Source organism: Achroia grisella, unplaced genomic scaffold, assembly GCF_030625045.1.
Source record: "Achroia grisella isolate CSIRO2021 unplaced genomic scaffold, CSIRO_AGI_Agris_v1 utg215, whole genome shotgun sequence".
Taxonomy (NCBI): domain Eukaryota; kingdom Metazoa; phylum Arthropoda; class Insecta; order Lepidoptera; family Pyralidae; genus Achroia; species Achroia grisella.
In genome coordinates this window covers 30237-904870 of record NW_026712713.1, presented here as the reverse complement: position 1 = coordinate 904870, position 874634 = coordinate 30237, and the positions used below count along the sequence as shown (strand labels likewise).

Below are 874634 nucleotides of genomic sequence, written 5' to 3'. Positions count from 1 at the left end.
GAGGTTCGAACCCTTAGCGGTGCCCTCAGACTAAAGTCGTATCCGTCAAGCGGGAGTTGGCCTTCAGCCGCTCCGTAAGTCCTTCCGCGGGTTTGGAGTGCCATCTGCACTCGCCCCCTATCGTCAGGTGAAGATGTAAAGGCTAGCTGCCAACAGCATTAGAGTCCGAAAAAAAAGGTAATAAATCGATTAAACTTATTCATCTTTTTTATTACATCAGTTAATTTATTGCATATTTTTATTGGCATCTGATAAGGGCATAAATATAAGTTTGATATTTTTATTATATACATCAGTGTGTTTTTTAATATTAATATAATAGTAAGCAGCCTGAGGGACCACCTGATGGAAAGTGGTAACCGTCGCCTGTATGCCTAATAAACACTACAGACGTTATGATGATATGCGATGTCCGCGTTATAATATGCCTCTATACCTTGTAATTTCTCTACAATATGTACTTTTGAAACCGGAACTAATCGTCTATTATTTAAAGTTGATATTTGTGAGAAATTCAGTGATAAAAAAACACAGTTCAGTTCATAATATTGATCAGTTAGTACTGAACAATCTAGTAATGGTAGTTGAACAAGTACTGCTGGCACCTATCGGTATAGACACTACTGTACTTTTGTGCAGTCAGTTTATATAACGTCGAAAGGTAAATATTATAAAATATTAATATTAAAAATGTATACAAAGTCCTAAAGTTTAAAAGTAACAACAAATGGTTTGTCATCACAGATCATAGGGTCGAATTTCTGATATCTATATGATTTGTAAACACTTAAAGGGCCTTGTCTCAATAACATTACTTATATGAAACTATAAATAAGTATAACTGATAGATAAAAATGACAATGACACAATGTACTGGTGTTTTCATACAAATTAAAAATCTAGTACTACCGAGCGCTCCGTATTGAATAATTGCACCGAATTTGGTAACAAACATTGTAATACTAGTTACAAATAAACGTTGGCAATACTCCAGTGGCATTATGATGTTGCGGCTTTGTATATCATAGTGTGCATCACTAACTGTACCATTAATCATAGTAGGTACTAACCTAAGTTTACCAAATGAATACTTTACACAACATCGTTTGCATGGTTACCATAAGCTTAAAGTTTATTTCCAATCTTACAACTATTCTGAGATAGACATGTTTTTAATTACGTTAAAGGCACTGTAATATAAACAATAAAAATAGATATATATAGAAGAGAAAAAGTAGATACACAAATACATTGGTCAGTCAACAAAATACAATACAGGAAAAAAGACGGTGTGAGTAACATACTGTGTAGACTACACAGTATGTTACTGTCTTATCTTAACCATACAAGCGTAACTTAAATGTTACGTTATATGTAGCGGTCAAAAATACAATAGCGTAACTTTAGCGTTGAAAACGACAGATTGAGTAATAAATTTACTGGGTACAGTGCCCACAACATTACATTTTTTAATGGATTATAATAAAATTACGCATGTGCATGCGTTGTGAGTATACGCTGGCGGGGCACCAATGATAGCGTGAGTATAAAGTCAGGTCACTTAGCATGAATTCACCAAGATTTATTCATGACTGAATCTACGCCCGACCGCTTGGAGTTTAACCTGTTAGGTATACACTTGTACCCATTAATAATAATCCTTTCTTTCTCGCCACAAAAGTAGTTGCCAGGAACAGAAACGACGCAACTAATAATAAATATAGCGAAGACTAGCAATAATATATAACATATTTATCATTAAAAAACGAAGAATAAAAATTTATCTATGAGATTTTATACGTTACAAAAAAGCGATATTTTATGGCGTTTAATTATAATAAGTAAGGCGGGGTAACAAAGAGTAATTTCAGCGTTTTCAGTGCACTAACTACGCTTAATGATGTCTTGCTCCTACTGATTTTAGCATTATATTAGCCTTGGTAAAAGGACTATCCAACACTAAAATAGTTTTTAATTCAAAGTAGTAGTTACGGGTATTAGAGCATTCAACAAAACAAACAAGCAAAAAAACATTATATTTATGGAGGCCTTAATTCGGGTAGTATATAACTAAGCATAAATTTTATTTACAAAAAACGATACTTAATATCGATATGTAACCATACGATATAAACGTATCTAATGGAAACTCGGAAATACCGCTGACTCATTACTTACCGAGTTAACAGGGATGATTTCACCCTGTCATCGGAAAAAACTATGTGTAAGCGAGTGACGTAAATTGGACGAGGAAATTAGGTGCTTTAGTAGATATACTGTTATAAATAGAGTGATTTAGAAAATGAAAATTACCTACATGCTACTAGAAATACTGAAGATTATCTCCTATAGATTGGAGTGGCAAACAAGCTCACGGTCAACCTTATAATAAATCGTAATCATACAAGAAAGCACTATGGATACCACATAAAAGCGTGATGGGCCGGGTCATTGGGCTACCTAAAATATGGTCAAGAGCAGTGACGGCTAACTCATCCGTCATACTCGAGTGCTTCTTGTAGGGACTGGTTTGTTCTAGTCACTACGACTGATTTAATCTTATTGTGTATTTAATATTTTGACCCTAATAAATTTGTGGTAGATTGTATTTCTCATATTTCGACTTAAAATGTTAAACTTAAAAGTTACAACGATTATTTAAAAGAGTTTTTTAAATAATCGTTGTAACAATTTTATTGCTCGGTCTTTTTGTGATGAGTGATAGATTACAAGAATAACTATGACAATTCAAAAATGCTTAAATTAAGTATTAAATATACCTTACTTAATTTAAGCACTTTTGAATAGTTTTTTGAATAGTAATATAGGATTTTCTTTCTATTCTATTCTATCTTATCTGTATGCATTATCTGATCCTGACTAAACGGCTGAACTGATATTAATGAAATTAGTCGCAAAGATAGACTGTATCACAAGGGCGCATCTTTAATCTAAAAAAACAGATGAAGTCAAAATTATTAACAGCTATTTAATCATAAGGCTTTGATCACGTTCCATTACTATTGATATCCTAAAATGTAATAAACAACTTTCCTTGTCCGTACCTAGGTATTTGAATATACAAAGTAAAGCTAATTAATTAGAAACGTCCACTGTCATCCGGAAACGTTTCTATGAGCGCCATTGAGACCGCTGGCCGACTAATGAGTTTTCCCCGTTTACCCACAGTGAAGACTGATTTAAATTTATAAAATTCACATTTATTCCTTTTATATTTTATATCTTAAATGAAAAAAACATAGCCTAATATTTAGATATCAATGTAGTAGTATCCTATAATAAAATATATACCTAAATAGGTACCTACTTACCTATTTAAGCAACAGCTATGGATAATGTAAATGAAAATTAAGTAACCACAGCATGCCCTTATTCTTGCATGGCCATTCCCGAGTACCCAGATATTATGTTAATATTAGTTAATCGGGTCTTGACACATTAGAATTTTATTGTAAATAAAAGTATTTTTTTATTTACCTTTCTCGATGTAAGTTTTGTGTGCCGCGAATATCCAGTGATGATAGTTGAAGAAACTGCCGACTGAACTCTACGATAACACGTGGTCTTGGAGTGTAACCTAGTCGAAACATCGAGAGAGGTATATAACTTTATTTACCACAAAATTATTCGTGTTAAAACTATATAAGTAATACCCGATTGGCTATATATATAATGTGTACAAAACGCGAAAATATAAAAAATTGTTATGTATTCCTACGTTATAGTCTCATTGCTATATTTCGCCATTTATATAAAAATACAACTTGCTTGGCGGTAGAAATAGGTACCAGGCAGACTTCTCTGTACAAAGGCTATCCAGAAAGTTTTAAATAATTCCAGTCAAGACTACAGTAATATGAAATATACTACGTACGCATTCAGTCAACCGCAAATTAGAATTTGTGCCATTACTGTCCTACTAATGAGGTAACCCCATTTGTGGACTGCGCTCATTAACATGATTTATATAAGGTAAAAAAGGTACAACCTATTGTACCTTTTCTTTTAGCTTCATTCGAAACTTATCTCGTATTATAACAAATAAGCAAGAGCAAGTTACTACCATATATTTTGGCATGGTAGTAATCACAATTCTAAACATAGATTTGTAAACTTTATTTCAGTTGAGAAGGGTGAGATATGGTAGTTGAAATGTAGTTACTGGGTACCACAGGCGACTCCTACTGATGTAATATATAAAATAATCTGTACAACTACAGAAGTATCATGAACCTCATCATCATATATGTACCTGCATCATTGATGGTTTTTTATCTGGAAAACAGGCTGACTGATCTGATGGTAAGCGAAACCGTGACCTATATACATGACCTTCATTACACACATTGTCTTTCCAGAAGACTAAGATGTCATCCCTATTATTTCACTGCCTACTTGTGCCTACAACAGGAACTCAACTTACAAATCAAGATATTTGGCAGCTGAAATAGGCTGAAGTACCCATGCAGACGTCCTTTTGAAACCTACCCCTTTTTTAATTTTTATATTACGATGGTGGCAAACAAGTATACGGCCCATCTGATGGTAAATGGTTATCGTAGCCTCTGGACGCCTGAGAGACCAGGGGTGTGACGTACGCATTACCGACCCTTAAGAAACCTTAATATATCCTTCTTTATCCGTACCACTGATTGATTACTTAGCATTTTGCAATATAAAAAAGTAATTATTAATATTTATAGAAACAATTCAATTACGTGTCCCTTTCGTTTCAGTTAATCAAACCGAATACACTTTCATTAGCATTCCGTACCAAAATACCGTATCTTGGTATTAATTAAACATTGGACCGAACAAAAGCGCCTCTTAGCCGAAACTTTCCGAATTAAAAGCGTAATATAAATTAGGGAAAACGAATTATCGTTGGAAACAAGAAAACAATTTTGATGTTGCGCGACGTGATACGAATTTTTGGTATCAGTCGATACCAGGCTTCTAATTTTTAGTAATGTCTAGTGCTGTGGATATATATATTAAGTTTAACATGAAAATCCCCATAATTTTCTGGTTTTAAAAGTGGATATTCTATTAAATGTATTGTTAATCTAATATTTTTTGCTAATAAAAATATTATTTAAAAAGTGCACCAAAGTAGATCGAATATCAATTGTCCTTTTCGAAATTATAAGGATTAAACCTATATTCTCATATCGGTAAATACAATAGATAGTTTATTTACTTTATTATTATTTATTGGACCTGAAAAAATATAGCAATAAAATTTATAGAGGTACAAAAGGCGGTTTTATCGTTTAAGCGATCTCTTCAAGACAACCTTTGACCAAAGAAAATAAAACCCAAAGGAAAGAGGAAAAAAAATAGAAAGTAGTAGGTGGCGCAAAAATGGAATGAAACATACAAAAATAATAGTAATATATCAAATAGATACGCATATTATAAACATGTACACAAAATATGCAAATAAAATATTAGTTTATTATTTTAGAGTTCATTTTTAATTATTTTGACGTGTTAGAATTAATTATATACTATACATAAATATTATATTAATAAACTGATTTTAAAGTAGCAAGTCATATATCGCATCGGTTTACTTTTTAAATTTAATATTATTGTAATAAATTGTTTAATCGAACAATTGTAAGAAGTATGCATGAATACATTTGCGTATCGTATATCAAATTAAGGCAAGATGACATGTTGTAAAAGCCACTCTTTACAAATAAAAAAAATATTAAAAGTAGAATATTTTTAGTTTAATTATTTCTAAGAAACTGTATCCGCGGTTTACACGCATGAAATTTATAGCCTATGTTTTATTCTGAATGTTACTGTAAAGTTAAAAAAAAATCGTTTAGTTGTTTTTGCGTGAGAGAGTAACAAACATCCATCCATTCATACTCACAAACTTTCGCGTTATAATATTAGGAAGACGTGTCACATGCTTTTTTGTATAATAAGTGGATTTTACACTGAATGAATTTTGTGACCATCCGGATAAGCAGATTGGCATGTTACATAGATATAATTAAACTCCAAACACAAACCCAAAACAAATACCGAATATTAATTTCTTCTTCCTCTTCCAGCCCTATGATGGAATTTTCATCGAGACATCATTTTGGTAACAGTGTCACATAAATGGAATTATAATGACGTTACGGGATTTACATTTTGATTGAGTGTGAATTTGTTAGAAGTTAATTTATGTGATTACCACTGAGCTATTGGGCTCTTTTTTGAGATAATTTTTGTTTAAAAGATATTAGAATATCGGTACATCGCATTTGGTTTATTAGTTTAAAATGTTTAATTATTAGCTGAGATTTCATCCGCTTAGAATTTACTTTTAATAAATTATAAAATAAAAGTAGCTCTCTACTCTAATATATCGGATTTTTTTGGTAATTGTGGTTATATTTAGTATAGTATTGTTTATTTGTAATGTATTTGTTACATCTTGAGTTCATAGACCGTGTCTTATGTTAGTCTATTGTCATTTCGAATATTATGAGTATGAAATCATGAGCTAAGCTAATAAGTATAAAATCGATAGGCCAAAATAATGCGGACATTTCAAATTCAATTCAGTAACCTGAAACTACCGGAAACATATATATACGAGGTAATAGGCATCATATCCGGATGAAACTGATCCTGCGGTCGGCCATATCCGGTGGCTTTGTATTTTCCACTTGAATCGGAAGCCTATTTATTTATTCAACTTCCATGTTGGACGCCAAGAATCCATAGCTACGCTTGACCTTTATTCTATTACCTAATATTTGTGATGGTATGGTATAATAAAGTATTTTGGTATAAAAATATGTTTTTAATGAAACGTTAAAGTAACAACAGACTCTTATATACGAATACAAAAATAGCACCTCGAAAAACAAATTACTCTGTGACCCTGCAGTTTCACTGACATACCTCACCCTTCAACCGAAATACAGCTTACAAAGCAAGTTGCCTGATGGCCGATTTAGATGAGAATACGTGTCCACGCTAACAACTTTATTTACCACAGTAACAGAAATAAAATTATATTAATTAAAACTGCAGTAATTTTAATTTATTATAACATTGTTTTCAATATTGAATACAATGTAACATCTGTTTAAAATATGCAAGAAACTAGTCGAGATTCTTCTTATGTCTGATTTTATAATACCAAGTAACATTAAATTATCAAAAATAAAGAAATTAATAATTGTACTATTAATTTCTCTATTTTTTATAATTAGAATTCAGTAATAAACTAAATCAATGATTATAGTTCCTTTGAGTAGTCTTTCATGAGTATATCAATATAGCTATTAATCAGCTATATGTTTTGAGGGAGTTCAGTAATATCCTGTGCCTCTACGTCGCTAACTGCGTGAACATGTTATGAACATGACGAGCGAAAATCCTTAGATATACACAAAATATTGAAGATAGCAATTTTTAGTCAAGATATTCGATTTCCGGTTCAGGTAAGCTTTTTTAAAAATCAAAAAGCACTGCTATTCTGGTCTAGAAATAAAATATTGGAGTTTACAATATTTAATGTATAAGAAAGATACAGCTTTGTACAAAGTCATGTGTTGTTCCTCTGACATAGCATAACTGGTATCACGGCGTCATATGATAACGTGATGTCAGAAGTGCTGCTCATATATATTGACAACGGTTACCACTTACTACCAGTTAAAAAGCTAGTTACCCTTCCAATTACATAAAAAAAATCTGAAAATCCGTTCTTCGTACGCGCCTTCTATATATCTATCTATATAAAAGTTCAACTAGCGTCAGTTCAACTGAACAAGGAGTGCCCTTGATAATATGATCTGAATCCTCTAATTGGAACTTGAAGGCTATTTCAATAGGGTTTATAAATTTTACAGAACATATCATAATGGACATATTACATTATACTAAAAATATACCAAATATGATAAGTCTCATCGGCGTGTTACATCCCTATTGTTACCATTTATATCGTCTATTTAGAGTTAGACAATTTAAATCAATCCCACAATAATCTTGCTTAATGTCGATATTTTGAACTCTTGACCTTTGGCGTTTGTATAGTGGTGGTTAATAATTAACTTACGAGTTACGATGCTCTTTAAATATATAATACTAGCTGACCCGACAAACGTTGTCTTGTTTTAACTATGTATACTGAATTCGCCATAATTACCCTGAACTAACCATGATGTACGAACACGTCTCAAAAAACTCAATGTACAAATAAATTATTTTATCATAATCGATAATCACTGACAGTTATGTCAAACATCTGACTATTTTTTTTTATGTTCGTCCATCTCCTTGTCAACGATGAAAGAGGCAAAGATCATTAAAGCATACAGCCTAGTCTACTTTTAAATTTCTTCATATTTGTACAGGTAATGACGTCAAAGATTAGAGAAGTTTACAATTTTTTTTATTAGATGTTCTACGGCCCTGGAAATTCGCTTTCAGCAAAATAATTACATTATACACATACAAATTAAGTATCAATTGATAAATAAAAAAAAATATTTTGTAAATATATCTATATTCATGGGAACGAATTATCGTATTTACGTATACATAGTTGTATTAGCTCTAAGCAAACGGAGATAATTATGTTTAATAGTGCCTCTGCGCATTGGACATAGTAGGCAAACCCTATTAACTTTTCTAATGTTCCACACAACGTTCTTATTTGTTTCGTTCTTATGAACCATCCCCTGATAATAAAAACATTATAACACACCAAAAAAAATCAACAAAATCTGTCCAGCCGTTCAGGCTTGATGGTGTGACAAGAGAAATGGGCATTCATATACATGTATATAGATATACAAAGTTAAACTCAAATTTATATAATTTTATACAACATTGTTTTCCATAATTGCTCATCAGAAGTACAGGTAAGAAACTCAATTGGTACTTTTTTAAATATCTACAAATATCCCGTAATACCTCGCAATATGAAAATGCATCCATACAAAACCTGTCTACTGCAGTTCCAAGAAATAAATATAAAATCTATCAGAAATACGCTCACCTTAACTTAGGTTATTTCGCTATGAAAATTGACATAGATACGGGTACAAATTTTCAAGCATAGCTCTGCGAAGCATAAATATTTGTGCCATCATCTTCTCCAATCTTTTGAGCGAGCTCGTTCATACGGAAACATGCTACGTTGCATTTTCTATAACATGTACGTTGCTGGACTAAGTGGTTATTACCATATTACACGATATTTTGTAGAATACGATGTACATCAGAAACAAAAATAACTAAAATTGATTCATTACATCGCCATCTAGTAGCCATCAATGGGTATAGTTCGGACTGTATAAATTTTTGATAACTTTACACACACTACTACAACTATACACTCCTACATACATAGATGTATAATCCAACAAACCTCCTAGCTTACCTATTACTATTTAGTTTGAACTGCCAAAAGCGAATAAGGAAGAAATGCGCAAATATAATAGCCGTTAAGTTTGGTAAAATATCTTAATTTCAATACCATAAGAATCTTCTACCAAGTAAGTATTAGGCAAAAGAAGTAACTAGTAGGTAGGCTAGTAGTACAAAAAGTTTGTTAAATCCCTCTCAAGTTTTTGTGTGGCCTTGTAATTATTTATTTATTTTATTATATATTAATATATTGTAATTAAATAATAAATACGGATTAATTTTATAATTATAGGTGAAAAATTTCCAACTAAGTGTACAATATTAACGAACAACATTAACGAATTTATTAAATATGTCGAACGTTATTACGAGTATGTAACTAAACAAATTTTTGAGGTGCTAATAATGAGGATCTGGTAACGCATGGAAAAATCTTATAAGTTACAAAAAATTGCTTAAAATTAATAAACGGTGCTCTTTACTTATACGCCTCATAAACAGAAAACAATATTACTTAATAGTAGTGTCTCAGCATCTTGAGTGCTTCTAAGTTTTAACTTACTGCTTCAAGCGGCACCTCAAAATAAAACACAATCACACAAGCACATCTTTTATTAACGATGTCTAATTTTAGTTTTAATTTATTAACGCATAATTAAATACCCTGTCTACTTCCTAAAACAACAATTTAAAAATAAATGCGTACCAATATTGTAAAGATAAAAATGTGTCGGTTTGTCTGCTCTGCTCGGTATTAATCTTTGCTTGATTTTGAATACGGTATTACACATATGGACTTTGAATTAATTGGTTTTGTTCCCTGATCATGGAATTAGACCGTATATTCCGTGTATATATATAATGACCTAACATAACAGAACAATTTTTATATTCTCTTCTCATTTCTTCCTTAAAATAAAATTATAATTATCACTGTTATTCTTGATGGTATAGTCAGAGGTATTACTAACTGTCGACGTCAGATATATAAGTCTACATTCGGATTTGAACTCACAAGACCATTCGGTTGCAGTCAGGTTAGTAATTCACTAGGCCATGAATCTGTCAATTGCTTCCTTTGATTACTTTTTGTACTTTCCTTTTATTGCATAATTATCTGATATACATATATTTGATATTATAATTCGACTTCTATACTGATAGCAATTTATATTGTTATTGTGGAAAAATTATAAAAATGTATTAAAACTAGTTATCGAATGATTTGTAAATAGCCTCTTCTCTCGACGTTATCATTTTTACTACCTTTATGTGGGTGCGCTGAGTCGATCAAATCTTTGAAGAATGTAGGTGCGAAGCTTTTTTCACAAAGCCATAAATGTAGCATCTTATCACATTGGGTTTATTGGATAATGAGTGATTTATATAAATGTTATTTTATTACTTGTAATAATAGGCAGAGAGTGAAAACTCAGTTTCCCAGACCTCAGTGACTTATCGAATGGAGGTGTAAATTTTAAAGTGACCGGTACTAATAATATGTTTAACAATGCTTTATTATTCGATCAGATTCGTTCGACCTCTGGAATTGCAATATTAGTGGGTTTCAATGACGTCACATGACGACATGAGTCCATAATGCTGATTGTGTATATAGACAACGGTTGCAAATTAAAATCAGGTTATAGCCGTCAGTTTGTTGGCAGTTAGCTACATAAAAAAGGAATTAATTTAATGACAATACGTTTACTCCAATCAAACATTCTTAACCCTAAAGGAAATTAAAACGCCACTTCTCACAATTCGACCATAAACAAACAAGCCCCCATTGGTTTGTATGTATTATACGTATGAAATCGAAATACAAACTTCTTTTGCACAATTTTTTATCATAAACTAGTATATTGTTTAGTCATGCAAATGTAAAGAAAAGACAGACAAATATTGGAATCCAGAGACTATTACATACAAAGGAATGCTTGATTTAATATTCAGTTCAAAAGAGCAAGGAAAAACAGAAGGAATTCTCGAGAACTTCCCGAAATTGAAATGTATTAGGATTATTAACTCTTCATATTATTATATACACATGAGTCTGAAATGATTCGACTTTTTACTGTAGCTTAGAATGTAATAAAACATTTTCTTCTTTATTACATATTGTACGATAAATTCATAACTTTTCTAAATAATATGCTTCTGCAAAATGCTGCAACATTTTTTAAAGAAACCCCCTATTAAGATTATATACGTGACAACGTAAGTTACTCTTGCACAGTTTTTTTAAATATATATACATATGTATGAGTATTAATACTTATTAGAAGGACATAGACAGCATCCGTAATCTACAAAAACCGTTTAAATACCAATAAAAATTGTGCGGTGTAATTTTTACCTGAATTCACAGCGTCAGCGCCGGGATTCAATATTCGAATACAGTTATTCAATTCCGATACTATAATTTGTATGCAGAGGCCGTCAATTCTTTTATAAACAATCAGATATGGAAATTTCCAAAAACAATACTCAAGCTAACCGAATAAAAAAATGAGGCTAAAATAAAATTCATAAAACGTTATAAAATTTAATCATAAGAAGACAGCCGTGCGACGTCAACTTAAGGCAACCCATGTCAAAAGAAGTTACTATTTGAGAATTCGGAATTTATTCCATTGGAAAATATGGGATTATCGTTATAGTCCCCTCGTCGAGAATATTGCATAATCATATTCCTGGTGGCTCATTGGTTGGAATAACAATAATTCCGCCATATTGTTGGTAAAGTATTTTTAGTCTGCTTCCGTTTTTCCTTCCTCTTTATTTCTTAGTATTATTGTGATGAGGTCTTTTCGCTTTTTGCTGCTTATACTTATTTGTATGTATTTTATTTATATATCATTTCATTTTTATGTAGGTATTATATTATTTTCATCATTGTAGTCTATCTATTATGTTTCTTTTGGATTTCTCCTACATTTTAATATAATGAAACACTAACGGATGGACGAACGGTAACTAATACGGTACGGTACACATAATTATAAAGATAAAAACAATGATCAGATTTAATCTGTATCTTTGCTAATATATCTGGTCGTAACATTAATAATTTTATCTAAAATATTTACCTTTATTCTTATTTGTTTTCTCTCGGTGTTCTAACTAGATTGCACTAGCCATGGTTAGAAGCTGACTGATGTACAGCAAATATCTTATACAAACAGTACAGAGAAGCGTTTATTTACCGTAAAATTATACGTGTTAATACCACATAACATAATAGTTTAGTACACTTAAAAGATATTATCTCTAAGACTATTAATTTATAAAGAAATATATAAATGTAAGCAATATTTGAAATATTTTGTAGTTCTAAAATTTATTGTTTTTTATGGCTGTATAAAATTTGTGATTATTAATTTTCTAGGAAGGCTTCTATTCAACATTGTTTTGTTGTATCTTACCGGAACTAAAAATCTCATTATAGATTTTAATACCTTCACGTCCCAAGCGCATATAAGCTGCTTTGAGCTGAAGTTTCTATCGAAAGAGTTCACCTTCAAAGTACCTAAAAAATAGTAACAAAAAAAAACTATCTGAAAGCCCATCCACAACTCACTACACGAACGTAAAGACTTCCCTTCTAGGCGTCGCGCGTCGCTTTTATAGCAATTTTGCGAATAAATTAAAACTTTTAAATGGCTATTTCAAGTACTTTACATGACAATGAGTGAGACTATTATTCTGTGTAAAATTTCAGGTTGTTGTATTGAATGTGGAAATTTTATTAACGTTGCAACAACAAGACAATAATGTTAACCTTGTTACATGCTGGAATTGTAATTATTAATCATTAAATTTGTGAAAACAAGGATAAATTATATATTCTATAATTGCTGTATCTACTGTTTACTTTCTTCATTATCTACAGATGACCTTTAATATAATTTTCCGAATTAGGATAGAATAAAATATTTTTCAAAAACAGTCTTTTTTCATACTTGGATACAATTGTAGCCCCTATTCCTGCAACTTACTTGAGAAGTGAAATATAGCAGTGAAATTATAGGGTCTTACCCTAATATTTAGGACTAATTCTAAGGAATGGAATCCGATCAAAAATGGAAATAATTAAACTATAACATTCCACCATAGCATTTATAAAATCCATGTTTATAGAGATGTTAGTAATATCGATTACGTCTGCTGTAACATACATATAATTGTTCCGTATATATTAAATTCAACTTTTGAACGCAATGGGTTTATTGCATTTCAACTTAAAGTTTTAATAGAAAATGTGAGAGTTGCAAATTGTGCGATGCACGCAGATGCATATTTTAAAGCGAGTTTGTCGACATTTATACTCTTTTGTTCTAATACCAGGGGAGTACTTCAAACTAAATTATTAACGCTGTCCACTGCACATTATACACTGCCAAATATTATATATAAAGTCACGGAAAAACACATATTAATTTTTATATATTTACTTGTGTTTATATTTATATATTTTATGTGTGTTATTTTCTAATATTTATTGGTATTATTATCCTATCTCTATATAAAATACATTGAGCGAATACTACAATCGGTTATTGTATAATTTCAACTTATTTAATAGAAAATAGCAATTTTCTATTAAATAAGTTGAAATTATTTGGTTGGTTGTCAGGAAGAGATTGCTTCTTCCCATAAGACCGCGTTTTGTACATATATATCTCTCTTTTCTGTATAATTCTTATGTATTAATTCTATTGGTGCAAAAAGTTTATAAATAAATAAATATTATTTAAGGCTAAAATTCGAAAATAAGCATTTAACTGGAATGGTAAATAAGTATAATGCCTACCTCATGAAATGGTAGTAGGTGCAGGATTTTTTTAAATATGATATATTTATTATTAATTATTATATATTTTAACTCTTTAAAAAATTTGAATATGTCGATCATTAAAAAGAAATGAAAATTAAAGAACACATGTATTTTATTACAATTAAATTTCTGTAAATGCTTATTACATTATGTTATGGTAGTATCTATAAATAAGAAGTTCTTTTGTTAAACCATGATATAACAATACTTCAATTACTTTCTATTGAATAAAACCGACAGTATTTCAATCACATTAGAAGTGAATAGAGTAATAGATTCACTCTATTTGTCCAATAGAGTCAGCACTTTTATTCTATATATTCAGCACATAACACTGAGTGCTTGCATGTGACACGACAGCTAGCAATTTAAAAATCAATTGTGACTGGTAAATGCTGCTTTTCGTATTATATAAAATATTTTATCTAGTATTTGTGGTATAATACTATGCGTTATATAACTAACGCCCTCAGTGGTCTAGCGGTTTATTAAACTCTAAAGAGCTAAAACTAAAGCCGAAAATGTAATTACGATATTTACCACTTATACTTTAAATCTCTAAAGACAACATGAAAGTAAAATTTTCGTAGTAAGAATTTTTAATATTATTTAGCTACTGTTTTCCGACTGAGTGTATACTCACAGAACTAAATTTTTCATACGAGTACACTGTCGACAGAGTTAGTAACAAATTCATAGCGACAACAGAAGCTTTATTGTGGAACTCGTTAACTGTCTGTTGAATACCTTATTATGTTATAAACGTGTACGGTAGTGTACAAATACACTCCGTTATGTCTTTTACGTTTATACAAAATTTTATTCATTGACATTATAATATAAAAGAGAGACGAACTTCCTGGCATTCGATGGATTAACCATACGAATGCCGCGTCCATTGTGTGGCATTGAAACTACGAGCAGTACCCAGCATTTGTAACTCGGCTGTAGGTTTAAGAAGTCTCTTTGCCGACGTAGGTCAACCCTGACATTCACCGCTCGTGTTTCTCTATCTGCCCAGCCAAATATGGTAGTAGCCGGCTAGTGTTGCTTTAGATACACATTCTAGAACATAGCTTACCGCAGTTATCGACAGGCTCTTTCAGAAGATTTTAAAGAGATTTCGCGGGTACAACTCTCGCTCTCACTACGATCGCATATAAAAAAAACACAAGTTCTTTGTTCTTATTCACATTTAATCTCTGTAAAAAGCGTATGCTTGGTTACTTCAGCCTTACGTAGTCAGTCGACCCGCAGCTTGCTTTGTAAGCTGTTTCCGTTATAGTGTGATATAATACAGTGGAATTAGACAACGAAAATCATCGTATCGTAGTTCTCAGGAATAGCAAAACATGGTTGGATTACGAAGGCTACACGATAACGTGATGCTGTACTTTTTTTTTCATGTATGAATATGTATATTGAGTAAACATTAAGTTCGTTTGACTTTCAAATTACGTATAAAATATAATTAAGTACTAGAAATATTTTTCTTATTTAAATCTCCCTAAGCAAAAATATTTCAGCTAAATATAATAGGTACTGTTTAAATGCATATATTAGAAAATTTATTACAATTCGTTTTATTTCTGTATCTAATTCAAAAATTATAAACAATATTGAATTCATCCAGTTCAATCGATATATACAATAAACATAACTTTCCTAGACTGAGTTCTATCCGACACATTTTTCCGGATGCAGGCAAATCCACGAGTTTCCGGTTCACTAGGCTGTGTCAGGGCAAGAATTATATCCGATACAAATGTTCAGGCTCGACTTTCCATCTGCTTCATATATACAGGATGAAGGAAAAACAACCAAGTCTTAAATAACGTGTCATCAAATATTGAAAATAGTAAAGGAAATATCCTTTGGTTTTTAGAAATAAGAATAATTCCCTAAACACGGAGTTTCTATAACACTTAACTGAAGCAAAGATACTAACTGAAAATACAAAATATAAAAATTTTATGAACATAAAAATAAAATGTGTAATATAAAAAAAAACGATTTTCCATCAGCGTCTTTCATATACACAGGCTGAAAAAAATCGAACAGGTCTTAAATAACATGTTATACAATATTGAAATAAGAGTAAAAGGAAAAATATTCTTTATTTTTAGAAATAAGTATAATTCCCTAAACACGGAGTTTCTGCAACGTTTACTTGAAGGAAACGAACTAACTGAAAATGCAAAATATAAAAGCTTTATGAATATAAAAATAAAATGTGTGCAATAATAAATTGAAGAAAGAAGGTAAAGGTAAAAGGCGTTATTATTTTTATTCTTTTATAATAACACATTCTATTGATGTGCTTCTGACCACTGTAGTGCTTTTCGTAAAAACTTAAGATTAATTTAATAATTCATAAATATAGTTACATTTTTCTTCTACAAAATCATAGATAACATTTTAAATATCATAGAACAAATTTATGTTCAATTCCTCGTAGACGCCTGTGAGGGAAAGATTTAATCTATTATAATATTATTACATAGCTTCATGGGTTTTATTTTCAAGGTAACTTTCTCTTATGGTAAATGTATTACCACAGATAATATAATATTACATAGTATTACCAATTTGTGTTTTATCCACAAATATTTAAAATTAAAAAGTGTGCCTGTCTCTCAGTATATTTGGTACAGTTTCATCATCTGTCGTAGTTTTTATTATGTATGTACCCTATCTTTTCTCCTATATACATTTTTTATTCTTTACTAATACTTTAAACAGAGGGAGTTCTAAGCAAAGTGAAACTGGATCAATTTTGCCGTATAGAGATTTTTTTACTGTTTGAAATGTGATTTATTCCAAAGTTACATAAGTGATATTTTATATTAATATATATTAATGTAAAATATTACTTACATATGTAACTTTGGAATAATTCACTTTTCAAACTGCCTCTCTTTAAAGTATCAGTATAAAAAATGTCAATAGGAGAGATACATACATAATAAAAACTACGACAGATCCGCATTAGTGTTAACAAATCGTAATGTAACGTCTTACATGGGAGCGTATTATAATATAGTCATATAAAATGTATTCATGTATGCTAAAAGCACATCCCAGAGTGTCTAGCCTCGGGCGGGACACAACTTGAGAGGACTTTTTACATTCAATAAATTGGAAACTCACAGAGAGGAGTTAGATGTCTACGAATTGAAAGATACGTATTTTAGAGTTCTTATAATATGCATAAATATTTTTAGAATCTCTCTCGTCTCGTCTGTTCGTTTTCTAAACTTTACAACGCTAGTTATATAAATTTATTACGTTAGTGTTTAGTTTAGATAAAATAAGTAATTAATATAATTTTTCATAAGTTTATATTTTACATTGTTTGTGTACCAGGTACCTAAACTAAGCTATTTGATTAAAATATTCTGATCTTTCTCGAGAGAAACCAGCGCTGTTCTAAACTGGTCTAATTTAGCATACAATCAGATGGGACTGACAAATTATAGGTTACAATACCTATAATTTCACCATCAGGATGATGATGATGATTTACCATCATACGCACGGTTTAACCGAAACCTGCATTGCGACTGAAATCGCACTCCGATTTCCTATTTTATTTATTTATCTTTCAGTGATAGGTACATTGTGATTATAACAAATGACTCGCCAAACTTCAGAGCAGTTTGTTGGCAAGATATAGCTTATGTTTGTTAATACTTTACCTACGTCTTTACATATAAATACACATTTATATATATAGATAATTAACATAATTATTACTTATTTAGTTTTTTTTTTTATTTTTTGACTTTGTACGTAGTCTACCTATGGTTTTATATATATACAGCCTTTATTGATTTTTTTAAATTATTTGTCTACAGCCGTAGGTTTGACCTTCTTCTAATAGTAACACCAAATATAAACACCTGCTCACAATAGTATGAATGAAAATACCTCACTATTTATGGCTACAGAAAGTAAAAGTGCACAAAAATAGACTGAACGCTCAGTGTTATAGCGTTGAATTTATTATAAGGTTACCATTAGACAATGGACGTAAATAGATGTGTAAATAAGAAAGTATTGTAGTACATAAAATCTAACAGGTCGATTAATAGTATAGTTTTAATTACTTAAGGTATAGATATATATAGAAATGGAAATTAAATCATGTCAACATTACAGGAGTATTATTGTTTGTATCGGTCTTGTATATTATGTATGTAATCTTTATTGTATATATATATGTATCTTTTAATATAATCAGTATAAGAACATGCAATAATTATCTCTATCCTTAAAGTCCTTAAACAAAAAAAGAAGCTGGATTTTATCAAATAAACCGGGAAATGCTTTGTGCAGTCAACTGCGTGAATACCTATTTCGCCTATAAAGGATACGGAGGTATAACATTTTAGTACTTAGGAATTGTGGCATGGCATGAGTTGTATTTGTAGTTGGCAATTCATGATAATATGATGACCGTTGTTGTGAACTTCATAGTTTATTGCTAGCCACATAAAAGCCACTTTTTTACCTTTAAAAAGAATGTATATAATTCGATTTTTAATTTTGTGACATAAGAAAAATATACGATTTTGTTTAACTCTTTTTTGCATTGATTTCTTTTATATAGTTACTAGCTTCTGCCCGCGGATTTGCTCGCGTTAATTTATCCCCTTATGGGTGATTTTTATCAAAATCCTTTCTTAGCGGATGCCTACGTCATATCATCTACCTACATGCCAAATTTCAGCCTGATCCGAATAGTGGTTTGGGCTGTGCGTTGATAAATCACTATGTCAGTCACCTTGGACTTATATATATATAGATAGAGTAGATGCTTTCTGTATATAAAGAACCGACATATAAACATATAATACATACAATATTAACCACCACAGCTAGTACTGTTCATAGACATGGACAATGGTTACTCAGATTATTTCCCAATTCAAGTACATAAATAATTGTTATTTTGGACCGGAAATTAAACATAGTATGATTATTATCCCATAAATTCGATATATGTGTGGTGCCAACACCCACTGCTTATTTAAACCAACGCTGCCTATGAAAGTTGACGCGCAAACATGTCCTGCGGCAAAATCCATTGTCAACTGCCAATACAATAGTTTTGCATTTAGGCAGAAAATAGCACCTATATTCTGAATTAGTATGATATATATCAAGTTACTATTGTTTTAACGCTTGAATAATAGTTCCATAAATAATAGTTTAAACGATATCATTACGTAGTCCCTGATAATATCACACATTATTATGTAGGTAGTATTTATATTGTTATGTAGACTATTATTTTTAAATCACAACGTGCTGTTGTGATTTTGTGACAAATTTTAAGAAGCAGATGAAGTAGAGCATCCCACAACTGAGTTCTCTGGCGCAGATCTATAGGGAGACCCGACTCCAGGGAAACTGGGAACATGAGTTCGACAGCGAGAAAGTTGTGTGTGTGTTTGTAATGAATAAACATATTCCCAAAGGTAGACTTTGTACATTGGTACTTCTCACCTCAAGCTTACTTATTTCAGCCGCGAAGAAGATTGCTTTGTAAGCTGTTTCGCGTTAGGGTGAGATTAGACAATGAAATTACTGAATAAGTAGCCTAATATGTACATGCGTGATAATGTAATGACCATTATTCATGGTTTCACTTACCATTAGGTGGGCAAGATACAAGTTTCTTTATTTGTAAAACAGTTATGATTACATTAATAGTTGTTACGTACATCATGAGTTTGACCGACATGTTTAGCCTAGATGACGTACAAAATACTTAAAATGTTACAAAAATCGTTAAATTTAATGTCAAAATATTATGTATAATTGTTAGTACAATCAGCCTGTGTATCATTCTAATTACGTTAAAAAACACAACGAATAAGTAAACAGTTTCAAATTTTCTTTTAGCCATAGAAATCTACATTTGCAAGCGAATGGATTTTTATTACCATTTTTTCTATACAATATAAGTAATAATTTATAGGGATAATTTAACTTCAATTTAAATAAAAAATCATATATTTTATTATATATATGAGTTTATCACCTAAGATGACGCAAAACCTCCAAAAGAGGTCTAACCCCAAATAGCTAGTAAAATAAATAAATGAATTAATATTCAAACTATCCTTATAATAATTAGGGGCCCATAAATACGAGCTGGTCGCTCGTATATCATCGTTTTGTAGGGTATATATATATTCCAGTTCTGTCATAAAATAAAGATCTAAGTCCTCGATACAAGGCACTAAATTATAAAGTCATCATATATTTGACAGTCGTGTTACTTTCCATACATTGTGAGTCATTCGTCTCACATCAAATAACTTTAGGGTTTTCCCTTTTGATATCTTCAGAGGCTGTATTATCATGTGCTACTAAAATTTTTATTCCCCATAAAACGTTAGTGAGCCGTTTCTTTCAGTCGCCATATTGAACATAAATGGAATGGGTTTCTGGAACTAGGCTTTGAGATTTGTTTATCGAGCTATGAATTGTAAATATACGGGGGATGTTTACTTAAGAGGAAGAAATGATAACCGTGTTTTTATCCGATTGTTAAAAAAAAGGTGGTAACGTTTTATAGGTTAAATAAAGGTTGTCATTAGATTTAAATAAATGTTCATTCAATAAATTTTTCAAATATGTTTTTTGAAAATATCCATATGTTTATATTTAATACTAATTGTTTTGACTTTATAGAAAAAATCTCAATTCGACTATTTAACATTACAGGAATAGGAACATAAGTGATAGATATCATAGGTGTCATAAGATGAAATTATGCCCATAGCTTTAGGTTATGTAATATTATATTATCTGTGGCTGGATGCTACTTAATAATGACTGTTCCTTCAATACTCCAGTTGCATAAAAAAAAATGTTTTATACAATAATTTTAAGTCATCACAAATAAATTTCCCAGGTTGAAGTTTTATAAAATTTTATAATATTAAAAATAAAATTAATCAAAGTTACAATTTTTATTAATATATTAAAAATACTACTCTAACAAATAAAAAATAGCAGATAGCTATTTCAATATTAATATATAGAGAATTGGAAGAATTCCTTAATTTATCAGCAGGTATTAACTTAATTCGTGAAAATTTAATTTAACATTATACATAAATGATTGAGGTCGACGTTCCGAATATTTCAATTTCGGTGGTGACTGGCTGTAAACATTTATCTCTGAAATTCAAATTCGTGAAAATTTTAATGACTGCGTAAAGTGTTAAAAGTTTAAACTTCTATAGTACTAAGCTTTTGCTTATTTATATCGGACTTTTCGGTTAGTTTAAATTTAATTACATTTTTATTTATTTACTCTTTATTGCACCAGAAGTATATTACAAAGAACATAAGTACATAACAACTAATAAGTCACAAGGCATAACAATACTAAAAACTGAATAATAATAATTTACATAAACTACTTACATATACCACATTTTATATATAATAATACATACATGTACATATTATATATATACATTACATTAGTATAAATAGTTTTGCACAAAGCTACGGTTTTTCAAACTAGAAAGCAAACTGTCGATAAGTGAAAAATCAAGCTAATATACCTACATGAATCGGTACATCGCTTTATCATGCCTGTGATACGCTATACTTTCGCTGTCGATGAAAATTAAGGCCACCGTACCCTGTTATTTTACTTGTAGCACCTTACCACTGAATTGGGATATATCTTACAAAGCAAGATACTTAGTAGATGAGATTGTTAGTAATCTGCATCAATTTACATTGCTAGCTATTGATCTCCACGCGTTTCACCCTGGAAACTATCATAATAAATTCCTGGGTAATTTGTAAGAACGGGCTAACTGACCTAACCTCATGTTCATCTTATATATCCTCTATCCTCCTCTGGTGCCCCGCCAGCGTAAACCGTTAGCGCAAAGCATAAATGAGATATACATACTTACGCAGACAACTTTGTCATAATTATTAATTCACCTTAAATTTAACGTCAATAAATACGATATTGAAATAAATTGTAAAATTATTACGTGTTTAATTTACACGGATTTAAAATCCGATAACGCATTACAGAACTAACTACACATTAATTTAAATACTATAAAATCATTTACATAAAACAAACTTGTAGTGTAAATTAAAACATAATGGTTTTCTGTAACACATGTTTTAATAACAATAAATATATGTACATAGTTCTAGCCGTTTAATTTATTTCAGAAGTTTATGTTGTATGTAACAGGATGTGTGGCACATATTCATTTTTTTTTATTCTCATGTTGCTTGTAAGTACCTTACACATATTTTTAGTAGAGTTTTAGGTGTTCATAGGCTATGGTGACCGTTTACCATCAAATAGACCTTATGATTGTTTGCCACCATCGTAGTATAAAAAAATTTAGACATTACATTGTTTTTGAGCTCAATTATGTTTGTGTGTTTGTAACCTTTATACAAGTGTAATATGGATATTTATATATTTGGATTTTTGTTAATATTAGAGGATATTTCATTATTCTTATATTCATACTAATATTTTAAAGCAAAAATCTTTTTGTCTGTTCTGAAAGGTAACCTTTCACGAATAAATGGATCGTAATGAATTTTAACATGAAAATAGTTTGTATCACGAAGACGGACATTGACTATCCTCTATGACAAATAATCAGACGAAGTCGCCGGTAACGGCTAGTGTATTTAATATATACTATATTTTTCCGTTTGTATTTCACCTTTGTCTTCCTCTCTTCCTCCAGACAGATTACTTCCCATATAGAAATTATTCTTCTATCTTATTTTTGTTTAAAAATTTAATAATTCTTTTTCTGTTTGTATTTCCCCATTGAATCTTCCTTTCTTCCTCCAGACAGATTTCTTCACAAATAGTAATTATTTATCTTTATGTCACCCGATCTCTTAATATCATCATCACCTGCTTCTTCTTTATCCCATTTATTTGGGGTCAGCGTAATATGTTTATTTACATTATATCTTAATGTGATTATAATTATTCTAGTTTATTAATTTAATAATTATTAGCCAGTGTTTATGATTAAATAATCTCTGTAAACTGTAATTACATATGCTTGTTCTGATTAACTGACTTAACTATCAACATAGCAAACCTGATATTTCGGATTAATTAATTCCTATTATTAGATCATCATTTCCTGAAATACCGAGAACATGAGATGATAGTATATGTGATATATTAATAAAGGCTATATCTACTTCTATATTTTCAGATATCTGCTGTAAGAATGGAGAACAGTACAAGCAGTGCCAATATTAAGAAAACATCCCTACACACAAGTACACCAGCAACATTATTCTTCAAAACGCCTGACGCTCTTCTCTTATCAACGCAAAGACAAAAGCACGAAACTGACAGTCCTATAAGAAGATTCTTCCAATTTCCTTTTAGACTAGGATCTTTATTGTAATAAAAAGATTTTGTATAATTTAGTTTTTAATATAAATCATATTAATATTATTAAAGTATATCAAATAATAATAATGTACAATCCAATTAATAAAATGACAGAAAGATTTTCACGTTTATAATATTAAGTAATGTATAAATGTCTCAAAAAAATATCTCAGGACAACTCACACAACACCATTAAATCCCTGGCTAAGCAGAGCTTGTATTATTGGTACTAGAGAAGTACTTCAATACATTTATTTGTATTTTACACATAGAAGACATCCAGACCAATACGAACATATAGACAGTAGAATATAGACAGTTTCAAAAGAGTTAGTGATTGCACACGTAACAAACTGATTTTACCTAAAAGTCGTTTGGCTAAAGTTAGTAATTCGTTTTATGGCAATTGCGTAAGGTTTTACAATAAAATACCAGAGTCTGTTATAAATCTGCCAGAAAAAAGATTTAAATGTCAAATAAAACACTTCCTTTGCAAAAAAGCTTACTATAAAATTGAAGAATTCGTTAACGATAATAATGTTTTTGTAGAAAAATTTTAAATACATAGCACTGACAATATTATCTGATTACACTAATAATGAGTGTGTAGCGATTTCTATGTTGATTGTCGCATGCCTCTTACTTGTTACACTGTAATTATTTATATAAAAAAAACATCTATCAAAAAGAGCAACACACAAGTTTCTTGCTCATTCTTCTTGTGATGAATCTGCATTCCGAATGAGTGGTAGAATCAATATATGATTATTTAAAAGTGCTTGTAATGAGTTTATTTGAATAAAGATTATTTCTATTTCTATTTCTATTTCTAATTATACTCATGCCTATAAATATTTGCTCCGTGCGAGGAACAGGACGGGACTATCGGCAACATAGCGGTCTATATATATGCAAATAAGTATATTACAATATTTTATAGAAAATTACAGGATTATGCATCTGTGCCCTGTAATTAACACAGCACAGCTATATTGAACACCGTTTATTGTTATAACTGGCTAATAAAGATGTTATAAACACTCATTTAATGATTATAATTTTAGTTTTGTATAATTTGGCTTTTGTATACACTCTTGACAAATTCCTTTGCTTAACAATATTTTTATTTGTTACCTACCTAAACGTACTAAAATATACAAAACACAACCTTTACGACTGTGTAATATGTATTTAATGAGATAAGCTTGTACAATTTGCAGTCTTAACTAATTTAATAAGCATAGACAATTAGACACGTGTCAATGTGGTGCCGCTACAACTGTGAGCAAATACGTTCTAGAAGTTCTAGAAGGGAATTCAAGTGAATTAGCTTCCAATTATTTGTACGCAACTTCACTGCCAGGAAACCGGTCTTCCGGGAGTTCGTCTGTTAACTAAGTTCTCACTTGGAGCAAGTTGCGACTTGAATTACAGTCATTGGAGAATATTTGCGCTTGTTAGTTGCTAATTTCATAGAAACATGTGCTATATATAGTTTCATGGGTTATATAGTCTTCGAAAATGGCAACCCATGAGTGGTAACAGCGTCACATGATTACATAATATCCGAGTTACTGCTGATGTCTATAAGCAATGGTTGCCGCTTTCCATCGGCTAAGCCTTCATATTTTTACCAATTTTAGTTATATATAAAAGTAACTATAGTTTAAACAACCTTATTTAGTTATTATCTCTTGATAGTAAGTGGTCATTGTAGTATAGTATGTACGATGGAAGGACATATGATTACTCGAATGTAGAATGTTTATTTATTGTAATAGCTTAGTTTTACTATATATATAATTGGTATTCTAGATAGGTGTACATATGTAATGATATCGAATTTGCCACAATTAAAAAAAAAAAATAATATACATTACAGTAGATTGAAAAAAAAATACTCCTATTTATTAATAATATCAGTAAAAATATTTATCAATAAGACTTAAGACTTAATCGGCAAGTGTAATTTTGCTTGCCAAAATATATATGTATTCATGTAGCAACAATGGGTAAAATACCCGTCTGTATAGTGATTAACCTCACTCGTAAGACTTCGAAGTTCGAGACTTCAAATTTTGGAGTAACCAATAACTTTGAGCGACAATTTAAATTTCCAACTAACAGTCTTGGTTCGCTAAAATTGCTTTTGTTGTTGACTATCAAAATTTAATACCGCCTTCCGTTCAAACAGACTTCAATAGGCGATGTATTAAGCGTTTTGTCTGTGTATATGTATATATACGTTGTTGCTAATGGTGTACGTAATTTTTATAATGTCATATGAAATTCTTTACCAGCTAACCTTAGAATGAAAATAAATTAAGCAACTAAATAAAAAATATATTATTATTATCTTATAGAAAGTGGTGTGTGGTTTGGTGGTCTTGAATATAGGCGACTAAACTACAAACTAAAACTCCGAGTTACCTCTCTATCTACTATATTTATTACCTTTTAACAACTAAACAGCTGAACAGACCTTAAAGAAACTTTACATGAAGATAAATTGTATCAATTCAGGAACGTAAACTATCTTTCTATATTGTGTGAAATAGATGATAAAGATTTATCTAAATCTAATGTTATAAAAAGGTAAATACTGTTGAATTATGTGTCCTTTGCAAAAATTATAATTTTGAATGCGATCGAATCGAAATTAAACTCGCATTGAATAGCCAAACTGTCGTACATCGAAAAATATAACTAAAGTTCGCACAAAAGCATATAATTTTCTAACAGGAGTGTAGAAATTGTATTTGAGTTTATTACTAACCTGCAGAATCACATTCGTCATGGCACCTGTGCATAGCGTTTTATTAAACTTGTAAAATTGCCTACAGGCGCTGGGAAAATTTGTCACGGTAGAACGACTACGTACCAACGTAGGATTCTAGAATGATGCTCGAGTTATTTTTATTAAAGTAGTGTCTAAGTGAGCAGTTTCGTATATTTTAACTATTATTAGTCAACTGATTAAAAAAAACATTAAACAACAAATATAACGTTAATGTTGTAGTTTAATGGTTATTTTTTAGCGTGCACAAGTGCTAGTTAAATAGATAAAATTCTAACAATCATTGTTTTGAGTTCCATTTTATTCAAAAAGTTCCTCAATAAACTACCTATATTATAAATCTTATATGTACAGACAACGATCAGTAATATTATCATTATCCACGTATTGATTTTTTGTATGTAAGGTTTCAGAAGTCGTAGTCCTCAGACAGGTGTTACCTTCAGTTGCTTCATAAGTTTTTTTGTGAGTTAGTATAGTGTGGTGGTAATAGTGAGTATGTAGTATACTAGTGGTTGGCTCCCATTTCAGAAGCATCAGTTGAGTTTCTTGCCAATTCTTCTCAATTGAATCTGATGTATGCTTTATCAAAATCAAATCTTAAATGTATGCGGAACTACTGGATGATAGGGAAAAAATATTAGTACAATAAATTTGACGTTCCTAAGGGGCTAAATTTAATATATGATTTTTCATTTAATTTCGAAAAATACTTAGAAAAAAGCGATATTGTAATAGTAGCTCAAATTCTTCCTTGCTCAGCATTACGCTAATTAAAAAAAAGTAGTGGTTGTACTTACTTAATGAATTTCTTTTGTCGCTAGTCAAGTCTTAGCCTGCGCGATTTTCCATGCCACCTGCCCGCTCTACGTGTCGGAGCATTTTACTTCATAAATTCATAATTATATAGTATTCAGTAAATGGCTTATGCTACTAGATAGGCGTGTGCATATTATTTACTATATTAGCCAAAAATATATATTTACATTTACGCTAAGATAAGAAAGATAAGCTTTAGAGGTATACAAAATAACAGTAATTTATTTATTATTATCACAAAAATTTGCATCACATAATATTCGTATATTTGTAAAATAAAAAATACTCTTATATTTAAAACTATATACATAGTTGGTAATGAACAAGTGCATCTTAATACTTCTCATGATTCAGAACGCAATAGTTTAGTAAGTACCTACTTATTTACAATATTAACACAAATTAACGATATATAAGATTTTTATGTGGCCATCTGCAGCGAATGTTAATGTTAATGTTAGTAATCGTTTATTTATTTCATATTTGAAATTATAATTTCTGTTTTAGTTAAAATTAAAACTTACAGAACTAATATTAGTGTAAACATAATTGCATATAATAAATACTCTTAATCGGTTATTTATACTGATACATTAAAATACTTGTTATTTTTTATATTTAAAATCTATATTTTGGCTGGAGTAAAATTAATACATAAAGAATTAATATCAGTAAATATTACACATTATCATTAGTTCAATACATTTATATATTTATATAATAGAAAATTAGTCAACAAAAAAATTAAAAAATATATCCATTTAATTATTTGCGGAACTCCTGCAAGTCATCATTCTGACGTTCTGACGTCTGATTTATGGCGATCCAAATCATTTTGTTATATCAATCCTACATCCCACAGCCTGACAAATATTATTTAGAAGTTGGTTAATAAATAGCAGAATAGAAAATTGCGCAAAAAACATCATATGTCACTGTAATACTGCATTCGATAATAGCAGGCTGTACACAGCACTGCGGATATACCACGCTAAAACATAAATAAAACCGCCCAAGTGCAATTCGGAATCATGCGCCTAGGATTCCGTGCTATGAAACAAGTGGACTCGACAATGTGTTAAAGAGAGAGCATTTTTGATATATAATTGAGATTGAGAAAAGCCATTTTCTACCGGTTTTTTACTACTGCGATTTATATCAAAAGGTAGTGATTTCGAATCTGGGTAAATATAAAAAAATGTTTGTACATTTATATTTTCCACTGACGCTCCGGTGATAGAAACATTGATAACAAACCGATTATCCGATATACAGCGGTAATGTTCAATCAAATGTTGAATTCAAACACATACAAAAAAGCAGCGAAATTTCTTGTAGCATGCGTCCTCGAAATGTCCCTGGACAATACCTGAAAATCAGTGGTTTGATGCTTCAGTAAACAATATACTGAGGTTTTACCTTTTTTGATTATGGACGATGCACACTCTCTGTTACTCAAACAGTTTCTACCTATATTGTATATTGTTAACTGACCAATGTAGTAGAGTACTTTGAATCTTTTCCTTCATTTCTTTATCTTGTGTGTGTGTCTTTTGACGCAAATAAAAGTTTTATCTATCTATATATTTAAATGTCGCCGTCTTATCAACAGTTGATATGTGGCTACCTCTGACTACCCCACCTGAAATAGAGACAAAAATTCTGTTATTATACTATGACTAACAGTTCTATATATAGGTACTGTTTTAAATATGACGCGGTTATTTATACGTACAATTATGGAACTCAATAAAACCAAACAAAAACTTGGTAATATCCCAATTTTACATAATTTGACAACACTCTTACAAAATCCATAAAAAATCTCTACTATATCTAAAATCTGCTAAAGCAACAATAAATACAAATTAATATAACTTTCTACTTTAAACGCGATCATCACTGCACCGTTTCATTTAGTTTTTGTTAAAATTCAGCACTATAAATTACAATTTACGAAGGTATTGCGGAAAAGTAGCAAACACCCTGCGCTCGGGCGCGCTAAGCATATTTTACATTTTATTGCTCCGGGACTATCTAAATAAAAAGATAAAATGGCGCACAATTTGTACTTTGTTGATATAAAAAATGTATGAGGGTACACTGTACACGAGTGGCACTCTTGTCTTGAAGGTTCCGTAGGTTTATGTCACTTATATATGTATAGTTTCTTATCTTATATCTCTTAATAGTTACAAAGCACGGAAGAAAGACTAAAAAATTCAAAGAATTGTAAATTCTTTTAAATTTATTCGTCTTACTTTGTTATTTCCATATATTATACTTATAAACCTTCCTCTTGAATCACTCTGTTTATTGATGAAAACTGCGTTGAAATCCTTTACGTTATTTAAAAGATCTAAGCGTGCAGACAGCAGCGGTGACTTGTTTTATGTACTACTAGCTACTCGCCCCAACTTCACACGAATGTCCATGTATTATTAGTCAACTATATATAAACCTTCCTCTTGAATCACTCTATGTATTAAAAAACAAGCAACAAAATCCGTTGCGTAGTTTTAAAGGTTTAAGCATACATAGGGACAGACACACAGCACCGCGACTTTGTTTTACACTATGCAATGATGATATAATGTAATGTAATGTAAAAACTCTAATGGGAAGAGGCCGATGCCAGACAGTAAGTTGGTGGTTTTTCTTGGATGGTTTATTATTAAATAGTAATGTAATAATAATTTCTTAAATAATGTAAAAATATTAGAAAAAACCATAAAATTACAATATAAAAAAAGAGCAATACTTAACAGTTGAAGTTAGTAGGTCTAGGTAATCAAATGGCAGAAAGTTGTGTAATACAATATAAGGACTTTGATAACTATAACTAGATGTTACACCTGTGCTCTCTTGTAACATGTACTGTAAATTACATTTGTTAGTTGACGTAGATAACTGTAAATGTTTCAATCTGTTTCCCATTATAATTGTTAACAATTTGTTGACAATTGCCACTCTTCTATTAAATCGCGAGAACGTAGAAGCTTTGTTCGTTATTGGCGCGGAGACAGCTACTATTTAAATGTTTCCATTACTCTGCACTTCCTTTATTCCTCTACTTAGCACAACAGTTGACTGGTATGAATGGCGACGAACACCGTCTTGTATACAATAGTGAAGCTAAATATATATACAAATATCAATTGTTATTTGCCTGAGAACAGAAACGTTCCTCTTTTATCTTATTAGCAAAATGATACGGCAGAAGAAATTACCTACAAAGGAAATATGGGTAACAATATAGGAAAAAAGCGTCAAGGCACGGACAGTTAATTCCGTACTTTCATCACAGAGAGGATTTATAGCTGTGCGTTTCCACTAACCGTTGAAAGATTGTGTTGTGAGATATATGGTAGTCGGCTCTCGACCTCCGTGTATATATCTTGTGCCTTTATTTTAGCGTCCCTCTTTTATGTTTATATATTTTATTTTATTTACTAGTCACAATAAAATCGCGTTAATTTAATTTCTAAGTGACATTCCGGTGATGGTGACATGGTTAACAAATCAAATTAATCTGAGAGATCGGGATAGACTCACATCTTGCCAGGTTAAGTATTACTTACACTACAATGTCGACTGACTGTCGTATCTGGGATTATAGTCATAAGGCTAAAAATCTTATCTTGATCTCTGAATGTTGTTTAATGTCCTGTGCTGTGTCACTGCGAAGATAAGGACGGTAGAGATATAGTAGATATGATAGTGAAAGATAGGGATCAAGTTATTGAAGACGAAAATTACTATAATTCCTTCTTAAATGGCCGGCAACACACTTGCAATTCCTTTGGTATTGTTGGTGGTTATGCGCGGTGGTAATCATTAAACATCAGGAGAACCGCAATTTGTCCCCTAAGCTATGAAATAATTACTAACAAAAGTGTTTCTAGTTAGTAGTAATATTCGCTCCAGTATAAGTCTTGATTTATCTACCTATATATCTGATGATTTCGATCACAATTGCATATTAAATCAGTCTCATATAAATTGAGTAGATATTAAATATATGAACAAGAACTAAAAATCTAATGCAAATATTTGCACTGCGTTAGCATTACAGTCTGTGCATACCACAACCGTATTGTGGTTTAAACACGAATGTGCAGAAATTCATTGTTAGCCATATGCTACTGCGTACACTCACATGTTCTTAAATAATATAGAGGAATATATATATATTTAAATAACTGGAATAGTAAATGCACAGGCATTTACTATGCTACTAGACAACCGACAGAATACTTTAATACATTTATTTTGAAAATACATACGTAATAGTAATATATGTAATATAATAATAAAACACCCAGACCAATACAAACAATGATACTCATAAGTTCAAATGCTTGCTCCGAACCCGCCACCTCAGAAATAAGGCGGTTTGCTAGGCCATCGAGGTCGTCAGGTGATATTTATGATTTTGCACCAAGCAAAGCTATCGTAATAAAACGTTGTTGTCTATTAAATAATTCATAGTTCATCCACGGGCATCACTATAAAAAGAATATTGTGGCTTAGGCATAAAAATGATGCTAAAACTTGATACCTACAATGTCGAACATTTATTGCACCTCTCATACATTGTCGTTTTAAATGTGAAAATGCCTCTGTCTGTATATCTCTTACCTTTTTAAAACTAAACGGCTAATCGAATTTTAATGAAATCTGATATGAAGATAGATGGTGGAAGATGAATGAAAAGGTAAAGGAATGAAAGCTGGATGGTTAATTACAACGCCGGATATAGACTATCTTTAATCTTCGAAGAAAAGCAAATTTTAAATGCACAAGTATTTGTAACCTTGTCACAAAAAAACGGCTGATCGAAAGGCAATAAAATTTCACATTACGACATATTGTATCACGAGGAAGGACTTAGGCTTTCTTTTACCTCAACAAAAAGTAAACGAAACCCGTGTTACACAGTAAGATTATATAGAAGTTATAATTTCTTATAAAACTTTTTTCTATTCATGACGTAAAAAAATATTTGAATTAAACATCACACTGTAACCAGTCTCCAAGGTAAGATAAAAAATATATACAACAGAGAGAGACATGAGATAAGTTTTAATATGGAAATGCTGCATTGCATTCGAGTAGGAATTAAACATTCAACTTATTTCGTTTCAAGGGAGCCCACCGAAGTTGCAGCCAACATTTGCTGGCCTGGCGTGTTTTATTTATTTATGTTACATACATGTTTACCGATATTTGGATACGAGGAGTAAATTTCACAGTGGATACAGACACCCGGTGCTGGAATTGTTTTGAATTCTGTATGTGTGTCAATGGAAATAACAAGATAAATATTTGAAGCACATTTGTTACCCAAACAAAAGAATTGTAGTTAAATAATACAATTTCGAAACCATAAAGAACAAATATGATCACACTGCATTTATTGCTATTCGTAAAATGAAAATTAATCTCCTTGTTAATAGAATCAGGAATATAACATTATTTTTATTCTTTTACAGGTATAAACTATTTTGTCTTTGTTTCACGACCTATTTTCGTCATTTTCGTTTGTAAGAAAATGACAAAACACTCTTATAGTTAATATATGTATGTGTATATATATATAAATATTACAATTGTTTGTGTTTATTTTCTTTTTCCAGAACAATTACAATTTTGGGCCATTAGGGAAGACAAGGGGTCCTTAAATCTACACTTGGGTCACAAGTCATGTTATATCCATGAAATGCTAAGAAGTTCGTTCGTAAGAAGGTAGTTCTCCTCTAGTCTCTTATCCCTGAAATGTGAACAAAGAGTGAAAAAAAATCTCAAATTGGTGGAGTATAATAATACTATATATTATTATACCATACTATAGCTCAGTGGAATTATTGTAGTGATCTTGAAGATGCACGGAATGTCGCTACTCTGTACTAATATATATTATAAAGTTAATCATTTATTTTGGTTTGTTTGTAATGTTACCTCAAAATATAGTTACCCAATTATAATTCTTCCAGCTGTGGAAAGTTGCATTATCAGCGAGTAACAAAGGCACGCAGTTAGGTTACACGCAGGTAGCGCCACGGTATACAGCTAGTAAAGAAAGATTTAGTCAAAGAATCGCTACTTATTCCAGCGCCATGTCTGTTTTACAGAATGAAGTCCCGTTTATACACACAGCATTCGCAAAAGCGAGCCTTCGCTCAGTATAAAGTGGCTGAACGCCTTTTATTAAATTATAGCCCAGTTTTAAAAATTCCCTGTGCAGGAAGAGTGCATTTTTTATTGGCCACTGAAACACGCTGGTGCTCAGTTCGCCGTAAGTGCTCTATGACCTTTATTTTTCAAGCTGTTAAGGTTACGCGGAGAGTTTGTAGAACGATCATGGTTGCATCGATTTTAAAAAGAAAATATTAGTTCTATTACTGAAATTCATTATAAAAGGAATGTGAACCACCATCACCTATATACATACATTACATATGTGACCTGTCTATGTATATATTAATACTATTATAGACATATGTCATCATACGATATCCATGGTGCCGTTCACGGGTCGCATTCCGGAAGACTAAAGTATATGTAATTTCACATTCACATTCATACTTCAAAACGAAACATGTCTTACAATTTATACTATAAATTCGAAAGTATGTATAATCCTTACCCTTTCACGGCTAAATGGCTAATCGGATCTTTTCTCGAAGAAATTTTATGTAAAGATTGATTGTATTATATTATCAGGAGGGAATTAAAAGGCTTTATTTTAACTAAAAAATAACAAACGAAATCACTGATAGCAACTACTTATTATCCATAAATATATAATGTATTTTTATAAATATATAATGTAATAGTAATTTTAAATATATCTATACGTGTTCGTATAGCAGAAAAAATAATAATATAAGGAACCATGTTCTATAAAGTTCATTTATGAATATAAAAACCTACCTCATATTTTGCATATTGTTTGAACTGTTAGATTCCACTTACCACTCACTCTCCTTCCATATCCGTCGGAAGTGAAATATGAATAGATAATATCTTACTTCACTGTTATATACCTGAGAATTCATTGGCATTAATTTTAACCGACTTTACAAACAAGCGGGTTCCCAAGTTGGCTGTATATTAGTTTTTAACTGCCTCTAGCAGTTTACTTCCGATATTTGCAGCCTCGATTCCTCTAAACACATTTGTATTCATGAGTTTGAGTATTTGTATCAGTCTGGAAGTTTTCTAGGTATATTATGTATGTATTTACAAAAATAATGTATGTCAGGTGTCTAGTACCGTTAAAACAAGCTTTGCTAAGCTTGGGACTGGATCACGCAGTGTGAATTGTCTGGAGATATTATTATTTTATCTAATTTGATTGGTATGTAATCTGCCGACTTATCTCGTGGTAAATGGTAAATGTCGTCTATATACATGATCAGCACCTGGACCATCACTTTATACACTTATTACGAGTCATTCGTTGCAATTCCGTAGGATTAAAATGTCATGCCTCCATATTTTGTAATTTGCTCTCACCCTTCAACCAAAACAGCTTACAAAGCAAGCTGATTAACATCTCAAATAAGTGAAATAGACGTGCCAACGCAGACGATTTTGTACAAAAGATACTTCGGTATAGCTTTATTTAGAAATCAATGTGTAACTAAAGCTATATTCCATATTAAAAAGACGTTTGCTTTACAAATGTACGACCCGACACGACCGCGTGCACTGCAAATATTTGTATGTCAGTACAGCTAGATAGAGTTTCACCAATAATTTTTCAGGTCTGTATTTTTATAAAAATAACAAGCCTTTAAAAAAATACCGTAGCGTCACTTAATAAATCGGAAGTCACTTTTGTCACGTCAAACTAAAAATCATACAGCACATTTTTGTCACTTGTATACACGTTATATTTTATTATTGGTTTATAACATATATTCACTCGCTTTCCCAAAACATGTGATTTCTTGAAATGGATTTGAAATGCGTGAACAGGAAGGCAGGAAGGTAGGTTCTATTTTATTTTATACAGTTGAATTTTTCTGTTAAACAGAATAGGTAGGGCACTCAACTGTTGTTCTCTTTAAGTGAATATATTATTATAATATTATTTATATATGTCTAATATCATATTGATAATATACCTATGAATGTAATCGCAAATAGAGACTATGTTTGCAGAATATAATTTCGCAAGTTTTCGTAAGTTTTCATCATATTTTTTTCATATCAGCAACCTTCTACATAGTAATCAACTATACAGTGAGTGTCATAAAGCTAAACAGTTAATATTCTTCAACATAGAAATATTTTAATAACATATAAAAAGTATATCATATAGTCTTATTATGAATGCAGTTTTTATGAACTATTCTTGAATGGCGACAGTATAAATACTGTGCTTAACGTCTCTGAGGAATATAAATTGTACTATTTTTTATAAATAGCTACCTACAACATTAAGCATATTGCTAAATCTATGTGCGATCCGCTTTGCTACAGCTTAGTTCATTTGCGTAATCCCGCTGGATGATAGTGCACTCTGACACGCTAGACTAAAGGTTGTAGATCCCTAATAGGCATTAAGGACTTCTGCTCACTGTATGACAAATATTAGTGATCTATTATAACATGTTTGTTTTATACTCTTTTGTAATTTACAGTTGAAATACATAAAATTTATAAAAGAAATAGTGAAGATGCAATGTAATACCGGTAGATATGTAATAGATAATGATTTATCCCATTAGAGAATTAATTTTTCTTTTTTTTATTTGAATTGGAAAACCAGCTGAGGGTCTGACTGTAAGTGGAAATCGTCATCGATATACAGCATAATGTGTTGCCGTTGCCATTATTTACCTTTACTTATCAAAAGTACCCAAAGACACAAAAAAATCGTCGTTAACACAAAACTATTTCCTTTTAGAAAATTTACAGTCACCTTCCGTGTCGGTCCTGTTAGTTTGTTTTTCTTTTATGCAGTGAATATTCCTTAATTTCATGTAGAACAACCATAATCTAAGCTTATTCAAAGCAGGTGTACAGACGTCGCTTCTATCCCATGGGAGGCTGCAGCAGTTCCGCATTAATAAAGATTAAGCCGTATTAATATTCCTTAGAGACCTCCATCTCCTCAAAGAGCGGATTTGTGAAGTTTTTTCGTTCGTTTCGTCTTTTACTTACATTGCTTTCTTTTACATTTAAAATTCGCTTGATTATGTACATCCTTACATTAGTAGTAGTTAATAATGTGAATATAAGTTTGTTTATTTATTAAGTACATCTTGAGGAGTTAACGACTTTAATAATTGTTACTTATCAATTATTAAAGCCTTAGACGATAAAGAAGAAGTACGTTTTTATTAGAATTTATCACTTCCTAGTCGTTTTTTAACATATTACATTTAAAAGAGCATCGAAATGTTGGTCTAGTATCTAACATCGTTATTAAAATCTAAATAAATTGTTGATATATACTTCAATACTGTAGTTTTTATTTAGTCTATACTAAAATAAAGGAGTGCGGATTTTGTTATGAGCATATTTATAAGCACCTATTTGGGAAATTCTTTTACTGTTTAATAGGTACATTATTCTAGGATAACATAAGTTATATATATTAAGATACAAAGTTATTATACAGCACCTGAGCGAATCAGCGGTGAGCCACTAGTTACAAATAAATTTAATCAGGCCATAATAGCTAGCCCTGTTCTAATGAAAATGTCTAATGAAAATTAGCTACAAAAGCTCAAACACTACATTTGGTGACTTAATAATGGGTTCTGGCCATCCCAATTGCTAGCTTTCAACCTATTCACGCCAATTTAAAGTGATTTAGTTCAGGAGATATGTCGACCTCTGCCAAATCCACTTAAACGGGGAGCACTTAGAGACTTTTTTGCTATTTTTAGCTCAGTATAGTACAGACTAATACGGTTACTCAAGCTTGAATACAGAGCAATGTAGTTCTAATTTTTATTTTAGTATTTAAAATCTTGTTAGACTTTATTTATAATATAATACTGTTATGATAGTAATATAATATTTATTATGTATTATACAATTCCAGTCATATTGGTACCAGGTACCTAGGTATATATTGTCCCTTGTTCTATTCAAAATGGACATCGTAACTACGACTAACTTAAGCCGATGATCGAACCTCTATAAACTAACGTTGTACCCCGTCAGTGGTCTTATTTAGCAACTCCTTCTGCAAGTATAGGTAGTTTTAAAAATTCACCCACATTTCCCTCTAAGAAGCTGTAAAATATTTATGGACAATATTCGAAAAGAAACGATTAGACAGCATGTTATTATACGAATTATGTTGTTATACGAAGTGGTTACTTACATAAATAAAGACAGGAATAATAGAGATTCTTGAGAATCACGTTGCAAATCTTAATATTTAATATCGTAAATAATTCAGCTCCTAAAATAGACTTTATACAAAGTCGTCTGCATGAGTAACTCTGTCTCACCTATATATTTTTTATAGCATAGGAGACAAAGGAGCTTTCGGCTCACCTGATTGTAAGCGATTACCGCCGCCCATGAGCTCAACACCAGAGGAATTGCTATATCAAAGCTTGTTTTGTAACAGGCACATTTCATCAGATAGCGAAATTATAGGATACAGAGGCGTGATGACATAGTACTCTAGAAGAATGGTAATACATGAGTAGTACCACGGGTATGTATCTCATAATGGAATGTTTAAAAGTACTACCTGTTTGCCACCATAGTAGTATAAAAAAGTACAAGTAGTTACATAATAAAGAGTTTCTTTCGAGTTCCTTGGCTAAATAGTTTGTTTGTTTGTAATACTTTATTGTACAATAATATTATAAATAAACACAATTGACTTAGAAAAAAAAACATGCGTAAAATCCACTTACTTATCCCAGAAGAGGGATTTCTTCCAGTCAACCTTTGAGTTACTGAGAGAAATTGCGGAGTGGTCTTTCACTTCTCTGGTTTTTATCTAATTTTACTCTTATTATTACTTAATTAGATACTTACAACTATCTCCGTCAGTTTCTCTCTATATTGAGGTATATAAATAAAAAAATAGGTATATACAATTTACAGTAGTTGTTTCAATTTTATTGATAGTACGAACTTTTCAAGTCCTCAGGCAATACTGAATTGCAACTAAAATAAAATGAAAAATCATTATTCACACCGTCACCGAACCTGCCACAAGCGCACTATAATTAAGACTTAATTTTTATTATTTTTTAAACCTATTATCGGTTCATTTTATAATTTTTATTTCGTATAATTTGTATATTATGCAATAATATGTATATAGGTATGTAACAACAACTGTATAGCATTTTGTAATAATTATGTTACCTAAATAAAAAAAAAAAAATTTGAAAAATCATGGAAAATTTACACAGCAACCTTAATTCATCATGTACGAATTACCCGATCGTGATGGATATAAATAAAAAATAATAAATATTGAATATAATAAAGAATAAAAAAAGGAAGGTACACATTCACATAATGCGCATACCTATATGGTAAATATATACCGTACCAATACTTCGCAAACAAATTATTTCATTACATTTCAAGGAAACAGAAAGGGATTTGCTATTTTTTAAGTTTACAAATAAATAGTTCTTACCCGTTTGTAAATTCTATTCAGCATTGTATAGAGTAACAAATCAGATTCGTAACTATGTGACAGACAGTCGTGTTAATTGTTTGAATTAATACCCATCGAGTGCAATAGCAATCAATTTGTGGTTGAGTCGGCGCCCAAAGCGACTCGTTACTGATGTTACAAATTAATTGACGTAAAACTATCAACTCGAGTTTATCAACGTTCATTTATAGACGAAAATAAAATTACGAGTATACCTATAGAAAAAACTTATTAAACAAAAAATACATAATTAATATATAAGTGATTATAACTGGCAAACTTTCTATTTTAAGAGATTAGGCTCTCATTACCAGGTTCAGGCCGGACGAACCGAGCTAACTTGATGAAGCTGACCTGCTGAAACGACCAATGCTTCAATCGAATGGTCCTGGGATTCTCCGAATGTTACCGTAATTATGTAGTCAAGGTAAGTACCGCAAATACTGTATTATCCGTAAATTTTAAAATAATATAATAACTTAATAAGTATAATCATAAATAAGTCAGAGACATACGAAGTCATTGTCGAGTATGTATATTGAAATCCAACGTGATATGGAGCAGAATCAATTGTCGTCTTTTAGATTTGTTTTTTATTGTTTGTATTTTGTTGTTCGTTCGGGGGTCTGTCTATCACCGAATAGCCAGTCAGAAAAAAAAGCAACAAGAAAATATCTGCTTTTAAATTTTGCTTTTGAAAAAAAGATACTTCTTTAACACCGAAAACCAAGTTTTCTGTGATACTTCAATGTAATTATAAATCAACGTTTTCATAATTTACGGTATAAAAGCACTTTTTAAATAATCTGTAAATAGGTATACTTAGACACGTATGTAAATGTATTATGATGATTCATCGTGAATTGCGCCTAATATCGTCACAGAGTATGATATACTAAACACTTTTATCATACTCGTTTACGTGTGCTGACGCTACTCAATTTAATTGGAGTCATCGTTACGTAGTATTTTTTTAAATCCTGTTATTAAAAAATATAAAATTCCGTGACGTATGCAAAATAACATACTTAAATATTTCTTAAAATTTTCTAAGTAGTGTGCAGTTTTGAATGTAGGCATACGTGGTATATAGCAGTGAAATTGTCAGCGAGCTAAGAACTCCATTCTCAGAACTGATGTTAAAATTATATTTATATGAGCTACACTTACTTAAGGGGTACTTTATTGTAACTTGTAGAATTTTCATTAGGGAATCACAAAGGACCCCCTTTCATCTTGTAAATTTGTCTTCTACAAATTATAAATTTTCTTACAGTGTAACTACTTTATAGCGTTGACGTTGTATGGGGGAAGGATATTGTTAATAATGTAGGCTAATTACCCCATCGTTCCTTGTCAGGTTGACTACTACGATAGGTACACTGATATGACCTCATGCTCATATTATTATCCATTGGAGCTCTGCCAGTATATGCATATAATTATTACCAATCAACACTCAATAAAAAGAACTGCGGTTACCTAAACAATCCTACAATTGTTCCAATTATGATAATCAGTAATTAATTAGGTATGAATTTGTCCTACAAATAAATACAAATTTAGTCAGAATAATTATTTACAGATTAGTAGCTTTAATCTAGACGATAATAATATTATACAGGACACGTCAGTTTAGTTTTATCGTATATAAGACGATAGTACAATAATAAAACAGATAAAGGTGTCTCTAACTCAAAATAATATTATTAGTCTTTACTCATTATCAAAAAATTTCACTCATTAATAATATTAATCAGAATCGTACGAGTATTGATAGATATCTATCTATGAGTACAAAACTTATCTGATATGTGCCTATGTACTCAATCAGGACTTAGACTAAAATAAACAACAGCAGAAAACAATAATAGAATAACAGAAGAATCGGAGAATCCGGTGTGTAAAGATTAAACTAATGATGCAATAACAACAAATAGAATGGTATAAAACATCTTTAAGCATATTTGTTGTAGAGGAAAGAGGTTTAAGAAAAGTCTCTCGTGTGGTCTAAATCTTTTTTAAACATATAGTAGTTTATTTATTGGAATTTGCGCAATTGCTCAGGTGTTTGTATCTTTACCACTGCGACTTACATAGATCTATTGTGCACGCTCTTTTTCAGAATTAGCTTCCTAGACCCATCAGGGACAAGAATTGAAGGATATTCTTTGGAGCGATGGTTTTTTATCTCCCAAGGATAAAGTGTAAACTTTCCAAAGATGATCATGCAAGAGTGGGATACAACCACATAGGATGTGTAGTCGAGTTTACTCTTCAGTTTGGCAAAATAGGAAGTTATTCCATGTGTTAAAATTTTAAACCTAGTACCAAATACTCAATGATTATGATTACAAAAACAAACCTGATTGAAATCCTTTCAGCAATTATTACTTTTAACAATTCAATGGCTTAACGAACGCAGTATTTATCTTGCAAGACGGTTTGTCTGTCAACATAGCTATTATTACCTAATTGCGTAGTGGTTTACACACCGACTTCAACCACAAAGTTCATGTGTCGATGTCAGGCTACAAAATATCGTTGTGTGTCAATTTATATTTCTGACGAAGTCTCCAATGACTGAAACACAAATCCATTCCTAGACACGGAGGTAGACTCTTTTCCTAGCTCCTTTCCACGTTAAATTCAAATATATTTAGCCAAATACGGGCATACTAAGTATTTCGTTCACCACAGCGTCGACATATTATTATGACAATCCTGAAACTGCCCCTTATGAAGTAATAGTCATGATATTATATTCATTTTTAAATTAATTGTTATTAGCTTGGAATGTTCCAGACAATACAGCGGATATATGCTTTCATAGATGTCTTTTCTTTTGCTTCCTGATATTAGCCCATTATAGCTCTTCCTACGTGCGTTGGTTCGCTTCTGAACATTTTTCTAGTTTAATGAATGCGCCAATTAATAAGGAAAGTACATTCACGTAACAATGTTAGAGCGCGGAGAGTTCGCCGTTACCGATGTCGATTCCAAAGTAATCGGGTATCATTAAATAAATCGATTCATTCATCTTGATCTGGTAACAAATGGATTCTCCGGTCTTAAGTGCCACGCGTGATTAAACTTCTTAATGCATGATTAAACGTGCATTAAGGTTTTATATTCTTACTAACACATCCAGAGAGACTATCGACGACCTCGGTGATCTAGCTGTTTAGCACGTCACTTTACTGCCGACGGTTGCGGGTTCGATCCCTCGTACGGTGCAAATATTTGTATTCATAAGTATGATTGTTTGTATCGGTCTGGGTGTTTTCCATGTATATTATGTATATATTTAAAAAACATCTAAGTACTTATATCAGTTGTCTAGTACTCGTAACACAAGCTCTGCTTACCGTGGGACTAGATGACGCTGTGTAATTGTTCCGTTTAATTGTTACTTATTTGTCTGTGTGTCTATCGATAATAGAGAAGAAGCTAGTAATTAATAAGAGTACTTACAAATATTAAATAGAGAATTCAATGAATCAGTGAGCTAGGGACTTCAGGACCTTAATAATTTATTATGTGATTACCACGGAGTTTAAGATCTTATAAATAAATTTTAAAAAATACTTCACTGTATATTACAGTATATTTGTTGTATGTTTAAGATGCCAGTATGTCAGTTTTATTAGTTTCGTGAATAAGAGAAATTTTAAAGTTCACGAATATATTGTAAATTTAGTTATTAGTAGGTCTTTATGTAGATATGATATGATTCTTAATATGTCTTTAATTAATTCCGCTTAAATTTTATATTAAAATTATGGCAAAATGTTCACGACAGAAGCAGACTAAAGTAACATAATAAAACATAAATTTGTTTCAGCGCCTACTTAAATATTTTAGCAAAATTGACATTTTGCTTAAACACTTATGTAGGCGGTGATTATTTTTATAATTTTGAATTTTAGAAAATTTGTTTACTTTCCAGGTGACCTTCCTCCGTGTTATTTTATAGTGAATTTTGTTAAATAATAAATTAATTCATAAGTCGTTGTTATAGATGACTGATATTACCTTGTACTTATCACGATAATAAAAACTCGTTTACATATCTACAAAATGAATAGATTAGAAATAAATGCGATTATTTTTTTCATCTGTCGAGTCAGTATTCCATCATTCATGTAGGATTAATCGAAATCTTGATTATCAATAATCATAGATATGTTGTCTAAAACTATAGTCAATAATAACATTCTCTCTATATTCAATGGTATGATTTTTGATTGAAGAATTGTAAATTTAACCGCTAATTTTGATCCTATAATCCTATCTGTTGCAAAGTAAACTTTTCAATACATATAATATAAATATAATGTACTTGGAATATATATAAAAAACCTATTATTTACGGACTTCATCCTCATAGAACCCAAAATAATTGGCTTGAAAATTTTTGTCTGTTTATATGTTTGTTTGCGCTTATTTCAGAAACGGCTTAATATATTTGAGTGCGATGTTCACTGATGTAAACTTGTATTAAAAGTGTTTCTTATATTCCAATATTTCCAATCAATAAAATTAAATTAATAACTATTGTAATTTTGAATACAATACAATATAAGTACAAAGTAAGAGGCTCAGCTAATCAATATATTGGAATTGACAATAATGTCACTGGAACTACTAATGTTTAACTATCCACAGTGACCAGGTTTTAATTTATAGTTAAACTGCAGAACCAAGATCCTCCTGTTACCAATTCTATTATCTATTCCATCATGCGACCTGGCGATAAAATGTATAAAAACTCGTTTATCCTTGACCAGGGGTACTGCGGCTAGCATAACGTATTATATATTCATGTGCAATCAGAAGTTAACTGAGAGTTTAACAAGTTATGATGCAGCCGGCCCGTCGTGGAAGCGACGATAAATTAATTTTGTGGCATCTAAGTGCTTAGAACGTTCCTCAGCACTGTTAACCTTAAGTTATTATGAATCTGTCTGTCGTACTTGTGGTACTGTTCACCGCTAAACCTAGGAAGCTAATAGCTAGAGGTGGGGGAAAGGGGATTGTTGGTAATGTGGATTGATGATCTTATTGCTAGCAATGTACCATGTCAGGTTGACCTCCACGTGGTTCCCCCTAGAAATCATCATGTTAAATTTCTAGTGAATTGAACACGAAAGGCAAACTGACCTGACCTCATCTTATCATCCTCCACTGGTATCTCATCCACATCAGCCAGCGTAAACCGTTAGCGTAGGTAGGTGGATCATTAACGTCAACCTCCACGCGGTTCACTCTGGAAACCATCGTGATAAATTCTTGTTGAATTTGTCAGGTTGACCTTCACGCGACTTCTCCTGGACATCATTATGTTATATTCCCGGTGAATTTGCCGCATGCGATGTGCTAACTGACCTGACTCATCTTAGCGTCCTCCACTGGTGGTCCGCCAGTGTAAACTGTTAGTGCGGGTGTACCACTCCATTATCACCCCAGATATGTTCACAGCTGTTTGACGTAATTTTATAAAGACTACTATTGACATTAAATATTACATTATATTTAATGTCAATAGGAACATTAGATTTATGTTTATTACATTTATATTTCGTCAAATTATGCCGAAATATAAATCTAATGACAGACAGATAGAATACATATGCCTTCGTTGCCAACATTAACAAATTAGTAGCCATACACAAGAATAAGAAAAAACACGTAGTACATACAGAAAAGGTACTTCAGCTGTTGCTGATATAAGGCCTAGTAAGTACCTACTGCAATAGTAAATATAAAGCTGAAATAGTAAAAAGCAAATATAAAGACCATATAATGCAAATGAACTCGCAAACGAATACTAGTGTAGTCAAAATTAACACTGTTATTAATATCTGTTTACCTACATCTATTTTTAAAACAAAATAATACATTTATAACTGCGTGATCAAGTTGTTATTGAATTTCTCAGCGTCGCGGCAATGGCCACAAGAGTGAACGGAACAGAGTGATAGGTGTAACAGAGATGCATTATCAAGGTCATGCGTACTACGGCGCATGTGGATAGTGGTAACTTGTTTCGACCGTTCTCACATCGGTCCCATGGTGTAATGGTTAGCACTTTGGACTCTGAATCCAACGATCCGAGTTCAAATCTCGGTGGGACCTGAAACTTTTGCAGTATTCTGTTTTATTAACATAGTTTTTAAGTTATAAACCGTATATGATAGGATGTTTTAATACTTTCAAAGATAATATAAAAAAAATGGTAATGTTAATTACGTACATAAATAAAAAAGAAATTAAATGCCTGGACACTGGTTTTTGAATACTTGTAAAATATATGTTAAAAATATTTGAAAAAAATTAATACTATGTCATATTACTATGTTATCTGTGCTAATGCCTTGAAACGCGTTTTATCGAAAAAGGGAGTAATTTTTACGTGAAAATATTTTGGTGAAGTTAAGAATTAAAGATAAAACAGTCATTATTTCTAAATTCGTCTCTCTAATGTGTACTTCCAGCGGCTGCTTACTTTGTTCGATCACGTGGCCCGTCTGGAACCAGATAATTTGGAAAAATGTATAATGGAACGCCACGAGGACGGAAGAACGGGCAGAGGTAGGGAACCAGCACCATGGACAGATTCCGTTAGCGCCTTAGCCTAAAATCTTAACCTTCGCGTCTTTTCACGGGTAAACAGTTAACAGTTCGGGTTATATTATTAAACTTTTTGTAGGGATCCGTAATTTTTTTTCTAGTTATAAATATAGCATATATTACTGATGGACAATATTGTACCATTTTAGTAGTAAAAGAATTTTGAAATAATTATTTTATTATTGAAATAATTTTTAATTCGATCCTGCAATTTCTGAGTTCATTCGTTACAATAATACAAAATTACAAATACGTCCTCCTTATTATATTAGTGTATTAGTAATATCTAGTATGTTCTAGACTGCAATACACAGTACAATAATATATTATAATATTTATATGTACAATCTTATCAAAATAATACATGTACATGAACACAATAAACTTACTAACTCCTACTGTTTATCACCATACAGGTATATCACACCTTTTTGTAATAGTAGATAATCCGAGCCACTGTAATTTGAGGTATATTTTATATAGATCGTGCATAGTAGTAGAGATCTATTTATATTGGTTAAATTTCTACAGCAAAATAACATTAATCTACTGAGGATAATATATGAATTTTATTATCTTACTCAGTTGTTAGGTAAATAGCTACTTTAACTTTCGTACAAGAATTCCTTTACGTTTCGTCTATTGTCTTTATTATCATAATGGAGTGGAGAAGAGATTGTTAGTAATGTGAACTAATTCTTCCATTGCTAGCAAAATACCAAGTTAGGTTGACCTCCACGTGGTTACCCTTAGAAATCATCATTTCGTCATCGTTAAAATTCTAGTGAATTTAACACGAAAGGCAAACTGAAATGGCCTCATCTTATCATCCTCCACTGGTATCTCATCTCCATCCGCCAGCGTAAACCGTTAGCGTAGACAGGTGGATCATTTCATAATCATCTACAAAAAAAATCCGTATCATTCCCAAGAGACGAGAGTTTATTCAGTTTTAACTTTAATTAAAGCATTTAATAGTATCGAAATTGAGTTTTTTGAGAGTCTTGGATACCTTAATTTATGGACCCTTCAGCATTATTGAAAAAGCTCCTTACCAAGTTACCATTCGTTGATAGGCACTGTGGTGAAGGCGAGGGAAAATTGACAATCGCAACTGATTGAAATTCAAATGTCATTGAAGAATCCCTGATAAAAGCCTGAACGAACATAATTACTTACGAGGAGTATTGGGCAATCATCAAAAATTAGGAGCCTACTGTCGACGCTTCGTAAGCAATAAATGAAGAAACATACACACGTAATATATAGAAACTGAAATAAGATATTAGTCCAAATATATACTGTTCGGTAAAGTTATCTGCAACACCCACTGATACCATTGAGAATCATCTTTTATTGTCATAAATGGTAACCATTTTGAGCTGCTATACAGCTGTATCTATTAATTTCACATTATTGCTGTAAAATTTTATTAAAATGAATCAATTTTCTTCTCTGTTAAGGACCCAAAAAAATATACAAAATAAAGCCTTCTGAGTAAGAACTCATGGTGTCTCAAAAATAAATACCTACGCACGATTCTTATTTATTACGATTATATGTATGCAAGAGGTGCATACATATAATCGTAAATGAACGTAGTAGGTCCATCGCCTGATAGGTACATAAAAATAAATCAAAGTAAGACGGTGAAAATATACGTCAAACAAATTACTCCTGTTGTAAATTTTATTAAATCCATGTTAGATACAAAGGAAGAAAATTGCTGCTGGAGAGGGCCACTTGGGGAACAAACCTGACTAATGAAAACAAACAGTGCCAATTCAATTATCCCTTAAAAATACAGGCTCATTGAGCCGTGGAGGGTCCCGCGACGAAAATACCGTAATCATAATGTACCCAATGATTTTATGTAGTGAAGCGCTGAATCTAGCTGATTCCAGTTCTGAATCGAGTCACCTATTGCTATACGTTTTGGGAATCTACCCGTGTTACTGCAATCGAGGTTTCAAAGCAAATTCTAAGACTATTAGCAATTTCCGCCTTTCCTTTACAGCTGGATGATCAACATGCCATTTAAAAAAAAATGGAGTACCCACGTACTTGAAGAGGATTCCAAAATGATTCCAGATGTAATCAATACATAGATGGATAGGTACTGTTTAATTTCCCTATAGATAATACACAGAGGCATAAATAGATAAAACAGAAGTACTAACAGTGAGTAACACAAGTGATTAAGTAGCAACTCTCCTGTGATGGAAATTCAATACTAAATCAAATTAATTCGAAAGATAACAGTGAGCTCTGCCACGTTGGTTTTAAGTGTGGATACTCATAGAAATATCAACAAATCAAGTGTTACACAGCAAAAACTGAAAGTAATTAACAGATTCAATTGAAAAGAATGGACAAGAGACTGTACTCTTGTCCGTTATTTTCAATTGAATCTGTTGACTAAACTAAACAGTAGAAAAAACAAAAATCTTCACATTTACAAGCTAATAAAATGGTATAAACGCATAAATGACCTTTGAATTTGAATCGACAGTTAATATATAACTACTATAGTAACTACCTCTATAACTACTTAACTTTTATTTTTGTACTTTTTTATTCTATTCTATTTTTTTATTTTTGTGAATTTGACGGGATCTTTATTTACATTTTATATTAAGGAGCAATTTCACTAGTACCAACAAATGAAGACGTGTAAAGGTAGACTAATATGTCTGCAAAAAAAAATTCCCATTAGCCGCTCCTTATACGTCGAAATATAGAGAACTAAGTAAAAAGGATTAAACCGTGGTAAGAATATATTACACTTTAATTTTATTTTAAAATGCATAAGTGTAAGAGGTAAGATCGAATGGGCACGTCACTAGTTTTATATGTCGGCTATCAAGAAGAGAATAAATGAAACGGTCATAAACGTCCGGACCCGGGTTCTTATTTTGATGCGATGGAAATGGATGCGTTTTTAATGTTTCTTTTTCTTTGCATTATTTACTACCACAGTGTAGTAGTAGTAATGGAAATTAGGTATATGTATAAAATATACGACAAAATATATCATTTTCATTAAGTTCTAGGCTAACTGTGTAAATAAAATAAATAAATATAGAAGCATTTTTACAAGGCTATTAAATACACAGTATATAAATACGTAGGCACTCGTACTCATATAACAAGCGTCATGAGTAGTCTGAGAATAAATGAGAACTGAGAACATCATGAAGAAAGTAAAAAAAACTTGAACAGTATTGTTGGCGACAGCTCCTCAGGGAGAGCAGTGGACTGTATCGATGGTGGGGTTTGAAAGAAACGGTTGTCTCTCGAAGCCTGTTTATTCTCTCCACAGAAGTTTCACAATTGAGTTATAGCCGAATTCGATGTTACATTCAAGTTTCAGCCGCTGTAGCTCAGACTGTATGGCGTCTATAGGAAACTACCGCGACTGACCTTACAATAATAACGGACTATAACTGCCGTCCGTACTGTGTTCGATTACGACAGCCGTCGGCATATAACAATCCGACTATGACTGTCTGAGTCCCTCTATTATAACAGTATTATGACTGCCTTATGACTATATTATGACTAACTCGATACAAAAATTCCTCGCCTTATATATGGGAGGTATAGACTGTAGTGGGGACTACAGTCCTTACAAAATTCTTACTGGCAATAAACCAAACCTTATTTCTATCAGACAATGCACAACGTTATACAACTTCATAACAATATCTTTGCACATTGCCGAAATTCCCTTACTTCTTTATTCTCACAAACTAACAGTTACTCATAAAGAATGCATTGCATTTTACAACTCTACCCAAGAATATTTAACATTGGTGCAATAACCAATTTCCTTGTCTAATTACAATGCACTGTAAACACGGATTGGACAATATTCATAAAGACATGAATTACCGTGTTCCGTCCGTTAGTCTACAATAAGAATATGTTTACAATAAGAAACCCTACGGTCATCATAAACCCGATGGCTAGTAACGGTGTTATCTTATCACAAAAGGCCAACAAATATTCATTGTGTTTATAAACAATGAATGCCAAATGAACGCTGGTACCCAAACAGATGTTCAACCGTTATCGTAGTTTTAAAGAGTGAATCGATGTCTTATTCTAAAACAGCACTTTTAAAAACTAATATTATTTCTAAGTTATTGTCCAATTTCAACACACAACTTATTGTCTACCTAATCTACACAAATATTATAGGTGCGTCGCGACGCCGCTTATATGTGTCGCCTGTCGTCAATATCCTCCCCTCGGCGTAGACTCGTCGCAGCCTCCTTTCACTGGTAGACGGCGACTTCTTGTATCCTCGGTGTCAGCACAGCCAGTTTACTCGTAGACCGACGAAATACACCTCCTCGCGTTCGCACGTTGGCACTGCGTACTACACCATCGGCTCCCGGATGTACTGCTTCGACGACGCCTCTTGGCCACACGTTGCGTGTCAGTGTGTGATCTACTACGATCACCATGTCACCTATTTCAATGTATTCTTTCTGCTTATTCGCATCTCGGATGTGCCGCTTCGTTGTTAAGTAGGTAAAGAGTTCTATCCATCGCTTTTCATGCCGTCTCCCTATTGTAATTATAATAGGGTTGTAGTAATCAATGCCACAATTTGAAAACGGCCTATGAAATTGCTGTATTCTTTCCCTTGGCAGGTCTCTCATACTCGGTGGTGTGGGCATCTTCTTTCGTACTCTACACCAAAGATAGCTTCTTGCTATTACTCGTACGGTTGGTCGGAGATTTATTATATAATATATCTGTCGTATATCATTTACGACTCTCTCGTTGTTAGCGTGTCCAGCGGATCGGTGCTGTTTTTCTATGAGAATATCAATCAATATCTCTATTTCAGAGCCGAATGAGTTGCGTAGTGTTTCTTTAATCCACACGCGTTCAGCCTTTTTCAGGTGTTCAATGTCGAGAAGTGCGTTCTTATTTCGACATTTATCTCTAAACAGAAACAGCATCGCTGTAGCGCGTAGCACTCGGTTATAATTTGAAAAACGCCTTACATCTGGTAGGCTACGTTCACTACAGTTTGTTGAATATACTGTTACCGTTTCCTCGCTGCGGGCGAGATAGTCAGCTGTTTTCGTTCGTTTCAGTGCCATGTTATTACTTGATGGCAGTGTGACGTCATCTTTACGCCTCGGCAAGCTGACTTTGTATGCACCGTCATCCTTACGGTGCGCGGTTGTCTCGAAACAATCAATTGCTCGTTGATCCGTCGACTTTATCTTCATTATTTTCTCTATAGCCAACTTGTCGGTGTCGAAGTGTTGCTCGACGTGCTCGTGCAACCGTTTATTTTCTGCTACTGTTGTAACATGCAGCACCTGTGCCGAGTCCCTTTTGTTCGTTACGCGGGGAGTGGTACCGTGCAGTACCCAGCCTAACTGCGTTAATGACGCGGCTGGCTCGTTTCTCCTTCCCATTTTTAATTTTCTCGTAACGATAAGCTGCCAGTTGTCCGATCCGATTAACAACTGTGGGCGCTCATTATCGTAGCATAGGTTATTCGAATTTAAATCCTTTAAATGATTTAAATCTAACAGTCGTTTAGGTATAGACTGACTAGTGAGCTTCATTTCTGTGACGGTTCTTGCATTTATTTTATATTTGCGTCGGCTCTGTCCTTGTATCTTAATCTGTACCGATCGACTATTTATTTCGCATCGGTCAGCATTTATTCCATGCATGTTTAGTGGGTGAATCGGTCCGTCCGCCCCCACTGCTTTTGCTATTTTTTCATCCAATAGCGTAACTGTAGATCCCTCATCGAATAGTGCATATATTCTTTGTTTTCCTTTCGGGCCAATTACAGTGACTGGACATACTTTTAATTTGATGTCGGTACTCTTGTCAACTGTCGTTGTCGTAACCGCTTCGTTGGCGATTTCTTCAGCGTTGTCACCGGTGTTTGCGCTGAGCCCTGTGTGTTGGTGCAGCAGCGGGTGGTAGCGAAGCTTACACGTGCTGACGCCGCACGATATTGCTTCGCAATTGTGACGTTTATTTTTACTTACGAGACATTTAAAACACAGACTGCCTTTTTTAACAACGTTCCATCGTTGATCGATTGTTTTCGTTGTGAATTCAGGACAAACTGTTAACTTGTGTTGTCGTCTGCAGTCTGGGCACACAATCGTGTGTCCCTTATTCTCGTTTTCTACAGTTTCAACTGTAAAAACATGTCTCTTATTCCTAGGCGGTATCGCTGTCTGCCTATGCATCGTGGGTGGTCGCGGTATTTCTTTTTTTACGTATGTAGGCGCCGAATATCCATATTTCATAGCCCTTCTCGCCTCTTGCGTAAGATGGTTTGAAAGTTGAATTATTTCTGGTATATCCTGCTTCTCATTTTTCTCTGCAAATATATACCAGTTCGATCGTTGATGGGTACTCATTTTCTCCAGTACTTCCCTGGTCAGCATTGGGTTGAACAGATAACCTTTTTTTACTTGACTCAGAACTGTTACGATGTTTTGTACTTTAACTGCGAATGCATTAAATTCGCTAGTGGACTGCCCTGGTCGTGGCAGTCGCTTCAAGTCTTCAATAGCACGATCGGCTATTATTTCGGGATGACCGAAGCATTGTTCCAGCGTTTCCATAATACGATCTGGATGGGTCGAGGCATTCAGCAACGGTGTTACCATTTCTCTAGCTTCACCCCGCAGACTGTTTCGCAATCTCGCTATGTTTTCGACTGCTGTAAAGCGATACAGTGCTGTCGTCTCCGTCATAGCTGCGCGGAATTGAAGCCATTCCCACGGCGACCCAGTAAATATGGGTAAATCAGTAGCTTGTCGTGGTGGTGGCCTGGACTTCATAAGAAATTCTACCGCGCTCGTTAGCTTGTCTATGGCTCGTTCCATTATGTCCGTCGGTGTTGATGATCGTCGATGCTGGTCTTCATTGTTCTGTGTCTTGATCGGGGTTTTTAATTGTTCCCCGTTCTCGTGGCGAGTCGGTTTGGTACTTATAAATACCGACTCCCCTCGTATGTTGTCCGTGGGTGGTCCATTTTGTTTCAACCACTCCTGGACACGATGTTCGTTCTGTTCTGGTTCCCCTGGGTCTGCTGAATATCTGTTCGAGGCGGCAGTATTCATTGCTAGCTTCTGACGTGTACGATTGTCCATTTTAGGATCCATGTCAGCTAGCTGCATCGCCTCGTCCTGCACGCTTCTTATAGATTGTACGGACGGTGTCGGTGTTCCTCTTCTATATTGTGTGACTTCTTGCCTCATTGCGGTGGCGGTTGACGGCCCGGCGAATTGTTCGGCGCCGGCCGTCCAATTTTCAACCTGATATCCGCGGCGTGTGGAGGGTACGGTGTCACCGGGGCTCCGATGTTCCTGGGGGCCCACCCTATTCATTGACGGTGACTGTGGTGATTTTTCATCTAGCGCTGCCGCTTGTTCATCACGTTCCGCTTGGCCTCTTGTGACTACCATTTTATCTCCGTAGGTCGCTGTCAGCAGATCCGGCTCTCGAAGGTCCAACACTGTTGGCGACAGCTCCTCAGGGAGAGCAGTGGACTGTATCGATGGTGGGGTTTGAAAGAAACGGTTGTCTCTCGAAGCCTGTTTATTCTCTCCACAGAAGTTTCACAATTGAGTTATAGCCGAATTCGATGTTACATTCAAGTTTCAGCCGCTGTAGCTCAGACTGTATGGCGTCTATAGGAAACTACCGCGACTGACCTTACAATAATAACGGACTATAACTGCCGTCCGTACTGTGTTCGATTACGACAGCCGTCGGCATATAACAATCCGACTATGACTGTCTGAGTCCCTCTATTATAACAGTATTATGACTGCCTTATGACTATATTATGACTAACTCGATACAAAAAATCCTCGCCTTATATATGGGAGGTATAGACTGTAGTGGGGACTACAGTCCTTACAAAATTCTTACTGGCAATAAACCAAACCTTATTTCTATCAGACAATGCACAACGTTATACAACTTCATAACAATATCTTTGCACATTGCCGAAATTCCCTTACTTCTTTATTCTCACAAACTAACAGTTACTCATAAAGAATGCATTGCATTTTACAACTCTACCCAAGAATATTTAACATTGGTGCAATAACCAATTTCCTTGTCTAATTACAATGCACTGTAAACACGGATTGGACAATATTCATAAAGACATGAATTACCGTGTTCCGTCCGTTAGTCTACAATAAGAATATGTTTACAATAAGAAACCCTACGGTCATCATAAACCCGATGGCTAGTAACGGTGTTATCTTATCACAAAAGGCCAACAAATATTCATTGTGTTTATAAACAATGAATGCCAAATGAACGCTGGTACCCAAACAGATGTTCAACCGTTATCGTAGTTTTAAAGAGTGAATCGATGTCTTATTCTAAAACAGCACTTTTAAAAACTAATATTATTTCTAAGTTATTGTCCAATTTCAACACACAACTTATTGTCTACCTAATCTACACAAATATTATAGGTGCGTCGCGACGCCGCTTATATGTGTCGCCTGTCGTCAATAAGTATATTTATTAAATGGCAACGGAAGTTATAAATATTATTTTAAATTTTCCACTTCGGTTCTTTGAGAAATTTATTAAGTTTCACGAGCTATACTTTCGGCTTATTGTGTGTATTAGTATTGTATAATGGTAGCGGAATTAAACAAAACAATATAACTACTTAATGGATTTGTATTATTTTGTTTTATGCCACTACCTTTAGCATTATGTCAGACCACACACACAAGACAAATATTGAGTGCGGAAACCTGACCACCGCTACCGGAAACGTTACGACCTTCCCTATTAGTGATCAAATTCCGTTCGTTATTAAATCCACATCCATATTTCAACTACAAATTGATATACATAGTTTGGAAACCTAGTGTTCAGCGACCGGTATTATAAAATAATATAAATTCGTTAAATATAACAACTAACCTGCTATGAAAGAAACAAAAAGCTAATGAATGAATGATTGGAAGAGATTATCTTACAACTGTCTGAAGCAATTCCGTGTCCCACTTGATCGTTTTTTTCTACCCTTTACAAATCAACGTTCCGTCGTATTATTACACCGAGGCAATATTTTTCAACCAATCATCTGGGGTAGTGGTTCTCAAATTTTACTACATCGGGACCCACACAACAAAATTCAGATCGCACTTGCTGTTTACAATGATAGTCAGTGGTTGTTGAATGTGTTATCATTTCAGTGATTTTGTTAGTAAAACTATTGAATTTGATCCCCACTTTATCTAAAATTCACTAACTATGACTAACGACGATACTTTTATAAATTTATCATAGCTATTGAATTTTAGGTAAACAAACAATAATACGGGTAATTATAATACACTAATATTTCGAAGTCATTAATTGGAAAAGTTTAATTATTCCTAAACATTTCAAATAAAAAATTGTTTTTATACATGTATTTTCCTATACAAATATTGAACAAAATGACCACGTTATATCCTGGAACATTGTATTTAGATACGAGTGTTTTGTGGTTTCGGAAGGTCCGGGTTACTTTAGCTTTTTGTCAACACTATAATCCATGTCAACACGATCTTAGCTTGCGACCCACCATTGGGGACGTCGCAACCCATAGTTTGAGAAGCACTGATCTGGAGTATAAACGAAGCGAGAGACGCGGAGTTCTTTGTAAACAACCAGCTGGTTCGTGGAAATTTTATTATTTTTCAGGGTTTCGCAACGGAATACGGAAAACGAGATGCTTAGGCATAATGTTTTCTGTTTGTTTTCATTTCGTTTCAACTTACTGGATCGTACTCGCGTGTTTTCTTTGTTGACACTATAGTTGATATATCTTTTAACCGACTTCAAAATAAATAAGTTCCTAACTCAATTCTAATTTTTAAAGTTACTTTAACAGATATAAAGAAAGATTTAGAAGATTCATTTCTTTTTAAAAACTTGGTAATAGTAAGCCAAATCAATACTATTCATTAAATAATTTGGTTAATAATGTAATAGTTTATGGCTTTTTTTTATCTTTAGTTTAATATTATTTTACCGTAATTAATTTACTTCCCTTTAATATATTAATATGAAAAATGTATAAACAAGTATAAAATAACAAGTAATCAGATATGTTCCTTGCGATAAAATACTTAATAAGTAAATTTTTTTAGAATATAATTTCTTTAGAATATATCTAAAAAATTAACGTTTTCGCGACACACGTACTAATAACTAACGACTTAATTCGAGATAAAAATATTTGCAAAATAACAATTAACGAGGACGAACGACCACCAACCCCCGTCTGTTCTTATGGAATAGTCCATAATAGTGGTTTCACACCCAATTTATACCCGACCGCACAAACCTGGGAAGGGACCGTTTTTAAAACGTGGGAATTTCTGTTGAAACGGCACCGATATTTGAGTGAACTTGGCACTTTTTATACGGGTCATTTTTTATACCTATAGGGTTGCCAGCCTTACATCTTGCCCTATACAAAGGAACATAAAACTATCGCATATTGGTTCTCCAGCCTTGTAAAAACCATATTTAGACTAGGGCGAAAGGAAGTTTCCAACATATCTACTTATTTTGCTGTATAGACTAGCCATACTATTTAAAAGGATTTGTATACTAAATGCGTTTTAGTTTTTATTTCACAGACGTACACAAAAACATCTGTAATAAGTATTGTTATTTTTTATATTAATATAAAATAAACTCCATACATTTGATTGTCTAAATACTAATATAATTTAAAAAATATATCACAACTTCCGCAAGTTCGTATGAGGTCCTGGATATATGAGATATGTCCTGGTACCTCTTATTAAGAAGATTAAAATCTTGTCAATGCTCACTTAAATGTCCAGACATGTGTAGGCCCTTGGTCTCTAATACAAAGTAGAAAGCAGCGATGGCTGGGTTCAGTTACTCAACCAATTGGTTTTGTATTTATTATTTAAATTCTAATGAAATGTAATTTGACATTTTGTATTCACAAAAATGTAAAGATACAACAGCTAGTTTAAAAAATAACATACAAGTTTCTCTCTTGTTCTTCTTGCGATAAGACAAATTTTGGTATAAGATGTAGATTGAAAAATTAAGTATGACTGTTCAAAAGTGCTTATACTCGTCGGTCGGCAACCCTGATAGCTGGCAGGTAAACACATCACTTTGGCACTCAACCGTGGGATACTTCGCCTGAGAAATATGTACCTGTACTTGGGGTGACTTAATTAAAAGAAAAATCATTTCCTGTACTAGACGTTGCACGCGTTTCATAAGAAGAATACATTACATAAATATATAAATTGGACGAGTTTGTTTGTTTTGCTGTTTAAGTACCTAATTACCTACCAGACGGATTTGAAACAATCTTTTGTTATCCTCTCCCCCCCTCCCCCTTTATGTTTCATTTAATAGCCAAATTCTTCAGTATAGAGACAATTCTTCATATTGATAAACAAACTGCCAACCTTTGGTATGCCCGTCGTGGCACGATGTTCTAGCGGTTTCGCATGCGATTTGCTTCTGATTGTCGCGAGTTGAATTCTAGCACGATATAAATGTTTCTATTCATGAGTATTATTGTTTGGATCCAAAAAATTGGATCAAAAAAATAATATGAGTATTATTTTTTTTGGAAATTATATCAGTTCTCTAGTACTTATAACACAAGTTCTGCTCTGTTTAACTTGAGAGGGGATGGCTTTGTGTGTATTGTAAGTACAGTAATATTATTATTATGTTTGAGTGTTTTCTATGAATTTACAGAAAATATATAATGAAGTTCTATCAGTTATTTTGTACTCATAGTACAAGCTGTGCTTACTTTAATACAAGATGACACTGTCTTGGTTTGCCTTGTTATTACTGTTACATTATCTGTCTATGTTAATGTGAATGACTGTACCTACCAGACAAATACAGACATAGAATCCACGATTCTAAGCCGCGAGCCAAGTTCAAGGTTGTTCACACGCATCAAACCGCACTGCATGGGAACCACCGGCCCTCCGTGAGAAATATACGGTAACATTCAAAAGGTTAGTTGGAAAGGACTAGGCGAATAAAGGAAATATTGCGATTATTTCTTCTTTATACATAGTCCAAAAGAATAACAATTTTAGAACGAAGAATAATTTTTACAAAGAGATAAAATATAAAATATATATGATAGTGATAAGCCGCCATTTGGTATATATTTTCAATAAAGAGTTTTTTATTCATTTTATACATTCATTCAGTTTCCAATATTATAAGAGAAATTATTCTTATTTTTACGACTAACCATCCATTCTATCCCCATCTCATTCTAACAACTCCTTCTGTATCCATCTGTAAAATAGAATTCTTTTTAAACAACTTCATCGTTTTAGCAACATAAAGTTAACATAAAAAATATATTTCTGTCAACTCAATAATATGTATCAATTGCATTAATTTAATAGTAAGTAAATTAAACTCTACATAAGCACAATAAAGTATAAAATAACTCTTGTATTGATCTTCGCGTAACTACATACATAGAGTCCCACAAATGGAATATTTCGTATGGGAAGCGAATTTCGTGGGAATTTTGATATAAATAAAGGGTGCTGACGCGTGCCATGGTTATATTAACGGGCTTATAATAATATTAATATAGCGCGATACTAACATATTAAATAAATACACTTTGATACCATACTTTTGTGAATTTTTCTTGTGTTTTGTTCAGTTGTTTATGCGTATATCTTAGAGTATTATATATATACTACATTTTGAGTCAATAAAAATCGATTTGTGTCTATGAATTTTACAATAATAATAGCTGTGAACCACGTCGTTGGCTGGTTGGAATGCATCCGGAATTAGTCACAGATATATTTTTATAAAGAAATCTTATGTATTAGTGTACAAATGTAATTTTATCATTTTTATTGGTAAAAATAATGATGTAATATATTGAATATATTTTTTCATGACTTCGATAATACCTTTAATTTTGCGCTTGAAATAATTACTTACTATTTATGTTAGTATTTATAAATTTTATGATAGTGTATTGTGTTGTAATTGTATTTTTATTATAGTGAATTTTAAATGAAATTACTTAACTGAAAACGAATCCATATCCATAAGTATTTAAATTTATTACACCAAGAAATTTATTTAATATATAATAATCCTTTAATAGTATGTTCTCAAATACATATTCACATAAAACACTAAACAATAAAAAAAATATTCATACTAAAATAATATTTATAACTCAAAATACAAAACAAGTAAGTCCAATAAGTGTACCTACTCCAATCATGTGTAAAAAGCTTCTAAAAGTAACAGTTAGAAATTCTCACGGTGGTAAGCGATTTTTTGTCCATCAGATCGCGGAAGGTCACTGCACAAGGCCGTTTCTCATGTAACAGTAAACTTTCCCACGTGAACCACACAGCGCATGGGAAGAGAGCGTTTCGATTTGCCAAAAAAGAAACAAAAAAAGTATGGATTAAAATGTCATCATATGTGTACTTAGTTGACTGTTATTCATATATATATATATATATATATATATATATATAAATATCCCCTTGGGCACTTTGTGGCTCAGACGTGCCGTATAGGTAGTTTTTTGTTGATCCTTTTTCACTTGTTGATCCGGAGGCCTTTTGTTGATCTAATGCCAGATGACCATATATAAATGTTGATCCGTTTTGAGCCACAACTGTCACGACGAGTAATAATAATAATTAAGCGATTTATACACGATTTTATACAAATCCACCTTTTTGGCATACGACCACTTCTTGATCCAATTCAAACGGGCCAATCAGGGTGCAGCATTTGCCAAGGGCTTCCTCATTGGCACGTTTGGGCTACTACATTATGGCTACAGTAACTTAATAATGTCTAGCTAGTATTTCAAGAATAATAATCTATCTAATCTAAATATTTATAGAAATCAGTCTGGAATAGAATAGAATAGAATAGAATAGAAAATCATTTATTCAAATAAACTTACATTGAAGCACTTTTGAATAGTCATTACATTTTTTAATCTACCACTCGTTCGGAAAGCTGTCTCATCACAAGAAGAACGAGCAAGAAACTTGCGTGTTGCTCTTTTAAATAATTTATTATTACTTTACATTTTTAAGTTTAAGTGTGTGAATACAAACCACCAATTAGCACTAATTCTATTAAATACTCAAATAGAAATAATATTGAATATATAACCAACTGGTTAAACAATTAATAAGAGGAAATCAGTCATAGTGATTAGAGCAGACCAGTCCCTACAAGCAGCACCCGTTCACGAGTATGACGGATGAGCCAGCCATCACTGCGCTCGACCATATTTTAGGGAGCCCAATGACCCGGCCCACCACGCCGCCACAAGTCTGGACATTTTAGTGAGCATGACTACTCAAAACACTAGACTACGTCAAAGCTACTTACAATTGCTATCTGATAGTTATAGTATTCACATTTTACATAAGAATGCATGCGGCAATCAATACAAAAACCGCTACGCTTTCATATTTCTAAAATCAATCAATTAAATCAAGAAAGCAATGAGAAAATTAAATTATAACGTTGTATGCTAATAAACTAGTTATTTACTTGATATGTTGTCGTCTATGAATTCGTCTATCCTGTAATAGGCTTTCTTACACAAAAATTGTTTAATATAGGATTTGAATTGCCTCTCTGTCAGATTTAGTGCAGATTCTGGCAGTTTATTATAAAATCTTACGCAATTACCATAGAATGAATTACTGACTTTGTGCAGGCGGCATTTAGGTAAAATTAGCTTATTTTTATTGCGTAAGTTTCTATTTGTACAGTCTTTAAGTTTTCTAAAATTCTCTAAATTCTTCCGTGTATACATGATATTCTCATAAATGTATTGTGAAGTAACGGTGAGGATATTTGAATCTTTAAAACACTGACGTAATGACTCTCTTGAACCCATACCATAAATAGAACGTATGGCTCTCTTTTGTAAAATAAATATAGTATTTATATCGGCTGCTTTACCCCACAGTAGTATACCATATGACATAATGCTATGGAAATAACTAAAGTATACAAGTTTAGCCGTCGCCACGTCTGTTAATTGCCTAATTCTTCTAATTGCATATGCAGCTGAACTGAGTCTATTGGCCAATTTTGAAATATGGGGCCCCCATTGTAATTTCGAGTCCACTGTTATACCTAAAAAAACTGTATCATTAACAAAATTTACTATTTCATCATTAAGCAATAACTGTGTATTTATTGGTCTTACATTAGGAAGTGTAAATTTTATACACTTTGTTTTGCTGGAATTTAATAATAGGTTATTACATGTAAACCAATTTAATATAGCAGACATAGCACAATTTACAGTAACCTGACTCCAGATCAAACCTCAATACTTGTTATTTTTTGGACGGGAATTTTTCCTTTTGTAACAACGTTACTGAGCGAATGAAGAGAAGACGTAACGGCGGATCCAGGGGGGAGCGTCATGGAGGTCTTGGGAGTCATGGGGGGTCATGACTCTCCCCCCGCTTAGCCCAGGACTTAGGTAGACCACTAATTGAACTAAAAAATAATGAAACAGCTAAATTTTTTGCACGATCGGAGTGTTGGTGCAGTAGTATTAATTATAATTAAACATTGTTACTTAAAACATAACAGTTAAAGTACTATAACACTAAAAGCAAAATAGGTATTTTCAAAATACTTTTTCAAAATAAATTACCCTTTGAGTTTTTGTTCAAACCTCAGATATTATATTTATTTTAGGTATATCAATCAATACATAGTATAGCATAGTACAGTCTGTCTGTCTGTCTGTTTGTTGCGGCTAATCTCTGAAATAGCTGGACCGATTTTGACGGGACTTTTTTTGGCAAGTAGCTGATGTAATAAGGAGTAACTTACGCTACTGTTATTTTAGAAAAATAAAATAAAATTTCACGCGGACGAAGTCGCTGGGGCCAGCTAGTCTATAGATATACCGAGATTTAATGTTTAAGTTGCTATTATGTTATTGACAAAATTTTACTGTAATGTTTACTACATGCATATGAATATATATAAGGTACATATACCAAAATAACTATTTTTATAATTTTAGTCTGTCTGTCTGTCGGTCTGTTTGTTCCGGCTAATCTCTGAAATGGCTGGACCGATTTTGACGGTACTTTTTTTGGCAGGTAGCTGATTTATAAGGAGTAACTTAGGTTACTTTTATTTTAGAAAAATAAAGTTAAATTCCACGCGGACGAAGTCGCGGGAACACCTTGTTTTTAATAAAAACATCTTTTTTGTGGTACTTGAGAATGTTGAAGCCTGTTGTTTGTAATATTGAAATAACCGTTTTTTACTACTTGCGTATGAATATAAATACGGTACATACACCAAAATAACATATTTTACAATTTTTGTCTGTCTGTCTGTTTGTTCCGGCTAATCTCTGAAATGGCTGGACTGATTTTGACGGGACTTTTTTTGGCAGGTAGCTGATGTAATAAGGAGTAACTTAGGCTACTTTTATTTTAGAAAAATAAAGTTAAAAACCACGTGGACGAAGTCGCGGGAACAGCTAGTGTATAATATATTAGAGATACCTACGTGTTTTTTTATTGATGACTAGCTGTACACGGGATTTCGTCCGTGTTGAATTTAACTTTATTTTTCTAAAATATAAGAAGTTAAATTCCACGCGGACGAAGTCGCGTGTACAGCTAGTTGTCGGTAGTCTAGCGATTTAGCTAGCACACTGCTTTGATTCCTGCTTGGTGGTCGAGGGTTCGATTCCTCGCACGCTGCAAACATTTGTATTCATGAGTATGATTGTTTGTAACGGTCTGGGTGTTTTCTATGTATAGATAATATATATGTATTTACGAAAAAAAATCTTTGTATTTATATCAGTACCCATAACATAATCTTCAGCTAGCTTAACTTGGGTCTAGATGAAGCTGTGTGAATTGTCCTGAGATTACTATTATTACTATAATAAATCTTTTCAAATCAGCCGATGTTTATTTTTGCCATAATACGTGCTGTTACCATGTGATAATATTACGTACGTACTTATTAAACTATTAACTTATTATTAAATTATTAACTATTTATACTGTTTTAAATGTGATGCGTTCATTATTTATATTTCCTTTGAATTAAAGACAAATGTATATATATATATATATTTATATACACTTGCACACTTAGTTGATCCAGCCACGATCCGTAGATATTGCTGATCCACTGTCTCTCTCTTTCTATCACTATCTTTGTATTCTAATATGCGATGTTGCCGTTCCGACCGAGACCATGCGTTGTTGCCAAATGTATTCGTCGATAGTAGTAGATACTTATACTCGATATATATTTTTTCAACAATTTCCTGCAATAGTGAATCCGTATCGGCATTTTTTTTAAATGCACAAAGATTTTTTGGCTCTGAATATATTTAAAAATCATTTACTTGTGTGTTGATGAATTTATATACTAGTACATGAAGTACCTAATACTTGTTTTGATTTGAATAGGTAGCGATATTATGAATTTATTATACGTAATCTAAAGATTTTGACGAAATAAAAGTAATTAGTTATCTGTTAACCTTGACTTCATGCTGGCACCAGTATTATCAGATGATGAACATACTCTTCGAAAACTTACAGCAGAAATATCGTGTTTGGACTCATTAGATAGGTCTCGATGAATAGAGTTTAAAAAACTTAAAATAAATGGTAAATTAGAAATAATGTATAAAAACCCCTTACGTAAAATTCAACCACTTTAAACTTAATAATAATAATAATTAGGAAAAGAGAAAAGCTATACATGCACTGAAAGTAATTGATGCCTTCCACACAATATTTTCAGTATTAAACAACTCTGTTTGTTCAGTAAAAGTATAAATACACTGGTAACCTTTAATCATATTTTATATGCAAACATTACATATACAAACACTAAAGTTTTATTTCAGAATAGCCAGTAGTTTTCAAGAAATAAGTCTTTGAAATTGTACGTGTAACTTATATATATACCTACTAGTTTTTTCACCATAACAAACAACACCAATATGACCTAGTTAGTAGTTTACCTGTGTACCAATTAATAATAATAGTAATCTCAGGACAATTCATACAGCTTCATCTAGACCCAAGTTAAGCTAGCTGAAGATTATGTTATGGGTACTGATATAAATACAAAGATTTTTTTCGTAAATACATATATATTATCTATACATAGAAAACACCCAGACCGTTACAAACAATTTAATAATAAGTTAATAGTCTAATAAGTACGTACGTAATATTATCACATGGTAACAGCACGTATTATGGCAAAAATAAACATCGGCTGATTTGAAAAGATTTATTATAGTAATAATAGTAATCTCAGGACAATTCACACAGCTTCATCTAGACCCAAGTTAAGCTAGCTGAAGATTATGTTATGGGTACTGATATAAATACAAAGATTTTTTTTCGTAAATACATATATATTATCTATACATAGAAAACACCCAGACCGTTACAAACAATCATACTCATGAATACAAATGTTTGCAGCGTGCGAGGAATCGAACCCTCGACCACCAAGCAGGAATCAAAGCAGTGTGCTAGCTAAATCGCTAGACTACCGACAACTAGCTGTACACCCGACTTCGTCCGCGTGGAATTTAACTTCTTATATTTTAGAAAAATAAAGTTAAATTCAACACGGACGAAATCCCGTGTACAGCTAGTCATCAATAAAAAAACACGTAGGTATCTCTAATATATTATACACTAGCTGTTCCCGCGACTTCGTCCACGTGGTTTTTAACTTTATTTTTCTAAAATGAACATAAGCCTAAGTTACTCCTTATTATATCAGTTACCAGCCAAAAAAAAGTCCCGTCAAAATCGGTCCAGCCATTTCAGAGATTAGCCGGAACAAACAGACCGACGGACAAAAATTGTAAAATATGTTATTTTGGTGTATGTACCGTATTTATATTCATATGCAAGTAGTAAAAAACGGTTATTTCAATATTACAAACAACAGGCTTCAACATTCTCAAGTACCACAAAAAAGATGTTTTTTTATCAAATAAACAGTTTTTATTAAAAACAAGCTGTTCCCGCGACTTCGTCCACGTGGAATTAACTTTATTTTTCTAAAATAAAAGTAGCCTAAGTTACTCCTTATAAATCAGCTACCTGCCAAAAAAAGTACCGTCAAAATCGGTCCAGCCATTTCAGAGATTAGCCGGAACAAACAGACCGACAGACAGACAGACAAAAATTATAAAAATTGTTATTTTGGTATATGTACCTTATATATATTCATATGCATGTAGTAAAAAACGGTTTTTTCTATATTACAAACAGACACTCCAATTTTTATTAAATGTATAGATGTATAGATTATTATTTATTTATTTATTTATTTATTCATCCAAAATAATACAAATTGTGTAGGATAACGTAATAGTAACATTACAGTAAAATTTTGTCAACAACATAATAGCAACTTAAACATTAAATCTCGGTATATCTATAGACTAGCTGGCCCCAGCGACTTCGTCCGCGTGAAATTTTATTTTATTTTTCTAAAATGACAGTAGCGTAAGTTACTCCTTATTACATCAGCTACTTGCCAAAAAAAGTCCCGTCAAAATCGGTCCAGCTATTTCAGAGATTAGCCGGAACAAACAGACAGACAGACAGACAAAACTTGTAAAATATGTTATTTTGGTGTATGTACCGTATTTATATTCATATGCAAGTAGTAAAAAACGGTTATTTCAATATTACAAACAGAAACTCCAATTTTATTTACATGTATAGATGTATAGATTAAAAAAAAGTAACAGTCATAAGGCTAGTCGTATGCCTAATATATATAATAATGTAATAAATTCATTTAAACAGAAATTGCGGGAACATTATTTAAATTTGTAACTTTTTTACTGTCCTTCTCCTTTTTTCACATCTTTCTGTTATATCCATATACCTAGTTCTCTCTATATTTTCTGTTTTTCTTACTTTCAATTTGAGACTGTACTTATAATTTGATTATCGGATCATTATGTATTTACTTATATATAATATTTATACATTTATGGGTTATATTTACATATATATTTATGTATGTATATTGTTATTTTTTTATAGAAATGTATATTTTGCTTATCTTTATTATCTTTATAAATCTTTTTTTGACATTTCTTATTTATATTAGTGCACCGCCAATAATCTTTGTCTGCACCACTCATGGTTGCCTGGTAAATAACGCGGCAAAATATTAAGTCCGCCACATGTACAAATTTTTTTGTGCATTAAAGTTAAAGAAATAAAAAAATACAATACTGTTTAATGAAAATGCGTGTTGTCTAGTGCTTTGAGATGTATCAAAATAAGGTCAACAAAAAAGTCCGTGATGGTATATCTCTTAAGGATAACCAACAATAACCATTTTTTATTTTTTACATTTTACGGGATTTTTTTTTATCGTATGTTTCCCTTAAAATCATGTAAACTATGTTATTATGTCATAATCTAAAGAAATAATAATATTTTATAGTGACATATCCACTATAAAATACCAAAAAGTAGCAATGTAATTCGTTACGCGCGAATCAGGTGTTATAAGGTCAAAGGTCGGTGCACCCCGCGTATTTGATAAATAGTGCTTCTCTGGATGTCTTTAAGAGAAACTGGCAGTATGTACGTGTATATGTACAAGTCCTTAAGTGTTAAGTTTTTCAAATGTACAATAAAGAATAAATATTTTTAAGTACAGTACTTACGTACATTAATATAATACCTACTTTTTACTTGTATCTATTGTTATCAAAATTAAATTATAAGTTCTTAACTTGACCACGACTATGTGACCCTCTCTTGGCGCCAAAACGAGTGAAAAAATGAACAGCATACGACGACGACGCAGTACCTATAGAGTGGAGCAACTGCTTATTCAGTTTTATTCAACTATTTAGTCCCTCCACCGTTACAATGAATGGAGGCGGATATTACAATGTACGTAGCATTGCGAATATAAAATATCTAGATTAGGTATAATAAATTCATAATTCATAGGCCGTTACGGTATCAGAGCCAAAGTCTTCTTTCTTTGTTTATGTACTGTTAGATGCGACAGCGACTTTGTTTTTATATTACTATGTAATGATTGATATACCTAAAATAAATAAAATATCTGAGGTTTGGACAAAAATTCAAAAGGTACTTAATTTTTAAAAAGTATTTTGAAAATACCTATTTTGCATTTAGTATTTGAAATACAAAACACAAAACTATTTTTGTTTTTAGAGTGACATTTCTATGAATTCACTGTTGATAGCGAGCGGTGCGATGGAAAAAGATAACCGTTTATAAAAATATAATAAATAGCCCTGGACAATTAACACAGACTGATACTGAACTGATATAAATAGATATTTTTATTTTGTAAATACATATAAAACACCCAGACCGATGAAAACAATCGATGACCGATGAGTACAATTGTTTGCACCGTGCGAGAAATCGAACCCGCGACCATCGGATGTAAAGCGGTGTGACCACCGAGGCAGTCGAAATATATAAATAATCTTATGAATTTAATTTATTCTAATTTGTTTATGTGCGCGGGGTGCGGTGTACGGTGCTCCTCCCTGCCTCCACCGTTGCTGGAGCTTGCATGTATGGAGCATTGCGAATATAAAATATCTAGATTAGTAAATTAATAAATTCATAATTGATAGACCGTTACGGTATCTATATATATTCGGATTAAAATAAGTATCGCAGTAAGGACCAGTATATAAAGTGATCAACACAATTAACTGATTTTTGAAATATATATACAGAGCCAAAAAGTCTTTGTGTATTCAAAAAATATCTAATTTGTTTGTGTGCGCGGGGTGCGGTGTACGGTGCAGGGGGGACCCTGCCTCCACCGTTGCTGGAGCTTGCATGTATGGAGCATTGCGAATATAAAATATTTACATTAGTAAATTAATAAAGTCATAATTGATAGACCGTTACGGTATCTATATATATTCGGATGAAAGTAAGTATCGCAGTAAGGACGAGTATATAAAGTGATCAACATAATTAATTGATTTTTGGAATATATTCAGAGCCAAAAAGTCTTTGTGTATACCAAAAATTTAGCCGTTCGGAGCCATTCAGTCACGAATTATTAGTAAAAAAAGTGTCGAGTATATCGTACTATCGACGAATATATATGGCCGCATCGCAAAATAGAATGCGACGTTGCCATACCGCCTGAGATATACGCGATAGAGGTCAAGTTATTCAGTGCAAAAGGTGGAATCAGCAAGTGTGTAGGTTGTGGCGTGATCAACAAAGTGCCCAAAGAGGTGTTTATATATATATATATATATATATATATATATAAACACCTCTTTGGGCACTTTGTTGATCACGCCACAAGCGAAACACTTGCTGATTCCACCTTTTGCACTGAATAACTTCACACCTATCGCGTATATCTCAGGCGGTATGGCAACGTCGCATTCTATTTTGCGATGCGGCCATATATATTCGTCGATAGTACGATATACTCGACACTTTTTTTACTAATAATTCGTGACTGAATGGCTCCGAACGGCTAAATTTTTGGTATACACAAAGACTTTTTGGCTCTGAATATATTCCAAAAATCAATAAATTATGTTGATCACTTTATATACTCGTCCTTACTGCGATACTTATTTTCATCCGAATATATATAGATACCGTAACGGTCTATCAATTATGAATTTATTAATTTACTAATGTAGATATTTTATATTCGCAATGCTCCATACATGCAAGCTCCAGCAACGGTGGAGGCAGGGTCCCCCTGCACCGTACACCGCACCTCGCGCACACAAACAAATTAGATATTTTTTGAATACACAAAGACTTTTTGGCTCTGTATATATATTTCAAAAATCAATTAATTGTGTTGATCACTTTATATACTGGTCCTTACTGCGATACTTATTTTAATCCGAATATATATAGATACCGTAACGGTCTATCAATTATGAATTTATTAATTTACTAATCTAGATATTTTATATTCGCAATGCTCCATACATGCAAGCTCCAGCAACGGTGGAGGCAGGGGGAGCACCGTACACCGCACCCCGCGCACACAAACAAATTAGAATAAATTAAATTCATAAGATTATTTATATATTTCGACTGCCTCGGTGGTCACACCGCTTTACATCCGATGGTCACGGGTTCGATTTCTCGCACGGTGCAAACATTTGTACTCATCGGTCATCGATTGTTTTCATCGGTCTGGGTGTTTTATATGTATATTATATATGTAATTACAAAATAAAAATATCTATTTATATCAGTTCAGTATCAGTCTGTGTTAATTGTCCAGGGCTATTTATTGTATTTTTATAAACGGTTATCTTTTTCCATCGCACCGCTCGCTATCGACAGTGAATTCATAGAAATGTCACTCTAAAAACAAAAATAGTTTTGTGTTTTGTATTTCAAATACTAAATGCAAAATAGGTATTTTCAAAATACTTTTTCAAAATAAAGTACCTTTTGAATTTTTGTCCAAACCTCAGATATTTTATTTATTTTAGGTATATCAATCATTACATAGTGTAGTATAAAACAAAGTCGCTGTCGCATCTAACAGTACATAAACAAAGAAAGAAGACTTTTTGGCTCTGATACCGTAACGGTCTATCAATTATGAATTTATTATACCTAATCTAGATATTTTATATTCGCAATGCTACATACATTATAATATCCGCCTCCATTCATTGTAACGGTGGAGGGACTAAATAGTTGAATAAAACTGAATAAGCAGTTGCTTCACTCTATAGGTATGCGTCGTCGTCGTATGCTGTTCATTTTTTCACTCGTTTTGGCGCCAAGAGAGGGTCACATAGTCGTGGTCAAGTTAAGAACTTATAATTTAATTTTGATGACAATAGATACAAGTAAAAAGTAGGTATTATATTAATGTACGTAAGTACTGTACTTAAAAATATTTATTCTTTATTGTACATTTGAAAAACTTAACACTTAAGGACTTGTACATATACACGTACATACTGCCATTTTCTCTTAAAGACATCCAGAGAAGCACTAACGAATTACATTGCTACTTACATTACTATTCTACAGTGGATATTTCACTATAAAATATTATTATTTCTTTAGATTATGACATAATAACATAGTTTACATGATTTTAAGGGAAACATACGATAAAAAAAATTCCCGTAAAATGTAAAAGATAAAAAATGGTTATTGTTGGTTATCCTTGAGAGATAGACATATACCATCACGGACTTTTTTGTTGACCTTATTTTGATACATCTCAAAGCACTAGACAATACGCATTTTCATTAAACAGTATTGTATTTTTTTTATTTATTTAACTTTAATGCACAAAAAAATTTGTACATGTGGCGGACTTAATATCTTGCCGCGTTATTTACCAGGCAACCATGAGTGGTGCAGCGAAAGATTATTGGCGGTGCACTAATATAAATAAGAAATGTCAAAAAAAGATATATAAATACAAAGCAAAATATACATTTTTACTTTTTTTTTAATCTATACATGTAAATAAAATTGGAGTGTCTGTTTGTAATATTGAAATAACCATTTTTTACTACTTGCATATGAATATAAATACGGTACATACACCAAAATAACATATTTTACAAGTTTTGTCTGTCTGTCTGTCTGTTTGTTCCGGCTAATCTCTGAAATAGCTGGACCGATTTTGACGGGACTTTTTTTGGCAAGTAGCTGATGTAATAAGGAGTAACTTACGCTACTGTTATTTTAGAAAAATAAAATAAAATTTCACGCGGACGAAGTCGCTGGGGCCAGCTAGTCTATAGATATACCGAGATTTAATATTTAAGTTGCTATTATGTTGTTGACAAAATTTTACTGTAATGTTACTATTACGTTATCCTACACAATTTGTATTATTTTGGATGAATAAATAAATAAATAATAATCTATACATATAAATAAAATTGGAGTGTCTGTTTGTAATATTGAAAAAACCGTTTTTTACTACATGCATATGAATACATATAAGGTACATATACCAAAATAACATATTTTACAATTTTTGTCCGTCTGTCTGTTTGTTCCGGCTAATCTCTGAAATGGCTGGACCGATTTTGACGGTACTTTTTTTTGGCAGGTAGCTGATTTATAAGGAGTAACTTAGGTTACTTTTATTTTAGAAAAATAAAGTTAAATTCCACGCGGACGAAGTTGCGGGAACAGCTTGTTTTTAATAAAAACGATTTATTTGATAGAAAAAACATCTTTTTTGTGGTACTTGAGAATGTTGAAGCCTGTTGTTTGTAATATTGGAATAACCGTTTTTTACTACTTGCATATGAATATAAATACGGTACATACACCAAAATAACATATTTTACAATTTTTGTCCGTCTGTCTGTTTGTTCCGGCTAATCTCTGAAATGGCTGGACCGATTTTGACGGGACTTTTTTTGGCAGGTAGCTGATGTAATAAGGCTACTACCTAGTAACTTAGGCTACTTTTATTTTAGAAAAATAAAGTTAAAAACCACGTGGACGAAGTCGCGGGAACAGCTAGTGTATAATATATTAGAGATACCTACGTGTTTTTTATTGATGACTAGCTGTACACGGGATTTCGTCCGTGTGGAATTTAACTTTATTTTTCTAAAATATAAGAAGTTAAATTCCACGCGGACGAAGTCGCGTGTACAGCTAGTTGTCGGTAGTCTAGCGATTTAGCTAGCACACTGCTTTGATTCCTGCTTGGTGGTCGAGGGTTCGATTCCTCGCACGCTGCAAACATTTGTATTCGTGAGTAGGATTGTTTGTAACGGTCTGGGTGTTTTCTATGTATAGATAATATATATGTATTTACGAAAAAAATCTTTGTATTTATATCAGTTGTCTAGTACCCATAACATAATCTTCAGCTAGCTTAACTTGGGTCTAGATGAAGCTGTGTGAATTGTCCTGAGATTACTATTATTATTAATTGGTACACAGGTAAACTACTAACTAGGCCATATTGGTGTTGTTTGTTATGGTGAAAAAACTAGTATATATATAAGTTACACGTACAATTTCAAAGACTTATTTCTTCAAAACTACTGGCTATTCTGAAATAAAACTTTAGGGTTTGTATATGTAATGTTTGCATATAAAATATGATTAAAGGTTACCAGTGTATTTACACTTTTACTGAACAAACAGAGTTGTTTAATAGTGAAAATATTGTGTGGAAGACATCAATTACTTTCAGTACATGTATAGCTTTTCTCTTTTCCTAATTATTATTATTATTAAGTTTAAAGTGGTTGAATTTTACGTAAGGGGTATTTATACATTATTTCTAATTTACCATTTATTTTAAGTTTTTTAAACTCTATTCATCGAGACCTATCTAATGAGTCCAAACACGATATTTCTGCTGTAAGTTTTCGAAGAGTATGTTCATCATCTGATAATACTGGTGCCAGCTTGAAGTCAAGGTTAACAGATAACTAATTACTTTTATTTCGTCAAAATCTTTAGATTACGTATAATAAATTCATAATATCGCTACCTATTCAAATCAAAACAAGTATTAGGTACTTCATGTACTAGTATATAAATTCATCAACACACAAGTAAATGATTTTTAAATATATTCAGAGCCAAAAAATCTTTGTGCATTTAAAAAAAATTGCCGATACGGATTCACTATTGCAGGAAATTGTTGAAAAAATATATATCGCGTATAGGTATCTACTACTATCGACGAATACATTTGGCAACAACGCGCAACATATGCGATGTTGCCGTTCCGGCCGAGACCATGCCGGAACGGCAACATCGCATATTAGAATACAAAGATAGTGATAGAAAGAGAGAGACAGTGGAATCAGCAATATCTACGGATCGTGGCTGGATCAACTAAGTGTGCAAGTTTATATAAATGTATATATATATATACATTTGTCTTTAATTCAAAGGAAATATAAATAATGAACGCATCACATTTAAAACAGTATAAATAGTTAATAATTTAATAATAAGTTAATAGTTTAATAAGTACGTACGTAATATTATCACATGGTAACAGCACGTATTATGGCAAAAATAAACATCGGCTGATTTGAAAAGCTTTATTATAGTAATAATAGTAATCTCAGGACAATTCACACAGCTTCATCTAGACCCAAGTTAAGCTAGCTGAAGATTATGTTATGGGTACTAGACAACTGATATAAATACAAAGATTTTTTTTTCGTAAATACATATATATTATCTATACATAGAAAACACCCAGACCGTTACAAACAATCATACTCATGAATACAAATGTTTGCAGCGTGCGAGGAATCGAACCCTCGACCACCAAGCAGGAATCAAAGCAGTGTGCTAGCTAAATCGCTAGACTACCGACAACTAGCTGTACACGCGACTTCGTCCGCGTGGAATTTAACTTCTTATATTTTAGAAAAATAAAGTTAAATTCCACACGGACGAAATCCCGTGTACAGCTAGTCATCAATAAAAAAACACGTAGGTATCTCTAATATATTATACACTAGCTGTTCCCGCGACTTCGTCCACGTGGTTTTTAACTTTATTTTTCTAAAATAAAAGTAGCCTAAGTTACTAGGTAGTAGCCTTATTACATCAGCTACCTGCCAAAAAAAGTCCCGTCAAAATCGGTCCAGCCATTTCAGAGATTAGCCGGAACAAACAGACAGACGGACAAAAATTGTAAAATATGTTATTTTGGTGTATTATGTACCGTATTTATATTCATATGCAAGTAGTAAAAAACGGTTATTTCAATATTACAAACAACAGGCTTCAACATTCTCAAGTACCACAAAAAAGATGTTTTTTCTATCAAATAAACCGTTTTTATTAAAAACAAGCTGTTCCCGCGACTTCGTCCGCGTGGAATTAAACTTTATTTTTCTAAAATAAAAGTAACCTAAGTTACTCCTTATAAATCAGTTACCTGCCAAAAAAAAGTACCGTCAAAATCGGTCCAGCCATTTCAGAGATTAGCCGGAACAAACAGACCGACAGACAGACAGACTAAAATTATAAAAATTGTTATTTTGGTATATGTACCTTATATATATTCATATGCATGTAGTAAAAAACGGTTATTTCAATATTACAAACAGACACTCCAATTTTATTTGTATGTATAGATGTATAGATTATTATTTATTTATTTATTTATTCATCCAAAATAATACAAATTGTGTAGGATAACGTAATAGTAACATTACAGTAAAATTTTGTCAACAACATAATAGCAACTTAAATATTAAATCTCGGTATATCTATAGACTAGCTGGCCCCAGCGACTTCGTCCGCGTGAAATTTTATTTTATTTTTCTAAAATAACAGTAGCGTAAGTTACTCCTTATTACATCAGCTACTTGCCAAAAAAAGTCCCGTCAAAATCGGTCCAGCTATTTCAGAGATTAGCCGGAACAAACAGACAGACAGACAGACAAAACTTGTAAAATATGTTATTTTGGTGTATGTACCGGATTTATATTCATATGCAAGTAGTAAAAACGGTTATTTCAATATTACAAACAGACACTCCAATTTTATTTACATGTATAGATGTATAGATTAAAAAAAAAGTAACAGTCATAAGGCTAGTCGTATGCCTAATATATATAATAATGTAATAAATTCATTTAAACAGAAATTGCGGCAACGTTATTTAAATTTGTAACTTTTTTACTGTCCTTCTCCATTTTTCACATCTTTCTGTTATATCCCTATAGTTCTCTCTATATTTTCTGTTTTTCTTACTTTCAATTTGAGACTGTACTTATAATTTGATTATCAGATCATTATGTATTTATTAGGTATTAACTATTATATTATGCATAAAAAATATTTGTAATAATAAAGAAAATACATTTAAAATGTTTTACTTGTTGTGTTAGTTATTTATAAGATCTTACTATAATTGTTAGCTGCTTTACAATTTAGAAAGTACAATAGGTAATGTAAATTAAAATTAATTTAATACTTAACAACGTTTTGTTCGATTAAATTCATTTAATTATTAAAATAGTTAATTTAAAATTAGAATAAAGACAAAAAAAAAATAACAAAAAAAAATCGGTGGCGGGAATCGAACCTTGAGCGTCCGTTTGGTAAGTTGATTTGAAATTCAAAGGCTTATTTCTTCGAAATTACTAGTCATTTTGAAATAATACTTAGGGTTCGCATACCCTTATCGGATACTACTACTACACGGAGTTTCGTCAAAATAAAATATCTAGGTTAGGTATAATAAATTCATAATTAATAGACCGTTACGGTATCTGTATATATTCGGATCAAAACAAGTACTATGAAATAAGAACGAGTATATAAATTGATTAACACAAGTAATTGATTTTTGAAATATATTCAGAGCCAAAAAGTCTTGTTTCTTTATTTATGTACTTGTTAGATGCGACAGCGACTTTGTTTTATACTATACTATGTAATGATTGATATACCTAAAATAAATAAAATATCTGAGGTTTGGACAAAAACTCAAAGGGTAATTTATTTTGAAAAAGTATTTTGAAAATACCTATTTTGCTTTTAGTGTTATAGTACTTTAACTGTTATGTTTTAAGTAACAATGTTTAATTATAATTAATACTACTGCACCAACACTCCGATCGTGCAAAAAAATTTGCTGTTTCATTATTTTTTAGTTCAATTAGTGGTCTACCTAAGTCCTGGGGTAAGGGGGGGGAGAGTCATGACGCCCCCATGACTCCCAAGACCTCCATGACGCTCCCCCTGGATCCGCCGTTACGTCTTCTCTTCATTCGCTCAGTAACGTTGTTACTAAAGGAAAAATTCCCGTCCAAAAAATAACAAGTATTGAGGTTTGATCTGGAGTCACGTTCCTCTAGACTGATTTCTATAAATATTTAGATTAGATAGACTATTATTCTTGAAATACTAGCTAGACATTATTAAGTTACTGTAGCCATAATGTAGTAGTCCAAACGTGCCAATGAGGAAGCCCTTGGCAAATGCTGCACCCTGATTGGCCCGTTTGAATTGGATCAAGAAGTGGTCGAATGCCAAAAAGGTGGATTTGTATAAAATCGTGTATAAATCGCTTAATTATTATTATTACTCGTCGTGACAGTTGTGGCTCAAAAAGGATCAACATTTATATATCGTCAGCTGGCATTAGATCAACAAAAGGCCTCCGGATCAACAAGTGAAAAAGGATCAACAAAAAACTACCTATACGGCACGTCTGAGCCACAAAGTGCCCAAGGGGATATTTATATATATATATATATATATATATATATATATATATATATATATATATCTATACAGTGTATACTATACAGTTATTGCATATTTATTCAATAAATGTTATTTCATTATTATTTCAATAATATATATATATTACATATAAACGCGAAAGTTTGTAAGTATGAATGTTTGTTGAACGGATTTTGATGAAACTTTACAGTAATATAGCTTATGTATCAGAATAACACATAGGCTATATTTATTATTGAAATTTAACGCGTGTGAAATCGTGGACACTTTTCCGAAATAGCACATGAGAAGTGCCACGAGTAACACATGACGATGCTGGTGGTACTGTTCGTGAATAAATAAATAATAAATAACTCTGGACAATTAACACGCGCACACAGCGCCATCTAGTCCCAAGGTAAATTGAGCTTGTATTATGGGTACTTGACAACTGATTTAAATACTAAGATATTTTTAGTAATATACATAGCAAACACGCAGGTGGATACAAACAATCATACTCTTTAATACAAATGTTTGCACCGTGCGAAGAATCGAACCCACGACCATCGGAAATAAAGCGGTGTGCTAAACAGCTAGATCACCAAGGCCGTCTATAAAATATAGTCGACGTCCATTGTCACTTACCATGAGGTGGGCCGTTAGCATGCTAATTACGTCCGTATTCTAAGTACTCGTAGCTTCGTAGAATACTCGTCAGGAATTAAGCATGATCGTTAGCAGTAGCGTCCGCGTGGACATTGGCATACTGGGGTTTTAGGTTAAACTAGTAGATCTTAAAGTTATTTATAAACGATCCATTTTCGCTTTCTCCACATCGGAACAATTACTATACTCTCTATTATCAAATAGCGTCCACAATGTTTTCTAATAATATATAGCTGTAACAAATCTTTGGAAAAAGTAAATTAAGACTATAGACAAGACTATAGACTATTGTCTATGATGAAAATTTTACAGTATTATTATACTGTAAAATTTTTATCATAATAGTTCTTGTTTTTAAATGAAAGCTAACACACAGCTAGAATACTCAGAAAACCATTGTTTTCCGTTCAGTGTGCTATATATCTGGTAAATACCTAACAAAAAGCATTTTTAAAATTATTAATGTACAATACAAAAAATAATGATTAGCATGTGTATCACAAAAAACATTTCGATAATGGAAGCAAGTGAGATAATTTGTTTGTATAAAACGTCAACATTATAATAATGACTATGTACATTTAATATAATCTTGGTTGTGATTTATTATCTGGATATAGACAAATTAACGTATATATAACGGTAGCGGTTTATAATACAGCCAGTACTAAGACAGTGCAAATACAGTTTCAATATATTAAAAATGTCAGGAATTCGTTTTGAAGGTGAAACTGATAGTCTGTCTAAACGACAACAAGAATTTCTCTGTAGTGTTCTTCAAAAACGTGGTCATACTGATAGCAAAGTGCATATAGAAACTGTAGGTAAAGCCGGTGACAACTATGTAGCTAATGTGAAGAGAATGACTGTTAAGGGAAAGGATGGCAGTGCATTCAAGATTATAGCTAAGATAGCTCCAATTCACGAAATAGTACGTGCGCAAATGCAACCGCAGTTATTATTCCGTAATGAAGGCGCAATGTATAGTGAAATTCTTCCAAGATTATTAGAACTGCAGGTAGCTGAAGGTGTTCCAGTAGAAGATCGATTACGATACGCTGAGTGCTACGGTGTCTTATTAGAGGAACCACATGAAATTATACTTCTAGAAGATCTTCTGGAATCCGATTTCAAAATACTTGATAGGTTTACATCTCTTACAAATGAATGCATAAGACTAAATCTTAAAAATTTAGCAATTCTTCATTCCTTATCAATGGTCTTGAATAAACGTAACGCCGATGAATTCCAAGCCTTTATTCCAAAACTTATTGATAGTTTCAAAATTATGGCTACAATACCTGAATTCAAAATGTACCTATCGGCTATAGAAAATGAAGCAATTGAAGCTATTGATAAAATAAACTATAAAAATGCCATTCGCGGGACTTTGTCTAAATTAACGGACTTCCATGTTAAAACTACTAAAAACGATGACAAACTAAAATATTCAGTTGTAATACAAGGTGACGGCTGGACAAATAACATAATGTTCAAATTAAAGGTATGTATTTTATCAGCATCTTAAATAGTTTTTAATTTAAATCATTTATTCAATAAAATTTAATTATCAACAATTCTTCTTGATTGTGTCGTCCGAATTGCCGAAATACAATTTTCTTGCTCTTCTAAGAAGAGCTCGAAAATTTTGTTTTTAACTTTAAAATATAAGTTATAAAAATTTATATACTTATTATTTCGTATTCATCTATAAAGTTAATTATATAATTTAATGAAATATTATTCACTAACAGTTTTTTTTCCACAGAATGAAATACCTGTTGAAGCCATTATGATTGATTACCAGATGTCAAGAGTATCTAATCCAGTATGCGATCTCCTGTACATGATCTTCAACTGTACTGACTACGCCACCAGGCGCGCTCATTACCTTGACTGGATCGACTATTATCATCTAGAGTTAGAGAAATCATTGTCTTACTTTGGTATAAAAGCTGACTATGTATTTTCGAGAGAACAACTCGATGCTGATTTGAAGAGATACTCAAAATTATTTTTTGCTAGTGCAGTAATGTTGAGCGGTCTATTAATTAGAAAATCAGAAGATGCTGCTAAAGTGAAAGACGCCATGCAAAGCGCAGAGGACATCGAAACAGTTATGGAAAGTTTTCAAATGAAAGATTTAGATAATGATACTATTTTACTATTCAGGAATAGAATAAAAGGTTTAGTTGATTCCTATCGTGAGTTAGGTTACCTGTCAAAGTAGTGTGACAATTTACATTTAAAATATAAAAGTAACAGTGCATAGTTAACAGTATTATTCAAAGTCTTATCGTTCTAAACAACAAAAGTTTTGAGATACGTATTCCATTATTTATATGTAGTCTAAGTATTGGTATTATTGATTTGACTGCAATACTCAGGTAACATCAATATTGTTTTAGATATTTTTCAAATGAAAGCTTTGGATAATGATTCTATTTTGCGAATCAGGACTAGAGTAGAACGTTTAGTTGATTCTTATCATTAATTACGTTACCTTGCATTACATTTCATTTCATTTGAAATATATTAACAATTAACAATGCTATTCAAAGTATAATGTTCAGATTGTAAGTAATTATTATAATACTATTGAGACGCGTTACATACATGTAGTATTGATATCATTCTTTTAAGCGTAACAGTTATTTCCGACACTGCCTAAAATTAGATGAACAAAATTAAAAAAATTAAAAGGTTGCCTAACATCATCTTAATTTTTTAAATGCAATTATGTTAGCGAATGACAGTGTCATTTGTAGTTTAGTCTTGTGAGTTTTTTTATAAGTAGCTCTCTAATTATTTTCTTACCCTGTCATACCGAGTAAGTTTTATATTTCTATATGTAAGCGATTGATGATAGCGATAAGATCGCCTTTTGATATTTATTTTTGCAACTTATGCGTTTTTTTGTATTTATATATATTCTCTGTTCGCAATAAAGAATTGTTATTTTTACGACTAACCCATATATTATTTTCAAACACTTAAACAACCTCAATGTTTCATCAAACCCCATAATATAATAATGAAATTTCTGTTAATAATATGCATCAATTGCATCAAACAAAATTATTAACGAAATTGTACTCTATAATAAACTATAAGGTATAAATTAATTCAGATTCGCATCGAACTTCGCGAAATTCTATATTTGGGGCCCCCACAAATTGAATATTTCGTATGGGAATTTTCATGGGAATTATTGAGATAACTAAAGGGTGCTGACGCGTGCCGTGGTTATATTAATGGGCTTAAAAATTATAATGTTACGATACCAACATATTTAATAAATACTAATATAGATATAGTAAACTTATGAATATTTATTTATTTATACAATTTATTGCACCAAAAATAGAAATAAAAATAGTAAAAATACAATAACTTATAATAAAGGCGGTCATATCGATAAACAATAAATTAATTATCATATTAATTCATTTATTTATATGTTAAAATTGATTGTGGTGAGAGTTAATTGAAATTAGGAATGTAATGGTGCATAATCAAAATTAGAACACAATAAAACAATTTTTAAAATACAAAATAAAATCCCTGTTAAATGTAGTTCATTTTACACCAATCATGCGTAAAAACTTATAAAAGTAACAGTTACAAATTCTTACGGCGGTAAGTGATTTTTTGTCCATCAGATCGCGGAAGGTCACTGCACAAGGCCGTTTCTCATGTAACAGTAAACTTTCCCACGTGAACCACACAGCGCATGGGAAGAGTTCGTTTCAATTTGCCAAAAAGGAAGCAACAAAAAAGTGATGACTAATAATGTTTGTAATCGGGTGCATATCTATCATGCATACTTAGTTGACTGTTATGTATATATATGTATTGTAATATATACTTATATAATTACTGTGTGTTTAATTAATTTTTAATTTATACTCTTTTCTGCTCCAGGTTCAAAAGATAATAACAATAACAAATACAATAATGAACATAAATACATTAATAATGTAAGATCTATTTTTTACTAGTGTTATAAAAACTACTGAAAGGATTTTCATGAAAATTTACAGTAATATAGCTTATACATCAAAATAACACATAGCCAGCACATTTCACACTAGTGAATAAACGAGCACAGTTAGTATTTAATAAAACAAGTATATAGACATACATATACACGTAATAGTGCATATATCTTTCTTGATATAATTAATATTTTAAAGTGGGTGGATAAAAATATAATGTAATTAAATTTTATAGCATAAGATTGTAGAAGAAGTTATACTATGTTTATCTCATATCAGATTTACAAATAATTAATACCTAAATGTATAATGAATGGTTTTTGTACAATGTCAATAACTAATGTTTAGATAAATTTCAATATGTATTTATACATATTAAAATTTATACACATACAGCTAGTACGTTTATAATATTTGTTTTTATACTAATGGTCGCCCAATCGAAAATAAACCATAATTAATTTAAACTATTAGTTATATTTTTTATATTATTAAGGTTCTACTATCAAAAACTTCTACGCATGTGTGTGTCAAATACATGGTTAGTATGTGTAATGTTCTTTTTATTGATTTAATATATTTTTATGCATAATTTAAAACAAAATATTAGCACTCTGCAATCCTTCTCTGTATAAACTATAAGCCCACGAAATATGCTTCTCCGTTCGTGCAATTTTCATAAAAAGGTGTCAACGTTTTGTTTCGCGTATTAATATTATTATTTTTAGGTTAAGTTGGAATTACCAAAGTATCTAACACTAAGGAGGTAGTTGTATTATGGGCTAATATATGATTTAATTTCATAGCTATCACATACTAGATATGCGGACGACTTTACGCGCGACTATTTAGAATCCTGTGAGTATATCACAGAAAGTATACGATTCATTAAACAAACAATTGGGATTGAAAAATTCCACGCAGTATTTCTTAAGAAATCCTAAATTGTATCTTAATATTTACTGAAATATTTATTTTAACCGATTTCCAATAGATTGGTTTCGAAATAAATCCGATTTTTATTATACCTTTCGAAAACAATAATATTCGAAGGACCGAACATATTCTGTATTTCTTTATATTGCCTATACAAATATTTTTAAACTAATAGCTGCATTAATCATACGTATAAATAACACATTTATGATAACAATGGTAATGCCTAGATAATCTGTTTTTAATTATTTATAAATGAGACTTAATTACCATACCGACTTATCTATTTGACCAGGTGGATAATCTATTCAGTCGCCAACCAACTTGATTCAAAAGACTGTTTCCATTTATGGTTGAGGTATGGCAGTGAAATCATAGGATGCGGACGAGGCATGACACTTGATGCATGAGGGCTACTAGTGAAAACATGATTATATCTGTCTTGTGTATACATTTATACATATAAATAAATTTGGAGTGTCTATTTGTAATATTGAAATAATCGCGGATTCGATTCCTCGCACGGTGTAAACATTTCTATTCATGAGTATGATTGTTAGTATTGGTATGGGACTCTACTATGTATGTTATGTATGTATTTACAAATTATATATATATATCTAAGTTTTTATATTAGTTATTTTGTATCTAGTATCCATAACACAACCTCTGCTTACCGTGGGACTAGATAGCGCTTTGTTAGTTGTCCTGGGTAATTCATTTATTATTTACTTATTTATACCTGTCTGCGCTAATGTTCTACGCTGGCGGGGCACCTGTGGAGGATGATAGGATGAACATGAGGGCAGGTGAGTTAGCCTGTGTTGGCAAATGGCAATTTACCACGATGGTTTCCAGGGGGAACAACGTGGAGGTCAACCTGACTTTACTTAATTGTTACCAATGGGGATATTAGTCGACATTACTACCAATACCATTCCCTACCAATTGGCACAAATTGGTCTTACATAAAAAATATATAGGCGGGACATATATGTAGCTATGTAGGTGACTATTGCTAGTTTACCACATATAATGAGATTAGGGTACATAAAGCATCAGATTTTTCTTTTCTATTTTTATAATTATACAATCATTAGTTCTCAATTACTAGATTAATAATAATAGTAGGTATATAATTGTACTATTATCTACTGATTATGTAGATAAGATACTATCGAATCCGTTAATTCATACGTAAATTGTACTACACAATAATTCCTCAATTACAATTTATGAATAGTGCCAAATCAAATATGTGTAACATAATTATACCAGATAATCTGTGCGCGTCATATTGTATGTATATATACTTAAAAATTACTCCCCATTGTGTTATTATTAACTCTAATGGTATACGTTGACCGAGCACCATTGGTAAATGATAGGTTGTGGACGAACTTAACAATGTAGACCCATCTCACCAATACAAGCTGGCACGTATTTTGGATTTTGGATTTTGTTTCAGTTGATGGGATGAAAGTGGTAAAGTTACAGAGCATGGTGCATTAGTTTAGTTAATTACATATTAGTTCTCCGGATGTTCTCTCTTGCAACGTATGAATAGTGCCCCAGATAACTCATGATGACCCCTCTTATAGGAACAAACAAGCTTACGGCTTACCTGATGGTAATACCATCGCCCATGGGCACTCGTAACACCAGGGGAATTGCAAGTACCTACGTTGCCTTTAAAGAAGGAATAAACTGTTTTCTTAAAGGTTTAAATATGGTATCGATGAGCCGTCAGCATGTTCGCCATCTAATCACATCCGTATTCTAAGGACCATCGTAGGAAACTCGTCAGATATTAACCAAAATCGTTACCCCTTTAATCTTCCCCACAATGTATCAATGATTACGCTCCCCTGTAGTAACAAATATTGTGCGTATATGAAAAAGTAAACTTTTGTTAAGATGAATACGTAGATATACTGTAATTTTTTTATTATAATCCATCTAGTTTTTAAATGAAAAGCTAACACAGAGATAGAATAATTGTAAACCCATAGTTTTCAATTCAGTATGCTATATAATTCATATACCTAAGAAACAGTATTTTAAAAATAGTTCAATGTAGAATACAAAATAATAATGATTAGCTTGTGTACCACAAATAACATTTCGATAATATAAGCAAATAAGACAACTAATTTGTCCAAAACATCAACATAATATAATTGTTTCATACTTTTAATATTATCTTTATTGATGAATTATTATCTGGTTACGGATACTTTAATGTATATATAACGGCTACAGCTGATAAATCCGCCAGTACCAAGTCAGTGCAAATACAGTTTTAATATATTAAAAATGGCAGGAATTACTTTTGAAGGCGAAATTGATAGTGTGTCTAAACGACAACAAGAATTTCTCTGTAGTGTTCTTCAAAGACGTGGTCATACTGATAGCAAAGTGCATATAGAAACTGTAGGTAAAGCCGGTGACAACTATGTAGCTAATGTGAAGAGAATGACTGTTAAAGGAAAAGATGGTAATGCATTCAAGATTATAGCTAAGATAGCTCCAACTCATGAAATTGCTCGTGCGCAAATGCAACCGCAGTTATTATTCCGTAATGAAGCCGCAATGTATAATGAAATTCTTCCAAGATTAGTAGAACTGCAGGTAGCTGAAGGAGTTCCAGTAGAAGATCGATTACGATACGCTGAGTGCTATGGTGTCTTATTAGAGGAACCGTATGAAATTATACTTCTAGAAGATCTTCTGGAATCCGATTTCAACATACTTGATAGATTTACATCTCTTACAAATGAATGCATAATACTGAATCTTAAAAATTTAGCAATTCTTCATTCCTTATCAATAGTCTTGAACCAACGTAATCCCGACGAATTCCAAGGGTTCATTCCAAAACTAATTGATAATTTCAAAATGATAGCAACCGTACCTGAATTTAAATTATATCTATCGGCTATAGAAAATGATGCAATTGAAGCTGTTGATAAAATCAATTATAAAAATGCTATTCGCGGGACTTTATCTAAATTAGTGGATTTGCATTTAAAAACTACTAAGAACGATGACAAACTAAAATATTCAGTTGTAATACAAGGTGACGGCTGGACAAATAACATAATGTTTAAATTAAAGGTATGTATTATATTTTATTAGCAATCAAGTAATAAATAATTTAAAATAAATAAAATTATTTTTTTTTCCATTTAAATAATTTATTCAAATAAACTTAATCAAACACTTATGGAATAGAACTTTCTCATTAAGAAAAAAAATTGCTTTGAAGTCTCTTTGTAGATTATATTTTGTCATAAAACTTAATTAATTTATGATTTCATATTTATCTATACAGTTATTTATATAATTAAAAAAAATATTATTTTTCCACAGAATGAAATACCTGTTGAAGCCATTATGATTGATTACCAGATGTCAAGAGTATCAAATCCAGTATGCGATCTCCTGTACATGATCTTCAACTGTACTGATTACGCCACCAGGCGCGATCATTACCTCGACTGGATCGACTATTATCATCTAGAGTTAGAGAAATCATTTTCTTACTTCGGCATAAAAGCCGACTTCGTATTTTCGAGAGAACAACTCGATGCTGATTTGAAGAGATACTCAAAATTGTTCTTTGCAAGCTCAATAATGTTGAGCAGTCTGCTAATTAGAAAATCAGAAGATGCTGCTAAAGTAAAGGATGCAATGCAAAGCGCAGGTGATATCGAAACAGTACTAGAAAGTTTTCAAATGAAAGATTTGGATAATGATTCTATATTACGATTCAGGAGTAGAATAGAAGGTTTAGTTGATTCTTACCGTGAGTTGGGTTACTTGGCATAAAAAGTAGTGTGACAATTTGCATTTGAAATATAATAGTAACAGTGTATAATAGTTATCAGTATTATTCAAAATGTAATGTCTTGTCATTCTAAACAGTGGAATAGTAATAATTATAATATTGATAATAATTAGAACATTTGAGACGCATATTCCATTATTTACATGTAGTCTAAATATTGTTTTTAATTTGATTTATACAAAGCGTAACACCTATTTCCATGAGTGGCTTCCGAAATTAAATGGCAAATATAAAAAGAAAATAGATAAAGTAGTAAATAGCTGTGTATTTCTGTTTCACATAGCTTTGTGGATCCTCTGCATTTTTTCTTACTCTGAGGTATAACTGTGGTGTCATGCCGGATAAGCAAAGTTTGAAACCCACTATCACAGGCTTGTAGTCCATGACATATAAAGAAGGAGGTTATCACTATATTGTTTTTGTTTATAAAGACCTTATCTCATAACTTCCTTATAAACTAGTAGTTAAGTAATATTATTCAATATCATTGAAATTCATAGTAGTCTATATACCTAAAGTGACTCTTTCAAATGTAGCTAGAATTGTAATCAAATTTATATGTATATATTTAAAGGGAATTTTACTAAGTGTTACGAACTGATATTATACATAATTTATTGAAATGTCATTTTTTTTTAAAGTCCATATTATTGATACATACTTCCTCAGTATTTAAAAAGAGAATACCTTTCTGTTCGTCTTAGCACGAATAATTTTTGCCAAATAAAGATTGTCTCTCGACTCTTCTTTAGTAATATAAATAACGTATATTAAACACGAAAGTAATTAAAGAAAATAATTATTACAATACCAATATTATTTACGCATTTTTTTTCAAATGTCAATGAGAGTACATCACCTGCTTTAGTTTCTCAAATTCTGATCTGATACGAGGATGCGTAAAGCAGATAGAGAATAACTATAATAGTAAATGATATCATAAATTGTTTTATTATTTCAACCTCTGCTATATATATCTAATTCGTTAATGTATTATGCTGTTGTTTACTTTATATCAATTAATATAAGTATAAAAATAAAAAAATAAAATATATTAATTAAAATTTATTGTCCACATGGTTAGATAGTGATATGTTTTTAACAGACATTTTTATATCTATTTATGATAACTATATTTTGTATATGATGTTGCTTGTAGTTTTCTGATATATAGATTTAATCTGTATGTAAAACCATCCCAGACAAACATATATATGTATAGAAAATTAGGTAAAAAAACCAACAATATTAGCATTCACAATGATTACTGGATGCCGTAATCTTCTATAGTAATTTACCAACATAATATATTCGGTGTCTCAAAGCACCACCACGAAATAAAACAAAACACAAAAACGAATACGTGACAATTGTTTCCGTATGAATATTTATCATATTTATCAGTACATACGAGAGTAGAAATTTGCAATTTTTTTGCTACACGTAGTCTGTAGTCTCCCATGAGTGCAATCCTTTGATTTATACATGTTTCTCTCTTTCTTTGGCTTTTATTTCGTTTCTCCATTACCGGTTTCGTAAATTCAAACGTTTGTAAAAAAATATGATGTATCGTTCTACCCGTTTTTATTTTTTGTTACAAATGTTCACACAAAAGGTTTATTTTTAACATTCACATATCTAACTCACTGCTTAAATCCCTTGGGTCTCTTTACATTATCTGTAGAACGACGATGAAAAAGGTTTCAATGAATTTCAACTTAATTTTCTGGTTATAAATTTAAAAATAGAATCACTCAATTTCATTCAATACTCGTTACTATAGGCTAATTTTAATAGGTACTGTTGCTGCCAACTTGTCTACCATTCTTTTTATAAACTTTGTATTTTTGATATCTGATTCTCTGATCTGACTTTTCTCTCTGACTCTGATTTTTATACTACTTCGCTATGAGCCCTTTAGAGATATTCATTTATTACAATTATTCTGGTTTTTAATAAAATAGTCGTTGTGTTCCCGCCTCAGTCACAGGTACACATATTTCTGTAGGTATCAGATCGACTTAGAATTTCAATGCTTATCCTGAAAACATACTACGTTTATTTACAGACAGACCATAAAAATCGTTATGTTAAAACTGCTAATTATAAAAGACTTACTTTAGAAAGCCGTATATAAATACAATGGAATACATTTTATGTATTCGATGCATTTCGATTTGATCCCGATTCAATTTCGTTGAAAGTCGTAAAAAGTCTTGGTATAGATATACTTTACTTTGTGTATTTACATACGTATATATATATATATATAAGAAGCTATGTAAATGTTGTTCCGATTGGTAAATCAGTTTTTCTTAGAAAACAAAATAAAAGCAAAAAATCACACACGGGAAGAAACTAATCTAGATATAAAACTACTCTAATGCCTTTCTCCATGTATAGACATGGAGAAAGGCAAAAGCATAGACTTTTGCTTTTATTTTGTTTTCCAATATATATCAATTTCATTGAATTTTATCACTATCAATATCAGTCATTATATCCCGGTTACGCACATGATGCTATTGGTAAAAATTTGTATATAATACGGACACATACCACGTTTTATCAACTACATATCATTAAAGATAATAGATATTAAGCTCAGTTAAGATATCAGAAACGGATTAAACAACAAGTAGTCCCTAAGCACACGATTAGAGTCGAACATATTGCATTAAACTGTCCCAACGACTCGGAGTAACCGGACGCGTTATTTATTGGGATGAATATAAAAAGTCTTCATGCCAAATTCTATGTGACTGTCAAGTTTCAGTAAAAAACAGCAATCATTAAAAAGGATCTCATGACATATTATTTAGAATGAACTTTAATCCAGAAAGTTTATTATTCACTCTGTAAATTTGTTACGTTATTAACAGATTTAAAAAAAGATATTTTTAGACAGAATCTTTTTTTTTATGTATGAAGCTATATCTTCCATAACTCCACACTGATTTTATAATAAAAAAAATCCTAAGCTAGATATTGGCTTCACAATAAATTAGTTGCGAATTATCTCAATTTCTTTTGTGGTTCAGAAACCTAAATTGTTTACCTGAATGATACCAATAATCGTTGCTTCAATCATTTCCCATTATCGTAACAGACAGGTTGTTATTATCTAGGTACGTATAAATCTTTATATATAGAAGCAATAACTGATAAAGTATCAATTCCAAAGCGCTCGTTTACGTGCAACACAATGGCTCGATTTAGTTTTGAAGGTGAAATTAACAGTTTGACAATACGACAGCAAGAATTTCTATGTGATGTGCTTGAAGGTCGTGGCTATACTGATACTAAAGTGATTATAGAAACGGTAGGTAAAGCTGGTGACAATTATGTAGCTAATGTGAAAAGGATCACTGTAAAAGAAAATGATAATGATGTATTCAAGATTATAGCGAAAATAGCTCCGACCAAGGAAGAGTTACGTGCACAGATACAAGCACAGGTATTATTCCGTAATGAAGGTCTCATGTACTGTGAAGTTCTACCAGCATTATTGCAACTGCAGAAAGAAGAAGGTGTTCCAGAAGAAGACCAACTACGATACGCACAATGCTATGGTGTATTATTAGATGAACCAGATGAAATTATTCTTCTAGAAGATCTATTAGAATCCAATTTCACTATGCTTGATAGATTCACATCTCTTTCAAACGAATGCATTAAACTAAATCTTAAAAACTTAGCACTTCTTCATTCTCTGTCACTAGTGTTCAAAAAACAGGAACCAAATAAATTTGATGAATTTAAACAGAAACTCGTTGACTGTTTTGTTACTATGACTGAAATTCCAGAATTCAAATTTTATATACAGAGCATGGAAAATGATGCTATTCAAGTTTTAGATGACAACAAATATAAAGATGCTATCCGTGGCACTTTAACTAAAGCAGGAGAATTATACAAAAAAATTGCAAAAGATGAAATAAGACTAAAATATTCAGTTATAATACAGGGTGACGGCTGGACCAATAATATAATGTTTAAATTAGAGGTTAGTATCATAATAACTTTTTTATATCTAAATCTAGAGGAGAAATAAAAAATGTATAATTATTCCAATTTTGCATTGCTATTAGCTGAAAACTAATATATTATTGATCTCGGGTTCGGTACGGCATTGTTATCTGACTGGTTACATTGCTGCTCTACAGTAGATATAGATAAGATAATGTCAAGTAACCAGACGAGTTACACAATACCACTAGTGAACGACGATTTATTATCCATTTTATTAGGCTCTACCTTTTAACCACAACTATTATTGATTGCTATAGGTTTAGAAATAGAAGGTCTTCTATTGTAGATGTAGGTACATTATTTTTAATTACATTATCATTGATAGACATACCGCGCTTAATTGATATTTTAAAAATACTTTCATATCCAATTATCAACAGGTAGTTTATCGATAGTTATTTATTCTTGCCAACTAATCAATAAATTATCAAATGATTACTGTTGATTTGATCTAAATTCTTTTGTCGGTACCATTTACTAATAATTTAACGTAAAATCGAACCGGAACTACATTAATATATAAAAAATAAGTAATTGCAAATTTAATACAATAGACTCGTCTCGATTATCTTGAGGGAAAGTGATTATTAAATTATGTAAAAGAACTAGGATAATTCATATACATATGCATGTCTGTAAAGACTAGAAGTTAGAAAAAGCTAAGTTCCAATGGATTACCATCTTCTACTTTCGTTATAAATAAATAACTTTTATTACACATAATTGAAAAATTCGTTACCCACGAAATTATTTTTGACTCCCATAATATACAGTGTTAATCAAATAATTTACATAATCATTAGTGACGCTTTTAAGTTAACAAACCATTATGCAACTACTATAATAGACTAGAGAGCTAAAAACATTCACTTTTAGAAGTCACTTGTAAGTCAAAAGATAGCAATAACATGTAATAATATTTTTCACAGAATGAAGTACCTGTTGAAGCCATTATGATCGATTATCAATTGTCAAGAGTATCTAATCCAGTATGTGATGTTCTATACATGCTCTTCAATTGCACTGACTACGCTACCAGACGCGAACATTACCATGACTGGATCGCATACTATCATTTGCAGTTAGAGAAATCCTTATCCAACTTTGGTATCAAAGTAGACTTTGTATTCTCGAGAGAACAACTGGACGCTGATTTGAAGAGATATTCAAAACTGTTCTTCGCAAATGCAATAATGCTGAGTTCGGTACTGATTAGAAAATCAGAAGATGCCGCTAAGGCAAAGGAGTTAATGGAAAGCTCCGATAAAGTTGACATGGAGAAGATCATGGAAAGTTTTCAAATAAAGAATTTGGACGAGGAGTCAGTTTCGAAATTCAAGAGCAGAATAGAAGGAGTAATAAACAGCTATCGTGATCTAGGATACTCGTATTGTGTTTAAATGGAGATTACGCAAAGGACATAATGTACACATGATATATTCTAAACATATTTTTTCACAAATACGCAAATTACTTGTACTGAATATATCTAACTACACAAAGAAGTATATTTTTACCGTTTAACCGTTGCACTGCCATATTCGTTTAAATAATAATAAAATAGCGGTTAAAAATATTATATTTATTTCTTTTATTAAAATAATATTTTATTATTTAAAATAATTTAGTATATCTTTGAAAATCATTATATATTTGGTTAGTAGCGTCACCCACACTGGGCTTCGCGAGTATGTACAAAAGCTCGTTCTTAGATTTAAAATAAAATTTGCACAATTGTATTGTAGTCACGGTAACCTGGTATAAATTTAGACTTAATGATGAATAAAGGCTATGACTTGAACAGCATTAATGCGTCATATATTAATGATAACCTCTGAATATGTTACATAATATTAACCTAAATGATACAGTATTATTTTGTACACACGCATTTGCACGTACTATAAACACATTATTATCAAAATATAAATCTTCTTTTTAAGATAAAAGATTATGTGACATACATTATCTTTTATCTTTAAAAGCAGATTCATTCTCCTTTTATAAAAGCTAGCTTCGCAAAATTTTATTTATATCTGATCAATCGTTTCATTGTGAAATATACTCGTAACGAGCAGACAAATACTTCGCATTTATAGCATTGCATGATATTGCGATTTCTTTATTTAAACATTTTTTTGTTTTTATTTTATAAGTTGCGTTTTGTACAGCTAATTAGTCAGGTTAATCTGAATCCCTGATCTGTAAAAATTGTGTCATAAGAAGATTTAGTCCGACTAATAATAATAATAATCTTTATTTGTCTCAAACAAAAACTAATACAATTGTTGCACATACAATAATATAATTTAAAACTAATGAAGGAGACAAAACGGTCTATAACTTAGTGAGGGCAGTGAATCCATCCTCTCTGCTAAATCTTATCTCTTCTCTAATTTCAACTTACAAGAGCGTAATTCAATAGTTCTCCTCCTCTTCAAGTCTTCTGAGGATCGTGACGTGCATAATTACTTCCTCCTGTGTATTATTAAACCCATTGATATCAATGTTACATGTCAGGTTGACTCCACATAGTTCACTTAGGAACCATCGTGAAAAGTTCGTGGTGAATTTATTACGATGTGTTAATTAACCTGACTTCATGATCATATTATCTCCTATTCTGTTGCCCCGCCAGCGTAATCGCAGTGAATAGCGCACAATAAAATTAAATACAGTCCTCTCTCTGAGTTGGTCTTTTGCATAATGGAGGGCACCATGTAACGTGATGCCCAGCTATGGGCGAATTTGGTCAGACATTCTTGTCTCTTCTTCTCACATCGCGATTGCAAGAAAAGAAAGTCAAAACACGGAGCCCCGCCCTCTAGGACGTTTCCTATTCACACTATTCTCCATCCTATTCACCATCACTGCTCCGTGTTTTGACTTTCTTTCCTTGCGATCGCAATATGACCAAAGAACTCTAATGTTCTACGGAGATGTGGTGGAGAGTCTGGTTTGGAAGTTGAGTTCCCATAGAATATAATAAATTCCGTTTGTGCGGAAAGCAGTCAATAGGATTTAAAATATTTTCCACCAGAATCTCAAATGCAAGCCAATTGATGAATTAAGATGCATAAGCGGTTGAATGTTAAGGTTCAACATAGGTAAATAGTACTACCAAATAGTCGCCCTAACCGATCCAATACCGATATGTATCATGACCAAAGGCAAATACCTTTTAATTGAGTAAATTACATTGTAGTGTAACAATAACGCCAACTCATTTATTTGTGTTTTCTATCAGTAAAGCACTATCAGATATTATCTAAAGAATAGGATAAGGATAAAATTTATGTAAACAAATATAAAATAAATATGTAGACAAAACAAAACATATTTTAACAACAATAATAATATATAAAATTATTGAATAATATACTTTACAGAATTTTTTTGTTTCTTTACTATATTTAGTTACTTCATAGAAACTGCTATATCATGTGAAGTATTACCGAAGTATCAGATTAAAATATCTGTCAATATTTAGTGTCATATTTAGTGTTTAGATAACATCAAATACAGCTATGACGCACTCATCAGACTTTAAAAGGACTTCTTCTACAGACATACTTTTTGTTACATTCTTAATTGTTAAATTGTTTTACTTTATTTCTTATACATTTTTAAGTCTATAAAAAATTTCCAATAGGTATTATAATAATAATATTCTTAGGACAATTCATACGGCGCCGTGTAGTCCCAATCTAGCTTAGATTAAGCTTTTTTTTTATACCACTTAGGTGGCAAACAAGCATACGGCCCATCTGATGGTAAACGGTTACCGTAGCCTATGGACGCCTGAAACACCAGGGGTGTCACATACGCGTTGCCGACCCTTAAGAAACCTTAATATACCCTTCTTGAAAACCCCATGCTGTAGTCTCTCGAGAAAACCTCGGCAGGTAGTTCATTCCACAATCTAAGTATACGCGGGTCTAAGCTTGTGTTATAAATTTTTGTCAGATTTTCTCACTTCGAAAACATTCCGAACTGACGGTAGATTTGATATATCATATGAGTCTGTATAGACCTAAATGAATAAAGATATTTTGAATTAAGAATTTTGAAAGAATGATACATTTTCGGCATATACATGCAATATACCTACTATAAGGAAATCTGTAAAAGATGTTGATAATAAATAATAAGAAAACAAAAACTATTTCATCAGGTGTGTGAGACTTCAAATACTAATTTTAATACAATATACAATTTTATTGTTAACCAGACATCGCAACATAAGCAAAACATTTCTTTAGTACAATTGTTATAAGTAATTTCTTAGGCGCACAAGTAGTTCATAAAAATAATATTCAATTTATATACAATATTTATAGACGATATTAAGCATCGTTTCTATAAATCTATATGCTACTTATACATCTTTCTAGACCTTTCCATTAAAAAGACAATTTTATTCTATTTCTGAAATCCACTTGTTCCGATAACACGTGGAACATAATCCCTGGGGTTATTCTTCTGTTTTAAACACTACTTGCCTTTATTCTTCATACTCGAATTTGCTATCAGAAATTTTTTTACAACGACTGACTTTTATAAGTTTTATATTTTATAGCAATTTTATAAATTATAAATTTTATAGGAGCTATGAAATAATCTTTTGAAAAACTAGACAAATAGTATATAATTATCGTAAATGTTTATGTAGTATGTAAATAAAATGGATTTGAATATGTATTTACCGTACTGTTAATAACAAATAAATAAATTACACATAATTACTTCATCCTATTAACTCATATTAAGGAGTCATTTATAATTTACGTTATTCATTGAAAAGGCAGGGGTTCAACAAAATGTGACATTATATAACAAGGTATCCATCCATCCCTTCCTAAATTTCTTAAATGTACTCATTTCCAAATCTAATATATCTAAATAATATAACACGAAATCGAACTATTATCGCAAACTTCCAACTATAGCTAATGATTTAATAATGTATTGCAAAGTATGTACCTAATGACACGGGAGCCCACAGAACAAATGTCACCAGCTATGACAAATATGCAAATAAAGGAGTCAAACATTTTCGATATTCAAAAATGCGTACTATAAGCTTATTTGAATACAAATTATTTCTATTTCTATGGTGAAGCTAGAGGGTTATAAGCGAAATACGGAGATAAAATAAAATGCTACTAATATGACAGCGGTATATAATAGGATGTAACAAAAGGAATATTCCATATTCCTTTAGAAAATATGATTATAAAATTAAAAAATATTATAAAAACCTGTCAAGGAGTTCACTACATATGGTAAGTAGTTATCTTCTTGCCCCAAAAAAGCAATATTTTCAGTAACAATTTGGAAATAAATTTAATCAAACGGATATACATATATAAACATACATGTATAAAAGCAATAGGTAGGTATATATATTGGTTTTTCAAGGAATTAAATATTAATGACAGGTATTTTTCCAACATTACTATTTATCATACATATAATATGAAGATAAGATCTTATATAAACTGAATAAAACTTTATCTTAAGTCCCTGATACTCATAATATGGCTTGTCATGCAACGTAGGTCAGAATTGAAAACCAAAAGTTCATAAACATGATATCAAATTGTTCTCACAGCAGTACAGGAATTACTATTAGGTGTCATGCATCAACTTTACGTAGATCAGAATTGAAAACCAAAAGTTCATAAACATGATATCAAATTGTTCTCATAGCAGTACAGGAATTACTATTAGGTGTCATGCATAAACTTTACGTAAATCAAAAATGAAAACCAAAAGTTCATAAACATGATATCAAAATGTTCTTATAGCAGTATAGGAATTACTATTACTAATTTAATTCAGAATTTTTTCTACAGTCAGATGATAAATTGATAAATAAAATATAATTATAAAATATAATATAAAAATAAAATAGTTTATTTGTATAATTGCTACGTGGAGAATAATAACTACATGTTTGACGGCCTCAGTAGTGGTTTAGCACTTCGCCTTACAACCGATTGTTGCGGATTCGATTCTTCGCACGGCACATACATTTGTATTCATGAATATGATTGTTTGTATCGGTCTGGCTATTTTGTATATATACGTATTTATTTACGAAGAAAAATATGCATCTATGTATTTGTATCAGTTATGTAGTACCTATAACACAAGCTTAATTTGTTAATTTAGTTCTAGATGGCGCTGTGTGAATTGGCCTGAGAAAATAAATACGTGTAAGAAAATTGTTAGTGAGAATAATCTTTTAAAAATATTTTAACGAATTAACAGACATTTAATTTATAGTAATAGTAATCTGTAGTAATTCTAAGTGGTATACTCAATAACTCAACTAACTTTCAAAATAACGATTACGCATATAACATCAAAGATCGCTCTCTTCAGATTTGTAAAATTATACAATCTGTATGTTTAACCATAAATCAATGTTTTCAAATTCGTCACCTAGGTAAACTACCTTTTAGCTATTTTGTATTCTGTGGTGCTATTATCAATAACATAAAGAAAAGTTATCAACTGTATACTTTTCCGTCTACAAATAAATTTAAACTAATTACAGTAGCTGAAACAAACTTTAGAAAACCATAACTCAATGAGGAAAAAAATAATAAATGTCATGCTGTACACTGATTTATTTTGAAGAGACCTCATGTGTTACTAATCCCTTGCAACGTCCTTTGTATTTAGTGTGATGATCTTCATTCATTATCCTACAGAGAGTATGTTTCAACATTAGTACTTACTAGTTCTAATCAATCTTGTGCCAATGCAATGTCAATATTAAAAATGTTATGAACATAAGACAAAGCAATACGCATCTTAGTTTGAGACATATGCACTTGCCAAGTTTATAATCAGATAACTCTGACGTGACTGATTATGCACTATCAGAACTAACTAGATATATAAAGATTCGTGGAAGTTTAACCTGCCATTATAGTATTGAAATCCTAAAGTGCTACATAGACATGGCCTCACTTCGACTTGAAGGAGACGTAAACAGTCTCAGTGTACGACAACAACAGTTTCTCCGCGATGTTCTAGACAAACGTGGTTTTAAAAACAACAAAGTGGTAATAAAACCTCTTGGCAAGGCCGGTGATAATTACGTAGCAAATGTGAAACAAATAATAGTCGAAAAAGAAAATGGAGAATCACTGAAGATAGTAGCAAAAGTGGCACCTACAATTGAATTTATTCGCTTAACCATGAGTACTGCTAATGTGTTTGAAAACGAACGATTAATTTATGAAGTCTTACTCCCCAAGTTTAGTAAGCTACAAAAGGATGCCGGTGTTCCCAAGGAATACCAATACCAATATGCTGAGTGTTACGGCGCCCTATCAGATACATTACACGAGATGATTCTTCTAGAAGATCTAAATGTTAAAGGCTATGCCATGCTCGATAGACTAAATTTTTTGACTGATGATATTGTAAAAACTGTTCTCAAAAACTTAGCCATTTATCATTCTATTTCCTTTGTTATAAAACAAGCAGAACCAGCTTATTATGAAGATTTGAAATTAAAATTCTTTAATAATTGGAGTCATGCTATAAAACAGCCACCGTTCCAAAATCATTATACAACTATGATAAAAGATACAATAACAATATTAAATAACGATAAATATGCAAGTGTTATCAAAAACATACTCAGTAAAATGCAAGAACACGATGCAGATTTAAAAAATAAGGACGTAAACACCGTTATCCACCATGGTGATGCATGGACCAATAACCTACTTTTTAAATCGTTGGTAAGTATAGATATATCATAATTTATTGTTTTAATATAAAACACATTTTCTTTTTATAAGGATTTGTGTGTACAGTGTGTAGATATTGCAACGTAGTTTACTAATTATTATTATTTTAGTTAAAGGTTGGTTTAATAGTGGTTAAATTAAATGAAACTATCGCATTATTTATCTCGCACAAAGTAAAGTTATATAAACTGTTATCTAAGTAAGATAACGTATCACAAGAATAATCCTTCATCACTATTATTGATAAAAAGTTTGTTTATTGTATATGTTTGCACACAGGGGGTCTCTGTCAATGTTTATATTACTATTATTTAAAACACTAATTCGTATTTCTCATAATTATTTTATTCTTTGTTAAAATAGGTTTTACAGAATTGTATTATTTTCCAAAAGATTTAGATTGACTCGTATATGTATATTCAGTAGGCCATTTACTGCTTATGTTATCTATAATTTGTAGGTGTGTACCTACGTTCAGAGATAAGCATAATATAGTAGAGTACCGAGTTCACTGGATTTTTTAGTAGTTTTACCCTTAGCACAGGCGGGAACTAGTGGAGGATGACAGAATGGCCATGAGGTCAGGTTAATTTGCCCATCGTGCCAAATTCATGACAGTTTTCAGTGGGAACCGCGTGAAGGGCATCCTGTCATGGTATATGGAATGGGGTTTCCTTCCTCTACAATAAATCAATCCTCGACAATCTCCTTCCTCCCTTTTTGACTGGAATTGTAAACACGTTTCTTATAACATAATAGTACTAGTAATTAAAACAATATTGTATGCTTACTGCCATCACACGGAAACTGCCGGTCCAACAGTCAATGACGTCGATTAATATAAGATGTATAGCTGACATAATATCCTTAGAAATATATATTCTAAACCTTGTATTTTATTAATTGTACCATAATTGTTACAGAATGGAAAACCAACTGAATGTATTCTTATCGACTACCAAATAGCTACCGCTGTCAGTCCCGTTTACGATCTTCTCTTCATGATCTTCAACTGCACAGATTACGCTACCAGACGTGAACATTACCAAGATTGGATAAACTACTATCACTCGGAACTTGATAAATCTCTGAGTTTCTTCGGGTTAAGAGCCGAGTCTTTGTATCCTATAGATCAACTTAATTCCGATTTGAAAACTCATTCTGGATTCCAACTTGGTTTGATAATTTTATTTGCATCTTTCAGCGTCCGATCGTCAGATGAGGCGGCTGAAATGAAGGATAAAATGCAGACTAGCGATGGTGATACAGAAACAGATTTAATGCAAATTTCTCGTATGGAAACCAAGTCCCGCTCCCTGTATGTAAATAAGATAACATCTACAATTGATAGCTACTATGAATTAGGTTATTTATAAATTAATTTGTTTCGTTAATGGTTTTAGCAATATTTAAATTGTTGTTTGTTTAGAAAAAATACTATATAAATATTAGACAGGGTAGACAATATAGCGGTTTAACACACCTCCTTACTTCCGATGACTGCGGGTATGGTATAATTGTCTGGGTGTTTAAGTACATTATGTTTGTACATATTTATAAAAAATATATCTATGTATTTATGTCAGTTATCTCGTACCCATAGCACAACCTCTGTTTAGTTCGGGACTACAAGGCGCTGAATTGCCCTGAGGTATATTATCATTTAAAAAAAAATATCTTGGGATCAAATAGACTTGTGATTAAATTTATGTAATAAAATAAATTTGTTTTGTAATAGAATAATTTTAATATATTTTAGTGTAATAAATGAAATAAAGTTAAGCATTTAATTTTGCATATCCAAAGAGCAAATTTCTTTAGTTTTTCCATTCTTTATGAGTTCTTCAAGCCACGAAATTTACTCAAAAAAAGGACCAGTTTGATTCTTTTAATAGCTACAATCGGTTTATTAAATGTTTTTATAAATAACGGCTGTGATTACTGTATGTAGATGTGTTACTGTATTACTTGAACACAGATTTTAAACAAATTCTTGATAGAAACTGACAAATATTAAACAATATATCACTTTACTATAGTGCTTACCAACAAAACAAAAAGCACAAACCACTGGTCTATATGAAGCTAGTACACCCTAGAGGCCAATGTGTTGTCCACCCTACACAACATTTTTCTATCACCTGATTCATATTTACAGAATATGGAACTTTATATTCTACGCCGTAAGGTCTTTAAAAAGAAGTTGAGCGTGTTTATTCATTTTGTTTAAGTATACAAAGCCTTTGTAAGACCATCTGAGTTATCGGTTTATTGGCATACCATACGATAGTTAAGGGGACGATAGACTTCCCGATAAAGAATGCACAAGCCCATAATAACACCTATGGAACCTGATCCCGCATTTGTGGAAGTTATTTCGTGAATACACCTATTAAAGACTCAATAACGTAAAATCGGTTTTTCGCCGCTCTACTAAAATGTCCTATTAGACGAAGGGACGTTGTCTGTCGTTGTTCCCGGTTTTATCGTATTATAGGTTTTTCAATTTCTTACCCACCCGATCAGGTAGAGACTTCTGCAGACATGATTTAGTTATTTTAGTTAGGGTATTGAAACTAGCATCATTGGTGGTATTAGTCTTATTCGCAACAATATCCATGCCATATTGACTTGCATTATCACTGTTAATTTCTGGTGAATTTATTACGATAATCCTTTCTTCTTCCTTTGTTCCGTTCTCAATTGGTACCTCCTTAAGTTATAAGAACATTCGTATTAGCATGAAAATACTTTTACTCTTTTATATCATATTACGACGATTACACATAGATTTTTTTTATTGAAATTTCCTACAGGAAACTTTATTTAAAATTTATCATCGGAACATAATGGCACAAATCATAAAACTATATGCATTACAAATGTTATGTTATGCTATGTTTAAAAAGACATATTTCATAAACATAAGGGCCTATATTAGATGAAACTGGCGCAAATCTCTCTATATAGATCTAGATATCTACACGATTCACTCCAATTCTAAGACCTAGTCTAGTTTCACGCACCACCTTACATACCTATATAACTTCACTATATTTGGAACAATTTGCCCTCCGAATACATTTCACGCGTGAAAGTTTCTAAGAATATTCTTATTTCTTTTAGACTGAGCAAAAATGAACTCTAGTGCCTAAAACATGACATTGGTTTTAGTATGGTAATGGAACAAAATTTTTCGAGTATGCCTCAGAGTGAGAAATTTCATTTGAGACGATTTTGCGATTTCCTTCACTCGTTCCCCAGGGGACAGTCCGTTGATTTATCGCGAAAATTTTCCCTTTTTCTTCTGCTTGTATTAAAAATTACGTTTTGTTTAGTACACAAAACAAAAGGCTCCAAATTATATTAACACCCGCGTAGCTTTGACATCTTTGCAATTTAACTGTTTCCTCTTATCGAGGTACATGACTTTACATTCAATTTGTAACAGTTTATGTTACTGTCACCTTATCTTATCACCTCATACGTAAAATAAAAATATTAAATACTAGATAACTTTAATCGTAAATTAGGACATTTGCACTTGCCAACTTTGTAATCTAATAAATAAGGCGTGTCTCATTATACTATCACAAATGAAGTAATATAAAACACTCGAGCGGTTATTGATTTAAATTCCAAATGCCAATGTATTTGTCGCTCTTCGATTTGAAGGAGAACTGTCTTAGTCAACGCCAGCAACAATTTCTCTCTGCTGTGCTTGAAAAACGTGGTTTTAAAAATAACAAAGTTGTAGTCGAAACTCTTGGTGATGCTGGTGATACTTACAATGTAAGCGTGAAAAGAAAATGGAGCATCTATAAAAATTGTGGCAAAAGTATCCTACAAACCTACAATTGAATTTATTTGTTTAACCTTGAGTAATGAGCTAAAATGTTTGAAAATGATCGGTTGATTTATGAAGAATTACTGCCCAAGTTCCGTAAACTACAAAATTATTCCGACGTGCCCAAAGAATACCAATTCTAATTTGCTGAATGTTATGGAGCCCTATCAGTTACATAACATGAGATGATTCTCCTAGAAGATCTAAATGTTCACGGATATGCTATGATCGATAGGTTAAATTTCTTCGATGATAATATTGTGAAACTCGCCCTCAAAAATTTAGCTACATATTCATCATTCTATGTCTTTTGTTATGAAACAAAAAGAACCATTATATTACGAAGAGTTAAAATTAAAATTCTTTAACGATTGGAGTCATGATATAAAAGAACAAATGTTTCAAAAGCAATTTTAAATAATGATAAATATATAAATGCTATCAAAGACATACATAGTAAATAGCTTCTAATGTCAGTTCCGTTAACGACCTATCTTTAACTGCACATATTACGCTACCAGACGCGAACACTAAACTACTATCACTCGGAACTTGATAGATCTCTAAGTTTCTACGAATTAAAAGCCGAGTCTTTGTACCCTACAGATTAACTTAATTTTGAATTGAAAAGTCAATCTGGGTATCAACTTGGTCTATTAATTTTGTTCGCATCTTTGACCGTGACATTGTCAGATGACGCGGCTAAAATGAAGGATCAAATAGTGTCTAGTGATTTCAATACAGCAACAGATTCAATGCCAATTTCTCGTATGAATGTCAAGTCCCGCTCTTTACATATAAATAAGATATAAGATACCTCTTTAATTGATTGTTACTATTATTAGTTCAGTATTAGTAGTTTTATGGCTTTTGTAGTGATTTTTTACTGCATTTAAATTGTCTTGACCTTATCTCATGATGCTTTGTGCAATTACAAAACAGTAAAGTGAATAGACCGCTACTGCTATCCATAACCATCGACTATGTGTCTACTACTATTACCACATTTCTGTAGTCAATTCATATATTTTCAAAAGGAAGTTACCATAATCAACTTCGCTCACGTTCTCACGGAAAACACGCTCTCAATGAGTTCACTGGAGAGCGGACCACCCTTTAATCCCGTCGTTACCCTGTGGGTGAATTAAGTGTTAAATAGGGTCAAATTATACAATAAGATTATTTCCGTGCTGTCAGTATTGTTTACGAATACAATGTAGTAAATGCAGTTTATAAAATAATTTCAACACAGAGAAATTCTGCATATTTTAAGATTTTATTGCACATAAAACCATCCCCTATCGCTACAATATTAGTATCAAATAACATCAAATCAATGAAGGATACACAAAAATCAGTCGATTTACCTAGTAGGTGTTTATGCTCATTGAATTACCAGTCTTTTTTTCTTTATAACATATGTACTATTGTGTATTTATAATACATATATATACAAGTACATTTTTTTTATATTTAATAATCAATACGTAGAACTGAAACCTGCCAATTGTTCGCAATTTTATCTAGCCTTACAATAATAAGACCATTAGCCAATCATAAGTAGTTCAATGTTAACGTTAGATATAATGACAGACAACATATAACATACACAAACATATTCGATGTGAATATGACATTTTTTATCTGGGTTGACACAATATGTTACAACTCATTTAGAACCCATGACCGATGCGCCCGACCGGGCGCGTGTCACCCTATTCCTCTTACCTGCTATGGAAATTAAAACGGTCTACTGTGAAATGTACACCAGATAAAAAATATTCTCACGAGAAACGTAACGTCTTTTTCCCATCTTACAATTTTATATTTGAAATTATTATACTTATAATATGGTATTCTAGTTATATTATATAAATTAAATAATAAATATGTTGTTTTTTAATCTAGCAATAACATGTATGACATAAACAAATGTGCCCGGTCCCCCGCCAGCGTAAACCAGGCGGTTGCACTATTCCATTATAATCTATAAAAAATGGTAGTGTTTTATCACAATGCAGTTTCTAATTATAGTAAGACAATAAATAAATGTATTAAAAAATCATGACGTATGTAAAAGAGATAAAATTCTAATAAATAAAAATAAATTCTAAAAATATAAATTTAAAAATAATATTGGTATCATAAATGTTCGCAATTGTCGGTAACCAACAATTATACTCGTAATACTATAATCCTGCCACAATTCATTAGGGGTTAACCGCCATGCCACGTGTCACCCCACATTTCCCATGCTACCTGTTATGGGAATCGTTCGAGTCCCGTGTGAAAGATATAATTTCTGGGGATATTTCATTTGGTAAACTATTTTTTATTTATTTATATAATATTAAGGAAAATTATATTCTTATTAATATAAATATTATTCACATGATTAGACGAAGATATCTGAGGTAATGTATTAATATATAGTAGAAACAAAAACAATAATTGTTATAATTTTACTTCTCTGTACATTTGTGTGTATTTTCCTAATGGTAAGAACAAAACAAGGTAACAATAAATAAAATTAGTGTACGAAGTAGCGGATGTCCTAGACATATAAGATCAAGTTTAAATAATAACGTAATAATATCTCAGAACAATTCATACAGCGCTATTTAGCCCCAAACAAAGCAGAGCATCTATTATGGGTACTACACAACTGATATAAACGATACCTAAGCATTTATATTTTTTTTTTGTAAATACATAAATAACATACATAGAAAACACCCAGACCAATACAAACAAACATACTCATGAATACAAATGTTTATACTGTGCGAGGAATCGAACCCGCGAACATCGGAAGGAAAGCGCTGTGCTACACGGCTAAACCACGGAGGCCGTTAATCAGATTTAAATTGTTCATGAATCAATCGATGAATAAAAGACGTGTATATGTAGCCGAGATGCGGATGTTGAGATGAATGTGCGGGATAACAGGGAATGATAGAATAAGGAATGAGTTTAGTACAGAGGAATGAGGAAATCTAATACTTGCGCCAGTAACTGTGAAGTTGTGAAGTAACAGATTGTACGGACATGTATTACTACTATTGGGGCATAGCTTATGTTATGGCTACTAGTACTAACTATATATATTCATAACATATACACATAGTAATACTCAGACCAATACAAACATACTCACAAATACAATGTTTGCATTGCGCAAGGAATCGAACCCAAGACCAACCAACTTTTTGTGAATAATAATGTGTACTGACGATCTTATTGCTAGCAATGTAGATGCTGATTAGCGTGACCTCATATTCATCTTAACATTCTTCACTGGTGCTCCGCCAGCGTAACCCGTTAGCGCAGACTCATTTTTTTTAACGCAGTTTTTTTTTATTGATGATAATGGAATGGTGCAAAAATAAATTTGTTTTAAGACGAATAATTTTATGGTAAATAAATTATACAGACAATGTAATGACGGAAGTTGAACAAACTGCCGGCACCTATCAACATTAACATTCGTTATTACTCCAGTCAGCTCGTGATCACGTTACGCTACCCTTTTTTTTTTTTTTTTTTTTTATCGTGTGGAAAAATCTTCAAAAGACCGTCACCCCGCCGGAGGGATGGCGAGGTGGTGTGTGGGACTTGTACCCACTAAAAAACCACACGGTGTACCTACGAGCGCCTATGCCGGAGCCAGGGGATTCGCAAGTGCATTCTACCCCAGCTCCGACGGCGACGGCCCGCCCTGTAGATGTTGTAGGGCAGGCCCCATCTCGTTTTGTGGTTAGGGCGACCTATTTCGCCCTACTCCATTGTGGAGGCGTGTGGGTACACGCGCACACCTCCGGGGCCTTTGGATTGGGGGACTGCCTCCCTCAAGGCAGTCACCCCGGCCCCAGTGGGGGATAGAGGGGGACGGAGTTGGATACGCTCCCACCTCTAGGCCTGGCTCTTCTGCGGCGGAGGGAAGCGGGACGAGCTGACTCTCGCTCCCTTTCCGCCGCCTCCTTCCGCGAGATAACTTCCTCGCAGAAGGAGCTCACCGCCAGCCACGATCTCTCGCTACTGATCATCCTCCGAACTAAATTCGGCAGCGAGAGATCGTCCCCCACTATTCGTGTGAGGACACGGCGCTCACTCTCAAACGCTGGACATATTTCCAGCGTGTGTTGCGCCGTGTCCTCCACACCTCCGCACTCGTGGCAGCCGGTCGTCGGCTCCTTCCTCGCCACATGACACAGATACCGCCCAAAGCAGCCGTGCCCGGACAGTATCTGCGTCATGCGGTACGTCAGTGGCCATCTCCTATTCATCCACCTTTTGAGGGTGGGACGGACCGCCTCGATGGTCCTCAGGCCGGCTGACGGGCTCATCAACCTCGCCCGCCATTCGATCCTGAAGATCCGCCGAGAGTCGGACCTCCGCGCTTCAATCTCGTGACCAGCGGGTATGGAACGTCGCTCCGCGCGCCAGTGATACACTGACGCGTGGAGCTCCGCTACCAAGTCCCACGGAGGAGACCCCGCCAGCAGACCCGCCGCTTCCCCGGATATGGTGCGGTAGCCTCTTATGGCCCGTATGGCCATCTTATGGCCCGTATGCGCCACGCTTGCAGTGGCAAAGCGGGTAGCCTCCCGTAGGTCCCGCCCCCGGGCAGTGACCAAGGTGTCATCCGCGTAACACACGAGGTCAGTGCCCGTTAAAAGGGCGCCCCGCAGGTTCCAATCATACCCGATGTTCCACAGGATCGGGCCCAGAACCGATCCCTGTGGAACACCGCGTTGCATTTCCCTCGACACTACAACGCTGTTCCGCACCGTGCAGAGCACAGACCTGTCTTCGAGGTAGACCCCAATCACGTCCCGAATGTAGGGAGGCGCGCGATGGTACTGCAGCGCCTCCCTAATAGTCGCAAAGGGCAGGGTGTTGAAGGCGTTCTTAATGTCTAGAGAGACCGCCAACAACACCCCACCCTGGGACGTCGCCTCTTCCGAGAGGGAGCGCACACGCGAGATCGCGTCTATCGTCGAGCGCCCCTCTCGGAACCCGAACTGCTTCGGGCTGAGATCGGGACCTACCTGAGACAGGTGTTGGACGAGTCGGCCCGCCAAGATTCTCTCAAAGAGCTTGCCGATCTCGTCCAACAGCACTATGGGGCGGAACGTCGAGGGAACCACCGAACCTGCGGGGTGCTCCGCTTTGCGGAGCAGGACCACTCTAACGTTACGCTACCCTACTGCAACCTAATCGAAACGTTGAGAAAAGTAAATACCATTATTTACCATAAAATTATTCTTGTTAAAACCCGTTTGACTGTATTAATAATAGTAATGAAGATTAAACTGAAATTGATATCCCATAGAAAACACATAATTCCCAGCTTCGAACGTACATTCCCACGTTTCCGAGTTCCGTAGCGATAACAGACATACAAGAGGGTTTCGCGCACGTGACACTTATAAGTGACCGTTGAAGGCCATGAAGTAAGCGGTTTAAAAAAGTCAGTACTATCTATATAATGTACCTACATGTTACAAGTTTGTAACATGTAGGTACATTTTTTTTATTTTTATTGCTTCTTAATTTAAAATTTTGATAAGAAACAAAAAGGAACTCTGTCGATTAATAAATATTTTTAATATTGCTAATTATTCGTCGGTAATTATTATTAAGCATTAGAGATTAGTAAATTCTTCCATCAATATGTAATGATGGAATTAACTTTGTTCTTATATTTAGTCATACTTTTTAATATGGTCCAGCATGGACCATATTAAAAAGTATTGCCTTATTTCAGATGAATAAACCAAAATTGTCTAAAAACCAGTAGGATGACTACAATATTTTGTTAGTTGTATTTTGTATATAGGTACTACTAAAATATTGGATACTATATTACAAATATAGACTTACAGACCCCCTAATTCTTGTATAAATCTACATATTCATTTATTTTCTCGACGGACCGTTAAAAATATAATATACTGTAAGTAGCTATCAATTACAATGTGCTCTCTCATTTTGTAGCTCAACATTGAGACCACGACAAATCCTATAGAAACAACTTCGTTTACAGGGGGAAACGCAATCGTTTACAGGGGGACTGACGCACGAACTGGCCTGTTAGTGGTTTTCTGTCTTTGTCACATTTACTTTTTTATTTTTTCATGACGTAAACTTATTGTGCATTTCATAGTTTCACTTTTTTTATGTAACTGGAAGCGTAAACAAACGGCCCACTTGAAGATAAATGACAACCATATACAGGAAGACAATAAGGCTTACAATATTAGATCGTCATGGTGACTCTCGTGATATTCGTCATGGGTTTTGTGGAACTAAAGTGGCATGTCTCCGGAACCTGTAATATGCTGCCATATGTTACCGTTCAAAAACCTCAACAAGCTAGTTGGTGGTTGAAATAGGCGGAACAGAAGCATAATAGGTACTCAAGCAGATGGTTTTGCAGGTACAATGTTTAATTAACTATAAATAATAAATATAACTAAACGTTGGTTCGACGTTAAATACTTAAAAATGGCAAATAGATAACGAGATAAACTTTAAAAATAAACCTATGCATTTTTGTGCATTAAATAAAATAGTTTTTGGACATATAAATTATAAAATTAAACATACTTTTATCTTAATAAATAATTAATTATAATAATGTTCAATTTACATTCTTTACATAAAAAATACAGCAAAAAAATCGGTGTACAAACATAGAATTAATAATGATTAGGTAATTCATATAATCGATACATAAATTGGGTTACTTCCATAATACTATATAATGTGTATGTACATATAATTCTAGAATTACAGATAAACATCTACACAATAATAAAGGATATGCAGACCTAAGTATATGAGTTGGCCAGTATGTACATACACACACAATACATATATGTTAATATACAAATATATATGACATCAGTTATCCTATTTCCCCTAAACACTCGACATGGACGGATTATCTTTAAGCACTATCATTATAATGCGGACACGCGTCACCCTAAATTCTACGAGAACAACCCATGAGAACCCATGGGAATATGCACAAACCGAAACATTTTTGTACCGGTCACATGGGAAACGAATGCGCTCATGGGATGGGAACGAACAGCCTGTGAATTTTTCTCATGTTGCTGTCAAGGAATAGTCAATGAATTGTGAATTGAGTTTAAAATTTAATTTACAAAAGTCACAATTACATACACCTAGTTAGTTTATAATTATAAAAATAGCACATTGAAAAAAATATACTAATATACAGACACATCAAAAAAATATAAACCCCGTGATATACTCAAAATATTGGCAGTACTGACCAAGACTCTTAAAAAAAAATACTTCCGGCAAGGCGGTTGTATATTAAAAATGATTTTATGTTCTTATAAATAATTACCTATACCAGTATCATATTTGAAATACATAATTTGCATAATAATTCAACGACAATCAATTTAACATTGTGACATCTATATAATACTGCAGTATAATTTCGTAAAGGTGAATAATAATTTACATGTTCTCCATCAGACTCAGTCTTCATCTTCATTATCTTCGTCACTGTTTTTCAATCTCCGTTTTATTTCTGAAATAGATAATTCAAATCAATATAGATTAGGGTCTTTCAAAATATTTAAAAAGTTTGCAATAAAATTAGAAAATTTTCTTTTTGTCTGTTTGTGTTTGTTAGATGACTCTAACAAGTTTTATCTAAAAATGACAGGACACTGTTGTTAAAATATGGGCCTATATAAATATATATATATATAGTAACAAAGGTTATAAAAAAATATTTTATTATTTCTATTAACATTGTTTTAATACGCCACATTTTCAGTACTACGTTAATAAGAAAATTACAATTATAAAATGCTTAAAATATCCTATATAAATTTGTAAACACTTACTTTCACTTGTACATTTCCTTTCGTTAGAGACTTAAATTTATAGAATAAAATAAATCAAAGATTATTTCCTAATTTTATTACTTATCACGTGTTATTTCCCGCGCGTTAAATTCCCATGACAGGTAGCCATGGGAACCCAACTCGTCCCGTGTGAAATGTAACGTACAACGATTTTTTGCGGACTGTTATTTTTTGTGAACTTTTTTCGGGGACCGTTTTTAACTCGAAGACCGTAATTTTCGTTTACTTGTTCAGTAATAGCTATTGTTATTAACATTATTTATACATTATAATGAAACTATTGTAGAATGTTGGTTGTACTGATGTTGTCTCTCTGACTCGTGTTGTCATTTATGAGATGTTGTATGTTTTCTCGATACTATTTCGATGACTTCTAACTGGAACAGTCTTTTCAAAACAGAAACATTCGATTTCGATGTTATTTTTACGAAATTATCGAATTGCAATATTAATACTATTTCCTTATCGGAGTTACTCATAGAAAGTACAAGGTTTATTTAGATATATATTTATCTAAAACTAAGGGAATAGGGGTCTATAATGATTCCAGAATCATGCTACATTGATTTGGATAAAAAATTTAACAACTGTTTCCTACATACTTTCTGTATGTATAGGCACATCTATCATTATCGGATTCGATGGAAGAACAGGATCCCTAGACACGCGTGCAGGCACAAGATTTGTTACGAATGAGAATGAAACAAAAGATGTAAGGACAAAGACATATGGCATTGCCACCCCTCAAGGAAATATATCAATCTTACGTCCCATTCCACCAGAGATCGAAATCACAACGGCCTGGACCGATATTTGAACCTAGTGGCGCGCTCAGATTGAAGTCATATCCGTCAGGCAGGAGTTGAGATTTCTTCGTTCCATAAGTCCTTCCGCGGCTTTGGAGTGCCTTCTGCAGATATATCCTTCCATGAAGTTAATTAGCTGCGGTCAACCACATTAGAATAGTTCGAAAAAATTAAGTTAGATGTGATACATTACGTTTGGTCGAGCAAGCCATCCTTGTACAGTAAGTGACGCCGTCAGCTCCACAAACACACATATTACAACCTTCTCGGTGGGTCGTAAATGGTTCACAAGCGGCCTCGTTCGCTGCAAATAAAATTATTACAGCTGTATTATCTACATACACTTCGCACTTCATGTTTATAACTACCATTTTTATTGCCGGGTTCTAACTATCGTATATAAATATATGTACTGACATCCTTATATAAATATCTCGCCCCAACGGAACAAAAAACGAAATCCCTTATTATTTCGAAAGACTCACGTAGTCTTATCGAATTCATTATAAATAAAAGGCAAAACTTTTGTTGCTACAAAGAAAAATTCTTTTATTTTTCAGTTATTTATTAAAATATCTTTATAGCGCCATCTGTTAATTTATTGACGAACTTGTATTGTTGCTATTGATATTAGCATAGCAGACTGTTACTTTAACTCAAGATAAAAAGTAAGATGTCGTTGCAACTTCATATTACTATATATGGTAATATAAAGTTGCATTATTCTGTGTGTGTTTATCAGCTAATTTCCAAACTAACTGAACAATGAAATTTTGTGTGCCTAATTTTATGATGATTGTTCAAAATCAATAGGACCCGGTAGGTAATGCCACTTTATCGGGCAGAACGACGTCTGTCTAATTACTCCAAGCCCTTTTTTTGCACTGCATACTTAGTCAATGAGATATACATACATACCTTGTTTCCAATATAATAGTTGATCCTCGTGTAAGGCCCTTAAATGCACGTATGACACCTGAAAACGACGTGAAACAAATTTCTAAATGATGTCACAAATTAATAATAATATTATTATATGTAATAATGTTATATATTTACAATATTTATTACTTACGATACAGTAGTATAGTAAGTAATAACCGAAATATATGTACAAAATGGTCTGCTTGGGCACCCTTGTTTTATCTATATCAATCACTTAGGTACTATTTAAGATTATCATCCTAAACTGCAGCTATATCATGTAATATTATAACGTACAACCTGATTTAAAAAGAATCTGTTTGAATTTTTGTCAGTTCTTGGTTCAACTACACACAATTTTATTATTGTAAGTGTTTGTGATAGACCTATACGAAAAAAGATATTTTGATTTTATTCGAATAATTGATATTAGTCCACGATAGATACTAAAACAGGACACTTTTGTCTGTTTTACCCTAGCAAAGACTCGATATTTACATTCATAAGATTAACATAGAACAGCTAGAAACGTGCATGTGACAGATAACTAATTAATATTCTCTTATCTCAAAATATTATGCAATTTGACAACAATAATATCATTGAGAAAGTGTACAAATTTATCAAAAAATCCGTCATCTAACTTTTTCATCACAAGATAATATAACTTCTGAACTGTGATAATGGGTATCACAGATATATTATACTATGTGCATTCAAATCTCACTCTAATAGGATTACGGTGCAGACATTCGAAACATGGATTACCAGACAGAACATCGAGAAGTACGATCTAAATTATACGAAAGTAATAAAAGATATTACGATACGATAATGCCAGAAGACATCGTGTAGTCACGTGACAACAAATATAGGAATTAAATTTAAAAAATACTCACTAAGAACGAAAGCAACACAATTCTGAGTAACATTTCGATAAGAACTGAATTAAAATTTTACGGTTGGGTACAATCAATTTGCACAGAACAACCTCAATCTGGTTGACTGTTCAATTTAATCTTTGCAATTACACGATTATTTAGACGGTTATAGTCAAATGTACGTTTCTTTTTAGATGACTGTGGTTTAAAAATACGTTGTAGAATTCTCTCTTAGATAATTTGTCATTTATTTATTTAGCGATGGTTAGATTTCCGCACCGAATATTTATGGTCTTGCATATGCTAATGGTATCAGAATTAAACAGTATAGTATATATCCACGAATTAATGAAATGAACTTAATAAAGGTAAAAATCCTAATTATGTACAATTTATTACTTTTATTATAACACCATACCCATAAATCTCCATACAAAAGCATTTCTCATTGAAAATCAATCTTAGCATCTCAAACGTTATCGTCGCATAATCCGGCTCGTGGAATGTTTGAACAACTGAAAGGTTGTCGAGTAAACATTGGGGCTACATGAAACTTTCATGCGACGCCTTCCCGCTCACACTTGACGATTTCGGATGTCTCAATCTAGGATCTTAGTCTCTATTGCCGAAATGTATACCGAGTGGTTTCAGAAGAGTAGCTATTTGTGTTTTTAGGCTATCGTTTATTTAGTTTTTTTAAATAGAAATTATAAAAATATCCACAATTCCTCTGTGTACTGTTGATATATTTATTATTATTTATATAGTTGGCCTCACAATCATCTCTAAAAATAATTAATTTGTATTAAACATAAAGCATTCATTCAATTTACTTTTTTTATGGACGATAATGAAATGGTCCATCCACCTGCGCTAACGGTTTACGCTGGCGGGGCACCAATGGAGAATGATAAAATCAGGACAGATCAGTTAGCCCATCCTGAGAAACTTATTAGGAAAGAAGATAAATTTATCACGCAGCTTTCCGGGGGGACTCGCGTAGAAGTGAACCTGATATGGTAAGCTAGCAATGGGATCATTCATGCACATCACTAATAACTATTCTACTAACTCAACATCTGTGTTACTACTATCTACTATACTAGGTACTATGTATACATTAAGTAGATGTTAAAAGTTATATGTAATATGCACATTATAACAAAAAAAATAAAAATTATTATAAATTCTTCACACAAAATTACAAGAATTCTTATCAGTTTACATAATCACAAATAAACTCTAAAACACAGTGTTTTATATTAAATATTTTTATTTTATAGTGTATACGGTCGTTATAATTTAATCAAATACATAGTTTAGTAAAACAATACAAATAAATAACATTCAATCAATATTATAATATTTATTTACATCGATAAACCTTATTTTAGTTCTTAAGTATAACAAATCATGATATGATGATAAATGGTAACTGTAGCATTATATATATTAACAGCACCACGTCATTCATATATTTCTATTATAGAGTAGTAAAATTTCATGATTATGAAATACTATTTGGCGGCTGAAATATCTAGGTAAGACTGAGTTACCCATCTAGAAATCTATTTATAGTCTACTGGTGATAAGTTTATACGAAACGATATACAATATAAATAATTAGTTGTGACGTGTTGGAGTGTCATGAGTTAGTAATGCTCACTAAAATATCCGAACAGCTTGTGACATGGTAGGCAGGATCATTGAGCTCTTTTTTTTAGAATGGTACTATTGTTCACATTTAATTTCATAAATTACTGAAATGGTGCAGTAATTTCACCATCTGTCTTATAAAATAGTAAACAGTTTACAAAGCAAGCTGCTCATAAACAAATAGGACTATAATAACCTATGCAAAATAAAGTTATGAAACCCGTCCTTCAAAACTTGGAGTACTCTTACAAGTAACTTAAGACTTTTAAAAGGTTACCTCGAAACAATAAATTAATTTATGAATCACGTTTTTCAGGTTTCTGAGAAACAATACAATAAATTTAAAAAATAGGTTCATGTTATGCAATAGTATTTTATTTGCGATTTAAACCTTAAAATAATGTTAAAACAGGTAAATTATTGCATTTATTACAACTTAGAAATATTTAAAAAAAACTATTCGACAGTTAATTTTTTTTGAATAAGTTTCGGAATATACTACATAAATTACAGGATAAGAATAATGCCATGAGAACACAGTTATACTGCTTTCCATCAGGTGTTGTTGTTGTTGACTAACTTTATATGCTATGTCAATTACATAGAAAAAAATAAAGGTAAATGTGTCTTAGAGACATATTCCTACTGCAACGATATACCTTCTGCACTGGTGTATTCTACAATAGGCATGGTATGTAAAAATTGTTATTTATTCATTTTTGCTTATCCACATATTTTAGTACGTTCATCGTTTTATCAGCAGCAATTATAATACAATTTTTTTTATTTGAAAAGGACTAAATATCCGTTAAATTATGATTATTGCGAACAGCTCAGTGGCCCTGTGACACACACACATTAATAACGTCAAAGACCTTTCAAATAAGAAACTATTGTCAAACCCCTGAAGTCCGATCTCATATTGCTTTAAGTAATCTGAAGGTCAACTTGTTTATCATTGAAATGTAATGAAAAACATATGTAGATTAAATATCTAATCTGTGCGGGTCACAGTATCTGCAGCACATAATTTCAAGTAGTCACGGAACACACTATTAGAAGATAAAAATGTTAGACCTATGAAGATTAGATAAGAGTTGATTCATTCCTTTTCTTATTCACTAGCTAGTACTTTAGTATATAAATTATGTATACATCTAACCCAAGTAAATAGAAAAAAAACTAAAACTACTAACAAATAAATCTTGACTATCAGAATGCGGGTGTGCAACTTTACACAAGAAGCCATGTGGATCTTTGGGCAAAGGACTAAATCACAAGTTCAATATTTTTTATTATGCTCATACTTATGGGAGTCATAAAAAATAAGAGGTATATTTTTAAAATTAATTACCATTTAAACCGAAACTGATATTGGAAATAATAATTAATATTATAATTTCCAATAGCGTACATTTCATAACTACGTCGTTTTCTCTAGGTATATATTTTCTATCGATTACATTAAAAACATACAATATTTATAAACACAACTGCTATTTATTAATATAAACCTACTTATATAATGTAAATTAAAATTTAAAAAAAAAATTAAACTTTTAAATTTTTTTTTTAAACTTTAAATTACATTATATACCTAGGTTTATATTAATAAAAAGCAGTTGTGTTTATAAACAATTTTCTTTCTTTCTTTTCTTTTTACAAGAAACTGTGATTCATTATATGTTATTGGTTGCAAGATATATGTTGAATTTAAAAAGTATAGCATTACAATACAGCGAATTGTATTGTGATACGTTATGATATTATATCGACTATTATTTAATAAACAAATTAGAAATAATTCAGTGTATCTTGAATACTTAAATGTATTGTACACCTAGAAAAGAGAAGTTTAATTACCTCAGCGAAGTACAGAATAAACTCATCTAGTACAAACTCCATCGGCATTGCTAGCTCTTAGTTTTAACTAAGAATAATTGCAGAAAAGCAGAGAATAGCCGAAGACCTCCAACTTTCAATTAGTTTGAAATTGTGGAATAAATACTCTGCACAATATAAGAGAAATGCAAAATAAGAAACGGCACGATATAATTTTTATGTTCACGGAAATTATTATTTACAATTACTTAGTAAAGTTTTCAGCGTCTTTTTTCTATTTTGGGGATTGTTAGAGGAATCAGAAGGTTCCAGAGCCCACAAGCATTCATAAGATAGGTTACAATTTGTTTTTGTCATTGGAATGACAATTAAGTTAGCGACCCACCTGATGAAAGAGCATTACGACTATGCCCATCAAGCTATCACGTGACACCCGTGACTCAGTGATGAGTAGTATACTCATACGTTGCTATTCCAGAAGACTAAGATGTCATGCCTCTTATCTTGTAGCGTCATTCATTGTAAAACACGTATGTAATTGTTTTTAAGGATAGAAATCAATGACTATTGGGTCTCATTCGCAGCGGAATTAACGTGAAAAAAAATGAACCTAATAGGGGACACTTTAATTTAATAGATCACTATGAAATACTAATATAATAATAATAATGCTTGTAGGCACTGGACTCTCTGATAAATGTTACTGATTTATTTTCTTACTTAAGTAGCTATTATATTAAGTTTATTTCTATTTCTATACCCGCCTGCGCTAACGGTATACGCTGATGGAGCACCCGTGGAAGATGATAGAATGAATATAAAGTTAAGCAGTTAACAGGGTGCTAGGAATTAAAAAAAAAGAAAGGAACTGGTTCTCATTATTACGGTCCCAGTGCGTCTCCCAACAAATTATGAACATAAAGAAAAACTACAAATTTGTTACTTCAATAAGTGATTTTTATTGAAAACTACATACTTTACTTAGGCTGGAAGAGTATGCTTGGTAAATCAAGAAAATTAAAAAATCTCCTGTTAGAATCACTTTTTAAGTTGTTTAATTTCATCATTTCCATTACTGGAGCCATTAATGGTTTCATATCTGGTAACACCGATGGAAGTAAATCCTCTTTACTATCTTTCATTTTAACGACAGTTACCTAGAATTTAAAAAAAAGTATAATCAACACAATTGTAAACAACCATGGATTTGGATGGATTTCTCGAAACAACATTTATCCCTAAACTACTGAAAGCTTATATTGTACTATATTATATAGTTATAAAATAGTCTTAAGTTAATAAAAGCAGACATACTAATAAATATTTTTTATTGTGCAAAAATGTAACCACTATCCTTTACGATGATCTGTTTTGTACATAATAATGAAGTAGTTATTACCTAATGATACAGCATGCTGGCGATGTACCCATGAAGACTAAGGAACGAATTCAAGTCACATAGTCCACCGTGCCAAAATTAATAGAAATTAATTTATTATAATAATATACAATAAATTATATTATTATATAATTCCTGGTTACCATCCCGAGGAGTTCAACCTAACAGGGTAAGTATCTCAGAACATAGAAGAGTGTAGTTACGAGAACTTCTTGATTAAATTTCTCTCTTGTTACTATGTATTTTTATTGCTAAACACACACTATCACGGCTGTCATGTCAGATTGGGTAGTCAGGGACATTATGGATATAAATTGTTTTATAATAAAATTAATAACTTTCTTGCTTACTAATTTTTAATCAAGAGTCCATTACTACCGAAACCGAAACCATAATTTTGTTCCGTAATTGTAAACCAATTTTCAGATCGGACTCGATAGTATAGGTCCAAACAAAGTAATTATGACTAAATATATATACTAACAGCGTCACATTAGATACGTTTCGATAGCATCGTATAAACTCCACGACGACGGAACTAATGGAAAATGTAGGAATTTTGAAACGAAACTTCATCATTTTCATTTAGTTGTAAACCCCAGCAATAGAGAATGAGCACGTAGTTTGTTTGATTTTTTTTAACTTTGAGCCATCGCATCGCGTCCTGGCGCTTAACTAAGCGGTTAGTAACTTTTTATACAACGTTCATTTCTTCTTCCTTATATTGCTGTCATTTCAATTATTGTACAACTCATTACTGTGTTCTATTATGTAATATTATATTATCTGTGGTTCTATATAAAAAATTTGAAGATAAATTACTCTTATTTAATGATGCAACAAAATATTTAGAACACTTGGGAAAAATTGGGAGTCCTAAAAATTAAATTTCTAAAAAACTTAACATAAAAAATAACAAGCTTCGTACTTGAGCCATTCTAAAAACTCTAAGAGAGCTTTACTAAGAATTATTCTGTACTAATTATTAACATACACCGTTACTAGAGACTGTTGTTCTCCATGCAAAGATATAATACGAATACATTTGTTTTGTTCCTGCGAAGAATGACTTAAAAGACATCTGAGAAATTTAATTTTCCACACTTTTATTAAAAATGTTGATTAAGCCGGGAATAGAACTCTTAACGATTCTATAATATTCATATACAAAGTTAAGGCTAAAATGATACTCACAAATAAGATTAAAAACAAGAAGTAAGTGGACTTATACATGTTACGACAGCATCAATGATATTGAACACTACAATTTATTTTATACCTCTATAGATGTATTGAACCGAAACAAATCTACCTTGTATTTATTATTACAACATAAAACTATTATTGTTTCATTTCAATGGTAATGTAATAATTATATTTAATGTTCTTCAAAACTGATCGTGAAGAGAATGGGATACGACCGGAATTGGCTGTTACGGTTAGAATGGATACACACATTGTTTTTCATTTAATAATATTTTACTAGACCTTTTCGGACCGCGAACGCACCGTGTTTGATCTTATAGTGTGCATCCAGCCTTATTAATTTACAGCAATTATTTCGTATTAATTGACGTAGTAATTTGACACTTGCATTCCGTGGAATCATTTCAGAGAACTCACTATTATTCACGACTGGTATGGAAATGATAGAAATTAATAGGTATTCCAAGAGATCCAGTGATAAATAAGTAATAATTAAAAGGTCAAAGTTCGATAATACCAGTTAATAGTAAGGATACCGTGAGTGCTGTGTGTCCAAAATCTTTCGTTGGAGCAAAGAAATTATTGGTACTTACCGACATCTTGCTGCTCCAATTCTTAATTGTACTTGCCAGAATATTCTTTCATTAACTCTACTTAATCCTTCATTCCATTCTCATCCATAATTCTTTATTTTAATTGCTAGTAACAACAAATACATAAATACTAACCTAATTATAAACAAACAATAAAAACTTGAATAAGTTATGATTTACATAACTTAAACCATATGAAATAATAAAACACATATATTGTATATAAAACAAATCTGTTAGCAGTATGCAGAAATATTAAATCCTCGTACAACTGACGCGAAGCAGTTAATAAATAATTTATAGACCGACGACCCGGTGTCTCCGGAGTGGAATATCTTGCTTGTTGAATATGCAATTTTATTTGTTACAGGAATTTAGAACAACATTTTAAATACTCTACAATTTAAATTACAATTTCCATTTAATCGCTTTAATAAAAATATCGCACTTTTGATAAATTTTCGACATACATATTGTTAAAGAAGAAGATCTGTATTCTGCGTTTTTGTTAGTTACTAGATTTCTCCGTCAAATTGAACAGATTTTGATCATTATATTATTAATCTAAATAATGTATCGATAGCAAAAAGTACTATGCATACATATTTTCATTTTGATCCTACATAAATATATTCGAATTCAGAATGTAATTACTTTTGTTGTTTCATAGTGAAATACTTTTTTGTTAGAAAAAAGCAGTTAATATCTCAAAGGTTTGTACAAAATTTATTTAGTACCAGCTGATATACTGTCGTTGAATCTTAATTTATTCTATAAAATTAATAATCGTATATATTTTTATGATATTCAGGAATGTCTTTTTTAATTACTTACGCACACTTTTTTATTATCTTGCCTAAGCTATTAAGACTAATTCTATACCGTGGCTTTACTCATTAACAACTTGTTTATAAATCAGGGAATACTACACTCACTCGTTAGAATACCTTTGTAATCGGATGACAATGGAGATTGGGAACTCGAGCCGAGATCATCCCAATGAAGTTAGGGAGACTGAAAAAGAATTACAAGTATTGTGATCAAAGCGAAATGGAAGTGTTTTACCTTTTAGTTTCTTTGTTTGCAAGTCCCCGTTTGCAATCACAATGTAGATCCCGTAGGAGAAAGGATTATCTTCAGCTTTAGCCGTAGCTCTGACTTCTTAAGCGTTTGGTTCCTTTGTGAGCGGAGGGAGTTTACGAAATATAATTCAATACAGTTAGTATAGAAATTATTTCAATATATTTTCATATATTACTACTGATATACAGTCAAATTGTATATGTGCTCAGGAGACACTAGATATAGTTTGATCAAGATGAGATGAAAAGATTCTACTTCGTATATCTCTTTACCTTAGAATATTTTAAAATGTACTACAATGTTATTTCTATAATATCTAATATTAACTGCGTAGTATGAAAGAGAAGATATGGCAGTAAAATTACAGGATACAGATGTATAACACGTTAGTCTTAAGGAATGACACGTATGAATGAACAAAATAGAGCTAAAACTTATGTCACACCATATTTTGACATCAATTCTGCTGTTCCAATATGGTAAGACGATTTACCCAACCAAAAGAAGTAAACCGTCGTTTACCTTTCAGTCAGGTAAACGGTAGCTTGTTTACCCATTTAATTAAAAAGATACAATAAATACATTATTAGCACTGAGACCCCAACTTTAGCGATAGAATTTGACTTTGTAAGACTTCAATAATACTTTCCTGAGTACATTGTACACCTTTGTTTCATAAATCTCCAACAGATCTAAAATCTCTGTGAAATTGTTTTCTTATGAAACTAGCGAGAAAATTGTCTCATGTACATAACATTGTATTAAGGTCACACAAAACTCTGGTTTGATTGTATCTGTTCAAATAAAACATGTGTAAATATGCTGATGATCGCAAATATACATAATTATATTGTCTATAGTATCGGTAATAACAATACGCCGTCCTGTCATAAATATATCGCTGTTCTTCTAACACCTACAATTTTACGTAGGAGTAAAAAACACAACTATATTGTTTTCTTCTATTACTACAAAATGTAGTCCTATTATTTAGTTATTCTTCTTATTCAGTCCATTTTCAAAAATAAATTTGAATTTTGTGTTCGATAATTTAGTATCCAAAGTGTTCATAGGTAAAGAATTATTTAGCATTTATCTATAGTAAAAATCTGTCCCTACAGATTTTAGGGTGTAGCGAAAATTACACTTTAAGCTTAGGGTTCTATGCAATAAATTGACCGAAAACGAAACTATAATTATTGATCAAATACACAAAATTATGTAATTATATAAATTGTGTCAATTAACTTATTTAAATTACAAAATATAATTATTTTTCTTTATTTTCTGTTTGAATTACATGCAAAATAATATATATATTTTCTTTTCAACGTTCTATATTAGTATGAAGAGGTGATAAAATTCAATATTTCCAGAACTGAAATTGGAACGGTTTAAATTTTGCAACTTTAAGTCTATTTGCTAAAGTTGACTAGTCTGTGCTACATGTAGACAAAAAATAGATAATTAACGGAATTTATACAATTTCATATCAAAACTACAAAATCTGTTACTGTTTAAAGTTCGCAAGAAATCATTTTAAAATGTCTAATTAATAAGCCTATTAAATAGAGAAGTAAAAAAGAAAATGAACATCAAAACTGAACCACTCTGCAAATAGTTATGTAATGATATCCTATGACGGCGTCTCTCAGAATACAGCATATATTCCAGGCTTAAATTCAAACGTACAGAGTAAAGTTTTACTGACAGAAACTTTTAGTGGTCAATTTCAGGTTAACTGCAAATGTGGAGAGCCCCTAGGTGAATGTTACGTGCATACCTTCAGTGGCACTTACTGAACTACCATTTTACTATAATACCTAATACATTGTTGTATTTGTCACTACATAGAGAATAGAATAGAATAGAATAATTTTAACATATGTTACTATAAATTTTATCGATCCGATTACTCTCTGGTAATTTACTACCGAACTTCAAGGCCTAAAGTTATGAATTCAACTCTAATTCACAAAGAAGCTTTATCTGTTTATGTATATTCTTAACTAACTCATTAGTGAATAAAACATTGATAAGATTTAAAAATTAAACCGAGAGATACTGATACTCTCCTGTCACATTGCAATCAAATGCATCCAGAGAAATAAGGGCTTGTTGGACCAAGTGTTGCATTCACGTCATCATTTAATATTGCTCTGACTACCCTATTTAGGATATCAGTCGTGAAGGTCTATTATTTCTGTAGACAGATATATAACAGATTAATTATTCAGAATCAATATGTGAGGAAATGAGATCGAAATGGAGATGGACTTTCCGCTTCAAGGGATTGTTTGGAGAGGACCGGACCCTTTATTAAATTGAGGTCAAGTAATTGCTTAACGCAAACTAATCAACGCGAATATGGTTTCATTATTTGATTACGTCTGTTCAAATACTTCATTTTCTTTTAAGAGTTTCCATGATGACATACAGATTTATATTTTAGTAATCAATTGAAGTATCCTTCTGAACGCTAAATAATCTAAGGTAATGTTCTTTAACTTATAAGCAGTTAAATTAAGTATCCTTTAATTAATAATCGATTGTTTGATGTACAAACAGTATAGTTGAGGTGAAAAGGGATTATTAGCAAGGTGAACTAATTACTCCATCGCCAGCAATGTACTAAGTCAGGTTGACCTTCACCCGGTTCCCCCTGGACACTATCTTTATAAATTCCTTGTGTATTTGTCACGATGGATCAACTAACCTGACCTTACGCTCATCGAATCACCCTTCACTAGTGCCCGGTCAGCATAAACCGTTAGCGCAGGCGGGAGCATCGTTCCATTGTCATACGTAATAAAAAAAACAGTACAGTTGACGGGACAACAATGGATTATTGTAAGACGAGGATGAAGTCAGGTTAGTTAGCCTTCGCCATTAGAATTCGCCATTATCTCCAGGAGGGACAAGGTGAAGGGTAATCAGACAGGGTATATGGCTAACAACCGTCTAGCCTATTAATAACAATTTTGACAACCCCTCACAGTAAGGAAAAATATTAAATAGAAGATTTGTCTAAATTCGAATATTTCAATTATTTATCTAAGTTTCGGGCACTCTTGGCTTTTTCCACAGAGAACCCAGGATCCATTTCATTATTCAGTCTATGTATTGAAAATATCTACTTTGAATTATTATATTGTGAAACAAAATAATAAGAAATTGTTTTTCTCTGGCCTTACAGTTCAAAGTAAGTGGTTTCTTCAATTCAGAAAGTAGTAAACATACCGTAATTTGTTAAACTACCATTTTATGAAAATGGCAGCAACTTTCATTGAACTATCACGGAACTAATCTCCCAAAAATATAAACTGTGGAGCAGTAACGGGAGCCCGTGACTCCACAAGCTTTATGATTCCCTGTTATGACTATTTTATGGCAGTGATGTCAGATTGAATTTTATTCCCAAATTTGCAGGAATTTTGCAGCGTTATACCGTGGTATAGCCTGGCAGTTGTACCATTGTAAGATGATAAGATGAGAATAAAGTTAGGTCAGTGATTTTCAGGGTTAGCCGAGTGGAGATAAACCTGATAAGGAATATTTCTAGTAATTGGAATATTTCTATTAGTAACTATTCCTTCTCACAATTTTGAAGTATTTATGTCAGGGGATTAAAGGAAGTTGTGGGAGTTATGGTATGGTGGTGGTATCTCATTGTTTGTTTTATAGCCTTGAAGCTATATTAAAACAAATAAAAGAAATTTATGGCATACAAATGTTCATTATGGTTGAAAACCCATTACAATAAAAATAAGCTTTCTTCCTTAAAGGTATTTGTTCAAAAGTTCAAAAGGTAAGAAATTTAGGATAAAATATGAGAGGATAGCAAGACTCACCTGGCTACACTATTTTTATGGACACTTAGTAGATACATGTCGTGCTACATTGTAGTAACATGTCGAAACATGTAACTACCGAATGAGTACTTTACGAACTTTTCAAATTGCCTAAAGTACGAGTAATATTTGAATAGTGGTTTTGGCTCGAGTTAATCAAAAACATTATTGGAGATGGTAACACAAAATTTTACCGCAGTACAGTTAGTACAAAGTCGCCTGCATATTGCTTTGTAAGATGTTTACAATTCTAGATAGATAAAAGAAACTCAAAGATTTAAATAATATATTCACTAAACGTAACGTTTATCAAAAATTACGTTTGTGTTGAACGTAACACTCGTTAACCGTCTACGTCGAGTTAAAAATACATAGTATATATAAGTGCTCCATTTTATATTATTTTTTATGTAATTGGTATGGCGACTAAGCTGTTTGCCCACCTGAGGCTAAATGGTAACCCATGCCTGTTATGCGACATCCGTGACAACACTCAACCAGTGATATCTAAATCTTCTACAAAGAGGTCATGCTAACTATAATTCCCGATGAAATTACCTGATAAGAGTAATTTTATCGGAAATTATAGTTAGGGAAATATGTGAATAATAATAATGCAAATATTATTTTACAAAATGGAATATTTTTTATATGTGCTAAAGCTAGAAGATATGTTAAATATATCGATTACATATAATCTACAACATTGTTATAATAAATGAAACAAAAAAGTACTGTATCACTATTGTTTGATCTTCAATAATAAATGGTAGGTTACCTATTATTTGAGGATTAAACAACATGTTTTAGTTATACAGACGTCTTATCAGGAGGATTATTATATACCAGCTTACTCATTTTAATGAATACAAACATTATTTATAAACAAAATATGTGTTATTAAGGAAAACGTTATTATGAATTATACATTCAATCAATTTAAACTTTGTAATTACTTATATGTTCAAATTAATTGCGAATATATATTTGAATGTAATTAAATTAGAGCCGAAATTGTTAGACAATAGTCAATGAATTCTAGAAATGTATTATAAGTTTTAATATAGCTGAATATTTTCTAAAGGACAGAAATATTGTAATGGACTTGTATACTGAAATAGGTGACAAAGATTTAGTAACGCCTCGATGAGACAAACAAACAAAGCAATTACATTTACAACGATGCTCTCGACAACTTTCCCATTCAATTCGCTATAAACATATATCTGACATATATTCCAAAAATATAGGCTAGTGTGAAACAAAGTCAGAATTGTCTCCATATTGTTACGTACTTTATTGTAGGGATACTAGTTTACTTCAGAAATAAACATTTTAAAGCAAATAATGAAAATGCACCGAGATTTAAGAGGTTTGTTTTCCCTGAGATGTTTTTTCGTTGAAAACAAGAATTGTATCACCCTTTTATAGTTAGGGCTGTCACTGCAATAGTTAGTTTAGTTTTGTATGTATGTACTTTAACCTAGTTAATACACAGTTTAAACAATTCTTTTTTAATTATCATTTACACACTAAGAAGAAATTTCTTCTTTCCGTATTATTAGTAATCAACAAAGAGAGAAGACATAAAAAAATAAAGCTGTGTGTAAACAATGAAAACTTGATTGAACTACTTGCTAAAATAACTATTAGAGGCCATTAGAATTTAAATATAAAATTTTTAATTTCTATATATATTTAATAATGACGTTCTTTACTTTTAGAACACATTAACTTTCAAGAGCCATTAACTTTACATTAATTGGAAAACCAAAAATATTATTCAATTACAACCCTATTCCAAGACATCTTCGAACTAAATAGCGAATCCACTTCAAATTCAAACATAAAACAGAAAGCATTTTCCGATAGAAATAATACAAAACTTTCTTTGTTGCACTCGTATAATAAAACTTCAGAAATAGAACTACAAAATTGAATTTTTAAAACAACATCGAATAATTATTATTTGTTTGAAAACAATGTAAAACAAGAATAAGTATATATAACATATAATTTCAGATAAAGTTTAATAATAACGGATGTTGTATTATAATAATCTATCTATGTTTAATATGTATGTATTTACAAAAAAAATCTATGTATATGTATCAGTTATCTAGTGCCCATAACACAAGCTTTAGCTAGCATAACTTGGGTCTAGATGGCGCTGTGTGAATTGTCCTGAGATTATTATTATTAATTAATATTTTCACATTTACTTTAGTTTCTTTGTCACCCAATTACCGAAATTCGACCATAATTAATTTAAGTTTCAATATTATTAAGATTCTTTCAAAGACTATATACTTTTATGCGTGTATGGGTCAAACACATTGTAGTGTGCAATATATTTTTATGAATAATTAAAAAAAAATCAAAATGCTCTCCTACTCCTATAAACTATACGTTTGCGAAATTTCATACTCATCCGTCCGCGCAATTTTCCTAAGAAGTATTAATATAATGATTATAACTACATATATAACTTTCAGAATAAATTCTCAGTGAAAGCTGTAACTAAATCTGTTTTGTTGGGTGGTTTGGAAAATATAAGCAAACAAACGAAAACTTCAACATTGCTTTATACTATCTTTATCTATATAGATAACTAGAGATGACAAAGACAAAGCACCAACTACAGCTTGAATTCACTGCATGGCAAAATTCGTAATAAGGCTGCCCACAGAATAACGGAAAATTAAATGTATATAATATACAAATATAGTTATAAGGATGTGCTACTTAAAACATACTGGCTATTAAACTCGGATAACTGATACCAACGGGGAAAAAGTTCTCAAAATTGCGACTGATAAACAGCGGGAGAAGAATCGAAAAAGAAGAACCTCCTGAAATGCCTTGCTTTGCAATTATCAATTGATAATGGAAGCACAAGATAGAAAAAAAGGCAGGAGTACTATGTAATGGAGGGAGGAGATTAACTGAACCCCAAATACTAATATTTGGGATTCAGTTGGCAATGAGGCTAATTTAATACCTCCGCCCAATTCAAATAGAAATCATAGTCAATTCCAGATGAATATGTCAATAGACAGAGCGTGTAACTTTGTTACATGATGTTGGAGAGACCTATTCAGTTGCGGACGATAGACAAACAGCTTAGAGAGTAGTTTTGTGTCAATCTCAGATTGATTGACATTATATGAATTGGATGGATACCAATCCGAGTTGAACAGTCGAGTATCGCAAAATCAATCAATGCGTCCTATCAATTTCGAACATACCTATACGTGTGTTGTATTCACTTTGAAGTTGAATCCAGTGCAATCATTTCCATAAGAGGCATACCAGAATATCGATTTCAGTGGTACTAAACTCGGTTGGGTCAAATACAATTTATCAGTTCAGTTAATCTATACATTCCTGTGCATAGATATCAAATATCTAATTCGCTACTTCGACATTTGTTATTTTAGTACAAAAGGGAACAAATAAATGGAATTGAAACCAAAATAGGTTCTCTCTAAATTCCAATTTTTAGGAGTCGATCAATATCAGAAATTAAAAACATGTATATATTAACAATACTAGTGCTATGTTAACTGATGTGTGTGGCACCATCAATTAAAAATACTAATATCGAAGCACACATTTGATTAATGTTTCCTTTATCTATGGCATTCAGAGTAACCTGAAACGAAACCTCAGATGCCAAAGCCTGAACAATCTTCGTGGGCAATTAAGAAAAAAGATATTTGTCTACCATTCTAAGTTTTGGTAACTAAACAGAGGAAAGGTTCGAACAGTGAGTTATGTTTTCGAATTACTTGCATTTTAATTCAATATTCGCCTTATTATTCAATCCGAGTTAAAAGATATTATTTTAACATGTTACGCCTTTGCTACCTGTCAGGTATTCTTATGTCTAAAGTTTTTAAACCGCCATATGCTGCAATTTCACTGCCTTATCTCACCATTTAAACCGAAACACAGGTTAGAAAGCAAGGTGCTTGACAGCAGAAATAGGTATATCAAAGATACTCACGCCGACGACTTTGTAGAAATCTACCTAGATAATAAATACAAATTAATTAAAATTATTTGCATATAAAATGGAACGTACAACGAAATTTGTATAGAATTTTTATTCTATAAGAGACGTAGAAATTTTGTCTAAATTAATTCCATTTAAAATGGTTGTCTAAGCTTTCTAATTAATTGGCTATACTTGATGGTTATGAAACAACCGATTTGTGCGAGTTTGTAATCGCTTGCACTCTGCAAAAATAGGCTACTCACACAATTGACAACTAAGTACGGTTTATTCTCCAAGGGTATACGGTATTCTGCAATTTAACAAATACACCCCGAATTTTAACAGGCAGTATTCTATGTGAACTGAAATCTTTAAAAGTCATATGACTACGGTGTCATAAACTACGTAGTCAATTACAAAGTAAAAAGACAAAATAGAAGTTAGAAAATATAACAGCGTTATATCCACCTTTTGTATCATATGAATAAAATAAAATAAATAAAATTTTATAAAACATTGTTTGTCAATGATAGAAAATGTTAGGTATATAATTCTAATGAGTGGCTATCACTTTTTAGTAATTATCAGAATTAAATTAAATAATAGCCACATGCGTAGATATATTCGTTTCTTACATACTTATGAATTAATTTATGAATCTACTAGAAAAATTTCTTAATTCATAACTTAAAAAAAAAGGAAAATTTCTACTATTTATGGTCTCAAAAAGTAACTGAACAAAAAATCCGATTTAAAAAGAATAATTTGAATAATTGCAATACAAATAAATATTAATTTACAGAACAGCAACATCTCTTGGTACACGAATCCCTACTTTCACCTTCAAAATGTGATTTACATAGTAAATGACGCGCAAACAGAAAATGGAATACAACTAAATTTCATATTGTACGACGAAAAGACAATTCGCGTTAATATTCACAACACAACAAACATTCAAACAAGAGATTTAATCAATCGCTTTGTTCGGAATTGCAAAAATTACAAAAACATTTTACTTTTATAAAGATATTTTTCATTCAATAATGTGCTTTAAAACTTACGACATAACGTTGATGTAACTCGTTCTATTATTTTTTTGTCAATAATTAATACTGTTTACAAAATATTGTTTGAACAAATGGACTATATTTACGTTTATTGTTATGTGTGTATATATAGTAGATAAAAGCAGACGGCTTCGTGTATAGTATATACCGTATTGGTCGAAAAAGACCAACAAAATGTTGCCCTTCGTTTTGGTATTGCTCTTCGCAACGGTAAGTTAACTTTTCATATATATTATGTAATAATATAAAATATATTATTTATTATTTTGTATTGATTACTTTTATTAATTAGTTTATTCGTCTTATTAAAAAATTATTTTTAAATGTCGTCCTTTACTTTTGGTAAGTAATATGTGCATTTAAAATTGTTTTTTATTAATTTGACGATACTTTCGGTATTTCAATATTTATTTAAGATTTGTTTTTATGATGATTAATATTACTCTTCCCCATTTGGTGGTGCTTTCCTTGTTTTTCTCCGCCACTTTATCCTGTCCCGGACATCGTCCCTAGAGACTCGCAATCTATCATGTTCATAGCTACTATATGATTAATATTACTAAATTAAAAAATTATACCAGAGCATATAGTTCATAATATCCTTTAGTAAAATATTTCGACCGCTCAAAAATGATACAAATACAATTTAAAATAATCTACCATAAAATAATTTTATTACGGTAGTTTATCGTCAAAAATATTACCGTGCATTAAAATATAGACAAGACTAAATGGCTTTTGATAATATTTTATTGTTCGTAGTTACATTTTGCAATAAATTGCTACGTTCGTGTACGTCTGATGTGCACTCAGATTTAGCAAACGTTTAAAATTTTACTATGAATGGCGTCTAACTTTAAAAATTATATTGTGTCGTAAACCAGTTTACAATATTGCCGTCTTGTCAAAGATATAATGCTGTTCATATCAATTAATGTTAAATAATAATAAATCACTCTGGACATTTAACACAGCGACATCTAGTCCCACGTCTTATCACTACGACTGATTTAATCTTATTGCATGATTATATTTGACCCAAAAAATTAGTGCTTGTTGGTAGTTTGTATTCACACGTTTCGACTTGTAAATGTAAACTTACAAGGATTATTTAAAACAGCAACACACAAGTTTCTTGCTCGTTCTTCTTGTGATGAGACAGCTTTCCGAACGAGTGGTAGATAAAAAACAAATTGTTATGACTATTCAAAAGTGCTTAAATTAAGTTTATTTGAATAAATGATTTTCTATTCTATTCTATTCTATTCACGGTAAGCAGAGCTTGTGTTATGGGTACTGCTCGACTTATATAAAGACTTAATTTTTTTGTAAATTCATATTATAGATATATAATATACATAGGAAACATCCAGACCGGCACAAACAATCATTCTCATGAATATAAATGTTTGCACAGTGCGAGGAATCGAACCCACGACCATAGAAAGTAAAGCGGTGTGCTGAACTGGTAGACTACCGAAGCCGTCAATTTGTTAATTGGAATTTCAATCCGATTACAATTCTATTTATTGTAGGCTTAGTTAGCAGACTTACAGTTAATAGTAAGTCTGCTAACTAAGCCTAGAATAAATAGACTATTGTAAATTAACTGACAATCATTCTATATTAACCCTATTATACAATACATTCTGATACCTTACAATAGAATAAAAACTGTTAATTTTTGTTCTAAACAAAAATTAACTACCAATAATTACAAAATTAATATAGGACCAACTCTATCAAATTTGTCAGTAAAACAGTTAATTGTTAAAACTCACTTTTAAAACAGTACAAAAAAAATGCACCTAATGTGTAACATTTGGTGTTATTTAAATACGGGTTTGGTTAAAATCATACAAAATTAGAAGTCTTAATTAAAAAAATATTCCATATTGTATATTTTATCGCATATTCGGCGTTATTTAAAAAAAAATCTAATTATATATTTCATCGAATTAAGTGTCATTTTTCAGAAGTCCTTTTCATTATTTAGCGATTTTATATTATTTATTTAAACAAAATAATATAAATCCTCTAATTAATATTATCTAATTTTAGCAAGTTAAAAAAAATTACAATTTACATTCGGCGCAGACGTCTTGTAACAAATAAAAGAAAGTCGAATTACGAGTTCCTTCTTATCTCAAGTCGCTTGTAATATTCTTATGTCTCTAATCAAACAAGGTTGTATATCTAAATTCATCGTACACTAAACATTTCAATTTATACGATAATACCAGACCCTACACCTGTACCTGTTCGATACTTCTCCTGGTAAATTGTATGCTGAGAATGTCATCTCCATTCGAAGCTAAATTTAATGAGGCGAGGTAGGTGGAGAAGCTCGGGGATTGAGCCCGGAATATCGGAATGGTATTCTGTACATGACAGCACTAAAGCAATCAAACGAGATATTTGAATATCCGAATACAGATCGGAACTCAGAGTAGAGGTTTATTCTCACACATTTATGGAATAACTAGCGGCCGACCTCGGTTTCACTCGGGTAATCAAGAACTATGATCTATTTTAGATTGAATAAGTAGGTACTACTATTTCTAAATTCGTAAAAATTGAATAAAATTAAGAACTATTTTGAAAATTATAAGGTATAAGGAAAATATAATCAACATTAAACAATAAAAATTAAACAAAATGAAGTTAAAAAATTTTTGGTGAATATTACATGGCATACACAATTTATACAAAAAAAATATTAATTCTAGTAAAGTAGTTTTGTTTAAGTTGTTTAAAATTATTTTGTTTAATTGGAATGGCAGACATGTTAACGGCCTGCTTGACTTTATATGTCGACCATTCGAAATAACGTTAAAAAACTCTTTCGAATAGTAGCTACCATAGACAGTCTCAATCAACAATCTAATAAATAACGTAATAACCGGGGAATTCAAATAGGATTTGCTATGACAGATACCATACATAATGCAAATAACAACGGACCAGACTTAAGATCACAAACGTCGAACATCACAAATTCCCAACTAACGGAAGCATGACAAATCCCCCATTTTGAGTAATGAAAATAGTTCCCCAGTTGACATAGAGTAAACCCACGGTGTATCCCGGCCGTGTGCAATTATTGAATACCTGTCATTCCCTGTTCTCAAACAGAGACATTACCAATTTTATTGTTCAGCTTTGCCATGTCGGGTTTCCGAATCCAAATAGTCAAGTTTGTCTTCTGTAATAAGTTCAATAATCCGTTACTTGCGATGAGTAAGATAAAATTATCACCTCTGGATGAAAGTACAGTTTAAAATCATTAAATAACAAATAACAACATTTCTGATATCACTCTGGTTTGTATGACTCTCGTAATTTATAAGTATCAGGATCAGGTTATGAATATGTCTTTCGACGTACATTCTCAATAAAATGCATGCTATTTAAATTGATTTTTTTCGTATATCTGCTTTATAACCAACATTTTCTACATCATTATTAGGTATTATTTGGGCCCTGCTATAGTAAAATTAAAGCCTTTCATATGTAAAAGTGATAAACATCAATGTGAAAAACTATAATATCTAATATAGCCTAATATATTTGTTGTAATAAAATATGTCCGTTTTTATGGTCGTTTACAAAAAAATCTGCATTACCATTACATATGTTATATTTTTTTATTTGCGTATAAATGTACAATAGAATTTGAATAACTTTCCCAACCTTTTTAGTGTCATGCCCCAACTTAGTCTGTTGAAACTTCTTATGAACCCCCACCCCCTCCTCCATATACCAAACATACAAATTGCCATTAAAAAATTGAATGATTTACTTAAGAAACTTAACTGATAGATATAGGAAGAAATTACTAGGAATGTGGAAAAATAATTAACCAGTAAGTAAATTCTAAGTATGTAATGTACTGAAATTAACATTCCATATAATTTTAATAAAGACTCGATTTTCAAATTGACCTCCTTGACAATCAAATTGGCATTGGTAAACTCTGGTCTAGTATTATTGTGCCTATTTCAATCCTTATCCTAATGAAAATAGTTAATATATTCGTTTCATTTACAGAGCGCGTTAGCCGCCCCCTCAGTTGTTATTAGCCAAGACAACATTAACAACATCCCTCCAGCTGTCGGCAATGGACGCCCTATCTCTAGGTATGTATAAATTTACACAATATAATTTATTACATTTTTTATGTATTTGAAGTGTAAAAAGCTGACGACCCACCTGTTGATAAGCAGTAGTCATCGCCTATATGTATATACTAGCTGTTCCCGTGACTTCGTTCGCATGGTATATAACTTTATTTTTCTAAAATAAAAGTAGCCTAAGTTGCCCCTTATTACATCAGCTACCTACTAAAAAAAGTCCCCTCAAAATCGGTCCAGCCATTTCAGAGATTAGCCGGAACAAACAGATAGACAGACAGACAGACAAAAATTGTAAGAAATAGTATTTTGCTGTATGTACTGTATTTAACAGAAATCGTGGACTAAAAACATTAAAAAGTTGTATTTTTATGGTATTTTTGATGGTTAAGTGTTTTAAATTTAAATGTACTACTATTAATATAATATATTAAATTTACTGAACAATACTTGCTTTGAAAAATATTTCCGAATGTATTCTGTACAATTATCGGATAACAATAACAAACTTCATTAAACACCCGTTCCTGTAAATCAATTAAATAAACAATTCTCACTGATTGCTACATCTTCAACCAGATTATCCTTATCCATTTATACAATGGTTTCCTGGTAAATACCCAGTTTTAATTACTATTAATAGATACAATATCATCTTCCATTTTATCTATTTTATGCAAAACAGCATTTAGTTCATAACTAATTGACCTGGCGGCATTATGTATATTGTCACAGATACTCTTTTATACAATACTAGTGGTCGCCCGGTGGTCGAAATTCCATTATAATTAATTTAACATTCAGTAATACTTTAGACAAATATTAAAGACAAACCAATTGTCTACAGACTAACAATAAACAAAAGAGTATATATGCCTGTGTATGTCAGATATATGGTAATATGTATAATGTATGTTTTATTGATTTAATAAATTTTAAAAATATTAGTATTCTGCACCCCATCTCTATTAGACTATATATAATATCTCTATAAACTCTATAGTGTGCGTAAATTTCATACTCAACTCCATTTACGCAATTTTCATAAAAAGTAGTACAAAGTTTTGATTCACGTATTAATATATAGATAAATAATATACCTGCCCTCACGAATATCTGAAACGTTGTCAACTGCCAATGTTATTTAATTTGTTATCGGTGTTTCTATCACCCGAGAGTTTGGAATGTGAACTAGTGCACAAAGTGTTAATGACTATGCCACGACTGTATCACATACATTTATTATCTTCATGGTTTAAGTATTGATATTGTGCTTTACACCTGTATTTTTTTTAAATAAAATTAAAATATGTTTTTTATTGTTTTTCTATAGTGCTTTAACCGACCGTGCCTTTGAAATCGTTGATGGTGGTGACACCAACATCTACATTCTAACCATTCAACAAATCTTGAATGACTTGGCCAACCAACCAGACAGTCTCAGCCAGGGTCTGGCTGTGACCCAAACCGTTGCAGCTCTGGGTGAGCTCGCCACCGGTATCCCAGGAAACTCCTGTGACGCCGCTGCTGTAAGTCTGTCACATATACTATTTATTATTATAAGATACCACTGGATGTACTGGAATTGCCTTCAAATAAATTTAAAACACCGGTTAAATGATATTCATTGAGCAGAGCCTATTAATGACTAATCGATTGCTTAAATGACAAACATGCCTGGCAATAGTTGTTCAAGCACGGTATTTTAATTTAATGTTAGACATAGACACCTTTGTAGGTGTCTTAAGTGTTTATACCTACCTATTAATCAATACAAATATATCTGTGCAGCTTATCAACGCGTACGCCACCTCAGTCCGTACCGGAAACAAAGCTGTGATCATCCCAGCTCTCGCCAACTACATCAGACGCCTGGCATCCAACATTGGCCTTATCGCCCAGTTGGCCACCAACCCTGACTCTCTTCGTTATTCGGTAAGATATTTTTAATGCAAATGGCAAACTAACTGTCCACATGTTAGTAAACATTTCGCCTCTTTAACGTCACCATGAATATTGTAGAGCTGAAGTGTAATAAGAAACTAAGGAACATGGTAATAATAATGTTTCCTATGTAATAAATTTAATTTGACTTGAAATAACTTCATGATATGTCGTCTGTGGATTCTCTTCTGTGCGTTCCCATTTACATTTATAGACTATGATGTCATGCCGAACACAAATTGCAAAGCAATTACAAAGCAAACTACTTGACGGGTGAAATAGGTCAGCCAGAGGTAATTTTTACTTTGTAATAATAATAGTACCTATACGTATACATATAAATCGTAATAAAGTTCATTGTTTTTTCCATTAATTTGTACAAAAAATAATATAATTATTTTTGTACATAATAAGAAAACCATTCAATATTAAGAGCCAAAAATTTCCATAGCAAAACTATATTTCATTTGGGTATAGACAAATGGAAATAAAAGATACATTTTGCTATATCCAGAGCTAAATATTTAGCTATTTAATATATAGCGTATGCGTTCCCTTCATGAAATATTAATACTAAAGCCTTTTCGAAGGTACTCTTAATACTGAACCAAGCACTGCCCGCATAAATCACTCCGGTGCAAAGCCATTTATCATCGGACGTTGCCAAATTGCCCTAAACATTGTCTTAAATCGTTGTGAGTGTTCTTCGACTGATATTGATATTAATGATTTACAGTGTAATCATGAATAATTAGGCATAATGATTTAACTGCATCACGCGGATTTTATTTTTACATTTCTGATAAAAAGTACCATGCATTCTTTTTAATGGATCAATATAGAACAGTGTACCCGCTAACAGTACAATTTTATATTTTTATACCTATTATAAATGTAGCATATATATATTCTGTCTGCCCTGCGTGCACATCAAACTATCCTGCGTTTTAGCGCACAGTGATTTGTTCTAATTGCAAATCTTTCTTGTTTTTAAATAAGTTTTAAAAACGTGTTATTATATTTTATAACATTAAACTATAAAATACAATCTCTTCACTTATACAATCTTATATATCCACACAATACTTATCTGTACAACATAAGATTTATGTGTATACAGCATTTATTTCGTTATTATTATAATCGTTAAAGTAGAAATATCCTAACACATTTATAAAGTTTTTATAATAACAAAATATTAATAAGTGTAGCCACACGATCTCTACCGTTTTTAAGAAAACAATTGATGTAATAAAACAATTATATTTTTTAGATTTACTCACAAACTCCAACTGCAGAACAGTTATTTTATTCTAAGATTTTTAAAGAATTGTTTCATTGATTACAACAATTAATGTTGTCGCGATGGGTTTATTTTACAATAGAATAGAATCATAAATACTTTATTTAAATAAACTTAATACTTTTGTATAATCTTACTATTGTTTTAATCTACCGCTTATTTAGAAAGCTATCATATCACAAAAAAAACGAGCGAAAAACACGCGTGGTGCTGTTTAAAATAATTGTTGTAACTTTACATTTTAATAGTCCGGGCCAAGCGGTGCCTGTTCAGGAGGAGGTAGAAGCTACCAATTCGAGGCAGCTTGGGATGCAGTTCTTGCCAGTGCCAACCCATACCAAGTTGGGTGAGTAATAAAAAAACTATTGATTTTGTAGTCAATTCCTCTCAACTGAATCTATATCCTGAACTGGACGATAGGAAAAACAATAATACAATACCTTGACTTACATAAGTGACTAACATAAAGGTTTTTTAAATTTTAATTTAAATAATATGATGTCGCTTAGAAATTAATTTCACAACAACGCATATACAACAATTAATGTATTGTTTACTAGGCCTACCAGTTTGTAGGCATAACATTGTGAGTTTTGTATATGAGTCTGCACATGATGAGGTTTTTGTACTGAGACATTTATTATCCTTTAAATTTATTTTTAATTTGAAAGTCCCTTATTTTTATTATTATTCATGCTGCATAAGTATGCCAGGTACTTCAGTTGAGATGAGATGAACAGACAAGAGACTTTTTTAAATCATATAACTATGAGAAAGATAATAATAAAAATCCTGGATAATTCACACAGCAGGGCTAGTTCCAAACTGTGTAAAATTTATATTATGGGTACTAAATAACTGATACCATCTACATAGAAAGCTTTTATACACAGACAATCGTACACATCAATACAAATTTTTGTATCGTGCGAGGACTAGAACCCGCCGCCAGATATAAGGCGATGTTCTAAATCGCTAGACCAATGAGAACTAACTACAAATAAATATTGTATTTAATGCGTTGCAGCCTAATCAACGAAGAATACTGTGCCGCCAAACGTCTGTACAGTGCCTTCAACAGCCGCAGTAACAATGTTGGAGCAGCCATCACAGCCGCCACCATCGCTGCCCAAACTCAAGCAGGACAAAGCATCCTGCCAGTCCTTACTAGCGTAAGTATATAATCACTCACTCGTCCATTAAAATTTCAGTTATACTGGAGAACGATATTCAGTTTAGCCAACGCCGTCTCTCGCATTGATTTGGTGTGTTATTGATGTTTCCATAACAGGAGAGTCAGTTGTAAATATATATCAAAGATATTTTTCCCGGGTCGTTTTTACTGACCACTTTTGAAATATATATATCAGGGTAGTCAACCACTCTCTGCCTCTCACAACTCTCTACCTCTTCTCAGTGCCAGATTAAGCCGTGGGGCCTGTAGAAATTTCTTTCAAGAGGCCCATAGCTTAGTTTCAATTCTTATAACTGACCGTTTAGACTTTGACAATAATATATATTTGTCGGGGCGCAAGGGCCGTAGTATTTGCTACTAGACTAAATCGGCACTGCCTCTACCACGATAACGATTGGTTTAATATTTGTTCACAGGTCCTATCGGCCGTCGCGTCTGGTGGTAACGTAGCCGGAGCATCCGCTCAAGCCAGCGAAGCACTAGCCAGCGCTGCCGCCAATGTGCAAGTGTAGATAAATTGAACAAATCACTAGCTATATACTATATAATATATACTTATGTTTATTTATATAATAACCAAAATATAATATCAAACGAAGATCGTCGCTTACAGAATTTAGACGTATTCCTTATCAATATCGTATTATATAGTCACATAGATGTACAAGGTAATGTTAAATTTGCTATTAAATATTATAATGATATTATACGATTTATATTGCCTTGTAGTGCCACAATAACAGAAATAAACGGTTTTAATTATGTAAATATACGTTTTTATACTCAAACAAACGACTTGGCTTTTCATTTCATGGTATACGATACTTATTTAATTTAATAAAGATGTATCCAGATGTACAAATACAATTTTATGTTTTATTTCAACGTTGTGTTTACCCACTGCAGTATAATATGATATCGAAAGTCAGTGATATTGAAAATCAACAACTTTTTGAATGAAGAAAGGAAAATTAAAATTAATTTTCTCAATAGTTTTTTATATTTATTTTTCTGACCACTTAACACGTGCTGTGTGCATTTAGTCCCAACTAAAGCAAAGCTTGTTATATGGGTACTAGCGGTACTAGATATAAGATAACGGATATAAATACTTAAATATATTTTTCTGTAAATACATACATAACATACTCTATGTATGTTATGTATGTATTTACAGAAAAATCCAGATCGACACAATTATACGCATGAAAATAAATGTTTAAACTTTGTTTAAACATTTATATTTTGTTTAATAGACGATATAATAGAATGGTTTATCTGCCAGCGTAAGCGGTTTAGGCTAGCGGGGCACCAGTGGAGCGAGATAAGATGAACATGAAGTCTTGGTGAACTTGTCACAACGTGACGTCGTGACAAGTTCACCAAGAATTTATTTATTTCATTTTATAAACTCTTTGTTTCACCAATTATTTTACATAAAGATTAAACAGAAAAGAGATATGAATATACAAAAGGCGGTCTTATCGCAAGAAATAATCTGTTCCAGAGAGACAAAACAACGAAAGTGGTGACACATGAATAGCATGGAACAATATATATATAAATGTAACAATAGACAGAATAATAATACAAATAAATATTAGAAAATATTACACATTATTCATCAAGATGGCTTCCAGGAGGAACCGCGTGGAGGTCAACCTGAGATGATTCATTGCTGGCATTGGGGGTCTTCTTAAAAGTGTAACTGTAGTTTTTACTTCAATAGAGTTAATTCCCATTTGAACTGATTGGAATGAAACAAGCACAATGTTACGGGCAACTTAACATAATGCATACACATGCACGCTTTACGGTCGAAAAAGCAGTTTCTGAGATTAGATTCAAACGAAAAATAATACTAAAACTTTATTTTTTAGCCTCAGTAACAAAATTCTGATTAAATTACAAGATATTACGCCTTTACACTATACCTATATACATGGATTCTACATTTGTACACTTTGCTCTATACTTATAACAGAGAGTAGGTTAGTATTGGTTTCATAAAAAAAAATACAAATAAAACTGCGCAACAAACAATTGATTATAGGTACACTCGTTACAGGAAAATTAACAATTTATTGGTTAAATAATGACACATTAGTAACTAACAGTTGTATATCACGCCTGTTAACTTTAGTATTCATAAATTCACTAGTAGTACCCGCCTATTAATTTACAGAAATAAATATAGATTATAGTCATAATTAACACAAAGAGATATTTATTTGTTTATTAAAGCTTTAATGCACAGATACAATAATAAACAGCATATGGCGAACTTTACACCTTGAAGTATTTTCTCTCAGTGGACTGATAGAAAATGCTTTAAGGTGGTTTCACAGCCCACTAATCTCTCACTAATCTCAGTTTGGCCTATGGTGGTAATACCCAATAAACAAACTCAGTTTCATAGTGTAAAATAATACAATAAATATTTATGACAGATCTACTATTGCAAATGATACATATCGGGGTTAGGGGATTATTAGCAATGAGTAGGGACCGCATTGATACCAATGACGGTAAATTAGAGATAAGAGGCTGTCATAGCCCTACATTAATAAAGATATTTTACCCTAATATTTTAATAAAGACAGTATACCCTATCAAAGTCGCCATGACGGGATGCCTGACTTCATCATCATATCATATTATCCTCCACTGGTCTCCCGCCAGCGTAAATATTAGCCCTTTAATGGAGGAGCCTGCACTACTCCATTATAATCCAAAAGAAAATGGATCCATAAAATGTACAGAGAACACAGTAAACAGTACCTGTACCAGAGTATCTAGTCGGTACTTTGGAATTCTGATATTAACTTAATAACTATAGTTATCTAGGAACTATAGTTACTCAGGTACAGTAGTTTCATAGTTACTCTTATTTACTGCCGTTACAGTAATCACCTAGTTACTAGAGTTAGCTGATAACTACTTTTTCAACAAAAAACTAGGTAAATACTGTATTTACCTAGTTTTTTTGTTGAAAAAGTAGGTTTTGGCCAAAAAATATATAATATTGGCCCTAAGAATTAAAAACATATAATGAGTGGGATTTAAAAAAGAGAACACAAAAGTGGTGCGTTATAAATTATATCAAAAGTAATGTACAGTAACGATTACCAATTAATGGGGATAGCCACTGTGATGGATATTTTTTTTTTTAAATCTAAGTTTATATATTCAAAAATATGTGTACAAAATTGCAAGTCAAAATTTCAAAAATTGACTAAGTTACAATGATTGTAGTGAGAGCAGGTAGGTCGACTGTTTCGCTTGACCTTCCCGATCACAATATTACGCCTTTTAGTCCCTTGCTCTAATGTATTTAACATTATGTAATGTATTGGGCTCTTTTGTTCTTAGGCAGATATTCAGATAGTCTCGAAGTTTCATGGTAAACGTACGACGTATCTCTGGTTTTTGCTTTTATCCATTTTTAATAATATCTTGAGTTTTATTACGATTACCTCTGTATATCTTAATTACTATATTGTTAAAACTATTTAATATTTTTTAATAACAATTTGCGGAAATATTATTAGATATGTACTTAATAAAATAAAAAAAACCCGATCCATAAATTCCTTTTCGAACTCCGTCAATTATTTTTTCAAAATCTTTAAATTTTTCGACCGTCGCAATGGCTATCCCTCTTAATTAAATAAGCACGTAATAACACGTATAGGTAGGTATTCCATTTGTACAGCTCTATTTATAACACAAAACAAATACAAATACGGTAGTTCAACTAAGTACTACCATATCGATATAAAATGATGATATCATGATTAGTATTTGCACTAAGCAAGCGAAGCCCTTAGTAAATAAACATTTTTTTTATGCTTTACTGAAATCGCTTGAACGCAGCGAACGTATATTTCCTGTACATGAACTAAGTTAAGTACTAGATGAGACGTATGATGCAATACTATTTTAGGCGGGAACGGACCGGTGCGAGAATATATTCACTTGTAAGTTTAATGAGAGTACCTTGGAATCAGATATAGCAATAAACTCTAAAAACTAATTATACCTACCTTAAAATTATAAACGGCAGATGTCAAATAAAATAACACAGTGTATATAAATCACAGGGCTAATCATCACGACAGCTGCTTGACGCGTTCGTACAGCATACATTCGGTGGTTTCGTTCAGTTACTATCATGTCGGAGCATAATAGGTTTAGTTACGTAATAATCTTTCTTCTGCATAATCACAAAAATTACAAAGTCTCGGCAAGAAAACCCATCCATTATGTACACGACGGAATCGATTAGAAAATAAGTTTTAGCTGTAATTAGTATAATAAGTCATCCTCAATAAAATATATAACATAGTGTTTTTTATTGCTCTAAATATAAGTAATTAGCATAAGTAGAATTTGTATATAAGTATAGATAAGATCATTTTTGTTAATAATAATTATGTGTAAATAAATCACACGCAACGTACAGTTACAGTAGGGAAGGCCACCCGTCGATTGTGTGTACAGTGAGTGTTGGTGAAAACCACTAAGATGGATGCATCGGAAGAAGGTAAGCTCCTAGACAAACTGCGACTCCTGTCTAGTGTTGAGCAGCGGCTTCAAGCTGCAGGGACGGAAACACAGGTTAGTGGGACATATAAGTCGTTACTAGACCATGTAATAAGTGAGGTGAAGTTGTGTGAGGACAAAGTGATGAGTGTCTGGCGTAGGATGGACTCTGAAACCAGTACCATCGAGAGGAATGCATCGGCGCCAGAAACCGTTACTCATGTTTCGGAAAGTATGGCTGAACTGATGACAGGGATTTTAGATCTCTTTGCGAGCGTAAAGAAAGTCTCGATAGGGATGAAAATAGCGAGGAAGAAACGCGCTATAAAAGTGCGTTTATGTGAGGTGGAGTCGCGTGGTAGCATGGCGGCCCCGGAGCGAGCGTCGGATGACGTCACGCACCGGGTTGCGGCCTGCTTATCGCCCGACCCCCCGTACTATGAGGACGATGTGTTATCGAGAAGAATCGAGGTCGCTCTTGATGCCCGCCTCGCGGTGCTCGAGCGACTCGCTTCAGAGAGGAAAGCCTGCTCGGCGGGCCTCGGGCCCGCCGCGACGGCGCCGTGCCAGGCTCCGTGCCAGGCACCGGGCAAGGTCAACGCAGCGGCCGGGGCGACGGCATCGGAGCCCGCCCCGCGGGCGCCGCGTAAGAAGAGGCAGACTTCTAGGCGGCGTGCCCGCTGGGGGGGACTCGTCGGCCGGGGCGACGAGTCCCCCCCCGCCTCGGCGGCCGCGGCGGCCTCGAAGGACTCGGGTGCTCGGGTGCCCGCTGAGAGTGAATGGACGGTAGTGACCCGGCGTCGCGCTCGACGCCCGGGCCCATGTGAAGGAACGCCTACCGTTATACGGGATAGTGCTGTTACCGGGATTTTTTAATTTATGGAGGTAAGCCGCCCATTTGGGACAGTGTTGTTAAGTGCTACCGCTGCCTGCGGCCTGGCCACGTGGCGCGGGTGTGCACGATGAAGGTGGACTATGGTGGCCGGTGCTTCCGCTGCGGCCGGAGAAGGCATAAAGCCTCTTCCTGTGTTGCGGCGGCGCGCTGCCTCCATTGTGTGGAGTATGGCTACAACCATACGAACCACATCGTGTGGGACGCGAAGTGTCGCGCCAAGAGAGACCGCGCTACTGTGCGGAACAATGTGACGCTCGCAGAGAAGGGCACTACGTGTCCGCCTGCCAGCGAAGGGGCTGTCTAGTCGTCGCACAACTGGAGCTCCCTGTGCTCCGCTCTTGCCTGGCGTCCGCAAGGATGATCGGCAGAGCGGTGTAGTGGCTCCTTATGAGCACCGGGCTGAGGCCTGATGAGTGTGTGTTGCCCCCCCTTAAAAAGGGGAGCCCCCGGGCGCGGTGGTGGCGACGCCGCTGTGTCCGGAGTGAGAGAAGGTGCGATCCCGGGGAACGCATGGCGACCCGGGGTATGTATGTTTGTTGGGGTGTGTTTAAACAACCCCTAGTGAGTAAGCCACGAGCCGTTCCCTAAGGCGGCCTGGTGGCCAGACCACCAACGGCTGAATCTGGTCGCTATTGGTGTGTCTGTGAGAGAGTCCCCGACCCGTGTCGGGGCACCGGGCGGCAGGCGGTGTTGCTGTTCCACCGCCTTGCGCCCGGCGTGGAGGGGGGGGAGGGTGCTTGCAAGGTCCCAACCTAGACACTCGGGGCGGCGGATGTAGGGGCATCCTAAGCTCCAAGGAGGAGAGTGATCAGAGGAGGGTGGGCGCGGAGTGGTCCCCGCGCCCGCATCCGAGCGGCTCCTTCAGTGGAGACCCGCGGCCGGCATGCGGACGAATATTACCCGCATGACGGCGCTTTTTACGCGGTTGTAAAATAGGAACACCGGGGGGTTTTGGTGGGTCGGATTCGTCCAGTCCCACAGTATTCGTCCGCTCCCCTTCATAAAGGCGGACGTTTCGGTACTGAAACCTTTCCCCTCGAAAAAAAAAAAAAAGGGAAGGCCACCCGTCGGGCGTCTATATAAAGAGCGCGGCCGCGCAGCCAAATTCAAACGGGGATCGAAATTACGACGGCCTGAGCCGAGGTTCGAACCCCTAGCGGTGCCCTCAGACTAAAGTCGTATCCGTCAGGCAGGAGTTGGCCTTCAGCCGCTCCATAAGTCCTTCCGCGGGTTTAGAGTGCCATCTGCACTCGCCCCATAACGTCCGGTGAAGCTGTAAAGGCCAGCTACGGCCAACAGCATTAGAGTAGTCAAGCAGCGGTCCGCATTCACTGGCGATACAGCGACCCGATAGGTGCCTTCCTACTAAGTGCAAACAACCGAGCATTTTTACTTCGCTGTCCGACCGTACGACCAGGGATCCCATAATACATAGTCCTGTCACCATCACATTATTTACTGGTTTAAAATATATAAAATGCAATAATATTTTAACTTGTAATTGTAACGTCTTCTCTGATATTTTCCAGTAATAACTCAATGGACAGATCGTATTAACCATTTTATTTATCCTGTACTGATAAGTAGACATAAGCACGAAATAAATGAAATATATGTTAGTACGAAATGGTTAATATTATACAGTAGTTTGAAATGACAGTGTATGTAAAAATAAATTCAAGTTAAGTGTTTGCAAAATGAAGTTATTCGTCCGGTATATTGAGTTAACATTGATATGTTCTATTGTAAGTAATTATGGTACTAGCGGCTACTCAGGTGAGTAAAAACATATATATTTATATAAATATAAATAAATGCATACTTATAATATATATATATATATTTAAATTATATGAATGACATAGTTAGTGTTCAATACAGTGTGTGGTCAGACGACGAGATCTGTGAACACACTCTATGATATTTTTTTTTAAGTTGAGATAGTCTAATATAACTACTCTCCCGTCTCAGTAATTAAAAGATCTATACGACTTTCTAAATCCAAACAATCCCCTAAAGTTTAAGGTTTCAAAAACATATCAATATATATCAATAGTAGTAGCACAGATAATATAATATTACATAGTAGTAGTACATAGTACGTAGGTACCAATGTCACTGGTCTACGTAACATAACGTAACAATTCACAGATATATTAATCCCCTCCGATCGATCCCCCGTCCAATTTAAACGGGGATCGAAATTACGACGGCCTGAGCCGAGGTTCGAACCCCTAGTGGTGCCCTCAGACTAAAGTCGTATCCGTCAGGCAGGAGTTGGCCTTCAGCCGCTCCATAAGTCCTTCCGCGGGTTTGGAGTGCCATCTGCACTCGCCCCCTAACGTCCGGTGAAGCTATAAAGGCCAGCTGCGGCCAACAGCATTAGAGTAGTACGAAAAAAAAATCACAGATATATTAATATTGTTCTTGTTCATATCAGATACTTTGAATATCTATACGTATATTAGTTCTCATTCTCTAACTCGTTTACTTTCCTTATAACGAAATCCGCTTATCTTATTTTGTAATATTAGTATAAATTTCTTTCTACATTTCTACTATTGAAATGTATAAATATAACGTTACATATAAGTTTACAATATATAAAATCTAACTTGTTAACAAAGACCTACCTTTTATTTGAAAGCAATTAAGTGCAATCTTAGAATATCATAAGGAGTTTTAGTTCTTTCTATGAAATCGTAATACTTCGAAGTCACTTTCAGATATCAATTCAAGGCCAGTTTTATATCTCTTGGAAACTAAAAATCCTGAACACATAAGCATGAACTATGATTTCATGGAAAACATAAATAGAAGTGACGCTTCTATCACTATTAAAACATTACCGGTAAATAATGGCTCACTGTCAGAAACTATATCAGCAGTTAATAATTTCACGTAAGTTGTATTATAAGTCACATAATAAGAACTTAGTGATTTCATTATGTATATCTAGAGATAAATATATTTAATACAATTTAATATAAATAATATATTATTAATATTATATTAGATGATTGTATTTAAAATTATACATTCACACACATTGCCAATTTAAAACAACAGTTAGATTCGAGAAGCTTTGAAAGGATATTGAATAAATAAAATTTACGAATGGTTAATAAACGTTGACAACAGACAAATTATGCCTATTACTATTAATCTGGGATGACAAACATTTGCATTTTTTGGCTTAGGATATTTTAGACTTTACATATAAGCTCCACATTTAATAACATTGTATACTTTTAAATTACAGCGATGTTATTAATTTGAAGGTTAACCTTTACAATAATAAAGAAAGTACAGTTCAACCAAACTTAACATTCCAAGAAAATAGAAGAGTTACGACAAATAAAACAAATTGTGTTATAGATTTTACAAACACTAGTCAAGATACGCCATGTAAAATAAAAGAGATACAATTACACGAACTGGCTGCATTTAGCAAATCTATAGATAACAATATCATTGATATTGTTTTAAACTATTTAAATATTACAGACGATACGCCAAAAAAGGTACCGAAGAGACATACTCCTTCAATTTGTGTAAGAAGTGAGGCTTTCGATAAATCTAATCTGGGACCAATAATTTCTAAATGCAAAGCAAACGAGATTCCAGATAATGTTGCTGTTGTTTTAGCTCCATCGCCCTTAGATTTTTATTCGCCAGTTCCACATATTTTCTATGATATTAATTACCTGCTTCCTGAATTCGAAGAAAATTATCCAAATTCCGTTACCTTTTTACCATGGCAACCAGTCGTACATGCTCTTGTCCGATTTCTGCAAGAAATGGCATGGAAACGCATTGCAGTTATATCTGATGATTCTTATTTTAGTGAAATATTTGAAAATGAATTAATTTCTCGTTTTAATGAACTTGAATTTGTTTATGCTGTAAAACAGTGCCTTTATAACATGAATGATGAATATGACCAGGCTAAAAATAACTGCTTTGATAAAGTAAGTCAACCTTTTATTTTATTAACTGAACACATTATAAAAACTTACTAGTTCCCTCAAATTTACTAGTAGGAAAAAATGGCAAGATGTCATAATGGCAGAGACTTCTCTACATGGTGACCAGATCGTGCCATCAAGAACGTGTTGACTAAGAAGAAAAAATCTTTCAACTAAAAATATTATAAGAAGAAAATGCTACAAAATATTAATACAATTCAATTATACAGACTATATTTAAAACTATTTGGTACCTTAGTTTCAGCAATTTCTCTCTCAAATTTGGACCTGCGTTTGATGTTCTCTCACGCACCCAAAACTTGTATTCATATCTTCTTCAATTCCGCTGGTAGTAAAACTATATTGTCGACCCGGTCGACACGACATCCAAATTTAACCTCGCGTATCAATTCATCAGAATCTTACAGGACGGACCAGCTACATAACATTTTTACAATAAAAAAATATTTTTATTTTTACTTTACTTCCTACTCTTATGAAGACAATTGCCTATTTATAATATTTTACTAGTACAGTAAACATACAAATGAATTTCATTAATTAAAATTCCAACATAATATATGTATATATAAATAGCATGATTATTTTATTTGAATTATATTAATAATAAATAATTTAGACATGGACCTACATACTAAAAACATTGTTTTGCCTCTTATTATTATTAATTCGTTGTATGCAACATTTTTTGTTTACACATAATTCGAAAACATTTCAGGGTCTGTCGGAACTAAAATATACTAATCAAGAATATAAAGTAAGAATAATAATTGCGAATGTAGAAGACTATAATATAGCAAAACTAATGGAGGCTGCAAGGAGCAATGGTATCACAGCACATTGGATATTCAGATGCCCTGTTCAAAATAAGCACAGGAAGGTATATAAACTTCCGTATTTAAAAACGAACTGAATTTCATATGCGACTTTGTTTCTTTCTGGCTCAATATAGACATTCCTTTAGATATTATTAAAATCAAACTTTCTGCCTTCTTTATATTCAAACACGTACCTCTGACAATGCCACGCAAGGTGAGGTTAAGAAGAGCAAATTACAAATGTTTATATAATCTTTTTATGAAATGTTTTTTGCTTTCGTTCATTGGACGGCAAAAAAATATTTTTTTTCTTATAAATGTAGTCCAATATGATGGATTTAGGTCGGAAGTATCGATGAAGTGATTAAAATTATAATAAGATACAAACGATATTGAACTATATTTTGTTATCCAAGAAAACCGACTTTATACTGTGATAAATAATATAGAATAAATATAAATATATTCGTATATATATCCACCAATGATTATAAATTGAAATGAATAAAATAATTGAAATTTATTCATGTTTGATAATAACAGTAACTACAAATAAAATACAAGTGAAAAAATGAATAAATGAAGTGATTAAAAAAAGTACATATAAATTTTATTTGAAGTATGTATATTCGAATAAAGTCTATTTCTATTCTACCTTCAAATTCAAGATCTATACATTCAATTGAAAAAAAACTATACGTTCAATTTAAATAAAGTCAATTTGTTAATTTTATTTTGTATAACACTAAATAACATGTAACTACTACGGTTTTGTCTGTGTAGCGGCAATCCTGCAACTATAATAAAGTCTCCGCTTATAATATGTTACACTTTTTTTCTTTCAGGGCTTTCCATTCATAGATATATTCTCCATAAAATTATCTGCATTTGATATGAACTACGATGAGGAGGACTATAACTTACGTGCCCGTATATCTCATGTGAATAACACACTCAGAACAGTTGATTGGAGTAACAAAACCATACTATACGAGTAAGCATATTTTCTCTCATTCCCAATACTTGTTTAACTCATACTCGATTTCATAATAATGAGACCACTATGTCTCATTATTATAAATTATTATCAATGTTCCCCTATCATCCAGTTGATTTCCATTGGAGTCCTCCTAGAAAATGTCGTTGTTAATTTCTGGTTGAATTGCCATAATTGGCTGACTGACTTCATCCTCATCCCATCATCTTTATCAGTGCCCCGCCAGCGTATACCTTTAGCGCAGTCATGTCACTATGTCATTAGCATCACCTAAATTTAAAGTAAATAGTGAATTGAAAATAGTTTTTAACAATTTTCAAGTGTCTCGTATCTACTGGTATTGAAAAAAAATATTCTTACGACTACATTCCGAAATGGGAATTTTTTGGGAATGGTGAAACCGTCTGCGCTATGGGTTTACGCCGGCGGGGCACCAATACAAGATTTTAAAATGAACATGAGGTCAGGCCAGTTAGCCTATAAAGACTCAAATTCAACAAGAATTTATCATGATAGTCACCAGGTGGCACCATCCTGGAGGTCAACCTGACATGGTACATTGCTAGCAATGAGGTCAACAGACATTACTAACAAACCTCTTCCCCCATACCAAATGAGAATGTCTGAGATATTGTTAACAGTCAAGCTTGTAGCGAACACAACAGAATAGGTAGATGTCAAATATCGCACTATTTCACTGAGGATAGTATATTTCTTGCTCTATGATCGCACAGATCATTCGTTATGAAGTACAGATTAATAGTTTTTTTTAATGTGATGATTATTCATTTAATTCTTTCAGACACATCAAAAAGTCATTTCCAATGCAGATAGACGTCCGTGCTACGATCATGAGAGGAGACTATAGATTCGGTACAATCGATATTTCCGGTAACAAAGTACAAAATGTGCGATTAAATAAACCATCTTTCTCAGACCTACCAAACTGCTATGTTAGAAGTAACAATTTCGACAGACCATGTGATAATTTCTTGATTTTTCTTCTGTTTTTAGTGTTAATTATGTTTCTATTAATATTACTAATTATTAGTATTTATTTTAATAATATACGTACCGTTAATGGACAATACTTGAATATATTGTAATGATAAGCTTAGTCACTATATCACGGAAAATATAATATCCTCTGGAGTGGAAACGCAACTATACATACTTCGATCTGTTTATATTTTGTTGCACTTTGTTTATCATTTATTATATTTACACTGCCAATGATTATTTTCTGCACTACCAATGGTTGACTGGTAGAAAATACCGCATGGTGTTAAGCCCGCCAAATGTACTATATATTATAATGTGTGCGTTGAAGTTAAATAAATAAATATACTATCATGGATGGCATCGAATCTTTTACGATGTGCATGCCGTTTGTATTTATGATGTCATCCTAAACAGAAGCTTTAATATGTACCTAATTAATTAATGTATGTATAGTAATTCAATGAGTTAATAGGTACTATATATATAGTACCTATTAACTCATTGAATTTTGAAAAGAGTAAGAACGGTATTTCCTTTCAGTTCTTCTCGAACTACATTTCGAACCGCCGGTAGACATGCTGGTATAAGTGTCTGTATTAGACCTACATGAATTAAACTAGTTTGATTTGATTTGAGTGTAGATGATGAATATCTCTTTTTACCTATCAACTTGGATAGCTAATTTGCGCATGTGCATTATATAGTAGATTAAGAGTGTAATCGTATAAGTGTGTTTACAATTTAAATTACATATATAATAAATTAAACTAAGGTACCTAACTAAAACTAATGTAATATGAATCAGCTTGAAAATATCTATTATAATTAATGGTGAGCTACTGGAATATGTAGAAAAATATATACACCTAGGAGAAAGAAAAAGTTTTGACAGAAATAATAACACATTAGAAATATAAAGACGAATAAAACAAACATTGAACAAATAGTGGAGCCTTAAAGAAAATTTCAAGAGTAATATGCCAATAGCTACTAAAACGAAAGCCATGAATGTATACCAGTCTCTTACCATAATTGATGTACGGAGGCCAAACATGGAAATTCACCGCCATAACTACAAACAGAATATACGAATACACCTGTTAAATATAATAAATAAACACAGCAGAAGAATATAAGTAATAAACTAACAAATATATATAAAAAAATAATTGTAATTTACTAACACTGTAACTTGGTATAAAAGCAAGAAATTAAGAGGCTTTTTTATTGTATGAATATAATAAATTATTATTTTGTGACTATACAATATATACCTAGAATATTATTATTATACTAGCTGTACACGCGCCTTAGTCCGCATGGAATTTAACTTTATTTTCTAAAATAAAAGTAAGCCGAGAGTTACTTCTTATTACATTAGCTACCTGCCAATGAAAGTCACGTCAAAATCGGTCCAGTCATTTCAGAGATTAGCCGGAACAAACAGACAGACACAAATATTGAAAAAAAATGTTATTTTGGTGTATGTACCGTATTTATATTCACATGCATGTATTAAAAAACGATTATTTCAATATTACAAACAGACACTCCAATTTTATTTATATGTATCTATAGATATGCCTATCATCATGCCTGTTGATTTACCTTACTTATACACGGCAGAGGCAATATACTAAAATCCTCTCTATTATTTTATTCACAATTGCCGTTCCGATATAGTTGAAACATATTCGCTAGTAAAGTAGAAATATTATACATAATCAAACTATAATCCATAGTAAGTGATTTGTATATTCTCTGAAAATATGGTAAAATGTTGTTCCATCTACAAAAGAAATTCTTTTTGTTATTACGAATAGGATGACTAAGGTTAAAAGACATATGCAGAAATATCATAGTTTTTGGCAAAACGGGTAAAAAATATTACAGTCAATATTTCTTCTATTGAAAGCTAAGAAATAACTAAATAATGAAGAACCTTAATTAGAGTAGCCTGTACAATCAGATTTTAATATATATCAAGTCGCTTCATGTATGCAAATATTTATACGCACAGTAACAAATAACTCATCTACTGAATGTAACATGTTGCATCTACAATGGGATCCACTTTGTATGAATATACAAAATTGTCAGTGAACAACAAACTACGTACAAATTTAAAAAGACGTATTCCTTAACTTCCCATAGACATAATAATTTGTGTTTACGCGCTCTCTTAATTAAAAAATCTCAGTATTAGTATTATTATATTATCTGTGGTATTAGGTTGAAAAATATTATAGAAAATAAAACATTATGAACTCAACCAAGGTTTTTAATTAATTCCTTCAGGTATCGAATATCTTTCTTATCGCGGAATTCCTCATCTTCAATATCGGCTAATGTAGTACGTGTGACTGCAGTAGGACCTGGTAGGTCGGAGATAAACGTTCTTATCTGGAATTAGAAATGACTATATGAGGTATGAACAGGTATGACATTATTCGTACCTATCTGCTTCGAGACAGTTGCTGGCTGAAGAAATAAAATGTAATTAATAATCCTCTAGTTATTCTCCAGGTTTAAATAATAATAATAATAATAATCTCAGGACAATTCACACAGCGCCATCTAGACCGAAGTTAAGCTAGCAAAAGCTTGTGTTATGGGTACTAGATTACTGATACAAATACATAGATAATTTTTTTTTCGTAAATATATACATATTATACATAGAAAATACCCAGACCGATACAAACAATTATACTCATGAATACAAATGTTTGTGCCGTGCGAGGAATCGAACCCGCGACCATCGGACGTAAAGCGGTGTGCTAGATCGCTAGACCACCGAGGTCGTCAAAATGCTTATCTATAACGTATAATGCATACTAATTTTATGCTTTCGAATATGTGTCTTTCTGTTTCTTACCTTTTCACGACTAAACAGCGAAGTCGAGCTTAATGTAATTTGACTTGAGAACTGATTTTAATAAGAGTTCAAACATAGCCTATGTTTTATTTATGTCACAACCAAAGTCGGGAGAAACAAATTAATAAATAATTTACTTTAAGATTAACAGGTCTGAGATTTTGCAGCAATTTCAAAGCTGACCTCTTCTCGGTTGGGTGAGAAATCTGATACAGACGTATGGCTCGATGAAACTGCAAAGAAAAATAGTGAAAACCTTTTTAAAAGGAATAGTTTTCAATACTTAGTTTACAATAATTCACAAGACGGTAAATTACATATATTTTGCACAAAGTAGCTTAAGTTATTATCTGAGATACCTATACTGTTAATTGTTTCATACCTATGCTGTTAATGTATCCAACCATAAATTAAGTCACATCAATTTCGTGTTTATTGTCCTCTCCCTTAGTCCTCGTCACAGTTTGTCACGTCACATATTTGGAAATTTGAACTATTTTAGTAATAAATAATACAGGTTTTGTTACATTTTGTTATTACAGCACCTAAATCACAGGGTACGGATACAATATGGGTGCATGAGTGTAACATGACGACGTCAAGTCCATGGATTATTTGTTTTAATAAATATACTTTTTTTTTATTAAGGATTTAAGGATTACAATTATCTATTCTGTTCTATTCTAAAGGGGTTTTCAACAGGGTTTTTTTTTATGGATGATAATGGAATGGAGCCCCTGCCTGCAGGGGGCCCCTTTACGGGGCGGGGCACCAGTGGAGGATGATAAGATGAGCATGAGGTCAGGTTAGTTAGCCCATCGTAATAAATTCACCAGCAATTTATCACGATGGTTTTCAGAGGGAACCGCGTGGAGGTCAACCTGACGTAGTACATTGCTAGCAATGGGGCCATCAGTCCACATTACTAACTATCCCCTTCCCCCCTTTCAGGAGGGGTGTATTATGGTTTCTTAAGGGCCAGCGGCGCACGTATATAAACGCGGCATACCCTTGGTGTTTCAGGTGTCCATAAACTACAGTAACCGTTAACCATCAGACGTAAATCTGATTACTTTCGTAAAATAACCAATTACATTCATTTTATTAAATGAATAATATAATCAATCAATTATTAATATATTAGCTATTGCTAGATGCCATCAGCTATTAGAATTTTATAAAAGTTATTCGTTTGTATGGAATCATACCCTCTCTAGCAAACACCAGTTGTCTCTGTACTGTTGTAGGAACACCAGCGGAGTTAGTACCGCCGCATAAAATGCTGCCTCCCGGTCCAGAGCTTCATCTCCCTCCGACATTCCATATACTGTCCCTCGGAACTTATGCAAGAAAGCGCTGTTTGAGTGTTCTTTATCGAAACTAAAAGTACATCAACTAATGAACAAAAATATTCTTTATACAGTGTCTTTTTTAATGGGTGATAATGAAATGGTGACCCGCCAGCGCTTACGGTATACGCTGGCGGGGCACCAGTGGAGGATAAGAAGATAAGCATAAGGTGAAATCAGTTATACTATTATCTTATCTGTGGTTTTACTAACCCACTACTTTGTCTGCTTTATGATATAACAGATAGTCCACGTGGAAGTTACCATCACGACTGTTGTATCAGATGGGGTAGTCAAAGGCATTGTCAACTGTTGACGTCTGGTTGAACACAACATATTTATAGCCCATACTTCGTAGATTATATTTTAATTTAACATGGCATGAAGCGAATCTCTCTCGGATTAATCTTTTAGTTCGATATTGGTGTTTACACCGGATAGTCAATCAGAAATATAAAAACAATTTTTTTCGTTTGCCCAGATTTAAGCTCATGGATACTTTCTTGGGAGTACGTCGTGGTTGTAAACCACTAGATCACTACAACCCAATTATAGGTCTTATTATAATAATAATAACCCACTCAACGCCATCTAGTCTCAAACTAAGCTGAGCCTGTGTTATGGGTTCTAGCCAACTGATGTAAATACATAAATACATGTTTTTGTAAATACATACATACATAGAAAACACCCAGATGGATACAAACTAACATACTTTTAAATACAAATGTTTGTACTGTTCAAGGAATTGAACCCGCGCTCTTCGGAGGATAAGCGGTGTGCTAAACGGTTAGACCACCAACGACGTGAAAATTAGTCTGTTAGTGGCAAATGATCTGAAGGCTCTACTGACAGTAAGTGACAACTATCGCCTATGCACATCAACAGAATTATGAATATCACGTTATCCTTTAATGCCCTTAATATTAATACATGCCTTGTAATTTCACTACCATATCTCATCCTTTAACCAAAATACAGATTCCAAATGAGCTGCTTGGCGGCTGAAGTAGGTCAGAGGGAGGCATCTATTTTGTATCAAATCTACTTATGGTATTAATATTACTGTATAATTTAGACCATTTAGAATTTCGACCAGTAGTGGTCGCCTACTGGTCGAAATTCTACCATAATAAAAATACATAAAGATTTTGACCATGACCAATAACAAATAACAAACAAAAGAGTATATGTATATGCGTGTATGTGTCAAATATATGGTAATGTGTGTAACATTTTTTTTAATGCATTTTTTACTGATAATTAAAAAAAAATATTAGTAGTAGTAGTGCTTGCTGCTCTTCTTCCCTATATAAGCTATATGTTTACGCATGTTTATACTGCTCCGTCAGCGCAATTTCCTTAAAAAGGGGTACAAAGTTTTTGTTCATGTTCATGTTCATATTCTTCATGTATTCATATATAGATTATACTTACTAAGGTAATATGGCGTAAAATCTCCGGACAATGTCCCTTGTTGTAGGACGGACTTTAGTACAAGGAGCATCTGAATATTCCTGATGTTTCATATCTCTAAAAATCCATCGGTCCTCGAAGAGATCAGAATCAAAACCCATATCCACCGACAAAGAGGGATACTAAAATTATAGGAATAATAATACAAGTACGACATATAGATATGAAAATGTTTTTTCTGCATATAGATTCATTCAATCATATAAGCAATTATTCTCTATGCAAAATTTTGCAGTAATTTAGAAGTAAATGGGCAGAATTTAATATTTTGAACTTTAATTACCTAAGCAATAAAATCAATTTAGACCGTAACATTATTACAAACATACCACTATAAGTAACCAAAACAACACACGATTCAGCTTTGATCCCATATCTGTATTGACAGACGCATGTTAATTTGCTTTCAGGTACAAAACAATATATTTAATTTATATCCACCCTCACCATTGTGATTATCTCCACTGAGCAAACAATTCTCAGATAATAACTGTCAGATGTGACAGACTAAGAAAATAACTGTTCAAAAGACACCAAACCTCTTTCTTAAGGTACAGAACCTAATAAAATATCAGTTATTTTTCTAGATTACAAAGTCTAAGTACAAATCGAGTACAGTTTTGGTAGAGGTTAATTTTATTCTGTCTTACGTAGACGTAAACAGACGCCGCTAATCAAATTGTCTTGTAAGATGTGTTTCGGTTCGTGTGAGATATTTAACGGCCTCGATAGTCTAGCGGTTTTGCACACCGCTTGATTCGATTCCTCACACGTTATAAACATTTGTATTCATGAGTATGATTATTTGTATCGATTTGAGTGTATTGACGTGTATTTATATCAGTTATCTAGTACCCTTAAAACAAGCCCTACGCAAGCAATAACTAGATGGCGCTATATGAGTAGTGAGATATTTGGTGTATGGTAGAGTAATTACAAGGTACTGAAACATAATATGCAAGTCCTCCGGAATGACAGATAACACGAACGCCACATGATGTCATAATGACCTTGTAATAACTTTATACTTTTATATTACTTTATAGAGCGTCTACCATAGTAATTTTAAAGTGTAAATTGAAACTAAAGAGGAATAGATGTATCGACAATTTATTAATTACAAAATGACAATAATAATCATAAAAAGAAATTTTGATATTTGCTGGAAACTAGCACCGTCAACCATAGTAATATCACCGCTATCAATAAAAGGTTGCTCTGTCTCCGGTGACGTTAGTGATAACGCTTTAGCCAAATTGTACGCTTCATCCTGAAATATAAAGTAAATTCAACTATATGTAAATATAGCAAACTGGCTGTTTTTACTAGTTTATATAAACAGCACTACGAACATAGCAAAATTAATCTGTAACACCCATGGTATCACTCATACACTGCCATTCCTAAGCAGTCATATAACAACCCTGTAATTTTACTGTCATAAACCTCAAAAAACAAGTGTTATAAAATGCCAGATGATTCACGAACTAATAATTCCTTAATAAAAACAGCGCAAAATATATGATATACTAGCTGACCCCGCAAACGTTGTTTTGCCATATAAATATATATACAGGATTGTCTGTATTTTTAATGCCACATTATAAAAAAAAAAATGTACAAAAATTTTAAACAAATGTGGGGACAACCCTTTAGGTGTATGAAAAATAATTAATAGCGGTTTCTCAGCCATACTGAATATGCATATAAAATTTCATAAAAATCGGACAAGCCGTTTCGGAAGAGTAACTGACATTGTGACACGAGTATTTACATGGTACTACACTATGTAAATGATTTATAAATTTTATATTTAACTTGTAAAACAGTACAACCATTTAAAGTTTACACTAGGATTAAAAGAGACGCAAATGTATTTATTATTATGAAAAAAGTAGTAAAAGTGGATCTGAATACCGTAGCATTATCATAGTAAGATTTATAATTCAACTGTACGTACGTTTGTCACCTAACTCCTCCTAAACTGCTGGAGCGATTTGGATAACATTTTGTGTGTATAAAATTTTATCCTGGGATGTATTGAAAATACAATTGGTCGCGCTGCTTTTCTGAGCAAAATGTTGTCTGCCAGTATATCTATAGAATAATACGAATACCACTAATACTAACACTACTATATATACTAACGTTCACATGTGTACGTAAAGATCTTGTTTTGTTCCTTTTTCTCTTCGGAACGTTGGCCTCGATCTTTTTCAACTATAATAAAGAAAAATCATTTTTAGATGTTTATAGGAAGTATATCCATACATTACGTTGCACTTTAAAAGTACACAGAAGACTCGACAGTATGATATTGTATAACAAAGGTTTGGAAGAATTATACTTCGTGTATAAAAATCACGAATCACAAATGTTGGACCTATATACCTATAGATTTTGTGACGTAACATTTCAATTTTAGTATTCAAACACGAAATGTGAGCAGTTGTGACAGAGTTTGAGTCGTAATTAATTGAAATATAAGAAATATCATAAACAGCTATAGAAACCCAGATCATTGTATAGCTATGTAAAATATTGTGCCACAATTTAAACATTGAGTCCTTTTGGCTAGAAATCTGTTAAGAATATACATCAAAATGTTCTACAACATTACTACAATTTGTATGCAGTAGTTCAATATATAATACTATTTATATTCTCTGTATGTATTCAGAGAACACCATTCTTGGTTTACCTTTATGTGTTTGCTTGCGGTAGTTTTTTTTTGGTACATGTTCAGAGGTGTCACACTTTGTATAAACTCCTCCATGATGAACCGGGCTCTCGCCAAAATTGGCTCCAACGCTCGCATGTTCTTCGCTATATGTATTGGTGTTGTCATTGACAAATACTTGTTCACCTGCAAAAGTAATTTAGAATTTACTTAAAATGGAATCATATACAACATTCACTTATAAACATAGATCTCCCACTTTACATGTCGTAACGTAAGGTCTTATACCACCATACCTTTTGACATTTACGCCTTATCACAAGGTAAGATTTATAAATATGTTACCCGATTTGCTTATCTATGTAAACTGCAATATGAATTAAACAACAGGGATTCAGGCAGCTAGAGATAATTACGTAATTTTTTTATAAAAAATGGCCAAAATCTATCAATTTAATTTATCTCAAAACTCTATCTCACGAATCAGTACAGACAGGCCCTCTACTTTGGTTTATGCTCTCCAATATATAGTCACCATATAGTAAATACTGTTTACATTCTTCCTGCTGATTAGTCGTCTTGATTTCTATCACCTGAAACCCCACATACAAAAAATCGCTTGGCCCTGTGCTCTAAAAATATGGCAGACTCACACCTTGTTTATGGGACACCATCCATACTTCCCAGTAGACGCTGGGTCAGTGACTGTCAACCAAGTCATAGCAAGTATTCTCGGGAATGTTACGTGAGGTTCACCCATCATCACACCGGGGGTCCTCACCAGCGCCTCGAAATCTGGTTCAGCATCCAACAAGGAAGTTTCAACTAAGATTTTAGTGCGAATCAGTGATTGAATTAGATTAGGAACTAACGTACCATCATCGCCTTCCAGATTTCTGAAATTTTCACAAAATTCTTACCTTTTTTAAGAAAAAAAATCAAAAATCTTAAGTAAACCGTAATAAATAACTACAATTAAGGACTTTTGACCAAAGTTCAGATTTGAGTAGATTAAAAAGTAACGTGAACCTTAGTCTTAACTATTATATTTCAAACGCCATCCAGATTCATTTATAAACTTTTTTCCATTCCAGCTACATAATACGAAATCTTTACAAATATTTTTGGCCAAGGTTCGCTCTATCTCTATATAAAATTAATTAAGAATAACAATAACATTTATTATATTTAGGTACCATTTTATCTATGACTTCACACTACGCTATGCCTGTATCGTGGAAATCAAAGCAAGTTTAACAGTTAATGTTACATTGGAACGGCGATCAAAGTGATGATAATAATTTTAATTAAAGCTGATTTAGTACTTTAAACTGGAAAAGATAACAGACAGATAATTTGTATTAATCTTTACATTAAAAATATTGTATAGTCTGGATGAACTTCAATATTTTACAAGCAAAGTCATCTAGACTTCTTGTAAAATATTGAATCCCGCATGGTGTTAAGTCCGCCAAATGTAATGTACTTACTACTTTATGTATAATTAATGTTAAATCACTACATAGTATAAAACAAAGTCGCTTTCGCTGTCTGTAAACAGCAAAATATCTGAGACATCTAAAAATACTTTACCGATTAAAATAAAATTGAATAGTGACATCACTTATTGATGATAATAGGCTAATCATGATTTATATATCTATAGGTAGTAGGTTAGGCTAACAAGGTTACAATTACGCCTTTAAATAGAATTACATAGCTATGTGACGTGATATTTTAACGAATTACATTTTTAGAATAGTTTTATTATTAATTCCACGCCTATCGTATTTGATCAAACTTCGTTATCATTCCCATATGAATTTATTTGCGCAGCGTATGTATATTAATGATGCAGCATCACAAATTTGATGTGACATAATCGTGTGACACAAATTACTCATAAGAAATTCCAGAGCATTAAGGTGCCATACTACTTCAGTATCCTATCAATCAATTGCTGTACAACTAAACCAAGTTTTATGACATTAAAGCACAATTACTTTAATAGCTCCAACATGAGCTTCGCGATCTTGCCTGCTGACGGTCTTGGGTACGCTATGCAATCCGTCGTGAGGACCTTCACAGGAGGAGCTGGTTCCGTCTCAAATGCTGCAGCCAATTCCCTCTGTCTGGAGTCTTCTGCCGCCAACCAATCTAATGTCAAGGCAGAACGGTACGCTGCTATTCCGGATAAGGTTGTACGAGATATGTTCATAGGATTATAGTAGTAATCTTCAGCTGTAGACTGAAAGGAATTATTCTATTATAATAATACTTATTTCAAATGCATAAAATTATACCAATTACATAAAACTCTCTTTTTTTTGATCGCGTAAAGTAACTTTTAACTTGGTTTAACGTCGATAGCAGTATCACTCTGATAATACAAGGAGTACTAGTAAATATATTTTTGTATCAAGTTTCGGATACAAATATTATGACGCAATGGTAATGTATGTAATATATGTAATGTAACATCCGCCTAGTGGAAGAAAGAAGTGTCTGACTTGGATAGTTTAGATTACAGTAATATATACAGTGATATATTCGCTAAAATATTAGGAGCTAGCTTCCTTAGTAGACTAATGATACAAGTGTAAAAGAATAATATTATGTAATATTTATGTGCAAGCCGTAAAGATAGAGGAGCGAGCGGAATATCACAGCGGGAATAGCATTCAATCCAACAACAACGACTCAAATGAAAAAACAGTGCATAGGAATTTGGATCAATTGTTAATCCTGTGACCGTGTACGCGTATAACATTTCAATATCTGTAAACCAATTTAAATAAACGTTTTGAAACAATTAACATTTTGGAATCCGACACACAAACATTTTGCTGACCCCACCGTGATAAAACATTTGTGTAAACATTTGTGTGGTCTCACATAAGCTGCATGGATTTAAATACATCATGATCATCAATACGGGTATCTACTACATATTTGCTGTAACCAAAAAATAAAAAATCTAATTGATGTCAGCATAATGGACGTTACGTTTTGAACTAAAATAAATTTTGCAATACAAACATTTAAAAGAACATTCATAAATAATACATGATCATATTTTTATGACACTAGCCGTTTCTTGTTTGTCATTCTCATTTAATGTATTGATTTGTGGACTAAATGAATATAAAAATAGACTTCTAAACTGTACAAAATAAACGCTAAATTCTAAGAATAAAAATATAAGCACACTAACTAATTACATAGATGAAGAAAATAAAAAAAATATAAAGTAAATACAACACATCGGAAGCCAAAACGCTTTGTTCAAAACTGGAATTAAATTTCTAGAAACTTTTTCAATTCGCCCGTCTTTGTGGAACTCGAATGACGGCATAAATGAGTTTATAAAAATTCACTTTAGCGCTAAACTGAAACATTGGCAGGTGATATTTGGACAGAGTCGTAGAACGAAATTAAACGTAAAAAGTTGTGTCCCATTTGTACTCTTGAATATTACCTACACTAGCGACATATGTTTTTAGTGAAGACTAAATCATTGAGAAAATTTCGTTCCCCCACAATGCCCAATATATTTTGTTGTAACTTGATTAGCGAATAACAACCCTAATAAAACTTCAAACTCCAATTGAACAATATTAGGTATATTTCGATTAATAACATACTGTCTTTCGTCCGATAGATTGAGCCCAAACATCATCTATGAAATTGAATCCAAAATTACGATTCCCATACAAAATTAGCATTTCTTATGAGTTGCTATACAACTTCAGAGTCGTCACTTTAAGTTATGCTACTTTTTAATAAACGAGGGGTAAAGTAAAAAATAATAAAGGAATGAAGGAATAAAGTAAAAAATAGATAATTCAAATAAGTTTAGCATAATATAATCAAGCAACTCAAAAATAAGTTTTAGCGAGATTAACAAACGTTAATTCATTTTTATATTTTTTATATGGTTAGTAGTATAGGAACAATGAATAGCCTATAGTATGCCTATAGTACAAGTAAAAGATGATAAGTATGAGGATAAAAGTATTATTAGATTTATAAGGTTCATATTACTTAGTCATTGAATCAAATAAACGAATAAACTATTAAGTTTGCCGAGAAATAACCGCCAGGCCATTGTAATAAGCTGTTATTATCACAGCTCTGAACAGTTTCTAAAGAAACGTAATAAATTAAATTGAATTGAAGTTTTCAAGCATTTAAAATTTTGACAATTACTTTACAACCTTAATTGTAATATAAAACATTCTTAATCCGATATAATCATACATCATACACACGTGATAATCATGCAAAAAGTAAGTTCGCCACTGAAGGGTCGAGTTAATGTTAGAACAAAAGTAGGTACTCATAATTACAAATTTTCTCAGTTATTATTGCTCTTAAATTTATTATGACAGACTTCATTAAAACTACTGTAGCGATGTGATGGACATTAAGGGAATATACATATATGATGAACATACGTTCGACAAGGAACTATTAAGTTATAATATTATTATTAGTACTCATATTTTGTTTTAATTACCGCGGAATATTAATATATAATTCTCACGACTATGAGATATATAAGATCACAATATTTTTTCGACATTAGAATAGAATAGAATAGAAAATTATTTATTCAAGTAAAGTTACATTTAAGCACTTTTGAATACCGCTCATTTGGAAAGTTGTCTCATCACAAGAGAGCAACTTGCGTGTTGCTCCTTTAATTAATTATTGTAAACTTGCATTAAGTTGAAATATACATAGGTATATATAAATGATACAAACTAATAACTAGCACTAAATCATTAAAGTCATAATATTAAATTGCTGCATTATTGAGATGAAAATAAAAATAATTACTTTTCATTATATACATTTCATATCCATATTTCATCTCTACACGGAAAACCACGCACGAAGTATATATTTTAATTACTTAATAGTATATCTATAATTGTTACTATTTGGAATAAGTACTTCAAATGAAGTTACCTAACTAAGGCAGACTAAACATAATCCAAGATTAAGGGCTAAGTTGAGGTCTAAACAAATTTACATCGTAAAAATGGTTAATGGCCCATCAACCCAGAATAGGGTGTTAGCGGGCACAGCGACTTTATTACTCGTATAAATTTTGCCTGTTACATCTTATTTTTTAATGTGCAAACCGGTTCCCTTGAAATTTAATTAAGTCGGCCTAAATTGTACACGTTGCTTGAAGTTTTTGCCCGCTTCCGGAATTTACCACCGCGATTAAATTGCATAATTATTCATTGTAAGGTACGTTTTTTACCTTTTGGTGTGTAAGCCAACAATTACTATTTATGTCTAAATGACGTGAATTTCATATCACCTGGCATAAGTATATTTTAAAATTTATAACCAATTGAATGGATTGGTTATAAATTTCAATGTTAGTCATTTATCAACATTAAACTCCAAGGACTAGCTAAGTAGTATTCTCTGCCTCATTATCCGGAACGGGAAATGTTTTCTTGGACTCGACTTTATCCCACAAAACATATGAAGTTATATTACAAAATATAATACATAATAATTTATATATATAGTTATATATTTTCGCAGCTGTTACCCCCTATGAAGTAGTCGGTCAACTGTCGAGATTGTAGTAAATGCAACAATTTACATACACACATTAGCTGAAACCAGTGTGGCATAGGGGCGTATTAATTTGGTTTGATATAGTATATAAATTAACAAAGTTACCAGTTAGTATAAGTTAACCCGGGACTTCCGGGTCCCAATCGATGTAGTAAACTAAAAGGCCATGACGCCCTCTAAAAATATATATAATATAAACGTTTTAAATTTCCATTAACACGAAGTCGGGGGCAGGTGCACGGTATCCATAAAGGGGTTATGGGCCAAGCTTACGCCAGGGAAAATGATTTTAATGGGCAATCTATTGCCTCGTGCGTTTATGAAGCCAATAAAGTGTCAATATACGCCATTTTTCAAATAACTCACGTACCCTCGGTGTATCTGCTGACCTACTTGGAAAATATGTTTTGTACCTATATTATAGAAAATACATTGTTTACTTATATTTTTAATGGATGATAATGGAATGTTGTACCTATCTCCGCTACTGATATATTATAGTCTCCAGTGAAAGATGAGGTGAGCATGAGGTCAGCTAGTCCATACTTCCAAATTCACCACTATGTTTGGTTGTATGCTATGTAGTGGGTACGCAGAAAGAAATAAATTACAACCATCTGTACAGGTAAGTATAGATACAATATATAGCTTACATCCTTTATATGTAGGCCGAGTCGAGTGCCAAAGGACTGTAAATATATATTACTAAGTATTCATTTTCTCATACACTTCTACGCACCAGTTTCAACTACTCTCTCTTTTTGGGGGACATAGATAATATTTATAGAAAAACAAGAATAATTTATTTACGACGAAATTAAAGGTTTCATTTTTAGAACTTACCAACACCAATTGCAACAGGATTGGAAATAATTTGGTCATTTCAACGTTAATTTATTTATTATTTACAGAAAGACGAGTCATGTCTGTACTATACTATTGACAAGTGGACGTCAGACTTGTTTTTATTTTTCTATGAGAAATATGATGTATAAGATACTATCCCAGGACATCCGCATCCGTAGAAAGAGGAATAAACCTACCATACGGTACAACGTAGGTACTATTGCACTTTATATTTTTTTATATTCCAGTATCAGGACGACCTCTGTGGTTTAGCAGATTAACACAGCGTCTTACTTCCGATGGTCGCGGGTTCGGTTCCTCGCACCGTGCGAAGAATATAACCCGCAACAAATATTTGCATTCATGAGTATGATTGTTTTCTTCAATATTTGGGTGTTTTCTATGTACCTATATTATTTATGTATTTACCAAAAAATAGATATCTATGTGTGTAGGTATATAAGTTGTTTAGCACGCATAACACAAGCTCTGCTTAGCTTGGACCTAGATGGCGCTGTGTGAACTGTCCTGATAAATTATATTTAGTTGTTTGTAATTTGTTCCGGCCCAGACATATTACAATCAGGTATGGTAAGTATAAAATAGAACATAGAATATATTGAAAAATATTTATTTCTGTCTAAAATTTTATTAAAAAATAACACTTATCTAATGAACTTTGAATCTCTGGGTACACTCTCACAGCTGCACGATAAATATATAACACAATGCATGCGACAAACATCTACATTTTTTATTGTTTTTGGCGTCTCCGTTGATTAATGTACAATAATAGTGTAAACTCGTTTGTCTGGACCTCAATTTCGAGTTCGTGATTATTCAAACTCAAATATATGAATATTCTAATTGTAATATGTGTAACAATTACATGTATATTGTAAATATATGTATATACAAAAATGTGCGTCGAATCTCTTAATAAATATTGATTTTTATTATTAATTTATTCTCTTCAATTATACAGATTTTCGATTATTCGAATGCTTAACAACAATTACTCAGATTAATTGAGGTTCGATATTATATAGTCATTTTATAAAAATATTACAAAATGAGATATAAATACAATATTTATGCAATTATAAAAATCTAGAATATTCGACAATGTATTATAAATAGTAGTGATATTCATTTTACATATGTGCGTCTTAAAAAAATAACAACTAGAAAAACATTGACTATGACAAAACCCAAATAAGTGTCTAGTTTCGCTAACACTAATGCTTCGCTAGCACTCTTACTTCATTATCTAATAGGACCATATTTCTGTTTATTTCTCATATTATTATGTCATACAACAATATATTGAGTAACTAGAATTCAGTTATTTATTTAAGTAAGTACTGTAACGTTACTTCGATTTCATGTAGTTATTTCTTATAGTTACTATAATTCGTAACGTCACTCACAGTATTTATTATGTCTACCATTGTACTGTCGTTTTTTTAATATTTAATTGTTGTATAATATTAAAATATAAATAAATATATTTTCTAATCTTGTATTTTCAATGGACCCAACTAAACACATTACGTGATAATAAAATAACCAATAATGATGTAAATGTCAGATATAGTACTAGTAGGCAAATTTTCACCATTACCGTGATACCGTGAGCGGTACTCGTTATACTAAAACTGGTAATGTAACGACACTATAGTAATTTGTTTAGTAACTAGTCCTACGACTACATCGTTTGTTGTTACTTACAGATAATGACATGATCCTTGTTATAAAATATTAGTATCAAAATGATTTTATACGTCATATCAAAATATTAAATATGAATATATATACATATCAATACCTACTCGTTTGAGCGTTTTTATGTGTTTAAACATTTTTTTTCAACCTACCCAGTCACTTTTACTTAATTATATTAAAATGATTTAAAATGTCGCACTGTCCACGTTACAACCTATGCTTTCGTGATGAATCTGTTTTTAACTTCTATATTTATGTTATTCATATGATACACAATATAAAACAAATTTACATATATAATTATTTTGTTCCCAATATTTTTTTGACATCAATATTTTGTATTAGTATTTTTATGTTCTTATCGTTAATAATAAGTCGTTAGCAGTCATTTACAAATGTGGATGATCGGAAATAAAGACCAAAACGATGAAGGTAATGTATACTAACCACTTATATGACAATAGTACTAAAGTATTTTTAACAATGCTAGTATCACAACCAGCTTTTTCTGCATTAATTGGTCTTAGGCATATTCGTAGGATACTATACTTCGCTCCCGTAGAGTATAGAGTTCGCCCGGTCTCGCCCGGTAAGACATACGCGTACATTTTTTATTAGTTACCATGATAAAAATTTATATAAGCTAAAGGTCTTATCGTTTGGAAGCATCCGTGTGATTTAATATCATAATCTTGGTATCTATAAGGTTTATAATAATGCAATGCTAGTGTGCATTTACATTCCATTGTAGGCGGGGCCGCCGCCACCTTCAGGTACTACCCAGTTGATATTCTGAGACGGATCCTTGATATCACAAGTCTTACCTGAAAATAAAAATAATAAAATTACGATTCGAAATTTATTTGATAAACAAACAAAATTATTCTTAAAAATGGTTTCCAATGTGACTCTAATTAACTTATTTGATGATTCTTTTAAGGTCAATTACGATTAGATTTGATTTTTTTTTCGGTAGTTTCGCGTTAGGGTCAAAATTGCAAGTAAAAAACGAGTGTTTACTTCAACAGATAAACGTTCGGTTCCAGCTCGAAAGACAAAAATGCTTATTGTAGTAATATACTGTACATTCCTCGGATAGATACAATATGATAAAATGAAGTATTTTTTCAGAACTTATATACATATTCTTATGTATAATAATAGCAAGACAATGTCATAAGTAAAATATTTAAGTAATTTAATTGTGCATAAGAAAATTTCAGAAAACCGAAACTGTGGACACACTTCATCCAATGATCAATGGTATTATAGTTATGTTGCATTGGTACGGTTGAAATGTCAGCAGTTTTGTGCTATTAATCCGAACAATCTCTGAACACTCCCCGTGATATATGCGGTGGAAAATGCACGAGATGCATATCACACCGTAATAATAGTGTAATTTAATAAATTTGATTACCAATGATTCTGGCTGCTCTTTCTGAATGCGGTCAAATGGAAGTCTGTCGTATTTCTCTGTCTCCCTCTCTCTCTCTCATGATAAATGTTTTTATCCACAAAGAAAGGTCCAAACATGCTAATTGTCATATACTCGCATATTACATTCCTCGGATATATATTCTTATGTATAATAGCAATACAATGTCATAAGTAAAATATTTAAGTAATTTACTTTCATAAGAAAATTTACATGCAGTTAGAGAAACGTCTACCCACTTAGTAAAATGTAAATTAAATATAGTTATGTTGCATTTTACTTACAATGTATACAGTTTTGTGCGTTGATCTGTAATCTCTGGCCTTCGCCGCTCTCCAATGGTACGAATTCGTATACACCTGTAATAATAGTGTAATTTAATACTAATCTTTTCTATTCATAACTTTATATGCAGTACATACAAAATCTGACGCTCTTTCTCTGTCTCACTCTCTTTTTATAGTACAAAGAAAGGTAGAGACAGCCTCATCGTTCTTGCCACAGACCGCTGAGTGAACAAAGAACCAACCTGCTGGACAGAAACGAGCTTCGGGTCCATCGAACACACCATATATTCTTAACGGGACGGGTCATCGCGCAGAGAGTTAAGTCCACAGCTCGCATAAGTGATTTGATGATGCAAATCAATGGTATTTAATCATTTACGATTATTTATGTATATACTTTACCCCAAAGATACTCTGCAAATTTATCTTACTTGTTTACTTTTTTTGTGATATTACCATGGCAAACAATGTTACGATTTTATTTTATTGCCTAATTTGAGCGCGTTTGACCACTATCTCACCTGATGTTAAGTGATGAAGCCGTCTAAGTTGTTACACGCAAGCTCAAATAGTGCTTACTCAATCCTGATTTGAAAAACCCAATTACTATTTATATTATTAAACTAAATTCATTATGTTAATATATAAACATCTTATCGTTTGGCGGTTTATATCTAAAGCTCTCGGGCAAACCGAATTAATATAAATTACATTTCATTACCTGTTAAGGCAACCGAGGACAATAGATCGAAAGTGATAACACCGTCAGGCTTGGGGTACTCTATCGGCGTGCATTCCTTAGCTGGCTTTAGTTGGGCATGATCCGCACCTGACATAACAATACAACATTTTCAACCTTCTATCACTATCACCTATATTTTAATATATATGGCAAAACAACGTTTGCGGGGTCAATAGTTATATCTTTTTTAAATTTTGCATAAACATTATATTACATCAATAAAAAAACATTACATACACTACCATTTATTTGACATACACAAGTGCCATGTACTCTTTTCTGTATTGTTAAAGTCTATAGTCAAATTGAGAATAGATAATATTGTTTGTGTTTAATATTTTGTTTATAATCTTACATTTGCCTATAGTCTTACTGAATGTTAAATTAATTATGGTCTAATGTCCTGAGCGACCACTAGTATGTACATTAATATTACTATAACATCTTAGACGAAATACGCATAGATATACAAAAGTGAGTCTTACCGGCATGACTGAAGGTCCATGGTTCTTTGCCACGGACAAATGTTGAGAATGCGGAGTACGCGATTCCACCATATAAACCCAGCTTCGTATGGAAAGACGGGCGACAATTGCGTACTTGCTGTAATTAAATATATTTATGTTACAATATGAGACAAGTGTAGAACTATTTTAATAACAGGGCCCATAGCACAACTTTGTGTCGATAAATATTTTCATATATATAAATATACTGAATCATTTACACTGTTACTAAAAAATCAAGTTTCAATCTATTATACAATAATTATAATAATAATAACTACAATTAAAAAAAAATATACATATATTTGTCATTGTTTGGTGATTATCAACCGCAAAAACAAGTCGCACCCAATCAAAGAGAGCATTCTAAAAAGTATATAGCACATAATAATAATAAACTCTTTACTGTGCACAGAGAAGAAATAATAATAAAAACAGTAAGTAGAAAGTTACAAAAGGCGGTCTTATCGCTATAAGCAATTTCTTACAGACAATCTGGATGAGAGAACTGTACACAGAAAAGGTAAATGGCACACACACACGACACTACAATATACCCTTTTATATACAAAAATCTTGCGTCACGATGTTTGTCTATCTAGCATAATCTACGAAACTAAAACAATTTTCAATTTAAAATTTGGTTCAACTTATAAGATAGAATAATTTTGTCATACATCGATCCCATATATTTCTTAAAATAAAATAACATCTATGTTCCTCTCTTTAAATGTACTTTCTATAGAAAGATTTGTTTAAAATGTGCCTATGTCCTTTTCGAGTTTATCGACTTATCGAGTTCCCGATTTAAAAATAAATAAATCAAACGTGGTAAGATTCCGTGTTTTTTTACTAATTATACAAATTTAAAACAGTACATAAAAAATCAAGTCTAAACTATTTATGTGTTGAAACATAAATAGTTTAGAATCTTACCTTCAATTCCTTATAAACATATGAGTCTTTTAATTTGTCCTCATACAACGTTGGCACAATTCCTTTATCGTGCGTCGCTTCCCCTGACAATATCAGATCCACAGCCGCTTCGGCCGCCAGCATACCTATATATAATATATATATATTTTATACAGTTGTTATTTTGCGGAAGTCAAATTTAATTAATTAATGGATTAATATTACTATGTTTAATTTTGCTATCATTAATACATGTCAGAGCAGTAAGCTCGTAGATTCAATAATAATAGGAAATTCGTCACTAATGAGGAAGATTGTAAATGTGGGGAAAGTACATTTAGTCGCCATTGAAAAGAAAGAAATGGTGGTGGTCAGGCCATTGAATATCTGTAGTCTCACACCTTCTACTAATAAAGTAATATTAATCCAATAAAAAACAAAATTAGACATCTATAAAATATCGGTATAATAATGTTGTTTAATAATTCATTAATTAGATGTCCAAATTAAGAACGCAAAGGTATTGTCATACTATTAATTTCATAATAATAATAATTGGACAATTCACACAGCACCATCTAGTCCCAGGTTACGCAGACCTTCTGTTATGGTTACTAGAATTGTAATACCCGCCCAAAGGCGCTCAAATCCTGTTTACCGGCCGTTGTTGGTCCCGTAGTCAATATAAAAAGCATAAAAAGAAAACACCCCACCACCCCAGATCTATACAAACAATCATACTCACGAATACAACTGTTTGTACCGCGCGAGGTATCGAAGCATTGTGCTAAACCGTAACACACCGAATCCATACTACAATTTAAGCCTAAACATAGGCATAGTCTACAACTGGAAAATACGTTGATTTTGATGTTCCATGTTCTGTAAAAAATCTGTATCTCTTAAAAAAATTGATCAATTCTAATTATATTTTCCCTGCGGAGTTAAATTCTACTAACCACTCTTCATAGCATTGTGGGTGCCCTTAATCCTGGGCATGTTGAGGTAGCCAGCTGTATCGCCGACCAGTAACCCGCCCGGGAATACGGGCTTCGGCAGACACTGCCATCCGCCCTCCACCAGCGCTCGAGCGCCATACGCCACGCGGGTGCCACCTAGTGAACAAGCAATAACAACTTGTAACTTGTCTATTGTATAACTCATATGCAATAATTACAAACTTTTCCTTATTTTCTCCTTTCAAAATGTAAATAAAAAAAAACTGGCGAATTTCTTGTTTCTTTTGAAACCAATTCCTGATTGCCATTTAAGTGATTAATTTCTATAAAAAAAATCTAGATTTTTCTGACAATTTGACATCCGTAAACTGAATGTAAACTAAAAACACTATTTTATCGACAATAAATGTTTTTTTATAGTTACACAAATGTATGTACTAATTCATATACATTTTTTAATATATAAATAGGTTTCCCGGTGAACTCATAACGTGTTAACTCATATAAAAAGATAGACAATTATTATGTACTATATACGCAAAAAATTTGATATTTTTAAGTCATCGTCAGTTATAGACTACAATAATAAAAAAAATGCATTTCATACCAACCAAATAATATTTAAATTATTATTAAAACTAATATCATGAAGTATAAATATATAATATTATATTTTTTTTATTGTATAAACTATACCTTCAAACATGGTCTTCACATATGGGTGCAGCTTGAATCTCTGGAACTCCCTGAAGGGACTGAGGTATGGGTTGCTATAATCAAGCCCCACGACAAACCCCACGGCCACTAGTGGCGATTCACCTTCGGAGACATTGAGATGGTATATGAAAGAACCACCATACGTGTTCTTGTTGAGTGGCCATCCAATGGTGTGCTCGACCAAACCTGGCTGGTGTTTCTGAAATTATTACCAAGTAATTAAATATTATTATAAGATTATCCATTCTTTATTTTTAACTTCATTACCACCTATCATTATCACTATTTGACGACTGAACTAAGATTCACATTTTGCCAGTTTTGGCAATATTTTACATTACAGCTCCGCTCTTATTAGTCGTAGTATGATATTATACATATAGCCTTCATCGTTAAATGGGCTATCCAATACTGAAAGAATTTTGAAAATCCGATAAGTAATCAGATAGTACCGGGAGATTGCTTCGAACATCCAAACTCACATACTTTAAACTTTTTTATAATACTTGTATTTCGGTTAGACCTTATATACTTAACTATTAATTTGACGTGATATAAAAACAACTGAAATTAATAACTTTATATACATTGTTATGATGTATCTTTCTTTCGACTTAAATTAACTTTGACAAATAATTAAAAAAAAGGCAAAAATTTAAGTAAACAAATAGGTGATAATGATGTCAAATATTAAAATATTACAGGATATTATTATTTCTGTTTGCCTGGTTATATACTATGATATATGATTATGTTTTACATATAATAATACCATTAATAAAATTCTATGAACCTTGATCGATTGGTGCTGTTCATTTAAATATATTAGCCACAATTGCCACTTATGTATGTCAGAGGAGTCGTCAACTTATTATTATTACTAATTTCATTTCAGTTACGTAAAAATATATTAAATTGAAATAGACATTAAATTGTACTCAGAGCATGAAAAAAAATAATCAATCAATTTATAAAATAAATGTATAAAAAAAAATATTATACATTTAATTTTAATAAAAATGGTCTTTTATTATCTAGTCATCACCGCCCTAAATTATTTTGACCATTAATTTAAATCGACCCTACATACTTATATATATTTTATTTCATAAACTTAAAATATGTAGTCACTGATCATAGTTTAAATAAGAATTTATGTAAAGAAATGTAATATTTATTATCACTAAAATAAATATTATTAAAATAATAACAATTATCAGATCGAAGTCATAAGTCCACTTAATATTATTAATAGATGGTTTCAATGTGAACATGATTGTGTAATTGAGGATTAAAATAAAAATGATAACAATCAAAATCATTAAATTATATCAATATAGAAACATTACGTCCTCGAAAGACCAATTGACATAACTAAAAAAAACTTATTACGAGAAAACATGTTTTACACCCATATCTATAAAAACGATGACTTTTAATAAACCTATTTTTTTATGTGGCTAGAATGGGAGACAAATAGTCGGCTATATGATGGTAAGTGTCAACCGTTGCCTATATACATGATACTGTTCATTCCATGGACATCACATCTTCATGTTACGCCTGTGGTACACCTCAGATGTCATTACTCGGTTCTCTGTTCTGTAATTTCACTCCCATATCTCACCTACCAAGCAACTTATGAAGCAAACTGCTTACCGGCTAAATTAAATGAAAAAGAAATACACACGCAGAAAGATTAAAATTTGGAAAATCAATTCATGTATGTACATGTTGAACTGTATTGCACATATATTTCGAACTCTTAATTTCAAACAGTATAAATACATAAAACACATTTCTAGGTAAAATAAATTAAGTAATACAAACCTCAGCTGGCACTTCCCATAGCTCTTTTAGACCGATACCGTAAGTTTGAGGCTCGCTGTTCTCTCTGAGATTATATTTCTTTGATAGCGTCTTCGTTAGATGGCCGTGGCAACCTGTAAAATATTTTTTCTTATTAAATTTTTGGTTATTAAATAGTTGGGTAGCATTAGACCGTGTGATTTTTAGAGCGAATTACACATGCGACAGAGAGATGGACAATCGTAAGAAAAATTCTACACATAAAAAAATAGAGTAAAGTATTTTTTAATAGTAAACAGTTAATAATATATCATTTATGATTTCGATGAACATTGATACTTAGATATTGTTTTGACATTCCAATTTATCTATATATACAAAGTGTATGCAAAGATTAAAGGCGTTTTTACAAAAAAAAATATATAAATATAAAAAATATAATAAATATAAATAAATGTAATATTGATGTTTTAAAGGAATAAAGAGCTGGCGGGAGCGCAAATAATTACGCACCACTACCAGTGGACGCTATAATCCTAACAATTCCCCCGCACCTTCAGCAAATATGGTAATCTTGGAATGGAACTCCATGCCTCGCTCGAACATATCCTTCGGACTGCCATCTTTGGCAATACCCACGTCTCCAGTTGCTACGCCCTTCAAGGAGCCGTCATCGCGGTATATTAGATCAGCAGCTGCACAGCCTGGCCACACCTGAAAAATAATATTATTGACTACCCACGCCTGCAATTTGGTAGGTCGTGATTTTCTATGTGTAAACCGATTGGAATAAAAAACATAAAATGTTAAGTAAAACTTATCATAATACATTAGCGACAACCGCAACTATATCTGTTGAACTGTTTCTAAGACTCGCGTGTACAAAGGTACAGACAAACATAATAAAATTTTGCTTTGTTTTGGGTTCTGTTACGTTGATGAAAGCACCTATCTTTCGTGTACAGACAAGGTTCCTTTACTATTATATTATCTATATAATAATAATATGATAATACATATATGAAGGAGGTATTTTAATATTGGGCACTAGTAGGGGAGAGACTTATAATAATAATAATTTCAATAATACATATAGAATATATAATAATATATTATAATAAATATCGTCTATAGTATTAGAGCATTTTTTTTATCTTTATACTTTATACTGTGTACTTATAGATGATTAAGATATACGATAAGAGTGCATTATCGTAATACATTTATGATTAACACATTTAAACCAATGGAGTTTGAACCAGCAACTTTATAAATGTGAGGCTAGTATATTTAGCATAGAAACTACTCATCATGATAGACTGATGATTGATCAAGCGTAGAAGTACTAAACCCATACCTATATATACTAACATTGTAGATAAATGGTATGTGTTTGCATCAATATGAGAATTCCTTTCACTATTTAGAAGGCTCATTATTCCGGAGTGGCATACGCTATGTAACTACTACAAAATATATGCACATATATTATGTTAATATACATAAAATTCACAATTTATGATCAAATGAGCCAGATCTATAGTTACTACATAAAAATAGAGTTTTTTCCAGTTTTCAATCTACAAAAGTCGTTAAAATTTATATATTTCACACACTACTCCTTGTACATCAACATACATATATGTAGTTTAACTTTTATTTTACTTCGTGCTGATCCGAAATATAATTAAATAACAGTGTAGTAGTATAGAACACGAATTCACTACTTTCTGGCATGGCATTGTTGACAGATTTATAATATATAAATTAATATAAATTTATAATTGATTTTTAGTATACCTCTGCACCGGCTGCTTCTGCCTGCTCCGACATCCACCGCACCAAATGCCCAAGTCTTACTACATAGTTGCCATGGTTGTACATTGGTAAACCTACAAGTCATATAAATAATGTATAAATGAGGTAGAAAGGAAGATTGTTGTTTGACTTGATTATATATTATTATATGTTATTCAAAATTGAATGTGTTTTTCTTTCTACAATAAATAATTTCTAAATGGGTTCATTCACATTTTATCATGTTTGATAGTAGTTTTGGTTCATTATTATGTAATAAGCCTCTAAACATAAATTCTATATGGTAATATGACCACATATATATATTTATACGTAACATATATATATATAGGAACACTTTAGATTAGAACAGTCCTAAATTATTCTTAAATGTAAATAGAAGAAAGATTTGTTTACCAGGAAAAACTGGAATTGGTATTCGTCCACTCTTGGTTAAGAAACCAAACTTGTCAGATGTAACGGGTGTATTGATTGGAGCACCCTTCTCCTGCCAATCAGGAATCAGCTCATTAAGTGCTATTGGATCCACACATGCGCCAGAAAGTATGTGGCCCCCAGCTTCAGCAGCCTTTTCTAGTAAAGTAACTCTAACTTCCTATAAATAATAAATAAGAATAATAAAATCTCGAACAATTCAAACATGTCACTGCATCATCTAGTATCGAGCTAAGCAATGCTTGTATTTAAGTACTTCCATTAGTTATATAGTCACACAACTGATGAAGTACTTAAATACTTTTTTAATATCTTTATATATAAAAATTACATGTCAGGTTGTATGTCCGCGATGGACTCCTAAACTACTGAACCAATTGCAAATTTGATTTGTACATTATGTGCATTTTGATTCAACTTGAAAGATAGGATAACACATCACACATCTCAATTTTTAGTCGCAATATTATTTTATTCAAGAACCTTAGCCTCAGCAATGCCTGTAGAGTCTTAGTACATACATAAATAATGCCCAGACTAATAGAAATAATTATAATCATGAAATGTTAACATTGTGCAAAGATACAAACCCAGGATTTTTGGAAATATTGCAGTGTGTTAAACTGGAAGACCATCAAGGTAATGAAACATCATGTCATAAAGAAAAATTTTGCAATAAAAACATATAAGATATACCAATCCGAAAGACAGAGAGGATCAGCATTGCTAGCAATGTATATTATTAATCAGATTAAGTTCTGGTTATTCAGGAACAACAGACTAACTGACCTAACTTCATCATCACAAAATGGATTTCAGTTCAATTCAATTGAAGTTAAGAAATACTCACAGCTCCCTTCTCCTCAGCGATCTGTCGAGCTCTGATGGCAGCTGCCATGCCAGCAGGGCCTCCACCAATGATCAGGATGTCTGTTTCCTCTGCGACACGCTCCATACTTATTTCTAAATAAATAATTCAATTATGTACTAGTATTATAAAAAAAAGTATAGAGTATTAAAATTAATTATCCTATATTATTTCAATCTATTTTTTACATTTAGCCTTAAATTAAAAATAATAACTTGACACTTTAAATCAACTTCTATGGCCACAATTTTTATGTGAAACAGAGATATATACTACTTCTCCTGACTAATTTGTTTCACTTTCCATCAGATGGGCCTTTGTTTGCCACTACAATTACATAAATAAAGACAAACAATTACACAAACACAAAGATGGAAGAAATGTTAAAAACTACCTACAATACATAACATACAGTTTTTACTCTGATATATTTTAATATATATACAGATATGGTACTTATATTGTTTGCTGTGCTAATTGAATACAATAATAAATAAAAAAATAAGATCAAAATTAGCATTAATTAAAATAATAAAAAGTTTCCATAAATGCACCCTAAAGTTGATGATTGCATCATTAAGGAACTATTATATCACCATGACCTTAAAATTCTCTGATAGATAATTTTAAACTTTAATAAGAACTTGTTTTTTTACGTGAATATAATATTTTATACACAGCACAATGTTTATTCCATATGTTACCTATAACATATGGAATAAACATTGTGCTGTGTAAAATACATAATGTGTTTAATAATTGACATTAAGTAAAATATAAGCAGTAAATGTCTGAAAAAGTATTTGATATATATGATACTTATGATAGTTGTACTTATATTTATTATTAATTTATAATTTATAAATGTTAACAAAGTATATATCTATGCATGACAATTTTCTTTATCACACTGCAAACCCAATATAGCATTTTAGCAAAGTATGATAAGTAAATATTTTGGTTATGTATATAAAACACATTAATAATAAAACTCGAGGTTATCACATACCTTTCCATCTTGGATCCTTATCTCTAGGGTGGATGGTGTAATGAGTGGTTATTTTAGGATAAACATCGGAATACAACCTCCTGGCAGCATTCGTTAGCCTCCCGACTAAAAACAGTTATCGAAATTACACACAAACAAAAACAAAACCGACCGGAGTTTGAACTTTGTACCGTCACTTATTTTTCATTAATTGCATAACAGTGGGCTTTTAAACCTTTTTCGTTTATCATTAGCACACAATATTGACCCTAACAACTAGATGAATTCAAGTATTTAATTTTAAAATAGAATGAATTCACAAAACATACAACAGCTGATAAAAATCAAAGTTTAAAGTATGCAAGAACTTTCTTGACAAGATAATACATGAAACAGCCAATTATTAAAAAATACTAATTTATATTATAAATTAAGTTCAAAAAGTTTTTACCCTGACGAGCCGAACTAACAAGCGCTACCGCCATTTTTTACATTGACATACGTACAATTTGTACAATACGATTGATATTAAAAATTGTTTTTGACTTAAAATCGTGCAAAAGGTTGAAAATGAAATTTCGAAACTGAAAGCAAACCACAGCAGCACGATTTTTAGTTGTCACAGAATACTAAAAATGACAGTACATGACAGTGACACTTCAGCACATCATAAATTGTCTCAATACCGTAGATGGAGTATTCCACACATTCACATTCTGCTACTTAAAAATTTTAACTAATTTGAAGTCTTTAATGCATTATGAATCTCAATTGTCTAGCATATCGATTTATTTCCAATTACCGAGTTATCGGAGGTATCGATTTCTCGCAGAATATATACAATTGTATTGATTTGTCGTTAGTTGAGTGAGTATTATATCTGTCTAAGTGTTGTGTGTGTGTGTTATGTGTGTATTTATAAAAATATACATTTGAGTATTTCTATCAACTGATAAACTATTTGTTTATCATCATATGTATATTTTTTCGGGCTAAGCTTGTGTTATGGGTGCTAAACAGTTGCTTACACAAGCTTAGCTTACTTAGGGAGTGAATGACTCTGTATGAATTGTCCAAGGTTTTTTTAATGGTTGATGATGGAATGATATTGATAATAAATGGAATGAAATTGGGGCAACTTGCGTAACCGGTTTACGCTGCCATGGAAAAATGATAAGATGAGCATAAGGTCAGGCCAGTTAGCCCAAATGTGAATTGCGGCAAATTCACCAGAAATTTATCCCGAGGGATTCTGCGTAAACCGCGTGCAGTTTATACTGATATGGGATATTGCTAGTGAAGGGATCATTAGTCTACATTACTAACAAACCCCTTTCCTCAATTTCTACGCTTATTATTATTATTAACACTTCTATGTTGGCCAAGTGACTTAGCATGTATAAAGGCCTTTCCCATAGTTGAAACTTACGACACCTGTAAATGCAAAATGTGTGTGTATGTGTAAGATAAAAGCATAATTACACCATTACCCATTGTTTCTATATGACACACATATACAGAAAAAAGTGGTTTCTTCATTAGTACATGCCATTTATTAATACTATTATTATCTAACAGTATTTGTTCGTAATTTTAAAAGCGTCGCTCTCGTAGGTGGAGCTCTTGCCATTTTGACGCCACTTGCCAAGCCATATAGGTTGATGTTGCTGTGCCTTGGTCTTCGTCCCCTCCTCTTTCCTTTTAATTCTCCCCAATAATCTAACACCAATACAAATAATTTTTATAATTCAAAAGAAAATAAAACAAATTATTGTATCTATCGTTTATTAAAAAATACCTTAGAGTTAAATAAATTTATGAAAGAATATTTATAAATATTGAGTTATTTAAAGATTCCTTTACTTCACTGGCTTCATTTGCCACAGGCCATCATTGAGATAATGACAGTTCTCAATTCCCACGCCTTTGTTCACTTTGGCTCTGAAAAATAATATAATTAATTATTACAATTATTCCGGTTATGTGTTTCTTCAAATTTTAATACACCATACGTTTATGAGTAAGTAAGTTTGAAAAAGAGTGTCGCAATAAAACAAGAAAGAACATGTAGCTATGTTGGTTTAGGAATGCGAAAAGGATGTCGAATGAAAGTTTCACGATACAGATATCTATTATACAATCGAAAGTGTATGTATACAGGAACCACGGTCCTAGTCTGGGCTATTCTATCATGATCTGATTGGCTGCGATCAATCAGATTATAGTCCCCAGGGCCGGTGTGCATGTTGAGACGAGTAATTAATGTGATTGAAGCAAGAAGTGTGTGTAAGGACAGAACCCAATGGTATACGGTTCTCACTGCCTGCCCTGTAAGAGATCTGGCGTGAAAATAGACAGCAACGTTCTCAGCAAGTATTAGAAATCCCTACAATAATTAAAACCATGCCAACCATATTTTATCGACTGCCCGATACATAGACGTTTGAATATTTTCCATTTCACACATCTTAATTTTTCGTTGCGTAATAATCTTCTGCACGAAATCAGTTCAGATGTGTACCAGATTTTTGCTAAGCGGGGAGAGAAACACGAGTGTTGACGTACGTCGGAAAAAGGTCCTACAATTGGATCTCAAGTCCCGGGAACTGCTCGGTGTTTCCCTCTCCACACATTGGACTCGGCACCCGCACAGTCAATCCATGGAATACTATGAACTCTATATACACTTACATGTCATCAGTGGAAAGTGAAGTCATTCCGACAGCTAGAGCATGCTCCTTGCCCTCTGCCATTACTGCGACCACCTGCCCCTTTTCTACGGTAGACATCCTGGCGCCTGGTGACGTCAGCCCTGGGCACATGATATTGGCACCACTGAGCACGAAGCGGATCGCACCTTTGTCTACCTGCTGCATCGGTAGGAAGAATGGATCTGCAAAGTAAAAAAGAAATATGCTTATTACAGAACGGGAATCGTTCTTGTAAATTTCGTCCGAGTCTGATATAATGATCATTAGTCACTAAAGTTAATATATTAATTACTAGCTGTTTCCCGACATCGTCCGCATGGAATAGTGACTTTGGATAACATAAATTATTTAATAATCTAATCAAAAAAAGCTAATGAAAACAGTTTCATGGGTCTAACTTTAAAAATGACTAATTTACATACAAACTTTCATCCCCGTACAATCCTTTTCACATTAAAAAGAAACTAGCCGCAGGTCTAAACATAAAGTTACTTCTAAATCAACAACAGTAAGTACCAAGTAAAGTTGAAGTTGAAAATCAACATTTTATGGGTTCAACGTCGGTAAAACCTATTTTCGTGTTTTTACGATTTCCGCGACACACATTGCGTGGTGACGTCTCTAGTCGTTGTCCCCATTTCGTTTTCCTGTGGGCTGTGGACATTGATTAGGGTTGTCAACCTTTAGTATCTTACGATAAAATAAAAAATATCTCATAATACCATAAATTAGCTCTATTTGGCTCTCTAACGTCGTATCTCATCGTATTTTGAATTTCGAAAGGAATAATATCTCATACTTCGTAAGAGACCAAAAGTATTCTCGTACCGTAGGTCCAAAATCTTGTACTGGTAATAGGAACCTCATATCGTTGGCATCCCTGATGTCGTTTGCCTACTTTTACCCAGGGCCGTATTAATCATGCCGATGTCCTAGGCGATTCAAATCTCCCCTCAATGTTTTAAAAAATGCTATTTCATGTATACATTATATCTGACGATTGAAGATTATTAGCTCTTATCAAATTGATGAAGGGAAGTGAATAAAACTCAAAAGTTTTGTTTATCCTGAAATACGCTGTGTAGTAGTAGTAGTACATGTTATATTCTATCAACACATGCGTCGAAAAAAGAAATATGTAATACAATATCTATTGTCATTGAATATTAGATTTTTCCTGCCCACGTCAGGGCCCCCTTACCAGAATGCGGGCCCCTGGGCTTACCCTACCTAATAGTAAATCCGGCCCTGCTTGTACCCTCTAGCGAATACCCGATACCGATCTAAACGCATTGATTAATGAAATTACGTCTACAAAAACGAGTCAACGACCGTCTACCGATTTTGTTTATTTCTTTATGTGAATCGTGTTAATTTTGCCTCGAATCTCAGGTAGAGTATTGCGTATTGTTGCTTTTTGACTTTAACCTCTTTACAAGTAGGTATATTTTATTGTAATGTGACAGACATTAATGTGGTATTAACGTAAAAATAAATTTACTCTATTAGCACAGATAACAAACATAACATAATCAATTACTAAATAAATATTCGAAATTTGTTCAGTTTTTTTGAGGACATAGATAAATACGCGAGACAAGTATGCTATTTAAAAATATATTGCTTACCATTATGACATAATTTTCATGATGTATTTACGGAAAGAGTTAATAAAAACCATTAAATTATTACAACTAGTGGTCGCCCAGTGCCCAAAAATACAAAAAGATCTTCAAACAAAGAACAACAATAAAACAAAATATATATGTGTGTATAATGTTTTTTATTGATTTAATGTATTTGTTAAAATATTAGTATTCTGGATTCCTTCTCTCTTTCATACTGCACCGTCCTGGCAATTTTCGTAAAAATCAATACAAAGTTTTTGCTATACTATATTAATATAATAAATTCAATTTTTATATTGATCGCATCGCATAACAAAAAACAACTTACCGTTAAATTATACTGTACGTTAATTATACTGCTCTCTGACCGCTATCAGATTTGGGGCCAATTATACATACCTCTATAACTAAAATAAGATATTTAGACAAAGAAAAAATGCACTCAAATATTTTGATTTTCGGACTAATCTCTAATGCTCTTGGCCGCAGCTGGCCTTTACAGCTTCACCGGAAGATAGAGGGCGAGTGCAGATGGCACTCCAAACCCGCGGAAGGACTTATGGAACGGCTGAAGGCCAACTCCCGCCTGACGGATACAACTTTAGTCTGAGGGCACCGCTAGAGGTTCGAACCTCGGCTCAGGCCGTCGTAATTTCGATCCCCGTTTGAATTGAATGGGGGATCAATCGGAGGGGACTCAAGTTATGCGACCACACATTTAACTTCACAACTGAAGTTAATATGTCATACAATGATTCATAAAAGCAATAAATATGAAACATATAATTGTTTTGGTTTGACAAAGGAAAAACGTAATAATAATTGTGTATTGTATTTAGTATCTACTGCTACGTAATTCAATATTTCTTTATTAGCTCTGCGAACGAACTAATGGGTAAATTCCAATGCTTTTTAGTTGATGTTAACTATTAGAGTAACTATTGCAATAGTATTTAACCTTTGGCAATAGTTACTTTTGGGTGACTAGCCTATTACCACCTCAACATTTTCTTTGGAAATACATTTCGTATATTATATATTTGCAGTGCAATTTTTTTTTAATTAATTGGAATGATAGCCAAGCTTCATCTAGCGGTACATGAACAGCACTATAGATATCATATAATCTTATGATACCTGTGACATAACTCATGCGTTGTTATTCCAGATGTTATCCCTCATATTCTGTAATTTCACTGCCTAATCGCGACATACAACCAAAACACAGATTACAAGCCAAGCCAAGGTGACTGAAATAGGTGACACTGAAGTACCCACGCAGGTCAATTTTTACTGCTCCGGTAAATGGTTAAATGAGCTTACTGCCCATCTCATGGAAAGTCATGACCACATTTTATTAATATGAACACCAACTTGGATACCGTTAATTTATAGCACATTCGTTTTAAAAACCATGTTTTTTCGGACTACACAAATGCGAGTGAATAGGGGCCGAGTGCAGACGGCACTCCAAACCCGCGGAAGGCTTATGCAGCGGCTGAAGGCCAACTCCCACCTGACGGATACAACTTTAGTCTGAGGGCACCGTTTTCGATCCCCGTTTGAATTGAACGGGGGATCGATCGGAGGAGTGACCGGTGCATTTAATATAGAACTTGATGCAAATGTTCAATGTACTGAATATATAACATTGTAACTCACTTAACAATGTAGTAAACAATGCTTTATACATAGGAAAATATTGTGCCAAAAGCTTTGCTTACATTTATGCAATAGCCGAAGAGTAGGCATCCAGGGTCCCTCTCGGTGACGGAAGAACAGCAGTTCGCCAGCGCTGTTCACCATTATCTCGATGTGATCGTGACTGAAATCGTAAACAACCTCATTTTACCTATCAAATCAAAATATTCATATAGACACTTATGATAAGTCCATAAAATTTATGAACTGAAATCCATATTTTCTGATTTCTCTTTAATATGTGAAAGATAATATGTATAAAAGGAGATTTGTCAGATATTACGGGCGATAGCGATCTTTGGAAAAAAAATATACATATATATACATACTGCGTCAACCATATTTTTTAAGGTGCAATGATAGTGATAATCTTTACATATGATATAATCGTGACGAGGTCAAAACTGTCTGTCTATTCGTGTTAAGTTTTCAATTAAAACGGGTATTGGAATTAGGATAAAATTGTCACAGAATTTGTTATTAAATATAACTCAACTATAGGCCAAAGAAAGCTGAGATAAAGAAAGCCAAAGGAGTAAATTTGTATTTCTTTGTATTAAAAACATCATTTATATTCTATACAGATCAATAAAAATGGATTGTCTGTTTGTAATATTAAAATAACAGTTTTTACTAGATGCATATGAATATACATACAGTACATACACCAAAATAACATTTTATACAATTTTTGTCTGTCTGTCTCTCTGAATTGGCTGGACCGACCTTGACGGGACTTTTATTGGCATATAAGGAGGATATATCCATAAGGAGTGGAGTAACTTAGGCTAATTACCTAACGTAACTACTTTTATTTTAGAAAAATAAAGTTGCACGCGGACGAAGTCGCAGGTGCAGCTAGTTGTTAATAAAGTTGAGGTTGAGGCTCCACACGGTTCCCCCTGGAAACCATGATAAATACCTAATGAATTTAACATGATGGGCTAACTGACTTGACTTCCTGCTCATAGCTCATCCTACATTGGTGTCCCGCCAGCGTATACCGTTAGCGCAAGCGGGTGCACTACACCATTGTTAGTAAAAAAAAAACAGATTTACAAATTTTGAGGTCGCTTTTAAGAAAACAACTATAACAATAAAGAAACATTTCTTTCTTTTCAGTGGCATTTGGGGTTCAGGGAGAAAGTAGCTCAAACCGAAAAACAACTGCGAACAATTTATCAACGAACTGCAGGGCGGCGGCACGGGCGGTAAGGGTTGCCATTTTATGTATTAAAAGTAATAAAGACTGAAAACGTGAGGGTGATAAAAATTTGCAATGTGCATTTTATAATACCAAGTTTTTATGTGACATAAAAGAGTGTCAAATGTAATAAGTTTATTATTTACGGTGAAATTTAATAACCTTAATTCAAAAGTCAATTACATAATAACGACTATAATAATAGTAATAAAACAAAATATCACAATAATAATAATAATACAGCCTTTTTTCCTAAGGTTGGGATACATTATGGTTTACAAAATTTCCAGCAACTTAGTGTACCTAATGGAAAAGGCCTGTCTTCTGCAACTCTATTCCAGAGCAACTCCAGAATCAAGTTGATACCGTCTTTCCAACGTGTTTTTTGGCGTCCCTGTTTTTTAGTCCCGTTTCTAGGATATTAAAGAGCCACTTGCCTGCTCCATTTGTTTATTTTGCAACTTAACATACACCCTGTCCAATTCGATTATAAATCAAATCAAATAAAATAATTTATTCGCAGAATACAGTACTTATAGTTGTATACAATATTAAATATAATGTCCAGTGCATTTAGCCTGCATACAGGTGTGCAAATTTTAATAAATTAATATATTTATGTCATTCTGATTAGTCAATAATTAAATTAAAATAATCATGTCATTGGAATTATTGGCATATATAATTACTATAGATTATGCGTTAAATTACTAAATGCAATAAAAAAAGTGTCTATTCTTGATGGTACATATGATACATTAGTCGTTCTGGTATTCCAGTTTGTGAGTGTGAATAATAACTACTAAAAGCCTACATATATAGGGTCGCCATTCTTTAAAATAATAATTATCTTTTGTTAATATTAAAATCATAGTATTTAGGAAACACTAACATGTTATTGAATGTTATAGCTCCAATAAGTAGATTATAATTTAATTATATATCTAATCTACTCCAGACATTCTATTATTAACGCACATAAAACTCGTAGGCGTAAGAGAAAATACGTAGGAGTCTAAGCGTAGGAGCACAGATACTAATTTAATTAAAATAAACGCATCGCTACAATGAAATTCTGTTTACTATGTATGTATCTTACTACCTTAGGAATAAGAATATTATCATTAATCTTCAACCGTTTTTCATCAAATGACACGTTGATACGATTGGAAATTCTTTAAAAACTCTATAGAACTATATATAATATAAAACATAACATCCCAGGATAATTCACACCAACGCGCACAATTCGCGCCATCTAGTCCCAAGCTAAGCAGAGCTTGTATTATGGGTACTAAGACAACTGTTATAAATATGGAAACTGATGACTGACAACACTAAACAGAGTCCATGTGGGTATTGTTAATTTATTATACAAATATTATATTGTATTATATAAATAGTAAATTAATTGTATATGCATGTGCAATTAAAAATAAATAAAAAACACATATAAAACACTCAGACAGTAATTCTGTATTCAGTATACAATAAACAGTATTCTATCAGTTGTCTGGTACCCATAACACAAGCTCTACTTAGCTTGGGACTAGACGGCGTTGTGTGGGAATATCCAGAGGGATATTATTATTTTTTTTAATTATTATTAGGAACTACCATTTGACAATCCTAAATGTATCCTTCTTGGGTAACACCTGATCGATGTAGTTATCCAGTTGTGGGTACAGCTCGAGCAGCCGAGACCGTATCCCCTTCTGAACGGATGACTTCAGCTGCTGAACACCCGATATGCTTTCTTTCTCGTCAAATCTGTAAGAATTAACAAATAAGTTATACACATTAATATAACACTTAATTTTCCTGTTCAGAATGACAATTGACTGTGTAATGCCATCAGGTATTAAGTCCGATTTTTATAAATATTTAACATTTTATGTAAATATTTAACAATATTTATATAAAGTACGAAAGGACTCGCAGGTCATTGTGTAACTAAACATTGACAACCCCTGAATTATGAATCTAAACCGTCCAGCTATCCACACATTCCATCTCGAATAAAAATATTGTTGACTCTTGCGATTTAAAGGGATCGTTTTAATCACATAAACACATGGACAGAAGAAATACGCTGTCTGTATATAGAGGATATATAAAAAGAAAATATTGGGCGACTTTATCAACATAATTGAAGTCTATTAGAATTTTTGTATCTTTGTGAGTTTGTACACGCTAATCTTAAAAATGCCTTAACGGATTTCTGTACAGTTTTTAATAATATATTGTGACGCTATCACAAATTCACTTAAATCCTAAATCTAATTTCGGAGGCCCAGCTAGAATATAGTAAATATTTATCATTTATGAGCAATAGACTGTATAGTATATTAAATAGATACCTGTGGATATATTATCTGTGTAGGTATGGCTATGTAAGAAAAACGCTATTGACACAAATAGATAAGACTCGTTGTTTGTAATTTAAGCATGAAACAGTGAAGACATTTGTAATCTCAACGTTAACACAAGATACTAATATAAATTTGCATTTCCCAAAATTATTTTAGATTTAGTTAGTTAGGTCTTTTATGGGAATAGGCATTAAATTATAAAATTTGTGCCCGTGGTTCCACTATCGTAATATTTATAAACTGTGTTATTCTGATATTTATTATATGTTATATGTCAGCTATATTACTGTTTTCATCAAAATCCATTCAGTAGTTTTTGCGTCATAGAGTAACAAACATGCATCCATCTCAGTAACATGATACTAAAAGAAATTCTTGTGACCTAATTTTTAATGAGATAGAAATAAATATTAAATAATATTTATTGAATAAAGCCTATTCTATTAGTCTGTTAACGATTATTTGGTATACTCTGTAAACTTGTATAGCGTTAGTTTCTCAGACAATTATATTTAATACAATTACCTATATAAAATAAGTTAGACAAATACACTACTAAAATGCTATATAATATTTAATGATTGACAATTAAATTTAAATGTGCAGATGGCACTCTTAACCCGCGGAAGTACTTATGGAGCGGCTGAAGGCCAACTCCCGCCTGATGGATACGCCTTTAGTCTGAGGGCACCACTAGGGGGTTCGAACCTCGGCTCAGACCCGTTTGTATTGGATAGGGGATCGATTGTAGGGCGTGCACAAAAGGCCGAAAGGCCCTAATGTCAATAAACGATTTTCAGTTTGAATCAGCGCCAGTAAAAATGTAGACTCATAAAGAAAACTGCCAGTCATTTCCACCACTTCAAATTTCGCGTGCATGTCGGTCACCTACTGTAGTTTTTCTTACATTTACAAGTAGCTACAATAGTACAATACTTATGGTAATGCATGACATTATAAACCTTGTATAATAAGTATGAAGATCTCAATTACAATACCATTGCCGTTATATTTTTAGTACGAATAGGAAATAATTATATTCGTTAGCACATTTTCTATGATGTTTTTGGTGACATCACATACCCTTCTTTCACCCTTGAATAATATAACTTCAAGCTACGTGTCCGCCAAATTTCACGTATTTCGCTGAAGGACGTTGTTATTAAAACGGCAAATAAAAGGAGACTTACTTTAAGTCTTTAACACAACAACATATAGTATTATGAGTAAGATTAAAATAAAGTTAAACATGTAAGACTTTTAATATATAGTCGGTCAGTTGCGGAGTCTCCCGGTACATTTCCGATAAGAGTCCGACGGCCCGTGGCGACGACGCAGTTCAATTAGCGAATTTGTTGCTACGTCCTCTTTGGAAATGCGTGACGGTACGGGCCGTCGGGACTGAACCTGATAATGTGAGCCCAATTTTAGTTCTGATAGCCGCGTTTCGGTAGAGGGCGGGGCATAGCAACCAATGCGCTAATTGAACTGCAGTATATTTGCAACCTAATACGAACACGATACGAACTGTTACTGTTACTTAAAAAAAGTAATGATGAGGATTAAGGTCAATACAAACACATTGTTGTAATCTTACATATGACATACGTAACAATACTAATTAATTGAATGAACTAAATTAATTAATAATATTATTATTAAGAACGAACTTCTCTCCATTAGCATCATGGCGAAATAATTAACTTGGAAATCAATAATAAATAGTTTCTAATTGACGATTAACATTTATTAATCAAAATGTGTGGCTGACTTCATACTCATCTTTTAGCAATAAGGCCGTCTTATTGTAATTATGCACCTGGACTTTAATATATTGTTTGTCTTTTCTTCACTGTATATTATGTATAAAGTGTATTCTATCTATGTTTACATTTTTCTCGGGGGTCCAGTCAAAATACACCATTAGGGTACGATATACTTAGATAGACACGTCTTAATTTTGAAAATGCTATGACATATAATTAACAAATTTTAATGCACAATTATGTAATGACATTTCCAATAGGCCCATTGTTTCTTAATAGTCTGTGGTCTTAGTCTATTGTAACGACCGAGTCACTAGGTATAATTAGGCTTGGTATATAAATGCAGTACAAGGGGCCATTTAACTGCCGTTCATTGATGAACCATTAAATGCCAACACGATTAAACCTAGTGTATACTAGCATATTTATACAGCTATTAGCTTTCAGTTAAAGGTAAAGGGTTCATTTTTTGTAGTGTACGAACAAACGGAAATGTTAGTTTTATAAAAAAGCATGCTTTTATATAATTATTGAGGAATGTTATAGGTTTATCAATACCTTTAAAACCCTTTTATAAGGGCACAAAGAAAGAAATGAGCGCATTTCTTTAATATTAATCTTATATATAAAATTCTCGTGTCACAGTTTTCGTTCCCATACTCCTCCGAAACAGCTTGACCAATTCTCATGAAATTTTGTGAGCGTATTGAGTAGGTCTGAGAATCGGCCAACATCTATTTTTTATCCCCCTAAATGTTAGGGGTAGTCCACCCCTAATTTTTATTTTATTTTACGGCAATACAACGTTTGCCGGGACAGCTAGTATACTATAAGTATATGTAAAACCGCAGGGCACTGCTCATATATTAACGTTAGATTCATAAAATATTTTTAGTTTTATTTTAACTTTCAGTTGGAACTAAGTTGGCAATGAAACTTAGCACTTATTTTTACTGAGAGTCATTATTATATGTATATAGTTTCCAGTACATTACATAAGAATATACATATTTTATTATTCATCTATTTTGCGTGACGTTACAAGCCTAAAATAGGGTTTGAAATTGTAAATCGAAGTTAAATAATACAATACTAAATAGATGTATGTACTATATTAAAAATAACAACTCTGTAGATTATGAACATAAAATAAAACGCTGATAATATATAAATCTGATCGATTTAAACAGTCATAGTTATAAATCAAGATGTTTGTAAATAGTACGGGAATCGAACCCTTGATAATCGATTGTATGTTAAGCTACGCTATCAAGGTCGACACACAAAATAAAAGTCAAATCATTAATAATTGTTATTATTGTTACAACAAGAATAAACATGAATATAAAAAGGATAAATAATACTAACACTGGGCAATGAACAATTATCGTAGAATAAGGTCGGTTGAAATTAGCATTTATTATATCAATAATGTTAATTACGATGGCTAAATATAGGTAGGTAAATATATTAGATAGATTGGACTATTGCAGGTATAATTTTTATTTCAACACAGTTTAGATAAAAAATAAGTAGATATATAATAGTCCATAATAAATTAACAGAAACGTGAAAAAAAAATAAGTAAATTTATTTGTGAAGATGGCAGGAAATTTCCATGAGAGCATGGAATATTGCATCACATGATAAATAGTGGATTATGATGACAGTGACTGTACCTAACGGCAGTCTTATCCTATCTGCTGACGCTGTCCTATCGGGCGGCATAAATTTATAAATTACTAGCTGACCCAGCAAACGCTGTTTTACCATATAAGTTAAAATCGCTAGTAAAAAATATAGGGTGAAAAATTAATTATTTATGTTTAGAAACAATTACATTTTCACCAATTGAACCAATTGAAAATTTAATTATCCGTGCGTCGAGTTATACTTTAATTACATTGTATTAATCCTAATTATTATATTTCCGCCTTAATAATAATGTCTACTACTTTGCTTTAAACTTGAATAAAATTGTGTCGGATATCGAAGAAGACTATATAACATGAGGCTAAGACCAATAAGAGAGGAGCAGCAATGAAAACAACATTTGCAAAAATGGGGGACAGCTGACGCGGGTCAGCATACGATATATATGTATGTAAACTTACAATATATATATAGTTATACAATAATAGTAAATGAAAATTAAAGACAAAATACTGCACGGTGTGTACAACATGTTACTGCAATAGTTTCAATACTAGGTCACTGCACTGCACTGGCCCAGTTGGCCAACGCTTTCTAAGGTTATCATCGCTTTTTGTATGGTGCCGACGTACTATGTAACTGTATGTACAAAGACCCTCGCAAACTCGTACCGTGACAAGTATACTGATTGTGAACGTAAATTATTTTTCTGAATTGTCTTACATCGCCGGGTTTTTGTTAGGATTAGTGAAAAAAACTGACAGCACACATATTGGTAGCAACCCTCGCCCATACATATATGAATTTCATTCCGTAGGACTAAGACCTTATGTATATATAACCTATAATTTCAGGGGAACCTCAACGCAGTTCTCCCTGGAAACCATCCTGAAAAATTCCCGGTGAATTTGCCACGATGGGCTAACTAACCTGTCCTCATGTTAATCGTATCCACTGGTCAGCGCCAGCGTAAACCGTTAGCGCAGGCGAGAGAAACACTTCATTATCACCCATTAAAAACCTGTAATTTAACTACCATATCTCCTCTTTCAAGCGAAATAGAGCTCATAATGCAAACTGCAGGGCGACAAAAATAGACGAGAAGGACGTACCCACGCAGACGATTTTGCACAAAGTCTAACTATGCTAATTTCTAAATTGTATTGCTAATTTTGGACAAACAAACTATCGTCTCCTCTAAAATGATTCATTAACATCGGTCGTTATAAATATTAGAATAGCAGCCCGAGGAAATATATAAAGTTTTCTTATTGGAAATGATTGAAACTGGCCGAATTGCAAGTATGAGTTACACCAACTCGAAATAATCTATAGGATCAATGCGGGATGATGAAAGTTCTACGATTATATATGGACCATTATGGTAGTTACAAATACAAACCCGATATCTATACATATTGCAACTGCACCTGTACCAGAAGGTTGCTGCAACAGCATTACATAATGACGTCCTAGATTACTTCACCTCATCTAGAAAGACTAGCCAGATATTGCAACCAAAGCGATAACACACCTAAGTTCAAATAGCGTTACAAGTCAAAATTATTATTTTTGTACATACTATTACTTTCAGGATTCACATACTTTTAGGTCAAATAGCCACATGTGTGTGGTTTAATAAAATCGTTTTGGACGGGAAAATCTTCGTTTACCGAAAACGTTTAAGTAAAAAATTAAAGTATGATAAATTAGTTCTGCCTTTTTTTATTGCTAATCTGTTTATTTGATACGCTATCTCACAGTTAATGAATGCCACACTTTCAAGACTCAAATACTGTCAGTATGACTGATTGACCGACTGATCTGGAACAATCTGAAATAATCGAGATCAATCGTCAAGACTCTGACAGTCACAATTTGTTCGCAATGTTTTATGTACTATTAACTACTCGTCCCTGCATCGCACGGATGTAGGTACATGTATTATATATATTCTACGGAATGTCTTCTGGTGAATTATTTGACATGATGCCTACGGCCACCTTTTACCATCGCATCGCTCGCCATCGACAGGGAATTCATCCCCACACGCTCCAGCGTGTGGGGATGAATAGGTTCCACCTAAGTGGTCTCGGACAGTGCGGTTTCAGAGCAGCTTCGTCCCGCGTACACTTAGATTGTGGAATGAACTACCTGCCGAGGTTTTCTCTAGAGACTACAGCATGGGGTTTTTCAAGAAGGATATATTAAGGTTTCTTAAGGGTCGGCAACGCGCATGTGCCATCCCTGCTGTTTCAGGCGTCCATAGGCTACGGTAACCGTTTACTATCAGATGGGCCGTATGCTTGTTTGCCACCTATATGGTATAAATATATATATATAAACTTGCCTCTTGAATTATACATAGGGACGGACAGACAGCGACTTTGTTTTATACTATGTAATGATTTACATTTTCGAGTATTTGTATGTACTATGCCAAAATATCACTCTGCTATTCAGGGAGACTGATAGGTACATGTAATCAGAAATAAAATTAAAAGCGGTCTAGCCATTCTAGAGTTATAAACGGTGTAATTAACTCAAACCCAGTGGTTAAAAATATAAAGCTATCTTCCAGTTACAAAATTAACCTGTATATATAAGTATACAATAATATCTTAATTTCACTACATTGTCTACCAAAATTTCTATTTGTTTCTCTATGTTTTTTTATGCTTTGGTGATATTTATGGCATGAAAAAATGAAACTGTAGTCCTACAAAATTACATCGCAAGAAAGTTACCATGAGCGTTACATGATAACGTGGTGTCCTCGGTGCTGTTCACGTATATAGGTGACAATCGTCATTTACCATTAGATGGCCATTAACTTGTTTGCCATTCCAATCGTGTCCGAATATTTACAACTGCAGTGGTGCGCGAACCACGCTAGTAATTGTCCCGCTCGCTGCTCTAGCATTGCATCTCTTGTACTCATTTTTGGGTAAGTTCCAACATGCTGACGTCTACAGAGCCTTACCTTTAAAAAAAAAAAATTAGAATGTACTTGTCTTTATGTAGTTAAGTCATAGTTTTAAGATATAAACGTGTTGGCAATTAGCTGTAAGCTTATATTGTATTAATTTAATATTTTTTTAATAAATAAATAAAAAGTTATTTGACATATCCGTAATATGTAATCTACAACATATAGACTGTTGAGTGTATTATGTAATAACTTAATACAACCCCACCCTCGCTATGCCTGAGAAAGTTCGCACACATACTAAATATTAAAGAAGTTTCCAGTTGTTTACTTCATTCTTACATACGAGCATACCGACGTCGCCAATGCGAATGATTGGAATATGGATCATTTATTCATGAGATTTTTCTAGAACTACGACCAATGTGTGACGTAAATGTTACCGCCTTTAGGTATATTATAAAATAAAATACGAATATATAGATGAACAGTCATGCTCGCTATAAATTTCAAACTTGTGGCGGAGTGGTGGACCGGGTCGATGTGGTCCCTTTAATATAGTTGAGTGCAATAATGGCTGGCTTAACCGTCATATACGTGAACGGATGCTCTTTCTGGGGCGTAACGTCCCCAGAAAGAGCATCTGTTCACGTACTGATTAGACTATTTGATTTTGAGAAAATTGCAATAGCATATGCTGATGATCACTCTATTCTCCCATGTTTGAATTTAAAAATGAATCTATATTATTGTAAACATGTACCTACAACATTATTTGAAAGAATATGAGCTGAGTTTATCAGTTCTTCTCACCCCGAAAGCACTCCCAACTGACGGTAGATTTGAAATATCATAACAGTCTGTAATGTAACACTTTTTTTGACGATATTTGTGTTACTGCTGGACCAATGTCTCCTCTGAAAAACATAGCCGATTTAAAAAAATAACCAATCAATAGAAAATTTATCACACAACGAGAACGAGAAGATAGAGATCTTCTTGACGACAATATCACGTACATACACAACATAACCAGACGTACGTTAATGTAAGTAGGTATAATACATATAAAAAATGAAGTTGACATAATAATCTCCTTTTTGGAACCAATTGAATAACAATCGCAAATCAAGAGAAAGGAAAACGTAATTCAACGTAAGTATTCGTAATATGCACTCACGTATTAACAAGAAGTCAATGCCATCAATGGTAATATATGCAATCGATATCTAGTAGAAGGCCAAGTTCGATGGATACTTTCAACATGTTCCATGTCGATTTGTATTTATATCATAACGTAGATTTAATTTATCTATACCAAATAAATAAAATTTAAGTGCCTGTTTGTAATTTCAAATGAACATATTTTCACTAAATGTATATAATAATATTAATAAATAACCTTGGCCAATTAACACAGCAGCATTTAGTCCCACGGTAAGCAGAGCTTGTGTTTCCAAAATAACTAACTAGACAACTGATATGAATTCTGAAATATTTTATTTTAGTAAATACATACATAATATAAATAGAAAACACCCAGACCGATACAAAGAAACATACTCCGTTTGCACCGTGCGAGGAAACGAACCCGCGGTCATCGGAAGTAAAGCGGTGTGCTAAACCGCTGAACTACCGAAGCCATATGAAAGTATTATATACTTAACAGTCATGAAAAGTTCTCAAGTTACTATAATTTTCCTTTACCTATATCAGCACATACATATTGTTATAAATGACTGCTTAGTTTTGATATGTAGCAATCTAATTGCTTCGATGACCATTTTCAATCGATAAAATAACAGTGTATTTACTACTAGTTATTCAGTTAATCATAAAAATAGCAACACATGATGGAGTCAATTCAAAAAGTCAATACTTTTTTTAATATAGTAAATGTACTAGCGGCCTACCTCGGCTTACAACAGTATGTGACGAAGGTGCTATTATGGATTGTTATCTAATATCTATAAATAATTGTTAAGACAATTAACACAGCACCACCTAGTTCCAAGATAAGCAGAGTTCGTGTTATGGGTACTAGAATACTGGTACAAACACTTTAATGTTTTTTTTAAAATGTATACCTAATATAAGTAGAAAACACCCAGACCAATAGAAACAATCAAACTCATGAATACAAATATTTCATCGTGCAAAGAATAGAACCCGCGACCATCGGAAGTAAAGCGGTGTGCTTAACCGCTAGACCCGCGAGGCCTTTATAAAAACCTTACGGAAGCATTTCTAGTAATGAGTTGAAAGTTTAACAAAATCCGTAACATAAATTATATTTAATATTAATATGCCTTTTTATTTCTCTAATCCATTCATGCGCCACTTACCACTTTCTTTTGTATCTTCGTCTCTCATTGTCTGGAAAATATTACTTATGCGATAAGACCGCCTTTTGTACTTCATTACTCCAATAAATTAAAATGTTCTCTGCAAATCACTTCTGGTACAATAAAGAATAAATAAATAAAATCCGTTGCCTGGTTTAAAAGTGAACGCAAAAACAGATAGCCAAAAGCAGCTTCCTTGGTTTCTAGTATTTAGTTTATAAATGAAGATAAAATCAAGACACACCCCATCGAGATCAATTAGCCACGTAACCACAACATTGTCGCCTTGAATATACTGTGTGTCTAGAACAGATACTACTTACTGACAATCTCACCAAGCTTCATATAATAATTACATTATGTCCACGAAGGCTTCATACGAGTATAATAAGCATATGATAACCGAGAGGCATACGTTTAAGTCTATATATAGAAGGCGATTATTACCACTTTCTATTAAGTGGACCGAAAGGTTTGCAACTCTAAGCCGTTTTAGAAATTTCCTTCGATTAAATATTTACAACATAAGTTCACAACATCAAATTGTCTATGAATACTCCATCTGGGATTACAGTCGAAAGTATAAGTATTATAGTCGAGTTACTTTGTCGACAGTCTGCTTGTTTTACATTAGAATCAAGGTCACTTTATAATATTAGGAAGCGTAGCGCCTCGGGACGTTTTCGCCTTATTACGAGGGGAGGCAATGACGTCAAAATCGTGTGATGTCATCTCACTACCCCCAAACGGGACTGCGACGAATCCATAACGTACACAACGGATCCTAAAAATCAATGGTGTTTATGTGAATGAAAACAATATTTTTCTTAGTTTACGATCTCATAATTTACTATATCGTGCGCATTTCCCTCGATACAATGCGACATAAGATATACTGATTTTTGCTATGCCTAATGCTTTCTTAAAATTAGAACTCTTCAAAAAAATATTATCAACGAAGAACATCACACACATGTTACACGCCATTATGGTCGAAAAATCGATATTTGTACAAAACCAACAACTAAGTCTGTTATACAGCAAACAAGCTCTTCGATCAAAATTAAATTTCAATCGATTTACAGAAAACGTGCTTTCTGTAAATCGATTGAACAGTCCAAGAAATTTTACAATTTTGCTATTTTCAAATTTATTGTCTATTAGCTGTACTCGCGACTTCGTCCACGTGGAATATAACTTTATTTTTCTAAAATATAAGTAGCATAAGTTACTCCTTATTGTATCAGCTACCTGCCAGTAAAAGTCCGGTCAAAATCGGTCCATCCATTTCAGAGATTAACCGGAACAAACAGACAGACAGACAAAAATTATAAATAATGTTATTTTGAAGCAAGTACCGTATTTATATTCATATGCATATAGTAAAAAACGGTAAAATTTCAATATTACAAACATAGACTCCAATTTTATTTATATGTATAGATGTAATAGGTATAAAATTGTAATTGAGATACAATAAAATCTTCACGGCGCGGCGGCGCGGCGTCTTGTAAGATTGAGATTTATAATGAAATGTTCAATATTGATAGCTCATTTTATACTAACTACCGATAATGTAACTTACAAAACATATATCGCACAGTAATGTTTCGCTCATTTTTTTTTAATCTCAAATACAAACTGAAAATTCTAAAGACACTGTTACTCTAAGTGAGGGTTGAAAAATATTATATTTGCTAAAAGAAGGTTGCGAAACTAAAAACAATGTAATGTCCGACTGTCTAACTGTTTCATCGTGATAATCTCCTTAAACGGATACAACATTAGTGAGTAGATATTAGCCCAAATCAAAGCACTGACGATTAACCTAGAAACTATTGAGCGATTCGTAAGATACAGTAAAGTAAACAGTGGGGAGTCTATTGAAAGAAATCTTGTGGAACGTAGAAGCCTTTGCTAACTAGACGATCTAAATCATCAACTACCATGTCTACGTGGATATCATTTTGCAAAAGGTTTACTATTAAAAATCTTTTTTTAATTGAATAAAATCCTGAAAATAGAAATCAAAACACTCTTTTCTTATATTCTTGGCAATTAAATGTGTTGTTTATAATGATGAGCACGGATAAATAATCCTAAAAGTTCCTATTAGAATGGCAATAATTGATTCCTCACAGGATTACAGGTCGAAGAAAACAACTAGGTAACTATAAGATTATCTTAATGATTATGAGATTAATTTCAATTGATATTTTTATCGAAAAATTGTATTTAATATAATTCTATTTTAATTATAAATCAATAAAAGTCATTGATATTAAAATAATCAAATAAAACTATCAGATAGTTAGATCCTTGTACACATTATTATGTATATTGCGAAGTAAATATACAAACTTCTATCTAGTTTCACAAATTTAGAAGGTAACTGTTTGTGTTAGCTACGAATGTCAATACTGCTGTTATAAGTAGTTATAACGCATAATGGCATACAACTGACGCTAACATGTCAACTTGTCAACATAATAAATGAATAATGTAAACATATTTTTTCATTAATTCTGTAAACCCTAAACGTCAGACACATTACTCAGAGGTCAAACGGCAGATAGATCATAATAATATTATTTTCAAAGTCAACATTGGTTTGTAAACAGCGTGATTTAAACGTGTCAATCGTCAGTATTTATAAAGGGAAAAGATGCGGAGTAACTTTTACACGTTAGGGCGCGTCCCTGCCGGAAATATTTGATTACAAGCGTTGAGAATAGATAGAGCATTATAAATTGGTACTGGCACGCAACAAAACAAACATGTTTTAAAATAAAACGTCAAAAACGTGATAAAGTAGTTCAATAGCGAACAAACAGATTGAATAGGTTGACATATATAAAACGAATTAACCATTTGCCTTATATCATCATCTGCTCCAACATAAATTTGGCAATAGCATACACTATATTATATGCTATATACTGTCTCATGGTGTATATAGATACTTAGATATTTATTGTATGATTGGTGTTTATAGACAAAATAAATTTAATAGATATGAACCCAGTATGCCAGGTTAGTAGGACAAAATATTATTTTATCTCTATTCTTTCGACCATGTTTGCAGTTTTAGGCATACATTAGATACCGATTAGAAATCTTGCTGCAGGGTACACTTAATATGGTAGCAGCCTGTATAAGCTGGTAGGAAAATATTTTATGTATTAAAAAAATTTTACTGAAATTTAGATATCGAAACATTAGTTTTAATAAATTTTAGAGAAAAATAATAATCATAAATTTGGACAATTCACACATCGCTATCTAGTCATAAGTCAAATAGAGCTTGTGTTATGGGTACTAAACAAATGATTAAAATACATATATATATATAAATATATATTTAATACAAAATAATACATACATAGAAAATACCCAGACGAGTGAGGAATCGAAACAGCGAGCATTGAAAGTAAGGCTAAACCGCTAGACCACCGACACCGTCAAATGATATTAGAATCACGAAATTCCATCATTATCGTAATAGAAACGAAACAAACACAAATATTTTGGTAGCATCCTGTATAGTTTACGACCGAGATATTATCTTTACACTTTTATCAAACAAGTCACAAAGTCTCTGGTCAAAGTATTTAATGAAATTACAGCTTAAGATAACCCTGTAACGGCAACGGCATACAGAAACGTGTTCAATACCACAAACACACGTGTTACGTCAGTCACGTGTTTGTTATCACATGCAATAATATCGCTATGTGTATCATGTATTGCAGCTTCAGTTCGTAATTATAGTACAATAACAGCAGACAACACAGCATTGAAAAGTGTCTTTAATGTCTATAGAATTAATTTAATTGGATGATGGTAGTGACGACTGGTGTTGGCGGGGGCAATACGTCGTGAACGAAGGTCGTGTATCGAAGGCAGATAATAACGTTAGGTTTTTTTTATCTACTTTCACCAAAATAAAGCTACTTTTTATTAAATCATTCCAACCAATTGGTTTTGGTGTTTTTTCATGGAATGGTGCACCCGCCTGCGCTAACTATTTACGCTGACGGCGCATCATTGGAGGATAATAAGATGAACATGAGGACAAATTATTATTATTATTATATATTGTATGGTTTAGTCGTATATTGATATATATCATTATACTCGTGCACAGGGAGCGTAAAGCGAAGGAAACAGCAGTATTAAAAAACACGGCGCAAATCTTATAATAGAAATTGAGCTCTGTATAGAATCCTATTGTAAGCCATGAATGGTTAAAAACTTTATTTCAGTTTTCTACTTTGCTTATTGGTGAACGTGGCCTAGTTTCATGAATATTACCGTTAACTTCGTATCTGTATACACTTTAAGACTCCGTATTGTATATATTTCTTCATAACCAAATTATTTTAAAGTCCATCCAATTGTGTTGGCGGCACAATAATTCGTCATGTAAATGTACTTTTATTATTAGTAATAGTCAGGCCTCGATGGTGTAGCGGTTTAGCACTTAGCAATAGCTTATAATGCTCGCGGGTTAGATTCCCCTCACAACTGAAATATTAATTCACCGTGAGGAGGTCTATTTTTTTAAGGATTTTAATGGAATGATGCACCAGCCTGCGCTAGCGACTTACGCTGGCGGGGCACCAGTGCAGGATGATAACATGAGCATGAAGTCAGGTCAGTTAGTCCATCTTAGCAAATGGCAATTTACTACGATGGTTTCCAGGGGGAAGGAGGAGTGGAGGTCAACCTGACATGGTGGGTCTATTATAGAAAGTATACCATATATCACTATCAATCTGTATCCTGGTCTGATCCCTAAATCCAGTTCATGAGCACAAAGATGCGGGCAAAGGTTAGTAAAACCACAGATAAGAGAACAACAATAAAAATAGTTTAGTATTTGATTAGATAATTTTACATTGTTTACTACAACGAAATTAATTGCGTAGATATTTTTTATGCAAGCAACACACGTACGTATATGTTTTATTTATAACATTATTACGTCTATATGTTGTTGACATTGTTTTTTATTATAATATTGCAGCTACATTCACAAACATCCAATATTTTATTTTAAATGCAAATGAAACTGAATGTTAATGCATAAGGTCATTAAGATTTAGCGATACCTTGTTCCAAAACAAGCTATATATTAATTTTAAGAAATCCTTCTCGTAATCTGTAATGGATCGGAAAGGACATTTATAAGATTTATTTATACTTAGTAAGTTATTATCGTAGTCGGTACTTAAACCTAAGTGTTTACTTGTTAACTCTTCCTGATGCGTGATAGCAATCAGTCACTATGAAATTAGGATATATATGTATATATATATATATATATATATATATATATATAGTATTTATCATGAACAACATTTTTGAAGCACACAAAGTAGCGGGTAAATTATTTTGTCATCTATAATAGAGTAAAATTAATGTTTCTATATAAACATTTTTTTTACATTATATTTTCATAGCTTTGAAGGTTACATTAAAACTCAGGTATCCGTCAGTATTTACAAGTATATCGTGTGGAGGTCGTTGAACTGTTAAATAAGGGTAACGGAACACTTGATACCGTTAAACGTCAGACATTTTAAAGTAAGGAAGCTCAGACTACAGAAAAGATAAATCTAAGTATTATTTTTGCTAACTTTAAAGTACACATTCATAATCAAATATGAAGCGTATATAAATCGACTGTATATATTTTTTCAAAATATAGCCCAGCCTACTGCCTAAAAGAATTACAATTACTCAGTTAAATAAGAATAGTATCTAGGTGTGTACGGAAATTCATTCAAATTGGTCCAGCTATTTATGCGTGATTGTGGAACCCACATACAAACTAACACATTTCAGATATTAATATATTTTGTGGATGAACATTTTAAAGCTACTCAAGAAACTACGTATAAATCTGTGTAAACAAAGATCTACTTAACCGATTCCAAGAGATTCATTCCGTTGAAGTAAACACGATAGAAAGTCGGTTCGAGATACATAATGTACAGAAAGTAGATGCTGTGGGCAGATTAATGAGTCAGAATAGCATCCGTGACTAGAATAATGAATTGAAATAATTACATGCGTGGTTTTATAAAGAGTTAATTGTAATAGGTACAGTAAGTATTCATAACAGTATCAGTATTCATAGACCTGAATTACCTTCCCTAAGATGCAAAGGAAAATACAATATCTTATGTATTCCAAGTTTCAGAGAGTGGTAGGGCACAAGATGGCGGCCTATGAACAGGGACTCGGACAAAAAAGACATTATATGAGCAGCCTGCGAGCTGAACGAACAAGTTGTGCACGTGTGTCTAATAAATAATAGCTTTTCAACGTTTCATATAAACTGCAAGTTTACGTGATCAATTTAATGTATAATTCAAATTTTATATTCTAATTTCCACTTTGTTTCTTAGTGAAATTTCATTATATAAAGTGGCTTGAGAATATTTACATTTTCTTTTCTTCTTTCCTTCAAGGGAAGCTTGTGCTAGACATAAAGGAATTATGCATTTGAATAATATTCAATATTTGAGTAATTACATAATTCCTGACATTGACCCTGTGAAAACGAATTTCGTAGTCTTCATCTATGTGAAGACTACCAAATTTCTTCACATCAGCGTATACATAAGTGCCGCTATGGTCATCACAGATCATCCTGCGACGCCCTTAATACAGCTCAGGTAGAGTAAGTTTTATGCCTTTGTATTGTATATTTTTACTACTATATGCAATTCTAAATACCGAAAATTTTAGTTTAGAAACAGATGCCTGCTAACTTTGTACAAAGTTCCAAGCTACCATACAATGAATAATAATAATAATAAAGAAATTGTAACAATTAGATATCCTTTCGTTACGGATCACATGTGTTGACTAATGAACGGTCTAAGCGAGTGCGCAGATACTTAAGAACAGGATCTACTAACTATGGAGACCAAGGACATCACAACAGCAAGTGCATAAAATTGCTATAGTAATGTACTTACATATCTAGTACTTGTGTGTCACAGAAAAAATATAAATATTTTGGACACGACTTATGTAACATGCTATAGAAACAAATTTCTACTACATTTTGTTGTTTGGTGATAAGTTTGAGTATATGGTGAAACTACGAGAATAAGTACCCAACGATTACACTACTACCGGTATAGATTATGTTATCTAGTATATTTTGTTGAAGGCTGATAATGTAAAGATGCTCTTGTCCAAGCTGAGGGTGTACGCTAGCGGGTGACCAGTTGAAAACGATAAGATGACCATGAGGTCAAGTCAGATAACGCATCGTGACAAATTCAACAAGGAATAAACACAATGATTGCAGGGGGCCCATGTGGATTCATGTGACCCATCTGACCAGAAATGGTATTTTGCTAGCCATTAGGTCACTATAGATCCCCCTACTTGCAATCTTCTTATTATGTTATATCTAAGTCATAGCCATAATAACAAGGTCAAAGTGGATTTAGACCGTCAAATATTCTTTCATATACCCTTGGTTATTCTATCCATTGGTTAAGCATTGTATCCATGTATCCAGGCATGTACCATTTTATGTACTTATAACTAAAAATATATTCAATAACAAGTTGAGATTTCGTTGTTATAGGAAGGTTATTACCCAGAACGAAGGCCAGTCATTAGCCGTAACACTTATGTAATTGGTTATACACACTGACACATACATTTCGATGAGTGCAACCAGAGTGTGGCATTCTAACTAAATAGTGACACTTAATAATATTATTTTAGACTTAGGTACAGGATTAGTCGTAAAGAAAAATCTGAAAATAAACTTTGACCTGTTCATGCTATTTTTTTTTTTTAAATATTATTTTCAATTTCCTACTTTACTTCTTAGGGTAATTTGAGTTCCATGAATATAATTATTCCCTTAAGTTCAACTATTCAGTTTATTTGTCTTTTACCCCTCTCTCGGCTTAGTATAATAGTGAATCTGCACATAAGCATAATGTTAGAATGGGCCCGACATTTATTAAGTCATTAGGGGTCATCTAAAAATAACGTCACACGTTAGGGGGACGGGGACGGGGGTGTTGATAACAGAGTGATATTGTATACTAGAAGTCACAAAATATAAAAAGTACCCTTCTAGAAGGGATCTTAGATTTTGTGACGACAATTTTAATAATAAAACACGAAATTTTAAAGTACATGAAAACTTACAAATTACTAGAATTGGTGTGACCTAATTTGTGATTGGCCCCAAATCCTACATAAAACGACCATGTATGTATATTATATTGTAAATGTTATAAACTGATTATCATACTTATTTGTTTCAACTGTTAACATAAAATTTCTTTAAAATTCTTCGAGAACACAGAACTACTCATTATTGACGATTCAAGAATTTTCTAATGTCTTTCTGTTTCTGTCTTACACTATGATGTAGTGCGAGATAAAATAATGTGAAATGTGTTTACAACTCGAGTGGTGTGTGTTATTTACTCTTCTTTCATGTAATAAAACTTCTAACTACTCCTAGTTAGATGTTTGAAATCCTTTCACGCTTCAGCTGGCAGACAAACGAAGTTGAAAATTGCGCTAACATTCCTTGCAACATTGTAAATTGCATATAATATACTGGTGAACTAAAAGCAACTGTTGTTGAACTAATTTTCCTATCCAGAACTATTACAAATACCTATCATAACCACATTCCATTAAGGACGTTAATTAATTAAATTTGCAACGTTTGCATCGTGTGTCAATTGTTTGTTTTAAAAAACCAAACAATTTTCAATATTCCCCAATTGATTACAAAGAGCTCTTATAGCGTCAGTACGCACAGTAGCGTCGTAACATCTTGCTTTTGCAGTTTCTATGTATTTTTACGATCAAAATTTACAATGATTCAGTGATAATTTAACGAGTGATAATTTTGCTTAATTAATTTTCAAGTACAATTTGAGACCAAACAGTAATTATTAAAAAATAATAACAATCCAGGACAATTCACAATGTGTTATTATTCCCGCAATAAGCTGAACTATAGGTACTACGGGTACTAAACAACTGATAAAAATAATGAAATACTGAAATGTTTAATGTAATTACATACATAATATATATAAAATAGTACTACGTGACACATATTCACAAATGAATTTAAATGTTTGCATCGTATGGACATCGTATCGGCGACCGCGAAGGTGAGGTGTACAAAACCACTGGACCACCGAGGTCGCCGTCATTACGCCGCTCCCCCGAGATGTGTGGTGCGTAGGAGTAGCTGTATTAACCAATTGACTCACAGTAACCTTGTTTATCCTAGTTATAAGGTTACAGTGCCACGCATCATTGGAGAAGACAGACCTACTAGGTACCAGAATATTTCTGCATTACCTACCTAAATTATTGTCAACCAACGTCAGACCATGGAATAAATATATTAGATGTTGGTGCCATACAAACTGTTTTAGCCGATACTTCAGACAGTGCGGCTAAGGCAATTTGTTCACTGGTGAGGTAATGGAGTAATTAGTTTTAGGGTACAATGGGACTGGCATGTACATTTAGATTGTACAAGTCCTTAAAATTAAAAAGAATTAAAAAATAAACTCTCATAGTAGGTCTGAGTTTGACAGAAAACTGTGTTTTATGTTACGTAATATATAAGCTAATTAACATACCACGTCTCTCACTCAACCACTGTTGTTACTTGTTAGTTAATTATTATTCCTAATTTGGGATGTATAAACTTACATAACTAATTTCTACGTCTACTAAGTTATTTGCGTGCTCTGTCTCACCTATTAACCTCAGCCGCTAAGCAGCTTGGTTTGTAAGATGTGTCGGTTGAAGAGTAAGATATGACAGTGATGTTTCAAGGTACAAAAACATAACGTGTTAATCTTCCTGAATGGAAAAGTATGAGAGTATTACTGACGCTAATGTATGTAGCAAGTATGAGGGTATTGCTGTTCAGGGAGATAGACGCGGTTTTCACTAATCATGAACTAGTAGTAGGCCGTCAACTAGTTTGACTATAAAAGAAATTAGGTTCTTAGCGGGCACTTAATGTTTGACAAAAATAATTAGTTATTGCTTTTAATTACAATAAATTCTTAGAACATTTCAGTTTTGTATAAACATTACCTGCTTCTGTATCTTTACATATAATTAAAACGTAAAATGGTGACGTCTATATAACTGTTTGTGTTTTAAGGTTTTACATAAAAGTGGCTAAATCAAATATAAAATTTTCACGAAATATTTTGTTAATTGGGTCAATATCAATACATACATATAGACTGAACAAATAATGAAAAAAACCCTTAAATAAATTAATATTGCAAAAATTTTATACACTCCATCTACATTTTATTATTTATTTATTTATTTATTACTCTTTATTGCACCATAATAACAAAAAAAACATATATACAAACGAAAACAATATTTAGATTATGGGTACAAAAGGTGGTCTTATCGCTTATGCGATCTCTTCCAGACAACCTTTGGGTAGAGGAGAAAAGACAGGTTTTATTCATTACTCAAATAATAGATGGCGTAGTATTGATGCTTTGTTTTGTGGTTTGATCACCATCAATATATAATAATCTAGAAATTACATGGATAAGAATTCGTAGCTACCATTTACAGAATACCAGAAGTAAAGGTCACTGCTCTCGTACATAGAGAATATTCTGTGTTTTAAAATCACTAGTATCCTGACGACTTAGGCGTAATGCCGGTTAGTCAGGGAGAGAAACACCTCAATGCCTACAATATTCACAATTATCTATCTCTTATTTGTTTTTATAATAATATAAACACTTTCGCTCCAAAACTCCCGCTCCCTCCGTTCAATTATCCGTCATCCACTTGTCAATGTCACATAGATTACTTTGGCTCTGGCCTCTGACGTTCCGTTTCAGGTTACATGATATTGACTTTACCATTTTTAATTAATGGTGCGTCATACGATAGTTAACAGTCGGCCATCCTGCAATAGTGTCTGGCCCAGACACATAGGTAACTTATGAGCGTAGTCATGCTTATCAAAGGATATAGTGTCTACAGGATCATATAACAAATACTAAACTAAATAAACTAAAGATACACATTACTTTCATAACATTGACTATCTTAGTATACTGTCCAAGGTTTACAATCTAAAATCAATACTAACAGAGCTAAGTTTCGGCATGCATTCAGAAATGCACAAAATATAACATAACATATATTAATTTACATAATCCAAATCACCCATAAACATGAACAACCTTTTAGAGTAACAAACAATTATTTGGCGGTGATTGACTTCTATGAGTCAGACTGTAACATATCACCATCACAATGTAAGTTTCCGATCTTATAACATTGCATATTTTTTTTATACCTCCAAAATAGAACTTGACATTTTTCATCATGAATATTTTAACGGATAAATTTAACATATCACATTACAAAAGGTAAAACTTAATTACCTACATATATAGAGAAAAAAAAAATATAAAGAGAAAGTAATATTCTCGTAACATAAAATTAGAACAAAATCGCTGCCTGCCTTCACCTAACCAATAGAAAATAACAGGTCAATATTATTCAAGTGGTTCTAATACCCTCAATACTACTACTACTATTTTACTTCGACGATACTCTTGATTTACCAGAGAATTATTTTAATATAACATAATTCATTGAATTTCAGTTATGATTTACTTAATAATACCATCAGCTCACTGGTCAAGTAATCTATTGCACCCTTTGAACCCTGTACATTTAGGGGACTATAAATGATTGTAGATACTGATCTCAATTTTCTTTACAACACCAGTTTAACATAAACCAAAACCCAATGTTCCAGATTAATGTGAAATAGAAATAATCTTTATTCAAATAAACTTAATATAAGCACTTTTGAGTAGTCAAGTTTTTTTTAATCTATCGCTCATTCGGAACGCAGATTCATCACAAGAAGAACAAACAAGAACCCTGTGTGTTGCTCTTTTAAATAAATATTGATTTACTTATATTTAATTAACAACAAGGATTAGGCATGCGGCAATCAACATAAAAACCGCTACGCACTTAATCTCCGTTCAATCAGACAACATTGACAGCGCTATGAATTTCAAGTTAGATATTTTCTAAAAAACACTGATTTATAAATGATGACATTTATAAATTCTTCAATTCTATAATAAGCCTCTTTTTTTTACAAAGAAAATATTTTATGACACATTTGATTTCTTTTTCTGGCAAATTGAGTACAGACTCTGGGAGTTCGTTACAAAACCTTGCGCAATTTCCATAAAACGAATTACTAACTTTCGTCAAACGAACGTGAGTTTAGTAAGCCTACTATTCACTTTATATTTAATCGATGGTATTCGTAGCCACTTCGGCCATCCAACGTTACCGAAGGGCCTCATTCGATATTATCATAACAGTTAACATCGGGTAATATAATAAAATTAAAATCATATAAAATTTAGTTTGAGATAATTTACATACTTAAAATATGAAAGTTGCCACTGACAACTACACATTACATTTCAACATCATGAATTCAGTCTTTGGTATATTTTTCCGCCTTAAGTTGTATCACTTAATTTTTCACACCAGGTACTAGTCAGCATCTCTGCAAACACGGCTGCCTAGCTAATTAGTGAAATACCTGTTAAAACAAAACATTAAAAAAATGCCACCGCTTGCCCACTATGAGCTACGGTCTCAACAGATCTGTATTTTATTAGACTCAGCCACCGCTTGCCCGCACAAGGAGCTACGGCCTCAAACTGGTCAAATTCTCATTAGACTCAGCCACCGCTTGCCCACACAAGGAGCTACGGCCTCAAACTGGTCAGATTCTCATTAGACTCAGCCACCGCTTGCCGCCACAAGGAACTACGGTCTCCAACTGAAACACATCAAATATTTAACAACTGGTCATTTTCTCAATGAGGCATTCACCGCTTGCGCACGCAAGGAGTTACGGCCTCCAACTAGTCATATTCTTTATGGTACTATGCTATTTTTACTTCAGCCTCAAGTGCTCTACATTGCAACTCAACTATGGGTTATATGTACTCCCATCAAATTTTACTATTACTTTTTATTCTATTACATTTCTTTAAGAACTGGACTTCCTGGTTCCATTTTACTATTTCTCCAACGCTTTAAAGGACATTATAACATTTAATCATAAGTTAATTCAATTTAATTATGTACCAAATTCGAATTATATATCTGGTTGATATATATCTATCAATTTCTGAACGAACTTGCAATATATTACTACCACATACCCTACTCCTATTATTATCTACCAAATCTTGAGTAGCATCAACAAAAAGCGAGTCGTTCGTTGTACGTCGCATTGAGCACACGCGGATCCCCATTTTCTCCGTGAACTAACGTATACGGAACCATCAGCCGCGATCTCAGCGCAATCATCTCATCAGTATATCATCAAATCTAAATCACCATCATTTACCTTAAAATCCATAAATCGTATTCATAGTCATATGATTATTATATTAATCTCATAATTTCATCAAAGTATTGCAAATCATTTTTCATTGTCATATCAACCGCCCGTTCTATTAGCCATTTTGCTCATAATTCAGCTTGTCATCGATTGTAACTCATCATTGTATCACTAGCATTCCTTAATCTTTCAGATCTATTCGTTCATGTACAACTCTTCACCGCGTATATTTACCGACTATTTTCCATCGAGGTGTATCAAATTTTACCTTGTGATCGTCCTTACTACAATCTTGCAGTGTAACTATCTTGTACACCTCGAGCGCTTTATTCATAATATTTCTAAAGTGTCTGTATACGGTGTCTGGGTTCTATAAATTAGCACCTCTTCTAATTTCCCATTAATTACAACACATTTTCTAAAATATTCTGCGTATTCGGCTGTAACTTTCTGCTTACTAGCAGACCATGTTATCAAGCCATTAGTTGTATTTAAATTCCCGACACATAAAATCAGTTCTGAAAGGATTAATTTCAATTTAAACTATTTAGTTAGTACAATAGTCAATCCGATTTCTCCAAAGGGCGTTCAGCCACACATACAAGTGCATATAGGTGCTCAGACTAATCTATGGAATCAAATGCCCAGCATTTGATTGCGTTGATCATTACTTATAAAAATTTTAACTTCCGTCGTCGTCAAAGACAACGCTTTAAATTTAATTCAATCTTATTTATCTGATGAATATCAACCAAATATTTGAAAACAACATCACCGTTATTATTATAAACTTCCAATATCTCTACACCTGTAATTTTGTACAATTCAACATTAAAACACCCTCACTTATTTAATACATCCGTTCTCGTATGCTATGCAAGTGACAACATCAATTCTTATATGTTGATGAGTTCACTATTAAAAGCCTTAGTTAACACTTTTATTTTACTTCAACTCAACAATTATGTCAAAAGTTACAATGGTCTAAATACCTAATACATCTAATACACCTACCTAAACACATCCAATCTCATATTCAAGTCAATTGAGTCAACATGTATACCAACAATTCTTACATGCTCGTTAATTTAGCATTATACGCTTCGATTATTCTCTTTTTTTTTTTTCAATTAAAATCTTAATAGATACAATATCTCAAGATTTAACAAAGGTTAACTAGAAATTAATAAAATTGGCAAAACCATCTACAACAGTAATTTATAACTGTAAACTGTAATCCTTAACAATATTTAACTTTCTTATATCTTAACTTTCATTTATATCCTCTAGTAACTTTTCTTATATATTCTTTGTTTTTTTTTTTCTTTTAACTACCTGTGCTTCTTAAATTTGTATTCACTATAATACCATTATAATTAAAGAACAATGGCTCAGCTCGCTAACATTTTCTCAACAAATACTTCTCTGTAACATGTAAAACTTACAACTTAGACCATGCAGTATTTATTTTTCATTCTACATATATGCTATTCATAAAGTAGTTTATTATCCATCAGGAAACCATATAAAAATCTCCTAAATTACGCCAGTATCCATATTCATAAACCAGCTCGTCCATACTGACTATCCACGTCTCTCTCTCTCTCTCTCTCTCTATGGAAGTTTGCATCCAGTCTTTTCCTGCTGTTTCCTTTTTTTTTTCTTATGTCATCTGCTTATCTTTTTTTCTGCTGTCCTACTTTCTTTTGTCTGTCGTCTCTGCCATTTTCTTATATATTATATATTCTTTGGCTATCACTGGTCTCTTGGCTTATAATTTTTTCATTTCATTATATGGCGTCATACAATCCAATCAGTCAGAATACTATTTAAATGTTAAATAGGCATTACTATATGTATTTATACCTGTACATATGATACAATCTTCTTTTGAATCATTGCTATTTATATATTTTTTTTCTTCTATAAATTATACTGATACTGTGCTTGTGAATCACTGTTCATCCCAACGGATACCAACATCTCACTGGGAGTGGGAATGGGAACGAATTTCCATGCATGGAAAGTTATGCAGCCTATTAATAACCACATTACCAAGGTCATCAGTTTACTTTCCTAACAATCTTGTCTGTCTGTGTCTCATAATTTTCCTCTATAATAATTATAAAGCTTATGTACTTTGAATATCTTAACATTGCCTCCCACAGAGACTATTTAATAATAACTAATTAATATACAGAAACTTCATTAGTCAAATCATAAAATATTTTATAATCCTGTAGTATACAAATACATAAAAGGTAAGTTACATAAACCATTTAAAAATAGTATTTTAAAAATAGTTTCTCCTCTATTTCACCATATCACAGTTTACATGTATTCACTTAATTCTCTCCCATCTGTCCATACCTATATACAACAAAAGAGTGCTATGCACTCATTTATTTCCATTTTCCTGCCATAATATCTGAATTATAAAGTTTATTATCCAAATTTCACAATTCTAGACCACACTGTTTGACACAATCCATGTGCTAACTTCAAGATGAGTTCATTATTAACTCATGAATGCTTTAAATCAGTTATTATCATCTTCTGATATACATTTATTTATATTAATATTCAATAATATATTCTATATATTCTATTTTTTTTTATTATCTGTACTTCACAAATATATAATACAATTTGAATTTAAACAATTATGATTTCCTCCTTGGTTCACTTTTCAATTCCAATAAGATTTAACAATGAATCTGTCCACTTTATAGTTTCTTAGTACTGTCATTCTACAAATGACACTAAATAATAAAACTCAATGGATAACTTAAGCTCAGATCCTTGCAGCAAATCTTCAGTTCATTAGCTTATGCAGTACACAAGATTGGACAATATAGCAATACATTGCAATATATTACAATAGTCTATTTTCATTATTGTGATAACAATTGTCTTATGTTGTACATATTCATATTATAAAATCATGACATTTTGTGCAATTTACTGTATGGAGAGTTATAACTCATCAAAAGGCAAATACTCTCACTGTTGCGACTCAATATATATATCCAAACATTCTGTATGTACACAAATATTAACTTATTTCAAAAAACTTTTATTCATATTCATAACACTAATAGTAAATTTAAAGACAAACTTGTTGCTCAAGTATTGTTTAGAAAATTCAACAGGTTTCTTGTACAATCAATAATACAATCAAGAGCCAACAACATTCATTTCTGGCTTTACCAAAAGCTTTTCTTTAGGTTAAAAGACAACTTCATAAATTATAAAACTAAACTAAAGTCAACAGGTCTTTTGTACAATCAAGACCCAACAACATCCATTTCTGGCTTTACCAAAAGCCTTTCTTTAGGTTAAAAGACAACTTCATAGTTTACAAAACTAAACCATGTAAGAATAGTCTTACCTGTAATCTATCACTTTCTAACATGTCACATATTAATTGGGTGCTTATAAATACCAACAATCACTTACTAAACATTGTCTCAAATGACAAATGTACATAGCTACAGGTACCTGCACAGGACCTTTAAGTACCTTTATTGATCAACAATGGCTGCTAAGGGCCATTGTAATGAATTTCAAGAGAAGCATCAAAGAAGTGAACCAATTTCTCAAACATATAATACATTCAATATGAGCATACATATACTTAATATATAATTCCAATGACACCTTTGAGGAACTGGATATCATCTCTAGGTGCTTTTTCAACACATTAATAATCAATATCATATGATTATGATAACCTTGAGGATCCTAATAGATCTCAATTGGATTTTATACTAATTAATAATTAAATAAGGAACTATTAATAATAATAGTTTACAGTTATTCGGTTTTTAACATTGGAGTTTACTACCAATTGTTAGCCATTGCTATATATATATACATATATATATACATTTATAAAATTCAAAACACAGCAAGAAATAAATATAATAAGTGTACTATTTTCACTGAGAGCTTCACAGCTAATCATGAGATAGCATCTAAAATGTCCTTAATATGTAATATTATGAAATATAACATGTTATGTAGCTTGTATCAGTTTATGTCAACAATATACTGTGTCTATCTATATTAATATGCTTTATTAATTCATTAATAAACACATATCAAAGTATCAACCAATATAATATATATATGACAGTATCTCAATTTGGGAATATAACCACAATCAAGACATATACCTGGACTATGCCTGTGATTGTCATTTATCTGAAATGGGATCATCAAACATATATGTGTACCTATGTAAAGAAATAATAACAATTCTTCAATTCAATTCACGTAGAACAAACACACAAAACTGAACAGTAAGTTTGACTAATTTACTGTGAATTAGCAACAAACTCAGCAATACCATTACACTGTTTATATGTATAACATGGTATGTGTTCTCATGTTCAACCTGTATGTCAACATAGTTAATGTAACTATTTCTAATCTGTTGATATCCTATCATACTCTATCATACGCATTAATAACATAACAATAGTTACTCTGTATTTTAAACTAATTAGATATCCATGTTGTTTTATACTTAATGTATTCATAATACTTCTTTCTTAGGTATATTGTATACCTCAATATCGTGCTACATGTCATGTCATTACTCTCGCAAGTTAGCGTACATACTAAATCTATTTAATATGTAGAAAGCAATTCATCCAAAAGTTCAATAAAACAAGTGAGATACTGCGTTTAATGGTATGCGTGTTATTAACGTAAATTCACTTACCACAACTTCTAGTCAGAATTACCTTACAGTCGAATTTGTAGGCGGGATTGGTACCGCTTCTGAACTTTTAAAATCACTAGTATCCTGACGACTTAGGCGTAATGCCGGTTAGTCAGGGAGAGAAACACCTCAATGCCTACAATATTCACAATTATCTATCTCTTATTTGTTTTTATAATAATATAAACACTTTCGCTCCAAAACTCCCGCTCCCTCCGTTCAATTATCCGTCATCCACTTGTCAATGTCACATAGATTACTTTGGCTCTGGCCTCTGACGTTCCGTTTCAGGTTACATGATATTGACTTTACCATTTTTAATTAATGGTGCGTCATACGATAGTTAACATGTGGTAGTAGCGAAATAGTAATTTTATAGTTTTCATATTTCACATACTTGAAGCAAAATTAAACATGCAATAAATGTGGTTACAAATTTTATCGGTTTATCGCCCACACTACGCTACACACTCAACTAGTACTCATATTACTATTGCATTGCATTCGTTTTCGAGTTCCGTCCTAATTTTACCATTTTGCGTAAAACCATTTGTAGATTTGAAACATTGCAATGCAAACATTAATATGTATATTATGTCTAATGAAATGAAACGTTTGTGGATCGTATATTGTAGGTTTGCTGAAACCGTTAGCTATTTTTTGGTATATGTTGAGGTCATCTATTTTTGTAACCCTTCAACGCTAATTCCGACCCGACATTGTTTACCAGTATTTTTCATTCTCAGTCAACAACAAAATCCACTTTTATGCATACTAAGATACTTAGATATGGCTTATACAGATAATATACTTAAATACACATTATGTAGATAATGAATTAATAATTTATTTTATTTAACCATAACTAAATTTTTACATGTCTTTCCATCTGAATCAAGAAAGTATAACGCTATCACATATAATATCAGTTCAATACAAGATTTATCAATTTATAAAAGTGATGGTTAATTGTTAATAATCTAAGGACAATAATTGTAATAGAATATAGACCAATTTATTTTCATTCTATCCTGATTTAAAAATGACAAATATTTTAGTCAAATCATCGTATTTTTAATCATTTTCACAAAATGATGTTTTATCAAGTCTGTTGTGAAAAATAAGCCTATAAAGTGATCCATCATTCCTGATAAGTACTAATATTAGAAGAGGAAACTTTATTATTAATTGTTTATCAGCACGGTATCAGGGATAATGCGGTCAGAATAGCAAATTTATCCATAATAATATTAATATAAATTCTTATATAACAGCAACTCCATATATAATCCTATAATCCGATGAACTGAGCAGCTAAACTACGATTAATATCAAAAAAATATATTTTTAAACCAATCCGCTCTACCAATGTTCCTTTATATTTTTTATAGCACTACCCAGAACCTATACTCCTATGTACCATGGTGTCCGAACGATAGCAACTGACCTTTTAATACTTTGCTGCGAAATAACTATATCATATGATTATTTCTGGTAAAATTTTTAAATAAAATGGGGTCTGCATGAACTGCAGTATTTGCAAATATTCCAATACTAGCCAACGGGCAGCGTAAATGATGTATGTTTCGAAGTTACAGTGAAAACTGATAGTCATAAATTATATTATTACTCCACAGTTATTTCTTTTGCGGAGGACAGGAAGCCTTCGTAAACTGCCGGCCTCCTTTCCAGTGAATTACAATCTGATACAAAATTTCAAACAATATACCGCCAGTCGCCATCCTATGATTAATCAAAGTATAGAACAAAGTCGCTGTCGCTGTCTGTCCCTATGTATGCTTAAATCTTTAAAACTACGCAACAAATTTTGACGAGGTTTTTTAATAGATAGAGTGATACAAAAGGAAGGTTTTTATATATAATACATGTACACCTGGGCGAGTAGCTAGTACTATATAAATACAATAACTAAGTTCATAAAAATCATCGTTATAGATATATGTAGATTACACGAAACCTATAACAAGAATGTCGTATGACAGAATAATGTATACCAATGTTCTAAATACGAGAATGTGTCTGAGACACATTATAGACAGTCTGTGTCTCCCTGTTTGTTATCTTTTCACGGCTAAACGGATCTTAATGTAAATTGATAAGAAAATTTATGGTAACACGAGTTCTAACATATGTTACAATTTATATCAAACAATAATCTAAGAGGGGGATATCGAGAGTGAAAGTTAGTGCAGTTACCTGGCAGCTAGTATGTATTATTATAGACTAGCCGCTGTGTCACCTGCATGAAATTTATAGCCGCTGTATTATTCTAATGTATAAGCTATATTATTGTACAGTTTTATTCAAATCCATTGTAGCTTTTGAACGAAAGAGTAAAAAAACATCCATTCACACTCACAAATTTAGCGTTTATAATATTAGTAAGAATTGAAGTTATTTTTTGGTATCTGTTGGCATTCTACCGACAGGAAAACTTGCAATTACACATGTACGTGTATACTGCAATGCCCTTTAGTCGGTAAATCAATATGAACACATAACGGACAAGGTCGCAGATTTTTTTATTTATGAAATGTCAAATGAAACTAATTTACATCAAATTAAAAACTTACAACATCCAATGTGTTGTATGAAGATTCAGCCATAACATATTTACTGGGGCAGCTACAGCCCCAACTTTTTTGCTTATCTTCTCATATCTTGCGTGCTGTTTTGTTTATTTGCAAATAACAATTACTGCAACAGTTAAAAGGGTTTTGCAGATGGTAATTTTTATCTGTCAGATTAGCATGACGACTATATTTTAAATATATAACATAACAAGTTAATATGATGTATTACAAAACATACACTAACTAGAGAAAAGTTTTTGTAATGTGCCAAGTTATAATAGGCCACATATAATACAAACATGACTGTGTAATTAAAATTAATTATAATGTTTAGTTTTCTCAGAGCGTATATGCATAGCTACAGCCACAGTTCAATGTCTGAAGTCTGAGGAAACAATGGTATATTTTCTTTGTTCATTAACTACTAGATGTTCCGGTAAACTATTTGCCATATAAATTAATATCGCTATTAAAAAATAAGAGTTAATCGTAGAAGGGAGAAATTTAGACTTCTATGTATTTTTAATGCCGATTTCTTAAAAAATAAACAAATTTCCCCCTTCCCCTTTCGTTTAGGGATATAAAAATAAATTAATCTATTCTCAGATTTACCGAATATACCTACATATAAAATTTCTTCAAAATCGGTTCAGGTTTAGGATTCCATCGTGGACAAACAACATGACAAGAAATTTTTATATATCAAGATAAGATTATAAAATAGATACCACTTGAATTAAGTCTAAAAGTATTGCACCATAATGATTATACTGTTACAGTATAATCATTTAATTACAGACAATTTAATATTTTATACACATAAGAAAAATAATCGATAGGAAAATCTATAACCGTAATAAAAATATCTATTACGGTTTGCTACATACACTGTACAAATTTACGTATCATCATGATAAGTATATATGTATATATATATATATACTTCATGAGGATACAAAATTTTGTAAATTATTACAATAAATACAGGAGCATAATAGATTTTGTAATTTTCATTTCATATAGTTGAAATTTCTGTGAGGAGCCCTTTAGGAGTAGTGTCTTAAATATAGCATTCTGATGACTGACTAACATAGGACATAGGTCCGTGATACCTTGATAATATCATGATTACGTAATATTATCTTATCAGTTGTATGATGCATTCGTCTGTGCTAACGATATATCATACACAGGAAGAATACTAGTGTAGAATGATAGAGGTACATGAAGTCACATTAAATAGACAATCCTGGCGAAGTCACCAGGAATTAACCAAAATGGTTTATAGAGATAATTGAAAAGAGAGTAGAACTCGATCTGGTTCGATGAGAACAATTGGTTCAGAACCCTAAAAATAGTCACAAACTTCGGAAATGATTCCAATACTAGGATAAACGGTTTTGAATAGGTTAAACTGTGGTAGACAAACAATAAATATATTTCTTACGTATCTATAATAAGTTCTTATATTATCTCTCGACAATATAACTGCAATAATATAATATAAATGATATAATTTCGATTAGTTCCGTTCGTCAGATTACATCGCAATAAAGAAATAATTTCTTAATAATTTTCATATCCTGGACGCATCATGTTTCAGGTTGACAACATTACTAATGTTATTAGAAATAATAAAATCCCATGAATAATTATAATTATAGAATTAAATATATATGGGGATCAGTGGATGATGATTGATGACATACTGCGCCGACCTCAAATAATGGGATAAAGGTAAGGCAATCATGATGTATGTAAAAGAGAAAGCTGATGTATACCCGTCCATACATATAACTAGTTGAAATCATTACACTGCTTTTAGCTTCATATTCATCGGGTAAAATAATGTCAACTCAAGCGAAATCTTCAATGGTAAAAGCAGGTGTTGGATCTAACAATGTTTACAAAATACTCGTCATGTTTATAAAAAGTTGAGATCATTCAGTGACTTCAAACATGTGAAGAATATAAAACACTTCAGAATACAGTTTTTTTTTTAGTGCATGATAGTTGTATGGTGCACCTGCCTGTGCTTACGGTATACGCCGGCGAGCCACCGGTTGGAGGTGATGGGATGAGGATAAAGAAATGTCAGTAAGCCTATCCCATAATGGGCTAACTGACCTTCTTGAAATACAAATAATCTTATTCAAACAAACATAATATAAGCACTTTTTATGTCACATTTTTTTTTATCCTGCACTCATTCGGAACATAGACTCATCAACAAGAATGAGCAAAAAACTTGTGTGTTGCTCTTTTCCTTAAATGTTGTTTTAAATAAATATACATTAAAAGAATTAGGCATACGACAATCAACATAGAAACCGCTACGCACTCAATCTTTGTTCAACCAAATAACATTGTAAGTGTTACGAAATATAAGTTAGTTTTTTTCTACAAAAAAAAATGTTATGATGGTTAATGTTAATTTGAAATAGCGTGCAGGTAGATTTATCAGAGTAATTTCAAGTAGACGAGGTAGGCTGCTATTTCTTAATAAGCCACGGCGTTGAAGTCTCGCGAAACAGTTAGTACACAATAAACTATTATCTAACATATATTGAACAAATCAATGACAATAATGTCATCGATTTGTTCAATAATAAAATCAATAAGTAACTGTCTGAAATATCCTCCTTCTCAATATCCTAAATATCTCCTCAATAAGGAATTGTCATATAACTTAAATGTACTTTAGATGTAAGAGTAAGTGTTATTTGTGTACAGATCCTTTTAATTTTAATTATTTGTGAAAACTTAACTGGCTAACTGTAAATTATATACGGTATTTATTAAATTTATTTAAGGAAAACATACAAATTTAAGTACATCTAAGTAAATTAGCAATATACGTGTATACCTAAGTGTTCTATATATTGCCAATTTTCTAGAAACTACTATTTAAAATAAATACCCATAGTTCTTACAGTTCATTGCATTGTGAATCCTATTGTAAAGCCGGAAAAAAACACACACAATTGCAAGAAATGAAACCATACAGGATGTGGATCAGACAGTAATTTAATACTCTGCTAATCTCTTTGACTTGGTCTCTGCTATTACTAAGTAACGGCTAATACGGTCCGACCATCGCACTGGGCGAGTATATTGGCAAAAATTCAACTACCTACATTGTTATACTAAAACCAGATCATATCTTTCGACACAGCACATTTTTAAGCCTAACCAAATTATTAATATACCTAATATAATATACCTATAAACTGCGAAATTTATCTAATATATAGTATAAATAATACATAAGTAGTGTTTGTCTATTGGTTTCTTATCCCGGTTTGGACATAAATCTTTAAAAAACTTATTTATTATTAATTTTATTTTATACATTTAAAAATCGATAAGAATTATAATTGTCAGAAAGCCTATTATTCTCTATATTAATCGTTTGGGAAACTACCTTGTCTGACGTTAGTTGTTCAGATAAGAAACTTTCGATATTTAAAATATATTAGACTACTACTTAAAATTTTTAAAGATGGAAACTGTTCGAAATTGAAAATTACACAAAATAATGTACCAATTATGTTTCTTACTAGTAGTTCTCAACTGAAGTGGCTAGCCGAACAGGATGGTAGGTATATACAAAAACAACTTACATACATAAGCGATCGAAAGTGTCATATAATGAATAAACAAGTTTTACTTTGACTTTGCGAAAGGTTGTTTTTTTTATATCACGTAATCAGAAGCACACTGACTACAAGTAACACATAACATGTCTATAATAATAACATTGCAATATAATACATAATCTTTAGGATGAATTTATCAGCACCAGATTATATAAAGTCAATATAAACTAGATACATTACAAGGTCATTACCGAGTCCTACATCACTGTCATTCACGTCAAGTATAAATGCAGTATGGACTAGTGCCAATTAAAACACTACAAAGTATAAACCTGTTTAGATCTAGATATATAGTAGATAATATTTAATAGTACCTATAGGAAGCAAAATATTATTTTTAACCGTACACCAATTAAATATGCACATATAATAAAAATGTTAATGATCACAGTATGCACTGGAACATATATCTACTCATTTGAAAAAAAAATATAGTATTAAGGGATCAATGTAATAGAGACCAAAAGACTTAATCCTAAAACGGCGTAACCGTTTTAGGTATTGTTTTCACTAGTGGAAGCTTATATGGGACCACAAGACATCCTGATCATCTGGATGAATGGCGGCTACAAAGTGCGATTTTCTAGACAGTTTTTACACCTTCCAGCAATGGTATTTCCAAACCAATACAATATTGAAACCTTCAAGATTTTCTTCCTTCTTAAAAGGCCGGCAACGCACTTACAATTGTTACCACTGGTGTTAGTTGCATGTGCTCATGGGCGACGGTAAACATTTGCCATCAAGTGAGCCGTAGGCTCGTTTGTCCCCTGTGCTATAAAAAAACACCGGATATGCACCAGCGTTTAATTTAAAAAATAATTATCATTACCAGCCCGACTTTCAACGGAACTTAGTACCGTAACAAGTTTTTTTTATCAGGAAAAAACTTACATATAAATCGTTTTATGTGCCTTCACTGATATAAAGGCTCATAAAAAGTCAAAGAGTCTTTATAGATAAACTATGGTGAGTAAAACGGGCGTGGTCTGTGACACAGGCGTTCTTATTCAGGGATTCCGATTTCATGAAGTTAATTTTCATTTAGCTATTAAGGTAAAATGAGTATCTAACGATATATATTTAATCGACTTTAGTATAGCATAAGTAGGTATTTAGACAATTATAATATTTGATGTGATTAAAATGCACAAAATTCATTCAAAATTGGGGAAAGTACGCCGCGCAAAAAATAACATGAAGGGTGGAACTTTTTACTGTAAAAAATCACTTTACAGTTGTAGTGTAAATATGTCACTATACGTACGAGTACCTACGTCTGTGTGGATAATAACTAACTCTCTTCACTATCATTTACTCTTTAACACTTTTGATACCAGACTAAATATTCTAGTGTTCATAATTTATTTCAATAATGAGTTCTATAAGAAATAGAATGTCTTGAGATTATTATTATTATTATTATTATTATAGAACTAATCATTATTCAAATATACTTAATATAAGCACTTCTGAATGGTAATATTGGATTCTACCAAAATAATTGTTTATTGATAAATAATGAAACAAATAATACTTTTCTTATAATTTATTGCATAATCAAATCCCATCCAAACAAGGTATTCAACAAATCTTACCAAGAACAATGAAAGCAGTAAGTAAACACTTGTACAATTCAATTTTTAAATCCAAATAGGTAAGTACTTCTAATCATACAGTGTTAAAACTACAAATAATAATTAAATATAACGTGCTAAAACCATACTGTAATACTAACTAATTTTGTGCCTACATCTCAAATAGTTTTACTATTAAAAAAATATCTAAAACAATGAACAATTTGAAACAGACAAAGCAAAAAATGTTTACAATAACACATAATCAAATATTTATATTGTCTTTCTACATCAGTCAAATATCTTGACTTAATCTTGATATGCCATAATGAAATTTAGGAAGGGCCATTTCCAATTTCATTGGTCAATTTAAAGAAAGCTATACCTACTCCAGACACTCAATGTTACAATAGTTTTATTATAATTGAAGACATTGTCTTTACAGTATTTTTACTTTACAGTTTATAAGATTTATTTATTAATCATTGATTTTGCAATATATTTCAAAACATTTAACAAGAAAAAATTAACACTGACCACTGTAAAATTATTTTAAAATGAGTTATGTAGAAATCTGGATCTGTTTTAAATTTAAGATTAGTAAAATGCAAATAAAAGAAAAGAAGTTATGCATTAAAATAGAATATTGCAATATCAACAATATTATTATATTTACTTAAATATATTCCAACATTATAGGTACAGTTTTAATCACTTAATTTACATATGTAAGTACTCCTTTCTTAGTATTCCTTTCAGACATCTATTCAAAATGTTTTGATAGAAGGATATATTAAAATCACATCTTTTTTTTATTATTTTCTTTCCCATAAAATCTTTACACATATGAACACTTATAACAATTTAGAATATACTTTCAATTAATAGGAATACATGTCTATTTATTCCTAATACAGACCTCAGAACAATTATCAAAATGTGAACATAATATGATGATTGATGGTGATGATAATATGTATTTCAAGATACAACAATTAACTACTATGAGAACAGATTATATTTTGAGATAAGACATGGAATGTATCATCAAAGTGAGTGGCTTTATATATTACTGTGCATAATCTAAACCCGTTAATGTGAAATCATTAAACTACTTACTAAAAAAAAATTACAAATACCATCAAATAGAAATTATACCTACAAAAACAAAAACATATCTAGGAAAATAAGTTTAAATATTAATCTATCAATCAACACTGAACTATGGTGCTATGTCAAAGCTTGTATGTAAATGAGACAGAATATATAAACTGTGTAATAGAAACGTTTCAAGAAAGTAATTAATAACATAATAACATTACAGTTAATATTTAACATGTTAGTAACATATTTTTTAGTGTAGCTTGATCATGGAAGAATTTTAAATGTATTGTACATGCATTTTTTTGTGGAAGAACAATTAATTTTGATTTTATCATCTGTATATACTGCTCTCAACTGGTCTACATATTAAATGCAGTAATATAATGTTGAAAGAATTGAGATTAAAATAAATAAACTTTTAATAGAAATGTAGAATATATAACAAGATTATTTTAATGAAAGTTGTGTAAAAATGAGAGCTTAGTAACACATTTTTTGCCAGGTACATGATATAATAGTGATGAATAAATTAAAAATAAAAATATAGTTATTTTCTTCCCCTTTTACTTCACATCTTTCACATATTATATCAATCAGCCTCTATAGGGTTTTTAATGTTCTTAATCAAGTTGTTAAAAATTTACAAAATGCATTAAATTTACATTTTTAAAAATATATGATGTAGCTATGAATGGTTGGTTACCTACTTAAATTTATCTATGATCTACTATCACATTTGATGAAGAAGGGGCTAGAATGCAATAGAAGATGGGGGCATAGAGCATTCCCCAACTGTGACACGGTAAGATGCAAGTTCACTGATACCATGGTAATGTACAAACGCTGCAACAATTACTAGAACATGGAATATTTGATGTGACTGGAACCAAATGTCACATTTACCTGGGAACCAGCGTTCAGGCACTCTTAGTGCATAGAACATAGCACCCAAAATGTAAAGTAAACCCATCAAGACCAGCCAGCCAAGAGATGCCTTGCTGACCTGACTGAACCAGCCTTCTGTGATACCATAATGAATCGCTGGCACTATTCCTGACAGTCCAAAACCCATAAACACTCCCGCTCGAAGAGGTCGTAGGCGCGGTTCGGAAAATCTGTCCCATAGGGACACTATTATAGACAAAATTCCTAAAACAACCACTACAGATAAATATATGATTTTAGGTCTGTAGTGGCAGTAGAAACTGTAGTACAACCACGGAACAAATGAACCCATAATTAGGAGTGCTATTCCGCAGTAGTCCAATTTAGAGAATAATTTTCCAACCATCTCCGAATGGCAATAAAGGGTATGATAAGCAAACGAAAATCCTAAACACACTATTGCGCCAACAAAAAAGACACCAAAGATCATTTTCTCTTGCATCTGTATTTCAATGGATGGTCGAGTCAAAAAATAAATTGCAACTCCAATGAATGCCACACAACCAAGTAAATGGGTCCAAATATTGCCCGTTTCAGTGTGAATACGGAATATGGAGGCAAAACACGCGCTAAAAGAAGGAAGTGGAGGTCTATGTCCTTTATGTAGATAATCATTGTCTTGAAGCCATCGCGGCAAGTGCCTGAAATGACAGACGTTCCACGACGCCTCCCACACTTTACGAACGAACTCCTCGGCCTGTTCGGCTGCGTTATGCGCTAAAGCACCAAGATCTATCTCGTCAGATAAAACGCCAGCTTTTAACACCTCCGCCATTTCAGCGTCAAGTAGATGTTGATCTTCGGGCGTAGATGGAAGGGGGCATCCCTCCTCCTCTTCGGCGAGCACTTCGTCGAGCTCGTCCATCTGCGAAGCGAGGCTTTCGGCCTCGGGATCCCATCCTTGACGACGACGAAGCCCGTCCGAAGACACGCTCCGTGAATCAGAATCCACGTCCCACATACTCACTAGTGTTGACACGCAGAGAACACGAAAAGTTGCCGCATCGACCGTTGCTCGGTCGAACACGACCTTTATTACAGCCAACCACAGTTATTCCAAAGAATCCAGTTACGTCACGAAATGAAGAACATGCAAAGGCTTTTGTTTCAATGCACAGTCAGCACTGCGGTTTCTTGAATAATTATTGTTTTATTACATTTTTAACTGTTGCACACGAAGCACTACGTGTAAATTTAGAACAAAAGATAATAAAATTAATACTAAGCAGAAGTACACGACATCCACTTGGCTTAATCAACGACCACGACGCAATGAATGAATGAACTGCGATATGGTTCAATCACGAATAGAACAGCTGCAAAGAAGCAGTGTTGTAAAAGATTCGATTTAATGGTAGTTTTCCGATTTTGATTACTATAAACCGATACCGATATTGAAAAATCAATCGATAGTTATAAAATATATTTTGTAATTTTGCTATTACTCAGATTTTAAAATCTGAGGACGGAGGATGTTTTATTTTATTGTTCACATATTTTATTTATAAAATCTAAATATAGTTGTATGTATATCAACCGGACCATTGTATTTAAAATACTAACTAGAATATATTTCAGTTCAATTAATGAAATGATAACGAAAAATATTACTGTTCTATCAGAGTACAATTTAAAAGTATAAAAAAGTACAAAACGTTATCATTCGACTAATAAATCATAGGAATTGTTTAATCGTACATAAGTGTGTGTACAGTGTTTAATTAATAACTGAACAATCTCAGCTCAAACAGCACTAGGTTACATTATAATTGAAACCGTTAGAATTGTGACAACGTAATTTCTAATTTAATATAGTATCGACTCATTATAATCGAATACAAACAGCTAAAAAATTTCAATGCACATCTCTAGTAAGCTTCTTAATCTATTGCTGCGTTCTGATTGGTGGAACTCAGAATTGAATGACAGTATTTTAACCAATAGCAATACCCACTATACACATTCAATACATAACCTACAAATTATTAAAACATACATATAAAATCAAATTATAAGTCGATAGCTAAACACTATTGAACGTCATTAAAAATATATGTGTACTTACTTCTTAAACATGTTCCTGTGTCTTGTAGACTTATTCTTAGAATTATACAAAATTGTTATTTCACAGTTGAATAGAAACTTCCTCTTTGACAATTAAAGGAATGTGAAATCATTCACTCACACAATGTATCATTCCCACTGAATCCAAATATGACCTAAAGTCAATCACTGTCAATCGACTGTATATGTCAGTATTTTTATATTTTGACAGTAGCATGACAAAGACAACCAGAAACCAAAATAATCCCGTAATGACACACGTTTCTTTTTGATTGAGCACATTTGTTTTCTGCAACCACATGTTATTTTTATTCCTACATATTTTTATTGATTATTATGTAAATAATTGTATTTGATTAATGATTTTCTTAGTAGAAACGTAAAGTGCAACAATGTCAACTCTCCTGGAAGTATTAGTGACTTGTGATTCTAATAATCCACTATGGACAACTTGTGTTTGGGATCCACACACCGGTACAAATCTCATGACTTACAAAGGTGGCGGAACTGCTGAGATCAGAACTCTTTCTTTGATCGGGAACGACTATATAGCAGCGGTTGAGAGAACGAAACCAATTTTACATGTCTGGCCTCTGAATTCCCAACAAACAGTACAGGGTATACGTTTCATCTTACCCGGCAAAGCGAGTGCTTTAGCTATTACACGCGATGGATCTTTCATAGCAGCCGGCATAGATGAAAAAATTTATTTATGGCAAACATCATCAGGCAATTTGTTAACCATTATCAACCGTCACTATCAAAAAGTTATAGTAATAAAGTTTACTGCAGATGGACGTCATTTTGTTTCTGCGGCGGAAGATGGAATGGTAATGGTATGGTCTTTAGTTACTGTTACTGCTCATCCAGAGGTGGAGCATGCTAGCCAAACTGTAGCTGGCCAACATGATCCGGTACATATCTATTCCGACCATTCCTTACCTGTGTCAGATTTGTACATTAGTAAAACTGGAATGCATGGTCGATTAACTACTGTATCTTGTGATAGATCATGTAAAATATATGATTTGGCTACAGGTGAGATGCTTTTAAATTTAGTTTTTGATGTACCTCTAACAGCTATCACAATGGATGTTTTGGAGTTGTCTGTTTTTATTGGTACTACAGAAGGTAAAATTTATCAGTATAGTCTCACAAATCCTCCAAGAAGCCGAGATGTACTGATCAATACAGAAAATAGTTGTTCCACATTTCATGGCCATACTAAGATAGTGAACTGTTTATCTGTATCATTAGATGGTGAAACTTTGATGTCTGGTTCTAATGATGAACAAGTAATTCTATGGCACATACCTAGTATGCAGCCTATTAGAACCATTCGCCATAAAGGCCCTATAACAAATGCAGTTTTTACTGTAAATTTGCCAGCTATTTATAAACAAGAATTCACTCCAAATATTATTCTGCATAGTTTAGAAAGAACATTAGAAAAGGATGCTGATGATGTAATAGAAATTGAAGTACTAGTAAACAAAAAAATATCTTTTTGGCCAGAAATTCATGAGAGTGATATACAATCTAGTCATTCCAAGGAGATTGAAAAAGAATCCAAACAAAAAGAATTGATATTGAAAGAAGAGTTAAATAAATTGAAGAAGATCAATGCTAGCCTGTATGCATTGTCAATAGAAAACACGTTAAACTCTATTCAAACTTATAATGTAACAAATTCAAATAATAAAAAGAAAAGAAAAAGTCATTAAATAAATAAAATGTAATATGTAATATTGTTTTTTATTTTGGCGTTAGAAGTTACCAATGAATTTTCACAGTGCAGTATGTCTTAATTTTTTATTACAATGTTTTGTTATATATTTGTTATTACTAATGTATATAACGAAAATCTAAATCTCTAATCCCAATTTCTATGCCATTATTTTTGGCTCGACTGCTAGAAATGCATAGTGAGTAAATTGTCACTAATATTATTATTATAGTAACAAGTGACATTGAAAACGTTGCGGCGTCGTGGCCTGTCGGTTTACTACCTAAACGACTTGGTGGAAGCCGTGAGCCGTGAGTTCCATTCAGGTCAACAAAAACTTTTTTATCTATTTCTAACTAACTCTCCAATGAAAACACCTACAACAAATGAAATTAATCCACGTCGGACGGCAAAAAGCTCATTCCCTGCCACGTTGGTTTACATACATTTTCGGAAAGTAAGCACGACAAATGTCATGAGGTCGTTTTACAATTTTACTTTACATACAATTGATTGAATATTACAGATACAATGTTTTTTATTGTGTATGAAATAATAGTGTATAGAACTTGGTGGTTCCTTAGTAGTACAATTATTATATAGTTCATACATAAGACAATTATTTAATTTCAAGAGCCGTCGGATAGCATAAATTACTGAGCAAGTATTCACTGTGTTTCTAAAATAAATTACAAATAATAAAATATACGATAGAAAGTTGAGCAAACGAAGCATATACAAAGTTAAGAATATAAGTCCTATTTGGATTAAATTCAATCAAAAATTTCAATAAGCCCTAACATGTAAGAGCTATATTAATAACGTTTTCTTTCTACACTGTGCAACGTACGACAGTGTACGGTTTGACTACCTGTCAAATTCTCAACGGTAAATTGTCAAAACGTCATCTATCCATTGTTCAGTCCGGACGCATTTTATTTTCCTTTATAATAATAAAATCTAATTAAAATTAATCTTATATTCAATATCTAAACGGGATCAATACTAAAACTAATATTTTAACATTACAGCGTCCATTATGTTTTTATGACACTTCTCTGAAGGTGAGCGACATGCAGTTGTAAAAATAAACGGCCCTCTGCGTCACAAACAAAACAGTGTTATTTTGTTTACCATTTTTAGGAGCCGAAATGTCGAAGGCTATAGTAATACCAGAGTGTAAGAATTTTGGGGGAATTAAGGATGAAATAGCGTTATCTCCGAATGATAAGAAAGATGGTGCGATCGGCTTGTTTAGTCGGCTACTACGATTGGATACACTTAAAAGAAACTCTTCTCCAGGGAGCCCGACAATTTCGGAGCCTCCAACGACATACTATGGAGTCTACATACCATGCGAAATTAAAAAAGGACCTGATGAAGGTTTGTTCAAAATGAAGTTTATATTTTTATCTGTTTTAGTTTGCATTCCATAAGCTCTAATGCATTCATATTTAGGGTTATCATTTCAAAACAAAGACTTAAGATAAGATACACTCACTAAGTGGGCCAATATTGTATGTAAATAATAACTTCATATTATCATAAAATACTTTGTAATTAAATGAATACAAAATATAAACTTTGAAGTCAGTGGTGTAAATATTTTTATCATATAAATATTGAAGAGTAGTTAATGAAATAAACAATAACAATATACTGTAGGGTATCATACAGTATTTACGTTATGGAGTATACATACTTGTTGTGTTGGTTCACTACTGTATCTGCTTAATATTATATATTCATAGATAATAGATAACTAACTGTTACCTATAACTTAATTTGCACAAACTCATCTCATTAGACTTATTTTTGTGATAAATAGACTGTTTAAATAAAAAGCCCTATCATCACTATTGAATTGAAAAAACAAGGTAACTAGTTGTTCACTAACTACTATAAGAGATCAGGCTTTCTTTCAATGTATAGTCAGTTAAAAATATAAATTTATTCACAATGGTTTTTGTTTGTTGACTAGATTCAAACTCACTACCTCTTCGGTGTTATTGAAGGTAGTAAGCCTTTAGGCCATGACACTTAATGACAATTAAAACAATATTATTATTACTAAATAATTAATAAAATTGTAAACAATGTATTAAAATCAACAGAAGCACTGCATGTTTACAAGAACAAGTCGGAAGCACTGGAACTGGTGCGTCGTTACAAGTTAGCAAGATTCAAGGCATTTCAGAATTATCAGGATGCTGTCTCCTTTGCTCTGAGGGGTGCCGAACCTGTGGACACAACTGATGGAAATGATAACTGTGAGTCATTTGTTATGTTCTCATTTTCGTCATCATCATCATCATTTCAGCCTGTATCTATCCACAATTAGATATAGCCCTTTCTCAATTCCTTCCAACATTTGCAATCTGTCTTCCGCATGTATCTACGATGTAAATTATATTGTAATACTGTATGTGTAATAAGTGTATCTCTACATTTCCAATAAGACTCCAACAAGGATATCATTGGATTGGCTTAAGTTCTAAATAAGAAATATAGTAAGAATCAACACCTGAAAACTTCATCTAAACATAATTAATTTTACAGTTATTTCATGTGTAGCCTTAAAAAAAATAGATACTACACTAATTGACTTCCTAGATACATTTTATGGCTTTAAATGTTTAGAGAATTGATAAACATTACAGATGGTTTATCAACACAGAAGGAAAATATTTTTAGCATCAAAGCAGTAGTTAAATAAAATGTTGTCAATAAAGGTACTTGTGACGTCAATTCATGTGTTAATATCGAAAATAAAATCTGTCTAACTGATTTTCAAGAAGATTGGAGATCTGTGGTATCTTTTAGGTAACATTCTGCGGTATTGCTGGGAACCATATACAGGTTATTCGAAGTCTAACAGCCCAATGGGAAAGAAGCGTCAGTGCGAGTACTGCTTCCCCATCCATATAAATAATAGGAAACCAGGAACAGTATTCTTGAAAATTAACAGATTTGTTATGTAAAGTTAAAAACAGAATATCACTTCCTTTCTTCAATGACACTGACAACTTGGCACTTGCCGAAAACTCCAAAGTACTAGAAACGCTTAAAACACCAAACGCATATGGCAAAAGTGGTGGCAAGCGCTTGCCGCAAATTCGGTTTGGTTTTTGATTAAGAACCGACACTCAATCGCTATGACTACAAGCGCTTACAACCCTACACAAACGAGATCAAGATCTCTATCTGTTTTTATTAATTTAATTAAGTATTATAGGCGGGACTGAGACGACGAGATACCCACGCCGCAGACGACTTTTTTTTTACAGTCTACCTCCGATTGGAATTTGAGACTGCTTTTTGAAGTTTGTTAAGTGTTTAGTTGCAATTTTTTTAGAATAAAACAACCATGGAAACTGTTTTTTTATGATCTCCACTTAAAAATTGCTCAGCGTCATGAGTATTCTACCTGGCACCTACTTTGTTACGCCTGTCCTGTCCCCTCTTCGTTGTATATTCTCTGCATAGTTGGCTGTCTCAATAACAGTCATAGGTAATAGTGAAATCACTTGTAACATGAAGCAATGGCGTGACGTAAAACACATTGTGCCAAGACGATCTTTCACCCGACCTTGGTAGCGTTTACAATAATTATTACTAATACATCTATCTTGTAATAGCGTGCGTATCGATTTCTTTCAGTCATGAGCCTTGATAAAATTCATTCCATTAAATACATAATTGCAAATTTATACTTGAACAAATGTGTTTCATTTATATACGCTTAGTCTAATTGGTTGCCTAATAATTGTAATTAAATAATCTTTACATAGTCTAAAATTTTTCGCTTCCGCTGTAGGCTCCGTAGATCTTTTAAACTATGCAACGGATTTTAGGGTGATTGAAGAAGGTTTATATGTACAAATATAATATAAATACATAATAAAAGCGCAAATCCGGGGCGGGTAGGTATTATATATATTAAAAGGTTGTTTGGTTTTTTTTTTAATTTTAGAGTCCATTGCTTAATTAAGGTATAGGCTTTTAAACATCACGTTGTAATAGAACCCTTTGCTTCCTAGTAAAAAGTAAACACTAAGAATATTAAGCAAAGCAGCACGGGTTGTAATGATATGGCGCTATGGGTTGAAGACCGAGGGCAGCCATTTCTTTTTGCGGCACAACTAGTTGCGTTTAATTATTTTATACTTATTGTTACCCGTAGGTAACTGTATTTGTTTTTATAATAATAAATAATTTATTGCCGCTTTCGTTGACGCAATCTATCTACACCTCAAATGTTATCCACCCTCCGATTATGCTGTTATGGTCTCAGCCGAACATTTTCAATTAAAAAATAAATGTAAATTATAATAATGAAGATCCTTTTAGCCTACCCGTGAAAAGATAATAAACAGATGCGCATTCGCATTTGTAATATGACTTTAGATAGTGTCTAATAAAGAGAGAAAGAGAGTAGGTCATCCGCTAATTGCCTCTTTACAATCCGGTAGTTAACAAAATGTTATCTATTAATTTATTATAATGAGTACCAAGCTATCACACAAATTCTCTGTTCCTCAAATTACGATGCCCTCTGTTATTTGTATTATTATTGTATTTGAGTTATTTCACCCATTAACATAGAACGATTATAAATGACACATAAGTACATAATTACTAATATTATAAATGAAAGCTATTTCTGTCTGTGCATCTGTCTATTTGTTATCTTTTCACGACTAAATTGATTTAAAGACAAATGGTATTACGAGTATAAATATATTTTATATGTGGAGTATATCTTGTATCTCGAGTGTGGGGTGTGAAGTGCCAAGCCACACACATAAAGACCCTACTGGTTGGACGTCGACAATAAGACCAATTACAAATCCTGTTATTAAACCAAATTATTAAAATGGTTTTGTTATTAGTATTTCCATCACTAGAAAGCCAGTCAGAAATATAAATTAACACACGGTTTTCATGTCTACCAGATTCAAACTCACGCCCTTTGGGATGTAAGTAGATTAGTAAACGCAATAATGAGTATTATATTCCATACATTGTATATTTTCAGCTTTAATGGGCGAGAAACCATATCCATTCAAAGCACCATCACCACAGGATATGGTGGCACTGCGCAAAGCAATCGAGGCTGGTCTCGCCACCACCGTCCGCGACCGAGTCTGGGAGAACCCTCGGTTCCTCGTCAGTAGCGGGAACACGCCAGCTATTATGCAAGTATGTGCTACATTCTATATTTGTGTCTTGGCTTTACACAGTATAAAACAAAGTCGCCACGGCTGTTTCTTTGCTTATATCTTTTAAATTACGCAACGGATTTTAATTCAGTTTTTAACAATAGATAGAGTAATTCAAGACGATGGTTTATAGGTATAATACATGCGTGTTATGGTATAGAACAAGCAGTAAAATTCAAAGATTTGTTATGCATCTCTGCGAAGCCGGGCCGGGTCACTAGTTGTTTTATTTAAGAATATGGCAATAGAGTAGAAATAGAAGTATTCTTTATTCAAATGAACTTAGAATAAGTGCTTTTGAATAGTCAGATTTTATTCTACGACTTATTCGGAACGTGGGTCTACGTTGTCTACGTTCCAAGAAGAATGAGCAAGAAACTTGCGTATTACTCTGGACTTTTTAAATATGTACCTACAGACTAAGTGATAAAGCTGTGTGTGATACGGGAACATCTGAGCCCATGTCTTCGTACCTGTTGTATCCTGAATTACAAAATTTTAAATGAAGCTTACAGGTAAGCTTCATTTAAAATTTTGACTTACTACAATATATAAGTACAGTGTATTATATACTTTATATTAGATTTTTCATATATCTTACATGTAATTTGTTACATTTCAATTATTAGTAATCTCATTTTATAAAAAGAACTGTTAATCAGTTCAAGAGAACGCTACGGTACCGGTAATTAAGTTTAGTTTTGTACTTCAGAGTTATTTTTTGTACCATAAACAGTTGACAATGTATAAATGATTATGATGAATGATCATAATGGGCTTACAGGAAGGATCTCGGTACAACGCGCTGCACGTCGCAGCTAAATCTATGAACGCTGAAATATGCAACTTAATACTGACAACGGTGGGGAACCCCACCTTTGTACAGTCTCTGTACGGAACGGACGCAGAGCCCCAATCTTGTAAGGTAAACTAGTTTCATACCGCATTTGTTTTATACTTTAACAACAATCCTCTTCCCCCAAATGGCCATGATGCTGTTCATGTATACATATAAGCGACTAAGTTTTTTTATCTAACTGCAATGGTATACACACAGGTAAGTGGTAGTTTAGCATGTGACAGTCCTTCGCCATACACATTTAGGTGTTACTAACGGTCTTACAATGTGTTAGTTATACAATACTAGCTGATACGCGCAACTTCGTCTGCATCGCACATGACATTTCGCCATCAATATATCATCAATTTATTTCGCCCAATATGCATAATATCTTTTTATTTATTGTCTATGTGTTATTCTAATGTATAAGCTGTATTACTGTAAAGTTTCATCAAATTCCTCTCAGAAGTTTTTGCGTGAGTGAGTAATAAACATCCATCCATACTCACAAACTTTCTCGTTTATAATATTAGTAAGAAGTAATATAATATGATATGATTGTTCAAGGAATTCGCATCAATTCTGGTGGACCGGTATCTAAACACCCCTGACAAGGCGATGAACGAGACACCTCTTCACTTCGCTGCCAAGTTCGGCGCTGAAGAAGCAGTAGATGTGCTCACATCGTTCCCGCAGTGTAACCGCACCGCCGTGAATAAATACGGCGAGCAACCGAAGGACGTGAGTTAACGATTTATCATACCATAAACCAAATCAAATTTATTTGGGAACCCATTAACATACTGCTATAGGGCACTTCTTCATAGTCATCTTTGTACTGTAGGACACATCACACATATAAAGAAAGAGGAAAGACCTGTACGAAATTTAATTTGTATTTGCTTCTTCTTTTTTATACACTTTGCTTTTTTGTAATTTATACTGTGTTGAAAATGTGTATGTGTCTTTATATGTTAATGTACAAATTGAATTTCATGTGCGTCAATAGTCTAATTACCTTTTTAATCACACAAATATTATAAATAGAAATGATATTTGTTCAAATAAACTTTTGAATAAAATATTTTTTTATTCTACCTCTCATTCAGAACGCAGACTCATCACAAGTAAACTAAAATAATCATATTCATGAATAAAAATTGTTTGCATGGTCCAGGGATCGGACTCTTCACAGTCAGTGTATTAAATGTCTACACAATGTTTTCAATTGCAGGTAATTTGCAAGAGATCATCGACATCGACGCCAGAAACAGCGCGACGCATATCTGCGATGCTACAGGACAGATACTACGTGCCGGTGTTACACTCGGAGGATGACAGTGGAGCACCCACTATAGGACGCCCGTTCACGCCAGCAGTACCGCCTGTAAGTTTAAGAAGACTGAAAAATTAAAATAAAAAATCATATATCCATATAGGACCACCGAAGCCATCAAGGGAGGGGTGAATGGAAGTACATATAATAAGCATTTCATACTATCTAAAGATGATAATATTCAATGTCCTCAGGAAATAAACGTAGACCCGCTAAGTCCCCGGTACGAGATCCGAGCGTTCGCGGGGCCCATGGCGGCGCCCGAGGCCGACCAGTTCCGACGACGCTGGAAGACTCCGCCGCGAGCCCCCCGCGGACTGCTCGCGCCGCCTGCTTTCCGACTGCGGGACCTCTCCAAGGGACTCGAGAATATTGGACGGTGAGGACTAATTAAAATAATCTTTAATTACTAGGAATAATTACAATTCTACAGTAGAAATAATCTTTATTCAAAATAATATTTGATGGTGAGAACTTACACTAATTATTGAATATTAATATGCTTTATTAAAATAAACTTAATTTTAAACACTTTTAAATAGTAATATTGATTTTGGCACTAGCTGTTGTTAACTACAAGTTTGTTTTAAAGGAAATAAATGTCAAATGTTTCATACATTTGACATTTATTTCCTAACTATACAAGATTAATATAATATAATAATTATTTTACTATTATTAATTATTAATATTGTTATTGTACTGTATTTATTGTATGTATGTATTTAAATATTAATTTAATTTCAATTAAAATTGAATTCACTCCCCTTCTGAAAAATGCACAGAATACATTATAACTATCGATTCCAAACATTACAGATAAACTCTACCAAAAATAATAGCCACAAATACTACAATTATATTATTAATACGATACTTCTGTAGGAGTTCATTAGCGTCATTTAGTTAAAGTTCCAATATATCAGTGAAAAAAATATTTAATTTCCTGTTACAGAAATTTAGCTGAAGAAATGAAAATTGGTTGGAAAGAGTATTGGCCGTTCCTAGATACATTTACGGACTTGAGAACACCAGAAGGTCTCGCATTACTAGAGAATTACTTAAAGAGCAAATATGAGAGTGCCTGCTCGTATGCTTACAGCGACAGTTGCGCGCAGTCTCACGTGTCGCCCGATGACTTGTCTCTCTCCAGAATAACCTTAGGTACCGCCCAATCCACCCCCATCAAAGACTCCATGAGCCCTATGTCCGAGCTGTGCGTCGCTCTGAAGACGTGCAAAATATCTTCAGACAGACCTCCACATTGGAGGAAAACAGATCCTATCCTACAAAGGTTATGCAGACAGCCGAGCCTCAAAACCAATATGCCGAATGGAGAAACACCTCCAACGATAAATCACACCGTAAACCAATTATTATGTATAGAAAGAACATGCCAAGTTTTTGCTAAAAGAATAGCGGACGCATTAATATTTTCGTTGACAGCTGAACCAGAAGTAGCTGGAGAATCATTGAAAGGAGAAGCGAAGCATCTGCAGCATACAATGTTCACATACATGGACGACGAAAGGTTTCAGAAGATAGATTTTGCATTAATACATTCAAGGCTGGCGCAATTAGTTGTTTTCAAATTAAAAAACCAAACAAGCGACTTAGACGATATTAATAATTTAGTTGAGTTTCTTGTGAAGTTACGATGTCCGAATGATGATATATTTAGTTCAGATGATGAGAGAAAGCCCATCCCTTACAGGGGCTTGAGTAGAGTTAAAATTACTCACGTGATAGATACCCATGTTAGGTGTTTAGCTAGTTTTATATGTGAAGAATTAACCGAGGTGGAAGTAATGAAAGGCCCGGCAACCTCAGAGGGCGAATGCTCCGAAATATGGGATAAGGTATCTAAATGCCACTGTGATTGGAAGATAGAGTCGTTCGAGAGAAACAGTAAGAAGAATGCGTCATTTAGGAAAAATAGATCTATTTTGTCAACGAGCCCGAAAAGCGAGAGTTTTATAAGGCGATTGTCATTTGACCAAGACATTGGTGAGTCATATTTGTTTGTTAGTTCTAACTACATTTTATTTACGACATTTACTACGACTATTTGTCTATATTGTTTTTATTTTGGAATATTATTAATATTTAATATTGCACGCTCAATAATACAGTGCATCAACTCATAAGTTATAAATTTTGGAAAATTGATTAGTTTATCTTATTAAATTGATTAGTTTATATTATTATTTAAAATTGATTAGATTATTGATTTAGTTTATCATTACAGTTGAATTTATAGTAATTGTAACTTTTTAGTTAATAATTATACATTCAATATAGTCCTCGATAGTAGTAATTGTTATTAACATCAACCTTTTCTAATTTATATTTTCACAATTCATTATTTATGGTACCTCATGAATATTGTATTGCAATCATAATATAAAATAAGATATATACAACCATTGTATTCTAACGCCATCTATAACCTTTTGTCTTTTCTTCTCTACCCAACGGCAGTCTGGAAGAGATTGCATAAGCGTTAGGGCCGCCTTTTGTACCCTTTTGTTTTGTTAATTTTGATTCCTGTAATTTATCTGACGCAATAGAGTATATAAATATATAAAAAAATATATTAAAGGTGATGGTAAACTACAACGCAACGAATCCGAGAAGCCGGTGAGCGTCAATTCACCAGCGGGTGACAACGGTGCAACAATATTCACTGTGGACATGGCCAAATGCCACGTTGTCGAGGCAGAGGTAAGTTTATAAAATAAAAAAAAATATATGTAGGTCATTATAAATCAATTCTGCCGTCTGTTCACTCTGTTGATGGATATACTATTTGTTTGTCACCTTTCAATAACTCAACGAATTTTAAAAAATCTAATATGAAATTAGATAGTATTAGCACATGGACGGATATATTTTTTTTTATTAATAGGTATAGTTAGTACATGTGTACTACGTAAGTAATATTATTTATATTTAGATTAAGGGTGAATGCGATTAGTGGCACTGATTAAAATTATTAACTAGTGGCTTCTGATTAAATTAGTTTGTTGATGACATCCACGAATCAACAAGTATTTAATCTGTATTCATTATCTAATAAGCAGATAATAGTTAAATCACATTTATATGAACATATTGGTAAATAAATAAACACATGCTATATTACTGTATAACGCCTAACATTTGTCAGTGTGTATAATATTCATTCACTCATGTACTACTGAAAACTACTGAACCGATTTTGAAAAATTCTTTTAGCCATTTTTAATAGACAAAGATTATATATTATCAGTCTGCGGCCAATAGCATTAGAGCTTCATTGCAAAAATGGGGAAATGTGACGCAGTTGATGTTTTGCGGGTCAGCTAGTTTAATATAAATTTATTACTTCCCAAATTTTATTAAAACTACTTACTAATTTTTGCATTTGTACAGAATGGGCCGACCCAGCTGTTCTTAATTTTGTATATATTAGCCTATATCACTTTGAGATAATCTGCCTTTAAAACGGCAAAATAATTTCTGAGGCAATTACTTTCCTCATAACAAAACAAAATCGGTTGTCATAAAAGCTCTCTCTCTCTCTTGTATGATATAATTAGTAGTGTAGATGTTGTCATACAATTAATTTATATTTTTTTAATGGCTGGTAATGGAATGATGCACCCGCCTCCGCTAATGGTTTACGCTGGCGGGAAACCAGTGGAGAATGATAAGATTACCTTGAGGTCAGATCATTAGCCCATCATGACAAATTCACCAGTAATTTATACCCCATGGTGTTCGACCTGACACGGTATATTGCTAGCAATTAGGTCATCACATCCTTTATTTTAATGTGGCTACGAATTTATTTTATTAGATATCAGAAGACGATTCAGCAGGGTCGTGCAATTCTGACGAGTGCGAAGACTACCTGACAGCCTCCGAAAATTCGGACCACGAGAACGAACTGCCTGAGGAGCCCGACGTTGACATGCATGAGGCGAGCGACCGCGCCATTGCCGAGCCCTTCATATACGGGTAATTTGTATATCACTATTTATATTATTGTCATACCAGATCTTTTAAAATTAGGAGTAGCTGATGAAGTGGTGTGGTCGTCTACAGTGAGTGGTAGTTCAACGAACGGCGACTGCTACACTACGTCGTAGAGCGCGTCACTAATTTATTAGATGCCTGAACACACACATATACACAAATTTTCAATTAGGTACTTTCAGTTTTGATAATAAATTCGCCTAAGTTATTACAATAAGTCACAGAATTTAAATAAGAATGATAATTCTGGATAATTCACACAATCTTCTAGTTCTACATCCAGGTTACGCAGAGCTTGAGTTATAGTTGAATCATCATTCACTAGCTTCTTCGCACAACTTCAAACTTATATACTTATATATACGTTTGAAGTTGTGCGAGCAATACTAACTTATATATTTTTAAATTATAGCCTATGTGTTATTTTGAAGTATAAGTTATATTACTGTAAAGTTTAATCCAAATCCTTTAAGTAGTTTTTGCGCGAAAGAATAACAAACATCCATACATAAACATTTTAGAGCCGGCAACGTGCACGTGATTACCATGGGTGGCAAACAAGCATGTGGCTATGCTAATGGCAAATAGTTACCATTAGATAAGCAATATGCTTGTTTGCCACCATCATAGTATTAAAAGAACTTTCGTGTTTATAATATTAGTGTGATAAACAAAGTTCGTACCATATTGTATAGGTTAATGAAGCTAAAATTAATTAAAAAACGTGTATATTGTACAGTGAGGAGCCAAGTAAGATGGATCGACTGGTTTTCGACGCCCTCTGCGAGTGCAATATCAACGTGCAACAGTTCCCGAACGTCTATCGCTGGCGGCATACTGTCGCACTGTACTCCCCCACCGAACGTGACAAGTATGTAAATTTTCCCTCCAGCATATATCCTCCCCCCACATCCCCTTTTGTCCTGTCATCCTTGTTGCAAACTCTTTGTACAGTTATATATATACATTTATGTGTCAGTTATGAATGCATTTTTTACAGTTTTTAGATTATTAAATTTTATTGTCACTGTTCCACTGTTACTGTTCGTACCTACATTACAAGTATTTACAGTTTTTTATCGGTTGTTCTATTAATCTCACACATTCAGTCCACTGATTCTATCGCCCACACTCTATGCAATGTACTTCACATTATGGAGTACATAGAGGATTTAAGCAAAAAATTATCTATATTATTTTTAAGCTATAAGAAACCTTATTAAACTTTATATTGTTATAAATGTGCTTCAATAACTTTGTAATTTTAAAAAATTGTTTAGTCTGATGCAATATTTAGATGATAGACCATAGATGACTTGTCGGGATTAATTGACCTTTTTGCGACATTTTGACTTTCTGTTTAAATGTAATCCAAAATAAATTTATTTGACAAATTCTTCAATACAGTTTCCAATTGTTCAATAGTTAAATTTTTAATTCGTAATAAAGTAATTGGGTACTCATACTTACATGTAGTGTGGCGATTGTACAAACAGCGCGCGGCAACACCATTACTTAGCTACGTTTTTCTTTCAAGATCGTATTGCTTTCTTATATGTATGTACATATCAATTGCAAATACTTCTATAATATAAGTATGTACATAGCTACTACTTGTCTAATTCATCTCTCCACCTTTCTCTTCCTGATGTTACTGCCACAAGTATAAAGGAACACATTATAGTAAATAGCGGCCTATCATAGATGCTAAAGTAGCAGTAGCCCATGTATAAAATCATTACTTGGAAGTCATATAGTGTAGATATTTGGCAGTTCCACTTTCCATTAAGTATCATCACATGCTTGGTATTCCAGCCATAGAATATTATATTATGATCTGCTATATGACAGATGGAAGACAGCCCAGTCGGCAGACGAGAGCGTATTGTCGATGACGTTCTGCGCAAGTCCAGTGGCGCAGTCGCCGCGACGGAGACGGTTCACCACGCAAGCCTCGCCTTCGACCCCGGCGTCGCCCGCCGCGCGCTCCACGCCCTGCAAAGATGTCAGGGGAGAGTGCAGAACGGTACCCTTGCAGGTATGTTTTTCTTATTTGTATATTAGATACCAACGGTGTTGCGATTTGTATTTACTTTAATGTATGTGGTAATATTAAAGCAAATATAGGTTTCACTTAATGGACATATATTATACTATCTGTGCTCGCGGTTGAAATATATAGCCTATGTGTTATTCTAATGTATAAGCTATATCACTGTAAAGTTTCAACAAAATGCATTCAGTAGTTTCTGTGTTTTCTGCGTGAAAGAGTAACAAACATCCATCCATACTAACAAACTTTCGCATTTATAATATTAAAATAAGATTATTTGTTTTATGTTTTGTTATAACGCAAGCCAATACTTGCGCTGTAACAAAAACAAATAAATATGAACTGAATGTGCAAGCTTTACTGTTCGTAATGATGTCATTGTGATGGAGTAATTGAAAAACTGTTGTAGCTGTCCTGGCAAACCTTGTCTTGGCATATTAAAATAAAAATAGGGGTTGATGGTAGAAGCGTGAATGAATTTACAGCTGTATTTTGTGATTCCAAATCATAATAATAATAAAATAAAAAATATATTTATACTATTTTTTTGACAAATTATTTTGATTTAGCATAGAAAAATACATACAACTTAAAACTTACACCCTTTTACAATAAACTCCTGTGTTTATAGCGATATTATTACTTCAATTTATATGGCAAACACAACGTTTGCTGTGTCGGTTAGTGTTGTTATATAAAACAACGCCACGCCGCTTTTTGCTTATTTATCCTTATAGGAAAGGCCAAGAATCTAAGACCATACAGCCGTTTTACACCACTTATTTTGTTTACCAGGTTTCAAATTGGCTTCGAGTAACTGGTCCAAACTCACCGCGGTCAGCTGCTGCCACTAAAAACGTCGGTCACAACGTCAGCTTTGGATTTTAAATGATCATAATAATTAGAGTACTTATATAACTGCCAATCCCGGGTACCTAACAACCATGCTTGTTGGGGACCACACTCAAATAACGTTGACAACTATTAAACTACGCGTATTGTTTAATTAAAAATAAAAATAGTTGCGTATAGATATATAGTGTGGATCCCTGCAATTTGTATTTGCAGAAATCCTATTCAAGGTATTTTTTTAGTTTATATTAATTAATGTTTAATTATTAGTATTTGAATGGAAATTTCTTTTTTCTATGACTATTTGGATTGAATGAATATATTTGAATTGATTTATTACAAGAATAATTACAATATATGTGACATTGTACTTTTATCTCATTATTCATAAAAATATAATATTCTAAAAACACAAACTATTAGAGTTATGTCAGTTACATATTAGGCATTTATAATTTTTATGAATAAGGGAGTCAGTGTATTCAATAAAGTGAATGAAACATTTGTGAAATTTAAATTCATCACAAAATATATTTCGCTGTATTAGTACGACATAATAAATAAATATATTCTATAACGACAAATTTATCAAGAAACAGATGTCTATTTTTTGGTAAAAAGTTGATAATCTCATTTAATAATTATATATAAAAATATTGTGCTAATAAATGGTTGTACATAATTATTGATTATAATAATGTTATTTTGTTATAGCTCGTGACAAGTGATAATTTCACTGTTGAATCCACAAAAACCATAGAAATTGACAATAATGTTTCACTGGGTTTATTACTAGCATTTATAATTGTGTTAAAAACCACAGTCTTTCGTCTGTTACGTGTTGTATTGTATAATGTGATGCCAAATTTGGTAAAATAATATGTGGCAATGATAATGTTACGAATGTTTGTACTTTTATATTGAAAAGAGAAAAATAGTAAACGAAATGTGTATGTTTTATATAATAATATTTTAATTCACATAGACATTAGAGAAATACATTATGACTGGTTCATATTTTGGTTTGATTTCTATTTTAACAGAGTGATTTAGGAGTCCCAAAAATTTTCGTCCTCAGATGTTTTGGGCAGAGATATAGGCGAATTGTTTTCATATTCAGAACGACTATTATAATTGTCGACGTCGGCAGAAAAATCATCTACGTAGTCGCCTCCTTTTTCATATTCGCTAATAGAGTCTTCTAGAACTTCTTTAGGTAACTCCTGTTTCATATCTGTACTGGATATGTGGTTGTTAGCGTCTGCGTGAAAAATGGCATCTAATACTTCGTTTCTTGTCAGATGGGCAGCTTCTTCCGGTGATGGTATTCTAGGAATATCTGGTGATATCAGTCTGTCCATATTTGTATCATTAAGACCGCTAAGATCAGCCTTTTTTGGACTTATGATAATTGTCATTTGAGTCGATATTTTTTCTTTTTCATCTGATTGGGAATCTTCTCTTGCCTCAACCGAACTTTGTACTACGAGTAACATTTCTTGAGGTTGAGACGGTGATAAATTCAATTTACTTGTTTCGCACACGTTCTCGACTTCTAATCTGAGAAGATTTTCACTGTTTTCCATTATTACATCATTACATTTTGGAGCGGTCTCAATATTATCCTTTTCTATATCTAGAGGTTTGACATCAGTTTGCTCTGGTAAATTGTAAATTTTGTTTAAGTTCTCTTTTAATATATTTAGTTCATCTTCTTCAGTAGGTTTTGCTTTCCTGATAAATTCATTTCTTGATTTAAAAATAACCTGTTCATTGTTTTTGTTATTTACGTTAACATCTAGAATACTATTTTCATTGTTTACGTCATGTTCTATATTCTCTGATAACGTTGGACATGGGTCGTCTATTATAGTCAATGGTCTTGATAAATGTTGGGAATGATAAAACTTTCTAAATTCAATTAATGGAGTTTCCAAATAATTACGCTTTACTTCATCATCTTTTTTTAAAACGGCAGGTTCGTGACACAGTTCTTCAATTCCTCCGCTTTTATTTTTGGAATGTATCTCACGGATATCAAACTTTGCTTTATATTCACACAAATATTTCTCAAAATCAGTTTTCATAAACTGCGCCGTTGGCTTGTAATTTTTATGAATATCCATTTTAGACGTGTTGTTACCATCAACTTTTTGAAAAGTTTTACTTTCTTTTGTATCTGTAATAAAAGTAACAAAAAGGTATTTAATATCACAGTAAAATGCGACTGTCGAGACTGGTCAATATATTTTTTATCACTATATGAAGAAGTCAAGACATCTATCTTGACGCCAGCATCCTGCAAATCGTGTAAAAATAAATTTTAATATTAAATAATTGCTTACCGAAACTACTAATATTCCTTATAAGAGGATTCTCCATAAAAGCGGTGTAAGACTTTCTATCTTCCTTAAACTCTGTCTGTCTCTTTTTGAAGTCTAAATATGATTTCTCGACGGCTTCCGCCTCAATTTCAAGCTTCCTCAAACGAAGTTTAGCTTCTCGGAGTACAGCGTTAGGGCTTTTCACACGAGATTTTGCTGGTGGATTTCTTTTGCTGTCTTTACTGAAAGAATGTATATTACTCACTAGGGAGGCAAAAATTAGTAACTCACCAAAGCAATTCAGACCTAAAGGATCATAAGTTTGATATAAGCCACAAAAAAATAAACCTAATCAGTGATGGCACCACCGACATCAACGGATTGTACCTATATAATGACTATTTCACCTGGAATAATATCCATGAAAATATAATAATAAATTAAAAAACTTTTACGACAAAGAAGTCCTAAAAATACGCTATTAAAAATTTACAGTATTAGAACTTTCAGGTTTCAAGTTCTAATAATAAAACAGTATATAGAATACTAGCTCGCGACTTCGCCTGGAAAAGACGACGACGTCATCATCATCATCATCATCATCATCATCATCATTAATTTTAGTAAATAGGCTAAAAATAAGTTTCAAGCTTCTAGCTTTAAGAATGACGATACTTCCCTACAACTTTTCATCTCCCGTTTCAACCCCTTACAACCCTTTTTTCGCATTAAAAAGTAGCCTATGTCCTTTCTCACGGTCTAGACCAGTGATTCCCAAATTGGTCTATATCGACCCCCAGGAGTCTATCACAAACTGCAAGGGGTCTACGACAGCGGTCATCTTGTTGTTTTTACTTTATGTTTTTAACACTAAACTTTACTACAGTTAGAAAGTTCCAAAAAATATCAATATCAGGTAAGAATGGGGGGTCTAGTCTACCCAAAACCGAAAATATGGCAAGGGTCTATGACACAAAAAAGTTTGGGAACCTGGTCTAGACTCCGTATACTAAAATTCATTTAAATTGGTTCCGTAGTATTTACGTCAAAACGAGATGGACAGACAGATAGAAATAGAGTTACGTTCGCATCTATACATATAAATAAAATTGGAGTATCTGTTTGTAATATTGAAATAACCATTTGTTACTACATGCATATGAATATAAATACGGTACATGCACCAAAATAACATTTCTTTCAATTTTTGTCTGTCTGTTTGTTCTGGCTAATCTCTGAAATGGCTGGACCGAATTTGACGGGACTTTTATTGGCAGGTAACTATGTAATAAGGAGTAACTTAGACTACTTATATTATAGAAAAATAAAGTTAATTTCCACGTGGACGAAGTCGCGAATACAGCTAATTTATAATATTAGTAATTATAAATAAGAAGTAAAACTTCAGTTTCAGTAAAAAGTATAATATTACACATTACAGACTAGTAGGTAAGTAAATGGCATATTGCGATAAACTTACTTTTTCAAGTTCTCTTTCGCCTCCTTTAACATTGATTTTGGACTTTTTTCTTTCGCTTTTTTTCCCGCTACGTCTTCTGTTGATTTTGTCGGTACGTGATCACTAAAACAAATAAATCTGTTATGTAATTGTTATCTGTAAGCTAATTATTTAAAAGTAGTATTTGCTTACAATAGCGGAAAATTGGAATGGAAATTAGTGGAATTCTGGGTTATGAAGTAGCTTAACTCAAACATGACCTAATTTTGTCTGTATAAATAATTATAGCATTAAGAGGTAACAAATAAAGTCGCTTTCATAATCCACATAACGATTATTGCTTACTTTATAGGTAACTTAGTTGCCAATAATATACCAATTCGGAGTTACTACACGATGTTGTTTTTTCTTATCTAATAAAAAATACTGCGAAACTCACCGAAATGTAATATTTTGTGATCGCCCAGCTATATCCGGTTCCTCTCCACAATGTGCAGAAATCATACCTGGTTTGGCACCAGCACTGGCTAAATAAATATATAGAATAGAAATCATTTATTCAAACATTTCAGCACTTTTGAATAGTCATTACTTTTTAATCTACCACTCATTCGGAAAGCTGTCCCATCACAAGAAGAACGAGCAAGAAACTTGCATGTTGCTCATTTAAATTATAATTATTGTAACATTTTTAATTTACAATATGCCAATACAAACTACAAACAGCACTAATTTAATAAAGTTGAAATATTATATCATTATTCATCATCATCATCGCAGCCCAGAAGACGTCCACTGCTGGACATAGGCCTATTAATATTAATAGGCCCATATCATAATTAATCATTGGTAATTAGTGATCCATACATATAGGAATTACTTTTTTTATATATGTAATTCGAATGGCAAATAAGCTGACGGTCCACTGCTGGTAAGCGGTAACCGTCGCCTATATACATGACCATCACTACGGACATCACATCATCACGTGACACCCGCGTTGTCATTCCAGAGGACGAAGCTGTCACATATATCTGTAGTTTCACTTCCTAATTGCACAGGTTACAAAGCAAGTTGACTTCGGTTGTAATAGAAGATCCTGAAGGCTGACAAATTTTTGGTCTACTCTGACGTCATTAATTTAAAAAAATGGATATTATCGAATTAGGTGTTAATTCGCGTAAGTTCAAATCATTACTTAAAAGATCTATATTATCTATATAATTCCGCTACCATTAGCATTATAGAACCCTAATTATTCAGTGCAGAAATCTGAACACAGTTACGATGTTCTCTATCGGTAAACAAATTTCGAATGTTATTTAGTCTATACCTACATTGCGACACATGTTTCACCTCTGAACGAGACATCAGGCATTGAATAGAGTTCGGATATAGCTTGGAAACATAGTTAAATCCGAACTTTATTCAATGCCTTTGACTACAATTTGACAGTTCTGTTTAATCGCAGTTTGGTCACCAAACAGTCAACACTAGGCTCCCAAGCGGATCAAAAGACCAATTAACAAAATAAAAAAAAATTAAGTCATATCGTCATAGTCATGAACGGGTGCTGCTTGTGATAACTAGTCTGTTCGGGTTACGGCTGACCGATTTGATTATTTGGTTTTGACAAAAATGCAATGTATCTGCTGGTCAAGATATTCTCCCTAATTGGTTTTTAAAAATCTGTATTTCTCTAATCATGTATGAGTTTTTGTCAATTCTCTGAGGACTCCAAACTGACAGTGGATTTGCCATATCATAAGAATCTGTAACCTACAGACCTACATATTTTTATTTGATTTGAAGTAAAAAAAAATATATAATATGTATTAATATCATACCAGGTCTATCAAAGATAGGAGTAGCTGGTGAAGTGGCGTGGTCGTCGAGAGTGACGTGAGTGGTAGTCCGGCGAACGGCGACTGCTGAGCTACGTCGTAGAGCGCGCCACTGGTTTATTAGATGCCTGAACACCACACATATTAGCAAGGTGGTTTATGTGTGACGAAATGGCCTAAAGCTATTACCATAACTCATAGAATTTAAATACAGATTATATAATAATAATAACCCGGTACAATTCACATAGCGCCATTTAGTCACAAAGTAAAAAGAGCTTGTGTTATGAGTACTAGACAACTGATAGAAATATTTAATTAGTTTTTTTTTTGTAAATATAGAACATAAATAATATACATAGAAAACATACAGACAACAAACAATAATGCTCATGAACAAAAAATTTTTCGACGAATCGAACCCGCGACCATCACAAGTGAGCAGAACAGTTAAAATGGCAAAAGTTTTGTAAACCGATACGGTATTCACTATCGTTTACCATTGAATACAAAAGAAATCTTATTAGAACTATTCATATGATTACAGAAATATATGATTCCCCAGGTGCCCAAGAACTGTTCTGTATTACTCTTACGGGCCAGGAAAGGAAGCGATACTGTAATCATCCCATGGTGAGGCAGCATGGTAAACTACTACACCACAAGGTCGTCAAATTCTCAGTGCGGACTAATCTTTAATTAATACAGCTCACCTGCGTCCATCTCTGTAGTCCCGTAGAGCACCAACAAATGGTAATACATCTCCGGGCACTAGCACACGTGGCCTGGCCTCTGAGAACACGCTTAATTCCTCGCCGGCACCTTTGCGCCAACCAAACGTGTTCGCACTTGCACTCATGTTTAATCTGAATAAAAAAATTGTAAAAATTATACATTTGGTGACAAAATAAAACCATACTTAGCTTATATAATATTAAAGACGTCATACCTTTCAGAAAAGTAGTTACAGTGTGGCATCATAGCAGGCGCGGTGCGCGGTCGGCCCGCATCGGCGCGGCTACGGGCCGACGTTAACTCTGCCTGTAACCGCGCCTGCTGACTCGTCAGATCGTCGATGTGTGTTCGTTGCTGGATAGATTAAAAATTATATTTATAAAAGTTAGCAAGCTCACTCAATTTTGACTACAATATATTGTATCATTTTATTGCACAAAGTAATACTTTAATCGGAACGAAATAGCATACATCCATATTATGTAGGAAATTCGTATGATACAATTCAATGGACTTCCTCTATACAGATATGAAACAGACTTCCAATAAGTTATTTTATTTTAAAACAAATCGGTACAGTTATATATTTATTACACACTTTTCTATTAAACGTAATTTAGATGTTGAGTGTTGTCGAAGGTATCACGAACTGGCCTCCTTTTTGAAGGCTACAAACATGTATTTTAGTAAAAAAAAAAATCAATTCATTCTACGTGCCAATAATGTAGCAGTCTATTGGTAAAACAGATTACAACATTATTTTTAGAGTCCATCCATTACAAACTTCAACAAAAAAAAATCTCATTACAATATTAATTATTCTTTTTACGATTAGCCTGGATGGATAGATTCTGTGAAATGATATGTATAAAAGGAGAGTAAGCTCAGAAATTACGGCTGATAGGGATCTGTGGGAGAAGAGGACATACTGTGCCGACCCCAAATAATGAGATAAATGCCAGGCAATCATGATTAGCCCTAAAATTCTTAAATAGTGTCACAGCAACTATACCTGTCTTGCAAAGTTCTTAAGACTCTCATTTTCATCACGCAAATGCTGCAAGATGTCGTGCTGCATGTGACAGCAGGGCATTTGACGGTCACCGTGACGGTCACAGTCACAACCGCGATCGGCAGCGTCGCCCGCTTCGCTGGAAGCTGACGAACGGCTGCGTTCCCGACTGCGTTGACGATACACCTCGTCGAGATTGGACTGCAGTATTGAAATGCAGATAGAGGATTTAGGCTATTATCAGTCACTAATATAAGAAAAATAATTTAATTGATTTTCAAGTACTTTCCTTCAGTTTGAAATGCAGTATTTAAACCTGTTATTCATAAACCGACAAATGTCTAATAAACAGTTTTGTTCTGTTCTTGTAAGCTATATTTTTAACTTGAAAGATATAGATATTTACAATTTAATAGTAAGTTTAGTTTTTGTTAATATTTTAGCGATACCACATGTGTAAATGACAGAGTTGTGAAACTGTATACATACAAGGTCACAGTTTTAATACATTAAATTGTAAGTAAAACTTTCTATTAAATTGTATACATACAAGTATATACCGTATAAATTCTCAAAATTGTAATATTTATATCAATACCATGGTTTAGAAGAAGTAAAAAGAAAAACCGAGAAACAAAAATACCAAAACAGCAATTTTTTTCACACTAGTTACAGAAAACATAATTGATATAGAGTGGAAATAAGAATTTGTATAATCATCTATGGGATTTTTTTATATAACTGAAATAGAATACAACTGATGGTAAGTGGCAACCGCCTATATACACGAATCGTACGATAGCTCATGTAACACTAGTGACACCGTTTATTCGTTCTAATTGTTGACACACATGCGTTTTTGTACCCCGTCACTTTACTGCCATATCTCATCCTTCAATTCAACAGCTTACAAATTTGCTTAGCGGCTGAAATAGGTCCGACAGCAGTAGCCAAGCAGACGACTTTGACTTGTAGACGCAAGTCGACTTTGGTTTCGCTTTCTAGAAGAAATTAAATTTTACCTGACTAAAATTAACATTCTTTTGTTTCTTCAAATCATTGACCACTTGGTTCGGTGCCCTCGCTCTCTCCTCAGTATCATTCCTCAAATTCCTGTCCGTTTCCTCATTGTTTAGCATTATATTAATCTTAGAAGTGACATCATTCAAATCTGTAAGTGTACCTCTCTCTATCACACATTTAGGCTCCATCTTAGTAGTTTCTAGATACTTCTTCAATATTGAAAGTTCATTTTTTAATAGATCATAATGTGCTTTCAAATCTTCATTCATTATGCTATCTTTCATAGATGTTGTATCAGTTTTGTGGCTTTGTAATTCTAATCGTTCTTGGTTAATATTGTCTCTTTCCTGCTTCATAGACTCGAGGTGGCCTTCTAAAATAACCAGCTCATTGGATATTTGGATACGCATCTCCTCGCCTCGTTTTTTTAAAACCGTTTCCGCTTCTAGTAGTTGACATTTTAGGCTCTCTTCCTGAGATATAGACAGATTGTTTTAATGAATATTAGATTTTTATGAGATTTCATTACACAGTAGGAAACATAACGAACAAGCTGAAAGTACATAAACTTATTGCAATAGATTGAAATTTATTATTTTGCTATTTTAACCATTTGACAAATGCACATAGAGGATTGTAGTATTCGCAACTGCAACTATCAATTCCCTTCATGCCTTTATACATCTTTCATTTCAATCAGTTTCTATTGTAAATTTATTTTTATAATTGATTACAATAGTGCTATATAACTAAACATCTGATTTTGTCTTCATACTTTCATACATCTTATCGTATCTTCTAAATATATATAACTCAAAGGTGCCTGACATATTGATTTATCAACGCACAGCCTAAACCACTGGGCGGATCGGGCTGAAATTTAGCATGTAGGTAGATGTTATGACGTAGGCATCCGCTAAGAAAGGATTTTGGTTAATTCTATCCCCAAGGGGATAAAATAGGGGATGTAAGTTTGTATGAAACTTTGTCAATTTTAAACCGATCGGGCTGAGACTTTGCATGCATAAAGCTACAATGACGTAGGCATCCCCTAAGAAAGGATTTTGATAAATTCCACCCCTAAGGCGAAGCGCGGACAAAAGCTAGTCGTATATAAACATACCTTGCGCGTGAGTCGCTCTGCCTCCCCATGCATAGCGAGCATCGCTCTTGAAAGCTGGGCATGCTGATCACGTAATTGCCTCGCTAAACCCCACAGAAAGCGTTTCTTCTGCTCTACGTTTTTCTCCAATTTAGCCTCCCGAGCTTTGAACGACGCCTCCATCTTTAATATGTAAAGGAGATATTTTTTTTTATTAAACAATTCTTGACATATTACAAATCCCCATATAGAGCCCCATCTAGTTTTACAAAACTCAACTAAGTAGAGTAATGCATTAAAGAAAAGTAAACAACTAAACATTCAGATTAATACAAATCGTCATACACATGAATACAAATGTTATTTTGTCACAAAATATACTGTATTCCTTATGGTTTTATAATTCTTTTAAAATACTCGAAGGATTATTGTTGTAATTATTATATTATCATTATAGTATATCATCATACATATTATACTATATTATTCCTATCTCTTACAATTATGTTGTAAGAATAATTTAGGACAGCATAATTATAACATCTCGCAATTATCTGCTGCATAGTATCTACTATGTTATACCAATGTTTAGTCATATGTTTTTTATTCAGCATATCGTTGTACTATCCATACCTCGTCGTGGTGTCTCTGGAGTTCAGCGACGTGTGTGGCCAGAGTACGCTTGGTCCTCTGGTCTTCTTCCACTTTTACCATCTCCACTTCAGCTTCGTACACACTCTTCAATTGTTGGAACATCTGAAATCACAAATTACATATCTCTACAGATGTTGTAATATTTTACCTACGGTAGTAGATAAACTAAAATAGTCTGTGTTACTTATATTTTGTGAGCTTGTTTCATTGAAGACTAAATTTAAAAAAAATTCAATGAGCACATATCGAGAATAAATATCCTGTTCACCATATATTTAATCATAACTAAAGTTATAAAGTTAACAACACAATGAAAACTACTTACTAAATTAATACAATACAAATACAAATTTAAGGATCACATGAAGAAATTAATGAAATTGGAATTTTGTACTTTTTAATTCATTATGGTAACTATATAACTAAATTGCTGAAGTATTAACTACTAAGTTTTAATACAATGATTGTAATGCATAACATAACAATGAACCTCGTCAATGAGGCTTTTCTCCATGGCGCTTATATTCTTCATGAGTATTTCCATATTTATTGGATTCATATGGGTATCCTTTACAGTCTGTAATACAAAAAGGTAGAGGTGACAAATATAATAAACCCGACTTTTACATTTCCCAAGTTTCAGATACTATAACACTAGTTGCATCTTGAAGCTCCGATAGCGTGTATGTATATTTATTTTTTATTACATCATTGGATTGGCAAACAGGTGATATTAAGCGCTAACAGTTTAACTATACATGAACAGAACAACGGATATCTTGTAACTCAAAGCATGTTGTAAATATGAGAACAGTTAGTATAAGACCATTATAATTGTATAGAATTACGACAGATTTATTATTGCTGTATCTTATGTTGGTAATCCTTAAAAATAAATAAATATCACGCTCTTGGTATCTATAACGCGTTGCCATTCTGGAAGACTAAAATATTAAGCCTCCGCATTTTTTTTTCAAACTATACTGATGCTGTTCGCCGCAGCTGACCATTACGGTTCATCGAAGGAAAGGGGACGAATATAGATGACACTCTAAACCCGCAGATGCACTTATAGAGCAGCTAAGGTCTACTCCTGCTATGACTTTAGTCTAAATACACCGCTAGCGGTTCGAACCGCCTCAAGCCGTCGTAATTTAGATCTCCGTTTGAATTGGACGGGGGATCGATTGGAGGGATCGGGGGATTTATCTAAAGGGTCTCCGTATTCTGTAATTTCACTGGTATATCTTACTCTTTACCCAAAACAGCTTATGAAGAAGTTATTATTGCAGCTGGACGATATGCGTTAGAGAGAAGTACACCCAATGCAGACGACTTGGCACTGAGTCATTTATAATATTATTGGCTACTAACACGACGACTGTCTATACAGTCATATACCTCACCTTTGCAATTTTTTTTCTTTTCTTCATATACTCGTCTTTGACACCATTAATTTTGTTTTGACATATTTTACAGAACACATAATGTTTACATTTCTCATGGCATGATGCACTTTTGCTATTCATTTTCTCTGCTATAGTATCAGAACTCTTAACACTCGATAAGCTTTCCATTGATGAAATATCTGAAGGCATAAATCAAAAATAAAAATTACCTATATTTTACCTGTTACTAGCTGTACCCGCGACTTCATCCGCGTGGAATTTTGCAACATTACTTTATTTTTCTAAAATAAAAGTAGCCTAAGTTGCTCCTTGTTACATCAGCTAGCTGCCAATAAACGTCCTGTCAAAATCGGTCCAGCCATTTCAGAGATTAGCCGGAACAAACAAACAGACAGACAGACAAAAATTGTAAAAAATGTTATATTGGTGTATGTACCGTATTTATATTCATATGCTTGTAGTAAAAAACGGTTATTTCAATATTACAAACAGATACTCCAATTTTATTAATATGTATAGATGTATAGATAGATATACTCCACATATCAACCCTGTGGAACCCATAGTATTTAATTCAATGACGCATGGCCTAAAGGACTTGGAAGTTTCAACACCTTTACATCCATTGACCTGCCAGCTCAAACCATTACACTGAGTATTACTATGCTTCCATCCATCATCTTTCATATTGAGCGGTATCAGGTATGGTAGTCCGTATTCATACGACTTACACATTTATGTTTAATATATACATAAATATGTAAAAAATTATAACTAAAGGGCAAAAGCTTTTCTTGTCCATTCTTATTGGCTCTATCTGTATTGTGAATTGGTGGTTGAATCAGAATAACTATTCTTATTAATATTTAAAATGTATTATGAATTGAACAGAAATAATCTTTATTTAAATAATTAAATTTTTAACACATTTCAATAGCCATTTCAGAACTAAATAAAAGTAATCCAAGTAGGTCCAGAAACTTTTCTGAACACAATATACTTGACATCAATATATCCAAAGAACAACAGTTTCCACCAGGTATTACTTACCTTGTTCTACTGTGATTGCGTCCTTATTATACATTGGTATGCATTTCAATATGCATAACAACAATGGTGGATTTTCCTTACTCTTGTACAGTTGAACCACTTTGCATGCATGTTCTGAGTCACACCTAATACCTGAATAAATATGTAAATATACATGAGACAAAAACATATTTATATTGCTAGGTCCCATACAAGGTAGGCAAAGAAAGGTAACTGCATATTTCATATATTTATTGTTGCACTTTTAGATATATTAGTAATTAGAAACAATATGAGCACAAGAGAGATATCAATCCTTAGAAATAACCTCGCATCCTATATTAATTATGTGAAAGTATTAGGAACTTATAAGATGCCACACATCAAATATACAATGACAATTTAATTCTGATAGATATGACAAATAGAGATGCTTTTTTTTAAATTATGCAGTAAGAGAACATTGGTACATATAAATACTAAATAAACTCATCTATATGAACACAATAAGGCGGTCTTACACCATTAAGTAATTGATAACATCCTTCATATTATACAAACTCCTTTTCATTGTCGTCATAAGCATAAAACTGATTGTATCGGCAATTGTAAATACATATTTAAATAATTTTAAATAATTGTAGCATTATTACCCAAATAGTTGAGGATGGACCACACATCACCATCTTCAAATCTCAATGTTGGGCTAGCTTCATTATGACTTTGTAACAATGCTTTAGCGTATGAGAACACCATGTTCGCAAGTGGTATCTCCGATACAAATACTGATAGGCTATAGCTGAATTCCTGTAATTAATAGACAGGGATAAAATTAATAGTATTTATTAAAAGTAGTTAGTAGTTCATTAAAAAATATACAACTTGAATTCAAGGTCAATCAAATTCAGATCAGGGAGGAAAGACAGATCATAATTATATTGTACAGCAGTTGCCTAAGACAGAAATCCATCTTATATAATGTCCCTTTCAAATATATATTTTTTCTAATAGGTGTTTTAGTTGCAGAGAATAATTTCCACATATAGAGACTCTGTATCACTCATGGTTGCCTAGTAGAGTATGCAACAAGGTGTAAATGTCTGGTGCAGAAAGGTGTTAAGTCAGCCATACATACTTTTTATCTTCTATATAATGTGCATTATAGTTAAATAATGTACACTCACCAAACATAACAGATACTCTGCAATAAGTATGTTCAATGCTTGGTATGTTAGATCTAGACGTTGAGTGAAGTGTCTTTGACATGGTGGTGGATCACCTGTTACAAACAAAATATTCATATAAAAATCACAAACATTGTCTAGGATTATTTATTGTGGTATAGTGACTATGATGGAACTATTAAGGACCTACTTTTTCATGTCACTTAAAGATACAGTGATAAATTGTCACCTCTTATGTCTATTATTAATGTTATTGTGAATTGTTAATATTATATATACTTAATGATACATACAAAATAATGTCTAAAAAATAAAAAATAATCAGAATTTAAAAAGAAATTATTAGACAAAGTTGTGTGTTATTAATTTTCTAGGTTTTAGGTCTAGGTATTAGTTTTCTAGGTAGGTAGGTTTAATTGAATAAGAATATTATATAATTAGTATTAGGGTTGTATAGAATAGAGAAAAATGGAGGGAAATATGTATTACATCTTTACATGTTATAAAATGAAGATGTTTCCACTTTCAGTTCTTTTTTTTTAACTATTAAACTATGCAATATATTTTGATGCAGATGCAGATGCATAGCATGCAGTGCAGATTTTAGCAATACATAGACTAATTCAAATTGATGGTTTATATGTATAATACATGCACAGTTGTGCAAAGCGAAGCTAGCAGTAAATAAATAGATTGAATTTTAGCAGTTGTTATTGCATTGTTAATTTATTTCATTTTTATTATATGATATGATTATACAAAAACATCAGGGCTAGGTGACTAATAGTCTTCAAGGGCTGCAGTATTTTTTAAATACCAATATGCATCTTAATTTACATATTCACAAAAAGTACATGGGGCAATTAAAATTAGGATTAATATTAATATGCATATAAACAAAAAACATTATACATATATATTATATTTATGACACAGTTTATTGTACCTAGATAGTATCTAAGCATTAAAATAGATCTACTATATCAGAAATACCTAATCATCTGTATGTGGGTTTGAGATTAAAAACTAATTTAGTGTTTAACAACATTTACCTGTTTGCGCACTTTTTAACACATCGACAATATGTCCACGTAAATACGCTCTCAAATCGTTCAATACGCCGTTTTTCTCGAATAATTCATAAATAAACTTTTGGAAGTTTTCCGCAGAATCGTTTTCTTTTGCATTTTTATCTACAGGTGTATGCTGAACATTTGGTTCGTCACTTACAATACATTCCATTATAAAGAAATAACAATATAGATCAGTTGATGCGTATTGAATTTTATTGTTACGTTACATCGTTTTCAGCGTCAACATTAAATATTTTTCACAGTTCACTGGAATTTCAAACTTCCCAAACATATTTTGACATTACTCCTTTTGTTGACATTTTCATTTTATTCGCTATCAACGACATCAACACAATGTCTATTTTATTATATAGAGAATACTTTAGCAATTATTTTGTTAAATAGGAGTAGAAAAATTGTATATTGATTTAAAAATTACAGTCTAATTGAATATATATTAATTTTAAATAATATTTAAATATTAGTATGTACTTTTATACAGTACGTTCTGCATTGTGTATAGTCTATACCTATTTTGACTTTTCGTTCATTAGTCCCTGTGGCGCAGAGGATAGCGCGTTGGACTTCTAATCCAAAGGTCGTGGGTTCGATCCCCACCAGGGATGCATAAATGCATTTTTTTGTAATTTGTTAATATGTAATTTCATTTTACAAATCTGTATTTAATTTTAATACTTTAGCAGTGATAAAATAGAAAATTTTAAAACAAACTTAATAGAAATGGTAAAATGATAGAGGCGGCGCATTTATAAAGTGTTTGTAAAATTGTGAGTTCAATTAACAATTTTGTAATGTAAGAAATTAAGTATATTTTGTATCCATCCCAAGGACGTATGTAATAATAAGAGACAACCAATTTTTTTAATGCATGTATAGAATGATGCACTCGCCTGTGCTAAGAGTATACTCTGGTGTGACGGGATGAGTACGTAATCTAGTCAGTTAAGTAATCGTGGCAAAATTAAAATCATAAAGAATGTATCACGATGGTTTCCAGTAAGGACCTGATATAGTACAATGATAGCAATAAGAATGGATTGTGAGAAAAGAAAGAAAGAAAGTAATGAGTAGGATGTCTATTAGCCAGGTTAGTGTGGTAATGGTAGAACAGCAATAAAGAGAAACCGATTTTTAATTACGTAACGTATACTTCTTCTACAATCGTACTGGGTTGAAGGGTGAGGGAACTGTTAGTAGACCTACTGTAATAGTGACTGAGATTGTGATTTTAAATAAATATAACTGTCCTTGAGCACCCGCCTGTACTTACGATTTAAGCTGGCGGTGACGAGTGGAGGATGCCATTAGTGCAAGAAGGTGCATCAGTCTATGCATAATAGAACTATAATAAACTATAATATATATTATTGTTACCATACTAACAATGTCACCAGGGGAATGCCATTTATATTGCTAACAATAGTCAATTTCCGTGCGTTTCCCCCGAAATTATGATGGATAATGTATATATATTTATCGCAGCTAGGGATATATATATTCATATATCTCCAGCAAAGCTGCAATGTCTAACAATCTCCAGCGGTGATCAATACTATTGTGCAATTTATGCAGCAATTATGGGAGTACATAATGAACTCATAAATTATATACCTAAAAATATAAAAAAAATAATTACTAAACATTGCATAATATTATACATTAACTAGCTGTCCAGGCAAATGTTGTTTTGCCTTAAAATAAAAAAAAAAATAGGGGTGGACTACCCGTAACATTTAGGGGGATGAAAAATAGATGTTGGCTGATTCTCAGACCGACTCAATACGCTCACAAAATTTCGTGAGAATCGGTCAAGCCGTTTCGGAGGAGTATGGGAACGAAAACTGTGACACGAGAATTTTATATATAAGATAGTGCCTGATTTAAAAATAATCTTATACTTTTACGCAGTCATTTATTAGTTACATTATTATGATGTCATTTTTTTGTTTAGAAATGATGTGCATGCATGACTCTATATCATTAGAGACCTCATTCAATGGCCAATCCGTAACTTAATCTTGTGAGTAATAGGTCTATTCAGGGTCTATTCAGGGTGTCAGTATTAACGTCAGTGTCATTTTCTTTTCATTCGCATTCATTCATAAAATTACTCATTTGGGTTTTCTTTTGTTTTTATAATGATTGTTTCACAGAGTACTTTATTATATATGATTGTTTTGTTTTGATACTAATTCAAGTGAAAGTCAATAATTTTCTTAATAATATAATATATATAATAAATAATATATATATAATTACATAAATAAATATATTTACGTGCTGCTGTTCGCTTTCATGTATAGTGGGCAGAAGTTAGAAAACTATTTATTATCTATAAGATTGAACTGATTATTTTTAAAATTTTCACAAAATATAAAAATGAGGCGTCGTGCTGGTGTGGGCGCTATACAGAAACAAAAACTAGAGCAGGAGAAATACAGAGAGAAAGGTTCTGAGATACAAGAGAACCAATTTCAACAGATGTCAAAGCAGCTTGATGTCTTCAGAGAAAATCTTGAAGAGTTCGCCTCGAAGCATAAAAGTGAGATCAAGAAGAATGCACAGTTCAGGCGGCAGTTTCAAGAGATGTGTGCAGCAATAGGTGTAGACCCGTTAGCATCGGGCAAAGGGTTCTGGTCAGTGCTTGGTAAGCTCTTTTAATATATTAAGATAATGTAATATTCACTAAAATCATTTTAAATTATGTCTACTGACCCTTGGAATTTTTAAATATATCTCTTTTATATGACCATTAATTTAGGTTCAGAATTTAAAGATTTTTGGATCATAAGTGAAGAAATCAGCTATTGTTTGTTTGCCATATTTATCTGTATTCTTATAGCAAATCCGACAATTTTCTAGTAGCTTATACATGGCTGTTGAATGCATTTCTATCCAACTCATTCAAAATATATCAATGGTCAATGGAAAATTAATAGTTTTGTTTATTATCATACTAGCTACTCGCCCCAGCTTCGCACGGCTGTACATGTATTATATATAAACCTTCCTCTAGAATCACACTAACTATTAAAAAATACAGCTTCTTCAAAATCTGTTGCATAGTTTTAAAGATTTAAGCATACATAAGAATGGACAGACAGCCTCAGCCATTTCGCTTTATATTATGTAATGATTACAAAATACTACTTGTATTTATTTTTCATTTATATGTGATATTTTGTTATTTGATAAGTGACTTTTTCTACTTTTAGTTACAAAGTTTAAGTTCATACTTAAATAAAAGATAATCTATATCTCTTATATTTTGTCACACCAAATAAAATTAAAATATATTTATTTGTTTAATCATGAAAAGGTAAGACTCAGGCAGACATTATCTGGTTTATAAGCATGGATATAATATAATCGTGATATAAATTAGTGTTAATTTTGACTTTTCAGGGATTGGTGATTTCTATTATGAGTTGGGTGTTCAAATTGTAGAGGTATGCTTAGCAACAAATTACAAGAATGGTGGTCTTATAACATTAGAAGAACTTCGCACAAGGCTTATTGCGGCTCGAGGAAAGGCAAAGAAACATCAAGACATTACAAATGAGGATTTGTTAGCAGCTGTCAAAAAACTTAGAATATTTGGCAATGGGTAAGGAGTGTTTTTTTTTTATTGTAGTATATCTACAAATTGTACATTATTCTTTAATTAGGTCAAAAATGTTAAATAATCCTAGATTAATTTGTGTTTAGGGACTGGTCTGCTCTGTAAATAGTATTTGTTTTATTTTGTTACTTAAGTAACTATTTATCTTATTAAAATTGCTATTTGGCAGCTTGTCTTCATATAAAATCTTAAAAACAGAATACTGAACATTTATTTATTTAAAAGAGTAACACATATGTTTCTTGCTCATTTGTTTTGTGATGAATCTACATTCTGCAAGTGTGGTACAATAAAAATATGACTATTCAAGTATTTATTTTAAGTTTATTTGTATTAAGGTTATATCAATTTCTATCTGCTTGGAAAGTTAATATATTTTGGTTGTGTTCATGTCCTATATGAATATATCAATATGATATTTGAAAATGTGTTATAACTATTCCTATGTAGCAGTTCCAAATAAATTGTATTATAAAAAATATTTGAAATATCTTATCCTCATAACCTGTAGGTATGTGTTTAATTTTAAAAAACGTGAATTTCACCACATTGGTTTATTATATGAAAGTGTTTAATAATACAATTGTATATTAATATTGTAATATGTATAAAATATTTACAGGTTCACAGTAGTTTCAATAGGTAAAGGAAAATGGTTAGTGCAATCAGTACCTGGTGAACTCAATTTAGATCAAACCCAGGTGCTTCAGAAAGCCAGTTCTTTAGGTACTGCATGGGTGTCAACCACTGTCCTCATTAGTGACCTAGGGTAAGAAATATTTTATGTAATATTTTTATACAATTGATGGCCCACCTGATGGTAAGTGGTAAACATTGTAATACATTTAACAGTTTAGATAAAATTACTTGGACTGAGGGTGATGAAAATAGGTAATAAATTGTCAAATAGTCTTGTTGACAACAATCGATAATATAAAATTAATATTTTTGGTACCTTGCATGTTAGAACTAAGTCACAAGTCTATATAGTATAATATAAGAGATGAAGGCCTACAACATTAATATTTGACCTTAAAACAAGTACTTTCATTGTTATATACTTTTAAGCAGGTATAGTTTCTTGTAATATTGGATGTATATTGAGTTTCAATATTGATATTTAATGGAGTCTTTTGTTACAGATGGAATGAAACAAGGGCTCAAAATGCACTAAACCATATGGTTAAAGAAGGACTAGCTTGGGTTGACACACAGGAGCCGAAAGAAACTTTATACTGGTTTCCAAGTATGTTTGCAGAGTGTGTATCAGCAAATTAAATATATAAAATTCGTGGATACTAAGAATAATTTAAAAACATTTTATATTAATTTATTTTATAGTAATAACTATTACAACCTTAATGGTGCCTATGCTATTATTTTGTATATTGTATCAAATAAATTGTTCCATTATTTATATATATAGGATTTTGGGAATGATTATGAAAACAAATGTTATTGTTTAGTCAATTCAAGTTATTTTATTTAATAATAATAATAATAGTTGTTACCACTTACTAGTAAAAAGTCCATTAAAAAAATATATATATATATATTATTGCTAAATATGTTGATAACTGTTGTAATTTAAAATTTGTGTATTATTCTATTAAAATAACTATTTTGTAAATAAATTTGTTTTCGAAATAAGAATAAGTATCTTCTATCTATATACATATGTATATTTATGGTTATTATAAAATATAATAATTTCTAAATATTGCACAATTTTAATAAAGTTATTTTCTTATTAACTAGACGAGCTGGCATTATCATGAGACTCAGATTGGGTCATTTGTAATTTCGATTTCAATTCTATGTTTTCTATTTGCAAGTCTTCCAATTTCTTTTTCATTTTTTCAGTCATTTCCACATAGGACTCTTTCCACCTGGAATTAAGGGATACATTAAGTACATGCATATTGTAGTGTTGGAAAATAAAATCAAATTAGAATGTTACTTTTTGCTAAGTTCCATTTGATTTTCTAGATGTTTATTCAGTTCTAATAATTCTTCTTCTTTTGTAGACACCATTCTGAAAGAAAATTTTGTTGTTATTAAAAAGAACGTGAATTTATATTTATGATAACTGTGCTGCAATCAAATCATACTTTTGATTTAATTCTGTTCTTGATGACAACATTTTTTGTAATTTGCTTATCATTCCATGTGTTTCCTCCAATGATTTTTGAAGGTGTCCAACTTGTATTCTATAATAAAAATAATATTGATTATAATTCTATATTAATCAAAATACTTGTTATTAATTTTTGATTACTAACACTTACTTTAATTCTTCACACTGAGTCTTCAAAAGGCCTTCTTCCCAGTCTCGTCTTTTTCTCTCTCTCGTGTGAATGTCTTGTATTCTTTGTATATCTATAGCCAAGCATTGTTTTTCGCATACCAGTTGGATGTTTCGTCTTTCAGATGTTACCTATTATATTTTAATAGAATAAAATAGCATATTTATATATCATGATGGGACGTGATTAATACTAAACATATGACATTTTTTCAACACAAGTTTACAAACCAGTTCTTGGAACATTGCTTCCAATCTTTGTTCTGCCAGTGTCAATTTAGGATCTGCTATATTTTCACATTCTTTCTGTTGTTTTAAATAGCTTTCATTTGTTGCTTGTAGTACTTTGTTTTGCCTAAAAATAATACTATTTTATTAATTTCCGATAACATTTCTGAGAGACTATATTCTAAAGGAGTATGGTATTTATAAACCTTAATGTTTTGTTAAGAAGTAATCCTTTTTCCACTAATTCGGTGTCTAGATTTTTTATATGTTCAAGCATATCTGTCACTTTCTCATTGTATTTTTCTTTTATGTTATCTAATTCTTTTTTATAATTTGATTCTATGTCATATCTAACATTTGCTAATGTCTGCTTCAATGTGATCAATTGCTCTGAAATAATATTAAACGACTAGGTTACTTTATTCCTTGACTTTATAATAAAGTTATAAATTCAACAAATATAATGTTTATAATTAGGTACATAGTTACCTGACATGTCATTAATTATCTTATGTGCTTCTTTCTTTTGCTCTGATACTAAATCGAAAAGATGTAGTGCTTCTGCTACCTGAAAAATATATAGGCTATAAAATTAATCATATAAATATTTTATTGTATATTTGTTTCTACCACCACCTTTGCTTTGGCTTCTATTTCTTTTCTTATTTTTTCAGTGCTTTCTTTTTGGCATAACTGTAATTGTCTTCTTACATCCTCATTAGTCTTTTTGTCTATTGTAGAATTCACTTTGTACTCATCTAGTGTTTTAGTTATTTCGCAGACCTTATCTTCTAATTGTTTGCCCCTCTCTTTATAATAATTTATTTCTTTTTCTTTTGTCTTAATATTATTCTCTAACTCATTGTTATTTTTATTTATTTCTTTATATTTGGATTCCAGCTCTACATAGTCTGTTAATGCCGTTTCCAGTTTTAGTTTTAAATCCCGATTTTCTTCATTAGTATTCTATGACAAGATAAATAAAATGTAGTTATTTAATTCATATAATTTTACCATAATATATTCTTTTTTTTATTATGTTATATTTACCTGGCCACCTCTATTTTCATAAGATTGATATGTTTTCAATTCAGTTTCTAAAGCGTCAATAGTTTTCTGCGACGTTTGCCATAATACATGTAAAGAGTCTCGTTCCTGAAAATAACTTAATAACTTTTATCTTATTTTTTTATGAGAAGGACCAATATTATTTATAATTTCGTTATCACTACTTTTGAAGATAAGGTATTTGTATCTATGCATAATTTCTTGTAGGGAAGTCTTCATAAATTTAAAAATAAAATGAACTCTTCATTTAATGTAATCCCTTCGCTATATATGTTCACAGAGAATTTTCTTTCTACTTATGAAACCTAGAGTTAACGGTCAAACAACCTGAAAATTATATCGTACCAACTGACCATGTAGTAATAATATTACGTCTAAAAGCATTTACTGGGAAATCTTAATTGTTTATGGTTTTGTTCAAGTTACTTGGTGCAAAATAATGATAGAAATTTCACTTTAATAAAATAGAACCTTAATAAGTAAAGTATTTTGTCTACTTAGTTCCTCTACTTGGTTGTTCTGGTCAATATCTTGGCTGTGTGGGTGTCTCGCATTCTCAAGTTTTTCTTTTAACAACACTCCGACCTGTTGTGATAGCTTTTGATTGTCTGCTATCAATGTTCTGATTTCTTGTTCTACTACTGTTTGATTTTGCTGAAAATAAATGTATTATTTTTATAGATTATAAATACTGTTTATGATAGGTCTTGTGAGGGATCCTATAATAATGTCCAAAATAAGCATGGATGGTATTATGGCGATGGCACGATGCCATAGCCTGGAAAGTGTCAGGTCCTAGTATTTGTTTTTCGAGGGAATAATGAAGATAGATAATGATAAGGAGAGAGCTGAACGTCATCACTATAAAAGAGATATGGTGGTCCTGTCTAGGTTAATCATTATGTACTGCGCGGAAGGACTTATGGAGAGGCTGAAGATCAACTCCCACCTGACGGACACGACATTAATCTGAGGACACCGCTAGGGGTTGGCTCAGGCCGTCGTAACATCGGTCCCCGTTTGAATTGGAAGGGGGATCGATCGAAGGGGTATGTACTGGTGGAGCATAGTTAGGGACACGTGAAAAAATAACGATGAATTCTGTTCCTAAGTGAACAGAATTCATCATTATTTTTCTTCTTGAAATCAGGAAGAATGAACTATGATGGACTGTCGGTCTCGTGTGTGTTAATGATTGCTTGATTAATAATTGATGAGTGTGAATTGCTGTCCTACCTGCCTAACAGTAGGCGTGCGCTGGCGAGGCACTAGTGGATGTTAGGATTAGCAATAAGTCAGGCCATCGTGACAAATTCACCAAGAATGAATCACAATGGTTTCCAGGAGGAACCGCGTGGAGGTCGACTTGACATTGTATGTTACTAACAATGGGGTTGCTATATTCCTTACTAACAATCCCGTCACACCCGGGCTAATGGCACCCTGGCAGGGGATCAGTGTAGGATAAGGTAAGTTTGCCTAAAAGATCTTATGACATCCGATCAATTACAGAAAAGAGATGTTTGGATCCATATCTAATAAATTAACAAACCCGATAAAATTCCACCTCATTTTGAAGAGCGTCCAAGGTCGTGTCCATTTGTTCCTAAATATTAATAGAAACGCCTGAATAATATACAGTTGAAACTTGATTAATTACAAAACATTGCATATAAATATTTTTTTAAATATTACTACTATTACTATTATTAATATTACTATTACGGGTTATATTGTAATATTATGGACAACTAATTCGATTTGTTTACATTTCCCGCGATTTACGTTCGTAGTTGCTAAGCAACCAACTTATAAATGTTACTTACCAGAGTAAAATAACTGTACTAAGATTTTCTAATTTATATTTACTTTAATAGGAAGAGGAAAAGGAATTTATAATAAATGGTAGTAGCTTTATAAAAAATAACTTATCACTTACATGTAATTCATAATCGTAGCTTATTATCATAATTCAACACACTCTATCTTTCTTGATATTCTTTGCTCTACCTACGGAATAATGATTAAGAAATCTCGTTCTTAGACAACGAACAAGTAAGAAATCAAATTAATTTATAAATTGACACATGGCTGTATGGACACAGTCTCCTTTGTCTTTCTTTTAAAGGATAAACATATCAAATTGACATAAACTGTCTGACAGATATGTCAAATTATTGTTTTGGATCTCGGATGGGCAAAGACTGATCGGACGAGCGCGGGAACGCTTGAAAGGAAGCGCGCTATTTTAAAAATTTTATTATATTTTATTTGGTTTATTCAATTGTATATCGTATATATTGTGGTTAAAATAAAATAAATAACCCACAACATGGGGAAGAGTAGAAGAAAGCGTAAAAAGCCTGTATCTCCAGATGATCCAGATAGTGACTGCAAATCTTCAACTTCATCCGAATCTGACGAAGTGGAATTAGATCAGAAAGAACTGTATAAAACTTATTTTGTCACGGATTATCATAGACGTTATCCAGAGGATTCCGGTGCAACTGAATTCGTTGTATTCGTTGAGTCTAGTGACCCTAAAACTATAATAGGCTCTAGAGACCTTCTATCTCTTTCATCTTGTTTAAAAAGGTTTAATAAAGGAGTCAAGTATCTCAGAAGCTTAAATAAGTATAAAATAGGAGTATATTTTGAGAAACCTGGCCTTGCAAATGCTTTCCTAAATAATTTTACCTTTCTTAAAGAATACCAATTTAAAGCGAGTATACCAGCTGGATCCACAGAAGTTACAGGAGTCATTAGGAATGTCCCATTAAACCTATCCAATAAGAAGATATATACCATGATATCAAGTTATAAAAAAATTATATGTGTTCGGCGGTTTCTACGTAAAGTTAAAAATGATACTAACTTTTTCTACAGCCAACTCAGACCATAGCAATCACTTTTGCAGCTTCAGTTCTTCCAGATTATGTGGACCTTGAAGGATGGCGACACGATATATCACCATACATCGCTCCTGTGAAGCAGTGCTTCCGTTGTTTGAGGTATGGACATCTAGCTAAATATTGTAAAAATGCAGAGACATGCTCCATATGCAAAGGAAGTCATAATTTTAAAATATGCGATACACCAGTAGAAAATGCCAAATGTTTCCATTGCGATGGTAATCATGTTAGTATTTCCTCCAAATGTCCAATCAAACAAAAAAAAATTATAGAAAACAGAAACAAAGCTCAAACATCTTCATATGCAGATGTATTTAAATCTTTCCCATCACTAGGTACTAGACAGAATAAATATAATAATGATTTGATTTCTTTTCTTAAAAATGATGATAAATCTCTTGGTCTCTTAGTAGAGTCCATAGTAAAATTGATTACATTAAATAAAACTCAATATACTTCAATTTGCACAAAAAATTTATTAGACATTCTTACTGAAAATTTCAGTAACAAAAACATTAGCTCTCAAAATTCACCTTAAATAATTTAAATATAGCTCAGTGGAACGCTCAAAGTCTGCTGGGCAATCGACATTTACTCACACATTTTCTTTACAGTAATAACATACATATTGCACTTTTATGTGAAACTTGGCTTCGGCCACATCATAAATTAAAAATAAAGGGTTATAAAATAGAACGCAATGACTCGGGTAATTACCACAACGGTGTTGCTATTATCATACATGAAAACCTTCATTATAATAGAATTAATATGTTTTCTGACGATTCAATACAAACTTTAGTCATTCAGATCATTATAAACAATGAAAAAATATCATTAGCTACTATTTATTGCCCCACCAATTGTTCAGTACCTTTCACAAAATCTAAACTTGTTAACTTTGTAAATAATACTCCTAAGCCTTTTATAATTGCTGGTGATTTTAATGCACATCACACCATTTGGGGTTGTGATTCAATTAAACCCAGAGGTAGAGATATTTTGGAAACTTTAGATGAATGTAACCTAGTTTTATTAAACGATGGTCATGTCACTACTGTAGGTAGTCATATTTGGAAGCCAAATGGCTTGGATTTAACCATAGTTAGTCCTTCTTTATCCCTTTCATGTAACTGGTATGTTTACGAAGATCCGTTAGGCAGTTATCATTTGCCAACAATAACACAATTAAATTTACAATATTCCAATTTTTCTTGTAAAGGAGCAAATAATTGTGTATCAGTTCCAGTAAATCGGCGTAACTTGCGACTTGTAAACTGGGACAATTACAGTAAAATTGTTAATTCCAAATTACAAGGCTTTTCTGTCAATGAGAGCGATCCGTGTTCAACATATGACACTTTTTGTAATATTATTTTAAATTCTATTGATATTGTTCTAAATAAGAGTTCATCGGCACATCAAAAACAATACAATTGTAATTCTTCTAGCAATTCTAAACTATCAAAATATAAGCATCCTCCAGTACCATGGTGGAATGACACTTGTGCAACAGCTGTTCGTAAAAGTAAACAAGCATATATAGATTTTAAATATGATCCTACCACAGATAATTATATTAAGTTTAAAAGATTGCAAGCGGAAAAAAAACTTACTATTAAAACTGTGCGTTTACAAAGTTGGCATGAATACTGTTCTAATTTAAACAGAACCACTTCTATATCTAATGTTTGGACAAAAGTTCGAAAATTTAATAAGAAATATATAAATAAACCTCGCACTTACAACTCAGGTAACGATGATATGTGGTTAAATGAATTTTTACACAAATATACTCCAGATTACGTTGCGAGCCCTTTTACAACAGTTCCTAACAATTCTGATAAAGCTAAAGATATTTTCTTTGATAAACCTTTCAAATTAGCAGAGCTTCAATCAGCATTAAAATCAAGAAGGGACACAGCAGTTGGGTTGGATAATATTTCATACAAAATGTTGAAAGCATTAAATGGTAACAATTTAAATACCTTCTTAATTATTATAAATTTATTATGGTATAACTCTATAATTCCAAAAGAATGGAAAACAGATTATCTTATTCCTGTGTTAAAGCCTAATAAAAATTTATATGTTGCTGATTCTTATCGGCCCATTACATTAACATCGTGTATAGGAAAAGTTTTTGAACAATTGCTTAAACAAAGACTAGAGTTTTATTTCGAGTCTCAAAATCTATTGCCGTCGAATCAATTTGGATTCAGACGAGGATTTTCAGCTCGGGAAAGCTTAGGGCATTTTTATATCGATATTAAGAAAGCTTTAGAAAATAATCAACATTTGGTAGCAATTTTTCTGGATATAGTGGGTGCATTCAATAATGTAAATCCGAAGATTTTGGCAGATATCTTAATTTCTGTCGGAGTTTCAAATAAACTAGCAATATGGTTATATAATTTTATGAATGGTCGAAAATTATACGTTAAAGTTAGTAATGTTTCATGTATAGGTCCTCGCTTATCTCATGTAGGAGTATCACAAGGTGGTATACTTAGTCCTTTATTATATATTATTTATGTTCATAGAATTAATGATGCTTTAGGGCCTTATGTCCATAATCTCCAATTTGCTGACGACTTAGCTGTATATTGTTATGGTTGAAGTATGTCAATGTCAATGTCAATGTGTGATGTTGATTAATCTATTAATGTTACTTTCTCTCTTGTTAATTATCTGTCATTGTGTAAGTTTATAAGCTTCCTAATAAATATTAAATATAAAATATAGACTGCATATTATTTTAAAATATCATATAAAACATGGCGCAGTGGTATTTACTGTAAGTCTAAACAGTGTATTTCGGCTATAACGATATCAAATCTGAAGCTTACCACGGATTAAAATTTCAAACAACATGGAGCGTAGCTGGGTGAAATTGCCCCCAAACTTCGACATTCGAGCTCAATCTGCAGCAACTGAATGGAGAGCTTGGAAAAGCATGTTTATAGATTATCTAGTGGCTGTCGGTAGTGACAAGGCTACAGACCAAATTAAATTATCTCTGCTGAGGAACATGATGGGTCCTGAGTCGACGAAAATCATATTATCGTTTAAGTTATCAAAGGAAGATAGTGAAAACTACAATAAAGTGTTACAAGAAATTGAGAATTATGTCAAGCCTAAATCTAACGACGTTTTTGAAAGGTACAAGTTTAATGAAAGAAAACAATTGGAAGGTGAAAATTTTGAAAGTTTTTACACTAATTTAAGGTTACTGATTGTAAATTGTAATTATATAGAGTCTATAGAGGATGATTTACTAAGAGATCGTATCGTTCAAGGCATTTTCGATAAACAATTACAAGAAAGTTTGCTCCGAGTCGAGAACTTGACGTTGGACAAAGCTACAAGTAGATGCAGAGCAGCAGAAGCTAGCCGTTCTCAAGTAATGGAAATGAATCCAACCTGTATTGAAGTAGATAGAGTAAAGAGTTATGGAAATAAAAGAACTGAGAAGAAGTTTCAAAGAAATATAAATAATAAATTTGATTGTCGTCGTTGTAAAAGTCAGCATGGTCCGAGAGAGTGTCCTGCATATGGAAAAAAATGTGCAAAATGTGGTATATTAAATCACTTCGCAGTGAGCTGTAAAGTGAAGAAAATAAGTGAAGCTGTGTGTAATAAATCAAATTCATCAAATGAAGAGTTATTTTGTGGAGTAGTGTTGTCAAATATAAAAAAGAATAGAAGTGAGTGGGAAGAAAATATACAAATAGAGGACAAAATTTTTAAGTGCAAGCTAGACACAGGAGCGGATGTGAGTATTCTGCCAAAGAGTGTATTTGATAAATTAAATTATAAGTTAAATTGTAAAATTCAGAAGACAGAGTTAACAGTACAATCTTTTACTGGAGAAAATATTAAGCCAATAGGCATTGTAAATCTTAAATGCAAGTATAAAAATAAAATATGTAATGAGAATTTTGTCATAGCTGAAGCAAGTAACATACTTTTAGGTTTGCCGGCATGTGTCTCATTAAATTTGGTGAAACGAATTCATAGTGTTCAGGTGACAAATAATGATAAAGATAAATTTGTAAATAATAATATAGTAGTTTTTGAAGGAATAGGAAGGTTGCCAGGAAAAGTTGAAATTCCTACCAGACCTACAGAAGAATATATTTGTCATCCTTCTCCGAGATTACCATCTTGTTTGCTTGAACCTTTAAAAGCAGAACTAAATAGATTAGTAGAGAGAAAATCAATTGTTAAAGTTAATAATATTAGTGAAAATGCATATATAAACAGAATGGTAATAGTAGAGAAGCCAAATCGTAAAGTTAGGTTATGTCTCGATCCATTAGACTTAAATAAAATTATTGTAAAAAAACCTAAATGTTTACCCACATTGGAGGATTTAAGTTTTAAATTACAGGGTAAGAAGTTTTTCTCTGTTTTAGACTTAACTGAAGGCTTTCATCATCTAAGTTTGTCTGAGGAGTCATCTTGGAAGTGTTGTTTTGCTACACCTTATGGAGTTTATAGATATCTTGTTTTACCATATGGTTTAATGAATGCACCAGAATTATTTCAGGATGTACTTGAAAGTCATTTTTCAGAGTTGTCAAATGTTATTATTTGGGCTGATGATATTTTAGTAATGGGAAACACTGAAAAAGAGCATGATTTAGCATTGCAGAGTGTAATCCAGAAAGCAAAGAAATTAGGTATTGTTTTCAATAAAAATAAATTTCAATATAAACAAAGAGAGGTTAAATATGTAGGCCAAGTTTTTAATGAATATGGAATGTCACTTGATCAGGATAGAGTTGAGTCATTAGTTAATTTAAAAGAACCAAGTAATAGAGATGAGTTGAGACAAATATTAGGATCTTTCAATTATGTACGAAGGTATGTGCCTGACATGGCAAATATAATGGCACCACTTTTCAAATTATTAAAGAAAAATTCTGAGTTTACATGGTTACCTGCTCATAGTCTTACTTTTACTGAGCTGAAAAGAAAAATATGTTCAGCACCATCTTTGACACCTTTTGACCCCAAAAAGAAAATTATTTTACAATGTGATGCAAGTAAAAGTGGATTAGGTTGTTGTCTATTTCAGAATAATGATCAAAATATATTAAAGTTAGTAGCATGTGCATCTAGATCTATGAATGATTCAGAGCTTAATTATAGTCAGACAGAAAAAGAATTATTATCAATATGTTTTGGTATAAAAAAGTTTCATAGATATGTTTATGGTTGCAATGTTGATGTTCAAACAGATCACAAACCAATTGTATCAATTATGTCAAAACCAGTTTGTAAAATAGGATCTCCTCGTTTGAAACGCTTAAGATTGAAATTATTTACATATAATTTGAATGTATATTATGTACCAGGAAAGTTATTACATTTCGCTGACATGTTATCAAGAAATTGTCTAAGTATTACAGAAAATGATAATCAAATGTCACAAATAGTACACTCTGTTACTGTACACTTGCCTATGTCAAAAGAAAACTTTGTTAAGAAAAAGGAAATGGAATATAAAATAGGAGATAAGGTAGTTCATAAGACTGATAAAGACAAATTTTGGAGAAAAGGTATTATTGTGGGAAAATGTAAAGAACCTAGATCTTATTGGATACAAAAGGAGGGAGAAGATAGGAAAATAAGAAGGAATATTAAACATATAAAGAAATCTTTTTCAGATTGTAAAAGTGCAAATAAACTCAATCCTTTTTTATCTAATTATAATGAAGATTTTGATCAGGAATCTGATATAAATCTAAATGTTCCCATTTCACCTAGACCTGTAATAACCTGTAGGAATCAAGTACCACTAAGTGTAACTACTAGATATGGTAGAACTACTAAGCCTAGAAGGGTGTTAGATCTGTAAGCTAAAGGGGAAGGTGAAGTATGTCAATGTCAATGTCAATGTGTGATGTTGATTAATCTATTAATGTTACTTTCTCTCTTGTTAATTATCTGTCATTGTGTAAGTTTATAAGCTTCCTAATAAATATTAAATATAAAATATAGACTGCATATTATTTTAAAATATCATATAAAACAATGGTGACAATATTGTGGATACATTATCCAAAATCAATATTGCTCTTAGTAATCTTTCAGTATATTTTTCTTATGTAAATTTGGAAATCAGTCCTTCTAAAAGCAAAATGGTAGTGTTTAGTAATAACAATTTAAATATAGACTCATCTAGTCAGGTGAAATATATGAGCGCTATTATTCCAGTAGAGCCAGAAGCAAAATTTTTAGGTGTAATATTTCAAAATAATTTAAGTTTTAAAAAATATGTCGATTGTGTAACAGATAGAGCCATGATGTCCACTAATATTCTCAGATCTTTGGTCGGCACTACTTGGGGAGCAGACCCTAAAATTCTGTTAATTCTTTACAAGTCGCTGGTCCGAACGCATTTTGAATATGCGTTCTTCTGTTTTTGTAACAAAGAAAAATATGTTGATAAATTAGAAAAACTCCAAAATATAAATTTAAGATTAATTTTGGGAGCCATGAGCACATCACCAATAAATTCGTTGCAAGTTGAATGTAATATACCCATTGCCGTTACGTTTTGAATTGCTAAAACTTATGTTTTTACTGAAACTTTATTCTGTTCATGATAACCAATTATTACATAAATTAAAAAATCCATCCTCTCCTAATAATTTCCTCTCTAATAATATAACTGAAATTATTAAAAGTCTACATAACTCCAACATATTTATTAATCAGAAATTAGTTCACAATAGCAATTCATATGATTGTAATTTTTTTAAAACCCCCATTTTTATAAATAAGAATTTACATAATAAATATGATGTCTATGATTACATATCTCAATGGAACAATTATAGGCATATGTATACGGATGGTGCTAAAAATAAAGACTGCACGGCTATTGCTGTTTATGATGCCAAGGAAAAAATATCATTCGGTACAAAAATATCGAATAAAGCGAGCATATTTACTGCTGAAGCTTACGCTATTATCTCAGCGCTAGACTATATTGGTGAAACAAACAATAATGATAAATGGGTCATATTAACGGACAGCATGAGTGTCTTGTTGGCCCTTGCGAATGTTTCTTCTAGTAAAACATCTTTCGTTATACAAAATATTCAAAGGAAAATATATGATTTTAAAAAACGGCTTAATATGGATATTAATCTTATCTGGACTCCAGCTCACGTTGATGTCACTGGCAACGAAAAAGCTGATGAACTGGCTAGGTTCATCACAAACTGTCAAATTCAAGGAAAAGAAAAATACATGTTAATCCCAGCTTCAGATTTTATCGTTGAAATAAGAAAAACAATTAAAACTAAATGGAAACAACAGTGGGAAGAATCTATAAAAGTTAAAGGGAAATGGTTCAGAGAAATACAGCAAGAATTTAAAAAGCCATGGTTCGTTCAAGGAAAATATGTGGAAAGAAAATTTTATTCAATTTTATGTCGTCTTAGAATTGGACATGGAAGATATAAAAAGCATTTGCATAGGATGAAAATGGTTTCGTCTCCTATATGTGATTATTGTTCTGCCGACGAAGATCAATCATTAGATCACTTGTTTTTTGAATGTCAACATTTCGCAATCCAGCGATTAATATTTATTGATAAATTGATCAATATATATGATAAAATGGAGATCCCGCGCTCCATCCAGAATTTATTAAAGAACACAGAAACATACAAACCCATTTTCGAGTACGTAAGAACAACATTTCAAGATATATAACTACTGAAGACAAGTATTAGAAAAAAAAAAAAAACGAAAATATTACTGAAGACAATGGCTGTATGGGCTGAGTCCTTTTGCCTTTCCCTAAAAAGGGAAAAACAGAACCAAAAAAAAAAAAAATCGGATGGGCAAAATCACAAATTTTGAATAGTGAACTTGTTTTTATTGCTTAAAACTCAAAATCTTAATAAATATGGCATTATATTAAATAACTTAATTTTCACATTTAATTATGACCAAGTAAGTCTTTGTTATACATATATAGTTTTCTTCTTTTATATTTTGCATTGATAATATTACAAACACAGAATTAATAATAATATTTCTTTGAGTTATTTCTTTTAAATTTCAGTCTTTACTTCGATATTAGGGATGATCAGTGGCCGTTGGTATATGATGAAAAATACAATGTATCAGTTTTTGGTCTTGAAAGATTTCATGTATTCGATGCTAAGAAATGGCGTAACATTATTCAAGTAAGTATCTTGGACGTTAATTATTGCGTGGTCAGATAATTTCTGACCACGCAATAATTAACGTCCAACTCTTAAATCATCTATAACAACAGTTGGAAACTTTTTGAAATAAAAGAATTTCCATTAAACAAATATTATTATAACAAGGATAATTAGTAATTAATTTACTTAAAAACTATTTTATGAAACAATAAAAAACACAAAAAACAAAATTGTGAGTTTTTAATCCAATTCTTTATCCTGCACCTCTGTTTTAAATAAAATTAACCAAAAGTATTTAAAGTTAAAGCAAAATAAATTAACTTCATATTTGCATTTATAATTAAGGTAAATTAGGTAAATTAGGTATTTAATTAGTTAATAGTTACATAAATTATTTACATTGATAATCACAACTTTGAATGGATTAATTTAAAAATATATTTATCAACTTTATTTATTTAATAAATTTATTATAGTCCTTGAACTGTAGTAATTAATTTTTTACATCATGAATGTAGGAGGCTATGTGTATATATATATCTGTTTATTATGATTTTTAAAATAACAATGGAGTGTCCATTGTTATTTTAGATATAATTAATATTGGTTATTTATTTTATTTAATAAGTGATAGATGGGTGACTTACACACACTATGTATACAAATAGACTATTACATTATCAATAATATAAAACAAGTAATTATTAAAGATCAAGGACAATACTTGCCTTATTAATTTATGACTTGTCCAATATTTCATTTCAGTATTTAAAAGATGCAGATTTCATAACAGATGCCTGTTTAGTGAAGCCACTTCCAGCGAAAAAGAATGATCTTCTTGTTGTTCACACTAAAAGATACCTCAAGTCTTTAAAAGTAAGGAATAATTGAACTGAAATTTAAGTGTAAATATGCTATATTATTTTATCATGAAAATAATCAAATTTTACATACAAATGCATGTGTGAGTGTAATGCAAGTATGATTCTTTATGTAAAGCAAGTTATGAAACTGATGAAAGGAAATGAAATGATATTATGGATCTCTGTGGCTTATGGTTGTGTCTACTTTTCTTTAAAAAACTAGGTATAATATATGTATATAACTAGGTATATATGTATTATTATGTAGATGTACACCATATATGTACATTTCTTTTATACCACACTGGTGGCAAGCTAATGTAAGTGGTTATTGTATAATGTATATATCAAAATATTTGATTGGTGATATGTGAAATACATTATATTTCTTTGCAGTGGAGCACCAATGTGGCGATAATAGCTGAGGTACCTGTAGTAGCTTGTCTGCCAAATATGTTTGTACAGTGTGCATATTTGAAGCCAATGAGGTAATAGATCTTTGTATTTCTTAACACAAGTTTCTGCTATTGCAGCAATAGCTGTTTCTTTATTTGTATCATACATTATGCTAATTAACCTAATACTGCATAATATTAAGTATCTTGGAAAGTTCAATAGATATACATCACAACATTTCATAAGGAGAATCCATGGAGTTTAACCAGATTTTTGAATTGTTTGAAATGGAACCACTTTTATCCTTCATAATGATAATAACGTCACATCAATTGTGTATATTCAACTTGATTAGATGTATAAAGTACCTTGTGTTGTTTAGAGATGGGGTTGGTAGTGAGAATTGACCTTTAGTAAAACTCTTACTTTACCTACCTTAATAACTTGTCTGATGCCTCCTCTCAGTTTGAATTGAATATTTTTGACTTCTACTGAGGTAACAATAACTTTAAGATTAGCCTTTTTGTTATTAATTTGCGACCTTGCTTTGGATGGATGCATTACAAATCTTTGAATTTCTCGGCTGGTTGTATACTATAACACACATGTCTTATACATATAAACCTTCCTCTTGAATAACTCTATCTATTGCTGAAAACTAGAAACAAGGGAACAGACAGTGGCGACTTTGTTTTATATAAAATTAATTGTTTTATATCTAAATTTATAAAGTGATTTGGTTTTTATCCAGATTACAAACTGGAGGGTCAGTATTAGCAGGCAAGCTGGCTTTGGAGAGGGGATGGGCGATTAACGTGGGAGGTGGGTTTCACCACTGTAGCAGCGATAAAGGGGGTGGGTTCTGCCCTTACGCCGATATTACCTTGCTTATACGATTCCTCGTCATGAATGGCTTGATACAGAATGCAATGATTGTTGATTTGGATGCACACCAGGTTGGTAACAGAATAGCAGATTTTTATAGATTAAACAAAAAATAGGTTTAGCATTTTAATAGGTATTGAATGAGTGAATGTTATAATTTAATATTTGTGTCATAGGATATTTGACACAAATATTAAATATGTCGCGAACTTTCGTTAAACAATCTAGTGACGGTAGATGAAGAAAAAACTGCTGTCACCTATCTACATTGACATCGCTGTTACTCCAGTCAACTCGTGACCACGGCTAGTGCAACCTAGTCGAAACGTCGAGAGGCGTAAATACCTTTATTTTCCATAAAATTATTCGTGTTAAGACCCGGTTAATAATTTAAATAATTTTAAATGTTTGGAAAAGAATGACTGAAAGTTTATATATTTGGTTACTACACTTACCCCTAATTGTTTTAGATAAAAAATAACCTATCATTCAGATACATTGAATTATTTAGTCATGAAAAGGATTTATGTTAGAAACAAACAGACAGACAGACAGACACAATATAAAATTTATAATAATAGTTTACATAAGTATAATTTGCTCTTTGAATATATTTTTTGCTCAGCTATCTTAATATTACTTTTAAGTTATAACGTTTATTTAAAGGGCAATGGTTACCAACGTGACTTCCTCGGTGTACCAGAAGTATACATAATGGATATGTATAACCGTAACATTTATCCTAAAGATAAAGAGGCCAAGCAAGCAATACGAAGAAAGGTTGAACTTGCCAACAGAGTTGAAGATTTAGAGTATATGCTCAAGTTGAGACAGTAAGTAAACTTTCAGAATATATTGTATGTTTGTGATCACTATATGAAGTCTAATGAATTTTCAGAATGCAGTAATTTTTTTTATATAAAACTGAAATCAGTATTAGGTTATAAGGGTCAGCTTTTCTAGGATTCAAATAACATCGTCATATATATAAATAATGTGGTAAAAAAGGGTAACTTCACCCTTAACAAACTAAATTCGACTTCCTTGTCACACCTAGCCATTTTTTATGTAACAAAAATAGCAGCCTATAATAATAACAATCCAGGATAATTCACACATCGCAATCTAGTCTCAAGCTAAGCACAGTTTGTGTTATGGCCAGACAACCGATATAAATATCGATGATAATTATTTATTTATTTATGTTTTGGTTACATTTGTTGAATGTGTACAATAAAGAGGTAATATTGTTTTCAGAAATCTAAAGGCTGCACTAAAAGAGTTTAAGCCAGATATTCTGGTGTACAATGCTGGCACTGATATTTTGGATTCTGATCCTCTTGGTCATATGCGGATTAGCGAAATTGTAAGTTCAAATCTTTACTGGTGTTACAAACTAGCATATTTATGTTTATCCTGTACTAATATAATAAATGCCTATGTAAAAACTGTATTCTTCAACTAACTACATCTAGGGATGTGTAAAAAATTGAGGAAACATTTATCACATAATTAGTCTATGTATATATTGTGACGTGTCCACCCGTGATCAGGATGTTTGTAACAGCGTTTAAATATCGGGAACTCTGAAATAATATTATCATCTTTTTACGAAATGCAGTAGTTTGTGATTGTGGATGGCTGAGTGGATGTTTGTAATTCTTTCACGTAAACACTATTGAATGAAACTACAATAGCTTATACGAGCATATCAGAATAACACATAGGCTATAAATTTCACCCGGTTGAAACTATGGGCACAGGTACAGCTGGTGGTAAATATAAATAGATAGATAAGAATTTTTATTTGTATCTTAGTACACTCATATAGGTTTAATTACAAATAGTATATAATACAGATTATTTAAACCAATGCAATACATAACCTGCATGTGTGTGCTAGAGCAATACAAAATGGCTCATCGCTCAGTGTGGAAAAACACTCAAGGTGCAAAACACTGATTTTCAGCTATGTCCTCAGAATGTACTTTTAAAAACTAACTGAATTAACTTAAAAACAATAAAAAAAAAACCGAACGAAACAATGTGTGTATGATTGTACAACATTATTTTTAGGGAATCATAAAACGCGATGAATTCGTGTTTGAAATGTGCAAAGAACAAAACATTCCAATAGTAATGCTCACCAGCGGCGGGTACCTGAGGAACACTGCAAAGATTATAGCCGATTCGATACTCAATCTGCACAGGAAGGGACTGATAACCGGCACGTATGGTGATAATGGTGATGAAGGTATTTGAATTTCCAACAGATTATGTAAGGGCTGAAACATACTAGGTACTTTTAGGGGTTGTTTCGAACATATTTCTCTGCATTCCTCTAACAACAATCATCTAATAAACTTATTTTAAATATTAGAAAGGTTTTGTCCTGTACTTAATAACTATTTTGTTGTTTTGTAAGAATGGTGACAAAACATTGTAATAGTGAAAATTGGGTTTTTGTGATTTTAGTTTAGTATAATAAGATATAAGGATAGTCTCTGCAAACTAAATTCATATTTATAATTTAGTTTCTTACTAGACTTCTACCACTATTTTTAAACGACTCTAAAAATCACCATATTTAATAATAAAAGTGTATTTTTCTAAATTACTCATTACGAATATGTGTGTATGCTTTGAACTTAGCTAATTATGAATCTATTTGGATGAATTTCTAATTTATTTTTATTTGTAATCGAAAAATTATTTATATTCGAATGGTGAGTGTTGTTTATTTTTAGACGTAGTTTCTATGTACTTATACTAGAATTGGTATAAACAATTATCTCAAATGAATTTAGTAGATTGCATAGCATATATAGAGAAACCGAAGATTGATGATAGTAGAGTCAAAGATATACTTTCTTCTTTTAACTCGTTACTCCCTTCTCCACGCATCACTGCTATGGGAGCTATGTGTTTAACATAGGCAACCCTTGATCGCATAGCGTCCAGTGGTTGTCAAAGGTAGGCGTACTTAAATAAGTGTTATTATTACACAAAATATTATTTAAATGATAATGTATTTTATATAATATTTGTCTGATTAGTAATGTAATTTAAAATGACATAATTTTGAATAATGCTAACATTCACAAAATATTATTGTAATTTTTTCCACACCAGAAACGGTAGGACATGTTTGGAATAATAATAATTTTAAGATTGGTTCGAGGAAATAAATTGAATTGAATCAGACGGTTCACAATGAATGGATCCATTAGTATTAGTGGATGCAGTTGTAAGAGTTTCTATGCATAGAGTACTAAAATCCTTTGCATCGATGTGGAATGTGGGTGCCTACTTCGAATGTACAATGTACGTATATAAATACTATATACATATTTTTTAGTAGGAATGTCTATCTCAGTAGTTTATGTTATCGAAGTGTCGGAACGATACAGATAAGTGGATGCAATTGTAAGAGTTTCTATGCAAAGAGTCTTAAAATGCGTTGCATTTGATTCGACAGCGTTAACTGTGGGTACCTACTTTAAATGTACTAAAGTACTTATATAAATAGTATATATTTTTTGAGATGCGTCCGTGTGATGTCGATTAGTGGATGCAGCTGTATGTGTTTCTATGCAAATAGAACTAAAACCCGTACCTACCTGTGAGTACCTACTGCAAACGTACTAAAGTACTTATATAAATATTACATTTATTTTGTGATAACCTTGTGTATATGTACGAAATGGATGCAATCGTAAGTGGCAAAGAGAACCAAAATCCTTTGCGCTCTTGGCAGTGGAATGTGGGTACCTACTTATAATTAAATATTATATTTATTTTGTGATAATGTCGATCTCATTAGTTATACGAAGGCGATACAGATTAGTGTCTGCAGCTGTAAGAGTTTCTATGCAAAGAATACTAAAATCCTTTGCATCGATGTGGAATATGGGGGTGCCTACTTCAAATGTACTAAAGTGCTTATATAACTATTATATATTTTTTGTGATAATCTCGATCTCAGTAGAAATACGAAGTGCCAATTGTTTTATAATCGTTGCAAATGTAATTTGCCTCGTTAAATGAATCTAAGTTTTCTAGATCTCCATTGATATATGTGATATATTTATTTTATATATGTAGTTGCTTCTAATATTTATATTTCTAAATAAATACTATTTTTCCCATATATATGGTTTCATTCAATAACATCACTTACGTACAGGGTTTCTGGAAGATAGGATCCCTTTTATCTATCCTTATCCTTTTTAAAGATTGTATCACATTATTAGAAGTAGATATAAATAAATTACGGTCTCGGTGGTGTGGCGGTTTTGGTCACTACCTAATGTAACTAATAGCGGGTTCGATTCCTTGCATGATAAAAACATTTCTATTTATGGGTATGTATGTAACTTTCAGTGTGTTTTATGCATTTACAGAAAATGTAATGTAATGTACGCATAGTACAAGTTCTGCTTCAGTTTGGAACTAGATGGCGTTGTGTGCATTTTCAGGTTTCTGTTATGAAATGAAAGACAATATAGAATATATTTTTTTATGTAACGATTAACAAGGAATCACGTTGTAACAAATAAAAAATTAACGTTGCAAATAATCTAATAATTAAATAAGAGAGAATTTTCAGTCACGTGTATTTACCAATTACTAAAATTTGATTCGTAAGTGTTTAAAAAAATCAGGTGATTGCGAGGCTATTCACTAAGGAAACACCTTTTGATTTTGCAATAATGACAAATTATTATCATAAGAGGACTACTTGACCCTGAAAACGTTGATGGTAGGGTCAAAATGTAGGGTTGTATGTATTTTTTAATGCCGAATCGTAAAATCATACATTTAAAAAAATGTCATAATAAAAAGAAATATTTAGGTATGGGTCACCCTTATCTTTGAGGGGTATGAGAAATAGATGTTGGACGATTCTCAGACCTTCACCTACCCGATATGCACACAAAATTTCATAAAAATCGGTAAAACTGTTTCGGCGGAGTTTGGTAACAGACACCGCGACACAGGAATTTTATATTTTTAACAGGATAAAAATTTTGGTATTATCAAAAACAATTGACAGAATCTGGTGTTGAAGTATGAATCAAAATATAGATACCTATGAATAATACTTGACTCTGAAGTGTTTAATTAATTCATTAAAGTACCGAAGTCATAACACCATTTAGCGGTTGTGGGATAATAAATAACTCAGTCGTTGACCGATCGAAATATATACATATTGTTATCAAGCTTCGGCAGATTGGGTCAATTTGATAATATTTGGCTAATTCGGCAATATTGGGGAAAAATACTGAAGCACAGTTTTTGCTACGAAATAAATTTTTAATTAATAGAAGCAAAAAAAGTAATACGATACAATGAATGAAACGCTATTCAGCATTATTTTTATATTGCACAAAATTTGTCATTAAAGCTATAAAGTATAATCTAGAGTGTTGATAAATACTTAGGTCCGTGGAGATGCGACTACCTACTTATAGTATGTATGTATATGTGAACACTTTGGGACCTTGTCATAGTAATATTCTTAACCATATCAAAAACATTATTGTAATGCTGTCATTACGACAAAAATACAAAACTGTTTAATATATAAACAATTTGGGACCTTGTTACAGTAATATTTTTGACCATACCAACATTACTATAATATTAATATTACGACGAAATACAAAACTGTTTACATGTTAGGGCAGGCGCTGTACACACGTTGTTATCTGCCTAAATAGAACAGAATTGTATTCCGTAAAAGTCCCTTCACATGAACATTTTAAATAGACCAATTGGGGCCAAAATTTCTAAATTATTTTGTAACGACAACTACATATTTGTTATAATGCCAATAAACTACTGGTATATAATGCCATATTAACAGCAAGCAACATGAAATTGTTAGGTATCTTTGAAAACAGTTATGCAACACAGGAGCGTACCCATCTAAACCAAGGGGAGGAAGTTTGCTTTCGGCCGAATGGCAAGTTAGTTTTTCTCCTGGTGCAGACGTCAAATATGTATTAATTAGTAAGTCAAATATTATAATAGGTCTGGTCGTAGTTTTTTATGCGTAATATATTGTAACAAATATAATCATCAGCTGCTGTCCCCCACTCTCTTTCTGGGTATGTCTATGATCTAGTATGTAATACTTTAAGTATTAGACTGCCCGTGTACCTAAGGTTCGTATCATGTCCGCTGTGAAGTGACTGGCAATTTTCCTTCGTGTGCAAAAACCCCTATTCAGAATATCTACATGTATAGATATTATATGATATTTTTTTTTATCTAGTGGTCGTGTTGAACTGTGAGTAATAATCGTCTGTTGGTATGTTGTTGTACATTACATCGCGGTAATATTTTTCCTTTTCCTTCTGTTGTAGAGCCAGCAGCTGGTTTTCCTCCATGAGCTGACGGGCGATGTCTCTGTTATGAGATACAAATACGTATTTAAAGTAACTGTTACCTAGATTATTACTTGTGGTTAGATATATCCTATGTGCCCGAATTTTAATAATACAGTTAAAATTTCATTAACATTGGATCAGTCGGTTAGCCGTGAAATGGTAACAAACCAAAATATATAATACAGACTGACAGACACTATCGTATACTAATATTATTAATAAAAAGTTGTAGTGTGTTTGTTTTTCTGTCTAAACGACTTGGCTTAATAAAATTCTACATGAAGATCTTAAGACAGTCTGTATCAAGAGGTCAGGAACATAAGCTATCTCTTACCGCAAATAATCTGTGAGCGGGTGAAATTGGGTATGAAAATAAGTGTACATAAAGTCGCGGGTAACAACGTTTTTTATAATATTAATATGAAGTAGAATGGATAATAATGCTGATTCTACTCGTAGTGAGTAGTTTTTTTCCATATTTTTACATGAATCAGCAAATCATGTGCTGCTTTGTTCGGCCTGTTGTATGGGCCACTTTTCATCTGACGTTATAAGTGATTATTTAGACATAATATAACAAATAATATATGCAGTATTTACAAAAATGAATGCCTGAGCTACATATATGATTGAGCTACATAGTAGAATGGCAGGAAAGGTAGAAAAAATCCCGAAGAATTATGTTTGCAGATAAAGAAATGATTTGTAGGTATTGTTTTACATAAAGTCGAAGCGTAATGGAAATTATTCTATATTATTAGCTTGATATTAAAATACCTTCTTGTTCTTTGATTGGCGATGTCTTGGCGCGCGACTTCTCTTTGTATAGATTTGGCCAAGGCTTGCCATTCAGCGTCCATTTTGTCTTGTTCATCTCTTTTAGCCTGAAAGGAATGTAATAAGATGTTTCTTCAGTTGTAGCACTAAGAAATCTCAACGGTAAATGATTGGTCAAATTTTAAAGTGCTATACCTATTAAACCTAATTAAGTGATTCACAACAGAGAGCATAGAGGTAGACTTTGTAAAAAAAAGCGTCTGGCGTAGCTATTTCAGGCGAGGGAAAGGGGATTGTTAGTAATAACATGATGCTACGATGGGCTAACTGAACTCACCTAATGCTCATTTATACCATTATCATCACCATCATCATTAAAAAAACCTATTTCAGCCGCCAAGATAAGACACAAAATTATAGGAAAAAAGTCGTAACATCTTAGTCATCACATGATTACATCATGTTACCTCTATATTTATTATATAGTAACCAGGACGACATGAACATTACTTAAAATCGTATTCGGAACTGTCCCTTTGTATTGCAAACTCCTTTGTATACATATTGACTTGAATGCGAACGCTACGTAACAGTACTAATGTTTACTTACCTAGTGTGTTATATTATTTTTATAGGATAGTGTTCAGTAAGTTCTAACATATTGTTCTAATATCTTGGAATAATGGAACCATTCCACTATTGTATTTACCTTAGCTGCCGCCATTTGTTCCTTTTGTGCTGCGTAGAATTTCTTGAGTTCCTCCTGATTCATCCCTTTGTACATAAAGCCAATAGCTCTGAAACAAAAGTTAAATTAGATCAGTGTAAGTAAACAAATTAATCATGCCAACCAAGTAATTTCTTAGAATCTGTATAATAAGATGAAGAGATAAGATTTTTTATAATTTTGCTTGATTCGCTGTTCTTTTTTATATTTATTAATTGCATATATTTGGATTTACAAATTCTTAGGCTTCTGCTGTGATTTGATATAATCTTTATATATACATATATATTTATATATTTTTATTATAATAGACTTTATATCGGTCTGAAGGCACGGCTAGAGATCTGAACCTTGGTTTAGGCCGTCATAATTGAGATATACGTCGGTCATCAATTCGACATTTTCTTAAAAAATCTACTTTTAGATTTTTCCACGAATATTTTTATAATTTACAATGTTGTAATTTACATTTTAGGAAAATTGTACTATTTAAATTAGTAGAATAGTAGATTAATTTAGAAGATAATAACCATATAATAACTTAAAAAAAAGAGTTAATGCTTATCTATTAAATCGTATCTCATAGAACTGCAATAAGGCTCATCATCATTATCATCTTATTGATATGTGTAGTTTATTTATAATATATATTATATGTATGTATCACAGATAACATAATATGTATGTTATATTTTATTATGTATATATATATCTATAGTATTTAATATATTATATATTTTTATTTAATTAACTAAATTGCGTTTGAGTATCTCTACACTCCCTAAGGTTAGCTAGTAGAGAATACAATTAGCATTAAGCCCGCCTATTGTACAATTCAATGAAGTTTAAATAAATAAATAAAATATAATTGAATCCTTGAAGAGAGGAAGAAGTACTTATTTAACGTTTTTGCGTATTATGTATAATACTAAGACTAGAGAATTGCGTGCAGGTAATTGGATAGGTTTTAGTATATCCCACCTCTGTCATTATAAAAAATAATTGGTATTATGAGTACTCGGGCATTTACTAAGATTTCTCGTGATCGGAATAACACAAAAAATACATCAAGTGATTTCAGGTGTTTTGGGATGATGATATAATAGTAGCTCAGTCGGGCATGTTCACTAAAAATAAATAGTTTCTAGAGAGAAACAACAGACTTAGATGGCATATTGCTAGCAATGGGCTTACTAGTAGGTAGAAATTGGTTCTGTCAAATACTTTGGTAGACTAGTATTGCCTATTTTTTACGAGTAGGTATATGTGTTTTAGTTAAGCTAGACTTTTGGAAAAGGTCAAATGAAGTGTGGTATTAGTCTATTATTGGATTAAAGATTAGTTTATTATGGATGCGATTCCAATAATTGAAAGAACAGTGCCCTGTTTTTACTTCTACTTTCTTAAAAAGATTTCACTTAATGCATCATTTTCTTTTTAATCATTTTAATTAATTAATTAACGTGTGTGTGTTAATGACTATACAGCACCTGTTTTTGCCAAGGGCGCTCTTGGCAACGTCTGGATTCTCTGTGAGCATATCCGAAGTGAGGTTGTTGTACATTTCTGCTGTGTTGTCTGCTTCTTCTTGCTCTTTCATTATCTGCTCCAGTTGTTTCTTTTCCGCTGCCTAATAATATTTTTATTTCGTTAATTTCAGAGATATTAAATACTTACGAATGAACTTGGGAAAATGTTTAAATTTGCAATTGAATGTGATTCATTGATTCGCTTTCGATGACTCTATTTAATTGGTAGCAATATTCCCATATTTCTTTCATACAAATTTTTATAAGATTAAAATATTTCTTTTTCCCCTTTTTAGAAATTTCTCCTATAGATACTGATTATTCAAATTAATCTATTCAATCGATAATCTATTATAGCATATATACGCATAACAGTCAGTAAACATACAAGAAATGCATCTATTGACAGCGGATTTAGAAATATTCAGTGATTTCTCTTTCTTTTGTCATATATTTAATAAATTGTTCTATCTCTATTATATTCTATCATCATTAAATATATCCGAACTGTTCGTTATTTCAAAAAGGGGCATACCAGAGCCTCATTGTAGCGTAAATTGGCTTGGCCCAATCTGTAGCGACATTCACGTTCCAACTTGTCCAGTTCGCTGGCACGTTCATCACGAGCTTTTATGGCCATCTGCAGATAACAATAACAATAATTTGTATAATTTCATGATTATTATATTCATAAATTATCTTTACGGCTTTTTTCCTGATGGGGTTGACAACATTTTTGCATTGTCATGTTAAATGCAACGGCGCTGGCGCGGCGCGGTCCTTAGCTGCCGCGCCATTGCGGGATATAATAAAATAAATAAATCCCCTAGTTTAAATATATTATTAACGGTGTATTTTTACAAGCCAGCATATTATCCAATATCAATTAAAGTATTCACAAATACAATTATTAGTAGTTATTAGTAGATAATTGTTACATCAAGCAATGTAGACCTCCGTACGGCATCTCTGGAAACCATTGTAGTTAATTCCTGGTGAATTCACAACGATGGACTAACTGACTTGACTTTATACTCATACTATCATCATGTACTAGTGCTCCAACGACGTATACTGGCAGAGCAGGCGGGTGCACCAATGTGTAGTTATATATCCATTAATAATATACTTATAGTTGAGTTTTTTTTAATTGAGTAAGTTTTACTTTCTGTTTAGACATTATAAACAAACTAATGAGTGTTTCCTTACAGTGTTAAATAGAGTAGAGACATATATTTCTATGTATATATGAAGAACTGAAAACTAAAGCGATGATAACCATGTAAGCGGCTTCGGCCTTTTTTCTTTCTTCTTCAGCTGCCTTCCTCTCTTGAACTTGTTGCTCGAGCCATGAATTCTTTTGCGCTGCCATTATCTTCCGGCGCTCCTCAAAAGCCAGATCCTCACCCTCAAACCTGGTTAGCATAGTGTGCAGTATATATTATATATTAGTAGTTTTTGCTAGCGGCTTCTCTAGAGTTAACTACCGTAATTTAAAGTCTCCTAAAGATTATTGATTTACAAAAAATCATGGAATACATATGTATTAACGGCGAGTATCACGACGAAATATCAAGTCTCAAGTCGGAATATCTACTTATTATTATTTCGCGATGTAATTTTTTATTTACTTTCATTAAATATTTCCCTTAGGAATTGATTTCAGAATTGAAGTTTAATCGTATAGAACAGATTTGGAATATATATTTAATGCATGCGAGTACAATATTTATGCGATTTATTATACTATTTAAGTAATTCATTTTTATTTAGAAAAATTGTGCGAAGATCGTATTTAGTTCCTACTTACAGATTATACGGATGTTTTCTATGGGACGATAATGTGCGATGTAAAGGGCGCCATTTAGTATACGCCAGTAGAAGCTTGATCATCTAGATAAACATATTGTAAAATGATGGACTAACTTTTGAGCACTAGACAAGCCCACCGGCTCTCCATCCGAAGTTCTTGGAGGCAACTGCTTCTTTAGAACATCAGGGTCATTTAAATCAAATTCGCGGCGGTCTTCTGGGCGTTGGTACTTTTGTCGAAACTGGTCAATTTCCACACCGATCCGACGGCGCTCCTGTAAGAATTCATCTATGCTTCTCATAGATATTCTTCAAAACCCTGATCAGCAGTGGTTAGGTTCCTGAGATAAAATGATCTTCATGATAAGCGATATAGCTAGGATAAATCAGTCCATCCATCAATTAAGCTATTTAATGAACTATAACATTAATAATATTCGTTTTTAATTGAATTTAAATGGCAAATAAGTGGCCTAACTAATGGTAATTAGTAACAGTCGCCTAAATAAAGAAAAGCGCAAAGTACTTCATTCCACTCAGCATTGCCATACCGGCGGTATAAGATGTTAAACCTGAAACTGGTCTAAAACTCTGTAATTTCACTACCATATGTCACTCTCCAAGCAAAACATTGCTTGCTTAGAAAAAGTTGTTTTGTAGTTGACTGAAAATGGTGAGATACACGAGATAGACATATCACAAAGTCTGCATTAGTAGACTTTGTGATATGTCTATCTCTGGTATATTCAGTATAGTACTGTGTTGTAAGTACAATACCTCATTCTCTCTAGCTTCTAGTACCACGGCAAGATTGCTGTCCTTGATCATCTGCTGCGCGAACGCGAGATCTCGACGCCGCTGTTCATCATGTTCTACTTGTTTCTCTGCTATTTGACGCTCTAAGAAAGGAACGTCCACCTGCAAACAAAAGGTAGGTACTTATTATCCATACATATAGATTCATGTCATTAAGCCTGTCAATAATTTTTTTTTTTTATTTATACTCTTTATTACACCAATTACAGAACAAAAACAAAAACAATTAAAATAGAAAATATATAATATAATATAATATAATAATCAAAATAATATAATAATAATCAGAGTAGCCAGGGATAATGAAATGTTAAACATTTCGACATTTTCTATATAAAACCAGATTTGATCGGACGATCTGAAATTACTGAGGAAAAATTGGATAGTATAGGGATTACCTTGATTCCTGAAGGGATATAGGAAGGCCGTAGGGCGCTTTTAGGTCGATGGGCTCATTTGCATGAAACGCATGCGGTGCGTATTTTGCAGATTAAATAATAAACATGTTTAGGTGTATAATTGAGGGAAGAGTTAAGAGAGAGCACTTTATCGTAGTTAAAAAACGCAACAGATATCTAAGTACATATATTGAACTATTTAATATAATAACAATAATAATAATCTCAGGACAATTCACACAGCGCCATCTAGATCTAGCGCATGTAGCGTGTGACGTAACATCATTTACAAACAATTATACTCATGAATACAAATGTTTGTGCGTGTTGGATATAGATACACCCATAAAATACAAGAATATAGAAGAATACATCTTATCTTTCTAAACTAACTTCAAAATACCTTTAGCAAATCTTTTTTAAAATCACTTACACCAATTTTTCTATTCCTAGCATTAAAAATTCTGGATCTTCTCTCAAGTTCGCATTGCCTTCTTCGCTCTCTATTCTGTGCTTCCTTACGATCTCTCTCATTACATATTTGCAGTTTCAACATTTTAAAAGATATTTATTTTATCAAAATATTTATAGCAGCTTCAAAAATTCTAATACAAAAGTAACTTTTATTGAATAAATACCTAAATGAATTATTGCGTTGTCATGGATACTTTTTTAGTGATGTGTGGCGTGAATGCGCAATGCAAAGGTCATTTCAAATGAATGCACAGAACGAGTAATGAATCATTAAATTTGGAAGCATATTCTTCGGATACTATATATTTCAGATTAACAGGTTCTTGGGGTAATTGTTGTAAAAAAATTGTTAATTTTGTTGTTTCTTATTTTGCTTATGCTATGTAACTCATATTCTTCGGGTGTAAAGGATGTTGCAAGTTGACAGTCAGGTAGCTTTTCAACACGTAGAACACCAGTTCTTCCCAAACTTGTACTTTGTCATTAAATTTTATATGCCCATATGACTCTGTTACCCTCAAATCAAATTAAAAATGATTTATTCATGTAGGACATTTTAGCCGCTTAAGAACGTCAAATTAAATATATTAAAAAATCCTTTATTAAAATAAACTTAATTTAAGTTCTTTTGAATAGTCATCACAATATTGTTAATCCAGCCCTCATTTCGAAAGCTGTCTCATCACAAGAAGAATGAGCAATAGACTTGGGTTGTGCGTTTTTTAATAATCGTATAATGTATCGACATAATGTATAGCATTATGTCTATTTGGGAAGAAAGTAAATATATTATTATTATTAAATTTCATAAATTTATATTTATACGTTAAGTAAGTACCTATATATAGTAGGTAGTGAAATAAACGAATATTATGAATGTATTAATTGAATTAATGTTTAAATGAATGTATTACCTCAATTGATATATTTAGGTAACATCCATAATCGTCACTATTGTCTGTGAATGGTTAACTATGTAGATACATTTTTAGCTATTTATAGATATTTCTAGCTGGGTCCGCGGTTTTACCTGCTTGAAATTTATCGCCTATGTGCTATTCTGAGGTATAAACTATATTACTGTAAAGTTACAATAAAATCCGTTCAATAAATTTTACGTGAAAGAGTTAAAAACGTCCATCCATACTCACAAACTTTTATGTTTATAATATTAGTAAGATACAAAAATGCTTTTATTAAGCAAATAAAAAAATAAAATAAAATAAAAGTTTTTTTGTAGAAAATATTTAAATTACTATACTAGTCAATAAATTATATTGAGGCCAGTGTAATAATGGTAGATCAAAATACTGATTCCTGTGCTTTTTCTAAGGAGCAGTGGAACGTTAATAATGTTATTGTTATTGCATGGTAGTAATTCCTGCATGTACTTGATGTATAAAGTAATAATTTATTTGTCTATCTATCAGAACAACCATAACAAAAATGACTTTAGTCATTATTCGGACTAAAATCCGTAGGATTAGTCGATTATTTGTCCTGTCATGGTTACAGACAATAATTCTACTGTTTTCTTTTACTCTACTAGTACACAATATCTGTGGTTACCAATCCATACTAATATTATAATTTGGAAAGCAAGTATGTATGTCTATTACCCTTTCACGATTAAACGGCTGAACAGATCATTATGAAATTTGACGTAAAGATAGATTGTATCATGAGAGCTTACAGCTTGTAACTGCTTGTAAAACAGAAATTCCTGTTTCTCTGTTTATAATAATATTGAGAAATGATGTAAGGAATTAAAGAACTTTTATTGTTACGAGTAAGATTTATATTTTGACTACCGTCGGTATGGCCTACTTTAAACAATAAGATACACAGTTCGATTCTTATTAATGGCAATGTCATGTTGCGAGTTATATTACCAGATGCTAACTTATTTTTCATAATAGGTACCTACCTAATAACGATAATAAAATATATGAGATTAAAATTTACTACGCATGGAGTGAAATCAGCGTCTGGAGGGAGCGATGATAATGATTGTAAATTATTTCGAATCTGGACATACGAGTTATTTCTCCAATATAGAGTAAAGAACATAACCAGTAAAAGTTTGAAAGACGTCTTTCCAAACAACTTTGAAATATACCAATTCGTTTAAATTTTCGAGCATGGCAACATTCAAAACGCGCATGTATTTGGCTTTTGTGACCAGTGACTTGCTACAAGACAACTTGGGCGTGTAGCTTGACAAACGTACTCGTAGTAGGCGACGACGAGTGCACGAACAAGGTTATCTGGCGCCCTAACGCTCACTCGCGTTCGAGCTGCGTCGTATAATCTATGGTTCGCATTCGGGAATCGGTCGCCTTAGCGTGTGTTCGTTCCGTGCGTGCGTAAACCGTATTTATAAAACGAGATATTATTAACGTGCCGTACGTTGTGGTTTCGCAATCTGTATTAAATAAACAAAACAGTGTTAATAACGGGATTTGTACATGTACAACGCGTGTTGTGTAATGTGACGTTATTATGACAAGTGTTTTGAAAAAGCCAAAAGGCGCAAAAGTTAAATCTGAATCCATGCTAGAGGACCTGCCGTCGAGATGGGGGAGTTGCTCCCATGTGAATAAAACTGACGACGTCGCCAAGTTGATCAAGTACATCGATGACAATGTTATTGGAAAGGAAAAGTCGTTTTGCGGACCATTTGGTAGACGTAAAGGTAAGAAAATTTAAATTATATAAGGATATTAATTTTGACTATAATATATTTATCTTCAACCTAAGTAAGTGACTTAGTGGGTAAACAGAGACATAAACTTCGGTACCTTGTGGGTCCACCGACTCTACTTATTAGGAGTATTCTTTAAAATTTATATTAAAGTAACTTTAATGTAAGTTTCTGTAGATATATGAATTTATTTTGTATTACCATGTCATTAGATCTAATTTTTATAATTTTAAAAGCGGATAATTCGTTGTAAGTTGCATTGTAAATACTTAATTGTTTTAGAATAATTTGGAAGATGGAAAAGACAATTTAAATTATTTACAAATAGTAATACAGAACTAGATATGTCTATACCTTCATGTTATGGATTTATCCATCTATTTTTGTGCCACGTCCTTACAGGAGAAGCTGCTGAACATAATTTGTGCGTGAGCTTTAGACTCTACGGACTCTACCTTATATGATTTTATATATTTTCACTCTGTTGTTTGTATTTACATAATTTTAATTTAAATGATTATATTATTACTATTTATTTACACTTCCTTCAACTTATTTATATTCAAATTTATTGTCGTATATTCTTAATTATAATATAACTAGCTACTCGCCCCGACTTCGACCGGGTGTACATATATTATTCATATAAACCTTCTTCTTGAATCAACTCTGTCTATTCAAAAGAACGGCTTCAAAATACGTTGCGGAGTTTTAAAGATTTAAGCATACATAGAGATGGACAGACAGCGACAGCTACTTTGTTTTATACTATGTAATGATTTTGTATATATTGAACAGGTATTTATACGAGATGCTATCTCGTATAACTGTAAAAGTAGGGTAGAAACAAAAATTTTGTCTAAGATTTCTAAGCTATATACGTATATATTTTAAAATTTTATAATATTATATAAATTATAGGATACGTTTACGTTTTATAAATACTACATTATGTACTTAATATAGTTACAATTATTAAATTTTAAATATATCATACATATTGAATGATATAATAAACCTCATAGTGAAATACCAGTTTCATATTAATAAAGATAACCCATTCTTTGTACTTTTATTAATATAGCTATTTCGAATGTAATAATTTATCTTTTCGTAACCTAGTCATAGAGGAAGTGTAAATTTAACTTCCATTATCAACAAGTACAGTACAGAGTAAACACGTGCCTCGATTTGTTCACTTGTTTGTCACCAAAATGTATGTCATCGGAACGCTGGGCGCCAAATTATTAGGTCTTGGCACTTGCATATTGGTTAGCTCTGATCAATTACGCTATCATTCTTCAATACCAGTTTCTAATAACATATCTATTTACGTAATATTAGTACATATTGTTTTGTAACTTGTTTTCTGAATAACTTTAATACTATGTTGGACTTTGTACAAAATTATCTGGGTGACCCATCCAGATTACTTTTATTTAAAGTATTACAGTCATCTAGAAACTTTCTTTGTAAAGCTGTGCTTCGGTTTGAAGGTTGAGATATGGCAGTGAAATTACAGAGTACGAAGCCATGACCCCGTAGTCCTCGGAGATAGCAACGCATATGGGATATCAGAGGTGTCACTTGATGATGAGGTATGTGTTGTCCTGTTCACATAATATACGATGTTGCTGCTTATCATAAGCTAGAGTGCCAATTGTTTGCCGTTCCACTTAAAAAGAAAAGTACATTTCTGCTGTAAATGTTAACTATTGATTGAGTTGAGTTTTACTCAATATTTTCCTCATATTTTTCAGTGAAAGGCATTTTGTCGAACAAGCGAAACAGGTTTTGAGGTCGTCAGGACAGACGGGAGCAAAAACCTGGATGTTGTTTTTTTAACTCTCCGTAATTGTTGGCTCGATGCTTACCTGAAGATAAAACGTAGAGCCATTTAAATAATTACATTTTAGAGAGTAAATTGGGCACTGGTTTTAAATATTTTCTTATTCTTCTATTATTTTTAAAAATATTTTTGTACACTTTATTATAAATTAACTATAAATATTCTTTATTCAGAAAAGAATAATTTTAAGCAGTTTCGAATGATATTATTTTATGTATTTTTTGCATATTGTAGTTATGCAAAAAAATATGATATGTCTACAAACTTTTAATAGTAGTGGTCGAAGGTAGTAATGTGGACTCATGACCCTAATACTAGCAATGTACCATGTCAGTTAACCTCCACGCGGTTCCCCCAGGAAACCATCGTGATAAATTCCTGGTGAATTTGTCACGATGGGCTAACTGACCTGACCTCATATTCAGCTTATTATAATAGTGCTCCGCCGGCGTAAACCGTCAGCGCAGGCAGATGCACTATTCCGTTATCATCCATAAAAAATGTGACATTCCTAATCAAATTCTATTTAAAAAAGAATTTATTCATGGACATTTTAGTCTTAGGAAAGTCAAGTTTATTTTATTAATATTTTTTTTATGGTACTGTGAATTAGCTTATTGTCGTTACACAAAGGATGTCAGTCTCGTGTTACACATATAGCTCGATGCATATTAATTTAAAGTGCGGAAGTGTGTTGTAATAGACAAGCGAACAAACGCATGTATTCAGTGTTCACATGTTTGATCGCGTGGTCATTAAGCATGCATTACTCATTGGACATTAGTCAATATCACTCGTTATTGTTTGTTTGATAATTCCACAAAACCGATTGTTACCTAGCATTTGGTTATATTGATATGTTCTGTATTGATCGTATCTTACGAAATATTATGGGGCGAGAGAGAGTGAGTAAGGTAATCTAGAGATGTTCGAAGATATCTTCAAGCAACTTTAGGTTCGGTATTTGTGACGCCTCATCTACTAAAGACCATATGAATTCAAAATAACGCTTAGATGTGTGGAAATAAAATGGCGACTAAATTAATTGGTTTCTCATCTACAAACCTTTTCTAAATTCTAAATTGGAATTCAATTACGACTAACTTATACTTAAAATTAAATGCTCTTGTGTTTAATTTTCCACATTTAACTTTTTATCTTATTCTTCCTTTAGAGTGTTTTTAGGTATATTTTGAGAGGGATATTATAATACTATGAATTTATGAGTGAGCAGTATAAATAATTTGCATTCAACTGCTTTATAGTCCATAATCTAAGCTTAGATATAAGCATTGCGCACATCATTCAGGCCCACTATACGATTGTATTTGCATAGAAATTAAGGCCGTTTGTCAGTAAGAGCGAGATCATGGTATGCGTATACTTAATGTACCAATTTCGTGATGACAACATTTTCATTTGAATGTCAAGTTCATCATAATGAATAATCATTCGTATCAAAGTGTATTATTTGAAATGTAGAGCAGTATATGCGATGATATATAGTATCCATTTAAGGGAGATGTGTTTACTAGAAATGATGAACTTATGACCCTCTTGCTAGCATTCTACCTTGTCTTATCGACCTTTACACAGTCTTCTGGATATCAATGTGATCTATTCAATGAACGAAATTGCAGAACGGCAATTTTATCCTCATCATTTAATATTTCATAGATGGAGATCTCCGTATCTGGTCCTTTCTTTACCCTGCCACCCTTAAATACCTGTTATAACATAAATAGATAATGAATTCATATTAAAGGCTAGTCAAAAAAAGTAACGTCATTTTCAGCTGGCCGTAATAAATAAATAATTTTTAATAGTCTATCACACGAATATTATATTTTCAACATCGTTATTAGTGATATAATAGTGCAATAAGTGTCGATTATTGTTTGTGTACAATTTGGTAGTGTATTATTTGCAAAAATCGACATCAAAATAGTGTACCGGCCATCTGTCAAACTTCTTTCGTTGGTAAACAACTAATTTTAAAACTATTTTTATTACTATTTGTTGGACTTATTCAAAGAATTTCATAATATATACAAGTTTTATAGAAATATTCACATAAAGTTAAATTGATATTAATAATTGTGAAGTTCAGTTGTTGCGTACGTCGAAGGAAAAAATATACCCACAAAATATATTAAATAACTCACTTCACTCTCCCTAGTAACTATTCATATATTCAATAATGTCACTATCTACCCGTTCCACAACTGCACGGCAGACAGAGATGAAGCTTAAAGTGGCCCTACAAGAACTTCAGGCATCCAAAGATCTCAGTGACAAGTTGATCAGGGAGAGAGAAGAGAGTGAAGATGAAATTTTAAAAATTATAAATAAAAATACCCAATTAAAATCAGAATTGTCAGAACTTCATAATAGCCATCAGGAAGTTATTGAGCAGCGGGATCAGCTTCAAGAACTAATAAGTAGCTTTCATCAATGTAGTGACACTCATGAGCAAGCCTTGAGGCGTATCACTGAATTGGAGCTTGAGTTAAAGCAGGCATATTCTAAAATCAATGATCTAGACACAAGATTGGAATCTCAACAAAATAATGAGATTAGTAATTTATATGAGGAACTTATTAGTGTTGACTGTGTGCCTCCTTCTACTACAGTTCCATGCACCCATCCTGTTGTAATTGACCTTACTAGTGATACATCACCTAAATTAGGCAACTATAACAGTAACATTTGTATGTTGAGTAATAATAAATTAAAAAAATATTTAAAACTAAAAAAGTTTATAATTAAGAATCGGAATATATTAAATAAGCGTTGCAAAAAGGGACAGTTATTGAAAAAAAACACTTTAAATAATTTAAAATTGCATGATTACATTAATATATGTAATAATAAGTTAGTGGAAAGCCAAAAGTTATATGACATTGATACAGACTACCTAACTTCAAAAATCAATAGTTTAGAATCTTCGCTTCATGATTTAAATACAAAGTATATTATCTCTCAGAAACAAATCCAGGAGCATATTTTAGCAATGGATGATCTGATTGATGTCAGTAAATACAATGCTGACCGTTTTGAGTCGTTGACTAAGCATTGTACATGTAATCACACAAATATATCAAATAATAATTCAGTTGTAACTGTGCTGGAAAATGAAGTTCAGGGTGTTTGTGCCAGTGACTGTAACCCTAAGAGTAGCACAATGGTGTTCTCTGACAGAATAGGCTGTAACTTTGGGTCTATTTTGAAGTATCATCTTAAGGGTGATTTATTAAACTACTGTATGCCAGAAGCATCATTTACACAAATAATAAATAAAATAAAGTCTACGAAAATGAACAATATGACCACAATTGTGTTATTTTTTGGTAATAGTATTCAATTAAATAGGCAGGATGTAATTAAAGGAATTGAATATTTATTACAATTAAATGTGTATAAGATTGTATTGTGCGCTTTTCCTTACACAAAAGGACATCTTCATAAAAAAATTAACAGTAAGGTACATTACCTGAACAACTTATTACATACATTGACATGTCGTCATAGTGACATTTTTACATTTTTTGATACTAATAGTTTTATTAGTGATTTTTATTTGACAAAAGATACAATGTATCTCTCTAAATTATCTAAAAATAAAATAGCCACTTTAGTGGCTTATAATATTGACTACATGAACAGTTTACATGGTAAACTTAAACATAAAAATACTGACATAACAAATAATTCTATTAATATTTGTGACATAAATACTATGACTGCAGATTTAAACTGCTCACAAAGACAAAGGGAAAGCAATCAGAATTAATAATTGTTCATCAGAACATACAAAGTTTTCCCGGCAGCGAGTTAATTATACAATTATTTTTAGAAAAGTATAATATTGATATTGTCTGTTTCACAGAACATTGGCTTAAAGAGACCAATATGATGTTCAATTTAAATAATTATAACGTTGTCAGCTGCTTCAATAGAAAGTCAGTTAACAGAGGCGGGTCTATGATAATTGCAAGAAATAATATTAAAGTAAAGGAACGTGCTGACATTGTTAGACTTTCTATTGAGTGTTGTATAGAATTATCTTGTATAGAACTAGAAAATTATATCCTTATATGTGTTTACAGGCCTCCTAATAGTGATTACAATGTATTTGAAGGGGTGATGGAGGATATATTAAAAAAAATATTTAATAGTATTAAAAAAATTATTGTATGTGGAGATTTTAACGTTGATATTCTTTGTAACACACCCACATGTACAAAAATTATTAGTTTATTTCAATCATTTGATTTAAGTCATGTCTTTCATGAACCCACTCGTGTAACTGCCACGTCTGCTACTTGTCTTGACAATGTTTTTTGTAACTGTGAGTATACAGAAAAATTCATAATAAATAAACTTCCTTCAGATCACTGTGGTCAAGTTGTTAAGTTTAACAGTCAGATCAATAAAGTCAACAATAATAAAAAATCAAAAAGACAAATAAATGTTTACAATATTAACAAATACAAAAGCGCAATTAAAAATAAATTGGATTTGCTGTTACAATCTAGTAATAATCCTGATTATCTTTACACCAAGCTAATTACTATTCTATCAGGAGAATATGAACAATTTTTCAAGAAAAAAGAAGTTTATGTTAAATCTAAATTCACGGAATGGGCAACAGTAGGTATACTTAAAAGTAGAAATATTTTGTTTGATTTATACGATCAAAAAAAATATCGATTTGATGACAAATTCACCACTTATGTGAAAAATTATTCAAAAATTTTTAAAAAAGTTTGTATTACGGCTAAATCTAATTATATTAATAAACAAATTAACCAGTCTTCTGACAAAATTAAAACCATCTGGGGCATTATAAATAAAGAAACCGGAAGATCTAAATTAGCCTATAATCAATTTGCATTAAATTATGATAATAAATTAATAACAGCAACAAAAGATGTAGTTAATGTTTTTGAAGATTTTTTTGCTAACATTCCGATTAACATTACATCTTCTCTGGACTCATCTCCATCTCGAGCAAAAGTATTACTAGAGTCTAATATCGGTTGTTGTGCTTTAAGATTTAAATTTTCACATGTTAGCCCCGTTCATATCATAAAAATATTCAAACATCTAAATTTAAAAAATACAGAAGACCTTTGGGGCATGTCTGTAAAAGTAGTTAGTTCTTTTAGATATTGTTGCTCCATATCTAGCTACTATTTTTAATAAATGTATTGATAATGGCACTTTTCCACAATTAATGAAATTTAGCAAATTAATCCCACTATTTAAATCAGGTGATAAATTTGAGCCAGGGAACTATAGACCTATATCTATTTTGCCAGTTCTAAGTAAGGTGTTTGAAAAGATAATGTTAAATCAAATGTTACAACACTTTAGGGATAACCGACTGCTTCACAGTCAACAATATGGTTTCACCGCTGGCAAGTCTACCACTGACGCAGGTGTAGCGCTGATAACACATATTTTCCAATCATGGGAGAAGTCACAGGATGCACTCGGAGTTTTTTGTGACCTATCAAAGGCATTTGATTGCGTGGATCATAAAACACTTTTGTACAAGCTCGAACATTATGGTATAAAAGATAATGATCTAAAATTAATGAGAACTTATTTAGAGGATAGGGTTCAAACTGTAGATATTGACGGTATAAAATCTAAGGGAGCTAATATTGGGATGGGCGTTCCACAAGGGTCAATCTTAGGCCCCTTTCTCTTTTTAATTTACATAAATGACCTTCCCTTTATGGTAGAGAAAATTGCAGATATAGTGCTGTTTGCGGATGATACTTCGTTAGTGTTTAAAATTGGACGTCAAACTAATCAATTAGACGATGTAAATTGTGCTATGTCTGCTATATTAAATTGGTTTACATGTAATAACCTATTATTAAATTCCAGCAAAACAAAGTGTATAAAATTTACACTTCCTAATGTAAGACCAATAAATACACAGTTATTGCTTAATGATGAAATAGTAAATTTTGTTAATGATACAGTTTTTTTAGGTATAACAGTGGACTCGAAATTACAATGGGGGCCCCATATTTCAAAATTGGCCAATAGACTCAGTTCAGCTGCATATGCAATTAGAAGAATTAGGCAATTAACAGACGTGGCGACGGCTAAACTTGTATACTTTAGTTATTTCCATAGCATTATGTCATATGGTATACTACTGTGGGGTAAAGCAGCCGATATAAATACTATATTTATTTTACAAAAGAGAGCCATACGTTCTATTTATGGTATGGGTTCAAGAGAGTCATTACGTCAGTGTTTTAAAGATTCAAATATCCTCACCGTTACTTCACAATACATTTATGAGAATATCATGTATACACGGAAGAATTTAGAGAATTTTAGAAAACTTAAAGACTGTACAAATAGAAACTTACGCAATAAAAATAAGCTAATTTTACCTAAATGCCGCCTGCACAAAGTCAGTAATTCATTCTATGGTAATTGCGTAAGATTTTATAATAAACTGCCAGAATCTGCACTAAATCTGACAGAGAGGCAATTCAAATCCTATATTAAACAATTTTTGTGTAAGAAAGCCTATTACAGGATAGACGAATTCATAGACGACAACATATCAAGTAAATAACTAGTTTATTAGCATACAACGTTATAATTTAATTTTCTCATTGCTTTCTTGATTTAATTGATTGATTTTAGAAATATGAAAGCGTAGCGGTTTTTGTATTGATTGCCGCATGCATTCTTATGTAAAATGTGAATACTATAACTATCAGATAGCAATTGTAAGTAGCTTTGACGTAGTCTAGTGTTTTGAGTAGTCATGCTCACTAAAATGTCCAGACTTGTGGCGGCGTGGTGGGCCGGGTCATTGGGCTCCCTAAAATATGGTCGAGCGCAGTGATGGCTGGCTCATCCGTCATACTCGTGAACGGGTGCTGCTTGTAGGGACTGGTCTGCTCTAATCACTATGACTGATTTCCTCTTATTAATTGTTTAACCAGTTGGTTATATATTCAATATTATTTCTATTTGAGTATTTAATAGAATTAGTGCTAATTGGTGGTTTGTATTCACACACTTAAACTTAAAAATGTAAAGTAATAATAAATTATTTAAAAGAGCAACACGCAAGTTTCTTGCTCGTTCTTCTTGTGATGAGACAGCTTTCCGAACGAGTGGTAGATTAAAAAATGTAATGACTATTCAAAAGTGCTTCAATGTAAGTTTATTTGAATAAATGATTTTCTATTCTATTCTATTCTATTCTATTCTATTCTAACCAAAATTTTGATGGATTATCTCCAAATTGGAGCGATTATCTCTGAAAGGTACGATTAGCGCAGGCGGGAGTGCTACTTTATAACCACAAAAACGTAACAAACGATTAAGTTAACGTTATAATAAATTTATATGCAATAAATAACGTATTATTGCATATTTATAACATGTAATATCAATAGGTAAAGTAACTGCACTAGTCGGATGCAAGGCCATGCTTTAGATAAGTCATGAATATGTTTTATGATTTGTACCTACTGTGTTCTAGACTTATTTAAATCCACTTTTATAGAGCTGGTTTAATTTATTGATTTCATTTAGAAGTTACTCCAGTGCTCCGAAGTAGACACAGGATGCAGAATATAAATGGATCCATGTACCACGCTAAGAGAAATTTATATATTTTCTATAATTTACAATAAAAACTGTTCCAATACTAAATGTAACAAATATAATAGATGTTGAGACTCAAATCGTCGTGGTCTAGTCGTGTACTAGTTGGACTCGAATGGAAAGGTCGTGGTTTCGAATATGACCGACAATAACAAAAAAACTATGCTTAATGACAGATTGTAGTAATGGAAAATTCGATAAAAATAATTAATTAGAGAGATTAAAATAATTGTCTCTTGCTATGTTGGGTCAAATATACCCAAAGATGTGTGGGCATGTCAAGTATTGCCTTTACCACGACGCGACATCGGAAGTTGACAATGCCTCTGACTATTCCATTTGGAATAAAAGTCGTGATGGTATGTTTATAATTTATTTTACAGCTACACATATACTGATATAATGTAGGCTTTTTAGAACCTAGCTTAGTTCTACTAAATAGAAGTACGAACATTTTATATCGAATAAATTAGAGTATTGGTAACTAAGTATGGGATTACATATGGTACTTCAGTGCATGAGTGGGTTTGCTATCGATAAATAGCTTTTGTAACATCAAAGCGGGTGGCTGTGACACATTAATTTTCATATAAATTAAGATAGCCTTTACGTTGTTTATCTCTACAATAGCAAAATATGTATAAATTAGTTGTCTACTACTAATTTGTTCTGATAATTAAATTAAATTTAAATTTTAGATATTATATAAATATTAATACAGAATGAAACATTAACTATTTTTTCAAACACATTATTATGAGAGTGACGACGCTCTTGTCGTTTACTACATCTATTACACCTGAGGAGGTTGTGAGTTCAAATCTGGTCGACAACATATTGTGTGTCAATTCATATTCATGATCGTCTCACTGGTGAAAACAAACAAAAAAAATCCCACGATGGCGGCTGGCTCACTCCTAGCCACGTTGGATTCAAATATATATATACCCAGCGAAATGTCTGCACGGGTTGTGGTGTTGTGATTTTCGAAATATTGATCGAAAATATCTCGTGACTACCCTCTCTGGTATAACAGTCATGACGGTATATTATTTTCTAATCAGCTTTATGTCGTATTATTTATTATTCTTATATAAATATTTGATTCGGGGCGTAGGCAAGTAAACATGGCAGACATTGTGGCGACTATGTTTGTTTGATAAGCAGCTATAACACTCTGATAAACCGATTACAAGCAGTGTGTATAACATGTATTAAGTAATAATTATTTACTTGGTGTTTTGAGCTTAATTCAAAACATTGTTCACTATCAACAGTTATCTGTCTATTTTAGCAACTACTTCTTATGTAATGATCCGACTATAGCTACCTACACTCCTAAATATTATAAAAAGATTGATTTAAATGGAATGAGCATTTCTGAAGATAATGAGATTTCGGAGATATCCAAAGTTATAATATAAATTTTATCTCACTCTATTATTAGTGTAGACATTTGTATCTGAAACCGTGTTTCTGTATTTTGATAAAATATCATTTTTAATGACTAATGATACTTTCGCGTATTTTTTGTATGAAGAAGGGAATATAAAAACACATATTGACTCGACATATAAAGCGGTTCAGAGCAGAGTCCAAATGATCTCATAAAAGATTCATGAACATATTGACTTAAAACAAGTTATACTGTGATATGATATGTTATTATAGCAGATTCAAAGACTACTCTCGTATATTCGTTGCAAGCAGGTTTCTTCCTCTACGTCAGTTATGAATCGAGTTTGTATAGAAAACTTGAATGTTTTTTATAGAATAACCTGTATTTTCTTGATTCTTTAAATTTAGGACCAGGTCATTTAAGTAGTAGATTGATAACATATGGTCGATACAGTAAGTGTGCATGTTTTATGTATTGCATATATATGGGAGTTATTATATCATTTATATGTGTTAGGAAATTTATATGATTATAAACTTGTATGTGGGGTGATAATAAAGAGTACATATGGTTCTCTATAGCAGTGTTTCAAAAATGCGATACTTCGCTTAAAACAACATTGAAAATATGACAATTTGAAAGAGATTATAACTATGTTTATTTGATAAAGATTATTTCAATTAGTTTAAAAGTTATGAGAAATATTGTTTTGTTTATGTCTTATTAAATGGGCTTGCGCAATAATGACCTTCAATGTGTTTTTGACCGGTTTTCATTCAATTAGAGTTGTATTATCATTTATCGTGGTGAACTACTGTCCGCCAGATACCACTACATGTGTGTGAGATACGTAGTCGCTAATGCGTAAACGTAAAGAAATCTAAACTGAATATTTTGAAGACATATTCATATCACTAATGGCCACCCACGTTTACTAGAAAGACCTACTATACATATAATATTCATTATATTTTTAGTAATCTTTATATAGTTTCAAATAAAGTTGCTTCCGCTGTATGTTCGTTTAGGTCTTTTTAATTACGCAATGAATTTTAATGCAGTTTTTAGCAAATAGATAGAGCGATATAAGAGGAAGGTTTAGGTATATGTATAATACATGTACAACACTGTACAACCCTGCAGAGCCGGGGTAAGTAGGTAGTAATATATAAAAATATATGTGTGCTATAAAAAATATGTATTAAAAATAGCGACTTGAAGTTAAGTAGTCTTGCAGTTTTTATTCATGATTTCGCATGTCCGGTGTTAAAGGTAATCATAAGTAATATTGTTATATTTTAAAATAAGCTATGTTTCGTATCAAAGACTTGAATCGTGAAATGATAAACTGTAAAAGCTATTGTAATACTTATTGGCATCATGACTCAAGTAGTAATTGTTTGATTGTTTATTAATAATCTACCAGATAAACAAACTCACAATATACAATATTAGGTATAACATAATATTAGGAGATCAAAAGTTATGGTACAAAACTAATGAACGGTTCGAAATAATCGAAATTATGCCCACAGCAGAACAGTTAGTTATAAGGCATATTAATAGATTCATATACTATGACGTCATTGTAATTTAGCATCTAGTTTTTGATTGTATGCGAATATTCGCGCGTTATCACATCTGATAGAACTATGTATACAGATCAGTTCCATGACATCATGTTTACAAACTGTGGTAAAAAAAACAAAATGTCTACAGATAATATGAGATTATTAGCTTATTTCTTTATCAAATGGTTATTTATATTATGATTAGATTTTCGCGTGCATGTAAGTGATATAAAAATATCTTATAGTGTAATCTAGAATTCTAGACTAATCCCATATAAGTAATGTCGTATGATCGAGTGACGAGTATCGAATGTTAAATCATTTTTTTTACTGTATAATGATGGTATGGTGCATCTACTTGCGTTAAAAGTACATACTTGCAGGGTATCGGAGCACAATGATATGATGACCATAATATCATAGTAATTCATCCTGTAGGAACCGCATGGAGGTCAACCTGATATAGTACATTGTTAGCGGTAGAGTAAGTTATATATATAGTTATAGTTCACATACCCCACCACACCACACCCCGAAGCATTTTAGTTGATTTTTTTAATATAATTGAGATGATATAGTGACAGTGATTGATAACGATATGAAGGTTAGGTAATGGAAGGGAGATACAATAACGAAAATCAATGCAGATATAAGATTTTGTTTTATGACACCACATCGACTGGCACGACCTGAAAGATACTTTTACAAATCCTTATATTGCCAATATGTGCATAGATCCCATTTATGGACTACATCACGATAAAGATATAATATTGTACTTACAATGCATAGCGAGATTAAATAAATATAAAAAGAATAAAAGGGGCTCATGATTATCATATTAATAATTCTCACATTTATTTATATAAATTAAGTTCATATATTATTCATTTATATTGTGTATTTCTTTTATTATATTGTAATTTCCATCACCTTGATCTTTGAACTGTCAAGGTTACCTAATCAGTCAACCTTTCTATATACACGTGATTGTAAACATAACAAAATAGAGAATTATTATCGAAATAAAATATGCCGACAACAACATGATAATATCTCTATTAGACTCATGTTTCTGCTGTCAAGTAACTGAGTCTCACTGCTGTACTTAAGTTAGGAAGGTGATTAAGGTATGTAGGAACATTATGGCTGACGGGTATTGCAAGTTTCTCTAAAAATACTTAGATAAAAAGAAATGAATGTAAGATTAATACCAATAAAATATATACCACCCCGACCGTTATCACAGAAGTGGTCAGAAGCATTAACGTAATGGTGAACGAATTATTGTATCACTTTTAAATGAATCAAATATTTTTAACATACACCTAATTCTTTTGTTTAAAAATGTACTCTATATGCATGTTTTTATACTTAGAAACATTTAATAATAAGTTTTAATTTGCGGATTTATATAACTTATTGATTATTAAACTTGCCCAAATTCGTACTTAAATAATTGGTCTTGACTTATCATCATTACACGGCACACTCCGCTGCCATGCTGGACATTAGATCAGTCTTGATTTTTTTAAATAAATCGATGGTGGTAAAGATGCTCACGGTCTATCTGATAGTAAACGGTGAATATAGATCGGCAATGAATTAGAAGTATTTAATCAAATGTTATTTGCGAATAAAGCTTCGATTTCCTTAATGTTCCCCTAATTTACGACTGAAACAAACTGAAATGTCTATCGGATACTAATAGGTTATTAAACAAATAAAGTACACAGGAAATTACATAGGAAGAGGCCAAAAAAGGAGAAACGGTAAAGGAAAAATTTATCATGAGATAATAAATAAGCTTTGATAACAAATTTGTGCCGAGTAACATTTAAATGTATTATAAAGTATATAAATAAACGGAATATTTGCGATACTTAATTTTTTTTTGTTAGTTTATGTACAATTTCTTTATATTTTTTAGCTTTTTGTATACATGAACAGCACTACGGACATCACGTTATCATGTGACACCTGCGACTCATGAATTGCCATTTTAGAAAAATAAGTTATGCCTCTTATTGAGTAATTTCACTGCCTAATTTGGACTCTACTACCGTAAAACCGTTTATAAAACAAGCTGCTTGGCGGCTAAAATAAGAGAGATTGAGATACCTTAGTACCTGCGCTGACTTTTGATAATCTACTTCCGGTAAATCTTTTTAATTTTTGTAAATAAATAATTATCACATTTGTACAACAAATTAACTCTATCGACTCGCGTGGTATTCAGTTTCAATTATTCGTAGTAGTATTTTAGATTAGATTTCTATTGGTCTGAGATTATTAACCTCTAAAGCAAAAAGAGGTGTCAAAGATTTTTAACTCCTGATGCAAAAAGAGGTGTGTTATAAGTTTGAAGTGTTATAAGCTCGGTGTTTATCGGTGTAACCTTAGCTCCTAAACGGCCGATTACAATGCAACATTTTTTTGTCAGAAGGCTAACATGATCTAGATGTTTTTTGCTACAATTTAGAAAATATTATTTGTTACTTAAATTTTATATTTATATATAGTAACTAAACTAACATAAATAAATGTTTACTTTTTATAGTATTATTATATAACATTTAAAAGACCTAGATGTCCTGTAATTTCTGTACAAAATTCTTAAATCTAGATATTATATATGCTATGTAATATATATACCAACTACGCAAAATAGTTAAAGAAATATAACTGCGATGTTATGTAAATTTTGGCATGTACCTACTCATGGCTGACTCGTGGCTGACAACAGTCAAGACAAGGTTACCCACCGGATTCTATATCCGGAACAACATGTACTATTTTGTAAACAGTAGAATAATTGGCTATATAATCAAAATTGATTAGAGATTAGATAATTTATACATAGATGTATGTGTATAAATTATCTAATGGGACTAGGGTACTGCCAAAACCATGACGTGAGAACCAAGAAAAGCAACGAATCTTAAAAAAACTGTTATTTAAATTTATAAGGACTTCTTGAAAGAAAACGTATGATGTGTTCCATAATAATTTTTATATAAATGTTATACTATGTTGAGGTAATACTAAACGATTACTTAAATCCTTAATAAACATTGCGTGACGTTGTTCATACACGGGTTTTTCATTTAATATTAAATATGGACACCTAAGTACAACGTAAATAAACTTACTTTAAAAAAAAAACAGTTAAGTTTTTAGCCAGTTCTTCTGAATCTGAACTGGACGGCAGGGCAAGAATATTAATTACAAAAACTTGACATTCATAAGCGGCTAAAATGCCCTACATTTTTTATTTGATTTGATTTGTGTATATTTAAATTTACTCAAGTATACAAAGTTTTAAAGTGCTCTTTGTACAAATTGATTTGTTATATAGTTTATTTTTGATAAAATATTGATATTTTGAGTATATTATACTAATTACAGATTACTTAAAAATCATATGAGTTAATCTGCTTAACTCTGTAGGAAGCTAATATGATATACATAACGAGAAACAGGAAAACGCTCACAGATAAAACTGCAAACAATTAAGCGAAGGAAAATTATACCATTCCGCTACAGTCAATGTCGGATAAGATAGAACTGTGATTAAACAACTTATAATACCAGAGGTCGGACGAACAACTACTATAACTATACGACCAATTGATATCGTCCGGTCAATCAATAATTATGAAATTGTTAATGATTACGAAAGTACAAATAATTGATTATGTCGATCATTCACTGTTGAATATCATTAAATTAATAGAGCCGACTATATACTGTTTCTAAATTTAGTAACTATTATACCTAATTTATATTTCGCGATTGCAATATTATACAGGGTTGTCAACGGTACGAAATTTCTGGTGCGAAGACATTCTCATTCTAGAAAAGTTTGTACGAAGATTTTAACATACGAGGTTAGAGAGTCAAAATGAGTTAATGAATATATCAGATTCTATAAGATTTTATTTTCTTTTTCGAGGTCAAATATTTTAGAATTGGCGACCCTGGTCTTACATGTGACATGAAATAAATCAAATTCATCTGAATATTGCGACCCATCGGTTGTTGCTAAATCGAGATCACTATTCGTGAAAGAGTAGACGCAGTATGTGGGTTAAATTTCGTGCACTTTGAATACAATTTTTTTCTTGATTACAATACTATTATTGAAAATAAGTAAAAATAAACTTTTATCAAAATGAAACTAAATCATACTACTGTTTCTAATTGCATTATGAATGAAATGAAAATATGTCATTATATGTATGATAAATAAAAATGCAATGATTTATGGACTAATATGTCGATTTCTTCAGCATAAAAATAAATGATTCTGATTATTTTATAAACGTACAATAAATAATACAAAAGTTAAAACCTTTCTGGAATTTTTGCGTATCATGTAAATTAAAACCAAATGTCATACATACATAAAGGACATTTACAGGTCATTTTGGTCACTGTACATGTGCATAGTTGACTTTTTTAGGTACGTTGTGATCAATTATTTTGTGCTGTTGCCCAGTAATTATGATTTTTTTGAGAACTATAGGCTTAATTTTTAAACCAATATTACTGAAAAGTCAGGATAGTATTCTTGAATAGTGTTAGTCCAATAGAAATGTAAAATCACATTTTTTTTAAAAGAAAAGTTTGTATTGATTTTGCCATGTAAATAATGATTTTGCTATAAATTTAAGAAATATGTATATACCATACTGGTTCTATAAACCTTTCATAAAAAATATCGAAATTAATATGAATCTCCTTTTAAAGTTTATTATTGTTTATCGAGTTATGATGGTATGTATATTATTTACGCTTTGAGAAGATACTTATAGAAGTAATCATACACAATAGTATTGTGTCGTTTTAAGCTCCGTGTGGGATGCTAATTATGGTGCAATATCACCACAGTAGGCAAATGTAGGTGTTAGAATTACATCACGGTATAGGGTATCATATGTCATCTCTCATTTATATTTTTTATTACCTTATATTTGATATGTATACTGGGCTGAAGATTGTGCCCAGTGGCGTGCCTTGGGAAAGGCCTATGTCCAGCAGTGGACCGCAGTGGGCTGATGATGATGGTGATGAATTAATAACGTTTAATCTTGATGATATTAAATCAATCTCACTCACATAGTCAAGGCCAAGAGCTTCACATTCATCTGAATATGGATATAATAATGTGTAATATTAATATTATTAATTAAAAATATGTTATTCATACTTCTTTGCTCTTGGTATCGACTACCTAATCTACCTACCCTAGTGTAGAATTTTTTACATTAAATGTATTAAATATACATTTTCATAGAATAGTTCTGTATTTGTTGATAAATTTATGAAGTTTAATAAAAGATAAGTTATAAGAAGTTTAATAAAAAAATGACAATTTGAAACAAAAAATATTTGTAAATACTTGTTCAAAGTTATATCGGCCTGTTTCTATAAATAATATTTATAAAGCAATCGGCCCCTGCGTCTTGTGGCTTTGAAACCACAAATCCATCAACGTATACCAAAGAAAACATAATAGTTAATGTTTGAAAGAGTTTATAATCAGGAAGTGGTCGGGTTTAAGTAATATTATACAAGAAGGCAAATGTTAAAAGTTGTGTTGTATTAAATCAACGTGGACTGCTTTATTATGTCTGTTATATAAATATATTAGTAAGAAAAAATATATATAACACAAATGAAGAAGTACATATATATACCTATATTATTAAATAAATATTACTGAATAATTTTTGAATATATTAAATAAACATTTCTGAGGAATTGTTCGGATTAATACCAGCTGTTGAGTTTCACCACCGTACCACCCGCCAGAAACTGAAATACCATCTTGATCATCTGGATGAATGGCGGCCTTCCACAGTGCGGTTTTCTAGAAACTTTTTGCCTCGCACAACCACATTGTGGAATCACCTTCCAGCAATGGTATTTCCGAACCGATACGATATTGAAACCTTCAAGAAAAGAGATTATTCCTTTTTAAAAGGCCGACAACGTACTTGCAATTCCCCTGGTGTTGTTGTCACTTACCATCAGGTGAGCCGCATGCTCGTTTGTCACCTGTGTTATAAAAAAAAAATATTTCTTGTTGCTAATGGTCCATATTATAAATACCTTATAGACTAATACAATAAGAATCTATTAGATATAATAAGAATCTAAATAAATATAAATATATGATATAAAGATAGATGATAAATATAAACTGTGTCTGTGGTCACGGCACTGATGTCGACAATCTGCCACTTTAGCACCAATATACCTCCTTCGGCCAGTAGTCGTCATTCATGAACGACTATTGGCCGAAGCCATTATCCGCAATTTCTTTTTGTCAAATTTCATTAAAACAACCTTTTAGTTGTGAAAAGGTAACAAACACATAGATTTTCATATTTATACTATTAAATACATTATTTATAAGATAGAAATGCATGTAGAATCAGTCATGAATAGATTCAGATAGAATCTACTTGGTTCATTTACTCCCAATTTAAGAGTGACGCTCTTGTCGGTGGAGCTCTTGCCAGTTTCCACGATCTTCCATCATACTCTTTAAAGGTCGGTACGTTACGACTCCAATTCTGTCTTTAATTTGCTTGATGTGACTGTACTTTGGTCTCCTCTCTCTCTCCTCTCTCCCCGTACTTCTTTCTATCTTTCCCTCAATAATACCTTTCATAAATTCATCGTGCCGTATCAACTGTCCTATTTTTAAGGTATATGACATAATATTCAGGAAATGTTATTGAGATATTGTTAGCCTTTTACTGACATTGCAATACTAGAAATGTTGCTTGCAATGACCGTGAAACAAACTGATTCATGTTAAAGTCACTGTGATGTATTTATGTATGTAGGTTTAGTGTACTTGAAGGTAGACCACTTAAGATAAGACATGTCGAATTATCTAGTTATGCTTATCTGTAATCTAAGGTTGGTACCGTTGTCTTGACTTGACTAAATATAGATAAAAGAAATATGTATTTTGTAACGATCATAATAATGTTCTTACATTTGCTCTTTGAACCTACGGAGTAACTTTTATATGTACAATAAATCCGAATTTTAGCAAGAATATCACACCATAATATAATAAGTATAATAACTGATATTAGTTTACAAAGTAGTAACGTACACGTAAATACAGTAGTCCAATAGGATTACGCTTCATTTTGTAGAACATCATTTTACACTAGCACCATATTAATACCATGTATCATGTTTAATGAAAGACCTCTCTGTTAACAATTAGTCTTACAAAATAGGAATATGCGTTCACAAATTGTACTGAATAGGTTTGAATTTGTGATCTACTACTGACTGCCGTGATTGATCATCATGCATGCGAAGATTCAAATAAACAACTGCGTGTAAGTTGATCCACGCCTGCGGGATTGGAAATTACGATTCGTTATGGTGAACTACATTATAAAACTATTAGATATTAACTATAGGGATAAGAATTATATAAGTCAGAAATAAAAAATATTCTAGAATTGTCTAACACCTCTTCACAAAAGTTCATAAAGATTGCGATAGTACATACCCATACAATTAAAAATATTACAATAATCTTTGTATTACTCTAACTCGTTATTGTAGTTCTATGTTGGTGAATTAATTAAGTTAGCTATTACGAATGCAATCCACTTAAATAAAGTGGAATTTGGTATAAAAATCGAGGGCAAATAAAGACAGATGACTGCGCTCTTAATATTCCGAAAGTTCGAGTAAAAGTGGTTCTTCTATCGAAAAGTCAAATGCTAATTTGTTTTAAAACAAGTTTTTAATAATTTAGTTTAATACATATAAAGCATATTATATAAAACGATTGTATTTAATTTGTAATTTAGTTCTTGAACAAATTCAGTTTATATTTTATGTTTATTAATGTTAACGTTTATTCTGTAGTGTTAAGAACGTTAGCAGCGAATTTATTATTGTTATATGGTAGACTAGAATTATCCACAATTAAATGCAATAATACGATACATTCAGACATATACGCATTATACTTTGAAATGCATAGTCTGCACTATTTGTTTACCTACTAACTAGTCTTTACAATGTTATAGAGTATTATGGCACAAATTTAAATGAATTTTATATCCTATATAGTCGGGTACTGACCTCTAACTCTTTATTTATTTTCCTTGTCGGGATTAAGAGATGAATAAAATATAAACCTTTATAAATAAAAATAAAAGTTTGTATGCGTTCTTGCACCATTCGTTCAATTTTGATAAAACTTTGGTGAGCTGTCCAATGTATATCGGAGTAGGTTCTTGTTAAAAAGTTCTATTTAGGTATAGATGTCTTTAATTTATTAATATACTGATATAATTATTATAATACAATAATGAATTATTTTGAATGGAGATGGATATAAATATGTAAAATAAATATTCCCATGTAACGCGATTGACGTTGCGGGTAAAATCTAGAAATATATATAAATTAATTTTAATAATATATTTGGATCACAAATCCTATCCAAAGGTAAACTGAGCTTAACTTCCTGACATACTACTAAATATCTAGTGTCTTAAAGTCGATGTTTCTTTCTTAAATAGCGAGCGAACTACTACGTACTACTGTCGTCCTAGTACTAGTAGAGAACGCAGAGCACAATTTTATCACAGCGTCAAACCTGCTAATTACCTGTTGACGGCTCTATAAGTAGGACAAAAGGTTGATGGACTGTCATAGAAACGAGTTTTTTTAATCTTAAAGCGAGACTGAAACGTCCACGTTGCGTGCGTGAATCATGCGTGTTATTTTTATGTTTTCCTAAAATGGTTGGGTGTATTTTTTTACTAACGCTGTAATTGTATGTTATTTGTAACAAAATGTGTGTATTATAGAATATTTGTCTACCTAAATAATTTTTTTATACTACGTAGGTGGCATACAAGCATACGGCCCATTTTATGGTAAACGGTTACTGTAGTCTATGGACGCCTGATATACCAGGATGTCACGTGCGCGTTGCAGACCCTTAAGAAACCTTAATATTCTTGAAAAACCCCGTCCTGGTCTCTCGAACAAAACCTCTGTAGGTAGTTCGTCACACAATCTCAGTATATGCAAATGAAGTCAATAACGCAGATTTAAATATTTCTTATTGGTAACTTAGTGCGCGTTAGCATGCGCCAACTTCTTTTTTGGTACGAAATTCAAAATACAAGAAAGTTTGTAATTGTATGGATATTTCGGTCTTTCTTTTTGTGCTTAAAAATACATCTCTCCTATACGCACCATTTAGCACCTATACGCAAACTTGGCATTTCTTTAAACGACGTTGAAAACGGATTATATGAAAATTATTTTTAATACTCTATCGGTTTTCTTTTAAAATGAGTATAATATATTTTTTTATTAGACATATTTTATATGTTAATCACTAAGTTATGAATTTTAATACATGTACAATTTAAGTATACTTTTATAAAAAAATACGTAACGTAAGACTTACACACCTGACTGTTCTTAAAGGGGTACGATGTTTATATTAAGACTATTTATTTCTTGCGGCTTTGCCTACACGCAACCCATTATCTACCGTTCCCGTGGGAACTTCACTTCTTGCCAAATCTCAGCTTCATGGAAATAGTTACTTGATTTCGTAATTACTAACTACACAAGATTAAAGAAAGTTCCAAATTCCGCTTTATTTCTAAAAATAATTGCATAATTTACTTATTAGAATTAATTTTACGAGGAACAATAATATCTTTATCCGAAGGAAATGCTGTATGTATAATAACTAAGTATCAAAGATTATTTATTACTTTATTTTATGCTTTATACTACTATTATGTGGTTAACCATATGATTGTGGCTGCGCTAATGGCGGGGCACCACTGAAGGATGAAAGGATGACGATAAAAAAAGGTCCCATAGTCCATTTTCCGATTCATTAGAAATCAAATCTCCATAGTATTAAGGATCATAATAGGAAATAAATATTCCCCTTATTAGCAATCTCCTTTTGCCGGGAGAAATCTATATTAATGTTACAAATATGAAAGTGTGTTTGCCTATATCTCTTACATTGTCAACAACACAACACGTCTGAAAATCAAAATAGATCAAGAGGATATAGCATATAATTTTTAAAAGAGTAGACAATTTCGTAGGTAACAATAAGTAGGTTAAATATTTATACATATAGAAAAATAAAAGTTTAATTTTTAAATTACTTTAGGAAATAAACGGAAAGCAAATACAGGGGTACAAAAGACAATAGTAAATTAAGGTTATTTCTACACAAAAGCTTACATACCCAGTCACATACTGTTTGCAAAGTATTATTTACTTGAATTTGCATGACTGTCTTGTATTACATTTCAATAAGTGGGTTGTTCATTGTTTGCGTCACATTCAGTAAGATATTTGTATTAAAACTTTCGCTCAGGTATGAGCTATAAGTTGCCAAAGTTTTATTGCAATCAATGGCAGCTCAAAATGTAACAAACGAATATCTAAGACTTATTTATAAGTTAGAGGCAATACTCGTAAACATAAATTTATACAAAACAAAAAAAACATATCTATATTAGTATCATTTTCATCATTCATATATGTACTATAAATTTTAGAATTCTTTGATGAACATTGTCGTCATTCAAATTTAATGCCAAAGCATTCTTCGGTCTCATAACAAATCAAGGTTATCTCCCACGGCATCGTCTATTAATATTCAATCTGTGGTACTATGTGTGGTATTATGTTATCTGTACATGTGGCAAATATTATTTAATCATATTTAGTTACGTTAGTAGCTAGAAAACTAGTTTGTTCTCCCTTTAACCATGTAACTTCCTTTAACTACGAAATTTTCACGTCAGAGTAGAATTAACGCTGTCTAAAGCAGAGACGACCCATCAATCCTTTAGTCTAAAGTAATAACTGTTATTTTGATGCATTCAACTTAATTTAAGGAGATAAGATTATAAGTGAATATCACTTCCAAGAAATACACTGTCACTCAAATGACTTGCAACTCCGAAATGACTGAAAATTAATATTTAATATTTTTATATAATTTTAGCTACGTAGTAACAGAGCGAAATTGAATATGCATATGTTATTTACAATAGTAACATATGCATATTCAATTTCTTATTATTCATTAGATAAATCCATGTATGAATAAAAGTTCGATTGTTTTTTAGAAGCGATTGAAGCGTGTGACTGCAAATTCATGATGTGTTTTTTATGATGATTCTTTATTTATAATGTCAAACTCTTTGTTTCAGGTAAGGAAAACTTATTTGTCAAGATAATACAACAAGCGTAAGTGCCAGTTTTTACTGATTTGTTAACAGACACATGATATGGGTAGTTCAATTTTATTCTGTATGCATATTTAGGATAAGATTACCTAAAATTACCATAGCAACTAGAGAAAAATTAGCTCATTATCAAAATCACTTATTATCAAAATAGTTGTATATATAACTGAGGTAGTGAAACTGTATTAATTATTTCTGATCAACATTGAACTGAACTACTCAATATAAGGGCATCAACCTAGCAATTGTTCAGAATTGGTAAATTTTTCTAGGTACTAATTTCGTATATGAACTAACTATTAATAATGCCGTTCATCAACCTCGTGTCGTGTGATGATGCCGACATTGCCGGCTGTCACCCGATACATGTCAGAGCTCGTCAGTTCTAATTATTGTATTTTTTTTACACTTGGCAAAAAAATTGCGTTTAATTATAACGTGGACAGACGGTATGACGCCCGAAGTTTAGTGACCCCACCCCACACTAAGTATGATTAATAGTTATGTACTTATCTATGTTTTTATGCGTCTGTCATACAAACGTGAATGAGATTGACAATTTTGCAATTGTATTGTTAGTGTCCTGTTATTTTAATTGCTCCATAATTGAGGCAAAGGAAAAATACGGTTGGGTTATAATTCAACAGGAATGTCAAGCATTTATAGTTGATTTGTTGAAACGTTGAAATTTAAAACTCGTGTAATATAGACTGTAGACATATGTTCAGTTTCCGCGTTGTCATTTAAATTTAAACTGAACTACGTCTGACGTCAGAATGTATCTTTTACAGAAGTTCAATATGTTTTTAATTTTTATTTGATTGTTATTTTCTATATACAAATGTAGGTACATACATAATGTTGGAAGACTTGTATACAGAAAATTGAAATAATTATATTCTACTAATTTTGGTGATCACCTATGATTTTATCTTGTAATCCTATCGACAAAATCTAAATTTAACTTACCAATTTATTAATGTTTATTGTAACGCTGAATGGATTAGGTTAGTATACATATGTACTGCCGAAGTAAGTACAAGGTTAGTTAACTCTTTCAGGGCGGGGAAGCGGAATAATGTTATTCTCGTGATCCCGCCCGCCATGAGCTGAGAGGTAAACCATCAGGTTATTAGCCGGTAGGTTTCCGGCAGTACCCTCTCGTCCATTATGGCGAATGGGTCTCAATGACGAATTTTCCGAATCTAAAAAAAACTGTAGTTAACTCGTAACGACGTAAGATTAAATTCTAAATATGACGAGAGTTTTGCTAATTATCTGAACATAATCTTTTCATCCGTGACTTCGTCTATTTTTAAAAAAAAAATAGTGTACGTACTTTTTATATATTCTACCTGAACGTTATATTTTATTAAGATCCGTTCAGTCGTCTAATAATGAAAAGGTAACAAATAAACAGACCTTCTGATTTATTATACTAAAAACGTTCTTTTCGTTTATATATACCTAATGCAACAGCAAAATACCACATTAGAAAGTAGATGTTTATAATCATAGCGTTTTGAAACCTTTTCGTGATGTCAAAAACGCAATTTTGTCCTCGACCTACATGAATAAGTTCTATAAATAAAAAAAATTACGCTGTAGTCTCTAGTTGTCTGCCTATATTTTGCAGACAGCCTGTCGCCCGCCGAGTTCGGTAACCCTGAATGTTAAGTACGTTGACCTTCAGAATAACTTAAGCATGAACTGTATTCGTTAAGTTAAAGGTAACTGGTAACATGATAGGAATGGATTAATACGCTCACGGTATTAATATTCAGGGGGTAGACAGTAGCGCTTCGTCTATTATCGCAAATATGAGCTTTGATCTCACGTTCAGTGCAGTTACGATGAATCTGACACCGAAATTATATTCATTTATTCAACATCTATTTTACAATCGTGGTTAATATTATTGTGTAAAACATTAATAATTTATTAATAAACAATATTATATGTATATTAAATTAATATTTTTACTGAAATAATAGTGCACGGGCAAAACTCGATGTAGTAATTGTAAAGTATTATTTATATAATTTTGTATTAATAAAGAATTTAATCAATAGTAAATGAAAAGCCTACAAAGTAATTATTTGTATTCAATCTTGATATAAAATATGTCATAAGTAAACACAATTGTAAAAAAAATATGTGAAAAGATATATAAATTATTTATCATTATTCAATATTGTTTTATCGACAGTGCAGATAATTTTAGAATAATATAAAACTCATCTAATAATATCAACAAGCGAATATTGATATGTGCATATTTTAGTAACATTGCTTTATCATGTGCCCTTAACCTTTTGAATGATTCACATTTTTGTGCGTTTCATTTAGTTATCTGAAACTTTTAGTTATAAAAGTACAATAAACCCATATATTTATATACATAAACGGCAAATAGCAAACACGACTAATAATTGTATGTAAATTGCAATAAATAAATTAAAACTACAGAAGAAGTTTAGTAATATTTTTTGTGTTATTAATTTTACACAATGCCGTTTGTTTTTCTTAAATAATGCGTTTTCTGTCATTGGTCGCCGTTGCTGATTACTACGGTGTAATGCTGTAATCGCACTGCCGTAAGCCACCCTTCTAAATGAAATAGTAAAATGATTATAGTTAATTTCATTAATTTTCATGTAGTATCAACATTAGCATGATTCCTACAAATTTTATTAGCTACCACATAAAATCGTTCGTCACGTAAATTTAATACATAAAGCGTATAATTAAGGGTGTATAATTAAACGCCGACAAGCAGCTTCGTTTGTAGCACATTCCTTTCGAATATAATGCTTTTTCCTCATTCCGCTGCGCTCGTGGCAATTATGACATTTGGCAAACATGGTCCCGTTCAGTTGTAAACAGACGTGACCCAATTTGCAAGGAAGAGAGACCTAATGCGTTTCTCGGAATAATCACTTGAAGTTTGTTGAAGTACTTGAAAAACGTTTGCCGTTGTTTATTGAACTGTCATTGGATTGTCCAATTATTATAATCCTTGTTTACATAAATATTTATCTCCTTTTCCCTAAAAATTAAAACCATGTCTAATTAATAGATAAACTGCAGGTAGCAACGATACATATTTCCGCGGAGCAAGGAAAGCGAGGAAAGAAAAAAAGAAATCGATTAAATACTCGTATATTAAACGGCAAAAAAGACCTTGTACCTTCAATACCTTGTCTATGGATAATAACGGCGAAATTTTAAAACAAAAACCAAAACCTTTTTTTAAACTCTCGATATTAGCTATTGGAGTATTTTATGATTTGTTTAAATGAAAGAAAACTCTAAAGAATAAATAAAGAAAGATTCAAAGAATTCTATAGTCATAATTGGTTTCAGTAAAGGTTATCGGTTTTTTAGATAATAATTAATCCGTAGGAGAATCTTTAAGGTGCAAGGTGGTGTAAAGTGGTACATTACGTAGGTATGTTCGGTATATTTATAAATGTTTGGATATATATTAACTACACTTAAATGGCTGAACAGACTTGTACAAAAATTACTAACCATACCCAATTAGTGCTGTTTTCTGAATTTTCATAGAAAGTGTTTTTATTTTGATATTTTATTTATTACAAGAAGAGGATGTAGGTATTGTACTTTTTTAGTATTTAATTCTAGATGAACACCTAAATTATATATCTTAATGTTACTTCTTTCAATATTGTTAGTAAATATTATTTTATCAGTGATATCATTAAACTACTTGGCAGAATACCAAAGCCCTGCAGCAAAATAGGAAGGGTAGCAGCTTATGCTGACCTAGGGATCCACTAGCCTTTTCTTGTAACTTTTAGATTAATCTTTCACCTGAGTATTATTTCTTTGTATTTTTGTAACAGCAATACTTTTTCTATTCCCTATTTCTTTTTCTCTATTATATTATATTATATTATATATAAATGTTAAAATATATTACGGCCCACATAAATAAAGTCACGTACTTACATTTGCGAGTCTTTCTATATTTGAGAATATCTATATTTATATTATTGTTTCTATTTTCTTTTCCTCTATATTTCTGTACAGACATTTGAATATGTTAGGGCACACGTATACAGAGTCTGATGTATTTACGCGGACTTGTTTCAAAATTCTAGATTTCTATTTTTATAGAAAGCGAATTTTTAATGACAACGACAAAATGATAGAGATATTCAGTGGATTACGTATACAGTTGTAAATATAATTTATTTCACACACAAACTGTTACTTAGCAACAATACTTATTTTAACTGTGCTGGATTATACTTTTTCTACTTCAATCAATGTGCTTCTAATACGGTCCCTTTCCATTACATTTAAGACATTCTACATCTCTACATTTAAATAACATACATAATATAAAACAATATACAGAAGCAAAAAACATATCCAAAATTAAATCTGTTAAAATACTAACAATTTCTGTTGGACCTAATGTGCCTAATACAAAAGACGTAATAGTTCAAGTTTATTATCAAATTCTATTTCGTCGTTTCAGAGAAAACATTGATATTTTCAAAGGGAACCCACATTTGTGAGTGTCTATAAAAAATAAATTAGCGGAATGGGTTTATTCCTCTTGCGTGCTATTTCCCTGCTCCAGTTACGTGTTGATGTTTTGAGTGATGTCACAAATTCACAATGAACGATACTTTATTTTGCTGTTACATAAATCAAGATGTAGGTCGCTTTGAAATATGTGCTGTTTGGTGTTTGCCATTTTCCATCTTCATGTATACCTTGTTTATCTCCAGACTCATGTAAAAATGTATGTAACTACATATGTATATGTACGTAATGTAACCATACTATATTGGTTTATTTGCAAAGGGTATTCCAAGTAGAACACTCATAAAACTGTACTATTTTCACAAAAATTGAAGTAAAATTCTAAAAAAAAACTTTTGATGTTACAATCAGTATACATGATCAGTTTTCATTAAGATTTGTTTTCGTTTTCCACTTCGTTTCTACCACCGATTATATTTTGGTTTTGTTATTAGTGTTTCCTTCACGGGACAGTCAGTCAGAAATATAAGTCGACACACAAACCTTGGTGTCACGGAAATTAGAACTTGCTACCTTAAGGGTACATCAGGGTACATCAGGGTAGTAGTCACTGTGTCACGACGCTCTCTACACATCTAATACAATATCGAAATATAGTTATCTATATCTATTTGAATTGCATTACGTTTGTGCACACATTTTTACAATATATTTCCGCCCACTTCACACTCTATTGTTGTATATATAACGAACACTTTTGCCAACTGTACTGCAATTTTCTTTTTATATATCACATTCTTTGTCTGATGTTTTCAGAACAACAACTAATATTGAATTTTGTTTAAAATAGCAACTTAATTAGTGGTAGCCATTGAGATTTAGAATTGACGTCACTATATGTATAGGTGATCTCTTGTAACTTATTAGTAACTCAGTAGTTATCTTGAGGGAAATCAGCAGGTCTACTCTGGAATCGTATCTCAATATCGATTTCAATCCAATTAAATAAAAAAAAATCAAATCAATAATAATCAAGTCTAAACTGAATAAGTCGCACAGTTCTTTTAATGATCATGAAATATTGATACAATCTTTTCTTCTGTATAATTCAGAAGTATAAAAGAATGTCAAAGGCACAATCCAAAGCCTTTGGATCGAAATTCGTTTTTAAGAATAAAACAGTCGTGCTATACTGAGCAGCTCTCCCTGAATCAAAAGTAACGAAACGATGTAACGAGTAACGAATCTATATGATGCAGTTGTTACTTTAGAATTCTTTGATACTTCTTTTGTTAAGACTTTCCAACAAAGTTTATAATAAATTTCAAACAAAGAACAGAACAGAATCAGGAATAAACATCGAAAACTAATGTTAGCAATTTTTATAAATATTTAAATACAAATATAATAAATCAGCAATCTGCTAACTATTAGCTAAATAAGGTAAAATAGGTAGAGATTAATTTTATTGACGTTAGTATTCTATTGAGTTACAACCTTCACAGTAAATGATAAGATGTCTATCTAATAAAAGGTCTTTATCTAATGAATGTAACAAGCCATATGATGAATCGGCCATACTCAGAATTGCAAAGTTAATTGTCGTATAATTCTGCAGCAGGGAAGTCCGCAAACTCGTTGCCTACTTCGCAAACCTACCTGCATAATTGACGTATATTTTATAAATGCGTGAATAGCTAAAATATTATCTATTAAATAGAAACTGATATTAAAAAAGATACCGACACTATTAAGACAAACAATTACATATGTGTATCTTAAAATATGAAAGAGGGGGTAAATTATATGACATCCTCAGGGATCTACTACTTACTTACTTATTTCTTCAAATATTTGTATTCATGAGCATGATTATATGTAATGTTCTGGATGTATTTTAAATACTATGTGTGTATGTATGTACAATACATTAAAGTATTTCTTTCAGTAGTTTTGAACATATAATTGTGTTATATGTTCAAAACTATTTACAACTGTTTAATGATGCTTATAATGTTTGTTTAATTATATAAACATTTTAACATATAAGTAAATTGGAGTGTTATGTATAAATAATTTAAAGTAGAGTAATACAACTACAAGTGTCTAAATGTTATAAATTTTAACACACACTATATATAAAATATCTTTGAATTCAAGTCACCTTTTATTTCGTTCTGAGACTATGATTGACTATGGACTCCATGTCCATAGAATTATTTCTAAGTTATTCTGCCATTGTTCTTTGTTCTTACATTGATTTCCTATTTTTTTTTCTGATCGTGACACGCCAATACGAAACATACAGAAAAAAGTGTAGTTGGTTTAATTTAAAAGTCAATTACGTTTACTGATAAATATCTACAAGATATACACCTGGAATAATATAACCGTTATTTATTGCTGTTTAGAATTATTGAGATTCCTGCATGTCAGTAAGATTTTCTTTATTTATAATTAATAAATAATTTATTTTGCGTTGGCAGTAATTAAGGAAGTTAGAAAATGTCTACAGATCGTTGAATATTTATACATATACTTCGTTCAATGTGGAGTTTTTATAGTATATTCCTTTATATAGTGCACATAAATGTAACTAAGCTGTAATAAAATATATTCTAGAAACTTTAAACTTTAACTGAATAAATTAAATGCAGTATGAAATATTTACAGATTTTGTCGAAACTGTATAATAGTGTGTTTCTATTTGGCAAACTGTTTTATAGCTGTTGTTAAATTTATGTTCGGTAGTTATTTCATAACAGCATTCAACCTCAAACAATCGCAAAGGTTATTTCCGATTTGTACCTAATAAATATACGTAAATAAATATAAAGTACGATCTGTCTCTAGAAGATAGTAACTTACAAATAGATTATAGTACTGTAGTCCATTGTGGCGAATTTACCAGCATACTGTTAGCAATGGCCCCTAGTATTTTTTTTAATGGTAGATAATGCAATGTCGATCTCGCCTGCGCTAACGGTATACGCTGACGGGGCACCAGTGGAGGATAATAAGATGAAAATGAGGTAAGGTCAGTAGACCATAGTCACAAATTCACCAGAAATTTAACATGATGGTTTCCAGAGGAACGACGTTGAGGTCAACCTTACATGGTACATTGCTAGCAATGGGGTTATTAATCCACATTACTAACAATCCCCTTTCGCCCTCTCATAGCAGTATTAACTGGAACTAAATGGTACATTAACGTTTCTTCATAGAAATATATTTTCATTCATCTCATAGTTGTTACAAGTATTTAGCTTAAGGGAACAGTAATCTAGCTGATAGGTTTCGAGGAATATGGACTATATTCTATTCAATCACTTGCGGATCGGCGAGTGTTTCCATTATCCACGTAGCAATAGAAATAACATTATACAAAAAACCGTCGACAAGTAGGTAGAAGTTTACTTGAAGGAACTGGTTTCCTTTTAGAATCACTATATGGATACACTAACATCCATCGTATGTTTTAATTATTTTATAAAACACTATATGTGCGTTAGGGGTTCTATGGTATTTCAAATAAATGAAAATATATAATATAATATTTCTAACCAATAAATGCATTCACAAGTTACGATACTTGCAGTAGCATCAGGCATATTGTGTATTTGTTTATCTTTCGCATGGTACAAACTTTATTTTTTTACCTTTTAAGTTTTCCTTATACGTTTTACTTTTACGATTAAGTATTCTTTTTATTAAAGTATATATTTTGTTATTTGCTGTCTTATTGTCCTACAAAATACATAGTACACATGATAATGTAGAACTATCCATAAATTTATAAAGGTGGTAGATAAGGCTTAATCTATTTATTTTGGCAATTGTAATATTAATTAGGATAATATAACGAGTCCTTATGAAAACCCAAGAGCATTGTGGTCGAATAGTTTTCAACTACAAACAAGTCGGTTGCGAGATTTATTTTAGATGATATTAAAACTTTGTATGGTATATGTTTTCTGGGACTACTGTCTGTGTAATGGAAATATATGACCTGCCAACTGCCAGTGGGCTCGATTGCGCCTGAGGTTTTTGCACTGTATAGACCGATCGATCATAGTGTAAGCGGTTTATAATGAGCCCACAACACCCAACCAACAACAACCATTACCTGGAAACAGCTTCAGATTCATCTAAAAACTGTAATCACATAAAATTACATATAATAAAATAATATTTACAGGAAACTTTAACGGTAAGAGTGTTTAGTTTATTTATTTATATTAGTACTAGTTATACTTCAACGCATATAACTTAAAAGTACTACATATGGCGGACTTAGCACCTTATGGAATTTTCTATCAGTAAATTATAACTTGTTTTATCTTTTAAGTGTTTCTGCTTAGTTTAAACAATGTTTAAACAAAATATTATTTCGGGGTTGTTTACAAATACACATCATATAGACATTTTTTTTATAATATTATACAGCTGTACATATTTCGATAGTTACAAATGTTCGGGTCGACTAAAGATGAAAAGACGAATCGTAATATGGAAATCTCATTTATATTATTTTTACAGTTTGTTTATTTGTAATGGATAAGTCAAAAAATATTTGACAAACTTTAAAAGAGTTTTACCCATAAATAGCTATACTATCAGCAAGTAAGATGGGTTGCATTTCTCACCGGTATCGGATATAGATTAAGTTCTGTAATCAACAGTTTGATTCCCAGTATTAGCGAAATAAGCTTCACTAAAATACACACTCACTCTTACACTACGAATATTTGCAGTCGCTAAATTTACTTTCCGAAATCTAAATGACAATCTGTGTGAAATGCCCTTACAGTACTAGCTACTCGCCCCGGCTTCACCCGGGTGTATATGTATTACATATATAAACGGATTTTGAAGCGATTTTTTTAATAGATTGAGTCTATTAAAAAAACCGCTACAAAATCCTTTCCTTAGTTTAAGATTTAAGTATACGTAGGGATAGACCGCGACAACGATTTTACTTTATACCATGTAATGATAATGATGATATTTTTTTAATTTGTCTATAAATGTTTTTATATATTAGAGTAATTACTAGTAATCCTTTATTAAAAATAAATCTGCTAGGTCTACCTCGTTGAGTTAATGTGATCATTCTCTACTGGTAGCATATTAATGCTTACCAATAGGTAAGCACATACGATTCTCATAGGCGGGTGTGCCGTTCCATTATCTTACATAGACATCTTTTATATTTCGCGAATTGCCAGTGTGATCTTTCAGCATATGCCTGGTCTGTCTGACATATATGGTTTTTGATTGCATTCGTGTTGCAATGCCAAGCCACAAATCAGTTTATGACCCACATTCTGGCATCTGTGACACTAACAAATTTTTTTATGGACGTGTAAACCACAGACAGAGAGTAAACCTTGTGCAACAAACGACGTCATGTCTGTAATTGAATATGTACAAAGAACACCTTATCTGTAAAAATCTAACGCGTCACACTTTATCATCTCGCTAAAGACTGTTTGCTTTGTTTTTACGTAATTTGTGATTACTAAATACGGCGCGTCGCCGTCGTCTCAGCTGGAGATGTTTTCTATTTTTGACGAACAATATATACAAGCTTAAAGATTTTTTCTTTTCTTTGTTCTCTATTGAACAATAACTATAAAAATGCGAGTTTAATGCCGTATGGCATTCTCTCCCAACTGACAGCAGTGTGTGGTAGTAGCGATAGTTGTGACAAATTTACTATTATACAAAGTTTATAAGCAAAGTAAAGTTCTTTAATTTGATTACATTAATTAATTAAAACTCATATAACTTTGCAATATGGGTATGGTAAAATCGCTACTTAATTTGTTGCTATATTAATTAAATATTTAAAACTAATGCACTGTCCCAGTTTCTTCCACGAAACTTTGTGAATATTGTATCTAATATTAAAATAACTTATGACACTCTGGAAGGTTAGATATTGTGTTCAAAATCATTAAATATTTTTTGAGCTCATCTATTACATAATCGTAAATCACACCATATTACTATTACATAATGTGATAAAAATTCTTAAAGTACAGATTGGCAGGAAATTGTATTCGGACAGTTGAAAACAATCGTGCGCTGGAAAACGTGATCAATATCGATTTACGATTTTGTTTACAAACGCACTCAGCAAACTACTTATTATATTTTCGCGTTTGAGTATACAATGAATGTGTTACTGTTTGGTTTAAAGATTCATTTAACCATTTATGTATGTTGTTTTGATTCTACGAATAACAAACGTAAGAACCTATCCCGTTCTAATTCTAAAATTACAAAATAACTAATGAAAGAAATTGTAATAGTAATGATTAATAATTAATGTAATTTTATTGTACCCGTGACCACATCCCTATAAAGCTACTAGCTTTATAGACGTTATTTACTTTATACCTTGTATGTTCTATGTTTTCTTCGTAATGAATACACTCAAAAATTACTTGGACTTTAAAGATTTTTTTACCTATGAATAGCTATACTATTAGCGAGTAAGATAGACTGTATTTCTGACCGCTGTCGCGGGATAGAGTAGGTTACCTGTAATTAATAATTTGGTTCCCAGTAGTTCAAGAGTTTTTTAAAGAGTCTAGCTCATTTAGAATAGATCATTCGATTCGTATTGATCTTGATTAAAAGAAATATCTAATAAGAGTTCTATTGCTTAGTTCTGGCGCTTATACCTAACCCTAATAGGGTACTTATTTACAGACTTACTACGCATAAAGTTGATAATTATAAAATGCATGTTAGTCATGAAATGTTCAAAGGTATTGCATTATATATTCCACAAATGGTGTTAAATGTTTAGAGAAACAAATGTATAAATTTAAATAATATAAAATTATATTAAACTTTAACACCTAATGAATATCAGTGTACTGTTAATTTATATTTTCTTAAATGAATAAAGTATCCAATGGAATCTGGAAGTTTGTTGGACAATAATAAACAAGGCAACTTGGTGCAAGGCTAAAGTAAGTTCGATTCATTTAAAACAATAATACATGCACTGACCTACATAAACTTTTCCACAACAATTCACATTTTCATGACTCATTTGCGTGTTTATTTTACGGCTTTTAATATTTTTGTTCAACTAAATGGTCGTGTTAGTGCAGTTTGAGTAGAGTTTCCACTCGTGAATACTCGGATTGTAGAACGAGCGTCATGCCCAGATTTTCTCTAGAGACATCTTCAAAATATGAGTGGGTATTAAAGTTTTCTCAGAAAGTACGAGTAGGCATATTATTGTCAGGTACAATAATATGCCTACTTCTTCTTTTTAATCGTGCACCTGCCAAGGCTTAAGTTATTGGCTGGCGGGGCGCCAGTGCAAAATAATATGATGAAAATTCAGTTAGGTCAGTTAGCCCATCATAGCTTTACCAGGATTTACTACAATGGTTTCCATGGGTGCCATCTGTAGAGGGAGCCTGACAGGACATTACTGATTAATATTAATATATCTAACTACGTCCCTCGATCCTATTAATATAAATATGAAAGTAAATAACTAAGCTTCTTTATTCTAATGAATTCTTTATTACTATGAATGATTCAGTGATCATTATGAAAGTTATTTATTTATTTGCTTGATACATGGCAAAAAACAATTGTCACAATGACTACATTACATGACATATAGCAAATTGTATTGGTATGCAAATATTAAAAGACAATTGTCTGTTCTACAATATGAATACTACGCACATGTATTGGTAGTAACTTTCCTGATACATTTTCAATTATTATCTAGTTGTTATATTCTCAATATCAACGTAAAACTATATATTATGTACATTTTTTAATGTCTAATTTGGCATATAGATAGCGTTTGGGATGGATACAGGAATATCTTTATCCCATTTAATTATGGATGGACGAAGTTGTGTACAGAATTTATGCCAATTGGGTTATATAAAATTTTGCCTCTGGTACGATAAAACAAAATGTTCTATTTGTTATATACGTAACTAAGTATTTAGCTGTTTTCTATTGAACAGACTATCTATTAATTCCAGGAAGGAGATTGATACAATTATAGCAACGCAGTAACGGTTTGTTATGGGAGTACCGCAAAGCATTCACTTGGGGCCCTTCAAGCTATCAGATTGCATTTCACGGCGTAGTAAATAAAGGAATGTAGTGGGAAGTATGTGAAATTTAAAACCATTGTTTTTGAAATGTTGTGACGTCAATCACGTGGCTGAGTAACGTGAATGACCGAGTAAGCGTATCGTATTGGCTGCAACATTTGTGTTTATTACGCGTTTTTCACTATGAATGGCGAGTGTAGATGCAATTCTATAATAGGTACCCATCTACTGCGGTGTTTAGATACAGTTTTTTAAGTACTGTATATGTATATTGTAAACTTAAATTTACTGAGCTACCTACTAGGTATACATATGTCCATAAATTCTGATAATGATTATGTAATTCCAAGTTATGCTAAATACTATTTATACTGTTATTTTTCATTTATAATAATGACTAGCCATATCAATATAGTTTTAAAAACAAAAACTTGTTTTTATGATCTTTCTTAGTCATGGATAAAACAGTAACGATTGTATAAATATGAAATTGCAGTACCCGTATTATGAAAATATGAGTATGTTTATATTTATTTACAAACGCATTTTTTAAATATTTCTATAGAGGTTAATGCCACAGTGGATGCGAAATGTAATGAAATTCCTTTATTTTCATTTTATCGTTCAAAGAAAACAAGATGAAAGGAATTTGCATATACTGCCAAGGTTTGCTTCTATGCATAAAAATAAATTTAAGCAAATCGTTAAAGCATCTTTAGATGTATTTTTTATATTTAAATACCGTAATACATAAAATGCAATGTTTTATCCTAACAAATAACAAGTAGGTAATAAAGGCAATAAAAGCGAATTGCAAAAATAAATAGACGATGTTATGCTGTTTACAAAGTAACAGCTTGTATTATTCCATTTGCAATAATTGCCAGGTATATTAATGTGTACTTTATTTATTGTAAATATTAATAGATAAATTGGCGTCCATTCAGACAAGTGGTGACTGTTTGAAATGTTGAGGAGTCGATCAAACAATTTTTTGTTTCTAGAACTAGTAGGAGTTCTAGAAACAAAAAATTATTTGATCGAGCTAGAGTAAATTTATATAAAAAAAGTTTTTAAATTCAGTTCTCTTCAGAAGTCTATTGAAATTGGTAAACTATGTTGTCGGTTGTCATACAAGAGCAATAATAAATCCGATCCATAAGATAACAGAGGTAGAATACAAAAACTTTCATTACTCCTTTTTAAGCCAAGCACTTTGCTTTATAAGTTGAGTTTTGGTCGAAGGATGAGTTATAGTGGTCATAGCGTCACAAGGGGATGTGATCTGTTTCATGTGTATGTAAACGATTATACCACTTACTATGAAGAGGGCTGTTAGCTTGTTGTTTCAGTTACATTAAAAGAAGTCTCACATTCAATAACAATGATTGATTCTCCAATGTCGTAAGTCGAAATTTGTGATTGTGGGATGGAATTCGGAAATATATGGATATGTAGTAATCAATAAATTATAGTTGATAGCTTATCATTTATCATAGATATACCTATTTTCGGAAATGATCATTAATATACTTTTTATATTTTTATCTGACTCTGTATATTTAATAATAGTATCCTGTGTTTTGCTTAAAATAATTTCGCGTAAAATAATGTGCTAAGACCTATTTTTATTACAGATGCTGTAAAATTCAAAGTTTTACTGTATAATGTAGGATATATATTGAAAAACAGACATGTTTATCAGTTTTTGTACTGTATTATTATAAGAGTTTGGCTCTTTACAAATTATATATAATCATGCGCTTATGTCGATATGCCTTACATATCCTAAGGTCTTGTATCAGTAATTATTCATAATAAAGAATTATACCTGTAAGTTATATATAATATATAAAAAGAACTCGCTTCTGCTGTCTATTAGTTTAGATCTTTTAAAGTACGTAACAGATTTTAATGCGGGATTTGCAGTAGATAGAGCTATTCAAAAGGAAGGTTTATATGTATAATACATTTACATCCATTCAAAGCCGGGGCGGCGTGCTAATTTCACATAAATAGTGTTATAAAACCACATAAAATTCTAATACTTACTATATGTACATACTTTGTAGGTATTGACTACAGAATTTAGGTCACAAATACATATTTTTAAGCGAGTGGCGTCTCAATTTCTATACTCTGTATTGTTAAATATACGACGACATAGTAAACATGCCACAAAGTGCCACGCATTCTCGTATCTGCTTGCGTATAACCATAGCATTACTACATATACTACAAGTATGCGAGGCGCTTCATTGTGTGCTCGCGTGTTTACATACAATGTAACACACACTTACACTTGCATAACATTGGTTGAATATAAATTATATAGTCATATGAAAATAGCATGCTTGATTTTTTCAATGATTTCAAGCAAAATAATTAGCAATTTTACCTTTAAAATTCAGTTCGCTAATATTTAAGATCTAAAATTATAAAGGAAGATTTTCTTGTTAAAAAACTAGAAATTACAACTCAATATGGCAACTTTCGGTTTAATATAATTAGTTAACCATAGCATAAACTGCCAAGTAGCTAGATGTTAGATATATAGCTAGATAGATATAAATCTTGCTATTTGGCAGTTTATAGTTTACAGTTTTTAGTTTAAATATGTAATAACGAATTACACGCGAGTTTTTTGCTGAATCTTTTTGTGATGTCTGCTTTATGAATAACCTCTAATCTCCAAAGGAGACAATTATTAGACTCGGCCATTATATATATATATTATATATCTGTGAGAAATCCTGTAATTGGTCTCAAACATGGGACGTTAATGTCATTTTGACAGCTAACAGTTGAAAGGATAAGCAGTAGAATAAAATAATATTATACGAGTATATTTATTCAAAATTGCTTATACATATATGAATAAAAATAATTTCTATTTCTATTTAATAGTCAGCGGTTATTCGTACTTACGAACATGGCTAAGAGAATATTACATGTTAGTAAATAATCTTCTCGTTGACTTTGTCACTGTTATCAGTTGTTTTTACGAGTATACAAATATGTAGAAACGAAACAAACGAGTAACTTACGATCTATCTGATTGAAAGACGGGATATTTATTATATACAAACGGAAACATAATACATATAGGATAAACTATGAGGTCCATATGTACACTAGAGGTGTGTGTATCTCAACGAGGTCCGTGGATGTGATCGTTAAAGATCATTAAAAACACCAAATTGTGAATTATAAGTAAAACATATAATTACGATATAATTTACAATTTGGTCTAGTAATTTGGTAAGTAAGTAATTAAAATATACATAATCAGCGGTGTAACAAAAATAGAAAGAGAAATAAAAACAAAAGACAATTGTACAATCGAGAACATAGAGTTCTCTGTTTAAAAATGATAAAATAAGTTACCTACCAAGCATGTTTTAATAAATATTTTGTTAGAATTAGAATTAGAATTACCTTTTGTTGGAAACAAGAGGTATATAATACAGAAATATAACTTACATGAATTTTGTTAGATTAAAGACCAAAGGCTGAATAAATTGTTTTATTATATTTATAATTAAAATTATGTTGGATATTGATTATTAAGTTCACCTAACCATATATAGAGATAGTATACTAAATCTATGGTATCATGTATAGTGGCTGACACTTTTGTAATATTGATCTGTATTCTACTCTAAGGATTGAACTACTTTGTGCATTTAAAAAAAATTGGATTACCTTTATATATGTTGCAATTTCGGTTACAAGTTTACTGTTTTATTAGAGAAACATATCAATAATTCCGATCGCAGATTATCGGAAAGATAGGGTGTCAGAAATTATATGCCAAAACAATTGCATACTGCATACTGCGTTCTGTGGCTAAATTTCTAACAATATACTGACCCAGAGAGTTCATTGACTGAAATCACGTTCGCTTAATCTACATTTCCAATATATTGATGGAATCGTAAAAAAATACTATTCAAAAGATAATAAGCTTAGATTAAGTTTATTTGAAACAATATTATTTCTGTGCTATGTAATCTGGCATCAGAAATAAATCTGTGTCAGGTATCTCGGATATACAATTTGGACAATACGAACATCACTTTTAATGTAAAACATCGTGTGTTATTTTAATAGGTTGTATATCGTATATATTTTAAAACCACTATGCACAAAACATTACTGTAATGAAACAATATAAACAACTTAATTTTATTTCATTACGACTTTTCCACAAGTTGTTGTTGTTTTTTCATGTTTGTTTCGATAAATATGTCTTTAATGAGATATTAACGATTTAGCGTCGATTTGATCAATAGCCAAGATAGCTAGTAAACTGCATTTGTTTCGACGGTGTTAAATAGGAAGGTTGGGAGTTGGGACATAGAAAGTGGAAAATCACGGGTCGACGTTTGGCGGCGCCAGATGGACTCATGCCAGGCTTTCACCTCTCAATTGGTGTATTGTTCTTCGTTAGTTCGCATTAGACGATAATCGTTTATATGCCATAGCAATTGTTTGAATCACGTATATCTAAATTTAATAATCTCGTCGTAATAGTTTTTTCGCGGCGACTTCTAAATATAGACGATTCAAAGATCATATATTACATACACGCTTGTTATGTATTATATTTAACTCGCGAAACTCATGCTTTGTCTGTGTAATAAATATGTATGAGAATTATCATTAGTTACATGAAAATATTTATGGTTTTATATAACAGCTAAATGGAAAGAAATAATAATATAAGACACACATATTGATTGTTAATGTTATTTTAGTTTCCTTTTGAACAAAATACCCTTTTTAGAGACGACTTTCCAAATATCCGAGCTTGTATTGTTATGTCTGTATATTTTAATCTTTTATTGCACGTAATAAATGTTAATTCGTACTTATAACGTGACTATGTTCTGCTATGATAGAGAAATAGATATTGATAATACCCCCTGGACAATTCACAGAAGGCCATCAAGTACCAAGGTAAGCAGAGCTTGTGTTATGGGTACTAGACCATTGATATAAATACACACATACATATTTTGTAGTAATACAATAATAGTAATACAAAAGTTGATGTTTCTTAAATTAATATGTACAATTGCTTTTTGATTTATAAATGCGTCTGTTTGGTGAAATTCGTGGATCGCTAGTGCTGTACGAGCACAGTATGAACGTTAATAACCTAGATCTGTCACTGCCACCGAATTTTATTACTGGGCAATTTATTTTGCAAATACTAATTTTACAAAGTTATAATACTTCTAAGTAATTATTTTCATATCCAAGATTATCATAATTTAGTGGAAGGTCCATTATAAATATAAAGCTTCAAATGGCCCTAAAATTTGTAGTGATATCGAAGTGTATTCCGCCCTACATTGCTTCTTAGATCGCCTTGTGTCTGACTAAACACAATAAGATTTATGAGCTCATCTAGGGAAATTGTAAGAATTGTTATTGTTACTGAGGTTCACTATTGGTCGTTGCAGATTTTAAGGGACTTTATTAATATAACTCTCTTTTTAGGATTCCACACAAAATACGCATATCTGGCGCATTGTTACCGCATTCTGGTAACAAAATTTATATTCGTATGCCGTGTATATATGTTATCAGGATCACAAACATTGGCGATTGTTATTAGATTACAGGTAGTATTATGGATTGAATTTAGAACTGTTTTTTAAGGTTTTTGTACTTCAGATTATGATTTTATACACAATTTACCTATGTCGTCCTATACAAATATATATTTTATTAATATTTCAATAATTTAGCAACAGCACTCAAAATATATTAATGTACTACTACAATTGAGGTAAAAAGTCCCTTCAGTCTACTCAAAAAAATTCCCGAGACGGTTTAGATATATTTGTTTGCCATGATACAGTGAGGTCTACCAGTTTAGCTATACTAAATGTAATGTAAAGTAATTATACTAACTTTTGTTTTAGTTAAAAAGCATGGCACTTGTTCGTCTATTCATAACATCTATAAATAGATATAGTTCAACTACTGGTTATTAGGTATCTACTCATTCATTGTTATTCCACTTTTGTTTTGTTTGTTGATTCGTATACCACGCACGAGGCGTATGGCGTATCTAATGATAGTTGTTAATTCTTACACTAAATCAACTATATTAAATAGAATGTTATTATATATTTAATAATAGAGTTTATCGGAAGTTGTAGGTTTTATGAGTTAAAGGGTTAATTGTACAAATTTTATGTACACATATGTTATAGTTCATAGTAATGTTCATATTATTCTCTCTAATATTGGAAATAAATATGAAAGTTATTTATACATTTATTTAGCATACCGGTATTATCAGATTTTTGCTCTTACGATTTAGTGCTATTTGTTTAGAAGTAAAGTAAGTGTGACAAAATTTGCATTTAGAATTCAATAAAAAAAAATGTGACTATACAAAAGAGCCTATATAAAATATATTTGAATAAAGAATATTTCTATTTTATGGTTCTACAATCACCTTATCCGGATTATGAATGAGCGGAAAGTTTTTGATAAACCCACTAGTCAACTAAACGTGAATCTCTCAAGTTCCCATCGAACATCCAAAGAACTAGTTCCGTTCCTTATTAACCTTGAGTTTCGTTATTTATGCCGAACACGTGCCACCAATGTTTACAGCCGCATTTGTCTGTAGTTTGCTCTCCAAGCTGTACAATAGGTTTGTGCGAAATGGAACAAAACTCAATTAAGTTTTTATGAACATTTGCTGTTGAAGATTTCGTACGAAAAAAGAGCAAAACGTACTTTGATATGAGTGATCAATAGTGGGTACCTTGTTTGTTGGTCTCAATGTCACAATGTTTTTAGTACACACAGTAAGTACGTATATAGACCCTATCTTATTAATATTATAAACGCGGAAGTTTGTGAGTGTGGATGGATGGATATTTGTTTCTCTTTCACGTAAAAACTACTGAATGGATTTTAATGAAGCTTTACAATAATATACCATATACATCAGAACATATAGACTATAAATTTCACTGGTGAAACCGCGGGTACAGTTTGTAATACTATATTGAAAGAAAAATAGACTGATATTATTTTATTATCAAAAACTTTTCATACGATGAATGAAAATGTAATTCGATATTAAACTTGGATTGGAAAAATATAATTATCTATAAAGCTATAATCAATATTATTTGTCATATAAATAATATAAGGTATATAAATAAATAGAATCAAACTTGTTCATATTTATCATTATTCTAGACCCATATCTATTTCATATATCACTTCACGTCATGGAATTGTTCGTCCTAGACCTACAAACAAGTCCATCGGACAAATTAATCACATTAATGAAATGAACAACAGGATTATCAATTCAGCATTTAGGTAAACAGTAGAAATGTTATAATAGCCTATTTATATAATATAGGCGTAGTAGAATAATTAATGGGGAATATTAGTAATAAACAATGATTAATCCTTGTACATGCAATATTATCTTATATAGATAAAAAAAAAACGACTAAAGCATACTAGACATGCGTCGCGTATATTAATATAGCTTGATATCTTTTATGTTTAGGTACATATTTTTATTACAGTAGAAACCTAAAATATTAATATTCCATGTAGTTAATGACTAAAGGTATGTAATACAGTGTTTATTAGAAGCAATCTTTAGTTTTTTTTTGTAGATTACCATCATACAGTTAGTTTAATATGTTTTGGGGTAAATACCTGCATTTAAAAATAGGCGAAATATTCAGTTTGATCATATTCAGTTGAGGTAAATGGCATTGGTTTTGGGAAATTGATTTTCAATTATTCCCTTAAATCGAATTGTCAAGATTTGCGGTTTTTGGATTTTTTAAGTTTATTATTCAGCGAGTGAAATACTTATTTCCTATATCCATGATTTTTTTGTGAACCTCAACATATGGATAATATGAATATGTACGTGTTTACGTCAATTACATTTGAAATGTTTATTTTGTAAAAACAATTTAAAAAAATAAAAAATAAGTCTCTAAGTAGAATATACTTAGCTTTGTACCATTATAACTTTAATTAATAAAGAAGCCGCTGTTACTTTACAGTTTTACACCCACTTCTTTTTATTAATATTTGAAAAACGATACTTTTGTCTTTGCACGAAGGTGCTGAAATAAGTTTTCAAACGGTTTTATATAAATTGATATTATGAAGAAAAAATGAAGAAAATTATGAAGAATATTGGGATTTTATGAATAATAGACAAACTCAAAAATATTTAACCATTTATATGAATCCTATTAATTATATAGAGGTATTCCTTTAATAAATGATAATGATATGATTCACCCGCCTGCTCTATAGGCGGCTAGTTAATATAGATATTATTATTTATAAAATAAGTTAATTCATAATGCACCTGTGTTTTGCATATTCATTCCACCTACTAGATACTACGCATTTCCCGGTTCTGGCCAAAGCACTCCTTTGTCCCAATGGATCAGAATTATTGATCCTGCCCGGTGTACGCCACACTTACGTTCAGGGTCGCGTTTGTTTTCTATCCCTCTCTTTCTGACTTGTCTCCCATCCCTTTTCATGAGGCCTTGCCAAAACCGATATTTTCCAGGAATGCCGGAAATATTTAGTAGCCATTTGATGTGTGGAGTACAAAAAATTTTGAACAAGAGTGTCTTATAAAGAATGTTACTACTATTTTGTAAGAACATTATTATATTAATTGCTAGGTATAGAACAATAATAGCATATTATAGGTCGGTATTGTATCATAAGAAGCTCGGTTATAGCACAAGTTCAAGGGAATATGTTATTTTATATATTTTAGTCTTTCATGATATACATATTCGTATACTTCTAAGAATTAAGTAGGTACCTAACCTTACTTAGGTAAGGTACCTTACCTTACCTATTAGGGTGGTTACCGAATTGTATTCGTTTGGTTTTTCAACAATAATATCAAACATGTAGATATAAAATAAATTGTATGAAATATTAATAAATAAATACTAAAAATTAATTAGTTTATGAAATGAAAGCTATTTACGAAATGAAAATGAAAAATATACTTGATAATACTTATTTACTTATGTTATTTGCGTTATATTTTATATCGATGAAAATCTTTACTGTTCTTATCCTCCTTGGTGTGGTCTTGGTGTAGACGATAAAGGAAAGAAAACAAGAAACACTACCTGTTTCTTGTTTTCTTTCCTTTATCGTCTTTTTCGAAACCCTAGAGATGAAAAGAGTCATGATCCTATTGCTTGATAGAGCAATAGATAAGTCAAAGATAAGATTTTTTATATAATAATGAATAATTATAAGATTATTAATACATTAAAAATGGGATCTCCTCTTTCAGCATTCCTTTGAAAATTAGGTCACGAGTGAGACACAATGTTTTCAAAAACAATTTGTATGTTATTGTAGGTAGAAATAATTAGTTACAAATGAACGTGACCTGTAAAGTAATATTGTTTTCACAATTCCCTGTATTGTTAAATTTGCACAAGATGTTTTTGTAATACAATATTAAATGGAAACCGTTGTTATTTGGGAAATTATTATGAACAAATCTATCAATATGCACTTCTTATAATTTATCAACATAACTTCCGGTGTAGGTATAACAAAATTATGTTTATAATATAAACATTATTATGTACTAATACCGAACAAAAAGAACATGAAGTCGATTTGAAATCTCTTTTTCCTTGGTATATCGAAAATATCAAAGATGTAATTACTACATAAGTATAATATACTTTAGTAAATAATTAGGTAGGTAATTAAAGAAAATTAAATAAAGTTAATGTCTCACAAAATATATGTCAGTAGGTATATTTATTGGCACGTTGCCGTCGAATTACTAGTATATTTACGTTTTTCTCCGGCACTACTATTAGCTACTAATTGTGTGAGGATGACAGGTGTCTTATGGGTTTCTAGGCCACCTTCATTATAAACAAAGGGCTCAATTCAATGGAGCATTTTGCGAAGCAACGTCTAAATTAAACGGGGATCGAAATTACGACGGCTTGAGTCGACATTCGAACTCCTAGTGGTGTTCTTAGACTAAAGTCATATCCATCAGGCAGGAGTTATCCTTCAGCCGCTCCATAACTCCTACCGCAGGTTTGGAGTGCCATTTGCACTTGGCCCCTAATATTCAGTAAGTAAATGTATGAATGGTTGAATTAAAAAAAATCATAGTTACAGCCAATTTTATATTGAAACTAAAATGAAATCGAAACTAATTTTGCGCTGAAGTTAATCGAAACCAAAGAACTGCTGGAGACCACCAATTAATTATAGTAATTGTTGCAATTAACTAATGCGATTACATAATCTGATGAAGATAACTGTGCAAGATTAACAAAACAGGTACTGGCTATAATTGGTATAAAAGCTGGGCTGATTATTAAAAAGTACGTGGTTCATTAAATTTCCGGTAATGTAATCAAATTACTCGTATTTGACATAATATTTACTACAAAACATTGTATAGTACTTACCATTGAAATTTAATACTATTTCCGTAGTAGGGTGTTGTCGTAATTATTCAAAACAAAAGGGATTCAAATATCCAATGGGCACGTGTAATAAGTACTTATTTTTTATCACTTGGCTGTGTTATGTTTTCCTGTGTCATAGCCTCGTGGCTCTCCTACTTGTTTTTTTCTTTATTCTGCGAATACTCATTAGAATAGAACCAAGCTAGCATTCCATTCCACGTTTATAATCTTTTGTTGATCATATACGTTAAGTTTTTACAGTATTGAAAATAATAATATCTTAGGACAATTCACACAGCGCCATTTAGAACCAAGCTAAGCAAAACTTGTGTTATGCTATACAACTAATATTAATTACTACATTTATTTATTCTTTTGCACACAAAATTTTATACATGGCGAGATTTAATGCCTAATGACATTCTCTACCAGTCATCCGTCGCGTTGATTAGAGATATTAAGGCGGTGAATTTAATTAGTAGATAGTATTGAGATATAAAATAGATTAATACAGAAAAATAAATATATATCAAATGTTTTTACCGTGTGAGGAATCAAACCTACGACCATCGGAAGTAAAGCGGAATGCTAAACCCATACACCACTTAGGCCGTCAAAAATTGTATTTTAGTTTTTGTGAAATGCATAACATTTCACAAATAAGATTGTACAATTTTTATTATTATTTAATTTTTGTATTAAATAATCAATATAATATATAGGTAATTATGAAATTTGTGAAAATATGAGGCATAACACAGTCCTGCGGGATAGCTAGCATCGTTGGAGTGTCTGTCTGTCTGTCATTTCAGATAGATATACTTTGATCCAAAGCAGAGATTTGAACACTTTAACCATCTATGTTCAAAGTTCAAATATCTACATCTTATAAGTATGATTACGTATTAAAAGTTGTATTTGTGTTACACATAACCAGTTTTTTCACTATCTAAACTTAGTGGACTGGTTTCGTCTTTATATATATAACCTTAGAAATATACATTGTCATTGTACGAACTGCTTCTTTTATGAGACTGTTATATCCAGAGTTATGAATTACTTCATATACTCGCATTCTTTTGCGATTTGATACGATTAGATAGCGATAATATTTAACGTTTATACAATATAGTTACTTTTCGTATATATAATATATATATTTATATATACTAACTGATCTTGCAAACGTTGTTAGCCCTATAAATTAAAATCACTATTAAAAAATATGGGTTGATGGTAGAAGAGTAAAAATTTGGGGTTGTATTTTTTTTTTAAATACATCACTTAGGGTTAAGAAAAATAAATAGTAGGTAGTCGATTTTTTACTACTGAATATGCATAGAAAATTTCATAAATCGGTTATGCCGTTTCGCAGGAGTACCCCACTCCTAACATTGTGAATTTTATATTTATGATATATAAATATATTGGTATACAAGAAGTAAGTACGTAGGTATTCGTACATGTCTGCATGATCAATAACAAAGCCAATGCAATGATGTCACCATTTGTTTTCATTCTTCAATAAGAATCGATATTTTATTTTTAGTTCAGCTTCAATATTTCACTTTGTTTTATGGTTACAAAATTCCTATAAAATTCGCAATATTCAGTCACGATGAACATGAAGTCAGATCAGTTAGCCCAACGTGACAAATTCACCGGGAATATAACACGATCCAGGGGGAACCGCGTGGAGGTCGATCTGATATAGTACATTGCTAACAATGGGATCATTAGTCCACATTACTAACAATCCCCTTCCCCCCTGCATGAGGGCTTAACCACGTTACTCTCCAGCTGCATGAAGGTCCAGTGGACTTACATATACTTTGCTAGAAATAGGAGTCCATGGTCCATTGGGCCAAATCCCGCAAACCGTGCATAAATTCTACACCACATAAAAAAATTACAGTTACACTGGATGAATCCCGACGGAATTCTAAAAAACGAGTAGAGTGCTGGAAATATATTCTGAAATAACATATTCACGCGTTATACGAAATGATGTTCGGAGCTCTAATCACACACGCACTACATATATATAAATAGCAGCGCCAGATGCGGCCTTGATCGTTATGAACTCGCGAAACTATCGTCCACACGCCTAAAACAAGCACAACCAAACATTGATCGCCATTTTGTTATAAAAACCTAATAATTATAAAGTTTTTACTGCTTTTTTATGTAGATATTATGATGTTAAACAAATTCTGTAAGAATTTTGAAATGTAAATTCATCGATAGAATAAATAGAAATGTATTTTTTAGCTGCGGAAAAAATATAAAAATTTACATTTATGCAAAATGTGAATGAATAGTCATGTCAAATTTAAAATGTTCACCTTCGTCCTTCCTTTCCGATTTTACCAGTTTTTGGATAGTTTTTTCTTTAATGAACATGAAATGGTGTACCTATCTGCGCTAACGGTATACGCTGATGGGGAAGTTGACACACACAACTCTTCAGATGAAGTTGATCGTGACGTATTCACCAGGAATTAGCCATCATCAGGGGGATCGAGTTTAGGTCGAACTAATAGTGTTATTTGCTAGCAGTAGTAACAAATAGTTCCCATTACTAGCCACCCCTATCTTCCATATTTCAAAGATTGTATGTAGAGTTTGCAGGAAGTCTGTTCATATTTTTGCTCACTATTGTTATTGGTCGTGTAGTGTTGAAGGTGGAATACAATGTATTACAATTTCTTTTTATCTCCATGACATCGTAAAAGGCGTATTAATTGGTCCAAAAGAGAGAAACTCAAAATAAAACCCAACCTTTATGAAGCAAAATTGAACGACTTATTTCGCACAATTTAGAGATAAGTAGTTTTATTGCCCTAGGTGAATATTACTGATTTTATCAGTACTACATTGTAGTGAATATGCTGTTTCGTATGATATGTGAAGGTCACGAAAGCTACGACGTTATCAGTGCGTCTTATCAACACGTGTTCGCGCCCCATCCCACATTAACGGCAGACATTTATTTATTTAACAACATCGACATGTAAATATTTTGTATGACTACTAGGTGTGGAAGTTGGAAACTGATAAGATATGGGAGGTCTATACGGAACCGGCTAACCCTCTTGATGTCCTTCTTGATTAAAATGATATTGCGTAATTTTGTATAAGTATCAGTATATTTCAAAACAACCAGAGCTAACATTTTCTCTATAATAGCAATACATTTTATTAATATTACTTATTGTCAAATAAACGGATGGCAAAATTGTATCACGTATGGTAAGACTTCGTTCATCCTTTTTTATATATATTATCTATTCGTAAAACATAGTTTAATCCAATAATTACGTCTTAAATTTGAAGACGTTCTTATTTTTATTATTATCTCTTTTTGCCTTTAACATAACATGTATTAAAAAATATAGTATGTGGTGTCATTCGGGACGACTGAGATGTATACGTCTGTAACGTTATTCTACGAGTATCTTATTATTTATATATTGTAGAGATTCGCTTCTGCTTTCTTATAGTCTTGTAATTTATTATAGGTCAGTAAACTCTTAAATGCTTTTCAAATGTTGTCGATCATTGTTTTTATAAAAATATAGGTAAATTGTAAGAAGGTATGTAATAATTAAACAAGTATATTTATATATAATTTATTATTTATATGCCTACCGCTGTAGAAATAAAGCACCTGGGCAAGTGTTTCATAAAACATGTGTGTTATTAGGAAATTTATACCCGTATAACAAGATATACTTTAGTATACCTACCGTATATACCATGTATGAAATTAAGATTAAATATAATTGTTGTTTATCTCTTAAAACTTGTAACTCTGTTAACACTATGCAGAGTTCCCGAACTATGCAGAGTAAGCATAGGTAACTATTTTGTTTACCTAGTTACTCTTTACAATCCTCATTCTGCATAAATTTCTTTCTTTCATTAATTCTGCATGGCAATATTCAAGAAAAGGTGATAACTGTCATCACTGCTAACCAATAATTTATATTGCATTATAAAACTGAATTCTTTGTTTTAGATTCTCAACAAACTCGGATTACTATAAATACCACACCTACAGATTATAATACAAGCAGTGTTTGTTCCAACCTTGACATTAGCAAAATCATCGAAACCTCGATGTAGCCATAGTTTAAGAAAGTAATAAAACTGTAGTTTATGATTTAAAGTAAAGAAAGATATTGTTATAATTGTTACTCTTAATATATTAATTACTTTTTATAATATATAGAAAATCCGACTAATCTGGCTAATATCTATATTAATTACACTGGTCGGGTTTTCTTAGTATAGGATAGTTTATATATGTGGGGATAGATCGCAAATAATGAAGACAGCCATTATACTAAGTAACAATTTGTTTTTCAAAAAAAAAAAAAACAACGTTTTGTATAAATTTTTTATAACTAAAATGAATGTTCCTATTCATTCATTATTTCAGAGCAAAGTTCGCACAAGCACGCGTTCCGTATCTCAATATAAATTGGTGTAGATACACAATCAGAAACCGTTTACAATTAAATCAAAAAGTTTCTTAGATTGTCATCGTAGGCTGTAATGATCACGCGTGTGACGAATGGCGCTTCTAATACATACATACATACATTTACTATTCTAATATAGGCAAGGTAAATACGATGTTCAAACAAGCACAGGTTTGTGGTGTAGTCTGGTGTTGTGATAGCATATCATTTCGTGTTCAATAATAGTATTTGCACGTAAAACATGACTATAAAATAGAAGTATAGTTAGGTTTGAATACAGGTATTTTTGGAGGAATAAGATTAATTTGACTTGAATTGAAACTCGACATTATGAGATTCATTAACTTTACCCACACGCTTTAGGTAAAATAAAAAAATAATGCATTATTAGTTTGCATTTTTCAAATACAAATAAATTTGCTCATTTCAATTGTGTTATTAGAGGAATATTCTTCAATTTTATATACATTTATTGTCAATTGATACCCTTACCTTACCTATTTAATTTATATTTCCAAAATTTAATACAGATATATATTTAGTACTTTCCTGTTATAATACATGAAAACATTTATTTTCGTTAAGATGTGCATGTATATAACGTATACATTACTCGTTTTCAAAAATCGGTTAAGTTAATTAAAAGTCATACGAAATTGAACAGCATGCTGAATTGAGAAATTACTGAGGCTCATTAGTTAATATCGTACCGGAAAAGGAAAAGTCGGAATTGTTTATGTACATTCCGCATTGCCACAAGGACTGGTACAAATCAAGAGGCTTTATCAAATTTATTATGAAAAGTCAGGGTTTATGAGGTCGCGGTCGTAATCGTGTTTGCGGATATGTGGCTTTGCTCATACATTGAGGTATCATGTGCAAACAAACATCTAGAGAAACCACTTGACCCGATCCAATCCAGATCAAGGCGAATAGATGACATATAGTTGGCGTACTTTCGCTTGTCATGGTATTACTGGAAGTTTGCTGGTATGCTACATTTTACATCTTTTATATTTGATTTCGATTTTAATCACAGAAGCAATAGAAGTCTCCTCATAATAATATTGCCGACTAAAGTGAAGCCAGCTATTTTCGAGTCACAATGTATATTTGTCTCTTAAAAAAGGACTTACACAAGGAGTAATACACAAGTATCGAAGTAGAAATAAGGTAACTTTACTCCCAACTAAAGAGTTCAGAGAAATATTGAATGAAGTGTGGCGATTTCGCCACAGTATTGATTGGTACTGCGTCGCTAATTGTGAAAAATCATTCTCTGATGCATTTGTGCATAATACAGCAATGTGTTTACAAATGATTCGTCATACTACATACGAGTATGACCTTATGTCCTATGTTGGACAATGCGTTGCTTTGTGGCTGGAGATAGCACGAGTGAGATATTATGCGACGGGACGTTGGACGTCATGCACATTGTGATTGGCGCGACCTTCATGTTTTATGCAAGTTTTATGCTCCTCAATAATGCTGTTGGGCAGTTTTATCCTAGTTATAAACTATGAATAGAATGTATTCAAAGTCAAAGTCAAAAAAATAATAAAATTTTTTGTTCCTTATGCATGTCAATAATTTTACAAATAATTAAGTACCTAATGAGGTATACAAATTAATTTCACATTTCATTGTTTTTAATCGTCATCAGTTTTATACTAATAGTACTTTATTTTCTTTTTATGTTAGATATTAAATATGTGAAAATAAAGGAGATTCTTGTGATACAGAATTTTGCTTTTAACCATGAATATTACAAATAGTTCATAAGGTAAATTAAAATGTAAGTATGTAAATGTATAATGAATATATTACATTACGCAATAATTTAGTTCAACAAAAACTTTGGTGTGATGTTAAGAATATTATGTAATGTGAAACAACTCGATGTATCATAATTAAAATAATGTGACAACACTGGAATAACTAGATGCTTTAATTTCTCGATAATATACTTGGTGGTACTTATTGGGGATCTTAATCCTTAAGAAAATAAATTTTTAGATGATAAGTAATTATTTTCTATATTTTTTAATGTGCAATGGCGTACATACTGACAACTCTCGCCTATAGCCTTAAACATGGATATCACGTTATCACTATTTATGTTATGTTACCCGTGATACCACTCATACGTTGCCGTCCTATAGAACTATATATATTTTCTCTGTCTAATTTGACCCTACAACAGAATCGCACCTTCCTAAGTAAGTCTGCTTGGAGGCTGAAATAGATGAAACTGAGGTACCCTCGTAGACAAATTTTTATTATGTCGCTGGTTAATGAGGTCTGACTATTTATACTAATGAAATCTTATATTTACGATATTACAAAATCTCACCATGATTAATAATATGAACCAACACAATTGGAATAACAAAACGTTTAGGTCCACGGTTACAAATTTCGCGGTCATTATCCAGAGCCCATTAATATTCACGCTCGTAAAACAGCGTTTTATGTGTTAGGTTGTTAAATATTTATATAAATTTAAGCTAACTTTACCAAAATAAAATAAGAATATATGGCAAAACAAACAATAGTGAAGCATCGTCTTGTACATTACATACATTAGTATAAATTCGCGAAAAAGTATAGGTAGAGCATCACAGTATCGAGATTTAGCCGTTTATTCGTCAAGGGGTCAACATATAGTTCGTGAGATAGAGAACGTGAACTGGTCGCTAGCAAAAACTGTTAATTTATATTTGATACAAATTTTTCTGTGATATTAGAGGGGCTGTTCAAGTATTACGTAAGCAGATTTATCACAATTATTTACCCCCCATCCCCCGTTGTCAGCAAAAGTAAGCAAAGCTCTTACCCCCTCCACCCATGCTTACGTAAACATCTCTCAATTAATGTATTGTTTTTTTAGCAAAGACAATTTGAGGGTTGCCATTCGTGTAATATAAATGTTAGTTTGTGTTTTCTTGTCACGTAAATTACGAATTTATTATTTTCCGATGACGTAATCATCATACAGATTACTCCCCACCAGTTTATTTCCATGTCATCCAAAATAAGCAAAGAAAAGACATATAATAACCCTCCGCCCCCCTATAGTGCTTACGTAATACTTGAACGGCCCCAGATCATTAGGTTTTGAATTTAATTTAAATGTATTAGTCTCACAGCTTGTTACACTATATAAAACTTGAATGAAGGATTAGTGAAACAAGCATTGAACTGACAATGGTTTCTTTAACAACACTTGGTATGCCTAATCGCATGGTATATTTAAATTAAACGTAGCCTACCGCGGCTTCTCTTTCCGATGTGGTTGCTACCGGTGCTTCCATCACCGGAGCGTCTGTTACATCACATTTGAATTCACGATTATGCGGTCTAGGTCGTGGTAATAAACCACTAGGCCAGGCACAACGTTCCCTTTCTATTTTTGTAGATAAGTAGGAGTTTATATAGATGTGAGTGCCATTATTTAAACGAAAGACCGGATGACCTAATGACTAATTCGTCAGAATGATAACATATACGGTCGTTTGGTAGGTTTTACTTCTCAAGTGATAAACTAAATTTTATCGATTGGGTATTCTACAGCAGTACTAGTTAGTTGAAGTATTATATAATGTATGTTAGTTTGTGTTTTCTTGTCACGTGTGATAGCACGGCATTCGCGGTTTCTAATTTAAAAAAATTTTAAAATTTTTATTTATTATTCTAAGGAGTATATTATATAAACGTTCCAAAAATGGTCGTTTCATTTATTATTATTAGAATGTTGTTTTAATCTTCGATTACTAATATTGATGATTGGAGGTTGTAATGGAGGAAAATTGCTATTTATTACACTGTAACCAGTTTATTTCAAGCAAGTATGATATGTTAAATGAAACTTTAATTTTGATGTAATACATATAATTTATGGTTGTCTATAAAATTGTAAAATTTATTTATTGTACATATAATAACAGCGTATTTGTTGTTAAAAGTATTTATAAGCTTTCGATTACGGCCTCAGTGGTCTAGCGGTTTAGCACACTTTACTTCCGATGGTCGCAGTTTCGATTCCTCGCACGGTGCAAACATTTTTATTAATGAGTACGATTGTTTGTATCGGTCTGGGTGTTTTTTATGTATATTATGTGTGTATTTACAAAAAAATCTAAGTACATATATCAATTGTCTAGTATAATAAAACAAGCTCTGCTTTCCGTGGGACTAGATGAAGCTGTGTTAATTGTCCAAGTAAAAAATATAAACATCGTTTATTTTCAGTACTACTTAAATACTTTAATCTTAGAATTTAAGTATTATAGTTATATAATATACTATTATGGCAGACAAATTAGCGTCCACATCATGAGGAATAACGATTGCGTAAATGTTCATCACTGAAGGAAACTACTTGCGTTGTTACAATTTTATTTGAGTTTATTTTTGGCATAGCAATTAACATTACGTGCCTATTTACATTGTAACACCATTTGTAACATTGTTATCTAAGTCTGGAGTAATTGAATCCATCCGATATGGGTCATGCGGCTACTTATCATACATGTGCCCGGTCCTGTTTGATAATACCAATGTTTTTCTTATTTTGTTTATTTGTTTACGGTTACGAAGATATTGCTGTGTTAATGATGTTTGTTTGTCTGTCTCGACTGTATTTTTCTATACAATAAAATAGATAGTTTTTATCAATAAAACAAGTAATACAGCTGCAAATTGATTAATGAAATTTAGTAACAAAATTATCTATAATCGAAGAATTCGTATTGAAGCGATTTTTTATGTTATCTATGGTTCCTCTGTACTTACACATTACCCATAAACAGCAATAGTGTACGTATGCTGTTATGCTAATACGTAATTGCTAAAATATATCAACGTATATAAGTACCTACTAACATAATTCTAACTCAAAATAATAATTAATATAGTTACGTATATTTTTTTCAATTTGTCTAACGGATTTTCAAGACTAATATATTGATTTTGCCAACAATCCTATCCTCCGTAGGTAGTTCTATAATAATTTTGTATCGATGGAAGTCTAATTTGTATATGAATTAACACTTTGGTGTAGGCCCGTAAACGTGTTTTTTCTCAAATGACAAGCCGTCTAATAACGATCAAAATACGACAAATAAAAATAAACAAGGAAATGTAAATACACCTAATTGGCTTTATGGCTGGATACCTTTGCCTGCCTATATGGCGAAAAAGAAACAAAACATCAACAATTACTCGACCGAATGTCACATATAGACGCTTTTTTGAAGCTAAACATACTATCTATACATATCATATCTTACTTATACTGTCTATTCCATATTCAAAAACGTCATATCTTTACTAATATTAATTCTAAACTGCGATCTATTGTTGTCATTGTTGTATAAATGTAATCAATACCTAATAACATTCCCATACAAAAACAGTGCGGATTCTATTTATTATTCGATCTACGTACTCAATACTCATACAATGCGCTGATACTTGTAGCATCAAGAGTTAGAACTAAAATATTATCTTTATACACTTACATGGTCGCTCGACTGACATTGAATGCAAGGTTCACCGAACTCCAACATTTGACATAGTAATTGGACACGACGTTACAAATATCTGAGTCAGATTGTATTGTTATTGGTTTTATAGCGTTTTAGTATTATTTTATGCTGGCATTGGAATTTATTTCGACGATTAATGATAGATATTTGTAATAATATTCTTATGGTAGAGTGCATGTGTGTACATTTATGAGAATTTTGTTTTGTAGACTTAATTGTTACTCAAATGCAGCTTAAATTTAACTAAGGGTGACTTTTATTCTTTGTTTATCATATATATACCAATAACTTCATACTTACCAATTGGTATGTCTTTATAAGAACCTTATTTAGTAGTTTATATTAATTAACATAGGTATTATAAAAAAATATTATAGAAAGAGAATTTAAGATAATAAAAGATTAATTTAAATTTGTTTATTAATTTTAACATTATGTTTGAAGAGATAGACATACAGATATATATGTAACATATCTTCGCATTAATATTTATATATAAATTTGTGTAGCAACAATATATCCAATTTGTAGGTACGGTACATAGTTATTACTGAAATTTAATAATCCCAGACATATCAAATAATAAGTTTAGCAGATGTAAACTGTGCAAATGTGTTCAACAATTCGCAACCTTGACCACATATGACATAACGATATATATGTATACATGTATCGAGTATATAATTATATATATTATACTAACATATAACTGTGGTTATTTCAAAGTTTTTGATTTAGATAATTACTATGAATAAGTTATAAATGGACTGCCCACTTAATAGCACGTTATCTTTCTTACATAGGTATGCAAACAGCATCATTTTAATATATTCTGTGACGTCAATCATGCGAACACCAATCATCTTGAATTATTTCTTATTTATCTACTTTGTTATGCTTTAGGTATATACTGTAACACTAAAGATACAAACTCTCTTACAAACAAGATACCAAGTATTACAATTTAGCATAATTTGAATTAGTATTTAAATAATGTTAAATAAAAATGATTGCTATTAATAATTAGCGTATTAACTTTTGAATAATTTAGACAGATATTTTTATAATAATTAAATAATATAATATACTTTATAACGATAACTACCAGTCTATAATAATTTACAATACAAAATATGTTGTAATATATACGAGTATATGACGGTATTATTCAAAATTACGGATTGTTATAAAATAGAATTCTAAGTAGGTACATACCTAGAGAATTTCTCTAGGTTCTAGGTACCTACTAATTGTTTATTTATGATATTTTATTTGTTATTAAAATGTTTATTTGCTGTTCGTTATTGTGTTGAATACCTCACGTATGTTAAATTCCATCGTATTAATGACTGTACCATAGATGATGTAATAGTTACTATGTGCATTACTGCCTCAAGGCAGTAACAGATAAGACTAGAAGGAAATAATATTCTACTTATAATTACTTTCTGTATATCTGCCACATAAATACTAGTATCTACTAACAAAAAAACAGATTGTCCGATTTAACATTTCAATAATATTGTAAGAAATCTTTTTTCCTATAATTATTTGCTTATGCCAACCATAATCTATCGTTATTTTTTTAGATAAATTGGACAACATATACTTTATAACTATTGAGAGTGTTTTATGTATTTTTTTCATTCAACGATGTAGGTACGTCCTTAATTTATTATTAAACTAAATATATATATTTTTCAAATAAAAATAATTTTTAGTCATAATATTACTTTCATGCTTGATAATGGATTAACTACAAAAAGTGAATAACATAAAAATCAACATATTAAACATATAATAAGAAATATGATATGTAACATAATTTATATTTTATTAAATTTAAATAATTACCACTACTTAGAGGTACATTTCTATTCTCTTGTTATATAATGAAACTGGTAATATATTCAGGTATGTATTATAGTATATTTAAAATAGATTACAATGTTGCTAAATATCTGTATGATTTATCTATAAGTATTCAAATGCCTGATTCTGTGATCACGTCAACTCTACCGAGATATCAGTTTAACCAGAATATTTTAACACTAGTTAACAAGTGAACGCTAACTGAAACCACTAAATATCAATGTTCATGCTATTTTTAGTGTCTTTATGAGTTATTTGGAATGGGTGTTATTTTTAGGTAATAAAAATTACCGTCTAAATGATTGTGGAAAAAATGCATAGCGAAATTAATTTTTATCGGAAGTTTTTTTTTGGGGAATAGAAAATAGAAAATTTTATGAAAGTATCGAAATCTGCGTATTTACTAAAATTAAAAATGATGGCGGTTTAAAGCTACAGTAATTAGGAAGAATTTTTTTAGTTACAATTCAATAAAATTGAAAGATTTAGTTAATTATGAATATCATGGTATTTTTAGGTACAACACAATAACTAAATACCTCAGATTTTTCAACAATTAAACAGTTTGTTTGTCTTTGTCCCCAGTTGTGTACTGTGACTACAATGGGTCTGGTCGTGCCCTGCATTGGATAGAGGAGTACATAGCGCGGGATGTGCTGCCCACTCATGCCACACTGTGCACGGCGCTCTCACACACATCGGGACAAAGTGACATCTACAGGTGAGTCACAATTTACGTTTTTTTATGACTTTGTAATAATAATGTAATATAATTTATTTATTTCTCCTCACAAACATGGATGGCAGAAAATACTACATGTATTTTTGTATTACAATTCATAAAAAATAATTTTACAAACGATTTCTGGTGTCTGAAATAGGTATAAACTGTAATACAGTCACAGGTCCCCAACTGAATGAATTGGTCTAGCGGTTTAGTACACACCGCTTTACTTTTGATGGTCGCGGTTTCGATTCCTCGCGCGGTGCAAACATTTGAATTCATGAGTATGATTGTTTCTATCGGTCTGTGTGTAATATGTACGTATTGTAAATACTAATATATATATATATATAGTAATTGCATCAGTTGTCTAGTGTGCACCTATAACACAAGCTCTTACCGTGAGTCTAGATGGCGCTGCGTTAAATGTCCAGGGTAATTTTTTTATTATTATCTGTTTATTTATAATTATGATTCTAATCCTAAGGGGATGGATATTAAATGAAATTCATGAGACTATTTAAAAAGCAAATATATCAATTTGACCATATTTTTAAGTTATACATTTTTTTTAATTCATAAATACCAATATAGAGTTTATTAGTTTTTTTATAATTGAAAATAATATTTCGTGAGTGTTGCCCTGCCTTGTTGGGTCTGCTTGTTCTCATTTTTGATATTGATCCCTTAATGAACTATCCATTGCATTTGTCATCGCTAGCAATACGTATTAAAGAAAGTACCCCACGGTACAGTGTGATAGCGATCTCAAATTTATGTCTCTATGTTCTTATCTTGACATTTTGCATGTAAATAATGTCGTGGCAACGATTCGTGACTTCAAGATTAAGAAAATACGTTAGTCGTTGTTATCTTTGATTTCAAACGGGAGATGCCAATATCTATCTAACATGTAAAAAAATCGTAGTTACCATGCAAATCTATATAAGTAATGGTATTTCTCGTTAGAAGATAATTTTTTTATAATATTCTTTCGATAAGTTGAAACTTGTGGACAATTAATACACCAATTAGAGTATATATAATTTAACTAAGATGTTATGATTCAGTATTTAGCCCGACAATGCATGTGTAATTTATGATATTGTTTATATGTAAGATGATATGTAGATACATACTATCTAATATATCAATGTTGTCACTATCGAATAACAGATGAGGTCTATCCACAATACTGCTCACAACGTATCCCCTATTAGGTTGGCTGGAAGAGTTCTCTGTCAGATAAACCCATCCTAGCTAATATTATTTTATACACAGTTAGCAGTGCAATAAAAAGTCTATAAATCCTTAGTGGTCCAAATATGTATAGTACCTATCTGTAAATATTTATATAGCCGAGTGATTTACGTTTAGTTTGTGTGTCCGTCTCATTGGTCTATTTGGTATTATTTATATTTTACTAATAGATTTTTAGATTATTTGTTAGTAAAATAAATATTAAATATTAGCTCTGTTTGTGGATTTATATTGATATGTACATGTTTATAAGTACTCTTTTTCTATATGGAGGGTTGTATATCGGAATCATGTATTTTGAGAAAGTACACTAGGTTTAAGTAACGAATCAAAAACTAATTTAAAAGTATAAACACAATTTGTTTGTCAGAGAAATATAAAACCATGTTGATACAATAGTCAGGCTTTTAATAAGTGTTCCCTTTTTGATGTATATATAATTCATGACATTAATTGTAATTGTTTAACTTCAATCATATTAATTTTAAACATGATTATCATTTTATTTCACAGATTTGAATCGAAGGAGGTTATCAGAAATGCGGTTGGAGCATGCCCTGAGGATGCAGTCGTGCTCGGAGCATCCTTGGCGAGGTTCCTCAGGACTTTACGGCCAGATAGAGTTGCCCTCTTTGTATCCTCCAGAGAAACGGAAAGGCAGCTGGCCCCGTGGAAGGAATTCGGTGCTGAGGTAAGAATACATAATTGAAATAGTATTTTATGTCTATTTTTTATGAATTTATGTATATTATGCATTATATAAATAAATTTAAAAAATCTGAGACATTCTGGAATTGTCACACAGCGCAATATATTCACAAACTAAGCAGAAAAGCAGAGCTAACCATAGGGTAGTTATTAAGCATGATATATATACAAAACATCCAGACATTTTTATGGTTTTGTATTCTGCATATATAATTTGAAAATTGAAGCTACGACTGGCAGTATTTATAAAATATATATGGTATTGTATTGTGGCTATATATTTTTTTATAGTGACCAAATTAAATAAATATATTTAATTTAATGAATATAATACTGTTTAACTCATTAAACAGTATTATATTATATGGTTTTCAGGGTGTAATAGAATACTCATATTCTATTACACCCTGAAAACTATATTGTTCTATAGATATACAGTAGAAGCAGTATACTCGAAGAATACGTTTACTCATACAAGTATAAAAGGAATTCTGTGTATAAGAAATACTAGCTGATAAGAAATAGTGCCAAAGTTGCGTCCTTCACATAACCAGTTAACTTGACTTTTCTTTATTATGCAACAATTCTACTATCGATAAATTCCTCGTCTTATCACTTACCATACGCATGGTACCACAATCGTATTCACACAGGTTATTTACGTATTGTATAATAAAATCTATTTGCCATATGCGGCAATATTGATATTGTATCGTACGAAAAAACCAGACTTACATAATAACCGTATCGTTTATATATCTGTATTGGATAATGCTTTTTAACGTGAATGAAAAAAAAACTACTATTTAATAGATATGAAATTCAGAAAGAGCAGACTTTTTGTAAAAATTAATAACATCTTTAAATAATATGTAATACAAATATGTTTAACTTTTCCATGTAATGTTAATTTTCGTGAAAATTATTCTCATCTAAAAACAAAAACTAACACTAGATTTCGGGTTATTCCTTATTTCCGGATTCATACAAAATAAAGCAGGAGCCACATTGAAAGCGAAAATTTCTTAATTATTATTAAGTAATAATAAAGTTTTTTCAACGTGGATCTTTCTCCCAATAAAGAAATTTATCAAATTCTCACGGGTTTCGTCTGATCAGTTTCGAAGTTATAGTTATTTTCTTATAAAACAAATTCGTTCATTAGCCTAGGGAGATAATAATATATGGATATTGCGGTGAGTAAAATCTATTTCTGGTCAGTTTATCCTTGAAATCTCATACAACGTCTAGTGTAGTTAATACAACAGCTGTAGCGAAATATTTTCCTCTATTGTTGTCACAAAAATATTTGAGTACAACATCTTACTATCTGACTAATATTATAAACCCAAAAGTTTATGAGTATGGATGGATGGATGGATGTTTGTTCTCTTTTTTTTTCAAACTTTTCAGTAATACGAGTATAGCTTTTACATCATATAATTTAAAATGATATTCTGTATATTGGGCTATATAATATATTAGGTAAGTGTAATGCAGACGAGGTGCGCGGATCAGCTAGCTTTGCCTATATTAATGCTAAAGCATTAATTAACATTTTATTTTACCATTTTTACAAATTATTTTAAATATAATTGTAAAAATTGTACATTTATATTTTATGTATCTTTTCTTAGTGCATTATTACATTTAATATTATGTTATATTCCATTATTTATTTTTGTCATGACAAGTTTTTAGTATTAGTTAAACATGGCAACACCGAGTACCTAAGTGTTAACTAAATAAATATATATAAACTGGTTAAAACAATATTTGTATTTTTTACAGACCAAGTGATTGTACCGCGATATACGTACAGATTTTTTTGTTATAGTATTTAAATACATACACGTATAGGTTTTTGATATTTTTAATGTTGACAAACATAAACGTACATACATATTTGCATCCACACATATACAAGTATGAAACCGGACGAACCAAGATATAAAGAAATATATGTAAAAGATCCGTATTAAGGTGCTGCCTGGTAAGGAATTTGACCAAAAGATAGATAATTTTATGTTCGTTATTTCTTCAATTTACATGGTGTTGTAACTTAAAAATAGTGAGTTTTAAAAGGTAGGACAATCTTAACATATACAAATAAAAATAAATCTGATATTTAAAATTTATACCTTTTAATATAAAAAAATAAGAATGAGTATTATTTAAAGTGTTCATTGCAGAATTTAATATGTATTACATGACACAACACAGTCGTATAATTGTTACATGGAGTGTTAAATTTTATTGACATTCCGCAATCGTAGGAGTTATAGCTATACGAAATTAAATAATTAATTTTATAGCTGGAACTATGTCATTAGTTCACAAGTCAGTATATTTAAACTGTGGTTTCCGTTGACCTATAATTCAATAATAAAAAAAGATATGTCTGTCAGATTGTCTATTGGTATGTCTTGAGAAATTAGAGAGACGGCCTCGGGGGTCTAGCGGTTTAGCACTCCGTTTTACTTCCGATGGTCGCGTGTTTGATTCCTCGCACCGTGATACTATTATATTTATACTTGTTTATTTTTATACATTGTTTATGTGTTGGTTTTTGTAATTGTATTAAGCAAATATAATATACTTTCTAAAAGCAAGTCTAAAATAATATTAATTTGGAAGATTAAATCGACTTAACTGTAATATTATCATCATTAGCATACTGCAGTCCACTGCTGGACATAGGCCTCTCCCAAGGCACGATCTTCAGCTCTTTTCTTCCTATTTCGTCGCTGCACCTAACTGTAAAATACTGGTATATTTTATATTTTTACATAAGATAAAATGAAGTCGCTTCTGCTGTCAGTTCGCTTAGATCTTTTAAACTACGTAATGAATTTTAATTAATTTTTAGCAGCAGATAGAGTGATTCAAGAGGAAAGTTCATATGTACTCGTATAATACATGTACACCCGTGCGAAGCTGTGGCGGGTAGCTAGTCACTGATAAATAACTTTAAGATGTTTTAAAGAGCTCCGTCCCCGTTACGTCATCATAAGTTTTGCGCATTTAATTCGTGACTATACTTCTTGAAGAATTGTCCTTGTGTTTATTACAGTAGTAGGCCCCTACTGACCCTGAAATAGCATACCACGATTCCTATATTTAAACAACGGTGACTTTTGTGGTTTTATTTGTAGCAAGCGATCATTCGCAATTATTGTATGAGCATGATTTGGGATTAGACATGATTTGTCCATTAAAACTAACAAGATTTTATTTAGTAGGTACTTATTTTATTTTGTTACGCTTACATGAGCTGTATAGGTTCATTTCAAAATATATTTTACCGTTTAGGTGTTGTTTTGTCGAAGTTTATGGTAGTGGTTGGATATTGGTATGTGAGATTGAATGAACATTGATTGTGGCGTTCTGTAGAAACGAACACTGTAATGATATCGGGTTTTAATCTTTTGCTCTTTTCTATATTCTTTAATCATAGACTAGCAACGCATTAATTCCATATTACGTGTTCTATGAAAGAACCAACTGTAATTTTAGTTTCGTGTTGATTACGTACAAAAGAACAGTAAAAACATGCATTCTATTGAAACCAATACAGACATTTTATTAATACAGTTAAACGCTGATAATTTTATGGTAAAAAAGGTAATAAATATCTCTATTTACCATAAAAATTGTGTACCAAACAAAGGCAAAAGTTCCAAAATAAGAAGATGACATTATTACATAATAGTGTTTACTGTGGAGTATCTCAATATTGATTTCCATCCAAGGAAACTGAAAATCGTGGGTTCTGCATTTGATTATCGTTTTGGTATATAGATTACATTCTTCTTTGTTTACTAGTCTATATCTTGGTTCCTTAGCATATTTTACATACCTATTTGTGCACGATATTTCCGCAAACATTGAAATGTAAATAGTGTTATCAAATTTACCTAACATTATGTAGGTATTACAGTAATTATGTGAGAATTAATGCAAAATACCGACTATTTAGGTCAGTTCTACACACACGCGATGTTACAGGTCATTCACCTACATAGAACCTATATATTATAATAGAAATCATATTGAAATCAGAGCTTCTTAATTATCTTAACATTCAGATTGGTAGGTAGGTGTATTTGGGAAAATCTCATTCATCATTCCGATGTTGTGTGTGGATTAGATAGTTGAGTGTTAGGCGTCTGGCGATAAAACAACCAGTACCAAAGTAGACTTTGTGAAAAGTCGTGTACGTGGGTGCCTCTGTCTTACCGATTTTAAACGCCAAGCAACTTGCGTTGTAATATGTATTTCAGTTGAGAGGTGAGATCAGACAGTAAAATTACAGGACCATATGGATGACATCTTAGACTGACCTTACCGTATGACACTCGTAACACGGCTGTCAACGATGGTTACCACTTACCATATGGTTGACCGTCAGCTTATTTGCAATTACAGTCATATTTCAGAACACAAGAAACATATTTTCTAAGATACTTAGAGGGTATAGGGTTCTATACAACATTTGTAGATTCTTAAATGCGATATTTAAATTTTAGGTAAACTTAAACATCCTGTGGTTTAAAATATATGTAGATTATTTGCTGTATTTCAATATTATTCTATTTTTTTATATTTTGTTATTCCGGTCTGTTAAAAGGATTTAAAGCTTTAACCGTCCGGTTTAATACCTATGATGATAATAACAAACTGATTAAACTATGTATTCTCTATTTAAAGTGTTACTTTTGTTTCAGATAATCAAAATACCAGAGACAAAGGAAGGCTTTATAGATTTGAATAACCTTGAGCTTAGACTACAGCAAAAATCTGGTTCGGGGAAACGAATGATCGGTTTTTTCCCAGCTGCCTCGAAACTTACTGGTGTTTTGGCTGATGATGTGGCTACCACGTTACTCCTGCACCAGTATGGTGCGTGGTCCTTCTGGGATTATACGTTAGTGGCACCATCTTCGTCTGTCGACATGAACCCCACGTTTGCTGGCGTCGAAGATGAAATGGTGAAGAAGGATGCTGTATTCTTTAACTGTGAAAAGTTTATTGGTGGTGTACAGGGTCCTTATGTGACAGTTGTGAAGAAAGATGTTTTCAAAAATACTCTTTTTTATACGGATGATGTTGAGGTTAGTATATATCTTATAAGGAATATATATATTGTTGCTATATAATATTAGCAATATGACGTAAATCGTATAGGCTCTCATAAATAATCTTATTATATTTTTTATAATTTAATTCATTAATTAAATAATATAGTTTCTAGATGCTTTATTTATTGTTGTCGTTTAATCTCCCTCAATAGTCGGATATCTACCAATGTACATGCTTATAAAGCCAGTAGATATAAATAAAACTTTTGCAGTTAATTCAATATATTTTTCTATCGCTCCCACGCTAATATGTAATGGTAATCCGTAATTAGCGTGGGTGGTAGTGGTCGGTCAAGTAACCTCTTCAAACCCACGCCAGATCATATGTTTATTACTTAGATTGATACTTTAGACTAGCTGTAGAGCTTTGTGTAATTCATCTATTACAAAACAGCAAATTAGTTTACTTTATATAATACTTCTTATTATTTTTGTTTGCTAAAACTTTTCGTTATCTTATTAATATTATAAAAGCGAAAGTTTGTGCATATGGATACATGGATGTTTGATACTCTTTCACGGTAAAACTACTGAACGGATTTTGATGAAACTTTACAATCATATAGCTTTCATGTGGGTGAAACCGCAGGCAAAGCTAGTATGGCTTAATTCTTAGATTCTTTCATTTAATTAGTATATGGTAGCTTTGGTTGGTATATGATCTAATAAAATTATATAGGTTCTGAGAGGAAGGGCTTATTAGTAAGGGGGATGCGGTAGTCCCAGGAAACCATCCTGGTTAATACGTGCGTATTAACCAGGATGGTTTCCTGGGATGAATTCGTCACGACACCTGATTTATTCTCATTTTATCATCCTTAACTGGTGCCCCTCCAGCGTATACCATTAGAGCAGATATTTGCATCATTCCATTACCACTCTTTAAAAAAATATACACTTTTGGTATGACATATCCTAAATGTATTATTTTATTTGTATATGTTTTTACTAACATTATTTTGTTTACCAGGTGTTATCGGAGAGAATTGAAGAGTTAAAGTCAACGGAGGCGGTGAGGGCTGCGATCGTGATGCTGCAGCGAGATGCTATTGGTCTACAGAACATAACCGACAGACAAGACCACATTACTAGGTAAGTTTCATTTTTTAGATATCTATTAATATTATAAAGCTGAATATTATTTTTATTTCATTGAACGCGCTGATCTCAGGAACGAAATAGGTAGATAAAAAAATATAGTGCGATATATATAGTGCGTAAATATAGTGAACTATAGCGCGTTTATCGAGGAAGGTTGTAGCCTATATAGGAGCAATGTGAGCGATGCATCATTAAAAATTATATAAAATTGGGAAAATTTATTCATTTTGACATTTTATTTTCCCTACGCGACACAAAAAGCCCCGATCAATTTTCCTTCTCAAATGAAATCTAAATGATAATATCTATTACAGACGCTTATAATAAGTCAAATCTACTGATAGTTCAATAACTAATTAGAACTAAGTAAACTGACGAGAAACTCTGCACTCACTCTTTTTCCTTTCATTTCTTTTTTCTCTTTCAAATACCATTGTACAATATTACATTATTATAATAATAGATAATTATTAAAGATTAGGTTTAGGACCATCGGCATACGCTATTAATTAATATCGCATGACTAATTCAATTAAACAACATTGATACCCGGTATAGCTATTACATAAATTAATAATGCAAACATTATTCAAATAAACAAATACATATATCAGTGACAAGTCGACGGTGACAAGGACCGTAAACTATCTGACGAAACCAAGAGAACAATGGAAGTAGCAACTATTATGATAGCTCCTGTTTTAACAGGTCTCAAAACAATATTACAAGTGTCTATTCAATTAATGTAGTATATGATATCCTATACATATATAGTAGGTTAAGGTTTCTTAAGGCATGGCAACGCGCACGTGATATCCCTGGTGTTTCAGGCATCCATACGGCAACGATAACCATTTACCATCAGATGGGCCGTCTTGGCTATTCTTCTCTACTGAATTTACATAATGACCTATTATAGTTCTAAAAATTACCCTTCTGAAGTGTTTATATTCGTTTAAGCTTATAATAAAATTATTTTTATTATATATTAGCTTTTGCCGCGGCTTCACTCGCGTTAATTTATCCCCTTAGGGGTGGAATTTATCTAAATCATTTCTTAGAGGATGCCTACGTCATAGTAGCTTAATGCATGCAAAGTCTCAGCCCGATTGGTTTAAAATTGACAAAGTTTCATCCCTATTTTATCCCCTTGGGGGAGGAATTAATCAAAATCCTTTCTTAGCGGATGCCCACTTTATAACATCTACCTACCATGCCAAATTTCAGACCGATCCGTCCTGTGTTTTGGGCTGTGCGTTGATAGTTGAGTTATATATATATATAGATTATGTCGAAAGTTATTACTCATGATACATGTATATATATTCATAACAATAGAAAACACAGTATATTGCAACCTTCTATTGTAAACACAACTATTATTATTATTATTATTATTATTATATACAAATTACTCTAAATAATTTTAATAAGTATCTGTCTATGTAGATATGTACAGTTAGGAAATATACTTTTGATACGAGATTATAACATGTCTATCGTATTCTGTAAATATCCTTCCCATAGGGCTTAAATTCAGTCCTCCAGGGTTGTTGCCCTCAGAGCTGATGCCTCGCGTGACTCGCCCCTAAGTCCCAATCTGTCAATACCTGGAGGAGAGGGAATGTCTGATCGACCTTTCCTCTGATTGACGGTCCCCCCTGGAAGCCATCGTGATTAATTTCCGCTCATCGTGGCTAACTGGCCTTATTCACACCTTATACTTCACTGGTATACCGTTAGCGCAGGCGGGTGAACCATACCATTATCAACCATTAAAAAAAACCTACGTCCTCTTAGCGAATGCGGATTCATTTGTATTTATATAAAGTTTTGTTTCTTTACATAATACGTATATTATATACTTCATGCACTATCTATTAGTTTTATACCATATGAACTTGTCATCATTGCTTGTTTACATCACATTCCAATAGCATTATTTATTGAAATATCACAACAAATTACTGAACACTGAAATCTTGTCCACAGCTGTATACCAAACAGCTACTGTTTATGCTTGATAAGTGTGTTTATTCGCGAGGTCGTTAGGTAGTAGGAAAACTACCGTCTATCGAAGTTTGCCGATCAACTGCGACCGGCTGATGTTTACAAGACCAACGCAAACTTACTCAGGATTCGAATTGTCCAAGGCTTTAACTGCATTACTAGTAAATATTATTTTTTATAAAATATTTTGCTGTTTTTCTTCCGATTACAAGGGTATCATGTTATAGATAGAGTTATGACTATCGTGCTTGTGTAGCCATGTAGAATACGAAACATTTATATGTCTGTTCGAAGCAGAGGTATCTGATGTACTTGATGAATGAGAGGTAGCGAGGGTTTTATGAGGAAAAATATGGAGATAATTGCAATATACAACTGTTACCATAGCGGTACATAATATATTATTAAAAAATATAAAATCCTTAAAGGAATTCGCTATACTGATTATTCGTTTTTTACTAATTAATTTTGTTACGTGTCAATCATTTATATCATAGATACATTCTTTCATTGGTCCATATTTTATTACCACAATTTTGAAACATGTGATATGATGTGAAAACATTGATTCACGTTAATAAACTATATTGGTGACCCAAGACATAATATTACCATATGAATCTCGTATGAATACCCCACCCACGCTCTGTTTCACCAATAAATACAAGGGTCACCACTGAGATATGTTTATGTACATTATTATTTAAATTTATATTTGCTTTTGTATGAAATCAAAAGTGCTTATCTGCAAGAATTATGACAATAATATCAGCCAGTGTGCCCATATATACCATGTACGTGATTAAATGGGGACTGACTATTTTAGGTATGATCAATGAACAAAATATTTATATTACCTTATGATATTATGAAAGACGTACTTATTATAGATCGCATTAAAATAATTACGATTTGATATAAAAATTGTATCAAGATGAAATGTGAAGTTTTTGTACAAAAGTGTACTATCAATTAATCATGAATTATTTTTGATTTTACTTTTGTTAAAAATATAGATCCAAAAAAAACTGAGAACAATATTTTCTATGTTCAAATACAGAAAAGCGCGCACATATAACCATTTTGATGATATTTGGTAATAGTTTATCTGCTGAATAGAGATTATCATCGTTTAAATACGTCACGATCCGCAAGGTGTCTCTTAAGATTCTTTATTATCCAAAATCAATAATTTCATCGCTATGTCCCATGTCTTCTGAATCTCTCTCTCTGGTAACATTTCGTTGAATACCGTCCTGTAAATACTAAAGTTTGCATACACTACAAATAACTTACGAGCCGTCTTTCGAACGTCGTAAAATCTAGACCTCGTTAACCAGTGCCCGCCAATAAATAAATTATGTCAATGTTTGTCCATGCTGCAGCCGAGTGTTGTTTGGTACGGAAGGCGCCAAACATTGCTCGTTGCCAAACCATCACATGCGTCATCAATTGGTACACATAATATTACATATATGTAATTATCTCCAAGTATAATATGATTAATGTTTCACAAGTGTTTCAAGTATCTTTGGCATGTAATAAGACATAATTGTTTAGATATTTACATAGTAGCTCCATTAGAATGCTTACGCTTATTCTATAAGATGGAATGGAATTATTCCTTTTACGAAGAATTCATCACGCATTAGACGAGTTTATCTTTCAAGCCATATAAATATTTGAGATAGGTTTGCATTAAGTTTTCTTTTTTTAGAATATGCTTTTTATGAAATTATTTCTATTATTCTTTACCTGCATCGATAGATAACTTAGCTTTAATATTGAGCTCGGATAAAACGGTAAGAGTCAATCACCACCAACTTAGTTGATCTCCTAGAATCCTTGTTATTTGAATAAGAATCATCATCATGTCATCTTCCACTGGTCTCCATTAGACATTATATCTGAACTTACTCTCTTTTCATACATAATTATCATCTTTGATTGATCTTGGATAACGATATTACAATTAAAAAAGTCGAAACTCTTCCCTAGTCCATTAATACCGCTCAAAATGTGTTAACTGTAAGTTATAATATTTATATTGTTTTAGATGTAGGTATCGTAATATCCACATTCCTCGTATACACAGCGGAAATTTCAAGTGTCTCCCGATAGGACAGAGCATCGAATCCGGGTCATTGCAGTTGCGTGTGCCCTCTAAGTGTCGTTAAATGGGTCAGGGAGTAGTTTGTAGCACTAGCTGGACGGAAATAAAACGAGTTGCCATGCTGCCATTGTACCGTACACCATTCGTTGCGAGTTGTTTGTTCAGATCGACTTGCGGCTTCGCTGTTTGTTCCTCGTTAATTCTTTTCTGTTCAGATATATTTTATATTGTTCTTCCTTATTAATAAATGCTTATTTCATGCAGAATGAATATTTCTTGTTCATATTGTGACTCATTAAACTTTGTTTAATACTCTTTGTGTTGTTATCCTCTACCGTAATTATTTTTGCTTTTATTAATAGAATAGTTTTATGCTGGTTTTCATTGTCTACCTATTATAGTATTATACCTTTATACATATTCATAGAAAATATTGTACAACAACAATTTCGGTATGCCATTATTCAACATGTTATTGGCTCAATAACTTTTCGGCATGTTGTCATGTTCAAATTCTTCATATTTTTTCAGATTATCTAATAATTTTATAAGTCGTGCGACACGGTTTTTAAAAAGAATACTGTAACCCAAATTTTTGTCCTACATTTATAAATATATAAAGACACTGAATAATAGAGACCTAGTTATAATTGAATATGCTCCTTACGAAAGTAGACTATTAAATAATAGAGATTTGTTACAACAAAATTAATTTCTTTACTAAAAGTAATCCTAACGATGGTTTCCTGGTAAACCGCGTGAAAGTACCTATTAGTATACATTATTAGTAATGCGAGAAAAGTCAAAGTTAAAATTAATTAATCATATTGAACCCATTCGGCTGATTATGCAGGTCCTAATTTTGTTTTATCACTGTCCTTATCGTCCTATTCTGTTAGCTACTTCAGTTTAGCAGAATTGCCAAAAACTTGAACTTTTACAATTTTTATAAACCCATCTCGGTCAAGGAGTAGTATAACAGCCACTTTTTCTATTACTAACAAACCCTTCTCCTTCAATTAGTATGAGTTTAAATTGTAAATGTGTATTGTATTTCTCTTACGGATTGCGGTTGATAATATTTAATAAATCCTTGTTATTGTCGGGAAATGGGTCACTACTGTACGTATTTATTACTCAGTGAGACTGTCAGAGAGATAAATTCTGAGAATAAGCTTGTACATACGATTTTTATATATAATTATAATGTTAATGTTAATTATAATTACTGGTGGTAGCAACTTTCCTTTGTTATAATTTCGATACCGAACTCCTGAGAAAGAATAAGGCCAGGAAAGCAACGTGGACATATCCACAACCATACAACAATTGACAAAAACTCTGACGACCCCATCTGGTATTAAAGTGTGAAAGTATTATATATTTATTTGAATTTTATTGAAAATAATAAGAGTTTCTTGTCAGTTCTTCTTGGCTCGAAAGCACTCCAGATGACGGTGGATTTGACATTATCGTAAGTGTGTAATAAACCTTCATCAATAAATATATTTTGATTTTGATTTACATAACTAATTTTAATTTCACATAGGATGTGTATTATGACTTATTAACTAATTAACTAGAATTTACATCGTGATTACATATATTATTAATTACAGTATTTATACTACGAAATGACATCTAGAATACACAATAATTATATACTAGTTTACTGCACTACAAGTAACAGTGTGTTGGCGTTAAATGCATATTTAATCATAACACTTTTAATTATAATCGTGCACAGCCTACAATAATTCTCTACACCCATGATTGACTGGTTAATGTCACAAGGCGTTAACTCTGCCATATGTACTCTCACCTTTGTATTATGTGCATTAAATTTATACATAACTAGCTGCACCCGCGACTTCATCCGCGTGGAATTTAACATTATTTCTTTAAAATAAAAGAATTTTTCTAAAATAAAAGTAGCCTAAGTTACTCCTTATTACATCAGCTACCTGCCAATAAAAGTCCCATCAAAATCGGTCCTGCCATTTCAGAGATTAGCATTACATACATAATATACTTCGAAGACACCCAGACCGATACAATCAATCATATTCATAAATACAAGTATTTGCACTGTGCGAGGAATCAAACCCGCGACCATTGGAAGTAAAACGGTGTGCTAAACCACTAGACCAACGAGGCCGTCTATTACTACTATAATTATATATAAACATATAATTTATTGTAATGTAGTAGTCTTTCCAATACTAGGAAACTACATTAGCGAGCACGGAATAATATATTTTCCTGCGGTAAAATAGCGTATATTTTAAGTTAGATCTACCTATAAGTATATATAAGGAAGAATAGTAAATAAAATAAAGTAAATAAGAGATAACTAGTAGAGAGAGAAGTGGTTACTTGCCTGTTAATGTACATTCGATATTATACAATTTAAATATTTAAAATGGACGTTGTACATACATGTATCTATATATATAGTGTACATAAATACTTGAAGTATCTTCCACGAGTTCACTTCCGTTCGTATAACTTACCTATAATATTTGCCAGATAATTGAGCAATAAGTATGTATACAACATAATATACTATAAGTAGCAAAGTGCCTTGATATTTGATATGGCAGTTTTGTCAAGGTTGCTTTTATGGATCAGTTCGATTATGGTCGAGTAAAACTTTGTTATGGCGTATTTGTGTTAGTATGGTGACGTAATATTATTGTTTACATGAATGGAGCTTATGATCGAATAAGGAAGATTCTTATATAACAACCTGTACAGATGTAAGGATGTAGGATCCTTATAACATAATATGAGGAGACGTGATCTTCATCAGTGAACGTAATGATTGGTAGAAGCGGGCTCGGTGGTCTATCAGTTTATCACATGGTCGTAGGTTCGATTGCTCGCAAGATTATAGATTTATAGTTATAAGTACGATTGTTTGTATTGGTCGTTGTTTTCTATGTATGAACTTCTAAAAACATATTGAAGTATTTAGTAACCATAGTACAGGCTCTGCTTAGTATGAGTAGTAAAAACCATGCGACGCCCTGTAAAGAAAGAAAAAGATTATTTATGACTGGAGTTTATTGTTGTAAACTGGGTCATTAATTTTTTTTTGGCTAATACAATAACTATACTGGTCGTGTTAGCTCTATGTATTGGTATTCTTTAAGATAAAGGCTTCTTCTTAAGCGTGTATTATGTTGCTATTTTCTCAGTTTGAACTTTAAGAAAACCCTGGAGATTTATCTCGGTGTAAGGCAAAGATTTATGTGTTCCATACACTTACGTTGTAACATTTCACCCGATAAGGTTCTAGTGCAGATAACATACGAGTTGCAGGTTTTGGCAACTGGTTTTGGCGATAGTCCAAACCCATTTGGATCTGCATTGTAATTACATCGGTAATCTTACCCTTGTTTACACAGCATATTTTCTAGATTCTTATCTAACTTAAACTGCGATTTTGTATTTTTTTTCTTTGTAAATCGATTGGAATAAAACAAATTTTACCAACACATAGCACATATTCTAGACTCTAGACTAACTGAAATCGCGATTTCTTATATTTTTTTTCTTTGTAAATTGATTAGAATAATACCAATACTAAATTTTAAGTAGAGCTTATCACAATACATACATGAGTGAAAACAGCATCGAAATCGGTTTGGCCGTTTCGGAGATTAGCACGTACGCACATAGTTTTAGGTTCTACTACTTTGATAAAGTTCCTCAATATTAGTTTCTCTCACATATCGTCCATGTATAGACAACGACTAGATTTATATACATATAAGGGCACCATTGATTTAGTAATTGTTCAAGAGTCCAAGGTTTTATATCTTGCATTAGTATGCAGCCGTTGTCATCTAGACGGACACTAACCATTCTTTATATTGTTACCAACTTCCTATATTAACAGGATGCTGTAATGACTGTGGATTTGTGAACCAGGAAGGTAATAAGTATCAATTTCTCTCTCGTGCATTATATGCTCTATCTGATTGTAATAAGTTGAGTTTAGGTCATGTCCGGCATAACACGCACTTATCACTTGTTATAGGTAACAACCCAAATGAGAATCAAAGTCGTAGAGTAAGTAGAGACCATATTATATTAATATATTACATAACATATATATGAGAAAACTTTTTCTTTGTAAACTCATTGGAATAAATTAAAAAAAAAATCTTACCAGAACACATTAGTCAACACCGTATTCAAATTCGTAAGACCATTTCTGGGATTAGCGTGCACAAACACTTAAAAGTTCTAACAATCAAATCTCAAAACAACATGAGTTCTATTACGTTGAAAAAGTCCACGAATTATAGTTTTTCTTATTTTATTGCCTCAAATCTTAAAGTTTTAAGTGATGCTTTAATAAAAGTTTGTAAGTGTTGTAAATTTTAGAAATGAATTTTCATTTTGTTCATCAGTTTTTATGCCACATATAAAGGTATCGATAAATTATTTAGATAAGTCAATGAACTTCAATTAATGGTTATTATTTATATAATAGAATGGATCAGTGAAACAACAAGCTACAATTTGTATTTTTATATATTTCAGTATTGTTGTAATCTACCCCGAATATCTATGTTTAGAATAATCAACCGCAATGCCCCGATTTTGTAAACTATTGTTTATATATATTATTATAAGTACGGAAGTAAGAAATTAATTCCAAGGAAAAATTGTCTTGTAAACAATTTTTTTTACAAATTAAATCGTTAAAATACTTTGTTAATTGCTAAACATTTATAGGGTGTCATATAAAGACATGTTCCATTTTCTTATGATGTTAGTAATTATAAACGCGAAAGTTTGTGAGTGTGGATGTATGTTTGTTACTCTTTCACTCAACTACTGAACGGATTTTGACGAAACTTTACAGTAATGTTGCTTATATATCATAATAATATATAATTTAAAAGATATTATGTAAATTTGGTGAAATATAATGATAAATGTCAAGTTTGTTGTAGACGAAGTTGCGCGGATCAACTAGTTCAAAATAATTTAACTAATAAATTTATATTACATAATTTTCTTTACCAGATAATACATCTACACTAGTGTTTAGTTTTTTTTATGTAATTCAACCGAAACACAGTTTACAATGCAAGCTCCTTAGCGTTTGCAATTAAGCTCAATTTATGTGACGTGTACTACTTGTGAGTGCACTAAATGTCTGTCTGTAACATTCTGAATTCGTGCGCTAGTCACGGAACTGTGTTTCAGATTCATTCGAATTTAAGATTGTATTTTTATCTGTCTATTTCTGGAACGGAACAAATAGAGGACGTCTGTTTAGTTTTTTTTTATTTGATACGGCTCATAATTATGCGATGTCGCGCGCTATCCGACGGGCTGTCGTAAACATATTCTACATTGGTCTATACTGTATGTATTGGGATTCATCTTTAACTAATTCAATATAAGAATTACAATACAATTTGAAGAAAATAATATATATTATAGAAGTAACTGTTTGGTACATTACATTGGTTCTGTACATGCCAATTCAATCTTTTGTCTATATAGTGAATTTTATATGAAGTGAAGCGATGAATGGTTTATTGAGAAAGCTTAAAGATACGGCTATCTGATAAGAAGCTCATGTTATAGAGTTTAAAGCAATAAATTGATTAGCTTATCCTGCAGTAAATGTTAGTAACAAATACAATACATGTTTTGTTTGGATCCAGGAAAACGGGTTATTCTACTGTTGTAGATTGAATTATACAAGGGACGATATTTATCAGCAACCGCTTTGTCTCCTTTATTAATATTCTTTAACAGTTTTATAACTAAACATATTATGCATAAGTAAACATCTACCTTATTGATATTTTAAACCCATAATAGCTACTGCATCTTTCTTTAATTTGCTGGCACCGACTTTGTTCTTATCATTCGTTTATACACCACATTAGCTGTTACCGGCGACTATGTCTGTTCTTTTAGATAAAGCCTAGGCTATTTCCGTTGTCGTAATACAATCATCTTAACATTAAATTTTGTTCTTTAAATCTTTGCATCTCTTACTCCCATGGTTAACTGGCAGAGAACGTTAAAGACATTAAGCTCGCCTAATATACAAAAATTCAATAAAGTCTAAATAAATCAATCCTTACAGCACTTTAGTAATTTAATAAACCTACAAACAGGCTCACTTAAATTAGCATTATTCATTATATTAGTATGGATTTAAATCAGATTGTTTTCTTTGTTACAGACAAGTGCTGTCGCATATAAAGAATATACCGGAACTAATATTATTAGGAAGTGAATCTGCAACTGGGCGAAGACTACCAATTTTTTCATTAATGGTGAAACACCCACGAGGTACATTCCTTCACCACAATTTTGTCTGTGCTGTATTAAACGACGTCTTTGGAATCCAAGCAAGAGGGGGTCTGAACAGTAATCTCAATTACGGATCAGATATTCTTGGAATAGATGATCAGTTACTTAAGGAATATGAAAAATTACTAAATGTTGAAGCGTAAGTATTAACAAACGTACATATATAAATAACTATTCCTAATTCTGGTAGTTAGAATGCACTTAGAAAGCTACGTGTGCCAAAATAATTGGTCTTTTGCTATCTATAATCATACTTGCCAAATAAAATTACGCAATTGACAAAACAACTTATCTATAGATAATTCTTTAAATAAACTATCTATAGTAATAAGTCGTCGTATTGCAATTATCAGCTTTTCTAGTTTCATAAATTTATCTAATAATTTAATCATTACATCATTAACTTGTATGTTTTAATAGGTATTTATTTATATAATAATAGGTATTTATTTCTTTTTTACGGCCATAGCTATATTGAAATCATACGAATATGTTAATAGTTAATGAAAAGATCTTTACTTTCCAGACAAAAAGAAATTGCTCGAGCTCGAAAACTTAGCGATGTAAAGGCTCCAGAAGTACCAATTTACAATGAACATTTAAGACCAGGGTTTTGCAGAGTTTCTCTTCCTTTTTTTATGTCAGAAAATGAGATAGCCTTCGTTTTAGAAGCGTTGAAAATGGTTGCTACTGAAGGATGGAAAATAATGCCTCAATATGTAGTGAACCCACAAACTGGACAATGGAGACATCATACATGTTCCGTTTTAAGAGATAGAAAATCATTACATTCCCTTAAATTCAGTGATGGGAAAATTGTTGCACACGAAAGAAGAGTTTCTGGTAAGCATAGAACAACAGTCACCTGATAATGTAAAATAAAAAAAATGTAATATGATCATTCATGTATGAAAATTTTTATTCTACAGGCCCAGGAATATTTCCTCAAACCTATACAGAATGTTTACAAACTGCGAGAAATCTGTTTAATAGGGCACGAAAACTTGCCATGAAGTGTTCAACAGCTGAACCCGAAATGTCATTTAATCCTCGAATAGATTATTTGAGATGGTTTATGTTACCTAAGGAGGCTCATGAGCTTCTATTGGGTCGATCAGCGAATGTTAAACATATTGTGCCATTTGATCCCTCTGGTTATACAGGAGCAAGAAAAAGCTTGCACATTTCAAGATCTTTAATCACTTCGTCACCTGTATTGGGATCCTCACCTCGTCATTTTAGTCTCTCAGCCATTGACGATTGCCAAATATTTAGACTGAAGCAAACACAAAAGTTTTACTCTAGGGAGTCTAGTCTTAAAGAAACGTCCAATGAAAATATAAAACCAAGTCACCCAGTGCAATTCGCAGTTGGCGAAACAGTATCACCCTTACGTTTATGTCCTCAAACAACGAAACAATCATTACTCACGAGATCTAGATGTTATAGTTTAGGTTCAGATAGTCCGCCAGTTCCATTGAGTCCACAAACAAAATTAAATCTTGGTCTCAAAGAAGCTAGTCCTAATAATATAGCAGAGTTACAAAAAACTGGCAGCTATTGTAATTGTGGTAGCCAAACTGATCTTCAATCGTTGGATGACCCTATGATCTCACCCGGAAAAGCATTCCCGTACAGCACTCAAAACAGTACTTCTATATCCGATTGTAGCCAAATTGGGCGCACGTCTCCTGCCACGTCATTAACGTCTCACACGTCGGAAGATATTCATGCTTACGTCAAAGAGATGACAAAAGAAATAGCAACAGAGATAAAGTCGGAAATACGTGAAGTAATTTCTAAAGTCGACGACATATTGGAGAATTCCGACGCGGTCGATCAGTCAAATCTTAGTCTGAACTCAGTATCTAGTCAGAATGAAAGGAATTCAGTATCAGTAATAGATGTAGCAGAATACTTAATGGGAATGTCTAGAGAAATGGCATCTGAAGTAAAACATGAAATTCGAGAAATGGTTAGTCAAGTTGATGAAATGATCTCTCCCGATTACGTAGGATATTGTTCAAGGAAATCTTCGCCACCTAGACCTGGTCGCCAACGTATCGGTTCAGGTCCTGATTTAGGACTGGATTTAAAACGAGAGACACAAACACAATCCTTAAAGAAATGTCCGACAAGCCCTGTTCTACCATCTCAATATATTGATGATGAAGAAACACGATTCAATAAGAGATCACCCTTAACACTGTCTCCAAAATCTGCTCAACGTACACCTTCTCACGAAGCGTCTGGCCCAAATAGCATATCATTTAATTCCAGTGAAACTTCTACACCAGATACAATAATTCAAGTTGTGACAACAAATCAAAATTCCCCTAATCTTCCGAAATCATTGAGTTCTAACAAGTTATCAGACGAGGAGAATAGCTGCAGTGACGTATCATGTAGATATTGTTGCATTAAGAAATCTTGGTGTCAAAATCCTTCAGTAAGCTCTCAAGATAGCGGTATCAACATGACATTTACTGAAACCGACTCTTATGTGGAATTTGGTAAGTATTTTTTTCAGTAAACAGTTTTCCTGGCAAGTTTGACAGTAGATAAATACATACTGAGATGACGAAGGGAAGTTTGTACTATTTTAAACAAAAAATTACCGTAGTATTTAACTATATTGAACCGAATTGAAAGATTCCAGACCTTCATAATTTCAACTTTTGTATCTACAGATGTGTTGTTTAGTAGATGTAAAAAATATAATCACTAATAGTAAATTATATATACTAATAGTAAATTCATTCTACTTTATAAATAAATAATATTAATTTGTTATTTTGAAGGTCTTTTCTGTAATTTCATATAGGTAGTATAATTAACTAGCGGATTAACTATCAGACTGCATAGCATCTTTTTAAGTTTTTTAAAATATACAAGTATATACTTTTACTTATTTAGGAGTTATAGCACCCTGTAGTACATTTAAATAAATCTTAGATCTTAGTTACACAATTTCAGTAAAATGGCGAACTTCTTCAGATCCTACAACCAACAAAGGGAAGAAACTTCAGGGCAGACATCGAATATGTCAAAAACATGAGAAAATGGAGGTGCCGGATATCATTGAAGGGGTCCCGGTTTGTTCCGGGGACCACGTGAGACAGACGAACAGATACAAAGAAAGCAGCGCAGATTCAGGCAGAGTGGCTTTCCAAATACCTGACGATCCGGATAGACAGAATAGGTAAAATATATTGATAATATATTACAAATGCCAAATTTTGTGATTATTGATGGATGGATGTTTGTTACTCTACAAAAACTACTGAACAGTTTTTAAAGAAACTTACAGTAATATAACTTATACATCAGAATAACACATAGGTTATAAATTTCATGTGTCAACCGCGTACCAGTACAGCTAATATAATAAATATTAAAATTATAACACAAATAAATATAGTAATAATGAAAAATGTATATATTTCACATTTACTGAATTTAAAATAACTTAATTCGAGAAGCGATACGAAGAGTGTCATTATCATTATCTATCTATAATTACATCTTGTACAAATTATCGTATAGGCCCATTAATCAAAGTCCCTAAAATGTGTCATATTAGCTGTTCAATATCAAGTTTGTTTAAGTTGATAAATGTGTATACAGTGGAACGGAATACCTCCCTTCTATTAAAACGAATAAAGTTAAGAGGCCTTTCACATTTTTTGGCCTAAAAGCAGTGTCTTTGGGGTTCTGGTTCTAAGAAATTAAGAGTCGGATATACATTTTGATTCCTGAATTATATATAGATATCTAATCTTAAAAACAACATCTTTGAAATGTTAATTTTCTCTTTGTTAGTCTTCCTAATTTCTAAAATAGTTTATTCAAAAACGCTAAATGACAGAAGTTTGGGGTCGTCGTTCATTAATAAACAAACATAAATTGATATGATATCTTTACTAAAACTTGATAATTACTTTATAAATTGAGACAGCATCGTCCTTTTTTTCATTTTCAACTTAAATATCTAAAAAATTGATCATAATTAAACCCGAAATTTCAACAAAACTTTGCCATAATCATTTCTAATTTTCTCATAAATACAACGAAATTTTTGCATAAAAAAAACATAATAATAAAGTTAATATACTTGTAAATTAAAAATATGAAAAAAAAATATAAGTTTCTAAGAAAAAAATAAACAATAATAACAATTTTTGTATAAATTCCGTTGCGCCAAAAGTGTAAAGGATATGCCATTTTTTACAACACCGCTAAGATAAGACATTCGTCAGTGAACATTAGTATAGAGCGACTAAACAATTTTGATAATTTAAGTAATATTTAATTAATTTTGCTAATATATACTTATTTCTACGAATATTAATTTAAAGTTGTTGTTAAATATATAAATAAATAATATTTATTTTAGCATGCCAAGACAAAAGTACAGTTATGCTACAAATAAAACCTACCTACCCTGCTGGACTATGAAAAGCACAAGAGCATGGTATTTCGTCACACTAATGGCAATTAATTGTTAAAATTAAAAAAGAGAACATTTTAGTATTTTTAAAAATAACGCTTATCTGAGAGAAAAATGTAAACCAATTTTACTTTATGTTTATTTTGTAGTTTTTTTCTAAAAAATAGGGTTATTGTTTATAAAAATACCATTATTATTTTTACGTACATTTGTCTTGTGTTATATAGTGTATATCATCTAGTATGCAATGTGGATTGTAAATAAATTACCAAATTATATATAAATTATATTCCTTAATGTTTAGAGATATTTTATCCAATTTTATTTTATTTTACACAATTCAGATATTTCTAAATTGCAGCTATTCTGTTATTATACTCGTTGGACTTTCATTACTGTACAGTTATGTCAAATAATTATGCGTGTTTGGGTGAAAAGTCAACAACATTATAAATGTTTTTATTTAGAGACTTTTTAGTAATATGATATATAGGTTATCGCGCGTTTAAAGATCCGTGTACAGTATTGGGACGTTATATATAAACCTTCCTCTTGAGTCTATCTATTCTGTCTATTAAATAACAACGAATCAAAATCTGCGTAGTTTTTTAAGATCAAAACATACATAGATCTATTACATGTGTAGATGATATTTTAACCGGAAATTGAAGCCGTTAAAATGGTATTGGCAGATCAGTTGGAATCATCGGTATTCTTGGTATATAAGCTGGTTGCCCAGCTAACGTACCGGTTTTTTTTTTGTGGATGATAATGGAATGGTGCACCCGCCTGCGCTAACGGTTTACGCTGGCGGGGCACCAGTGGAGGATGATAAGATGAGTATGAGGTCAGGGATACTAATTCACCAGGAATTAAACACGATATTTAACAAGGTAATTTTGAATGGGGTTATCAATCCACATTACAAACAATCCCCTTCCCCCCTAACGTACCGGTTATAATGGTCTACAATTAAATTGTCTTTCAATTCTTTAGTAAGCAATATATCCAATGGGACGCCATTGCACATGTTCGGCGGGCTTAAATTTCATGACTTTGTTCATGCTTTTGAGAAATTTCTTCCTCAAGTTTGAGCATTTAGTGTGGGAAATCACTATCTGTGCTTCCATAAAAATGAGCTCTCAAATTTGTCAGTAGTTTTAAACTTTCAATTAAAGTCCATAAGGGAGACGATGTTAATGACACAGAGAGTCTTTCAGAAATCTCCAGCAAAAGTATAAAAGTAATCCCGCCAATGAGAGCAGAGGTGTTTCTAAGGTCTTTTAAGGTTCTGTCCAAAATCTCTATAGCTCATGGTGATTTCATTACATATAATCAATGAGACGTCTTGTAATAATTTATAAAAAGGTTTGACATTAACAATTAATTATTTATCAAGAATCAAGAATCGGCCAACCAAGAACGAGAAGCTGCAATATCAGCCAATATCATGCGGCGACGTCAATGATGCAGGAACAGCAATGATAGCAGTTGAAGCTTTTTTTTACAACTTAGAATTTTTCCTGATGGAAAGGGGTAACCGTCGCCTATATACATGAGCAATATGTTCATATCAGCACATTGTTTCCCTCATGCGTTGCCATTCCTGAAAACTCGATTCCCCTAAAATTCACTACCATATATATACACAGGTAGTTATATAGATAGATATACATATACACAGATAGTATACCCTAGAAAAAAGTATTGTAAGGGATTAAAAGCGGAGATGAAAGGTTGTATAAAAGTATCGTCATTGTTTAAGTGAAACAAAGAAACTTTTTTAGGTTATAATCTAAATATATTTCCTTTATTTGGTCAATTTCATTATACCACGCTGACGAAGTCGCGGACACACCTAATATACATATAAGGATGGGACCTTTAAATCAAAACAAAGCCTTGAAAACACAACTATTATATATAAATAAAATAATTATTTGCTAAGTATAATATTTAGAACAAGTGAATATGGCAATAATGTATCCGACTCATATAATAAATTATATTGTATCTATTAATAAATAAACTGAATTAATATGTAAGAAGAATTAATTAGTAAATTTATGTTATAGTAATTTCATCTTCCTGTCCTTATCCCAATTATTTGTTACTCATATTACTTAAGGTTTTGGCTTTTAGTTGTACAATCGGCCAGCATCCTGACATCAACCCTCTAGGAATAATATAATAAAAAAAGATGGTCATTATTAGCACTTTGATAATTAAGATAAATCACGTTATTTAAAAAAATCCAATAAGTAGTTTATGTTACTCAGTTAAGTAGAAACATATCACATTATTAATTAAAATATTACAAGGATCAAAATGGTTCATACTAAATCCACACCGATTGAGCTACACGGTTATTTGCGTCTGTGTGCGTGTATTACTGTGTGTGTGCGTAAATCCATGCGATTAAACCTAAAGTTGAGCGGCATCATTTTGTAATAGGCCTCTTAACATTATCATAAATTATATAGATATATATGAAAATACCAAAATGCCTTTAATGATATGATTATGAAACCAGTCTGAAAGAATTTCCAATTAATAAAAAAAGGACAATTCTGAATTGACTAATGAATCTTCATTTTTTAAGTTTGTAAAGGATATTTCCGAATTTATTAATTTAATTTAATTATAAATCGACTTAAAAAAAAGGATATTTGATTCATTTAGAATCAAATATCCTTTTTTTTAAGTCGATTTACGAAAAATGCTTTACGAATTTATTACGAATTATATTACGAATTTATAATTACGAAAAAAAAGGTGAATATGGTAAACTTGACGATCTATGCCATTTGGACTTGGCAACTGTGCTCAAGTTTTAATGTTTTTTGAGTTAGTAGATGGTTGGCTATTACTCAAATTTCTTGCGAGAACAGTAATTTTTCATTAAAACCATTATTCAACTTGCCAGACAGACATTTTGTTATTTGACTCAAATAAATTTTAAATGGATAATCAAGCAATATTTAAATAATTTTGAGCGATTATTTTTCAATGTCATCTATTTGAATGGGTTAATCTCAAAAAAATGATTACAGTAAATTGTTTTGAGAACTTTATAGTTATCAGAACGTCCTTTGATGTTTGAACCTGAATTTATTGAATAACTAACTGAACTCGTACTTCTTACCCGTGTTTTTGAGAATAACAATAGTTCACAACTTTTTTTGTAAACCGATTTAAATAAAACAAATACGGAATTATATTTATCTATCTTACTATAATATGTTTTTGAAAATCGATTAAGCCGTTTCAGAGTTTAGTTTCCATGTATAGAAAACTATCATTTATAGTTTTAATATATGTATGTATAGATTACGGAATTAAATTTTATTATTTGCCATTTTCAGGGCAGTCACTTCAGTGACAGATTCAAAGCGTTCAAGCAGGTCTTCCAATGCGTCGTCGTCGTGCTCGGATCGTAGCTCCAGGTCCAGCGGCTATGGAACAGACCAGAGACAATCTCATGAGGAGCACTGCTTTGAAAGAAGGTAAATTTATATATTGAACATAATATTAATTTAATACATTTTAAGTGTGTGTTATCTTTTGTTTTTTAAAATCATAACTAGGTTGCTTTTTGCTTTCGAAAAAATCTTGCAAACCATATTCTTATAAATAAATAGAAAATACACGCGGGTACACTGAAGTGTATTTATATGTCTCGAACAGTGCGGTTTCAGAGGAGCTTCCTCCCGCGAACACTTAGATTGTCGAATGAAATTTCTGCCGAGGTTTTCTCACAAGACTACAGCATGGGGATTTTCAAGAAGGGTATATTAAGTTCTTAACGGTTGGCAACGCGCACGTGACACCCCTGGAGTTTCAGGCGTCCATAGACTACGGTGACCATTTACTATCAGATGGGCCGTATGATTGTTATTACTATTTACGGCATAAAGCAAGCTTTAATAAAAAGAAAAGCATCATTAATGTTGAACCAACCTGTGAACATACTAGTAAATTCAATATTGTAAGCAAGCTAAGACGATGAAATGATGATAGTATTAGATTTATTGGTCCATGTCGTAAGATAATCTTATGATAATAATCTTTATTGGAAATCAAAAATAATATTGTATAATAGGACAGAGTAACAATAATTGTCACATTAGCACCATTATTGACATTAACACCATATCCAATATGTCGGACTGTCCGCTTCAGGGGCACTGGATATCGCTGCATTGCTGCGGACCCAGGGCCTCTGGACGTGGATTATATTAATCAAATATATAAAATTGTAAATTACTAACATAGTTAATAAGTTGTTTACTAACATAATATGGATGGATAAATATCCGAAATAAATGAAATAATAATAATAATTAGTAATAATACTTTGTCGTTGATATCGACCCCTACATTCTTAAAACAGGAGCCTTACAATTCCAGTTGTTTATAACAACATAATAACTTGCTACCCCGTACTACACCTGTACGATTCGCTTCGGTGTACATGTATTACACATAAACCTCCTCTTGAATTAGTCTATCCGTTGCTAAAAACTGCGTTAAAATCCGTTCATAGTTGAAAAGATCTAAGCGAACAGACAGCGGAAGCAACTATATTTTATACTATGGAAATATGAAGTTGGGAAATGTAGCATCACCATTTACCATTACAATAAAAAAATACATGTTATCTATATATACTTTTTGTTATTTATGAAGGACCAACTAAATTGCTATTTTTATTCGCAGTGAGTCGGAGTGCCGTCTTCTAAAAGAGGATTTCTGTTGGGAGGAAGACCCTGACGACAGTAGTGCATGCAGCGACTCTTCACTCACTGATTTTACCTTCGATGACGAGGGCAAGTGGCACTGCCCTCCCAAATTGATTTGGAAGACCACTGTAGAGGTACGAATATACATTTCAGATACATTTACATAAGACATACAGATGCTTGCATGTTTTTATTTTACTTTAAATCTAAAATGTTCTAAAACCTACTACTTAATATCTGTTTAGTACCAAGTTAAATTACGAAAACACATCTATAAAAGTAAAATCAATTAATTCGTAAGTAAGCATAATGTATTCAAAAATTCGTACGTAAAATGTAATTAAGCAATTATTAAGAATACTCTTCTCATCTTACACCGTGGCGAGAATACAAAGAACATACGCGTAACGAGTCAAATGTTTTGTTAATCCGAATGATAAATATTTCTGACTAGATGTTTTTATGAATGAATATGATACTAACGATGTAGAGTGGCTGTACACCAGTGGAGTATGATCTTCGGTTCGTGGTAAATTCACTATTATGTAATTTATTACTATGGTTCCTAGAGTAACCGCTCGCTAGTCAAACTGATACAACAAATGCCGTTACAATGCTAGCAATGGGGCCTCTAGGCCCCATTAATTTCACCCGTTATAGTAATGGCTTCTATTTTTATTTATGGATTAACAGTCTAGTAATACGTAACTGATAATTTGTAAAAGGCTAATACAGTATGTAATAGTGAACATGACTGCGAATATCGGAAAGTGATTTGAATATAAAATATTCACTGGAGGTCGATAAGAAGGCGGCGAGTTATCTTGAATATTGAATAGTTACGAATTCTTTCAATAGAAGCGACCATGCGGGCATATCAATTGATCGTTTGCTTAAAATTAATACTAATATTATAACACTGTAGAGTTTGTTTAGTATTTTGAATAATTTCTAAATTCTAAGACAATTCCGGAAATGGGAACTATTGTCCAGTTCCGGAGACAGTAAAAGTTATTAGTGTCAATAAAATTGTATTGTTGTATTTGTGCTATTTAATTTCATATAAATTTCTTTTACCGTAGTTATTCATAGTATTACGTAGTTTTGTGTTACTTTCTATTTACTGTACTTTTTACTATGTACCCTTATCTAGCGTGTATTGTATGCATCCGTATAATTTAGCTTTTAGCATATTATACATACAAATATAGTTGAATTACAATCCAATTTTGTACTAATTAGATTGTAATTGATATATTGGTAACTGTTTTGTGTGCTAATAAATAAAAAAAAATGTTTTATATACTCGTCTACAAATTAATATTGAAATTTGATAGTTTAATTTAAGTATATATTAATTTATGTAACCGAAAATAATTAAATTGAAATCGTTTTTACTTAAATATGTATATTACATGCATATTTCGTACTTCAAACACTGAAGTAGGTACTGTAGTTTGTAAATTATATATATGCATATATTTTTTTTTTTTTTTAACATATTAACTTTGGAACATTGTACATACCTACAATTAACAATAGAAATTACAATGAACACATACGTATTTTTTATATTTTTGTTGTGTTTCGCAGTGCTGTCGAATTAAATTGTTACTTTTAGACAGGCTTGCGTCACTAGAAACGAATATTTTTTGTATGTATCTCTGTAACATTTGTTTTTAGCATACAATTATTTACATGTACGATTTAATGGATTTGTTCCTGTAGCCTATCAGACTTAAAATAAAACAATTTTTGAGTGAAATTGTAAAGTCTTTAATGTTTTATATGCATTGCATATTATTAGTTAGAGTCAGTTTTGTTTTAATTCTACAATTTACACTTTAATGTTCTTAAAAGTGGTGCCGACTTTTATAAAACTTAGCGTTAATTGCTCTGTGTTCTTATATGGCGTTGCCAAAGTCGCGGCTCAATTTTGATTACAAAAATATGAGAATGTTTTTTATGAAAATTGCAGGCAATTCACGAGTTCAACATGATCCGACCGGGAGACAAAGTACTAGTGTGCCTGTCGGGTGGCAGAGATTCTATAGCGTTACTACATACCATGCATCAGTATCAATTTTACGCAAGATCTAAGGGGATTCATTTCAGTATCGGTAAGTATTCAACAATTGAATGTAATAGTTTTATTAAAATTGAATATAAAGTTTCTAAAATCGGTTGATATAAAAGTGCGATATGTGATATAAAACTAGAAAACTGTATAACTCATTGAAACATATTTAAAATAATACCTATGTCGAATGACTATATCTATACATATAAATAAAATTGGAGTGTCTGTTAATATTACATGAATATTACATATTGAAATAACCGTTTTTTACTACATGCATATGAATATAAATACGGTACATATACCAAAAATACACGTTTTACAATTTTTGTCTGTCTGTCTGTCGGTCTGTTTGTTCCGGCTAATCTCTGAAATGGCTGGACCGATTTTAACGGGACGTTTTTTGGCAGGTAGCTGATGTAATAACGGGTAATATAGGCTACTTTTATTTTAGAAAATAAAGTTAAATTGCACGCGGACGAAGTCGCGGGAACAGCTAGTATAATATAAAGTTAACTGCAATATTCGTCATATTTGTGAATGAGTACTTTCTGTAGGATCATTTCGCAGTTCATTAATATACTGGATAAATACTGCTTTGATTAAAATGATATCATCAATACAATGATGATTTTATCACTTGACAATCATCAGGAAAAGCAAATTTGTCAGTTCAGAGACAGCGTCGTCAATTTTACAAAATAATAGTAATAATATTTTATTTCTTATTTCTCAGGGGCGTTATTTGTTCACGAGGATAAATCTGAGGTGGATCCTCTTCATCTGATGGCATACTGTCGAACTCTTGGCGTTAAGTTGATCTATCAAGATAAATTGGAAGACGTCGCGTCGGAAGGTATGTACATCGTTTGTACTTAGTCATATCACAGTCATAGTACATTTGTAGTCATAGAAGCAGAATTTGTTCAATAACCCTATAAAAGAAAATAAGCTTTCATAATATATAAATTGTCCAATCGAACACGTGACAGGTAGTCACGGGTTCGAAAAGCAGTGTACTAAACCACTTGACCACCCAGGCCGTCTGTTATGTATTAGATAGTTGAATTTGTCTAAAAATTCTATTAATGTTACTAGTTTAAGCTCGCGGTTTCATCTACGTACTCATTATCCAAAGTGCGCACTATAGATTGTTTGTGTGTGGTTCACAGTAGTGGGACGCACGTGCGCGGCTCGTGTTCGCCGTTCGGCGCAGAGTTGGGCGAGTCATGGCGTGCGTCGGCGTGCGTACGCGGCCGCACGCGCGCATGGTTATGGCGTGGCGGCGCTCGCGCAGTCGCTCGACTCCGCTGCGCGAGCCTTCCTCGCCGCTCTCTTCCATTCCGGCACGCTCGCCACGCTCAAGGCGCATTACAGAGTCAAGTTAGTATTACCCACACACTATTCTTTTTTACAAATATCAGAAAATATTCTGAGTAAACAAGTCTTGATTGGTTTCTGATATGAGGTCTCAATGCTCCAGATATAAATACCTTCACTTTCTTGTGTTCCTTTGTCACTACTATTACCATTAAAATTGTATGTTTGTATTATCGATAATGGATGTACGTCAACGAATCGGCAATTTTCTAAAGTATAAAATAATAATTAACAAGAACAATGATTTTGCAGGGAGCACGACATCCGCATCATACGGCCGTTCATCTATGTCCGCTCGCGGTCTCTAGCCGCGTTCGCACGTGTTCGCATGCTGCCGGACTTCCGTGGACGCGATGCACACTCTCCACTCGTCAGCCCTGCGCGCAGTGACGACAGTGACGTGTAAGTATTTAACATAACATACAATATAAATAATTTTCACTGAAATAAAAAGCTAAGAAGAATGAGCAAGAAATATGACTCATGCTATCATGCTTTCAAGCAAGTGTATTTGTACGTTTTAGATTTATATTTGCGTTCAATATCCTTGTCTTGCAGGAAAAATAAATTTCAAGAACATGCCAAATATCTCAACGCTAACTTCTTAAATAAACATTGATTGAAGCAACGTCTAGTTTAAGTCACTCACTTTGTTTTATTTCGTTTTTGTTTTTTTATATTCTATCTGAATCACATTCTTTATACAAAATAATAAGTATTCATCTGTATCTGAGAAAAGTTTCATTCAAGGCGAAATTATATGGAATTTTACAGTATCCCTAATATTATTCTGATTAATATTTTCCGAGTTCAGACTAGTTTCTGCTTCGTTTAGAACTATTGTAGATTATAGTAATCTAAGTCCTAATTTTATCTATATTTTTATTTGTCGTTTAATGTTTGCAGTAAAGAACTGGCCCATATTGAACGATCAATCTCAGAACCGTGCGGTTCAACTGAGAAGCAAGTGTTCCCTAACCACGTACGGCGCTCGCTCGACGAACCGCTAGATGAAGCAATGGACCCGCTCGATATGGCACACGATCTGTTAGGCTCACAGGAACGCTTACATCCATATTTGTTCACCAGTTTGAAGAGCGCGCTGCATCCGCTTATAAGTGCAAGGTATGTACCGGTGCTTTTTTACTTGTATAATTGGTGCTACCCAAACTCAAGCTGTGAAATATCTTAACGATTTTTACTTCTTTATACCAACTTAAAATCTATACTAATGAACTTTGGATGTTAGGTAATCAGGTTCAATTTTTTTATCATTTGAAAGAATACTTAATGTAGGTTTGTTGAATGTTTTAATTTTATTTGAAGGTTATTCTATGTAGTAGACAGAAAATAACAATTTTTTCTTTCATCTGCTAGTACAAATTCGTTTGTTGTTCTAATTTTTAGTAGTATTAATGAAATGATGATTATCGAATATGATTAAAATAATATTTTATTCCCAGGAAAGATCTGAAAGAACATAGACATAGAAAGAGATCGGTGATCCAAATGAAGAACGGAGCGCCGGTGTATGACTCCGAAGAGGGCACCGAGGAGGAACCAGTGCCATAGACAAATGTTAAATTTCCCGCCAAAATATGCAATGTCAAACTTGTAGTTGTAGTCGCGTTATTGGACACTTGTGATTAATCGGTGATTGTTTATTAATTATTGTGATGAGGCGTTTATTGAATAGTGTTTAATGAATTAATGTTATAATGTTAGGTCGTGTGTAACGCGAACAGTTTTTGAATTTTATTTTGTTTTGTTGTATTAAGTTTGGTGTTGCCATACGATAAACAAAACCAGTTAGTGGTACTTTTATATTTTTTGACAAATTTGGAATTGAGAACAAAGTGCATTTGTTACAGTCTGCTATTGAATGATAGTATATTGAGCGATAGTGATTATATTTTTTAATGTTAGTTTTTATATGTTGAGATTGTATGAATGAGGAGATGTATATGTATAAGGATTCCTATTTATATACTGTCATGTTGTTCGATTTAAAATAATATATGATAAAATATATGATGTTCAATATGAATAGATTTTATTGTTATATGTAGTTTCAAGATAAATTTATTCCAGTGTCGAATTGTTCACAGCCGGCATTGTATTCAATAGTATTACCTAGTTATTGATACGTAAAGTATGGTAACAATTTCAGTACTAAAGTTAAAGTTGAAAAGATATTGATTATTTTATCTTCTCAGTCCTCATTAGAGGCTTTTGTATAAAAAATTATAAACATTGCAATGGTTTTATTTTATTAATATGAACATTGTAATTCATTGGATGGACATTTAAGAATTATAAAAAGGAAAGGAAAAAGTTACTTTTAAGTAAAGATAAGGACGTTAAGTCGATCGTCAGAAAATAATGGAATAGAATGTATACAATATATGACGAAATAGCAGTCTGAAATCCAGTCATATATATGAAACAGATTCTCATCCGTCATACTTACTCATGATATTGCTTGGGTTTTTATAGGACTCGGGTTATATATTTTATGTGAATAAATGCCGGCCTACTCTGGAAAGCAATTTTAATCCAATGTCGCATCGTTTTAAACACATTATGTAACGTACCATTAGCAAAGTATTATTAGCATATTTGGTGGTCAATGATAGAATTAATCGACATCGTTATCAATTTGTACAGTTTAGTTGTTTTAAGATAACAAAACTAGATTGCATTAAAATTGATATTGAGAATAGACTCCAGACGAGACCTGCTGTTTGTTGTTATCTGTCGATTGTCAATACACTCTACGATTTAAATTAACATTAACACATAATGAAAATGTTCGGTTTAATATGTAGATATGACTTGATTTTGGATTGTTATTTTGTTTTGATTTAATAAAATGTTATATATGCATTACTTACCATAAAGTATTCAGGCCAATAGGCATGTACTGTAATAACAGTAATTAAAACTGTGGTTTGATTAAATACAACGAATTAATTATATCCGAGTTAATTTTAGTAGTTGGCAACATTATTTTTTTATTTTGAAATTGCCATCTGAAATTCAATTGGTAACAACAGTATTTAGAATGGCAATGGTGAAACCGTATTTGTTTATTATTTGACACTAGTGCCTCTTGTTTTCTATTGTACTTTTTATATTCTTTTTTTAATACTTTGACTTTTGTATATGTTCAAAATATCTTGTAACATGTTCGCAAGTCTTGCGTAATATATTTTGTATAATGAATAATATTGAATTAAATTCATCAATTAAGCGCTTCATATACCTACAGTAATATTGTATAATTTTATTAAACGTGGAGGGATAGAATAGAAAAATTAGGCAACGATGAAATAAATGTTAAATATAAGTCCATTGACTTAAATTTTATAACGCAATATTTTTGACTTTATATATTTATTCAACAAAATCACTTCAATGACTGCAGGCAAATTATTAGATATTTCATTCGTATAAAAATATTGAGCGAATATTTATTCAGTTTGCCTGTTTTAAATCGAAACATTGTGCAATATTGTTGTAGTTGTATGTAGAAAAAGAATTCCTATGATGTATAATGTATGTCACACTCGTTTGCCATTGCGAATAAAAGAAATACTGTAAAGCTAAATGCTCCAATTGAAATGAAATATATATAATAAACAGAAAAATATACATTTTACTGACCCCTTTAATATCTACCTAAAACTTTAAGAGTGAAATAACTACGTATATTGTTGACAAACAAATGTCCCATAATTATTGCTTCCATTGTAAAAGAATAATCGTAATCTTATATATTTTGTCGTAAAATAAATAATGTTTTAATAATACATTTTTTTTCATTTCCTCATGGCCCTGATACCTACTTTATAAATACATTTATTTCATGCTTTATTCTACAGTCAATTTAATTTCATGTTATTTCTGTTTATATTAAAAAGAATAAAATAAAGTATTGTAGAATATATTGTAGAAATTTAAAAGTTATTATATAGATATTTAATACTTTTTATTTTTAGTTTATTGTGTAGTATTGGAATGGACAAACAATCTTAGAAGGAATTTTATCTCTGATTCAAACAAAACATATAATCTCCCCGGCGTGTTTTCAGATGAAGTGGTAACCGTCGGGCAAGAGCTGGCCTTCAGCAGCTCCATAAGTCCTTTTGCGGGTTACGAGTGTCATCTGCACTCGACCTCTATGGTTAAGTAATTTTGTAAAGGCCAGCTACTGCCAACAGCAATAGAATAGTTAACAAAAATGTCCTCCTGCTAGTGCATTATCTATCGCCTATGCACAACACCATGGACACACGTCATGTAATACCCATAACCCTTTTATATTAATGGAAACGGTACCTGACCATCATGATAAATTCCTCGTGAATTTGTCATAATGGGCTAACTGACCCGGTCATGATCGTCTTATCATCCCCCGCTCACCAGCGCAAACCATTAGCGAGTGCACCATAAAAAATGTATAGATATCTGAGAGGTTACCTCCACGCGTTTCCCCTAGGAAATCACAGTTGGCGACTGGCTAACTGATCTGACTGATTCATCGTCATCTTATTTTCTTCCATTAGTATTCCGCTACTCTACGCTTGTAAGGTTTCATATCTTCGCATTTATAAATTAATGTGGATTAATCATCATTATATTGCCTTTATCCCATTATTTGTGGTCGGCGCCGTAAGTCCTCTTCTTCCACTGATCCTTATCAACCATCATATCTGAGCGAATTCTCATTTTATACATATCATCTTTCACATAATCCATTCACTTTTTTTAGTTGTCCTCTCCCTTTCCATCCATCCACATTCATATTAAACTCTATATTAAAGACATGGTCCTCGCTCTTCCACATGATATACCTAACCAAGTCAATCTGTGCCCTCTCGAGTTGTCTATATACTTATTCTGTCATTCCTGATTACCTCACACATCTCAACATTCGCATTTCTGCCACATGCACACGTCTTTCGTCCATTCCTTTTACAGCCCAACATTCTGATCCATACAAAACTACAGGTCTTATAATCGATTTATATACTTTACCCTTTAGTTAAATATAGTATGGATTCTCAGAAAAAATACAATTTGATCAGCATTTTATTTAAATATGGTTATACCATTAGATACTACATAGAATATTATGCATATATGCGTACATAGACTTAAAACTAAATGAGTATTACAAGTACTAAGCATTGTCCATGCTTGGAAAGCTTTCCAACACTGAATGTGACAAAATTATTTATTATAATTATTACATTTAGCTCTTAGCGTACATAACTTATCTATAGTTAGTAAATACATATTACTATAATATAATACCTAGGTGAAGGGAATTGTTAGTAATATTAGTCCCATTACTAGTAAAGTATCTAATAGGGTCGTTAATTCGCCGTTTAGTGATTAGCATCCTAATTTAATTCTAAGTGTTTATAACGCCCCGCCAGAGTACACCGTTAGCGTGGGCGTAGTAAATATTACATTATCATCTACTAAAAAGATTATATAATTATAATACGATATATTATTATAGACATAAAATTAACTTATCATTTATATTTCATGACGACACAATATTGTAATTATATTTTTGAGACTACATTATACGTATTACGGGTTATGTCTATTAAATTCTAGTATAAATATAGTGTAGATAGGTTAATAATTAATAAAATTTAAATTAGAGACAATGAAGATGTAATTTTAATCATTGTTTATTTCTTGCCTCCGCCTTGGCAGCAAGGCTTGCCACCTGTAATGAGAAAATAAAAATTACTTATTGACATATATGTGAGCACATTTTATATGTCCTCTTTTGTTGAAATAAGAACTAGTTTCTATTAAAATAAAACTTTTACAGACGCAAATTTTGTACAAAATTGTATGACTATCTCTTACCTATTTTAGTCACCGAGCAGCTTGGTTTGAGTAGTGTATTTTATAAATATATACGTATAGGTATATATGTTTTGTAGATTTATTATCTAGATATTTCTATATAATAAGTCGACGGTTTTTCAGATCGGATGCGTGGCACCAACGTCCTCCAGAATGACAACGCGTAGGTGGTACCACGGGAGGTGCATAATAATTCCCTTCATGTACCTATACAAATGATGGTTAACTCTTACCATCAGGCGAGACGTCATCTTGTTTGCAATGTAAATAAAAAATATACACCGGTAATGAAGTCACCGGTAATAAATGAAATTAATTCATATGAAAGAATGGCAACGCATGGAGTCACATGAAAAATCCTTGTAGATTATTGAATTAGAGAATTGTGCATCCTTTTACTTAAACTTCATTATTTTACTTAAATGCACTACATACAAAATATAATTATTACAGTGCATAATTTACAATGTAACAATACAGTGTTCAATTTATTTATTGTTTTGTAAAGTGTTCAAGTAAATACCGGAGGACTTGCCGTCCCCGCACACGCAGCTAGGGCCGCATGTGCAGTTGGCGCCGCAGGCGGCCGAGCCGCCCTGGCACGTGCCTGGCGAACAAACATACCATAAATAAAATACGCAGGTGATAAAACCAATTACTTTTTACTACTAGGACTGTACAGGTACAGGTAGATAGACTGTAAAAACTCGTCTGCGTCTTCGCTGAACTCGCATCATCATCGAACAGGTACTCGCATCAGTCTCCCCTATTTTAGCCTCAGTAAGTTGTGTTTCGGTTGTAGGATGCACTTTAGGCAGTAAAATAACTGAACAAAAGGAATGATGTCTTAGTCCGGTATGTGTAACGGCAACGCACGAGTGATTAGCGGGTAACACATAATAACGTGATGTTTGTAGTGCTGTTCATGTACGTGCAATGATTACCATTTACGCGTGCGCTTATAAATTAATTTAGACTTATAAACCAGTCTGTTTCCCGTTCCCATTACATAAAAATACTGGAAATTAGACACGGTTTCTTTAAAATATAACTAAGACAGGTGATATTATATTGCCTCATTACTTATAGAAATGTATTTTTCAGTATGTACTAGCTTTCCCCGCGGTTTCACTCGCATGAAATGTATAACCTATGTGTTATTTTAGTATATAAACTAGATTATTATAAAGTTTCATTAAAATCCATCCATCCACAAATATACCCACGAACAATATTAGTAGAATTAGCTTACGTATTGTACACTTATTTAGTGTTATTGACTTTCCGACGTTCTGTTGCAGATATTTGACCATTTTTACAGATTAGACCAATGTAAAAATCTAATAAAACCCTAAAACCACAGAGCAGGTGTACGTGTGATGAATAAAGATATCGGCCGCACCTTCATTATTTTTTCTCCAATAACGCGGCCTTGTACTTGAGTAACCCTATCTTATTTTGTAGTTGAACCACAGTGTAAAAAATTTGATAAGTGCACGACGAACTCGAGTACGATGATTCCGCATAGATATTGTTTTTAGTACTGGCTGATAATGTAGCTTTCTATATGTCCGTGAAATATTTTTTTAGATCGGTAGTGTATTATTTGTTTTTTCCTACTTATAATGTTAGTTCACTGGAAATAATATTATCATGGTAAATATTCCATTAGCAGCTACTCGCCCCGGCTTCGCACAGGTGCACATGTATTATACATACAAACCTTCCTCTTGAACCACTCTATGCTAAAAACTGCAGTAAAATCCGCTGCATAATTTAAAATATGTAAGAGACCAGACAGTGGAAGTGACTTTAATTTTGTACCATGTAAAGACATTATTACTTTAGTTAAAATTTTCAAACTGACTGTTATCAAGTATAAGTTTTTGATAAAACCTTTACAATTATTTTTGAGATTATTTTAATTCAACGTATTGATTATTTTATGATAGGGCAAATTTTTGTTGTTCACATTATAAAACGGTATAATTAATTGACCGCTAGTCAATAGCGCGTCCATTTATATGCAGGTTGGCGATACAAAATGGCGGCGGACAATGCCGGTTGTAATGCCTTAAAAGTCAATAATAGTTTACTATATATAATTAAATTTATGTAACAATTTCATACTATTTCATAGAATCATAAATTCTACGACGATATTACAGCGTATAAAAAGACTAGAACTAAAAAGTTTATCCATTTTGAAGTTGGACAAAAAAACTGTAATTTTTATTTAATTTAAAATTTTTACTGTGACACAAATTCTCTAATAAATACATACAAAAACCTAGCGGTATCTAATTTTTACAATCCGAAATTTTTGGATGAGTATAAAAATACTATATAATGGTAATGAACACGAAACTGATGAATAGGGTACACCCCTACTCATCTTGTACTTAGGGAACCCTAATTATGTAACAGTTTAAAATAACATGTTTCTCAGGTTGATGTAGCGTAATGTATAGTTTTTATATATCGGCAATTGACAATGATATCATTGGAATTTACGATATATCATTCATTTGTTACAAGATTAACTCTATCGAAGAGTAATGTAATAAAAAGCTGACTTGTATACCTATGTTATAAAAACATTATTTTTACACGTGTATAATTTATTAAGTTATTTTGAAGAGTATGAAAGCTACATGTGCAAATGTTATTTTTATTATAATGTTATAAGTGTATACAAAGTAAGTTATTATATCTACGCAAATTTGTAAAAAAATAAGTTAATTAATCACATAAAAAAATCATTTATTATGTATTTGTAAGTAATAATTTATAGGTTGTAAATAAAACGTCCTATGGATAAAAGAATAATTTATGAATTAATTTTCAATATTTTAAAAGATCTTTGGAATAAAAACTTTATTTTTAGACATAAACAGGGTATATTTTTTTATATCTGAAACATTATTTTTGTTATTACAAGATATACCTACTTATAAAAAAACCTAATTTTAGCCGCATGATTATATTTTTTAATTTAATATATTAATAATAAACAAAATATGTAACGTTTTATGTGATTTAAAGATACGGAATAAGTTATTTTAATTAAATAAAATAGTTTGTATTAAAATAAATTATAAACTACTTATTGTTCATTTAGTGTTCCCTTATTCATTTTTTTAAATTTAAACATGTAATAAACAAATTGGTTATTCTGAATAAGGAAAAACGAACACATTGCTAAAATTGAAGCGCAGTACCTATATTATACTGCGTCACAGACCACGCCGCGGTAAACCGGTAAAAACAATAACAAAAGCAACACGTGGTAGATTGGTATCAATCAATTAAAGAAACAAATTACCATACATGAACTAAAAATCAATAAAATATAAAAAAATGTTTCTTACTTTTACAGGAGTCGCAGGGAGCAGGCATCGCGCCTCTGCCAGCCTAGGCTGGACTATTTCTAGACCGGTGTGGAAGGGGTGCGCGCGCAGCCGCGGTCCCCAGACATCTAGAACGGGCGGCGAGTTGTCGGGTCAATAACTGAGTTGCTACGTGGGGGAATCGGACGATCAGAACCCAGCCTGCCGTAGTCATGGAGACCGTCATCAGATTAACATCTATACATCCATATGAATATTATAAACGTGCAAGTGTGCAATCTTTACATAGTACATACATATAAAACAGAGTCGCCGCCGCTGTCTGTTAGCTTACATCTTTTAAATTAAGTAACGGATTTTAATGCGGCATCAATATATAGTGATTCAAGAGGAAAGTTTATATTATTATTATAAAAATAATTATACATATAATTTTAAAAACATTCGTATTATACAAGCGTTATAGAACAAGCCAAGAAATTCAAAGATTTGTAATGCATCCGTGCGAAGCCGGGACGGATCGTTAGTATAATATAAAATTCACACATTTACAATTCATACAGTGTCTTATAATTCCAAGCTAAGCACATTTTGTGTTAAATATACTAAATGATAATTACATACAAACATTTTTTTTGTAAATACATAAACAATGTATAAAACACCTCCTAATCCACCCAACAATATGATTGTTTGTGTCGGTGTGAGGAATCGAATCCGCGACAATAGAAAGTAAGGCGGCCGCGGCCGTCATACTTTTTAGGTATAGTAATATTATATCTAAAAAAATATGTAAATGAAATTAACATCCAGTAGGATAAAAATAATTGTAGATTATTACATTACATAGACAATATTATCATCGGGTTACATAGATATATATGTTTACGCCGAAATTCTGTAAGATATTTTCAGTCTTGAAGAGATAACAAGTAGACAGATAGACAGACTATTGCATTTATAATATCTGTATGATTATGCATCATAGCCCCTGTACTACAATAAGATAGTAAAGTAACTTATAGCGGAGTACCTCCGTGGCTGGTAGAGATACCTACAATAAAATGATCAGAAAGTCGTAAACAAAAACAGGCGGCGAACAAACCGGTTCCGATCCCAAACCGAAGTGGAATAACATTGAGAGCTAAATATTGTGAAACACAATGCACGTTGAATAATCATGGTATCACTCTCTTAATAGATCTGAACCTGTCATCTAAAACAATACCATAGAACTGAAGTGTTTCTTTTGTTTGTTTGTTTGCTTGAACGTTCTAATCTCAACCAGTAGTTACTGGTTTGAATTTATAAATTCTTTTGGTGTTGGATTGTCCATTTATCGTAAAAGTCTATGGTTAAAGAATGGCTACATAATAATAATAGTAATATCTCAGGATAATTTACACAGCGCCGTCTAATACCAAGGATTGCAGAGCTTATGTTATGGGTCCTAGACAACTGATATAAATATATAGACACATTTTTTTGTATATACATACATGGAAAACAATTATTCACATCAATACAAATGTTTATACATTGCGAGGAATCGAACCCGCGACCATCGGACATATAAAGCGGTGTGCTAAACCGCTATGCCACCGAGATCGTTTACATAACATTACGCTGCGATCAATAGGAGCGGGCTATCAACCAAAAATATTCCAAAAACAAAGAAAATGTTACGCAGAGCAGACAATTAATGTAGTTCGATAGAAAAGATAATTGAAATAAAATTATTCCCCTTTAGACAATTCAGCTACTTATATTAATATGTACAAATGAGTAAAAACATATTATTACCATGTGCAACACAGATCTCTGTGTTGCACATATTAATAATATGTTGTTACCTAACAATGGGCGGTTGTTATATAGTTACAACAATTTCAAAAATATTTTCTTTTACAGAGAGGTGCTTCATAATCAATAACATAACTGTGTGTTTAAAAAAATCAATGAGCCCTTACAATATGTAGTAATACGTGGGGCAAACACGTTATTCTCCTTTTTACAATAATTTCGCGGACGAACGGATGGTGTATGAAATTTCGCATACTTATAGTTTATATAGAGAAGGAGTACAAATATTTTTTTTAATTATGCATACAAATACATAAAACTAATAACAAAAAATTTACACACATTACCATGTAATTGACACACACATGCACTCTTTTGTTTATTGTTAAAGTCTGTGGTCAAATTGAGAATAGATTAATATTATTTGACTATCTTCTTACCGAATGTTAAATTAATTATGGTCGAATTTCGACCACTGGGTGATCAGTAGTTTTTATTACGACACATTGTATTTGCCAAAGATAAGTTTAGAAACCTTGTAAAGACGAAATTTTTATTAAATCTTATGCGAAGCCTTCCTGATCTAATTGTCTTTATTTAGAAGAAATTATTTAATTTTCTTTATAATTACCTTATTATAAAGGAAATTTAGTAATCAATAATGGCTGTTGTTTTCATTTTCTATATAATTATAACATTTATTATGCACAAAGAACTATTATAGTATAAGTTATATACTTTACTGCATCTATATATCTAGCAATGTACCTATGTTTGTGTTTATATATAAAATTTTCCATTGCATTATAAGTAAATGCACAAAGGTGTCTGTTCTTAAACAAAGCACAGCTTGTATGAGTACTATACAACTGATAAACGTATTTTAAATACATACAATTATATAGAAATTAGGCCAATACACTCTCAGACTAAGTACACGTATCTGTCAGGCGGGAGTTGGCCTTCAGACGTTTCAAAAGTCTGTACGCGGGTTTGGAGTCCATCTGCACTCGCTCCCTATTGTCCGGTGAAGCTGTAATGACCAGCTGCGCCCAACAGTATTAAAGTAGGCCAAAAAAAATAGACCAATACACACAGTCATGCTCATGAATACAAATGTTTGTACTGTGTAGGGATCGAACTCAAGATCAGTAGCACAATCACAGATAAGAGAACATATATGTATATGTACGTATGATCACATTGTAATGATTTTGGATATATTTTGTTAAATAGTATATATACGGTAATCGTGAATCTAGATGTGAACAGATAATAACTAAATGTCCATGGCAGTCATTTCATAGTTCATATATAAATTAATATAATGTCTGTGTCTAAATAAATTATAAACAACTAGTAGTTTCAATAACTAGTTTCACCCGCATAAAATTTATATACTATATGTTATTCTGATGTATAAGCTATATTACTGAAAAGTTTCACCAAAATCCGTTCAATAGTTTTTGCGTGAAAGAGAGACAAACATTCCTCCATCTATTGCATACACAAACTTTCGCATTTATAATATTAGTAAGATAAGCAAATGTGTCAATTTGTTCCTCATCCCTTAATCCACTACATTCATGATTTTATTTAAAACAAACGAATATATAAGGATTATCCAATCTATAATATAAGGATTATAGATTAGACAATAGGTGGGTAATTTATTGACATTCAAAAGAAATAATTTAAAGCCACTGTTTTAACAACCACGTTAAAGCTGTTTCGATTATGTCCTTGGTGGTATGATAAAAATATTATTTTTCTATGGTTGGTAATAATAATTGTTAAAAACACATTACAATTATACACTTGTATTACACTTACAATGTATAATACAGAAAGCAAACTCAGTGTGCAGTGAATGTCGTCGACCCATTGCACCATTGTAGAAATGTAAGTACGTACCTATCTGATGCATCGTTTTATTGCTTCAATAAAATAAATTAGAGGTTATGTTGTTCTCATTAGTTAATCAGTTCAAGACAGAAATAGTTATTAATTTATTACAATATATTTTTGCACTGATTATTGATAAAATATGTATAATACAGCAATGTTTGACAGTTTGTTCATTTTTAATATTTTTCGACCTATTAATTAGTAGTCTAACAACCCAAATTTTGCTACAAAAAACCTCAGACATCGTTTTCATGGCAATTGTCTGATAAAATTTGTGGCAAAAGATATCCAGCAAAGTATGTTCCGTCTTTAAATAGACACGGTAACATAGAGACAAAAATACTACATTTGATAAATCTTTTATTATACTGAGTCGATAACAAGATCGCAAGGTTTGTACTTCGTATATTGGATAACTAGCAGTTCATTGCAGCTGAGCCGAGACCAATACGTTATTTCCTGTTCCATTTAGAATTTGAAATTGTTCTTGGTGGATGGATACCTAAGTTGTAAAGTGATATAACCTATGTATCGGACAGATGAAGAGCATAGCATTATACGTCATGATCTTTGCTTGTTCAGTTTGAATTTGTAAAAGAAGAAGAACAGGAAAGCATTTTTTAAATTTTACGTCTTCATCTTCAAATTTGGGTTTAACTGTGATAAAGCAGGACTGGTTTACGTAGAGATAAAATGAAATGAAAGAGGGTAGATAAAAATACAGTTTTTTATCTTTATTTATTTATTCAATTATTTGCTTGATAATGAATTCTTTTGTCAAGATTTAACATTGTAATATACCTATTCACCTTAAATAGCACGAGACCAAAACTTTTCATAGGATCATCTATAATTTCGAATAATTTTTAACCACAAAAAATATAGGAATATTCACTACTTTGAACTAAACGTAGGCACTCATCAGCCGACTTTAAAAAGAGAAACTATTCTCAATAAATATTACTTATGTGTGTGAACCGGTTAATTGTGTTATTTATTCTAATACGTTTATACAATCGTAATCTACTATATTTTTATACTGTCACATATTTGATATATATATTTATATTTTATACTATAATGCTTTGTATGTGTTTAAAAGTAAGTACTTGTATACATTGAACGGTGTCAGGCACTCATAATTATTATAAATAAGTTACCGACCATATAAATTCATGTCCAGTGACTACTGCATTTGAGAGATATTGATCCAATTAGACGCAGAAGATATAGGTATAACCTTATTTATATAATAAAGACCTTAAATAATTTATTTATGTATTTATTTATTTCTCTATTTAAGTATTTCCATCAGTTGTCTAACACTTACTACACTTACTACTTAGCCTAGGACTAATGGCGCTTTATTAAATCTCTAGGTTTATTATTATTATAAGATAACAGATTTACTGTATTCTTTAATGGAAATTATTTACTCGTGTGTTTGTCCCATAAAAATGAATTTCAGTCTTGAGCTATTGCCATTGTATAATTCATATAAGTACTTGTTTTTTGCACCAATTAAGTCAGCCATATTGGAGTCAACGATCTAAAGTGCTTTTTTTGGCAAAAACCAAAAGATGGCAGATAATATACGTTACGTAACTTTTTTGGTATTTCGCCTGGTTCAAGGAACCGACAGTGAAACAGTGACAGTGTTATTAATGATGTCGCTTATCTCAATTTTAAAAACACTTAAATATTGTCACTTATCCTCTCAAGCTCCACTGAGTTCTCTTAGTGGGCTGTGTTTTGGTTGCAGGGTATATGCCAGTGAAATTACATGGTTATATGTATGATATATATACATTTGGTCCTCTGGAATGACAACGTATGAGAAATTCTGTAGGCGCATCAGGATATGATATCCCTGGTGCAGTTCCTGTATACACATAGGTGACGGTTGCCACTCACCATCGTTTGCCATTTTATTCTTTGTGACAATCTATATTTCTGTCTCAAACCAAAATAATTCTATTGTTATTACTATGCAAATCTATATATCTATAATTATAAGACCATTCTTTGAGATTTTTTTCTCTGCTAAAAGTTAGCTAAAAGTCAGTCAATCATGTAACGAGAACGTATAACATGATACCAAAATATGAAATACATAAATATCAACCCCGAATAGTTTGTAATTGTTAAGAAACACTGAGATAACTAACGTTATTACATATTTGCGACGCGTCGCTTCGTCTTAATTTCAGTATACTGAACGAAATAAGTCCATGTCAAGTATTAAGTCACATCTGAAAAACGAAACATTAATCACTCCATTCCTCAGGGGAGTGTTCTGGGATGTGTATTGTTTCTTATATACATAAATGACCTTCCAAAAATTACAAACTCAGCATGTGTTCTGTTTGCCGATGATATATCGTTATTATTCGAATGTCCTAATCGCGACAATAACTCACATATATCCGAAATCTTTGTCACTACACAGAATTGGCTTCTAGATCACAACCTTCAAATTAATATGACTAAGACAAAAATTATCCAATTTCGACCTCACCAGAAAACACCGCTAAATTTTACATACTCTTTAATTTTTCACAAATTTGCCATACTCTTTAAACAGAGTCTAAGTGTATTGTTAATTTATCATATGTAAATTTATGTATATGCATGTGCAATTATAAATAAATAAATAAAAAGTTCAACACGATGCGACGTCTTCAATCGACAATGACTCTGCCACCCCAAATGGGATTACAGTCGTCAAGATATATACTGCATAACAAATTTCTAATAAGCAAGTTCTCTAAATCGCATAACGTACACTCGTTAATTATAACTATGGGAGCTGTCACTGCAACAATAGAAACCAGAGTTCCTTGCCTTCGTCACGCTCCGCCTGTGATACTTGTTAACTTGTGCCCAAAGCGTACATAGAGTGTGTTAACATACAATGTATTAATAATTTCCTCCGTTGATCGTTATTTTTAACTGTATACAGTATCAGTTTTGCTTTGCAAGCTGTGTTTTGATTTGTGTGCGAGTAACATGAACTCTATATTATTTTTGAAATAATATAAATATACCTGAAAGGCTTTAATTACGAAATTCGTGTGAAGCAGATATTAGAAATATTATGAAAATTATATACGGAGAATTCTTTTGCACGCAAAATTGTATACACGGCATTCTCTACCAGTCATCCGTCGTCGCGTTGATTAGAGATAGTAAGGCGGTGCAATTTAATAAGTAGATAGTATTGAGATATAAATAAGCAAAATATATAAGCTCATGGATTATAATATAATATTAAAGTATAATAAATAGTCATTTCCTTTTCTTGAATTAATTGCATAGTTATTGGGTTAATTTCATATATTGTGTACGTCCTAATAATACATTCGAATAAATATTTTAAGACTGCCACATATCAATATGTTTATATACCTATGCTTAAAAAATCCTTGATATAAAAAAAATATGTGACCATATGTGGTCTCATGGTAAACATTAAGGTTAAAAAACATCGATGTTTTCCTTTTTTATGTTTTATATCATAGGGGACAAAGGAGCTTGCGGTTGGCCTCATGATAAGTGATTACCTGATGAGCACCTGTAACATAAGGTGAATTGTATATTATAAAAGAGGTCATTTTGTCACCTTCTTTTATAGATTTTACCGGTGCATCAATGTTTCGATATTATCAAAGACTTGATATCGAATCAAAAACATCAATATGTAACGACCGTTTTTATTAAGAAGAGTCAGGATTTACAGAGTACTTCTCTGTAAATCCTGACTCTTCTGACCAATCACAATTTATAGAAAAAAAACAACTTAAATTTCATTATTTATTAATAATAAAACAATTTAAATAACTTAAGATTAATAATAAATAATTCAGTGCCATTACTTATTGGTTAGTGTATAAGTTACATGTATAAGATTTCACAATAAAATTAACTAATTACATTTTTGTTGTTTCTTGGATTTTAACATCATTCTCCTCAGAACAGAATAGCAGAGCCAGAATATTATGTACAATTTGGAATCGGTATTAATTATCATGTAAGAGGCCAATATTGCAACTATTATTCCCAATACATTCAAAATCACTTTAATAGCGTTATTATAGTTGTTGTGTTTTCTGTAGCATATAGCGTTGGGTAGTTTATTACAGGTGGCGCTGTCTTCTTTGCATTCTGGTTTCAATATGGATTCTGCAGAGAAGAAACAATTTTTAATATGAATATTATAGCTAACTTTAAGATCAAGATGTAGGTATGTATAATAATTTATTAATTACATTATATTTGCGATAGTCTTAGAGATAGATATAGAAAAGGACTATAGCAAAGTTACTGGTAATGAATGTGACTGTACTGAACTGACGAAGACTAGATGTTACTATAGTATGTACTTTTATTGATAGTTAGGTACTTTTCTATACAATCAAAAAATATATAGACTGCTTTCTGCTTCTCCAGAACGAATTCAAAACGTTTCAAGTACATAATGCTATAATGATATTATCAGGCGCTCAACACTCTTGTTTTCTGTTTTCGGTATCTACCGTCGTTGTTCCCTTCTACGGCATTAAATTTATTTGTGAGATATAAAAAAGTTGTAAAAGTTATAAAAGTTGTTAATTAATATCTACTATTAAGCTGAACTTATCTACAAGTTCAGCTTTAGATATTTCTTAAATAACCCTGTCTACAAATGAATGGATTATACAAAAGTCATAGAATTAGGCGAAATTAGAGATTTTTATATTTATAAATAAAAATATTTATAAAACTAATTGAAACCAATTGACGTAATTTAATGTAATTCTAAATTAAAATATGAAAAATCATAATATTATGTTTAAAATACAATGATTTGTTAAACATAGCTAAATAGATTTATTGATATATGATAATGTATTATTGGGACGTACACAAATTAGAAAATTAAACCAATAATTATGCAATTAGTCCAAAGAAAGGTAATAGAGGTACTAAAGGTAGAAGTAATAAAGTATAGAAATAAGTATACCATCCATACCTTCCACAGTCTCACAAATCGTAGCCATCATCGCTGGATGAGTCCGCTCTGTTCCGGATGAGAATGATCTAAATGTTATTAATTTTAAACTTAAATATTGATTGCTTCCCACAAACGGAGACCTTGCGGTGAACAGGAAATGTACTCGGTACATGAAGATATTCGTCTCCAAGATCGTAGTAATTCGTGCGGAAACCAACAATAGAATTGCTAATTGAAAAAGTCTTAACTTAACTTCCTTAGTATCGTCGATTGACCAGTTTTTCAAATCGGTGTTGCGAATAGTAATATACTGAGTCTTATATACTTACTAAGCAAAGTCAAGTTATTGAGTACACCCTTAACGATTGCTTAAACAGAAAACAAACATGTGTTCTGTTTACCGTATAAAAAAATGTAGGACTAATTATTAATATTATAATGTGATACTAATTTATATACATTAAAATGTAAAAATAATATTCATTGAAGGCTTTGTGTTAGATTCACCATAATTTGTAATAGGTCAGGATAGTATTACATTGATAGGAGAAAACAACAGTTTTTATGTCAGTTTCGGAACTTGAAAACTGAAACCTAACAATAAATGTAAACGGTGGGTTGTTCAGTGGTGAAATGGATGTTCATTTGTAAAATATTACTTTCCTTAAAATATTATATTCATTCCTATAATATAACTACAATGAAACTAGCCTAATTTACTGCTTATGACATTAGCTATTTGCTAGTACAAAGATTACTAAGAACAAACAGACAAATACATATTCTGACATTTTTTTTTAATTTATCTTTTATTGTAGGCTCTGTATATACTTTCATATGCATTTAGTGAAAATCTGTTAATTTATGAAACGACAAATAGACACTTATATATTGTTTATTTCTATTAATTGAGTAATCGAATGAAATAGTTAATAAATATTAAATAATAAGTCGTAGGTATGTAGTTTTTTGTACTAAATCTAAGTCATATAGCTTGATAAATATCTTATTGATTTTTTCCTCGTATTATCACTGCACCAGAACACTATTGTCGCGTAGAACCACTAACATAATAGCTAACACTTTTTTACATTTTTGTTCTAAATGTTGCATTTTTTGTAAACTCTTCAGAGGTATAAAACTCAACTGCGTCAAAACGATTTGAAACCGCATCCAGCTTCGCTAGCTACACCGCAGGTATCATCCATATTTATTTTTAGGATCATCGCTAACACCATGCTAGCTCATGTCTTCGAAGAGATGATGAAGATGCTTCTTGCATCGCAAAGAAGTCGCAGCCACTCGAAAAAGTATCAGAGTCCATAATAGTAAAAGGCAAACCTGTCATTCACAGACGATTGCCAGAGGTATAGTTCGGTAGCATTTATCAAACAAACAAGATGCCTTCCCCCTGTGAACCGTGCAAAGGTAAGAAAGAATCTACTAATTACTTCTTAGACGGTATTACGTAGCTAACAACTGCCATTGCAAAGTGGTTGTCGCCAACTTTGCTTCTATATCTTACTAATATTATAAACGCGAATGTTTGTATATATGGATGGATAGACCAATATTTATTACTCTATCAAAAACTACTGAGCGGATTTTGTCGAAACTTTATAGTAATAGAGCTTATACATCAAAATAACACAGCCTATAAATTTCACCCGGGTGAAAATCGGGCACCGCTAGTCCAGTATAGTTCATGCTTTTTATGACTGGATTTGTAAAGAAATTCACCCATCTAATATAATTACAGAATAGATAGATATGACAGAATGTAGCGGTAAGCCTTTCTTCAGGACTGGGGTGTTAAAAGTACATAAGATTAAAATGACACAGCAAGAAAGCTTTTCTCCCTCAATCAGGTTCTCAAATAGTGCAAGTCCACCTATCGAAGGTCAGGTTTGTGAATTCAAAGAAGAATATAATCTTTATTTCATGTTTTATGTATTGTTGATAGATTCCTGCAAGGACGGGTCCTGCAAAGACAACTGTTCCTGCAAGGACAAAGGCTGCAACGATTGTTCTTCTACAGGTAAGATATTTCTATATCTATTACACTTATAGAGTATAGAATATTTTGATGTCAATATCAGTAATTTTGGTTCAAATCGCTTGTGAAAACGTATTTTATTTATTACTTTGTTTTCTTCTAATTCTACACAACAATTATTTAATGATATTATTTAATATTAGGTATAAACCTTGGCATTAAATTGGCTATGTTTTAAAAGAGATTAAAGTATTAAATACATTGTATAAACTGATATATGCTCAAGGTTTGTTAAATGGCCAAATTTTACTCTTGGTGTTTAATCGTTTATCATCAGATGAGCCGTATGCTTGTTTGCCATCATCGTGGTATCAAGAAATGTTATAGAAATTTTCTATTACAGGTGGATGCTGCTAAGTTAAGGGGTTGTTACGTACCATCAATATGGACCCCACTCGACGTCATCAACACCGGCCGTCTCTTTGTTCCAGGATCAACAAAGTACTGGAAACATGCTTCCCTGTCAGCTTCTCTGTTGTTTTCTTCATAACAATTGTTCTGTTCTACTGCCTAATATAAAAAGTCCTTAGTATTCTTTTTCTTTTATTTCATTAATACATTTCATCCTAAAAATTATACATCTGGGTGTCTTTGTCTCACATATTTATGATGTAAGCCAAGTATTGGTTGGAGGGTGGGACATGGCCATGTTCATGTTTATAGGCGACGATTGTTGCTTACAATCAGATGGCTAATCCACTAGTTTGTCTTAATTGTTAAAAAAATGTTTTTACAAACACAACGCCATCTATACTATTTTAAACTTGACGCGGTCATTATTTATACGTATAATTAGTAAAAATCACGGGATCTTACCACGTTTTATATATATTTGCTGAGTTCCCGGTATTTCGGCAGTGTTTGAACCACCATGATCACGGGTAAACTACTTTTTACTAATTACAACGCCATCTAGCAGAGCTTGTATTATGAGTACTAGGCAATTGATAGATTTACTTACATTTTGCGTAAATCTACACAATAAACATAGAAAATATCTAATAAATACTAGATGCAATGTTATTTCTGTAAAATTGATTTATGTATATAATTGAAATGGCAAAGAGGCTGAGATGCAAACTAGCTGACTAACTAGCTACCTAGCCCTTCTGATGGTGAACAGTAATATACCAGAACATCACGTTATCATGGGATATCCATGATATCATTCATGCCACTATTCGCGAGGACTTAGCTGTCATGCCTCTTATTCTGTAATTTCCCTGACTAATCTCACCCTGAAACTGAGAGGTACCTTAACAAATGACTTTTAAAAAGCCTATTTACTAATAGACTTTTTAAAAGTCATTTCATCATAGCCCCAAGAGCGCACAAGAGTTCTATTATTCAGAATCAATTATATAAGTGTGCAATACGATAATAATTAAAATTTGAAAATACAAATTTCTAATGAAACTATGTTACAGTAGTCTGTTTAACTATTTTAATAATTGCAAGGTATTAAATAAAATATTCTGCATTTTTAGGATTTAACTTTCATAAATAAGGGGATTTATATATGATTAAAGACGTTTTGTCATTTTGTCCATATACATACTCTAGTAGTATTGCTATTTCTTTATTACTTATATATATTTTTTACACTGAGGCCACCTTTATTATCAAGAGCCAATAAAGCCCTTATCTTAGATTTACCAAATATCCACCAGAAATTTAAAAAAAAATCAGTAAGGCTTTTCCAGTGGATTTCTATAAAAAACACTCTGATACGATATTTCGATATGTTAGATGTCATGGCGTACTTATTAACTTTCCGCTTCTATTTATTCTTTCTGATCAGATTATGATATCTGCTGTCAGCAAATAGCTAACTAAAAATAAACTTTAAACTATATGTAGAATTTTTTGTTGAACTTCTTGGAATCGTGGTCTCATCTGTTATTAAATATTCACTACCTGTGTATGTTAGATCTAACTTATGTAAAAAATTCTCGAAACACAATATTTTAAGAAAACTCCTCCTAAAGGCTTGATCGATTGTTATGAAATTTTGTCTGTTTATTCAGTAGGTTTGTGAATAGGACGTAAACTATTTTAACCCCTAATTGATAAGGGTGATCCATGACAATTTTTTTTTTAATATAATCATCAGAATTTTTTACATTTTTATCATTAAAAAATATATCGGGACATGTGTCCAATACAACAACAACAAAAATTCGAAAATCGAATATACATTGCCCGCGAATCCTGAAAGCCTATTTTTTAAACATACTATGTACCACAGAACAACTTCATTGCTCTGTTACGTAACGTACTGTTGTGTACGAGTATAACGTGTTTTAATGATAACACAAATATTCATCGTATTCGTATCACAGGCGGTTCTTTCTCAATTTTACACTACTACATTCAAATAATCTTACATTCGCATCCAATTTACTTTGTAGACTCTTAAATAGATGTAGCTACAATACTCAATCCTGCATTGCTATTTCTATTTTAATACGGTCACCATTACTCTCTCGCTTGCAACGCAATGACCCCTTATACAGGTACGACTTTTAGTTTGGTTACTGTCGAACAGTTTCCAATCTGTTTTCAATATTTATTCTTCCTTTCGTAACAAGACACATGCCGAAAAATTGGTATTACCGTACTATTGTTGAAACCTTCAAGAAAAGGCCTTAGTTCTTTCTTAAAGACCATCAAGGCACTTGCCATTCTCCTGGTGTTACCATCAGGTGAGCCGCAAGCTCGTTTGTATTAATACAGTGTTTACTCAATTCTACAGGAGATTTTGTACAACGCGTGCATGGGACTAATTCTATTCCGCCGTCAAGATTTTTTGCATTGCAAATTCACTTATTATGTGCATGAAATGTTGCATATATGTATGAAGAACAAAATTATGCCAGTGAAATTAATAGGCAATCCACGATCATCAATAAATACTTCTTAAAAATGGTAAGGCACAAATCTTCTTTAGGATTTACAAGACATTTTAACTAAAACCAATCATTAAGATCTGTATACGATAATTAATGTGAACTGTACGCTTTCTTTTATTACATACGGCTATTTTTTGTATATGACTTGGAAAAGATAATATCTTTTAATAGAAGTATCAAAAATAAGAAAGATTAACATGGGACGGGATAAGGCACATTATAAAAGACGTAGTACTTGGTAAATCCTTTTCTTATGAGGTGAAAACTGTGCCCAGTTTGTCACAAATTATATGTTATGATAATCAAGGATCAAAGGCAGGATAATATGTGCAAATAATGAAATAATTATGTAAGATATTTCAAATATTGTATTTATTACATGAAAGTAGCTGTAATCAAACATTGTCTAATTACTCGTACACATTAGCTTCCCAAGTAGCTGCTGTACCTCAAATATTGAAATTTTCAGCAACAACCTCCTGAAATTATAACAAAATATAATTATTATGATAAGTAAAGATTTGTATGTACGTATGTAAATATAGTTTTCGTTTTCTATTGTCTAATGACTTAAGTATAAAATAATAATGGTATAAATTAAATTTGGATACCGCTTGATTACCAGAAAGAGGGAAGTGAAATATTGAAAAAGTGTATAATAAATTTAAAAGTTGACCATATAAGATTGAGATGGCCCTGTACATACAGTAGTCAATAATTTAGTACCTTGCTTGGTGGAACAATCAGAACAATCAGCTTGGCAGGTACAGCTGTCTTTGCAGTTTCCGCCATTCTTGCACGAGTCTGAAAGGAAAAATACGATATATAGTATATGTTAATATATTTCAATAAATTGTTGTAGTAGTGACGGTAATGTCAGATTCTGGTTTATCTGAATTGAGATATATATAGGACTATAGTAAAAAGACTTCATTGAGAAGTTCTAAAAATTTTTTATTGTAAATTTGATCATTATTAAAGATATTCAGATATACATAGCTGCACGGAATTAAACGAAACTTGCCATAGACATCGAGTGATAGTGCTTAAATTAGTAAGTACACAAAGAGACAATAAATTAATGACTTTACTTATAAATGCTTACCTTTGCAGGGTTCACAAGGTGCAGGCATCTTGGCTATTGGTTGTTAGTTGACTGATGTAGATGTCAATAGAGACTGTTGATCTACAACTACTGAAGCACATTTAAATAGTGCAGTTTAACGAAAAAACCCTACGACTCGAACAAGGCTGTTGCATACGTATCAGAAACCTCGAATTTTTTCCAACTGTTACGTGGTCTTAGTGAATTGGGATTGTAGACAATTAAATAGATGTAAAAACAGGCAATACTACTGTAAACACTATACCTACTAATATAGTCAATACGTTGTAATGATCATAATCACTAACTTGACTTACATTACTGTTTAATGAAATTAAGAGCAAATTATAGTAAGAATATCGCTTTCTTGTATATGATATGTCTCTTTAATTGTCTTCATTTCTTTGCTTATAATACATTTGTGAAGAGGAGATGAAAAAAACGGCTAAAGCAATTAGGATAAAATTTTGACACAGTATGTATGTAATCATACAGGTTACTTGCCGTAACAACGTATTAGAAAAATACTCCGCTATTGAAGAAATCAGTAATTCTTATTTTTATTTTTAAGCCATTTACTATAAGTAAATTATTTATCATAAGAATAATAGGAAATGGCTCTGTATGAATGCTGTATTTGTTTTTGTCAATAGAAGGCGTCTACATATGTACACTCAGACGAAGTTGCGGGCACCACTAGTCTTGAACATGTACCTATTTGTATCTTTACAATATTTTGTCATTACATTTCTATTAACATGAAGGAAATAATTACAATCTTATATTGAATATTAAAATTCAATAAATTCATTACAATGTCTATAGACTACGTATTATGATGGATTGCTGCAATTATCATCATGTTGAAATAAAGCGATAGATTAAAAGTGTAATATTTACGTAAAAATATCTTACTAACATTATAATCCGCGATGTTCGTGAGTGTTGATGGATTGATGGATGAATGTTTGTTATTTTATCACGCAAAAACTACTGAATGAATTTTAACGAAAGTTTACAATAATATAGTTTATACTTCAGAATAACATATAGACTACAATTTTTTTTAAATTGCCATATAAATTAAATCCGCTATTAAAAAATAGGGGTTTGTAATAGAAGGCTGAAAAATTAGGGTTGTATGTATTTTATATGTACATTTTTTAAAAAAATGTTAATATAAATGATAAAAAAAATGTGCATTTAAAAAAAGGCTGGGGGGGGGGGGCAACCCTTATCACTTCAGCCAATTCTCAGACCTACTGAATATGCATATAAAATTTTATAAAAATCGATCAAGCCCTTTTTGGAGGAGTATGGTAACTAACATTGTGACTTGTGACACGAGAATTTCATATATAAGATTTATCTTGTGAAAAATAATTGTAAATAAAAAATTAAAAAAAAATATATTACATATCTGGGATAAATAATTCAAGAAGTTTCGATAATAGAAGAGAAGTAATTTTATTGGAGTGTACAATTCGTTACGGCTAGTTATCTCAATTGAACTTTTTGTTGTCGCCACCAAAACAATGATCATTCAATGTCAAATGCTTTTTCAATAACTTTGACGATCTCCTATTTCTATAACTATAATACAGTTGCATAGAGGTTTTGATATAAGTTGGGTGGTCGTTTAATTTTGCGGTGATTCTTCATAATTTTTATCATCTAGGTTGATATAGTTATCGATATGAAAGTGTTTGATGTAAGATTATGTAAGTATTGATAACAATAAATTATTATTAAGATTCTGGAGTGACTACTCTGTACAGACAAAATAGTTTTGGGGCCACCAACAGTTAGTTACTTAACCAGTTGATTATGTATTTAATATTTTGATTCTAATTAATGTTAGTTGTTAGTTGGTATTCACACATTTTAACTTAAAGTTACAACAATTATTTAAAAGAGCAACACGTAAATTTTTTGCACGTCCTTCTTGTGAAAAGTTTCCAAATGAGCGGTAGATAAAAACAAAAGTAGGAATGTCTATTCAAAAGTTCTTACATTTAAGTTACTTTGAATAAAGAATTTTCTATATTTCTATTACTGAATGAAAACATGTCCTCAAATGTGTTGTAAAGGGATGGTTTCAAGACTATTTCTCATGACGGTCTATGAGGAAGGCCGATAATAATATCGGTCTGTGAATAGTTTAAATGACGATTTACTTTTTCAGATTTAAAACCCAACACACCATGGGTTGGAGATTGCACGCCTGGCTGTGATTGTCAAGACATCGACCTAGAAAGTAAGTAATAGCTTTTGTTATTTAACTGTAGCTACCCGGCTTTGCACTTGTAAAAACTGCATTAAAATCCGTTGCAGAATTTAAAAGATTTAAGTGACCAGACAGCTGTTGCGACCTATTTTATACTATGTGAAGTTTAAGTATTTTATTATATTTTAACATAATCACATATTATATAAGTATATACGCACAAATAAGTTATTTATAAAAGTTATCTATATTAAATATATAGATAACTTTTATATTAAGTTTTATATTTATATTAAGGATATTAAATAAATCCTTGATAGTAAATACTAATAATCTTAAGATTATAATTTCTTTTCAGGTACTTGCATGAAGTAATGCTGCATAAAAAACACAACTAATTTTAATTTTACCTATTGTTATTAGAGAAGTATGTTCAATATTCCACAATACATAAGTAACAAGATTATGTATATGAACATAAAATTTAAGACTGTAAAATAGGAAATGCTATTTTACAGTAGAAGCTACCAGTCTAGATTAAATGAACTTAGAAATAACTACAGAGATCGGGGGCTATTATTCCCTTGATTTAAAAGATTTGACATTTAAGGACTAGCGGAAATATTCCCAGACGGCGTCTGAGAGTTGACTCTTGTGAATTTAAAGGAATATAGACAATTTAAGAAAAAAGATCACCCGATTGACTGGTATATAAAAAAAAATTGCCCATTAGCAGGTTTTGAATACAAAAAGAAAAAAACCTTTTGTTATTATTATGATTTGTTGCTATAGCTGTTATTAAAATTATATTATATATTGAGTTTTTTTTATTAAACATATAAGTAAATAAAACTTCATTCACTTTGAATTATACTATGTATAAATATAGTATAATTTAAAGAGTTTTCTGCAACTCGCAAACCATATGTTTAGGTATGAACACGAACTTATTTACTTGTAATAGGGTAAATAATATCCTCTAAGTAATCTAAGTAAATACTTCTCTCTATACATTCGATAATATCTTCATTATTTTTTTACTATATAATATTTTACATCGCTATAAGGACAGGCAGAAAATTTCATAAAATAAAACAAAAAAATATTTTTTCTTTTATTTAAATAGGAACTTCTATTATTCGACAATCATACAAACAATGCATTATTTGTTTTATTACTAATAATACTACTATTATTATTAGTAATACTATTCCGTTTCGTATAACAGTCAAAACAATACAATTTATGTTATAATCTATGTGATAATTTTTATGATTTTACATGATTTCCATTATTTCTTAGTGGTACGTATAGAATAGAATAGATTTAGAAATATTACCTTTTGAAATTAAAAAATAAATATTATTTATAATATTACAAATAAAGTAATGTTATAAATATTAAATAAATGGCATTCTTTATGGTGTTTCATGTTTAGTCCTACTTCTTAGGAGTTTGTGTGGCGGCAGAGTCGGCCGGCGTGTTAGGAGCTGGTCTGGTACTGTTACAGCCACAGCTGGTGTTACTCTGACAAGATGAGCAGGTCTGGCTTGACGCACACTTGCACTCTGCAAATTATATTAATTTATAGGTGATGATGATAAATTTTTTATATAGTGCTAGCCTACGCTAATGGTATACGCTAACGCGGCATTAGAGGAGAACAGAGGATTCAATTATAACAATATTATAACGATTTTTTCAGTTCTGTCTTATATAAGTATATTTGAGGCGACATTGGTCTATTGGTCTAGCACACCGCTTTACGTCCGATGGTCGCGGGTTCGATTCCTCGCATGGCACAAACATTTGTATTCATGAGTATGATTGTTTGTATCGATCTGGGTATATTCTATGTATAATATGTACGTATTTACGAAAAAATAATATCTGAAGTATAGTATCATGGTTGCCACTTTAGCCTTAATTTCTGGTTGTGTAACATTCAATAATTTATTTTTTCAAAGTACTAAACATTTTCTACGACCATAGTTCTGCGTTTGTTCTACTAATTAGAAACATGATAAGCAACCTTGGCTAAATAATTTACCTACTTCGTTTTTAAATTGCACAATAGTTACAACTCTTAACTTTTTGCACATAATTTCAGTATATTAGATTTTTTATATAATGGGAATAGCAAACTGACGGCAAATTGATGTTAAATAGTAACCGTCGACTATATTTATATCTAAAAGGCACTACGGACATCAATATGTCATGTCACATTTGTTATACCAATAATGCGTTGGCATTGCCACAGGACTTGCATTGCGTGCTTCTCATTGCACCCTACAACTATACTATATTTGCTGTTGAGTTAGTATTGCAGGATGTATATAAAGCAGTGAAATTACAGAAAAAGGGTCATAACATCTTAGTCCTCTTTAAATGAAATGTATCTTTGTAAATGTGCGTCTAATAGAAAATACTTATGTTAAGTCAAATCTATTATTAATTTTAAATGTAGTTCAAACCACGAAAAGCTTGAATGACATGAAATAGAAAACTCTGCCCTTACTGTTTTTAAATACCATTTTACATCCATATCATTACAATAATATATAATTTTTGATAAATAGAGACAATTTTGCAAAAATAACATTGGTCTTAATCTAATATTTGTTTTGTAATAAAACATTACAATCTCTCTCAATATACAAAAGAAATTTTTGATTTTCGCTGTTTGCCAAATATAACATTGAGACAATTTTCAATAAAAGTAAAAAATAACATGTGTAATATAAGAAACGTTGACACAAGACAGGTAGGTAGTAATATAATACAATACTGTAGGTAAATATTATTAAGATAACAAATAATATATATGAACGCAATAAATATACAACTAGTGCTTTGAAATTCAGAATTGTTAGCAACAGCTCTACATAAGGTTCTACATTAAAGTTAATTTTCTGATTAGCACATCGCCTTACTTCTAATGAACGTAGTTTGAAATATTTGTATTAATGAGTATAATAGTTTCCATAATTACAATATATTACATAAGTTTTACAAAAAAAAGTTATTAAGTATTGTACCATTTGTTTAGTACCCCTTTCGTAAAACTCTATTTTATATGTATATATATGAATGACATTGGTGTATAAGTGACTAAATGACGACGGTGTTAATTGTTGTAGTTTATTATTATTATTTTCGGTATTGTACTGGAAATCATTTAAATTTCAAACAATGAGTCACGCGTAACTCAATGTTAATGATCACAGATTATGTAAACCACAGCACAAACATGGCTTCTACACATGTGAAAACAAAGTTATTAACGGTGCCTGCAAATATTTATACTAAACTTATAGACCGTTTAAAATCCAAAACTTTCCTCAAAGGATGTAGGCATATACAGAGGAGGATATACGTGCATCGTTTCATATTCAACATAAAAAAATCGTAAATGTAGCTTTTTTCCTTAAAGGAAAAACTAGACATGTAACTATTTCGTTGCTTTATTGATATTCATAGTTAGGTATAGGCTTAAGATTCTTATAATTTTGTTAACAACCACACAACAATAAAAATGGACAACAAAAATATTATTGTATAAATTATACAAACGTCTCTCGTTGCAGAAAACAGTTGTCTTTTGTTTTAACTCAAGGCTACTTTAACAAAGTAAAGATTTTCAGTTTCGGATCTGCGAACTAGAAATTTTCTTCTAAAAATCTACATTGATATTGACGATAATATTAAAAACTAAATGAATCTGAACTTTTTAGATTATAAAAATAACCGGTTCATTTTATATAAGACAGACAATTTATATATATTTTTTCTATTAATTTTAATATCATTCATATGTATGTTAGTCTATAAGGTATTTATAATATGGACATTAGTAGCATGAATTAAATATATAAATGAAAAAAAGAAATTATATCAGTTTGTAATTTGTGAAATTATCACGCAATACACTACACTATAATGTTGTGACCTCGCTCATTATAAATTGATCTAATAATAAACACTCACGGTCTTTGCTTCCTCCACAAGGCATCTTGTATAATTTCAATTGATAATTTCAATAAACGCAGTATGTTATACTAGTTACATATAACAACTGAAGCGGCGTGTGGACTCTACCAACTCACTACTCACACTTATATTGTAAAAGTATACCTACTACAGAGTTTTATCGTAAAATTGTGTTCGGATACGTTATGTAAACAAGGAATACCGACATACCAACATGTTAATAAAAAAATATACTAATATCATAAACGCGAAAGTGTGAGTATGTATTTGACGGCTTCGATGGTCTAGCGATTTAGCACACCACTTTACTTCCCAAGATCGCGGGTTCGATTCCTCGCACGGTGCAAATATTTGTATTCATAAGTACGATTGTTTGTAATGGCCTGGGTGTTTTTGATATATATCACATGATATATGTCGAAATTATATATTTTTGTAAGTATTTAAAAAAAAGTAGTTATATCAGTCGTCTAGTTAGTTATTTTGGAAACACAAGCTCTGCTTACCGTGGGACTAGAAGGCGCTGTGTTATTATGAAAGTTTAACTTTTCATATAAATCGTCTTATGCACAGTTTAGCTATTCTTCGGCCCATTGTATCTTTTTAATTCTGTATACAAAACCTTAAAAACATAGTTTTTTCCACTACATGATCTAATTCTGATAATTAATAAATATATATAGACTTGGTTTCTAAACCAGTAAAGAAAAATATGATGTGCAAATGGCTTTACATGGGAATAGAAATATTTCTTATTTGTAACTTTCAGTTCACATTTTCACATTATTAAATCACTCTTGTCCACCCTACAGCCTTAAATAAATCGTTTATATTGCATATGTATTCTTTTTTTTTTGTTCCGTGAAGAAACAATAATAATATTTTCGTATTATTTCACTGTTATAAACTCTTTTATGATATAAAAGAGTTGATAAGATCTGTAGACTAAAACTTAAATCCATCCTTTATTTTTATATGGTCGATGAAATATATGATCTCTACCACTATAGAAAAAAATCTAAATCCTATATATAGGTACTTATATACAAAGAACACTTTCTTATATTATTATAAATTTAAATATGAATGTGCTTGCATTAATGTTGTATACATATTGTATACAACATTAATGCAAGCACGTTTTACGTATGTAAAGAATACTTAATATTTTTTTTAATAAATAATTAATAATACAATTTTGAATTACAATAGTGATTAAATCTATAGGCATTTCCGAACACGCATTTTATTATTACACATGGTCAATTAAGAGTCCTAACGACAATGATGCAATGTTTTATATACATTGATGCTATAATACCAGAACTTTTTTCTCGTCGTTAAATCATTGCGCGTATTGTACTTTAACAATATTTGATAATTGGAATAATATTATAGTAGACAATATACAATATTAGAATTAGTGTCGTGCGCGAAATAGCCGTGTGCAATTTACTGCCATAAAACCACTTGAAAAGTCATGTTTGTTCAAGATATCAATATATAATAATAATAATAATGTTTCATACAAAGAAATTGACTTCTCAACTCAACCACACACATACTACAACTATCAGCTCCTATTATGTATAGATTTATACAATTTTCTGTTTCTTTCAAGCAGAATTCAGATACACGTGTAGTGAAAAGTAGAGTATGCAGCATAGTTCATGTTTTTAAGAATGAATGATGCACCTTCTTGTTATTGGTACACGTTGGAGGATAATAGGATAAATATGAAGTCAGATCAGTAAGTCTTCATACCGAATTTCACCAGGAACTAACCTGACGTCGTACTTTGGTGGCGATGAGGTTATTAGTTCATATTACTAATTATCCCCTTCCCCCAGGAGGTCTAGGTTGCATACTCGTATGTCCTTATTCAGGCAGGTCACTAGAAACGTAACCCTTTTTTAGTTATTTGCATACTACGCAAAATATATAGATAACGGTAGGCACTTTCCATCAGACGGGTCGTAAGCTGGTTTACCATTACAGATGTATTACAAAAAGTCCCATACTGTATCATTTTCAATGGTTTTGGAAGTACTTTGTGCTAAAAAGTTGATAATAAAAATATGATGCAATTTACTTAACAAAAAATTATTTATTCTGTGTTAGACAGTGAGCTCACAGCGGATCATATCCGGATTTAGCTGGTATAATTATAGAACTGTACATATCTAACTACATTACGGTGAATCCCCTAAAGTTCTGAGAAAATTGCCACTTTGGGACAATTGTATACTACTAGCCGCGACTTCATCTGCATAAATATTCTGCATAACTCTATCTGACATGGTTCCAGAATAATTTTTGAGATAAAATAAAGCCTAATCCGTTTAGCCGTTATGCTGTAAAAAGCTAACAAATAGACAGAAATCCTTGTGCATTTAAATACCTGCTGTTTCTCACAACTTTGTGTGAATTTTATATAGATAAACTAGCAACATGTCCCGGTGTCGCACCTAACGTACGTATTTGGATAATGATATATGGATAATGATTAATATCATATTTATAGAAAGTATAATAATATAATAAATGTATATAAACAGAAGAAATTTGATTATCATAAAAATGGTTATAATGAGTTAAGCTTAGAAGATAGATAATAGTCGCGGAGTTTTTTTTAGAAGTATTCCGTAATTATGTTATCTGTGGTAATACATATTTTTTGCTAATTTTTTCTTTTCTTCTCCGCTCATATTGATATATATCGTATTATTGATCGTAGCTTGGTGTTATATAGCCTATAGATACCGTGTGCTAAAAAAAACTATCAGACAAAGAATTTTTAAAATCGGATCAGTAGAACCGATGATTACCTCGAACAAACATACCTACATACTAACTTTACCTCTTTATAATATGAGTACAGAAGATAGCCTATGTCCGTTCTCGTGATATGCTCTAACTTCATTATTGTGTGATTATACATTATGCATAACAGGCTTTCATTAAGATCCGTCGTCGGTTAGACGGTTTTTGTCTGGTTGTTAAACATTAAACGGCTTTAATGTTTAACAACCAGACAAAAACCGTCGCATTTATAATATATACTAGCTGTACACGCGACTTCGTCCGCGTGGAATTTAACTTTATTTTACTAAAATAAAAGTAGCCTAAGTTACTCTTTATTACAGCAGCTACCTACCAAAATAAGTCCCATCAAAATCGGTCCAGTCATTTCAGAGATTAGCCGGAACAAACAGACAGACAGACGAGAGACAAAAATTGTAAAAAATTAAATTTTTGTGTATGTACCGTATTTATATTCATATCCATGTAGTAAAAACGGTTATTTCAATATTACACGCAGACACTCCAATTTTATTTATATGTATAGATTAGTAAGGATTAAGTGCTGCCAGTGCAAACATCGGACGTGTCACATATCAGGAGTAAATTTTAATATTAATTATATGATTATAATATTGAACCTATAGTATCCAACCGAATTAAATGACAATTTGACAAAATTATTTTAAATCATTCATCAATCATAATAGATCTAAATAAATGTTGTCTAGTTATCGGTTTTATTATATGGTATATATCTACTAATAACTAATATTTAAAAGTAATTATATTCCATACGAAAATAAATAAAAGAAAACCATTGACATTATACAGAAGTGGTAATATCCATACAAATTTTAATTTATTAATATTTCTTTTTCAAAAACGATAAGAAGGAGACAATGTCCCTACAACTTTTAATTGAGCAAAATTCTTTGTAAATACTTTATGCTCTCTGAATTATTTAGGCACTCCATATTACACTCCACATGAAATAACGTCATTCATATATAAATAATATTATATATTAAATAAAATTTATATAATATAATAATATATTATATAAATTTTATAATAATATATTATATAAATTTTATTAAAAAGTTTTAATTTACCAGAAACGAATTTGGAAAAAGAAAGGAAGATAATTATTAGCATGTATTATAATACTTAAACAAAATAAATCTATGATGCGAATTTTAATAATCTGTGGCGATGTCGGCTTGCGCGGGAAAACTGAAAATGGTTTGTCACTTTTTCTACGGACAGGCTTTTCTGCTCCAGTTTTTATTGTATTAAACTTATATTACATAATCAATAAATAAATTAATATACTTACGTAATATTTGAAGATGCGTGACAACAAAAAAGAGTAAAATTTTTCCGAACAGGTACCTAAATACATATATTACCGCATTTATAGAATCTGAAGTTTGAAAATCTACCGTGTAAAAAAATACTATGGCACTAAAAAATATTATGATTTAATGTTCTCAGGATCAGTATATAGCTATATTTCTATATATTTGTTTAATGGTTGTGTTGTATGGTACGATCTTTTGTTGCACAAACTGACACCTAGAATAGTAAATAATAATAATAGCCCAGTTTTCATAGAGCTAACTAACATGAACTTATACTATGGTCACTAAACAGTTGATATAAATATTTAAACATTTATTACATAAATATATAACTTAATATTTACACTTTTGAATATATATACACCATTGCAAAACATACTCATGAATATCAATATTTGTAACAAGCTAGAATCGAATATACTAATATTGAAACTAATGCAGCAATTACTATAATATTATTCGTATAAAAACTCGTCTAACTATATTGATAATGATTTTTTATATATAAATAAAAACGTCCACTTATGCAATCATCTCTCAGGCACTAGTCCTAGGGATAGTCAATATAATGAAAACTTTAATGTTGATATCGATTTATAAATTATCGGTATTTATCTTACATCGATATATGATAAATATTATTGTTAGAAAACGTCGACATTTTTCTCGGAGTTCACCTGATTTTCTATATTTAAACTTTGCGAATTTTGTGCTGTTTTTTTATTTCATATATGGAGGATGCTTTCCGCATGGATAATGTTCACGGACACGAAGTCTATGCATTTTCACAATAAAAGATCGTGTATCTCTTTACATAATTGCACAAAGGCATCCGCGGAGGTTCAATATTGTCTTGTAGGACATTTTATCTGTATTGTCTTACCTGATTTCCTATTATTTTGAATTTTGAATTACCTTCATTTTGTTCATCAAGTATTAGAACTATCAGATCCTGTCTATTTTGTATTATTTTGCGTTTTGCATGACCTCATTTTAGAATCTACTCTGCTTTTTTTTAGCAATTTCACCCTTTTCGGTTCTATTTGTATTTGCTATATTGTACACTTAACATCTAAGTGGCAATGTAATTAAAGACTCGACGTGGATATGAAATCGATGTTTTTGGTCTAAACATCGATGTTTTCTACACATCGCTGCTTATCGATTATCACTTAAGATAAGCGATGTGTTAAGACAAAACATATTTCAAAGAAACAATCTGTAATTAATAGCTACATCCGGCGTGACTAGCTTCGCGTAAATTCTTCCGAACAGGAAGTTGTACTGAAAAACAAATGAATTTCAGTGAATCAGAGGTGCGTAATCAATACTTTTATCGAGGTCTAACTACCTCGTTTATCAATACCGTGATAAGGTAAGCAGGTACTTCGATGTACGTATCTTCTGTTTTTATGAATCCTATGAGTATATTTTTAGTTATTACTTTATTTTCTGTCATTCCATTAATACTCTTCTCTTAAATTGTAGCTTGGTACCTTGTTTGGTATGTTTACAAAGTATAAAACAAAGTCGCTGTCGTTGTCTGTTCGCTTATATCTTTTAAATTACGCAACATATTTTAATGCACTTTCAACAAGAGTTAGGTTCATAAGTATAATACATGCGTGTTATAACATAGAACAAGTCGAGAAATTCAAAGATTTGTAATACAATCATGAGAAACCGAGACGGGTAGCGACCCATACCGGCTTCGCGTGTCCCCCACCACCCACCTCTTGTTCTCTACTAGTGTGTAGTGAACAAGAGGTGACAGATATACCAAAAATCGTTCTACAATCTTTTGAAAGTCCTTGGCTTGCCCAGATCGACAAGTTTTATGCTAGAATTTTGGGTTGCGTTAGATGGTTTGTATCAGATAGTTTCGGAATCTATTCGAAGTTTATTCTTCTCTGAAATGCTAAGTTTCTTAGATACAGAGGTGGGTAAATTAGTGAAAAATAAGTAATTTTATTTTGAGGCGGCGGCCATTTTTAATACTGGAATATATTAAAATGTATTGTCATCAGAAGTAAAGGCGTGTAAGACGAAAAAAAAATAATATGACAGAATTCCAATTATGTATAAACTAAAACAACAAACCAAGCATGCTAAATAAAACTAATTTAAAACAGAAATAATGTATAAACATGTTAATTGCTTGTAAATGTCACAAAAAGTATATAATTTTTCATTATAATAATAGTTTATTTATTTGTCAGAATATGATAATGAAATGAAATGAAATTATTTAGTCGCGAAATATATAAGATGATGAACTAGATAAGATGTTACATAAAAATATTATTGATCAGCAATATTCGAAAAACAGGCGCGCAAATTGTATTCAAAGATTCCTTTTTGTCAAATATTCTTGAAAAAAAAAATTATTAATCGACAGTCAATTTTTTATTTAGCGTTTAAACAATGTATGAGATGTCACTTCTTATTACATCAGCTACCTGGCAAAAAAAGTCCCGTCGAAATCGGTCCAGGCATTTCAGAGATTAGCCGGAATAAACAGACAGACAGACAAAAATGGTAAAAAATGTTATTTTGATGTATGTACCGTATTTACATTCATATGCATGTAATAAAAAATGGTTATTTCAAACAGACACTCCAACTTTATTTATATATATAGATGTACAGATTAGGTAATACAAGTATCATAATAAGTATATATTTAATTAAAGAAAATTAAACGAATGTATATTGTATATACACTATAAAATAAATGACATAAAACTATTAAATCATTATTGATTTGTGTTAGGGAAAATACTTTATGTGGAAGCGTCTGTCTCGTACCATACAGGTTCTGCGGATTTCTTGGGCTTCAGGGTCTCGAAGATATTTTCGCTAGCTTTCCAGTTTCACAGTAGGTTTAACTCAGTTTTAATTTATTTTAATATACAAATAATGCGCGCGCGTCATGGCCGCCGTACGGTCAGTTCTGTCATAGGTAAGGGGGGGGGGAAGGAAAAGCGCGGGAACAGAAACTAACGGACTCTAATATAATAATCTGTGCTTACGATGGTACAGGGTAGATTTTGAACAATTTGTATAAACTCAGCACAATTTATCACTTTCAGAACATTTCAGAAGTTAGTATACAGGTATGTCACAATCACATTATGAATTAATAAAATAAATTAATTGACTAATATTTATCACTGCATTTTTCTAATATTATAATTGACCTATATCGTTTTATCAGGACTATATATTAAAACTTACAAGTCGAACGTATAATAATAAACTGAATTGCATAACTAAATTTGGGACATCGATCAAAAGGGTGTATTTAAGGCTATAGCTACATTGAATGCTTTATGATTTGTCCTTTTTATCTGAATCTCGGAAAATCTATATTATCTGTCAAGATACAAAGCATTTTCAACAATAAATAATGGCTGTACTAATTTTGTACTGTAATATACTCGTGTAATAATTAATATTCTCATGACACTAGCTATAGTTAGTACATTTTGGTACGATGGTTAAATGATTCTCACACTACAATATGTCAATATGAAATAAAAATATTTTTTCATTGTTACATATATAACTAAGATATTTATGTATCAAGATACCCTTATTAATAATTATTTTTAAATATTAAACACATATATAGTTAAATATAGTATAAGTTACATAGTACACATAGTATGGGTAAAGACTTCCAAAGGCGTTCAGCCTTTATGTGGTTTTCACTGAATCCTAGGTCAAAATAGCACTTACAATGGTATTAAGATATTTTTTTTATCTTAGTAATTAGTAAATAATAATATGAACCACCCCTGCTATGAATGGCAGTGATTGTGTAATATAAATAATTTGAACTTTTTTTGTTTGCAAGCCATTCATATGTTAGTGAAAACCGCTAATGTATTGTAACCCAAGAAATTATAAGTCATCTTACAAAATAATTTAATTGTGCTTAAACACCAGTTGTAATGAAATGTTACAAATAAGTAAATAATGCTATGTATAGGGCTACGTGGATTAGGACGAAGAATTTGGCGCACCTTTATATTTGCTATCTTATCGTTGGTATCTATAAACAGATATGGTCATATCAACTAGCACACATAATACGGCACACTTTAGTCTGCAACTCAATAGTATAGCACACCTGCTGCCGTAAAAAAATTGATAAGAAAAATTAATTCAAAAATAATGTGATAGTGTTAAAAGAACAATGGGATTTAAGGTCAAATTAGTTTTAACTCTTTTAGTTATAAGTGCAAGTGTTAAAGGACAAGATTACGATGAACAAGCAGAAAGTATAGTTGTTGGTAATGAATTGGACAATGTAGTGGCAACAGAGCCAAGTGTAGAAGAGGCGATAACAGAAACAACTGCGATAGTCGATGATGCTCCTGTGGATGTACTTTCTAATTCTATATTAGAAACGAGAAGTGGCAAATACCAGAATTTCGATGATACGTTAACAGGATTAGAAGCTGAGCCCGCGGCAGTAGAAACACCGGAAGTAAATGCCGACCAGAGTGGAAGACAACTTTTGGACCCAGGCTCTACAATTGACACATATAACGAATTTGGTAAGTTTTAGTTTTAAGAAATTCTCTAATTATCTGCTTTTTTCATAACGTTATTAAATGATTCAAGTAAAGGGTTCGTTCTCTTCATAGCCATTAAATCAGGATAATGAATATGAAAATCGTGCCTACTAAGCCTTTGGCTTTTGGTATAGTAACCCACCCGTTAATACCTTGGTATTCATTATTATTATTCATTCTCATATCTTCCACTTTTGTCTCGCCATCGTAAAATCGTTATGGTCTACCCACCATAGATGGGTCTTAGATGGGTCACCCGTCTTAGATGGGTGGCCATTGATAAAAAATTCTGTATGATTAAATTATACTATAATTACGTCCCAGTTAACTAGCTGGTAACAGTAAATATTATCATCGAGTGTTTGTTTCATTACTCAGAGGTGATATCACTTCTTTATAGAATACGGCATGATTAGTATTATCTCTATCTATAATTTGGTACGTATGTAAGGTATTTACACCTTAAATATATAAAAGTTCATACCTTATAATGCACTTTAAGCTTTTTGTCTATGTGACCGGGATAATTTGATTGATCTAAAGCACATTATATCCTTTATTTTAAATGATGAATGAGTCATTAAGAATCTATAAGATGACAAACAAATATTACATATTAGCGAGGAAGTGAAGATTTTATATTTAGTCATAGAATGATGTCTAGTAAGGAGTTCTGATAAAATAGATAAAGATCTTTATTTTAGTAGGTACATAGTTAATAGCACATTGTCAATATAAACTTTAGTCATAAGTATAACACTAAAAAACATATTAGTAGATAATGACACGTTTTTTTTACAATGGATTATAATGATATCGTCTCCGCGGGCCTATAGCCTGTAGGGTGGCGGGGTACTAATGGAGGATGGCAATCGGATCATTCAGCCTTTAGTGGTGAATTGCCTAGGAATTAACCACGATTGTTCTCCTTAGATAAGGAGGACCGCATGGAGGTTAACTAGACAAAGTATATGTTATATATGTTAATACTACTAGGTATATATGTTAATAACAAACCTCTCCACCCTAGTGGCACCTTTTGCTTCTGCATGGACATACTCAGCTTCTGGCCTATGGAAGGGCAAGTAAGATTTGCTTTCGGATTTCGAGCTTCGGATTGAAGGAAAAATGGAATGAAGGATTGAAGGTTGGATAGAAGTTGGGACACAGAAGTTTGTTTTTTAAGGACTTAACACATAATGAGACTTCCCCCCGGGATACGCCCATGATTTTATCCAAGTTGTTTAATCAATTGTAAGAGTAAGAGTAGGCACAAAACTTATTGTTTTAAGAAGACGCGCTCCTTAAAATTCTCCTTTTTAATTTTTCCCCTTCGCTATGAAAGACAAAAGATCACGATACAGCCATTTTCTTCAGTCAAACAGTGATATTACAATTTCCTCGAATTGTAAAAAGAGTTGCCATAATCATTAAATACTGTTTAGTAAATATTCCAGAGTTTTTAAATAGTGAGATATCTTTGTAAACCAAATAAAGTCTGACTTACCTAATGATAAATACAAGACTACTACTTGTATATGTGTATATGAAAACATGTGAATAATTGTTTGCATTAAATGATAAATTTATTTACTTAGTTGATCTTAGTCAACTCTTTATGTAGCAAATATGAATTCAAACAATAAAGAATATTTATTGATCGCAACGTAAGAAATATATTTGATTTTGAAACAACCTTATTAATTGACTGATTATCAGTATTTTGTTTGCTCTTGGCTGCCATTTTCTAAATACTTGATTCTTGTAAATCCTAGTTTAATTTTACAGTGGATTACACTTAATATCTATCTATCTCTCCTCTTAATGCGGATCTCTTACGGGGTAGCCAGAGAGAATAGAGCGCTATTAGTTTCTATATTAGCTATTAGCTTGTCTTTATATATAATTGTTGCTTCATTTATATTATTATGACTTGCCTCATGCGTGCACAACGATTTCGGAGATTCCTGTCTACCCCATTAGAGATCAATCTGATCATGAGATAGCCTGGACTTCCCTAGGTCCTTAATATATTTAGAAAAATACCCATACGGGTTTCACTATAATTTCGAGAATTAGTTCAAACAATCCTATATATTTATTATATGGAATTGTATACTCCTATGTAATAAATACTACACGCCTCAAATGAATAGGTATTAAAAACAAATATAATTGATTTACTCAAAAGTACTTTATTTAAAGTTTTATAGTAGATCTACGTAGTAACTGATAATAAAGTTATCAATGAAACATGAACAAACAAAATTACATTTTTATAATATGACAGATTTAGGGTGATATACCTAGGTACATAGCCGAGGTTGCTAAAAGCACACAAACGTGTTACTGTACATATTGTGTATCACGATTTAGTAATCAGCGATAAGGGCCTACGGCCACGCCTAGGCGCCTACATATAGATATAACCCGACTAATTATGGATGTTCCCAGCTCAGAACAATAGAAACGAATGTCGGAACATTGGGAACATGAATTCGCCTTATAAGTCTACGTACTCGCTGAAAATGTAGTTTACTATTAGTGAGAACTTTTTTACATTAGGTCGCTTATTATTCGAGTTTATACACTATCAACAAAAAAAAAAAGCAGCTCTGTCTTCTTAACAATATTGTCATAGATTATATATAAAAATTAAATCAATTGAACACATAACAATTATTAGAAAATTATTTTCATGTTTCAAACACAATGAAATTATTTTTTAAAGAAAATTTAATAGTGGCCTTCTATTATTAGCGATTTTATATTTCAACGTTTGTTCAGTATTTTTATATAGGTACTTATGAGTTATATAATTATATTTTGAAAAATCTTAATTATATTTAGTTCTAAAAAAAGAAGTGAAATGGAGACTAAATTGGTAAGGGATTAAGCACGATTATTAATCGTTATAAGTAATATCAATAAGACTCATTACGTACACAAATGCTATTTATATATAATACTGTAAATATTGATAAACCGCTATATGTACTTGGCACTGTACATACAGAGCAAGCAAAAGCATAATAAAAATTCGTATGAATTTAATATAAGAAAATTAGTATTTTTCTTTAAGTAGGTTAATTAAAATATTTTGGACTAGTACTGACTATTCCAACATAGTTCATTGATTTTCAACAGAATCTTTATGCAAACCGAAAAATTTACTAATAGTACTTTTATACTGAAAAAATAAAATACTTAAACTTCTGTAATTGCTAGAGTTATACGTAAGTAGATACTGTAACCAATTAACTGAAGATAAGGGCCCGTCCTTTATCATACTTAGTAGATACATCAACCTTCTTTTCAGACATGCAGCACGTATTAATGATTTCATGTTTAGTTTAGTGAGCTCGTTGAAGAATTTTTGGGTCAATGACGATATTTAGTTTTGTATTTTTTGTTCTACTGGAACTCCGTCATACAAGTATAAACCGATTTGAAAAATTCTGAACTATTAGGAAAGATATTTTCAAATGTTAGTAGTTTTTTTTAATAAATATAATATAGTGCTTAACGTGTTAGTTAACGATGAAATTCGTTAATTTTTGTTTTGCCAAATACAAAAAAAATATTTTTTAACTACAGCATTACTATATTATAATATGCTTATTAATATACTAACACCATAATACTAATAATAATTTTATTTGCAAATCAGTTTGTGTCTGTAGCTTAATAGCACTTTTCAAAGATATCTTATACTGTTATAAGATCTCATTGAAAAGTGCTCCAACTAAGGGACAAAAAATAATTCTAATAAAGAGACATGGAAAAGGATGGACGGAAAGGCAGAGGACGACCAAAAAAAAGATGGATGGATTCTGCGAAAGATGATAGTAGATAGTAGAGAGTATGCTCAGATGGCTGATAGAGATCAGTGGAAAAGGATGATATACTGCGCGACCCAAAATAATGGGATAAATGTAAGAAAAGAAATCGATATAGAAACTATAGAAAATTAAAATTTGTGGTGCTTTATTCGATATACAAATAAACAAAAGTAAATAGGTACTAATAGTAATATTTTGCTTTGGTACATTTTGTATAAAGTTTTCTCCATTGGCATCTTAATCTCACGAATTTCTCTACTTTATAACCTGTTATTTGGTTCGAGGGTTCGGGGAAAGGAAGATATGATATATTTGTTCCGGAATGGCAAGGCATGAGTAGTACCACGGGTATCACATGATAACGTGATATCCACGTGTATAAGTGATGGTTGCCACTAAAGGTCAGGCGGGCTATGACTAAAAATATAGACAGAAAATGTAGAGGAAATCTGGAAAAGTCAGGTTACAGTTTAGGTTTTCATATATTTCTTATATATATATATATCTATAAATGTCTATAAATTTTGTGATATATATTGCACAACATTATTTATTGATAATAATATATGACTCATGGCATCGCTGACTATAAATAATTATGAATATTATTTTTATATTAATAATCATTATGACAGTAATACATAATTGTTATGAGTATAAATCATTTTTCGCCCAAGATTTTAATTCATCGGAGAAATACCTATTCGGAGAATAAATTTAGATGTTGAATTCAGGACAGAACTCAGTTGACATAAAAATTTAGGGTTTCGTTCAGTTCTCTTGTGAACAACAAAGGGGCAACTCAGGATATATATGACGTTTCTCTTTTTTTAACCTATACATCGTAGGAATAGGTTTTCTTAAATCTGTTCTAATATTGATTGTCGTTATCACATTATATCTCTTCAAACCCGCAATTTTAGGTTATATAAATAAATGATTTCCTTACCTAATAGGATATAATGTATATACTAAGACAAAGGAATATAAAATCTATACTTAATAGCTTAACCACTGTAACTACAATAGTAATAATCATCCTTTCATTAGGAAAGACACGACGCTAGCAGCGCAACCGACAAATGTTAAACGATGGTTTGAAGTTTAAATTCATCCAACTTGATTAAAATATATTAATCTAGGATATATGCTCTATCTGTAAATCAATCCATCGTAGTTTTAGCGTAATATAGTAATAAACAACAAACTATCCATCCATCCTCACGAAATATTAAGTTGACACTATTAATAGAATTCTTAAAATCCACGGTGGATTGTCACAATAAGCATAGAATACTTAAGTAAGAACATATAAGTAAGTAAGCAACTCTATTAATCATCATCAATGTGTAATGTTTATTCTCAAAACAATTAATCACAGTTTTATCATTGAAACTTAAAAATTATATGCGATACTAGAATTGGCAGACATAGTGATAAAATACATACGTGCACTAAGAAAACTTCGATATTTCAGTATACTTTGTATTAATATCATTGTTGAATTAAATATATTTCAGTATAAAAAATCACATACCGTCACGACTATAATGTTTCATCTTATTTATTTGTAATATAGATTAGTCGAAAGCATTGTGAACTGTCGATATCAGGATGAACGCGCCAGTTGACATATCTATATTTCCCTGGCTATTTTTGAATCCAAGACAAGAGGCGAGCTTATCGCCGTCTTCCAGATCATTTTTGTTGTTATCACCGGAGAGTCAGTCAGAAAAAACAGGGTTTTTGGTGTTTGCTAGATTGTTCAAAATCAAGAACTTTAATTTCAAGTCAATGTAGTATATTTATAGACCAGGATGAACATGTTTTATATCTAACAATTCCGATATGGCATAGAGGGTAAAGGTTGTCATACTGTGTTCAGTACAGGTAATTGAGACCTGAAACTGCTAAGTGTAATCCAATATTTTGTTCCACAACAAACTAACTTTTATCCTAGCAAAACGGGTATGTAATAGACCACGTTTGAAGCAAATTATAAGCCAAATTTCAGCTTCACTAAAGTAAAATATCGAATAAAAATTAGCGTAATAGAAGAAATTCAAATTATAGATTTTTATTTGAAAATCTATTCTTTGAACGTAGAGTATTATTTGCAACTGCGAATCGTCTGATATTAAAACAGCTTATAATTGAAACTCGCAAATGATCAATATAAAATCGATTTTATTCTGTTATATATGAATATTGTTAGGAACTGCGATTCATGACATAGTTGATAATGTAGGATTTAAGAAGTTGCATCATCAAACAGCCAATTATATGTACATTAATATAAAATTACAATAAGTTGTTATTTAGAAATACTAAATATTAAAACAAAGAGAGTTACGTTCATATCATTTGATATCACATTTAGTAGAAATCGCTTAGCTGTCCGATATGGTTGATAAGTTACACTCGTTATCATATTTATCAGCGGATAACGTTGATATTGTATTATTTTTTACCCTTCTTTTAGCCTTCCATTCGTTACATTATATCTCTATATAGAGAATTTAAGAAATATTAAACACTATCATAGATTATTAGTACATGTAAAATAAAATAAATTCATATTATTGTCTGTCGTTTAATATATTGTCTGTTAGTTTTATTTATTAAAATAAAAGATTTAGTATTGAAGTTCTCTCTTTTATATATTTCGAGTATATAAAGTATTTATTATGTGTTTTCTTATTCATTGTAAATAATTACCAAAGTTTATAGATCCATGTTTGCATCTTGACTGGAAGAATGCACCTTTAATGGTTTTAATTAGTGTGTCATTAAGTCCTGTAACGATGACTCATTGCAACAATGCATGTATATTGTAAATCAGAGATAGAAAAATTGTAAGCAAAATCATCAATATCAGATCTGATAAGAGGACACAATTTGTCACATCGGTTGGGCCTGTAGAATTAATTAGAGAGGTGCTATTGACGTATTAATTTTATGGATTCATAGTGTTTGTGGTGTAGTTAATTCGTTATCTATTTATTTTAAGATATTCGTATATTCATCTAAACTATCTATATTTCTATACTGATATTATAGGTTCTAATTTATATTTGGCTGTGTGTATTTATCTCTTTGTTAGCTTTTCACGACTAAAGAACAGATATCAATGAAATTTGATATGAAGGTAGATTTGTACACAAGGGACGAGCATAGGCTAACATTTAACGTATAATATTTATTTTTTTATCTTTTTTGGACTGAATAGGCCAAATAGATTAATCAACTATGATCCTTATATTGTATAATATACACATTATTCTATTATTGAATGATTACATATTAATTTTGATATGCCGTTACCTAAAATTAGAGATAATGTAATTTTTGGAAAGAGCTCTTAGATAACATATTCTTAAATCTCATAATAACGTAATGAAAGAAAACCAATTTTTACTATATTATCCCATTTTATAATTAGTTTTGCCAACCATTCTGTCACACACTGGTCCTAAACTACATTTTAACGACCTCGGTGGTCTAGCAGTTACACTATTTACACTATTACAGTACACCACCTTACCTTCCGATAGTGACAGTGATACAGCTAATACTGCTACTCAAGCGAGCTAAGTAGAATTTTATCCAGAATGAACTAAACTAAACTTCGGAATGACAACGATTTCCACTAATATACAAAGTCGTTTTGATACTGAAGATTGTACCCGCTAAGTAAGCGTGTTAAGTTTAACAAATATAATATGATTTTGAAAGGATTTTCATCGGAGTTAAATTCCTATTTACTATAGAACTAAAATATGATTATTTTCTATTAATTTCAGCTCATATTGATGGAAGGGTTCTGCCATCGACAACGTATCAAAACAATGGCCAGCCATATGTTATCTCGACAGCCAGGCTTAACCAGATACGGGCGAACTTCTTGTATTGGTTCTACGACCAGGGCGGCACCGACAACATTGGTGACTACCAGAGGGACATCCATACATCCACTCCACAGATTCATAAGAATTTCAATTTTCAGTTGCCCTTCTTCGGGTTCAGATTTAATTACACCAGGGTAAGTAAGCTAAATGTGAAATTACTAAAACTCACATTTGTGTAACAAAAATAATTTCACAATAAAAATAGCAATAATATTCATATAAATGAATGGATTACGTCTAGAAACTTTACTGGCATCATGTAAGTCCATATGATTTATTTTTATTAGCTAAAATTTTGTATGACTATGTAATCTAAACTATCCAGAAATAATGGTATGATGATTTAGATGCATGCGCTAAGTTAAGTTCAAACTAAGCTCTTAATTGAACTTCATGAACTCAATGAAATGTTATGTAGTATTAAAAATATAGCTCTGTTTTATAATTTTACATAAAATTTGTTTTCAGTTGTCAATGAATGGTTACATCTACTTCAGTGATCCGCCAGACCACTACACATACCCGCTTTCATTCCCAATAAGAGACTGGCCAAATGTGAATGATCCATCATTCATTGGTATCTTCTTCAGCAAGTGTCGTATTGGTAACCAACGGCCAGAGGACCCTGATCAACGGAGACCTGGTGTTTATTTTAGATTGGACAGAGATTTACAGGTAATTTACATATTATACTAACTTACCCGCGCACGTACGTCTACATCACAATTGACATTTATTATTATATTTCGTCCAATTTCCATAATATATCTTTAAATTGTAAACTATGTATGATCCTGATGGCTATACAGGCTATACTACTGCAAAGTTTCATCGAAATCCCTTCAGTATCTTTTGCGTCAAAAAGTAACAAACATCCATCCATAATATTACATAGTATTAGTATTATATATCATTATTAAGTAGGATTGGTGTCTAAAATGAATACTGAAGATAGGTACTCTGCTTTTAATTTTCCTTCAAGTTTCAATTCTTCAACCACATTGCTCACAAATACATTGTTAACAAATGCTGAATTGGCCCTTATCAAACAACTACGATATACTTATTATATTTTATTACTGAAACATGTATTAAAATATATACTAGTAAATTGAATAGAGAGAAAAAAAACAGCAGAGAACTACTCGTTCTCTGATAAAAGTAATTTGACCGAAATGCTGCTCAGATATAAGTTTAGTGGGACTCGTCTGAGTTGGATTATCATCTTAACTATTTCTGGCACACAAATAGCATTATTATATTCGGCTGAGATGGTAAAACATGATCACCGCGACAATGAATTGATAGATTACTCTACAATCTACTTATAAATGAAGGCAATTGTGTATATACGTAAAGTTTTCTGGATAAATTTCGTATATTATTTAGATCTTTTGATATAAGGACATTTCGAATCTCAGGTATCTCACAACAGTGGTTGCTTAAGTATCTAGATATAGAAAAAAAAACCATGGGAACTAAAATAAAAATAATGTAATTTTTTGTATTTGTCAAATAAGTCGTACAATTCGTATGCACAAAGCATTTTATCTTCTGTATCTATATTATCATTACATATAATAAAATTGTGAAATTGTAACGAGGCGATAACTGTTTGTTTGTATGTTCGTGTGTTAATGTGTCACTTAAAAACGAATTATGGAATTGAAATGAAATTTGAACACGTTGTATGATATGAATCCACAAAGTTGAGAGAATACAAAGGAGTAAATTTATATTTATAGTAAATTTTTATTAATATACCATCGACTATTTCATTAATTAGTTATCCCAATATAATGGAGAAAACCTGTCCTCAGCAGTGGGATGAAATAGGTTAATAAAAAAAAATAGATGTCATAAAGGTATGATATCGTTTGATTGTTATTGAAAAGGGTGTCTACATAGAATTAATGAATAAATTATACATAGAATTATATTATACATGCCGTTGGCAAAGCTAATCTTTACACAGTATAAAATGAGGTCGCTTATGCTGTCTGTTTGCGTAGATCTTTTAAACTAAGCAACAGACTTTAATGTAGTTTTTATCAATAGAGAGAGTGATTCAAGATGAACATTTATGAGTATAATACTTTAAAAACCGGGACAGATAACTAGTTTATAATAAAGTTTTATAGCTATCATCAGTTCCACTTGGAATTATATTAATGAAATGTATTGTTTCAGACCCGCACTGACCAACTGGGTGTGGAGATGCGAGAACGAGTAACATGGGACATCAGGCAAGGTGTAATTGGTGCTCAGGCATTTTTCCCTAAACATGCTGTCACTATCACATGGAAGAACATGTCGTTTGCTGGTGGAATTGACAACTCACTTTATTTGGTGCGTTTATCTATATCGAATGTCGGAATATTAACAATCGATTAGAGTTTAGGTGTAGGAGAGAATAGGGAGTTAGAAAAATGAGCATGTTTAATTAATACAATAAAAATAGTAACGAACATTAAGTTGTGCATTACTTAAATGACAAACGTGCATAGCAATTGTTCATGTACGGGATTTATTTAATGTTAGAAGTAGACATTTAAATAATGAAACAATTTTAAGTTACTAGCTAAAAAACCAGTAGAGTTACTGGAAAAAACTTAGAGCAAGGGTAAAAATGTTAATTCAAAAATGATCAATAAAATATTATTTAATATTCCTTATGTATAATAGAAATTCCCTCCTTTTTTGACAGACAAACACGTTCCAAATGGTGTTAGCAACTGATGAAGTATTTACTTACGCAATATTCAACTATCTGGAAATAAACTGGAGTTCACACACCGAAGCTGGTGGTGATACCACCACAGGAGAAGGTGGTGTGCCTGCTTATGTAAGTGTTATTTTATTTTTCAATTGTTTTTTTAATCGCTCATTGTAATTCACGTTGTTGTTAAATATTTTCAACTGCTTCTTTAATTATTTAAGTAAATACATTACAAAGAATGAAAACGTATCTACTATATTCTACTACTACTGACCCGTCCTTGCTTCACAGGATCACATCGTACCTGTATAACTTAATGCATGTATAAATACATTTATTGTTAATGATTATACCTACAGGAATTATTTCTCGAAATAATTAATAAAGACGATATCAAAATGCGTTACGTGTTTTAAAAGAACTTTATGAAATAACAGACAGACGACAACGGCAATTATTTTATTCTACTTGAGATGTACTTAACTATTCAATACTATTTTCAGATTGGATTCAACGCCGGTAACGGAACTCAGAACTATGAGTATCAACCCTATTCACAGGCTTCTGTACTTAGAGATTTAACGGGTAGAGGTTGGGCTAACGGGTTCCCCGGTCGACACATATTCAGAATTGATGAGAAAATATTAATGGGCACATGCAACAAAGACATTGGTAAGATTTTGTAAGACGTTATTCAAACATTCTATGAAATATTGATTTTAATTAATGAATAAACTTCCGAGTTAGTAATGAAGAACTAAAAGTAAGATCTCATACGAAAATAAGTCTTATCTTGTTCATATAAGTAAATATTATTAAATACAGATTGTATAACAAGATTGAACTTTTGTACACATTTCATGAATAGATGTTAACAATATTAAGTTGGTTAAGTTTAAATAATACTTTTCAGTCTTTTGGGAATAATTGGTGATATAGTATAGATAGTAATAAAAGAAACTTAAATATTATTCTTCTTTTCATAGACGGCGCCAATCTACCTCTAATGTTCGCTCCCGAAAGTGGTAACATGTTGGGAGGGACCATAGTCAACATCACCGGCCCTTGCTTCGACCTGAATGATAGGATCACCTGCCGATTTGACACTGAATCTGTAGTCGGAGCTGTGATCGATACCAACCGAGCTATATGTGTCCAGCCAAGATTCTATCATAACGGATATGCTAGATTTGAAGTCTCCATAAACAACGAACCTTTCAAATGGAAGGGGAAATTCTTCGTCGGTATGTTTTTAAAAATATATATATATATATATATATATTATTTGAAAGATATAGTTTATAATTAATGTCAAAATGAATGCCAACACTTTGTAATTTTATTACAGAAACACCCGCAACAGCTACAGAAAAGATCTTCTTCCCCGACAACGCCGTGCATGAAGCTAATCCACCAGAAATCAGAATTACTTGGGACCGCTTCAACTTGACTACAAATCTTAATGTGCAACTGCAAATCACTTTGTGGGGATATAAGGAAATCACCATCAGACCACAACTAGAGTATATTGACATGATTGAAACGGGAGTAGCTAATACTGGAGAATTTATTATTAACCCGCAGAACTTCCGCAACAGGGAGAATACTATGCACAATGATATGCAATTTGGTTTCCTACAAATAAACTTGACAACACCAGAAGAATACAAAGGCATTAAAATATCTCCGTGAGTAAAAATATCTTTAATTATAATTAGAATTACATTTTCCTTTATTTCTTCCTGTACATAATTTACTTTTATTGCAAGCAAAAGTAGATAGTGGCAATCACTTTGAAAATATTTTTTGTGTTTTTCAAGGTTTTAAACATGTTTTTATTGCTCTGTATTTGTTACAGCATATTATGGAGTAGGCCGATTCCACTTGCTTGGTATTTCGCTCCACAATGGGAAAGATTGCATGGCAGACGTTGGGCGCAGACTTTGTGTAACAACTGGCTTCGTACCGATCGTTTCTTGAAAAACTTCGCTGCACAAATTCCAGTTTGTCCATGCACCCTCGAACAGGCGTTATTGGACAAAGGCCGCTTCATGCCTGACCGTAGTTGTGACAAAGATATAAATCCTACTTGCAGATACCACTGGGGTGGTGTGCATTGCGTTCAAAGTGGAGCTCCAAGGTAATATTGAATTTCAAATTTACCAACGGAAATATAAAATCAAAATATCTTTAGTCATGTAGTTTTTATGATAAATATACTGCCAGTTCGGATGTAGTTTGATAAAAAATATTATGACACGTTCATTTCGTTTTTTATATCTACAATTATCTTTACAGTAACTTTTTTTGTTCCTTTATCACTGCTTAAAGCAAAAATATTAGCCATAAAACCTTTAATATTGGTTAGACAAGAGAAGAATATAGAACCATTTATCCCTGGTCTATCTTGTTCTCTGGGTCTTCTGAAACAACTAATGAAGTATAAATTATGTTTTATTAACAGTTCCGAAGGCTCTGGTCAACAGTGTTGCTATGATAAGAATGGATTCCTTATGTTATCATATGACCAGATGTGGGGTTCACGACCTCACAGATCCCATGACTTTGGATTCAGTCCTTACAACGAAGCTAACAAGGTAACTAAACTAAAATTACTCAAAATGTTTGGACTAATTTAATTTCGTTGTTTTGTAACTATGAAAATATAAATCTATTTGATTTTAACAGGTACCTTCCTTGTCCCATTGGTTCCATGACATGATTCCTTTCTATCAATGCTGCTCGTGGCAAGAAGAACAGGCTGTTGGATGCGAAACCATCAGGTAAATATGACTATTAAATCAAATGCTGTTAATTATAAAAATTGCTACACTTACTCTTAGAATTTTTATTTGAAACCTCAAAAAGGGGTATATAAGATGCTTATAAATGTAATCAAATAGAATAGAAATAACTTTTATTCAAATTAACTTAATGTAAATACTTCTATCTAGTATTATTTTATACAACATCCACATTCAGAATTTGGATTTAACGGAATGGAATGGGCTAGAAATCAAATGTTTTTGGTGTTGCCCAAATTCGAACTGACAACAATGAAGTTCTAAATCGAAGTACTAAACAACCAAGTTACACTTTCTATATCCACCTTATATAATTCTTTTTATAAAATATTATAACTAGTTTAGATATATCGTAACAAATAATTTTGAAACAGATTTGAACGCCGACCAACACAGGACTGTGTCGCTTATCAATCTCCTGGTGTTGCCGGTATTTTCGGAGACCCTCACATCGTCACATTCGATGACCTTCAGTACACTTTCAATGGCAAAGGTAATTAAACTTATTCACTAGCGAATATTATCAATGTGATTATATTGATATCTAACAATAATCCTTACATTAATACCTAATTCTATATGAATTTTATTGTTTTCTTTTAAAAATTCTGCACACGAAAATTTTCTATAATATATCTGCCATATAACTATGCCATCTATGTTTTTATAACAAAGTTAGCAATGCGCGTAGGTTAGGGAAGTTCATCAAAATCTGTCCAGTGCTTTTTGCGCAAAATCTATCCATGCTGAACGCTTTTGAGATTATACAACAAGATTAATAAGGTTTATAATTTTACTGGTATTCTATTTACTGAGTTAATAATTAGTTAGATATTATTATCAATTCTAATTCATTTCTTTCTACAGTCCCATTATCAATTTTATTAATTTTATTTATTATGTTCTTTGTTTTTATCATTAGTATTACTTTTTATTTCGTTATCGTTTTTTTAATCAAATCATCGCACTTGCGTATACAGGTGAATATGTCCTGACTAGAGTCGACCACCCTCAACTGAAGCTCGACGTACAGGGTCGCTTTGAACAAGTGCCAAGAAATGTCTACGGCCCAGTGAACGCTACGCATCTGACTTCTATCGTCGCCGCTTCTAACAACTCAGTGCCTATTGAGGTACTGTCAACTCTATCTTCTTGATTGTTTTAATGCATGATGATAGAATGGATCACTTGTGTAACTTTATAGCTATAATAATGATAGAGTTAGTCAAGTACGTTAGTCCACAGGCAAATTCACCAGGAGCGCATTACATTGTTAGTTATGGAGAAACTCTAGCCTCCATTACTAAAATCTTCTCATTTTCAAATCTACTCTCCCTTGTATTGCACTATAGATTTATCAACTTAATGATTTCTGTAAACAAATTATTACTATTTCAATAGCTACATCCTGGAATTAATTTTATAGTTATACAAGACGATTTGGGAATGGTGATAGCGATTATGAACTGTGTTCGTGCAGCTCCCGTATAGTTCTTTTAAAAGCATGTAATAAAACACTCAGTAGTTTTAATAAATCTGTATAGGTAACTAGTAGGACCCAGTAGTAGTTATATGGATATATGGGTGTAGATCTAGCATTAAAATATTATTTGTGAATTCCATACGCAGATTCGTCTCCGTCCGCAACACGCTCAATGGAGATACAGACTCGATGTCTTCGCTGACAACAAGAGGATATATTTCGACAGATCAGCGCTTAGAATACAGTACTTCCCAGGTATCTAATTAACTATTTATAAATAATCTAATAATCTATTTAAGGGAACTAATAAAGCGACAGCTCTACATAGGTGTTACTGAATGTAAAAATATTAATTGTAGTAAATGTTGAAGAAAAGTCCAAGTAATACTAGTTTTAGTTACTAATTTGGCCTAGGCTAGGTCAGGTCTGGCTGGTCGTTAGGTAATCAATTATTATGACTTACTATATCAGGGGTATGCTGTAAAAAGTTGGCTTCATGGATACACCTATTTCTAGCCAAGCAGCTAATTTCGTAAACAGTATTTCAGTTGTGGGCATTAGGGAGCCAAATTAGAGGCATGTTATATTAATTCTCTAGAATGATAATCAGTGGTATCACAGATATCGCGTGGTGTCTGCAGTGCTGTTCATATAGGCAACAATTATCGCTTACCATCAAGTAGACGGTCAGCTTGTTTGCCATTCTAATCACATCTCTGTGCTGCATTTCAAGATGAAATGCAAGAAAGAACTCTGGTTGCCAACTAACCTTTGGCTAGTTTTAGTGTAAAGGTTGGACCAACTAAGTCAAAATAATTTATTCACAATTGAACATATTTAGCGGATTATGCACGTCAATATATTGGTGCAATTCTAAGTGTACCTTATATTGCTATAATTATTAAAAAGTCCACAGAAGGCCTTGTTCTTGTCAATTTAAATAATAGTCATACTTTAATAAATAGCCCCAATGTTCATTGGTCCATTCCCTCATTTTTTAATAATTGACCTTACCGTGGGTAAGGCTTTCCTAAGTCCACTTACCTTAGTCAGTCATACGTATGATAGTCTACGTCTAAACCGTAAGTATAATTCAGGATATATATCTTATTTCTACATTGTTCTCCTTACCAGGTGTGACAGTATACCAGCCTATGTACATTCTGAATCAGTCGGAAATTGTGATAATGTTTTCATCGGGCGCCGGCGTCGAAGTTGTAGAAAACAGAGGATTCATGACTGCTAGAGTTTATCTACCTTGGACTTATATGGTGAGTTTATCGGTCATGAGCAATGTCAACTCAGATGATGGTAGCCACTTATCATTAGCCATAGAATACGTGACACAATTGTCATTATTTATAACCCCCCTTGCCCTCTCAACGGTTGTATTTGTTACCCTCTCTCCCTGTCACAGTTGGTCACATTTTAATAGTTACAATTCCGTGTTTTAATACTACTACTCGTACTAACAAAAATTTTAATATTTATGAAATGTATAATTACAGATCTCATGACTTTTTAACACCAAGTTTGGGATTATATTTTATAGTATATACCTATGTTATATTATATATATATCTGTGGTTATACAATGTCACACTTTGTCACACCACCCTATTAACGGGTGACTTAATTTGTGGATGACAGGGTACATGGATCATCATGTTTGTCATTCCATCTACATATAACAAAATATCGATATATCGATGAAAATTGTGCATTTTTCTAGAATCAAACGCGAGGTTTATTCGGCAACTGGTCACTGGATATCAACGATGACTTCACGAGACCGGACGGACAGAAAGTCGCAATTGATCTGAATAACTTCCAGTCAGCGCACAGAGATTTCGCACAATACTGTTAGTATGAATTTTATTCTATTTATATGTTTATTCCATTTTTTTATTTCATATAGTAATATCTGCCGCTTCCTTTGTGGCGACATCCTTTTGGCCTATTTTTTTATCCTGTACGTGTATACCTAAGTTTTTTTTATTAGCTGGTCCCGTGGTTTCATCCATATCTAATTTTTAGCCTATCAGTTTTTTTTATGTATAAGCTGTAAAGTTTCATCAAAATCCGTTCAGTTATGTTTGTGTGAAAGAGTAACAAACATCCATCCATCAATATTCACAAACGTTCACATTTGTAATATTAGTAAGATGTTGCGTACACCACGACTATAACAATAGCACTAACTAACTCAACTAAGTCTTAAACATCAGAGAAATAAAAAATAATGAACGTTTAATTATTTTTTTATTATTATTTCAGGGCAACTCACAGACCGAGAGCAAAAGGACATAGGTGTAGCATTATTCATGAGGGAGTATGGTCGAACGGCAGCTTACTACAACGATAACCAGTTCATGCCAAACTTCATACGGGAACCAGCCGACTTCTTACCGGCAAACAGATCGCACGATGTTAACAGAGCTATAGAAATTTGTCAGGACTCGTACCAATGTCGGTATGATTATGGCATGACCCTGAACAGAGACATGGCAGAGTTCACAAAGAACTACCTAGCTTCTATTGTAAGTGACTCATTCTTTGTTAGACGTTGATCGCATGGTTTTTTATAAACAGTTATTATGTCTGACCTAGTCAGAGATGTAACCTAAGTTTATAAATTATCAAGAATTGTTTATGTAGTATACTAATGCTGTATAAAAAATTCTTATTATGTAATTAATAACATTAATTTAAAAGAGTAACACGCAAGTTTCTTGCTCTTTCTTGTGATAAGTTTGCGTTTCGGATGAGTGGTAGAATAAAAAATATAACTATTCAAAAATGCTTATATTAAATTTATTTGAATAAAGACTATTTCTATTTCTATACCAAGGTACAGAGGTAAACTTTTTAATTGATAATTATAGAATGGTGCACCTGCCTGCACCATTTGCCTGCCTAACGGTTTAGGGGTGGATGATAAGATAATTTTGACTTCAGGTCAGTTAGCTCATTCTGATAAATTCACTCGAATTTATCACGGTGGTTTTCAAGAGAAACCACGTGCGAATACCCGTATATAGGCGAAAGTTGGCATTTACCATTAGATTCTGCATCACTTTTAAATTTCAATTACATAAAAAAAAATTAGGAACAAAAGCATGAACTTACGGATTTTAGTCATCCATTATATTAAAAACACTACAGAATTTTGCTAACTTAATAATATAAAGTGAAATTCTTAATTTGCAATTAAAAATAATAATAATTAAAAATATTTTCTATACATATGTCATACAGTATACTAAAAAATACAATCTATGAAAAGCCTTTTCAAAATTTGAATGGAAACATCGCGTGAATAAGTAGGATGCGTTTGTCTTTGTCCATTGTTCTGTTCCACTCACGCCCTTCATATGGGATAAACCCATGGCGAATATTCAGTCTCTCTATGATAGCGACAGCTAATTGTATCTTCTTACTTTAAGTTAAATGTAATTACTTTTTTATTTAATCAATTATTATTTGTGATATATATTTTACTTGCGTTGTAAATAGTATTGATTCTTTTTTAAATCTTAAGAAAGACAATTTTGTTAGTCAAACATAATCCTGTATCAGTAGTTCCGGGACCTTCTCAAAATTTTTCTTTCTGCCATTCACACGTTGAATCTATTAAATGCAAGTTTGTCCCATGTTTTTTTTTAATTTGAACTTTATTTATATAATTGATTTGTCCACAGACAAATATAAAAGAGACGAACACACATCGTGTGATTAGTTGCGGTATTCTGGAGACGCCGCGGTTTGGTCGAAAGAGTAACTTCTTCTTCACTCCAGGAACTAGGGTAAGTGAAAGAAAAGAAAGAAAGAAAATTGTTTATTTATTTATTGTGATTGAAGTTAATTTAAATTCTGTCCATTAGGATTTAAAATTGTAGTAATAATAGTGTTTAGGTGCACAAGAGGCACCGTGAACCACTAGTTTTCATTAAAAAAATCATGATCGTTTGACAAGGAAGTTCTGAAGTAATAGTTTTTAGTTTTTGGTGTCGGCCAGATTCGAACTTTAGGTCTGCGAGTTTTAAATTATTAAAATATTATATATATAATATAGATATTCTCTCTAAGATAATATTAATTTAAATTTATTTACATTATATTAATGTAATTTGCATTGTTTAATACACATTTATGTATTAAACAATGCAAATTACATCGTACTGGTATCTCGAGTGTTACATTTTCCTGATTCGTATTTTATGTTTTTGTTATGTTATTATTCTATTGTTTATGATATATGCCTTATTCGTAGTATAATTATACATAGTTTCATTATTAACTGTAATGTCACATTGTTAGGTAAACTTCGAGTGCAACCAGGACTTTATTTTGATCGGCGACAAACGACGTATTTGCGAAAGCGACGGCCGTTGGAACTTACCTGAATATGGATACACCGAGTGTCTACGTAAGTACTGGACATTAACTATAATTCGTATTATTGTATTTAGTATTACCAAGCTAGTTTCGAACGGATGCAATTATTGTAACGATTTCTATTTTTTTATTATGTTATCAAACGGTAACCAATACTTTTTTTTATTCAGGTCAACAAGAGTACTCACAGCGCACGCTGTTTATGACATGGGGCGTCATAATGGCTATTATTCTACCATTAGGGCTCATGATTTGTCTGTTTTGGTTCTGGTGCTATTATACTCCAAAATCTAAAGGCAAAAAGACCTTCAGTATCAACGAATACACGCGCTCGAAATCGTCCTCTAAGCTCAATCTAAGATCTGCATCAATGGGGAATATAACAGATCCTATGAAAAGTTCGACCTTACGTAGTGACTCTGATATTAAGCCAAAACTACCCGATACTCCCACTGAAGAACGTCCGTTACACAAACCAGCTATCACTAGGGCAGCACCTCTGCCACCGCATGACGCTAATTTAGATGGTGATAGTTCTGGGTTAGGTTATACAGACTCTAATAAAAGTGATTCCGGCAAATCTTCCACGTTCAAAAAACGTAAAGCGTATGATAAAACTTACAGAACTAAGGAGCCCATACCAAATGCTCCGAACAGTGAATTTCCTGAGAAAAATTGGGATTTGTCTGAGGAAGATCTACTATCTCTAACTACCTCTCCTTCCGACACGGAATCCAACCGAGAGTCGACTTTAACACGTCCCGCAAAAGATATTGAATACGTTAGCAAACCCCGGCAAACTGGACGGCATGCGCTGGCTAGCGACTCTGGTTATTCAACAAAAGGATCCGAAAACCCTTACGCTTTGAAATTTGATGGACAGTACAGTCCAGTACCGTCTCAGTACTCCCCAACTTACTCTGATATTTATTCTCCTCCTCTCAGTCCCGCTCCCGATATAGCCCCAGGAAGTACATATAATAATCCAGGGTTACCTGATACACCAAAAAGCGCTCCTGCTGATGCAGTAAAAACTTTCACTCTTGCACCCCAAAAGGGTAAATCTTTAGAGACCCTTATTGATCCCCCTGCAGCAACTGAAGTTCCAACTTTCAGTAGTCGATCAACAATGGTTTAAATAACTTAAAAAATATAGTAATAGTTTTAAATCGAGATCCATCCGAAAGAGATTAGATACAGAGGAGTATGCTAGTACCCTCTATATATTCTTTGAGGTAATTGCCTCAAAATTAGGACTAGTATAAATATAGAAATTAGGTGTCTTGTCCAATTAGGTACTTTTTTAAAGAATCATAAACTTAGGCTTAATAATTGTCGGATATTCGACGACTCGGATACATAGGTCGATGATGATCAACGAAGTCTGTGAATTTGATCGTCAAGTCAATGTAACTACGTCATGAATCTCCGCTCTCAACTATCGCCAATGACTCGAGTAGAGTTTATGACAAAGAAATTATTCACTGCCCTAAAATGACAATGTGTGGGAGTACGGGCCTTCACTACTGTAATATGTACGTAATGGTTATAGAAATGTAATATATTGTAATAGAATTTATATTGTTTTTGTTTTATTAATAAGCACAACGATTAGTTTTTGCACATATAATATTATATTCTAGAGAAAATATTTTATATTTCCTGTTCTTGTTCATAGTTCTGTGTATATTTTATTATAATTTTATCAATGTTTGGTTATATTTGCCAGTATAATAAAGATATTTAATAAAATTATGATAATATCACAGGGAGAGGAAATTTCTGTTCCGATGGTAGAATAATGCCGCTATGACCGCTTCCCTTGTATATATTATGTCTTATAAGAAAGCAAGGAATACAATACATTTTGACCCACAAGTTGGTGGAATAGAAATTTTCTCTGTCATGTGATAATCTTTTATTATTTTTTATCCCGATGTACATGATTGTTATTACTTGCTTTCTTATCTTGTGCACACAATAACATTTAGGTCAGTACAGGTGAGTGACTATTCATATTTATATTTGCGTTGTGATTACTCATGATAAAATATCAGGGACGGTTATGTTTGCAATTGCGTAGGTTAGGTATGTACCTACTTACCATAATGTAGGTAAATATTCTCCGCGTTGTAGCATGGCGTCAGTGTCCCAATTATGTATCCTTTATTCGATAAAACAATAGTGAGAAAATATCAGTTATGAATCAAATTAACTACTTAAATCTTACACAATACAGCTAGTGCTGTTTTGTAGTAAATGTATATGACAGAAATACCTACAAACTAGCTGTTTTCCGTTGGTTCATCTGCGTGGAATCTACTAAGTACTGTTCCCGTTAATTTGATTTTTTTTTTCTTACAAAAAATTACTTATGAAGAAATCCCTGTGCACAATTCACAGACAGCAGATATGTATGTATACTGAGCAATCAGTAACATTTAAAATTTTATCTTCATTAAAAATAATAATTAAGCCTGTGATATACATTAACACATTTCACTAGTACAGTAATTAATGATTTTGTATTTATACTAAGAATTCATTCCCGCCAAAATCGGTCCATCCTTTTCAGAGATTAGCAAGATTAAACAGATAGACTAACAAAATATTTTTTTGATAAAAGTATAAGCATTTAATGGAAAGTTGTTAATTTCAAAATTACAAACAGACACTTAAATTTACTTGTATAGATTTCTTATTAGATAGACAGAGTAATCAAAATACACTTGGACGTACAGTTAGGAAATATAGAGTCCGCAATTTGTAAATGTAGAATGGTTCTTTATCAAAACAAAACATATGATTTTAGGTAAGCAAGAGTACTCAGCGCGTACCCTTGGTGCCACGTGGGGCATCATCAGCGCAATCATGTTGCCGATTGTCATCGTACTCATCTGCATTGGCTGGAGACTACTCAAGCGTTGGAAGAAAAATCCAGATACCTCTGAAGATGAATATGCCTATAAGTAAGTGTTTTAGACTGGCTTACTGGGCGGTTATAATCTCTTGAAGAGAAGATATTCATAGATATCCATAGATATCCACAGACATGAATATTTTTTACTATGTGGGGGAAATAAATAAGCTTATTACGTTTTGTTTCAAAAATAAACGGAGACGACCTCGGTGGTCTAGCGGTTAATTTTTTTTGATGATCGGTTTGGGTGTGGGTATAATGTATGTAGTTTTAACAATATTAATCTATTCTCAATTTGACCACAGACTCTATTAAATAATAAATAGAGTATACATCGTGTGCGTGTCAGATACATGGCAATGTTACACACATGCTCTTTTTATCGACTTAAGGGGGCCTTCCTATGTGACGGCCTGTTTTTTAGGGATATTTTAGGATTTTTTTTCTACGACCAGTAAATATTTAGAGCTTCAAGTTTTTTATCATTTATTAACACATATTTGGACAGTATAAATATAAAATTTCAGCTAAAAATATTCAGTCAAACTAGAGTTACAGCGCTCTGAACACCCCCGCCTCGAAAAAAAGAGCTCCCACTTCCTCCACGATTCCGGCTGATCGGCTTATCTGAAAAAAAAAAAAACGGCGTTTTAATTTGTAGGCTTAAAAGCACGGAATGACCTATAATCAAATGAATATAAAAAAAATTGGATTTTTGATAGACATTTGAAATAAAAGTTGCAAATTAGGCGTTTTTTTTTTGTTTTTTGCTATAAAAAAATCGAAGTTTTGAAAATTTTCGATTGATAATAGTTCATTCCATGCGTTTACATATATTGAGTGTGCCCTGTAAATTTCAAGTAATTCGGTCCAGCCGTTTCTGAGATACAATGGAGGAAAGTTTGAAAAACACAGTTTTGAGAAAAACGCGTTTAAAGTTTCAAGTCCGTTAAAAACTATTAAAATATCAACTTACTCTCAATCGGCGATGCCTGGTCCATAGAGTATTCCTTCCTCTTCCTCGTGAAACTCTTTTAAAGCAGATTGTTCAGCTCTTGAGTCAATCCTGGCTTGTTTAACGACATCACTTACGCGCCGCTCAGAGCGTAAGATTCGCTTTTCATCCCGTTTCTCTACATACGCTTGGGCTTCACGACCAACAGGGCATCCCATAATCGACATAACTTTTAAAATACCTTGAAAACCTTCATTAAAGATAATAACTGCTAAGTAGCTAGCAATTTCAACAACTTTGGGACCAGAATGAAGATGTTTAGGAGCGAAAGTTCAACCAAGACTAAAATAACTTCGGTAAAATATTATAACAATAGAAATTTCTGTTTAAGTCTGTAGAAACGTGTCTAAACTTGTATAAACAAATATATTAATAAAAGGGAGGCCAGGTATAAAGCCGACGGTACACAATAGGCCCGGTCTCTAACTGCCAACTCACCGCTCCGAACCGCTCTTTCTTTTACCTGCTGTATCTTTAAAACGACTTCGAATTTTCTAAAATCGCTTTACTACCGTATTCTAGACATGTTAAGGGAGCAATTTATGAAAAAAAAAATCGATTTTTTCAACCCATCACATAGGAAGACCCCCTTAATGTATTTTATAAAAATATTAGCACTCTACTCTCCTTCTCTATATAAACAGATATGGAGATATCTGTTTAGCACAAATAGTTCGCGAAATTTACGTAAAAATAAGTACAAAGTTTTTGTTTCAAGTATTAATGTATAGATAACTAGCTTTGCCCGCGGTTTCAACCGCATGAAATTTATAGTCTATATATCATTCTGATGTGTAAGCTATATTACAACAAAGTTTCATCAAAATCCGTGCTGTAGTTTTTGCGTGAAAGAGGAACAAACATCCATCCATGCTCATAAACTTTCGCGTTTACAGGTAATATTAATAAGATACGTTCTATTTCTAGAAAACCTTACATTGACGAGCCCTTGCATGTGAACTCCGATGATGAAAGTATACCATACAAGAAGGATACGACGGAAGACAGCCCATTGCCCAGTGAACCCTTGAGGGTGTTTGACGAGCCAGGAGACATAGGGATACCGGTGTACGACCAGCAGCAACACTATCCACCTCCGCCGCCACCGCATCAATCCTATGGTCTTCCACAGCACCAACCCTATACATCAGCACAGGATCCATCGGCGCAAGATCCATCTTATCCGTTAGTTCAGGATCCATCATATCCACCTGCCCAGGATCAAACCTATTCACCTGCGCAGGATCAAACCTATCCCTCTGGACAGGATTCACTCTATCCATCTGCAGCATCTACGGTGCAAGCGCGAGATACGAAGTGGACGGGGGAAACTGAAATAAATTAGTAATATAAAAATCAAACATTAATTTTTGTTAATTTCAAAAGAATTTAATTATATTTATATTAACGTCCATATTTCCATACAATTTTGAATTATTATTATTCATTGTTCTAATAAGCTTGAAATTATTAAATAATGCAGGATATTTTGTACCATTAGATATACATAGATAAGTTGTTATAATAACTTTTGCTATTCTATGTGGCATGGTTCCGTGGGGGAGAAGGGCATGAGTGTATTGCCTAATCTAAAAAACAGTTTAATACATTTACAAATTGAAATCTATTTAAAAATTATGTTTTTCTGTATGTTCTTTCTACTTTATATTAGAGTAATATCATATTAATATACAAGCTCTTCTTTGCCCTCGGAAAATTCCACCTATTCGCCAATGATAGTCATTGTCATTTGTGATAGTTATAAAATAATAAATGAACAAACTTTACAAATTATGTTAATTTGCTTATTAATTTAAAATAATGTTTAATATAACGTTTATATACGACTTAGATTAAGAATGCCTAATTTTTTATAATTTATCGCAGAGATAAAGAAATTTATATATTTAATATAAATTCCTTTAATGACACCCACCATAATTATATGTATAGGTATTTACGCTTTAAAGTCATTTACAAAAAATGCAGGTTAAATTTTGGAAAGATTTTTGCGTTTTATAGGTATTGTGTATAGTTTTTTTTTATATTAAATACTTACATAGTGGAAAGAAAATGTACTTTGCACTGTTATTATATTTAATAAAATAACGTAAACCATCTTGGTACCTGCCTAGATTCTAAAGGGATAATCGATGCTCTTATATAATAAATCCTTGGGGGTTCAATATTGTGACATATTGTATTGAATATTTTGATTTGTTAATTTATATTTGACCGAAATAAAATATTAATTGTAATATTTGTCTATTACTTGTAATACCTAATCACTATGTTGCCGAATCGAATTCTTACGCTATTGTGGTATAAATGTACCTCTACACAAATGTACAACATAATCAATAATAGGTTCCCAATAATATGTTGTAATGTTTGGACAACAAACAAATATAAAAATGTACTTTTTTATTCTTTTAGTCTATGGTAACCTTGCAAGTCCATCTTTGAGTAATAAAAAATGAAAGTGTGCATTATTTCATAAATAACTTGAAAACTATCATAATATTTTTTTTGTGACTACATGAAAACCACCAGGATGGTATTAAAATTAGTTCACGTAGAAAAATGTTCTGTGGTAATAAAATATTGAACAGAATTGAGAACCTCCTTTTTTTAAGGAGGTTAAAATATCTTAAAAAAATTTTGAACATGGATAGTTCACCTATTCTCCACAAGAGCGAGTCAAATATTTCTTCAGTGTATATTACCTATACAAGATACTGTTAAAATATACGATGTAGCAGTATACTATATTTTTGAAGGATATAAGATTCGTATATCTATCCCAAAGAATAAAGTAAATATACCAAAAATCTATCCTTTTCAAGGCAATTAAGTCTATTTAAATCTTAAACTGTAAAGCATTGCAGAGATGTGTCAACTCGAGTTGCGGTGAATTCGAGTTAACTCGAGTTGAATTCTGCCAACTCGAGTTGGAAGTATTCAACTGGTAAATGAACGAATCAAGCTAAAGAGCGAGAACATGATTCTGTCGTCGAACCGACAATGACATGAAATTTTCCGATCATTTCATATCATACAATTTTCACTCGTCACAAATGTTTCAATATTGATTTGAGGTCGTTATCATTTATTTTTCACATATTCGTCCGATTATATTATCATTAAAATGATTATGCGTTCTATACCTAAGTCCTTCCGCGACTTTGAAGTGCCATTTTTACTCGCCGCCTATGGTTCGTGAAGCTTCCAAGGCTAGCTGCGGCCAGAAACATTAGATTTATGCGAATAATTAAAAAAAAGAACTGTTTATTCTAGGTAACTCGAGTCAACTCGAGTTATCTAAATTTCAACTCGGATTGACTCAAGTTACGTTTATTACGAGTTAGCACATCTCTAAAGCATGATATCGTTGCTTTTTCCAACTTGTCCAACTAACAGCTGATAGAGAGAGAGAGATTTTTTTGTGTAATGACAATATCACATGACAGGATTATAGTATTACCATGTATTTAGTCGAATGCCGTGTAAAATGGTATATTATTATATAATTCTAATAATATTAATATAATTTTATACCACATAATAATGTTATAAAAACAAACAGAATAAACCAGGACAGGATAATAATAATAATAATAATCATTTATTCAGCATAAAAAAGAGTACAGAGTAAAAAAGAAAACTTAAATACTAATAATCGTCTATGCTGAAAAGGCTTCCACTCAGCTGGTGCCGCAGCGTGTCACTACAGCGCTGATTTTCAGTGGAGCCACTTGAAAAAAAGAAATAGCATTCGTGATGAATTTAAATATCTAAAATGAAGAATCAGTTAAATGGATGAATTATAAGTATGTGTGATAAATAGAAGAAAAATATATAAGGATAAAAAAGTGTTGATAGAAAGACTTTTGTGTAATATAATATAGCTAACAGAACTTATTCAAATATAAAAACAAAAATAAATATTTAGAAAATTAAATAGATAATACTTAAAACATTAGCTAGAGATATTTGTACCTAATATATCGATGGACTTGTCACCAAAGTATAAAAATATAAAAGTTATAATAAAATTAAGTACTACCGGGGAAATTAATTTATAAAATTGGCAATAAATGTCAGTCAACAACAAATGCGACTCTACAGATTATGTAGAGTTCTGCCGACTACGTTTACATAAAAATTGACGTTTCCCACTTTTCGAATTTAGAATTGCGGCACTATATTATACTTTGTTTTATTAATTTAAGTGCAATTCTATTTGTACTTACCTATTATTAACTCTGTTAATTGTTTGTCAATCTTTTAAACGCACTTCGTGTTGTTCTTGAAGTTACATAAACAAAATCCAGGTCGGTACATTGTTTTTATTTATTTATTGCGTTAATGTGAAATTTGTTTCCATTGGCAACTTGTAGAACAACACATTGTATTTATTATTTTTATAAATAAGAGCAAAGCTAGCATTCAAAATAGTTACCATAAATCTGTAACGACGAATGCTGCTTTCCAAAATAGGGTAAAACTAGTATAATGATACCGTCTATTACCTCACCATCAAATTTAATTAAAATTAATTTAGTAATTTACACATGACAGTCACACAGATTAACTAACATATAATCATCTTCACAAACCTAACAATGTCGGGCGTACTTCCATACGGTCACGCTGGAAACCTCTAATTATAAACTAAATTCCTATTTGCTATGTGACCATGCTAATTGACCTTAATCATTGTCCTTCTATTTTCCACTGATATCTTTTCTTTCATTGTATCTTTCATAGTAATATGTAAAAGTAATAATAAATTTATAGTAATAATATAATATCTCAGGAAAATTCACACAATGCCATCTAGCCCCAAGCAAAGCAGAGCTTATGTTATGGGTACTAGACAACTGTTATATGCATTTTTTTGTAAATAAATACATATTATACATAGAGAACACCCAGACCGATACAAACAATCATAGAGATGAATGTTAATAACGGTATTACGGGCAAGGAATCGAACATGGAACCATCGGATAGCAAAACGGTATGCTAAAGCACTAGACCACCAAGGTTGTTGATTGTTTGTTGGTTTGTTTGTATATAACATGATGACAACATAGGCAAACTTTTATAAATATCTCATAAAAATCTACTATGCAGTTTTCATTACCAATATCTTCATAATACTTATTCTACAGGAATTTAAATAATTAATATTATAATTTATTTGTTACAGAATTACATTGCCATGTATTGTATCCACATACTAATGCTTTAGCATGAACTTTAGATCAAAACATGTATCCTGGTTATTTCTTCGACCCTGGCTAGGGGTGCCCCTGGGAATATGGATTGCAGTGTCTGTTGTTTATTACTGGTGGTTAATATCAAGGATAAGTATACTAGAAACACAGAACAAAGTATTTAAAACTCAATTAAGGCTGTCACAGAGTGCTATGAGGCAGATGTCTGAGGGCACACTCACTACATATAAGGTTCCATTTGTAAGTATGTCTATTTATTTATTAATTTATAATAACTAAAAGAATTCCTGTTGCAAATAGGTGGAAAAGCTCTTCTGTTGAACATTTATCTAAACATTAGTTGTATGAATGGGGGTTGACTGAAAGAGTCGAGTTTCCTAACCATCCTATGGGGCAGAAGAATCAAGAGCCACTAGCTATAATCCTCTTTCAGTCAGTGTTCTATTTAATTACTAAATTTATATAATATTGTTTATATATGGGGTTTACTATATTATTTTTAATTTTCAATTACTATTGTTTTTGGAGGATAACATGTTGTAGTTTTATTCATAATAGGGTCTCCAGTTACTGCTAATCCTCTTCCTCCTTTAGTTATGTGACTATGCACATTGCAATTATAATACTTAAAAATGTTTTTTATATAATTATAGAATATTTAGTAGAAAATGTTGAGTAGAGAGTTTCCAACATTTTAAAATAAATATACCATGATCAATTGATATTAGAAGAATGAATATGTCAACAATGTATTCATAATAGAAGACATTAACAATATTTAAATTATCGTTAAATATTTTAGATTCCAGACTCAATAGGCACACTGTGTGAAACAGTTCACATAGCGATGGTATGCATGGGTAAATGTATGAGATTAGTTACACCCATGATAAAGTCTCTACTCCACCACCGCCAAAATCCACTGCACTTTCATTTTATTGTGGATAGTACATCACAAGAAATAACTAATATACTGTTTGATACATGGGATTTACCTGATGGTAAGTGTTAATATGATTATTATCACAAGAACTCTTATTCTACTACTTCTACTTATTCTGTTTGTCGGCATGGAATGACTTTCCTTACAATAGGTGAAAAGTAAAGACGGTGGATCATACCTTCTTTACTTTTTTCCTACAAATAAAGAGGAAATAACAATTAAAAATAAAATTACATGCTTATTAAGTCTGATCAGAGCGACAAAACAATACATGGACGAGAAAATTGACTATTCAATTTATACAGTACAATTTATGTGTACAATATTTGCACCTATATAAAAGATTTTCACTTATGACCATCCATGGTCTTGGTCCATCTTTTATATATTAGTAAATTGTCCCGGGTTTGCCTGGGTTGTCATATCTTTATTATATTTCTATATTTAGTATATTAGCATTTCACTTGTATATAGGTATATCTTAAATTAATGTTGTGGTATTTACTAGTGTTTACTTCTCTCATATCAAAATCAGTTCTCTCTCTTTATAGTATATGTTTTCATTATTGATATTAATACCAATAATTCATGTAAAGGTACAATTTTAAATTTTAGTTAAATATACTTGCTATGATGCCCAAAACTGGCTGCCCCAAGTGAGATGGATTCCTAATAGTCACTACTCTGGTATATATGGCCTTGTGAAACTCTTGTTCCCCAGTATATTGCCAAATACATTAAAGCAAGTTATTGTACTGGATTCAGATTTAACATTCCTTTGTGATATTGCTGAGCTGTGGAGATTATTTAGAAATATGAGTGAAAATCAGGTGAGAAAATATTTTTATTTTTTTATTTAAGAAGATAATATAGTAATATGTATCTTACATAACAAACAATTCAAGTAATTAGAGACACATTTACATTTTTCTTGAGTATAACGTACAACAATATGATTTGTTATTTTTTATATATACTATAAGTTTTTTCTGCTCTAAAATGGCATCTGCGTGCTTATGCTTGCTTGCCAGTGTCACATGAATATAAGCTATTGATATATGTGAACAACACCATATCATTATTTGACATTAAATATACTTACAACATTATACAGAATTCTTTGTACAGATCTCTCTCATCGTTACCTCTAATTTTTTATACATACATCAAGATCCTACATGAATAAATGATTTACTATTACATACATACTAATGATAATGAATTTTTATAAAATATCTGCAAATCTAAATTGTTATTCCAGTAGTTTCATGGTCAGACAAGTACAATCTCTTCTTAGCAAGAGAGTGTGTCGTTGACTACATTAATAGTGTCTATTTAAAAAAATATCATGTAACTTATCTATCATGTAACTAGAGTAAGTAATGATACATGCCAGAAGAACTTTGAAAAACAGAAAGTTCTTTTTTAGTAAAAAAGAAAATACTAATCTATCATTTTTAGATGGTTGTTTACTATAATTATTATTATATAGCTAATTTCCTATGTAAGGAGTATGTAAGGAGTAAATAAAGAAAACAATAGAAAATAATCTGCATTTACTATTTTCTTTTTATACATTTTTTTACTTTTAACTATTACTCAATATACTTACAGTTTATAGGTTTAGTAGAAAACGAAAGTGATTGGTACTACGACACAGAGAAGCACTGGCCAGCATTAGGGCGCGGATACAATACAGGTGTGATGCTGCTCGACCTTGAAAAAAGCAGAGACATGTACTGGACCGCACTTTGGCATGATGCAGTCAGCGAGAACCTTGACAGGTTGAAGCATACCACTTTAGCTGATCAGGATGTTATAAACGCGGTTATAAAGAATAATCCTAAAATTGTGTACAATATTAGTTGTCATTATAATGTACAAATGTCTACAAAGACCATGGCCAAGAGTTGTTATGGCGAAGATGGAACTTATGTTAAGGTGAGGTAAGGTTTATGTTTGTTGATTTCTATATAAATCAACAAAATGATGACTCATCTATTGGTACGTGGCATATGTGTTTACTAGCGATGGGTAGTCCACATATGTAAGTAAGAATCACATCCCTCCCTTTGTATGTATGTTTCATATTATTAAAAAAAAATATCTAAGTATTTATCTAGTACTCATAACTCAGGCTCTACGTAGCTTAGAACAAAATGGCGAGATGTAAATTGTTCAAAGTTATTATTATTATTGAGCGGAGTGCGATGCGCGGAGGGATCTTACAGATCAGATTTGCACTCTTTGTGTTAGTTATTCCTCCCAAACGGCTTGACCGATCGAGACCATTCATTTGGTCAACTACTGTCCTCCATCGTTTACCTCCCAAAAAAATTCCGGTCGGTCAAGGTAGTTTCTCAGAATTAACACGCTCCGTTCAACATTTGACCTGGTGTGTAATCAACACATTGATACCAAACCTAGTTTATTTATTTATATTCCTTAAGGAAGGGCATTTGAAAAGTTACAAGTATGAAACACGATCTATTAATTTATTATTCACAGATAATACATTGGAACTCTCCCACCAAGTACAATATACGGATAAGGGATTCGGATTTCTTTAGAAAGATCCACCAGTCGTATGTGAACTTTGATGGAAATCTACTCAGAGAAAAATTGCACAGTTGCTCCCAAGCGGAGGTTGTAACGTATAAGGTATATTTTATTTTACTATCTTCACTACATACATACTTTGTCCTCACATATCCTTTATCCTTTTATAATAATACTAGCTGCTGCACGCGGCTTCGCTCGCGTTATTTCATCCTCTTAGGGGTGGAATTTATCAAAATCCTTTCTTAGGGGATGCCAACGTCATAGTAGCTTTATGCATTCAAAGTCTCAGCCCGATCGGTTTAAAATTGACAAAGTTCAAAACTTTCATCCCGTATTTTATACCTTTAGGGGTAGAATTAATCCTTTCTTAGCGGATACCTACATCATAACATCTACCTGCATGCCCAATTTCAGCCCGATCCGTCCAGTGGTTTGCGCTGTGCGTTGATGGATCACTATGTCAGTCACCTTTGAGTTATATATATTTAAATATACATACATAAATATTTTAAGTTAATTCACTAAAATGTATGGACCAGAATTGTTCACGATAGAAAGTAATAATAAAAGTGCTAAAGGCCTTAGTTTAATTATTAAAATTATAAATAATTATTTTATTTATAATTTGAATTAGTAGTGTAAAGTTGCTATTTTAACCTTCTAAATTTACAATCTCTGTTTCATTCAGTGAACTCATAAGCAGTAATTTCTTCCCTATATTTTTTTCTAGATGAATCACTCCGATTTGTGCATTAGTTTTCGAGCGGCACAACGTGTCAAACTTCGTACACATGTTTATTATATGGAGTATAGTTACTCGGACATAGACAATTTCGACGTGACTCTTGTGGTTCAATTGTCTATGGACCGACTTCAATTCCTAGAACGACTCGTCAAGTATTGGGAAGGTGAGTTTAAAAAACTTAGGGTATCTTTACACCTCACTGTGTTTTACAAAATATTAATTTCTAATTCTTTTAGGTATTATTTTACCCATGGTGTTATGATCATTGCCCGTAGAAGTGGCTCATTTGTGTGGTCATACCTACAGTTTTATCTTGTTATCATTACCAGCATACAGTAATCAAGTAACTTAATTGCATATTTAGATTTCTACGGTTATACTAACTAGCTAGTTGGAACCGTAGATGATTATCGAAATTCTCGTATTTTTAACAGTTTATCACTTCAATGCACTTCATTATGTTATTTATTAACAGGACCACTAAGTGCAGCAATTTATCTATCGGACTGCGATGTTGCAAAGTTTGAGAGCTTCATAAACGACTGGTCTGACACATTAAGCACAAGACGAAATATTGGATATCATCTTGTTTTCAAACACGATTCGGTAAGTTTAAAATTATATATTATTTCAATAATTTTATAATTACAGATAACTATTGCGTATAATGACTCAATAATGACTCAAAATAATGTTTATTTTCTTTCGAGCCGGATGCATAACTATATATTTATAAACCATACATATTAAGATTTAATAACAGTAACATCATATTTTAGGACAATTGACACAGAGCTTGTGATATGGATACTAGACAAATGATATAAATACATATTTCCTTTTTTTGTAAATACATACATAATATAAATAGAAAACATCCAGACCCATACAAACGATAATACTGTTAAATACAAATGTTTGTACCCAGCGAGGAATTAAACCCGAGACGATTGATAGTAAGGCTGTGTGCTAAACCACTACACCACTTAGACCGACAATTTCACTTAAAGTTACGTGGTAAGCTTGAGACTTGGAATGGTGTTTGACCTTTCCAATTAGGAAGTCAGTGTTTTTCATGTCCAGTGGTATGATAAAATTATGATGAAGATGTCCAACCACTGACTGACTATATTTAAAAATAACTTAATATAATTAGTTATTCATTAACATTACAAATTTTCTTCCCATTCATTTGTGGCAAAAAGCTTACAGTGTTTTACAATGTAGGTACACTACCCTGTCAACTACCTTCGTAACGTGGCACTGGAGCACGTCAACACGCCGTACGTGTTCCTAATGGACGTAGACTTCGTACCGATGGCAGGACTGTACGAGCATTTACGAGATGCCATTAGAATCATCAACCCCTACCCACAGAAAAAGGTAAAATTTAACATAAATCAATCGACACTTAATATTATAAATGGGAGAGTGTGTCTGCCAAGGCGCTCGCATTGCGCTGTTAGCGCACAGCTGTATTGTGTAAATGAAGTGTAAAGCTATACCAATTACCTAAAAAATGTGCCTTTCAGTGCTTAGTTGTGGCGGCATTCGAGACGCAGCGATATCGGGCAACACTGCCTCGTAACAAAGCAGCGTTGGTCGCTCGGTTGTCGGGCGATGTGGCGCCGTTTAGAGCTCGTGAATGGCCACGTGGTCACCGCGCCACCAACTACAGCCGATGGACCACTGCCACCGCCCCTTACGAGGTACCGTCACTCGCTTACTGAAATTCCATGTAAAAACAGATGGACAACAAATGCTGTTTTTTTTAGTGTTTTGGTCTATTGTCAGGTGCATTGTAACAAGTAATCTCAAACTGAGACTAATATTTTTTTTTTACTACTACAAAAACTTTTTGCGTTGTTAAATAGATTAAAATATAAAAAAGGTATTTGAAAGAGTTAAAGTAGTGACTTACATTTTAGTAGTAATAAATAATATATTTCTATCTATATTATTCGCAGGTTGAATGGCAATCCGACTATGAACCTTATCTTGTAGTGCATAGAACAGTTCCTAAATACGACACGCGCTTTTCAGGATTCGGTTGGAACAAGGTATGTTATTTAGCGAATAATAAGAAGGTTTCATAGCAAAACATCTATATGTACTATAAATATAATATAGTAATTAGAACCTCTTGATAAAATTCTCAATACGTTAGTAAAAACCGCATTAAAATCTGTTTGTGGGGATTCAAGCAGACAAATATAACAATACTGTTCATGCAGGAAACCAAAGGTCAATATTGTTTTATAAACCAGTACAACTAGATGGCGCTGTATTAATTCATATATTATTCTACTACGTGCTGTTTGTGTTTTTTTTTTACTTAGATCTAATTTATACAGTTGTAACCTCATAATAACGGTTTTTCTATTAAATTTTAGATTATATAGGTACAAAACCAATATAGTTGTATATTATTGTTCTCCAAAAGTACATTGATGTAATTAAAACCCCCACAATATTTGTATTTCAGTCGTTAATTTTTTTTTGTACTAAGGTATCACATAGTGTGTCACTGCGGGCGCTCCGGTACCGGCCGTTGGTTCTCCCGGGAGCCTTCGTGGTGCACACGCCACATGCGCCCTCCAAAGATATCACGGCCTTCCGCGCCGACCCGCACTATCGCATGTAAGTTCTACCTGTTTTATATTTTCACCAAGATAACACCCACTAAAAACTACACTTTGTACCTCTAAGTACCATAGCCAATAATATAATAAACATATAAAATTCTCGTGTAGCGGTGTTTGTTAACTCCTGCGGAACGGCTTTACCTACAGATTTTTATGAAATTTAAATCATGTGTGATGCCAATATCTATTTTTGATACCTCTCAATGATAAGATACAATTTTTTTTATATTTTATTGACAAAATATTTAATTTTTATTTTATTATGATTTAGCATTAAAAAACTTCATATATTCACCCTTTTACGATCAACCCCTTTTTTAGACTTTTGACTATATAAAAGTGAGTCTATTAGGTTTATATTAATAAAGATTATTTCTATTAAAAAGTACATTATATAAACATCCAGATATCTTAACAAACATTGAAAATTGTTAATAATGTTATTAGATTGTTAAAATTATGTATGTATTTAATTATGACTATAACTTATCATTACAGTTGCTTAGCGCTCCTGAAACAAGAATTTATGGACGATCTCAAGAGGAAGTATAATATCACCTTTGATGAACCTCCCAAACCAGACTCTTTATATTTGGGGCAAGCGAAAAGCCTCTTACTCAATATGGCAAAGAATAATGATTGAATCTACTTGTTGTATTATTGTTAAATGTAATGGCAATACCTGAATAGAAAGACTTGAAAGTCAGACTTGCCTTTCTCGTGAGTATTTAGTTTTTTTAAATTTGTATAAACAAACAGAAAAACTCAATGTTACTCATGTTGTTATTTTCAGGCTTCGTCGTTACTAATATTATAAATGCGAAAGTAACTCTGTCTGTCTTTCTGAGATTTCGTGTTAAAACTACCGAACCGATTTAAATGAAATATGGTACACAAATTGTCTAGACCTTGAAAAAGGACTAGGCGACTTTTTATGCGTAAAAAGGGTTGTAAGAGGTTGAAAAGAGGAATAAAAGGTTGTATGGAAGTAATAGTAAGTAGTTTAAAAAAATTACCCTTAAGGGGGAGGGGGATAAAATAAAATTAGGTATGAAAGTTTGTATAGAAACTTGTCATTTATTGAAGAACGATGAAACTTTTTTCATTGTTTCATTTCATTCACAGCTGGTATTATATATTCTAGTAATACAAAGTCATTATTAATAATAAGTTTAATAGGAATGCAATAAAATTTATATTTTATATTAGAATGTAATATAAAATTTCTGTGATTTAACCAAATATCTTACATTACCTAAAAAACACAAAAGTGTAGTTTTTCTCACATTAAACTGTTTGTTATTTTATCTTTTTCTTGTGATAATAATGTTTTTTATATTCAACTTAGACGAAATTGAATGAATATTTCTTGTGTATTAAGCAGACAATGAGCAATACATTAAAACTCGCCCCAGTCGTAATCGAATAATAAGGCTTTAAATATATTTAAATAATTGTAAAGAGTATCTGATTTTGTTATATTGGATATGCGAAATAATATATATTTTAAACCCCTTATTCATATAACGAAAAACTATAAATACGTTTTAACTATCGTTGTTTTATTCGTAGATAAATATATAATAGATAAAATGGTGCACTCCCCTGAGCTAACTATTAGTTTCCATTACTAACAATACCATCCCTCCATCCCACATTCAATGTTTTGTCTCATTCTATAAAATGAAGAATATAGCTCGTTAGAAAGTGTCAGAAAGGTCTAAAATAGTTTTTTTAACCGTTCAACGTTTATAAGGGGGTTATATAATAATACAATAAATAATAATAATAAGGGGGTTCGAATATTGTTCAATGTAAATAAATTTTATAAGTATAATAGAGTAGTAATAATTTACTTATCACGGGACTTTATTACTATGTTACTTATGAATAAATTTTATATTTGAATTCAGTATTGTTACTTTACTATTTATAGAAATAAATTTGACATATTTTTTTGGTACATCCGATTCTATCACAAGCGAAGACTCGCGTCTGGTTATGGAACGCAATTGCTAACAACTTTTGTAACTTGAATATATTTTTTATTTTGTCCGTGTCAAACCGGATAAGGTACGAAAACACCGTGAGAACGCGTAGTCCCAGATTTGAGGCTCGATCCAGGTTTATTATTTTAATATTCCATTGTATTGTAATTTATATTTTACGTATTCAAAATAAGATATTTTTAATATGAAAGTTGTAATTAATTTGTTAAGCTTAATTATTTTTAATTTCATTTATTGAGTAAGTGAATCTTAATCTGAATATTTTTACTTGTTATGAATAAACTTTGCTTCTTCAGTCTCACACATCCTAATGGTAGCGGAATTAAACAAATTAATATAAATCCATCCAATTAATCGAAGAAAAATAACTTTTAATCGTATTCTATTCAAATCAAAATAATGTTACAACTACCCGTATAAAAGTAACTGATGGTAACGCAGACAGACATGGCAGCGCATGAACATCATAAGATCTAGACAAGTGGTATTCCAAACTGTTGATAAAAAAAAATATTACTCTCGTACTTGTGAGAAAAAAGAAGATAGCATTATAAGATACAGGACATAATAAACCAGCTTTAATTCATGTTGCTATGAAACAGTGAAAAAAAAGCGAAAATTACAGTTTTTCATCATTTCTTAATTACCTTTGATGTTTTCGAATTGTACTATTGATAAAGTATATGTTGCAAAACTGAAATGTTTCACCACCAAGTTTTACAAGCTTCATAAATATAAATGCATTTTTAGTGTTTTCCTTTACTATCTTGCAATAATGTTTCATTTAATGTTGAAATGTTTAGTTTTAAGTGTAATAAATAAAAATATTATGCAATTATGTTGTATTACAAAGCTTTAAAGTATAGCCAAAGAAACAGTGATTTACAAGTGGAAATTAACGATTTCAAATTTCACTTTGAATTTGCACTTATCAATGTCGTTGAGGCGGATATCTCAAGTTTAGTTATTAATAAATATTTGATTATAAGATAAAAAGTACACATTTACTTATTGACCGACATTTTGTATTGTATAACGTCATTCTTATATGTAATTAAAAAGGTTCGCCATTCTACTATACCTATTTTTGTATAATGTGTAGTATTTATTTATTTATTGTTCTGCACACGTTATATCTGAAATGTTTTTAAGGACGCATTTCGTCATTTTATTTATATTTATTGCATTGTAAAAATTATTTTCAGCAGAAATTATGTTGGCTAAAGTAATTTTAACTCTAATATCCATAATCCTTAATTTCCACCTTAATAAACATATTTTATTAGAAATTGTATTTATTCCTGATGAATGCTGATATTTTTGGAATATTATTTAAATACGAGATTTGTGCATAATATATACGTATGTGATAAATTGATGATTAATTATATTAGTTCATAAATATTTTTATGTTATGGTAATAAAATCTCATATTATAATTTAGTTTTTTTATTTCTAGTATATAGTTACAAAAAATCTTGTAAATAGTGATGATAGGTACTTCATGCTTTAATTAGTGCTTAGTACAGTCGTACGTTATTCTATTATTTGAAATACTGTAATAATACTGAAACTATGTACCAATGAATGTAATAATTCATTGGTGTATTCACCTCAGTACTCATGTCATCTCACTCCTATGCAGGTAATCTTAAATTGTTACTGCCTTCTAACAATTTAGGTGATTCCTCATTCATAATATGATGAAGCTGTAAAGGCCAGCTGCGATCAATAGCATTAGAATAATTAAAAACAATCTTTTTAGTCGCATAAAACAAAGGTACCAAAAGATAGGCTTCGGATAATTTTTATTAAAGTTATCGTCGATGTGAATGCATAAAAAATGTAAAGTATGAATATTATTTAAGATGAGCGAACCTTAATAAGCTTCTGTCCCGATCATTCTCGATTCAGAATTACCAAGTAAATTATTACTATTTGGGTTCTCTTTAGTTGTCAACATCCAGAGCAAGACTATTATCTGGAAATCCATTTCTTGGATGTCTTTTTTCAAATTTACCACAGCTTTTTTCGCTGTTACTAATGGTGAATTGTCATTCATAGCTGATCCTCTGGATTCCGTACGTTGTTTTATATTTTCCACCTTAGCAGTTATTTCATTCAACGTTTCTTGCCTCTCTGTCACACCCACACTCACCTCTTTATACTCATTTGTAACTTTATTTAGCTCATCCAAAAGTGATCCATACTCTCTAACTAAAGGTTCAAATTGCTCGTTTAGTATGTTCTCCCTAGCAGAAATCTTATCCATCACAGAACTTATATTATTATATAATTTATTTAGCTGCGTTTCGGTAATCTTGAATCTATCAAAGAGTTCGTCTTTATAACTTCTCATTTGAGAATGTCTCGCCCTCCAATCTCGACCGTCGGCAGAGATCTTCAGTCTCAAAGCCGGTGCCACTCGCTCCAACTCAAGTTTCCAGGCTTCCCAATCGTGCATTTTAGTAGAAATATCATTAGTTTCTTTTTCATCTGCATTACCGTATTCTCCATCTGATTCTTCTGAATATATAGCCATTTCTTCTTCAACTTTGTCCAGAATAATTTCAGTTTCGTCCTCCACTTGGTCACCGTCATCGGGCGATTCCTCCGGTTCTGCTATATCAACAATAGGCTTTTGCCATTCAAAATTTTGCGCCTTCAGTGCCTCATCAGCCAGTACACTTAAAATATAACAAACCTGTTCACCAAAACCTTGTTTTAATTTGTGTGAAGAAAAATCTATTGTTATATCTTTTTCCCTTAAAAAATCTAAAATATTGGCTATGGTAGAGTTGGGGTCGTCTTCTTCGTTAGGCAGTTCCATGTCTTTACCAATCTTCTTGATAAGCCAAATTGCCGTGGATGCAAAAACAAAGAATTGCTCACCAGGATTAGTCGAAGTAACGAAGTAGTAGCGGTTCATCGGTTTCATTTTAATTTGCGGTCTTAACTCTGTGTCGATCTTCAAGAGACGCAACTTATCAATTATATTTAAATCCATATTTATAACTTAAGGTGCTGTTATATGTGATTTTACTGTAAATATTGTCATAATAATATGTATCAGTAGTGTTTTGATTAGTTGTTACCATAGCAACCAAATAAAAAACAATCAACATACGATAAAAAACCAACGTTAAAAAGATCAACAAAAGCGACACGATTTGGCACCTCCATTAGTCGAGGCGATAAGTTGGCATTGACTCAGTCCGACTCTAATGGGTTCGACCTGACCAATACAATATCTCCAATGTAATAGGACACTACTACATCCAATATTATTGTCACGAGAGGACGGGAAGTTGATTGGGTGGTTGCTTATGCAACGACCAAATCAACTTCCCGTCCTCTCGTATCTCGTATCTCAATAGGAGGTGTTTAGTAACGGCTTCTTCAATCAGGTGTTTAGTAACGGCTTTAAAGGACTAACGGCATGATTTATCAAACGGTGGTCAGTTTCCATTAATTGATACGTCAAGGCTAGTAATCAATCGGCTTCAAGAGATCGACACTGCCAAATGGCTCTACCAAGTGTATACGGACACGGTTGTAATAATATTACTAAAATAATGTGTCTAAGTAAGTAACTTACTTAGACACATTATTTTAGTAATAAAGACTAAGACTAAATAAAAAATTGTAAGTTTATTTTAAAACAATTATTTAACTTTAATATAATCCTTCCTTCCTTCCTTCCTTAAATAAGACTTCTAGTTATTGTGTTATGTGTGACTGCTACTAATGTTATATTTCTTGTAATATACTTGAAAAATGTTTGTTAAGAATTTTGTAGGTACTAAAAATCAAGGCGTGATGATGTTTTGGCAGTTCCCCAACAAATTAATTAGTAGCTAAAGAAGTGTTCCCAATTTAGAAAGGGAATAAAATTAAATAGGTATTTGCAAACAAAGGCATAGTCACAGATAAGAGAAAATGCGTAGTGTATTTAAAAAAAGTGCGTGCTACAAAACATACGTAAAGGAAAATTATGATGTGAATTTCAAATTAATATGGAGATATTAAATCGAACGATATTTTCATTTCTAGAAGTCTCCTTTAGATAGGTAAGGCACCCCGCCTTACCTATCAGAAACAGAAAAAAAGACGTTCACATTGAAAGAAAATTTTAGAAAGGATTATCATTTAATGGTATTCTTTAAATTCATCAAAAATGACTCTATTAAATTCCTAACAAACATTGTTCTTGTTTTGTAAAATTCACTAAAATAAAAAATAAAAAAAATACCAGTGATTTAAAATAAATTTCAACTCAACGAAAGTAGCATTGTCATAAAATACCAAACGCTTAGGTATTTAATTATACTTCATTTTGGTAATGACTTAAGTCATCTTCACAATAGGCAGTTGTTGAAGTGAAATAGGTAGATACTTATAATTGTATATTAATTCGATTTTTATTGCGATAATATACCTATTGTACTTATGCTATCTTATGAATTAAAATTTCCAACGATGACTCATTTTTAACAGCTATTAAGTGACAACACTAATAGAAAAAAAAATCATTTGAATTAACATTTTGGCTATAAACCGAACCGAACGATTACAGGTCTCGTTATTAATTATAACAAATATAATAATATTCGTATTTGTACGATATTCGATCGAATTTTGTATTGTTTGTCACATTCTCTTATCTGTGGCTTTGTCCAAATTAAATTATCTGTAGAATCTATCATTTAGACAGAGTGGAGCCACAGATAAAAATTTTAATATAATTTCAATATAATTAGTGCAATTTATCAATTACTTTTTTTTCGGACTACTCAAATGTTATTATTCATAGCTGGCCTTTACAGCTTCACCGGACTATAGAGGGCGAGTGCTGATGGCACACAAAACTCGCAGAAGTACTTATGGAATTGCTGAAGGCCAACTCCAACCTGACGGATACGACATTAGTCTGAGTACACAGCTAAGGGTTCGAACCTTGGCTCGGACCGCCATAATTTCGATCCCCGTTTGAATTGGACCAGGGATCGATCGGTGCGAATTCCATTTTCTTCTCGAGAATGGATGCTGATTGTTGCTTTGTTACTTATCCAACTATATATTTAATATTTGAACTCGTCCATATATCTCAGATATTACCTAGATTTTGGTAATTTAAAAAAATATATTTGAAAATGTAAAATTGTACAATGGCGTCAGGCAATTACTTACTCATTCTTCTTGGTTCAATTTGCATTTCAAATGAGCGGTAGAAAAAAAACTATTCTAAATTATTTAAATGACGTTTATTTGAATATAGATTATTTCTGGTCTATTCTATTCCATGTCATTTCATATAGTAGTCTGGTGACTAACATGCCCGTGACTCTTTCAGGATAATAGTGTTATGAACTTGACACATAAATGTTAAAATGACAAATATGCCATAGATTCGTTACAGGCAAGAATTTCGCAGAACTGGCATTTCTTTCTTCAAAACAAATAGATTTAAAAATCGGTCAAGTTCAAACTCAGGAATGTATTTTGCCGTCGTTAAGACGATGACCTTAATGTTACTCATTTTTACACATCCAGAGATTAAAGGAATTTTACACACGAACACGTTAATTAATCACTAGCGACCCAGCCCGGCTTCACACGGGTCCTGTATTCGTAGGGGGTTTCTTTTTTTAAATGAATTCGGTAGCCTTATTGTTAATGTACCATGTCTGGTTGACCTCCACGCAGTCTCTCAGTCAGAAATCTTCATGGTTAATTCTGGAGAATGTCTTGTCTTCATGTTCTGCCTATGACTCCCCGGAGCCCGCCAGACATACTGATGCACACAATATACTGTTACGGCTGTATATTTTAACGTTCATTGGGACTAGTATACCTATCCTTTTCGCAGAATTTAAGAAGCTACAAAAGTTTGGGGAAGTCTTTACTTTACTTTTAACTTTTAGACAATATTTTAGCCTCTACTAAAATGTACGGATAGTAGGTAATAGTACAGAGAATCTGGTACATATTATAATTACATTTATTCATCCATATTCCTATTTACGGCTTTAGTTTATTCTAAAATCCAGAGGTCCTCAAACTTTCTGTCTCATATAAATACCATTTTCTTGCGTTTTCGTACAATAATTAGATTAAAAAAGTTAGCGATTTTTTAAGCACTATATTAATATACGCGGTGTATTTCTATTTTTCCTATAAGGAGTGAAATTTTATACCACATAATATAATTTAAGTCTAGGACTAGCTTAAGCAAACACAAAATTTATTGTAAATGTAGAGTCGATGTTTAATAATCCTTGGTATAGGTGTCCCAATTTGTTTCAATGGAAAAATGTAATAAGTAACCATGGAGGTAGCTATTTAATTTTGAATTTTCATTGTTAGATATCTCGAATCAAATGATTGGAAAAAGACTGGCTTTATCTCGTATTACTCGCATGATAAAATTAGAACCACCGGTGACCACCAGCGTGCCGCGTCAGTCGCAACGAGGCGCTCGCGACGCGGTTGTGTTCCGAGCGCACAAATTCAAATTTAGAATAAACTTTTTGTTTTTCTTTTGTTTTTGTTTTTGGATGCATTCGGTGTTACGAAACGGATTTAATTTTGTGCCAGTGCGTTTATATCGAACCGTTTTTGTGCAGCGTTTGATTGTGATATTTAATCCAAAAACGGATTCGGTTATTGGTGCAATTCTGTGATGTGTATTTGATAGATTTTTAGAAAGGTGAGTGTGAAAACATATAACAGTATTTTATGTATAAAACAATGTTAAATTAATAATAAACAGGTCCGGTTACTTAAATGGGCTTTATAAAGGCGGACACTAGTCCGTCTCTCTGTCACCAGGCCATAACTTTCGAACCGTTAGACGTAGACTAAGTGACCGAGATGTCACTTTGTAGGTAACTCGGCAACACATATTACCAATAATCAAATAGTAACTTGATGTATATACCTTTTAAGTAACATATTTTAAAGGAGTAACTTAGAACATTTAAGTATATTTCATCTAATATATATGAATAAAATATTAAGTTCGTATACAAGTTTAATGATAAAAGTTTTATAAGTATCCAACTCTTATCAGACTAAAGTTTCATGAAACAGCATTTTGAACTTTTCACACTAAATTGTTCACGTGACCACGTGCAGTTTATATGAACGTTTTAAACCTTGCTACGTTGGGAAAGTACTTACTTCGATATCAAAAACAGGTACTATAAATTTCATTTATTTAACTTTCTTAAGGATATATTTATTCTAATAAACTTAAACTGAATAATCTCAGCTTGGTATCCATACATGACTAATGACATCATAATAATAATTTAAATTTATGAAAATGAAAGATGAATCAAATGATTTTATTACTAAATACATGGCACTAAATTACTGTTTAATAATCCCACACATAAGTATATTACTAAATGTCTTGACTGATTAGGTTTATATCGCTGATAACATACAGCACTTCACTATATGTAGGTACTTGCAGTAATTTGGTTTTAAATTATACCTACTTATTTTTTTTTATCAAGTGCATAATATAAGTTGTTGCCAAATTATCTGCATTCCAAAGGCAAAGTTCGGTTATATATGTTACGATTATAAAGGAATTTCATGTCTCAACAGATAGCATTAAGTTATTTAAAAAAATATTTCTTTCATGCATATTAGTTAAGTGTAATGTAAATAGGGTATATTATTTAGGGACGAAAATAGATCTGTTTTAGGTACTAAGGCAGAGCGTTACTCCTTTTTGACTGAAGGGACAACAGCTGTTTTGAAAGGTATATATACACCTACACAAAACGAAATATTTTTTTTAAAGGATGATAATGAAATGGGCACCTGTGGAGGATGATAGGATGAACATGAAGTCAGATCAGTTAGCCCAACGTGACAAATTCGCCGGGAATGTACGATGGTTCCCAGGGGGAACCGCGTGCAGGTCAACCTGACATGGTACACTGCTAGTAATGGGGTTATGAGTCCACATAGAGAAGAAATATTATATGCATACATTCTTCATTGCACATTTAAATACATAATATAAATGAATATTAGAAATATTGTTAGCAAAGGAGGATCTATAAGAGATCTCTTCTACTTAAGTTCTATCATTGTCGTAGCGTACAAAGCCTGCACAAGGGAATCTATTGTAGACAATTAACACCCTATATAGTTATATTTTCTAATGACTAATTACTTTATGTACGAAAATTTCGAAATAAAATCTGGATAATAAAAACGTTACTTACTTAAACAAATACTTACTTAGACGAGTCTATTGTCTGCAAAATTACTTGATGTTTGCAAGCGATTAATTTATTTATTATTATTTAGTATTCATTCCAATTTTCAGCAACACAATTTTTGCTTGTCTGCCTATCGGTTAGGTACCTCTTCAAGCCAAAATTACAAAATTATTAATTTAGGTATAGAAATTGATTGGACTTGGACCTTTGCATTCTATAATGAAAAATGAAGGGCATGAAGCTTTGTATGGGGAATCAAATTTAAAATAAAAAAATATCATATTAATTAAGGAGATTATTATAATGATAGCTTCTATCATTTCCGACAATTTTAATTAAAATTGTTCCTTACATTTCTATTTTAAATAGATCTAGCTATATACCTCGACTTACCCTGCTTTTATTGAGATATAATATATAATTGAAAAAAATGGTTGCCTTTAGCACAGACAGCAACAAATAGAAGTCAAAACCAAGTATAACCTATAACTAAAGAACTACTCGTGAGATCGTAATTAAATTATATGTGAAGCAACATTTTTCAAATACACACTAAAAATTTAAAAATAAGTACAGACTAATAGAGAACATCGACCTCTTTTTGAAGTCGGTTCAAAATATGACTGAAATGGGCGGTACCATTTGAATACTTTTGCTTCTACTTTGTCACGACGGAGTCGAGAACAATAAATAGCAATAACACAGCATCTTAGTGACCTTAATTCATTAAGACAATGTGTAAAGATTGGAATTTATCGATAACTAGTTTAATGGCACAACTTCATCTGCTTCACACTTACTTGATGTTTATCATTACATTTCACCCAATTTACATAATATCTTTTTAAATTATAGCCTATGTGTTATTTTGATGTAAAGTTTCATCAAAATCCTTATCCATTATTCATCCATAATCACAAACTTTTAGCACAGACTTTAAGAACTTTAAGCAATAATATCTTTAAGTAAGTACGTACTTTGGTAAGATTTTAGTCGTCTTGAATGACTAGTTACCATTACGTCAGCTTGTTTACCATTACTGTTACATAAAAAAATGTATACGGCTCTTCCAAAAATTCAAGTTAATTGACAACTTCCTCCCTTTTGAAGTCGTTTTGTTTCTGTATAAATAATATACAAGTACTTTATGCTTCGTGGAATCGAACATATGTTTGCGAAAATTAAACCCGCTCACGTTGTCTGACAGCACAATCGTACGTGATAAGAATTGCAAATTCAAAATTGATTCCTGTTAAAGCTTGTTCACTTGGTTCATAAGAATACATTTCAATGACAAGTTAATTCATTAACAAACTAGCTGATCGGACAGTTGTTGTCCTGACTGAATACGTGAACTGTCAAAGGCTCGAATTTAATAAGTTTTCTGACAAAGTGTAACGCCAAAGTCATATAAATTAGCCTGTGTTTTGCATAGTGGTCAACAGTGAAATTATTGATTTTGGGACATGCTTCGTAATCAGTAGAGTTATAGCGTTCCAAAAGGGTCTCTAAAAGGGCGCGTCATGCGCTATGGCATGCTCGTCGCTGGCGGCACCTGATGGCTTCCAAAGTTTTGGAACGTTTTGGAACGAAGACAAATGCCTCCAGAACCGGCACTTGGACAAACGATTTTAATAATTATGAAGTGTAGGCCAAAACCAGTAAGTTCACTATAGACTACTATGCAAAATGCGGTCTAAGCTTGGCGTAACTATTAAATGGCGTCTCTTAAATGTATCCTTCCGTAAGAACAAGTTACTTAAATAAATGCCTAAATGTCATTGACATGCGAGTATATTCGTCATCCTTTGAATAAACAAGTCTGTTTTATTGTTTTTATTAACAAAACATGATTGACAGATGCACAACTGTAGGTATATTCTAAACGAGCTATTGTTTGGCTCATTTGGAATAGCCAGTTGAATTCATCAATAACAAAATCAGCGAGTTAATCAATACCACAATGTTCAAGCCATCCAAGTCTAATAAAAATTAAATAGAAACAAGAGTATCGAATAGAAGATTTTATTCGTAAATAAGGGCTATTCGTTATATAAGGGAGAGGGATGTTAGTAATTTAGATCATAGACTACTAGCAATGTACCTACTATATCGGGCTGAACACCACGCAATTATTCTCTATATACTGAAAAAGATTGAGGTTAATTTGTGTTGAAATCAGCACAGTGGAGTAATTGTTCTGATTTCATCCTCGTCCTTTCAGCCTCTTCTGATGTTCCACCAGCGTTAAAGCAGGGTCTGGTGCCCTAAAAATTGTTATATAGAAGAACTGAATTTTGTCTTAATAACATTAATATTGCACTAACAGGCAAGTATAATCCGTTGATGCATAAACAATCATCAAAAAATCAAAATCAAATCATCAAATTAAATATTTAAATTATTAACCGGGCCTTAATATAAATAATTCTATGGCAAATAAAGGTATTTACCTCTCTCGACGTTTCGACTAGGTTGCACTAGCCGTGGTCACGAGCTGACTGGAGCAACAGCGATCTCATTGTAGACAGGTGACAGCAGATTTTTCATCTACCGTCACAAGATTGTTCAACGAAAGTTCGCGACACACAGTACTCACGGTATCCGTACACTTATCGATTGTTGATGCTACTGAATTATGCTTAAATTTATTTATGACTGGATTCCATGCAGAAGATAATTTTAGGCCATTCTAATACGACCAAATTTATTTCAATGTGTAGATTTAGTACTTGTTACACATAAAAATTAACAATTAACAAATCTGCTCTTTTTTTAAATTGATTGTTAAAGATTTAAAAGGTCATTTGTATGTATCATAAATTATCTTCAACCTTCCACCTTCCTATCATAAATTATCAATATCAATTTCAACCAAAGATATTGAACTGATGGCATGTCAATGCCGTGGGTAATACTAGATACCTACCAGTCTAGTAACACCAGATGATTTTATTTAAGTCTTTATATCGAATATCACCCTTCACTAAACCTTACAAACTTGTACAAAATGTATTAGAACGCAACGTGGCCATGTTTCATACAATTATATGTCAAAGCATACAAAAATTGATTAATTGAAAATATTTCAAAATGGAATAATCTATACATATAAATAAAATTGGAGTGTCTGTTTGTAATATTCATATAACCGTTTTTTACTACAGGCATATGAATATAAATACGGTACATACACCAAAATAACATTTATTTTGTTTTATATTTTTTGTCTGTCCGTTTGTTCCGGCTAATCTCTGAAATGGCTGGACCGATTTTAACGGGACTTTTATTGGCAGGTAGCTGATATAATAAGGAGTGAATTAGGCTACTTTTATTTTAGAAAAATAATATTTAATTGCACGCGGCGAAGTCGCGGGTACAGCTAGTTAATAATAAAAATAATAACCTAATAGTACTTTATATTTTTATATTTTTCAAATCATTAATAACGGCTGATCCAAAATCAGAAATTATTAATTGATTCATGGACAGACCGACATAATCGTACCATAAGGATTCCGACCCACCTTTTTGATTCGGAAGTCTAAAAATGGCAACACTTCCCTATAACATTTATGGATTAACTAGACGTTGCCCCTGACTTCCGCTGCTTTTTCTAAGATTAAAGATAGACATATATACATGGTCCGACCTCGTGGTACTTAGCTTAACATCAAATTTTATTAAGATCCGTTTAGACGTTTAGTCGTTAGTCGTGAAAAGGCAACAAACAGACAAATCTTCGCATTTATTATGTTAATATATAAAAAAATTGTGTCACGTTGTTTGTCTGCGGAGGAATCCTAACTTCTGAGCCGATTTTGATAAAATTTTATATTCGTTTCGCTTGAGAATAGGATTATAGGTCTAAGGATAGGTTATCTTAACTGATAAGGGTGGCTCACCCCAAAAACAATATTCAATATTTTTTTTACATAATTTTTTTCTTTATTTTATTTATGATTCGCTTGTAAAATATAGACGCAATCCTAAATTTTCACCCTTGTACCATCAACCCCTATTTTTTAATAGCGATATTAATTTATATGGGTAAACAACGTTTACCGGAATAGGTAATATTAATTATATTGTAATATACGAAATAGGGATAATTTTATTACCTACTATTTAGTAATCTATAACTTGTATTGTAAATAGGTTATGAAATAAATAAACATTATTCTTATATTATGTATTTATTACCTTATTAATATAATTGATTACTTACATTTACCTCAACTACATTATATTTATAGAAAACAGGTTAACAATATTTCCATGTCAATATATAAGTTTCGGCTTCTGCAATCTACTAGTAATTATCAAAAATAGGTACAAAATAAAATTAATAAATACACAATCATCAATTTGTTGATATTATTATAATAAATCGTATTAATTCGTGTCCTTGTTTACGTGGTTAACATTTGCCTTATGAAAGTCTACGTAATTAGCATATATCTTACGAAACTTATATTTTGGATAAGTTTCTATTTTATTATATATTCAGTTCTCGTATAATTGCATACACCAAAAAATATTCTAGACCGCTTTTTAATTTTGCAAATGTCAAAATTAATTGAACTTGAAGTGACTTATATAATTATAACTACATTATTTTTCGTTTTTAGGGTTCAAAACGCAAATGAAAAGAGGTTCTTTCACCAATTTTATTGAGGTTTGCCTTTGAAAAAAGTTGTCTGTGAGGGAGATCTATCTAGCTATCGCACCTAGTTATTTCCGTCGTAAAGCAGCTTGCCTTATTCGAGGCTACTAATAGCCCGTATTATAAATACCTTATTTACTAATACACATATGTAATAAAAATATAAATATATCCCCGATCCCCGATACACCAGCCCTTTAGGCCAGTAGTCCTCCTTCATAACCCTAGAAACTCGCGTTGTGACTCTGGACTGGCATTGTAAGATTATTATAAGAGAAACTATAGGACACTGACGCAGTATAGCTTATTCCTTCGGAATGGCAACGCATAAGTGGTGTCATGTGTCACATGATATCATGGAGCCGAGGTGTTGTTTATGAATATATAGACATCAATTACCACTTACAATCAGATGACTCGTTAACTTGTTAGCCATTGCAGTTACATAAAAAAAAGATTAAATTCTATTGTTCTAATCAAAAATGAAATAGAAAATAAAAAAAACATAAATACATATTGTTTATGTTCATAGTAACTTTATTAATTCGTGAAATTAAATTTCTCCGCGTGGCAGTAACATACAGTTTTCGATGAAGATAACGTCTGGTCAGAAATAGCCCGTGGACGGCGCCGTCGCGCTCCGGCCACGGGTCTGCATACCGATCGAAAGAAATGGCACTTCTGCAGAAATAAAAATAAACCCAATAACTATTGTATTCATTATTATAGTATTGTTTTATAGAACTATGCTTATGTACCCAAATTTCAATGCATGTCTGCATAATGTATTTAAGAGCAGTGCATATCTGCAAAGGATATAGGTAAACAAATTATCTACCAGGGAGTGTCATTTGAGTAAACTTTTTGATGTTTATTTATTTATTTCCGACGAGATAAAATTATAATGCTACATTTCCATATTTAATATAATTATTATTTAATTCTTAGTTTAATTTTTTATTTTGTTTCATCTCTACAGTATGCCATAAAGGAACACGAAGCTGTGCCTAAATATAATAAAGAACCTCTATGTAATCCTTAAAATATTTTAAAAGGATTACACAGAGGTTCGTTTTAAAATATTTTATTGGCAGAAAATAAAACCAAAGTATAGAAGTGACAAGCGAACCTTTCTTTTAATTTGGTATGAATGATTTGTCTCCGTCTCAGATGGCTATAGACCATAAATAGAAGCACACATTATATGTCTAACAGTTCATTATGTAGTTACATGAGTGATGACAATAAACATCGCCTTTTATAGCGACCACAAAAAATATAGGTACAACATCTATATTAGTTTTGAACACATTGAACATCGAATTAACCAAAAGATTGAACACAATAAAGAGTTAGCTATATATAAGTTTATGAAGGAAATGACATAATAGTTGTTTTTTTTTAATTGATGATAATGGAATGGTGGACCCGCCTGCGTTTTACCCTAGCAAAGTACCAGTGTAGGATGATAAGATGAGCATGAGTTTAGGTCAGTTAGCCCATCGTGACAAATTTACAATTTTATAACGATGGTTTACAGGGAAACCACATAGAACCTTAACAGATTATATCAATGCCCTTCCCACCTTGAGCATGGCAGCGTCTTTACAGAGTACCTAATTAACAAGAAGTTGAAACAGTAGGCATCGTATAGGGATCGAAACCAAACCTGTACCTACTAACTAAATAACTACCAAATAATACTGTAATGGTTCCAAATAACGAAACAGTTTCCCACAAATAGTTCCTTTCTAAGTGAAGCGGTCTATGCAAAGAGTTGTTTGCAAATATGCAGTGCTAAAAATTGGTAGCAGTTTCATAAAAACGTTATTTTGTTTAAAGTGACGCAAGTCTGATATCTTGGACAACTGTACAACACAGTCCCAACAAGAGCGTTTCATGTGTGCTTTTTTTCGAGAAACGAGTTTGGAAAGCACATTCGGGTCGATGAACTCGTAACATTCTCCTTTACGAAGTCAGATTATAAACACCAATTTTAGTTTCCTAATTTGAAAATAATGTGTTTTTATATTTATATAACATTAGTCACTTTATTAGACAATTTATTAATCGTTATAGAAATAATCTATGAAAACCATATTCAGCGAGCAGCGTGTATATTAAATTTTATATTCCTCATTTGAAATTTGTCACTTATGTTCTTTATTACCACTAAAAATAAAATAGTATTTGTATGAATCTCCACACTATTGTATTAATACTAAAATACATTTATTTTTTATTATTCAATTTATCTATTTATTCAAAGTGTTGGACTCATGTGCAAACTAAAATATATTTTGTGTGAAATGCAATATTTTTTTTAAGAACCATTTTATGTTGTTACATATGTGGCTCGATTTTAATTAATTTAATGCATGCAATTAATTAAATGCAGTGTCGAATTTTATAAAACTTCGTATTAATGCCTTTATGATTTACATTAATTAATAATACAAATCTAATTAGATATAGTAAGAAGCAAGTATTGATTGAAATTGCATAAAAATGTAATTAAGCAGACACATATATCGATATGCACAATCTATATTTTATCACCAATATCATATATATAGGAATACATATACATTATATATATCTCAGATAAAATAATGATTAATATTTTTGTGCGGCGTAAATGTGTACCTACTAACAATGATGGAATTATTTTTAATAACCTTGCAAATGTTATCCACATGTACAAGATTTGTATGATTGTTTGTATCGGTCTGGGTGTGTATAATGTATTATTTAGAAAAAAAAAATCTATTACTTATATCAGTTATCTAATACCCCTAATACAAGCACTGCTTACTTTGGGACTAGATGGCGCTGTGTAAATTGTTCATTCCATATTATTATTAGGAAGGTTATGTAAAAATAATGTTTATAAATCATTTGGTATACGAATTGCGCATATTAATTCATTGATAGTGCTATCCATAGCAGTGTCGATGACGTATGGTCTCCAAGTTAGCAATGAGTAATGTATGCGGTCTTTGATGCCAATTTAGCGATTGACGGACGAATCAATGCACCACTCAGAATCAATTAGATTCAGTGCCAATTAACACTTCCTTGACAGTAGTCTTCGAAGGAAATTTAAAAATAAAATATATATTTTTAAATTGACAGTCGAAAGTGCTGGTCTTTGGAACAAATTTAAAATATATTAACTTTTTAATTCTATTTTTTAAACTGTCTCAGGAAAGTGTGCATAAAATGTGAAGTGTTTTAATAATTCCGTACTTTTATAGAGCATGTATTAAATGATATTTTCATGGAATCCGATCTAGTTCCAGTCTCGAGTTCCAAATATTTGACGCGTGGAATTTATAGGGCAAGTGTTGGAGTAGTGGAGTGTGATTAATTCGCAATACTGGGTTAGCGAGTTTAATATCGGCTTAACACTGAGATGAGTCCATTAGGAGTTTTGAAGAAAACCAAGCAACAGCTGTAAGTTTTTATCATTTCCGAAAATTGTGTAAACGATGCTATTTTGAAATATTTAGATGGTAGATATGATTATATGGGTAGATAGTGATAGATATAATACACATATATACATTGATATATAGATAAACAAAGTGTCTCATGAAATGTTATATTTTGTATGAAACATGAAGGTTATATAAATATTTTATATTTTGTTTAATAATTGTATAAATTTTATGTAAAACTTTTCTGTTAAATTTTAAAATTGATTTTAAATTTGAAACCAAACGACTTTTGTATCGCTTTGTCCTTATCTACATATGACTTCTCGGATAGCCATTCAAGATAATTTACACTAAGTATATATATATCTCTCTTTTTTACATAAGTATAGTAATAATAAAGTATATATTCTGTAGTTTCATCAAAATCCGTACTGTAGTTTTTGCGTGAAAGAGTAACAGAGATCCATACTTACAAACTTTCGTCTTTATAATAATATTAATAAATGTATTAATAACATTAATATAATAAATAATATTATTAAGATAGTACTTATATATATTTTTAATAAGTACTGTCCATGGCGCTTGCTAATCATTTAGGTTCCCATAAATGAAAGTGTTTTTAAAATTATTGATTTTTGAGTATCCATTAAAAATGAAAATCAAATCTTTCCTTTTTTAGAATTTTATTTTTATGTAATAGGAACGCTTACTAGTTGGTGGCCTACCTGAGTGGTAAATGTCGCCTATATACTATCACGTTACTTTAGATAAAGTGTATACCTATTTAGTTGACTAATGTCTTGTGTGTTAGTGCTGTTAGTAGAATAATTGTGTAAAAATAATACTCCTACAATTGACTCTATTACTAAATCGATTTCAATGAAGATGGAGAAAAAGGATAGGTAATTAAATATTATTTAAATTGACTAAACATTATTATTGAAACCTTCAAGAAGAGAGTTTATTCCTTCTTAAAAGGCTGACTGAAAGGCTGAAGGCGGCAATTCTCCTAGTGTTGCGGGTGCTTATGGGTGGCGGCATCAGGTGAGCCGCAAGCTCTTTTGCCACTTATGCTATAAAAACACTTAATAAAGGAGGACAATAAAGAGAATACACTGATACCATTATGAAAGCCATGACCACTCTGTTAATAGTTGTGACTATAATGTGGACTAATGAATGCTATCAATGTACCATGTCAGGTTGACCTCCACGCGATTCTCCCTGGAAACCATAATGATAATTGCCTAGTGAATTTGCCACGATGGGCAAACTGGCCTCATGCTCATCTTATCATCCTCCACCGATGCCCCGTCAGCCTAAACCGTCAGCGCAAGCGGCTGCACCATAACATTATCATAAATAAAAAAAATGTTTACGACGAAAGAAGAAGAAATTAAACGCACTACAGTTTTAATATGTTTATAGGATTAATGAACATAAAAGACGTCATGATTTTACTCGGACAAGGTCAGTACAGCCGACTATAAACAAAGATATTGGAGCATCTAGTATTTTTACATCATTTAATAGCTCACTTGTATTTCAACAGTTACCTATTTTTTTAAACATAAAAGCATAATACAACTTAACTATGTAATCGTATCTATTTAAATGATGTTTTTCAGAATCCGTTGAATTCAAATAGGCAAAGAGCATTGGCCATACTGCCAATAGTCATAGCTTTATAAATCCTAGATATACCTTACCTAAGATTTATAAAATTGAAAATGTAAGTCAGGTTATGTCATTTGTGTACTGTTCGTGGTCTTCAGAGAGCATATTGCATATGCTCTCTGTAGACCACAAACATTTTTTCAGTACATTTTTTTTTCAGTTGTTCATAATCCAAAAATTTCATGTTTATTATTAAAATAGAATGGGATTTATATTATTAAAAAAAATACAATATTTACGCAATTAAAAAAATGTTTAAAAAAATTAACTGCAGGAAATCATTGACAATTGATTGATTAACATCTACATAGTAAACAGATATGTTACACAATCAAATATACAGGCTGTTCCAGACTGGGAGGATGTAAATTTCTTTTAGATAGTAATAATAAGGCAAACAAATATTTAGATATTTTCCATATAAACAATACTTTCTGTACATGGAAAATTTATTGAAATATTGTGCAACTAGACGTACATACATTGTAGTACCACGTGCAATATAATATTTTCTCGTTTATCTCGAATGCGGTCAAGCCAATGGTCAAGCCGTCGACCTTTTGTACTATCAAGCACGTTGAAATCAATCTGCATAATACACACATAAAGATTTAATCTCGTTAGTTATATGGTGTCTGTAATTGACCCACTATTGCACATAAATGCATAGAGATGTCTATCTTATTTTTTTTTATAATTGGCAGTTTTTTTTACATTAATATGGTATAAGCATTTATTATATTCAATAATAAGATCTTAATGATATTTGATGTGAAAATAACACAACAACTCTAGGTTAGGACAATTCACATAGAGCTGTCTAGTCTCACTAATTGTATTGTGGGCACTAGACAACTGATAGAAATACTAAAATACATTTTTTTTATGTAAATACGTACGTATTATATATTATGTATTTATACAAAAAACACTGATACCAATAAATAACAATCACACCCATAAGTACAATTGGATTATGCGAGGAATCGAACCCGCAACTATCGGAAATAATGGCGTGCTGAACCCCTGGACCAAGGCCGACAATGTAAACAATATCCAAACCTAATTATAGCAATAAAAAAATTTCCAATCAACCTTCAAACAAAATTCAAATTTAAAATGTAAATATATGGTTTCATTTATGTTGTACCCGCCAGCGGTAAAGACAATTTATTTCGAATTTCTAGTACTGGATTGGCGGTAGCAGTCTCTTACAGCTTCGAAGGATAAAATCCTTTACGTTCTGTGCATTGCAAATAATATCGAACTAACCACTTGTAAATTATATAGGTTGTTTCTAGCTTCAACGTCGATACACTACACAACCTTGCCCCATTTGTCGCTTCGTCGTCGTTTAATCTCCCAGTTTTTATATTTTTAATCAACTTTACGTGTGCTGTTCCAATCTCGTTGTATTTTTATGTGATAACGATTATCTCGTTATCAAACAAACTCGTGATATTATGTAATTACCTATTTACGACATTCACCTTGCTTGCCATACCAGTTATTTAAAAATACTTATTCACTAATATGAAGTAAGGAGAATCATCATCTGCTTCTTCCTTATCCTATTTATTTGGGGTCGGCGTAATATGTATTACTCCCTGTTCTTAACATATCATCTTTCACACAGTCCATCCATCACTTTTTCGGCCTTTCTCTGCCCTTATAGTCATCCACATTCATATGTAACACCTTTCTTAAAATATTATCTTCATTCGTACGCATTACATGCCCATACACAGAGAAATGAGCATAAAATAATAATGTATTAAGTGTTCTCTCTATTATTGAAAGGATTTTTTATCAAAGGGCAAACATGCAAACTGATGGTAACAAACAACCGTCATCTACATATTTATGTTGCTCCACGAATATCAAGTCGTTATGGAATTAGTGGAATCGCATTCATTTTCATTCCGGAGTACTACGGTGTTACGCTTCTTTATCTTAAAAGATAAAAAGAGCGTAGCCTCGTAGCTCATACCCGGCGGCTCACAAGGGCTCGCAGGAGACCGTGCTCCTGCTGTACCCTAATATCATTACTACATTTCTCCGAATATCTTCAAACGCATGTTAAAAGCAAGCTCCTAGGCGACTGAAAGCGCTGAGACTGGTGTAGCCAGGCAGAAGATACTTAGAATTAAAAAAGCTAATAATTAGTACAACTGAAATAATATCGCAAAGTCGTAAAGAATATGATGCAATGTGTTATAATGTAGACATATGGTCGTTTGTAAATAGATGACCCATTTACTCTTTAGTTGTATCTTTGATGCACTTGGTGCATGCATACCCATGCATTAATCAATATTACGAGAAAGGGGACAGTGTTTTATGTAACAAAAGACAACGAAGTCTCGAGTAAGGTGATAATATAAGAAAGTAATTAAACTCAATTTTTGCTTATGAGTTAACGAATCAATGAAATATTTAATAGCAGGAGGGATATTACGGATATTGTTATTAACTAAATATTTTAGAATTTACATATATAATTTTAAGATTTTTGTCGGGTGTCATATGCAATCCACCATCATGAACTATGACTACTGGTCTAAGTTACTGGCCTACTGCATTAGTGTTGTAACCACAAAAACAATTATTATTATTATTTTATATATATGTTAATATATACTATATGGGGGATAAAGTTGTCGAAATAATTAAAATAGGTACTTAGGGATACTCTGCTATAAGTAAAATGAATCACGGTCTTGTTAATATGTGTCTTGTTAATATCATTTCTAGATAAAAAATGTTCATCTATTTTGTTGCAGATCGTTAAACATGATCCACGTGGACGAAACGGACCCTGTTGGGGGTAAGTTCACCATATTAATGCATAAAATTTGTTTATAAACATTCAATTGCACTATTGTTAACGAGGTAGAATTTGTACAGTCGGTCAATCGGTACCCACTATGAAACTCCACTACACATCACTTCCGACATGTGGTTGTAGCCTACTCATGCATAAACGAAATATCTCCTTTGAAAAGTATACACTATATCCTGAAAAAACCATTGCTCCTAAGAATATCCTTCAATTCTTGTCCCTAACGGTTCTAGGTGGCGATCTTTGAAAAAAGGGCGAGCACTATATATGTAGGTCGCAGTACTGCAGGTCTAAAGCAGTGACAATAACCAAACCCATAAATAAATAAGATGTACCTATCTCTGACTCAACTATTTCAGTTGCCTAGCAGCTTGCTTTATAAGCTGTATTTCGGATGTGGGGTGTGTACAATTAAGCAATGGAATTACAGGATAAGAAGTCTAATGTAGATGGGTGATGAACCTACTACCGCGGTGCTGTCTCTCACATCTATTTGATATGTTAATGGAGTTTATTTCACCGAAGAATAATTTGATAAGTATCACAGTATTGCTTATTCAATTGCACGATGACTATTATTATTATTATCACAGGGAGGGTTTATTATTTTTTCTTAGATTTAGATAATAATTTTGTATTTTAATTTCCAGACAATAGTTATTGTTAAGAATAAATAAATAGAGATGTTCTCAAATAACAACTATATTAATTAGGTTAATAATCTTATCATTGGAAGAATGACAAGATCTTTTCCAGTCATCTTGTGATAATGAAGGTAATAGGAGGGCAATGGCCGAACACGATAGTTATAGAGTCAATATACAATATTAATGTTATTATGTTATGTTTAATTGAAGACACTATTAATGTCACCATATTTATCAATCAATCAATCAATTTTGCTTTTACATTTATTTTACTAGCGATCCGACCCAGCTTCGCATGAATGCATTACAAATATTTGAATTTCTCGGCTTGTTCTATACAATAGCACTTGCATTAAAATCTAATGTAAATATATAATTTAAAAGATATAAGCGAACAGACAGCGGCGGGATTTCGTTTTATACTATGTAAAGATGTGTATGTAGATGTGAATGGATTGAAAAAAAACGCGAATAAAAAAAACAGAACGAAGCTCGATCGCCCAAGTACTAATGTATAAAATTAATAACTGTATATACGAATTAACTCATAACCAATGTATTCGAGCCCTGTCCTGACGTTTTACTGATTATTGATGATGTTTACTTCATTTCATAGTAAATGACTCACTCTTTAACCTTAGTGTATACCTTTATCGTATCGTACAACCTTAGGTAACGTTCACATCAAAAACATTTATTTAAAAAACGCAAAGTATAAGTCGCTAGATATATTTGTAGATATAAGATACTAAATCTAATAATAATGAACAATAATATCCATTTTTTAACTGGGGATAATAAATTAATTACATAAAAAAATGTCAGTGTATATTGTATGTTTGTCTATAGAAACTTAAGTATGTTTGTTTGTAGAATAAACTCGAAAAATATAATTTAAAAAAAACTGTTATAGGTCAAAATAGTATACAATATCATCAAGAACCATAAGCTCTATTGCACTTACGCAAAGCGGCGGGATAAAGCTAGTTTTTACATATGATAAAATCGTAACGAGTTCGTCTTCGGCCGCTATTTAAGTCCTTCCGCGGTTTTGGACTGGCATCTTCACTCTCCTCCTATCATCCGGTGAAGGTGGAAAGGCCAGCTAAGGCCAACAGCATTAGAGTAGGTAGTCTGAAAAAAAGGCATCTACACTTACCCAAAACTGCGAGTACAACTAGTAATAAAAAAATGGGTGTGCACGATTGTTAACTTCAGGCTAAAGACGTTCTGAGCTGTCATCGGTCAGCGTTGGGGACGCGTCTCGACGCCGATACAAAATAGCTACCGACGAAAATAAAATACCACATTCCTGGGCACTGCCAAAAATTGCTTGTTTTTGTTTACTTTATACGTGTTGGTTTTGTTATATTTGTTGAATAAAGCATGGAGAAGGCGTTGAGGGCTGTGGAGTTGCTTGCCAGTATTCGCCTGGAATTATATATGAGAACGATTCGTTGGAGATAAATTAAATGTAACATCCGTCTTTTAGTAAATGTAGTATTTATTAAATGACGGATGTTACATATAATTTATCTTCTTCAACGTATCGCTCTCATGTTTGTAACCGTATATAATTCCTAATGTATTCATTATTATTTATTTATATACATATTAATAATGACCAGGGTTTCATCTTCTAGAAATTTATAGCTTATGTTATTTTGATGTAGAAGCTGTATTATTGTAAATTTTCATTATAATCCATTCAGTAATCTTTGCGTGAAAGAGTAACAAACATCCATTCATCTATCCATACTCACAAAAATTCCCGTATATAATATTACTAAGATATCTTACTAATATTATATACGCGGAAGTTTAAGAATAAATATTAAGATAGACCCAGAAGGGGATTGTATGGAATATTTTTAATAAATGATTGTGGAATGGTGCATCCGCCTGCACTAACAGTATACGCTGGTGGACCACCGTAGAAGAATGATAGGAATTGCATGCAGTCAGGTCATCAGTCCACATTACTAATAATCTTCTTTCCCCCACATTCCTTATGGGAACCAGTTAGAAATAGTAGTAGGTGCTTACCTAGTGTAAATAACAGCAGCACGGTGTACCACTGTTAAATTTTGCTAGCAAGACGAGTTTATTTACTTATTGAATCTCCAACAAGATGTACTTACACTATTAATGCTCTGAACACTCAGCAGTGGCATAATAAATACGCAAAAATAGATTACCCTACAATATGGTATGGCAGTATGGTAAGGAGTATGTGTCTACTCTATGGTACAGATATGTATCTATTCGTAGATAGCACTATTTGTGTAATGAAGCTAATAATATTGGTTATTAAAATATAGTTGAGTCGGCAATTCATAAGAGAGGTAGCAAGACTAACTTTGAGCTACCTTTTACCAAGCTTTCTTAACTATATTATAAGTATTGTTAGCATACAAAGTATATATGTATATGTTTAGTGTTGTCATAGATAACATGAAATTTAATTTATTATTTGAGTTTATTGTCGGTTCAACTGAAGTAGCTAATCGAAATGAACTGTAAGATAAGATATATATATTTATATATGTATTATTTTTACATAAAATTATATATTTTGCCTTGTATTGTTTTTGGCATGATTCATTATATATAGACGTAACAAAAATTGTCCTGTAGGAATAAATAAATTTAACTGTAACTTTAATAAAACAAAAAATAGTAATAATTATATACATACATATCATAGACTGCTGACGTTCAATGAATACAATTTTTCAAAACTATATCGTAAATTAGTGTATTTAATTTATATTCAAGAATATAATATATTGTAATGTTTATAAATTTAAAAATCTTTATATAATTACTTTGTAACTATCATAATCTTCGTCATTATTTCAGCCTGTATTTATATACTGTTGGATATAGACCTTCCCTAATCTTATAGTACAGACAATCTTATAGTACATATACATATAGTATTTATAAAACAAAATCGTTACTGCTGTCTGTTCGCTTATATCTTTGAAATTATGCAACGGATTTTAATGAAATTTTCAGCAGTAGATAGAGTAATTTAATCAATAATACATACATAAAAGACGAGAAATTAAAAAAAATTTAATGCATCCGAGTCGACGTCGGGATGAGTCGCAAGTACATATTTAAGATACAATGACAAAGAGTTCAGCTTTTGATAAATAATTAGTTAATATTTCCGTGTTAATATACTCTCTTTTAAGATCGCAGAGTTTACATAAACAAACTTTATTGTGCTATTTCACAGCTTGTATACCCTACTACGGAAGACAGCCATAAATCTTGCAATCCTAGCCGTTGGCGAAAGTAACTATACAATATAAGCAAATGGGATTTCTAATTACCCATTTCCTTGTTTGATACAGTAGATATGACGATGCGACGTTGTAATGTAGAACAAAACATTGCATTCCACATTTCTGATGCAGGTATTTACTTATCTACGTAATAAATGCGTACGTAATGTCGGGCCGCTCAGAGTTTGCGTTTCGGACAGTTTGGATCCAATGGGCGATGTAACTTTGGACTTGCGTACAAATTACGGCAAAATTTTAAGCATTTTTATTTGCTATATATGAGTGATAATATTAAAACTTTAATAATTATATGTTTCAACTTACAATAAACGTATTAATTTTGGACTATTCAAATTCTAAAAACAATAATAACTTTGAAACATCGCTGTTGTGTGCAACTATGTAGGTACGTACATCAGTTCAAAGTTACATCGCCCATTAGCGGACTGTAGCTCATTTGAGAACTTCGTAGCTTAGTTGTTTAAAAGCCGAGTTAAGCTCGAAGGTCGTGAGTTCAAATATGACCAACATCAAAAACAATTTCGTCAGTTTATGTCTTTGATATAGATATAATATTGACACAAATACACTAAATTAATCCGAGAGACTCCACTAGACTTACAACGTGGTATTGTGTGTTACAGACGTGTTGAATTCAAATACTTATATAACCCGAACGAAATATAGGTACCTATGTCAAATGTAGCTACGACATTGTACCTTTTAAATTTTTTTAATCGTCTCTAACTACTTGTTAATGGGTTATGAAGATATTACGATATTCATTACAATATCTTAATTTCTAATAACTACAATACAAATTGTTTCCTACAATTACTGTACCTATTTAAAAGTAGTCTGTCATTGGTAGCACGTGCTTTTTTTCGGACTGCGTCCAAGAATCCGATACTAGGATGCTGCTAGCTCGAAGGTCGTAAACAGTCGCCATATCTACTCGTATATTCTACCGTTCATTCATAAATAACATGTCTGAAATACAAAAATAATTATTTTTTACTAACCACGGCTGTAAAGTTTAGAAAAATCAAAAATCTTAATAAAGCCATTTATAATATAATATTAATCTCAAGATAATTCACAGAGCGCCATACCTAGGCCTACCTAGACCCAAGTAATGCTAGCTAAAGCTTATGTTATGGGTACTATATAATTGATACAAAGGCATTTTTTTTTTCGTATATACATACATATTATACATAGAAAACACGCAGATAATCATACTCACGAATACAAATGTTTGCAATGCCGTGGGAGGAATTCAATCTCGACCATCGGAAGTAAGGCCGTGTGCTAAACCGTATTGACAACAACAACCGTTTGTATTGTTCACTAACGCCGTCTGATGTCATAAGTAGAAACTGTTGATGATATTTTTATTCATAAAATTATACAATATAATAAATATATATCTGTCTGCGAGTTATCTTATTCACGACTAAAAGCTAAATGGATTTTAATGAAATTTAACGTAAAGATAGATTGTATTACGAGGAACGTACAACGTCAATATTTTAATAGTTCAGCAGTCGCGGGAGCGTTTATATGTATCACCAGATTGTAATTAGTAAACTTAGTCTTTCTATCGTGAACTACCTAAAATATCCACGTAGAAATCTATGGTGATGGATTGCGGCGGGCTAAAAATTAGGCATGAAAACTAGACTGGATTAGATATAATATTTTAAAGTTGACTGACAATCAAGTAAACAATGAAGTTAGTATATATAGAAATAAGTTTTGTATACGCAGCAATATGGCAAATATCTTATCAGAATTTAATATTATTAGTAATGTCATGGCCAGATATATTGTTACTACTTAAATATAATACATTGACAAAACTTATTTAGCATAAGTTTTATCTGTAAACTTATTATATTATCGTAACTAAAGTACTAATTTAGCTAAAAAAAGCTACGCATCTACATTATCTCTATATATGGCTATAACATACGCAACTTTCTAATGTGAATATAGATTAATATCTAAAAAGTCTTATAAAACTGGTAAGAGCTAAAATATTTATTGAATACATATAAACATCATAGTGTAATAAGAAATTATAATATTAGAAGTAGTAATGATTAGATTTCGCATAATAGGTATGCATTATATCAATTATTATTATTAATTTATAGTATTATTATTAATTTAATACAAATGCGCATAAAAATATATATATCTACCATTTATTAGGGAGCAGCTAGTTTTACCTCAAAGGAAATATAGACAGGATTTGATTTCTAAAAATAATATGTAGGCGTCTGCAGCGAGAGTTTATGGTAATAAGTAACATTATAGTGGACATAACGTCCACAGAAAATAATATTATACTACAAAATATCCGCTCAAACTTGCTCTTTCTCTTTCTCAGCTCTTTCTTCATTAACTATTCATTATTTTATATACTTAATTACACAACAAACAATAAAACAAAAGTACTCGCCTACTGCTACTTTTGTTTCGTATTTACATTTATAAATCCAGTCGGATTACCATAAGATTTTTTACTAGCCAAAAATCATGGGGTCGCTTTATTAGTAATCCAGTGCAAATGTGTATATTCTTAAACCGATGGTGGAGGAAGAAGGCACCCTTAGAGCTCCTGAAAATTTTTGGACATTACATATCCCTCGACTTATGGGTGTCGCTCTAATCTAATAAAAATCCTGTGCTTAAGTTATATTATATTGTAATTTTCCATATCCATATATATATGTCTACAATTTATACTTAAAATTAATGCGAAAATATGTGTCTGTCTGTCTGTTTGATATATGTCACGTCCAAACCGCTGAACGGATCTCAATGAAATTTAATGTGATGATAAATGGTATCACGTGGGCAGACGTATTCTATATTTTATATAAAAAAAGTAGACAAAATCACGTAAAGCAGCCACTAGTAGGTATATTATTATTAAAGAATGCAGTCCTAATTTTTGTTCCCATTACAGAAATAGAGCCGCCATTCCCGAACCGAGATGTCACCATCAAAAGGAATACGGATGTCAACGACTTCTACGACATGCTATCGGAGATTGGACGGTAAGTGTTGGAAACTAAAGCATTTTACAATAAAAAAAAACGTCTTTATTCTATAATTTCAATTAAAAACGATACAAAAATAACATAGCACAGATTATAATAACAGAGAAATCATGTTTCTCTATTTTACTCATATTTCAAACCGTCATTGAGACGGTAGTATATTTTAGTTTAGCTAACAATAAAAAAAAATTATGGTAAATAACCATAAACATGGGTAAATATTTAGTATTTAATATATTTAAGCTTTTTAATTTTAGGTTGTAGTTGTACAATTAAGTTATGTATATAAAAATTCAATCAATAACTAAGTTGATGTTAATAATAAAACATATCGTCCTATCTTCATATTAAATATTATTAATATTCGTTTAGTATTTACCATAGTCGTAGAATACGTAGTGCGTATGTACCTACTTAAGTATACATATCATTGTTCCAAATTAATGGATCTAATCGATAACATACGAATACAAATTATCTTATCACTACGATGTTATCACAAAAAGAGCTAATCATTTTTTTTTAATTAATTAATTCCGCATTGTCTTTTTTATTCGTCTCTTTATTATAGATATGTATATATTTCAAAATACAACCGGAAGTTGCAAATGAACGTGACAGATAGAGTTAAGTACGTGAATATAAAGATATAAAACAATGTAACGTCCTAAGAAGTATTAAAGTAACGTCTATTATTTTGGTAATTTTCATTGTTTTTTTACTACAAAACATATATACAGGGATCCTGTAAATGGACATATATCTAAATTTAATAATTACTGTACAATGGTAAAATTAAATGACACAGAAATAATAAACAAATAAAAAATCGTAGTGGCGTGAATCATATAATCACGTTATATACATATGCAGTCCTATTGCTAACTACTGTTATGCCTCCTTGTAGGTACTCTGTACACAGTAATTATTACCATATCTCAACCTAAAAATATATTTTATCATATAATAACTTTTTATACCCTCCTGATATTACACAATAAGTGGTATGATATCTAAGAGGACTATGGTCCTCTGGATTGTCAGCGTTTGAGTGGTATCACGGGCTTTATGATAACATGATGTCCGTAGTGCTGTTCATATATATAGCAATGGTTACCACGTACCATCAGGTGCCATTTAATTAGCTAAAAATGCTGATGTTATAATCTGTTAATTCCACAGCGGAAAATTCGGCACAGTATACCTCTGTCGGGAGAAGAGTACCGGTTTGGAGCTCGCCGCGAAGCTGGTCTCCGTCAGTCGAAGAGATGAAAGGCGCAACGTGGAGAGAGAGGTGGACGTGATGAGGAGGCTCCGACACCCTCGACTGATCCAGCTATACGATGCGTACGAGTGGGGGAAGTACATGTGCGTCGTCCTTGAGTTGTGAGTAATATTTTTATTTATTTTATATCCAGAATTATAAAAAAATCTAATTTATTCCTAGATTACGTCATACTTTAAAACAAAATGTTGGGGTTACAAGGGGGGACGGGGGTTTAGAGAGGTCTTAAATATAAATATTTTTACTCATCAGTTCGGAGTGCTTTCGAGCTAAAAAGAACTGTCAAGAAACTCATTTCGTATTATTTTCAAATGAGCATGTCCATGTTTACAAAAGTACAGATTATTTAAAAAAAAAACACAAAAGAGTTAGAAATGACCCTGCATGATGAGTCATGAAAGTTAATCGTTCCAAATAAAGGAAATGCACAAAGTGCAACGTCACCTTGCAAATGGTTGGATATTTATGTTTTTCCGTCATTTCCAACCTACCTACATATAAGTTAGGGAACATAATAGAAAACATTATACAGCCATATTTTCGTGATAGTTTATTTATTAAACCGCCAAAGTGGGCGTGAATAATGTACACTCGACACACTGAATCACTAAGCTATGCCAAATGGCTGCGCCAGCGCATCGGTCGTATGAATTCCGCGTGCATTCTAAAATCGTTCCATTCAAACGATTCCGTCGCGAGCGCTGACTCACTGCTGGATGGATATGAACTCTGGATCGCATCAGCTTTGTTTGACTGCATTTATATCGGTCAAGGTTCGCAGTTATCCGCATCTTCGTCTGTTGACTAACATATTGATAGTTCATTTATCTCAGCCTCTGTGGTCTAGCTGTCACACCGCTTTACTTCCAATGGTCGAGTATTCGATTCCTCGCACAATGGAAACATTTATATTAAACAATATAATTGTTTGAATTGGTCTGGGTGTTTTCATGTTTATTACGTATGTATTAAACAAGAGAAAATATTTAAGCATTTCTATCAATTGTCTAGTAGAGAATTGATGTTCTATGATGAGAACAGAGCTCTACTTAGCTGGGACTAGATAGTGCTGTGTGAATTGTCCAGGGTTATTATTATTTAGTAGTATTATAAGCAGATGAAAGATATTTTATAGAAATACTTATTTTATATACAAAATGTTTTTATGTAACGACCGACGAACCCCGCTTAATGGTAAACAGAGCCTCCGACACTGTCGACTGTCACTGGAGACAGAATGCTAACGCGATCTCGTGACTCCGGTAATCACGATTCCTGCCCTCCCCCAGGTTGTGGTTAGTCAGGATTCACACGTAAAAAAGCATTAAACACTAGAACTGTGACGCATTACCAAATCAGAAGAAATCTTTTTGAAGATCATATAATTTTTAGGAAAAGCTTGGTAGAGAATCAACTTCCAATAAAGTTTGTGCGAGAAATCTACGCCGAAAACGTATATTACAAGTTAGTTCCAAGGTGTGGGGTTCAATTCCCTATCGTTGGCAAGCAAGTGATTCGATGCTATCTGTAGACATTAGTAATATAATTTTAGTATAATAGTAGATACAAATGTTATGCAAAATTATTTATCTGTTACTTATACATTACCCTACTTAATTGTACTGCACGTATAATCTTACTAATATTATATAGGCAAGTTTGTTAGTATGGACGGATAGATGAATGGATGGATGATTTTTACTCTTTCTCGGAAAAACTAATGATTGGATTTTGAAAAAAAATACAGTAATATAGCTCATCAGACATCAGAATAATACAAAGGCTACAATTTCAAAGATACTATGTAACTTGGTCGAAAATATCAAGTCAGTGTGACGCAGAGGTAGTTGCGCGAGTAAGCTAGTATATTACATAAAATACAATGCTTCCTTACCATGAAATTTCCCTGCGTTATCTCAACGTACATACGAAAGATATCTTACAAAGCTGCTTGACCGCAGCAATAGTTAAAACAGAGTAAATGTAAAGTGGACGAGTATGTACAAAGTTTATTATAAATAGGCATAATGAAGAATCCGCGAAGATAATTATAATTAGGTCGCCTGTTGACGGATCGACGCACGACGTCGCGACGCGTGGACAGGTGTGCAGTGTGGGTACGCCTTCTCAACAATTAATTATTTAAGTTTCACTTTTACTATGACGTCAGAGGTTTAGACTTAGATTTAGGCGGTTCATTAAATTTATTAATAACACCCTTGATTATATATGGCATAATTTTATATAATAAGTTACGTTCGTTACGGTGATTTTAATTATTAATTAGTACGGTTCACGTTCTATAGATTCCATAGTCTAACTTCGTTAAGTAATATTTTAGTCTATCTTATCTATATCAAGACGTAATAGTCTTTTTTCATTTAATATTTATGTCAGTCGTATAAAATGTAACATTACGAAGAAACGGATTGTGTTTCTGAATCTTAACAGACAAAAAAACAAATGTAAAATTGGAACAGATCAATAAACTATCGAAACGGTGAAAGCCAGTTGTCGGATAACGCTGAATCATAAAATATCCGTTGAATTAGGTATGTGTGACTGGAAAGTAATAATATACACGTATAAATTTTGCAAAATAAACAAAATCAGGTGATTCTCGGGTTATGCGGTCACCAACAATGTTTTGAGTCAGCAGACGCATCGCCTTACGGATTATGAGACTCCATTTGTTACAATCACGTGTTTGTTAATATGCTCACGACTTTTAACGTAGGTGGAATATACAGAGTCAATAATATAATTCACCGATTATAATGAATACTGCTACCATTTCTATTAGCATTATTTATAATACCTCAAAAAGAAACAATCCCTGATTCTTCCGGATTCATTGGTATTTTAAAGTATGCACTAACAGTGTGGTATAAATTTATTAGTATTAAAATATTATTAATAACTATACAAAATTTTGGATTCATCAAATTGGATATGTGTTGTGTAATTACACAATTCCGAGCTTCAAGGTCTATATTAAGTTAGAATCACAAGACTCCAATAGTCTGGTCATATCTAGTAATAGTCCAATTAATAGTTAAGACAATTAAGTAAGAACAAATAGATCGTAACTCAAATAACACCAAAATAATCGTCCTTCAGACTACACTAACCTACGTACCCGATGATATCATCATGTGTGCGAAATTTTTACACTTGTCTATTGTTAGACTTAAAACCATTAGAAATTTTCGTCTAATTAGATACACAGTCTAAATATTATGAGGTTATAGACAGTAGGTTTACTTTTTCTATCTATTATAATGCTGTACATGATAGTAGCTGGCCTTTACAGCTTCATCGGTTCAAAGAGGAGGCGATTGCAGCGTGCATTCCAAATCCGCAGATGTTCCTATGGAGCAACTGAAGGCCAATGCCTGACGGACGCGGCTTTATTCCGGTTCGAATTTTAGCTCAAGCCACTGAAATTTTGATCCTCGTTGAAACGGGAATCGATTGAATGGGAGTTCCGCATATCACGGAAAGAAAATTTTATACTTCTGTGACATCTAACTTTTAAAATAAAGTAACTATATTTATCGAATTAGACACGCCTCAGAACCACACCTCTTTCGACTGATATCATTTCCTCATGTCGGAGACGTCTGTTTGGCAGCACTACAAACATCATTAGATATTCACATTTTTATTTTAAAATATTTTGCCAGGACTTTGGAAACAACAAGCTACATCACAGAATATAAATATTGCGATATTTATAAATCTATAGTTGTAATGGTTTTGTGTAAAGTGCCTAAAATAATCTATACTTATATATATAATATTATAAAGCTGAAGAGTTTGTTTGTTTGTTTGAACGCTTTAATCTCAGGAACTACTGGATCAAATTAAAAAAATCTTTTTTGTTGGATAGTCCATTTGTCGAGGAAGGTTTAAAGCTATATAATATTACGTTACAACCAATAGAAGCGAAGCATCTGTGAAAAATGTTGAAAAAACGGGGAAAATTATTCATATTTGAGGGCTTCCGTTGCGTGAGCCACGCGTAGTCGCGGGCACAGCTAGTACTTAATAAATATAGGATTTGTCATCATCAGTAGGTATATTAAATCGAAAGCCATTCAATGGCAGTATTCATGTGCCAAGTAACTCAGCTCATGTCAAGTCTAGTCAAGCTCTATCCAAAGATTGTCTTCAAGAGATTGTTTAGTAATCAGATATTAATTTGTATTATTTCATGTAAATTGATGGTAGGCTAATGATAGGCACGTGTAGAAATAAATTAATAAAATAAACTGAAAATTTCACACAAATTATACAAAATAATATTTTCATTTGTGTGAAACTTACGACTAACAAAATTATAGATTTGATTTTAAATTTTGTAATACTTCTACAAAAAAAATCAATTCGAATACAAGAATAGTCGTAAATATTAATTAAATTTTGCGAATTAATATTAATCAAAGCACTACTTCCAATTATTATTTTTTTTAACCATTTCATTGAAAAATGCATTGATAATGGCAACATCTTTTTGGCTGTCGGTTAAAAATTATAAAGGAAACCTTCATCGAACGAAGATGGCGTCGTAAAATGGCGACGCGCCAACTATGCGCCGTAATATCTGACGCCTCTTGACGCCACTGTTGCTTTTATAAACACGTCTATACCGTGCCGATGCCATTTACGGGAGCACTTGACTTTGACGCATGTTAATACTGGGTTATACGTTGCGTCGTGTAAACATAGGGATCAGTTGTGATGTATTTATGTACAAAACATTACGGTCACTCCGGATTTGGAATATCCGGTATATGCGATGGATAGATCATCTGTCCATCGCTTCTCTATCTATCATAGATGTATAGCAGTTCGCTATACTTAGATATGTATAGATATTCATCAATCACATAGATAAAACTTTGTGATTGATGCATAGGTCTATATATTTTCATACTTTATTTGTTTACATATACTTATTTTCTGATGTTAATAAGGTCGTATATATAGTAAATATACATTCCAGTCAGGAATTTGTCACCGAAGACAATAGCTGTATAATGAATGAAATAAGACCTTTGGTCTTTCCTACCGAACACAATTCTGAAAAAACGATACTATCTATAAATAAAATACTACTTCTTTGCATACTTTGGAACAAATCTACCAGTGACACCTTATACCCAATTATATAAATCTTAAACATATAACATTCAGGATATATTTGATCCGATAGAGTACAAAAACAACAAAAAACAAACCATAAATATACATACACAATATTTATAATTCATATAGCTTTAAGAAATAGACTAAACATTAACAACAATTTGTCTGTGCTCCGTTTGAATTTTTTTCTTCTGGCCTCAGACAAATAAAAAATAAAATAAAATATTTATTAAAAAAAATCAAGTGGTTAGAACTACAATTTATTTTTTGATATTTGCAAGCAATTGTTTAAAAAGATTCAATTTTTAATGTATTGTTTGACCTTTTTGCCTTTTAATTTTTACCGGATTTACAAACCTTCCTCAAAAAAACAATGTTTAGCGAGACTGAGCAACTTTTTTTCAGAAGCAATGGAGGCATATACCTGTACAACATATACATGAAATTTGGTTCAATTCTCATAATAAGTATGCATTGTACATACAAATTATTATAAAAGTAGGTGTCATTATTTTAGATTAAAAAATATTATAAATGAGCGCAAAAATCAGAATTCATCACTGTATGTTTATAAAACTTATAAATTTCACCAAAATGATTTAATAGGCTATCAACGATCGCAAACAATGCTAGTGAAAACGCTTTTAGACCGTGAATAAGACATCTTATCTCCATGATTAATGATAAATTTTATAGCATAATTAATATTTGTTGACATTTATAATGCGTTTGAAAGCTAAAACAATTAACGTCTATACGAAAGTGATAGATAAGACGTTATACATGATCGTAATATTAGAACACTAATACATCATTACTATCTAGGATATAATAAAAAAATAAAACACATGATTAAATATGAAGACTGTTTTATTATATTGTTCGTTCATTTCATACACTATTTGATTCAAAAGACATACCAAAATTATTTATTAAATGTGCAACTAAACAACACACAACAAAATTACGCCAGTTACTTATATCACAGATAATATAATATTGCATACTTACATACAACGTTCTATAAAAGAACCAGATGTTCACAGAAACTATGATCTCTAAAGTCTAGAACAATAAAAAAATTGTAGATTATTAATGTAAATTCTATAGACAAATTGAGATATACTCTGTCTATGCAGTTTTAAGAAGAATTACTTTGTAATTGGTTTCGTTGGGAGGTTGTCAAATGTTCTGAAATTGGGTATGGAGTTTAGCAGAGACGAGTGCACCATTGTATTATTACCCATAAAAAAATAGGCTATGGAGACTTAACATATTAGTACTTCGGATTGGTAACAAGTGAGTTGTAACACAACACATGATGCAGATATATGATCTCCGTGATTGCTGTTCATGCATATTGCCGACGACTGCTCGCTATTCCAGTTGAATAAAAAAAATATGCACACACTAATATAAAATAGGAATCTACATTTAAATATAATTAGAAGATCTGCAGAATTTCAAAGTAAAGAATATTTAAATCCCGGCAGATTAATTTCGTACTACATCCGTCTCACAAAAAGTTTGCGTCAAACAAAAGTGCTCTTAACAAAATATAAATAACGTGTAGCAATAAACCTTAACAAATCGTTGTGACGTCATCGGGAAAAAACGGCGGGAAAAATCAGCTGTTTACACGGCAGCTCCATTCAACTTTTTCTAAATTTAAAATTTGAAGCGAAACATATTCCGTTTGCGCGCGAAAAGTTTAAAAGAAATAAACAGAAAGTAAACAGAACTGTATATACATTCCTAAAATCGCAGAGTTTTTCATTGTTTTTCTGGTCTTTCTCATTGATAGAGAGAAACAAGAATACACATTACAGTCTTATACATAATTATAAAGTGAATAGTAGCATGGATGAAAAGAACTATATAATTTTTGTAATACCAGCATTCTAAGCTATATCTTAATTTTTTTTTAAAAAGGTTATAATTTACGCTTTATAGATACTACGATAAACTATACGTTTAAAACAGATTATAAATCAGACAAATATTTATACGCAATCGCTAACAAAACTACGAACTACAATCTATTAAAAGGAGAATTATTAGTAAATACGGTATTTCTATACAGAAATAAATTATTTTTAATTTAGTTCTGATACCGCGATCGATTGTATAAACTACTTAAATAAGGTGGTATAATTAGCAATCATTTAAAAAAAAATCAATATTTCGGTAAACACAATTCAATCATCAATCAGGCGTGAACATGTGTTGAAATTAACGGGTGTTTACTCCACATCTTCGGAGGGAATACCTAATACTAATTAATACATCAGTATTAACACATACTATATTATTACATGTTTACTTTAAAAATAAAATTGTTACTATCTCCCAAATTCGTTGAATGAAAGGCCATGAATTTTAATTTTATTATAGCTCTTAATTTTAATGCTATTATTGTTAAAATTATAATATGTATGCTTATGAGATATTCTGCTCAACAAGTTCTTTGTATTGTGGTGAAAAGGATTTAATTCGTTAAATCCTTTTCACATTTACGTACAAACGTATAAACTGATAATTTCTAAACAAAATGATACCTGCTTGAATATTAAAAAATACTATAAATTATCACTTTCTAAAGTCATAATTAACATAAAATAAAGCTTATTTATATAGCTATAGTATACAAACTTCTAAAAATCAATTTACACATTTCGTTCAATTAGCACATTAAACTGAAAACATAAAACATTGCCAATTAAACATGTCAATGTAGCTCGAAGATGGATTTCCGCCAAAATTATTCTGGCCTAAAAGAAAGTGCGAGGTTGTCTGAAGTCGACCTTGGTGTTTATCAGTCTATTTCAGTGCCACCGCGTCAGTTTCAGCGAAGGTTTGGCATAGTTTTCGATTATTATTTTTTTACATTGTTGAAACCTATTGGAATTATATACCACTAGTTTTTGGCCGCGGAATCGTTCATGGGACAGAAATATAAAGCGGAAGTCTGATTCTTTAGTCTAATTTCGTGGCTATTGTTCAAGTAAAATGATAAGAAATGCCTATAGGTATTTCTTATCATTTTCATCTGAGTGACGTATTTGTGAATAAGATTTTACATTCTTATATACTCTTCTTCTTGCTCCAGCTGGCGCTTTCTTCGGTTGACTTGTATTAAAAGAAACTGATGCTATTATTTTATTTATCCTAATTAACTATAAATTCACTGAAGAATTTGTAATATTAGTTATAAATATATTGTAACAAGGTATTTTCTTATATACTTATAATATACAAAAAAGATAGGTAAGCACACTTTTAATCCCGATCAATTTATGCAAATATCGATTATGAGTATGAAGTTTCGGCTAAAAATAATTTGTTATATTATTATGTTCTTCGTGTATATGATGGTGGTACTTGCATCATTCCATTATCATCCAATAAAAAAACCAGGATACTTAGGGGGAAGCGGATTGTTAATAATGTGGACTACTAACCCCATTGCTTGCAATATACCATATCAGGTTGACCCCCACGCGATTCACCCAGGAAACCAACATGATACACGTATTTGCCACAATGTGCTAACTGACATGACCTCATGTTCATCCTATTATCCTTCACTGGTAGGCCCCGCCAGCGTAAACCGTTAGCGTAGTCAGGTGCACCATTCCATTATCATCATTAAAAAAAAACACGATTAATAGTAATGGGGACAATCCCCCCACTTTTATCATATTAGAAACCTAGGTATAGTATAAAATCTGCATTGAAAGTGTATCATGCTTTCACATTAGCGTATACGTAGGTGTACAACATTATAACATTAGTCGGTCAGGCTTCCGACTTTGAGCTATTAAGTTCACATTTCCACCATTATGAGTAGGGTTCTCACACGCATAATATAGATAGATAGATATATAATTACTTTATTTGTATTCTTAACAATAAAAAACAAATACAAAAAACAGTAACAGTAAAAACCAAACAAACGGACAAGTGTCATAGTATAAGTATGTTACTGAATTGTGTGTTGCAGTAGTCTAAACAGACCGTAGCTCAGCGTGATTTTTGCCCAGGGAGCAAACAAACGAACATACAGTATATATTATCTTGATCCTTTTTTTGGCAATTATATCATATATCATAGAAAAACTAACTGATCAACTAGCTGGAAAACGATATTCTTTCATATAAATTATTGTCGCTATTTGAGAATAAGAGTTTAAGATAGAACGGTGAAAATTTAGAGTTGTATGCATTTTTTAATGCCGAATCATACAAAATTTAACATGATTTTTTTTTAATAAAACAAAAAATAAAATATTGGGGTATCTTTATCACTTAGGTGTATGAAAATTAGTTTACATTCTATTCTCGGATATATTGAATATATTATACAAAAAAAAAAATCATATCATTACATAGTATAAAATAAAGTCGCTGTCGCTGTCTGTCCCTATGTATGCTTAATCTTTAAAATTACGCAACGGATTTTGAAGCGTTTTTTTTAATAGATAGAGTGATTCAAGAGGAAGTTTATATATATATATATATATATATATATATATAATAAGATAATGTAGCAATCTAATTATAATTTATTGCTTTGCATTAGCAATGTAATGCAATTGTAAGGTATTTTTTATAATTTTAACTGGAAGTCGGAATACATCCCGTGCACATCGTGGAGAATTTCAGAATGAAATAAACAACTTTGATCTGTTGTTTATCACACTTACACATACAAAAAGTTAAAAAATAAATGTCATGGAAAGTAAAATTATAAAAATACTAACTGTACCCGCGTTAAATTTCAACATATATATTTCAATATAAAATATAGCATATATGTTATACTGATGCATAAGCAACACTGTAGTATTGTCCAAATCCGTTTTTGCGTGAAAGAATAATAAACGTCCACGCTTACAAACTTTCGCGTTTATAATATTATTAAAATTAAGGCAATGAAAATAAATGTGTACGTCTTTCCTAATTTTCCATTGATACCATTTTATCATCTGCCTTTCCTTGTCCCAAATCATTTAGATCGGCGTAATATGTATTATTTAAGTACTGCGTAAAAGTACCCTATAAAAAAAAATATTATTTATTCTTTAAATAAGGTGGCAACCCTAATTATGAGTCATCAGCAAGCATCCAGTCTGTACAGTTGACTTCCAGTTTACCGTTAACTCAACATATTCACATCAGTAAGATTTGACTGACTCGGTAAAAAGCATTTTAATGTACAACCAAACAAATATCAATATAACATATATTAATATTTGTTTAATTTATACACAGTAGGCGGGTTTAGTTCTTATTGTTTATTTAAATTGACATTAATTTCAATTAATTTGTATAGATTTATATATTTGACTATTTGTTCATTGTGTTTTATATAGATATAGATGGTGAACATGATAATAGCGTATCTGATTGATAATTATAGTTCTCAAACATATTACTTAAATTATTCTACAAACAATCATATTTAATATATATTTCCTTGTATTCAGAGGACCTTTTTGTATAATTGTGAGTTATAAAATTTGTTTTCAGTTTTATAAGTCAGAATATTTTTTACCAGAGATTCCATCGAGCTTTAGAGCTTATTATTTCGTGACGGTATATTGTTCTAATTAAACCGAAGGTGAATGACAAAGTACAGTACAAAATTTCATCTTTTTATCCCTTTAGGGACAATGATTCCGAATATCTTTCTCATTTCTTATTTCTCATGATTATTAAACAATCTCTTTGAAAAGCTTCGACCACTACTACATTTCATTTTTAAAAGTATGTACATTCTTATGACAATTGACAATAAGTTTCTTATGTCTTCGGCAATTAGGAACAAAACTTAACTCTTGCCACTCTATCAAAATTAAGATGTTTAATTCTAAATATAACATTCGAGATTAAGTAATTAAAACAAAATTAATAGATGCTAAAGTTATAACGCCACAAATCGTTATTGATCACCTAACAAATTACACTTTCTATCCGATCTCAATCTCTATAAAGTCTACATTTCTTTCTTTCAGGATTACCGGTGGAGAGCTATTCGAGAGAGTGATTGATGAAGACTTTGTGCTAACGGAACGAGCGTGTACGGTCTTCATGCGGCAAATATGTGAAGGCATCGAATTCGTTCACAGACAAAATATTTTACATCTCGACATGAAGGTAAGTTTCAAGAATTTTTCTTTAGTCCCTTCAAACATTTGGTTCCATATAGCGATGTTTGAACTCCGAATGGTAATATAATGGTCAATTATTAACAGATATAGCCGTATAGTATGGGAAAGAGTTGTCCATGTTTCATACTACTAGTAGTACTACTAGGATGGTTATAAAGCCTGTGTGGGTAGAGAAGCTAAAAATATTTGTGGTCTCACACTAGCCAATGATAGCTGCCAGTAAGATGAATTGTGATACCTGGCTGTACTGTTCTTGATGTCAATGCATTAGTCTTGCTTTAAGTGAATGATAATACCTACTGTATATATAATTTGTTATGCAATTGCTAATGGGAAATTAGATTTATTTATAATACGCATAGAATTGCTAATAAGCTGACGACGCGTCTACCTGATGGAAAGTAGTAACCGGCGCCTATACTTAGTTATTTATGGTTTTACATTAGTAGATAATAATTATAATAACCCTGGACAATTGAAACAGCGTCATCTAAACAGGGCCTGTACTATAGGTACTAGACAACTGTTAGAAATTTTAAATATATTTTTTATAACAATGTACACAGAGAACACACGGGTTAATACAAACAATCATATTCATGACTACAAATGTTTGTACTGAACAAGGAATCAAACCCCATCCCATCGGAAACAAGATGGTGTGCTTAAACCAGACCAGCGAGGTCGGTAAAGATAAACAAGTAAAAGATAGATCCCAAGTTTAACGAACGAACCTTAGTTGACGGTTAGTTCGTCATTTTTTGATCTAATACACATTAGTAGCAATCTATTGTTGTAATCGGCACTGTAATAACAAACAACATTTCAGTCGACCCGGGTGTCTGTAGATATTTTGGTTCGAGTCCAAGTGATAAATCAAAATGGCGGAAAAGCATGCGCGGGAGTTTTATGATTGTCTGTCGGACCACAGTCTCGATTGTTTATTTGCACTTCTTTATTTCTGTCAACTTTGCAATCGTCGAAAACATTTCTTTTTTTTTATTTCCACTTCTACGGTTACATCACAGATATATTTTAAATTTGAGACATTTCTCCTATAAATTTATATAACAGATTAGACTCGTATTTTAAGATAGTTTCACAAAAAAAAATTCAATCATGATAAAATTAACATGTTACTAACTCGAAATTAGTTTGTAAAAAGAATCACTAAAACATTTGTAATTTATGGAGATTACTTATGTGTTCCGTGTTTAATCATAGAACAAAAGGAAGAATTTTTGCAAATTAGAGTGCATGGGAACCCTTCCTAATTTGAACAAATTCTTAGCTATTTTTATCGTAAATGCTTACAAAGCAAGTTAAGGATATGTTGTAATTTCTGCTGTGTAATTTCAGTTGATATAACACCTTAGGAATATGTATGACGGGTATTTGAGGGAACGCAATCTATTTTATAAAATTTTTGTTTAACACTTATTATTAGGAGAGCTAGCTAGTTCGCATAAAAAAAATTAAATAAAAACGTTCGTTTGTTTAGGCGGATTTGTTTGCACTTTGTTTTTCCTCGGACACATGAAAGGAAAACACCAATCGATTAGGATTCGAGTAAATTGAGATTGGACATCCACTCCTATCTGCTCCATTTTTTAAATTTTGAAGTAAGTAGTTCGGACCTCAATAAAATAATTTAACTTTCTTTTTCTTACAGCCTGAAAACATTCTATGTCTGACAAAGACAGGCAACCGCATAAAGATTATAGACTTCGGTTTGGCGCGGTTCTACGACCCAGAGAAGAAACTACAAGTATTGTTTGGCACCCCGGAATTCGTTGCCCCCGAGGTTGTTAACTTTGACCAGATCGGTTACGGTACAGACATGTGGTCCGTTGGAGTAATATGTTATGTGCTGTAAGTATATTTATATGTAACAATATGTAATAATATAGAAATGGAAAAGCTTTAGAATGACATACTTGTGAAATGATTCATTCTAAAGATCTTTGATCCCATGGAGTGGATTTATATATATATATATACTTATATATAATATAACGTATGACCATTTTGTGATGAGAAAACTTTTCGATTTCAAGGTAATTTAAAAAATAAGTATGACCATGACTCTTATGTCTCCTCCAAACTTCCAAAATTTAAATTATGTTTTAATTAATTTATGTTTATTTGAATAAAGAATTAAAGTGAGTATACCAAGATAGACTTTGAATGAATCAGGAAAGCGATGCAATGCAATGCAAATTATATAAATTATAAGCGTGCGCGTAGAAGGTAGATAGGGCAGTGAAATTACAGCCCAAGAGGCATGACATCTTAGTCCTATGACCGACCATCACAGGCATCACACATAACTTGTTATCTGTATCTCGTTGTAACTTGATAGCTTTCCGAATGAGCAGTAGTTTTAAAAAAAACATTGTTATGACTATTCAAAAGTGCTTGAATTAAGTTTATTTCAATAAATGATTTTATATTCTATTCTATTCGTGCTATTCATGTACTCGTATGTATATAGGAGATGGTTACCACTTACCACCATCCTCTTGTTTGCCATTCCATTTATATAAATATATTGTAGTACTTATATAATATAGTCTTTAGTATAATTAATATATTTATGTTATCTGTACTATAACGTTTGTACGGAATGTTTATAATGTACTCTGTGCATTTTATGGAAGTAGAGTATGTAATGCAAAATGACGGGAATGTCCAAATTAAATCTGCTATTCTTTAAATTGATATTTACCTAAATACAGTACATACATATAATTGAATGTTTTAATAATCATTTCTGTATATTTTTCTTCAGTCTATCAGGATTGTCACCATTCATGGGCGAGACAGACATAGAGACCATGGCAAACGTAACTGTAGCAAAATATGACTTCGACGATGAAGCTTTCAATGAAATCTCGGACGAGGCTAAGGATTTCATAAGCAAACTCCTTGTGAAAGATAAAGAGTAAGTTAATTTGTTTACTGTCTATATTCACACTGTATTTAGGGGTAGACAGTGGCAATCGGACTGCCTAAGACCTTTGATTCATAAACCCATCTTATGCCTATTATTTATTAGCGAGTCTGTTTAATTTAATAAGTCATTTCCCTATAAGCGATTTATTAAACGGAGTAGTATATTTGTTATTATTTTTAATATAATTTGTTATATTATTAAAATATCCTATTTCCTGAAAGCCACCTTTATATACATTCGTGTTATGTTATTTATTATCCGAATGAAATTTAACTTCTGCAAAAGTCAAAGAAGCTATTAAATGTCTAACTTTTTAAATACATATTTTACAAAATATATATATTTAAAGCTGTATTATTCAGCCTGTCGATAAAGACCCTTTGTTACTTGTTCTAATTTCACCAACACATTGTATTAATATGCATAAAAGTGACTAACAATTATTACATTTTCTGCACGAAATATTTTACTGTAACTTACAACAGGTGCTAACCATTTTTATGTTTTTAGTTAAGAAGTAGAATAGCAAGTAGTAATATATACATATATACCTACTATATACATATATAAGGTGCTACCAACACATCTGTATTCTCAACTGCAGGACAATGTGTGCATATATAAATGTAAGCACACAAAATTTCAAGAAAATTCATGTTTGGTGGCCTACATTTAGGCCATATAATAATATTAATTATTAGAATAATATAAACAATCAATAATCTTCTCAATCTGCACTTGGCACCCATTCTATTTGTATTTCTTTGTTTAATTTTTGTGAAATTGTTCAGTCCGTATTAGAACCCTGTTTTGACATCTATAGTAGCATAAGCTCATATGAAATAGCTCAAATAATAAAATGAATATCAACACCAACACAGCACCTTCCTTTTATTTGTCATAGGTTAATTTTTGTGAAATAGAGTTTGGATTAAGATTTCGCGTTGACATCTGAGCATAAGCTGTGTATCACAATATAAAAATATAATTAATAATAGGGCAGTAGTACAATATCTACCTGTATCTTAAATTCCAAGCACTAACTACACTACTACAGTGGTCTACTAAGTAAAGTAGCGATACCTAATCGACATAATATTCATACATAATGCTATAGTAGTGATATGATTCATTAGCTATTACACTACAGTATCGTTAAATAATTTATAAAATAAATTATATCTTACTACTTATAATTTCTTAACTGCGTAAATAGGTCTTTTTCGGTATTAAGGCATTTCGTCATTATGGTACCTACCGAAATATATTGTGAAAGAAGCGGCAACAACTGTATTTACATGAAATGTAATATTTATTTTATGAATGAAATGAAAAAAATATGTCATTAGTAACACGAAATTCCATCATTATTGTAATGTGTAAAATTAATATTATTGCCCTATAGAAGCGAATCTAAAATATTTGGTAGCACCCTATATATGACATATTATAACATCCCGCTGATAAGATGATAGCAACCTATCCATTATTATGTTTACCCACTGTAGAAAGTAGAAGCTTTCAACTATGCACGCATCACCTATCCTTCCGATATATCCATAAATGCACAGCATCATAGGTGTTGGGGGTCATAGTAACAAGGGTCTTTGTCGCAGGTCAAGACCGAGTGCCACGGAGTGTTTACGTCACCGATGGATCATGAAAAGACCACCGGTGAAGAAAGACAAGCCACCTGTACCGCAGCCCTCCCCGAAACATGAACTTGACGTAGCTAAGGACAACCTTCGCCTCTTTGTAGAACGGTGGAGCGAACATCCCAACTCACCATACATATTCGACAATGAGTCACATGAAATTACCACTTTAATGAACGGAAATTGTGAAAAGTCCTCAATTGGGGGCTGTTCGCCTTCTCCCAGAAGTTCCCTTGGCAGTTCCCCAGATGTAATATTTGATGAAGACGACTTGGAACCACCTCCGTTAAGAGAAAATAGCTTATTATCTCCACGTTATAATCCCGTCGAAAGACGGGCTTCAGACAGTACATGTTTCCTAAATAAGAAACAAGATGTGATGGTTAGGAAAAACCTAGCTGAAGAGATAAAGAAGTTATCCGATCATCTGTTCATGCTCTCAACGATGAATACAGATTTAGCCAATAATAACAACACGAAAGAACAAGACAAAAATATCACAGAAAAGATGGTTACACAGAAAGAAGAAAAACTGCTAAATGGGTTTAGAAAGGAATCAAAAACGGTAATTAAAACAATGACTAATGGTGATGCAACCAATAAAGAAAAGAGAATATTCACATCAAAGTCCAGCCACAAATTAACTTCAACATTCTTATCAGAGAGGGAGCCAGAAAAGCCAATGACAAGCAAAATGCCGTGGGCCAAATCGACGAGGTCTAAACGAGTCACAAATATGAGTAGAGATGTTCCTGACCAACCTACCGAGAGGCGGAACAGTTTCTTCCAGGAATTTGACAGACGTAGAGAACAAATTGATAAACTAGTAAATGGTCCAGAAAAAAGCAGACAGATGCCTTACAGGAGAGGAGATGAGGATAATGCTCATAGAACAAAGGATTTACTGTTGCATCTTCTAGAAAAATGGGGCCAGACTGAGGAAGTGGAAGCTGAGAGAACCGCGGGAGGCACTTCGAATGGAGGGAGACATCAATCAATATCCTTGGAGTGGTCACCTTCGAATCAACTAGCCCAAAACTCCATGTCGAGTCTTCACGCGTTTTTCCAGAGACAAACCTCAGATGAGAAGTCACAACGGAAAAAAGTCACAACAGACATACCGAATCCCAAATGATTCTTGTTTTGACAAACGAACTTCTAGTGCCATGACATTTGGACGGTTTTTGTCCATCTTGTAAATCTAAAATCAATATTTTAATAGAAGTCAGTTAAAACAATGTTGTAAATGTTTAATGTTAGTAATAAGTTACCAAAGTAACTGATTGAGATTACGTTATATTTAAATTAATGTAATTAAGAGAGTAAAGGTACTTACTTTATTTATAAGAATGGCAGTAAATGACAATGTTACGAATCTAGTCTCCGTACACAAAGTTCCGTATGAAACCAGAATGACATGCAAGACTGAGGTGCGATTTGGTAATGGCTAATTTAGACTATTTTATATAAGCAAGTTATCAGTCGTTTTGAGGCGATATTCTGTAGCGGCCGTCACGAGAGTGTACCATTAGGATTATATAGTATTACTATTCTATGGCATATGGGATCGTCAGAGGCCCTCTTTTTATAAGAGATCCCACGATCAAATCTCTCTCGCCGGAATCTGTAAGAATTCTCTGAAAGTAACTATGGTATACATAGGTGCTTAGATAATTGGTTCATCGCCTCTATATAAGAATAAATCACAATTATTTACATATTCATTTATAATATTATAATCGAAGAACAAGTGGTGTACTCGCAAGTTGAATTCAAGTCCTGAGTTCAATTCTAGTTGACCTAAAAATGTATATTTCCGATTGATTTCGCTAATGGATGCACCAATATTAAACAAAGATAACGCGAGAGACGACAGTTGGTTTAGACCTCGAGACGTTGAATTCAAATATAGCCAGAGTAATATGGATAATGCCGTTAAGTACCCCATGTGGTACCTACATATAAAATAGAACAATCAAACTGTATATTATTTAATATTGCCAATATAAGTACTCTCTCATGATGGTAGCGGTTTGAAATTGTTTGTTTTTTGCAAAAATTTTGGAATATATGCTATTTCAATAAGTAGTACAATATTCCAATATATTTGATTTTAACAATCCAATTGATAACAATAATATTTAGTGGTTATGTCTTTTTTACTTTTCTACAATTAATTATTGAGTTATAAATATTATGCAATTGATTCTAGAAAATCTAGTTCTGAATTAATATTATTGTATTGTTCCTTGTCCTTACTTATTTTTAATTTATTTTATTATTACGTAATTTATTGTTGCACGATATTTACGTTGTTAAAATATAAGGCTTAAATAAAATATGTAGTTTTAATTCCAACGTCATGATATTATTGTCTAAATTTATAATAATAAACCGATACGATATTAAAAACTTCAAGAACAGTTTATTCCTTCTTAAAAAGCCGACTTGCTTCCTTAGTGCTGCTAATCACTTACCGTCAGGCGAGCTGCAAGCTTCTTTGTCCCCTGAGCTATATAAAATTATCATAATTTCTACTGACTGGCGGCTCTTCAGGTAAATTTACTTGCCCATAGATTGGATCTTCTATTTAAAAAAGTAGACGAAGATGCGAATAACAACCAGTATATAAAGATGAAAGTTTTCATTTTATTACAAACAATGAAGAATAAAAAAAAATACTGAACCGATTCAAAAATGTCGTTTGCTTAGATATATAAAAGCAACGTTATCAGCAACTATAACTTATTTTCCGAAAGTCAGAAATTCCCACAATAATTGCACCTGAGAATATCCGTGGCAAGTCGTAACTCACAGCTCAGTCCACTAAGACCTAATTACAGTAGCGTTTTTATTAATCGCTAGAATTAGGCATACCCAAGTATTTTTATGGATGATAATAAAATGATGGAGCAGACTCGCTAACGGTTTACTGCTAGCAGGGCACCAGTAGAGGATGATACATTGAACATGAAGTCAGCCCATCACGGCAAACGGCAATTTATCGTACGAGTGTAACCAGACGTGATACGTTGCTAGCAATGGAGTTAGCCGTCCACATTACTAATAATCCTCTTTTCCCGAAATACCTACCCAAGTATAGACAACTAGGTTTCTATCTATCCAACGACAAGAATGGTTCACAAACCATGTGACCTGCGTATTAGCAATTGGACCAACGTCTACTGCACAAAATATGCTATCTATTTACGGTGTTGTGAAAGTTGTTTGGCGGGAATTGTATCTAGGTTTTTTCTACAGTTTAGACTGTGGTCTAACACATCAACAATTCATATCAAATCAAGATACTGTGTTTACTCATTCTTATAGAAAATTGTCAATTAATAGGAAAGAAAGAATAAGAAAATTGTCATTAGATCAATGCACAAGGTTCGGACAGAAATTAAAATAGAATAATTAATGAGTACCTACTGTCTTTAACAATATGTCTGTTGGTCTACATGTTACCAACGGAAAGGTCTAACTTAATTATTATAATAAATATTTTTTATGGTAAAAGTGTTGATAAGCTATTATAATTATATGACCATCGCTAGTCAATCGTTACAAATATTTAAAATTTCTATTTATTTTTTTGAAATTCATACACTTCTTACATATTAATGAGTTTTTAGTTTTACTTATTTTGGCGCACTATTTAAAGAGACCGACTACCGGCGTCAGCGACGGTCACCCATCCATGGCTAATACAATCGGCACTCTGCACCGAACTTCACGTCACCAAGACAAAGCTCAAACGTTACGTCATCAGGAAGAGATGGGTGAAAGCGGTAGCAGCCGTTATAGCACTCAAAAGAATGGGAGCCAAGTTCGAAGATGTTTCTGAAGATGTGAAAGAGCATTAACATAGATATAAATTATTATGGAATCGAAAAATTCGTTTCCATGGTTTAGTGGTTAGAAAAATAAGGTTTTATTTAAAGGGTTTGTGCATGTTATTTTTACATGTTAACATGTACATTAACATGTTAACATCGGTTATAACTAATGGAGCGACTAAAATCGGTAAGTGATATCTACTCAAATTAAATCATAATATAAATATTAACTGGGCATATCTATGACAAAAAAAAATAAGATTGAGACCTAAAAACAAGATTGAGATATTTTAAAAGCAGATTGAAAATAAATTTTAAACAATATAATAAATCTACCGTCCATTTCAGTTTATACTTATATTTTAGTCGTAACATTTGATTCGCATGTTATATAATATATGAGTTTTTCCATACATAATAATTTTAGTGGATACAGATCAATTAAAATAAATATATGTTATAAAAATAAGCATTAGTTGATGCTAGTTAATGTTGCTATTGCTGATCCGTGATTTGTAATCTCATATTTAAATTCTATATAAAAGTAGGTTTTCAAAAATAGTAACATCAACATCATAGATTTTATCATAGCTCTATGATAAACACTACTTTACCCCTTGTAAAGAGGCCTTAATAAAAAAATATATTATTCGGTCAAAAATGTAAGTACGAAAATACTACCGTAAACAGAACATCTTGTTTATATTAAAATATTAAATAGTAAAATGCCATTAAAAAGAAAGGCGGTAATAAGTTCCTAAGCCAATAAAAATATGGAGGCTTATCTACTAATATAGGTACTTACATCATGCCATCCCACTTATGGCAGTCATGCTAGGTAGCTAGATTTGTTATGACCTTACTACATTATATATGTGCTAATGGCTACCTAAAGTTAGAATGAAATTGTGCCAAATTGCTTGCATTAAAATTATTACTATTTTTAAGCATATAATTATATAGAAGTATGTTTTAACACTTTGGTCTGTTAAGTATTAATGATCTGGTAACCTGTTTGATATTATAACTTAATATTATTTTTATAAGAAATTAATGAAAGACATTAACTATGTGTAACTGTAAGTTTGTGCTAACTACTAAGTATATTATTGCTTGTTTAAAATAATTACGATAATCTCTTCAAATAGATCGGTGAATTTGTCAGATAAATTACTATTTCATATAAATGAAAGGTAAAAAATATACAATTAGATATAAGCCATTTTTAAAGCGTTTACGATATATGTAATTTTTAATCACACTTTGGGGCGCTGAATGAATTTTAAAATTAAAAACTGATTGCATTTATTTTCTTTATATAAATATATATTTTTTTGGGTTTGAAAGTTTTGACGTATACTAGCCGGCATTTACAAATCGAGTCATACGGTTCGTACCTGCAGTATGATTCATACATCATCGAAAACAAACAATTGCAGTCTTTGTAAATTAAGAATTGCGTTAAGTTACACGACGTAAGTTCTAGTCCTTTTGAATTTTTCAATTAGGTACAAAATAAGCTTTCCATAAAAATGCAAGCGATACATATCTATTATCAGCATAAATTTTACTGCATTTGTTTTTACTTTAATATTCCCGCTTTTACACGAGTAACGGGAACCCTATATTATATTAAGAATAAAATATGATTTGTATTTGTGACACACAACAGTAATATGAAAAATCATGAATCTCATGAAGGAAATTATACCCTCCTACATCTGAATTGTGATTCTCATGAGAAGAGAGTAAAATGAATCATAATGTTAGCAATTATTTTTTAAAATAAAAGTAAAAAGAGCAATTACTCAAATGTTTTATTTACTACCTACCCCTCTTCGAGTGAAACAAATATGTAATTTTTGTACAGGAGGTTGATAAAAAAATATTGTCATTTTGACATTTGCGAGGGCAAGGTATAACCAAGTACCTCAGACTCCATGATCGCATTTTAGAAATATTATATTCTCCATGCTGTTTTAGTCTATTGTTTATCTCATATATCCTACTAATACTACAAACAAGTTTGTTACTCTTTCGTGGAAAAACTATAAGACGTAATAGAATGAAATTTGGTGCAGACAAATTATGTGCTAGATATATATATATATATATATATACAGGATAATTCTCGTCCAAATTCACAGGGATAAGACCATGTTATCATAAGGATATACAATGTAATCAACGATATAGAGATCGAAATATATTCAAAGAATTTACTCTTTCACTTAAAAAATACTGAACAGATTATTATGACATAACTCAAGTAATATAGCTTATATACATCAGAATAACACCTAGGCTATAATTTAAAAAGGTATGTAAATAGGACTAAACAAAAAAGGAGTGTTTTTATGAGTTTTATTTTAAACACCCAATAATATCACAGTGACAGATACCAATTCAATGTGATACCACTCGGCGATATTGACAATGGTATTAACGGTATGATTTCTGGTATCTGGCGCGGGCACCTGGACCGCCGAACTTCTTGGGCTCGCAGCGACGGGGATCGGCTACCAGTAAACTCCTGTCGTATTGTACCAGGATGTCTTTGATTTCCTTCTTTGACGCCTCATCTACGTCTGGAATTAAAAGATATGTTATTATGAATATTAGCTCTATATCGATATATTTTCAAACCTAAGAGCGCAGACCGGGAATTTATGGTCTACTATAGACCTTCTACGTCATATTAACCTACAAGCATTACCATCGGGAAAGTATCGCGATTATTTCCTAGCCACATCCTTAATATAACCAACCAATGGTCAACTTACATTGACATAGATTCAAATGCAAATTTGTACTTAATAGAAATAGAGATAAATATAATAATGAACTCTTATCTGCCATTTGTAACATTTAATATTATGGATCAGGGATGTTGACAAATACAAATTGTGTTTAATTACAATTGTATACACTGTTGAACCAAATCAAATAAAAAAAATGCAGGTATAAAAACATTACGCATTGAATTGCTTAGACGCTATGTCAAAGTTTTAGAAGTAGGATAATATTGTCGTGTACACTTCAAACAAGCGAGGTATTGATAACGCATGCCGTTTGGTAAATGTCACATTGATCTCCTTTCTCTGAAATGACTGAATCATATGGAATGAGACAGCTTTGGAAAGAAAGGGACAGGTGATTAAAACAAAAGTAAAGTACAGCAATTCTTTCATTTTGAATTATACAGTATTATGTTGAAAAGTAAATTATTTGAACAGCAGTGAAAAAGAAATTTCTTTTTTAAATTAATTACATATTCAGTTTCATAATTTTTTGTATCACATGCCAAAGTAAATCTGAACTCATATTCTATTGTAATCGGTTCAGCCATTTCTTGGCAAAAATGGTTAATTTGGAATTTATTATTAGTTTTTAGACTTCTTGATTATAGCAAGAAACAAATTAATATAAATGTATGTTAACTTTGCTTCCCAATATAATTTATATACACACATAAAAGGCAATAATCAAATCATAAATTTTGTTTATTTTATTACTATATATTTAAGACTGTCTGCATAAGAAACATTCAAGTAATGCACATTAGAAAGAGAAAGAGTAAAGAAGTGGAATATAAAAAAAACTTACATTTCTGATAGAAAGCAATCAGTGCCTTAGAGATGGCTTGTCTGATAGCGTACACCTGAGCAACATGACCACCACCCTTAACGGTCACTCTGATATCGACGCCGGAGAACTTCTCCTAAAAACCAAGAAACAGTATGTCAATTTACATACTTTTTCCTATACAAAATTAGTTATTTTACTCATTACAAATAATCAGAATAATTTTATTTACTTCACATCTTAAGATGCTCAGGTTCGGAATAAGATTTATTCATCCCATATATCAACAAGGGTATTAGTAAAATATTACTATATTGGTACAAAACTAATGCAGCTAGGTAAGGGTATATACAGACAGACAGTGGAAATACTTTCACACATATATATATTATTAAAAGCAAAATGGTGAGTTATTAGAATAACTATGACAGTGGAAGAGAGTAGTGGCAAAAGCATAATCAGTGATAAACAACCATATGGTGTACTAAAACATTTGAAAGAAAGAAAGAAAAAAACATTCTCAGTTTTTGTGTACAAATTATTATTTGTGTACAGATTGTGTACAGATATTTCTATACTAAAATGATTATATACCTAAATCAATTATTTTGTTTAATAGCTGAAAAAGTGACAAACACTATTTAAAGAGATGGAAATTTTAATTTGAAATACCATATAAAATGAGAAAATCTAATCTATAAACTGGCCATGAAATTGACTGACAAGTAGTAGTTATGATAGTAATGACAACAAAAAATGTACCAGTGGATTTCCTCATGAGTTCTTCTCACTGAAGTACCTATCCAAACTAGATGGTAGGGATAAGTAATATGGGAAGACTACCAAATTTATTTAAAGTGTGAGTAATCTGTAGATAACACAAAACCATCATCATAGAGGTCTGTGGATGTTTAGATATGGGCCACATTAATGTCTTTAAGTCATTATGGATTTGTAATTTGCAATTCATTAGTTCACTTTTAGAGATAAGTCCACCTTAGCTCACATTGTGTCTAGTTAGTTTAATTATTGTATCTAAGACTGCAATAAATATAATATATATATTTCTAGGTGTTATCATACACTTAAAGAATGTATATACCCCTATACATATACATGACAATGAAACAAACTACATTACATGTGCAAAAAACAAATTCATGAGCATATTAAAATGTGAAATAAACATGCAACTAACTAAATACTAATTACATGCAGGTATTAATCTATTACTAGTATATTAGGTTAGAACATATGTACAGTTGAAATAGATTTAATAATTATAATTGATGTTAATTTAGATTGATTTCGAAATTAATTAAAAACAGTTGCAATACTAAGTATATTACTTTTATGGAAGCAGTCATTTTTGAATAGGTAGCTGGAAGAAACAATGTTTTTGTTTTACCAATATGATATAATAATGAAAATTAAGTAATGACTAGTCTATAAACTGGTCACTCGAGAATGTAATTATTAACTACTTTTGATTATTATAACTAATTTTTATTATTATATCACATGGTTAGTTATTCAAAACTATGAAGCTATTTCATAAAACTGTACTTTATTGTGCTTACACCAAAAGTTAAGTGGGACAACACTAATGCTCTACTTGTTACATAACAGCAAATTTAAGCAAGTTTCTTAATATACTATATTCTAAATATCTAAATATACTATATATTCAATTGACAAACTGCAATAAAAACATATTACATGGTTTTATTTATTAAAAAGAACAAAAAAATATTAATAATATTGTACAAAATATGCATGTTGTTAGATACAATATTTTAATAATTTTTTGTCCATTTAAAAATAATTAGACAGAGATGTTTTACAGCTTGATGCACTGTCAAACGAAAAGACATGCAAATATATTTAATGTGCCGATTATATTAGAAATGTACCTTTCCAAGTAATAAGATAGGCTCCTGCAATTTGTATTGAAGAAGACGGGGCTCCACAAGGTCCAATGGACGTCCATTTACCCGAAGCACTCCACGACCACGCTTGCAGTATGCAACTGCTGTGGCTGTTTTCTGTAAATATATTTTTAAATATTCATTATAATTAGAATAGCAAACGAGCTGCCCACCTGATGATAAGTGATAATAGTTTCTTATATATTTGAACAGCACTACGGACTGTTGTCATATAACTCCAGATGATTAACATCTTATATCCTAACCATGTAATTTCCCTCCCTAATCTGCATTCTTCAGCCAAAACACAGCCTATAAAGCAAATTGCTTGGTGGCTAAAATAGATGAGAAGTAAAAACGGACACAACTTTATAGTCTACCTCTGGTAGTTACAAATGCGTTTTTTTTGTTTGCATATTACTTGCACGATGGTCGAAGGAATCGTGTGCTGTGTTAAACTGGTCTACCAGATGAGATTCATAAATCTAAGGTTATGGTAAACGTAAGGAAAAGAATGGTGTAATAAGTGGTAAATTTTAAGACATTTATTTTATTATCTGTTGTTTCCGCCTAGACCAACTGGAAGATACTCTTGCAAGTTGGCTGGGAAGGCCACAACTATGATTTCCCTTTCTATATAAATGTTCTAGTAAATAATAGGTTACCAGACCAAAGGCACGAAAGGATTATTCGCCTAAACTAAGTAACTGTGATACGTACACGTAACTAGGAGAAAACTTACTAAATTAATATAAGATTACTAGCTACTTTAAAATTAATCATAAAATTATTTATTGGTAACCGCTAGAAACACGTGGACGGACAGTGCACTCACCTTACGTCCGAATACTTGGACGGCTTGAATAGGTTCGCGTCTCGCCTGTAATTATGAAATATGTAATTAATTTTCTATAATACAAACATAAAACACTGAGATTTTAACATGTTCAAAATATATAAAATTAGGGGAAATCAACACAAACCTCTTGCACTGCCGCCATTTTGACAGAAAAAGAATGAAATCTATTGTAATGAATGAATATGAGAGAGCTAGAATAATGCCGTCAACTAACAGCCACAGATCTCGCAAACCAGATTGATTTACGACAAATGAATGACGAACGACTGAAAATTATTAGAGTCAATGTTTTTACTTATTTGCAATATAATAAATACTAACACTTATATAATAAAACGTAATATAAAATAAAAAAATATGCAAAAAAATACTGATGAATGTGTTAAAAAAATGTACAGACTTATATACAGCGCCATCTAGTGCTACGTCCAAATAAAACAGACATATTTACAATTTCTTTGCTACTGTCCAATAGATGGAGCTTTTATTAAAGAGTAGAAAAACGTATCCACGGCATGGGTAGATATTTGTTTTGTTTGTATTCATCGAACGTAATCGCTTGGGTTTAGTCGTACGGTATTCGATGCAGTATCGCACAAATTCATTACAATGCGCTGCGAAAAGTCTAACGTTCCCGCGCGGGTTTGAACTGCAACAAAACAGTGTGAACAAAAGTTGGTATAAAGAGAAATTTGTGCATTATTGTTTTATGTAACGAACGCCGTCTGTGTTGGATTTTTATATTCATCGCATATTATCCTGCATTTTGCATCATATACAGGTGAGTCGAGATTTTGAGAATATTACATCTGCAAATGTCTACCTACCCGGCAAATATTTTATAAAATAATAAATTAAAATATATATTAAATGCTGTGTATGAAAAATTAGGCGACACTCGTTTGATTTTTTGTCATTAGTTTTATAAATGATTCGTGTCGAGTTTGAACGATGCGTCACAAAAAACAAAATGATTCATGTAGGAATGTGGGTACTTCACTAGCAGGTAATTAAATATTGTTTCTGTATTACGTTTTTGTATTTTAAAAGGAAAACGGGACTAATATTAATAATAACGTCTGACCTGTAAATTGTTCAGATATTATTGAAACGTCGCATAGAAATATTTCAGTATGTAGAAGAGATAATTTTGCGTATAACGTAAATTCTATCCAGTAATAAAATTATTTCTTATTTGAACTACGTATACCTACTGCTTGTGGCACATTAACTTTAAGTTATTTTTGTTTTCTTTAAATGTTAATTAATTTTTTTAAAACTACTATTAATATCTGTTTCACGTCATCCATTTAGGATGCACTAGGATTGTGCCCATAAAATGAAATAAAATATTGGGCCACAATAATTGACAGTCGTGCTCGGGTTCAAGTTCCTTTCCGTGGAATTTTATAATTCAACTACAACAAGGCAAATAGGTAGGTATAGTCACAGGGCTATACTGTCAGTATTCTAAATAATGTTCAACCAATCCTTAACGCTTAAGAAATTAAAACTACGTTATGGTTTTAAGTGATCATAAATATTCAGATTTTTATTAACGGTTATATCTAATTTCCGCTGCGAAATATATCTCGTAGGTTATATAAAAGTACATAGTAGTTATATAAGCTAGCCAGTGGTTGTACTGTTAACTTTATTAAATATACAGTTTATAACGAAAAGGACATGGGTACCTTAAGATAAAATTACAGGCATTATCATATAAACAATATAAAAGGCTATTCTAAATATTAAAAAAAGTATCAGTACATTCCTTATAAGATGAAGATGTTTCGAGCCAGATGTCCCTAATATAATTTATTAACATTTACATTGTAATCTTACATCCTACTTAATTATTTTTAACAGTCTATTGAGTTCTTAAATAAAGAGTTACATAGATATTTATTTTAATCAGTTTAATAAAAATGATGCCATAATTATTTACTAAAATAGCAAATAATCTAAAAAAAAATATTTAGATCAAAATACAGATATTGGGATAAAAATATATTAAATGAGCATTTCCAATTAAGCATGTAACGGTGAATCCTCATAATTACTGCGCTAGTGCTAGTTTCCGCTCGTAAACATTTTATTAGATTGTTATTATTGCCATTTAGTTGACTTTAATTATAGCCATTCAATTTCACTTAGTTATATTTCATTAGTTGGTAATTAGGCAGTGTGTGCCTACCTCTGTATAGAATCCATGCCCTCGGACTTGGAAGCTTCGACTTTAAACAGTTGGACCTCTGACATCTTACTATTTTGGTTACAGTTGTACCTAAAAGGCAAATTTTAGAAAATTACGTTTTTGTTACTTTTTTGAAAACATTATCCACTAAGTATAACTTTGATTTTGACTAATGACAAGCTTAATTATAGCACAGATAACATAATATTACATAATAATATTACATAATTATAACCATAAAGTTGATGGTAGATAGGAAGACAAAAAAGAAAAAAGTAAGCATGACGTTAGAAGCGAAATCTGTAATAAAATTCAAATTTCTGGCTAAATATATTTATGTTGTAATATTATTGTCTTGTACTGTCCAAGACTGATTTTCATGTAGTCCCCATTAAAAACTCGATGTACATAAAATTACCTGACTTCATTCTTAACCTATTATCCTTGTCTAGGTCCTATTATCCTTGATGTAGAGCGCATATCCTTTAACGAATACACTATACCATATTCATCCCTAATAAAATAATTATTAAATACGACTTAAGCTGGTACGGAGTCTTTATTGTATGAGTAATTATTCTCGAACACCATTAACACTACAGACCTTTCGCCCAATTTGCGTTTTTTTCTTTACCAGTTACTAAATGCATGTCTGCATGCATTTAGTAACTGGTAAACATATATATATATTTTTTAGGTGTCATCAATAAATCATTATAACGGATGACATTAATAATGTAACCGAGCTACTTCTACAACTAATCAAAACATAATAAACTACTAAAGTATCCACTTATGCAATAAGAAAGTATTCATTAACTTAAATTTTCGACAAGTCATTATTTATTATAATACATGACAGAAATAATATGTAATTACATAACCCAAACATTTGAATTATAGGAAGACATCGTTGGTGTAGCGGTTTATACTTTGTTCAAAGTGAGGCACACAGCCTTACTTTGTACACGGTCGTCAATTGTCTCACGCCAACCATTTCAGACGCCAAGCAGCTTGCTTTGTAAAAGGTAGAGACTTAAGTAGAGCTTATACGCAGAGAAATGCCATCAGTTCTTCGGAATGGCAAAGCATAAATGGTATCTACCATTATCACATGATAATGGAATGTCCGTAGTTGTACATGTATATAGGCGACTGGTAACACTTACCATTAAGTGGGCCGTCAGCTTGTTTGCCATTCATGTACTATATAAAATAATAATAATAATCCAGAACAATTCACCCAGGGCAGTCTACAAGCAAGCTGAGAAGAGCTTGTGTTATGTATACTGGACAAACAAACAACCAATATAAGCAATCATACCATGAATACAAATGTTTGGATCATGCGAGGAACATATTAAAAGTCTGAATTTTATACTACCGGCATTAAATTTCAGTAAATTTCAATAAAAAATATATCCTATGTGTTATTCTGATGGATAAGCCATATTACTGTAAAGTTTCATCAAAATCCGTTCAGTAGTTTATGCGTGAAACAGTAACAAACATCCATACTCTCAAACTTTCGCGTATATAATATTATTAGTAAGATATATAAATTTTAATGAACATTTTCTTATAAGGATCTGCCTGTATACGTAATACCTACCTACTCGTAGTCTTGTGTGTGTAAACTGTTTATGGAATACTTTTTAATTGCGGTACCTAAGTACATCTAGAAAGCAATAGCAGGCGCCGTAAGCCTGATGGAACCGTTTTGTGGCCGACATCAATGTTAGTAAGGCTTCCTGTGCCCGATGTACCTACATATCTACAATAGGGGTCAAGTAATCCGTTTAAGTCTCAAGTAGGCGAGCCTCAATTTCACGCCTAATGTAACTCGTAGTCAACAACGCATATTGGCAGTACTAAATTAATCAAGACAAAATAATGAACTTAAAGATGCTTGCAGTGTGATGCGATTGGTTGCGGTCACTTGCGGTTTTCATTTCAGTAATGATTTCAACATTAATGACGTAACGCACCGCATTAGACCGGATACATTCAGATACTAGTTTAATCATTCAACAGATTCATTGCATACATACCTGATATCAGAATGTGGATAATATCCAGCGAAACGTAGTCAAAATATTTGAATAAAACAAATATTTTTTATGTAATATAAAACAAGTCTGATTCTTAATTTTGTTTAAGCATAAACCCAACGTTTTTTACCCTTTCATTGATAACAAAAACTCAGGGAGAATTGATATGTGAGTCCATTGTCTTATACACTATACAATCAAACGCAGCCACACGCACACACACAAAAGCTAAATTAAGTAAAATAATCAATTACTTTAACATGAAAATTAAAACTTATGTTTTTGAGAAGGATCTGACTCCTGATATACAACACACGCTAGTTTGTGATTCAGGACTGCCTTAAACTGTACCATTAACTAATGAAGGTTTATATAAATAAAATATTACTATTATAATAAATAATTAATATAGAACTGATAAACGGAGAAATTCAAAGTTAAGTTAAGCAAAACTAAAAACAACAGCCTGACAGTAATGAAGTGGTCGTTCAATTATAGAAAAAACTCCAAACGGCTCATGTTATGTTGATGCATGTGATGTTTTGCTAGTACAGAATACACATCAGGTGATACAAAGTCACTGGTTCGTGTTATTCTATAGATAGACACGTAATAGGATAAAGTCGACGTAATTTATTTTTTATTGCTCCTTAGTGCCCCTTGGACTTAGAAAATCAAGGTTGAAGTTAATCAAACTTATGTAAAAACTGTATTTATTATAATGAAATCTATACTGCCATGTAAGGTGTTCTTTCTTTTAATAATAATAATATTATTTATTTGCAAATGTAGATCATTAATAAGATGTTTTCCTTTTTCTTGAGATTCTTCAAATTTTGTTTGGTAGGTATCGCCGTATTACGTCATTACACGTATTATAATTATATTGATCGTAATCCTAGACACAAAGAGAAAAAATATTAATATTTCTAAACTGTAAAAAGTAAGAAATCTGTATTTATATACCATAAGCATATTAGTCAAATTTAAATACAAATTTTCTGTGGGTAAACAAACGTCAAAATTAATATAGTTTTGGTATCAAGGGATACATGCACAAAAACAGCATATAATTAAGAACCTCGAACGCTCCTGCTTAAACTTTTTTACATAGTATAAAATGAAGTAGCTACCTTTGTCTGTTGGCTTATATCTTATAAACTACGCAACGGTATTTGCCAATAGATAGACTGATTCTAGAGAAAGGTTTATATGTACACCCGTGCGAAGTCGGGAAGGATGGTAACTAGTTTATCAACATATGAAAATAAAAATTAATGATTCCTCAATAATCATCAATAATCTTGAAGTTCACATTAATGTAACCCAAGTTTTACAATCGCAATTAAAAATCAATGGAACATGATTCTATAACATTATGGCCGTCACTTGTATCTTATGGAGTCTGTAATAGCATTCTAAACATTTTATAGTACCATTATACAGAAGCTAAAAAGCGATTAAATCTAACGTTCACGCATTTAAGTCGCAAAAATATTGTCTTTGGTATCAGTGCAAGTAAACGCATTTGCATTTATTATATTTATTACTAAGGCTTCGTGTAATTTAATTAGACGTACGGCCTAGGGTTGCTACACACCAGAGCTTTCCTGATTTTTTAAATTTTACACTAAGATAAAACCGGGAATATGTTCTTGAAAATAAGTTTTAGGTACTGTCAATATTGTGCTAAATATTAACTTTAATTGTGGTAATTAATTTACTCAGCGCTGCAAAACCCCCTACATGACGCCAAAAAAGTAATGAATTTTAATAAAAAAGTCAAAACAATAACAACAAAATAGTTTGTAATTTACCCTACGGTTATCCATTTGCCTGCGATTTTTAAGTTTTTCCCGACAACAATCCTATATTCCGACAGCCCTATATCTGAGCCACTTGCCATATTGTGGTGGAAGCTTTACAAATGTCCTAACATGTATATTTTTACTTAAGTCTATTCTCCCCGTAGGTACTCATTTGAATCTAATTTCTGAAGTCTAGTGTAATTCGTAAAGTTATAGTTAGAATCACGGACGTAATTCTATAAAATAATGATAACTAATTTTGTATTACAGATGTAATTCTAGAAAATAACGGTAACTAGTTATTACACATGTAAAATTAGAAAAAATAAAAGTGCCTTTGTTTTACCACATATATGAATCATATGTGAATATTACATGTTGTTTTACAAATATATTCTAGAATGATCTTGTTGTAAATTTTATTTACTATCCTACTAACGTAATATTACGTAGTTAGTTACTGACTACTCCCGACATCAGATTGTCCATATTTTGGTAGGCACAAGGCGAGGCGGATAAGATAAGCGATTGTAATGTTTTAGTCCACTTTCTGAAGATATCGAATTGTTTACATACGATATGAATTAAATACCATTTTCATTTATTTGTATAACTTTTCTTAGAACAATGACATATCTATTAATTGGGTTTTGTAAAAACAATATGACGCAACTAATATAGGATTATATCATTCTCTGTCTGAATGGTAATATTATAACGATTGTTCCGTGTCATTCCAAATTTAGCTGCACTTGAAAAAAATAGTGGTCAGGCGTACAAAGTATGGGTATATATATATGGGCTTCTGTTTCACCTACTAGGTTTGGTTAAAGGGCAGATGGCAGAAAATAAACACTCTGACGGCCTAATTGAAACTTGCATGGAGTGCCATCTGCACACGCTAATGCTGTTGATTAGAGTAGTCCGAAAAAAAAACACGAGCGTGATGTTCGTGATGCTGTACCTTTTACGATCAGATGGGCTATGAGATCTTTGCCAATCCAGTTACATAAAAAACTATTGCACAATTTTATCAGTTTCCGATTTCTATTAATAATATTTATTATTAATAGAAATCGGAAACTGATAAATTTACCAGGAAATACAAATGTAATTTTAGTGTTAAGTTGCAAAATATTTTAGAACTAAGAATTACATCAACGTTGTATCAAATTTTAGTCAAAAACTTACGCAGAACCGCAGTGTATATATGTACGTATATATATAATTAAATACCAATAATGTTCATATACTAAAAATATATTTTAATTTCCTGTACCAAATCAATTAATTATTGCAATCTACATTACACAGAGTTATCAGCGAGCTAGGTTCCTTATTTCTGTCTCTTCTACAAGAAATAATTGCTAATTACATTCATCCACTTCCTCGTAAACAAGGTTTAGAGGTATCCCTTTTGTAACAAACTGCAATGGGTAACAATATCCCTACCTCGTTATGTAGATAAATACGGTTATTTGTTCTTGCTCTTAGAATAAAACTCTAAGAGACAGTAAATCCTCTAATAGTGCACCAGAGGCTCGTTTAGACTGTTTAGAGGAATTCTTAGTGGGATACTTTCGAATTCCATAAGATAAAATTCTAACGGGATGATGCAATATCGCTTTAGGATTCCGTAGCCAACTATGAATATATTCGACCCGGCATCGTTTCATATTCTTTAAATAGATATATGTAGATATTAACGAAAATTGACCGAGTACAGAAATGAGAAATACTGATATTATATTCCATTAGCACATTTTAATATATATTTTTTAATAAAGATTTTATTTATATATCTAAATCTATAATTTACAACATCCATAGATAATAAGAATACGTATTAGAATTAACGAATAATTAACCGATTAAACTAAATCAACCCTACCCTAAATTGAATTGGAATCAATTGAGAAATAAGTACCTAATATTAAAGTTTTTAATTTTGTCAAAATATGTTAACTTTAAAATCTATATGAAATCTTTCTGTCTTTCGTTCCGTCATTAGTGGTTTGTGTTATATCTTATGTAACCTTTAAACAATTCCATTGACAATGTCGCCGTAGTCTCTAAATTCATTAGAAACTCAACGTAAAAGCGTATATTATTCATTTATTTATAAAAATAACGAATTACACAACCTTACTAAAAATATTTTTTATAATTAAACCTATCAATATTATCTTTATAAATATATTTTTCTTCATATTATTTTTTATCGTTTACTCATAATGATATAAATATAAAATGAAATATGCATATTGAAAATATTATGGAGCTCTCTAAATTATATACATTTTCTCAATCTATGTAGTTGTTAAACCATAGAAAATCTTAGAGAAAGTAAATAAGTACATGACATTAACTGGCAGGTGTGCAGTTGTAAATGACGCGCACTTTTACTGCATCCTGTACTTGATTTAAAACTCATATACATACTACGAGTATTATCTTCTCTTATAGTGTTAAACAAAGTTGCAGTTATCGTTTCTCTGTTCATCCGCTTACTTCTTCTAAACGCAAGGAAATTTAATACAATGTCTTCGAGAACTTCTTCCGTAAGGTTTATATTTCATGCACATATTCTGAACACCCTTGCGAAGTTGATATAAGTTACTAGTATATTATATGTACATAGTATATTATATAAATACATATTACGCCGACCCCCAATAAATGGGATAAGGAAGAAGCAAATGATGACGAGTAATAGAAATATTGGGGAAGGGGATTGTTAGTAATGTGGACTAATGGGTCAGTTAGACTATCGTGACAAATTCACCAGAAACATCACGATGGTTTCCACGATGAACTTGTGGGGGTCAACCTCAGCTCATATTATCCTCCAATGGTGACCCGACAGCGTAAACCGTTAACGCAGATGGGTGCATCATACCATTATATAAAGCCAATAAAAAAAGTGTAAATACTGTATATATGTTTATAAAATAAAAATATTGTATATAACTTATTTTCACTTCTAGTTTCAAGTTAACATAAATGTACATACATATTGTACATATATGTATAAAGTTAGAGCGTCCATTAACTGATAAATGTAGAGAAAACAGCAACAGTCAAGATGTGTCAACTTGTCTACTGGTATAAGTACTGGTATTTATCTATATTAATGTATATAGAGACAGCAATTTTTTTTATAATTAATAAATAAACCACTGCACCTATTTGATTACATTATTCTAGAGTAACATGGGTTATATATTATGTTAGAAGATAGGGCAGGTAGCTACGTACTAAGTCTTCACGCGAATAATTCAAACAATTTACACAAATCTTAATAAATTATACTTAAAGATAAATCCCAAATATCGCTCTAATGGTGCGTGAAACCATGTGGAAATTTGTTCTGTAGTGTGAAATATTGAATAATACCGCTAAGACAGAAACGACGGGGACTTTTGTTTTATTATATGTATATATACACAAAACACATATAGTTATGATGATCCAAGCGCGACAAGGGCGTGCTATTAGTTTTATATAAAATAATAATCAACAAATATTACAAGAAATGCAAATACCATCTGTCGTAACTATTACATTGTATTGTGCTACCATAAACAAGATTTTTGTTCATTAGCAATGCATATTAGATATACGGGATACATCTAGACGTCCAACTCAGAATATCGACTTGTCTATGGTCCAACTAGTATTTACAAGTTGATTAATAATTCATAGTTAAGTGTAAAACCAGTTTAGTTCACTCTCCACGGATGCCCGATATAAAATAACTGAGTTTACGTAACTGTCGGACCGTGTAGGTATCATAAATGTTAATTAAGATGAAACCAAAAGTGATGTTTCGATTTTGATGATTGGATGAATTCACGTCATGATATTTGCATAATGTTATTAACTATAGAACTGGTATACGTCTGATGGTTGTATTTTTAAACTGTGAATATTTTTACATGATCTAAATAAAATCTCTTATATTATTAATAAAAACCTTATAGCGTATGTAATTTTGAGGAAGTTACCAATCAAATAATTTATAATTTAGATGCAACAGGTTATGGACCCTTATAATTCTTTAGTGTGTATGTATTTATATGTTTTCCATTATTACATGTATTATTATATATCCTGCCGCATGATATATTTACGAAGCCGATTTACACAAAGAGAATATTTGTTTATTTTGTAATTAGAATTTGATGTAGTTGCATGTATTCAATTTCTAGTTAAATCTATGGACCTACTACAAACAATACCATATAGAGATCGTCTCCAAATGAACCACACACCGAGTTCCAGTGTAAAGTTGCATTTCTCAAAGAATCATGTTGATATCTAAACACACACTCTCATGTTCTCAACATATTTAGTGTGCATATTTGATACGTATTCTTGTTATCTATGTATACATATAAAAATGTCGTTGTTTGCTGTCTGTACAAAGAAAAAATATTATAGGTGGACGTTATGAACTTAATAAAACCCAAAACAGTGATTATTACAATTTCTATATTTGGGTCTCTGCGTTTGTGCGTATCTTCAAAAGTGGTGAATTCACCATGCTGGGTTAACCATCCTGACTTCAGCCTCATCTTATCATCTTCCACTGGTGCCCTGTTAGATTACACTCTGCGTTACGTGGGTTACGCGAGAACCATTCCATTGCATAATTTTTTATTTAACTTTCAATTTATTATAACTGTTTATAAGTATGTTTATCTATACAAATAAATAAAATTAAAGAGTCTGTTTGTTATTTCAAATTAATAGCTTTCCCTTAATGTAGAAAGTATTTATAGTACTTACATAAAAAATATTATAAAATATTGTCTGTCTGTTTCTTCTTGCGAATCTCTGAAATATATATATATAAAGCTTTATATATATATATTTTTTTTTTAATAAAAAATTTACGTTCAATTCACACGGAGAAAGCCGCAGGTAACAGCTAGTTCATATATAAAAAAAAATGGTCCAGTAACTTCATAGGAATCTACATGAAATTCTACACCAGAAAAACATAACGTATCGTGTTATGATATGGTCTTGCCTTATCTAGCGGATGAATCGTATCGTCTTACCGTACGTCGGTATTTGTATAAGGTACTTACCGTGCACTTGCGCTATCGCAAATTACGGGTGGTCATTAAACATGACTGTGTCTGATTTTATTATTCACTCATCCGGTGCTTAGTTAAGAATAATCTTTAATCTGCATTATGTACCAATAGAATATGGGAAGATGAAATATGTAGTTAGCAGAGCAGGGAAACTATGGACCAGAATCACTTATGATCATCAGAATCATGATAAATTTCTAGTGAATTTGTCACAATGGGATATCTGACCTGACCTCAGGCTCATCATATCATCCTGCACTGGCGCCCCACCAGCCTAAATCGTTAGCGCAGACGGTTGTATACCGGTGCAACATTCTATTATCATCCATAAAAAATCGCTCCCCCTTCCGAGTACGTCTAATATGCTGGCAGAACCTTTGTGAAGTATTAAAGAATGAGTATATAATCTGGTGACTAATGTATGAGGAATTAAGCACTATGGTTTCCGGTCGAGGTTGTGTGAAATTCGTCGTGAAGACCCTTTTTTTATAATATAATAGTTTAATATGGCCTTTTTAGATAGAAAATAGCCTATGTACGTCCATCTTCATATTAAATTTCATTCTAATCCGTGCAGCCGTTTAGCCATGGATAGGTAACAAATATGTGGACATATCCTTAAGTTTACGTAATATATGTATAATATAGTATGGATTCTTGTTAAAGATTGAACTTTTATAATATTTTATATCCATATATTAGTAAATTCTCCTATCCATAGAATTCCGTAATACTTTTACATTTCTTTACGATTTCTTAAACACATTCTTTCATATAATCTTTACGCCGTCAAATATCAAACTTAAGAAGAGAACTAATTAAACAGATGCCGATTTGTAGAAAAAGAAGAAACAAAGAATATTTTACTTGTGCGCTAATGTAATACATTCAGCAATTCACTTTTATTTACATAGATAGAAAATAGTAGTTTTAGTAGATCCCTAGTAATTAATATAAATAATTGGCATATTAACATACAAAGATAACAAGGATTTTAATAATTCAGTAGCAGATCTACATGTTTGTAATTAACAAAATAATGTCAACAATGCGATTGAGTCACACGTGTACACCTAAGACCACACCCAGTTCCATCCAATCTTGTATTTAACATACAATTGACGCATTACAATAATGGTTGAAGTGGTTTGCACTGAGGGAAAACAGTTTTGTGTATGCATTTTATTTGAGGTTCGTAGTAACCTAATGGTTTACTTATTTAGACTTTAGAAAAAAATATTGATTGAATGACTTTTCGGTAATGGAAACACCAATAAAAAAGTATTCTGAGAGAATGCGGTAGGTTCTATCAGGTGGTATTGAAATATAGTGAGCTAAATGTGTGTATGTGTATATATACTAGCTGCCCCCTCAAACGTTGTTTTGCATATAAATAAATATTGCTATTAAAAAAGAGGGGTCGGTAGTAGAAGGGTGAAAATTTAAGGTTGTATATATTTTAATGCCACATGATATAAAAAAAAAATTCTGTTAAAAAACAGATAAAACATTTTTGGGGAGAACCACCGTTAACACTTAAGGATATAAAAATTTGTTATAAACCTATTCTCAGACCTACTGATATACATATAAAATTTCACCAAAAGCGATCAAACCGTTTCAGAGAAGTGTAAACACGAAATCTGTAACACAAGAATTTTATATGATATATATATGTATAATTGAAAGTATAGATCCGGTCTGGAAATTGTTGTAGTACGTGTACATAAGACGTAGGTACTTAAGTAGTCCTAGAGGTGGAGTTAAACTTTTGTGGTTACAATACACTTAGTATGTACATAGGTTCCGGATATGAAAACATAATAAAGTTCTGCATAATTATAAAAATGTATGAATTACTAGTAGTATAGTTAAAAAATAAATGTAACAATAATAATATATATAAAAAAAGAACATCTTTGTTTCTAATACAGTGTAGGTAGATTTTTCTTTTTAAGTATGTCTAGGTAACTAAAACAAATCTGTTATTTAGTTTCAAGTAAACAAAATATCCTTCTATTGGGGACTTATATATTTATACATATTCCTGTTTATTAATACATTTGAGCAACAAAATAACACAAAAGCAACTTAAATAGTCCCACATTCTTTTACTTGTGCGTAATTTGTATAAAATATAAGATAAATATGTGGTTTTCCTGTTAAATAAATCGCTTTGTAATTACAACGACGCCATTTTGTTCTATTTTATTTTATATATTATATATTGGTATTTATTGTATTGTTATGTATGTACTCTATATACTCGTAACTTAATGTTTTGTATATCTTACTAATTACGTACCTAGTAATAATCAAAATACTTGAAAGTCTTTTATATGTACATCATCATATAGAAATTTTGTCAAGTACTAATACAATAATAGAATAAATGTATAACATATATATATAATAAATATTTGCTAATATTTAAAGTAAATACCTTTATATTTGCTACAAATGGCATGTGCCAATCGTTATCAATATACATACATAGAGCATCAAGAATAAAAGATAACTAAGGAATTCCGATAGTTATGTACTTAAGTACCTTATGTACATACCGGTAATTTTTTTAAAATTAAAATTAGAATCGGAATCTATGTTTAATTTAGTTTACAAATTAAAATTTCTAGACTAGGGTGGAAAGATAATGATATCTTGTAGTCTTGTTCTCCCATCCATTATTATGCTACATATGTATAAGCTTACGTAGGCGTATAAGATCGAGACAAAAGTGATAACAATGTTATGTTAATAAATTAAAAGTGATAATATGTGTATAAGAAGTCATTTTTCCTAATTATTTTTTTATGTATATATATATCTAATATATATGTAAGTATATACTATATTGACTACACATACTGCTGTAAATTCTAAATATATGAGACGATAATAATATCATATATGGAGAAGACGGCGCCTATTAACAATATTATTTATAAGTTTTAATATATTAAGTTTGTTTATAAGTACCACATCATGTCAACCTCTAAACAGTTCTCATTTGAAACCATCGTGGAATTCGCATTGATAGCCTATTTTATGTAAAACTTAACTGCCTACGGTTGCACTATTTCTTTATCATATATAATAGAAAAGTTTAATCATTTTAAAAAATTAGGGATAAGAAATCGAACACAACTCTAACGATTCCTACTACTTTATAATATGTAATAGCTAATACCTTAAGAAATTGATCGCAACTGGTGATTCTTGTTATTTTAAAATATCTAATACCTTTCATTTCCTCTGCAGGGCCACGATATCACTTCCCGCTTACTGAGAAAGTGGCAGCTGATCTACGGGTAAGTGAATAAACTGTATACATTACACGTCTAAAACATCTTAAAGTGAATACTTACATATATATAATAAATAAATACATCATTATATTTACTTAAGTAGGGCAGTAGCATATTTAGAAAAGGACAAAAAAAGTACCGAATTAGCATAAAACTATCAAACATAACTTATAGCACAGGTAGGTAATGGCTTGAAGCTCGCTTTCTAACAAGAAATTGAACTGACTTAAAAATACTGAAAGGCTATAATGAATAAATTTCTGTTTACTATTATACCTAATTAATTACTTTGATTTCTCTCTAATAGACATTAAATTTAATTGCAATAATTATAAAACAAAATGGAGATTCCATTACATGGAATCACTGAATATTAATCATGTAAATATGACTTTTAGTTTTTAGTTTATATTAATACTTAAGTCAAATACCTATATATCTATATATACAACATACATTCATGGGGGTTATTATATGATAACGTTAGTTTATATATGTGTATATCAATAATTCTAGTAATTATCACTTGACACAGATTAGCAATCTATAGTTCTACAATTTGAAAACCTCAGCGATTCTCAAATAGTTCATACAAAATTGTAATCGTATCGATTTCTATCTTTTACGACATAGGTATAACTTTAATTATATCACATTTTATGCCTACATTTTTTATGATTATATTTGCACCGCCACTACTCTCCCAGCATTATCTATGGTTAACGGGTAGAAAATGCCGCATAGAGTCAAGGTCGCCAAATGTACTTAATGTACTGTGTGCATTACAGTTATATAAATAAAAAAAATAATGGTTTATCTATGTAGCACATAATAAACCCCCAATTCAAACAAAGAATGTTTTAAATCCTGCCACAGAGTTATGATATACGAGTAAAAAAATAAAAGAAGCAAAGACAATCGAAAGTACAATATACGCTGCCATCATGTCTCACTCGTGAGAATCTTTTATATTGAGACATTAGAAAGTATTGAAATAGATTTGAGTGGTTTTCAAGTGCGATAATATGTTATATAATCGTAAAATTAATATACTTAAGTATACTTACGAATATTGTAGCATCAGCCTATCATCATTTTTAAAACTGCTAGTAATTGAGAGTACTAATTTAATTCACTACCATTTGAATGTCAACATCTTTAAACCGCTTTACACTACTTATTTAAACCTTATATGAATATAAATTTGTAATTTATGTAATTCATTTAGTAGACATACATTTGACATGCCCACATTGTTACATTATCATGACTTGGGTTATATGGTATGTATGGTTTCCTGTAACTGAGTGATAATATAGAATACTTTACTGCACTGGTTTCCCTCAAGGCTAGGCGGCTTGACTAGATATATTTTAATCCAACCTGACCTGCCTACTGCCGTTTCTTGGCTTAACTTGGTTTGTTGTTGCTGTTTTACCTGAGAATTAATCAGAATCACCTTTTTGGTGTTAGCCAGATTCAATTTTTGATGTAGTCGAAGACTAATTCAATTATATCACATAGAACTTTGTGAAGCTCATTCGATATGCTCGCGCCGAGATGTTTGCGAGATGAATCAGTCGTAGTATCATAAACGTAGTTCGTAAGATAAATTACGTTTCTCGGAACAAGATCGGCCATTCTCCTGCGCCGAAGACACCTCACCTCAGCATGAATGGGCTACGTCATTTTGACTCACCGACCTGAACTCGAAGTGTGCCACTTTTGCTTTTTTTCTGTCGACTCCGCCTAACTTGTTTGCCTTTGCTGATCTGTAACGAATTTGTAATACTATAGGTATTCTTTTCAATAGACGTGAAAAATATTTCAATTCGACTGCATTTTCTTTGTCAATTATTTTACATAGATGCTAGATATTGTTTATGGTTTAAACGCATGTTGTTCCCGTATAATTTATCATTAAGTAAGCCTTTTTCCTATACCAAACCTACCTATATGCCATTATAGAAGAGATGATAAATTGATATTTTTTGGTGATGAAAGTTAGTCTTAGTTCATCCTTGTGAATGAAGGTGTTACAACAGATAACAAAAAAAAACGATTAATTCAAAGTGTAAACCGGCAATACCTTCTACTAACCAGTTTTTATATTGTATGACTCATTAAGTAATAATTAGTAATATCATAGCGTAAGTATTACTAAATAATTTTCTATGGTCATATTATTTGTTTTTATCTTTTTTACATATTATAATGCGTTTTCTTAATTTGTTTCTCTGACTAAAAATGTTGCAATTTATAAAAGATCTGATTTTAGTTACTGTAATTTAATTAGTAATAATTTTCATTTAAAATAGATTGAAACTGCAAGCTTTTATGAATCGAAACCGATAAGATAAATTCATGTCTGTTAGATTCTGTTACAAAATGTATAAAACCTGTTATATGCCTATACGATCTGTTACTAATCAAATTGTACAAAGATATCCCTTAAACTGTCAACTTCGATTTGCTTCAAACTAGCATAGAAGCCTGTACAGTCATATACATATATATTCTTTCAAATTAACCGGATGAGATACACAATCAGTCACAATAGCTAGTACTCTCGCTATTCACATTTAAAAGTATGTCATTGTGGCTTTGTCAAGACCACTATATACATGTATGTACAGAGTAGGTCTGTACACGCCTCATATCAGATCAGATATATTAATTTATTTTAACAAAATTAAAGCTTTATTGTGTACTAACTGACCCGTGCAACTACGTCTACGATACATATTAATCGTTTTTGCAACATTTTGCAATAACTTTCCTCAATATATGGGCTAGGTAATGCTAAACGAATTTTCAAAATTAAATCAGTAGTGGCTTGCTTTATAATATTAGTGTACATGTAATTATTTATTACATTAGCTACTGACTAGCTGACAATTTGATTTCGTTTTGTTCTAAACCCTTCCTATAATGGTCGACGAATCAACACCTATCCTTATTTTCTCTTTAATATATAAATAATGACGTCTTGATCACCGGACGTATTGTCGTATCAGGAAACACTACATTGATTTTCGTGGGAATAACGATTGTACCATAGTCAAATATTTTTTTTTAATTACACTTACTCAATAGTGCTGGAGATACAACGCAATACATTACTGTAAATGAAAGAAATATAACCGTATACCAAGCCACGCACCATTTTTTCTTAGAACCAATTGACAGTAGAATTGTGACTTTATGCTATTTTTTCGTATTCCTTGAATACTACACTAACAACGTTATAGTTCCTTATTGCGGGGTATTTAACAAATTAAATTACATTGTAATTCGCTTCGTCGTTACTCTTGATTGAGTGTCAAGATTACGGTACAAAACTGGATTGGATTGCAATCGATATTGGGATTAGATTCTGAAGTGGAATTGCCGGTTTTCGATTATATTGGCAAAATCATCTTACAGAGAAATTATGATTAAATAAAACCTCTATAATTATCATCCTGCCTAAATCCTATTGATGGAAGATCGACGTAATATATTAGATATACTTTATGTCTACTCCCAGCATGGAAGAGTTAGGGATGAAAAGATGCAGATAATAAAATTTAGAAAGCTTAGGGATGTAAGTGGTCCTTACTTCCGTCATGTGTTTACGTACATAATTTCTTGGAGGAGATACAGCTTTCCAATTGTTATGACTCAAGAGTTGTGTACCAGAATGTCGTCATTCTGGGCTGGATATCAACCCCGACAATGACACAGCTCCAAGGAACGCTAAATCAATTTCCTACTAATATTAGCTTTCTAGTTGTATATAAAAAATGACGATTCATATTTCTCATATCTATAATACAATTTATGACTAACAGAATTTATTATCATAAACAACATTTCTATATTTCAACGATTACAAGACGATAAAATTTATTATTAGGTATTTCGCTTTTCTCCCGTCTGGCGCAAATACGGTATTTATTCATTTTCTGCGAATTTGTCCGCGTGATTTTTTATCATTTTAATTCTCACCTACTCCATTTATTAGTATCAGCATATAACTATAATGAAAATGTCTATTATTTTTTATATACCATAGACTTCTTTTTTTTGATATGATTCAATTTTAACTGCATAATAGATAAAATATATATGTGGAGTTCAGGACAACCTTGCTTTATGGTTCAAAACTATATGCAATTTGCAAACCATTGCGTTAATTGCCCAATAAGCTTTGGACTATAAGTCGTGAATATGGATAATCTCTAAAGCTTTTACTAAATTTCTTTTTGATTAGGAATAAATCCATATTTATTATATACTGTTAGAAAAAAACAATGATAAATTAATATGAATGTGTCTGCCTGTGTATGCCTGCAGCATTATAGATCCAGATCGATAACAAAACAAATCCAACAACATGACTTAATGTAATCTTACACCTATTGGCGTTTATGCTATTGTCCATAGCCCCAATATGTCATGGACTACTTACCCGCCAGTATCATGAGGGTACAAGCACGACTTAACCGTTGTGGCTATGTGTGTTGCATAATTGAAGAACTGGTATCCACTACACTATGGGTTCGCCAAATTACTTTTCATTGTATAGACCAATTTCTAGTTATAAATTACGTAAGACGCGGAATTATTGTGTTAAAAACGATGTTCTTGATTAAACTTCTGAACGTCGAACATTGTTATTACTTTCAATAATTGAGGTGTTTTATTTAGAAAATAAATAAATGGTATAAACTTATACTGTGTTGTACATTTACTAGGTGTCGAGTATTTTATTAAAAATGCTTAATAATGGCCATTAAATTATCTATTCGTGGTGTGCGTGTCTTGAAAAAGTTAAACGAAGCTTCCTCATGTGCGTAAGTGTAATCTAGCAGCATTTTGTACTGGACGTAATAGCGCGTCGCACAGCGGCTGCGGTGCGGTCAGCCATGCCATCGTTGCGCTACGTGTTCGGAATTCAAACTGAATCATCAGGATTCTAAAATGGCGGAATGTCAACTTCTTCGTTTAGTTCTATTATTTGTGGTCAACTATCGAAAATTTAAAATTCGAATACGTCGTCTTTACTTACAATATATTATAGTTACGCAAATCTAGGATATTAGCATTCCATTCATGAGTTTGGAATGAGAAAACTTGGCAAATACAAGATACGTCTATATATAATTGCAATTCCTTTATATAAATGTTGTAATTACATCATATAAATCAATATGACTTATTGGTATGTGCAGACATGTGTAGCGATTATATTATATCTTCCATAAGCGTCAAGTTATTCTCCATTATTACAATGAGTCATGCTTTTGTCACGCCGCGAGACCAATAAGTGCCGACATTCCTTGTGTTGGATACACCTTACCTTGCCTCAAATCATTATCATTTAGGTATGTAGATTACCATTATCATTTATTAGATTATTGACTGACATTATGCCGATAATATGAATAGGACGTTTCTAAGCATCGATAAGTTCTCAAATACTTTATACCAATGTATACATAAATACAATGGATACCAATAATAATAAATATTCCCAGAAATAGGTTGGAGTAGTAAGTGAAGACGGTGTCAGAACATTTACACCTTGAAATGACGAAGACATGCAAAAAAATTACATGATTGACCTTTACAGATAAAAGATATGCAGAAATATTTGATACTGAATTTCTTTGACGTTTTGACATTATAGCTTGAGTAATCTGAAGACGTAAAAAAACATTCTGATGATTCTATTGGGTTTTAGTTTTAATGACTAACACTTATTGTTTCTTAGCAATAATAGGAAAATTACAATGAAATTATATTCTTTGTTCGGGAAACAGGAAGATTCAACATTATTTTTATATTATTAAGAAAGCGTATTTTGCTGTATCATTCCCTATTAACCAACATTTATTGTATTTACGTGATGCGATAGTGCAGATGATATATGTTTGGGGAAACTTTGCGATTGTACCTTAGTAATTGCTGTTGCAATGCAATTTACCATCTACATCTAAATAATATAGAAATCTCCCAATATTCATGTATCTGGTCACCCGTAGACAATAGCGACAAAGGGCTGTCTATAAACCTGAAACGAAATCCTCGTCTCAACTGTAGAAAATTATGACCATTATTTTTATTATTCACCCTGACGATTTACTTACACACAAGGTAGTCTAGGAATCGATCTAGGGCGCTCTACACCTCTCCTAAGATATCGTGACCGATTTTTGGGCAGTATGTAGACGCTTTAGACTGTTTTTTTTTTAACTTGGAACAAGTTGTACAAAATATTAAAATAATAACTTTTATCATTCTCAAGATTTTACTTAAACACGTTGAAATTCTGTATTTCCACATCATAAACATTGTAATTTAGTCAGAATAATATCTAGGAGATAACGTTCCCGTAATCGCTTCTCAAGATCGTTTCTACAAAGCAACGTGATGTGTTCATGATAAGAATGAGATAAATAATAGTGATCATACGCTAATAATAGTATAATAACAGTATACTATAGTATGATAACAGATTAATACCACATTTATTCAGTTATTTTGACTCAGGTATCTCTTGGACCCTTGAAGCAATGTAGTTGTGAGGCTAAAGCTAGTAACATGGACAAATTCCTATGTAAGTGCATAGGAATTTGTATGCACTAAAAATAAAATTCGGTTCCTTGCCTCATTTTCAAAATCTTTCATAACATATTATGTACCAAAGAGATCTGTGAAACGCCCAAATAACCATCACTTAAATTCTTAACTTCAAAGATCAATAAAAGTAAATTGGCGCCAATTTATTTTCAAATAAAAAACAAATTTTACAGATCACTTGATCAGTTAAAAACCGTTCCACGTAAACCTACATTTCTAGTCCATGGTGACGTGAGAGCCGCCTCCTTGGAAATCCGGTGACGTTGACCTGTTGTCATTTCACATCCACGTTACAACTCGTAACGAATGCACAACTACGAGTAATACGAGACATGGTCACGCACGCGTGCAGAATTTAGGTATATTATTTTGAATTATTGTTAAACAAATTTCAAACATCGAACGTCAATTATGGTTATTCAGAATCATTTTTATATAATCTTTAATTTTATAAATCGAACGCTGTATATAACTATTATAATACTGACTAGTATTTCTTAGCATAATATTTTTCACACAGTTCATGTACCTTTTTTTGGTTTCCTCTGTTCTTGTAATCATCCACACTCAAATTTGAAATGCGTCATAGTGCCAAGCCATTGCAAAAGAAAAAAAAAACTTTGAAATATTATCTACATTCCAGCGCATTACATGCGCATGTAATATGCCTTTAATAGTCATAAAGAAAACCTCTGTAGCGGTAATTTAACAGGAAATAATCGTTTGCCTGCATAGGTTATCGGTATTTCAGTCGTGAACTCGTGAATCGTGGTTATATGTAAACGTCATACATTCACGTTTTATAAATATAACAAGGTAAAGTTTGAAACGATACTAAAATTGCGCCCTAGAGCCTTTGTGAATCTATTATGGTAGTTTAAGCTTGTAATCTGACTCTAAGTTAGATGAAAATCGTACTATAGTTAGTACCCACTGTGTTAGTTGGATAATACAAAGTTTATACAACTTATGGGTAAATTTTTTTAGAAGATCCTAATAGTTGCAAACTTCATCTAAAGTTATTAAGAACGCCTTTCAATAAACATCATTCTGTTACTACTCTCTCAAGATGTAAAGATTAGTATACTTACCGTTTCGAACTACAAAAATGCGTCATATTTCTAATATTTAAGATAATCATATGAATGTACAAATAGATTAGAAATAAGAAAAAACAATTATATTTAAAAAAACAGCCAGAATATTAATAAACATTCATAACAGTTACCTAATATTGTAGTTTAATAAAAACATAAAAGGGATATTTTACTCAGTAAGTCACACAGAGGGTGAGGACTTTCTTACTGTCTGTTCCTCATTACCCTCTTAAAACTCAGCTCCGCTAATATTTATATTAACTTAGTAAACTTTAAATTATTCGCTCGTAGATATCATTCATCCGAATGTATTCGGCCGTTCGTAACGGAGTTGTTCAGATTTTTATTTAGATAGAAAAAAATTCGTTGTATATATATATATTCATTCATTCATAATTTAAGAGCTATACTCTTGTCGGTATATTCATATATATTCAACAATTTAAAAATTTTGAATGATTAACGAGCGAATTTCCTAAAGTTAAGTTAAGTTTACTCTCAATGAAACGACATTATCAACATCGATGTCTTAACTTTGAACTTGTCGCTTCTTAACACACACCTTAATCTGGACCACTGTCCAGATGGGGTCACTACCCCATTCTGCTTAGATAAAGAAGAGCGTAGAGTAGTGTAAATACAGATGCTTCTGTTACAGACGACGTACTTTAACATTTTAAAGTGAACAGTCAACAGTATGCCTGTTTGAATTAACATTTTTTATATCACTGGAAAGAGAAATAAGCTGATAGAACGTGGTAACCATCTATACATAAACAGTAACGTGAATAAAAAAAGACATCTATGGTGTTTTGACTCCACAACCTATAATTTTAGTGGCATATCACCTTTTTAAAAAGAACACAGAGCCAGGTGGTGACGGCAAATTAATGGGAAAGAAGTACCAAAGCAGATGACTTCATCATCAGAATTAGATACATGTAGTATATAGTTTTATTATATATTTGTATATTATAATAAAAGTATATATTGTAAGAACAAGTTTACTTTTGGACCATATTACTTTGTAATAGTTATAAATGAAGGATAAAGTAGAGACAAAATTAAATATACAATTATCTTCCGGGTGATTATAGAATTAGAATACAATATGTTATAACTCGTGTTCATCCCCAGGATGTCAGTAATAGTCTATTAATGGAACAAAGTATAGCACGCAAGAGAAGGAAACTAGAAGTAAAAAAAGGTGATAGTGTTTTTCTATAGACGAATATATTACGTATAATTAAATCATAAATTAGCATTAATAAATATTGTTTCCCTCATAATAATTGATACATTTAAACTTATGTTACCGAAGTTAAAAAATATTTATATTTTTCATCTGTTTGTATTGTTGTTGTGAAGTCGTAAGCTCAACTAGTTTAATATAAATTAATTAGATACTGCTTCAAATTAATTAAAAACACTTTCAGCTTTTCATCTGAAAAACGATAACTTTAAACACACACATTGCATTTATCTTTTGCCATTTTCCAGTTGCAAAGGAAACGTAACATCGTGGTTTATCTTTAACCGGACTTTAACGTTATTAGCGGTTAACACCGATTGATGTACGAGGACCAGTTCTGATATCTAGACCATGGGAAACAGTGTTGGGAAAAGTCATTGACACAATGTTGTGTAGAGACGTCTCGGTAATCGATCGACGCAAAAACTATTTAGGTTTTAATTATACCAAGGAATCGAAACTGTCACGCTGTTGGCACATTGTTTCTATTGGTATTGTTCTAATGTAATCCATTTTTTTTTTTACATATTCAGTAAGGAATAGTGTATATATGTAATATTATCTGTGGCGTATTATAGAGTTTATTACAGCACACACCACAATACCTAACAATAATAGCAGATAATTTAAATATATATATAGACATAGAGATATAAAAAACTAAACCTATAAACCTTCCTCTTAAGTCACTCTATGTATTGCTAAAAACTGCATTAAAATCCGTTGCGTAGTTTAAAACATCCAAACGAAAGTGACTTTATTTTATACTGTATAAAGATAATACCTACAGGCATAGAATAGGAAAGCATAACGTTGTTTTATTTACGAATTTTATAATTATAAGAAAAGTAATAAAAAATTAAATATAAGGTACCTATAGATACAGCTACCAGTAAACTTAACTATTTCCAATATACCTACCACTGTGTAACGGGATCTGCACGGGATACCCATCTTAGCATTATGTGAAAATGGACATCTTACGAAATCGTTATAATATTTAACATGCCTGCACTTAGAATGGACAAGATCATAGACTGTTATTCAAGTAAATCGGTATATCCTACAAAGTCGTGGCACAAAGCTAGTATCCTATATCCTGCAAGAAATGCAGCTGTGCATTCTATAGTTATGAATAATTTTCCCAATTTGGAAAGAATAGTCTGCATAGACAAAGCATTGCTTAACAGTTAATGATACAGTCTTAAAGAATGTGTTATACTACCAAAACAGTTTATAACACAAAGAACCTATCGACAAACCCTTTGAAATACTTATGTATCTAATATTTTTTTGAGTATTATTGTTATTATATTAAACTGTTTTCTTATAGAATATATAAATCTCAAGGAGTTATTTACAGTTGTAATTCACAAAACCAATAAGAAATTTCGCGATAATGAAATGAAACATCGCTCCTATCTAATATTATAGTATTGAAAAGAGAATCATCATAATCGTTTGAGACTCCACAAAGATATAACGTCATGTAATCGCATATACTTGTATTTATACAAGCAAACAAATATTTTACGTCGGTTCACGAAATGACGAATTTTTTTTAAGTCGGTTGAAATGAAAATACAAGTCTAATAACAGTTAGTATAATGAAATTACACGTGCACTTATTTATTAAAAAAATAAAAAGGTTACCATCAAACGGTTCGCTTTTGGCGCGAAACTGGCTCTATAGTCTATGATATGCTGTGTTCGCCATACACGGCGAGACATCTGCCGCTGAAGTAAATTGTTAATTGCGATAATTCGCAGCTGCCTCGCCGTTGAGCTAAATGTCAACCCTTAATCAATTCATTGCCAATAAACGCAAGGTCGTAATCTTTAAGCCACTAACTGCGTTTAATCGAACTGAATAACAATTCATTTGTATAGAACATAAATAGAGCTACAGGCCTGCTGTAGAGTCTAATCTCAATATAGATTTCAATCCCAATTATGTTTATATTGTTCTTTTGAAATCAAGCATAAACGAAAGAAATCATAAACAATGTCAGTTACTTCTTTTATGAACTACCAAATATAGAATTATAATGTTGCTAGTGTATAATTCAAGAGTATAAATATGCTGGAAACACGCATCGTATTGGATTAGTTATCACAGAAGTCCGATCGCTATGAAATTGTACTATTATCACTAATAGGAATGCACATTCTTATTTAGTGATAATAGAAAAGTCGAAATATGTTATCTGTAAATATGAACACACTTCACAATTATTAGTGTACCGGTTTATACATTGACTCACCATCCAATGGTTGCCGGTTCGATCCCCGCGGAATACAAATAGGTAAATGTATTCATGAATATCACTGTTTCTTATCTTTGATGACGGATGATTGTTACTCTCTCACGCATAAAGTACTGGAAGGATTCGAATGAAATTTGGTATACAGATAGATCATATATATTAATATATTGCTGATTAAATGCCACATGCACGCAACGGTAATTTTACAGAAGTGCTCATAAAAACAAAAGTAAAAATATCACAGTGTGATATTTTTACTTTTGTTACGAATGTATTATATAAGTAGTATATCTATGTGCGTTAGCTCTAAAATCATGGGTGTCTTTTTTTAATATAAAAATTATAACGATTTAGATACCATTTTTGGAAAAAAAATAGTTTCAGTTTTTTTTGCGTTGTGCGCCCTTTGGCACTTAATCAGCGATATATTAAGTATAATTCATGGAATATAATTTCGTATGCAATAAAGATTGAATAAATAAATAAATAAATGGGATACCTACTTATTACTTTAACTCATACGATTTGAGGGATAGAGCTGTATCAATTAAAATCATAGTAACAATTAAAACCATGATGAAAGAAAACATATATTTATGTTAAAGCATTATACAAACGGAAATTCCTACAAACATCAGCGTTCGTTCTATTCGAATGAGTCTTTCGAATAAATTAAAATTTAAAATTGTTAACCATTGGCATGTGTATGTTTTTTTCTGAGGCACTCGGCACCGGCACCGGCGTTATCGGCCATATGCCACCGACGCGTGCCCTATGAAGGGCCTGCATTCAGCCGTGCGTATCTTCAAATGGACTAAATTGCCTTGGTACTTTTACTTTTAATTTCAATCAGACTGTTATTATAAGGTGTGTCTAATTATATTTATTCTTAGCTGCCAAACAAAAAACATTTATAATTTTTGTAGCAGCTTCTTACCCGGATATGTGCGTATGTGATTTCCAGAAATGTTGGAACTTGTTTATCTTTTAGGATTGTAGCGGAAGTCTACTCTACATAAAAATCTAACTCGTAGTTATAGACTTCTATAAAACTTCATTGTTACCCCTTTTAAGATTTGGATTTAAGAAAATATTATTTTAACTGGCAGAATCCTCTATACAAAATTTAAATGTAAATTGCTTTAAATAACCTTATTAATTTCGGCTCGACGGTCAGTCTGCACTTACCTCTTTATTATTATAGAAAGGGTGATAAAATATTGTTTTTCCATTATTATTATAGCCTTCACACGAGATTGTTTACGTTCACCGTGCAATATGTATGTATGTATGTATGTAAACGGTCAAGTGTTGTAAGATTTTTCCCACTGTCATCTTCAAACGGCAAGGTAAACAACTTGATTATGAGCGGATATCGACAATAACATAAACACTCGCATTTACTAATACAAGAACATAAGTATTATGTATTTTTGTAGTTGACATTAACATTACAGTAGGTACTCGCCAAGTTTTATTAGACCAAACACACTACGAGGCCTTCTACTAAATATTTTTAATTTTGATTTTGAACTGCTGCTTTTTAGTGACTTCAATAAGAATAGCACGGGCATATCTTCTGCTAAAGACATAAATTGATTTATATACTCAAGATTGATAAAACGAATGATTAGGCAGTAGGGGATCTGGTCTTCGCCTGTCTACATTGGACGAATTTTAAAAGGACAACAACAATTAGCGATTTCAAATGGACGTATTACTTATTGTCCACTACTTACATAACATGACGTTTAATAAATAAGTTAACGAAATCGGGTGATATGCATATAAATCTAATGTTAATATAGCCATGTAACTGTTTGAAAATAGGACAAACTAAATCCTAGATAATATCTTATCAATACGATAAGAATAACAAGTAATACACACTAAAAATGACAGGAAGTAGCAAGAACAGAAGTTATATGGTTGGCAATTGCAACCGTTAAGTCGTCCATACATAATCGTAAACTGTATACATATTTCTGTTTCAAATGTTGTTAGCAACTGCATGATTTAATTAATTATTTCCCTTTTTTATGTAATTGGAATATCAAACACGCCGTCCCCTTTATATATCATGTTATCATGTGATTCCCGTCATACCACTCACGTGTTGTCATTTCAGAGGACTAAGATGTCATGCCTTATCCTATAATTTCACTGCCTTATCTGATCCTTCAACCGAAAAACAGTTTACAAAGCAAAGTACATTCCTATTAGTGCTTGTAGGCAGAAAAGGTGGTGTACTTAGTTCAAAATTACTCCAAAATATTGCCTGAAAATACAGCTTTGGTGTGAAGATCTTTATAATATTATTGTGTAAAATGTAGTACAACGATTATATGATTAAAGCATATTCATTGCATTCTTATGTACAAAGTAAATATTGGTAATCACGATGGATCGTTTATTTAATTATCGCGTTGTGTAATATACCTATCACTTTCACTATTTGCATAAGTTCAAGTGCGGAATTTCATTATTTTTTTATTGTTCGTTGATTATTTTAATATTATGTAGGATAATAGAATGAAAACGGATTTAGTCAGATCATCTAAATAATAGATAAATGTAGGAGACATGTTAAACTCGTTTGTATTTTTAAATTAGAATTCATTTGTTTTTTGAATAAAAATGTTATTAGAAAGATGTGAAAATATAACGTTTTTATTTATCTACACGATTTAACTTATACAATAAAGTCATTAGGAATTAACCACAATGGTGTCAACAGAGTGACCGCATAAGGTTGACCTGACATGGTCCATCGCTAACAATGATTTATGGTCTGTTAAAAAATCGATAGTATAAAAAGATGATATCAGTTGAATTACTTTTCAATATTCTTCTCAACAGATATAACTTGCAAACTAGATGGTAGGGATAACTATAAAAAATAAATAGAATTTGGAACCACTGGTTCCCCATTATTGACAATCCCCTCTACGGAAGTCCCGTGTTACTATCACCGATCAACTCATGTGCAACAATATTCAAATGTGAACAGATGGTATGCAACCCATAGGCGAATATTGGGGTACACGTTGTAAAGGAAACACTATCTTTGATCTATACAGGTTGATGCTAAAACGCGAACTAACATAAACATTATAATACTTTAAGAGTTACAATTATTTACATATATGTATTTCACAATTTACATATTATAGACAATTGAATATTAATATTACTAATTTAAATATTGAGTATTATTTTGTCTGTTATAAATAAGTGACAATATTCGTCAGGGTTATCAGGTTTTGTAAGGTTTTCTGTTTTATGGTAAACGTAGAATTATACTATATAGTAATCTAAATTATAAATATACTCTATCTACTTGGCGGTGATTACTTCTGAGTGTCCTTTTCCTCTTTCCTCCCCGTTCTTTCATGCGAAATTTCCAAAACTTCTGTCTTGGAACACATTATTTACAGTCTATAAAGCTAGATTCCTAACTTTCAATATCATTATTAATATTATCTCCTTTTTACATAGATTGTTATCGCCGTCAACTGAATTCCGTGACTAATTAGAAAATTCAATTGTTATTTGAGGTATTGTACGTACGAATTTTAGCAGCATCTGTACAAATCACGCAATCAATATATCTTTGTATGTAACATATAATTGACGTGGGCATATGACAAATATGTACGTTATTATATGTATTACAGTAACGAATTCCGACATTTAGTATGCTAATTAATTTGTGACATGTAAAATTGCGCGCGCGTTTGTTCAAGTGGCTGCCGATTGCGCAAACGCTGAAACAATAGTTCTCGAAGCAGTATATGAAACAATCAAGCGTTATATGTGTAGTATACCTACACGTCAGCAGTAAACAGCGATAATTCAAATAATCCAATAGAATTCTCTCAAGCGCTTTACATTTATATTAAAAATTAAATTTACCAAGTAAATGACTATCTATTGGTCCAACTGAAAATCAGCGCTGGAAGCTATATTTCCAGCGTTATGCTGAGTTGTGGTCCATATTGACTCTGTTTTGAAATGTTACACACATCGTTGTTTATTTTTTGTCATGATTGTTGAGCCACTATTTTTATATGTTTTACTACAATTAAAATATAAAAAAATAAGTACTTCTTCGTTCCGATTCCAGGTTTATGCAAAATATGAGCTATTGGCTAAAATATGGGGTGTTATAGGCTAAATATGACTAATTGAGGCGTAAAGGCGGAAAGGCGCAAGTGAGTGATTTTTACAATAAAAAACACTCTCTTTTGCATTTATAGCACGGGTAACAACCGTGACATTTTTTTAATACATATCAAAATATTTTAAAGCCTATACCAGTTGTGAAAATATATCAAGCATATCTGTCTAATTGTTATGTTTTCACTACTGATATACACAGTTTAGTATTTACAATATTAAGTAGTTAAAAATATAATAATGACTTGCGGCTAACTAACTTTCTTTTTCATATGACCTAATGTAGACACTTGGGTATTATGTGTAGACAAATTCATTATGCATATTAATCAGTTGTATGAATAATCAAATACTTATTACCACTTTATGAATACGATATTTGCATGAATAAATCAGAAGTTTCCATTATTCTAATTTAGTTCAGATACATTATTTAGGCTTTACGGCGAAAATTAATTGATCGATTATTTATTAAAAAAAAAAGAAATGCTACGTAGAAATATTGTATTATAAACTAAAAAACAAGAAAAGTACATTCTAAATATTAGCTTAGGACAAACGTATCTATTAATTTCTATCATATTATTGCAAATAAGAAAACGCTTATTAAGTAATGCGTTACCTTATTATACTCGAGATAAAATTAATTACTACTATAAATTAATTAAATTGTTTACTTACAGTTATTTTAATATAAATGTCAATAAATTAAATATCATGTGATATAATATTTTTGTAGAATATTTGGTGTATAATAGAAATGAGAATCACGCTGTATAGTAATCATCCACATCGAAAGTTATTAGGGGCGCCAAACCGGCGACCCTCGATAAAAAAGCGATACTTGGTAACACCTGGCCGTAACCATAGTGATCAAATCACAACCGATGATGCTTGGGATATCTCGTGTTATATGCGGTCGTGTGAAACGTAACGGTCTTCTTTTGTTTACACTTTGAGAGCCGCTGGCTAATAGTCAAATATTATACTTCTATATTTTTATTTATTACATTGTAATTTAATAAAAGGAAGGATTGGTTGTTGTTTGTAATAGCTTATAAAATAATTAGCATATTTGACAAACACGAAAACAACTTTATAGTCTGTGGACAATTTGAGACCAATATTTGAGATTCTTAAAATAATAGCAGCCATACAAAATTACATGTTTAATTAAAAATATATTTATAACAATGCAATAATGTATATTTTATTCATTTGAATAAATAAACGTAAAACATTTTCTTTCGTAGATTACGAAATAACAAAATTTAATAGCATTAAACAACTTTTAATAATAATTAATTTGGTACCTAATAGATTTTTAAATTGCTCAACGTGCGTATTATATCGATATTATGGTCTATTTATAATACCGACTACAATCCTTTTATATCCTTTAGAAATGTAACCAATACTCGATAAAATAAATCGATAACTATATCAGTTAGTTCTTTCATTATTCATGAAATATGAAAATAATACATACGCTAGTCAATAATTCAAGATTATAAAAAGATGCGAAATGATCGCAATTAATTGTCATTGGATCGAAATTAATTTTCAGAGTAGAACGGCTCTGAAGTATTAAATTTCTAGCTATAACCCAAATATCTAACATATCTATAATCCGTTATACGCACAAAAAATGGCGCGTTCCATTTCCATTTTTTTTTATTATCATATCGTATCGACCGGGCGCGTGCCGCGTGCTATACAGCCATGCGTGGCGTATGGACGAGCAGACGGGCAGATGACACGCGACCGTTATGCCAGGTGCACATACCACCATGTTTACAATACACATTGCAATGGAATATCGTAGGTACACCATATATGGACGATTCGAGAAGGTGTAAAATTCCATCAAATAGGTTAGTAATATGTAGAACACATAAGCGAAGTAAAAACATAATTCATAACGAGAGAGAAATATAATCAATTTAGAATGCATGACTGCATGTAAATATTTATATGTTATGTATAAATAAGATCGGAGAAAATATTATAAGGTATAAAGTCCACCTACAGCAGTATTTATACCTATATAGATTTGTGTATTTGTATATTGAAGTTTGAAAAGAAATCCATATGTTTTGCGATCATTAATTAAATAAATGTATATTATTTATGCATATCAATGTCTGTCTGAGATCTAGATTCCATATTAAGAACTCAGACTGAAAGTATATAATTAAGTAATTTAAAATTATTAGTTACAAAAACAATAAAATGAAACTAATAATAGAATCTTCAGCAAAATTGCTTCTTTACACACTTTACATTCAGATTTTTGTTTTTATAGGATAAATTAGTATAATATTATAAAAATAAAATTATAATATTAACAATTTAAGATTTATCCCGATTCATGATTCATCATTCAAAGCTAATGAGTTGTACCTAAGAAACATCTAGATCAGCTCAGCAAAACGCATCATAATCAATACATTAGTTTAGAAGTTGCTATTCCAGTCGGACATAGACACAGATACGAGTAACACAGTCACGTCAAACTTATAACATTATTTTTTTCACCGGGTTCACAAACACTCATCTCATAACACAACGCATACGAAAATAAAAAGTTTACTTGTTTATTACCTGATTAAAACTCTCAAATGTTTTTATCAAGTAATCATGTTTCAATGATAAAATGTCAACATTTTTTACTTTTACCACAAAAAAAGTAATAAAAAGCCGGTCTCATCTGTAATAGAGCGCGGCAAATGTGTTATTAAGGGTTGCCAACCTTAAAAACAAAGAGCTTCGCACGAAGAAATAAAAGATATCATAAAATCTCGTATATCAGCTCAATTTGGCTCTCTAACCTCGTATTATTTTGATAAATTTACGTAGTTCAAAATTTCGTACAAACTTGTATGAGGATGAAAAAAGCCTCGTGTCAAACGCCAAATCTCGTATTCGTACTAACATCATCGTACGGTTGACACCCCTGTTGTTATCTAAATGTTTTGTCATGCTTTCGCCTGGACGTGACCATTGCATTTATTGGTGTATTGTCGCCGTTGATCTCAACCGATTGCCGAAGTTAATTAGATATTGGATTTAGAGAGTCTGTTGATGAATACATTCTGTTAGAGTCAATAAATATTGTTTATTGAACCTCAATTTTACGAATTCCACATATTTTTAAATTGACTCATTGCCTGTGGTTAAAAATTTTACATCATAAAAAGTCAATTTATAAAATTGTACCAATCTTCTTTGCAAACTATAAAATAAAGTTGCTGCGCCGTTTTCTGTACACTTAGATCTTCTAAACTACACAACCGATTTTAATAGAGCGTTCAGGAATAGGTAGAGTTCTTCAAGAGGTAGGTTTATTTGAATAATACATGAATATTATAGTACAGAAAGGTCGAATATATTCAAAGATTTGTAATGCACCCGTGCGAAGTCAGGGCGAGTAACTAGTTGTAATTATATAAGAAGTATAAGAATGGGAAAGTGGTAAAGATGTTCCTCAGTTATAACTAAATAACAAAATGATCACAATTTATTTCTTTCCACATAGGTACTATTGCGTGTTCCTCTAAAAGCGTTTTATTTGCGAAATATAAGTGATAATTGAATTTTAAACGCAACTCTATGATTGTATATATCAGTAAATAAATTACAATAAGTGCAAATATCTCAGGCAAATGTAGGTTCTTTGGATTAGTATTTTTAATGGTTTTTATTTAAATTTATTAGTGTAATCTGTACTTTAATAGTATTTATATTTTCATATATATTTTTTTATTATTAATATTTATAATTTTACTATTATTGTGCAATTTGTGTTTCTTTTAACTAATATTATCTTTAAGAAAATTGTAGTACTAACAAAATTGGCAAAAAACGTAACATGATAAAAAGGGATTTCTTCGTAGTACTTCTTCGTAACTGACTCAAAAACACACTACTTATTTATATTCATAAAATAAATCCAATTATATAACCCACAATATACTACTAGATAAATACTAGCGACTTACCCCGTTTTCATACGGCTGGAATTATTGAAAAGATTACAATTCATTTTAATATAAAATACTGCCAATTTTATTGGTAATAAAAAAAACATAACTTTCATGTATTTTTTTGGGCTTAAAGTAAAATAATGCGTCTTTACAATAACCATGTAAATAAATAATTCTAAATTGTAGAGGCAAAAAAAATATATACTATAAAAGTGTCTATGCGTTGAATACCCAACTGCTTAAGAATAGATATATATAGTAGGATGTAGATGTACCTACTCTAAGTCAAAAAGAGTCATTAACATAGACGTTTACCTCAAGAATTAACTTAAAATTGCAAAGGCTAAATACAAAGACAAACGCATCGATTGTTTCTACTCAAGCATGTAAAATAGACTCTATTTCACAATATGAGACTTACTGTAGTAAGAACAAAGTCTAAAATAGTATTTTACTAAACAGTTTGATGGTACGAGATGTATAGGAATCGAAGGAAATCCACAAGGGCCCCACTATCAAACGTATTGAAGGTTAAACTTGTACCAGTGATAAGTTACAAGGTTTGATCACTTAGCATTTTTATTTCTACCATAAACTCAACAGAAAACATACTTGACGTCGTTCTAGTATACATTTTTTTCTGTTGTTGTTGTCATAATGAAAAAGAGATATAAATCTGTTAGAATAAAATTGAGTAATTTTGTTTCCACATCTAGTTCGACAGTTCATTTCGTATGCCTGCGTATACAGAACTTTAGTTATATAAAAACGTTATCCCGCATCCCCTATTTTACGCCATTATTATTTCCTTATGAATTATTTTCATTACTTTTTTGTTTTCCTTAATTTATTATATTATTGATATATATCTATTATAATGTATGTGTAAATAAATATATAGCTTTGTGAAGATTTTTAGTAATGGGGACTAATGACCCCTGTTGGGAATAAAACTTTTGTTTGTTTCTGAGTTTTGTAAAAATGATTAATTATAAAAAGTAATAAAATGTGTACAAGAAATGTAGTATTGGAAATAACCCAGTGTGTTCTATACTATTACAGAAATCATCATCTGCTTCTTCCTTAGCCCATTTATTTGGGGTCGGCGTAATATGTTTTCGCTTCCATTCATCCCTGTTCGCAGTCATCGCGTTATTTACTTCCTTTCTTACCATATCATCTTTCACACAGTCCATCCCTCTATTTTTCGGCCTTCCTCTGCCCTTATAACCATCCACATTCATATCTAACACCTTTCTTAAAATATTATCCTCGTTCCTACGCATTACATTATATTACAGAAAGATGGCCAAAATTGTTATGCGTTTTTTTATTCGTATTCGGTATTTGGGCAAATAGTTTGCTACAAAAATCGAATGTTTAAAAAAGTAGCCGAGTAGGCCGAATATTGAATAGAGCCCGATATTCGTGGCTAATATTCAACTCTAATATAGACGACGTTCATCACTTTTCATTGATGGTTTACCATTCCAGTTACATAAAAAAGCTACGTAAATTAACATATCTATTGGATTTTCGTAACTTGTAACATTTGTAAGCTGGGGTCGGCCGGGTCTTAGTAACCGGTCGGATGGGGCGTCATAATCCGTACCTACATTGTAACACCGTTTAGTAATTAGTGATCGTTAGTGAGCATGGTGAGAGGTAACCTGACATTGCACAAAACAGTTGAGTCACATTTGTTTGAAGATATTGTACCAGTGCGTTAATTGACATAATTGAAATACATACAAACATGAATTTATGTAGGTCTTCCATTCAATTCTATATATGTAATAATAAGTACCTATATGTACGTACTATTTTCTGTCCGTAAGTTATTGACTATCAATATAGTGAGTAACACTAACCGGTGGTTGATAATTTGTTCTAATAATATTGCCAGTGAATCACTATATACATTGAGTCACATAGAAAATTGAAAAACAATTCCTTCACATTTGAGGAGCAAAGTCGTTATAAACAATGTAACTGTCGAAGTTTTATCTGTGTACCTATTTACTAAAATTAAAGTAACACTTGGCATTTATATTATTATATCTATCTTTAACAGTAACTATTATTATTTCTATTATTAGGTTTTGAACACTATCACTGATATATATTTTATTCCTCCAATCATATATTACGAAATCCTATGTCCATAGAATTTCGTAATATATATATATTTTAGTTTTGTAGTATAGTTTCTTTTTCATCCGAGAAGGATATATTGTATTACTTTTACGCTAATTATTTTATTAAATAAACAGATAAATAATTACTTAATAGATAAAAAACGATCCAGTTCTTTTCACGTGTTATTCAATAAAGCTATCAGCTTTAGTATCTAGGCCAAGAGTGTCGAATACTCAGTTACCTACATTCCTAATTACTCGTACGGTATATATTAAGTTGGATGTAATTGACTTACCGTCGTTATAAATTGTATTTTATATCGACAGACTACCCCGTATATATAAACGGAGGGGGACAAACAAAATCTCAGTCGATGAATGAATGCCCTTGCACTCAACTATGCACAATAGTTCTGCAACGGTTTTTAACATCTGCCTGTGAACACTAGGACGATGGAGACCAAAGTCGTGCCATTATTATGTATTATTTGCTACCAGATTACACAGCATTGAAAACTGGTCATTTTTTGTAGAGTATTTATTTTTATCTTTTTTCATTATCGAATTGAATATTACTATAAATCATTGGAACGCAAATTCCCATGACGATAGAAAAAAATAAATGTAGGTACAAATAATGACCTCAGTAGCCGTGGTGGTCACGCACCGTCACCTTCCAAATAGTCTTTATAATGGACCAAGAAATTACGTCATTTGTCTAGTGATCATTAAACTCATAGTGTTAGGTACGCTTTTGTTCCCACAAGTCATTTACCTATCAATGTATTGTTCTTTTCCAGGATGTCGAACTTCCAACGAACACGCAGCAAAGTTTGGTGGGAGGACTCACAACCTAATGTCGGCAATATTGGCAGTCCAGTTGCACAACCTGCATGGAAACAAAACAATAGATTGGAGGAACAGGAGTGGGAACCGCAGCTACCTCACTGGATAGCCAATCAGCCCGAGCAACAAAGGAACAATAGTACAGATAACATTGCGCAGCCAAACAATGCACAGATAAACCAATGGCCTCTACGACATGGAAGCCCCGGGAGCCATAAAAGTCAAGATTCCGGTTTCTCAGATTCTGATAGCTCTCCGCCGCCCTCGCAGTATTATCAATCTTCTGAAAAGAATGATTCCAAAAATAAGTCGTCCAGTAGTGCTGATTCAAATAACAATCAAGATGTTACGGTGAAACAAGTTATTCCAAATACGCCGCAGGGAAATGATGAAGTCGATAATGTTAAAGTGCCTATACATACTGTCACTCCCACGCCAATGCCTCGCAATAGAAGTAGCAGTGTCATACAAACGCCATACGACTTACAGAAATATTATGAAATTCACAGAGATGAGGAACACATGGAACTCTTGAAAGACAAAGACACCGATACTTCTAATACAACACAAAAATCTCCCACAATAAATAATACTAAGATTGAAAAATCTAATACCGATAAAAATTCAAAGCCCCCATTACCGAAAAGTGAAAATAGTAAAGAAAATACTAAAACAGTAAATAATGTAGAAATAATAGACACCTCACTCAACAATAGAACTAATAAAGAGAATACTCCCAATAAAAGTGCAATACATAATGATACCAAAGATGTACCAGTTAAAAATATAAGTATCATAAGTCCATCAAAAAAATATCCAGTTAAATCGTTTGTATCGAGCACTCAGAGTGACAGCACCAAATTAAGTAAAGTAGCAAAAGTAAAAGACTTAGAAACTGGTAAGAATAGATTAGATGAAAGCTTAGAGTATATAAAATTATCAGATAATAATGAAATAGCAGTTAATAATCAACCACGCGTACGAACACCTATATCTAATGTTTCGTACGTTCCAACCGAAAGAATAACTAATGCTAGAGATTTTAATAGAAGCATATCAAATGAATATAATATTCCAATCACTACTACGCCAAAATTTCAAAGAAATCGTTTGAATAAATCATTAAACTTTGAAGCACAGAGGCTAGATCAACAGATACTAGATATACAAGATGGTTATCACTCATTAGGATACATTGACGAAGATGAACCCTGCGCAGAAGAAAGTCAATATAAACTTAATGAAATCCACAAACCAACAAAAGCTATACTGGGCAAAAATATTATGGATAGTTTAAATTTAAAGCCCACTAAAAAAGCAGGTCCAAAAGCAAAACAACGCATGGGAACAAAGGCAGATAAAGGCAAAGATCTATTCAGGAAATTACCTATTTTAGGAAAGAAAGAGAAACCAACTGTTGTTGAAAAAAAAGCAGGTGGAATTTTAGATGGAAGTCGAGTACCTTCTCTGGGTTTACCAAGATCTTATGAGCAAAACTCTTGGGTCGTGGTGGGATATCCCGAAAAGGAAATGTTGATACCTCATTACAATGAAAGACTTGAGACTACAGACAGCGATAATGAAGTAAGAGGTAAAGATATTTGTCAAGATGACATCAATACATTTAAAAATAGAAGAGTGACACCACCACCGCAGTTCCAAGACAAACAAAAAACTCCATATGAAACTAACTCCAAAAATGACAAAGACTTAACACATGATTCTAAAAGAGAAAAGTTAAAAGAAGATGATCTAAATTTCGACGATGTTCAATTAAATTTAGCATGTACATCTACACCAAAAATGTTAGCTCCCCACGAGTTTTTACATGGCCTAACTCCAAAGAGCATTAAGAAAAATACTCCCAGGATAAATTTATTTGGGGACAATAAGAGCGGGTAGGTAATTTTTTAATGTTATCTAAAATATTGTTTTTAGTACTATTTTCAAGACATTAGAGAGAGAGAGATTTAAAATTTCAGAGATTGTTATTCTTTCATTAAGCGCGTATTGTTCATTGTTTAAATTAATTTACTATGTTATGAAATTTTTAACTTGACTACCGCTGATATTAAAGTTATGGTAATTTATTTCAGATTGGTATTAAATAATCAGAACGAGATATTGTATAGGGAAATGAGCATAGATCAAACAACACTAGAAAGACTCTGCGACAGAAAACCTGAACCAGTTCAGTATTGGCTTTGTGATCTAGTGGGAGCGTGTGAAAATGAGTGCATGACAACACTCCAAAGTAAACCTTTAGGTGCCGAAATGAAGGCCATGGTATCTGCTAGCTCCGCCACCATTACTGGCAATATCAAGAAAGTACAAACCCATGGGCAAATAATTGTACATCAGTACAGTGACGTCATCAGGTAAAAGCCATGTTGAATTGTAACAGTAAAACTCATTTAAATTATAGTGTAGAGGAATATATAGAATTGTGGTAAAACCAAGGATGAATAATCTCGTCAAATGTACACACAAATACTGTCTTTTCTGAGTTTATTCACTCACAACTGTCTAGTAGGAATGTAACATTCAACTGCATTATGAGTTGAATGTTACATGTAAGGGTATGATTCCAATATAAAGCGATTTTTTTATGTAACTGGAATATGAAACAATTTGACAATCCACCAGATGATAAGTGGCAAACGTCGGCTATATGTACATATAAACAAAATTTGCCACTTATACATGGACTGTATCACGGACATCACGTCAATATGTGACGCCCGTAGAATCCCTCATACATTGCCATTCCAAAAGTCTAGGTGCTAGTGGGTACCGTGCATTGTCTGTAATTTTTGTGCATATTATTTATTTCTAGATTAACATTTTCATTCGTATATTTTCAAACTCACGTATCTACAATTAAATAACAAAAATTAAACTGTAATTTTTTAAATTGCACTATCCTGCTAAACTTATCTTTAATTCAACGCTAATAAATATTTAGGTGCATTACAAACTTCCATACGAATATTTTGAAACGTTACACAACCTAAGCAAACGTGACGAGTTTATGTAAATTAGATAAAAGCATTCAGCTATTAGTGCAGCTAATAAATTAACGCATTTCATAATTGCAGGCAAATAGAATCTAATAATACGAGTGAAGAGCAAATCTGTCTACTGGTGGCCAATGTCAATGAATTTGTATTGGCACACAGTATCACCTTAAATACGAAACCCCCGGGAGAGACACCGGAGCGATGGGACAAAATAAAGAAGTCTTTAGAACTGTATCTCAGGAAGTTAATAGACATAGGAGAAGATGTTAAGTTAGAACTGAATGAGAGTAATCCTGAATGGAATTTGGTACAGAAGCATTTGGACACATTGATTGGAATATTTATGGAGACGGCTAAGGCTGTTTTGGTTCAGCAGATGAAGGTAGATTTTTTATTTTATCTTCTTCCATTGTTAATATCGCAATTAGAAGTACGATTTGATATAGCTTTAACTTTGATATATTATTTGGCATATTTCACAACAGATGAGTTGTATAATACAATAAATATAATTCATAGGTTTTTAGTACTATTTCTTTCTCACAAAAGAAACGACTTCACATCAAAATTTTAAGGGAACTTACCTTGTTCTGGATCTTTCGATAGTATTTATCATTTTTCAATTCACGTAGTATTCAAACAAAAACACAATATTCATTGTTAACATTTTTAAGTCAATGGGAAAAATATCCTCACAATGTTAACGAGCAGGCTAGCCCATTCATATTTCACTTACGAGATTATTAAGTTCAATTATATTGAATCTAGTACAGAATAATATTATGTATTATTACGTTATTTTAAAGTGTTACACATCTATATAAAATTAACAAATGCACTTTATTCACAGACTTTAGTATCCATAATCGAGGAGCCACCGTCGGACATGATCCTCAAGAGCACGCTGACCTCTATAGGACACTTGGCGATGCTAAGTGACAATACTGAGAGTTCACTCCACGAGAGATGTGCTAAAATTATGAAGAACATAACGGAGCTGCCGTTTGTAGATTGCGCGGTGCCTAGAGCTCTGCTCACTGCAATTATTGAGAGCAACAAGAGTTCTATAAAAGCGTTATCATTGAGGGCACTAGCTACTGTGTGCATTACTGCTGATGCTGTCAAGCAGTTTGAAGAGGTATGATATTTTATAGCTACAGATAAAATATTTCTATTCTATTAAAATTGTATGTATGTAATTTTGTTCTAAAAAACTTAATGACTTTTAAATGCATGTTAGGCTCTGTCAATATCACCTGCTAATTATAAAAAGATTAATGGTCAAGTTCCATCTAGCTGTCGATTTTTCATCTTGATAATAAAATTGACATTTACATGTAACTTTTACGTATGTATAGTGTACATATATTTTTATTTGTGTAATACAAATAAAAACATACATTTGTACTAGGTATATATTTATTTCGGTTTGACCAAATAATATGTATCAAGTATGTTTTTTCATGTGTTAAAAGTACCTATCCATCCACTAGTATGTATTGTAAAGATAAAGGTTTTTAAAGAACTCGTCTTTATTATAAACGTTAAATTAAAAAAAAATATATTATCTTGCAAAGGTAAAATGAAATTATTTCAATTCCAGGGCGGCGGCATAGAAATTCTATCAGATATCCTGTCGGATAGATCGAATCCAGAGCCGCAAATGCGCGAGGCGATCACGGTACTCACACAAATCACAGCGCCGTGGCTTAGAGGCCATTACGATCTCACACAGCTCCACATTTACTTGGACACTATAGTCAGCAATATTACTGGTATGTTGCGTAGAACAATATTGGTGTCACATGTCTCATATCACTAACTGATACCTGCAGTTTTGTATTTAATTTGAGATAAAAATCTATATCTATTATAACATATTGCGTTAAATCCATTCCGGAGTTAAGTCGTAAAAAGGTAACAAACGTATTACGTAAAGGTAATTTATATTATAAATGCGAAAATGTGGTTGAATGTTCAATGTTCATTCAACCACATTTTCGCATAAAATATAAAAATATGGATTTCATTACGGACACCAAGTTTTGTTAACCTTATTAGAATGTCTAGTGCCATCTATTGGAGAATAGAGTAATCATAAATTTAATAGGCATTGCCCCGCTGTAGTATATTGATGCTATAAACTTTGTGTGTGTATAATTTTATACATGTTATATCGTCCGCCTAGTTGCAGAGTAAAACTGTACTTTATTTTTTATAGATATTGACTACTTCTGAATAAGAAAAGAAAATTCTAAAATTATAATCGTAATTGTGTATATACAACGCCATCTATTAGCATATTACCTGAACACCCCATTGTATTCTAAATTTCCTCTTTACATAAAACGTACGAGCTATTTTTTTGTTTCAATGGGCAGTAGTAATATTTGGAATAATTAATTCCATAGTTGAATGGAAATAAGACCTATACTTGCAAATTTAAGATGGAATCGCCATAAGAACTCACAACCAGTGCTCAGAGCAAAAAAATAATACTACAACTTTGCTACAACCAACTTTTATTTTTAGGTATTCTGACCCGTACTGAATGCTGCCAGCTACTTCTCCTCTGCACAGCCTGTCTCGTGAATTTGGTGCGAGAGTTAGAGCTCGAGAAGAGAGAAGATGACAATGTAAACAAATCTGACATAGTGGAAGTCTTGACCAAACATCGTACTGTGGAACGAGTATTGGATGCTGTGAAGCGACGAGGACCGAATATCTCAGTATTTTTACAGGTAGGCTTCCGTTGTTTATTCGCTTAGATCTTTCAAACTACGCAACTAATTTTAATGCAGTTTTTAACAATAGATAAGAGTATTTTAAGAGGAAGGATTAGATATAATTAATTATTATAATACATAAACACCTGTGTGAAGCCGGGCAGGTAGCTAGTGTATTAAGAAAGTAACTACAATAAAGATACAGAATGAAATAGAACGACAAAACGATTATAAGGCATAGGTTTACCTATTTCAAAAACCAATGTTAAATGTATAACATAGTACTGACATATTTGTGAATATTAATACAAGCAGCAACAACTTTGTATCCCTTTTTAAAAAAATTGCTCGGACGGGGGAGTGCAGAATGCTAGCAACTTTTTTTTAATAATGCACATAAATACATTAAATAAAACATTACACACACTAGTATTTGATACACACATACATATGTCAAATTAGGAATAATTACAGATTAATATTATTAGTCTTAAACATAACCATAGACTAGTATTCGTGAAAAAAGATGATCATTAATATATCTGCCGTTTTTAATGTACAGGAGCAAACGGCTTCGTTTGTGGCATCTCTGTCTCGCATCCCACGCTGTCTGCTATCGCTGTCGCAGCTGGCGGCAGCGGCAGCGCTGGTGCGTTTCGCTAGGTGCCCACCAACCGCCGCACATCCGCCACGACTTGCCGAGCTGCGTGCACAAGCAAGACTGCACTGCCATGCCGCCGAAGCCATGGCTAGGTGAGTCCCAGTTTTTTTTACTGGTTCGGTTTTTCCCATCTCAGAGGTCAAAAGGACTCAGCCCATACAGCCGGGTCCCAGTTTTTTTTTAATAAAATGATGCACTTTTTGATTGCTCTTAAGTGTACGTGAATACTAATGATAAAAATATATTAGGAATAATGATCACACCGATACCGATTTTCAAAAATACTAAGTACTTAATGTCTAATAAAATATTTTTTTGTTTACTCCAGACTATCGGTGGTACCAGAAGTGGCCCAACAAATAGTCCAGCTAGAGGGCGTTCCGCATCTTACCCGGCTGGTTAGGATGCAGCGAACACGCCCCGGTCACCACGACGTCAACCCCGACCAGATCCTGATACATTGTCTCAAGGCGCTCAGAACTATCCACAAGTACTACCCTGAAGCCTTCGAAGGCTACCAGAAAGATGTAGACGAGATGGTTCGACCACACCTAATGGAATCCCTCATGTTATTTTCAGCTAAGCAAGAGAGCTACGTTTAAAATATATTTCTGATAATTTTTAGGAATATTCAAAAATACCAAATAATTTCGAATATTTGACTAATTCGAATGACATTTATATTTATTTCGCATATTATGCAAAAAGTAATAAAATTATTGAAAAGTGAGTATTATATAAAGACTGGACAAGATACGAATTTACGTATGTATTAAAAAAATTGACGTAGACTATATTATCATGAATTAAATTATGTTAATAAAATTAGAATATACTCTCTATATGTAAATTTATATAAAAATTTGATATACAATTATACTGTACTCTGATTGCCACTGTTTAAGAGTGCTCACATTGAAGTCTGCTAATATCCAACGATATGTCCATATATAATATATATACAATAATATGTTAGAATAACTATTTAAAATGCGCTTTTACAGCAAACTGAAACAATAATATCTTACTAACGGATTGTAATGGTAAAAAGGATAGTAATTCTAAAAGCTACGTAACAAATATAAATTAAGTTTCTGTTGGAAATCGAATCATCTACACTCACATGTGCCATATCAATTTTAGGACGCTGGAAGCGCACTTTTTAAATAAAATATTCAAAACTATTACAAATTGTTTTTTTTAATGGACAGACTTCGATAAGACCATTATTAAAAATGAACCATATTCTGTAATTATTAATTTATACATAACTACTATTTGCTATGTAAATAACTTATGTGCATAGCGTTTTTAATATTTATTATGTTTTATCTAGAATTATTGAATTTGACATTGTATAGAAGCGGCCATACTTTGACTAGTCTTCAAATTACTTTACTATGGCGACGACTATTCTATTATTTAGGTACCTATAATATGCTAGTATGACTGTAAATATATAATTAGAATGTCTACTAGTATATGTAATTTAATTTCACCATTCGACACAGGGTTGAACGCGATAGAAACCAATTTATTGATATTGATGATATTAATGAAAAATTAAAGATATAATTTTATTCATTACTAGTAGTATACTTATACTACTATTAATGAATAAAATTATATCTTTTTATTTTATAATTCTATAATTATATCTGAATCTACACTTGTAGATTCATTAACATCCATTGCCAGTTGAGAAAATTAATATTATGACATAAAATATAACGAAAAACTATTAATATTACTACGTAATTCTTTAGTTAGTTGTCAATTATTTTATCTCTCTGCATATCAAAAATAGTAATTTACATTCAAATGTAAATTCGCCATTTTATTCTCTCTTAGTTTATAAATGTTATGCTTAAATATAATCATTCTCATATTTTAAATATATGTTTCTAAGAATATATATATTTAACTGGACTACAAATTAGTCTGAATACATTTAGAATTACTTTCGTATTAAGATTAATCTGTAAAATATATACTCATCTACTTATTGCTTATTTAGGGTGTATTATCATTACCACCTTCCCTAGTTGTAAGTAATTCCTTGTATAAATATTTTAGTTATGAACATTCTATACTTTTATAAACATTGTAAAGAAATTATAATAAAGGCGGTCAGTCGCTTTATTGTTATGTTTATAAAATAAAGTATATATTCAAGATTACAATGTATTGGTTTGATTTACAACTCTCTAAATTATAGAATTACGGCACGCGTCATATAGAATAAGACGGTAAGATTCGATGTCTCGTTCTATTACAGCAAATAGCTAAATAATTTTCCACGTCGAGTTTCAGTTATATATAGAAAAACAGATCCCAGCGAGAATCTTCAAAAGAAATACAAATGTATAACTTTAGAATTTATATGTTCTAATCTACTGAATTAATTGAATTCTAATAATTGTTGCAAATGAAAACTAAATGACTATGAGATCTACGTATATGTATACGAGTACATACATAAAATACATGGCCATAAATATATTTTTCGTCTCAAGAAGTACAGATTGCAATACTTGTTTTAGGTGAAAACCCACTAACTATGATATACCTACATGCAAGTAATTTCAGTTTTAAATAGAATTGCCATATATTAAAATAAAAAGACACATTTCTAATTTTCGATATAGACCCATTGTATTTTTTCTGTCTTTGTTTCTTTGTAAATTTTACTGCAAACTTTTCATCTTGCGTTGAGACACAGTATTTTGGTCTTATGTGTCCTAGTCTATTAGTTATTATCTCCATAATATCGGCTCATTAACCCAAGCAGCCCATATCTTAGCTCTACGATGTCCACACAGGAAATATCGGCGTTCTCACGACTCACGTGCGCCCGGCGCGAGAAAACAATTGAGTGAACTCTCTAATATCACTGCTACAAATACGGTAACAATAAAACAGATTGTAGTAAAATTCATTAAAATATATTTATACATTATATAAACATTCATTAATAATACCTGTTATAGTCACTTATTAAACTTAACAAAACACGCAACATGTGTCATCCGTACGATTGTTTTACATTTTTAGAATGTACAATATCGACAGTGGTTTCGTGGCACTGTCTCAAGTCCATGTCATACATACCGAGGCAAAATTTGTTCTCGCTTGCTTTATAAAAGTCTAAACCTCTCCCAATTTTTATAATCCATCCGGAACTTAGCCTGTAATTATAATGTAACACAATGTACATATATCTTTTAAAGTGTTTATATAAAGTTGAAAATTGAATAACACTTATACAGTATGATTGATACTTTTAACTTAAAATATAGTAAACTTACTTACTTTACCTAAATTATATTAAGTAACACACTATCTTGGATCATGATTTAAAGAAAGTTTAATTGAAAGGTTTGAGTAAGTAAGTTTTAGGATTTAAAGGCAAAGAATGACCAATGAAAAGATAAATAGACAGTGTAAATGATATGCTTAATAGGAAAGTGAGTTCAGATATGATGGCTGATAGGAACCGGGATATATAAACTTCAGGAATATTTGTTTTAATACTTGGAATGGAAAACAAGCTGGTTCCACATGACTTATTTACAGATCATCATCTTATTTGCCTAATTTTTTAAACATTGTAAATAAAACTTAGTAAAGTTAATTTTTTTTATTGTGTTGTATTACATAATAATTAAAGCACTAACAATAGATATAATGATATGTAGAGCTACTCCACATAGATATTTTTTCATACGGAGTCAAAAGTATATAAAAGCATATTTTCTTAATAAGTATAATAACTTACGTGATTTGTCTGTCATGTAGGGTTTCCGAATACTTGACAATAAGATTAACTCTATATTTTAATAAGTCATTCACTAAGTAACTAAACCACTGTCTTTGATCATTCTCTGATTTGCCATCCTTTGATGTTAATAATTCTATATGTCTTAAATTTGTGCATGATCTCACCATCAACTCACATAAACGAAGGAAATTCTGACACTGGAAGCAAAATAACAAAATTATATTAATTACATTACATATAACCATATACATATATTAAAAACATATAATGTAAATTGATGAAAAAAGATGGGACAAAATATTAACCTGCCTTTTACATAGTTATCTATGTAAAAAGTAAGTTCTCTTGATTGTCAGAATTTGTCTGCATGATTGTGTCCTTGTGGACACTAATCTTGGAGTTAAACTAATTGGCATGCAGTTTTTCCTATGTACTATTACCTCAGTATATATGAAACCTTACCAGTTTCATTTTTTTTTTTTATTCCAATCAGTATACAAAATTGGAATTACATGAGTATGGAGATGTAGGCTCAGTTACGTTATAGTAATATTATAAAAAGGTAAAGTTTGTGAGGTTGTAGGAAGTAATCTCTAGATTTACTGCTCCAATTTCCTTACCTATAGAAAGCCATATTATTTGTGTCATATGACATCATGCCAATATGTGTGGAGCTTCAATTAAAAAATGTTGTGGTGTAAACAAAGTTGTGGGAGTCAGCTAGTAATATATATATTTATAGTAGTATTAGAATACAAACCTGATGATAACTCCTAATATAAGGGTCTTCAACAACAACATATTGCACCTCCTCATCAAGAAACCTACCAAATAGGGTCTTATAGCTATGCCCAGTAGAGTTATTCTCTATGTTAACCTGTTCATGAAACTGCCCAGCTTCCTTCTGCTGTAACACTAGTTTCTTTATTTTCTCTGCTCTATTCATATACTCTTCCACTTTCTTTCTCAAATAAGTTCTAATAGATTCATCATTTTCACCTAAAATTTTATTTTTTCATGTAAGACATTGCATAGTGCATCAATGCTGGATAAAGCCAGCATGGGGCCTAGAGCAGAATTCTCTGAAGAATGCCTCTGTTATGGTTTTAAGTTTTTAAAAGACATCTCTTTCAAAGGACAAATCATTTACTCACTCATCAAAAGTAAAAAATAATTATATATTAAGAAATATAATAGTAGTGTTGGTGCAATAAGATAAACACTTTTTGTAGTATTATCGTCATTTGCTAGTAGCTAATAGCTAATTCTGTACTGATGCTCATGTTTTTTTCATGCAATTCATTTTAGGGGACAGTTAAGAATAACTGATAATAAATTTTAATTGATTAATGTCACTTTCTTATATAAGTTATTTAATTATACATGTCTAACATAATGCTGATAAAAATCTTATACATGAACAAGTAGTACTAGTCATAAGCTTTGTTTAGAAGTGTCTTTTATGTATAGTTTTTAAATTTGGAGTAGTTCTGGAATATCCAATGTTATATAATGTTTAATACCAATACATATAAAAGATATATTAGGCTTTACACGATACTTAGAATATAAATACCAACTCAGCAATAAAACAACATTTACTTTAGAATCATGAGCGGTTTTTTCTGACAAATAATATTCCTAATATTTACACTTTCTAAAATTAATATTATGATTTTGTTGAGTTACCAACTTTTTATTTTGTCCACCAATATTTGTAGACCTTCCTGATAACAAACAAGAGCCTCCGTATATCGCTTCTTTGTATCCAACTCCACACCTCTTTTGATTATATTTATGGCAGCACTTTCGATATTCATTGTAACTAAAATAAAAGTAATTATTTTTGCAATTTACAATCTAATTACTATGAAAGAAAATTTTTCTTATCTTCATTTCAGTTCAATGAAGATAGAATCATAACAAAAATAAAGGATTTAACTTTATAAGCTGATAATTGACACTGACATAACAATATTGACAAAGTGATATACCGGAGACAATGGTTGTATGTGTTGATTTCATGTGCCTTTCCCGAAGACGGGAAATAACTAACCAAAAAAAGTTGAAACTGTGTAATTTTTATTTTGGTTCTGTTTATAAGGCTAAGAGAAGTATGCCCATTCAGCCATGTGTGCATGTGAAACTATGTAACTTCTTTGATACTTTACTGACACACGTCACGTCTGTCATAGAACTAGTAAACAGAAAACATGCTGAATCTGTCATAAAATCATAACATGATCATAACCTGTATTCACACATTTTCTTCTTTCTATTATAATTAAATAAAAAAGTAGTAGATATTTGCTTATTACATTAAGTATGTAGAAACATTTATTCCTCTCAAGGTTCTTTAAATATTACAGTAATGTCTCACCAATTAGGGAGATTAGTATCAGAGATTTTACATCGATACTTCGGTGAAATTGTTCAGCAAGTTGGTAAAGATCTATTTACTTATGGCAGTAAACCTATTTCTATGATTGTGAAGACTACAGGCCTCCCTCGAATTAAGGTACAGTAATCCTACTAATGTAATAAAGGTGAAAGTTAACCATGAATGGATGGATGTTTCTTACTCTATTTCAAGATTTGAATGAAAATTCCTACACAGATAGATAATGTCCTAGATAAATACAAAGGATTTTTTTTAACCGATGCACTTGGGTAGCCTCTTATTCAGCTATAATTTACAATATTATTACAGCTCTTTGGTATGAGTATGTAGGGCATTTGGATAACTCTTGTGATTAACTTAACAAACATTAACTCTTGTTTCTTTAGCAGCCACAAGTTATGCAGAGTGAAAGCAGAATAATAAATGAGATGATAGAGGAAGAATTAATAATGTTATTAGTCAGAATGAAATAATTTTATTTATGATAGATATAGCACTAGGTGTTAATGTTACATTATTTTATAGACTAAGAGAAAAAAAATATAAATAGAAAGCTAAAGTATGGTAGTATGTGGGAGATCAGGAGTGTGCCACTAGCTGCTTGCTATTGGTCAGAACTAACATGTGATAAGTGCCATAAGCTGAAAATAAATATTTTTAGAAGAAGAGTAGTTTCTGGTCCGCCTCAAGTACATGACTAAGTTTACTTCTTTTATAGATAGTTGATTTATGATATATATGTTTAGACTATGTATAAGCTACCATAGACTGAGTCTGTTTATTTTATAGACCTAATTAAACTGTCTATTTCAGGTTGTGGAAAGTCTACGAACATTATTAAAATTTCATTTGGCCACATTTGAGCCGTCAATAAATGAAGTAAATGCAGACTACAAACTAAACTCTGATAATGTTCTCCTTTTGATTAGATATCCAAGGTAAAGATTCTGTTTTCAATATTTATTATTAATTATACCTAACCTTTATTACATGTATACAGTGAACACCATCCATGAATTATGGCTATGAAAGGCTACAGTAACCATCTACCATCTACCATCAGGGCTGTATGCATGTTTGCCACCACAATAGTATAAAAAAAAATAGCCACCACAATCAAAATTATTATATTAAAATATTAATATAATAAAATATGTTATCATTCTGTCTTATATAATAAATATTAAAAAAAAAGAACTAAAACACGAAATGAGAAATTAATTGCCATCCTTTTTTTTATGTTTGAAAATCTGTTGGGTTCTGACAACACCATGCAGAAGTGATTTTGTAATTTTACAATTTAAATATTATTTTATAAATGAACCACAATCTAGCATGTACCTACATGAATTTACATTACACACCTATTAGTATTTTATTTCTCATTCTCAGTCAATCACAGGCAGTCAAATTGTAATTCTACAAACCATTAATAATTTGCGTAACCCTCAGATACCTACTTCAGATGAAAAGTAAATTTGGGAGTGAAGCAGAGTTGCTGATAGAAGAGTTACTTCAACAGGCCACCTGCAGCGCTACTGTCCTTCTTGTCACAATTGCTAACAAGTATAAAGATGATAAGGTAAGTGTAATCATTATGCATTTTATTAGCTAAGTGTTTTATTGTATATAGGAATATGTGTGTATAGGATATATTACTATAGTTTACCAGTTTGCCTTCCTTATCATAGCATCTATTTTGAGAGTCAGCAACATGAGAATAAGCTATGGTAATTGTTTATCCTTAAAGGGGCCATATGTTTTATTACCACTACTGTGATATATAAAATGTATTAAAAAGTCCAAATAATTTAAAAAGTATTTTATTAAATTATAGCAATTATATAAAAGTTTACTTTACTTTTATAATTTATTAATAAAGTAGATATTTATTTAATTATCGAAAATTATAAACTTTTACCATTATACATACATACCAAACATTAGTAGGTTACAAAATATATTTATTATTACCAAATATATTTTTCAGGATAAAAATATAACAATGGTAAAGTTGAAAGATACATTCATAAGCCTAGCGACTGCGGGGTACATACAGCAGGCGCCGGTAGAAGAGGCCAAAGAAGGATGTGAAGTGCCAACACTGGTACCGGTGGCTACAATAGTTCCCGACTTTGAGATTAGAAATTTACTACAAGCCATGACTAAAAACATATCTGAAATTACTGACAGTAAGCATCATATTTGTGAAATACTATATTATAGGCAGTAATACTGAAACTAATAATAATTTAATTAATATAATTATTCAAATTCAAGAAGAGTCGGTTATAATATATATATATTTTAGCTTTATATCCTCATTATTACTAAAATATGTAAAATTAAGTAAAGCAGTAGAGGCTTTTTATTTTATTTTTTATTCATATTTATTTATTATATTTCAATCTATTTTTATATACATATTAAACTAAACATAAATCAGATTAATGCTTATTTGAATATACATGTTTTTTTATTCACTTACAGATGTATATTGGGAGGTGAATTATGACAGGTTTCATCTAGACTTCAGGGACGAAATAATGATCAAAGCCGTCACACGGCGTATTGATGAAAATGGTAATTTACTGTCAAATGTACTTGATTTAAAAATTTTAGTACGTATTTTTAACCAATTAATAATCTTCCAGCGGGTGAGCTATTGCTGCACCTACTTAGACTAATGTACTTGTCGTCGCCACCATGGGGAGCAGAATCGAACCCCACACCGGTGGTGGAGATACGTGAATGTTGCCAACGTGTCGCCGCCGAGCGACCCTTGTTGAACCAACATTTTGAACAGTATCTTAAGGTATTAGGTATGTGATTAATCCATAGTAATAATGTAATATTATACACACTATTTTCCATTGAAATTTAAGAAACACTTTAACACAAATTAATACATAACTGCTAGAAGCATTGCTCTATTTTCCTGTAATAAGTGATAGGAGGTAGTAACTATATTGATATTATTGTCTTATTGTAAAATATGTTACTATTGTATAACATACTGATATGTAATGTGACTATATTATAGTTTAAACACAACAGTTATTTTGTATGATTTTGTTTTACAAAAAAATAATGAATAGTAAGTATTAATGAATAAGTAATATTAAAATAATATAATATCACAATATGTATTTATTTTTTCACCTACGCGCGAGTCCTAAACCGAAAAGCGGCGTGTTAAAAGTTACCTCGACTTTTCTAGAATAAATATAATATTTAAAGATAATATTCGAAAAGTATTAAGAATCTTTGCTAAAGGTACGTAATTAAAAATACACATACAATTTGGTTAGTCTTTAACCTCACCACGTATCACTAAGGGGATTGAAAATGTTAAAAACGTTACGTGTATAATGGATGGCCTTTGTGATGGTGTACAGAAGAGAACGGCGCGGGGTTTATCCGTCGTAGCGGGGACGCGGGCGGCGGGCAGTTCCTGGTGCGAGTCCGGTTCGCCGCGCACCAGCTGCTGCGCTGCGTCGTCGAGCACTGCGTCACCGAACGACTCGGGTCCAACGCCGCCAGGATATTTAGGTACATTACCAGCTAACTTATTTACGTATTCACGCATATTTTCTCTTCTTTCAAATATGACAGTATAACATGGTGTTTTTCAAGTCTAGAGTAAATTGGCACTATTTTTTTTATGAATGATAACAGAAGTTTGCTCCCGCCTCCGCTAACGGTTTATGTTGACGGTAAACGCGGTTAAATTTCGTAATACAAAAATGTTATAAAAAATAGTTTAAAGATTTCAATAATTTGAATTCAGTGACAAACTCAAGTTTTGTAATGAATTATGTTTGTAACAACGAAATATTTCCGTATGTTTTTTTTATTATACGGCCTTAGCCCGAGTTTCGAACCCCCTAGCGGTGTGCTCAGACTAAAGTTGTATCCGTCAGGCAGGAGTTGACTTTCAGCGGGTTTGAAGTGCCATCTGCGCTCGCCCCCTATCGTTCGGTGAACCTGTAAAGCCAGCTCCGACCATCAGCATTAGAATAGTTCGAAAAAATGTCTAATGAATTTTCATTCTTATTCAAGGTTAATATATAGTAAAAAGTATATAGAGGAAGATGATATACAAAAGCACGCCATGTTACCGAACAAGGAATGTAAGGAGCTCACATATAAGTTGCTTGAAGAACACTTCATTAGCGTTCAGGTAATAGTTACTTGTAACAGCAAAGTATTGTATCCCTTATATGTTAGTATATTCAGACATCAAATAATAAAATTTAAACGGCCTCGGTGGTCTAGCGGTTTAGCACACCGCTTTATTTCCGATGGACGCGGATTCGATTCCCCGCATGGTGAAAACATTTGTATTCATGAGTATAGCTGTTTGCATCGGTCTGGGTGTTTTCTATATATATAATATATGTATTTACAAAAAAAATCTAAGTATTTATATCAGTTGTCTAGTACACATAGCAGAAGCCCTGCTTATCGTGGGACTGGATGGCGCTGTGTTAATTGACCAAGGTTATTTATTTATTATCAATAATTTTTTTTTGTCACATTTATAGGTATAGTCCACTTCATTTACATTCTAGTGTCAGATGGTTAATATTTTATTCAAATTCGGTGTTCGTGCAGACAAACATTTACGCATATTGCTAATGTGAAAGCAATGTATATTTCAAATTTAAATAAAGGAGTACGAAACCTTCCGTGTTTATTTAATAAAATTTTCAATAAGAGTGTTCTTCGATTTTGTTCAAACTATGACAAAATATTAAAAGTATTTTTGTATACTAAAATGACACAAAATTTATGTTGATTAAACTAAAGTCGATGTATTTTAAAGAGAAGAAGTATTTCATTCATTAATTTTTTACAATAGTTGAATAATATAATATTTTATATACCAATAGAATATATTAAATATTATATATAATGAAATATTATATACCAATAGAATCTTACAAGATATCATAATATAATAATATTATCTGTGCTATTGGTATGCAATAAAAACTATTTGTATTTAAATTATGAAATGTTTATTTTCAGCCAATGAGGAAAGCAGCGTCTGCGGGTGGACTGGCTAAAGCAATATATTTGTATCACATAAATTTACATGAGGTAAATAAAATTATATAATTTATTATACCTACTCAATATTATATATATCAATCTTTATAATGGTGATATATAGAGATCACATTAAATTCTAGAAAAATAATGTATTTTAATAAATGCTAAAAAGGCGTGTCAAATTTATACTATCTGTATCAGATTAAATTTTAGGTAGTGACGCTAAAAAGCCATTTTAACCTTTGAATTTTAATGAAGTCGTATAACAGCTAGCTCAACTTTTAAATTGATGTACGCACCGTAGATGAAATATATTTGCAATTTTTTTAAATATGGCAACAATAAAAAATTGTTAATAAATGATAATAATGTTTTTGTAGAGGAAAAACTTAACTTAAAATTCTAGTACTGACAATATTACCTGATTACACAAAGATTGAGGTCGTAGTGGTTTCTATGTCACGATTGACGCTTGCCTAATTCTTGTTAATGTGCATTTGTTTAGGACAACATTTATTTAAAAGAGCAACACAAGTTTTTGCTCCTTCTTCTTGTAATGAGTCACTTTTCTGAGTGAGTGGTAGAATAAAAAAATACTATTTAAAAATTATTAAACCAAGTTTATTTGAATAAAAAATATTTCTATTTCTGTTATTATTCAGGTAGCGAACACAATAAGGGAGCTATGTTACCGCTCTCTGCATAATTTGTGTCGGCGGGGCTCCCATGAGCGGCGCCTCCACGTGCGTCTCCTAGACAAACAGCGCCGGGTGCGCACCATTGTACACGGCATGCGCTTGCGTGGCGAGCCTCAAGAAAACATCGACGACGTTAGTAAAAAAGAATTTATATATTTTTTTATAATGAAATAGTACATTCGCTTGCGCTAACGGTTTAAAACCTGAAATGATTATGAAGTCAGGTCAGTTTTTCACATTTTGGCAAATGACAATTGATCATGATAGTCGCCAGGTGGAACCACGTGGAGGTCAACCTGATATGGTATGTTGCCAGTAATGGGGTCATGAATTACTAACAATCCCCTCCCCCCCCCTCATCCCCCCCCCCTCCCCCAACCCCACACCCCCATAGACTACAATTAAAAAAATATTATATATCATCATGTATAATAAATTTTACCAATTTTAAACAAAAGCTTATCGACTATACTTTTTTACAGGTAGAGGAAACCCTCACGCCGCCTGAGCTGGCCGTACTGAAAAACGTAGAAAAACGTCTAAAACAACTCAGCGCCGCAGAATTGGAGCTAGATCGAACGTTATTCATATTAAAATGGTATTTTATGTACCCATAATGAAATATACAGGTTATACTGGCTGTGACTTTAAAGCGACTCTTCTAGAAGACCGAGTTTTTGTTATGAACTTTTTTATTTGTGAATGTGGAAACAAACAACCAGCAAATGTTATAAAATACATCCAAATATACAGTGAATACTGTATATTTACTAGTGTATATATGCTGTTCATGGAGATTAGCGTGCACAACCACGTAGACAATTAACGATTTTATTCTAAAAACTCCTATTAAAAAAAGAGAATGTACGGTTCGATTACATTTTTTTATGTATGTTGTTAATATTTTATATATTAAAGTCTCATTTATGTAGTGTTAAACATGTATTTAATTAACTTTGTCATATTTCTACCTTACGGTAATCTGTAATATTTGTAAGTATCAAATAAAACGCAGAATACATTCTTAAAATTTTATTTGACCCCATTGAAACTCAATAGTCATTCAAACAATTTACAACCTATTAGTGTCGATCGAATAATGTATTAATTATAAAATAATATCAATTATCTATACACAAAATATTCTATGACACAAAATGATAATACTAAAAATATATGTATGTTATTAAAATGTCAACACAATTAGATTTACAATGTAAAATCATGATGATAATTACGAGTATCTAAACGATTTATATAGTTATTTTTAATAAAAATAAATAAAATCACAATCAAATATATAACAGATCTACACCTGGCGTTAATGATGAAATAATTAGAAAATGTCAATTAATCAACATCATTATAATCATTAATGAATATTAACAAGTATATAGTTTATGTACGTAGTTAAACACCTGTTATACAGTGACACCTAATATTTATTTAGTACAGAGACCGTTGCATGAGCGATAATATTATTAAATTTGATGAAACTCAAACACAACTACGAATAATAAATCATAGATCGACATATCTAGTTCTGTTGAACTTGTGACTTCCTGCCAGTCTCTAGAATCTAATTCCACTTTAATGACATTGTATTACGCCACCGAATACCTTTTTATGCTCGATAATTATACAATAGCAAAGTATTTTTCCTTAATTAGTGGTCATTGAAAGACATCTGACAATGTTATGTATTTATTCGGTTATATATTTATATATTATTTAATCTCGATTATATTTCGAAAGATCAATAAAAAACATGGGTTGAAATGAATTTCATAGTCATTAGATTTCGTCGTTAAGCTGATCAGTAAAATATGTCAATATATGTATATATATATTGTTTTGATTGAATATTCATATAAATATTTTTTTCCCGTAAAACTTCATCCCTTACACTATCTTATAGCATTGAAAGCTACTATTTAGATTCTTTTAGATGTCAAGTACCTACAAGGCAATTCTTCTTCATTTCTTCGTTGGATTTAAATGATTTATTATTAGATTTACGTGACTATATTAACCACATAAAATACGAAGTTAATAATTTCAAATATTTGTCTATAAATTATATTAAGAATTTTCTTTATTGACCTCAATTTGCCGATTTGTTAATCTAAAATGTTCTTACAATCCCGAGATTTTTATTCTTAAATCTGTAAAAGTTTCGAATTCTTTTCCGTAATACATTGGAAATATAGAAATATTTCTTGACTAAGCGCTTGATAAATTGAAAATGATTTATTTTACCATCATTTATTTATTTTTAGTAGTTTTGTCAAAGAACTTCATTATTTTACCTCTAAGTTACCATGTTACACAATAATGTAATAATGCGCAGTACTATTAAATAAGAGTAGACCATCCATGAGTATGTCATCCCAATTTTTTTGTCACCCTATGCTACATTTGTGCTCAGTCGTTGATATGACTTAAGTCTTGAAAAACTACAACCTGAAATCAACCATGTTAAATATAATTTCTTTTATAGCCTTATTTTAATACGTGTCACTGTCTCTGTGCACGGCTAGGTGAAGGCCTCCACTACAATACCAATTAGACATCATTAAATGTAGTACAATAATCAGGAAGTCACTTTACTTACATTTGTGTCAGATATTTTTCAAGTTAAAGTTCGATTTATATATCTATAGTTGTGTATATTTATATATAGCAATAAAAATTGCAATGTTTAGTATTTTTAAAATTGTTAAATTTTCCAAGAAAGCATGTCATACAGGAAATTTAGTATTTCTTTTGAACTTTTGATACAGAATGATTGAGATTATAAGGACACATACACTTTGTATGAAATGTTGAAATAATCACATTTATTTGCGACTTGCATTCGGTATCTGTACACAAGCATTGAATATTTATATACAATTTTAAAATAAATATAAATTCATTACAAGTCGCAAATGTTATACGCTATTGTCGTGTGCAGTTCACGCAACGGTCATAGATATCCACTTCAAGCTAGTTATAGACTATTTAATTCGTCTAAATGAAAAAGTTTTATTGAATATTTACACATTGGTATCCAAAGCTTGATGTTCCTCGCCGCAGAATTTCGTGTCGCTTAATTCCATTTTATTCACAATACTTTTAGTAGGTAGTAGTTTGGTAGGGCTATCTTCTCGCTCAATTCTCTTACTACATCAGCGAAAAGATAACCCCGAAAATACGTTTTCCGTTAACATAGATTAGTGAAAACTGCATCTTATGACTCACAATATAACACAAGTCCCCAGTCGACAAAAAGTATGCTTGGTTTGTTTTTCGACTGCGTAGCTTTTGGTAGTGGGGTCACGAACAGTAATTTCTTACCTTGTCACAATAACTTTGATAAGTAATTACTAAATGTGTTTGAATTTGCCAATATTGTCACTGTAACAAATTTCCACAGTCTCGACATATTATTGCACGTGATTATTAAAATTAAAATTTCTTGGGATCTCAATGAGTTATTAATATATATTAACGTGCTAGAAGAGACGCTACACTTGCCACAGTAGTCAGTTTTGTGGCATAATCACTTCAGTTCCTTTTTAGATTTCCCAGACGCTCGAATATCACAAAATCAGTATTCTGTCTATAAGATATACTGTGGCGTGTATGATTACCACTGCTAAAATAAATAATTAAATAAATGAAATATAAGGCAGTTGCATTCATGTGATTTTCATTTGAAAATTGTATATGTGGCTCATATGCAGCGTCTTCTCTAGCAGTTTATTACTTCAATGGTCGGTCATATGATGTCGACGGCATTAGCAACATACATTAGCGGCATACAAACCCGGTTCAGAGACACTCATTCCTTCGCTTTGGTTAATTCAAAGAGCTATTCTATAGAAATATTAAAATACAGTGAAGACATCGATCTATCTGGCCTACGATATCACCTTAACGCGAACAAATCGACCTACCATTAGTTCAGACTATACATACTTGAGAAGTTTACAAAAGCTTCTATTTATTGATTAAATGTTATATTATTTTAATCTCAATCAAAGTTGTCTAAAGCGACATTTAATATGAGTATATACAAAGGGACTTCACTCGCTTTTCTCGTTCTATTCACATAATAAGTAATAAATTAAAAGAAAATGAAGCATTGCAAGCGGTACGTGGGAAAAAGCGAAACAAAAATAAAACATGAAAATAATTTGCATTAATTTTATTTATAAACTAGGTATTTTACACAACTTAACAAAATACATACATACAGCAACTAAATAGAGCAACCAAATATAAATCATTCATACGGAGTAGTTACGTTCCATTGAGATACAATACACGACCGCATCATCGGCCCCTTACAGTACTCCCAAATACGATGAATGGCAAGATTCTCACAATCAGTCGAGTTCTGCCTTGTAATACAACCACAGGGAACTACATACTATACAGAGTGTAAACTTGGAAAGTGATATTGGTCGACGTGATTATAAGAACATGAAGAACATGAAAAATATAAACCTAGTGATGTCGACAGTCCTAATCATAATTACGTTGCTATGTAACGGTTTAAGCTTTCAGAGTGAGCACTGGCTGAAAGCTTTCACTCTGTATATGTACTGCTCTGTGTTACAAGACCGAAACAGTTGGAGCACCAGCCGATGTAATGCACGAGTCGTTTGATATTTCTCTTAATACTGTTAGAAATGTGAACTATATCACTGAACATAAAATCCATGGAGTAAATAAATTTTATTTGTACTATCTCTAAATATTTCGTGCCACAACAAAAAAATTGTTAGCGGCAACTCCGTAACTTTTGGATGACCTCATAAAATTACAACAAAAATATCCACAGTCATTCATCCTAAAGCCAATAAACGAAATATTTTATCGCTACGATATAAAATGCCAAATGAAATTTATAAATTAGGCTTTCTATGTGTGATGTAAAAATAACAATATAAAATAAAAAGATCTATGTTATAATATTTACAGAAGGGTCGGGGTTGTGGTAACGCTGTAGATATTGTAGTGTAATTGAGTTTGCATTGGATTCGAGTCGAAGCCGCGTCATGCGTCATACAGCAAATAAATTCGTAGGTACTGTGCACTCTCCCTTCTTACAGGCGTATACGTACAGAATTGTAAGCGAGACTTGTAAATTTACAGAATTACACTAGTGCGTTAAAACTAAAATTTATCCAGCCTCCAATTCACATCAGACAGTCGCCGTGTTCATGGAATAGTAATCATTCCATCTTATTTTCCGTTATAATTCCATTACGATTACAGACTACATCTAGCGCAGTAAATAGCATTTTTAAATAATAAAATATAAAAAAAAGATCCCAATATATTGCAAGAACTTATCACAAAACAATAGCCCCGAAAACGTGTCCTTATTAAATTATCAAATTTAACATACTATTTACAGCAAATCAGAGCGGTTTGCACTCCTTTCGTTTTCACTACTTAATTTGTCATTTTAAATTTTATAAATATCTCCATAGTAACGTTATATAAATTCATATGATGGCCTAAATTATAATACTAAGGATTTGTAGTCGCCGTGAGACGGGCGGGAGTTTAGCTATCACGTTGGACTACGGCCTGTTGTCACGTGATCACGTCTTAACCACGCCCCCACACGGCGACGTCACGCCACGTACCTATCTCGTCTTATCCCGAATACCTACTAATTTAACATCTCGGCAGCATGGTTCCTATTGATCTAGGTATATAACTTACGCGGTGAGTTATACAATGTCGCTTATAAAGCTATTCAGAATTACCAAATGATACAGTGACGACGAGTATCTATAGAAGTCTTGCGATATTTTCAAACAAAGCGGTCGACTTAGTGTGCGTTTTACATTTGAAATTTTTATACAATTATGTGCAATTTCATGATAATAAAAATTGACATTAAATTAGTTATTGATTCTACACCATAGACATAATAATGTAAGGATGTCGGATCCAATACAAAATCACAAAAAAAACCTACCGAGTTGTCGTATATAAACGTACCTATTCATTTGGCTTATAGGTAGTGGACTTTTTGCGTTTTCGGGGACTTCTATTAGTATTTGAGCGCAGACCCAAATCCTTCGATTATTATGTCGATGTTCTACAATTTTAATTTTCGTCTAATTCGATTTGCGATCATTATTTAAAAACATCACAAGGTGTCGCTGGTGGGCGCCTGTTTCCAAATCTACATCACTGAACACATTGAGTCCGTATCGGCCGGTCGGCTGTCTCACTCACTCCCCCCAGTGCGCATATTTCCGTCTTATTCACGCCACGAGGTAAGGTATTACAATATGCAGCAAGACGCTGAACAACAACTGCTGGAGCCGCCTTTACTCTTTTGTCGTTGATCTGAAATAGAAATAAACATAATCTTTATTCAAATACTAATTTCTATTAGCTACTTTACCCCATAATAAAATAGCACACGACATAATGCTATGAAAATAGTTAAAGTAGACAAGTTTAGCTGTTGCCACGTCTGTTATTTGTCTAACTAACTCTAATCGTGAATTTAGAAATATGGCAACCCATTGCAATTTGGGGGAAAATAAAAATAATAAATCATGGTCATCTTGACGCTATTATTTATAAAACTCTTATTCTTTTAAGTAATTAAAAAAACAAATCCGTTTCTTGTTCCGTCGTTTTGTTTCGCCTCGTTTCCTATTTGTTAGTCACACAATAGTATCATAGATTCTCTTGCCAAAAATATAGACTCTAAAAAGGAAAAACAACTATATAAACTACAAAAATATCAATGAATTCAACAAAAAATGGTAGTAAGACCATTTTAGTTGAATTCATTGATATTTCATTACAGTCTATATATGAAGTTTTGTATTACATACTAAACATTGTTTTGATTTACAATAATTAATAAAATTATATAGGTATAAACTCATAATCTAGTAACAAACATAATTTAAATTTAAAATATACATTAAACGGGAAGGAAATATGTACCACAAACTCCCACATACATTGATATTCAAATTGGGAACAATATTTTAGTACACAATATAGAAATTAAAATTAATTAAATTAATATAGAGTTTTTACGTAGTTTTTTTTATATGTAGGTTGCACCGATTTATCTGGGAACGCAGATTACAGAACAGATCATTGTATTTGATGAACATATTAGAACAATGACGGGATTTCATATGCCTATTATACTAATGTTCTTTTTTCGTTAAAAAATATAATCAAATATATTTTTGTGGGGTCGTGATGAGGCCTACCTGCCCTGCTATAAATTATAGACCTATATCTATACTCCCAGCACTCAGTAAAATTTTTGAAAAAATAATCCTTATGCAGCTTGTCAGTTATGTCAATTTAAATAAGTTAATCCACAATAGTCAATTCGGTTTTTCCAAAGGTCGTTCAACTACAGACGCAGGTGCAGAGTTGCTTAGACACGTATTTGCTGCATGGGAAACTAAAATGGATGCGATAGGTGTTTTTTGTGATCTTTCTAAGGCTTTTGATTGCGTTGATCATAATACATTGCTAAAAAAACTTGCTTTTTATGGCGTCAAAGACAATGCTTTAAATTTAATAAAATCTTATCTATCTGATAGAATACAGAAAGTGAAGGTTAGCAACGCTACGTCTGACGGGTCACTTGTGCAAATGGTTGTACCTCAAGGATCTATTCTCGGTCCATTTTTATTCCTAGTTTACATTAATGATCTCCCATATGCCATGCAGGATAGATGCGGCATAGTATTATTATATACAGACGATACTTCATTGATTTTTAAAGTTAATAGAATGACTAATAATTATGACGATGTAAATAGTGCTTTGCGGCGTCTCCTGCACTGGTTTACAACTAACAATCTTATGTTAAACGCGAAAAAAACAAAATGTGTTAATTTCTCTCTGTCTAAAAGTTTTAATACTAATTGCAATATTAAATTAAATGACGAATCTCTGGAATTTATAGAATCTACTGTCTTTCTAGGAATTACACTAGATAATAAAACACAATGGGGTGCACAAATTCAAAGCCTTGCAGCGAAACTAAGTTCAGCAGCTTTTGCCGTGCGTAAGGTTAGACAGTACACTGATACTGATACTGCTAGATTAGTCTATTTTAGTTATTTTCATAGTTTACTCTCTTATGGAATATTACTATGGGGAAAAGCGGCAGATATTAAAAATATATTCATATTACAAAAACGTGCCGTTCGAGCGATCTACTGTATGAAGAGTCGTGACTCATTAAGAGAGAAATTCAAAGAGGCAAATATTCTCACCGTTGCTTCTCAATTTATATATTCAAATATCCTATATGTTCATAAAAATCTTGACTTATTTCCAAAAAACAGCAATATTCATAATATTAATACAAGATTTAAAGACAAACTTGCTGTCCCCAAGTATCGTTTAGAAAAAGTTAATAGGTCTTTTATGGGAATAGGTATAAAAATTTACAATAAGATACCAAAGGATATGTTGGAATTACCCTTAAATAAATTCAAAACATCTGTTAAATCATATTTACTGAGCAAAGCCTATTACTCACTAAACGATTACTTGAATGACGAGTGTGCATGGCAATAGTTGTTCATGCACTGAATTTTCATTTAATGTTAGACATAGACACCTATATAAATATACATTGTAAATAAACTGGCTTTAAAAAAAAAAGTAATTCAATTGAGTTTCTTGCCAGTTCTTCTCAATTGGATCTATATACCGAACTGGACGGTAGGGAAAAAAATAAAATTATAATGTAAAAATTTGACGTTCATAAGCGGCTAAAATGTCCTACATGAATAAATGATTTTTGAATTTGAATTTGAATTTGAGGAAGAAAGAGGAAGTGGAGAGGTAGCGAGAAATCTCCCTACTGCTCATTCGATCCGGCGGAAACGTGTCAGGCGTAGGAGGGGTATGAGTCAAGACCCTTACATTAACATTAACAAATTATAATTGAAGAAATGTTAATAAATTAAATTATAATACTTTAACTTACTAGAGGTAGTCAGGTGGAAGGATAGGATAGGTGGGTGCTGGGATTAGGCTAATGTTAACTCCACCGAACTTCTGCAAAGCAATCATTATTTTAAGACAAAAATCTCTAAAAATTAAGGTATTTGCTTTTTTGATGTAACTAAACTAATGTCATAATACATATAATAATTAGAACAACTCTTTCCAATAAAGACTATTCACTTTTAAATGTAATGTCACAAAATGTAGGACTTCTACTACGAAGTGTTCTAGATTTTATGATTTTTTCAATATCACACTTTGTCCAGGCGTCCTCTTCACAGTTACCGTGTGACATGCATTGCATAGTATGCAGGTCCATAGATAGTTTTTTAGGACTACTCTAATGCTGTAGGCCGTAGAAGGCCTATACCGTTTCACCGGACTGCAAGTGGCGAGTGCAGATGGCATTCTAAACCCGCGGAAGGATCTATAGAGTAGCTGAAGGATAACTCCTGCCTAACGGTTACAACATGGCCAGTGTGTATGCTATGGTATTTTCTGTTTGTGTTTCAGTGTGTATACATACCGTGGGAGTTGGGCTCGGGTAGGTGTTCGCGGGGCACGAGGTGCATGACGGTGGTGCGGCCGAGCTGCAGCCCGAGGGCGCCGAGCGTCACCGAGCTGTGCAGGAACCGACCCTGGTATATCAGCCGCAGGATCTCGGCGCGTGACACGCATTCCGTCGCCCAGTCCGCTGGAAACACGTAAATATTTTATTAGGTATTTGTTTATTCCGACTATACACGGCAGTACATACGGATATAGATAGTTACACTACATATATGTATTAGGGCGAAAAGAGCATTGTTACTGGTCATCCTGACATGAACTGTTACGTTGACCAGTCATTAGCAATGTCAGGTTGACCAGTCATCAGTCCTCAGTCCTCCAAGCAGTTCCTCCTTTAAACCATCGTGATAAATTACTGGTGAATTTGTCGTATTGACTAACTGACTTAGTTTCATTTTCTTTTTAACCTGGTGCCCTACCGGCGTAAACCGTCAGTACAGACGGATGCATTCCTTTATCATCAATAAAAAACTATGTATATGCATTAATTATAGTCATATACACATAAACTTTGTACAAGAAGTTTTCCAAACAATCATTATTACTATATTAAAATGTCTATTGCGTTTAGTACTAAAATGTCATACCTCCTATATATCCTTTAATTTTACTGCCTTATCTCATCCTACAACCGAAACAATTGTATAAAAAAACACAGCTTGCAAAGTGAGTTGCTTGGCGGCTGTACGTAGACGACTTGTTACTAATTCTACATCGGTAAAATTGTACAATTAAATTTAATTACAAAGTGTCTACACTGCAAAAGTGATACACTAGCAAAGTGTTAATAAAAAAAGTGTAAAAGATATACAATCCAATGATATAGTATCGGAATAAGTTCCGGAAAAGACGATCAATTGTTCTACTCTATTCGGTGTCAGTAGTGTCTGTAATATATGTACTTCATTGCTTTAGTTATATAAAAAAACATGTCTTAATTTTATTTTTATAGTTTTTATTCATCACAATATCACAAACCTGTAAAAATCTACTATTGTTTGAGAAGTACCACAGATCTGTTATTATATTCGGATGCTATTTACTCATTTGACAGTCCATATGGGAAATCACAAAAAATACTTATTATAAATCGTATTTTCATTTTTATTCAAATGCCGCCAACAGTGTCGTAACCACAAAAACAATTATTTTTGTTATTACATACTTACATTATAATTTAGTCTGCAAGATATATATGTATATTATATTGGCCATAAGGTTGTTCGAAATAAACAAATAATTAAAAATACGATGTAAAAAACAGTTATTAATTCAACGTACACAAAATATTTCTAACTGTAATTGCATCACAATAAAAAAAATTTGAGAGAATAATAAAAAGTAAAACAATATTATAACAGAAATAACAAAATACTAAAGTAAAATAATAAAAAGTTTAAAAAAAGAATACGATGCCCCCAGAGAGATTTGAACTCTCGACCCCTGGTTTACAAGACCAGTGCTCTAACCCCTGAGCTATGGAGGCTTACGACAGAGTTGTCGTAAATATGTATTGCCATCGACGGCGCATCGTTTACACACACTACTATATACAACTACATAGACACGTTATACTAGTGTATAACCAACTCTTATTTCTGTGCATAGATGGCGCTAGTTATATGGGAGTTAATAATTTCCTAATTATAGATTAAGTATTATCTAATATACTTTTATATTATTTACAAAAGCACAGTTTAATTAAAATACAGTATTAAATGTACATTGTTTATGTTATTTATAAAACTTGATTATTTTTTATCAGAGGATGGTGGGCGACACTATATAGTTAATCAACCCAAATAATATATTAAAACAATATGTTATTGTATGACGTATACAAAATCAGTATATATATATATATATATATATATAAATAATTACATTTATAAAAAAAATGTTATCACATCACCGAGCAGGTGTTTCTAAACAACAATTCAAGCTGGAATAGTCTATCGGTGGCTATCACAAGATTTGTGGGGAATATATTGCGTGATTCCGTTACATAGAGCACACACTACTTACAAAAGGTATTAAGTACAAAGTTGTTAAATATGCTCTATTCCTATACGGTAAGGGTGCGAATCGTCCATTAGAATATTTTATAGGGCAAGCACTATCGTGAAGTAACGTGGCGCGGCGCAGTGAGCTTGTACACAAACTAGTAAATCAGCGAGCAACCGCTAGACGGCAGCACTGCCCTGCCGTAACTTCAACTGAACATAAAATACGAGGACAATAATTTTGGTGGAAACTCGGCATCGCTGCACTCGGTGTAATTCGATTTTAATTCTCGTGTATCTACGTTATTTATTATTTGAGTTTACATTGCAAATTAGTTTTTATCTGCACCCTATTGGATATCTGTTGGCCTTTATTTGTGAGGAAGTGTAGTACTTTATTCAACTCCAATGACATATACTTCCATATTACTATATGACTAAATGACCTAGACCGCTGTCTGTTCGCTTAAATATTTTATAGTATTTAATGCAGTTTAAAAAAATAGATAGAATGATTAAGAGAAAGGTTTATGTAACATGTGCACCCGTACGAAGCCGGGTAGCTAGTACTACTATAAATTAGAGATACCAACAATAGCACATATATTTTTTAATTCACTTTTTATTATGCACATTTTTTATAAGTTTATATTCTATATTCGGCCGAATAATGAATATTAAAAAATAGACGAATAGGTCAATACCGAATAGAAGCTGAATATTCCTGGTATCTCTACTAGTATAAAATTTGAATAGTGTTAATACCACCATCTATCATATGTATCATATGTAGGAGGATTTGGTAAGGGAAATTTGTTTATAGCCTTTTAAATAAATTAACCACTAATTTTCCTTCCCTGTCATAAATCTGTTAATATTGACGGTCTCGGTGGTCTAGCGGTTTAGAATACAGCTTTACTTCCGTCGCGGTTTCGATTCCTCGCCCGGCGTAAACAACTGTATTCATGAGTGTTTGTTTGTATAGGTCTGGGTCTTTCCTGAGTACCTATATTATTTTTATATTTACAAAATAAATGTATATACGTACTTCTATCATTTAACCCATAACACAAGCTCTGCTTAGTTTGGGCTTAGATGGCGCTGTGTGAATTGTCCACAATTATATTATTATTATTATTTATGGTGAAGTGTAAGCACTGCAGTTATTTAGCAATGATATTGATAGAAACCAAAGAGGTCGGGGGTTTTTTAAGGGTAATAATGGAATGATACCTGTGCTATCGGTTTACGTTGAAGGGACACCAGTGGAGGATCATAATGAAATGAGTATGTAGTTAGAACAGTTAGCTCATGATGGCAATTTGACCAGCAATTTATCATGATGGTTTCCAAGGGGAATCGCGAGGAGGTCAACCTGATGTGGTATATTGCTAGCAAAGAGGTTATAAGTCCACATTACTAACAATTCCCTTTCGCCCCCGAAGTCGGGGTTGCATATTCGTATGTCCTTACTCTAGATTCGAGCAGGTCAGAAACTTAACCCCTTTTTAGCTATTCTAATTCAGTTGGGCATAGTTGACCTTTACAACTTTATTAGACGATAATGGAGTCGAATGAAAGCTCTCCAAATACGCTGAAGGACTTATGGAGCGGCTGAAGGCCCAGTGCACCGCTAGGAGTCGCTTAGACCGTTGTAAATTCTATCTCTCTTGAAATGGAACAGGAAATCGATCGAATGGGAACGTAACTTACTAATTACAATGATATATAAAGATGATATCGCGGATATCTGAGGTGCGGTCGGCGAATGTTACACCATTACTGACCTCGGCCAACGTTACGTGGCTAACGAGGGCGTATTACACCTTAATGGCTTTTTTCACACCACGTCGACCGTGTTATCACCACAAGAGTGCAATACATAGCGTGTTTATACTATACTATTATGATTATAAACACTGATAATAGTTTATACAAGGTCTTCCTTTAACATGGAATAAGTGCTAATGAAATGATGATTTGTTTGCTAAATATTGATACAGTATGTTGCTAAGAAAAGTCGTTATATTTATAATCTATACATTCATTCATGAAGTAAAAACTTTCTACCCCTTTTTACGAATATCGGGCGGTCGCTGAGCTGTGCCCGCGGTTTTACCCGCGTGAAATGTATAGCCTATATGTTATTCTGATGTATAAAGCTACTGTAAAGTTTTATTAAAATTCGTTCAGTAGATTTTGCGTGAAAAAGTAACAAACATCTATCCATACTCACAAACTTTCGCGTTTATAATATTAATAAGATATAGAGGAGTGCAGAACGATAATATTTTTGTTTTTAAATTATGCGTAAAATACATTAAATCAATAAACAGACATTATATTCACTACCATGTATTTGACACACATATGCAAATACTGTTTTGGTTATTGTTAAAGTCTGTGGTCAAATTGAGAATAATGATAATATTGTTTGTCTATAGTCTTACTGTATGTGAAACATAACCATAATAAATTCAGTAATTAATTATGGTCTAATTTCGATCATTGGTCGACCACTAGTTATATTAGTCAGTCAAAAATATAAATTATTACATCAACTTTTTCATATCGACCAGATTCGACCTTTGGGGTCACACGTCAGGGTAGTGAATCACTAGGTCACGACGCTCCCGGTTTTAAAGTGGATTGTTAATATAAACAACTCTATAATAATTGGAGCTCAGTCAGAGCGAATATTGCCAAACATATGTGCGCTTCTGTAATATAACAACCCACTGTGCCAGACTTTCGGGTATTTGTCTAAAAATAAATCGAACTAAATACTAGCGTATTACAGTATACAGGAATTTGTTCAGCGCATACTGTATAGTTAAGGAAAATTTGTCTAATAAACGTCGTATTTAAAAAATATATGGTTTTTTATTCTATCCATATCTATACCAATATTATCAATGGGAAAGTGTGTCTGTCTGTCGTTTTAATACATTTTCGCGTTTAAACAATGAACGGATATCTATAAAATTTGTCATGAAAATAAGATCGCCTCATGAGGTCGAGCTGTAGTGTTTTTTTTTGTATTAGGAGTTTTCTATGTATATTATAGTAAATATAAAAAATATATATTCAAGTATTTCTATCAGTTATCTAGTACCTATAACATAAGATCTTAGTTCATATTAAATGGCGCTGTGTGAATTGTCCATGGTCATTATTATAGAAAGTACTCAGAATAGAAACAATCATACTTATGAATACTAATGTTTGTATCATGCGTCGGCATCGAATCCGATACCATAGAAAGTAAGGCGGTGTGCTAAACCATTAGACATACGAGGCCACCAACAGTTTAATTGTATCCTACATTTTAACACTGATGTGTTGATTTGAACATTTAGGAGATTTAGCCTTTGTCTATAGGAATGAATATGTATATATACAAACTTATTCTGAGTAATCAAGGTTCCTCGAATTTCCATAAATACGCGCACAAACAGTACAATAACAGCGATATCGGTAGTGGTAGAGTGAGTATTAGTAGAGTTCTGTCATTATTTAAGAACCATACAGTTCACGTAGGTATGTTTATGTTTTAATTACTAGCAATCCAGTAAAATATCGTATTTAAATCGGTTGTTTTACTATATTTCGACTAAAAATACTTACAATTATAGTAACTTTGTATACATAGATATGCATTAAAATATATAAAATGTAAACAAACATAGATACTGAAGTAGGTATCTATATACGATATCTATTCCACTTAATACCTGTGGGAACCAGCGGACGCGATAACCATGACCTAACCTGACTGTAGAATTATATATAGAATATTAGCTGATATCCGGCACATAGCTACCGCAGAATAAACTGAAATTACAGACACGTTCTTAAAAATATTCAGCACAGCAAGCTTTCTTCCTTCATCAGATTTATACTAAGTCTTTTATAACTATTTTTTTAAATATAATAGGTACTATACTAGCTGACTCTTTACCTGGTTTAATCGTTGCCAATATATGTAACATGAATAGCACTTTGGACACGTCATATGCCGCCCTTGGATTGCCATTACTAAGGACTAAAATGTCATATAATTATACTGGAACTTCATAGCATTTGCGCAAGTACACAGTAATACGCTGAATAATACACAGTAAAACAGAATTTTATTACTATGAGGTCAAAGTCAGTAGTTATATAATATACAAACAAGTATATATTTATTTTTATGCAAATTACAGATTTTTTTTTACAAATACATGAGAGACGCTACATGTGTTATTGATAACTCGATAACTTCCGTAGTTTCAGTTGTACTATCAGTTTTGGACTACTGTAAAAATAAAAAAGGGTTACCAATTCAAATAAATTTTATTATATTTCAATATAACCATGTGAAAAAATTTATTTTAATGTAACGTTTTAATAACAATATAACAATCTGTTGCACGGGTTTCCCCTAATTGCTTTGATATTGGATTTTGGCCTTCGAAAATATACAACAGAACTCCTTAACGACATACAACACGAATGTGACTTGAATATCATTCATATAAGTTCCGTATATGAACAAATAAATAGAAACATATGATTACTCTTGTATATACAATCTCATTGTATACTAAGTATTGATTTTCAAAGCTGAAGTCGGAGTTAGTGATCCAAAATCTTCAAATATTTGAGAAATTTAACAGTCAACACTAAAAGATAAGACACGTACAAATTATATTATCAAAGTGAGTCAAAAGTCCTAACATGCCGCCACCCTTAAATTGCCCTAAGGGTTGTACTTGTACACATAAGGCCGTATTGCACACACTACGCAAAATATTCTCACTCCCTCGAGAATGTTGATTGCATCAATTAAGTGTCCGCAATGCGGGCTGGGAAACTTTTGTCTAGCTGTGAGTGCGCTGCAATAGTTAAAATAGTTGGTGTTATTACAGATATGCAAACATCTCATGACGACCTCGATGGTCTAACGGTTTAGCACGTCTTTGGTCGGGGGATCGATTTGGATGTAGTAAAAACATTTGTCTTCATACCTGTTTGAATTGGAGGGTTTTCTGTGTATATGTGCATATCTATTAAATATACTCTTAAATAAGTATATTAGATGCATGTGTAGTACATATAGGCCATGTGAAAATAGATGACACTGTAGGAGTTGTCCAGGTTTTGTTTCGAACTATTCTAATGATTTACTGCTTAATGCAGCACTAGATTCGCTCATTTTCGGAGAAATATCTGTAACAGTTTTAACTACTTTTCTACCATTCCCTGCAGTTGTTACTATTACAGTTATATCTGTACTCTCTATAATTCATCTTTACTTATCTGTTAGAAATTATAAAACATATAAAAACACATTGCTATTTTATTCTTTTTGATCTTCATTTTTAGAGCTCTGTAGCGAAACAGTCGTAGTGGTAGTATTTTATTTATGACCTCGGAAGGAAAGTAAATATAAATTTGTCAATGTTCGTTGCCATAAAATTGGACACGGAGATGCAGATCCCCATGCGCTAAATCTTCAAAAATAAGGGAAAATATTTTCAATGAAGAAATCTTCGCAAGAGAAAATTTTATATGTTTTTTATATTATACTAGCTACTCGTACATCGTATTATACATATAAACCTTCCTTTTGAATTACTCTATCTAATACTAAAAACTGTATTAAAAGTCGTTGCGTAATTTAAAAGATCTAAGTGAACAGACAGCGTAAGCGACTTAATTCTATGTAAAAGATATGAAAACTTTTGTAAGTAAAATTGCTAAGGCATGTACTTTAAAATTTTAATAATTAGTACAGATGATTCCAAATTAATGTAATTCCATTAGATTTAACTCGGTTTCAGAGCCTAGGAAGCTTAAAACTAAACCATGTTCTAATTTTTTTTAAATAATTAAATGATTACTTCTATTCAATTATTATTTTTTATATTAAATTATATATTATAATACATTTTTTGGAGTAAAATTTTGCAATACAATGTACAATATGGTATAAAAGTAACAATTGTACCTTATAATAAAACGATAAATAAACAACGGTGCATATTTTGTCTAGTACAAAATTACACTAGATACTTAGAATTCCATAGTCTAATAAGCTAAACATCGTAGTACTTACTTCCACAGTGGGTACTAAGTATTTTAGTTTCTTGTGAACAAAGGAGCAAATTCACTGCATTGTTTGCAGTATCGTAAACAAGGCCGCTAGTGTTTACTCTGTAGGTAGTACACAGAGCACACTGCACGATACTCTATCGAATTTCAATAGCGCTCACTGCACTAACAGCTCTCATTCGACAACGCCCTTGGTGGCTAACGGTTTACTTCCGATGGTCGCAGGTTTGATTCCTCGCACCGTACAAACATTTGTATTCATGATTATGTATTATAACAATAACTTTGTGTGAATTGTTCAGTTATTATGTGTACACTACATCAGTAACACATTGAGTTAATTCAATTTATATTCGTATTTCTTTATATATGTATGTATATAATTTCTTATATTACATAGGCGGTAGATAAACCCTGGTGTTGGGGCCGTATGCCCCAACACCAGGGCACTAACGTGCGCGTTGCCGACTCTTAAGAAACCTCAATATAACCTTCTTGAGAAACTCTATTCTGTAGTCTCTCTAGAAAACCTCGGCAGGTAGTTTCATTCCATAATCTAAGTGTATGTGGGCGGAATTTCCTCGAAAACAGCACCGTGTGTAGGGTAGTAGTAGTAGGCAGTAGGTTGCAGATTGGGGATGAATTCCCTGTCGATGGCGAGCGTTGCGATGGTAAAAGATAACCGTAGGCATCCTGTCGAAAAATTCTTCTGCCCCAATCTCAAAAGTAGGAATAATTAACAATTGCGACTATTATTCTTTTCAAGTGTTTATAATGCGATAACCTCGCTAACTCTGATCAGATTATGATTGTTCGTCTTTTTAATCTACGACTTCCGTATTTAGGCCACACATTATTGTTTAAGCTTGTAACCGGTTTTTTTTATCAATTATATAAATTACACAATATCCATAACGTAACCTTCATTAAGTAGATATAATTGACCATTTACTTATATTTAATTATCTATCCATCTATACGTATAAATGTAAATGAAGTGTTTGTTTAAAATTTCAAATTAGTCACTTTTTACTGCACGCATATGAAAGTATATAAGTCTGTCTGTTCTTGCTAATCTCTGACACTAGACTTAAACCAGATTTGTCGGGAGAAGCACTCGTATATAGCTAAACGAGTAACACAGGCTCATTTAATTTCGAAATTTTATTTATTTTAATAAAAAAGGCAAATTTCATACGAACGAAGTTGCACATAACAGCTAGTATATAATAAAATTATCGGATTTGATTATTAGATAATTATTTTAATATCACTTAGTTGATTACTGATAAGGTGTGGTTATGTTATAAATTATAGTACATAATGCACTTTACTTGATTGGCTATTGGATAAAGCAATTTGTACGATGTAGCGCGTTATAAATTTAAATTAGTTGTTAACTTACAACTATATTTTATGGGAAAAGTTTTATGGCCACACACGATGAATATCAAGTACATGCGCTAAAAATAGAACCAATCACCAATTCAGACAAACAGGGATATATTTCAACAAGATCAATCGCAACCACAAATATACAAATCAGTACTGTTTCATACTCAATCATAATCATAATTGAATAAAGAATCTGCTTTTTACAGGCTGGCTGATAATCAACATAAACATTTTTGCTGAAAAACAGTAGATGCTTAATGGTTGCTGTTATTTTTTGTAATAGAAAACTTAAAATTGACTGTGTAGTCTCTACAAAAAACTTTATCTGACAGAAAAAAACTTGTTACTATTGTCTTGAAAAAACTATGAGGACATAGAAGGCCAGAATATATTGGTCCTCAAAATTGACAAAATATGAGGTGTTGTCGCGGAGGGCAAATATTGTAGACTCCTCCTCGTTAATTTGTTATATTATTAGGTGCAGGGTTACCAGTTTACGGAAATATATCCAAGATTTAAGGTAAAAATATTATTCTATTCAGTCTATATAGTTCTCATCACAAAATCTCTCGTTTTCCTTGCACCAAGTACTGCAAGTATAAGTCGGTTGTTATGGCGGCTCGTGACCCCAATATTAGTAACTACTGTCTATCTATCTATCTATCAACGCAGACGGGTGTACTACTTAATTATTCTTTAAAATATGTTTGCCATATATAATATTTATTTGAGGCCTACCTTCAGGCCAGTTGTCGTAGACGTGTATCGCGATATCCCCCGCCGAGTCAACAGGACTGAACACGAACTCCTTCGTCTTGCCGGACACCAGAATCAGCCGCAGGTTTATCTGTAAACAAAAAAAAACAACTTTATATTCTCTGACTGAAAAAAAAGTTAACCTAAATAATTATGTTTTAATATATATACGAATGAATAATAAATTATTATTATTAATAAGCTACCCGCTCGCGGCTTTGAAAGGGTGCAATTATTGTACATATTGTTATTGTTTGTCGCTGATAATGTAGCTTTTATAGATGAAATAATTTTTAAGATGCGTTAAAAGAATAAAAAAATATAATTTTACCTCTTTAGAATATTACTTTAGAGGAATAAAATACACATGTACTGTTAATATTATTGCTTTAACATTAAATATCGTTATTAGTAATAATATTGACATAAGATATTAATACAATACATTAATTAGCCTCTGTGAAATGTAAATAGAATCGGGGTTATTTCCGGCTAAATTCGCTATAATAAGTTAAGTGACCTGACTTCTTCCCATTTTCATCCTTCACTAGTACCCCAAAAGTACACCATTAGCAAAAATGGAATCACCATTGTATCATAACAAAAACTCATTGAAAACAAATCATTAGCAAATTCAATCCGGGCTCTTAACATATTTCCAAGAAGGTCCCTACGAAAAGCTTCTGGGAAATTTGTACACCTACGCTTTATAACGATAATGAGGTCACGGCCCAAGATTTCGTAATAATGGATTGAAATAACCTAAGATTTTATATAGGTACATATAATCTTTATTTTTTATTAACTGAATCAGACTAGACTAGGGCTGAAGGCTGAAAATGTTAAAAAACGAAAAAAAAGTTAAACATAGTAGGAGGAAATCCAGCGGAAAAGAAGGTAATTTCCTTTTCACTTCTGTTATATTCTTTTTCTTTTCTAATGGTTTCAATCCAACTATTATTTTAAGTATTTGGTTTAAAAAAAATCGACCCTGGTCTATGGGGTAAATGGTAACTATCGTCTATATACGTAAAATAAACAGCATCACGGACATCATGTCGGCACGTGACGCGCGTACTAATCGTTATGCGGTGCCATACCACGGAAGTACGCTGTCATGCCTTTGTACCCTGTAATTTCGCTGTCATATCTCCCCCTTCAACGGGTAGATACGTTACTTAGCCAGGTACTTGGGGAATTAATGAATAGATAGAAATATAGATTATGTATATTTAAATAGGTGAAATAAACGTTGTATAAACCCTTTCAGAATAGACAACACAAAAAATTAAATGTAATACTGAAAAATGAAAAACCGCGGTAGTTTCGTTTTGGCCCCTATAAAGGAGGGGGCCACTACGGGGCCGTCTCAGATGATATGACCATGTAATGCGAAGTGACGAGGATTATGTGGTCAAAAAAGCCTTAAGACTACCCGAACATAAAAGAGTAGATGACGTCCTCCAGCGACTTGGTGGTCTATGCTGGTATAAGTAAACTTATCGGTATGGAAAAATCGCCCGACCTGACAATCTAGGACAGATTGTCCTGGCGCCGTAAAATTAGGAGAGCCGGCCCCACATACAGTGGGACAAAACTAATATGAAAAAGAGACTGAAAAAAAATGTGTTCTTTTTTTTTCGGAAAAAAAAGAATCTCTACATTAAGCCCCTCGAGCTCTAAAAGCTCGTTTACATCACAAACTCACCTAATTATCTCACTTAGCGAGTAATCGCACATGTGACCTGCAAGTTCTATTCCGGCCGGCCCAGATTAACATGACAAAGCCGAAACACGCTTTATTTTATTTAGTTGGAGAATCTCATTCGAGCCACATTAATATGCATGGAAATGCGATGGACTCGTCGCAACTGGCAAGCTTAGTGTCGCTCATGTAGCGCACGCGGTTCTATCAGGGTTGGCAGGTGTTCCTGTATTATATCTAACCATTTAGTATTTCAGTATTGTGTCCGATATTCTGTATGAGAAACATACCGAAATATATGTGATTTTAATTAGGTATAAAAATTAATAAGCATAAAAATCGTATTGTACATTTAAGAAAATCTTGTCTGTCTTAATTCCTATGTTTTTTTCTGTTATGCAATAAAGTATATATTTGTTTGCTTTTAGTGTAACTATGTCAGTGAAACAAAAAACTTACAAATTGTTATATAGGTAGTTGTCATTGCGCAATTGCATTTTATAGAGTAACAATAAGAAATAAATTATTAAAATGTTCCGCCTGTAACTGTTTGGTTTTTTTTAAAAAAGAACTGGCAACATTTACCATAAGCTAGCCTATGCAACCTTAATGAGGCTTGAATAATTGCGATCGGTAGTTTACCTACGTTTTGAGGTAGAAACAAACTGGAGAAATACATGTGAAAGCATTATTAGCATAGATACATATCGACGTATCCAAGTATTAGTACAAAGTGTAAATAGATTATACTATTTAATAAGAAGCTTTTCACTTGTAGAACTAGGATGACTACATTAATTCATTAATCCAAGGAGGATTACGATTGTCAGTTCTACTACTACTGTAGTACTAGTCAAAATCATAGCACACTGTGACATTTCCGTAGTTGTAATATTTGTGGTAGTTTCTTTACATGTACTATTTATAAAAAAACACATTTTATATGAATATCATTGCCTTCTTTGCATGAATATCATATACGAATAAATAAAATAAAATAAAATAAAAATAAAAAAAAATATATTTATAAAATATATTTTTTAAATTCTTCTTCTACGACATATTAAATCACAGTGTATAGAGCAATATAATATTGTTACTTATATATATATTAAGATTTCTTGACTTGTCACATTGATTTTATTAAAAACCACACATCTTATAACATAATACATTTAACACAATTACAAAAACTAGATAACTAAAAAAAGAACATTCGACCCTGCCAGGATTCGAACCTGGAATCTTCTGATCCGTAGTCAGACGCGTTATCCGTTGCGCCACAGGGCCACATGAAATATTTCTGAAAAAAGCTTACTCACTCGTATATGAGAAACTTTAATATAATTAAATAAATTTAAACAACTTAATAATTAATTAATCAAATATAAAACAGAATAATAATTCAATTTTGTACATAACTAGCGACCTATCCCGTCCGCACGAATTCATTACAAATCTTTGAATTTCTCGACTTGGTCTATAATATAACACGCATGTATTATACATATAAACTATAATTATATATATATATTGAATCAGTCTATGTACTGATAAAAATTGTATTAAAAACCGAACAGACAAGTGACTTTGTTTTCTGGAAAGAAGAACACTTTTTTATTAGTTTAAGCTTTACAGATGATATTTTCTTGAACTAGAGACATTTTTAAAATTATAAGCTCAGTTATATAGGCGCTATTTGATACGGGTTATAAAACATTGATATTTGGGAACAATTTGTTAACATTGTCACAAAAATATAACTTAATAGAAGGCGTGACCATAGGTACTGCAAAGGTAAGATAAAGAATTGTATATTACAGTATTTAATATAAAACAAACAGCTTTTGTTAGATGAAGATTAGAATTACATGAATTAGTTTGGTAGTGAAACGCTTAGTTTTTTATATAAATTGATTTACTTGTACCGTGGATGTATATATATATATATGAGCTATACACAATGTGTTCTTTACAGCACCTACTCTGTGTATAAACATTATACGGATCCTAGTTAGTGGTTAGTCTATCTCTATAGTCAAAATAGTTAAAATTAATACGCCACGTAAGGGTGGCGACGCATAACATATTCCATGTCTGTTGTATATGATATTCAATTTGAATGACTTTTTGTAGAACAAAATCTTGAATTATGACTGCCATAAAACCGTATATTCCGCAGTGCAGCACTGTGAAACCGGATGTCGGTAAGCTACAGCTTCATCCGGGTACACTATAACCGCGTGAATAATGTAGAATTGACTGCTGCAGTGAAAACTCCGTTATTGTCTATGCCTAAAATATAGAAAAATGTCCACCTTCAACGAATTAAATATTAATAGAATTCAATGTGACGACTTCGGTGGTCATGTGGTTTATTTACTCGCAAAATTCATGACAATGATTGTTTGTTATAGTCTGGATGTTTTCTATGTATATTATGTATCATCACATAGTATAAAATAAAGTCGCTGTCTCTGTCTGTCCTTCCCTATGTATACTTAAATCTTTATAATTAGACAACGGATTTTGAAGCTATTTTTTTTAATAGATTGAGTGATTCAAGATGAAGGTTTATATATATAATACGTGTATCCGTCCGAAGCCGGGGCGAGTAACTAGTGTATTTATAAAAAACAAAATCTAAGTATAGCTCTGCTTAGGTTGGGACAGATGGCAATGTGTGAATTGTCCAGGGCTATTATTATTATAGCTTACATACATGTTTGGGCAGTAAATATGTTGATAGCCAGATAATATAATCTGAAAGTGTCTACACACGACCTTATCATAGGTGACGATAAAGGGCATAATTGGAGCATAGAGGAGTGCCTTCTAGATCATCTGGTATCATCATAGACAATAACGATTACGGTTTACGCACACACGAGGCGACCTAAGAAAAGATGTACACAACACTATACGGATATTCCCACAGATTTTAGGGATGTTTAAATTACTTAAAAGCGTGTGTGGGACGCTTTTAAGTAATTTACAAGAATCATCTGTTAATACACTACTAGCGACTCGTCCCGACTTCCCACGGATGCATTAAAAATCTTTAAATTTCTCGGCATGTTCTATACTATAACATGCATTTATTTTATATATAAATCTTCCTCTTGACTCACTTAATCTATTGCTAAAACGCATTAAAATCCGTTGTGTAATTTAAAAGATATAAGCGAACAAACAGCGGCGACAACTTTGTTTAATACTATGTAAAGATAATTTATTTGTATAGCAAATATAATTAAAATTCGTCACATATTTACCGTCTTTTAGTTTGATGAACTGATATAATAATATTTACAAACGCTATCATATTAGCACGATGCGTAACTATTTATTCATAAATTAAAAAGTATATACGCCTTGAAGGTGAGATTTTCATAACTGTGTGAATTAAACAAAATATATTAAAATTATTGTATTTCGACAACGTCTATGTGCTAGCTACTAACTTAGTGCAGTAGAAGACTTATCAGTTATCTAATATTAGAGAAATTCCATTGAGATAAAATCATGTTTGCCACAAAATATAATGAGAGATCAAATACTATAGTTATCCATGGTCTAATAATAATGTGATTGAAACTTACATATTACAAAAATGTTCACAAGCTAGCGCTAATCCCTGCTAATATAAAAAAAAATGTGAGAATGTAAATGTTTGTCTGTTTGTTACATTTCCACCACAAAGTTGAACACATCATAATAAAGTTTGATATGAAGGTAGATTACAAGAGCTGTAGTTAAATTGCAGTCGAAGTTGCGGGTAACAGATAGTGTTATATTATATAAATTAAAAAAAGTAATAACAAACGTCATAATATATCTGTGTGAATACGATTAAGTCGAGCAATACGAATGCCACATCACTCCTATCGCGTTTCATACATTCTGTAAATGAATTAAATTTTCTACAAATCTCAAACACGTAACATTTTACGTAAAGATAGCTGGGTTTCATCAGAATACCTTCATGTAAATTCACGGATTCCCACAGAGATTCGGTGCATTGCTGTGGTTATTTCTGAGTCAGAAATATACCTATACATATGTATATATAACTTTGGGACATTCCTCATGTGGCATTTGGAAGTTACTGACATTTTATTAACATTTGTACTAATAACCTCTGAAATCATATCATCTAATGTTTTACTACTCGCACTATGGAACATAAAATAATTTGTGTGTTAATTTATATTTTTTGTTAACACTATATTATTGGCAACACCGATAACAAATCAAATTAATCGGAGAATCTTATGTAGAGTAGACTCGTCCCTTATCACTTTGGATTTAAATACATGAACGTATATTCTTCCGAAAAACAAGATAATGCCAAACTTACGAATAATATTATAAAGTTTGAATTATTAATGATACATACATACAGATATTAGTGTCAGTCAAGACCTATGTCTAAGATCAAAGTAGTGGTTTATGTTTTATCTTCGTACTGTTTACGACTTAGTGAAAGATTTTAAATTATTTTAACGTCAGAAGAAAACTAAGCTTTGCTCAGAGTAAATAGATTATATATTATGAAAATTGACATTGAATTGCAGTAAATTAGTAGTCTTTAGATATAAATATGTACATAAAAAGAAGGCTGTCAATGTAGACGCAAATTCTGTTATGCAGTCATTTAGGTATGGCTAGGCTTTAAAAAAAATTGTAGTCGTGAACTCATTTGAACTGTCCAAATAAACAACGTTTTGTTCAGCTTTATTTGTGTCGTGTATGTGGACAGTTCATAGTCTAAATGATAGTTAAGTCTTTACTTTGTATCTGTGGGCTAGACAGAAAATACTCTAATCAAAAAGTGAAGAATGAACATAGTCAAAAATTAAAACAAAGGTTAAAATTAAAACGTCGGATATGAGTTGCCCCATCTACTTATCTATATCTGAGGTATGCGATATTAAATTTAACTAAAAAAGATATGTGTTTAAACTTCCATGTTCAAGTAATATGAGTAGTGTAAAAATTTGCGGTTATATAAAAAAAAAACAGAAATACACACACACAGGAATAAAACATAGCCCAATAGATTGCCGCCATAAATAAAACGACAGATATTAGTATATTAAAAAATATTCAGTTTCAAATAATTCGATAATAACCATAGGTCGAGCTGGGGTCAAACCAGTAGGTTACCAACACGATAGGAACCTCTCAGGACAGCTAATTTATTAGCAATGGCTGCAACGTGGGGCGCACTGTATATGCAACTGTTTTGGCAAAGAGCCAGAAAATGCAAGCAACATGGTGCAAACTTTGTTGTTCCGCTATTATTACAGTACACTGGTACACACAGGGATTTTGACGGCATTTTCGGACTTTATTTCATATTAATATCTATACTAATTGTTGTCGTGACTTTGCTCAAGAGGAATTTATCATTAAGTACGTTTCAAGTTTCAAGTAGTAGAAACGCTTTCAGTTTAGTTTAGAATCAAAAGCTTCTGTATTATACATACAAATATTCCTATTGAATCACTCTATTAATTAATGAAACTGCATTTGAATCAGTTGCGTAATTGAAAAGATATAATATAATCGTATAGTATGTATGTATCTACATAAGATATGACTGAATTATTTAATATAGTTTTAAATCAAACATCTGTGCTATCAAAATGTCTTCCATTAAATAGAAAATGATAAGTACAACAAGAAAAGTAGTCCCAGTAGTTCATATATGACCTACATATTCAATTACCTTTGATAAGCAACTTTTAATCGCAATTTTTACACGTGGGATAATAATATTATATTTATGAGCTTCCGATATTTCAACGCTTTTACAAACGTCTTCGCCATTGGTCGACTGAAACAATTATTACGGGCAGACAAATTTGTCTACCCGGTTCCTTAGTATCTATTTTTATTCACAATCACCTTTTTGTGGCCTTTCCTAGAAGTATTTTCTTTCTAATGTTTAAATTTACTAAACAGGATCCATATCGCTGTATATTGAATTTAGATGGTAGCAAGATTAAACATAATACTAACTCAGTAGACATTAAAACGTCTCTCAAAATTATGATACTACTCTTGTGTCAGCTTAGCCGACAGAGCGAGCATCGTGAATATTTAATACAACAATAACGTTAATTATGTCATAATAGAACTGACATTGGACGGCCGGTTACTCTAATTGCGCTGTTGTGGAAGAGAATAACAATTACAAGTTAACCAACTGTCAGTTACTACATATTTACTGCTTGCATTTTTTATGTTTCAATGCATATTTAGGAATTCCAAATAGGTTTTAATTGTTCTTTTGTCTATGGTGGTTATCTTGCGTATAGAAAGATATCATTTTCCGTCAGGTGGAACATCAACTTATGTACTATTCTAATGGTATATAAAAAGCAATTTGAGTACTGAACAAGATTGTTATCAACTACTAATACTTAGTGTGTTTTGCCTTAGATGAACGCGATCATTGCCAGAAAGCTCGTCTTTTCGATGACAAACTAAGCATAATCATGTGCTTCAACATTGATTATAATAGAGATTATTATAGACCATTGATATGGGATAGACGTTTACGAAGTCGTCTGTGTACTGCGTGCGTCTACCTTATCCTTCGCAGTGTTAGTGTCAGTGATTGGGATAAGACAATGAAATTACAGATCACACAATTCAATCACACGGAAGCAGGATATCTTAGTCATCATATTCTAGCACGTCATCAATATCACCATATCACCATTGGTGAAAGTATCGTACTAGAAAGCTAACTCCCCAAGCCACAATACCGGCAGTATTTTGTTTGAATCGACTGTAGAAAAGTTGAGTACTTATAAGGCTTCATTAGCGTCCAGCCACTCATATAAATTAAATATGTTAGTTTCTATAATTATATATGTAGAAATCACATTGATATTTGTATAAAAAACTCCGTAGTACTATAAATGGCATACGAGTTGCTTTATATAAATACAATCCTAGGTATTGATGTGGGTTATGCTGTCAAGATGAAACATACTTCAGTTTTTTAATGCCACTCTTGGCTATAATGGTATTAGTTATATAGGATTTAGGATTAGCTATGCAGTCGTTACCACGACAAGGGACAGATAGACAGTTACAAATAGCTAAGTGGGTTACTATAACCATTTATTATGGATATCTGACTTATTTCTAAATGACTAAATAATAAGTTATAATTTATGTAAATAAGCCCTTTTACAGAAAAACAATAAAGGCCTGGGTTGTATAGCGGTTAGGACACTAACAAACATTTGTGTCGATAAGTATGGTTTTTTGTATTTATCTGGGTGTTTCGTATGTATATTTATATACTAAAGTACTCCTATCAGTTATTTAGTACTCATAAAATAAGCTCTGGTTGGCTAGGGACTAGATGACTAGACTAGATGGCACTGTTGGATGGATTGTCCAGGGTAATTATATATTTTTACTATACATATATCCCAACTATACTGTCTGTTTTTTACTAGTAAAATTTCAGCAAGAATATCTTAATAGCTTTAGCGGTAGATTCTAGAAATGTTACCACTAGTAAAATGCCTCACTCTTGTCTAAAGTTGCTAGTTTGTCCCCTATACTATATAAAAAAAAAACTAGGCGTAGGTTTACACGAAGACCTAATGACGGGTGCTGGACGTTAATTTGTTGATCAATCAAATCTTTAACAAATACTTTTATATCAGTTTCTGAATGAGAAAATAATCGAAACGTTCTGCTACGGTTTCATTTAGGGACACCAACACCGCCGACCGTCTGAGCTATCGTAGTGAATTATCTATTCTGAACGCTTTGAAACTGTCCATTTTGTGCGCCATATTAAAGTTTCTTCGACCTTGCAAGGGTTGTAAATCCTATACAGTAGTTTGATGATGTAATAAAACTTCTAGTTTAAGCTTCCTTTATTAGCTCAGTACTAAACCTATGGAAATTTAATTACTGAACGACACACTTCAGGTGTTTTATTATTATAGCTAATTACAAAGATACGGAAAATGTTGTTAGATGTATATTGATAAAAATAGTATATTCAAAATAGTTTAAAAATATTATAAAAATATAACTCTAAATATGTTACACATAGTCCAAACCTAAGCGGATTTTGTGCCATGGTTGAAATCAGTAACTCCCTTCCTTACACAGTCTAGCTATTTCTTATGTAACACTCTTATCATTCCTGCATATTACACGGATACTAAACATCTGATAATATCATAAAAACACCTAGAAAACTATAAAAAGTCATATCCATATGATATTTTGAACCTGTGACCATCGGAAGCAACATACTATCACATCACCGAGGTCATGTATGCCATCAGGTATATTCATTAAAAGTATAAATATTATCATAAACCATTTATACTATATATATATGTGTAATGGATAATCGACCAGAGTACGTTCACCATTTTATAAAACATCTTTGCCACTAGGAAACTCCTTAAGATTTAATTTGGTATAAGGATTGAGCAAGTGGGATCTCATTTACTTTAAAGTTCTTTATTCTTATTTCTCGGTCTATTAAGATAACAATGGACAATCGAGTCGGAGGCTGGAGCAATGGACTCAGCCCGAGATAATCACGTTTCGTGGCAAATGAATTCTCTAGGGAACTTGAGACCAATGAGAATAGAATCAATACGAGCACTTAAAAGCTCTTTTCAATAAACTACCGCTCCTACTACCATTACGAGCGTTATCCAAATAAAAGTGTTTTGCTGGCAAATAAAGATTATAATTATCCCAGACGGAGTAGCAAAGACATTCAACTGGTCACGTTGTGTTGACCGCAATACTTGACAAGCCCATATTTCGCTGAGTATATTTGAATCCGGGAGCAGTCTATGGCTGTGCCGTCTCTCAGATTGATTTTTAGTTTGATATCGGTGTTTCCTTCATCGGAGAATGAGTTAGAAGTATAATGTAAAACACATTACTTGTGGCAGCCAGATTCGAACTCACTTTTGGGTGTAAGTTAGCCAACCATAAGATTACCACGCTCTCAATAAACTAAAATATATTTAATGTTTTTTGAAACGATTATTTCAACGGTCAGCTAAATAAAATTCAATTTTAGAAATATCTAAGGAATAGTACAGTTAGTCGTTATCTGTCAGTTTGAGAGTCCTCGTCGTTAAAGGCAACGTAGTGTCTACGTGAGCTGGTTTTTTATTTGCGACGTATACGTATACATAGATACACATATATACATACGAGTATATATTTTCTTTTTAATAGTTTTATTACAAATTACGTGACTGTTAACTACCTACTTACGTAACTTTGTATGACAGCTACGACATGATATAAGGAAGAAATAAAATGGACTCCAATCTTGAAGATTATTTCAAAATATTTATTTCGACACATACAAACATATTTCAGGTTAAAAGGATTTGCCTTTTTCATAAAATTTTTATTACTTAGTAGATCTTATGGATCTCTTTTTTGTCGATGTATCAAATATAAACATTTTTAGGTATGGACGTAGAAAGTTAGGGTTTAATATTTGTTATAAGTACTCAAACTAACAATGTGAATCGCTTATGGGGTATTCCATAATAATATATCATAAGTAAACCAGAACCATAAGTAAGTACCAGAACCAAAAGATTATATACTTATACAGACTACTAGTTTAGCGTGACTTTGTCTGCGACTCATTTTCCCCGTTCTTGCAACACTTCTCATTGCCGCTCCGCTCCTATTTATTGTAGCGTGATGTTTATATATATATATATATATATATATATATAGCCTATAGCCTTCCTCGATAAATGGGCTATCCAACAATAAAAAAAAATTACAATCGGATCAGTAGTAATCGAGATTACCTCGAATATCCCAACTTTACCTTTTCATAATATTGTATAACGTTGATTATTTCATATATATAAATTCTAGTAATATAAAATATGTAAATTTATAGCACTTTCTTGCATCATTATTATAACATGACTACTATTTATATAAATGCGCAGTGCGGATAATGACGTGGAAAAAATAGTTCCGTTTCATATATTTTAGATAATGTAGCTATACCTAATATATGATCGTTTTCTAAGCACAGCTCTAGGGCATACCCTTAGCGGTATTTTTCTGGTGATAGTTCAATAAATAAGGGCGTGCTTGACCGCCCACTGACAGGCCTTGGGCATTTGGATGTAGTAATGATAGACTGGGGAGAAATGAATCGTTTTTTAGCGTTAAAAATGTCGGTCATCTAGTATTGAATTCTCGTATCTTTAATAAATAACAAATATACCAGCATACACATACTTTCGTATGTGTATGCTGGTATAATAAAGTTGTTTTAAAATGTATTACTACAAATACAACAAAATAGACACAAACTTTGTAAATTCGAGGTCAAAATCAGTGGCACTATACCATAGGGTTACTCTTTAACTACTTAAAATTTTACAGATTTGTTATTTTTAATTTTCAGTAGACAATGCCTTTAATTAAAACTCACCCTCCGTTAATCAACTTAATCTCTTTTAAAAACCATTGTTATTTTTGTTTTTCGCCTACATTACGTACACATAAAGGCAAAACTCGTGTATTTATTTGTAGTAGTTAGGATGTTTTATGGATCCGATGGAACTAATACATTAGGATTTGCTGTTTCGGTGTAGAAATCACGTCGTCGCCTAAATTCATTAGAATAATGGAATAAGACTTTATTTTGAGACTAGAATTTTTCATTAAAATTCAAATCATGTGCATGTGTTTAATTGTAGCATTTACGATTGAGTTAAGAAGGATAATGGTTGTAATATCGAGTTTGTGGATTGTTTATTGCTCTCACATGACGAAAACCCATGTTAATACTCATACCAGTATTAACATCGTTATACAGCTATGACGCGCTTGTCATCCTACTGCGGCTGCGCGCGTGCAATATTGTGCATCTGTGGCGCATTATGTTTGGGCGGGAAAATAAAAGGAGACAAAAATGGTTTCTTCTGCAGACATACTGATTAATTGTTGTGCTCTTAATTAATAATTATTTTATACTATTGTTTATAATATTTATGTCTGCAATCCCTTTTATTATAATAAAATACCTATATACAACAAACCTGAATATAAATACAGCCCCCAGTAACATACCTAACACCCATCATACCTACTTTTCCTGTAATTAACCACGATAATTTCCAGGCGTGACCGCGTAGAGGTCGATCCGACATGATAATTGATAATGGATTCCACTAGTTCCCATTATTAATAATCCTACCCCCATGTATGTTTCTATTAAAAAACCTATATTTAGCCGATTTTCATCGAGTGAAACTCACTAACGTTAATAATGTAGGTATTTGCTCCAACTGGGTCAAAGGCAAAACTGGGTAAAGGTAATCTTCCACTGACATTTAGGTAGTAGGTTCTATTTTTACTACTGAATCAATATTCTGGTTGAAAGATTATTTTATTGCTATGCAGAATATTAGATGACAGATATATTAATTGTTTTAAATCATTACGTTAAAACCTTTGTACTTAGTGTATGAACACAATGTAATCTTGATGGTCCAGCAGTTTAGAACAAGCACATATTTGTCGGTATCGCGGGTTCGAACAATATAATACAAGCGGCTGAAGCAGCATCTGTAATCCTAAGTTACATTTGTCTGTCTGGGTGTTATTCTACAGGGTTTACCATAGTGGGCATATATACAAAACTGAATATAATAAAATTATTAGGACAAAGTGAAAATTTAATAATAATTTTTAACCTTCATACAAACACAAAGAGCGCTGTCATGTAATTAAGTATGAAAAGAAATTTCATTTTCATATTTTCACTTTGGTTCTTATTACATGTAATTCAGTTTCATGATTATAGTTCATGGTTCTCAGTCTCATATACCAACGATTTAAGACGCAACCTTGTGTAAATATACAAAAAAAATTACGAACTTCTATTAGTATTTCCTTAGTTAACTATTCAGTTCCGTTTAGTTTTAAATTATACGACGTTGTATCGGTTGTCCAGGTTTTTCAATATATCTATAATATGAAGGTACTTCACTAGTCGGTCAACTAGTCCACTCATCTAGCTACAAATCTACATCCCACCTTCCACAACCTCGCCTTTGAATAAGAAATTGAATGTCGATAATAGCTAACAACATACGACCTCAAGTCTAGACTGGGCAATCGATTAATACGAAATGCTAGCTTGCGTCACCACAACTTTCACTAAGGAAAGCTGTTTGTATTTGCTTCGTCAGCCTTATGATGCGACGTGTGGCGGCATTCGACACCAGTCAACTTTACTTGTTCTGCGGAAAGGGGATTATTAGTAATAATGGACTATTTTTTTTTATAATAGCGCTAATGATTTACGCTGGGGGCCCAGTTAAGGTTGATGAAGATGAGCATGAGGTCAGGTTGGCTAGCCCATCTTGACAAATTCACCAGTAATTTATCACCATGGTTTCCTAGCTAGCAGGATGATTGCTAGCAATGTGCTAAGTGGGAAACAAATAAAATTATAAAAAAACTTACGGTGAGCGAAGAATGAGATGAGCGTATACTAACTTTACGTAATTTAGTACATGCTCAGCATATACTAACTTACAATATATACTAACTAGTCACAGGATGACATTTAGCTACTACTCTCGTGCTATTAATATTCGTAGCTTCAATATTCCTTTTTTCTCATTAATAATCTCAATGAGGGATTACATTAAGCTGAAGAACGAAAAAGTATGTATAACTTGTTAAGTAATCCAGTGACGCAAGCTAAGCTACACAATGGCGACTGTTTTTAAAATGGCCCCTAATTATTATAGATATCACGTGACCGATATTAGCGAATGGAATACAAAAGTATTAAATTTATTCGAGTACAGATGCAAATAACTTTAAATATAGGCCCCAATCTACATCTACGCGACCCAAATAACACTTACGCTGTACAAACTTCGGGAAAGGTTTTAACACATCTAAAATATTATTACTAGGTCGGATTAGGACAAGGAAAGTTAGCGAATGGGCATTTTACGAATTGCGCAAAATCCTGTGCGAACTGTAAGTAAGCCGCGATGCAGAACTCGTGAAAGCTATGTGAGCGGATCTGTGGGCATTTAATTTAAACTTACAAGGTCGCCACTTTTGATACTGAAACGTTTCTAGGCCCGGTCTGCGAGGCAATGTTTGCTCACAGGTCCCGAATACAAATTTTCTGATCAGAGATAAATAAATACAGTGATTAAAAACTTATTTCGAATTTTATATTTACTGCTATATGTAATTGATCTTGTATGATATTTTTAAATGTGTTACATAGCGATGAGACATGAACCCATAAAGGACGTGTAGCTGACGTTAGCTGACGTTGACTGTTGACACGTGCATCATAAAGATGGTGGTGACAGTTGTCACTTGACAGTTTGGCAGAAACTACAAGCAAAATACTACGTAACAAAATATATTCTGATGAGCCATTAAAGCATAAACACTATTTACGAGTTGTATAGTATTAATAGTAATTTATGACACCAATATACGTATGTAACTGCAAAATTTAAGAATAAACATAATTTTTTATATCGATATCCAATATCTCATCTAGAAAATCTAATATATTGAATATTTATTTCTATAAAGTATCAGACTATTATACCTATTGTTAAAAAGACATATTTTTATATATACACTATATCGAAGTATAGACACGCGACGAGGGTACGTGATGTTTTTGTTGTTTTTTACATTGTTTTCTATTTAATTTATATGCGTTGGGTTGCTCCTACAACTTATATAATATGTATGCTCACTTATCTAAAAACTTAAAAATGTCAAGAACATGTCAGATGTACTTTCAATAAAAATGTATATTAATGTTGTTTATTAATAACATGAATTATGTATATTAATGATATTAACTAACTGAAACTAGCTCGTACAAAGTGTATTGGCGTAAGAGGTTATATATAATATCTTAACCAAGTTATCTGTTAGTAATAATTATAACCATAAACAAGGGATAATTGCACCCCGTAAACAACCATACACTAACTACATAAGGGTATTTAGTGGAAGCTATAATTAAAGTTGGGTCCTCAGTGCCAGCGAGTGTAAATAATGCCACTAATATTATTAAAACTACAATATTATATTTACAATGAACTTGTATATAATATTAGATGACTTAAGATGGAGGGGCAGAAAACAATGAAAGAAAAGTTAATTCTGTAAAGATGGCTATTAAAATTAAAAACATACCCTTCAAATAAAAAAGGAAGTTTTAACACGTATTTGCTTCTATCGATTTGTTTGTAGAACAGAAGCTTAAAACTTTATGACCTTTAGATAGAAATGAATTCACTATTCTTAAACTTTAAAAGATAGTGCATACAACGATATTCCTTGGTATAAAATAACAATAGTATATTAACGAAATATTTCTTTAACAGTTCTGATTAAAAACAATTGAAAATATAATTCACAATGACATAAAAATAACATTATAAAGGGAACAACATCTCAAGTTGTCAAGCTGCCAGCAACATGTAGTAGGTACTTCCAACATTGTAATATGATATAGGCGTGACATACCGCGAATATTAACACCGTAACCTACGGGTAGGTTTCCAAATTATAAGCCGAGCGAGACCGGTAAATAATAGCTGCGTTACCGACGCCCTACCAAATATACTGTAATTAGTTCGTTAAAAGCGTCCCCGTACTCAGCTCGGATTTCGTATCTTATTAATTTATCTGTATTTAATTAAACTAGAAAGAGGAACTTGGTGATTAATTGTTAGAATTTTGTGAATGATTTATGTTCGCGGCGACTGTGGGCGCGGCGACTGGAGAACAATGAGAGATGTATTGTAGCGGTCGTGTTGAATGCCGCTTCTCGTTGATACCTCAGCCATGGCTGCTGATAATATTCATGACAAACATTCAGTGATATATGGAGTTAAAAAATGTATCGATAATATATTATCGATACATTTTTTAACTCCATGTCCAATATGTCCGAGAACTGTACTTGTAATATATACTTTATAATAAATATATATATATATATATATATATATATATATATATATATATATATATATATATATATATATATATATATATATATATATTAGTCTTAATTTGACGCGGTCATATTTGTAGGTGAAGATACTGTGAGTATAATTTGCAAAGATTAGTATCGAGCGAGTTTAAATAGTAGCAACAAAAGACGTGTGAAGGTAGACGAATATGTTTGCTTATAAAAGAATCTATTTACCATCTACCCGCTGTTCATCAGTTCCGTGATCATGGCGTATGAAACACTGCCGAAATATCGGTAATTCAATAACGATGAATGAAACGTGTTAAGATCGCTTGTTTTTTTCTTAAGGTATAAAAAAAAGTAATCTATATTACCTGCAGTATACGCTAATATTTAATAGGTATACGCGAGATTTGATGAACACACCCGGCTTATATTCTTATCAAAGACAGCAATTTTAACGAATTTCAACGGTTGTTAATTACTTTATTTTCTTCTTGATGAAATTCAATTTACCTGAAACAAGAAAATAATAGAACAAGTTAAATATTAAATGACTTCTCAAAAGGAGTAGTAAACAGTAAAATGACAATATAAAGTATGCACGTGCCGCCATCTAACTGAAATTGGATGTAGTTTTAAAACATCTATCAAAAATAGACTTTGTAGAACACAAAGACTTTTCTTTGTATACTTGTCTCACTCACTCCCATTGCTAAATCGATAGATTTGCATAGCTGCATCTCGTTTTAACATATGATATGGCAGTGGAAACTAACACTGCAAAGAACTAAACTAACATTGCAAGACCCTTGTTAATGGTTAAATAAATGCCAACACAATCCTCCCTCTCACATCATCGACTTATTTTTTTAATGGATGATAATGGAATTTTGCACCCGTTTACGATAATGGTATAGAGCACCAGTGGAAGATGGGCATGAGGTCAGTTAGGCCATCGTGATAAAGTCACTTGATTTCCAGGGAGAACCGCGTAAAGGTCGACCTAACATGGCAATGGGGTCCTTGTACGCATTACTAACAGTACTTTTCTCCGCTCATCTATCATAGATAAAATAAAGTCAGCCATTATACTTGTATTTTTTAATCGTTTTCACATATGTCTGACCGAGACTTATTATTCGACCAGTATAAAAAGTATCCTCTTTATTTTATTCCAAGTAAGCTAATTAATTTGAACATTTATAATATTACAAGCACTCGATTTGGCATTCATTATAATAAAAGCCTAGTTTTAATTCGTACGTTACGTAACCTAACAAATCTTCTAAAGTGGGAACAAATTTATAGAGCGATAAAAACGAGAGTGTTCAGGCAACTGGCGGCAATAGTGAGGGTCGAACGTGTTCAAGTGGCTTCACTGTCGCCAATGAGGACAACCAAGTGACCCAAGATTGCAGAGAATGTGGTCCAATAGAAAAAAATACAACTCATTCTTTAATAGCAGTATATACGAGTATATGTGTATATGAATGTTTATAAATAATATTGAACGTAGAATAATCAAATGCGATTTCACGTTTTGATTTATTTCTTAGCTTGTAAGTTATGCTGTGCCTACAACTCGTTACTATTCAACGACTGTTTAAATTAAGTTTGCCTTTTCATTTCTTCTATGTTGTATATTAATATAATATATTACTTACGAGAGTATACTATGTGTATATATAGTATGTGTATTATAATAAAATATACTAATTACAATTTAAATACAGTACATGCATGAGATGAGTTATTAATGTGAATGAAGCAAGAGTTGCGTCAAGGACATAAGTTAATAGCACTCGGTAGTCTCTGCCTACCGCGCAAGGGATTTGGCGTGAAGGTAGAAAGAATCATTAATAATACATATGTTCAATTGCTTATTTTAAAAAACTGTTTATTTCCTATTTAATTTGCTTTTTTTTTGAGATACCAGTTAACCGGTGTCCCATCAAATTTCATAAAGATTAATTCAGCCGTTTCGTCGTAAATATGCAATAAACACACAGACAGACACACAGAAGAGAGAAATAAATATGACAAGACTGTGTACACGTCGCAATGTTATTTATTACTGTGTCAGTATGTCCGTGGCTACAAAATAAAACTAAACAAATAACCATGCAGCCAATCATTTCCAGTGAACCAATTGGCCACACCCCCATCTCTGCAGTTATTAGTTCTTGGTCCGCAATGATTGGATGTTTTGTTTTTATTTTCTTTTACTTTGTGACTGTGGACTCGTCTTAATGAATGCAAAATGATTAATCACCGCGTTTGTCAGAAAATCAATTGATTGACTTATCAACTTCAATATAACTTTATATATCGAATTATAGACCCTAATGCTATTTATATATTACCGCAGATAATATATATTATAATATACAGCATTAACAAGGTCTTCAGACTAGATGTCAAAAAATACTGCTGGACTGTAACTTAGTAGATAGACTTAGTTGATATGTAAATATAAAGGATTAACCAAGGAGCTCAGACTTGACCGCTAATAGAAAACAGGAAAATAAGATGCTGTACTGCCTCGACCTCAAACTTTATACCACATCACCTTTATACCACTTATTATAAAACCGTCAAAATACCATGAAACCCAGACAACGATGAAGCCTAGCATAGATTTGAGATGTAATTCTTAGCATCGGGATATGGGGGAAGACGATTATTGTTAATGGGTGTAACTGACCCCGTGGCTAAAACTGTACCATGTCAGGTCCACCTCCACGCGGTCCTTCGAAATCATCATTCCTGGTGATTCCACCATGATGGGCTAAATAACATGATTTATTCTCATATTATCATCCACCATCAGTGCCCTGCCAGCTTATACCGATATATATATATATATGCGCAGACGAGCAAAATTCAATTATCATCCATAAAAAAATCAATAGGGTTGCGACTGTCGCGTCCATTGTGTGCCAGGGTAACAAAATTTGAGCAGACAACAGAGACTTGTGACTGGTGTAAGAAACTGAGACTCCTCATGTCGTACATCTATATGTACCAGTAGTAATTTTACTCTTTTAAGTCAAGTTTCTTAGTAATTAATATGAACGCCTTACCGCTATTATATTACGGCGACGACGGCCTTATCGCTATTATATTAATACCTTAATATAATAGCGATAAGGCCGTCTTTTGTACAAACAATATTTATATTGTTCTTTTATGTTTTCATTTGTAATTGTTTGTTTTTTTTTATTCACAATAAATACTTATTAATATTATTAATTTCACAGTCATATATCATTCTACAAACGTTAAATAGATATTAAAAAGAAAGTTAATTACGCAAGGTTTACTTACGTACTTAATGGTATATACTCAAACTCAGGGCACGTGGAACTTACGTGTAAAGCCGGCTTTAGATTAATACAAAGTTTTGTTTTCATACAAACAGCTAGCTCTGCATATATTCAACAAATTTACCTTGCGTTTTACGCAATGAACACTAGTGACCCGCCCCGGCTTCGCACAGGCACAATTATTGCAAGATGTTTTAAATATACAGATAATGTTACTCTCTGATTCTGTAATATTTTACAGGCGAAATAATTTTTACAATTAGTTAAGGTTAGTATTAGTAGTAGTTTATAATTACTTACGTATTGGAATGTGATTACGTACTTAAATGTAATTGGAAGCTTCAATTATATTTAAGTATATGACGGAGAATATTATTCGAATATATCATATTTAACCATAGAATATTAATACTAAACAAAGACGCCCATCACCTAAAACTTGCACTTCCCCGCAGTATTATTAGTGCATCAGCTTTGAAATATGAAGAGAAAGTGGGAAGACGCATGACCAGAATTTCTATTTAGAAGATAGACATAAAAATTTCTTTTGTATCACTTTATGGAGACAGAGCCGCAAGTTGTTTAATCAATCATGTTCTCACGTTATTACTGAGACGTCTTCGAAAATTGTATTTCTGATAAATGCGTTTTGCAGAAAAAAAAACTTGAATCTTTCACTGAGTACTTTAATAATAAAGAATTTGGAAACATTTGGAAAATGCTATGTCCCGCGACTTCATCTGTTTTTTTTTTAATAAAAGATTGATTATTACTGTAAGACCTTTCGGCCTCTTATGCACTCATGTTTTTAGTACTATGCCTACCGTCCAGTTCTGTTATCTCCATGCAAAATGTAGCCGTTTAGTCATAGAAATGTAACAAACTGACAGACAAACAAACTTTCGCATTCATAATATTAGTATAGAAGTAATACCCTACCTATTTCTATATAGATAACAGACACTTTTATCTCATGTGTCGTAAAGTAAATCACTTTAAAAGAATTTTCAGATTAAAATCCATAAATTCTTGCATCTCGCAGTTCGAACCGATAACGAAAACCAAGATTTATGTTTCAATTCTCAAATTCTAAAAGAATTTATAGTCTACTTGGCCTCAGTTACAATAAAAAAACTAGTTCCGGTCGGTTCGGGCGGTTACGGAAATCGGAAGTCCGGAAGAAGCTTCAGGAAATAGTCGATCTTAGCCTAATGAGGACAAGAAAGGGAGGTCTTAGGTAAACATATGAAAAAGGGTTCGCCACAATATACACATTGGAAATATTTGCTTTTGATAATTTCTATGAGATAATCATAAAATTCTTTAGCATTTATTTATAAATTACAATTAACGTATCGTAGTTTTGGACTATAAGATCCATCTAAAAATTATAAGACGATTTTAAGATGAATGAATTTTATGATAATATATCTACATATATATTACTGTTATACCTAATGCTATCCCTAACGATTATAGACAAATACTGCAAATTTATCAGCTATTTAGCTTCGCTATAGATATATGTATACATATTGTTATATGCATGAAAAAGATATAAAATCTAGATATTACTGAATATACATGTAATAGAATAGAATAGAATAGAATTTTATTAACTCGTTTTTACATTAATAACATAAGACATACAAGAATTAAGTTACAACTGTAGCTTAAATACAAGGGAAATACAAAAATAATATGTACTTAGCTATTTTGAAAAACTTGCGTTACAATTATAATATTATTGCCAGTTATATATATAATTATTTTTGTAATTGACAACATTATGGATACGCAGCGGTCAGCATAGTCAAAGTTACCTGAGTAGATTTTAATAATAAAAAGTAGTAAAATGAATAAATATGTAAGCCCTATAAAATAATAAATGTCTACTAAAATGGCTTATATCTTACTGAAGTTAATGAGTATGTATGGATGGATGTTTGTTACTCTTTCACACAAAAACTACTGAACGGATTTTCATGAACCTTTACAGTATATACCTTGTACATCAGGATAACACATAGGCTATAAAGTTCACGCGGACATAGCCAGTTATATTTTCTATATCTAACGATTATATAATTTAGTTTTCGATACAAATGCGGTGGGTTTAAGACTTATGAGCTTTACGAAGAGTAATGAAGCATACATAGGTTGGTTACTGACAATATTTATTTTTCTTTTAGGGTACGCGTTTTAACAAAGAAACATGGGCTTACGGCTATAAATCTAAATGAGGCTGAAAACGATGAGGTAAAGAGACTTATTTAGTGGCCCACATTTCATGTTTTTAGTAAATAATTCATGATAAACAGGAAGAGTGATTTATATTTCCGCGTAATGTATACAATTCGAAATAGATTAAGAATGAATTTACTGCGGTAGACGTTCAACAAAGTCTGCTATTTCTGCTGCCATATAGCTATGTATGTTTTGAATTAAAAGCAGAGATAGCGTATGATGAAGGTCAGTCTCAACTACTTCTGCCGCCAAGATGTGTGTCGGTGGAAAGGAGATAAGCAGTGAATATTGGATATGGAAGTATAACATCAGAGTTCTCCGCAATGGCATTGCATGTGTAGTATCATATGGTAACGCTATTCATGGTTACGGCTTACCATCAGATGGGCTATCTGATCAATTACATAGAAAAGGAAGTCAATACCACAAGGACGTCATAATGCCCGTGGAATTCTTGTATCTACATACTAGTATATTGGGATCAAATTAAATAGGTCGTCAGTTTGTTTCCCATTCTCAGTTAAATCCAGAAACGAATTTTTATTTAATTCTACCACAGAATGTGAATAATTTACTTTCCGTAAGAAATGCGATAACACTCGTATCTTCGAAATGTCGGAAAGTAGTTATACAAAAATGTTTGAAAATTCACAGTTGACGTTTACCTTGAGGGCTGCCGAAAATATTGTAAAATTGGGTTTTTGGTACCGATTTTTTTTTTACACCATCAAACGTGTTATGGAAAATGGTTACCGTAGCATATGGACGCCTAATTTATTGATCTACTTCCATGATTTATATCTTTTATGAATATACATTTAATAATGTACATCTAGTTTAATCTCCTTCTGGTATAAATGTATTTATCATTAAAAGCAAAGAAAATGTGTGAAAAGTAGATTAACCCAGATTAATTTATTTTAGAACGTGAATCCCTAACCGGGTCAGACAGTGCGGCCGCTGCGACCTGAATGTTTAAACCAGGTTCAAGTCCATATGGCTCTTTCATATCTTTTATCGGTTATATGGCTATAATATTAAAATATACATTTGCTACTGTTATACCTATAGTTTTTAGGTATGGGTTTGACCTATATATTATAAGGATTTCATAAATTAGGAATTAATTCAAAGAGTTTAATGTAAATTGATGCTTTAAAAAACTTTCCACTAAATGATTATCTCCTTAATTTCTTATTTCCTTCAATACTGGTGCATGAATAGAAATGTTTGGAAAGGTGATGCTGACGTAACAACTTTTGAGGTCGAAGTCTGTAAGTTGGCATAAATTACTTTGTGTCACTTTACATTTCCGACTAACTCACTAGTGATGGTAACACTGTTAATACATCAAAATGAAGAAGTAGGTTCATTAACTACCAGATTAGAATTTAAAAAACACGCCTCAAATTCTGGAAATTTCAAGCGCAGCTTTTACCATAATGCCGATAATTGAATTGGGATCAAACCTGCGACCTTCAGATAGTAATACATTATGCTGAACTTCATTAGAAGTAAACGAAGGCCGTCCATTTATTTATTTTAAAGGTAAGCATTCCAAATTATAATAGACAATATATGAGACGTGGCAACCCTACAACCGAGCGAGATGACGTAATGGGATAACCGTCCGATGATGGATCGCCCCGCGAATTGTATCTCTAGGTAATTTGTACCGAGTAGACGTCCGTTGTCGACAGTTTCCGGGACCAAAGACGCGCTCCTCGTTTTATTTTGCAGTTAATCTTTGCTAGATGTCTTGAGGGTTGAAACAAACATCCTGAGGTGTAATCCTAACTAATGTTATAAATGCGAAAATGAGGATTCTGGTGTGCTATGCCTTCATGGCTTAACCAATGAAGATGAAAGGAGTATCATTTGGGATGAAAAAAGATATAGCCTACTTTTTGTCTTGATCTGTCTATCACGAAGATGCGTACAGAAGCGGGCATATATCCTTAATTATACTTTTTGAAAACAGCACTAAAAAAGATATGTACATGTCTTTCTAGTGCTAGTTTCGTCAGTTGTCCTAGTGGTACCATATTCATTTTACCATTTGTTATTGGTAACGTAGGCGATAGATGTGTTAAGGAAATATATATGGAAGATTAATCAAACAACGGATAAAAATGGTAAACACCTATAACATCGATATGGACAGTAAAACAACAGTAAAAGAGACAATATAAGACAATTCTATATATAAATAAAACATTAAAAGCGAATAGAAAAATAAAGAAATAAAAATATAAGTGTATAGTCTACTAGCGTCTTCTAGAACTACGAAATATTCTATTTTATAGATTAGAGTATCTAGTGCAGTGTTTCCCAAACTTTATAGTGCCATGCCCCACCTTAGCATTTCTAAAATTCTTATTCCCCCCTATGTAACATACATAACTTATAACATAAAAAAATGGAATAGTTCACTTAAGAAACTTAAATAATAGGTTTTAGAAAGAAATCACTAGAAAAACATAAATGATATAGATTTTTTTTTAATATAATGAAAAATTGAAATTCATATTCCACATACTTTTAATATAAGGAGTTCATTTTCAAATAGCCCGCCATAATATTCAAATTGCCCCCCTGTGTGGCGTGGGTCCCAAATTGGGAAACAGTGATCTAGTGTTTTCTCTCGTGTCCCAGTTGGCGGCGGCGGGTGCTTCAAAGGCACGTGACATAAGGCCCGGTGCTTGCGCTAATGGTCGGCCTGACGATGCGAATGTCACTATGTATGTCAATTTGACACAATTGTTTCAGTCGTTTGAATTGCAATGCAAAAAATCCATTTGAGAGATATTTTCATGCAAAGTGATAAATATCAGCATTTAAAGGCAAAAAAGTCATTGCTAGTGATATTATTATCGTTAAGTAGATTCTATACTATTATTACATTTATATTCTCACTATTGAGCAAAGGAATTAATAGACTGAATTAGAGGAGTTCTCATTTCACATAATTTCTTTCTATTAAGCAGATAGTATAAATGTACATATAGGAGATCTAGAGATTATTGAAGTTATCACGTTCTCATTTAATCTTTACAGACATGCAAATACTAGTATTTTTACATCAATTAATTTTTTTTAACCTGTAATTATTATTAAAAAATACAATATACACTTCAATTTTAATACACTAATGAGGCACGTATACGTAAGTAAATAATAAATAATTATTTAAATAAAACCGCTAAATACGTATGTATTTAACGACATTATTATTTAGAAATGTAGGTCAACAAACATAATATCACCATAATTACTTAAGCATTGACCTACATATGGAATTAGATTATGCCTTGATATCACAATTTATAATTTACATACACGTTATTGTACACCATTTATGTAATGTGATATAAATATAATAAGGACTCATTTATTCCTGTAAGCAGACCTACAAAACTGTCAAAATAGAACACTACACACATACAATATGAATGAAGCCACTATTCTGTTTGCTGACTGAGTTGCGGAAGTTTGTAATTTTTTAAATGTATATTTAGTTGAAGGTTAAGAATGGGCCATAGACAACTACATAGAAACTTTACTTGTTCCAATATTCCAATAGTCATGATGAAATTAATATAGTACTGTAATGGGAATAGCATACATAATCTCTATGTAGTTAATGGAGAATTTAACAGCAGCGGTGGTCCGCAAGCCGCTCCTGTCCTAAGCCGCTAGATGGTCTAGCGGCTGGTCTAACACCATTTTACTTCCGATGATCGTGGGTTCGATTTTTTGCACGGTACCAACATTTGTATTCATGAGTATGATTGTTTGTGTCGGTCTGAGTATTTCTATGTATACTATATATGTTTTGACAAATAAAAATCTAAGTATTTATATCAGTTGTCTTGTACCCACCTATAACACCAGCTCTGCTTACGTTGGCACCAGATGACGTTGTTCGAATGGGCCGCATCTGTTATTATTATTATTAATTTGAAGAATTTTAATTAAACCTGATCCTAATTGACGAAGGTATTCCTTAAATTAAAAAGAAATATGAGAATTAAGAGATTAGGACACTTCTCTTTTATTAAATACGGTTGAAAATAATATAAGAAAGTCGAATCACGAGTAACGCGTCCTCGGAGTGACGCTAAACGATATAAAAATGCGATTGACAAATTCGGTAACGTCCAAGGATATTGGATCCGACACGGATGAGGTGCGAGGTCATACACGGCGCGTTTCGATTTTCTCAAGTACAACCAAAAGGAAGGCATTATATATCTGGTGGTACTGTGTTCGACATCTTCATTATGCATTAACGAATTCGATTGTGTATGAATAAAAATACATTTTTTATTAATAGTCACGTACCTATCCTTGCAGGAATGTATTACAGTTTTTAGGATATGCTCACGTGACAATTCGATTAATTTATACTATTACAAGGACTCGTCAACGGGCCAGTTTATCCTCTTCGTCGTAATTATCAATACATCTATCTAAATTATTCAGTGTAAAGCTAGCCTTTTAGCTAAGGCCTAAGTGTAAGGTTTATGTAGTTTAATTACCGATAAAAGTTTATTTTCATGCGAACTAATTTAGTAAATTATATAGATAACTAGCTGACCCGGCGTACTTCGTAACGCATAACAGTCGATTCTCTAATTATTTAGTTTATAGTATTAAATAAACTAAATAATTAGAGAATCGACTGTTATTCTGCTATTCAGGACACCGGGTCAGCTAGTAAGATAAAAGAAGGTTATTTAAGTATTTTTATTTTTGACTTTTAAGTAACATTAAGAATCGTTTGTATAGGCTAGCAGACCCGGCGAACTTCGTAACACCTAATCCAGTCGATTCGATTTTTTAGTTTTTAATACTATTCGTTTTATCGAGGATGCCCGGTCAGCTATTCGGAAAAAAATGAAAGTTAATAGGTTAATAATTAAAACACCTCAAATTAGTTTAATAATTAATAAAAATATTTAATTTCACATTTTTTATTATGGTACTTATTATATTTGATTTTATTTTTGCTTATTCTAAATTGAGTTTTATTTTTATTGTAGTAGGTACTTTATGAACACACGATATTCATACAAACTAATTTAGTAAATTATATAGATAATAGTCAATCCATCAATCATCTATTCATACTAAATGTATATTGCATAATATTATAATAAGTTATAATTGGCTTTAATATAAAAAATTGTCAAATGGAACCATAAATTAAAGAATGACAATTACCCATTTAACTTAATAACTTTTTAAATCATGTTATGTTTTTCAGATACCTTAATCTGTAGCACTGTAAAGTTTCATAAAATTCCATAAATTATTTATTGTGTGAAAGAGCAACAAACCAATCCATCAATCCATCCAAACAAACAAATAAACTTCCGCGTTTATATTATTACGAAGTATGTGTCTCATTAGAGTCAAACTAAAAGCTACATTGCATTTCTTTTATGGATGGTAATGAAATGATGCCCCATCCTGCGCTAACGAGTGGAGAATGATAAAATGAGCATGGAGTTTGGCCAGTTAGCCCATGTTGGTAAATGGTAATTTACTATTATGGTTTCCAAGGGAAACCGCATAAAAGTCAACCGCGTAAGTCAGCTAGCACCAGCACCTCTCAAAAAGTTTATAGAAAATCCCAAATCCATTGGATTTAATCTGCTACAATTGAGAATTGTTATTAACAGCGTTACAAATAAGCGCCGTATATTTAACGCAACGTTAAGCTTAGTGAATTATGGATTTAATGAATGTGGAACAGATTGGTATTTTGTGACGTCACACGTATCATATTTAATAACACAATTAATATAGTAGCTGTCATATTTCAATCAACCACCTATGGGTGGTGGTTGTCGGTGAAAATATTATTGATAGAAATAGAAATAATCTTTATTCAAAATAAACTCAATACAAGCACTTTTGAAGTCACATTTTTTTATTTTATCAACTCAATTAGAATGCATACTCATCTCAAGAAGAATGAGCAAGAAACTTGTGTGGTGCACTTTTATTTAAAGATGTTATTTAAAATAAATAATTACACAATAACAAGTAACAGCCATAATCAGGAATAATCAACATCGTTAATGATACAGTATAAACTACTGTTAAACTGAAAAATCGCTGTTTATCTATATTGATATAATAAAGAGGAAAGGTTTGTGAAATTCTGTTTTTGGCATTGTCTCCAGATTAATATTAAAATATTTTTTTTTAATGAGTAATTTTTCAAATTTTGTTTTATATTTTATAGCCTATTTATCGAGGAAAGCTATTAGGCTATAATAACATCAGGCTACGACCAATAGAAGCAGAGCAGCAATGAAAAATATTTCAAACTAAGAAAACATGGAAAGTGATGTAGAAAGTAGTGTCTATTAATTTTTTATGCCCCCTTATTGCCTGACATGACAGTCATAACCTATATTAGTTATTAGGACGTGCGCAAAATTAAAGATATATTAAAATCATGTGTTGTGATATGTTCGATATGTATATTATATAATTCCTAGAACCTATTAAGAAGCGAATAGAAGCAAGAACAGTGATTTTACTGACCCCTAATAACGTTATACGCAATTCACTTAATTTGTATTTCCCCTCACACTACGTATAACGTATAAATGACAGACCTTGTGAAATACCGATCCTTTAAAAAAGATTAAGTTCCTTACTTTTGGAAGATTTATGAGGGCCTTGGATATTAATATCTCTCTTATTAAAAGTAAACTGACAGCTATTAAGGCTTAAGATATACAGCACTTGAAAGTGAGTTAATGAACGTGTTATTAGTAGAAAAAAAAAGAATAAAGTAGTTATTAAATTACTTAATTGACAAAGTATAAGTAGTTGAAGATCTTTTATTCCAATAGTCTAGACATAATTTCAATATAAAAATATATTAAAAAATAATAAAGGAATAATACCAAAGATTTCCGTTAATTTATCATATTTGCGTAATGTATGTACACATATATGTACGTAATACATATACATATACACTCACATTGTCTATTAATAGACACCATTCAATAAAACATAAATATAGTGGATTATATAGGCAACACGACGTATACAAATTAAAATATACGAGAATGACGTTTTGTAGATAGAAAAAGCTGGACTAGTCCTTCTAAATTATATAAAACTCTACTTAATATATTTATTATTCATTATATACTTTTTTTATATCATTGGAATGCCAACAAGCTGGTAATTGTCAACCGTCACCTATTTGCACATGAACAAGACCACGGACACCACGTCATAATGTTATATATACCCATGGGACAAGCCTCATGAGTTACTATACCGGAGTACTAATGTGTATGCCTCCGTACCCTTTAATTTCTCTGCCTTATAAGACTTACAACGGAAGCTTACACAGCAATCTGTTTGGCAACGGTAGTACTTACCCACAGAGGTAATCCACGCAGACCACTTTGTCCAAAGATTACTTCGGTGAACCATTAATAATATCAATATCATTGGTATATAGATATTTGATAGATGATGATTTATATAGATCTAGTGCATAACGCTTTACTATCCGAGGGTTCAATTCCTCGCACGGTGTAAACATTTGTATTCATGATTGTTTGTATCGGTTTGGGTGTTGTCTATGTATATCATGTATGAAAACACAAAACAAAATCTAAGTATTTATATCAGTTGTCTAGTGTCCATAACACAAGCCCTGTTTGCCGTGGGACTAGATAGAGCTGTGTTAATCGATCAGGGTTATTTATTATTATTTAAATGTGGGAAATGTTTCTTATTTTCGATTGTACGACCCGTCACTATTCACGTTATATGTAAATTGATAAAAAATACACCATTTTTGCAATCGGGAAAAACTAGCGCTTTTGCATGATTTCGGATATTGAAATACGTGTCCGATCACGATCGAGTGGCATCAGTAGGTCGAGTGATTTCACGTTTTCCAATAATTAAGGTCGCGTCCATGGGATTGAAGCCGTGAAACTATCAGTGGCGGCCCCTTGGTTTCTATCACAGGCGTAGATAATTAACAGTGGAATTTTTAATGAAGTCTCGTCGTGGATATTATTCTATTAATTAACTGAAAGTAGGTAAAGGACAACACATAACTGAATGTATGCCCTTGAAAATGTAAAGGCTATAGATTAAAAATAATTCTTTGATAGTTTCGTATTGATTCTGTTTTTTTTTATGTAATTAGGAATGTCAAACAAACTTACGGCCCACCGGATAGTAAGCGGTAACTGTGGCCATATATACATAATATGAATAGCACTACGGACATTACGTTGTCATATGACACTCGTGCTACATCTCACGCGTTGCTATTCTAGGGAACTAAATTATCTTGCCTCTTATTCCACATTTGCTTGTTTACGAGGGTATAAAATTAAGCACAGTCAATTTGTCAGCCATGAACGCTTTTTCTTATAAAAGTAAACGTTACTTTTACTCATAAAAACAAAGGTAAATCAAGTATCAGCTATGACACTCAATTTCCTTTACTTTTTATAACGAGTTTTAGAATCGAATGAATTAGTCGCTTCGTAACTTTTTAAGTTTCCGACAGTCAACTCATTGGAAAAACGACTGTCTAAAAATCAGGAAAAGTCAATTGCTGTACTTTACAGAAATGCAGAGCATTTATTTGCCCGTACCGACCACAAAAACATCGGCCTTGCCAGCCTCGATTGTGCTGAAATGAACTCGATTACAAGAAATGGACATCGTTATAACAACAGCGGTAACGACAATGCATTTAGTGTTGTTTTGTTGTATGCCAAGTAGTCAAACAAAGGCTTGGGTACGTAAACTGCGAGGCTATTGTTTGGTAGTTTCGGTACAGAATACCTACTATTATGTACTAATCTATGGTTTACATACTGAATTATTAGTTTTGATCAATGAGATATATATTATCTATACATATAATATAATAAAAATTAACTGATCGCTGTCTGTATACATATAAAATATAAGTGATAAAAACTATTATATTGTTAACTTTATCAGCCTAATACAACTGAACACAACGATTGTTAGAATTTCTGTTAGTCCGATTTTGCGCGCTAATCTATAAAATGTCTTAATTGATTTGGGTGCGGTTTTGATAAATATATAGCAAGTGGCAAGTGGCAATCATCACTTAAAATTTAATGTTTGTATTATTTCAATAGGTATACAAACAAATAAGTTATACGAGCATGAATTCACGGGTTTATGGATAAGTACATATATTTCTACGGTTCTGTGCAAATTTTCACAAAAGTTGGACGAAACTTGAGAATTAACTTATTTTTTAAAAGGAAACAGATTTCAGACTAAGATTACGAAAATGTAAGTTGACCTGGATGGAACAACGCCGTGTAAAAAAATGTAGAGAAGGCAGTTGTGTACGAGGAATAGGACCAATAATATTACATCTAGTCTTATATTATCTCAAAATATCGAGCTGATCGAGCTATTACGGTATTTATGACGATAGTTGACGCCACATATACTATCTAAACTACCTTCTAGTCCATTAAATTTTAAGCGATTTCCTTTCAATTGGACATCAAAATTGCTTTTATAACTGTATGGGAAAAAAGTAAAAATATTACCTTTTACCCTACTTTGTACAAAGTAATAGTTGTTTATTTATGAAATACTTATTTAAATAAGAATCTCATTGTGTAGTCTTCATATTTCCATTTCATTTATACTTAGCACTTTCTATGCACCAGTGCAGTCCAATTAGGCGACATACATTATCATAACGTGGTGAGTTTTACATATATTAACATAATATACAGACTATATCCTTCTGTAATAATGTATTTTTAAATATAGGCCGAAAAAGAGATGGATGGACTGTGTGAAAGATAAAGGTAAGAAAGGGAGTGCTGCGAACAGAGATAATTGGAAGAGAAAACATGTTAAGCCGACCCCAAATAAGTGGTATAAGGAAGAAGCAGATGATGATCACTCTGTAATAATTTAGCTTTTCAATTACTCAAATCGATGCAGTACTTCAGAAGTTTAATTTACCCATGACAAAATCGCTTTTCCTCACCTTATAATATTAACGTAGATTGAATTGTATGAAACTGTAGTTATATCCGTACAGCATTCTATACTAATACCACTTCAGTACACCGTCATGCCAAAACCGGTCAAACAACGAGAGACCTTAAGTGAAGTAAACTGAAAACACTCCAATATATTCGTTTGAAAGCATAGGTTGTTAATCTTTGTTGAAAGGGATAAGAGGAAAATGGTTTAGATAAACGAACACCGGCCCCACACGTTAAGCACGGGCTCTTAGCGTATTTCTCACCTCGACGGATCTGTCTTTCCTTCAGTACTTTGGTACGTATAAAGTTGTGTCCGCAGTGATATATCATAACTAGCTTTTTTTACGCCAACTATTGTTAAGTAGAGTCAGCTACTTAACTTGATATTATGGTTATAACTTTAGACATATTTTTTTATATTTGCCATAGTATATAATTTTATCGTGTTTTTATATATATATTATTGCATCCATTTACTGTAGGATGCAACTTATTGCACAAACATTTGTGTTCATGAGTATGATTGTTTCTATCTTTTATTTTGTTTGTTTTCTATGTATAATATGTATGCATTTCCCAAAAATATCTATTTATTTGTATCAGTTATCTAGCATAATCATATCTAGCATAGCATAAATCATAACACAAGCTTTAGATAGGTTAACTTGGGCCTTGGGCCTATATATATGATGGCGCTATGTGAATTGTCCTGAGATTATTATTATTGTTCTTTATGTATATATATATATATATATATTATGTATCTCCCATATTATTAATAATAGATAAACAAGCATATACAATAACTGACAAGAATGTAAAAAAAGATCGTTTTCGGTCCTACTTATAAAATAAACTACCCACATTTTCAAAATTACAAAGACAACAAACACGTGATACTGAGTAACTTTTGGCATTTAAACAACTCGACTGATAGCCATGAAATTTCATAGTCTTGTAGTATCCGGGATGGAGTAAGATATAGCTTATCCCGGTTAATCAATATGTCCAGGCACTTGAACCCTGACAAAATTGCAGGGACAACTAATATTGTTGCAAGCGTCTAGACTTCAATTAAACAAATAACCATTAATTATTACAGTTGTCCGACGTGTGCGTGTAACGAGCTGGGGTCAGTACTAACATTATTCATGTACTTCAAAAGTACACACATCCGATATAAAAAGCCACAGTGTTAATTATTACCATTCCTTTCATTAACACTGTTTTACTAACCTTGCATATTTAATGTTAGTTATGTGACACATAGAATTTTGAAGCCGTGTACTTATCAACGGCCTCGATGGTCTAGCGGTTTACATTGCCTTACTTCCGATAGTCGCGGCTTCTATTTCTCGTCTGATACAACCCTTTGTATTCATAAGTATAATGATTTATATAGATGTTATTATTGCGTTTTCTATGTATATATTTAAAAAAAGTATTCTATATATCTATCAGTTGTTTAGAATCCATAACAAAAGCTCTGCTTAACTTAAAACTAGATGACACAGTGTGAATTTTCCAGGGTTATTATATTTATTACGTCAACCTCGACTCGTGATCTGCCAGCGAATATCGATAGGTCAGTTGCAGAGATTGTACCATTATTACCCATTAAAACAATGTTAATATGTTATGAAATTTTGGTTCAATACTGTCCTTAGCCAATGGTACAAATAGACGAAAAATAATAGGCAAATGAAAGTCTAAATAAGTTGATATATCAATTTTCCCTTAACAAGAAGTAATGCGATATTGTCTGTTGGAATCTTCATATTTTCTTAAAAATCAAACCGTTGTAAAAATTGTGTAGTTACCTGAAACAAAAAGGAAAAGAATATTAAGTACAAGTAACACTTTCCACACCGTACATAAGTTCCACACTGATATCAAAAGAGAATCTTAAGCTTATAGTAACTTTTCTAATAAGAATAAGCTTATTTTCTTTATCTTTTTCACAACACATTTCAATTAGGCATCAAAGACATTGTGTAATTCACACTTACATAGAATTCTATATATTTTTCTATGCACCTGGAATACCAAACAATATGACAGCCCATCTGATAGTAAGTAGCAACTAACGATTTTATACATAAAAAGTGAGACACGGATATTATGTCATCATGCCATCAATACTAAGAAGTTATGGCTACATATCCTGTAATTTCACTGACATATCTACTTTCAGTTAAACGGTAATTACTTTCGGTAGATTTCAGTAGATGTTTCAGCAATTGATCTCGGTAGGTCAAGGGCATACTATCGTTTAAATGTTCTCGGATCCTGAATAAATTGCACGGCTTCCGGTCGGTTCAATTTAGGGAAAATGTATATGTTACTCGACTATCTTACTTCGGAGTATGGATGTGAGAATATATATTTTTATTAGAAATCTGACAATATTTTATTAATAAAATAAAATAAATTCTTTATATAGAAGTTACCATTTTCTTATTCACTATAAACCATTTTAGATAATTCTGAGGATGTTGAAATATAATCATTTAAATTAATAAAAAAATACATTTATGTTATACCTCCACAAGACCTAAGCAACAAAATATGACCTGTAGACAATAAAGTCCTAGTCACTTGCCTCATTCTATTCACCATTAGAGCTGGTTGTTAATATAAAACTGCCAGTAACGGTGGTTCAATGGTCACCGTTTTAAACGCCTGACACCGTACAACACAAGTACAGGTTACTTCTCCCGTAAAAATAAGATCAGCTAGTTTTACAATTTGTAGCTGCTTTTTAAGTGGAGTCTAAAAAAACAGATAATCGATTGGATTGTATTTTTTATGACAAAAAATATAAAATACGAAAAGATTCTTATTCTGTCAACAGTAATAGAAAAAAAGTGACAAAAACATTATTATGGGTACAGGTCTATTGATTGCAAATTAGTACTGAATTGGCGAAGATCTTCAATATATTTGCACCGATTTATATTATACTACAGGTTAAAGATGCTTTAATTTTGTATAAATATGCATAAGTAATCAAACAACTGTTCGGGTTACGAACACTGATGATAGGTACAGCATATGCTGGTGGTACTCTATTCTTCCTAATTTGAATTTAAAAATGAATCTGTGTTATTGTAAACATGTACAACCATATTTGAAAAGAATACGAGCTGAGATTCTTGTCAGTTCTTCTTGTCTCGAAAGCATTCCGAACTGACGGTAGATTTGACATTTCGTAAGAGTCTGTAATAGGCCTACATGAATAAAGATATTTTGATTTCATTTGATAACAGATCTATCAATAGAATATTTAAACTGAAGAGTAGCCATATCTTGGGTTAGATAAAATAACTTTCAAGAGCCCGTCTAAGTCTTCCACCAAACAGTTTAGATTTTAGATATAACTGTAACCTGTAACTGTCAACCCGCATAGTATCGATCGTAGTTAACTTTAACGGTATCGAATTGGCTACAAAGAAGATGTTCGACATAGCATGTTATATATTATACGTTTATTGGGGTTCATAAATGAATTAGGTTTAAGAATTTAAGCTCCCTACAGATCTCATAGGGGCTGATATCACAGAACATCTCTCAGTTATCAAGCAATAGTGCGTTGCCTGTAGGTACTTGAACGAGCAACTTTTATCTACTAACTAAACCGAATAATACTATAAAAAGAAGAATATTTATTTATATTGAAAACAGATAAGAAGTGATTTGTAAAATGAGCACACAGTTACAGCTTTAATATTTCACACAAGGTATATTTTATTTTATTAAAAAATAACTAGAGTATTACGCATAAAAAGCAATACATTATAATTAAAAACCTCTTTCCTTTTGAAGCTGGTTGAAAAACGTTACAGAAATACAGATAACGGTAATAATAATTCGGTTGTGACACAAATTTGGAATACAATTCACCGACAGATTCATTGTCCGTTCAATTCGAATATTAGTCATTTTTGATAATTTGTAACATAGCGATATAATTAATCTTTATGTACCTACACAGCTAAAAATAATACGTAATTAAGCGTACTTGTTTAAACCAGGTAAACAATGCAAATGACTGCTACTTTTAATTAACAATGATTAAAATGAGTTCATACATATTTTTATTAATTAAACAAAGAAAAAGAAAAAGATATAGAATGAATTTTGACAAATAAGAATTGATACATACATAACCAGATTTTATTTATTTTCTTTTAAAGAAATGCCATTATTATAAACATACTATACCCATATTTACAACGCAGTCGTAAATAAGTTATACTGAAATCTGCTCTAGCTTATTCAAAACTTATAAATTTCTTTGTTCTTGAAAGATAATAAAACTTTATACATTTATTACGAATCTATGAATTTAACATTAGTTAATACTAATGTTATCAAGTAACAGTCTTTTTTGACCAATTCATTTGGCATACCCGCCTACGCTGGCAGGACACCGATAGAGGTTAAAGCATGAGGACAAGGATAGGTCAGTTATTGAGAATAAAGTGAGGTTAGTTAGTAACAGAGTTTTATCTAGCACCAACGCAATGTCTAAGCAGAGTTGGATAAACGTAATACAGAGACGATCATGACAATTGAGATATCAATTAAAGTTTGATAAAATACAGTGCAATAGTTTAAGGTGATGCTGGCATTTCCCCTGTATATAGCAGAGATTATTAAGAACACCACAATGACCGAAAAAGATTCAATTTCTCCAACAAATTCTAAAAATCTATGTATGTGGAACAACGTAATATGGGCCATATTACATTATCCGTGTCGGTACCTCAATTATGACATGTGTCTGTAATTGGTGAATAAAAAATATATCTATCTATATATTTAATTAAGCGCTTGCATAAAAACAATAGAGACGTGACCTCTAAAGTTTGTACTAAGATACAAAAAATACGTTCTGGTGAAATTGATTCGCCATGGTTGGATTACAAACCTTGAGGCGTAAAGCGGAACATACGACACAGCCCTTAATCTAATTAAATGTAGTCATTATCTAATTAAGGTGTTAGTTTTTTTATGTCATTCAATAAGTAAATAAGCTGATGATCAACTTGCCATCAAGTTGTTGTCAGACATAACCAGAGCCACAGGTATCACAAAAATCGTTGTGACGACCATTTACCATATGGAGCGTATGTTTGATTGCCGACACAATTGCCGAAACAATGTCCCACACGCCCTAACTGGGGATTATTATTAATATAGTTACGAGGATATTTTGTTTCACATAAAAAAACAAACCAATTGACAATATGGGAAATTTATTGCAACAATGTTCAATCGAAATTCCATGTTTTAGCGATAATAACGCATCACCAAAAGATTTACTATCTAATATAAAAAAAATGTGGTCGTCTGATAAAATAATACTGGATATAATATACTTTCTGTGAGAATAATTCACTATAGTACTGATCTGTTTATTCTCTTGCACAAACTTCACGAGAGCTACGAGTAATATGAGAAAACGAGAAGGAATGGCGCTGCGGCTGCGAGCTACTAAATGCTTCAAGTTATTTTCGTTATTGCACTTTACTTCGAACCATTTTCATAGTTTATACAATACTATCCCCGCGACTTCTCGTACTTTCTTTTAGTTTATGGCCAAGTAAATATCTATGTTAATTTAATAAAGATCCGTTTAGTATTGAAAAGATAAAAAAAAGATACATGATCATAAACATTCTATCAATTTAATAATATCAGTATGGATATAGAAAAGTATATACAGTTAATTTATTATATACAAAGGAATAGCAGAAGATTTGAGTATCTAAAATTTAATCTAAAACATGCTAAGTTAGGCATTAAAAAAATCTTAGACGTAAACAAACAAAGAAATTCAATTGTAAGTACAAAATTTTATAAATGGGACAAATGAAAAGGTAGTAGAGACGAGAAAAATAGCTCTCATAATAAAAGATAAACCGTTGAGAAATAATAGCTTTAATAGTTTAATGTATCTGTTAATAAAGGCATAAAACTACTCAGTTTCTATTTTCCTGATACAATTCTTTCACTATTGGCTACAATTTTTATTTACATAGTATGTGAAGTGCGTAACAGAAAAGCTTCAAACAAACTAATCATTTATCGCCCACTCAAAACTCTACTACGTAGAACTCATAAAAGAGTACGTGTGTAGATGTAAAATGTACCGCTCTACATTCTTTGGGTTAATTCTTGTGCAAATAACAGGAGGAATATATAAAATACGAGTATTTTATCTGCTAGCGTCGTCGGCACGGTTGATTAAAGAAATTAATTGTTTATAGCTGGCGAGGATACGTGACAGGAATGCTTCCATCAGACACTGGAGCGCCGGGGACCATCCCCGACGCTCCAGTGTGCGAGCGAGTTTATTTAATCTTGAAAACTTCCAAAGAGGGACGTGTCCTGAAATTACTTAGGACTTGGCTGTTTTATGTTTACTGAAAACGTATTATAACTAAGGCGTATTATTATTATGTATAAGATTTTAAAAAAATTACCTTGATTTATCTAGACAATGTAAAATTTTGTGTCTGAAAAAAATCCTGTGTAATGAGAATATACATCATAACAGATAGAAGAATTATACCATCAATACATATAAGTAACTATTTATTGGAAGTTTTACAATAAGAAATACCTATATTACTAACAATAGAAAATTAAATCAGTGTTAATCATTTAAAAATATTTTATTAAAATAGGTTTTATACTACTATAACTATTAAATCGTAATTGTTTATTACCGGCCGTTTCAGGAAATATTCTCAAAGGAAAATAAAGTATAATAAAGTCAACTTATACTCGTTTCTAACAAAAATATATTACAAGTATACCAAGAAAGAGAATACCCAAGGTGGTTAATTCATATTCCGTACTATAAATATTTAATAATTCAAATACGCAAGCCACAATATAAAAATGTATCCTGAAAATGCGCATCAAAAATTGCCTGTTAAAACATTTCCCTTTTTGACGATACATATTTACCCCTCTGGGAGTTAATAACAAGCGACGTAGCTCCGCAGGCATTGTCTAGAGCCATACTGTCTCTCTTCTCTTCATTTTATGTCCTCGTAATTCCCCAGCCTTTTAGTAACACAGACTGCCTTTATTCATGTATTTGCTTGAAGCCCATATTGTCCTTTTTTTCATATCTTTGATAATAAAGACTGTTGTTCATATTCATTCCGGCGTTATATGTTAGCGATGTCGTTGTACGAAGAGAAACAGCTTCTCAATGGAATGCTCGTAATTTACCATGATCAAACGTTGTTAAATAAATGGAATATTTAATGGGATACAATATTATGAAATTCTCTTTAATGTGACGTGTTGACATAGACAAGTTGAGCGTCAATCTTAAATATTCGCAATATGCTTATTACGAACCTTTTCATATGTTAGAATTCCAAGAGAACGCCTTTTGATATCTGATATCTTAAATAATTGTAATAACCTAATTCTACTCTCTCTCGGTCTCTGTCTCTCTCTACTTTTTAGAATACTTAGAATCAATACAGATTAACCGAAGAATGTATTGAAATTTTTATTTCAGAAAATAAATAACAATGTTGAATATTTCTCCTCCAAACTTGACATTCTATAGAAGTGCAACAAAAATATCTTACATGATGTGTTGAACTTGAATGACGATATGAATATATTGATATAAATGTAATACGTAAACACATATGAGCCACAAATAATAACAAAACTTATAAGATGAAATTGCTGGTATTTAGTTTAAGCAAATAAGACGAATACTCCTAATAATTAAACAATTAGAAAGTAAAAAATTGTTTATGATGCGAGAAAAGAGAAAAGGAGTGAATTAAAAATTGATGATTATGATTTAACTTATTATTATTTCTATATTATGACATACTTTCTCGGAAATCACTTCATTAGTGCAGGTTCTTTTGCAGTCAGCTGCAAATCTAATTTCGAGGTAAGAGCTCGCGACGCCATTCCTTTACTTATGCTCATACATTATGCAAACCAGAGAGGATGAATGGCGTTTTAGTTGTCTACTTGTCTAGAACTGACTACACAAATTCGTGCCCAACATTAATTTTATTGGAACACTGGGAAGTAAAATATTTGAGGAAATAAAAGCGAGCGAAGGTGGAATTATGTCGATTTAATGTCGAGCGTTATTCCATTTGGATGCACGTTTTATATTGCGTAATATTTTCGTGATTACTCTGCGACATGTAGGCACAAAGCGCTTCCTCCTATTGCAAATTAAACTGTATTTATTTTACGCCGTCGGTAAATATTCGCTTGTATTCATTCCGTGAAATGAATTGTACGATTGCACTCCCAGCGTTTTTTTATTAATGGTTGTGAGAACACTCTCCTTTAAAACTCCAAACAGGCACTTGTAGATTTTAAAAAGTTATCTGCGTGGGTCTTTATCTCACTTGTTTTAGCCGCCTAGCAGGTTGCTTTGTAAGCTTTTTCGGTTGTAGGCGATTAGACAACGACATTACAGGATAAGAGGCATGATATCTTAGTCCTCTGGAATTACAATGCATGGGTGGTATCTCGTGTCTCACGGGGTAAATTGAAGACCGTAGTGCCGTTAATGTATGTAGGCAATGGTTACCTGTTACCATCAGGTGGGCCGTCAGCTTGTTGGACATTCCAATTCGAAAAAACAAAATATTCCGTGAAAATAATGGACTGAATTAACTAACGATTGAGATGATCAGAGACGCTTGGTTTTACATTCGTTCAAACGTAAGGCGTTGGTATTGAGCGCTGTGATTGTACTTTTTAGAAATGCATTTTGCATTTGCAGCGCTCAATGTTTCCTCTATTATTTAAAAAATGATCCTATGCTCTGAATATTCTATAAGAAATTATTAGGTATAACTTTATATTCGACATCTCGATTTGATTTTAGATACTCAATGAATAAAATCAATGAAGTGTAAATAATTGATAACAATAATGAATCCATTACTGTTCATTTAAAAATAGATAAAATTATTGTTCAACTAACTTACAGTCTATCTATATCACGATATTTACTATTATTTCCAAAACGCCGAGTAATTTGAACTGAAGACGGGTAAAATTTTTGTATCGCCGGCTTTCCCATCATCAATCGAACCGAGTGTAAATCACCAGAGGGTCATCAATATTTTCTACCCAGTTCACATGTGTTCAGTTTCCGACCTCGGCCGCAATAGATGCACATACATAATTAATTTCTATAGTATATCTGCTTAGACGTTTCCTTCGTCATATAAATCGCGTACAAATACAGAAATAGCTAAAGGTCAACTATATATATATCAAATTCCATTGAAGTAATAAAGATATGAAATTGTAGTCCCTTGGGTATAAAAATATATTACTTTTCGTATATTGTAACTCTCTATTTCTCGGCGGCATTCGCGTGTAAACCTATATACATAAAATAAGATGATATTTACACTCGATGTCAAGTTCTCCCTTGACGCTCTTACTATAATATGGATAGTTAGTGGTAGACGACTAAGCCTATTTCACCCGAGAGGGCACAAGCCATTCCATAAATAAATGTTTTATATTTAGGCCAAGCGATGTATTACGATATTCAATTTGTGTTTTATTTTATTATATATAAAAAAAACTGACCACAAAATGAACCGGTTTTTTGTTCTATACCTAGAAGGGCAAACAAACTGACGGCTCACGTGATGGAATGCGGTATACGTCTAGACATGAATAACACCGCAGACACCTGGTACCGTTTCTCTGTGGCTTAAGCTTTAATGTGTTCCACAGCAACCCCACCAATAAGCCACACATGGTACCTACATTAGTTCCTCTCGAATCATTAGGAGAAACATAAAAACAAAATGGTGGAACCCCGGCACCCATTAATAACCGTACGACAAATTTCATTCACGCCGCGTCTCCGAGCCGGGAGGCGATTAATTCTTTAATTAACCCTGCACCGGGTCATTGGGGCCGCGAATTAGAAGAAATGGCGACAAGATAACTCTGCCGCTTTCATTTGTCTCCATTTGGGGAGCAACCACGGATCCAATGTTATAAGGTTCCAAGTAAGTTTCTCTTAGTTCTCTTATTAATCGCCATACGATAGGCACCAAAAAACCAAAGACAAAAATAGAAAAAAATTGAAGATTTACACAGAAAGATCAACACAAGTATTACCAAGCAATGCTCTTAAAATGATTTCAATATGTATAACAGTTTTAAAGTTTATGAAAAAATACAGTAAAAAATGTAAAAATTATAATGTTGAATTCACTTAACATTTATTACATTGCAACGTATTTAGTTAATTTGGTATAGGTATAAAACTTTAATTAATTAACTATTTATGCCCGCAGTTTAGTCCACTAGAATATAGTTACGACGGTAACAAAATATTATTATATCTAATATGCATATATACATCATTGTCGTCATTTAAATTTACTTTTTGAAAATTGTATTATATGTAGACTTAAAATTAGAATTATATTATATGATTAATATTTTATAAGATATTTCTAAAAATATACATACTGAAATATTGCTAGGATGACCATTATTATAGTACCTTCTGTTACCAACCTGTGTTTAAGTAGGTTAAATTAACTGTACCTATACAATCAGTATACGTGAACAATCACCCCCAGGTGTTGAATAATTAGGAGGGAAACGGAGCCCATCATCTGGATAACGGTGCAGCAATTAGCTGGATATATTAGGAAAACGTGTTTCTTGTCCCTCCATAGTCGTCCTTCGGTTAGGAATCCACGAGTACGGTACTTCAAAGAAATGGTACTCACTAAAGAGGAACTAACACTTTTTTGTGACGAAATTATTACGCATTTTATTAATAATTACATATATAATATATATATTGAGTTATAGTAAAGATATACCTTGGAATTTAGTAACATACAGATTTTATATATCAGACAGAAACATTGAAAAACCATCTTAATTTATTTCTAAAATAACGAGGCAATAACAAGATTCAATATATGTTTGCAGGCAGAATTTTTAAATTTGTAACCTTTTAATTTATATGAAATATACTCAAGCATAAATTGTAAAACTGCGAGATACTTAACAATCCACGTTTTTACAATATTGGAAATTTTTCTGAAAGGTTCTTGATATTTGGAATAAAAATTACTCTATGTCTCTTTTATCTTAAGCTAAAAACATAAATTTATATTTAAACCCCACTGAAGTTGTGATCTTTGACTTTTAATTTAAAAAACTAACAATTAATTAATACATTTGTTTACCCTTACAGATATTGTAGAGTCGGTTATATGTTTCATCTTTAACTCCTGTCTATCTGCCGTAACAATTTCATTAATTATGATGAAGTATCTAATTACTCTCTCACATATCCCTGTAGAGATATAACGTCCGCCCACTATGCACCCTTATCAATCTTTATTGCAATCTAATAACTTCTTATCTTTCACGATTTTGACGGTAGAGATATGTAAAAAGAACAGCCTAACCGTGTACTTTTGAAAACTCGTTGCTGAGATAATTTGTGGTGGAAGTTCGATCCCCGGTTAAAGATCAATAGCATCGAAATATCAGGAAAATAAAATCCTTTAAAGGTTTTTTTGCACCTAATACAGAAAGGGATGAAAATACGGTAATTATCCCATTATATAACATAACAAACTGCTTTTTATTTAATTAACCACAATATATTTCGAAGGGCGATAATATACACTGTGTATACTAAATATACTTAATGAAGTATATAAATATCATCTATCTAAGTATTCATATTAAATGTCGCTGTATGATGTTATTTAAACTGTCACAATGAGTAAATCTGTCTCTATAATGTAAGTTTCAAGTATTTAATAAATATTAAATATAAAAGTAATACTACATATTGTTATAAAATGTTATAAAACACAACTTAATAAAGCTATATATTATTCTCGTATTCTAGAAAAGGTTTGGTAGTTTAATATCATTATAGCTGCGTAGGTAGAGCGTGCACAGAATCACAATGCAATATATTTTATACACATCTGCGATACATAGCCGTTAGTCAGTACCAAACCCGGCATTGGAAGGTAAAAATTGATGATGCTATAATAATCACAAAGTGTGCGAACCATACCATGTAGGCTACGCTACTAAAGGACGCACTGCCATATATTCTCAGGCAATTCTGATTTGATTCATAATATATTGAGTGTGACTGCGATATATTGAGAAAGGATTAAGGATAATGAAAGCCATTACGCCAAAGGTTCATTAGCCTAATAGCAAACGAATGTAGGGTAACTGTATTAATGTTTGGCACAACCCGAGACGCTTGTAGGTGTCGGAGATATGGGCGTAGTAAAGTTATGTCTTGTCCCAATTGAGACTCGTTTTGGTAATCAATTTCGGTACAAAATTAGATAGGTTGAGTTTCACTGATGACAGAGTTTTGGGTGACTTGCCGGCATAGTACACATAGATCATAGGTTTATCATCAATATTATGTTGGGGAACACATTAATTTTTATGTACCGAGACAGAATATAACCCAAGACAACTATATTTTTGTAGTAATTTTTTATACCCTTCTATACTTGACTACAAAACATAGTCAATAAAATGTCCGGTACACCTAACCATCCCCCATCATCATCTATTTTTATACAAATTATTCTTATAAGAAAGAGAAACACGACAAACTACGAAATCAATGAAACTAACTTTGTGTTCATGTAAAAAGACAAATAATACTACAATAATTTCTTTTGGCATACAATTTGAAACTTTGAATAATTTATTTTTAAGGTGTCGTTTTCCTTCTGTATAGCTGTAGTTTCCACCCACAATGATATACTTATAAAGGTTTCAAAACTTTCTAAACCTCTATATATAAATTCATCAACACCTACCTAAATACTTTATTTTCCTAATCAGTTTTATCATAAATAACAACACAAGTGATACCAAAAGACAAAATCAACACTTTTGGCAAAAACTTTATATAGAAAATACAGTTTTAAAAAGAGGTACAAAAACCAACCAATTAACACTGGCTCCTACCAATATTATAAGACATTACTACACAAATATATGTTCAAGATGAGATTCACATTAGTATGTGCATACGTCATCGTAAATCTAGCTCATATATTAGGTATGCAATTCAGCTAGTTCTGAGATATGGTAACAGCTGGGCGGTGCATAAAATTTGACTGCGCCCGCTGCTCCTAATCATAATTCCTAATGGCACACGCGGTTTGATTCCATTTTAGTTACATTACATATTTATACTTTATTACTTAGTAAAATCATAAAGGTAAGATTTTACTCCACAAAAAAACACACATAATATGAATTTAAAAATAAATTTAAAAAAAATCTAGCTCTAAATGTGTAAGTATTGGTTCTATAATAGTTATACTTTTTTATTTGTTAAATTAAAAATATAATCGATAATGTTTCTATTTTTATGTAATTGTAAAGTAATTTGATTTAAAACTCAGTGATATTCTTCAGTTACAGTCAATCATTACCCTATTGTTAATGTTCTTGAAAGTATAAATACAGTTGATTTTTTGGAAAGTTATATAGTTTCATTTTTAAGAAATGAGACTATATGACTTCCATAAGCTATATATCTAGTTACTATATTTAAGTATCTACCTTCTAATTGTTACTACTACTTGATTATATTTTAAATCGGACCTACATAATGCTTGACATTTTGAAACCATAACCCCAAACTAAACACAACAAATGAAAGGAGAGTGTATCTAAACGTAATCACAAAGGACAGGAAATTAAAAAGATAACTCACTGTTCAATTATTAAATAACGAGAACCCTACAAGATGTAAAGTTAAGATTAAACTATTATGACTTGCAATACAATAATATACAAACGCCCCTCGAGAAACACGACCAAACTTGATAAATGATTAAACGCCAAGACATTATGGAAATTGAGTTTAAACTCCCCAGGGTATCATGAGGCGGTCAATCAATACCAATCTACGAGGGACTCCGAGCGTGTCTCTCAAATAGAGATTGAGACCTACAGGTCAATAACCAATTAGGGAACTTTTCATTCAATACATTAACTGGTAAAACCGACAGGAATACTTGCTACGATAATACTAATAATCTAAGGACGATTCACACAGCGCCATCTAGAACCAAGTTAAGCTATAGCTAAACTCTGTGTTATGTGTATTAGATAATTGATACAAATATATAGATATATATTTTTTTTTAATTCATAAATACACCGTAAATACATACATATTATACAAATAAATAACAATATTACAATATTAACCACCAAATTTTATGATATTACAATAGTGCAATTTTCACCAACACAAAACCTATCAAATAATTTAATACTATACCTTCACAACTATTACCCCAAATGGAGCAGTTAGAGGCATCACCAATTACCGGTGCGAATGCAACACTTGATATTTCGCCTACTTTTCGCAGGGTATATCTCAATCCAATGTGATAGTATCAGTGCGGTTTAGTTAATTAGAGATATAAATAGACACCTATAGTTTTTTGCACCGTGTGTTGGATTTGAAGTCACGGCGACAGGTTCAATTCTAGTCTCGCAAATCCACTAAGCCATAACATCAAAATGAAATAGTAACGATTGAACATAATGCCACAGATAGCTTGCAAATTCTATTAACGTCTATTAAAATGTCGTGCTTTTACACGACTTTTTTCTGGATTAATCATTACATAGTATAAACCAAAGTCGCCGTCGCTGTCTGTCCGTCCCTATGTATGCTTAAATCTTTAAAACTACTCAACGGATTTTGAAATGATTGTTTTTAATAGATAAGAGTGATTCAAGAGCAAGGTTTATATGTATAATACATGTACACCCGGGCGAAGCCGGGGCGAGTAGCTAGTAAAGGATAAAACATACAGTAACGAAATTAAATCATCAACTAGCCTTGTTATTCTAAAAGTTATAAATTATATATACATGAAATATGTATTTTTAATGTTTATTTTTATAATATGGACACACGCATTTTGCGTATGTCTATATTGTGAGATTTGGAATGAAAACAAACTCGTATTTGTATTATGGTTTCGGGTGTGGATGCTGGTAGGTAGATGGTGTGGGTGGTCGAATAAACACAATAACTGATAAGGGCCTACAATTTCAAAGTTTCCAATTTAGAAATACTAGAAGAACATTTATATTTAAGATAAAAAATCCTACAGTGGGTATAGGTATACACAAAATGTAAATTTTACAACTAACGTAAACACAATTAGCATTTGTAACTAACATAAACATTAATGTCATGCTAAATTCAAGATATGACAGAGTGTAAATTCCTACAATTTATAATTTTCTATAATTTTAGACAATTCATTGTCGCCATATTCATCTTGTATGTCAGTACATACATCATCATGCAGTCAATAGCACTCCCCACTCAAGGCTTTCTAACCCCACCCCATTCATTAAAAGCCATTAAAGGCATACGCTGATCTATTCGTAAATACATTATTTTAGGCGTGATAAAATAAATACAAACAAATATTGTAAAGTGTCAAAAAAAAGATTTTAATACATACAGTCGGTAGTTAGGTTCCATCAATTTGACCGATAGATTATTATGTTCTACTAGCTGTGCCCATGGTTTTATACGCGTGAATTTATAGCTTATATGTTATTCTGATGTATAAGCTATATCGTGGTAAAGTTTCAGTAAAATGTTTTCAGGAGTTTTTGTGTGAAAGAGTAACAAACATGCATCTATCCAAACTTCCACGATTAAAATATTAGTAAGATAGCATTATAAAGTTTTCTGTGTAAGTTTTCTTCTGTTAGATCAAATAAGCTTACAGCCCATATGATGGTAAATCGTTACTGTAGCCTATGGACGCCAGAGACACTAAGGGTATCACGTGCATGTTGCCGATTCTTAATAAACCTTAATATACCCTTCTTGATAAGGTTCTGCTGTCTCGGCAAATTATGCAGTATGCTTTATAAGCTGTTCTGTTTTCTGACATTGGGATTATAGGTTAGGAGGGCAGGAACCCAAGATAATTCAGAGACATTCAGACAACGAATATGTATATTCGTAGTACTTAAATACATAATATACATAGAAAACACCCATATAAACACGATACAAACATACTACTCATGAATACAAATGTTTTCACCGTGTGAGGAAACGAACCCGTGACTATCGGAAGTAAAGCTGTCTAAAGCGCCAGATCCCGGAATGGAAACGCATTAGGGGTAACACGGGCACCACAATTTCTAAAGCCATACATACAACGGTTGTTATTATCTATTAGGTAGATGGACTACCAACATGTTTGCTATTTTTGTTACATATAAAAAATCAAAGTATAAGTCATTTGTCTTATTGAACGTTTACCCAATTACATTACAAGTATAGCGTAGCCAGCACGAAATGACAGTCTAGCTAAATGAAGCAATTAATCTCGACGCGTGTCGTGTCATAACCGAGTAATTACCCACTGTATTATTAGCAACAAGCACTTGATACACAAATGTGACGAGGATTTAACGCTGAATGAAACCGATATAATGAGCAAAATTATTAACTTTTTAATATATTCGTAATACGACTCTATGGATGCATCACCACCATGCGCTTACTGGTACAACTTTAAACTCATTGTTTTATCCTACACTAATGCTCAACCAATGACATAATATACCATTTGTTTTAGCACACTAGTCGCGGGTTCGATTCCTCGCACGGCACAAATATTTGTATTTATAAGTTGTTTGTATTCGTCTGAATGTTTTACTATGTATATTAGATGTATCTACAAAAAAAATATATTTAAGTATATATATCAGTTGTCCAGTAACCATAACAAAAGTTCTACTTAGCTTGGAACTAGATGACATTTTGTATATTCTCCAGGAGTATTATTATTATACTATTCGCAGGAGCGATTACTATAATGTCCTCATGAAAAAAACCTTAAAAGTTATTAATTGATTTGCTTAAAAGAAAAACTCTTTTAACAGCTAATTTATTTATTAATAGCAAGTTACATACATATATATATATATTGTATTAAAACCGAATTCGCGACATACACAGATAAACATAAATGAAGTCTTTCCAGAAAGGGATAGAGTCGAGCAAAATAAATAAAACGGTAGAAGTACTCGTAAGTTCGCAACACGAGCGGAAATTGAAAACGTAAAAGTAAACAGCCAGGCAAACGTAATATTTTGGGTTAACTTCTACCGAAATTCTATGAAAACCAATTGTATTTGTACGTGCAAATAACACTTGTTCAAAATAGTATTAATTGAACAAACATATTGTAATATTTAAGTAAATTAATATATAATAACAACATGTTTCATAACCAGTAATCATTTTTTAATTAGCGTACCTAATACTCAAAATGTTTACGACATTAAACAAAACAAAATATATATGACATAATATTTATACAAAATAACAACAAATTCTATAAATATTAAATAATCGAATAATTGCATAATACATAAAACCGTATTGACTTGCGAGTCGATCGCAATTTACTGTTACTATTACTCTTAAATATCGGAATATAATTTTTCGATAAATTGATAAGTAGTAAGGAAAACTATCTTCCAAAAACTAATCACGCGTACAAATAATGAAAAGAGCATTAAATCTCACTCATCAAAAAAACCGCAAAATTCCTGTAGTTTTAATTCTTAGGCTAATAACATATTATATATACGACATGTAACGATATAGGTATATAACTATTAATAAATATAGGAAGTATTCAAAACACATTGGGTTATAAATATAAACATTCGAACACTGTATATCATTTACAACTGCACATAAATTAGGACCTAATATAATGGTATCTTATTCTTCAGAAATTGTGAAGTTTTAAACTAAATCAATGAGATTTTATTTATTCAATATGCTCATTTAATAACAATGTCAAATAGGTTTATTATTTCCCAGCAATCTATTCTATAATAACTATTATGGTTTCAAATGAAAAGTAAAGTAAAGACTAAAAGATTCAATCTGAATAAAAGCACGAATAGATAAGTAATGAGCTCATTACCGGGAATGAAATAAATAAAACAGAATGTTTCGATAACAAACCCAGAACTTCTGTAACAACCTTTTCAGTTGATGAAAGCACTACTAAAGTTGCGTTCTCCAGAGATCCAATGTCGGCTTCAGTAATATGGAATGTTGTGAATAATTTTTCGCAAGAATACAGTAAATATATACACATGCCTAACATAATAATATGTATTTATTCATATTGGCATTAAAAAGCGCTAGTAATAATATCAACAAAAAAACTGTAAGTGGTAAACTGACAGTAAAGATATATACAATAATGATATTGAGTGGTGATATAAAGTATATATGGTATACAGTATCATTATTATGTTTATTATTTAATTAGTCCTATATATTTTAAAAGTTGTCTAAATATGAAATCTACAGTTTCAGTACTTTCTGAAATAACAGGCGGTTGGACGAATGGATTGAACAAAGTCGCATTGTTAGAGTTCCGTAATTATTTTTTGTTCGGAATACTAAAAACATCGAATGGAATTGAACACATCCTGATGTCATACTGAATAGAGACACGTGTTACCACTATACAAAGAAATAAACATTTAGTGCTCATATATAATCTAAAATAGAACGTCTTGCATCTAATCAGGGTTGACCTCGATACGTTCTTTGTTTAAAGTTGAATAAGAGCTGGATGCGTGGTCTGAACGGCAGACTATTGGTAAGGCTGGTGGGGGACAAACTTACTTACCTACTGCACATAAATTTACGTTTATTCCAAGTATATTATTAATTGATAAATTCAAAAATATGCTCATGGTTCTATTTATATATAGTGTAATTAAAACCATTTTTACGGTTGAGATGAAACGTGTGGAGTGACGCACTATAATTCTAAACAAGTGTTCTTTTAAACTATCTACATATAAGTTATCACGGTGTCCTAAGAAAACAGATTCAACGTTAAATTCGTCCTTGCGAAATAAGTCATAAACAATTACAATTATTAAATGTTTAAAGTTTCTTTCCTATATAAAATGTTTGTCTGTAGACAATCAAGAAGGTAAGATAAATCTTTTCAATATACAGATTTGTATAAAGGTTTGCTGAAAATTTATTGCACCATCTAAATATATTCTATCGGTATTCTTTTTTATTGCGGAAAACACCTTTACGCATCCCGTACTCCTGGGCTTAGGTAAGGATATGTGGGACTTGCCGCTGGGTGAGACTACCCACTAAAACCCCAAAATTTCCATCTATGTATATTAGACTGAGTTTCTGGTTGCATGAGACTTACCTAATCCTAGCTTGAATATCTAAAAGATTTATGTAAAAAGTTTAAACCCCTTCTACATACATAAAGCGAAAAGACTTATCCTTGGCTGTGTAATATACCACCTACTGGTTAAAAAGAAACATATTTTTATCAAAGGCTAGCTTAAAATGTCGACGTGGTATATTGTATTGGAGACTAATCCGAGTGAACCATTCGCTGATGGAAAAATTTCCGACTGACCAACCACCAAAGCTGGGCTCTACGGACGATTTAAAAGCGTTCATTACTCGGAAGCTTTATAGCCTAACAGATAACCGTGTCATAATTTGTGTTATATATATATATATGTGTTTATATATAATACAATTTATATTTTGAACACAATTCATGAAGGTACACGTTATAAGTTGAACAAAATGTCGAATGTATTTATTTATACAACTTTAATGCACGTAATACAAGTTCATATGGCGGACTTAACATTTTGTGGCATTTTATTCATTTTACTATACGTATAATAAACCTTGTAATGTAATTGTTTTATATAAGTCATATAAAAAAACAGAATGCCAAGCTCCTTCATAATCCTTTGATATGACTTGCTTTATTCATGGTGTTGACTCATTTCTCAAGTCGATGTTAATCGAAATTTTATGCCCGAATTAGCGGATTGTAAGTACATATATCCTATTTATTTATAATTTACATAATGGACGTCGTTTCTAAGGGTGTCTAAAATTTCTTCGTCCTATATTATCTGGAATCAAGGTCTAAGAAGGCTGAAGTGAGGAAAATGTAGGAGTTATAAAAGGAGTTATAATATATATCTCATCATCACAAGATAATAGTCATACTAGGCAATAAACAGTCCTTTTACTTCTAATTAAGGATAAGGGCCACCAAAAGGATAGGTTTACAGTTTCACGTACACCATAATTAAGGAAGTTTAGAATATTACTAACAAAGAGGGCCGCAAGTAACAATAAAGTAGCTGGGAAGATCCTGAAGATTAATTTATGCATACATTTTAATGAGCCTTTAAAAAGTATCGCGTACCTAGCTTTTATTACACTAATATAAAACTCGAAGAACCTATATGTTCTTGGTAATATAAAAAAAATGCAATAAGATAAAGGAACATTTAATATACATTATCAACAAGATTATCATGAATTGATGATAACAAAGACGTAAGGGCAATATATAATTTAACTAGCATATAAAACACCAATAAGAAATATTAACCAAAATTTTAGATTTATTATTATTTTCGTGTTGCTTTACTAAAACTTATGAGTGACTGAATAGAGTTACTTTAAATTTAGCCAACAACTGTTTCTAATTAATTGCAATATAAAGTCTTTACTAACTCGAAAATTTTCGTATTACAAACCTGTACATCACATTAGAAATTCGAAGGACCAGATATTTTGTAAACCAAAAGATTCAACATGTAGTTAGATATGAATAAACATAGCTGTATAGTACTTAGTATGTTAACTATTAACAACATTAATATATATAAAATAATGATTCTAGAGAGCTAGATAATCTGGTATTACAAATGTTTATAATACAAATAGTAGTTCAAAAATCAGTTAACACTTCAAAACAAGATAATGCCTTAATGCATGATGCGTCATGCGAATGATGAAAATATGATATTTTTCACGGGAAATTCAATTAACTAATAAGAAAATCTACAGACAACGTCTGACAGGATCCCCTCAGTGTTCCATTTTTAAAAATCTGATTTGGGAAACTAAAATGATTTCGGACTCGCAATTAGGGAGTATTTTAAAACTTGTCCGTTTGAGAGCACAGCATAGAATATAATTAAGGGCCGTCGCAGACAAAGAGCCGACGAGATTACGTTCGTTAGTTGGTGCCCCTGTCGCAACGTGATTTCACAAAACTCGATCCGGCCGAGCAGTTTTGCTCTCTATTGCCTTCCACTGGTTCTCTCTTTGGTTTGCGTGACTTACGAGGGTCCTAAACTGCGTAGCGGATTCGAATCTTTCTTTTGCCACACAGAAAAATTGGCAAATGTAGTGGAAGTAACTTGATGTCATTCACTTTGAATTTATATCCCTCTTTTTTATGCTATATAAAAAGTGTACATGATAAAACTAAAGGTGATTGTGTAATAAGTATAACGGTACTAAAGAGTCTGGCAACTACATTTAATAACTGTTAGTGTAAACAATATAATTTGTAGTTGTTGCTTGATCCAAATTTTCTTTTTATTATATAACTAGCGACCCCTCCCGGCTTTGCACCGATGTATTACAAATCTTTGATGTATTCTTTTGATTTCTTGTTGTAACAAGTATATTGTTTTATACATATATTGTAGCTTTTTTATACAGCTTGTATTATACATATACATCTTCTTCTTGAATAACTCTATCTATTACTGAAAACCGCATTAAAATTCGTTGCGTAATTGAAAAGATATCAGCGAACAGACAGCAACGGCGACTTTGTTTTATATTATGTAAAGATTTATTCACAGCATAGCTAACAAGTCAGTTCTTTGCAACTGAAGTAGCTAGCCAAACTGTAGGTATAGTGATAGAAAAATATGATGTGCATACATGGTACGTAAAGTCCCAAAGGAATAAGTATCTTTGAATCTGAATAACATGGAGCTCTTAAAGAGTTACTACATACAATTCTAAAGTTGTTAATAATGATCAAATTTACTGCACACAGCAAGCTTTTATATACTATTATATATATGTTATATACTGCTATACTGCTATATATATTTAGTTTATATTTTTAAGAAATAAAAATCACGTCCAGTTAAAATAAAGTATAGCTGCAAGTAAAATAAAATTATCATGCTGTAAAAATCTGTGGTAGGAAATCTTGAAAATTTCCAGCCTTAACTTCCAGAGCAACAATGTAATATAACGATCGTTCATTTGGGAGCAAGTTGAGCCACATTCTACCTATTTTCCCGCAAACTCAAACGCTAGAGATTCACTGCGAATTCAGCAAGATCCTTCCTAGAATATTTCTTTTGCTATTAAGGTATTTTTATTTATTTCTAAGGCGGTTCAAATAGTATTCCATGTGAAACTATGATACTAAACGTCCGTAAATTTATGTAGTGATTCACGTAATAAGAAAGCCTAAATATGAACACTTTTAGATTGTATGAAATATTACTTCGTTCATTTAATTTATTTGTTCGTGTTGTTCTTATGTTCATAGAGTAAGAAAACAATACGTCCACTCTTTTCATTACCAGGATGTCGTAAGAGCTGCCTAGTGGAACAGAATTCTGTGCAAGAGAAGAAAAATTCTAAATAGAGCCTATTACAGCAAGCCAGCAGCCAATCGTGTTATTATTAATAACACGATTTTTTTCTCATGACGAGCTACCTGTTCTCAGGAATAGAATATGGATTGTGTGTTGTAGTTGTGTATATTGAAAAAAGATAATTGTTATAATCAAATGAAACATACGATGCCTAAGTAATCAGATTTTTTCTCTCTACATAATGAACGAATTTCTAAATCAAAATCGACTCAGGCAACGTACTGCTTTGTTCATTCGCCAAATTTTGTAATTTATATTATATTTCGAAAATAAATCCAAGAATTTTTAGTTAAATCTGTAATATCTACATCTTACATCTGTTGAAGATATCAGAATGTACCATCTGGTACCACTAAAAAAATTTATATTTTTTTAATTTTGAGACACAATTTGTCTATAAGTTGAAGTATCGATTATTTACTCAACTAGTTTCTATAGGTGTATACTTATGTAAATTACATTATACCCGGAAAAAACAATCGAAAAATGAAACGAAAACTCACAGCGACAAGTTTTATTCGCGGCATCTGTCATCGCGAAGAGACAAGGCTATCTCTGTCAACTTATTTTTATTTGAAGCACATAAATATGAAAAAAACATTAACATTCCGCGGTTTGATAAAAATACGGCGCTGTAAATAATTTTACCTATTGCTGTAAATAACTGGAAAAATTTACTGTAAAATTATTTTCTTGGGATTATCAAATATTATAATCTCACGCAAAAACTACTGAATTGATTTTAATGAAACTTTACAATAATATAGCTTATACGTCAGAATAACACAATATATATTAAAAGCTTCTCTTAGATGTGAATTTCATGCGAGTGACACCGCGGGCACAGCTAGTTTCTATATATATAGGCTAGATGCTGGAATACAGCGTTTTCACGTATTGTAACATTTATCATTATATACATATGTACATGATCCATATAAACCTGTTGAGCGTCTCGTTTCGTCTTAAATATTTAATAGGTGTAAATATAGACAGAATATTTTCTGACGTAGTATTTTCCTTTGACATTGAGCTGGTAAAGTACCTACTATAATACATATTGAGAAATATATTATTTATCTACATATAAACAATGTCAATACTTTTATACTACAGTAATGGAAAACAGTCTAATGGTCTATCTAATGGAATGTGACAAATATATCTTTGTTTGTAATCATGAACAATATAAAGACATAAAAGAACATGTTGCAATAGTTTGAGTTTATCGGATGATTATGAAATATTAGAAGCGTATATTATTAGCACAAGACGGTGGATTGCGCTAATAATATACGCTGATTGAGAATGATAGGAGGAACATGAAGTCAGATTATCATCATAAGAACTCTTCGTTACGAATGCACCAGGATTGACCATAAATATTTCCAGGGAGGACCGCGTGGACCAACCTAATATGGTGCATCGTTATCCATTAGTAATCTCCGATAGCAGTCATGGGTTGCTACTCTTGAGGATTATAATTTTTTTTATACAAATATCTCGTTTTCATTAATTGATCACGGTGACCACGGTGTAGTGTGGGTCGAATTTAACCGATTTCATGCTGGTTTATATAAAAAAAATTGTTAAATATTTACGAACGGTATTCGAATGTAGATGCCGAAGAAGGTGGATATATAATGTAATATAGATAGTTTATACATTGCTTTTAAAATGTGTAACCGAGGATCCCAAGCGGTCAACTGCTTATCTTCTCTTTGCGCATTATTGTATTATTTAAAGTTGTGAAACTGAAGCCATTTGTGAAGCGAAGTTATCTCGCGTTCCTTGAGTCGACGCCATCTCGTTTGTTCGTAGGTTATCCTTTACAAAAGGGGTCGTACGTTTCAAACGCTATCCTCGAGAAAATAACGCTTTTATCTGAGTTAGGCTATACTTTGTTCGAAACAAAATCTGATAGTGCTTTGTTTACCGAATCATGTTACGTCGGTATTGTTAATTCATTTATCTTTGGACGTTCTAGTATTTGAATCCAGTTATGGTAGCATCATTAAAAGTTGTTAAACTATTTAAATGAATGGCTTTAGAAAATCTCTGTTGAAATTACTTTTGAACAATGAATTAAAGTAACTATGATAACAATAAGAAACAGCCGCTACATCCTAGGTCTTGCCATATTTTACCATCAGATGAGGTAAGATCAAGCGCAAAACCATTTATAATAAAAAAAAATTATACAATATTATATATGACATATTTTCGCATTTATAAAACTATTAATATGGCTGTCTAAATAGATAAGTTTCTTAATGTATATAAATAAAATGTACTAGTACTTTACTTTAGCGACTTTATTAAAAGTTACGCTTACACCAGCACGAATTATAGATGATTTTTCTTTTAATACACAGCGGAAGGTGTAACAACGACGTCTTACAAAGGCACTTAAAACTTTTACTGTCAATATAAATGTATGCAAAACACGACCCCCCAGTTGGGTAGTTGAGCACATTTCCACTACGTAAGATACACTGTATTTACAACCTACATCCAAAAGAACGAGTTCCTCATTCGTCGGATTTTTATGTGTGTGTTTAGCTAAAACTCCACCGATTCTAGAATAATTTTTATTTTTATTTTGCTATTGATACTGTTTTGTTAAAAGTTGACACTGGAAAAATTATATTAATAATAACAATCAGGACAATTTTTTATATAGCCCCATTTACTACCAAGGTAAGCAGCTTGGGTTATGGGCACATGACAACTTATACAAATACCTAGAAAACACCCAGACCGATACAAGCAGTCATACTCATGAATACAAATGTTTATACCGTACAATGTATCAAACCCACAAGGAGGTAAAGTAAGATATTGTGCTAAACCGCTCGACCACTGGGGCCGTCATGATTCAGTCCGGCAGAAGCTGTTGGATCAAATGAAAATACAAGGATGTGGATGACATCAGTAGTCAAAGTAATAGCCAATTCACTGAAAACTACCCACGATGATATAGCGGAAGTCACCCTAACACAGAACACTGCTATCAATCCGCTACCTCCAAGCTGCGATAGCATTTGTTCTCATGTTGATTCCATACGATTGAATTAGTTGATTTTTGTGAATGTAATATTAATTACATTTCTGATGACGATATTTTTATAGAAAACTTAAGAGCTGATGTTGGAAGAGTTATTTGCTATTGACGATATTATCTCAATTAAATATATCTCATGGAAATTGTCAAACAGTATTAATTTCATATTAGTTATTTCTTCCTGTTTCTATATAAAGGGATAGGTAAACATAACAAAACAATGCTTGGCAGTGTTGAATATTACAAACATACTTTAACTGCTTAAATTTGTAACTACTATTTCCCACAAATGCGGTATGATTTATAATTACCTAATACCCGGGGAAGAAATCATCAATACCGTACGATATTAACACGGTATTTTGGTGAGACGTCGAGTAATATATTGTATTGTACCCTTGTCGGTCTGTCAATTATTTGTGGGGAAAAATAACTGGGAGTAGGTGACGTGGGTCAGAATCCACAGCGGAACGTGAAAAGGAAATGATTGTACCTCTTGAGATTTAAAAGACAGGCTTTTAAAATGTACAATTCGCAGTCTCATTGTCAAGTATACTGCGGAGCGAGGAGAGAAATCAGATATAATCTAATAACTAAATTAAGTTAGATAACATAGGGAGATGATGGCGTTTTGCTAAAACCTACATAATATATTCAGTAATAGGGCTTACAATCGAAAGCCGTAAACAACTTCGTTTGCTTTCACTATAATATACAAAAAGCACGCATCACTTTGTACTACATTCATTCCGACACATGCCAACAGTTCGTATTCAATCGTTGAATACATCAAAACGCATTCAAATCGTTCAAACACACACATTTGCACATACTTGTGATAATAAATATACGTTACATTTGCTGCTTCGATAGTGAGTACAAAAAATAACATTTTTAGTGTTGAAAAATTTGTAGCTCAACAACAATAATAAATATTATTTAGAAATATCAGAACTAGACCAATTAAAAGTTTTCACCTTAAAGTTTTAATTATTACATCTCAATCTAATTAGCATTAAGTTTGAGAATTTAAAATTGAAACCGTTAATATTAATCCTTATTAACGTTAACTGGGTGCACAGCAGTGCCCTGGACAAGACGAGCCCAAAAATACAGTAATTAGTTTCTTCATTTTATCTAACCTTCAAAGTCAAGGTATGAAATATAATTTCATTTGTTTAGGTTAAGTATGAAATACTTTATATCTTTTTAATAATAATAAAATTTACCGATTTAGTCGCTAACTCTCTTAAATATTTATATTTTGGTATACATGTCAGCGTTTAGACATTAACAAAGAACAAAATACAAAATTAAAACTTCATAGAATCGGGCAATGTGGAGTTAAGATATTATATATTCATAATATCTGATAATATTTTAGCAGTGCAACGATTGATGTCGACATAAACTTAATATAAAGATTTTACTAAATTGTACGACGACTCACTTCTAACAACCAGACTCCAAAAGCATACAGTAGATAGAACAGTATATTATATGACTACATTTTAGTACAATTCAGATGACATTTTCATATCCACTGCAGCAAAGAGAAAAGAAAAGAATGAATAAATACATTTATCGTCAGCCCTGAACACTCTGAAGAGAGTGCCGTGAGCGTAAAAACAAAGAAATATATGTTAACTTACATGAATTTACACATAAAGAAATCATAGGGCTCGTGGAGTCGTGGCGTTACTCTCAAAAGCGTTGTGTATGTGAAACAATGCGGTAGCTACTTTGATAGTGATATTTCCTCCGAAAGGTACCTATTTATTTTTGCCAATATTTGTCAGACATTACTTAAGATTATACATTATCTAGAGGTGGGTCAATACTTTGGTTAACCAAATGCTTTGGATGTATAATTTTATATTTACCATGAATATTTTGAATTAATACATAAATAACGTAATGTTAAAAGATTGGGACATACAATAAAAAAAAATATATAAATAATTTTTACATACATTTAAAATATCTTCAAAATGTGAATGGTGTGATCATACATTACCCTGTTCTATTCATCATCATCATCATCATCATCATCATGTAATTCATGCTAATATCTATTGCTACACAACACAGTTCTCGTCAGATATTTTCAGATATCCACATAAGTAGCGTATAAAATATTATGTAGTAAATAACCATTTTAATATTAAATCAATTTCCGATCGGTTAACTTTGGAATAAACCCTTCGCATCTTTCCGTACTCTTGATTGTATACTATCCATGCACTTGTTCCATATTTCGTATACAATGTACCTACGCACTACATATTGTAATCGAATTATTCGGTATACTCTTAATTGCGTTTCAAAACAACGGTACACAATTGGTTTGGAATGTAACCGATATTGACACGGAGGTTTATAAGTAGATCTGCAGAACTGAAACGGTACCTCACATCTGTTATTAACTACGAAATGGAAACTTTATACAAAAACGTTAACGTATAGCGTACGTAACATATAGACGTATACCGTACGCCTGTCTCGCCTACACTGAAATTTAAGTTTGAAACGTGACTACCATACTTAACTAATAAACATCAATATATTGATAAGTATTTTAAAAAATAGTGACGGATAAACTTTTCGTATATACTATTATATAAAATAGTTTGGCTATTTATTTAACTCACTTTTTTTAGTATAACCAAAAAATTATTGTTTAATACACTAATTCGGTTATTTCAACTCAAAGAGTAACTCAACTAATTTAGTTGAATATTTAGTATCCTGATTTACACCTAAGAGGTCGTAAGTTCTTATCTGACCGACATAAAAAAACTGTGTGTCAATGTATGTCTCTGCCTGACTCTCTCGTCACATCGATATCAAACAAAAAAAAACATAAACCGTACGACGGTACGCTTGCAATGTGGACATATCAATTGTTGCATTAACCACAACTGATTATCCAAAAAGCCTTTGACTACTCCATCTAGAATAACATTCATAATAATATGTCTGTTTTTTTGTTACATTTTAAACCGTCATTCAAATGCAGCTGTTGCTTAAAGGTATTTTAATCTGACAATCAAAACTATGTGAAACATATCAATGGATATACGAGAAAGGCTTTACGAGTGTTAAATATTCGGTATTCATCGAGCCGTGCGTTCATTCCGCCCTTTGACGGCTGTTTAATTAAATTCAGGCGTCGGCGTCGGTTTAACGCAACATCCGACGCTCCTATGTCAGACATTTGGGGAATGACCGCTTTAATTAATGACATGTAATGACTTAGTTTAGCATACAGAAGAGCCTAAATGAGCGATGATTCGAAAACGTTTGACAAAGTTTAGTCCGAAATTGTTATGAACTACTGACATTGATAGTAAACAGCGCATGACGCCTTACGTTGCAATTTTGGCATTAATCATAAAAATCAGTTACACTCTGTAAATAAAACTCAAGATACCTATAGTATTTTTATCATAGTTACTTTAAGTTCAAATTTGTTGTTGTTGTTGGCATTGTTGGCACAATTGTGGACAAGACTCCACTGGGTGTATTATTTTGATACCTCTTTTTTATGTCACTTTTGATTTATTTATATCTATTGGGAAATATGCATAAACGTACAATTATTACAATTTTCCAATAAAAAGTTTTGTTCCTCATCAATTATTCAGTTATACATTGTCCACGGTTAAGCAAAAAAAAAGTCTGATTAAAAATCAAATATTATTGACTGAATTAACAGTTTATACAATATAATAATAATAATAAACTCTTTATTGTGCACATATAATACAATAAGAAAAACAGTAAATAAAAAAAATAATTACAAGTCGCGGTCTTATCGCTATAAGCAATTTCTTACAGGCAACCTACTAAATATACTAAATGAACCATCAATACATTAATATTAGTCACACTTACATGTAATTCACCGAATACAAAACAGTGAGATATCAGAACAAAAGAAATTAGTAGTTAACATATTTTCCAACATTTTCATAAGCACAAGAGGTGTATAGGATCACCGCGTCTCCACAACGTCACGGTGAAGTCGTGGTCGTGGGGAACTCCATGTTCCAATATAAAAGGCATTATACTGTACGTCAGAGTAAGATTGGGGATATCACGTCTGACCACGAGCATGCTTCGTAGCTTCACGCTCGCTTGATATGATCAGTGTTGCCACCTAAGTGGTTCTACCTCCAGAACTAGTAAATTTAACTGCCTATAAAATTTGCTTCTCGTGGAAAGTGAATCCACCTAATTCAATCATCCTAATAATCTTAATAATGATGAAACTTTTACCCATTAAATTCCGATTGTTCATAAGTTATACCGACATATTCCACCGAAATAGCAACTCATGAATAGTATATAATAATAACAATAATCTCAGGACAATTCATGCCATCTAGACCCAAGTTAACCTAGCTAAAGGATGTGTTAAGGGTACTAGCTAACTGATACAAATACATAGATATTTTTTTCATACATAGAATAAAGGGCGTCTAATAACAACGTGATGTACATGCTGCTGCTCATATAGGCAACAGTTACCGTTTACGATCAAGTGGGTCGTCTGCGGTTTGGCTATTCTAATTACATAAAACACCAAATAATATTTTAGTGGTTGTTTAACTAGTCTAATAAATATACGTTTAAAATTTTGTGATATTAAGAGGAGGAGGATTAAGAGGACCCTTTAAGGAGTATTTCTCAATATTAGTTGGCAATACTTCCCGCATATGATTCAGAGCGCGTTGACCTGGCTCACGCGCCGGTCTTCTCTATGTAAATACAATCTACTATATCGCACGTTATATTATGATCCAACCGGTTTTACGCGTATGTAGTACTACAATTTGAAATGATTACTGGAACAGTTACCTGTGTAAATATAACGGATACACACCTCAGTGTAGAATTTAGCATGACACGTTTGTTAGCTATTATAGTCTTAGGTACTTTATGACTCACGAATCGCCTTTTTACAGATATTGTAACGTTACTTTCATGAGACAGACTATATGTTAACATTTAATCACATACACCCTTAATACAATATACAAATTATGGAAAATCATATTAATTATAGTGGTTAATTAACTATAATCTTATTATCTTCTCGTTTAAAAAAAAAATTGAATACATATTGTAATTGACCAGACTCTATTTAATTAGAAACATTAATAATTGCCTATAGGTAGTGATCAATCGTTAGTTCGATCGATCATTACTTGATTTAAATAAAAAATTACAATTTTAAAGTCATGACATTAGATGCAGAAGAAAGACAACACTCGTTCAGTGTTGCCAACCTTATTTCCATTTTAGGCGTAGACAGGTAGTCTACACCAATACTTAATGAATAGACGTTTCGCGTTTATAATTTATGGAAATTTAAATGACCAATCAAAATAATAATAGATTAGCAACATCTCATCGATCAGTGGCAAACAATCATGCTATTACAGGAAAAACCTACACAAATAACCTAGTCCAGTAGCCTACAAGCGTAGTGACAGTGACCGAGATGTTATGAACAAGGTGAACATAATTTACGTAGATACGAGCACAAAACCACAGAACGGTGGCCAGTTTACAATCCATAATACAGAGGCAACAGTTATGAAAGTTACCACTATAGTTAGGGTTGTTACTTGTTACGTAGTGTCTACATCGAAATAAGGCACAAATATAACTGAGAATGAAAAATAAATTCATTCATGATTTAAAGCAAAAATTTGGTCGAAAATTTTACTCATAAATTCCTAAAGTAAAACAAATTAGCAAATATAAAAAAAATGTAAGACGATGATGTAGCTGTCGTATTTCGTACTAAATAGAGATCAAAAATCTCTTTTGCGACTCTGCATGGTGACTTTCCTTTGTTACAAAAACAAACGACGCTTCAAAACAAAGTTAAATGAGCAAATTGTTTCAATAATGAACAGCAGGGGTTCCTGTATCAATTCAGGACGTCTGATTACACTGCCGGAGATGAGATCTATCATGTCTCAACATGTTCTACATGAACATGTTCATGTATAAAAAATATTTAAATCATTTTAGAAAACTCATATTGATTACACAAATTTCTGAAACGAAAATCAGGGTTCTATACAATTATGAGGAATCTTTAATTATGCAAATTTCGCTTATAAATGCAAATTTGACGACCTCGGTGGTGTAATATTCAAGTGCATAAATAAGTAAAGGATGTACTTAATAATGCAAATTTCGCTTATAAATTAGAAATTAGACTAAGAAATATGCAAGTGCAAACTTCTTTTGTATAACAAATATATAAGAAATTGTTAACAGTAGAAATCTGTTAAGGTCGCCAAAGTTTTGCTGTGAGCGCGGTCCCTTGTTCACCTGAAACTTTTTTACGATATGCCGCGTCGGTGAGAGCTGACGACGGAGGCAACTATTTTAAAACGACTTTTATATCACTATTAAAACTTTCCTGGGGAGTGTTATGGATGGTTGAGGGAAACCGTGAGATTTTATGTATTCCCTGTAAGTTATCGTCGCCCATGTACGATTTATCGTTACGTATGTACGTTATGTATTACATGTAAATATTTTTATCTAGAATCAATCTTCAAGAGATCATGTTGTAAAATTAAATAGGTCACATGAAATATAACATTTAGGTAAATTCATAATAGTAAGTTTTTAAATTAATTTGTATAATTCAATTGAAGGTCTCGGTGGACTAGCGGTTTAGAATACCGCTTTACTTCCGATAGTTGCGGGTTCGATTCCTCGCACGGTGCAAATATTTCTATTCATGAGGTTTGGCTGTGTTCTATGTATACATATTAGTTGTCTAGTATCAATAACATATGCTCAGCTTACAAAGGAACTAGATGGCGGTGTGTTACTTGTCCAGGGTTGTTTTTCATTTAATTATATTATTTCCAAAGAAATCTTATTAAAAGCCATTAAAAATTCCCTAATACAAAAGAATGATACTCCTTAGATTAATGTGTCGATTGCATATGCTATGCATTAATTGCACTTATTCTTATTATTTAATGGTATAGAATATACAGACAGATAAAATATTAATATAATGATGTAATTCTTCTACTTAAGCCTTATTCAACCAAATTTTTTATGAGACCTACACCATAAAGCTTTCAATCTTCTCCATTTTATTTTACTTTGGGCAATCGATATCCAGTTGTGCCCCACCACAGTAACTATGTCATGTATCCTCCTCCTTTGGGGTGAGGTGGAAATGAAGCAATATAAACTACACCGAAGTAACAAACATCATCGGGCACTTTATCGACATAGAGTGTCATGGCAAATAAGTTTAAACGAAGACGGTCAATAACGGTTAAAAATATGTTTTTGGAAACTAGATACGAGTCATTAATCTACCAAGATTAATGTAGGTATAGGGTATAGCTTATATTCAAATCAAGTCAATATGACTAGTAAAAAACTTGAAAGAAGTATATACAGTACCCTTTCTATATTTACAACATAATAAAACTGAAAATATATGATATGTAATAATTATAAGTTACAACATATGACATATGACAGCCTCTGTTATCTAGCGGATAAGTACCGGTGTACTTATCCGGTTTCTTTATTTCCGATGGTCGTGATTCGATTCCTCGCATGGTGTAAACATTTGTATTCATGAGTATGATATATGTTTGTATCGATCTGGCCATTTTGTAGTTTACTTACAAAAAAATATCAAAGTATTTTTATTAGTTGTCTTTTACTTCTAACACAAGCTCTGCTTACCGTGGGACTAGATAGCGCTGTTAATTATCCAGGGTTATTTATTTATATAATATCAGCATACAATAAAGGCATTGTTTTTTCCATGTACTAAAACTATGGCAAACTATTTTTACTGAGAAAGAACTAAGAAAATAGTGACCACTAGATAGTAAACTGGTTGCATTCTTTAAGTGACCTACAGTGACCTCGGATGCTACGGCGGTACAAATGCCAAGCATAGCTTCGTACGGCGCGATAATGGTAGATAAATTAAGTTAAAATAGTCTGAACCAAAATCTATAGACCCATCGATGATATAGTCCTAATAATACTACATACGGTATATACTATACCTATATCATTTAATAATCTTGCGACTGTTGCAATTGTTTCTTAAGAGTTCATTCATTACATTCAAACAAATAAAACAAACTACTTAAACCGTATTTTTTATACTAAAAGTAGTAGATTCCGGTTTCGACAACATTAACGCAAATATTATCGTAATAGAAGTTATAAACAGGACGCAAACAAGCAAACAAACGCACATAATAAAGTCTGCATTCAATGCAGTGGAACTGAACAAATGAAATATCTAAAATCTACCTATACCTTCACGACTATTACCCCAGATAGGGTAATCAGAGGCATTGTAACCTGTCGACGTCATTATAAACGCAACACTTGTCACGCCTACATTTCGTTAGATATATACGAATCCAACATAAAAGGGGAACAACTCAGAGTAGAATTGACACGTCTTTTAGACACTTTTTAGTTTTTTTTAATGTTTCGTTACACAATGTTTTTGGTATCGACCATTTTTAAACATATCCAATCCATAATGTAACAGTTGCAATAAGCTTAGCTCTCAGTGGATGCCTTTGGTGTCAAATCTAATAGATCAGGAGTAATGGTTTAGCATATTGACCATTATTGCTGTTTAACCTTTACCTGGAACAAACAAAAGTTGCAGATCAATATATGTGTATTTTATTATAATATATTTTTATACCGATAAACAAACTAATAAAGTACTGATATGTACTATCAAATAACCTTATATTGAACATTTCAATGTAAAATGAAAAATCATTTGTAAAAGGAAACAGAGGTGAACATGAAGTCAGATTGATAATTTCGATATAATTGTAACGAAATCTGTTAAATTGTTTGTAACTTTATTACAGAAGTAACCATCAGACGATAGTAACTACGCGTATAGCTGTGCGGTCTTTAAAATATCTTGTAAAAGATAAATGATCAATGACTATCTAGTAATGTGCTCCGGATTCACTCCAGTATTTAAACTATTTTCTCTGGAATCACTGGTTATTAAATAACAGCAGCCGAAATCCACGATTTTTTTACACCGCGTTCTTATTAGTACGTGGTGTAAAAAAATAGTAAACAGATATATACAATAATAATAAATTAAAATCTGTTGAATATTGTGCCGCTCAACAGGGGGACAATTTGATTTTTAAGAGGGTAATTCATAAACGGAAATGGAGTTCGCATAAGAATTTTAGAAAGGCTAATGTGGGGCATGGCCACAAAAAAGGTTGAGAAACACTGATCTAAATAAATCAATAAAATCTTATACTGATCTTGATGACGAAAAAGGAAAGGGATTCCTTTTTATCAGTTATGAATATGTGGGTCCAGTAGAAAACATTTTGCAGTTCGCTTACGACGTCGAATCACTGCTCTTACAATGGACTGGATATTCTATTCAGTGAGATTCAGATGCAAGGAAATGGAATCTACAGAGTACCAACGACTTTATATATGGTCTAAGTACAAGGCGATCGACTTTTTTTCTTGTACCTGGATTGGTAAACAAGCTGACGATCCACCTGGTAAATGGCAATGGTCGCATTTATCGAAGAAAACCCGGTAGTTTTCTTCGATGATATTGGTACATCACGTCATCATATGACGCCTGCAGCACCCCTCATGTCATTCCAGAAATCTATAATATTATCGTACCCTGTAATTTCACTGGCATATCTATACGTCGAAGCGTTACCTAGCTTACAAAGCAAGTTGTTGAGTGAAATGAGTGTTACAGAGATACTCTCACAGATGACTTTCTACATCTGGTTAAATGATCGGCCTAATGATTGCATAAATCATGAAAATAAGAATTTAATATACCACGGAAGTAGCTGATAATGTTGCGTTTGCGTGTGAAATTACATTAGGTGCTATTTGCTACATTCTATAGTTATCTATTTATAACTATTTCTGTTTATAGTGATTAAACAATCTATCATTTTATCACATTCTAAATTTATTGCTATTTATGATATACTAGCTACTCGCCCTAGCTTCGCACGGGTGTTCTGTATTATACATATAAACCTTCTTCTTGAATCACTCTATCTATTAAAAAAACCGCTTCAAAATCCGTTGCATAGTTTTAAAGATTTAAGCATACATAGGGACGGACAGACAGCGACAGCGACTTTGTTTTATACTATGTAATGATATATCGAGCAGATAATTATCGTTTGTATTATGAATGTTACGTTGTAGATATTACAGTGTCATATTACGTATTCTCTGATTAATTGATTATACTATTAATTTAATCAAAATGTAAATTAATTTATATTAATATAGCATCAGATAACCGAATTTGCTGTCGGATATAAAACATAAAGATATCAAATATATTGTATAAATCTTATATATTTTCAGTAATAAATTTAAGCATGGATTAATAATGCTTGATAATGCTTATAGCATTATTAATCCAAGCATAAAGAACATAATTATAGTCAGTTTTGATGAAAAAATAGCTGTCTGAAATAATATTAAATAAAATTGTACAACTTCATATTGTAATGCTACAGCATATTAATTATGCGGTATATGGAAACCCCTATTAATTAATATATTTAGCTTGAATAAAGATCTCACTCTAATACATACTAACGATTCTAATTAGAGGAAGGGTTTAGTGCATCCTATAAATCAAGATTACATTTAGGAAGTTCGTATGTTCCCGTATATCACAGGTAAATATAAAATGTTAGAACTGAAGACGATGACGTTTTGTAGTGTGTCAGTCTATCTTTTGAGGCAGGACTACAGTTTTAGGTTACAAAACTGTAGACCTGCCTAAACTGTAGTGTTTTAAGTGTAAGCCTGGAACCTGAACTAGGAACAAGGTCTGTGTCTCAGTAGACCAATTCTTACCGGTCGTTATGTGCGATTCTACATACATTTATACAATAATAGCTAGTGTTTATATAAATTTGGATTTGAATAAAACTCTCTCAGATAGGCCATAATTAAAAACATTCTTAACACTGTCACGCCACGCTTCGCTATCATCACTAAGTAAGTTTCATTAGTTTCACAGAATAGTTTTATCGCTTCACTCTACTAACTTGCATACAGCCGAGGTGTCACTGTCAGCAAGCGTTGACAACTTTATCTGTTCACACTGCGCGGTCTGTACCCACTGAATAGACGCATTTACACGGACACCGAACTCGGTTTGAGGGCGCTCGATTTTGAGTTCAGTCATCTGACCAACTACGGTACATATCAAATACACAGTAGAATCATGTGCATTGATAATATAATATAATTTATTACTGTATCACAGTAACTTTGTTACAAATTTTGTACTTTTTGAACGTTGCCATTATTCCAAAAAAGTGTAAAAGTTAGTAAATAGGTAGACAGAATATACTTTATTTGTAACATACAGTAAAGAAAATGCTTAAACAATTTATTTAAGAACACATGTATAGTTTCAAGCACTAACTTTTCAAGGAAAAGTTAGTACTCAAATAATATTACAACCCTTATAATATACACGCATAGCCATGATTCTAACACGTACTATTATTTATACAAATAATATAAATACGTTTATTGACTTTACACGACAAACAACAAAATAGGTCTTAACGAATTTTGCCTTAAAGATAAATTGTATTACGAAGACTTTGTTTGCTTTTTGCGCAAAAATCGCAATAAAGCGAAATAAAGACGGTTTTATTTTACTTAATTATTTAATACTATTTATACATGACCGCATGTTCATACTGGTACGCTAAAATTTATTAATATAAATAATAACATATAAAGCAACAAGATATATTTTCAGGGAAAAATAAAAGACACGTGTACGTTGGTTAAAATTCGTATTCCGTTTGATAGTACTAAAAAATGCATTAACTTTACGATTTTTCTCTTGCAGTTTTGAAGTTGCACAGTAATACGACACGACAGCTACATATTGCAGTGCAGTAAGGACATTTGCGACATGTCGAGGATACAATGTGTGGTCAGGAGTGCTGTTCCATTGAAATGGAAAATGAGATATCTCACAAGAACATCTGTAACTCACAAGTATATCTTTGAATTCAATGGATTAAAGTATACTGGAAGAATCTGTTCATTTCGGTTTGGAGGATGAAATTGGAAACTTATTGATTGAGCTGGAACAGAGTAAATAACTTGGTCGATACCTACGTGGAAACATTTTATTACCTTGTTTTACCTTTGACTATACAAAACTTTATAATAATCCAGATTAGGTACACAGGTAGCCCAAATTATATTTTACTTTAACTTATTTATTATTAAAAACAACAATGACTTACATTTAAAACTATGTGACTGTGTGTAAAAGCAAGATAGCTTTATACAATAAATTACTTATATGTTAAATTTGTGACAGGTATACAAATATAAAACATTACAACTTACTTAACTTACTTTTTTAAATCTACAACATATGATTTTATGATTAACAAACAAACAACACAATCTAGAATAACAATTATTAGTTATTGTGTTGGTACGCGTAAGTAATTCTTCAGAGTATGTATGTACATACATCACACCTTATTAGGATCCAGCCTTAAATTACGTCACACGAATTTCATGCTGACCACCTCCAGTTTGTATTAAGGTTGTTACAGATAGTCACATTTGGATCATAAACAAATGTAAATGTAACACAAATGTACACTTTCCACCCCTTGTCACACAGTCACACAAAGTCACACTATGTCGACCCCCTCCACCTCTTAATGTAATTTACAGCCCTTTAGTAAACTAATGCACGTGGAGTCGTTTATGTGTACATGTGTAGACGCCAACTGTTGATGATAATTATATTATAAGTATAAGATGCCATGCCATATCATTTAATTATTTAATTGCTAAAATATTAATACTAGCGTATTGACAAATATAATCTCACCCTTTTATTATATGGTATATCGCAGCTTTCTGTAGTCAATAAGTTAAAATATATTCTCTTAAAATTTCAACATATTCTCTCAAACCATTTCACGTTTAAATTGACACACAATTTTTGTATAGTTTTATTAGCTGGTAACCTGATGGAATTTAAACTTTATTTTTTAATTAAAAAGTTTTTTTTTTCTAAAATGAAAGTACTTTCAAGTCACAAGTCTATCTGCGAATGAAAATACCTTTAAAATAGGTCCAGTCGTAGTCGTCGTCGTGGAGATATGCAAGAAGAAACAGACAGATAGACAACATATTATTAAGATATATATACCGCATATACTTTCATAACCATTTAGTGAAAAGTTGTTAAAATAACAAAGAGACACTTTAATTCTATTTATATCGCATAGATAAAATTAGTCATAAAATAATCTAAGTGCTTATAGCTTATTTTACTAAAATGCTGTGGGGAACTTTATCTAGAATCGATTGCATAAATGGTCCAATTCACACTATTGAATTTAATTACAGCGTGAAGCTATAAATTACATCAGCGTGCGACAGTGGGGACTCGTAAATGCATGTAGATTGGGTTTACTGTTTTGCAATATTGATTTGAATATGCGATACTAAAACCAGGAATAAATATAGATTAGGAAAATTTCTTTCGATTCTTTATAATTGTATTATTTATTTAAATACTCGCATGTATATTTTATACTATACTTGCTACCTACCCCGGCTTCGTACGGGTGTACATGTACACATATAAACCTTCCTTCCTTCTTTTCTTTAATCACTCTATCTATTAAAAAACCGCTTCAAAATCCGTGGCGTAGCTTTAAAGGTTTAAGCACACATAGGGACAGGCAGACAGCGACAGCGACTTTGTTTTATAATATGTAGTGATAAACAGGATATTTACTATAATAATATTATTTATGACCTCTCAATATATTGATCCTGTTATAAACTATTGGTACTATATTATAACTATAAATTTAAATCTGTCCTTTGTATATAAGACATAACTAGAATTTTATTTAGTAAAAGAGAGAAACAGTATGATTTTTTTTTCTATTGTGGAATGTATTCTGTAAAGTTCATGTACATAGAAAATGGTTATAATCAGATATCTTCAACGAGTGCGTCGTCAGCATAAAAAATAACATAAGAAAGTACTCAGTGAAAACAATTGTTGTCATAAAATTACATTTTTGTGTTCACTATTTCACGTTGTAATTAAGTAACATACCGGCAAGAAAAAAAGGAAAATTCTATCCTTTGAACACTAATTTCCGAGGTAGCTTTTGGTTTTCAGTGAGTAAATCTGCGGTCTAAACCTAGTTTATGGAAAGCTGAATCGGTGGCCAGCCGATAATGCAAATTCCCTTTATAACGGGCATCGATTTATGGTTTTTGCGGCTTTGTTAATCTGACCAATGACGCAATTAAATATATGTGTCGACAATTCAGTTCCCGCTAAGGGATTTTGAAGTTAAATTTCCACTTGCCTACTATTTTAATTACACAACTCGAAATTACAAGCATAAATCAAAATAGAAATTAAAGTTTTATATGTAATCGACATGTTAAACACATTTTTATGTTTTAAACTACAAAGGCACGACAGATCTTCTATATTGCGACTTTGACCTATACGATACGATAGACGATTGCCGTTTTATATATACATATATGTATAAATTACGACTACCACTTCCCATCATATTAGCCGTTTGTTTGTTTCGCATTCTATTTAAAATACAAAAACCCCAACGTCTTAAATCTACCTCATCTAAGATTTCAGTGAGAGCATTATTTTTTAAATACATACCTAAGGTTCAGTTGTGTTTCTAAAAGTATTTAGAAACACAACCTGAACTACATATACGCTTCAAAATAAAGCTTCTCAATAATTCACGGCGATCTGAGAGTTGAAAAGGACATGGAGTAAAGTACGAGTAACAAATTAATCGAACTACGAATTCCTTATGGGTCCGGTGCCTCCGATCAAGTCTTGAACCAATCTAAATTCTTAACGTTCATTGTAATGTACGGGTACCTACATATAACTTGCACTATAGTATATATTATATATATTACTAACAGTAGTAGAAGTTATATAGACACACGTAGTTATTAATAAACATTTTAGTACATAAATTTTTGTAAATCTATGTAATTAATCAATGAAATCATAACCTAATATTACATACTTGATGTGCCGCGGGCACTTCACTCACATGAAATTTATAGCATATGTGAATAAGCTGTATTAGCTGCAAAGTTTCATCGAATTTTTTTTATTCCGCATTTAAAAATAAAATCCTATTATTCGCTTTGTAAAGATGTTGTATTTTTTTTATCATCTTACTCATAAATCTTAATCTTTGCATTAATCTATACAATACATGTCGAGTGTCTATGTTAATTAAGTACCATCAAAACCGGTACTATAATATCAATTCTTATCGATTGTTATACACATATCAAGCTACATATAACTAGTAGAATTTGAGTTTTTTTGCCTGCAAGAGTTTTAACTTTAAAACTCGTGGGAAAGTTTTATATGACAAAAATGGTATGGTAACTTCAACTTTATCAACATTTACTTCGCCACTGTCGAGTAAAATGCAATATCACTGGTATCTAATACTTGGCTCCTTTAACAAAGGATAAAGTTACTTAATATAAGTTGAAACTCACGGAGGGCGGGCGCAAGTTAATTTTTGTTCTAAGTCATGAAAATTAACTCTATCGATAACATGGCTCCATCTTTATTACTATACGAGTCGCATATTATCAGAGTAACTTGCGACAAGTTTTAGCTTTGTAATTGAACAGACAAACAGGCTGATATTAAATGGTAACCGTTGCATATCAATATTAATACTTAAAGTAATAACTTTGTACCCCTTTTGCGAAAATTGCGTGGAAGGTGGACTATGAAACACACATAGTTTATATGGAGTGCAAAAAGATAATACTGTTTTAAAATTATGTACAAAAAATACATTAAATCAATAAAGAAAAATATTATATACCACGTATTTGACACACAAACGTATATATACTATTTTGTTTATTGTTGTAATCTGTGGTCAGAATTAGAAGCTGAGAATAGATTAAGATTGTTTGTCTTTAATATTATTTGTCTATACTATTACTGAATATTAAATTATAAATACTAGCAATTTCGACTACTTGGCTACCACTAATACATACATACTACATGAGCACCATGGACTAATGTCCAGTTGTAATAAAAGTCCTGACGTAATCGTCAGTGAGACGCTGGTACTACTCATGCCTTTCCATTCTGTAGACGTAAGATACCATGCCTTCCTACCCAGTAACTTAACTGTTATAGCATTCAACAGAACCACACTTCTACAAACCAAGCAGCATAGCAGCTCAAATAATTGATATAGAGGTACCCACGCAAACGACTTTGTAAGAAAAAGCGATTGTACCATGTAACTCCAGAAATAAATAAAATGCTATAAACAGCTAAAATAGATTTCTCTAGAAGCTTACATGTTCTATTACGGTTTGTGGGTTGCTGCGCTGAATAGTTTGAAAAGGATGCTGTTGCGTTGTTTGTTTACATTTTCAAGCTTACTCAAATACTTTTAGAATTGGAATAGTAAATTTTCACGTATTCCTAGACGAATTGCATATATGCTATTTAGTAGGAGATACGGCATAAGGAATTATTATCCTTATTTGTTATTGGATAATGACAAAGATTATATGTTAGACTAGCTGTACTCGCGACTTCATCCGCGTGGAATTTATCTTTATTTTTCTAAAATTGAAAGATTTTCTAAAATGAAACTAGATTAAGTTACTCCTTAATTAAGGTAGATACTGTTTGTTCCGGAACAAATCTCTACCGAATTTATATACATATGAATGTAGTAAAAAACGGTTATTTTTTGTCTGTCTGTTTGTTCCGGCTTTTATTGGCAGGACCGATTTTGAGCTGATGTAATAAGGTATAACTTCTAGTTTTATTTTAGAAAATCTTTCAATTTAGAAAAAATAATGTTAAACTCCACGCGGACGAAATCGCGTGTACAGCTAGTGTATAATAAATTTGAATAAATACCTAGTGATTTGATTATTATATATGTTTGCGGTTTTCACTGACTTGCCTATTATAGTAAGCTTCCTGTAACATCAAGTGATGGTTTTATTCCACGCGGACGAAGTCGCTCACATATATATAATAAATAAAATATAATTTGATTATTATATATATGTTTTCTGAAAATTATAGTGAGAGATTTTTAACATCCAGTGATGGTTTTATGTTTATATATTATAAATAAATTATAAATTATTATTGTATGTCTGAAAATAGTGATATATCATAGTATAATGAAAGTGAGAGATTTTTAAATCATAGATTATTGTATTATTATATAGTTTTATCATCATACATTGTGTTATGTAAATACAAATGAAATAATATATATAGAAAACAACCATACATATACAATCATACTTTTAAATACAAAAGTTTGTACTGTGCAAGCAATCGAACCCGCGACCGGAAGTAAGGCGGTGTGCTAAACCTTTATACCACCGATGCCATATGCTGCGTGCTTAGTATTCTCCTCGGTAATATTGTATTGCTAAATTATCTAAATCAATTTGTTGACTCCGATTACATTTTGTTTGCAGTAATACCTGTTTTCCTCGTTCAATAAGTGCAATGAACTTGGATCCAGACATCTGTATTTGCTCAAATACAATCCATTTAATATTCAGAAACAAACACAAACAAACGTTCGCTATTTGAGAATAATGCTCAGATTTTATTGACAATGTAACAGTAGTTGACTAATGGCATTGGAATTTTACAATAAATCTAGCTGTATGCTGCGACACTGTCCACATGTAGCCCATATTACTCATTGAAAATATATACATCTGTAGGACAATGATTTTAAAACGCAGCCCAATATTTTTTAGTTTGTCGATTAGAAACAAACATACAAAAATTTAATTTATCCCCATTTTAATAACTATAGAGTCCATATATACATATAAACCCATAAACTAATATAATAGACAAAAGAAAATATGTAACACTTTACATATTTCTATTAACTATTTTAAGTTCCTACAAAGTGAAGGGGATTAAAGATTTAAAAAAGTGGTATAGTGTTATATAACGTAATGTATAATAACATTTGCATAATTGTACCATTAGTATTATGGTTTATTACTTGTTTATTGTATTTTTTGCTTGTGGTTATAAACGGATTTTATTATTATTAATATTACTACAGGTATATCAACTTTTTTGTGTATGTATAAAAATGAGAAAGGGCAATATACTATATAGGTTGAGGAATGCGGAAAGAATGTAGATGACAGAGTGACGAAACAGATATGCAATGCGGATGCAGATAGGTACACAGTGGTAGTGGTAGAGGTCCAGACTGAGTTACAATCATATCAGATAGACTGTGTGACGTCTGATAAAGGAGTCAAGAGTTTCAGAAATCCGTGTGCGAACATCTCATACTTGCAGCTAAATTACGTAATATAATTTTAACAGACAGACAGACAGATAATTGAGTATTAACTCTGAAAACGCCAAAAAACTTATCATATTATAATAATAATAATATCAACATAACATTTCTATAATATTATTATATTATTTAAAAGGACAAAACATTAAATAATTAAAAACTGTCTGTTTTGTCCTTTTCTTATTAGATACTTGCGATAACTCGTCTGTTTGTTTTATACAAAGATAGACTACGTCCATTTTCGTATCTACATTATAATCTATCTTTATAGTAAGTTTCAGTAAGTTCCGCTCAGCCGTTTGGACGTGAAATGGTAACAAACAGTCAGACATAAACACTTTACATTTATAATAGTATAGATCATTTTTATTTAATAGAAAGTGACAAAATACAATGAAGTTAAAATGGGTTTGTTGGAGATTTTAGTCTTTAAGTTTGTTTGTATTTGTACTAATTGAGTATGGTCAATCCGATATCACTACAACATTTTACATCATGTGTATTAATATCATATTAAGATTCTGACATAACATGTTTTTATACACACATAATTTTATTTACAAATTTCCAAATGTGTTACCATAAATCAATGAAATTTGCGTACATTAATTTCCATTATGTTCACTATTTAACTTTGTTAATTGTATTATAATAAGTCGTCTTGTTTGCTGGAGTGTGAACCTGTTTACGTAAAACTTGTGAATTTCGACAGGTGGGTTCGTAGCTACGGCTCTGTTATCGAGCGAATAAGGAAAACAAAATTGGAGCGAGCACCTAATTCAGTTATAACACTGTGAAAACAACTCGCTGAAATTGGGAGGATTTTTATCAAAAATAGGTAAAACCACAGATGTAGAACACACCTGAATAGTCTCTACATATTAATACGTGAAGTATAAACTTTATACACCATTTTACGGAAATACACTCGTTTGTTTATTGTTACAGTCTGTAGTCAAAATGAGAATAGATTAATATTGTTTGTCTTTAATACTATTTGTCTATAGTCTTACTGAATGTTAAATGAATTATAGTATAATGGGGAATATCCAATACTGGGCGACCACTAGTTTAATGCAAAATGAGCTCTGCTAAGTGTATACGCTGGCGGAGAACAATGGAAGATAATAATACGAGAAATATCAGTTAGAATTCACCAGGAATTGCTAGCAATATAGCTAGGACATTAACAATCCACCCTGCTCTAAGTTGATATTAAACACATTTCCGAAGGTATACATATTAACTGGTGCTGTTCAACTGTCGACTACCACTTTCTACAAGTCGGTCAGTTTTATTATGTGCAACCGCCTGTGGTGACGGTTTGTGCTGGCGGGGCACCAGTGGAAGATGAACATGAAGTGAGGTAAGTTAGCCTGTTGTTATGTAATTTCACTATGAATTCATGACGATGGTTACCGGGGGGAACTGCGGGAGGTTTAACTGACATGGTACATTGCTAGCAATTGAATAATTAGTCCTCATTACTAACAACCCACCCCCCAGCGGACAGTGTGATATTACCACGGAGTGAAAATCATCAAGTTAATGTAGATATTTATATGTATTTGCGGGCATAGGAATAATATAGTGTATCGAATTTTAATGGTGGCACGCAGGCGGTACGTGACGGTCTGCGCAACCCTTTTCATACGAGGTGGAATTTTTAACGTTAGAATTTCTCAAATCACCAACTTTAACAGTTTATGATACCCCATATATATATAGACTATCCCATTATTATATTAAATTACTAGCTGTTTCGGGTGACACTCACTGCACGGAATTCACTATTTTCTTGTTAGTCGGCTTATGATTGTAAAAAATCTATGATAATGTCATATTTCTAGTTTTAGAAATTTCAGTCAGTCGGTTTCTCTTTTATCAAAGATACAGAATAACAATTGCAGGTTGGCAGTTGGAAAATCCGGCAATGGCGGGAATACCCAAAACATAAAAATTCTTTATTTAAATCGCCACTATATTTGGAATTGCGACCACAGAAGCAGAGTGGCATATTTCTTTGCATACGACATTGTCGAATATATCAAATTGTTACTAAGACCTGTTACACACACACAGGCGTCACTAGTTGTTTTTATCTTCAATGCTGTCATCAATTATATATGTATATATAGACAGTAAAAATTAAAATAAACAACAAAACACCTACTAATAGCCTTTTGACAGCCTCGGTAGTCTCTCGCGGTTAGCCTACCGCCTTAGTTTCAATAGTCGTGGGTTCGATTAAGCAGAAACATTTCTATTTATGAATATGATTATTTGTATCAGTCTGGGTGTTTTCTATGTCAAAAAACTCTGTCAGGTTGACCTTCACGCAGTTTCCACGGAAATCAGTTTGGTCAATTCCTCGTGAATTACTACGATGCTACGATGAGTTAACTGGCTAATGTCATACTTATCATATGTCTCTGATGCTAAACCAACATTATTCTGACTACAGTGCACATGAATTTAACATTACCTGAACTGTCCTACTTATATAATCTTTACATAGTATAAATGAGGTTGCTTCCGCTATCTGTCAGCTTATATCTTTCACACTACGCAACCGATTTTAATGCACTTTAGAAGTAGATAGAGCGATTGAAGAGGAAGATTTATATGTATATCTAATACATGTACACCCGTGCGAAGCTGGAGCTAGTAATAAATATAATAGCGTTTACAGCGACAACTTTCACGCAATAAACAGTACAATAAGAGAAAGGAAATGCAAAAACCACAACTCAATATTACCGTACCAATTCACCGCAAATGTCGGCAATTGTAAAACATTCACGTCCGTGCCTTTCAACGGACAAACAAAATAGAAGGCCACAAATTGGCCGTTTTCCAACAACAAAACACTACTACGTACCAGTTAAATACTTTTATATGTAAAAAATAAGGGTTGTCACACACTTCAGCTATAATGTAAATGAGTTTCCGCAATGTGTACATTGGTATACCTTGATCATTTAGTCAGTTAGATAGTTTAGCAAGTTAGTGTTTGCCGCTAAATATTGATCATTGGTTGGTGTGTCACGGAAATAAGGTGTGCAGATTTATCAGCGATTGCACCAAAATTGATCAGGCTCAGTTAATCAGGTTTATATTTCCAATTAAATGTCACATTAAATTGAATCTATTATTATTAAATTTATTATTATTATAATATATTAAATTTAATAGTAGATATACGAATATTATTGAATAATAAACATTAAGTTTTTATTTGGCTTTTTGGAAAACAAAAAATGTATTGTAATGTAAGAAAATATATTATATAGAATTTACATATGTTACTACTGGATATTACTGATACCAGTTGCAATAAATAATAAATACATGATATTTATTTTATTAAATGGTGTTGTTATCTTGAAGTAAATTATAGAATGAATAAGATTTGAAATTATATGCAGACGTGTGTAGAATTCTGGGGTTCTAAATTTACACACGTTATTTTCTATTTCAATGAAAACTCCAAATACCCTTTTTTATAATCAGTTGCAGGTTATTCGATAGATAGAGATGTATATGTAGAATTAGTTTAGATATTACATTTAATATAAGTATATTGACGAGTTATTCGCCGTGCGGCGACATTCGGCATTTTCTGCCACAAAACAAATGTGCAAAATTGCAACTACTTAGCTTATTTACCCTTATTAATTAGTATCTATATATAGTTTCGAAGCTACAAAATATAAGATTATAATCTTTATATACTCGTATACAAGAATATATACACTACTGTGCTTAACTAATGGCCAAATTTTCATAAGAAACTGTAAATTTCTTATTTCATCTATACTTCCATGAACAATTATATTGTAATTGTTTTTTTAATTACAACTCTCATATGTGACAACCTTGCATACAATGCATACACTTAACACAGTGTGCCACAGTGCGATGAAAATTGCATTGTGGGCGTTGATGGAAATGAGTATACGTTTTAATATTCAATTAACACATTAATGGTAATGTGTGTGTTCATTCATAAACAACCAGCTATTACAGTACTGTAGCTGAAAATGGAGTAGGTATAGTGACTTTTATGCGTATGAACATAAGGTTCTAGTATTGGTGTGACGGTCATCGAACATGATAATGAAAATGAAAGTTATGATCCGTGAATAGAATTTAAATATTATAATATTTGCATTTTGTAAATTAAAAGAATTGATCGTAACGATTAATATGTTTAATAGACAATTTATAGGCACTAGTAAAACTTACGATAGATTTTAGTACATATCTAATTTTCATAAAGTTGATGTACTGTTTTCTTACATTATACAGGGTCAGTTGAATAATATATTAACCCTTACATTCATATACTAACAACTTTCCCAAACTTTATTTCCTCCTTTTGAATATCGAATATTGAAATTCAAAATACGACAATAATTTTTGAATATTCTTTTAATGTCATAAAACCACGTAGTGTGTATATTATATTATCAACTAGCGATCCGTCCCGGCTTCGCACAGATGAATTACAAATCTTTGATTTTCTCGGCTTGTTCTATACTAAAACACGCATATATTAGCTAAAAACTTCTTTAAAATCCGTTCCGTATAAAAAGATATAAGCAAACAGACAACGGCGATGACTGTTTTATACTATGTAAAGTTAATAATATCGTACAGATTAACTTATACTTTACAACCTAAGAAAGCTACATTATCAGCTAGTAACATGGACTGTATTGTTATTTTCGTTTGTCTGCATGTATTCTGCACCCATAGTAATTTGTAATACATGTGACAGTAGCATCAATTTATTCTCTTTGTAATGGAGGACACGAGGTTATCATTATTACATTAGCTAGACGGTGTGACATAGTGTTTCATAAGGTTTGCCATCTCTAATTTCTAGAACAATTACTATGTTCGTTATAGAATAAAAAAAATAGATATGGTGTTACATGATCAGATAAGAAAAGGCAATGAGTTAAAGTGATGTTTGGATTGGCGCCAATTGGTGCGCGGTGTATGAAGAGCAACCTTGGCACACCTTGACGTTCACCAGGTTATCCTAGGTCAGGGTAAGGCCAAGATATTGCTCCGAAACAAAGGAATTCCAGCTCGTCATAACTACCTTTCACAATTCTTATTCTTTATTAAAATTACCGAAGCAGACTAGAATTGCCAAAAGTGGAAATATTTTAGAGTGAAATTACAGGATCTGAGGCATGTCATCTAAATACTCAGGAATGGCAACATATGTGCGATACTCGAGCTTTACGGACCTTTATAAGTAACTGCTACTTATTATCAGGTATCAGCATGTTTGTAATTGTAGTTAATATAAAAATATCTTCAGGTTTAACGCGAGTAGATTCTTAATACGTGTACATTTATCAAATATATTTTATAACAATTTTATACGCTTAGCAGAATACACAATTTAGAGAAGCTGGTTAACGGAAAAATAAAAAAACGACGATTTATTTTACTCAGAAACAGGAAGTAAAAAGTCATCAAATTTCGAAAGCTTTCGAGGAAAAGGTATAGGAGGAAATAGAAACGAATATGGTGTAGTGTAGCTGGGGTCTCGAATATTATTCATATTTTCTAATATTTTATTTCTACGACACACTTTTCATAGTTTTTTTGTCTATATTTATGCTTTTTAAAGTTGAAAAATATTGCATTTCTCTTATCTTGATGCAAGAAATTTATTATAATAATTTACTTTTTCATTAATGATCACAGTTTTACAAAAACCACCACAGAACAGAGACTTCATTTTTTTTTTGTATACTCTTTTTACTAAGCTCGCTTTTTTATAACTGATGTCTATCTGTGTGTTATGTTTCGATCTTTTATTTCCAATAAAAACATAAATATTATATAAAAATATATTATTATTAATATATTATACTGAACCAGTTGACTCATTCGCTCGTTCTAGTCGACTTCGTCTACGTTTGCGTCTACTATAATATTTCAATGACGCTCCTATTGACCGTGGCGTTATGTTATATAGCCTTCTACGATAAATTGGTTTTATTTTTTAAACTTATATTCATTTCTGCACTCGCGAAAGACTAAAATATAGTAAATTGTTTAAATTTTCGAAACAAGTTAAATATATCAATAAATAGGCTATTCTACAATTTCAACCAGTAATTCCTGAAATTAATTCAGCTTCACAAAAGTATATGTATATATAATATATACAGTATAAACTATACTGATACTGAAGAGTTTGTATAACCAAAGGTTAAACGCGCCAATTTCGTTAATTATGGCTTCAAATTGAGATATATATATGTATACTTATCTCAATTTGAATATAACTATAGTTATATATATATATATTAGTAATATGCAATCTGTTACAGAAAATATAATATGACAATTAATCCTGTGTCTGTCACGTGAAGTCACACGTTCCAACTATTTCTACCGTGCCATTTTCCCTCTGTCACGTTCCACTGATATTTCACGAAGCACGTGACGAGATGTTAGACCTATCGATCTAGTTTGTTGTAGATAAAATGTAATGATTCTATCCCGACAAGTTTGCTGCAGTTTTATTTTTTTTAAGGAAAGATAATGATAGGATTCACTCACCTGCGCTAACGATATACGCTAGCGGGGCACCAGTGAAGGATGAAAAGATGAATTTGATTTATTCATCGTGGCCAATTTGCCAGGAATTTAACATGATGGTTTCTAACGTTGGAACCGCGTGGAGGTTAATCTTACATGGAACATTGCTAGCAATAGCAATTAATCCACATTACTACCAATCCTCTTCTTTCTTATATTTATTATTAGACATAGCGAGAGCATCGTAGCCTAGTGGTTTATCAATCTGAATTATGTTCAATAGGTCGTGAATTCAAGTCTAAGCGAAACTGAAAAAAATACGTTGTGTATAAATGTATATAAAAAATTAAATTAAATCAAGGAAGGCTACCTCCTTGATATAACTTTCCTTCTAACTCTGTTATACGAAGTCACACTTTACAAAGTCAACCAACTCCTCGCGTGACGTAATACAGGGCTGGCCTTTGATATTGTCTAAAGTTATACTATTATAATATAATAACAATACTTATAAATTCATAAATAGCATTGAGATACCTATCAATAGCTTGAATGGCATCTATTTTAAACGGCTGGCAAAACAAGCTATAATAGAAATATAAAAGACCCGGCCGTGCGTGGGTCGGGTCACGCAAATATAATCCAGAGCTAATTGGTTATTATCGGTTTAAATTGGACCCATTTTGTAATTAACAACAAAATCTTGTTTAAAAAATAGCTAAAGTAAAGCTAGCTAAAGTGTTAGCTTAAAAAACTTTCTATTTATTGATTTAAATTTTGTCAAATTTGGTCTAATTAACTGGAATGGCAAACAGGGTATCATACCACTCAAATGGAAATTATAACTATTCCCTATGGACGTGAACAACACCTACATCCTCGCATTTTACAATATACCTTAATTGCCATATCTCATCCCCATTCATTTAAAAAGGAACACAGTTTACAAAATAATCTGCTTTGCAGTACCAACAGATAAGGCAGAAACTACTTGTCATGTATCATTTTCCTCGATTTAGGCATAGCTTAGTATGGGGTCATAGATAAAATGTTACTTGATAAGTTTTTCGAAATTAAAGTTTTTTTCCTCTTCTAAGTGGACGACTTTGTATAAAGTTTCGCTTTGGACTAATAATATTATAGTGACGTAAGAAGAAAGTAGTTCTAAAAGACATGTTATCAATTACAACAGATTGACAGTTACACATACAAATAAGGCAATCGAATATGATACACTATGACCAAGGAGATCTTTATGCAATACGAAGTACGGTAACCAAAACTAACAGTGCAAAACAAAGGACAGGTTTCCCTTTCGCAATATCCAACCACTGTCATCAAACTAATGCACTTCCGTCATCGCTATTTGGAAATAGCAAAGGAATTTCGTGAATATTTAGAGTAGGTAGAGATATTGGTTTATTTTCGAAAATAAATATAATTTTAATACATTTAACAAAAGAAGAATATACAGTGCAAAGTATCCATTAGATTTATATTAAAAATTCAATACTTTTCTACATTAAACACGGTAAATTAAATACTCTAAAAACAAACATTCTGCTTAACTATTATTATGGCAAAATAGCATATGGCCTGTCTTATAGTAGACGGCTATTATAGCTACGATGGAGGCCAGCAACACTGTTAGTGACAAAATACGTGGTGCTTTATGAAGCCCTTTTTAGAAATACTCCATTCCGATGTCTCTAGGGAAAATCTCAACAGGAAGCTTATTTCATCTCAGTATTCGCGGGAGGAAACTCTTATGAAACCACACACATATATATGACAATTTAGGTAAAGGTAGACGTGAGAATGAATTTCCTACCGAAAGCAAGCTATTTCATAATAAAAGATGACTGAATTTCTCAGAAAACAACTTTTAATAGTCACAGTTTTATAGTTACTCACTGGTTTGACATTTTTTTATATTTTAATTTTAATGGATATTAATCAAATACAAGTAAAAATGTGCGGTCATATGACTGTACATTTTTACTATTTTTAGTGTAATATGTAACACAATTCTCAGTAATAATTTTTCAATTACTTTCAAATGCATGCCTTTGTATTAACAAAACATTAATTTAATAATTCAATGCCAAAATACGTTCAACCCTTTAGGTCAAAGAATCGAGAAACATTAAACTAATCCTACAATTGACGTTTAAGACAACAAAGATTATTTGAGAAAATAAGACCGTGGTACAGTTGAATTTAAAGATACATTTCTAACATCACAAGCAATCTTATAAGATCAAAAAGTTTAGCACCCGATTAAATTATTGACTGACATTTAAATATTCAAAAGTAACCGCTATACTCATAAAAGTTAAAATAGGAAGGTTAAGATGTTAATTCAATTTCGTTTACGTACTCAACAATTTACAAGTAATTAAAAGATCGTTAATAATTCATCTTCAAAATAGCTTGCAGTACTGTACTGAGTGAAATTAATTTAGAAAACAATTGTACAAGAGTTTGATCCAGACATTAATTTTGAAGAGATTGAGAACATTCATAATATATACCATTATGATAAAGAAGAGAGCTATTTTGTAAGTTTATTATGGACAGATACAGACAACCAATTTTATAAAATCTTTCAGGTTTTGAAAAGTACATTATTTCAGAATAACATAGACTTTACGTTACTAAATGTACAATAAAATCAAAAACTACACAAGTACACGGGCGTAGCCAGTGCGGGCGACTAATGCGATATAAATGTACTTATAAACATCTTTGAAATAGTACTAATACTTCATCTCATTATACTATAGTTTCAACGTAAACATTTGTAGTACAAATATTTAAAATGAATCTGTGTAAATCAGTAATGACTAGGTAGAGTTACTATTCAAATTCAATAATTATTCATATTGGCAATCATATAATAAGTAAATATAATTAAAGAGAAACAATATCGTATACTTACGAAACTTTGCACGACTATTTTCAATGATTAATACCATAATTTTTTACTAGCCCAACATTTTTATGGTTATTGTAATTAAATATTCATTTAGTTTACATTATTTGTTTATAGAGAGAACTTTTTCCATTCGCATGCCTATTAGACATAACTGACTGTTTATTAGTAGAGACAATAGAAATAAAATGACCGAAGATATACATAAATAAATCTCCCCCATGCTTCATTATGGAAAGAAGGCAATAGGAAGAGGCGAAAGCACTAAAACTCGGTGAATCCATATCCGTTTCCTTTCCTTACCTGAAACAAAACAATATTCACATAAATACAGAATAAACATAGCAGGGAAGAAAAACAAGTTAACATTCTATCACCAATATAAAGAGAGCTCTATTTGTTTATATGGTAGCACAAATTGCTGTTTATACAGTTGAAAAGCAGAGGTCTAAGTATATCAGACACAAATAACTTGATTGGCTGTCAAATATCGGTTAAATGTTGTGTGTTAAATCGAGAGCACGGTCTGTTTGTTGTAATGAAAGTTACATAACTATAGATATTACTTAGAAACAGTTTAAGAGCTTTCATCGCCGAAGTCTCGTAACATTTAGATTTACCAAATATATACATATATACAAATATAATTACAAATATTTACAAAAACTAACAAATTTCAATTTAAAAAGTGATCTTATCTAAAACGTTAATGACAAACTTATATATCTCAAAAGTACCACCAAAATTAGACTTGGATATTAAAGTTATATAGTTATATACTTGGATACATATATATATTGAAATATGTTTATTAGAAAACTTCGAAAGCAAAACACTAACATGTTTTTTTTTCCTTTTGAAGTGTAACACATGCTCTATGATTAACGTTCACTACAGAATTAATTTTGAAGTAGGTAATAGAAATGTGTTTATTTTGACAAATGACAGATAATGTACGGCTTTAATTGTAGGTACTGAGATTTAAAAAATAATAAAACTATTGAAATAATAAATTAGTCTCATTAAATCTCTTCGCGAATGCAAACGAGGTTAATCATAAAATTTTGGGGAATCGTCAACAATCCATAAGGTCTCCTCATTGACCTACTGGCCCAGATGTAGCGTAATCCAAACAATGTCTGTGTCCATTATGAAAACTGCATGATCGCATTAATAGCGAAGGATTAGAAGGTTCACGAACTACATTGAAAAGCTTTTATACTGTATTCTTAATAATTATACTATTAGAGCAAGTATACTCATAAACGAAAAATGTACAAATATTCCGTAATAAAACATACAAGCGTATGTTTTTATACATAAAATATAGAAAGAAACGAAATTTGTCAACATCTAAAATCTTCTCAAAAACATATAGAAAATATTTTTGATCTAAATAAATCAACAATAAATTACAGAATTACGAACGTATTGTACTAAATATGCTTCTAAGAATACGTTCCAAGTAGCAGTGTGCAATTAAAGATAATACAGAACATTGCTCAGAAAGTAATAAAAAAAAAATTGAACAATTCAATATCGAAATAGCCCGAGGTCTTCAGTAAGCAAGTGACTGTAATTTCCGCACACGAACAGTTACTATTGAGAGCGACATTGTACCAATGTTGAAATCTGCAGTTTCCTTTAATTCTAGTGTTTTATTAACCACTTTATTTTACGGGATTAAAAAATTACCTACCTGTTGTTTTATTCTTATGTGCGTTTATAAACACTTTTTATGAAAAAAAAGATACAGGAGATATTCCATTGTTTTGTGGTCAAATCACTAAATCTGACTGACTGACTTTATATTAATTATAGATTCACTATAAGTGATTACACACGTTTTATTCCGTCACAGAAGATATAATCAAGTTCGCTTCTGTTCTATACTTACTAAGTACCTTATCTAATTCGTAGCGCAAATCTCTACGCATGTGACGTTACAAGTAATTTGTCAAAATCCGAGTTGCGTATGACACCGTGTAGATACTGTGTAGATCTGTCCGTTGACTAGTCGAAGCAATCGCATAAGAGTAAAGCCCTAAGTGACGCCTTACAAGTTCCCTACACATCCCGGTGGAAATATAATAACTTTCCACATTTCTCTATCCACATCTACTTATGACGTTACTTCAACTAAATGTGTGCAATTCATTCATCCTATTGTCTTTATGTGGCTCCCTTCGTTATCAATGATTCTGGCCTTGAAGTTAAGATCTTGAATTTTTTTAATTTTATCTGTCATTTGAATGAGAATATTTCATTATATTTTTAATATCAGTAATATTTTTATACGATGATGGGAAATTACTATTATATAAATAGGTCTACAGTTCAAGTTAAAATAATAGTCCCGACAAGGGTACTAGTCTGATTGTGACACAGATCGGAGGATGGATTTATTGTTGCTGTGTAGGCGAAACGCCATGATATTTTTTCTTCGATAGAACAAATTGTTTGTTTTTCGGTTCCTTATGAGAATTGGATCATGTTTTGAACAAACCTCTTTCAGTTTATTAGTAAACTTAAGCTGGATTATTTTATTAATTAATAAATAATTTATATTTCATAAGTTAATCTTATTATCTCATTTAATATTACAAACGCGTAAGTTTGTGAGTCAGGATTTCTTAGATATATGGATTATACTTTCACGCAAAAACTATTGAATAGATTTTAATGATAATTATAATAATATACCTTATACATCAAAATAACACAGAGACTATAAATTTTACGATTTCATTTATTAATTAGTGCTAAAGTACCCACATTAATAAAGTGGAATAAACTAATGTTAGATGGACACATACAAGAGAAGACAACAAAGGAAATAAAACCTCAAACTCTCTGTAACAAAGGAATATATGGCGTCGAAGATAACATTCAGTGGAAATAAGTGAAAAAGGCCAACTTTCCCAAAAATATTGGATACAAAATACCGCATTGTACAAAATAAATCGCGTCGATTTAAAAGTATTTAATTTGTTAGATCTCATGGGCCTTCCAATGGATTTATCCGTCAACGGATGTGGTACACTGTGTTAAGTCCGACAACACGTTGACGGAGCAATCTGTAGAATATACAAACGTATAGAGAATGACACTATGACCCAATTCCAAAACGGGGACTCGTGTATCCGTATTCTGAATACTTGTTTAGCGTTAACTAGGTATTTCATTTTACTATAACACTTTTTTTTTGTTCTTATTCTATGAATACCTGGCAAATTGTATTAATATACTATAGTATGTAGCTTTTTTAAACTAATAATGTAGTTAAAAATCACAAATTCGGTATTATAGGTACAACCTATATAACGGAATTTGTTATATGATTTTTTTTTTAATAAAACTCATATATTAGACGTAAATATTTATTATAAAGCACTATAAGAAAAACAAGATATAATAAGAAATCCCGACTGATCTCTCACACAGTGAATAACAATTTTTATTTTATTAAGTATTGCTCTTACGTGAAGACGCATCAGAATAAGATGAGGTGTGTTTGGTGTTGCCCCCACTTCTCTCTCAATAGGTAGTGCTGCAGATAGCATCTCTACACGATCTCTGGGTGAATAATAGGGTAGGTAGAACACACACACAGGAAGCCGGACTAAATATTAGATTTTTTAAAATATACCAACGTTAAATTTACCATCAACAGAACATGACTTTTAGATAGAAAATAGAATAAGATAGAATAAAATGTACCTAGATCGATTCATAGATACATAATAATTTGAAAAGCATATAAACTCATTATTTTGTTTATTGTTGTGTATTTTAGAGATAAGTCCACCTTTGTTCACTTTGTATATAATTAAGTTTACTACTGTATTTCAAAGAGCAATAATATAAAATTAATTTGTCAAATAAATACGCAGTAGGTTACGGCATTGGAATTGTTTAACAAAGCCAACAGATTGGCGTTTGTTCGAAATTAATAATTTACTAATTACACTGTCGCGCTGTGCTCACCACTGTTATATATCTATATATATATAATGTATGGCGTATGTTAATTTAAATATGAATATGAGATATGTTTGTTATGAAACTGAGGTTGGTAAAGAAAACATTCGCATTTTCAGCGTAATTCTACTCGAATTTACTTGTTACTCGAAATTTGAATTCGTTATTCGGCTACGTTCAAGATTCCAGTAGAGCTTAAGTTAACATACTTAGACTTAATTTTTTTTTTATCTTTATCTAATGGCTTTATCATGTAACAAATACTTGAATTGCAAATTGTCTATCAACAACAGTCAGTCAGTGTAAAATGTATACTTACATAGTTCAACGGAAGCGGAACACATCGGGTTACGCGCGGGCGAAGCCACAGTAAACAAGTAGTTTATAAAAAATCAAAACGGAAATAAGATCAATTCCTAAAGTACAGGTGGACAATAATTCGTTACTTTAATCTTATCTATTTCAGCCACCAAGCAGCTTGCTTTGTAAATTGTGCTTCTGTTGTAGAATAAGCCTAGGCAGTGAATTTGTAAGCTGTGGCTCTTACCAACAGAGTCAGAATAAGCCCTGAAATTACAGACTAAAAAAGATGACATCTTAGTCCTGTGGATTATCAACGCATGGGTGGTATAGTCACATAAAAACCTGATGTTAGTAATGAAGTGCAAATCATCAGGTTGTTTGTTGTTGCAATTGCATAAAAAAAATGGATTTTTATAGAATAACATCAAACATTTTTTATAGCAAATTCCGTCTATTCCAAGTAATTTTCATATTGAATTGTTGCGGCTCATATACCGTACATTGCTTTCCGATCGAACTACAATTAATCCGATGCCTGTTGGCGGCGGGCAGCAGTGCGTCAAGCCGTAGGGCGGCGACATTGCGCGACCTTGCCTGCCTGCCAATCGATACTGCGACACCCGAACAGAAACTAAACAACACTCCGTTATCACGGGATTAATGAGTAGTTCCTTTTGATGTTACAGCTGAGAAAGCCATAGTGACCCTGACAACTGCAACGCAATCATAATAATAACTCAGGACAATACACACAGCGCACTCTAGTCCCAAAGAGTTTGTGTTAGGAGTACTAGACAACTGTTAGAAACCCTAAAATACCTTTTTTGTAATTACATAATACAATATAATAGGAACCCGTCCCGGCTTCGTACGGATACGTTACGAATTTTGACGCATGTATCATACATCCTTCCTCTTGAATCACTCTACCTATTGCTATAATTAAAAATGGCTAAATAGCATTAAAATCCGTTGTATAATTATATAAAAGATACAAGCGAACAGACAGCAGCGGCGACTTTGTTTTATACTATGTAAATTTATAAAAAACATCCAAACCAGTAAAATATACATGCTCATAAATACAATTTTTGTATTGTTGAGATATGATTAACCGCAAGACAATCGAGGGTGTAAATGGAAATAAAATATGAATACGACGAAATCTACCACCTGTTTTAGAGGTCTGTAGCATTAATTAGTCGTGTTCTTATTCTGCACTTAGATTATACTTGTAAGACGTAAAAAATAAATGCTATAAATTAAATTACAGGTCGCCTTTTTTAATGACAATGATGAAAACGTAAATTTCGACGTTGTATTGTATTATTTTATGAGTGAAAATTATTAATTAATTTCAAGTCTCTATTAACATTTCATGATGAAAATTAAATTGTCTTAAGGCTTATGGAGCTACTCGTCTATTGAGTTATTAATTTATTCGTCACCTTCACTTTGTGGATTTTTATTAAACATGATCTTAATATACTAACATTTCTCTACTTATTAAATGCATCATTCGACAAATTCAATTAAATATCTATAAAATAATTTATACAATTAAGATTTCAAGTAGAAATTGCTCACTTACATTATTCAGTTTCAATATATATTACATTTAATGAGACTTTGAGAAAAATAGTTTCTAAGTTTCGTTGAAACAGGTTACTTGTTAATACGATTACTGAATTTAATAACTTTGTTTGCACACCTAATCCAATATAATCATGAAACTTTTTCTTTTGATAAGATACTTCAATATTGAAGGTCACATCCCAAATTAATGACACTTCTAGCTGTTTTCGATGTCGCTGTCTTAATGTCGTAAGTCACTTTCAAATACTTGAACTTTAAAAGTACACAAAGAAACATTTAAAAGTTCAATTCAAAAGATATCAATTATTACAATGGTTTGAGCGAAATTGAATTTAAGAAGGCGTTATATCGACTACTAATATGCTTACTCAACGTCGTATATCAGAGTTTGTATTTGTATATATTAGTTTGTTGGTGTAGGATTACTTTGGTAACAAGGACATTTTAGCCCAGTTCTGAGCTAAGACTCTCATTAGCAATCTCTCTCATTAGCAAAACTCGGGACTAATTTTCAGGGTTGGCAATCAGAGGCAACAACGTGATTGTTACTAAAATTTACATATAATATTACAAGAGTACTGCATAACAAGTTGCTGTTATTTCATATAACGTAACGTCATAACTCTTTTGTAAGTGCCATCATTTTCTCTAGTCTTTCTATCAGGTTGACAGTTTGCCCTTTCCTAATCTTTGTTATTGAAAATCTTGGGGAAACCAAATTCATACAAGGAAAAGTAAAAAGCCATTCCACCGCGTTAAAATGTTATTCATCGTAAATCCGTTGCAAAATTAATTCATGACCCCATATAAACGGCCTATCCGAGATATCTCATTAATCTTAGCGGAGCAGAGAAATTCTCTTTACGATGCCCAGAGGGCGACTTTGAAAAAATGCGCGCGAGACCGCAATTTGGAACAAACGAGCGAAAGTAACGCACAGCCAACTCTTATGAATCGCTAATGAATTCAGTAAACAAACGGATGAGGCGACACTATACCTATAGTCCTACGTTTACATCAATTTTTCCAACACTTAAACACTCCTGATTGCTCAATTATGTTTAATTCTTCATTTAAAAATAACAAATTTAAATAGTAGCTCGATCGCCTGCACTTGTTGTTAGTAGGTAGGTAATATTTACATACTATAATAGTTGAGTTTCTAACACACTGTGTAATCGAAACGAAACATCGTCCCACAGATATAAATTGCATTTATGTGGATGTTGTTACCTGAAATTACTATTTAATTTGATATGACTTTTAAATTAGTTCTCTCATATCTTCTCAAACATCTTAGCAATTAATTCGTATTACCAACTGTCTTTGTTAAAGTTTAGTTAACACTTATGAAGGTGCATACAAATAACCATTAAACGCGGAAGGTGGGCGATACATTGTATAATGGTAGACTCAGACAGAAGCGAGCGGTTCATTAGTGAAATACTGTTAAAAGAGTATTTTTTCTGCACTGCATTCAAAACCAGAAAATACCCAAACTAAACAACAAACAGTCACAATTACAATTGTTTGGCAATGTGTGTACATATGTCTCTGTAAGAGAACCATGAATGAAACTCATTATTGTTACCATTAAGAAAGATACAATGGATAATACTAGCGGACGCAGGAGAATAAACGCAATAATAAAATTAATTGCAATTTGCCACTCGGAGTGACGCGGTTCTCCGCCTAAGTGCTTACCCATTATGAGACCCTTAAAACATAAATAATATAATTACCATCCTATTTATCTTATAGGATAGTAATTATGTTATTGAAAACATATATGTACTATACAAATATTCATTGAACATTTAGAATTCAAAACGGAGCAGGATCTTAATTCGTTTCTAACTTCTAACTTTAACGCAATACACACATTTGTAGGACCTAAACTAATTTGCACATCTCTTTTGCAATGATTTTTATGTTCATTGGGAATGGCAAAGTAGCTGACGATCTATCTGATGATAAGTACCAATCGCCACCCATATACATTAACAGCATTATGGACGTCATCTTATCAAATGACACCCGTGATACCACTATTGTGTTGAAATTCAGGAGGAATATGATAGAATATGTCATAACATGGAATTTCATTCACTCTACATCCGAAATACAGCTTATTAAAGTTGATTTGCATATTCATTATTTTACACTATCTGTTACTATTACTGAGGGTTGCATTTAAATCAGTTGTTTACTGTATCCTTGTGAATGGGTAGAATACCTATATATATATATATATATTTATTCTATGTTAAAAATAGTTTTCAAACCTTTAAGCAATTATCTAAGACGTGCGTTGAAAGATCAGTTAGTCAATCAGTCGGTACAAGTTTCTTTAAGTATTGCAGTTGATTGTTTACTAATAGTACTGAAAAAGCTTCATGCATTAAAATCTTAGCTTGTCTACCAATTGCAGACAACTCAATGTTGCTTCCAGAATACCAAATGCTACAGCAGACCGTGATCAATGAATAGGATTCGTGAGCTCATCAGTCGAGCTCGTTCGTATGTAGTGTGGCGCTTAGAGTATTGCACTGCTATATCGAATTCTTAGGGTCAACGACGACGGAGAGATTGTAAGCAAAGGACAATATATTTGCCTCAAATTACAAACTACACTACAATATAAATATGAATATCACAAATCTCAGTCCACTACCAGACCCTCCGCCGAAAGTTCTTGAAGATGCACAAATTAAGTCTTTACTTATTAAAAATGTATAGGAATTTCTTATTTGAAAGCAGGAGTTGCACTGCCAGACAAGTAAATATAGCACACAATAAAATATTATTTTTAGGCGTTGTGATTCCTACTTTTTGTAAAGTTATCAAAAGTATTCTCAAAGACAGTATCAAGGATATTACTTATTCTATGTTCTTTGTAATATACTTCTGGTGCAATGAAGAGTAAATAAATAAAAGATAACACCGAGCGTGTGACATTCATTAAGATAAAAATTAACTATTTTTCATTAGATCGAGATAAGCTAAACTTTTAATTTGCAAACTTTTTGTCACTTTAAAAAAGTGTCGCCCGCGTATAGTCGTCCTAGGTAAGTAAAATCAGGCTGCGATCTAGAGAGCTATGTCCACATACCACATCGAAAGTGGATCTCGAGAGAATAAACAGTGCACGTATAGCATGTTGGAAATTCGCAACTTTGTATAAAACTTGTCGTTGGATCCACCTTGTAGGTTTTATGTAACTAGATATATGACATGTAAAATGTACACACAAACAATTGTGACGGTCACGGTGGTCTAGCGGTTTAGACACCGCCTTACTTCCAATGGTCGCAGGTTCAATTCCTCACACAGTACAAACATTTCAATTTAGGACTATAATTGTTTGTATTGGTCTGAGTATTTGCTATGTATATTATTTATGTATTTACAAAAAAAAACTATTGTCCAGTACATGTAACACAAACTCTGCTTACCTTGGGACTAAATAGCGTTGTGTAATTTGTCCTGGGTTATTATTATTAAAAAATAAAAACAAAAAATACTAACACGACTTTCATATAAGTTGGGGTAGTAGTATCAATTGTATTAAACTTAACACTTGATAAGCCCACGTTTTGCTCGGTATATTTAAATTCAACGCAGAGCATGAGCATATTGTCGTCCATCGGATTAATTTTTGGTTTGATAGCGGTATTTTCTTTCCAGAGAGTCAGTCAGAAATATAAATTGACACATAAAATATTAGTGTGACATTTAAACTCACGACCTCTTGGGCGTAATTCAGGCCAGTAAACCATAACGCCTCGTTGATCTCAAAATTAAAGATTTGTATTAATATAATTGTATGCAAATGTTATAACATTTTGCCTTTACGAAATTTCTGATTTCCCTATTCCTACAGCATATAACACTTGCAACGAGAAATAGATTTGTTACTTTTGAATTTAAGGTCAGCTATATTTAAATTCATTGTTTCAAAACATATCGACCGAAAAGTGGGCATGTCAAATGTTTCTTTCACCACATCAATAGTTGACAATGTCTCTGACTACTCCATCTGGGATAGAGTCGTGACGGTATGCTTTTCTTTTAATATACTTTATATATATTTCATATCTTAAATAAATAAGTATAATTACTATTTATTAAATCATAATATACAAGGAAAATTCTATATACTGTGTAATGGGATCTCAAGTAAGCAAATAATTATAAATTTTAATCTGATGGAGGCCATACATTTTTCAAAGAGCATTAAGGGAAATGTAATTAAAGGAGTCTCTGAAGCATCTGAGCGGGCCGGACCCTGTTCAGTATTCATGAGACAACCACGCAGTTCTACATTACCCTGATCTGCTTGCAAGTAGTTTCGGATTAGGGAGTGTTTGCCCTCGTTCAGGATTGCTTTCTCTTCAGAATTAAGTAGGTTAAAGTACTCGAAGGCAATTTGTTGGGCTGTGTGCTCGTGTCTATATTTAAGGGATTCACCGTACCTTCCTGGAAGGTTTGGGTAGGTACAAACTTTTCCTACAATATTGCTTATATCATGCAACATCCAAAAATTACATATGAAATGTTATATTATGAACGGTTCATAATACAATATATCTGTAGGATTATTCACGAAATATGTAAATCCGATTGAATGAAATGTTTCATAGTAGATCTTTTGTTATAATACATATTTTAAGTATTGCTGTCAATGCAACCGGAAAATGGTAAGAGTGGAGAATAATAGGGGTCCTGTGTAATCCCGGGGCAATTCAAATACGAGGTCCCCGACAAAACCCAATCAGTCCCTGGATTCGATGCCGCGGACGGATTACGTGATACGCGAAAGTCCCATCAATATTCATGAGTAGATGTCGCATCGCCGATGATGAATAGTCGATGAGCGCTGCGCCTGTCGATGGGTTCAGGTATAGTTTTCGTAGGTATCACTAATTTCAATTAACAAATAAACTCCTTAGCTTAGCTCTTCTCAAATAAAACAGATTTATAATATATTTTTATTGGGTGACACGTGATATCTTCGCTTAAATCGATTGTGATCCAATAAGTAAACACACAACATCTAGCTTTTAACAGATATTAAAATGAAGTCGGCTCTCTATTACCAATTACGACCTGAATTTTGATACATTTGATTTGGAAACGGACTGCCTAATTAGCATTACGAATTGAAATACACAAAACCTTTTGATTAACAAAATAAACCGTGTTTTTTATGTAATATTTTTGTAACGATTGAAGTTGTTGACTTAGATTAGAAACGCGTTATTATTCTTCTTGACACCTCTTCCTACACACGAGGCAATCTAGGGCAATTCTCACAGCTCGGATAACGCTACCGAATTTAGGGACGTGTATAGACGCTTTTCCAGGACTAAATAATAAGCGACAAGCGAACACAGCGCCAAGAGATTACGTTGCGCAGAATGGGGAGTTCCTTGACTTCCGCGCTCACCCCCGTTACATGGTTCGATTTAATTAGCTATACAAATTAAGTTATCTTCCTTTCTACGATGTACAAATACACGCGTCGTCTCAAATATCTATTCCAATTTGCTGAGAGTTCTTTGTTTTAGTACTGTAATTAAAACGTGAACGGTACAATGGCAAAATGTAAATATCTGTTGTGTAAAATAATTATCTAACTTGTTTAGTACAGCATTCGCTAAGATTATTTCTGTTAAGATATTTTGAACTTCGGTACCTAAAACTTTGCATAGGTATATACATATAGTAGAAGTCCAATTTTTATATGTTACTGGCATGGCTATCAAGCAAATATATGTAATTATTAACCGGCGCCTAAATAACAATAATAATAACTCTAGACAATTCCCATAGTGCTATATAGTAAACTAAAATCTTGTGTTAGGTATATATATAAGACCGATACAAACAATCATACTAAATATACTCTATAATCATATCAGGAATACAAATGTTTATACCGTGCGAGGAATCGAACTCACGACACTCGGAAGTAAAGACAGATAGACAAATAGACATTCCTTCTTGATCTGTGATGGCAATGACAGCGATAATGATTTTGTGGTGAAACACGAAGTTCAACAAGTATAAAAAATTTAGGTAGTCATAACTATTATAACACTCTAGCTATAAAATACTCTACTAAATTTTGCTTTTCATTATTAGATTTCCCTGGGATCCTTTTACCATTAGTATGCTAATTTTTCATATCTATCCCCGACAGCAGGTGCCCGGGCTATCAGAGGTCATCAACTAAGGAGTTCACGTACTGATCTGTTGCCATGGCGACGATACTTGCAGTTTGTATGCTGTGAAAATATTTAAATTCTTTATGACTATTACACAACTAGACCACTAACATACGTTGTGTTCATTATATATAATTATAGTATAGCTTTAAATATATTCTGTTGTATAACTGTAATCTTATAAGAGCAGGTTTAATGAAAAACTAGAATATTTCCCTAAATGGTGTCCGTTAAACTATTCTAGTTGTAAATTTTCATATTTATATGGGTAAATAACGGAGATATACACACAGGATTCTCAAGAAGTGAAGTAAAAACAATATTGTACAAGAACAGAATTATAAAATTAAATTCAAATTTAGAATGTAATCATATTTTTGTTAGTTCCAACAATTACTTATTGAGATATAAGAGTTCATAATAATATATGAAATTACATTATATTTCTTTATTCATAATAATAAATAATTAATTAACACTCCTTTATTAATTTATTAAGGTATATCTATAGATTATGCATACATTTTTTAGTAATTCAGGCTGATTTCATAAACTAACATTACTTACTGAATATGGTTCTAATTACAAATGTGTGTGTAAACGAGTTATCTGTTTCGAGTCTGGTTTTAAAGATATATCCACAGAACATTTACAATTTTTTTAGTCATTTAGGGTGATTTCATAAACTAAGATTGCTTACTGAGTATGGTTCTAATTACTAATGTGTGTGTAAACGAGTTATTTGTTTTGAGCATGGCTTTGAAGATATATCCACAGATTATTCACACATTTTTTCGTAATTTAGGGTGAGTTTATAAACTAAGATCACTTACTGAGACTTATTCTAATTAAAAATGTGTGTGTAATCGATTTATCTGTTTCGATCATGGCTTTGAATATACATCCACAGATAATTAATACATTTTTTAGTAATTTAGGGTGATGTCATAAACAAATATCACTAACTGAGTATGGTTCTAAATACAAATGTGTGTGTAAACAAGTTATCTGTTTCGAGTCTGGTTTTGCGGCTTCGTTTTATCGTACGTAGTATTTCCTCTTGACTTTTTACTTGCTCTGAGACTTGTGTATACGATTTCAAGCCGTTAGTGTGTCGAACAAGTGAATAAACCTCCGCATGCCGCTCTCGTGCCACGAACCGGTTCCAATGACTCACTTTTGTTGTCCGAAGACTTTTGAACTGTTGAATTCATTACCGTCTGCGAGAGTACAATTTTATTATAATAAGCTACTAGCTATGCCCGTGGTTTCTTGTATATTTATAGAGTTAATCTAATAATGATAATCAAAGGAAAACAATAAAAAAAACATCTACAGGTACGTAACTATCAATTATCTTACTAATATTATACATGGGAAAGGTTGAGAGTATGGACGTTTGTTACTCTTTCACGCTGACTGAACATATTTTGATGAAATTTTACAGTAATATAGCTTATACATCATCATAATCATCAGAATAACATATAGGCTATATTTTTTATTGCATTTTCACGCGGGTGACCCGCGCGCACAGCTCGTTTTATTATAATACGTGTTTATATTTTTAGAGCAATATAATAATGATAATCAAACGAAAACAATAAATTAAACATCTATAGATATAAAACCATACATTTTTAATAGATTAATAAAGTACAGTGACTGGCAAGTAAGATAGCATATTTCGAAATTACCAAGAACAATGATTCACTCTTTTATGGAGCATTTATCTCAGTTTAGTAGCATAACTAAAGTTTAGTAGTCTTTGTATTAATCCATATTTTAATTAAATACATATTCTACTATGTTACGATATTTTTATACACATATAGAAGTATAGGTAAAACATAAATATATAAATTATACTTTAAAAAATTTATTGTCACTAATTATGTGAAAAATTGCATTTGGTTAACATTTGGCCTGTATACTTGTATTTTTACTCTTTCATTGTACTTTAACAATGCACATGATGTGTCATTCGATGACACAGAGTGCATTGATACTCTATAGTAGTATAATATATTGTGTCAGTATACCTAATGGAATAGAAATCCATTATGAGTTTTTTTTTTAATTGGCATGGCATACATGGTGGCAATACCCCTGATGATGACAGGTAACTGTCGCCAATATATATCAACACTATGAACGTCACGTTATCATGTGATGCTCGTGATATCACTAATGTGGTATAAGTTTTCATGCCTCATATCATGTAATTGCACTGCTTACAATATGAACAGTTTAATACGACGTATTGTCTGGTCGACAGAATCCTTCCTGAATACTTAATAACTTAAAATTACTTAATAATTCATTAACATTCATTCATTCATTCATAAACTTAAGCTCTTTCCACTTCCTACGATCTTCCATTATACTCTTTATTTAAGCCTTGATACGACACGACTCCAATTTTGTCTTTAATTTGTTTGATGTAACTGTGCCTTGGTCTTCCTCTCCCCCTCTTTCCTTCCATCTTTCCTTTAATAATTAGTTTCAAAAATTCATCGTGCCGTATCAAGTGCCCCAACATTTTTCCTCTTCTACTTTCTATAGCATTCAATATATGTCTTTTTTCTTTCACCCTGTACAATACTTCTTCATTTCTTACTTTATCTTTCCAGCTAATTCTTTCCATCCTTCTCCAGCACCACATTTCAAAAGCTTCCAGTTTGTCTTTTTCTTTTTGAGATAATGTCAACGTTTCACATGCATACAAAGCTATACTCCAGATATAGGTCTTAATAAATAACTGACATTAATATTCTTTTAATCCTGAATCTGGAACATTAAACTAGAAATATCGTTGAATAAAACGAAACGGACGGAATTTCTCTGTGATGTGTTTTCCATACAGTGTATGTTTATATACCAATCCCTTTCATCCCAAGGATCGTAAGATATCATAAGAAGCGACACAGAAAATGGTGCAATATAAGGTGCTGTTATTAAGGAAGAGCCGCAATATTCGGCTTAAACTTAAAAAAAAAATAGCTGCTTAGTGACAGCGATAATCTTCAAATTATACAAGACTTTGTTCCATCAGTGAAACATTATATATGACACCTCAATTCCTCAGTTAGTCGCAGTCCGGATGTGTACTCCACATCAGAAACACTGTTTTGAATACAGTCAGCCTTATAGCGATCGCAGAATCTGCTAATTCAATTCAAATTAAATTCAAACGCTGTCAGAATAACCAATTGTTGTAATCATCCAATGTTGTCAATGTCATAGCAGCATAATTTCAATTTTAAATAAGCCGATTGAATGAATCACTCGTTTGAACAAAACGACGGTCTTCGAACAATAATTTGATACCTTTAAATGCTAAGAATTAAATACGAAATTTATCGATATTTATAGCCAGCCTCTATGTTTATGTATCTAAATGCAGAGACTAAACTATACACTGCTATTTTTAGATGCATAGTGATATTGTTTGAACCATTGTGGTCTAAAAACAAAACAAAGACTTTGACTAAGTTGTTGGATTTTATCAAGCAGAGATACCCATAACAATCAGTAAAAAACTATAAATATTATTATTAATACTCCCTATGGTGGCAATATATAATTGCTCTATTTTGTTTGGAAGAATACGATTATTAGTAATATCTAGTAATTTTATTACAACAAAATATGTTCTATAAAAATTTCAATAAAGTTTAAATAAATAAATAAAATACTATAGCAGTTCGAAATCTACTCGGACCCATCTAAAATGGACCTTTTAACGTGGTCTTATTTATGCTCAATTTCTGATGAATTTTCCCAGCTACTAATATCATTTTAAAATTAAATAAAAATATAGTCGAATCGAGAACCTTTTTTAGAAATCGCTTGAAAACGCAATGACACGGGGTACGCTCGTAAAAGCAATGTTGTTTTAAGCTTACTGAGGCGTTGCAGTTTCTAGTCCTAAATGGCAATTTCGTTCTCTCCAGTTGTATTGTTCGTTACCCATGGTTGAATGCGTAACTATAAACCTTCCATTAGTTGACGTTTTCAACGTCTATGGGCAGAGAAATTTCTTTATATTACAATTAAACATAAGTTCTCTGTGTGAGTAGCTCTGCTAGCCTATTGCTGAGGTAACGAGGCTTAATTTATAAACGTATGTATTTGTGTTTCAGTTTAAAAGATTAGTATTGGCTGCGGATTTATAGGGTATAAAGGTATTATCCATTAGTTCTTGGGAATGATAACACAATTGGCACTTGTAAGGTATTATGTCACAATATGATGTCCGTGGTACATGTCTATAGGTACGATCCATTAGGCCAAACCTCAGCTTGTTTGCCACTCCACTTAAGTAAAAATAAAATCATTATAAGTAAAGTTAACTTCTGTGATTATAACATGTGAAATTAGAATTATCGTAACATCCATCCATTCATCCACATTCACAAACTTCTAATTCTAATAATTTGGTAATATTAGTAGGAAGGAAGGTTTTTACTTTTATATATTCACTTAGAGTCGTGTTGTTATATAAAATCAGATAAATATGCTTTCAATATAGTTTAAGCATATTATGCAGTAATAGGCGTAAAGGCAAGAAATAATTTAATGATCAATTACCTTATTCGGAAGTGAATCCGACATTGATAGATCATGGGCACTCCTCGGTAGACGTCGCTAATTGTGTGATTGATAGCGTATCCACCTTTTATGTATTGTGATCTCTTTCATTTCAAACAGAGGAGTTTTTCAAGTAAGTGTTTCATTGTACATGTATATATTAGTACCATTATATTCGCCAACAGTGTATAAAATAATAATAACGTCTCAGAACAATTCACACAGTGCTGTACCAAAGCGGTACAAGTAGAGATACTAGACACCTGATATAATTACATAGATTTTTTATGTAATAATAATATACACAGAAAACACGCATGCCGATACAAACAATTATAGTCTAGAATGCAAGTGTCAGTACTGTGCGAGAAATGTAACCCCACACCATCGGAACTAAGGCGGTGTCCTAAACCCCTAGACCACCGCGGCTATATGTATATTATATAATCTTTTTAGATGACCCTCGCAACTTCGTCTGCATCAATCTTTCTTAACATTTATATATATCGCCTAATTTACATAATATATTTATAAATTATAGTCTATGTGTTATTCTAATGTAAGCTATCATTCTATTTATTATTAATGTTATTATTGTATCTAAGCTATATTATTGTAAAGTTTCATCAAAATCCGTTCAGTAGTTTTTTCGTGAAAGCGTAACAAACATCGATACGTCCAGCCATACTCACCAATTTTCGCGTTTATAATATTAGTAAGAATTGGTGTCTTTAAACACTGTATAAAATTTGACTACAGTACATTAATATAGTAATATGAGTTCATAATATTTTAACTATTATTGGTGACTAATCCCAAAGTGATTTGAATTTAATTTAAAACGTAGCATTGTTAATACCGGTCGAATATAGCTCGTAGTAACGATCACAAATGTTAAACATTCAATAACAATAATTAGAACTCCAATCAACTCTAATCGTCCCTTAATGGGCCACGATTACATATTCATCGTAATTATAAATTCGTATCTCGGGGAAGGTGTGACATCACTAATTTGCCCCGTATTAATGTTGGAGCACGGACTCCACCCACGGGACGAACGGTTACTACGGATTAGATATTCGATGCGACATCTTGTTACCATCATTTTATGTAATAAATATAGTACATATGTAGTAGTATGTATATAAACGTCAATGTATTATTTGATGGTTGCAGGTTCGATTCCTCGCACCCACATTTTTTTTTTGTATTCATGAGTATGATTGTTTAAATCGGTATGCGTGTTTTCCATGTAGGTACAATATATGTATGTATTTACAAAAAAAATAATCTATGTAATTATATCAGTTGTCAGCTATAAAACAAGTTTTGCTTATCTTGGGCCTAGACGACGCTGTCTAAATTACCCTGAAATACAATTATTATTATAATTAAGATGTTCATAGAGATACCGAAATTATTTAGCGAAGAGATGAAGTACATCACTTTTGAGCAACGCAGTACAAATATTACTGAATATTTTGTAAAAGAGTAAATTATCAGACACCTGTCAAGTTGACGAACGATGCCATTTTAATGAACAACGAAACTGAGCAGACATTTACATAATGTATCAGATATTTACAACAATTGACGTTGTTTTTAAAACGTTTAAGACTACTAATTTAGAACAAATGCGACATACTATGTTAAAAACGTTAAATTCATAACAATAAATTTGTGTGTGTAAATATTATGAGAAGAGCGTAACAATTCTGTCAGAAAAAACCTTGGAGATAATAGAAGAGTCTATACCTGAAATTGGTTCTTTAGAATAATAATTACTATTAAAAATAAATGCTTTACAAAAATAAATGTACAGAACTACAGAAAGCTAGAGCAATAAAACAGAGCAGATGACTATATACATATATGTGTAGCATATATACGCAATACCTTAATGCTCAGGGGACCACGTTGTTATGAATACGTATTCATTAATTTCAATGCCTTTCATTGATTTTTTTATATGGTGTAATTGGAATGGCAAACAACAACAAATAGACAGACTAGATGGTTAGTTGCCAGCGCGTAAACATATGAAGAACAGCACTCGCATTATGTTATTGCGGTGGTACCACATTCCGGAAAACTAAGATGGTTCTTTATAATTTCATTGCCACATCTCACCCTACAACCGGTATATTAAGCTTAAATACGAAATTCGATACGAATGAAGACTGTAAATGTGTAGGTATATTGGGACTGTTGTCAGTCTATGAAATTCCATTTGTAGGCCCGGACGGTCGCCATAGCAACGGGTCACAATGAACCCGGGCAAACTGAGACAAAGCATTTTTACTCGCTCGCTATTTGATTGTAATATCTGTTAAAAAATTGTGAGTTTCCCTCACAATATTCGATGGTTTGCCTCCGTTATTTTTTAAGAGATAATCAAGAAATTAGGGCGAACCGGACCCTCGGATATTTCCAATAATTATGTCAAAATAAATTTGGTTTTGATCTGTTGATATTAGGAGCGCTTGAGATATTTTGCTATTAACCTTTCCTTTCGGGTTAGTCATAAATCACAGATCGGTCCTTGTATGCTGTCCTTGACGTATAGGTATATATATATATATATATATATATATATATATATATATATATATATATATATATATATATATATATATATATATATATATATATATATATCTTTTCGTTTACTCTAGAGGGAGTAAATTTATAAATACATAAGTGTCGTTACGATTACATAGCTAGTTAGATAGCAGATATTTTATACAGAACACTAGAAAATAATTACTTAAACAGTGTTTTCTTAATTCTATTTGATACAGATTATTATCATTGTTTTTACAAATTACTATATTGTTATTATTATTGATACGTGAACCACAGACTAATTGCTAAATATTGGCGACCTCTAGTAGAGGGTCATGAGACTGCCTTTTTAAGGAATCGTATCATTTAATGATCATAAAGCCTCTACTAATGCCGGTCATATCGTTTAAGGGTCATATAATCTCTACAAAGGGTGGTCATATCATTTAAGGGTCATATAACCTCTCTACAAATGGAAGTCATATTATTTAAGGGTAATTGTATACTCCATAGATGCTGATCGTTTAAGGGTCACATAACATTTACAACCAGTGGTCATATCTTAAGATCCAGAAAGCCACTACACTAGTAATGTCATAGTACTATACACTACGAGTAGTAAACAACCCAGGGGACACTTTCTGATTGACTCTATTGTACTTCAGTTACAAAAAGCAACAAAATACTAAAGAAATAAGTAAATTTAACATTATTAATTTTCGACAGAACATCACAGGATCTTTAAGCCTGTAGTTGTACTAGTTACATATGTAGTTTATTATGATTCTCATAATAGTAGTATTACTTTGTATCATTTGTTTGACTCGCAGTTACACTTAAGTCCGAGACATAATACATACACTTTTGTAACCAGCAAAATCGGAAATGATTAACATACACTTACTTCTATAAAGACAGACATTGCACTTTCGATTATAATATGTCCATGTCCTAAACCCTTCCAACGTACCTGTAACAAAAATAATATTATCATTTTTATGTGATAACAAACAATGGGACTTAATCATAAAGTAGACACAATCAACAAAATTACATATTCCTATTCTAACCTAACCCTACCTTCTTTTGTTTCTAGCTCATTGCTTTCCTGTAGTCCTACTTTGATGTCTCTTTTTTTTGCTCGGTGTAGTTTCAAATAGAAATATCTATGAGTACAATCAATTGTACTATTATGTTGTAGTTGAATTGATATTCCGCAAAATTATTATTCTGTTTTAATACATTAAAGATATTATTAGCTTCTGCCTGCGACTTCCGCATGACCGTGATAATAAGTAGCCGATGTCCTTCTCCATCCCCAAATGCTACGTGAATGCCAAATTTTATTATGATTGGTAAAGCCGTTAAGGCGTGAAAGCGAAACAAACAAAGTCACTTTCGCATTCATTATATTAGTTAGCATTATTAAAATAAGCCGCGAAATAACATTGTCTCGCATTAGCGAAACATTGAAACAAGTGTAATGCAAAATTAAACCGTATTACTATACAAACAGAAGCAACGCATATACAAATACGAACATAATATTCAATACCAAAGCAAAGACTAGACACGTTGAAACTAAACTGTGACGGGCGAGACAGAATCGCAAATACTAGACACTCTGCGTGTTTAAACAAAGGCATCATCCGAGTAATGCAAACACGTTACTGAACTAGAAATACGCTCGCATATCAACCAGGGCTGCCAACTATAAAATTTTATGTATCGGAGCAATCCTTTGTATACGAAATTATATAAGCCAATACACGACTGGCTCTCAAACTCAGTACATTGAAAGCGAATACAGAAATTTAGACGACGTCGACGGTTGGGGACTGTTAACTATACAGTCCTTTTTATATAGTATACCATACATATATAATAAGTGTTAATGAAGTATGCTAACAGTAATGTTAAATTTGATGTCATTCAAAGGTAGTGTAATAAAGTGTTAGAAATAAAAAAAAAATGCCCAATCATATATACTACTCTCTGTTTAAAAATAACTTTGCCTCTACTTTCTCAAGCACACAGATCTAACTACTCGGTAAAAAAAAGTCTTTAATTCTCATTTGTTACCTGGTATAATACACTCTATATATTGTTTTTAAAAATATTAGTGTAATATGAAAAATTAACGAGTTCACGAGTAAGTTGAAAACTGATTGATGATAATTGAAAGAAAACTACAGCTGCAGAGAAAAAATAACTCGTAAATTTCCGCAGGTTATATCGATTATTATCAAGTACGAAATTATTATAAATACCTCGTACCGAGGGCAAAAATCTCGTACCCGTTGGTAACCCTGAATTATGAACGAACAATAGCGAGAGCAGGTATGTACAACATTGTGTCATAACAAAGTATCGTCAATGGACGTGCGAACGGGACGCTCGAGATTTTGAGTTACGCAACGTGCCGTAATTATCTTCTACACTACATAATATATAGAGCTGAAGAGGTTGTTTGTTTGTTTAAACTCAATAATCTCCGAAACTACCAGTCTCTTTTAATAGCCCAATACTTGAGGAAAATTATTGTCTATTAAACATCACGCTATTGCCCTTAGGAATTGATCAAAATAAATAAAGTCTAATACTCAAGGAAGATTATTAAAAACATCACGATTTATTTGACCGGACATGATAAGAATAAGAAAAAGCGTGATCGATAAATAAATAAGAAATCATAACACGGGTATATTTAGGGCGAAAGACGATTTTTTAAATTAAATGACAGGTGAAAACGCAGGACAGACCTAGTATCTACTCAAGAAAACAAGACATTACTAGATACGATTTGACGGTCAGCTTATGCATAGTTGAAGACAACAGCAACTATTACTTATGTATTACTAATGTATAGTACATTTGGTACAAAAACTAAACAACAAAAGAAAGAAACTTGCGTGTTGTTCGATTAAATAAATATTTTTCAGCATTACATTTTCAAGATTTTGTGTGAATACAAACTGCCAAATAGCAAAATTGAGAAAAGTAAATTAATATAATAGTTACTTGAGTAGCAAAATAAATCGGTCATAGTTATTATAAAACTTTCACAATAATGATGTAATTGAATGAATAAAAAATAATCATAACCCTCGTCTTTAATTTAACTCTCGACATATAAAAACCTGTTAGAAGAAATTGATCTGACACAAGACCAGTTTATGAGATAACCGCAGTAGGTATATAATCAAATAACGATAAATGATTTTTTAAGCTGATTAATTTTAAGTGTTTTAAATACCGATTTCAGCATCCACACGATTTTTTACATTTCTTTATTTGGTAATCTTTAAAGTAGGAATATATGTTTGTATGATTAGACGTCAATATACCTTCATAATAGAATTACTTCACAACAGAACGTCATTGTGACCAGAACACTTTAAATGATCACATTTCGCTGGGATTATTAGAGTCCAACGTAGCAGGAGGCGAGCCTAACATTGTCTCTTACATGTATGCATTTATTCATGGTTGTCATCACATATTTCTATAGAGAGTCGAGAGTCAGAAATATAAATTGACATACAAAGTGTTTGGTATTGATCATATTAGAACTCACGACTCTACGAACTCTTTAGGGCTCTAAGTCGAAGTAGTAAACTAAGGCATTCAAAGAGTTATTTTGCCTCAAGTATTATTCAACACAAAGAAAGAGGATATAAATCATATAGTGTAAAGTACGTAACTCGTTATCATAATAAATTCTTGGCAAAGGGAAGCACGATACAAATCTCTTAATATTCCAAGGCGGTAAGCAAGAACATTGACCGAATGACCGTTGCGGTGTTAAAAAACAAACATGGCGGCGGCGGACCATTGCTCAGCGGTTTCTACGGTTATCGCAGCCAATAAAATGGAAACCTTTGTTTTCAAGATAGTATCTGTAGGGCGCCTTTATCGGAACTAAATGGCCGATCGTTACCGAACACATTGAAGTAGGTACTGCTTTCGGTGAATAAAACTGTTTTTACCCATGACCAAATTGTGAAAGTTTATCGTTTGATATTCCTTTAAATTGTTAGACAATTTCAAGTAACAGAAAATTATGTCGATAAATTTTTATTTATTTATTTATTCATTTCAATATTACAACACCATTACAGTATATCCAAATCGGTGTTGCCACTTAGTACAGTATACATATATATATATATCAATTTACAACATAACATATTTTATTACATAATATAAACATTATAAAAATTCTAGATACTTTTGAATGGCTTCTGTGATTTTCGGCAGACTACAATCAAAAATATCAATATCATTTCTGATATTGTTCAGTATCTCTAAAGCACGGGTTACAGGTGAAAAATATATGTATCTAAAAATGATAGGCATAAGCATTGTTGGGACGTGGGCCAGTTTGTCATTCTAGTGACGTTTAGTAACGTTACATAATATTGTTATGACAATAGAATTCATTGCTAAGAAAACTAAAATTGTTAATAGTTTTTATTTTCATAAAGGTCTTGATTTATGAAAATAAAAACTATTAATAATAGGAACTTACGGCGCAACTCAATTTGGGACTAGTGTTTTACGTATGTATTTACAAAAAATGTGTATCTACATGTCACTTGTCTAGGAACCTACCCATAATACAAGCTCTGCTTAACTTGAGACTACATGGCGCTGTGTAAATTGCCCTGAGATATGTTATAATTTATTTTATTTTTATATAAAATAATATTATTTAATATATAATAAGTAAATTGTGATACAAGAATTTGAAGCCATTGAAGTATTCACAATAAATGAACACAATGGTTATTAAGCCGTTAATGTGTGTGTTGTTAAATCCGCACTAATTGATCATGGCAGGATATTGCGACATTCTTTTTATGGCACACTAACAAGTTCTCGCCGAGCCAGTATTCGTCGCCTTTCATTCAATTTAACATGTGCATGGTGTACGGACCTACGTACCTAGTATTATATTAGAAATATGTTATGTAAGAACAAGGGATTGGTATTAATGTGGATTAATAAACCAATTGTTAGCTACTAACATACTTATCTGGTTGACCTCCACGCGGTTCCCCCTACAATAAAACAAAAAAAATAACCCTGGATAATTAACGCAGCGCCATCTAGTCCCACTGTAAGCAGAGCTTATCTTATGGTTACTACAACTCATATAAATATAACATAAAAATACATAACATATACATAGACATAAACACCCAGACCGATACAAATAATCATACTCACGAATACAAATACTTGCACGGTGCGAGGAATCAAATCCGCGACCATCGAATGTAAAGCGGTGTGCTAAACCGCTAGACCATCGAGGCCAACAAATGAACAACAATGGACTGACTGACCTAACCTCATGCTCATTTTATAATCATGTCCTTCACTGGTGATCCGCCAGCGTAAACCATCACAGGCTGGTGACCCATTTCATTATCACACATTAAAAAAATATATTATGTAATAGTATATTTTCTACTTCAATCCTATTTTAAGTATTATAAAACTTGCCAGTAATCAGTTGTAGTTAATGTATTTATTTTTAAATAACAGATATTGAAAGAGGATTCGTATATTTATATTATTATTATATTATAAAAACCAATCAACAGTTCATTAGGTTAGTAGTTAATTAGGTTAGAAAGTCGTAAATCTTACTAGCCTCAATATAAATTGATTCTGCATTTTTTATTATCAATCCTGAACGCAAAGGAAGCCCTAGAGCCCCTACCCGTAACCAAGGTTGTGATTGCCGCAATCGGCAACTAACAAGATTTAACATTTAATCTCTCAGCCAAAAAATCAATCAAATCCAAGGGTATCGTGATTTCGGTTGCACGCTTCGTGGAGCACGGCTGTTTTGTTACTAAAACACCTAAACAATTAAACGCTTATTTATTTTAAACGCAGTTAATGTATGTTAACCAAGAAGAAGGTAAGAGAAATGAAATAGATGATGATAAAATGAATAGAATGATAATAAAATGTATTTCCATTCATTTTCGTCCTAATAATAATGCAATTAGCAACACATAGCGCAGATTGTAGTAAGTCCTATTATATTATGAGGAAACTCAAAATACAACTAAAGTAACTTCAATTGGCATAAAATTCTTAATAGCAGTATCACTACATACTTATGGTCACGCCTGTCTCTCATCAAGGGAGGACTAATCGAAAGTACAAGGCTATTAGCATTTATTTCGGCGCTGCCTGTGTCGTATTATAGCCATATTAGTTGTTGTTAACATAACAATCAATAGTGAGAGAATTTTTATAATTGGTATTTCTTTTTAAATAATCCATTAAATACAACCAAATAAGGTAATACACCACAAATCAATTCTTTATAATGCATTTTAATATAATATTATAGAAAAAAGTATTGGCTCATATAAAATGTACAGAGAACGATAATGTATATTGTCTTCTGGGAATTTAAAACCATTATGAATAATAGGAAACATTACAAAGTTCAGTAACTACGTATAAAAAATATCATTACTTTGCAGAATATACTTATAATACGGACCAATAGTTTGGGGCTATGACTCTTTATTAACTTAAGTAAGAAACAATTATTTTGTATGACTTGTCATAGAGTTTAGGTAATTACATCTGATACATCTATTAATCTCAACTTGTTAAACCAACCAAGTTTTCTGTACAATAACGATGGGGAATGAACAGATACCATACATTACATTCTATTATATTATAAAATGGCAAAACCATTTTAAGTCGGTATCGTAAAAAAACAATTTTTACAGAAGTACCAATTCTGACTTAACCATTGATAAGATAGACAAAGTAGAAGTGTTATAAAAAAAACTATTACAGATCATAGTGTACAGGATGCACGCAACAAATTTGAAAACCGGTTTTGCTTTCTCCTACACCGTGAAATGTGAACAAAAACGTTCACTCGTAATAGCATACCTAATGTTCTATGAGAGGAGTAAGGGAAGAGAGTTGTTAGTAATGAGCGCGTTGCATGCCCTGTTAGATTGAAATTCACACAAAAATCTCCTGAATCTCCCTAGTGCTCTCCTTCATTTTCTATCTTTTTCTAATTTTCTACCATTGTTCGTAATTACAGAACATTGGCCAGTACAAAATTTTCAGACAATATTTCTCATTGCTCCTCTAGATCTGCGTTACTAAAGGCTAATCCTATTAGCCTTTTGGACTCAACGTCATTTACGGTCTCCAGTTCATGTTAGTTAATGGAATAATACATGTATTCGCGGGCAGGGCACTAGTGGAGGATTATCATCCTCCACGTTGAGAATGAGGTTAAATGGTTAGCCCATAATGCGAATTTACAAAGAATTGCTCACGATGGATTCCAGACAGGAACATGTCGAGGTCGACCTGATACGCTACATAGCTAGTAATAAAGCTACTTGTGTCCACTATAGGTTATCACAGGATATTACAGGATAGGATAGCCCGATCCAGACCTAATCTTTCTCCGTTGCTATAGTACTATTTGTATATTACAGGACTTTAGGCTGTTGTAAAGCGTACAGTGATTCTCGGTCCCAAGTAATTCTCGATCAGGTTTTTCCTGCGATAAGAACAATGTAGTAGAGGCGTCATAGAGTCGCGACAGTATCATTACACATTCAGAGTATTAATTATCTTCGGCCTATGTATTAACCTTCTGCAGTGAGGAGTATCTTAATTTCTGTATTAAGTATTTATTATTTTCGTAATCGATGTTATTCACTGAAATTTCGTTTAGTTTATTAATATTAATATTTGACTATGGACTGTAGGCCTTGTTTTTGTCAAACAAAATATATTCAATACCATTCTTTTTCTTCACTCCTCTCCATTGACAATAATATGTTCCATAATTTATAAGAATAACAATAATTAGATAATTATAATTGTCGCAAAAAGAATATAAAAACATAGAGTTTATAATTCAGATATTATTTTTCTTTCCATAGTCATACAGTATCGCCACATAATCACAAAAATACAGTTGGAACAAAGACGTACTTTTTAAAATTGTTGACAAACGAAGGGACATTGAAAGAAAATATTATATTTTATTAGTAACACAACAGAACAAGAGGCATGACAGACTTTTTATACACAATATTTTTATACGTCGAAAAGTATAAATAAAAACCAGGGATGTTAAGGAGATCCGTAACCGTAACCGAAACTATCGGATATCCGATATAAAAAATATCCGTAACCGTAACCGAATCCGAAATTAAATTTTCGGACAATATCGGCTAGGAGCGGAGCCCAATTAAGACACGTTATGTAACCATTTTATTAGTTATTTGTATTTTACTTTTGAAATTCATTAAAAAATTATTATCCGTAACCGAAATTATCCGAAACTAACGGATAATCCAAAATAATTTCATATCCGCATCCGTATCCGTATCCGGTATAATAATCATTCCTATATCCGAAACCTATCCGTATCCGGAATTTCATATCAATAACATCCCTGATAAAAACATAAAAAGTTGCATCGTACTGAATAGACTACTAAGAAGTCCCTATCTATTTATAATATAAAAATCGACGCGTAACGAAGTTGAAAGCATTGTGTGCCTCATCACTTTAAAACAAGTATTCACTTTCTCAAGTTACCCACTTCGTAAGGACACGTCAATTCCTATAATGAACAACACATGTTCAGTTCGGTTACTGACCTTTCTCAACACGTCGGGTGAAAAAATAATCGAGACGATAATAGGACATTGTTTGAAGATGACACATTAGTGCCACTTCCAATTAGTGTTGTCTGCTGTGCACACATTTAAATAATAATAATAATAATTTAAGCCATTCCATTCAAAGACAAAAACATTTGTGTGTTTCTTTAGAACGAATCGATGATAAGCTTTTTAATAGATGATGGAATGCTAATCCTGTTATAAAACAATTTGCTTGTTCGATAAATATTTTAATAGTAACAGTAGAACAGAATTGTAGACAGTAAGGTCACATATATAAAGTATCTTGTTTTATAATCTGACTAGAGAATAGAATATAAAATTTATTATCAAGAGTGAATGTTGAGAAACTCTCTCAACAGATCCCGGGTGCACTAAATGTCTACGCTGACAGAATGCTAGTGAAGAATGTAGGAATGAAAATGGAATCAGACTCGTAGCTTATTTAGTAGACTAGTACAGTAACTATACAGAATATTGTTAATAGCCTAGTGTATGTCTATCTATAGTCTAATGTAATATAGTTCTTATATACACATTAAAAACATGGCCCAAACTTGGGCTACTTTAGGGCAATACCAGATAATAACAGTATAGTTGTCAAACTTGGACCAAATACAAATTCAATGGTTATTATAAACACACACCGGAATCACACATAAATTGAAACCTACCATGAGAAATTACCAATATTCTCTTAAACTACGTTACTTCAATATACTATCCGATAAAACATCATTGGTGAAACCCGAAATGATAGAGTAATAGCTCACAGGAAATATCAGGATACAGGGGGCGGAGCAGGTGCCACCATGTGCGTATTTTCTTATTTAATATTATCAACACATGTTCCCCCGTATAAAAAATACCATAAATAGTCGTCCCTAGATATTTTATCGGCTATAAACCCACATGCGGACTTTCCCGAGTGCCGATAGATCACGTTCGTGCTGGGGAATACTTTTTTACTAAATGCGTCGCTTTATTCCTTTTATCTCTATTTTCCTTCAGGTATGAACCACAGTACTAAACGGTTCTTTAAGTTTTCATATTTGTTATGTTATGACAAAAGAGTAAAGAAGAGCTTTTGCTCTTCATGTACCAAGCCACTCAAATACCAAACTAAATAGTTTGGTATTTAAGTGGCTTAGTACATGAGAGTTCTCGCATGTAATTCATGTAATGTATGTAATCTAAACTATTAACATTGGAAGTATAGAAGTTTATCAATTAGTATTTGAAGGGAAAGAGGTTATTTGATTGACTTTAGTAACTAGATTCCGTTTGAATAATTAAAAAAGCTTTAAGAAGTCGTCGACCTGTAAGCCACAACAGATGACTTCGTGTATAGCGAGGCGGATTAGAAGTTCTTTCAAAACGTAATAAATTAACGGGCTTTGCACGTAGTAAGTACTACTTACTATAGTAGATTGATATGAAAATGCCGTAAAATTTATAATATTAATTATATTAATCAACACGGTGACGGCGTGCGTCGTTTTACATGTAAAAATGAAATAGAGAAATGGTGGGAATCTCCGCAAGGCGTCAACAAGATTTATAACCGCGCGTTGCCGTGTGGGACCTATCACAGAGATTTGTTACCGCACACCCGCAGGCGCACTCCACTAAAAAGCTGTTGAGACACTTTTTATTCTGAGAATAGTTTAAAAAAAACCATCCGTATTGTTTCTAGCAGATGGGGGACGTGGTCCAACTTTTAATGTACGATTAAATTCAATAGCCACAAATATAAGGTAGATATCGGACATGCCAAGTTTAAATTTATTGTTTACATAAGTTATCAAGAATATAACTTTATAATTAGAAAATAATATGTAATTTATATGATAACCTCAGATAACTTTATTAGTCATCATACTCAAAGGTTATGTCAATGTAAATATATGCATAACACAGACTATAATATATCCAACAGTCATGTAGACTCAACAAATTTTATAATGTTTAACATTAAAACACCCCACGAAATGTGACCAGTCAATTAGTCCAATATTTTTGTATCTTTTTTAAATACTCTTTAGTGTAAACATAAAGAAGTGAGAACACCATTAAGTTTTTTTTTATTGGATCCACTTACTTATCTCGGGTAGAAAGAAAAGTATGCATATTGGTTTAGTACATGTTCCTCAAAGATTAAACACCGCTTATTAAAATGTTATTTAGTATCAACAACTGTACTTCGTAAATATTGCATTAATTGATTTATAGAAAAAAATATTTATAAAATTAACTTAATTGAAGAAACTATAAATAATTATTTTATATCCACTTAAAAAGTACTACACATATCCAGTTGAAAATAAATTGAATATTTCAATACTGCTGTAAAATAAAATACAAAATACGTGTTTTATTATCTCGAATCCAATCTTAGGGCTGCATTCATGTTAAACTGGAATGATTTAAGACACCATTTGCATAATCCTGCTTTGCAAAAATCAAAAGATCCCTCACAGAGATTCTTTGTTCCCTTATTTAAATTGCAACCTTAGCACTCTTTGGGGAATTAGTTTCTATGCACGAAATAAGATTAGTGGCCAACGTTATCCCTATGGTTATTTGGTTCACCCTTGTAACGTATATACATATTATAACTACACACAAATACACATTGCATTGTTTATGTTCATGTCCATAAACATAATATATCCACATCAGGACATCTTATTAAATTAGTTATGGAACTATTATAAAACGTAATATTTCATATCAATAATTGATTAATTAACAATAAAGTAAATAATATAACCACATAATGGTTATATTATTACTTTATTTCTAATTTATAATTTAGCAGTCTTATTTAGTAATCAAGTAAATATGAGAAAACTAAATTTCAGTAAACGGACAAGTAAGGCTCCTAAATAATTCTTATTGTATTTTAAAATAATAAAATTATTGACAGTATATTTCAAACCAAATTAATGATATCTTATAAAGTTTAATATCTCTTTATCTAAAAAATACCCCTCCGATCGATCCCCCGTCCAATTCAAACGGGGATCGATATTACGACGGCCTGAGCCGAGGTTCGAACACCTAGTGGTGCCCTCAGACTAAAGTCGTATCCGTCAGGCAGGAGTTGGCCTTCAGCCGCTCCATAAGTCCTTCCGTAGGTTTGGAGTGCCATCTGCACTCGCCCCCTAACGTCCGGTGTAGATGTAAAGGCCAGCTACGGCCAACAGCATTAGAGTAGTCCGAAAAATTTTTTTTTAAATAATTCAGACTAGACAAGTTTATATTTATACCCAGTGTTATGGTTATTACCAACAAATGAACATCGATGTTCTTGAAACAGAAATAAACATCATCAAATTTATATGCAATAGGTATCATATAATAACAATACACGTATTTGTCATCGATCCATTTTGACCTCCACAATACACAATAAATGCATTATCAATCGAAACACACAATCATTGTAAGCATTATTTCTTCTGTAATCAAGTCCAAAGATTTAAAGTCTTGTTAAGAGGAACTTTAAATACAAACACAAATCTTATAAGCAATTCTCTTTTCGGAACGTCGCTGTCAATTAGGGTTCAAGTAAAGCTGACTCACCAAAGGCAAACAGTCTTATCTTATTTGCTGTTCTTAAAATATTTGAATATGTTATCAGTTAAATAGATAATCGTACCAGATTAAAATATGCTACTGTATTTGACAAACAGTACTCATTGTTAATCTGTTATGAAACTGTTAATTTAATGCCTATTGTATAATGGGTAGTGAAAAAAATATTGCAATCCTGCATCCCTATAATAGAATTTATATAGGAATGACTGATCTAAATAACTGCTACTGACTTTAAAGAACAAACATATGTAATAGAAGGAACAGGAAGATACTAAACCACTTCTTATGTCTTGCCATTCCTGAGAACTAGCATACTCATAACACTCATAACAGAGTTGTATTTGCTCTAGGTATCTACGCTGAATTTCAAATATTACTCGGATATGATTATAAAACCGGATATTTAAAATACATTAACTTCAAAAGCGTACATCACGTCTTATTGACATTTCAGAAGTTATCGCGTGCCTACTGCATGTCGTGAGGATATAAATTGAAGAATCGAGTATAGAAAACCAACAAGCAAAGTTTTCGTAAAGCGACCGAGTTAATCGAGGTTTCCTGGTCGCGCCGCCGAGCGGATCATCGGTGCAAAGTTTAAATGACTTCATGCTGTTTGCCATATAATAAGTTTCCTTTTACCTGACAACATGCAACTAGCTCTTTAATTTCAAACTACTTACTGCACTTTCCAAACGACATAGTCCTTAATAACATTTTAAATAACTTACTTCATAACGGTAAGATATAAAATGTCGTTTTATAAAACATTTTCTTTCATCGGTCCCTATAGGTCGATGGTGTGTCGAACACTGTCAGACTTAAAGCCTTTAAGAATAAAAGATGTCTGATTTAAGGCCCCCTGTCGGCGATAACGGGGAACAGGATACGTTACCGGTCGCTCCATTAAACTTCCAACTACCCACGGTTTATCGACACACTGTATCTGCCCGCATCTTGGCCATAGTTGGACCATGTCAGCAGAAACCACAGGATGTTAGCAGAATTATTTGCTCTTTACACACCTGATATCCTATTTCGTAAGCTATGCCTAAGTAACGGATTTTTACAAAGTTATTATTAGATATGGTATATCTACACAAATATAGCTTGAAACACATGAATTCCCCTACATTGCAATAATGTCACAGGAAACCAGTATTGAAGGTATACGCTTGTGTACATGAGACACAAGTCCCGAGAGATTTACTACTGGGGAGAAATAAAATTGCACAACGCCCTCTAGGGTGCACGATATGCGACAGTCACGTTAGAAGGGATTATTGCCTGCACTTCAGAATGCACCCCTCGACTTCTGCGCCATAACGGCACATATTGGAAAAAGGGAGACGGCCCCAAAGCATTAGTAGGGATTATTGGTATATCTCTTTACAACGCATTACGTTACTTGATAAGTCACCTTAATCTTTACGGCTCTTTGTCTGGATTAAACAAATATTATTAGATTGTTAGAAACTAAAAAAGAATTACCAGCAACCTTTTCATCAGTTAGTAGGCTAGTATTTACCTGCAAATAAAGAAATATATATATTAGATACAAAACAAAGAGTATATATTTGTATATACAAATATATACTCAATATATATATATATATTTGTTATCATAAAAATAATAAAGGCCTTTGCGACCAGCATGTCAAAGGTTCCGTATAAACAATTTAAACAGATTTATATTGTGCACGATATATTATGACAATTTGCTTAAGGGGATGTAAATAAATAACTGTACTTAAAATTTAAAAAAAAATGTGTAAATATGATAAGTATACATTTTTATGTAAATGCGATAATACCTCAAAAACTTTGCAAACCTTTCTTTCTACACCTACATTACTCACTATTTCCAAACAATATGAATTCTATTTTTATCTATATTGTGTACATTTTTATTTTATACCTGAGAGTCTGTAAAGGACGTTGCTTATTTACCAGAGATAGCCTGTAAAAAGTTGTGTGGGTGGGTACCTCGGTTTATCTAATTCAGTCACCGAGTTTGTTTTGTACGCCCTGTTCCGGTTGTAGGGTCAGATTAGGTAGTGAAATTACAGGATAAGAGGCACAACTAAGTCCTGTGAAATGCTTACGCCTGAGTGTCACATAATAACCTGATATCCGTAGTGATGTTCATGTATTTCGGTTACCGCTTACCATAAGATGGGCCGTCAGTTTGTTTGTCATTACAATTATTTAACTATAAAAAATATCAGATTGCTTATCAATAAAATTAAAAATTATAAAAATAGAGATAACAGATTAAATCCCTTGTCGTGTCCAATTTTATAACCAATGGGTTGAAACATTGGAGCAAGAGAAACCAAACTAACAAATAAACTCGATTTCACTCTTAGAAATTAATAAAATAAAATAAAAATATCATATTTATTATTTTTATTTTATTTTATTGGACAATAACACAGCACCATCTAGTCCCACGGTAAGCAGAACTTGCGTTATGAGAACTAGACAACTGATATAAATACTTAAATATATATTTTTTTGTAAATACATACATAATATACATAGAAAACACCCAAACCGATACAAATAATCATAATCATGAATACAATTGTGTAATGATAGAGAGTCAAACTAGTAAGTCAAGTTCGACTTTTATTTTAGATCTATGTAATTAAAGAGACAAACGTTTAATTGATCCATTTTCAATGCAAGTGGACGAGGCATGGTCATGTGTTCATAAATTATGCAATGCACCCTTACTTTTCCGGTGAGTCATGTAGACGGACAAATCAAATGCTCATGCTATTAAGGGTGAGGGGACTATAAATTCAATTAATTTTACAACAGGTTTACTTGATGGAACGATATGCTAACAAATTGATATGGACATATGAAACGAACGAACGTCATGTTAAAATAAAAATTCAAATAACTTGTATAAACTTTACTGTAGATATAACAGAGGAATACCGCTTAAATGAAGATGGTTGACTGACTAAACTCAACTGTAGATTTCCTCATGTCGCATATACCTAATGCATTGCTGTAATGAACGTTCTTAAACATCTTAAACATATATTTATTGGATAATAAGATACAATAAATACGTGCAAATATAGGCTTTAGAGAAATGACTATTGTAGAACTTTAACAAAGAATATTGGCTTATCGGGTATAGCTATGAAATAAAAATAATGAGTTCTGTTTTATTAAATTATAATAACGGTAGACAATTTACAAATGTGGTAGTAAATGGATAACAAACAAAAAAGAGGATGACTAATTTTTTGAATGACAAAATTCCTCGGCAACAAGTAACAAATGTACGTTCTTGTGCAGAATTTACTCGATGTCTCGATTTAGTTCAGGGTTAGACATACATTTATGAGAAACTGTGTCTCGATTTCAATGTCGAGTTGGCTTCAGTTGTTGATTGAAGAATTATGTAAAGTGTGTCACTCGTCATAGCCAGCAGAATTTGGAATAAAATATTCAGCGTGGATAAAGCAGAATCGCGCGAGAATTCCGCGGGCTCTTCGCTCGAGCCATTTGCGACGTAATGGCCCGAGTGAGACTGCCGGCAGGCTTCTAATGGAAAAACGTCTGCCTCCGATCACAGAACCTTTTCAACTCATTTTATATCACTTGTGCATGTAAGTGAACGCTTTCCAGTGAAGGTAATTTGCTGAGCGACGTTGAATTTGCTCATTACCAAGAAAATAAAATATGTGATTTCGAGCTTGGAAGGTTGGCCTGGCGTCTAGTGTCAAAATTGCCAAAATATAGGGTATGACGTAAAACTTATTTACACGCTGTGCAAGATTACATCGAGGGGTCGGTGTAAAACTAACAAGGGTGCAACGTTCTTATTAACGGGCTGTCAGAACGGCTGTACCCCAATCCTATTTGACTCGTGTAACTACCAACCTACCTACAAATATTACGGTATTATATTGTAAATTGGATTTTTGGTGATGTCAATAATTTACTGAATTGTGTACAGTAGTTTATTCGGGAAGTAGGTAATTAATCTTATTAATATTATAAACACGAAAGTTTGTGAGAATGGATGGATGTTTTGTTACTCTTACACGCAAAAACTACGGAACGGATTTTGATGAAACTTTACAGTAATATAGCTTACACATCAGAATAACGTATAGGCTATAAATTTCAGGCGGGTGAAACCGCGGGCAGAGCTAGTATCTCCATAAAATTTAAGTAATTAATGATTTACTAAATAATTTTGTGATGTATTTTAATAGGTAGATATGCACATGTTTATAAATAAAATATTTACTAAAGTAATTTCTACAGACTTTCCTTATAAATATAATACAAGCTTTTGTCCGGTACTTATTTTTGGTTTTGTATTATTAAAATACTGCTTGATAGTCTGTAAATAAATGTTTTATTTATGCTATTAAAATATACAACAAGCAAGACCGTAAACTATTAAAGAGAAAGAAAAAAGTGAATGTACAAATTCGTTACATCATTTGTTTTATAGAAGATTAGATTGTGTATAAAAGTAGAAACTGCATCAGGATAACCTACGGCTTTAAATAATTATTTTATAACTATGTCCATATTGGTAAGATTACCAACAGTTTAATGTATTCATAAATGACAAACAACACAATCGGTATATCATTCATTTATTAAGTCATATTCAAATTAAATTCAATACATAGAATCATGATCTAGTGGTTTTCTACAACAATTTATACACTCCAAAATTTATTATCTAGATTAGACGCCATATCTTTTTGTCATTTTGTATTTGCTACTAGCATATACAAAATGACACCTTGGGGATGGAGGTTCGGATAACAAATTAAATAAATCCGTGAAACAGCAATAGGCTCGTCCCGCCATGTTCGATTAAAATATACACAAAATCTACTTATATATCGCCTTTACAACACCGCTGAGTACTAACCACTCCATCTAGATAACAGTCGTGGGCATATTTATTTTATTTTTCATATTCATACATACTATCCTTTGTAAATAAAGAGAATAATATGTAACAGTTCCATACATAATAACCTGAGAATAATACAGTTTTACGATACAAGGTTTTTACTTAACTGCATTTTAAGCCAGTCACCACATCACATCGTAGGTAACAACTCATTAAGTGTTGCCGTAGGCGATCATTACAAAAGCAGACTTTCGGTGTGAACGGCCCTCAATGACTTTAAAGAATCTACACACGGTCCTAAAATCGTCAGGTATAATATAAATATTACAATTTGCCTATACACGAGGGCGTAATTAGGTACTGTGTGTAGATGCTTTAAGATTATGAGTCAACTGCGATATACTTTGCCCCTTTATACACGCCTACGACCCGTCAGCCACATCACATTTATAAGCTCTACAAAAGAAGTTTTGAACCGGATTGAATCTACTGTCTGTCCTCGTAGCAGTCGTCTCTCTAATTTGTTTTATTAACGGTTGTCTCGTAGCTTTGACTCACATTTTACCTTTGTGGCGATTGTGATGAAATTTACCAAGACACAATTCCTGTATTCTGTTGATATAGAAACCTCAAGAAGAAATTTAAAAGACATATCAAACAAATATTGCTACAGAAACTCTTTATCTTATGGAATTTAGTTGTAATCACAAGTTTTATGCAAAGAAAAATACAATATTTAACTTTTTGAAATAATTTTACATTTTAGATCTTAGACAACTGCAACTTGTTCATACAAAAACAAATATAATAGACGTGTTACCTATGTGATTTTTTGATAAATTTTATCTTTGACATCTGATATGCTCCAAAGGGAAACAGTATAAATATAGACAAGATAAGGGAATTACCGTAAATATTGACAATTCCCTTGTAATTCGATAGTGACAATTCCGGATATTTCGTAAGATCATAAATAATATTATCACGGTAAATATCCCGTGTCTAATTGTAAACAAACACGAAAATAGCCTAAGAGTGTCATCCCTTTTTTGAAAGCCATAATGCAGTAATTCACAACTACAAAGATACAGTAAACGTGTCACAGGTACGTAATCGTGGCGAGATCGTATCGTTAACAACTCGTACCGTTACCTGCCCGTCACGCACCAGAATAAAGTAGAAGTCACGCAAAAAAAACGTCGTTTGTAAACCGATTGCAATAAAATAATGACTAAACTTTAAGCAAACCTTACCAAAATTCAATTAGTTAGTGTAAACCGCACCCAAATCGGTTAAGACGTTTCTGAGGTTAGCGCGCACAAATCATTGCTTTGATGCCATAGGCGTCACATCATCATGTGACATCAACAACACCAGTGACATCATGTCATAGCCTGAGATGAATAATGTTGTAGTTGTTGATCAATGGTTTTAAGTGCATTCTCTAAGTCCATATTCATTCAGGTATATTTTACATACCTGGTACATTGTACCCATAACGTCAAGTAATTTTGATGATGATAATAATAATACACGGCAAACCTCCTTATTCTTAATTTAGCTAACCGTCTGTAGTTAACGGGTTATCGAACCCGCTAATTTCAGACTTCAGATCTTTATCAATACAAACATTTGTATTCATGAAAATCCTTTCATTGTATGTTATGTATTTACAAATATTGTATTTACTTACGCCTACTGGTTATCTTGTAATGATAATACAAGCTATGTTTAATTTGGGACTTAATTGTGTATATATGTATTTGTGCTAGCCAATATATGTTATATCGGCTAGCTATATTTGTAACATAATTTTTGACGATCGTTCAACGTAAGGCAAAATATTCAATTATGAATTAGGTAGCCTAATTTGTGACTCAAATTGAGACACAAAACTACAGTGATAATATCTATTTAAATTGATAGCTATGATAACATCTGTCATTAATAATGACTAACAATGGGGGGTGGTATTGACCATCCCTTAGTCATTGCGTCGCGTCGACCTACAAAAAACTAGGCCGAGCTGCACGTACGAATGAATGGGAGAACACGAAAATTTGCAATAAATCGGCGACAGAACCATTGGAGTGGTTTTTTATTTTGTTTTATCGTTTTCATGTAACTTATTGTTAACTGAAACCCCCGCGATTCGTTTATAAACATGTTTTTTATTAGATTTATTGGAACAATACAATTCGACAGAAAAATGGAGCATTTTATAATCTACGATGTTCTAATTGATCTTAAATATCATTGAAAATATTATTACTATCTATAGTAGTGAGACTTTTGTAACTGGAATAGTAATCAAAATGACGTTTTGAAAAGTGTCAATCGTTGTGTATATACTTAATAATAGCAAAAGATATCATATCGCCATGTGACGCCGAAGATAGGTACCTCTCCAGCGCTGATTCCTGAGCTGTCATATGTCACGTATCCTAAAATTTTACTAGGTACTATATATTTCATCTTTCAAACCAATACGCAGCTTATAAATCATGATGCTTAGAAGGCAGAAATAGTTGTAGGATAAGAGTTGTTACGTTTTCATATAAATTTAGTATTTTAATACTAATATTAAGATCTCAATACAATTAAAGCTAAGCGAGCTTATGTTGTCGTCGTGATTTTTAACCTTGCGAGAAATCGAACCCGCAACCATCGGAATTAAGATGCTGTGCAAAACAGTTAGACCACTGAGGCCGTCTTCTTGAGTCGTAATTTTTTTGTCTGCGGCTACAATAGCTAGATATACAACATTAAAAAATAAATGTATATTAAACACAGAGACATCCGGAATTTACGTCATCAATCATCATACGTGCTTAACAGGCTGTGAATAAGGCGACCAAACATTAACATAATTATATAACGCCGACTTATGTATTGTGTCGCTAATACAGACTTACGTAGCTCTCGTTTCACAAATGAATGCTTAAAGCCGTGAAGACTGGTTTGTTTGCGGAGAAAACGGAGTTTATCACGTTATATGATTAAGGTCAGTTAGTTCTACTACTGCATACAAGTAATAACACTTATCTTTTATATTAATAAAATCGTGACGAGGAGAAAACTGTCTGTTTGTATGCTAAGGTTTCACGCAATAACGGTTCGAGGCATTAGGGTGAAATTTTCAGAATATATTAAATAAATATAGGTCAAACAAAAAGTTGAGAAAGATACATGGGGTATTTTTCTTTTTTATTTTATGTTATATCACACATTTCATAAAATTTTTTGATCGGCTTGGGGCGTTAATTTTCATAATCATTATAGTCTTGCATTTATTCCATGATATAGGGTTGGGACAGTGTATCTACTTTTCCCACTATTATATCTGGGCTTACTTTGCGTTACGCTTAACAACGTTTACACAATCCAGTCGGAGTGAGTGTTAATGAGATTTTATAATTAAGTCTTTATAGCAGCGTGGAGTCTAATTGGCGCGAATAAAAATTAGTAGAAATGTAAATGTAACAAGATAATCTATTTGTCTATGTTTTAGTATCGCAATTTCAAATTGTTTAATACAAATAAGAGCTAATTCGTTGGATATATACAGGACAGCCCCGATGTAAGATTTCATTCAAAATACACCGGGTGGAAGTGAATTGCTAGCAATGTACCATGTCAGTTTGACCTCCAGGCGGTAGTAAAGTGCCATTTGCCATGATGGGCTAATTGACCTGACTTCATGCTCATTTTATCACTACACTGATGCCCCGCCAGCATAAACTGATAGTGCAGGCGGATGTTCCATCATCCATAACAAAAAAAAATCGAAATACAGCTTTGCGCGTGTAATTTGTATACATATTCCTCGAAAATACTTAATTTTCAAGACTGTTCCAATCTGTTCTGAAATAATAATTGACAGGTTCGTTAGTTGAAAACAAAATTAACAATGTCTATCTCAGCTTTCCAATATTACTTAGTCGACTATTAAATCTTTTGTATAATGCAGTCGATTGTAAATTGTTCAATATGACATAAAAAGTGTAGCACAGTATTCTGTGATGTCTATTTCAAATTCACGAATAAAGAATATTTTTTATAGAAACTGCCCTGTAAGGGATCTGGCATGATATACAGTTAATATAAAAAAGTACCTTGTTACTTGTTCCATAAAAATAAGAAAGAACAATTTTAAGAAATCAAAATATAGGCGAATTGTATTGATTAAAAAAAAATGGTTACAAACAACAAGACGTAATAATTTATTGTCAAAATAATTTGTTTCGTAGGAAAATATTTTTATACAACATTGGTACATTTGGTCGACAATACAGAAGTAGAAACGTAACACTTTAATGAATTTTATAACATAAACTAGACTATCTCTATTATTAATTTATACCAGAAATAATATATATGGGTGAAAAATCTCATTTTACATTAAACATTGTAATCTTGTAAAGACCATGATACCGCTCATGCGTTGTTACTATTAAAAAGTGGAAGTGATGTGAAGGACTAAAATGTCATGCCTCAAGTATACTGCATGTGACAATTTTAATATGCGCTACCTAAAAAGATTTATTGGCGACAGACTTATATAATCTTGACACGTACTATATATTTCATTTTAAAAGCTAACGTAATAGGAGAAAACATATCTAAAATGTAACAATTTGGAGCGGAGCCGTAATAGAAGACAAAGCTAACAAAAACTGATTGCCTAACCGAAAGGGTCAGGTAGGCAGACAAGTTAATAAAACGAATATGAACTCGTGAAATTTCCTGTTTTCTTTATTCAATGATTCATCTACTGATAACTGAACGCATTTTGATTATTATTTTTGCAATAAATACATTTTAATCATGCATTCGTCCGAAGTAATGAAATTCTCGCTGAATATTTTTTATTATAAATATGGGTGAAAATATAGCGTAATGTAATTGAAAAATAATTGTATTTATTAATGTTTCAATACGGCACCTACTATATTATTATGTGATGTATTAAATAAATAACAGATGGCGCTATACTGTTATTTTACTTATTGTTATAATCAACAAGTAACACCTACAAATGTACAACGTAGTAACCACAGATACACTGCGTTGTACGCAGAAATTTAAAAAAATATTAAGATTAAGAAACCCCGAAACCAATCAAATAATTATGCCGGAACGTTCACCTGGCGTGTTACCTTGTAGTATACCATAAAAGTGGCAAATAACAATGTAGAGCAAGGGAACCGTTTGGCAATGGTACAGCCGTGACGAAATGACGACGCTGTTACTGTAAACCGGCTATTGTTCGAATCCAGTTGCAAGAATCATCTTTGTCATAATTGTGGATCGTTAACCCCAAGCCGAGGTCGCTGTAATCAGTTGTGAATGGATCATGTAACCTACTTAGAGATGTGATCCAATTGTTTCGCAGGAACATCGTCTAGGTATTCTGAAATCTAATAAATATACTATACTATGTTAGTAATCTTTATGAAAAAGTGAAAACGTTTCACGATGATCCAATCATTGTTTTATATGATATAACACTCCACATAACCTACATAAATGTAACTATGAAGTTTTGTTTGCTAAATATTACATAACATAATATAAATCATTTAAACAACATATAAAACTAAATAACTTAACTAAACCTATTACGAACATTAGTTTCTTTAACTCAACTTAGCGTGAGTGAAAGTTTACAGACTTGTCTTTAAACATTAAGTATGTTTAAAGACAAGTCTGTAAATCTATCTAATCTATCTACTTATCTCACTAATTCTCTAAAAACTATATTAAAATTACTTTACAAAATTTAGGAAATATCTTTAACTTAATAAAATATATATTAATATTCTTCCGAATAACTGTGTAGGTATGTATAAAATTATTATAAATTAAGTCACGAAGTTGTGCAAACTTACTGATTATAAATTTTAATTATAATAATTATCTGTACTATACTGCTAATGGATAAAACTAACTATTTTACTAGTACAATATCAAAATAAAAATAATTATCTTTACTTATATATTGCAAAACATTCGTCTTAAAATATTTCGTTAAGTGTTCAATTAATTTTCTTCAAAGTTTTCTGTTCCTAATATTAATCAGTAAGTACCTCGATTTTAGTCAAATTATAATTTTCGCCTGCTTAATTACACGTCAGATTAATATCTTAATTGCTGAGGAAAATGGATCCCGTTGTGGGATTACATAGAAAATTCATTCTGAAATTACATTGCAGTTAGATTAAAATTAAGTGTTTATCTCTAATTGTACAGATTTAAAAGTAAGAAGTTAATTTACGTAAATAAACGTAAAAAAACGTGAATTATAATAATAATATAATGCTGTCATTCTTTATATAAAAATTTTTAATCACGAGTTACAATTCCATATTATAATTAGGTAGGTACGTCATTCCTATTCGGATTAAAAGAAGACAAGTTTTGGAGGATGTTTTTTATTGTAATTCAATAGGGGACATTGGAATTATATTTTTAGTATTACTTTCATAATTTGAAGAAATTAAACAACGTCTTTTAATAGCAAACGTTAAAACATGTTGTTTAAAGGTCTGATATAAATCTGCTTCTATTGTAACTTTAATATTAAAATATTTTGTTTTATATTTAAATGTTTTTTGTTTCTGTCTCTTGATATAAGTACAGCATCAGTCAGTGAATCAGTGAATCATTTAATATATGTTACAATTCGGAAATTAATAAATTATTTTTACATTCATAATTCATATATTACACGGGCATAACTCTATTGTTGTAAGAATTCGGACTAAACCGGCACAGGAATAAGAAATATATGCCGGTATAGTATGTAATTACGTTTTACTTCGCCATCCTGGTCCGAAATGCGACCACAGGCTTACTATAACAAAGGATGGGTATTCTCCATTCGCATAAGCCGTGATTTGGTCGGATTGCATTAACCTACTTTTACAACTTTAATAGAATCGGAAATGCCCTCTGTGGAAGCGTTAACTATAAGTATACGAATAGTTCCATTGCGATGGGCACGATTCAGATTATTGGTCCATATGTTTTTGAGGAACTAAGTAAACCAAAGAATTCATGGAATTTGGTAATTTGTATACCATTGAAGTTGTACATTCGTTTAGAAGAGCTACAAGCAAATTCACTGCTGATTTTTCAAGTTTGGTACTATACACCTAGTGAGCGGTAGATAATAAAAAAAAATATGATAAGTGTTTAAAATTAAGCGTATATGATTAAAGATTACCTATATTTTAAACATAAATGTAAATTTTATTTGCAACGAGAAGCGGAAGGAAGCAACACTAACATGGCTCTCTGGATTAAATAGACATTATATTCTGCCAGGGTCAGGTACATGTGTTAAATTGCGGTACAATTTGTGTTCCAACAAGTAAACTCGTGTTAGTTTTGTATTGGCGTCAGTTTATTGTAGGAGCGTGGGTGTAAAGGTTCATCGAAGCGATGAGACGGAAGACTTGTCGATGTCGTTTCAGTTCATCTTTGTACGTACGTAGGTGTCTGTTCAGGTAAACAAATCTACGTATTACCTACCTGTATAAACAATAAACTTATCTAAATAAACGTTTTCACATAACCACGATTATTTTTAGTCTCTGGTTTATAATGATAGTTCCTGATGCTATTGGTAAAAACCTCATTTTAAGGACTTCTAATTTTAATACATGAGTAAATCTATTTATCTAAATAAACGTTTTCGCTGTGTGTGTATGTGTTCATTCATGTATACATACTGCAACATTAATTTAATGTAGGTATGCTAATGTTGACTTTTTTGCTAAATAAATGTATATTATTATTATTATTAAAATGACATACGTCACAACATGGTCCTGTTTGTAAATCAATAATCGTTAAATGATAAGCATTAATTGTAATATTTATAGGTACCACATACAATTACGATTCATTGATGCCTTATGGTTATCATAGAATAAATGGTCACGCTATGACGTCTCAATTTATGAATATTCCAAATTTGGAAAGCATATTATATATAATATCGTTCTCGTATCGGAAGTTTTAATAAGTAACTACCTATTAAGTTTAATGACTGACATACTGCTATAAAATGAGGTTTCTACATCCATATATCTATTACAGTTATAACATGAGGAATATTTTAATCAACTGCTAAATAAAATAGAGTAACATGTGTGTGTGTATAATTGTTACAAACCCTAACACAAGACAAAATGGCATAGCTAAAGAAAGTACTTATAAAACAAAGGGTTCAAATTCTGTTGGAAAGCATTTATTTCTATTCAAATATTGAACAGATTCTCCTTCATATATATATCCTTAGTAAATAAATTTTTAACCTGATTATGCTACTAGAATAGCAAACAAGCCAATGGCTCACAAGATCATAAATTGCAACCATAGCCAATTGGCTCATATAGGTATAATTTATCTATATGAACAGTACCATAAAATAAATCATTGTATACTAGAATTCCCAACAAAACTCCTCATATGTTACCATTCTAAAGAACTAAGCTGTCACTTGCATACTCCGCATATTCGCTGATGTATCTTAACAAATACAGATAATAAAACAAGTAAATGGCAGAAATAAGTGACAGACAGAGGTTCCAATGCAGATGATTTTGTACAAATTCCACCTTAGTAAAATTTCAATAAACCAGTAGTTAATCGGTATAGGGATCTGAGATCGATAAATAGAAAAATTGTTTTTTCAACCAAAAAAGGAGATTTTTCAATGCTACATAGCACTGGAGTGATTGAGCAAATCAATATTTCACCCTAGAAAAACAATATTTTTTTGTGTTGATAATAACCATACTTAAAATTATTTATACATCTTTCATACATAATATCTCAAAAACTCATGACACCTCATGAGATTTTTTACAATGCTTTAATGATATGACATTATAACTCTAAATATAGAACATTTCAACTTAGTGCCATTGAAAGTCTATTGTGCCACTTTTTAATTTCAGGAACATCAGATATTTAAATCTAATTGTCTATCCATCATTATAAAATAGTTAAGCATAATCAATAGGTAAATTTATATGAATTCCTAAGTTTTATTTTCTACTTCCAATTAAGATTTGATTACCTAATTACCTTAAGTAGATAATTTATTAATTATTCATTGTTTAACTGTTTCATTGTTTCCTTTTATTATTACCATTTAGGTTATGCTTCATAAGAATTATTAGCGATAAATAAATTAACTGTATAAAATCTGTCTTCTCACCTCCACCAAAATATGTTTTTAAAATTCAAAGTTACATAAAAATGTCCATAATTATACAATTGTATTCAAAATTAGAAATATTAATAACTGTAAGTAAATAAAATTAATTTTATATGCCTTAATAGAAATCTGAATCCATACTAATATTACTTTTATTATGAAGTAAGTAAACTCCGTAACCACTAGATCTTTTTGAGAAATTATTTTATTTTTAAAGATATATTTTTACAGAGTAACTTAGGATATATATTAATATATACTTACTTACTTAAAGCTTACAATCATAACTTACACCAAAAGTCGGGGCAAATCACTAGTGTAAATATGCAATAACTAAGCTCCTAATTATTGTGTCTAAGCAAGCTTTATTTAATAGCAATATGTGTTGCATTTTGAAGATGAGATAGAATGAAAAGTGATATGTGGCAGTGAAACTTTTGTGTAGGTACAAAGACAACTTTATGTTCAGTAATAACAATAAGTAAATGAGAGGTAGCATTGAAATCACATTTGAATCTATGCTATCCATTAAGTATGCTTTTTAAAGGCCAAATGATAATTTCCACTGTTCATAATTTGATAAGTATATCATATCCTCTTTAAGACCTAGTTAAAAATGTCTGTAATTACTTTTATGTAATTATATGTATTTTAGTAATGATCGATGTATTTTAGTATATAAAAAATTATTGAAGTTCCATAAACATATTCTAATATTAAGTACTTTTAGGAGTAGTCACAACCAGAAGATAAATGCCTTTGCTCTTTTCAAATAATATAACTCAATTTGAATGGGCAGGTGGAGAGAAAGGAGTATTACCCAAACATTATATTATTATGACCTCTAGCGATATTGGGCAATAAACAACTTACCTTATCTCCTGGGATGTTTTTCGCCGACATGGTGCGTCACCTTGCCGTTGTATTATACGACGTCGTCTTGGGGACGATTTATCCAGAGAAAGGATCTCACTGTTGCTGTTACTGGCCAGCATACGACACAGAACACTTCACTTCATCAAACACTTGGCCATCATTACAGACAGAATGATGCATCAGAGCCACAAACACAATAATCGACCCATCGTTTCGAGTCGTAATCAACACAATTTCCGATTGATATTCATCGACACAGATAATTTTTCACAACACTGTACACAAACACAGCGACTGACAGAAGCTTACTTGATTGAGTTCAGCTTTGACGTAAAATGGCGAGGGATGGTTGTCCTCCCTCCTCTCACTCCGCGCATGTCATTTTGATTCAATTCTGGTATTGAGTTATAGAGGTCAGCACTCTGCACAATAAAGCAACAAAACAGCAGTACAAATAGCACATTGGACACATATCTGTCTGATATTTCCCAATAGATGGCGCTTTACTTAAATAGATAAACTACGCAAAGTATTAACATGTTTCTATAATGTATTATTAAAAAAAATCAGTGCATCAAGATAAAACAATATTTATTATTATTTAAAACAAAAATGCTGAAAGAAATCATGAGGACCGTAAGTTTGTAACGATGTTGTTAGACTGCGACTGCGTATATTATCCATCTGAGAGTTGCTAATTGTTTACGGTTCGCAATTGCAATAGTTAACGGTTCATATATAGCTACAAAATTGTAGATTTTTAATCTAATTCAAATGAAAATGCTGTTAAAATCTTTGTATATTCAAAGTCAAAATTAAAATATATGAATAAAAATATTAGGATCTTAATATTTGAGAGACATCTGTGATCAGATTTAAATGACTATATATAAAATAACTCACGTCTTTATATATTTTAGGCATTATATAAATTAATGTTATGTTTAATTTAAATTTGTATTCTATATTTCTTATTTATTGGCAATAAAATATTATAGTTATATTAAGTAGTAATATATTTTTCTTTCTTAATGATATCATGAATTAAACATATGTCTATCATATGTTTAATTACATATCTCAAAAATAAATAAACACATACATAGACTTATAATATAAAGAGTAGTTAAGTGAGAAAACAAAGAAAGAGATAATTAAGATAATTCTCATAAAGCTTCGTTCAAACTCTATGGGGAGAGGAGAGCATACTTCCTCTATGGCAGAGCAAACTGGAATTAAAAATAATAGAATAAAAAAAAAATACAATCGTCATTTCGCAAAATGGCGGACGGCGGCGTGGATATTGATCTCTACGCCGACGATATTGAATCGGATTTTAATAGACAAGTGAGTAATTTCCAGTAATTTATTAATCAAATAACTATATTTTTATTGACAATAAATTCGTTAATTTTAGTATTGAATGATTTATCACCGTTTGATAGAAATAATGGAGGTTGTTTGGGCGGCGTCTTTTCAGGATGAGTTCGGTGGTGACAATGTGGATTTGTACGACGACGTGATTGCGGCACCTGTTGTGAAGCCTGAGGATGGTGATGGGCCTCCTAACGCGGGAGCTCCGCAACATTCGCATCCGCCAGAGGAGACAAACGGCTCTTCTCAATATCACAACAGCGCACCAAACCACGGACATCATGGCCGCCGCTTCCAGCTTTACGTCGGCAACCTAACCTGGGTTTGTACAAGATTTTGTCTCATTTAGACTATAATGTAAATATAGGATGATCAAGTTGTTCTATTTATTATCCAGATATCTGTTTATCCCTGTTAATTACACGGATGATCCGATGTTTGTGGCTTGCCATTTACTGTCATCAGTTCGGTACATTTTCCTAAAAGGGCATATATAATTTCAATTCAGTTAGCATTTCTACTATGGTAATATTATTTTAATCTTATCTCACAACTACTTGATCAAATGTAACAAAATAATTTGTAAACAACTTACTGTATAAACAGTAATAATTACAAAGCAGTAATAACAAATATAACACAAATATTCTATGTTTATTATACTATGACAAGGTTTCAAAGTATTTACTCCAAGCTGGTGACAAATGGAAGCTGAGTGTGTAACCATATGATAGATATAATATTGTTGTTTATATTTATTAATTTTATCATCTTGTCTAACTCAGTTCTAATGAATGTTAGGGATTAAAATTACAATAGACCATAAGTAACTATTATTAATTTCATTTAGTAATGAATCTTGATGGATCACCATGCTGTTTTATAATAATGCATAATTTCCTATTCAAATTAAAGTAATAATATATCCTTCTTTGGTTTCATGTTACTTATATTATAAAACCTCATGGTCATAATAATCAAATATAAACGTAATCAAATAAGGTGCTGTCAAATAGGTTTTTGGTGTTCAATATATCAAGTACAAAATATGTCAAAATATGGATAATTATGAAGAGACATCGAACAATTAAAACTGACACAAAAGTGGCACATAAACCTAAATTTTCAATAAAAACTGTGTCAGCTTTAACTGAAGGTGTGTATGTCAGGCTTTGTCACCTAAAAATAAAATTACTTTTTAATTTGTTATTGTTATATATACATATTACAGTGTCCTGCAATGCCACAACTATTTACTTGTGGCAAATGAAGAATTTAAAAGTGGCAACTCAATTTTCAAAATACAATTATGTTCTTTATAATATGAAAATAGATGAAAATGGAATGCATCATTGTCATACATTTTTGTGATACTTTTACAATATAATATATAGGTATGTTTTCCGATGTTCACATTAAAATTGAGTATGAAATATATTTGGAAAATTGTTAGATATTTCTGAAATGAGTTAGACATCTACTGAGTTGAGATTTAATATTTATAAATGTATCTGTACAATAATAAATGCATGAGCCATCTGAATAATCTTCAATCATTGTAATATTATTTGTTCTCAATTTGGTATCATTAAATTATCTATTTGTTTTATCTGCACATCATATGGTTACCTTTTGAATTAAGTAAAAGTGCAGATATGAGTATTAATAATTTTTAAATATGTCTATATGCACATTTACTTTATTCAATAAACTTCATTTTACATGTTGGTGTAATGTTCACTCAGTAGTTTGAACAGGAAGGAAGACTGGATTTCTATTTATAATATTAATCTAGTTGCCAATTTCAGACTAACAGTCATACTGCGAAATGAAGTTTATTTTTGTCTTGGCTAAATAATATTTATATTTAAAGATTTTAAATGAATTCACATGCATTGATATAGCTGTGTTTTAATAAAAGTATTGAGACCTGATTATGAAATAAAAATAATTGGAAGTCAGTTCTACCATTTGTATAGTTATATTATGCATCTTTTTGTATATGCAAAACTTATTAGTTGATTACTGAAAATATTTTTTATTTGGATATATTATTATCACATCATGTATGAATTTTACTAGATGTATATAAATTATTATAGGCCTAAGGTACAAACTAATTATATTGTCAGAAATATGTTTGCTAGTGTATCGGTGAAGTGAAGCTTATTGTATACAATACATTCATTTTTATAATCAGGATTCTAAAATATTGACTATTTAGTCACAATGTACATTCATGGTGTGCTTTTATAAAAATAAATGCTATATCAATTAGTAGGCATAAACAAGGAAAACAATGAAAGACTGAAAATATTATGCTAATATATTAATATAACTTTGTGTATATAATATTTCAATGAGATAAGAATATTGAAGGATAATCTTTTTCCATGTATATACAAAAAAAAGTGATCAAAAATTTGTAGTATAAAATAATGACTATAATTCCTTGTTTTTGCTTTTAAATATATTTATTAAAATTAAGTAGTAATTTTTTCACACAGTTAATTTGTACTCTTATTAAATTTGTACTTTTAACAATTGATGGTACAGAGGCATATTACATCTAGTCATATATATGTTTTTATGTTTCTGTGTGAATTAAATTACAGATTACTATTTAAACCAGATCTATGAAATAGTTTTTATTTAATGTGTTATATTTCTTAGGTTTGGTAATTTATTTTGCTATAAGCAAAATAAATATTGTTATATTTATTGACACTGTTATGTTATAATTTTATTTTATTGACTCATTAAAATGAGTAAACCAGTATTACAAAGAGATATTTGCATTTTTATGAAACAACTGTGGTATGGTTTGTATAAAAAATGTGATAATGATTGGATTCATACTCCACACACTTAGATTTAGATGTAGTGAAGTTATTAGAATTAAAATTTAAGAATTACTTCAACATTAACTTATATATGTGTACTCTTCTTAAAATACATTAAGTTTAAAAAGCTGTTTAAAGTAGCAGAATTTTTTTGTAGTTTTAGCTGATAATGTGGGTATTAACAAATCAAAGTTGTATTAATTATAATTTGATAAGATAACATTTTATTTCCTTTAAAATATTTTCACAGAGCATGTATATTTATATATCAGTGTAATTATAACAATATATGTAACTGTTAATATAACTTCCAACCATATCACAGATTAAAATTTGTAGATATCTCATTTACTTTGGTTTACAAATGATGTATCAGCATTTATACATTGAGTCCTATGTCACTAAGGTCAATATTTAGCATGTTGGTGCTAGAAAGATGTTTGAATTAATTATGTATGATGAGGAATGAAAGATTATTATTGTATGTATCTATGTAGTTCATGTAACATAACACCATTCACGTGAGTATAATTTTTGCTTAATCAATCATACTGTACACAAGTCTAGAAGTTCTAGCACCAATACTTAATGTGTTTCACTATATTAACAGCAATTTTGCGAAGAGTGGTCTTTGTACCTTGAATATATATTTTCTTGTACTAGCCTGACGCTTTAGTGGATAACATACTGAAATTATCTGATGTTTTATAGGTTAGTTTATAGAGGGCAGCCATTGTTGTCTGCCTAACCATTTACAAATTTGTTCCATATAGTTTGATAGTAAATTGTGCCTTAATTATTATTATGCTTGTTAACTCGAAAGTCAGTCTCTTGGGAATACATATACAATTTAGTTAAATGTACCCAGAATTCTGATTTTGTTTTAATATTATTTAACCACTGTTTCTCTTATCAGGTTTACATTGAGGTAAGATGTTTATTGCTTGTTTTATGTAGCTCTTGTGTCCTTTTTACAAGTACTTGAATTGTTTTTTTTCTCGAATATAAAATTTGATTGTAAGGGTTGCTGTGTTTCACATTCTATTGTTCAATTGTTTTGGTCCCTGTGTAATTATTGATGGAATAGACAAATTGAACAGAAAATTATAATTTGGGGTTTACAATTCGAATGTTGTGTCTAGAGTAATATAATAATAAATAAATAAATTTCGGTGTTTTTTATCATTTATATATATTGTCTGTAAAAGTTACTTAACTGAATTAAATAGCGGTAAAATATGTATAATTTTATTTATTCTCGAGTAAATTGTATAATCTTTCGTGTAATTTGGTTACTATTTTTGTGTAACAATTTTCGGGTTTTTAATATTATTTACTGACTGAAATATGTCAATCGTCCAAAATGTGTTCATTATGATATTGCAGAGTTTATATCGCGGTTAGATCTGTACATTATGAAACATTGTAAAAATATATTGTTACTTATAACAGCAGAGCGAAGCTACGAATTATTAAAATATACTTTAATATCCCTGTAATAATATTCAACGGCAGTAGTATAAATAACATTACTTATATAATATTTAACATTAAACAAATATATGAATGTAAATATTACTCACTTAAATCGTTTGTATCAATTACTCAAGGAATTGTTTTTGTTAAATATAATGGAACTATTTATACACATTATGAATTGGATTACTTTATTTCTATTTCGAATATTGAAGGAATGTTATAAATAATAACTTATAAACGAACTAAATATTACCTTGTTACTATATTACCGTTTAATACAATACCTGTTTCCTTATTTATTGTTCAGTAAGAACTTTGTTCCCGTTCATTGTCCAATTTTAGCAGTTTGTTGGCTGCTTTTGTTTATTTGCTTATTAATTATAGTGATAACGCTTGGTATGACCAAAACTATCTGTGGTGATTTAATAAAGGATAGTAACAAAGAACGCTCTTTCTTTTTTCCCAACGGCTCCTGCTGCGGTCGGTTCGCGGTTTCGAAATAGTAAACATGCACGAGAGTAGTTGGAAGTTCAATTGAAAGATAAAAGTTGCGATATTTTTAGTTTCAACTGCCATATTTCTATCGAAATATTAGTACACTTACATATACATTTAAATCCTTATGTTCGAGTCGAGTGATTACATAAAAAATAGTACATAGTTAAAAATATAATAGAAAACTTTGATTACAACAGTATTATGAATAAAACATTTACGTTATATCCCACGTGTAGGTAGGTATTTTAGTTTATATTATATTATAGTATTTCCTCACTAGTATATTTTTATTTCTAAAAGATATTATTGGTTCTTTAGTATGAATATAATTTTCGTTTGTGGTAATAGTACAAACTGTTTGTAGTTTGTACTATTGAAGCCAAGTTGAAGAAACGTAAGTGAATCATAAAATTCGTCCCCACGCCTTTATTTCAAATGCGATTTCCGAATATATACTTTTTTATTCAATTTCACATTAATACTAATACGCATCGGTTTAGGCGCAGTTGTGTAATACAGTTTTAAACATGGAAAGACGATTGTTAGGTTTTCGTTGTCATCATTTTAGGGCGCTAGTTTCCAAAACGAGGTATGTTCATTGGAAAAGGCCAAATATGTACGTATGTATGTTCTATTTTATTGTATGTACGTCTTTTTCTTGTAGTTGAGTTGTCGGTACACCTTTTACAGTGGGCTACAGACCAAGATGTGGCTAATGCAGTCGGTGATGTCGGTGTAACCGACTTTCAAGATGTGAAGTTCTTCGAGAATAGAGCAAATGGACAGTCCAAGGGGTTCTGCGTTATATCCCTTGGTTCGGACCAGTCTGTTAGGATGGTCATGGATCGCCTGCCAAAGAAAGAGATACATGGGCAGCATCCTGTTGTCACCTTACCCACTAAACAGGTATGCTAATGAAATGTTTCTAAGAGTATTATTATGTGCATTAGCAAAGCGCATAACTATATGGATTGATTTTGTTATACTACGATGGTGGCAAACAAGCATACTGCTCATCCTTACGAAATACTATGGGTGTCACGTGCGCTTTGCCGACCTTTATAAAATATTTATGACGTTTATTGAGGGCTATGGAGTTACATCTCTGTATATTATAATTTCATTGCATATTTTTTAACCTAAACACAGCATACAAATTAATATGTTTGGCAAAAATAGGCGAGACATAGGTACTTAGAGACGACTTTACCGAGAGTGTATCTGAAATTAGAATTTGTGTCATGAGACCTGGCGATTGATTTACAAATTAAAATCCACAATCATTGTATTTTGTGTTTACCCACTCTTGCGAATAAGGAGATATATAATGATATATATTGGTGTGGGTATGTGTGATAATGACTTGTTTGTTCTAAGCGTTAATAAAATATATTGAATTTGTTTTACTCAAGTAGGTATCATATTTATTTAATTTTGTTGTGCTTGCTATTTGGTATTGTGAGTGTGTGAGTTGTGAATACAAACTCACACAAGTCTTAAATATGTAATGCAGAACAACATGCAAGTTGCATGCTTGTTCTTGTGATGAATCTGCTTTCCGAATGAGCGGTAGATTCATAAAAATATTATATGGCTATTCAAAAATGCTTATAATGAATTATTTCTATTTCTTAATTTAAACGTAATAGTGAGTCTTACTGTTTACTAAAAATTCCAGTAACAATGGAGTTGGCATATATTTCAGAACTGCCAGTGCATTTTGATTTAGTCCAGATGTAATAAAATACATAATATAAAGTTTATGATATTTTAATGCATCTTTAATAATAATATCATATGTGTAATTTAAATTTTGTACAACAATGCAATTGAAATTTAAGAAATAGGTGCAGTAATCCCTAGAGTTTTCTCTTCATATTTATAATAATAGGAACAATAATAGCACATTGCAAAGTCGTTATTTAAATTTAGATATATAACTGATGTTCCACAGGCGCTGAACCAGTTTGAGAGTCAGTCTAAGACCAGATCGACTCCCCCTGGACCCAACCCTGGCATGAGAGGACCGCATCCGGGCGGTCCACCCGGACCACATCCAGGAGGTAAAAAAAGCATTACGGATATTTATTTAAAAAAAATTAAAAACATGGTGACTGCACATTAGATGGAAAATCGTGATCATTGCCTATACGTGATACCTTTGGCCATAGTAAAGCATGTGGTATCACTTATACGGTGCAATTTTTAATGAACTTGTTAATGCCTCTGTAATTTCGTTGTAATATTTCGGATTACATTGGAACATAGATTACAAAGTAATCTGCTTGGCGGATGAAATAGGTAGACAGAAGTACGTAGACGACTTCTTATGATGTCGACCTTCATTAAAATTCGCCTTGTCGAAGATATCATGTAACATACAGAAATAGACAAATTGGCTAGGAATGACATTTTTAATGTCAGTAAAATACGTGTTTATTTATTATTGAATTACTAGAATTGTCCATTAAATAAATGTTTATTTTTCGTTGCATTACTAGAATTTTTCGGCGGAGGACCAAACGGTCCGGGTCCGAACGGCCCTCGCATGATGATGTCGGGCCCCGGGCCGCACCACCAGATGCGCGGGCCGCCGCCGGGCCCGCACGGGCCGCACCACCTGCCGCAGCACCCGGGCCCGCCGCACCACCTGCAGCACCAGGGCCCGCCCGCCCACCAGGGGCCCCCGCCGCACAGGCCGCCCATGCAGGTCTGTCTACACCCAAATATATTGTTATACTCATTTCACATAGCACAGAATAAAGAAAATGTAGTTTTACTTTTAATTTTATAATATTTGTAATTTTTGTATTAATGCAGTTTTGCGTAGAATGTGATATAATGTATTGGTCTATCATATATTCATTGACTTTCGAAGCCATTTGAATATTGTAGTTTTAAATTGCATACCGTCATGGTTGTATCATTAATACTACTTAGGATTGTAGTACATTCTTGTGTTGTACATAGTTAATGGTTAATATCTTGTGCAGTTCCAAGGGCCGCCGCAGATGCAGCGGGCCCCGGGTCCGCGGCCGGGCCCCGAGTGGGGCCCGCGCGGGTCCCCGCACCACCTGCCGCCGCAGCCAGCGCCGCAGTACGGCCCGCCGCAACACCAGATGCCGCACCAGTTGCCGCCGCCGCACGCAGTACCTATCTATTTCTCACATTGTTTTACTATAAATACAAAGAATTTCGCTTTTACAAACACGTCTCGACGCTACTTCGACTCTGCCCTATCCCACCCTAACCCGCTTATAGTCAGTGCGGTCGACTACACACCGAGGAGTAATATCCGACATACGCGACAACGTCGCCCGAGGCACGTTCTCATTGACCCCGACGATCCCATAACGGCAGGTAACCTCCCCACGGGTCCACCCGTTCCACCCCGACACACACACACACACGATACCGTCCTCGCCGGCGAAGACGACGACCTCAAACACACAATATCGCGCATTCAACCGAGCTCCTGCGCGCGCCCGAGCGCTCCACACCGGCGCCCCGGGCGCCCCTCCGATCGATCCCCCGTCCAATTCAAACGGGGATCGAAATTATGACGGCCTGAGCCGAGGTTCAAACCCCTAGTGGTGCCCTCAGACTAAAGTCGTATCCGTCAGGCAGGAGTTCAGCTTTAGCCGCTCCATAAGTCCTTCCGCGGATTTGGAGTGCCATCTGCACTCGCCCCTAACATCCGGTGAAGCTGTAAAGGCCAGGTACGGCCAACATAGTAGTCCGAAAAAAAAATTTTACAAACACAAATTCAAAATTACTAAGGACAAATCACACAGTCCCAAACTGAGCGGAGCTTGTCTTATGGGTACTAAAAATAATTTATAGAGATGCACAAAACTATGTATTAATAATAATTTATATAATAACAGCTATATTCCTATTTTGGAAAAAAAGTGAGCTTCCTACAATAACTGAACTGTGAGAAACCAGTCAGGTCACAAATGTTTAAGTGTGTAATATTAAATGTATATATAATATTACACTTCTCTAATAATAGTAATGTTTTGCACAGGCACCTGGCCAAGGTCTTCCGCCGCCTCATCACCAGCTGCCACCACATCAACAGGGCCCGATGCGAGGCCCCGCACCTCTACCACAACATCCAGGTATGTCAGTGACCGTACCAACTTAGATTCTTACTTCAGGCTCACATTCGAAAAACCAATGAAGTAATACTGGTAGAGTTCGCTGTACTGTGGCAAACAAATGTTTCTAAACATTATGCAATAAATATCATATGTGTAATACTGGTAGAACTCACTATACTATAGGAAACAAATATGCCTAAAGACCACAAATTAATAAATAAAGGACTGGAAGTTGACGAACCTTGGAAATGGGGATCCTTAATCCTACACCCAAGCAATAGGTCCCGGAAACTGCCTGAAATATCCCTCACTCTTGGATTCTATCCTTACTTTCTTTTGCCTTATTAGCTTCCTGTATCCTGTAATATCTCACCGTTCTCTGAAATACACAGCTTACAAACAAGTTACTTGATGGCAGAAATAGTTTACGTTGATTACAAAGCTTGGCTTCAGAAATAGTCAATGCAGAGGCATTCATACAGAATATTTTGTACACAGTCTACTTAGTAAGGATAACTATGTCTATATTTGTTGCTTTTTTCTATTTTTATTTTATACTAGCTGCACCCGCGACTTCGTTCGAGTGCAAATTAACTTTATTTTTCTAAAATAAAAGTAGCCTAAGTAACTTCTTATTACATCAGCTATCTGCTAATAAAAGTCCCGTCAAAATCGATCCAGCCATTTCAGAGATTAACCGGAACAAACAGACAGATAGACAGACAGACAAAAATTGTAAAAAAAAAGTCATTTTGGTGTATGTACCGTATTTATATTCATATGCATGTAGTAAAAAACTGTTATTTCAATATTACAAACAGACACTCCAATTTTATTTATATGTATATTATATATATGTAGATTTTTTGCCAGCTAATTGGGTAAAACAAGAAGCCATTTATGGTCTGTAGTGGAAGAGGCCAATGTTATGATGTTTCTTTATGTCTTGTATATTTTAGTTTCATAACTATTTTTATGTTACGGGAATGTCAAACAACCTGATGACCCATCTAATGGTAATCGGTCAGTGTACATAAACAGCATCACGGAAATCACGTTATGTTACGCTCGAAATATGCGATTCTTGCCTTCCGAAGGACTAAAATATAATATCAGTTTCAGTGTCTATAATAGATACTGCTTACAAAGCGAGTTGTTTAACACCTAACATAAGTGAGCTTACAGTACCCGCAGATAAGTTAAATATAGGATAGGTTTCCTTAAAGTGTACCTCGGTAAAACTTGTGTGTAGAAACTTGTTAGATTATAATGTTACGTGTGCAATCGGCAGGCGTAGCCGTGGGCGGAGCGCCAGCGCCGCACGTGAACCCCGCGTTCTTCAACCAGCAACCGCCCGCCCACCAGCCGCCCGCACACCAACCTCCGCCCGGCGTGCAGCAGGCGCCGCCGCCAGGTACGTACCTATTTTTTTTCTATAGCACTGACGTAGAGTAATGCTGACGGATGACATGGATTTTTATAATGATTTTATTTATTACTTAACTGATATTGTTTTTTAAAGTTATACCTGTAAATATAAATTGGACTATAAAGTAGAAAGTAGGCAGACAGACAGTAGTCCACACTGCCACTGTACAATTTTTTTTTATGACTTTTACAAACCATTAAGAACACTATAATCTTATATTTAAAAAAGACAGTATAACTATGTAATATTGAATATTACATAGTTATACTGTGTTGTTGTAAAAGTTTGAAATACGAGTGAAGTCTGTTTGAAGGTTAAATTTTTATTAGAGAAATAACGTAAATGTATGAACGTGCTGGTATTGTTAAACCTTTATAGGACCCGGTACACCGTACGGTCACCCGCAACATAATGCTCCGCCGCCAGGACCTCCACCCGGAGCACGGCAACCCTACGGGAGACCACCACAGGTAATGCTTCAACTAATATCACAAAATTTACCTGATATAAAAAATAATGATCATTGATTGATAACATTATTAAACATTCCATGATAAGAGATATGTATTTATATAAAAAAAAACACAGAAATAGAATCTATATTATTTTAAGTTACCAAAAATTACTCTTAAGAATGATTACTAAACAAGTAGAGCATTAATTATGCAATAATATTTCCACTAATTAATTAATAATAATTAGGATACATGAGGTATTTTGAAAAATTAGTAGTAATACATATATTAATGAATTGCACCGTTTCTTGTCTTTTTGTTCTTGAACTCGATAATCGTCACAATTTTGATGATGGGTGATTATGGAATCGTGTTATCGATTGTGTTAACGTTATACATTGGTGGTAAACTATTGGAGGATGATCAGATGAGCATGAAGTCAGGCTAGTTAGCTCATCGTGATAAATTCACTAGGATATCATAATAATGATGGTTTCTAGTGTGAAGCGTGGAGGTCAACCTGATCGGTACATTGTTAGCGATGGGGTCATTAGTCCACATCACTAATCCCCTTCGCCTAACCGTTAAGTATTAGGACTTGATAGTATTGAGTTCGTTGCCACCAATGTTGTGTATGTTTTGTTTTCACAAGCTAGCTGCAGATCGACTGCTGAGCAGTTTTGCAGCTGGATAATACTATAGTGTAGTAATATATAATGTATTCCCATGCGGTGTAGAGCTACGGCGGCGGGCCGGGCGTGGGCCCGGGCGTGGGTCCGGGCGTGGGCCCCGGCGCGGGCGCGGGCGCGTCCCCGGGCCGCGGGCCGCACCACGCGCTGCCGCCGCACCCCGCGCACCCCGCGCACCCCGCGCACCCGCAGCACGCCCCGCACCCGCAGCACGTGCAGCACGCGCCGCACGCGCAGCACGTGCCGCCCATCTCGGAGGCGGAGTTTGAGGAGGTAACTATTAGGAAATACTAGAGTTGCCACGAATATTGATTTGGCCGAATACCGAATATTCGCCGATTATGCCGTCGAACGAGACATGCGTGTCGACCGCGTAAGCAAGAACCTAGTCCCAACCTGTCTCCCTCGTTCCGAGAAGTTTTCTAGGATTGGTTCAAATGCTGAAAAACTTGTTTTCATCCATCATAATTTACCACTGATCAATTTTACTTACTAAGAGATTGTAATTTATTAATAAATACATAGAATCTTGAGTAATATGACGTGTATTTTTTTCATGATTTGGTATTCGGTGTTCGATGAAATTATTTGATCGATTTGAATTATTTTGACTATTCAGTATTCGGTCGAATACCGAATAGTAGCCGAATATTCGTGACATCTCTAGTAAATACCACCACCTCTACGGGAATTTAGTTTATAGTCAGATTACATTCATTGTGAGCGAAACTTGCGTGTAAAAGAATTTAACTTAAGTAATAAATGACCCTGAACGATTCACACGGCCCCATCTAGTCACAAGCTGAGCAGGGCTTTTGTTATAGGTACTATGGAAGTATATATATACTAGTGGACTAATACATAAGTGCCACAATCCTCGAAAAGGTTTCCCTGCATGGGAATCAATATGCCTATCATTTATTTTACTTTATTATAAGACTTACATTATTGTTGACATAACCAGGTAATGAACCGCAACCGCACCGTCTCCTCTTCCGCTATCGCGCGCGCCGTCAGCGACGCAGCCGCTGGAGAGTACGCATCCGCCATCGAGACGCTCGTTACAGCCATCTCACTCATCAAACAGAGCAAGGTGCTTTATTTATCTATTTTTACTCAGCATTAAGTGTCAATATAAGTATTTTTAATTTCCTCAATATATACATTTACCTATGCCTACTCCTCAATATATAAAATTGACCTTGGAGCATGCTTTACAAACTTTAATTTCTCTGTTTAATTATAATAGTATAGTATAGTATAATAAAATAGTAAAGTATGTAAATTACTAAGGTAAACTACAATGTTAGAACTTTGTTTTCAGGATAACTGACTAATATACAGACTATAAATAAAAGTATGAAAGCACGATAGAAATCAATACAAAATGTATTGTACTAGAGCGGTGTTACCCAATTAGTGGTATGCGTACCCCCAGGGGTACGTGAATTGCATCAAGGGGTACGTGCGGCTATCAGTAAATCAAACATACACACACCCTCACAAACTTTCACATTTATAATATTAGTGTGATTGCTACAATAAGGGGTATGGAAGGTTTGAGGTCTTTTTTGAAGTGGTACGCAGCAAAAACTATTTGGGAACCACTGTACTAGAGAAAACATACCCTAAATAATTACATTTGTTAATGAAGTTGTCTACCTACATATATTTGAAGTTCCAACTATAATTTTTGAATCTAATTATCTTATAAATTTTATAATCTAATAATGTTTACAAAATCTCATCACAGGTGGCACACGACGACCGCTGCAAGATTCTAATATCCTCCTTACAAGACACACTACACGGTGTGGAGACAAAATCCTACAGCAGTGGCGATAGATCGCGGCGGTCAAGATCGCGCGAACGCGACGCACGTGCGCATCACCGCGCCCCCCGGCGTCGCGAGCGGTCAGCCAGCCGCTACAGGGAGCGCAGTCGGGAACGTGAACGGGACCGCGACCGCGACCGCGAGGAGAGAGACAGGTATACATCACTTAACCATTCATTCACCACAATCTACAGGTGCATGTTAACCATTCATTCAGCTCATTCTACAGGTAAAGTAAAGATTCGGGACTAGTATTCATCACTTAACCATTCATTCAGCTCATTCTACAGGTACAGTAAAGGTTCGGGACTAGTATTCATCACCTTACTATTTATTTAGCTCATTATACAGGTACACGTAAAGATTGAGTCACGCGAAAGTGGGTATTCAATCTAGATTCTTTACATCTAACTAATATTACAAACGCGAAAGTTTGTGAATTTAGATGCATGTTTGTTACTCTTTCACGCAAAAACTACGGAATACATTTTGATGAAACTTTACAATATCGTGGATAAAGCGTTAAAAAATATATTATATAAATTGGACAAAATATAATGGTAAATGTCAAGTGTGAGTCGGCTGGTTTGTTTATATATTACTTAATGGTTAGAATATAATGTAATTATTATGAGGATCATTGGTAATCAGTTTGTGACAGAATGCACGTATTGGCATTGCAGAAAGATGTTTCATGTCGGTTTATTTTCTACTATATATATCATGGAGTGTTCTAAGTATATGATGAGTATATGAATGGTATTTCCGAACCGATACAATATTGAAATCTTCAAGAAAAAACTTATACCGCCTTAAAGGCGCGCAACTCACCTACATTTTCTTGAGTGTTGCGGGTTCCTTATGGGCGGCAGTAATGACTTAACATCACATGTGGCACAAACTCGTTTACCCCTACGATACTAAAAATCTACTTATACTTGAAATGGATTTTTTGTTTAATGAGTATTCAATCTGACTTTAGGGTTGATATTGCCTTTACGGTTAATCCTGTATATTGTGAATAGTTGGTAATAAAGTGCAGTAGACAGTTGCTGTAATCTGTTTAAAAAGAAAAAGTTGTCCTAACGCTACGGATACGGGTCTTTCTTAATAAGAGATAGAGCTACCGCAACGACCAGGCGGGTTATTGTTGCATAAAGGTTATGTTTTTATGCTTAGGCGGCTTGAAGTAGTTTTATTGCTTTATGTTATATAAGTAATTGAATATCAAATTCAATTATACGATATAACGTCATGTTTTAGTCCCTACAGTGTTTTCTTAAAGTTTGAATATATATATTAAAATACTATACGTTTTATGTTTTAAAAATGAATTCGGTATAGTTGAAGGAAGTATATTACGGAAAGTAGGTAAAATATGTTTAATTGTTAATAACAGTATGTTCCTACTTTTGGATATAAGTACGAAACGCTTTGATCTATGAATATCTACGAATAATTTAGTGCAGAAAATACATTCTCTCGTTTCTATTTGCGTTCATATTGTTAAATAATAAAAATATGAAAGTAATGTCTGAACCTGAATGTATTTAATTGCAGGTACAGCGAAAGGTCGAGGGACCGTGATCGCGAACGTGATCCGTAAGTGACCACTCGGACCGCCACTTTCTATCCTTTAACGAAATAATATCTTTCCGTTTGCATCAATATTATATTACTAAAATATATATAATATAATAACCCTTTAACGCGCTAGTAATTTCATTTATATACTGTGTTAATGGTGTATTAATTATGTCCATTAGTTTTAAAACCCCCTAATCCGAAATTTTGATTTAATCTTTGCATTGCAATCTTCATGATAAATTTTTGTATTATTTGTAAATTCTATATTTTTTTGACGTATTCTTTCTTGTAATAATCTATTATATATCGTTGTCTTATTAGTCGTATTTTCAATTATTCCGCATTTTTTCTCATAAAACCCTCAATACATCTCACTCATCATCAGATATCTCTGCTTATTTGGTCCTTGCTTGCACGGTATATTATTTTGTGCGTAAATTGTTACTGCTCTGGTCATGTACCTTATACAATTGTACCACCTAATACTTTTTGAAGTTTCCTTATTTCAGACGCCAAGCAATTTGCATTCTTTGATGTGTTTTGGTAGAAGGCTGAAATGATATTACAGGAGCATGCTATCGTAGTCCTGCTGAATTAACTATTCTGGAGTCGCACGACAGTCAGATAACAATGTTTATGGTGCTCGCTAGATATATAGTCGACGGTTAGCCATTATCAGTTGGGCCGCAGTAGTATAAGTATGGTACATATTAGTAGCCGTAGTATTGTAGTTTTAATGATTTGTTTTCTTTTGTTAACAGATATGCATACAGGGATTATAGAGAACGTGAACGCGACAGGTCAAGATCCCGTGACCGCGAGCGTGCTGACCATTATAATAGAGGACACAGCAGAGAAGAGAGGTAATATAGTTTCAAAGTTTTAAAATTCATAAATATGATTTTTAAATTACATGGAAATTAAATCAGTGTCTTTCGCTTGTCATGGCAGAGCGATAAAAAATTCAGGCAATACATAGAAGCTTTCATAAAATATTACTGAGGAACTTTATTTTTATGGGATGGGATTTTTTATTTAATCATCATGATTTTTCGTCAATGTCTGATAACATTTTCAACGCACATGTGGATCTAATTTCACCGGTTTTCGATGTATAAAGCAGTTCATAAAACTACTAAAATAATATAAGTTATATTCCATAAACGCACTATTTGCTATTTTTTTTTATCAAATTTCTAACTGACCGCCACGCTACGTCATAATAGGCAGCGCGCTGATTTATAAAGGAAAACTGAGGGAAAGCAACAGTGCAACACAATTTAATGGTTGAGTTTTTTTAAAAACAAGTGTGTTGAATGACGTCCCACGATATACGTGCGTATTTAACACACTCGGGTCTATTACGCCCTTGCCTTCAGCTCCGGCTGAATGAATGATTTAACATGATAACTTACTGATGTCATAATATACTATTAAGAATTCCATTCATATTAAAAATGTTCCTCAGGCCGCGCAAGTCGCCGGTAGAGGTGGCGCCGGAAGGTGGCGCTGGTGATGCCAGCAGCGCGAAAGCACGAGCCGCGCCGTACTACGACGAGCGTTATCGTGAGAGACGCGAACGAGACGCGCCGCCCGCTGACCGTGATCGCGAACGCGAGCATCGCCGGGACGCAAGACACTAGTGTGTTACCAAAACTGGCCACGTACATAATACTACAACCGCAGATACGGATATGCATAAATGTGTCAATCGTAACCACAGACTAAAAATATTTCGTTAAATCTTTACATAGATAGTATAAAACAAAGTTGTCGCCGCTGTCTGTTGAGCTTATATCTTTGAAATTATGCAACGGACTTTAATGCAGTTTCCAGCAATAGACAGTATTGAACAAACTGAAAGATTTGTATTGCATCCGTACTGTGTCGGGACGGGTCGCTAGTTATGTATACAATTGTAAACCAACAACTTAATGCAATGTACTTTGCATGTCCGTTTTTTGAGACTATTAAGTTGTGAGTTGCTATATGATATCTATTTATTTTAGTCGCAATTGGTATACCAAGGTGAAACCCATGAAATAATATTCATAAACACAGCCAAATTTCTTGCCAAAATTCTTGAAATTTGGTTTTGTTTATGATTATTATACTACTGATTTACTTATTGCTCTCAGGTATAATTATTATCTATTCCACTCCTAACTTAAAATCTGCTTAAGATTGTCAAATCAAAACGAAACTTACACCGTTTCGTAGCTCCACAATAAATATCGTCTTTTCATTTGCATACTAAATAAAAAGACGATATTTATTGTAGAACTACGGAACGGTGTAATTTTCGTGTCAACCGTATCATTACTTATGCAGAGTCAAATCATTATTTGTCATAGCCTTTATAGAATGTTGCTAGAATAACTGAATAGAAGCGGCTGTGCGCGAATTGCAACTTAGGATTGTTCTATCGTCATTTCTTGACGTATCATTCGAAAAGTGTTATCTGGACTGAAGATTCTGTGCGCAATACTGTACAAATATGTATTTACAAACCCTACAAGCCTTTAAGAGCGTTCGCATCTACCGATATCTTATTCTTTTATAGCAATAAACTGTATAAATCTATCTATAAGGGTAGTCGTAAAGGGTATCAACACTTTCAAGAAATTGATCCAAAGAAGCAAAGTGAAAATTTGTATTTACTTGATAAACACACCGAGTGGTAATGTTCAAAAGTCATTTTCAGATTTTCACATTTTCACGTAGGAAGTAATGATGGGTCATGACTATTCTACCTAGGTTATGACACTGTATACTCATTATCGATAACCCTGTATACATAAATTATATATACAATAGAAATAGCACAGTTTTTCATAGTAATATTTCACTCTAAATGTGACATGGAAAATGTGAATTAACTTATATTCGGTTTCGTTTGTGTTTGTGTAAGTTTTATGGAACATTAATTAAGTTGAAAAGATAATTATTTAGTACACGTGATTATCTTTTTAAAAAATTGTCCGTATTTTTCACTGTTTTGTTACAATAAGAGTCTCAAATTGGTTTTTTATTACCATATCACATGGATGGACTTTATTAGTGGAACATTACATAATCAAATTGGAAGTTGTTAACATTCCAATATCTAACTTATTGTATTTCCAAAATTAACAACATCTCTTAATGTCTATTTTTAGACATGATTTGTAAAGAATTGAAAACATTGTTTACGTTTGTTTGCGTTGTGCAAATAGGTATAGTTAAGTACTAGATAGGATTTAGTCATAGTTTTAAGATTTTTTGTATGGTTTGTCCGTACATTTTATTTCTCGGTAAATTGATTGAAATAAATTGCTGTATCAAATTTACTGGTGGTATTATTTACTTATTTATTTTTAATAAACCTCCTCAGAAAAAGTTATTGTCTGTGAAATTCTAGCAGTTCTTTTTTTTATAAATAAATTATGGATGCGTTGGAAGCGACCACCGTAGGACCGACCGTCTGGGAGATTTTTGGGAGATGCATTTGTTCCGCAGTGGAAATTTTCGTGCCTGAAATGATGATGAAAATACATTCTTAATTCTTATAAATGTAAATTGTGTGAAAATATTCGCTATATAATACCAGTTTCTGTTAAATTTCATAACTAATGTATATGTGTAACATTGTATAATATGGATTTGAGTTAAAATGTGTAAAAAAATCATTTGAATTGACAGATGTTTAAAAAATAATAAAATCAGTGTGACGTAATTCATTATTTAAACCTAACCACAGATGTTGTATAACAGTATCAGGTTAAAAAGTATATCTTTATATTAGGATATTTTCAATTACACAACATGTATGCAATATCATAATTCATTTCATTTTTTCATAGTCTTATTCTTGTTTAGATTTATTTTGAGTTACGGGATTAACAAATCACAATTGACGCAGTACGAAATACTTGTTTTAAAGTTTTAATTAATTGAAATAAAACTGTTCAACGTGACGGCAATACTCTAGGAATTTGCGTCTTCCAGTTTTCTTTTAATTGAAAAAAATATACCAATTATCCAGAACAATTTTATGAAGTTTAAAAATAACTACACGTTATTTGAAGATTTTAAAATGTTCAGTGGTCTGTAAATGGTATTGGAATGAACTTTAAAAACATCGAAGTTACTGAAATATTGCTTTCGTTTATTTAAATATTGAAAATTAATTATCTACTACCTAGCAAGTAATCATTACGTTATAATATCTACATAAAAAACCAAACCTAAAAATATTCTTGTCAGTCTGTCTTATTTCTGGCTTAAAACTACATTCCAAACTGACGTTATATTTGACTTATTAAGGTTTGTGATTAGGATGATTAAGTAAAATATAAATAAATATATACGGTTTTCCCCGTAATAAAGAACTGATATGGGTTGTGGTGTGGTGGTTATATCCCTGTGATCAATAACATTCGTAGGCACTAGTGAGAAAGTGTGTTGGCTGTGGTTTAAAGGTTACCAACTGTTCCAATTTAATTGGGACAAGCATATTTCAGATTTCCAGATTCTATATTACGTTTTCATGTTAGGCTTCTCGTAAATCGATATATTTCAAGATAGTCGCTGTCACATCCCGATGGCATGTTACATCGATTACATAGAAGGTCGAAGATTCTAGTAGGTAAAAAGGAGAGGTGGCTTGTTAGTAAAAGAGTGGTTTCAATGCTAGCAATGTACAATGTTAGGTCAAGCTGTATACGGTGTTCCTTCGTGGTTAACATAAAAACTAGTGAATTAAGCATTAAGAGTTGAAGTCATGATCTTCCAATCATTCCCTACTAATGCCATGGTTGTGTCTTAATAGCGCTAGTGGGTGAGGTATTCATTTATTAATCAACAAAAAACCTACTTTGTAAAATATAATTCGAAAAGATAAAAAGGTGTAGGTACGCATGTTCTATCACCGTATTGCTTAGTAGAGCTATGTAATATCATCTTATCTGTGGTAGAAGCAAAGGACGTTCAATAATACTGGCCACCAATAAAACTATACTTCTAAATAGAAGAACAATAATAAATTCAAAATAAGAATTAAGAAGGACGCTCCGAACTAATGACTAGGCTGTATGGACCATGCTCTTCGCTCTTCCGAATTGGACGAATTCGAAATTTTATATTTGTTATAAAATCTACACTAGACTGCGTGTCCATTAAACTATATATCTACTACGTCGCGTAGTCACGTGCCTGAGCAAAGGCGAGTATGTTTGATATCACTTTACTGTATTTTGGGAGTATTTCTCTTTTCTCTTAAGTACTTAAACTATTTAATTTTCTTCGAAATACAGTGTAAATCTAATCTATCTTTTGAAACTTTTTGCCACCCAGAACCACATTGTGGTATCACCTTCCAGCAATGGTATTTCTGAACCGATACGTTATTAAAACCTTCAGGAAAAGAGCTTATTCCATCTTAAAAGGCCGGCTACGTACTTCCAATTCACCTGGTGATTCGGTTGCTCGTGGGCGGCGGTAATCACTTACTATCAGGTGAACCGCAAGCTTGTTTGTCCTCCATACTATTAAATATAGTTCGCTATTGCTATTTCCTTGTGCGGATTCGTAATTGAACAAAAAGGAAAAAATTATATTTATCATTAAATTGTGATTTCTAGAGAAATTCAACTAATTTAATGGACCATTTATTCACTGTAATAGCATTTTCCATATGTAATATGTGTTTCTTTTTTCTTGTCTTTTATCTATTAAATCCCCAGAATTCAATTTCATAGTTAGTCAGCCTAGTTGTGGTGTGGTTGGAAAGTTAATCAATCGGCCATCAAAACAGACGCCTACGTTGATCCTTTTATTAATTTCGTCCCAAACGTTTAAGAACATTATTACGCTCCTCTGATAGGGTGCCATATCTATAGGTATGTGTACTATAAAGGTCGAACTAGTTAATAGTTGATTACATATTAAATTGTAAGGTTAAACATCTACACAAATAAATAAAATTAAAGTATCTGTTTGTAATTTCAGTTTATCAGTTTCACTAAATGCATAAGAAAGTATATAGGGTATTTATTTAAAAAAATTGTCTGCCAGTCTGTCTGTGCTTGCTAATGTCTGGAACTGTTGGACTGATTTTGACGGGAATTTCACTCATAGATAGCTAATGTTATAAGAAGTAACTTAGGCTAAGTCTAACTTCTTATAACATTACCTATCTGTTAGTGCGATTCCGTTTATTTTATACATCTTATTTAGTTGATGATGAAACTTAAATTATACGAGAACGGCTGGCCCCTAGAAAGACTAGATGAGATTATTTCAGGTCCCGTACAACTTTTTAACAGAGGAAGCAGAAGTAAACATTCATAGCTTATAGGTGTGTGTTTTTTAAATATTGTGAAAGTATGTACTTAAAATTAAAAAAGGCAATGTAATATTAACCTGTTGGTATAGTTGAAATCCTACAACAGTGTTGTATAATCATTTAGTACCGGGTATTTATGTAGCAAGTAGGTATAGGAATTGGTATCCCGGTAGCCACCTACGTTGCTCATAATTGGAAACAATAATGTTCAGACGTGCGTATCGGGAAATAAAAATCTGTGGAGTAGCTCACACTGTTTGTAGTAGTATTGTATTTAAAGAAATTGAATAATAAACAGGTGATAGCTCACTGGATAGTAAGTTATAATCAAAACCCTTATAACATATCACTACCACTGACGTCTCAAAATATATTTTGACGCCCATTATACCCTTCAGAGGATGCGATTTCTAAGAAATATTTTTAGATCTTTCACCCGCATATAATTTCAAGGGCTAACGTAACTGTCTTCATCCTGAAACACCGCATATATATACAGTTGGCGTAGGCGGGTGCTTCAATTTATAATTATCGATAAAACACTACATACTTAGTTACATTTTTTTATTAGATACGTCGCTTTTATTTAATTAAATTACACTGACAAATAAGATGACGACCAACCCGGAAAGAGACAACGCAACGTGTGACACTCGTCATAATTCTAATGCGTTGCCATCTATGAGGACTATTATATGCCTCTTATCCTGTAATTTCAATGCCATAGATCACATCTTACAAAACAAGCTGCTTGGCGGCTGAAATAAGCAAGATTATAAGGTACCCACGCAGACAGATCTACAGCTTACAGTCTTCCTCTAAAACTGGTGGCGGTAGTGACGTTTGTGCTGCAGATACATTATAATAGCCTCTCTGCAGAAGTCCATGATGTCTTCTCTATAGATTTTTTGTTTGACTACAGCAAAAATGAACTGCTAATGAAAATATCGGCTGGCTCTCGAACAATGCCTTTTGTAATGAAACACTGAAGATGCCCCTGCATATTAATATCTTTTGTCTATCTCTTTTTAGCTATGCGAGTTATCAACTGATCGATTATTTCTACTGTTTAAGTTCTGTAAACTGTCATGTAAGTCGAATATGAAAATATATGATAATATTACAAAGAAATTTAGTTTGTATATTATGTTATTATATAATTAAAAACCCAAGGTTATGAGCATTCGGGCGAGGACGGGACGGGGTCACCACTACGTAACTTAGATGCTTAGAAGAACAATAATATTATTATATTAAAAATTATGAAATCTAAAATTAAATACTAGTAAAACAACAAAAATTTTTAATAACGTTTGTTATTTCCTATTTCGGATTGAGTGTTTTGCGTGACGTGAAGTGTTTTCCACTATCAGGTGAGAGTGGCGGCGGTGTACCAATTTAAAAAGTCTAAGAATGTTAGCTGACAGAATTATCTATTATTAATAATTGTTTACATCCACCGCTGTATTTGGTCGATCCATGAGCAGGTATTGTGTGTTGAAATGTCAGTACTTAAAATAATGAGAAATTTAGAAATATATTTTATTTTTAATTACGACGATGGCAGATGCCTAAGTTTTTAATTCACTTCACGTCGTGAAGTGAATTAAAAACTTAGGCATCTGCGTGCGTTTTTCAATTTTCAAGACTTTTATAAAGGTAGTCCGTGAACATGACACTATAACAAATAGCTTTTCTTGTTTGAACTACTGCTTGTGACACTACACTTAAAATTTTAAAAACTATTCATACCACTGAAATGTGCAGTGTTGTGAAACTCAGTGCGACGACCTCACAAGAGCAGCTTGAAGACGTTGCAGGCGGCAGGTTTGTTCCTTGTAGTACTCTATTTATTTATTTTTATTTAAGTATCTACACAAAATTTGTACTGCACATATATTACGCAGATAAAAGTAGACTTCTATAGGTAGAGACTAATACAAACTATTTTTTTTTATTTTTAAACAACAAAAACACATCAAGTTGGAACTGTCTGTTTGTGTTTTAAGGTTTCACATAACGATGATAAATGAACGGTTGATCACGTAGAAATGGAATTAAAATTTCACAGAATATGCTGTGAATAACTTTTATATGTTAACATATTTTAGGCCAATTTCTTTATCTGTTATAACCCTTCAAGGAAAATGGCAAAAACTAATTTCAACCAACATTTTTATTAACCCAACTAACAACGTATAGAGTTGACGTAGTCCTGTTAGTAATAATTCTCAATTGTAACAGTTTAGAATCAATTGGTTTGTGATTTTTTATGAACAATTTGAGGGTTCAGAGATCAAATTAAATTGTACAGTTAGAAATTACAACCTTCAAATGGTCTGTGCATAATTGGTAAATTGTATTTTAATTTGTTTCAGATGATATTTTTTTGTAACAAGGCTTCATAATTAAGCCAGGGTAAACATGTATAATAATATATATAAATACGAAAATATGCAGATCTGTCTGTCTCATTGTTACTTTTTTACGACCACCTGAATGAAAGGAAGTTAATTAAATTTGACAGGAAGATAGAGTTTAGGCCAATGTATTACCCCTTCAGATTATTTTTAGGGGATGGATAAAAAAAAATTCTGGATGAACGTGAACTAAGGGATGAGTTTGTGCAGACGAAGTTGCAAGTAATAATTTGTATTATTATTTAAGTAAAAATGGCAACCGGCGTCAGTACGTTGTTGTTCACATGTTTTTTTTACATATTTTATTGAATATTTTCATTCCAAGCAGTAATGCTAGCGTCATTGGTTTTCGACATTGGGGTTCGTATATATTTTCCTGTTACCCGGATATCCGGACGAACGGCCTTGTCAGATGTTGCAGCTATATTCAATGATTTATTTAAATAAAGTGCTTAAGTAGAAAAATGGTTTTATTTCAATAAAACAAGGTTCTTTAAATCATACATTATTTATTCAACTATTATTTAGACACTGCTACAGTCACGTTATCTACAAAACTGCATTAATACCAATATTATAAATAGGTGAGTGCTTGTCTCCCTATTTGTTACCTTTACAATACTGAATAGCTAAGAGGATCTTAATAACATTTGACGTGAAGATACACGAAGTATACACAGAATGTATTTATTAACAAATTTTAGAAAAAGATTATTTAACTTTCTGATTTTGCCTTCCCATTATGAATTTCAAATGTATCAAATTTCATACTTCACTTAATTTTCATAAAAAGGGGAAAATATTTTACTGTATGTATTTCTTTTTAAATCAATGATGATGTCAATGATATTGTACCTATATTAAATAACAAGGAAATACATTAATCGACTTAAATTAATGTGATACCAGCCATACAATAAATACAATAACTTAGCTGCATCCGATGCTGGCTCTGCCAATATACTGTGGAATACACATACGTCTAACCTATTTAATTTATGAGACTAGAAGATACCGTCTCTTTTATATACATTACGAACATATTTATGTAATAATACATAATATAACTCGATATAGTTAACTCTTAGATAATGAGATAATCGCCCGCAATTCTCCTAGTGTCACGGGCGGTGGTAATCACTTAACGTTAGGTGTGCCGCAAGTTTGTTTGCCCCCCACACTATAAAAAATACTTTTCTGTCTGCAAGCAGTAAGCAGCTAAGTAGTACCTCTGTACTAATGGTGCGAGCACCTAATAGAGTGTAATGAAGCAGACTCAGATCCATGTACGTTTTCAATGCAAAGAAGAATTTTTACTTCCAAAGAAAGTTTCCTTTGCACATAAAATTTGGAAAGAAAACTTTGTTTGGAAATTTCACATGGAGAATTATTGTAATCGTAATGTACAATTTCTAAAATTAGCTCTCCCTAACTTTGTTGACTGAACACGAATAGGGATCCGTAGAAATCGTATTTTATAACAAAAAGAAGTAACACAAACTTTTGCATTTCAAGTACAGATGTTTGGAATAAGAAGTTTATGCGTTTCTTACTTCCGGTAAAGTTTTCTTATCTGATTGAAATTTATTTTATTTATTATTCTTTATTGCACCTTAACAAAAGACAGAATATTTAGAGTATATAGGTATAAAAGGCGGTCCTACCGCTTAAGCAATCTCTTCCAGACAACCTTAGGGTAGAGGAGAAAAGACAGAAGGTGGTGGATGGCGCATGGTGGAAAGATAAAAACATAAATAATAATAGTAATATATAAATAAATTACATATAAAATGTATAATATAACTACTATAGACAGATATATATATCAGCCTATTTCAGTTGATAGGCAGTTTTTTATATTGAGGGTGAGATGTAGCAGGGAAACTATAGGTTAAGACATGACACCTTAGGCCTCAGAAATGGCAAATATGAAGACTAACACGGAAGTCACATGATGTGTAATTTGCGCACCATTACGTGGCCGACAGGATACAAAAATTCCGGTTCTTAAAAAGTATTTTATATTACTTCCTAGTACTCTCATTTTCTATTAAGTGGAAAATAGGCTGCATTAAGTATTAAAGTCCACGAAGAATTTTACATCAAAGAAAAGCATACTTAAGCATAGTTAAGCTGTTTTTAATAGATTTTTGTGCTGTTCTATTTTAGTCCCAGTAATGAAATGTACAAAATATTCCTCGCAATAACATAATACCCAACGAGAATGAAATAAGAACATGACCTGACTTTGTTTGCGCTCAAATTAATTATTGATAATTCAAATTACTACGGTTGTAAAGTAGTTTGTGTCTGCTTCTCTGTGAGCCTAAATGTTTAGGATAAAAATAACTCAATGAACAAAGTGTTTTAATTTATTTACAACATTAATTGTAGGGACTGGTCTGCCTTAATCTCTACGACTGATATAAAATAATTTAATGCGATAATTCAGTTTCTTTGAATAAAGGATTTTCTATTCAATTCTATTCTAATAGTCCTAGGGATTTTTGTATTGATTATTGATGTACTTAGATAGAATGTCTAATTAATTATACATTTATTGAATTTACCGTTATGCCCATTTTCAAAATATCATGTTGGTACATTTTTAACAATATTGTTATATTATATTCGTACATTTTTTGAAATACGTCACATTATGTCTCTATTTTAATAATGTTACATAACATGCTATTTTTAATTTTGTATTGCGTGAAATCTGTCTTTTTATAAATCTTTATGTTGAACTATTAAACCGTATGGCCATCCCATACGGTTTTAAAATTACATTAAAATTACAAAAAAAATTATATAATATATTATGTATAAAAAATAGAGTTTTCAATATATTGGTAGCAATATAGAGTACATTGCTACCAATGTATTGAAAACTCTATTTTTTTTAAGGTCGACATCACGTTGTTTCATTTACTACTAACGTTCCTTCATTCACGTTGCTGAGGGAATTCTTTTCTCGCCTCTTATCATAATTGATAATAAATCCGTAAACAATAATGGTACAAGAAGGTCTAATATATTTCACTTCTACCGCGGTATTGATACTGGGTATGTTCGTTGAATAGATAATATCGACCGTGACACTATCTTCTTTACGACCCCACCTGTTTCACTGATAAAATAGTAAAAGCAGTGTTCCAATTCTGTACTAAACAAGATTCTTCTATTGTTACGTGACTGTATACCGTTGCTACAAAAATATAGGTTATATCTAAAATACAACAGTTATTACATTTCTCCTATTCATTAATTACTGTGGGAACATTTAATGTTAATTATATTAAATAAAATATAAAATGTGCCTAACTACTGAAGATTAAGTCAACTGCTAGTTTATGCATAGTTCATTATGTACATTACAGCGTTGTTAGCAATCAAATAATCTATTGGCAATTTATTATTAAATTACCGAGTAAATAACAATATTATATATAGATAAAAAACAGTTTCATAATTTAGTTCATTTCATTCAGTGCATTGTCTATATTTTTATTTTACTACATTAAATTAACAACAACATCTTTTATTAACAATAAGTCTAGTTTTGTATAACCTTTTCACTAAGAGACACATCGTCGTATCTGAAATAACTCTCGTCAGGAAAAGCAACTCTTGAATTCACTTAAATGTCCTTGAATTTCAATACCATTTCATCCCACCATACAAACCGAAACGTGGCTTACAAGCAGCAGATTTAGATTAACGGATTCGGTACACATTTTATATTGCATTACTGTTTATTACAACTTCACATAACTAAGCTCTTAACGTAGGGATCATACGCGATCGGTTTATGTGCGCAATAAGTGGTATATAAAGCTTATACTGAAACCACCTACAAGTCGGCTTACTGTTTTACTGCACCTGGATTCAAGGGTGTAAAGGCCAGAAGCGTATAAAATGATTTAGCATTGAATCCATATATTGAATTGTTAAAAGCTAAATAGAATTAGAATCAGAAATAGATTTTTTATTGACGAAGTGGTATAAATTTTATTTAATATTATCCATATAATATGTGGAATTTCGTTTGTACGGTACTTATTTACTGAGTATAAAAATATTTTATTTGTAGATCTAGGCAAAATGATCTTTACACGTACATCTAGTTTTTGTACAGCATTGCAAAAATACAAAAAGCGTAAATTTATTCGATACCAGTGCAAAATTTTGGATTGTATTTAATTTTTACAGCTATTCTCCAATTCTAGATATTATACTGATTATAATTACGAACAAATTCGCGGATAGCAACTAGCAAATTATAATGTAGGTTTCATTTTCGAAATGTCAGTCTTGTCAGTGATGCGAGAAATAACTATTCGATGTAATGGTCGTAAAAGCTCTTTGGGCGTACGACATGCCGCGCCCACAAGCTCTTTGTAAAGTTACGACCATATAAAATTTACCTTCGGATAAGGGTGAGGCTGGTAGGGGAGGGGGGCTGCGATATCTTATACAGCGACGGCTTTACTACCAAGTCGTCCGAACGCCCGAAACAAAAATCGGAAAAATGTCGGATTATTATCGCACTTTCAGTGTCTAGTGTCACCGAAAGAGATTAATAGAAAAATTTAAGATTTTTCTAAATACTTATTAGTTATTGTGTTACAAAATGCAATATTAGAATGGCAAGAACTAGCCTATATATAGCTATAATACACAGTATTAGCCGTTACTTTGTTTGTAATATTATCCTGCACAGTTAAAAGTCAACTGTAACTCTTCTGGCCTTTGGAGCTGAAGTCTATTCGCGAACTTGTAAGTTTGCATTCCAACTAAGAACATTATAAAAGTTTTATTAACATGTCATTTAATACATATCAAGGAAGATAACTTTGAATTTGTATTAAAAACTTAATATGTAAACTTACCCTGAACAAATGTTACTGCGTCATCTAGTACGCTAAGCAGATATTGGCACTATGGGTAATAAACAACTGACAAAAATATTTACTATATAATGAATTCATTCAAATCAATACAAACAATTACACTCATAATTACAAATGTTGGTACCGTGCGAAGAATTGAACCCGTGACTAACGGAAGTAATACGGTGTATTAAACCGTTAGACTAGCGAGGTCGTCTTATGGGCAGTAAATAACAATACAATGTTTGTAACCAGCCATATTTTATATATATATTCGTGATGTAGCCTAAGCTAGTTGTAGCACTCCCAATTATTAAAATCGATCACTCTGTTTATGTTATTCGATGCGTTAAAAATACGAACATAGGCTAACCCTGTACAGTTTTTTAATGGATGATAATGAAATGGTACACCCGTACGCGTTAAGAATACAAGCTATCAGTTAGCCCATTGTGGCAAACAACCACGAACCTATCCACATTACTGTACACCCTGTACAGTTCCATCCCTACGCTCTAGAGGTACGAAATTAAAAATACACAAACTTATATTGATATTTTATTGATGTTTGCTACAAGAGGATACTTATCAAAAATAGAAACGGTTTAAACTTGCATTACTTAAAGTAATATTTTAAGAGCAAACATATATTTTCTACCTTTTTTATTCATTCATTCATTATTGTATGACAAGTCGTGCACAAAATGCGAATTTAATACCTTTAAGGCATTCTATAACATATCTGAACTGATTTTATAAATTTGCTAATTCATTACATTAAAGAAACCTAGAAAGTTACATGGACGAGTAACATGGGCTATGATATATTAAAAAAAGAAGTTTACAGCGATTGATACATTACAGATCTCAAACCATAAAACCTCTTCTGAGTGTCCAAACTATGATTGTAAAAAAAAAACCCCAAAAGAAAAGTTCGTTTTTTGGTAGATATTATACCACATATCTAAACAAGGTAATTTTAGGCACTCAGGTAAGAATTGTCAGATTGAGAAAAAGGTGTTTGCGGAGAATGAAATCCACTATTACTTAAACTGTGGCTTCGCATATAGTTTACAATTCTGGATATGTTTGTAAACTAACACCAAATTGTACTTACATTAGACCACAAATGTTAGGTGTATAATTACAAATTACTAGAGATGGGTAATTAGGTAATTACTAAAAGGTTTAAGGGTTATCCTTTAGTGTTTACGTTTACGAGGGCGTCCGACCGAGTGCTTTGTCTATTGAGTCGTGACGCGGAGGGGATGGTTTGAATATTTTTTAGTAAAAACTACAGACAGTACGTTGACTTGTATCTCTTTATTACTATTCTTCCATCTATTAAAACAATATTTGTACCTAGATGATAGCGGTAGTGTATCCTCACAATAATTATTGTACACAATAATTATTGTGAGGATACACTACCGATAATATCTATAAGAATAGAGAAAAGTAAATTTTGTACAACAACAAGAACATGTGGTATAAAATATTCAGAAATTTTAAATCCATCTTTTAAAGAGCTGTAATAGAAAGTGAAATCTATTTGTAAGCTACTTTTAACTTCAGGTATAGACATTTTGTATTTTCCCTTTTTGCATATAATATCCATTACTTATGCATTTGAAAAATACGTTGAAAAATGCACAGGAGTGAGAGTAATGCATCATAAGTATAACAGCTGAGAATAGCACTACTTTTAAAGTAAAATCTCGATTCTATTGGTACATACATCAGGTTAACGAAGTGATGTATCAGCGAATATAAAATGTAATGAAAATATTTTTCAAAATAGTCAAAACTACTTAATGATAGGAATAATTCAATGGTCACGATATGTCTTTTTATACATCCGCCGCATATTAATTTTTTTATAACTAGAATTACAAAAAGCCACCAAAATTACAAAATGAATTTGTGAAACTTCTTGTGCAAAATTGATTGCCGTTTTAAAAGATTAAGGCATCTTATCTTCGTTATTTCACTCCTATTTCACTTTTCAACTCAGATCGATCCCTTGTCAAATTCAAACAGGGATCGAAATTACTATGGCATGAGCCGAGATTCGAAGCCCTAGCGGTGTCCACAGACTAAAGTCGTATCCGTTAGGCGGGAGTTGTCCTTCAGGTTCTCCATAACTCGCTTCCTATCTTCCGGGGAAGATGTAAAGACCAGCTGCGGCCAACATCATTAGAGTAGCCGAAAAAAAATCTTCTTATTGTGATGAGACAGCTATTCTGAATAAGCGGTAGATTTAAAAAAAATTGTTTACTATTCAAAAGTTAATTTAAGTTAAGCTTAAATTAAGTTTATTTGAATAAATGATTTTCTATTCTATTCTATTCTTCAACTGAACACAGCTAATAACAAGCGACATGGCGACACAAATAGATGATATTGAGGTACCCACAACAGACAATTTTGTACAAAGTCGTGCTTTACAGTACTTTTAAATTTTAATATACAGACATTTCTATCCAATATCCTCATAGAAAGAGTGAGGGCACGCGCGTCCTTGGGGCGTCGCAATATCTCACTAAAATGCTCATATTCAACGTAACTCGTATGAACATTATTCGTTTAACCCTTTTACCGTAAATCCTCCGCGGATCTGCATTTAAGTATTTGGCACTTAGAGTAACTTGCACATAAGAGGATGAATAGGCAATATTTGGTATTCGAACGGACCTTTCATCGATGTTCAGATTTACATTAGGAGGGACCAATGCCTTTATCGACGTGATAAATGTGGCCTGTGCCTTCACGGTAGGTCTTTCTGTGTAGAAATACTTTATTATTATTATTTATTACGACCTCGGTGGTCTAGTGGTTTAGCACACCGCTTTACGTCCGATGGTCGCGGGTTCGATTCCTCGCCCGGCACAAACATTTGTATTCATGAGTATGATGGTTTGTGTCGGTCTGGGTGTTTTCTATGTATAGTATGTATATATTTACGAAAAAAATATATATCTATGTATTTGTATCAGTTGTCTAGTACCCATAACACAAGCTTTAGCTAACTTAACTTGGGTCTAGATGGCGCTGTGTGAATTGTCTTGACATTATTATTATAAGAAATAAATAATATTATTTTCATAGGATCCTCTTAACTGATCTAATTGTGTAATTAGAACCGCGACGATATTAATATGAAATCAACACTCTATCGATTACGAAACGGCGAATAAAAATGAGTGAATAATGATTTTATTAATCTATTTAAATTATCTCTAAAACATGTTCATATACAATCGATATTTGAGATATTTTTAATTTCATTGAAAGTTTATATGACGACAGAGATAAAAAATTGTCTATATCTAAGCCCGAAGAGATGTTACGGATATTTTATACCTACTGATACTTATCTATTTAAACTTTAATCGTTGAATTAATAAATTTACTTTATTGAACGATGTTTGCGATCGCAAATAGCAATGTAACTAAAATGCATCATTTTGAAAATAGATCGCCGAGTGTGTAAGGAGATGTAGATTTGTTTCTTTTAAAAAATACACCTACTCATTCTTCTCTTATATTTCACAATGTCACCATTAAAGACGTCAAGTATGTACGTAAAATAATTTATATATTTTTTACAGTTACAATGTGCAATATTTTTTCGCCGAACAAATGATTTGTCTTTTTCTTCCAAACAAAGTTTTTAATTCGTAAGAATATCAGATCAACTACCGTAATAGCTAAAATTAAACGATATTTAGCATTACTTCTTGTGTGGAAAGAATACCTGGTAATTTATTTTGCATATTTTTCTAGCAACACTTAAACTCTATATAAAACGTAAAAACCAATAGAAACAGCAAAAAGTTCCATAACTATTGGTTCCGTCTTTTGGCGTCTTGGCTAAAAATAATATCTCATTAGAAAAACGTTTTACTTAGTCAAACGATACACCTGGTTTTTGTCTAGCGTTGATACTTAGTTGTATTTATGTAAGTGTATATCTTACTTACAGTTACTTGCTTAAGTACTAGCTGTATTTATTACTTTCCCAGAGAAAATGGCAAACTTAATGCTTTTTGTCTAAGTAACGTTTGCCTCAAACGTGTACATTTGTACGTCGAATATAACTACAACGAAGTGACATCTGTCTTACTAAATATAGCTATGAAAAAGAATCTAGTCAGTAGAATGTATCTAAACTAAACAAAAATAACTCATAGATTTGTTTGTTTCAATTAAACTTATTTAGGAAAACGCTTGGCATCAATATCTCAAAGGATCGTCTACCCCGGGGATTTTGGAAATGTCATTGAATATATTTTTGCGTCGTTTGCTGTTGAGACGATTTTTTTATCTAATTAAAGTGACAAAACTAGCCGACGGCCTAACTGCCAGAAGGTGGTACTAAATATAGTCTATATCTACTATATGTACTAAATATAATATATATCTCTATATCTAAAACATTTCACGTCATAATATGCGCGGGCTGTGATGTGTCTTTCAAGTGTTTATGAGGCCTAACATATTATATATCCCTACTCTCTAATTTCACTGGAATATATCAACTTTGAAACCGCACTTGTGAAGCAAGGTGCTGCCGGCAGAATTAGGTGAGGTACCCACGATGATAACTTTCTGATGAGTTTGTCAAATCCTACTATAGGAGGAGGTTGCGGGTGTTTTAGTTGTAAAATTTCTTATTTTATAACCAAATATCACCCACAACCTCTATAACAAACTATGTGTTGACAAATCTGGTTTCATCCTTATTGGATTACGAGGAAACGTTATAGCGTTCGTATGTTTTTGGAGAATTATAGAAGTGTTGAAATTCCATCTCCATTCCATCCACCTAAAATGAGACCACCATATGAGAATTAAGTCAGTTTCAAGTGAGGGATCACGTAGAGATTGATCTGAAATAGTAAATTAGTAACGATGAACCTCTTTGACTCGTTCTGTATAAAAATGTATATATTATCTTTACTTATTTACGGTCTAAATAGCGTTGTATGTGTAGGTTTATTTATTTAATATTTGCTATTCTAGAACATCCAAAATAATATAACTACGTCGAAATAAATTACGAACGGTTATTTGTATTCGTAGAAAAACTTTACTTACATGTTCTGTTGTTCATGTTTTATTTTTAAGACGCTTCAGGGCATGTAAGTGCTAATATATACTAACTATTTTAGTATGAAAATTGTTAAATAGAAAGGTTTGGTCAAAATATAATTAAATTGGTATGCTATGGTATTTGCAATACTTTGAATACTTTGATAACAATTTATTCCTGGTTATTATTAAAAATTGGGAAAAGTTTCATAAGTTGTTACTTTTTAGTTGTACCTGAAAGATGATAAGATGAAGAAAGAAATTAGATATTTTTTTCCTAATGTTAAGGACGAAGTCATGTGCACAGCTAAATCAATTTATAATTTATTACCTAGATGTTAAGACTGATCGTAATCTAAAATATTTAATACTAATTTTGGGAAGAGACTTGTTAGTAATAGATATATTCATTGGATATACATGAGTAAATATAATTTAATCCGAATTTCATCACATTTGCATGTTACACGTAACTGTTACTTAGCAACAAGTACACTATTTTTTAAATGTGATGAATTATAATTTTTATTCTAAAATCAATGTGCGTAATAATTAGTAATGGGATAGGCGTTCAGTTGATCATACAAAATCTGTGGGAGTTGGGAAGTGATTGATGTATTGGTCCGTGTGCTTTCTATGTTCATATAAATAGTGTGTATTTACAAAAACTGTATTTATTTTAAGTATTTCTATCATTTGTCAATTGTTCAGAGTTATTATTATTACTTTAAATTATCTCCATAATACAGTTTTCAAATCGGTTGAAACAGTTTTCAAAAAGGTTATTAGTGATTTTTTCATTACAAAGAATTATTTATCGTTTCATCCCAAGAGATACACAACAATATGTCAAGACATGTTCTCAACGATCACCACTATTGAAACTGAGGGACATATAATTTCAGTTACAGAGGGGTGTTCACAAATTACTCGCAGTTACCGCCACCTGTTTCTTAATTTCAGTCGCGCATAATGTCTCTATATTGTGTACTAAGAATTTACTGTTTAAATTAAGATTTATATATGTATGTATAATTTTAATGGCAGTTTTACAATTGTGTGTAATTTTGTTTTTCTTTTCTTATGAAGAAAATCAGTGGTTTGCTGCCTTTAGCAAACAATACACTGAGGTGCTGCCTGTTTTGCGTATGGGCGATGCACACACACTACGTTACTCGCACATTTTTTGTACCGTATTGTATTTTGTTATTTGACCAATGTAATTGGTTATCTACTTCTTATTTTTTTATATCACTGTACCTTGTGTGTGTACCTTTAATGCAAATAAAAAGTTTATCTATCTATTATTTTATATATATGGGCGACGGCTATACTTGGCACTTTCTTTAGAAGTCCTCCTAATTCAGCTAGTAGTAGTAATCAAGTAAGGGAATGAAGCGCAAATATATTTATGCAAAGAAAAGAAAACCTAAAAATTGTGAGAGATTCAAACCCAACCGTTGGACGGCTCAAGGGCTTCTCTGACAATGAGTATAAAAAATATATTGTTACAAGGTTCCCTTTCATGATACCCAGTTTTAATCTATTTTAAAACTGGTTGGCTTTTAACCAAACAACAACAACTCTTTAGGCAGTAAATTAGACTGATATAGAACCAATATTATAAGAGTTAAATACTGGTAACAAAAATTCAGTATGCCCTAAGCTGTTTCAGATTTTAGATTAGGAATTTTATTTTGTATATGTGTAATTCATTTCGTGTATGTTTGACGAAGATTTTTTAATAATGGTATGTAATATTGTCTTATCTGTGTTAATGGATAAATTAAAATAAAAACTGTTACTAAAAATTCTTTTACCTATATATAACAATATTATCAACGATTTATTCCACTGTCCAAAATTAGTTAAAATAAAATAGATCGTCCACAATGATTGCACCTGTGCGAAGCTAGGGTGTATAGCTAGTTCATATAGCAAATTATATTTGATTGTTTTCTAAGTACCGCTTACCATATATGAAGTAACTTCCTTCGTAGGAGTGTTTAACATGGTGGTGGTTAGTAAGTTTAGTTCTATGACACTTCAAACATTAGCATATCGTTATGTTGTCCCTAACACATTAATTATACCCATATCTCATCTATACAAACAAATATATTTGAAGTATCTGTTTGTAATTTCAAATTAACAGCTTTTCACTAAATGCCTGTGAAAATATATATCAAAAATATAGAATATTAAAAATGTAGTTTAGTTGTCTATCAGTCTATATGTTTGTTTTTTTCTTGTTAATCTCTGAAAAGGCTGAACCGATTTTGATGGAACTTTTATTTGCAGGTAGGTAATGTTATAAGCTTTAACTTAGGCTATTTTAATTTTTTTTATTTAAGTATAATTAATGTAAAATAAAAATAAAAATTCTATGCATACGAAATCGCGGGTAACGTCTAGTATACGAGTATAATAAAACTTAACGATTTGTTTGTGATTTTCCCAATTGTATTGACTTAAAATTTTGTATTTATTTATTCCGATCGACTTATAAACAAAAAATGAGCGAAGTCGCAGGCTGATTTAGTTGAGTAGTAATATAACCCACTGTCGGTTCATATAATATATTACATAAAGCAGTTATAATGTATCTCAATTTAGATTTACAAGAACATAACCATCCAATTTATTAAATAAACAAGCCTCCGATGTTTTTTATTAGATAAAAGGAAGCAGATGGCTTTCTGTGTAAATGTTTGTGACACTCACACCACAACCCTCTTAGTGTGCGGGTGTTTTATATGTTTGCGTGAGGCTTTCGTGGTGTGAGTAGCCTGTTGCGCTTTATTTTATGGTTATTGTCTTGTTTCTTATTAATTTGCTCTAAGGTTCAATTTTGTTTGGCAGTCTGTTGATTTGTCTGCTTAACTTCCGTCACGGTTTATTTACCTTCAAGACATTAAAGGTATTATGAGTATTGACGTTTCTCTTCATTATAAGAGGTAGGATAGGCTCAATATAAGTAATTACTATTCAGTTCAGCTATTCAGATTACTTATTTAGCTATTTGATAGGTGTAAATGCTTGTTACAATATAATTACAAAGTCTTACGAATTAATTTCGATTTAGTTATATGTCTCTCTTATGTTTCATGAGATTATTTAGAAAAACAGAATAAAAAGTTGGAAGGGGAGAGTCTGTAGATTATTAGTAACTAGCTGTGCCCGCGACTATACGCGCGCGAAATTTATAGCGTCTGTGTTATTTTCATATTATTGTAAAGTTTCATTAAAATTCATTTAGTAGTTTTTTCGGTGAAAGATCCATCGGAATCTATTCACCTCACAAACTTCCGTTTATAGTATCAAACGACCATCAAATAATAGAAGAACACCTAAATAAAATAAGTAACATGTGGCTATCCAGTGGCTTTATTTTTGATGGATGAATATGGCCTGCAGTAACGATTTTGGCGGGCTCCAGTGGCAGATAATAGAATAAAGATAAAGTTAGCCCACCGTGGTCAGTTCACCAGGAATTGACCTGACTCGTTTCCATAGGGGACAGCGCGAAAACAAGCTGCCACGACATCGCTAGCATTTTTGGTCACTAATTCCCATTACTAACAATCCCCACCCCCCCATTGAGGGTATTAAAATTTTTACCTGACATTTCCGTTGTGTACTTATATCTTAGATTAAAGTTGTAAATAGATATAGATTTTTTTTTACATTTTCCTCGGAGATTGGGATTAGGAAGTGAAATAAATCACAATATAGAATAATAATCTGTTTCTGAAAGACTGAAGTTAGCTAATAAAGTCCGAATATTTGAAACTAACTATATAGTTAATATACAAATTAATGTCCTTGAATCCTACAGATAAGCAATGTACACACTTTCAAAAGTGCAGAAAAGATTTTTATTTATTTAGCAATTTTTGAGGCGGAAATATAAATAACAAACACAACTACAGAAAAGAAGTACATTTTAGTATACAATTTGTTAATCATAATATAATATATGTAGTTCAATTATATTTTTGATCTAACTGTACATAATTTTTAAAATGCAATAAATAATTATATTAATATTAGTGTTAATTAGAGTTCTATTATGAAAATGATAGGGATAGCGTTTTTACTGTTATACGCCCTTAATAAAACTAATTAGTGGTTTAAACCATCTACACTTTGATAGTGACAAGTTTATTTATTCAATAAAACAAGTGATACTGTTTACAATTGTAGATCGTGTTTTCGTATTGAAGTTTACAAACGTAATACGAACGCAGTTCAAATAAGGTTCCTAATTAATGTCTGTCCATGTCAGTAACCGCTTCGCAAGTAAAGTATATAGTTTAACTAGTTTGTACCTGCTTCGTGTATACGGCGATTCGGATAAAAATAGTCAAAATCCTTCATTGACCAAATTACTACTATGACATCCACAAGATCATAAACACAAATTTTGACATTTGTTACATTAGTTCAAATTTTTTATTCAGTTATATCTCGCTATATTCTTTAAGGGTATGCTGTATATATGCCAACGCTATGGGCTTATTTTCTTCTTTAAATTATAAGATCAGATGCATGACATTGTAGTCTTCTGAAATGGCTCATACATTGCCATTTCAGAAGACTGTATGGCAATGTGAGTATCACGGTGGTACATAAAATCATGATGTCCGTAGTGCTGTTCATGTCTAGAGACAACGGATACCGCTGGGAGGAAGGGGATTGTTCAAAAAGGGAACTTTAGACCTCAATCTACCGTATAGTTCGACGTCCACACCAGGTCGAGTTCCCTCTAGAAACCATGATTAATTCCTAGTTATTCATGATAAGCAAACTAACCTAACATCATACTCTTCTTATCATCTTCCACTGCTACCCCGCCAGAATATTCTGTTACCGTTACCGCAGGCGGGCACACTATTCTATTATCATCAATTAAAAAAAAACGGTTGACGTTTACCATCAGGCATTCATTTATATAAAGGACTAATGATTATATAAATTATAATAATTATACACCTCTACCAGCCGCAAATCTAATCACTTCTCTGCATCCTAAGCTTGCCTGGAATATCGCTTTTTAACGATAAGGCCTCCCATTGTTATCTCTTTGTATTGTTTAATTGTTTTTTTTTAGCATTTTATACATAATTGTGCATGTAATTGTACCTTCAGTGAAAGGAACAATAAAGAGTTCATTCATTCATTCATTAAACTTTTTTAGGTCTACAAATATAAATCTGTAAAACTCAATCCTGCATATCGATATAAGTGATATAAACAAACTATAAAATTTATTAAATCTGTTAGAAAGTGTATATTAAAATACTGTCATTATTATTTTCTAATATGTTTCATAATGTGAAGTTATTGCGTATCATGCAACTGTATGTTGTAGTTAACTAGTTCGAAAGTTGTTACACAATCACACGTAAAAAAAACTTTTTATGCAGATTGCGCGGCAGGACGCCAATACGTAGTTACAGTTGTTATACACTCGGTAACAATGTGATGACGCCTTAAAAAAGTTCACATAATGCAACATATATGGCATACACGCGCACATTACATCTGCGTAATATTGTCTTTTTTTAGTCTATAAACGTTTTTAAAATAAAAAAGTTTGTGTTAGGTAACAATATCATTGAATGAACTCTTTTAATTTACTCGTTTTTGGACTTTGCAAAATGGCGGTAGAATTTGCATGAATAATTTTTTTTGTCCTTCAATCCTAATACTATAAATGGGATAGTAAATTTGTTTGTTACATTTTCACACCTAAATGCCTTAGCCAGTTATTATAAAATTTAGTATTATACAGTATTTGGGATAGAGAAGGATCACTCTGATTTTTATCGTATAGTATATCATGATCGAATAAACAAAGTCACAGGTAGACTCTTGTTTAATATACTAAAATTGTAATCAAGTAAAGTAAAGTAATCAGTAATTTAGTTTAAAAATTCAGAAAAATCGTGTAAACTTGAATAAAAACATTTTACATTTTTCATCAGTGTAATCACAGCTTTACTGTATGCAAATGGTTAGAAGTTTGATAACTGTGGGCCTGTGGGTATTAACAAACAAATAGTTTCGAATTAGTATGTTTTGTATTCTCTTTGTTTAATCTCGTAAGGGACCACCTATAAGTTATGTTACATAAATTTCGGAATTATTGACCCCTCCCGCGTTTTTGTCACAATTTGAAATTTTATGTCCATATTTTCATTATTAATTAGATTTTGAAATCTGACGTTACAAAATTTATTACCCTTTTCACCCCTTTGTCACGTAATGCCACATTGTCAAACGCCTCTGAGGCGGAGGTCTGATCTGATTTGCGATTAATACGACAGCGATGTATAATAGAATCTTACAATAAGAATATGTCAAAAAAATATGATTATAAAATTCTAAAATAATATAAAAACGGATCAAAGAGTTCGCTACACCATCCCTTACTGTGTGATGTATGGACGGCGGCTAACAAGCGATGACGGAAGAGCTTATGAATGTTTAGGTACTTGCCCTTAATTACCAGCTTTTATTTAACTTAGACACTTTGTTAGTATGTGGGCAAATCTTGCAACTAAACAAACCACAAGATATGGAGCTGCATTGCCTTGAACATCCCTTGTAGGGTTGTTTGTGTCTGCCTTGATAGTTGTAAACTATAACAAAACTTAATATATTTTACTTATAATTTATGTTTGAACATTATTTTCGTACCTAATATTATTATTTATTTAATTATTAGAAATTACATTGAACATGGTAAAATGACATCGGTTGATAAGATATTTATATTATTATTGGTTGATAAGATTATAATATTAATCTAATGACAAAAATGCTTTAAACTTATTTATAAGGACATTCTGTTGTAGGTAGGTATATTCAGTATCAGCATTGCACCCGTGCGAATCCTGGGCGAGTCGTTAGTGTTTAAAATTTTAACGATCATTATAAAAACTAAATAGTAGAGATATTTACTTTTTATATTACCAACGTACACAAATAAAATGGCCTACATATGATACTAAAATCAGGGGGAATATCGGACCAGTTATAGTAGCGCTAAATCTGATTAGCGGGCACACTATGTCAAATCGAACAGAATTTCGCCACACGAGACGATCTATGAAGCAATACAGGAAGCAACCAATATTGCTCTGATATGCTTCTAATTTTTTGTCGTGTGTAGCTAGTGCTAGCTGTTTGTGATGTGGATAATAGCATGCAATAGAGCGAGACGTGATCCTAAATTGGTCGTTCCCATATTTCCATCAATACGTCGTCACGTGATCGTTGTTTCGTTAATATTCTAGTCACGTAATTCAACGCCTAAAATGATCGAAACCAATCAAAGCATTTACAATTCGCGCATAACTTAATTTTTATGTTTTTTTATTTAGAGGTACTTGTATTTGTCCTTTAAAAGCCTGCCATCGTATATTAGGTTGAAGTTTTTTTACCCGTCGCTATAAAAAATATATGGCTAATAATTGTATTATACTAAAAGTGTAATAATCGATCACATATAAAATAACTGTTTACTGTTATTGGTACCACAATAGAGTACGCATATACTCGTTACAGTGCAAACAAAGAATCCATTTCACTAATGAATGTAGCTAATAGTACATCGTAGTGACGATATTACGTTGCCAATATCACTTTTTATATCACAGCCTTCTATTACGTGACTTCGCAAAGGGTTAATCAACGATCGCCGATTTCCTCTTTCCCTCAAATCTAACCCCAACTTAAGTTGAACTCTTATCCCTGTCACTGCTCGTATAGGAAATGTTGCATACGAATTAACAGGAGAGATACGAGAGATCTCCTTAAAATGGATACGTTGGGTTTCACATTTGAATCCTATTTGATTGCGTCAAAATTGCAGATATATTTCAAGTGTTATTTAACATTTTTGTAGATATACTGGTATGTTTTACCCTAAAATGTAGAATCTTTTTTAAATAAGTGATAGTTATTACTTGTAGAGGCAATCATTGTCACTTATTTAAATGATCCACTAATTTTTTACAGGATTTATACATTTATTTATGTACAAACTTAACAATTTGTCCCGGCTTCTCATGTGTATATTATGGACGTATCGCAGTAATTATGCAACTAATTGCCTGTATTATATGTATAAACGTGTCTCAAACCTATCTCAAAGAAAGTATCTAAATTATAGTGAAAACTATAATTACGTACTTAACTAGAACTAAACCGCGTAATGGATTTTGATACACATCGTTATGTGGTTTAGAAGAAATTTTATCTGATTGTGCGTCCTAATCTCAGAATCGATTTGTCTGCGGTAATGTATATATTTATAATTCATTCTGAATATATATTTCAGTAATGCATTGAGGTAAGCTTCACTTATTATTTAGTATCTGTTTTATTTCAATTGTTAAGCAAATAAAAAAAAAATTAAACTATTGCTTTTCAACCTGTCATGGGTTCAGTTATAGTTAAACAATTTGATTCTTGTCAGTTTTGCGCAATTGGTTTTAAATTTGAAATGGTACTATGGAAAAAATAAGTAATAAAAAAAGTCATCATCATCATCATCATCATCTGTTCTTCCTTAAATATATACATCCCTGTTCGCATTTATACATATCATTACACAGTATCCATCTCTTTTTTGGCCTTCCTCTGCCCTTAAACCATCCACATTAATTTGTAACATCTTTCTTAAAATATTATCATTACATGTCCATACCAAAAAAGTAAATATATACTATTTATACATATCTTATATCCATAACTAAGTTAAACATAAGTATAAAGTTTTGTACCTACATAGTAGTATTCTCTCTCTATGCTCTAATACCAAAGAACAAATTATATTTCAGCTATAAAAACCGGATCATTCACTTTCGTCTTTTATGGGCAATTTGAAAGCCAATCTCATATTTTAGAACTACAATATTATTTTTAAAATCAGAAAATTTCATCTTTTTATGAAGCCTGTCTAATAAGTGCTAGATTATTATGATTGTACCTATTTTGGATATATTTATATATTATTAAAATACGATATATAATTCTATACTGAAACTCAGTATAGAATTTACAATATATAAAAATAATCATAAAATAAAAATAATCAAAATATCTTTATTCGTGTAGGTCTGTTCCAGACTCTTATAATATGTCAAATCTACCGCCACATAGGAGTGCTTTAGAGATGAGAAGAACTTGCAATGAACTCAGCTCGTAAATTAAAATACTATTCTAATAAAATACTATTTACTACACACTATATAAATGATCACGGGTTGATAAATATGGTTGTAACAGCGTCGAAATGTCGGCAACTCTTAAATAATATTACTTTGGCAAACATTCCTTTTATATTGTTTGCACAATTGTAAACAAACATAAAAATAGTTTATATTAGTAGGTATTTGTTATTGAACCAAAAAATCACTACTTTTGTTTATTTTTCCAGAGCTGCAACGTAGCAAGTGTGCTACGAAGCTGCAGTTCTACGAGCTACGTAGCTACGTTGCTACACGGACTCACTAGTCTTGAGACTAGTAGAACACATCAAATAAACGAGATATTTACCATAATAATATAATTTATCAACTCCCAATAGGAGATTTGGTCATTTATTATACACATATTTAAGTAGTAAATTAGCCGTGTCTGTACAATAAATATTTTTATCTTTACATCATAAAAGATGAAATCGTTGTCCCTTGTCTATTCCCTTATTTTAATGCAATTTTCAGCAATAGATAGGATTGATGTTTTCTAACAGTCACGACTAGTTTACAATATAAAGAAAATAGTAATGATTTAAACAGCATTTGAGGCAGAATATTAAAATTTAGTTGATTTTTTATTTTACTTTTACCCTGGACAATTTACATAGCGTCATCTAGGTTCACGGTAAGCAGAACTTGTGTTATGGATACTAGATATATATATGTATGTATAAATATATAACATAGAAAATACCCAGACCAATGCTGTTTGCATTGGTCTGGGTATTCATTATTCATCATATTCTTGAACAAAACTTTTTGTACAGTGCGAGAAATCGAACTCGCGACCATCGGAAGTAAAGCGATATGTAAATCACTAGGCCGTCGCTATACAAATTGATTCTTGATATCAAATAATCGTGACGTCACAAAGTATGTGTAATGAAATCTTCATTGAAACCTCCGCATAGTGATATAGTAAGCAGCCTAGTGTTATTCTTATTATGCAAAGCACATCTTACTTTGCATAAATGAGGTCCTAGGTTTGATTTTCGACCGGTTAGCGTCAGAAATAATACATTTTTGAAGTAACTCTATACTACGGCTAGAAATAACAAATGTTAGAAAAGGGATATGCTTTTAGATGTTTAATATAACAGTGCACAGTGACAGTAGTGTATAAAAAGAATATTTCTGTTATAAATATGCAGAAACGAATATACAAAACTGCCAACGAATCTCAGTGTAGATACAACAGTGCTTTATTCACATATATTTGTATTTAAGAAATGTTTCAGTAATTTGATGACGAATGTTTTTTGTGGTAAAGATCGTTTTACTGTGATGCATAAGTGGTAAACTGTAAGAACTCATCTGACTGAATTGAGTCAACGCGAGTTTCAAGAAATATGTGGCGGAGTCCGCTCCTACATGCTGATCACCTTCATGATGTTTAATATCAGTGCCCACAGAGACAATTTACATTTATATTTTAAATTAATTATAATATTATTCATATTATGTACACTAAGGTATTTATAATATGGATCATTAGTAGCCTGAATTAAATAAACGAAATAAATAAAATAACATGTACAGTCCTGGAGGTTTTATATTACCAATTTTAAATGAAATAAAATATTTAATATAATCGTTGACTAAATATGTAAAGAACATCTTCATTACTTGATAATTAGATATATGTTAATAACTTTAAATAATAAGATAAATTGAAACTTTGCACAAATATCTTAATGAACATCTTGTCACTTGTTGTTAATATATTTATGAAAATAATTGTACTTAGATAAAGTAAAATTAATGTGCGTCGTATTAAACTTTTAATAAAGACATGTGTATATTTAGTAAGCGTTAATATTGTATAGACACAGTGCCGGATTAAGCCACAGCGGAGCCAGAATTTTTTTTAAACATTCTATTTTTGGTTTAGGAATGATTAAGTTAGGATTTAAAAATAAGCAACACCAACGGACCAATCGTTTACTTGCTTTAAATATTGAACGCCAAAAATGAGAGTTAATTTATTTATACTTCAATGCACATAATACAATATATAGTACCATACATTTGGTGGATTAACACCACGCGGCAATTTTTAGTAGCTTATTTGCATTAATATTTTTACCTAGAGACCAGTTACATATACAAATTCAGTTGAGAAGAATTGACAAGAAATCTCAACTGAATTTCGTTTTTTAATGTTGTTTATATTTTTTACTTCTATAGTTGTCTTTGTCTATGTCTAACATTAAATGAAAATCGTGTGCATGAACAACTATTGCCATACACGTTTGTTATTGTGTTATATCGTGTTCGGACAGTTATGTCGGGCCCATAAGTGCACTGAGCCCGGAGCATTTACTGTTCTTGCTATTACGCTCCGGCACTGCAACGTCATTGAACTACTCTGTGAAAGAGCCTGAAGGCTCTTATAAAGTCAGTTAATTTACGTGTATATCGTGACCAGATCTTAGAATTGATTTATCATAAAGCCTCTACCATTTCATGGAATGGTGTGTATATTATGCGACACTTATGTATCACTTAATTGAAATATTTGTCATTTTATGTATCACTATATCGGCAAATATATATCAATGATTAATATGTTTAATAAACTTTGTGCCATGGAATTTATTAATACTTTTTATTTCACAATATAAAGAAATATAAATTTTTTAGAACCGTCTTCTTCAAATTTCACTGTTTTTCTTTACTTATTCCACCCAAAACACGCACTATTATATCATATATTATATATATCTACATGTGTTTCGTTACTAATACCTGTGTTTAATTGTATATATCATCACACGATCTATATTCATAAAGTTTATCATGCCATCATGATATGTTAATAAAACCGTCAGATGTTCCAAGAAATGTCAGCATTCTACGAAATAGTCAACAACTTTATGAACTGATGAATTCCACGGTCTAGTCACACACATATATACACCTACCAGTAGATATATACTATATCCATATTAATATTACTAATTGTGATAGTGTGTTTGTAGATTTGTTACCTTTTCAAAACGAAACGGCTTAACGGATCTTAATGATATATTATATATGGTAGTTTGCATTACATTGGTAATTGTATTGACAAGACATAGATATTTTAAAATAAAAAAGATAATAATCTTCATTCAAATGAAATTAATATAAGAATTTTTTAATAGTATATAGTATACAATATTTTTTTATTCTAATACCCATTCGGAATGCAGAATTATCACAATAAGAATGAGCCAGAAACTCACATGTTGGTCTTTTATATAAATGTTGGTCTAACATACAATAACAAGGATTAGGCACGTGAGAGTTGACATTGAAAGCGCTATGCGCTCAATATCTGTGCAATCAAAAAATATTGTTAGCGTTATGAAGAGGAGAAAACGTTGGATGATAGGTGATGGGTGAATATTTAGTTATTTATTTTGTATCTATCTTTAAACAGTCAATTATGCATTTATTATTTTTCTATAATGTATTCATGAGGAGAGAAGACGGCGCAATTTTTTTTATATAATTGTTATATGACAATGGTACATTATAAATCACTGCCATTTCGATAAAAAGTGCGAACTGTTTCATAACAACATGAACAGCACTACCACCCACATTACGAAATGCATTAATAACGCCTATCATACTTCCTACGTTGTAATTTCAGAGAACTACGTCAGTAGCTCCTCAGTATACGACAACCTCGGTGCTGTAGCGGTTTACTTCTAATGGTCGCGGGTTCGATTCCTCGCACGGTGCAAATATACACAATTGTATTCATGTGTATGATTGTTTGTATCCATCTGTGTGTTTTCTTCGAATATTGTATATATATCTACAAAAAGTATATATATCTAAGTGTTTATATGTTCTTTATGGGTACCATAACACAAGCTCTGCTTACCGTTGAACTAGATGGCCCTGTGTCAATTGTGCAGAGTTATTTATTTATATATTCAGCATACATCATTATAGATACTAGGATTCATCCAATAATTTAGTTACATACAATTATTAGTAAAATAAAATAAAAATACCGTTCCAGGAAAATCATTTCTCAGAATAAGGACCACCTCAAGGAAATCACATTATCTGTAAATTGGAAACGACTCTTTTTTTGCTTTTATGTAACTCATTTCGAAATACAATATTGTAATATGGATTTACTATAAATTATTTACGATAATTTTAGTATGTTTCCTGCCATATTCAGAAACATCAAACACGCAATGGATACTAAAATACTTAGATGTATTGTAGTTAGCTGTTGTTACTCAGATGGGAATATAAATAAAAGAAAAATTGTATATATAAAAAAAATATTTTATTTATTTGAAACAAACTTATTCACGGTTATTTTCGTTTTTACACATTTTTTATTAATGAATGATAATGGAAAGTGAGTGAGTATATCCGTTTGCGGTAACGATTTAGGCTATCGTCTTACATGAGCCTGAAGTTAGGTCAGTTAGCTTATGGAGACAAATTCACTTGGAATTAACCACAATGGTTTGAACCTGACGTAAATTAATAATAACCCCTGGACAATTCATACGTCACCCAGTCCCGAGGTAAGCGGAGCTTGTGTTATGGATACTAAACAACTGATATAAATACTCTGACATTTTTTTGTAAATATATACATAATACACATAGAAAACATTCAGACCGATATAAACAATCATACTCCTGAATCCAAATGTTTGTACCGTGCTAGTAATAGAAACCGCGATCAACTAAAGTAAAGCAGTGCAGCAGCTAGTACCAGTAGTAGTAGTTAGTTTTTTTTATGTATAACACAAGTGTATAAAATACTTGTATAGTATTATATATAAAAGATTAATTACCACTAAGAGATGAATTTGCAAAAAAGCTTACTATAAAATTGGAGAATTCGTTAACGATAATAATGTTTTTATAGAAAAACTTTAAATCCATAGCACTGACAATATTATCTAATTACACTAATAATGAGTGCGTAGCGATTTCTATGTTGATTATCGCATGCCTCTTACTTGTTATACTGTAATTATTTATATAAAAAAAACATCTATTAAAAAGAGCAACACACAAGTTTCTTGCTCATTATTCTTGTCATGAATCTGCATTCCGAATGAGTGGTAGAATCAAAATATGACTATTCAAAAGTGCTTGTAATGGGTTTATTTGAATAAAGATTATTTCTATTTAATTATTCATGAAAAAATTGGCCAATCATATTTCTGTGAATATGCCGGAAAAACCGACGGAGCTAAAAGGTCAGTCAGACAAAGTGATAATGGGCTAGCCATATAGTTTGTAAAGTTGATATAATATTAATTGATAGGGACGGGCTTGGCCCTCTTCTTTAAGTTAATGTATATAACATATACATTATATAGGCAGTCTGATAAACAATTGCTATAATTATTTGATGACAATATGATATGAATTATTATTCTAAATATTTTCTCTCACGAGACTACAGCATGGGGTTTTTCAAGAAGGGATTAAGGTTTCTTAAGGGTTGGCAACGCACACTTGACACCCCTGGTATTTCAGGCGTCCATAGGCTACGGTAACCATTATCTTCAGATGGGCCGTATACTTGTTTGCCACCATAGTAGTATAAAAAAAATAAAAAAATAATCTATTCATATTACTACATAAACACATACACTTAAGAGATATATACACGCATGCAAACTTATATCCCTCCTCGCAGACACATGAGTATGACCGCATACATTCACTTTCATATAAAAAATGTATTATTTTATAGCACAGCAAAATATTATCTAAAATGCGCCGCTACTATATCGTCTTTCCACCTCATCTATGGGGTTAATTAAAGTTAAAGTTACATTATAAAAAAATGTGTAATGGCCAAAAAAATTCACGAACCACACGATGGAAAGTGGCAATCAAAAAGCTCCACGGATAATACAAAATATAGATAATATTATATTTAAGTAATAAAATCAAAATTAAGTATAATTTAATTGTAACTTGCACTCCGCACGGATGCATTACAAATCTTTAAATTTCTCAGCTCGTTCTATATTATAACATACAAAGTTTCCCTCTACTAGAGATATATTTTGCATAAGGTTGTCTACATGTGGCCATCTGCTTTAGGTAATCTGGTTTTATCGATCATGCAAAGGCTTTCGACTGTAGCTTGAGGGAGATGTTTTGCGTGAAATACGAATTTTACTTTTAATATGATTATAAATTGAATAATCATAAAGAGAAAAGTACTAGTTGTACCCTCGTTTTCTCACGCATGAAATTTGTAGCCTGTATTACTCCGATGTATATTATATAAGCTATATTATTATAAAGTTTCATTAATATCCATTAGTAGTTTTTGCGTGAAAGAATCATAAATATCCATGCATCATCTATCCACCCATACTCACGAACTTTCGCGTTTATAATGTTAGTAAAATAAGGCAATTTCTGGATGACGAAGATTAATTATATTATTTTTTGTAATCTTTCAATAATGTAAGAATAATTTAGTTAGATTACATATTTGTACGCTTAATTGCAAAAGGACAGTGAAGAAAGAAAGCAAAATATTAGAAAGAGAAACATTTTATTTATTCTATGTCCTTTGTTACATGTGTTTCTCAAATAAAGAATTAGAAGTTTGTAACAAATTTATTTATTTATTCATTTGCGGAACTAACACAAGATTAAGTTGTTTTATTCGTCTCTTTATTTCACTCTTTATTGCAACAAGAATAATTGCGTAACCGACTCAAAAATACAGTGTATTTCATTAAATGCATAATATATTAAATACACATACATACATAATGATGCATCGCCTTAATTTTGAAGTTGTTTCAAAATGGATCAAGAGTCATTTTAGAGGACAAGGCAGATTGCTTATTTATCATTTTACAAGATAATATTTCAGTATTATGTTTTTCTTTATTACAAAAGAAAATACTTTGTAATTTTGCCCGCATTATAGCTTATGATTGAAGTAAATTATTGTGGAGTTTTATAAGCCAAAGCCCATTAGTTATTTGCTGTGAGAAGTTAGATTTAATCAATAGTGAAATATTATTATAAATAAAAAAATTATTCATAAATTAAAATTAATTACTAATTTCAATATTTAGTTGTTTAATTTTTCAATTCAATTCATATTTTTTGGAATATTAGTTTTATTCGCGTAAGTAAAATTGATAGGTGCTTATAGAAAATATTCACTGAATAAACAAGGTAAATATAGTTCATACACATTGACTAGTTAAAAAAAGAAACTAAAGGCCTAATGTATAACATTGCTTTAATGGAAACTATTTGAGAACATTCGGACTAAAATACATCGATTCCTGTCGATGCTCTTCAAACATTTTTAATTAAAAAATAAGCCTGTCGATTGAATGAAAGCCCGTTGTTATTGGTTGTAATAAAAACATACAATGACATTAAAACCTACTCTTATTTACTTAATACTTGTATTTATTTCGTATATTAATAGATTTTTCCTAATAAAATTACAATTCTTTTGGATGTATCAAAATTCATAATGTAACAATATTTGTTATACTTTGTTGAAATTGACAATCGAAAATACATTAAACTATCCTTCTTTCTATTACCCATCGCATCTATTACAATAAACTATTTTTTTGCCTTTTGTAAATAATATGTAATTTTGATAATGTGCAGGTTTCTAGTCACCTGTATATAATAGCGAGGACAGTGCGCCTATAAAACTGACTACCCACTTGTAATGACAGCCATGAAGGAATATCTATGTTTGTTCATTTGTATAAAATATACGACCGACTCCAGAATATGTTTTACCAACTTTTCGAGTTGATTTCTATTTGATAGCATCAGAAGTCAGCTTTTTGTTTTCAAACAGGCCGCTGTTCGTGTGTGGGCACCTTATTCGGTCTGAGAGACCGGGACGGGGTAGGTGTACCACCTGCGACGTTCGCGTATCAGGACTTGGGGTGCCTCATTCGCGCCCAGACTGCCGGCAGCGATGGGCGTCCCGCGATACGGTACTACGCCACCCGGGCTAGAGCTCGAGCGCGGCAGACGACCCCACCTGTTGATCGTCGACGACTCGAGAGAAACGCGGGCGAGCGAAGGTTAGTTCCAAGTTTGAAATATTTTCTTTTTTCAAATCGTGTCGCAATTTTTTAATAAGAATTGTTATTTTTTCAAATTTTAAATAATATTATGTGCCAGTAGTGTTTTATGATAATTAAACAAGTTTGAAATATTTTCAATTCATGTAACGTCGTACTTTTTAAAACTTAATAGATTAATATTATTTTGTTTCAATACCTGTGGAAAGAATTTATTTTGTGTTTTGCTCCATTTTGAATTTACTATAAATATTTCATAAGTATAAAAGTAAATTAATTTTTATTTATAATAAAATAAATGTTTTATGATATCCTCCGGTGAGTAGAAAAAGAATGAGTATTGTCAAATTACGGATATATGTTTGTATTTGACGACGCTAAATTTATTTAATAATTATTATTAAATTTATAAAATATTTTAAAATTACATTAAATCATTTTTCTTATGTTTAATGTCAAATATTAATTATTATTAGGCTGTAAGTTATTGATTAAATTATGAATAAATAGTTTTGTAGGCAGTTTGTGGGGCGTAAACGTAGGTTAGTCGTAGTTATCAAATTACTACAATAACAAACCGTTATTTTAGTTATAAGTTCTAGGGAAAGTCAACATTCCTATATATAACTAGCGATCCATCCAGACTTCGACCGTGTTCTATAATATTAAAAGTTTACAAATTAAGTTCATCTGAATTAATGCGCGTTAGAAATTGTGAAATAGTTTTTTTCAGACACGTATAGTAGTTTAAAACATTATTCTCCTCATACATACAAAGATAGAAAATGTCTACTCTCTTTTTCTAATACACTACAGAACGTAAACTACATTTTACTTGCTATTAGTTCACCTCGTTCAGCTTTCATCCCTTTTAGGATTGATTAACAAAAACCTTTATTCCTCTCCATGTTAGACAAGGTTAAAAAAAACACACAAATTTACTTTTGAAATATATAATATATATCTACGCTAGAGTTCTTACTCTAGCGTAGATATATATTATATATTTCACATTTTAACATAATTTAATGATTTTGATTATTATATATCTAGAACGATATTATAATTCCTATTACTGTGATGATGCATTAAGTTATTTCATTTATTGTTGTTAAAGATGTAAATTTATGTGTATTATGATGTATCGTAAAGTTTTTGCCCGCGATTTTATCTTCTTCTTCTTCTTCTTTGTTGATTCCTCAAGACTGAGGGTTGTGAACACTAGAAATGCTTCTTCCAACCTAATCTCTTCAAAGATTTTATCTGCGTGACTTTTATTTATCGTGATAAAAAGTAGCAGTAGTTAGCAGCAGTAGTCTTCTCCTTTCATTCTCTTACTTATATTTTAATGCGGGTCTTATCTTTTTTTACCTTTATTATTTTTTATTTTGTTTATTTTGGGGATTTATATATTTTTTATAAAACAGAATACATCTATGCTACATTGCATACTGCGCCCCTGCAATCATGCAATCACATACGAAACAGCCTGAAATCTTTACAAAAGAGGGCACCACTGTTATAAGTATTATGATTACTACTTTCTACTATTTACCGTAATATTTTTTTACTCTCCTAGGTAGAGTTGTACTCACACATGTTGGGTACGTTACGTTACGTACGTTGGTAACGTAACTACATCATGTTGATGTTTACAATTGATCTCTTATTTCAACGTCGTAAAGTTGAATTTCGTTAATTGACAAATGGGACTTCGTATCTGTAATAGAATATAGCAGGGAATTCGGTGTCAACGTCCGTATACGGAACTCTGTTATCTTTCCCTTTGATATTTCTAAAACTTTTCTTAGTTAAGTTTTGTTTGTAAAAATGTCTAGTAAAATGTTAGATCGTTTTTTATTAAGAGTATTGTACACTGTTTTAAATTTGTCGCGGTCATTATTTATACGTATAATTCTTAGAATAAAACGTGGTAACATCGATTTTTCCCAATTGTGTATTTTACACTATAAATACAAGATGAAAACTTAAGCGAGAAATAATTAACTACATTAAACCATGTATTTATTATTACGGACCATTTATTATAAATAAGTCACTAAGGATAAATCACCTGAAATGGTGCACCCGCCTGCGCTAACAGTTTACGCTGGCGGGGCACCAGTGGAGGATGATAAGATGAGTATGAGGTCAGGTCAGTTAGTGCATGATGTTTTCCAAGGGGAACCAGGTGGAGTTTAACCTACATGTATATGATACTAGGTACATTGATAACGATAATGTTATTTGTTCACATTACTAACAATCGCCTTCCTCCAAATCAAATAGTTTAGTATATAATATAAAGTCAGGGCGAAATAGGTCGCCCTAACAACGAGATAGGATCCGTTCAGTCGTTTTGCGTGAAAGAGTAACAAATACCCATCCATACTCACAAACTTTCTCGTTTATAATATTGTTAAGATGTAACTTTCAATATTTCGATATATTATTGTATTTCACTTTGGAATTAATATCCCGTTTTATTTTAATATATTGTATTTAGTACTATTAACATGTTTGTTAGAGATAGAGGATAGAGGGTAAAAGACCTCGAGGCCGAAGTCCCACTCGATGGTCAGACCAGGTATCCCGTCAGCTAAACATTACTGTCAGCGCCGCACTAAACCAGGCCTCTGACCGCAACCGATGGCGACAGCTGGTCAACAAGATACTGTAGAGTCGCGATCCTCAGCAGTGAGTGAACGATTAAGAAGAACATGTTTGTTAAATTTTTAATTTAATACACTAAATTCATCTTATTTATTTCTTCTCACATATATAGCAATAAATATATTATCATTACTATATTAGTATTTTGGATTAATATAATTCACCATATTATAAACAATAGTTCGTTGATATTTGTTAAATAAATTTTATTTTATTAATCACATAACTTTATTCAAATAAGTTTTAACAAAATGTGGATAACAATTACAAAGATATTGTTTTTATTACAAATCTATTTCCAATATGTATACAATGGTATAATGGTACGAATAAATGGAAATTTGGTAACGCTCGTTGTGGTCCCTGTCATAAAGGCTTTTATGGGAAACCTGACGCACTTATGTGGGTTTCCATATCAGCAGAAAAGGGCTGTATGCATATCTAACACTTATTACCTACTAACCAATTGTTGTTTCAATTTTGCGGATGTTTAAACAAATTTATATTAAATTATTTTAATTAATTTTCGTTGTACGGTTTAATCGAGGCGTAACATGCCCATATTTCGATTTCTTTGAATTTAATAAAACTGGAAGTCTTGGAAGACAATCGTTTCTTTGATTAAATTGGATAAGTATATTTTCATGTATAAGTATACATCATAAGAAGATAATAGAAATTAAAATAAAAACAAATAAATCACAAATACATATTTTAGACGATGGTTCCCACTTAGTATCAGACGGGCCATTAGTATGTTAGTCATTTAAATTACATAAACAAAGCCTAGACGGTGTCAAGGCTTTTTTAACTGTTTATATAGAGGTGAGCATATCATTTGACATGCCTACATTTTACACGCAAATCAAATATACTCAGTATATTTGACTTCAACGATACAAGAGACGAACTTAACACCATTCTTTGAATTACTTGGTTTTATAATTGTTCTAATATTTTATGTATATTACACGAGTGCGTAAAAATATGAATACCAATTTTCTTAGTGTCGGCTAGATTTAAACTAACTTATATCACACAAGAGTCATTTTAAAATATATACTATTTTTTTAGGATCCGCCAGATTTTAACTGGATAACTTTTAAGTTTATAAGTTCGGGTACAGTCGGGAATTACACTAGTTTACTTCTAATACTATAATTAAGATAATACCTTATTATTATTCTAATATAACAAAGTTCATCATAAAAGCCGGTAAAAACCCTTATCGGGTTTACAATAAAGCTAATTGTGTAATTTTAATTCATACAATGTAGTTTATATTTTAATAATGTATTTATGTAGAATATAAAATAGTTTCGAGGCAGTCTCGCCTGCTTGAACCTTATTTCCCGTAGTTCCTGTCTTCCTGAATACTTATGTACCTCAAGCACAGAATATTATAATAGTACTCGTCGCGGCGTAGCCGGATGCTGGAATATTAAAATTTTCAACTTAGTGTTTGTATGTGTAGTACTAAAAGATAAATAAGTTATGAATATTTATTTATGTTACGAAGTTTACACCAACAATTACATTATATGAAACAAATTACAATATATTAAACACTAGCTCTGGTTTCCCCCGCGTTAAATTTCAATAAAAAATAATGCCTATATGTTATTCTGATGTATTTAAGAGCAACAAACATCTGTACTTACAAACTTTCGCGTTTATAATATTAATAAGACTAAGATGCTAAACGCGAACTTAAATATAAGCAACTACGACATTTGTATGACATTGTGCTTACATTAACAAAACATATGATGTATGACTGATGACTTTAGAATATAATGTATTAAAAAAAACTTTAACTTTAACTTATAGGTACTATGTGTTCTATATAACTGGCAAAAATACTTACTTTTTATACAATCGGTATGACAAACAAGCTGAGGGTCCAACTGATAGTAAATGATAAAAATATACTAATATGTGCTATGATTTAGATTGAATTTTTTCAAAATTTGACATTACACATTTTTAGTGTAATGATTTTTTTAATATCGTACAATGTCGTTACTACACAGTAGTTATATGTATATCTATGTATAAGTAAAATATTATTTATAAGGAAAATCGTCACAAATAAACTAACGAACAATTATTGTGTCTCGTTATGGTACAATACGGAAAAAATGTACTTTTCCCAAAATTACATCCATCGAATATTAAAGAAGAATACATCGTAGTCTAAGCTTTAATAAAAATAAGAAAAGCTTATTAGTTACGATCTCTATGTTATCCGGTCTGGGTATTTATACGTGTATTATGTAAGTATAAAAAAAATGTATCTATTTAAATATATCAGTTGTCTAATACCCATAACACAACCTCTGCTTGGCTTGGGGCTTGATAGCATTGTGTGAATTGTGTTGAGATAAATTATTATTATATTATACAATAATAGATAGATAGAAAGCTTTATTTTTCTCATTTTATACAATATTTACAATCTCTGTCCTGCAAAACTCCTGTCGGGATTTGTCTGCAGATACGTGGTTCACTCTTATTTATTAAGTAGGTATTTTATTTAGAAAGTATTTTAATGCACACAGAAATACGGTATTCAGTTTTACAATATTTATATTCGACTTTTACAATTAACATTTAATAAACAACAAGAAATTTAATTATTATTATCAGTATAATGTATTCCAATTTTAAAATATTTATATATTACTTACTAATAAATTAACAAAAGTAATTATTCATTTTATTTATTTATATATAAACTCTTTATTGCATCAATAGAATTAATACATAAGAATTATACAGAAAAGAGATATGGAAGTACAAAACGCGGTCTTATTGCAAGAAGCAATCTCTTCCAGACAACTTTTAGGTAGAGAAAATACATCAAAAGTAGGTAGGTGGTGCATGAATAGAATGGAAGAATATATATATATATAAAGGTATAGGGATAATAATAGGGATAGGATAATAATACCAATAAATATTAGAAAATAACACCCATTATATATATTATATAAAATATATACATACATAGATATATTTATGTATTGTATACATACATATATAAATACACAGAAACGCAGGTACAAAACAACAATGTAATATGCAAAGGAACAAGACACATAGCAAGAAGAAATACAGGGAAATTTAAGTGGAGAGGTAATGGGATTTAACCGAGCTCTTAAAAATGGGTAGTAATTGTGCGTAATTAACATTTCAGCTTTGTATAATATCATTATTATTAGTCTCAAATAGTAAACTTTTACAGTTACTGGTTATAATAAAATTAAGAAGTATTAATCTGGATAAAACGGTCTCCAACTCAGAAGGGGCAGGATGCTCATCCTCTGTGCTATTCTGTTATAGCCGTTATCAGTAAACACATATACACGTGTCTCAGCAAATAAATTCTTTAACAATTTGCTTTGCAATATTTTCAATGTTGTGAATGATAAATACGTAAAAATAAAACACCTTTCAATATAACGACAATTTCAATATGACTTGGTACTGAAAAAATGGAAAAGTGACATTATACTGCTTAGAAAGAAGTATGACGTATTTCGTTTCATTGTATTATAATTGTTATTCAATTTCGTTCTCGGAGCTATATCTATATGTCTACATTATTCCCTATATTTTTATTTATATAATGAAAGACGTTTCAAGAAATCCAGACTTGGAATAATTTAGGAGACAGTCAAGTACGTTGAAGCAAATGAAATTATTTATTCCTACAATAAAATAGAGTTCAGTTCACATTGTGTATTCGTACGTTTAATTAGCAACTTTGTCTCATTCATTATCCTATCTGAATTAACTTGATTAAATAAAATTAATTTATTTCAATGTGTACCTGCATGTATTAAGATGGTTTTATTTATAGTACATTCTTTAATGTATAATATATTGAAAGTGGCAGATTTAACACTCAGTGCTTTTAAAGTTAATAACGATCATATTAAAAAAATATTAACCTACAAATTTAAAATTCAAAATTTACAATCTAGCAGATCTCTACTTAGTGTAGATTAACTATATTAAAAAACATAAAATAATGTTAAAATTGATGATATTCTGCGTTAATAACACGAAAAATACAGTTCTGAAAAATTTAATTCTTTGCATCGTAGGATGAAGTTGGAAATAAAACATTTTTCTGAACCACACAATTACACTCCTGCTAAAAGTATGTTGAATTCTAAAACGAATGGTACATTAAAAATACAATCGCTTTTGTTTTTTGAATTGCGACGTTAATTGTGCGGAGGTGCGAGATAATTAACTTACAGTTATAATTAATAGTTACACGATTAATTAAGTTTTGGTATTAAATTAATAACGATATACATCAACAAGACGTATATAATTCATCATATCGTTCACAATAAGACTTTCATCTCATTCAACCTTGAAACAAGGGAAACTGGGCCAAGCGCGGATGCCCAGATCCGCATGCCTTTTGAAGGACTTCAGGGTATGCGCGTCATATTTAATTCATGACATGCAATCGCTCATACCCGGGTATTGGTTCTATCGTGTTTAGGCGGCCTTAGATATTATATCCGGGTTGTTAAACTTGATAAAAATAGTAACTATATTATTATACATTGTCCTAATATATTGAAGGACCTGGTTTAGTGTATAACAAACCTCTTTTCATTGGTTTTCGTGGGTTTGATCTCTGCACAATATAAACATTTGTATCCATAATAGTGCTAGTTTATCAGTGTTTTGTTATTCTACGATACTATTAGGTTATTTAAACCGATTAACAAAAAAGATAATATTTTAAATCTTTTGGCTTTTCGTACTAAATCTATTAAAATTAGCATCAACATTGAATATCGATTGTTTCATTATTCTGTAGTTTAAAAAATAGTTGTATTGAAACTATATCAATAATTCTTCCAGCAATCTTATAGCTAGGGATAGCTGTAGTATTCTCGTATTTATTCCATACATATTTTGAAATTCAATTTCAACATTGTCTTATATAAAAAAATATTGGTTGTAAATCTAAAAATATTTATTCAGATATACTGACAGAGGATAGTTCTCTAATCAATAACAAAGGTCTGAAGTGGGTTGCTAAATTACAATTCTGTATTCGATATAGCATTTGATTGATGTATGACAAATCACCGGAACATATTCAATTACTAGTTTCTCACATCGCAATTAGAACTATTTACTCCAATAGCCGGTTGTTACTAAGATTTACGGGGTCCTTGGAGAATATTGGGGATCAAATGTTCGCCAGAATTACAGGAGCGCGTTGTTAAGCCGTGAAGGGGATTTATAATACCATTGTTTGGGTATTAAGCCGGTATCACCTTAACAAGTGGTTATTAAGCCCATTATGAAATGGTATAGACCTGGGAAACGGCTTTGCCATAATTATTATTTGTGTTGGTTTGATTTGGATTAATCTGATTTGGGATACGTGATAAATCCATCTGGTTAATAATACGTGTAGTGGTGTCTGTGCTACTGTTAGTGAATAAACAGTAACTAAAAGCGTAAACTAGAAATAATAATCATCACGAGGTATTCCATTCGCGTCAAAATTTATTTTATAATGTTGATAAATTGCTCATATATATATATAGACAAGGATTGCCAATTTTGCTTCAGGTATCATCAAGAATTATAAGCAAAATAATCTATATAAAAATGTATCGATAATTCCATCGGTCACGGCAACATATATCAACGTCTGGACCGATTTCGTTAATTCTTTTTTGTCGTACTTGTTATTGTCAGAAGAAGGTTCTTATGAAAGAAAAAAATAAGGAAGATGGTAATTTTTTTATTAATTAAATCAATGCGAAATTAATATTCATAGTTAAGACGTACTGGCTTGAATATTAATTTCGCATTAGTTTAATTAATAAAAAAATTACCGCATCTTCCTTATTTTTTTCTTTCACAAGAACCTTCTGTCGGCTAGTATTATATAGATATATAAAATATAAAGAGAAGGACAATTGTAAAAAAAGATTATATTGTTTGGCCGATATTAAAACGAATACATGAAATTGTCTGTCATTGAACAGAGCAAAATAAAAAATACAATTTCATTTGAAATTCGTAGTTTGAAATATGTTTTATTTGTGAACATTTTTTTATAATGGCCTGTGTCTCAAATAAACATTTGGATTAGTATATTAGGTAACGTAGAAAATGTGCATTATTATATTATTATTATATCTGTGATGGAGACCTGTTTTCTTTTCCTTCCTGAAATCAATGCGTAACATTTTTGAAGTAGCTACGGCAAAGTGAGTGTACTGGAAAGGAGTATTAATACCTAAATACCTTGGCTACAATTACTATTACTCGTGCTGTAATATATAGGCATATAAGACTACTTAACAAAAAAATAAACTAAGTGTATCAGAAAAAAAATCGCGTAACATAAACTAAAAATATATCATTTGACATACAGTCAAGCATAATAACGTTAAACTTATTTCTTAAGATCATTATATATTATTTAAAATAACAGATCATTATAAGTCCTGTTATTTTAAATGTATTTACGTTACAATAAAATGTTACTAACTAACAATCGTTTATAGTTTTATTAATAAATACTTCAGATGTGTGTATCCTATATTATTTCTCAAGTCTTAGCATCTGAATTAATTGTTTTCATTTAATTAACTGTACATATACATTATATTCACTGAACATCAAGATAATTAAAGTGTGATTCACAGAGTTTATTAAGTTATGGTACTCATTTGTGTCAATGAATACATTCTTACAGATAACAATAACCTTGTGTTTAAATAATAGAATAGAAAATTATTTATTCAAACAAACTTACATAGAAGCACTTTTGAATAATCATCACTAATTTTTATTAATCATTTGGAAAGTTGTCTCATCACATGAATAACGAACAAGAGACTTGCGTGTTGCTCTTTTAAATAATTTAGTGATAATTTTACATTTGTAAGTTGAAATGTATCAATACAATACCAACTAAAATCACTTCTCACTAAATCATTAGAGTCAAAATATTAAATATACAACCAACTGACTGATAACTAAATAAGAATGGAGGTCATTCACTACTTACTATCAACGGATGAAGTTATTTTGAGATTTAGATACATATATACCATATACTATATACCATACCAAAAAACTAGTATGTAGATAATTTAATTTCTCCAATAATATTTCCATTAGCAGTAGATTTTAATATTTACGTATATCTGTCTAAATTTTCAGAAAATGATTTTCCAACCTTATAAAACTAATATATCTACAGTATTACAGTATAGTAATTATGCTATAGTTACTACAGTTGCTAAGATATTAATAATTGAAATTTTACTCACTAAAACATATGAAGTCGAATTTAAACGTTCATTAATTTGAAATTGGTTGAAATTATATGAAATAATTTTACAAAGGTTCAATAGCACGTTTCATGAAAATGAACTGTCCAATTTGTATAAAGCTTAATTCATCAAGCGGTATGTAGGGCGATCCAGGCCTATCCTGTGCATGGATCATAAATTGAGGGTAACATGTAAATATCATGGACGTTTGTAGATTATACTCTTGATGTACAGATGTCAGAAATGATATTTTTCATTCCACGACAAAAAATGTAATTACTCATGTCTTTTCTTTACGGTCATAGAACGCTGATATTTTCTATGTTAATTAATGTTCGTATGGTAATTAAGGGATTCAGCTTATTGTGGTTAATTCAAAAGAAATTGTAGTGATGACCTTGATAGTCTAGTGGTTTAGTATGACGCCTTATTTCCGATGGTTGCGGGGTCCTTGCATGGTTGAGACATTTGTATTGATGATTATGTATGTCTGTATCGCTCTTGGTATTGACTATGTATATTATGTATGTACTTATTTTTATACGTACGTTTAGTACACAATAATAATATAGTTACACGAATAATTTTGTAGTAAATAAAGGTATTCGACTAGGTTGCAGTAACCATAGCGTGACCATGGTTACTGTAATCTAGTCGAAAGGGAAGAGCTGACTGGAGTTACAGCGATGTCAACCGTTAGGTGCAGTTTTTTCAACTACCGTCACTAGATGGTTCAATGAAACATAGCGACACGCGGCACTAAAAGTCTGCGTACACCGATATTGTCGAAGTTTTTTCCAGTATTCCACGCAGACAATAACTTTAAACATTTGTTCTGGTTATTTTGGTATTTATATGTTTCTATTGTATCCCGTAACATTTGTGGATAACATTGACATTTTTTTTTATTGTCAGATGTTTGTAGCACCTGTAGCACTGCGACCTACATACATCTATTGTGCTCCCCCTTTTTCAAAGTTCGCTACCTAGACCCGTCAGGGAAGAATTGAAGGATATTCTTAGGAGCGATGGTTTTTATCTCCTCGGGACAGAGTGTAAACTTTCCAAAGGAGATATTTCGTTTATGCATGAACACGAACATTGACATTAGTAAAGATGACTTTAATCGCATGCAATTCTACCCAGTCATTACTGGTCAACCATAGATTCTGCACTATCTATGGTTGCCTGGTAGAAAATGCTGAATGTTAAATAAACCTTTGTGTTGTGTGCATTAAAGATAAATAAATAAGGAACCTGACGATACAGAAGTATATATTGTTTTTAAGGTGTGTAGTCAAATGTTTTCTCTTAACAAATTATTCAAAAATATTCTCAAGAGTTTTCTCCAATATGCGGAAATTTGTTCATTTTGTGAGAATGTTGGCGGTAAATCCTTACAGTATCGAAAGGGTCGGTTGGGGATTATCTGTTCTTTGTTTATTATTCCGGTAAATTTTCCGATAAAGATACGGTTCACCAGGCAGTGTACTTGATCAAGGACAAGAGAATAATCCTTATGGAAGAACTTTATTATACAAACGATATTACGGTCGTTGATTTCATTATTATAAAATTGTAGGTATGTGTTTCAATTTCATACCTGAGACTATGAAACATTGAAACTACGTGAATACATGCCATAATGATAAGTCGAAGTTTCTATTAATATAATAACTGATCGCTGCTGTACATGAAAGATATATGGCCTCGGTGGTCTAGCGGTTTATTACACCATTTCACTTCCGATGGTCGCGGGTTCCATTCCTCGCACGGTGCAAATATTTGTATTCATGAGTATGACTGTGATACACGACATGAATATTATGCATGAATTAAAAAAAAAGTATGTATATCAGTTGTCTAGTACCCACTACACAGGCTCTACTTACAGTGAGACTAGATGGCGATGTGTTAATTGTTCAGGGTCATTTATTTATTTTATTATTATTTATATACGTAAATAAGTGAGAGAAAATATTAATGTAGGTTTAACGTTATCAACGTAACTTTAATAATCGAAAACAATGAATGTTAATTTTTTTGCCTGTTTATACACGCACATATTTCTGCCCGGTGAACCTGAAAAGGCCAACTGCGACCAACGCCGTAAGAATGGTTTGATTTTTTTTGTAACTAATGGTTTTTCTGCACGTGTATTGTAATATTTTTTGCTGTAATTTTATTACAAATAAAGAAAACGGTATGCAAACGACTTCGAAATACGTTTTCATCAATATTAGCTGTCAGTACATACCATAATCCCTAAAGGAGTTTGTTGCCTTTGTGATTGATCAACTTCGATGGTGGATTACATAAGGGGATAAACAAAGACTCTCTTATAAATAACAATAATGTAGACATCTCTGGGGAAGAAAGGGGATTAGGAAATATTTCTATGAACTTGAGGCTTGGTTTCGTACATTTATCATTAAATACTTATTTGTTCTTGCAATAGACTTAAAAATGATTAGGTTCTTAGTTCGGCTATAGCTTTTTGAGTAAGTGATTACGACCTGAATTAAATAAAATAAATACCCCTGGACAATTGACACAACGACATCTAGTCCCACGGTAAGCAGAGCTTTTGTTATAGGTACTAGACAGCTTAGATACCTAAGAACAAACGCAAATCTTCACGTACACGATACGATATAGCACTTTTAATCTATAAAAACAATTACGCACTCTAATATAACATACATACAAAATACCCAGACCCATACAAACAACTATACTCATGAATATAAATATTAGAACCGCGACCATCGGTGGTAAAGTGGTGTGCTAAATCACTAGACCATCGAGGCCGTTATTTCTACTTATTCCGATGATAATTTTAGTAATCGATAGGTTTATTTCATTAGTTATTAAAATATCATTGTCTTTTCTACCCTATCCTGTAGTTCTCTAGTCTCTGCTCTTGTATCACCAATACAGGAGCAGAGACTAGAGAGAGAGGTCTTCAGGATAGATCTAGTCATTAGTACGTCATTATTAATAGTCATATCGGAATTAAACACGTTTCTATTATTATTTTTATGATCGATACGATTTATCCCTATTTTTCATATTAGTATTAATATAATAACCTACATATAATAGGCTACCCGGTTATTTTAATATTAATAGAAATCATAACTAGTATTTTTTATAGAGCAAAATATACTAAAAACAGCTCCGAGCAGTAACTATAGGGTATGATGATAATTTTGTACCACTATTTGACTATACGTATTTATATAGTTATAAGTTCAATATGACAATATGTATTTATATAGTTATAAGTTCAATATTCCTAAAAATATTAAATTTTCTTTAACTTGTCTGTCTATAAGTAATTCGCACTGTAGCAACACTAAAAGGATTTTGATTTTTTAGAAACTTTTCTGCCACCAACAACCACTTTGTGGAATCACATTCTAGCAATACACTTATATTATATACACTACACTTGTAATTCTCGTGGTGTTGCGGTTGCGATAATCACTTACCATCAGGTGAGCCGTAAGCTCGATTGTCCTCAATATTATAAAAAAACATCGGTTTAGAAGTAATGAAGATTACTTTGAATATCCTAACTTTACTTCTTTATAATGACTTTCAACCAATTCGACATTTCCAAAACAAAAACAAATACCAATATTGTGTCAGTGATATACAACTACGTAGAAATATTAGTACTGGATAACGTAATTTTTATATTACCTTCTAGCTATGCCCGCGGTTTCTCCAGCATGAAATTTATACCCTATGTGTTAATCTGATATATAAGCTATATTACTGTACAGTTTCATTAAAATCTATTTAGTAGATTTTGCGTGAAAGAGTAACTAACATCTGTACTCACAAATTTTCGCTCTTATAATATTAGATTCGCGCATAACTAAGTTATTTCTCGTGAATTGAAACTATAGTACTGGAAAGCAGACGATTTAATGTTTTATATTTTCACTTTTATTCTATGTTATTTCTAGTGAAATGTTAATTCTACTATTGTAGACAGGACTGCGTGGGTGTGGCTGCCGTACGGGGGTATTCCTTGCGTTTTACTACGAATATCAACAAATCGCCTACGCGCATTGCAGTAGGTAAATAGTATCTATTTATATCTTTATAAAAGTATTCACACGCTCATTCGTCGGGGCCTAGTGACCTACTACTCTGGTTTAAAGACCATAAAGATCGGGGGTTCGAATCTGGCCGAATTAATATTTGAAATTAAAATTAATATTGAATATTTCAAAACAAAATTTTATATTAATACATAGCTGACTGACTGATTTTATGGTGAAGAAAACACTGATTACAAACCAAAATTCCATTAAGAATGTAGAGAAAATTTCAAGAACCTACATCGTTTGTAACCTGTAATATTATTATAATATATAGCATTTCAAATATACTTGTACTATTGAATGACAGTATATGTACGCAATTAGATTTGAAGAGGGTTTATTGTATTTTATTACACACCCCCTCTCACGTCTAGTTTTCAGAGAAATATATGATATATTTTCTTGCCTTTGAAAAATGTCTATTCACTTTCACTTAATGTGTATCTATGACAAGCAATATAGTCAAATTGTTTAGTAATACATAAATAGTAAAATGACGTCATTATTAAATACAAGAAAAAAAACATAAATAATTAAAATCGTAAAAATATTTAAAGAAAGTATGTGAAGTATTGAAGGAACAAAGGAAACATCTTTTTACAAGTCGGTCTAAAATTGCCCGAAGACAGTGATGCGATTAATTAAATTTGAGATAAATCTTTCCCGTCAGTAATTTCGTCCATTACAAATAGATACCACAACAGGCCGTGGCTGTTCCAAGGTCGCAGGCTGCGCGGGACTCGATCGTGACCCATTTCCGGGTCAAGATCACCCGGAAGCAGGCTATGACGTTGCACGCATGCGTATTAATCACGTGCATCATTGAATGAACACTGTATTGACTTCTATAAATTTATAGCGGTGGACCAAAATTTTTCCTTATATACACGCAAAAATTACGTACGTTTATCTAAATTTATTGTGTAAATTAGTTTAAATATCCACAGTTTTATATTTTATTTAATATTAAATTTAAGAATTTTTAAGTTATTTCTTGTAATATTAGTGTAAACTTCTCTTTACCAAAAGTAGCATTGTCACATGTTATAATACTTTCAAATACATATAATTGATCTTTATAGCAGTAATTAAAAGAAATGAAATATCTACTTAGAGATATAGCACTGCTCGCTATCGATAGGGAATTCATCCCTTCCCGTAAGTGGTATCGGACAATGCGGTTTCAGAAGACCTTCCTCCCGCATTGTAGAATGAACTACTTGCCGAAGTTTACTCTAGTGACTACACTATAGGGTTTCAAGAAGGTTCACTTACATAGGTTCACCTTGCGGCTGCCGGGTCGATCGTGTGGCAAAGAGGGAAACTCCAAGCAGTTCACGGGATTTGTGACCTGGGTGTAGGTAGGGCCCCTTTAATGTACGTCAACACTCACATTCACCGCGCATGTTTCTCTCCCTACCCAGTCAAATCTGGTAAGAGTCTGCCAGTGCGGCTTTAGATATGCATTCTAATATAAACCCCATTGTAGTTCTAGACAGGCCAAGATCTTTTAGAAATTTAGACAGATTTTGCTGGACGAGCTTTCTTTTATAAAGTTAACTTGTCTTTTGTTTGTGGTTTATTATACTATCTACTGAAAAAAAGTTACAGTTTCATATAAAATTTGAAGTTCACTGTAATCATTCTCATCTCTGTAATCACCTCTATCCTATGTTACTAAGCAATTTGCGGATGCAAGGCTCGATTAGGGTGTATACATTTTTTGTAAATACATATATTATATACATAGAAAACATCAACTTGACCAATACAAACAATGATACTCATGAATATAAATTTTTATACCATGAGAAGAATCGAACCCACGACCATCGGAAGTTAAAACGGTATGCTAAACCACTAAATCACCGAGGTAATTCTTTGGCATCGAATATCCTTTAGTATCTTATTGTAAAATTATTATATTACATTTCGTTTACAAAACTATTTTTGAGAAACTAAATGTATTGCAATGTTAATTAAAAGACGTTACTGAGAAACAAATAAATACATTTTACAAATAATTAGTTATTACTTTATGACCCTTGAGAGTCCATAGCTTCAAAGATTCAATTTAATGTTGTTAAATTATTTCCTTATTAACTCCCACTGGTAACTTGAGTAATAATTGTTTACCAATTACTATATACTATGAAATTCTCTAATAAATTTAATATACTGCTCTAAATTAAAGTAACTTTACCCGAAATTGTTATGAGACAATGTCCTAAATAATTCTCGTGCCAAGACACTTTTCAAGTAAATTAATGTTCATCACTAATAATGTTAAATATTAAGTTCAAATTTTTGTGATTTACGCAATCAACTTTATAATTTTTGCAAAGTATTTAGTAATTATATAAAAAATTAAAAAAAAAAACAATTAATTACATATGTATTATTATGCATTTTCTATTACGATACGGATTGTATATGTTTAAAGTCGTCTACATACATCATAAACTATTTCAACAGCCTTGTAAGTTGTGTTTCAGTTGAAGAGAAAGATAATATGGCATGATACCTTAGTCCTGTGGGAAGATTAACAGTACCAAGGGCGTTACTTATTACCATCATATATTATCAGGTAGATTGTCTGCTTGTTTGCGTTTCAGTTACATGAAAAACGAAATTTAGAGTTCGTCACCTACTTGGTTTTGTTCGCAACTATCTTGCAGGTTGTCGCAAGTGATACGTTTTCGTGATAAGATCTTCTGTTAAGCACGTTATTACAAAGTGTTCTTTTTTACCTACTTTGTTTGAAAGATATATTATTCCAGAGTGAATATACATTATGTTAATATATACGACACAAAGTTATGAGTATACGGTAGATGTTGAGACGGGCAGTATATATGTATTGTACTATACCATAACCCTGCTTTAAAACTTGTCCTTTATAGTCTGTTATTGATTCCTATGGAATCATTTGTAAAATTCAACCAGGCGTAATAATGAGAATTCGTTTATAAAATATCAAAAAATATTATAATGGCGATTGTGAAAACCCTAATTACCATACGTATTGAAAACCAATAAAAGGAACATTTTGAAAAACTGTTTTTGTAATCTAACTCTCGCATAAAAACCTTATAATATTTATAATGTTCATAACAGAGGAATATTCCAATACTTAAATCTCTTTACAATACTCCCTATTTATATATTGACATTGACAGATTATCCTATTATATTTAAAGGGTGCTGAACTTTTATTTACAGGAGTTAGTATTTGTATACAAGAAACGTTTATCAATATGACATAATGTAATAAAAAATAAGAATGATTTCTAATATTAGGTTGTTAATGAAGATATCTTAATATCTGCTAGCTATGAATTGTAATGTTATTAAGATCGTTATCAAGACTAATAAGTAATGCTGGTAGCGAGAACTGGTAATTAAGACCTTACAAAGTCGTTTGCATTGGTACTTATATAAGACCTACATCTACTTCTAAGCATCTTGCTTTATAAGCTGTTTTGTTCTTAAGTTCAGATATGGCACTCAAAGTATGGGATTTGCAGGCATGATGACTTAATTTTCAGAGCTGACAACGCATGTTAGGTATGTAAGTAGAGGCTGTATTTATGTTCAGGTTTGTTGTATATGTAGAAAGTATATTATAACAAAAATAAATTACAGACATAAACAGTATAAAGCAAATAAGAATTAGAACCACAAGAAAATTAGTATGTCTGTTGTAGATTCGTTTTAGTAGTCTCCTATTTTCCCACGCAAACGTATTGCGCCACAGATGCACAATATTGCACGGCGCGCAGCCGCAGAAGGATGACGAGTGCATTATGGCTGTATGCGCGATGTTAATAAAAATAATATGAATATAAGGGGGTCATTACATGCATGATAACCCCTGTTATCACAGTCATTATGTAATGACGCGTGATATCCTTGGTCCTTTTCATATTTATATATATATATATATGTATATACATTATACTCGCCAGTAGTTAAATTTAAATAATAATATTACATTAATCATATTTTTCGAGTGATTGCACGATTATCACAATAAATATTAATAAAAAAAAAAGTAATTTTCAGAACCATTCCCACAGTGCCGTCTAGTCCCAAGCTAACTAGAGCTTATGCTATAGGTCTAGACAAATGATATAAATATATAGATACATTTTTATACTACATACGTAATATACATCCCAGATAAACACAAACAATCATACTTATGAATACAAAAGTTTGTACCGTTCGAGGAATATATCCCGCAACCACCGGAAGTGAAGCGGTAAAACCATTAGAGCATCAGGGCCGTCAAATATTTTATGTAGTTTAAAAAAGTAAATTCAATTCATTGTTTTGGAGATTTGTATACGATGTAGCTACGGTATCGAATTCCAGGATTATGTGGGCGACAATTCCTTGAACTAAGAGCAGTCAGTGTAGAGATGAGGGACCTTTTCCCTCATCTCTACACTGACTGCTCTTAGTTCTGAGAAATATTTATTTACTTGTCCGATAGACGGTTATTTAATTTATCTTCTTATATTAAGGTTATGTTATCAGTCGTTGATTTACTTATTTAAGTTATCAAGCATTATTTAAGTACAGTTTATGTAACTTTTAGAGAGAGAGAGCGTATATGGTACAAATAACACGCCCATTTATGTGTGGATACTATTGTGTACAAATTCGTGAAACAAAAGGAAAACAAAACAAAAAGAAAAGTCGTAAAACAAAGTTAGAGATGTTAAAGGTGTAGCTAATGGCCCAAACACAATTTCAGATGTTTTTTCTTCTCCAGACCGGTTTTGATATAGCATATTATATTGATTTTAAGAATTTAGAGGGTCTAAAACTCAGAAATGTAAATAAAATTTAATACATTAATTTTAATAATTAAGTAATGTGTTCACTATGACGCAGACATGTAAGAAGTGCTCTGACTACCCCTGCTGGGGTAGTAGTCGTTAAGATGTGTCGTGATAAAAATCAGAGTATTAATCTGAATTCATTGCAGTGCATCTATTTCGTCTCACAATATACCTACTTATCTGATTGTGTCAGAGTTTTTTGTACTTCCACCGGGATTTCATTGAATTAATGTCGCATCGTAAAGGAATATCATTAGCCGATCTATGTTTTTCAAAGGCCACAAGAATATGAGAGAGGCAAACTTCTTAGCATTCTATGGATTCACCGTGCCGGAGTTGGATCCATCTTATAGCAGAGAGGAAAACTCCGAGCAGTTCCCAGACTTGTGACCAGTTTATAATGAATTTTAATGACAATCTTCTGAAAGTTTATTGGCATTATTTTTTATTTTGACGGCCTCGGTGACCTAGCGGTTTAGCCCACCGCTTTCAGATGGTTGCGGGTACAAACATTTGTATTCATGAGTATGCTTGTTTGTCTCAGTCTGGGTATTTTCTATGTATATATTAGGTATGTATTTACTAAGATACTAAGTATTACTATAACAAGCTCTGCTTACTTTGGGACTAGATGTTGTGTAAATTGTTCAGGAGTAATAGTTTATTTAATAGTTGTTTGAAGATCTTTTGATGTTAATACATAAAGATTGTTATTTACCTTATTTGGGACCGCTGATCTGTATTTGACAATTTGGTGTAGCAATCATATATCTGTATAATTTTATTTTGATTTGAATTCAAGCCTATAACTGTATATTGTTTTGTTTGCGTTTTCTGTAAATAGTGTATTTTTTATATTTTTATTGGACATTTGGGCTATTGTCAGGTGTTTTACCTGTAGCACTGCGACCTCCATAGATCTACTGTGCTCACCCTTTTTCAGAGATATGAATAGTGTAACAATAGCATCTAAAAATCGTTTTCCTAGCTACCTCAGTTTTCTCTAATTCAGGCTCCAAACAGTTTGCTTTGTTAGCAGTTGGTTGCAGGTAGCAGATTGGGCATTGAAATTACAAGATAAGAGGAATGATGCCTACGTAATGACCACGCATGAATAGTATCACGGGTGTCATATTCTTATCACATATCTGTAATGCTGTTCATGTATTGTATTGGCATTACCACTTACTATTACGTGGCCAGTTCTCTGAAACTGTACTAAACTGGACGTGTACATAAAAAAAATTTTGTTCATAAGAACGTATGCTAAAATGTCCTACATGTTTGTTTGTCATTAGAAATTACATAAAAAAATTTTGTTCATGAAGAACGTATGCTATTTTTGCCGTGGTTAACCACGATTATACGTATGAAGTCGCGGGCGGGAACTATTAAGTAATGAATGTGATAAAAAAGAAAACAAGATAGTAAGAGACTTTCCTCTCCGAGTATTACAGGATCACTATAATTCTTTATCCCGCCAAAATGAAGATTGATTCGATGACATTTCACGTGGAAACAGCTTGATGGATTCATTCGTTTATCCCCTTGCATAATTAAGTAAGTGGTAATGGAATTAGTCACCCACGTGTTTAGACAATAATTTATTACAAATTGCGTCTACATATAAAAGCAAATATAATATATACCAGTATATATCTTCTCCTTACGACTATTATTCCAGATAGGGTAGTTATAGCCATTATCAACTGTCAATATCGTGGTGATTATATCTTGATCACATTTTGTTGCTGCGTATATTTTACCTACTTACTATAATATTATTGTTAAATTCAGTTGAGTTTCTTGCCAGTTATCGTTTGAAACTGTACTAAACTGGACGTGAGGTAAAAAATAATAATACAAAAAATTTGATTTTCATAAACGGCTAAAATGTCCTACATGAATGAATAATTTTTGATTTGATTATTTTAATGTCATTCTGGATGATGCCGAATAACTGTATACTTACTTATCACTACTATTAACAATTAGTCTGTTCGTTTTTAAATAAACATTTTTATTTGTCATTTCTAGTGATAACATAGTGATTTCTGCACATATTAACATATTTGAAAGTCAGTATTACATTTAAATTATTTGCATTTCAAATAGTAATAGAATCTCTAAAATCTATATATGTGATTCCTTAGTTTTCTTTACTCACTTCAATATTATCTCTCTTTCTCCCTCTTTGTAATATTAGTATAGAAGTATTTAGTAATAAAGGGAAACTTAAGAAATAACGGGTGAAAGAGTTTAGTGGAAGACGAATTTATATAGATACTTTAGTAACAATACCGTTTAAATTACACTTCTTAAAATATACTTACTGAATTTTAAGAATTTAATACACGTGTGCTGGTATAAAAACTGGCCTATATTGATTGGATTATTCGACTGGATAAAAGTATTTTTAACTTGTTTATCTGGCCATTATACCTACACATGAGGGTTGTACAGTCCAGTCAACTGTAATAATATGTGAAACACTTTTGATAAATACCTAAAGATATTCATCCCCTTACAATCCTGCAGAAATTGGTTCAATATTGTATCGAAATTCAATATAATCTTAATTTTCTTATATTTCTTGTAAGTTTTAGAGCATCATAGATTAGTGGTTATCCGACTAAATTCCAAAGTTAATTAATTTCAATTTTTAATCTGATTCGAATCATTATAAAAGTTCTGAGTCAGTTTATGTTTTTAATTATTGTCCTGAATTGTAGTACCTATTTAAAATGAACACGCGGGCCAAGTCGCCTGCAAAATCTTGTCGAAACGACTCTGAATATTTTAAGGTTGTAAACTACATTTGGTGGCAATTATAATAATTAATTTAAAACATTTTGTTTGTCAGTTCGTTTACGTATTTATTCAATTAATTTCATCTAGAGATTTATTTCATCTAAAACGAAACAAAAGAGAAATATTTAATTAAGTTCTCAAGAATATCATAATGAATTTTGGTAATTATAAGAGACTCTGGTAACGAGGTCTTTGCATCGAGTCATGCATGTTGTATATAAGAAGTTGCGAATCGGCACCCAACTACATTAGTCCAAAACTCCAAATCATTTCGAACGCTTAATCATAAACTGCGTTAATTAATGTAATGTAATGTAATGTAAATTAAATGTTTAATTAACGCAGATTAGGGAATTCTAGTAATTTCACATTTAGCATCATGGGCTAGTTTAGTGACAACAAAATGCGCTAGTTTAGCGGTAAACATTCTGGTGCATAAAGTATTACCAATTATTAAGTAACTTATATATCTGTAGTTAATAGGGTGTTAACGCGAATAAAATATACATAGTTTATTTTTAATAGACTTATTTAAATACCTTTATTTTAACTGGGAAGATGGCTTATGGCATCGTATAATAAGTGTACGGATACTGTCAGTGATGTTTCTCGACCTTTATTTGGACAATGTAGTAGTTGACTGAATCAACGTTGACATCGTTGTCACTCAGTCAGCTTATGATTATGATTAATGCAACTGAGTCGAAACGTCGAGAGAGGTTATTTACTATAATATGATTATTATATGGTGTTAAAACCAGATTAACAATTTTAATAATACCTACAAAAAGTAAAACTTTTAAACTATACTATACCAGTTATATGCTTATATAGTCGGTTCATTACCTTATGAATTTTAAATTAAATGAATTTATTTATTTAAACTTTTAAGCACAAATACAATATATCCTTACAAATATTATAAATGCGAAAGTAACTCTGTCTGTCTAGCTTTCACGCCAAAACTACTGAACCGATATAAATGAAATTTGGTACACAGATAGTCTAGATCCTAAAAATGGATATAGGCTTCTTGAAGCGAAAAAAGGGTTGTAAGGGATTGAAAGAGGAGATGAAAGACTGTATGGAAGTATCGTCATTTTTAGAAACTTGATACTTAATTTTTGAGCTGTTGATTAAATATAAGTATATATGACATTTAAAGTTTGTAAAAAAATTACCCTTAAGGGGGTTAAATAAAATAGGGGATGAAAATTTGTTTGAAAATTCATCATTTTTGTAGCTAGAATGATACAAGCACTTTTTTCTTTAACTTTTTTGGGTTAGATTATGAAATATTTTTTAGTCAAGGTATTTTACGGGGACGAAGTCGCGGGCACAGCTAGTAGGAGTATATATGGCCAACTTAATACCTAAGAAGGTTATGTACCAGTCAATCATAAGGCATAACGGGAAATTAGTGAGCGGCGCATTATATAGTTACAAACACACATACGTGGTAAATTTTCATCTTGTAATATTATTTTCAATCTAATTTTTGAAAATTCCGTTACGATACGCGGCGATTGCGGCGTTCGATGTAAATCGAGTCAAAGTCGCAACTAAGGGTTTGGTGAACTAGGACTCTAGGTCATGATCACGGAACCAGGTGATGTGGATGTAGGTCACGACCAATGGAATACTGACCCAGATACCGGTCATGATCAGGCGGGTATAGAGGTGAGACGCGCGCATGCTATTCCGGAGTTCCTACTTCGAAATGACTACAATTTATTATGAATAAAAAAGACAAACTTTTATACGTACTTAGGAATAAGAACCTGGATCTGTTTTGGGTCTCATAGTTAAACTAGAAGATGAGTAAATTGTTAAGTTTTAATTAAATGCATATATATATATATATGTCCGGGAATGAAACGGATAGTTTCCCATATATAATCCCATAGATAACATCCCGAATTTCAATTTTTTCTACAATATCATTAGATTTTATTAATAATATTAATTATTTAATTAAGTAAAAAATTTTTATTTTATATATTTACTATCTGTAGTTTTTTATTTCACACACTTTGTATAATAAAAAATTGGTCCAGAAATATTAAATATTGATTTGAATATAGGTACATCTTTACGTTGTATTAAATGAAGGTGCTTCCGCTGTCTGTTTGTTAGGATAAAGATCTTTTAAACTACGCAACAGATTTTAATGCAGTTTTAGCAGTTGATTAATTTGTATAATATATGTCCACCCGTGCGTATCTAGGGTGGGTAGCTAATATTCTATATTTTAATATTAAAAATAACATACATAATATTTTTTATCTCTCCTCATTATATTTACGATGCGACAAAGATGAAAATTCAAATCGTATATTACACTAGCTTCTATTCTGTGACTTTGTTTGCATGTTATAGTAACGTTGATCAATAAAGAAAAAAATATTCAATAATGTAACCCAAAATGGCAAAAAAAAGTTTCATCGTTATTCTTGTATGTTACATTTATGTGTTTTACATTAAAAAAAAGCAGTTTATATATGTATGTTTTATAACTGCTTGTTCTTTTCTTTTGAGCGTGGTGACCCAGATAAGAGTGCTTTCATCCGGTACTCTGAGGGCTCAAGAGACGCCAGCGCTACCCTCACTTTCAAGATGTTGTTCTGTGTTGTGTTGAAATGAAAATGACATTGTATACTGACATTGATCTGAGAATGTAAGGCTTCGATCGTATTATATGAAACTCATTAATTTGCAATGGTTTCTTTATTTATAAGGGCGAGAGGTTTGGTAGATTTTTATCGGGTTTTCTTTATGTTTGCGTTGTATATCTATATTAAAAAGTAAGTAGTACCTAAAATACGCCACACAGTTTTTTTTTTTGGTGTTATATTACTTTTAGATTTAATTCTATTTGCATCAAATTTATTATTTGTTATTAATTACAATTACGTGTTTTTAAAATAAAATATAAAAAGCTGAGTGATTAATATTTAGACATATAGAAGACATGAGTATATCTGATATGAAAAAAAATTTGTGTCAAATTATATTTGGAGTTGCTCTGCAGTGATGAAAATACCGATTAAGTGACGGAGCTAAATTAATAAGTACTCGTATTTTAGTACAAGTACTTGAATTAAAAAATACTTTTATATTTTACGTTCACCAAAACATTACCTATAACATAGTATTTCTATTATAATTAATTTTTAATGTATTTAACATTAGAATAATTAGAATAATAAATACATTAAAAATTAATTATAATGTGTGTGTTTTTCTTTAAAATAAATACTAGTTTAGCAATTATAAAAAAAATAATGTGTCAATAAAAAGAATAATCAATATCCATTTAGTTTTTAGAGAAGATAACGCGCCCACTAAAAATTCAGTCCAGTTGAGACCTTCTTTGGACGTCACTAGGAAACACCCTGAATTATTTAAAGGGATAACATATTCGCAAACAGGGTGGTTCCTCACTACTATTTGTCGTTCATCCCTTATGCCCGATAAACGTGCCGTGACTTTCGAAGGGTGTGAGCTAAAAATTCCATTCACTCTATTTTTCTAACCACGTTCCCTCGCTAATGTGGGCCTGGGGACTTCGTGAAATCAAACTGACAGCTGCTGAGAAGGATTCAATCATGATTTAAGGTTATATTCTCAAACTTATTTTAACTAGTAGACTGTCGCTAGCGGCTTGTGTTCTGAGTTGTGCTTCTATACGAAGGGAGAGATGAGGCTGTGAAATCACAAAGAACGGTTACATGAAATGTCATTTGTTATATTTCCACTGGCAATAATAGTTATAATTCAATTTCAGATGATGATAATAATGACCATCTCATTTTAACATTTGTCTAATGCTCAGGTTGTGTGCTCTGTACTTCTGTACCCTCCTTTAAATAGCAATGCAATGAAACTAGACAACTTAAAATATAATACCTTCCTTAAAACTGGTAAGGCATAAAGGATACCGCGCCGTAAGTCCGCAAATCATGATAACTACCTTCCACTATGTGAGTTATCCATCCACCAAGTGAGTCAGATTTCTTGTCATTCGAGTTATACTAAAACATATACCGAAAAATAAATTCTCTTGTCATATTGCCACTGTCTTGTCAATTTAATAAACAATGAAGCATCAACTACTTGAATGTAAAGCTAGACATTAGTTGCCTTTACACGTACGCTCTTTCACGAGCGAATCGGCTTTAACGCGGAAAAAATGAGCATGTATGTAAATGTAGACAAAGAGAACAAGAAATACCACGTGCACGAACGCTGCGACGCCACCAGCTAGAGCAATTCCTACGTCTTTCAATCGTGTGTGCTGTAGCGACTTTTTACAATAATTAATTAACATTGCAAAATGACGGACATCTGATTATGAAGCAAAGATATTTATAAAGTTTTTAATAATTTATGAATTGTAAATGTGGAAAATAAAATCTGTTGAATAATAAATAAGATTTTAAAAGACTGTGAAAGGACTTTAAACACGTGCGATAGTGTAAATAAAAAAAATTGTTAAATGCAATCACTCACGATTGCACGCGCTGGCTTTCCCGCGATTAGATTTCTATGTGTCTTTTTTGTTAGGTATTATTGATGTTCGCTCTAAGTAAAGTGTATTTCAATTATTTGTATTTAGGATATTTTTTTCTTTATAAAGTCTAGGTCTAGTGTAATAAAACAATAAATCCCTATATACTATGTAGTATAGACAGATCTATAGTCACTTTATAATCGAAACTTGTGCTACAAACCAACCTGCTTGGTAGCTGAAAAAGTGCTGTAAAACTACCCTCTCAAACGACTTTTCACAGTCAACTCCTGTACACAATACTAGTAATGTCTAAGTCTACTTGGCAAGAATTTTGAGTATAACATGGCTGGTAGATAGTTTACCATCTTTCGAATTAATTTGGTTTGTTTAATCGAAATTCATCTTACAAAGTGATGAATAATATCTATTTATTGAGTAAATACGATAACTTACAACCTACACGTCTTAAAGAAATTGCTTCTGTGAATAATGTAGAGCTATAAAATAAACAGAATTAATATGTATTATTTGGTTTCTAAGTAATGAATTTTGATTTTTGGAATGTTCTATATATGTACTTTGTTATAAGTCACTAGTGTAGATAGATCGTTAATATATGTATATAATTTGCATTATCAATTATTTAATTGAAATATATGGCTTTTAATTATGCAATTACTTTTTTTTAATTGTATACGGAATATTTACCGTGATAATATTATTTATATAATTGTAAACAATAAAAAAAAGTTGAAACCTTTGATTGTGTTGTTTTAATTGGGTCTGAAATTTTTCAGTTTAAACATTTTCTTATTCTTAACTTAAAATAATGTCTAATTATTCTGACGATTTAAAAAAATATATCAATGGAAATCTGTTAATATAATATTATCTTTAAATACAAATTGTAAACGCATACTATGTATTAATATATAGTGCTACGCATTTCGGCCATGACACATAAAAATATACAACAGAAATTTAATTAAGTACCTAACCAATGATTACATGTCTAAATATCTCACAATAATAAAATTTATTATGGTATTTTCAAATTGAATAAGCGACATTAAAATGGCAGACATTTTTTTTTATTGCGTAGCGTGAGTCGTGGCACCATGAAAAATTTAATAAATATTTCATGTCAGCCGCTTGTACAAGGTCAATGTTCCTCACGGCTCATTATTTGTGCATAGTAATGTACAATTTGAACTTTATTTCAATACTTACAAGAGTTGCAATAGAATAAGTTGCAATTTCTATATAAGCCTTATTATCGTAGTATTGAAATATTCAGTGACATCGAAAATGAGATTGGTAATAAACTGTAAGAATAATATTACATGCACACAAATTTTAAGTATTTGTTATGTCACAGAATATGTTTATTTTTTTCCTCGCTTTATAATGATTAATCCTATTATTAATGAAGATATTTAACCATTTTGTCTTTTTCTTAATAAATTAAGAGCATCATGCCCTTGTAGTTTACTATTCCGACTTACATTCAAAAGGTCATGAGTTCAAATCTAGTTGCACAAAAAACTTTGTATGTCGTTTTATATTTCTGACTCTTAGTGAAATATACGCCGATGATAAATCAAAAATAATCCTAAGAATGTGGGTTTGTCAAAAAAAAAACATACAAAGAGAACTTGTGCTTTGCTATGTTTTTTCTAACAATTTTTTTTTTTACTTTTCACATGTCATATTGTCATATATCACGAGCAGTGACTGCTCGACTGTTCGTATTATAAGTATTTGCCAATTTATATCCATTGGTTTTTCATGTCCCATATACAGTCCATTCCACTTCTATCACTCCCACTTGATAGCACCATGACGTCGACAATTAATAATGCCTCTGACTACCCCATCAGAGAGAACAGTCGTGGCGGTATATATTACTATACATATAACTTGTTATTATGAATTTTTTTTTTCATTTATTTAGGTAAACAAACAATGATATCAAGTAATCGATTTTACACGGTATTGAATAAAAAAAAAACATATTTACAACATTGTCACCAACACAAATTACAGTTATCACTGTTCTGTATTACTTTATAAAGTATTTATTGTGTACTGTAGTGTATTACTTTAAAAAGTAATTATTTTATACTTTGAAACAGTAATTATAATAATATCTTTTAAAGTGTTTATTTTTTAATCTTTTTAAAATTGACATACCAAATTAATATCAATATGAATGACAAGGATGCGCAGGCTGTTTTAAATTCCTTATTATTTATGAGACTATTAATTTCAGGCTCCAAATTAATTATGAGAATAATGTATAATACCAAATTTGCAATGGAATTTAATTTGTATTCAATGTATCAGTTGTGACCTAAATGAACAATTCTATGGTGGACATGACAAAATAAATGTTTTGTAATTTAGATATTTATCATAGAACATTATTGACGAAAGTTCATGGCTATTGAAATTATATTTATTACTAGCTTTTACCCGCGGCTTCGCTTGCGTTAATTTATCCCCTTAAGGGAGGAATTTATCAAAATCCTTTCTTAGGGGATGCCTACGTCATAGTAGCTTTATGCATACAAAGTCTCAGCCCGATACGTCCAGTGGTTTGGGCTCTGCGTTAATAGATCACTATGTCAGTCAGCTTTGAGTTATATATATTTAGATTTCAATGGATTCGGGTTTACAGCGGTCTAGCGGTTTTAGAACTCCACCTTGCTTCCTATATTATGTCATAATATTACAATAGAATACAGATATTAAGTCACAATGTAAGAAAGATGTTGCTCGGAATACGATTTATTTTATCCTTAAATTCTATTAATGTCAATTCCATTGTTTTATTAGTTAATTTGTTAAACATTTTTATTTTTATTTAAATACCGTTTTATTGTTTTAGTATAAGTCGCGATCTTGGTAATTCTAATTCTTGGACATTTCGTGTCATATTATTGGTTATCCGACTTTGTACGCCAATACAGCCTCACAGAGATGCGTCTAAGGATTCCCCCTTGACTACTGAAAATATAAGAAGTAATGCTAATTTATTACATAAATTTTCGATATATTATGTATGACTTATTGTACTATCTATGGTGTATCTTAAAAAAGTGGTACAGTTAAACTCTACGTGTTGTCAGAACATGTAATGTAAATATGTAATATACTTTTATTTAATACACTACCGTTCATTTATGTTTGGTTTAAATCAATCGTCCCATGTATCTACGGCGTTAGTCACACTTCTATCTAGTTTTGTTTTATTTGTATTTCATATCCCTACATGCGTATTATCGGCAGATAAAGTTACAAATATAATAACTCTTCTGGTAAATTAGCTGGCAGATTATTTACATATATGAGAAAAAGAATAGGGCCGAGAATGGAACCTTGGGGAATACCGATAATAATATTCTCCATTTGCGCCACTGTATTGTCATTTAACGATACTACCAGTTTTCTATTATTTAAGTATGATTTCATTATTTTAGTAGCATATCTTCTAAACCCATGCTAATATAATCTATATAATCTATATAATCAAATAATCTGTCATGTTTTAAACAGTCAAATGATTTAGCAAGGTCACAATTAATGCTACTATATTTCATTGATTTATTTAACATATTTAAGTATTACTATCAGTTATATAGATCATATATAACACAAGATTTTCTAAAATACCATCTAGTGCCACTAGATGACGCTGTGTGAAATCTTCAGTCGGTTATTATTATACTGTACGTAACATCCCTACTTGGTACGACGTCATCGGCATGGGAAGCTTGTCTCATAAATTTCACATGAACAGCTGTATTCCGGTTTAAATGATGAGATATGGCAGTGAAATTACAGGGTACTGAGGATAGAGTCATAATACCTTATCTGTCAGGAACAACTGCGACAAAGGTTTACCACAGACGTCATATGTTTTGTGTTATCTATGGTTTTTACATTGATGGCACCAGTTATAATTTTCCATCACAAGGATCGCCATTGCTGTCATATAAAGACATTCTTTGGAAGGAATACATATAAATTCAAATGAGAGCTTTCTTATTAAAACTTTTATCAATCAAGTTTTAAGAAACTGTATGTTAGAACGGACATTAATATTTTTTTTTATTAATAACGGTACGGATGTCTCATAATATCTTTATTAGATATTAGCTGTGTCCATGGTTTTATCCGCTGTAAATTTCAAATTACAGCCTATGTGTTATTCTGTAAAGTTTTATCAAAATGCGTTCAGTATTTTTTCTGTGAAAGAGTAATGAACATCCGTCCATCCACCATACTTACAAACTTTTGCGTTTAATATTTTAGTAAGATTTACTGAATATTGATGTGCTAGTAATACTACCATATCTTTTGAGAACATTTTCATAAATATTTTTGTCATCAATAAAAATCAAACATGTTTTTATACGAAATTTTCATATCTATGCAAATAAATCTTCTCTCCGAACACAAATTTTTACAATAATACAGTTGACGTTGATAAATTTTTGCTCATGGTTTGCTCGAGGTCAGTGGCGATAAACAGTTATTTAGCAGAATTCAAATCAAAAATTTTCCGACAGCAATTGTCTATAAACCGCTTGTTTTGTAATATTCATACAGACAGAAGGTTGTATTATCAATTTTATGGTAAAATGTCTAGTTTGTTATATTAATTCAAATATTTTTTCTTGTTCATATTTCATAGCATCTTTTCAAAGTCGGAATATTTTATCCTAAACAAATATTTCTATATGACTTATTATTATTTACGTTTATTTTTTATTGATGCGTAATGTTCAACATAATTATTCATTAAATAACGGTTTCGTTAAAAGTTCAGAATCTCGAGGTAATATTTTATTAAATTTGTAACTTAATGGATTCACGAATGTTCTCGGAATTCGTTGTCAATAGACAGGGGAAATTACCAAACAAAATTTCGTTCTGGTTTTGTATTGGCGGTTTCCAATGATTTACGAAAATTGGCGAATAATTTAATGAATATATATATTCACTAGATGTTACTAGCGACTTCGTCTACTTTTTTTGATATAAAAGTTGCAATTAATCATGATTCGTATCATACATATGGACAGCCGCACTTGTTAATTTGTTATATTAAGTATGGATTGTATTTCTAACTGGTACGAGATGAATAATCTATATATTTAAGAAAAAACAAATATATGTAAATCTCAAAAGCGTTTGCGAGTCCTTTAAATTCAAATCAACTAACATCTTTATCAATTATTTGAAAATGTAGTGGTGCACTTAAAACTGTAAATTAGTTTCTATCAGGTTTATACACATTTGTGTTTTGTATTGGTGGACATTGAAACCTTTTCCGTATTTATTAAATATATTTTTAAAACCATTTTATTTTGTAGAGTTTCCTTTGCCTAAGTGTCGAGTAGAAAATATTTTTAAATGTCAAGGCGATCCTAGAAAAGACAAGAGATAATAATTCGCTGTCATAACGTCCACCGCCCGTGTTTGCTTTTAAAATTAACGAGGCAAAGGCACGTGGACACTTGTAGTGATGTCATTTTATCGTCAAGATGTTTGCCATTCCGTAATACCGGAATACAATGTATATATGGTATATGAAAGACATTTTTCTAATGTCAACATTGTAGTATGAAGACATTAGTGCTTTGTTACGGAGACATTTTTTTTCTACAATAATATCACATTTTTTCCATAGTTTTTTTAGGACTTCTTAGTCTTTACATACCTTAATTAAAATTCCTTTATCATGTATATACAATGTAATATAATGTCATTTGAATCCACTGTCATATTTTAACTTTAAAGCCAACACATAGCTATCTAAGTATGCGGCTTGATAGCAATAGGTGAGACAAATATATGGAGGCAGGCAAATTTGTTTAATTACAAATTCCGGTTGCTATGGAAAAATTGATCCAGTCAAGAATATATGTGTTATTTGTGAGAATTAGTGTCACTGGACCTGTAAAATTAATACTTAAGAAGCATTTATTATATAGTTAAATTATACGAAAATAAAGTAAAGACTAAGAATATACAAAATTTGTACTTTTGGAACGTTTTCCTTAGCAAGATTGTTTATGTATATAACAAAAGCAAAATTCCCTGAAAAATAAAACAATATTAAAAATGTATTTTGTAAAAAGTAGTTGCATTTATTTTTACTACCTACATACTTAGTATAGGCGGGGAAAAATGTTGGAGCAACTGATTTGATACGATGAACTTATGAATAACATTATCAGCAAACATCAAAGGTAAAATAAAAGGAAAGAGGGGAAGTGGAAGACCAAGATACACTGCTACATCAACAGGAAGAAGTAATGAAAATTATTGGTCTGATAGCAATGTACAATGTCATTTTGACCTCCACGCGTTTCCCCCTGGAAACTATTAGGGTTTTGTCATGATAAGGTAACTGACCTCATATCTTGTTCATCTATATAAGAATATACTAGAGAGAGATAGAAAAAATATTATACACATATTTTAAAACTGTATGCTGTAAAAATCTGACGACCTGTAAAAAAGGAAGATAATCGAGGTATAGGTTCTGGCGCTCTGAAAATAGTCAGATATGAATATATAGTGTACAGGGACTGCCGTTTACAAATAGTAATCTAGTTTCTGTTTGAAAATGGCCATATAAACGGGCACAGCCTATTGCAAACAATGATATACACATGTTTTTTTAACAAAAAATACAACATACTGTCACAATTTTTATCGCAGATGGGGTAGGCAGCAGCAATGTCAATTGTTAATATTGTGACAAACGTACCTCTTGAAATGCTTATAGGTCACTCGGCATATTTGAATCCAACGTGACAGGGTGAACTGGAGAGTCAGTAGTCAGAAATCGAAACTCAAAATTAATTTTTTGTGTTAGCCAGATTTGTACTCACGATCTCTTGCGTGTGATTCAGTGTAGTAATTTATTCTAGTAATCCACGATGTTCTCGATATTCTTTTCTATACTATAAATGTAATAACATTTAATGAATAATTGTTGCAACGGACAAGTCGTGGTAAAAAAAAACAACAGAACTAATGAGCATATGGCATAGACACCCTGATAAAAAAAATACATACAGAGATTATCTAGGTATACTTATGTATATTTCAAATAAATAAATTCGTTAGACAGCTTACTAATATATGTATATTATATTATTTCACTGATTTTGTGCGCTTTCATATGAATTTTATTCTCTATATAATGTTAATCAGCTTCTATTATCAAACAAAAGCAGAATATCTATGTAAATGAGCCCACAAATTTCAAACAAATCGATGTTTGAATTTATAACTTCTTTCTTCATCGAGTCAAATATTGAATCTACTGTCATTCTGTAATAAGATTGATTTTAGATTATCATAAATTTTGTCCAGTGAACCCAGTGTCAATGGTTTCTTAACTTTTGCTTCGTTGAGTCTTGGCTCCATCATTAAATAGCATACTGTATACCAGATCGCGATAGGTCAATTTGAAGTTCCTTCGGTACCTGTGGATTTTACATTACCAGTTGAGTTCCTTGCCAGTACTTCTAAACTGAAGTAGGGAACTGTTAGGATAGTGATAAAAATTATGACTTGTTTAAGAGCGGTCTCTTACAACCACTTAACTTTAGAAGTACCTACTGCCAAGCAACTCAACTGATGTTGGTATATATGGATATTTTTTTTACTTTGACATAATTTATCTTCCACGTTGTATGTTTATGTTTTAACATATCCGTTTCATCAACATATAATGATTTCGTTATAGATATCACATTTTATATATAATTCATATACCCTTTTTACAAGTCTACTCCATGACTTTTGTACCATCGGATTCAATAAATATAGTGTTAGCTTATTGTCTAAAGAATATTTATTCTCCTTATCGGACGGCGATAAATTCATCAAGTCAAAAATTATACTAATCGGTCCAGCCATTTTTAGGTCATAAAGTTTATAACTAATACAACTTTATATTTATATAGATTGTTATATTAATACAAGGAAAAAAACTATGTACCCCTTTTGGAAAAAAATATGCAAATCTTATTAATATTATTACCGCGAAAGTTTGTGAGTATGGATGGATGTTTGTTACTCTTTCACGCAAAAACTACTGAACGGATTTTGCTGAAACCTTTCTGTAATATATATATGCATCAGAATAACACATAGGCTATATATAATGTTTTAATTAATGCAATTTTATTAGTAATATTTAAAGTTACACTGTTATTCTTACAAAAACAAAAATAAAATATTTTTACAAAAGACATAATACACTACTATTATGCGTTACACACATACACATCTTTTTGACTCTAAATTATTAATAAGTATAAACTTTAAAATTAAATATATATTTACTCAAATTACGATCACTGTGTGAGTATTTATAATGATTTTGATTTTATGATAATATCAATACAGCAACCTGTTAACCGAGTGGAGGTTTCTTAGCGAATTTCCATAGGGCGTAACATTCTCTGCTTATATAGTCTCACACTCATTAATAATCATTTCTAAAATTAGATGTAGGTTACTGTGTTCGTAGTTAATATGCATAATTCAATATACGAGTGGGTTTTACTTGTTAACCTGTCACTTTGTATAAAAGATGTCATGTATACGTGAAACTTAATTCGTAGAACTTGAAGTTTTGCGAAAATATATTTTGGAATATTATATATAAGCGACGCACTACCTATGTATAATTTATTGTATATTTTTATGTTATGTTACATTTAATATATATATTTATTTAGTATATAAAATTCTCGTGTCACGCCTTTCGTGTTTAACTGTTTATACTCCTCGGAAACGGCTTCACCGATTTTGATGACATTTTATATGTATATTCAGTAGGTCTGAGAATAGGTTTATAACAAATTTTTGTACCCGTAAGTGTCAAGAGTGGCTCACCCCATTGCATTTTTTATACTTTAGGAATAAATCCATACAATATATTAGTATTGATTGATAGCTGTAATAAATAAATATCGGTATACTAATAAGCGTCTCTGTCTATCTGTATGTTTGTTACCTATTCACGTCTAAACGATTGAATGAATTTTTATGAAATTTGAAATTAAGGTAGTTTATCTAACGAGAACGGACACAAACTATCATTTATCTAAATAAAATAAGGAACGGGTTGAAACAGGGGGTGAACAGTTGTCCAATTACTTGCTGGTAATTTAGTATTTAATATAGACAATTTAGTTTGTTTTTAAAAAAAACTTTATTACGTTTACCTCAGTTTATAAACGAAAGGAAATTAGTTTTCAGATGATGTTAATTCCAGGTCAGCTGTTTGTGTTCTAGATAATAAACGTTGTTTAAGACATAGCTTAAAGCAAACCTTTCGTACTCATGACGTGTAAAAAATATACTCTGAAGAGTGCTCAGTAATCTGTATAAATACACATAATAAAACATTTTTTTTAAATGATAATATATTTTTTTCTTTCACATATTTTTACAAATAATTTATGAAGTCCCTGACTTCTGAGGTAGGTATAGAAAATACCTACGTTTCAGAAGTCTGAATAATCTAAGTGGGGACGAGATAGAGAATAATAATAATTAAAATTCATATTCTACTAAATACAAACGACTTTAAAAGCAGTAATTGGAAATGCAGCCAAACTCGCGGGTGACTACCAGTTGCATATTGAATTTTTAAAAGTTTTCCAGTTCTTCATTTGAATGGAAAAAAAGAAAAATTCTATAAAGGTAATACTCCGCAGCTACTGTGTAAGATAAATAAGTTTCCGGTCTAAAAACACCGGTTAGGTTAATTGAATTCAGAACACAAAATAAGTTTCTTTTGAATGTGTTATGATTTAAGGGAGCAATTTATGGACACAGAGTATACACCTTCGTTTATTATTATAATTTCATTTTATACTCGCTATGTCACCCTGGCTTGCCTGTATTTACAGCCAATATTACATATAGCTTCGTAGAAGGGAAAGTAATTATAAAATCGGATATGAGTTTTCTGAGTATATCTGAAATTCTCGGATATTCTCATACTGGTACATACTCCTACACGTATACAGGGATAGAATCCGCAGTAAAAGTAAATAACATGGAAATTCTAAAGGTAACTAATATACATGACATTGTCAGCCTTGTAGCAAATATATGTTTACTACAAGGCTCAAAAAACATGTCATTTCTACGAAACCAACGAAACGATAGTATTTTTTTTAGTATTCTACTAAATACGAAATACAATATTTTCTATTCAGGGTCATGTACAAATTTACTAAGTTCCAGTAATATGTAAAACCTTAATATTCAAAACCTTAAAGAAGAAATTATATAAATTACTGTTAGATCTACATCAAAATCCATTCCGTAGTTTAACATAGGCATCTCTCATCATATCTCATTATTTAATTTATGTATCATTAAGTCCTGAAATCCCTATCATTATTTACCTGGTAAATATAGTACATAGATATATACATGTTCAAAGAATTTAGGTATCTTACAGACTTAGAACAGTGAGAATCTGTTCTCAAAGAAAGACAGAAGAATTGGCAATTTCGATGTTGTTTAAAAAGCTTACTAATACATGAAAATGAGAAGTATAATAAATATATTCCAATATAACAGCGTCACTGCCCTCCGAAATATAAAAAAATATTTTACAGAACCACCGTAAAATAGGCTTTAAAATCTGCCACAAACTGTTTTCCAATTCATTGGTTGTATACACTCTAATAAATTGAATAATGTTATGTACGAGTACTATAAAACGGACAATGTAATAAATACGGGAGTTTTAATCGATATAAAATGTTGACGGTCATGTCCAGAAGTCTTAAATGAGAAAAATATTACTTTGATTTTTGACACAGATCCTTCATTTTTAGTTTGAATTTGGAAAATGCACGAATATGTTCACTTTATGATTTCTAATCTATCGTGTGGGATTGTAAACTGTCAGTAAATTATGTATTAATCAATTATGCATTAATTAAATTATGATTTAAATATTGATAGTTATTGGTTCATTTAACTAACTTAATTCATTCGTCGTCGTCTGATTTTTTGAGATAAGATAGTCTATGTCCATCTTCGTAATATAATCTATCTTCATAACTTTCAGCTTTCATTAACGTTCAGCCATTCAGTCGTGAAAGATAAAAAATAGACAGACAGACATACTTTTGCATTTATAATATTCAATATGAAGTTTACAACTAATGTTAATTTTGCTATTATAAGCTTTTTTATTAATAATGATATTAGCTTTTTAAATTGCCGATTATAAATTTATACTTGTACTTGAGGTTACAAATAACGCATATATACGTCGATAGGAGGTGTGGGATATTGCCAGCAAATAAAGATTATAGTTTAAGGGATGTACCCCTAAATAATAATTATGATCACTGCGTAAAAGAAACACTTTATTACGATTTGATTACTATAAAATCATACCTATAAAAATATTTTTTTAGTAATCGATAACTATTATGCCCACCTACATAATTCGTGATGACATATTATTGTTTATTATTACCACGCTCATTAATATGGAAGCATACGATTATAATATGTGTTCCTATGTACAAGGGGATGACGTCTTTCCTGCCAACTTATATACCATCAATGGATAAGGGATCTGATTTAAAGTCTGGCATGGACGATGCAACTAAAAAGCGCAGAAAACCACATATAATTAAATTAAAATGCGAGAATGCAATACACAAGGTTCTCTAATCTGGAAGACTGTGGAAGGTAGGGAGTGGAACCGGACTAACAGAATTGTCAATGATTATTTTCTGAATGTGGTTTCATTAAATAAAAAAAAAACTTTTAAATTATTAAAATCTTGCTATATTTATATGGAACTAAGTTTACTTAAAAACTATTTCCTTAAACAGCAGACCAAGGTCATATCTTCATGCCTTATCCAACAATAAAACAGTTTTATAAATCAGATTTTTAATGTTTTTGGGTGGAATCTGTCTGGATAAACTTTGTTTAGATGTATCGTCAATGTAGGCTTTAAACACATGCTCCCGCGATGTGGAATATTGTCACATATCCTTAATAATTATGAAAACAGGTCTAAATACGTACGTAATTTAAATATTGGAATATTAATAAGGAACTTTCAGTATAAAATCAGATCGGCCGCCATCAGAAGCACATTTAAAGTTAACTTGCTGTACCATAGGGATCTCTTTACTGTACCGTAATACATACAAAATCATGAAGGTATATAATATTTTTATCTGTGCGTTTGTCATCATTGCATCATTCGCGTCAGTTAATTCAATGGTGACCACATCAGCAAGATATTTCTGTGGAAGAAAATTATCAGAAGCTTTGGCTATGTTTTGTCCATTTGAGGATCACGCAAAACGTGGATTTGAGGGATTAAGTAACGATATCGATATGCATGACTGGCCCTGGTTGACATTGCCGAAGATAAGAGCTCTGGATGGTATAAGAGGCAAGAGACAAGGCGTGGCTTCAGAATGCTGCCTCAAGCCTTGCACACTACCTGAGTTGCTGAGTTACTGCTAGAAGATAAGACAGTGAAGCCTATTCTTATCCTGTTATAGCTAAATAAATATTGTAAATTAAAAATGATATGACCTTTGTCGTTTTTAATAGTTCAAATTTGATGTTGCTTACATGTCAGTCAGTTATATAGTTGATATGATGGCCCACAGGAAGAGATCTCAATAGAGATAAGGCATTGTAAGATTTCTTCTCGTTACTGCTCTTTTTTGTATAAAATCGGAAAAATAACAAATACGTAATTGTACAAATAGTGTTTAATAAATTGCTGGTGGTTTAATCAATGACAATAACGTTTTATTTCCGATGGAAGTGATTACTCACTCTTATCAGTCGACTTCAGCATCAGCATCATTATTTCATCCCGGAAGAATAAAAGCCAGTCAGTCAACTTGCCTATTTGCAATTATATCTATATTCCTTAGCTGATATTTTAGCAAATATTGTTATAAGAAAATAGTTTTCTGTCATATTTAGTACTTCAGTCAATGTAATGATGAAAAATATCAAAAGATATTTTTCAAAAATTGCTATGCTGCTTGCTAGCTTCAAATACACAATTAACACAATTTTCTGTCAAAATGTATTTAGTGAGATTTTTGGTATTTTAGCCAATCCAACAATGAAAAAGTATGCCGTCAATAGATTTTTTTAACCACTGTTATACCAACATTTTCTGTAGACATAGCATTAAATACACAAATTCTAACAAAAACACAACATTTAAAACGAACGAATACCAGCTCAAAGTTTGAAGAAAAATTTGAACTTTGTCGTCCTATCTCGGCTTTTGACGCAAAACAAAGCGTTCAAAGATCAAACGAGTGTTTGCTCTACTTGTGTATAAATATTGAGTGATTAATGTGGGCTTGTCAGTTATTTTACAAACATGTAACATTTGTAAAATATACCTGGCAGTTACACTTATATTTGCATCAATTTGAATACATGATTCTAATATTGATACGTCATCAAATTTGTATTCAAATATTTCAGCTACGACATTGTTGGCGAAAGGGAACTTTAAAAAAATTAAGAATATTGAATTATTTCAAAAAGTAGCAAATATAAATTTTAATTTTGAATATTAACGATTATAAAAATAATAAAATGTTTAAAATAACGCATACAACAGAGGTCAAAATATTACAATTATCATCTGTTATTGTAGTCTCTGGGTCGTTGTTTATAATATCCCCAAACTCCCGATAACTAACCTCAGGCGATTTAATTCTTGAAGCACTATTCGAGTAAACTTAAAACATCGTAAAATAATATTAGAAATTACCTACGACAACATAACTATGTTGTACATTTATCTACTTGAATTATATCGAGCAAAAGAACAAGATAATTAGGTTTATCAACAAAATGGGTCTAAAGTTTTCATGCTTGGTAATGTAAATATATCTTATTTCTATACCTTAAATTGGAGTATAATCCATCTTTTAAGTAAGAATAAAGTTATTTTTAATTACTTAGGAAAATGTATCACTGTTTTAAAAAATAATCATAATTATTAATAAGACATTTTATAGACACTTCGACCTTGTTATACGTTATTATACTATAATAGTAAACATTAACTTGTTTATTTATGTATTTCTACGACTTACAACTATTTTTACAGCTCTTAACTTAATACAATAGCGTGAGAAATATATTCTTTGTAATTACTTATATCGGGTAATAAACTATTTGGTTTGGTACAAATTACATACACCTAATCTTTATAAATGTTGTTTAATAAATGATTAAACGCCATACCACCGAACTCAATTAATTTTCGATTTTTTTTTTAATTTTTTTCGTTTATAATTACAATAACGCAAAATACTTAACAAATCTTTGGCTTATATAATTACATAAAATCCATTAAAAAATACAAAATACCGCGGCGGCAGATTCGTATTCATTTTTTTAACGCTCTAAAGCTATGCGCCATAGCTGGCTTTTACAGCTTCACCAGAAAATGATGCGACAAAGCAACGGAAGGACTTTTGGAGCGAGTGAAAATCAATTCTTGCCTGACGGATATGATTTTAATCTGCGGGCATCTATATCGGATGGAATCTCGGCTCACGCCGTCGTAATTCCGGTTCGTCTTCAATCATATTGCATCCAAATATATCCAGCGAAATGTAGCTATATCGCAAAACTTCGCAATCATATTTCATATGTGAATGTATCTGTAAAATATTGTCAATATTGTTGTATAAGTCCACAATACATTTTCAATAAATAACGTTCAATCAAGGCCGGGAACAATTCATCATAACTGCGAAAAGCTAATTCCTACATTCCCAAACCAGACAACAGCGATCAATCTTTGGGAAATGTTTCTATTGCGGTATACTTTAGAAACTATGCCTTTCAAATACAGCTATTGAGGCTAGACGGTATTAAACTGACTTTCAAACAAAACAAAAAGTTAGGCGGGGCGTATAGAATACGCATTTATTACTTAGTATTGAGTTTTTAATAACGTTTAATATTTCTTGATACTCGAAGAAGACATTGTGCCTGCCTCGATGATTAGCGGTTTAGTCTTACATCCGCTCGCAGGTTCGATTCCTCGCAAAGGTGCAAATATTTATAGTCATGAGTACAATTGTTTGTTATATATATTATGTATGTATGTACAAAAAAAAATTATGATATATTTGTATTGGGCGGACATTGAACCTGCTATCATTGAGAGGCAGCGCAGACTATTAAATCGCTACACTGACTGGATTATATTCTAATATACTTTTATTATCCTGTTTAGGATTTTATTAAATATATTCAGTGCATTTAGTCTTTAAAATATGAACGGGGCGGTAACAATTCAGTTAAGTTAAGATTTAATCGCAGCTCGGGCTTTCTAAACTGAATTTTAACGAGTAAATACCGCCATAAAGTATGGGTGTCGCTTAAACTTTCGTCAACTTTTGGGGTGAACAAACCGTTTATGGCCGATTACTAAGTGGCCATTATTTAAATCACATTTCGTGGTACGAGCTGTTTGGAGAGTGAGCACTTGTTTTAATATACCTAACTGCGACCGCAATAAATTTCACAAACGTATGTATCAGACATTTGCCTGTTTCAATAGCTGCCTATCATTACCTATGTAATGATATAATATATAGAACAAAGGACAACGGACAGACAGCGACAGCGACTTTGTATATATAACAAAGTCGCTGTCGTTGTCTGACCATCCCTATGTCTGCTTAAATCTTTAAAACGCAACGGATTTTGAAGCGGTTTTTTTAATAGATAGAGTGATTCAAGAGGAAGATTTATATGTATAATACATGTACACTCGTGCGAAGCTGGGATGAGTAAATGGTTAATAATAATAATTTTATTGCAAACTTAGGTTATTTTACATAGTTATGGTGTGAAAATACATTTAATCATATAGGTATAATTGTGTCACCTATGTAAACTAGTATAGAATCATACTGTATCTCAGGTGTCACATACCTTCCAAGGATGTATTATTTTCATTTTTCATTTTCATTTTTGTTGTTTATGTAATACAAATGTTAATAACATTTGTATTACATACAAACAACAAAAAAAAGATAATAAAAACATTATTTGCCGATTATCACACAATCCAATTTTTTTATAATATTTTATGTAGGTATATTTTGTATAGTATTTACAGTATAACATTTTCTGTTTCATCGTAAGTGAACTTTTGTAGCCAGGTTTTAATACACTTTTTACATTGTAATAACTTCGCTGGTTTCATGTCAAGACTTTTTATATTGAAATATTTTCTATTAGGTGAAAAATATTATGAAGTTAAAAGGTAATTTTCTTTTATTTTGCGTCGGTATTTACCGATTTTTTATAATATTCCGCTGAAATTATTATTTACTTCAAGGCCTACGCTGAAAATCATCACTGTAGTTTCGGCTACAGCAATATACTAAAGAGTGTCGTTTTAACAGTATATTGGTTTTGAATTGTTTTATTATATTAGTGTATGTATATGTACGTGTGTACATATATATGTATAAGCTGTCAATTTAATTAAATATATGCTATTATTAGAAATGCGACATATATTGACGACCTTTGGATATATGAGAAAAGTAGAAGGCGCATGAGTGGAATGAAAGAAATAATAATAATAGTAATATATCAAATATATAGGCATATTATAAATATATACGTAATCTACAATGATATAACGTAAATAAAAAAATATACTATATACACTCACTATGTAATTAAGATTAAGATAATTAAGATAGAGATAATTCGAAAAAGTAAAACCAGCAGAAAAAAAAAATTAAGTGAGATAGTGTGATTTTACAACGTCCTAAAAAATTGTTAGTGATTGCGCGTATGGACGATGGTGGTATTGATTTGATAGTGAATTCACAGAATGAGAATGATTAAGTTAATTATTTAGTATAGAAGGAGATAGTGTAATATTAGTGGTGTTGTTAAAACGAGGTGTGCAATAGATTAGACTGTCTGGTATGGTAGACGAAGTATGTTTGAATATTTGAAAAGAAATACACTCTGTATTGTCATCTTGTCTGCCTTCATGTAAATTATCTGTACTTATATTCAATATTTATTGCTATGATATATTATATATTTATTACTACGATATAATCTATATCATAGTAATAAATATATTTTTATATTATTTTATTTTGTTCAGAAATACATTTAGGTTTATCTGTTATTCTACGTTATTTACTTGTATACTACTAGTCACTCTGTAAATGTGAGAAGTTCGGAGATAACTTCCCTTACAGGTGTTGTTCATGTATATAGACGACTGTCATTTACCGTCACATGGACCGTCAACTTGTTCGGTACTCTAGTTACATAAAAAACAATGGTTATATTTAAAACATTTTAATCCTATGTGTAAAGACTGTTTAATGTTTTTATTAAACAATAGCAGGTCTTGCTTACTTTATTAATTTCTATTCTCATGCGGATTCCATTATAATTGGCTCCGTTCTTCTGTTTTATTAACCCTCGACTTTTCCAAGTCCCAAAAGGGTTGTTATGCGTTCTAATTATATTATTGCAATTCGATTTTATTTTGTTTGAACGCCGACTGAACTTAGTAATTATTTTTAGAATTGTTTAATTTAAATATTGTACTCAACATACTGTAATAATTTTTTTAATTGTTTTTTATAATTGTATTTATTATAATATCTAGTTTATATATAAACGAGATGTTTACCGTGATAATATTATTATTATTAAGACAGAATTATATTGGAATACCCTGGTACAATAGATAGCAACAGCGCAGTTCGTACATAAGTAAAAACAAGCGAGGTATATCGTGCCGTATTAAGGACTATATGAAACCTCTAAAGGATAATAACAAATACAAGTCTGCCATAGCGTAACACTTAATAGACTCGTGCCCGAATCACTTGATGGTATTTCAAGAGATAGAAATATTATCCATGTCTGTAACGTCCCTGGAATGGTGAAAGAAGAATTTGAAATATCAAAATTATAATAGCTAAGATGTTCAAGTGTGTTTTGTCTCCAAGGCTACAAAATCCGCGGTGTAAACAAACAATGTGAAAATAATGAATGTATATCTAATATGTATTTGTTACACGGCTCAAAATATCATGCCTACAAAACCAATGAACAATGGAAAATGCTTTTTACTGTTCTTTAAATATGATTTTAGATGAATGATGATTCCATTCTATTATTATTGTGACTATTGCTTTTTTCTAGTAGTAATGGTAGCTGTGTACGTAGAATAACTAAAATAGTGGGTAGACAGACTTGCCTGCTCGTAATAACTGTTCACATGCTCTGCTATCTCTAGTCGAGCGGTGACCAATAGGTATAATGTACTTGTATATCATAAAACAGTGTTAAAATATCGGCGGCTCTTAATAAAATTATTATAGTAATCATTTCATATATCCTAAAGAAGAACAAATCTTGGCCTGTCTAGAACTGTAGTAAGTTCTATACTAGAACGTGTATCTAAAGTTGCACTAGCAGGCTCCTACTAGATTTGGCTGGATAGGGAGAGAAACACGAGTGGTGAAGACTAGTATTGATGTATGTCACACAGACACACTATTGCTTTTGGTTATATATCTACATAATATTACTAGCTGACCCGCACATTCTAGGTTTACTTGTATTGTACTTGTACAGTCTGTGAATGCTATATATCGTATAGCCTTCGTCGATAAATGGGCTATCCAACACTAAAAGAAATTTCAAAATATTTTTTACCCCAAACTTCCAATCACACAAATATCATCTCTTTATAATATTAGGATAGTTTAAAATAATCCTAATCTATCATAATTATTCCAAACACAATTAAATCCAGCCGGTATGCTCATTATTTACCAGAATAAACAGATTTAAACTTAAAATGGCGAAACTTTGTGTAGTCCTGGTGTTTGTTGTATTATATTTAGGTACAAAATTACATTTTACACGCCATAAATCAAAAAGTTGTTACAGTTGGTAGTCAGATATTGTAATATAATTATTAGGTATTGATATACTTAAAATGGTAGCTGAGAGCTTTGTGACTCAGTAGTTTACATGTGGACTTGAATGGAAAACTCATCAATATGTATTTGGCCAATACCAAACCTTTTGTGTCAATTTATATATGTATTTTTGAATGACTCTCTAGTGATAGAAACACCAATGACAAATCAAATTAGTTCGAAAGGTTTGTTACTTTTTCGCATGATTAAACATCCGCATGGTCCCCGGTACTAATATGGGATCAAAAAAAAACATACGAAGATACAAGTAAGTAAGTTAGTAATATATATAACATCGAAAAGCCACTAAAAAATTATGAAACAGTGTGAGGTTTTCCCCAAGCCTTTACTTCCGATAGTTGCAGGTTCGATTCCTCGCACAGCTGTATTCATGAGTATGATGGTCTGAATGTTGTCTTTGTATGTGTTCACAAAAAATATGTGTATATATTTATATTACTTTTATAGTACACATAATACAAGCTAAGCTTCTCTTAGAAATATATTTTGTTTAAAAAAAGTGTCTCCATCACGGGAGAGTTAGTCTGAAATATAAATTGTCACATAAGGTTTATCAGTGTCGGCCAGATTTCAACTCACGATCTTTGGTTAGAGGTCGGAATGATGAATCAATAGGCCACAGCGCTCTCTATTTATGTTGCTATTTTTTATTTATTAATTTATGCAATTCACCTAAGTAAACATTGCTTATTTGTAGTATCAGAAGATTTTCCACCCGAATGGCGGTAAGGTCAGTCTTCGTCTGGTTATTTGCTCTCGAATTTAGTTCGACAGTCAACTTGACCTCTTACATTTATTTAGATTAATAGTTTTAATCAATTTAGGTAGACATCGTGACCTAGTGGTTTATTACAGCGCTTTAGAACCTGAGTTTGAAACTGATCGATAACAAAAATGGTTTTTTAATCAGTCAGTCATTTATATTTCTGAGTTTTTAGTGAAAGAAACAAATAATAAAGAAACTTATATTTATTCAGTTTTTATAAATAATTAATCAACCGCTCATTAGGAAAGCTGGCCCATTACAACAAGAACGAGAAAGAAACTTGAGTGGTGCTGTTTTAAACAATTTATTGTAATTTTACATTTTAAGTAGAAATGTGTGAATAAAATCTATTATCTAGCTCTAATTTATTAGAATAAAAAAAGCAACGACAAATTAAAATAATTTAATAGATATGCTACGTCAGTTATTTTTTCATTACTATCCCCAGACAACGTTCGCCCTGCCCTTTTTAATTCGTTTATTTATTACTAGCTACTCGCCCCGACTTCGCACGGGTATACATGTTTATATATATAAACCTTCCTCTTGAGTCACTCTTTCTATTACAAAAACCGCTTCAAAATCCGTTGCGTAGTTGTAAACATTTAAGCATACTACTATCGCTGTCCGTCCCTATGGACAGACAGCGATAGCGACATTGTTTTATACTATGTAATGATTTTCATTTTGAGATATTGCGCATCTCGTCTCATTAATAATTGCAATAAAATTAAAATAAAAATAAAAAGTCAAAATTAATGTTAAATTAAAAATGAAAAAAAATATCACAAGTGTTGAGTTCAACATCTTGTGAACATTATAATATAGTAGCTGAAGCTAGCAATCGTGATAAGATACATTTTTATTAATATACTTCTATTATATATTCTGAACAGTCAAAAGATAAATTTTATAGATAACTTGTAGGTACCAGACTCCATTGCTACAGAAGAAACATCGATTGCCAGATGCTGTGCAAGCCCACAAAAGATATCGTTTGAAAGTTCAGAGGTATTTTGCGATAAAGTACAAATGACATATTCTACCCTTTGACATTTGCCGTTTGTCTTTGCTGTAAGCTTGAAATATTGTAGAATTACAAAAATGTTCTTTCAAATATGTTTCCCGGCACAACAAGTGAATTGTCAAAAGATTTAATTTTGCTATAAAGGTTACGAACCTTTGCGGCAATGTCCGTGTAATTTTGTTATATTACAATAGGATAAAAGCACTCAAAATACATATAACAAACTAATATTGATTATATATTAATTAGAAAGATATATAGTTTCGATATATTGTCTTTACTTACTGAGGTACTAAGTTAGTCTACGGAATATAATTTGAACATTTAGGCTATTTATTTAATTAGGATGCCAAGAAATGACAGGTATTAGGAAATAAAATTTAAAAATAATGAACGACTTTTAAAAACTTACTAAGAACTTACATTTAAAATAAATTTAAAGAAAAATTGAATATTTCATTTTGTTTAAAAGAAGTGTTTATCTTCGCGTATAATCTTATTTTAGTCTTTAGTTTTAGAATATATTGTTTTTGTATATATTTAAAATAAAATATTTAAATTTAAAATCATCTTTTAATCTTAGATAAAAATACTACGTCAATTATATACATATTTTCTATACTTAATACGTATTTTTTCTGACAATAAATATAAAAATATATGTAAATATAAAATGAACTCATTCAAATTTCATAAAACATAATAATGTGATAATATTAACGTGGCAAACTTCTTATTTGCGCCTTTCCCTCTATATTCAATGATCTTGTTAGTTGTTACGAATTATTACCCACGCTTTAATATTAATAGGTTTTTTTAATTATATAATGACACAATGACAAACAAAAGTACGAAGCACCGAGAATGCCATTGCTATAGAGGGAGGCCATCCGTGTCCACTTCACACTGATGATGCTTCAGGTTTCTTGTGCATTCGACAAACCATTCAAATGATGTTGTTTACAGCTGCGTGGCCACCGGAAGGCTTGGAGGGCCAGTCGGCGGTGCGCGGCAGCACAGTGGACTACGCGGCGGCCCTGCTTCTAGCAGCGATGGCCGCGGTCCTTCTGGCCGCTGTCGGTTACCAGTGTGCCGCCACGTGGCGTTGGATTATGGGCAGGTGAATATATAATAGAAATCATTTATTAATCTACCGCTCATTAGGAAAGCTTTGTCATCATATAGACAGGACATTGAGGTATTATGTACCACTAGATGACTGACCTAATGATAACTAGCGGAATTTTAGTAATGTAGATAGTAGTCTTTGCTTGCATTATACCATGTCAGTTCGACCTCTACGCGGTCCCTCCTGAAAACCATCAAAATAGTGGTAAATTCGCCACGATGGGCAAAATTACTTAATTTCATATCTATGCTATCATCTTTCTGGTGTACAGCTAACGTAAACCACTAGCGCAGGCGGGTGCACCATTCCATTATCATACATAAAAAACACACCCCTTCCCATATTTTTTTTTTTGAGATAAACGCTAGCTTTTGTGTATCCTCGTAATACAGTCTATCTTCATATTTGATTCAGATCCATTCAGTCGTTAAATCTTAAAAGGTAACAAGCAGACAGACGCAGTTTCGAATTTATAATATTAGTGTGGATAGAATGCTTTTCGTATATTAAGTATGTAAATCAAATGGCACCTTACCAAACCAGCTTGATAAAATGTCATCGCACTAGTGTGATGATATGATGTCACAATGATTAATTAGTTGTCATAGAGGGTGAATAACAAGAGAAACAACAATACAAGTAACTTTTGTACAACTGTATTGTTTTTATATTAATTTATTCTTACAGTGATGTTTTTTGTATTCCCTCTTTCTTTTTCTGCTTATATTATTGGAAGAATATCTTGATATTGATATAGAAATAACTTGTTAGAAAACTAAAATGGTTGATAGACTTCTCAAAGATTGCTGGTTGAAATTACAGAAAACCGCCACATAATCATCTCAAGCTACTAAAATTAGTAATATAAACGAGCAAAAAATTTAAATAACTATAATAAAAACTACACATATTTACATTATGTAGTTCAAAAATTTACTTATATTTTAAAATATAAGTAAAATATTTGATAACACTACCACGTTGCAGTGTAGTTACCGCAATTGATTAAGATAAGAGCAATAAGTGTCTAATCTAGTGTTTTAGTATATAATATCTCAATATTGCAAATGTGGTTAGATTTTTTTGTGAATAGATAGTTGATTATAGAAAAACATTGAGTATACAATACGGTTTTGATTTCATAATTTTTCGTATAATTGCTTCACAATTGGCAATCGAATTTGAAGTCTCATCATCATAATTTTGTTCATAAGAAATCATTAATATATCTCTTATTCAAATTGGTTCACTTCCTTCTAATTTCCTATACAAGATTTTACAAATTGTCTATTGAACTGAAATAAGAATATGCGTTAAAGTTAACAATATTTCTTTAACAGAGACATTCATACTTAATATTACAAAATCGAAATAATGTCTGTCTGTCTGTTCGTTGAATGAAAATTAATACAATTTAATGTGTAGATTGTATCACAAGGAAGTACATAGATTATCATTTATTAAAAAAAAAGGAAGACGGAAATCGCGGTTAAAGTTTAGTTTCACATATGTTGGTTTCTGTCTCATTGAATTAATTGAATTACAACAGTATGCTTAACGAAATGTGGGCCAATTTGAATATTACATTTACCTTAATAATAAGGGTCTATACAGACGAGGGATAACAATTTTCGTGTACTTATTATTCTGTGAAATACTCGTATAATACCTTACAACATATATACCGTAAGTCCCTAGGAAACAGAATGCGGGATCTTGTCCAAAGCGAATAATAGATTCTGCGTAGATCCTAACAGCCGATATTCAACAATGCTACACAACATTGCATTATTCAAACATGATGCAGTCTATTGTATTATTATATCATATTAGATGATTTTGACTATAATGGAAATCATCTAATATTGGATGTGTTATGCTAAAATTATATTATTAGCAACATCTTTGAGTTTGAGCAACGGCGCGTTAACGGCCGTTTCAAAATAGTATCGATTTGGAAATATCAATGCTGGGGGGTGATTCTACAATGTGGATGTACGTGGCAAAATGTTTCTTGGAAAAATGCACGGTGGACGATCACCATTCATCCAGATGATAAGTATGGGTATTTTAGTTTCTGGAGGGCAGTGTGATGGTGAAATTCAGCAGCTGGTATTAATCCGAACAATTCCTCATAATACTTTTCGTGATATATGCAGTAGAATATGCACAAAGATAGGCTTAGAGATGCGATAATCTTTTTTTTAATAGCGTTTACTACGTATTAATAATATAGTTAATCGGGTCTTAATAATTATTATGGTAAATAATGTACTTACGTCCCTATTTTTATTCTTTTTTGACTTCTCGACTTGGTCCAAGTTGAAGGAGTTGGACCAAGTCGAAAAGTCAAAAAAGAAAAGAATGAATAAAAAACTGGCCGTGGACAGACGAAAATATCTTATTTACAATAAAATGATTCGTGTAAAGATCTGACAATTAATAATTAGTACAAAGATCTGTTGTCTGAGATACAGACTTGGCATAGTTTCAGTACTGCACTATATTTGGTGTTAAATAATTTTTAAGAACTGCTTGCATTATATATATCTACTGCGTATAGAAACTTAGTGAAATCCATTTTTTGTAATTGTTTTTGCATAAACTTATTATCATTATAAAGATCTCTTGACTTTTCCTTCTTACCTGCTCTCTTTCTTTATAGGACTAGACGCGAGTCAGAAGATAGTAATTGCGACTCCTTATCTCGTCAAGCAGCCATTCGCATCAGCCACTCCTTGCCAGATTTACAGACTGAACCATTGAAGCAGGAATATGTCCAGGAGCACAAAGATCAAGGAAAAAAGGTATGTTATCTTTAATTGTTTAGTTTTAGCCGGCAATTTGTAGATTTCTTAACCTTTTTTGGACCTTTATTTGCTTCTTTATTTAATTACGGTGTTTAAACAATGTATATTTGGAGCAATGACAAAATCTGTCTGATATTTAATTTACTTTATTGGAATCAAAATTTTTAGGCTTTTTATTATCAATTTTAATTGATGCGCTAAATTCCTCCGTCATCTTTAATAGAAATCATAGTAGACATTTTATAATATCGATAAGGCTATAGCATATCCACGAAAAATGTTGATACAGGCCCATTAATACCTCAAGTACCGCATTTGATTCAGCAAAAGCTGAGAAAATTTAAGTCTACTTTACCTGAATTTATCTGCGTTCCAATTTGTTTGCGATCATTCAATATTTTGCCAACGAAGAATCTTCAGTAATAATATTCTTCAAAGCGTATTTACAAAACCTTGAGTTAACCATTTCTTGGAACATCTTTTGTTTATTATTTTATAGCGTGGTACAGTGAAAACCAATCTCTCGGTACGGGGAATCAACTTACCAACTTCATAAATCTCCCTTGAAACAATAAGGGTTACGTCAACTTAATCCCATTTCTATACGGGTTTGAAGCTATGAATCTGTATTTAAGCAATATACTTGTCTAGAGATTTATTTATACACATTCATAAACAGTACCTTTTTTATCTTAATTTTTTATACCAACTGCGGTAGGGTTAGGTATATAATGTCAGATTTTCGAGTTAGTGTTATATTCACGAATTGAAAATTAGGCGTAGAACCCAAAAGGAAAAGAAGATAAAATGAAACCTGTAATCGTGAGACTTTCATCATGACTCAAACCCTCACCTTTAAAGCTTCACTTCTTACAACAATGGCACTTGGTATCGATACGGAAGAAATATATATATATATATATCCATATGTAGATAGATTTTATATAACATTATACAAGCTCAGGTAATATAGGGATAACAACAGAATGCTTTCAATGTGTATATGGATTGTCAAACATCCATAACACTTTGTGGATGGAAAACAATTCTTCAGTTTCGGCGGTCACCTTGTTTTTACTACGAATCACGTGGGTCATGTTAATATAATGCTTGGATGTTGTTTTAGATAAGCTTTTATAGAGTACTAGTTGTGCCCACGGTTTAACCCGCGGAAAATATATAGCCTATATGTTGTTCTGATGTATAAGCTAAATTACTGTAAAGTTTCATCAATATTCGCTTAGTAGTTTTTGCGTGAAAGAGTAACAAACTTTCGCGTTTATAATATTAATGAGATGAATATCCTGATCTGATTTTTCTTTTTATTTTGCCATTGCAATTACAAAGAACAAAAAAATCAGTAGTAGTATATTCATTTATTTTCATTTGTTTTTATTTCAATTGTATAGAATGCTCTAGAGATGGGCGCAAATAACTGCAGCACAGTTTTCATAAACTAATGTAGTTGTTTACGTTTAACATGTTATTGATATAATTTTGTTTTTTGTTTAAATAAATTTTTTAATTCTTTAATTTTTCTAGTACGGTACTATATATTGTACTCATGTGCTTGATGTTTTCCAATACCTATTCTAGTAGAGGTATGACCTTCCCAATTAATGACCAAAATCTGACTGTCAACATGTCCACACCCACATTGTGACACGTGTATTGAACTTCCGCAAAATAACACCCGGTTCAATAAAATGTATTTGATAGAATAACATACAGGTGAGTCGTTAACATTATGTTATTGTTTATGACTTCCACGAAACGTATTCCATTTGTAGGGTTGGCAACGATAAAATATTTAGCCTCGTATGAAGAAGTCAAAGAGATATTACTTCAATTTAGCTCATTAATTCCGTATATCATCGCATTTTAAATTGTTTCCATGAGTCAAAATCTCATAAAAACTTGTACGGAAGGAAATGTTCTCGTATCGAAGTCCAAAGATCGTAGATATAAGGGGATCCTCATTGTCAACCCTGTTTACGCTCGATATGTATTTAAATATCACAGAAAGAAAAATAAATATTGTTCAAAGCTAAGGGAGTGTTTCTATATTCTCATGTTAGAATTAGCATGGTTTTTTTTACAATAGATAATCCTGAATTATGTTATAAACGCGAAAGTTTGTCAGTATGGATGGATGTTTGTTTACCCTTTCATGCAAAAACTACGGAATGGATTTTGATGAAATTTTACATTAACATAGCTTATACATCAGAATAACATATAGGCTATAAATTTCATGCGGGTGAAACTGCTACAACTAGTATGAAATAAACATAATTACATGGCTGTGTATTGTCAAGTTCATTACAGAAGGCTTTTGATAAAATGTTTTAGCAAAAAAACTTTTTTAACGGCTTTGGCAGCATGAATAAAAAGTATCGAATACCTCATTATATACGATATGGTTTATGTGTGTATCAAATTCCATCTAAATCCGCGTAAACATCGAAGTTTTCTCTTCAACAAGATTACTAATATTAGGTAATGTTAGAAAAGTAAACAACTTTGACAGAAAGTCCGCCGTCTGGCTATCAAAGTCAATATCAATATAATTAATTCATATGAGGACTTTTGTAGATATTTTTAGGTTTATCGATTCGTTCATTATTAGGTATATTATAGCGCCATCATTATGTTTTCCGCTTATATATGTTTAACCTTCACGAAAGTAAACAAAATAAATATCGAATAGAAAAAAATACTGAGGACAGTAAATTACGGCCTCGGTGGTCTAGCGATTTAGCGAACTGTCTAACTTCTGTATGTATGTATTTACAAAAAAAAATGTATGTATTTGTATCAGTTGCCTAGTATCCATAACACAAGCTTTAGCTTAACTTGGGTCTAGATGGCACTGTGCGAGATCATTATAATAATAATAATAATTATTTTGCCAAGCAGAAACCCTGCTTATACGTTGTTGTTGTAGCCCACAGATACTTAAAAGAAATATCTCTATATTTGGAAAGTATACACTTTATCCTGAGGAGATAAAAACCATCGCCCCTAAGAATATCCTCCAATTCTTGTTCCTCATGGTTCTAGGTAGCGAACTTTGTAAAAGAGCGAATACAATAGATCCATACAGGTCTGACAATAGCCCAAATACCTCAATAAAAAAATAGGATATTTTCTACAAAGTCTGTTCTAGTAAAAAAACGATACATATTAACACATTTTAGAAACAGTTAAATAATAATGTGGTGTTTTAGATAGAATGGATGTTATATAGCCAATTCATCAAACCTTTTTACTTAAAACATTTTACTTGTAAATATTTGAGGTGAGGTAAGAGTACAAAGGAATCGTGTCACCTTATTTATTTTATTTTTAGCCGTTTTCTCCCTAACGTGCTTGTATTTTCAACAGAGGTGAGCTTGGTTGAATATTTTATTTTTTATTTATTAATAGAAGGTTGACGTATGGCAGTGAAATTACAGGGTACACGCAACCACAGAAAATCAGCTAGTGAGCCGTTGTAATATTCTAAAGTAGCTCCAATTTTACGTATAATTATGATTTCATACTGTTTTAAATTTGACGCGGTATATAGTGTAAATTTATATGGCATCTCTAAGCATTCTTTGGATATCTTACGTTCTGATGTTAATACCTTCGGTTGGTGTAATTCAATACAGTGATTGGGACCCGATCCCATCAAGTATAGTATAAGTATATCCGGTATAGCTGATTTATGCGGATGGCAGTTGTAACAATGCCGTAATATCGCGAACTCAATAAAAATAAAACGTGGTAAGATCCCGTGATTTTCTAATTATACGTATAAATTATGATTTCATTGTAACAAACGTATGATACTTATGTATATATAAATGTTTATGGTCAAATGAAATTGATTTAAATGCCTTCGTAATAAAGCTGCGAATAAATACGTAATGTTAACGTGTGTAAGCATATTGTTCTTGGTATTGCATTATGAGAATTTTTTCTTATGCAATACAAAAGAATGTTGTCATATCTAATACATATAAATACGTCATGTTACTTATTGAAATATATTCCCTTATAATAGCGAGGGGAATATTAATATTGAGATTCTAAGAAACGAATTATTACAATTAAACTGAAGAAGTCGTAACCCTTTTCATTACAGTTTTGGTATTCGTTTGGGTTTGGTTTTTATTATGTGTTAGGAATGGTAAATAAGTGGACACAATATATCACATTAGATAAAGTGGCAATAGTCGCCTATTTATTTAATTATGTTCTTTACTGCACTAGATAAAGAAATTAATTAAAATAACAAGTACGCATAAATTAGTATAACGCCAGTCTAAGCAATCTCTTCCAGACTACCTTTGGGTAGATAAAGTAATATAAACTTATATACATGAAAAGTGCAACGAATATTACGTGCCCATGAGACGCCCATAGTATAACTACGCAGTCGATTTTGTACGTAGCCTATCTCGATATTTTGTTATTTTCCTCACTAGCAACTATTTTTCATAGCTATTTACTGGATCGGTCGCTCTCACATCACATGTTTGTAGTGTGTAAAGTATCCTTTTAATACGAGCTTCTAAGAGCGAATTGGTGTTTGCTACAAACATCTCGTATCAACGAATTCAGTGGTAAAGCCGTGGTTTGACCTCTAAGAAGAAGCGATCAAATTGTTTATCGATTGATAAAATGTAAAAGCGATAGGATTCTTAAATATAATATATACACATATTCCTATTTGATAACAAAAATCATTTTCAATATTGTGGAATAAGATTTATTTTAATCATATTTATGTAATTATTGTCTTCCAGCAAAGTGATAATAGAGGTTTCAAATAGCTTATGTTAAATTTATTTTTAGCGTCCTTTGTAGATGTGCAAATATTTTATTCTTAATTTTTGGATGTAAGATGGATGGATGTTTGTTACTATTTCACGCATTAGTACTGCACGGATTTTAATGAAACTTTACAGTAACATAGATTTTACATCAGAATAACACATAGGCTATAAATTACATGCAGATAAAATTTACGGGCATAGCTCTTAATAATAAAATACTTATTTTGACTGTAAAATTAATACAAGTACGCTTCATATACTCGTAAAGACGTATAAAGTAATATCCTACCCACACACAACAACACAAGAACTAGTTGTCACAGTAAACTATTAATATATTTATTGTAAACCAATATAAGCAAATTATAAAAAAATATTCGCCAATCGCTTTTTTCTCGACAGTAAGACACTAGGATACTAAGGACACTTGTAAGGTCACCGACCGAAGTTCGCAGTAGGTCAATATTAGACCTTTGTTGTACAAATAAGAAAGATTTCCCTTGCATGTAGTGTTCTGTGACCTTTAAGCGCTCTAAGGTTGATTATTTCGGGAATATAGCCATTTTTGTAATGGCGCACTCGTGCCTAAAATGATCTGACCCTAATATGAAAATCTTAAAAAATAGAAACATCACATCTTCATCCTTACATACAATGAGTATCATAAATCTATTGGAGGGATGGGAATTGCTAGTAATATACATTGTTAGCAATGTACCATGTTAGGTTGACATCCATGCGGTTGCAGTGGAAACCATCGTGATAAATTTCTGATGATTTTGCCACGACGGGCGATCTGACCTCATACTCATCTTATCATCCACCACTGGTGCCCCGCCAGCGTGTACCGTTAACACAGGCGGTTTCATCATGCTATTATAATCCATGAAAAAAATGATTAATGATATTGTTTTCATGGATTACAATAGCATGATGTAACCGTCTGCATTCTTTTTTGATGGTCATGAATATAATTTATTATTTAAAAAAAATATAAATCTATTTTCTCTCATTTTAATTGAATTGTTTTGTTATGGAACTAGAATGACAAATAAGTGGTACAATGGTACACCTGGTTGTATCTGGTAACTGTCACCTATATTATATGAAAAACGCCAGAGATACGGCCATCACATTATATCACATTATCGTGCTATGCCGGTAGTATCCCTGATTCCTTGCTATTCTGAAGCACTAAATGGTTTTTTCTTCTTACCTTATGCTTTCTTTCTCAGCGTAAATGACTTTGTACAATGTCTACATCTAATTCAATTTAAAAAATTCTAAATTCTTTATTTCGATGGCACATTTTTTACTTAATTATATCTAGTTGTTTAAGCCTCCTTTTAAGCTTAAAAATCTCTGTGTCAAGAACCTCAAAAGAATTAAAATTTATTTTTACATTACACATATATTTTACATTATAAATTAATAATTTAACTGTGTTCTTATAGGTTTAATATTATTTAAAGACATATTTTATGTGAAAATCGAAGTGTTTACCATGAGAAAAAAAATTATATAGCAACTAAAGTGATCTTTAGTTTCAGTAAAAAGGGCTTTTACTGTTTTACAATAACTTTAATAAATTGTTCGCATGTTTTTTAACATAAAAAATATCTAAAATGTTATTAAACTTTACAAACTAGTGTTATATAATAGTTAAATAATCTGACTCTACTTTCTATTAGATGGGTTTCAATTGATTTATATAACATTTATGTGCACCGTCTATCTTCAAAAGCGGATTCATTCTAATATCTTAAATAGCTGATACTTTATATTTCGTTTGCTTATAGATATTACATCGCGTTGTATATTTTATTATTTTTGTTATGAGATATTATCGCTTTCCTATAAAAACTTTCATCGACAATTTAATATGAACTTACAAGGATTGTTTAAAACAACAACACACAAGTTTCTTACTCGTTCTTCTTGTGATGAGACAGCTTTCCGAATGAGCGGTAGATTAAAAAAAACATTGTTATGACTATTTAAAAGTGCTTAAATTTAGTTTATTTCAATAAATGATTTTCTATTCTATTCTTTGTTTGAAACAGGTTATTTTATCTACCTACATTAAATTTCATTTCTATTTCGGTTGTTTAGTCGTGAAAAAATGACCAACAGACAGACACACTTCGCTTTTATATGAATTTTACTATTCTATGACATTTAAAATATAAAATATTTGAAGTTATCCTGTTTTAATTATCATACAACTTGAGAAATATGTGTTCGCTAAAAATATATAATTGAAAATAAATTCTGAAGATACCATATGTCAGTGAACTCTGAAAGTAAAAGTTTGTATTAAGTTAATAGGATCCTAATGAATCAATACCCAAACTCAAACAAACGTATATTGCGAGAATATATAGACATTGTGAAGAGTAAAGACAAAAATCACGAGATGAATTGTTGAGAGTAGGTATATTATTGCTTTGCTGAAATTTCAGTAGAAAATACAATTTATCTGTACAAATAAATAAAATTGGAGTGTCTGTTTGTAATTTAGAATTAAAAGCTTTTCACTAAATGCATAATAACCTAGTCGAAACGTCGAGAGACGTTAAATACCTTTATTCGCCATAAAATTATTCGTGTTAAGACCTGGTTAATAATATAAATAATGTATATTAAATACGAAAGTTTAAAAAGGATATTTGGGTAAGTTTATTAAAGAAATCTTATTTATTAAAAAAAAAGTATTAAATACGGCGGACGTAGTCATGTACAACAGATAGTAAAGCATAAAAAAATATATAATAATGTACAAAAAATTTCATCCAAATGCATAAGCCATTGATTGACTAATAAACATCCCAATATAGTGAACAAACTTTTCCTTTTATAACATCACTAGAATCATAGTAGCAGAATTCAGGTCTAGCTTATAAAAGTCTTGTGAATAATAAAAAGGAATGTCTATAACTTTGGATGAAGTTGGGACACGTTTTGGGGTCGACATCACAGTTATGAAAGTTCGTCGTCCGAATAAATAATGATCTTTGGTCGAACTACATCCTGCGGCAGCTTGTACACCAACTTCAGTGAATAAAACTGACTAAGAAACATATGCAAGGCTACTTTAGTTACTGGAATCAGACCTAAAAAATGTTGCTGATTTATTTTATCTAATTTAACAAAAAACCGTCGATAGCAGTCCACCTCAAACACAGTTAAAAACCAATAATAAATACAGAGTAAAAACCTCTGAGAAACAAGTACAATTCTACTAGAAATTCTTTACAGAAAAAAATATAGTAGTTGAATTATTTTCAACCTTTTTGAGAGACACACAATTTTAGGAACTATTTTGAACTTTTTTTTGTTATAAAACTATAATGAAAAACATGCTGACGGCCTTCATATCAAATGTCTGAAACTCAGCGCTTTGGTATAACTTGGTCATACAACAGTAGAAATGCTGAGTGGGAGTCACTTTCAGCTAGTACAAACATTATTGCAAACGAATTCTGAATAAACGTCTGATGAAATGAAATGAAATAACCTAACCAAGTTGGCGTGTTGATAACAGAAGGAGTAAAAATAATAAAAGATTAAATATAAAAAAACGAAGTTTGTAATATCGATAAAATACAGAATAAAATAACAAATTAAATTTACATAAAACATCTTTCTAGATCAATAAATAATTAGTAGGCGGGTAATTATAATTGACGTTTTAAAAATATACTTTTCAGTAGATGTATTGTGTTATGTGACTATTGTAAATGTAAGGAGGTTGGTAGCCTACATGTCTCTATTATTATTAAATTAATAAATATTATATACCTCCATTGTGAATCGCTTACAATAGATAGCGCACGTGTCGCATTGGGAAATGTATTACAGAGAACATTTTTAAGGTATCGGCAAGAAAATATATATTTCACAGGAATTCTTTGTACTAAATTGTGTGCGTGGGTATCTGCCTCACCTATTTCTGCTGCCAACCGTTTAGTTTGTAAGCTGTGTTCTGATTTGAAGGGTGAGATAGGGTAGTGACAATTTAGGGTATTTGTCTAACAACGACAACGCGTGACAACCGGCGACAAGAAGTCATTTTGTAACGACTGTTTTGCTGTTCATGATTGTAAGTTATAGTTGACAGTTTCGACCGTACTACCTTGTAAAACGAGCAATTTTCATTTAACAAGATAACTGAAATTACAGAATAAGAGGCATGACATCTCTGTCTTCAAATACCATAACGCAGGAGTGGTAATGAGTGTCACATAATAAAGTGCTGTTCATGTATCTAAGTTATAGTTACCGCTTACCATCAAGTGGGTCGTCGGCTTGTTTGTCATTCCAGTCATCTCCTACACCTCCCCCTTAAAACTACACCCGGGTCGTAAGTCTAGGAAACTGCTCGGAGTTTGCCTCTCTGCCGCACGATGACCCGGCACCCGCACGGTGAATCCATGGAATGCTAAGAAGTTCGTCTCTCTATGTATGAATATATAAATTATATTACTAATATTATATAATATATATAAAAACCTTATTGTAAGGAGCATATACAAACATTGTGGATCATTCAAGTTGATCGACTTCTTTTGTGTTAAATGTATCGGAACGTTGAGTTTTGGTTAACGGTTAGCTTAACTTATATTTTTAGACTTCATTTTAGTGTATTGACCCTAGTCGTGAGCCAAGCGGGCGTCGTAGTCTAGTGGATTGCTACCCTGAAATACAGCGAAAAGTCGTCAACTCAAATCTGACTGACACCGAAAAAGTTTGTATATAAACTTATATTTCTGACTGATTATTCTTTGATTGAAGTACTGGTAACAAACCAAATAATACGAGAGACTTCCTACTTTTTCATACAACTAAACGGATTTTAATAAAAAACATAAAGATGTATCTTGAGAATCGAAACAGGCTATTTGTCTCAAAGATTAAACGTAGATGCGGGTTAGAACTAGTTACCCATATGTATCATATTACTTTAGATAAGGGATATTTATAAAATGAATTACGTACGTTCGTAGTTTAGGTATGTAATATAATTGTTGCAACGCTAATATATTGCTATATATATAATATATAGCGTATACGCTAATATATATAATATATAGTGGTGCTCTCACGAACTATAATTATTACAGTAACCTCTGGAGAACTATAATATTATTCTAGCTACTAAATACTAGTACGTAATCATACTATGAGATAATTCTAAGGTGTCCTTACACCTGTAAATTTACTCGCTCAAGCACTTAACATTTTTTTATTTTGATGGAATGGTAAACAATCTGAAAGCAACCCTTTTCAATATACAAGAATAGCACCGCTTATAAACAATTATACATGCATACATATGTGAGGTATCAGGGGCGTATATTGTGACGCCCATAATCATAAAATAATCAAATAACGTTAGGTACGTTACTTGTTTTTTTTAATGGAAGATAATGTAATGATTTACCCGCTTGGACTAAGGGTTTACGCTGGCGGAGTACAAGTGGAGGATAAGATGAACATCAGGTCAGGTCAGATGGCCCATCTTGGCAAATTTACAAGGAGTTTATCACATTTGTTTCCAGAGGGAACAGCGTGGAGGTCAACCTGACATTATACATTGCTAGGTTGGCAATGGGGTTATTTATTCAAACAACAACCCCTCCCCCAGGTCCCGTAAGTTGCCATTCTATAGAAATAAGTTAGTACGTCTTCGTACCTTTAAACCAGTCAAACCAAGCAGTCTAAGTAGGGAAAAAACCCTAAATTATATACGTCACACTATTTAATTTAATTTACTTTCAATTCCTTTTGTCACACCTGGTCACATCATAGTAGATGAAATTTCGTATTTGAATATTAAAATTTTAGTGTAACATCCCAATATCGAGGACTTCTCGATCAAAGGTAAGAGGGATTCTTGATTTCACGATTTTTTTCGCACAACTCTTACAAAGACTCCATTATGTCCTTGTTAAATGTACAATATCACACTTTGTCGATTATTTTTGATATAATAAGAATATCTAATGTTTGTTCATTAATCCTTCATGCTTATTTTTCTGTTAAATATATACCTTATGCTCGCGGCTGGAATAGACTTCATTGATCGGCGTAAAATATAGACTAACTTTGTATCTACGTCTCTATTAAAAATACATGAAACAGTAACATTAAACAAACTTACATTCTCCTTCATAATATTAGATAGAAAGTTATTAGAAATTCAAAACGTAGCTCTACTGTTTAATGCCAAAAGTGAAAATAATACTTTAAAACGTAATGGCATTTTATTGTATTATAATATACTTGCTCTATGGTACTTTGACATTAAACATTAGCAGTATGCACAATGAAATCCTTGGCAAATATACGAATATACAAAGACGTTTAATGTTTGCATCTCACACAAAATGTGGACATGTTGGAAAATGAGAACACCTTACATTATAGAATATAGAACAATAAACGCAGTGCTAAAATAAAATCTCAGTAGAGGTCGTCTTATTCATATTCATAATTGTTTCATGTGATATACGCTGAAGAAGATTGATTTTGGTAGTTGCTATTACTTGTCTATCTATATATTTGAATGTTTGTTTTATATTGTATATATATAAAATTCTATCAACTTGTCGTCGGTTAAAATGTTAACATAGTTACAACTATTGAAAGTTACAATCCAAAATTAATACACTTGCGCGACTGTAATTTCTCGTCGTGGTAATTGATATTTGTCGTGCCTAGGTTTCTCTGATCATATTCGAATCAAACGTAGAAGACAGCCAACCTGAATCCGGTTCTATGATTAAGTTGGTTTATCATAGGCATTTTTATATTTTAGGTTAGGTTACCATTGAAGAGTAAGAAAGAGACATTTTGAAATTTTAATCGAATATGTTCTGAAATATCGGGTACTCAATAGTATAAATAAAACGTATTAAGCTACTATTATTTGATAATTTGAAGTATATGTGTAAATAATAGTCGCATTTGGCCTTATTACAAAAAGATAAACCTGGTTTAGCACTAATAATAAACCATTCACAAATGTATTCCTTATTACAAAATGAAGTTTATCTCTAAATCGTGATTCGTCTATGGTCTAAAGTTAGACCTGCGATGCCCCTAGTTTAACAGTGGTCTAAATGCAAAAAGTCAAACTCCATTTTAAAAATTGTATTGTAAGTTGTTGTTTTTCGAAAAATATTTTAACTAAATTAAAAATATATTAACTAAAAATATTTAAAGCTAATTTTACGATAATAAAAATATATAAAAGACGTTATTTGTTATTTTTTCACTCATTTGACTTTGAAATAGTCACCATTCGAATCGATCCAATAAAAATATCCCGCCGTTCCTTTTCTCCGTATAGGACTCCTACTTGTAATTTAAAACTGATTTTCAGCCTAATAGTACATTAACAAATATTATATATTAATGAAATAGTTATAATGAAGACATAGATAAATAGAAATAAATTTATTTTTAGTTTATACATTTTTATTTGAAGTAATATTATTTTTGATCTTTTCATATTTCTGGTAAAACGGAACGTAATTGTACGCTAACAGACATGAGTGACTGATTTCTGTATGGAATACATAATGAACGATTTAACTGTAGTACTAAGTAGTCCTCTGTTAGATCTGGATTCATAATAATGTTAGGTTTATTCCAAGTATTAACTTTAGGAATGGTTTAAACCACGACCATTTAGACCACGTTTCGTCCGAGTTTTAACAGATTTTTTGTAATTAGACCGATTAAGTTTAAAAAAGTCTTTCGTTTGCTTCTAATTTAAGACACTTGAGTCATCTCTCTATATGTACGTCTTATCTGTATTAAGTATCATAAGTGAAAACAACGAGAACAGGTATAATAATGATGCTACTAAGTCTGAATATAGTCCTCTATTAGTCCTTTATAACGAAAATATGAATTAAAAATATATTTCATCCCGACTTACGGCGACTTGGGTCTATGTAACTTTTTATCTTCACAATTTTCCCGGAGGACTCCAAAGTTTTAGGTTAAAAATTGCCCAACATTTTCTGTGAAAATCACATTTAAGAATGAATGACTTTTCAGTATAATGGAAAATAAAACACTTGTACTTACTAACTCTGATTTCATTCACTAAGATGATGGTTCTTTGTTAAGCCTTATAGGCATTATCATTGCGAAAATTTCAAAGAAATACTCCGGTGACCGTTTATGAACTTAATTAATCTGGTAGAGGGTGGGAGTTTCGCTTATGTGCCAGTTAGGATCAAATATGCGAGGCAAATTGTGTATTATACAAAAACGAATTTAATCTGGGCATCTAATTATGGCCAAATTGAGGTCATAAAGCCACGCTTAGTAATAGTCCGACTGTTCGAGCTTTGCATCTATTAAACTTATTTTTGGGTAAGGTCCAAGATGCTGACGTGTACACAGAAGCCTTGCCTTGTGTAATAAATAAAATAAGAATATACCTGTCTTTATATAGTTAAGTATAGCTTTTAGAAGTAAACATGTTGGCAATTAGCTGTAAATATATATAGTGTTAATTGAATAAAATAAATAAAAATAAAATAGAATAGTATTAGTTTCATCTAATTTATAATAATTAGATTTCGTAACGGTTAGCATCGTGCATATAGTGCAACGTACCCCAGTGTATTCAGCGGCCAAAGGTTACGGTAATGGTTTACCATTAGATTGGTTATATTCTTGATTGACACTACTGATAAGAAAAAAGTAGTTGTCACCAAAATATTAATTTTATTTTTTAATGCTGTAATTTTCTGTACGGTTCTTGCTTATTTATGTTGGTTGCAAGAATAGTACAACGCATTATTTTTTTTTGTACTACGTTACTCTTTTTGTTTTGTAATATATCTTCTTTCTAATCAAAAGAGTTTCCTCCTCTATTAGTTACATATGAATTGTGTTAAAATGAAAACATTTAAATTTTATTTACGTAATGAATCTGAAATTAGGGGGAGCAAAATATTATATTCGACTACTTGGTTATTTTAATATCGTATTTGAATACGCCCTCTCAAATTTTTAAGAAGCAGAATTTACTTGACTTTTATAATTTGAATCATTGTAATTAAGTCAGGATATAATCTTAAAGAACATTTAGCACGTGGGTTGTCTTGGTCAACAATAATTATGCTTAGCCATTTTCTTCTTAATTACAAGGAAAAGTCAGGCAAAAGTATTTTAAAACTTGTACAAAACCAGTCTATCATTTCGCTTAGAGTATTACGTCAAAGGCTTTGATATAAGTAATAACAATATTAATTTCAGACGAAGTATCTAAAAAAGCAGATTATCTTGTTTTACCTTTTCTTGGAAATCTTTGACTTGTGTAAAAAAGTTCGCACTTTTTCTTCGGAACGTTCACTTATCGCGAGATGAAGTATTTCAAGTCAATATCAATGTAATAGGCATTTTAATCGAGATAGATAAGATTGCGGTCTAGTAAAGTGAGGGATCGGATATAACTTTTTCTCCCTTTTTAAAGACAGTTATTCTATACGGTATGTAAGAAATATTTTTATTAGGTCATTAAGTCTGTAATACGGTCTCTGTAATGATTACCGCTTTATTTTCTACTAGCTACGAGTAGCTAGTAGAAAATAAAGATAACCGGGCGAAGCCGGGGCTCGCCCCGGCTTCGCCCGGATGTACATGTATTTTATATATAAACCTTCCTCTAAAATCACTCTGTCTATTAAAAACCGTATCAAAATTTGTTGCGTAGTTTTAAAGATTTAAAAGCATACATAGGGACGGACAGACAGCGACAGCGACTTTGTTTTATACTATATAATGATGATACATAATTTCTTTTGTACACGTTACATTTTTTTTTTTTTTTAAACTTTATTGAATTTGTACAATAGGCGGGCTTAATGCTAATAGCATTCTCTACCAGCCAACCTTAGGGAGTGCAGAGATACTCGAAGGCGGTTTAGATGTAATAAATTAAATGTAATTATATTAAATAGATATAAGATCATACATATACATGATAATATACTACATACAAACGAATTATGAGCATACATACATACATATTTATATATATTATAAACATACTACACATATAAATAAGATAATGATGATGATGATCATTTTGCAGTTCTATGATAGACTATTTAAAAGGTAAGCATTAACTCTTTTTTTAAAACTATATTTTGTAGGAAGTGTACGAATGTCTTCAGGCAGTGAGTTCCAGAGACGCGAGGCTTGCAAAATAAAAGAGTCAGACATGAAACTACTTTTATAGAGGGGCGTAGCTAGGACGAGGGAATTTTTAGAGCGCAGGTTACGGTCATGGGCGTCCCTGAGATACTGAAATTTCAAGTATTCAGGGGAAGAGGGATCAAAGAGAATAGAAAAGAGAGAACAGAGTAACCGTTGCTGTCTGCGCTGACGAATTGGAAGCCATTTGAGTTTGGAGCGGTATGAGGAAATGTGGTCATACTTACGTAGGCTGAAGATGAACCGAATTGCATTGTTTACAAGACGTTCTAATTTATTGAGAAGATCTTCATTAAGATCGGGATAACACACATCAGCATAATCAATGATGGGAAGTATAAGAGATTGGACTAGACTGACCTTTGTTTTAATAGGAAGAAAATTTCTGAATCGATTTAAGAAGCGCAGAGATGACACAACCTTACGACTAACATGCGCAATTTGCGGAATCCAACTCAGAGTTGAATCTATATGAAGACCAAGATTTTTAACAGTCTGACTAAAAGCAATTACAGAATTATCAAACGTGATAGGCGTAACGGTATGGAAATCAATTTTAGCCAACTGTTTTGGGCTACCAACGATTATAGCTTGACATTTTTTAGGGTTAACTTGTATACCGAAGTTACAAGACCATGTGTAAATGTTACATAGATCTTTGTTGATTTTTGATATAGCCTGATTTATGTTATCGTAAGAGACATGCTCATAGATTTGCAAATCGTCTGCGTAAAAATGATAAGAACAGCCAAGAATAGGAGAAAGACAGTTTATAAAAGTGGAAAACAATAATGGGGATAGAATCCCGCCTTGGGGTACGCCGGTTGATAGATCACACCAGTTAGATAATTTACCATCAATTCTGATGGCTTGTTGTCGTCCCCGAAGGTAGGATGAGAACCAATCCAAAGCTGAGGATGAGAACCTTTGGTGTAGCAAGATGGATAGGAGGATGTCATGGTCTACCATGTTAAACGCATTGGAAAAATCTATTAGAACGAGAATGGTGACCATATTATCCTCCATACCCGACCGAATATCATCAGTAATTTTTAGAAGAGCAGTAGAAGTGCTATGTCCAGGGCGAAACCCAGACTGGAAAGTGCTAAGTAGATTATTATTAAGGATGAAGGAGGAAACTTGCCTATATGCAGCTGCTTCCAGGACCTTGGAAAGGAAAGGCAGGATTGATATCGGTCTAAAATCGTTCAATTTATTAGGTATAGGTATTTTAGGAAGAGGAAGAATGAATGCTTTTCGCCAGAGATGGGGAAATGTGGTAACAGTAAGGAAGGAGTGATTAATGATATGAGTTATAATAGGGAGAATGGAACTAAGGATAGAGATGATCATTTTCCGGTTCACATCGTCACAGCCCACCGCATTAGACTTCAAAGATTGAATAATTTTGTAGGTTTCATCCTCAGCTATTGGAGAAAATGAGAAAGAATCAATATCTGGCTGGGCCATGGAAGATATTTTAGAAACAGTGAATAATTTTGTGGAAGGGTCAAGTGAAATAGTAGATGTGAAATGTTGAATTAAATCATTAGAAGAAAATGGAAAGGTATTACAAGAGGTGGGGCATTTACCGAGTCCAAGGGAGTGTAGAAACTTCCATATATTGGCTGAGGACGTATTTAATAGATTGTCGTGAAAATATTGACGTTTGGCTCCTCTCACCATTTGATTGCAGCGGTTTCGAGCTGATTTATAAATATTCTATTTAGTGTCACACCTATCACGCTTATAATTTCGAAAGGATCTGTCTCGTCTAGTCATAGCCATACGTACTCCCCTGGTAATCCACGGAGCAGGAGGTCTCTTTATCTTCACAGCTTTTAATGGTGCATGCTTATTATACAATTTTAAAATCGCGTTATTAAAAAGAGATATTTTGTCATCAATTGATGATGCAGCTAGCAGAGGTGTGAAGTCAGCATTCTCCAAATCGATCCTTACACGTTCTGGATTCATCCTAGCCAAATTGCGCGTGTAAATTATCGTAGGCTTAGACTTAGGTGGTTTCAATTTATAAAGTAGATAAATAAGGTCATGTTTCGAGAAGCCAGGGGCGGATAACTGACCGTATTTTGTAATATGATCCTGAGAAGATGTTATTATTAAGTCAAGCCATGTGTCAGAAGAAAGGTGATTACGATGAGTGGGTCCAGAAAGAAGAATAGCAAAATTGACTGACTTAGTTATATCAAGAAGTTTTTGAGAGCGTGGTGTGCTTTTTAGCAGGTCAGTATTGAAATCACCCATGATTATGTGATGTGTGTAATCCGTTATATAGAACTGATTCGAGTTGACAAAAGTAATCAACTGACGGAGGACAGTATACAACTCCAAGAACCACTTTAATGCCCTTGATCGTTATTTCTAACATAATATACTCAGCAGAAGCAGTTAAACAGGTTCTGATTTGCATAAGATGGAGAAAGGAATGTCACTCCGCAAGTATATAGCAACGCCTCCACTACCTTTACCAACACGATCATTGCGTATCAGAACATAACTTGGGAGACAGTAAGAGTAAGAGGAGAGAGATGGTTTTAACCAAGACTCAGAAACGAGTATGGCGTGCATAGGAGAAGAAGAAGGGAAAGTATCAATAAGGTCAGAGTAGTGAGAGGGTATGCTTTGAGCATTTATATGACAAACGTTATGAAGAACATGTATTTGTAGTAACATCTGTTATTAAATTGTTAAGTGTATAAGGTACATGAAAAGAGTCAGAGCTAGAGTTCGAAGATAAACATTTTATTACTGTTACTGAAAATGTAAAGTAGTTAAGGGAAGTGACAATCCTCGCCTTTGCGCATGAATAGCACCACGGCTTATATGACTTGTGTTACGGTACCGGAGGACTTTTTTTTTATGGATGATAATGGAATGGTGCACCCGCCTGCGCTAACGGTTTGCGCTGGTGGCGCACCAGTGGAGGATGATAAGATGAGCATGAGGTCAGGTTAGTTAGCCCATCGTGACGAATTCACTAAGAATTTATCACGATGGTTTCCAGGGGGAACCGCGTGGAGGTCAACCTGACATTGTACATTGCTAGCAATAAGATCATCAGTCCACATTACTAACAATCACCCTTTCCCCCGGTACCGGAGGACTGTAACTACCGTATCTCAACCTTTAATATCATATAATAATAGCAGTAGTGACATGGAGATATCCACGCGAATGGCTTTGTTTAATTTCTATCTCGGTAGTAATACATTGCTATTTTATTTATTTTCTACCAAGTTAAATGTCCTTTCTCGGTAGAAAATAAAATAGCATGGAATTGAGATCTTGCTTTATCTACGAGTCGGGCCTTTCCTGGCTTCTATACCTACTTCAGTATATACTTAAATATAATGAAGCTAGCATGAGCTAAAATTTACTTTAATAGATGTTAAATGAAGCGGTCACAAAGTTAGTTATAATTAAAAAATATACTCAAAGTCATAAGAGTGTTATCATAAAGAACTTTATATAAGCATTTAATAGTAACTTAGGACTAGCGTTCAACGTCAGATCGTATTAGTTGGGAACTTAATAAGGAAAGCGAGTAGCCTCAACATAAACACTGAAAAAAATGTCCAGATGAGGCGTTTAATGAAATATAGAAAAAAATACCATCTATCAGTATAGATGGTATTTTTATTCTGACATGTCGGATAACAGTTTATCCGACATGTCTTATTAGAGGAATAGTCAATTTATACTGAATGCAATACTAGACAAGTCCACATGTCTGGGTGCATTTGTATCTAAGTGTGGTTTACGTACCAGTAGTTATTAAGAAAGAATTTCTTAACTTCGAAATCTTTCGCTATTACGCTTGTAATCGTTGGTATTACATAATTGTAATTTATTGTACAGATCTCTCATTTATTTGAGTAAAATACAACTTATAAAATAAGACCTATGTTTTGTTTTATCATCGCATCGAAATCGATTAAGCAATTTCTGTACGCGCAAATGTAAGAAAAACACACGAAATAAAACAATCTAAAATGAATGGTTCTGGGTTCTATTACGTTAATTAATATCCTGAATAATATTTTTTATTCTAAATATCTGTCATGTACAGACAGCGATTTCTTACATTTTTATTATATGTATGTTTGCATCTTGAAAAACGTAGCTTTATTAGTTAACTTGGGAAAGCAGCTGCGGGTAACTATTTGTTAGGTACTTAATTAGTGTAAAAAGTTTTATAGCTGTTTAAGCATGATTTATAGAGACTACGCAAACATTTTTTATTAGCTTGCAGAATTAATGCACTAACTTGCAACTTTGCAAGTAAATTTTAATTAATATCTCAAGTTGGAAGGTTGATTTTTTTATGCAACTTCACGGATCTCGTGATAAAAAACCGAGGATTATGTACGTATATGAATACTCTATAATTCTCTTTCGTATCCTGTAGTTTAATTAAAATGTGGTTATGTTGTCGAAAATGAATATACTTTAAATATAGATATACTTTTATTTCAAGACAAATTTTGTATTAATTTAAATAATTTATTCATTACTCCTATACTCCATTGGCTGGTTGTCTGTTAGAGATTGCTTTGAGCGTTAAGACCTTTGTTAGCATATTTATTTACCAGTCAACCGTGGGTTAATAATTGTTGGCGGTGCAAATATATATGACATTCAATATTTACACACATATCACCACAATATTTATATATATATAACTGTTGCGTGATATCTTACAATATATATGTATATATAATATTATATATTATAGGATATCATAGCATTGTCAACTGTCGATTTTATAGTTAACATAACAATTCACATGCCCATATTTTCGGTATATATTATTTGAGGCCACCGTCATGTAGGATTAATTGTTACGATATTGATGTTTCCTTCACCGGAGAGCCTATCGGAAATATAACTTAACACAAAAACTTTCTTTTTGCTGTCGGTCAGATTCGAACTTAAGACATCTTAGATTAGATTCGGGAAAACCACTAAGCAACGATGCTTTAAACCTAAACTCTAGCTTAATCAATTAGTTAAATAATATTTGACTAATTAACCATGTTAAGTTAGTTTTTTATCTATCTGATATTCCTAATGTAAAGCAGAAATTTCTAAATGCAGGCAGTACGACTATCCCTGTAAATCTGAGCTTTTCATTATATAATTGTATATCTGTTTCTATCCTTTCAAACGACATTCTTTCCACATGCCCGAACCAACGTTGTGTGCCTTTTCTCGTTTTTACGCCGACATTTTCTTTTAAACCAACTCCCTGTCACTACTGTATTATGTATTATGAATGTGGTTTGCTATTCTTACTGTGTGGATTCTTTACAGTACACGGTCGCTATGTCGGCTTTTTAGATAATTGAAGAATTATATAACCATATATATTTTTGTAAGTAGCAATCATGGGCTATATATGAGCATCCACATGAAAAGCGCCTTTGACATCATGTCCTCTTCGGCTTCCATAGTCATTACATATCCTTCCATTTTCCGGATTTACATTTCAACTATGGTTGCCCAGTGGTCGGAATTTGACTAATTAATTTATATTATCAATTCGAAAATTATTAAGGTTCTTTTGTGAAAAATACATACATAGTAGAGACTAAAGTACAGGAAATGTCTTTTATTACAATCTTAGTAATTGGCTTCATTAATTAAAAAAAAATACAAATTGTAAGAAATTGATTCGAAGTTAAAATATTAAGATAATTTTTCAATATTTTTGCAGTTACTGCAGTCAATTATTATGTGCGAAATATATAAAAATCAATTGGCATTAGAAGAAAACTATACATTTCCTATCTTGTTTCAATGCATAATCTGACCTTACAACCGAAACACAACTTCATAGATGCTTGGCAGCTGAAATAAATGAGACAAGGGTACAGTTGTCTCATCTGTTTTAGCTTTTTAGCAGCAACGAAGTTTTAGTCTACATATGGTATTATAATAAATGTAGAAATAAACTTTAGTCAAATAAATATAATATAAACACTTTTGAATAATCACATTTTTTATTGTTGAGAACAACTTGGTGTCCTTTATATTCAATTTGTTCAAAATTTGTCTTTTGGTTATAGGTTCTCCGTCAAACCACGCTACCAATAGTGCCGACTCGCCACCAAACGTTTCAACGTCAGCTATCCCATCGTCTGGATCTACCTTCGATACAATTCAGCATTTGCAGCCTTGAGAGAGCTGATTCTTCTATTGGGCTTATTAAGGTAATTCATAACTTTGGAAAACTCACACAGCACTATCTGAAAATCAAAGGCTATATTTTTAATAACTATTTGTGTTTGTGTAACAAAAATACCTTCCGTAATTAACATAGGATTTAGTAGAAAACCAGTAGGAAGACGCAATCAAGAAATCTGGGGAAGATCTTGAAACCGGGTAAAAGAGAATTCCTCACAGCGCCTCAAAAACTATAGCCTCTATTGATGATGATAAAGAACACCAGATCGTCAAATTTTTTTGTGGATTTTGAGAGAGTGAAGCTATAGTCTATGCTAATGACATATATAATATGATAGTGGGACATCAGTGGAAAATAGGATAAGGCTGAAGGCAGGTCAGTTGGCCTTTTCACCAGGAATATACCTACTATAATGATGATGACTGCGTTAAATTATATTCTAAAATAAAGTTTAATTGTAGAATATAATAGGAAAAAATGAAGCAGCATCAAACAATTTAATTTTACTATTTATTTAATTAATACACAGGTAATTAATAGCAATATAAAATCTAAATTATAATACTAAAATATTTAAAAAAATATGTATTTATCTACCTAGCTATAATACTTTATACTGTACCTTTCTGAGAAAGTGTAATTACAAAAACTACGAAAGAAAACACGCCGCTAATAAAAGCACGGTCCTTTGGTTCTTAATTACAGCCCTTTTGTGCCGTTTTTAGGTTATATTACAGTGTAATTTTAGAGCCACGTTGTAATTTAAAGGCTACCTTACTGTTCGCAAGTTTCATAAATTGGTCTTTATGAATTGGACTACAAAATTTAGTAAGTAGACACGTTATATATAAGTTTAATTATCAACTATGAGTAGGTAGAATTTGACTTTTACAGTAGTACTGCTCTTTCTTCTTTTTAATACAAATAAAGTTTCGCGAAGATAATCTGGAAATGATAGTAAAAGTAGGGAATTTGCTATATTACTGTTTATGGATGACATATATATTGTATGAGTATTTCAAATTTAATTATAACTTGACCCATTTATTAAATAGAATAACGGAAATAACAGAGGCACCCACACTTCTAATGACATGTTTGGATTCATTTAGAAGCAGAGTAACCATCCTACGTTTATTAAAACTTTGTGATTGATATTTTAATAAAAATATATTAACTTTCATGCATCGCAGTCATAAAAGTTAATAATTAAATAAAAATGTTGGTATATCTTGTTTTTAGTTTAGTTGAGATTTTTTAATCGCAGTTACTGACATAGTTATGTAAATTATATTGGTGGTTGTTTTATTTTATTAAAAATATATATACATTTTTACTAATGTTTTAAAGTGGGATAGATTTAAAAAAAATTATAGTCCATTTATGGAGGAATTTTCCGTTTAATTACCGTTCGGGGAATCGAATCCGCATCAATCGAAAGTATAGCCGACCGAGGCCGTTGTTTATTAAAAGTCAAAATTATTTATTTATGAACATTTATGTTTTATTTTTAGCGATTTTTTTTTTGTTACTATTGCTAGTATTAATTAAATTAAGCAAACACTGCGGACTAAAATCACCGGTGAAGCGACTTTGTTTCACAAATCAGCTAAAAGACTCGACAACGTTGCTCAGTCATTAATTAGGCATAATGAATATTTAGTTAGGCGTTTTATCTCTTTATTTTTTTCCACTTTTATGCTCTCAGTACTTAAATTAACTGAACAGTATTAAATAATATTGGTTGAAGAGCATCGTTGTCTAGAGGTTTACTAATTCGAATTATGAACCCCTAAAGTAAATTAAAACATGGACGACACCAAAAATAGTTTGGACATATCGTATGTAACATCTAACAGTGACAAACAGCAATCTGATTTTGCTTTAATTAGATAGATAGCTTTATTCATCAATTACAAACATAAGATACAGAAATATAAATTATTTTTAATACAATTTATATTTCTGATAGACTGTTCGGTGATGAAAATACCGTTAACATATCGAGGTGAACCTAGAGACAAAGGTAGTCCTACCACGTTGCATTCAAATGTACTCGACGAATTGTGCACACGACACCGATGAGTTGTGTTTATTAAGAAATCACCAGTTGACAACGCTTCTGAATGTCCAACCTAAAATTACAGTTATGAGGGTATATTTGTTCTACACTATTTGTGGTTTAATTAATTTATGGGTGGTGGTAGTTGTTAGTTAGTGATATTATAATATATTACTTTTAATTATGTAACATGAACTTTACCTACCATGAGCGTAGAAAAGTTACTGAAATAATATGTGGGTTACAGTAATTACTCTAAATATAATAACTTTGTTGTTAGTATTAGAATATTTTATTTTATCTCAATGTGACCTCAGGTAAGTAGCGTAAACAATATAAAAAAAAATAAAAGTAACTTTTCACGAACTACCCACTTATATGTAAATTATTAAACTTCACGATGTTTTATTGTTTACAATGTTTTTGTATCCGGTTTGATGGATTAGATTTATATTTCATTTTAAATATTAATCCCAAAAAGAAACTAACATAAGTAGCTGAAATATATTTTCTTTTTTTTGTGTTGCAAAATATTAATCTACACTCCTATTTTGAATCGAATGAATCTTGTAATTTTTTGAAACAATATTATTTTTTATATAAAATTTTCAAATTACAATAATATATGCTATGATTACTAGACTGTGGTCTGAGGAATGTTCGACATGATGCCTACGGCCACCTTTTACCATTGCACCGCTCGCCATCAGGGAATTCATTCCCACACGCTGGAACTAAGTGTTCACTTAATGCAATTATCGTGGTCACTTCTTATAGAATTTGTTATAGTGATCTAATGGACCTAACTTAATGCTCATCTCATATCCTGAATTGGTGCCCCGCTTGTGTATACCTTAAACACAGCCGGGTGCACTATTCCATATTCATCCATTAAAAAAAATAGAGCAAGCGTGTTCCCTATTCCGTCTATAAAAAAAACTCCCCCTTTATGTTATTTATGTAAGCTTTCAATTATTATTATAAAAGTATGTTGTAGGAGATAATATTAAACGCTTGAATTCTTTGTAATTAATACATGTCTTGAAGTATATAATAGAGATTTTGAGGCGTACTGGAGAGAATTGTTAGAGAAAATTTACCGATCCCGTATAATTACATGAATATACATGGTGGTGAATTATTATGAAAATTTATTTCAAGTAGATGATATGCTGAATATATCAAAATGCTGGAACGAATAGAGAATGTTTTGGGATAGTTGAAATTGATTTTCAATAAATTTATTTGATTAAAAATAAAGTTCTTAAAGCAATTAAATTGTATCGATGCCATTGCAAACAGTATTAATGTTTATTTTTTTGTAATAAAAATAATTTATGTACGAAGAAGTTTATACATACAGGAATACAGAAAAATGTTATTAGTATTTTTTATGTTATTGGAAGTCAAAAGAGCTAACGGCTGCCTGATGGTACGCAACAATCGTCGCCTATATTAGTATAATAATATTGTTTTAATCGAATATCATAAAATTTTGCCGAAAAAAATTATATCTGTTACAAATGTTCGTACAGTTCCTTATTTAAATCAAGCAATTATTTATTCTTCAATATAAATTTCTAGGTCGGCACTATATCTTAGATATAATGAAATGATACTAAACTATTATTTAGCGAACTATCATTATAAGTCAGTTGTAGCTCAGTGGTTTATACCCAAAAGGAGGTTCAAATCTAGCCTACATTAAACAATGCTACTCTGAACTCAAATATACCTAGCGAAATGTCGATTGTTGACAATGACTCTTATTTACTTCATCTTTAAATTGTCTCGACAGTATATTTATTCTTAATTATTAGGTATAGGTGAAGCAAAAACTTTGTACCCCTTTTTATGAAAATTGGTGGAACGGCGCAGTATGAAATTTCGCACACTTATAGTTTATATAGAATTTATGCATAAAAAATACGTCAAATTCATAAAAAAATATTACACACAAAACCATGTATTTGACACACACACTATTTTATTAATAAAGTCTATATGTGCATATAGACTTTATTAATAAAATCTTAATAATAATCAAACTTATAATTTAAATTAATTATCGCCGAATTTCGAACTCGAAATTTTCGAACAAAACTCTAGTTAATATATTAATCTAATAACATAAATTGTTATAATATTAAAAACTTATAAATACAGAGTATTTGAAAATCAAGTGTGTATTGATATCGCAATCCTCAGGGTCCTTTACTACGCGACCTGCACAAGGTTAATACCGTTTGTTTACGAGCAACAATATAAACATATTGTTTGTTAGTTCGCAAGATCAGTTCCCGTGGGAACGAACTTACATCGTAAAACAAATGATACAATAAAGTTGGCCGATAACACCTAATGCAGCTAATGTAATCTAGTATAGTACAATACACACTCCAGTAGTGTTTTATTAGCTGAAAATATGAACATAACAAAGTTATAGAGATGTCAGTTTTTAACCAGCTTAAAAAAGAAGAATTCGGATGTATTTTTGTGTCTGTTATCTCTGAATTTAGTGATTTGTAAACTGATTTAGAAAAATGTTTCTTCTTACACACACATATGCGTTCAGATGGATTCCATATAAAAAAAAATTAAGACTCGGTATTGTGGTTTTTCAAACATATTTTGGTTACTGAATAAAACTTGGCGGATTTTGTCAAGCACAAGAGGAAACACACACCTCCTATGTGGTTGTAGTCCACTCATGCATAAACGAAATATCGCCTTTGGAAAGTATACACTTTATCCTGTGGAGATAAAAACTATCGGTCCCAAGAATATCGTTTAATTGTTGTTCCTGACGGGCCTAGGTACCGAAGTTTGAAAAAGGGCGAGCACAATAGATCTATATATGTTGCAGTTTTAACACCTGACTATAACTCAAAACCTTCAATAAAAAAAATAGTGGATAAAATATATCAGAGTTTGGTGTTTTCAGTCTCTAAGTATATCATACTTAGGTATTGGTTCCAATCTGCTGTCTGATATTTTTATTTTGGTAAAAAATTAATCTGTAAGCTGTAATTCAGTGAAAGGTAAAAGAGGCAGTTAAATTGCAGTATTATTGATCCTGAAGTGCTGTTTTAGATTCCAAAATTGCAATTTTAAATATCAAAGAAGAACGAAAAAAAAAGAAAATATCAGTTAAAAATATTGAATACATATACAAATGATTTTTCAATTTGTACATACATTAATGGGTAAATCATTCCGTTAATTTCTTATACAATATAAAATTTTAACGGTTGCAATAAAAATGGTCTTATGCCTCGTCGCTATTAATTCACAGGTCTAATATTCATTTCATTACATCTTTATTACGTTCACATTTTATTTGACTATGGTGTAAAGAGGTAGTAAAAACATAAATCTCTGTGGAAAATGTTACGATTAATGTAATATTTAATTATGGTTACACTTGTATGTACACGTAGACCACTTAAAAGTGATATTAAGTACATTTCAACTCATTACAATAAAGCTTAGCGGATCAGCCTAACTGTGTACATATTTAGTGATAATGATAATTTTTTCTCGCCTTTTAATATGTAACTAGCTGTACTGGTAAAACATAAATTAATATCGATATTAAAAATAGTGGTTGATGGTAGAAAGGTAAAATATTTAGCTTGTATGAGTTTTTTAATGCTGAATTAATAAAAAAATGTGTCAAAAATACAGATTTTTTGGGTTGGGCCACCTTTTTACTTAGGAATAATAATATAGAATTTTTATCAAAATAAGTTCAGTAAGTTAGAACACCGTGTCTCTAAATTTTTATATATAAAGATTGGAATAGCAAACAAACTGTTGAGTGGTGACCGTACTCACATGTTATCATGACGCCAGTGATACAGCTCGAGATGGATGTTATTATATTATTGTATGTTTAATTTGTAGGTTCTTTACGAGTATGCACAGAAAGCTACTCGCATATAATCGTAAATTATGTAAAATAAATTGACGCGGGGAGTGGCATTATCATATTATAATAAAAGAGCCTAAATAAATTTGATATTAAAAAAAAAGATGCAAAAGCGTAAATTATATATAGGTATTGGGTATATTTTACTTATGACACAAAATATCAGATAAAATTTTATACATGTTTTTATAGAAAAAAGAAGCAACTTTTTAAGTGGCCAACGATCGAGTACAGAACACCGTTAATTGCTATATCCAAGGACTAAAAAGTGAATACTGCTATATTTTATTATTATTACTGATATATTTGTATACAACATGGTCTAAGGTCCAAATTTCTTGCCACTTCTTCTCAATTGAATCTACGGTACTGATCTGGACGGTAGGGAAAATAATTAAAAAATAATACGTTTATAAGCAGATATAATGTCGTATATGAATAAATGATTTTTGTAACTGAAATTTGAAAAAAAAAAATTACGTTTTAGAACTGTCGTATTTAAAATTTTCTACTCACTATTAAACCTTCAATGACTATGTGTAATATGACCATTTCTTTTCAGCCGGAACTGTACAAAAACGAATTGGTGCGTCAGTCCTCTACGGATAGTGCCGAGTTAGAGTTTTGTGGAAAATTACACTTCGCTTTGAAATACGACCAGGAAGTCGAAGCTCTTGTTGTGAAGGTAACTCAATTTATTTTCGATAAAATCTTTGGTTTCGCTATAATGTTTTATTAAAATAAATTATTACTTCACTGTTTCTTCTCCATTTATTTTGCCGTTTTCCAACATTTTAAAATAAAATTGAATATAGTAAATAGGAAAAAAACTGTATGTATTCAAGAAATACATAATAACAGAAATTTGTTGTGTTGCATAATCTTAAATATTCTTATTAGGCACGTATATAACTAAACATTAAATCAATAAATGAATTGCACCTACATATTACAGTTTATAATAAATAATAATGCGTGATTTAGAGTAGAGACTGCGAATTAGCAAAGCGTAGCACGCCCGCAGTTAGGTGGAGCGACGACATGCTTAGGGTTGCGGGTAATATTTGAACGAGAAGGGTAAATATCGTGCCCAGTAGCATGCCTTGAGAGAGGCCTATCGTATGTCTAGTAGTAGACTGCAGTAGGCTCATGGTGATGATGAATAATGCGGTTAGTTTCCGAAGCATGCTCTATGTTAATATAGAAACATAGATGCATTGATGTAACGAATGTATTTAATCAATTTAATTTACTTCGTCTTCCCTGACATAAAAATGTTTTAATCTTTTGTGCATATTTCTTGCACAAAAAATTAAAACAATTAAACAAAACTAGCTTATTTTGGATGTAAATTGATATATGTATAATTTTTCAAGTCACTAATTTACGTTTGACGGTTTCATTAAACGTGGTCCCAACGTCGTCGACGATCAAATATTACACACCTGTGACAGTTCAGTGTCACTCAAAGTTTGTCGACCCCTGATTAAGATTTGGGTCTCAATTTCCCGGGCTCCAACGAAATGCCCTTTAAGAGTTTCAACGATGTTGAAAATCCCAAGAGGTTATTAAAGTTAATCAAGTTTTTGTGCGTATGACTTTCGAGGGGTTTTCCAATATTGCTGCTGGTTTAAATTCTACATTGGCAAAAAATTATATGACGAACTCGAACTAATATTAAAAATGCGTATGTAACTCTGTCTTTGTTACCTTCTTCTTTCGTGCCGAAAGTACAGAACAAATTTTTTGTTACAGAAATATATTTGAATATATTTTTACGCCAAGAATATAGGCTATTATTGCTATTTTGTAAATACTTGAAGAGAATATAATAGTATTTGAAAGTTTTATGTACAATCAACCGTTTCATAAATTTCTTAATTAAATAGTCCTTGTTTTATAAGAGACTAATTCTATGCGGACTAAATCGCAGACATCAGTTTTAAATTAAGAAGCATTGTTCAAACACTGAAGAGATAATATAGAAGTCATATTAAAGTAACGATTTATTTAGTACAGTTATTCATAACATATATAGATTATACATGGTCAACACAGGAGGATTTATGATTGAATGGATGTTCAATTCCCTCATAAATTATAATAAAAATCGTTTCAGATATCGTAAATCTCTCTTTTCAAGTATTTTAAAAATTTTCAGATATATCTGAATAATAAATACATAAAACTTCAGCAAAGTCGAAACAGAAATTTTGTATTTCCACTAATCAACAGATATTAATCACCACAGGTGTGTATAGAATGATAAGGGTCGGCTTAGTATCTGAAAGCAATTTACGGAATTTGATCCGAATAACTTTAAATTGAAAACAATTTAAAAACATGTTCTTGAATATTGTATTAAATATTAAAAAAGTAGTTTTTGGAATTTTAGTCTGTATGTCATTAACCGATAAACATTATCTATCACTATCTCATTATGCGCTTGTGTACACTGGTCTTAGAAACAGACAGAGCACAATTGGTATGTGGTATACACTCATATATTATAGATTTCAGCAACATTTTGCATTTATTTCCAATCACAAGTAACATAAAAAATAAGTTAGTTATATGTGTGTTAAATATATAACAATATGTTACGTTTATTAACTTATTTTTATGTGCTCGAATCTGTTGACATAACTAGTATACATTAATGTCTATTCATCTATCTACTGTAAGAATGTTTTTAACAAAAGGCGGCCTTATCGCCAAAATAATTATCTTTCAATAAATCTGGTACAGCCATAATTAATACTATTCTATGTAGTATTGGTTATTAAATAGCTTGGTTTGTAATTGTTTATTCTGTTCGAAATTCTAATATGTAAATAATAATTTACATTAAGATTACCACAGACTTCATAGAATTTCGCGATAGCTCGTCTATTTAATGTAAACAATGAATTTTTAACTTAAAACAAAACTGAAAATTTCCAGATACTTTACGGTAAAATCATATTGAATTAAAGTTTGGCAGATAGGAATTAATGTCTTCCGGAATAAGTCTAATTATTTAACAGTTCCCGGAAAATGGATAGACGAAATTTTGCAAAATTAATTTATATTTCTAAATTAAATGAAATAGTATCTATTCTATTTCTAATTATTAAATATTGAGTAAAATAAAATATATTTCAATTGAAAATAAGTTATTAGGTGCTTGGTATGGTTTATATTTGTTTTCGTCTAAGTTGTGATTGAACATCAATTTACATTACATAAAGTAGAATACCGTAATTGTTCTTGAATAACAATGAAAGTTTAAAAAACAAATTAAAATATATTTTTTTCATGTCGGACATTTTATTTTAGATAAAAGTCAAAACCAAGTCTAGTTTTTTGTGTAATTATATTTTTCCCTGTTGTCCTTTACATTCATTATGTAAGAATCTTTTAGTTTATAACGAAGTCTTGCGTCATGGTTCGATATATTTAGATTTTATACAGTAATATATTTGTTTCAGATTTTCGAAGCCCGCGATTTGCCAATCAAAGACGTAACCGGTAGCAGTGATCCATACATTAAAGTGTTCCTGCTTCCAGATCGCAAAAAGAAATTCCAAACCAAAGTCCATCGCAAGAACTTAAACCCGGTCTTTAATGAAACATTCCTCTTCAGGTAATTATCCTATACTTACTATTCCGTATTCTGAACACTTTCTTAGTATAATCACCTGATTATACTAAGAAAGTGTTTAACACTGGGTCACTGATTAGATTAAAGGGAGTTCGACAATACTAACCAGTATTAAGAAAAAAGTATATCCACTTAAATTTAGAAAAAAATAACTCAATTCAAAATAAGAATTATTACAAGAAGGACGCTCAAATGTAATAAAAATGAAAATATCATATAATCGGTATTAATACTCGTAAATGTACATTTCAATTAAACTATATACTACACGTCGGGAATTTCCTGAGCAAAGGTGAGTTTGATTTTGCTTTGTTGTATTGTACTTTGGGGTGTATGGAGTGTGTAAGACGTTCCACCTTGGCGAAATCGTATTTCTCATTACTTCTACAAAATTTCCTTTCTTTGTACGAAATAATCCACTCTCTATTTTATTTTTAATTCGTATTCGTAACCCACTTACTTACTTACTCCTATCTTACTCATAATAATATATATTTAGATGGATATTTGGTATTATTTCAAGCAAGGTTTAGGTGCAACAATTTCTAAATTTGCATAGTTTCAATTACACGAGAGCAACGCTAAGAATTAAAGTATTATATTATTTTCCCTGATATAATACTAAAAAAAAATCAACCTTTTTTTAAATTTTCTGTCAACCATTTCAAGCTATATTACATTATCCGCAAGTAACGGTGGCTTTGTTTTATTTAAAAAAATATAGGGAGACCTACAGTAATTGAATCCATACAAGGCCGAGACGGGTTCAATTGTTTACATTGAAATATTGATAAGTTTATATTACAGATAAATTGAGAAACTCTTGAAGCTATGATTCAATTAGATATAATATTACAGTAAGGGTTTCAAAATGTAAATGATAATATCTGGGAGGGTCAGTTCAAACCTATTATTTTAGATCGGCTTACGAACCTCTTGAAATATCCTCCAATGATTTCGTACACCAATATTTCTAATTACTGCTAGTCCTTTTACTCAAATTTCAATATCTTCTATGTAATAACTAGCTGTAAATAATTGGGAATTTGATCTGATAGAAAAGTCAATTTATATTAATTTGTTTTGGCATGTATGAAATTAATATGATATTCATATACTAGAAATACAAATTAAATTAAATCAAATTATCATTCATGTAGATTTATAGAATCCCCCCCCCCCCCCCCCCCCCCCCCCCCCCCCCCCCCCCCCCCCCCCCCCCCCATGGGACGGGCCATTAGTCGACTTCTAAATGTAAAACTTGTTCTTGGTGTGGATAAGACAAAATTTGTGCCAAACATTTGAACAAATATACTTAGATGGTGGAATATAAAAAAATATATAGATGTGAGTGCTAATCTCGGAAACAGCTGAACCTATATCATTGTGGTTTTCACAAATATGTTGTGGTAAGCTTCACTTAAAATTTAGTATTTGTTTTATTCCAATCAGATTATAAACAATAAAAAATAAAGCGGAGGCATGTGTAAAAGATATAGACGGTTGATTTTAATGAAATTCTTAAGACTGCGTGTCGTGTACTCCTTTCAATATAAAACGTGCTACTACTATGAAAATTTTGTAAAGTAACTAATTAAATACGATATTTTTTTTTTTCATAGAATAAGGCAACTCATCAAAGTTTCACACTAGTCAGATTTTCTATAAATAAGTATGATTTAGAATTACACGCAATTGAAAAATTATATTTCCATTAAAAAAAAGGACCGTTTTAGATTATTCAATTGAATAATCAAAAGCAATATAAAATATGAAAATGTGCAAAATATTAGAATAATAATGAATTTTCAGAATACCGAAAAAGTATTTATATATATACTATAAAAGAGTAAGCCAAGTGGAGCGGAACGTAAATATTTAGAGCTAAATTTCGATTGAAAGTATTGCTATCGCGCTTGGGCGTGAGGAGATGCAAGGTCTCTGAATAGAGATAGAGCGAATACTGAAGTATAACTACAACGTAATTTTATAATATTACCGTGAATAGTACGCACCAATTGCCTTCAATTATTCATCATTATTGCCTAGAATCTAGGAGTATTTTCATTAAATAACACATGCAATCATCCGAGTTTAATTTCAAATAATGTCGTATAATTAACTCCTATTTAACATTTCCCAAGATAACTACAGTTGTCTAAACTGTTAGAATAGTGCCCGTAAGTTTAGGACCAACTATTCAAGTGATATAATAATATATTAGATTAAATCTCTTTGCATAAACTTTGATAAGGTCCAGTTATTCTATTATAGAAGTAGACAAACAAGATATACAATTTCACAATTGTAGATTATATTTACCGTGATTCTATTATTTCGAAGCTCCTGATATTTATTAATTTTATCTGTTATATGTGCGTTTCTTAAGCGTGTACTTTTATTTCTCACTGATTCTCCGGTAATAGACCGGAGAGAGTGACAAATAAAAATATGATAGTGACATGATCGACATTCATATGGAAAAATTTCTAACGCATGACTTTCGGAGTTTAAATGTGGGAAGTGAATCCCTGAACCACGACTACATTTTATAACTTAATAAAGTCGTACAATAATTAATGTGGAGGCTGCACATTGATTTTTTCCCATTTTCGCTTAAGATATACAACGTCGGCAAATTTGTGATTGTTTTAATTAAAAAGAAACAATTTGAAGTTTTCTATTGAAATGAGAACAGAAACTGATTTGAATATTAAAACCATAAATATACCCGATTGTCACCGGCAGGTCTTTAGAAGTTCTAATGAAAGTTCATTCACCTACAAATGATCTAAATTGTGAGAATGAAAGACCCAAAGTAAACTTTCTTAATATTACTTTTTTCATACGTTTTGGAATGGAAAAACATCTGTAGGCTTCTTTGAGGAAAATTGGTAACTATCGCGTAAAATATATGATGCTATGATATGAATCAACAGACTTCATAATGTTGGCAACACGTTCAATGAATACTGAAATTGTTTCAATTATGTATCTGTGTTAAATGATTATTTATTTGATAGTTACGTTTAAGTTTAGGTAACTTTTCTCAACTGATGCTATGCATGCAAATGCCAATTGTAAAGTACTTGAATGGAAAAATTTGCTAGTTCTTCGAAGATAGAAAAATATTATTGCATAATTCAACCCTTGTAGAACGGGAGGGCGAGTAATGCCTCAGGGTGTTAAGTGCGCCATGTCCATCTTTATTTGTGTATTTATGCATTGAAGTAGTTAATATGTCGGCCAGATTCGACCACATGAGCTCTGAAGCTTAGAAGTTAACGTACGGCCAAGATGTCATCAAATCCATATAGAGGGGTATGAAAATATATCTAACTTGTGTCTACCTCCACAGCGTACCCTATGAAGAACTTCGCCAACGCTATCTTCAGTTCTCCGTATATGACTTCGACCGGTTCAGCCGTCATGACCTGATTGGCCACGTGGTGCTGAAAGGTCTCCTGGAGTCAGCTGATCTGCACCAGGAGATCGAATATACAATGAATATCTTAGCTGCACCACAGGTAAGAAACTACATCAGTTTCTTCTGCATTTATTTACAGAATTTATGTGCAAAGTTTTATTAACGCGGACTTATATAAATACAAGCTGATTTTTTTGAGATTTAGTATAGCCGATGTCTGTCTTCGGAGTCTATATATCTTTGTGTCAAATTTGATTAAGATACGCAAGAATTTGTATTGTCGGTTATTTTGAATCGATATTTTGAATGAACATATCATTAATCAAAAATTTTACATCGAATATTGAGCATTCCCGTCCCTCGTTTGCGGATGCCTTTTATAAATCCCTTCGGGTCAGATTTCTGAAATAGACCTTCATCAAGATGAATATTATGTGACCTTAGTCGTTAGGGTAACAATTTTCATTGAATGATTTATACAGTTCTTACCTTCTAGCTTTTTATCAGGATATCAATCATTTAGGACGTATTTTAAAGAATTTAATTTTACATATGGATTTTAAGTTAAAAAAAATTACTTTCAATCGGGCCCGGATTTACCAGGACAGAGAAGGCTTAGGGGCTTTATTATCAGGGGCTCCGCCGCAATAGTATGTATTGTTTTAATTTTTTTTACGAACGGAACAATCTAATAACGAATATCGGAAGAGTAGAACTTTTATACTTACGATTGCGCATGCGGATGTAGAATTCCATTTCATTCGTAATATAAATAATAAATAAATAACATTATAAAAACTTGACATGCTCAAATTTTTATTAATTAATTATGTAAAATTTTATATTGTTTGAATGTTATTTGACTTTGTCCTTAGGAAAAGAAAGACCTCGGCGAGTTGATGTTGTCACTGTGTTATTTGCCCACGGCTGGGCGGCTTACCGTGACCGTGATTAAAGGTAGAAACCTGAAGGCAATGGACATCAATGGTTCATCAGGTACGTTAGATTTTTAACTTTTGGTACCAAGATATCGTTTCATTTTACTAAACTTTTTTTTTTTTCCAAAACTATGTGCAAGAAAATTTGTATATATTTTAGTTATAAAGTTGATACCCATTTAGAATAGAAAAATATCGTATTCAATAACTAGCTGAGTCATGACTTCGTGTCGTACTAATTCATACGTTCATGAAAGTCCCTCAGTAATAATTTTTCTCATGTTATTTACATTATCAGTTACATTTTTATTGTACATACATTTTTGATAATTTGCTCAGTATTTATAATCATCATAATCAGCTTGCAGTCCACTGTTGGACATAGTTCTTTCCCAAGGAATGGCACTGGGCCCGATCATCCGCCCTTCTAATCTAATCATTACCCAGAACGCTACGTATGTCGTTGCTTCACCTAATTCCGGGGAATCCTATGTTATGATTCACGTTACGCTATGCTCGGTATTTATTATACCTAAATCTTTAGTGATTAAAGATACTGGATATAGAAAATATGTAAACGAATATTTTTTAACGCCATTATCCATAAGAGAAATATATAATTGGTAATTGCTAATCTCCTGCTCAGTAAAACACGATACGAGTATAATCACGTAACATGCACGTTTTGAAGTCGCTTGAGAAGGAAATTACTTTTCTTGGTTGCGAATGCAGACGTGACAAACGGCCTTTTAATGTCACACAAGTGGGGCGAATGCCTGCGTTATTGGAATAATATTATCCCTATAAATTATGGCTAATAGCCGTATTTTAAGCAGGGAACCCTGAAAATGGTTCCGTATTGTATGACTGAATAATACGATAAAGGTTAGAAGTCAATCTTTGAAACTGGGTGCAGAATTTCATAAACATTTTATCGCAAATGAAAATGCTTGTAAATTTACAGCAACGCAAAAGGGCGATGGCTTTTCGATAATTTATGAATAGAATTGAAAGCAAGGACCAAGACACTGGTAATATAATAATTCTGTGCATATACAAAAGTATACAAGTGTTCATTTGCGATAAAATGTTTACGAAGAAAGTAGTTTTTTGTATGGAATATTGTATTTACTTTGAGTATTAAAAAATGTATAATGCTTAATTGTATAATAAAGATTTCGTCGCATTATAGTTTAATAAACACGATACAGTGAGCCGCATGCTCGTTTGTCCCCTGTGTTATAAAAAAAAAAGATTAGTATAGATTAAATGTAAGTTTTGTTCTTATAAACACGGTCTTAAAAAGCGGTACTTCTCTTAGGTACTATAGCAATAAGTCAAAATTAAAGTCGTTTTTATGCACGAATTAACAATTTATCGACTGTAAGATGTATTTCGGAGGAATGTGAGATGAGGCAGTGATATGGTTATTGAGGCATGACCTTAGTCCTTTCGAGAGCTAACGCATGAATGCCCCTGCCCCACAAGATGATATAATGGCCGTTCATGTATAACTTGGTGACGAGTAGTCAGTGACAACTAAGTATTAGGGAGAACGTCAGGTTATTTGCAGTTACATAAAAAACACTAAAGTCGTTCGTAATACAAGAGAATTTAAATTACTTATTCCGTAATTAAATTATCTTCTAAACTCTATAGAGTTTTCCTGTTAGCATTGTTTTTAATGATTGTAAAAGTAATGTTGTTTTACCGTTTTCAGTAAATATAATGAGGCGATATAAACAAACCTTAATTGCTCTTCGAATTTGTACAAATATTTAATCAACAGCATAGAATTCGTGTTATTTTATCCTATTGATGCTCATATGAGTTTTCAGTGAGATTGCCATTTTCAGTAAGATATTAATTTTGTTATTTTCTTATGATAACGTAACAAATATACACATAAACGTCAATTTCAGTCACTTGTGAGTGATTGACACGTAAGGACACTGAGGCATATAATTTTTGTTATGCCTGATAAAGGATACGCCTTAATTTAGTGCCTTATCTGAAAAATATCTCTCAAAGCAAGCTGCTTGGCGGCTGAAATGAGCGAGACAAAGGCATAAAGACGATTTTTTACAAAGTCTTCCGGGGTAATAATTATTCCAGCCATTGATACACGTGTGAATGTAACCATCACTAGAAAACCAACATTTTCATATTTTTTATTCAGAAACTTTTAGTCAAACTGACTGGCTCGCTGACATAGTATTTTTTGTTGAAGTATAGATATATACAAATGGATATAAAAAATGAGATACCTTTGACGTAGCATTTTGGCTTTGATACATCGACCGTATGATTGCTACAGCCTGTTAAAAAACGGACTAAACCGTTACATTCCTATTGTGTTTACAGCGTATTGTTGTATCGCAGAGGAAAAACGATTTGCATCTTTCAACTCATTGTGCTATTATGCCTTTGGAGAAAGTAGACTTGAATTTTAATATAAAAAGTATTGAAAATGTTATATTGAATTCAGAGTGAAACTCACAAATTACTTATTTTACTTATATTCAGAAATACTATAACAGTATATACATAGACTGCTATAGTATTTCTAATAATATTATATATCCCTGGACAACACACAGCGCCATCTAGTCCCAAGATTAGCAGAGCTTGTGTTATGGGTACTAAACAACTGATATAAGGACATAGATACTTTTTTTATAAATACGTATTATAAAGAGAACACCCATACAGATACAAACAATCATCAATATAAATGTTGGTATCGTGCAAGGAATCGAATCCGCAATCCTATCACCCCGTCGGAACTAAAAAGGTTTTCTAAACCGCTGGACCACCGAGACCTTCAATAATGTAGACTGTATAGGTGAGGTACCTTTGCCACACTTATTTAAATTTCATTGCTTTTTTTATTTATTCAGGCTATTAACCCCATATTATATCATATATATCTTTTAAACTAATTTATATTTGAAATAATAGTATAAATACAAATTGCCTCTATAGTCACGGCATTGGCGACGTCAATCTGCCATGGTAGCTCCGATACACTACGCCCTTTGGTCAGTAATCCTCCTTTATGAAGGCATGTTGGTACGGATCCGGGCCACAATGCCTTGAAACAAGCTATGTGACTTGATTACAGCTGTACCACCCTCATTATTAGGTTACTACTGGTCCGTATGCAGTCGACCTATGTCCTGCTCATTGGAGATTATGTTGGTGGTATGTATGGTATTGTGAGATCTGGCAGTACAATTATAATGACATGTGGTATATAGGCATAGTATAATATTTTAGTCCTCCTGAGTAACAACATGTAATAACTAATATTTAATACTAATGTCTGTTGTGTCGTGAATCATACTAATACTACTTATGCTTGTCGTTTGAAATGCGTGGCCGGCCGTGGGTTCCTACCTTTTTGAACTCCTACGACCCGGGATACTCATCTTATTGTTCTTGTTTTTATTGTAATCTATATAATTAGTGTACAATATATTATATTTGGGTTTGAATGTTAATTTATGGCGTTGTTATTCTATTATTTTTATGACAGTTATGGCCTTTTCAACTCCTACGACTCGTCATACTTTTGTTTGTAATATTTTCAACCCACTACCTGAAGAGATTTTTAATTTCGACTGTATTTTTGTATTTTGTATCATAATATAATATATATATATATATATATATATATATATATATATATATATATATATATATATATATATATATATATGTCTGTACATTAAATACCTAATTTTTTTCGAACAACACTAGTCTTTGTCCGCAGTTAGCCTTTACAGCTTCACCGAAGGATAGGATGGACTTATGGAGCGGCTGAAGGCCAACTCTTGTCTGACAGATTGTAATAGATAACTACTAGGTGATTTTATCAATATAATTGAACATAAAGAACAATTGTTAGTATTTTTGTCTGTTAGTCTGTGTTTTAGTCTCGGTTCTCATCAAAATATTCGTGGTATTCTTCACTTCAAACATGTATATTTTATTCCAATCGGTTTGTAAACAAAAAAGTTGAACATAAACAAAAATATTGTATGCTAAACAGTTTTTTTTGCTCTAGATCCGTACGTGAAGATCTGCCTCATTTGCCAAGGCAAGCGCATCAAGAAGAAGAAGACTACAGTAAAGAAGAATACACTCTGCCCTGTCTACAACGAGGCTTTGGTCTTCGATTTGCCTGCGGACAATGTGTTTGACGTGACTCTGCTTGTTAAAGTTATTGATTATGACATGTGAGTAGGCATTTAGTTTTTTTTTAATAATATTTTGTTGTTTAGGCAAATTTTGTACGATGTCGTCTGCGAGGGTTCTTTTGTGTCACCTATTAAACAGTTTGCAACATGTTTTTCTGTTGAAGGGTGAAATAAAGCAGTAAAATTACAGGAAACGGAGCTATTAGTCATCTGAAATGGTAACAAATGAGAATTGCAGTGTTCGCGGCGTTGTTCATGGATTTATGACGGTTACCATTTACCATCAAGTGTGTCGTCTTGCTTGTTTATTATTCCAATTACATAAAAGTAACACTACTGTTGTCCTAGGAGGGATTCTATGTAATTTTGTTTGATACCGGTGTTTGCATCACCGGAAAGTCAATCTATATGACTTAACGCGATTTACTTTGGTATCGGTCATCTAGTACTGGTACGAAATAGTCTTGATAATTACATTACTTTATTTAATAGTGGTCACCCAATGGTCTATATAAATAAATATAATTATTATATTTCATACTCCTCCGTCCGCTCAATTTTTGTAAAAATGTACAAAGTTTTTACGTAACGTATTAGATAAAAAAAACCGCCATTATAAACCTGTGTAGTAGGTATATAAAAGAAATAGATTGTAGATAATATATAATGAACGCTAATAACTTTATTATGTTATATAGCTTCTTGTAGAATTAGAGAACATACCATCTGGGACCACAATCCAGACGGGCAGACAAGGACACAGTTTACTACAATTCGTTATCTATAAATATAATATATTAATAATTAAATAATACAGCCTGTGCGTCACTAGTCTGAGCGTAGTGACGCTTTGGTTTACTATTGGTGGTTTACTATTCTAAATTGCACCCACTAAAATTACGTGGATTCAAATTTGGCCGAAACCAAAAAGTTTGTGTCCATTTTTATTATAATCTCACCTTATATTATTAATAATATTAGTAAAGGAAACACCAATATAAAATAAAAAAAATAATACAAGAAATGACTAAATGATGGCTCGTCCCCTGCCACGTCGCATTCCAGCGAAATGTAGGCATTGCTGAATGATTACTTGACTTGGCTTCCATTCATCCATTTTCCAGTATTCTATCAAACTCGACGAAATTTTGTCCAAAGGATAAGGCAACTAATACCAACGTTTAACGTGTAATTCTAAAACAAACTATGTTTAAATAAAATACTTAAACATAGTTTGTTTACCTTCAAGTATTTCAATACTCGATTTTTACCAAAAAAAGATCTTTAGCTATCTTTATATAATCAAACACAGTATATATAAAAATTACACATTTTTTAAAAGAACATTTTATATTTTATGCTAATTACTCTTTACTCCTCTATCACCACATAACCTAAGTATAAGTTAAGTCAGTTTATTTTCTTCCCCGGTACCTCCAAAGCATACTTGAAAGTAATCTTATAGTCAAGATTATTAATAGGATTTTTTTTATAATATATTTTTAAAAATTCTATTCAGATTTATAGATGATATTTTTATTTTGAATAAATAATCAAATGTTAATTCTTTCATTCTACCTCTATGTTATATTATATTATGGATATGTAAATAATACTAAAGTGGAGCAAAATATACCGGAAGTGTATCCGTACCTTTGGCAGTGTTATGGCTCGTCATCAGTGCTCGTATATAATCACCATCCAATTCTTTCGACTGCAGGTTGTCAACAAGGGGATCCATTGGGTCCAGTTGTTTTTAGTTTGGGTATAAATCCTATAATAACCCGTCTTAATTCGCCTCTTAATATTTGGTATTTGGATGATGGCTCTCGGGGGGGAAGTGCGTCGGTAGTGTCCTCAGATTTAGAGGTGTTAATAAATGATCTGGGTAGGTTGGGTCTACAGTTGAATTTTGATAAATGTGAGGTCTTTCTAGAAAGGTCACTGCCAGAATCAAGTAAACTAGATATTATTTCCAAATTTAATTCTCTAGCTCCAGGCATTAAAGTCATAACAGAGGACAATCTTCGATTATTGGGTGTACCTCTTTTAAATGAATCTATTCCAGCCTATGTAGATGAAGAAATTGGAAAGTTTCAGCAATCATGTGACCGCTTATTTTGTATAAATGCTCATATGGCTTTGTTTATATTAAGATTGTGTCTTTTTGCGCCCAAATTCACATACGTGTTACGAAGCTCAATGGTGTGGAAATTCCCAGAACAACTTGAGAAATTAGACATAGTACTAAGGGAAACTTTAATAAAAATTTTAAACTGTGAGTTAACTGATAATGCCTGGCATCAGGCTACATTGCCGGTACGCTATGGAGGAGTAGGCGTGAGAAAGGTTTCTTCTATTGCTCTTCCAGCATTTTTGGCTTCTGTCCATGCTTCTATTTCTCTTTGCGGTAAAATCATTAGCCCTTCGTCAGGTTCCGTGGAGATTTGGGGTATGGCTGAGGCTGTGAATGCCTGGCAAATAGAATGTCCGTCAACTGATACGCCGAATACGTGTCTCTCGCAGAGACAATGGGATGAACCACTGTGCATTAAAAGTCAGCAAAATATTTTGAGTCGCTGTGAAGCGGCTGTATCTCGTGCTCGTCTTCTGGCAGTAGCAGAAAGAGAGTCAGGGTATTGGCTGCAAGCATTTCCTTCAAGTCATACCGGTATGCTTCTGGATAATTGTACCCTCACACTGGCGGTAGGTTTGCGGCTGGGTGCTAAACTAAATCAGCCTCATCGCTGTAACTGTGGTGCTACTGTTGATGAATTAGGACACCATGGTCTCTCTTGTATGAGAAGTGCTGGTCGAATACCTCGTCATGCCATGATCAACACTATTATACATAGAGCATTGGCGACGGCACAAATACCGGCAGTACTAGAGCCTAGTGGCATTGTTCGCGAAGACGGGAAACGGCCTGATGGTATGACCCTGGTCCCGTGGAAACTCGGAAAATGTTTAGTATGGGATGCCACGTGTGTGGATACATTGGCACCAAGTCATGTGTCGGGATCGTCCTCTCGTCCTGGCACGGCAGCAACACAGGCGGCAATTTTAAAAGACGAAAATATACGAATCTGGAGGGGTCGTATTGGTTTTTACCATTTGCCGTGGAGACGTTGGGCCCATGGAGCCCGGAAGCCAAATTGTTTTTGACATATATTTCAGCGCGGCTCATTGAGGTTACTTGTGACCCGAGAGCTGGTAGCTATTTTGCCCAAAGGCTAAGCATGGCCATTCAAAGAGGCAACGCTGCCAGTATCTTGGGTACGCTGCCTCGATGTGCCGCGTTGGATTACAATGATTGTTTTTTGTAATTGTTTATATAGAAAATTGATATTGAGGAATTATGTATATTTCATTATGATTAAAATTAAAATAAATCCCAAAAAAAAAAAAAAAAAAAAAAACTAAAGTTCTTCGAATTTGTAATAAAAGAGCAGATCGCGTATTTGAAATAAAACCTTAAGTAGCTGTTATTGTTCTCAATAAAAATAAAACACTCAATTTCAGAAATATATTTACAAAATGCATTACAGCCAGTGAGTGCAAAATAATATTTGCATATTTATTAGAATTAGATTTACACGAAACTCTATAACACAAACAATGCCAACCGGAAATTAATGTTGACGCCATATTCCATTTCTAGGTAATATTAAAATGAAGAGAAGTATTCTCTGGTAGGATATTAAAACAATTTCCTTCACATAGATAAGTAAAATATTACCATTATGTGGATGTATAAGATATGATCAAAAGAAATATTGGCTTGGAAATATCTATTGATTAAAACACGGCTGCCGCGGCATTTGGTGTAAGATGAATATCTCTTTAGCGACGCAATAACTTCTTTACTAGTGATTAGACAATAATAATCTTATTAGCTAATAAGAAACTTATGCGATTAGAAAAATTTAATATTAAATAACGATATCTGAAAATAGAAAGCTAATGCAAAATATTTGGTATTGTTCATATTGAGAGTGCTCATGGGCGGTGGTAATTACTTACCTTCAGGTGAGCACTTGCTGCTCCTTAATCTATGTCTCCCTATGCTATAAAAGAAAATATTTGAGAAGTCAGAATTATAGCATAAAGTAAATAGCTTCAAAGTAATTATATTTTACATGTGTATAAATATAAAAAGAATTAAAAGAAGACGTAAAGTAAGACAAGTGACTTAATTTATTGTAATCTCTGCTAATGACAAGTGTGTAGTATTACTCAATACATAAATGTATGTGGCAGTGTAATTACAGGGTATACTTTAAGGCATGATACCTTAGATACTTTTTTATGTAATTGAAATGACTTACAAGCTGGTGGTGGTAAGTGGTAACCTTCGTCTATGTACATGAATACGATGATGATACATCCCTTATGTCCGTTGGAACATCACGTTATAAAATGTCCTATTATGGCTCTTATCCAATATTTTCAATGTGTAATCGCCTAATCCGTACAACGGAAACAAGTTTTCAAAGCCAGCTGCTTCTTTTAGCAGCCGCTGAAATGCTGAAATAGGTAGGACTGAGATACGCAGACGACTTTTTATACTCTACCTTTGGTCCAGAATTGCATAATATATTGCTTTGCATAATAGCATTAAGGGTAGATGGTACGTGATGATGGTAAATGAGGGTTGTCACTTACCAGCAACTGAGCCGTGAGCTTATTTACCATTACACTAACATAAAAAACTGACAGATAATATACAAGTTGCGAAACTTGTGTAGTCAAAGCTTTTAAAGCTCACAAAACTTATAAGCCACTTAATATCGATGATCAAGTAAAATACATCTTAAATTTCCATAAACAATACATTAATATAGTGTTCATAGAGAACGCGTATAGATAAGAAAACTGTATTCATGTTCATTGGTTTCGTAATGTTGTACTAAACGGTACGTAAATCAATCATTGTCAGACTATTGTTTCTTTGAAATATCCATTAGTGAAGTTTTGAAGCGAGTGAAGGGCATTAAAAGACTTAAATGAGATTGTTTCTATCAATATTTTAAGATCATTTATGTATATAATATTCAAAGATGATATGATCACTTAGTAGTCATTATAGTTACTAATAAATATTAGTAACTATAATGACTACTACGGTAGATAAATATCTACCTTGGACTTGCTTTTTTGAGATAGCATATGTCTATCCTAGTCTACAATGGTGTACAATCGTACTTCATGTAAAATTGCATTGTAAAAAGATAACAGACAGACAGACATATTTTAGCATTTATAGTATTAGTACGGAGAGAGAGGCGAAGAGATTGTTACATTTATATTAGACCAAGTAATGTCGTAATAAACATAAAATATAAACTTTTTCTATAACAAAATTTAAAAATATAATTAAAACATATGTTTTTTTAACAGGATCAGTCCAAATGAACTCATAGGCTGCACGGCTATAGGCTCAAGTCTGATTGGAATAGGCCGCGACCACTGGCTTGAGATGTTGGACAATCCTCGTAAGCCAGTTGCCCAGTGGTATCCCTTGAACAAGAGCCCACCAGCAAACGTCGCGCTACCATCGAACGATCAGCAGAGTGTAGCACTGAACTGCTTAAATGGAAGGTACGACTATTTAAAAAAATTATAGAGTCACCCGGAATAGGGTGTCTAAGCCTTTTATAAAAAATAATGTAAATACATAAATTATTACGTCTCTGTCTACCTCACATAGGATAATAGTTGTGACGGTATGCGTCACGAGTTTATTTGTTTATAAAGTTTATTGTACCAGATACAGAAATTAATTAATAATAATAATAATATGTTTACATAAACTGATTTAAAAGGGGGTCTTATTGGTAAGCAACCTCTTCCTTTGGGCAGAGAAACATAAAGATAAAAAAGGTATATAGTTACATACATTATCAACTGTCGATGTTGTGGTGAACGAAACAATTGGCATAATCATATTTCGGATATGTTAATCGCTGGGGGCGAGTCTACCGATATAAATAATAATAAATAAATATAATATATGTATGTATGTATTAGTAACTACAACATATAATGACGCAAAAATCTGGAATATCTGTAGAAAATACTACATGCTAAACGAAGCTAGTTGTTGTTATAATTAAGAATTTCAGATGCTTTAATAAAGTTGGTTTGTAGAGGATTTTTAATGATTTTATAATAATTGTCCCATTTCTAAAGTATTACTTGTTTTCCAAAGATATCTAACTCATCATAAGACTTTATTAAAAGTATTGTTTTTAGGTTCAGATTTCATTTTCCTTATTGATTCGAAATGAATCTAACAAACATTTTGTTACACGTGCCAATTATTCCAAATAATAATCTGCTTTAATTAGTATGAAATATTAATAAATCACGTGGATTTAAATCTATTATCTATATTGTACGAGGACTCGATTCATTACGTGTCGATATTGTATGGATAATTAATGGTGTAATCAATATACGTCAAAGAATATTAAATAATTAATATACCAACGTAATGAGAGCGATGTTTACCCTATACACAGAGTAACAAAAACGTCAAGAGGGAACTTTATTTAAAAATGGAAGTTGTACAGTGAAAATGTATTGTATACATTAAGCAAACACACTCACTTATACTTGTTCTTATCCGTCAGAATAGGCCTTCAGCCGGTATATAAGAATCTACTTCCGCGGCTTTGGAGTGCCCTTCTGCACTCGCCCCTAGTGTCGCTCGATGAATGCCAGCTACAGCCACAGCATTAGAATACTTCGAAAAAAACCTTATACATGTAAAAAATTACTTTATCAATTGGTAAACTTTTTTCAATTGTTCGTCAAAATTAAAACCATATTCGTTTTTAGGTAAATAAAGTGGCGAAATCGATGTTAATAAATAAAAACATGACAGAATTGAATTAATTATTATGGCATTACTTGTGACATTGATAATTAATATCAATCGTAGTGATATGATGGTAATACTTTACTATCTCATATGTTTTAGAACAAAATCGTAGTTTAGTGTCCCCTCTTGACTCTTTTGTTAATCTGGGAGTATACATAATCATGATTGGCCTTGTCCTTCTCAATTTTCAGTCAACTCCATAATGGTGGTATTTAATTAGATGAAATATAATGTTTCATACAAAATAAAATGTCGATAATACTTTATCGACGTTTATGATTCATTTGTAATTTATAGAATACGTTTTACAAGTCGTATTTGTCATATTAATTTCTAGTCTCTCTATTACTAGAACGAAATTTAGTTGCTTGATTTGATAATTCGTTTTATAAATAACTAGCTACCTACCCTGGTTTCACACGGGTGTACATGTATTATACATATAAACCTTCCTCTTGAATCACCTATCTATTTAAAAAAACCGCTTTAAAATCCGTTGCGTAGTTATAAAGATTTAACTTTGTTTTATACAATGTAATGATAATGATTTAATAGAATAACTTTAACCCTATTATTAAAAAAAATAAAGCAGGCGTAACCGTCAACATAAAACCAACTTTGAGAACCGTTCTGCTTCTAACCTGTTTCATTTATCTTAAAGTGGCTAATGAGTCGACAGTTCCGAAAGGCTTTATTTTATCTTTTAACAAATGACAGTGACCTGTTTTTAAGGAAAATGTTAATTGCTCAACACTTTAATCTTCCTGAAATAACAAGCCGTTTTTTATCTTTGTCTTTTTAAGATTTTCTTTGATATAAAAATTATAGAATAACAGCTCTCGCAGCCATTAATGTAATTAGAAAGTGCTCGGGTTTAATTTGATTGAGATTTCTTTTTTATTTGTACGCGCCCGGTTTTATAGTTTGCTACTGCATTTTTACAACGAGTATGAATTATGTGGTACTGCTGCAATAGGAAAAATGACTCAGGCAGGTCAATGAGGTCAGGTAGGTAAAATATATGGTACATTTTAGAACTTTGTTGTAGTATAAGCAGACTTAACCACAGACTATAGTATTTTTTTCCATTGCAGTTTTTCTATACAGTATACCTTTATATATATGTATTTCTATTTATATTGCTATGATTAAAATTCTCGTCATATTAATTGTTGTGTTGTATGCTGAAATAATTGCTATTTATGTTAGAGAAGTTAAGGCCAAATCTCCTAAATTGACTTTGAAATGTTTCGGCGTTTGCTCATCATCTTCTTTCTATTTCAGATGAAGAGACGGAAAGGAAAATATGTAAAGTGTTATACGATTACCAGTACGCGAAGTATCTTGTTGGTTAAAATCAAGGTGATACTAGTAGATGTCATCGCTTAGATGCTCTCAAGATGCCAAAATATAACTAAATGTGACTAGGAGATAATGGTTGTATGTCCATTTATTGTAGACGATTCAAAATGAATGTTACGTGATATTGCAAGTAGAGATTTAAATCTAGACTAGACTATTATATATGTTGAAGTAGAGAAAAGAATTTACTCCTTAGAAATTTGTTTAAAGGTGGATATAGACTATGTAAGGGTGAGCACCGAAAAAGAGCTAGGAAATTGGACCAGGTAGGTTTAGACTAATGGAGTAATGGAGGAAGCATCTACGAAATTGTTTGCATGCTTTTGGGTAAGTAAATGTTTTAAAGCTCTTAGAGTACTGTTGGCTATTTCTGAGCATGTATACTCTAAAATTTGAGGATTTTAGATAGAGTGTTGATGCGTTTGCTTGGTCTAAATCCACCTTAAGAGATTGTGTATTGTTTCTCATAGGTGTAGCATTTGGTTATATCCAATAGTAGTAATTAATCATGAATCATTGACTACCTTTATAACATTTCACTAATCTCCCATTTTTGTTACTACCTATACCTCTGTATACACTGTTACTTCTATACACTTTATATTTATATTATA

The 874634-nt window shown here is 31.8% G+C and overlaps 32 protein-coding genes, 2 long non-coding RNA genes and 4 other non-coding genes across 44 annotated transcripts; 22 read left to right on the top strand and 16 right to left on the bottom strand.

Moving 5' to 3' along the window:
- Positions 1 to 45034: 45034 nt before the first annotated feature.
- On the top strand, positions 45035 to 45106 carry Trnaq-cug (transfer RNA glutamine (anticodon CUG)). Its single transcript has one exon. It is a non-coding gene; the product is annotated as a tRNA-Gln (tRNA).
- A 32208-nt stretch (positions 45107 to 77314) lies between these two features.
- Positions 77315 to 78841, top strand: LOC131842207 (uncharacterized). The gene is made up of 2 exons (XM_059190738.1): positions 77315 to 78115; positions 78380 to 78841. The coding sequence occupies exons 1-2, from the start codon at positions 77315 to 77317 to the stop codon at positions 78839 to 78841; spliced, it is 1263 nt and encodes a 420-aa protein (XP_059046721.1).
- A 5020-nt stretch (positions 78842 to 83861) lies between these two features.
- LOC131842250 (uncharacterized) lies at positions 83862 to 85376 on the top strand. Its single transcript, XM_059190792.1, has 2 exons — positions 83862 to 84662; positions 84918 to 85376. Exons 1-2 carry the CDS (start codon positions 83862 to 83864, stop codon positions 85374 to 85376), a joined length of 1260 nt encoding a protein of 419 aa, XP_059046775.1.
- Positions 85377 to 88430: 3054 nt separating this feature from the next.
- Positions 88431 to 90906, top strand: LOC131842222 (uncharacterized). Its single transcript, XM_059190757.1, has 2 exons — positions 88431 to 89401; positions 90357 to 90906. Exons 1-2 carry the CDS (start codon positions 88601 to 88603, stop codon positions 90825 to 90827), a joined length of 1272 nt encoding a protein of 423 aa, XP_059046740.1. The 5' UTR covers positions 88431 to 88600; the 3' UTR covers positions 90828 to 90906.
- Positions 90907 to 96401: 5495 nt separating this feature from the next.
- On the top strand, positions 96402 to 98578 carry LOC131842229 (uncharacterized). The gene is made up of 2 exons (XM_059190764.1): positions 96402 to 97193; positions 98126 to 98578. Exons 1-2 carry the CDS (start codon positions 96402 to 96404, stop codon positions 98576 to 98578), a joined length of 1245 nt encoding a protein of 414 aa, XP_059046747.1.
- Positions 98579 to 128400: 29822 nt separating this feature from the next.
- Positions 128401 to 137701, top strand: LOC131842200 (fibroin light chain-like). The gene is made up of 7 exons (XM_059190731.1): positions 128401 to 128486; positions 132327 to 132415; positions 133743 to 133938; positions 134201 to 134344; positions 135905 to 136002; positions 136684 to 136828; positions 137268 to 137701. Exons 1-7 carry the CDS (start codon positions 128451 to 128453, stop codon positions 137361 to 137363), a joined length of 804 nt encoding a protein of 267 aa, XP_059046714.1. The 5' UTR covers positions 128401 to 128450; the 3' UTR covers positions 137364 to 137701.
- Positions 137702 to 143464: 5763 nt separating this feature from the next.
- Positions 143465 to 151297, top strand: LOC131842186 (uncharacterized). Of its 4 annotated transcripts, none has more exons than XM_059190718.1 (7): positions 143465 to 143698; positions 143821 to 144067; positions 145018 to 145192; positions 145554 to 146262; positions 146999 to 147160; positions 147944 to 148092; positions 148898 to 151297. In XM_059190718.1, exons 2-7 carry the CDS (start codon positions 143989 to 143991, stop codon positions 149199 to 149201), a joined length of 1578 nt encoding a protein of 525 aa, XP_059046701.1. In that variant the 5' UTR covers positions 143465 to 143698; positions 143821 to 143988; the 3' UTR covers positions 149202 to 151297. The 4 variants fall into 4 exon arrangements, with proteins under 4 accessions (XP_059046701.1, XP_059046700.1, XP_059046699.1 ...); XM_059190717.1 differs by having other exon boundaries at positions 143465 to 143725; XM_059190716.1 differs by having other exon boundaries at positions 143465 to 143730.
- Positions 151298 to 151365: 68 nt separating this feature from the next.
- LOC131842240 (uncharacterized) lies at positions 151366 to 155286 on the bottom strand. The gene is made up of 5 exons (XM_059190783.1): positions 155130 to 155286; positions 154762 to 154922; positions 153184 to 153355; positions 152113 to 152208; positions 151366 to 151500 (listed from the first exon to the last, which is right to left on the bottom strand). The coding sequence occupies exons 1-5, from the start codon at positions 155172 to 155174 to the stop codon at positions 151366 to 151368; spliced, it is 609 nt and encodes a 202-aa protein (XP_059046766.1). The 5' UTR covers positions 155175 to 155286.
- LOC131842206 (uncharacterized) lies at positions 155207 to 163966 on the bottom strand. The gene is made up of 7 exons (XM_059190737.1): positions 163928 to 163966; positions 159484 to 159728; positions 158136 to 158376; positions 157502 to 157666; positions 156949 to 157020; positions 155964 to 156070; positions 155207 to 155264 (listed from the first exon to the last, which is right to left on the bottom strand). Exons 1-7 carry the CDS (start codon positions 163964 to 163966, stop codon positions 155207 to 155209), a joined length of 927 nt encoding a protein of 308 aa, XP_059046720.1.
- Positions 163967 to 166264: 2298 nt separating this feature from the next.
- On the bottom strand, positions 166265 to 177747 carry LOC131842249 (electron transfer flavoprotein-ubiquinone oxidoreductase, mitochondrial). The gene is given in 15 exon segments (XM_059190791.1): positions 166265 to 166479; positions 167378 to 167452; positions 167623 to 167727; positions 168099 to 168209; positions 168608 to 168725; positions 169565 to 169689; positions 170503 to 170658; positions 171199 to 171418; positions 173050 to 173162; positions 173583 to 173742; positions 174829 to 174920; positions 175243 to 175441; positions 176132 to 176244; positions 177159 to 177263; positions 177589 to 177747. Coding segments are annotated over 15 exon segments (1815 nt in total). The 5' UTR covers positions 177623 to 177747; the 3' UTR covers positions 166265 to 166390.
- Positions 177748 to 178916: 1169 nt separating this feature from the next.
- Positions 178917 to 225698, bottom strand: LOC131842248 (malignant T-cell-amplified sequence 1 homolog). Its single transcript, XM_059190790.1, has 5 exons — positions 225588 to 225698; positions 185999 to 186151; positions 183201 to 183301; positions 179829 to 180030; positions 178917 to 179078 (listed from the first exon to the last, which is right to left on the bottom strand). Exons 1-5 carry the CDS (start codon positions 225596 to 225598, stop codon positions 178997 to 178999), a joined length of 549 nt encoding a protein of 182 aa, XP_059046773.1. The 5' UTR covers positions 225599 to 225698; the 3' UTR covers positions 178917 to 178996.
- LOC131842247 (adiponectin receptor protein) lies at positions 221431 to 224817 on the bottom strand. The gene has a single exon (XM_059190789.1). It carries the CDS (start codon positions 224481 to 224483, stop codon positions 223329 to 223331), a length of 1155 nt encoding a protein of 384 aa, XP_059046772.1. The 5' UTR covers positions 224484 to 224817; the 3' UTR covers positions 221431 to 223328.
- A 100-nt stretch (positions 225699 to 225798) lies between the features above and the next one.
- Positions 225799 to 227344, top strand: LOC131842246 (WD repeat-containing protein 18). Its single transcript, XM_059190788.1, has one exon. The coding sequence runs from the start codon at positions 225979 to 225981 to the stop codon at positions 227308 to 227310; it is 1332 nt and encodes a 443-aa protein (XP_059046771.1). The 5' UTR covers positions 225799 to 225978; the 3' UTR covers positions 227311 to 227344.
- An 877-nt stretch (positions 227345 to 228221) lies between these two features.
- Positions 228222 to 241721, top strand: LOC131842183 (ankyrin repeat and LEM domain-containing protein 2). Its single transcript, XM_059190713.1, has 14 exons — positions 228222 to 228376; positions 228456 to 228695; positions 229427 to 229582; positions 232351 to 232514; positions 233319 to 233459; positions 233943 to 234116; positions 234610 to 234762; positions 234906 to 235090; positions 235667 to 236718; positions 237314 to 237435; positions 238553 to 238713; positions 239471 to 239602; positions 240583 to 240769; positions 241580 to 241721. The coding sequence occupies exons 2-14, from the start codon at positions 228464 to 228466 to the stop codon at positions 241670 to 241672; spliced, it is 2952 nt and encodes a 983-aa protein (XP_059046696.1). The 5' UTR covers positions 228222 to 228376; positions 228456 to 228463; the 3' UTR covers positions 241673 to 241721.
- Positions 241722 to 242077: 356 nt separating this feature from the next.
- LOC131842181 (uncharacterized) lies at positions 242078 to 256783 on the bottom strand. The gene is made up of 17 exons (XM_059190712.1): positions 256464 to 256783; positions 255412 to 255506; positions 254881 to 255034; positions 254249 to 254380; positions 253196 to 253377; positions 252280 to 252366; positions 251769 to 251891; positions 251157 to 251318; positions 250033 to 250506; positions 249011 to 249211; positions 248213 to 248352; positions 247977 to 248129; positions 247267 to 247391; positions 245859 to 245946; positions 245441 to 245542; positions 243982 to 244202; positions 242078 to 243815 (listed from the first exon to the last, which is right to left on the bottom strand). Exons 1-17 carry the CDS (start codon positions 256651 to 256653, stop codon positions 242686 to 242688), a joined length of 3759 nt encoding a protein of 1252 aa, XP_059046695.1. The 5' UTR covers positions 256654 to 256783; the 3' UTR covers positions 242078 to 242685.
- A 254-nt stretch (positions 256784 to 257037) lies between these two features.
- On the top strand, positions 257038 to 257110 carry Trnar-ucu (transfer RNA arginine (anticodon UCU)). Its single transcript has one exon. It is a non-coding gene; the product is annotated as a tRNA-Arg (tRNA).
- A 1561-nt stretch (positions 257111 to 258671) lies between these two features.
- LOC131842228 (vacuolar-sorting protein SNF8) lies at positions 258672 to 261410 on the top strand. Its single transcript, XM_059190763.1, has 4 exons — positions 258672 to 259152; positions 259911 to 260112; positions 260750 to 260896; positions 261270 to 261410. Exons 1-4 carry the CDS (start codon positions 258885 to 258887, stop codon positions 261403 to 261405), a joined length of 753 nt encoding a protein of 250 aa, XP_059046746.1. The 5' UTR covers positions 258672 to 258884; the 3' UTR covers positions 261406 to 261410.
- A 332-nt stretch (positions 261411 to 261742) lies between these two features.
- LOC131842221 (uncharacterized) lies at positions 261743 to 265360 on the bottom strand. Its single transcript, XM_059190756.1, has 11 exons — positions 265281 to 265360; positions 264200 to 264382; positions 263711 to 263815; positions 263297 to 263626; positions 263150 to 263228; positions 262867 to 263050; positions 262664 to 262787; positions 262416 to 262564; positions 262239 to 262337; positions 262088 to 262162; positions 261743 to 262016 (listed from the first exon to the last, which is right to left on the bottom strand). The coding sequence occupies exons 1-11, from the start codon at positions 265326 to 265328 to the stop codon at positions 261878 to 261880; spliced, it is 1515 nt and encodes a 504-aa protein (XP_059046739.1). The 5' UTR covers positions 265329 to 265360; the 3' UTR covers positions 261743 to 261877.
- An 8135-nt stretch (positions 265361 to 273495) lies between these two features.
- On the top strand, positions 273496 to 274374 carry LOC131842205 (uncharacterized). Its single transcript, XM_059190736.1, has one exon. It carries the CDS (start codon positions 273496 to 273498, stop codon positions 274372 to 274374), a length of 879 nt encoding a protein of 292 aa, XP_059046719.1.
- Positions 274375 to 274503: 129 nt separating this feature from the next.
- LOC131842203 (histone deacetylase 11) lies at positions 274504 to 279463 on the top strand. Its single transcript, XM_059190734.1, has 8 exons — positions 274504 to 274617; positions 274730 to 274853; positions 275601 to 275711; positions 276095 to 276186; positions 276846 to 277050; positions 277646 to 277812; positions 278237 to 278345; positions 279056 to 279463. Exons 1-8 carry the CDS (start codon positions 274610 to 274612, stop codon positions 279239 to 279241), a joined length of 1002 nt encoding a protein of 333 aa, XP_059046717.1. The 5' UTR covers positions 274504 to 274609; the 3' UTR covers positions 279242 to 279463.
- A 3006-nt stretch (positions 279464 to 282469) lies between these two features.
- Positions 282470 to 290085, bottom strand: LOC131842218 (RIB43A-like with coiled-coils protein 2). The gene is made up of 9 exons (XM_059190752.1): positions 289870 to 290085; positions 289000 to 289140; positions 288337 to 288497; positions 287690 to 287825; positions 286946 to 287050; positions 286372 to 286511; positions 284864 to 284951; positions 284155 to 284261; positions 282470 to 283396 (listed from the first exon to the last, which is right to left on the bottom strand). Exons 1-9 carry the CDS (start codon positions 289990 to 289992, stop codon positions 283255 to 283257), a joined length of 1143 nt encoding a protein of 380 aa, XP_059046735.1. The 5' UTR covers positions 289993 to 290085; the 3' UTR covers positions 282470 to 283254.
- A 2051-nt stretch (positions 290086 to 292136) lies between these two features.
- Positions 292137 to 386683, top strand: LOC131842254 (uncharacterized). 2 transcript variants are annotated; one of them, XM_059190798.1, is made up of 17 exons: positions 292137 to 292605; positions 352020 to 352155; positions 353932 to 354109; positions 358854 to 359240; positions 360238 to 360359; positions 370715 to 370984; positions 371372 to 371688; positions 371775 to 373358; positions 373843 to 374047; positions 378661 to 378801; positions 380015 to 380171; positions 382016 to 382157; positions 382854 to 382973; positions 383290 to 383500; positions 383750 to 383899; positions 384404 to 384622; positions 384961 to 386683. In XM_059190798.1, exons 1-17 carry the CDS (start codon positions 292413 to 292415, stop codon positions 385067 to 385069), a joined length of 4641 nt encoding a protein of 1546 aa, XP_059046781.1. In that variant the 5' UTR covers positions 292137 to 292412; the 3' UTR covers positions 385070 to 386683. The 2 variants fall into 2 exon arrangements, with proteins under 2 accessions (XP_059046781.1, XP_059046780.1); XM_059190797.1 differs by having other exon boundaries at positions 373822 to 374047.
- A 13639-nt stretch (positions 386684 to 400322) lies between these two features.
- Positions 400323 to 406187, bottom strand: LOC131842204 (uncharacterized). Its single transcript, XM_059190735.1, has 4 exons — positions 406119 to 406187; positions 403880 to 404012; positions 401465 to 401512; positions 400323 to 400635 (listed from the first exon to the last, which is right to left on the bottom strand). Exons 1-4 carry the CDS (start codon positions 406185 to 406187, stop codon positions 400379 to 400381), a joined length of 507 nt encoding a protein of 168 aa, XP_059046718.1. The 3' UTR covers positions 400323 to 400378.
- A 572-nt stretch (positions 406188 to 406759) lies between these two features.
- LOC131842195 (uncharacterized) lies at positions 406760 to 413897 on the bottom strand. Its single transcript, XR_009357480.1, has 3 exons — positions 413737 to 413897; positions 407141 to 407218; positions 406760 to 406893 (listed from the first exon to the last, which is right to left on the bottom strand). It is a non-coding gene; the product is annotated as an uncharacterized LOC131842195 (long non-coding RNA).
- Positions 409111 to 410500, top strand: LOC131842196 (uncharacterized). Its single transcript, XR_009357481.1, has 3 exons — positions 409111 to 409240; positions 409705 to 409776; positions 410105 to 410500. It is a non-coding gene; the product is annotated as an uncharacterized LOC131842196 (long non-coding RNA).
- An 8127-nt stretch (positions 413898 to 422024) lies between the features above and the next one.
- Positions 422025 to 447596, top strand: LOC131842190 (protein mesh). 2 transcript variants are annotated; one of them, XM_059190723.1, is made up of 22 exons: positions 422025 to 422470; positions 430134 to 430372; positions 430707 to 430913; positions 432429 to 432587; positions 432946 to 433083; positions 433461 to 433629; positions 433944 to 434201; positions 434306 to 434645; positions 434816 to 435097; positions 435422 to 435554; positions 435646 to 435740; positions 436136 to 436254; positions 436742 to 436893; positions 437391 to 437499; positions 438379 to 438515; positions 438977 to 439106; positions 439522 to 439784; positions 440946 to 441050; positions 441565 to 441673; positions 441813 to 442700; positions 444455 to 444611; positions 446505 to 447596. In XM_059190723.1, exons 1-22 carry the CDS (start codon positions 422107 to 422109, stop codon positions 446920 to 446922), a joined length of 4971 nt encoding a protein of 1656 aa, XP_059046706.1. In that variant the 5' UTR covers positions 422025 to 422106; the 3' UTR covers positions 446923 to 447596. The 2 variants fall into 2 exon arrangements, with proteins under 2 accessions (XP_059046706.1, XP_059046705.1); XM_059190722.1 differs by lacking the exon at positions 441813 to 442700.
- Positions 447597 to 449726: 2130 nt separating this feature from the next.
- On the top strand, positions 449727 to 460123 carry LOC131842184 (xylosyl- and glucuronyltransferase LARGE2s-like). The gene is made up of 13 exons (XM_059190714.1): positions 449727 to 449911; positions 450793 to 451060; positions 451623 to 451821; positions 452379 to 452593; positions 453378 to 453704; positions 454272 to 454424; positions 455056 to 455233; positions 455546 to 455676; positions 456298 to 456453; positions 456603 to 456779; positions 457038 to 457130; positions 457580 to 457710; positions 458214 to 460123. Exons 2-13 carry the CDS (start codon positions 450836 to 450838, stop codon positions 458356 to 458358), a joined length of 2130 nt encoding a protein of 709 aa, XP_059046697.1. The 5' UTR covers positions 449727 to 449911; positions 450793 to 450835; the 3' UTR covers positions 458359 to 460123.
- A 1217-nt stretch (positions 460124 to 461340) lies between these two features.
- Positions 461341 to 462791, bottom strand: LOC131842227 (intraflagellar transport protein 57 homolog). Its single transcript, XM_059190762.1, has 2 exons — positions 461603 to 462791; positions 461341 to 461433 (listed from the first exon to the last, which is right to left on the bottom strand). Exon 1 carries the CDS (start codon positions 462729 to 462731, stop codon positions 461604 to 461606), a length of 1128 nt encoding a protein of 375 aa, XP_059046745.1. The 5' UTR covers positions 462732 to 462791; the 3' UTR covers positions 461341 to 461433; position 461603.
- Positions 462792 to 466186: 3395 nt separating this feature from the next.
- Positions 466187 to 506715, top strand: LOC131842231 (myosin light chain kinase, smooth muscle-like). Its single transcript, XM_059190766.1, has 8 exons — positions 466187 to 466433; positions 480537 to 480580; positions 487516 to 487606; positions 488792 to 488995; positions 500063 to 500204; positions 501891 to 502090; positions 503010 to 503162; positions 504791 to 506715. Exons 2-8 carry the CDS (start codon positions 480547 to 480549, stop codon positions 505962 to 505964), a joined length of 1998 nt encoding a protein of 665 aa, XP_059046749.1. The 5' UTR covers positions 466187 to 466433; positions 480537 to 480546; the 3' UTR covers positions 505965 to 506715.
- A 4303-nt stretch (positions 506716 to 511018) lies between these two features.
- Positions 511019 to 515228, bottom strand: LOC131842234 (small ribosomal subunit protein uS9). The gene is made up of 5 exons (XM_059190770.1): positions 515165 to 515228; positions 515017 to 515061; positions 514167 to 514298; positions 512275 to 512389; positions 511019 to 511256 (listed from the first exon to the last, which is right to left on the bottom strand). Exons 1-5 carry the CDS (start codon positions 515180 to 515182, stop codon positions 511111 to 511113), a joined length of 456 nt encoding a protein of 151 aa, XP_059046753.1. The 5' UTR covers positions 515183 to 515228; the 3' UTR covers positions 511019 to 511110.
- A 372-nt stretch (positions 515229 to 515600) lies between these two features.
- Positions 515601 to 560451, top strand: LOC131842235 (uncharacterized). The gene is made up of 10 exons (XM_059190771.1): positions 515601 to 515821; positions 529463 to 529512; positions 551856 to 553799; positions 553998 to 554279; positions 555000 to 555303; positions 555772 to 556059; positions 556525 to 556696; positions 557454 to 557662; positions 558210 to 558400; positions 558637 to 560451. The coding sequence occupies exons 3-10, from the start codon at positions 551857 to 551859 to the stop codon at positions 558908 to 558910; spliced, it is 3663 nt and encodes a 1220-aa protein (XP_059046754.1). The 5' UTR covers positions 515601 to 515821; positions 529463 to 529512; position 551856; the 3' UTR covers positions 558911 to 560451.
- Positions 560452 to 561237: 786 nt separating this feature from the next.
- LOC131842233 (MIT domain-containing protein 1-like) lies at positions 561238 to 564046 on the bottom strand. Its single transcript, XM_059190769.1, has 4 exons — positions 563783 to 564046; positions 562850 to 563088; positions 562087 to 562286; positions 561238 to 561496 (listed from the first exon to the last, which is right to left on the bottom strand). Exons 1-4 carry the CDS (start codon positions 563907 to 563909, stop codon positions 561334 to 561336), a joined length of 729 nt encoding a protein of 242 aa, XP_059046752.1. The 5' UTR covers positions 563910 to 564046; the 3' UTR covers positions 561238 to 561333.
- Positions 564047 to 564143: 97 nt separating this feature from the next.
- LOC131842232 (DNA-directed RNA polymerase III subunit RPC3) lies at positions 564144 to 570991 on the top strand. Its single transcript, XM_059190768.1, has 11 exons — positions 564144 to 564607; positions 565304 to 565428; positions 565943 to 566072; positions 566481 to 566682; positions 566981 to 567073; positions 567145 to 567312; positions 567889 to 568042; positions 568553 to 568673; positions 569525 to 569596; positions 570211 to 570378; positions 570729 to 570991. The coding sequence occupies exons 1-11, from the start codon at positions 564461 to 564463 to the stop codon at positions 570861 to 570863; spliced, it is 1515 nt and encodes a 504-aa protein (XP_059046751.1). The 5' UTR covers positions 564144 to 564460; the 3' UTR covers positions 570864 to 570991.
- A 3432-nt stretch (positions 570992 to 574423) lies between these two features.
- Positions 574424 to 723158, bottom strand: LOC131842191 (ubiquitin-like protein 3). 2 transcript variants are annotated; one of them, XR_009357479.1, is made up of 5 exons: positions 722788 to 723158; positions 590070 to 590178; positions 579791 to 579958; positions 579245 to 579315; positions 574424 to 576606 (listed from the first exon to the last, which is right to left on the bottom strand). XR_009357479.1 is itself a non-coding variant. In XM_059190725.1 (4 exons), the coding sequence occupies exons 1-4, from the start codon at positions 722815 to 722817 to the stop codon at positions 576542 to 576544; spliced, it is 372 nt and encodes a 123-aa protein (XP_059046708.1). In that variant the 5' UTR covers positions 722818 to 723157; the 3' UTR covers positions 574424 to 576541. The 2 variants fall into 2 exon arrangements, 1 of the variants encoding a protein (XP_059046708.1); XM_059190725.1 differs by lacking the exon at positions 579245 to 579315 and having other exon boundaries at positions 722788 to 723157.
- Trnat-ugu (transfer RNA threonine (anticodon UGU)) lies at positions 581248 to 581320 on the bottom strand. The gene has a single exon. It is a non-coding gene; the product is annotated as a tRNA-Thr (tRNA).
- On the bottom strand, positions 593010 to 593082 carry Trnar-acg (transfer RNA arginine (anticodon ACG)). The gene has a single exon. It is a non-coding gene; the product is annotated as a tRNA-Arg (tRNA).
- A 906-nt stretch (positions 723159 to 724064) lies between the features above and the next one.
- Positions 724065 to 741296, top strand: LOC131842180 (cleavage and polyadenylation specificity factor subunit 6). Its single transcript, XM_059190710.1, has 15 exons — positions 724065 to 724137; positions 724271 to 724486; positions 729675 to 729890; positions 730939 to 731047; positions 731486 to 731694; positions 731978 to 732133; positions 733015 to 733108; positions 734382 to 734504; positions 734898 to 734989; positions 735712 to 735936; positions 736628 to 736756; positions 737417 to 737652; positions 739058 to 739099; positions 739846 to 739947; positions 740553 to 741296. Exons 1-15 carry the CDS (start codon positions 724072 to 724074, stop codon positions 740725 to 740727), a joined length of 2190 nt encoding a protein of 729 aa, XP_059046693.1. The 5' UTR covers positions 724065 to 724071; the 3' UTR covers positions 740728 to 741296.
- A 33757-nt stretch (positions 741297 to 775053) lies between these two features.
- LOC131842220 (synaptotagmin-10-like) lies at positions 775054 to 874142 on the top strand. Its single transcript, XM_059190755.1, has 11 exons — positions 775054 to 775162; positions 823318 to 823471; positions 826146 to 826287; positions 847451 to 847594; positions 854125 to 854247; positions 857033 to 857187; positions 860564 to 860732; positions 861508 to 861628; positions 865640 to 865811; positions 871173 to 871373; positions 873943 to 874142. Exons 1-11 carry the CDS (start codon positions 775054 to 775056, stop codon positions 873944 to 873946), a joined length of 1494 nt encoding a protein of 497 aa, XP_059046738.1. The 3' UTR covers positions 873947 to 874142.
- The last annotated feature ends 492 nt before the right edge of the window (positions 874143 to 874634 follow it).

Coding starts and splice junctions, on each gene's coding strand:
- LOC131842231 (XM_059190766.1), top strand. CDS start 480,547: ATGATCCACGTGGACGAAACGGACCCTGTTGGGG. Junction 488,996..500,062: donor ATGTGCGTCGTCCTTGAGTT/GTGAGTAATATT, acceptor TCTTTCTTTCAG/GATTACCGGTGGAGAGCTAT. Junction 502,091..503,009: donor GGAGTAATATGTTATGTGCT/GTAAGTATATTT, acceptor ATTTTTCTTCAG/TCTATCAGGATTGTCACCAT.
- LOC131842183 (XM_059190713.1), top strand. CDS start 228,464: ATGTCGAAGGCTATAGTAATACCAGAGTGTAAGAATTTTGGGGGAATT. Junction 232,515..233,318: donor ACACGCCAGCTATTATGCAA/GTATGTGCTACA, acceptor ATGGGCTTACAG/GAAGGATCTCGGTACAACGC. Junction 238,714..239,470: donor GCCGAGCCCTTCATATACGG/GTAATTTGTATA, acceptor TATATTGTACAG/TGAGGAGCCAAGTAAGATGG.
- LOC131842248 (XM_059190790.1), bottom strand. Junction 183,302..185,998: donor ACATTTAGGATTGTCAAATG/GTAGTTCCTAAT, acceptor TTACGATTTCAG/TCACGATCACATCGAGATAA. Junction 179,079..179,828: donor TCACTTTCCACTGATGACAT/GTAAGTGTATAT, acceptor ATTATTTTTCAG/AGCCAAAGTGAACAAAGGCG.
- LOC131842205 (XM_059190736.1), top strand. CDS start 273,496: ATGTATACGGATGGTGCTAAAAATAAAGACTGCACGGCTATTGCTGTT.
- LOC131842246 (XM_059190788.1), top strand. CDS start 225,979: ATGTCAACTCTCCTGGAAGTATTAGTGACTTGTGATTCTAATAATCCA.
- LOC131842254 (XM_059190797.1), top strand. CDS start 292,413: ATGACAAGTGTTTTGAAAAAGCCAAAAGGCGCAAAAGTTAAATCTGAA. Junction 371,689..371,774: donor ACACGAAAGAAGAGTTTCTG/GTAAGCATAGAA, acceptor TTTATTCTACAG/GCCCAGGAATATTTCCTCAA. Junction 380,172..382,015: donor TTTGGAAGACCACTGTAGAG/GTACGAATATAC, acceptor TGAAAATTGCAG/GCAATTCACGAGTTCAACAT.
- LOC131842235 (XM_059190771.1), top strand. CDS start 551,857: ATGTCGAACTTCCAACGAACACGCAGCAAAGTTTGGTGGGAGGACTCA. Junction 553,800..553,997: donor TTTGGGGACAATAAGAGCGG/GTAGGTAATTTT, acceptor AATTTATTTCAG/ATTGGTATTAAATAATCAGA. Junction 557,663..558,209: donor ATATCTCAGTATTTTTACAG/GTAGGCTTCCGT, acceptor TTTAATGTACAG/GAGCAAACGGCTTCGTTTGT.
- LOC131842229 (XM_059190764.1), top strand. CDS start 96,402: ATGGCCTCACTTCGACTTGAAGGAGACGTAAACAGTCTCAGTGTACGA. Junction 97,194..98,125: donor ACCTACTTTTTAAATCGTTG/GTAAGTATAGAT, acceptor TAATTGTTACAG/AATGGAAAACCAACTGAATG.
- LOC131842204 (XM_059190735.1), bottom strand. CDS start 406,187: ATGGCAAGTGCCTTGATGGTCTTTAAGAAAGAACTAAGGCCTTTTCTT. Junction 404,013..406,118: donor AAGGTTTCAACAATAGTACG/GTAATACCAATT, acceptor TTTTTATATTAG/GCAGTAGAACAGAACAATTG. Junction 400,636..401,464: donor GATTTGTGAGACTGTGGAAG/GTATGGATGGTA, acceptor TCTTCTCTGCAG/AATCCATATTGAAACCAGAA.
- LOC131842206 (XM_059190737.1), bottom strand. CDS start 163,966: ATGACCAAATTATTTCCAATCCTGTTGCAATTGGTGTTG. Junction 157,667..158,135: donor GATGGTGTCCCATAAACAAG/GTGTGAGTCTGC, acceptor TTACTTTTGCAG/GTGAACAAGTATTTGTCAAT. Junction 155,265..155,963: donor GTTGACGGTGCTAGTTTCCA/GCAAATATCAAA, acceptor TTGTTTGCTCAG/TGGAGATAATCACAATGGTG.
- LOC131842190 (XM_059190723.1), top strand. CDS start 422,107: ATGGGATTTAAGGTCAAATTAGTTTTAACTCTTTTAGTTATAAGTGCA. Junction 432,588..432,945: donor TTGACAACTCACTTTATTTG/GTGCGTTTATCT, acceptor CTTTTTTGACAG/ACAAACACGTTCCAAATGGT. Junction 439,785..440,945: donor AGAACTACCTAGCTTCTATT/GTAAGTGACTCA, acceptor ATTTGTCCACAG/ACAAATATAAAAGAGACGAA.
- LOC131842240 (XM_059190783.1), bottom strand. CDS start 155,174: ATGGGATCAAAGCTGAATCGTGTGTTGTTTTGGTTACTTATAGTG. Junction 153,356..154,761: donor TTTTACGCCATATTACCTTA/GTAAGTATAATC, acceptor ATGTACTTTTAG/TTTCGATAAAGAACACTCAA. Junction 152,209..153,183: donor ACTGGTGTTTGCTAGAGAGG/GTATGATTCCAT, acceptor TTTTCTTTGCAG/TTTCATCGAGCCATACGTCT.
- LOC131842191 (XM_059190725.1), bottom strand. CDS start 722,817: ATGTCGGCGAAAAACATCCCAGGAGATAAG. Junction 590,179..722,787: donor AAAACATCCCAGGAGATAAG/GTAAGTTGTTTA, acceptor TTTTGTTTACAG/ATAAACCTGCGGCTGATTCT. Junction 579,959..590,069: donor CTACGACAACTGGCCTGAAG/GTAGGCCTCAAA, acceptor ACGTGTTTCCAG/CGGACTGGGCGACGGAATGC.
- LOC131842222 (XM_059190757.1), top strand. CDS start 88,601: ATGGCTCGATTTAGTTTTGAAGGTGAAATTAACAGTTTGACAATACGA. Junction 89,402..90,356: donor ATATAATGTTTAAATTAGAG/GTTAGTATCATA, acceptor TATTTTTCACAG/AATGAAGTACCTGTTGAAGC.
- LOC131842181 (XM_059190712.1), bottom strand. CDS start 256,653: ATGGAATGTATTGTAAGTGACGAACCAAATGTTCAGCATACACCTGTA. Junction 251,892..252,279: donor AGAAAAGCCTCATTGACGAG/GTTCATTGTTAT, acceptor TTGTGATTTCAG/ATGTTCCAACAATTGAAGAG. Junction 243,816..243,981: donor AAGGAATATTAGTAGTTTCG/GTAAGCAATTAT, acceptor CTTTTATTACAG/ATACAAAAGAAAGTAAAACT.
- LOC131842221 (XM_059190756.1), bottom strand. CDS start 265,328: ATGGACACGACCTTGGACGCTCTTCAAAATGAGGTGGAATTTTATCGG. Junction 263,051..263,149: donor GATAATTAATGACATGTCAG/GTAACTATGTAC, acceptor ATATTATTTCAG/AGCAATTGATCACATTGAAG. Junction 262,163..262,238: donor AGAACAGAATTAAATCAAAA/GTATGATTTGAT, acceptor ATTTTCTTTCAG/AATGGTGTCTACAAAAGAAG.
- LOC131842207 (XM_059190738.1), top strand. CDS start 77,315: ATGTCAGGAATTCGTTTTGAAGGTGAAACTGATAGTCTGTCTAAACGA. Junction 78,116..78,379: donor ACATAATGTTCAAATTAAAG/GTATGTATTTTA, acceptor TTTTTTCCACAG/AATGAAATACCTGTTGAAGC.
- LOC131842220 (XM_059190755.1), top strand. CDS start 775,054: ATGGGCGTCCCGCGATACGGTACTACGCCACCCGGGCTAGAGCTCGAG. Junction 826,288..847,450: donor ACAAAGATCAAGGAAAAAAG/GTATGTTATCTT, acceptor TTTTGGTTATAG/GTTCTCCGTCAAACCACGCT. Junction 860,733..861,507: donor ATATCTTAGCTGCACCACAG/GTAAGAAACTAC, acceptor CTTTGTCCTTAG/GAAAAGAAAGACCTCGGCGA.
- LOC131842247 (XM_059190789.1), bottom strand. CDS start 224,483: ATGTGGGACGTGGATTCTGATTCACGGAGCGTGTCTTCGGACGGGCTT.
- LOC131842200 (XM_059190731.1), top strand. CDS start 128,451: ATGTTGCCCTTCGTTTTGGTATTGCTCTTCGCAACG. Junction 133,939..134,200: donor ACTCCTGTGACGCCGCTGCT/GTAAGTCTGTCA, acceptor ATATCTGTGCAG/CTTATCAACGCGTACGCCAC. Junction 136,003..136,683: donor GCCAACCCATACCAAGTTGG/GTGAGTAATAAA, acceptor AATGCGTTGCAG/CCTAATCAACGAAGAATACT.
- LOC131842228 (XM_059190763.1), top strand. CDS start 258,885: ATGAGGCGTCGTGCTGGTGTGGGCGCTATACAGAAACAAAAACTAGAG. Junction 259,153..259,910: donor AGGGTTCTGGTCAGTGCTTG/GTAAGCTCTTTT, acceptor TTGACTTTTCAG/GGATTGGTGATTTCTATTAT. Junction 260,113..260,749: donor CTTAGAATATTTGGCAATGG/GTAAGGAGTGTT, acceptor AAATATTTACAG/GTTCACAGTAGTTTCAATAG.
- LOC131842227 (XM_059190762.1), bottom strand. CDS start 462,731: ATGGATTTAAATATAATTGATAAGTTGCGTCTCTTGAAGATCGACACA.
- LOC131842233 (XM_059190769.1), bottom strand. CDS start 563,909: ATGAATATCGAAAGTGCTGCCATAAATATAATCAAAAGAGGTGTGGAG. Junction 563,089..563,782: donor ATTGGTGGACAAAATAAAAA/GTTGGTAACTCA, acceptor ATAAAATTTTAG/GTGAAAATGATGAATCTATT. Junction 562,287..562,849: donor ATATTAGGAGTTATCATCAG/GTTTGTATTCTA, acceptor TTTTGCTTCCAG/TGTCAGAATTTCCTTCGTTT.
- LOC131842250 (XM_059190792.1), top strand. CDS start 83,862: ATGGCAGGAATTACTTTTGAAGGCGAAATTGATAGTGTGTCTAAACGA. Junction 84,663..84,917: donor ACATAATGTTTAAATTAAAG/GTATGTATTATA, acceptor ATTTTTCCACAG/AATGAAATACCTGTTGAAGC.
- LOC131842232 (XM_059190768.1), top strand. CDS start 564,461: ATGTCTCACCAATTAGGGAGATTAGTATCAGAGATTTTACATCGATAC. Junction 564,608..565,303: donor CAGGCCTCCCTCGAATTAAG/GTACAGTAATCC, acceptor TGTCTATTTCAG/GTTGTGGAAAGTCTACGAAC. Junction 567,313..567,888: donor ACAGTATCTTAAGGTATTAG/GTATGTGATTAA, acceptor GATGGTGTACAG/AAGAGAACGGCGCGGGGTTT.
- LOC131842184 (XM_059190714.1), top strand. CDS start 450,836: ATGAACTTTAGATCAAAACATGTATCCTGGTTATTTCTTCGACCCTGG. Junction 451,061..451,622: donor CTACATATAAGGTTCCATTT/GTAAGTATGTCT, acceptor TAAATATTTTAG/ATTCCAGACTCAATAGGCAC. Junction 455,677..456,297: donor TTGTTTTCAAACACGATTCG/GTAAGTTTAAAA, acceptor TTTACAATGTAG/GTACACTACCCTGTCAACTA.
- LOC131842180 (XM_059190710.1), top strand. CDS start 724,072: ATGGCGGACGGCGGCGTGGATATTGATCTCTACGCCGACGATATTGAA. Junction 731,695..731,977: donor CGCACAGGCCGCCCATGCAG/GTCTGTCTACAC, acceptor TATCTTGTGCAG/TTCCAAGGGCCGCCGCAGAT. Junction 737,653..739,057: donor GACCGCGAGGAGAGAGACAG/GTATACATCACT, acceptor ATTTAATTGCAG/GTACAGCGAAAGGTCGAGGG.
- LOC131842234 (XM_059190770.1), bottom strand. Junction 512,390..514,166: donor CTATCTTATTACTTGGAAAG/GTACATTTCTAA, acceptor CTTGGTTTTTAG/GAGAAGTTCTCCGGCGTCGA. Junction 511,257..512,274: donor GATTGCTTTCTATCAGAAAT/GTAAGTTTTTTT, acceptor TTTTAATTCCAG/ACGTAGATGAGGCGTCAAAG.
- LOC131842186 (XM_059190718.1), top strand. CDS start 143,989: ATGAAGTTATTCGTCCGGTATATTGAGTTAACATTGATATGTTCTATT. Junction 146,263..146,998: donor AAAATAACTGCTTTGATAAA/GTAAGTCAACCT, acceptor AAAACATTTCAG/GGTCTGTCGGAACTAAAATA. Junction 147,161..147,943: donor TTCAAAATAAGCACAGGAAG/GTATATAAACTT, acceptor TTTTTCTTTCAG/GGCTTTCCATTCATAGATAT.
- LOC131842218 (XM_059190752.1), bottom strand. CDS start 289,992: ATGTTGAAACTGCAAATATGTAATGAGAGAGATCGTAAGGAAGCACAG. Junction 287,826..288,336: donor GGCTTGTCTAGTGCTCAAAA/GTTAGTCCATCA, acceptor TATGCTAACCAG/GTTTGAGGGTGAGGATCTGG. Junction 283,397..284,154: donor GCCAATCAAAGAACAAGAAG/GTATTTTAATAT, acceptor ATCTCATAACAG/AGACATCGCCCGTCAGCTCA.
- LOC131842203 (XM_059190734.1), top strand. Junction 276,187..276,845: donor GCATATTTGAAGCCAATGAG/GTAATAGATCTT, acceptor GTTTTTATCCAG/ATTACAAACTGGAGGGTCAG. Junction 278,346..279,055: donor ATATGCGGATTAGCGAAATT/GTAAGTTCAAAT, acceptor CATTATTTTTAG/GGAATCATAAAACGCGATGA.